This window comes from Lissotriton vulgaris, chromosome 4_1 (assembly GCF_964263255.1).
Source record: "Lissotriton vulgaris chromosome 4_1, aLisVul1.2, whole genome shotgun sequence".
NCBI lineage: Eukaryota > Metazoa > Chordata > Amphibia > Caudata > Salamandridae > Lissotriton > Lissotriton vulgaris.
The window spans coordinates 1,606,002,864-1,607,156,296 of record NC_141691.1 but is presented as its reverse complement, the minus strand read 5'-3'; the positions used below and the strand labels follow the sequence as shown (position 1 = coordinate 1,607,156,296).

The 1,153,433-nt window shown below is 45.1% G+C and overlaps 1 protein-coding gene across 2 annotated transcripts; it reads right to left on the bottom strand.

Moving 5' to 3' along the window:
• Positions 1-425,626: 425,626 nt before the first annotated feature.
• On the bottom strand, positions 425,627-953,184 carry XKR9 (XK related 9). 2 transcript variants are annotated; one of them, XM_086965865.1, is made up of 4 exons: positions 953,054-953,184; positions 727,588-728,561; positions 580,761-580,951; positions 425,627-426,862 (listed from the first exon to the last, which is right to left on the bottom strand). In XM_086965865.1, exons 2-4 carry the CDS (start codon positions 727,857-727,859, stop codon positions 426,207-426,209), a joined length of 1,119 nt encoding a protein of 372 aa, XP_086821991.1. In that variant the 5' UTR covers positions 727,860-728,561; positions 953,054-953,184; the 3' UTR covers positions 425,627-426,206. The 2 variants fall into 2 exon arrangements, with proteins under 2 accessions (XP_086821991.1, XP_086821990.1); XM_086965864.1 differs by lacking the exon at positions 953,054-953,184 and adding an exon at positions 952,014-952,118.
• Positions 953,185-1,153,433: the final 200,249 nt, after the last annotated feature.

The window sequence follows — 1,153,433 nt, the reverse complement described above, 5'->3', positions numbered from 1 at the left end:
CTCGCCGATCCTCGGCTCCGCCGTTTCGATATTGGCCGTGCCGGCTATTGAAGATGGGGGGGGGTCGGTGGCTGAGGCAAGACAGCCCCCCCCCTTTTTGACATGTGGCGGGACTACCTCCAACTCTCCAGGGGTTGACATGTGGCGGGACTACTTGAAACTATCCAGGCGTCGGCATGTGGCGGGACTACCTGCGCTTGTCCAGGCGTCGACATGTGGCGGGACTACCTGTAACTATCCAGGAATTTGACATGTGGCGGGACTACCTGTAAGCGCCGCCGTTCTCGCTTTGGCTTCGGCCTTCTTCGCGGGCCGGACCAGGCGAGAGACAGAGGGGGGGGGGGGGTGGTCGGTGGCTGAGGCAAGACAGCCCCCCCCCCGTGGCCTGCAGGGCAGCAGAAGAGGAGAGAAGGAGAGGCCATCACGGTTTTCTGGGCCGTCCGCCCCACAGCCTCCCCTTCCGACTGCGGCCAGGCGAGCCCCGATTGCCTCGAGGCCTCGCCTACCGGATGGGCGTAACTGCGGACCTGTGGCACTTCGGGAGTTTCCGGAATGGGGGTAGGTACCTATTGATTTGTATCTATTTCATGTGACCGTTATTTGGGCGTGGTGGGCAATGAGGCAGACATGTTTAGGGCAGGAATAGGCAACGGAACCTAGCTACCTCGTGGCTTGCCTTGGTGTCAAGCTTGTCTTCCCTCGCCATTTTTATGTTTCTTATTACGGGTTATTTCTAACGTTTCTTATTTTATTTTTAGCGAAGTTGATAACTCCTCAGTGGCCTACTGATTTCGCTCAACTCCTTTTCTTGTATTTTTATGCCATAGCCTATTATAAGCTATAGCGACTAGTCCACACTTAATGAACATGTCCTTATTAGGTGTGCCCTCCAGTGGAGATGGATGGTTCAACTCTAATAAGCGGTCCGGGCTAAAACAGGCTACCAATCAGTGGGGAGAAGATAGGCATGACGGATTACAACGGGGACAAAAGTCTGCACTACCTATCTTATCACGGCGGGCAAAGACTAGACAGAATATTTCTATTCTCCGTTGTTTGCAGGCGGTGAATACCTCAAAAGAACCAATACCGAACACTTAATGTACGGTCAATCAAACAATCAGTGGGGAGAATAAGTGGGTACGAAAAGTTTGCGTTACCCACTCTTTCTCTACCTGCAAAGAGAGACCTTGTTCTTCCCTGTTTGCAGACAAAGAATCTCCAGACAATAATCCACGAACGACAGTTCGGGAAACAGTGAGGGAGGAAGATAGGCACGACGGATTACAATGGGGACAAAAGTCAGCGTTACCTATCCTTCACTGCTTGCAAAGGGAGAGCCTGTTGTTTCTCCGTTTGCAGACGGTGAATCTCCAGAGGTACCAATCAAAAGAGTAATACTAGTATTATCCAAACCAAACAATTATTTCACAATTTGTCGCATTTACGCGACCTTACCCGGACCGGACCGTGTGGGCAGTTCTTCGCCTTCCTCCTTCCAGCGCCCGATCGTTCTCTTACTCCATGATTTTACCTCGGCAATCCTGTGGGATTCCAGTCAGGACAGTGGGTCACTCGAGAGAGGTCCGTTCAGAATTGGTGAAGTTCATTCAATCGGCAGCCGGACGAGGGCCCTCTCAAGGCAGGTATACTCCGATCATTTAGATGTTCACCTCATCGTCTGGATCTCTCTCATTGGACCTTATGTCACGGATGGACCCCGCGTTGGGACGCCAATTGTAGAAATGTGCGTTTCCATACTAGTATCGATGCCCGTATGGCTGCTGGCGCAAGTCGCCTCTTAGTTCCCATTCTGAATAGTTACCAAATAAAGAGACGGGCGCTGGGAGCAGGAATCACAAGAACAGGATTTATTTCTCAGGAGGAGAGCCTGTCATTTCAGACACAAAACAAGGTGCCATCGGGAGGTGCTCTAACAAGTGAGCTGAGACTCCATCTTTTATACTTTTACAAAACACTTGGCATTACAATCACAGCATTGTGAAACAAAGGGAAGACATCCCCATAATCCTCGTGTCAATCCTACCCCACATGTGTTCACAATAGGGACCCTTGACCTGCTGATAAGAGGGGAGGGCAATCACGCAGCTGAGTGTTCCGTCAACTGTTTAGGATGTGTGCGCCTGATCATAGCCCAGGGGGTGGGGTGGCCAGGATCAATAGTGGGTCCTTTGAAGAGGAGTGACTTCATACAAAAAAAGGGCAGTAAATGGTATCTCCTGGCTTTAGGCGATGGTCTCGGACATGTGTGGTCAGTCGGACTCGGGGGAAGGGGTCATCAAAGGAGTAGTATTCATGCCGCGTGGACAATTGAGTGCGGAGGGAGGGCTTGTCAATAGAGGGGCATTCATGGAAGGAAAGGAGGTGTTGGTCAGGCGCTGTTGTGACTTCCAAGGACAGGGTCTTGCAGAAGAAGGTTTATGACTTGCCCGTGTGAGGGAGAAGGGGAAGGGGGAGCCAGGGTGTGCACAGGGACAGAGTCGCACAGAGAGAGAGAGGTCTTATGACTCATGCATGAGAGAGCGGTGATAGTCAGGTGCAGCTGGGGAGGGCTATGTCAGCTGGGGCGAAGGTGGCCTCTTCAAGAGGGAATGGGGGTTTGCGTGGGTCAAGCAGAAGGGCTGCCTTTCAGGGCAGGGTCGCGCAGAGGGAGAGGGTTTCATGGTTTATGCATGTGAGAGAGAGGGGGGGGGTTTCAAATACGCGCAGAGAGGAAGCCGGTGTTTCTAATCTTAGGCGGGCAAAAGGCTAGGGTGCCTAAAATGGCTGTCATGTACACATGGGTACAGGCCTTTGCTGACAGAGTGATGCAGTCAATGCTTTACAGTATTCATGGTGCATGCAGGGAGAGGGGTGGGAAAAGGGAAATGAACGTTGCTTATGTAATCAATATTTCTAATTTTCTACAGAATAATAAGTATAACCAGGATTCCCCGGGTATGTCTCTGACCACCCATCTATTAATCCATGAAGTACACACAAATCTTTCAGAGATTGATATACCTTTCGTTTCCTACCATTGTAAACAAAGCCTGGGTCAGATAACCATTCGTTAGGTAAATGGATGTTAAGATCTCCACAGACAATAATAGGGAGGGGCCAATGTACCAGTTAGTTGGAGATGTTGTTCAACACTTCCTGATCATCACTAATATTGCCATAAACTGTGCATAGTGTCAATGTATTTTTCCCTTTATTATAGCAGCACTCAGTTATCACATATCGTCCGAATTTATCCGCGATTGAACGCGAGAACTGGAGCCACTTGTGGGACACCCCCGCGCCGCACGGCCACCAGCTGCTGCGTGTGCCCCCAGTGCCTGCCTCTGCCTCAGCGCCGTCCTCGCTGCCGCCTTGTGCGCTCCCCGTTGGTTTTTGCCCGTTTTGTCAATAATTTGTGCTTGTTTTTTCTTTCTGTGCCCGAGATCGTGTTTCCACTGTTTTTGCCCGTTTTGTCAATAATTTGTGCTTGTTTTTCTTTCTGTGCCCGAGATCGTGTTTCCACTGTTTTTTCCCCGTCTTTGTCCTGTATTAATGCCTGTTTTTGTGTGACGTTTTCTCTCCGTGTTTTTTTTTTACCTCCTTTGTGCCTGCCCGCCTACCTCGCCGCTCTCCCTCCCCGCTCCCGCTTCCCGCCACCGCCATCAGCCCCACCCCTTTCTCTTCTGTACCCTCCCCGCTCCCGCCTCCCAGCTGCTCCGCCCACCCGCGCACTTCGCCTTAAATGGCGACCGTGCGAACGCGCAGCGGTCACGCGCAGCGGGCGCGCTGTTTGTGCGCCGAAGGCGCGCCAAAGGTAAGCCCGTCTGCGCCCGTCCGCGACCGGATCGCGACCAGCGCCAGGACCCCTGGCCCCCGAAGACCCCGACCTACCCGCCTGACGTACTCCGCCGCCACCCTCAACGCACTCAACACCGGCCGACTCCCAGAATGCCACCTAGCCGCTCCACGAGGCACACACGGACCTTTCAGCTGCCACACCTGCAAGTTCTCCTGCACCCGGACCAGCCTCGCACCAGCGCCCGCCAAGTCGAACACCAGCAGCACCCACCTCAAGTGCATCCTGCTCAACACCCGCTCCGTCCACAGACACGCCATCGAACTCTGGAACCTCCTAGACGCCACAGCCCCTGACGTTGCCTTCCTCACGGAGACCTGGATGAACGCCTCTTCAGCTCCCGACATCGCCATCGCTATCCCAGAGGGCTACAAGATCGTCCGGAGGGACCGAAACGCCAACCAGATGGGAGGAGGCATCGCCATCATCCACAGGAGCACCATCCGTCTCACGACAAGCACCGACAACACCCTGACCAGCGCCGAACACCTGCACTTCCAGATCCACACCAACCCGAACACCACCCTCAGAGGAACCCTGATCTACCGACCCCCTGGACCACGCACGCAATTCAGCGAGGACATCGCCGACTTCGTCAGCCCGCACGCCCTCCCCTCTGCTGACTACATCCTCCTGGGAGACCTCAACTTTCACCTGGAGAACAACAACGACCACAACACCAGCACCCTGCTCGACAACCTCGCCAACCTGGGACTCAAGCAACTGGTGTCCACCCCCACCCACCTCGCCGGACACACACTCGACGCAGTCTTCTCTTCCAGCACAGACATCGACTTCAGCCACGCCACAGAGCTTCAATGGACGGACCACAGCTGCGTCCACTTCACCTTCAAGAGAACGACGACCCACCACCACCAGAAACAGACCGCCCGCAGAAGCTGGAACAAGATCACAGCAGACCAGCTCGCCACCTCCCTGAGCCAGCACCCTCCTGCCAGCTCAGCAAACCCCAGCCAGGCCGCAGACAACCTCACGAAGTGGATCAACAACTGCGCGGACGAACTCGCCCCACTGAGGACCCCGCCCAGCAGACCCGGCAGCAAGAAGGCCCCATGGTTCACCGACGAACTCAAGAGCTCCAAGAAGAACTGCCGAGCCCTCGAGAAAGTCTGGAAAAGGGAACCGACACCGGACAACAGGACCTCCTTCAAACTTGCCACCCGGAAGCACCACCAGCTGATCCGCGCCGCCAAGAAAACAGCTTTCAAGGACCGGTTGGACAACAACGCACACAACTGCAAGGAACTCTTCAACATCGTGAAAGAGCTTTCCAACCCCAGCGCAGGAAACAACGACATCACCCCATCGCAAGACCTCTGCAACTCCCTCGCTTCATACTTCCACAACAAGATCGCGGACATACACAACAGCTTCAACAACCAACCAACGCACACCATGACCGAACAACCACCCCCCACCACCACCCTCCACGCCTGGACCCCGATCAGCACCGAAGACACCATCCGCACGATGAACTCCATCCACTCCGGATCACCGACCGACCCCTGCCCTCACCACGTCTTCAACAAGGCCGACGCTGTCATCGCACCCCACCTGCGAGACATCATCAACACATCCTTCGACACCGCCACCTTCCCCGAGAGCTGGAAGCACGCCGAACTCAGCGCTCTTCTCAAAAAACCCACAGCGGACCCCACCGAACTCAAGAATTACCGCCCCATCTCGCTCCTCCCGTTTCCAGCCAAAGTCATCGAGAAGACCGTCAACAAGCAGATGGCCGCCTTCCTCGAGACGAACGGATCCCTCGACCCCTCACAGTCCGGCTTCCGAGCCAACCACAGCACAGAAACCGCCCTCATCGCCGCCACCGATGACATCCGAGCCCTGATGGACAATGGAGAAACAGCGGCCCTCATCCTCCTAGACCTCTCCGCGGCATTCGACACGGTCTGCCACCGCACCCTAGTACGGCGCCTCAGCAACATCGGCATCCAGGACAAGGCGCTGGAATGGATCATCTCCTTCCTCGACGGAAGAACACAGAGAGTCCGCCTACCACCGTACAAGTCAGAGGCCTCCGAAGTCATCTGCGGCGTCCCCCAAGGATCATCTCTGAGCCCCACCCTCTTCAACGTCTACATGAGCCCCCTCGCGGCCATCGTACGCAAACACAACCTCAGCATAATCTCCTACGCCGACGACACCCAGCTGATCCTCTCCCTGACCAACGACCCCGCCGCCGCCAGAGCCAACCTGCACGAAGGGATGAAAGAGGTAGCCGAGTGGATGACGACCAGCCGCCTGAAACTGAACTCGGACAAGACGGAGGTCCTCATCCTGGGCTCCTCACCCTCCGCCTGGGACGACTCCTGGTGGCCTCCCGCCTTGGGCACCGCACCCAAACCGACAGACCATGCACGAAACCTGGGCGTCATCCTGGACTCCTCCCTCTCCATGACCAGGCAGGTCAACAACGTCTCCTCGGCGTGCTTCAACATCCTGCGCATGCTAAGGAAGATCTTCTGGTGGATCCCCACCGAGACCAGGAAGACCGTCACCCAGGCCCTCGTCACCAGCCGACTGGACTACGGCAACGCACTCTACGCCGGTACCACCGCCAAGCTCCAGAAGAGACTCCAGCGGATCCAGAACGCCTCAGCCAGACTCATCCTCGACATCCCACGAACCAGCCACATCTCCGAACATCTGAGAGACCTTCACTGGCTCCCCGTCAACAAAAGAATCACCTTCCGCCTCCTCACCCACGCACACAAAGCCCTACACGACCAAGGCCCGAGCTACCTCAACAGCCGAGTCAACTTCTACGCTCCCAAACGCCACCTCCGATCAGCCAACCACGCCCTCGCCGCCGTCCCCCGCATCCGAAGAGCGACTACAGGAGGAAGGTCCTTCTCCTACCTGGCCGCCAAGACCTGGAACTCCCTCCCGACCAACCTGCGCCTGACCCAAGACCACCTCTCCTTCAGGAAGAAGCTGAAGACCTGGCTGTTCGAGCAGTAGCGGCACCCCCCCCCCCCTCCCAGCGCCTTGAGACCCTACGGGTATGTAGCGCGCTTTACAAGTGTCAATGATTGATTGATTGATCCCTCCTCCTTTTGCCAAGATGGCTACCCCTTTTGTATGTGACCCCTGGGATGTAGCAGAGATAAGTCTATATCCAAGTGTTTTCAAAAGATATTGCTGTGATCCCTCAATGTGAGTCTCCTGGAGACATATAATATCTGCTGCAGATAGCTTAAACCCTTCTGCCACTTTCTGCCAAACGATGTAGATGTAAACGTCCCAAAGACTAATGCGTCGTAAACAGCTGGCGCACACTGGCACGTAACGCAAATTTCTCAATGTGGAGCGCGTTCAACTCAGTGGGTGCGCCCTGACTAGCAACGCTGACTTCACGAGGGCATCGCGTGGAACACAGTGGGGCGTGCTACTCACGGTTAGCATGCTGATGTCATCGTCATCCGAATGTCTTCCCAAAATTGTCTCCAAAGCTGCAAAAATTGTGTCACAGTTCAGAAGAATCTAAGATCACTCTGCACCTATAGGATTTTTCTTGGTGATGAGTCGCTCATCCGCATACCACAGGAAACTGTCTGCTCTGCTGAAAACTCCAACCCTTGTCTGGCCAGCACAAGAAAATCGTCGCCAAAACTGTGGTAAACAATATCAGGAACCACGCTGGAGCTTCTTAAGATTCAGCTAAGGATTTATTGTCAGAGCATGGACAAGACGTACTCTTCACCAGCTGACCAGACACCAACTGCCTTGTCTAGAATCAGCTTGGATCAAAGATACACATTAAGAACATTGGTAGTATTCTAGATGGCATGGAGGAATTAACACAAAGGAAGGGCTGTTTAAGCTAACTATATAGAAGAGCAAGTTTACAACAGGGTTGCACAGGTTAAGCCATAGAATGAATTTGTCAAGTTGTTCATCCAGGCCGCTCCAAATAAAAACAATGTCATCGATAAAACGATGCCAGTGTTGGATATTTTCAGAAAATGGACTGATCTCATTAAAGATAAAATGATCCTCCAACTCACCCATGTATATATTAGTGATGTTGGGGGTGCTGGCAGCGCCCATGCTAACGCCCTGGATATGTTTGTAACTGGGCGTATTGAATTCAAAGTAATTCTCTTGTAATACCATGCCGAGACATTTAAGAATAAACAAATTGTCTTCATGGTTGTTGTTTTTCTCAAGGTCACTTTTGACTGCCTGTAAGGCCCCCCTCTGGGGGATATTAGTATAAAGCGCCTCTATGTCCATAGAGATCAGGGTATCAACATGAGGATTGAATGCCAATCCCTCGATTTTACTGATAGGATGGCCAGTGTCTTTAATGTATGCTGGAAGAATGTCAAACATAGGTCTAAGAAATGTGTCGACATACTTCGACATGGGTTCAGTAATAGAACCAATAGTGGATACGATTGGTCTAAAAGGCGTTTTAGTAGCACTTTTTGAGCATTTTGGGAACCCCGTATAGGACTGGGATGCTGGAATAAGATGAATTTAGATATTCTAATTCCTGTTGACATATGGAGCCTCTGTCCAATGCTCCTTGGGTACAGAGGAAGATGCCCTCCTTAATTCTCCTAATGGGATATGAATTAACTTTGAGATAGTGTTCAGGGATGCTAAGCATAGCCTCAATATGTTCTTTGAACTCAGAACTGTTAAGTGCCACAATACCACCACCCTTATCACAGGGCTTGATAGTGATGTCTTTGTTGATCGATAGATCCTTGAGGTCCATATATTCTTCATAACTCAAATTAAAGATGGGCTTGGGGACAGATTTAGTTATGTTTTGTATTTTAGTAAGGACAGTCCGTTCAAAGATACCTACTTCAGGTCTCACTTCATCTAACGTGGGGGTGAATGTGGAGTCAGGTCGTAATCCCGTCTTGTTCGTAGTTTGTGGAGGGCCATGACTATCAAAAAACGTTTTAATCTGATTTTCCTGAAGAAGGATTGGATATCCCTATTCAGTTCAAATTTGTTGAGTCCAGTAATAGGAACAAAGGATAAACCACGGGATAGTAATTTCAATGCACTCTCACCCAAGGGATATTTAGAAAGGTTAAAGATCGGCATAAGGTCCATATGGGTAAGTGTATTTATTCCCTCCAGTGCTGTTTCTTCCTTGTTTGAAGGTATTGAAGGCGATCCTCCGATGGTTGATGCTGATTTTCTGAATATTGGTATTGGCCCCTCCCCTGAGGTCTTTATCTTGCTCGAGGAGTGCCCTGTCTGTTCCCTAAAAAACGGTTACCTCTGTTAAAGTTCTCAATAGGAGATCTCCTACTGTAGGCGCCCCATGAAAAACTAGGTCCCACCTCTCCTTCTGATTCAGAAGAATCAGAGAATGTGAGTATCTTTCTATTAGACCAGTGTTGGTAGTCTCCTTGGTTGGTCTGGTCTCTGGGTGTATTATAGTATTGGGCTCCCAAATACGGGTAAACCTTTTCCTCAGAGAGATAGCGAATATCTTTTTTAAGTTTATCAGATTTCTTTTTTACCAGGTAATCAATGAAGGAGTTGGGTTCAAGGTTACCCGCATCAAGTTTCTTTTTAGCTTCCGCAATCAAATTATTCTTTTTTAATGTAGCCTCAATCTCCGCTATTTCTTTAAGGAGTGAGTCTACAACTTCACGGGCTGTCTCTATATTGAGGATCAATAAATCTCTAGAGCAGCGGTTGGCAATGAGAGACCACTTTTCCAGAAACTTCCTAATTTCAATGAACAGACCTGGTATGTTTCTTATTCTTAACCCTATAGGAATTACCCCAACCTTCAAATATTCCAACATAAATTCTGCATGGGATTTTGTTCTCCTAGCTTTCTTTTTGAGGTTCAACAATTTGAACCATTCATCATTTTCCGCTTTGTTGAGCGAAAAGGGACGATCAGAAGAAGTATTTTGCTCACTCAGTCTACAGAAATCTTTGTCGCTAAAGCCAATTATTTTTATGGGGGGATGAGTATAGTCGAGGAACTGGCGTTTGTGGGAAAGACACAGCAGCGCAAGACCTAATAAGAACCAGAAATCTAAAGGTATACTAATAACCCAACTTACCAAAAGCGATATGAAAGAGTAACGAAATAAACAAAAAGAAGAAGAAGAATCTAAGGGTATACACTCAAAATATCGAGCTTTTAATATCGAGTTACATTATTATCGAGTTAAAAATATAGAATGGACACAATATCGAATGGACAGAATATAGACTACAAAAATATAGAATAGAATAGCATTAATATCGAATCAAAAATATAGAATGAACAAAATATCGAATGGGCAGATATAGACATGAAAAATATAGAATGGACAGAATATAGACAACAAAAATATCGAATTTGAGGTAAGTTAATATTAATGTTTTTAAGTATTTCTTATGATATTATATGTGTGAAGTGTATATTTATTTTATAATTTAATTTAAAATTATTAATTTTATGGTATTTAATTTTTGCATAGTATAATTCTGTATCGGGTTGTGGGTTTATAGGGAAGTAGAATGGGAAGTAATTTAATTATAATTAATTAAATATGTTAATTTATTTATTGGTATTTATTTTGAATTGATTGTCAATGAATAATTAATTGGTAATTAATTAAAATATAATTGGTATTTATTTTAATTAATTGATTAATCGATAATTATGTTAATTTTATAAATGTATTTTCTGTACCGGGTTGTGGGTTTATAGGGGAATAGGGTGGGAAGTAATTTAATTATAATTAATTACATATTTAAATGTATTTATTGGTATTTATTTTGAATTAATTAACATTTACATTTTTAATTGGTAATTAATTAAAATATTATTGGTAATTAATTTTAATTAATTGATTAATTGATAATTATGTACATTTTCTTAATGTATTTTCTGTAGCGGGTTGTGGGTTTATAGGGGAATAGGGTGGGAAGTAATTTAATTATAATTAATTACATATTTAAATGTATTAATTGGTATTTATTTTGAATTAATTGATAGTAAAAGTTTAAATTGGTAATTACTTAAAATATAATTGGTAATTAATTTTAATTAATAGTTTAATTGATAATTATGTTAATTTTCTTAATGTATTTCCTGTAGCGGGTTGTGGGTTTATAGGGGAATAGGGTGGGAAGTAATTTAATTGTAATTAATTAAATATTTTAATTTATTTATTGGTTTTGTTTTGTAATTTTTAATTATTTTTTAATTGTTAATTAAATAATTGTTAATTGGTAAAGAATTTGTATTATTAGGTAATTATTTGTAATATTTTTTTGTATTTTTAATTTATTAATTATTATATTATATAAAATTGTTAATTACTTTTAATTAAATTGTAATTTGGTTTTAATATTTCATTTATTTTTATTCATATATGAAGTATTTTACTTTCCCTGCTATTGCACTCTCTGGAGTGTGAATAGTAATTTTTACCCCTAGGCTATCCAACGCTTTCCCTACTGTTGCACTCTTTGGAGTGGGAATAGTAATTTGAACTCTCCTGCTATCCAACGCTTTCCCTACTGTTGCACTCTCTGGAGTGGGAATAGTAATTTTTACCCTCCCACTATCCAATGCTTTCTCTACTGTTGCACACTCTGGAGTGGGAATAGTGATTTTTACCCTTACGCTATCCAACGCTTTTTCTACTGTTGCACTCACTAGAGTGGGAATAGTAATTTTTACTCCTACGGTATCCAACACTTTCCCTACTGTTGCACTCTTTGGAGTCGGAATAGTAATTTTTACCCCTACGCTATCTAACGCTTTCCCTACTGTTGCACTCACTGGAGTGGGAATAGTAATTTTAACCCTCCCACTATCCAATGCTTTCCATACTGTTGCACTCTCTGGAGTGGGAATAGTAAATTGTACCCTCCCGCTATCTAATGCTTTCCCTACTGTTGCACTCTCTGGAGGGGGAATAGTAATTTTTACCCCTACGCTATCCAACGCTTACCCTACTGTTGCACTCACTGGAGTGGGAATAGTAATGTTTACCCCTACGCTATCCAACGCTTTCCCTACTGTTGCACTCACTGAATAGGGAATAGTAATTTTTACTCCTACGCTATCCAACACTTTCCCTACTGTTGCACTCTCTGGAGTGGGAATAGTAATTTTAACCCTCCCGCTATCCAACGCTTTCCCTACTGTTGCACTTTCTGGAGTGGGAATAGTTATGTTTACCCCTGCGCTATCCAATGCTTTCCCTACTGTTGCACTCTTTGGAGTGGGAATAGTAATTTTTTCCCCTACGCTATCCAACACTTTCCCTACTGTTGCACTCTTTGGAGTGGCCATAGTAATTTTTACCCCCACGCTATCCAACGCTTTCCCTACTGTTGCACTCACTGGAGTGGGTATAGTAATTTTTACCCCTACGCTATCCAACACTTTCCCTACTGTTGCACTCTCTGGAGTGGGACTAGTTATTTTAACCCTCCCACTATCCAACACTTTCCCTACTGTTGCACTTTCTATAGTGGGAATAGTAATTTTTACCCCTACGCTATCCAACGCTTTCCCTACTGTTGCACTCTTTGGAATGGGAATAGTAATTTTAAGAAGAAGACACACAAAAAAGATTAGATAGGGTCAGAGGCCAGAGTTCAAAGACCAACTGGAATATGTAGCCCCAAACTGACATGTAAACACAAAATATATACCAGCGTCTATATGATAAGAGAAGAAAAGAAGGAAAATTCTTAACAAGATTCACAAATGTAATATAACAAAATAACATAAAAGTTTATGTGTATGGATTCCCATCAATCACCAAGCCTGGTGATAAGCTTCATCATTTGGGTATCTTTTTGTATAAAGTGACAATCCTGCTCTATAGATATCAGAGCTCACGGTTGTCAAATGGATATAGTTACCAAGATGAGCAAGATAGAATGTATAGGATAAAGGTATTAAGTGCAGTGCAAGATGTGAAGTGAATATATAACATTGATACGTGAACAGACTATACATTTTATTGGTGTCTGTCACGATCAAAGGTTAAAAACATGACTCAAGGCCCAGTTTTAACAAATAGCTGTCCTCAACAAAAGTGGTCAACATGTTTTAGCACTCAACGGCAAAGAGTTAAGCCATGTGCTTTCATCAGGACCTCTAAAGATAATATAGCTACTGCTATATACAAAATTACAAAAAGGATATAGTGTGAGTATGACGTCTCACAATCCAGAATTCCTCGTAGATTTAACAATGATCTGAAAAATAAAATGGCACAAAACACAAATGAATCTTGTAAAAAAGAATATCCTATTAGTTCTCTAATTATGTGTGGTAAGAGACTAATGAACCATCACACACACACACAGTCAATGGGGCAAAAACTCCATGTTATCTTATTAGAATGGAGGACAAACCCTCACCCCACCTGGCAACAACTCAGGATAAAGGAGGCACCGCTCTGAAAAGAATAATACACCAAACTACAATTTCTGTGGTGTAACATGCTTTAACATTAAAAACAGAAACAATTGCCAGAGGCACGCGATCCAATAAACCCAGCATAAACACATACACACTCACTCTCATCAATTTGGCATTACTAGTTGTAATGAATATTATCCGAATACAAAAAGGCAAAGCAGCCCTAAGTATCAACAGTTATCACCATCCTACACACAGAAATGCTATAACCCGCAGTCAAATCAAGTTTGATCAAGATGCAAAGTCCATCGTATAATGTGCAGGCCTAAATGCGTGGACATTCTTTCAAACATGAAAGGGGATTTCTAATAGCGCCTGAGCCTATACGACCATATAGCTAGATAAGACCCAGGTACAATCAGGGATACGTTAGAGTGACGCCCGATAGTCTTCCAGCTTGTTTCAGCGGCCGTCGGAGCTCTTTCGCATAGCTCTGTAGCAGATCAGCCGTCACGGCAGACGCAGACGCCAGCGTTGTGGACGTGGCATCGAGCCGCCCTGGAGCTCCGTCGTGGAAGGCAATTGCGGTCCCTTCGCAGAGATCTTTGCTCCTCTGCGAGTATTGCGGGGGAGGGGAGTGAAACCATACAGGAGGACATTGCGGTACCAGCGGCAACTGCTTTGGGATCTACAACGGCTACAGCAGCAGCAGCAGAATATGATCTACCGGAATCAGCAGCAAAGAAGGCGAAGGGGAGACAAGGAGAGGGGAAGGCAGTCGACAGCAAATGTTTGAAGGTACCAGAAGAGATACATGAAGAGGGGTCAGACCCGGGCGCGGGTCCTAGTGTAAAGCAAAGAGATAGTAGCTTGGTTAAAAACCCACGTTCTTCTACCCTTAGAAGCTACCATTTAAACCAAGTCGAGTTTCCCCCAAACTTGCATTCAGCAACTACTAATAAGGGCCGTAAAGGGAATAAAGCTAAAAAGTATCAAAACTCGACTCAAAAAAGGGGAGGTAAGATTAACTGGAAGAAAGGGGGGGCGAGTGGGCCCCCTGTCCTGGAAACCAGGCAGGAGTCTGGAGGAGTGACCCAGGATACTATTGCAGTGGGTCCTGAATTGATTAAGTCAAACAGTACTAACGTCAGTATTAGCGCCAGTAAAACGCCATCTAAAATTTCTTCCTACCTCTCCTCTGAGGCGAAACCCAAACGAGCGAAAAAGTCTAAGTTAGTGAAAACAGTGCTAGATTCAGGCTCTAAGATAACGCCTTCATTGCGATCTTATTTTAAGGTAATTCCTCAGGTTTTGAATTTGGCGCAGAGCTATCCCTCTGCAGTCTGTGCCTCTCCAGGTATAACCCCGATCATAGCTATATCTGGTTGCCTGGCTTCTTAAGATTCTAGTTCACAAAACATCGAGGAGGAGGCCCGCAATGAAGATCAACCTGGGGAGAAGGGATGTGTACCCACTGACACTATATTGATAGATGTTAATTCAGCTATCCTCTCTACGGAAACATATGGCTGAGATACCCGCCACCCCCTCTCAACACAATCCCCAAGGATGGGAAACCGGAAACAGTTCTGAAGTTTTTGGAAGACGGGAGGGAGTGACCCTCCCGGCCGTATTTATTAAAATATTAAACAAAATTAAAACATTAAATCAACAGTTTCATATTATGTACAATTTCATTACCACATTGCGACGTTTGGCTAACCTTAACATATCCTCTAATACAAAGGTTCTCCTAGCCGAACTAACATCCTACCAAACATTTACTTAACTTTTGAAATTGTACATCCTAACGTTTAAGGGCCAACGGCAAGGTCGTAACCGGTGTCAAGATCCCTAACCCAGACATATCCCCCTCACTTGTGAGGGGCGGCACGGAGGCATACCTCAAGTGCAACTACCAATTTCCCTTGACTTGACGGGGCCCCAATAAAACTCGACGCCACTTAAAGGTCGTACGAGGACTCGTGTGAGGTATCTAGAAGGTAGCGTAGACCCCCCCCCAAACCCCACACAACGTACCACATCTGCCGTCGCAGACGTCCTGGCCCCGGGAAATTCCCCAGGAGGGGGCTGTAACCCCTCCTACCCATGAAGGGGCCTTGACCGCCTTCCCTTTCCTTTCGGTGACCCATCCTTAGAAGGGACCGCCTCCCCGTTGAGGGGCCAATGGCCACCTCCCCCGAGCGCCCCCATCCGTAATGGGTGACGCCCACTCATAGGGATCTTCCAATTAGTGCTCACCGATCATGACCTTACCGCCCGACCAAAATAAATACGACAATGATAACTAAATAACTAAAGGTAAATATAACAGACAGTAGCAACAACAACTTTATTCAAAGCATGCTTACTGATGAACACTAAAGCAGAACTACTTTATCTGCAAAACATAACACACATCGATCATTCTTTATTGCATACTCAAAATCTTCACGATAATACCACAACCTGTAAACGAAAATCAGAATTATCCATCAAACTTTATTTAAAAACCACTCGCTGTCTTCAGGGGCTGGTGGGTGGGTCAAAATTGCTCTTCGTTCCGTCTCGAGCTCACGTGCAGCGAGGAGGTGCAGCTTCAGAGCACAGGAACAAGAGGATGCTTTCTGGTCTTGTTCCTCCTTTTATCCGTCTTCAGGCCGGGCGTAAACCCGCCCCTGCCTGCCCCAAGGGCGTGGCCAGCTGCGTCAGTGTCTGGGCCAACCCACTCTAGGGCGGGAAAAGGCGCGCCCCGGCTACGTCGCTTCGGGCATACCAGCCGAGACTCGCCTCCCGCCCAAGATGGCTTCCCGGGGGGATCGTGGTACTCTGCCATACGTTCGGGGGGACCGATTGGTCGCCCCTTTCCATATGGCTGAGATACCCGCCACCCCCTCTCAACACAATCCCCAAGGATGGGAAACCGGAAACAGTTCTGAAGTTTTTGGAAGACGGGAGGGAGTGACCCTCTCGGCCGTATTTATTAAAATATGAAACAAAATTAAAACATTAAATCAACAGTTTCATATTATGTACAATTTCATTACCACATTGCGACGTTTGGCTAACCTTAACATATCCTCTAATACAAAGGTTCTCCTAGCCGAACTAACATCCTACCAAACATTTACTTAACTTTTGAAATTGTACATCCTAACGTTTAAGGGCCAACGGCAAGGTCGGAACCGGTGTCAAGATCCCTAACCCAGACATATCCCCCTCACTTGTGAGGGGCGGCACGGAGGCATACCTCAAGTGCAACTACCAATTTCCCTTGACTTGACGGGGGCCCCAATAAAACTCGACGCCACTTAAAGGTCGTACGAGGACTCGTGTGAGGTATCTAGAAGGTAGCGTAGACCCCCCCCCAAAACCCACACAACGTACCACATCTGCCGTCGCAGACGTCCTGGCCCCGGGAAATTCCCCAGGAGGGGGCTGTAACCCCTCCTACCCATGAAGGGGCCTTGACCGCCTTCCCTTTCCTTTCGGCGACCCATCCTTAGAAGGGACCACCTCCCCGTTGAGGGGCCAATGGCCACCTCCCCCGAGCGCCCCCATCCGTAATGGGTGACGCCCACTCATAGGGATCTTCCAATTAGTGCTCACCGATCATGACCTTACCGCCACAGGTCCGGATAGTTGACCGGCTATCCGGACCCCCCACCACACTCCTACCTAAAGGTCATGTTTTAACGTCTTCAGCCAAGCTATGAAGTCTCCTATGAGTAACTCATTCCCCATCCGAGACAAATGAACACCATCCCCCAAGTACATACTGTCATCATTAATACACCCATGCGAGATAGAATGCAGTGCATTGGAACGGAACAACCTACTCACTTTGTTATTAATTTTTCTCACAGAGTGATTTAAAGCAGAAACAGAAAAAGCCCCCCGCCACACTTTTCGTGGGATCATATGGGACCACGCAATTGTGCACCCTGGAACTCTCCTCGCTAACCAACTTACAGTGGAAAGCATCGCCTCCAGGAGAAGTCGTCTACCAGTGGTGACCAAATCATTGCCCCCAAGATGTACTATGACTACAGACGGCGGTGACCTCGTCCGCCCTAGCAAACCCTCGAAAAATGATTGAAACTGGTCAATACAGAGACCGCCCTTTCCGTAGAAGGACACACTGTACCCGTATTCCCCAGCCACGTGCACCATGTCACCTGCCTTGAATACGTCCGCGGCACGCCTCACGTATGAGTGGCCCACGACCCACACCTCCTTTTTCACAGCCGGTGATGTCTGACCGCTGGCCCGGTGTTGGCTCGACTGCATAGTCCGCCCCGCCTCGTAGGCTTGCGTAACTGAAAGCCAAACAAAACAAGAAGCGTGAGTACATCATTACAGCTTCACAACATGTGCAAACGCACATACCTTTTATAACAATTGGAGGACCAACGCCCCACCCGTTTAACTTGTTCCACATTCAGACCCCTGGCTGTAGCCTCTGTAGCAGCCCCTATCTGAAAGGAATGGGTCCCAAACTCGCCCGGGTTCAAGCCCGCAGCTGTAATCGACATCGCAAGCACCCGCTGAAACTGAAACCTTGTCAGTGGGGTGGCGTCCGCGTGTCTCAACAAGGTCCCCCCCCATGATGCCACCCTTCGTGTTAAATAATCCTCTAAACACTTCACTGGGCACATGGACGACCCGGGAATCCTGGGTATAATTATGCAGTCACCCATCCCACTCTGATCGGTCTTGGACCTCACAAACGAGACAGTCATTGTCTCCCCTCTGAACTGAACGTGCTCTGGGCACAGCCCTCCCGTCACATCCTGCTTGTTCCTCGCCACTAATTCGCTTACCCGCATAGCCCCATGAAATGCCAGCGTAAAAGCGGCTCGGAATAACACCGTCTCAAACTGAGATGAACATGTTGTAGGGAGTCTGGATAACAACTGGGCCAACCTATCCAAACCTATCGGGCGCCTCTCATCTACTCTGCGACCCTCAAGGCGTTGCCACCCACGTAGCGCTTTTTGCACAACGAAAGACGCTGTCGGGTCCTGGATCCCATGAGCCCTAGCTACAAAGGAAATGGCAGCCCGATGCCTCTGGGCCGTGGCCACCGATTTCCCTGCCAGATGTAACGACATCAGAAAGTTCACTACCCATTCTTCCTGGCCCCAAAGCTCCTCCCTAGGAGTCCCTAAAAAGGCTAAATAGGACCGGAACGCCCCTTCATATGCCTTCCTCGTCCTGGGTGCTAAACTCTCTCCCACGAGGTTACGAAGTTCGGGGCACCGAGAGACCAGAGAGCTTCGGGAAAGGGTGCTGGCTCCGGGTCCGCTGTGGGAAGAAAACCCCAGAAGGCCTGCATACGAAAACGAGAAAGGGCATCAGCCGCCTGGTTCATTACCCCCGGGACATGTTTTGCTTTGAATAGCACATTCAATTGCATACACAGTAATACAATTTCCTTGAGCAGTCTCAAAATCCATTTGCATCGTGCTGCCTGGCTATTGATACACTCAACCACGGTCATATTGTCAGACCAAAATACCACAGAGTGATCTCTGAACCCCTCGGGCCACGTTCTCAGGGCCACCAAAATGGGGAAAAGTTCCAGGAAAGCAATGTTACTTGTCAATCCACTGTTATGCCACCATGCCGGCCATTTTTGTGCAGACCATCGAGTGCCGAAAATGGCACCAAAACCCATGCTCCCTGCCGAATCTGTCCACAGCCCCAGCTCCTCAGAGGACACGGCCGGTTTGTTCCAGACGACTCGAGCATTGAAATCTGCCAGAAATGCCAACCAAATGCGCATGTCCTGGCGGACCTCTGCCGAGAGCCTTGTGCGATGATGGCCCTCCTTCAGTCCGACCATGGCTTGAGCGATCGAACGGGAAAAAGGGCGGGCCATTGGTATAACTCTTAGGGCAAAATTCAACTGTCCCACTAACTGCTGTAATTGATGCAGCTTAACCTTAGATTCACTCATACACATTTGCAGGGATGCCCTGAACTTTAACACTTTATCACCTGGCAAACGGAAACAACCTTCTCCGGAGTCTAACTCGATCCCCAGAAACTCGAGGCAAGTCGAGGGACCCACAGTCTTACCTGGTGCCAATGGCACGCCAAACTGATTCATTAAAACACAAAATGCAGCCAAAGCTTGCCCACATTCCGGATCCCCGGCTGCCCCCAGGAACAAAAAATCATCGAGATAATGCATCACATGTTGGAAACCCGTCTTCTTAGTGAAGACCCATTGTAGGAAACTACTGAATTTCTCGAAATAGGCACAAGATATAGAGCATCCCATCGGCATACACCTATCCATGTAATACTGACCCTGAAACATGAATCCCAGGAGACGCTGATCGTCTGGATGTACCGGGAGCAACCGGAACGCTGACTCGATATCAGATTTTGCCATCAGCGCACCGGGCCCCAGGCGATTCAAAATGGCTACGGCCTCATCGAAGGATGCGTACCGCACCGAACACATTTCCGGGTCTATCGCTTCTTTTACAGAAAGACCACGTGGGGCTGACAAATTATGTATCAGCCGAAACTCACCCGGGTCCTTCTTGGGAACCACTCCTAAAGGCGAACAAACAAAATTAGCCACCGGGGGTACACTAAACGGACCGGCGACTCGACCTCGAGTAACCTCCTTCCGGATCTTTTCCTGTACCACGGTCGTATGCTGCAAGACCGATATCTGATTCTTGCATTTTTCCACACCCTGAAAGTCCCCCACTGGGATGCGGAAACCATATGAAAACCCGTTCCGCACTACCCCAGCGGAAGCACGATCCGGGTATTCACTGAGCCAGGGAATCATTGCCAAGGTATCAATCGGGGTAGGTAAAGGCGCCCCTCGGACTATGTTAGACCTGTTTGGCACCTCCTCTACCCCCGTTATCACCCGTTTTGGCTCTGCACGTGGACTCAGGATGGGATGATTGCCCACACCCACTACATTCGTGTCTAAACTTGCACGACCCCTGGGGCCTAGTACATTTTCCCCTGTTAAAGTTCCAACAAACCCCCTTTTTACCTGCATTACCGGTAGGCCTCGAGTGATTGTCGGTACCCGTACCTGATCGAAAGGGTGTCCCAGCATACTGACGGGAGGATTCGCCCACGTTACTCCCTACCAATGGCAATTTCAACATACCAGTATCCTTCATTTTGGACCAGGACACAGAATCATAACAATCCCAAGTTAAGTTTTTATCATGTTCTTTTGCTTTTCTGAAAATATTATCATAGCAAAACCAATGATTACCCTCGTGTGATACAGAGTACCCCATGATCCGTGACTGATAAATCGGCAATTCGGGTAGCAATTCGGGCCTTCGTTCTCCCAAGATCGATGTGAAAACCCCCCACGCCTTTCCCCAATTGCCAATGTTTTCATTTACCTTAAAGGCGGCCATCTTTGCGCGCCAAACACTCGGATGCATGAGGTCCTTCTGGCCTTTAACATGCTCCATCTCATAATGATCAGTAAGCAACGAGAAGATGTTTACATACTCCCCTGCCCATATCTTTTCTTTAATAGCTAAAGGGACATGCTGACCCAACTTCTCCCTTCGAGAGGGTGCCGACTCCTCCCTCGCAATCGGCAATGGCCGCTTACCTGAACCGGACGCTGTGTCTGTGACTGAAACCGTCCCCTGTGGCTTCTCTACGGCCGCAGCCGGCGTGGATACCCTCGCTGCTTCCCGTGTTTCACGCAGTTGCTTCATCAACACCTGCGCGTCGACAGCCGTGGCGCCCTCGCTACCTTTACCCAACCACGCTGCTAATTGTGCTGCCAGCTCAGGCGGCATATCTTCCCCGGACACGGGGGTGACCACAACGGGAATCGGATTCCCTTCCTCCGGCACGGGAGTGGGTGCTTCGAGCGGGACACTGGGACCCGGGATATCTCCCCCAGCTGCTCCCCTCCTGGGCCTCTTGCCTTTTCCTCCCGGGGCTGCTCCCGCCAAAGGACGTTTCGGCCCCCCTTCCTCGTCTTTATCCATTCGCCTCTTTAGGTCGGTCACCTCTTTCATGAGAACACGCAGCATCTGGTCGGTAGTCATTCGCTTTCCCGCCTTCTTCGGCATTCTCCAACAGAGTATCTGGAAAACAAACAAGAACGATTACAACGCTCAAAATTGCTCTTCGTTCCGTCTCGAGCTCACATGCAGCGAGGAGGTGCAGCTTCAGAGCACAGGAACAAGAGGATGCTTTCTGGTCTTGTTCCTCCTTTTATCCGTCTTCAGGGCGGGCGTAAACCCGCCCCTGCCTGCCCCAAGGGCGTGGCCAGCTGCGTCAGTGTCTAGGCCAACCCACTCTAGGGCGGGAAAAGGCGCGCCCCGGCTACGCCGCTTCGGGCATACCAGCCGAGACTCGCCTCCCGCCCAAGATGGCTTCCCGGGGGGATCGTGGTACTCTGCCATACGTTCGGGGGGACCGATTGGTCGCCCCTTTCCATTAGCAGAGCAGGGTATCGAAAATAACAACAGTCTTAGGGGTTCTCCAGTTCTTTGTGAGGCTGCCACAACTCCTATGGTATTAATCAGTTCTGCTGAAGCAGAAGTCTGTAGCTCCCCAGGCGAGCATATGTGTCTGGAGGTTGATACATGCCCTGAGCCAGAAGAGTCAGGGACTCGTCAACTAGAGTCCCTTTTAAATGTAAACCCGAGCATTCAGCTGCAAACTGCCCATAACCCCCCTCCTAGCTCTGATATCCCTTTTGGACTACCTGCCTTTGCCACTAATAAACCCCCAGATCTATCACTCTCTTCGATATTATCTATGTTTTCTAATCTATCAGCTGACATCAAACGGGGGTTTGAGGAGTCATCAAAAATCAAGAGAGAGATCAGGTCATACTGTGAGTCAAGATAGAATGGCTTTTTTCAAGAACTGGAGTGTTGGAAGAAACAACGGCTGCAATGTCTCTTGAATTGGAAAATGCTAAGGAGGATATAGTTAAACTCAAAAGAGAGGACACCGCTCTGGCTGATAGAATGGAGGTCCTGGAAAATAATGCGAGGCGTTGTAACATCCGCATTCTAAATGTACCAGAAGGAAGCGAAGGATCTGGCATCAAGTCCTATATCATCCAACTCCTAAAAAAATCTCTCAATCTAACCCACACAGAGGAGGAATTGAATGTAGACATCCAACGGATTCATAGGGACCCCTTAAGGCGAAATCTGCAGCGGACGAAGCCCCGGATGATTCTAGTTAACTTTCATACTTTCCTATTGAAGGATCATATCCTCAACTTAGCCCTTAAACAAAAATCCCTATCTGGAGGAGATTTTACTTTTCAAATAAGATCTGACATTTCAAGGGCAACCCTGGATAGGCAGTGGGAACTGGGCAGGAGAATGGAGGCCTTCAGGAATCTGGGTGCGTCAGTACAGTTAAGCTTTCCTGCAGCTTTGAAGATAATGTTTAATAATAAAATAATAAAATGTTCAACATCCGCTTAGTTCAGGCTGCAGATGAGCTATTGATGAATATTGGTACATCCAAGGGGGCTGAGGGCAGGTCAGGTTTGGGCTGAGAGATTGGGGGCATGTCCACTCTTTCTGCACTTAGGCAAAGAGTATAGAGTCTATGTATTATAACCTTATCTTGATCTTCCCCAGCTTTCTGTTTTTCTTACTCTTAGAAGCACATAAAAAGGAAAAGGAAAAAAAAGGAAATCTTTATCAGAGCTACAATACAATATAACACTAATATTAATAAGTTGTGAAAAATCACAAACTTATGCATCTCATACCTTGAGGAATTTATCCTGATTTCGAGTGTAGTCACAATAGGTTAAACTATTGGCAGATTTACCCAGTCCTCAACACTATAATTAATAACGCTTCGTAGGGGCTTAGAATGGGTCAGGGGTACCACAAAACGGACGTGCTCCGGTTGGACAAACAAGGGTTCCTCAAGGGAGGGAGGGCGGGGTTCACGTGAGTGAGGATTAGGGTAAAAAAGTATAAAATGTTTCTCATTTCTGAATTGGTATTGATACTTCAATTTCAAAAAATGGACAGATTTTGTTTCTCAGACATATACTAAGGGTCGTAAGCTTGTAATGTCTAGCCTCACTAGGTATACTAGTCATGAGTACTATTAAGATTCTCTCCTGGAATGTTAATGGCCTGCGCACCAAACCCAGATCAAACACGATTCTACAATATATACGTGATTTCGATGCACAGGTCATTATACTTCAGGAGACACATCTGGTTGAGGCTGAAGTACTTGATTTGGTAAATAAAAACAGATGGATAGATCTGTCTGTTACCACTTCTCAAGCAGTTAATACTAGAGGGGTTACCATTCTTTTTTAAAAAACTATCACTACTAGACTCATAGAGCAGAAAGTAGATCCCACAGGTAGGTGGGCTATCGCGACTGTCGTGATAGGTGGTTCACGCCTTACGATAGTTGGGTACTATGGGCCTAATCGAGATGACCCCTCTGCCTTGGTATCATTATTCTCTGAACTTTTGCACTTCCCAGAACCTGTCATAATAGCAGGAGATTTAAATATCGTACTTGACCCCTTGTTAGACAAGACTACCTCTAGTCGGCAACATACTTTGTCTAAATCCAGAGATATTTTACTTAAAGCTATGTCTCAATACGGAATTATAGACATTTGGAGAGTAAGGTCGGGGCAGAAAACCGTTTTTTCTTTCCGAAATTACAAATATCGTCACAGATCCAGGATCGATTTCTGTTTAGTAAGTAGAGCTTTGCTTAATTCAGCAAAGAGTGTTACCTACCTACCATCCCATCTATCGGATCATTCTGCGGTCCTTTTAGATCTTGAAGGACTGATTTAATCTCCGATCAGTAATTCAATGCAAAGGTATAAACCCAGGCAGAAATACAAAACAAGAACTGGCTATTAAAAAAACAAGATATACACAAACAGAAACACAATGGACTGTACTGATATATACAAATTTAATTATATTGATAAAAAAAGATTAAACACATATAATCCCATATACATGATATGTTTGATACAATAAAATATTCTGATTATTATTTTAAAAAAGACATTTGTTCTGATAATAATACTAGAGGAACAATATAGTCATCCCAGATTGTATGAGGGGGCTGTTGTCTGTCAACGCGTTTCGACACGTAGTGTCTTCATCAGGACAAATATTATTCAGCCAAATCTCTAGAGAGAACAAAACATTTTTAGACTTCACAAAACATACAGTACATTGTGTTACAATTAATAAATACTCTTTTTTCTGTCAGATAGAGCTTCTTTTTCTAGTATTCCTTAGCCAGACTTGAAGATATAAATATTTGATATGAAGCTGAAGATAGACTTTTCAAATCTTGACAACAGTCCAAGATTAAACATTCTGTGGTAGTTCTTGATATACTTGATATATACATTCAGTCACATGTCTACATTATTATTACACCCTCATTTGGATAGAAAGAGGGGACAAAACAAGAAAGAGGGTGAATTGGTCAGAAGTATAAGGAAAGCATTGACAGCGCCACTTGTAAATCAGTTCGTGGAGTATAGACACTCCCCAGATGAACTGAAATGGCGAATCTTAGAAAAGGTACACATACCAAACAGTAGAGGTGGTGATAAAATAAGAAAAAAGAAAGAGGTGTACTGGATCTTTACCCTCAGCAAATTTAACCATGGTTTAAATCAAGAATTGCCTTGGGAAAATGCGATAACATAGGAAAGAAATATTGATACTGGCTTATGATTTTGTAGGAAACGTTAGGTTAAATACAAGAATAAGAAGAATAGGGTTGGCGATATACAACAAAATGTGGTCTCTACTAAGTTCACTAATCCCTGTGTGAATAAGCCCATATACCGAAAAGTGATTGATCAGCACAAGTACGTAATGAGAACGAATGGGAATAGCTGAAATAATTCCAAAATCAAAAACGCTACCTAGAAATCGGTAATGGTAATACAACGATCACAAGCGCATTCTGCTTTAAATATGGGCGTGCCCTTACCTGGATGACACTAGAGGAGTATGGTATAAATACCAATTGGAAAGGAGCTTACAAACCTTTTCCTTTTCGAACAAGCCAGCCCGCCAGGGAACGTGAGCCTGAAACGAACCGAATCGGTAAGCACACAAGAGCGATGGGAAACGCTACGCGTTTTTCATATGACATTGAAAAAGCTTGCTTTAGAATAAGACTACTTGACAAATCTAAATGCCTTTTGACATTATGATTTTGCTCTAATTCTTTATAGTCTAACGAGCCTCGTCGAGAAAACCCTCCTTTGATTGAGAGCTTTGTCAAGTCTATAGAAGTCAACAAATCGACGTTTGGGAGCTCCGTTACTGATGTCCTGACATCATAACTTGTGAAGGTAAAAATTCGCCTTGTCAAATTAAAGTCAGCTAGAACTATACATCAGAGCAACATTAATACAAACATTGTTTTCTCTCATTACGATTTAAAATAGACACGCCCAGACTTATGACAGCGTCCCTGGTAAGCGTCTTTTAACAATCAACCCTGAACCCTCTTTCGACAAAGGAGAGTCGATCGCTGCGGTGAAAGATCAGGTCCGACATACTTTTGATAACGTGTAAACATCCTGAGAGCCTGCAAACTGTGTAATACAGCCTTTTAAGCTAACCTTATGATTTAATTTCCTTTTAGAACATTTGTTTTTATTGAAAAATATCGTCTATAGTGGTCCCGGTACGTGAAGTGGGAGGCGAGCAGTGAAATCTGACAAAAAAGGTAATGCGAGACTATGCAAATTGCATCTATGTAAATTAGGAACTTAACATTAAGTCAATCGTATCAAGTTAAAAGGAAGCGCAATACCCTATTTTCCCCACAGATTTCACATACCGACAGAGGAAAATAGAAAAGGTGCCCCACTCCTCGTATTCGGTGTTGAAAATTTCAAATTGCGGATTTAGCGATTTTAGGTAAGAAGTGGTTTTTGCTAAAATAGGAAACTAAAACCACAATGGCCCTTCACAGTAAATAGAAGACTAAAATGTTCACGTTAGCTTAAGCAACAAAGGAGCTTTACTATGAGTTATTACTAATTAAAATGATACACTTGAACGCCCTTGTGTTCCTTAAAAAAATGTATGGTGAATTAACCGCATGTAAGAGAAAGTAAATAATACTGCGACGAACGAGGAAAGATAAGAACAGCTGTGCCTCGAGTAATAAAAGCATACAGGTTTTGGTGCATCAAATTAGGCAGAATAATAGAAATAAATATTAATGTTTATAGAACATAAGAGACTGAAACTTTCTGAAAATCCCCCCTTTTTTTAGGAATAATAATCAGGATTAAATAAAGCATAAACTAAGATATCTTTCTACTCTCTCTGTTATCGTTCTAGCTCGATAAGTATCGACTGATTTTAACAAACACTACAGGAATCTAGGAAAGTTGGTGTTACGCCATAAATAAAGGTGAGTGAAATTTCTGGTCCCAATACAGCGTAGTTAGGAAAATGGTTAAAACAGATACAGATTAGGTCAGTAACAAGATTAATGCCATGATGGCGCTATGCATGTGTACACGTGCGTATATACACATATTGGTACAACTATATAGTTGCCAGTACATATGAAAATTAGGGATTGTGCAAAACTTAAAACCCTAAATAGTTACACCAGGAACCAAAGCAAGGAATGTCCTTATACTTCTGACCAATTCACCCTCTTTCTTGTTTTTCCCCCTCTTTCTATCGAAATAAGGGTGTAATAATAATGTAGACATGTGACTGAATGTATATATCAAGTATATCAAGAACTACCACAGAATGTTTAATCTTGGACTGTGGTCAAGATTTGAAAAGTCTATCTTCAGCTTCATATCAAATATTTATATCTTCAAGTCTGGCTAAGGAATACTAGAAAAAGAAGCTCTATCTGACAGAAAAAAAGATTATTTATTAATTGTAACACAATGTACTGTATGTTTTGTGAAGTCTAAAAATGTTTTGTTCTCTCTAGAGATTTGGCTGAATAATATTTGTCCTGATGAAGACACTACGTGTCGAAACGCGTTGACAGACAACAGCCCCCCTCATAGAATCTGGGATGACTATATTGTTCCTCTAGTATTATTATCAGAACAAATGTCTTTTTTAAAATAATAATCAGAATATCATGTATATGGGAGTATATGTGTTTAATCTTTTTTTATCAATATAATTAAGTTGTTTATATCAGTACAGTCCATTGTGTTTCTGTTTGTGTATATCTTGTTTTTTAATAGCCAGTTCTTGTTTTGTATTTCTGCCTGGGTTTATACCTTTGCATTGAACTACTTTCCCTGATCCAGGAATTGAATCCTAACCAGGGGGTCCTTGTTATACTACATATTCAATCTCCGATCAGGTCGTGGTCTATTGATAGGTCTTTCCTTACATCTCCAGATGATTTGGAGTATATTACAGCAGAAGCGCAAGAATTCTTCCAAGTTAACATCGGTTCTGCGAGCTCTAGCTCAGAATGGGACGCATTTAAGTGTTCCTTGCGAGGGGTTATTAAGAACAAAACCACGTTCCGAATGAGGCAGTACACCCAAGAAGTTGCATCTATAGAGGCTAACCTATTGCTAGTCCAAACTGAACTAGAAACTTCCAAAAGTGCTCCCGATTCTGTCATACTGGCTAAACAGGAGGAGCTGCTGAAACTTAAAGGGCAACTAGCTTCAGCACTCAATCAGCGCATTCTTCAAAGGTGGGAAGCAAGCAAACTAGCACATTTTGAATTCGGAATAAGGGGCGGGTAAACTTCTAGCTTAGAAGTCTAGAACTGATCGGACCCGTAATAATATAGGGTCTATAATAACTAGTTCCGGTACTGTATCTTCAGACTTAGAAATAAGATCAGCCTTTAAAGACTTCTTTCAGACTATCTATCAGGAGGACAATAACATCTCCTCTGAAAATATAAAGAAGTGGCTGAACAGCATTTCACTGCCATCACTTTCCTCAGAACAAAGTGCCTTTTTAGATCAGGCAATAACGGAAGAAGAGGTAGCGACTGCTATACATAACAGCAAAGGTGGTAAGGCGGCGGGGCCGGATGGCTTGCCCGCCGAGATATATAAACACCTTGCGGGTGATATTGCTCCTTTTCTTGCCGTATTATTTAATCAAGTTCTGCTGGAGGGTGTTCTACCGCCCATATCTTGGAGTAAAGCATTGATTACACTCATTCTGAAACCAGGCAATGTCTCTACAGACTGCGGCTCTTATCGCCCTATTTCAATACTCAACGCTGACTATAAGATCTTCACGTCACTCTTGGCTAAGAGGTTGGGTCAGGTTGCTCCAATCAGTCCTACATTCCAACCAAAAGGGCTTTGTTAAAGGTCGCCAGCTCTTCGAGCTGACGTACGACCTGATAGGAGCAATCGATATGGCAAATAGCTCCTCACAACCTTTGGCAATTCTCACGCTGGATGCCACCAAGGCCTTCGACAGGGTCAACTGGTTGTACCTGTCGGGGGCCTTGGAAAAATTTGGCGTGGGTCGGGCTTTCCGCAGAGCGGTGGAACTTCTATACCATAATCCATCTGCTTCGGTCTTGATTAATGGTGGTTTGTCGGAACCATTTACTATTACAAGGGGCACACCACAGGGTTGCCCTCTATCGCCCCTGCTTTTTGATCTCTATATTGAGCCGTTTGCTCAAAAAATTCGGGAGGACAATAACATCATGCCTTTTAAATATAGAGACTGGGAAAAAATGTGTTCCTGTATGCTGACGATATTATGATTATGACTTCAGATATTAGCACTGCATTTCCGGCAGCCATAAATCTAGCATTGGAATTCGGTAACATCTCAGGGTATGAGGTCAACGCCACCAAGACCGGGGTTATGGTGTGGAACAGCGTAGCAACCGGGCTTTCTGTGCAACTCTGCGGAAACATGAGATATCTAGGCATAAGAATCGTTAAGGACATCAACCTGATCGCCTCTACTAACTTTACCCTAGTTGCTAAAGAGTGTAGGAAGTTAATGGGTTCTTGGGGACATCTCCCACTGACACTCCTGGGTCGTTCAAACCTAGTCAAAATGCCATTTTACCTAAGTTGACTTTTATTTTTAACAGTATACCACTATATTTTGATACATCACTAATTGCGAAGATGTTGAGTGATATCTCTTCATTTATTTGGAAGAACAAAAGTGTAAGAATAGCCTGGAAGAAATTAAGGCATCGCAGGGAGAAGGGTGGCTTGGCCGGCCCCGACCTCCAGATTTACGCCTGGGCCTTTCAGATGACACATGCCCGAATGCTGCTAAAAACTCCATCAGACCAAGGCATTGGGTTGATGTTTACAACATTACTACAGTGTGAAGGACTGGGGCAGTCGGGTTTTCTTTTTAAGTTTGGAGACCCCAAATTTTTCAAGAAGATCAAGCTGAAGGTGTTGCAGGGCCTAGCAAGAACTTGGTACAATCTTAGAGTTATTACTAAAATAGGATACCATTCGAATAGATCTCCTATATGGGATCTCCCTGCTCCTCCTGGTTGGGCAAACGATGTACTGATAATTCCATTAATAGACGCCGGAATCTCAACATGGGGTGACCTGTTTGTGGAAGGGGGCATGCTTTCCTGGGAACATCTAGCGAGCAAGGTGAGCCCCAATCTCTCTAGATTGAAGTTTTTACAAATTTCAAGTTGGGCACAAGCGCAAACAGCTGGGGCACCCCGTCGCCCCAACATGCCCCTAGGAGGAAGTAGCCAACTGGAATCTTCTTTACTTGATGAAACACCAGCCCCCAAGGAGGTTTCTTTTTTCTACAACCTAATCCTAGAGGAGATAGATGGTGAATTCCATCTTCCAGACCTACTATGGGGCTCCTTGTTGCCTTCTTTTAATTTGCATGAACTATGGCTAGCCTCCTGCAATGTTCTCTGGGACATAGTCAAACCAGCATGGCTCCGTAGAAACCATCTGTATACCCTTCACAGGGCTTACTACTCTCCCCAGAGACTGTCTAAATTTTCAACAGGGGAACCGGTGGCGTGTGCCCGGTGCGGCCTAGTGGCGGCCTCGGATGCACACATGTTTTATGATTGTCCACACTTAACGTCTTATTGGCATTCAATAGGCAACAAACTAACATCTTCAACAGGCTTCACCGTGGTTATAGATCTCCGGCTAGTAATTTTTGGAGTAGTAGACCAGAAGCGAAGTTCAACTAATAACCTTTTGTTCTATTCTATATTGGTGGCCCGACGAGAAATCTGCAAGCGGTGGAAAGAGGCTTCTCCTCCGTCGTTACATGACTGGTGTTCCTCCATGCTACAAATATCAAAAATGGATCTTGCCAGGGCCGGAAAATCAGATAAAAGAGCTTTTTGGCAGATACTCAATTGGTCCCACTAATTTGAGCTGGGGGGTTTTTTTTTTCCCCCCCAGTTCCAATGATTACGACGCCATGATACACTTTTTCTGATATAACATCTTCGCCCTCTCTCTAGGCGAATTGGTGACACAAGCAATGGTGGTAACTGGCTAATGGTAAATATCTGTCTATCAGGTAACAAGGTGTAAGGATTGGATGGGAGAACAACATAGCTGTAGGGTTTTGGCGAATCCATACATCGACTATAACCCTACCAGTCTTTGACTGAGACAGCATGTCAATTCACCATATGCCATTCTTCCCTATCCATTGGTTCGACAGATTAGAGCCATGGTGGAGATGAGGAACAAAAAAAAAAAAAAAGAATACTTCTTTAATCTTGGTAGAGTCCAAATAGTGTAGCTCGCGGCTTTGTACCCTTCCAACGTCCCCCCAATCCGCTCTGGAGGGTTTGCCTTGTCTACTCTTGGATACAGTGCTTTGTGATCCAAATCCAGTGACCATTGGTTACATAATACCAAATAATTTCATAAATGCTTACTGAACAAAAGAACTGTTACTGAAATAAGATGTTATTTGGAAGTGTGACTAAGAGACTCGGGTGATTGGCAGAGAAGTTTGTTTATTTATCCTAGAAAACGTCTATGCTTTTAAAAATAAGCCTCCAACGCATATAGAGGTGCCAAACCAGTGTCAGTCACGTTTTGTTTGGGGAGTTCTAGTACATTGTTTAGAAAAAATATGAGGTTTACATGATCGTCAAGGGAGAGAGGTTTTATTGGCCACTAGAGTGTCAGATGTAATTTAACTGTATTCTTTAGAAAAGCACTAGCCTGCTTGCCAGCAGACAGAACCCGTCTCAACAGCAACAAATGAGCCATCTTAGTGAGATGCTCTACCACTACCAAGGTGGTTTAATAGCCCCCTTGAGACCAAGGAAATTCCACAATAAAATCCATAGACTCCGTATGCCATGGACCTGTAGGAACAGCAGTTCATTGAAGCAGCCCAGAGGAAGTTGCATGGAAAGGTTTACTCTTGCACATATTGGATATGCGCCCACTAAGACTTTTACATCTTTTTGGTAGTCGTGTCTGTAGGCCAGCAGAATTCTCATGCTTACAATTGACATGTTTTCTCCTGGGGTCTCCACCAAGTGGAGATGAGTGGAACCTCCGTAGAACTTTAGATGTCAGTTCTTTAGTCAGTAGATATGTTACTACCTTTAACAAGCATTGGCATAGCCAATAGGTCTCGCCTTTGGGACCTTATAAGCATTTAATTATGAAGCACAATATCCCTGGTGCAACAACATCAACTGTTGCATGGCTAAATACTTATACAGCCCCAAAGGCGAGACCTATTGACAGGCCAATGCTTGTTTGTTTTCGTGGGTTGTGCATGGTATGATTGAATGCTGTATGATGTATGGTGTTATTTTGTAGTTTTTTTTTTTTTAATTGTGTATTATACCATGTTGGGGGCTTGTTGTGCGTATTTTCAGAATGAAAGTCACTTTTACATAATATATTCATTATTATTTTAACAAAATGATAACTTTTGATACTATAAGAATGATAAAAATAATTTCATAAATACAAACTGTGGGACAACAAACTTCAAGACGTATACAGAAATGCAATCTATATACTTTATTCTATTACATTTGAGAAATAGGGTTGAAACCATTGAAAACAACTTAAATACACTGAGTGCATCAGGACACTCCCATGGGCCCAAACCTTCACCTTCCCTCAGCTCTTAGCAATAACAGAGACCCCACTCAAAGAGAACTTGCATTACTCTTTCTCAAAATGACAATGAGATGCTGTTTAATTTGTATGGTTCCTTTAACACTGTAAAGTCTTCCAAAAAGTTAGCTAACGTTTCTGTGATCAGAAGCACCATTTTCAGCATTTTGCAGAAACTGTCATCTAATTAACATATTTTATTTGATGCTGAGTAGGTACAAATTGCAAATTCTAAGCGCAAGATCACTTCTGTGAAAATGGCTTGAACTCTAGGAAAGGTATGAGGCCAAATCCACTGAAAAGGAAAAGGCACTCATTTTTCAGAATTGTACTTTGTGATATTAAGTGTGTGGTTTCTTGCCAATGTCATCCATCCTGTGGGCTAATGCTATTTTAGATAAGTGCCTTTAAAGCTTTGAGACTTTCTTGCCTTGTGTCTTTATGAGTCATGCATACAAATTTGCATTGGATACATTCTACAATCGGGAAACAGTGCAATGGAATAAACATCTGACCGGCAACATGTTACCGCTTTACCTAAGACAGAAAGGTTGGGCTCAGGCAGAAGGATTGCACCGTGGGTAGGCAAGCCCGCATGAGACAACAGCTGTGAGAGATCTGGGGGCCCGCACCAGAGGCATCCCCTTTGGGCAGTGTGAGCAGTGCCCAGGTCCGTGGCTGTTGGGAGTACCTCCACTAAGTGGGGCCAGCTCCAGCTGTGGCCCCCAGCAGCAGTAATGAGCGTCAAGAGCAATTGCTGTGTGGCTGATCCTGGCTGTAAATAAGTCATATAATGGGCACACAGGCCTGTCTGGGTAAACGTAAATGTAAATTGATACTTGTATAGCGCACTACTCACCCGCAAGGGTCTCAAGGCGCTTGTACGAATACCGCTGTGGAACCCATCCTGGCTTTCCCTGTGAGGTGTCCACTCCTGGGCACCCCCAAGGTGGAGGCCAGGCATTCTTAGCGTTGTGGGGGTCATTGTGGAGATTAAGCAAGCTATTGCCCAGAGTTGCAGAGTGGGACTCCATGATTGGAATAGGCACCAAGGCGAGAATTATCAGGTCCGTGGAATTTTTTAGCCCAAGACCCGCCGAGGTGGGGAATTGAACCCTGGCCCCGAGCTAGATCTCTGCATCAGGGTCTGGTGCTCTAACCATTGAGCCACACTTCTCCACCACCTTTCTCCCATGCTGGAGATGGTCGCACTTCTGAGGGGCTAGATAAATGACTGTAAACAGCAGGCTACGCAGTGCTAGATAGACAACAGGCCTGAAAAGCATATGGGTTGCAGCCCTACTGAGCTGTTTGACCAACATAATAATGTGAAGGAATGGTCACTTCTCTAAAGGTGACAATGAAAGGCAACATTAAAGTCTGTGCAGGAAATCCACTTGGACCGCACTTGAGGACCATATGCAGGTTAGCCCAGTAGGGAACACCTGCTCCAAGTGTAACAGTGTGAGGTGACTATCACTAAATGCGATATGGTAAAAACAGAGGCCAGACGGCGGAAACTGTCCTTTGAAAAATGTGACAGTCAAAAAGGTCCTAAACAGGACTCTTCAGGCTCAGACATAGGCAACAGTGAGACAGAGGAGGAGGGCATCAAGTCACTAATGTTAGGCAAAGCCTGTACTCATTTGATGGCAAAACTGATCATCTAACTACCTAGGCTGATCACATAAAATAATGTCTTGACAAATTTGCAGAGCAAAAGGACAAGTCGGAATGACTCATCTCTGACATTGAAGATGACCTTCATAAAAAAGTTATGATAATACAGCAAATTCTAAAAACAAGTGAAGTCACCCCACCCTAGAACAAGGATTGGAGGCGTGTTCGAGGCAGAACAATCTTCACATTTTAGGAATTCCAGAAACTGCGCATACAGGTCAAATTGAATTTAGTAGGCTGTAATTGTTTAAATAACTATTTGGAGACATTGCTTTCTTCTTGCTTTTTGTGGATGACAGAAAGCATCGAACATTGGCAGCACGACCGCTGCCAGGAGCAATGCCCAAGCCCCAAATAACGAGACTGGCACAGTAAGTAGCCAGAACATGGAAAGGGCTCAAACGTGAATATTTTATTTCCTTGTATCCTGATTTTACCTAGCAGTGAAGGAGGTTTACAGGGTCTTTATTACTGTACAGAAACAATTGCAAAAGTGAATCAGGAATATACAATGCTCGAGCCAAGAAAGCTGAAAGTGGAGTACGTGGGCAGGCTAATGTTTTTTACATGAACCTCGATGAACCTCGCAGTTTCTAAAATCCGAACTTCATTCTTCCCCTCAGCAATTTGTGCTTTGTGTGGAGAGGCTAGAGCCAGTTCACTAGATGACAATTGACTCACTGTTAAATTAAGATAGAATGCTTTGTACTTTTGTGAAACAACACTTCAGTATCAAGATGAAGTAATGGGACGGTTATAAAAAGATGCATTTGTCAGTCTGTCTCTTCATGATAACAGAATAGAATTTACGAATGGGGGTATGTTTTAGGTGGGAAAGTAGATTCATGTAATTTAAATATTTGCAACAATAACATACATTTGTAATACTTCTGGATTCTTCAAGTAGCTGGGGAAGCATGGTAGGTGAATGTCACTAGCTTTGGCCTTGAGGCACCCCATGCGGGAGCTGCAACCCATACGAGGCTTTGCCAGTGATGCTAAATGTTCTTTTTCATTTGTAAGTACCACTGGCTTAGAATATTTGGAGGGAGTAGGTCACTGATAATTGGGGTTTATAGTGTGGGAGGATGGAGGGGTACTGGGTGTGTTTGTCTTTTATGGTTATTACCTGGATGCATTACCAGAAGTGGTCTACAGACAATAATATCTGTGCATTTCATGCTCAACAGAATTTAGACAGAGATGCTTTGTAAAGACCGCAGGACTCTGTACTCCATGACATATCTGACCCCTTATGCAGATATTTTCTTGACTTTGAGGTATGTGCAATTATACCGCGCCTAATATAAAACTACTCACCTGGAATGTTACAGGGCTTAAGAGCCACAAAGAAGGAAGGCTTATTCTAGCATATCTCAATAGACACCGTATGGATATTGCGTTGCTAAACCAATAATGCAATTTCACACTATTAAAACTGTGATATGTACATGTACATGAACAGCTTCTCTGAGTCTTTCATTTTATTGCTGCGCTAGCGCTATAGAGGCAACTACTGTGCTATATTGCTGCTATTGTTTTAACTTGCAAATCACCTTTTAAAAATTGATTTTGGGCACTTCTTATTCACGCGCTGACTCCCCGGTCCATCACAGCTAATTGGTGCTGATTGTGTGGAGGGAGATCACAGAGCATACCACTTCCTGGTGGTGCCATTAGCGGGCGGCTATCTTGGCAGGGTGACACTCTAGCTTCTCTAGGAACCCGGACTATTTAGAGCCTCAGAGCGCCGACGCGCATGATCTAGAATCTGAGTCCTTCAGGTCATTGCTGCGCTAGCGCTATAGAGGCAACTACTGTGCTATATTGCTGCTATTGTTTTAACTTGCCATTCACCTTTTAAAAATAGATTTTGGGCACTTCTTATTCGCTCGCTGACTCCCCGGTCCATCACAGCTAATTGGTGCTGATTGTGTGGAGGGAGATCACAGAGCATACCACTTCCTGGTGGTGCCATTAGCGGGCGGCCATCTTGGCATGGTGATGCTCTAGCTTCTCTAAGAACCCAATGTACATAAGGGCACATGACATTGTCGTGCAGCGGACGTGTGCAGCGGGCGCGTCGCTGGCGCGTCGAAGGTGCGCCAAAGGAAAGCCAGTCTGCGAAAGTCCGCACCCAGCCGGGCCCAGGGGCCACAAACCCTGGTCCTGTGGCTAGGGGTCTAGTTACTTATGACCCTTCATGTCTACATGAGTTAAGACCTCCTGTCAATCCGAAGTGCTTACATTCCATGCGCCTCACTGACTTCACGACCCACTGCACACACTGCAATCTGAAGCTGTTACCTAACACTACCGGCAGACCCTTTAATTACAGCTTATGGAAGATGTTCCTTCTTAACTGTAGATCATTGCCTAAACACTGCACTGAGATAGCCCTATTAATAGAACAACTTAAACCAGACGTACTTTTCCTAACGGAGACTTGGCTTCAGTTGGAAGCCGACCCGGCCATTGTGCGGGCCCTCCCCCAAGGCTACACAATAAATAGAGCCGACCGCACCATCGGTAGAGGGGGCGGTCTAGCCATCATTTATAAAGATCTATACAAATGTCATACTACTCCCACCACACTCTTGGACTGTGAAAGTATGTCTTTTTTTGCTAGAGTTTTCTCCGATAAACACCTTCTCAGGTCTTCTAATTTATCGACTGCCAGGAGCTTAAGGTCACTTCATCTCTAACCTCGTTGACCTGGCTGCCAATTTAGCGCTTACTTCTGCCAACTTTACTGTGCTGGGCGACTTAAATATACACCTAAACAATTCTCTTGATCTCTCAGTCAATAATCTTTGGCTGAGTCTTCAAGCGATTGATCTGGTACAAAAAGGGTTTTCCCCGACACATAACAGAGGCCATCTCTTAGATCATGTGTTCCGTAACATCGAAACCCTGACCACTTAAACGTTCATGCCCCTTCCCTGGACAGACCATTACTTAATACCTTTGACTTGGGCAACTGGGAGATCCCCATCTGCCCTAGAACCCAAAAAACAGTGGGGTAGAAACTGGTCCAAACTCTCCTCTAATCAATGGGAAACTGTTCTTGCTGACCTTAAATCCATGAAGGTACTTAATCCCAATATGGCCAGCAGTAATTTTAATAACTGGATTCAAAACTCCCTTGATTTAGTTCTTCCTAAGGAATCCATTTACTGCATAAAGAGGCAACAAGTAGCCCCATGGTTCACATCCAAATTGAGGGACTTGAAACAATCTTGTCGCAGGCTCGAGAGGAATTGGAGACAAGACCTCTCGCAAAGTAGGAAGGTAGAATATAGGATAGCAAATAGGCTTTACAAAACCAAAATCAAGGCAGCACAAGCTCTCTTCTATGAAACAAAAATTAAAACAGCTGCAAACTCACCAAAGGAAATCTTTCAGATAGCAAAGTAATTTATGCCTCTTTTGCCCCCAATAATTCTGAGCTAGATGCAGCTGCAATAGTTAGCTCTAGCTCCCCATCTACCTGCATGCTGAAACAATTCACTCTCCTAGACACTGCTTCTCTGGATAAAATAATCTGCAAAGTCACCTCAGGCTCCCCCAAGGATCCAGCACCTCCACAATATCTTACTTCGGTCATTGACTTGATCCGTCCAGCTATCCTCGATGTCCTTTACACCTCGATCACCTCGGGCGTAGTTCCCACATCAAGGAAATGTGCAATGGTCAGGGCTCTTCTAAAGAAACCCAATTTGGACCAATGCAATCTATCCAACTATCGCCCTATCTCCCTCCTGCCCTGGATGAGCAAATTGGTTGAGAAGCATATCAATAACATCCTAGTTGAGTATCTAGAGTCCAACAACCTGCTGTGAACTTCTCAGACGGGCTTCCGCCCTCAACATGGGACCGAGACAGCCCTGCTGGCAGTGACAGAGGAAACGAGGAGTTTGCTGGACCAGGGAGGGAAGGCAGCTATTATTTTGTTAGATCTCAGCACTGCGTTCGACACGGTTAACCATGCCATTCTAGCACATGGACTTAGTGGCATGGGAGTGCCGGGCGCAGCGCTGACATGGCTTGTCTCCTTTCTTGACGAGCATTTATTTCAGGTCTTTGAGGGAGAGGTTGTTTCCACCAAGTTGCCACTCAGCTGCGGGGTCCCTGAGGGCTCTGCCCTGAGCCCCACACTTTTTAATGTCTATATGAGACCTCTGGCGGGGCTAGTCCATCCATTTGGCATTAAAAGTATCACCTATGCAGACGACACTCAGCCTGTGGTCTCACTAAGTTAAGCTGAGGGGTCCTCTAGCACTCAGGGTCCCTGCCTAGAGGCAGTAGCCAGGTAGAGGGAACTTTCCTGCCTCAGACTAAATGGGGAGAAAACAGAAATTATGTTGCTAGGCAATCCATCGCCCAACATTCTTGCCCCCCTATGGCCAATCTGTCTGGGACCTCCTCCTCCCCCTAGAAAACAGATAAAGAGCCTGGGAATTTGGTTGGACAGCTCTCTTGATTTCACTTTTCAGGCCACCAAAACCTCATCTACCTGTTATGGTTTGATGAGAATTCGCCGGAAGATTCTGCCCTTACTCCCGTTCCAGGCAAGGAGAATCATGGTCCAGGCCTTGATACTCTCTTACTTGGACTATGGTAAAGCTCTCTATCTGGGAGCCCCCCTGGCTGCAATTAATAAGCTTCAAGTAACTCAGAACTGTGCAGCTCAACTGCTTTACCAAATTCCACACTGGCAGTCTGCCAAACCCGCGCTGAGGAAATTGCATTGGCTCCCTATTGCAGCCAGGATACAGTTCAAAGCCATGTGTCTGACCCAGAAAGCTATATGGAGGACCGGTCCAGCCTTAATACATCCTCTAGTCACTCCCTATCTCCCCCACAGAACTTTGCGCTCAAGCTCATTACGCCTGGCCACCTCCAATAAGATAAACAAGACCCGCTGGGGTGGCCGTTTTTTCTCATTTAATGCCGCAAAGATCTGGAACTCCCTTCCCCTTACCCTCAGAGAGAATAGCAATCTGTTGGAATTTAGAAAGCTCTTAAAAACTCATTTGTTTGGATCTATCTGCTATCATCTTGTTCTGTTGTTTCTCTGATTCTAGCCACAAGCGCTGCGAGGCCTCAGGGTAGTTTATGCGCTATATAAATATAATTTTCATTTAATTTCAGTTCATTCTCTGGTGGGATCCATGGACATATATGTCCCGGAACTGGCCTCATTCAAAAACTCTTTGCAATCAACTACACCTGAAACTAAAGCACAACAAAGATTGACACATCTGAACATTACCAAAATGGGAGAGCTTTTGTGTAGCAGGTTAATTCATCACACTGGACTGCTTTAAAGAGTTGGGAAGAACATCACCATTGCACATTTTCTTATATTTCAGATCCCAATACTCTCTTTGGGAGAGCTACTCATCTTCCTACTGACACTACAATAACTAACTGTTAATAAAACCTCACAAGAAACTATGCCTAGATTACTTAAGACAAGCTTAGACTCTAGAACACATTCCATTCCCAGGGCCAGATGGGAGAACAATATAGGAGAAAAGAAATCGAGCAAAAATTGATTCTGAGCACTATCTGCTCACGAATTTTCCTCCCGTTTCCCCACAAATATCACTGGATCTTCTATCCAAACTAAAATCTGGGTCGCCATCGGATCCTTGCTCTGCAAAGTTCCTTGCCAAGATAGCGCATGTCTTCAATCCTATATTTAATCCGGTTCTTAATCACTCTCTTAACACTGGCACTGTTCCTAGCATTTGGAAAAAGGCCCTCATCCTTCCATTATTAAAAAAACCTAACCTTGATCCCCTTGCCCATTCCAATTATAGACCAATTTCGCTTCTCCTGGCCTGGGCCAAAGTTGTAGAAAACATGTCCATTACTCCCTCTCCAATTTCCTCGAGGTGCATGACATTCTCCATCATACTCAGTCCGGGTTTCGCTCAAATTTGAGCACGGAAACAGCGTTGTTGGAGATCATTGAATCCATTAAGGAGGTTTTGGACAACGGAGGGAAGGCGATACTGGTCCTGCTAGATTTGTCGGCGGCTTTTGATACCGTCCCTCATGACCGTCTTCTTTTAAGACGCCAGGAGATTGGCTTGAGAGGGACGGTATTCAGTTGGTTTGCATCTTTTCTATCTGACCGCCAACAATCAATCTGGGCCCCTCCACTCTCAGCCTCAATTCCACCTCTGGAGGTAGGAGTCCCACAGGGATCTATTTTAAGTCCTACTCTCTTTAATATATATATGTTCCACTTGGCTGCCTTGGTGGAGTCTTATGGAGCCTGGATTGTGTCTTATGCCGATGATACGCAGCTGCTTTTGACCTGTGACAAGAATACTGATTTCAACTGCGCTAATATCATGAGCTGCCTCAAGGCGGTTTTCTCGTGGTTCCAATTGAATCAACTAAAATGCAATTCCGATAAATCAGAGGTTCTTTTTTTCGGCTGCCCCCCTGATGCCAACTGGAAATCCTGGTGGCCACCCGACATGTTTCCCCCTTCAGCTGCCACCCCCATGGAGAAAAATCTGGGTGTGAAAGTGGACAATGGACTGACTCTCAAGCCCCAGATTCTTGGTGCAGTGAGAAAATGTTTTGGCCTCTTAAAAATCCTTAGGAAATTTCTTCCCTTTCTGTCACATGTCCATAGAAGGATCACGGTACAGGCCTTGATTGGATCACGATTGGATTACGCTAACATACTTTATCTAGGCCTCCCGGAGTATCTCCTTACCCGCCTACAATCTGTTCAAAACTCAGCTGCTAGAGCAATCTTTGGCCTTAGTCGTAGGTCCAACACCTCTGCTCTTTTAAACTCGCTTCATTGGTTGCCGGTGCGTAAACGCATTCTTTTTAAGACTCTTACTATGGCGTTCAAATTTCTTCATGGCATTGGCGCCTTCTATCTAAGGAATAGAGTACGTTTCTACCTTCCTTCCAGATACGGTCATCCTCCCAAGTGCTGGCTATTGTTCCAAAAATCAAACGAGCTCGCATTGGGGGTCGCTCCTACAGACTTCTGGCACCTCAATTGTGGAACATACTGCCTCTGTCTCTCAGGAAGCTAGACAGTCTGCTCTCCTTTAGGAAAGAGCTCAAAACGTGGCTGTTTGGACAGTAGCCTCCTGCGTTCTTCTCGGTTTTGGCCCTGCAGATCTTATAGCGCCGGTACACTGCCCGAGTAGCTGTGCGCTTTATAAGACAATCTCTAACATAACATAACATAACTGAACGAATGTCCAGGTTTGTTTGTGGTTCTCATATTGAAAAAATAGAATAAAGTATGCTTCTTTGCATTTTGCAGACGCAGTAATCTAATGAGCAGACTTTTCAACAATGGTGCAGGCACTATTTGCAAATAATAAGTATGAATTGTTAGTTAAATGGGGAGATATCTTAAAAATGTCTTGAAAATATGCAGATGGTGGACGCCTATCACCACTACGTTGATTATGTGTTATGACAATTTATGTTCCTAGTCAATTCAAATGAATGTCTTTATTCGACTGACAAAAAGCAGCCATTCATTCAAGTCTATTAATCATAAAATACAGAAAACAAAGTATTAAAATCAACCACTATATCTTCCTATTGAAGTTTGCATATCAACAAAATAGCTATTTTATATTTGGACAGGTGGTTTTAAGCCTTTACAAATTCCTTTCAAACATAATTGGAAATATAATTGAAAGCCCAAAACACAGTTTTATATCCCCAGTCGCCAGTTAAACCAAGGCCTGACTATCAAACAATTATGTCTCACATTTAGATCTCCCATTAGTCCTAATTGCGACGTCGCTCTCACATAAACAAGCATTGGCAAAGGTAATAGGTCGCACCTTTGGGACCTATTGGCCTTGACAATAGCTTTTAGCTAAACTGTACAGTATCCCTAATGCTGTACGGAATAGCTAAAAAAAACAATAAAGCCTACTGTGTCTTTTTGTAGGCATGTGCACCATGCGTGCACACGTCTACAAATGAATTGACCCACTTAAAAAAAAAGAAATTATTTGCCAATCCAAATTGGATTGGAAATAAAAAAGTCAAAATAAGTGCAAGAGTGTTTTTTTGGCGGGGGGGGCACTGGTGGGGAGCAAAATGGGCAGGGCTTGGAAGCAGCATGGAGGCAAAGATACTAGGAAGAAAGCAACACAGAGGAGTTTGTGAAAGCAACATGAGGGGGCAGAGGGTGTTGAAGTTGCATAGGTTGGAAGGAGCATGGAGGGTGTGAGAGGAGAAGAAGCAGCTCAAATAGCTTTAATACCTGATTTACATGACAGCACATGGCAGCGCCAGCCCCTTCCTTCCCCCCCCCCCCCGTCCCCAGGCCTGCATGCTTGCTCTATGTAGAATATAACAAATGGTAATAATCCAAGCTGAAATTTTCCCCAAAAATGGTTCTACAGTAAGGATCTGCAATTAAGCCCAAGTATGCATCTAAACCATCAATAGTTTTCACTTGAAAAGGAATAGGTCATCAATGAACTACTTACAGACTTGACCATTCGCTCTGTGTTAGAAATGGGGGTCTCTTGTTTGCTGTGGTATCCATTGAGTTCAAGCAGGAACCCTTCTTTATAGTCAGGATAAGGGGATTACACACCCAAGAAAACCCTTGCTCACCCTCTTGGTATCTTGGCACGAGCAGTCAAGCCTATCTCAGAAGCAATGTGCAGAGCATTTGAACAAAAAACATACAGTAACACAGTGAATACACTTCAAAAGGCCACCACACCAGTTTAGAAAAATAAAGTATCTTTATCTAAATTAAACAAAACCAAAAGAAAAAATCCATTATACCCAACTCAAAATATGGCTTTTAAAAGGTTTCAAGCAAGTCTGTCCATAGAACTCTATGGATGTGGGTACTTTACACAAAGTACTTCAAATGCATCAAAATCCCCAAGGCAAACAGTCGCAGAGGGGAAACATCGTTTACAACGCGGTTTTTACACCGCACGATCTTTACCACGCTGCCATTACAACGCAAGTCGTTACTACGACTTGCGCTGGATGGCGCTGTTGGTTAAGGAATATTGTAATTTTCTATTCCAACACCTTCCCTACTGTTACGTGGACTGGTGTTAGAATAGAAAATTATAATAATCCTCAATCCGCGCCCTCCAACGCAAGTCGTTGTAACGACTTGCGGTGTAAAGTACTGCGATCAAAAAGATCGCGTTTTACTATCATACATCAGTCGCAGAGGAGGACAGCATTGGAAAACAAAGGGATGTGTCGGTTCCTAAGTCCATGGGGAGGCGATGTGTCAGTTCTGCTACACACAGGACAAGTGTTGCATCAAATTGGGATGTAGGGGGAAGCGATGCATCAAAATCCAAGACTGGGGGGCGTGGCTACATGCAACTGTGTGATGGCCGCGTAGTAGAAGAGCTCGACACCGCCTGACCCGAAAACACCTCCTTCCGCCACAATAATCCGAGTGCTGTTGCAGGACTAGACTGCCCCGGGTGCTGTGACCCCCGCCCCCGGTCTGCCTCCTGTCTGCGGCGGTGGTGTGGGAGTGAAATGTGTCCGGTAGAGGGTTGCTGCCTTGGACCATGGTGAGGCCGCGACCCACAGTAATTATTGTTGCCGCCGGGCTCGCACTGGGAGGCGGGCACGTGCCTAATCGAGGTCGCGGCTCGTAGCCCGGTCCGCGACCTGAGCCCACTATTTGCCGCTCTGTCAGCACTTTTGGAGGTGGCCCATCCTGGACTGCACAGCGAGAGGTTGCACTGGGGTAACAGTGAATTGCCTGCCCTCTATGATCTGCTGGTCGCTGCCTGCCCGGTAGAGCTTGGCTGGAGGAGACCCAATGGTAACCAGCGAACACCGGAGATTGAGTGGGCAGATTACAGGTGGTCCGGAGCAACTACCAGAGGAGAGCTTGAGCCTGATGGCCTGCGGGGGCTCTTGCCCTGTGGCTGGTGACTCCCTGAAACACCCACGAGACACCACTATCAAATGACCGGTGAGGAACCTACGCCTCACGCCTGCCTGTAGCCATATCCCTTGTGACTGTCTGTGGGAGATTGAGTGCGCATAGCAGCGGCTGGGGCCCTTGGTGGAGTGCTTCAGAAAAGGGGGTGGTGATGAACAGAGTGTCTGAATTAAGCAGACCACTCTTACCCAGTCCAAAGATCAGGGCTTGATCCATCACAGTTTTTTAGCTCACTGCACCATCCCAGCTCAGAACCTGGCTACATGCAAATTAGTCTGTTCCTGTCCCAGTGCATGATGGGAACAGGGCAAACCAAACTACCAAGCCAAATCTTATACTGGGAAGGAAACAAGCTTCCGGGGACCGGTTTCTGGCATTTCAGCCATCGTCGGCCCGGCTTGCTTGAATCCTGATGGTGCAATGAGCAAGGGACTCACATCTGAGTATACCCTTCCACGCTTATGGTGGACAAAATGATTCAGAAAAGGGGATGGTGATGAACAGAGTGTCTGAATTAAGCAGACCACTCTTACCCAGTCCAAAGATCAGGGCTTGATCCATCACCGTTTTTTAGCTCACTGCACCATCCCAGCTCAGAACCTGGCTACATGCAAACTAGTCTGTTCCTGTCCCAGTGCATGATGGGAACAGGGTGTTAGGGGTGGTCGGATTAGACCTCATCCATAAGTGTTCAATATAGATTCCACAGGGCTGTGTAGAATGCTCCGTTATACAAACTTTCTTGTGTCCCTGTGAGACTTTTGTCCCTTTCCCTAAAACCTCTTACTGAGTAGTCATGGTATTTTGAGACGGTCCCTAGGTAGCTGAAAAGGGAAGCTCACCCGCAAATCATTGCTTGGCTTACTGTTCGGTTAGTGACCACGCCCCCTCTACTCAGCGTCCTGCTCCGTGAGGTTCCCGTTGTGTTCTGAGATCCTGCTGATTCCTTTTGCTCCCGTTTGTGCTCCTTTTCAGCTCCTGAGATTTCTGCCTTTGGGTTACGGTATTTTCTGTTCCAGTTCTGTGTCCTGTCTGCTGTTTTTCCTCCCGCCCTGCTCCGTTACCTTTTCTTGTCTCGGCACGCCCTTCCCCGGTGCCTAGCGTCCCCTTCCGCCTGAATTCCCCGTCTGCCTTTCTCTCCTCCTTGGTGTCAGTTCCGAACTGGCAATTCATCACTGTGTTGAGACTCCGGGGTCATTTTTGTGATCGAAGGGGTTTTTGTGTATGTTTGTGTTTGCTCTCTACTCCGTCTTAAGTTTACGAGTAGAGTGTCCCTGGTCTAACGCGTCTTGTTGTAGGTACGGCCACTCCGTTCTGCTCCTCGGTTTCTAGTCAGACAGGGCGTGTCTATTGTCCGTGTTTTATGTTGTTTGTTCCCTTCCTCCGCTCTGTCTTTAGCTTATGAGCTGGAAGAGGGGATTGTCTGTGTTATACGTTACTTGCTCCACGCTGTCTTTAGTTTATGTGTTGGAAGTGAGTTTCTGTGTCACTTTGTCTTTAGCTCTATAAGTGACACTAGTGTTATTCAGCTGCACTTGTGGCCCCCAGTCCTGCTCTGTCTTAAGTTTATGAGTAGGATGGGAATTGGTGCATTCTCCTTTGGAGATTTCCTTGCTAGTTGTCCCCCAGGTTCTCTGCTGTATCTCCTGGTTCTTGCCTGGACTTCTAGCTTAAAGCCCTGTCACTCACCTGTGAGATAAGTGGAATTGTATGTTGAACACTTGTATATCAGCCCTGTAAAGTACTGGTGAGGTTAGTTTTGTTGTATATTTATTTTCCAGTCTCCTGCCATCAAGACTGCAGCTACGTCACCTTGCTGGGGGAGAGTGGTATACTCCCTGGGAAAATTCCCCCCACACTTTTTGGTGGCAGCTGCCTTATAGCGAAGTTATACATTCTCGCTTTGGTAGTTGTTGTCTGGAAGTGTGTGGGACATTCATCTTTGCTCCTGTGGACGAATCTCCTCCTCTCTCGAGGGGGACCCTTGACACAGGGCAAACCAAACTACCAAGCCAATTCTTATACTGGGAAGGAAACAAGCTTCCGGGGACCGGTTTCTGGCATTTCAGCCGTCGTCGGCCCGGCTTGCTTGAATCCTGATGGTGCAATGAGCAAGGGACTTACATCTGAGTATACCCTTCCACGCTTATGGTGGACAAAATGATTCAGAAAAGGGGGTGGTGATGAACAGAGTGTCTGAATTAAGCAGACCACTCTTACCCAGTCCAAAGATCAGGGCTTGATCCATCACTGTTTTTTAGCTCACTGCACCATCCCAGCTCAGAACCTGGCTACAAGCAAATTAGGCTGTTCCTGTCCCAGTGCATGATGGGAACAGGGCAAACCAAACTGCCAAGCCATTTCTTATACTGGGAAGGAAACAAGCTTCCGGGGACCGGTTTCTGGCATTTCAGCCGTCGTCGGCCCGGCTTGCTCTGTTCATCACCACCCCCTTTTCTGAATCATTTTGTCCACCATAAGCGTGGAAGGGTATACTCAGACATGAGTCCCTTGCTCACTGTCCCATCAGGATTCAAGCAAGCTGGGCCGAAGACGGCTGTAATGCCAGAAACCGGTCCCCGGAAGCTTGTTTCCTTTCCAGTAAAAGAATTGGCTTGGTAGTTTGGTCTGCCCTGTTCCCATGATGCACTGGGCCAGGGACAGACTAATTTGCATGTAGCCAGGTTCTGAGCTGGGATGGTGCAGTGAGCTAAAAAACGGTGATGGATCAAGCCCTGATCTCTTGACTGGGTAAGAGTATTCTGCTTTATTCAGAAACTCTGTTCATCACCACCCCCTTTTCTGAATCGCTTGGTGGAGTGCGACATGGCAAGGGGAAGGGGCCCTAAGGTGACGCTGCAGAATAAGCTGGACATGTACACTTGCTCAAAGAGCCCAGCCCGACCGCCTGGCCCAGCAGGTATCCACTGGATGGTCAGAGAGCGCGCCCCCTGAACTGTCCCTTAAAGATGTCATGGACGCCATCGCAGGGGTGCCCACCTCAACTGTCGCCATAATGGTGGAAGTGACTTTGATCAGAACTGATCTCCGCTGGAAGGGAGCTCCGAGGATCGAGCTCCAAGACACAAGGAATAATCAAGGAATAATCACCATTCTACCCTCCATCTCACCAGTGGCATGAACTCGGAGTACTCACCACCCTCCAGAGCTGCCAGAACGAGACAAGCCTAAATTGAGTCTGGACGACGCAGAGCATCACTGCTTCTCTCTCTGGCCGCCTGCTGCCTCCGTGCTGTACGGCACCTCCTTGTCCTCCATCAACCAAAGGATACCTTGCCCAGAATCCGCTGGAGCTCCCGCATCGCCTGATCCCAATATGGCGGCCCAGCCAGGACACTTCTGCGAATACCCACGATCGTAAGCACTGCTGGGGCATCCCAAAGCAGTTGCAAAAGGTACAGTGCCTTCCCTCATTTCCGGGGACTGTTTCCCTTCCTTTACTTCTCCCTGGGCCGAAACACTAGCAGCAATAGAGCTCCTTTCATCTCTCCACTTGCTGCCTGTCCTAACCATGGTGGTCTAAGCATCCTAGCGGGACAGGAATGCTATGCTCCGAAGCACTCGGGGACCTCCTCCCTTCGCCAAGGCTCTCTCCTCCTGTCCCGAATTGATTATGTAAAGAGCACCTCCCGCAGTGACTACTCATCATCGGCGGAGAGACCGCAGCCCCTCGTCATAGCTACTACCTAACCCAGTTACCTCTCACCCCTCAGAGCTTCCGCAGTCCCATTAACGAACCGCTGTCTCGGGGGGGAAGCACACCTCGACCCCTATTCGTACTGTTCATCACCATTAACCCACTCCCCTGCAGTCTCTAGGGGACCTAAGATCCCTCTTTCCCTCTCTCCCCTTGGTCTCCTAGTCGTGTCTCACCTGCAGACTCTAAGCAGACACAAGACCCTCCACTCCACTTCTCCACCCGATCTCCTAGAGCGCATCTCACCTGCGCTCTCTAGGCGGACCCAAAGCTCCCCCTCTGCCTATCTCCCCTTGTTTTCCTAGATAACGTCTCAATTCCCTCCAACTCATTACAATTAGAGAACGTTCGGTCTCCCTATACCCGCCGGGAAGCTCCCCCGCATCACCCATTAGGTTAGTAGAAGAACCACCATATAGCTATCATCCTCACTGACACCTAACCATAATGCCTTCAACCTCGACAATCCCCCCTAACCCCCTCTACCCCCCTACATTAGGCGCCATGGTCCAAACTCCTTCTCGTTGTCCCTCCCCTCCAACCTCGCACCTAAATCAAAAAAATCCCTCAAACACAAATTGATCAGGCAATTCCCAGAATCCCACTTTGCCGACATCTATCACTCTGCCGTGAAAGGCCAAGTAAAAATGGACCTCATCTTTCATACACCTAGACCCGGCTTTTGGATCTCTACCTTGAGAGAAAAACGCCAAATCACGAAAACCACCAACACGACCCACAGCTGTAAACTCTCATTCTATCCCCCTAATCACCTGACACGCCAAGGGACCACCTCGGTGACCATCTACTCCAACGGCACCATCTTGATCCAAGCCAACAACGACAATCTTGAGGCCTTTGATCTCCTCTTCCCCTCCCTCCACTTCAACCCCATCCTCACATCACCCCCCTCCCCTATGCTCCCCTCCACCCCCGCATCCTCAGCCATCTACGCTCAACCCCAAACCCTCCCCTCTCCTTGCAGATCCAGTTCACCCCCCGCATCCTCAGCCACCTACGCTCAACACCAAACTCTATCAACCCCCTGCAGCCCCAAGGACTTGGCCACGCCCCCTGGTATAGGTCTTCTATCAGATCTTCCCCCTAGGCTTAACATCCCTCTATCCTCCCCAGATGATCACAATACTTCCCCCGTGGCTCCCAACCCCCAGACTCGTCCATCCTTAAGACCAAACGACTACCACATCCTGATCCCCCACACCACATGAAGCCTAACACCCCCCTTCATGCTCCTGAATAGCCCAATATATCCTCCGTGGCTTCCAACCCCCAATCTCAACCCTTCTCCAACTCAAAAAGACCACCACACCCTGATCCCCCCGCACCATTCGACTTACCCCAGTTCCCTATCCGGTAACATAATAAGCACCAAAAGACATCACATCTCCAGCAACGCACCATCAGGCCGCTGCCCCCATCCAGAAGCAGCGCCCATCCTCTCAAGATGAGACGGACTACCATCTCGTCCGAATCGAAAGTCAAGTTGCCTTTATAATAGAAGGACTGAATCTCATCCGATCCAACCTCTTGACGCTTCACAACCCCCCCTACACTCCCACCCCTGTCCCACCATTCTTCACCCCACATACCCTGGACATACAAATCCCACAATGCCCTAGCCAGCTACCCCGTCCCTTCCCGCACCTTGCCACGAGACCAAGCAAAACCACAGAAGCCATGTCCCCGGAGGAAGCTTTCGAGCTGGCCTCATCATACACCTCCTCTCGTGGCGAGCAATCTACAATCCAGGTAATCACCAGATTCAGAAGCGATCAAACACTCCTGAAATCCCCTAGACCACCAGCCTCCCTCATCAACATACCTATTGAACCCAAAGTTGAAAGATCCAACCCGAATTGCATGCTTATTAACTGCAGATCCGCCTCAAATCATGCCACAGAGCTGGCTGAAACCATACTCAATCATGACATAGACATAGCCTTCCTCACGAAACCTGGCTAAATGACTGTTCGCCCACCATTCTGTATATGCTCGTATCTCCGGGCTTCTCTATCATCAACAAGGATAGGAAGGACCAAATAGGCGGTGGCGTGGAAATTATCCACAACAACAACGTGTTAATTTTTGAAATAGAGTCCATCAACCACAACTCCTTTGAATGCCTAACCACCAACATCAGTACCGCCAACAACACTGTACTCCATTGTAACCTCCTGTATCATCCACCAGGCAACACCACCTCGTTCACGGAGCACCTATCAGACCTGATAGCCCACTTCTCCCTCCGGAACACTAACAACATAATTTTAGGCGACCTCAATCTCCACTGGAATGATGAGAATAATGTTCCAGTACAAGCACTAAATGCCCTATTACACTCTAACAAGCTCGCTCAACACTGCTCAAAAGAAACCCAAAACAAAGGGGCAATCCTGGACACCATTATCGCCCAACAGGACACAGTCACTATAGACCACATCCTTCCAGTCGACTGGTTGGATCATCACCTAATCCTATTCCACCTACCGCAACCGATCACATGTCAGCCGCCCCACCAGAGACCCCCCTAAATGGTCTAGGAACCTATCGCAGATCAACATTGTCGACTTAGAAGAAAAAATATCCTCCCTCCTACCCATCTCCCCGGACGGTCTCTCTACTGCACAACTCACAGCACACTATAACACAATGATGTCCTCCATCTTAGACCAACTCGCCCCTGTGAAACTGAAAAAACCAGGATCATATCCTCAAGAACATGGTTCAACAAGGACATCAACGAGGAAAGGAGGCAACTCAGAGCCACATAACGGCTCTGGAGAAAGAACCCCTCCTCTAGCCACGGCGAAAAGCTCAAATCAGCTAGAAGAAAGTACAAAAAGCATATCAACAATGAAGAAACCAACTTCTTCTGTACTGAGCTCGATAAGGCAAAAACAGACCAAGAGAACTATTTGACATCATTAAAAAACAAACGTCCAAACCATCGAATTCCCTTGTCCAGCCCTCTAAAGCCTTATGCGATAACTTCACCAACTTTTTTTAACGAAAAAATCGACAAGATCGAACTTTCCCTTGACATCAACCCACATCCTCAAGATAACAACCTATCAAAAACCGAAACCACCTCGAGAAGACGACCCGCAATCACCTAGTCCGCCTTCAACCCCATCACGGAAACGGAGATTCTCAATTTAATCGCCACATCGAAACCCTCTTCCTACAACTTGGACCCTATACCATCACAACTGGCCAAAGATCTAAATTTCTCCCTTGCCCCACTCTGGTGTGAAATCATAAACAGCTCCCTAAAAACGGACACCATACCCGACTGCCTCAAGGTCTTACAAGTAACACCCCTCCTGAAAAAAACAGGCCTAGACTCTAACGACCTGAATAACTTCAGACCGGTCTCCAATCTTCCCTTCTTGGCCAAAATTCTGGAAACATGTGTTTTCCGGCAACTGAACAAACATATCGACACTATCAACCTGCTAGACCAGCATCAATCAGGTTTTAGAAAAGGTTATAGCACCGAAACTGCAATCCTTAACATTGTGGATGACATCAGGCAATCCCTTGACTCAGATCATTGCTGTCTACTCGTCCTCCTTGACCTGTCAGCTGCCTTCAACACTTTAGATCATAGTCTTCTCATCAAGGCCCTCAAAGAAAGAGTTGGTGCAGATGAACAGGTTTTGCAATGGTTCTCATCCTTCTTCCAGAATCGCTCCAAGAGAGTCAAAATCAAAGCCTTTACTTCTGACCTTCTCCCCATGAACAGAGGCGTCCCCAAAGGTTCCGTTCTCTCCCCTCAATTGTTCAACATATACATGGTACCCCTCACCGCCATTCTGAATAAAGCCAACATCCCCTTCCATCTATACGCAGATGACACCCAGATTTACCTACAATCCTCCTCCCTCAACGGTATTCTAAGACTCAATAATACTCTCAAAAAAGTCCAAGAGTGGTTATCACCGAACCACCATAAACTCAATCAAGGTAAAACTGAGATCCTCCTCATCTCCAACAAGGAAGAAAACCCGCAAATGACGGAGTGGGTGAAAGCCATTGATACTCTCAACGCGAATCTCACTCTGACAAACTCAGTAAAATCACTGGGAATCACCCTGGACCACAAACTATCTATGACTAACCACATCAAGAACTCTTCTAAGAGCGCCTTCTTCAATCAGAAGCTACTCAACAAAATCAAACCCTACATTCCACTTACTGATCTCAAGCAAGCCACCCAATCTCTGGTGTTATCCAGACTGGACTACGGGAACGCGATCCTCTCTGGTGCGCCTTTCTCCCACCTAGCACCCCTAAAAACCACCCTCAATGCAGCGGTCAGAATGGTCTCAGGAGAATAAAAATTCAACCACATTTCTCCCGCACTCAAAGATCGAAAGTGGCTCCCAGTGGAAATGCGGGCCAACTTCAGAACGGCCTGCCTGACACATAAAGCCTTGCACACAAGGAAACCAGAATACCTAGCCTCGAAACTCAAGAAAGCCGGTCAAGCTAGAAGTCTCAGAAGCTCAAACTCCCTCCTTCTCATCCCCCTGAAAACAAGCAAACAGAAAACGGCAAAATGCTCCTTTGCAGGGAATTCTCCAAAAATATGGAACGCCATCCCAGTGGACATTAGAACTATTCCCTCCCTTCTAAAGTTTAAAAGCCACCTAAAAGACCTCTACCTCAACCAGGCCTTCCCGAACCCAATTACTTAAAGCTCAAGCGCTAATCATGTCAATCTTCAGACCAAACGCACAGGCAACCGGCCCCACCCCCTATATCCTCCTCATCACATAGGGTCTACTCCGTCACATGGGGTCTACTCCGCTAGGGGAATCTCTCAGGTTAATACCTTTCTGAGGCAGCAAGAACTCTACCTGACGATTCTACCTCAACGAGGATCTCCGATCCCCTGAACCCTGGTCCTCAGCAGCACACCTCAGCCCTCATTACCTGTGGTCGGTCTGAACGCGTATCTTTGTGTTTATTTTAACTGCGGACTATATGAATGCTTATCTTTGTCTGTTTTTTACTCTTTGACTCTGTATTTGACTTATTCATATCAGGTTGTGAAGCGCTCCGATACCCTCGGGTATGGCCAGCACTATAGTAAACTCCTAAAATAAAATAAATAAAATAAAAAAATCTTTAGAAAACCCGTGAAAAGGTCAAGCAGTTGGAAATAACCACTCAAAGTCTGGTGGATGACGTCTCGCAGCAGCAGACAGAGCTCCAGGATGTACACACCTTCAAAAAGTTTGCGATGGTCAAGTTGGACGACTACAAAGGACACTCTCGACGCAAAATCATCCACATCGTGGGTCTTCCGTAAAAATCAGAGGGGCAGGCGCCGGACCTGTTTGTTGAGGACCTGGTGCTCCATCATCTCCAGCCACGAGGCCTCTCGAAATTCTTTGTGGTGGAGCGGGCTCATCACGTCCCGGGAGCTCGCCCAAAACCAGGGGCTCCTTCCCGACCCATCTTGGCGAGACTCCTGAACTTCAGAGACCGGAACGTGATACTACAGCAAGCCAGGAACTCACCGCCTCTCAAGTACGAGAACTCAACTGTCAGTTTTTTTCCGGATGTTACTCGTTTCTGGCTGTTAAAAATCTTTGAGAGAAAAAAGACTGAACTACTCCATGCTCTTTCCCGCCAAGCTCAGAATAGAGGCCAAAGGGAAGGCCTGGTTTTTTGACCATCCGGAGGCAGCAGCAGACTGGCTGGAGGGCTGGAGAGACGCTGAGGAACATTCCCCATGCTGAACCTGGTGATTATTGACATTAGTGGTATGTGGGTTTGACAGTAACCTAACTATATGGAGGGGCTCCCAGAAGCTCTGATGGACTAAATGTGGAACATATCGGGGGCACTCCACCGCGAACCTGGGTGTGCTGGCGCCACTGGCTATATATCCTTTACTGTTGCCCGGGAGTGGTCTCCTCGATGGGGACTAATGTATTGTGTTTTTTCTTCCGGGCGGGGGGTTGGACGGGTGGGGTTCTTCATTCCCGCATTTAACTTGTGTTGCTGTTCTTGGGGCGACAGGCACTCTGCGTAGTTTGTTGTTGGGCTGGTTTCATGCCCGAGATGCATGAGGCAGGGAAGGGGGAGTTGGGATTGGAGTTGGGGGGTTTCGTTCTTTGTTGTTTTATCAGCTTCAATAATGCACATGGCATTGGATATGGTGTCATCCTTACTTGGGGTCATAGGATGTGAGCCCACACTAATACTTCACTATGGGACCACATAGGTACACAACTTTCACATTACTTAGTTGGCATGTTAACGGCCTAGGAGACAAGGTAAAACACACAGTAGTCCTGCAGTACATCAAGCAACACTCAGGAGACACACCTGGTGGGTAATACATGTAGGGCCCTGAACGAGGTGGGGGTACAGGCTCATCGCCCATTTGGGATTTACTAGTGGGTACAGGGGAGTAGGTATCATGGCCAAAACCTCCTTTCCTTTCTCACCTCAATCCACGCATGTTGATGATCGGGGGAGGTATGTCGCGCTCTCTGGGCAATGGGAGGGGAGAACAATGACCCTGGTGTCGGTATATGTTCTTCCAGGCCTACAGGCTCAATGATTCACTGATCTAGGCACTTTGCTCCTTTCTCTGCCAGAGGGCCTTCGTATGGTGGGCGGTGACTTCAACGCTGTGTCGTCTGGTGATTTGGATCGTGGGCCCTCGCATGCCACGTGGCTCTCCCATAGTTGGATTTCTGATTTCATCGAAGCATTCGGCCTATCTGATGCTTGGAGGGCCCTTCACCCTGGGGACTTACAGTACACTTTCTTTTCCGGTGCCCACCATAGCTTCTCCCACATTGACTACTTACTCTTGCCTGCCTCCCAGGTGCCTCACCTGCAAGAGGTCCGACACCTGGCAATAGGCATATTTGACCACTCGCCGGTGTGGACCAGATTGACTCTGGGAAGATACCGGGTTGATGTGGTGGCACCTGTTAATCCATGGTTCCTCCGAAACCCATCTCTTCATAGGGACCTGCAGAAGGCGATCGACCATTACTTTTGTGAGAACCTCGGGTCGGTGGATTCTCCTCAGATGCTTTGGGAGGCGTTTAAGTCTGTCGTCCGAGGGGCTGCCCTCTCTTTGGTGGTGGGGATCTGGAAGGAGACTTCCAATGCACTTGAGGCGATTGAGATAGATTTAATACACCTAGATGTAGAAGGGGAGAGGGAGGGTACCCCAGACGCGGAACACCTTTTGCACCTAAAAACTGAAGCAAACAAGGCTCTCGCCACTGAGCGTGTTAAGTCCTAGAGGGTAGATAGAGAGACGGTAGAGTGTATGAATGGGGTATGAGGCTGGGAAACTTCTTGCATGGTTGGATAAGTGAGAGCAGGCTAGTCGACTGCTGCCTGAACTCCTGACTAATTCGGATGAGAAGGTCTAGGACCCGGCTCTAATAACTGGCGAATTTGCGGCTCATTATACAGCGGTATACACATCCCACTTATCTCTCGAGGAGGCAGATTCAGCAGATCTTCTTACAGACATTGGTCTTCCGTCCCTATTGGAGGATGACCGGAGCTACTGAGACAGTGATTTGACTAACGACGAGATTGCACAAGCAATCAAGGCCCTTAAACCGGGTAGGGTGTCGGGGCCCAACGGGCTCCCCATCGAGCTTTACAAAATGTGTCCGGACAAGTTGGCTCCACATCTGCGGGCCATGTTCAAAGATAGCAGAGAGGTGGGAGAGCTGCCGCCCAACCAACGGCTGGCCTCAATAGTAGTTATCCCGAAGGACGGAAAACTGAAAGATAGGTGTACATCCCATCGACCCATCTCCTTGATCAATGCCGAACCCAAAATACTTACTACGCTTCTAGCCACCCGCCTACTGTGAGTGCTCGCTTCCCTGGTGCACCCTGACCAGTCAGGTTTCATGCCACACTGCAGCACTGCTCTAAATCTGAGACGTGTCCACAGGGTGATTGCAGGGGCTGGCACGATACAGGAAGAAGCTGTAACCTTGTCTCTGGATGCGTCAATGGCTTTTAACACCATCGAATGGCTCTACCTATTTGCAGTACTTTCTAAATTCGGGTTTTGCCCGCAGTTCATCTCCTGGGTCATACTCCTCTACTCCGCCCCACTTGCGCAAGTGCTGGTTAACAACAAGCATTCTGAGCCCTTCCTTCTTGGTTGGGGCACCAGGCAGGGATGCCCGTTGTCACCCCTGCTATTCACCCTATCCCTGGAGCCCCTGGTTGCCTGGATCAGGCAAGATTTGTAGGTCATGGGTTTGCGTTGGTCGGCAGATTAGGAGGACCGCATCTCCCTCCCACCAGACAACATTCTGCTCTATCTGGCCTCTCCCAAAAAATCGCTCATGTGTGTCTTGGACATTTTTACGTCCTTCGGTAGATCCTCTGACTAATCTATCAACTGGGGGAAGTCTCTCCTCTATGTCCTGTCCGGCGGAGCCCCGTCTCTTCCTAGGGACTGTCCAATACAAGTGGTAACTGATGGCTTCCGCTATCGGGGGATTTATGTCACAGCCGATGCCAAGCTCCGGTATGAGAGTAACCTTCTCCCGCCCATGCAACGTCTGCGACGGGATATCGCAGTTTGAAAGGCCCTTCCACTCTCACTGCTCGGACATGCTGCTCTTTTTAAGATGATGTCCCTCCCCTGCTTCCTTTATGCCCTTCAGAACTACCCCGTTCCAGTCGGGCACACTATTTTAAAAAGCTTGAAGGACTACAGAGGCAGCTACTGTGGGACGGGAGACCCAGGATTGCACGCCACAAGTTAACCCTTAACTGGTATGATGGTGAGATCAGCCTCCTCGACATTAAAAAATAATTTTGGGTGGCACAACTCGCTGCCATCAACCAGGGTATGTACCGAGCCCAGGGAGATTCGGGATATGCCATGGACAGATGGTTACTACCGGGCAGATCATAAAACCGTGCCCTCCAATCTAATCCTAATACCCTACATCTGGCTGGACCAACGTCTCACTCTGTCCAGGTGTGGCACGCAGTTAACAGGAGTTTGGGATGGGAGCACAAATTGACACTCGCAACCCCTCTCTGATACACAGCTCAGTTTGATGGTCTTTGATAAGTGGGACCTGATCGCATCTCTCGGGTGGGTGATCTCTGGGTGAAGGGCCGAATCCTTAGCTTTGGCCAGCTGAAGCAACAATATGAACTTGCAGATACAGAGTTTTTCCGATACTTCCAGATCCGTCATGCCCTAACCACCGCCATTGGCGAGGGATTCACTCAACCTGACTCCTCCCCACTGGAAGATAGGTTACTAGATGGGCTCCTCCCACAGAAAGCCATCTCTTTGACATATAAGAAACTTATTAACAACACACCAGACCTAATTAAGCTGCATGAGACATGGGAGGCAGATGGCCTCTTACTTGAAGACGAAGACTGGACTGAAGCGGTGGCCTTGCCAAAAGAGGTAGCGATTTCCGCACATCTCCGCCTGATACAATTGAAAATTCTTCACAGGGTTTATATTACAGGGCTGCAGCTGGCCCACATGGGGCGTGATGACAATATAAACTGTAGGCGACAATGTGGAAGGGTGGCCACATTCCTGCATATTCTTTGGTAATGTGAGTGCATTCAGAATTACTGGAAAGGGATCCATAAGGTCATGTGTGAGGTCCTGCACAAACCTGTTAGTCTAGAGATAAAAAGATGTGTGCTTAATATGTGAGAACCCACAGATGTTGTTGCAGCGGAGAAGCTATGGGTCATACTTGGCGCCATGGTGGCCAAGAGGGACATTGCACAATTATCGGGAGCAGCAATGCCCCCGACTGTTACAATGTGGAAGCGAAGCATGGACTGGTGCATGTTCCGGGAAAAGTCAGTGTATGTAGCACGAAGTTGCCCCCAAAAATTGTCCCGAGTCTGGGCCAAGTGGAACTCCTACAGGGGAGATATTTGTGTGTCGCAACTGCTGTACTTACTGACGATGAACCGCTGTCCCCATAAATGGGTAACTGGTAAATATGTGTATATTCCATCTGAACTCTTGTAACCTTAAGGAATTGCCATGTTCAATCATGTATGCTATTTTATGATGATGCAAATGCTTAATGTTTGTTCTTCCTTTCTTGTTCTTAAATGAAAAAAAAAAGATATAAAAAAAATAAAATCCAAGACTGTTCTGGTCTGTGGATGATGCATCGGAAAAACTTGGTGCACAGGTGCGATTCGTGAAAATCTGGACACCCTGGAGGTCAATGCGGCAGCGCCAAAGAGGCACTGCGTCAATTTCTTCAGCATGGCCCCACGATGCGTCGAGTCTTTCAGCCACACAGCAGGGCCTGTGTCGGAGTCAGTGTGGGGACTTCAGAGACACAGTGCGATGAACTCGGGCTGCAGCAGTTTCTTCAATCGGTGACAGGTGCTGCGTCAATTTCTCCGGCCTCATGGCAGCAATGTGTACACAGTCCTCAGTACACACCTGAATTGCAATTGTTGCATATATAAATACACAGTAGACAATCAATTAATCTTGTCGCGTTTCTCTTTTCTTTATTCTTTTTTTCTTTTTTCACGTTGTATTGAATTCTTAGCCAACATGTGTTTCGTCAACAGGTGGGCACACTGTCCCTGAAATGTTTTCAAGGCTAAGTGAATAAATAGAAACACAAACCATTGTGACACCATACATATGTTTGGTGTACATTGAGAGAATGGATTGCTTCACTGTAACTTTTTAAAACTCCAATCTCAGATTGGCGATTTATTCAGCTTCATGCTCATGGTGGAAACCCATGCACTGCCCTTAAATAGATTAAGATGTTTAATCTTTTGGCATCATTTCAAAGAAAACAACCATGTCACTCAGATTATCTGACAAACTGATCAAAATTATATGGAATCCTGCATTATTCTAAATTAGTTTGTAACTCAGCATGATTATTTGAAGGTACCAAGTACACCTAGAGAGTGGGATACACATCTAACCTATTACCCATGGACATGCAGATAAGTTGGTAGCACAAAATAACTCGATCTTCTTTTTTTTTTTTTTCCCAAAGAAAAATAATTTTTATTTGCACAACTGTAAAAATATGCACCAAGTGTTTATGTCCAATACCAAGATTTAAAAAGAATCCACATGCTGTGTCAGGGCAAAAATAACGAGTGTATTGACTTAGTTAAGCAGCTTAAACGAAACCAATTGTAGTAAATAGTAGTAAAAACACATCTGCTCAAAAGACATGAAGGTGAAGGAAGGGAAAAGAGTAAGTATCCAAATCGTCACAGGTCACTATTGAAAATTACTGGACATACCAAGTCAAAACATTATGACACCTAATTCTCTTTTGGTGATAATTCCATCCCAAAAGATATTTCGATATAAATATTAGTCCTTGTAACCTCAAGTTTTCATCCAAACAGTTTCAACTATTCATTCGTAATCGTCCTAAATTCAAAAATAATGAAAGGAAGTAAATGTGCAGTAAATGTCTCAAAAGCCTTTCTGCACATAAGTCTGGGCCCGGCACTGCTCTAGGTATGGGATATATATGCAAATCCGTTTCTAATGCTCTTTAACGTGAGAGATAGAGAAAGGACTCGTGTATTAGCAAATCATCCTTCCGTATATGTTTGGTCAAAACAGTCCCGTAAACTCACTTGCTGAACCATTCATTCTGTCTTTTCCGGAAAGGGGAAACAGCCATCCCTCCCTATATAACCCCGGCGGCATCCTCGAGTACGAGACACACACATCTTCACTGTGAGCTATTTTATAGCTCCCGCATGAATGGTGAGTAGTCAGAATAGAAAAGGGACCAGAGTCCCCAAGCCGCCTCAATATAAATGCTATCTTGTAATGCGCAATGTAGATAAAACACCCTCTAATTAAGCCAAAGAGGTATGCAGGCAACTTCAGTGACAAAACCCAATTTGTAGGTATATTGCGGCCGCCAGGGGAAGTGAGGTCGGCAGACCAGTCTTCCCCTGGGGTATTCGCACCAGACATAGGACAGGGTGTTTATGAAGTGTAGGGGTGGGCTTAGGGGTGGGGTTTTAGGCAAAAGGTTAAAAGGGGGCATGGGAGGAAGTTTCTTCCTCTTCCTGTCCCCAGCGCCTCAGGGTGAAGGTTAGGTACAGTTTTGAGGAGTAATTAGATTTAGTGCAGGGTTTGAGAGTGGGTCTGCCCAGTTTGCTGACTGGGCAGTGTTTCCCACTGGTGTCTCGGTGGGCTGTGGAGAGTAGGGCGGTGTTGCCGGCGGCAAAGGGGCCTCCGGCTGCAAGAGTACAGTATTTTACAGCGGTACACCGGACGTCGCAAGATGAATGAACCGGATGCGGCATCTGTCCGCGCCGCGTTGATTGTGCTGGGCCGGGCCGGGAGAACGGATCTCCTGTGGCCCAGCGTACTTGAGCAGGCGTGGGTTGGGATGATCCGCACACCGATATCTGCATCGGCTAGAGTAGCAGCAGCCGTGGTGGCGTGGCTAGAAGAGCCATCACCGCCCAGAACAGGTACGGCAGGTCGGGGCACGGCGGGGCAAGAAAGAGGCTGAGGGGAGTAAGTGTGGGGGCAGGCGGCAGAGCCTCCCCACGCGTCTGAATTCAGACGTGCCCACGCTGCAGCGGTCGGCCGGGGCGGGGCGCGGGGCTGATAGCAGCGATGTTAATGCTGTGGGGGCAGAGGCGGGGGGATTAGCACCAGGGGGTTTGCAGCCCACAGTAATGGTGGTGAAGGGTCGAGGGGGCATGAAGGGTGAATTTGGTGAGGACGATGAGGGGGAGGGGGAGATTGCACCTGAGGAGCCTAAAGCTGTGGATTTCGTCCTGGAATTGTCTGGGAGTGAGTCAGCTGGGGGGGAGGAAGGGGACTGGGGGGAGCAGCCTATGGATTTGTCTAGTAAGGGGAAAGGGTAGCTTGTTGCAGGGCAAAGGTAAAGGGCCTTTAAAAGTGGTCAGGCCACAGAGCTCTTCTAGGGTCTCAGGGGACAGTGCCCCGGGCACCTCGCGGGCAAGGCGGCATGACCCGGGCCAACATATAGGACAGCATGTCCCTGGAGGAAAGGATACACGACCAGCGTTGCATTATTGAGAAAACAGAGATGAGATGGCAGGTACTGTGCGCAGCTAGGGAGGCAAGTTTGGGGAATGCACCTGGGGGGAGAGGGCACCCGGCGCACTACCTGGATGCAGGGCCCGGACGTGGACAGTCTATAGGGACCTCAGGGTCACGAGGCAAGTGGGTTTGGGAAGAGGAGGCAGGGACTGCCTTGACGTTACAAAGACCTGGTGGCGCTGGGGCTCCCTCAGGCTTAGCCAGTCTTGGGGGGGTGCAAGCCAGTGGTGGAAGATGACAGAGGCAAGGGTGGGCAGGAGGGGCGCAAGACGGCCTCCAAACATAGGGGTGAAGCAGCAGGGGGGTCCGCAGCGTCCTGCCCTCCACCAAGGGATCGTAATTAATGGCAACGGATTGCGAGTTTGTGCCTGGTATGAAAGTTAAAGGAGCAAAACGAGTGGTGAGTGAAGTGCAGAAGGCGCCTGTTGAAGTGGTGGTTGAAGAACAGTTGGACTATAATGCTGACAGTGAGTAGTTGGAAGAGGGTGAGGTGCGGGATGGAGTGGATGGTGTGTGGGACAAGGCGGCAACAGGGAGGCTTGGTGTTTTTACAGGCACCACAGACCAGCACCAGTGGGACCAGAAAGGCGAGTCAGAAGATGGCGGACGCTGAAGGAAAGGACCGGGAGGTACCCATGAAGCTATCAGGTGAGGGTGCCTGGTGGGATGCTTGGGATGAGGGCTCCAAAGGAGGGGGTAAAAAGACCTGCCGGTCGGTGGGTGTTGGGGAAGGGTCACTGAGGAACGCAGGGGTGATGGCCAAAGTGACTGGGTGACCACGGGGGGAAGCAATTGGTGGGGGCAAGCGTTCAGACTGACAAGGCTGAAGAACAAGGTAGAACGGATGAGACGGGGGTCAAACATCGAAAAAAATAAGTAGGGTTGGCAATGCCATTGGGTTCCCATTTATCTGAGAAGACGAGGTCTAGACTATGGAAACATGAATATGTTGATGTGTTCAAACTGTTACACAGGGAGATACAGGCCAAAGAGGGTTCTAAGGAGGAAGAATGGGAGTTGACTAGGAGGCCGAGGGTGACGGTAAATATGGAGAATTGGATGTCGGCGTTTCTGATCTACGCAAGTATACATTGCGAGAAGCATCTGGATAGGGCCATTGCATTCCTCAAGTATATGGACATTATCAGGAAAGTCCAGATGCACTTTGGAGGGTTTGTATGGCTGAGTTAGGACGAGGAGTTCAGGGCTAGGATTAGCATCAACTCGGATAAGCCTTGGGGGGAAGTGGACCAAGAACTCTGGGTGCAGTGGATGTCCTCTAAGCAGTCGGCAGCATCAACGCACATGGCCAGTGGCCTCCCGGTTTCATATCGGCCGTTTCAGGCACGTCCCGCCCAGTCTGGGGTGGGAGCACAGGGAGTGTCCGCTGGACCAGGAAGTCAGACCGCTCATTTTGGGGAAACGGGTCAGTCGCCCAAGCCAGCAGGGGCTAACACAGGGGCCTGTTGGAAATTTAATACAGGTTTCTGCACGCAACACCCCTACAAATTCAAGCACAAGTGCTCCAAGTGTGGCGGCCACTACCCTGTCACCCAATGTCTCACCCTGGCCATGCGCTCAGAGCAGTGGCGGATTACTAAGGGGCGAGGCAAGCTGGGCCAAAGGGCCCCTACACCTGTTGATGTTGAGGCCATGGGTCCATGGCTCTCTAGGTACCATGATAGAGAGGCAGATTTGAAGATCTATTGGGGGTTTACGGAGGGATTTCATGTGGGTTATCAGGGTCCCCGGGAGCAGAGGTGGGCGGTGAACTTGAAGTCAGCGAAGGAATTGCCAGGTGTGGTGGCAGCTACATTGCAGAAGGAGGTCTTGGAAGGCAGAATTTTGGGCCTGTTTAAAACTTGGCCAGTCCCTGATCTCATTATCTCACCTTTGGGGATGGTGCCTAAAAAAGAGCAGGGCCTTTATGGACAGGAGTGGGCATCGGCCGGTGTCTCACTATCTAGATGATTTTCTGTTTGTCGGGTGAGGGTGGACAGGGGATGGTGCAGAGGCTCTTCACCATTTTCAAGGTATGGCCTGGTATTTCGGGGTCCCACTGGCACCTGAGAAGGTGGCTGGGCCCAGCTGTTCTTTGACATTTCTAGGAATTGAACTGGACTCTGTGTCCTGGTTGGTACTTTTACCCGACCAGAAAGTGATGGAAATGCAGGCTTTTTTACTGCACATGATTGGGGAGAAGAAAATTGACCTGCGGGCAGTGCAGCGGCTGCTGGGGTTGTCGAACTTCGCATGCTGGGTGGTGTGGGCTTGGAGGACTTTTTGCAGACGCCTCGGCATGGCAATGTCTGGGGCGGTGCTACCTCATCACATGGTCAGGATTTCAATGGGGGTCTGGCCCGATTTGTGTGTGTGGCAGTGTTTTTTGGCTGACTTCAATGGTGTTTCTCTGGACTTTGTTGACAACAGGATGGTTTGGCAGGTGCAGCTTTTTTCAGATGCCGCTGGGGCTGCTGGGTTTGGGATTTTCGGGGACAGAAGTGGGTGCGCGGAACAGTGGCTGGCACATTGGCTGAGGTAGGGCAGGAGCATTGCTTTCCTCGAGTTTTTCCCATTGCTGGTGGCATTAGAAATCTGGGGTCTGGAGTTTCAGAACAGGTCAGTATTGTTTTATTTGGACAATTGGACAGTAGTGGACCTGGTGAACAATCAAAAGGCAAGGGACCTGTGCGTTCTGCGCTTACTGCGAACTTTCATGCTGCTATGTTTGTGTATTAATGTGCTGTTTCACGTGCAACATGTTCCAGGTGCATGCAATGACATTGCGGATGCATTGTCTCGTTCACAGTGGCAGCGTTTCAGGAGGTTGGCACCGGGAGCAGACTCTTGAAAGACCAAGGTGCCCGAGGGTATCTGGGCCTGGGGGGAGTAAAAGTAGTGGGGTTGGTTGAGAAGTCAATAGCTGACTCCACGAGGCGCGTCTACAAGTTGGCATGGTCTGAATTTGGTGCTTTTCTTGGATGGACCAGGGAGACGTGGCAGATGAATAGACAGGGCTGTGAGCAAGGAGTCATTCAATTTGTCCTGGCCTGCATTGATAAAGGTCTGTTGCAGACTACGATTGCAGAGAAGCTAGCGGGGATCTCGTTTTATAGTTTGTTGTTTTTTGGTTTTGATCTAGCCAGGAGCAAGTTACTAAGTAGGATGTTGAAAGGCTGGGGTTGGGAGAGGGGGGAGGGGCGGGGGGCGCTTAGAGAAGCGATCACGTTCAACCTATTGCAAAGTTTGTTGGCTGAGTTGCCACAGTGTTGTTATGAGGAGCATGAGGTGGCATTATTCGGTCTGTACATGATCTGGATTTTTTGGGGGGCTATTCAGGTGTCGAAATTGTTGGGGACGAGGGTGTTTGAGGAGGTGCGGCTGGAAGGGGTGCATTTAGGTATCTGGCTGGGACATTCAAAAATGGACCAGTTGGAAAGGGGCACATGGGTATGGTTGTGTGAGAGTGGTTGTGCAGAAGCTTGCCCAGTGCGGGATTGGAGAGAAGTTCTGTCACAGGTCTCAGAAAGCTGAGGGGGAGATATTTTGCCATGCTTCTCAGAAGTGGGTGACAGCTTTTCAGTTGCTTGTGGTGTTGCGGATGGCACTGAGGTGTGTGGGCAGGGACCCTGCTCAGCATTCCTTTCAAATTGGAGTAGCGACGGCGGCTGCCAGGCTGGGGTGGTCCTGGGACAAGATCAGGCGGATTGGGCATTGGAGATCCCACAGCTCTTAACCCTATGTGCGCAAGTGAAGGCGGATGCAGCTGGTGAGGTAGGCGGTACAGCGGCTGGAGCGGTGGTAGTGTTTTTCAGCTGTACTAACCTTTTTCTTTCATAGGTTGCATTGGGGGTCTGGGAGCCAAGACCGGAAACTATTTTGTTCACTGGGCATCAAAATATGCGGACAGGCAGGTGTACGGTCGTAGCCAGGGCCTGCGAAGCAGCCACCACGAGGTGGGGTAAGAGTGGTATGTGCTGGGGAGCCTTGTTGCCTTGGCTGACGAAGAAGGTCGCTCAGAGGGGCTGCTCGGACATGATTGTAATCCATTTGGGGGAAAATTACTTAGTCAAGCAATCTGGAGTGTCTTTGCTACATCTGATGCAACGGGATCTGGAGGCAATGAGGAGCAATCTAGCTGCCGCCTGTATTGTTTGGACTGAATTCGTACTGCGACGCATTTGGCTGGGGGCTCTGAAACCTGCAGCTGTTGAAAGGGCGAGGCGAAAGTTGAACCGGGCTATGAGAGTTTTCTGTGGCAACAAGGGTATCAAAGTAATTGGCCATGTGGGGCAGTGGCTCGAGGAGCCTCTACTGTTTCGTGATGATGGCATGCACCTTTCTCACATGGGTAAGGCATAATATAAGATGGAGATGAGGGATGTCATCTTTAAGTTGTGGAATGAGTCCATCTGGTGCCGACGGAGTTGAGGGCGAAAGGTGCACTTGTGCTGGGGTGAAGCAGGTAACCGCCATTCGGGGGTTTCCAGGTTGACAGTACTTGGGAGACGTTGTGGTAAATATTTTACCGTATCGTTTTTCCATATAATTACAAGTTCAAGAATAGCTCAATAAAATGAAAGGCAGAGTCCGGGGTGTCTGAGTCTTAAAGGGCTTTAATTCAGAAATGACTCGAGTCAATGGAGATCAATTCCATCAATACAAGGGTTCGGGTACGCAAGGGAAGATGTCAGGAAAGATGTCAACGATTTATTCACAGTACATGGCATATATAGTAAAAAGACACAATAGCATTGCATACAGTAGGCGTGACTAGTGAAATGTATATGATAAGAACACATGTGCGTAGCGAAAAGGCGTGAACATGGGTGTGCACAGAGGCGTGAACTAGAAACGTCACAGAAAAGTGTCATAAGTGGGTGGATGCTTAGTGAATTCTTGCAGAGTCAGCTGAAACCTATGGCCAGGATGTGCGCGCAGCTAGTATGACGTGTGATTGACGTGCGTCTGGAGAAAGCTAAGAGTCTGACTTTTAACACTAGTAGAAGAGACATAAGTCTGGCATGTCAGATCGACCTGTTCCTAAAACATATCTGATATCTTGTGTTTGGAGGATGTTTATACTGGAGGAAAAGGTCTTTCGGGCAGAGGCTATGCTACACTGAATGTATGCGTGTCTAGGTGCAGATGCGCGGAGCCAGGGCCTACCATGGTAACGGAAGCAATGAATTACATGAGGAGGACAGGAAGGCTTCGCCCTTTACTCTGCAGCCGGGGAGCTGTTTACTTATTTTACTAGACAGGAATGTGTTTTCGAGGAGGCTGAGCTGGCTACGCTGATAACTTGAAGGCAAAATACTGTTTTTGGCAGGCAGAGCAGGCCGAGCCGGGCACCGCTCGCTTGGCAGGAAGTAAGGCAGAGGTCAGGGATGCATCTCATCTCCACGTTGCAGCTTTCGGAGACAGAGACGGAAAAGTGGTTCAATGGCAGGAATCAGGGCCTAACTCGGCAGAGCCAGGAAAACGTGAAAGTGCACCATGTAAAGACGGTGGCACGGCATACTTAGGAACTGAATTATCAATCCATTCATGGTGGATCTGAAAGAGGACATGTTAACGTTGGACGCAAATGTATTTGCGTCTTCAAATTCGGTTGTGGAGGGAAGTTACATGCACTTTAACTCGTACATGGAGACGATGGGGTACTCGTTAGGGGACATAACTGACCATAAAAATTCCAATTACCTCATTCCCTCCTTGTCCCCTACGGACCCATTAGGATATATCTATTTTCATGAGGCCATCTATTTGTTCGTATAACATCATTTGTTCTTCTTTCTTTAATCGGGAGTGGGAACGTGCACTTGAGCGGGGAATACAAGATGTGGCGCACAAGCCGCATCGCTGGCCCACATTGAAGACATAGACAGCAACTGAATACAATGGCCAATATAATCCCTAGGAATGACAATAGCTTCCATCCCCAGGCTGTTACTACACTCCAGAGCCAGCCGGACCAAGTCCAGGAGCCTGGGTTCTGGTGTATCTGATGGGCAATTTCGTGAAGTCTGGTGATGGCCTTATAGACCGAAGGCGCGTTATTAGGAATAAACACGCAACAACTGGATCCGATGACTCTACAAGCCCCGCCCCTATCGGCCAGGATGACGTCAAGGACAAGGCGGTTCTGAAGAACAACAAGTCTCATAGCAGACTGCTCCTCTGTTAAGTTGCCCAAAGCTGAAGTAGTCTCATTCACTACTGCTTCGAGAGTTCTGGTTAATTTGCGTATCAATTTACTATTGGACACTGTGCCTAGATAGGGAAAGAATCCTTTATTGAAATCTGTATATTGTTCCCATGCGGTTTCAGTATAATCAACTAATGGAAGGTCTCTTTTGTGCCTAACTAGATTGAGGCGGGAATTCCTGTGATAATCAGGAGGGGCTAGAAAAACAGGAGGCAGTAGGAATGCAATGTAACAGGTACCATCCCAGTCTAGGGGTAAACGTATATAGGCTGTATGGCCACAAATGAAATAGGAATGGCGGGAAGCTTTGAATGTAGACTTGCCTTTATCACTGAATTCGATCACAGTAGTACATTCACTATGACCTAGGTGTACTGAACCATTCTTTCTGACACATAATTCACCTTTGACTGGTAATACTGACATAGATGGCAAGTCCGGACTAGTTTCTGACTGAACATTTAGAGTCATGAGGTTGAGTGTAAAATTGCCTAATCCATACACTTCGTTTTCTAGGTCGGTCCCTGTCCTTTGGGGGAGACCCTCCTTGTCTGGGAAACATGCCTTATTCAGAACTGTGTTCAGATTTCCCCATACCCAATTACCCTGGAAAACTATAAAATCAGCATCTACAGAATTAAGTAAACTAAACCATGCACCACAGGAACCATTGTGTGTAAACGGATACGGAAAGAGGGGCAGAACTCCCTGATATTTCTGATAGGGAGGGAGTCAGCCACATATCCAACAATTGGTAGCATTGCTGGTCTGATGGGAATGGTGTAACATACTGATGAATGAATTGTTGCGCAGCGCAAGTCGATAAGATAGTTCATGTGGAGGTAGCTCACTAAACGTGTGTTCTGCAGTGTCATTAGAAAAAGAATGTGCAATCGGAAAATACATGTACAACATCAAGCTGATGCCAATTAACGTAAGACTCAGAAAAAACATAATAATCAGGGTGCAGATGCACCTACTACGGAGATTTTTACAGTAACGATTTCTTTTCATGATCTCCTGTCTATCTCTCTCTCTATTTGGATCTAGCTTGTACATTGTCAGAAACTGCCTAACCGCTTCACCCGAGGGGGACTTAAACAATTAAACTGTCTGACTTACTAGACCTCAGTTTTTGTCTGTACTCCTCTTGGGGAGTTTTCTCTCGAAAAGGGAGTTTTGTATCTGTCACTGGTACTTGAGAGTTCTGGGAGTCAGGGCTTGGCGAAAGTCCATGAAATTTTTTAACGTGACTGGAATGTACCCAGCCCTTCCTCCCCTCTAGTTTTACTGCAGTCCGGGTTGTTAACAAAACAATCTTCGGCTCCTTCCAGCGGGGCTCCAAAGGGCTCGTCCTATCGAAGTTCCGAACAACAACAGTGTCCCCCGGGACCAGTGCATGTGGCTTCACCTCGGAGTTGTCTGGGAAGGCTGCATCAACCTGTGAACGACAAGATTGTAGTGCAGACATCAAGGAAGCAAGGTAATCTGTCAGCATAGTACTTTCGACATCGGTGATTTTTCTCGGCAGAGGCGTCCCCCACATATTAGGAGGTCTACCGAAGACCACCTCATACGGAGATAGCCCTGTCCTAGAATGGGCTACCATTCTCATATAAAACAGTGCAACTGGTAATGCTACTATCCAATCTACACCTTTCTCTTTACACACTTTAGCAAGTCGAGTTTTCAGAGTCTGATTGTGGCGCTCCACGAGACCTGCTGCCTCTGGATGCCGGACACAGTGAAACTTCCACTGGTACCCCAAGAGAAGTGAGATCTGCTTCATCAGTTCAGACGAGAATGGCTGACCGTTGTCTGAATACACGACACGGGGCAAACCGTATCGAGGGAAAAACTCACGAACCAGCTGCCTGGCAGTGGTTGGGGCAGTGTAATCTGGAACAGGATATGCTTCTGTCCATCGGGATAGGGCACATACAACTACGAGGACATACTTGAATCCTCGGCATCTGTCCATCTGGATATAATCCATCTGGAGGACTTCAAAAGGATAGTCAGGAGGATGAAATCCACCTTGCTCTACGGGAATCCCTTTTCCTGGATTGAACTGACAACAGATCATGCAGGTACGCACTTTCTGTTTTGCTGCTGCTCGTAAATGTTTGTTGAACCAGAGATTCTGTAAACTGTCTAACATGGCTTTTTCACCTAAATGTGCTGGGCTATGTGCAGTGTTGATGATAACTTGAACCATAGAGTCGGGGAGGAACCATGTGGTTTTTCCCCTCGTCATCCAACCTTGATCTGTCTGGACCCCTCCTTGTTCAGCCCATTTCTTGATTTCGTCTGGAGTAGCATGTGTCTGTATGTCAATGACATCTAGTGTGGGGTCCCTGACTATCATGCTGTGTGTCAGTGATGATACATCAGTCTTTGTCATATCAGTCGTCTGTGTATGAGTCTGTGCTGTATATTTCGCTGTCTGATCTGCAAAGTCGTTACCCTGGGAAATCTTGTCTGTTACTTTCGTATGCGCCTTGCACTTCATGATGGCTATGGCTGTAGGCAAATGTATTGCTTCTAACAGTGCTTGAATGAGGGGACCATGCTGGATTTTGGTTCCGTGAGAGGTCAGAAAACCTCTCTCTTGCCAGAGGACACCGAAGTCGTGAACGACTCCGAATGCATAACGTGAATCTGTGTATATGTTTACTTTCTTGTTCTTGGCTCGTATACAGGCTTGGGTCAGAGCAATGAGCTCTGCTGCTTGGGCTGACAGGGTGTCAATGCGATGTGATTCTATGACTTCAGTTTCAGTGGTCACTGCATATGCGGCCACTAGCTCTCCTGTACTTGTTCTCATACATGAACCATCCACATAGAGTGTCAGGTCTGGATCGGGTAATGCGACATCTGTCAAGTCTTGTCTGGGTTTCGTAACTGTGTCAACTACATCTACGCAGTCATGTGGAGTAGGATCTGTTGTGCTCGAAGGTAAAAGTGTAGCAGGATTCAGTGTATTACAACGTCTGATTTCTATGTGTGGCTGGAATAACGTCAGTTCATAACCTGTCAGTCATGCTATAGTCAAGTGTTGGGTCTGTGTTCTGTTTAGGAGAACTTCCACAGAGTGTGGAACCTGTACTGTCATTTGGTGTCCCAATACAATGGAATCACTTTGTCTGATTGCTAGAGCTGTCGCTGCAACTGATTTCAAGCATGCAGGCAAGGCCTGGGCTACTGGGTCTAATGTGCTCGAAAAATAAGCGCACGGTCTGTGTTTGTCTGCTTGAAGCTGAGTGAGGACCGACAACGCTGTGCCATCGCGTTCTGTGACAAAAAGTGTAAAAGGTTTGCTGTAACATGGTGTCGCTAAAACAGGTGCTTGACATAAGGCTTTCTTTAACTCGTCAAAAGCTTGTGTATGTTCCAGAGTCCATGGGAGGACAGACGAAGGCGCTGCCTCCTGTGTTGTCAACTGTATGAGTGGTTTAGCTAGATATGCATACTGAGGAATCCATTGTCTGCAATAAGAAGTGAGTCCAATAAAGGCTCGTACTTCTTTCTGAGTCTTGGGTTGTGGAAGATGTGCAATTAACTGTATACGATCTGGTGTCAGCTGTCTCCCCTCTTTGGACAGCAAGTGCCCAAGGTACACAACTTGCTGGGCGCAGAATTGTAGCTTCGAAGGAGACACCTTGTGTCCCTTGTCCGCCAAGAAAAACAAAACTGTCAGTGATGCTTGTTCACATTCAGGTTCACTTCGGGCGGTGATCAGTAGATCATCGACATACTGTAATAGGGCAGTAGTGGGAGGCATGTGAATATCGTCAAGTTGTCGTTTCAGTGCTTGGCTGTAGATGCTGGGGCTTTCTGTGAATCCTTGAGGTGCGCGTGCAAATTTGAAGCTTCGGCCATTTAAACAGAATCCGAAAAGATACTGGCTTTCCGGATCAATGGGGACACTAAAGAAGGCGTTCTTCAAATCGATTACAGTAAAGAACTTCGCCTCTGAATCAATAGCTGTCAATAAGGAAGAGATATCCGGGACCACAGGATACTGGGGTACAACGCATTTATTCAATTCGCGTAAATCAATAATCAGTCGATAGACTGGAGGTGCATTTGGATCAGTACGTTTAAGAATCGGAATGATAGGAGAATTACAAACATTTGAGTCAGTTTCTACAACCACTCCTTGCGCAATGAGCTCGTCAATGATTTTCAGTAAAGCCACTACAGCATCTGGTGGTAACTTGTATTGTCGAATACGTGGTAGTATAACTCCTGGCTTGAGTGTAACACGGTACGGTGTAATGTGCATACAACCTACATCAGTAGGGCCTTTCGCCCATAAATGTGCAGGAACATTCTGCAACCTGGGATCAAAATCTCTCAACACATAATGGCCCTTGAAGTCACGAAGGAACAGCCTGACTCCTTCCGGAGAACAACAAATTACAGCTCCTAGAGCTTTCAGGGTTTTAATACCAAGCAAGTTTTCTGGACATGATTTCGTGAGCAATAAATCAGTAGTTCGGGACAATGGACCAACTGCAAGGGGCACTGGTTTCGATACTTCATTAACAATAGGCTTTCCTGAAAATCCAAGGGAAACATTCTGTGAGCCTGAGAGGGGTGCCCCTGGAACCTCTTCATGACTGATGGTTGTTCTGCTTGCCCCTGTGTCAATCAAAAACTTTCTATCTTTCCCTAATACCTGGCTATGTACATAAGGACCCTCTTGATCTACAGGGACCTCAATAAGGGGCAAGCCAACCTCCCTCTCTAGGCTGTTTCATGTGTATTGCTGATAATCGGGGTAATCAGATTGGGCATACTGGTACATCTGCTGTGTGACATGCTGAGTTCGGGCAATGGGTTGGGGCTGTGGTACCGCTGCGGCCTGCTGTGGAACATGCATAGGTTGTATATTTTGTGGAACATGCTGCTGGACCTGATCCTGTCTGGGCGATATTGTGTTTCAGAACTGTACATTCGTTCACATAGTGACCTGGCTGTTTACAATAGTTGCATGTCCCTTTAACGGGAGCCGCTGAATTATTTGAATGTGTCGCGCCCTTTTTCTGACCATCTGCTGGAACTGACTGAGCAACTAACATTTTCATTTTCGTGTCTTTCATACGTCTCTGTTCGTGATCATGTTCCTCTCTAATTCTGTTCTGGTGATATTGTAACATTTGTAACATTTGGGAAGGCGAATTAGCTTGCCATGTGCTCTCAACTTTCAGTACACGGTTCTTAACCTGGGGCAATGAATTTTCGACTAATTTGGATACAAAAAGGTGTGGATGTGACTCGCTACTGGTTTTCAGGCCACTATTAATAGTAAAACATTTCTCAAATCGGGAATAAAAATCACTAGTGTCTTCATCGGGTTTCTGTTTGCAGGCTGAGATCGCATCCCAGTCCTCCTTTTTAGTTGCTAACAATCTTGGCAAAGCCTGTACTAACAATCCTGGTAATGCTTTAGTTTTATCCCCAAGACCTAAACCTGGGGTTCGACCAGTTTCTTCGGTTTCTAATTCAGCCCAAATAATCTTTTTGTCTCCCACCTCCCATTCCTTTTCTTTGAGTTTCTCGTAAATACCGGCAGGCAATAATACTTTCAATATTTTCATAATGTCAGGGTAGGTGTAATCTCCCATGAGTAACATGTCTTTTATTTCACGGTGAAAACCTGCGGGGTCTTTATCATGACTGGGCACTATTTTCTTCATTTCCAATAATTCCATTTTAGTTATAGGCGTGTAAACGAACACACGTTCAAGGGTATTGTCATCTTTCCTGACTGGATGTACTTCACGTAAAGGATTCTGTTTGTCAAAGTTATATGATTGCCTGACTGGGGGTGGAACGGAAACAAGATGTGGAGTCAAGAAGGTTCTATATTTGTGACGTTGCTCTAAAATCGTTTCAATTAGATCGGTACCTAGACCTCTCCATCGTCTCAGGAGTAAGTCTTGCAATAAGTTATATAACGGACCTGGATCAGATGCTTGGTTTTCGTACTGTATGATGAGGTGTTGTGTCATGTATATACCAGCTAGTCGCTGTTCTTCTGGAGTAAGACTTAAAAACGTTTGTACTACTGAATCGTCTTTATATATGCTGTCATCCCCGGCCCACTGTACTGCGGACCGGGCTAGTTCCTGATCACGTAAGGTATTCAATTCTTGATAACCTACTCTGTCTTTCAGTACTTTGTCAGTATTTTGGAATACATGCTCAAGGGTACATCGCTCTGGTATCGGACAAAGGTAACGTTTCTTGTTTTCGAACGTTTCTTGTTTACGAATAGGTCTATCGAAGGGCCTATCAAAAGGATACGGTCCAGGGAGTTTCTCTCTACCTACATATGCCATCATTTTTCTATTTGCCTGTTGCGAGGTTTCTGCTGGATTCTCTGGGTCTTCCTCCTGCGAGGAGTCCTGATCGTCTGATTCAAGTGGCTCTTCAGATTCTCGACGGGCATGTATTGCTATTATTTCTTTACGGATCTTTCTAACCATAGCATGTACACATTTCTCTTTATCATGTTTACCCTCAGATATATTCTGGCTCCATCTGGTCAATCTATTCATCTCATCTTGTGGAAACCCTGCCTGATCTTGTTCCCTTATTAAACAATTTACCAAAAAGCGCATGATTATACCTTTGTTCTCAACTTTCTGACGTGACATGGCTTCACCAACACACTCCGGTCTTTCTCCTGTTCTAATAAAATGATACATATTGTCTAGATGTTCTGGCATTTCTGGCAGTAAAACTAAATAATCGGTAACACGTCTTAAATGTAGGGATGCTAATAACATGGGCCCTGTTTGTCCTGGCACTGGATCATATCTGCAATCAGTAAGCTGTTCTTGAAGTTTTTCGGCTGGAGCTCCTTTAGGTGTTCGTGACATTGCGAAATTTCTCATTGTCATACGTTGTAACTGTGGCGGGGTACGGAAACCTCCTCTAGCTCCTCCTGAGGTGGAGGCTTGAGCATAACCTGACTGTAGGGTCGGTATTTGTGGCGGGATTGGACCCTGGACAAAAGGATTAAGTGGATGAATACCATCAGGGAGAACTACCGGGGAAGTGACAACAGGTGCAGGAAGTGGTGCTGGTGGAGTTTGCTGTTGCGGACCTGGGGGTAGATGATCGTGGGGTAGGTTAACATCAGCAGGTGGTACGGGTACATGGGCAGGTGCATTAGTATATGCGGGAGCTACATCGTCTAAATAGGAAGAAAGGAATATGTCTGCTGCGGTCCTATGACGTGATTTAGTCGGAACCAATGGAGGGGGCAGGTCCTTCGGTATTTCCGGGGTCGCTTGGGGCAGGCCCTCGGCCAGAACTGGATACAGTCCTGTCACAATGGCATTACTCTGTCTGTTGTGTTGTTCCATTCTAACTCGTTCTCCTTCTTCTATTAGTTCTTTTTCTTTGGCTTTTTCGGAATCCTCTCTACTTTTCTCTACTTTCCTGAGTGCTTTCTCTGTCCGTCTATGTGCTTCTTTACGCCATAATTCAATGGCATCTTTCTGTGACTGTCTGGCTTTCTTCTTCCACAAAGCTTCTTCTACTCTCATGATGCACTCGGCATCCCATGTCCCTGTAACGGGCCATCTCTGATTCTCTGCTAAGTCTTTCGTGTGTCCACCCACAAATCTAGATATAATATGGCATCTAAGCCGTGCTTGTGGTACATAAAATGACCAGGAGTGTCCCTGGGTGGGATGGGAACAGCTTCCTCAAGTATCCCTTTTCTAGTTCCTATCTGCCATAATTTCGAGAAAAAAGGCATTGCTGCCTCTAAAACGGACACGAAAACAATGAACACAATATAATATGCAAACAGTCACTCATACCACGACGTTAAACACATTGAAACATTTCGAACATAAATTGACAACCCTCTAATTCTATAACGAGAACAAAATTGAACCGTTGAATACAGGAATTACTTGATATACTGCTAAACAGTACAGATACACTGCTAAAACAGTGCAGACCGGGTCTGTGTACCCAAACCCGTCTTGACCGGATACAAATCAATGCACCCGTCTTGATGCGTCCCCAGCAACGGTACTCACCGGGAAGCACGGAACGGAAGGCCTCGGAAACTCGACTGGACTGGACTGACGTCACCGCTTCTGCTGCGCACTACGCATGCGCCTTGGCACTACAGGTGGGCCTCTCGACACCTCGGACGCTGCTCTCTCGGCTGGGCTCTGGTCGGGATCCTCCGCACTCCTCACCGCCTCGTCTGGATGTCGATCGCAGTCTCCGTCACCTCCGTGGGCCTGAGGGAGATACAGGAAATCCTGCAGATGCGCTTGGGGTCCGTCACGGCCGACGCAGGGGGCTAGGCCTGCGACGCATCACCGGCGCGTGGGGTGGGGGAGGGGTCCCTATTCGGGCGCCAATTATGTGGTAAATATTTTACCGTATCGTTTTTCCATATAATTACAAGTTCAAGAATAGCTCAATAAAATGAAAGGCAGAGTCCGGGGTGTCTGAGTCTTAAAGGGCTTTAATTCAGAAATGACTCGAGTCAATGGAGATCAATTCCATCAATACAAGGGTTCGGGTACGCAAGGGAAGATGTCAGGAAAGATGTCAACAATTTATTCACAGTACATGGCATATATAGTAAAAAGACACAATAGCATTGCATACAGTAGGCGTGACTAGTGAAATGTATATGATAAGAACACATGTGCGTAGCGAAAAGGCGTGAACATGGGGGTGCACAGAGGCATGAACTAGAAACGTCACAGAAAAGTGTCATAAGTGGGTGGATGCTTCGTGAATTCTTGCAGAGTCAGCTGAAACCTATGGCCAGGATGCGCACGCAGCTAATATGACGTGTGATTGACGTGCGTCTGGAGAAAGCTAAGAGTCTGACTTTTAACACTAGTAGAAGAGACATAAGTCTGGCATGTCAGATCGACCTGTTCCTAAAACATATCTGATATCTTGTGTTTGGAGGATGTTTATACTGGAGGAAAAGGTCTTTCGGGCAGAGGCTATGCTACACTGAATGTATGCGTGTCTAGGTGCAGATGCGCCGAGCCAGGGCCTACCATGGTAACGGGAGCAATGAATTACATGAGGAGGACAGGAAGGCTTCGCCCTTTACTCTGCAGCCGGGGAGCTGTTTACTTATTTTACTAGACAGGAATGTGTTTTCGAGGAGGCTGAGCTGGCTACGCTGATAACTTGAAGGCAAAATACTGTTTTTGGCAGGCAGAGCAGGCCGAGCCGGGCACCGCTCGCTTGGCAGGAAGTAAGGCAGAGGTCAGGGATGCATCTCGTCTCCACGTTGCAGCTTTCGGAGACAGAGACGGAAAAGTGGTTCAATGGCAGGAATCAGGGCCTAACTCGGCAGAGCCAGGAAAACGTGAAAGTGCACCATGTAAAGAGGGTGGCACGGCATACTTAGGAACTGAATTATCAATCCATTCATGGTGGATCTGAAAGAGGACATGTTAACGTTGGACGCAAATGTATTTGCGTCTTCAAATTCGGTTGTGGAGGGAAGTTACATGCACTTTAACTCGTACATGGAGACGATGGGGTACTCGTTAGGGGACATAACTGACCATAAAAATTCCAATTACCTCAACATGGGGAGTCCATGAGGGCATACTCACCCTTCCGGGAGGGGGATGCATGTGCAGGATGGGGGTGTGGCAGGCAGGAGTGCAATTGTGGGAGATGCTGGAAGAGGTTGAAAGAGAAGTGAGGAAGCAAATGGTATAAGTGAAGAGGTTGCAGGGTGAAATGGGAGTGAGTAACTGGAGTGTGGGAGTGATGATGGATGAAAGACGTGAGGTTGGGGATTGTTAATTGTTATTGGTGTTATGTTTAGCCCCTTCGCTGCGGGGGTAATTCCCCAGCTGTGCTGGGGGCAGGGGAGCGCGCACAGCACCCACATGCTCATGACGAGCTCAACTCGTCATAAAGGGGCGGCGTTCCTGTGCTCATGACGAGCTGAGCTCGTCACAGGTGCACCGGCTACCGTGGAACGCTCAGCACAGAAGGGGACTTCTCCCCCCACCTGAGCGTTCCACGGCCCATGACGAACTGAGCTCGTCATGAGCACCGTGCCTCATGACGAGCTCAGCTCGTCATGAGCATGGTAAAGGTTAAGTTTGGTTGTTCAAACCGGTCCTAATAAATGGCCTTTTACGCTAGCTAAGAGCGTGGAGTGGTTATTGCGTGATTATAACTCCCACATTAATATCAGAAAAGTATCTAGGCAACACAAACACCAAGCTTCACCGGGAGCTATTTTGTAGCTCCCGTGTAAATGGCGCATAGTCAGCATACTAAAGGGATCAGAGTTCCCAAACCTCCTCGATATAAGTGCCATCTTGTAATGTGCAATGTAGATGAAACACCCTTTAATTAAGCCAAAGACTGAAGCTGGATAAATCAATGGCAAAGAACAATTCGTAGGGATATCTATAACTACCCCATTAATATCAGAGTAGTATCTAGGCAAAATATTGCGTAAGGAGACCAATCATCTCCAAATCCATCCGCATTCCCAGTGTGTATCCATGTGACCGGGACTGTGGTGCTTAATATCCGGCCTACAAATCACAACTTTGGAGTATAATTCTCGTTTCATGGCAGCAGTGCATGGAAATTTCTCCTGTGCGGCGGTGCAGCATCAGAAAAACAGGAGCTGGAAGGGTGATGCGTCGATTTTGCTGGTTTCAAGCAGGTCTTTGCAACAGAAACAACCTCCAAGGATCTAGAACTGGAATATGGCACCACAAGGCAGGTCTGTTGTTCATATAGTGATAGATGTAGGTTAACGTGAAATACCGATTCCTTAATACCGAATTTTACTGATTCGGTATTAAGGAATCAGTATCTCCGATGTACGTAAAGATTCGTTAAAATTTACCGAATCTGTTCTTTCGGTAAAAAATAGCAATTCGGAAGGTTTCGGTAAAAAAAAAAATACCGAAACCCCAATACCGATTCGTAAATACTGAATCCAATACCGAATCGGTAAATACCGATTCGGTAATTTCAAAATTCGGAATTTGTTGAATCAGCCAATCCTGTGCAACCCAATTACCTCCCAAACAGGAAGTGGCCACACCCAGGAAGCTGCACTGAACCTGGAGCTGACTGTGAGGCAGTTAGCTAAGCAGAGGAGCCAGAAACAACACAGCATCCCTTTGTAAAAAAAGAAAAAGTTGAAAAATGGCAAACCAGGAGAGAGAGAAGGATGGAGGTGAAAGAAAATGAAAACAGAAGTTTAGTGAAAAGGAGCTGGAGATCCTCATTGAAGAAGTCACCAAGGACCATGAGAAGCTGTTTGGGAAGCAGTCCCTCCATGTCTCAGAATCGCAAAAGCGACAGATCTGGCTGGCGATTTAGAGCAAGATTAATGCCATTGGGGTCACCAGCGCTCCATTGAGTACATAAAGAAAAGATGGTATGACCTGAGGAAGACTGCTAAGGTGAGGATGGCGGAGAGGCAGAGGCAGGCTAGCAAAACTGGTGGAGGGAGGAGCAGAGCACCTACACCAACAGCCCTGGAGCTCATGTTTGAGTCCACCCTTCAGCCGGAGAGTGTGAGTGGGATCGGTGACGCAGACAGCTCTGCCAGAGCAGCCAGCAAACAAGGTAAGCTTCATGCACAGCATGCTGTGCACCCCCCTCCCCAACCCCAATCCTCAGAGAGGCATAGATACTCCCACTCCAGTCCATGTTTCACTCATACCCTGCAATACATTATGGGAGATGTAGTCATAAGTAACACATGTTCAGAACAGTCAGTCTAGCAAACCCAAAGGCATGTCACAGCAATTAGCAGGCAGAGGACAGTCAGTGCGATTGGCAGACATAATGTTTAATGCAATGCAAATGCTGCCAGATAAGTCAGTATATCTACATTCTGTCTTTACAGGCGAGACATCCCGCAGTGCGGCAGAGGGGAGTAGAGGGAAGGCACCCAGGCCAGAGGGGAGAGAACAGGAGGAGGAGCAGTTGCCTGCAGGGCACACAACCCCACCACCAGCACCACCAACAATGTCTCCATCCCCAACATCACCACAGCTCCATAGAATGCTGCCATCACCAACAACACCATCACAACTGCCACAATCAACACCACAGGGGGCCAATAGTTAACAGTGGGTGAGGACGGCAACAGGGAAAGATCAGAGTCCCCATCAGAGCGCCCCCACACATCCTCCAGATGCCACAGGTCAAGGGCAGCCAGTTCTCCAATCCCGGGCCAAGGTGACAGTATTTTCACTGGGCAGGCAGGCAACATGCTGAAGGTCCAGCGCCTGCAATGGAGAGAGCTGCGGTCAGTGCAGCGGGAAATGTCACACATGAACTCGCACATGCATCGCATCAAAAAGGGCATCAGTGCAATTAACAACGCCATGTCTGAGGGCATGAGTGACAGGGCCTCAGCTGTGAGGCAGCTCTGCAGCAAGTTTGAGGAGGACCGCCTGTCCAGGGAGAGGCAGAGACTGGATGCATACACCAAGGCGGTGAACCACCTGTCCACTGCTACCGCCCTCATGTGCAGACGCTCTATTGCCATGCAGGAGGAGATGGCACATTGTAGTCGGGATGTGGCTAGGGGGATGGTCACAATAACCTCATCACTTGAACTGCTGCAAATTGAGAAGGTGGCCACTACAGCAGAGGGGATGACAGTGAGGATGCTACTAGCCGTAGTAGCATTACGCCCTCTCCCACCTAGACCAGGAGGTGCAGCGAACGCCACAGCGCTGCCCAGGAACATACTGGCAGTGCAGACAGTGGGGCCAAGGAACGTGGCAGTGCGGCAGGTGGACGCAAAAAATAGAGACAGCCATGGTTGGACATTTATGGGTGTATGGAGACTGTTTCATATCTTGGTGGTGTGTACTGGTCATTAAACACCATCATTCAAATACAGTAACTGGCTATGTCTCCTTACTCTCTCAGAAATAGTTAAGTGTCATCTCAGCCTGTCTGTGTCTCCCATCCTGTGCTGCTGCCACACCAGCTAAGCAGGGCTCTGGCAGTGGATTGTCCTCACCCTCATCCTCAGAGTCAGTGAGTTCCACTGTGGTTCCTTTCTTTGTGGCAAGGTTATGCAGCATTGCACATGTTGCTATTATTTTGCAGCAGATGATGGGGCGGTACTGACGTGCACCTCCACTTTTGTGGAGGCAACGGAACCTGCTTTTTAACAGTCCAAAGGTGCACTCCACAATGTTGCAGGTGCTTTTATGTGCCACATTGTATCTCCTCTCCCTTGGGGTGGATGGGTTGAGGTATGGAGTTAGTATGATTTACCGGAAGGCATATGCGCTGTCACCTAAATGAGAAAGAAAGTGCCAATAATTTGGGACACCAATGCGTTAATCCAAGGCACACATCAGGGTTTGTCACATTGATTTACCTAGTATCTATCCTTCTCCGAATTCACCAGCAGAGAGACGTGTATAGATACCACTGTTCCTGAATATGTAGGAGTCGTGGGTACTCCCTGGGAATTTGGCCACAATGTCAGTAATGATGAAGTTTGCATCACATATCACCTGCACGTTGATGGAGTGAGTGGAATTGTGGTTGCGGTATATGTATTCTGTAGCTGCAGATGGGCAGATCGGTATGTGAGTCCCATCGATGTAGCCTATCACATGTGGGAAGTGTGCCTTTTGGTAGAAATCCAGCTTGGTCTGCTGCAGCTCCGCCTGTGTGCTGGGGAAATGTATGTAGTGACGCATTCTCTGCATCATGGCGTCCAGAAAGGAGTTGAAGAAACGGGACAGGCAGCTCGGTGAAACACCACCTGCTGCGGCTATCACACTCTGGTAACTTCCTGATGCCAGGAGGTGCAGGCAACAGAGTACCCGTACATGGGTGGGTATTACGTGCGCCCTTGGTGTCTGATTCTCCAGGTATGGTTACAGGTCCCATATCAGGTCAAGGAGGGTGTGTGGGTGTAGCCTGTACCTGTCATGGATTTCTGGCTCATTCATTTGGAACAGTGTGACACGCAGTCTGTGCACACGCTCTTTCCGTCTCCAAACCCTCAGTCCTGCTGCTCGCAAAAATAGCCGCCTTTCTCTGACGTAGAGGGCTGCCATTGTGTTCACACTGTTACATTTTGGGGCTGTTTTTATGCACTGTACCTGATTACCACCTGCTCTGGGTCAGTGGTAATTACCAATTCTTTAATACCGAATTTGGACAAATTCGTTATTACCGAATTTTGCTACATCGCTTTACCGAATTTCTAGAATCAGTAACTGTTTCCCTTTAATTTACAGATTCGTTATTACCGATGGCATTCGGTAATACCTACATCGCACAGGGCTAAATACCAGTTGGTATCGCTAAAATGTACCAAATTTCAGCTTTACTGACCGGTATTTAGCCTCCTACATCTAGCCCATAGTTGTTTGAATTTTTTGTCCTGTGTTGTATAATTTTTTGATATATATTCATTTGAAAATGCTTTCAAATGTGTATGTTATCCCTTTGTAGTGTCTTTATGTGTTTGACAGTAGTTCAACTTGTGTAACAGAAATATGTTTGAATCACTGTAAAAAATAAAAAGTAATCTCGTAGATTCACGGCCGTGACCACAAAAACAAAAAGAATCCTATTCAAGATTACTGTCAGTATTGGCACTCTTTGTTTAGTGTTGAGTTCACTTTATAAAAGTGGCATTTTTAAACACACAATTTAAAAACCACCTTTACTAAAATTTGTGCTTTTACATTCTGAACTTAGAGAGCCCAAATTCCAACTCTCTACCTGTTCCCAATTGAAAGTTATACTCGGAAAATGTGACAAGGCAGCTCCAATTATAGCCTATAGGAGAGATAGTTCTTGCAATAGTGAAAAACGAAATTGGCAGTATTTCGGTATCAGGACATGTGAAACACACCAGTACATGGTGTACCTTTCACATACACTGCACCTTGCCCATAGGGGTACCTTGGGCTTACCTTAGGAATGCCTTACATGCAGTAAAAGGGAAGGGTAGGGCCTGGCAAGTGGGTGCACTTGCTAGGTCGAAAATGCAGTTTAAAACTGAACTCTTAGGCACTACAATGGCAGGCATGAGAAAAGTTTATAGGGCTGCTCATGTGGGTGGCAGAACCAGTGCTGCAGGCCCACTAGTAGCATTTCATTTACAGAGCCTGGGCACACTTAGTGCACTTACCATTAAATCAAATATGCCAATCATGGATAACCAATCAAAACCACTATTTACACAGGAAGCACTTTCATTTTAGCACCAACCAGCAGTGGTAAAGTGCCCAGAGTCCCTAAAACAGCACAAAAGAAGTCCAGCATAAAAGTAAAAAATACAGGAGGTAGAGATAAAAAGACAGGGAATACCCTGCCAAGGATGCCAGGTCTAACATTCTTCTGAAATCCAACCCTAATAGGCATACTTTGCTTTATTCTAATGTAAGTTTAGCATCCATGCAAATTCCTATTTCCTTTAGTTTTAACTGGATTGGGTTTAAATCTATGGCCGTTGGGCTTACATATTTTGCTAAAAACAATCTGTATATGAGTTTCTAGAACATATGTATATATACAATGTGTCTAAGGCCCTCACATCATGAGAGAGGGAGTTTTTTCTCTCCTTGGAATTCTTGTCAAAGTAAATTCCTCCCAACTGCCCTGAAACAATAATTATCCTTTTGCTTTTTATGAATACAGACAAGAAATTATTGATTTTAGGTATGCCCACGATTCTTGGTGGATAACTTGTATTAATCAAGTGTAAGGAGCTCAGTAATTTTGTACTTGTGGTCAGACATGTGGTTTGTTCTGTTATCTTATTGAGTGATGCAAATTTGACTATGGAAGGCATTACGAAATCTACTGCTTAAATTGTTGTCATAGTAATCCTCTTGTTAGGTCTTTCCTACAGACAGTTATAGCACTCTGGAGAGAGCTCATTTCATCTCACACTACACAGCATACACCATATAACCTACACCACACAACACACATGCAAACGAATACATAGAGACAGAAATGGGCATTTGCATAGCTCCTTTCAGCTATTGGCTACTGACGTTCAACTAGCCTCTTGCATTGACTGACCAGGGTTGTTCATCGGCAGTGGGATAAGCCAATGACATAAATCGAATGTAAACTAACTAAAGATGTAGGGCCAGATTTAGCATAGAAGTGCGTTACCCTTATGTCACGCAGGGTGATGCAACTGCAACTCATTCTAAGTTAAATTACGAGGCCATGCAAGGGCACTTAGTATGACCCTGAATTGTTTGGTGAATCTAGAGTAATGCAAGGCAGCTACTCTGCGCCGGGAAGGCATTACGTGGGTGGAGCGTGGGAGTTGCCACACCCCCAATATATGTATTTTGGCGCATTCCTAGATTTACCAAGACAGGTTATCCTGGGAACCCTTTTGCACCCTATATTTCATGCTGAAAAAGATATATAGGCGATGTCTTTGTCACCTGGCAAGGACCAGAGGGCGTCCTTCAATTGGATCAATACCGGTGATGCTAACCTGTGGTTCACTCATACCCATGACAAGAAGGAGATGGTGTTCCTGGACGTAACCATCACAAAAGAGGAAGGAAGGCTTGCCACAAAACATACTACAAGCCGACAAAAAAACAACCTCCTAGCCTTTACCAGCTTCCACCCAAGAGCACTGCCGGAAAATCTCCAGTATGGACAATACCTTAAGATCAGGAGAAACTGCAGCATGACCAATGACTATCGCTCCCAAGCTACTGAATTTTCAGGGAAACTATGGAACCGTGGCTACCCTGAACACATCCTCCAAAAAAAGTTACAAGCGAGAGAGGAATTAGCACCGCGATACACTGTTGGAAAACAACCCCAGGAACAAAGAGGAAATACCGCTGATATGCGTGACGATGTAACGTACAGCCTCAAATGCAGTCACAAAAGCCATCAACAAACATTGGAAGATCCTTGAAACTGGGAACAGGAAATGGGATAAACCCCTTTTCTCTTTTAAAAGGGCAAGGATTGCTTGGTCCATACTCGACCTAAAAAGTCTGTGCCTATTAGTAATCCATCAGTCCTCAATCCTTGGGGCCTACCCAATATAGTTGGGCACTTCCCCTGTGGGAATTGCAGTATATGCCATTTAACCACTGCTTCCAAAACCCTTGACCTTGAACCCAACAGAACCTGGATCCAAAAAGCTCATACAAACTGCAATTCAAATAACGTGATATATCTTATCACATGCCCTTGTGGCTTACGTTACTTGGGCATGACAACCAGAAAGATCAAGCAGCGCATCTGCAAACACTGGAGTAATATCCGATGTAAAAAGAATACAACTAAACTGACCAAACACTTCATGCAGGCTAGTCATACCACCAACGACATACACTGGACAGTAATTGAGCAACTAAGATCAGGCAAAAATACACAAAGCTCCATCTTCGAGAAAGAACAGCGCTTGATATACTGTCTGGCTACCCACAAGCAGGGAATGAATGATGATATCCTGCGGGGTTCAGTATTAAAAAGATGATTACCCAGTGTGTAAGGGTACTGTCCAACATGCAAATCTATAGCGGCTGCCTCCCACGTCTGCCATCTAATACAGCCAGCTATTATTGAATAATATTAGACTTTCTGCAAGACAGATCCTATAAGTGATGTAGCCTTGATTTCATTGTGTTTCAGAACCAGGAGGTTCTGTTCTCTCCACAAAATTATGGTTTCAACGGTCGTTAGCAACTTGCCCTATCCCCAGTGTGGTTATTTTATCCTCACCCACGGAAGCAGTCACCTTTCCTGCTGTTTTCTCATAGTCAGGAGGACGTAACATTCTCTGACCCTTTGGCCTAATTAATATCTATATGGTACAGGTATTTCACCCTGGTGCCACGTTAAATATTCTATCCAGCATCTATTGTCATGTAATGATTAAGATTAGACTGTATTCATTCAGCCCTGACACTACCCCATTGAACACATGCACACATCACCGCCGGGATGCCAGAACGCCTGTCATTAGGTTAGCGGCCCACTCCTCTGACGTGAATGATGCACGCGCATGCGCATTGACGTAATTCCGTCAGCTGTGCCCGGCCCTAGAGACAGCGGCGGTACTTCTGTCTATATCTTCTTGATGGAAGATCGTTCGCAGTCTTCGGTCCTGTAGACAGGCACGACCTAGGCAACGGGGGCAGCTGATTTGAATCAGTAAGTGGCACAGGACGATCCGGTCAACACTAGGTATTTTCCCAAGCGTAAAATCATAATGACCCTCATTTTTCTGTTTCCCACCTGCCAAGCGTGTGACTTTCTGTCACCGCCCCTGCCAGGACCCATGCTGTAATAGCACTTCATTATGAAATGTAAGTTTTACATCTCCTTGACTTTATTCTCAGTTGTTGTACACAGAGAATATTTGATCACACAGGCTTTCCTACATTACGAGGCAGTTCCACCATGTTTTCTTAGGCAACTATCTTAGGCAATTCTGAATTAGCAATTAGTCACCGTGAGCACCGGCCATAGGATAATGTACCCTGTGACGGTAAAGCATCATCGCACATGGAACCTGAATAAGTAAACTGGCGCACCCCACAAATTTTATTTATTGCCGGTAATGCGTAATGCACCTAGAAACCCAAATAGGTAGTCTGACAAGCAACACTATGTTTAATTATTCACCCACAGCACCTCCAATTGCATGTGTTGGTAACAACTCAAGCAGTCACATTTTAAGGGCATTTGCGAATGCACAGGATTGCTCGTATTTTTGGACCATACACCAGGCAAAATATGTGTATTTGTCATGTCTTGTGTATGTGTTTTTCAATGTCCCTTTTTCCTTACAGATCTACTTACGCATTCAGAAGTGCTGAAGACGTGATTTTTCTGAACAGTGAGTAATCCGGTTCTTTACCTGGCCATAGGTTAGGGTGCAACATAGCGAGTGCATACCGCCATGGTCCCTGGTACTGAGGAAAACCTCACAACTGGCACACAAGGCTGAAACATGTCGACCTAATGTTTTAATTCTGGATATGGCTGATCAATTTATTCAATTGTAATGTCTACTGAACCTTTTTAATCTAGTCTTACTACTATACCATTAAACATTTTTTAGGAGTAGTAAAGACTATTTTAACACCACTTACTGCACCATCACTTGCACTCAACACTCAGAAATCCTGCTTCGCTGTAATCAGGCATTGAAACACACCAGAGAGGCATTTGGCCTCTCTAGTGGGGGTCCTATGAGGAAGCATGTCACCAACTAGGTTGGTGAGTGGGGACCCTTTATAAAAACATGAGTGATCCCTGTTTATAGCTCTTGACATTCTGGCTTCACTCCCTTGTTGTTTATTGCATATCCTGGGTAAGTGTCAAAATGCTACGCCTTCCCGATAGAGGTGTAACAAGGAGATATACCTTTATTTCTCCTTGTTTTTAACTCTTTCTAACTCTGTAGCACACTTAGAAAGAGAAAAACACCTTTAGGGATTGTTTAAGTGTAAGAAGGTGTTACTTCCTGCACAAAAACAATACTGCCTGCAATGTTAGCACCCTTGCACCATGACTTATGGGTGAATGCGTTGGAGCTAGGCTACACTGAGTGTGCCAGCACGGAGAGCAGGAATTTTCCATATTTGAGTAAATATGGTGCATTCTTGCTCTCTCCAGTTGAAACCGTGCAACAAGTTGTCTTGCTCCATTACACTGCATCAAATAATGATAAATCTAGCCCGTAGTTCACATACACACATTGGAATGAATTCCTTACAAGGTCGAGCCCAGGCATTGCACATGCACTGTCTGGAAGACCTGCTGTAATTATTAACATGACTTTGCTTCTACCTGCTGCTTACCATAGGTTTATTCCACTGACGCTCTTCTTTGCTGCCTCCTAACTGGTTTCTGCAGGTGAAATGTCACTTCCGTTCAAGACTGAGGAGCACCGGCCACAACAGTTTTCTTACGCATGCAGTGTTTGACTGTTGTTTGGAGGAACTCTTTTTTATGTTTGTTCTCCCTCTTCTATATATATATATATATATATATATATATATATATATATATATATATATATATATATATATATATCATGTTTCTAGTCGTTTTCTAATTAGCAATGTACTGATTTGATACACCATAGAAACGTGCTTGTTTGGATCCGCATAGTGAACATGTGTTTTCTTTTGGACATTGCTGTGATATACATGCAATAGATGAGCACTGAGAACATATTGCTCTTATTCTCATTCTGTGGGCCTACATCTTTCTGCGGTCAGCGGGGATTAGAGCGGCAGCTGGTGCAGTCCGCGGCATGAGCGGGGGCGGTTGTTGCTGCGTCTGGGACACCTGCTGAGAGACGCGCTGAGGGACACAATTTTGAAATGCAAGCTCATCAGAGCTTTTTCTATGAAACTGAGGCTGGGACAGAGAGGCTGGGACTCCCTCAGAGGGATGTGCTGAGGGACGGGCTGAGAAGGAAAGCTCATCAGAGCACTCAAAACCATGCAGGAGCTTTCTTCATACGGCCTCTTAAAATAGGATTCTGACAGCTACTGAAGCTGAGGCAGGGACACTGAAGGTGGGACACCCATTGGAGCCCTCAGGAAGGAGCTTGTTACAAGCCACCTCTCCACAATAGGACCCTGGCAGGCGAAATCGACTAACAAAGTGAGGCAGAGGAGTCGTCTGTACCGGGAAGTGGAGGCACCGAGACAGAGTATGATAAACGTGAGTTAAACTACATATTAGTCTGGTCACTTATATCTCAATTACTTCCTAAAGAGCCATTACACCTTATACATAGAGGATAGATCAATATAAAAATAATCTCTTGAGAGCCCACCTTGAAACCTCATTTTGTGGCAAACTCTGTAAAGGGGTCGAGAACCAGATGTAAGAGCCCACTCCCCCAAAGAGATAGAGTTCAAACTATTCAGTGGAGAATTAAGGAAAAACTCTCCCAATAAGGCTGCAGGTCAGCTAGGTCCGAGAAGACCCAACAACCAACAGGGACCTGATCTACAGCAGGGATTAAATGTTCTACAGGGACTCAAGAACCTACCTGCCATGTGGACTCCATTACCAACAAAGTATCCAGAAGATCTTAATAATACCTCAGGGTGCCCCTCTCAGCTCAACTAACCATGTTTCTCTTCCTGTCCAAGATAAATCCTCACTGACAACACCTGATTTTCAGACAGCAGGGGATCCGTCAGCTGATAAACAGCATATAGCCTACCCGCTTTTTTCAGGACCGAATATGAAGGCCCAGTCAAAGCTAATAAGCTTCATTACAGTAACGTCTAATGTAAGCCCTGAGACACAGGACATAGGAGGTGAGCTCAATCTGGATGCTTCCCTGTTCACCACAGTAGCAAAAGCTGTAGCTGATATACCAGCCAAGGCCCCACCTTCAGACTCATCTGCTTTACAGTCTGTTAAAGCTCCGCTAAATTCAAAGAACATGGCTGACTTAGAGCACTCCACACAAACTCTGCCTCATCAAATTCTGGCAGAATTAAAAACAAGAAACTCTCCCAAGAGGAAGCTCAATGAAGGACCGAATAACAGCTCAGCTCAATTCAATCCTACGCCCAGCAGCTCACATTTCAGGTTACTAAGGCTCAACAATGCATATCCAACCTTGAAGACACCAAGCCCCGGCTATCGGATAAATTAATGAACCTATAAACTGAATTGTCTAGCTTACAAATAAAGGTAGATGATGGGGAAAACCAAGATTAAAGATGCAATTTACGCATCACAGGGATTCCAGTGGGCGGTGAGAATGTACAATCATTTCTTGAAGTAATTTCGGACCTTATCACCAAGTAAGTCTTCCCAGAAGCAATAGCTCAGAAGACGGACCTCACTATCCTATGAGCACATCGTGTACCAGCTGTTAGGTATCCAAATGCCAAATACTCTTGAACGATTATTGGGAACTTTGGGGACTTTTAAATTAAGGAAAAGATTCTAGCATGTGCAACCTGTGACAAAGGGTACACAAAGGAGTGACAACTTTTCTTCAAAAAAAGACGTCTGCCCTCTCTGCCAAGCGCAGAAAGGAATTCAGAAACATGATGGATTGTTTTCAATGAGCAGGGGTCCCAGCTGGGGTAATCTAACAATCTAAATTGAAGGTCCTTCATAAGGAGAAGGCTCATATTTTTTGGATAGGCGGGCTGGCGCAAGAGTTCCTTCACTCCCTACAACACCGGGGGGGGGGGGGAGCAGGGGATAAATTAATTATAAACTGAAAACAAACAGTTGATTGCGATGAGACTAGGGCATAGGGATTAAGGGGGGGGAGGAAAAATATATACATATACTTTTTTATTTCTCTCTCTTTTTTTAGACCACCAGCCACTAACTCACCACCTTGGGTGCCATGTCACAGCACCCCAACGTAGGGGGGTTGGAGGGTTGGGAAGGGATCAAATGGGGTAGGAGGGAGAGTTGTAGGGTCGCTTGGGGTTAAGTGGAATCACCCAGGGAGCTCCAGCTGGGGAAGACTGTGACACCAAGGGGGTCCATGGGAGGGGGGACAAGGGTTCATGGAGGGTAGGTGCGGGTGAAGGGGGATGGGTTCACGTGGTAGGGCGGATGAAAAAACAAAATGTAGCAGACCTATGGCAGTAATATTTAATCTCTACTTTATTTTTAAATGTCAGCTAGATTAGTAAAGGTCATTTCCTGTAATGTAAATGGCTTCAAAAATAGACTGAAGCGACAATCAATGCGTGCTTGGTTTAAGGCTTTACAGTGTGATATAATTTTCCTCAAGGAGACTCACTACAAGGAGGGGTCATTGAGGGACAAAACACCTTCCTTTGTCCAAAATGAATTTGATGTTTCCTCAAATGTGACTTTTAGAGGGACAGCCATATTAGTTATTAAAAAAGTGCAGGGCGGTATTATAATGATCCAGAGGGTCAATGAACTAGGTGGCTTTCAATCAATCAATCATAGCATTTGTATAGCGCGCTACTCACCCGGAAGGGTCTCAAGGCGCTTGAGGGAGGGGTTCCGCTACTGCTCGAACAGCCAGGTCTTGAGTTGTCTCCTGAAGGCGAGGTGGTCCTGGGTCAGCCGAAGGTGGATGGGGAGGGAGTTCCATGCCTTGGCCGCCAGGTAGGAGAAGGATCTGCCTCCGGCGGTTGCTCGTCGGATGCGTGGTACGGCGGCGAGGGCGAGGCTAGTAGACCGTAGCTGGCGGGTGGGCGTGTAGAAGGTCAGGCGGTCGTTGAGGTACTTGGGGCCCAGGTCGTGGAGAGACTTGTGTGCGTGGGTGAGGAGCCTGAACTTGATCCTCTTGTTGACGGGAAGCCAGTGCAGGTCCCTCAGGTGGCCGGAGATGTGGCTGCGTCGGGGGATGTCCAGGATGAGTTGGGCGGAGGCGTTCTGGATGCGTTGGAGTCTTTTCTGTAGCTTGGCTGTGGTTCCGGCGTAGAGGGTGTTTCCGTAGTCCAATCGGCTGGTGACGAGGGCCTGGGTGACCGTCTTCCTGGTTTCGGTTGGGATCCATCTGAAGATCTTGCGAAGCATGCGTAGGGTGTGAAAGCATGATGAGGAGACGGCGTTGACTTGTCTGGTCATTGAGAGGGAGGAGTCCAGGATGAATCCCAGGTTGCGTGCGTGGTCTGTTGGCTTGGGGGTGGTGCCCAGGGCTGGGGGCCACCAGGAGGCTTTGGATGCAGATGAGGATCTCTAATCAACTACTTAATTTTGTGAGTTTTTCTGCCCTATTGAAGACAAATCCAAGATGTTAGTCCCTTTTCGCAATGGCCCAAACAGGGTTTGTGGGAATTGGGGGGGACTATAATTTGTTAATTAATCTAGCTATGGATTCCTCACGAGCTCAGAAAATGCAGGCAAAAGCTAAATCTATCAGGGTCTGTAAAGATTTAATACGGGACTTTGGGCTAGAGGATTGTTGGAGAGACGAATTTCCTTGTGAGAAGAGGTTTTCATGTCATTCAAGGAGATTTCACTCTTTGTCTTGAACAGATTTTTTCTTATTTCCCATGGTCTTGTAAATACTGAATCCAAGAACATTGAAAATCCTTTCTCTACCCATGCACTAATTTTAGTGCAATTTTAAATTCAAACTCAAGCGCAAACTGAGTTCAGATGGCCATTTGACAAGTCTCTCTTAGTCGATGAGCAATGGGTGGCCCATATGCGCTTGGCTCTAGAAGAGTTCCTGAAGCGCAACCTGGATACAGCTTCTCTATTTGCACTATGGGGGGCTCGTAAGGCATTTTTTCGAGGGGAAGTAATAGCTTATAAAACTTAGAAGAGGAAAAAGAAGTATGAAGAAAGGTCCCAATTAGAAAAACAACTCTCGATACCACAGCTAATTACTTAGCAGTACCTTCTTTGAAAAATAAAAACAAGCTCCATCAAGCAAAGTATAATTTACTCCTCTAATGAGATCTTAGCACAGGATCAGTACTGCAAAAAAGATATGAAGAAAATGATCATATTGGTAATACCTCGCGTTGTCAGCAAAACGCAGGGTCAATATGAATAATAATTTTTTTTTAAAAAGACCCAGTTTCTAGGGGAAATACACACCATCCCCAGGAAATTTCAGCTATTTTCCTTGAACATTATAGGGAGCTTTACTCTGACTTCAACAGGGGAAGCTGGTAGTTGGTTTAACAGGATTAACTGCCCTTCACTTTCTTTGAAGATAAGAGACTCTCTGCTCGCGAACATCACATTACATGAAGTTAATTACGCAGTGATGTTATCACCATCGGCAAAAGCAAGCGGGCTTAACAGGATCCCAATTGAGGTGTATAAGATTTTCTTACCTCAGTTTAGCACTTTTTGAGATTATTATTTCATGGAATTATTAAAGTTGATACGGTTCCCACTATTTTCACTCAAGCTGCAGTAGTCAGCTTTGTCAAAAAAGGGAAATCAGAGGAGGAGGTCAATTCTTATCGTCTGATAAGTTTACTTAACAATGACTATATTATTTTCTCAAAAATCCTCGCAAGTCAATTAGCACAGGGGACCCTATCTCTTATACATCGGGACCAGAATGGGTTTGTCTCAGGCAGACTTTTAGCCACTAATACCCATTACTTGCTTCAATCAATTGACTATTTTAATAGTAATAAGATTAAAGCAGTAGTTTTAATGTTAGACGCTGAAAAAGTGTTTGACAGAGTCCATTGGAATGTATTATTCGCTATTTTGAATACATTTGCGGTTCCCACTGAATTCTGTCTAGCAGTGAAAAATGTGTACTGTCGTGCCCAGGCGTCCATCATTTTAAAGCAGAGATTGCCCTTCCACCTTTTTTTGCGAATACCCAAAATAATTATATAAAATTCCCAGGGTTATATCTTCTCAGTTCCAGAAGGTCTGGGAGGCCTTTGGAGTCCCTTGGTTACACCCTCAACTGAGACGAGCAAAATGTATCCCCCTGGGACTCCGGATGCCTGGTCGGGCCTGTGCATTATGGGCAAACTTGGGTTTTTTAAGTTACAAGATTTCTTTAAAAATTAAAGTTAGCCAAGCTGGCAGGAAATTAGAGAGTAGAACAGCAATATAAGGATGTCTCTTTTTTTTGTTATATTCTGATAAATAAATTCTGTTCAGGGTTAATTGACTCAGATAGCTGTGAAGGCTCTTTACTGAGCAAAGCTCATTTTATACTTAGAACAAGAGGAATTGGGATAAAGACTCAAGTCTACACAGAACAAATGAATGGTGTCAAACCACCTAGAAAGAATTTTTGAGTCAATTTGCTTTCGCCTCAATTTCCAACAATGGCAAGGCTTTAAGAAAAAGTGTTGTCAGTCGGCAAGAGCTGCTAAATTAGGGACAATGGCATTTTTTAGTGAATGGATGATTTACTATACTCCGGTCAAACTCCCTAAAAATCCATCCAGTAGGCTCGATGCTTTAGGTGTCAACATGGAAATGGGGATTGGCTACACATGGTATTTACATGCCCCTATTTGATGAATTTTTGAGGAGTGTTTTTTCAGAAATTGAAATAAGGCTGGCAGTGGATTTTCCTAATAAGGCCCCCGCTGCCCTATTAGAGGGAGTAGAAGTTCGAGATGAATTTAGTTTGGCTCAATGTCAATTTTTTTTAATATGCACTTTGGTTGCAAGATCATTAATTCTGGCCAATTGGAAATCAGTAACAATATCGAAAATTTCCCAATGGCTAATTAAGAGGCATAGGATTTTTTAGGCTGGATACTATATATGCAAAAAGGGTTGGCTCAGTAGTAAAATTGAATAGAATAAGGAAGACGTGGAAGCAATTGATTTAGTGGGAGGCCAGGACATTTGACAAGGTAGATTTAGATAAAAATTAATGTCAGTATTTTACTATGTATGATTAACTCTGTAAGGATTTATCATATTTATGAATCAGTTAACTGTATGATTTTCGATCTCTATGTACATGTTAAGTAAACACCTGAAGAGGAAATTTGAAATGTTTTATATGCTACATTGAAAATATATATATTTTTTTAAACACGTGCATGCATACTTGTATTTGAATGGCAATACATGCTCCAGCCATTTTGTTTCCGGACGTCGCCGACAAGTATTTTATGATGGAGTGGGTCAGCTGTCATGCCTTTTCATTGTCCGCATGTCGAACCTGCCTGGCAGTCATATAATCATGCCGAACACAGGTAAGTGGTGCTTATGGGGTTGTGTTTTTAAACACGTCCAAGAGACACAAACAGTGACTATGGATTAGGTATTATCTCCCTGTCTAGGGTGTTTCTCAAATTTGTTTTCCATGCATTTGCACGTTGTTGCTATTGCATTTTGCACCCCCATCTACATAAATAAAGTGCCGGATGTTTTTGTTTATCGTAGACTTGTACGTTGTTGTGATCTTCTTCAGTCCCTGATTTGAAACATAGGTACAGGTTAAAAAAAATTGTTTTCCCATCAACAGTGTTTAATGGTTGTGCTTAAGTCTCCCATTTGTCCTTTTTAAAAACAAAAATATAAATTACGATGTCATACTGACACTCAGTCGTATAACTTTTTCTGATTACGTTGCAGAAACTAGGTACACGTTATTTTGGAATGTATGGTAAAACGTATCTTTTAAACATTTCCATTTTGCATAATTATTCTACTCATTGATACACAGATAGATTACTTCTTCCTCATTGACACTGTGAGTTCAGCAAAGGGTGAGTAAAAAGATTGCTGATGTGTTCATTCGCTAGCAACGTAAGTGAAATCTTTATTGTTTGATTATTTAAAATTTTACAATTGCAAATGCAGAAAACAAAGTTTAAATTAAGTTAAGTTTAAAACAGTTAAAATTACCCTTACATCATAAAATTCATTTGTTTCATAATAAATTACATTTTAAAAGTATTATTCTCCTAATTTCCTTTCCACTTTTAATAGGAACCTTACAAAAGTAGCATTCAAACTTATGTCATCTGAGTGAAGGCACCTTATCAGGGCCTGTCTGCATGTCCTTATTCCACATACATTGAGCGGTAATTTAAGTAATGCTCTTCTCTCATTTAGGAGTTCAGGACAAATACATAATAGGTGGAGGATATTCTCCTCACCCTTATTACACAGTCTACATAATGTTTGTTTTTCCATGTTTTTCCACGGGGGAAGATGACATAATCCCGGCATAATTCCAAATCTCGCTTTAAGAAACACATTTTTGTTTTTTTCAGTCCAAGGTGTTTCCAAATAATGTTGTATTTCCTTTTTTTTTGTAAGCAATTATAATTGTCCAAGCATGTTTCCTCTTTATAAGGATAGCTTTGTCACTTACGATGGATAATTGGCTTGCAGTTCTATTAATTATTTTTTTAAACGAAGCATTGGTTATATTATTTTCCCAGATAGAGGTAACTGCAAACTCATCTATCGCTTCCTTGAGGTAGGTCCGAGCGGTTGAGTTTACATTATTATTTATTTCATTCCAAAGTAGCTGTGATATTTCATTATCGTGGTCATTTTTTATACGTTTCCAGATTTTAATAAAATGACCTTGCCTCGCGTAGTGTTGATTGGTTAATCCAAACTCCAATCTAATTTGTGCAGCTGATGCATTCGCTGGGAGTTGAAGTAGTGCCCTATATGTTCTTGTAAAGGCCTTATTTATTATTTCGATGTCCTTTCCCATTGAAGCTTCACTACCGTACGTTATAGTAGGTAGGAGTCTTGCCCCTATAATGTTCAGAAGTGGTCCATATGTAAGGTTACTAAGTGACTTCTGTACAATTCTAAATGCTGCAGTCAGTGCGTTAGCCTTCCGTTGTATATCCTTTTTTTGTAACTGGTAATTACCCTTGTCATCAAAAAGCACACCCAAGTATTTATATACATCTACTTGTTCCAGTTGGGTTTTTTTCAAGTACCATTTGCTTTTATATCTTATTTTGTTATTCTTGGTGACTACCATAATCTTGGTTTTTGTTTAATTGATCACCATCCCATTTTCCTTGGCGTACATTTGTGTCCGACTGATTAGACGTTGTAATCCAACTTTAGTGTGACTCAGAAGGATGACAGCGTCTGCGTACAGCAGATTGGTGATGTGCTTTCCACCTAATTTCGGTGGGTGAGCGTTCAATTCATCCAATATCCCAGTTAGATCAGACAGGAACATATTAAAGAGGAGAGGAGCTAAAACACATCCTTGTTTTAGTCCTTCAGTTGCTGGGATTTCCTTTGATAAGGTCTGTCCATCCCCCATCCTCACCCAAATTACTGTATAGGAGACGAATCAGCCTAAGAAGAACCGCTGGTATTTTCTGTTCCTGGAGTTTTTTCCATAATAGGTTTCTTTTAACACAGTCAAATGCAGATTTGAAATCTACAAAACATAAATAGAGTGTTTTTTAGCTTTGATTGACTTATCCATATGCAGAGACAAAACCAATATATTTGTTGTTGTCCCCAAACCTTGTATGAAGCCCGTTTGGTTCAAGGGCAGTATCTTATTTTTGAGTACCCATTCACTAAGAGTCGTTAGCAAAATCCTGGCAAACAACTTGGCGTCTGTTTCCTGTAATGTAATCAGCCTGTAATTTTCTGCGAGTGCCCAATTTCCTTTTTTGAAAATTGGTGTGATTAAGGATCCTCGCCATGACTCAGGTATAACTTCTTTTTGAATGACTTCTCCATATAGTTTTTCTAAATACATCTCCCAAAGTTCTGGATTGTCTTTGTAGAGTGCAAATGGTATGCCGTTTGGTCCAGGAGCTCCATCCTTCTGTTTTTTAATACATTTTATTATTTCCTCCTTTGTTATTTGTATAGGTATTTCCGTATCACTGTCATTACTTCCTATTTCTGTGACCGTATTATTGTTGCTGGTGAGATCCATTTCTGGTTTCCTTGTCCCTGTATTCTTCTGGTTTAGATGATTTCTCAGAAATGTAACCCATTCCTGCTCAATTAGTGGAGATGTGACCACCTGTTTGTTTGGTCTAACAAGTCCATTGATGATTTTCCTGAATTCTCTTGGGTTCTTTAGTTTACTAGCATGGAATATTTTAGCCCAAATTGCCTGTTTTGCTTGGTTTTTCTCACTCCATATTAATTTCTTCAGATATTGGTTTAGTGATTTCAATTCGCCCAAAGTTTCTTCTTTTACAACTTGTTTCTTTGTTCACCTAATGATCTTATTCCGGGCTCTATTTTAACTTAGTTATTGTATATGGGAGGTTTATATAGGATTCCTTTTCCTTATTTTCCTCTTTACAATGCTTTTTATTCCATTATCTTTGTGATTCCGATTGGGGTTTGACCACCTTCTTGGTAAAGTTCACCAATTGCTCTATCACTGTTTCCGCTGTTGTATCTTTAAAACAAATCTCCAAGAGACTCTCCACATGTTCTTTCATTATTTCTCTGTTTCCTACATTCCAAAACAGTTTTTTTATAGTGTGTTGTTCCAATGCACCCCTGGAATGTTTGGTATGCTTGATTTGTAGTGCTTTTAATGTTCAATGTTATTATCTGCTGACAGTGATCACTGTCTGTTGCTTTCTGTAACTCGTACGAGATAATGTTCTGAAACATGCTTAGCGACGTCATGGTATAATCGATCCTAGACTTTGGGTTATACCCAAAATAACTATATGCTGGTGGCACATCTGTTTTAAACCGGCCGTTATGAATGCGAAGACCCATCGCTTCCATATCTTTAACAAGTTGTGTACCCATTTTGTTCGTAGTGGAAATGTTCTCTTTTCCTAGGTCCTGCTGGGGAATTGACCATTGATGGTCTTGTGATTGAGTTATATTGTCTCCTATATGAGATGACATTAAGTTTAAATTAAAATCCCCAGTAATCAGGTAGTCTGCTATAGGATCGTCCAACATTTGGTTAATTAAAAGATTGTTCATGGCTGCACAGGTTGCTTCCCTACTCGTATGTGTTGGATGGATATATACGTTAATTAAGTACAGGGATTTGGATTCTTGGTTTGATGTTTTATAGTTCAATTTAACTATTAGGATGTTCTTACTACCAGAATCAATTTGCTCATGTTTTGCCCGTATGGAGTTAGAAATAAAAATTGCCTGGCCTCCACTCGGCGACCAAATTTATGCGTTTTATTCGCGTTTATATAGTCCGCTGCATATCCGTGTAGCATAAATGGATCGGTTTCCCATGTTTCTTGTAATAGGATAATCTGACAAGGACACACTATTGAGTCTATTTGTGCATTATGGATCTTTCTTCCCAATCCATTAATGTTTCATGAACACATTCTTATTTGTCCCCTCTCATTGTTATTCACGGGTTCTTGCTCGGTTCTGTCGGCTCATTATTCGCTGTTACTATGTAATGCCATGTTTATCCAATTTTCATTTATTTCTAAGTTCCTTTCTATATTCCTTTGCGGAGTTGTGGCTCCTATTTTCATAGGGGATCTACCAAGTGCATTTTTTAGTACTGAAACTATCTGTTTGTCTGATTTATCGTGATTTGTTTTTATTTCTTCCATAGTAAACGGTGTCAGGTAGACCTCTGGGATTTGTTTAGTTACTGATATACCCCAGGCTTTAAATGTCGTATACTCGCTCAGAATCTGTTTGGCTATTGTTGATGATATTAGTGTTATTAATGTGGTGGCATGGTGTCTTTCTTTCCCTGGCATAAACTCAATTGAGAGAATATCTTCACTGACAATATTAGATAATGATGCCATTGTTTTGAATAATCTGAGTAAATTTCCATGGTTTAATATATCGTGCCTACCTCTAGACTCGAATTCCGGTGAAAATATAAATTGTTCATTGTTTTTGGGTGCTTGGTGATTTACGGTCTCAATTGCTTTAGATTGCCTAGGTTTGTAGGTAATTCTTTTTACCCCTTCCCTATTTTCAATATACAGATACTCCCCTTCGTGCAGTTTTGTAGACCTTATCTCCTCCTCCCTTGCTGTTGTCTCAGGATTTTTTTCTCTTATTTCCTTAGCACTGTGAGTTTGATGAGGAATAGTTATTTGGGTTGATTTAATTGGGCTCCCATCAATCCTTTTTTGAAGGATAAAATTAATTGGAAATCATTCTTCTTCTTCCTTTCGCTTTACGTGCTGAGTTGCTGTAAGGGGTCGGTTATCTAGGGTCAAAATGGCCACACGGTCTTCTGGTGCTCTACTTGCTTGCCAAGTTGCACCAAGGGGTGGATTATCTAGGGTCCCAGTGACCACACGCTCTTCTACTACTCTACTTTCCTCCGTCATTGGATTTTCAGTTTGATTTAGTGTGGCCGTGTTTGTCGGACACATTCCGCTTGATGGTTTTTGTCCAAAGATGGGGAAATATTTGGTTCTACCATTTTGAGTTGTATCAGTTCTTATTAATATCTGCTCATTATCAGGTCTTATAGAAACACATTCTTTGGATTTTTCATTTTTCCTTGCTATACGTATTTTCTTTCTTTGACGTTTTGACATCATAGTGAAGCCATCCATATCCTTATTATTATACATCTGTTCCTCTTTTTTTTTTTACTGCTTGTTGCATCTCCAGTTTGTTCCGATGCTTGCAGAACTGGAAGTTTTAGTGTTTCACCCTGTAGTTTTGCTTTAGTTTGTTGCTTTGTTATTGCTGTTATTTCTTGGCCTTCAGGAATTTCAGTCACCTTCATATTCTCGTTTTCTTTCTTTTCTGTAGTCATAAAATTTTTCGTATTGACTTTCTCATTATTCTTTTGAATGTCCCTTTTAGTGTCTTCAATTATAGAAAACAAAACTTCTGTTAATGCTGCTAATTTGTCGATAATGGGTAGGTATATACATTCAGCGGTCATTTTTTCATTATCTCTCTGTGCTCTAGTTATCAGATCATTGAGTTGGGCAAGTTTATTATCAATCCCCACAACAGTATTTGCCATAATTTTTAGAAGATCAATTTGTATATCATTTTATTTGATTGGTATTGAAGTGCCTCAAGAGTGAGAGTCGAGGTTTCGTAGTAAATATCCCAAGTTATCCCAGATCCTTTTTGCTTAGTTCCCAGTTGGATGTTATGTGGGGTGTCGCCATTAAGATGTTTGTTATCCTGGTCGATTATACGTTCCGCGTTAAGATTATCCTTTACATTTTCATCTGGGTCATTAGTTTCTTTTTTTCCCACCTCATCTTCCTCAAATGGCATGAGTTGTTTTATTTTTTCCTCATCAGTGTCTTTATAAATGACATTCTCAGGCGTATGTTGTCCCAATTGATTGTTTATTTCCTCAGGAGTTAAAAACATCCTTTACTTGATTTCTACATTGACTTCTATAGGAATCCTTGTTGAGTTTTGTTCCATCCTGACTCCCTGGTATGGGTGATAGGCTCCAGGAGATTTTAGGTCTAGATCATTTGTAGAGCAGTTTACATACTCAGCCAGTGTCTCTGATGTTGTATCATAAGTATACATTTCTTTTCAATTTTCTCGCTGTATTGTCCCTTGCAGTTGAGTTCCAGCCATCATATCTTGGTCTGTGATTTGGAATCACTATTTTGATCAAGTTGACCAATTTGTTTATTAGTTGTTTTATTACAAATAGGTTTAATGGGGGTCTGTAATTTATCCTTTTCCGCTTCCAATCCCATTGACATTAAAGCTCCAGTTGGGTCCTTTATAAATTGAAATTTGACCGGTATTTTACAGGATTTCTCGAACATCCGTGCTATTGGAGAGATTAAAGACTGATTCAGCCCTGGAGTATTTGATTTTAACTTTTTTGATACCATAGAGTGTTGTGTTCTCTTTGTGCGTTGTGTTGCTAATCCTAGTGTCCTCACCTTTCCAGAATGCATGCTTCTAGAATTATGTGTCACCTTTTGTCTATGTATTTTTCCAATTGTACTCTGCCACTATTATCAATCAATTATAACCAATGGTCACAGATCAATAGGGAACTCACCCTTTTCTTCAACCTTTAAGCTGATTCCACCTCCCCAGCCTGTGTGCACTTTCTTCCCGCAGATTCAGTCACCAAGTGCTGATGTAGCACCAGTAAGGCGTTGTTGGAGTTGCCAAACTTGCTAACACTGCTCAATACCCAACACAGCAACACAAAAAAATAAAATAAAAACAAATCAGTTGCAGATGTAGTATTCAAATGTCCAGCGAATGTCCAGCAGCAGGGGTCTGCCGATACAAAGGCACCATCCGTCGGGGTCTAGCAGTGCAGATCAGAGGTCGAGCAAGATAGGTGGCTATGGGACACACACTCCTCCTAGAAAATGACTCAGGCCACAGTGACTCCTAGTGGTTCTAGACAGCAAAGTTACAATAGTTATTCCCCTTCTTGAACCTCTTGAACCTCTTGAACTTCTTGAAATTATGTCTTTGTTACAGTGTACGTTGTACAACGCCAGGGTCTGTCATAGTTTTCATTGTATTTTTTTTTTGTATTCACCCTTTCCTCCCTTTGGGTATGTAGCCCCCCACGCCACCAGAGACTATTGCTCACCTCTGTCGTGGTCGTGATCGTGGTCTTGATCGAGGTCGTATTCATGGACGTGCTCTGGGATCTGGGACGTGATTTGGACGTGATCTGGGATCCGTGGTAGCAGTCCTTTCACAATTTCACAATTTCACAATTTTCCGTATAGCCGAATCCAAGGCGTATCCTAGGGTATTACCATTACTAGACTGTTGCCCATGTGCCCGCGTGCCAAAAGTTTTGCCACTGTCACTGCCACTATCACAGCCTGGCCGCCCAAAACCCCCACTCTGCTTCAGGTCTCACTACCACCAGTCTGACCTCCCGAGGCCGCAAGGGAGACTGATCTACCCTGGAGCCAAAAAGCCAGTGGTGCGTGTAAAAGCGGGGGTAGGCTCTGTAAGGCAGCAGGCAGCAGGGATGATAGGCAACAGGGCAGCAAGGCAGGGGCAGCGGCTCACCTCTTCACGCCTCCAAACGGCTCCAAACAGATCCTGTAAGAGACGTGCTCACTGGTGCATGTGAGAGCAGGGGCGAGAGCGGGAGCGTTGGCATGGGCAGCGGGGGTTTTCTTGGGGACTGCTAACTGAACCAAAATACCAGAACCTAAGCCCAAACCGGCGGCTCTCGGCAGCTCCTGGCAGCTCCTGGCAGTTCCTCGCTGGCGTTGTTTTTTGGGCAACGGTTAATGGCTCCTCGTCGTCTCCAGCTCCGCCGTTCTGTGCTCTGTGCTCTGCAGCTCTACAGCTGTGATGGAACTGCTCTCTACCGGCCTCTAGCGATCGCAAGCCGGTGCTTACGCTAGCAACGTAATTTTGATCAGCGCAAGGGTATTTTTACCATATTACTTAATGCATGGTGAAATTACAGCATTGCGATGCATTTTCTTTTTGTTTATTAACAGCCACAAACACACCTCTGGAGCTTACCTCCTACCTATTTGGCCTTTTTTGAAACAAAGAAGGCAAAGCTATCCACACAGTTCCACGCCACACAATTCAACTCCACACATTCAAATCCACACCACATAATTCAACATCAAACCACATAATTCAACAACACAATTACACAACACACCACATACGTTGAAGAACCGGAGTTTAACCCAGCGGCGTCAGGGGCACGCCTAAGATCTTCGAGTTCACCTGTCTTGGTATACCGAGACACGGAATACTTCTGGATGGCATCGGAGACCAAGTTTATTAGCTGCAGCTAGTAACAGTGATCCTAGAAATACATCACGGTGTAAATTCTCAGGAGACTGCTCATTTTACTAAGGCGAGACGTCTCCTTTTATACCCAATATTCACTTATGAATGTACACCCACTGCACAAAATTTTAGCCAATAAGGTACATTTTCAAACAAAGTATCACATAACAAAAACTCAATTTACAGCATCCCAACCCAAAAGTTAATTATTAGGAATGTCCCAAATTCAATCTCCACAAGCTGGACAAACCTATAATTGAAAGCATAACCCATGTAATGAAGAAACATAAAAAAGAAACAGTAACAGATGCTGAACAAGATTAAGCATGGGCGAGTTTTGCAAATTCGCTGTTCGCGAATTTGCGTATTCACGAATTCGCAATCCGCAAAACCCGCAAACTCCCGCAAATTCGCAGATTTTTTCTTTTTTTTTGTGTTCGCAAGGGTTTCTGCCAGTTCGCAACGGTTTTGTACCAGTTCGCAAACGCGAACTTACTTGTCGGGTCGCAACGGTCGCGACTATGTTGTTTCTACGTCTGGTTCATCACAGCACCATCTGTTTCACCACTACCACCCTCTGGTTCACCCATGCCACCCTCTGGTACATCACTGCCACCCTCTGGTTCATCACTGTAGATTATGGGGGGAAAAGGCAGCACACCTGCCCTGCTTCAACTGACATGAACTAATTTGGGGTTGATTAATGTGTCAGCTTCCTTATCTGTAATTGCTTTCTGTTGCAGTGCAATTTTTTTTCACAGGACCTTTGTGGCCTACTTGTAGCTATTCTCTGAGCCTGCTGTGAGGGTCAGAGCAGGGTCATAGAATAGTTGCAAGTAGGCAACTGAACTCTGGAGGGGGCCCTCAGGAAGCACTGCAGGGAATGGTTACTAATGATAAGGTTGAACTTTTGCACCTGCTGAGGGCTTTCAGTTTTGCAAAAATCGTTTTTCTGCAATTTCGCGGGATTCGCGGGGCGCGAATTTGTGCGAGATCGAATTCGGAAGCCGCAAATTCGTGCAAATATGCGATTTGTTTTTTTGCAGTGTGTTAGTTCGCAAGGTTTTGTGCGTTTTAGCGAGCCGCTTGTAGAGCAACGGCGCGAAGTTACCCTTACGGACGTTCACGGCGCGGCCATCTTGTTTGCGTGACATATTTCCGTTTCCGGGAGCTATGTGTAATCTCGCAAAATGTGCGGCTCGCTAGTACAAGTTCGCGTGTGATTGCGAGGAAAATTTCACGCGAACTTACCTACGCGGTCGTGAACGGGCGCGCCCATCTTGTTTTTCATTCATTGCTATGGTTCTGGGCATGCTTTCTGTATCCTCCGTCAATCTCTGCCATCCTTTGCTTGTTTGAAGTTTTTTTTAATCTATTTTACTTATTATCTATCCCTCTATTTTTCTAGCTCTATATTTTTGTGTTTTCTGTTACTTTTGGTTAATTTTAAACTACGTTTTAAACTCTTTTCTTTTCTTCTTCCCTTTTCTATTTCTTCTTTATTATTTACCTTCCTTTCTGCCCAGACCATGGTAAAGGGAGCCGGGAAGCAGTCTAAGAAGGGGAAGGGTCCGGCACCCCGTGCCCGGCTCCCGTGCGGGCGTTTGAGGGGGGAGACAGTCACAGCCCGGGAGATCTTTAGCACGGAGGAGGTGGTCGCACTAGTGTTTTATGTCCAGCGCCACCTCCCCAGGACCATCATGGCAGGCGGCAAGATCGCTAGCGGCTACGGGATCCGGAAGCGCCGGAAGCGGTGGTAGAAGGAGTGCCGGGCCATGTACCAACACTCTCGGGTCTGGCGCACCTACAACCAGGCCACCCACCGCTGGAGGGATCTCCTGGACCAGGAACGCGACTTGATCGACCTGCTCGGCCTCGAGATCCCCGGGCTTGGTGAGTAGTAGTAGCTATTTCTTCACTACTCTGTTTTCTCCTGCTCTGTGTGTTATTATATTGCAAATTTTTGTTTTTTACCAAGAGCAATAATGCTGCTGATTACATTGTAGGTAAATTATATTTCAAAATCTTCTGTGCATTTCAGGTTCACTGCTCTCCTTCTCAGTAGCTTTGCTACTATGCCTATTTGTTTTCAATTTTGTGTTCATTTCATTGGCCTGAGAAATTATGTATGAGTGTAGTTTAAAGAACTGCGTAATGCTAGACACTAAGGGTCAGATTTTGAATTACCGGCGCATCCCTGCAAAGTAGCAGGGATGCGCCAGTAATTGTGCCCCACGCCACCACCACCCATGGTGCGCCGTATTTACAATGCGGCGCACCATGGGCCCAAAACGTCACCGAAGCGTTACGCATCTGTGCCGTAAAGGCGGTGCATTGCTGGAGTTGCGTCGCAACGATGGCGCAGCTCCAGCAATGCTCTGGGGTGCCCTATCTCCCCAATGCTGCATCAAGCCGTACGTCTGCTTCAAGCAGGCGCAGGGTTTGAGTCACGCATCATTGTCCTAAAAGTGACTGATTGAAATCTTGTAGATTTCCCTCAGCCACTTTTAGGATGCGTTGCTGCGCAGGAACACCCTCCCTTGCACCGGATAGCCCCCTGATGGCGCAGGGCTGTACAACGTGATGCATCTCCCAAAGGCGTCACGTTGTTAATATACGCCGCACCATGGCGCCTCTTTTGTTCTGCCGCTGCGTCACAAAAGTCACGCAACAACGGAGCAAAAGAGCCGCAAGGGGCTTGTAAATCTGCCCCTACAGACTCAAGTCCAGTCCTTCCTTTGTACACCTGGCAATTAGAAGAAATAGTGCTGGTGGATTGATAGTTTGAGTATTTTAATGACTGGTTAATGTAGTAGGAAACTTTTTAGTGTTGTCGCTGATCTGCAATCACGATGGAGTTTGTCTGTCACTTCGCGTGCTGCGGACTGCTGCCTGCCAGTCCTAGGCGAACCTTTTTAGTAGTTTGTTTAGTGAGTTACATAACTTTCCAAGTCGACGGTCCACAAATCAAGCAATACTAATATCGTAGTAGACCACATGAGATAGGTCAATATATCCCGTGGAATAGTTGTCTATTTGCTATTTCGCCAAAATATTTTGTTATTGTTCTTTTGTAATATTTGATTTGGTTGACAAAAATCATCCATGTTTTCGGGTCTTTCTTTCTTTCATGTTGTACATCAGCTCCCCCCAGGGGCAAGAGGACATTGTAGGAGGCTGCTGCTGCTGAACAAGGCCAGGATCGGTCAGGCGAGGGCTCCTTTGCTGGCCCCAGTATGTTTTCATTTTAATATAGAGTACCTATTTTTTCCTAGCGTTCCTCATTCGATTTTTTCTAAATCGTCTTTGATCTTCTTGTAGACTGTATCTAAATTCTTATCCTGCCTCGACTTTGACTCCCTGTGGTATTACTAGATTATTCTTATTAGTCTGTCTGTGTAGCTAACTAAGATTGCACATTTGGTAAAAGGTGTTAAACGAAACTCCCATTCTAGTCAGCAATAGCTCTATGCACTGAGTGCAGTCCTCTGGGATTGTCCACAGTGTCTTTTCAAGTCGTCTAAATGTTTATGCTTTGACAATTACCAACAATAAAAAGGTGAATGACCACCAAGAAAGAATAAGATACTACTTTACTTTTGGTTTGGATAGGAGGACAATCCATACTCCTACTGTTGCAGGGACAAATCTGCACAAACAGAACTATGGACACTAAATAGTGCATTGTTTATCAATTATAATAGGCGCACGTAGACTTTCCACATACCTCAGTGATATCAGTCTTTGAAGAACCCCCAATCTCCTTACTGACTAGATAGTGTGGCAGAGTCATTTAGCTCCCGAATTCATCGATGATTGATCCCCAATGATGATTATCCAACGTAGGACAAGAGTACGGAGTCCAGAAGTGTCAGAGGCACGGACTCATGCTTGCAAATTGCAAAACCTTTTGCTCATTCACTCTTGACCAAAAACCACAGAGTCTATTTAAGTTTTAAAGCTTTATTAAAAGTAAAAATATTTATTAAAATCAAGCTTGTCATAAAACATAAATGGTTGATTAAAAATGGAAAAGTGCTTATAGTGATTTATTTCACACATTTATTGTGGGCGAGCCGAGCCCTCACCTGGTTTGAACTTTAATTTTTCTTTTTGGTGCTGAATCGTTGGTCCCTCCGTCCTAGTGATGATGATTTGTTCTTAGAAGTGAAGCTTCTGTCTGTTATGAGAAAAATGGTGCGTGTTAAAAAGCAAGCAATCATCAGTTGTGCCAAAAAGTGCTGCAAGACAACACCCTTCCCTGGAAAAAGGGACATTTTTACTTTAGAGTAGACAGTCACAAATTATTAGATTGGTTTCTTTCTGTATTCACATTTCTTCATTCCTAGACAAAATACTAACTAGTGAGTGGTGTATGTCTATGACATCTAACATTCTTAAATGTACTTTGTAGGTGGAACATCTGGTGCTGGGCCCAGCGCGGAGGTGGAGGAGGAAAGTTCTGGGGAGGAGGCGGTGCAAGTGCCGGACCAAACTGCTGTGCGGGTTGCCACGGTAGTGGCGGGCAGTGGTAAGCTCTTATATTCCTTACTTATTGAGATTGCGGACTGCATAGTGTGCTCCCCGTGAGAAACGTAAGGTTTGTCCAGATGAGAGACATGAAGAAGAATGATTGACATATTGTTTGAATGGATGGATGCCTGGATCATGGTACTACCTGACTCTTAGATAGCATATGTGCATCTAGAGAGAGTAGACAGTCACGGGATGAACTAAGTGTTACTTTGAAGAGCATGTAACACCGCACCCACACGTCCGTCCCAGTGTAGGAAAGGCAAGGAAAAGAAGTTGTAATTTTGTCCGAATACTACCATGAATAGTAGCAGTAGTTTGTATTGCAAGCACAGCATATATTCGGCTATTACGATGGCCACTCACTACCTCTGTTAATAAGTTTAGTAGAACTCGGTAATTCATGTGTGGATGTATCACTGTTCACTCAATAAAAAGCAAAGCACCTAAAGTCATCCCATATGAAAGCAAATACATACCATGTGCAGTGATAGATAAACAGATTATTTATCTTCTTCATTTTCCTTTTCTAGTATTTATTGGCACTGTAGGGTGAAAGTTAAATTAATTAAGCAGTCGCCCTTGTTACAGAGTATTCTCAGTGTCACCCATAATAGAAAAGTAAGAGCATCACCACCTGCATGTACTGGACTGGTACAGTAACGCAAGTCTGTCTCACTCATCATGGCGGGCGTCTGTTTTTCTCGGGTGTAAGTTGACTGCGCTGGCATTATGCCGGCTTGCAGAAGTTAACGTACCAATTTTGCTAAACAAGAGAGAAGAAGAAGAATAAGACTGGTGTACTGTCATAGTCGACTCTAATGGAGTGAGTCCATAGTGCTCTTAGAATTCATTCCTTAAACTCCCACTAATGTTAGAGCAAGGATGAAGAAGTGGGAGGTTAGATAGATAATGGCCACAATAGTTATGTACTGCGCTTGCAAGTTGCTAGATCTACTGTGACACAACTTTCTGCTGAATCATTTTGTGTTAATCTTAAAGAGCATTGGTTGCAGACTATCTCTTTCTTTCTTCATATAGATGCTCCTTCCAAACCAACACGTAAGGAGCTGGCTAAAAGGGCCCGGCAATGGAGGCTGGAGGCCACTGTTGCCGAATATCGGCGGCTGGTGGCCGAGGAGGAGGACACGCAGAGTACGTCAACAACATCCACGGCGACACCTGCATCCTCCTCCGCGCTCCCTGGGTCAGCCAGTCAGCGCAGCAGGTCTCCAGCGGTACGGAGCCGGAGTACCGCAGCCACCCGCCACCGCCGAGCAGCAAAAAATCAGCTGTCCCCCACAGCAGTTGCAAAAAAAGGATACACCGCCTTTAACTGAGGGTTTCCTACCTCGAGCAGGAGCTCCTCAACACCAAAACCCTGCTCGAGACCCTCCGCAAGGAGAATGCCGACCTGGCCCGAAAAGTCAACAGCAGCCAGCAGTAGGAGGAGACTGTCCCTTGCCCCTTTTTTAAAGACTTCTGGGGGGTGGGAATTGGGAGTTGGGTTTGCTACTTTTTTGGACTTAGTTTTCAGGGACATTCGTTGGGGTTCGGGAGGGGGGGTGGTTGGGTCTTGCGGGAGATTATTTATGTTAGGGATACATAAATATATTTTAAACTTTATCTTAGCATATGTGTTTTTTACTGCTTTTGAGGCTGGTGGGTGGGGGTTTAACAGTCCAGAAACCTAAGTGGCATCTTGATTCAATTTGTGTAAGTACTAACGGCTCAAATGCTTTCAAAACTAAGTGCCTCTCACAGAGTAAGTGAATTCAATAGTCCTAGGACCGTCAGTCTCTCGTCTCTCCTAATACTCCATTATACTACCTCCCCAAACGCTTATCTTACCTGTAATTTGTGTTTGGAAATAGGGCTAGGCACAGGGCTGGCTGCACGCGAAATGGCGATTAAGGTTGGCAATCCTGGGCGGATGAAATGTCATCATTGCGGTGGTACTTGTGGTGTTACACAGTAGCAGTTGCAGCATCTGAAAAAAAAGAAAATGAAACCTTGTTTGTCCTTACCGTAGCATTAGAACGGTACAATAGAGAATATAGCAGGTGACAGTACACTAGAACAGTGCCACAATGTAGCCTAACAAATGGTAAAGTATTGAAAGTATAACTAGTACTTGCGTTGAATTTCTTTGACATTGGCTGCTACTACAAGAAATAGTACTGAAGGTGAAGGATACAGAAGCGTAATAATTTGCCACGTCTAGGAGGAGGATGTTCTTGATGAACAATCAAATTGATGGCGCACATGAAAATCTGCTTTCATTTGCCAATAGTGACTAAGTGTCAAGCTGAGTAAGAATAGAATATATCCTCGGATTCCTTCACCAGCCTGTTGCTATGACCTTATCCTCCCCAGCAAGTGTGTGGAATTATTGCTGTCATTTAGTCACACATCAATCAAAACCACACAGCCCGGGGGAAGAGGGTTAGTGTTTGGAAAATGGATGGGAATGGGGGCTTTTGGGAAAGTTTTGTTGAGAGAAGAAAAAATAGCACAGCATGGACAAACAATAATTGAAGATAAAGAAATCTTTGGGTAAAAAGTTAACCATAAATCTTTTAAGTGACATAAAGGAAGTGCATGCACTACTGCATGCATGGTTACTGAAAAGTAAGTAGTACTTTCGACAGCCATGAATGAAAGAATGCAACAGTACAGGGCTGCAGTAATAATTATGCGTTTTCACTTGCCTATCTCTGCACTCAGAGAAACACTTCGTACATTAAATTAGGTTTGAAAAATGGCAGAAGTAAAACCTATACAATGGCTGTAGGGATGAATTTAGATGCAGAGATCAAAGAAATGCGGAGTCACACTCATAGAAGTTCACAGCAATAACATTACTTAAAAGATAATTAGAAAAGAACGGATACTGTATCTGTATGTTGTTGTAGTTGTCCTGTTGAATTTGGGAAGTTGTAAGATGCATCCAACCATTCCTCTTATTAGTGTGACTCCTCCATTCCATGTGACGCTCCGTCCATCAATGTTGGTGACCAGAAGACACCCTGTCCACTGCCTGCCTGGCGGATGCTGAATTGCGGCTCGTTAATGTGAAGCCTGACTTTATCCTTTTCCCATTGCACAGGCTGAAACCCGGCCTGTAATTATTGATGTAAAAACAGGAAGTGATATTAGAACACCACTGACAAATAAATATAAGGTATGTACGCTGTGTAGTGCAAAAAGTCATACTTTGAGTTTCCTAATAGACAGTACACTATTTTTGAAAGTGCGTACTCTGTCTGAGTCTCCTTTTGAAGGATAAATAAGTATGGGCAAATTAATTTAGCGGATCTTTCCCCTCAAGCTAGGTGTACTGTAAACTGTGTTTTAGAACAAAATTAGACCTTCCCAGCAGTGCTCCCAGACCCTTACTAAACCCAATAGCAAAAATGTAGAAGACCCCCAATCAGATCTCAAAAAACGAGGCCTAGTAGAAAATGGTGACAAAACGTACTTTGAAAGTAACGTATTCAAACCACTTGCAAGCAAGCAAAAGTATCCATACCCAGCAATGCTCCAAGACTCGCAAACCCCCCCCACAAACAGCCCCCCACCCAAACACACTCAATACAATACTGCTAACCCTAACGAGCCCGGAGTTAAGAATAGTGGCAAACACCGTCTTTAACTAGGCCAAATCCCCCCTTTCCCACCATGGATTTTCTTCAAACCACTTGCAACCAAAATTACACATTCCCACGAGTGCTCTAAGACCCCAGAACTCAGTTGCAAAAATCTAGAACACCCCGAAACACATGCAAACCTGCTGCTAGTGCTAACCCTAACAAGCCCTAAGTTAATGTGCCAAAACGCCTTTCAGCATGGATTTTCTCCAAACCACTTTTATCCGGTATTAGACATTCCTAGCAATGCCCCAAGACCTGCCAACCCACCCGCAAAAAAGCGCAACACCCCAAACAGGCAAGAAGCAAAAATGGAAAATCTCATGCTTACAATATTTTTCGCCCTTCTTTCAATTCTGTCCAAACGCGCTGTGCAGCTAGGTCATAACTCCACGTTTCCACCATGGATGTCCTGGAAAACAAATGCAATCAACATTAGACTGTGCCAGCAGTGCTCCCAGCCCCCAAACACCAGGAACCCCCCCAAACAGGCCCCCGAAAACATGAAAAGGCAGAAACTTTTTCAACTCTGATTTTCTCCAAACCACTTTTATCCGGTATTAGACCTTCCCAGCAATGGCCCCAGAGCCGTCAACCCAGGCGGAAACAAGTAGAAGACCCCCAAACAGCCAAAAAGCAAAACTACAAAAATGGGGACTTTGAAATTTTCAGGCAAATTTCCAAAATCACTCCGCACGCGCTTTGCAGCTAGGCCCTAACTCCCCTTTGCCAGCATGGATTTGCTTCAAACCTCTTGCAATCAAAAGTATCCATACCCAGCAGTGCTCCCAGGCCCCGAAACTTACCCACAAACACCAGGAAGCCCCCCAAACAGGCCCCCGAAAACATGATAGTGAGCAAAAAGACAAAATCTTTTTCTGCTCTGATTTTCTCCAAACCACTTTTATCCGGTATTAGACCTTCCCAGCAATGGCCCCAGACCCGTCAACTCACATGCAAAGAAGTAGATCACCCCCACAAGTGCAGAGTCTTTCTTCATTGGGCGTAATCCAGCCATCTGCATTGAGGGAAATAGGAGTCTGGAGGAGGAGGATTGAGGAGCATGTTCTTGTGAACTTGTGAATCTGAGGAATGCAGACTGTGGCACCTTCAAATCAGTAAACAAATAAGTGAAGACAGTTCTGCTTGTTTTTGTGATTAGGTGATTAAAGTTTTTTTAATATAGATTTTGCAAAACAAAGAAAGACAGACACACAGGAATAAAAGTGAATAAGGACGAAAAAGAAAGTTATTGATTCATTGGCTCATTTTCAGGGCTCGGTGTCAGGAAAGGAGAGTTTGTCCTCATACTCTGCGAATTCAGGCGGGAGTAGGTCACCTAACATAGAAGAACTTCCCTCATCTAAGTTGGTGTCCTCCTCGTCTTCTTCCTGTGTGTATTCTCGTATTTTGTAATCTGGTGGTATGAGGTGCTGATTCATTTTGATCATTGTTAACCTCTCCACATTTTTGGGCGAGAGGCGGGTCCTTTTGCAAGTTACAATGCCACCAGCAGCACTGAAAACAAGTTCAGAAGACACGCTTGTGAGTGGGCAAGACAAGTAATTTACAGCCAGGTTGGAGATCTCTGGCCAAAATTCTTTTTTCCCATGCCAATACGCCAATGGGTCATCATGAAAATAGACCTCTGTTGAGTCATTTAGATAGCCCTGCACCATCGACTCAAGGTTCTCCACGGTTCCTCCACTTTGCTTACTTTTTGCTGGGACTTTTTGAGAAGCAAACCCAAACTGAGTTAGCCAATCCTCTTCTTCACACAATGTTACTGTTGTGTCTGGTGCAGATGATCCGGTTGCTGGTGTCTTTAACGGCTGAGAGGGAAAATCACTCACTTCTGCCACAGCCACAGGAGCAGAAGTGGATTCATTTGACTCAGGATGGCCTGCTGATGCTGATGTACTGCCTTTTCCTTCAATTTCCTGCCGTTCTCTTTCAAACCGAGTGGCTGACATAGCTAGCCAAAGTTTGTACTTTGTAACTTCTGCGTCATCAAAAGGAAAGAATACTCTGCCTGCCAGTGCCTTTTTGTACCATGGATCCAGAATAGTAGCACAAATGTAATGCTGTTCTGTGTGGATCTTTTGAAGACGTTCATCGCAAAGTAGGTGCTCTAATAAATTCTCCGCCAAATCAAAAGCTTCTTGCGTTTTTTCAGCTTTTTCAAACGTAGAAGACACCGCCTTCAGTTGGTGCTCTAGCATGCGCAACAATGGGATAGCTTTTCCCAAATTACAGTCCTCCCTGCTGACTGCACGTGTGAAGACCTCAAAAGGACGAAGCATGTCTGTCAGACTTTGAACTAGCTTCCATTGCTCCGCCTGTATCCTCATGTCCTTCATAGCTGCACCCTGTGTAAAGAAATACTGATCGACTACCGCACACTGCTCATACAGACGCTCAAGCATGTAGAAGGTTGAGTTCCAACGTGTTGCCACCTCCTGGATGAGTGCTTTCACTGGCAGTTTACGTTGATGTAGCAGGCACCTCAGATGCATCCGGGCCTTAAAAGAATGGTTGAAATGTGTGCACATTCTTCGGCAGGTGGTCAGTGACTCGCACACTGGACTTTCTTCACTCAAGAATTTTTTAACAACCAAGTTTATACAGTGCGCCAAACATGGCACTCTGAAATATTTACCCATATCCATGGCCTTAACTACATTGGTGCCATTATCCGTGGAAACGTAACCAATCTTGCGTTTTATTGGGGACAGCCATTGAGAGACCTTTGTGTTAAACTCCTGCAAAATGTTTTCTCCTATAGGAATTTTCTCAATGCCAAACATGGCTAGTGTTGCATGTTTCCGAGCAGCTTTAAAAATGTTGTCCGGGTCAACACCTGCCCTTAGCTTTGCTGTACCCCTGAAAAAGAGACCCAGTGTGCAGTGATGCACATGTAATCAGTGGCTGCGCAACTGGTCCACATGTCTGTTGTCAGATGTATAGTGTGAACAGCACTCTTCTACAAAGCTGCCCCAATCACCTCCAGCACATGTTCATGTAGTGCTGGAACCGCAACTCTGGCAAAATAGAACTGGCTAGGAACCTTCCATCTAGGGCAGAGCGTTGCCACTAATTCAAGAAAACCAACCCCTTCCACAAAAGAAAAAGGGAGAAGGTCCAGAGCTAGCATTTTAGCCAGCTTTTTTTTTGTTGTTGTCCTCATCTCACCTTGCCACGTACAAATGAACACTCGCAACCCGCTATTCATCCTGGGCGCCCCGGGTTAAAGTTCTTGCTGTACCCAGAGCCGACCCAGCTACCCCTTTATTCCGGGGCCAGGTGTAATCATTGGACAATTTCCGTGTTTCTTACCAGCCTCATTTCCTTGGCCCATTCCATCAAAGGTTGCCATACTGTGCTATTCCTATTGTGTGCTGTGCTGGTTTTCTAAGCGTGCTATTCTTAGTACAGATTGAAGCCATTTTTCGTGTAGGGGGGGTGACATCCTTCCAGACTTTACAAATTTCCCTATTTGCAATTAGAATAAGCGTGAAAAATAACGCCACCTGTGTATCCCTTAGCCCATTTAAGAGATCAATGTCCAGACCAAAGAAGACCCTTGCAACATAAAAACTAAGTTTCATCTTGAAGATACTCTCCAATGTCTTCTCAATGGTGGCCCAAAAAGAGCCAATCCTAGGACACTCATAAAAAACATGGATATCATCTGCCTCTGGCGTGTCACATCTGGGGCATACAGGGGGTGGGTTGACAAATTTTGCGATTTTTTTAGGAGTGTAATAAAGCCTGTTTATAACATAATAGTGATTCTTTTTAAGCAGATTTAACAAATCTATATAAATATTGAAGGGAGAAATTATATAGATCGGCTGAAGATGCCTCTAAGATAGAAAGTCTCCATACTTGATGTAATGGTGGAGCTCGAATTTCCTCTGCCTCAATCAGCTTCCTATACAAAAAACCCATTTTAGCCAGCTTAGTGTTATACAGACGCATCATTGGGTGGTTGTGTTCAAATGGCGCATCTGAAAACAACATGCTTCTAATGGTTGGCTGGACCATTTTACGGGATGATGATGATGATGATGACTTCTTCGACCCAGTTACGCTCGGTGATGATGAACTTTTTCGCCTTGGTGTCTCACTCTCTCCCACTCTCTTAATGTGGCTCATATATCTTGCAGGGGGTGTGCTGCTGACAGGTGTACTGGGTGTAAGTGAAGAAATGTTTGATGCTTCTTCCTCCTCGTCATCATCAGATGAAACATCAACGGATACAGTTTCTTGACTTGCAGATCGAGCTTACTTGATCTCCTTTAGGTGCGCATGCCCTCTGACAGTGTGCTGTCTCTCAAGATGACCTCTCTGGCCTCCGGTACCATAGTTGGTACCAAGCTTACCACGACTAACTTCAAGCTTACAAATGGTACAAATGGCTATGTTTTCCCTTGTTGTGCTAACACTAAAGAAGTCCCAAACTGCGGACTTCAAATGTCAGTGGGGGGCGGAGGAGGCGATACTGGTCATGCTAATGCCAGATGAAGTGGAGGATGTGTGTTGCCGAACTTTACTACGTTGTGCACTTGCAGCACCACTAATTGAGGAAATGGAGGTCGAGGTGGATGGAGGTCCCTTCTGGTGAGAAAATATGGAAGCGGTAGGTGGTGGTGTACTAGTTAACTGCAATGGTGGTGGTCCCATTGCCTCGTCGACAACATCACGCTCAGCAGCTTTTCGGGTTAGGGTCAAAATGTCTGTTTGCTGCATGCCCGCTGAGCCTGGAGTGACGTTTATGATGACTGCGTCATCGTCATGAGAGTCTTCATCAGCAGGGGTATACGCCACTTCTTGTTCAGCGTCATCATCATACTCCATAAGTACGAGAGTTTCGGGGACCTTCCTTTTACGCTTGGCTATCTTTGTCAGATCATGGTGTGCCTCACTCTCAGACGGCTATGGTGGTTCCCAATTTAGATCCATATCATCAGAAGGAAGGGGGCTTGAAGAAGATGTAGACACCATCCTTGATCTTTTCCTTGATAGGGATCTGGAAGACAATGAATGATCAGGAGGAGTGGCTTCCTCAAATGATACATCGGCTTGAATGTCGATTTCCTGATGTGCCCCTACTTCGGGAGGAACAACTATTGTGGGCACTTGTGGCGCTCCATGCACCTCTGCTTGCGCATCTCCTTGCGCTGCCTCTCCTTCCACATGTACTTGGGCTTGTACTTGCTCATGTGGTTGTTGTTGCGGTTGTGGTTGTTGAACACTCGTCAGATGAGTCACAACAACCTGTGTTAAATGAGGGATGCTGCTACTTTCTTGCGATGAGCCAACATCACTGGTCGATGGTTATTGAACAACTATACTGGCTGCCTCTAAAGCACTCAAGGGCTTGGACTTAAGTTGGCATGGTGGTGGTGGCACTGAGCCCAATGGAGCGGGGGTGCTACTCCCAGCTTGGTCCCCAGCAGATCCCGCTGCTGCTGCAGGCGTACTTTTTTCTTTATTCCCAAAAAATGTGGTGGGCGGCACACCAGTCTCCTTGGTAAATGGCGCCACTTGCTTCTTCTGCTCCTAACTGGCAACTTTCTTGCTAGAGGAGCTACGGGGAAATTTTTTTGGGGCCATCTTCTTCAGATGTCAGAACAGCAGGCCGCAGTTGCACGAGTTGCAGAGTTGTCTTGTCTGTGGCCACACATGACGTCGCGTGACGTTATGCTGCACACACCGATGCAGGACTTCTTCCTGGCACTGGTGGTTCTCTTGTGCAAATAAAAGCAATGGAAGACAGAGGAACATCAGTTATACACCCCAAAAAATTGAAAAACACACAAAAATCAGCACAATCCCATGCCATCCATGCCCTCCATGATGTTTACATTAAAGAGACCCCACAGAAAGACTCAGTCCATGCACCACTCACTATCCCTGGGCAAAAGGCCCCAACAGCAGCCCAAAAAATCGAAAAACACACAAAAATCAGCACAATCCCATGCCATCCATGCCCTCAATGATGTTTAAATTCAAGACACCCCACAGTAAGACTAGGCCCATGCACCACTCACTACCCCTGGACATAATGGATGAAAGCTAGGCAAAATGGTTGCAGGCCTGAGAACACTGCCTGCCTTCAAAATGGCCCCTTGCCCCCAGCACATGGCCAGGCCCTGCCTGTACCAGCACTCAAAATGGCCCCCGCCCACATGGCCAGTCCCCATCAACACCCCAAAAAATCGAAAAACACACATAAATCAGCACAATCCCATGCCATCCATGCCCTCCATGATGTTTACATTAAAGAGACCCCACAGAAAGACTCAGTCCATGCACCACTCACTACCCCTGGGCAAAAGGCCCCAACAGCAGCCAAAAAAATCGAAAAACACAAAAATCAGCATAATCCCATGCCATCCATGCCCTCAATGATGTTTAAATTCAAGACACCCCACAGAAAGACTAGGCCCATGCACCATTCACTACCCCTGGGCATAATGGATGAAAGCTAGGCAAAATGGGTGCAGGCTTGAGAAAACTGCCTGCCTTCAAAATGGCCCCTTGCCCCCCAGCACATGGCCAGGGCCTGCCTGTACCAGCACTCAAAATGGCCCCCACCCACATGGCCAGTCCCCATCAACACCCCAAAAAATCGAAAAACACACAAAAATCAGCACAATCCCATGCCATCCATGCCCTCCATGATTTTTTACATTAAAGAGACCCCACAGAAAGACTCAGTCCATGCACAACTCACTACCCCTGGGCAAAAGGCCCCAACAGCAGCCAAAAAAATCGAAAAACACACAAAAATCAGCACAATCCCATGCCATCCATGCCCTCAATGATGTTTAAATTCAAGACACCCCACAGAAAGACTAGGCCTATGCACCACTCACTACCCCTGGGCATAATGGATGAAAGCTAGGCAAAATGGGTGCAGGTCTGAGAACACTGCCTGCCTTCAAAATGGCCCCTTTCCCCCCAGCACATGGCCAGGGCCTGCCTGTACCAGCACTCAAAATGGTACCCACCCACATGGCCAGCCCCCATCAACACCCCAAAAAAATCGAAAAACACACAAAAATCAGCACAATCCCATGCCATCCATGCCCTCCATGATGTTTACATTAAAGAGACCCCACAGAAAGACTCAGTCCATCCACTGCTGAGTACCCCGGGGCAAAAGGCCCCAACAACAGCCCAAAAATCGAACATTCCAAAATTGTAGTTGCAGCAACTGTAATGCCCCAAACAAACTTACTTGTGAAATTTCTAATCCAAAAGTGATCCAAAGAAAGTAAAAAAGGCCTCAAATCCAAATATCCAGCAGCATCCACAAAAAGTAATCCTTCCAGGTCAAGATCCAAATCAAAGTGACCAGCACATGAAGAAAGCACTGGGAGGAGCCTGCTGGACAGGAACAGGAAGTTGGAGACTGTGGGGCACTTCCTTCCTCCCACTCCCCCCCCCAAAATGGACTCCTTGCAAAAAAAAGTGCAGGCAAATGTCAACCTGAGGAGTTATTCTGATAAAAATCATCATTTTCAGAAGGTTTATACTGCTTGCTGGTGGATATCTTGTGCAGAATTGCAAATTTTGCAATTTGGCAAGTGCGAGATTGTTGCTGCCCTCCGCATCTACGTGTTCGCAATTGCGAGCTCTCGCGATGCGTGCTGTGCAAGGTGGCAAGCCGCGATGACGTAATCGTGGCCGCCAAACTCCCGCGGGATCCAAAATGGCGTAGCACACGCAAATATGGAGAAAAACAACTCTGCAAATGCTGAATGACGGTAAGTGAACTCCGCGCGCCGCAATATTGTATCACCAAGCAAAAAAATCCGCTGCGTGCGAATTTTCGGCAAATTCGCGAGAGTTTGCGGATTGCGAATTTGTCGAAAATCCGCACATTCCGCGAGCGGAACGGATTTTACGCCCATGCTTAAACCAGATAAATTGCAAGGAAACTAAAAGTTAACGATGTGCTGAACATTGATTGGCAATCTCAGACAAAGATCGATCAGGGAAATTGTCTTTGCGAGGTCAGTTTCAGGTGAAGAGGTCAATTTCTTACAGTTCATTTCAGAGTCAAAAAGAAACCTAGTTAATGTATACATGAACTAAGAAGGCCAGGCCACTTTGTTCGCCAGGCTACCTTCACAGGCCTACGTGAGGGCAATACAAAATGGTGGCACAGAACAAAATGGAGTTAGACTCGAGAATTACAAAACCTCAGACCCTCCTTTTGCCATTACGTAGGCAATAACCTAAGACTCATGTTAATCTGAATCTAGGTCTATGTTGATATTCATTAGGTCATCAAGTTGTTGCTGTAGCATCATCTTATTATTCTCTCCGGACAGGTCTCCGAACACATATAGTAGCACAACGACTACAAATGGCGGGACCACAATGGATGCAAAGACAACAAGAGAAAAGAATGGTTAAAACCATCCCAAGGAATGTCAGAGTCTTCCATCCCCATTTGGACAGCAGTCCCCAAAACCATCCCGTCAATGACCAGTCTCCTTCGTCTACATGGATAGACTGTATACAACCTAGAGATGGCTTGGTACACTGTAGGCCATTATCTGGTATGTAAACACAGCAACTGGATCCAATCAATTTACATACTCCTCCTCGATCTGCAAGTATGATGTCTAATACCATATGTTTTTGCAAAGTCATAAGGCGGTCCGCTTGAAGCTCAGCTGTAACATTACTAAGAGCACCTGCTGTCTCATTAACAGTAGCTTCAACAACTCGGACAAGCTGTTGAATATGCTTACTATTGATCATAGGACCCCAAAAGGGCAGGAAGCCCTTGAAGAAATCTCCTACTTCGTGTGCTGCAGTATCTTCCTAATTGAAGACACCTCTACCATATCTCGTTCTATGATAGTCTGAAGCAGTAGTGTATGTAGGGGGAAGCAGAAACGCCACATAACACGTTCCTGAAAAATCAGGTGGCAACCATGTGTAGGCGCTTTCATGACAAACAAAATATGTGCCTTTAGCTGGCACAAACGGTGGAGAAGTCTGAGATGAATAGACATAGGTTTGAGCACACACACTCTTACCTAGCTGAGCTTTCGGATTCCGACCATTACCTTGCAAACAAAAATGGCCTCGGTGGGGTACAATCCAAATAGGGGGAGACCTTTTTCGTCTCTCCTTCTCAGTCAAGCTGGTACTATATCCAGTCATGTTCCAACCAACGTAAACCTGCACCTCATCCTTAGGGATAGCATTATATGCATCAATATCTCGGATCATAGCTACTATTCCCCGTATCAAGGCACTATTGCTCGAGTTATCTTTAAGGGAACGTAAGGGGCATACCTCATTTGCATAGATAAACATGGTCTGAAAAGCCCACACAAACCCATTAAAAGAAAAAGACGAAACCAAATATGGCATACCTTTATCTGTCGTATGAGGCATAAGACCACAAACCCAACAATTAGTGGTATTTACTACTAACTGATGCTGATGCAACAACTGTATGAACGAGTTGTTGACAAATTCTGATCTCCTTGTCTGTTCATGTTCAGGCAACGTATAAAACTGGTGCAAAGAAACAGTAGTGAAAGAAAGCATAGGTTGGGAGGTGGGTGCAGATGTCTGTTGTGTTGCATAGACAGTCCAACCCACACAAGCTAATGAGATACTTAAAATCATCAAAAAGCACAATATTATAAAACATTTGCTATGTATCAATGTACAAAATCTTGTCTTAAGATCTGTTCTCTCAATATCTCTTTCAGTTACAACAGACTCCATCCTCTAACGTGCTGCTCGCAGCAATTTTCCTTCTTCACTCAAGTGTGCGTCCAGGCGTCCTAGACGTCCCTAGAACCGCAGACCTTTCGTCAATATGCGGGCCACCCCTTAAGTCTTATACCGCGACCCTGCAGCTGAACCTGGATGGTGGTCCGAAAAAGAAAAAGAAAAATAGTCTATTGTCTGAAAGAGTGCAATTCACAAAAAATTCAGATTTTACATGTCCTTTTTAGACCTTAAGTTGTAGCGTTCTTTACCAGGCACAGTTTGGTCCTGAAAGAGTGTCTCTGGGTGCGTAGTATCAAGTCTCAAACACGGCGGCACAGCTTCTTGCAAGATTTCATCATCCGCACGTTCTGACTGAGTCCATTCAAGATGTGCATTGCTAAAAGGTACAAATCTCGGAACCCTTTCACTCTCGGAATCGGCAACACCTTCCCGGACCCACTTATCGTACGGTAAGGGCAAAGGTATCTTCTTGCAATGGGTACCATGTACCCAGTTTTTCTTGCTGAACACCTTAATAGCAGTCAGAGTTGATAACAGGACTTGGTATGGACCAGTCCATCTTGGTTCCAAGTTCTTTGACCTCTGGAAATTCCTGGTTAGAATCCAGTCGCCAGGTTGAATCGTGTGGCCTCCGTCTATAGAAACTGAAGGCAAAATGTCATGGACCTGTTGGTGAAGTACACGCAATTTAGCAGTCAAATCATGTAAGTAGTCAACCAACATAGGGTACTCGATATCACTGTACTTCTTAGGCCTCGGCACACCCCAGACATTCGCCGGACGTCCAAAAACAATCTTGTATGGGCTAAGTCCCACACAAGAATGTACTGTCGTTCTCATAGACAAAAGTGCCAATGGTAAGGCATCGGGCCATGTAAGACCAGAGCTCGCTTGCACCCTGGCCAACTTCAGCTTCAGAGTGCCATTATAGCACTCGACCAGGCCTGCTGACTGATGGTGATTCGCAGCGTGAAATTTATGTTTGATACCCAGACCCGCACATACTTTCTTCATAATCTGACCCACAAATTCACTTCCATTATCACTCCATACCATCCTCGGCAAGCCATATCTGGAAAAAAATTCTTTGAGCAAAACCTTGGCTGTAGACAAGGCAGTATTATCCTTTTGGGGGTAGGCCTCTATCCATATGGAAAAGGCACAAACAACCACAAGGACATACTTCAAGTTATTGCATCTTTCCATATGAATGTAATCTATCTGCAGCACCTCAAACGGATATGTTGGAGGAGCAAAATGGCCCGCTGGAGTTGGGGTTCCCTTTCCAGGATTATGCATCAAGCAAATCATGCAGTGTTTAACCAAATTCTCAGCACACCTAGGAATTCTACCATTCTGCCATACCGGAGCCAACAACTTACATAGCCCTTTTGAACTAATGTGAGCAAACCCACGAGCCATGGTAAGCACCGGAAGCACATATGCATCTGGCAACAACCATCACTGGTGCTCTGACAACTCAACCCAACAGCCTATTGAATCCAACATTCCTGTGCTCTCTCTCCACATACTCAATTCTTTCTCAGTAGCTTCTGCTTGAATCATCTTCACACTTTCTGTTGTATCTTCACACATTCCTCCTTCCACAACCCATCTGGTAGGACCTGCAACATACATCTGACTCGTCACATCTTTCGCCGTTTCTCTCGCTACTTCATCTGCAAACGCATTCCCTCGACCCACATCATCCGTAACCTTCTTATGCCCACTACACTTCACTATCACAATTTGGGTCGGAAAAGTAAGTGATTCAAGAAGTTCACTCACTAATTGTCCATGCTGAATTTTCGTACTATGGGAAGTAAGAAATCCTCTCTCTTTCCACAAGCGACCAAAAACTGTGAGCCACGCCAAATGCATATTGGCTATCAGTATAAACATTCACTCTCTTTCCTTTTGACAACACACATGCTCTAGTCAATGCTATCAACTCCGCTGCTTGCCCTGAATTCTGTGCAATACGTGCTGTTTCAACAATCGTGTGCAAAGTTGTGACAGCATATGATCAGTCGTCTCTCCAGTCAGAAGCATAAAGCACGAACCATCTACCCATAGGGTGCCATCAGGATTCGAAAGAGGAGTATCTTTCAGATCAACTCTACCCTTCGTTTCCTCCTCTGTCCGGAGAAAACAATCATGCTGTTCCTGAGCATCTGTCTCTACAAAAATCAGCAGCAATGTAGCTGGATTCAATGTGTTGCACCGCTTGATGTGCACATGGCAAGCCAAAAGCGTCAACTCATAACCTGACAAACGCGCACTGGTAAGATGTTGAGTGTTCGTTCTATTCAATAGGGTATCCAGGAAGCTAGATCCTTTACCGACTAACCCGGTCCCCTGGCTGCCGACGGATACCATTGAGTATCGAGGCTCCCGCCGCCCAATTGTGGGTGGACGTTTTATATCCGCTACGCTTTTCCTCCAGAGTCACTCGGCCTCTATCCTTCGAGGCACTCCGGCATTTAGAGGCTCAATCATTTTAAGGCTTTTCATTGTAATTGTCCTGATGATGGACCCTGTGATTTACTAGGGTTCCGAAACGCCGTCAACTTTTTAAGCACTGAAACTAAAACGTGATTACTATGTGTTGTAAGGTGCTTAGTTGTGATACTCTGTACAATTGTATTGTTGGTAGAGAAACTTGCTTTGCCTTATAAAGCCCTTCTTTGCTGTTTACTTCAACCCTATGTACCCGTTCTGTAAGTGCTGGGCACAGGCTTGTGTTCCACACTGGTTGATCGTTGGAAGGTACTTTGTGTGATTTAAATACATACATTTTGAGTAAAAACTCTGAAAGACCACTGTCCGGCTGGACATGTCTCTCTAAATATAGATTGACTCTGTCTATATTTTATTTTGTTCTCAACTCTCCGGTGCACGGGACCAATGTTGTTTGTAAAACAGTATGCTCCCCGAGGTCCCTGCTGACTAAATTGGGGTCCCTTGTTGTTGTAAAATTGTTGGATAGAAACAGCCGCTGCCGCTGTAGCTCTAAGACAACTAGGCAACGCCCTTGCTACCGGATCTAAAGTAGCTGAAAAATACGCACATGGGCGCTGCTTGTCTCCAAATTGTTGCGTCAACACTGACAACGCACAGAACACAATGCATCACGCAATTCAGAAAAACTCTTCTGACATTCGTAAGACCAAGGAAGAGGGTGTGGTGTGTCCTTAAGAGTAAGTGCCAGCAAAGGTTTCGCTAGCAAAGAAAAATTTGGAATCCACTGTCTACAATACGAGGTGATACCTAAGAAGGCACGCACCTCTCTCTGTGTGCATGGCACAGTCATTTGGGCAATCGCTTGAATACGCTCTGGGGTAAATCGTCTTCCCTCCTTCGACAAGAGATGACCTAAGTAGGTCACTTCTCGGCGGCAATACTGCAACTTCGAAGGTGACACTTTATGATGAAGGTCAGACAGGTGTCGTAACAAAGAAAGAGTAACTTCTTTACAAATCTCTTCATCATCAGCAGCAACCAACAGATCATCAACATACTGGATAAGAGTAGCACCAGAAGGCAATGCAAGAGTATCAAGCTGAGTTTTCAAAGCCTGATTATAAATGGATGGACTCTCACAATAACCTTGAGGAGCGCGCTTAAACCGGAAACTGCGGCCTCCTAAAGAGAAGCCAAAAATATCCCTACTTTCCTCAGCAATCGTAATACTGAAGAAAGCGTTCTTCAGATCAATAACAGAAAACCAAGCAGCTGAGGCAGGGATCATAGTCAATAAAGCAGTAATGTCTGGGACAAAAGGAAACTTTGGCACAACGATCATATTGACCTCTCGAAGGTCGATCACAAACCGATACACAGGTGGCTGAGAAGAGTCAGTACGCTTAAGGACAGGCAGAACAGGACTGTTACACACATTACCTCTCGTTTCTTCAACCACACCTTTCTCAACCAAATCATAGATAATCGCTAAAAGAGCTCTTTCGCCATCACTGGAAATTTTGTACTGAGGATTGCGAGTTAACTTAGCATTCGACTTATGGGTAACAAGGAAAGTAAAAATTAATGATGTCCTGAACATTGATTGGCAATCTCAGACAAAGATCAGGGAAATTGGCTTTGCAAGGTCAGTTTCAGGTGAAGAGGTCAGTTTCTTACAGTTCATTTCAGAGTCAAAAAGAAACCTAGTTAATGTATACATGAACTAAGAAGGCCAGGCCACTTTGTTCGCCAGGCTACCTTCACAGGCCTACGTGAGGGCAACACAAAATGGTGGCACAGAAGAAAATGGAGTCAGACTCGAGAATTACAAAACCTCAACATCCAATCCTCACCACACATTTACACATAATGCCACAACATTCAACAGCACATCACATAATTAAACTCCACCAGATGCCACTCCACAAAATCAATTTCACATAATTACACTCCATAAGACACCATTACACACCACATAATTCAAATACAAAACCTCAACATCCAATCCTCACCACACATTTACACATAATGCCACAACATTCAACAGCACATCACAAATAATTAAACTCCACCAGATGCCACTCCACAAAATCAATTTCACATAATTACACTCCATAAGACACCATTACACACCACATAATTCAAATACAATCAGTACCACATATTCCCTATCCACATAATTCCACTGCACACCTTGTCGCATAATTCCACTACACAAATCCACTCCACACCACACAATATCATGCCACACCATTCCGCAACTAACAATTCCAATCCAACCCACATAATTCCACTACACACCACATACATACACTCCATAATACATGGGTAAAAGAAATTGCCATTTACAATGCCGAATAGCTCTAACTCAAACAAATGCCAGACCTATTGCATTTCCAGTGCTTGTTTACTTTTTGTAATTATATTTTGTCATGTGTTAGCCTCGCGCTGTCTGTTGAGCTGGATGGGTGTCCCATCCAGCCAGGAGCCGCTCCTGTGCCAGTTTTATCCCCTTCAGCACGGGGCTCATGTGCAACTTATTGGCACTATACTTAGGGGAGTGGGAGGTTTCTACAGCACCTGCAGATAACCTTGAGGTAGTCAAGTGCACAATAAGCATTAAAGACTCCTGTATTTTGATTTCTTGAATTTACTTTGAGTTCACACACAGACTAACCCTAAGCAATTTCTGACAAATTGTTGCTTATTCTTTTCACATGTAGCTCTTAGTTGGCATTTGCTTTCTGTGACTGCAACGTGAGGATAGTGTAAAACGCCGAAGAATGTAAAAGTGTATGTAACACACCTGTAAAAAATGTGTTTGCTTTACAAAGTACATGCGTCCTTTATTCAAAATATAACAGCAGCAAGACAAAAATAAACAAAACTAAATCTATGTTAATTGAACATTAATTTTGTTAGGAACGAACAATTTAGAAACATCAACATATTAGGTTAGTGTGGGTGATGCATATGGTAAATCCTAAACTCATTTTGTATTTCTGCTTTTTAAATGTCCTTTACCCAAATAAAACTGATACGATTTCAAGCCCCCACCGTTCTCTTAAAGCCTGACATTGGAGTCAAGGGAAATGTTTAATTGACATATAATTCTGTTAATTTTCCTTTTTGCATATTTACACTCATTAAAAGTACCATGCAAATCACTCCCATATGCAGAAACTTGGTTTTGCCACAGATTGATATTTGAGTATATTTTCGCCCTTATTCTGAGATGTGGGCTAACAAGGGGTGATAATACTGGGTCTGTTTTTTGCAATAATTCTGGCCAGGATCACCACCACAGTCATCGCACATCACATGTTTTTGTCCCAGAATAGGGAATAACATGTGTGACTTGGAATCACTGGACCCTTTGTCGCACATATTTTCTCACCTGCTTATAGAAGGTGGAAATGCTCAGAAAAGCATTTATTTGCGTTAGGTACATTCCTTCACCTAATAAAACTCGTATTAAGGAGAGGTTGTGATTCCAAAGGCATGACTCAGAATGAAGACCTGTGAATTTAGCTGTAAAACTGCTTGTGTATTTCTATAACAAAGTGAAGCCATACCAGAGCATGTTAAAACCATGCATCATCACCATTAGTAAAACGCTTGAGGCCAATGTTCAGGTAAAATTGTGAAAAATATTCATTATGTCTCACTTTTAACCAAATCCCATCTACGCAAGATTGGGAGATAAGACACAGCGAAAACATCACTTCTGCTTTGCGGGTTTATCTCGTAATTTAGCTCAGCAGTCAAATTTAGCACAGTTGTGTTTCTTTGTACTTTGTGATCTGTAGTGTGTCATATTATGTTAGTTTTTTTTTTACCACCTATAGTGCTCGTCTTTTCTCCATGAGGCACATTAGCTCACTGAACTACTGGACATCTAATGGGCAATCGATTGCTGGTTTGTATTGGTTTTGGTCTTGTAATCCAATGTTTATTATGGTATGACTTTTTTGTTATATGTAGGCCAATTAGTGGACATACATTTATACCAACTCAGAATTTCTGTAAAAATGTCTCTGGGTTGTTAATAAGCAGGCTGGCATCATCTTCAAAGAACAAGGGGACTCATTTATGAAAAGTGATGCATCGCTGCGTAAAAACAGTGATGCGTCACTATTCATTGCGCCCTTCTTGCGACATGCTGGATGCGTTATATATACAATATGACGTATCATGACGCAAGGAGTTACAGATACGTCAGTATTTCTGACGTATCTGTAGGTGCAAAAATGGCACATTGCTGGAGTGTGTCACACAAGTGACGCAACTTCAGCTATGGCCATTTATCATAGGCAAGTCCCATTTCAAATGTGCCTGCATCAGTCTTACGCCTACTGTGAGGCAGGAGTAAGATAATGACGCATTTGCGTCCTAGAAGTGGCGCAGTAAAATCTCATAGATTTCACTGCATCGTTTCTGCGAGGCTTGTTATGCTATGTTAGCAGGTATTTATTAAGCGCACAGCAGGTATTTATTAAGCGCGCAGCTAATCCCGTCAAAATGGCTACCCTGCATATATTATACCAGGTGCAGATATAATGTGGCGCAGGGGTTTACAATGTGATGCATCTACCTAGATCAGTCACTTTGTAAATATGACGCAACATGGTGCATTTTTTGCCCTGATGGTGCGTCACAAAAAGTAACGCATCAGAGGGACAAAAGTGACGCAAGGGCTCATAAATAAGCCCCAAGGTTCTTTCCGCACCACCCAGTGCAACCACCTCAATCTTTGCAGGCATAAACCCTTTTTGGGATGAAGAACCGGAGCCTTAAGGGCCCGGCGGCGCAGGGTACGCCTAAATCTTCCAGGTCGAACAGAGACACCGGACACTCTGTTGGCGTAGAAGACCATATTTTATTAGATGTAGCCAGCACAGTAGTCCCTGAAGTACAGAAAGTATGTTCAAAGGAGACTGCCCTCGAACTCCGTGGCACACGGGTTTATATACATTTTAGATACACAATGAACGGTGAACAGACAAAATATCGACTCCAAAATATCGACTGGACATAATATCGAGTTTTAAATATAGACTGGACAAAATATCGACTGGACATAATATCGACTACAAAAATATCGTTTTTCAGGTAAGTGAAGTAATATCGACTGTTTAAAATATAGATAGCAAAAATATCGAATTTTTAATAATATATAATATTTTATAGTGTATTTTTATGTAATAATATGTGTGAAAAGTGTGTATTAATGTAATAAAATATTTTATTAAATGGAATTTGTTTTTTTAATAATTGCGTTATGTAATTCTGTAGCGGGTTGTGGGTTTATAGGGGAATAGGGTGGGAAGTAATTTAATAATAATTAATTAATTAATATATGTTTGTAAATATTTATAATTAATAATTAATTGATAATTAATAATAATTAGTTAATTAATTAATATAATTGTGTACATATTTTGAATTAGTAATTAATTGGTAATTGATTAATTGTAATTAGTTAATTACATTAATTAGAGTACATTTTAATATATATAATTTTGTGTTATTGTTAAGTAATTAATTGGGAAAAATAATATTAATTAATTAAATAATTACAGCTAATGTGCTAATATATTTACTTTATTGTTATTGTTAATTAATAATTAATTGGTAATTAAAGAATATTGGTAAATTTTGGGTAAAGGAGTATTTTTAGGGTTCAGGGTCAGTTTTTAGTTTTTGGGTAAAGGGGCATTTTTAGGGTTCAGGGTCAGTTTTCAGTTTTTGGGTAAAGGAGTATTTTTAGGGTTCAGGGTCAGTTTTTAGTTTTTGGGTAAAGGGGCATTTTTAGGGTTCAGGGTCAGTTTTCAGTTTTTGGGTAAAGGGGCATTTTTAGGGTTCAGGGTCAGTTTTCAGTTTTTGGGTAAAGGGGCATTTTTAGGGTTCAAGGTCAGTTTTCAGTTTTTGGGTAAAGGGGCATTTTTAGGGTTCAGGGTCAGTTTTCAGTTTTTGGGTAAAGGGGCATTTTTAGGGTTCAGGGTCAGTTTTCGGTTTTTGGGTAAAGGGGCATTTTTAAGGTTCAGGGTCAGTTTTTAGTTTTTGGGTAAAGGGGTATTTTTAGGGTTCAGGGTCAGTTTTGGGTTTTTGGGTAAAGGGGTATATTTTAGGGTTCAGGGTCAACAAATAAGATTGTAATTTATTTTTAATTATTTTCATTTATTATTTAATTATTATAATTTAATTTAAGTATTTTTAAGTATATTTTAGTCATTAAAATTTAATATTAATTTCATTTAACACTGTTTTTAATAAAGTCGATATTTTTTACATCTATATTATTGTTAACGATATTTTGTACTCGATATTTTTGTACTTACCTGTTTGTAGATAGAAAGTCGATATTTTGTCTGTCGATATTTTGTCAACGATATTTTTGCAGGTCGATAATTTGGCAGTCTATATTATTTCAGTGATCCACAATGAACAATCCCAAGACATACAAATCAGACGAATGCGAGGGGCTCGCAAAGCAAAGTATTACGTAACTTCAAACAAGCTAGGTTGTCGGCTGTATTTGTTACCCAACCCCTTAAGCTATTTGCAAATGAACCCACACAATCCAACTTGCAGGTGAAGAAAGACATTTGTATGTTTAAGAAGGACAGTTGTGGAATCAGAGAGTTCATGGAGGGAATGGCGAAGGACAGCAGATAAGATTGTTATCCACTTAGTGATGGAAGATTCTGATGATCATTGGGATGATTTTAGCTATCCTTTTCCTGTTCTGTCTTTGTGTACAGTGTGCTCCTGCTATATGTGGCCTTTGTGCTACTACATGTGTAAGGAGACCTGTCCAGAGAGAGTTACTAAGTAATAGGATGATGCTTCAGCAACATCTTGATGATTTGATGAATATAGAACTGGATTCATATTGACGTGAGTTTAGGATATTGCCTATGTAAGGGCAAAAGAAGGGTCTGAGGTTCAGTGAAATCTGAACCCGTTTCATAAAGGTCATGGTATCGTTACGACTTTGATAGTAGCAAACTGTAAATAGCGAGTGCGACAAGTACGAGTGTTCTCGTCATGTTCGATCGATGAATTCACTACGTATTTAGGGATTTCGTTCTGAACCCTCGGGTTCCATTTTGTGTACGGCAGCCATTTTGTGGTTGCCCTCACATAGGCCGATGACTACGGCTGAACGAGTCTTTGATGCACGTACACCTTTAGTTGACTTCTAGATGACCTAAGCGAACTGACCTCGTTGCCTTAAGCTAACCTTGCTAAGCCAGTTCCTTGTCTGGTAGCTGGTCAAGCTAGAGATCAAAGAGCAGGGCATTGTTGTGTTTATTGTACACGCACACACCCCTTTATCTTGCTTCACATCTGTTTCTGTTCCTTCTTTTATAGTTTGGGTTGTGCTCTTTTATTATGGGTTTGTACGGCATGTCCGAGCAAGAATGTTGGGCTTTCCCGTGTAATTGATGGTGGGCTGAAAAACTGAAAAGTGGGTTTCTCGTCATGCGATACCTTTTGCAATGTTACCTATATTTGGACAATTCGTAAATAATAGGTGGTTGTCAGGAATGTGATTTTTAGCATAAAAGACGATGTCTCGCATTACGAAAATTGAGCAGTCTCTAGCGAACGTACTTGTGTCGTACTTCGTAGACTTCTGTTCCTGGTTGCAGCCAATAAATTTGATCTTTGACGTCACTGAGAAGTTTCCCGTGTCTCTGTATTCTAAGACAGGTGAACCCGAAGACATTGGGAAGGCCCCCTGGCGCCGCTGGGTTCTAAAACCCGGTTCTTCAGTTGGTGCCCAACGTGGGGCGACTTCAGTGGTACCGGTCCAAGCCTGAAGATCGTGAGGAGCTTCGTGAGGAAATTCTGGAGGAGGGCCCCCACTTCATCGACCCCGGCATGTCGAACGTGGACTGAAGGTTTTTGCTGCAAGGCTTCCCGCTTTCCGACGGCTACGAAGGACTGCTGCCCTGACTGTCGCCCTGTCTCGGACCCTTTGAGACGATTTGTAGAGCGGGACGTTAGACGGGTCTTCTGGTGATGTGATCGATACCTCAGTTAAGTATAAGTGGAGCGTCTCCCAGTCCTTAGTTTTTGGGTATCCTTCAGGATCTTTGATTTGGAACTTGCAATTGCCAAAGCCGAGGGACTCGTATATTTGCAAAACTATCGAGTTTGGTAATCCCTTGAAGTTTGAAGCTAGATTAGTGAACGAAGATGCCTGGTCTTAGCAAACTTGGAAAGATATTTTGTTGTTGTTGTGACAGGGATTCCCGATTGGAGAACTCATGTCCGATACCTCCGGTTGGAACTCCGACTTATGAGCTCTATTCTAAACATGGTGTGGACCCTATTACGTATAATGAAGTATGGGTCCGATACACAAGGAAGGACGGTGTCCTAAAATGGCCCCAACATGTTAGCTATGACACAGAGATTTTAGATAATCTGGAAGTTAAACTATTTAAGAAGAAAGCCCGGCCGGAGATGTTTGACTCTTTACGCCTCTGGCGAAAGGAAGCCAAACAGAGAGAAATTAAACTAGCGAAGAGAAATAAAAGAGAGAAGGGTATATCGATAATGCAGGGTGCTATACAGTTTAAAGATAATGAAGAAGAACAATCGAGTGAGCAGTTGCACAGGCAACGTAAAATGGCCATCGATAAATGTAATTCAGCTTTGTCACCTTTCCAACAGGGTGCAACGAAGGACCCTGAAAAAGATCCTTTGATGTCACATTTGTTGAGTCCTCCACCCCCTTATGTGCAGAGTGCTACAGCACCTCCGCAACCTTTAGTTGCGCAACCTCCAGTTGCTTTGCCTCCTGTTGTTGTTCAACCGCCAGCTCCTCTTCAGCTGGTTCCTACTCCTTTGGCGCAGCCTTCTCAAGAGCCACCGACTTTGCTATCAGTTCCATCTCCAATTCCTACGACTTTTTCTCCTGTATTTCCTACTTCTTCTGATACTCCTTCTGCTACTACTTCTACGTATGCTTTGTCTCAACCTGCTTTGCCTCCTGTCCTTATGGCAGCTTCTCCTTCTGTTCGACAGAGAATGACTGATACTGTTACTGGTCTTTTGTCTCCTTTCTTTGGGTCATTGAGTATGACCCCTGCTTCTGCGCGTAAACAGTTGCGTACCAAGATGCCCGGTCCCGAAGAGAGGGCAGTGTTGAATTATATGGCTCGTAAGTAGGTTACCCATTCTTCGAGATATGATTTAGAGTCTGTTATGGATGTCTTCCGTCAATGGGAAGCACCAAAGCAGAGGTATGTCTTCGACATGATGTGTACTTTCCTCCATGAGGAATGGGAAGATGGTGAGTTGGGACATATTCCGTCAGAGTTGTTCAGTGTACAGTCCGAGTTTGCGAAAGGAACGATAGTGGGTCTCGAGGTTGAAAAAGCAGTTGCGACGTTGCTTTCGTTTAGGAGTGTGCGTCCTTCTCAGTCATTGTTTGAGCCCGATTCTTCTGTTAGGAGAAAAGCGCGACAGTATCCAATGAGAGAGGTTCCTCCGGTATGGAAAGATGCAGTTCAGGCCGATGCTGTTAATGGTATTCAAGCTGTACCGGCTCATTTTCAGCGTGTCAGGGTACATGTTCCGTGGAAACGAGCTGAAGTTTTGGCCCTTAAGCAGACTTTACCTGATCCCCGAAAGAATCCTGCAGGGTATTATAAGGAGTTGTCACAGACAGCCGACGCATGCATTATGAACTTAGCCGATATAGATATGTTGTTTGGTAATGTGGTTCCGCAACCCTTGTGGGGAATGATTCATCATGTGGATTATGCGCAAGAGTTAGGTGATACATGGACTAACATTACAGTTGCAGATGGTCTTCAAGGTGGAGGAGCTAAACCTGAAGCTTTAGTTGCAGAACTGCCTGGTAGGATTAATAATTATATGAAGACTTTGATGCCTGCTATGCGAGTGAATTGGGATAAGTTATCTGCATGCAAGCAGAAGAAAGACGAATGTGTGTCTGATTTCTTCACTAGGTTTGAAGAGACGTTTAACGGCCATAGTGGTCAAGACATGAGTACGGAAGGTGGCCAACGGATGTTCGTAGATAAGTTTGTGCATAACTTGCTTCCCGAGTTGTGTACTAAGTTGAAGGATTCGGAGAGTTCATGGGCTGTTTCTTCGTCGGCGCAGATATTGGCTACTGCGCAATATTACGAGAACAGAGATAAGGACGAGAAAGATAAAGCAGACAGAAAGACTAAGGATTTGAAGACAAAGGTTCTTTTGCAACAAGCGTATCCGCCTCGTAATAATCAGTGTGAATATCAGCAACCTCAGCAGTTTCAGAGAGGTTCGCAAAGGTATGAACCTTCTCAACAGCTTTTTCTTGTAGGCCCTAATCAGTGTGCGTATTGTAAAGATGAGGGCTACTTTAAGAATAGTTGTCCGGTTCTGTTACAGCGTACGAATGGTGCTTCTGGTGTGAGAGGTCGAGGTGTTCAGCAAGCTCCTAGAGGTAGAGGACGTGGTGTGTTCCCTCAGAATTCGCGTTCCTTTCCTCCAGAGAATTCTATGAACTGTTTTGATCAACAGAATGTTGCGTCTGGTAGGTCGACTCAGTACTATGCTGACAACTATACTATGTTGAAGGTGAGAATGTTGACGGTAATGATTGCTAGGACAGCCATAGACAAAGAGAGGGAGTTGTGTCAGTTTCAGTAGATCAGAGTGGACCTTATGTTGAAGTGATTACATCAGGTGTGTCAGAGCCTTTTCTGTTGGATACTGGTGCTGCGAAGAGTTCTATCATGCACTCTAAACTCCCTGGTGCACCATTGTCTGGCTTGACGAATGTTTCGGTAGGTGTTTCTGGCGCCCCAGTTCGTAATCCAGTTTCTATTCCTTTGTCTCTTTCTGTTGGACCTTGTGAATTTGAAGCACCCCTCATTCTAACGACAGGTTGTGGTGAGAATTTGTTGGGATTGGATTTGTTGAAGAGATTGTATGCAACACTACATTGTTCTCCTTCAGGAGTACAGCTTACCTTGGGAAAGAGAGTGATCTCTCCGATATATTTGTCTAAAGATCGACTTCCATTGGAATTGTGTTCTTTCCCTGATACTCTTTGGGCTACTGGTCCTAATGACGTGGGTCTTTTGGAGATTCCACCATATGTCGTGACACTGAAAGTGAATGCTAGATTGCCAAGTTTTCCCCAATACCGGATTTATAGTGATGGTGAAAGAGCGCTTTTAGCTATCATTTATGATCTAATTGAGAAGGGTGTGATAGAGGGAAAGAGAGGCAATGTGTGCAATAGTCCGGTTTTACCTATTCTGAAACATACTGATTCTTTGCAACCGCCTGTGTATAGGTTTGGGATCGATCTTCGCGAAGTGAACAAGATTGTCGTACCGCAATTTCCTGTTGTTCCGGATATTACTGCTTTGCTGACTATGATTCCTGCTTTCGGTGATTGATCTGAAGAATGCTTTCTTCAGCATCCCGATTGCCGAGGAGAGTAGAGATATTTTTGGCTTCTCTTTAGGAGGCTGAAGTTTCCGGTTTAAGCGCGCTCCTCATGGCTATTGTGAAAGTCCATCCATCTATAGTCAGGCTTTGAAAACACAGCTTGATACGATTGTCTTACCTGATGGTGCTGCTCCTATTTAGTATGTCGACGATTTGTTAATTGCTGCTGATAATGAGGAGATTTGTAAAGAAGCTACTCTTTCGCTGTTGCGACATTTGTCTGATCTCCATCATAAAGTGTCACTTTCAAAGTTGCAGTATTGTCGACAAGAAGTGACCTACTTAGGTCATCTCTTATCGAAGGAGGGAAGAAGATTGACCCCAGAACGAATTCAAGCGATTGCGAAAATGAATGTGCCAACTACACAGAGAGAAGTGCGTGCTTTCCTGGGTATTGCTTCGTACTGTAGGCAATGGATTCCAAATTTTTCGCTTCTTGCGAAACCCTTGTTAGCACTTACTGTTAAGATACTCTGAATCCTCTTCCTTGGACTGACGAATGCCAGAAGAGTTTTTCTGAATTGCGTGATGCGTTGTGTTCGGCTCCTGTGTTGGGTACTCCCGACTACAGTAAGCCTTTTACACTCTATGTTCACGAGAGAGAGGGATGTGCATTGTCAGTCCTGACACAGCAGTTCGGCGGTTTTACAATGTCCATGTGCGTATTTCTCGTCGACTTTGGATCCGGTAGCTAGAGCGTTGCCAAGTTGTTTGAGAGCTCCAGCGGCAGCAGCTGTTTCTATTCAACAGTCTGCTAGTTTGGTGATGGATAATATGTTGATTGTGATGGTTCCACATGCAGTGGATACCTTGTTAAATAGGACCAAGACACAGCACTTGACTAGTGCTCGATTGTCAGGTTACGAGTTGACACTTTTGGCGAGTCATGTGCATATAAAGCGATGCAACACATTGAATCCAGCTACGTTGTTGCCGATTTCTGTAGAGACAGATGTTTAGGAACAGCTTGATTGCTTTCTTAGGACAGAGGAGGAAACGAAGGGTAGAATCGATCTAAAAGATACTCCTCTTGCAAAGTGTGATGGTACTTTATGGGTAGATGGTTCATGTTTCAAGCTTCCGAATGGCGATACGACTGCAGCATATGCGGTTACGACTTTGCATACGATTGTTAAAGCTGCACGTATCCCACAAAATTCAGCCCAAGCAGCAGAATTGATTGCACTGACTAGAGCGTGTGTGTTGTCGAAAGGAAAGACAGTGACTGTGTATACCGATAGCCAGTACGCGTTTGGTGTGGCTCATAGTTTTGGTCGCTTGTGGAAGGAACGTGGGTTCCTCACGTCTCATGGTACGAAAATTCAGCATGGTCAGTTGGTGAATGAACTTCTTGAGTCGCTTACGTTACCGATCCAAGTTGCGATCGTGAAATGCAGTGCACATAAGAAGGTTACCGATGACGTTGGTCGTGTTAATACGTTTGCAGATGAAGTTACGAAAGATGTGGCGAAAGATGTGATGAGTTGAATGTATGTTGCCGGTCCAGCAAGATGGGTTCCAGACAGAGGATTGTGTGAAGACACGATAGAGAGTGTGAAGTAAATTCAGGCTGAAGCTACGGAGAAAGAATTGAATGTATGGAGAGAGAGTACTGGTAAATTGGATTTGACTGGTTGTTGGATTGAGTTGTCAGAACATCAGCAATGGTTGTTACCTGATGCGTATGTGCTTGCAGTGGTTACAATGGTGCATGGTATGGCTCACATTAGTGCGAAAGGGATTTGTAAGTTGATGGCTCCAGTATGGCAGAATGCTGGAATTTCTAAGGGTGCGGAGAATCTAGTTAAAGATTTGTATGAGTTGTCTGAGGTATAATCCTGGCAAGGGAACTCCAACTCCAGCTGTTAACTTTGCGCCTCCGACGTATCCATTTGAGGTTTTGCAATTAGATTTTTTCCATATGGAGAGATGTAATAACTTGAAATACGTCCTTGTGGTTGTTTGTGCCTTTTCGAGATGGGTAGAAGCATACCCCCTGAAAGATAATACTGCCTTGTCCATGGCTAAAACCTTACTCAAGGAATTTTTCCCTAGATATGGTTTGCCAAGAATGGTGTGGAGTGATAACGGGAGTGAATTTGTGGGTCAAGTTATGAAGAGAGTGTGTGAAGGTTTAGGCATCAGGCAGAAATTCCACGCAGCAAATCACCCCCAATCAGCTGGTTTAGTCGAATGCTACAATGGCACCTTAAAGCTGAAACTAGCCAGGATTCAGGCGAGCTCTGGTCTCCAATGGCCCGATGCTTTGCCATTGGCACTTTTGTCAACCAGAACGACAGTACATTCTCGAGTGGGACTTAGTTCATATGAGATAGTGTTCGGTCGCCCGGCAAACATATGAGTAGTGCTGAGGCCGACAAAGTTTAGCGAGATTGAACATCCTGTGCTGATTGATTATTTGTATGATTTGACGGCTAAATTGCATGTCTTACACCAAAAGGTTCACAATACGTTGCCACAAGCATCTGAAGATCCAGGACACGCCATCGATCCTGGCTCGTGGGTTCTAGATCGGAACTTTCACCGGACAAAAAACGATAAGCCCCGCTGGACTGGACCATTTCAGGTCCTGCTGGCGACGCGTACCGCAGTGAGAGTGCACGGCAAAACGAACTGGATCCACGGCGTACATTGTAAGAGGGCCCCTCTGCCTCTGCCGTACGACCAGTGGGTCCAGGAAGGTGTTGGTGATTCAGAGACTGAGCCTGTGCCACGTTTTATTTCATTCAGCGATGCACGTTTGATTGGGACAAGCTCTGAGCCTGAGAACGACGACATTTTGCAAGAAGCTGTGCCTCCATCTCTACGACTGGACACTACTGAGCCTGAGTTGTTGTTTTGTGATCAGACATTGCCTGGTAAAGGCTGCTATAATTTACGACCGAGAGTCGTTGGATTAATAAAGTGCTTTTCTTGCTATTTTTGAAACTACGCTCTTTCATCTGAGAAACTGTTTTGATCTATTTTTGTTCTTCGAACCGCCATCCGGGTTCAGCTGTAGGGTCGCGGTATAAAGACTTAGAGTGTACAGCTGGTAGACGTAAGGTCGACAGTTCTGGTTTGTTCTAGGGCGTTTCCTAGGACATTCAGAGGTACACTTGAGCAGAAAAGAACCAACTGCCGCAAACAGCACGGTTAGCGGATGGAGTTTCTGCCGATTGAGAGGACTGTTGAAGAAATGAACTTTAAAACGAGACTATGTAAATTATTGAGTAGCAAATGTTTTTTGATAACGTGTCTTTTAATGCTACTTAGCATGACAATGTTTTTGGTGGGATATGTTATTTTCTCTTTTCAAGTGACGTTTGCACCCACCACACAACCTATGCCTTTTCCTACTATTTCTTCGCAATCTTTTCATCCTTTGCCTGAACATGAGTCCATTAGAAGATTGGAATTTGCTAATAACTCCTTTGTTCAACTTCTACATCAACATCAGTTAGTAGTGAACACCAATAATTGTTGGGTATGTGGTCTTATGCCTCATACTACTGATAAGGGTATTCCATATCTGGTCCTGCCATTTAGCTATAATGGTTCTGTGTGGGCGTATAGGACAATGTTCATTTATGCCCGTGAAGTTTACCCCCTGCATTCTGTGAAAGACAATCCGAGGAATAGTGCTCTAGTTAAGGGAATAGTAGACATGATTAGGGGAATTAATTCCTATGAGACTATCCCGAAAGATGAGACACTGGCATATATTGGATGAAACGTGACTGGATATGGTGTTAGTCTGAGTGAAAACCAGCAAGCAAAAAGATCTTCTCCGATTTGGATCGTACCCCATCGTGTTCATTTTTGTCTGCAAGGTAATGGCAAGAATCAGAGAGCTCAGTTAGGGAAGAGTATTTGCACTGAGACGTATGTTTTTGCGTCCCAGACTTCCCCATCGTTTTTAGCAGCTAAGGGTACATATTTTGTTCGCCACGATAGAGCATACACATGGTTGCCCCTGATTTTTCGGGAACATGTTATGTCTCGTTTCTGTTGCCCCCTACGTATACTGCTGCGGCAGATTACCATAGAACGAGAGTTGCTAGAGGTGTCTTCAGTAAGGAAGATACTGCAGGACAAGAATTGGGAGATTTTCTGAAGGGTTTTCTGCCGTTTTGGGGACCTATGGTTAACAGTAGGAACATACGGCAATTGACGAGAGTGGTTGAGTCCACCATAGTTGAGACTGCTGGTGCCCTTAGTAATTTGACTGCTGAGCTCCAATCGGATCGTCTTATGACGTTGCAGAATCGAGTTGCGTTAGACGTTATACTTGCAGATAGAGGAGGGGTATGTAAATTGATTCAATCGAGCTGCTGCATTTTCATTCCAGACAATGCTCCGACAGTGTACCAGGCCATTTCCAAACTACATAAGATCTCTGAGTCTATACATGTGGACGAAGGAGATTGGTCGTTAATGGGATGGTTTTGGGGATTGTTATCCACTTGGGGATGGAAGATTCTGATGATCATTGGGATGATTTTAGCTATCCTTTTCCTGTTCTGTCTTTGTGTACAGTGTGCTCCTGCTATATGTGGCCTTTGTGCTACTACATGTGTAAGGAGACCTGTCCAGAGAGACTTACTAAGTAATAGGATGATTCTTCAGCAACATCTTGATGATCTGATGAATATAGACCTGGATTCATCTTGACGTGAGTTTAGGTTATTGCCTATGTAAGGGCAAAAGGAGGGTCTGAGGTTCCGTGAATTCTGAACCCGTTTCATAAAGGTCATGGTATCGTTACGAATTTGATAGTAGCGAATTGTAAATAGCGAGTGCGACAAGTACGAGTGTTCTCGTCATGTTCGATCGATGAATTCACTACGTATTTAGGGATTTCGTTCTGAACCCTCGAGTTCCATTTTGTGTACGGCAGCCATTTTGTGGTTGCCCTCACATAGGCTGATGACTACGGCCGAACGAGTCTTTGATACACGTACACCTTTAATTGACTTCTGGATGACCAGAGCAAACTGACCTTGTTGCCTGAAGCTAACCTTGCTAAGCCAGTTCCTTGTCCGGTAGCTGGTCGAGATAGAGATCAAAGAGCAGGACATTGTTGAGTTTATTGTACACACACACACCCCTTTATCTTGCTTCACATCTGTTTCTGTTCCTTCTTTTATGGTTTGTTTATGGTTTGGGTTGTGGTCTTTTATTATGGGTTTGTCCGGCTTGTCCGAGCAAGAATGTTGGGCTTCACCGTGTAATTGATGGTGGGCTGGACAACTGAAAAGTGGGTTTGTCGTCATGCGATACCTTTTGCAATGTTACCTATGATTGGACAATTCGTAAATAATGGGTGATTGTCAGGAATGTGATTTTTAGCATAAAAGACGATGTCTTGCAATACGAAAATTGAGCAGTCTCTAGCGAACCTACTTGTGTCGTACTTCGTAGACTTCTGTTCCTGGTTGCAGCCAATAAATTTGATCTTCGACGTCACCGAGAAGTATCCTGTGTCTCTGTATTCTAAGACAGGTGAACCCGAAGACATTGGGCGTTCCCCTGGTGCCTGCTAGGTTCTAAAACACGGTTCTTCAAAAGAATGGTGCGAACCTACAGATAGTCTGGATGGGGATTAGTTAATGAGACATGGATTGTTGTACTCGGTCAGACCCTGACACTAGACTAGTAAATAGAGGCGAAAAGGTTACTTAGTATGTGAATGCAGGAAAACGACAAAGAAATACCAGGCTGGCTGTGCTGCCTTAATGAGGGCAACACAAATTGGAGGCAAGTCGCAAAATGGCAGCCAAACACGAACAAAGTCGCAAAATACAGAACCTAAGACCCTCCTTTTGCCATTACTCAGGCAAAAGCACCATACTCATGTTAGTCTGAGTCGGAGTCAACCTCAATGGCCATAAGGTCATCAAACTGTTGCTGTACCATCATCCTAATATTCTCTATCTTCTTGGACACAAGTGTTGGGACACAGATAGTGGCAAGTAGACCACAAATGGCGGGACCACACTGTATACACAGGCAACAAGAGAATATGATGGCTAATATCGTTCCAAGGAAAATTTGTATCTTCCAGCCCCAAAAAGACAATAATCCCCAGAACCATCCTACCAAAGACCAGTCTCCTTCGTCCTGATGAATCGACTCGGAGATGGTATGCAATTTGGAGATGGCCTGGTATATTGTTGGAGCGTTATCAGGAACGTAAATGCAGCAGCTAGATCCAATCAATCTACAAACCCCTCCTCGGTCTGCTAGGATAACATCTAGTGCAATCCTGTTCTGCAATGTCATGAGACAATCAGCCTGAAGTTCTGCTGTAATGTTACTTAAAGCACCTATAGTAAAATCAATTGTGGTCTCGACCACATGGGTCAGCTGCCTGAAATGCCTACTGTTGACCATTGGACCCCAGAAAGGGAGAAATCCTTTAAGGAAATCACCTCCTTCTTGTCCCGCTGTATCTTTGGCGTCAATTATCCCTCTACCATATCTGCTTCTGTGATGACCTGAAGGGGCAGTGTATGTAGGGGGAAGCAAAAAGGCTATATAGCATGTTCCTGAGAAGTTAGACAGGAGCCATGTATAGGCTCTGTCCTCACAGACAAAGTATGTACCCTGAGATGGAACCAATGGAGGGGAATTCTGGGATGTGAAAACATACATATGGGTACAATTCTGTTGTATATCAGTCTTCTTGCTGTTAATCTGAAGGCAAAAATTACCTTGATGGGGTACTGTCCATACTGGGGGAGACTTTCCCTGCTTTGTTTTATCACTAAGGCTAGTGATATAGTGAGTCACATTCCAACCTTCAAATGCTAGTTTCTTATCGATGGGTATGTTATTCCTATCTACAATCTCAGCCATTGATACTATTCCCTTTATCAAGCTACTATGGCTAAAAATCCAGTCCGCTTCCGAATGAACCAATGGGGTATCTTAGTCGATTATGGTATGCGGCCGAGAACATAGCCAAGTATGCCCAGGCCGATCCTTCATAGGAGAAGGGAAGGACTAGGTAGGGCATGCCTTTATGCGTGCTATGAGGCAAGAGTCCACATACCCAACAATCAGTTATGTTGACAGCTAATTGGTGTTGGTGTAATAGTTGAATGAACGAGTTATTCAGGTCTTCAATCCTTCTTATCTGCTCATGTGGGGGAAGGACATGTGTCTGATTTTGAGAAACAAAGAGGCGAGAAGGCAAAGAAGTAGAGTCAGAAAGGGGTTTTGGTTATAGAAGATGAACAATCCAACCCGCAGATGCTAATGAAATGCATAAAAACATCGAAATACACAAAGTAACGCCAAATCGTCTACGCAATAATTTACAGTATTTCTGCTTCATCTTTTTCTTATTATTTTCCCTACTTGATGTACCATCCATCCTTTCTAAAAAAAATTGTTGCTAACGGCAACCTTCCTCAATCACTTAGCTGTAGTGTTTTGCTTTTATGACACTGCAAATCCTGGGGATCCTAGCCACCAAAACAGGGTACAGTCCAAGACAGATGGCACATCAATAATCTCGTAAAAATTGCAACAAAAGGAATAAAAAAAAAGAGTTCAAATGTCTTTGATAGTTCTAGGCCTGAGGTTGTAGCATCTCTTATTTGATATAGTCTGATCTTGAAACAATGTTCCTGGATTCGTGGTGTCTATTCGAAGATGTGGTGGTATAGCTTCCTGAAGAATATCATCATCTTCTTTCTCGGACTGCGTTCCATCCAACCGGGCGCTACTAAAAGGTATGAAACGGGGAATCTTCTCTCTTTCAGACTCACCTATGCCCCTGCTGATCCGCTGGTCGAAGGGCAAGGGCAAGGGTACCTTTTTGCAGTGCACACCGTGAACCCAGTTTTTCTTCCCCTGGGCTTTCACCGTCGTGCGTGTGACGAGGAGTACTAGGCGAGGGGCTGTCAAATGGGGCTCCAGGTTTTTGGATCTCTGAAAGTTCTTCACACAAACCCAATCCCCAGGTTTGATCGAGTGAAGTGGGTCTGTGGAGGCTTCTGGCAAAGCACTTTGAACCTGTTGACGAAGAACACTCAATTTAGTAGTTAAATCATGTAAGTAATCAATCAGCATTGGGTGTGGTATGTCTGAATACTTTTTTGGATGCGGGACTCCCCAGATATTTACTGGGCGTCCGAAAACCACCTCGTAGGGGCTAAGTCCCACTCGAGAATGTACAGTGGTCCTGGTAGACAAGAGAGCTAAAGGTAAAGCGTCAGGCGAGACCTGTGCTGGCCTGAATCTTTGCTGATTTGAGCTTGAGAGTGCCATTATAGCACTCTACCAAACCCGCTGATTGGGGATGGTTTGCCGCATGGAATTTCTGTCTAATACCAAGACCAGCACACACTTTTTGCATAATTTGGCCCACACATTCACTCCCATTGTCACTCCAGACAAATCGCGGCAAACCAAATCTAGGGAAGAACTCTTTAAGGAAAATTTTTGCAGTTGATAAAGCAGTGTTATCCTTCAAAGGATAGGCCTCTATCCATCTGGAGAAAGCACATACCACCACTAGGACATACTTGAGGTTGTTGCACCGATCCATGTGAATATAGTCAATTTACAAGACTTCAAAAGGGTATGTCGGGGGAACAAAATGACCTGATGGAGTTAGGGTTCCCTTTGCTGGGTTATGCATTAGACAAATAATGCAGTGTTTCACCACATTTTCCGCACACTTCGGAATACCTTCATTCTGCCATACCGGAGCCAAAACCTTGCATATACCCTTTGCACTTATGTGGGCTGGACCATGTGCCATAGTAACTACAGGCAACACATAGGCGTCTGGCAACAGCCAACGATGGCGTTCTGACAACTCCGTCCAACATCCCATTGCATCTAACATTCCCATGCCTTCTTTCCACTTACTCAATTCTTTCTCTGTAGCCTCTCCTTGAATTGATCTTACACTCTCTATTGTGTCCTCACACATTCCAGCTTCTCTGACCCAATTTGCAGGGCCCGCAACATACATGCGACTTGTGGCATCTCTAGCTGTAGTGTTTGCTACCTCATCCGCAAAAGCATTCCCACAACCAACATCATCCGTGATCTTCTTGTGTGCGCTACACTTTAAGTTTGCTATCTGTGTAGGCAAAGCAAGCGACTCAAGAAGGTCAGTCACCAATTGACCAGGCTGTATTTTCGTTCCATGAGATGTAAAAAATCCTTTCTCCTCCCACAAGTGACCAAAACTGTGTGCCACGCCAAAGGCGTATTGGCTATCTGTATAGACATTCACTCTTTTCCCTCTTGACAACACACACGCTCTGGTCAAGGCTATTAACTCAGCTGCCTGGGCTGAATTATGTCTAATCTGTGCTGTTTCAACAATCGTATGCAGGGTAGTAACAGCATAGGCTGAAGTTGTTTCTCCATTAGGGAGTTTGAAAAAGGAACCATCTACCCATAGGATCCCATCCGGGTCCTTAAGTGGAGTATCCTTCAGATCAATCCTGCCCTTCGTTTCCTCCTCTGTGCGGAGAAGACAATCATGCTGCTCCTGAGCATGTTTTTCATCTGGGAGTGGTAACAATGTGGCTGGATTTAAAGTGTTACATCATTTAATATGTACATGACTTGCCAAGATCGTTAACTCATATCCAGATAAACGAGCACTCGTGAGGTGTTGTGTTTTAGTTCTGTTTAACAAAGTGTCCACTGCATGTGGTACCATAACAGTAAGTGTGTTATTCAATACTACTCCAGCAGATCGGCAAATAGAGATTGCTGCCGCTGCTGTAGCTCTGAGGCAGCTAGGCAATGCTTTAGCTGCTGAGTCTAAGGTGGCTGAAAAATAGGCACATGGCCTCTGTTTATCTCCAAACTGTTGGGTCAAGACTGACAATGCACAACCCTCTCTCTCATGGGCATAGAGCCTAAAAGGCTTACTATAATCTGGGGTACCCAACACAGGAGCAGAACACAGAGCAGTATGTAAGTCAGAGAAACTCTTCTGGCACTCCTCAGTCCAAGGAAGCGGATGAGGGGTATCCTTCAATGTAAGTGCTAACAAAGGTTTAGCTAATAAGGAAAAATTGGGGATCCACTGTCTGCAATAAGGGGTAATGCCCAAGAAGGCACACACTTCTTTCTGTGTAGTCGGCACAGGCACTTGTGCAAAAGCTTGAATACGTTCTGGGGTCAATCGCCTTTCGTCCTTCGACAAGAGATGACGTAAGTAGGTAACCTCTTGGCGGGCAAACTGCAACTTGGAGGGTGACACCTTATGATTGAGATCAGACAAATGGTGCAGCAGTGCAACAGTCAAGTCCCTACAAACATCCTCTGAATCAGCAGCCACCAACAAATCATCCACGTATTGAATAAGGGTAGCCCCTGAAGGCAAAGGGAAAGTATCAAGCTGGGATTTAAGAGCCTGACTATAAAAAGAGGGACTCTCACAATAACCTTGTGGTGCTCTTTTAAATCGGAAACTTCGACCTCCTAAAGAGAAGCCAAAAATATCTCTCCTCAGCGATGGGAATGCTGAAGAAAGCATTCTTCAAATCGATCACAGAGAACCAAGCTGCTGAAGCAGGTATCATCGTCAGCAGGGCTGAGATGTCCGGGACGACAGGAAACTGTGGGACAACAATTTTGTTGACTTCTCGTAGATCAATCACAAATCTATAAACAAGGGGCTGGGAAGGATCTGTTCTTTTAAGAATCGGCAACACAGGACTATTGCACGCATTTCCTCTTGTTTCCTCAATCACACCTTCTGAACCAAATCATGAATAATAGCCAAAAGCGCTCTCAAACCATCACTGGATATTTTGTATTGAGGAATATGTGGCAATTTGACATTGGGCTTAAGTGTAACAACATAAGGTGGAATTTCAAGACGGCCCACATCATTTGGGCCTGTAGCCCAGAGCTTTTCAGGGAGAGAAAGCAACTCAGGTGGAAATTGGTCTCGGGACAAGTACATTGATGAAGTCAATTTCCTTCCTAGTGTGAGATGCACACCAGAAGGAGAACAATGTAATGTTGCATACAACCTTTTCAACAAATCCAAACCCAATAAGTTCTCACCACAACTAGCTGTCAAAATAAGTGGAACCTTCAAGTTATAAGGACCAATTGTGATAGGCAGTGGGCAAGAGACCGGATTACAGACAGGGGGGCCAGAAAATCCTACAGATGCATTCATTGAGTCAGACAAAGGTGCCCCAGGGAGTTTAGAATGAACGATATAACTTCTCGTCGCACAAGTATCCAAAAGAAATGGTTCTAAAACACCCATAGTATTGATGATAACATAAGGCCCATTCTGGTCTACTGGAATCGATACAAATCCCTCACTTTGTCCATGGCTGTCCTATTTAGTGTGGAAACCTTCGTTCCCATTGTTCACATAGCAATCATCACTGTAGTATTGTGCAGACTGAGCTTTCTGTTGATCAAAATAATTTGTAGCATTCGGAGGCGGGAAAGAACGCTGTTCTTGAGGGAATACACCTCTTCCTCTACCCCTGGATGGTGACAGAAAACTACTGCGACCACGTGGAAGACATCCCATTACTACGCTGTAACAGAACTGGGCAACTATTCTTAAAATGGCCATCCTCTTTACAATAAGCACACTGGTTAGGACCCAACAAAGGTCATGGAACAAAAGGCTCAGGTTTTTGAAATACCTTCTGAAATTGCGGAGGCTGGGGGATCTGATGCTGAGCAAAACGTGGAGGATAAGCCTGTTGTAAAAGGACCTTAGTTTTCAGATTTCTATTCTTCTTCTCTTGCTTATCTTTCTCCTCCTTATCCCTATTCTCATAATATTGTGCAGTGGCTTATATCTGGGCAGGAGAGGAAACAGCCCATGAACTCTCGGAACTTTTCAATTTGTTGGATAACTCGGGAAGTAAGTTAAATACAAACTTGTCCACAAACAAACGTTGGCCACCCTCAGTAGTCATGTCCTGCCCGCTGTGATCAATAAATGTCTCCTCGAAACGAGTAAAGAAATCGGAGACACTCTCATCTATCTTTTGTTTACATGCAGCCAGCTTATCCCAATTTACTCGTACTGTGGGCATCATTGTCTTCATTAGAGTAATGATTCTACCGGGGAGTTCCATAATCAGAACATCGGGCTTCGCACCGCCCACTTGCGTTGCTTCTGCGGCACGTATAGCAGCCCAATCACCACCTAATTCTACTGCATGGTCCTCTCTACGAATCCGAGCCAATAAGGATTGCGGGACTACATTCCCAAATAACATATCGATATCGGCTAAGTTCATAATACAAGCCTCAACCGTCTGGGACAATTCTTTATAGTAACCAGTAGGGTTTTTGCAAGGGTCCAGCAGAGTCTGTTTAAGAGGCAAAACTTCAGACCTTGTCCAGGGACATGAACCCATACACGCTGAAATTGGGCTGTTACAGGATGGGCGCCAACCACTGCGTCTCTCCATACTGGAGGGACTTCACGCATCGGATAGTGCTTTAATTCCTGGCCGACAATAGGATCACATTCTGGAAGAGTCAAGGAAGAGAATATCGTTCTAAAAGCAACGAGCGCATTTATAGCCTCCTCGACTTTTAGTCCCACTATAAGACCCTTGTCAAAATCAGCCTGAACTCTCAACAAATCCGGGGGAGCTGTATACAACTCCAGATCCTCCCATCCCTTAACCAGAGTGTCACACATAACATCAAAAACATATCTCTGGGTAGGCTCGGTCCATTGGCGGAAAGAACTCATAATATCTTGTGCACAATATATTGCATCTTCCTTAATCCACCTGCAAGTGAGAGAACCCAACACCGTTTTCTCGTCTGAAAGCAGGATTTGCCGACGGGATTGCCGTTGAGAAAGAGCCGGAGACATATTTAACGATCCAAGTAAAGGAGAAAAGAAACCTGAGACAGCGTCTACCAGTCGCTTATGCGTAGTCGGGGTATCACTTAAAAGACCAGGTGACATAAGGGAAGTGGAAGGCGACGCCGGCGGACGTGTAGTAGATAGAGGCAAAGAAGTTGACAACGAGGGTGGGGGGGGCTGAATTGCAGGGAGAGGCAAATGTGGGGAATAGGAACAGGCAAAGCAGGAATGATCGGTTGTGCAGGTGGCTGGACAATCGGCAACTGAATGGCCACTGGCTGAGCGGGAGGTGCTAACGGGGGTGCAGTAGCACCTTGTGCATAGGGTGGTGGCAACCTCAATAAGCGGGCCATTAAAGGATGTTCCTCAGGATCCCTACTCTTCTCTGGAGGGGAAATAGGCAACGTCGGATAACACCTATCTATCGCCATACGATGTTGTCTTTCCGTTATCTCCTTCGCATAATCAGACTCATTGTTTGCAAACTGTTGGGCAGCCTGTGTAATCGTCATACCTTGCACTTTCCTATCTCTTTTTGCCTGCGTTATTTCTCTCTGTTTGGCTTCTTTTCGCCAGAGGCGGAAAGAGTCAAACATTGCCGGTCGGGCTTTTCTTTTAAATAGACTTGTATCTAAATTATCTAATATATCGGTATCAAAGCTACCATTCTGCGGCCACTGCAGAACACCATCCTTTTTAGTATATCGGATCCATGTCTCATTAAAGGTAATGGGGCCGATACCATGTTTCGAATATAACTCATAAGTGGGAGTTCCAACCGGAGGGGTCGGACAAGAGTCCTCCAGCTGGGAATCCCTATCACAAGAACAACAACACCAACGTTTAAACTTACTGAAACCAGGCATTTTTATTTCACTGGTCTCTTCTCAATCATCAAGGGGTTAATGCCAATAACACTGCACAAACGTACTTACCCCTTGGCTTCGGCCACTGCAGTAGCCAAATAGAAACCCAAAACAGAAACAAAACAAATTTGTGGGAGCGACCCACCAAATACTTAACTAAGTGTCTTCTTACACCACCGGAGGTCCGTCCACCGGCTCGCAATAGCAATCATCACCAAAAGGACCAAGGCAGGGCAGCAGTCAGGGCAGCAGTGGTCAGCAGGCGTCAGCAAAAAAGGGGGAAGCCGCGCTGTAAAGACCTTCGGTCCACTTATGACATGCAGGGGCCAACCGTGTGGTGCGCTTCCTCCGGAATTTCTTGCGGGGCTCCTCACAATCCTCAGGCTGAACCGCTCCCACTGAAGCCGCCCTACGTTGGGCACCAATTTGAAGAACCAGAGCCTTAAGGGCCCGGCGGCGCAGGGTACGCCTAAATCTTCGAGTTCTCCTGCCTGGTCGAACAGAGACATCGGACACTCCGTTGGCGTAGAAGATCGTATTTTATTAGCTGCAGCCAGCACAGTTGTCCCTGAAGTACAGAACATATGTTCAAAGGAGACTGCCCTCGAACTCCGTGGCACACGGGTTTATATACATTTGAGATACACAATGAACAATCCCAAGACATACAAATCAGACAAATGCGAGGGGCTCGGAAAGCAAAGTATTACATAACTTCAAACAAGCTTGGTTGTCGGCTGTATTTGTTACCCAACCCCTTAAGCTATTTGCAAATGAACCCACACAATCCAACTTGCAGGTGAAGAAACACATTTGTATGTTTAAGAAGGACAGTTGTGGAATCAGAGAGTTCATGGAGGGAATGGCGAAGGACAGCAGATAAGATAGCCTCAGGAAAGAATGGTGCGAGCCTACAGATAGTCTGGACGGGGATTAGTTAATGAGACATGGATTGTTGTACTCGGTCAGACCCTGACACTAGACTAGTAAATAGAGGCGAAAAGATTACTTAGTATGTGAATGCAGGAAAACGACAAAGAAATACCCGGATGGCTGTGCTGCCTGAGTGAGGGCAACACAAAATGGAGGCAAGTCGCAAAATGGCAGTCGAACACGAACAAAATCGCGAAATACAGAACCTCAGAGGAGCAGTTGAGGCAATCAGACCAGACAACAGCGCTGCTTAGCATGGGCTGTACTCTTTGAGATGCCTGCCCAATGCTAGCTTTTCCCATGTTGTGCAGTTCTAGGAACAAGGTTGTGGTTGTCAGATCACTCAATTGCAGCAGGACAACATGTTTCAGTTGTCGGCTTTCGTTTAAGTAATGAGTGGATTCTTTGAGGTGTAGTTATTTGCTTTAAATGGAACCTGCTTTAATTGACACAAGTGACAACACTAATTCGCGAAACAAAAGGAATGGCAAAATGGTGCCCTGCTAATCAAGGAATCCTAGTTAGGATACTGAGATGACACAGGTCAGCGGTTCTTAACCTTTTGACATCTGTGGGCCCACACTTAATCAATACTCGAATCCGGGTACTCCTGCGGATTGATTATTGGAAAACAGGCACCCCTTCCCCACTGAGTAGTTACTGGAAACTGGGGTCACAAACTTTTTCAATTTCGATAATATGAACCACAAAACAATACACCAAAATACAGAAGCAGGCATTCTTTAAAGAAATACACAGGAGTTAAAATATTTAATTTAATTCACAAACAAATCTAAATTTTAATTTAGATGAGAAGGGTGGAGCGTTCTAAATTAAATTTAAGCCAGCCTTCATCCATAATATATTCTATTTGATGAATTTGTACAGCTCTCTTGAAACTTAATTTTCAACCTCCAGTTTCAAATTCAGTGACATTTACAGAATATGTTACATTTTTCAACTGACATGTTGCTTCTCTTTAATTGTATAGACTTTCTTATTCAGTTAATACTATTTAATTTTCTAAGCAGTTGAGGACCCCCAAGCTAGGCGTTGCGGATGTCCAGACATCAGATTAAGACCCACTGACATAGACCACAAAACCCTACTTGGTTGGCACTGGCCTCTGTCTTCATATTTTGTATGTTTAGTCTGTGAGCGATATTCTAAGAAGGAGTTTCACAGTGTAGTATTGAGAGTATTGCCAAATTGCAGACCAGGACTAGGGGAAAATAATTATATTGTAACAGGGTATTTCTGTAACAAAGGGGGTCATTAGGATGGCAGGAGCCATAGTGAAATGGGACCACCCACCAATAAGGACGGGGGTCCAGTGGGGGCCATTAGGATGCGCCCCCCACAGTGGCGGGCGCATCCTGCATTCCTATCATGCAATGCCCGAGATCCTAATGGGCCCCAAAATTTGTAAGGCACAAAAGTTCCACTGCTTTTTTTCAATAACTCTGGCTTCTTCATGGCCATAACTTCTCCAGTTACAGTGTTAATGGTGGGCATTACTTCAGCTGTTACTGACTATTTCAGGAAGCATCGTTTTATGAATCTGCACCAAACAGACACAAATGTTCATACAGGAATATAAAAGTTTTAGATCTGCAGAGGAGCAAGGAATGTTATGTTATGTTATGTTATGCACTTTTGTATTGCGCACAGCTGCCCCAGCTAAGGGGCGTCCTGGCGCATGGCAGGCAAAGTGCAACAGATAGCAGAAACACAACACAGATAAAAGAATTATTTAAAAAGAAACGTTTTCAAAGCTTTGCGAAAGGCCAAGAGGTCAGTCAGTAGCCGCAAGTCCACTGGGAGGGAATTCCAGAGTTCAGCCGCTCTCACCCGGAAAGAGCGACCACCAGCCCGACACAACCTGTATCGGGGGACCACCGCAAGTGCTTGGCTTCCCGATCTCAAAGCGCGGGAAGGAACATACCACGACAGGAGGTCAGCAAGAATTGGTGGACCTACTCCCCTCAAGATCTTAAACGCCAAGCACAGCACTTGAACTGGATGCGAGATTTAACGGGGAGCCAATGCAAGGATCTCAAGACTCCTGAAACAGAGCTCCTTCGGGGTAAGCCAACAATGGCTCTAGCCGCGGCATTCTGCACTCGTTGGAGGCGGGTAGTCTCCGCCACATTGGTCCCTACCAAAAGCGAGCTGGCATAGTCCAGGTGAGATAATACAGTGGCCTGGACTATCAGCTGCCTGGTGCCACGGTCAAAGAACTTAAGAATGGGCCTCAGCGACCGCAAGATGCCAAAACAGCCGGCCGCGATTTTCTTCGAGTGGCCCTCGTAGCTGAGAGCGGGATCCATCCACACTCCCAGATTCCGAAGTTCAGTGACCGGGAGAGGGGCCGGCCCCAGTTCAATGGGCCACCACTTGTCCCCCCACAGTTCCGCTCTCCTGCCAACGATCATGATCTCAGTTTTCTTCGCGTTGAGCTGGAGACAGTTGTTCTTCATCCAGCTTGCCACCGCCCTAAGTCCACTCTGAAACCTGGGGGCGTCCCGGTCCGCATCCCCGCTGATAGTTACCGCTAGCTGAGTGTCGTCAGCATACGAGACCATCGTCATGTCCCATTGCTTGACGATCTCAGCCAGCGGTCTCACATACAGATTGAAGAGCGTGGGACTCAGCGAGGAGCCTTGCGGGACCCCCTGTCTCAGAGGAAGGAATTGGGACTGGTACGGTGGCAACGCAACGCTAAAGAAACGATCGTTCAGGAAGGAGCGAAACCACTGGAGGGCAGAGCCACCCAGCCCGACCTCCTCCAGGCGATGCAACAGGATAGGATGGGACACGGTGTCGAACGCGGCGCTCAGATCTAATAAAATGAGCGCCGCTGTCTGCCCCGCATCCATCACTGTGCGTAGGTGTTCAGCCATGGAGAGAAGGGCAGACTCCGTGCTGTGACCAGCACGGAAGCCATTTTGGGTGGGATCCAAGATGTTAAACTGGATGAGGTGGGCCGAGAGAACTTTGTTGACATGGGCCTCCATTACTTTGGTAGGCCAGGGAAGCAAAGAGATAGGCCGATAATTTTCAGGCTTGTCTGGGTCCAGTGAAGGTTTCTTTAGAATGGGGGAAACCATCGCCCGCTTCCAGCTACGGGGGACCGTGCCAGACTCCAACGAGATGTTGATCAGGGAGTGTACCACGGTCCGACCCACGAACGACTCATCTCTAAAGAGAGCCGAACTAAGAGGGTCGGCGGGGGACCCAGATTTCACCTGCTTTGCCAAGATGTTAAACCCTTCCGATGTCAACAGGGGAAGCGAGTGCAGAGCCGAGTCTCCACAGATGGAAATCGGAGACTCGACTGGAGGTCCTGTAGATGGAAAGGTCATATAGATGTTTTGGACCTTTTCCTGAAAGAACGCCGCAAGAGCCTCACAGTGAGCAGTGGAACCCGTCGTCGGACCATCGGGGCGCTTAGCTAGGAGATCCTTCATCAATTTGAAAATAGTTTTCGAGGGGTTAGAGCTGTTGCCAACTTCGGCAGCATAATACAATGCCCGAGCCCGGCACACAGCCCGATGGTATACTTTGATGGAGGCGAGATAGATAGCTTTTTTCCCCGAATCGTACGCCTTCCGCCAAGCCCTCTCTGCACGCCTGCAGCTGCCCTTGAGCGCACGTAGGGCGCAATCGTACCATGGGCTAGATTCTCTAGCACTGGTCTTACAGGCGGTGAGTGGAATGAGCGCATCTAGCGCCTTGGAGATCCACGCGCAGAACCCATCGTAACCTGAATCAGCAGTTACAAACGGATCTAATGGCTCTGCAGCGAGGACACGGTGCAGATCTTCCAACCGTAATTTACCCCAGTGCCGCCTTACGATCAGCTTAGCAGGAGGGATGACGGTCCTACCTGGTAAAGGGGTACTAATGGCAACCAAAGAGTGATCAGTCCAACCCAGGGGCGAGACGGCAGTGACAGAAGCCTCTGTCAAATTAGTGAAGAAGGGATCTAGCGTGTGGCCACCGATGTGGGTGGGCTGTTGAACAAGCTGCATCAGCTGTAAGGCCTCCAAGTCCGTGAGAATGCCACTGACCGCAGGTAGATTAGGTCTATCGAAATGGAGATTAAGGTCCCCCAGAATCGAAAAATTGGGACACCCCACCACCAAGGAGCAAACCACATCCGGGAAAGCGGCGCGAAACGCCGCCTCGCTCCCTGGGGGACGATAGACCACCATCCCAGAGAGTGAAAAGTGAGGAGTAACCAGAATCTTAAACAACGCACTTTCACATCCCGCAATGGTCAGTGCAGTCCAGGAGCAAGTGAAACTAGAATGAATAGCCAGGGCAATTCCCCCTCCCCTAGAAGATCGATTAAGGGTACGGACTGTGTAGTCAGGGGGGAAGGCCAGATTAATAATAGCTGCGTCCTCATCTTTCAGCCATGTCTCGGTGATAGCCACGATGTCCGGACTTTCACCCTGCAATAGATCAAATACTGCCTGATAGTGTGACACCAGAGACCTAGCATTAAAACTAAAAATACGGAGAATAAAGGCCTCTTTGTGAACTGCGAAATATTAAACGGTTTATTGAGGCTGCTATCGGATGAAATGGGGCAGGATTGTGAGGCCTGGGTATTTTTGTACATCCAACAGATTTTTCCAAATTATCTTCAGGCTCTCGTTGAAAAAGGAAGATGCACCTTCTTTGCTCTGAAAACTTCCGAGCAAAAGATTCCCCAAGAAGCTAAAGTTGCAGGTTCCTTTGCCAGCCCCAATATTCTCCAGCTAGCCCTCTTTTCCAATAAATACGTTTTCTGGGTGTGGCATACTGGAGGGAAATTTATGGTCTCAGGCGCACTGATATCTAAATAAACAAAACACGCAGACCAGATGCCAGGATGAGCCCACCTCAATAATTTAGCATTTGTAGGCGGGTTTTGCTTTTCTCCAATCAAAACTGAGTTGTTTCTTCAGTGGTTTCATGCACAGAAAGTATCATTTCAGTGGAGAATGTTCTCGCTGTAAAGGAAAATACCCAACCAAATGTCTACCACCAACGTGGTGTGCAAATTATCATTAAAAAGGACACACCTCTCCCTCTGAACAGGGTTGACTCATTTTGAACACTCTAGCTATACTCAAGCAGGCTTTCCGACCAATACAGGAACGGTGGACCACGTCTTTAGGCTTCTTATGATCCATTGGAAGGTGGTGGTACTTGGTAAGGGAAGTCTTTATGTCGCCTTTATCGATCTGAAGACTGCCTTCGACCTGGTCCCAAGGGATAAGCTATGGCATACATTGAAAGGCATGGGCATCCCTCCGACAATCCTTAACCTTCTTATAAGGCTACACAAGTGTAACTACGCGTAGATCAGGTGGGGGGCTCAGGGACAGTTTACTGACTGGATCCCAGTAAACAGGGGAGTACGCCAGGGTTGTGTGATGTCACCCACCCTGTTCTCGTTATACGTGAACGGGGTGATTAAATTTTTGCAAGAAGAACCAGCAGATGCCCCGACCCTGGCAGGCAATAAGGTGCCGACTCTCCTGTTTGCTGATGAAACACTGCTGATCTTGAAGACCCCGGTAGGCCTCCAGAAGCTTCTGAATAGGTTCCAACTTTTATGCAATACCTGGGGACTAGTCATAAATACATCTAAAACAAAGTTCATGACTCTTAACCCCCATAATTCTTTTAAGAATAATATCACTTTAGATAGAACCTGTCTCGAGAGAGTCAAGACCTTTGACTACCTTGGGATATGCCTTTCTGATAAAGTCCAATGGAAATTTCATCTGGATAAAATGCTCCTGAACCATAAGCGGGCGGCTGGGGTGTTGAGCAAAGAACATTGTTCGTCATATAGTAGACCTATTGCCCCAGCACTCATTGTGTATGGAGCTAAGGCAGTCAGTTCGGCCCTTTATGGCGCTAAAATTTGGGGATTTGATAATCTCGACGACCTTGGTAGATCAGAAAACAAGTTCTTTAGGGACCTCATTATGTTGCCTCAGGGAACACCTTTAACCCCCTTGTTATATGATCTGGGTAGGCGCCATATCAAAGATTTGGCCAAACTTTACCCCCTGTTGTACTGGGCACTCCTTAGGCGTACTCCAGAACCTACCAACTATACTGAAGCCTTCACTGGGAATTGGATTGGACATTGGTAAAAATATAAAATGGATCTCAAATGTCAAGGCACTGCTGATAACCCTGGGACTCAAAGAGTCATGGGACTCACAAATCCCGCCGAGCAAAGTAGAGCTGAAACATACTTATTGGGATTGGGTAGATGCCAGAGATCTTAGCAACGCAAATTCAGAAAGGCTTACAGAGGAGTTCTTACAACACAAACCATCTAGAGCCCTCGAACCATATCTGAACGTGATCCAGACTCCAAGGGAGGGATTGGGCTCTATATATTCAATTTAGATTTGGCACAATCCCAGTCGCCGAATTCACTGGGAAGTGGCGCCCCCTCAACCAGACCGCCAAAAAATGTCCGTCTTGTAGGAACCCTAAAGAGAGTATTGCACATTTTATGTTTGCCTGCCCTGCTTATGCTAGTACTAGGTCTTGTTGGCTTGCCCCAATTTGTAAGCAACTAGGCACTACCAACCATTGAGTTGCCCTACGTATACTCAGAACAGACCCGAGAACTTTATAAGTTTGCGGTGTAGCTACGTTTTTGGGACGAGCCTGGTTAATAAGGCTTAGGGCTATACGAAGGGCCTCCCAAAACTGGCATAGTGATTAGGAATATGAATATTGCACAGTTGAAGCTCGTAATGCTACACTTTGATCTAGATAATTAATATTTAACATTTTAAATTTAATTACCTTTTATTGTCTTAAACTGTTCTTAATCAACATGATGTCTTTTATAACATTGTCAAACGCTGTAAATTTTATTGAACAAAGGAGAACGATGTGGCAAGCTTTTATCCATTATGACCTGATGAACTATATTTTACCCTGAAATCTTCTTGTATTGCTTTTATGATATTTTTATAGAAATAAAGCTTGACTGACTGACTAACTATAAGTAGCACTTGGGTGTTCGCAATGCCCATGACTATAGTTATATGACATCAATCTCCAGGACCCCTTTCAGAAAATTGATTGTTCCAGCCACTAGGGCAACAGGTGCAGGCTTTTTTCTTGTAGAAAGAACCTCACTAAGGTATGCGCTTGGTCCGCAGGACAGCGGGGATCCCTTCAGCTCTCACCAGCCGCGTACTCAGAACAGTGGGTACTGAGCCTGAGAGGACTGTACCATTGAGAGGACTGTACCCAAGAGAGGACTGTACCACTGAGAGGACTATACCCAGGAAAGGACTCACTGTACCATTGAGAGGACTGTACCTTCACAAAGTTGCTACAAACTAAATAAACAAACTAGTTTGGAACATTTCTGAAAACCTCCTTACATCCTGTGTTTGTAAAAGTGTTATTTATTATACACGAAACATTCAAACCTCAGCGTGCTGACAAACACCTGAGATTGGTAAACACTCACATAAGTGATCTCATTTCCAGGCGGCCATACTTCCAGGAGAGGCGTCATCAGACAAATCAGCAGTATCGGGCAAAATGATTGCACTTCGTGCTTCTTCCATAACAACCAATGATCTGCTTACTTTTGGAGGCTGGTCACTGTAGTCAGAAAAGCCTCACATTAAACAGAGATCTTATAAAGCCCAGCGGCAAAGGGGATTGGGTGGGGGGGGGGCGGGTTATTCTTACCAACGTGTGACACATAATGAAAAACATACACCTCGCAAATAATCTGTGTAGAAAACAGCCAGAACGGCACAATTACATTAAATTGGATCGAAACTTGTGTAATGAATTCACTGACAACTGCAGTAGATCTTCATGCTTGAGGTGAATGTAAGTGATCCAAACCTTGCCACTCCAAAAAGAGGTTATTTCAGGTAGAGGTATAGTGGCTTATCATTTACAACTGGACATCAGCGCTTATGCTGTTACTATATTAGTGTGAATTATGGCATCAACATTTATGTCAACCTGTGCTAAGGCAAGTAACATCATATACACATTTCTGTAGCGGCATGGTATAATATGATACGCTATGGTATTGTAAAGTATGGTGTGGTATGGTACTGGCCTGTCATGGTATGGTATGGGATGGTATGTCATTGTATAATATGATACTCTATGGTATTGTAAAGTATGGTTTGGTATGGTACGATATGGTACTGGCCTGTCATGGTATGGTATGGGATGGTATGTCATTGTATCATATGATACGCTATGGTATTGTAAAGTATGGTTTGGTATGGTACGATATGGTACTGGCCTGCCATGGCATGGTATGGTATGGGATGGTATGTCATTGTATAATATGATATGCTATGGTATGGTATGGTATGGCCTGACATGGCCTGTCATCAGGGGCGAACTTGGAAACCAAAGCAGCCCTTGCAATTTGGAAGGACCCTCCCTCCCCTCCCCCGTAGAGGGGGAGCAGAGGGTTGAAAGTGTGAAGCACTGTTGCTTTTGTTACTGGGGGCTGATATTGCAGCATCACTGTAAAACTGGCCCCTAGTAACAAACAAGCATTGGCATAGTCAATGGGTCTCTTCTTTGGGACCTTATAAGTATTTATTAATGCAGCACAATATCCTTGGTGCAACAACGTTAACTGTTGAGTGGCTAAACACTTGTAAGGTCCCAGAGGAGAGACCTATTGGCTATGCCAGTGCTTGTTTTAAAAGCTAACCATGCCTGCCTGGATGTGTTAGGACGCCAGACATGCTCGCCGGAGGCCACGCTGCTCACAGAGTACATGTCATGGCAAGATCTCATGGGCGGGCACTATTTCGGGCAGCTGTATATTAGGAGCAAAGCGATACCAAAGGGGATGATGGACGGAGCGTTTGAGCAAATAAAACACTCACCCCCAGTCAATTGATCTGGGTTAAATCCATCAGCATTCTTTAGCTCACTCCACCACCCCAGTTCAGACATGGCCATATGCAAATCAGTCTGACCCTGTGCCTCATGGGAACAGTCCAGCCCGAACTGCCAAGCCATGTCTTCCCTGGACCGGAATCAAGCATCCTAATGTGGTGGTGAGCCTCAGCAAGGCCTACCAGGGCTAGGGGTCCTCAGACCAATAGGAAGAAGTGGGCACAGAAACTGGAATAGAAAACACAGAGTTTATTAAACCTCATGAGCTTGAACTACATTCACACAGCACCCTTCGGTAATGCATGAAGTAGCACACTGACTGGTAGGAGCTTGGTCCTTTTATACCCACACAGGGGCTCAAATGAGGGCGGTCCAAGTACAGAATGCTGGTCTCCATGCCACTGGAATCAAGCTATCCAGGCTGATGAGGGCTGAAAGCCCGAAACTGGTCCTTGGATGCTTGTTTCCTGTCCAGGGAGGACCTGGCTTGGCAGTTCGGGCTGGACTGTTCCCATGGGGCACAGGGTCAAGACTGATTTGCATATGGCTGGGTTCAAACTGGAATGGCATGGCGAGCAAAAAAATGATGGATTTAGGCCCAGATCTCTGTACTGGGGTGAATGTATGACATTGTTCTGCATTCTGTCCATCAACTATTGTTTTTGCATCTGTCACCCTGAGTGGGACGGGTATGGTCAGATGTGAGTCCCGTGCTCTCCATGCCACTGGAATAAAGCTATCCAGGCTGATGAGGGCTGAAAGACCGAAACCGGTCCTTGGATGCTTATTTCCAGGCCAGGGAGGACCTGGCTTGGCAGTTCGGGCTGGACTGTTCCCAGGGGGCTCAGGGTCAAGACTGATTTGCATATGGCTGGGTTCAAACTGGAATGGCATGGTGAGCAAAAAAACGATGGATTTGGGCCCAGATCTTTGTACTGGGGTGAATGTATGACATTGTTCTGCATTCTGTCCATCAACTATTGTTCTTGCATATATTAGGAGCAAGCCCTGACCCTGACCAGGGGTCAAGATCTTTATTTTGGGAGCTAGTGCCAGCAAGCACAGTGACGAACCCTTAGTTGTGCTTTCAGTGTGCTGCTCAGAATCATGTCGGAATTTGTCATCTCAGATTTTGCATTTGGAACTGTGGTTATGAAAATTAGCAAGCCTAATTCGGTCAGATTTGAAGATGAGGCTCAAAAACATACTGAATTCCCTCATCGGTGCCTTGGGAAGAACAGAATGGTTATGCAACCTTTTTTGGGACAGACATTTTCCATGTGTAATTACATATAGAAATATTTGTAAATCAAATAAATAAAATGGTAGCTTGAAAAATAAGCATTGGCATAGCCTATAGTTCTCGCATTTGGGACCTTATAAGTGTTTAGCCATGCAACAGTTTGTGTTGTTGCACCAAGGATATTCTGCTGCATAACTAAATACTTATAGGGTCCAAAAAGCGAGATCTATTGGCTATGCCAATGCTTCTTTGTTTTTTGTTGCTGTTTTGTTTAAGTTGCCAGATCTACAATAGCTGGACATGGTTTTTGTTAACAGTTCTTTGCATCAAATGAACTTGTTTTCATTGCTCTGAATTTTGTTTCCATTCTGGTTGTAGGAAGCAGTTATTCCCGGGGGTGTGGGGACCGCCTAGCTGTGCACATGTGCCGAACTTTGCAAATGAGAAAAAGCCTGGTTCAGGCGCAATTTACAGTGTGGAATGAGTGAGCCCCAGGCAGCATGACTCACTCACACAGGAGTTCATGCACTGCACCTGCATACTCAGCATGGTTAAAGGAAACTCGACCCACTCTCGCCCAGGCATCAAACACATATTTAACAAGAAACTGTGAGAAGAGCCTACCTGCTGCACCTACAGCTGGTGGTGTTTGTCCCTGGTGAAAGCGTGCACTGATGGCTGGTGGTGTGTGTGCCTAGTGAAAGCGTGCACTGACGGCTGGTGGTGTGTCTGCCCGGTGAAAGAGTGCACTGACAGCTGGTGGTGTGTGTGCCTAGTAGAAGCGTGCACTGACGGCTGGTGGTGTGTGCCTGGTGGAAGCGTGCACTGATGGCTGGTGGTGTGTGTGCTCAGTGAAAGCGTGCACAAATGATCAGTGGTGTGTGTGTGCCTGATGAAAGCGTGCACTGACGGCTGGTGGTGTGTGCCTGGTGGAAGCATTTACCGACGGCTGGTTGTGTGTGACGGCTGGTAGCGTGTGTGCCTGGTGAAAGCGTGCACTGACGGCTGGTGGTGTGTGTGCCTGGTGAAAGTGTGCACTGACGGCTGGTGGTGTGTGTGTCTGGTGAAAGTGTGCACTGACGGCTGGTAGTGTGTGTGCCTGGTGAGAGCATGCACTGATGTCTGGTGGTGTGTGTGCCTGGTGGGAGCGTGCACTGATGTCTGGTGTTGTGTGTGCCTGGTGGGAGCGTGCACTGATGTCTTGTGGTGTGTTCCTGGTGGAAACATGCACTGACAGCTGGTGGTGTGTGTGCCTGGTGGGAGCGTGCACTGATGTCTGGTGTTGTGTGTGCCTGGTGGGAGCGTGCACTGATGTCTTGTGGTGTGTTCCTGGTGGAAACATGCACTGACAGCTGGTGGTGTGTGTGCCTGGTGGAAGCGTGCACTGACGGCTGGTGGTGTGTGCCTGGTGGAAGCGTGCACTGACGGCTGATGGTGTGTGTGCCTGGTGAAAGCGTGCACTGATGGCTGGTGGTGTGTGTGCCCGGTGGAAGCGTGCACTGATGACTGGTGGTGTGAGTGCCTGGTGAAAGCGTGCACTGACGGCTGGTGGTGTGTGTGCCCAGTGGAAGCGTGGACTGACGGCTAGTGGTGTATGTGACTGGTGGAATCGTGCACTGACGGCTGGTCGTATGTGTGCCTGGTTGAAGCGTGCACTGACGGCTGGTGGTGTGTGTGCCCAGTGAAAGTGTGCACCGACGGCTGGTGGTGTGTGTACCTGGTTGAAGTGTGCACTGACAGCTGGTGGTGTGTGTTCCTGGTGAAAACGCGCACGACAGCTGGTGGTGTGTGTGCCTGATGGAAGCGTGCACCAACGGCTGATAATGTGTGACAGCAGGTGGTGTGTGTGCCTGGTGAAAGCGTGCACTGACGGCTGGTGGTGTGTGTGCCTGGTGAAAGCGTGCACTGACGACCGATGGTGTGTGTGCCTGGTGGAAGCAGGAGCATTCACAGTGATAGAAGGCAAAAATGAAACTGACGAAGAGGAGGGGGAGGAGGGAAAGAAGATAGGGTAAGTGCCAGCAGAGGAGCATGATTCACAGCTAGAAGACACAAATGAAGCTGACCAGGAGGGAGGGGGAGAAGGGAGGGGGTAGTGCAAGCAGAGGAGCCTGATTACAGCAATAAAACACAGATGGCAGCTGTGCCTGTGCACGAGCTGCTGAGCTGAACGCAAGCTGTAGGCCAGCAAACGCCTCTGGTGGCATTTTTAAAAGTCACTTACTAAATGTCTTGAAGAGACAGCATGCGCTGTCTCAGGCGAGACCTGAAAAACGTCTCCCACAGCTGCAAAACTAGTCCCCCCCTTCAGCCTCCCGGGAAAATGCCCGATGCCCGCTAGGGCCAGTCCGGTATGATATGGTATGGTATAGTATGGTATGGTACTGTATGGTATGGCCTGTCATATGGTATGGTATGGTACACTTATCTATGTAGCACTTAAGAATATGTTCTGTTTTGCGGGATATTACTTTCAGGAAAAGGAGCAATTTAAACATGTTATGTGAAAAATAAGCGAAAAATATTAGTCAAAGTGGTTCCACAAAGAACAGTTTTAAACTGTTCACTCTTGGTTTCCACTTCAAAGCGGTTAATCTTTCTTCCCAACTACAAACCTTGATGCTTCCAAAAACAAACTATTGCAAAACCATCAATTTCCTTGAAATGGAAAACGAAAGAGCCAGCCACCATAAAGCACGCGTTAAGCATAATAAGCCCCTAGACCTTTGTTCCACCCTCCCCTCGTTGACACTGAGTAGGCGCTACCTTCGGGGTCAGTCAATAAATCAACTGTTGCCAGAGGCCGAGTCATGCTTCCTGTGTGAAGGGATGCTGGAAGGCCTAGATGTCGTCACGCGGCAGTATTTTCCTTCCTTTGGGCTGATCCGCACACATTTTAGGGATTAGAAAAAGGCTACTTTACCTTCATCCTTCTTTAAAATGTAAAAGCAGGATATTCTTAAGGCAGGCGACGACGGCCGACCCTACATATGGAACCCGTTATGCGCTAAGCCACAGTAAACCCGCGCGAATGAAAAGCGCCGTACTTTTATTTCCTATGGCCAGTGGACAGCGGTTAATTGTCTCCTTTCATGTGTAATCCATCACTGACAGAGTCAATTTGTTAGTTCCTGTTCTTTAAATCTGCCTGGCCACGACCCTGCTGCCCTACATGCGACCACTTAACCTTCGCAAGCATGGCAGGCTGGGCGCTCACTGTCCTATTAGACAACCCCTATAAAATAAAACGTCCCTGTGGGTTCAATGAATGCGATGGTCACGTGACAATGCAAAACCCTAAAACGGATAAATGAGCGCATCAAAATGAAAGGTGTGCACATTTGAACCATAAAACTGAGGGGCAGATTTGCTAACTTTTTTGGGAGTTCCAAATATTTTATTAGCATTTAAAAGCACTATGCAGTCCTTCAACTGTTAGATCGCGCTTGCGAGGCCTAAAAATAACTAAACCAAAATACATAAGTAGTAAAAGGTGAACACACAATAATCACCGTGAGAGATAGCAAGCAGACTTAGGTTATAATTATATTTATTGCATCAGTGAATATTCGCTCTTTGAGAAGTAAGTTTTCCATACATAACAGAACAAGAGACAGTATATCTTATGTATTAGGTTTCTCTACTGTACGATCAATTTGCAAGGTACAGCTAATGGCACCAGGGGAGGGATTGGGCAAAACAAAGGAGAAAAAGGGGAAAGGGTAGTGGGAAAATGCAGTCCATAGGTGTGGCTTTGCCTAAGGTCCCAAATGTGATAGAGATAAGTGCAAGTGCTTGTTTGTGTCTAGATTGTTTAACTCCTTTAGAGAGCGCCAGACAGCAGTGGAAAACTGGAGGTGCTGCAGTTGGTTGGATTGTGACTTGTGTGCCCCTCTTAGAAAAGGAAAGAGATCCAATCCCACCATGTATGAAATGAGAGATAAATGAAGGATTTCCACCCCATCAAGATGACCTTTACAGCGATTGTCATGAGGAGATCAAGTAGAGCCATGTCTAGGTGACAAAGGTTAAGCCTAGTCTTCGAAGTCCAAGGTCCGCGAATCACTGTGGGAAAATCCAACAGCATTGACTGAGGCAGGGGCCTGAGGATCGCATAGTCTTGAATGCAGATTACATACTTCTCTACCTCCAAATGCCAATGTTGTCGATTCCCAAGATCATACAGATACTGAGGATTTATGGGACGCTTCTGGTTTTAGGGTCAGTTGGCATAAATTGACATTTATTCCATTGATTAAGCCTGAGGAATCTGAGGATCTTCCTGCTTCCCCTCTACTGATCTCTCGAGGAGCCTTTAACCCCTTCGCTGCGGCCGCGATTTTACCACTGTGCGGTAAACAAAAGAACAGGGCGGGCCGTGACGAACCCCAGCCGTCATCCGCACACCCCCACCGCGGGGCATGATGGCTGGGGTTCGTCACCAGCATGGGAGGGGCTAAATACTTGGGCATCCACATATCATTGCACCCTACTGATTACTGGAACCTGAACATGGTATCTTTGTAGGGGAAAATAAGAACCATTTTATAACGTGAGGTAAGCTTCCTATTTTGATAATGGGCAAAGGAGCACTGTATATAATTATATTATTGCCACAGCTACTGTACATTTTACAAAACTATCCACACCTCCTACCCACTTCAATCTTTAAGAGTCTTCAATCTGAATTGTCTTCATATCGCTGGGAGGGAGTGCCATTGTGTGTGACTTTTAATTCATGTGTCCTATCACTCTATGATGGAGGGCTTAGGGATACCAGACATATAACTTTACTATTGGGCAGCCCTGATGCCGCCAGTTTCTGAGTTGCTGGTGATGTGTTGGTAGAGGGCTCTGCGGAAGACAGCCTGCATGAACGAAGTGACAAAATTGACACCACTGTGTGCCGGTAATTGGATCCCATCCATATCCAATTTAGTAGCCTTCGCCTCTTGGAATAAAATTGGGATTTCCACACTGGGGGGCATATGGGTGTCCACACACACATTATGTCTTATATAGATTTGGACTTAGAATTTGACTTACATAAAACATAATATTTTAGTTTTCTCCAATTATGCTGCGTCTTAGCAACGTAGAAGGATGCCATGAAATCTCTTCCTCAATTTAATTTGATGGAGGCCAAACTGATCCTGGAATATATGAAAAAGTAGCGTGTTTCAAGGTTCTATAAGGCATTCTTCAAAAGGGGCAACTCCAGTCACAATGCTGAGACCCACATTTTTTAAAAGGCCATTAATTAATCTTCCCAGCTGTTGTTACTCTTTTAGGTCCATTCTGAGAGCAAAGTGTAAACCAACAAAAGGCATTATGCTTAGAATTTTGATATTGAAATGGAAAGAAATGCTAATAAAGTAATTTCCTATTTCTGGACCTAAAATAAAAGAGTAGCCTGATTTAGCTATTTAGGGGTGAAGCTTAACTTCACATCAACGCGGAAAGCTTGTTTCCATTAAAGCAAACCATCTCTTTAGCACATTGCCCGCTCAACTAAAAGAGTGATTAGAACATTTAGCCATGTCTGTACATTTTGTCTTCTGCTTTTAGGGTCATATAAACTGTTTATACCTGAGCTCCTTAGGGTACACTATTTTTAAGATGTGATTAGGCCTAACTTGCTTGACACCTAACATCCCTCTAAGAATGGATCTTTCAAATATTAATAAGTAAATCCCTCAGTACAACTTACTGCCACTAGGTAGGGTGCCTGATATTTAAAAATAGAACATGTGCAAAATTAACGTTGCCATGTTTATCCAATGATTAGCCCGGAAAGCTATTTTCAAGGTAGGGATGTAGCTGGATCCTAGAAAATGCATAGTATACATTATACATTTAATCTGTAACCTTTTACATAAAATGCCTAGAGCTGTCCTTTAATGTGGTTTTCATACTTTTTACAAATTCAATTAATTGGTGAAATTAGATTTCAAGTAAATATTTAAGAAATGTAGGGGTATATGTACAAGAACTGCCGCTAACTTGTGTTAGCGTTAGTTAGCTGTAGTTTTCTAAATGCAGGCCATCACCGAAAACTATCACCCTGTTAGTGATGTATTTACAATACGTTGCTACAAGGCAATAGTTTCAGGTAGCAGCGGTGAAAACTGCCGCTAACACTAGCGTGAAGACGATACATATTCTGATGTTAGCGGGCGAAAATTGACGTAAGGCCAATTTGCTGGGGAAAAACTCAAGTTAGTATGCAGAACTTCATCTTTTTTGCCTCTAGAGGCAAAATTAGCCAATATGTACACCTCCAATTAAATGGAATGCAGAATGGAGCAGCCAGGGACAAGTGCAGCACAGATCAACAACCTCGCCAACCCCTCCCCAACAGCCAGGAATAAAGACGTGAAGATCTTCCAGATGCGGCACGCTTCTCCGGGGATGCGAGAAGTTCTCGGTTCGATGCATGGACTGCAGCGGCGACATCCTGATTTAGCGATGAAACTGCAACAGCTCCAACTGTGACACTCTTCTACCATGATGCGTGAAGCTTCCGCGCAATGCGACACTACATCGGCGACATCCAGGATGCGACGGCAGCAGCTCCGATGGCGGCGCGCTTCTCGAGGATGCAAGGCGCTTTTCTTCGATGCGGTGCAGTGTGACAGTTCCAGTAGCGACAGCCTCTTTTAGATTTGCAACGGCAGGCATTGCGAGACTCTTCTCTCGATCCTGTGCAATGCGACAACTACTGCGGCGACACCCTCCTTCGGAGTTGCGACAGCAACGATGGCAACACGCTTCCTCTTCGTTGCGGCACGCTTCTCTCAATGCGGTGCAGTGCGACAGGTCCACCGGCGACACCCTCCTTCAGAGTTGTGACGGCAGGCACAGCGATGGCGACACGCTTCTTCCTCGATGAGTCACACTTGCAGCTCCTTGTGACACGCAGTTCCTCAGAAGGCCCAAAACAGCAGCAGGCACTTCCAAAAGAACTCTGGGGAGCTGGGGGGTGAAGTCTGTTGCCCCGGAACCTTCAGCAGGAGGCAAGCTCTTTTCCAAGCCCTTGGAGATCCTTCACAAGTTGAAAGCAAAGTACACAAAGATCCTTTCTCCTTCCTTTGGCAGTAAGGCAACCACGGCAGGCCAATCCCCCAAGCAGCACTTCAGCTTGGGAATAGTCTCTCCTCAGTTTCTTCAGGTTCCTCTCCTCAGTAAAGGTTTCTTCTTGTAGTCCTAAGTGACCTAATTTCATGGGATCAGGGTCCCAGTATTTATACCCCAAAATCATTTGTTCTCTGAGGGGAGAGGGGCCTTTGCCCAGTCCAAACCAGTTCTGGAGCACTCTGTTTACCAGCTTTCTCCTTCCCTTTGACAGTGCAGGGCAGAAACATTAGACGCCCCACAGGAGGTGGAGCCAGTATTGTGGAAGGCAAGTACAGTCCTGGAGCACTTTGTTTACAGGACTCCTTCTCTTCTTTCAGTGTGCAGGGCAGAGACATCAGCCGCACCCCAGGAGGTGGAGCCAGCATTGTGGAAGGCAGGCACAGCCCTATTCAAGGTTCAGGTGCAACCCCTCCCTCCCAATCTAGATGCAGATCTCTCTATTCCCCACTGGGCTGACTCATCCTGTCTCAAGGAATGCCCCAGCCCTGTCACTCACAAAACCAGACAAAGGAATACACAGCCTATCAGAGGCAGGCTTGAAAGGTTAGGCAAGCAAAAACCGAATGTTAAAACCAATTTCACTAAAAGATGCATTTTATCGTTCTGAGTCCAGGCATACTAAACTCAAATTTCTACCATGTTCTCTGAGACAGTTAGCATTTTAAACATGTAATAATCTAACAGCCCTATCTGGCCTATGGAGAACAGGTAGCTTTGCAACAGTGAAAAACGAAAATGGCTGTAATTCAATATTAGGACATGCCACACACATCAGGGCTTGTCCTACCTTATGCTTACATTGCACCCTGCCCTTGGGCCTACCATAGGGGTGTCTGATATGAAGAAAAGGGAAGGTTTAGGGACTGGCAAGTGGGTGCACTTGCCTAGTTAACATGGCAGTACCAGACTACATGCAGGCTTTGCAATGGCAGACCTGAGACACACTTTTACAGGCTGCTTCTGTGGGTGGCACAACCAGTGCTGCAAGGCCACTAGCAGCATTTGGTTTACAAGCCCTGGGCACACTGATCAGCAGTGGTAAAGTGCCCTGAGTCATAAAACCAACAAAAACAGGTCAGCCAAAATACAGGAGGAAGGCAAAAAGTTCGGTATGACCCTGCAAAAAGGGCCAAGTCCAACAACCTGCATCAGGAGGTTCCCCAGTGGACTTGGCGGCAACTGCTGTACCCAGGCTTGGGAAATCCCGCCTGGCTAAGGCTCCTGCTGGCTAAGACACAGATTTGGAGAGAGTGCAGTGGATTCTGCCATCGTTTCAATGTACAGGTGAAGAGAAGGTGGGACACGCAGTGGAGGAGGCCTAGGGGTTGAGTCGGACCCAGGCCTACCACCTGTGGGTGATGCACCACCAGTGGCGCCTCCTCCGCTATGGCTGAAGAGAGTCACCTCACTGCTTTGAAGCAGTGCAAGAAGAGGAAACATAACATGATGATAACTTTCTGATATTCTCAAGCAATATTTCCTTTGTGGGCAGGAGGGTGGGTGGGTCTGCTCTACTCACTGAGCAGGGCAGGGGCAGAGTGGTATTCTCACTCAAGTGCGCAATGGATGTTTGGTCGGCCCGCTCAGGCCTCCCAAAGCAGTCATTCACACATCCCTGTTTGCAATACAGGCTGCATTACAGCCTGCATGCAGAACATACTTACCCCTCCAGCCCCTGGCTGAACACCTTGCCAAGGCACTCAAGAACAATCACAATGCCGCATTGCAGTGTTGTGATTGAATTAGGGAGGGAGACTGGCTGCTAACTTCTCATTCCTTGAAGCAGACTCAGGAGAGCAGGAGCACAGAAGACGCGGGACCTGACCTCGAGGTAAGATTTTTTTGTAAATATATTTACAAGCCCCGCTCCCCCAACATCCCCGCACCCTTCAGTGTCCTTTCCCGCCTTTCCCACCTACCAGCTGTCCATTCCCCAGCAGCACTACTTAATGTGGCCACTGTGCAGCCATGCGCAGCAGGTGTACCACTGGTGGTCAAAGGCAAGCCCAACTGCGTCTGTTTGCCCCTGGACTGCGCCCAGCACCAAGGACCCTAATCTCGGACACTCCACCGCTACGACACCAGCAATCTTCTCACCATCAGCCCCGGATTCGCACCGTCTGCCATCTAGCATCACTGTAGAATCCCCTTGCACCCTGCGTCTGCCAAAGCTACAAACGCACCTTCTGCCGCATCAGCACATCAGTGCCTCCTGCTGCCCAGCCCACCAACAGTGCAGCCAACGGACTCAACTGCATCCTCCTCAATGAGCGGTTCCTCCACAAACACCCAACAGAAATCTGGGATCTACTCGATGCCACCTCTTCAGACATCGCCTTGTTCATGGAAACCTGGACCAACCTCTACTCCGGCACAGACATTGCCATCACCATCCACGACGGCTACAAATTCACCCGCACGGACCACCTAAGCGCCCAGGAGGAGGCATTGCATTGTCTTAAAAAGCACACTCCGACTGACCACACACTCTAATGACCCAATAGCTACCATGGAACACCTCCACTTCAAAATCCGGACCAGCCCCAACCCCACCTTCTGCTGCACCCTCATCTACACGCCCACCGACCAATGAACCCCTATTCACCGATGCAAATGTAGACCTCATTGCGCCCCAGGCTCTCCCATCCTCTGACTACATCCTACTCGGAGACCTCAACTTCCACCTGGACTAACCCAGTGACCAAAACACCACCACACGAACCTCGCCAACATCGGACTCAAGCAGCTAGTCACCACACCATTCCACAAAGCCGGACACACTCTCTGCCCGTCTTCTCTGCCAGCAGAAACTTCAACTACAGCCACACCATAAACTCTCCTGGACCGACCATCATAGTAAACATCATGCCTTCACCACAATTACTGTACACCACCGCCATCATCGCCCCCCATCCGGATCAAGGCCATTAAAGAACTTTTCGGCATTGTCATTACGTCCCACTAACAGAAGTGGCGATCTTAAAAATTCACGTTTATGCCGGAAAAGTGCCGCTAACTGCAGTTAGCAGCAACTTGTAAATATGGCAATAAAAAAAATTGCCGTAACATTAAAAAATCGATGCTATGACGGCGTCAAGTTCTTGTACATATGCCCCGTAATATTTTGAAAGTTAGCTTTTCTCTGCCTGAAGCTTCTGGAGGTTAATTTGCAATATATCACAACAAAAGAGATACTACTGGTCTATCAGTGCAATACCATATGCGCAGATAGAAGCCTATAGTAAATCTGTATGTGTCATAAGGACCATGAAATGAAATGAATCCCATCAGCCCACCCAATGGCAGAGCTTCATCATCTGGGATGTAAGTAGAAAGATGGTCTACACTCAGGCAACCCACCTCATGTAATCGTGTGTTGCCTGGGTCATCAACCGTCAGCGACAAATCATACCATATAGTATGTAATATCTGGTGAGCTTATGATTTTGCAGTGAAAAAATGTGAGAAAAAATGTGATATTAAAACTGACTACCAGGATATTAAAGATAGATTCATTAAAGAGATATCATGGTGTCAAAGGTTAAAAGCAAGTGTAAACAGTTTGAAAGAATAACTGTTATCTGATGGAAAATAGGGTCTACATGTTTCAGCCCTAGTGGGAAGTGATAGCCCACTGGCTTTTGTCAGGACCACAGGTACACTACTGCAAAAAACTCTAATTAAATAATAAGTATATATAGTGCTGGATACAATACATCCTAACATACATAGGTATCCAATGTGAAGGGTGTATGTTCTCAATAAAGGATTCTTTCCTGAAATGATACACAAAACAGATAGATTTCATGCAATAAACCACAGACTCATAATATGCTTTTGATGATATGTACAAATGATTGACCTATTCATTAAACTGTTATACTGCACTTAATCAAGTTACTAAGTTATAACCCACCCAAACTCTTGTGGGAATATGCCTCACCTCGCCTGGCAACTGCTCAGGTAATGAGGCCCCGCTCTAAGTAAGGAAAAAGGAAGGGGAGAGGAGATACTGTTATATTGACCCTCCACCTATTTCCAAACTAAAAAAAACAATGGTACAAAATAGTGCTTGCAGGAGGCTTTACAACATGGTCTCATGAAGCAGCTGCTGGCAGGCGCTAATTTGCAATAGCGGCCAGCAGCTGCCCATCCAGTGCTTGACCTTAATGAGGTATGAAAACTGCTCCTGGAGCAGAACAGTGGCTTAGGCCTGGTGACAGGAAGGACTGGTTGCGGGGCATGTAATCCAGCTCAGGGAGGCCAGCTGGGGTGAGCCCAGGCACTTCCTTAACTTGAAAGCAACAACCCATTCATAGTTTAGCGTAAGTGGAAATCCTAAAAAATTTGAAAAGCCTTTTTTCCTGAGACCCACACTAGCCAGGTCGGCTCCGAGCCCAGTGAGAGGGAAGCTACCCCAGGACGAATTTGGAGTGGACACAGGGAATGGGACTTCTCACATCTGGGTGGGCACAAGGGAGAAAGGGTTCTTCAATCTTGGATTTTATGAGTGAGTTGCTCTGTGGGATTGTTGCAGTAGGACAAAGAGGAATTGCTGAAAAGGTGGGTAGGGTTATCCCTGGGAACTTTTACCCTGTTGTTTAGGGAGGGGCCAGGAGTCACCTACACTCATTGGTTAGTGCAAACCATAAATATGCCACCCTAAAGAACCCTCCTCAAATCTTCCTCAAACCTTCCTAATGGACCTTCAGAAGATCAGAAGTGGACTGGACCCTGCTTGCTATAACTTGAGAGGAGCGCTTTAGGACTGGATCAGCTTCTTCCTTTTATACCCAGGATAAAGAAGTCGACCCCAAGAGTTAGTGGGTTCACCTCCTCTGTGTTTGCAGGGACACAGAAACTTGAAGGACCACTTTTTTTACCCATATTCCCAGTTGCCCAGTCCCAACTGGACCTGCACTGGACCTGCTCAATGTCCTTGTTAAATCAACCCCAAGAGTCCAATCAGCCTCCACTAAAGTCTGTGAGCCTTAGGTGAAGAGCAGAGGAAAAGAGAGTTACCCATGTAAAGGATTCTGACTTCCAGTCACTCAAGGGCTGGAAGGAACTACTGGAACCAACTCAGCAAATGTGCAACTTTGCTGGGCTGCAGAAACAAGCTTGTCCAGCTTGGAGCTTCTATGCCGCAGGCAAACCATTTCAGTGGTCCCTCAGAAAGAAGGTACCAAATCTCGTGGAGCCCCCACTTGATACAGCCTGCTGCTTTGCCCCACTCAGAGAAAATGACTTTGATTACAATGAGAAAATGTTGACCGGCTAAAAGCTTGAAAAGTATCCAGCTGACGGTTGGACCTCAGTGGGCAGGAAATTCAAATTTTTCCCTCCAAGAGCTTTAATCACCAACAACTTCAGCAGGACCTCACTAAAAAGTTATCCAACTTCACATTGACTTCACTGGATACAGGCTGCTACCTTGCCCCGCTGAAAGATTTTTTCCTCCATATTGCAGATTAAGTCCAAATGTAAACTCCTAGACCAGGCAGTCCTGCTTGGGGTATCTGACCTCAGGATCCATCACAGTCAGCCTCAAAGTGCGCCTAGCTCCCGGTCTACCATGAACATAGAACTATCAATGATGCTTAGTGCTTTTTGTCGCTATTTTCACTTAAATCTTTAAAAAATCATATCTCATGTTCCTCTTGTTGGATATTTGCTGTTTATTAGTCATTCTTTTTTATTAAAATGTACTCCCTTATTCTAATGCCGTTCGGGATTTTTATGTTTTTTGGTGTTTTGACTTTATTACTGTTTGGGTACTGCATGCTTACTTTACACATTGCACTAAGCTAAGCCTACCTGCTATGTGTCATAGCTACCATGGAGTTGAGCTCAGAATAATTTAGTGACTTTGGGGTTCACCCAAACAAGCTAGGGTTGTTATTCCTTGAAGTTAGTGGACACCTATCCTAAATAATAATCCACTTTCTCAGAAAAGGTTTGAATATTTATATTTTTCCTATGAGTTTTCTTGATCCATTCCTTAAACTCAAAAGAACATAATGCTATCTGTAATTACAACAAATAAACATTGAAGACCAAAACGAAACTCACCACTAGTCCAACAACTGGTAAAATACAAAAAGGTCCTATTCACATGAGCAGTTATGGCATAGGAATTAGTACTACAGGAGAACTCTTTTTTACGTACTATTACATGACTGTGAATCATTTAACGCCCGATCACTAAAAGTGCACAGAGGTCACAATCCTTTCAATTTATATTAATTACATATATATGGTCCTATTTCATTCCGATTTTAGATTCTTTATGGCCACTTGGAACTTTTACGTAATCTTGCATGCCTTTGTGAATAGGTCCCATAATTCACACAATCAAATTTCAACTTTGGAAATTGATCAAAGGCCGCTAACTCAAGAGAAATGCAGTTAATGGCCAGAGATTCAATCCCATCTATCATTGTGTGAGAATTGTAAGGGGTAGACTCTAATTCGTTGGGGTCTGCTGTAAAGGGGGGTATCAAGAGATAGTCAGGCTTACTCAGGAGGAGTTTACAGTCACTTACCATTGAAGAACCCCTAGCTTACACCTGGCTTTCAGAGCTAAACCAGGAATACTACAATAGCAATTCAGACTGACTCATTGCAACATCTTGCTGAGGCTAACCTTATGTTTATTCATACACTAATTTATGTACTAAATAATGAGAATGCAAAATATCTGTAGAATCCAGCATCATCGTGAATGTAAACAGAAAATGTATATAGAACCTGCTGGAAATGTGCAGAGTTAGGGAAATTCAGTCTAGACTCAAAATATAGGGAGGAATTCTTGCAAGATCCTTTGCAATCTGCATATGCACATATTGGATAAAAGTACATTTTATCAATGGCAATATTCACAAAGTGCAATTGCATTTGGGGAATTGTGCTACGTATATGCAACATAAGTTGTGCACACACAAATCGATATTACGCAATACTTACATATGGCTATGGCTGTCAGACAAGAAGATTCCAGCATGGGAAAAATATGTCCACTTGCTGTAATATGAGTCCATACACCAAAGCTCACAGAGAACATGGAAGTTGTTTAACTGCAATAATTATTTTTCCTATATGAGGGGTAGAAATTAAATTATTGACATTTCCATGCAGAGTCATTGTAAGGCTGAGAAGATAGGCAGAAGCAGCCAAGTAACCACGGGATTAGGCCACTATCGGCTATGTACATTTGATGTATATTGAATTACTTAGCTAATTTCCATTTAATGTGCGGTATTATTGCAGCAAACTTTGCTACATGCACCTTTATTTCATGTGTCTTCAGCACACAAGTCTTGGCTCTCCTCTAGTCTCTTTTCTTACGTGTACCACGTGGACTGGGCCATGGAGCTGGTGGGTTGTGCTTAACATGAACTCATGAACAGTGGTTTCTTAAAATTGGATGCTGACTTATCTTCCCTTGAGCAGCGTAGGGTTTCTGAACATTTTGGGCCCAATTCACAAAGTAAGTTCTAAATATCCACTTGCAAATTTACACTCACGTGCATTTGAAGATTTAAAACATTCTGCAATTGACAAATATTCTCAAGATTATGCATGCAAAGTTGTGCCAGACACATGCGTATTCCTGGTAAGGCCATGTTGCATTTCCAGTGAGATCCTACACCTGCTATACGGAGCTCACCATAGTGGAGAACTTCGCACATGGGCTATTGGATCACCTGTGCAAGTGTACATATTTTTGTTTTTATTTCCTACACATGGGAAAGTTTTTTTCCCCCTGGGAGGAACGCCTTACCCTTCATCCCCAGCAAATCTGGGGATAATCTGATCACTTTCCTGTTGTTCAAGGCGTGTTACACCAGCCACTGGCTACATTAGGTCTGTGATCCTTTCCTGGATGGAAACGGGAAGGAGTGGTGTTTGTGAATGCTGACAAACACTCATGATTTGTGGCCAATCACCAACCTCCCAAACTTACCACGCCTTGTAATGCAATGTATGACAGAGGCTTGCATGGTTAAACCATTCGTGCCTCTACCACTCAGAGCAAAAGCGAATACCTCTAAACAATGCATTTCTTTACCACGCAATTCCGTGGTACAGGCATGTTTGGTAAAGAGATGTGTGGTAAAGTTCACACCCCAGCCCCTCCATCCTAAAATCCTGGCTCCTGCCCTATAACCAGACCCGAGCCCTAAAAACAACCTCAGCCATAAAATCTTAAACTTTCCCAACTCCCCCTGCCCTGAGCCCTAAAAACTTTCCTCAGCCGTAAAACTCTGCCCCTACCCTGTAAACCGCCCCTTCGACCCTGCCCACTCCTTAAAACCTAAAAAGTGTCTCCCTCCCTTACCACCTACCCCCTCGGCCCACGCCCTAAAACCGGCCCATTCCCTTAAAACCTACCCAGGGGCGTAGCTAGAGCTTGTGGCGCCCGGGGCTACCCCTCAGATTGCCGCCCCCTTGGGGGGGGTGCTGGGGACAAAGGACGGTGAGCACTTGAAAGGTGTCCGAGTCTCCGAGAGACACGTAGTATTGCTGCTAACAGTTACCTCGATCATGCAAGTTACATGCACATACATGACACGGTCAAAGGCTAGATAGATTCGTTGCCATCAGATATTGTTGACAAAAAGTGTGATAAATAAAAGAGCATATGCATCAATCTATTTTGTTCTTAGAGCAGCCACATAAGCCACGTTCAGTCTGACACGTTTCACACTGTCAATCAGAGTCGAAGAACACCCATTCACATAATCAACCCGAGCAGTGCCTTCCCTCAGACTTTTGAATGAGTGCCAGAGACTGCCTTGTATTGGTGGTCCAAGAGGTAATCTCCCAGTCCCAGAAATTCTCTGCCACCAACAGAACAACGCTTTGTCCTCCGAACCATGCTACCAACCAATAGATTTCCATAACTATTTTGACCACTGCACTGCCACATAACACTACCGCACATCCTCAGTCACCAACACATCATACCATAATCCTCACTCGCATAATACTACTTCACAGCAAAAGACTACCACCAACCATCACCACTTGGCTACCAACCAACAACACACTAACGCCCCATTGGACCGCCTTAAAATATCTCTGCATCACTTTACCACTATATCATCTCAATACCGTCCCACACCACCACGCTGGCAACCCCACCTCAGCCCTAGACACTCCCCAATCAACACACAACCACCTCAGCACTACCAAGTTAGCACCTTCCAGAACCACAACACTATTCACTACCACCCAATGCAAATCACAAGTAAGTCAAGAACTACATTTCTCCAACAATATAATCCAACCGCATTACTGTATGGCACAGTCGTAAAATAAATGCCCTTCTAACCCCGACTGCAGTAAAACTGGTCTAACAATACCACCATCCTCTATTCCACCACAGCGCTATCACAAATACCACCTGACCTGAGAGACCTACATTACCATCTGTCACTACCAAACTATGATTCCCCATCACTCCACTACATAATCCCTTTCTATTGCCTTGTCATATCACAAGCAGCAGCACCCCCTCACATTACAACCACTTCACCTCTGGCAACCACACTATCAGTGTTACACTGCCACCTGACTACCAGCTCAGAGTTCCACACACCTACCCCACCACTCCACTAACTTCCAGGAAAGTCCACCACTGAGCCCCAGCATCACACTGCCACCCGGTGAAGTAACAGTCCAACACTGCACAACTAAGGTAGCACAACAGTATTGCATCCCTCACCCTTACAACGCCACCACTACAACCAGCAAACCAGGTATTGCTGCTGCTGAAGCGACGTCACGTGTAAGCCACCAGTCTCCCACCTCAACAGGACTTGGCAAAACCAAGCAGTGGCTGGTACTCAAGGCAACATGGTTTGCACACACATGCAATAGTGTCACTATCATTTTAATGTCGTTTTTCCTTGCAGGTTGTAGGGGAATTCTAATCTGCAGTAGAAGTGCATAGACCCAAAATCTAATGGCAGAGTGCAAAACGAGTCTGGGTGCTTGTTGGAGGAACAGGTAAGTAAGTGTAACTTGGTGCCGCCCGTCGTGCACGGTGCAATCATTGTAATTGGACGGACGGACAGTTCTTTATTAATTTCTTTCTCTCTCTGAGACACCAGCTCACCAAGCCGAGAATCTATTATAGTAGCACAGTTGTCAAGCTCTATTGTAATTTCATATTAAAGGTGTTTATCATTGCCCAAGGGTGATGTATGTGACCTTTTATGGAAAGTTTAGAAACTATATTTCATACTTCAAACACAATAGGCTTAGTATTGCATACAAAACAGCAGTAAATGGAATATTAAATACAATTAATTACACATTAGGTTCAGGCTCACAACCACTACTTCATCAAGTCTTTTTTCTGAATTTCTAATTCTGATAATGGTTGTAATCTCACTTATTGCAGGACTACTGCTGAAGAAATAAATCAACTCAGTAGACTGAAGAGGGTACTTAAAGACAAGTGTGACACAGGAAGCATTTCTGTCCAGAGAGCTTTTCCATATAAAATGAGCACCATGAATGCAGCCGGCACTCTCTGCTGATTCACTTGAATAATAGCACCATGAAGAAATAATGGTCAGAAGCACTGAGTAGCGCGCTGTATGTACACAGGGTGCCTTTTTGCCTAAGAGCCACACCCGAAGGTTTTTCAGGGTTACATAGGAAGGTAATAGTGTTGAGGCCGGGCAAGTTCTGAAACAGAACCGTGAAACCCTCAAAAGAGTTTTTTGAGTCTTTTGTGAAAAAAAGCATTTGATAATTTTCTGTGTACAACCTCTAACACATAACGTAATTATTGAAACTTTAATGGGTCTGTATAAGTTGTGTGAATTAAGTTATCCTCTTTTCTGCCTGACTTTTCCACCATCAATCATCGTCAAACTAAGCCTCACCTTTAATTATTTTATAGTTGCGTGCGTGCCACGGCGCTCACCACAAAAGAAAGCAGCAGGCTGGGCAAAAAGAATGGTGGTCTCTCCACGCACTCCAACACTCCTCGAGTCGACATGACATGATGGGGCAAGCGCAGGGGGCTGTGACAGTGAGCGCCTAATGCGTCACACTGCTACGGGGCGGCGAAGGGGCTGACCAAAAATGTCCTTAAAGGGCCGTCATTGCTTGCGCTCGCGCGCGCTACCACTGGATTGGCGGTCCTGGAAGACCAATGTGAACGAGGCTGGGAGGGGGGGGCAACAACGATCGTCACAGACAGAGAATGCGAACGAACCGATTTCAGTTGCACTGGTGTATTTATTTTGACTTTATTGTGCCATGCAAATTGAAATAATGCAATCCCTAGAAATACGTAATTGTCTCTGTGCTAACGGGCCTCGGCCACTGGTCCAGCGCAAAGTGACAGACAGTCAGTGCGCGCCAGCGCGGCCGCGGCCGCCTCTAAAAAGGTGCCGCCTGGGGCGGACCGCCCCCCCCCCCCCCGCCACCCCTAGCTACGCGGCTGAACCTACCCCCCCAGGCCCCAGCCTAAATTACTTTGCAGCATTCCCCATCCTTCCTGCAGGTCCTCCCTTCCGGTTCCCCTCCACTCCCACTCTGTAAAGTAGCACACCAACTGCCTTATCCACGCATAAGCCTGGGTCAGGCATAAGTGTGGTTAAGGCAAGCATTGTTTAGCTTGCTGTGAAATGGAACACGTGCTTAAAGCCACGTTGCAATGGCTGTTTCCCCTTGTAACAGCAACTTCCCACTCCTGTACTGAGAGTTGGTCTCACATTTCTGATCTAGAAGGTATGAACATACATCTATGCAATTCAAGTCGAAACCACACTGCGGGTCATTTGTCAGATCCGATTTTTTCTAATCTTCTTGATTTTAGCTGCGGCCCTGTGCTTCCCCTGTGCAGGTCCGATCACTTTTCTATAGCTGTCTCTTTGAAAGTGGTTTCTTCCCCGCCAGTAACCGGCCTGGTTGATGAGCAAAAAAGGAGAAACTGGGCAAAGCTGGATGTTTTGTCTCTTAATAACTGTTATTGGACAGCAAACCAGTGGCAGAACAGTTTACTGTCACCAAATTTAGGCTTATTCCATAATTGGATTACCAGGCAGTAGGTGGCTGTCACACTCTGTCGAGCAAGCATGCTAAAAGACAACTGCCACCTTGGTTTTCAATGGTGTTGTGGACTGAGAAATCTAAATGTAAATCCCTTGAAAGAACCTGGAGGAAACATTATCTTGAAGAAGACAAAGTGGCTTATAAGAAAGTCCTTAAGGAATACCACATCCTCTGCAAAGTAACTTGTGCTGAGTTTTTACACATAAAATCTCTCAGTCCCAAAATTGCTCCAAAACACTTTTTAGGTGGTAAAAATATTATCGGGGGGAGGAGCTACGACGGCAAACAAGATGGCTGCTTAGGTTCCCGGCTCCGCCAACCTCCGTACTCCGCCACAAGATCCTGCACAATATCCTGATCTTACGCCCAGCCTCTGCTTGGATGAAGTGTTCCTCATTCCGTTGGTGAAATCCCCAAATTTTTATCGGCTGATTTAACAAACTTACACCGAGTTGAAGATCGTGGCCTGCTCTAGCGGTGAAGCCGGGGCCTCGAGTATCTGCAAGGCCAGGCTGCAGTGCAACAACATCGGCTGAGAGACCCTGGCAGGGTCCAGTCAACCGTAGTGGAGACTTCGTCTACGCCCGAATTTGGTGATGATTGCTTGCCTTTTCCAGCGTTGAGAGAGAGGTGACCTGCTGTTGCTTACTGTGGGTGGGGATCCCCGTCCCGCGGACCCGGTATAGATTCCTGCCGGGGTTCGGCGGGTCGGGACCCCGGCCTGCGGTGTTGCGCCGGGTTAACGCGGCTGTGGATAACGACGGATCGCCATCCGCGCTTGCCCTCTCTTGATCCTGTCTGTTCCCCCCAAAAAATGCCAGATTCACCCAGAGAGTTAATTGTGACTGGTACCAAACCTGATACCATGGATCGGACGGCATCTGGACTAACGCTGAGGTCAATATGGGCAGAACTTTGGGCGTTTCACTCGCAAGTGGATGTGTTATTCACTAAAATGGATGCATGCCTAACTGGGATTCTGCTTGAGGTACCGGACCCTGCCCCATGGTTGAACCAGCAATCTACAGCCATTCAAGCCGCGGCCATTTTGACTTTGTGCGAGGACCCCGTAAGGAAACGAGTATCGAAGCGAATAACGGAACCAACGGATGGCGCTCTGGATGATAATGTCCCCGAGGCCGTGAGTGTATCACTGTACCTTTCATCACCATTGACTTTGGAGGTATCGAATGGCGTTCCTTCCCCCGGAGACCGGCGCTGTAGACTCTTCTCTCATTTTCTGGTTGTCTTTCCCTTTCTTGGAGATTTTACGATCCCGGAGCAAGAAACATCGGGACAGTCCAGTTAAGAGAGGGGAACTTTCTGCGCTTGAAGTTCTTTTGGAGCTACTAGCTACAGGTGGTAATGGATTGACTTTCGATGACTTCCCTCTCATCTATGACTCGTTTGTGTGCTCATGGGTCTCGCTGGGGAGGGTTCGTGTGCTGGTTCGAAAGGGTCAAGGTTAAGTCAATTGAATCGGGATGATTTGGAACTACTGTTATAGACGCTTGAACTGAATCTGTTTGATCAAAGAGGCTGGGCGGTGTATCACGGTGCCCCCTATTGTCTTTTGAAAGAGTAGCTATACATCCGTCTTTTGCGACAGGGGGTGTCTGTTTATGGCGGGGGGCCAAGGGGCCGGAAACATCGTATGACTATGCCCTCCTCCATTCTTCTTCTTCTTCCTTCCTTTAGGATTTAGGTTAACGGGGCGACAGGCACTCTGCTAGTGGGGTTAGGCTATAGCCATCGGCAGGGGTGCAGGGTGGGGGGTTGGAGGGGGGGTTTGTTATTTTGCCTTTTTTATTTTCTATGGCCTTTTTCTTCCTTCCCTTTATTCCTTTAGGATCAGTAGGTTTTGTGTTTTATTTTGATTTCATTGTGATCTGGACTTTAGTGCCTATGCTTTTTACGGTAGTCGAACTTTTGGGTGGGCAGGCTCTGAGAACTGGAGTTCACGAAAACGTATATTCTTTTGTTGTTTATTTTGATTCATACGCATTAACGCCAGAGTCCTACGAATGACTGTTTCTATATGTGTATCCTGTTCTCTTGGCCTGTCCCAGGTATCCTCTTGTTAGATTGAATGGCATCTGATCCACTCGTTTAAATAATATAAAATGAAACCTTTATTATATCCTGTGATTTATCAATGCGTTTTAATACAAGATCCATCCTGAATCGCTGCCGGACCTCAGGGTTGTCGGCTGAGGAGCTGTGTTGTATCATGATCAATTGGGTTTTACTTCTGTTTAGCGGCCGGCCCCTGCAGTTGTAGGCCCATACTTGTACTTTATGAATGCTGCAATAAAGGTTTTTCAAAAAATAAAAAATAAAAAAAAATATTATCGGGCGAAGATACTCAGTCTACTCCCCTTGCTCTCAAGGCCGCCCAGTGTAAAGAACTTGCGCTCTATTTATTTTAATGATAAAGTTGGACAAATTCACTCTGCATTGCTCAGTAAGCACCCTCAATCCCTGCTTCTGGAGGCCGGGTCCGCCATCACCTCCGCCCCAAAGTCTGCTGGACAAAGGCCTTTCAATAATAGTCTCTCCTCCAATAGATTAGAAACGTTAACCCTCCTGGAACTAAGTTCCTTTGGCCACTTATTGGCAAACATGCATTTAGGGCCCCCTCATGATATACTCCCCTTTCACGTGATTAAACAACTGGATTTGTCTATACTCTCTATATTTATGGATCTCCTGAACGCCTACTTGTTGGAGGGTGTTGTACCTCGAAAATGGAAATATGCTATGGTCCTCCCTCTCCTGAAGAAAGCTAATGCCAACCCTACTAAGCAATCCAATTTCCATCCCGATCTTTTCCAAAATTTTGGAAAAGCATATAAACGGACAGTTGACCACGTATGTGGAATCCCAGAATGTTCTCCACACCTCGCAATAAGGTTTCAGAGCTGGTTTCCCCATTGAATCAAGTCTTCTCAGAGTTACAGAAATTATAAGACTCACGTTGGATAAGGGGGAAACTCTGGCCCATATCCTATTAGACCTTAGTGCAGCATTCAACACAGTGTCCCACTCCATATTGTTGAGTGCCTTGCAAGGGGGAGGCATAGCTGGAGTAGCACTACAGTGGATTAGATCCTTTCTCACTGACAGAACCTTTCAGGTCTTCTCGGCATCTGCAAACTCTCCCTCCTACCCATCCTCTTATGGAGTCCCTCAAGGGTCAGTGCTGACCCTTTGCTATTTAATGTATATGTCCGTCCTTTGGCTGATGTTGTAGAAGAGGCTGGCCTCTGCCATTTATCCTATTCTGACGACACCCAGATATTTTTTTCTTTTTCCTCGGTCGGACCCCTCAGCTCTTCAGTCAGGTCTGAGCAAAGTTGCATCATGGATGCAAAACAATTCTGATGATTTAAGGAAAGAAACATGATCTGTTGTGCCATCAGCAGTGCCCCTCTGAATTGGGTGCACTGCCCCTGCCGGTACACCAAGTCCGGAACTTGGGTTTCATCATTGATGATCATCTCTCTATGAATCAGCAAGTCACTCGGATTTCTGCCATTTGCTTTACTATTCTATAGTATTTGAAAAAAATTCTATGGATGATTCCCCTTTCTGCACAAAAAATGATAGTCCATGCCCTTGTTGTCTCTAGGCTGGATTTCAGCAATGTCCTGTACCTGGGCTCAAATAAATCTTCATTAAAAAGACTTCAAACAGTACAGAATGCGGCTGCCAGATTATTGTGTCAGGTGCCAAAACTTTCATCAGTCACTAACTTTCTTCGTGGCCTTCATTGGCTGATAGTGGGGAATCGTATAAAATTCAAAGCCCTCCGCTATATGTTCAAAATCAAAACTGGAGTGGCCCTTTGAATTTCGAAAAGCTAGTACAGCATTGCCAACCTCCACGGCTTCTGCGCTCTTCCCACCAGATGACGTTCTTGGTTCCGAAATTCAAAATCTCCCGCATGCGCGGCCGGTCCTTCTCTTATTTAGGACCTACCTTGTGGAACTCTCTACCGGTCTCACTATGTGAAGAAACTGACTATGGTCTATTCCCGAAAATATTGAAGACCTGGGGGGATAATATCAAGGGGGTTTATCTCCTCTTTTTTGGATTTAAAAGCCAAGAAAGCGGAGATAAAATGATCTCCCTATTATCTAGCTGTCTCTAACACCAGTTAGCGACAGCTAGTAGGAGATAGCGACCATCTTGGGCCCCGCTCTGCTTGTCAGTAAAATTTATCACTAAAGACATGCAAAGTGGGTGTGCCAAGATGTTAGCGACTGGAAACAGTCGCTAACATCGCTATCTCCTAATACCAACTTTTGGAGATATTCGCGCTAAGCGCGAATATCTCCAAAAGCTAACACCTGCCCCTGAGCAGTTCTTAGCCATGTTATCCAATGGTAGGTGGATAACATGGCTAAGAGCATTAGCTTGGTAATACATGAATATCGCTGACTTTTCAGCGATATTCATGCATTTCGGCTGATTTTTATCGCTTAGGAGATAAACCTTGATAATAGCAAGGTTCCTAAGCGATAAAAATCGCCGCAGCTCGGCGATAAAAATATTGCCGCTAAGCCAACATAGCGATAATTATCACTAGTTGTTGGTAATATGCCCCCTGGTTCTTCAATTCTGCTAGTTCTCGGCTCTCCCATCTGGCCGGCACCGGGAAGACATTTGGGTAGCTGTGCGCCTTACAAATACAAATTCAAATTCAATTCAATTCAATTTACAGCTGCAGAGATCACTGCATTTGTTGCAGAGATCTCCGCACACATAAATGGGCTAATTTCTGCCAGGAATTCATATGTGAGTTGCTGGAAGGTGTGGTGTATGTAAAGTAAATTCCGTTGTAAATATATGTTTACTAACAAATGTGCGTTAGTGACTAGACCCCATTGTCTGCAAGTCTTAGGACCGTGTATTACACCCAACTCTTTTATTTCGAGACAAAAACTTGTGTTTTCTTCTCTACCTAAAGATACAGAAGCCTATTCACAAAGATATTTTGGAGTATCTCAAATACTACTCCTGGGGCCGCATTAGATATATGGTGCACCTTCCCTGCTTGTGCCATGGCGCACCTTTCAAAATGTGCGCTGGGTGCAAACAGTGAAAGTATGCTGCATTATGGAGAATGAGCTGCCCCAGGGAAGCTGTGAACATGTGCTGCCCCCAGGGCAGCACATTCAAGTAAAATATGGAGCAGCTGCTTCACAGCCGCTCTGTGTTTCACAGTGCAGGCAGCACACCACCTGCACTGTCAAGAGGGGAGAGAGATCCCTTTGCAGGCAGGTGCATTGAGTGACTGCACCCACCTGCTGGGAGATGTCAGGTGGTCCATGGGAACCCCCCCCCCCCCGAAGGCTGCCTTTAGGAGGTGCACTGAAAGTGTGCGACCTTTTTGTGGTGCATGTGGTCAATGTGACTGCTCTCCCCCTACCACTAAGTGCTGCTCTCTGAGCGCTCTATTTAAAGGGTGTTCGATGCCCTCCTCCACATGCAGCCTCCTGCCTGTGCCTCATCTCTGGTGGTCAAGTGCGAGAGCAATCTCCTCTTCTGCCTCTGCCTCTCTTTGCCTCTTTTCTTTTGTGCCCTCTTTGTCTCTTTCCTTCGTTTTGCCCTTCTGTCACTCTTTAACTTTTTCACTTCACACTCCCCTCACTCTTTCCTTTGTTTTCACCTGCCGTTGCTGCCCCTGCAGCCCCTGCCCCCTCAAGTGTGTCCTTCCTGCTCTCGCTTCCCAGCTGACCGACCCTCCCCTAATCCCTACTTAATGGTGGCCGCTGTGCGGCAAGAAGAGCAAAACCACTGATGTGGTCAGTGTGACTGCTGTCTCCCCACGCAGCTCCACCACAAAGTGCTGCCCCTTTAGATCTCTTTTTTCAAGGCCTTCCTCCACCCGCATTCTCCTGCCTGCGCCTCATCCCTGGTGGTCCAGTGGGAGAGCACTCTGCTGTTCTGCCCCTGCCTCTCTTTTTCTCTTTCCTTTGTTTGCCCTTCTGTCACTTTCACTTTTCACTCTCCTCACTTTCCTTCATTTTCCTTGGTTTTCCTCCCACCGCTGCTGCCCCCATGGCCCCGCCCCCTCCAGTTTGTCCTTCCTGCTCCTGCCTTCCAGCTAACCCGCCCTCCCCTTATCTCTACTTATGGTGGCCGCTGTGCGGCAAGAAGAGCAAGACCACTGACATGGTTAGTGTGACTGCTCACCCCCTTGCAGCTCCACCACTAAGTGCTGGCCTGAGCTCTCGGTCTGCAGGGTGTTTGAGGCCTTCCTGTACCTACAAGCTTCTGCCTGTATCTTATCCCTTGTGGTCCAGTGGGAGAGCACTCTGCTCTTCTGCTCTTCCTCGTTTGCCTCTTTCCTTTTGTGCCCTATTTTTCTCTCCACTTCTCACTCTCCTCACTTTTCTCACTCTTTTCTTCGCTTTCCTTTGTTTTCCCCCACCGATGCTGGCCATGTGGCCCCTCTAGTGTGTCCTTCTTGTTCCCGCCTCCCAGCTGACCCACCCTCCCTCAATCCCTACTTCATGGTGGCTGCTGTGAGGCTGCACCGCTGGCTCGCCGAAGGTGCACCAAAGACAAGTCCGACTGCACTCATCTGCTACTCTACCGCGACCAGCGCCAGGGACCCTGGTCCTCTGGCCCGCCACTGCTACAACTCCGACACCCTCCACGATCTCAACCTTAGACGCAACAACAACTGCCAGCTCTCTACAATGAACAACGCCTATGGGCCTCTCTCCTGTCTACACTGCTGTGGCATCTTCACCCACCTCCGTACCACAGCAGCATCTCTCAACCTACTGGACATCACCGCTCACAAACCACCGAACTACATCCTCCTTAATGTACGTTCCCTACACAAGCATGCCATAGAAATATGGGACCTCCTCAACACCTACTCATCTGACATTGCCTACCTCACATAATGGACCAACGCCAACTCTTAACCCGACGTCACCATCACCATTACCTAAGGACACAAGGTCTTGCACAGGGAACCGCCCCATCTATCCAGGAGAAGGCATCTCCATCGTTCACAAAAGCACCCTCTGCATGACCACCCTCCCGGATGACACAACGACCATCATGGAGCACCTGCACTCCCAGATTGAGACCAACCCCAAAACGACTCTCAGCAGAACCCTCATCTACAGGCTGCCCGGCCCGTGCTCCCTTACAGATGCCATCACCGACCTCATCGCACCCCAGAGAAATGTGGAGAAGTGTGGCTCAGGGGTTAGAGGCGGCAGACCCGGAAGCTGAGATCGGCCCTGGACAAGGGTTCAATTCCCCGCCTCGGCGGGTCTTGGGCTCAAAAAATTCCACTGACTCGATAATTCTCGCTCCGGTGCCTTCTCGACTCACGGGTTCACACTCTGCGACTCTGGGCAATAGCTTGCTTAATCTCCACAACGGCCCCTCGCGGCGGGATGCCTGGCTTTCACCTTGTGGATACCCTGCCGGGGTTATCTCACAGGGGAATACCAGGACGGGTTCCCTAAGCAAGCGCCGGGAAACCCTTTGTTGGTAGCTGTGCGCTATATAAGCTCAAATACATTTACATACATACATTTACATTTACAAGCCCTCGTATCCACATACTACATCCTACTCCGAGACCTAAACTTCCACCTGGATAACGGCGATGACTCAAACACAGCCTCCCTCCTAGAGAACCTCACCAACTAGTCACCACCACCACACACACACTCTACCCCATCTTCACCGGAGGAAACAGCGTCTCCTACAGCCACACCATGGAACTCCTCCCTACAGATCAGCACTGCATCCACTTCTCCTTAAAAAAAACACTGTACTCAGGCCCGCCCACCGCCTCCCCCGCAGAAGCTGGAACAAAGTTACTGAAGAACAGCTCACCTCAGCCCTCATCAGCATCCCACTCCAACTACGTCGGACACAAACACTGCAGCACGCAACCGCCACCGCTGGACCACGAACTGCACCGACATACTCGCGCTCCCTTCAAGGAAGCCACCAGAAGACACATCAAGAAAGCAAGCTGGTTCACCCCTGCACTCCAAGAATCCAGGGCCTCCTGCAGACAACTCGAAAAGACATGGAGGAACAACAAAACACCAGAAACACACCACCTACAAAGCAGCCACCACCACCCACCAACAACTCATCAAATCCTCAAGCAAGATATCCCTCCAAGACAGAATCTTCACCAAAGCACACAACACCAAATGACTCTTCTCCATCATCAAGGAATTCGCCAAACCCTGCAGCAAAATAACTGACTCTGCCAAGACCTCTGCAACAGACTCAGGGCCAGATGTAGGTAAATCATATTTACCGACTCTTAAATACCGAATTTTACCGATTCGGTATTTAAGAGTCGATAAATATGAAGGGGGGAGATGGAGGTAATTCCAAATTGAGAATTACTGAATCGGTAGGATTCGGTATTTACCGATTCGATAAATACCAAATCGGTATTGCCCATTGATTCCTATGGGCCATGAAGCCCATAGGAATCAATGGGCAATACCGATTCGGTATTTACCGAATCTGTAAATACCGAATCCTGCAAGGGTGCAGGGGGTGTCACTTTGACACCCTCTAGCACCCCAATTCCGGACTTGTGTGCCATGTGGCACACAGACATGTCCTAAGGGCATGTCTGTGTGTCACATGGCACAGGTGTGCATGCACAGATGTGCATGCACATCTGAATTCGGTATTTTACCACCCAATTGGATTGGGTGGTAAAATACCGAATCTGTAAGGCCTTTGGGACTCAGAAGAGTCCCACTTACATCTGGGTTTTACCGAATCGGTAAAATTACCGATTCGGTATTTTACAGAATTGGTAAATTTACCGATTCTGTAAATTTACCGAATCTGTAAAATGATGCCCCTACATCCCAATCACCAAATACCGGTCGGTAACGGCCGAATTCGGCCGTTACCGACCGGTATTTGGGCTCCTACATCTGGCCCTAAGCACCTTCTTGCACCACAAGATCAAGATGATCTACTAAAACTTTGACAACTAACACCACCTCACCCCTCCAGCTCCCCCTCATGCACTGCCACCCTACAGACCCTGCTCAAATGGATCCCACTCACAAAAGAAAACACCTTGAAGACCATGAAAAACATCTACTCCGAAGCACCCTCAGATCCCTGCCTACACCACATCTTCCACAGAGCTGCCTCTGCCATCTCCCTGAACTATGCTGGACGATCAACTGTTCCTTCGAGACCGCCATCTTCCTCAATGACTGAAAACATGCCAAAGTCAACCCCCTCCCCTGAAGAAACCCTCTGCGGACCTGATGGACCTCAGTAACTTCAGACCCATCTTCCTGCTTCTCTTTACAGCCAAGGTCATTGAAAAGGCGGTCAACACCCACCTATCAAACTTCATCAAACCTAACAACATCCTGGACATCTCCCAATCCAGTTTCTGAAGCAATCACAGCACCGAGGCCACCCTACTCACCACCACTGATGACATCTGCTCCCTCCTCGACCAGGGCGAAATGGCAGCCCTTATCCTCCTGGAGCTCTCGGCTGCATTCCAAACGATCTCTCACCGCACCCTAGCCACCAGACTCCATGACGCTGGTATCCACGGCAAGGCCCTCGACTGGAAACTCTAGTCAGAAAAGACAGAAGTCTTCATCCTTGGCTCCACCTGATCCCCATAGACCAACTCCTGATGTTCCTCCACCCTCGGAAATCCCCCCAACCCGACCGACCATGCACGAAACCTCGGCATCATACTAGACTCATCGCTCATAATGAGCAGCCAGATCAACGCCGTCTCCTTGATCTGCTTCAACACCCTCTGCATGCTTCAAAAGACCTTCAGATGGATCTCAACTGAATCCAGAAAAATTGTCACATAAGCACTCATCAGCAGCAGACTGGACTACAGCAACGCACTCTATGCCGGAATCAACAATAAACTCCTTTGCAAACTCCAGACTGTCTCGAATGCCGCAGCCATACTGATCCTCGACATCCCCAGTAGCAGTCACATCACCCAACACCTCCACGATCTTCGCTGGCTTCCAGTCGAAAGAAGAATAACCTTCAAACTCCTCACCCACGCATACAAGGCCCTTCACAACACCAGGGGCCAGATGTAGGTGGCCGTTTGAGGCCATTTACCGAGCGGTACCGGACGATTTTGGCCGTTACCGATCGGTAAATGGGTGACAGGAATGTAGGGGGCATTATTTTACCGAATCAGTAAAATTACCAAATCGGTAATTTTACCGATTCGGTAAAATAAAAATTCGGTAAATTTACCGATTCTGAGGCACCCAGATGTAGGTGGGACTCTTAAGAGTCCCAGAGGCCTTACCGAATCGGTATTTTACCATCAAATCCAATTAGATGGTAAAATACAGATTCCGGTATGCATGCACATGTGTGCATGCACACCTATGCCATGTGACAGGCAGACCTGCCCTTAGGGCATGTATGCCTGCCACATGGCACCCGAGCCTGTTTTGGGGGTGCCAGAGGGTGTCAAAGTGACACCCCCTGCACCCTTGTGAAAATCGGTATTTACCGATTCGGTAAATACCGAATCGGTAAGGCCCATTCATTTCTATGGGCTTCAAGGTCCATAGGAATGAATGGGCATTACCGATTCGGTATTTACCGAATCGGTAAATACCGAAATCTTCCGAATCGGTATTCCAGAACATCTGGAATACCTACAGATCCACCCCTTAGATTTACCGATTTTTAGTTACCGAATCGGTAAAATTCGGTAATTAAAAATCGGTAAATCTATTTTACCTACATCTGGCCCCAGATCTGCATACCTGAACAGCTGCCTTTCCTTCCACTTACCCAAAAGACACCTCCGATCAGCCCACCTATAACTGGCCACGTCCCATGTGTTAGCAAGGAAGGAATGGGAGGAAAGTCATTCTCCTATCTCGCAACCAAAGCCTGAAACACCCTCCCCCTCCACCTCCCGCAATCTCCCACATTGCCCCAGATCAGGAAGGATCTCAAGACCGGGCTTTTCGGGTGATCCCAGCACTCAACAGCCATGCCTTGAGACCCTCACTGGTAAGTAGCTTCACTTTACCAACCCTGATTGATTGCCTTTGTACCCACATCCATTCTTTCTAAATGGAGCTCCCTCTCTCCTTTTCTTAATGACCTCTCTCTATTGGTCACTACAGAAAAGTGACGAGAGAAATGAGGAAACCATCATAAGCATTTTTACCAGTTAAAGTGTGGTTTTCGATCAGGGAACGGCACTTAGGTAAGACACAGAATAGGCCTTGTTAATAGCCTCTATAATTACCAAGTTGACACAGAGACAACTGTTTTTAGACCGTTTCTGTGTACTTCACATTTTGGAGGCGTGGAGTGAAAGTAGCTCGTCTTGTACACAGATATTCCTCCTCCCGCACTGGTACTTTTATCAACGTTTTGTTCAACAATGCTTCCCGCCCAGTATGTTTTTCAGAGATAATGCCTCGTGAGTTATGGTCTGCGCATAAAAGGGCAATAACAATGCACCGCAAGCACGCAAGACGGCAAAGCGCAAAACAGCCCGCAGCTATCATGAACTCTCTCCCTTCAGCCCCTTGCCTGGTGTCTTCATAAATGTGGCGTCTTTATAGAGTGTGTCTGAGAGTGGACAATTCCACGTTGAAAGGTAAGTGCTCTTTTATATGAATAAACAAAGAAAGCTGATCCATTGCTATGGCAATCGTTTATTGGAAGCCCACTACTGGTTCGTAAATCAGCCTTATCGCTGGCGCATCGGCGCACTTCCCAGGTGAACTCATCAGCGTCACCAGATGTCGCGCGGGATACCGGGCGCTAATTGAAACAGGTCTTCGGCATTCCTTCCCTCTCGTACGGCACTGGCAGTAGTCAAAACAGGAAGGCCTTGTTTATAATCTATAATTTAACTTATTAAAATGCTAGTTGCAAGATGTCATGACCATGTTTAAGAAAACATTTGTTTTCAATTTGCAGCTAGATTAGGAAGGCAAGGTCGGGAACCATGCGTGAGTGAACAAGCAGTTAGTTTGCAAAAGCGTTCCAAGAATAAAAAAAGAAACCTTTTCCTTTTAGTCTGTTCCCATCGTCTACGTTCGAAGTGCCACCCATCACTGATTTGGAATGACCTGAATTGAAAGAAAAGTTAACGGTCTGAGTGCCCTTAGTCTAGGGCGCTCCCGTATTTATGCGGCAGGAGAGGACGAAATCATGCTGCAGGGATGACTACATTATAGAAAAGGCAAATTATGCGGCGTGACGTGGCACATTTTGTAATACTACTGAAAGATGCCAAGGCAACCTTTGTGAAGGGCCTTGCGCTGCATGGCAAAACATGTTGCTACTTTTTTTTAATAACTTCGATCCTTATGGGCTCAAAACAAATATTTGTTGTTAAAATCTGCAAATTATACATGTCAGAAATTGTTTTTTGGTGGAGGGTGGTCAAACCCTATTCAAGCAATAGCCACAATCCTTGTCAGTGTGAACCACAAAAAGCCTCTAAATTACCTTTGCTTAACCCTCTGGTAGATTGGTACATCGGCAGTCAGGCTTAATTTACAGGCAGTGTGTAAAGTATTTATGCTGCACTGACAGTGCTTAATTTGTAAAAAAAATAAGGGGCAGATTTATGATGCCCTTGCGCCGCAATTGCGTCACTTTATTTGACGCAACTGCGGCGCAAACAATGCGCCCTATTTACAACGTGACGCATCTAGGAGATGCGTCACATTGTAAAGCCCTGCGCCATAAGGAGGCATTCCTGCGCAGGGGGGGGCGTTCCTGCGCAGGAACGCCTCCTGAAAGTGGCTGAGTGAAATCTATAAGATTTCACTCAGTCACTTTCAGGCCAATGCTGCGTCAAAACCCTGCGCCTGCTTGAAGCAGGCGTAGGTCTTGATGCAGCATTGTGTAGATGGGGCACCCCCGAGCCTTGCTGGGGATGCATCGCGCTTGCGACGCAACTCCAGCAGTGCGCCACATTTCCAGCACAGATGCGTCACGCATCTGTGCCGTTTTTGCACCATGGTGCGCCGCATTATAAATGTGGCACACCATGGGTGGCGGAGCTGTGGCGCACTGTGGCGCACGTTAACTGGCGCATCCCTGGGGATGCGCCAGTTAACATAAATCTGCCCCTAAGTGCCTTGCCTCTCGTCGGAGGCCACTGCACCACACATTGCCCCTGCTATGCTGCCAATACAGTAACAGCCAAACTACTAATCACACTGCAACAAGTGTGATAATTCTGACTATTTCAGGCCCCCAAAGATATGATTGGCTTTGGTAGCAGGTGATAGTCATTTTTCAAAGTATATTAAATTAATAATTAACAGTTGTTGTGTTCATCTCTGAATCAGCCAGACTGTCACAAGCACCGGTGTTGACAATTGAATGCTGTGTTGAGCACCGGAAACCATCATCTCAAATTAAGCACTTGCAGCACATAAACAGCAATAAAGTGAAAACACAACACCAGAAAAATCCCACACAAGTTTAGATAAATTTGATACATTATTTGACTACAAAACTACAAAAATCCAATCAGTAGAATTAGAGATATGCAATTTCAAAGTTTTAAAGTAAGTATAGCAGCTAAACGCACAAATCACCAGCTGTGATTATCTGATCGTGCCAGACTGGGACAAAGCCACAATGTTCAGGCTGACTGCAATAGAGTTTGTGCCGGATAGAGGGAGCAGGTTAGTCTCACTGAGGTGAAACAGCCTTTACAATGCAGGCTGAGCCACTCATGCCGTTTCCTCGCAAGTGGAACCATGCTTGTGCGGGGAATGAGATTTTGGTATCAATTTATAATCAATTTAATAATTTATCTCATTCGTAATTTTTGGACCGCTCGTATCTGTCATTGAGTAAAAGACCACCCCCACACAGGTTTAGTCATCCCCATTAAATGACGCCACTCTGAAGAACCACTTACAACTGATAAAGTTTTAAGGTTTTTATATAAAAGTCAAATTTGAATGCAAATACAATCCTCTCAGGATAAACCTCAAAGTATACAAAGAATACAAAATCAATTCCAAAATCAGCAATTTAAAGTTTCGATGTAAAAGTGGTTCCTTTGCGTCATCTACAGAAAGAGAAAAATAATCAAGTTAAATCTGTCCCTACTCTATACTAGGTGACTTCCCTATTTGCAAATTTCTTCCCTAAAAAGGTGTCAGCAGTTTGACTTCCAAAGAAGTACAAACTCTCTTAGCCTCTAAAGGTAACTTAAGTTTAAGAAGCAGTACCCTCTCTGCCTACCCATCCGCTCTTCTAAGGGTCCTCGGCCTACTGCTCCCTTGCGCTCTGATCTCTCTCAGCGCATCTGCTCAAGGCATCTACCCTTGCCTTTGCTCTGAGCAATTCGCCTCGCTGTTCCTAATCTCCAATTGCCATCTTCTCCCCGGGGTGCTGTCCCTAAAATACACAATCACAGTGTGGGTGGAACGCCCCTTGACGCCCACCACGGACTTTCCCCGATGATGTCAGTTTCTGGCTCTTTCCATTGCTTCATCTCTTTGCGTCGTCCGTTAGGTTGACCCTTCTCCTTAGATGTCATCTTCATCTTCTCGTTGGCGACTTTTAGTTGACACTTTCATCCAAAGTCAGATAACCTTAAACAAGACCTTAACATTACAACTCTTTCTCTGACCTTACGAGATCCTGTGAATGGTCATCCAAAAACAAAGCTCAAATTCCAATCGCCTCCTCTCATGTTTAGGCAATAAACTTCGTTCGACATTTGTCACCTTAAATCTAACAAATGCTAGACTCTTCGGCTCGCACCTTCATGTAAAGACTATTCACGACTCCTGTGAGACCACTAAATTACATACTTTGGACTATGCTCCTGCGAACCCTCGGTCATTCAGGTTATAATCACAAATGACCTAAACTCTTCTAGCATTCCTACAACTTCTTCTACACAGTATAACCTTTAGCATACATTTATATATGAACGCTTTTAGCAAATACGTTTCTTCTACACGAATACGACTTTACATAGAATATAAAGTTCACACAGAATATAATCTCATACATAGAATATAAACCCTATACATGGAACATAACTTTATATTCTCATTGATTACATCGTTATGTGTATGCTCCTTGCACATTTCTTCATGTTACATTTCTTTTGCCGTTTCTGCATTTAAAGTTACACACGTACATGAATTCTACTCTGCACGTTCTACTGTTCGTAGGCATTTCTACATTAGTCCACTACGTATACGAGCCTTCTAATACATTCTAAAGTGAATACAGTTATACATTTCCTATACCATGTCGTCACTTTAGTTGACTTCACGCTATAGTCATCACTTCACATTACGATATGCATTTCATTCCCACGTTACACAATATTCCTACGTTTATAATAGATACGTCTAAATATGACTATGATATACTTTATGTTCAAATTGCGCTCTCTCAGTTCCCCCCTTTGATGACTTTTAGGAGTCATCACTAAAAGCAATTTGAATAACACCTTTTAAACCGAACTAGTTACATCATTTCCTCTTTTCATCATTTCAAGTGCTCTCAAACTTTTATACTGTTGATCTTGTAAAACAGCTAATCTCCTTTCTTGATCTCTCATCGATCTTTGTAACTGGTTCGACCTATACCATTTATATAATTTCACAAATCCTAACAATGAGATTATACAAATAATACTATTAATACAGGTTTTAATATATACCATATAATACTTTTGCCAAGGTTAGCAAACCAACTTCCAACTTTTCCTACTCCATTACCTACTTTTTCCCAAACATTTATTTTTGTCAAATCTTCGATTTCTCAGTGAATCTGTGTAATGTTTCTTATAACCTTCTCAAGTGGTTTTGAATTATCAGGAATATAAGTACAACATTCCTGAACCTTCAAAGATTTACAAACTCCGCCTTCTTTTGCTAATATCACATCAAGAGCAAGTCGATTCTGAAGAACCATTGCTCTGATCGATTGCATCTCACCTTCTATTAGCATTAATGACCTTGCAGTACTTGCAGATAATCTATCTACGACTGTAGCTAGTCTCCTGATCTTAACATCGTTAAGTATTAAACCTAACATAGGAAACATCGCTCCAAATACGTCTCCTACTACTTCTGCATCTCCTACTTCCCTTTTCATTCTTGTCGAAGCCTTTCTTTCTATTATCGCTAAATCCTTTGCATGATATATTTTGGGGAAGACAATTGCCAAGTAACACGAACCATACCAATTGTCAGGCAGTTTTACATAGGCACTTCTCCCACACACAAAATATACATTAGGAATAGCTTGCATCCCTTTCATAAAATCCTTCGTGTAGTACTCTAGTCGAAAAGCATGTTCGCAATTCACTTCACCTACGAATTCACTCTCATAATATGTCTTGCTTCGAGTTAAACATAACTTTCCTTTCTGCGTTCTATCCAATGCTATTGGACCATTGCTACCTTTCTTTTTATGTGCCTTCTCTTCTTCGGTCCAATCAGTTTTCCATTGTCCTGACATTTTTAAAATTTTCTGCCTTCTGTTTCGATCATCTACTTGTGCTATGAACTTCTTTTCTACCTCTGACACTTTGCAAGTCAGATTATTTCTGCGTGCATATGATGTATCTAACGTATCCCAAGGAAGAAAGAATTTGGCTAGTCTATCCTCCTTTTTGTAATAGTCCCACTTATTCATTTGCTTATAATTCGGAACTTCAGGCAGTACCGAATCATAGTTTGAAAAGTAGTACTCAAACCCTTCTCTACCATAAAATATACTAAGCAGTAAGCTACATGTTATCCCATAAGTCAATGGGAGATGATGATATCTAATGCCTTCGTCTACAGAAGCCGGTAATTGCATACATACATAGCAATCTTTGGCCTCCATGGCATCAATATACTCGTATAATAGTTTTGCATATGCGTTTGACCTAAAGTTTCCCTGTGACTCGTCTACGTGTAATCTACGCGTTTCATCTGCTAGTAACGCCTTTTCGCGTATGACATTGCTCTTCTCCTTCTTTCCCACAAGAGCAGGTTTCAAAGTCGTTACAAATTTTTCATTTGCTATTTCTATATCGTTTTCATGTCCTACTATATATGATATTGTCACTACTGTAATTATGAGAAATATCACTACCGCTATAAGTGTACCTACTATACATCTAGCTTTTCTGTTTGGGTTGCCGTTCTCCATGTTGTCAAAACAGCGTGACTCCTTCCTTTGCGAAAAGGTTTATCAGTTCAGTCCTTAGTTTGCAAAGTTCTTTTCATCAACAAAAGTCTCTTTTTCGCAACAATGTCTCTTTATTTTTAACAACAGACAACCCTAACCCTTCTCCGTCCTCTAAATGTAAACCCTAATTTTATCCTTCTTTCCACTCGGCACTAGGTTATCTTCTTCTTTATAGCTTATATACAAAAGTCTTTATACATCAACAATTATTCTCGTACCTGCAGCTCTTGCAACAAGTTCCAATAATTCAAAACGAATGACTTTGTCTTCTTCCTCTGATATTTGATGACCAAATGTTGGAAATTGTAATCTGTTCAACACCAAATCTTTAATCCGACTCAAGTATGGGGGTATGGGAAGTGTGAAAGTCAGTAACCCCTCAGTCTCGAGTCCAGGCGTCAACATCCATATCTCCACTGCCACAAATGGATCGAGATCGATTACTTTCACACTCTTCACTCTCCCAGATTTTTGTCCCCAAGACATCTGCTAGATAAGTCCACTCTGGGGTGGCGTACCTTCTACAGGGCACACGTACCCTTCCCGACCTTCGTGGACTCTCAGTTCCTGAGTCTGTCGTTTCTTCCTCCTGATCCGATTCTTCGGCGATCGGGACAAGAGTTCTTTCTTGCTTTTCTTCCGAGCTTGGCCTTTTCTTTCTTTCCGGCCAAGTGGCTTCTTCTCTCCTTGTTCTTCTGCTCCTTGTTCTTGGACCAATCTCTTGGTCACTCTCAGCTTGTTCGGTGTCCGATTCAGTCTCCCAGTTACTTTCTTCTCCTGAGGCGACTTCGGTCTCGCTAGTGTCTTGACCTTCGTCGACTTGTTCCAACACGGGTTCAGTCTCTTCGATCACCTCCACAGCTTGGCTTTCCCCCTCTATGGCTTCTCCGTTTTCCACCGGATTCTCATCCGAGAGAGGAGCTGTTTCTTCTAGAGGTGTTGGCACTCTTCGAGTGTGTGAGGCATGTATCCAGTTCGGCAGACCTCCACACTTCACCGCTGTGTTCGTGACAAGTATGACTTGAAACGGTCCTCTCCAGCGCACGTCTAAGCAGTTCTTCCTGACATGCTTTTTCACCAGGACCCAGTCTCCAGGACTCAGGTCATGGCACAAGTCTTGTGCTGATGGAACCTCTGCAGCCTGGACCTGGAGGGACACAGAATTAATGGCATCAGATAGTCCCTTGCAGTAGTCCAAAATCAAGTCGTCTGTGATGTTCACTAGCGCTGCAGTCGGAACCGATGGCAATCTCATAGCTCTCCCCATTAGCACTTCATGTGGAGAGAGACCTGTTTTCCTATCAGGTGTGCTACGTATGCTCATAAGAACCACTGGAAGTGCGTCTGGCCAACTCAGGGACGTCGATGAACAAACTTTAGCCAGTCTGGACTTGATTGTACTGTTGATTTGTTCTACAATCCCTGAAGCTTCGGGTCGATAGCTGCAGTGTAACTTCTGATCAATATTCAACGCTGAGCACAACATCTTCACTATTTCGCTGTTGAAATGAGTTCCTCTGTCTGATTCCAAAGAGGATGGCACCCCAAACCTCGGTATTAACTCTCTAAGTAACAGTTTCGCTACTGTAAGTGTATCGCATCTACGTGTAGGGTAAGCCTCAACCCATCTAGAAAATATGCAGACAATCACTAAAACGTATCTGAGTCTGTTACATGGAGGCATTTCTATAAAATCAAGCTGCATTCTATTGAAAGGCCCCCCAGACCTTCCTATGTGACTCAATGTAACTGGTGTTCTCTTTCCCACGTTTAGTTGCTGACAGATCGCACATCGCTGACATACTGCTTCTGCCGCTACTCTAAACTTAGGATTGAACCACGTTTGTCTGAATACTCTCACCATGGCATCTCTTCCTATGTGTGCTGATCCATGCAATTTCCTTGCCATTGGACTAACAAGTTCATTTGGTAAAACTGCTCTCCCATCGGCAGAAACCCAAAAATTCATTTCGCTTTTCTCGCAACCCGCTGTTTCCCAGCCCTTTTTCTCAACATCTGGTGCATTCTCTTGGACACTCCTTAATTCATCCCACGTATCTACAGTGTCTAGCAACATCGTTAATTCAGTTCTTTCCTGTACTCCCCCCACTTTAACATCAGTGTGAGAATATCCTTGCTCTGCGCAGTAACGCGCTACTTCATCAGCATAGCGATTGCCTTGCGACACAAAGTCTACATTTTTAGTGTGCGCGGCACACTTGACAACGGCTATGGCTGACGGACCTTGCAATGCTTCTAACAGTAATCTCACGAATTCTCCATTCCTAATGGGAGAACCCGAGGAGGTCATGTAACCTCTTTGAGACCATAACTGCCCATAATCGTGAACTACCCCGAAACCATACTGGCTATCGGTGTATATGGTGACTCGAAGTTTGTCGCCTGCTAAGCAAGCACGAGTCAAAGCAACAATTTCAGCTACCTGTGCGGAGTGTACTCCTTCCAGGCAAGCGGCTTCTATAACTCTGGTAATCGTGCAAACTGCATAAGCTGCTCTCAGCTGACCGATATCGTCTCTTACGCATGAACCATCAACAAAGAAAATTTCATCAGGGTCAGTCAATGGCTCATCTGCGATATCGGGTCTCGGTTTGGTGCATAGTTCAGTCACATCGAGGCAGTCATGATCTGTACAATTTTCATCTTCCACTTCATTCGGAAGTGGCATCAAAGTTGCAGGATTCAAGACAGAGCATCTTTTTAGGGTCACATTCTCGGCAGCCAGTATGACTTGCTCGTAGCGTGTGAGCCTGCTATTCGTCAGATGCTGAGTCTTAGTCCTGGTCATTAACAATTCCACAGAATGCGGTACGTACACCACTAACTGATGTCCCATCACCATGCTTTCAGATCTTTCAATGCTGACACCCGTTGCAGCTACGGATTGGAGACATCCGGGCAACGCTGCGGCTACTGGATCTAATGTAGCCGAAAAGTACGCCACTGGCCTACGCGCATCTCCGTGGATCTGAGCTAAAACTGCTAAAGCGCATCCCTCTCTTTCGCAGCAGTAAAGCAAAAATGGTTTTGTATAGTCAGGCATTCCTAAAGCCGGGGCACGACATAAGTCCTCCCTCAGCTGCAAAAATGCCATCAAACAGTCCTTGTCCCATGGTACCGGATCATTCACTCCTTTGTGCGTCAGTTGTAATAAAGGTTTTGCCTTCAGTGAAAAGTTAGCTATCCACTGTCGACAATAACCGACCATGCCTAGAAACATCCTGACCTCCCTTTGTGTTGTAGGTGCGTTCATTTTCATAATCGCCTCTATTCTGTCTGGAGACACCTTCCGTTTCCCCTTTCCAATCCTGTGGCCCAAGTATTGCACTTCAGTCTTACAATATTGCAATTTACTTGGTGACACCTTGTGTCCATTTTCGGCCAAGTGATTTAACAAGGTGATGGTGTCTTCTCTGCAAGCTTCCTCTGTCTCTGACGCAACTAGGAGGTCGTCTATGTACTGGACTAGAACTGAGTTCTTGGGCAGTACTAGACTTTCAAGATTTCTCTTTAATAGCTGGTTAAAAATCGATGGGCTTTCTGTATACCCCTGAGGGATACGGCACCATGTTAAAACGCGATCTTCCAGCTTAAAAGCGAAAAGATACTGGCTCTCTTCATCTAAAGGTATCGAAAAGAAAGCCTGGCACAAATCTATCACTGTAAACCATTCAGCTTGGAACGGTATCTGGAATAATATCACTGATGGATTCGGTACCACTGGACAACATGAGACAACAATATTATTAATCTTTCGAAGATCCTGCACTATTCTGTATTTTCCGCTAGGCTTCTGTAAACCCATAATCGGTGAGTTACATGGGCTACCCACGATCTCCTTCAGTATTCCCTGTTTAATCATGGATTCGATCACAGGCTTTATTCCTGCAATCGTCTCTGGTGTCAACTTGTATTGTGGTGTTCTTGGATATTCGGCATTGAGTCTTACCAAGATCTTTACTGGTTCTACTCCTTTGATCAAGCCTATTTCTTCTCCAGTAAAATCCCACACCTCAGCTGACACTTTCTCCCTCAAGTCCTGTGGAAGCTCCTCCACTGTCAGGGTAGGATATAATTCCACACATTCCTGCGAATTTACAACTTTGAAATCGGCATCTTCATCGTTGGTCTGTACTTCTACTCCTTCAGGTGTGCAATGTATTGTGCAATTCAGTTTACACAACAGGTCTCTTCCTAACAAACACACCGGGCTAGAATCACAGATCACAAACTGATGTTCGTCACTGTAATTCCCTATTTTTACTGACACTGGTTCTGTCAGAGGATTCGTCATCCTCTTGTTGGCGACTCCTACCACCTGAATCATTTCTCCTGATATTGGCAGACCTGGGACTACCGCTGATCTCAACGTGGATCTAGTGGCTCCCGTATCCACCAAAAAGGTCGTAGGACATCCAGCTACTTCAGCTTCTACGTATGGTCCTCTCTGATCTACTTCCAGGGCTGCTCCTAAAGTACAATCTTCTTCCCTATTCACTCGTTGCCCTGTAAGAGGATCAACGTAGTAGCATTCTTCTCCTCCTACAAATAATGGCATTTGTCTGTAGGTTTTCCCTCCATTCGCAATTCGAGGCGGTTGAGGAAACGGGGCTCGAGGAGTCTGAGTCCCCCCTTTGATAAACTTTCCCTTCGGGACTGTTGCTCCCTTAACCACGTTGTTCTGTACCTCTTCCTCCTCTTGTTCCAATTCCCCTGTCTCAATATTATAAGGACACTCACGTCTCCAATGTCCCACCTCGTTACACTGATGACACCTGGTTGTTCTTTTCAGTGTCGCGATATCCATTCTCGGTCTCGGTCTTTCTTCCTCTTCTCTGCTCTGATTATTCTGTTTCTTTGCCTGCGCTCCTGTTCCCTGCTGTCGCTGTCCACCCTTTCCAGCTGCTTGCATCTGTACTAACATTAACTTTTCCTTGAGCTTCTTTGCCTTCGAGTCTATCTCATCGCTACAGTATCTAGCATACCTCAGAATCTCATCTAAAGGTTTGTTCTGCCAACAGATCAAGTGCTGTTGAATCATCAGGCTTATGTCTGGTCTCAGTCCGAGAACAAACTTCGACACAAACTGTCCTATGTCCTTAGGATCCATTACGTCCAACCCGCTATACTGTTTGAATGCTTTCAATAACCTCTCATAGAACTCGTGAACTGTCTCTTTAGGCTCCTGAGTTGTTCGATCTATCTTAACCCAGTCTATGTCTTGCACCGGCACTTTCTCTTTCAGCCATGTTATTACCCTTTCGTATTTTTCCATGACTCTGTCTGATGGACCACCTGTCTGTGTATCTCTCTGAGGCTCACAAGTGGGCCATTCAATACTAAGTTTGCATGCCGTCCACAAATCTCCGGGTACCACGATATCGAACAATGTGTTCAAATCGATCCAGAGAACCTTAGAGATCTTCACGAATCTCTCTACCTGCTTGTACCACTCAACGGGATTTTCTCTAAGTTTCGGGAAGGAATTAGTGAATGCCACTAAATCCCCCCTACTCCATGGTACATGCACGTAGTTTCCGTTCGCGATTTCTCGCAAAGGAAAAGCTTCCATTCGCATTAGGTCTGTATCCTGAGACTTCACAAGTGTACTCCGTCTGACAGACCCCTTCTTGGACCATCTTTCCTCCCATCTATCCAGATCTCTCCATATTCTAATACACATGACCAATTCCCTTATGTGTACTCTCAGTCCAATCGTTCTTCGTTCATCCAAGTCTAGATCCGTGCAATTCAGCCTATGATTGGCCTGCAAAGCCTTAGTTCGTGATATGTCTATCATGTACTTGTCAGCCAATTCAGATAACTTTTCATGAGCTGCTCTCGCTTTCCGAGTAACGTCTTTAGATAAAAACAGTATCTCATCTGGTGCGTACAGCTCTAACCTCTCGATTGCCACTGTACCGTCAATTATTTCATCTAAGTCTGACTTTAAGCTCATTACATCTATGCGTCTTGCTTTTATTTCAGCTTTCAGTACATCAGTCCTAGGTTGTTCTCTCACATCCCTCTCTCCTCCACTATGCGCCCTACGCCTGAGCACAGGTGAGTTATGAGGAATCTTTCTTCCATCTCTTTGTTCCCACCTCTCTAAATCCCAAGCCTTTCCATCTTCCCTTGGGGTGTGGTGGAACAATGCTCCATCCTTCAACCCTACATTCCGTCTTTTCGATTCGGTTTCTCCAGATACAAGATAGGATCCTCCGTGCTGTTCTAAACCACTGTAACTCGCTTGCTGTCTGGTATCACTTAACAGACGATAAGGACCTTCATGGCTCTCCATGCTCCCGCGATCTCTTTCGTGATCACCGGATGCATGGCGAGACGTTTCGCGACTACCTAAATTCTCGTGACTTCGTCCATTATCCCCGGATGCATGTCGAGACGCTTCGCGACTCTCCATGTTTCCGTGATTCCAATGTTGCACATTTTCATCCGGAGTATGGTGTGTGCATCTGAAAGTGTTCCGGTATTCCTGCGTCCTTCGTTTTCCCTCATTGAAAGTGACGCGGGGCACTTCGCCACACCCTGCACTCCTATCATCGCACATTTGTCTATTGCCATTAGTGATAGGGCACGTATCTCTTCCGCTTCCTTGACTCCCTCTCTCCCACTCTGGGCTGCTTTCGCCAGCTCCACAATGAGAGAGGACCTTGTTATCCTGGTCTCTCCATTCAGCTCCTGTTTCTAAACTTTTATTCCTAGCCTCTTCAGCCGTGTCCCATTCTTTCAGATATTCCCTTAATTCCTTATAGGATTTCGGTTTTGGTCCCCTCAAATCCATTGATCCTCTTTGACCCCCTTGTTCTATCCAGGGACCCGTCGCGGAATCTAATGGGGTACTTCGACTTACTGGTGCTAATCTCTGTCTTTAAGGATTCATCGTGGTATTCCTATTCTCCATCTCTGCCCTTTCCCTGTCCCATCGTGCCTGTTCCTCCTGCTGGACCCCCTCTGGGTTGTAGATTGTCACAATAGGACCTATGGTAACAGGTACTTGTAAAGCGTCTGGCATTTGGTACGACCTTGCACATTGCGTCTCTGGCACCTTCTGGACCACGAATCTTCCCACTACTCTCTGTTCGGAACTAGTTTGGGGTATTTCCTCACTCTTGTTGGAGTCCCACTCTGTTACTGGGATTGATTTATATTCTCCCCATCTAGCTCCCTCCCCTTGCTGTAATATGGGACTTGCGGATTCACCACTATACGGAGGTGGTCTCTCTGTTAACAGCCTCTCTAACAGTTCTTCTTCCGTTTCGCTATCCTCGTCTTCCTCTTCTAGGGGTTTCTTTTCTCCCGTAGCTTCTATCATGGTGAACAGTTTGTCTGCTTCTATCTTTTGCACTCTCCACTTCTTAGCTTCCTCATCCCATTTTGCATCCTGTAATGCCTTTACTGATCGTCTCACTCTTTCTTGACGCCTCTTTACGCCTTTTGCGTGTGCTGCTTTGAACCATGCACTAAGAGCTTCGAATTGTGTTGGCCTTGGTAAAGGTCTTGTTGCAAGCATTACCGCTTTCAATTGGTTCAACACGTCTAGCTTAAACGTTCCGAATCTCGGAAACGTCAATTCCTTTTCTCCTTCTGTTAGCCTATTCCACTCGGAAATCCATAATATCGAGTGTAAGCCTACATTTACTGCCATATGATAAGCTGGTGTGCCTTCTGGTGGAGCTTCTTCTCCAGCATACAAGTTTCTTCTATTCTTCCTAAAGATCTTTCTTAAACCTTTAAAGCACTTCATTTTTAATCTACGATTTCCCTTATTAATTCTCTTCCTTATTTACGTCCCGATGACAACTTCCACCAATCCCTGTGCGACTCTCGCTAGTCAGCCTATCCCAACGCTGTTCTACGCCGACTGACCAATCTCAGCGCGATTCTACGCTGACGTCACTTGTTCTCTCTGCAGCAATTTCCTTCGTTTCTCAACTCGTCTCGCGATCCCACATGCGTTTCATTCATACGCCGAAAAATGACTACTTCCGTCCAAGCGATCACTTTTCTCTGACTGTACGGCCACAGTCTAACTGTAATTGCCACCTCAACTGGCGAGACGTCTTTCCTCGTACGGTCAGACGTTCACCTCAACTGATAGGTTACTTTCACACAGTAAACGTACGACCAGCATGCGTTTACTCATACACTCACTCAAACGCTCCCCCTATCATCGGTCTGTGGGCGATCAATGGTACCTCATGACCCCCATGAAATGGTAGACAAATTACTCTGGGTGTTCGATACACCCGAACCACTTAAGTCCTCTGGACATAAGATTTTATCCGGTTGCGCGCGCTCACAACCTTCCCTCAATCACACTACAGGCATTCAACTCCGCTTGACATTACAACACAGGAACAACATAAAACACCGCAATCTTACAACGCATGACCCTTATACTCACTCTCGACCGATTCTGCTGCTTTTCTCTCGACGCACCGTCAGCACCTTCTTCGGCAGGGATTCTTCTTCTGGTCGTCGATGACTAGGGACCTTGGGGTAAACTAAACCTGGCCTAGGTCGTCTTCCTCAAGAAGATAACCATCATTACTCTGCTACCAACTGCGGGGAATGAGATTTTGGTATCAATTTATAATCAATTTAATAATTTATCTCATTCGTAATTTTTGGACCGCTCGTATCTGTCATTGAGTAAAAGACCACCCCCACACAGGTTTAGTCATCCCCATTAAATGACGCCACTCTGAAGAACCACTTACAACTGATAAAGTTTTAAGGTTTTTATATAAAAGTCAAATTTGAATGCAAATACAATCCTCTCAGGATAAACCTCAAAGTATACAAAGAATACAAAATCAATTCCAAAATCAGCAATTTAAAGTTTCGATGTAAAAGTGGTTCCTTTGCGTCATCTACAGAAAGAGAAAAATAATCAAGTTAAATCTGTCCCTACTCTATACTAGGTGACTTCCCTATTTGCAAATTTCTTCCCTAAAAAGGTGTCAGCAGTTTGACTTCCAAAGAAGTACAAACTCTCTTAGCCTCTAAAGGTAACTTAAGTTTAAGAAGCAGTACCCTCTCTGCCTACCCATCCGCTCTTCTAAGGGTCCTCGGCCTACTGCTCCCTTGCGCTCTGATCTCTCTCAGCGCATCTGCTCAAGGCATCTACCCTTGCCTTTGCTCTGAGCAATTCGCCTCGCTGTTCCTAATCTCCAATTGCCATCTTCTCCCCGGGGTGCTGTCCCTAAAATACACAATCACAGTGTGGGTGGAACGCCCCTTGACGCCCACCACGGACTTTCCCCGATGATGTCAGTTTCTGGCTCTTTCCATTGCTTCATCTCTTTGCGTCGTCCGTTAGGTTGACCCTTCTCCTTAGATGTCATCTTCATCTTCTCGTTGGCGACTTTTAGTTGACACTTTCATCCAAAGTCAGATAACCTTAAACAAGACCTTAACATTACAACTCTTTCTCTGACCTTACGAGATCCTGTGAATGGTCATCCAAAAACAAAGCTCAAATTCCAATCGCCTCCTCTCATGTTTAGGCAATAAACTTCGTTCGACATTTGTCACCTTAAATCTAACAAATGCTAGACTCTTCGGCTCGCACCTTCATGTAAAGACTATTCACGACTCCTGTGAGACCACTAAATTACATACTTTGGACTATGCTCCTGCGAACCCTCGGTCATTCAGGTTATAATCACAAATGACCTAAACTCTTCTAGCATTCCTACAACTTCTTCTACACAGTATAACCTTTAGCATACATTTATATATGAACGCTTTTAGCAAATACGTTTCTTCTACACGAATACGACTTTACATAGAATATAAAGTTCACACAGAATATAATCTCATACATAGAATATAAACCCTATACATGGAACATAACTTTATATTCTCATTGATTACATCGTTATGTGTATGCTCCTTGCACATTTCTTCATGTTACATTTCTTTTGCCGTTTCTGCATTTAAAGTTACACACGTACATGAATTCTACTCTGCACGTTCTACTGTTCGTAGGCATTTCTACATTAGCCCACTACGTATACGAGCCTTCTAATACATTCTAAAGTGAATACAGTTATACATTTCCTATACCATGTCGTCACTTTAGTTGACTTCACGCTATAGTCATCACTTCACATTACGATATGCATTTCATTCCCACGTTACACAATATTCCTACGTTTATAATAGATACGTCTAAATATGACTATGATATACTTTATGTTCAAATTGCGCTCTCTCACTTGCCTTAACCATGCATATGCCTTAAATTAGCATATGCGTGGTTGAGATAGTTCACGGTCTAGATGCGCAGACGGGTGAGCACAGAAAGAGGAAGAATCAGGAGACGTGGTCTGGTAAGTATTTTTTGGGGTTTTGGGGTGTGGGCTAGTCTTTACAAGGGTCGTTTTTAAGGCTTGGGGGTAGGTTTGTTTTCAGGGCTCTGTGGAGGTTCAGAGTTTTTAGGGCTCCGGGGTTCAGGATTGTTTTATGGCTTGGGAGGGTAGGGGTTGTTTTTAGCACTCGGGGGTGGGGGGGTAGGTTTACTTTTAGGGCTTGGAGTGGTCTGGGTTGCTTTTAGGGCTCAGGAGGGGGTCGGGTTTTTTTTGGGCTCAGGGCGGAAGGACAGGGGTGTGATCTTTATCACACATATCCCTTTACCAGTCATGCCTTTATCTCAAAATTGTGTGGTAAAGGCATGTATGGTAAAGTCATGCATGGTAAAGGAATGTTATCTTATGTTATGTTATGTTATGTTATGTTATGTTATGTTATGTTATGTTAAGTGAATTATATTTATAGAGCACACGGTTACCCAAGTGTGTCCTGGCGCTGGTAGCTCATGCTTTGTTAAGACCCATTTGTTGTTCAGGCAGCATTGTAGAGGCACATGCGGTTTAGCCATGAGTTCCTCTGTCACACAACCCTCACTAAGGATTGTACCTTATGTCCTTGATGCAGGGCTTTTTATCACACTCCGTTGGTTCCAATGAGGAGCTGAGAGGGTTGTGATGTGATGTCCTGTATGGTGTTGCACTGCATCTGCTCAGATGAGGCTGCTAATCAGGGGCTGTGATGTGCTACGATGCATCACACTTTGTCAAGTTGCATCACGCTGCATCGGTTCTGAGGAAACCCATAGTTGGGCCAGAAAAAGTACACTCTGATGCCAGCCAAGGGATCATGACTCACTCCAGCAGAGACCAGCAGCAGGGCACAGGCAGGTACAGTTGAGTCAGGGCATCTGGACAGATGCAGAGCAGGCCTTTAGCTTGTTATCTAGAGCTCAGAACAGGAGGCCAGTCAGGTAGCCCTTGGAGACACTGAAAGTTCCAGGTTCAAGGAGCAGGTCCAGTCTACATTTCTCTGGAAGCAGGTCACTAAGGCCGCAGGGCAGAAGGGCAGCAGGGCAGCAGGACAGCAGGGCAGCAGGAGAGTTCCTTTCAGGTTTTGATAAGGCTTGCTCCGCTACTATTCTTGCAGTCACCTGTGGAGTTCCAGAGGGGTGATTGCTTAGTCCCACATCTTTTAATGTGTACCTGCAACCCATCACAGATATCATAACTCCTTTTTGGACTTTCATAGTCTCCTACACAGATGGCACCCAGCTGTTTTTTTCACTTGCCCCTGACGTGGACCCCATGATGTCCACCTCAGAACAGTGTCTGGAGCAAGTAGCGAACTGGATGAATAAATCTTGCCATAAGCTGTCATGATCCTTGGAACAATTCCCCTCCATCTTGGCCTCTGGGTTGACCGGTCTGTCTCAGACCCTGCCGCCCCCAAACCAGCTATAGAAAGTTTGGGAGTGTGGCTGGAAAACACTCTGTCCATGGATACCCAGGCCACTAAACCTCCAGCCAAACAGGGTTTGATGGAACTCCACTGGCTACCTGTTGCCCAAAGAATTGAATTCAAATCCTTCTGCACGGTACACAGAGTCCTCCATGCACATGGCCCACCAACTTTTTATCCCCTACTCCCCCACAAGGCTTCTTAGATCCATCAACTCACACCTGGCCACCGTCCCCACTATCAGAAGACCTAGAAGTGGAGAATGGTCTTTTGCTTTAAAGCAGCTAAGCTCTGGAACGCCCTCCCCTTGGCCATCTGATCGATAAACACTGTTTTAAGGAAACGTAAAATGGTGGTATATTTGATAGGTCTGAAGGCGCTAAGAGGATATCCACTACTGGTTATTAATGTAACTGGCAATATTTTTTGACGCTGTTAAAGGGTAGAGGAGAACCACCTGCCTCCTAAACCTCTGATTGGAAAACCAACAGAACAGTACACAATTTGAGCACCCTGGCACACAAGATAATTCATTACAGTCTTATTCAGACAGAAGTGAAACACAACAACATTGACGGGTCGTATCAGTTCTTTTCTTCTTATTTAACCAGATATCCCGAAGTTCGGGGTCCATGTTTTCCAAGCCAAGCCAATACGTGTTTCGTCGCTTCTTGTACACATTAGAACATGCAACTTGTTTACGGCTGTACGTATGGTCATTAGTATTTTTAGAAACCCCCAAAGGGTACGGCAACAGTATTCAAAGGCCAAAGCCAGGAGTTTAAAATCTTAAAGTAACTTGACAGGCGCCTAATTCGCGGTCTCTGCCATTCACGCCGGGTGCTCGCAACAGGAGGAAGGTAGAGAACAGGTCTGGTGCAGGGAGGCAGAAAGTCCAGCTCACTGTAACAAGCACACTTTTAGAGGCCAGGAGCCCTGACGAGTATGCTCCTGGTGACCAGAGCTTATCACAAAGAGTAAAATGACACCCTCATCATGCAGTTCGTCCTATGGGGCCCGATATACAGCCCAGTCCACTGGGGGGAACAAGCAGAAAATGAAGCATGTAGTGCTTTGCGGCAATGGAGAGAATTTCCTCAGGAGAGGGCTAAGCTCTGGGGATAAGCACACATTTGTTTAACAATTTCCTGGAGACAGGAGGGTGTCTGGGGTTCCCATTATCGAGCTCACATCTCCCCAGGGGCAGATGCAAACAAAGGGGGCCACTTACCTCTGAACTACCTGCTTACACCCACACCGGGCAGGGGTAGTGCACAGCTCCCGTGGTGGGAACAAAAGATGGCTTGCTCCCACCACAGTGGAAGCATACAACAAGATCAGACTCCAAGAGACAAAGGATGGGCCGGGGCACCCAAAAATAAAGTAAAGACTGAGGTGCAAAGCTGTCATAATAAAAAGTGCGTACAATCCATTGGGAGTGTCCCATAACGCCCCATTCGTGAGCCTAATTTGCATATCAACTTCATGAGGTGCACTATGAAGAGCAGAGGGCACCACCATCACTTTTATTTAATGATTAATTGGGGGCTGCAGGGAGTGCAACTAGACATCTCTGATGTCTCCTGGGGCGCTAAAACTATGACCCCAGGAAATGTTTCCAATGTTTTTAGGCAATCCCAGACCTGGAGGTTTAGGTCTTGGGTTCTGGATTGTAGGGACTTTTCTTGTGATTGGGTCTATAACTTCATAAGCAGTGTAATGGCTGTGAAAAAAACGACAACACACGTTGTTAAATTGAAAATGTTTTACTGACCACATTCATTTTTGGAATGAAAAGTGTGCTATTATATTAACTGCTATTGATGATTAGTACTGTGTTTACTGATTTAAAAAGTGTTGCCATGTTCAATCTTAACATGTTTTTATTAAGATTAATGTGTTGACAACCTGACAAAGCCAGTAGGTTTGCCTTATATATACAGACACCCCTTATATTGTGATGTTGCATCAGTTTTAGGTGGGGGTATATTGTGTTCAGGACCCAATTGGGCAATATGATAGTATCATGAAGGGTATTTACATCTAACTGATGTACATATTTGTACTTTAATGCATACTGTTTAGTAGAGGGCATGAAATAAAGGTACTTCTCCTTTTTAGGATTAAATATTTTTATTGAGCATGTCAAGACAGGATGGGTACAATACAGCCAGATAAAGTCTCACACCACAGCGACGGGCAGAAAAATACACCGTATGGGAATAAGGCACAGCTCTCAGGTACGTGGGTGGAATTATACACAGCAAGCCGCCTACAACCATGTTGGGCCGGCCGCGTTTAAAGAAACCCGTGCCACGTGCATATACGACTGAACACTGCAACCGGTTTCAACCTGATGGAAGATCAAAGGAAAGAAACAGTGTCTCGCCGCCTGCTGAACCATTCTCCGACTCGTCTTTCCCCTTGGCCAGAGGCTGCATAGTCCGCCAGATGCTGGTGTATCCTCGTCCATGACATATATTTGAACAACCCGCTCGCTCCAAACCCCACCCACCAGACCCCCCAGCTATCAACTCCCCACCCCCTTCCCGCACCCCATCCCCAGATCAACCCCAACAGGCCCCTACCTCTCCGTCGCCCCAACCCCCAGATGGTCCATTGTCTGTTCCTCAATCCTATCTGCCTTACCCCCCTTACTTTTAAATGGGATCTTCCTTCCCCCATGCCTGTGTGGCTTCCGTTAGTCGCAGCAGTCTAAGATACCTCGGGCATGTCACCTCCACAAATTCAGACGACAAGAGGGTCAGAAATGTGTTCCAAAGCTCTGCGTACTTGGCCCCCTCTCCTGCTTTATATAGGGAGAGCCGTTCCATGCCCAGCACTGTCCAGAGGTGGTGGAGCCAGCCCTGATACGTGGGGAGTTGCGCCGACCGCCAGTGCGTCAGGATGTTCTACATCGCCGACCCCAGCGCAATGGCTATCAAGCGACCCCTTCTAGACCTCAGTGGGTAAGTCAAGGCGTTAGGCAGCCCCAGAATGGCATACACAGGGAAGCGGGGGATTTCCGTGTCAAAGTGGACATCCACATCGCTCAGGACCTGTCGCCAGTAGTCCTGCAAGAAACCGCAGTCCCATAGGATGTGCGTTAACGTTCCTAATTGGCCACAGCCCCGCCAGCATAGAGGATCTTTACTACTATCCATCTCAGAGAGATGCTCCGGAGTGTAATACCAATAGGTCGCCAGTTTAGTGAGCGTGTCTGTGAGCCCCATGTGGTAGGCCGAATGTCGTGCTCTGTAGTATATGCCATCCCATTCCTTGTGTGAGAGAGTCCTCCCCAACTCCCGCTCCCAGCGCTCCCTACTTGCGCTGTAAGTGTGTTGGTGCTGGTGCATGAGTGTTTTTATAAAGGTCTGAGATTAGCTGCTTGTCAGATGTCCGTGAGATCAGCCAGCGCTCAAAGTCCGTAATCCGTCTGTCCGCCGTAGTTCTAATCGTGGGATCGAGAGCCAAGTATCTGACCTGGAGATATCTGAGTCTGGCGGACTCGGGGAGGCCATATTCCTGACGAAACTGCAGGAAGGGGACCGCACCCTCCGGCCCATACATATGGCAAAGCGCCCTGCAGCCTGCCGGCTTCCAACGTTCGAAGGCCTTCTTATCCATCCCCGGTTGGAAGTCAGGATTGTCAAGGACGGGTGTGAGCAGCGACGGCAGGGTGGTAAGACCTAGCGAGACCCCCACCTGATCCCAGATCTCAAGTGGGACTTGCGTGATGAACGACGCGTACAGGTTGGGTGGCCTATGTACGCGGTGTATGAACGGAATCTCCTGCAGGGTCCTCCCGGCGATCGCTTGGTCCTGAAACAACCAATGTCTCCCGGACTCCCAGCGGACCCATTCTGCTAAGAAGCGTAGCTGCGTCGCCTGAAAGTATGTTGCTATATTTGGGATCCCGATCCTCCCTGTTCTGGTGAGAGCATCGCTATTTGGGCCTTCAGACGGGGTTTCCTCCTGTTCCAAATAAATTGTGAGAGCTCTGACTGTACTTGCTTAATCCAGCCCTTGGGGGTGGGTAAGGGGTATGGTGCGAAAGATGTACAGAAATTGAGGGAGCACCGTCATCTTGACTGCTGCCACGCGGCCGAGCCACGACAGCGGGTAGTGTTTCCACTGCCCTAGCTCCTGTCTGACTTTCCACCTCAGGTGGGAGTAGTTAATGTCCACTGTGGTCTGAAGAGAGGGGGCCAAACGAATCCCGAGGTACGGGACCGCTTCCTCGGCCCACTGCAGAGGAAACCTGCCTTGCAGTAAAGAGCGAGTAGCCGGGTTTAAGGACAGATCCAACGCTTCCGACTTTGTCATGTTGACTTTGAAGCCTGACACTCGACCAAACCTAAGCAGGTCGTCCAGGCATGCCGGGAGGGACCTACGGGGCTCGGCGAAGGACAGAAGAACGTCATCAGCGTATAAGCTGATCGTGTGGACATCTCCCCCGAACTTGATCCCCTTGACCTCGGGATCCATGCGGATCAACTGCGCCTCCATATAGAGCGCAAACAGCAGGGGAGATAGTGGACACCCCTGTCTGGTGCCCCTTTCGATCTTGAAGTGCGGTGAAGAGCAACCGTTCACCCGTACCGTGGCCGATGGATATTTATAGCAGTTCAATACTTTGGTCCTGAATTTCTGACCCATACCTGCCTTAACCAAAACATTTTCCAAATAGGGCCAGTACACGCGGTCGAATGCCTTTTCGGCATCAATGGCCAGCAGCATGTATTCCCCCTGCGTTCTGGACGCTTTTTCCAAGAGATGGAGGGCTCGTTTGGTGTTATCGGAGGTCTGACACTCCGGGATGAATCCGGACTGGTCCGGGTTGATCAGTCCCCCCATGTGAGGAGCAAATAATCCAGACGGACGTATGTTTTGTGTGCAGCCGAAAAATGGGTGTATTCTCTCTCCCCTGGGTGAAGCGTGCGCCAAGCATCCACTAATCCTAGTTCCCTCAGGCGAAGTGCCCCTGCCTGTGAGAGCGCCCCCACCTGACTAGTACGCTGGCATGATCTGTCTAGTAAGTTGTCAAAGACTAGATTGAGATCCCCCCCTAACAGGAAATGACGGTCTATGGAATCAGTGGCCTCAGCCAGGGCCTTATGCAGGAATTTCTCTTGCCCCTCGTTGGGCCCATAAATGGAGCCGATCGTGTAGTTCATTCCGCCAAGGGAAAACGTATAGACTAGCAAGCGAACCTTAATTTCCGCTACTTTACCTAATACCTTGCCCTTAAACTTGCGTGCAATTAGAATTGCCACTCCAGCCTTTTTATCCAGAGAGGAGGAGTAAAACTGGAGGGGAAATTTACCAGATTGAAGGCGGTGGCAATCCTTAGCCAGCAGATGTGTTTCTTGTAGGAGGCAGATATCCGCCCGGGACTGCTCCAGGAATAGTAGGACTGCTTTACGCTTCACTGGATTGTTCAGACCCCGCACGTTCAACGTGAGCACAACCAACTCACTCCCTCCCATCTATGGGAACATGACCCCCTTCCGCCGCTAAATCGGGCACAGCCCGTCTACCCGGGGATCCCGGGGCCAAGTCCCTGCACTTGCAACCATCCCTCTCGGAAACCAGACCGATCCCTCCCCTCCGACCATGGACCCACACTGACCCCATCAACTCCCCCACCCTCCCCCCCGCACCCAACCCAACCCCCTCACCTCCCACCACCCCCCCTCCCAAACCATAGAACATAGAAACTGAACATGTCCATTGTCCACACAAGACCAGTCAGTGTGGAAAAGAAATTGAATCCCCCTCCCGCCGCTGACCACCGCCTCACTCCATGCCCATGCCCAAGGACTCCAGTCGCCGCCAACTCCAGAGCCGCTGTTTCGACCGCTGCCCTCTGACCTTCCTGGATCTCCCCTGGGGGTGGGCGCCTCGGCCTACGCCTTCGCTTTTGCTGCCGCCACTGGCCGGTAGAGCTGGTTTCCGGGCCCTCCCCAGGACGGGGGCCCCCCTCCGATTCGGGCTCCTCAATGCCCAATAGTTGGCACGCGTCCCTGAGAGACCGCAGCTGGCATCTTTATTCTCCCATTTGAACAGCAAGCGGAATGGGTGCCCCCAGCTGTACGTGATACCAAGGCGTCTCAGCTCGACGGTGACCGGCCTGAAGGACCTGCGTTTCTCCAGGGTGATGGCGGCCAGGTCCTGATATAGGGTCGGGGAATGATCGCCTAAGGAAATGGACCCCATCTGTCGCGATTTGCCTAAAATCTCTCCCTTAGTGCGAAAATCCTGGACGCAAACTAAAATGTCTGCCGGCAGGGCCGTGGAAGCTCTGGGTGGACCAGTCCGGTGCGCTCTGTCCAGGCGTATGACCGAGTCTGCCGGTCTGCCCAAGATGTGGTTGAAGAGGCCTTGTGTGAAGTGGAAGAGATCCTCTGTGTCGGGGGAGTGCTTCACCCCTCGGATCCGAATGTTGTGGCGCCGGGAACGGTTCTCCAGGTCCTCAACGTGGGATTGCAGGTCAACCTGCTGATCATGGATGCGGATGATCTCTTGCTGGAGCGCCTCCATCTCGACATCCCGGCCATCGCTCTTCGTTTCCAGTTCAGCCACTCTCTCTCCGATGGCGTCGGTGTCCCGACGCAGCTCTTGAATCTCTCCCTTCAATTCCGTTTTAAGGAGTCGGAGATCTTCCCGTAGGCCGCTGAACAGGGACTCCAAGAAGGACTTAGTGATGGGCTCCTCCGCACCCTGTGGGCTTGCACTGGGCGAGCCGGCCGCCATCTTGCTGGACGCTGCCTGTTGTAGTGGGGTCGCAACCGTCCGTCCCAGAGCTCGTCCGTGGAGGCCACCGGTGTCATTCGTCTCTACACCGGGGGAGCACCAAGACAGGCTACGGTCATCTACCTGTGTCCTGCAAGACTAACCCTTCAACTGGCGTGTAGGTGCGGCCTCACACAACCCCCAGTCTGCACTGTGGCCTCAGGGATGGATTGCTGCAGAACTGTGGGGTTGCACCGCCTGGTCGTTTCTTCTGTGTGGGACTGTCATAGGGCAGGGCAGAACCAGGACTCCAATAAGGGCTGTATCTGTTCGCCGAATAAAATGGCGGCCCTCGGTGCACTGCGCCTGTGATGCCACGAGGCACCCAGCTCCCACCAGGGTCGGGGACAGACCCACTCTCGCCGCACGCTGTGCAGTCACTCCTCCGCCACTGCGGGACACTCCACTCCGCCGCGGCGTCATTGCTGCAACCGGGGGGGGGGCCTCACGGAAACCCACCGCTCCTCACCTCTGCCTTCCTGTCTGTGTGTGGGCCCCGCTGCCTCGCTCCGTTCATTCGCCCACCGGAGGCTGCGGCCACAGCCCGGCAACCCCAGCTGTTCCGCTGCCTGCGAGCTTGGTGGCAGCAGGTCCGCAGAAGCCCCCGATAAAGAACCTCGGGAGGCCTCGCGCACAATCGCGCGGGCCGGACCCGCCACCAAAGCTGCGGCCCGGTCAAGAAGCTTCAGCGTTGGGCACGTAGCTCCACCCACTGCGGCCTCACTTTTGTTGCTCCACACTCCACGGGCCCCAGAAGGCCGCACCGGGTCCGCTCGATCCCGACGTCTCCCAGGCGCCGCTGGTCGTCGTCCCCTCAGACCGCCAATGCACCGGTGCAGGAATCGGGCACACCGGAGCCAAACTTAGGGCAAGGAGGTGCTATTTGAAGTGCTGATAAGGCGGCCAGCGGCGGGAGCCCAGAGAGGCACGTCCGCTCACACCGCCATCTTGGCCACGCCCCTAATTCTCCTTTTTAAAAGAAAAATCTCAGACTGGACAACAATGTATTCAGTGTTTTTGTGGCGTACCAGTAAATTGGGATTACCAGCCAACACTACCTCCCTTTAGTAGGCCTTGGGCCACTCTGATTCGCTACCCTGAGAGAGTCAAATGAGATACTTGGCTCCAAGTAAAACAACAATTGTGAATTTATTACTTGTGAAGGATTCACATCCTTCGCAACTCATAACCCAATTTCTTACAGTATCCCATGTGCCAAACTCTACTTAAGTCTATATAAGTCCCTATGACTGCTCAACAGAATTGGAAAACACAAAGAGGAGGAACTGCTCCAAACCAGTTTCAAAGCCTTTGACAGGGGGATCCACATCCCCTGTCTGGAAAAAGACTATACGGGTGGGAGTCAAATATTCCCATTTGCTTCCATTTTCTGCATTGCCCAAGGTGCGAATTTCATATTTCAATCATATGTTGAATTTCATTCAGTTTGAAATTGCTTTCCTCGCAGGCTTATGGGTCACCCCTAAGCATTTCGAGACCTGTCCTTCATTAGGGGGTAATCCCTAGAAAATAATAATAATACCTCACTTAGGCCAAAAAACAGAACGTAACATTCAACATATGATTGAAATATGAAATACGAATACTTCATGGAATATTGAGGAACAAAGATGTTATACAGAGAATTATGTTGGAAAAAGATAAATTTTGATGAATGAATAAAAGTTTCTTCTAAAATACTCAGTGTAAAAGCGCATTTATCGCTTTGAGAGTCTACGGGGAGAGACCCTTTCACGAGAGAAGGCCAACACTGTTGGAACTTTGTACAAATTTTGCTCAAGAACACGAGGCAAAAAACCTGTAGACCCAAACCTTGAATATTATGATTACAACTAGGTTTTACTTTTGCAAAATAAACTTTAGAAAAACCGAGTGCGACGGAGCCACCAATCTTATTTTCGACTTACATATTATTCACATTGAGCCTGTGCTGGACTTTTATCTGACTTGTTGGTGGTGGTTTTATGACTCTGGGCACTTTATCACAGATGACCCGTGCTAAAAGGCACTCTTTTGTAAATTGTGTTATGGATTAGTGTTTCCATGATTGGCTATTTGATTTACTTGTGCGACCCTAATACAGTGCACTACGTGTGCCCAGCGCCTATAAATCAAATGCTGCTGGTTGGCTTGCAGCACTGATTGTACCACCAACAGAAGTAGCTTGTAAAATGTGACTCAGGCCTGCCATTGCAGAGCCTGTGTGCAGTCTGGGACTGCCATGTTGACTTGGCAAGTGCACACACTTGACAGTCCCTAAACCTTCCCTTTTCTAAATATTAGTCACCCCTAAGGTAGGCCCAAAGTACTCCTGTGGGCAGGGTGCATTGTATGTGAAAGGTCGGGCATGCGCTGATGTGTGTGGCATGTCCTGATAGTGAAATACTTCCAATGTCGTTTTTCACTATTGCAAGGCTATCTGTTCCCATAGGCCAGAATGGGGAGTTTGTTTATAACATCTTACAAACATAACTGACCCTGGGAACAAGATTGGAAAATAAAGTTTAGTATGCCTGAACTCAGAATGTTAAGATGCATCTTTTAGAGAGGGTGATTTTTACATTCTGTGTTTGAAAATACCACTTTTAGAAAGTAGGTATTTTGTTGCCTAACCATCCAGTGTTTCTTTGCTAGGTTTGTGTATTGCATGTCTGACTTTTGGATGACAGGGGCTGGAGAAGGGCAGCGGCTCCAGAAGTCTGATGAGTCAGGGCTGGGCTGAATAGGCCTGGTCTGCATTGGAATGGTGGGAGGAGTAGCACCTTCACCTGAATAGGGCTGTGCCTGCCTTCCACAATGACGGCTCCGCCCCCCTGTGGTGTGTCTGGAGCCAGGGCTCACACTGACAAAGGAGGTTGTTGTGCACTTTCCCAGTGCCCCACAGAACTGGTTTTGGCTGAGTACAGACACTCTCTGCCTTCAGAGAACAAAGGATTTTGGTGTACAAAAAGAGGGGCCCAGACCCCAGAGTTTTAGACCACTTCAGGGAAATCAAGAGGAACCTTTGCCAAGGAGAAGAGCCGGATAAGCTGAGGAGTAATACTGCCCCTGCGCTGTTAGCTGTCTGTGGTTGGCTTGCAGTGGCTGCTTGTTGCCAAGGGAAGGAAAAAAGGACTTTGCTGTTTGCTTTGTCATCTTGAGGAAGATCTCCAAGGGCTTGAAACTGAGCTTGCCTCCTGTCCTGAAGTCTCAGGGACATAAAGACTTCATCCCCAGCACCCCTGAATTTCCTTGCTGGGAATTTCAACATGCAACGAGGTGCCTGCTGCTGTTTAGGGCCTCTGGAGACTGTTTGTTGCTGGGAGCTGGAAAATCGCTGCAACACTGAAGAAGCGTGTCGCATCCGCCCTTGTTTTCCGAAGCATCACCGAAGAAACCGTCGCAGCACCTGCCGCGGCTCGAGAAATCGCCGGATGATGCATTGGGAGTAACGATCTCCAAAGTCTGAGGTTGCTGCACCGATTCCGACGCAAGTCTGCCCTGCGGCTGCACAAAACCATGCATCGTACCGTATCGACGCATCGCATTGAGGCACCAAGACTATTGCATCGTTGGAGGCCGCAGTAAGAAACAGACGCATCACCTCCCCACACACTAAAGAATCGACACATCACCTCCCCTGCGCTGCAGTAAGGAACATAGGCATCACCTCCCCTGAGTGTAAGAAACAGACGCATCACCTTCCCTGCGGCCATTTTGTTTGCTTTGCGTGACACATCTAAGGTACTTTTTGAGAAAAGTGTCGCATTTACAGCTTGCATTGAAATGAACTATTTCTAACATTTGAAATCCTTATTTTTAATACTGTATTGTAGATTTTTGTTGTTTGGTCTTGTTTTGGTTAAAGATTACTTATTTTTCTAAATTGTTGTGGTGTCCATTTGTCATATTTTCACTGTATTATTGTATGTGTTCACAAATGCTTTACACACTGCCTTTGAGATAAGCCTGTCTGCTTATGCCAAGCTACCAAGGGGGTGAGCAGGGGTCATTTTAGAAGTGTATCCCCTTTACCCTGATTAAAAGCAAGGATCCCTATTTGGACAAAGGTGCCTATCTCTGCCAACTAGAGATCCCCATTTGTAGCAGCCTGTATCACAAATGTAAACTTACACGGTTTTATAAGTTGACTCTTTTTCAGTATTCACAAGATTGCAATTTAATATAAGATAGGACAGGCCTATCTTTTTATGTGTGAAGTTTTCTGCCCTGACTGCTGAGTCTCTTTAGTCATAAAGTTACCTTTAAATTGCTGTTTTGTGAATACCGAAAAAGAGTAAACTTACATAAACATGCACATTTACCTTTCTGAATCATGCTCACTATTTGCAGTACTTTGTGTTAATTAATATACCTCAAGCATCTGCATATTTAAAAAAATTAATTAAAACAAATGTTTGTGCTCAATGGACGAAAATGAAAAGTAGAAAAGTTTTAATAAATGATTTCATGGAGTGAAACTTTCTTTTACTCAACACTTAAGTTTAAAAAAATGACTAAACCGCAAAGTTATATATGTTGCCATCGAAAACTTTGATGCTTTAAATTTATGTCAAGCAACTTATTTTAATACGTCATGCAACATTAATGGAGCTGACCGTTATCTACTGTTGGCACGTAACAATAATTCCAGTGGCTCCACTCTTTCCATACTCCCAAGCCCTGTCCTGAGTCCCACTGCATACACCACACACTCACTCCTACTTCATCACCAGTACAACAAATATTATTCCTGTGTTAGGGAGCAATTGAGAGTGTTATGTAAGTTTGACATCTTGGGCTATGTGTTGGACAATGGACATGATGGATGGTTAATCGAAAGTAGAGGACACAAAGTGTAAGAGATGGCATTTGAGGAAGAGACTTAAGAAGAAGACGAGGGAGAATTTTAGGGCCAGTGTTGTGAATAGAATGGGATGGGGTGGAATAGACGTGGTAAATAAGGCATGAGAGGGCATTGAACCCATGGCAAGGGCAACATGAGTATGCCTCTTCTTTCCTTAAATGGATGAGGGGAAGAGACCAAAACATAGAAGGTTATAATGTAAAAAAGAAATTGGGGGACGGACTTAGGAAGAGGAAGAAGGGAAAAAACAAGAAAACGGGAGAAAGTGGGCAGCAGAAACAGAAAAGACCATAAACAGAAACTCAAGGAGGTATGTGAGATGTCTGGACACTAGGTAATTTAGACAAAAGGGAAACTACGAAAAAACAAAAAAAGGAAAATACAGTTAGAAGGAGAGAAGCCTGCTCTTCATTGCTGTTGGGGAGACTGTCAATTGAAATATAAAAATAGTATATATATATATATATATATATATATATATATATATATATATATATATATATATATATATATATATATATATATATATATATATATACTACTCGTTCACTGCAATTGAGTTTCCAGGCCACATGCAGGAGCGGACTTGTGTGATGTGAGGCGTTTTGGGGACTCAGAAGGACGACTTTGTTTGCAGTACCCTGTCAGCTGCATTCCACAACAGCGCCCCTGTAAACAATCCTGATAATCACGGACTACGCCGTTGTTGGGAGGAACACTTACTTCGCATGCCGTGGCAGGGCATGCTGGGATCTGTAGTTTACCACAAAAACTACTGAACTGTTCGTGATTCCAACCGACCTATCAGGATGACCATTGAAGGCGGGGCGACTGGGAGCATTAAAATGGACTGTTGCCAAAAGGTGGGGTGAGAGCTGGCATTTGAAAAAGGCACCATGCCGAAACGCGTCATGCCTCTGCTCGTGCAATAAAGCCCTTCCCTACAGTACCCCATTGAGTCTCTCCGTTCTTTCATAGAGCAAAGGACTTTTCTGGCATATATATATATATATATATTTATTTATTTTTGCTATGGGTGAATGATTGAATGTGTGTGTAGAGCTAGGAATCAGTGAGTGCGTATGTAGTAACTGGTATTGGTGTGTCAATGGTTTCAAGAATGGTAGTCTGTATTTAACACTGGGTGTATCAAAGGTTATATTAGAGTGTGAGGAGGTGCATCGTATTATCACATGAATGATATCATCAGTGATGTGATCAGTGATGTCAAATGAGATGTCATCAGTGATGTCATCAGTGATGTCATTTGAGATGTCATCAGTGATGTCATCAGTGATGTCACTGACCATGTCATGAATGATGTAATATGTGACATCATCAGCAGTGGATTGTGGGTGCGCGAAATATAGTTAGTACAACTAACTATATAGGAGCAATTTCAATGGTTTTTTAAATGCTAATTCCTAACTATGTAAGGCCCGAAACCTATGGTTTTTTAAGTGAATATATATACATATGTATATATATATATATATATATATATATATATATATATATATATATATATATATAGTAGTAAAGACTTTATTTCGGTTTTTGTACAAACCATAAAAGTACATATACAGTAATAAACAATTTAAAACACATTATTTGTAAACACATATTAGATAAAGTGCAAAAAGTACAGGAAATGTCCTATCATCCGTACAATTGAATCAAATAGGTAAATAATTCAACACAGGGGACCATTACCGGTCCATAAAAATTCTAAGCCTCACAGTCAATTCAGTAATTTGGAGAATACTGTCACTATGCAAAAGTTGTAGGTACATTAATGCCGGTCTGATCTGGATTAAATTAAGTTTGTTTAAAAGGGTGACCAGATAGCGCTTGCGAGGGTACTCATAAAACTTACATAAAAATATAAAATGCAGCAAATCCTGCGGAGACTTTCCGTCGCAGCCGCAGGGTGCTTCAGATTTGTTAAAAATATTAGTTTTTGGCCTAATCAGCAGATGATGGAAAAGATTTAACCTAAACCTTGTTAGCAGAAACTTTTCATGAGAGGTCAGCAAATGCGGCTCTGTTGTTTCACACGTTTTCAACATGACAAATTTTCTCACACTTTGTTTCTGGAGCTCCACACCTTCCCTCTGGGTCTTCCTGTCCATAAGGAAGGGCCGTTTGGTTAACTCCAGATCCCCTTTTACAATTCTACTTGGGTTATCAAACAGATCCAGGCGGCCAAGCCTGGCAAAACTGGATTTCAGATATTTTATCCATGGAGTACCCATTGCCTTATCCTGGATCAGATAATGCCTCACAATCAGATGTGTCAGCAGTATATCCTGATTCAACCACAATTTTAACCAACAGGTCAACGGGCGTAAGGAGAAAATGTCATTTAGATATTGTGTCCCTAGCTCTTCATGTACTGTAAAATTTGACGTACCTGCAGGGACACACAGGAGGCGCTTCAAGAAGAAATTTTCCGCAATCTGCAGCTGCTCGCCAGCAACATACCCCCAAATTTCACTACCATATATAGCAGTTGCCACTGATTTTGCATTATAAAGTTTCATCATGGCACTGGTAGGTTTTTTTCCCCAGTTTCGATGCAAAATTAAAAATTGAAGCATTAACCCTAACCAGTTCCCCTTTCTTTTTTGCGAGATGAGGTCCCCAGTTAAGTTTATTATCAAAAAGAACTCCAAGATACGAGAACGTTTTTGATATGGGGATTACAACTTCATCAATTTTAAATGAGAAGTTCCTTCTTGGTTGTTGGCCAACTTGCATAACAAATGATTTCGAATTGTTGACCAAAAGGTCTCTTTCCGTCATGAACAGTTTAAAAGCATTTAAGAGAGCCTGGAGACCCCTTTCAGTTCTGGAAATTAAAACCGCATCATCTGCGTATAAAAGTACAGGAATTCCCCGCCTACCGACTCTTGGGCAGTCAGTCGATACATTCTGTAAGACGCTATCTAGCTCAATAATATAAAAATTAAAAAGGAAGGGGGCCAAGATGCATCCTTGGCGGACACCCTTTCTAATGTCAAAGTTATTAGTTGTACTCAGATCTTGAGAATATCTCACATTTGCTCTAGTATTGCTATGTAGATCTACAAGAAAATTAACAATTCCACTATCTACACCTTTCGCCCTCATGGACTGCCACAACTTTCCTCTGTTTACCTAGTCGAAAGCTGAGGACAGATCCATGAAGGCGAGGTGGATGGTACCCCTTTGAGCAACAGTGTACTTACTTAATATTAAAAAGATGTTAAGGCACTGTGTAATTGTTGAACGGCCACTGCAGAAAGCATACAGGGAGATGGACATGATGTTATTTTCCATCGCCCAGTCTGAGAGTCTCTGCAGTAGAATTCTTCCTATTATTTTACCCATAGAGTCTATTAATGAAATAGGTCTATAACAATGTGGACTACCTTTATCCCCCTTCTTAAAAACCGGGACAATCGTAGAGACCCCCCATAATTGTGGACTGCCATTTTTCGCAGCAGCATTAAAAACAGACTCTAGTAATGGTGCCCAAAAATTTGGTTCAGACTTAACACCATGCGCGCTAGCGGAATTCCGCTCGCACGCTGGGTTTTGCGGAAACGCACTTTACGTGACGTGCTGGGCTCGTCATCAGCGTGCGAGGAGGCTACGCCATGACGAGCCCAGCTCGTCATCAGCGGCGAAGGGGTTAAATAGGTCTGGAGGAATCCCATCGGGACCGGGAGCTTTCCCGGCTGTTAGTCCTACAATACCCTCAGTGACCTCCCCTCTATCAAAAATAAGTATTTCATCATTATTGCAAGGGGCAGGGTTGAATGTTTCAACCATTGAGCTGCAATATAGTTGCTTAAAATGTGCTTCCCACTCCTCCTTTGGTATATAGGATTCCAGACCATTACCTGGCTCCTGGACCAAGAAAGGTTTCTTCATTACCGCCCAGAATCTGGAACTACACCGCAAGGTAGTGGGATCAAGGATCTCACTCCATGCCGCTTCTCTTAGAGATTCCTTATGTTTGGCAATGGTGGATTTATATTCTTTCCGACACAGCTGAACTGTCTCCTTTGTTCTTGGTTTAGCTACCAGTGCCAGCCTTAGATTTCTTGCTGCTTTAGAGCAATCGTGGTTGAACCATTTCGGTCCCACGTTCTCTAAATTCTTTGCTGGCACTGACAGCAACTGGGAGACCTTAACCGATAGACTTTGGAAGGCACTAAGGACCTTACACAGCTGCAACCCTTCCTGGGTGCAAACCGTAATTTCATCTGCACAAATAGTTTTAATGTCTTTGTACAGCAGATCTGGGCTGATCTTAGACCATCTTAATCGACGTCTCCCGTCAGTTGTGCTCACCCTACCAGTGATATGATTCAGTCCTTCTTTAGCTATCCATGGACCCATCAGGTGGACAGTGAGTGGATTATGATCACTGAATTCACTTTCTTCTATAGTAAAAGAATCCACAAAGGACTGCATAGGGGATGTAAGTAATACGTAATCAATAAACGTTCCCCTCCCATGTCCCTTAAACGTTGGGGTCTCAAAACACTTGGTAGGATCCATTAATGCCATTGACAACGTCAAAACCAGATCATTCAATAGATCATTAAAAAGTTCCCCCTCGGTCGTGTGTTCCAAATGCAAACCCTCGGATTGTGCACAATGCAGATCCGAAATACTTTTCAAAAGGGGGTCACCACAAGGGTGAACATTAAAATCACCCATAATCATAAGATTGTGGAGGCAAACCTTCATAGAAATGCTGATAAAGACATTCAATGCAGATATTTGACTCGAGACTGAGCATGGATTGACAGCATTATAAAAATTGACCAAGCCGGCCGTACAATTTTCTCCAGTTAAAATAAAACCAATGATTCCAGAGTTACTTGTTAAGACTCTACGTACTTTACAAGATAGTGCAACAGAGATGAACGTGACCATTCCCCCTTAGGCCTTCCCCTAGTTGTTGCTACTGCAGGGACATAAAATGCCTTATACCATTCAAGGAAATTGTCACATTCAACTGACCAAGTCTCCTGCAAACAGATAATCTGATACTGCTTAATATACCTGATCCAATTGCAGTCCTCCATCATAGCACCTAGTCCCGCAATGTTCCATGAGATTACATTATTTTGACTCATTTTTACCCGTGTGGTCTCCGAACATCCCACTTCAGCCAATCTCTCCTTTCCTTGTCTCTCGGGTTCCTCACGTCAATCGCACGCTTCCAGACCCGAGAGTAAATCAAATCTATTCTGCGTTACAACATTAAACCCCTTCTTACAGTAGTTATCAACATTATACAGATATGTCACTTCAGGGGTCGGAGGCTGAATAGGAGTAAATGATCTGATTTTCCTAGGATTAGGAGGGGCTTTGATTAAATGAGTGTGGAAATAACCAAGTGGGCATACACATACACTGTTCGCATTGTAAACTAGGGAGGCCGCTCTTAGTAAGACTGTAGCAACGTGTTGGGGATGCTTAAAATTAACAATAATACAATCCCCACTTACTGTCTTTCTAGACGGACCAATCCAGTTCACCCTTCTCGTTGACAATATTTGATCAGAGTATGTGATTGGAAAACCACATCTATTATTCAACCATGATACTGTTTTGTTTTTTAATGAATCATGGGATTCCTCAAAGGGTTGGGCAGAGTGACAATCAGTGGGCAGTACATGTGTTAGTACAACCACATAAGGTGCACAGTCAGGTGGAAGATTAATGTAGCAACATTTCTTTACTTGTCTAGTATCCGGATTACCCTCTCGGTCTACTATAGCCTGTTTATTCTGACTGATTGGTGGTGTGGAATTAGGTGAAGCAATTTCATTTACAGTTGTTTGCTGACTAGTTTGCTGTGAGTTCACTCTAACAGTTTCCTGCCCCTGTCCATCAAGACCCTTATCCTTGTGCACAGCCTTAGATCTTTTGGCCGAGGCTGAGGCCAAGCGTGTTGCTATCAGACCACCCAATCTATTAACTTCTAGGGCCACAGTATCCAATTTAGATGACAACGGTTTCAACAGCTCTTCTATCTTTGCCTCTATCCTAGCTTCTATAGTACGAAGCAATAGGGCAAATTGCTCCGAGTTTATACTTGTACCAGCTACATTATTATCTTCATTTAAGTCAGTTCCAGTAGCAGAGCCGTTTGGAACTAATTGCACAGTTTCTACTCTTTTTTTACTATACTGTCCCCCACGTTTGATTTGTAACTTTCTACATATCCTCACTGGTCTGGGGACAGGCAATGGTTGTTCTATTTCCTCAGTAGATATAACAGGTATGTCCGGTAAATCCTCATTCAACTCGGCATGCACCTGCACTTCGGCCGTTATGACAGCCCTATCACACACAACAGGAATATCCACCACAGCTAGATCCACCAGTAGGGTAGGCATAGCTTCATGTAAATCAGGATTGGTCCCTCGGCCTAGCGAGGCCCTACGATCATTATTTATTTGATTCACCATTTTTATCAGATAATTGCCCATGGTGCCCAACCCAAGATGCAATTTTATCAGTTTTGGATTTAGACATTGTCCAAACTTGCTATAGATACCAGATGAAATAACAGGGCAAACTTCAAGAGCACTTTATCCAGGTATCAAAGTTAAGACTCTCACTTGAGTATATAGGTCCTTTGATACAGGGCCAGGATCCCTGGCCCAACCCAGCCTCTGAGGGCCACAGAGGGCCCGCCCTTTGCCCGGGCTTAGCCAGGCGCGACCCGCGCGTGATCCCGCGACGCACGGTTATCCCGAATTTAAAGCGCCTCCTGCTTCCGGCCGCGAAGCAAGCTGGGACTGGTAGTCCCTGTGTCCCCAGGCAGGCAGGTCTACCCCCCTCTGCGGTCACGCTCAGGATGTTGTGGAGCTGCGGCGGCGGGAGGAGACCTCAGGCAGCAATACGGGTAGCGGTGGTGATGCAGGCACAGGGTATGGGCTCCAGAGAATTCCCCAACAGCAAACAAGGCACGTGTGTGCAAAAGTACTGTCCCCCGCTCTGCCGGGGTTATCCCGAATTTAAAGCGCCTCCTGGCACGGGTGAAGGCGGCTTCCAGCCGCAAAGCAAGCTGGGACTGGTAGTCCCTGTGTCCCCAAGCAGGCAGGTCTCCCCCCCTCTGCGGCCATGCTCAGGATGTTGTGGATCTGCGGCGGCGGAAGGAGACCTCAGGCAGCAATACGGGTAGCGGTGGTGATGCAGGCACAGGGTATGGGCTCCAGAGAATGCCCCAACAGCAAACAAGGCGCGTGTGTGCAAAAGTATTGAATATAAGATTACCCTCGGCAAGACAACAGGAAATCATCCGGCACTCCAAGGTAGGAAAACTTGCTCAGTTTAACATCAGCCCATTTCGGGAGTCAAGCTCCCTTGTTCACGATGTTTCACCACCATTTTTTCATGGTTAAAATACACAACACAGTGGTAGTAGGAAGCAACAAAGGACACAGGATTATGTTTTGGGGTTCACTATGTCAAACATGGGGATCATTTTGGAACATGTTATGTATACCAGCATTCATATATCTATGTACGCCACAAACCATTTAGAATGCCAATTCTTTCATTAAACCTACATTAGAATCCATTAAATCCTTTCTATTAATGTAAACCCGGTTTCAAAACAGTACTTTGTTTTAAAAATATAGTGCACGTGCATTGGTAATCTAAGTACCACTCCTTATGAAAACAATGATGGTCTCTCAATGTAAACATTTCACTCCTTTCATTATGGACCAAATTCAATACAGTACTAGATAATAAAATAAAGTGCAAATGCATATATCAATGTAAACCCGGTTTCAGAACAGTACTCTCTTTAAAAAGTAAAGTGCAAGTGCATTGGTAATCTAAGTACCACTCCTTATGTAAACAATGATGGTCTCTCAATGTAAACATTTCACTCATTTCATTATGGACCAAATTCAATACAATACTAGATTATAAAATAAAATGCAAATGCATATGTATGATGTAGTCCTTTTTTCCTAAAATCCATTTCATTAAAACCGTTTCATTCCAGTAAAATCAAAAAAGTGCAAATGCATGATTGTTCCTATATTGCAAGTTGTATTAATTGCAGTCTTCATAATACCCCTCCTGTTGTCGCAATTCACAAACTAAACTACCACTATAAAATAAAAGAAGGTTTAAAAACAGAATCAATTCATAGTTGCCAGTGCAGATTTGCGTATTAGAAGCTTCTTAATCTTTACAATCAGGACAGGCATGTGTAGAGGTCCTCATCTACATTAAGCCCATGCGGCTCTTTACAATTGAATTCTAGAATAAAATATGTCTCTAACTTACGAACTTCTCTTTCCCCGTCTCCCTCTCTCTTTTTCTTTGGGACCCCTGCAATGCATGTATATTGTAGACTTACAGGGTTACTTTGATGGTGAGATTCAAAATGCAGTGCAATGGGATACATCCTGTCCTGGTTGATAAACGCATGCCTGTGTTGCAGGATTCGTTGATGGACAGGTAGAGTGGTGCTACCTATGTATATCTTGGAACAAGGACATTGTAACAGATATACAACAAAATTACTTTTACAGGTTATAAAGCTCCCGATAGTTACGGTTTTGTTAAAAAATCTTCTAAAATCAGTGCAATTCATGCCATGTTGGCACGCCTTGCATTTTGAAATTTTTTTAAAACCAGGTTTTTGTTTAAGCCAGTTGGTGATACCCTTCTTTTTTTCCATAAATTCACTTCTCACAATCAGGTCTTTAAGTGATTGGGATTTTCTATATGTGATCTCAGGATTTCTTTTCACTCTAGGGCCCAACACTGGATAATTTTTTATAAGATACCAGTGCTTCCTCAGGATGGATCTAATTTCCTTATGTTTTATATTTAAGGTGGTTATAAATCTAGAGTTATCCTGATCTTTCAAGTGTTTATTCTGTTCCTGTTGTTTTTTGGTTCTAGAAGGTTCAAATAGTATCTTTTGCCTCACCAGTTTTTTCGCTTTAGTAGATGGCCCTTTCAAAATACCCAACTTGTATCCCCTTTGGGTGAATCTTTGGGTCATCTCTTTTTCAATTTTATCAAACTCCTCCTCGCTAGTACATGTTCTCCTCGCTCTATAGTACTCTCCAAAAGGAATACTTCTTATCAGTGCTGCTGGATGAGCGCTTTCCGCATGGAGAACTGAATTTCCAGCAGGAGCTTTATGAAAGACAGCTGTTTCCAATCTACCTTTGATGGGTCTGATTCGGATATCTAAAAAATCAATTGTTGTCTTACTGTGATGGTCTACAAACTCTAAATTTAAAGAGTTTTGATTAAGGTCACCGATGAACAATCCGATGTCTGTCTCCGTGCCCTGCCACAGCACGAAGACATCATCGATAAACCTGACCCACAGTAAGACATGTTCAGTCCACTGGTCCAGGGGACCACCCCTGAGCACCTGTTCCTCCCACCAGCTGAGATGTAAATAGGCATAACTGGGGGCGAAAGAGGTGCCCATCGCAGTCCCCCTATCCTGCAGATATAAATCAACGCGAAAGAGAAAGATATTTTTAGTGAGGCACCACTCCATGAGTTCTAAAATCATGGTATTTTGTGAGGCAAACCGGGCTGGTCTCCTGTTCAGGTAATACTTGCTTGCTCCCAATCCATCTACATGTCTTATGCTAGTATATAAAGTTGAAATATCTAACGTCATCAGGACCATGGTTTCAGCATCCCAGCAAATGTCAAAAATACATTTTAAAAAATCAGTCGAATCTTTGATATAAGATGGGAGTGATCTAACTATTGGATTGAGGAAATAATCTATGTAACGCAAAGCAATTTCAAATAGACTGCTACAGGATGAAATAATGGGTCTCCCTGGTGGACTAGTGGGATTTTTATGTATCTTGGGGAGCATGTAGAATACTGGGACCATCAGTTTTTCTCTTTTGATAAAATTATGCTCGTCCCAGCTAAGAAGCCCATCGTCTCTCCAGGTATCTCATCTTCCAAATAAATCTACCATTACCTTATCATATTCTTTGGGACTGATCCTGCTATAGCAACTGCAATCCTGCAGTTGACTCAGAGCCTCTTTTTTATACTGTTCCCTACCCCACAGTACAATATTACCCCCTTTATCCGAGGGCTTTATTAGGGGTCCATCTTCATCCTGTAGTTTCTTCACTGTCTTGTGGAACAAAGCTTTCTTTGGATCTATTTTCCGTTTTCTTTGATTTTCTACCGAATATAGATCTTTAAGATCCCTGGTTACCTTTTCTCCAAACAAATCCAATTTGTCTCTTATGGTTTGCAGAAGAAATCTGGAAGGCGTCCTGAAAGGTGTACGGTCGCTCTGATCCAAACCAGATTTTATTCCAATTCACACCTCCCTTTCAATTTGATTAGTGTCATCTAACAAGGTTATCATGTCATCAAGGACCGGTATATCATTGACGTTTAAGAAGATAGTATTGATCGTAGGAGTGTCAGTCGATTCTTCCACTTGAGGATTATAGTTGTTATTCTGTCCTATATGCAACTTTGATAACTTAAGTTTCCTGATGTAACGATAAAGGTCCATCCTACTGTTAGGATAATTATAATCATTGTTGTCACAGTAAGAAAGTCTTAATTTCAATATCGTGTCTTCATCTTCTGTTAACTTCACAGAACTTAGGTTAATAATTGTTGAATCATTATCAAATTTCTCCGTTATTTCTTTGTGTTCGAGCGCAATGATCTTTTTGTTTGCCAGCCTTGCGCTCCTCCTGTATCCCTCACCTCCTCTTCTTTGTCGCCTTTTCCTCCGCCTCTTCCCCAGCCCCTTCCTTTGCCCATGCGATGGTCGGACTGTTGTTCCATTAACATAAAAAGGAATTCCTCTGTGACAGTCAGTCTTACATCTCTGGATCCTCTCCTACTTTGTTCATCCGATTCTTGCTCTGAACCAGTGTCTGAACTTACTTCACTGTGGGTTGCGGTCTGCTGGTCTATTTGGCCACTATGAATTTTTTGGCGCCTTGCCAAGTCGAATTTCTTCACAAAGGTATAGATTCGCCCTGATTCATAGTCTATGCTATCCCTTGTAAATTTTGTGGCTTTTCTATACTTTATGCGCTTTTCATACTTTTCCAGCTTTCCTTTCAGATCTGTTTTGAATTTGCCAATGCGCACCTTATCTTCATGTTTATCAAATATCTAATTCAATTCTTTTATTTTTTCCACCACTTCCAAACGTTCTTTTTCTGCGTATTTCAGAACAATACGTATCATATTGGTGGAGCTGGCTGCACTGTTTTCTGCCCATTGTCCAAGCATCTCAATATCTGGGTTTTCATAGGAGGGGGTAATCATGATTCTGAGTCCGCATGGGATACGTTCTACTTGCAGATATTTACGCAGGGATGCCACCTCCCACCAACGTGACATTTCCCTCTTCTTAAGTTTTTCATAGTTTTGTAACTGTTTATTCAAGTCTGTATTGCCAGTGGGGGCAGCCGTCCCTCTTTCCTTCTATACAGGCTGCGCTGTAACTTCAAATGGCTTCTGGGCTTCAAGTTCCCTCACGGCACACTCCTCGTCACTCATATTTCGCCTGGTACTATCCTATCGAGTATGTAACATTAATTAAGTCCGCTTTATCACCCAATGCGGATTAGTTGCGCACGATTCCCAATGCGCCACACAATATAACACTCCAGCTCCCGTTTACCGTGTGCAGTGACCCGCGTTTAGTTCGGAGAGGCGGAGCCGCGCTTACTCACCAAAACTCTGTGATTCTCCGACCTCTGGACTCCTGGAAATCAGTAGCGATCCCGCTTACTCCCCGATTTCTGGGTTTGCAGTTGCGGGTGATTACGGGGGCACGCTTGTCTCCGTTTGATTCCAAGGTTCGGCGGTTCACGCCGGCGTGCTTCCTAAGTGCTGGTGGTGCCGGTCCAGCGACGATCTGCCACATCGCTCGATATTGAATATAAGATTACCCACGGCAAGACAACAGGAAATCATCCAGCACTCCAAGGTAGGAAAATGTACTCAGTTTATTTTAATGACAATTTTAACATCAACGCGTTTCGGGAGTCAAGCTCCCTTGTTCACGATGTTTCACCACCATTTTTTCATGGTTAAAATACACAACACAGTGGTAGTAGGAAGCGACAAAGGACACAGGATTATGTATTGGGTTTCGCCATGTCAAACATGGGGGCCATTTTGGAACATGTTATGTATACCAGCATTCATATATCTATGTACGCCACAAACCATTTAGAATGCCAATTCTTTCATTTAACCTACATTAGACTCCATTAAATCATTTCTATTAAATGGATATTTAAATTGGAAATATTATATACATATTTTTTTTTAAATTAAGATACACGCCAATTAACACATTTATAAAATACAATTGTACATATTTTTAACATTTCACAAAGTGCAAGTGCAAATTGTAATTGGCAATTTTTCAGTTTTTGTGGTTGTACAAATATATAAATGAAATAAAAGTCCTGACCCTCCAAATCCGAGGAGGGATTGCTCGCAGGCACAGACCACAACAGGAATTTCTTCAAAGAGGTACGTGAGCTGGTTTAAAGGTTTCATCTTAGAGTTTATTCTTCACCCAAAATAAAACAGACAAGTGTCTGCCTCAAAATATATATGTTCAATTTGCATTCTTTATTAATGCACTGGCGGACTATGACTGAAACGGCTAGCTGCAGGAATATTCTGTCCTCTCTCTTAAGAAGATTCCCTGCCGTATGTGCTGCTAGATTGAATGACACTGATGTTTGGAATTGTCTAACATTTGTGCAATGAGGCGGAGAGAGAAAACTTAGGGCACACTGCCTTCAGTACAGGGAACCGATTGACGACCAAGGGACACAGCAGTGATGCTGATACACTATGGGTTCAAACGTTGAGTGACACCACAATCACTGTTTGCGTGTTGAATACAAAATAAAAAATGAATCAGTAAACAAAGAGAAAATGGAAAAGAGATTTAAAAAAAGAATAATGAGTAAACAGAAAAAGGGAAAAAGGGAAAAAGAAACAGAATACAAAAAACATTTGATTTTAATTTTATTAATTATTATTATTAATGTTTTGAAAGGTGTAAAGTATATGATTTCAAACATGCTGCAATAATATTTGAATGTCGAAGACTATGCAACAATTGTCGCATTTGGAAAGCTTGGGCTTTGAGGACGTCTTCAATTTATACAAAACTGTATTTATTACAATTTTGAAGCATGTAGTCTATGTTCATTGTGGAGCTCAGTGTGTGACCAAGGCAGGGGATCCTGTCAAAACGTTTCACAGCACGATAATTGAATAAAGAGCACAAACAGCTGAATTTGCGGCGTTGGTGTCCGATTTCAATATAGGAATATTGGTGCTTGATTTGAATACCAGGTGAGTAGCACTCGATCAGCAGCTTTGGTTATGATAGGCAGGGACAAGGATCCGCTTGTAGGAGCGGCTCCTTAATGGAATTGCCTGAATCGTTTCGAAGCTCCATATGCTTCTCTTCAGAGGCTTGAATAGAGATAGTCTGTGCAAACGCTGAACCCTCTTTGCCATTTTCATATTACACACCCACCAATGGGAAGCTCGAATGAGACAGTGCATTGTGGGTAATGTTATCCAGATAGCACACAGATCATGTCCTGTATGGACCCTGCAAGTGGGCTAGTCCTCAATCCTGTTTGCGGCTGCTGGCCCACTTTGCTGGCATGATAGTTACCATGTCGGGTGGCCCCCATAACATTGCGGGGTCGTGCACACTCCAAGGCAGTGGAGGATGCTGGCTTCCCTCTCTGGGGTCTTCTCTTCTATGGCATTCCTGAAAAGAGGAAATAAAACTATGTTACTATTTATTAGTAGTCCTATCTACAGTAATAGTCAGGGACACTGGAATTATGAGATTGTGCAACTGCGGTGTTTTTCACACAATTTTGGATGTGTGGATAATCCATCATCTGCCACATAATCTGCACATTTTCACCCAAAAAAAAATTCTAGCTCCAACAGTTTACACGTTAATTAAAATACAGTGCTCATGTTGCTTCACACTGGCAGGCCCTTTGCAAAGGTTGACTGGTAACATTTGTGTTGCTTTTTGCTATATTTTGGTGTTAAACTGGTACTAATGAGGTGCAACCTATGCCCAAGCAGTGTTTACAAGTGCAAAACTCAGATAATAATGGAGCAATACTATCACAAAATGTGCCATATTACGCCACATAATTTGCCCTTTCTTTGCCGTATAATTTGGCACTCCCTTCCGCAGAAGTCCACTGGTGACAGTAAAGCATGTGTAATAAGAACAAGGATATACAGACACACACACATACTGCTTGAGTAACCATCTCAATACCCACCTTCATCCTCTATTCTAAAAACAGTATCCTGTTGTATAAATTACAATATATGCACAATGGTTCTGCCATGGAAAAAGACATTTCTTGTAGGAAATAGTTTTTTCCTCTCAAAAGGTCTGACTGACAATTAATGAGACAAACACACTGACCTTAGACAATAACTCAAAAATGACATGGACTTAAATCAGTTAAACAAATGATATACAATATATTAAACTTCATATATCATATGTGATTAAAGACATATCAATATAAAACATGACTAATACACATTTTGCAAGACATAACACTACAATTACAAAATATTTCAGTGACATAGAAGTGTGACCCTAAGAAAATACTAAGTTACACATAAATAACACGTAAACAAAGAAATTCAGCAGCAACCCATAGTTTTTAGAAAGCCTTAAATAAACATGGAATTCTCATTTTTGACAACTTTGTGTATTTGGGCAAAATACATTTGTATGAGTAACGTTGACGTTTCGACCCGCTAAATCAGCGTGTGAGTAGAAAACATCACCACAGGGTCTTCATCAGGACTGACAATCGAGAATGTGTATAGCCTGTGTAGTGAAAACAATGAAAAGGTAATTAAAAACTCGTGGTTAAAAGTCAGTGTGTGGGCAAAACAAATCAAAAGTGAGAAGTATGACATTATCTCATCTGTCTGAGATATATCTCCGAAAAATTAAAGTGGAGCAGGTAAATTGCACACTCATCAAATCAGACATGCTTGAAAAAGATGTATTTGTGGACTATGATCTCACTACCAGATTAAAGATAAAAAAATACATAGTTGGAAGAATTCTCTCTACCTGTATGCCTAGATTCAGTGAATCAGATTTAGTCAGAGGTAGAAGCCAATGGAGGGCAATATTGATCAGTATACCTCCATTAATGAGATTGAGCACGGATAAACAAGGAGCAGCCAGTGCTTCCTTAGTTTTTTTGAAAAAAGGTTTGGTTACCAAAAGGGCCTGAGCAAGTAGAACAATTGCAGCAAGAAACCGCAACAAGAAAGACGGGAGATAAAAGTTACTGACGTCCGGTATGTAGAGGAATGTAATAAACATTCAATTAATCCATTTTAAACATTACTTACTTCTCTCTGCCACCTTGACGCCAAGCAGGTAATGGCCCAGTCCGGGATGTCAGCCTATTGATGGAAGACCTGCCACTAGTTGCATGAGATCCCAGTGTGGCAGCACAGGATGCGACATACTCTACCCCAGTGCAGATTCCACTACACCAAGCTGCCTCTCTTGCCAGGCCTGCCACAAGATGCCATGATGAGGAGGAGGTGACACTGTATATAAAACACGAACGAAACCTCCTCCTCCAAACAAATGTTGCTCGCGCTGGCTAGGGGAACAGCACACTGAGGTTTTGGTGTTTCAACCACATGCTCTTCTTGTGGCACACTGCCTGCCTCTGCCATAACTGTGGAAAAATAGAAAAGTGGGAACAAATGAAAAATAAAAGCACAGAGCAGTGAAACGGAGTCACAGAGTGAAAAGAAAGATGGAAAAAAATCGGCGAGATGAGCTGGAATGGGGATGGATGGAGATGGATAGGCTAGGAAACAGAGCTGGGAAGAAGCAGGCTAGAGTCAGAGTGCCACTTCCTGATCTTCACACAATTATTTATGGAAGAGGCAGAAAGACGCATTTAGCATAATTGCACATCATTTTGTGCAATTTTGTTTTGCAAATTTCACGTAATTACGTTAGCAGTAATTATACAAATTTCACACACTCTTATACCAATCACATCTCTCAAAATAAGACCTTCCTCAGGCATTTGACATCACAACAAAGGGTGAAATGCTGGGGCATTGGAAATGACTATCTTGGTTCGATCAAAACAAGACTGACATTTCTCAACCTATTAAACTATGATGCTTTTTCAGTAATGCCTGAAAACACACAATAATGACAAAATAGTTTTCCTGGTCTTCCTGGGAAAGAAATCTGTACTTTCAGTGGAGCTGCAGGTATGACAGCTCCTCTGAATGGATTGTACGTTTGTTCAGTGGTGCCATGCTGCGTGTGGCCACACAGGAAATGTTTTTCAAAAGTGAATTCCGAAAGTGGGAGCTTGTTTTTGAAAAACAAAATGCTAATGACCCTACATCTTTTTTTCCAGTCACTGAGGTAATTTTTCGTTTTTTTCTGTTCCGGACTGCCAGAAAATTCCTGGTGGTATGGAGCCAGAAAATTCCTTGTTGGTATGGAGCAGCAACAATTTACACCTGGCCCAAATAGGGAGGACAGTCTCAGATGCTTACACTGACCCATGTCCACTGGACCACTTGTGTAAGGTTTCAAATGGCGTAGCAAGTGGGGGCACCACTGGCGGAAACATAACATTCCTTCCAACTTTAAACAACAGATAGACCATCAATGTGGAGGACAGCATACCCTGTTCACCAAACTCTAAATAGCTCTCTAAGTCTTAGGGCCTAATTATGAGTTTGGAGGTCCAATGGACCGCCAAACCCATGGTGGCAGTGTGGCTACAGCCACATTGGCAGTCCTGACACCATATTCTAGGTTGGGCAGTTGATGGGACCGCTGCTGCCTCCAAGGGTCCAAAATCCCTGGCAGTCTTGCAGCGGTCTGAGGCCCACAATATGTTGGAAGTGCCGCTATTGCATCGCAAAGCATATGACGAGTTTCCTCACCACCACAGTTTTCATGGCAGTGAGCCAACAATGAAAAGTGTGGCAGTGAGGAAACTAAGGGAGCCCTACCAGGCCCTCTGAAGCCGAAGAGGATGGATGCAGAGGGGCCTTTGTTGTGTCCACTTGTCTGCATTCAAGCCCAATTTCTGCATGACATGGACTTCATAGTTCATGCCATGCAGGAACGCGCTTTGGCGGCCCCAAGGCAATGCCTTTCTAAGGCTCACATATGAGCCTTTGCAGAGACCACCAAACCAGGACCACCTGACCTGTATTCCAGTCGGAATTCAGCAGGCAGTCTCAGTATGAGTTTGGCGGTGTGGCAGCAGGGCACTGGAGTGGCAGCTCTCTGCCACACTGCTGTACTCGGAACCAGGCACTCATGTCCGGAAGGGCCTCACAGACTCACCTTGGGTCAGTGTGGCCAGACAGAGATAATTTGCCACCTCTAAGATTTCAAACCGCTGCCATGAAGAAGGATGCAGGGGAAAGTCAACCTTGATCCTTTATTTTTACTTATTGCAAAACAGACAGGAGGGACAGTTGCAGCATAACGGACCATGAAGGGCTGGAGGGAGGTGGCAGGGGAATGAAAGTGTACCAAACAAGACAGGATGAAGGGGCTAGGGGTCTGCACATGGAAAATGGAGGGCAGGGGGCAGGAGCAGCAAGCTGACCATGGAGGACAGGTATGATGGGCATTGGAAGCACAACACACCATTGAAGGTAACGGTGAGACTATAATGGCTCACACAGGGACAACAGAGGGAATATGAAGCATCTACACTTCAGTTAAAACTTCTACAGTCCTGTCCGCCCTGCTCCCCTGGACTGGCAGCACCCTCTTTACTAGCTCTCCACACACACCAACAGTAAGCACGCCCTGCTGTCCTCTCTTCCATATTATCCACCATGTATACCTGGCAGGCACGGGAAGATAACGTTTGCTTATGCACTCATCATATGGGAGCCCCATAGCAAGACCATGGTATGGTGAATATGAGTGTAAATAATGTAACTTATCATTAGCAGTGCATTTGTAGCGACTACACACATTGGTGGAAATTCTGCCACAGACTTTGAGCCATAGCTAGAAAGTCCGCAGGCAGGCAGGTTTGCTCAATCTGCAAAATTTTCAGCGGAAGGGTGATAGTTCTGCTGCTCAAATTCTGAACCTTAATCTTGTTGTAGTCGCATCAGCAGAACATGTCTGCAATATGAACAATCTTCAAATTCCATACTAGGGTTCAATACCACATTCATACTAACGTCTCTGTAGAATGATGAATTTCCATCTACCTCACATTCTGCTAGGGGCAAATCCTGTACTTATCTGCTGCAATGGTGAGAAAGGTAGTGGTTAAATGTGTTTCTAATATTGATGCTCAATTTATTTTTACCTATTTTCAACCATTACCTATTATGATTACACATATTACCTCACCCATTTGAGGTTCTTCTAGAGATTCTCCGTAGGCTACCTCTCGATGGAACCCTCCCGCTAATCTGTCACTCATCTCTCTCCACTCTTTCTGCTTCTAGTAAATTCACATGTTCTCACTTTTCACCCACCCCTTTAAGACTCCCGGTGCTGAATGTCTTGTTGCGTGACTCATTCTTCTAGCCTGGATGACAGGGGAGAGAGTGATGGTAGTAAAAGGGAAGGGCGGCCTTTTTCAGTTCTCACCTAGGTCAGCAAAACACCTAGAAACGGGCCTGGCTAAGCGCTGTGTATCGATTCACTGGCTGAGCATAAAACCTCCAGAAGTCCGGAGCTGGAAACAGGTTGTGGCAGAATTGACAACAGGAGAGGAAATCTGAATGACTCTAGTTCGAATTGATGATAAAGCACAGGATTATCTGGAACTATGGACAGTACTGTTGTTTGCTTCTCTTTAGCCGCCCCCCCCCCCCCCACGTGAAGGTGTCTTTATTTTTGCATGGGGAGCTGTCTCGTCCATAGCACAACCTGTATCGTACTGCCTAGTTGATTTGGCAGCGGTAAGATGTGTACATGTTATGTTTCAAAACCCAATAAAAAGCTTTAAAAAAAACTAGGTGTTATAAAGAGAAGGGGTGAACGAGTGAACAACTCTGAAGTAACTGTGAAGAATCACGAAGGTGATGGCAGGCTGTGACAGATCGGTGGTGGCGTCTTCCTCAAAGCCACGAAGGTGAACAGCCACAACCGCACAAATAGCGGCCATACCATGTGTAAAGCTCAAGAAGGAAGCATAAGGTTCATTATCCAGAAGGACTTGGTGCCATCACACAGGTCATCGGCAAACTGGTTGGCGATGCAGGAATAGGGGAGAGGATCAGGAGCTGCCCACAGCACAGCATGGATTGTCGCCAAATTGTTAAGAATGAAGGCTCTAAGAACAGGTAAACCAATTTTTTCTCAAGTCGATCCTCCGGCACCAACTGACCGTTGAAGCTCACTGAACATTCTACTGTGAGCTTCACATGAAGATTCCATGGAATGGTAAGTACCAACAGGGGTGGAATGGTGAGTTGAGGAGGGAAGGAAAGGCGGAATAGGAGAAGGTAAGAAGGGAAAACCCAACTTCATATTACAACACTAGGTATGACCAAATAATTTTGGCACCAGAGAATATTTCATTTAAACTTTAAACTTTTCAAATTCATGTTTTAAACTAAAAGGGCAACTGAAATACACCAGTTATAGTTAACTCAACAAATTAAAATGTGTGCCTCATCATCAATTATGTCATTTGAGATGTCAACATTGATGTTATCAATGATGTCATAGAGCATTTCATGAGTGATGTAATATATGAGGTCATTAGCAATGCATGGCAGGGGCACAAGTTATAGTTTCTTCAGTTAGCTATATCTGGTGTATTTCAATTATTTTTAAATGTAAAATGTTATTTTTATTTAACATTTTCATCTAACTATGATGTCACTTTAATCTTTGTTTATTCAGTCAATTTCTAATGTTTTTTAAAGTAGAGTAAGATAATATTGTCATATGGTTACTACGTTTCTATATATTGTGTTAAGTTAGCATGTGCTTATTAAATGTTTAAACGCCATATTTTCTTTCTGCTTCGGTTTGCACACGACACCTAATTGTTATTGTAGCTTTTAACCTAGACGAAAGATGTGATTTATTTGAGAATAATATGTTATTGCACTGGTATCAGTCGTGCTTGGTACACTTGGTACAACTGTCTGCACACTGAGAACTGCACACTCTCAGAATAACCTAACACAAGGTTGCTGCAGGCCTGATCCTCGCACCACGTTAGTCATAACACAAATAATGTTTGTGCCAACATTTGGCTCTACGTGGGTTTAAGATACAGTTACAGGGAATGAATCAACACACTTGATGCTGAGCATGCTGAGAGCTGGTAGCTGTTGATGTGATCTCCTCCTACTGAGAATTAGAGGTATGGGTCCGCCCTGCTAAGAACCCAGATGAGACCTTCTTAGATATAATATAATATGCTAATTAGGGTGCGCGAAATATAGGTGATACAGAATTCTATAGAAGTTTGCATCATAAAATGCTATAACCTTTTGCTTACTATGGATTAGTGACTATGCTGCTGACTCTGATTTTTATAATATGTATATTGATATTATACAAGATTCTGCGTTTGAGAATGCTGCATTGAAAAATAAACATTTCAAACTTGCACGTGTATTCTTTGCCTCCCAGTTTTGGTTTGGAATGATAATATAACGAAAGAGTGTTCATGTGTTCCACGATACCTGAGGTATTCTAAGTTTATGTTCTGGATTGTCTAAGTCATTGGTAAGTTATTACTACTGATGAGACACTGTAGCTAGCTTGGTAAGGGGATTTCTGAAACAAAGGTGAGTTGTGGGTCACCCTAACTCACCCAAGTTCTAGATCTCTGTGCACAGTTCTGTGAGAGAACGGAAACCCTGCGACATGGCGCCCATACGTTGATTGGCCTTATATCATGACACTCGAGTAGTATATCATTCAAACCTTAACGCCTACATTCCCGTTTCCGGAAAACGGCAGTGTCGGAAAAACCTACCTATTTTTGAAATAGGTCTTTTTCAAGCTTGAATCTATCTAAAACGGTTTCTTTGAATTACTACCCAGTTGTGCTACAAAGTATTCTTTGTATTTTCACTTTCCTGTGCTGTCATGGCTCTAGCCGTGGACATCCCGCAGCATAGTCGCATTGCGGTGCGTGACCATTTGCGGATGTATGATGTTCCTCTGGAAAGCTTGGCTGTGGTTCTAGTGGTGAGTGCGGAACATGCTTACCCGTACGAACTGTTTTATTCGTGGGTGACATTTCCGGCAGTGGACGCCAATTCTGGTGTGTTCCACTCATACACTGCTTCGGATGTACCGGTTGCGTACGCTCCGTACAGGGCACTGGAAGTTCCTATTGATGCTTGGCAGCATGGAGTTTGGTTTGGTGGCGCCCAACCGCACGCTTTAACCGCTCCGAGGTTAGGTCCATTGTCCATTCCGGGCACTCCTTGGCCCGCTTTGGCTGGATTTACTCCTCACCCCCGATGTGCCACTTGTAACGTGGCTGATCTGAGGCAGCTTCATGAAGTCGCGGTGGAAGTGATTAGAGCGCTTGTTCATTACACTAGCCGTAATGTTCAGGACGCGGCCCCTAGGGGCGCACAGCTTCGTGCAGAACATGCTGGTCTGAAAATCAATCCGGTCATGGTTAATTCCGTGATGGGTAAAAAGCCCCAGGACAAGGATGATTTTCCGTTCTGGATTGCTGAGAAATTCGGCCAGCTGGAAGCTGTGTTTCCCAACACGAGTCCGGGTGATAAGCACCGGATTCTTACACTAAGTTTGCCGAAAGATTTGGCTCCTGAACTTGTTGACTGTGAGACCTGGGGCAAGACTTTTGCAGCGGTCTATGCGAGGTGCTATGGCTCCCCGTCTGTGACCAATCTAGGTGGGGTCCTTAAACGTGTTCAAGTCGAACACGGACCGGAGTCGGCTGTTGAATTGGGTATGCGCCTGTGTGGCTCCTTTGATGTGGTTTGCGATCTGATCCTTGCGAATGTCAAGGGGGATGCAGTGAACTTTCAAGTGGCTAACGCATTGGCGTTGGTTCCCGAGGCCGAACGACCCCGACGGTTAGCAAGGATAATTGTGGCTGCTTACAAAATGGTGGGCCGCAATGCAATGGGGGTTAAAGCTTTTCCTGACAAGGAGAAGAAACAGCCCCAGGGTCAGACATCGGACACTAGTGGTCAACAAAAGTCCAAGAAACAAAATTGGCCTAAAAAGCAGAATCAGGGTAAGCAACAACAACAACAAACACAGGTTTCTGCTCCTGCGTCTACATTGCCTGCGCAGTCAGACCGAGTTTATGATTTGCGCGACTGCACGATGATTAAATCGCCTGAAAGGTTTCAGGCTTCTGACCAACGCTCTCCTCGTTCCTTTCAGGACTCATCGGCTCCGTCAACCGGTGGTGGAGGGAGCAGCAGGGGCCGGGGTGGCCAGCAAGGACGTGGTCAGCCCCGCCCGCGTGCCGGTAGAGATCAGCAGGAAGGCTCTACGCCCAAGAGACCACAGTTTGCTACGAAGAAAGTCGCTGCCCTGACCGCGCATCGTTATGCCCCAGATAGTGAGAACGCGGCTTCGGAATCTGACGTGGGCTCTGACCTTGCTGGACAGCGCAGCAGAGATTACCATAGTGAGAGAGGCCCTCCGTCCACTGTTGAAGGTGACAGCGACTGATTCTTATGTTGTGATTGAAACTGCTGATACGCATGTTGCTCCCCCTGAACATCTTTTTGAAATTGTCCTGTTAATTGAAGGTGACATGCAGCGAACTGTAAAAGGGGTATTTTGGGAAAATCTCTCGTCTACGTATGATATTTTGCTTTCGGAGGCTGACTGGCCCCCACCTTTTGTTCTCGCAGCTCCGCGAGGGGAGGAGGTAATCCTACCCAGCTTCGCACACACTGTGCCAAGAGTGGAAGCGCTGCATTTTGCAGAAGAGTGGGCTCTGGCGCTTGCGCCGGCTGTGTACCGCAATCAATGTGGCTGGGATAAATTGTCACCAAGTCACGAGATCCCTTTACGGTCTCAGCCACAGCCTCAACCTCAATATCCCATACGGCGTGAAGCAAAAGCTTCAGTCGCGGCTATCCTTGAACAATTGGAATATCAAGGTGTAATTGAAACGTGTGTGTCACCGATGAATAATCCCCTTTTTACTGTAAACAAGCCGGACGGCTCATATCGTTTGGTTTTGGATTATAGGCATTTGAACTCGCATTGCCGTAACTGCGCAGTACAGAATACTCATGGCTCTGCGTTAGTGAATAGTCTTGAGCGTAAACGGTTCAAAACCACGCTCGACATTTCCAATGGTTTTTATGCCCATAGGTTAGACGGTCTAAGTTCCCAATGGACCAGTTTTACATGCGGCGGTGTGCAAAAAATGTTCAGGCGTCTCCCAATGGGCTACAAGAACAGTCCTGGAGTATTTTCCGCACGCATTGTCTCTCTGCTGGAGAGCTTCGACCCAGTTGCTTGTTCGTATGTGGATGACATTTATCTCACAGACGACAATCTTTGGGAGCATCTGTGTCGGGTAAATAGCATAATTTGTAACTTTGCTGACATAGGTTACAAGTTTAACTTTGCAAAATCGCACATTGCAGAGTACACAGTGTTGTTTCTAGGTTACGAGCTTAACAACGAAGGGAAGGGTTTAGCACCCCACTTCCTGGAGAAATGCGCACAGTTGCGCTCTCCGACAACACTGAAAAAATTACAATCTCTACTGGGCTTTCTGAATTTCGGGAGAACATACATTCCGGAATATGCCCAGCGTATCAAGCCTTTGTATGCTCTGATACAACCCTCTTTTTCCAAATCATGCTGGCTGCCTGAGCATTCGGCCATTCTGCAGTCTTTGCAGGCTGATTTGCTCGCTTCTGAATACTTACAGACTCGTGATAACCAAACCAACCTGGTGATAAGAATTATCCCTGGGGCGGTGGGTTTCACGTACCTGACTTTTAATGAAGGAGATACAGTACCTATTGCTTACAAGTCACACTTGTACACATCGGCTGAATTGCGTTTTTCCACTGTGGAGAAAGTTTTAACAGCTGTGCAGATGGCAATTCTTAAGGAACGTGCCCTGTCACAAGGAAAGCGCATGTTGGTTGTTACCCCGTGTCCTGCCTTAGAGGCGGTTACGAAAGCCAGTGTACCTAATTCCAAAGCTTTGCACCCTCGGTGGATTCAATGGGCTGCATCCTTGACGTCCCAGGATGTCACGTTTATTTTTGACGCCACTTTACGGTCGCAGGAGTATTTACAGTATGAATTTGTTCATCCTGCTCCATTAGCAATGCGGCCGTTGGAGGATTTCCATTGCATCATTTACACTGATGGTTCGGCGCAGGTTGCGCATGGCTCTAAACACGCCTACGTTTCCGCTTGCGCCATTGTGGTCGGTGCCATGGTGAACGATGAGTTCAAGTCCAGTGTCGTGCACACGCAGACGCTTGGGGACTGCACCGCACAATTGGCAGAGCTTCGTGCTCTGATGCTTGCATTGGAGTACGCTGATCCTAGTGTGACGACTTTGATCGTAAGTGATTCTTACTACTGTGTCCAGTCTTACAATGAGAACTTGTTCTTTTGGATTCAAAATGAATTTCGTGACTCCAAAGGTAGCACAATAAAACATAAAATGATCTGGGTCCGAGTGGCGGAACTGAAAGAGAAGCTGCCACTCGTGTTTGTGATTCATACTCTTGGTCATCAGCGCGTGGGGGTCCACGCTGTTGGCAATTCGCTTGCTGATGAAGCAGCGAAGTCAGCGGTATCAAAATACTTAGTTGCAGCGGTCACGAGGTCCAAAAGCAAAATAGATGATGACATTTTGCCAGCAGTTGCTGCTACGGAGAAGGGAAGTAAATATCCTGCGGGGTTCCCTTCTAAATACACATACCACATAAGTCCCGATAAGGTTCCTTATGTGAAAATCCCTGAAGTTGGCGAACGTCTAGTTCCCAACTCGGATCGCAGAGCTGCTTTGATTACAGCGGCGCATGAAGGTGTGGCGTCTGCGCATGCGGGCGTCTCAGCCACTGTAACTCAGCTACAACAAAGGTTCTGGTGGCGGGGACTGTACAAACAGACGCGCGATTATGTTCTTAAATGTGACATTTGCCAGCAGATTAAACCTTCAACTGCTGCGCGTCCGCCTCAGACGCAGTTGTACATCTCGAATAAACTGCTTGGATGCGTTTATTTGGATCACTGCGGTCCATTTTCTTCTGATACTGCATACAAGTACATATTAGTAGCAGTAGATTCATGCACACGCTTTGTGTGGGTATGGCCACATCGGAGCGCTGATTCACGTACTGTCATTAAGGATTTGCGAGTCTTTGTGGGAATTTTTGCCTGTGGTACCTTCCATTCGGATCAGGGTCCGGCTTTTGCCTCTAAGGCGTACAAGGATGCTATGGTTTCGATGGGGGTCCAAGTCAAATTTTCGAGTCCCTACAGACCTGAGGGTAATAGTGTAGTTGAACGAATGAACCGCGACTTAAAGCAATCTTTGACAGCTCGAGTTATAGGCACTGGCAGAAACTGGTTAGCCCACCTCATAGGCGTGCAGCGTGCGCTTAATAATCTCCCTAGAAGGTCTCTGGGTGGGCGGACCCCATACGAAATGCTCTTTGGTATCAAGATGTATGTACCTGACCTCGATGGGCTAGACAACAAGGCCCAGGCCACGTCCTTTGACGTAGATGAACATTGCAATGTTTTACAGAATCTACAAAAGACCAGAGACAGTCTTGCAAAGGAACATTTGCCCTCCACATCGGATGATGCGCTGCAGATCCCGGTAGTTGGCTGGCTACCCCAAGTTGGAGAACTGGTTCGAGAGAAGATCGATAACAAGAAAGAGTTTGGTCCCTCATATCGAGCACCGGTTCGAGTTCTTGGAGTGAAGGGCACAAGAACAGTCATTTTACCACCACTTCCAGGTCGTAAGGAAAACAGATTTATTTCTATTGACAATGTCAAGACACACAGGGTGGCCGATTCTTCATAGCATGACACCGGCTGTATCCTGTCCTTCCATGGTGAGGCACTCTGTGCTGGCTATTACATCTGGTGCAGAACAGGAGGTGTCCCTCGAGATGCCTGCCATATCCAGTCCTTTATTAAATACTATTCCTGATACTAACATTGATGAGCTAAACTACACTTATCCTGCTGATTTATCGATGCCTGATTTACAGACCCGTTTGGCAGGCCAGTCCAGATTCTCTTTTGACTCTGTTTCGGAAACTTCAAAGAAACCCACAAACATTACAAGATATGCCACGTTGTTTAAAAAACATTTTTTAATTCCGCCTTGGACATACATTTGGTTGATCCTATTTTCATTCTATCTTTTTATGTCATTTGGTTTTGTGTTTTATTTTTTCCGCCTGATTGATGGTCACTACGTTAAAGAAAGAACAGGAATTCGGTACCTTAATGGAACATTGGCCCCTCTTTCCTCTTCACATTCTGCGCACAGACTGAAACGAAACTTAAATACAGTTAATATTACTGCTTGGCCTGTCCTTGATGGGATTGTGTGGGATGCGGTTAGGTTTCAGATACATGGGCCCACTGAAGTGATTAATGTTCCAAATGTGCTTAGAGTAAACATGGGAGATGTAATTAAACAAAATATACGTTCTGATGATTGGGATATTCAGGCCGTAGAGGCATTATTCTCTGATTTAAAGTATTATGCTGTCTTCGAAGCTGAGGATCTGTACACAGATTCTATTAATTATGGTGATTTGTTTTGTTTTCAACACTATGGTAATCATTTTTTACATAAAACAAATTCCAGGAGGGTTGCTGTAAATTATACACAATGGGAACATTGCCCTACTCCATTTGGGGGCAGTTCCAATATGTTTCTGAAAAAATACACCTATTTTACTGACTTTAATCAATCAAATCCCGAGTCATTTTATTTTAAAATGACACAAAAGTCCATGTCCAAAGTTAGACTTACCGATACAAAATTGCTGTATTCGAAGTCCTTTCTAGACAGGTTGGCTGTAGATGGCTACGAGTTTTGGAAAGGAACAATTGACCTTAAATCGGTTTGGGGTACCAAAGATTGGCAGGTACGAGGCACTGAGGCTTTGCACCGTGCATGTCTCATCCCGAATCACATGTTGTTTTTAAATTCATCAATTTTCTTTGCTTTGGATTGGCTACTTCTAAAAAATTAAATACACCGACTATCCCAGATTTAGAGGAATATACAGGTTGGGGTAATTCTACTGATTTGTCCATTCATGAGTTGCAAACTCTTTTACACAATTCATCCTTTAACATTTCCAGTTTGGATTCCAAGGGTTGGCTGGTGTGGCATAGGAGTGCTGATTTTTGCCAACGCCGTTTTCTGGGTTTGGCTGAAGGGTTCACAAAAGTCAGACTCGATCCCCGTTTTGAAGAAGACTATACTGTCACGACTTTTTCTGTGGGGAAGCTGTGTCAGAATTGGTTACAACATTCCACATTAGCTGCAGTTAAACTACATCTATCTCTGTTAAATGATAATGTGGATTTGAACGATTTTATAAAAGGCCCAGCTAGAGGTAGATCTAAACGATGGCTATATGCGATTTACAATGAAATTTGGAAAGTTACCCAGGTTGAGGCTGCTAAACGCCTGAGAGCTATTGATCAAGCAAATTTAGAGAAGGTGCTTGCAGTTGTTGATAACAGCATTAACACGCTTTCTTCCCGAATTTACACGTTAAACAATATTGTGTCTTCTGTTGTTGACATTGTACATGATGAAGTGTCCGTGTTATATCATGGTCAAAATCAATTGCGTTCTGTGATGCAGTTTGCGTGGACACTACAGACTCTTAAGTCTGGTCGAGTGCCATGAAATTTTATGAACGTCTCATCATTATTTGGCCCATTTAATCTGACTGAAAAACAGCGCATGCTATCAATGAGAGATGCAACATTTTCTATGTTACATATTGAAAAATTAGAATCCCTGCCATTTTCTGTGGCTGAAGTGACTGCTGCTACATGGCTTATCCATGGTGTTATAACATTACCTTTTGCTTTGTATAAATTTACAAATTGTATGAAATATATAGCCATTGGGCGATATGAACCATTAGGCAGCGCTTTCCTCCATGAGACATGGTCTTTACCATACACTTACAGATGCCTTAAGGAGGGAAATGAAGTGAATCTGAATGGTGAAGAATGTACACAGTCGCCTGACCGCTCACTAATATGCAGACACATCCAGTTGCATGGTTCTTGTAATCAGGACAAACCTAATTTGGCCTGTGTTTTGAAAGGGACACCAGTTCCTGCAATAGTTCCCACGTTCACTTTGTTGTCCAACGGAAGTTATTTACTTTTGAATAACGAGTTTTGTTGTGGGTTAGAGGCTGGTATCGCTTATGTGGTTACCGTGTCAGAAAGGGTGGTTTGCTGCAAGAATGTGTTGTATCCACCCACGCATGGGAATTCAGAAGTTTTAATTTGGCCAAGAATACCAACCTTGAGAGCTGAGTTCAATGGTTTAGGCCGTATAAGAGCCCTATTGTCTCAAAAGCAGGTGGCCCTGAGCTCTGCCCGCGAAACTTATGTCCTTCACATAGCAAACACACGCACAGAAGTACAGGCACTTTTAAGTACTGATTTGCCGTTTCATTTCTGCGAGCTGGTTCATCAAATCTTCAATGCAATCTTCAATGCCTCCTCCACAACGAGCCTGGCTCATTTTTTTTAAATGGTTAGCAGTGGTCTCGTGACTACATTTGAAAAAGTATTTGGTATTATCCCTGCGTTCTTTCATTCTATATTCGCTAGCCTGTTCGGCGGATTTCCTGTTTTGCTGGCTTTGGCTGCAGGCGTTCTGGTGATATTTTATTTTATAAAACATGGATGCCCATCCTGCGCAAGGAAACGCACAGCCCCTACTGATGCAGTTTCGCAACCGGATGCTTGATTATTATGGATCCTTGCCGCTTGCGTCATTAAGCACGGCTTTTGGATTATCCTTCAGATTTTCCTATTTCACCTGTGTCCAGCCTGTGTTTCATTGCCTGAGCTGTGATTTCGACTGGGCCATTGATTTGTGTCTCTGTTTACCGACTTCTCCTGACGTCAACTTTGATCAGCTGATGTACCCCGTAGTGGCTCACGAGTTGGTCTGTTCTGGCGAAAGGGTTATGGCTGTGGCAGCGATACATGGACTAATGGGTCAGTGGGACATATTCGCAGCGGCGCATGACTTTCTGGCACAGAGCGTTCTCGAGAACCCACTGAGTTGTCCTCTGATGTTGCTAGAGGAATCGGTGTTGGAGGAGCACGTATGTTCTTTCCCATTGCTTAATTGGATGGCTGAACTGTTTTCGGATGATGGCAGTGATTTCATGTTGGAAGCTGTAGCTACCTATTTTGCATATTCATTCAACGATGAGTGACTCTGAATACTTCCATCATTATGGCACGTGACTTTTTAGTAATTCTGAATGGTGCCTTTTTCAATACGAACATTCGATTTTTTCATATGTTCTAGGCCTATTAATTGAAAGTAGGCCTCAAGTTCGACTTTTTATATTTTGTGTGGCCACTATAGGCATTCATACATACATTTTTGTGTTTTTAAATTTTACATACATTTACATACATTTAGCTTGGCTCAATATCATTGAACTCTGCTTTCATGTCTTGCCTCTCATAGAGTATTGGCTTATATTTTTCTCTTTTAACCGTCCTCGGATCATTGGGGGGGTGTCATATGGTTACTACGTTTCTATATATTGTGTTAAGTTAGCATGTGCTTATTAAATGTTTAAACGCCATATTTATCTGGAATATCTTGCCCCCAGACTTGCGTCTTGAGCCATCAGAGGCCCTGTTTAGGAAAAAATTAAAAACTTTCCTTTTTAGCAGGTAGTTCCTGGGGGAGGGGGGATGGCAATTGCTCACTTATCATAGCGCGGGGACACGCCTTCTGGCGTCACCAGGCGCTTTAAAAATGTCCAAATAAATAAATAAATAAAATATTTTCTTTCTGCTTCGGTTTGCACACGACACCTAATTGTTATTGTAGCTTTTAACCTAGACGAAAGATGTGATTTATTTGAGAATAATATGTTATTGCACTGGTATCAGTCGTGCTTGGTACACTTGGTACAACTGTCTGCACACTGAGAACTGCACACTCTCAGAATAACCTAACACAAGGTTGCTGCAGGCCTGATCCTCGCACCACGTTAGTCATAACACAAATAATGTTTGTGCCAACATTTGGCTCTACGTGGGTTTAAGATACAGTTACAGGGAATGAATCAACACACTTGATGCTGAGCATGCTGAGAGCTGGTAGCTGTTGATGTGATCTCCTCCTACTGAGAATTAGAGGTATAGGTCCACCCTGCTAAGAACCCAGATGAGACCTTCTTAGATATGATATAATATGCTAATTAGGGTGCGCGAAATATAGGTGATACAAAATTCTATAGAAGTTTGCATCATAAAATGCTATCACCTTTTGCTTACTATGGATTAGTGACTATGCTGCTGACTCTGATTTGTATAATATGTATATTGATATTATACAAGATACTGCGTTTGAGAATGCTGCATTGAAAAATAAACATTTCAAACTTGCACGTGTATTCTTTGCCTCCCAGTTTCGGTTTGGAATGATAATATAACGAAAGAGTGTTCATGTGTTCCACGATACCTGAGGTATTCTAAATTCATGTTCTGGATTGTCTAAGTCATTGGTAAGTTATTACTACCGATGAGACACTGTAGCTAGCTTGGTAAGGGGATTTCTGAAACAAAGGTGAGTTGTGGGTCACCCTAACTCACCCAGGTTCTAGATCTCTGTGCACAGTTCTGTGAGAGAACGGAAACCCTGCGACAATATTACCATACCTCTCTATACCATCACTTTTTTTAGTTAATTCAACCTTTTTATTAATAAAGAAAGATGTTATTACCACACATAACTATGCAAGGCGTGGAGTTGGCCATTGGACTTGGTATGTGGCCAGATCCTGTACACAACCCTCTCTAGGTGGCCAACCTCATGATGCACAAGGGTTTTAGCCGTGCCTGTGCCCAACCACCCACAGGCAGCCAAACCCCACCTGTGCATGGTCCTTTTAAACAAAATATATTCTCTCAATCCAGTTGGACTCTCTCGAGTCTCTCGTGAGCCAGCACATCTGCTTGTGCTGCCAGGTGACTTGCTTGGGAGCACAGGGGGCCATGCTGACTACTGAGAGACTCCCACGGTATTGCTAATTTGACCCAGAGGTCCTTCAAGGACCTCCTCTACAAGGGCCAATGGGTCAGGGTATCCATATCATGTCCCTTATGCCCAAATTATTTGTTCAGGACACAGGAATTGAATCTCAGAGTCCTTTAAAGGCAGCTACAACATTTCTGTTTGTGTTGCAGTCAGCTAATAAGAGAGAAGGCTCTCCTGGGACGCTCCCACAATATGGCAGTTGGAAAAAAGGCCCTCCCGGCCAATCAGGATGCTCCATAATTTGAAGTGCCCGCAGGAATCTCGCCAGACTCTGGCATATACAACCGTCCTATTATCTATACATTTTGAACCGTAGGAGTATATTTACAAGGACAAGTCGGAGCGTGGAGCTGCACCAAATTTGGCAGCGCCGCATTCCAACATTACAAAAAATGCAGGGATGTCCCGTATGTACAACAATACTGTGCACCCTTGCAACACACATAGAAAAAGCAAATTATGACCTATGTAATCAATTTTTATTAGACAGGTCTTTCTGTAACAACGTGAGGTTTGGTATTTTGTGAACCAACATATTTGAACAGAAGTCGCTTCAATTTGTTACACTTTCTGCAAATGTAGGGGCATAGTATCAAGAACGGCGTTAAAATTATCACTGGTTGAGTAGCAGGAAACTGCCGCTGAAGCGGCAATAATGGGCTTGAAAATATGCCCTTGTGAATTCCCATGGAAGGCAATGTTCACACCAAAACCTGGGCTTCTATGGGAATTCACAAGGGCATATTATCTAGCCCCTTATCGCTGATTTAGCATCAGTTTTCTTACGCTAAAGCGGCGATAATGTTATCGCAGTTCCTTTATAATATGGCCTGAAATCTTTATGTATCACGCCCTAGCATTCCTATATTGGTCATAAAAACCTGCTACCACTTATGCCATTTGTCTTGTCCCCCACCGCCTGCCCCCTTCTTCTTTTGAGGGAAGTCATGCAATCACCAATATATTCACGAAGGAAGTTCAGAATAAGTGTGCTTACATTGATGAGTAAACTTCACATCTAACTCATTAACATTTAACTTAGAAATGTACTTATCCGTAGATCTATAGGGTGAGCCCCTCATTAAAGAAAAAAAAAGGAATGGCACAAGGTAGTCGATTGAACCATCGTCAAGCCGTGAAGCGCTTTTAACTTGTTGATTTTATGCTTCTGTTTACAATTTATGCGTGTGAAAGATTGATATCGATTTTTCTCCTTTTACCCAACATCCCAGAATTTTCGACGATACTTTACGATAGGATGCCTGTTTTTCAATACGATGTTCCAAAACATGTACCCACAGATACCAGAAATAGTGATGATACGATTATACTGTATTGCACAGTTTATGTAAAAAAAAAATTTGTTGCGCGAGTTCAACAGAATCGATGGACCTTGGTGTAAAAGATTGTGTAGCAATGCAATTAAAAAGAACCTGAAATGCAACTCTTTTTTTCAGAATGAAAAAAGTAGTGGTAAAGCAAAACAATATATAGATTGTCCTCTAGATGTCAGCACAAGCCTTTCAATAGCCAGTTCCCTCTTCTGGCACACGAATAAAGGCGACGCTACTAAAAGCACGTTGGAAATTCCATTCACTGATGCGAGTACAGCGGACCATTTCCACATCAATACATGTTAGCAGTTATTTTTGCAAATACTGTTCATCATAGCTTGGTCATGATCCCGTTCAAGCCCCAAAGCTAAAGTAATTGGACCTTCACAGCAAAATACTTGTCTCCCCACAAAGAATATGCATGTTACAATTCGGCATTTCTCCCTTCCTAATATAGGAACTATCACAGCCTCTTACCACTATGGCTGGCAGAAATCCTCCAAAGTCGCTTCTGGCAACTTCCAATACAATTCTTTCTAAATGAAGATCTTTCCCTTTCCTTGTGAAAGAATCTGGCACATAACATTTACAACAAAGGCCAGTTTCAGGCGCTCTTCATTGATTGACTGCTTGATTGACCAAATTATAAAGCGCTAACAAATGCCGAGGACGTCAAGGCGCTAAAGCATCCCTCTACCAGAAAAACTGTTACAAAGAAAAAAGCCAGTTCTTTAAGGCCTCTTGGGAGACTTTTGTGGTGGACTTGAACTTTGGCGCATTATACTCCTTAAGACTGTCATTTGTAAAGCCAGGAACACTGGGGGGCATATTCTCAAGGACTTATCACCAAGTTATTGGCACTTTATCACAGCCAAAGTTGCAATAAATGTATCACCCCATTCACAAGCTGGTGCTAGGAGCCCATATCACCAGTTTACCCCAGGGCTGGACTGGGAACTGAAAGCAGCCCTGGCAAATTTTGCCAGCCCAGCCCCCATCTGGCATGTAGCGAGTGTAGCGAGCGAGCCCGACCACTACTAGGAATTTTTTTGGGAAAAAGACAGACCAAAATGGTGCATTTAACAGCACATTTTTCATTACATATTGGCTGAATTGGCTTTGCCAAGATTTGTACCTCAGAGGTACCCACAAGCCTTGTGGGTTTTTCTAGCCGAGATACACTGTGGCTTCTCGCTTCTCCTTCCTCAATCAGTCATTCTCTTACCGCCATCTTTCCATTTTTCTTCTCCTCCGTCGTTTTTCCTTTCCTTTCTCACTGCTTTCCTTCACTTGTGTCAGTCCTCATTCCCTTGCAAACTCCCTTCCTTCAGTCTGTCCTAAGCAGTTTTCTAGCTCTTCCTTTCTTCTCTCCCATCCCCTACTCCTGTCATCCCTCCGGACAACCCCTTGCCCTTCACTCTCATGCTTCATGTATCTTTCCCTTCTAGAAGCCTTTCCGCACTTTCTCTCTTGACTTATCCTTTCCTCCCACCTTCATCCCTTCCATCTTTCCCTCCCTCCCTGCCATTATTGCTGGTGTCTCCACTGCCCCTTTTCCTGAACATGTTTGCGGCGGTGAGGAGATGATTACCAGCACCCCACTGTCCCAATCTGCACCCGCCCAAATATCAAACGGTTACGGCTGTGAAACTGATTCAAAGTCAGACTCGGAGGCAAATTGGGGATAGTGGGGTGCTGGCAATCATCTTCTCACGGTCGTCTCCATTGCGCAGCGCAGAAGTAGAACTGGGCCCGGGCCGGGAATGTTGAAACTGAGTTCATAAGTCTGGTTGACTCCTCACCATTCCATTAATCTTGCTCTCCAAACATGCTGGTGGCTTTGATTGAACAAAAAGATGATTTACAGTATAATAAATATTTTCTTTAACCCTTTCGATGCTGATGACGAGCTCGTCATCACCCACGGGTGTCCTGTACTGATGACGAGCTGAGCTCGTCATGACACCAGCAAAATGGCAATTTCCAGCACAGGGGAAAAATCACCGCAGCAGCGATGTGGTTAACTAGCCGACCGCACGTAAGAAATAACAAAACACAATTAAGCTTCCCAGCCACAGGTAACAATTACAAGGAACGCCTGCCAAAACCTTGCGTTCTGCAGGAAAAATATAGATGACGGACACACCTTCTAAAGGGAAAAATATCTTCCTTAAAATGCTCCCTACTGACTCAGAAAAAGTAACTCAATCTTATATTATGTGCAGTACACACCACAGGCAGCCAACTGCAGCATGTTCAATTTACAGTGACACATGGTTTGGTTCTGGTTAAATGTTATTGTTCCAAGCCACAGAAAGCACAATTAAGCAAATGCTATAAAACATGTAAATTCCAGTCACAACAAAAAACTTGAAACTAATACCAAACCCAATCTGAGTACACGTACTAACAATTATTAACAAGCGTCTAAGTGCTGCTTATTCTCAAACCATCAAAACACACAAGGTGATGGACAGAATGTTGCACATTGGCAAAACATTCACCCCCAGTCAGCATTCGGTCCATCATTTGTTTGCGTAGCACTTTTCACCCTAAGTGGGATGGGTATGCCCAGACGTGGGTCCAGTGCTCACTGTGCCACTGGAGTAAATCTATCCTGGCTGATGATGGCTGATAGCCAGAATCCGGTCCTGGGATGCTTAATTCCGGTCCAGGGAAGAAATGGCTTGGCAGTTCGGACTGGACTGTTCCCATGAGGCACAGGGTAAAGACTTATTTGCATATGGCCATGTCTGAAATGGGGTGGCGTGGTGAGCAAAATAACGATGGATTAAACCCGAACATGTGACTGGGCGTGAATGTTTTGCCAATGTGCAACATTCCGTCCATCATCTTGTGTGTTTTGCTGTTCGCCCTATGTGGGAAGGGTATGCCCAGACGTGGGTCCCATGCTCACTACACCACTGGAGTCAAGCTATCCTGGCTGATGACGGCTGATAGCCAGAAACCGGTCCTAGGATGCTTGATTCCGGTCCAGGGAGGACATGGCTTTGCAGTTCGGACTGGACTGTTCCCATGAGGCATAGGGTCAATACTGATTTGCATATGGCCATGTCTGATCTGAGGTGGCGTGGTGAGCAAAATAATGATGGATTAAACTCAGATCTGTGACTGGGGGTGAAAGTTTTGCCAATGTGCAACATTCTGTCAATCATCTTGTGTGTTTTGCTATTTTCAAACCATAGCCTCTTTTACCCAATAAACAACACTGTCCTCTTTTCTTTTTTATTAATTTCGTACTGTGGATTCTTACTACAAAGAATTACAAATCCTGTGTATGATAACAAATAATAGGAGTGAATTATTACAAGCAATATGCAGCTCTCCCTCTCGCCAAAAGGTTTGCTCACTATATCACATGTCAACTATTTTATGTATCTTGCATTGCCAGTGGACTGTTTTCAGATAAAGTTCACTCCACTTCCAAGAGTATAATCAATATATTCAAAGGAGAGTGGAACCCAAGTAGCCAATTTCAATTTAGAAGACCCACCACTGGGATGCTTCCGGGGAGCCATGCGCTATATAAAAGTCCTTCTAGCCTTTTCTACTGGTGTATCCTAGTGGCATGATTCATCATAGGGTCCCTGACCTGAACATGTGGAATGTCTGGTTAGGTCAAACCTCCACCAGGAAGGAGCTCTTATGGATACAAAATTTGGTGGGATCTGTGGATGGGATTAAAATGACCTCCAACTCCTACATCTATTCTTTAATATACTATTGAGGTTGGGGTAAGGTGAAAAGTAAAGGATGAAGTATATAGGGATGAGCTAATGATCCCTTTTGAGTCATGTGGCATCTGTCAAGACCTTACAAGAACTGTTCTAGGTGTCGGGACAATGGCCGAAGCACAGATCGGCAGATAGTCAGATGGGTTCCCCACTCTTGAGGCTCGGTTGACCCCGTGCAGAGCCCTGTGGTAGACGTAACACATTTTTCTAAAAACTATGTTTTGAGTCCCTCAAATGTGACTGAATTATGGCACAGCTGCACGAGGTTGGACTGTAGACAGTGGGATGTCCTAAACATCTTGCTACCGCTAACTGGCTTTGCAGTCCTCTGGGGCTTGGTGTCACTGGCACACTGAGGCTTTCCGTGGCACAAAGCTGCATACAGTTTCTATGCAGGGAGCTCCTGCTCGCCACCCCGAGTCTGGACAGACTGACACTCACCTGCGGCCGCACGGTGCCTCCAGGCCTGCCTGGGTGCCTCTCAGTTGTCTCGATCATGGCCTCCTGCCTCACCACTCATGCACACTTTTAATTGCGCGAGGGTGAGACGCAATGCGCATGACAATTGGACATCAGCAGGCAGGGTGAAGTCAAGAGTAAGACCGCGCAGACGCAGAATGTGGACTTGGAAACACCTACGCGCTGCGCACCGGCACCATTAACCTGCCAGTTTATATCATTACCCATATACCTGCCTTCCTTTGTCTGCACCGGGTGCACAGAAGTGCACTGTTCTGACCCCAATGGCAGTTGTGCTTTTTCTCCGCACAGAGTGGGGCGTAGGTCAGACAGAAAGGCTACTGTCTGAAGTACAGTCTGACTCTCGGACTCAAGGAGAAAAAATCAGCCCCAGCAAAACCGTCCCCCTCTAAAAAAAATGGCCCCCACCCCATCCAGCCTACCGAGGGATTGCCCGGTGCCAGGAATGACCAGTTCGGCCTTGGTTTACCCGCGATAGCAGCCGCAAAAAACATTGTCACAGATTACCCTGGCAATTAACGCTAATGAGATGCAGAGTAGGCGTTCCCGGGCAAAAAGCAGCGGAAACACCACTTCGCAACATTCTCAAAGACCAGCCAGATCGGCGATAAGATCACAAAACATGCGATAAGGCGCGTTAGCAGCAGGAAACTAACACCTGCCCTTACCTGGCATAAAGTCGGACGACAACCGGCACCAGACAAGAGAGCAAAAGCCAGAGCCACACATGAAGAACAACAGATGCCCTGGAGCAACTAAACATGCAGCCCGGAGCCCAAATAGGGCAACAACACTGTTATTTGTTATTATTTGTAGTTGATGTGTGTGACTCGCGTGCGTGTCAACTACGAATAATATTCTCGTGGTGTGTTCTTTTTTAAAACACTGCTGCGTGTGTGTAGGGTTGTTGTGTGTCGCGAGTGTGGCTGGAGGATATCGCGTGTGGTTTGAAGAAGGTATGTACAGAGAGTGATAGTTTACCGGCATTCAGATGTTGGATGGAGTTGATGTTACATGCTGAATAAAGAGCTCGTTATTTCGGAAACAGTGGTCTAGTTTCTTTCTTCACATTGTCCTGGAAAGGAGTAATTTTACAATACTGGTGATGATCGGGAACGCATTACTGCGTTGGATTATTGCTACTTTCCGATTTTTTCAAGCAGTTCATTCGAGGATTACTTCAGTTGCTTTTCCCCATTGGATACCTTGTGCGCACCTCATTGGATAAACATCATAAACACTTCATTTTGCCTTTTCTCATTGGATACCTTACGTACACCTCATTGGATAAATATTTCATTTTCCAATTCTATTGGATACTCAATAGAATCCTTCCAACAACCATTCATCATCTTTGTTATATCCTGGGTCATTTTGGATTGTTATCAGTGATTCTCGCTAGCGCTAAACTGGGTGAAATTAACGTGAATAACAACGCTACGAATGCTCACCTAACCCTAACGCCAACGCTGTCAACTATATGGGGAACAATTGTAAGTAAACTACTGTGATACGCATACACAATTCAGCGTGTCATATTTTATAATATAAAGGAGGGAAAGGAAGATAATTGACTTAATAAACAATTGGAATACATAGAAATTAACGATAAAAGTTATATTTCATCATAGGAATGCACAGAAATTGAAGATATAAATTATATTTGATGCACAATATTAGTAAATAGGAATAGATAAATATGTCAGGAATTCAACCACCTCCATCATTTTTATCAATACCAGGTGATCCCCAAATTGAGTGGGATATATGGGAAACAATGTTTTTAGCTTATGTGGACGTTTTTGAGGGAGAAGAATGTGAACCAGATAGGAAATTAGCCTTATTTAAACATTGTCTTGGAGGTATTGCTCTTAAGGAACATAAAAGTCTACCTCCTATGAGTGACACTTCAAATTTAAATGTATACCAAATTGCTTCTAAACAACTTGCTATCAGATATGGGAGGAAAATAAATTTGGTCATGAAAAGATTCAAATTTTATTCTAGGAAACAGAAAAGTGATGAGTCCATTGATAATTATGTTTCTGCGTTAAGAGCATTAGCAGTTACATGTGACTTTGAACATATCAATTATGACCAAGTGTTAAGGGATCAGATCCTTATGCACACTAATTATAAGAAAATACAACAACGGTTATGGACTACTTCTGATATGTCTCTCAATGCAGCTATTGGAATAGCAAAGTCAATTGAACACTCAGAGAAGTTTGTAGATGAGATTAGATCAGGAGATAATTCAGATGTGCATACTGTCAATAAGGAGTATGACAAGCAAAAAGATTCAGATAAACAAAAAAAGTTTGTTAACCAAAAGAATGACAATCAGTACAGGTTTGAAAATAGGAACAGATGGCAAAAATCGGATCCAGGAATGAATAGTTGGCAAAGATCAGACTCAAGAGTGAATAGTACTTATTGTTTTAGATGTGGGAGTGGCTATCATTTAGGGAATTCCAAGTCATGTCCAGCGTTGGATGCGTACAAGATGCAATAAAAAAGGCAATTTTTCAAGAGTTTGTAGATCGGCTCCAAGGAAAGTTAGCTTTATTCATGAATAGGAGCAAGACAATTCAAGTAACTGTGAGTTTGATGTTAAAACTATAATGTGTATAACTAAAGAAGCAAACATTAAGAAATTTCCTTCTTGTGATGTTATTATTGATGGTGTCTCAACGAATGTATTTGTGGATTCTTGTTCATGGTATAATATTTTACCCCACACCCTAGTTAAGTCTAATTGGCCTAATGTGGAGCTGTTACAACCTGATATAACACCAAGTGGCTACACTGGTCATAAATTACAGCTTAATGGATATTTCATAGCTGAACTGAATCTCAAGGACCGCAGTACACAAGGGAACATTTATGTTACAAAAGCTGGAGAATCATTACTAGCTTGGCCACATCAAGAGCAAGTAGGCATTAAGCTAGATCCCAATGCTGATCCACCTGTGTATTCTATTGAGATAAGTTCAGACAACTCTATTTTACCCAAAAGTAATGAGAATTCTTTAATTACAGAAATCAAAGAGAAATTTCCCACACTGTTTTGTAATAGTCTAGACAAGTACGAAGGGTTTGAACATCGTATAAAAGAACATTCCAATGCATTACCTATTCGCCACAAGGTCATAAATGTTCTTCTGTCATATAGAATCAAATAGAAGGATATGCTCAATGACATGTGTGAAAAGAAGATATTTCAACCTATTGAGTCGTCTCCATGGGTTTCACCATTAGTGATTTCAATTAAATCTTGAGAAGATCTTCGTTTGTGCATAGACTTGCGCAGTTTAAACAATGCATTTTGTGTGGATTCCCATCCTCTCCCAAATTTACATGAGATGGTATCAACATTGGATAATGCACAAGTATTTTCTTGTTTGGACCTTGCAAGTGCATATCACCAAGTGGTTATTCATGAAGACTCAAGGGATTTAACTGCCTTTATAACACCTGAGGGATTATATAGATTTTGTAGAATGCCTTTTGGGTTGGCCAGCGCTGCTGTGGTCTTTCAAAGATTAATGAAGGAAACTTTAAATGGCCTGTCAGGGGCAATAGCATTCCAAGATGACATTCTGGTTTTTGGGAAAGATAGAAATGAACATGATAAAAACTTGATGAAAGTATTTAATGCCTTGGCAGACAAAGGATTGACACTTCGTGCTGACAAATGTAAATTCAAGAAAAGAGAAGTGGAATATTTGGGACATGGCATTAGTGGTAATGGAATAAAGCCTAAAGTTTCACATTTGGAAAATATTAGCAAAGCACCTATTCCTCAGAACAAGGAGCAATTAGTGGCTTTCTGAGGATTAGTAGAATTTTATGCTAAGTGTATCCCAAACTATGCAACTGTAATTGAGCCATTCAGGTCTCTTTTGAAGAAAAATGCAAAGTATATGTGGACAGATTCTATGACGACAACGTTCAATACTGTAAAAGCAATGATTGTCAAGGCTCCTTGTCTTAAACCATTTGTCATTGGGAAGAAATTTATTATATTGATAGACGCAAGTAATTGTGGTTTAGGCGCTGTTTTGATTCAAGAGGAATGGGGTAAAGAATGGATTGTAGCCTATGCTTCAAGGACATTAAGAGAGTCTGAACATCATTACTCTGTGATTGAGAGGGAACTCCTAGCATGTGTTTGGGGAGCTGAACATTTTAGACCTTTTTTGTGGGGAACGAAATTTATTATTAAGTCGGACCACAAACCTTTGGTGCACATACTATCACCTGGTGGGGGACTTACGCTGTCATCAAGGTTAGCTAGACTTTCTTCCAGGTTACAAAACTTTCAGTATTCTTTAGAATATGTTCCTTAAAAATCGAATGTCCATGCTGACTGCATGTCAAGACTTCCTTTGTCGTGTAGGGATTCTGATAATGTTGATAAGGATGAATGTGAAGTAGCACATGTTGTAGGTTATGTGAATTTAGTATTTGGTGAGAATTCGGTAGTGCAAGAACAAATGTGGAATGAAGAAATGGATTTAAAACTTAAGAAGTTAAAGGAATTTATATTGAATGGTTGGCCAGAAGGAAAAGCACTTGTAGGGGGTTTGATGAGTTATCATAAGATTAAAGATGAACTAGCTGTAGAGAATGGAATTCTGTTAAGGGGAGATAAATTAATTCCACCTTTTGGCCTTAGAAAAATGTTTGTTGATCTGGCTCATGAGGGGCATTTTGGTATATTAATCACCAGAAGATGGTTGAAAAATAATTTTTGGTGGCCAGGGATTGATTCATATGTTGAACATCAAGTGAGGTTATGTAAATTGTGTGCGAATAGTGACAAATCAGCCAAAGCTTTGCCAACTGTTCCGCAACCTGTGGAATTACCTGTTTCACCTTGGAATAAACTTGGAATTGACATTATTGGGCCGTTTAGCATTTTACCACAACAATATTCATTTGTAATAGTACTTATGGATTATTTGGATCACTGAAAGAATATCGACAGTCAAAATATCGACTTGCCAAAATATCGAGGAAAAAATATAGAATGCTAGAATATCGACTTCCTATCTACAAACAGGTAAGTACAAAAATATTGACTCCAAAATATTGATAGGAAAAAATATAGACAGTCAAAATATCGAATTTTTAAAATATATTAAAAGTAATTTAGAACTAATATAATAATAAATATAATTAATTTAAGCATACTTAAATACATTTAAAATTAATAAATAATTAATGTAACTTAAAAATAATATACATATATATTTTTAAAACATATCTATCTATCTATATCTATATATATATATATATATAGATATATATATATATCTATCTATCTATATATATATATATATATATATATATATATATATATAGATAGATATATATATATATATATATACATATTATTAACAAAACATATACAATATTTTTTCCGTAGGATAGCGAGAGAGTTAAATTTACTATTCACACTCCAGAGAGTGCAACAGTAGGGAAAGCGTTGGATAGCGTAGGGGTAAAAATTACTTTTCCCACTCCAGTGAGCGCAACAGTAGGGAAAGCATTGGATAGCGTAGGGGTACAAATTACTATTCCCACTCCAGAGAGTGCAACAGTAGGGAAAGCATTGGATAGCGTAGGGATAAAAATTACTATTCCCACTCCAGTGAGCGCAACAGTAGGGAAAGTGTTGGATAGAGTAGGGGTACAAATTACTATTCCCACTCCAGTGAGTGCAACAGTAGGGAAAGCGTTGGATAGCGTAGGAGTAAAAATTACTATTCCCACTCCAGTGAATGCAACAGTAGGGAAAGCGTTGGAAAGCGTAGGGGTAAAAATTACTATTCCCACTTTAGTGAGTGCAATAGTAGGGAAAGTAAATACTTCATATATAAATATAAATAACATACATATTAATACCAATTATAAAATAATTAAAATATTTTACAATTTTATAACATATATTAATTAATCAATTATAATTATAAATAAAAATTAACTAATAATAAACATTACCTACTAATACTATTTATTTACCAATTACCAATGAATTAATTTACAATATAAAAATAAATAGAAATTAGACACCAAAAAATATTTTAAAAATTTAATTACTTACAATTAAATTACTTCCCAAGCTATTCCCCTATAAACACACAATCCACTACAGAAAATAATGTAATAAATGTAACATATTTATCAATTAATCAATTACAATGAATTACACATTATATTTTAATTAATTACCAATTAATAATTAATTAACAATTAATTCTAAATAAATAACAATAAATAAAACAACATTTTAATTAATTATCATTAAATTACTTCCCACCTTATTCCCCTATAAACCCACAACCCACTACAGAAAATAAATTACTACAATTAACAAATGTATCAATTAATCAATTAAAATTAAGTACCAATCATATTTTAATTAATTATCAATTAATAATTAATTAACAAATAATTCTAAATAAATACTAATAAATAAAATAACATATTTAATAATTATAATTAAATTACTTCCCACCCTATTCCCCTATAAACCCACAACCCGCAATAGAAAATAAATTACTAAAATTAACATATTTATCAATTAGTCAATTAAAATAAATTACCAATTTTTTTGTAATTAATTACCAATTAATAATTAACAATGAATTCTAAATAAATACCAATAAATAAAATAACATATTAAATTATTTATAATTAAATTACTTCCCACCCTATTCCCCTATAAACCCACAACCCGCTACAGAAAATCAATTACTAAAATTAACATATTCATCAATTAATCAATTAAAATTAATTACCAATTATATTTAATTAATTACCAATTAATAATTAATTAACAATTCATTCTAAATAAATACCAGTAAATAAAATAACATATTTAATTAATTATAATTAAATGACTTCCCACCCTATTCCCCTATAAACCCACAACCCGCTACAGAAAATAAATTACTAAAATGTACATATTTATCAATTAATCAATTAAAATTATTAACCAATTTTATTTTAATTAATTACCAATTAATAATTAATTGACAATTCATTCTAAATAAATAACAATAAATAAAATAACATATTTAATTAATTATAATTAAATTACTTCCCACCCTATTCCCCTATAAACCCACAACCTGCTACAGAATTTTATTACACAAAAATTAAAAATTAATATTACCTTACCTTAAATTCGATATTTTTGTTATCTATATTCTCTATAGTCGATATTATGTCCATTCTATATTTTTGATTCAATGTTATGTCCATTCATTTCGATATTCAAATTTTCTAGTCAATATTTTGGTAATCTTTATTCTGTCTAGTCGATATTATGTCTATTCTATATTTTTTACTCGATATTATGTCTAGTCGATAATAAAAACTCAATATTTTGACTCTATACCGGATTATTTTTCGAACTGGCCAGAGATTAAGATGGTCAAGGAAGTTACTACTGATACTATTATACAATTTATGAATGAAATCTTTTGTAGGAAGGGTATTCCTCATGAGGTTGTTACGGACAAAGGGTCTCAATTTGTTAATAAGCAGATGGAAAATAATTTTACAAGGTGTGGTATTTCTCATAAGAGTATTCCATCCGGAAGCAAATGGTCAAATAGAGAGATTTAATAGGGTTGTTAAAGAAGCAATTCAGTTAGCTGTTAAGGGTGGATTATGTTGGAACAAAGCTGCCCAGTCTATGTTGTTATCATACAGAACAGCCCCAAATGCGGTTACACTTTTGTCTCCTTTTGAGTTACTGAGGGGGCAGAAACCTAGCACAAAGTTGGTTCCTTGGTGGTTGAAAAAAAAGGATAAAGATAGGATTGACTTTGCTGAGATTGATTTTACAGAGATTTGTAGGAAGATTAATGCATATAAGATGAAAATGAAGAATGATTTGTTAAAAAAAGGGACAGGGAGGAATGTTTCTGTTCAAGTGGGAGATTTGGTGCGATTGAAGAAGGGTAGTTTTGTACACAAGGGGTTAGCAAAATGGTCTGATCCAATAGAAGTAATTGAAGTGTTTAGGAATGCAGTAAGAGTAATGGATGGAAGTGTTTGGAATTTCAGTAGAATATTTAAATTTAATAATGACAAACATATTTCTGTTGATGACTCTTCAAATATATTTTTGGATGTTACAACTGAAGGTTTGGAGATATCTGATCCTATCACATTCTCAGATAGATCTTGTGATTCTATTTCATCAGATTTGTTGAGGAGTTCAAGGTTTCGCAGGCCACCTGTTAGGTTCAAGGATTTTGTGCTTACATTTAAAAGAAATGGAAGGAGGGAGGTGTGTTATATGTTATTATTTGTAGTTGACGCGTGTGCCTCGCGCGCGTGTCAACTACGAATAATATTCTCATGGTGTGTTGTTTTTAAAACACTGCCGCGTGTGTGTAGGGTTGTTGTGTGTCGCGAGTATGGCTGGAGTATATCGCGTGTCTTGTTGTGGTTTGAAGAAGGAGTGAAGAAGGTATGTAGAGAGAGTGACGGTCTACCGGCATTCAGATGCTGGACGGAGTTGATGTTACATGCTGAATAAAGAGCTCATTATTTTGGAAACAGTGGATTCGTTTCTTTCTTCACATTGTCCTGGAAAGGAGTAATTTTACAATAAACACCCACCGCCACCCCCCCAGGGCCCTGCCCCCGGCACCCCCTCCCCCCTTTGGACAAAGCTATTGCACATCAACTCCACGAAATCATGGACCAAACAATTCTCCTGAAGTCGCACAATCAGAATACCTAACATACATGTGTGGTCAGAAAAAGGAGAATCATACATTCATCTTAGAATATCCAAACAATCTGTTTATTACAGAATGAACCCAAAACAACAATTCTGAAGAGTCATGGTGGATCTTCCCTGGACATTCTGTAAGTCACAGCCTGCAAGACAAAAACCTAGATAAGAAGGTGTGTCATGCGCTCATCGAAGTACAGAGAGAGAGAGAGCGAAAGGCAGATAGAGATAAAGAGAGAAAGAGAGGGAGAGAGAGTCAGAAAGAGAGAAAGAGAGAGAGAGGGAGAGACGGAGGGACAAATAGAGGAAGAGAGAGAGAGAGAGAGAGGGAGAGAGGGAGTGAGAAAGAGAGGGAGAGAGAGAGAGAAAGAGAGAGAGAGAGGGAGAGACAAAGAGAGGGAGAGAGTGAGAGAGCAAGAGAGAGAGGGAGCGAGGGAGTGAGTAAGAGAGGGAGAGAGAGAGACAGAGAGAGAGAGAGAAAGAGAGAGAGCAAGCGAGAAGGAGAGAGAAAGAGAGGGAGAGAAAGAGAGAGAGAGAGAGGGAGGGAGAGACAAAGAGAGGGAGAGAGAGAGAGAAAGAGAGGGAGAGAGAGAGAGAAAGAGAGGGAGAGAGAGTGCTGACACAGGTCTCACTGCTCACCTGCTGTGTCTCCAACCACGAGCCGGTATACACTGCAGTCCCCCAGGTGCCTTATCTGAAACAGTTACCAGAGACATGAATGGCAGCACACAGGCTGATGCACCCCAGCCCCTCCTGCAGCCCCACGGTGATTGCCCACCCCTGCACAACCAGGCCTCACTGCTCACCTTCCACCACTGGCGTGTCTGCAAGAGGGCCCACCAAGTGCCAGTGGGAGTTTCAAGCCCGGGACTGACCGCGCCCATGGCACCCTCCACATCGTGCAGCCACACACCGCGGGCCACCAGGTCACGCACTTGATTCTGGGTCTTGATTTCACTATGGCAGAGATCATATCAGTGAACACAGCATCATCATAGGCTGCACACCCACTTAGCTCTTGAGGTGCCACTAACTCTGTGAACCGTGAGGCGACGCCACGTGTCGGTAGGCCCACACTGCCCGCTGCCTCGAGCCTACACTGCAGTCCAGCAGGGCTCACCCTAATCCTACCAGTCCGGACCACCAGGACGGCACATCATCAGAGACTGCACATCCACTCAGTACTCAAGGTGCCCCTACCTCAGTGCACCGAATGAAAGTGTCCCGTGGCGGTGTGCCAGTACCTGCCGCAGTGTATCAGGTGCCACCAAGTCTGTGCACCGCAAGCCATGGACCCTTTATGATTGAGTCTCGAGGTGAGGACGCCATCATGTCACCCCCGGCTCTGGGCAATGTGAGGTGGCAGGGCCCTAGGCCCTCATGCATAAATGATAACCACATGGAGACACCCAGTTACAGAGTGGAAATGGCATCCAGCACATGCACCAGGCCCTTTTCAATTGTAGGGTCACATGTCCTGTGACGGCTGTGGTGGGTGCAGGGTGTGGTTGTAAACCAGCCATGAGGGAGTGGCTGAAGCATGCTGACAACTAGACCTGTGATCAGCAGATCACAACAGGGATGACCTGGGACATGTAGCGTTGTCGTCCCCCCTGTGAGCGTAAGCAGAGTGGGCTGGTGTGGCGTATGCCAGTCCAGCGTAAGGGTGTGAACAATGACCCCGTGGCTCTGGATTTGGTTCCGTCCTGGACTGGACAAGGAAGTAACTAATGTGTGTGTCTCCGTTGTAGTGTCGGTGCCACCCGGACCGCAATTGGCAATGCGTCACCTTGTGGCCCAAGTCCCACAACATGAGCAACATGCACGTTAGGGGGAATCACTGAGCCTACATTCATGCATACTTCCACACTTCCAAGAGCATAGACATGACACATCGGTGTGAAAATGAATGTTTAATGCACATTCAGTGGAGTGTTGTAGCTGGAGCAGTACAGGGCCATGCACACCCCACCTTACATTGTTGAACCGTGGAGGGCTAGCCAGAGTCCTTCAGGGAATGACAAGCATATCAGATGAGGATGAGTTCAGTCCGCAGTCTGATAGCTGTATCATTGGTAACAAAACAGAATATGGCAGTCCATGTCGAGGTCCAAGGTCAGTGTCGCAGAGTGCATTGGGGGACAGTGGAAGGTGATGATGCAGAGGGCAGAACCAAGCAGAAACAGGCCATACGGTGGAGATGAATGCCACTGCTTCCTGACCAGGTAGGCAGATTCATCTGCATCTTCGTCCTCTGCTGTTGCAAGTGCCTCACATGTAGGTACTGGTGTTCTGTCTCTAGCACTGTATGGCAGTGACACCTCAGGGGCCAGAGGTGGATTGTCTGACGCACTTTGTGGCACTGACACATCAGGGGCCGGAGATGTGGATGGAGTGGTAGCAGCAGCATGCAGCAGCACCAGGGATTGTGGCAGCAATGCCATGAGGAGAGTCTTTAGGGCATTGAGGGACCCAGCTACCTCTCATTGGTGTGCAACTGTGGCAGCCGCTCTTTCCGCCTACGTCCGCTCCATGTTCTCCATGATCCTACGCATGTGTCCCAACTCCTGGCGAGCTCGCTGGAGCCAGTCTGACTAGACAGTCCTTCTTGTCTCAGAGTCAAGACTCTAGCGATGTCAGCCATGGTTCATTGGAGACCATGGAGTGGACAGTGAGTGGTCCCTGATGGAACTTAAACACCCAAGTATGGCTTCTAGTTTGGCTGCCATAGGTCGAACCCCACCTGCACCTGTTCGGCCAGCTTCTCCTGGCACCCCAACACACAGCGTTGGAAGGCCATGTGTTTGTTGTGGGGTTCTTAGGAGGCAGCCGTGGTGGTAGGTGTTGCCTGCTGTGTGTTCTGTGCAGGGAGTGTATTCTCCTCATAGCAGCTGGGCTGACCGGCTCCTGGAACTGGGGTGTGGAGGGTCTCTATGAGCTGTTGGAGGGCATCGGAGTCGAAGGTGTGGTGGTCCTCTTTGTCATCAGAGAAGAGTGGTTCGGCCTGCTCTGCAGGAGGTGTTGGATTTCCCCCTGCAATGTTAAGGGGAGATGCAGTTTAACATTGTGTTCACATGTATGTAGACGCTTTGTACATGTTTACATTCAGACTGCATGACAGTGTACATTTTGACTGTTTGGGGGGAGCTGCATATTTGATGCGGGACAGTGGACATTCCGACAACATCACAGATGTGTGTTTACACTTGTACATTGTCAACTCACATTTCCCTGAAATGTCAAATGTGATTGGCCAGTTTCTACACACAAGTGGCACCAGTTGTGTCCTCTGTTCTGGACGTTTTGAGGTTTGGACCACATCATTGTCAATGTTGATGTGCTCTGCATGTAATGCGTGTGTGCCTCATTTTGGGGGATTCGCCCCTGCAGCTCTGATTTAGCTGCCCCTTATCCCTTACTTTTGGTGGGCCTCTGACTTCTGTGCTTATACAGTGCTGAGATGTTGCATACTTGGATGCATTGGTCTCTTGTTTGGAGTTGGGGGTCTGGGGCATGGTTTGTCCAAAGATGTGCTATGCTTAATTGTGCATGTGTGCAATTGTGCCCATCTCCCCCATCCCCCACAGTCCCTGGTTGTTACTCACCCTGTTACTGTTGGGTCCGATCATGTTGAGCAGTTTCCGGGCCCCCAACTTCTGCAACAGTCTCCCCACTGATGACTGTGCACACCATTTCCTCCATCTCGTCCAGCTCCTCCTGTGGCGCTGGGCTCCCCCCTCCAGTATGCATTGCTGCCTTCCAGTTGTTTGAGAGTTTCTGCTTGGTTTTGCACTTCACATTATTCCAGCGCCTCTTGGCCTCTTCCATTATCCTCTTCAGCACTCCGACTGCATTCACCTTGTCCACGATGGTCTGCCATATTCCATTTTTAGTTGCCAGTGACGCAGTGAAGGTGATGAACAGTAATTGGTGGTGTTCTATCACCTCTGTTATCAGGATCCTGTTTTCCTTCAGACTGAATTGTTTCTTCCTACTCTTCTTTTCCTTGCCCTTCCCTGACCCAGAGTTCTCAGGCTGGTCCTCCGGGGTGCTTGTGGGGTCCTGGTTGTCCTCTGCACTTGCTCAGGCTGACTCCACTGTGCTTCGCTGTTGTTTGGCTTTTGTATGTGTTTTTTTCCAACTCTTATAGTGCATTTTCCGCGTATCGCGTGGGGATTGCAGGCCTGTGGCTGGTTTTCGCTGATTTCTGTATTGCGATTCGCGGCATCTTTGCTTTTTTTCGCATTTTTGCAGCATCACGTTGATTTTAACGTGTTCATTTGATGCGTTGTGGGGGGTCTATCGCATGGGGTCGCCCTGTTGAGAATACCATGTTAACACAGTGTTATTTTCCCGTGATATACTGTGATGTGAAGAATTGCATTAAGCTACTTTTGCAGTAGTTATCACATGTTCTTGAGAATATCCCCCAGAGAATTTTGTCTTATTTGGCTTCTTATAACCCTGTTTTTTTTTTGTTGCAAGAAACATATCTTATAGAGACGGAAGCTGCCAAACTTAAACGCAATTGGGTTGGCTTAGTCTTAGTCTCCCCTTCGTCCACCAAGAAAAATGGTGTTATTATTCTTTGTCATGAAAAGTTGAATTGTTCTGTTTTATCCAAGGAAATATATTCCGAGGGAAGGTGGCTGTTGGTCAAGTTGCCTATTTATGGTATTTCCCTAACTGTTTTTAATGTTTATGGCCTAACTCAGCCTGACTATTTATTCTGGCCTAATATTCCCCAAAAATATAAAGATGATTTTTTTATTTTAGGTGGGGACTGTAACAAGATTATTGATCCTTTTCTGGATCGGACATCTAATGTCTGCTTTGTTTCCCATAAACCTCACAAACAATTCCTTACCACAATCTCACAGACTCCCCTTGTGGATGCCTGGTGTTTGTGTAATCCAGATACAATAGATTTTCCTTATTTTCCAACCCCTCCCCCCCCATGGGTCCTTCACTCGATTGGATTATATTTTTCTTTCTAGGTCTTTGTCACAAAACCTTATTTCTTAATTTTTCTTCACTTGAACCTATTGCTATCTCTGACCATGCACCGGTTGTTACGGATCTTGTGTTGCTCCCTCACATCCCAAGTCCCATAATGGAGATTTTATAATTCTCTTTTGAAGGATCCTACGTTTTCTTCCTCATTCACTTCCTTTGCTAATGAATTTTTTTATTGAATGTGTCACCTGATACTATTGTGGGACACTTTTAAAGCTATTGCTCGTGGCTTTATTATTGATTATGTTTCCCAATTTCATACTACCTCTTTTGACACCTCCTTACAGGAGCCTATTTGTGCCAAGTTTGAATTGAATAAGTTCTACTGAGAAGGCCTCTTCTATATTATTACGTAGTTGTGCTCGCTATTACGGTGGCCCTAATAAGGTAGGGTTTCTTTTGGCCAACTATCTTAAATCACTGAAGGAACACCCTCTCATTAAATCCCTTAATTTGACAGATGGGACCCTCCTCTTTAAAGATCAGGATATTCTGGAGGAATTTGCAAAATTTTATAAACAATTATATACCCAGAGTCCCTTACCACTTCCTCTCTTATTGATACTTATTTAAGTGTGATTCCCTCTCCTTTTCAAGAAACCTTTAAATTCACGTCTCTTTATTCCGATTTATCACTGGAGGAAATCTCTAAAGCTGTAAACTCTTTTAAAAAAGGCAAAACTCCAAGACCGGATGGTTTCACAGTGGAATTTTATTTGCATTTTTCAAACGTGTTGTTGTGTGTCGATTTATATACCGTATATAGGTTTCCCGATTTAGGACCTAATATAGGCACAATTCGCATTGCCCATTTTTAGGCATAGAAATTCTAACCTTATATAGGCAATATCCATGATAACCAAACACAGGCATGGCCACCAACATCTGTTCATCTACGTCACAATGAGTTCTTGGAAAATTAGACTCTTAAGCCTTTAGGACTTACCCTTGCTTGGATATTGATTTTTCCAGGAACTCATTTATTATGCATGAACATCTATTCCTTAGGGGTTCATTCATGATGTTCTTCTGCCTGACTTTTACATCAATACTTGCATTCCTAACCACCTTCAAGGTATAAATATACCTTCACTTACCACAGTTCGGCTGCCGGCACTGACCAGACGCTGTCATCCTCCTCGCAGAGAATCCAGCTCAAGTGTTTCTGACTCCCCTTGCACTGTGTTAGAGATCGAGACTCTGAAAGAAATTCCAACCTCTCTCATTCTAAGGTATGGAGCGGACAAGAACCTAGAGGGACTTTTGGCAAATCTTGGCAACACCAATCTAAACTATGGCTAAACTAGACTATAAATAAACAGCACCTACTTCTAACCTCGTACTACATTTAAGTTAGGTAAACTGGGGTACAACTAGCTAGAAGCATCAAATGAGTATGTGTTATTTATGTATGTATTTTATGAATATCTGTAATATCTACAAACCATGCTATTGCATTATTATTTTATCTTACTGCTAACGCTGTACGTATTATACTTCGCAGTCTGTCTTACGATTATAGCAGTTCATGTCTCTTGCACGAGAAATAAGACTGTTCAATAAACCCTTCTTATTGAAACGCCCGTCTATCTATTTCTGTGTAACTCCGTAGAACCGAAGCATGCACGATTGACTGAGTGAAACTGTTATCTATTGTTTCCACGATTCTGAGACTGTTCCGATTCTAAAGGGAAACAAAGTTGTCATGTTTATGCGGTTGTCAGAAACTAATCCCTTCTTGTTTATTCGAGAAGTTTCTAATGACCTCCGAGTTAGCTGGCACACACAAGTAATTAAGTTTAATGAACCCGATAGAGACATACTGACCTCAGTCCTATGTCAAAACTATAGTGTATATTATTCTAATGTGCAGAGCCTTTCAGGATTTTAGGAACTACACTACAGTATTACTCCCTATGCTTTAACAACTTTGTATTCACTTTCATGAGACAGGTAGAGCGGGTGGCACATTTCAGGAAGCCACTACATGTCTAATTCCTAAAGAGGGTAGGGATCCCATTTATTGTTAGAATTATCGGCCCATTTCTTTGGTAAATATATATTATTAAATATTTGCCAAAGCACTTGCTCTGAGACTTGACCCTATCCTATATCACCTCATTGGTAAAGAGCAATGTGGATTTATTGAGGTAGATTAACTTCGGATAATTCTCAGTAATTCTTCAATGTTTTAAATAAGGCTCCTTATCCTCCTTACTCTTTGGGGGCAGTTTCCATTGACACAGAAAAAACTTTTGACAGAGTTGACTGGTCTTTTTTGATTAAAGCTCCTATTCGGCATGGATTTTGGCGTCCTTTTATTTCTCTTATTTTTCTACTTTATACAGCTCCTCATGCTTTGGTTTTAGTCAATGGACAGACCTCTCAGGTCTTTCCATTACAGCAGGGTGTCCGTCAAGGTTGCCCCTTATCACGCCTTTTGTTTACTTTAGCCCTTGATCCTTTCTTATCTCGTATCCATAATAACAAATCTATTTCTGGCTTTCAGTTTGGGGGATCATACCTAAATCTATCTGCCTAAGCTGATGATATTTTGCATTTTATTTCTAATTCAGATATTTCCTTACCCCCTTTATTGCAGGACATTTCTGACTTCTCTTTAGCTTCAGGATACAAAATCAATTCAGATGAAACGAAGATTCGAGCATATTACCATATTTTGTGTAAAGCAGTGTTTTGATTCTACTGGTTTTCTTTGGAACAGTTACAAAATTAAATATCTTGGTATTTGGTTTACTAGTTCTATTATAGACACTATTAAAATTAATATGAAGGAGGGACTCAACAGAATTGAAAAGCTTCTTTCTTCTTGGAACCCGTTATTCCTCTCATGGTGGGGACATCGTGATTTTATTAAAATTATGATTATCCCCATCTTGTTATATATTTTCTCCATGATTCCACTCCCTATTTCATCCACTTATTTAAAAAAAAATTGAATTCAATGCTCTCTAAATGTCTTTTGAATAATAAGAAACCTAAAAGCTTATCTTAGGATATCTAAATCTAATGGAGGGGAACGCTTTCCTAATTTTCGATTCTACCATAAAGCTTTTTGTCTTCAGCAGGAATCTAAATGGTTCCTTTCTGATTCCTTCCCTTTTTATCCTCATGGTGTATTATTGAACACTCTTTACTGACACCTTTTTCTGTGAAATAAGTTCTTACTTTTCCCTCAAAGGCTTCGATTACTTCTTCCCCATTAATTAAGCATTCCTGCTCTTTGCTGAGACCTCATTATAAGCCCAAAATTCTTTTTAGAGATGACTTTCTCCAGTCCCGCCTATGGTATAATCGTCTTATTATTCTCAATAATAGACCTCTCTATTGGAAGGCTTGGAGACTCAAAGGCATAGTTTGGGTTAAAAATGTATTTGATGGTATGGTCCCCTGGTCTTTTCCTCAATTTCAAGCTACTTTTTATTGTCCTTGTTCCTTTTTGGTATAAGTAAACAATTCTTATGGAGGCGATTCTAGATGTTTTCTATTCTCTCCCGGCATCTGTTGGTACCCCTCCAGAAGATAACCTTCTCAAGATACTTTTTCTTTTCCCAAAAGCTGCTTTGATTTATAGTTATCTATCAGCTCCAAATTCTGAGCGCAGTAAAACCAAACTGGAACTTGCTTGAGAGACTGATTTACGCTGTGTTTGGAGCACTAATCTATGGGGCAAGATTTAAACTAGAACATTGAAAATCTCTAGATTTGCGCCCACTACTCAAACCATCTTTTTTGTATATCATAGATTATATCACACACCAGTATCTATTGCTACATTCTCTCATTCAGATAACTTGGTGTGTTGGTACTGTGGCCACCCTTTTGCAGATTTACGATATCTTCTTTTCATTTGTCCTCATACTGCCTCATTCTGAAAAAGTGTTAGGTCCTGTAATTTGCTCATTTTAAATGTTCAATCTCCCTTGTCTAATGTGTTGTTATTTTCCCAGATGTCTATCTGACACTTTAGGTTTGCCTTCCTGTAAACATGGTTTATTTGATCTCGCCTTCCAACCGATTACAATAAATTGAAATCTTCCTCAAAAATTTCAATTACAGCTTGGTGGAGTAATGTTTGTAATTACCATAGATTGGATGTTTCATTTGCTTCTTCATGTATACTGCACATAAATAGAGACTTATTTGGTTACCATTAACCTCTTATTTGAATAATGTTGCAAAGCGACAAGTATTTCACAATTGTGCTGAAAACCTTAAGCCTCCATTAATTACTTCTCTGCTTTTTTTTCCTTTTTAGTAACTTTTGCCACTAGATTCACCTCTTAGTTATCTCAACTGTTTAAGTTATTACTTATTATTGTATAAAGTTACTTGACCCTTAATTGTATGGTGTACAATTTATTTTATTCTTTTCTCTTTTCCTTTCTCCCTTTCCTTCCCATAGCTCTTGTAAAAAAATTGTAAACAGCTTTCCTTTCTGCTGTATTATTATTAGCCTCACCAGTTGGTATTTCACATGTAATGATTCTATTGTATTCTTTGCAATCTTTTTGCTAATAAAGCGTATTAAACAAAATAAATCTGCTCTAGCAGGGTGACTCATATAGCTAGATTGCATTTGTACTGTTTTAGTGAATCCCAGAAGCTCTCCTAGAAATATACAAGAGGCATCCATTTCCAGGAGTATTTAATGTGCAAAATTGGCTCAAGATAAGTTTCCACCAGTTAGAAAGCGTTGCATGAGAAAATGATGCCGAAATATGAATTTACAAAATGACTTTTGTTTTCTCTGCATGTAAAGCTTTTCATTATTAATACACCTCTTTACCCTGAACAGCCATTATAAATGGTTGCTTCCTTCCCTTCCTAACCCTAGAAAGGCACATATCCCTCACTTTGGCACAATGTGCATTTCCAGGTTGGAAAATAGTGTCGAAAATGCATAAACATGTGATGTAACACATCAGAATGCCCCCAACCATGCTTAAAATCCCATATTGAGGGATGTGAGATCTCTGCTCTCAAAATAGCTTTTTATTGAGCACCCAAATTCCGCTTGCCCAAAAATAAGTTGGTGAATCAGGCCATCAGCACCAAAATAGGACACACCAGTACCATCCTGGACAGGCTGCCTAGCAGTGTGACTGTCATAGCAGACTGAGTAGAGCAGATCGTATTCTGAATGCACCGGTTGAGATACATGGCAGCACTTCAGAAAGGGTGGTTGTAGAAGGCCGAGTGATGATGCCTTTCAGCCCTGAATGCTCTGTCCAAGCGCATGTGCCTGAAGCGGGGCAACTTTATTGCCTATTGAAGCCCGAATGTTTGGTAGCTCCAACCACACATGGTGTCAAACGCAGGAGATTACTTCGCAGCTTGGCTTTTTGCCAAATCCTGATTTTCTGATTTTTGATACAGGCACAACTTTTTTATGTACTTGCTTCTGGTTACTGCTTGCTATTTACTGCTTGCATCTCAAAATGTGTGGCATGCATTCTGCCGTAAAAATAACAGTAGTCCTGTAGGGTGTTTGCTTGTTTGGCTTCCCTACTTCTGTGCTGGGAGCTAGCAGATGAGTTCTCATATCTTGCAGTAATTCCTTTCACATTCCTTGCCTCACTGACCATACACTAACGCATACAACCTTTGTGCAGATAGTGTGCACCAGCCCATAGTTGTTAATGTATCGAAATTGTTTCCACAGCCTTAAGTTTACCACAGGACACAGGCTTTTCACCACTTCAGTTCCCATAAGCAGTTCCGCCTGCTGCAAATGACAGATGACAGTGATACAACTGGGCCAGGGTTTGGTTGAACACTAGAAGCCAGTGAAATGCTAAATTTGAGAATTTTGTGAGGTTTAGTTATGGGAGGCAAGGTATCTTCAATCTGCACTCTGTTTGGAAGCTCGACAGGTTGGGCATGTTTCCCCTTTACCCAAGACTATGAGATCCGTTGATGTACATATCCCACATCCACTCAGTGGGCTGAACTATTTTTAGAGTGGGGGTGCGGCCGTTAATGTTACATTATTGAAGTCATTGGTATTGCGAAAGATCCAAGTGCTATACAAAATAAGCATTTACAATGCAATGGTTTCGCCTTTGGAAAAGTTTGAGCTATTGGCATTGTAAATGACAAAATTTGTATTTATGTGTTGGTTTTGAAAACAGATAAATAAATGGCATTGTCATTTACATTGCCACTAGCTTTTGTACTAACAGACTCACATGTCCACCCCTTGAATTAACAACTTATATTTCCCTATACTAATACACCACTAACCCTTTTTTGGGCTCTAGAGTAGCATGCTACTTGCTGAAAAAGCGCTACAACACCGGGTCAGGGGTAGTAAGCGCTACATGAATGCAATTAAAATTATATTTACCATACATGGCCAATTTATGCTGTTGCTAAGTACACCTGTCCTGAATGATGGCTTGTCTATTCAGCATCACTGCTTACTTATCCTTCGGGGTGGACAGTGGAGCAGTTTTAATGATATCAGTGCTGTCTGGAGAGTTCTGAGAATCCTTGATTTCCAAAGGTTCCTAATATGAGCAGTCAAATACACATATATCTTCTCTATCTAGAAGTTGCAACTACGATACTAGCGACCTAGCTTGTAAAGCAGGTGTAACCAAGGTTATAACTGTGGACCTAGAATTGAGACTGAAAGATATCACACCTGAGGGATAGCTTTTGGTGTTTAAGGCCTGAACTTTTAAAAATGCTGTCACACAAAGAGACATGCATGATAGCTCCTTCGTGTCTATGAACTATGTTACCTGTAGAATAACACTTGTGTAAATGGTCTAAACATATTACCTGTTTACACCTTGATGAAAGACTATGCTTTCTGAAGTCTGCTTGTGTCATTCTTTTTGTAATCAGGATAGCTTTGCCTTGATGGTTGGACTCCAACCTAAGGAAATGCTCTTTGAAGATCAGTGGATCTCAGCACTAGAATTATGCTTGCCAGCGGTTGCAGGTGGTGGCCGCACCAGCACTATTTATTGTGATCAGGACTTTTTTTCACATGAACAAATGTATCACACTTTGACCCACAGCAAAAAAGAAAGAAGCAGAGCGGATAGGAAAGACATAACAAAGGCAGTTTCCAAGCCAGTGTCCTATGAGGTCCTAGTCAAGCAAGGAATCTGGCACCTTGGCCACTGTCTGGAATGTGAAATATAGTAATATTGGGTAACACTAAAGTTCGAAGGCCGCAGTACTTATCTTTGTTTTTAACACATTAAGCATTGCTAACCTGGGTGACAGCTCTGATGTCGGAGGCCTATAACTGTAAAATATGCGTTTTCAGAGGAAAGATGGGCTGTCCCACATTTGAGCCGGTAAAATGGCAAGCCACTCTGGCGTGGCTGCGTCGCACTGATTGTCCCTGCACGTTAATAAACAGCGCAGACTGGGGCGCAGGCTACAGTCCTTACTTTAATGACATCTCACCCACAGGTCCCATCTCAGTTACCTTCGTACTGGGCTGGCTCCGCCTTCCCTCCCGCTGAGCCCGAGCGCTGCCCGGTAGACTTTCCATCGCACTTCCCAAAGTCACATCAAAATGACAAAACATCACAACCAATTCCACTCGGCCAAAGCCGAGGAGAACGAAGTCTAAGTTTCCACTGTAATTAACCCTATGCTCGTTAAGATAATTATGATCAAGCTCCCTGTCACAACTAATTTTGTGGCCTCGTTGCCTATGGCTCACGCTTCACCCTCATTAGCTTACAGAAGACAGAAAAAATGAAACTGGCAACTCGCCCCCTCCTCCCCCGCCCTTTCAAAACGATTTAGGGCCGTCTCTCCCTCACATATGTGCGCCACAAGTGAGTGTTATTATCTGCAGGCTGAAGTCTGAAAGCAACCTTGACAGTAAGCGCCTGTTCACGTTGTTTACTTGTGTTTTTTTCCATCTAAGATTTATATGCTAAGAGGTACAGACATCAATCGCTCTCACGTTCTTAAGGGGATGGGTTCTCATGGCAGGGCTGTGCTGTGCTTGTCTGCGTCAGAGGGGGTCGGTGTGGCTTGGAGTCTTCTGCCCTCCCCCATAGGGGCCTACCATCTAGATTCAGGGAGTAGGTAGTCTCAGCCAATCAGCAGCGAGACATAATGACGAAGGACAATGGTGACCTACCCAGGTCCCAGGATAGAGGTGGGAAAGCGACTCCTGGCCTGCATGTTTTCTTTTTTGGATGTGTCAAGCTTCAGGAATGATAGTGTTTTGCCCCAAACCACTGAGCATGCCCTTGCTTTACAGGAGGTAATCTTGGGCTCAGGTGGATATTTCCCAACATAGACGTATGTTTCACAGTCCACGCTTTTCTCTGAACTTTGCTACAAACGTGCTGGAGAGTATGTAAATGTAATGTATGTATGTAAATGTATTGGCATTTATATAGCGCACTACTTACCCGTAGGGTCCCAAGGCGCTTCGACCGCTGCGAAACCCTTCCTGGCTTCCCTGAGGGATGGTCCCTTAATGGGTATCTCCAGGGTGAGACCAGGCATCCCCGGCGGTCTGGTGGGGCCGTTAGTGAAGATGAGGCAAGCTAATGCCCAGAGTTGCCGAGTGTGGTCGCTGATCAGAGTGGGCACCGAGGCGAGAGAATTATCGAGTCCGCTGACCCTGGTCCAGAAACCTGCCGCGCCGGGAATCGAACCCTGGTCCCGGGCCGTCCTCTGCTCTCGGGTCTGCCGCCTCTAACCACTAGCTCGCATAGCCTGAAATCACTTTTCTAACGTTTATGTAAAAAGTCGACTCAATACAGAGTTTTGCAAGCTGTGGTAATTCTTGTTACACAAAAAACACTTCACAGGGAGGAAGATGTCTTTCAGTGTCAATTAATGACCTGTGAAGTTGTACTGTCATAGATGGAGGACAGCGGGAGGGGGGCGGAAACGGCGCAAGGACAGCGGGAGGGGGGGCGGGAACGGACAGCGGGAGGGGGGGTGGAAACGGCGCACGGACAGCGGGAGGGGGGGCGGGGAGGCACACGGACAGCGGGAGGGGGGGCGGGAACGGCCAGCACTCACCTGAACCTGGACTTCCTCTGGCGGAGGTCGGCCACACAATGACCAAACGAAACTGGCAAAAAAAAAATAAACCCCGCCCACGGCCTTGATGACAATGCGAAAAGGGTGCAGAGGGAAAAAAATGCAGGAACGCCCACGAATCTGGTCCGGCCATGACAGACAGATCTCTGTTCCAATGGCTAGCCTCCATTTATGGAGCTAGCCAATGGAACAGAGGGCGGGACTAAGCAGTACACTGTAGAGACATAAGATTCCTCCTGGGGGCGGAGCTAGGAGCTCCGTGCCCCAGGCGAAACCTAAAAACTAAGGGGCAGATTTCGATCCGGTAAAATTACCGTCCGTACGATTCATATCCGGAGGCGTCTCGGTACGACTCGTACACGCGCCGTACGACCCGACGAGTACGATCTGGACCGGGGTACCAGGACGTGAGTCGTACGGTCCACGTCAGGTAAGGGCGATTCGTACAGAAAAGCGGACAATCACATCCACACTGTACAGCGCTTACACCCCATGATCTTAGGGGTACGCGCCGTACCCCTGTGATCATGGGGGGTACGCGCCGTACACCCAGCGTACATGGGGTATGCACCGTACACCCAGCGTACATGGGGTACGGTGCGTACCCCATGTACGCTGGGTGTACGGTGCGTACCCCCATGATCGCAGGGGTATGTAGCGTACCCCTGCGATCATCGGGGGTCCGCACCATACCCGGGGGGCCGTTCCGTACCTGTTTCGGCGCAAACTCTGCTTTTACAACTGTTTTCGGCTCCCGTAGAAAAAGGATCGTACGGTGCGTACCCGACACGAATCATACTTGCTTGGTCGTATAAACCAGCCGCGAACCGTACAGATGTCGCATACAGCGGGTTCCGAGTGAGACTCGTACGGAGATTAGAGTCGTACGGTCTCTGTACGATTCGTACGGAGTCCAGCTCCTGGTACGAATCGTACTTTGTGGTACGAACGGGGGACGTTGCAGGGTACGAATCGTACGGGAAAAACGCTCCGAACGGCAATTCAGAGCGCTTTTTACCGGATCGGAATCGACCCCAAAGTGTAGGACATACGCTATGCCCATTTAGTAGGAGAGTGGTATGGGTGTGGAATGTAGTTGGTGGTACATTTTGGATCACTGGTAGGGCAGTCATTTACAGACAGTACATTTTTTGTTCAAATGGTCACTAAATTCACTTACACATGCAGTTTAGTGGTAAAAATATATAGCGCAAAAAGTAATGTTTGTGGAAATCAGGTTTCAGTGAATATTTATCACTTGCGCATCACCATGTAAAGTGTCTTTTTTGGGGGCGTAGAAAGTGGGGGGCAGAGCAGTGATCAAAAGGAGGGAGCAAAGGTGGGGGATACAGGGGGAAGAATTGGGGAGTGGGAAGGAATGGGCAAGGGTGGGAGAAAAGGAGGTAGGGAAGAAATGAATGGGGAGTGCTCAGATAGGGTGGGGGTGGCTGGGTAGGGGGAGCTGGGCATAGTGTAGGGACGCCTGCAGGCAGAGACCAGCCAGGTAGACAGGGAGGTCTGGTGGCCTTAGGACACGCTAGGGGGTTAAAGGGTCGAAGGGGGTAAAAGACAAAGGAGAGAGTTGGTAAATGGGTTATATGGGTTATGTGCAGCGAGGAGCACAGTGCCCGGGGCTCTAGACTTTGTGCTGCGGGCCTAGGCTTCCATAAGCAGCGTGCAGAGAGGGCCTCATCCCGGGGTCTAAGTAGGCTGGAGAACGCACATATTTGCTTATATGGACGTGCATGGATAATGGCCATCTCCTTCAGCGAAGGGTGCGATGCCGGAGTGACAATGCCATGGGAGGGATGTGCAGTGGCTGGGGGCAGTGCAGGAATGCGCATATATGCAAGCCCCCTGGGAAACTAGGAGCACAGTGTATGGTGTTTGGGGGGTAAGGGAGCAGTGGGGTGGAGAATAGTGGGGATGGGGGACGTCTATGTGCCGTTCCTAGGTGGGAGGATGATGCGTGGGTGCGCGTGGTGATCAAAGAGCGGAGGGGGTGCACACGGAGCATATTGCAATAAATACATGCTAAGCAAACATTGGTATTTAAGAAGCTGTGAGAGAACAACAACAAAGGTATGAAACAATCATCAAGAGATCTAGAAGAAAGAAGAAGGCTGTAAGAAGGCATGCTGGTACTCAGCCATCTGCTGTCTTTAGTCGTCAGCACTCCAGATGCAGTCCCCCTTTGATATTGGAGTCGCCGTGGCTGTTCAGATCACAGGGCTCAATCTTCAGGGCAGTCACAGGCTTCAAGGGGGACAGCGGGATTTGTCCCTATACTGCTCATTCGTAAATGCAGTCACTGCCTGGAGAGCCTGTCTCCTGTCTCCAAGGGAGCAGTGGCTCTATCGTGATCTCTGCCCCTGTGCCGAGAGATCCTGTGGTCCCGTTAGGGTCCCTGGGAGCAGTGGTGTGGGAGGACTGTGATAGGACCTGCCACTCCATGGTAGCAGGGGAGGTATTGTCCATGTCCTGGGTGGAGAGATCAGCAAGGAAGCAACTCTGGTCTTCTGGGTCAAAGAATTAATTAGAATCTCTGTCTTTGGTAACCCTAAAGCGAGCAGGTTCGAAAAGTCCATATTTGATGTCCAGCTACCAAAGCATGGAGCGGAAGGATAGGAAGGCTTTACGACGTTCGTTCATCTCCCTGGAGAAATCCGCCACCATCCACACTTCGTGTCCCTCGTAGATATACAGGCCATGAGTCCGGGCTGCTGAGATTAGCTGTCTCGCTTGTTAGTGAAACAGGCTATGAGGGGCAGTGGACGTGTGGGCGCTCACCGCTTTGGCGAACCTATGTGATGGGCTTGTGTATTTCCATGGGAGGATCGAACGTTAGTCTGGTAAGCATCTGTACCGTGTCTTTAAGGACGATTTTAGCACATTGTCTTGTGAGCTTCAGTCCTCCAGTCCAAATCTATTACCTTACTGCAGAGGATTAAGAGTTTCTGGTCTCACTCTGAAAGTGTGTGGATGTGGTCCTCCAGCAACAAAACTCATTGGGCTAGACCGTCCACCCTGGTCTGGAAGCTTGCGATGTTCAGATGGATTTAGATTCGGACATCAATGCAGAAATGTTCACGTGCATGCCCTCTAGATGTCAGCCCACAACGGTGGTCTCCTGCAGAATGTATTCCATGGTGGAGTCTGGGGCGCTAGCAGCTACGGATCAAGGAAGGTCTGGCGCAGAGGGAGCTGTGCCGGGGGTGGGGGGCGGAAGTACAGCGAGGCAGCTTGAGGGCCTCGGATAAGAGCAGCTGTTGGGCATTCATTCGTGTGGTCTTGCCAAGTGACATCCCATGAGCCTGTGCTGCAGTTGATGGGCTCCCTGTGGTGAGTCGGCTGGTGATGGCAGGAGCCCTGGATTATGTCGCAGGTGGTGAAGCGGCACCTGTATGAGGACCCCCAAGGATTCAATGATGACCTTGCCCAGGCTGTGCAGATAGTCAGCCGGTGTCCTGTCACCAGTGAAGCTGGATCTGTGGTAGGAGGACAGGTAAACAGCAAACCTCGGTTATGGACTCTGCGATCCCTCGCCCCTGTGCGCCAAGATGTGGAGAGTGCTGCGTCCCCCATTGTACCCATTGTATCCATTGGGAACTCCCGGTGGAAGGGGGGGAATAGAGTGTCCTCAGAAGGTCTGCTGCAAAGAGTCTGCCACAGCTGCAGATGACCAATCTGGTAGGTCCACCATCAGGTAGACCAGCACCGTTGTGGAGTAGCAGGGGGTCTAACCCCTAGGTCTGGGCAGGAAAGCAGATAGACTGGGGTGGCACAGTAACAGTATCCAATAGGTTTACCCCTCATAGCACCGCAATGCGGGGCTCACTTACCACCAGCCCTGCCACGTGGTATTCAGGGGCGTTGTGTATTTTACTAGCAGAGGCCTGGCATGTCCAGCTGGCAGGGGAGCAGACCCTTGAGTAGGTGTGCTGCCCATGGATAGTATCCACTGCTAGGCTCAGGTGGAGTCTGTGCTGAGCGGGGAAGTGCGTGGTTCACTGCCCGGGGCAGATATCAGGCCCTCGCAAATCACCCACTTAGGGCACACCCAATGCTGCCGATATCCTCATTAGAGATGGAGAGTCACAGACGGTGTTTCAGGCCCTTTCACTGTGACCCGTGAGCAGTATGTGTGGCAGACACAGTGGGGGTATAGTGCCAGTTCAGGCCCCCACCGCTCTGCATATGGGAGCCATTTGGGAAACAACCATTACAGCACGGTCATTACAACGCACTACCATCACAATGCGGTTGGTACTACGCAAATGTAACCACCCATGACCATCACAAAGCAATTTTTTATCACGTATAGGCCGTTAAAACGCATGCCTTTACAACGAATTTCATTGTAAAGGCATGAATGGTAAAGGAATATGCGTTTCAAATGAATGTCAGTATTAGGTAAGTATGGGTAATTTTAGGGTTTTGGGATGGTATGGGTTCTGGGGTGGCATAGGTAATTTTAGGGTTTAGGGTGGGTATTGGTTTTGAGGTGGCATGGGGCATTTTAGAATGTAAGGTGGGTATGGGTTTTGGGGTGGCAATGCTAATTTAAGGGTTTAGGGTGGGAATAGGTTTTGGGTTGGCAAGGGTAATTTTAAGGTTTAGGGTGGGTAGGGTTTTTTGGGTGTCAAGGGTAATTTTAGGGTTTAGGGTGGCAATGGCTTTTGGGGTGGCAAGGGTAATTTTAGGGTTTATGATGGGTATGGCTTTTTAAGGGACAAGGGTAATTTTAGGGTTTAGGGTGGCTGTGGGTTTTGGGGTGGCAAGGGTAATTTTAGTGTTTAGGGTGGGTAAGGGTTTTGGGTGACATGGCTAATTTTAGGATTTAGGGTGGGTAGGGTTTTTTGGGTGGAAAGTATAACTTTAGGGTGGGTAGAAGTTGAGGGCTTTTTGGATTTATATATATGGTTTTATATATTTCAACATCATTGTGTATGGAATATGTTATGTTATGTTAACAATACTTGATATAGCACACACATCACCCTGGGGCATCTTTGTGCTGTTGTGGAAACAAGTACAGAAGGGAGGGGAAATGATTCAGAAAAGATACGCTTTAAGTAGCTTTCTGAATTTGCAGTAATTTGTGTAGGTGTGAACGTAAAGCGGAAGCTTGTTCCAGTAAAAGGGGCTCAGGTAAGAGAAGGCCTTTCCTCAGCTGCAGGTCAGGCGAATTCGATGGATGCACAATAGGGCTTTATCAGCAGATCTTAGGTTATGACCGGGTAGGTATGCTTTTATTTTTTTTGCAGATAAAGTGGGCCATTCCCTTTTAGGGCATTATATGTAAGGCAGAAGATCTTAAGACAAGAGTGTTTCTTCACTGGCAGCCAGTGTAATTCCTTCAGCAAAGGGGCCGAAGGAGTGGTGGTCAGGGAATTGAGGACGAGCCTGGCTGCAGTATTTTGAACAACCTGGAGTTTGGCATCTAAAGTTTTATTGCCATCTGCCAAAAGAGTATTGCCATTATCTATCCTGCTAGTTACTAAGGCTTGGACAAGAATTCTTCAGGTAGAGATTGGAAGGTAAGGGAATAACCTGCGCAGAAGGCACATATTGAAGTAGCATATTCCAATGGTAGCCAAGATATGCTCTTTCATCGGTAAGGATAGATCTAGTTTCATGCCAATATTCTTTACTGTTTGTTTTGGCACAGGAGGGTGGCCCAGTTGATGGGGTCACCAATCGTCGGTCCAGATAAAGGAGGCTGTTCCAAACAGCATGATCTCCATCTTATCTGCGTTCAATTGGAGATAGTTCTTATTCATCCAATTGGAGATGGCTAACATGCCAAGGGCAAATCGCTTTTTTGATGCTGTCAAATCAGGGCCGAAAGTAAACATCAGCTCGGTGTCATCTGTATATGTGATTATTTCGAAACCAAAACGTTCTGCAAACCTGGCAAGGGGAGCCATATACATATTGAACAAGGTGGGGCTCAAAGACGAGCCCTGCGGAACACCCTTGTCTAGGATTGTCTTGCTGGAGGAATTAGGCAAAGAATGACAGTTTGATGTCTATCAGTCCGAAAATTTTAGAGCCTGTTAAGTGCAATGCCTTGTATACCTATCTCTTGCAGTCTTTTCAACATCCTTGAGTGGGAGATTGTATCAAAGGCTGAAGAGAGATCTAATAACACAAACATTATTGAAGTACCTGCTTCCAGGCCATGGCGCAGGGAATCTGTTACGGCCAGGTGAGCCGTTTCTGTGTTATGACCCGAGCAGAGGCTGGATTGGGAGGGATCCAAGATTTGATTGAATTCAAGATAGGAAACCCGTTGTTTATTAATTAGACTTTCAAGCTGTTTGCCAAGGAGTGGAAGTAACAATATTGGGCGGTAATTAGCCAAAGATCTTTGGTCCAGGGTGTTTTTTTAGAATAGCCACACACATGCCGCCTTCCATTGGGGCGGGATGGCTGCTGTTTTAATTGAGCAATTAAAAATCTCTAAAATTGCCGATGCACAATAGCTGGCAAACAAAGACATTGTTTTGGGAGAGCAGATGTCCAACGGCGAACTTGACTTAGAGGACGCCAAGGACGTACGGACTTCCGCCATAGAAAGGGGAACAAAGCTATCTAAGGTGTAGGGAGTGTCCTTTGGCTGATCTGTATCAGAAGGAGGAGTCGCTGCTCCCGAAGAGGGAAAGATGTTAAGTTTTGCATAGATGATGGAGATTTTATCCTAAAAAAAATTGGCAAGTGAATCACAGAATATCTGGATTTCAGAGAGAGACTGAATACATACCGAAGGGGTTGAGAAGTCATGGACAATTAAAAAAAAAGCTTTTGAGGAGATGCCAGCCAGTTCAATTTCTTTGATGATAAAACTACGCCTGGTGGTTTTGCTATTCTGATGGTAGCAGGATAGGGTTTGTTTGTACCAATCTTTATCTTGAGGCTCTTTACTTCTACGCAAGCGCCTCTCTAAGTTCCTGCATTTTGATTGTATTAGTTTTAACTGGGGAGAAAACCAGGGGACTGAAGGTCGATGATTAATGGGATAGAAGTTTTTATAGGGTACTGTGGCATCCAACGCTGCAGTTAGGGCAGCGCTGAAGGACTCCAGTAGCTCGGTGACCTCAGCATTACTTTGCGGCAAGCTGGGGTGAAAAACGTCAATGAAAGTTTCAGGAGTAAGATTATGCCAAGGTCTAATGACATTGAGTGATGTTCTGCTGTTCCTTTTTGTGGTGGGAAGGTAAGACTGAAACCGAAAGGTAATTAAATGGTTTGTCCATGTGAGGGAAATTGGTTCTTCATATCCAGACATTTCGTATTGGAAAACGGCAGGTCAAGTGAGTGGCCCACTATATGCGTGGGACCCAAGACTTTTTGAAGAGGCCTTTAGTCTCCAGGTCCATTAATAGCTCCATCACTTCGGGGTTAGTGTGGTCTTTCCAGTGGTAATTGAAGTCGCCTAGAAGAAGGAATATATAAAAAGATATATAAAAGTAAGTGCATTAGTTTTGTTTTATATGTATTTTTATGCATTACCATGAATGCCATTACTAAGTAATTATAAGTATTTTACAGGGAAATATAAAGCTATAATGTATACATAAATAGCATTTATATTTGCCTGTAAAATACTTATATTTTCAATCACAACTTTTAACCACACATATGCTTTTAGAAAATATGCTTTTACGATAAGATTTGTTGTAAAGGCATGCGTTGTAAAGGCATATGTGTGGTTAAAGTTTACATTGTAATGGTAACGTGTTGTAACAACACTTGCATTGTTACAACCGTGTTGCAAAGGCATGTGTTGTGGAGACATACAACTTAGCCATTGTCATCCTTAAGTGCGTGCGAGCAGCCTGGTGGTATTCAGATACAGTCGGGCCTCTTTTGACGCTGTGGGCCACGGCGCCCTTATGCAGGGGTAATTGCAGATTCGGGGGAGGGGGGTGGAGCTGTAAATCAGGCCCTTACCACTTTTAGAGGAGAAGCGGTTGCCATTGGTGTTAGGCAGCAGCAAGTCGGTCCACTGACGATCGCCACAGCTGGTCCTCTCTGGAAGCTGTGGTGATGTTCAATTCTGGTTGGCCCCCTTTTGATGCTATGGGCTGTGGCCCCTTATGCTGGGTTATGGCAGATGCGGTGGGTGGGGTGGAGTTATATATCAGGCTCCCACCGCTTTCAGAGAAGAGGCTGCCATCGGTGTTAGGCAGCAGGGAACTGGCACGCTGACGATCGGCCCAGCCATGCCTCTCTGGAAGCTGTAGGTTGCATCTCCGCCTCACGACATAGGTCCTGTATGCCCTGAGCTGTGTGGGACCAGGAGAATAGGTCCCCAGGCTCTGTACTGGCGTCCGTAACCACTGCAGTGCCGGTAGTGGGAGTCTCTGTCAGCAGTAGAGGCAGGGGGAACCTGTTTGAAGAATCCCCGCTTGATGAGATATGCTGCGACCACCTTCCAGGGCCCTTCCTCGCATTTAGCTCCTGGATCAAGCGGCCATCTCCATTTGTGGCCAGACCAAGCCCCCCCATGTAAAGTGTGTTTGATTTAGTTTGCTCCTATTACAATCTTTGTTTACATCACACTTCAGAATTACAAAAAGGTGCTTAATTTATGATTTCCTAATTGCTGGTATAGATTGAAATATGTGTATTGTTCATTTCCCAATCTTTAAATGTTGTGTGAAAAACTGACATTCTACAGCCTCCTTTTCTTTCCTGTACACCAGCAGGATTGCCACCTGTTTTTATTTTTTTATTTTATAAAATTTTATATAGTGCAAACTAGACCCCAGAGGGTATCAGAGCGCTTTACATTTAGGATTGTTGAGTTACAGTTTACATCAGTTACAAGAGCAAAGTAGGGTTCAGTAAACAAAAACAATTTTGTGAGAATTCGAAGGAGGAAGACGAGGAGGAACTGTGTCCAATGTCCGGCTGGGTAGGTGAAGGTCGAGGGGGAAACCAGGGCCAATCACCTCTTTAGCTGCCTAGCAGCTCTACCGGGCATCAGCCATATTGCTCAAGTCTCAGCGTTGAGGAAAAACAGTTAAGAATAGATACATATGCACAGTTGCACAGTCAAGAAGCAGAAGCACGTGTCCCCACTAGAGGGCAGAGGTTAGAGAAGGGGGGGTATAAAATTAAAATAAATACTGGGAAGGGGCTGGGGCTACCATTTAGGTCGCCGAGGAAACGAAGGCAGAGGCGGTCTCCATTATAGGTAAGAATAGATACATGGGCTACGGTTTCATAGTCATTAAGTAGAATAAAAAGTCCCCACTAGAGGGCAGAGGTAAAAAAAAGGGGAGGGGGGGGGGAGAAAAAACCAAACCATTTAGGTCACCAAGGAAAAACGAAGACAGATGGGCCCCCCATTTTAGGGCCAGGCTCGACATGACGGGGCCTCAGTAGATCCGTGTGTAGGCAGGCCTTGGTAAAGCTCCGCTCGTGCCCACCCCGGATCAGATGTGGCAGCTTCCTGAACCCAAAGCGGCTGGCGACAGAGTCATAGCTAGATTACTTTTATAAAATTCTCTCCCTTTGCAGTCAGAGAAAAAAAAGTAAACGCCAGTTTCCAAATAAGAAGCAATTTGTCAGAAGATGTAGCTTGATATCTAACCTTTGTCTTTGAACGCACAGCAAATATGACAGTAAACAGACAAAATGTAAAGGCATCTTTATTGCTCATTCATCTTCTGAACTCCAGCATGGTTATTTATGGGAATGCTGCAGCACCTCTGGCACCCTACTTGCACCTATGCTCCCAACAACTGATGTCTAAAGACATGTGGTCACTAGAATCAGGTGAGATATTGTCATATTTGAGTATAGTCTGCACGATGAAATACAGGTGTCCAGGATCATCCGTGCATAAGTGCAAGAAGTATGCTCAGCCATGGGCCCTGTGCTCACAATTCCATAGGATTGATGCTGTACCTCAGTGAAGAACACGAACATGGCTGAAACTTTCCTGGAATTGCTTTTGCTCCCACACAGACAGGGCATTGATTGGATGCTCAGTCTGGGCTACTCCCAATGGAGGAGGACAAAGGCTGAGACCGAGTCTCATTTGTACAAAGTTGATAACAAAGGGGAGCAAAAGAAGGAACATAATAACCAGGTCGCCCTCCACTCACTGAACGAAAATACACAAGACCTGATTATAAAAGAACACTATATGCTTTTTATGGACACCAGGGGCAGTTATTCCTAGGAGCTGGCTTTGTCAAATTGTTTGCTTAAAATAGGGAGAAACCCCACTGCCCAAGAGAAGGGATACCACAGGGAAACACCACTTAGGAATTCTCTTGGGAAAACCAGAAAAGGTTCACAACTAATATCAGTATCTTGTCACACCCGATACAAAATAAGCTACAAGCACGCAATCCTTAAATATAGACTTAAAAAGAGCGGACCCTAGTTGGCAATTACAATACTCATAAAGTATAAACAAAATATGTATATTTTTTTTAATTAAAAACAAGATTATCGTTCCACAAAATCATAAATTAATGCAATTCACAAAAACTACATTAAAAATCACAAAATCACATAAGCATAAATAATGAGAGACTGAAAAAAGTGCACACTGTTAATCACATTATGTTTGAGTTGTTCCACATTGAATTCACTCCTTTCATTTGTTCAAATGACCATTAACCATATAGTCTATTGGGCATGAACATATTCTCTTGGATACAACAATGTATATAAATACACAGGCGTCGACGCGTTTCAGTGGTATCCCTTTGACAGCAACCACCTTCTTCAAGACACAAAGTGATAATAGTCTCTCTTGTATTAAAACGTGGGGCTCCTTGGGGCTCCAATATGGCGTGACAATTTATACTATTAAGTGGTTCAAAGCTGAGCCTCAATTGTATTGTTTCTGATGGTCCAGCCTTACATCCCGTTTGATGATCTTCCCTTTCATGAATTGCCTTTTGTAGGTGAATAAAATAGCAGCTTTCAAATTGAGAGGGGGTATGACACACCTATTCTTCCTAATTATTACATGTGTTGGATCCTCATTTCGTTCTATATGCAGTGGGACCTGGTGAGTTCAAATGAAGCAATAGTAGTCCTCGCAGGTGAAAGTGGCACCTTCACGATACGTGAAATTGCCAGTCATACCTAGTTTCCAGTGTTCAATTTCAAATTGTTTGTTAATACACCAGATAGCTTTTCATCCTGTAAGAATAACCTGGAGGAAAAAATGTGTGAGAGGTTCAAAAGTACCTCACATAAGCATCACTAAGGGAGCTGCTGGTTGGTACTCATCAGTTTGCTCACGCTATCATCATTGGTAACTTTCATGACCGTGAAGACATAAAAGCAGTGTCCTAATTTTAGAGGTGAAAAGAAAAGGATGAAGTAGAAAAGACTGCAATATAAATGCTTGTGTCATTCTTCGCCTACCGGACCCCGTTGTGAGAAAGAAGAAAGAATGCTTCTCCAAGTTAAAATAAGTTGTGACTCACTCGTGTGCTCTGGGCGTCCGGAACGAGTGCAAGATAGAGACATTCCCAATTGCGGTTGCTGAGCTGCGACGGCTAATGTATGCAGGGGATGCATGGCTAAACGTTGTGTGCACTCCCCCGATAGTGTGTTACTGGTACATTGTTAGCAACCACCTGGCTATGCTTCAGTGAGGTGAAGACTGGTCCCCAAGCCCTGATGAAATTGCCGTAAATAATTGGCAATGAAACATGTTGGTCTTTCCTAACTGAAATGGTCTAACACATGCGGTTCTTTTAATCTGAGTGCGCACATGGCAATCAATAAAGTATGTGAACCTGTAAGTGAGTCACAACTCATTTTTACTTGGAGAAGCAATTTTTCTTCTTTCTCACTATGGGGTCCGTTTGGCAAAGAATGATACAAGCATTTATATTGCATTCTTTTCCACTTTATCCTTTTCTTTTCTTCACCTCTAAAATTAGGACACTGCTTTTCGTTCTTCACGGTCATGAAAGTTACCAATGATGATAGCATGAGCAAACTGGTGAGTACTAACCACCAGCTCACTTGGTGAGGCTTACGTGAAGTTCTTTCTTACCTCTCACACATTTTTTCCTCCTGGTTATTCTCACAAGATGAAATGCTATCTCGTGTATTGACAAACAATATAAAATTGAACACTGGAAACCGGGTATGACTGGCAATTTGACGAAGCCAGCTCCAGGGCAGAGATAGTGTTAGAATGCTCCTGGTGTCCATAAAAAAAGATATAGTGTTCTTTTATAATCAGGTGTTGTGTATTTTAGTAAAAAGTTGACCCAAACTGTCAGACCCTAGGTCTCAGTTTCCTCCTCCAATACAGTTAGGGGACTTATGTAGTAGATTCCCAAGCAATGAGAAAATCTCAACTAGTAAGATACCACCAGTTTTAACTGGTGGGAGACATGTTTGACAGGCAAAACATAGAACCTACTGCATCTAGAGCAGACCAATTTCCTAAATTTGATCATACAAATGAAAACAGGGTAGAGGATTTCACAAAGCATGTAGGGTTAGTGTAGGAATCTAGCTCCCTGTACAGTGGGCTAAAATGAAGTACACTATGTAGAGAGTCTGGGAATGCCCAATGGGTATGCAGAGGTTTAAGAGGATAATACTAACTCTCTTTTTGTGGTAGTGTGAGCAAGCAGCTAGGCTTATCAGAGGGTAGTGCTATGCATTTGTTGTATTCACAGAGACAATAAATGAGACACACACTTGATGGAGCAGGGTTATCGCAAAAAGAAATCTGCTCGAATTAACTCCTCCATAATACATACTAACAGTGTGCGGTAAAGACTAGCACACGAAAACACAATGAAACACGTGGGAAACTACTTTGCACATGATGCACTAACGTGAAATAATGCACAAAGGAACGCAAATATATATTTACATTGTGCTTTGAAAGAAACGAGAAATAATGCATGATTAGGCCACATCTTGCATCTGGCTTTAAAAATTATAAATAATGTCGCTTTTGCTTTCAGCTTCTGCTAGGAAAACATGTAACAGGGGATAGTGCAAAGGTGGGTGGTAAAACAGTGAGAAGTGACATTCTATATAATTATTGAATGCTTATGTTTCATTTGCCATAGTGAGCCATAACGGCCTCCATTTTTCTTAAGTTGGCCTGATAGATGAGGGTCTGGAGAGTGAGGAGGGATGAGCTGACAAAACAGACAGAGGTGCTGAGCGCTGCAGAGAAAGAATAAAAGATCAAGGTTATTCAGCTCAAAGTGCATTGTTCGCCTGCCAAAAGATGTGACTGGCCGTAGGGCTCAAGACTTCTTCCACAGATGAAGCTGAAAACTATATGAGAAAATAATGAAATGTTACAAGTATTATATAAAACGAACAAGTCAAATATGATGTAATGGGAGAGGTTAAAGAACAATGAGGATACAGAATTGTGAATGGGAACCTAATGGTGTGACAAACCACCTCACAAATCCACTGTCGAATTTTGTGAAATGTTTCAACTGATGTGGAATGGACATGGAGGTTTTAGGGTATAACTGGGGTGCCTTTGGAGGTGTGGTTTTAGGTCGTTTTTGGGGAGAGATGCTGAGCGTGAGGAGGCAGTAGGAGAGAGCGGTGAGGCGTCGCTGTCTGTCGGTTTGCAGAGAGGCCAAGCTGTTCCTGTCCCTGTCCTGTGCCTGGGTTCTGAAGTCTTTGTTCCCTGACTCTACTTCAGGGAACCCTCACCACTTCCTTGGCCAGGGGGATGGTATTTCACTGATTCTTTGGGTTAGTATTATCCCTCTGACTCGTACTTTGCATAATCATTTGCAAATGTATTTTTGTCTGTCTCTGAAACTTATGTCTCTTCATCTATCCACTCTGTCATTTGTATATTGTTTTGCATTATTTGCTGAAACTTTTGTCTCTTCTTCTATCCACCCTTTTATATGCATAGCGTTAATTGACTGATGAGTTTGACACTGTTTGCATTTGCTGATGTTTTCTCTCCCTCTTGTGAATTTCATTGTTTACATTTGTAACCGTATGCAATGAGCATTTTATTAATAATTTGAGATAAACTTTATTAATCATATCTCGAGTCTGTGATTTATTTAGCTAACTAGATAGTTAGATAGATTGTACTATCATTACCTTCAACTATTCAACTAATTGGTCCGTCGACCAAAAGGAAAGAGAGTTGATGAATGGGTTAGTTATGTATTTAGAGATGTTAAACATGAATCTGTGAAGAAAACTAATTTGACGTCATTAAAACGTGACCTCAGGGATTTTGGCGAATGTGTATGGACTATTTGTATGTTAACGAGTATTGATCCCTGATTAAGTGTCACGCTGGATCAGTTTTCTAGTAGCAGAGGATGGTTTAATTATTGATTAGTTTGGTAATGATTATTGATTATTGATTAAATGTTCTTAACATTAAAAGTTAGTATCCTGTTCTATGTTGTCTAGAAGTACAGGTACGGAGGTACCTGAGGAATCCCGGGAATGGAAATTAGCATGAAGTAGGCAGAAGAAGAGTGTGGATAATGAAATCACACTGCAGAAGTACTTTGTCTGTTGTTATAATACCGAAGCTACGGAGGACTGTAGGTGTTATATTTAGGGACAATTTTGTATGTAAGTAGAGTGACTGAAATAGCGAAGGGTCCACTTCCGAAACTCTAGCCTTATCCTCAGAGGAGTACCAAGACCTCTTTTACACCAAAAAGTCCTCTTGCAAAACTTTGGCCTTATCCCTAGAGGAGTACTAGGTCCACCTGTAGCTTGTTTAAAAGGTAAAATAGCGCTGGTTGTCGTTTTATTTGAATTGAAAGAATTTCTCTTTGGAAAGTGAAAATTATCTCTTTATTTAGTGGAGCAGACAAGGTAGCATTGTTTGTGTTGTTACTAACAGAAATTTTGATTAAGAAGCTAAGAAAATATTGCTGTATTCGTTTGTAAAGGGAGGGTCAGTAGAAGGAGTAATACTGACATCAGAAAAAGGTTAGTTATGTATTTGGAGATGTTAAACATGAATCTGTGAAGAAAACTAATTTAACGTCATTAAAATTGGACCCCCAGCGCATCAGGGATTTGGGTGAATGTGTATGGGCCATTTGTATGTTATCGAGTATTGATCCCAGATTAGGTGTCGCACTGGCTCACACTCAAGAATAAATCGAAGACCAATTTGTAAAAAATAATATCAATTTTTAAGACCAATAATACAGTTGTAAGGTAAGTACTTTCGGAGCTATGATTTTGCAAAGTTCGATAAATATTAAGCATGGGCGAATTTTGCGAATTTCGTGTGCCTTTCTGCCCTCTGCCCCACTAATTTTTTGTCCCCTTCTGCCCTCTGTCCCACTTTTGTGCCCTTCTGCCCTCAGCCCCCTTAGAATGGCGCCGGCAAGCTGCCAGCGCCATTCTAAAATAGCTACAAAGAGCTTCAACAGGAAGCACTAATAGATAAAGTAAAGCATGTGCTCGAGTTGAAGGCCAAATTAAGTTACACAATCATTAATCACCCCAAGTTTGGGGTGATTAATGATTGTGTAACTGAATTTGAGCTTCAACTCGAGCACCTGCTTTACTTTATCTATTAGAGCTTCCTGTTGAAGCTGACTTTTGTAACTATTTTGAATGGCTCTGGCAGCTTGCCGGCGCCATTCTAAAAGAGTTACAAAAGTCAGTTTGAACATTTGACCCAATCCGTTCCGCTCGCGGATTTTGTGGGAAATTTGCGAATTTCGCGGATTGCCAATTTACCGAAAATCCGCAAAATCCGCGAGCGGAACGGATTTTCCGCCCATGCTTAATAAATTTATCACTTCTATGCGAAATTCGCACCATAGGAAACAATGGGGAAAAAGCAGAAAAATGCATAGAAATTCAGGCAATGCTTTCATGAAGTTCACCTTCACGTTTTAGGTCAATGTAAGGACCAGGTCTAAAGTTCCAGCAGAAGAAGTTCGGGAGCATCCCGGATCAGCCGGGAGCAGAGTACTGAGGTATTGGAAGTTTATGCACAAAGACAAAGGGGCCCTCCTGAGAATGCACTGGAGGAACTTACAGGTAACTCCAGTGGGTCTCCTTAGAGGGAAGAGGTCAAAAGGGCCTGGGGACCCCAGGAGCATGGCTAGTTGGTCAGTTCTGGGACCGGTGGGGCCGGGTAACAAGCACACATGTCACCCGGGCATCATGCATCTTGAGGTCCCTGCGGTCAAGAGCAGGCAACTTGGAGGCCCGATCTCGGGACAACTGGGCCACTCAGAAAGTGGGTCTCGGGTGTGTCAACATCCTTTGATGGGTGCTTGCTTGTGGTTCTTTGGGAGTCTGTAGGAGACTCTTCTTCTTGGTGTTTGCTGTCGAGGTCTGGTACGCCCGATAGTTGTATGCTGCAGCTCCTGTAGGTCTTGGTGTCTCCTAACATGGTGGGGAAACAGATTGGATCCTCTGGAACTGCTGTACCTTCTCTTACTTTGATGCTACGTCGAGGTTGTTGTGGAGCAGCAAGTCGACAAACTGGAGTTCATCGGATCTGTGCCTGCTGTGAGCACGGGAGTGATACCTTCACTCCAAGGGAGCTTCTCAGCAATTTCTTGAAGGCTGAAGGTGCTCCGGGTTTCTTGGATTCCTCTCAGGTTTCAGGATGACATAACAGCAGCAATTGTCAATCCTGGGAGCAGCAGGCAGGGTTTGGTGCCTTTTACTTCTGCAGCAGGGCTTCAGTTCTCATGCAGCGCTTCTTCTTTATACTGGTCTTCTCTTGTCTGTCGAACCAGATGTTCAGGTCTCGGAATGCCACCTAATACTGAATTTAGGGGTGTTAAATGGGTAGACAGGTAGTAGCCAATGGGATACCTACCTTTAGGGTGCCTACACCCTCTAGTGACCACTTCCTGTGTGAAGAGCCACTACCCTAGCCCTGATAGTATGTTTTCCCATCATCCTAAGATGGTGCAATTTCAAAAGAGGGGTTCACATCGCCTGCTCCACCCTAGGGGTGGTGTAGGTTAAATGAGGACCCTCCTAATAATGTCATTTTGCCAGCTTTCTTTCCTCCTGCCAGAAGTGGAGCAGGAAAGGGGGCTTGGCTTCCCCCACTATCTGGAAGTTCCTGGGTTGGATTGCAAAGGCTGCATCGCCTTTGAAGCTTCCTGCCAAGGAAGGCCATCCTGTCCTGGAGGAGGTGTGAAGCACACCTCCGCCCAGAGCAGGCTTTGTCTCTATCCTCTGAGAGTGCTGGCTTTCACCCAATGAGATCAGAAACATGTCTGGTAGTGGCAGACAGGCGAAAACAATTCAGGAACCACACCAGTGCTTGGTAGGTTTTCATGGGATGCTCTAAAAGGGTCTCCTGAGTGAATTTATCAAAAGTTCACAACTGGCATCAAGGAGGATTTATTAAGACAAGATGTTTGGTACAAAACACCTTAGAAATCAGTGAAGCCATCATGGAGCTGTGAAACTTGTGTTGACAAGCATCCAACCCATGTAAACTTCATGGCTTACCTGTGCACATACAACATCTCAGAATAGACTGGACATTGTCGGGACATATTTGCTCAGGCTGATATGCCCACACAGAGAATATAGTGAACCCTGCCTTAGGGCTAAAGGCCTGTAGTCGGGGGTGACTTACCTATATCTTATGCAGTGTATGGGCGGCATGGCACACAGGGCTGTGTGCCATGTTGAGTCTTTGGATTTATGACATTGGCAGAGTGCGCAGCCTTGGAAAAGGGCAGTGGTGGCTGGTGGAGTTTGAAAGTGGGGGGCATCAAGTGAAACTATGTGTGTGCCTTAGTAAAGTCATTTACGGTCCCTGCTCTCGCTCTCACTGGGTCATAGGGGTAAGGAAAGATGTTATCCTCCTAAGAATTGTTTTTTAAAAAGGGCTGCAATTGCACATTTTCTAGCATAATTATTTTAATCAGTATGACTTAGAACCTGTGGCTCTGGCATAACTCATGTAGAATCCATATAACCTGTATAGCCCTTGGTAGCAAACTGTAATGCTGTAATAATTTAAGGGAATTCCTTTTAAGACCATGAATATTGCTAGAGTGAAGATAGTGAGTTATACCTTTCTGTTTTTTTTATTTATGCTCCGATATTTATGTTTTTAGAGTTCTGTAAGACTACAAAGCTACAAATGTGCAATGCATTAAGACATTTTGATGTGCTTTATAATGCCATCATAACTTGAAGTTAGTTCTTATGCAGGGCTCTCAGCTGCTAAAGATAATGGGTATATTCAAAAGAGGAAAAGGGAGCTCGGATATTACACCTTAGGGAAAAGGTGAATGCACTGCAGTGGACAGCAAAGCCTTTCCATAAAGTACAAGCATCCACATAGTAAGGTCTTGAGTATAAGCACAGGACACAATCATGAGCTCTTTTTTGTGCATGAATTGCTTGTGGAACACAAAAACATATAACAATAATTTCTCTTTCTTTTAAAGATCCATCACCCTTTAAAGGAGGTCCAATGTAGGAAAGCATGACAAAGATAACTATATTATTTACAGTTCTTAGCAGAAAAATCAGTTGAGAAATATCATGACCTCTGTGGATAGAATGTGCATTCACCTTTAGAATGTATTTTGACTTTGTGTGCTCTGTTTATTATGCAAGGCACACAAAGGAATTGTAAGCTACCAGTCATATTGCCAAGATTCAGGCCTAAAAAAGCATTAAGAGCATAGTTACAGGTTAACAGAAACACATCTTTCAGTAAAGCACTGTGACTAGTCATTGAAAGGGTGTGAAGATAATTAGCAGGAAAAATATAGCATATGCAAAGCAGGAAATTACAGAGATGTGGAATGAGTGTTGCTTTTTGTAATTGACATTTAACACATAAAAACACAATTCTATTGGAAGAGGGAAGGCATGTGTACACACCGTCCTCTGAATCATGATTAAGTAAAACAATGAGGGGGAACTCAGGAGGTTGTAGTGATCAGTGCTGTTATATGGCACTCAAAATGATTCTTTGCATTGTGCCATTTCAAACTTGGCTTAATTTTAGAAAATATTTGTATCAGTGTTTATTGACAAAAATATGGGTTCTTCATTCAGGGTGGAAATTCAGAAGTTAATGTTTAATCGTTTAAAGCATGTGTTTGGTTGTGGGAGGCAAGGGTATTGCATAGACTTTTTTAATATATTTTTTTATTGAGCAGAACAGATGGGCAATTAAAACAATATACAATACTCAATGATCAGGAATAAAACAGTTATAAAAACAGCAAGCGATGTCTAGTAGAATCCTTTGATCGAAAACATTTGGCGTTAATATTAATAGAAAGCAGGAGAGAAAAAAACAATATTCCCAATACCATAATTTCTAAAGTGCAAACAGTGCTAGATGTTCAAATATATCAGGGAAGACCGGGAGCCTATATTATTGTTGGTAATAGACTTTGCCCCCTAATCCAGGTTGTGTTCATTAAATAGATAAACATTCTATCCATTCTAAGACACCCCTGCTACACTACAGTACCAACATGTCTTAGCTTAGATAAATAACAAGAAAGTGCAGAGTGCTATCAATTCTACAGTTGCAATTACAGTAAAGTGCTAGCAGTGGAAGTGCTAGATTATTGCAGGGATAAACCGTCTTGTTGTTGTAGTTTACCTTTGCCCACCCAATGAAGATATATTTTCTTGGTTTAGGAAACATTCTGCTTCTCCAGAAAACCCTGTAGCATTAAAGTTCAAACGTGTCTATCCTAAAATTTTCATAAAAATAAAGTGCCGGGTGCTAAAGTGCTAGGTGACGGGCATAGACTGTTCGCTATCAATGAATTTCCAGATATCAGTGAACATTTTTGTTCCCCCAACTGTTTTTGCGTAAGCTTCTTCAAACCTTCTTGTCCTTTGCATTTTATTCACCCATTTTGAGTAAAATAATATATATCATCTGACCTCCAATTTTGGAGGATTAGGTAATGGTCTATTAAGGAACAGATCGCCGCGTATGCCTCTTCGACTTTGGACAAATCAGATCTTTTTTTGGAAATGCCAAAGAAAGCCACCTCGACTTCGGGATCAATCGTCTTATCGATAGCCTGGCTGATTGAAGAAAATATCTTACGCCAAAATATTTCGAGCTTCGGGCATGTAAAGAATATATGAAGCCAATCGCCCCATCTCGAAGCTGGCAAGGAAAGCATTTATTTTCTACTCCCAGAAAGCGTTTATTAAGAGCTTTTGGGGTGAAATAGGCCAGCCAACGAGATAAAATGGACATTCTTTTAAAATTGGCTGCTTTGAGGGCCTTACTACATACTGTGCTATCTGCTCCCACTCCTGCCTCGTGAAAAGAACAATTAGTGTCTCAGGTTATTTTGGCCAGAGCTTCTTCAACCAGAGGAGACTCTTCACCCTTTCTCAATAAGGTATACCAATTTCCCACTCCTTTTAATTTGGCTTTATAAAGGGTGTTGGCCTGAGCTGGTGGTATCCCACATGTCGACAGGTTATATATATTTATAAAATGTAATATCTGCAAATATTACAGAAACCCCGTTTTTAATCGACTATAAGATCTATCTAAGACCTCTTGCCAGATGATGAGTTTCCGTGAGGTAAAGAAAAGACCCAATTTTCCTAGCCCACAGTCCTTCCTTCTTTTGAGCTTACTGGAATGGATTTGAAGCCCAAAAATCTTGCACTCCTCTAATTTCAAATACTGAATGCCAACAAACCCAACCTGTTTAAATAAGGACTGTAGTCTATCAGAGAGACCCCGGATAGTCTTGTATTGACTCTTTTTTGTTAATTTAGCTGTTTTAAAAAAACATAGGAACTTGCGAACCTGACTCCTGTATCATTCTATCATAACAAAAAAACATATCTAGCAGACCATTTGGATCCAATAAACGTTCTCAGAGATCCAGGATTGCTGCCATGTAGTAAGTGCAAATATTTGGTAGTGCTAGACCCCCTTGAGCGGTTCCCAGCTGTGATATAGGCAGCTTAACTCTGACAGCTTTTCTATTCCAAACAAAATCCCTGATCATTTATTTATTTTATTTATTTAAAGGTTTTGTAGAGCGCGTAGTAACCCTAGAGCATCCCAGCGCTAAACCTGAATCTCCGGGGGTTTCAGCAGTGGAGGGAATTATAGGTGAGGGAAAAGGAGGGTCTTTAGTGATTTCCTGAACTGGAGGAGATTAGGTTCTGCCCTCAGTTTTCGTGGGAGGTTGTTCCAGTGTTTGGCCGTGTGGACCGAGAAGCGGCGGCCTCCGGCCCTGGCTTTTTTGACTCTGGGGACTGTAATGAGATTTTCTCCGCTGGACCGGAGGTCCCTTTCCGCTTTGTAGGGGATGATGAATTCCTTGAGAAGCGGGGGGCCGTTGTTGTTAAGGGTTTTGTGGGCCAGACAAAGAGCCTTGAAAGCAACCCTTTCTCTGACTGGGAGCCAGTGGAGAGACTTGAGAGCTGGCTTGGCAGAGGATCTTGCAGGTGTGCCAGTCAGTAGGCGGGCGGCGGCGTTTTGAACTTTCTGCAGTGTGTTGAGGGTGGCTTCGGGAGCTCCCAGGTAGATTGCGTTGCAGTAGTCCAATCTCGCCAGGATGAGGCCCTGAATCAGGAGTTTCTTGGCGTTCGCAGGGAACAAGGGGAAGATCTTCCTACAGGCTCTGAGGAGACCGAAGCATGTTCCTGCCGTCTTTTTTGCCTGCGTTCTGAAGCTCAGGTCGTTATCAATCCAAACGCCTAGGCTTTTGACCTCGTCCTTGGGAGCGGGGGGATCACCCAAGCAGCTGGGCCAGAGGTGAGGCGGCAGGGAGGGCCCTTTGTGACCAAGCATGAGTATCTCGGTCTTTGAACCGTTTAGCTTTAGTGAGGAGAGGTTCATCCATCGGTGGACTTCGGTGAGACAACTGTGGAGGTCAGAGGGGGAGTGATGGGGGTGTGAGAGGGTTACCACCAGCTGGGTGTCGTCGGCGTAGTTGATAATTGATACGCCGAACGGACTGACCCTCTTCTCTAGTGGGGCCATGTATACGTTAAATAACGTAGGGCTCAAGGATGAGCCCTGCGGTACTCCACAGCGGAGGGGGATAACGGGTGAGTGGCTGTCGTTCTCCCAGACTTGGAAGGAACGGCCTGTTAAAAAGGATTTTAGCCACTTCAGGGCCGTACCCCTTACTCCAATTATTCCCAGTCGTTGGATTAGGGTGGGATGGTCAACAGTGTCGAAGGCCGCACTGAGGTCCAGGAGGATCACTGCCACTGATCCTCCCGTATCCAGAATGCTTCTGGCCTTCTCCACTGCTGCCAGGAGGGCGATGTCAGTGCCTTGGCCTGGACGGAACCCTGTCTGGGAGACCCCTAGTAGGTTGTTGCTCTCCAGGAAAAGTGACAGTTGTTTGTTCACTAACTTCTCCGTGATCTTACTATTTCCTGGGAGAAGGGAGATGGGTCTATAATTGGAGAGGTCCTGTGGGTCTAAAGAGGGTTTTTTTAGTAGGCCTTTGACCGCTGCCGCTTTCCAGCTGGGGGGAACTGTGCCCTCCGAGAGGGAGGAGTTGATCAGTGCCGTGAGGGGGGGGTGATGGTGCTTGTCACTTTTTTCAGGAAGCGGAGGGGTGCGGGGTCGAGGGGGGACCCACTTTTGATTGAGGCCAGTGTTGCCACAACCTCTTCCGTGGTGACTGGACCAAAGGCGTCCAGGGAAGGTGCGGGGCTGTCAGGCGGATGGGAGGGGTGGATGGTAGAAATGGTAGGATCCCAATCCGTGTGACCCAGTTCAGGGGGGGGAATGGCCAGGAGAATTTTTTGTATTTTCTCGTCAAAGAAGGTAGCAAGATTGGTACATTTGCTTTCCGCTTCTTTGGGGTCGAGAGGTTTGAGAGGGGGGTCAGGGGCGTGAAGGAGTTCTTTGAGAACGGCAAAGGTTTTGTGGGCCGAGCAAGCAGCGTTTTTGATTCTGCTCTCGTAGAAAGCGATTTTGGTGTTGCGTAGCTCCTTTTTGTAGGCACTTACCGAGGTACGAAATGTTTCTTTTTTCTCTCCTGTTTTGTCCTTCCTCCAAAGGCGTTCGTTCCTTTTGCAGGCCTTCCGCAGAAGGTTGAGTTCGGGGGTGTACCAGGGGGATGGGTTGACTCTCTTGGTGCGGTTCAGAGAGCTGGTTTTCGGCAGGATGGCATCAAGCGATTGGGTGACCCAGGTATTGAATTCCTTGTCCGCGGCTATGGTGTCTTGAGAGGGGAGGGGTACGTTTTCCCTTAGTTTGGCTGCCCATTTGTCTGGGTCCAGTTTCTGCCATCGTCTAGTATGGGTTCTGATTTTGGGGGGTTGAGGGGGCGGAATGTTGATGTCCCATACAAAGGGGACCAGAAAGTGATCGGTCCAAGGGAGTGGGACGTGATCAAGGGTTTTCAGGCCTAGGATGTTTGTAAATATGGGGTCGAGCAGTTGCCCTCTTTCATGAGTGGCCTGTGGGTTTTTTAGTTCAAGGCCGGTGGAGGTGATGTCCTGTAGCAGTTCTCTGGCCTGCTTGTCGACCGGGTCCAAGAAGTGTACATTGAGGTCCCCCAGTAGTAGGTAGTTGGCGGAGGACGTACATTTAATGGAGATCTGATCGATGATTTTGTTTGGAAATTCTGCCAGGTGGCCCGGGGGGCGATATACCAGCGTTCCAGACAGCGAGGTAACTGGGGAGATTTGTATGGCAAAGTGACAGCTTTCATATCCCTTGATGTTGCCGTCAGATGTTCTGCAGGTAAAGACGTCCTTGTAAATTATGGCTAATCCACCTCCTCTGCCCTCTGGTCCATTCAGCGAGCACATAAGGTACCCGGGAGGGAGTGCAAGGACTATGTCGGGGCCGTTGCTGGGAGTGAGCCAAGTTTCAGTTAGAAACAGGATATCTATGGCGTGGTTTGTGATTAGGAGGTTGATTTCGTGTGCGTGCTTCACGAGCGACCTGCAGTTGAGTAGGCCTAGATGAAGACCACTGGGTGCCGGGTCCGAGCCGGCGGGGGTGCAGAGGTTACATCTAATGAAAGGGTTGTCGCCCGTCAGGGTGCGCGTGCAGGATGGATGTTTCTGGGTTTTTAAGGCTAGGTGCTTTTCACGGGAGTAAGTCAGGTTATTCCTGGCTAAAATGGGCATAGTGGTAGGGCCTGGGGCCGGCTGGGCCCGGACGGGCCCAGACGGGCTTGCCTTTGGCACGCCTTCGGCGCGCTGACGGCGCGCCCGCTGCGCCTGTCCGCTGCACTGCCTAAACTTACACATGATTTATAGGCGATCTTTGGGCGATTTGAGGGGTGGGTGTGGCCAAGCGGGGTGGGCGTGTCCGTGGCTCCTCGCGGCCGGTAATGGCGGCGTGCAAGTGATTCCTGACCCCTTACAGTGTTAATATCGGCTGTTTGGGGATTCTCAGGTAGGTGCTGGGGAGTGGGCGCAAAAGTGATTTTAAAAAACAGATAGTCACAGTTTTAAAAGCAAACAAGTACAAATTTTTCTAATGCGTAACTCCCGGCTTCCGCCTCAGGAGACTTAAGTAAAGTGCAGCTCTATCAATCAGGGCGCGCTTTATATGCTTGGCGAGTGGTGGGCGTGGCCAAACGGGGTGGGCGTGTCCGTGGCTCCTCGCGGCCGGTAATGGCGGCGTGCGAGTGATTCCTGACCCCTTACAGCGTTAATATCGGCTGTTTGGGGATTCTCAGGTAGGTGCTGGGGAGTTGGCGCAAAAGTGATTTTAAAAAACAGATAGTCACAGTTTTAAAAGCAAACAAGTACAAATTTTTCTAATGCGTAACTCCCGGCTTCCGCCTCAGGAGACTCAAGTAAAGTGCAGCTCTATCAATCAGGGCGCGCTTTATATGCTTGGCGAGTGGTGGGCGTGGCCAAACAGGGTGGGCGTGTCCGTGGCTCCTCGCGGCCGGTAATGGCGGCGTGCGAGTGATTCCTGACCCCTTACAGCGTTAATATCGGCTGTTTGGGGATTCTCAGGTAGGTGCTGGGGAGTGGGCGCAAAAGTGATTTTAAAAAACAGATAGTCACAATTTTAAAAGCAAACAAGTACAAATTTTTCTAATGCGTAACTCCCGGCTTCCGCCTCAGGAGACTCAAGTAAAGTGCAGCTCTATCAATCAGGGTGCCCTTTATATGCTTGGCGAGTGGTGGGCGTGGCCAAACGGGGTGGGCGTGTCCGTGGCTCCTCGCGGCCGGTAATGGCGGCGTGCGAGTGATTCCTGACCCCTTACAGCGTTAATATCGGCTGTTTGGGGATTCTCAGGTAGGTGCTGGGGAGTGGGCGCAAAAGTGATTTTAAAAAACAGATAGTCACAGTTTTAAAAGCAAACAAGTACAAATTTTTCTAATGCGTAACTCCCGGCTTCCGCCTCAGGAGACTCAAGTAAAGTGCAGCTCTATCAATCAGGGCGCGCTTTATATGCTTGGCGAGTGGTGGGCGTGGCCAAACGGGGTGGGCGTGTCCGTGGCTCCTCGCGGCCGGTAATGGTGGCGTGTGAGTGATTCCTGACCCCTTACAGCGTTAATATCGGCTGTTTGGGGATTCTCAGGTAGGTCCTGGGGAGTGGGCGCAAAAGTGATTTTAAAAAACAGATAGTCACAGGTTTTAAAAGCAAACAAGTACAAATTTTTCTAATGCGTAACTCCCGGCTTCCGCCTCAGGAGACTCAAGTAAAGTGCAGCTCTATCAATCAGGGCGCGCTTTATATGCTTGGCGAGTGGTGGGCGTGGCCAAACGGGGTGGGCGTGTCCGTGGCTCCTCGCGGTCGGTAATGGCGGCGTGCGATTGATTCCTGACCCCTTACAGCGTTAATATCGGCTGTTTGGGGATTCTCAGGTAGGTGCTGGGGAGTGGGCGCAAAAGTGATTTTAAAAAACAGATAGTCACAGTTTTAAAAGCAAACAAGTACAAATTTTTCTAATGCGTAACTCCCGGCTTCCGCCTCGGGAGACTCAAGTAAAGTGCAGCTCTATCAATCAGGGCGCGCTTTATATGCTTGGTGAGTGGTGGGCGTGGCCAAACGGGGTGGGCGTGTCCGTGGCTCCTCGCAGCCGGTAATGGCGGCGTGCGAGTGATTCCTGACCCCTTACAGCGTTAATATCGGCTGTTTGGGGATTCTCAGGTAGGTGCTGGGGAGTGGGCGCAAAAGTGATTTTAAAAAACAGATAGTCACAGTTTTAAAAGCAAACAAGTACAAATTTTTCTAATGCGTAACTCCCAGCTTCCGCCTCAGGAGATTCAAGTAAAGTGCAGCTCTATCAATCAGGGCGCGCTTTATATGCTTGGCGAGTGGTGGGCGTGGCCAAACGGGGTGGGCGTGTCCGTGGCTCCTCGCGGCCGGTAATGGCGGCGTGCGAGTGATTCCTGAACCCTTACAGCGTTAATATCGGCTGTTTGGGGATTCTCAGGTAGGTGCTGGGGAGTGGGCGCAAAAGTGATTTTAAAAAACAGATAGTCACGGGTTTTAAAAGCAAACAAGTACAAATTTTTCTAATGCGTAACTCCCAGCTTCCGCCTCAGGAGACTCAAGTAAAGTGCAGCTCTATCAATCAGGGCGCGCTTTATATGCTTGGCGAGTGGTGGGCGTGGCCAAACGGGGTGGGCGTGTCCGTGGCTCCTCGCGGCCGGTAATGGCGGCGTGCGAGTGATTCCTGACCCCTTACAGCGTTAATATCGGCTGTTTGGGGATTCTCAGGTAGGTGCTGGGGAGTGGGCGCAAAAGTGATTTTAAAAAACAGATAGTCACAGTTTTAAAAGCAAACAAGTAAAAAAATTTCTAATGCGTAACTCCTGGCTTCCGCCTCAGGAGACTCAAGTAAAGTGCAGCTCTATCAATCAGGGCGCGCTTTATATGCTTGGCGAGTGGTGGGCGTGGACAAACGGGGTGGGCGTGTCCATGGCTCCTCGCGGCCGGTAATGGCGGCGTGCGAGTGATTCCTGACCCCTTACAGCGTTAATATCGGCTGTTTGGGGATTCTCAGGTAGGTGCTGGGGAGTGGGCGCAAAAGTGATTTTAAAAAACAGATAGTCACAGTTTTAAAAGCAAACAAGTACAAATTTTTCTAATGCGTAACTCCCGGCTTCCGCCTCAGGAGACTCAAGTAAAGTGCAGCTCTATCAATCAGGGCGCGCTTTATATGCTTGGCGAGTGGTGGGCGTGACCAAACGGGGTGGGCGTGTCCGTGGCTCCTCGCAGCCGGTAATGGCGGCGTGAGAGTGATTCCTGACCCCTTACAGCGTTAATATCGGCTGTTTGGGGATTCTCAGGTAGGTGCTGGGGAGTGGGCGCAAAAGTGATTTTAAAAAACAGATAGTCACAGTTTTAAAAGCAAACAAGTACAAATTTTTCTAATGCGTAACTCCTAGCTTCCGCCTCAGGAGACTCAAGTAAATTGCAGCTCTATCAATCAGGGCGCGCTTTATATGCTTGGCGAGTGGTGGGCGTGGCCAAACGGGGTGGGCATTGACTCGATCTCTTTAATAAAAATGGGAAGTAATCTTTAGGGGTACAATTATAAAAAGAAAAAGCAGTAGGGGAAGTATAGACATTTTAATAAGAGCTACGCAGCCAATCAAAGTTAATGGTAGAAGAATCCCTCTATTGAGCAACATTTTTATTTTATTACGCATCGCTAAATAATTCAAAATAAATAATTTTTCAAATTGATTGGACACATAAATATCCAAGTATCTAATAGGTTCAGTTTTTAAGTTTTAAGTTTAAGGTTACAAAATTACAATCAACTTTCAGGGGCCGATTCCGATTTGGTAAAATCCTGTCCGAATCATTGTACGGAGCCTTTTTCCCGTACGAATCGTATGGAGAACCGTACCCATACGTACGATGCAGTACAATGTGTACCCAATGCAGTTCTCCGTACGATTCATATCAAAGACCGTACGACTCAATGATCCATACTAATAGTATTCGAAACACGAAGTATGCGATGTCCGTACGGTTCGAAGCAGCTTTTTACGACCCCAGCAAGTACGAATCGTGTCGACAGCACTCCGTATGACGCTTTTGATCGGGGAGTTTAAAACGTCCGGAAAAACAGATTTTGTCCCAAAATGCGTACGGAACGGGCCCCCCGTGTATGGTGCGTACACCCCATCATTGCAGGGGTACGGTGCACCGGGGTACGGTGCGTACACCCTGGATTACAGGGGTACAGTGCGTATGTCCCCGTGCCTACCCCCCATGAATGTAGGTGTACGGTGCATAGGGGTACGGTCCGTACCCTCAAGGCCGTACGGTGCGTACACCCCCTGCGTAATCCCCTTCAATTTAGGGGTACGGTGCTTATGCGATAGTGTAGATCTCCGTACGAATTGCTCATTCCCGATGTATCCGTACAAATCGCGTCTCCATTCCCCAGTCCGGATCGTACTTGGTGGGTCGTGCGGCATGTTTACGATTCGTACGGTTTACTGTGCAGGTCTATGTCAAACGGACTCACCCTTGACTTTCGGATGGTTCACGACGATACGTACGTATTTCGAACCTACGGATCGTACTACGCAATTCGGACAGATTACTACGATTCGTACGGAAACGGCTACGAATAAGAATCATCGTACGGATTTGTTTCTCGAATCGACCCCTCAAGTTAAAACCTCAGTTTTGTTTTGATTTATTTTATATCCACCAATCAGTTCAAATTGACTGAATTCGTGAGGAGCCTGATCGAGATTTAATTTGTTGGGTCGCAGATATAAAATTATATCGTTAGCTAATAATTTTGTTTTCGCCATTCCTTCTATTGGTGGTTTAATTTCAGGGTTTCCACTAATTCTTATTGCTAGCGGCTTGAAAAAAAAAGCTAAACAGGATGGGGGACATTGGACAGCCTTGTCTGGTACCTCAATTTATATTAATTGCCCCTATCGTATTGGCATTAACTACCACCCGGGCTTGGGCACCTTGATAGATGTTATTCAGTATATTGATTATCTGGACAGGAAAGCCAAATTTTTGCATGCGGAGGAAAAGTGCATCCCAGTTTACCAGGTTGAATGCCTTTTCGGCGTCAACCATTGTAACTAGAGTTGGCATTTTATTATTTGTAGCAAAATTGATGGCCTGGATTAAAAACCTGGGGCCAGATGTATCAAGGCTTTTGCGACTCGCAAAGGCCGAAATTCGCAGAATTTCGGCCTTTGCGACTCGCAAACGGCCTTTTAGCATTTTTTCATATGTATGAAAAAATCGCAATTTAAGGAATCGCAATAATTTGCGATTCCTTATTTTGCCATAGCATTTAAGGAATCTCAAATTTTGCGATTCCTTAAATTATATGTATGAATCATTTTGAAATTGCGATTTTGCGTTAAGGAATCGCAAATTACCACCAACTTGTAGTTGGTGGTAATTTGCGATTTCTTTTAAAAATGCCCTATTTGGCATTTGTGAGGGTGGCATGTGACACACATACATGCCCATAGGGCATGTATGTGTGCCACATGCACACACATGTAAATTTCAGGGGTGCAGCAGGGTGTCTTTGAGACACCCCTGCACCCTTGAAATAATTCTCAAATTGCGATTAGCAAATTGCGAATTCGCAATTTGAGAATTATTGCACTATCATTCCTATGGGCCTCCTGGCCCATAGGAATGCATTGGAAATTATTCTTTATTTGCCAATTCGCAAAATGCGAATTCTCCAATAAAGAATAATAAGGAATCGCTAAAAAACAGCGATTTTGTACATACATTCCGTTTTGCGAATTCTAAATAGCAATTCGCAAAAAATTGCTATTTAGGATTCGCAAAACGGACTCTTGATACATCCGGCCCCTGGTATTTGAGGACATAGACCTCTGTACCACAAAACCGGACTGATCGGGGTGGATTAAAGCCTGGGCAAACGGGGTAAAGTGTTGGGCCATATTTTCATGAAAATCTTTAAATCAGCGTTAAGGAGGCCAATCGGCCTATAAGAGTTAACATCCTTATGGTTCTTTGCTTTTTTGCCAAAACTAACAATGATAGACTCCTTAAAGCTAGGAGGAACATTGCCTCCCAATCTAACTACATTAAATAATTTAGCCAAAAAAGCTGTCAATTCTTTAGAAAAGATTTTATAACATTCAATTGGGAGCCCATCTGCTCCACATGACTTCGCCCCAGCTATTGGTTTTACCTTATCTGAGATTTTTTCGACCAAAATATCACACTCGAGTTGATCAGCTAACGGGCCAGGTAAGTCAGGAAGGTTTACTTCAGGAAGGTTTACTTCATCAAAATATTTGTGAATGAGGTCTAACCCTACCTCGTATTTTGTAGAGTAGAGCTGTGAATAGTGCTCCATAAAAACTTGAGCTATATCATCTTTGTCTTTAATGATATTTTGAGTCTTTGGATCAATAATTTCTGATATTAAAGGCTTTCTCCTGTTTGTTTTTTGTTTGCCCAGCAAACATTTTTCCCACCATTTGGCTCTCCTCATATACTTGTTGTTGGAAGGTTTTGGAGCTATTAATTTCTTCAATTAAAAAAAATTCTTTTAAACAAACTTTGCCCTTTCTAGCTGAGAGGCAACATCTCCACTCCCCTGGGGCAGAGTATCTCTCAAACTCATAGCATTGTTTACAGCCTGTTGGAATTGACTAATCTTATCCTGACTTTTTCTCGACTGAGCGGCTGAGCACGCGATCATCTGTACCCAGATGGCTGCCTTAAACCCACCCCAGACTGCAAAAATTTCTCCTGTATCTTCATTAATACTAAAAAAAACACTTTCCACTTTTTAGTTTGAGCCACCCAGTTAGGATCTTGCAGGAGTCAACAATCCATCTGTCACCTGGATTGAGTCTTAGCTCCTCCTTCAATTTCCAAATCTATTATAATAAGGGAATGATCTGAAAATGGGTTGTCTCCTATAGTGGTGTCTCTAAGCTTAAGAGATCGTGATATGAGGAAGAAATCGATCCGGGAGGCCGTGTTAAATTGATTGGAATGGCAGGTAAATTTTGCAGAAGTAGGGTTAGATTTACACCATTGGTCAACCAGTAGATATTCCTGCGTCAAGGCCTCCAACACTTTCCTTGTTTGGGGTTTCAGTTCTTTTTTCTTTTTATTTGAAGTGTCTTTTTTCAGATCTTGAATGAAGTTAAAGTCTCCACCCAAAAATATTTTTCCCGGGGCCCCCCTAATTTGCTCACTGATCTTTAGTAGGGCTGTGGTATCATCGACTGTCGGGCCATAATACTTTATAAAGTTTAGGATCATCCCGTTTAATTTAGCCTCAACTCAAAGCAATCTCTCCGAATTTGACCAAATTTCCAAGGAAGACTACGGCAAAAATATATAGCAACTCCTCTTTTGGCTAGGCCGAATCAAGGAAAGCGTGCAAGAAAAACCTGGGAAGATATAACTTAGGAAGATTTATTTTAAATGGGTTTCTTGGAAAAATAGTACCTGGGGCGAGAAAGACACCAGCCACCTTATTAACCTCTTGGCTGCTAATGACAAGGGTAACTCGTCATGCACTTTTCATTGATTTCAATGGAAATTAAATGAGGGCCAAAATATTGCCTTAGCAGTAAAGGGGTTAAAGCTCCATATTTTGATTTGTTTAGTATCCCATTAACATTGATGGAAATAGTACGGCATGTACTAATCATTTTTGCCCTGATTCCCATTGAGTAAGATTCAACCAAAAAATACTGCAATAGAAACACTTAAACATTCCCATTTTCTTCTTAGCTCTATTGCCCCTGCTTCTGCTCTTTTTATTGCTATTCTCTTTTGACCCCCCTCCCCCACCCCTCACATCCCACCCCACGGGAGAAGTGTACCATCACGCTAACCAACTCTCCCTCTCCCCAACTACTTTTGAGGGTGCCATGGATCTGCACCTAGAGTGACACCCCCCCCCCGCCCCCCCCCCTCGGCAAAGGGATGCTATAGACAACCCGGCTAAGAAATAGGAAAAATAGTAATACTTCATTGGTTCATTCTGAGCCCAAGCTTTCCTTAAGAAGATCCTATGCCTCTTCTAAGTTCTAAAGGAACAGAACCAAAAAATAATAGGAAAAACCATCAAAACGTCAATAAGAAGAATAAGCATTCATAAGTCCATTGATTCATTGTGGCCCCGAAATTTCCTTGAGAAGATCCTGCGCACCTTCTAAGTTAGACAAGATATGGAATATCCCCTTAACAAGAACACGCAGTTTTGACTGTTGGGAAATTGACACCTACGCCCCTTGAGCTTTAAACTAAAAAAGCAGCTTGACAAACTCTTTTCGTCTCCGAGCCGCAGCTGCAGACATATCAGGGAAAATTCTACAGTTGGAGGTTTCATTAACCAGAAATTGCCTTTGTTGTATGGCTTTAGCGAGGATCCTTTCCTTTTTTGCGATAGTCTGCGAAGTTGACTAAGATGGTGCGGGGGCCGCTCGTGCTTGGCAGAGGATGGAAAGGAACTCTGTGGGCCCACGTGATTGTAAGATCCCCGCTGAACTCGGAAATAACTTTTTCCTTAATAAAGTATTTCACCCATTGCGGTGTCTGAGCGCCTTCCATTCTCTTGGGAACTCCCACTATACGCAAGTTGGAACGGCATGAGTGATTTTCTAGCTCCTCTAGCTTATTTTCTAGCGAACTCCTGTCTTTAGTAGCTTTGCGTACTTTAGTAAGCAATCCGGTCATCTGGTCCTCCAGCTGAGAGATCCTGGACTCTGCTTCCTGGATTTGAACTGGAAGACAAGCCACTACGTCTTTGATTTTTCCTAGGCGGAAATGAAGAGAAGTAATTTCATTTTCCTGTGACCTCTTCATGTCTCTTATTTCATCAAGGATGAGATTGAGCAGCGTTTTGATGTCTAACTGTTTGTTGGAGACTGTTACTGCTGGATCATCTATTAGAGTTTCTAAAGAATCTGAGACTGGATCGGACGTTGAAAACTGTGGAGTGTCTGATATCTTCTGATCCTGGCTATGAACGAATTGTAATGTTTTTGAGGTCTTTGGCTTCTGGGTTGGAACCTTTTGCTGTTTTTGCTGTTCCTGAGGCCCTGGAGAGAATGCTGGGTTGCTACCAATCAGAGTCTGGTTCTGTACCGGCTGAGAAAATAACTGCAGCACAGATTCTGCAGCAGGCAAAGGGGCGGGATTCAAAGAATTAGCATTCAATTCTTGTATCATGGAGATTGAAACTGGAGAGTTTTGGGTGTGTGGAGGCACTAAAGAGGCGGAGGAGGTAACAGGCGAGGATTATTAACTAATGTCTAGTGTATACTGGCAAGGGCTGGCAAGATCAGCGACCACCATCTGGGGTGAGTTAGACTGGGGAGGGACAGACTGTTATAGCTTTTTCATAAAGAGGGGAAACTCCTTAACACTCTTTCCCTCCTCTTTACTACTTTCGGCAGTTGCTGATTTATCCACTTTTGACTTGCCAGTCTCACCGGCCTCCATTTTAGGCACTGTGGGGGAGGTTTACCTGTCATGTTCCAGTTCATCTTCTGAGCTCTCGAAGCTGGAATTATGATCAAGGCGGTTTCCCAAAAGTCCTGCTCTTCCCGCCCCAGAAGACAATGCTTTGGTTATGCATGTGCCAGGCAAAACTTAGCCTTTAAGCCAGTCACTGAGTCGAATTTAGAGGCTAGATTTTTTTGTTTATTATGTCTCCTCATAATCAAGTCCTGCAGAGGGGTGCAGGGCTTCTCCCCTTACTAAAACATACTGTAGCCACTGCTTACTCCTTTAAATTTACTTTGAAAACCTCACCTCAACTCCTAACCTCCCAGGATGCTCACCTCGATTTCCTTCTGCTAGTCGTATTCTTTTTCTCCAGCCTGTCCGGTTAGTACAGAGGAATATGTTAGCCTTGGCCTCCTCCTCCCACACCGGCGCTGTCCAGTAAAAACAAATGGCTCCAAATCCACTTTTCAGCAGTTCAAAATCAAGTATGAACGTCGCAGCGTTTTGCCGCTAGCCGCGGATTTCATGTGAAACTGTGAGTATTAAAGGTGTTTGCTCCCGCAGTTTGCCAGACTTTCTCCTGGTCAACAATTCCACGTCCAAATCCCTCTGTCCCTTTTGCGGTGCAAAGCCAGCTAAGCTGAGATATCCTCAGCCGCTGCGAACGCCGAGAAGCACCGCCACTGCCATCGGGGAGGCGTGGTCACCTACAGCTACTCAGAGGCGTGGTTCTCCGTCATAGCCAGGGATTGCATAGACTTAATAAGATATGTCTTTAAGTTTTCAAAACTTTCATAAAAAGGACTCAAACAGACTCACACATGATCAGAGCTGCACAATTGTTAGGGTAGGTTCAAAATGGAACTCAGAACAGGCCATTTATACATTGTAAACAGTGTGAAACATACCCTGGCGTGCTTTGGCTTGCTGGGGCATGAATAATAAGTCAGTCCACCAAGGGTCATGATCAATGGTTTTGACAGCAACAGAAAAGTAAAGAAGACTGTCACTATACAAGATGAATCGGCAAAGCCAATATATATCTGGAATGTTAGGTTTCCCAAGAGTGGGCAGCACAAGCCTACCATAGCACAGGTTATTACTACCTGTCCAGAGAGTTAGCTGCCAGTGACATCTTACGGCATGTGCAAAGTGCCCGACTACGTGGGCACCCCCTCCTTCCATGAGGCCCCCTGGTAAAGTAATTGGTCTCTCTACGCCACCTCTATTTATCTATATCAAACTCTTCATTCTTTGTACGTGACTCTATCTCTGATGCTGTCTTTCTAACCAGCGGCATCTTAGAGATTCTGGGGCCCCCACCAAGACACGTTTTGGCTGCTTCTGTGGGGCCCTATTCTGAAAATATTCAATATAATTAAATACTGTTTGGTATCTTTCAGACTTTGATTAGCAGAACAAAGGTAATAAAATTCACAGATGTTCCAAAAAGGAGACCGCAAAGTATATCTTGCCCAGTGCAGCAGAAGTATTTAACATGGCACAAAATAGCAGCACCGGCTAGCAATGCGAGATACAGGCTGTTACTAGGTGTCTCAAGATTAAATGAGAGAAGCTACAGTTACAATGGCAATTAACATTTAACAACTCTTCACAGAAATCCCTAGGATACCAGAGGGTATTCCATATGACACTGCTATTAGAAGAAACTTCACCACTGGCAGCCACCAAAACAAAATCGAGTTTCACTATCAACCAAGATATATGCCCATGGACATGCAGACTGGGAAGACAGTTGGCAATTGCTTCTTTCAACTATATAAGCTGAAACTAATTCTCCCTTTGCTGTCTGCTAAACATAACGCCTCAGCAAGAAAGATCACATCTCCCAGACAAGAAAATCCCTACATTGGCCTTGGCCCAAGTTCAGATTTGTTACAACATGACCTGTTGGATGCACAGGTGTTACAATCGGTGCACAGTCTAAATATCGAGTTTTTTATATCGACCTACAGAAATATCGAGTTTGAAATATCGAAGGTACAGAATATCGAGGTCAAGAATATCGTTGGACAGAATATCGACCCTAAGGTATATCGATGTAAGTAATATCGAAGTCAATAATATCGATATCAAATATATCGATGTTACTAATCTCGATGTTACTAATATCGATATTTGTACTAATGTTATGCATTTTATTATGTATTTAATATGTATGTTATATTTTTTTGTTAAGTATTTTACTTTTTTTAAATTATATGTGTACTATTTTTAAATATTAATAGTGTTATTTTTAAGTAAATTTTATGTTTTAGTACCGGAGTGGGTTTTGGGTTTATAGGGGAATAGGGTGGGAAGTAATTTAATAATAGTAAATAATTAATATTTTTTAGGAGTTATAAATTAATTTTAATAAACTTTTGCATTTAAGTTCTGTAGTGGGTAGTGGGTTTATAGGGGAATTGGGTGGGAAGTATTTTAATTGTAATTAAGTAATGATTTATTTGTATTTATTGGTATTTATAATTAAATTATTTTTAAATTATTAATAAGTGGCAATTACATATTTTAATTGTTAATTAAATTCTTTATTTGGCAAATAATATTTGTAATTGGTAATTCATTTTATTAATTGGTAATTAATGTTTGTAATTGGTAATTAATTTTTTTAATTGGTAATTAATTTATTTAATTGGTAATTATTATTTTTTACTTGGAAATCATTTTTTATTAATTGGTAAGTAATATTTTATAAAACGTTTTTTTGGTATAAAAATAATTTTATTGTTTAATTTTTTTAAATTGGTAATCAATTTTTATTAATTAATATGTTGTTTTTTAAAAGAAATCTTTTACTTTTTTAATATTTATTATTTGGTAACTAATATTTATTAATTAATATTTATTGTTAATTTATTGTTAATTAATTATTCAATTGTAATTATGTTTTTAATAATTATTATTGGGTATTTGTAAATGATTTTGAGTTGTTTAAACTTTAAATTATTATTTATTTTAAATACAGAAATTATTTATAAGTATGTTATATTGAATTTATATGCTAGCCAACCCTTTCCCTACTGTTGCACTCACTGGTGTGGGAATAGTAATTTTTACCCCTACGCTATCCAACGTTTTCCCTACTGTTGCACTCACTGGAGTGTGAATAGTAATTTCTACCCACCCGCTATCCAACGCTTTCCCTACTGTTGCACTCACTGGAGTCGGAATAGTAATTTTTACCCACCCGATATCCAACGCTTTCCCTACTGTTGCACTCACTGGAGTGGGAATAGTAATTTCTACCCCTACGCTATCAAATGCTTTCTCTACTGTTGCACTCACTGGAGTGGGAATAGCAATTTTTAGCCACCCGCTATCCAACGCTTTCCCTACTGTTGCACTCTCTGGAGTGGGAATAGTAATTTCTACCCCTATACTATCCAATGCTTTCCCTACTTTTGCACTCACTGGAGTGGGAATAGTAATTTTTACCCACCCGCTATCCAACGCTTTCCCTACTGTTGCACTCTCTGGAGTGGAAATAGTAAATATTTCCCCTACGCTATCCAACGCTTTTCCTACTGTTGCACTCTCTGGAGTAGTATAGTAGAATAGTAATTTTTACCCTTCTGCTATTTAACACTTTCTCTACTGTTGAATTTTCTGAAGTGTGAATAGTAATTTTTCAGTTCTACACTATCCAGTGTTTTCATTACTGTAGTTTTTTTTAACTTTAAATAGTAGTTTTATTTATTTATATATTTAATATTTTTTGTATTATTTTCGATAATGTTGTATATAATTAACCTAAAAAATATTTAAAGTAAATATAATTTCTTTAATTTATTAAATATAATTATTTATTTGTATTTATGCTATTATTTTATGTGTGTAGATGTATGTGTAGTTTATAGTATTTTTCAAAAATGTATAAGTAATTAAAATATTTATTAAAAATTATTATTAAGTATGTATTATATATATTATGTATATTTTTAATTACAGTTTTATTATTACATATGTATTATTTATAAATTTTGAACATTATTAAATATGTTTATTGTATTTATAAGTATTATTTACTTTATTTTACCTGTTTTTTACAGAAAAAAACGATATTTGTAATTACGATATTTTTAACATCGATATTTTGGGTTCGAAATTTTTGTACTTACCATGTTGTAGATAGGGTGTCGAGATACTTGCCTTCGATATTCCAGCCTCGATGTTTCTATAGATCGATTTTCAGTCCGTCGATATTCTGTCAGTGATTTGTAACAATCAGTGGGGATTCACTCAATCAAACAATTTCGTTTTACACTCTTTTAGCTGAGGCAGTACGTGCCTTATAAATGTATTTTTTCACTGCAGAATAACTGTACATAATTTTGAAAATATTTAATACATTAGTACGTTTTTTGTTCGTATAAAAATACCATATTTAATTAGGACCATAACAACATATACAGGTAGCTACAAATAAGGACAACAGTGATATATTCAAAAGCAACAATGTAGAAGAACCACACTAGCACATAATATTAGTCACAAATAACAACGACCACAATGGCACATAGAAACAGTGACATAGAAGAAGGATCACCATGACACATATGAATGACAGTGATGAAGGTTCACAATGGGAGACAGCCAGTGAAATATAAGAAGAACTACAGTGGCACATACAACCAGAGTTATAGAACAGCACATGCAATCATTGTAAGGGACAACTATCAATGAAAAGAAACTGGCTGATCCAACCAAGCAAAAAAATTAGGAAACTGCGTAAAGTAATGGCACAGCTCACCAAGAAAAGTGTGTAAATGCTGAATAATTAATAGGTGTTATAGTTAAAGAAAAATATGGTTATGTAGGGTTTTTTCTACCCCCAAAAATATTGTCTACAAAAACAACATGACACATATTAAAGAACATTTACATGCTGCAGTTATAGACCATGTCCAAATAATTAATTTGATTGGAATGCAAAATGTATTGATTTTACAGAGGGAAGTCTTCTTTTCAAGGAGACTTTTGCATTCATCAGTTCCTGCCACATGCCGTCAGTCAACTGATTTACTAAACAGCCAAGAGCATGAGGCAGAGACGTTTGCCTCTCTTAGCCCACTGCATTCCGATTTTTTGAAGAGTTGTGACAGCAGCTCTGCAATTTTCAAGCCAAATCTAAGACAGGGAGCAGCATAAGCCTGCATACAACTGCCACTTAATTGGCATTGGAATAATAGCAGCACAATCCTGCAGTATCACAGTATATTACCTGGTCTCCCATGGTTGAGCACCACAAGCCTGTATCACCAAAGGCTACTGACTGCTAGTAGCCTGAGATTGAAAAAGAGAAGCTGGCATGTATTGGAATGGTACTGCACAGTGACAATGATATAGCTGCAAATATATTTCATAAATGAGTATAACAGACTATGGCTAGAGGGTTTCAGCTCAGTCATTAGAAAAAGATAGGTTGTTACTAAGGTTGTCACCCATCCAAAATATGCCAGTCCAGGGCAATGACATGTAAATGTTCTCCGCGGGTGGTATGGTGGGTTCCTCCGGGATGACAGGAGACTGACTGCCCTGACTAATATAACATGAGGGGCTACACAGGAGCAAATGCTTAAATCATTGGTGGAATGTGGTACACATGGTTTGTGAAAACCCATGTAAATACCCATCAGATTTCCGTACCCTTGCAACGCCAGACCAAAGTCTTGCCAATAAAGAACCATAAAACGCTGACACGAGAAAATGCCAAATCATGACAGCATTGAGGAAGAATAGAGGAATCCACAGGGCTCCATAATTGACTTTGCATGCGACTTTTTGGACACGTCCATCAACATTTCCATTCTTCACTGACTTAGCCACTAACTTCCCAACAACTCCGAACAACTGCATTCCTCTTGACTCCAACAATTTTTACAGGGTCAAAGAAAACAGACTTTCCATTGCAAGTCCATCACGGTTTCTTCACATAAACTATTTCCCCCAACCACACACTTCCTTTCTTGCATAGAATGCTCATACTATGTTATGTAGAGCTGTAGTTTGCACCATCCTAGGGAGGAGATACTGGTGCTGAGCAGGTGTGAGTTTAGTTATACTTGGAGACTAGTGGAACTGCTGGAAAAGGACTTCAGCTTCTTGCAGAATTCAAGAAGTGAGGATGAGGCTCTTATGTGTAGTGGCAGGTCATTACACTCTTTCGGAGCCGGATCTTGATTTCCATATGCGTGGGATTTGTGTAGCTAGACGTCTGGACGAGCGGAGGTGTCTGGAAGGTTTGTGAAAGCAGATGAGATTATGTTGGACCAGTGTTATGTAGTGTCTTGGAAGTGTGGATGAGGACTGTGAATTGTGCTTGCTTGTAAATGGGAAGCTGGTGGAGCTCCTTCAGGTTTCATTATGCTGCAATAGTATACCGTAGCATGATGGTATGAGTGATTATGGTCACTAAATTCTGGATGGTTTGCAACCTTTGGGTGAGTTGTGTTGATCCTGGCATAGAGGGTGCTCACAAAGCCCACCTTGCTTGTGACCAGGGTGTGAGTCGCATTTTTTTGGGTGATGATTGAGAGCCATTTGAAAATCTTCCTCAGCACCTCCAAGTTATGGAAGCATGAAATAGTGACTGCATTGACTTGGGTGGTCATGTCAAGTTTGCTGTCAGTGGTTATCCGAAGGTTCTTGGTGTGGGTTTTGGGGGTGGATGTCAGAAATAGCTCTGTTATCCACCAGGTGGAGTCCCACAGTGATTTGCTCTTACAGAAGATCACCATTTCAATCTTGTCAGTGTTCAGCTTTAGACACTTGGTGGCCTATTACGATGGCGGGCAGACTTTGTCTATCCGCAACCATACCAGTAAACTGGACCGACCGCCATAGGTGCGGCGGTCCCACCATGGAAATTAGGATGCCACTGCCATAGTGGGGATGGCATCCTGCATATATTGATTGCATTGTGGCAGGCGGTGCTGTAAGCAGGACCCACCACAATGCAATATATGCATGTCATGCATTTGCATGCACAACGTGGCAGGCACCGTGCGGTGCCTGCCGCTTTGTGTATGCAAATGGGGGTACCACGGGTACCCCCCAAGTGCACCCCAAACTCCCCAACCCCTGGGGGTTCGCAATGGGCCCCTGAAAGTAAACTCTGCCTGTCTTTACATGGCGGGGTCTCCGCCATGGAAAGCACTGCACCGCCGACAATCCTAATATGGATGGCGGTGTCTTGCAGACACCGCCACCATATTGAAGCCCTTTTCCACCCGGTCGCCTGTCTGACCGGCGGAAAACTGGCGGATGGCCTTTCCTTCCACCGCAAGACGGGTTGTAGCGATCCACACGCCATCCTAATAGACCCCTTGTTTTTATCCAGTGGGAAATTTCAGTCATGCAGGCTTTGAACTTGATCCAGGCTCTAAGCATTTTGTCAGTGAGGAAGAGAATGAGTTGGCGTCATCGGTGTAGGATACTACATTGATATCATAAAAGTGGAAGATGCTGGCTAGCGTAATCACGTATGTGTTGAAGAGAGTGGGGCTGAGGGAGGATCCCGGTGGAACCCTGCAGATCAGGTCATGTGCATCTGAGGTGTACATTACCAGGCTGACTTACTGGGTCTTTCAGTCAGGAAGTCGCAGATCCATTGGAGTATGTGTCCTTGGATTCCGATGTCATGGAGGTGTTGAGTCTGTGTCAAATGCTGCAGGGAGGACCAGGAGAATGAGGGCCGCCGTCTCTTCTTTGTCCAGCGTTATGCAGATGTTATCTGTGGTAAATATGACTGCAGGTTCTATACTTTATTTGGTCCTGAAACCAGACTGAGTGGTGTAGATAAGTTGGGGGTCGCTGAGGCATTCAGTGAGATATCTGTTGATATCTGTTGATTATTTTCTCTAAAACCTTGGCCGGGAATGGTAGCCGCGAGATCGGGCTGTAGTTGACAAGCATTGAAGGGTCTGCAGAGTGTTTCTTCAGCAGTGGGAGGACAGTTGCATGTTTGCAAGCTTATGGAAAGGTCGCGGAAGTGATGGAGGCATTTAGAATGGATGTGAACATAACGCTGATGGGCTGCAGTCCTCTGTTGTAGGCATGGTGGGGGCAGTCTGATTGTGCCCCTGACTGCATGGACTTCATGGTGGCATCAATTCCTTCTGGGGTGATGACAGGCCGGTATACAACGTTTAGCACGCATTTGTTACAACGCACTACCATTACAACGCAGGCATTACCATGCATACCATTACAACGCATTGCGCTGGGGGGCGCTCTAGGATAGGGAATACGTTTAATTTTATATCCAACACCTTCCCTAGTGTCCACGGGGACTGGAGTTGGAATATAAAACTATACTTACCACTATCCAGCACCTCAAAGCGCTATGCGTTGTAACGGTATTCGTTGAAAATACCGCGTTGTAAAGGTATGTGTGGTAATAGTATGCGTGCTAACATCATACATCCTGACAGGCCATGCGGCTGCATTGGTTCTTTGGATAAGATCAGAAGGTGTTTAGCGAGGTCTGTTGTTCGAGCTGTGGGTGATGATTGTGCGGCTGAAGAATTGAGACAGATTGTTGCAGAGGTCCTGTGAGGGAGTGATCAAGTTGGAGGTGGCAGAAGGTGAAGTGAAATGTCTCACAATGGCAAAGATTTATTGGATTCTGTTGGTGCTGGCATTGATGTGATTCACCACAGTGGTGGCCATAAAAACGTTTCTTGTAATTCTGATATTCACTTTCATCATGTGGAAACTCTCCATTCTTTCCCTCACACCTATCAGATCCATACTTTCCATTCCTTATCCATAACAGTTTGAGTCTGGAGCCTGTGTCTCACCCTTGAGACAGAGGAAAGGCGATATACCAATCACACTACTGGGAGTGGAACTATATGCTCATAACTTCTCGCACACCACCCCTTTGAAGGATATATTCCTCTCAACAGCAGTTTGGTCACACACAACTTTACAAATTGGTTCATAGGTTCTACAAGACCATTTGCTTGTGGTGCATAAAGAGCAGTGCAACAGCACGTAATAGACTGATCATGCAAAAACTCCTTCATTTCCTGAGATACAAACTGACACCTATTATCTCTAATGATGATCTTGGGATTAACTTCACAAGCAAAAGCATCATGCAAAAACTTCAACACACTTTCACCCCTACCCAACTAAAGGCCGTGAAAGGAGGCTCTGACCACTGCTGAAGGCTGCGGGGACAGAGGAGATATGTTGCATATGTGGTGGTCCTGCCCAATGGTCCACAATTACTGGGGGGAGATGATCGAAATGGTGGAAATTTTCATGAAGGCGAGACTCCCGATGTGCCCTCTCATTCTTTTGCTGGGGGCCCAGAGAGACAACTTGACATATCCACTGACAAATCCTACAGGAAGTGTTATCACTCACTTGCTGTTGGCTGTCCGTTTACCATTGGCATCGTTTAGGAAATGGGCCCAAACTCCCCCTTTACACATTTGACAAACAATGGTGTGGTCAGTATATGCAAATGAAAAGTTAACCCCCTTAATACATGACTCATCCCATAAATTTGTCAAAACCTGGGCACAGATCCCCACATTCATGAAGACAGAAAGGAGAAATAGAAGTGACCCCACAGGGATTTCACCCATCCTCCAACGATCAGGAGTGGATGGCATGTCCACAACGTCAGAGTCTGACTCATCAGTGGGGAATCATGACTTTCAATCACCACAATTCCAGTATTGTCCACTGCTGTGCAAATAGGGACGCTGATGGGATAGGACTAAAACTTGAGTACCAACTGCACTGTACTTGATCAAGCTGAATGTCTATGATTCAAATACCTATTGTTAGCCTTGTTAATGTAGAATCAAATGTTCACAGATGTATGTGTACAATTTACCCGTGGATATAAATACAGTTTTTTTTTTAAACTCCAGCACACTTCTAGTAGTAACAGAAAACTTTCAAAGCCCACTTTGAAGTATAATCTACCAACATTATTACAAAACTTTGGTAAACAGTCTAAATAACAAATAAAAAATATCAAGATGACAAAATATTGAGTTTTAAATATCGAGAGGACAGAATATTGACTGGCAAAAATATAGTGGTGCAGAATATCGAAATACAGGTAAGAAATATCGATTGTCATAATTTCGAAGTTAGTAATATTGTCAGTCATAATATTGTTGTTTAAGATATGGATTTTTTAGTGTTTTAAATGTTAGTATATGTGTTAAAAGTATACATTAATTTTTGTAATGTATGTTTGAATTTTTTTAAAGTAATGAATTTTTATGTGATATTATTTTTGCGTATTTTAGTTCTGTAGCAGGCTGTGGGTTTATAGGGGAAGAGGGTGGGAAGTAATTTAATTATAATATTATAATTAAGAATTTTTTATTATTAATTAATTATATGTTAAATAATTGTTGCATAATTGTATTCTGTACCGGGTTGTGGGTTTATAGGGGAATAGGTTGGGAAGTAATTTAATTGAAATGAATTGATAAATTAATATTTTTGTATTTAATAATTTATATTGTTAATTGTGTTGATTAAATAATTATTAATTAATTAGAAATTGATTGATAATAATTAATAATGTATTGGGGAATATGTTAATTGTGTTAAAAAATATTAAATAGCGATTAATTTGAGATTAATTATTAATTATTTATTTGCTAATATGTTAATTGTGTACTTTTTTTAGGAGTGAGTTATGTGTTGATAGGGGAGTAGGGTGAGAAGTAATTTAATTTTTATTAGTATTTTTTATATAATATTTTTTCTAAGTTGTTTTATAGTGTTATTCGTGTGAATTAATTTATATTTGATGGCTATTAATCTTAGCATTGATTGATAATAGTTAATTAATGAATTTATAATTAATTATTTTGATTGATTAATATTTTACAATATTGGTGGTGACGTTTATACAGGAATATGTTGGGAGGTAAAAAAAATGTTTTTAATTAACTAATTGTTAAATAATGTTAATTATATTGCAGGAGTAGGAATACTAAATGAATCGACTATGCTATCCAACATTTTCCCTACTGTTATACTTGGTGGAGTGGGAATAGTAAATTATTCCAAACCGCTATCCAACACTTTCCCTACTGTTTCACTTGCTGGAGTAGGAATAGTATTTTTTACCCACCCACTATCCGTCACTTTCCCTACTGTTGCACTTGGAGTGGGAATAGTAATTTTTATCCACCCATTATCCAACGCTCTCCCTGTTACACTCGTTGGAGTGGGAATTGTAATTTTTACCCTGGCACTATCAAACACTTTCCGTACTGTTGCACTCACTGGAGTGGGAATAGCAATTTTTAGCCTCCCGTTATCCAACACTTTCCCTACTGTTACACTTAGTGGAGTGGGAATAGTAAATTATTATTTCCACACGCTATCCAGCACTTTCCCTACTGTTGCACTTGCTGGAGTGGGAATTGTAATTTTTACCCACCCTCTATCCAACACTTTCCCTACTGTTGCAGTCACTGGAGTGTAAATAGTAATGTTTACACTCCTGCTATCTAACACTTTCCCTACTGTTATACTTGGTGGAGTGGGAATAGTAATTTTATCCCCTACACTATGCAATGTTTTCCCTACTGTTATAATGTAGTGTGAAATATTATTCTTAAAAAAAATAATTTTAATAACGCAATTCATTATATCTCAAATTATTTTTTATATTTATATTACAGGTTTATTTAGATATATATGTTATTATAATATACATTTTGTTTTTAACATGTTATAATTAAATGTAATAATTATTTATTAAGCTATATATATATAAAAAAATTATTATGCATGTTTCATATTTTTTACATTCTATTTACTATTTATTAATTTTAACATTATTTAAATATTTCTTACTATGTTTTATTTAATTATATTTATAATTTAGTTAATTATATATATATTTTAAGATATTTAAAAAAAATCTATATTTTATACAACTATATATTTTAACAACAATATTTTGGTTTTGATATTTTGGTACTTACCATTATGGAGATAGGAAGTCGATATACTCTGGTACCTCGAATATTTTGACTGACGATATTATGTCAGTGATCCCACATTTTTACCCCGTGGAAGTAATTCAAAAGAACCCACAATGTCTAAACCCAACTTACCGCAAAATGGATTCCGTATTTCCACAGGTAACAGTGGAACTGTCCATACCAACTTGGATTTATAACTGCATGCACATTGCAAACAGTCTTTCACCACCAACTCAGCCAGCCTGTCAAGCCCTGGCCACCTATAATGTTCTCTCACTCTGGCTTTTGTAAGATTCCTGTCCAAATGTCCTTCATGGGCTAAACAAATAACTGTACTCCCCAAACCAGCAGGAGGAAGTAACTATTCACCACTTTTAAGTACCTCATCCACAACTTTCAATTCTTCTCTCACATTCCAAAACCCTTTCACCTCCTCTTGTAATTACACACAGGAAGGCCAACCTTTGACAACAAAATCAAGTATGTGTGTCCTCCATACTGAATCTTTAGAAATCTAAGATTTCCACTCTTCCTTTGCCAGGGCCGTACCTTAAGCAACAACACAGGAAGATCAGAGTCTGACAAGGTTGACTCATCCAGTGGAAGTCAAAATAAACAGTCAGCTGGTACATTATTCCGACCTGGAAGCTATTCCACATGAATATTGAACTCCAATAGCTTTTCAATCCACCTTTTTATCCTAAAACTGGTACTATCAATATTCTTGCATGACAATATCTGGATTAGAGGTCTATGGTCGGTCCTCAAGACAAAAGGCAAACCTCACAAGAAAAACCTGAAATGGTGAATTGTCCACATACAAGCTAATGCCTCCCTCAAGATCATCAAATATTTATAAGCCCCTTTCAGTGAATACGAGGCAAAAGCTATTGACTTTTCTTCACCATCCACTACCTGGGAGAGAACGACCCTAAACCCTTCAAATTGGCATCAGTGCTAAGTAGTTTTTTTAGATACCTCAAAATGCCCCAAGATTGGTATCTTGCCAGTCTCATTTTAAACTTTTTCAAAGGTTTACCTACTTTCTTCAGACTACACAAAACTCATATTCTCCTTAAGTAGTTACCTTAAAGGTTGTACCACTCTAGCAAAAATAAGAACAAACTTTGATTAATACTCCGCTAACATAAGAAATTACTTGACCTGATCCTTATCATTGGTGGTGGCACCATCACAATTGGTTCAAAGTTTCTTACTTCCATCCCCAGACACAGTATGTCCAAAATACAAAATTGAGCTCACCTTGAACCTACATTTTTCTTTCTTGAGTGTGAGCCTATTATCTCTCAGTCTGGTCAACACTTGACTTAATATTACATCATGACTTTATTTATCCCTACCATAAACCAGAATGTCATCCTGAAAAAAACATTATGCAGCAAACGCCCATAATAACCTCCTTCATTACTCTTTGAACATAAGCATCATCTGAGGGTAAGCTGAAAGGCATCCTTATGAATGCCCCTAATGGTGTAGCAAAGAATGAAAGGGTGCTAGAGTCTTCATGAAGAATTTTGGAGCATATTCTCAAGGACTTATCACTGAGTTAAAAGCACTTTATTGCAGCCAAAGTGGCGATTAAGTTATCGCCCTATTCACAAGCTGGTGTCAACAGCCCATATCACCAGTTTACCTGCGATAGCAGCCGCAAAAAACATCGCCACAGATGACCCCCGCAACTATCGCTAATGAGATGCAGATTAGGCGTTCCCGTGCCAAAAGCCGATACAACACCACTCCGCAACATTCTCAATGACTAGCCAGATAGGCGATAAGAATGTAAAACATGCGATAAGACGTGTTAGCAGCAGGAAAGTAACACCTGCTCTGACCTGGTGTAAAGTCAGACGACAGCCTGCACCACAAAAGGGAGCCTAGCCCAGAGCCACACCTGAAGGGCAGCAGATGCCATGGAGCCAACGAACATGCAGCAGGTAGCCCCAAGAGGGCCACAACACCCACAGCCACCACCCCCAGGACCCCCTCCATCTCCCCAGACCCCCACTGTCCCCTCCGGCCCAAAGCTGAGGCAGCGCAGGCAAAGACACCGACCCTCAGAAAATGCACCAACCTCACAGACCCAACACCAGAGAATGTCATTGCCCACTACATGCTCAAAGGGACAACCCTCCTCCGCATCCTGACCACCATTGTCCACAGGCCGACGGTACCAAGACAGCGGACAACCAACATCCCACCTCAGACAAAGCTGCTGGCCATGCTGCACATATCGGCCTGTGGTACTCTCCAATCAACAACCACCTGAGACGGAGGAGTCACACAGCCAGGCCAATCCAAGTCCCTCACAACGGTCATGGATGACACCATCAGCTTGGTACCCCACTATCTATACTTCCCACACACTGCGCAGGAACAGCCAGAGAGCAAGCAAGGCATCTACGCCACAGCTGGGTTCCCGCAGGAGTCAGGGGGCAAATTAATGCATACATGTCCTACTAGTGCACCCTGGCAACACCGCACACTATAAGCGCAATAGAAAGCGCACGTATCCCACCAATGTCCATACAATATTGGACCATAGGGGAATCTCTGCCAATGTCGTCACCAAAAACCCAGGCAGTGTGTTTGATTCTTACACCCTCCAACAGTCCTTCATCAACCTGCGCTACCAGGATGGCACCCATGGAAATGCACTGCTCATTGGCCAATACCAAATGAACACACCACACATATCAACTCCACAATCATGCAACTCACAACACTGGAAACGCACACATCACAAGCTCACATACAACAGGAACACCCACCAGACATGACAGTACAACTTACTGTGGGAACTTGGGCCAGCCATGTACATAAGCCATCAACGGCATGACACCAGAGGTACACAATAGCAGAATGTGAGAAGAGGTGGGGACCAGGCATGTGCAAGGGAGGCAAGTGACCGATGAATAAGAATGTACACAATGCCAACTGTGGCGTGGATCTGAGGGCCAAACAGCAGTATGCAGACCACAAACATATCCATGTCAACACACACCGCTGGTGTTTGGAGTGTAGTGGACAGTGGATGCAACCAAGTGACCCCAGCCAGTGGGGAAGCTCATGGAAATGTAGCTTGTTACGTACCCCCTTAAGTGTTAGCGGAGTGGGCTGGGCCGGCGTACGCCAGGCCAGCATAGGTGTTGGAAGGCGGTGACCCCAGGGGTCAAGTAGACTCTCCTACCCCCTGGAACCTCCTCTTCCACAATTACTGCAGAGTCGTATCGAGGGGGGAGTCCCCACCGAGGAGAACTGATCGTACACACTGTCGACACACCACACTTATGAGCGGACACCACACTGTGATTCTTTATCAAGAAAGACTTTATCAAGATTAATTAAAGAGCATTACACAGCGATCGAAGGATCGCGAAAGTCTCGTAACGAGGGGTCGGGAAAGCGGGACAGTCTTAGGAGGCCAGTTGGCACACCACGTACTCGGCGCACAGTTCTCAATCCTCGAACTGGGGGTATGGGTGCTGGCGATGGGACTTGCTGTCCTACTCACTTCTGGTTCAAGCTGTTCGTGAGGGTAGCATCGATGGTCCAGCCGGACCAGAGAGTTCGTCAAGCCGCGACGAGGTCAGCAGGGCTTGGGCAGGAGTACTCCGTCATACTCGTAAGTAGATGGGGCCGCGACAGCGTCAGCAGGGCTCCGAGATTCAGGTCTTGTGCTTCAAGAGGGAGCCGCAACAGCGTCAGCAGGGCCCCGATGGTTCAGTTCCGTAGGTTCTAGGATGAGCCGCGACGGCGTCTGCAGGGCTCGGTGGGTCAGAGTCTGTTCTTCTCGAAGTCAGCCGCGGTCAGATCAGCAGGGCTTTCTTGTCCAGGATACAACTGCCAATTAGGTGGAAGGCAGGCTGTCTTATAGTCGTCAAGCTCTTTGATGTCCGGACCCTCATAGGCAGGAGGCCGGAGGTCCGAGGGCCAGGCGCCTGATCGTCTGGGCGGGTGATTCTTTGATGCTTTGGACTATGCGCCCATGAAATCCCAGACGCCCATCAGGACCTGGAGCCAGCTCACTAGGAGGCCCAAGGTGCCATCGAAACCAGCCCCCAGGGATAGTTCAGAGGTGTGAGGGAAACCAGTTCCTCGGAAGGGGGCCGGAGGTGTGATGGAAGTCTTGGTTTCGGGTACTTGATGAGTCGTTCACCCCCCAGGTGGATCTGGGCGCGCCGGACGCGCAGGCTTAGCGGCCGTCAGGAGCGGCCAGGGCTGCCGAAAGGAAAGAAGGCGGCCGGCCGGCCGGGGTGGCAAAACATGGAGCCTGATGGTCACGTGCACGGGTGCAGGCCCGCGGTCTGGGGATCGTCTCAGGTCCAGTGTAGGAGGATCATGTGCAGTTCTGGGTGGACGGGAATCAGTTCCACCCGTAGATCTGGGGCTGCGGAGATCAGCGAAGACCATGCCACGAGGCCGGGTCCAACAATAGGGGTGTGAATGAAAGGCACGTAACTCTGGGCGTGGTCCTCTTCCGGAATGCCCAAAGTCTCTGCCAGGGTGCAGCCTCTCACCCCGCCATGAAGCCGATGCCTTGAGCAGTGTTGCCTGCGATCCTGTGTGCCTGCTGCACCCCAGGACGCTGGTCCCCAAACCAGTCTTGCCTGCCCCTGCACACCCAGGCCTCCATGCCCACCTGCCAACACCGTGTGTCAAAGAAGGCCCACCACGTGGCGGTGCAATCTCCAAACCCGTGGGCCGCGACCTTAGCAGCCTCCTCAGACCATCAAGGCCTCCGTGACACAGGCCCGCAACACTCCTTTCTTTGACGTACTCTACCGGAAGACACAGCGGACAAGTAGTTCACACATTTGTAACTGAGTCTTGATTACATCATGGCAGAGAACATTAATTATGGCTTAGTTTATATCACTATACTCCCTTCGATGTGGTGACAACAAGTCTGTGCATTGCATCACAACCACATGTGCATGTGGGCCACGCGGACTACTGTCCTCGACCTACACTGTGCTCGAGTAGGTCACACAATTGGAACTGAGCATCGATTTTTCAAAGGCAGAGTACATATCATTGCATGCAAGGAGAGGCGTAAGAGAAGGATGTGTTACAGTCGAAAGGAAAAAAGGATCATAGTTACGGAGCTGATCGAACACTACCAATAACTGCCCTGGTGTCGCATTGCGAGCCTACGACACGTGGCTGTGGGCCACTCCTGACCACTGCCTCCGGCCTACACTGCGGTCCAGTCTTGATTTAGCAATGGCGGAGTTCATATCAGTGTACCGGCATCATCGCAAACTGCATCCCCTCTCAGCTCCGCTGCCACTAAGTCTGTTCCCCGACATTCACGGACACTCTCAAGTAGAACTTTGGTGGAGTCTGAGTCTATAGACTAGGGGGTAGTTTTCACCCTCATGTAGCTGATACCGAATTGGTGGTGGCAACGAGGCTGTAGCATTCCACTCCTCCATTTGCTGCTTCCAGACAGCTACTGCCCTCTGCATCATGCCCTGGGGGACACCTTTCACTGTCCCCCGTGACCATCCGCCACAGTCCCCTTGGACATCGTTGAGGACCCGCTCAGTCGGCGTGGTCCTACCTCAGTGGACCGCAAGTCACCGTCCTGTGGCGGTGTGCCTGTGCCGGCGGCTGTGCATCCAGGGTCACTAACTCTGTGCAGGTTAAGTCAAGGACCCTGTCTGATTGAATATTGGATGACCTCTGAGACGATGGCCTTGGGGTCGTCAACACCATGTGTATGTGGCCCTGCGCTGTCCTCTGCCTCTGGCCTCAACTGCGGTCCACTAGGGCTTACACATTCAATTGAGTCCTGACCAGCCCGGACATGGCATCATTGCAGGAGGCAACGCACCATCGCCAGGACCACCTCCAGTCGCCATATGCAAGAGTCGAAACAGTGGTACTGGTGGACTGACGGTGTTGCACACACCTGTCGTGGATGCCATAATCTGCCTGATACCCTGCTCAGCACTCCAGGTGCCACTGACTCAGTGTACACATGGACTGTTACTGATTGAGTTTTGTGCTGTGGAGAGGTTGTGCCACTATGTCACCTCAGGCAGTGTGGATGACCTGGGACGTTGATGAGGAAGACGATGCAGGTCTAACACACCCCACTGCATGCATCAGGAATGTGCCAAAGGGACACAATCCTAGACATTTCTTCACATGAGCGTGCTCAGCTCTAGTGCCACAACCTCAGAGCACTGCAACTCACGGACACTTCTGTTTGAATATTGAGTGACCTCTGTACTTGCTCCGGCTCCCTCCATGTTGCTCAGCAGTTGACTCTGTTATGCTGGTGTTTTCTGTTTCTGTTTCAATGGTGTCCACTGTTCACGTAGTTGCCAGCACTGACCACTCCGTGTGGGCTGGCTTACCCTAACCCCACACACATCCAGCACAAGCATCACTGTACTTGTGGCCCTGCCAATAAAGGGGTCAGGCGCACGTGCCCATAGCCAGTTCCACATACTATCTGCGTTTGTCCCTGTGGTTGTGTTGTATGCATGAGGGCCCTGGGCCCAACAACATTACATTGTGCTGTGTACAGCGAAGAAAGACATGTTGCCGCAGGCAGCATGTTAGAGTTTGGACATGTTGCTTTGTCGTCACCCACTCAGTGCATAAGAGGAGTACACTGGGCCGTGGTACGCAGAGCCAACATGGTTATGTGACTAATATTTGCATGACCCTGGGCGTGGTTCTGTACTGGGAATGTGCATCTGCATGTGTCTCTGTGGCAGTGTGGGTCTCCTTTGTGTGGTGTAGGTGGTCCCTGAAGAGTATTAGACACCCACGTATGTGATCTAGTTCGCCTTCCATGGGTTCAGACTACACCCGCACCTGTCCGGCCAACTCCAATTGGCATTCTGACACCTGGCATTGGGATACCATGTGTGGGTCTGTGAAGTTTTGGGAGCCAGCCGTGCTTGCGAGTGCTTCCTGCTGTGTGGTCTGTTGCAGGGGCTGTGTTTTCCTCTATGTAGCTTGTTTGCCATGGTCCTGGTGGTGGGTTGTGTGGGATGTCCATGGGCTGTTGTAGGGCGTCGGTGTCGAAGTTGTGGTGGTCCTCTCTGGAATCACTGATGAGTGGTCTTCTCTGCTCTGCTGAAGGTGTTGTGTGTCCCTCTGCAATGTGAAGGGGAGATGCATGTTGGTATTTTGTTGACAAGTATGTTGGTGCATTGTTCTTATTTACATGCAGACTGTATGACAATGTACATTGTGACTGTTTTGGAGGTGCTGGATTTAGATGCAGGACAGTGGACATTTGGACTACATGACAGATGTGAGGTTGTATACGTACATTTACATTTCACAGTTTCCAGCTCTGTCAGATGTAGTAGGCTTGTTTCTGCGCGTGTGCGGAGCAAGTTGTGTCCTCTGTTCTGCAGTGTTTGGGATGTGCATTGTACCACATTGTTGTCAATGTGGATGTGCTGTTATTGCTTTGTGTGTGTGCTGGAATCAGGGACATCATCCAAGGTCATCATGGGTGTGCATTGTGCTACACATCATTGTGCATGTGTGCCATTGTGCCCATCTCCCCCCGTCCCTCCAGGCCCTGGTCGTTACTCACCCTGTTGATGTTTTGTCAGGTCCTCCTGAGCTGTGTCCGGACTCCCGACTCCTTGCACTATCTCCACACTGATGACTGTGGCCTATGTTTCCTCCAGCTCCTCCTGTGGTGCAGGACTCCCACCTCCTGTCGCCGTTGCTGCCTTCCTGTTGGCCGCGGTGTTGTGCCTGGTTTAGGTTTTCACATCATGCCAGCGCCTCTTAGCCTCCTCCATTGGCCTCCTTGACACTCCGATTGCATTCCCGGTAGTCTAATTGTGGGTCACTTGATGGTAGTGTTCTGTCACCTCCGTCACGCTGATCTGCTGACTGCAAACCGTCTTCCTCTCCCTGTTCACCTTGGCCTTCCCCGACCCAGTTCTTCCTTGCTGGTGGTCTGTGGGGCTTGTGGGGTTCGTGTTGGCCTCTGCCCTTGGTCAGGGTGCAACCATGTTGCTACGCACTTTGGATTATTTCTGGTGTGTTGTTTTTTTTAGCTTTTGTAGTGCATTTTCCTACCTGACACGTGGAATTTGCAGGCCTGCCAATGGTTTTCGCTACTTTTTGTATCACGATTGGCCGTTTCGAAGCTTTTTTTGGGTTTGTGTTTTGCATTTTTACGGCATGGCGTTGATTTTAACAAGGTCATTTGATGCGTTATCTGGAGACTATCGCATGGTACCGCCGTGTTGTGAATACTTGGTTAACACGCGTAATTTTCCTGTGATAGACTACATTGTTGAGAGTTGCGTTAAGTTACTTTTGCGATGGTTATCACACGTTATTGAGAATATGCCCCATAGTATGAAGCCTAGAGGTCCATAACACTAAAGATATTATCCTCACTCAACATTGCTAAGACTTCTGGTATATTAAACAGTGGTTGCTGAGCTACTATTTACATTGGTTAAGACTCCTGGGGTTTACGCACGACCTTATTTTGCTAACATTGTATTTGGGAGCTAAAATCACATACACCATCGGCTGTGATTTTTCTATTTGTTCAATAACATCCATATGTAACAATGTAACATGTAACAGTTGCAAGATTCAATTACATTTGATTCCCTTCTAACTTTATGCACTCCTGTTTTGGCTTTGTTTGTTCTTCAAAAGTATCATGTACTTAAAATTCCTCAACAAGACAAGTTCTTCCTTAAAAACTTCTTCATATTCTCTTACAAAGTTACCATCACCACTTGCATTGGCAATGAGCAATACCTGGTTTAGAGAATTGGGATTAAGAGTGATGCTAAGGTCTCTCTGGTGCCACCATGCTAATAAATAATCTTCCCTCTAAGCCATATCGATCTTCCCAACAGTTTCTCTACCTTTGAAATTGATGCTCATCACAGTACTGCCAATCAGATCAATTTTCAATTCACCATACACTTCAGAATGTACATCAGGAGGCAGCAAGGTTATTTTATCAACACCAAAACATTTTTCTGATTCTTGTCACCAACAAGCATGAGAGGTGAACCAGAATCCACAAGTAATAGCTTTTCCACCAATAAGAACTTCACAGTCTGGCATAACAGTTCGCACACCATTAGATCCGTCAATCACTTGCTTCACATTACTAGCTATTGGCAGGATAGTTTTAACATTGTCATCAGGAAAAACTTCACTCACTTTATTGACCTTGGAGTTCTTGCACACACGGGCAAAATGGCCCCTCTTGCCACAATTCCTGCATAAGGAATTACAGGCATAACAATTTGGTCTACTTGACAAATGATTGGGACTGGCACACTTAAAACATTTTGATTTGGAGTCCCTCCCTCAATGTATATTTACCTTAGAAATGTCATTTACCACTTTTTATATACCAACTTTGTTATTATTTAGTTCATCAGTTTCTCGTTTTCCACCAAAAACTCTCTTAACAGAGCTTGAAGTGGAATGATGCATTTCTTTAACCCAATCAGATGTATGTGCAATACTTTTCAGGATATTGAAGGGTTCTTAGCTAATATTTTTCCTGCACCCTCTGATCATTCGTACAATATACCAATGGTATGTTATATTGATTTTTATAGAGCACTAATCACCCAATAAGGTATCCAGTCACTTGATCATGGAATAATTAATCTATTAAATCACCAAGCTCACAGGATCTGGCCAGACTTTTTATGGAAGCCACACAATTAACCCATTTTCTCCTCTTTAGCTTGAACTCTGGCAAACAATGCATGTCTCTCCGTCACAATGTTGATACATGGACCAAAACGCTTCTCCAACATTGCCACATACATTTGAAAATATCTCTAGGTTCTCCCTCTCCATTACCAATATCTTTTGTTTAAGGCTTTCATGAATGTTCTGCCCCTCGATACCCAGTTTGTGAAGCAACACCCCTTGCAAGTGTAAATGTTTCTCCTCCGATAGCGTTGAGTAAGAGTTAAATAGTTGCTTGTACCTTATCCATGGGAAAAAGTGGTTCAGTAAAATCAGATAAAAACTGAGGCGACTGCAACATACCACCTGCAGACATGGCTAAGTAACATAGAAAATTAATTATACACAAGTATCTGGAAAAACAAACTAACATAATGAATTAAAATAACAAGGTAAATTAATACATTAACACACAGTAAAATAAAAACACCAGGCAGAAATACTCAAATGTGTACTCTATAGACAAAGTCTTGACTGACAGTAATTTCATGCTTGATAACTTTTCCATACGATAATGTGCTGCCAGGTATTGTCCACAAGGGGTTGCTTATTAATGTAAAATAGTAAATTTCTAATTTCTAAAATATGCAAAATGTTGACAAGTGAAATTGAAGCATAAGGCAGTGGGTTCCTCTTCAAAACAGCAGACAGCATAACAACGTAATTGCAGCGGTGAAGATATGTGACATGGTGTCAGGCAGGGCTGGCCTGGCCGTAGCAGACATCGGGCTTTGGCCCCGGAGGCTGGAAGGGCGGCGGGCAGGTTTGGAGCAGTGGGGGCCGGTTTTGTCATTGGGGAGCCGATCTTGCAGCGATGCTGCAATATCAGCCACCAGTAACAAAAGCAGCAGTACTGGGGGGCGGTTGTGTCAAGCAGCAGTGCTTCACACTTGCCCGCCCCCTTCCCCTAGGGGTGGGGGCCAGTCTGAAAAAATTGCCAGGGCTGCTGTGGGCTCAGTCCAGCCCTGTCGTGGTGTCAGGATAATACACAGTTTGATGTGTCACTCTTGATCTCAAGTAACAGCACGCAAAAGCTCACTGGAATGTCGGGCCCCGGGAGAAGTAGGGTCGGTGACCAGTCTTCCCCCGGGGTTCTTTGTGCAAGTAGGCAGAAGAAAATGCTGAGAGGGGCTAAGGGGGTTGAGCAAGGGGAGGAATTGGGTGGGGTATGAAGCTACAGGAGGGGAGGTTTCAGCCTCTTTGTGCACCTGGTATCACCGGGGAGGATTAAAGAAAGTTAGTGGTAGCCAGTCAGGGTAGTGGTGGGGCCTAGTTTTCAGGGAGCAGGGCAGTCTACGATCAGCGTTTAACTTGTAGTGCAGCCTTACCGGGTATCTGGCATTCATGTAGGAGCTAGACCACGAGGCAGTGCAGGCTGCACTGTGGGTTCTTGGCCTGGAGGGCCGCGCGGACCTGTTACTGCACAGTGTCCTAGACTAGGCGTGGGTCGGCATGGTCGGACTAGGGTGACCAACTGGCATGGGTGCAAATTGAGGACAGTGAATGTAAAAATTCAGGACAAAGGGTCAAAATTCAGGACAAAAATTCAGGACAGAAGGTCAGAATTCAGGACATAAATTTGGGACAAAAGGTACATGTTACAAACACATCAGAGGAGGTCGCGCAATATTACATAAGTAAATAGATAACCTACCTAAGTACAAGTCAAGATAAGTTTATATTCGATTGAGAGAACTTTGCACTGCATCTATTGTGTGCCGGATTGAAACTTATACATGCGTTTGCATATTGAATGCACTTTGGTAACATGAGCCAAAATGAAACCTCCACGCCCCCAAGAGCTTGGCCCATAGTGAGGTGACAGGAGCCCATGAAGAAAAACAGTTTGCAATGCCCTGGGCTCTGGCAGGAGCAGTGGCGGCTAGTGACATTTACAAGTGGTGTGGCGTAGAAGTTATTGATGAGTGCCCAGAAGCGAGTGCAGCGAGCGAGCCTGAACGCCATTAGGGTTTCTTTTTCTCTCCCAGGAAAAGTTTGAAACAAGAGTGGGCAAATGGTGCATTTTCAAGAATATTTGAGAAAGCAAGAAGGTTAATAAAGCAATTGTGAAAGTGTAGTTACTGCATCAATAAACAGATTTCATATGATAATGATGTAGGGAGCTGCTTATTCAGTATAACCACATAGCTGTTAGTCTGCCTGATATGGCTGCTCGTCTCTCTCTGCTCAGGCTCCTCTCGAGCCCCAGCTTCTATCTTCCCTCCTGCCAGGTCCTACTGTTTTTGCGCTCTCCCTTATCTCCACCTAGTTCCCAGACAGTCAACCCCTTGTTCTGCCTGCCTGTGTTCCATTGGTTCCAGCACATTGTTAGTGTGCTAGAAGTCTCCTGTGGTATCGTTTGACACCTTTGCATTGCTCATATGCTCCCTCTCCTCTTGATGCTATGTCTCTCTCTCTCTGGACCAGCAGCCTCCTGTGGTATCCTTCGACTCCAGTGCTTTAGTCCTGCAATCTCTCCTCCCTGTGCTCTCTCCTTCACTGCACCCCAACCTCCTGCAATCTCAAATCTCTGATCCAGAACATTACGGTAAGGAATTCTCCAGATCATTCTAAAATACTCTGTTCACAACAAACGCACACTAACTCTTGTACATGCAAATAACTATCCAGAGAACTGTCTGACAAACCTCCAGAACCATTCCTACAGTGACATAATTGATCTACATTATCCTTAAAATTCTCTGTTCACAACTCCCTTACTCCACACAGGCATTCAATTTTGTGAATCGCAAAAGTGCCTTGTACGCGAGGCCTTTACACACCTTTTGCTAGTGGGATATGGTAGATGCCCTATGGGATAGACTACCTTACATCATTCCTTATGTTAGTCCGTCTTCTTTATGTAGCCATACAAACGAAGGCAACAGAATGGTAGGCAACAGCAACATCAAAATATAAAGAAGATTAAAATAAGTAACAGCAATATAATTAAGGAAACAAGGCAGTGAGTAGGGGGCGCTAGAGGGTGCACAAGCAGCATGGCAGCACTAACGTGAGGCTCTTGCAGCCTGGATCAATAATCCTGCATTTATCCGCTAACACTGACTCCTTTCCCTGTCAAAATAAGCACGAGGGGAGAAACCACTGTTCTACAGCATCGGCGAAAGTTTGAGGAAGATCCGACTTGTCCCGATTAAATTAGAAGCAGCGGAACTCTTGCCGAGACCTGAGCGGCAGCTGGGCATAGCAAGCTGAAGGGGGCGGACATCTACGCAACTCTGCGGCGCTCCACGAGGCGAACAGGCCTCACGGGAACGCGCGGCTGGGATTGAGTCGGAGCTACTGCGAGAGCCGGATAAAGGGAGCGAGATACACAATCGAGTGAGGCGGACCTGCACGGTGAGGAGCTGAGGGCTGAAGCACGCACGAGGGCGCCTGAATCCCGCATTTAAAGGCAAGTGGCGGAGAAGTCCTCCCCCCCCCCCGAAATCACCACGAGGGCCCAGACGGGGTGCGGGAACAGACGAGGAGAAGTGGTAGCTCGCCTGCGACGGGGACCGGGGGGCTTTGGACTGCTCGTGTACAGCCCGGTTGGGCACCCGGACAGATCGGTATATAAGGTTCTGCTGTGTGGAACAGTAGCGGTACCGGGGGACTCCTGGCTTCGTCCAAACGCCCTATGACGCAGACTGAGGCTCGGATCTGAGGGAATACATAGTGTGAAATACACCACCCCATGCCCCTCACCGCAGCGACTTTAGAGGGTAATAAGGATTACTTCTCTGCTCTGTTTTGGGGGCAGATACAGGCCAGCAGGGCACCACGATACGCCCAGGAGCTATTTGACGGTGCAGAAGTGGGAGCGCGCAATAGTACGGCCGAGATACCGCACAAGAGCTGCAGGGAGGAGGTACGGGAATTGTGCGGGCAACCGGGAGAGCCTTTTGTCATTGGTCGCAATTGAATTGGTTCCTAAGGTACGAGCCTACCCCGGCAGCATTTAATGACACTCAATAACAGAGGACTGTAAGCAATAGACACAACTCTGGTAGAAGTGGTGCGGTGGACCCCTTTCCCGCCTGTGCAGCGCGGATAAGCGACTACTCTTAGCCTCCCTGCGCATTAATAGTGAGAGCGCCAAACTGCACTGCATTGAGCTCATGTCTATAGGTTCCCTCCCTATCCGAGAAGGGCGGGAGAAACGACCATTGTCACTGGCCACGAGCCCCTACAGGAGTCCCACGATGGGTAAGCAAGATAGCAAGCAGCCTAAACTGAACTTCGAAAGCACTAGCAACAAGAAAGGATCGCGTGGTATACTAGAAGTGGCGGGATCCCAAAGCCCTTCAACAAATGGAGTGAATGAGGGTGCCTCCACGTCGGATATACAGCAGATGATGCAGGAGATGAGGCAAGGGTTTGCCACGATAGTGGATAAAGCCGATCGAATATCATCTAGAATGGACGCCATCGCACAGAAAATGGATGTCCACGAAGAGCGCATCACGGAAACCGAGCGACGCATATCTGCTAATGATGATACAACTGCCTCTCACACCACGCAACTCTCGAGAATGGACAACGTTTTCAGGATTATTGCGGCAAAGAATGAGGAGTTGGAAGCCCGCAGCCGAAGAAACAACTTTCGCGTGGTAGGTGTGCCAGAAATCACCAACACAGGGCGCATGGAGGACTACGTAGAGAAGATACTACTGGCTGCTGTTGGACAGGATGCGTTTTCCAAGCAATTCATTGTTGAAAGGGCGCACTGTTCACTTGGTCCACGGTCTAAACCTGGGGCCCCGCCAAGGCCCATCATTGCACAGCTCCTAAACTATCGGGACCGCGACACTGCGTTGCGGGCGGCTCGCACCAACCAGAAGCTAACGTGCGATTGTGTCAGCTTCTCCATTTATCCTGATTTCACCCCTGTGGTACAAGAACAACGTCGCAAATTCCTGGATGTTAAGAAAAAGCTCCGGGCACTCCAGATTGACTATGCGCTGCTGTATCCGGCAAATCTGAGGGTAACCCACCAAGCTAAACAGCATTTTTGCATGAACCCACAGCAAGTAGACGATTTTTTGAAACAGCTGCGACGGGCGAGAAATGGCCATAGAAACGACGGCGAGGAAGAACGAGAGGACGAACAATCCCTACAGGGAGAGGAGTGATCTGATAGCCTCATGCTACAACGAGACGTTGATCAGAGACATCGCTCTAGAGAACACAAGAGGACATTGCTCAGGATCGGCCTCCGCTGCTACACGTGAATACCATGGACGGGTATTGGACTGTCGGTGGTAATGTATTCCAGGCACCACCCCCCCTTCCCCTTGATAGTGTCCAATTGTAGCCATACAGGATGAAGGGCACGGTGAAGGGGGTGGAATTGTGCAACCTAGGATGACCCCCATAGGGTGTACCCCAATAGACATGTTGACTGTAATGTTCATGTTGGGATGTTTGGCGGTTATGAGGGGTGGATGGAGGGATGGGGATTCCGGCAAGTTGGGGATGCTTCAGTGGGAGGGGGTGGTAAAGTGACTCTTATACAGAGTTTGTTGGGCTGGGATTTCCGAAGTATTCTGGATGCTGCTCTGTTAAGGACATATGGTCGTAGCCGACCACGTATTGCACTGTGTAAGTCCCGGAGCAACAGGGAGAAAAGATCAACTAATAGGGTCCTTGTTATGTTGGTCATTTTTGACGAAGGAGGGAAGGGAACAAATCCGACAGGACTTAATGGAGGCCACAACATGACCCGGAAAGGGGGGACGGAAGGGGGCAGGTTTATTGGCCTGGGACACATCGGGGCACTTTGGGGTTTTGGTACTAACCAGTTGGGGATGTTTCAATTAAGGAGGTATGTTGGGGGGAGTTTGGAAATGTTATTGCAGAGTATGGCGAAACAAATATCGAAGAGATGTTATGGTTTGATTTGACAGGATTGCATGAGAGTTATGGGCGAGAGATGAATCTCGCGTTGCATATGGTACACACTCACGCTTCATCACGATATTACACTGGCATGTGCAGCTTTGCAGGGCCTGAATTGGTAGGTTGGCACATCAGTAAATTGGCGCAGTGCACGGGTGTCCCAGGCTACGGCTACGGGCTGCTACCGTCCCTACTAGCACACTGTTTATATCCGCGGGACACACCATGATCATGGAGGGTACTGATTTGAACATATTAACCTGGAATGTGAGGGGCCTGGAGGACCCAAGAAAGAGGAGACAAATCTTAGCATATCTAGATCGCCACTCAATACATATAGCCTTCCTCCAGGAAACACATTTCAGGGCTCAGCCTGTCTCCACCTTTGCTAGCAGGTGGGCGATGCACACTGCCTTTTCCTCATACTCGACGTATGCTAGAGGCACAGCGATACTGGTAAAGCGGGGAACACCCTTTGTTTTGGTGGGCACCAAGGTGGATGAAAATGGGAGGTATTGTATAATGTGGGGTAGGCTGGGACATATGGCGATTACACTGGTGTGTTGTTATAGGCCTAATATAGACGATCCCCAGTTCTTTGAAGGCTTATGGGCGGCCATTGTGGGTACAGGCCCGTTACATATTATATGGGGGGGTGACTTTAATACTTCACTGAACCCGACTATAGACAGATCACACCAGAGCCCTCACCATTACACTAGGGCTAGAACGACATTGCTTGAGTCCATTAAGGAACACAACTTGATAGACACCTGGAGACGTTTCCACATAGAAGCGAGGGAAGGCACACATTTCACGGCACAGGCGCGCTCATGGGCGAGACTCGACTATATATTCATATCCCCAGAGCTTTATACTGCGATTTCCAAAGCACAACACCTCCCCACGACCTACTCTGACCATTCACCTGTCAAACTTACAGTACGGTCTGTGGACCTTGGCCCCCCTGCAACCACCTGGCGACTGCAACCTACGATGCTGCTAGACGATACATTTCAGGAGGAACTGCGTGACGAATGCTTAGACTTCTTCAGGCAAAATAAAGATTCTGTGAGGGATGTGGAGACTATTTGGGACACATTCAAGGTAACGCTGAGGGGCATCTGCATGACTAAAGGATCGGGAATCTTGAAGGGTATAGTGAGGCGCCTGAGGCACTTAGAAGACAGACTCAAGACTCTTGAATCAGATCTAACTGTGCATCCTGATGATGCTGCCCTCTCAGACGTACGTGACACACTAACTGAATATACCAGGGAGGCCGCTAGAGAATCCAAATTCAGAGGCAAATACTGGGTAGCTCGTAGATTTGGTGAGGGAGAGAGACCGGGGAAGGCGCTGGCGGCAACTATAAGATTGAGGCGTCCCTCTAATATTATCTTGGAGATTAAGGACCCGATGGGTATGGCATACTGGGATACCACGCAGATTCTTAACACATTCGTGGCACAATACAGTGCGCTATACACGTCCACCAGAACTGGGAGTCTGCAATTGCAGGATTATCTTGCAGATGTTTCCCTGGGCTGGCTGAGTGATGCACAGAGGGCATTTCTGAACGCCCCATTTGAGCTAGATGAAGTGCGGGAGGCTATTATGCACATGCAATCAGGCAAGGCTGCAGGACTGGATGGGATCCCAGTGGAATTTTATAAGACGTACATTGATTTTATGGCTCCGGTGCTGAGGGAGGTGTACGAAGATGCTCTGGAGGCGGGTCACTTACCCCCCTCGATGCGTACAGCTTTGATTACCTCACTGTTAAAGCCGGGTAAGCCAGCAGATAAATGTGACTCTTACAGACCACTCTCATTGCTTAATTGTGATGCGAAAATCAAGGCTAAATTAATTGCTACTCGTATCAGTCTACTTCTCCCGAACCTGATCTTACCCGACCAGTCAGGCTTTGTACCTGGCAGAGCGACGTCGCACAACTTGCGTACCTTCTTTACAGTCCTAAATTCGGTGTCCGAGGACCTACCAATGGCGCCATTTTTCTCGATGCCACCAAGGCTTTTGGCACCTTGGAGTGGGACTACGTGTTCCAGGTGATGGGACACATGGGGTTCCCGGTCCTATTCCTCTCGTGGATCAGGCTGCTATATAAGGACCCAGTGGCTAAGGTACTTGTCAACGGAAGGCTCTCCTCTGAATTCCCAATTACTAGGGGTACCAGGCAGGGATGCCCCTTATCACCTCTGCTGTTTGCTATTGCTACGGAGCCACTTGCAGCCAAATTGAGACAACATCACAATGACAAGGCGCTGAGATGTTTCCAACGGCAAATACTTATATCTCTGTACGCAGACGATATTACTTTGTACGTGCGCGATCCCAGCATTAATTTGAATCCAATCCTGCGAGAGTTTATTCGCTTTGGAAGGCTCTCGGGAGGCCAGATCAATTGGAGCAAATCCTGTATATTTCCTCTTACGGCATCCACCATACAGTTTCCGATGGACTACCCCATTGCGTGGTGTGAAGGTGACTTTAAATACCTGGGTATCCAAGTAGAAAAAGACAGGGATGAACTAATGAGGGCCAATTATGGTACAACAATGAATCGTATCATGGACAATGTGGCCCGCTGGATCACACTACCCTTATCCATGGCGGGTAGGACATCCTTGATCAAATTGGTGATTTTGCCACAATTACTAAACTTATTTTTAACTATTCCTTATTACCCGGGCAGGTCCTTTTTTAAACAACTTCGGACGGAACTCATCAGACTAGTGTGGGGCGGGAAATCGCCTCGGCTCAAGTGGGATATCCTGATTAGACCGTTCAGCCAGGGAGGGTTCGGTGTACCAGACTTTGAGCTCTACTACCAGGCTGCTCAGGCCCATTATGCTTTCTACTGGGTGAAACAGCCTCGCTACATGCCTCAACTGGCTGCGGAGCACTGGCTGGCTCACCCTATCCCGATTGAAGGTGCGCTCTATACATTGCCTCCCGGCAGAGATAAGACGCACACACCAATCTCGAGCACAGTGACTGCGTGGACCCAATTAACTCGTAAGTTGGAGACTGACCTGCTGTACGCGCCGCTCCTGCCCCTCGCATATCACCCAAGTATGCCCCTACTACAAGAGGCAGGATTTCGTAAACTGCCTCACAGGATAAATGTCAAAACATGGGGGGACTGGATGTATGTCGTTACAACGCATACTTTTACTCCGCATACCATTACAACGCGGTTTTTACAACGCATACCATTACAACGCATAGCGCTTTGAGGTGCTGGATAGTGGTAAGTATAATTTACTATTCTAACTCCAGTCCCCGTGGACCCTAGGGAAGGTGTTGGATAGTAAATTAAACTTACCTCTTATCCTAGAGCGCCCCCCAGCGCAATGCGTTGTAATGTCATGCGGTGTAATGCCTGCGTTGTAATGGTAGTGCGGAGTAAAAGTTGCGTTGTAACGGGTGTATACCGGGGGGACTTGTATCATGAAGGAACGTTCAGGTCTATGGAGCATCTCTGTGAAGGCGCACGTCTGTCTCCACTCAACATCTTTCTCTATATTAGACTCCGCCAGGGAATTAAAGCACTTACACCCGACTTCCCAAGAGAGCCTCAGACCGTTGTACCGTTACAGCGCATGCTCCAAGATGACACACCCAATAAACTAGTGTCGACAATCTACAGGTCGGTACACTCGCTGATAACCGCCCCTCAGCTTCCGGACAGGGCTAAATGGGAGCAGGAGCTGGGAGAACCCCTAACAGACAAACAATGGGAATTCTGCCTACAACAGACGGACCGTATCTCCTCTAGTAGCAGATTCTGAATTATTCATTATAAATTTGTACATAGACTGTAATACACTCCAGCACGTATGCATAGATTCCAGCTCCGCACCTCGGACAATTGTGATAGATGTCATGCACCAGGGGCAGATTTTCTACACCTAGCTTGGGAGTGTGAAGTAGTGCAGAGGTATTGGAGTCAGGTGTTCGATGCATTGTCGAAAATGATCAACAGGGAGGTTGTCCCATCCCCTATACTTGCTCTCTTGGGATACGTAGAGCCTATACAAGCGGCACACCGTAAATTTACCGCGCTTGCTTTTCTGATTGCAAAGAGGAGGGTTGCGTGTAGATGGGGCAGGGGCAGGGCCCCCAAATTTAAGGATTGCCTGCATGATCTAACCTACTGTCAGGAACAGATTAACACTTATTCCGAGCTACTACCGGTATCCTCACGCCCCACGGATATTTGGGCACCATTACATTGTAACTTGCGCAGAGAAGAAGAAGCTGAGAGAGATGACCTGACTTCTTAAGATGCACAGCGACCATGATCCTGTGATGTACTGCTGGGTGCCTCTGGTAATGTCTAGTTGCGGAGGGATGGACGGGGATGCTGAGGAACACTTGGGGAAGCTAAGTGGGCCTTGAAGAGTGGTAGTGATGTTGTGTGCTCAGGGGGAATACAGGGTAGCGCGCACATTGGTATGGGACGGAACTGCAATGCCAACTGCACCTCTGTAAAGGATGCTTTGCCAACAGGATTGGTACTCATATTTATAGTCGGGCGATATGGGCAGGTGATGAGGTGTTGAGGAGCGGGGTTGAGCGAGCTGCGGCCAACTATGATGTCACTGCAATGTTATATTATGACTGATTGAATTCTCGTGTCCTGCCTCTGTACCTGCAATGACTGTTTTTTTTCTTCTTATGTAACAGATACGCACTGTGTACTCGTAAATGCAACTTTGGATCGATGTACTGTCGCTTTAAAAACCGAAAAATAAAGTTTAAAAACAAAAAACAAAAAAAAGGCAGTGAGTACTCTGGCTTCCCATTACGCATACCAACATAAACATTCCACAGTGTTACTTCTATTCGGTAAGATAGCTGAGCACATGCTTCAGTGACTTACATAATAACCTGCAAGTAATACTTCAGACACTTTGCTGGTGCCTTTCAGCTTTTCACCCTTTCATGAATCATAAAATGACTATCAGTGGGATGATAGAAGCTATATTGCGCAAAGCTCATGACACAATGCCATATGTGGTGCAAGTTATATAACACCATATAATTAATCAGGTTAACATAAGCACATTTTGTTGAGCCTGTTCGTTTAAGGCTACCACTTTCAAATGTTAACAGCCGCCACTGCCTTTGTCTTTGCTATTAGTGACGTCCCAGACTAAGATGATGGTACTATGCATTGCATGGAAAGCACTGCATGGTCTGATGCCTAATTACCTTTCTAAATATTTTACTCTAACAATAACACAGAGATGGTTACATCTGCAGCTGATTCCAAACTTGCTATCCATGAGTGGCACTTTTTAGGTTTCGACTGGGGAACGGAGCGTAAGCTCCGCCCCCAGAGAAATCTCTAGTCTTCAGTAGGGACTCTTGGAATACGCCCTCTGTCCCATTGGCTAGCTCCATAAATGGAGGCTAGCCATTGGAACAGAGAGGCGTCCGTCATGGCCGGACCAGATTCGGGGGCGTTCCCGAAAATTTTTGGCTTTTGGCTACGTCATGCCACGTCAGCCAAAAGCCGGGAACGCCCCTGAATCTGGTCCGGCCGGGCCGTGCTTGCTGCTGTCCTGCCTTCCTCCGTGTCCCTCCTCCCGCCATCCCCCCCTCCCCTCGCTGTCCTGTGCACGTTTCCCGCCTCCCTCCCGCCGTTCGTGTCCTCTCCCGCCGTTCGTGTCCTCTCCCGCCCCCTCCCGCCGTCCGTGTCCTCTTCTGCGGTTCGTGTCCTCTCCCGCCCCCCCCCGTGCGCGACACCAACTGTAGCGAGTCTGCTGCAGCATTCAAACTGGTGTGGAGTTGCCAGCCTCGCTCTCTTTTGTCAGTTCGCTTACCCCGGGCTGATGCCCTGGCTCTCGTTTGTGAGTTCATTACCCCCTTGGTATCGCCCGCCGTAGCGCGACATGATTTCAGACCGCTATCCGCCTCCAGCAGCGTAATGGCGCTTGGCAGCCAGTCACACAGAGCAGAAAATGAAATAGGATCAGGCTGCAGCACAAAGACGCATGCGCCGACACTCACCAACACCCACCCCGTGTGAGCACTTTATTTTCCGTAATGCACTCCAAATTGACTCACTACACGGGGGTTACTTGCATTAAGAAGTTTGGGTGTAGTCACATTATATCTTAAAATACCACTTTTATAGTCCGCAATGTCAACTGCCTTTCCTAACTTTTAATTTAGCTTGTCTGACTGACGAGGTGGGGTTAATGTCAGCTTATTCGACGCTTTGCTCTTCCTAATATCACATTACGCGTCCCTAATCTTTGTGACCCTTTGTTTTGTGAGTGTCCAATTGGCATAGTCAACTTCTGTCGTTATGTGGGTTGGTTTAGTTGGGGCTTCTTTTCACAGTCCTTGGCTCTCGTTTTAGGACTCTGCTTTTGGACTGGAGACATTGGCGGTAATGGCCCTTGCTCTTAAGAAGGGGAGTAAGTAGATGTTTCTGGAGTCCAACTAGGTTCCCCCTCAGCCACACCTGCAGGTACTGGGTGAGTCCGTGCGCGCATGCATTAACTGTTTGTGCGTCGAAGCTCAACGAGCCACAGCGAGTTCCCCGCAAGACTGCGTGTTGTATTTCTAATGTTACCTACTTCGTCAAAGTTCTGCTGTTTCGGGACCCGATCATGTCACAGTCACAGCGAGAGAGGCAGATACCTAATATAGGAGTGACGTTTTAATTGAGGGAAACCTATTTTGATTGTTGATAATTATGTCTTTATTCTTTACATTTTATTAGTTGGAGATTCCTTTTTCACAGCCAGCAGTACTAAACACCAAAGTCTAAAACAAAATGAAATTAAGTACTCTCATTTAACATTCTCCTGTCTCTGCTGTGGTATAACACAGGCTTGGCTCCAGGAGTTTGCTTCTTGGAGAACCTTGAAGAAGTAAACGGAGTGGACTACAGACAAAGGTTGGCATGTGAATGTCAGTGAATGGCTTCAGAGTCAGTTTTAGACAAATTCTGTTCAATGTGTATAGGTCTAAAAACCGTTTTGAAATGGTAACTTTGATTTTACGGATATTGTGTTCATATGTTTTAAGGGTAGGCCGCTCCCCACGCCGCACAGCATCACCTTTTGTGTGCGTGTCTCAGCCCGCTGCTGCTGTTGTTAGGTCGCTGACCCTCCCTGTCACTTGTTGTGCCTCTTCTGTATTTTTATTGTATTGTTCTCTGTCACTGTGTTTGCTTCTGTTAGGGTTGAGCTCACGCGCCAATGAAGCACCTGTTTGATTTCCTCCCTCCACAATGGCGCGTGACATCATTAAAAGGGAAGGCAATGCCATCCTTAGCTTATATACAGAACCGGTTGCTGCTGCTTCCCATCACAGTCTTTTTGTTAAATTCCTTTTTCTAAAGGACGTGTGCTGTGGCTGCCTTCTCTGAACATACGTTGCAGGGGGTGCTTTTGTCCAAGGGCAAACATTCAAGTTCAGGCCGAGGTTTTCATTGTTTACATACCAGGCTTGGCGGTTACCGGGGCCCGCTCAGCACGGCGACTGACTTCCTGTTAGTAAAGAAAACCAAAATGAGGAAGTTCTCAAAACGACCAACCAAACGACACTATTTTTTTTTTTACCTTTCTGTTCTCACCTCACGAATGCACTCTTCATGACATATAGTCTGACCCACATGCAATGCAAATGTTTTTAAGCACGAGTCCTAAAAAGAACAACAGGAATATCAACTTAAAGCAACGCTATGTCTGAGATGTTAGCGAATTTGACATGCTCGAGTGTAAATTTGGGAACAACAAAACGAAAGAAAACTAGACAAGAGAGAAATAAAGAGGCATAGCTACCCATGGTGCAGCAGGTGCAGTGGCAGCAAGACCGAGGTTTTAAGGGAGTGAACTCACACTAATTATGGATGTCACTTACTAGCAAACGGGGTGGAAGGTTCATTTTGATTTCTTACTTTAGGGCCCTTTGCACTCTTCCAACAAAAATACCATAGAGAGGGAGACGTGTAAGTTACATTTAGTGCCCGATTACGATGTTGTGGTGAAAGGGTCCGACCGACAGTCGCTTTCTCCTAGACCAAGTCGGAACCCATCCGCCGACTCGGCCAGAAACACCCTACATACAAACAGCACCATCTGGTTGGAGGGCGGGATGCACGTGAGCATGAAAGAAAAGTAAGGGGGGTATTCTGCAGGAACCAATCCATGCAGTTGTGCAGGCAGTGCAAGCCGCCACAAAGTGATGCAACCAAGGCATTGTTTTCAGAAGGCAGTCCTTTGAGGCAGGAGAGATGCAGGAATCACTACATGCAGTTGTGCAGGTAATGCAAGCCGCCATAAAGTGTTGAAAACACTGTTTCGTTTTAAATTGAGGCCCTGCGAGGAAGTAGAGGTGCAGGAACCAATCCATGCAGTTGTGCAGGCAGTGCAAACATCCACAAAGTGACGCATGCAACCAGTGTGTTGTTTTAACCTCTTGGCTGCTAATGACAAGGGTAACTCGTCATGGACTTTCCATTGATTTCAATGGAAATTATATGGAAATAAGAATAATGCCTTAGCAGTAAAGGGGTTAAAAGGCGGGCCCTGTGTGGGAGGAGAGGTGCAGATGTGGTAGAAAAGGCCTATGGACCTGAGACAGGAGTGCATCCCGTGACACGATACAGCTGTGCACGTGGGCGCTGCACACAGCTGGGCTAGAATACTGTAAACAGACTTAGGCATACAGCAATGAGAGGGCGCTAGTGACTTTCTGTTCCTGTAGAGGCGCTTTAGGTGTAAATACTGCAGTGTTGTTTGGTATAGGATTTAAGATGCAATATTATTTTTTTTGGTTTAAATCTTGTACAGATATTGTATTGTTTGCTAAGAGCTGATTTTCGATAATAATGTTTTGAATAAACACAACCTGTGTGATGAATCCAAATTAGAGATATTCAGTATTGTCAGTGACTCAGCTGAGTTGGAGGGTGCGGGATCCAAATTGGGTGTCTCCCTGGCCCAAGCAATACAGAGAGTGTTACTGATTCTTACTCAACTAGCTGGCTAACAGACATGTTATCCCCAAACATCAGCTGATCAATTTTTGAAAATAGCCATATGTTGCTATCAAATACACATTTTCTTTTTGAAAAGAGTAAACGAAATGACAAAAGCTTATTAAGAAAAAATAAAACCTGTTTTGCCACAAATATCTTTTCATTTTTCGTAAATACACATTTGACAATCAAACTTCAATTTGTCATTTTCATCACATACATCACTGCCACACATGAATGCCATGTATCACTATCTCATGCCATGGAGGTCTACAATATGCCAAGAATCATCATGCTTGGATCAACATTAGACCAAGGGTGGGAATCCTGATGCCATGTGTGCCAACAACAAGAAGCAAGTAATTGCCACGGTTATACCTTGGCCACCACTATACTAGGTTGAGCAATATCATTCAGTGGTGGAAACCAATATTTCAAAAATTGACATCAATATGTCAGAGGTGGCATTTGCCAGCCGTTGCCATCATAAAATTGATTCTCACATTATGCAAAGCATTTCCACCTGTATGCCATGGCCACCAATACCAAAGGTGGGAACCATCAATACGCTAAGAATTCCAATCAATATGCCCGGGACAACATTTTGCCAGGATTGGGAACCATCTTTTATATTGAAGCACACAATATGCAAATAATGAGTGCTAGGGAGTGAGAGTGACTAGGCAGTGCTAGGAAGTGCAGAGTGACTAGGGAGTGCTAGGGAGATAGGGAGTGCAGAGTGACTAGGGAGTGCAGAGTGCTAGGGTGTGCTAGGGAGTGCAGAGTGACTGCAGAGTGCTAGGGAATGCAGAGTGACTGCAGAGTGCTAGGGAGTGCTAGGGAGTGCAGAGTGACTGCAGAGTGCTAGGGAGTGCAGAGTGACTGCAGAGTGCTAGGGAGTGCAGAGTGACTGCAGAGTTCTAGGGAGTGCAGACTGACTGCAGAGTGACTAGGGTGTGCAGAGTGACTAGGGTGTGCAGAGTGACTAGGGAGTGCAGAGTGACTAGGGTGTGCAGAGTGACTAGGGAGTGCAGAGTGACTAGGGAGTGCTAGGGAGTGCAGAGTGACTAGGGAGTGCTATGGAGTGTTAGGGACTGCTGAGTGACTGCAGAGGCAAATGGCAATGTAAATAACAATGCCATTTATTTATCTGTTTTCAAAACCAACACATAAATACAAATTTTGTCATTTACAATGCCAATAGCTCTAACTTTTCCAAAGGCGAAACCATTGCATTGTAAATGCTTGTTTAAAGATGGTAGTGAGATGGCAAGCACTTGCGGGCAGCTGGGGTCATGTTATTGATCCAGTTGCTGGTATCACTTTGTTTTATCTCAAGTTTTCTTGGTTTTCAACATGAGCTTTAAAGATGATTACCTGAGCCAGGAATATTTTTTCTACCTTTTTAGAGTTTATTTATTCTTTTTCGCAACGTGTTACTCCATGGATGCTTATAAAGCGCACTTACTTCAGAGACTGACCTCATGATTTCTTTACCAGCGATATTAAACAGGTGCCGTGTATTAAAAGAATAGGTGACATGCTTGCTCAAAGAGCTGGCTTTTGAGCCTACCTTTCAACAGTCAGAACTCCAAGATCCCTAATAGGCAGCAGAAAGCATTCCATTTCAGGCCACAGAAAATTAAAATGTATGTCCACTCTGCCTAGTTGGTCTGAATCTTCATGCACCGGGTAACATGTTTTTTGCGGTCTGCAGTGCTTTCTGAGTTTTATACATTTTAAAGCGTGGAAAAAAGGAAAGAATTGAGCCCAGATGGCAATGTGTACTATACAGAGTGATTTAATTGTGTGTGTTCCTTTAATAATAGCTGTTGCTTATTGGAAGAAATTATGTGAGCGGCTGCATTTTGGAGTTGTGGCAACTTATCAAGCAAATAGCTAGGTACATTAGTTAAGACTAGACAGGAGAGTGCATAGGAGATAACTAACACTGTTTGTTTCTGCTGAAAAATGAGGACCGTAAAGCTCTTACTTAACAAATGATTAGATGATAAAATCACTTGCAAATGATAAAGATCCGTTCTCATAGAGTAGCTGAGAATGTTAATTCTGCCATCACAGGCACCTGATAGTTATCGTTTTCTTTTAATATATTGTTAACACAATATTACCTTTGTGTGTGCACTGCACGCTCACCCTCGAGGCTGCCTCTTGGCGTTCTTGACAAATACCAGTTGCCTATTGTTATGGAACTGATTGTAATTACCGTTATCCTCTTATAAGGACTGTCCTCCCACCTAGTATCAAATCTGTGCAAAAGTCCATGTGTGTCAAATAATGACGGTTACCACCGCACAGTAGTGAAATTGACATTCATCGTCATCCATTTTGGGAAAACTGAATAAAAATTACTTGAAATAAATAAAAAAAAGTCCATGTGTGTGGCCTCAGGAGTCCTGTTTCTACAGCCCAGAGGTGTTCCCTAAGCAGTAGTGCCCAACAGCACAGTGGATATAAAAAGCAGGACGTTTAATAACATAAACAGGAAAGCCCTGCATCAGCCTGAAAGAGTTCCTTTTTTATGTGTATTTGAATACTTATCACAGTACATCATAGCCTGTTTTCCATGGTATATTGTGTCATTCTGAGATCTATCAGCGTTACAACCGCACTGTCGAATAAAAACTTTTTTGTGGCAAATTGCACGGAAACGCTTTAACTTTTCATTCATACCTCTGCTCTGCCATCCTCTGCTGAGCAGTATTTCCACTACACCCCTCAAGGAATAACTAAAACGGGCCTTGAGGAGGTACAGCATAAACAGGAGTATATAAAGCTCCACTGGCCCCTGATTAACAGAAGCCATTCATGTACCCCCTTGAAATGAAAGTGGTATAGCAGTGGTAGCTGGTGACACCCACTGAGCAATGCTGCTGCACACTTGATCAATCCCTGCAAAGAGCAGTAAGTGTTAAGTTGCTTCCTGAAGCCATGGATGTCTGATGCTATGTTTAGTTTGTTGGGTAGACGATAGGAGGCACTTTGTGTGACGTCCTTATCTGGTTTAAGTAGTAGAGATGTCACCACCACTCTCAATGAAGGAGAAAGTGTCCCTATTCGGACAGAAAAGTCCTCTGCATGGTCATGGACATGAACCCCTGCCCTGAGTTCCCCAACTTTACCGATGCCTTGATCCTTAATGCTGATATTTTGTTGTCACAGCCAAACACAGATCATGCTTGTTCACCATAACATAGGCCTGTCTCGCGGATTGCGGTCTTGTTGGACCGGGAGGGGTGCCAAAAGCGCAACCCTCCTAGTGGTGAGAGGCTACTGCCTTCACCAGGAGTTAGGCAGCACAAGAGACATTGAGGCAGCATAACATGTAGTGATCCTTCCTGCAAAGAAGCGCTGTTCCTGTGTTGTTGCTGTCTGGCCACTTCGCCACGCCTCGCGGCCCCCGCTTCGCGGGAGCCGCTCGTAGGCTTAGACTCTCTCTGGGGAACATCCTTTCTGCCTCCCTTCACGTGCTTTGAGCACCAACGCGCCCCTTGCAAGCTGTCATCTGGTCAACAGGGGTAGAGGCGGGACTGCGAGGACCAGCATTCCTAGCGGCGTGGATCGGCCGCAGCTGGTCCTCTTCCCGCCCCCTCCTCTTGTTTTTCCTTCATAGCTTGTGTGGACAACGCGCACGCGGGACGCGCGCGGGGCAACGGCCGGGGCGAAGACCGGGCAAAGAGCGGGCCGTTTGAGGCCGTTCGAGTACGGCAGAGTCCGGCCCAGGCCCACTCCCCCTGGACGTTTTGAAGACCACCCAAAATGCCATTAAGATCAGGGAAGGAACGTACTGTACAAATCAACACATCTAATGGCGTCGTCTCTGGCCCCTTGGACGCTTTTATCACCCGGGCCACTGGCATCTTAGAAAAGGAAATTGCCATGGTTGAGAAAAGGCTCTCAATAGACCTGATTAGTGGAAAACGATCCTCGCTGGGGGCTTTAGCTACATCTGTCTCCCCTGTACCATCTGTACCCCATGCTGCCTTCAATTGTGTCCATACCACCTCTACGGACGCAATAGTCCATATAGAAAATATTGGGGGTAGCCTGTCCACAAGAGACAAAATAATGGAAAAAAGGCTTAGTATTAACGACTCTAAAGATACGCAGGAGATTGGGATGGAGGATAATGACTCTGTGATTAATGTGGAGCAGGATTTTAGCCAATTATCTGGAACTCCTCTTCTTAATCAATCCAATATCTCTAATCCTGTTGTAAAGGCTAATTCACCTATATCCAACTCTGCCCCCAATACCAAAAAGAGAAAACGGGATTCTAGAATGTCAGGGGAAAGAAATATGACACCCAATAAAGCAAATACAGTCCAAGGGGAATGGCGCCAGGGGCCCGAGCCCCAACTAAACTTGCTAAAACCCTCGGTGCCTAACAATAATAATATGCTATGCCCCTCACTTTTGGCTTTGGGTTCCTCCACTACATGTCCCATGTGCCTCAATAGTGATGAGGCTCTGCTGGCAAAAATGGAGGCCATGTTTAAAACACTACTTTTACCAGTCCTGGAGCGGACTAGGCTCATGACCTCAAAGATCGATAGTATGGAGGGTCTGATCCAATCAAACCACGCAATGTTGCAAGCATTGTGTGGCTTAAATAATAAGGGCACTGTTAATGCACCAGCATCAAGTAAGGCACCTAATAACGTTACTAGTAAGAATATGGAAAGCGGCAAAAATTCCCTCAATAAAACGACAGGAATAAATAACACCATAGCTAAAGGGGGTCAAAAAACCAATACCTCTTCTACCATCTCTTCTAAACCAGGTGTTAGTTCTCAGACACTAAAGCCCCAAACGAAAACAGAGGCTAAACAAAATATGGTTGGGCGCCAACACATGGGTCCTCAAATACAATCTAATATAAATCGTCCTTCACCAATTTCTTCAAGAACTCAAAATACTGCTTCTACCAGTCGCAGGGAGGGGGGGCGTAAAAGGCCAATCATCCCCAGTGTTGATCTTCCACCCGAAGCGGCCTTACACACCATCGTTTTGACAGGCGTAGCACCATTAAAACCAGGATCTAGGGAATCATATGGTGACCTTCGTAATAAAGTCACCTTTTGGCTGAACAAAAATCGCCCGCTACCCCCCTCCACTCCTACGGAGATATTGTATGTGAGGAGAGTAGATTGGGTGGGGCCTGAGGCTAAAGATCTAGAAGGAGACTGTATCCTTATATCGTTCAAAGACTCATGGGTAGTAGATGCTATCAAACGAGTACCCAGATTTGCAAGGCAGGGGGATGTACAAACACTAGATTTATCCTACTTCTACCCGCGCAGGCATATACCCTTCCAATCCTATCCTCTGTTCCGTAAAGGTCCTGCTGCAAGACATCCCATGGTACTGACCCCGATTGACTGCCAGCGCCCCTTTCTCTTTAATCATTTTGGCCCCCTTTCTGGCTTGGAAGCTATAGATTGACTTAACAATCCCTTTAGCGAGTCTCCGACTGGTAGTGTGATAGCCCAAGTCCCCAGTGATTATAACGTGGTATGCCCAATTCAACTGACCAATCTAGTTGACGGGGAGGGAGGCCGAACATATCTGCCAAACAGCCCTAGACCACACGTAGTTACCCAGGGGTCCCAGATCGAGGAGAAAATCACTGGCCCGGTAGACTGTGTTAAGCATCTAGTGGATAATGATGATATAGGGGCTGCTCAGGGATCTGTACAGCCCTTACACTCTTTGTTGCCAGGCAATTTGAATGACCATCTAAAAATGTTGTCCTGGAACATAGCGGGTATTAAGGCACGCCTTGTGTCTGCGGATTGGTCAAGTTTTATGGACAACTACGATATTATCCTGTTGCAGGAAACATGGGCAACGGAACCTGTCCATAAGCTGGGCTATACTAACTTTTTCAAACCCGCAACTAAAGGAGGTGAAGGGCGGGCCGCAGGTGGCTTGTTAATCTGGGTGAAACAATCCCTGGGCTTTTACCCAACAGAGTTCCCAGTGGAGAATCAGGATCTGTTATCCATTGTTTTAAACAAAGGGAACAAGCAAGCTATGAATATTATTAACATATATGCTAGAGGCCTTCCTGGCGGTCGATGCCCACCCCTGTTGAACCTTGTTGATCACATGATAACGAAAATGGTCGGAGGTATCACTACCATCATTGCTGGGGACCTAAATTGTACTATAGAACCTGTGCTAGATATGGGAGACACATGGACTATGGCAGATGATTCTGCTTGGGGTATTCCAGACTTACAAGTGGAGAAGATGGCTAAAGCTACAGAGGCTGCAGTGTCCTGGACGGCCTTTTGCTTACAAAATGGGTTCAGGGCATGTAATGGCCGCTCTGCCTCTGATGCGAAGGGAAAAAGCACTTTTGATAATGGCCATAGGCAAAGCCGCATTGATTATATTTTACTGGACATGGAGCATTGGGCTCTCTTAATTGATATGGTAGTTTTAGAGCACCCGGAAAGCGATCATAACCCACTGTCCCTATCGATGAAGACACCGGATTTAAATAGAAGGGAGGAACCATCTGCAACCTATACAGGGGATGTCCTACTTACCAACGATAGGAGGAGATTGAAGTGGTCACAGGTTATAGAAGATGAATGCTTATTAAATAATATCAATGTTGTAGTAGGAAATGCACTTAATGAAATGTTGCAAATAGATATGTCGGGGGTGGAGATTGGAGCTGCAAATAGTGTGATGGGTGTTCATATTAAGTGCTTTGACAGCTTAAAATCAATGCTATCCAAACCATGTAGGAAAGTTGTCACTAAAACTAATCCCTTGCCCCAAAAATGGTATAATAAGGACTGTAGAGAGGCACATACAGCTCTCATCTCTGCCATTAAATCTCGGGACATGGTTAAAGTGAGAGCTGCTAGACTCCATTACAAAAAAACCCTTAGCAAAGCCAAAAGGGAGTGGGAGGATGAGTTCTGGTCAGATCTTTTAGAGGCATCATCCTCTAATAACCAGAAAAGGTTTTGGGAGTTGGTTAAATGGGGCAAAAACATCGACTCTTCTACACCCGGAAATAATGTGCCACTCGAGGATTGGGTATCATTTTACTCGGCCCAATTTAGAGCTGGGGACGATGATACTTCAAATCCCTCAGGCAATCCACTCACGCAGACCCCAGAAAGCGGGAAACTCACCTTTACGGTTGCTGAGGTTGAGCTGGCATTGGCACTTACTCTCCGAGGCAAAGCCCCCGGTATGGACCTAATCCCGGCGGATCTTTTTAAATCTAATCCCACTTTGTGGCTCCCGTATATCACTAGAATAGCTAATACTTTGGCACTTGGAGCTACAGTCCCGAAATCCTGGAAAGGGGCAGAAATAGTTCCAGTCTATAAAAAGGGTGATAAATCTATTCCAGCAAACTACCGCCCTATCAGTTTAATCGACTCGATTCAAAAGATAGTGGCGCGTATGGTCTTGGGAAGGGTCCAGGGTTGGATAGAAATGGAGAACATCCTGTCCCCCATGCAGGTGGGCTTCAGATCGGGAATGAGCACCATAGATCAGGTTTTTAGATTCTGCCTGATCTATTGGAAGGAGGTTTGGTTAGGTGGTGGTAACATCTATGCTGCATTCATTGATCTGAAGTCCGCCTTCGATCTGGTGCCCAGGGACAGGTTGTGGGGTGTGCTGGTAACTTTGGGATGCCCACCCGAATTATTGGACCTTATTATAAGGCTCCACGAGGACAACTTTGCGAGGGTGAGGTGGGGGGGTCAGGGACAAGTCACAGAAACTTTCCCCGTAACCCGAGGCGTCCGCCAGGGGTGTGTCCTGGCCCCTACCCTGTTCCTCCTTTTTATCAACCAAGTTGTTAAATTTTTCTTGGATACTCCCACTGATGCCCCAATGTTGGCAGGGATGAGGTTCCCGCTACTCATCTTTGCAGATGACACTCTAATCCTCTCTAAAACACGCAGCGGACTACAGCGGGCTTTGGACCGCTTTGAGGAGTTTTGTGCCATCAACAACCTGGTAGTCAACGTGGGGAAAACAAAATTTATGGTCTTCACAAAAAACCACCCAGTCCGAAGTTCAGTGAAGATGAATGGAGTAAACCTTGAACAGGTTGATACCATGACCTATCTAGGGGTCACCCTTGAATGCCGTCTGAGATGGAAGGATCAGATCAATATGCAACAACTCAAACTTGCCAGGCTTACTGGCTGTCTCGTTAAAGAGCAGAAGGAATCAATCACTAGACGGGTCCTGCTGGCCCTTAAGATCTATGATGTTAAAATCTCTACAGCCATCTTATATGGCGCAGATCTATGGGGTCATATGGACTTGTCTAATCTGTATAAAACTCAATGTAGATTCCTCCGAAACCTAGTGGGCCTTCCACAGTCTACACCCTCGCTCCCTCTCTGCCTAGATCTTGGCACCCCCCCCCATAAATGAAATGGCAAGATTTAGGTTAGTGGCATTGTGGAGACGAATATGGACATCCCCAGACTTATTCCTTTTTGCAAAGGAATTGTCAGAAGTTAGGTCCATCAGGGGTTCAGGGAAAATACCATGGCTCATTGCTGTAAAAACAATTCTGATAGACATGGGCTTGGAACATCTTTGGTCATCCCCACAATCTAATCCCTTCCCACCTAAAGATGAATTTAAATCTCTATATTGGGCCACTACCCGCCTATAAAGAGTGATGCTGTCCAATAAAAATGACCTCACAGGCAGGTTTCTAACATTCAAAATTGACCTATTGAGAGAGCCATACTGGGATGTTATTTCCCGACCGCTAGATAAGAAATTGTACCATCAGTTTAGAGTGGGCGCTTTGCCCTTAAACATCTTTCTGAACAAATGGTCCACAGGGATATCACCTTATTGTATGTGCTGCTTAGGTCATATTGAGTCAGAAGGTCACTTCCTTTTTGCCTGTCCTAGGTATGGAGCACCTCGGAAAAAATGGCTAAAACCTCTGTTCCAAAATTTACCATATAAAACAGCAATGGAAGCCATACAGGTGCTCATGACTAACACCTCAGAGGTCTTTGTGGTAGCCTTGGCAAAGTACTTGGGCTGGGCTTGGCTCCTTAGGTTAAAAAAGCGCTCGTCTTAGCGCCAAGTGCAAAAGTCGTTCTGCTATTTGCCATAATCTGTTTAGTTTAAGTATACACCTGTTAAACCACCCTACGACTATGTCCTATTAACTGCATTCATTGTTCGCGATCTAGAACTGTAATCCTAACTTTTTAAATATTTTTTGTCTTTTCCTATTTTTTTTAAATTCTACATAAAATATTCAGTTTTTTTTTTTTTATTCACTAATTGAAATGTAATCCTGTTTTATTCACTTGTTAAGAAATGCTCTTTTGTTTGTGCACGTATGTATTTTTGTGAGTGTCTAAATAATAATTATGTTCATTGATTTACATTGGATATTTTAAATGAACCAGTTATATTCTTTTGTATTTTAATATGTCTTTTATGATTGCTAATAATCGAAATAAAGACTTTAAAACCTGATGTAGTGATCAGTAGGAGTGAACTGGTCTTTTTTAACCGGTCACTGGAGTGATGCCTTCAGGGCTCACTCAGTTAAAGTTCTGCTGCTGTGTGATTAACTCACCCTTGGCCTGCATGGGTTTGGTGTGTAGTGCTGTGCACTATGAGTGGTTTATCTGCACTGGGTGTATCTTTGGCTGGAAAATGTACAATACAGTGATAATGCAGTACTGTGCAGTACATGCATGCTGAATTTATGTACTGGGAGTATGTGTACAGAAGAGGGATACAATACATGAAGGATGTAGTGCTGTGCAGTGTATGCATGGTGAATGCATGTGCTGGATGTATGTGTGCCTATGTGTGGTACAGTACATGAAGGATGTAGTGCTGTGCAGAGCGTGACGGATAAATGTATGCGCTGGATGTGTTTGTGCCTATGAGTGGTACAGTACTTGAAGGATACAGTGCTTTGCACTGTGTTCATGTTTAATTTATGTGTTGGGTGTATGTGTGCCTGTTATTGGTACAGTACAGGGGAGGTAACAGTGCTGTGAAGTGTGTCTATGCTGTATACATGCACTAGGTGAACGTGTGCCTGTGAATGATACATTACATGGAGGAATTTGGGAGATGAGGAGTAAAGGGCCTCAACCCCCATGGTGGCACCCGGTAACCTCTGTGTGTCCCGTGAGTTCTGACAGTCCCCATCTCAAGATCCTCACCGTATGCCGCAAGCAGATGGGAAGGCTTGCATGTTTCATAAAATTCAGTCATCAGTTTGTCCAATGCTAGGTCTTTGCCACTGTGTACTGCATCAATTGCTGTTTCCATTCCATATTGGTGATGTTTAAAAGGGCTTACTGAGTGTATTTCTGAATGCATCATCGACCCATGCAATAGAAATGCCATCAAAGTAGTAGTTATTGAGACGTGTTGTGCCTTCAGATGTACAAAGTTGAGAGAATTACACAGTAGCTAAGATACCATCAGGTTTACGAATGGACGAAATAGTCGTGTATGATACTGATCAATGAAAAACCCAAGGAAGGGTTCTGATCGGTCCATCCCCTGCTCTGTACTGTCGGGCTCTAGCATGTTTGCCTAGAAATGTTATTTCTGGGTCACTTGTGTCCCTGAACAGCAGTTGTTGTTGGCTACTATTAGTTTATATATATTTGTCACCCATTTCACTAAATCTCCCATCAAGAGTTTGCAATGCGTTTTCTATATTGTTTAGTACAGTTCTGATCGATTTTAGAGAACCGACGTGTTTGGATAGTGAGATGCCCCGGATATATGCTTTACATGCTTCCAATAATATGAAGCTTTGAAATACTGAAGGTTTATTAAGGTTAAAATATTCAGACATAACTGGTTGGATTCACAGAGTGTTTTTGTCCCTGCAAATATGTTAGTTACTCCTCAGTTCTTAGTTTTGACCCATTTCACCCTCTTGCCTCGGAAATTCATAAGGATAATAAGATTTTATATAGATATATATATAATTCTGTGATGTTCTACTGAAAGGTGTCCTAGTGCGTTTTTAATGGGCTTTACATTTAGCGGCGAGAAAGCCGTGTTATGTAGGCTAACCTTGGCAACTATATCCTGTTTTCAAGAAACTTGCATTTCCTTCTCATAATCTGTCTTTCTTGTTAATATTGTTTTCACCGTTCATTATATTTACGCCAATCTTCCATCTTGTTAATTCAGTTGGCCTCTTTGTTTTGATTTATTCAACTTGTCTGATGTCTATTTATGAAAAAAAAACATTTTAGATTTACTGTTCATTATCCTTTACGTTGCATGCAGGCAGTTTTTTTTAAAGATTCATAATCTTTTACTTTTCCAACAGTTCGTTATGACTTTACGTCTGTGTTCCTGTATGTTCTATCAAGTCTATTATTTTTACTGTAAAAATTATAATGACATGTTGCAAATGTTTTCTTGCTTAAGACAAATACCCAAGAGCCCGGAACTTTGACACACTTTAATAGGTAATACACAAGCAGCAACGTATATTTTAATCCTCAATTGAAGGGTAACAGAATAGATTATTTTATGGATTGGCTATGTTTGCATATCCAATGAATGTGTTTCTTGTGCAGGTCCTCTGTTATAATATCAAATCTTTAAATGTCTCCACCACTCCTTGTACTGGATGAGCTGGACAGCGGTTTGTTTTTTCCAAATAAATTGAGTTATTTTAGAAAAGAAAAAAAAAATAGCAGTAAGTGTAGGAGGAGGCCCAGCAAATGCTGTCACTGGCCCATTATCATTCTGTATGTGATAATTAGGCCGACATACAGAATGATAATGGGCCGATAACAGCCTCTGCTGGGTCAGGGAGTGGCTGCTGCAGGCCACTTATCACAACCATAGTGTGAGCTGGCCCCCGCAGTGAGAGTTACAGAACTCTCAGGCTGCTTGCAGGGGGCAGCTCCCTGAAATGTCTGGAATTACGGACAAAAGGTATCCGTGAAAGACTTGTTCACGGACAATGGACAAGAGCCCCAAATTACGGGCAGTCCGTGAAATTTACGGACGGTTGGTCACCATAGGTCGGACCCCCGTGGTCCGCTTCTGCGGGAGTTGCGGCGGCGTGCCAAGAGGAGCCGCCTCCGCCGAACAAACCAGCCGGATCCAAGGGGCAGGGACAGCCAAAACAGCTGATGCCTAAGCTCGGAGGCCGCCCTCAGAGCCTGCCTGCACGGCTAGAAGATGACTCAGCCAGCACTAGTAGGGTGAGACAGGGGGTGGGGCTGCCCAATAATGAACTGGCCCAGCATCAGGCTGGAGCCGAGGAGGGTTTAGCAGCACATGAGCACCAAGTGAAAGAAGGCCCCTCTGGACCTGTCTTAGAGGCCTCTTCTTGGGAGCAGGACAAGCAGGCCTGTGAGTGGCATCCCTCCCCATTGTAACGAAACGGAAAGGGGCATGGGTCCTGATAATCACTCTCAGCTCAGTGGTCGGGGATAGGGAGCAAGGTAATCGAATCGGGGGGACCATCACCCATCTTACCCAGGCGGGAAGGGCTTGATCTTGAAGCCAAGATCCGGGAGCAGTGTATGATTATTCAGAAGACGGAGCGAAAATGGGAGGCATTATTCGCAACCTGGGAGGGTGCAGGGCTGGAGTCCATGGACGGAGGGACGCCCCCATATCGTGAAAGAGGACCTAGCTCTAGATCAGGACTCAGAGACAGAAGCAGGGGGGACAAGTTGGTGTGGGTCAAGGAAAGACGGCAACCAGAGCAAGGGCCAGGGACAGCCAGGATAGTGGAAAGACCAGGTGGTGCTGGGGACCGCTCAGGTTGGAGCAGCCTGAGAGGGGGGGGGGGGGCACAAACTGGCAGGTGAGGCAGGTAGGAGAGGGGTGGCGCCGGTGGGGTGCATGACAGCCCTGAGACACTGGCTGGAAGTAGCAGGGGGGTCCGAGGCGGCCTACCCTCCAATGAGGGATCAGGCGACACGAGCAGCGGCGGAAGGACGCAGTCGTTTGATTGGAAATAATGGGAAGGGTCAAAAGAGAGAAGTGCATGAGGTGATGTGGGCACCTTCGGAGGATGAAGCTCAAATTTTGTTGGATTACTGGGACGAGAGTGATGAGTTGGAAGAGGGAGAAGTACGTAATGAAGAGTCAATGAGTGCGAGGGTTTCTGGGGCACTGGAGAAGGCAAACCGGAAGGTTGGTCTTTTGCAGGAAACAAGGGCAGCAAAGGACAAGTCGAAGACGGCGGGACCGAAGAAGGCCGGCAAAAAGAGGCACATGAAATGCTCTCAGGTGAGGGTAACTGGTGGTCAGCATGGGAAGGGGGGGCCAAAGGCCGCCAAGAAGAAACCTTGCCAGTCGGTGGGGGTAGGGTCTGTAAGAGATGCGGTTGGGCACACAAGCGCAGCAACGGACCCTGTGTTAGGCGCAAAGGACAGTGGGGTTAAGGTGTTCGTTGGCGTGAGTGTCCAGACGGACAAGGCAGAAGGGAGTGAAGGGAAGGAGGACAAATGGGATGACAAACACCATGAGAAGCTTCCATACATGGGTTTCACAATGCCTTTGGGGTCACACCTGTTGGAAAAAACAAAAAACAGGATATGGAAGCACGAATACGTAGAAGTGTTCAAGCTACTCCATAGGGAAATTCAGGCAAAAGAGGGATCAAAAGGGGAGGAGTGGGAGCTGACGAGTAGACCAAAGGTTCCCATCAATATGGAAAATTTGACCTCAGCTTTCCTAATATATGCTAGCATTTACTACGCGAAGCATTTGGACAGGGCAATCACCTTATTGAAGTATATGGATATTATACGGAAGACGCAGATGTACTTTGGGGGGTTTTCATGGTTGAACGACGATGACGAGTTTAGGGCTAGGATCAACATCAACCCTGACAAACCATGGGGGAGGTAGGTCAGGAGTTGTGGATGCAATGGATGTCATCCACACAATCCTCGGCATCCACCCTTACAGCCAGCAGCCTGCGAGTGATGTACCGGTCTTTTCCAGGGTATCCCACCCAGGGAGGGCAGGAGGGGCGCATTTCGGAGCAGGAAGTACAGACTTGCCACTAAAGGAAGAGGGGGCGACCACGGGTTGTCAGGATCCTTGCTGCAACATCCTTACTGTGGCTTTATTCTTGCCTGTACCGTATCACTGACTGTAGCAATGTGTGTTAGTTGTAGGATCGTAGTACATTACTCTGTGCTGTGCCAATGCTTATTTGAACTCTGTATTGTGCCAATGCTTATTTGAGTCTCTGACTCTTGCCAATGCTTGTTTCAGTTCGCTTGGTAAATGTCTTTGCGTGTTACCGCTTTGCCAGTGCTTGTTTGCCCTTAGGCTTCTAGAGGTTTCGTTTTGGATTTGCTGCCGAGGTCTTTTTTCCCTCTGCAGCTCCTGTACCTTCAACTGGGACTATAAAGGATGCCACGCCCAGGACGCCGTGCGGATTATTCCTTGCCGGTTCCCGAGTTCGGAGGTCTCCTGTTTCCTGTCCGGTCTTCGTTCCTGTGCGCAGAGGACTTCACCGCTGTTCCTGATTCCCAATTCCTGTTGAATGGTAGTAAACTACCACGAATATCCGCTTGCTGAAAACGCAGGTAGGATTTATCCTTTTCTGTTCTTCATGCTGAGTTCAAGAGTTGCCGGCTGGTGATTTCTTCAAAGACGCTCGTCAGGCTGCACGCGAGTGGCATTTCTTAAACAACGTTAAGTACATTTGCTTGCCGAAGGATATCGTTTAACCCCTGCTGCTTGATTTGGACTTTGCCTGATTGTCTTTCGCTTCTCGCTTCATTTTAAACGCCTAAAAACAGTATTTAGACGGCGAAGGACCTTGATTCAGATTCAGGCTTCTTTTGGGGTTCATCTGTCTGTGCTGTGAAAATAACAGAACGGCTATTATTGCATTGAACCTTAAGTCAATTTTAATCCGAACTATATATTTGCTATACTGTGAGATTAACAGTGGTTAGCCTTTCAAGAACATTTCATGTGACCTGAATAACATGATGATTGTATGTTTAAACCTTGATCTCTCAGTGAGTCTAGAGCTATAGCTCATGTTATTATTTTGTATCTGTGCCATCTTGCTTATCCGATTATAAATATTTCATATTGGAATGTCAACCATCCTTTTGTTTCTATAGTAAGATGATATTTAGTTCCAAGTTAGTTCTATTATTGAGACTCACCATATCTGGTCAAAACTAACTTTTATTCCTAGGTTCAGGAACATGGTCCATTTTAGTTTCTAGATAAGGAAGCAGAGAAGTCCTAGCGTTCCTGTGTTTTCTTCTCGTTCCAGATCTCCCTCCCCTCAGTACCCTCCCTTACCTCCCCTCGTCTAGCCACTTCGATCCTCTGCGGAACTTTCTAAGTGCAGAGTCGGAGCTGCTGGAAGGTGGGCTTTTGGGTACTGCTCCTGAGGAACTCGAGAGGACTTAAAAAACTAAGATCCTGACACGGGTGCATGCTGGAATTTCAACAAGGGTTTCTGTTCCAAACACCCATGCAAGTTTAAAAAGGAGCGCTTCAAATGCAGGGGACATCACCCACTCATGCAGTGTTTTACAATGTCCACCCCAGCTGAACAGTGGAGGCCACCAAAGGCCGAGGGCAGTCTGGCCCAAAAAGCTCCTACCCCAGTTATGCTCGAGGCCATTTACCTTGATAGAGGGGCCGCATTGAGGATACAATGGGGTTTCACTGAGGGTTTTCAAGTGGGTCATTAGGGTCCAAGATAACGGAGAAGGCTGGACAACTTAAAATCAGCCAAGGAATTGCCAGAGGTAGTAGCAGCGAAACTGGAAAAATAAGTTGAGGAAGGGAGGATAGCAGGCCCATTTACCTCTTGGCCTGTTGAGGACTTGATCATATCACCTTTAAGAGTAGTGCCAAAGTAGGAGCCAGGGAATACAGAATGATCCACCATCTATTCTGGCCCAAAGGCAGGTCAGTCAATAATTTCATTGCGGAAGATGACTCAAGGGTGCTGTACACCTCAGTGGATGATGGTGTTGCCTAGTGAGGTCGTGTGGGCAGGGAGCGGAAATGCCAAAATGCGATGTAACTGCAGATTCTTCGCTGCTGGGGATTTACTTTGGAGGCGCCATCTACGTAGACAAGGTTTTGCTGATGGGTTGCGCAATTTCTTGTGCACTCTTTGAGATGTTCAGCACTTTTCTACAGTGGGTTTTTGTCAAGAATAGTGGTCACAGGGAGGTTTCCCACTACCTGGATGACTTTCTGTTCATAGGGAAGGGAACTTCCAGGGTTTGAGAGAAGGCGCTGCATCAATTTAAGGAATTGGCAAAGACATTTGGGGTTCCCTTAGCGCCGGAAAAAACTGTTGGGCCCAGTTGTACAGTGATCTTTCTGGGCTTTGAACTCGACTCGGTCCAATGGGTCGCAAGACTGCCTAGTGAAAAAGTGATGGGCATACAGGTTTTTCTGCTGTGGGTGGTAGGGGAGAAAAAGACAGACTTACGAGCAGTACAACAATTGATGGGTTTTCTGAATTTTGCTTGTCGAGTGGTAAGAGAGCTTTCTGTCGGCGCCTCGGCAAGGCCATGTCTGTGGCAGGGCTACCAAATGACAGGGTCAGGATTTCGATGGGAGTCAGGGTAGATTTGAGTGTTTGGCTGTCGTTCCTGGCAGATTTCAATTGGGTGTCTCTAGACTGTTTGGAAGACAATACGATCTGGCAGGTCCAAAGTTTTTGGGATGCGGCAGACCATCTGGTTTTGGACTGCTTTAGGATGGACGTTGAAGTGCGGAGCAATGGCCAGTACTTTGGATGAAGCAGGGACAGAGCATAGCATTTCTAGAGTTTTTCCCTCTTCTGGTGGTACTGGCGGTGTGGGGTACTGAACTTCAGAATAGGACGCTGCTGTTCCATGTGAACAACATGACTGTGGTGGAAATGGTGAACAGGCAGAAAGCAAGGGAGTTGAAGGTATTGCGGCATTTGCTAAGGTTCATGTTTAAGTGCTTGAGATTGAATGTGGTTTTTTGTGCAAAACACATTCCAGGTGCAAGTAACAACATTGTGGATGCTTTGTCTCGTTCGCAGTGGCGACGATTTTGAGGACTGGTACCTGGAGCGGACTTGTACAAGACAGAGCTGCCGGACGACATCTGGGCCTGAGAGGAGTGAGAGTGATAGGCCTGGTCAAAAAATCATTGGCAGATTCCACAAGATGAAGTTACGTGCTGGCCTGGTCTGAATGTGAAGATTTCATGGGGATAGACTGTAGCCGCAGGCAGCATGGCAAGACAAGACACTGAGCAGGGAGTGATGTGGTTGGTTCTATGATGTATTGACAAGGGTTTGTCATAGCAGGGAAACTGGCAGGGATATCATTCTATAGCATACTGTACCTATGTTAATCCCTCCAAAGATGAGATTCTGAGTAGTATGTTGAAAGGTTGGGGGCGTGAACGGGGGTGGGGTGGAGGGAGCTCAAAGGGAGGCCATAACGTTTGAATTGCTTCAGGAATTCCTGGGGGTTTTGCTGTTTTTTTTTTTTAAGATACGTTTGAGGCGTCGGTATTTAGGTTATGTATGATTTGAATGTGTTTTGGGGACTTCCTGATCTCTGAGTTGTTGGGAACAGGTCAACAGGCAAGAAGAATTTATGAGTAGGTGAAGTTGGATCAGGGCCAACTGAGGATTTGGTTAGGTCATTCTAAGACAGATAAGGTGGGGAGGGGCAGATGTGTTTGGTTGAATGAGAGCGGCTGCAGTGGTGCGTGCCCGGTCCAAGAATGGAGGGATTACTTAGCGAGACCGGGACGGTCTTCGAGCAGAGTTTTTTACCATGGGTCAGGAGACAGGGTTTGTTCAGTCCGTACACTAAATCTATTCTTTAATGTCGCAGGTTGTGTGAGCGGCCCAGGAACCAAGACAGTTACCTGGATTGTGGGACATTCTTTCGTGCACTGGGAGGCAAAATAAGTGGATCGACAGATTTATGGTCATAACGTGGGTCTGAGGAGCAGCCCTCATGAAGTGTATTGGTGGGGTAAATGAAGGATGCGATGGGGGGCGTTATTGCCGTGGTTGACAACGTTTGGAAAGGGGCTATTAAGAGCACAGCAGGTGAGAAATCACGCAGAAAGTTGAATAAGGCAATGAGGGTGTTCTGCCTAGTGAAAGACATTCAGGTGATAGCTCATATGGGGATAAAATTTGAAGAGCAGTTATTGTTTAGGGATGATGGTGTGCACCTTTCGCAACTAGGGAATGCCTAATACATGATGGAGGTGTGGGATGTGATTAGTAGGTTGTGGAACGAATCCATCTGGTGCCATAGGAGAGACTGAAAGTGCGGCGAAAGGTGCACATGAGGAGGGGGCAGGTAACTACCCTACGGGTGTTGTCCTAATAAAATGCCCTTTTACGCTCCAAGTAACAGTGTGGAGTATAGTTATTACGCAAAGCTGGTGGCTAGCATCTTGACTCACATGACTCCAAACAGAGTGAACACTTTGAAGCCACTCGTGGTGAAGACCTGATGACTGCTTGCAGTGAAGATTTTAAAACTACTTGAGGTAAGCATATGTACTAGAGAAGCACGTCTTGAATTCCAAACAACAATAAAATGTTGCAGCACTGAATTACAACATTTATGAAAGTGCCACAGTAGCAAGCCTTCTTCTGTAGTGTAGTTACTATATTCCCAATAGCTCTGTGCATAGGAATAACATATACTATAGTTTAGACGTAGGATTGAGGTCGACTAGGTCTGTGTCGTATATATTAAACTTAATTGTGAGTGCCAGGTAGCTCAGAGGTCACTAGAAACTTTCTCAAATTCACAAGAAGGGATTAGTTTCTGACAACTGCATAAACATGACAACTTTGTTTCCCAAGAATAAGAAATCAATCTCTAGAGTTGCGGAAACAATAGATAGCTATTTTACTCAGTCAATCGTGCATGCTTCGTTTCACCAGAGGTGCTGAGAAAATAGAGAGACGGGCGTTTTCAATAAAAAGTATTAATTGAACAGTCTTCTTTCTCAAGCATAAGAAATGTACTGCTACAATTGTAATACTGGTTATAAAGTACAGGGCATTTAATACGAAAAGTATTATAAAGTAGTACTGTAAAAGCATGATATGGTTTCTAAGCCATAAGTTGCCTAAAACATATATAATACATACAGTGATAAAATAATGACTAAAAGTGCTCAACTGGTGCTTCTAAAATACGCCTAACCCTAAGTCTAGTACAAGGGAAGAAGTAAGTGAGGAGTAGCTTAAGTTGAGTATTTCTCTGCAAAGAATCTATCCAAGAAATCTCTAAGGGTCTAATCAGCTCCGTACCTTGGTTTTAGAAGAAGGAGGTCTTGTATCTCTATCTCAGGACTCGATTTCCCAGGAACCCGCAAGGATACCCCGGAAACACTGGAGCTGGATTTCTTGGCAGGAGAAAAGACAGAGTCTCTCAGTGCGTCTGCTGGAGGGTCGGCTTCCTTCGGCACTTGCTGTTGCAGGGCATCGGGCAAGTAGTTAGTCGTCCTACCCCAAATCACCGTATGTTTGTCTGGGCAAATCTAGGCATATTTATACTTTGAAGATGATGAGTTTGACGTGTGATTGTACTTAAGAACGCCATCAAAGACTCAGTTCTTCGAAAACTTCATGATTTCCTAGATAAATTAGTATTCAGGCCAGGGGAAGTCCGTAGCTACTGAAGGCGGGTTTCTCTAAGAAATCGTTGTTGATTCTTGGAATTTAGTGGAAGTAGCCATGCCGTATTTGGGCTGCATAGGCTCAGTCTAAATATGGTAATGATTTCTATGCCTATATAAGGATCAGTACACCTTTGGGCATCCATTTTGTTGGATGTATTTGCCTCACACACCCAAAAGGGTGTCATGCTTCATCATTGGCGGTTGCTCCTCGTCGGGGGGGGCGGTGCAATCCCCAATGGGCTCACCTCGAGGAGGGGCTCTTTAGCGGAGATCTTTTTTATCCAACAGCCCTATGGTGAAGTGGGGGTGTGTGGGCAGAGTAGCAGGTAGGCTCGGTGTAGTGATTAAAATGCAGCAGGGGATGCCGGAAACAACTTTATTCTGGGGGTCCCCCTACTACAATTAAAACCAGTGAAGAAGGGCGGCTCGCTAGGGGTCACCACGTTAGGTAGAGTAATCCTAGAGAGACCGCGTGGATGCACCTACCCATCTCCGCCCTATCCGAACTCGGCGAGAACTCCGCTAAAGAGCCCCTCCTCGAGGTGAGCCCGTTGGGAATTGCACCGCCCCCCGACGAGGAGCAACCGCCAATGATGAAGCATGACACCCTTTTGGTTGTGTGAGGCAAATACATCCAACAAAATGGATGCCCAAAGGTGTACTACCCACACCTTCGGTCACGTCAGCTTTTCCTAATCTTTCCCTCCTTTGAGGAACAGTGCAGCACCCCCCTTTTTTGTTGAACTACTAGTACCAGATACGGGCACATGCTGTGACTGGACCTTTCACTTGCTCAAGTGATAATTAGTGTCCGTTGATCCATTGATCACTCTCCCTCTGCTTGATAAATATATAAGGATCAGACAATCTATACCTATATAAGGGCATGAGTAGGGAAAAATTACACTAGAGTCCTAGATTCATTTAAAACACCCACTCCACGATTTTAAGTGCAATAAAACTAAACGTATAAGCACTGAACATATCTAAAGCTAGTGTTTACAATCCCACCCAAAATACAACACACAAATTGCATTTGAAAAGGCTTGTTTAAATGTAACAAGTATAGACTAGTACGAACAAACAGATCTCTATAGACATGAAGCATAGCATGTGAGCATACATTCTATCATTTATAAAATACAAAATTACATTCATGAAACGTCTCTGAAGTTTAGAGAAAGAAAAATTTTTTTCGAGAACATCCCGTAGCATAATATCTAAACCGTTTTTGTTCTGATGGTTAGTCCAAATATTGTTATTTAAGAGGTATTTCAAAAAGAAATCTTGTTCTCTAAGAATAGTTCTACTTTAAGCAGATTACTCTGTGCCGAAAAGTTCTATTTTGGAAAAAGTTCAAATTGGTAGATGGTTTGTTTTGAAAAACGAAGGCCGAATTTCAGAGTTCAGGGAACACTGTGTGCATGAATCAAAAGTTATTCTCGGTGTCAGGAGAAAACATCAGATCATCTAGGCGGGCAAAGAAACCGTCTACCATAGTAGGTGAAAGTTAGTTAAGCAGTTAGCAGATCAAATGTGCATAAATGTGGATCATCGCCGTCAGCGTTTGATGCATTAGCAATGTCCGCAGTAGGTGGTACCTGTGTGCCTGTAGTGTCTCGTATCTCACCCTCATTTAGACTTGTCGGTGAGACCTCAATGAATGCCGTCATCAGAATAGGCAGCTGTTGGGGGCAACACGATGCATGAGTCGTTACCGGACCTAGCAAAGCGTCAACATCCAATGGCAGGACTGATGGTAGTGTAAGACAAATGCCCAACATGCATTCTTCTCCGCAAAGCAGGCATCGTAGAACAGGTAAGATGCAATCTTGCCAGATTGGTCTGAACGATAGAAACCAAGTTGTGTTCAGATCCCTTAAACAAGCCAAGCCAAGAATCTGTGAGATTCTCTCACGATACCTCATGGCAAGAGGGCTTGTTCCATGGTAGTCTGGGTATCCCTGGTGACTGGACCTGCCATATCTGAGCAGAAGGAATCAAAATAGAATTCCTGCTACGAGTCCCAAGATGAGAGGCAGACCGCCAAACACAGAGTGCACGAAATTTGGAAAAATGCCGAGGACTGCTGCAAATGGTGTGAACAGCCCCGAAAAAAATCGTCTTAAATACATGTGTGATGCCACTGGTATCAGACATATTTAAGATTTGACTTAACATTTCTGCGAAATGTACTGGGTAGTTTGTTGATAATAATGCATGTATCTCTGCAGAAGTCCTTGCAACTTGCAGATCATACGTTTCTCTAGACGAGGTCAGTGGCACAGTTTTTTGTAAAAGAATGACTTTCATTCTGCTTAGAGTATCAATTTGTATAGAAGAGATATTCAGTGAAGGCCATAATGCCCTCCCCCTGTCTGTCTTGCTCTTTGGATACAATACTTGCATACAACAAGTGACCCTGGATGAGACATTGACTAGATACGCATTTCCTGGCAACATGCCACAACAGCTGTGGTCACTGAGCATAACGTAGCGGCCATTGGATAGCTGCCTAAAATTGGTTCTATCACGGTGGAGGGTGAACCGTGCAGGTGGCATGAAAGGTTATTTGCAGAACCTTCGCAGGCTCAGTGTAAATTAATACCTTGGCACAAAAGTGTTCCACATAGTGAGTTCTTACAATTTTTACCACTAAGGAATACCTCCTTTCCCCCATTCCAACACTTGTGTGTGTAAGGTAAAGTCCAGGTCAACTTAATATATTCTTTACCCAACCTTTCATACAGGCCCGCTGGTATGTGCTGTAGACAATACTGAAATTGGAAAATCGTCACTGGTATCGTGATGGCGCCATGTATTATCCATTCAATGACAGGCTTCTCAGAAACTGTCAATGGTAATCTTTCCAGTTTTTCAATGCTCAGCACCGTATTGTCTCCTCCTTTTTGTGCCAAAGAGATTTGTTTATCTGTAAGGTTAAATACAGAAAACAATGACGTGGTGTTGACGCCATGGCACGTAGCCTGAACGGAGATTTTGCAACGTCCAGCCTAGCAGCATTATAGAACGTAATTGAGACTGGCCATGTTGTAACATTAGCAAGTCTTGTTCTATTATGTCAATTGCAGAAGATACAATGCTGTCCAAAGAATATATTCTGGAGGACAGAGTTGTTAACCCATTGTCCACTACAGAGAGAGCTTTCTCTAAATTAATACGATCTATTTTTTCTCATACTCTTTCTGCAGTTTCTATTTGCGTTATTTTCCAAGCTTCGTTGTACGCAGCGTATATACCGGCGTATATGAAACGTTTTTGACGTGGTTTTCGAGGCCCCATTAAGAAATCTCGCAAATCATTGCCTTCTTTAAGTAAAGATAAGTGTTGTTTGATTTCTGGAAGTGTAGATTTCTGTAGCAACTCAAGGCATAGCTTTTCTACACTGTAAGTAGTTGCTATCCTTGGATGTTGTCTCTGGGAATATCTTGGATCTGGCCTATTCACTGTGAACCCTTGTGTTTTGTTCAGGAATCTATCTTGACAGTTATTCGAGTCTGTGGGCCAGATTAGCCATTTTTTCCAATCAGGATTAGTTCTGTTTTGTTTTAAAATATAGGGTACGTCTACCTCCTCTTCTGTTATATCATCACTGTCAGATGTGGGCTTAGGTATAGACGGTTTGTTTAAATCTTTTATCTTAGCCAGGCCAAGACAAGAAGTTTGTTGAACAGTGTCATTTAAAAAGATTATTCGTTCTGGTATAATGCAGGATCTGAAAAGGGCTTCTAAACCTTGAACCTGCCAGTCTTTCGTGCCCCAGACAGTTTTTGTCTCAATGTCGTCTTTCCAAAAGTCAAAACCTAATGTAGACAGCTGAGCATAAAAGTTTGCAGAATTTTTTTTTTGTTTAGCATTGGTCAACATTGTTTTCATTCCTGTCTTATTTATATTTTTGAAACAAAATGTTTCTGGATTTGTAACATTAAACCCAGTGAAGTACGGTAACTTTTCATAAAATGTTTTCGAGCTGCCCTTTGATTGTAAGTAAAAACATTCCTAGGGCTTGCAGATTTATGCAAATAATGGTGACCATAATGATTAAAACAATACATTTGTTCAGAATCTAATGAACCTTCTAAGTTTTCATGTTCTGTAAATTTAGCTGACATTTCTAAATCTGTCATCATGTAATTAATAGTTTCAAAATCCCATCTCATCAGAAAATGTGCTGGGTGAGACAAAGTCACTCAAAGAACCTGGAACTGGTGTGGAATCTTCAGCAGCTCCACCGGGCCATAGATGTCATAATCAGTTCTGTCCCATGCTATACCACCAGGTATAGGAACGGCTGTGATGTTCACTGATGACAGGTCTCTTTTTTCACGATGAGATGATTTGTGAGGTTTTAGGACCAAGTTGTTTTTCTTACTTGCTATGTCCATTGTACTGTATTTTCCATCTATCATTCTTCCCAAACTCAACACCAGTATGAGCCAGAGCAGGAGGAACAGTACACCTAGCACAATCCAAAATTAAATCCATGGTGAAACCAGACATGTTTTTGCAAGTTGATGAAAGAGTTCTGTTATTTTTCCTTTGAAACTTTTATTTGCTGGCGTTTCTTCAGGTTCACTGGGATCCTCAGAGAAGGTATCAAAGTTGATGAAGTAGCCATAGGCAGTTCTGTCAATTGTTGAAATTGCATCAGGATTGTTAAGAATCTTTGGAGCTTCTTCTTCCTTTCTCTTATTGGTATGGTCAGAGGCTACATCATTGTAGTCAGGAGTTTCCTGAAGAACTGTTATTTGGGTCTCAAGAGGCACAAGTTCCTTTGCTTTGTTGCATAGTCCTTCTTTTCGTACTGCAGGTTTATCAAAGGTGATAGGTCTTTCAGTTTGAACCTCTTAGATTGTAGCAAGATTTGGTCTTCTGCTACTTCTTGGGAGTCCACTGGGCCTACTACTTATTATCAGCCACATGATGTGGTTTGACCAGGTCAATGGACACAACTCTGTTCTCCCTTTTACCAGCAAGGGGCGGTAATACTACTGATCTTGTTCCTTGGATTGCCAAGACAGGTACTGCATTTCGGTAAGAAGGCCCAAATTCCTTCTTTATCGCGATCTTTTTCCTGACTATATCGCCAATCTTTGGAATCCACACAGGTCTTGCTGGGACAGGTGGTTTTTCTTCAGTGGTCGTTGGCTTCTGTATCGTGTTACTCAGACTTCTTCTTGTTTCATTTAAGACCTGTAAAATAGCCAAACAATCTTTGACATCAAAGGGTTTTTGTTCCACCACTGAAGTTTGACAATCGAGGTCTTCGATTATCATTCTAGTACCAAACAGTAATTCATATGGAGTGATTCCACCCAGAGAATTTCTTGGCAGATTGTTAAGACTACGTTGGACACTTATCAGATGTTTGACCCACCCATCACCCGAACCTAATATCTTAGCTGTTATGGATTGCTTTATGATTGTTTTTTTCCTTCCACTACCGCATTACCCTCAGGATGTAAGGGACTAGAATACCGCAATGCAACGCCGAAGCTAGCCATGGCCTCTTTGTAAACTCGAGAGCTAAACGCAGGACCCTGGTCAGAATGTAGCGTGCCAATTGCGTGTGTGCCGATAAAGACTCGCAAATCCTTTATAACAGTTCTGGCGTCAGGCGAGCGCTGGGGCCACATCCAAATAAATCTTGTGCATGAATCCACTGCGACCATGATATATTTATAGTTGCCATCCCTTTGTAAGGGACCACAGTGATCCAGGTAAACAGACGCTAATGGTTTATCTAAAATTAGAAGGGGTGTCTGCGCAGGTCGTTTCACTGTCGAAACTTTTATTTTTTGGCAGATTTCACATTCTAGAACATAGTTTCTAGTTTGTTTCCTCATGCACGGCCACCAATATCTTTGTTTTAATAATGATACTGTGGTGGGAATTCTTGCGTGTGCAGATGCAAGTCCTTCGTGTGCTGCTAAGATCAGTCCTAACCTATGTTTCATGTTTGGAATTGCCCTATCCCCACTCTAGGAATTTGAGCAAATGGAACATTATTTGCATCAGTTATGTATGAGTACTTTACTGGAAAGCCTTTCAGGAGTGTCTTACCACTGTCTTTAAGTGAAGCAGTGATAGCTTGCAATATTTCGCTGTCTATTTTTGTTTTTGACCGAGTGATTGCAGCTACGGAAACCATTTGCGCAGCTGCCTTCGCGGCTTCATCAGCCAATGAATTCCCTGCAACGTGAACGTCATCACGTTGATGACTCAGTGTATGAATCACGGGAGTCTTTTGTAGTTCTTTTTGTAAAAGAACTACTTGTTCTCAAAGCATTTTATGCTTGATTGTGCCACCTTTTGCAAATGTGAAACCGTTTTGAACCCAGTTCTGCAGATATTCATTGTAAGATTGTACGCAGTAATACGAATTGCACACTATTAGTGTGGGGAATTCGCGATCGGTATTTTCAAGCGCCATCTTGAAAGCCTGTAGTTCAGCTCTCTGAGCTGTACAGTCTCTGAGTGATTGAGTTTTAGTGACCATAGGTCTAAATTTACCTTCGTGCCAGCGACTTTTAACAATTGCGCACGCAGCACTATAGGCTTTTTTACCCCCAACTGCGGGCTGTGCTGATCGGTCTGTATAGATTATACATCCGTAATATTCTCGAGGCAGAATTTCGGCCGGCAGAGGACATTCGTGTTCGTATTGTAGGAATTCTTGTGTCTTCAAGCAGGGGTCAAAGACCTATTCAACGTCTGCTGCAGCAAGAGAATTAACCCATTGTATCCATCTTGGATGTAAAGCCTTAGCATTGGCAATGCTTGCTTTTGTCACTGCCTCTAAGGCAGGTACAGGTGTAACAATCATTATGCGTTTACAATCATTATGCGTTTACCCTGTGCTCTCTTTTTTGCTACTGCAGTTTGAACCGCTGCCAGAATTTTTTCTGTAGAAGTGAATTTTATTTCCGCTTGTGTGTACAAGTGTAATTTGTATGCTATTGGTACCTTTTCACCTTCATTAAAGGTCAGGTGTGTGAATCCGCATCTCCCTGGAATGATTCGGATCACAAGATTGCGCACATTGTCGCATGTTTCTAATTGTGTTTTTGCTAACATGTCTATTTGCACTGAACGCAAAATTTCTGTGTGGTTTTGAGTCCAATTTGTTGGTTTGAAATCAGGTTTGATTAGTTCGTAGAGAGGTTTAACCCTTTCTGCGTAGTTTAGAACATAATTTCTTCCAAAATTCAGGAAACCTAGAATTGACTGTAAGTTCTTCAGCGTTTTTGTAGCTTGGAGCAGCGCACATTTCTCAAAGAAGTTTGCTGCCAGGCTTTTGCCTTCACTTGATAACTCGTATCCTAAGAATAGGACGTTGAGGTGGGCAATTCGTGATTTCTTGAAATTGAATTTACACCCTTCAGAAGCAAACCCAAGTATTATGGTGTTCACTCTTTTCAAGTGCATGTCCAAATCATCGTCTGTAAGATAGATGTTATCGACATAAGATAATGCCTCATCATCGTACATTTGTAGTAACTCTGTTACTCTGGCTGAAACTAACCCAGGACTATTCTTAAATCCCTGGGGGGAAGGCAAAATTGTCGCTGTGTCCCCATAATTGAGAAAGCGGTCAAGTGCCTGCTTTCAGGTGCAATGTTTTGACAGAACACCCCATTTGAAATATCTAATTTGGTTTTATATTTTTTGCGCACAATGTTATTCATCAGTGCTGCACTGTGTGCATTTTGTACTGCAAATGTTTTGCAACAGGAGTTTAGATGTCTGTAATCCAAAACTAGACAATATGAATTGTCTGGTTTGGAGACAGGAAACAAAGGATTTTTCATTGACGAGGTACATGTTTCAATCACCCCTTGGTATTCAAGTTGATTTAAAATCTCCCTTACTTGTTTTTTAGCTTCTTGATAACTGGATACTGCTTTTGTGCAGTAGGTTGATTATTTAACTGGATTTTATGGTGAGGAGAGTCCTCATCCCATCCCACATGATTTTTATATAATGCTGGAGCCTGAGCTACTGCCCATTTTCTGGCATATGTATATTTTTTATGAATTGGAATGTGATTTGAGAAGGCTGGCATAATGATCTCTTCGCCATGTGGGCACTCCCTGACAAATTCAGGTGGCCAGTCTTGTTCAGCTAGAAGAATGTCATAACCTTTAGAAAGCTTCTCCCAAAAGAGTGCTTTTATATTTCTAGGTATGTCCCCCACCATCCGGAGTGTTACTTCATATAACTTGTGTGGTACACTAACCCTGGTGTCGGCAGTTTCAACTTGAATGCATTCATTCAAGTCCACTGTCTCCAGATGATCCATCAGGATCTTGCGAGCTATGGTCGCTTCTGCTGCGCTGTCTAGCATTGTCTGGGCCCACTCCCCGTTCTTGAGTTGTGTCCTCAAGATCCTCGGCATGTCTGATCTTTATATTTTTTTGTGAGACCTATTTTTTTCTGTAAAAGAACTGTATTTAAGAAAGACCACAATGAAGGAGAGGATGCAGCCTAATGGTTAGTGCAGTTGACCTAAAAGCTGAAGAACCAGGTTTGAGTCTCGGCAGTGACGCTCAACATCCTGTGATTCTGGGACAATCACTTAATCTCCCCGTGCCTAACAACAATGAATGAGTCCGTCTGTAACGCAACTGGTGCTAATGCCTTGGGGTCAAGTTCGCACTATATAAAACTCCCCCAAAAAATGGCGGGCCTATTCACAGAACTAATCTGAGACAAAATCATAAACTTATTACTTCTGGTATTCACAGAAGGCACTTATGACTTTCAGTATTCACAAAAGGCATTTAGCAGTAGTAAAGTGAGGAATCCTAACTTTAGTACTCCTAAATACGTTTTGGGGAATACAGAAGTCGTAAAGTTAGGATTTTTCTCAGTTTAGGAGTAGTAAAGTTAGGAATCTTAACTTTAGTACTCCTTGTGTGAATGCAGAAAGTCGTAAAGTTAGGATTTTCTCTTAGATTACTTTTCTGAATTGGGCACAGGAGTTGTAAGTGGTTTCCGTGAATACCAAATATAGTAATGCACTTCTCTAAATACCAGAAGTAGTACGTTTAGGATTTTGTCTCAGATTAGTTCTATGAATCGGCACCCTTATGTGTAAAGGTGTAGGGCCCCAGGCCCTTATGCATAAATAACTAAAACACAGACACAATTAGTTAGTGGATGGAACTGGCCCAGGGCACGTGCGCCTGGCCCCATTATTATCAGGGTCACATGTGCTGTGACGCCTGTGCTGGATGGGTGTGGTGTGGGGTGGGGTGTAAGCCAGTCCTCGGGGCATGGCTGGTACATAGGAACACTAGACCAATGACTAGCAGGTCACTACATCGCTCCAAAGCTGTTTTCAAACTGTAACAACAAAGATCAACCTGTGGGAGAGAACAAAACAATAAATAGGAACTTCCACTGAGTCTCTTCAGATGCTTGCATAAACAAGACAATGGTACAACTGCAGCTAGGATAACCAGTTCGTCTTTGCACAGTTCAGTGGTGACCTGCGGGTCCGATCCTACTTAGACTCAAGGCGTGGAAGTTGACATCAATGTGTCTCTATGTGCAGTTCTCTGTGACGGTGCTGGTGGAGTGATGGCGAATCTGGTTGATGTCACGTTTTCACCAATAAGTCCTGGTTGTTGTGGCATATTCACAAACGCGCAAACACAACAGGTAATGGACCGAATGTGGATCAATGTCACACACTCACCCCAGTCCAAAGATCTGGGCCCAAATCCATCGTTTTTTTGCACTCCACACCACCATGGGGCACAGGGTCAGAGCTGATTTGCATATCGCCATTGTCTAACCCAGGGTGGTGTGGAGTGCAAAAAAACGATGGATTTGGGCCCAGATCTTTGGACTGGGTTGAGTGTGTGACATTGATCCACATTCGGTCCATCACCTGTTGTGTTTGCATAGTCACAAACGCAGCATTGCTTCTCTCTACAGAATGGCAGAGTAGTTGCAAACATCTATTTCTCACCAAGATGCCCGCGGATTTTCCCCTTTCACGGAATGTCCCAGAGGGCCTCTTCACCAGGCTTGCACTGAACTGGGTGTACTTCACAGTGTCACTCCAACACCACCCTCTAGGTGTGTGGTGAAGTGCTACAAGTCCCATCTCCAAGTCCCTCACTCCACCTGGAGGGTAGTTGTTTCTTGATGAGATTACTCATGCCATTTGGCACAACATCGTCATCTTTCTGGGACCTGCGGAGGAGCAGCTGTCGACTCATCTATCGTGGCAGGACCCGCTCTCACCAGCGTCCCTGAGCCCTTTGCCCCTGGGTCACCATGGCCGGGTGTGAAGTTGTCAAACCGTCTTCTTCAGGACGTCCGACGTCCGAGCAGTTTCACCGTCCAGTCTGTGAGATTCTAGAGGTAGATGTCACAAATGGTCCAGCTTCCTCACATCTGCGTCACCAGGTTTGCTTGGCATTATGAAGACTCCTAGATAGCTAGGTTCTCAAAGTTGCACCGATGTTTCTAAGGTACAGTGCTTCCTTCCAGATGTCTGATCACACACTTCCCTCTTCTTTTTCTCTTCTTCTTGAAATTTCTTCTGCAGTGGCGTCGTACCACATTTACTCTTTCTGGCTCTTTCACTTCGCAACACAGTCTAGTCCCATCAGGTCTTGCAGTTCTTCTCTGACCAGGCCTCTCCATGTGACGTGCACTTCACACAGGTCTCCCTTCTCCTGTCCTGCTCCTAGGGCAATGCATTCTCTTCTTTCGGTGACCAGACCTGTCATTGCGACCTTCTTTCTTTCCTTACTTCTCATAGGCATCCATATCTTGACTTCTGGTCAATCTTGTCAGACCTCTCCTCTGTCATCTTCTCCGTGCCCTTCTAGCAGGTCATTCTCCGTTACCTTCTGGCCAGTGATCCTCACTGACCTCTTGCAGGTCATCCTCACTGACCTCTTGCAGGTTGTCTTTGCTGAGCTCTTGGAGGTTGTCTTTGCTGTCTTCTTGATAGTCATCTTCACTGACCTCTTGCAGGTCATCTTCGCCTACCTCTTGCAGGTAATCTTCGCCAACCTCTTGCTGGTCATCTTCTCTGACCTCTTGCAGGTCCTCTTCTCGCTCTCGGGCTCCAGCCCGTACCGTCAGCGTCTAGGGTACGATCTTTGGCACACTTCTCTCCTTGCACTCTCCGTCCTTCATCTTATGGTGCGTCCTCTTATGCCGCTTCGGGTTCTCGGTTCCTCATTTTGCGGGAACGCCTTTTCTCCACTATGCGCGCCATCAGCACTCTTCACAAATGCGATGGCTGTACGCAACTGCTGGGAGGTGGACACTGCTCCCCTTTCATATGATGCGCAGTTCACCTGAGGCATGTGGCTCTGTTGAAATCAGCCTATTTCTGTAGCACCTAGGGGGAATATCCCGTCCTTGTTCCTGGACACCCTTTCTGTGGGTACTGCTCGTCTCTTCACTAGGGGCCTCCCCTATGTGCACTGTTAACTATAAGGGTGCATTTACGATCCAATGGCCATTAGGTGGCACCGCATTACTGTTTAGAAACACACATGCTCTTCTTCCACAGTAGTCTCCAGGGCCTGCACTGCTGTAGTGGAGTCTCTATCCTGTACACCAAAACAGGCAGTTAAGGCTCCATGGAGCTTTTTACTTATCTGCTAAGTGGTTCAAGCCCCTTGTCTCCATGTATCCTGTCACTTGTAGCTACAGTGCCCAGTTGCACGGATAGTGTCCCTCGCCATGCCTTCTCTTTATTATTATTGTCCTGAGCAGTACCATCAAACATCCACTACGTGGCAGTGCTACCATCGTCTTGGGCCCTAGCAGCATAGCTGATGCTGTGGGCCTCTTTTATTCACTGCAATTGAAGCTTGGAGGAGGCTGGGCCTCGCGCAATAACTACACTCCACGCTGTTATTTGAAGCGTAAAAGGCCATTTATTAGGACAAGGTTGCAATCATTTTAGACTTATTAACAGTACATCAATGCATGAAATATACATTTCCATAATCATTTAGACTTATTAACAGTACCTTAATGCATGAAATATACATTTCCATCCCATACCCACACATTCTCCTTTCTGCCTTTCCAAAACCATCTCACCTGTTTGACTCTTCACCCATTCACTCGATAACCTCCTTCCTTTCCCCATTCTCACCTTCACTTGCCCTCCAAGCATCCTCTGTTGACTTTGCCTTTATTGCTCATTGCCTCCCATGCCCCACTATCAGTCACCTGTGTACCGTTTTCCCCCCACCCGAGGGGTGGATCTGCCCGTATGTGACTCCCCACCCCTCCAAAGTACCGTACCGCCTCTGCTCTGCAACCTGCCCTAAACTGGCACCCCAACCCTTGAAACACCCCCGGTCCTTCCCTAAACCTGCAGGGTGGGCGGGTGGACAAAATTAACAACACCCTCCCGGTGGTGCTAAGGTGTCAGGAAGAGGCCGGATCTTCCTCTCCTAACCCTTATATTCCCTCCCCCATCCCACCCCTTCCTTTAACCCCTGTAGTCCCGCCCTCCACCTTGTCCTTCCGCATTGCGCGAAAACCCCGGGGGAAGACTGGTCTGCGACCTTCGCTTCCCCCGGGGGCCGCATCGCGCAATAACTACACTCCACGCTGTTATTTGAAGCGTAAAAGGCCATTTATTAGGACAAGGTTGCAATCATTTTAGACTTATTAACAGTACATCAATGCATGAAATATACATTTCCATAATCATTTAGACTTATTAACAGTACCTTAATGCATGAAATATACATTTCCATCCCATACCCACACATTCTCCTTTCTGCCTTTCCAAAACCATCTCACCTGTTTGACTCTTCACCCATTCACTCGATAACCTCCTTCCTTTCCCCATTCTCACCTTCACTTGCCCTCCAAGCATCCTCTGTTGACTTTGCCTTTATTGCTCATTGCCTCCCATGCCCCACTATCAGTCACCTGTGTACCGTTTTCCCCCCACCCGAGGGGTGGATCTGCCCGTATGTGACTCCCCACCCCTCCAAAGTACCACCACCCAGGGAACCCCCGGAGGGCGGTTACCTGCCCCACCCCCCCCCCTGTCCTGCGCACCTTTCGCCTCCTGCCAGCGACCCGACAGCCACCCAGTGGATGACAATCCACTACCTCCCCCTGCGTCCTGCAGCAAAGCACCACTCTCGTTGCCAACGTGAACCGCGAAAGGTGCCCTTTCCAGAAGGGGCCCACGCGCCCGTCCTTTCCGTGCCGAAAGGCAGCCTCCCACAGCAGCACCCGGTGAACGACCGTCCACCCAACATGCGTCCCCTGCAAGGCAGGAACGTCCCCAGGACAAAAAACCCCACCATGAATGTTGGTCGCAATGCAGTGAGATTCCATCACTCCCACCTGTGTCTGTGTGTCGGGCAAGCAAACCCCGCCTAGGGCCTTCCCCAGCCGGAAAAAACGGCACCCCCCACAACTCAGTGAACAGCCATCCACCACCTGGACCAACTCCCAAATAGACCAGCCACATGTCCGGTCCCAATCCTGTGAACCGACTACTGTCCCCCCCCCCCACCCCCCCCGTGGCGAACGGCCATCCACCACCAGGCCTGCTTCCATCACCCGTACTCATGTCCAGCAGGACAAGTGACCGCTCCGGACCACTCATCGTCCATCCAATGTGCCCCCCTTTCTGAGGTGAACGACCATCCACCCCTGGCGCCACCATCCATTACCCCACTGGCAGCCAATGAACTATTCTGACCGCCCTTGGCCCATAAAAGGAGCCCCCCCAAAAGCCGAGGCACATGCCACCCCATACGTTCCCCCCCATATGTCAGTGCATCACTTCTAAACAGAAGGAGTAGCCCTAAAAGCTCATGGAGACAAAGAAGCATTCAAGAGTGTGACGCGAACATCAAATGCACAAGTGATGCCAATGAAAACAACTGTGCACGTAGGTAAGCAGAAAAAACCCCCGCCCGTTTCCCTCACGTCATCCAGTATATCTACGCGAGTCGTACATTTCCCCCCCTCGTGGTGAACGACCGTCCACCACACGACCTTGGCTCACAAAGACCACCACCGGTCCAGGCCATACATTAGGCACCCAAAGTGCCCCCTCACATGTCCGAGGTGAACGACCATCCACCCCATACACCCCCATCCTTTGCCTCCCTCGGCAAACCATAGCATCCGTAGACCGCTCGCGGTCCAAAAAGGAACCCCCCATCAAACCAAATCGATCTTTGTTAATAACCGAAATCCTGCACGGTCATGCACACCTCATTTCCCCATGCGTCGGATAATTTACTGTGGCTCCCACCACACTCAGTGAACGGCCATTCACCAATCCGTGCCTGCATTCCAAACCCAAAATGATCTCAGGCCAATCCTGGCCATGGTAGGCGCCCCTCCCCCCCCCCCCCCGTGGACGACCATCCACTGCCTGTACCATCACCCCCATGTACATGAGCAACAGTCCCCACCATTCTTGGACCATGACAGGCGGCTCCCTTTGACCAAAGGCCCCCACCATCGAGTCACACCGGACCGTCCCCATCACCCAAAGCGTCATGTCTTGGACCTCCAAATCCTCAGCCGACCAAACTGTCTCCCCCAAGCACAAACCCTGCGCCCGACCAGGACGCCCCATGTTCCGTTCCTTGGAAACACCTCCCCTGCCAAGCACCTCAGGATATTGCCAGCTTGACACACCCCAGCAACCATTCCCCTGCATGTGTTCCCAAATCAAGACAACCGCACATCCCCTGCGCCGTATGGCAAACCTAATGGCACCAACACCTACCCATGTCCCTCGCCCCAGTCTCCTACCGTCCACCACCCAATCATCGGGGAACCTGCCCCCAAAACGTCCACACCTCGCTAGCGCACCTCCTGTGTTGATCACCCGCTAGGAGAAACCCCCCCCATCCCCTCCAGGCGACAAACCTGGTTCCTATCTTACCTCCTGACCCCTTGGTAGAAAAGAAAAAGTAGTCCCATAAGAAATACACGGTGATCCCCCAGCCCCTTTACGGCCTAGTCACATAACATAAGGAAGCAGGTAGGAAAATCGCTGCCAGCGTCAAACAGAGAGCAGACCCGGCAAGACTCCCATAATCATGTGCAAGACACTCTTACCATTCGTACAGACTACTTCTATAGTCCCGAGATATGCAACCCTGGAGCCAGTTCTGGAATTACCAAAATAATCTACAAAGTGAAGTAGTGTGGCTCACTGGTTAGAGGTGGCAGACCCGAGAGCAGAGGACGGCCCGGGACCAGGGTTCGATTCCCGGCGCGGCAGGTTTCTGGACCAGGGTCAGCGGACTCGATAATTCTCTCGCCTCGGTGCCCACTCTGATCAGCGATCACACTCGGCAACTCTGGGCATTAGCTTGCCTCAACTTCACTAACGGCCCCACCAGACCGCCGGGGATGCCTGGTCTCACCCTGGAGATACCCATTAAGGGACCATCTCTCAGGGAAGCCAGGAAGGGTTTCGCAGCGGTCGAAGCGCCTTGGGACCCTACGGGTAAGTAGTGCGCTATATAAATGCTAATACATTTACATTTACATTTACAAAGCAATCAACTGTGTGTATAGAAGGAAATCCATTGAGCCCAATGCTAAATTGCGTACAGAAATGTGTTGCCTACTCCAACCCCTGTACCTACTGCCTTTACAAAGTGTATCGGCTTACTGCAAATAACTCTACTGAGACCTCCCAAATTGCGAACAGTATATGTTTGATACCAGCTGGGTCTAGAAAGAAAACAACTCTATTTCCGATACAAAAACAATTGGCCTGGAGTCCAGTCTGTATGCGAAACATTATGCTGACTGAGTGTGCACGACACATGCTTACACTGTCCCCTGGCACTGCCTCACTGCTCGACCAAGCTACAACTTCAGAGAGTAAGGTTACACCTGGCTTTAACCTCCGTCATACCTCTGGGATTTCCGGACTCTATTCACACTGCACCTTATCCTGGTCCAGTACACTCACATAACTCCTGTCACAGACTATAGACTCACTTGGAATCCGAACGCGCGCTTTCCGATTTGTGAAACTTACATGAACGTAGTGCCACCGGAAACTGGGGCAGCAACTCCAAAAGAAACATGTCGGAGATCAGAAACTGAATGATCACTAAAGATGCCATTATAATTTGGTCTTATCATGCCACAGTTGCTGTGTTTTGAAGGACAAAGGTGAAAATGCCAGGCTATGATAGAGGTCAAAATTCTCGCAGTTTGGTTGCTATCCTTTTAACAAGTACCCTTGCGTTTACATGTCAGTATCCCATAGCAAAGGTAGAGACTTTTTGAAAAGGTAATTCTCTTATAATCCTGCTAGACTGCACTGAGTTGAAAGGAAAGTTGCGGGATGTCAGTTTATATCTCAACCACAAAAGGAACTACATAAATATTCCAGAACACGTCAGCAGTTAGGCAAGCACAAATGCCATACCACCAAAATCCTGAAACGAAAACCTCTGAACCTCCGGCATAGCCCTGCACAACCATCCCCCTGCCCGTGCGTGAGCAGCCCCCCCGGCCAGCCCCCCCTTCGCGCATCCGCTAAGTCAAGAAGTGCAGTCCTCCACCTACATGGTACACCCAAACCTGGCCAACACCCCAGGAGCATCTAGCCCCCGCCTCTACCTTCTCCACTCCACTCCACTCTGGCGCCCATGTGACGCTGCCACGCCGGCCCGCCCGTCTCGGGGAGGGCAGCGTTGTATCCCGCGGAGGACTCCCCGGGGTATAAACATCCACCCCGGAGCCACTACCAATCCGAACAACCAAATGCCATGTCACCAAACGACTAAATGGGAGCCGACCGGCCATCCCTGTCAACCCCGCTGTTGTTATATCCACTGTGAAGCTCGCCACCCACCTGGGTCCCGGCATTACTCCATCCAGCAGCAGTACTGGTATCCCCCGGACACCCCCACACCTGCAGCGCCCGCATCAGAAGCGCCACGGTCCCCGCGTCTCTTACCTTATCCCCCGGCCCCAGCCACAAACGTGTACCTAAAGTTGCTCCAGCACAACGCCCCACTGCTCCCGGGCACCATGCCCATCTCGGCTGTGCCCGCGGATCCTACCACGGCCGCCCCTGACCCCCGCAACCATAAAGAAACCGCCCAGCCACCATTTACCTCCCGAAACCACCAAACGGCCCCCAGCCCTGCTCACACAAACTTCCCATCGACCCAACACCCCCACCACACAAATCCCCACCGAGCCCCAAACGCCCACAACTCCCCTCACCATCACACCCACCGACCCCCAGCACTGCTATCACGACAAACACACCGACTCTCACACCGCACAAACCGAACAGGTCACACCATACATAAGTAAACATTGCTTGGAGAAAAACGTTGCATTGGACGCTGCGCGAATCCCTCGACGGAGGGCAGGCCGCCGCGGACCCCCCTACTGCTTCGGACCAGCGTTAGGAGGCCGTAGTGCGCCCCACTGGTGTCACACCTGCTGCCGAGCTGGACCGCCATCCTCAGTTCGCCTCCCCCACCGGGTCGCCAGAACCAGGTGAGCCCAACACCACCGGGGCTCGTGCCGCCATGGCCGTCCCTCACACGTGACCCTAATACCCTACACATTGCCGCCTACCAACTCCCCAGGGGCCCGGTCCCGGCCCCCCCCCCCAGCCATCAGCATTGCCCAGGGACCAACCCGAATAGCGCAGGCTCCCCGTAGGGGCGGGCCCACGCCCCCACCACGCTGCAGTTAAAACAGGGGGGGGAGGGAGAGAGAGCCAGCGAGACCGCAGCCAGCTCCGGGCGACGTCGTAACATGCGACGTCCCGCCCCACTGCTCTACCCCTGTCCTGAAATGCCCGCCAAAACTGAGGCCCGCCTGTCTGCCGAAGGAAGGGGAGCCACTGAAAGGCCAGAAGGAGCTATGCCCGAAACCCAACCCCCCAACAAACTGGGGCCGGATCCCGCCCCCCCCCCCCCCCCCCCCAGGCACCCCAGCAAGCCCCCCCTCGGGACCGCAGGCAAAGCCAGGACTCCCCCCCCCCTCCCCACCCCGCTGCGGGGCCCCCATCAGCCCAGCACCGGCCACATGCCTGCCCCCCCACCCCTCGCGGAGACCGGCAGCGCACCCAGAACCAGGGAAAGCCTCAGAGGAAGGGAACCAGACGCGCGCAGCGCAGAGCCCCGCCCGCTCCCGACAAGGTGTCCCCTCTCCAACAGCCAGCCCCGATGGGCACCGCAGTAGCCACTACGCAAGCAAGACCCCCCTGCCGCACCCGGCGACCCCCCCCCAAACGCGCTACACTTACTACTTGGGGAAAAAAAAACCTTCCAGGCCGGGGGCCGCGCCCGCTGGACACGCCCGCCACGGCCTCTCCACCCGGCCAGTCCGAGCTCCGCCGCCTCCTCGGGGCGAAAATCCCAGACATGCAGAAAGACTCCCAGGGCATCTCCACACAGCCTCACATTGGAATATGAAAGCCGTCCGGGCAGCCGATCGACAAATCGGCCCCCCCCTCAAAATACCCTACAGCTCAGACAAAATTAACAACACCCTCCCGGTGGTGCTAAGGTGTCAGGAAGAGGCCGGATCTTCCTCTCCTGACCCTTATATGCCCTCCCCCATCCCACCCCTTCCTTTAACCCCTGTAGTTCCGCCCTCCACCTTGTCCTTCCGCATTGCGCGAAAACCCCGGGGGAAGACTGGTCTGCGACCTTCGCTTCCCCGGGGGCCGCATTCACATCCGCCACTCACTGAGCGCAGGGCAACAAGGTCTCAGCGGGGCAGCCGTACATCCCGAGCAGCCTTGCCAGTCCACCAAGGCTCCCACTGTACAGATGCTGCAGAGCCTCCCGCTCCCCCTGGCACTCCATTCCTGCCCATCCGCCGCAGTTGCAACACAGTCACTAGGCGGCTCTGCCAAGCCTTCTTTACGCCTGGAGGCCATGCCTGTTGAATTCTGCCACCGGTCCACATGCTCGGCAGGGGCTCCTCCACAGCACAACGGCACCTGCCGCACAATAATCACCCTCTCCCTTGCATAGTAAGTCATTTATTTCTTTAGGTCGTGCGGGAGGGCACAGCATGCCTTAACCGTGTCTCGGGGTGTGTACTTCTCCCCCTGTGCCTCCTTTTCTGCCTGCTTCCGAGTGGCCGCCCACTGTCCCTTATTTGCTCCACCCCCCCCCCCCCCCCCCCCCCTGTAGCAGCCTCTTGCCTTCCAAGCTGGGGAGGGGGGACTGGAGCTGCAGAATGGAGATCCGGTGCTCCACCTTGGCTCAGATGATGGTCGGAGACCCTGACCAACACCACCTACTCTTTCTGGTGGTCCCCTCCCTGGGGCCTGGTGCTAGACTATGTTCCCTGGAGGAAGTTTTCTTCTTCACGGGGGTGGGGAGGAGTGGGCAGCTGTTCCTCTCTCATCTTTCACTCATCAGGCTCTCTTCGTGGCCCTGTTTCCCACACTTAGGGCTCATCTTCAGCCCAATAGCTGATCAGGCCTACTTCTCCTTCACCAACAGGTGCGGCGGTGGACCGGCATCTCGGGAGTCTGGCGCCCACTCGCTCTCCAGTTGGGGCCTCAGCAGACCTTCTCAATGGCTTCTCACCTCACCACGCAGTTCCTTCTGCAGTCGGGTGCCGGCTTACCTTCACGAGCACATCAGGTGTGGGGTGGACTCCCAATCACCTCCTTCTCACCACAGGCTTCTCCCATGCCCCTCGGGCCGTCAGTCGCTTCTTACACCTACTCGCATGAGGTGCCCTTGATATGGGCTGCACTCTCCCCCTCAACCACCAACAAGGCAGCTACACACGCAGGTTCAGCCCGCTCGCCGCCAATGTAATGGCATAAATAATGAAGACATGGTTAGATAGTGGGTAGAACTGGCCCAGGGCACGTGCGCCTGGCCCCTTTTATTATCAGGGTCACATGTGCTGTGACGCCTGTGCTGGATGGGGATGGGGCGGGGTGTAAGCCCGTCCTCGGGAGTGACTGGTACATAGGAAAACTAGACCAGTGACCAGCAGGTCACTACAGCATGTTACATGCAACTTATGACCAGGTCCGGACTGGGCGGACTGGACGTACCTGTCATTGGGCATGTCCCCAGGAGGTTGGAATGGTGGGGGCCAGTTTCGCAGTGGTGCAGGCCAGGTTTGTTACTGGGGGCCAGTTTTGCAGTGCTGCTGCTATTTCGGCCCCCAGTAACAAAAGTAGCAGTGCTTCACACTTGCGCCTCCCCCTCAACCCCCCCGCGGCTGGTCTGACAAAATTGCCAGGGCTGCTTTGAGTTCCCAGTCCGGCTCTGCTTCCGACATTGAGGGAGGACCATAAAGGTCCTTACAGCCAGCAAACCAAAAGAAGGGCTGCAATGGTACATAGAAATAGTATCATAAAGCAACGACCAGAGTTGCACATACAATGAGCAACAATGAAAAAAGATCGTAATGGCATATACATCCAGTGACATAAAAGAATGACTATCGAGTATTTATAAGGAGCACACACACGACAAAAACGAACCAGCTGATCAGATCTTAGAAGAAAATAAGCCTGAGTAAAGTAATGACTCAGCTCATTAATAAAAGTATGTAAACGCTTAATAATAGTGCCCTTGTGTTATGTTTTATTCAATGTAGCGCACTTTTCACACCACAAGATGACTTTCCTTCAAAATATTACATAATCTAGAACAATTACACATTTAACAATAGATCATAATTTGAGTAAGCATTTCCTCATAATGAAGAAAGTAGTGTTTTAGAATAAAAGGCTTCTTTTCAAGATGCCTGTTGCAGTCACCAAATAGTCCCTGCCACATACTGAAAACAAGGCACTTGTGAAAGGATTCCATAGGAGGAAGAATGCTGCAACAAGCAATCAATAGCATGGTTAATTCTCTGAATCCCACAGTAAGTATATTTTTTAGAAGTATAGAGGCATATTACCTAGCAATAGCGATATTTATCGCTATGCAGGGTTAGCGGGAATCATTTTATCGCTGAGCTCCGCGGATTTTTATCGCAGATAAACCTTGCTATTATCAAGGTTTATCTCAAAAGCGATAAAAATCGGCCGTAATGCATGAATATCGCTGAAAAGTCAGCGATATTCATGCATTACCGAGCTAATGCTCTTAGCCATGTTATCCACCTCCCATTGGATAACATGGCTAAGAACTGCTCTGGGCAGGTGTTAGCTTTTGGAGATATTCGCGCTTAGCGCAAATATTTCCAAATGTACGTCTTCGTAGGTAATAGGAGATAGCAATGTTAGCGACTGTTTACAGTCGCTTACATCTTGGCACGCCCACTTTGCATGTCATTAGCGATAAATATCGCTGACATGCAAAGTGGGCCCCAAGATGATCGCTATCCCCTACTAGCTGTCGCTAACTGGTGTTAGCGACAGCTAGGTAATAGGGCGATAAAATTATAGCCCCTTTAGCGGGAAACATTCCCGCTAAAGCGGCGATAAGGCCCTTGGTAATATGCCCCCTGGTTATTAAAGATTTGATGTCCAGCCTGTCTTGTCCTTTTTTTGTTGTGTGCAGCAAAACAAATGAGTGCATGGGTTGCACTGTAACAATAATAAAAAACCTTTTAAGGACATTAGACATAAGCAGTGTATTTTTATAGCGCATTGAACCTGAACCATATTACTTATCACAGACAGCAAGATGAACAACAACTCCCATAATACACAGGATGTAGCAAGTGTCATTTCTTCCGGGCAAAGACCAAGAAGCCGAGAGAGAAGTCAAACAAAAATTACAATCAGGCTGTAGTTTGTATGTGCATGCGGATTCTTTAATTGGACTCAAAAGATGGATTGTACATCAGAGTCATCTGCAGAAACTAGTCTTCTCATCCTGCTTACATCACGCTGAGGTGTTTTTTGGTAAGTGAAATAGCACCACTGCAGCCTGTCTGATTACGCCACTATCTAACTGATAGGGAAGACCTGGTGAAGTCCTCTGTGTGCCAGGACCAGGCAGGACATCCCAATGGGAGCAGTGAATTGAATTGTTGTTTATTGTTCTTAGTTAATAAAAACCATCCCAATACAAATACAGTTTAAATACATTTTTAAAGGGATGTTATTCTATCTTCACTAAAACATTAATATGTATTAGTACTCACATAACATGAGTTATAATACAGTTATGTAAAATATATTCAAGACATAGTTACACGTACTTTGCAGGAGTGACCGAGTGAACAGCTGCTGTCTGTAACTGCTGCCATTTAATACACTTTGGTTCCACATCCATAGAAAGGAGCGATGTACATTCACGGAGCTTAAGTGGCAGTAAGTCCACAACAAAGCAGCACCCATTTTTACTCTAAACATTCAAAAACCCAGTCCAATTAAAAGGTAAACTAGTTCCGTAGGATGGGCATTTTACTGAACACATTAATGCCTACAGCAAGTATGGCATTGGCAGAACACAAAGGAATTCATGAGAAGTAATTTTAGCCCCCACGTGGCCCAATGCCCGGTGGCACTGTTATGTTGTGTATTATGTAGTTTCTCTTTAATTGTGTTCATTCCATGTTCTATGGAACACTGTCACTGTGTTCTACATATGTCATATGTATTCTTAGTTATTCAGTTGAAGACTGTCCTGCTACCTGTCTGGCTGTGTACCTGCTTACTGAAGATTAAACTATAACAACCTATCTACAGTGTCTTTCTTCAATTTAACAAGTGGCGACGATCGGGATCTCAAGCTTCTTTTCTTCAAGTATTTTTTTTTTTTTTTAAAAAAGCTTGTTCTACGTAAATCAGTGAGCAGAGACGACGTTGGGAAGTGCTTCAAGACGTACTACCGTGAAGGACTGCTGGACTTCGAGCTATTTTTGGTGAGCGCTGTCTGAGTGTTATTATCGGCATTTTTATTAATATTACGCTCCTGCGTTCTATCTTTCAAAGTACTCACCGTTATCTATTTGAAAAATGCAGTTCTTAATCGGTGCGCGAGTCTGCCTGCAGTGCTGAATACTCGCGACCCTCTCTTCACGCTCGCACCTCCGTTCTTCATTTTTGAAGATTTTTGGCATTATTCCCACGTCAAACGTTCTACGTGAACGTGGCGCGTCATACGCGGCGGCCATTTTGGATTGGGCAGGCCTTCTCGAGTTACAGGAAGAAGTTTGTACACTCGAGTTACAGCAAGCTGTTTGAACAACTCGGGCTGTTTTAATCGGTTTCGGACATTTGAATAACCGATTTAAGGTACTGTTTTGTCAATCTTAATTTGTTTTAACAAAATTACCACTTGGTTTTCATCTTGGCATTTCTTTCTGGATTTTAAATTTTCGGATTTTAATTCTTCTGGTGGTGAAGAAAGGACAGTGAGGAAAAGTTCTTTGAGGAAAAGTTCCTTATCAGCTTATCACTCTTTCTCTCTGAACAATTCCACCACAAAGACTTATTATTAAAACATCTTTCCTTGTTTAATTTCAACATGAGTCAACAAACCTTTTCTTTGAGCAATCCACAAGACTTCTGGTCAAAAGGCTCTACACCGGATTTGAAATGGTTGGAGTGGAAAGATTATTTTTTAAATTATATAGAGACTGTTGACTCGGATGGTAAAATGTCTGCTGAACAAAAGAAACGCATTCTTTTACATTCCTTGGGTCCGCAAGGCCTTAAATGCTATAATCAGATGAACAAACCTATTGTTGGTCGTGGGGACAGTAATGTTTTCACTTATGCCTTAACTAATTTAGATAAGTATTTTGCCCCCAAGGTCTGTATTGGTATTACACGATACAAATTCTTTCAAAGGAAGCAGTCTAAAAATGAAACGGTCGATGACTATGTTGGTGAGTTAAAGAAAATGGGTAATGATTGTACTTTTGGTGCGCTACTAGAAGATTTGGTTCGTGATCAAGTCGTCATGCATGCTAATAATCCTGCAATTCAGGAACGTTTCTGGATGAATGGTTATGCTTGTTTAGATGACATTCTAGCTTTAGTTCGTAAGGCAGAAACTTCCAGCAGATGTGCTAGTGCTTTAAAATCTAAAACTCTTAACAAAGATGTTATAGCCAAGGTTAATTCAAGTTCAAAAAAGAACAGTAGTTTTAAACAAAAGAATGAAACATGGACTAAGCCTAGAAATAGCAGTGAACCTCCAAAATGTTATAGGTGTGGGAGTTCTGAGCATTTGGCTTTTGCTAAGTCATGTCCGGCTAAAAAGAGTAAATGTGGTGCTTGTGGACTGTATGGTCATTATACTAAAGCGTGTAGAAGAAGGACCAGAACAGTTAAATGTATTCAAGAGGACGTTGTCTCTGACGACAACGCCTCCAGTAGTGATGATCAAGCTTCTGAGTGTGCAGTTGTCTTAAAAAAGAAACTTCTTCTCAACATTCGTGATGGATGTTTATTGGTCGACAATAAGCCTGAATGTTGGATGCACATTGGTGGCGTGCGTGTGAGGGTATATGCTGATTCTGGCTCACCCTATACGATTGTCAATGAAGACATTTGGCGTAACTCTTTCCTTGACAGGATTGGTTCAAAATTATCTCCGTCGGATATTGACCCAGAGGGTTATAATGGTGGAAAGATCGATATTATTGGTTTTCGTTGGTTGAAATTTGAGTTTAAGAATCGCAAATCTTATGGCAAGTTGTATGTTTCTAAAAAAGGACCATCTGTGTTGGGATGGAAAGATCAAGGAGAATTACATATAATTCTTGATCCCAATTCTGTGGAGAAAGTGTTGGTGATGGATGAAGGCACTAAAACAGGTGATGAACTTTTAAAGAAATTTCCTTCTGTATTTCAGAAGAAAATTGGGAAACTAAAGGATTTTGAGCATAAGATAATTTTAAAAGATTCTGCTGTGCCGAAAATCCATAAAGTCAGAAGCGTACCAATCGCTTTGAGAAAGGATGTTGCATCTGAACTTGATAGATTGGTCTCTTCTGACATAATTGAGCCAATTGAAGCATCTGCTTGGGTTTCTCCCTTAGTTGTGGTGAAACGTTCAAACGGAAAATTGAGATTATGTGTGGATTTACGCCATCTTAATGATAATATTGTGGTGGATCAATTCCCCTTGCCTAAAATTAATGAGATGTTAGCCTTACTTGATGGAGCTAGATGGTTCACCACAATTGATTTATCTGCAGTATACCACCAGATTCCCTTATTTAAAGACAGCAAGCAGTACACTGCCTTTATAACCCCTCAAGGATGTTTTCAATTTAACAGAATGCCTTTCGGCTTGGCTTCGGCTGCGGCTGTTTTCCAGCGCTTAATGCACAGGTTGTTTTCCACTGTAAAGAACACAAAGTTTTTCCAAGACGATATTCTCGTTTTTGGTAAAGATAAGGCAGAACATGATAGTTCTTTGTAAAAAGTTATGAGTATACTAGATGCTAAAGGTTTGACAGTAGAATATACCAAATGTACCTTTGCCAGCGATCATGTTACTTATTTAGGTCATGTCATTGATTGTGATGGTATCAGACCAAAACCTAATTTAATTGATGCAATTAAGTGTGCTCCTTCTCCCAAAGGAAAGGATGATGTTAGATCTTTTATAGGCCTAGCAGAATTTTGCTCTAAATACATTCCAAATTTTGCCACCAGAACGTACAATATTAGACAACTGTTGAAAAACAAAGCTAAGTTTGTTTGGTCTATGGAATGTGAGCAGGATTTTGAGGACATAAAAAGCTGCATCACTAACATCGCTTCATTAAAAAGTTTTAATCCTGAGGCGCAAACCATTATCACTACTGATGCAAGCATTAAAGGTTTAGGTTCAGTTTTATCTCAAATTGGTTTGAATGGCAAGGAACAAATTGTAGCTTATGCTTCCAGGTCACTTTCGCCTACTGAAGAAAAATATTCTACCATTGAAAAAGAAACTTTAGCATGTGTGTGGGCTGTAAATCATTTCAGAGCTTTTGTGTGGGGTACAAGATTCATTTTACACTGTGATCACAAACCATTACTCAGGGTTTTAACCACTGAAGGGACTATTAATACTTCTGCAAGAGTTGCTAGACTTGCCATCAAGTTGCAAGATTTCTGTTATAATATGGAATATTTACCTGGGAAAGAGAATTGTATAGCTGATTTTCTTTCTAGAAAGCCAAAACAGCTTGAGGAATGTGAGGATGAGTTGTGGAACTCTTTTCAGGTGGCTTATGTTCAGGATTTAGAAGGTGCTGGCATCTTGAAGGAAAAGTGGGACGATGAATATCTCAAAGATGAGGAGTTAACTTTGGTGAAATCGCATCTAGCTGAGTCCTGGCCAAGGAGAGTGGATAGTAAACATCCCTTAAAGTCTTTTTGGGAGGTTAGATTTGATTTAAGTGTTAGAGATGGTAATATCTGGTTTGGAGAAAGAGTCATACCTCCAAAGACTTTGCGTTTGTCTATCATGGCTTTATGCCATGAGGGGCATTTTGGCATTGTTCGTTCTAAACGCACTGTTAAGACTTCTTTTTGGTGGCCTGGAATGGATGGAGATATAGATAGATTTGTCAGGAATTGTAAATCGTGCCAGGCTGCTGATAAATCTTTAGTGCTGTGCAAGCCTTCTATGGGTACTATGATTGGACCCAATTCACCATGGGAGCATACAGCTATTGACATTATGGGTCCCGTTGGAAATGAGCAGAAGTACATATTGGTGTTAATGGATTTGTTCTCAAGGTGGCCTTTTGTAAAAATTGTGAATAGAGCTGATACTGATACTGTGTTGCGATTTTTAGACAAATCTTTCACCTTGGAGGGCATTCCTTCTGTTTTGTTAAGCGACAATGGTGTTCAGTTTATGTCCAGTAAAGCAAAAGAGTATTTTAATAGATTAGGTATCAAACACAAAACCACGGCTCTGTATAACCCAAACAGCAATGGCATGGTTGAGCGTTTCAACCGGGTTATCGAAAACACTATTCAGATGTCTGCTTATAACAAGGACTGGGAAACTCAAGTGTTGAAAATGGTTTGGTCTTATAGAACCTCCATATGTGAAGCCACGGGTTATCCTCCTTTTGTTCTTATGCGTGGAAGGAATCCAAGAACAAAATTCACACCTGGATGGTTGTTTAAATCTAATGTTGTTAATTGGTCTGAAAATTTTGTTAAGGAAAAAAGTCAGTCTTCTCATCTCAAGAGTAAAGTTTGGTATGATGCCAGGCATAATGTGAAAGATGTTGATATTGTTGTTGGACAGTGGGTAAGAGTTAAGAAACCTGGTAAATCTCCTAAGGAGGAAAGTCATTTTTATGAGCCTATGCAGGTTGTTGAAATTTTGAATAATTCTGTTCGTCTTACTGATGGACGGGTTTGGAATCTTAAAAGGATAGCTAAGTGTTCTAATCCTTTGGATTCCCTTAACAAATCTTCTGATTCGCTTGTTCCAGCTCCTTTTGATTCTTTTAGCAAATCCTCCGATTTGTTTGATTTGGAAGATTTGACGTGCTCAAATTCTACTGAGTCATCTAGTGTAAATGTCCCTAACGAAGATTATGTTGCTGATTGCTCCAATTTTGCTGTTCCAGGTGTTTCTGGTTTAGCCAGTCAAGAAGATTTGAATGTAATTAGATCTTCTAGGCGTGAAAAAAAGCCTCCTGCTTGGTTGGCTGATTATATCTCTGAAAGTTTTCCATTGTGAAAAACATGTTTTTTTAATTTTTTTAAAAAATTTTCTGTTATAGGAAGGGGATGATGGGTATTAGTTCTAGGTTTTTTTCTATTGTGTTCTGAGGGGGGTGTGTTATGTTGTGTATTATGTAGTTTCTCTTTAATTGTGTTCATTCCATGTTCTATGGAACACTGTCACTGTGTTCTACATATGTCATATGTATTCTTAGTTATTCAGTTGAAGACTGGCCTGCTACCTGTCTGGCTGTGTACCTGCTTACTGAAGATTAAACTATAACAACCTATCTACAGTGTCTTTCTTCAATTTAACAGGCACCTTCAGCTTCTCCTTGATTTTTTTAGCAAATTGAATCCTTGAGTTGTAGATTTGATAACAACATGGTAACCATGGTTAAAACCCAATAATGCAAAGTGCTTTTCGCTAAAAAGTCAGGCCCTGCGTGAGGGTTGCACTTGTGACATGGCAGCTTTTCCACCTGGCCTGTTTTTTTTACTAGTGTGACCTGAATGTTATTGTTCAGGCAGTAAGAAAAATAGGGAAATGACCTAATGCTGGCAGAGAACACTACGGAGAGCAACCCCAAAGGCATGACTAAATGCCACAATTGTGTCCGCTGCAATCATGTGATTTGTGGGACTAACATCACCCACCCTAGAATGGGAGAAACTGTGCATCTTGAACAATCTGCAGATTGCAACTCTAAAACGTTGTATATTGCATTAAATGCTTGTGCGGTCTTCTATACATTGGAAAGACGGAACGAAAAGTGAAGACACCGATATCAGAACATATTCAAAACTAGCAGCTCATTGGGCAGATCAACTACATAGTATCACACAGCTATGATTTTTCGTTCTAGAAATTGTTTGACCCAAGGTTTCATTAGATCCAAATAAGATGTTATTACAATGAGACATTTTGGATCAAAATATTTAACTCTATGACGCCATATGGTCTTAATGATAAGATGGAAATGAGCTGTTTCTTATAGAAGAGAGAGTATATGACATCTCAGGGATGCTTTGCATACAGTTTACACTTGAGCAGAGATGGTTAGTTCAGGATGTATACATCCATGCCACAATAGATCCACTTAATGGTCACCATCGGTTAATGTAGGCATACAGTCTGATGTTCGTGTATTAAACATTAGGATCGCTCCTAAATAATGTGTTGGTTAAACAATCAATGTACAGCTTGATTAAATGCATACATGATGTGTCATAGTTTTTCTATGACAAGGGACGATTGACATACACTTTATGGACACCATGCGTGATTACTAACCCACAACGTTTGCTGTCAATTGTTTGCAGTTGGGACGGTTGCATAATCGACATGGTATGAATGCAAACAGATTGACTTTGGATTTTACATATCCGGTGATAGCTTAAGATCACTTAATCACGATGATTACTCACCCACTACGTTTGCCGTTAATTGCTTGCAGTTTGATAGTTACGTAACCGGTGTGCATGCGTGTAGTTTCGATTTATACACCCAGTATTTGCTAATGAGTATGTAACAACGTTAAGATGGCCACCATTCGAGAGATATGAATTTCATTACAAGACCGAAGGCTAACATTATGCATATTTCTTTTAATGCAGTCCAAGCAGCCGCATACATCATAAAGCAAAAAGGTTCCAGAATAGAACATTAAGAACATATAAAAGGCATTAGACCATAACAATCAGCCTCTTTTAAATGTGGCTCCAAGCAGGTAAGGTAATTTATATTTACTATTGACTGCATTGTAATATTGTTTAAATGTTTCCTTCTTAATATCCTTCATATGGTTTAATCTTCCTAATTGCTTTGGGGCTATCGGGCCCCCTGCCCACCCTCCCTTTATTTCCATCCTGGTCAAACCAATCTCCAATTTACGGAGATCGGCCCCTGACCTTCTTTCCTCCACCTGCTTCTTCGTTTTAATATATTACGATGCCCTTTTCATACTTCTGTCCATTTTTTGATATTTTTAACCTTATTGGCACTCACCATCTGGTCCTTCAAGGGAGAGGTATGCCACCAATTGGTACCTCTCCCCCATGCTGTTACCGCTTAAATTTGGCCTCACGCTCCCTCTATCGCGTCCACCTCAATTTCTCTTTCGCTGTCTTTTCGGAGAGTACTGGACCCGCTTTGGAGCAGCAACGAGCTTCCGCTGATTGGGCGTGCGAGCATGATGACAGTTGCTCGGACTTCCCGATCAGCCGATGGTGAATCAGACGCTCCTTTCTGGCCTTAGCTTTTTCAATCCTCTTCAAAGCAATTTTGTGCCTAATCTTGTTTGGCTGCAAAGCTCTCCTGTGGCTCCCTTCTGCCAGCTCTCTCCCTTCACTCAAACAGGGTGCACGCTATTCCCCCCCCCCCCCCTTTTGGCCTATCTGCTTATAATTTTACAATGATATAATTAAAAAAAAAAGGGTGCTATTTATTATATAGTTGGCATTTATTTTTACTGGCTAACTACTAAAACCTTTGGGATTCATACTATGTCTGATATAGACTCCGGTGAGGCTAGCATCCCCATCCCTAGTATGGATAATGAAGCCTTCAAAAGTATTATTCATAAATAAATGAGATCTTGCATGTTGAAAACCCTATCTAAAGTCATGGAATCAAAGACCTCCCTCCCTACTGAGGAGGATGATACTACTGAGAACCAACATACCCTACCCACTGACAATCTCATCTAAATAAGGGGGAAGAGACTTAAAAAGAATAAGAATACTGAACAACCAACCCCCAAGAGCACTATAGGAGGTCCCAGCACCTCAGCTATTATTGGAGGTCACCGCACCTCAAATACATTGGGTGTCCTTAGAGGCATGACTTAAGATGGTGTCCTCCGCGGCACAAAACATCTGGGTGTCCCTAGCGGCACGAAATATCTAAGTGCTCAACATAATGTTCACCACTTGGGAGATGATGATTTTCAAGAGGATGACGCCTCTGACCTTTTTGATGAATATGTCTTGGATTTAGATAAGGCTGAACATGAGTTTTACACTCAAACGTTGGAGGATGATCTCCCCTCCTAGTCGAAAAACAATGGGGCATATTATCAAGGGGGTTTATCTCTGCTTTTTTGGCTTTAAAAGCCAAGAATATTTACAACAAGGGGTGGTGAGGGACAGAGTCTCTGAATTAAGCAGAAAGCTCTCACCCAGTCAAGAGATCAGGGCTAGATCCAACACCGTTTTTTAGCTCACTGCACCATCCCAGTTTCAGAACCTGGCTGTATGCAAATTAGTCTGTTCCTGTCCCAGTGCATGATGGGAACAGGGCAAACCAAACTACAAAAGCCAATTCTTACACTGGGAAGGAAACAAGCTCCCGGGGACCGGTTTCTGGCATTACAGCCGTCTTCGGCCCGGTTTGCTTGAATCCTGATGGTGCAATGAGCCAGGGACAGACTGATTTGCATATAGCCAGGTTCTGAGCTGGGATGGGGCAGTGAGATAAATAATGGTGATGGATCAAGCCCTGATCTTTGGACTGGGTAAGAGTGGTCTGCTCAATTCAGACACTCTGTTCATCACCACCCCCTTTTGTAAATCGATTTTGGCCACTATAGGTGTGGCAGGGCATACTCAGACATGAGTCCCTTTCTCACTGCTCCATCAGGATTCAAGCAAGCCGGGCCGAAGACGGCTGAAATGCCAAAACCGGTCCCCGGTAGCTTGTCTCCTTTCTGGTAAAGAATTGGCTTGGTAGTTTAGTCTGCCCTGTTCCCATGATGCACTGGGCCAGGGACAGACTGATTTGCATATAGCCAGGTTCTGAGCTGGGATGGGGCAGTGAGATAAATAACGGTGATGGATCAAGCCCTGATCTTTGGACTGGGTAAGAGTGGTCTGCTCAATTCAGACACTCTGTTCATCACCACCCCCTTTTGTAAATCGATTTTGGCCACTATAGGTGTGGCAGGGTATACTCAGACATGAGTCCCTTTCTCACTGCTCCATCAGGATTCAAGCAAGCCGGGGCGAAGGCGGCTGAAATGCCAGAAACCGGTCCCCGGTAGCTTGTCTCCTTTCTGGTAAAGAATTGGCTTGGTAGTTTAGTCTGCCCTGTTCCCATGATGCACTGGGCCAGGGACAGACTGATTTGCATATAGCCAGGTTCTGAGCTGGGATGGGGCAGTGAGATAAATAACGGTGATGGATCAAGCCCTGATCTTTGGACTGGGTAAGAGTGGTCTGCTCAATTCAGACACTCTGTTCATCACCACCCTCTTTTGTAAATCGATTTTGGCCACTATAGGTGTGGCAGGGTATACTCAGACATGAGTCCCTTTCTCACTGCTCCATCAGGATTCAAGCAAGCCGGGCCGAAGACGGCTGAAATGCCAGAAACCGGTCCCCGGTAGCTTGTCTCCTTTCTGGTAAAGAATTGGCTTGGTAGTTTAGTCTGCCCTGTTCCCATGATGCACTGGGCCAGGGACAGACCGATTTGCATATAGCCAGGTTCTGAGCTGGGATGGGGCAGTGAGATAAATAACGGTGATGGATCAAGCCCTGATCTTTGGACTGGGTAAGAGTGGTCTGCTCAATTCAGACACTCTGTTCATCACCACCCCCTTTTGTAAATCGATTTTGGCCACTATAGGTGTGGCAGGGTATACTCAGACATGAGTCCCTTTCTCACTGCTCCATCAGGGTTCAAGCAAGCCGGGCCGAAGACGGCTGAAATGCCAGAAACTGGTCCCCGGTAGCTTGTCTCCTTTCTGGTAAAGAATTGGCTTGGTAGTTTAGTCTGCCCTGTTCCCATGATGCACTGGGCCAGGGACAGACTGATATGCATATAGCCAGGTTCTGAGCTGGGATGGGGCAGTGAGATAAATAACGGTGATGGATCAAGCCCTGATCTTTGGACTGGGTAAGAGTGGTCTGCTCAATTCAGACACTCTGTTCATCACCACCCCCTTTTGTAAATCGATTTTGGCCACTATAGGTGTGGCAGGGTATACTCAGACATGAGTCCCTTTCTCACTGCTCCATCAGGATTCAAGCAAGCCGGGCCGAAGACGGCTGAAATGCCAGAAACCGGTCCCCGGTAGCTTGTCTCCTTTCTGGTAAAGAATTGGCTTGGTAGTTTAGTCTGCCCTGTTCCCATGATGCACTGGGCCAGGGACAGACTGATTTGCATATAGCCAGGTTCTGAGCTGGGATGGGGCAGTGAGATAAATAACGGTGATGGATCAAGCCCTGATCTTTGGACTGGGTAAGAGTGGTCTGCTCAATTCAGACACTCTGTTCATCACCACCCCCTTTTGTAAATCGATTTTGGCCACTATAGGTGTGGCAGGGTATACTCAGACATGAGTCCCTTTCTCACTGCTCCATCAGGATTCAAGCAAGCCGGGCCGAAGACGGCTGAAATGCCAGAAACCGGTCCCCGGTAGCTTGTCTCCTTTCTGGTAAAGAATTGACTTGGTAGTTTAGTCTGCCCTGTTCCCATGATGCACTGGGCCAGGGACAGACTGATTTGCATATAGCCAGGTTCTGAGCTGGGATGGGGCAGTGAGATAAATAACGGTGATGGATCAAGCCCTGATCTTTGGACTGGGTAAGAGTGGTCTGCTCAATTCAGACACTCTGTTCATCACCACCCCCTTTTGTAAATCGATTTTGGCCACTATAGGTGTGGCAGGGTATACTCAGACATGAGTCCCTTTCTCACTGCTCCATCAGGATTCAAGCAAGCCGGGCCGAAGACGGCTGAAATGCCAGAAACCGGTCCCCGGTAGCTTGTCTCCTTTCTGGTAAAGAATTGGCTTGGTAGTTTAGTCTGCCCTGTTCCCATGATGCACTGGGCCAGGGACAGACTGATTTGCATATAGCCAGGTTCTGAGCTGGGATGGGGCAGTGAGATAAATAACGGTGATGGATCAAGCCCTGATCTTTGGACTGGGTAAGAGTGGTCTGCTCAATTCAGACACTCTGTTCATCACCACCCCCTTTTGTAAATCGATTTTGGCCACTATAGGTGTGGCAGGGTATACTCAGACATGAGTCCCTTTCTCACTGCTCCATCAGGATTCAAGCAAGCCGGGCCGAAGACGGCTGAAATGCCAGAAACCGGTCCCCGGTAGCTTGTCTCCTTTCTGGTAAAGAATTGGCTTGGTAGTTTAGTCTGCCCTGTTCCCATGATGCACTGGGCCAGGGACAGACTGATTTGCATATAGCCAGGTTCTGAGCTGGGATGGGGCAGTGAGATAAATAACGGTGATGGATCAAGCCCTGATCTTTGGACTGGGTAAGAGTGGTCTGCTCAATTCAGACACTCTGTTCATCACCACCCTCTTTTGTAAATCGATTTTGGCCACTATAGGTGTGGCAGGGTATACTCAGACATGAGTCCCTTTCTCACTGCTCCATCAGGATTCAAGCAAGCCGGGCCGAAGACGGCTGAAATGCCAGAAACCGGTCACCGGTAGCTTGTCTCCTTTCTGGTAAAGAATTGGCTTGGTAGTTTAGTCTGCCCTGTTCCCATGATGCACTGGGCCAGGGACAGACTGATTTGCATATAGCCAGGTTCTGAGCTGGGATGGGGCAGTGAGATAAATAACGGTGATGGATCAAGCCCTGATCTTTGGACTGGGTAAGAGTGGTCTGCTCAATTCAGACACTCTGTTCATCACCACCCCCTTTTGTAAATCGATTTTGGCCACTATAGGTGTGGCAGGGTATACTCAGACATGAGTCCCTTTCTCACTGCTTCATCAGGATTCAAGCAAGCCGGGCCGAAGACAGCTGAAATGCCAGAAACCGGTCCCCAGTAGCTTGTCTCCTTTCTGGTAAAGAATTGGCTTGGTAGTTTAGTCTGCCCTGTTCCCATGATGCACTGGGCCAGGGACAGACTGATTTGCATATAGCCAGGTTCTGAGCTGGGATGGGGCAGTGAGATAAATAACGGTGATGGATCAAGCCCTGATCTTTGGACTGGGTAAGAGTGGTCTGCTCAATTCAGACACTCTGTTCATCACCACCCCCTTTTGTAAATCGATTTTGGCCACTATAGGTGTGGCAGGGTATACTCAGACATGAGTCCCTTTCTCACTGCTCCATCAGGATTCAAGCAAGCCGGGCCGAAGACGGCTGAAATGCCAGAAACCGGTCCCCGGTAGCTTGTCTCCTTTCTGGTAAAGAATTGGCTTGGTAGTTTAGTCTGCCCTGTTCCCATGATGCACTGGGCCAGGGACAGACTGATTTGCATATAGCCAGGTTCTGAGCTGGGATGGGGCAGTGAGATAAATAACGGTGATGGATCAAGCCCTGATCTTTGGACTGGGTAAGAGTGGTCTGCTCAATTCAGACACTCTGTTCATCACCACCCCCTTTTGTAAATTAAAAGCCAAGAAAGCGGAGATAAAATTATCTCCCTATTACCAAGCTGTCGCTAACACCAGTTAGTGACAGCTAATAGGAGATAGCGACCATCTTGGGCCCCGCTTTGCATGTCAGTGATATTTATCACTAATGACATGCAAAGTGGGCGTGCCAAGATGTTAGCGACTGGAAACAGTCCCTAACATCGCTATCTCCTATTACCAACTTTTGGAGATATTCGCGCTAAGCGCGAATATCTCCAAAAGCTAACACCTGCCCTGAGCAGTTCTTAGCCATGTTATCCAATGGGAGGTGGATAACATGGCTAAGAGCATTTGCTCGATAATGCATGAATATCGCTGACTTTTCAGCGATATTCGTGCATTGCGGCCGTTTTTTATCGCATTTGCGATAAACCTTGATAATAGCAAGGTTTATCTGCGATAAAAATCGCCGATGTGCGGCGATAATTTTTGTCTCTAAACAAGTTAGAGACAAAAATTATCGCTAGTTGTTGGTAATATGCCTCAATATTCTAAGCCCTTTAGGCGTATAAATGTTTTCTCCTCTTAATATAAAGTGTAGTGTAGTTCCTATATTTCCAATAGGCTCTGCGCATTGGAATAATATATCCTATAGATGTGACGTATGACTTATGTCGACTAGGTCGCTACTGACATATATTAGTCTTAATTGTGAGTGCCAGCTAGCTCAGAGGTCACTAAAAACTTTCTCTAGTTCACAAGAAGGGATTTGGTTTCTGACAACCGCATAAACATGACAACTTTGTTTCCCCAAGATAAAACTGATCTTTAGAGTCGTGGAAACAATAGATAGATATTTCACTCAGTCAATCATGCATGCTTCGTTTCACCAGAGGTGCAGAGAAATAGATAGACGGGCGTTTTCAATGAAAGGATTTATTGAACAGTCTTCTTTCTCAAGCATAAGAAATGAACTGCTACAATCGCAAAACGGGTAACAAAATATAATGCATACAGTAAAAAGAGAATACTGTAAGAGCATTGTATGGTTCCTAGACCATAGATAAATACATACATAAATCACAGAGGCTAAAAGTACTCAACTGGTGCTTCTAAAATACGCCTACCCCGATGTACCTAACCTAAGCTTAGTACGAGGGAGGAAGTAAGTGAGGTGTAGCATAAATGTACTATCCTTTGCCAAGAATCTGTCCAAGATTTCTCTTAGGGTCTAATCAGCTCCGTACCTTGATTTGTAATGAAGAAGGTCAGTCTCAGGACTCGATTTCCCAACAACCCACATGGGTAGCTTGGAAACACCGGAGCTGGATTTCTCAGCAAGAGAAAAGACAGCGTCTCTCTCAGTGCGTCAGCTGGAGGGTCGGCTTCCTTTGGCACTTGCAGTAGCAGGGTGCGTAAGGCAAGTAGATAGTCAAACTGCTCCAAACCACTGTGTGTTTGCTATGGCAAGTGTGGGAATATTTATACCTTGTAGGTACCGAGTTTGATGTAAAGATGGACATAATAACGCCATTATTCGAGCAAGGGGAAGTCCCTAGCTGCTGAAGCCGAGTTTTCCAAGAAATCGTTGAAAATTTTCGGAACCAGTGGAAGTAGCCCTGCCCTGCCGTATTTGGACTGCATGAGGTATATCTAAATATGGTTATGATTCTTATGCCTAGATAAGGATATAGGGGGCAGATGTATCAAAGCAATTTTTAGTCGCAAATGCTGCGATTCGCAAAAAAGCAGCCTTTGCGACAAAAAATTTGCATATCGGTATGTATGATGCAGATCGCCTTGCAAACTTAAGGAATTTGCAATTCCTTAACTTTGCGTAAGCATTTAAGGAATCGCAAATTGCGATTCCTTAAATGCTATCCACCAAGCATTCTATTTTTGCGATTTCTCAATAAGAAATCGCAAATTACCACCAACTTGAAGTTGGTGGTCATTTGCGATTTCTTTCACAAATGCACTTTTTTGCATTTGTGAAGGTGCCATGTGGCGCACATACATGCCCTTAGGGCATGTATGTGCGCCATATGCGCACACTTGTGAATTTAAGAATTGCAGCAGGGTGTCCCTATGACACCCTCGCACCGTTGAATTTATTCTCAATTTGCGATTCTCAAATTGTGAATCGCAAATTGAGAATAACTTCTCATTCATTTCTATGGGCCTCCTGGCCCATAGAAATGAATCGGAAATTATTCCTTAATTGCGATTCGCAATTTGCTAATCGCAATTAAGGAATTTTATGAAATCGCAAAAAAAATGTGAATTTCAACATTTATCCCTATTTGCAAATCTCAAATAGTGATTTCTAAAACATCGCTATTTTAGATTCGCAAATCAGGATGTTGATACATCTGTCCCCTAGTGATTTATACCTATATCAGTGCATGAATCGGGAAAATTACAATAGGGTCCTAAAATGTTGTACAACACCCACTCCACGTTATCATGTTCATCTAAGTTCAAGCACTAAAACATACAATCTAGAGCATGTGTTTTACAATCCCACCCAAAAATACATGAAATACATTTAAAAAATGGGTGTACACATAAAATGAGCATTTGTACAGTACACATTTAAAAGCAATGATTTCATTGTTAGCATATGATATGATATTAGTAATGCTAACCGAATGAATCACGAAAATTACATTAATAAAATGGCTCTTAGTTACAGAAAAAAAATCGAGACCATCCCATAGCAGAATATACAAACTGTTTTAGTTTTGTTCCTAGGAAGTATTCAAAGAATTCTTGTTCTCTACGAATAGTTCTACTTTAAGCTGAATGTTTTGTGCCAAAGTTCATTGTGTTTTGGAAAAAAGGCAAATCAAATCGTAGAAAATATAGTTCCAAAGTTAGAAGTTTTTGTATTGAAAAAAGTGAAGGTCGAATTTTAGAGTTCGAAAAAACGCTGTGCGCTAACTTCAAAAGTTATTCTCGGTGTCAGGAGAAAACATTAAGTCGTCAAGGCTGGCAAAGAAATTGTCTACCACAGTAGATGAAAGTTGAACCACTTCATTAAGAAGGTCAATTGTACACAGATGTGAAACATCGCCGTCAGTGTCAGTCGCATTAGCAATGTTCGCAGCAAATGGTACTTGTGTGCCTGTTGGTCCGCGTATCTCACCTTCGGCTGGAATTGCCGGTGAGATCTCAATGAATGCTGTCATCAGGATTGGTAGCCGTTGGGGGCAACACAATACATGAGCCGTTACCGGACTCAGTAAAGCGTCAACATGCGTTGGCATTGCTGATGGAAGTGTTAGACAGATATCTATCACGCATTCCTCTCCACAAAGCAGGCATCGTAGAACAGGTAAGAATCAATCTTGCCACAACAGCTGTGATCATTCAGCATTATGTAGCTTCAATTGGAAAGCTGCCTAAAAATTGGATCTATCACTGCTGCCGGGGAACCCTGCAGGTGGCATGATAAGCTGTTTGTAGAACCCTCACAGGCTCCATGTAAATTAATGCCTTGACACAGAAGTGTACCGCCTAATGTGGTTTTACAGTTTCTTCCAAGAAGAAATACCTCCTTTTCCCCACTCCAACATGTGTGTGTTTATGGTAAATCCCAGTTCGACTTTATGTATTCCTTACCCAACCTTTAACATAGGCCTGCTGGTATGTGTTTTAAGCAATACTGAAACTGGAAAATCATCACTGGTATCATGATGGTGCCATGTATTATCAATTCAACTGATGGTTTCTCTGAAACGGTCAATGGTAATCTCTCCAGTTTTTCTATGCTCAGCACCGTACAGTCTGCTCCCCTCTGTGCCAAAGAGATTTGTTTATCTGTAAGGTTAAATATAGTAAACAGTGAAGTGGTGTTGATTAAACGCCAAGGCACATAGCCAGAACAAAGGTTTTGTAGCGTCCAGCCTAGCAGCATTATAGAACGTAATTGAGACTGGCCTTGTTTTAATATTAGCAAGTCCTGTTCCATTATGTCAATGGCAGAGGATATGATGCTGTCCAAGGAATAAACTCTGGACGACAAAGTTGTTAACCCATTGTCAACCACAGAGAGTGCTTTCTCTAAATTGACACAATCAATTTCTCGTATTCGTTCAGCTGTTTCCATCTGTGTGACTTTCCATGCTTCATTGTAAGCAGCGTAAATACAGGTGTATATGAAACGTTTATGACGTGGTTTGCGGGGACCAAGTAAGAATTCTCGCAATTCAACGCCATCTTTAAGTAAAGAAAGTGTTGTTTTATACCTGGGAGTGTGGATTTTGTAGCCATTCAAGGCACAGTTTTCCTATACTGTAAGTTGTTATTATCCCTGAATGTTGTCTCTGGATATATCTTGTATCTGGCCGAGTTAGTGTGAACCCTTGTGTCTGGTTCAGGAATCTATCTTGACAGTTATTTGTGTCTGTGGGCCAGATTAACTATTTTTTCCAATCAGGATTTGTTCTGTTTTGTTTTAAAATATAATTTATGTTTACCTCCTCATCTGTAGTTCTATTACTATCAGGTTTGGACTCAGGTATGGACGGTTTGTTTAAATCTTTTATCTTAGCCAGGCCAAGACAAGATGTATGTTGAACAGTTTCATTTAAGAAAAGTATTTGTTCTGGGATGATGCAGGCTCTGAACAATGCTTCTAAACCTTGTACCTGCCAGTCTTTTGTGCCCCAAACTATTTTTGTCTCAATGTTGTCTTTCCAAAAGTCAAAGCCTAATGTGGATAATTGAGCATAAAAGGCCGTAGAATAAATTTGTTTAGTATTTGTCAACATACTTTTCATGCCTGTCTTATTAACATTTTTAAAGTAAAACTTTCTGGGTTTGTGACATTAAAACCTGTAAAATATGGAGATTTTCTATAAAATGTTTTAGAGCTACCTTTCGGAGGTGCTGGACATTGTTCACATTGATTATAAAAAAAAACATTTTTAGGATTATAAACAAAAAAACATTTTTAGGATTTGCAGATTTGTGCAAATAATGATGACCAAAATGATTAAAACAATAAGTTTCTTCATAATTTGATGAACCTTCTAAGTATTCATGTTTTGCAAATTTTGCTGACATTTTTAAGTCTGCCATCATGGTATTAATAGTTTCAAAGTCCCAATCATCAGAAAATAAGTGAAACAAAATCACTCAAGGAAACCTTAAATTGATGTGGAATCTTTAGCAGCTCGAAGGGGCCATGAATGTCATAATCAGTTATATTCCATGCTATTCCACCAGGTAGAGGAACCGCTGTGATGGTCACTGATGACAGGTCTCATTGTTCACAATGAGAGGATTTGTGTGGTTTCAGGAGCAAGTTGATGTTCTTGCTTTGTCCGTTTTAATATGTTTCCATCTATCAGCTTTCCCAAACTTAAAACAAGAATGAGCCATAGCAGATTAAATACACCTAACCCAATCCAAAATTCAAACCATGGTGAAACCAGATATGTATTTGCAAGCTCTTGACCAAGTTCCGTTATTTGTTCCTTGAAAGTTCTGTTTTTTTTGCGCTGTTTCGGGTTCACAAGGATCCTCAGAAAAGGTATCGAAGTTGATGAAATAGCCAGAGGCAGTTCTGTCAATAGCTGGTATTGCACCCCGATTATTTGAAATCGCTGGAGCTGCTTGTTCCCTTGACATGTTTGTATAGTCAGATGCTACATCATTGTAGACGGGAGTTTCTTGACGAACTGTTATTCGGGTTTCAAGAGGCACAAGTTCCATGGCTTTATTGCATAGTCCTTCTTTTCTCACTGCAGAATCTTCAAAAGGGATGAGTCTTTTAGTTTGAACCTCTTGGATAGTAGCAGGGGGGCATAATACCAAGCAATAGCGATAATTATCGCTATTGCTTGGTTAGCGTGAAAAAATTATCGCCGAGCTGCGGCGATTTTTATCGCAGATAAACCTTGGTATTACCAAGGTTTATCGCAAATGTGATAAAAATTGGCCACAATGCATGAATATCGCTGAAAAGTCAGCGATATTCATGCATTAGCGAGCTAATGCTCTTAGCCATGTTATCCACCTCCCATTGGATAATATGGCTAAGAACTGCTCAGGGCAGGTGTTAGCTTTTGGAGATATTCGCGCTTAGCGCGAATATCTCCAAAAGTTGGTAATAGGAGATAGCGATGTTAGCGACTGTTTCCAGTCACTAACATCTTGGCACGCCCACTTTGCATGTCATTAGTGATAAATATCACTGACATGCAAAGTGGGGCCCAAGATGGTCGCTATCTCCTACTAGCTGGCGCTAACTGGTGTTAGTGACAGCTAGGTAATAGGGAGATAATTTTATCTCCGCTTTCTTGGCTTTTAAAGCCAAAAAAGTGGAGATAAACCCCCTTGATAATATGCCCCAGAATTTGGTGGTCTGCTTCTTCTTGGGAGTCTACTGCGCCAACTACTTATTATTGGCCACACAATGTGGTTTTACCAGGTCAATTGATACAGACCAGTTCTCCTTTCTTCCAGCAAGGGCGGCAGTAACACTGTTCTTGATCTGTGGGCTGCTAGTACAGATACTGGTTTTCTGTAAGAAGGCCCAAATTCATTTTTATCCGCTATTTTCTCTCTGACCAGATCCCCAATCTTTGGAATTCAGACTGGTCTTGCTGGGACAGGTGTTTTTTCTTCAGTGGTCGTTGGCTTTTGGATGGTGTTGCTTAGATTTCTTTTTGTTTCGTTTAAGTCCTGTAAAACAGCCAAACAATCTTTGATATCAAAGGGTTTTTGTCCTACCACTGAAGTATGACGATTCTAGGTCTTCAACCATCATTCTAATACCAAAAAGGATTTCATATGGAGTGATTCCACCCAGAGACTTTCTTGGCAGGTTATTAAGACTACGTTGGACACTTATTAGATGTTTAACTCACCCGTCACCCGAACCTAATACCCTAGCTGTTATAGATTGCTTTATGTCACAGTTTTTTCTCTCCACACCGATTTTCCTTCAGGATGGAATGGACTTGAAAACCGCAATGCAACGCCCAAACTGGCCATGGCCTCCTTATAAGCCAGAGAGCTAAACGCAGGACCCTGGTCAGAATGTAACGCGCCGATTGCGTATGTGCCGATAAAGACTCGCAAATCTTTAATAATAATTCGGGCCTCAGCCGAGCGTTGAGGCCACATCCAAATGAATCTTGTTCAAGAATCCACTGCGAACATGATGTATTTATAGTTACTATCCCTTTGAAGGGGACCACAGTGGTCCAGGTAAACACATGCTAATGGTTTATCTGAAAGTAGAAGGGGCATCTTCGCCGGCCGCTTCACTGTTGAAACTTTCATTTTCTGGCAGATTTCACATTCGAAAACATAGTTTCTGGTTTGTTTCCTCATGCGTGGCCACCAATATCTCTTTTTAATAATGATACTGTAGCAGAAACACCTGCGTGTGCAGAGGTAAGCCCTTCATGTGCTGCTAAGATTAGTCCTAACCTGTGTTCCATGTTTGGGATTACTCTATCCCCCACTCCAGGGAATTCAAGCAAATGGAACGTTATTTGCATCAATTATATATGAGTACTTGAGTGGAAAGCCTTTTGGTAATGTTTTACCACTGTCTTTTATTGAAGCAGTGACAGCTTGCATTATTTTGCTGTCTATTTTTGTTTTTGAACGAGTGATTGCAGCTACGGAAGCCGTTTGCACTGCTGCCTTCGCGGCTTCATCAGCCAATGAATTCCCTTCAACGTGAACGCCATCACGCTGATGACTGAGTGTATGGATCACGTGAGTCTTTTCTAGTTTTTTTCTGTAAAATAACTACTTGTTCCCAAAGCATTTTATGCTTGATTGTGCCACCTTTGACTGGACGCAGTAATATGAATTGCACACTATGAGTGTGGGGAATTCGCAATCAGTATTTTCAAGCGCCTTCTTGAAAGCCTGTAGTTCAGCTTGCTGAACTGTACAGTCTCCGAGAGATAAGTTTTTGTGACAATAGGTCCAAATTTACCATTGCGCCAAGGAACTTTAACAATTAGCAAATTCAGTACTTCCGGGTCGTACTGAATTTGCTGAGAAATATCGTCCTGCTTTGAAAAGATTCATAACAGATTATTGATGCTGGACTGAATTTATATAGAGTCTGTATAAATTGTTGGAATGTGGTCACTTTGAGGGAGAAGGACGCGCTTACTGGAAGAGAAGACCCTGAAAGGAAAAGAGAAAAAAACACAGTTATGTAAGAGAAGAGCAAAGCAGTAAGGGTACAAGTCCTTGATTTCTATAAGAGAAACGGACGGGACCTCGTCATAACTTAAAGAAGAACTTCTGCTCCTGGAGTATTGAACTCCCTGTACCTTGGATATTACAAAAATTGGGAACTATAATTATATATCCTATATATGTGAAATTAGCCTTGAGAAAGCCCCGGCGCAACTCGCCAAGAGGGGGCGAAACACGTGTCAGCTGTCCATGTTCCACAAAAAAATAATAAAGATGTTATTCTGCAACTAGAAATAGTCCTGTCCTCTGTAAACAGACTTGAAAGAACAGATATTATTCCTGATAAGAATCTTTGTGATCTTCTATGGAGTACACACTCATCACTTCTCAAACCTGTATTTCTACATGAAGCCCAAGAGGTCCAGAGCTTCGAGTGTGTCTCCATTCTCCTATAAAAAGCTGCTTATCAAAGCGTTGTTTAAGCCTTAGAATACTTGGACCTTTTCCACTTTGCCGGCAATCTAATCAGCTCCGTACCTTGATTTGGAATGAAGAAGGTCAGTCTCAGGACTCGATTTCCCAACAACTCACAAGGGTAGCTTGGAAACACGGAACTGGATTTCTCGGCAAGAGAATACACAGAGTCCCTCTCAGTGCGTCTGCTGGAGGGTAGGCTACCTTCTGCACTTGCAGTAGCAGGGCGCGTCGGGAAAGTAGCTAGTCGAACTGCTCCAAACCACCTTGTGTTTTCTATGGCAAGTGTGGGCATATTTATACCTTGAAGGTACTGAGTTTGACGTAAAGGTGGAAATAATAACGTCATTAATCTTAATTAATCTCAGTTCTTTGAAAACTCCAGGAGTTCTTGGACAAGTCAGTATTCGAGTAAGGGGAAGTCCCTCGCTGCTGAAGCTGAGTTTTCCAAGAAATCATTGTAGATTTTCGGAACTAGTGGAAGTTGCCCTGCCGTATTTGGACTGCATGAGCTATGTCTAAATATGGTTATGATTCTTATGCCTATATAAGGAAATAGTGATTTATACCTATATAAGGGCATGAATCGGGAATATTATAATATGGTCCTAAAATGTTTTACAACAAAAGCACCCTAGAAGCTCAGAATGGTGCCCCGAAGAACATGTGAGCAAATTAATAAAAACAAAGTGGTGGTGTGGCACACCAAAGGGTTTAGTTTGTAATCCAGTGGTACTACGTAATCAGCTTTTACTTCGCTTTTTTGGGCGCCTCAAGAATGTTTCTCTCCCGGCCGGTGAGAGAATGGATTGGAAACAATATCAAAAGGGGGCGTAGGAACATCCCACGCTGAATCTTGGGGAGCGCCAATGGGCCTTGGCCTCTGAATTTTCAGACGTTACTCCAAGTTTGAAGTTGAATATGTTTTTATTCACATTATATCAACATTGCAGTATATTCAAACATCATATATTCAATTGTAGATTGGTTATTGGAATCGTTATAATCCTTTAGAAATCCCGTAGTTAATCCCAATGCATTTCGGGACATGAAGTCCCTTCATCAGGGGATCTGGTGAGGAGATAAACATCGTATTAGGGCGGACACTAGGGTAAAGCTCATCTATCACCCGTGAAATTAAAGAAACAGAAAAGTGAAATGCGTCGCGTAAACCCAATCTGGTTACTAGTTATAGGATCCATTCAGTGTCGAGGTGATCTTAGCATGCAGGTGATTTAAAAAAATATGGGCGTCCAAAAATCTAGCGTCAAGAAAAACGGCATAAAAATAATAATAAAAGTCTGGCAGGAATTTATGCGAAAGTGCTCCAGTGATCGAGAACGTAAACACACTGTTACACGCGAGGGTAAAGATCGAGTGTATGAATCGACCCGCAGTCAGGATAGTTATAGTGAATAAATAAGAGTGCTCGAGTTATAGTGAATAAATAAGAGTGCTCGAGGCGCAACCAATTCTAACGGACTCAAAGGTCCGGTGTAAAGTGCCTGTTGGAACTCACCAAAAGGTCGGGCGTGCAGTTAGTAATCCGGTACCAAAGACTACAGGGCCCTACGTGAAATCACCAACAATCGGAACATCACCTGTTGTAGAGCCGACAAAGGGGGAGCATTGGTAATTTTGGACCATGATTATTATCATCAAAGTGTTACCATCCATGTCAATGACGAACAACTTTACATGAAACTATTGTCAGATCCTACACAAGCTTTCTCCAAAATTCTGAAAACCATCCTCGACAAAGCTCTACAAATGGGAACGCTTTCCCAAAAAGATCTAAAATATTTGATTCAACAGCATCCTAAATGTCCTAGCATACACATGCTGCCCAAAATACATAAGTGTCTACAACAACCACCTTTCAGACCAATTGTCTCAACCAAAACTTCGATCCATGAACCCATTGGGAAATTTGTGGATATGTACCTGCAACCACTTGTAAAAGACATGTCCACCTATATACGTGATTCCACGGATTTCTTAAATAAATTGAACCAGGTGACACTGCTTCCTAACATCAAATACACTTTAGTCACAATCGATGTATGTGCATTATATACAAGCATACCCCACAAAAGAGGCATAGATGCCCTGGAATCTTTTCTACTAAATCACCCAATGGATGATGACCTAAAGGTACTGATCTTGGAACTAATGCACTTTATGCTGTATCACAGCTACTTTGCTTGGAACAACGATTTCTTTCTCCAAAGAGTTGGAACAGCCATGGGAAATTGCGCAGCGCCGAGCTACGCGAATCTGTTTATGCACCGGCTTGAAATCGATAACATCCTTGAAATTCCTCAATGGCGCAACAAAATCCAAACTTATTGGAGATACATAGACGACATTTTCCTAATCTGGTCTGGAACTCCAGAAGAAATAAGTGAGTTTTTTACCTATCTAAACCAGGTTGATGATCATATACGATTCACTCACAACACGGACTCTAACAGCTTGCCCTTTTTAGACATCCAGGTCTCTATTAACAACGACAGACTAAAAACCAGTCTATACATTAAAGATACGGACCGCAACAATGCCTTATTATACACCAGCTGTCACCCATCTTCTTTGAAAAGACACTTACCTTATTCCCAATTGTTACGGGCTAAAAGAATATGTTCTGAAACTCTGGATTACCAAAAATCCGAAACCAACATCTTACACAAATACAAAGACAGGAAATACCCTGACACTATTCTGTCAGCTGCACAAGAACGCATAAAGACAAAAACCAGAGATGAATTATTGTCCCAGAGCACACGTCAAAAAAAACTTGAGAGACCGGTTTTTGTGTCAAAATACTCATCCAACAGTCCTAACATCAAGAAAATCCTTTTACACAATTGGTCCATGGTACAATTAGAACCTGACTTTCAAGGAATTTTCGACGGTACCCCCCTGTTTGCTTACCAAAGAGCAAAGAACTTAAAAAACATGTTAGAATACAGTCAACCACACAGAGCTGAAATTTTTTCTGGAACGAAACCATGCCACAACTGTGGTCACTGTCACAATATAATCAGTGGCAATTCCATCAACCATCCACGTACGGGCAAAGTCATACACCTTAAAACCAACGCTACATGTGACTCGATGAACTTAGTGTATCTACTTAAATGCCCATGTGGGTTACCTTACGTTGGAAAGACCGAGAGGAAATTAAAGACCCGTCTCACGGAACATAAAAGTACCATCAGAACCCAAAACACTAAATCTCCGCTAGCCGCTCATTTCATATCTGCCTCACATAACATCAGTCAGTTGAGGTTCCTGGCACTGGAGGTTGTCCCCATGAGACCGGGAGTTGACAATCATAAAAGACTTTTACAACGAGAACTAATATGGATGAAAATCTTGGACTCGTGTCAACCTTTTGGTCTTAATGACCGTACAGAATTTAGTTGTTTCTTATAAAACTGTCCTTTCTCCAAACCTTCCAGCTCATCTTCACTCACTCATTTTCTCCTATCTTCCTTATCCACCTTTATAACTTTCTTACTCTCAGTTTCTATCTCGCATATTTTCAGTTCTACCATTTGTGTTTTTTTATATATATCATCTTTTATATATATCATTTTTTCTCGTTTTAACCGCATCATTTAATGTCTATGATTTAGATTTTGTCATGTTTAGCAGTAAACTCCCTCGTTAGATGTTTACATAGTCCCTTGTTTGTGTCAAGTATCTCAGCCTTCTCCTATGGTCCGTTTTCTTACTTGTTACTGTTTCACCCATAATTCTTCCACTTTAGTCCACTTTTTGTTTCACGTACTCCCCTAATCACGCAGTCCGTTTTTTAGTCCACTTTTCGTTTCACGTACTCCCCTAATCACGCAGTCCGTCTTTTACTTTATTAACTGCCATAACACGCCATCCAGCTTCACAGAACGCGGAAACGCCGGATTACTAACTGCACGCCCGACCTTTTGGTGAGTTCCAACAGGCACTTTACACCGGACCTTTGAGTCCGTTAGAATTGGTTGCGCCTCGAGCACTCTTATTTATTCACTATAACTCGAGCACTCTTATTTATTCACTATAACTATCCTGACTGCGGGTCGATTCATACACTCGATCTTTACCCTCGCGTGTAACAGTGTGTTTACGTTCTCGATCACTGGAGCACTTTCGCATAAATTCCTGCCAGACTTTTATTATTATTTTTATGCCGTTTTTCTTGACGCTAGATTTTTGGACGCCCATATTTTTTTAAATCACCTGCATGCTAAGATCACCTCGACACTGAATGGATCCTATAACTAGTAACCAGATTGGGTTTACGCGACGCATTTCACTTTTCTGTTTCTTTAATTTCACGGGTGATAGATGAGCTTTACCCTAGTGTCCGCCCTAATACGATGTTTATCTCCTCACCAGATCCCCTGATGAAGGGACTTCATGTCCCGAAATGCATTGGGATTAACTACGGGATTTCTAAAGGATTATAACGATTCCAATAACCAATCTACAATTGAATATATGATGTTTGAATATACTGCAATGTTGATATAATGTGAATAAAAACATATTCAACTTCAAACTTGGAGTAACGTCTGAAAATTCAGAGGCCAAGGCCCATTGGCGCTCCCCAAGATTCAGCGTGGGATGTTCCTACGCCCCCTTTTGAGCAAATTAATAAAACAATGGCTTAGGAACCCTTTGGAGAGAGATACACATAATCTACTAAGAGCTGAATGCTCTAGGCCTTCCATAGAGGACAAAACCTGCCAAACTCCCAACCTTGACCCTGAACTAATTAAATATCTTTTTAAACTCAGGAGGGATCCGAGAAAAGGGATGGAGCGATCCCTTAAGGGTTGTCAAGATCACGTCCTTGATATCTTGGGTCCCTTGGCCAGGATCATTGATACAGCCGAGGAAAGCCGAATCAACGGCACACCCCTGGATACTGAAGTCATTAGAGGTTGGAGCCAAAGAGCCTTAATTTTACTTGGAAATGCCAACGCCAGCCTCAACTCCGAGAGGAGAAGAGTGGTTCTCACCAAAATTAGTCCAAATTGAGTGACAAAAAACTCTCCCTGAACCCCAAGGGATTACTTTTTGGGAAAGACCTTTTTAAGACTCTAGGTAAATAAGTTTCTACCTTTTCGGCCTTAGATAAGGCCCACCAAAATATGAAAAGAGTTTTTAACACTAACCTTATAAGGCCAGGTGGGAAGAAGAGGCCTCTCTTCTGGCCGCTTCAACCGTAGGCCCTACCCAAGATCCAGAGGATATGGAAGGGGTTACTAACCCTCGAATACCCCTCAATTTTACCCGCAAAGAAGAAGAGGCACTCGCTTCGGAGGATTCTGATCACGAGGAACCTCCAGCGACAACAACTCTCAAAAGTGAGTACAACTCTTCTTCCTTCCCTTATTTTTCCCCAAAGATGGGAGGCAGACTCAAATTTTTCTATCAGAATTGGAAATTAATTACTCAAGATCCATGGGTTCTGAATACGGTGAAGGGGTTTATGATAGATTTTATAAAAATTCCCTACTCAAACTTCTTTCCCCAGAGACATCCCTCTCACTCTAGATCAGGAAAAAATAATAGAGGATAACCTCTATGCTTCAGAAAGGTGCAATAATAGAAGTCCCTCTGGAGATGTTAAGATTTATAAGAACACTCTTCCTTGTCAAGAAAAGGACAAGTGCTGGAGACCCGTCATAAACTTAAGGGAACTCAACAAAAATCTATTTTACAGACACTTCAAGATGGATTGCATACATCTTCTAAGAGACTTATTATTAGAAGGAGACTGGCTAGTCAAACTAGACCTAAAAGACGCATACTTTACCATCCCTATGGCCTAGGTCCACTAACCTTTCCTTCAATTTATGTGGAAAAAACCTCTCTTCCAATTCCAAGCACTCCCTTTCGGCCCCTCCTCTGCCCCATGGGGTTTCACCAAAGCGATGAGATCAATTGCCTCTTCCTTAAGAGAAAAGGGTATTCGTCTGTGAGGAAGTCCCCGGCACCAGCCCTGCCCATGACCAAAGAGCACCACTGCATACTATGTGGGACCCTTACCTCATGCAGGACAAGGATGTCCCCGGAGCTACACCGCTAACGGAAGCCTCTCCCCTCCTCCCACAGAACCTGGAAGTCGTCGTACATTTTGAAGGTGGGACAGGAAGCCGGATACTCCAATCGGGAGCCCTGACAGAAGGTCATGAGGGACAAAAAAAGGCCGGGTACAACACGGAAGATGCGCCAGCTGAGAGGAATTCCGGACCCTACAGCCAAGAGAGCGAGATAGAGTCCAGAAGGAATGCCGGAGAAGGAGAAACAGAGGGAGAAGCCGCCGAAATGTGGAGCGAGGAGTGGTGGGTCCTGGGGGACGCGCAAGCCGCCACAACTCAGGAAAGTTGTGGCTCCCAGCGGTACGTGAACGGGACCGGGGACTGAAGGGAGGATAGTGTAATTGAGGGAAGGGGTGGGACACAGGGGTTTGTCAAAGTGCAATAGCTACCTAAGCGTATATAGCAGAAGCCCAGTCAGCCCCGTTATATTACTGTACCCGCGAGCCTATGTTTCCCCTACCCTGCACCTCCTTTACTACCTCGCCTCTGAAACATCCCTGAAACCCCGCTCACAACCAGGTTCTCTTTATACTGCCACGTGGGTACCTGCACTGACAAAGAGCCATATATTGACTGCTACTTTGTTGTTTTTTTCCTTGAAACCCTCCCGGGACCCCAACAACCCTGTAGAAACCCGTAATAGGTTTCTTGAACTCCACCACGCCGGAAGAAACCCGTAATTGGTTTTTTGAAGTCCACCACCCCGGAAGAAACCCTTAATAGTTTTCTTCAATTCCACCACGCCAGAAGAAACCTGTAATAGGTTTCTGGGGACCCTGCAAATCCTGTGGAAACCCATAATAGGATTCTGAAGCTCATCACACCAAGAGAAACCCGTAATAGGTTTCTTGAATCCATCAGAGTTGTTGAACTCTTTATCTATATCAGTCCTGATACGTCATTTTTTTCCTTTCTTCAAAGACTAAGAACTGTTTATGCCACTGACAGTGTGCCTCTAGTTCAACCATTACTTCAATAAAAACTCCAATATTGACCCCATACGGCCTCCTCGCTTCTGCTTCGGACCATCCCTCCGACATCGTCTAATCATATGCCTAGACGACATCGTCATTTTGTCCCAGGACCATTCTGAAATCATTCATGACCTGAAGACCGTAATAGATCTTTTAGAAAGCCTGGGGTTCATTATAAACAGAGTGAAGTCAATATTGTCTCCCTCCAGAACCCTGGAATTCTTGGGTTTCACCGTAGATACCATGAAATGCTTTCTTTTATTCCAATCACCCCCAAAAAAACAAGATCAGGAAAGAGATAAGACACGTTTTAAAACAAGATAATTTATCCTTGAGGGAACTAGCCAGGCTACTGGATCTCCTTTCCTCCCCTATTCAAGCTATCTTTCCAGGCCCCCTAAACTATCAAGCTCTGTAAAGGGTAAAAGGGGGAGCTCTAAAATCGAGCCTCTGGTACAGGGATCGCATTTCCCTAGACCAGGAAGCCACATTAGAACTGACCTGGTGGCTAGAGAACTTGGATGCTGGGAATGGCAAAGCAATTTTTGGCTCAGCACTAGAGTTTTTTTAGAATCAGATGTGAGCCTTCATGGCGGGGGAGCCTGTCTCCTTGATCAGAACACAGGCGGTGTTTGGTCTCAAGAGGAATCCTTTCACCATATAAACTACCTAGAACTGACTGCCGTCTATATGCTCTAATGATTTTCAGACATTCTCTTCAGGGCAGATCAGTCATTCTAAAGATGGACAACATGTCCACGGTTGCCTTATAAATTGCTTGGGGGTACCAAATCTGAAGACCTCTCGAATTTAGCCAAGAAACCTTGGATGTCCTGCCTGGAAAACAAGATCTTAAGAGCCAAATATCTTCCAGGGAAAACAAACATATGTGTGGATTGGAACTCAAGGTTCCTTTTAGACCACAATGATTGGAAGTTCAACGTCTCCATTTTCAAGTCTCTCAACAAAATATAGGGTCCTCTGGAAATAGATCTCTTTGCGAGCAGATTAACATTCCTATTGGATAATTATTACAGCTGGATGCCCGACCCGGGTGCTCTTGCAGTGAGCGCTTTTCTTCAATGCTGGAAGGGGACCAACGCATACACCTTTTCCCCATTTGCCATGATCCAGAGAGTCCTTCAGAAGGTGAGACAACAATGTTCCATTGTCCTAGGGACTCCCTTCTGGTCATCCCAGGTTAGGTTTTCCACTACCCTGGAGATGGCTTGCGACCTTCCCTTCCTAATTCCATCCCAAGTTGACCTTCTTACAGACGGATGAAGTCACCTAGTTCAAATAGGAAATTTTAACTTCTTGCCTGGACAGTGTCAGGAGATCCAATAATCTCTCAGGACTTTCATCAACAGCTGCAACTCTCCTCGGAGAGTCTTGGGCCCTAGGTACACAATACCGGTGTAACAACATATGGAAATTCTGCTTAAGTTGGTGCGCGGAAAGCAATCTGGATTCTGTGGAAGCACCTATCGTTTACATAGTTAACTTCCTTGTTGAACAATCTGAAAGGGGTCTTAGCTATAGGTCTATCAATTGTTATAGATCAGCTATTTCCGCAGGACTTGCTCTTGTCAATGGTAAAACGGTAGGTAAGAACGCCATAATTTGTCCTCAAAAGTATTAGACTCAGGAGACCTCCTAAACCAAGATATCAGTCTCTCTGGGATATTAAGTTAATTCTTGATCTTTTCTCTAGCTGGCCTGATAATACTCACTTGAATAGGAAAAACCATGCTATCAAGCTTGCTACTCTGCTATGCCTAGTGTCTTGTCGTAGGGTCTCTGATGTTAAAGATCTTGAAATTTCCAATAGATACTACCACATGTTTGGAGTCAATTTCAAATTGTTTAGAAGAACCAAGACCATGTCTGATTCAATCTTCTATCCACGTTTTGATCTATGCAAAAAACTTTGTGTGGTAGACTGTATGAAAGAGTATGACTGCAGAATGAATGGTCTTTGTCCTCAAGGTGTGAATCAGTTACTTATCTCCTTTGTTAAACCTCCCAAAGCTATAACCTCTGCTTCTATTGCTAGATGGGTTAAAATCGTTATGAATTTAGCAGGTATTGACTTAATGATGTTCCAAGCTCATTCGATTAGAGGTACTGTGGCCAGTAAATCCTTCTGGTCGGTGGTCAGTTGGATGGTATTCTTAAAGCTGCTGACTGGTGTAATGCTAGGATTTTCGCACAGCATTATTGTAAACCAATTGTTCATATGTCTGATGTAGTCTTACAAAGCTACCAACATGCATAATGGTAGCCTTCGGTCTTGTAATGAAATTGCGACTTTCCTATTACCATGACTAGAGAATCTGGATTTCATTAAGGACACGGAGGCTAACATTATTCCACCGACCCTTTCCATTGGATAGTTAAAGCTTACAGTATATTTATTCTAACATGACTGATGCACTTATTGTTATTGTATCCTTGGTTTACTTGAATTTTTTCTCAATTTAGAAATGAATGCTTTTTATACAACCTTCATTTAATTACATTGTTTACCACCTTATTGTAGCAGGTTTTCTCCTTGAACTACTTATATCATTCTCTTGTTTTCAGATAATCTCTCATAACTTCATGATTTTGACCTTCGGTTCATTCATCATTCTTCCTTTTCCTTCGTTTCATGATGGTTTAAAGAAATGTTTGGACTCTTAAAGTTTTAGGGGACTTATCCTATTCTACACCACTTTTAAAAGGGGCAGATTGTTATGGGCTAATCCCTTTAATATGTTCTTAATGTTCTATTCTGGAACCTTTTTGCTTTATGATGTATGCGGCTGCTTGGCCTGCATTAAAAGAAATATGCACAATGTTAGCCTCTGAGTCTTTAATGAAATCCAAATTCTCTAGTCATGGTAATAGGAGAATCGCAATTTGTGTACTTTTTCACGGACATGTACGTCCTCAGTGTTTATTCTGGGTAGAAGTATCATGTGTGGCTTCGCGTCGGATTTATCGAGATGTGGGTTCCGTCGCCGTGGCTGTACTCGCATAGCACGGAGGTTATAAGGATTTTTTGGAATACTTCAGACTAGGTTTTTAGTTATTGTTATAAGGCAGTTCATTTAACCAGGTTTAAGACCAGGGGTGGAATTCGGTCAATTATATGGGTTCTGTTGTATTGCAGTAGAGAAGTGGCGAAGCATCGGAGAAGACATCATTAATCGTTTAAAGGTACGCTCCAGGGAATGAGTCTAGAGGGTGCATGGTGTGAGTCACTGTAAAGCACAGAGTGATGGTACAATCTGCACTATCATTATGTCTCTTGGTGACAGGATCCATATTCACAGCGGTGTTTGCTAGATTTTCCCTGGAGTGTGAGTAGAGTATTTACATTCATGATATTGTTGGTAACAGGTGATTGCGGTCGTTAAGATTTGTGGTGGTATGACACAGAGTAATAGCGGTGCCGTTTGTAACTCTATTTGGTCCCATAAGAGTGGACTCACAGTGCAAGTTCTAACATTCACTAAACATTTGGCAATAGGTGTCATAGGCTGTTTTGCATGATCCCAGACATGTTACTTTATTAATTCAGCAGTTTGCCTTTCCTACAGTTATATGTTTTGAAAGTATGTTGTTTTATGTTCGGTTTACACAGTGGCCCCTGAAGAAGGGACGTTGAGTCCCGAAATGCATTGGGCAATGGAAACTCTGTAACTTGAAATGCACAGATGAAGATTTTTTTTACTTCACTTCAATCGTTTCACTGTTCTCCAATCATAAAAGGACTTTTGAGTGTTTAGTTTACAAATTTTGAAAAACACATGAATCATGGGAAAAATTAATTGGTTGTTTGAAATCTTTATTGAAACTTTGTATATACAAATCGTTTGAAGATTGTTTAATTTGCTTACATTGTTCACATTGTATGTTAAACACACAAGACTGTGCACACAGATTTTCAGGTACAATGTGGTCCTGAACATTTCTTTAGGTAGAGGGAGGCCATCACAAGAAGCGTCTTCCCGCAGGAGTGGTGAAAGACAGCGAACCATCGGCACCTGCAGCAGCACAGAGGAGTGCTGCCCAAGCAGGGAGCCGCCAGAGGCAGCCAGGAGTGAGCTCCCTGGGCTGCCACCAACAAAGGAGGCTTGCGGGGTTCTCGGGTGGGCCCGAGGACCCACAAAAAAAACACAAAAGAAAGTGCCCGGTGCAGGACCGCGTGGCTTTACCACAAGCAGAAGCAAAGCCACTAATCAAATATGAAGTGCTCCAGGAGGAGCGTCCCATTATGCCCTGCGGTGCTCTTCAATTTATATGGGTGGCCCCAGGGTGGCTGCGGCTCCACCAACATCGCAGAGGTAGTGTGGGGGGGGGGGGGGTTGCTACAGGAGTGCAGCAGCTCTCCCTTAAGAATTTTTAAGAATGAATGACTCTATGTTTGTGGGGTAGTTCAGGACTCATCTGGGATGTCAGCAATGTTTTAAAATATTCACCAGGCTAGGGCTCTGGTTCTTTGGATAGGAGTGCAAAGTTCTCCAGGCGTCCAGTGTAGGGCTGTGATTATTGTGTCCTGAAAGTGTATAAACGAGATACATGTACTGAAGTGCCCTTTAAGGAGATTTGTTGACCTATTGCTTGTGCAGGCCACACAACTAACAACCCAGGCCAAATGTATGACATGGTGTGTGTCGCTCTTGCACCAGGCAACGTGGTGCAAGAGTGAAACAAACCTTAAGTCATATTTTTGAAGCCATGCAAAGTCACTTTGTGTGGCTTTGAGTAGCTTCAAAAATATGAAGTATGGCAATACAGCGCAGTGCATATCGCTGCGTTGCATTGCTCTGCCCTGATTAGGCTTTCCATGCGTGTTGCTCCAATGGTTTCTGACGCATTCCCAAATTTACAAGACCTTGTAAACCTGACAATATGACAAAAAGATACACCTCCCCACAGGAGGCGTAACGAGGAGAAATATCTTTATTTCTCCTCATTTTTTCCTCTTTCCTCTTTCTATGTGTGCTGCATTCTGTTTTTGTTCAAGAAGGTGCCCCTTTCTGCACCAAAACAATCCTGCTTACAACACAGACACCTTTACACCATGGTGCAATGGTGCCAACTTGGTGCTAGGCTGCCAAAAAGGCGTCAGCACATGGGAAAAGGGCAGGAATGCACTGTATGGGAAAACACATCACATTCCTGCCCTTTCCCTGTGACGCAGTGCAGCAAGGTGACTAAAGTTGTAAATATTGGTCCCCAATTTTCTAGGGATGGACTCCATGGGGTGCCCATGACCCAGGAGATAGGCGGCCCGAGCTCCCATACCCAAAAAAAACACAAAAGGAAGTGCTTGCCACATGAAGCCTCGCAGTTTCAACACAAGTAGAGTTGAAACCACTAATAAATTATGCACCACTCCTGGAGCAGCGCTTCATAATGCCTTGTGGGGCTCTTCAATTTATATGCAGCTCATTGTGCTCCTAGGGTGGCTGGGGCACCACCAACATCATACAGGAAGGGTGTGCAGGCTACAGGAGTGCAGCAGCTCCCCCCTTAAGAATTTTTAAGAATGTGTGACCCTATGTTTGAAGGGTTGTGGAATCCAAGACTACTCTGGGATTTCAGACATACTTTAAAGCGCTCCTCAGATTGAAATTTTGTCTCTTCATCTGGGAATGTCGTGCCCTTTGTGGGTCAAGTGTAGCGTTGCAATTATTGTGGTCTGAAAGTGTATACGGGAGACACATGTACTGAAGCACCCTCTAGGGACTAAGTCTATGGTTGCATTTAATGTAGTCAAAATCTGATTAATGGTTGCTTTTATAACTGCATTTTCATTGTTAGAAAGTTAATAAAAAACACACTGACGCATTTTTGCTTAATTGAAATTCTTTATTGAGATAATAAAACACATATATAGTGATCAATAACTATTGTCAACATTAGCAGCAAAGTGCATTTACACATGATAATCATTATTGATGATTGCATTTCCACACAAACTGAATTCTTTAACATATGGTTTGCTACTCTTGAACCTTTGATCAAGCCAATAGCATTACTTTTATGTTGTGGGAGCCCTTAAGGAGGTCAAATGGGATGATGCAATGTCATCTATGGTACTTTACATCTGCCTATTTATATTTGTAAATTACTGCATAGTACTTAGTAGCGTGTGTATAATAAATGTAGTTTTCCTTTTTCTAAAGATAAAAGCACAGACTGAACAATCATTTATTGAGTGTTATTATTGTGTGCCAGTGACTGGTGATTACTAGCCCAGACCAACTCCCCTGAGTACACCTTGGAGACTGTACCACTTCACTACCTCCAGAGAGAACTGTGGAGGTATTACTTGTGCAGACCACACAACTAATACCAATTTCTACTATATATAAATATATATATATATATATAAATATATATATATATATACACACACACACACACACACACATATATATATATATATATATATATATATATATATATGTGTGTGTGTGTGTGTGTGTGTGTGTGTGTTTGTGCGTGTGTTAGAGTATCAGGTAGTAAGAGTGTTGTGTTTTTAGGGTTGGGTAGGGGTATAGGTTAGGTAGGGTATTTTTAGGGATTGGGTGGGTAGGGGTAGGGGTATAGGGTGGTAAGGGTATATTTAGGATTTATGAGTGCTCAGAGGTATAGGGTAGTAGGTGCATTTTTAGGGTTGGGGTGGGTAGGGGTATAGAGTGGTAAGAGTAGTTTTAGGGTTTTGGGTTGGGTAGGAGTATAGAGGTTCAGGTATTTTTGGTGTTTATGGTGAGTAGAGGTATAGGTTAGTAAGGTTCTTAATAGAGTACTTCTGCACCTCAACCTCAGAAAGTACTTATAGCAAACGCTGTGTAGGCTTCATTTAATCAATCTTATTTGAGGAAGGTATTTATGCCCTGCTACTTTATGAGTTCACACTCATCACTGCTTGCAGGAGGGTCTGGTCCTATAAGAAATGCCCAGACAGACTTATTTTTTTTCACACATTAAGCACGGTATGGATACACAAATGAATATGTTCAGCTACATTAATAGGTATTAAGACACCATGCTGCACTGTTCTCTCTTTACGGCATGATAAAGCGCTGCATCCTGTTGCTTCGGTCTTCTGATGGAGTGCTTGGTCCATCAACCCTATCTAGATATTTTTCTTCTACCTTGTAAATATTAGGGTGGAAAACTCCATAGTAAAGAATCAATGAAAGAATGCCTAGCCCCAGCGCCCCAACAATTGTAATACTGGTTGGAAGAAAATATGCCTTCTTTGTAACAGAGGGGTCCCAGTACCAGCACAAACACAGGATACTCACAGTCATAAAAACACGAAAGACATAGTAAACAGAAATTGGGATTTTTGTCTTGTATCCTCTTACGTTGAAAAATGTAAACACAAGAATTACTGCAACAATAATTCGGTAGAGAACCTCCATATGAGTCACCATGCGAGTCGATGTGCAAAATTCCGTGTTCTGCTTCCACGTCCAGATGAAGCTCAAAACCCAAAGAACCGCAACAAGTGATAGCAGAAAATAGATATTTTGAAGACCAAAGAGGGCAATGCTCAGTGTCCAGGACGTCAGGGTGAAGACTTTGTAGCAAAGAAATGTCATCATTGGTGGTCCCAAACGGATTGTTTTTTTGTCTTTTAAAGATTTGCGCAAAGACATCTGGTAGTCGACAGTAGACCAGGCTGTGCTACAGAAGGCGGCAACGAGGAACGCATCTGATGAAGAGAGAAACAGGATTTAGTGAAGCATAAATGTCGCAAACATAATGTACACTTGGGCTGGCATTCTGGTAATATCTAAGGGTCTATTTCATAGACGTGAGGTACTTCAGAGGGAACAGAGTGATAAGAGAAAACTAAATAATTCTACCTGCACAGATGCCACATATGCTTGGCAGTTTGAGACCAAACTTTTATTTGCAGGTGAATAGACGTGCATTTATTTTAGTTTGACACCCTCTGTTTGCAACAGTTTGTGTCAAAAAAAGAATAGGATAAACCCTGTGAACTTCTGTCCTCTTTTGTACTGCTCAGCCCTACCTCACTAACACCTCCCACAGATCTGCAGTACATCTACATGTACTGCCAAATAGCAACCGAAGGGAGGTGAGGTGAGGTGTAGGCGAAGGGAGGAAAGCAGAGGTGATAGGAGGGGAGGTGAGGTGAGAGGTGGGGAGGGGAAGGCAAGCAAGAGAGGAGCTAGGGAAGTTCAAGCATGCGTAAACGCATGTATGTTATCTGGAAAGTGGTGGGGGCTAAAACAATGAGTTGTGCAGCCCCGAGAGCAGAGTAGAGAATAATGCGAGATCATGCATGTGAGGTTTTTTTTCTCGGCCCTGGCTCATTAATGCAGTGCTGTCAGTGACACATGGGCCTCACGAACTATTGCACTTCAATTGGATAACACAGTTGTTGACTTTTGCACTGTTATACAAGGGTAGTAGGTCAAGACTTACCCGATGGTTTTTCCACTCCCCCTAAAAAAACTGCAGGATCATCTCAAGTTTTAAAAAAAGTCACGTATTATTATTAATTAAATGTAACCCCGAAACATTGAGATAGGCATCAACAAGTGATGTGCAACACAATATAGGAATAAAGGACATCCAAGAAAAAGCAGAACCCTGCATAAGCTCGAAGAATAGGGAAACTTCCTCTATTAATAAACTGGTATATATTATTGACAAATATATCGCAGTTTCAAGAAGAGCTCTGAGGGGTGCATTAGAAGACTTGAAGTATAAAGTCCATGGATGATTAGAATGCTGTGGAAGAGAAGGGTACTGTCGGCTGACCTACAGCCTGCACTATCAATTCCCAGGAGACCTGGAAGGAATATCCATTTCGGCAGAAAATAAAAACCCAATATATGGGAAAGTGCCCACAAGTAATCACATTTGCCTAAATAAATTAAATGCATGCATCACAATAGTGACCCCAAAGTAAGGGCAGAGGGTGTAAACAAAGAAAAAAACGGAAAGAGTGAAGCAGAAGAGCAGTGAAGGAAAGCCCACCAGTATTGTTAGGCAAGCAAAGAGCAAGCGTTCATTGTGAGGGGTTTGGGAAAATGTAACAAAGCGAATGCTACAAATGTGTCTGGTGAGGTGGGAATAAAGGATGAGTAACAAAACATGGTGCAAATAAAGAAATCAGCATCTTAAGGACAAACAATAACCTCATAACATCACATGAAGTGATGAGGTTTCTGATTTGCCTAATCTCCAGCAGAATAAAAAGAAAAACAATTGGTGAAAAGATAACCCTCTGCTTAGGGTGAAATGAAATCAAGCATGCCTAGAAACCCACAAGAATTAAGGAAAGATAATGTCATGGACTGCAATGGGAAAAGGGCAGACACAACTTCACCAAGGCCACAGAGATTTTTTTAGCACAATTAAGCATAATTGTCCTATATTAAACGTGAACAACTGAAGCAATGAAAATGAAATGCTAGCGCTTGAGCATGGTAACAGCAGCACCACATTACAAACAAGCATTTGCAACGCAATAGGTCTTGCATTTACGAGAGTTTAAGCTATTGGCGTTGTAAATGACAATGGGCCCGATGTAGGTAAACTCCAATTTACCACTTCTTAAATACCGAATCATACCGATTCGGTATTTAAGAAGTGGTAAATTGGAGGGGGGGAGATGTGGGTATTTCAGAATCGGTAAATACCGAATCTGTAAGATTCGGTATTTACCGATTCTGTAAATACCGAATCGGTATCCCCCATTGATTCCTATGGGCCTTGAAGCCCATAGGAATCAATGTGCATTACCGAATCGGTATTTACCGATTCGGCAATTACCGATTTCTGCAAGGGTGCAAGGTTGTCACTTTGACACCCTCTAGCACCCCCAATACTGGCTTGTGTGCCATGTGGCACACAGACATGCCCTAAGGGCATGTCTGTCTGTCACATGGCATAGGTGTGCATGCACACATGTGCATGCACACCTGAATTCGGTATTTTAACACCCAATTGGATTGGGTGTTAAAATACCGAATCTGAAGGGCCTGTGGGACTGAAAGTAGTCCCACCTACATCCCGATTTTTTAAAATCGGTAAAATTACCGATTCGGTATTTTTCCGATTCGGTAATTTTACCGAATCGGTGAAAAAAAGGTCCCCTACATCTCAAAAGGCCAAATACCGGTCGGAAACGGCCGAATTCGGCCGTTTCCGACCGGTATTGGCCACCTACATCGGGCCCTAAGTCTTTTATTTCTTTGTTTTGCTGATTAAAACATGCATTAAAAGGCATTGTCATTTACAATGCCAATAGCTCACACTCTTGTAAATGTGAGACATATTCAAAGAACCTCCCACCATTGTCCAGGGATGCTCTGAAAGAGAAAGAATGTTGGAGGAATGCATGTCATGCCTGCAGTAGGAGAAACTCATTAAAGAAAATAGGGGCATATTATCAAGGGGGTTCATCCCCGCTTTTTTGGCTTTAAAAGCCAAGAAAGCGGAGATAAAATTATCTCCCTATTACCTAGCTGTCGCTAACACCAGTTAGTGACAGCTAGTAGGAGATAGCGACCATCTTGGGCCCCACTTTGCATGTCAGTGATATTTATCACTAATGACATGCAAAGTGGGCGTGCCAAGATGTTAGCGACTGAAAACAGTCGCTAACATCGCTAACTCCTATTACCAACTTTTGGAGATATTCGCGCTAAGCGTGAATATCTCCAAAAGCTAACACCTGCCCTGAACAGTTCTTAGCCATGCATTAGCTCGGTAATGCATGAATATCGCGGACTTTTCAGCGATATTCATGCATTGCGGCGATTTTTATCGCATTTGCGATAAACGTTGGTAATACCAAGGTTTATTTGCGGTAAAAATCGCCGCAGCTCTGCTGTAAATTTTTGTCTCTAACCAAGCAATAGCGATAATTATCGCTATTGCTTGGTAATATGCCCCATAGTGCTTACAGACTAAAAAAGATGCACCGTGTAACAACCAAAGTAAAAGGGCCAGTACTCATGGGAGGCTACAAATGAAGACAAGGCGATACTAAGAAAGGACTAACAAACCTATTCACAAATCAGAAAACAGCATTTGCGAAGGGCAATGACACAAGCCAATGACAAATATGGGGGGAGAGTAGGTGGGGCTTCAATTCCATATTCCAATACAGCATGCCACAGAGCAGCACATGCGCTGCCCAGGCTCGGCCTAAAAAGGGAGATGTGCAGCAGACAAATTAGATGCATGGTTTATGACGAGAGGTCTGGACAAAGTAATATGCACCCACAGGTCAAGGAAGCCTTTTTTTAACCAAGCACCTCAAAGACCAGGCTGCTTAGAAGGGATTATGGATCCTGGAAGAACACCTTGAAGAAGCTGAAGAAATGAAAGGCTAGGGACATTACAGAGACATGACTGGCAGGTGGGAGAAGTGGGACAAATTATTCTGGAGAGTGGTTGCTGTGACTGACACTAGTGATAAAAAATAATACTGATGTGAGGGTTCCCTTTTTCTCATAGGTAGACCACTTCAGTTTCACTTTCCCAAACAGATCTTTGATTAAACAAAAGTGGCAACCCATAATTAAAATGCTCAGTGACAGCCCCATGCAAGAAACACAGTTGGTGGATGTTGAAAGGGCAATAAGTGACTGGTTAACATGAGAAACAATAAAAGAATCAACCACATTTTCCAAATCATTGAAGACACCAGGTATCAATTTAATCACAAATGATAGAATTCTGGACCCTGAACATCAAGTAAATCTTTATAGATATGGTAACACATCTAAAACTGCAACATCATGGAAAAACCGAATGGTGGTGTTATTCCATATGAGAGGTTGAATCAAACCAAAAAGAAGATATAGAGCTGTTAGTCTTATCAATGTTGATGCAATGATATCACAGGAGTATAGTTAGTATCTTCAGACTGATTTGTGGGAGCAGTGCAAATTCATCAAGTAGAATATAGTATGGATGATGAGTGGCATCAATTGAATTTAGAAAAGTTCCCACATTCCCATTAAATGTACTTGTGAATTAAATAAAATATTTAATGACTTGTGCATTTGTTTGATGAATGCTTGTTTCTATATTTTGTGTGTATTGTTTTGCTCTTCAAATCGATGAAAATGCGTAGCTAGGGTCCCTGCCTTCCAATGAGGACTCAGTGGGAGTCCCTGGGTTCCAGTAATGATTGAGAGTGGGCACATTGAAGTCAAAAGTTAAAGAACAACTGCTATAGACAATAGTATGGTATAGATCTCCCATTACAATTGCCAACCTATTGGAACATATCCATGAAATGCTTTTGGTGAAGCTTTCAGTGTTTTAAGTGTGACCGTACACTCTAGAAATAAATCGAAACACTAGATGAAACAAGCATTGGAAAAGACAATAGGCCACGCCTGTGCAAGAGCACAGCTGCTTTACACTTCGACTTAAAGTTTTAAAAAACAAAAAACCTATGACGTCATCAGTGCTGGCCGTGTCATAGAACTTTTTCGCCTTTATTTTCCAACATGCTGCACACCAGCCCCACTGCAGTATGAAATGGCTAAACAAAACCGTGACAAAGTTTATAGCTTTTGCGTAGGTGAGACCTAATGCCAGTGCTTCTTTATATGTAAATAAATTGGTTAGCCCATCACATTTTAGGAAGGACCACCATCTGAGCTTTTTCAGAAGCTCACCGCTCATGTCAAATCACTGCGCAATATATAATACCTAAAAAGGGGAGACAATCTTTGCAAAAAAATATTGTAGTCACGGTTTAGGACACTTGGCAGGAAATGTTCCAACAAAAAGGGAAACAAAATAATGAGCAATGGCAAGTATTGGTTTGGGGGATACAGTTTTCTTAGCTCGTCCATTTGCTACTAATGAAAAATTCCTCAAATTTGTTTTTGGGGAAAAACGACACTGTTGAATGTTTGTTTTTGACCTGAGTGTGGCATGGACCCTTAGCAATTAATTTACAGCTAATGATCCAAAAGAAACATCCTTTGATTCTGAGCAAATCACTTAGGGCCAGATGTAGGTAACTGGCATTTACCTATTCCTTAATATCGAATATTACCGAATCGCTATTAAGGAATAGGTAAATGCAATGTAGGCAGGAATCGCTAAAATATTGGCGATTCCTTAACATTCCTTAATAATGAATCGGTAATACCGATTCACTATTAAGGAATACCTGGCCATTCATTCCTATGGGCCAGGAGGCCCATAGGAATGACTGGGAAGACATTCACTATTAGCGATTCGGTATTACCGAATCGTTTATAGAGGGAGGTATTTCAAGGGTGCTGGGGTGTCCAAAGGACACCCTGTTGAACCCCTGAAATGTGCATGTGTGCACTTGTGGCGCACATACATGCCCTAAGGGCATGGATGTGTGCCACATGGCACATTTCAAAAAGCAAAAAAGTGCTTTTTGGAAGGAAATCGCTACTTACCACCAACTTAAATTTGGTGGTAAATAGCGATTCCTTAAGGCTGAGGTGCACTGTTTTAAGTGCTACCTACATTTCATTTAAGGAATCGGTATTACCGATTCCTTAAATGCAAGGCCAATAGGGAATCCGTATTAAGGAATCGGTATTTACCGATTCCTTAGTATCCGATTCCTTCCCTACATCCCACATGGCTAAATACCGGTCGGTAATGGTGAAATTTACTAAATTTCACCGTTACCGACCGGTATTTGCCCACCTACATCTGGCCCTTAATCTCCCCGTGCCTAAATAGAATAGTTGTTTTTATAGGCAAGGGGACAATAAGTGATTTGCCCAGAATCGGAGGAAGATAGAATCTTCACCTTTGCAAGAAGATTTGACACATTAAGGAAAAAAGACCAATTAGATTTGAAGACAAGAAAACTCTCCAGTCATGAATCCCTGATTCCCTGACTAATACAGACTACGGTGAAAATGAAGGTAATGCACCTAAATCAGCAAGCAGTAACAAAAAGACAAAGTTTTTAATCGATATGAGATTAGCCCTGCAACAGCAGCAATGGGACAAATCAGAATTCTCAGCAAGTGGAAGAGGATGTGGATGAGGAAACCCAGGAAGACAAGGAGAGGCTAAAAGGGACGAGGATGGAGAAAAACAATGAGTTCAAACCAGGGGCAGTGCCAGACTGGGCAAGAATTAGAACTTGAAAAAACACAAGAATTGAATGTGAATAATCTTTCTGAGAAAATTATAACAGATGAGGAAACAACAATACTAAAGGAAGGATTATACTTCTGCCCCACTACTCATCTAGATATAGCACAAACCAGGATAGATATTTACAAAATATATTCGACAATCAAACTAGTAAAAGTCTTTGCGGAAAGAACATTGAAACAACAAGAATCCCCAAGAGTAACACCAGTCAGCAATTTAACAGTGGATGACATATCTACCTTCCACACCTAACTAACAATGGAGAACGAAATAACAACACAAGAGGCAAGACATCTTGAAGGTGAGTTTCCATCAATGGGCGCGGGTGAATTGGAAACAAGCCCAAATCATATTTTGATCCAAACTTATCACCAGGAAACAAAGCGATAATTCAAGATTTGTATAAAATTCAAAATGCCAAATATGTTAACAATTTAACACAAGAGAAAGCATCCTTGAAACAACTACAGGAAGATTATAATACTTTTTTTTAAAACAGCAGATAAAGGGGGAAATATCATTATATTAAACAAATCAGATTATATCAATGAAGCAAAAAGACAACCCACAGATCAAACATGTTACAGTTGTTTGACAACCAATCGAACAAAGCAAATCTAAGAAACACTAACAAAAAGTTTGAAAGAGTGTTTGGCTCAAGATATGACAGATGAGGATGAGCAAAAATATTTGATGATAGAACATCCTGTAACAGCAACAATATATTTTTCCCGAAAATACCCCAAAATAGAAAGAATCCCACAGGAAGACCTATTATTTCGGCAAAGGGCTCAAAACTAGAACCAATTTCCAACGATATTGATCACTTTCTTGTTCCTATAGTAAAAGAGCTCAGCTCATATCTAAGGGACACCACAGATTTGTTACAACATTTAGCTGGGATCCCATGGCAGCCAGCATATAAGCTTGTCATAATGAACATGCTATCACTCTATACAAGCATAGAACATCAAATTGGTCTTCAGGCGTGTAAATATTTCCCTGGAAAGAGGAAAATTCAGTGTCCTCAACAAAAAAAAAAATGTTAATGGAAATGATATCCATGTGTCTGTACAACAATGAGTTTATGTTCAACAAGGAAGTTTTTAAACAAAATACAGAAACTGCAATTGCCATTTTCCTTTTCACCCAACTATGCAAACCTAGTAAGGGAATGATGGGAACAGAAATTTGCTTGGTCACCAGAAAATGATAAATACACAGAAAAAACAATATTGCGGTTACGTTTCATAGATGATCTTTTCCTAATATGGGATGGCACTAATGAAGAATTTGAAGAATACTTTCAGATATTAAACAATAACACATCAAATTTGAAATTGACATATAAAATCAGCCCCACAAAGGTAAATGTCCTTGACACTGAAATATTTGTGTAAAACAATATGTTACAAACAACACAACACAGGAAAGAAACAGAAACAAATGCAATTCTGATTGCGGAAAGTTTCCACCAAAAAAACCTCAAACGGAGCATCCCTTACAGGGAATTTCTCAGAATATAGAGAAATTGCTCATTTTTTTGTATTTTTTTGTTTTACTGAGTTATATATAGCACAAACGTGCCCGAAGGTAACGGGTATTAGAGCACTTTACATGAGCACCAGTTTTGTTACATGAGGACACATTCATTTTTGTTGGGCACAGGGAGATTAAGTGATTTATCCAGAATCACAGGATATTGAGCGTCCTTGCCTGGACTTGAACCCTGTTCCCCAGATTTGAGGTCGGCCGCCATAGCAGTTAGACCTTGTGAATGTGAAAAACACAGTCAAGAAGCACAGAAACCAAAAATATCCCGAAAAGATCATTGATGGAGGTCTCCAAAGAGCAAAAACAAATGAAAGGACACAGATTTTACATGGATTGGAAAAGAAAAATAGAGACTCAAAGAATAAGATAAGATTGATAACATCATATTCAGCGGAAACCAGCAAATTAACATATATCAGAAAGAAGCATTGGTGGATATTAAAACTTGATCCAACCATAATAATAGGAGACCATCCAAATATTACATACAGAAGGGCACAACATCTAAAAGATAAACTCATTCATAGTCACTTCAAAATGAATCATAAGAAAACATGGATTAAATTGGGGGGGTGGAGGGGTTCTGGTCCTGCAACCAGTGCAAGGCATGCCAAACAGCAGTGAACAAAAAATAATTGAATTTGGAGAATGGGACAAAGTGAAAAATTAAACAGCATATACCATGCAAAAGCAAATATGTGGTTTTACATATTAGAGTGTCTTTGTAAGATGAAATATGTTGGAAGTACCACATGTGAAGTAAAAAAGAGAATTTTAAAACATATTCGGACAACAATCAATAAGGATCTTAGTAATGCTTTTGCTAAAGATATGGAACTAAACCACAAAATAAATTGGGAAGAACTGAAGTGTTATGCAATTGAGCAAACACCACCACTGGAAAGAGGAGGTAATCGTGGAAAACTCCTTTGTCAGAAGGAATTCAGATATACATTTTCAAATAGAACTCTTACTACAAAAGGTCATACTCAAGATGAAGAACTATATGTACATTTGTAAGATAACATTTCTCCATTTTAGGGGTATAATTGGAGCATAAGAAATGTATCAAAATAACGTGATACCAATGGGAAAGCTAAGTAAAAAGATCAAAAGAAAATAAAAGAAAATCAATGCAGCACTCATAAGAATTAGATTATAAGAAATGGTGAAAAATAACTGGTGAGAGATCAAAATAAAACATTATAATTCTATGATCCTGCAAATTTAGAGGTGTATAAATAATTTTGCCAAGTATGAACACACTGGAGGGTAAAAATTAAAGCTGCAAACAATGAAAATCGACATAGATATGTATAAACAATGTAGAAATATGTAAATATAACAAAAGCTAAAGATAGCATACATGGAGAAAATTATTGAAAATAAAAGAGGGTGGAACAACCACTTTAGGGTTTGTAACTAATTAAAAAATAATGAAGACATTAGAAATACACACCTATCAAGAACACAGTTTTGTGAATGACAGGGACCACCAGGGGGCTACAAACAGTGGCATTAATGAAAAGAGGAGTGATGGTTCATGGGACAAAATAGTAAAAGGACAAAAAGAAAAAAACTTAGACGGATGATAGAAAAGTGAATATATGAAAGGGAAAAGAAGCTTCAAATATAATGAATGTTTTAATCCCTGTAATTTATGTACGAATTTGCAAATTATCACGTTGCCCTTGAGTGTTTTGATTGGGATTGGTGTGCACAATTGCACTTTATTTCCCTTAAAAATAAGAAAGGACATTGACCATAATGCAGTGCGAAATAGGAAGTGAGGTCATTGACTTGGGTAATATATGAGGTTAGGGGTCAAATGCTTTGCAACCCATGGTCAAGTTCCGAGCAGCAGACCAAACCACATTAAAAAGTGTTGAAGAATAAAGAGAGGAGCGGATTAAAAATTCCCAGGAGTGCGTTTCTAATTTCTGCTGCGTGCAAGTTAGTAACTGTGGATATATATTACGCCACATGGAGTCGAAAATGATATTAGAGCTAGATACCAAGGCACGTAACGGGCTTAACACCACCGAAGACCTATATAATTTCCTATAAGCTGGTTTATGTAATTATAAACAGATGGGTCTATACTTTAACATTTCCGTCCGTCTGGTTGCTCTTTTGTTCCGTGAGGTCTCCTGTTAAGCTTCTCGCCTATCCTCATTGTTTATTCCAGTCATTTTTCCCTTTCCTTTATTATATAATTTTTGCACTGGGGGCTATCTTAATTAAGAATGGATTACATCACTTTCCATTTTGAGTTTAACACAGCATATTATGGTGTTATCAGCACATTTAAGTTAAAACATAGAGATCTACCAGACGGGTTGTGAACTAATGAGAACTACTGGGTTGCCATCATTAGTAGATGTCCCTAAATACTTGGTTTGGATTCACAGGGTTGCCATCATTTACAGATGTCCCTGCAGGATTGTAAATAGTATTTATTTGGTCTTAACAGCAGAAGTATTTATATTGCGCGATTTGCACAGAGTGTAGAAGTTTACAGTTTTGCATATTTTAAACATTCGCATAAGGCAGTTTTTTTACAAATAACAATTTATTTTGTATTGAGAAGTTTTTAAGTATTTATACTTTTATAACTGAATTGCCTGTTTTGCACTGAGTAAAATGTTAACATTTTGCGTTATTTTGCACATTAACTTTGCACTAATGATATTATACTGTTTTGACCTTATTTTTGCATTTATGCAGATACAATCCTGCGACAAACCAATGAATTTATTCAGCCATATTAACGTTTACATTTATATGTGAATGAAAAATGAGGAGTATGTATTTGTAACCCATGTACTCAAAGACGCACAAAAACACCGTAGTAGTATTTTCTCTATGCCTATTGAAGTCACATGGTGTGCACTAGCATTTTAAAAAAACAGGCATTATGGGTAATGTTTGACTGTGAACAAGGGCAACTGCCCGAAACGCGTCAGTTTCGTTTGCTGCTATTTACCAAATAAAATAACAACTTGCCTTCATTTTGGTATTCGTGCTGCTTTCTGTTTCTGGGAGACCGGAGTTGCAGTTTGCACTTGATGTATATATATAGTAGGTATATACATACCTACTGGCGGTCGCCAGTAGGTATATATAGTTAGGATTTTTTCTCTATGGGACTTTTGAAAATTCTATGTCTAATAACTTTGGCGTTTGTGGACGGAATTGGCTGAAATTTTCAGGAAAATGGCACATTTTGTTTCTGAGCAGCCCCTGAATATTTGGGGGGGTTTCGTCAAGGGGGGGCAGAGAAAAAAGGGGGGTCCCAAAACACGTTTTTCCCATTCATTTTTCCATAGGGCGGTTGGCCTCACTTTTAGCTCGAACGGCTGAATGGATTTGCACGAAACTTGGCAAAATTGTAGGGACTGTTAGCCCGATGTGCCTTTGCTAGGTCTCATATGTGTTCCAGTGGATTTTGAGAAATTAACGTTTTAAAAAACAGATATATCTGTGACAGTGTCCCGGGTAGCGCTCCGGTTCGCGTACTTTTCGCGTAACGGAACTTCAGCTGATTGGCTCTCCGGTGTCTGTCATCATTCTAAACAGTCCGGACCGGCCGCCATCTTGTCTCTCGGTAGGATCTAGAGACAAGAGGAGGAGAAAAACGAAGGGGGAATTTAATGAAAGGGGGCAAGGTAGACCCCTCTTGACCCCCTAGGAATGATGTAGGGGTTAAAAAAGGGTCCCGTGGGGAAAATAAAAAAAAATAGTTTTTTCGCGGTAGAAACGCTTCCCGGTTCGCGAACCGGGTCGGGAACCGGTAGCGAAACGGGAATTCGCCATTTTGTGTTTCGTTTTAATTAAATTACAAGATGGAGGAAAAACAATGTGGGAAATGGGTATAAGGGGGTACGGGAGACGTATCCTGACCCCCTATGTTTTCTGAGGGTGGCTGAGGATGCTCATATATGTTGATACATGTCTTCCAGCGGCTGCGCATGAGCGGATTTTTTTTTGTTGCTGCGTGACGTCTGTTAACGTTCGATTCGAAGGAAATCAGGAAGTGTTGACCGCCATTTTGTCACTGCGAGTAAATATATTGTTCATTTCACAGCGTTGGAACATGGAAAAGAGAGAAGGTAGAGATTGTCTTGCTGCGTAGTTTTTCTCAGGGTGTGCAGTAAGGCCCCGGTTGTGCTTATACTCACGGTGGGGTCTTTGAACACTTTAGCAAATGATGATCCAAGCTGAGGCAAAGGAGGGTGTCAGTCGGGGGGGGGGGAGCAATGGTGCCGTTTTCACTTTCATGTCTAAGTGTTAAAATCTGGTTTGCGATGTCAACATAATCGGCGCCACCTTGTCCCCACTCAGGCACGTACGCTCTAGCAAGCAGCAGCCATTTTTAAAGCGCTATGGCCCCTCTGCCCCTCGCCGGTCCCCAGCGCGTCTCCCAGGCGCTACGAACACCCCCCCTCTCTGACCTCCCCCGTTCTCTCTGTGGAAAATTAATCCGTATTGATAAACATTGTCTGCACCATCTTGCCTTTTTTTCAATGCCACAGTTTTGTCGTGCACAGCAGTAATTTTAGATGCCTTGACCAGACCCACTCTCTGCACGCTGCCGATCCTCAGCACGGCTCCCCACCCTCGCAAGCATCTCCCCCACGCACTGGTCACCCCCGCTCTCTCTCTCATGCATGGGCCATAAACCTCCCCCCATCTGTAGTAAGCTCTTCACAAGAATAAATCCATACATTCCTTAAAGCAACCTAGTAATAATAATTACAGTACATACTACACCATCTGCGCTGCTCTTCCCTGAGAATCACACCCCATGTCCGCCCGACACCTCCCTTTCACCCTATTCACTGCCGCACCCTCTGACACTCCTCTTCCTCTGTGTCCGATTGTCCAGGCTGGTCCCAGGCTATCACCTAGCCCTGCGGATGTAGTTTATGGCCCCAACTGTAAAGAATCTGTAAAAATCGTTTTTTTTGCGTGGGGAGCGCCCGGTACGCTTTTGTGTAATGGGCGGTGGTAATCTAAATGATGAGGAGAGGGGGGGGTGGGGGGGGGGCAGCGTTCAAAGCACATCAGCGTGCATAAACACAAAAATGTATTTATCTACCACGTACTTGACCTATCTCTCTGAGATGCATTCCCTTGTGTTTCGGCAATGGTAGTCTGTTCATTACATAGATCGCCCGAGGGCGGTAGTACAGACCGTGCGTAGGAAAGGGTCAAAAGCCAGGGTTATAGGAGTATGTAACAAGCGAGCCATTTAATTGAAAAAACTAAACGTGACAAAAGGTTGCAGGATCAGTGAAGGTTGATGTTATAATTGAAAGTATAACAGGATCAGTTACAATTAAATCGTCCATACGCACACCATGGGCGAGTATCATGGGTAACATTACTTCGAAGCTTTATTAATAAAAAAATCAATAATGAAAAATCGACATCAATAGGGTTGTCCGTATTCCCAGTCAGTACCCTTCCCCGCCCGCCATGTGCACAAAGACCGCATACATCCCCCATTACGTCAAGGCTAAGTAACTAGAACGTCATAAGGAGTTGCAAGTCGCTCCCATACTGGCGCCATTTTGGTCGAGGCCAGGCAGGTGCAGAGTATAGTTCAATGTCTCCAATAAGTAGTGGCAGAACCAGAATCCCTTTCGGCAGTTTTGGCTTCGTCATTACGAGCACTAGAAAACAAGACATTCTGGGCAATACCACCCTTGACGCAGCTCTTTATGCTACAAGATGATGTCTTCCATTCAGAAAATATTGTTGGCAGCATTTTGAAAGGAAAGATAAACGGCCGTTCTCCTAGTGAGTCTCACATTGTTACATTTATGAAGAATGTTGAAGAGTAGTATGTTGAAAATCTGAAGCCATCGTTCTACAAACTCTCAACCAGCCTTGGATGGAAAAATCCTGAAGAATGTACAAACTGAAAACCAGTTTTTGTCTGCATAGCATCAGCAGCAACACTTGAGTCAGCTTTGTGTGAGCCGCCATCTTGAATCAATCATTAGCGTCCCCCGGCACACATTCAGGGACCTGGTCGTGTCTTCAGGTCAAACGGATTGTGGGACAAGATGCAGAAAGGAAGAGGAAAAAAGTTCCGCCGGACCCCGGGAGCCGGCTGACTATGTCGGGGGCGATCTTAGGCCACACCAGGGCAACAAGACTTGGGGAGGGGGCAGGAGCCAAGCGCCCCCTCCCAGTCCGCGTCACCACACCGTATGTTGAAAATCTGAAGCCAAACTCTCAACCAGCCTCGGATGGAAAAATTCTGAAGAATGTACAAACTGAAAACCAGTTTTTGTCTGCATAGCATCAGCAGCAACACTTGAGTCAGCTTTGTGTGAAGCCGCCATCTTGATTCAATCAATACCGTCCCCTTGCACACATTCAGGGACCAGGCCGCAGGACGTGTCTTCAGGTCAAACGGATTGTGGGACAAGGTCCAGAATGGTAGAGTCACCAAAAGGCAAAAAGTTCCGCCGGACCCCGGGAGCCGGCCGCCTATGTCGGGGGCGATCTCAGGCCACACCAGGGCAACAAGACATGGGGAGGGGGCAGGAGCCAAGCGCCCCCTCCCAGTCCGCGCCACCACACCGCCTCTCGGGGGCCTCCGTCAAGCGGTTCAGGGAGGCACCGCAGGCAGCGGTTCTTCAGATCAGTGGCTCTCACCGGCAAGGCTCCCCTCCGTCAACAGCAATCGTTGGCGCTGTGGTTGCGGCCGGAGGCCCCGCCTAGTCAACGCCCCGGCCTCTCCATGTTGTAGGCCGCAAGAGTGGGCGCAACTCAGCTGGCCGAGCAAGACTTGGGGAGGGGGCAGGAGCCAAGCGCCCCCTCCCAGTCACTTTCTTTGCCATGGGACCTCCTTGGCTGTTCAGGTAAAAACCTCCCTGTCCCTTGCTCCTCTTCCTCTTCTTCCTCCTCTTGTTGTAGGCTGATCTGAGGAGGTGGTCCTCTCTTCCTAGGAGGAGGTGGTGGTGGTGGGGATGCACCAGCTGAAGCTACAACACTTGCTATTGCTAAGTGATGAAAAAAGGAACCAGCGGTCGGAACACAACCCCTTTCAGCAGTCCAAAAAGTTCTGTTAAATGACAACAGAAGGGACAGGCAACAAGAACCATCAGTCAAAGAGGGGAGGGCAAGTTCTTCTCTACCGGGTCACGTTGGAGCTCCACCGGAACTGATCGAATTGGTAGTCTACAGTGTTTCTGGATGTTTCAGACTGAAGCTGGCGTCAGCATGAGAGCACCCCGTGGCTACGTCGTGGCCATTCCGCGAGCAATCATGGCAGTCGCTCCCCACCAGAAGTCTGCGGGAGTCGGGGGCCACAGTGACTTTTGTAGAATCTTCAAGGCTGAGGGGACGCTTTTGCGAATGGGGCCCATGCCCTAGCAGTCAAGCGTCCGAGTTCCAGCGTTGCCCAGAGCCATCCTTGCAGGCCAGGCCCAAGTGTGTGGAGCAGACCGCCATTTCGTGAGCTCCGTGGCAGCCGCCTGTCGCTGTACCGCAAGATTGGGTGCAATTCCGTTGGATGGCGGGTGAGACGCTGTAATAGCAAGAGCAGGCGCAATTCAGCTGGCTGAGCGAGGCACTGTGTCGCAAGAGCGGGCGCAAGTCAGCTGGTCGAGTGAAGCGCTGGGGTCTAGCTGAGAAACCTCCACCTGGGGAGGTGGGGGAGGCTCGTTCGCGCCGCCTCTCCCTTCTAGTGCACCCCACGCCGTCTCCTGGCGCAGGTATATGTGATGGTCGGATCACGGTACCGCAGGACGTGTCTTCAGGTCAAATGGATTGTGGGATAAGGTGTCGAGAAGGCGCTATTCAGCTGGCTGAGGGAGGCACTGTTCCACAAGAGCGGGCGCAAGTCAGCTGGTTGCATGAAGCGCTGGGGTGTAGCTGAGAAACCTCCACCTGGGGAGGTGGGGGAGGCTCCTTCGCGCCGCCTCTCCCTTCTAGTGCACCCCACGCCGTCTCCTGGCACAGGAATATGTGATGGTCGGACTAGGGCACCGTAGGACGTGTCTTCAGGTCGAACGGATTGTGGGACAAGGTCCAGAATGGAAGAGTCACCAAAAGGCAAAAAGTTCCGCTTGATCCCGGGAGCCGGCCGCCTATGTCGGGGCAATCTTAGGCCACACCAGGGCAACAAGACTTGGGGAGGGGGCAGGAGCCAAGCGCCCCCTCTGAGTCGGCGCCATCACACCGCCCCACGGGGGCCTCCGTCAAGCGGTTCAGGGAGGCACCGTATCACATTGTTTTTCAATGCAGTCAGGTCCACAAACAGCCCCCACTTACTTTGAGAATAGTGAAGCTGCAGCAGGTGCAAATAAGTTTCAGAAAGTGTTACAAGCGCTGCTCGGAACCCTCAACTATGGCACCCAACATCCAGGACTTATGCCATTTGTGCAAGGCAGTGACATCGAAGCATCTCAGGGACCAAGCAAGCAACATACCATATCCAGAGTCCTTCCCACAGCCTCTGCCTTCCTTCTTACCTAGTTATTGTTCTTTCGCTTCCACTCCAGGCTTTTAGTCTGTGGATGGAAAACCATGAACCTACACTCACCTATGAAAATCTTACTATTGATGGTTGATTTTGAGCCCCAAATACAAAGGCTTGTTTGGATCGATGTTGCAGCAGGCTGCCATGTGAATAGTTATTTAATAAAACGTTTTACCCTGTTACTTGTTGATTTTGAGCCCCAAATACAAAGGCTTGTTTGGATCGATGTTGCAGCAGGCTGCCATGTAAATAGTTATTTAATAAAACGTTTTACCCTGTTACTTTGCTGGTGTGTTGTATATATTTATAATATTTGCATAGGGTTTGTCGTTGTTTTGGGTGGGGTGGGCGGCGGAGCCGAGCTGTCTTGCAGCCATCATGGTGTCGAGCTCAGTTCCTCTCACTAGTTTCGTATTTCTCATGAGGGGTTGTTCATAATGTTTCTATTTTAGCGAGGTCAAAAAGAGATCCCATTAGTGGCCTACTGATTTTGCTTGATTCCTTTTGTTTTTTGAACGATTTTTCACTATCTGCAAAGACTAAACAGAGTATTGCGACTCTGTGCTTGTTTGTAAATAGAGAATGAACCAAAGAGAACCAATTCCAAAACAATAAATGCTAGGATAACAATCAATCAAATGGAGAGGGAAGCAGGCACGACGGATTACAACGGGGGAAAAGGCTTGCGTTACCTACCCTTCACTATCTGCAAAAAGAGAGAATACTCCTAAAAGAAAAGAGGAGGGGGGGGGCAGCATTCAAAGCACATCAGCGTGCATAAACACGAAAATGTTTTTACCTACCACATACTTGACATTTTAAAGCTTTTGATATTTGCTATTAAAAAACATTGAAATTCACTGAAAAAACCATAGGTTATAGACCATATATAGTTAGGAATTAGCATTTACAAAACCTTGAAAATTCACTGAAAAAACCATGGGTTATAGACCATATATAGTTAGGAATTAACATTTACAAAACCTTATTTTACTCACACAAAACCATTGAAATTTCATATATAGTTAGTTGCACTAACTATATATCGCGCACCCGCAATCCACTGCTGATCATGTCACATATTACATCATTCATGACATGATCAGTGACATCACTGATGACATCACTGATGACATCTCAAATGACATCACTGATGACATCACTGATGACATCTCAAATGACATCACTGATGACATCTCAAATAACATCACTGATGACATCACTGATGACATCTCATTTGACATTACTGATCACATCACTGATGACATCATTCATGTGATAATACGGTGAACCTCTTCAGACTCTAATATAATCTTAGATACACTCAGAGTAAACAGACACTCACAGACAGTCACTCATCCATGGAGTTACTCACACACCTAGTCAGACATGCAAAGAATCAATCACACTTCCATTTCCTCAACTATACAGTTATACACACCTTACTTATTCAAACATATACTAACACATATTTACTCTGTTATACCATCCCTGATACAAGTTTGTAATAATCTAAGTCTCACAATGATCCATACAGCCACTCACACATTCACTGGCTCTTATGCACAGTTATTTATATATGTCAACTCTCACATGTACTGTGTTTTACATATGTACTTACTTTGACATGTAGCACTGAGATATCCATTCACTCACTAATACACTAATGCACACAGTCAACCGCCCATACAGCTGTTTCCACATGCACTTTTGAACCCATACATCTAGTGAATCAACTGCTCACACATCTATGCACATAGTCACACACCTCACAGCCACCCACACACACACTCACTCTCCCATACAAATACTTGGGCAACCAATCAATAACCCATATTCTTAATCATAAAGCTACTGATCAACACATGCAGCAGTTTACAGAACAACAGATATAATGATGCACAAATTAAGACAGTTTAGTCACTAACCCATGCACTCAGTGAGACACATTTAATCACTCACTCATACAGTCAGTCATGCACCTACTAAATCCTTCATCCAGACACTTATAGATCCACTCATTCTTCAATATGTAAGACATATTTTGACTTTTCAGAAACATACAGTCACTGGATGTTGTCATCAGTGATGTCATCAGTGATGTCATTTGAGATGTCATCAGTGATGTCACTGATCATGTCATGAATGATGTAATATGTGACATGATCAGCAGTGGATTGCGGGTGCGCGATATATAGTTAGTGCAACTAACTATATATGAAATTTCAATGGTTTTGTGTGAGTAAAATAAGGTTTTGTAAATGCTAATTCCTAACTATATATGGTCTATAACCCATGGTTTTTTCAGTGAATATATATATATATATATATATATATATATATATATATATATATATATATAGATATATATCCAAAACACAGTATCCCATCTGGCGCCAGCTGAACTCGCGGCGGGTGCAACCGGGAAGCGGTGGTGGAAACCGCTTGTAACACAGCAAAAACAAGGAGTTCATGGTACTCCCAAGGTCCGGTGCACACTCGGGTTGTGTGTCGGCTAAAAGGTATCCGCAGACGCGTTTCTGGCTCCTGCCGTCATCAGTGCGGAAAGCCGTCAGTAAAGCGGCACAGTTATTTAAACGGAACTGCCATGTGGTTGGTGGATCCTTGGCCAATGAAAGGCCGATGGCGCTCCCATAGCAAAAAATGCTATTGGCAGCCGTAACAACTGTGCCTGCACATCCCCTCGCCTGCCGCTAATAAAACGAAGACGCTGTGAGTGTCACACAATGGTGGAGCACTCTAGCTTTGTATAAGCCACAACCTGCATAGGTCAACAGCGTCCGTAAGCGGCGTTTCGGCAGTTTATTAGCGGTGGCGTAATTTGGCAAGCTGTTGCTGCATGTCCCGCTGCTCTTTGGCGAGGTCCTGGAGCTGGCGCTGATGTTTTTCGGCCAATCGCTCCAGGTAGTCCACTCTTCTGCGTAGCCGGCGCACACGAACCATCCAGGATCTGGGGGGGCGCTGATGTTGTTGCTGCTGTGCGGCAGCGGCGGGAGGCTGTCGGGCTCCGTTTTGCTGGAGGCTTCTGGCTGGTGGACCCGGGGGCAGTGGAGGAGGATGTAGATGTTGATGTCTCCTCATGCTCCCGAGCCCACAACCGCCGATACTCGGCACAAATAGCCTCCAGCTTACGGGGCCTGGCCCGGACAGCCATCTCCATACGGGTGAGCTTTTTGGGAGTAGCATCTATGAAGAAAGAAAGAAAAATACTGTAGCCAATAGTCTTTAACATAAAGTCAAAATAATTCAACGGAAGGTTGACACTCAGTAACACCAGCAAGTAGCAAACCCAGTATAACATTTTGGCATGTATCTTTCCGCCGTCTTTGTAAGCCTGTGACACTGTGAGTTTCAGGAATTCCACTAGCAGCACTATAGGTGGACTCACTACTACATACATAGTCAGAGAGTACTAAAAAAAGGCCTTTTTTACTTTTTTTCTCTTGTTTTGGAAAAGAAATTACTGGTACGTGAACTTGTGGTAGCCGCCATAATGGCAGCTCCCTCAGCTTTCACCCAAGAAATACAGACTCAGGCCATGATGATGCAGACTCGCAGTACTTTAAGCAGTACATGCAGGTGGGGATAGTAATGTCTTACTTTTCTATAGGGGTGGCACTGCCACTGGCCATACTTCATCCACTCAGCGTCTGCTCTACTACATCATACACCTCTGCTATCGACGAGGAGGACAAAGAAGATAACATCCAGGCTTCCAAAGTACGTCTATGATTCTTCTTAATGTCTCAAATGTACCAACATTTCTTTTTGTCAACAACCAACTAACACCCTTTTCATTATATTTTGGAAACCGCCGTCTTCTTTCTTATGTTGAATTGCATTCAACAAAACCATTCTTTACAGTCATAAATATTAAGACTCGTCGTCCTTCATTTCACCCTTCTTCAACTTTTCGTTCTTCACATCCCTAAACTACATCTGATATGACTTGGCTTCACAATAAAAATTTGTCAGCTGAGTTGAAGTGAAATAGAGGGGGCCATTGGTTACCAGAGAAATACCGCTGCTAATGCTATTAAAAGTCAAGGTTGACTGTCTTCTCCGTGATAGCCCAAAAAGTAGTTCTAAATTAGTAAATGTTCTTGACAGTACAGTGTACTTATACTAGTGTACTGTGTACTACTGTACAGTACATCATACACTCCTTTGTGAGCCTACTCAAAAAAATTTAAATAAGTAAGGAGTATAATAACTTACCACCTTCCGCCGCCGCTGAGTCTTCCCCCCAGATCCTCCTGTTGGCGCCGCCGCATCCAGAGTGGACCCCTCCGCACTGCTGGCCCCGGCACTGGTGGTCATCTGTGCCGCATCAGATGTTGTGACGTCTAGGAAAAACATGTCATATTTTCAGATGCCATACACAACCCCCTATTTTGTCTCGTAATGGAAGAAAATGTTACATAACACATTTTTTATTACTGGGATTGAAAAAAAGTTACGGTTTTGGGGAGGGTGTGAACCTTTTATATGGTTATTCCATTAAATGCTACACTTCTTCTTATGACAACTGATGAGTGCTTGCTTAACGTGCACAATTTTTCTCATTACAGAAAAAAGATTCCATTGCCCTTCTGCCAGACGATTCACCAACTACTACTAAGTCATCACCAGCAGTACTTTAAGTACTTTAAAGAAGGTGGGGGCTCCCGCACAGTTATTCTAATAATTTCATGTGTCTGTTAACTATTATTAAGTTTGAGTCATACTAATTTAATTCATGGGAATGTTGTTTAAACTTTAACGTCATCTTCATCCATCAGAATACTACGCTAATAAAAATAAAGAAATAATGTGTTCATTTCTTAATTGAAAATAAAACTTTAAAACTAACAAACACTGTGTGGTTTTTGTTTACGAGTGAGTGAGCGGAAAGGTTTGAACTACTGCACTTGGCAGTCATGTTTCAGTGGCTCAGATTGGCCGGGACTCTGAGGTAGTCTTCTTCTGTTCTTCTGGGTCGTAAAATCATTGGTCAGACATTGTAGATAGTCGGTCAGGGGATTGGGGTTCAACTTCTGTTCGGACTGAGGTATGTCGAAAGTCGAACTGCACCTATCATCAACAATGTCCTATTTATCTTGTCCATACTTCTTTGTGTGGAGAATAGTCCCTGAAACACTAGCGGTATGGGATGTGCTCCTCTCAAATCAAAAAGGCAACTGCTACCTTTTACTTGGTGTAAACAATGACATTTTGTTGTTGGAAATTGTCAAAGCACTTACATTAAGAAGACTGGAATAGACAGCAAGGGCAACCCAGAGGACTGCACTCAGTGCCTAGAGCTATTGCTGTATCAGAGTTTTGTTTCACACCGTTTGCCGAATGGGCAAGCTTAGCTACCTACACAGACCGACTCATAATTGGAAATAGTAGTAGCACAGAGAGTGATGGTAGAGGCAGGATAAGAATGTAGAAAGTAGTCTACATTAGAAGAAGATCAAAGACTATTTTGTAAAACATAGAATTATTAGGAACCAGTTTGTAATGAATAGTAGCTGTAAAAGTTAGGGAAGTATAAGTATTAATATAACAATAGAACAACTTACTGGGGCCAGCAGAAGAGCCTGCAAGGGACTGCTCCTGTCCACCTTCTGCCACCGGAGTCTCTGTCGCTGCCTTGCCCCAGGGAGATCCTGGTGATCATGAAATAAAGAAACACAACATGGATGATTGTTTTTTGGGAAATATTTGATTTCTTTGTACTAAATCTAAAATTATGTCGGGGAAACAAATTAACATCAATTGCATTTGATGTGGTCAACTAGGAGGATAGTAGTACAGTATTGCAGGATTCGCAGACCGTCTAATAGGAAAGTTATGTAATTCACTAACTACATCAACAACAAAAAGGTTCTACTACGACTGCCATCACTCAGCAGCATGACACATCGCGTGACAGACACAGTCCGTCATCATGATTGCAGATCACTAACAAATGTCCTATAACAAGTAATAAATAATATACTCAACGTATCAATCCACCACTATCTCTTCAAAGTGGCAGCAGCAGGAGTACAAAGAAGGACTAGACTTAAGTCTACTGTCTCTAGCATTATGCAGTAATGCTCTCAAATGACTAAAAAGTTGCAAACAAGTAAGCATAGTAGCAACGCCAATAACCAGGCGAGCACCTGCAATGACAGAAGCTATTTAAACATTCATTTACCTGCAATGTAATCGAATCAGCAGCATTCGTATTCTTCAGGGAAAAAATAGATTAGCAATATAACAGAGCAGAAGGAAAAAAAGTAATTATTAAATAGCTACTTACCAAGGCCAGGGATCTCCACACCGAGCAGGTCGAGCATGTCATGCTCCCGGTCCAAGATGTCACTCCACGGTGCGACACTTGCTGGTAGGTGCGCCGGACTCCAGACTCCTTATACATGCGCCGGCACACCTTCTCCCACAGCTGGCGATGCTCCCGGAGGCGTAACCGGAAGCAATCCGCCCACCTGCTGACACGGTCTTAGGGAGGTGGACTTGGACAAAAACCATCAAGGCGGCCACCTCCACCGCAGAGAAGATCTACCTGGCCTGGACTTCCTCCCCCCTCAAATGCCCGCAAGGGAGCCGGGTACGGGGTGCTGGGCCCTTCCCCTTGCCCTTGTCGCCTCCCTTAGCCATGGTCCTGGGCACAAGAAGAAGGAAAGAAGAATAGGTGTGAAAAAAAATAAGAGAGAGAGCGAAAGAAATAAAGTAGGTAATAAAGTAACAAAAAGTTTAAAAAAACACAAAATATAGATGTAGGAAATTGAAGAAAGAGATAATAAGCAAAAAAAAAACAAAAAAAGTTCAGAAAAACATAGGATTACAAAGATGTAAGATGGATAGAGAGGTAGCATGCCTAAAACCATAGCCGTGAATGAAAAACAAGATGGCCGCGCCCATAGAGGACCGCGTGGGTAAGTTTGCGCGATATTTCCCCCGTGAGCACGCAAAAACGCCCACGAACACGTAATCGCGTGCCGCATACTATGCGAGCATGCAACGAGCGTCCGGAAACGGAAACACGTCACGCAAACAAGATGGCCACGCCCATACATAACCGCATGGGCAACCTCGGGGTCGGTGCGCTGCAAGCGGTCCGCGAATCAGCAAATAACCGCGCGAACACGCAAAAAAAAAGAAATCAGCAAATTCGCCCGAATTTGCGGACTGCAAGTTTGATTTCGCACGAATTCGCGCCCCGCGAATCTCGCGAAATGGCAGAAAAACGAATTTTGGAAAACTGAAAACACTTAGCAGGTGCAAAAGTTCAAGCTAATTTGTAACCATTCCCTGTAGGGGCCCCTCCAGAGTTCAGTTGTCTACTTGCAACTATTCTCTTAACCTGCTCTGACCCTCAAAGCAGGGTCAGAGAATAGTTACAAGTATGGCACAATGCTCCTGTAAAAAAAATAACTGCAACAGGAAGCACTTACAGCTAAGGAAGCAGGTGCCAAACTTGAAGCACAAATTCAGTGACACATTAACCAGCCCCAAATTAATTCATCTCAGTTGAGGCTGGGCAGGTGTGCTTTCCCCCCAAAATCTACAGTGGTGAACAAGAGGGTGGTAGTGGTAAACCAGAGGGTGGCACAGGTGAACCAGAGGATGATGTGATGAACCAGAAGGTGGCAGTGATGAACCAGAGGGGGGCAGTGATGATCCAGAGGGTGGCAGTGGTGAACCAGAGGGTGCTGTGATGAACCAGAGGGTGGCAGTTGTGAGTGCTGAACCAGAGGGTGGCAGCAGGGGTGAACCAGAGGGTGGCAGGGGTGAACCAGAGGGTGTCAGTGGTGAACCAGAGGGTGCTGTGATGAACCAGAGGGTGGCAGTGGTGAACCAGAGGGTGGCAGTGGTGAACCAGAGGGTGGCAGTGATGAACCAGAGGGTGGCAGTGATGATCCTGAGGGTGGCAGTGGCGAACCAGAGGGTGGCAGTAATGAACTAGAGGGTGGCAGTGATGAACCAGAGGGTGGCAGCGGTGAACAAGGGGGTGGTAGTGGTGAACCAGAGGGTGACAGTGGTGAACCAGAGGGTGCTGTGATGAACCAGAGGGTGGTAGTAGTGAGTGCTGAACCTGAGGGTGGCAGGGGTGAACCAGAGGGTGTCAGTGGTGAACCAGAGGGTGCTGTGATGAACCAGAGGGTGCTGTGATGAACCAGAGGGTGACAGTGGTGAACCAGAGTGTGGCAGTGGTGAACCAGAGGGTGGCAGTGATGAACCAGAGGGTGGCAGTGATGATCCTGAGGGTGGCAGTGGCGAACCAGAGGGTGGCAGTAATGAACTAGAGGGTGGCAGTGATGAACCAGAGGGTGGCAGCGGTGAACAAGGGGGTGGTAGTGCTGAACCAGAGGGTGGCAGCAGGGGTGAACCAGAGGGTGCTGTGATGAACCAGAGGGTGGTAGTAGTGAGTGCTGAACCTGAGGGTGGCAGGGGTGAACCAGAGGGTGTCAGTGGTGAACCAGAGGGTGCTGTGATGAACCAGAGGGTGCTGTGATGAACCAGAGGGTGACAGTGGTGAACCAGAGTGTGGCAGTGGTGAACCAGAGGGTGGCAGTGATGAACCAGAGGGTGGCAGTGATGATCCTGAGGGTGGCAGTGATGAACCAGAGGGTGGCAGTGGTGAACAAGAGGGTGGTAGTGGTGAACCAGAGGGTGACAGTGGTGAACCAGAGGGTGGCAGTGGTGAGTGCTGATTCAGAGGGTGGCAGGAGGGGTGAACCAGAGGGTGCTGTGATGAACCAAAGGGTGGCAGTAGTGAGTGCTGAACCTGAGGGTGGCAGGGGTGAACCAGAGGGTGTCAGTGGTGAACCAGAGGGTGCTGTGATGAACCAGAGGGTGGCAGTGGTGAACCAGAGGGTGCTGTGATGAACCAGAGGGTGGCAGTGATGAACCAGAGGGTGGCAGTGATGAACCAGAGGGTGCTGTGCCTATACACAACCGCATGGGTAACTTCGGCGTGCAAGCGGCCCGCGAACACGCAAAAAGCCCCGCAAACACGCAAAAAGCCCCGCGAACACGCAAAAACCCAAAATTCGCAATTTCGCACGAATTTGTGAATTATGCGGATCGCGAATTTGCTTTCGCACGATTTCGCAGATTTCGCCCATGCTTACATAGGAATACATGTACTCATGGAGTGAGTTAGGCTTTAGGACATGCAGTGCTTCATACGCCTAGCCCTTGCATGATACCATACACTGCCCAAACACAACTGTATTGCTCCAAACTCAGAAATATCAATCTCACCATGACCCCCTACACTGCCTGGACACCACTGCACTGTTCTAAACTCTGAAATACCATCCCTAGTAAAACCTGCTAAGCTCTTTCAACACTACAGGACTCCTCTAAACCCTGAAACTGCACTCCCAGCAAAACCCCCTTTCACTGTAGTAGTCATTTTACTGAATTGCAAGGGATACTATCATGTGTCTAAGATCACACTGTGAGTTAGTATTCATTTCAAAAAATTGTGGCAGAATTATTTGCTTAGTCGATGTGTTAGAAAGTCCTATGATCTTAGACACATGACAGTATCCCTTGCAATTCAGTAACATGATTACTACAGTGAAAGATGGTCTTGCTGGGAGTGCTGTTTCAGGGTTTAGAAAACTACACTAGTATTCACCCAGTGTAGGGGGTATAGCAGGAGGTATTCTTTCAGACTTTAAGGCACAGCAGCAGTGTTCGGGCACACTAGGAGATCAAGCAGGGAGTGCTGTTTCAGGGTTTAGGGCAGTGCAGTGGTGTTTCAGCATTATAGGGGCATTCGCTGAGGATGGTGATTCTGGATTTAAAGCAGTGCAGTAGTGCTGAAAGAGTTTAGCAGGTTTTGCTAGGGATGGTGTTTTACGGTTTAAAACAGTGCAGTGGTATTCAGGCAGTATAAGGGGTCAAGGTGGGACTGAGAATGTAGAAATGAAAATTCACTGAAATGATTACTACATGCTACAGAGGGAGTTGCTATGGCATTTCTACAGTACACCCAGGATCTTTATTACATGTAGTGCTACAAAGTCCTATGCCGCATGTGTGTCAGGTCTCTTAATTCCCAAATAGTCTCCATGCTGTGTAATAAAGATCCTGGATGTGCTGTAGACATGCCATTGCAACTCTCTCTGTGACATACAGTAATCATTTCAGTGAATTGCAAGGAATTTTTTGATTGTCTAGAATCAGAATGTGAGTCAGTGTGTTTTGGGGAATATTGTGACAGAATCACTTGCTTGATGCATGTGTTTGCAGATATGAGAATACATGTACTCATGGAGTGAGTCAGGCTTTAGGACATGCAGTGCTATATACTCCTAGGACTTACATGATACCATACACTGCCAAATCACAACTGCATTGCTCTAAACTCAGAATTATCAGCCCCACCTTGAACCCCTACAGTGCCTGAACACCACTGCACTGTCCTAAACCTTCAAATACCATCCCTAGCAAAACCTGCTAAACTCTTTCAACACTACTGCACTGCTGTAAACCCTGAAACATCAGTTTCAGCAAATGCCCCTATAATGTTCAAACACCACTGCACTGTGCTAAACCCTGAAACAGCACTCCCTGCATGATCTTCTACACTGCCCGAACACTGCTGCTGTGCCTTAAAATTACTTATGGAGTGAACCAGACTTTACAACATATAGTGCTTCTAATTGCTATGTAGTATGCTAGTACTGGTCTCCAATTTAAAAAAAAACATTTAACATGTTTTTTTTTCTTCACAACAGGTTTTAATTATCTACAGAAAGAAAAAACAATATGCCGTCAAAGAGTGAGAAAAGAAAAAGATATAAACAGGCTTACTTTACCAAGAAAAAAGAAGTACAAGATTTATCTAAACAGCAATGTGTGGAAAAAATTTCTTCGAGAGGCAAATGCAAACATAGAAGATATAGAATACAAGACACCTGGAGAACTGTGCTCTTTGGATCCAGTTAATGTATGCAGGTATTTCAATCACAGATTTGAAGCTATGATGTCTTTTATCACAAACCAAACAAATCCTCCTCTTGGAGAGGTTCTGGATTTCTTTTGGAGAAAGGAGTATCAAGCAAGAGGTGCTCCTCACATACATATGCTGCTATGGATCAAAGATGCCCCCAAATTTGGAACAGGTTCAGATGACACAGTGATGAGTTTTATAGATATTCTACATGTGCTGTACCAAAAAGTACAGAAGACAAGAATTTAAGACATCAAGTCTTACGGTTTCAAACCCATCGTTGTGGAAAATACTGTCGTCAAAAGTACAAATCTAAGGATAAGTTCTACACAAAATGTCGATTTGCATTTCCATGTCCAGTATTATCAAAAGGAAGAGTGAACAATTTTATTCTATATATATTCTCTGGGAGAATATTTTTGTTTGGAAACAAATTTGTAAGTAATCGTGCCCGTAAAGCTTCTTTGCCATGTTCACTCACTTTTCCAATTCTTATATCTTTAAGAATACTTTTATAATCAGCGTCCTTTGCCTGTCGCATATTTGTAATGAGTTCTGAATATTCGAAATATGACCAAATGTTAACATTTCCAATGCTTGCCAGGCACTTTCTGGTGTTTTCATGTGTAACTGTTTTAAATACTGGCTGTCCTTTCACAGGAGTTAGTTGTAGTAGATCTCCAAAAACTATGACTTGTTTGCCTCAAAATAACACATCATACTCTGTTTTAAGGATTTGTGATTGTTGGAGATATCCCATACTTATGTAAGAAATTGCTGTTCGAAAAAAACATTTAAGACATGTCTTTTTCAAATTTTTACATTCTTAATGAAAATGTTGAATGGGTTTTTTAAAGACAATCTTATTGATTGTCTTTTTTTTGCCCGCTGTTATATGATGAGTACTATTGAACTCACTGTTTTCAGTGAAATTCTATATATTCTGAGAACAGCAAAATAAAATACATAACATATTGCACAAATTATTTTGTATTGTGAAATATATATTATAACTCGATTTTTTCTTCTCTTCCACAGATATTATATTTAAAAAAATTATATTATTACCTTGTCATGGACTTCCTCCCCCCTCAAATGCGTGCAAGGGAGCCGGGTACGGGGTGCTGGGCCCTTCCCCTTGCCCTTGTCGCCTCCCTTAGCCATGGTCCTGGGCACAAGAAGAAGGAAAGAAGAATAGGTGTGAAAAAAAATAAGAGAGAGAGCGAAAGAAATAAAGTAGGTAATAAAGTAACAAAAAGTTTTAAAAAACACAAAATATAGATGTAGGAAATTGAAGAAAGAGATAATAAGCAAAAAAAAAAAAAAAAAAAAGTTCAGAAAAACATAGGATTACAAAGATGTAAGATGGATAGAGAGGTAGCATGCCCAAAACCATAGCCGTGAATGAAAAACAAGATGGCCGCGCCCATAGAGGACCGCGTGGGTAAGTTTGCGCGATATTTCCCCCGTGAGCACGCAAAAACGCCCACGAACACGTAATCGCGTGCCGCATACTATGCGAGCATGCAACGAGCGTCCGGAAACGGAAACACGTCACGCAAACAAGATGGCCACGCCCATACATAACCGCATGGGCAACCTCGGGGTCGGTGCGCTGCAAGCGGTCCGCGAATCAGCAAATAACCGCGCTAACACGCAAAAAATAAAGAAATCAGCAAATTCGCCCGAATTTGCGGACTGCAAGTTTGATTTCGCACGAATTCGCGCCCCGCGAATCTCGCGAAATGGCAGAAAAACGAATTTTGGAAAACTGAAAACACTTAGCAGGTCCAAAAGTTCAAGCTAATTTGTAACCATTCCCTGTAGTGCTTCCTGAGGGGCCCCTCCAGAGTTCAGTTGTCTACTTGCAACTATTCTCTGACCCTGCTCTGACCCTCAAAGCAGGGTCAGAGAATAGTTACAAGTATGGCACAATGCTCCTGTAAAAAAAATAACTGCAACAGGAAGCACTTACAGCTAAGGAAGCAGGTGCCAAACTTGAAGCACAAATTCAGTGACACATTAACCAGCCCCAAATTAATTCATCTCAGTTGAGGTTGGGCAGGTGTGCTTTCCCCCCAAAATCTACAGTGGTGAACAAGAGGGTGGTAGTGGTGAACCAGAGGGTGGCACAGGTGAACCAGAGGATGATGTGATGAACCAGAAGGTGGCAGTGATGAACCAGAGGGGGACAGTGATGATCCAGAGGGTGGCAGTGGTGAACCAGAGGGTGCTGTGATGAACCAGAGGGTGGCAGTGGTGAGTGCTGAACCAGAGGGTGGCAGCAGGGGTGAACCAGAGGGTGGCAGGGGTGAACCAGAGGGTGTCAGTGGTGAACCAGAGGGTGCTGTGATGAACCAGAGGGTGGCAGTGGTGAACCAGAGGGTGGCAGTGGTGAACCAGAGGGTGGCAGTGATGAACCAGAGGGTGGCAGTGATGATCCTGAGGGTGGCAGTGGCGAACCAGAGGGTGGCAGTAATGAACTAGAGGGTGGCAGTGATGAACCAGAGGGTGGCAGCGGTGAACAAGGGGGTGGTAGTGGTGAACCAGAGGGTGACAGTGGTGAACCAGAGGGTGCTGTGATGAACCAGAGGGTGGCGGTGCTGAGTGCTGAACCAGAGGGTGGCAGCAGGGGTGAACCAGAGGGTGCTGTGATGAACCAGAGGGTGGTAGTAGTGAGTGCTGAACCTGAGGGTGGCAGGGGTGAACCAGAGGGTGTCAGTGGTGAACCAGAGGGTGCTGTGATGAACCAGAGGGTGCTGTGATAAACCAGAGGGTGGCAGTGGTGAACCAGAGGGTGGCAGTGATGAACCAGAGGGTGGCAGTGATGATCCTGAGGGTGGCAGTGATGAACCAGAGGGTGGCAGTGGTGAACAAGAGGGTGGTAGTGGTGAACCAGAGGGTGACAGTGGTGAACCAGAGGGTGGCAGTGGTGAGTGCTGATTCAGAGGGTGGCAGGAGGGGTGAACCAGAGGGTGCTGTGATGAACCAAAGGGTGGCAGTAGTGAGTGCTGAACCTGAGGGTGGCAGGGGTGAACCAGAGGGTGTCAGTGGTGAACCAGAGGGTGCTGTGATGATGCAGTGGTGAACCAGAGGGTGGCAGTGATGAACCAGAGGGTGGCAGTGGTGAACCAGAGGGTGGCAGTGGAGAACCAGAGGGTGGCAGTGGTGAACCAGAGGGTGCTGTGATGAACCAGAGGGTGGCAGTGATGAACCAGAGGGTGGCAGTGGTGAACCAGAGGGTGCTGTGCCTATACACAACCGCATGGGTAACTTCGGCGTGCAAGCGGCCCGCGAACACGCAAAAAGCCCCGCGAACACGCAAAAAGCCCAGCGAACACGCAAAAACCCAAAATTCGCAATTTCGCACGGATTTGTGAATTATGCGGATCGCGAATTTGCTTTCACACGATTTCGCGAACCGCGATTTCGCAGATTTCGCCCATGCTTACATAGGAATACATGTACTCATGGAGTGAGTTAGGCTTTAGGAAATGCAGTGCTTCATACGCCAAGCCCTTGCATGATACCATACACTGCCCAAACACAACTGTATTGCTCCAAACTCAGAAATATCAATCTCACCATGACCCCCTACACTGCCTGGACACCACTGCACTGTTCTAAACTCTGAAATACCATCCCTAGCAAAACCTGCTAAGCTCTTTCAACACTACAGGACTCATCTAAATCCTGAAACTGCACTCCCAGCAAAACCCCCTTTCACTGTAGTAATCATTTTACTGAATTGCAAGGGATACTATCATGTGTCTAAGATCACACTGTGAGTTAGTATTCATTTAAAAAAATTGTGGCAGAATTATTTGCTTAGTTGATGTGTTAGAAAGTCCTATGATCTTAGACACATGACAGTATCCCTTGCAATTCAGTAACATGATTACTACAGTGAAAGATGGTCTTGCTGGGAGTGCTGTTTCAGGGTTTAGAAAACTACACTAGTATTCACCCAGTGTAGGGGGTATAGCAGGAGGTGTTCTTTCAGACTTTAAGGCACAGCAGCAGTGTTCGGGAACTGTAGGAGATCAAGCAGGGAGTGCTGTTTCAGGGTTTAGGGCAGTGCAGTGGTGTTTCAGCATTATAGGGGCATTCACTGAGGATGGTGATTCTGGATTTAAAGCAGTGCAGTAGTGTTGAAAGAGTTTAGCAGGTTTTGCTAGGGATGGTGTTTTACGGTTTAGAACAGTGCAGTGGTATTCAGGCAGTATAAGGGGTCAAGGTGGGACTGAGAATGTAGAAATGAAAATTCACTGAAATGATTACTACATGCTACAGAGGGAGTTGCTATGGCATTTCTACAGTACACCCAGGATCTTTATTACATGTAGTGCTACAAAGTCCTATGCCGCATGTGTGTCAGGTCTCTTAATTCCCAAATAGTCTCCATGCTGTGTAATAAAGATCCTGGATGTGCTGTAGAAATGCCATTGCAACTCTCTCTGTAACATGCAGTAATCATTTCAGTGAATTGCAAGGGATATTTTGATTGTCTAGAATCAGAATGTGAGTCAGTGTGTTTTGGGGAATATTGTGACAGAATCACTTGCTTGATGCATGTGTTTGCAGATATGAGAATACATGTACTCATGGAGTGAGTCAGGCTTTAGGACATGCAGTGCTATATACTCCTAGGACTTACATGATACCATACACTGCCAAATCACAACTGCATTGCTCTAAACTCAGAATTATCAGCCCCACCTTGAACCCCTACAGTGCCTGAACACCACTGCACTGTCCTAAACCTTCAAATACCATCCCTAGCAAAACCTGCTAAACTCTTTCAACACTACTGCACTGCTGTAAACCCTGAAACATCAGTTTCAGCAAATGCCCCTATAATGTTCAAACATCACTGCACTGTCCTAAACCCTGAAACAGCACTCCCTGCATGATCTTCTACACTGCCCGAACACTGCTGCTGTGCCTTAAAATTACTTATGGAGTGAACCAGACTTTACAACATATAGTGCTTCTAATTGCTATGTAGTATGCTAGTTGTGGTCTCCAATTTAAAAAAAAACATTTAACATGTTTTTTTTTTCTTCACAACAGGTTTTAATTATCTACAGAAAGAAAAAACAATATGCCGCCAAAGAGTGAGAAAAGAAAAAGATATAAACAGGCTTACTTTACCAAGAAAAAAGAAGTACAAGATTTATCTAAACAGCAATGTGTGGAAAAAATTTCTTCGAGAAGCAAATGCAAACATAGAAGATATAGAATACAAGACACCTGGAGAACTGTACTCTTTGGATCCAGTTAATGTATGCAGGTATTTCAATCACAGATTTGAAGCTATGATGTCTTTTATCACAAACCAAAAAAATCCTCCTCTTGGAGAGGTTCTGGATTTCTTTTGGAGAAAGGGGTATCAGGCAAGAGGTGCTCCTCACATACATATGCTGCTATGGATCAAAGATGCCCCCAAATTTGAAACAGATTCAGATGACACAGTGATGAGTTTTATAGATATTCTACATGTGCTGTACCAAAAAGTACAGAAGACAAGAATTTAAGACATCAAGTCTTACGGTTTCAAACCCATCGTTGTGGAAAATACTGTCGTCAAAAGTACAAATCTAAGGATAAGTTCTACACAAAATGTCGATTTGCATTTCCATGTCCAGTATTATCAAAAGGAAGAGTGAACAATTTTATTCTATATATATTCTCTGGGAGAATATTTTTGTTTGGAAACAAATTTGTAAGTAATCGTGCCTGTAAAGCTTCTTTGCCATGTTCACTCACTTTTCCAATTCTTATATCTTTAAGAATACTTTTATAATCAGCGTCCTTTGCCTGTCGCATATTTGTAATGAGTTCTGAATATTCGAAATATGACCAAATGTTAACATTTCCAATGCTTGCCAGGCACTTTCTGGTGTTTTCATGTGTAACTGAGTTAGTTGTAGTAGATCTCAAAAAACTATTATGGCTGAGATACCCGCCAGCCCCTCTCAACACAATCCCCAAGGATGGGAAACCGGAAACAGTTCTGAAGTTTTTGGAAGACGGGAGGGAGTGACCCTCCCGGCCGTATTTATTAAAATATGAAACAAAATTAAAACATTAAATCAACAGTTTCATATTATGTACAATTTCATTACCATATTGCGATGTTTGGCTAACCTTAACATATCCTCTAATACAAAGGTTCTCCTAGCCGAACTAACATCCTACAAAACATTTACTTGAAATTTTGAAATTGTACATCCTAACGTTTAAGGGCCAACGGCAAGGTCGTAACCGGTGTCAAGATCCCTAACCCAGACATATCCCCCTCACTTGTGAGGGGCGGCACGGAGGCGTACCTCAAGTGCAACTACCAATTTCCCTTGACTTGACGGGGGCCCCAATAAAACTCGACGCCACTTAAAGGTCGTACGAGGACTCGTGTGAGGTATCTAGAAGGTAGCGTAGACCCCCCCCAAACCCCACACAACTTACCACATCTGCCGTCGCAGACGTCCTGGCCCCGGGAAATTCCCCAGGAGGGGGCTGTAACCCCTCCTACCCATGAAGGGGCCTTGACCGCCTTTCCTTTCCTTTCGGCGACCCATCCTTAGAAGGGACCGCCTCCCCATTGAGGGGCCAATGGCCACCTCCCCCGAGCGCCCCCATCCGTAATGGGTGACGCCCACTCATAGGGATCTTCCAATTAGTGCTCACCGATCATGACCTTACCGCCACAGGTCCGGATAGTTGACCGGCTATCCGGACCCCCCACAACACTCCTACCTAAAGGTCATGTTTTAACGTCTTTAGCCAAGCTATGAAGTCTCCTATGAGTAACTCATTCCCCACCCGAGACAAATGAACACCATCCCCCAAATACATACTGTCATCATTAATACACCCATGCGAAATAGAATGCAGTGCATTGGAACGGAACAACCTACTCACTTTGTTATTAATTTTTTCTCACAGAATGATTTAAAGCAGAAACAGAAAAAGCCCCCCGCCACACTTTTCGTGGGATCATATGGGACCACGCAATTGTGCACCCTGGAACTCTCCTCGCTAACCAACTTACAGTGGAAAGCATCGCCTCCAGGAGAAGTCGTCTACCAGTGGTGACCAAATCATTGCCCCCAAGATGTACTATGACTACAGACGGCGGTGACCTCGTCCGCCCTAGCAAACCCTCGAAAAATGATTGAAACTGGTCAATACAGAGACCGCCCTTTCCGTAGAAGGACACACTGTACCCGTATTCCCCAGCCACGTGCACCATGTCACCTGCCTTGAATACGTCCGCGGCACGCCTCACGTATGAGTGGCCCACGACCCACACCTCCTTTTTCACAGCCGGTGATGTCTGACCGCTGGCCCGGTGTTGGGTCGACTGCATAGTCCGCCCCGCCTCGTAGGCTTGCGTAACTGAAAACCAAACAAAACAAGAAGCGTGAGTACATCATTACAGCTTCACAACATGTGCAAACGCACATACCTTTTATAACAATTGGAGGACCAACGCCCCACACGTTTAACTTGTTCCACATTCAGACCCCTGGCTGTAGCCTCTGTAGCAGCCCCTATCCGAAAGGAATGGGTCCCAAACTCGCCCGGGTTCAAGCCCGCAGCTGTAATCGACATCGCAAGCACCCGCTGAAACTGAAACCTTGTCAGTGGGGTGGCGTCCGCGTGTCTCAACAAGGTCCCCCCCCATGATGCCACCCTTCGTGTTAAATAATCCTCTAAACACTTCACTGGGCACATGGACGACCCAGGAATCCTGCGTATAATTATGCAGTCACCCATCCCACTCTGATCGGTCTTGGACCTCACAAACGAGACAGTCATTGTCTCCCCTCTGATCTGAACGTGCTCTGCGCACAGCCCTCCCGCCACATCCTGCTTGTTCCTCGCCACTAATTCGCTTACCCGCATAGCCCCATGAAATGCCAGCGTAAAAGCGGCTCGGAATAACACTGTCTCAAACTGAGATGAACATGTTGTAGGGAGTCTGGATAATAACTGGGCCAACCTATCCAAACCTATCGGGCGCCTCTCATCTACTCTGCGACCCTCAAGGCGTTGCCACCCACGTAGCGCTTTTTGCACAACGAAAGACGCTGTCGGGTCCTGGATCCCATGAGCCCTAGCAACAAAGGAAATGGCAGCCCGATGCCTCTGGGCCGTGGCCACCGATTTCCCTGCCAGATGTAAAGATATCAGAAAGTTCACTACCCATTCCTCCTGGCCCCAAAGCTCCTCTCTAGCAGTCCCCAAAAAGGCTAAATAGGACCGGAACGCCCCTTCATATGCCTTCCTCGTCCTGGGTGCTAAACTCTCTCCCACGAGGTTACGAAGTTCGGGGCACCGAGAGACCAGAGAGCTTCGGGAAAGGGTGCCGGCTCCGGGTCCGCTGTGGGAAGAAAACCCCAGAAGGCCTGCATACGAAAACGAGAAAGGACATCAGCCGCCTGGTTCATTACCCCCGGGACATGTCTTGCTTTGAATAGCACATTCAATTGCATACACAGTAATACGATTTCCTTGAGCAGTCTCAAAATCCATTTGCATCGTGCTGCCTGGCTATTGATACACTCAACCACGGTCATATTGTCAGACAAAAATACCACAGAGTGATCTCTGAACCCTTCGGGCCACGTTCTTAGGGCCACCAAAATGGGGAAAAGTTCCAGGAAAGCAATGTTGCTTGTCAGTCCACTGTCATGCCACCATGCCGGCCATTTTTGTGCAGACCATCGAGTGCCGAAAATGGCACCAAAAACTATGCTCCCTGCCGAATCTGTCCACAGCCCCAGCTCCTCAGAGGACACGGCCGGTTTGTTCCAGACGACTCGACCATTGAAATCCGCCAGAAATGCCAACCAAATGCGCATGTCCTGGCGGACCTCTGCCGAGAGCCTTGTGCGATGATGGCCCTCCTTCAGTCCGACCATGGCTTGAGCGATCGAACGGGAAAAAGGGCGGGCCATTGGTATAACTCTTAGGGCAAAATTCAACTGTCCCACTAACTGCTGTAATTGATGCAGCTTAACCTTAGATTCACTCATACACATTTGCAGGGATGCCCTGAACTTTAACACTTTATCACCTGGTAAACGGAAACAACCTTCTCCGGAGTCTAACTCGATCCCCAGAAACTCGAGGCAAGTCGAAGGACCCACCGTCTTACCTGGTGCCAATGGCACGCCAAACTGATTCATTAAAACACAAAATGCAGCCAAAGCCTGCCCACATTCCGGATCCCCGGCTGCCCCCAGGAACAAAAAATCATCGAGATAATGCATCACATGTTGGAAACCCGTCTTCTTTGTGAAGACCCATTGTAGGAAACTACTGAATTTTTCGAAATAGGCACAAGATATAGAGCATCCCATCGGCATACACCTATCCATGTAATAATGACCCTGAAACATGAAACCCAGAAGACGCTGATCGTCTGGATGTACCGGGAGCAACCGGAACGCTGACTCGATATCAGATTTTGCCATCAGCGCACCGGGCCCCAGGCGATTCAAAATGGCTACGGCCTCATCGAAGGATGCGTACCGCACCGAACACATTTCCGGGTCTATCGCTTCGTTTACGGAAAGACCACGTGGGGCTGACAAATTATGTATCAGCCGAAACTCACCCGGGTCCTTCTTGGGGACCACCCCTAAAGGCGAACAAACAAAGTTAGGAACCGGGGGTACACTAAACGGACCGGCGACTCGACCTCGAGTAACCTCCTTCCGGATCTTTTCCTGTACCACGGTCGTATGCTGCAAGACCGATATCTGATTTTTGCATTTTTCCACACCCTGAAAGTCCCCCACTGGGATGCGGAAACCATATGAAAACCCGTTCCGCACCACCCCAGCGGAAGCACGATCCGGGTATTCACTGAGCCAGGGAATCATTGCCAAGGTATCAATCGGGGTAGGTAAAGGCGCCCCTCGGACTATGTTAGACCTGTTTGGCACCTCCTCTACCCCCGTTATCACCCGTTTTGGCTCTGCACGTGGACTCAGGATGGGATGATTGCCCACACCCACTACATTCGTGTCTAAATTTGCACGACCCCTGGGGCCTAGTACATTTACCCCTGTTAAAGTTCCAACAAACCCCCTTTTTACCTGCATTGTCGGTAGGCCTCGAGTGATTGTCGGTACCCGTACCTGATCGAAAGGGCGTCCCCGCATACTGACGGGAGGATTCGCCCACGTTACTCCCTACCAATGGCAATTTCAACATACCAGTATCCTTCATTTTGGACCAGGACACAGAATCATAACAATCCCAAGTTAAGTTTTTATCATGTTCTTTTGCTTTTCTGAAAATATTATCATAGCAGAACCAATGATTACCCTCGTGTGATACAGAGTACCCCATATGGCCGAGATACCCGCCACCCCCTCTCAACACAATCCCCAAAGGAGGGAAACCGGAAACAGTTCTTAAGTTTTTTGGAAGTGGGATGGAGTGACCATCCCGGCCGTATTTATTAAAACAAAAATTAAAACATTAAACGTTTCATGTTATGTACAATTTCATTACCATATTGCGATGTTTGGCTAACCTTAACAGATTCTCTAATACAGAGGTTCTCCTAGCCGAACTAGCATCCTACAAAACATTTCTTGACATATTGAAATTGTACAACCTAACGTTTAAGGGCCAACGGCAAGGTCATAACCGGTGTCAAGATCCCTAACCAGACTTACCCCTCCCACTTGGGCTGGGCGACAGCACGGAGGCGTACCTCAAGTGCAACTATTACCAATTTCCCTTGACTTGACGGGGGCACCTAAAGACTCGACGCCAGTTAAAGGTCGTTCGAATACTCGTGTGAGGTATCTAGAAGGTACCGTAGACCTTATCCCAACCCCACACAACTTACCGCATCTGCCGTCGCAGATGTCACTGGCCCCGGGAAATTCCCCAGGAGGGGGCTGTAACCCCTCCTACAAAGGAAGGGGCCTTGACCGCCTTTCCTTTACTTCCGGCGACCCATCCTTAGAAGGGACCGCCTCCCCATTGAGGGGCCAATGGCCACCTCTCCCGAGCGCTCCCATCCGTGTTGGGTGACGCCCACTCATAGGGATCTACTAATTAGTGCTCACCGATCATGACCTTACCGCCTACCAAATAAATACGACAGTGCTAACTAAAATTCAGAATACATTGGCCACTATGACCGAAAGGGCATGCATAAAATTCAACACTAAATCTGAATCTCTTTAATGGTAAAACGTACTCAAACAGACCATTCTTTATTAACTCAATATCAACATGATACTCCAACCTGGAAACGAGAACACAAGCAAAATTAATCAACTTTATTACAAACAACTGGCTGTCTTCAGGGGCTGGTGGGTGGGTCAAAATTGGCTCTTCGTTCTGTCCCGAGCTCACGTGCAGCGAGGAGGTGCAGCTTCAGAGCACAAGAACAAGAGGCTGTCTTCTGGTCTTGCGTCCCTTTTTATCCGTCTTCAGGGCGGGCGTATACCCGCCCCTGCCTGCCCCGAGGGCGTGGCTGGCTGCGTCAGTGTCTAGGCCAGCCCACTCTAGGGCGGGAACAGGCGCGCCCCGGCTACGCCGCTTCGGGCATACCAGCCGAGACGCGCCTCCCGCCCAAAAATGGCTTCCCGGGGGGATCGAGGCACTCAGCCATACGTTCGGGGGGACCAAGTTGGTCGCCCCTTTCCATATGGCCGAGATACCCGCCACCCCCTCTCAACACAATCCCCAAAGGAGGGAAACCGGAAACAGTTCTTAAGTTTTTTGGAAGTGGGATGGAGTGACCATCCCGGCCGTATTTATTAAAACAAAAATTAAAACATTAAACGTTTCATGTTATGTACAATTTCATTACCATATTGCGATGTTTGGCTAACCTTAACAGATTCTCTAATACAGAGGTTCTCCTAGCCGAACTAGCATCCTACAAAACATTTCTTGACATATTGAAATTGTACAACCTAACGTTTAAGGGCCAACGGCAAGGTCATAACCGGTGTCAAGATCCCTAACCAGACTTACCCCTCCCACTTGGGCTGGGCGACAGCACGGAGGCGTACCTCAAGTGCAACTATTACCAATTTCCCTTGACTTGACGGGGGCACCTAAAGACTCGACGCCAGTTAAAGGTCGTTCGAATACTCGTGTGAGGTATCTAGAAGGTACCGTAGACCTTATCCCAACCCCACACAACTTACCGCATCTGCCGTCGCAGATGTCACTGGCCCCGGGAAATTCCCCAGGAGGGGGCTGTAACCCCTCCTACAAAGGAAGGGGCCTTGACCGCCTTTCCTTTACTTCCGGCGACCCATCCTTAGAAGGGACCGCCTCCCCATTGAGGGGCCAATGGCCACCTCTCCCGAGCGCTCCCATCCGTGTTGGGTGACGCCCACTCATAGGGATCTACTAATTAGTGCTCACCGATCATGACCTTACCGCCACAGGCCCGGATAGTTGACCGGCTATCCGGGACCCCCACAAAACTCCTAGCTAAAGGTCATGTTTCAACGTTTTTAACCATGCTAAGAAGTCTCCTATGAGTAACTCATTTCCCACCCGAGACAAATGCACACCATCCCCTAGATACATACTGTCATCATTAATACAACCGTGCAAGATAGAATGCAATGTCCTGGAACGAAACAACCTACTCACTTTGTTATTAAGTTTTCTAACAGAATGGTTCAAAGCAGGGATCGAAACAGCCCCCCGCCACACTTTTCGTGGGATCATATGAGACCACGCAATTATGCACCCCGGAACTCTCCTCGCCAACCAACTTACAGTGGAAAGCATTGCCTTCAGGAGAAGTCGTCTACCGGTGGTGACCAAATCATTGCCCCCTAAATGTACTATGACTATAGACGGCGGTGACCTCGTCCGCCCTAACAAACCCTCAAAAAATGCCTGAAACTGGTCAATACAGAGACCGCCCCTTCCGTAGAAGGACATTCTGTACCCGTATTCCCCAGCTACGTGAATCATGTCACCTGCTTCGAATACGTCTGCGGCACGCCTCACGTATGAGTGGCCCACGACCCACACCTCCTTTCTCACAGCCGGTGATGTCTGACCGCTGACCTGGTGTTGGGTCGACTGCATAGTCCGCCCCGCCTCGAAGGCTTGCGTAACTGAAAACCAAACAAAAGACAAGAAGCGTGAGTACATTATTACAGCTTCACAACATGTGCAACCGCACATACCTCTTATAACAATTGGAGGACCAACGCCCCACTCGTTTTACTTGTTCCACATTAAGACCCCTGGCTGTAGCTTCAGTGGCAGCCCCTATCCGAAAGGAATGGGTCCCAAACTCACCCGGGTCCAAGCCCGCTGCGGTAATTGACATCGCGAGCACCCGCTGAAACTGAAACTTCGTCAGTGGGGTGGCGTCCGCGTGTCTCAACAATGTCCCTCCCCATGATGCCACCCTTCGTGCTAGGTAATCTTCTAAACACTTCACCGGACACATGGAGGACCCTGGAATCCTGCGAATGACTATGCAGTCTCCCACCCCACCTTGATCGGTTTTTGACTTGACAAAGGATACAGTCATCGTCTCACCCCTGATCTGAACGTGTTCCCGGCACAAACCCCCCACCACATCCTGTTTGTTCCTTGCCACCAGCTCACTTATCCTCATTGCCCCGTGAAATGCAAGCGTAAAAGCAGCTCGGAACAAACAGGCCTCGAACTGAGACGAGCATGTGGCGGGGAGTGTGGCCAGCAACTGGGACAACCTATCCAGACCTATCGGGCGCCTCTCATCTACTTTGCGACCCTCAAGCCGTTGCCACCCACGCAGCGCTTTCTGTACCACAAAAGACGCTGTCGGGTCCTGGATATTATGTGCCCTGGCAACAAAGGAAATGGCAGCACGATGCCTCTGGGCTGTAGCCACCGACTTCCCAGCCTTACGCAAGGACATCAGAAAATGTACTACCCAATCCTCATGCCCCCAAAGCCCCCCTCTCTCAGTCCCCAAAAAGGCTAAATAAGCCCGAAACGCCCCTTCGTATGCCTTCCTCGTCCTTGGTGCTAGACTCTCTCCCACGAGGTAACGAAGTTCGGGGCACCGAGAGACCAGAGAACTTCGGGAAAGGGTGCTGGCTCTGGGTCCGCTGAGGGAAGGAAACCCAAGAAAGCCTGCATTTGAAAACGAGACAGTGCGTCAGCAGCCTGATTCATCACCCCTGGGACATGTTTTGCTCTGAATACCACATTCAGTTGCATACACAGTAAGACAATTTCTTTAAGCAGCCTTAAAATCATTTTACAACGTGCTGCCTGATTATTGATGCATTCTACAACGGTCATATTGTCAGACCAAAATATGACAGAGGGATTTTTGAATCCATCGGGCCAGGTTCTGAGGGCCACAAAAATGGGAAAGAGTTCAAGGAAAGCAATATTACTCGTCAGCCCCTCTTCATGCCACCATGTTGGCCACCTTTGTGCCGACCATTTTGTGCCGAAGATGGCGCCGAAACCCATGCTTCCCGCTGAATCCGTCCATAGACCCAGCTCTTCGGAGGACAAGGCCGGTTTGTTCCAGACGACTCGACCATTGAAATCCGCCAAAAATGCTAACCAAATGCGCATGTCTTGGCGGACCTCGGCCGATAATCTCGTGCGATGATGACCCTCTTTTAGGCCGACCATCGCCTGGGCAATTGAACGGGAGAAGGGGCGGGCCATCGGGATCACCCTTAGTGCAAAATTCAACTTCCCAACCAATTGCTGCAATTGATGCAGCGTAACTTTAGATGCAATAATACACATTTGCAGGGCTGCCCTGAATTTCGACACTTTGGCAGCTGGTAAACGAAAACAACCCTCACTAGAGTCCAACTCGATCCCGAGAAACTCGAGGCAAGTCGTGGGACCCACAGTTTTACCTGGTGCCAATGGCACGCCAAATTGATTCATTAAAACACAAAATTCAGTCAAGGCCCGAGCACATTCATCATCCCCAGCGGCCCCGAGTAACAGAAAGTCATCGAGGTAATGCATCACATTTCGAAAACCCGTTTTCTTCGTGTACACCCATTGTAGAAAACTACTGAATTTCTCGAAATATGCACAAGATATAGAGCACCCCATCGGCATACACCTATCCATGTAATACGAACCTTGGAACATGAATCCCAAAAGACGTTGGTCTTCCGGGTATACCGGGAGCAAACGGAACGCTGACTCGATATCTGATTTCGCCATCAGCGTCCCGGGCCCCAGGCGAATCAAACTGGCTACGGCCTCATCGAATGATGCGTACCGCACCGAACATATCTCTGGGTCAATTGCGTCGTTTACAGAAAGGCCATGAGGCGCTGATAAATTGTGAATCAATCGAAACTCACATGGGTCCTTCTTGGGGACCACCCCTAAAGGTGAACAAACAAAATTCTTTACCGGGGGAACACTAAACGGGCCGGCAACCCGACCTCGGGTAATCTCTTTCCGGATCTTATCCTGCACTACAGTCGTATGCTGCAAGACGGAAAGTTGGTTTTTGCACGTCCCGACACCCTGAAAGTTCCCCACCGGGATGCGGAAACCATAAAAAACCGTTTCGCAGCACCCCAGCAGAAGTACGATCTGGGTATTCGCTGAGCCAGGGAATCATCGCCAGGGTATCAATCGGGGTTGGTAAAGGCGCCCCTCGGACTATATTAGACCTGTTTGGCGCCCCCTCTACCCCCATTTTCACCCGATTTGGCTCTGCACGAGGACTCAGGATGGGGTGCCCCACAACTACTACATTCGTGTTTGAATTTACAAGATCCCGGGGGCCTAGTACATTTACTTTTGTTGAAATTGAAACAGAAACCCCTCTTCCCTGTATTGCCGGCGGGTCTCGGGTAATCGTCTGTACCCGTACCCGACCGAAAGGGGGTCCCCCCATTTTGGCGGGAGGACTCACCAACAGTACTCCCCACCAACGGCACTTTCAACATCCCCGACTCTTTCATTTTATTCCATGTCAAAGAATCGTAACAGTCCCAGGTTAAACTTTTGTTATGCTCCATCGCTTTCCTGAAAAGGTTGTCATAACAGAACCATTGGTTACCTTGGTGCGATGTCGAGTACCCCATAATTCGTGACTGATATACTGGAAATTCAGGGAGCAATTCAGGCCTACGTTCCCCCAAAATTGACGTAAAAATTCCCCAAGCATTACCCCAGTTGCCAATATTCTCATTCACTTTAAAGGCGGCCATTTTTGCGCGCCAAACACTTGGATGCATCAGATCCTTTTGGCCCTTAACAGTTTCAACCTCATAATGATCAACGAGCAAGGAGAAAATGTTTACGTATTCCCCCGCCCAAATCTTTTCCTTTATTGCCAAAGGAACATGTTGCCCCAACTTTTCTCTACGAGAGGGTGTTGACTCATCCCTTGCAATCGGCAATGGCCGCTTACCTGCACCGGACGCTGCCTCCGCCACTCGTGGCTTGTCTATCGCCGCATCCGACGCGGGCACCTTGGCTGTATCACGTTTCTCGCGCAACTGTTTAATGAGTGCTTGTGCCTCGGCAGCCGTGGCGCCCTCACTACTGTCCCCCAACCACGCCGCTAACTGTGCCGCCAACTCGGGAGGCATATCTTCAGCGGATGTCGGGGTGACTACTACGGGGATCGGATTCCCCTCCTTCGGTACCGGGGCCGGTACCGGGGCTGGCGCCTCGAGCGGGGAACAGGGAACCGGGACGTCTCCCCCGACCGGCCCCCTTCTCGGCCTCTTTGGCCTCCCTCCGGCCGGTGGACGCCCCGATCCCTCCTCGCCGTCTCGCTCCGCCAACCGTTTCTTAATTTCGGACATGTCCTTCATGAGGGCCCGAACCAACTGCTCAGTCGACATTCTCTTCGCGCCTTTCTTGGGCATCTTTTCAGACGAAGTATCTAGAAGACAAAAGGAGAGATTAAAACGCTCAAAATTGGCTCTTCGTTCTGTCCCGAGCTCACGTGCAGCGAGGAGGTGCAGCTTCAGAGCACAAGAACAAGAGGCTGTCTTCTGGTCTTGCGTCCCTTTTTATCCGTCTTCAGGGCGGGCGTATACCCGCCCCTGCCTGCCCCGAGGGCGTGGCTGGCTGCGTCAGTGTCTAGGCCAGCCCACTCTAGGGCGGGAACAGGCGCGCCCCGGCTACGCCGCTTCGGGCATACCAGCCGAGACGCGCCTCCCGCCCAAAAATGGCTTCCCGGGGGGATCGAGGCACTCAGCCATACGTTCGGGGGGACCAAGTTGGTCGCCCCTTTCCATGATCCGTGACTGATAAATCGGCAATTCGGGTAGCAATTCGGGCCTTCGTTCTCCCAAGATCGATGTGAAAACCCCCCACGCCTTGCCCCAATTGCCAATGTTTTCATTTACCTTAAAGGCGGCCATCTTTGCGCGCCAAACACTCGGATGCATGAGGTCCTTCTGACCTTTAACATGCTCCATCTCATAATGATCAGTAAGCAACGAGAAGATGTTTACATACTCCCCTGCCCATATCTTTTCTTTAATAGCTAAAGGGACATGCTGACCCAACTTCTCCCTTCGAGAGGGTGCCGACTCCTCCCTCGCAATCGGCAATGGCCGCTTACCTGAACCGGACGCTGTCTCTGTGACTGAAACCGTCCCCTGTGGCTTCTCTACAGCCGCAGCCGGCGTGGATACCCTCGCTGCTTCCCGTGTTTCACGCAGTTGCTTCATCAACACCTGCGCATCGACAGCCGTGGCGCCCTCGCTACCTTTACCCAACCACGCTGCTAATTGTGCTGCCAGCTCGGGCGGCATATCTTCCCCGGACACGGGGGTGACCACAACGGGAATCGGATTCCCTTCCTCCGGCACGGGAGTGGGTGCTTCGAGCGGGACACTGGGACCCGGGATGTCTCCCCCAGCTGCTCCCCTCCTGGGCCTCTTGCCTTTTCCTCCCGGGGCTGCTCCCACCAAAGGACGTTTCGGCCCCCCTTCCTCGTCTTTATCCATTCGCCTCTTTAGGTCGGTCACCTCTTTCATGAGAACACGCAGCATCTGGTCGGTAGTCATTCGCTTTCCCGCCTTCTTAGGCATTCTCCAACAGAGTATCTGGAAAACAAACAAGAACGATTACAACGCTCAAAATTGGCTCTTCGTTCCGTCTCGAGCTCACGTGCAGCGAGGAGGTGCAGCTTCAGAGCACAGGAACAAGAGGATGGTTTCTGGTCTTGTTTCTCCTTTTATCCGTCTTCAGGGCGGGCGTAAACCCGCCCCTGCCTGCCCCAAGGGCGTGGCCAGCCGCGTCAGTGTCTAGGCCAACCCACTCTAGGGCGGGAAAAGGCGCGCCCCGGCTACGCCGCTTCGGGCATACCAGCCGAGACTCGCCTCCCGCCCAAGATGGCTTCCCGGGGGGATCGTGGTACTCTGCCATACGTTCGGGGGGACCGATTGGTCGCCCCTTTCCAGACTTGTTTGCCTCAAAATAACACATCATACTCTGTTTTAAGGATTTGTGATTGTTGGAGATATCCCATACTTATGTAAGAAATTGCTGTTCGAAAAAAACATTTAAGACATGTCTTTTTCAAATTTTTACATTCTTAATGAAAATGTTGAATGGTTTTTTAAAGACAATCTTATTGATTGTCTTTTTTTTGCCCGCTGTTATATGATGAGTACTATTGAACTCACTGTTTTCAGTGACATTCTATATATTCTGAGAACAGCAAAATAAAATACATAACATATTGCACAAATTATTTTGTATTGTGAAATATATAGTATAACTCAATTTTTTCTTCTCTTCCACAGATATTATATTTATAAAAAATATATTATTAACTTTTCATTACTTATAAGGTGAGTATGACAAACAAGAAATACTTACTCATCACTCTCTTACTTCTCTTTCCCTTTTTCACTTTCTTCACTCTGTCTCTTACTCCACTTAATTTGCTCACCTTACTCTCCATCCCTCACTCTCTTTATTCCCCTTAATTCACCTTTACACTCCTCTCACCATCAGTACCCCTCCCTCACCGTCACTTCTCCTGCTCCCTCTTTCCTCTCTATGACCCTCAATTCTCTTTTCTTTCTTCCTCCATCACTACCCTTCTTTTGCTCTATCCCTCACTCTTTTCTCTCTCCCCCTCACTCTCTTTCCTTCACACCATCCCTCACTCACTTTCAGTCACTCCCCTTCTCTTATTCCCTCACTTCCTTTTGCTCACTCCCCTTCCTTTATTTCCTCCCTCACTCCCCTTTCCTCCATCCGTCTCTAAGTCTCTACCTCTGTCTCAGTCACTATAACTGCCTCACTCCCTCACAGTCCCTCACTCTCCCTCTCTTTCTCTCTCTCACTGTCTCCCTCTCTCTCCACCAATCTTCCTTTTCTTTCCATAAATTCTTCTCTCACTCACTACTTTTTCCTCTATCTTAATATGCTTCTTTTTCCCTCACTGTCACTGCCCTTCACTCAATCTCACTCCTCTTCTCCTACTTCATATTCTCCTCTCTGTGCATCACTCCCATTCTCTTTCACCTGCTCCAATTCCCTCACCCCCTCACTCTCTTTCCCTCACTCCATCAGTCAGTCCCCTTCCCTTACTCCCCTTTCCTCATTCACTTTTACTAACTCCCATTACTTCAGTCCCCCACTCCCGTTCACTCCATTTCTCTCTCCCTCTCTCCCTCTGTCTCACTCAGTCTAGCCGCCTCACTCCCTCTGAGTCATTCGCTCTCCCTCTCTTTCTCTCTCACTCTCTCTCTCTCCCTCACCCTTCCTGTCTTTCCCTTTCTGTTTCCTTCACTCCTACTTTATGCCTCAGTCCCCTTTCCTCTCTCCTAATCTCCTTCCTTCTCTCTCATTCCCCTTTTGTCACCCTCATACCCCTTCTCTCACTGTTACTGCCTTTCAGTCACCCTCAGTACTTTTCCCTCACTCACCTTCCCTCACTCCCCTTCCGTCACTCCTCTTCCCTCACCCCCTCACTCCATCTCACTTACTCCCCTTTGTTTATTCCTTCCCTCACTTTTTTTCATCCATTTTTCTCTCCCTGTCTTCCTCTGTCTCACTCGCTCTAACTGCCTCACTCCTTCTCAGTTCCTTGCTCTTCCTTTCTCTCACTCTGTCCCTCTCTCTCCCTTACCCTTAATCTCCTTTCCTCTCTCTTTCTATCACTCCTCCTCTCTTCCTCGCTCACTTTCCCTCTCTCTTAATTTTCTTCCTTCTCCCTCATTCACCTTCCCTCACCCTCATACTCCTTCCGTCACTGCCCTTCACTCACCGTCACTCCCCTTCCCCCTCTGCACTTCATCTTATCAGTATTTCTCACCAGTTCACTTTCCCGCTCCCTTTTCCTCTCTCCCCCTCGCTCTCCTTCTCTCACTCCATTCCTTACTCCTCTTCTCTCACTCCCCTTTCCTAACTCCCTCCATCCCCTCACTCCACTTCTCTCTCCCTCACTCCCCATCTCTCACTTTCCCTTACCCCCCTTTTCTCATCCTCATACCCCTTCCCTCACCGTCACTCCACTTCTCTTACCTTCACTCCCTTTAACCTGCCCTACTTCTCCCTCTCCGTCTCTTACTTCCCTTCCCTGTCTCCGTCCCCTGCTCCCCTTTTCTCACTCCCCCTCCCTCACTTTCCTTTCCTTACTGCCCTTCCCTTACTCTTTCACTCCCCTTACCTTACTCCTCTACTCTTAGTCCCCTTGTTTCAGTCACTCTTTGACTCCCCTTTCCTCACTCACCATACTACCTTTTCCTCACTTATTTCCTCAGTCCCTTCCTCCCCTTCACTCAGTGATTTCAGTCATTCATTTATACACCACACATTCATTCAAAAAAGTATGACACAGTATATAAGAGATATAGCTTTTATTTGAGAAGTGAAGTTAGTTCTTATAAGAACTGTTTTTTTTGTTTTAAATTTCTTTTTTGTTTTTTGAAGGATTTTATATATTTTTTGTAACAAAAAAATAAACAGGTAACCAAAAACTGCTCAACAGGAAAAAAAATAATAAAAGAAAAAAATTAATTGCGGGGGCATGAGTGCTGCCTAATCTTTACCACAATCAAGTCTATGCTCTGCTCTCCATAGCACAAGATCTCATGGCAGAAGTTGCATCGTATGTGGACGTCCGCAAAATCCGGCCGGATGTCAAGAGTACTTGTGGATGGAGATGCTGCCGATGAAGACGTACTGGGGACAGCAGCTGCAGGATTGTCCCTCAAATGCTGAGTTGAGGCCCGAGCATAATTGTTGGGCTGAACATTCTTTAGATGCTGCATCATTGTATGGATACTAAAAGAATAGTGTTTGGGGGGATCACCTCTTGTTAGAACAGATCCACAGATGTTACAAGCCACTTTGGGGCATTCACCTTTTTTTGCACTTCAGGGTATGAAAATGTTTTCCAAATAAAAGACTCTTTTGTCTTCTTTACCTTTGTTTGTTCTGGTAAGTAGTCGACTTCAGAGTCTGAAGATTCCTGTGGCTGCTGTTCTGCCATTTTGAAATGTTGTAGAAAAATCCTGAAGATGCTTCTCTCAAAGAAGTGAAACAGATTGTGAGGGAAGTGGGTGGGGTTTTTGAAGATTTGGAAAAGAAACTACTATGATCCAATCAAAATCAAAAGTGTTGTTTTCAAGTCACATGACATGATTAGCGCATAATAATACATAAATCAAAATTTACATTTTAACCACATCGCTGCAGCGGCTGGGCGGCCGCGCGGCGGCCGCATGCTGGTGACGGAACCGCTCCGTCATCAGCCACGGTTGGGCAGTGCTCATGACGGAGCGGTTCCGTCATGGACCCGCCCGCTCAATAGAACGCCCAGCGCAGGTGCGGCGCCCGGGCCATGACGGAACCGCTCCGTCATCAGCACAGCGCCACCGCAGCTGGTGACGGAGCGGTTCCGTCATCGGCATCGAAAGGGCTAATATTGTTAAAAATATAGAACATTTGTATAATAACACAAAACAGACAATAATTGATACATTTTAAAAATAGCATTTAAAAAACCTTTGAAATTCACTAAAAAAACATAGGTTTCACACACGTTATAGTTAGGAATTAGCTTTTAAAAAACCTTAGAAATTCACTGAAAAAACCATAGGTTTCACCCATGTTATAGTTAGCTGGACATTTCTCTCATACAAAACCTTTGAAATTCCCCCGTTATAGTTAGTTCAGCTAACTATAACTCGCGCGCCCGTAATGCACTGCTGATGACGTCACATATTACATCACTCATGACTTGGTCAGTGACATCACTGATGACATCACTGATGACATCTCAAATGACATCCCTGATGACATCACTGATGACATAATCCTTGTGAAAGAGTGGTATACCTCCCCTGAGCGTAATATGACCTTTGATGCACACATTCAAAAACAGAAACTAAAATTTTCCAAAAAACTGAGATACCAATACCAGTTTCAACAACCTATTCAGTAATTCCACCATCTTTATACACATCCACTCATTCACTAACAGTTCTATATAGTCACTCATACATGTACTCACTCATCATATGTACTGATACACCTATACATCCTGTTACATACCGACAGTCATCCATAGAGTTACTCACACACATACTCACACATGCAAAAAAACATCCATTTATTTGCATATTCAGCTATACACACACTACCACACTTACTTCTATGGAAACTTACACATACTTACTTTCTTAAACAATCACTTATACAAACACATACTTATTTAAACAGGAACTCTTCCAATCTCTCACTCTCATATATACTCACTTATATACATCAATACTCACATATACTAGATTAAAACATATGTAGTTACTCATAAAGATAATATTAAGACAGTCATTTACTCACTAACACACCCATACACACACTCATCCACCCATACAGTCCTGCACACATGCTGTCTTCAAAACACATACAAACAGTGAGTCAGTCATTCATGCATCTATGCACTAAGTAATACTCCCCACCAAACCATACAGACACTCATACTGATACTCAAAAAAACAACTAATAACCCATATACACACTCATGTAGCTACTCACCAACCCATGCATCCACTTATACACAAAGTGAGACACTGATACATATATTTAAATATTTAAACATTACTCGCTAATATATGTATTCACTAAGATACACTTAATTAGTCAGTTAACCAATCAATTTTACAAAAAAAACATCCATTTAGACACTTATTTACCCATTTATTCTTCCATCGACCTTTAGATATACATATATAAAAAATATTTATTTTTCAGAAAGACAAACATTCACTGGATGATGTCATCAGTGATGTCATCAGGGATGTCATTTGAGATGTCATCAGTGATGTCATGAGTGATGTCACTGACCATGTCATGAGTGATGTAATATGTGACGTCATCAGCAGTGCATTGCGGGCGTGCGAGTTATAGTTAGCTGAACTAACTATAACGGGGGAATTTCAATGGTTTTGTATGAGTGAAATGTCCAGCTAACTATAACATGTGTGAAACCTATGTTTTTTCAGTGAATATATATATATATTCATTTCACTCATACAAAACCATTGAAATTCCCCCGTTATAGTTAGTTCAGCTAACTATAACTTGCGCGCCCGCAATGCACTGCTGATGATGTCACATATTACATCACTCATGACATGGTCAGTGACATCACTCATGACATCACTGATGACATCTCAAATGATATCACTGATGACATCACTTATGACATCATCCAGTGAATGTGTGTCTTAATGAAAAATACATATTTTTTATATATGTATATCTAAATGTTGTTGGAAAAATAAATGGGTAAATAAATGTCTAAATGGATGTTTTTTTGTAAAAATCATTGCATAACTGACTTATTAAGTGTATCTTAGTGAATACATGTATTAGCGACTAATGTTTAAATATGTAAATATCTGTATCAGTGTCTCACTTTGTCTATAAGTGGCTGGATGGGTGGGTGAGTAGCTACGTGAGTGTCTGTAAGAGTTATTAGTTGGCTTTTTGAGTATCAGTATGAGTGTCTGTATGGTTCGGTGGAGAGTATTACTTAGTGCATAGATGCATGAATGAGTGACTCACTGTTTGTATGTGTTTTGAAGACAGCATGTGTGCAGGACTGTATGGGTGGATGAGTGTGTGCATGGGTGTGTTAGTGAGTGAATGACTGTCTCAATAGTATCTTTATGAGTAACTACATATGTTTTAATCTACTATATATGAGTATTGATGTATATAAGTGATTATATGTGAGAATGTGACCGAATGGAAGAGTTCCTGTATAAATAAGTATGTGTTTCTATAAGTGACTGTTTAAGAGAGTAAGTATGTGTATGTTTCTGTAAAAGTAAGTGTAGTGGTGTGTATATACCTGTATATGCAAGTAAATGGATTTTTTATAGTTGATTTGCATGTGTGAGTATGTGTGTGAGTAACCTTATGGATGAGTATCGGTGTATAACAGGATGTATAGGTGTATGACTACATATAATGAGTGAGTACATGTATGAGTGACTATATAGAACTGTTGGTGAATGAGTGGATGTGTATGTAGATGGTGGAATTACTGAACAAGTTGTTGTAACTGGTATTGGTATCTCCATTCTTTTCAAAATTGTAGTTTCTATTTTTGAATGTATGTATCAAAGGTTAGATTATGGTGAGAGGAGGTCTGTCACTCTTTCACAAAGATGATGTCATCAGTGATGTCATGAGTGATGTCACTGACCATGTCATGAGTGATGTAATATGTGACGTTATCAGCAGTGCATTGCGGGCACGCAAGTTATAGTTAGCTGAACTAACTATAACGGGGGAATTGCAATGGTTTTGTATGAGTGAAATGTCCAGCTACCTATAACATGTGTGAAACCTATGGTTTTTTCAATGAATTTGCAAAGTTTTTTAAATGCTAATTCCTAACTATAATGTGTGAAACCTATGGTTTTTTTCAGTGAATTTTCAAGGTTTTTTAAATGCTAAATCCTAACTATAACATGTGTGAAACCTATGGTTTTTTCAGTGAATTTGCAAGGTTTTTTAAATGCTAATTCCTAACTATAACATGGCTGAAACCTATGGTTTTTTCAGTGAATATATATATGCACTGGAAAACTAAACACCCACTTCCTTTACAAAGAAATAGAAAGTTTGCATCTCTGCAAACTCTCTAATTTTTCAACTTAGTCATCTTCCGCTCAATCAACACACTAATCACAAATACACACACCTACTTGCTACCATTCTTGGCTGAGCTTATTAATTATTCTTCTTTAATTCAAATTCAAAGTGCAGGCCCTTTATTCAGCCTTCTTGGTAACTACTACCCGTGAATAGCAGTGGGTAATTTGCACACTTCCGTCCTTTCTTGCGTCTTTTCTACCACGCACTGGGGCAGGTTTACAAGCCCCTTGCGCCACTTTTGAATAATTTTTCCCACGATCTTGTAAATCTGCCCAACTGTGTGTACTTTATGCACTAGCTTTCTTCCTTAGATGTGATACTAGTTTCTCTTGCTCCCACTGTGAAATCCAACACCCTATCTGTGTAATGACCTGGAAATCCAAAGATCGTTTGCGTCTCTCCAGAATTTCTTATTTTTCACGTTTTTCATCTTCCACTCAATCTACACATCATCCACACATGCACACATCTAATTGCTGCATTCCTTAGCTGTGATTATCAACTATTCTTCTATTTTATATTCATATTCAAAGTGCAAGCCCTTTATCGAGCCTTTTTGTTGTAACTACTGTTCCCGGAATTCTGCTCATAGACAGAACTGTGCATAAAGACTTAGGACCTCTGTGAATTACGGTGTACCAAAACCCACCTTACTCACAAACCCCCTACCAGACTAGCAATCAGTGACTCATTGGTTCTTTGCCCTAGAGCAAAAACACCAATGACTAGTCAACCCAGAACATGCAACTTAGATTACATGAAGTAGAATGGATAACAAGAGCACTCTTTCATTATAGTCTTACACCAGTCCAAAACAAGATGTAAATAAAGACACGTGCAACTTTGAAATTTTTATTTCTAACGCCATAATCTCATGCACAGTACCTTAGATAATATAACCAAACATTATCAGAAACAAGATTGTCAGCATTGCTACTATTCAATGAAATTCAAGCGGAAAAAGCATCCTATAATGCTAAAGGTAAACAAATTTCAAATTACCTACATTTCACCTTCCCTACCTATCAGATTAGTTTATAACTACAGAAAGTCTCATAGGATTACATGGGCAGACCCATACCTCTGGTACTCAGCAGTAGTGGATCACATTCAGTGCTCCACAAACTGTCAAGATACGAATGTTCTCCAACTGTGTGTAACTTTGCCTCCACATTGGATTATGAAACGCGCTAGTATCAGAGGTGGCCACAGCTGCATATGTGTTATGGCTCGAACGTGCGAGGATCATTCTGAATAACAGACACAGTATTCAAGATAACCTTGATGTTCCATGCTCTCAAAATACACACAAAACTAGCGAGGCAGTTTACAAATCTAGCATACCAAATTATTCTCATATAAAGCAAAATACTCAGCCTTCTCTAAACCATATCACAAGTACGTGTTGTATGCAAAGCAGAGCAGGAAAGCAAAAATAGCGTGTAAGCTTCTAATAAACACATGCTAACTTAACAGGGTGTGAATGCAAGGCTCAGCCCCACGGCACCCTTCCTTGATTGAAGCACGTGATATAAACGTGGGCGAATTAGGAACGCAGAGTCCAAGCCTAAAAAGCAGAGTCAAGTTCACATTTCCAAAAAAAAGTATTCACTCTTTGATAGAAAGCAGGAGCTAAATAATAAAGAATACGTAGAAAAATCAGAGTCTTAATCCAACAGCGTGTAAGCACAATATGTAGCAACAGCCTCCAAGAGGAAGTCATTGTTCTCATCTGAAAACATTTCAGCCATCCAATTCAATAGTGGAAATGAACAAACATATTCCTCAATGACCGGAGCCTCTATCACCATCGGAGGAAAACTCGGGTCATTTTCAATGTAACTGCGTGCCAAGAACTCAAGCGCCGCTGCAAAAACATCCGAACGACCCATTATTCCATGTATTGCTGCTAAGGCCATAATCCCGCCACCAGAACAGAGCACGTCATGAACCACTAAGGGGCTCATCAGCTGGTCATAATCCACGTTGGGAGACACCGTACTGCAGAGACACAAATCCAGGGCCCAGTCGAAATCGCAGCTCAGGCAATGGAACACAGGTTGAACTCATGTGAAAAAGGAAAATCGAAATGATAATCCATAAGCTGCACTCAATGTAGCCAAAGGCAGCGCTCCGTAATAACTAATCATTCGGTTGCGAACCATCAACAGCCGGGACATATTGTCGTCTGCTGCAGGATGTGCATCCATATTTATGTAAACAAATTATTAAAAGCACACCGGCAACTAATGCGAGTATTAAGGGCAATCCAAGATGCTGGAAAAAATCGAATAAAAAAAACCCGAAAAGACACCAACTATACTTTCTACAGAAGTCACAAGGCCACTGCTTCTAACTTTAAAAAAGTAAGGTAACCCCGTAGTCAAGGACACATTAAAGATACTCTCAATTAACTCCCCAAAATTCAAGAGCACGTCTGTATTTAATAAAGCATGCACTTCTGTGCAGGTGTTTGCTACATGAACGACAAATGTTTCTGTAGCAGATATAAGAGCAACCTCTTTTTGAGACAATAGCGCTCTTATACGACTCATTTGGTTGACTCTGCTTTCAAGGTCTAAATTGACAGCCTGATGGAAACATCCAGCTTCCCATGCAGAGGAGTTAACACAACTTTTTTTTTATCAAACCACACGCTCAGTTACCGTAATCATGTAAGCGATGCCTGCTAACATTGCACAACAATCTCCATTATTTCAAAGTAAATAACTCCTGTTTTCAGTAAACTGAACATTATGATAGCAGGTGTCGGACTACCTTTCAAAACTCAGTCCAAATAAGGCGCATCTTGTTTACAAGAGCCATGCAATTGTATGTGTCTCAAATTAAGGAGTGATTTGGTGCTATTGTGCAATCCTCGCCATTCACATAGACTTCTTTTCCCTCCCTCAGCCACCTATATGTAAATGGTAATAACCAAGCTTCATGGAGATAAGCGCTGCCTAAACCTCCATATCTGCCTATAGCATAGTATTTCATGCAAAACTCAAACTTAAACAGGTTAAAAAATAACGTGATGATACTGTGCATAAGCCACACACCTGAATTGGATCTCCAATGAGTGACCACTTCTAACCATTCTCATAGCGTGCCCTGTGCTTTGATTTGACAGTGAGAGAGTGATCACACCATAGTTTGTACTGCTAATCATTCTCAGCATACGCTACGAATACCCTTTGATGTTACGCGTTGCATCAAAGTTTCCGTGTGACGTCATGTATGGCGCCCCGTACAAAAAAGACGCAAATGTTTTTAATTGTTTAAAAACATATATTCATGTATTTAATGAACATACTAACAGAAGACTTAATCTAGGATAATTATGGGAATTTTTTTTTTACGTTTTAAAAATCCTATATTACTTCTATATTATATGAGTGGAGTTGTGTGGCCCTCTGCCTGGTGCCCTAGACTCCACCATGCCCAGACCCGGTTCATAAGCACGCGTGATCGTCACCACAAAACCGTTAGCACTCATATCGCTTTACCACACATGCTTTTATAACTAGTATGCATTTACCACGCAAGATAAACGCATAATCTTAATAATGTTTTTTTGTTGACGAACACACGTTGTAATGGCTGTGGCTTACGTCCTTCAAATTAGTTTCTAGGTATACGTGTGCTCAAGTCTGATAAGATCGGAGGCCAAGGACAAACACTGTGGTGTCTGTGGCAGGAAATCTCATCGATCACAGAGAAAATATGTGCAGGGTAAAATGAAAGTAACAGGTATAATAAAAATAACGGAGGAAAACTACTAAAATGGCGGTTGGACGGAGTATGTAATCAACGTTTGGCGCCCCAACACTACATTTCAAATAAATATACATACAATATGTTTATTAATATATTACAAAAGCATACCACCGGATGACACACACGACCCGGAAAAAGAAAGTGGCAAATTTAATACCTAAAATCAGGAGAGGTTTGCTTGGCGAACTTGAAGAAAAAGAAAAAAAGTGCACTTGCTAACAAGGCTGCGCATGCGTAGAGATTACAACTGATGCAGGAAAAAAACCCGGAAAGTTTTACATATTGTCATAGAAATATAGCTCTAAAAATTGCCCCCGGGATTTGCCCCCTGAGACCTAATGAATAAAACAGACTTCTAGTTTTTTTTCCCTTTTCCACCGCGTACGAGTACCATACGCGTACGCCGTGATTTTTTATATAAAAAAAAATTAAATTGACCCTAAAAGTCCATGTACAACCCCCTGAGCAAGCCTAGAGAGTCAGGATATTTCTACCCTGCCCCCTTTCCTTATTTCTCAACTTTGTTTTACTGTTTTCTTGTGACTTGCTTCTAGCAACGAACAAAATGGCTGACAACACTTCCTGGTTTGCAGTGTTCACAGACAGTTGACATCCAATCAGCATGCAGCTCGTGCTCGTAATTATACGAATTTCGGTACGCGTGTCGTACTCCGTCTCTAGATATCGCTATGATTTTACTTGTAATTTTCTCAGAAACTACTGAACGGATTTACACCATTTAACAAAAAGCACAATCTGCGAACTGAACTCTACCTCTCTGCCAAATTTGCTTTAATTCCGGTCAGCCGTTCGGGATGTAGCCCTAGCTAAAGGTCCCTATGGAAAATTGCATTGGGAAAACACGTTTTGGGACCCCCCTTTTTTCTCGGCTCCCACTTGACGAATCACCCCCAAACTTTCAGGGAAGGAGCTGAACCGAGCAGGCCATTTTCTTGGAAAAATTCACAAAGATTAGTCCACCGATGCCAAAGTTATTCCAAATAGAATGTTGTGGATTTCCTATGGAAACTAGGTCCTAACTATAACTACCTACATATATATATGTTCCCAAAAAGCCTCCAAGCTTAAAGCAGCACTCCACAGGAAACTGTTCAACCGAACCTTTATTTCAAACAGAAGTGATTCAACAGGCTGGTAATTAAAATCCTCGACGCATTTCTGAGCACACCTACACCTTAATCATGGGGTAGGCACTCTGCAACAACCGGACTAGACTGTCACAATTATTTCTCCCATCATTTGCATGCTTTTCCCCAGTGAAATGCATGCTGGGCGCGGTAGTCCCAATTCTTCCCTCCTGATTCTTCCCAGTGTTAGAGTCGGTGCTTACTTCCACGGCTTGAGCAACCCTGGTTATCATGCTCCCCAAAAGCCTCCAAGCTTTTTAATTACCAGCCTGTTGAATCACTTCTGTTTGAAATAAAGGTTCGGTTGAACAGTTTCCTGAGGAGTGCTGCTTTCAGCTTGGAGGCTTTTTGGGAACATGATAAACGCGGTTGCTCCAGCCGTGGAAGTAAGCACCGCCACTAACACTGGGAAGAGTCTGTGTGGCTGTGACCTTCACAGCCTGTTCCAGTGCAGGCAATTTTGAAAAGGTTGGAGGTGATTATACAGACTTAGGGCCCACTGGAGGGCCGTGAATAAAATGGATTTCAACACTGGCGAACTATAATTGAGTGCAAACAACGGAGTGGGAAGCGAACTACTGACCCCCTATTGTGTGTTTATACTATACCGGAAGTGGGAAGCGAAGTACTCACGCCTACCGGTGTGACGACTCGGGGATGAAACGGAGCTGATTGCTGTAAAGTGATGGGCTCCTGGCGCTGTAGCATACTGGTCGCTGTAGTATAACTGTGTAAGTAGTGTTAGTATGGGTTTATACTAATTCTGTAGTTATGCAGTAACGATGCATCATGGCCCGAGGGAGCGCCAACTCCTAGGGGCAGCTCATACAATGTCCCGGGGTGTGCATCTGCGGGATATTTATGTTTGCTATTACAGAGCGGGTGCATGGCTTCCACCCTGTGATAGCAAATCCTTGTTTGCCTCGTTGAAGCGAGAAGAGGAAAACCTCGTTTCGTTTCAATCAAGCGGATCGGGATGGTAAAAATGGGAAATAAGAAAAGAAGCGGGGTCTCACCCGTTCATTTAAATGAGCCCCCTGGTGGGTAATGTTCCGGGGCCAATCCTAATATTATATTGCGGGGTCTCTGCAGCAAGGGGGACCTTAATCTCACATGTAAATTAGGCGCGGGAGGGGACAGAGACGTTTTGCAGCCTAGGGGATCGCCACGTCCCCGGGTATTGTTTACTAATTGTTCGGGTGGCTTCGAGGCCAACTCAGGTCCGGGGATCCCACCATCCGGGGCGTTACTTAAATATGCAGGTTGGGCTTCGCCAGTCCCTGAAGCCTCGGTGGCCCTAGGCAGTGCGTTATTGGTTCTGTAATCACACGGGCAGTACTCATGGTGTTATAAAGTGATACACTCATAGAACCCTTGCAGTTGTAGAATTACCCAGGCTTCATTTATGTAATAGTCTGTTGGTTTATATTTGGAAGGTGCACTGCAAAATTACAAATGTTTTCGTTCATAACCTCCGATCAACCGCCGATTTTCATAATGAACTACAGACAAGTGTTGTCAGAAAAAGAAGACACTTACACTCAATTATTTATTGATAAAAATAATAACCTTTATTTAAACAACATAAATAAATGGAAACACAACTTTATTCAAACAAACAACAGTATAACATGAAATAAGTGGGTGTGACTCCTCCGGAAGCAGCATACAAAACCTGCAAGACAAAAAAGAAACATAAGAATGTGTGCCATGCCCAAGAAAAAAAGAAAGGTAGTCAGAATGAAAGGAAGAAAGTGTGAATGGAACAGAGAGTGAGTGGGTGGAAGGGAGAAGGGGAGGGTGAGTCAAAAGAACAGAGGGAAGAGGAGACAGAGCGTCGGCCTACTGCTCCCAGCCCTCACTGTTCACCTCCCGTCACCCGTGTGTCTGGGACGCTGGGGTCCGCGAGAAAGAGTGCGGTCCAACAAGTCCTTAACCCCTTGTGTGCTCATGAGGAGACCAGGCCGTCATGAGTTACGGTTGAGCTGTGCTCACAACGGCTTGGTCTCTTCATAACGGCGCCGGTCCTGCCAACACGCGGTTAATTTCGCGCCTGTGCGGCAAATTATTCAGTGGGGGGGGTAGTGACGAGAACAGGCCTTCATGAGCACAGCTCCACGTGACTCATGACGGCCTGGTCTCGTCATGAGCACCGCGGCGCCGCGCTCAACCCCCACCCCGCCGCACTTGGGTAGAATTAGCCTCGCAGGGAAGGGGTTAAAATGAGACAGAGATATGAACGAGGCCAGAGATTACATTATTATCTACGGCAACATCGCTTGCCTGAACCTGTGCACCCAGGCTGCTGCACCCCAACCCCTTCCCCCGCACTGTGCTCAATTGCAGCTCCTGCGCACCGAGGCTTCTCTGCTCACCTGCCACCACCGGTGTGTCCAACGTTGTGCCGGTGCGAGCTCCGACTCCGAGGTGCCTCTCTCAGGGTGGCACAGCAGGTCTCCGGTTGGGGACGGTGTCTTGATACCACAATGGAAGGCGTCAGAATGTCCAGGGCATCAACAGGGTGAGCACCCGCTCTGCCCATTTTCTGAAAAGGGAGAAATAATATAATGCTGGAAACGTCGGGGTAAATGAAGGTTTATTACAAGCTTACTAGAGAACTAGAGAACACCAGTTCAGTGCATTGAAGTACAATCTACCAACTGTTAGTGGTAATCGTGGTTCAAAGAGGAGTTGGAGTGCACAAGAATACACAAGGTTAAATAATAATATGTTATGCCAATGTTGCCATACAAAGGAACAGAGCGCATGCTAGAAGCATAATGTGCACGTGTAATGCAGTGGCGCAAGCCTGTGTGCATGTACATTTAGTAATCAGCTCACTACAGTGCCCCAAAAACCAATGCCACGTGTCTGTAGGGCAGCGCTGCCCGCTGGCTCAAGCCTAAATTACGGTCCAGCAGGTCCTTAAAATAAGACAGAGATGTGACTGAATGAGGTCAGAGATCACATCATTATGCACGGCAACATCGCTTGTTCGCACCTGAGCACACAGGCTGATGCACCCCACCCATCCCGCTACCGTGCTAAATTGCAGCCCCTGTGCACCCAGGCCCCACTGCTCACCTGCTGTCATTGTTGTCTGTCCAAACACGACAGCCAGCAGGGTTCTCAATTCAGATCCAGTTTTTATTGCCAGGATAATGTACACCTCATGGATCCCTTTCCTGAGTCAGTGTGAGAGGCCTGCGAAGGGGTGTGAATAATTATTCCAGGGACCTGGGCGTTGTTCAGTTCCTGCCTGGCCAGGAAGTGTACTTATGTGTGTGTCCCTGTTGCAGTTTAGACGTTGCACAATCCGCAATTTACATTAATGTAGCATGTACTTGGAGGGTGGCAACTATCGCTAATGAGATGCTGTCTGAAAACATTAAATGGCCAACATCACATGTCGTAGTCAAGCCTGTGGATATGCGCAGACACGCATGGCAATGGTGTGCGGTATTATTGAAAGTGAAAGCTATCGCGAAGCGCACACATGTGAATGTGCTCCGATGGAGGGAGGATCTCCAGAGAGGCTACCTCATACACAGTGATAACGCTCATTACAGTCAAGGAAGGCATGTCAAACGTGAATCTGAAAGTTTCACATATGACGCACTCCTATACTGGTAAAGCCAAACAACAGAGCATACAGCATTACAAATCTACACATTACTCTTTACTGTTTGTGACATGTGATCTAGGATGTGCACTCTGCCCGTGGCCGATGATAGCCCTTCGAGACACCAATACCCAGGCCGAAAGACAGAACAATAATGCGCTCACACACACACCAGGGGCATCGTGTAACACACATTTGTTTTTTGATGTAACGTTTCAGATGCATGGCCATCACAAGTGGAAGGCTAATGTACAGACCATGAATATTGATCAAGATGATCGTTGCATGTTGTGTGTAGCATAAGATATGTGTACACAACAAAAAACTTATCAAAAAAGCTCTCTTAGCAGAAGAGGTGTCTCTCATCAAACGCTGTCGAGAGAATAACTAAAATGGGTGGGGTCCTCCAACTGTTACAATGGGAAATGTTATGAACCAATCAAATGCTTTTTTTTTAAGGTGACACGGCAATCGCGCACCGAGCGCGCAAGGAGGCCACACCCGACGCAATTTTGAGAAAATATATTTACCATAATATAAGTTTATTACAGTTAGAAATATATAAATGTTTAAAATATTTTAGATTATTGTTTTCTCTCAAAAAAACTTTAAACTTAATTAGATATAGTTTTGAGACAAAAAAAAATGAGGGAATGGTGTACCCGGCGCAACACCATACGTCTATGACGTAACACAGGGGCCAGTAGCGTGCACTCGTCGCATAAGCAACGCGCAGTGGGCGTGACCCTATACGTACAGGACGTAATGCCCAGCTTGGTACTGTGTACCCGTCGAATACCAAAGTAGCAGCTGGCGCGACCTCCTACGTATATGATGTTACGCCAGACGCGGTGCCACAAACCCGTTGGATACGAAATGCGCATCATTTAGCAATATGGCAGATAGGATTCCTGTGCTGATGGAGCTAGGTACACTACCGATACAGGACTCCAGTTTTCTCCCCCCCCAAAATATCTGTATACATATTTTTTTTGAAGATATAAAACATTACATAATTATTAAAGTTAAAAAAAAAGATAATGAAGTTCCAATATATTACAAAAAAATATTAAAAATATAGGTTTTATAAATATTAAAATATGAAATGAACATTTAAAAAACCTTTGAAATTCACTGAAAAAACCATAGATTTTACAGATGTTACAGTTAGGAATTAGCATTTAAAAAACCTTTGAAATTCACTAAAAACCATAGGTTTCAGGGACATTATAGTTAGTTGAAAATTTGACTCATATAAAATTAGAGAAATTCGCCCGTTGATGCACATACTGATGCCCTAATATAAACTTTGGTACACCCACTCTAAAATACAGACTACTATTTTTGAAACCATACACACAACAATGCCAGATACTACATACCACCCACTATTTCCTAGGTCTACACACACATCCTGTTACTTATACATGCAGTTATTCATCAATACAGTACTATAATATGCACTCATACACCTATACATAGTCACACTCTGCCACTCATTCATAGAGTTAGTCACACACCTAGTCAGTCATGCAAAGAATCAATCACATACCCATTTACTCATGTATACAGGTATACACACAAACTCAGTTATTTATACACACACCACATCACTTATTTATGCAGATACTAACACATACTTACTGTCTTATACAAACACTGATACAAGCAGACACTCATTTATACACCCACTCTTCAGATAACTTACTCTCACGTATAGTCATTTATATACTCCAACACTCACATATACTGCTTTAAAACATATGTAGTTACTCACACATATACTACTGAGACATTCATTCACTCACCAACACACCCATATACACACTAACTCACCCATACAGCCCTTCCCAGATGCACTTTTGAATCCTTACAACAAGTGAATCACCCACTCAGACATCTATGCACAGAGTCACACCCCCCCACCCACCCACAAAGACACTCAGGCACCCATACAGATACTCAGAAAACAAATTAATAACTCATATAGACAATCATGTAGCTACTCACCAACCCATGCAGCCCCTTATACACCGACTAAGAGACTGATACAGACTTTCACACAGTTTAGTCACTAACCCATGCATTCAGGAAGACATGTTCAATCACTCAATTATACAGTCAGTCATGTACCTACTAAATAATCCACTCATTCTTCAATACTCCTTGGCATAGATATATATGAAAAACATTTAAACTTTATAGAAACACATTCACTGGATGATGTCAAGAGTGATGTCATTTGAGATGTCATGAGTGATGTCACTGACCATGTCATGAGTGATGTAATATGTGACGTCATCAGCAGTGCATTGCGGGCGTGCGAGTTATAGTTAGCTCAACTAACTATAACAGGCGAATTTCTCTGGTTTTATATGAGTCAAATGTCCAACTAACTATAACGTCCCTGAAACCTATGTTTTTTTAGTGAATTTCAAAGATTTTTTAAATGCTAATTCCTAACTACATCTGTAAAGCCTATGTTTTTTTCAGGGAATATATATATATATATATATATATATATATATATATATATATATATATATATATATATATATATATATATATATATATATATATATATATATATATTCACTGAAAAAACCATAGGTTTCACACCAGTTATAGTTAGGAATTAGCATTTAAAAAACCTATTAAATTCACTGAAAAAACCATAGGTTTCACACCAGTTATAGTTAGCTGGAAATTTTACTGATATAAAACCATTGAAATTCCCACGTTATAGTTAGATGGACTCACTATAACTTGCGCGTGCAATGCACTGCTGATGACATCACATATTACATCACTCATGACATGGTCAGTGACATCACTCATGACATCACTGATGACACCATCCAGTGAATGTGTGTCTTTCTGAAAAATAAATATATTTTATATATGTATATGTAAAAGTTGATGGAAGAATAAATGTTTAAATAAGTGTCTAAATGGATGGTTTTTAAAAATTGATTGGTTAACTGGCTTAATAAGACATCATCAGCAGTGCATTGCACGCGCAAGTTATAGTGAGTCCATCTAACTATAACGTGGGAATTTCAATGGTTTTATATCAGTAAAATTTCCAGCTAACTATAACTGGTGTGAAACCTATGGTTTTTTCAGTGAATTTAATAGGTTTTTTAAATGCTAATTCCTAACTATAACTGGTGTGAAACCTATGGTTTTTTCAGTGAATTTCATAGGTTTTTTAAATGCTAATTCCTTTGTATATCGAGTTTCTAACCTTTTTTTTTTTTTTTACAATTTGCTGTTTTTTTTTAAAGTATTCATGTTTTTTTTATATAATTTTTTTCTTTTGCGCTCTGGGTGCGCGCTCCGGGAAGCTTTCAGCTAAGCTCTCCGGTAAGCTTTTCCGTGAGCTCATCTGAAAGCGCACCCAGAGCGCAACTGTCGTTCGTGAAAAAAAATATGAATGAAAAGTTAAAAATAATGCAAAACATTTCGTACCATACAAATAAAATTAGTTTTTTTTAATAAGGAAAATGATTATGCATTTCTGTAAAAGTTTGATGACGTCACTTCGGCGCGCAACGTAAGTGCCCTCGGAAGCGCCTACGTTCGCGGCGCATAAACGCACGCAAAAGCGCCTACGATCGCGCCACGTTTGCGCCCCGGAAGCGCCTACGATCGCGCTGCGTAAACGCACCGGAAGTGCACCGGAGCGCGCAGCGTAAACGCGTCGGGTCACGTGACCCTAAAATAACACTTTTCATTGGTTGCTAACAGTTTTTTTTTTACAATGAATGAAATCCCCACCCATTTCCTTCACTTCTTCTTTCACTTTTGTGACTGAAAGACCTGCCTTTTTTGCTGTTGCATATTTCTTGGATAATCATGGCTGCCAGACCATCCAGCAGTGAAGATGACTCCAATGATTTCATTGACGAAGAGCCTCCTCAGCCGAAGGTCAAAGAGCATTTCATCTGGAAATTTTTTAAGTTTCCAGCAGACCAGAAAAAGGTGAATGCACCAAAAGTAGAGTGCAGGATCTGCAAACAGGTCCTGTCACGGGGTAACCCCAAAAAAAAGTATTCTTTTGGCAACTTCACCATGATTCGCCATGTTGAGAGGAGGCACCCCCAGAATTTTGCCCGGGAAAGTGTCAGGGCTCTGGCACAAGAGGTTCCCAGAGATGGGGCCTCTACATCAACAGGAGGAGCAACTTCTTCTGGGAGAGAGCAATCGCAGGAGCAGGTGCCAAACATACAACCTGCATTTAACCATGGGGTCGTCAGATGCAGATACTGCAATCAACTCCTCACCTATGGGGAGCAAAGTGTCCTGCTCATGGTTCGAGCATTGGAGAACCATCGCTGCCCTTCCCACCCCTAATTTTTTTCTTTTCTTTTTGCTCCTGTTGAGCAGTTTCCATTCCCTGTTTTTGTTCCTGTTCGGTTAAAAGAAGAAAACCAAAAGTTCTTTTCAGAACTACCTCCAATTCTCATCAAAGAGCTATATTCTTAAAAAAATGAAGAGTAAGTGAAATATAGTGCATTGATAATTGAAAGGAGAATGAGTAAGAAAGAAGAGAAAGGTATGAGAGGTGAAAGGAAGTGAAGTAGGAGGAATGAAAGAAGGTGAGTGTTAGAAAAGAAAGTTATGACACAGTGAATAAACTGGAGGCCTCATTTCTGAAAAGTGACGCATCGCTACGTGAAAACAGCGATGCGTCACTTTTCTGGACGCACTCCTTATGACATTCCAGATATGTCATATTTAATATATGACTAATCAATTCGCAAGGAGTTACAGATATGTCAGTATTTCTGACGTATCTGTAAACACAAAAGTAACGCATTGCGAGAGTGCGTCACAAAAGTGACGCAACTCCATTAATGTGTCCTTTCACATGGAAAAAGCACCATGTGAAAGGTTTGCTGTGAAGCAGGCGCAAGATTTTGGCGCAACAGCATCCTAAAAGTGACGCACTGCGTCATTATTACCAAGCTTTTTGCAGGGGAACACCCCCTCTGCATGCATTATACCTGACACTATTTTTAAAAAGTGACGCATCTAGGTACATGGGTCACTATTTAAAACTCTGCGCCACATTATATCTGCATCAGGTATAATGTATGCAGAGGGGGCAATCCCTCGCAAAAAGCTTGGTAATAACGACGTACTGAAATCTATGAGATTTCTCTGCGTCACTTTTAGGATGCTGTTGCGTCAAAATCTTGCGCCTGCCTCGCGTCACTTTCATGTTTACAGATATGTGAGAAATACTGACGTATCTGTAACTCCTTGCAACATGATTCGTCATACATTAAATATGACACATCTGGAATGTCATAAGGAGTGCGCACAGAAAAGTGACGCATCACACCAGCAGTGTAATAAAATGTGCCTCATTGCACTATATTTAAAGGATGCAACAGCATCCTAAAAGTGACGCAGTGAAATCTCAAACATTTCACTGCGTCGCTATTACAAAGCTTTTTGCGGGGGAACACCCCCTCTGCATGCATTATACCTCACGCAGATATAATGTGGCGCTTGATTTTAAAAAGTGACCCATCTACCTAGATACGTCACTTTTTAAATATAACGCAACGAGGCACATTTTTTTACACCACTGGTGCGATGCGTCACTTTTCTGTGCGCACTCCTTATGACATTCCAAGTAACGCATTGCTGGAGTGCGTCACAAAAGTGACGCAACTGCAGTAATGCGTCCTTTCAAATGGGGAAAGTAGCATGTGAAAGGTCTTGCCTCAGTCTAACACCTGCTGTAAAGCAGGCACAAGATTTTGACGCAACAGCATCCTAAAAGTGACGCAGTGAAATCTCAAAGATTTCACTGCGTCGCTATTACAAAGCTTTTTGCGGGAGAACACCCCCTCTGCATGCATTATACCTGACGCTATTTTTAAAAAGTGACGCATCTAGGTACATGGGTCACTTTTTAAAACTCTGCGCCACATTATATCTGCGTCAGGTATAATGTATGCAAAGGGGGCATTCCCCCGCAAAAAGCTTGGTAATAACGACGTACTGAAATCTATAAGATTTCTCTGCGTCACTTTTAGGATGCTGTTGCGTCAAAATCTTGCACCTGCCTCGCATCACTTTTATGTTTACAGATATGTCAGAAATACTGACGTATCTGTAACTCCTTGCAACATGATTCGTCATACATTAAATATGACACATCTGGAATGTCATAAGGAGTGCGCACAGAAAAGTGACGCATCACACCAGCAGTGTAATAAAATGTGCCTCGTTGCACTATATTTAAAAAGTGACGCATCTAGATAGATGCGTCACTTTTTAAATATTGCATAACAATGCGCATTTTTTTACACCGCTGGTGCGTCACAAAAATTGACGCACAGGAGGCGCAAAACTAGCAGCGCAAGGCCTTCATAAATATGGTCCTGGATTTTCCCCGTGCTTCGCCGGTGCGCGTACCATGCGCTTCCCCCGCGCAAAACGAAAAAAAAAAAAAAAAATGTAATGCCCTGCAGGACCCTATTTTAGCCCCTACTCTTCCCCCTTATGGTCATTTGCCCCTTTTTTTTTCAAACCCCTTGTGTCTCGATTTTACCGAGACACAAGATGGCGGCCGCTCCAGACTGTTTAGAATGTTTACAGACACCCAAGAGCCAATCAGCTTCCTGCGCGCAAGTCGTGTGTCGCGCCTGGAGCGCACTCCGGTGCGCGCACCGGAGAGCGCATATAGATATATATTTTTTTTTTAACCTAAATTACTCAAAATCCACTGGAGCACATATCTTGAGACATAGCAAAGGCACATCGGGCTACCAGTCCCTACAATTTTGCCAAGTTTGGTGGAAATCCATTCAGCCGTTCGGGCTAAAAGTGAAATCGACCGCCCTATGGAAATTAACATGGGGAAAACGCGTTTTGGGACCCCCCTTTTATCTCGGCCCCCGCTTGACGTATCCCCCCCAAACTTTCAAGTTCGAGCTCGACGAGGCCATTTTCAGGAAATTTTCAGGCAGATTCGTCAACCGGTGCCAAAGTTATTCCAAATAGAATTTTGAGATTTAACATTGAAAAAAATCCTAACTATAACTACCTACTGGCGACCGCCAGTAGGTAATATATATATATATATATATATATATATATATTACCTACTGGCAATCGCCAGTAGGTATATATAGTTAGGATTTTTTTCCTATGGGATTTCTGAAAATTCTATGTTGAATAACGTTGGCGTTTGTGGACGGAATTGGCTTGACGAAACCCCCCCAAATTTTCAGGGGCTGCTCAGAAACAAAATGTACCATTTTCCTGATATTATCAGTGATGTGATCAGTGGTGTCATTTGAGATGTCATCAGTGATGTCATCAGTGATGTCACTGACCATGTCATGAATGATGTAATATGTGACATCATCAGCAGTGGATTGCGGGTGCGCAATATATAGTTAGTGCAACTTACTATATATGCGAAATTCAATGGTTTTGTGTGAGTAAAATAAGGTTTTGTAAATGCTAATCCCTAACTATATATGGTCTATAACCTATGGTTTTTTAATTGAATATATATATATATATATATATATATATATATATATATATATATATATATATATATATATATATATATATATATATATATATATATATATATATATATATATCACAAGGTTCTGACAGCCCAACACTTGGGTAACATTAACTTTATTTCTGCAAAGTAGTAGGAGTGGAGGCACTACTGATACCACAATGCCGTGCGAACAGCCACGCCCACCTGTGCTGGTATCAGAATGGATTTAAAGAGTGCCCCACAACATTTATGGATTTGTAAACGGCCAGCCCAGGCCGTGGATGGAACCCTGCTGTGAATTCAGATCCGAGTTACGCACATCGGTGTGACTGCGAGGTGGGACAGGAGTTGCCAATGAAAGCCAAAACGAGTCTGCTGGGCTTCACAAGGTTCTGACAGCCCCTCACTTGGGTAACATTAACTTTATTTCTGCAAAGTGGCACAACAACTCACTGTAGTAGGAGTGGAGGCACTACTGATACCACAATGCCGTGCGAACGGCCACGTCCACCTGTGCTGGTATCAGAATGGATTTAAAGAGTGCCCCGCAACATGTCTGTGTACGAAGGCAGATCCAAGCCTCTGAGGAAGTATGAAAATATGAAACGTGTCAGGCTGGATGTCAAGAAGAAGCTGTGGTCTTTGTTTTATCCCAACAGCAAGCTTTCATTAAATCTTCAAGCACATGTTTTTCCTGTGTGGGCTCCATCCGTTGTTGTGGCAACTATTGATGGATTTGTAAAAGGCCAACCCAGGCCGTGGATGGAACCCTGCTGTGAATTCAGACCCGAGTTACGCACATCGGCGTGACTGCGAGATGGGACAGGAGTTGCCAATGAAAGCCAAAACGAGTTTGCTGGGCTTCACAAGGTTCTGACAGCCCCCCACTTGGGTAACATTAACTTGATTTCTGCAACGTGGCACAACAACTTATTGTAGTAAGAGTGGAGGCACCTCTGATACCACAATGCCGTGCGAACAGCCACGCCCACCTGTGATGGCATCAGAATGGATTTAAAGAGTGCCCCGCAACATGAAGTAGTGTGGCTCACTGGTTAGAGGCGGCAGACCCGAGAGCAGAGGACGGCCCGGGACCAGGGTTCGATCCCCGGCGCGGCAGGTTTCTGGACCAGGGTCAGCGGACTCGATAATTCTCTCGCCTCGGTGCCCACTCTGATCAGCGATCACACTCGGCAACTCTGGGCATTAGCTTGCCTCATCTTCACTAACGGCCCCACCAGACCGCTGGGGATGCCTGGTCTCACCCTGGAGATACCCATTAAGGGACCATCTCTCAGGGAAGCCAGGAAGGGTTTCGCAGCGGTCGAAGCGCCTTGGGACCCTACGGGTAAGTAGTGCGCTATATAAAAAATGCCAATACAATGTCTGTGTATGAAGGCAGATCCAAGCCTCTGAGGAAGTATGAAAAGACTAGAGTCACGCTACATTATAGACCATGACACCTAGGGCCCGATGTAGGTAAATCTAATTTACCACTTCTAAAATACCGAATCATACCGATTCGGTATTTAAGAAGTGGTAAATTAGAAGGGGGGAAATGTAGGTAATTCTGATTCGGTAAATACCGAATCTGTAAGATTCGGTATTTACCGATTCTGTAAATACCGAATCGGTATCCCCCATTGATTCCTATGGGCCTTGAAGCCCATAGGAATCAATGTGGAATACCGAATCGGTATTTACCGATTCGGTAATTACCTATTCTTGCAAGGGTGCAGGGGGTGTCACTTTGACACCCTCTTGCACCCCAAATACAGGCATGTGTGCCATGTGGCACACAGACATGCCCTAAGGGCATGTCTGTGAGTCACATGGCACAGGTGTGCATGCACAGATGTGCATGCACACCTGGATTCGGTATTTTACCACCCAATTGGATTGGGTGGTAAAATACAGACTCCTGAAGGCCTGTGGCACTCTTCAGAGTGCCACCTACATCTCTATTTACCAATTCTGTATATTTACCGATTCGGTATTTTACCGAATCGGTAAATGTACAGAATCGGTAAAATTACTGAATCCGTACTTATGTAGCCCTCTACATAAGGAAACCGTAATACCAGTCGGAAACGGCCGAATTCGGCCGTTTCCGACCGGTATTAGGGCTCCTACATCGGGCCCCAAGACCCCACAAGGTATGAATAGTGGAGAAGAATTGACAGCACATCTGGGAAAGTAATATACAGTGGATCCGACAATGGGGATATGTAACTATTTTTGTTGACCACATGATCAATTGTTATTAACACAAAATGTATTTATTACTATTTATTATTTTTTGCTTAGCCTTATGCCTCGCTGGGGTTGTCTTGATGAAAGAAAGTAGGAATGTTGACAACCTCTCTGAGAAATACAATGAATTGATTATGATTGCCATAATTTGAAATGAATTAATTGATCTAAGTTCGGGATAACATGTATAATGATGGCTGGTGTGATGCCGATACACGGCTTTATTGTTGTTTTATAACACCGGCCCATATCGGCCAATCTGCCGATACACGGCTTTAAACTTAGTTTTGGAGATTTGGCACCATACATTTTAAGCGCCTTCCAAAGTTTAAATGTTTGTATATACAACATTAAAATGGCCGCGCTATTTGCATGTGAAATGAAAGGTTTTGAGCCGTCATCGCTTTCAATGTATAGCTTGCAATGATGTGCTTATATACAGCCATCACACACACGCTATGTGAAAACACTGACGAAGGACTAGATGTCCGAAACGCATCTGTTACTGTTGCCGGACTAAAAAACTTCTGACCACTCACCAAGGAGTGCTTCTACTTTGTTTCGAAAATACAGCAAAGTCTTGAGCTTGGATTTTGGACACGCGGTACCAGTGTGTTGGAGCACCCGCCCACGAGTGCCCTGGGATTGCCTGGTATAACTGGAGCTTTGATATATATATCAGTGGGGAGGAGATGGCTTTCCATCTAGGGAAATGAGCAGAGAACAACAACTGATATACACCATTCCTAGATGATAGTGCACTCTATCGAACTGAAATTAGAACTTCTTACATTATCATATCTGGAACAAATGTATACCAATGTATATATTAGCTCTGAAACTTGTATCCGATTTTCCGTCTTGTATATATCAGCATGTGAGAGACACGTTATTGTTACTTAACTTACAGTACCTGTTCTTTTTGCCGTATAACCTATTACTATAAATTTAGGAAATATCACTAATACCTTGTGATCCGGATTGAATGAATTCAAATTTGATCGGGTAGAATGCAGGAGTCTAACGTAGATGTCTCTCACATATTTAACTTTCCACTGTATATAAGATGCACTTTAATCACATTTGCTCTAATTTTGAATTCACGTTATAATTTTCATTTGAAATGTGATTGAACACTGTGAACAATTAGACATGCCCCTTCTGATGTTGTACGCGATGCATCTCACTTTATACCCACTTGTCTCAACCCCCCTCTCAGCTACGTTCAGCTTTCAGCTGTGGTTTGAGAATTGACTTATTTTCCTTTTGTGTACAGGTGATTTGGTATATGTATTGTATATGGGGACACAAGCCGATCCACGGCTTTATTATTTATGTCGATTCTATGACGTTTTATTGTGATAAGCCTAGCAGGGAACAATGCGATTGCCCATCTGTGGGCTTTACATAGCAATTTGCTACTGTCGTGTTACATCTACTATACACTACAAAATGGCCGCCTCTGTCTCATGCTAGGCTTTAGTCCCCTTGTCTGTGTCCACACCTGACTGGAAGTGGGAGTGATTATGTATGTTAAAAACAATGTCAGAAACAAACACAGTGCATCACACACTGACGAAGGCAGACCGCCGAAACGCGTCTGTGTGCACCCCTCCGCTAAATAAAATCTAGCGCGTTTGTAACCCTCAACCTCGAGTGCTGTTGTATTCTTTCCAAGGAGGAGTGGGAAGGACTTTGGAGCGTCAATATATATATATATATATATATATATATATATATTCTTAAATGCTTAATTTCGTGAAAAAAGCAAATCTGGAGCCCAAATCCTTATAGCGTGGTATTTTATTCCAACAAAATTGTCAAATAACCACCTGACGCGTTTCGGTGCAGCCGCACCTTGGTCACGCACACACAATTTTACATACGGTTAAGAGTACATGTAGTTACAATTAGTGATAGATGCTAAGTCATTTGATGTTTTTATCTTTAATGAATTGGTAATCCAAGTATGATCATAGAGAAATCTGTATTAATGATGGTTGGTTATTTAAGCCCACTTGGGTAGAAAAAAGTAATAATGCTTTCTTTTTTAATATTGACTTTGGATTTTTGTATTTTGTAGGAGATTTGTGAATTTTGATTTAATTACAGAGAACAATTAGATGGCACATTTCAAATGATGTAGGAGCTCTAATGTGGAGATAAAAATGAATCAAGTAACATATGCAAACAGAAATGTCTGCATATCATTTTTAAAAGTATATTGTCACTTTCTATGGTGGAGTGATAGGGAGTTATTGTGAAGGTAATGGAGACGTGATCCGTCCAGCGTGAGCCGAGAAAAAGAGGGGTAAAAAAAGTGCATTTACCATGTTAATTCCCATAGGGAATTTGAACACGATTAATGCCCAAACCGCTGGGCAAAATTACACCAAATTTGGCAGAAAGGTAGCTCTTGGTCCAGAAAGCACCCTTTTTTATTATTTAGTGTAAATCTGTTCAGTTGTTTTAGACTTATTAAAAGAAATCAAAATTTGTATATCTTGGGACACGGATCCTCTGAGGATCTGACAGTCCCTGTGCTGAAATCTGATTGGCTGCCAACACTTCAACTAGGAAGTTTTGGCAACCATCTTGGGACCTGGCCTCAGCTGAGTTCCCCTAAAAAACATACAAATAGAGAAAAGGAGGCAGGGTAGAAATACTGTGACACCCGAGCCCTGGTCCTGGGCCCCTTAGGGACCCCGGCAGGACAAAGCAGCATTTCTGTTCCCATTTTTTCCACAGAATCGCAATGGAGTCACGAATCCACAGAAAAAAGTTTTAAAAAACAAGCACGGTCTCCTATGCTTGTTCATAATATAGCCCCCGGGTGGGCAATGTCCCGGGGGCATGTGGTAAAAAGGAGGGGGCAGCATGGGTCCCTCCTCCTGTGACTCTATTAAGCCCTACCACCACCTCCAAAGGACTTGAAGGGGGGCCACTCGGACCCCCCTCCTGGGGCTGTTTGAATCCAAAGGGACCACAACCTCCCAGGGCTAAAATACAATATTTAGAGAGGGGGTCACGCGGACCACCTGCCGGGCCATATACGGCACTAGGGACTACCACCTTCCCGGGGCCAGCCCATGCAAAGTAAAGGAGAGGGATGCAAAGCCCCTGCTAGAGCCAATTATGGTCCTGGGGACCGCCACCCTGCAAGGCAGGCTACCTTTATCCTGGGGTGCCCACCCCCAGGACTTAGCTGTTTGCTTTTGCTTGGAGTGAGCTGTGACAGCTACCACCAAGCAAAAGCAAACACTAGCTCCACTCACAGCAAGTGACAGTTTTCAAACTGCTCCTGCTTGCTGAGAGCGAAGTTCTCATCTGTTTCTCTGCCCGTTGTCATGCGGACAGGGAAACAGATGAGAGATTACTCGTGCATGCAGGGAGCTGCATATTTAGCAGCTCCTTGCATGAGGGAGCAAAGCCGGCTCCTCAAGGAGGCAGGGAGATGGCAGGGACTGTGGGGGTATTGAGGGTCCCCCGTGGTCCTCATTAGAGGACACTGGGCCCCAGGGGAGTCCCTGGGACTGAAATCGGCTTTGCCATCCCCCTTCCCATTGCCCAAAAGGCAAAATAGAGGACAGAAAATTAGCAGTAAAGACAAAACACAGCAGAAAAGGCAAAACAGAGGGCAGAAAAATTAGAAGAAAAGGCAAAACAGAGCGTAGAAAATCTCCCAGAAAAGGTAAATCAGAGCGTAGAAAAACTAGCAGAAAAGGCAAAACAGAGGGAAGAAAAATTAGCAGAAAAGGCAAAACAGAGGGCAGAAGAGGGCAAAACAGAGGGCAGAAAATGAGTAGAAAGGCAAAATGGAGAGCAGAAAGGCAAAACAAAGGGCAGCAAAAAGTTCACTGAAAAACCCCCAAAACTTTACTTATTGTGTACATCAGTATATATATCTTTAAGTCTCAGAAACATTTACAAAACACACTCAATGAATGATTTAATCAGTGATGCAATTTGAGATGTCATGACTGATGTAATATGTGAGGTTATAAGCAGTACAGTGCGAGGGGTAAGTTATATTTAGCACAATTAACTATAACTGCTGAATTTCAATGGTTTGGTCCAAGTGAAATCTGATCCTAACTATAGCGTTCCTGTAACTTTTGGCTTTTTCAGTGAATATATTTATATGAATGTGTTGTTGTTTAATGTAACTGGTTCTCATGTAGTGCGTTCCAATGCCTTCAAGTCGAGTTTGTGCTGTAACAAACTGAAAAAATAAAAATAATAAAATAACAAGAAGAATACAAAAAAGGTAATACAAGACAAAATATCACAGCAACTCGACACAGTGCACTGGAAGTGTTACTAATTATATATGTAAGGATTATACAATTGAAGTTGAAAAAAAATTGAAAAACCTAAATAAACCTGCAATTATTGGGAATAGTCAGGCATGCACAGACTTGATGGAGGGCTAAATAAAGGAGAGAGGAATCTGTGCGTTTTCTTCCAAATGTTGACTTAGTTTTCAAGTTCCCAAATTTTTTCCCCTCCCTATAGCAAAAAGGCATAAGGTGCGATGAGTGTTCTTTACTGTGCCACAGAGACCATGGGCCACGGAACAAGGGCCTGTACCGAGGAGCGAAAGTAAATAGCCTCTGTTATGGATGGCTGCTTCTCAGACAGCAGAGCAGCCTCCAGGGACTTGTGTTTTTAGGTAGAAGCTGCAGCTCTTCAAACAAGAGGTCTTCACAATGGGGGGGGGGTAGCCCCCCATCGGTGAGTCTATGGCTGCATTCTCAGGGGGTGCAAATTCCTCTGCATTTACCGGTAAATGAAGATAGATTGGAAGCGCTTTTCCAGGACGTCTTTATTTACATTCAGTAGAAGTGTTAAAACAAGCATTGGCATAGCCAATCGGTCTCGGCAATGGGAGTGCCTGATTACAGAAACGGTGAAAGGGGCAATGTGGTGGGGAATTAACCAATTAGCATGCAGGCTGTGAACAAAAGCTGGCAAATAAGTGAAACTAACTTAAAGAATTTGATATTAAACAGCAAATGGCAAGCTTATGTGTGGGCTAAAGCACGCAAAGTAGATGCAGCATGTTTCTTTTGAGACAGTTTGTGCGCTGTCTACAACAGAGACCTAAAAACCAAAGAAAAAACCTGTCTTCCATGATGCAGTGTGACAACAATGGAAAAGATGCAGGGTAGTAAACATTCAGTGTTTGCTTCACTATGTAGTGCAGCAGGCTATAGTGGGAGAGGCATAGCTCTTAAGCTTCCTATTAGTACAGTCCACCAGTAAATGCTTTACTTCAGGGGCAATCAGTAATTCCGTTTGTCCGGGATACAGACTGAAAATTACACCGTGACAAAGTCCGGAGCCCATTAGGAGAAATAAATGGCTTTTACAACCGAACCAAACTAATTTAATCAACAATGGAATAACAAAAGATTGCGCTGAAACCAGCATGGATTCAAACATTTGCACTGAAGATTACCTGCTGCTAGCTGTGACTAGCGGGTGCACGGCATACTGAGGTAATCTGCAGGTATGTTAACTTGTGACATAAAGGCTTTGCAAGGATCTTTGCAAATAAAACATTAACACACTGAATTATCTTGCACATAGACCAAATATGTGATAAGGACATTACATGCAATGCTCTGCAGCAGGCACATTAACACTCAAAGCTATTTTAAGGTGATTCACATTTTGGACCAGAAATTAAACACATACACAACCAGCAATGTACCCTGCATTTTTCTGGACACACATAGATATCTACAGCATGTGACTCTGACAGCCTAAACTCCCCAAACCACCTTAAAATGCAATATAGTCATGTCCATTTGAGCAATCACACAACGCCAAGGCAATGCAATGCATAAAGGTAGAATTATGACCACACATTCAACTACGGTGACCCCCTGTGCTCTACTTAAATGTACCATCCGTAAATCGAGCTTCATAACTATCATCCGTAGCTGTTATTTCAATGGGTGTCATTTGTCCCTAATGTTAGTGCTTCGGGTAGGCACAACAACCAATTCCACAGCTGAACAAAAATTCTGGGAGTAGTCAAGGACTGGGCGGTACTCCTAATGTACAAGGAGACCTCACATTTGGAGCATTAGAAATAACCTGGCCAATCCCAGTTCGCCATACAGAATTTGGAGGTGCTGTTTGGTGCTTGGAGCGTGCATGAGGCCAGTGAAATCCATCCTCTGAATGAGATGGAAACAGAGTTTAGTTCGATGGAACTGTGACAGCTTGTCTAAATCCTGACAGTGGCAGCTTAGATGAGCCTGTTGATGCCTGCCATTCTGAATAAGAGGGTAGGGAAGAGGAGTAGCAAAACAGCAGGGCTCCCTTTATTTCCAGGGCACAGACCGGGTGTGACAGCCATATGTGACATGGCCAGGACCCTCAAATGTATGAAGCAGTAGTTGTTTTAGTCAGACGTGGCATTTCTAGCATTTACTGATGCAGGAAAGTGGTGGTGGTGAAAGCCAACGAATTGGCAAGGAAAGTCGATTCAGTGGTCTGCCTTGGGCTCAAAGAGCTTGTTCACGGGGTGAGCCATCCTGTTGCTCCTATCCTTCCCCATGCACAGCCAATAATGGACAGAGCAAATGTAAAGCGGTTGGGATAATCAAGTTGGTCGCTTCTCTCAGGGAGGGCTAAACCCTGGAAGAAGCATGACGCATGCATGCCATGGACGAATTGGGAGAATGAAGAATGGAGGGTTGACGGGGCCAGCAAATGGGACATCTATGGGCGAGCTGAAGCCCATAATATAGATACAGCAGGTCTCTTTCGAGACAGCGTATGCAGTGTCTAATGCTGAGACCTAAAAGTGTGGGTCTGAAATACTTAGTGCTCTGGGGCAGGGGCAGTTAGTATTGAGAGGGGGGCAAAGAGGCGGCTAAAAAGAACAACATATTTTACATTTTGCTGTTGTTTTCACCTTCAGTTAATAGCATATGAAATAACAGACACCTCAAATGAACAATAAATGCAAGTTTAACTAATGGGTGGGAAATATACTCTTCTTAGTTATGAAAGCTGAGTTGTTTGGTGTGATCACTACAGATGTCTTTGTATGTGGCCAGAGAGACAGAGAATTACATTCTGATTGGTGCAGTGAGGGATAGTAACTTGTTTATTTATACTGCTATGAGGTCGGAGCCCGTGAAAGAAAGCACTGTGAATGTCATTATTTTAAAATTGGATTACAAAGATAAGATAGAATGCTACAAAAGTTAGTGTTTAAGATAAAACAAGTGCTTTAAAAATATACACTTTTTTACTAAGTAATCAGACTGTATCTAGTGCAGATAATTTTTAACAGTCCATTAAAAAGATGTGATAGAGAACTCTGCTGATGCAACCTTTATACTATCTCTGCAAAAGCATAAATATTTCTCACCATAAAGCTTCATGTGACTCCCTTTATTAAAGTTTAGACTACTCCAATGCAGCCTTTAAATTGGGTGATTAACCAATTGCACACAAGTCCATGTCTTTCTGATAGCAGGCACCCTGGTGAGACACATGTTCCTTCTTTAACTCAATCCATCTCCCTGCTTTTCATCAAAGGAGCTCCTCCAACCCGCCCTGCTATGAAAATGGGCATAGAGCTCATTTTCCTTGCTAGCATTAGGGACTATGTTGCACACAGAACAAGGCCCAACCAAAAGGGCGGTGGTGATGGGGAAGGAGGAGTTAGATGTTTTCTGTTTTTTCATAACACAGAGGAGCAGAAAGGCTTCTTTGGGCATCAGGCCAAATGGTGCTGGCCACGAGGAATGGACAAAATAGAGCTGTAGTTATCATTGGTGCTGCAGAATTAGGGCTGTTTTACTATCCTTCCTTTCATGCATTAGGGGACCAGTGAATACTTGCTGTGCCAGTGTTGCTTTGGGACATGTAGTAATGGTCCAAGGGAGGGGACAATTGAAACAGAGAAGACACCTTAGTTCGGGCATCAGAGAGATGGGAGAGAAAGGGATGGCAGAGATAGCCTACTTTGCAAGGCAGTAGGTATCAATAGTAAAGCTGATGCAGTGGCACTGGGTCCCAGTCGTCTAAGGGGCTCACTGCATTACAATTATGAATGTCTTACTTTCAAAAGTGGGCATGGGGGATCATTTTCCGTGTTAGCATTACGGCAAAGGACACCCTTGCCACAAGAAAGTGGGGCAAAATGAGGGAGCTCATTTCTACTCAGAAAGAGACGATTGGGAAGATTGAAGTGATGGTCCGGCATGGTCTGGAAGGGGTGAAAGAAGAAGAGGAGATAGCCTGCATCTAAGAGCCAAAGCTATCATTAGTGCAGGAGTGTAAGGGGTCACAATTAAGAGGAGTAGGGTTTTTGGTCAATTCTGTTTTTGCTTGATGCATTTGCTCTTTTATAAGCCACACGTTTAGTGTGGATTGTGAGCTACAGAAAAGAGTCTCTATAATGATCTCATAATCCCTGCCATTTTATTTAGGGGGCTCAGTGTGAAAAAGACCTCTGCTGTCAGCTAAGTCATTGCAACTGGGCTCTTTGGAACACCGTCTCTAAAGATTAATTTTCCTTGCTACAACCTGTCTGAAAAACACAAATTAGGCGCAGCGTCTAAGGAGATTACCCTCACATGTTTATGCAGATATAACTGGGCAGGGAACACGGGCCAAAGATGGCTGTGTAGAGCTGCTGTTTGGCAGGTGGTCTGTGGGTGACTTGGAAGCAGGCAGCAATGCAACTTGAGCAGCTAGGTGGATCCTGCCCATCTGTTATATGTTGTTATCCTGCCATGCATCTCCCTGTGAATTTTTGCAGCCGGTATTCTGACAGGATGATGGAAATGCTGTAACTTTCACTGATTTTGCACAGGGGAAGAGCCTGGCATCTTGGGGCTGTGAGTGAGCCGTTTCATGATCGGGGGGGGTGGGGTCAGGGGGGGGGGAGTGGTGACTGACTCACGCAGGCCTGGCTCACTGTAATGGCCGGCACTGTATTACAATAACAACAGTTGATGGACAGAATGCAGAACAATGTCATACATTCACCCCAGTACAGAGATCTGGGCATAACTCCATTGTGTGTTTCCTTACCATGCCATTCCACTTTGAACACAGCCATATGCAAATCAGTCTTGACCCTGTGCCCCATGGAAACAGTCTAGCCCGAACTGCCAAGCCAGGTCCTCCCTGGACTGGAAACAAGCATCCTAGGACTGCTTTCGGGCTTTCAGCCCTCATCAGCCAGGATAGCTTGATTCCAGTGGCATGGAGTGCACAGGACTCACGTCTGAGCATACCCGTTCCACTCGGGTGACAAATGCAAAAACAGCAGTTAATGGACAGCATGCAGAACAATGTCTCACATTCACCCCAGTACAGAGATCTGGGCCTAAATCCATTTTTTTTGCTCACCATGCCATTCCAGTTTGAACCCAGCCATATGCATATCAGTCTTGACCCTGTGCCCCTTGGGAACAGTCCAACCCCAACTGCAATGCCAGGTCCTCCCTGGACTGGAAACAATCATCCTAAGACAGGTTTCGGCCTTTCAGCCCTCATCAGGCAGGATAGCTTGATTCCAGTGGCATGGAGATCACGGGACTCACGTCTGAGCATACTCGTCCCACTCGGGGTGACAAATGCAAAGATCTGGGCATAAATCCATTGTTTTTTTGCACACCATACCACTGGCCTGGCAGTTCAGTCTGGACTGTTCCCATTAGGCACAGGGTCAAGACTGATTTGCATATGGCTATGTCTGAACCGGGCTGGCGTGGTGAGCAAAATAACGATGAATTAAACCCAGATCTGTGGCTGGGGGTGAATGTTTTGCCAATGTGCAACATTCCGTCCATCATCTTGTGTGTTTTGCTGTTCGCCCTGTGTGGGAAGGGTATGCCCAGACGTGGGTCTCGTGCTCACTACGCCACTGGAGTCAAGCTATCCTGGCTAGTGAAGGCTGATAGTCAGAAACCAGTCTTAGGATGCTTGATTCCTGTCCAGGGAAGACATGGCCTGCTAGTTAGGTCTGGGCTGTTTCCATGAGGCAGATGGTCAAGTCTGATTTGCAAATGGCTATGTCTGAACTGAGGTGGCATGGTGAGCAACATAATGATGGATTAAACCGAGATCTGGTACTGGGGGTGAGTATTTTCCCAATGTGCAACATTCCGTCCAGTATTACAGAGCAGAACACAACAGTGTAGTGGAAAGGTGTGCATTCCACCCGGTTTCTGGCTATCAGCCTTCATCAGCCAGGATAGCTTGACTCCAGTCACGTAGTGAGTACGAGACCCATGTCTGGGCATACCCTTCCCACATAGGGTGAGCATCAAAACACACAAGATGATGAACGGAATGTTGCACATTGGCAAAACATTCACCCCCAATCATAGATCTGGGTTTAATCCATTGTTAATTTGCTCACCACGCCACCCCAGTTCAGACATAGCCATATGCAAATAAGTCTTGTCCCTGTGCCTCATGGGAGCAGTCCAGTCCGAACTAAAAAGCCATGTCTTCCCTGGACTGGAAACAATCATCCTGGGACCGGTTTCAGGTTAACAGCCCTCATCAGCCAGGCTAGCTTGATTCCAGTGGCAAAGTGAGCAAGGGACCCACATCTGGGCATACCCTGTCAACTTAAGGCGAACAAAGCAAACACTAGGAGATGATGGTCGGAGCGCTGACATTTTTCAGACATTCACCCCCTGTCACAGATCTGGGTTGAAACCATCATCGTTCTTTAGCTCACTTCACCACCCCGGTTCAGACACAGTATATGCATATCAGTCTTGACCCCGTGCCTCATGGGAACAGTCCAGCCCGAACTGCCAAGCCATGTCTTCCCTGGACCGGAAACACGCATCCTGGGACCGGTTTCGGGCTAAGAGCCTTCATCAGCCAGGCTAGCTTGAATCCAGTGGCAAAGTGAGAGTGGACTTTGGCAGGGCCGTGGAGGCAGCTGGTGCCCACGTTGGACTTGGTGCAGGGACCAGCTCAGGCACAGGTGGTGTAGGAGGTGCTGTGGCCCTGGGAGAATCTGCATCAGCTGGCCCAGCGACTTCAACATTTGGATGTGGGGTCTTCCTGGTGCCCCACATGGGGAGGAACAAACAGTCCGGATCCCCGAGGTGGAACACTATCAAATACTATACTATGCAGGCATCCTCCTTGCAGTGGCAGACGCGACTGGGTGGAGTCTAAGGTGGCCCGGTGCTGGACACACCAGCTGAGGAGCCCTCGCGTGCTGAGATCCTTGCAGCTATTCATGGCTCCCATGTGGCGTTAGAAGGTATAATTGAAACTATTGCACTCTAGGTGAACCTCCTCTGCACAGATCTATGAAAGGTGTCGGACACGGTTCGGTTCACTGAAGGGTCCATTGCTAAACTTCAGTCAGAGGTGGCTTCACTAAGAAAGATGGTTGCTACTGTCACATCTAAAAGTGGGGGCAAGGGCAGAGGGCGCAGAAGGGAGGTTCCGCTTCAACAATGTCCACCTCCTTGGGTTCCCTGAGTGGGGCAAGGAGGAGAACTTTGTTAAATACTGGGTCAATAACACCCTGCAGCCTACTGGGTTGTTCTCAATTTTTGTCATGGAGAGGGGGCACAGGATGCTGTTGGATCCCCCACCCCCGGCCAGGGGTGCTGCCATAGGCCATCCGTGTATCCGGAATTTTAAGGCTAGAGACTGTATCCTACAGAAGGCCTGGGAGACTGACCACGCCCATTTAAAAAAATTACAAGATCTCTGTTTACACTCAAAAAGTACAGGGGAGTCAGAAAAGCTTCTTAGAGGTTGAGAGTAAGCTGAGATCTACGGGCCTCAGGTACATGCTTTTATATCCTGCTATACTGCGGGTGCTCTCAGAAGGCAAATCTCATTTTTTCGACTCACCAGAGGATATCTGGAGGTGGCTGGAGATGTGGGACAAGGTCCCATGAGCCAAAGTGGGCTCATAGAGAACTAGATCCCGTAATGGCAGAGTGTTGCATAGCCTGAGCTGGAGGTCACACAAAAGGTTGTGCCCAGTAAGAATCAGCGCCCTGTCAGTCAGGGCCCTTCGAGGATTGTCTTTCAGGGTGAAGACACCGTGGCACTGGCTTCCCCTGAGGATGCATATAGAGCGGAGGAAGACCTGCCTACCCTGTTGGCAGCCATGGTGATAGGTTACTCTGCTACCTGAGTGGGGAGTCTAGTTTGCTCTTATATTTATTTCTCTTTTTTCCTCCTGGGGGATAGGGAGGCATCCTGCCAGGGGTGCAGATGAACTCATGCCAGGCTACTACTTGCATTTCAAACTGGTTCTTTAATACGTCAATTGGTACGGCACTGCACTTTGTTTGGGGCTTGTGGAGTCCTTTCCACGAATAGTGGTAGGCCATGGTTGTGGGTGGTGGGTTTTGGCTGCATGTCCTGGCAACATTGACAAAAAGGGATGAGCAGTATGGTTCACTGTTGTTTCACTGTTTATGGGGGCCCTGGGGGTGCAGAGCACGAGCGGTCTACCCCCGGGGTCTTTCGCCCGGATGGGACAGGCCGCAGCACGAGATTGGGTAGGCGGGCTCCGGCAGGCGCGCGCTGGCACAGGTGGCTAATTAGGTGAAAAGAGCATGTAACGGCATTCTGAGGAGGTAGTAGGGTGACGGGAGGTGCGTTTGTTTTCGTAAGTGCCTCATTAGTGATTGCTCTAATATTTATTTATTTAATGCGGTGTCCCTGTCATGGCAGCATAAGCGGAGCTGCAGGAGGCGGTCCGAGTTATTTAGGAGGCGGGGCGAGCCGACCTGCTCTAGTCGGAGGCCCGTCATGTAGTTGTGGACTTTCCAGGGCGCCCGAGGCGGCAGGCAGAAAAGGGCGTTCAGCGCGCTGTGGAGGCTTGTATGGCACAGCAGTCTGGGCGTGGGCGTGGAGCAGCGCGCTCACTGAAGAGGAGGCCCTTCAGCGCTTGTGGAGCCAGGCACCCCCTGTGGCCGCCAGTGAAGAGACAGGCGCGCTCGCTGCCCCCAGAAGCGCAGCTGAGGGACAGTGAGGTTGTTCAGCAGACACCCAGTGAGTCTAACGTGAAATTGGGCCCGGGAGGTATTCTGAGAGATGGCGCAAGTGTGCCAGGTGCGCGCAGGGCGCTTTCCAATAAGAATAAGCTGCGTGGGGGTAGAGGCCGGGGGCGGTATGGTGCTTCACTTCCTTTGGCCCTGGATGCGACGCTCTGGGATGGGGTGGCCCCTCTGGAAGTGGGAGGTGTGGAATTGCCCTTGCAAGGAAGAAGTGCGGTTTTGAGCATGACGAGCCCCTGCAGTCCCCATCGCTGGTTGTTTATTCTAGTGACTCTGAGGACACCAGTTCCAAAGATGAGCTTCAGGAAAATTTTGAACGGCAGTTAATACAGGGTTATTCTGTACGCAAAGTGATTGCGCAGTAAAATATACCAAACATGCAGCAAAGGGAGGGGGCTGGAGATGATAGTAGGTCCGTCACGGATCTGGATTGCAGTGCGCAAGTTCCTTCAGGTGATGATTCTGAGGACCATAGGGTAGACTTTGCTTCAGTTCTTGGTGGGGGTGGGGGAGGGCCTTAAGGAGCCTTGTTCCCCAACGTTTGGAGGGTAAATTAGGTGGTTTTAGTGGGCCTACGAGCCGCAACCATATCGAATAGGTGTTTCCAAGCGCCAGGTTGCCGCCGATGCAGAGAACTCCTCAATATGCTCCTTTTTGGAGCACGACTGACGGTCAGTGGGGGTGGGTGATTCATAACCAGAAGCCTAATTTGGAAGAGGTGAGTGGTAGTCCTGGGTTGAGTCAAGGGAAGAGGTTAAATGGTACACAACATTTTTCTTCTGTTAAAGGTGCGCAGAAGAGCAATTTAGGTTTGGCTCAGAAAGCGGGTCACAGAGTTTTTACTCTTCGCCCAGTGGCACATTGTGCGGTTGCCAACAAGGATGACTCGGCGGTCGGCGGGTCACGTGCGGATTCTCTTCAAGCGGGCAGACCTAACGAGTGGAGGTCTGTCATAGATTGGCGCCATTTTGATGGTGGTATAGGCGACGGCACGTGCCCTGGTAGTAGTAATGAACAGTCTACTTGGGTTCACGACGACGTCAGGTTTGGCGTAGGCAACAATGCTATGGTGGAAGGGGAATTATGCAATTTACCTGATAATGTGGAGTTGTTTGTCGAAGGGAGATTTGGGTGGGTATTTGAGGGGGGCAATCCTTTTCTTTTCACTCGTTACAGAAGTCAAGAGCGGACCTGTCAACCAAGGAACAGCTGCCTCAACAGCGTCAAGAGCGGAACGTCCTGCGGGCATTTCAAGAGAGAGCGGATCAGATTCCTAGAGGTAGGTGACAATGGTGGGCAGCTTGGGGTGCTAGTTTTCAAAATGAAGGCACGCAACATAGTGAGTCGTTGGTGGGGCGAGACAAACAGGTAAGGACAGGGGCTAAGAAAATTGGTAAGTCGGCGGAGGACATGGAGGTAATATCTGCTGACGCTGTGGGGGAGGGGAGTGACGTGGTTTGGTAAGCAATCTGAGTCTCAGTCATTAACGAGTACACAGGGCTCCGAAGTGACTATTCACAAAAGGCTTTCATACATGGGTCTAGCTATGCCGTTGGGAATGCATTTCTGTAGTAGGGGATCTCTGTGTATAGTCATAATCTAGTGAATAGTCCCGCCCATGTGCGTGGACCCCGGCAATCAAAAATAATCTCTTAAGTTGTCAAAATCATGCAGAAACTGCAAAGACACTTAAGAGAGAATTTAAAGACAAATAATGCAGCCTATATCCACAGGCTACACTGTCCAGTACTTCAACTAGAAATTCCACCAAAAATCACCACACACAGCCCAGCCTGCCAGTTTCTACCATAGAGAAAACTGCCTCCCCCAGTCCCAGACTCAGGAATGATAGAGAGGAAGGTAGGGACAGACAAGCCCCATAGGCTGCCATTATGTGGCTTAAATAGGATACTGTGCCTTTAAGAGAACTTTCTAGACTTCTCCCAGTATCCCAGAATGCATAGCAGGTCCAACTTACTTTCAGTTCTTTTTTCCGGCTCCTGCTTACAGGACCCTGGCATTGAGCTCTCCCTTTTCCAAGGGTTTATTGAATTCGTTTTTGCACTTTTTGACTTTTAAAAGTGCTGTGATTACTGCTTGGTGTTCTCTTCTCACCCTTGTGCTGTTTTTTAGGCGTTTTGGGGCTCCGAAATGCCTGGCCTTTTTGTTAAGTGCCCAGCATGTGAGAGGAAGAAGGCCAAAAGCGACCCCCATGATGTCTGCATCGTGTGCCTTCCAGAAGATCATGGCCCTGAGGAGTGTGTGATCTGCCAGCAACTTTCTGCTAGGACACTCAGGGACAGATTGAAGATCAGGCTGGCTGGCCTGGAGGATAGGCGCCAACGTGCTGCAGGTGGGTCTGGGCAGCCTGGGAGGGATCCCTCTGCCTCTGCTGAGGCCCCTGGGGGGCTCCCCGGGGGCAGGAAGTCCAGCCAACGATCCCATTCTCCGTCGACGTCGAGGGCTTCGACGGCGGCGGCGAGAGGGATGACGACGGCGTGCTCCCCGTCTCCCCGGGGCTCCGGGTCGAGACGGCGCGACGACTCGACGGCGAAGGAGAAGCCGACGTCGAAGCCGCCGTCGACGTCATCGTCTTCGTCGACGTCGAGGTCTTCATACCGACGCCGAAGGCGCAGGGACGTGCATCGGCGCTCGCCGTCGAAGCGGCACCGACGCTCGCCGTCGAGGCGACACCGTCGGTCGTCGTCGAGGCGACACCGCCGATCGTCGTCGAGGCGACACCGCCGATCGACGTCGAGGGGCTCCTCGACGTCGGGAACATCAAGACGACGACGGCGATCGACGCCGAGGGCGGACCGCCCGACGTCGAGAGGACGGCGTGAGAGGTCGCGCAAGAGGGGATCGACGTCGAGGAGTCGACGTTCGACACCGAGGATGAGAGGGTCGACGTCGAGGGGACGACGTTCGACGCCGGAGTCCAGGAAGCGCCGTTCGACGCCGGAAAAGCGTCGTTCTGCGTCCAGCAGACAGCGGTCAGCGTCGAGGAGTAGGTCTCCCTCTCCCAAACGACGCAGAGGGGGCTCTAGCCCCAGGAGTCACGCCACTTCCAGTGGACGCAAGAGGAAGAGGTCGCCTGCGGATGGGGACGGATCTCCGCACCCGTCCCCTAAAGGTTCACCGGGCTCGGTGTACTCGGAAGTGTACACTCCTTCTCGACCCGGGACTCCTCCTCCTCCACCCGTACCGAAGGAGGACCCTCCACCCGTGCCACCACTGCCTGCGGAGGATCCTGCTCCACCTCCGGTCCCACCGCATGGGCCCGCCCCACGGCCGGTGGTGCCTCCGCCGAGGTCCGCTTCTCTGCCGTCACTGCCTGTTCCTCCCAAGGGGACCCCGAAACCGAAGCCCCGGGAGGATCCGAAGAGTCCCCGTGAGAAGCCACGGAAGACCCCTCCTCGCAAACCGAAGGAGCGCCCTAGAGCTGGCAGGTCCCGTTCTCGCTCTAGGCACAGATCTTCCACGAGGTCGAGACACCGCCATAGGAGGCGCGAATCTCGCTCCCGCACGAGATCGTCTGGGACCAGGGACTATTCACCTACGCTGTCGGGGTCGCCGGACACCAGGGTGTCCCCGATAGATGACCTGGTTGCCTTTCAAGACGTCCTGTTGAGGGGCGCGGCGAAGCTAGGCATTACTCTGACAGTGCCTACTCCGAAGACGTCCGTCATTTTCGAGACTCTACATCAGAGGCACATGTCTCGTCCCCTCCTGCCCTTGGTGCCGGGCTTGGAAGAACCGGCTATGGCGCTGTTTCTCACCCCGGCTGTGACGAGAGCGGCCCCGTCCAGACTACTGAAGAAATACCGGGCTCCTGACTCGGATCCGGCCTTCTTGAGAGCGGAGCCTCCGCCTGACTCTGTCATCGTCACGGCGGCCCGCAAGCAGCACTCCACCACCCCGACTTCCACGGTTCCCCCGGACAAGGAGTCTAGGTGGATGGACTCAGCAGGGCGAAAGATCTGTGGAACTTCCGCGACGTCCATGAAGGCGGCGAGTGCCACGGCTCTGTTGGGGCGTTACGACCGCGCCCTCTGGGACTCCCTCGAGCGCTTTGCGGAACATCTGCCTCGGGAGCAACGTGAAGACTTCATGGAGGTCCTGAGTGAGGGGATGCTGGTGGCCAACCAGATAATCAGCGCGGCTGCGGACTCTTCCCTGTTGGCTGCTCACGGGTTCTGCCACGGGATCAACCAACGGCGCCACGCCTGGCTCCGGCTGACGTCCCTGAAACCGGACGCGCAGCAGAGGGTGGCCAATCTGCCGTTTTCCGGGGAGACCCTCTTCGGGAAGCACGCAGATGATGAAATGGCCCGCATGAAGGCGGAGGCCGAAACACTGACGGCGGTGGGCCTGGAAAAGCCCAAGGAAACCAAGAAGCAGTACCGCCCGTTCCAACGGCGGTTCGGAGGGCAAGGCCGAGGCCGGGGACAGGCTTCGGGGCACTCGCAGCAGCAGCAGCCATTCCGTAAGCCGTTCCAGAAGCGGCAGAAGGGCAGAGGAGGCCAGCAGTCGGCTTCGGCGCCCAAGGGCCAGGCAGGTCCTAGGCCCTAGGAACTTACTTCCCCCGGATCCGTTACCCACTCCGGTAGGGGGAAGCATCCAACCTTTTCTGGCAGAGTGGAGAAAAATTACTCAGGACAAGTGGGTGCTGAATATTGTTTGCAATGGATACAGTCTTCGGTTCACCAGCCCTCCTCCAGCTATTCCCCCGGTCAGCTCCCAGTTTCAGCTGCGCGAGCTTCAGGCGGAAGCGGATATCCTGTTGAGGAAAAGGGCGATAGAAGACGTACCTCGGTCTCAGAGAGGAAGAGGTCTGTACTCCCGGTTCTTTCTGGTTCGCAAGAAGGACAAGAACGAGTTCAGGCCCATTCTGGATTTGCGACAGGCAAACAAGTGGATTCGCAGAGAAAAGTTCCGCATGCTGTCATTGCACCAGATCTACCCTCAGTTGCAACAGGGAGACTGGCTTTGCGCGATAGACCTACAGGATGCTTACTTCCATGTGCCCATTGCACACAAACACAGGAAGTTCCTGCGGTTCCAAGTCGGCACCAATCACTATCAATACACAGTACTCCCATTCGGTCTGAAGTCTGCGCCAAGGACATTCTCGAAGTGCATGGCGGTGGTAGCGGCACACCTGCGGAAGAACAAGGTGTTCGTCTACCCGTACTTGGACGATTGGCTGATCAAGGCATCCTCCTTCTCGGAAGCGCGAGCGCACTTCCAGAAGACGTGCGTTCTCTTGAACAAGCTGGGGTTGCACATCAACATGGCCAAGTCTGTCCCGACTCCGGTCCAATGCATACAGTACTTGGGAGCCTCCATCAATACGCTGTCAGCAAGCGTGTCTCCTTCGGAAGAGCGATGATTATCACTCCTTCGGAAGGCTCAGGCTCTTATGACGACTCCATCTACAACAGTGAGGACGGTGTCTTCTCTACTGGGATCGATGGCCTCTTGTATCTTCCTGACGCCACACGCACGGCTGCACATGAGACCGTTGCAGGAGTGCTTGGAGGACCAGTGGGATCAGAGGAAAGGATCTTGGGACGACAAGATTCGCCTGTCGCTGCATGCTCTTCAGTCCCTGAAGTGGTGGTGTTCGGCGGAGAATCTCCTCAGAGGGGTTCCCTTTCACAAGGACATTCCCACGCAGACTGTCGTGACGGATGCGTCTCTTCTGGGATGGGGAGCGCACTCCGGGACTCTGCAGATTCAAGGCACGTGGTCACCGATGGAGGCCACGTATCACATCAATTTCCTGGAACTCAGGGCTGTTCACTTGGCGCTGAAGGCCTTTCTTCCGTCCTTCCAGACCAACTCTTTGCTTGTACAGACGGACAATACCACCACGATGTATTACCTCAACAAGCAGGGGGGCTCGAGATCGCGCACTCTGTCGCAGGAGGCGCAAGCGATCTGGCACTGGCTCCTAGCCAGAGGACTGACGATAACGGCCACCCATCTACCAGGTGTGCAGAATGTTCAGGCAGACGCACTGAGCAGACTGCTTCAGGAAAACCACGAATGGGTCATAAACGACGAAGTACTTGGAGAAGTCTTCGCAAGGTGGGGAACTCCAGACGTAGATTTGTTCGCCACCGCCGAAAACAGCAAGTGCAGAGACTTCGCCTCCAGGTACTTCCAGCAAGGGACGCTGGGGAATGCGTTATGGATCGACTGGACGAACGGCTTTCTGTACGCCTTCCCTCCCATTCCCCTGATTCCGGCGGTGCTCATCAAGCTAGCCCGGTCCAGGGCTCGGATGATCCTCATCGCCCCGGAGTGGCCCAGGCAGTGGTGGTTCACGGACCTACTTCACCGGTCTCTCCTTCCTCACATCCGGTTGCCGTGCAGGCCGGACCTTCTCACGAAGTTCGGGGGACGGATGTTACACCCCAACCTCTCGTCTTTGAGTTTGGCGGCATGGCTCCTGAGATAGTGCAATATGGCCATCTGAATCTGCCCGACGATTGCATGGACATACTGAAGGAGTCCAAGAGACCTTCCACTCGGACTTCATACGCTTACAAGTGGAAGAGGTTTTGTGTCTGGTGCCAGTCTAAGAACCATGATCCTACGGCCTGTAAGGAAGATGTCATCCTTCCTTACCTTCTACATTTGGCGCAGTCTGGCCTTAATGTGCATTCCATTAAGGTTCATCTGGCTGCATTGACTGCCTACAGGAAATGCCCTTCACAGACTTCCTTTTTCCAGATCCCCGTGATCAAAGATTTTCTGGAAGGATTGAAGAAAGTATTCCCTCCTGTCAGGCTTCCCTCGCCTTCATGGGAATTGAATGTGGTGCTGTCCAGATTGATGAAGGAACCTTTTGAACCTATTCATAAGGCTTCGTTGCAGCACCTGTCCTGGAAGGCGGCGTTCCTCGTGGCCATTACATCGGCCCGCAGGGTGAGTGAAATTCAGGCGTTGTGTTGTAATGAACCTTATACTGTATTTCATGCTGCTAAGGTTGTTATGCGTACTCACCCTAAATTTCTTCCCAAGGTTATTTCTGACTTTCATGTCAACCAGACTATAACTTTGCCTACGTTCTTTCAGAACCCTTCATCCCCAGCGGAGAGGACTCTCCATTCTCTGGATGTTAGGAGGGTGTTGAAATTTTATCTGGATAAAACCAAAGATATCCGTAGGTCTGACCAGTTGTTTATCAATTATGGATCGGTCAGGACAGGTCTTGCGACCTCTAAGCAGTCCATCTCTAGGTGGATTGTGTCCTGCATACAATTGTGTTATCAGAAAGCTAATAAGACCTTAGGAGGTAAGCCTAAGGCTCATTCCACCAGGGGCAAAGCTGCCACGACGGCTCTGCTCCGTAACGTGCCGATTGCTGAAATCTGCAAGGCAGCCACTTGGAAGTCGGTTCATACCTTCGCTAAACATTACTGCCTGGACACTGACGCCAGGGCAGACGCTCAGGTTGGACAGGCTTCGCTGCGGAATTTGTTCGCACAATAGTGGCATTATGTACTTATTCTCCACCACCGCTTAGTTGTGGGGATGGGCTTGCCATTCTATTCACTAGATTATGACTATACACAGAGATCCCCTACTACAGAAGGAGTAGTTTCTGTCCTGTAACTCCAGTTCTGTAGTAGGGGTATCTCTGTTATAGTCATAAGCGCCCTCCCTCCTCCCTGGTGGAGAATTCTTCATGTGAACAATGCGGCAGGTCTGGCGTTTTGTACGCCTTCAAAAAGAACTGAAAGTAAGTTGGACCTGCTATGCATTCTGGGATACTGGGAGAAGTCTAGAAAGTTCTCTTAAAGGCACAGTATCCTATTTAAGCCACATAATGGCAGCCTATGGGGCTTGTCTGTCCCTACCTTCCTCTCTATCATTCCTGAGTCTGGGACTGGGGGAGGCAGTTTTCTCTATGGTAGAAACTGGCAGGCTGGGCTGTGTGTGGTGATTTTTGGTGGAATTTCTAGTTGAAGTACTGGACAGTGTAGCCTGTGGATATAGGCTGCATTATTTGTCTTTAAATTCTCTCTTAAGTGTCTTTGCAGTTTCTGCATGATTTTGACAACTTAAGAGATTATTTTTGATTGCCGGGGTCCACGCACATGGGCGGGACTATTCACTAGATTATGACTATAACAGAGATACCCCTACTACAGAACTGGAGTTACAGGACAGAAACTACTCCTTCTCTTTGAGGACAAAACAGAGAATTTGGGACCATGAATGTGTAGAGGTTTTTAAGCTGTTGCATAGGGCGATGGTACCATGGTTAGAAGTATATCCTGACTGGCAAGCAGCGAAAATATTGCATTGGGGATTCCTGGAAGGGTTTCGGATTAGTTATCAGGGCGTCATCCCAAAGACAACGCTTGGAGATTTTAGAATGATCCAACATTTGTCTTGGCCAGATGGCCAGTCAGTCAATGATTTAATTTCCCCTTTGGATACAATGGTCTCTTATACGTCAGTTGACGAGGCGTTAAAGATGGTCAACCATTTAGGAAAGGGCACTGAATTGGCTAAGTGCGATGTTAAATCAGCTTTTAGGTTGTTGTCAATCCACTCAGCAGATTTTGAATTGCTAGGCATGTTCTTTGATTGGGCCTATTATGTGGATAAGATGCTTCGCATGGGTTGTGCTGTTTCATATGCGTTATTTGAGGTATTCAGCACCCCTTTTACACTGGGTTTTTTCTCAAATATGGCGAAGGGGAGCAACATGTCACTATTTAGATGATTTTCTTTTCATGGGAAAAAGCACAGCCACAAGATTGCCAAAAGGCATTGCAAAAATTTCAGGAATTGACTTGCGAGTTGGGTGTGCCTCCAGCGCCAGAGAAAACTGTGGGCTCTGGTACGAGGTAAACCTTTTTAGGTATTGAAATAGACACAGTCGAAAGGAAGCTCGTTTGCCACAGGACAAGCTGCAGGAGATTGCAGCCTGTGTCACCAGTGTATTGGAAAAATCAAAACTTGAGCTCAGACAAGTGCAACGCTTGTTGGGTTACTTACATTTTGCATGCCAAGTCATTAGAGCAGGACATACTTTTTGTAGAACATTAGGCATGGCTATGTCGGGTGTTTGGCTGCCCCACCACAGGATTCACGTTTCCAGGCAATTGAAGGAGGATTTGAAGGTTTAGTTACTTTTGCTACAAGAGTGGATGGGGTGCCATTGCATTTCATAGGAGCAAATGGTGTGGCAGGTATAGCTGTATTCGGATGCAGCGGGTTCCACAGGTTTTGGTATCTTTTGGGATAGGCGGTGGTGCCCTGAACGTTGGCCAGAAAGTTGGACCAAACAAGGGAGGAGTATTGCCTTTTTTAGAACTTTTTCCCCTGATTGTGGCAATCATGGTTTGGGGCAGGGAATTTCAGAATAGGTCGGTATTTTTCCACGTTGATAACACGGAAGTAGTGAATCTTGTCAACCATCAAAAAGCTAAGGATTTCGGGGTTTTGCGCCTGCTTAGGGAGTTCATGTTATTTAGCCGGTAATGCAACAATGTTTTTAAAGCAAAATACATCCCGGGAGTTAATAACTGCATTGCTGATGCCCTGGCTTGTTTCAATTGGCAGCGATTCCATACTTTGGCGCCAGGGGCAGAGGCGAGCCAAACACCAATTCCAGACAGGATTTGGGCCCTAGGGGATTGAGAATTACTCAGCTGATAGAAAACTCCTTGGCTGACACTACTAAAAGGACATACAGACAGGCATGGGCGGAGTTCATCAGTTATGTACAGACTGTTCACCCCAGGACCAACACACAAGTACTGACTCCTATTACCTTGGATTTCATTTTAGCATTGTCTGATAAGAGTTTGTCGCCTACTACGATAAGGGGTACATTGGTCCGGGTTTCCTTTTATGGCTCTTTACATCAGGGTTTGACCGGTAGATATCTTTCTAGTTGCAAGAATGTTGAAGGCTTTGAGTAAAGGGATAGGTACCCTGTTTAGACCCCGTGCACCCATCACTTTCCAATTGTTGCAAAAGATTTTAAGGGCCCTCCCTGATTGCTCCTATAATGCTGAGGAGGTGGCTTCATTTCAACTTTGCATGATATGGTTATTTTTGGGAGCGTCCGAGTATCTGAATTGTTGGGTATAAGGGGCGAGGAGGGGCTACGTTCTGAAGAAGTGACATTGGAGGACAATAGAATTAGGATCAGGCTGAAACGCTCCAAAACGGAACAGTTGGGCAGGGGCGTTTGGGTTTTTCTTAGCAGTGGTGGTTTTAAACGTTGTTGCCCTGTTTTGAAGTGGAAAAACTTTCAAGTAACATCCAAATTTCCTGAGCAGGGGTTCATTTTATACATAAAACTGGTTTTCATATTTCCTGCGCCCATTTGTTAGCTGTCCCAAGGAAGGCATTGCTATTCATAGGTGAAAACGCAGCAGCATATGCTTCTCACTCTTTTAGGATTGGGGCAGCCACGCAGGAGGCGGCAAGACTGGGTTTGGGTTGGGAGGCCATCAGAAGGATAGGAAGATGGAAATCGAGTTGCTGTGCTCGTTATGTGCGCAAATGATGTTTTTTGGTTTCTTTGTGGTTTGTGTTCCTAATTGTTTTCTCTGCCTAGGTGACATTCGCGGTTTTCATAGGAAAAAACAAAATCTGGATTGTCGGGCATTCCTTTGTCAAATTGGCAGCTATCTTCGCTGAGCAACAAATTTATGGTCGAAGCCTCGGCATTCCCAGCGAAGGACACGAGCTGCAATGGCGTGGAAAAGGTGGTATGAGGTGGGATGACCTGTTTCCTAAGATCGCCAAGATGAGGTATGACAGAGGTTTGCCAGCTTTGTTAGTGATCCTTTTTGGTGAAAGCTACTTGGTGCCACTTTCAGGTCTGACATTAATAAAACGTATGCAGCTTGACTTAGCAGTCTGAAAAGATAATCGGTTGGGCACCTGCATTGTATGGACTGCATTTATTTACAGACAATGCTGGAGGAATGCTAGGGATCACTCAGCGATGGACAAGGTTCGAAGAAAACTGAACAGAGCTATGAAGGTTTTTTGTGCAGGGATGGACATACATTACATATGTCACAATAACATAAATAGCAAAGAAGGCCACTTGTTTAGGGATGATGGAGTACACCTTTCTCAATCGGGCCTGGCTTATTACCTGCTTGAGCTGCGCGATTTCTTGGCAAAAGAGCTCGGGGTTAATTTATGGTGCACGGTGAAGGGGTATTAACATTTTCATTTTCAGAGTCGGTGGGGTCCAGGAAAACTCTTTAGTTTTCCTGGGTGGCGGTGTTTTTGGGGTGGGTAAGTCTGGAGCGGGCTTACCTATCCTCCAGTGGGGAAAAAGAAAGGGGGAAGAGGTAACTGTATCAAATGAAGGGATATGAAACGCATGGTTGAAGGAATGGTTACAACATATGGTTGATGGTTTCGGTATGAAATGCAAATATTTAAACGCATGAACATTTTAAAGGTTTTGGCCCTATTTTACTAAATTGTTGATGAATTGCCTGAATTTGAGTTTACCTGATCTAAAATAAAGGTGGCCTTTTTTGCTATTGTAAACAAGTGTCTGGGTCAGTTTATTTTTGGCGATGGGGGCCCTGGGGGCAGCAGAGCGCGAGCGGTCTCCCCCCGGGGTCTTTCGCCCGGATGGGACAGGCCGCAGCACGGGATTGGGTAGGCGGGCTCCGGCAGGCGCGAGCGGGCACAGGTGGCTAATTAGGTGAAAAGAGCGTGTAACGGTATTCTGAGGAGGTAGCAGGGTGGCGGGAGGTGCGTTTGTTTTCGTACGTCCCACCCTCCCATCCCTAAAAAAATAAAAAATAAAAAAATAAAATAATATATATATATATATATATATATATATATATATATATATATATATATATATATATATTATATATATACAAAAAATAAAACGAACCAAAAAACAAAAGTTTCTGTTGTTTACTGTTATATCCATTTGCCACTGTTAGACAGGTTGCTCTCAGGCGTGTTTTTTGTAGCACAGGTGCGGTGTTTTTGGGGTGGGTAAGTCTGGAGCGGGCTTACCTATCCTCCAGTGGGGAAAAAGAAAGGTGAAAGAGGTAACGGTATCAAATGAAGGGATATGAAGCACATAGTTCAAGGAATGGTTACAACATATGGTTTATGGTTTCGGTATGAAATGCTAATCTTTAAACTCATGAAAATTTTAAAGGTTTTGGCCCTATTTTACTAAATTGTTGATGAATTGCCTGAATTTGAGTTTACCTGATCTAAAATAAAGGTGGCCTTTTTTGCTATTGTAAACAAGTGTCTGGGTCTGTTTATTTTGGGCGATCCCGGGTGGGGGAGTTGGGTATGTTTTTTTTTATTTGCTCTCTGTGCTTGGTGGAGGGTATGTTTGTAATTGGAGTGCGAATAATGCAAGCTGAGTTCACACTGCATGACTAAATAGCTCATTTTAAAATTGTTTTATTGCTGTATTTTTAAAATCTTTAACATCTTTGGAAATTAAGTGAAATGCCCATAGAAAAGTTTAAATTGAATCTAACTTACGATCTTTTAGCGTCATCGAACTCTGTTTTAAAGATATCGTTGCTCTTTTGAATAGGTGCACGTTGCACTTTTTGTTCTCCACTTTCAAGGAAAAGAAGGTGCACGTAGAGCAGCCATCTTTGAACTGTGGCACTCTGGTGTTGGGCAGGCACCAGTATTTAATGGGCCTGTCACCGCGGCCACGCAGCGGACAAGTTGAGCTCACGCTGCATGATTGAATCATTCGTTTTAAATCTGTGTAATGCCTTATTTTTTAAATCTTTGTTTTGGGGGAAATGAAGTGAAATGACCATTTGAAAAGTTTATATTGAATCTGAGCAATGATCTTCTAGAATCATCGACCTCTGTTTTAAAGATATCGTTGTTCCTTTGAATAGTTGCACGTTGCACTTTTTGTTCACCCCTTCTGGGAGGAAGAAAGCCTGCTTAGAGCAGTCATCTTTGAACTGCAGTGCTCTAGTGGTTGACAGGCACCAGTATTTAATGTGCCCGCCACCGTGGGTGCACAACAGACAAGCTAGGTTAATAACGCTGCACGATTGAATCGCTCATCTTAAAATTGAGTATTGCCTTATTTTTAAAATCTTTATCATCTTTGTTTTGGGGGAAATGAAGTCAAATGACCACTTGAAAAGTTTATATTGAATTTGATTTACAATCTTCTGGCATCATCGAGCTCTATTTTAAAGATATCGTTGCTCCTTTGAATAGTTGCACGTTGCACTTTTTATTCTCCCCTTCCGGGAGGAAGAAAGCCTGCTTAGAGCAGTCATCTTTGAACTGCGGTGCTCTAGTGGTTGACAGGCACCAGTATTTATTGGGCCTGCCACCGCAGACATTGCTGTGGACAAGCTGAGTTCATGCTGCATGATTAAATCACTCGTTTTAAAATTGTTTATTGCCTTATTTTTTTTTATCTTTTCAACTTTGTTTTGGGGAAATTAAGTGAAAGGACCACTTGAAAAGTTCATATTGAATCTGACATGATCTTCTAGCGTCATCGAGGTCCCCATATGGGAGAAAGAAGACACACTTAAAGCAGCCTTCTTTGAACTGCAGTGCTCTAGTGGTTGACAGGCACCAGTATTTAATAGACCTGCCAACGCGGATGTGCAGCGGGCGCAACGCCGGCACGGCAAAAGCAAGCCCGTCTGCGCCCTTCAGCATCCGGCATGCACCCAGCGCCAGCCACAATGCCAAATATCTAGCCAGGTATCCCTATGTCGTCAGACTTTCTGAAATTTCTAAACACTGCCTCCCAGAATTGTGATATCTTTCCAGCCCCAACCAAAATTAAAGGCCTTCTAACTTGTTCCAACTGTAAAACCGAATTTAGGTTCTCTGACTATTGTCCAACCTCCCCCAATAACATTCTATCTGCTAATTTGCTAAAGGGGCGAGGCTTATTAATGCCCATTTTCTATGCAAGTACCCCCAAGACATTAATGATATGATTATTGGATCTCATCGAGATTTCCTTTTCATCACAGAATCATGGCTTAAGGAATGGTGTAACCCTGATATTGCTCTAGCTCTCCCATCTAGTTACACCCTCTGTAGACAAGAAAGAAATGAGACACAGGGAGGGAGACTGGCCATCATTTATCGTGATTTGATCCAATGTATGAACTTCCCTCTTTGAAAACAATGGCCAACCTTGGTTTTAGTTTTAAACTCAATGGCTCTTCTTCCTTCGCAGGAGGACTGATATACTATCCCTCGGCTCCAGCCTGACACATTTTAGAAACCTTAGGAGATAATTAGGCCCTCTTATCCTTCGATATTCGAACGTCACCCTATTGGGAGATGTTATTCTCCATCTACAGTGCAGGAAAGAACCTGGAGTGGACAATTTATAAAAAAACATTTGGATCTCTTGAGCTCCAACAGTTGGTTCTCTCTCAATCACATCGTGCAGGACACACTCTTGCTGGGGTTTGTTTCAATCTTCTTAACCTGACAGTTAACACGCCCATCCCTCAAGTCTGGTCAGACCATATGCTGACCCCATTTAGTATTAAACTACCCAGTACAAATTACCTCCCTAATCAAAGCACAATTTCAGAACAATTTCGTAAATGGACTAGGATGATAGCAAACCCAGAGCTACCTCATAGGGCATTAGCGTCCATACCCATTCTATCAGGGAATACCTCAGATGTTTCTCAGTGCTTTAACACATGGATTACGCCGGTTGGCAATAAATTAGCCCCCACAGTCCAAGTGACACACAAACAAATGTCAAAAATGTCATCTCCCTGGTATACGTAGACACTAGCAGACCACGACATCCAGTGCAAGCAACTAGAACAAGGTAGCAGAGCTAGACCATTTTAAAACTGCCAGCAAAAACCATCATCTACAAATTAAATTGTTGATATGGGCTCTCTAGGATAGGGAATAAGTTTAATTTACTATCCAACACCTTCCCTAGTGTCCACGGGGACTGGAGTTGGAATAGTAAATTAAACTTTTCACTATCCAGCACCCCAAAGTGCTATGCGTTGTAAAGGTTTGCGATGTAAAAACCGTGTTGTAAAGGCATGCGTGGTAAAAGTATGCGTTGTAACGTCATACATCCGTTTGCAGGTGCCAACAAACAAGTGATTCAAAAGTTACAGATAGTACAACATTGAGTCACCAGCCTGGTATTGAAATAGCCCCACTGCTCTTTGGCCTCTGCAGCCCCTACAACCCTACATTGGCTGCCAATTCAAACAAGCATTTGCAATGCAATCGGTCTTGCATTTGGGACCTTATATGTATTTAGCTATGCAGCACATTAGCCTGGGTGCTGAAATATCTACTGTTCTTCAACATGGAGGGAAAGTAAGCACCAAACTGCATGAAACGCCAGGTATGGGAACACATGGAGAGAAATATTGCCTTTTAGCAGGAAATGGTATAGTCCAAAGCTCTCTTTTTAATATAAAAGCAGGGCCTTTGGTGGTCATATCACTGAAAATACAAGTTTGAAAAAAATATTATTGTCTACGGGTACTTGTGGAAGCCAATTTTTATGGACTGGAATCTAGGGAATGCTAAAGCGATTCTGGTAATTTACTGACCTCTGCTGTTCGTTTTCTATCAAGAAAGTTGAATAGAGGCAGTTACCAGAAAAACAAAAAAAAGAAAGTCCCTCAGCAGAAAGCAATTCTGGTATATTACTGACCTCTGCTGGTTGTTTTCTATCAAGACAGTTAAATAGAGGCAGTTGAACAGAAAAAAAGTCCCTAAGCGGAAGCAGACAAGTCCTAGGGCTGATCTCCAGAGCCCCAAAGTACATAAACATATAAGTATATACTAAAGTATGAACTAAGGTATATATTTATTAAAGTATATACTAAAGAATATACAAGAGGTCTCGAATGCTCAACCTAAAAAGAATATTATTCAAGATTCTTCTAATCACTTTCATAGTCTTCAGAGCATTCGACCAAAATCTTTAACTGCCAGGTTTATTTTATCTGTCAGTGCCAGGACACTCAGATCCTCTTCAGCAAACCTTCTTAAAGCCCCTGATTTTAGATATAAAACCAAAGGGAGAAAATCCATGGCAACTGTTAGAACTAGAAAATTGAACCTTTTTCCTACAAATTTAAGATTGATCAAATCAGAAACCCTCTTTAGGAAATTGTTGAAAACTTGGATCTTTGCATCCCCTAATGCCCTGTTTTCCTCACTTGTCTAAAAATGCGACTCAGCTCATGCTTGATTTGATCTTTTCCTTACTTCCGCATAGCGCCAGAATGCTCATTCCAGGGTGATAGTAGTGATCTAAAAATATATAAATGCAATACAATAAAGTGGTACATTGCATAGTCTCTTTTGGTGGGATCAATGGGCTTGCTAACCCTGTGGGAAGAGTTGCGGACAAATTCAGGTGGATGAGCTACTGCTCCCAATTGTTGAATGTACGAATATTGTCATGTGAAATGTTAGAGGCCTGAATGGCTACTGCAAGCGGTATAGGGTACACTTGTATCTAAGGCGTAATAAGGTGCAGATAGCCTGCCTTGAGGAAACCCATCTTATGGGTAGTGAATCTCAGAAGCTGGAAAATAAGAGGAGGGGACAGCTCTTCTCGACGACTTACTCTCATATGCCAGGGGGGTGGTTATCTTGATGCAGCTGGGATTCCCTTTCATCCCACATACAGAGAAGAAGATGTGGAGGGGCATTACCTCCTGCTCCAAGGCAGACTACATGATACGGATATTACGATTCTAAATACCTAAACTAGTAATGTGGGCAACAGGAACTTCTATGAGGGGATGCAGGAATTACTTGAGGACAGTATGGGGTCCCCAGTGATTTGGGCGGGAGACTTTAATTGTGTCCAGGATGGCGGAAGGGATAGATACCCACTAAAACAAGGGACAAAGCCACAAATGACTAGATTGCTCACCTCAGTTATGCATAATTTGGGATTCCTGGACGGGTGGCATGTGCTGTACCTGCCCTCCTTGACTCACAACACTTATAGTGTTGAGAGAGGAGTTGGCCTAATGGCTGGGGCTGTCGACCTCAAATCTGGGGAACTGGGTTCGAGTCTCGGCAATGACACTGAACATCATGTGATTCTGGGCAAATTACTTAATCTCCCTGTGACTAACTAAAAATAAAAATAAATGTGTTCTCATGTAATGCAACTGGTGCTATGTAAAGCACGCTGATACCCAATTTGGGTCAAGTTTGCGCTATATAAAACTCTGTAAAATCAAAAATAAAAATATAGACACTTGGACCACCTGCTGGTGGCTGGGGTCGACCCTGAGCTGCTGTGCATAGTCACTCACCTGGGTAGGTTTCTCTCCGATCATGTACTGGTGTTGCTCCACTGTGGTGGGCATTGATTTCCGCCTTTCTCTGAATTGGCACATGCCCCCTGTGCTCCTGAATGATGCCGTCTGCAGGGAATCATTAGCGCCCACACTCATTGATTATTTGGCGAGTAAGTGTGGAACTACTGCCGCCAGAGCTACAGAGTGGAAGGATCACAAGGCGTTCATGATGGGGCATGCATAGGGAATACATGCGGTGTTCAGAAGAAATTGGAGGTGGACATCAAGATGCAGGAGCAGCGCTTAGTGTTCTTTAGACGTCGGAGGCGGGTTCGGTGGAGGTGTGCACAGAGGACTCAGCGTGCCGTCTGGGAACTCTGGGACACCCATGACAAATCTTACTCTTAAGACCTACCATCAACATTTGTACAGGGAGGGGAGTAAGTCTGGTAAGCACCTGGCTTGGATTCAGAAGCGTGAAATGGTGCCCCCCAACATCTTGCATCTTTGCACGCTTACAGTGTCCTGGTGAAAAGCTGGTAAGCTTCTCTTTCTGATCGTTAAAACAGCCAAAAGGCTGGCAGATGCCCTGTTAGTTAAAATCACAGCAATGGAGACGACCATTAGAGGGACGCTACACAAAACTATCTTCACAAGAAAACTGGCAGAGATCAATCACGAGATCGCTGAGAATAAAGAGTTCCTCCTCAAACAGAAAATGACCAAGCTACAAAAGGACGTGACCAAATTCGACAAGGAAAAGGTCTATCCCTACTTAAAAGACGGGTACACTACTACAAAAAATGGGTACTCGTCCGATGAGAGCTCAGATGCTGGCAGTCGTCGGGGCTCCTCAGGCAGCGATTCGAGCGGTGGCTACCCCAATAATCGTAATCAACGACGCCCTAATCTTAATCAAGGGTATAACAATGGCCAGATGTTCCATGGGCCACCGCAGATGATGCCCCCTTGGCAATATCTTTTCTACCCACAAGGACCGCCACAGTTCTATCCAACGAACTTTTTTAGGTAGAGATTGGGGCAGAGGAAGAGGGCGCAAGCGAGGAGGTCAAAAGGGCGTGCAGTGGCAAGATCAGACAACCACACCATCCTCGGAGGAGATCAGGAGCACAACCAGGGGAAGGAGAGTCTAGTTGTCAACCTCTCTGACAGGACACTTACCTCAATTGAGACAAATATTCTAGAAAAAGGCTTAGGATTCGTCCCCACTCCTACCCCTGACAGCTTTAATGAGATGTGTGAAATTATACAACTGTTCAGGAAGGTACGGCTGCGTTCCTTCTTTCAAGATAGACCTGAAAGTGAGAGAACAGACACAGGGCTACGAAAACCGTCCACATTCACGCCAACAGATAACATGGTTCCACCTGAAGTACTGGGGTTTGAAGGGGCGGTACTTAGGAGCCTGGCAAACAGACCTGCCGCACACAGCTACAACAATCTGACTACAGCTGAGAGACAGGCAGTCCAGTCCTTGGCTACCAACACCACCATTGTAATCAAACAGGCAGACAAAGGAGGCGCTACTGTCATCCAAAATAGTGGCGATTACGACACAGAGTGCAGACGCCAACTATCCAACACCACTCACTACAGGCCCCTGGCGGTGGACCCCACCAAACAACTGACAACGACCATTGAAAGCTTGGTCATGGAGGGTGAGACTAACAAATGGATTAGTAAGAATGAAGCAGCCTTTTTAACAACCGATGACCCAGTTACACCATATTTCTACACCCTCCCCAAGATTCATAAGGGTGTGACACCTGTCCCCGGGAGACCAATTGTCTCAAAGATCGGCTCATTGCTTGAGCCGCTCTCGAAGTTCTGCGACTCCTTTCTACAACCAGTAGTGAGGAAAATACCCTCCTTCTTACAAGATACGAGGGATGTACTCCGTCTAATTGAAAACATCGAAGGGAGGGAGGGAGTGGACCTCCTTCTCACACTGGACGTTGAAGCACTATATACAAACATCCCTCAGCAGGCCACCCTTGAGTCTGTTGAGGCTACCCTCCTCCAAGAAGACTGGTCCTCACCAACCCCAATCTCATTCATAATGGCCTGTGCAACAATAGCCTTAACAGAGAACTTCTTCCAATATGGGACACAGCTTTACCATCAAATACGGGGGACTTCAATGGGCTCTACCTTTGCTCCCAGCCTGGCCTGTATTTACATGGCTACTTTTGAAGAAAACACAATAAGGGCTGCCCAGAACCCCTTCCTTGGCAACATAACACTCTGGTGCAGGTTTATTGATGATATCCTTATCCTATGGAGAGGAGACCGCGAGACCTGTGAAGCACTTTGCACATGGATCAACCTACAGAACCCATTTCTAAAATTTACCGGTACTATCTCAGAGACAGCCATCCCCTTTTTGGACTTGAGAATCTGTTTAAACCAAGAGGGGTTGAGCACGACCTTATATCGCAAAGACACAGACAGGAATAGCCTATTGCTTTATGAGAGCTACCACCCCAGAGTCCTGAGGGACAACCTCCCCTTCGGGCAGTTCCTCAGGGTTTGCAGGAACTGCACAGCAAAGGCCGATTTCAAACAGGAGGCTAGACTCCTCCAACACAAATTACAAGATAGGGGGTACCCCACGAGGCTTATCCACAACTCCTGTAAATGAGCCTTGAATTACCCTAGGGAAGCGTTACTAGAAACACACCCAAAAGAGCCCGAAGAACTAATCACCTGTGTGACCTGCTTTACCAAAAACTCGGCCTATATCAAGAAAACAATAAACCAACATTGGAACATCATTAATACGGACAGTCTAGATATCCCACGACCCAGGTTCGCATTCAAGCTTACATCTAATTTGAAAGACGCGTTGATCCACACGAGGCCAAGAAAACAGAACACCAGTACCCAGAGTACACTATGGGACCACCCACCCGTAGTGGGCCATTTCCCATGTGGGGGCTGCTCCGTATGCCCACAAACCCTTCAATGTAAAGACATCAGACTCATGGAGACTTTTGTCTGGCATCTTAAAAGACACACTAACTGCATCAGCGCTAGATGCATCTACATGCTTACTTGCCCCTGTGACAAACACTACATCGGGATGACGATGAGGCAAGTGAAGCTGAGAATTACAGAACATAAGAGCAACATTAGATGCCTAAAAACACACACCAGACTGTACGAACATTACACACAACAGGGACATACAGCGGATAGTGTGCGTTGGCTTGTACTGGAAGCGCATCCAACCATTACCACACAGGCTCTGTTTAGGATTGAACAGAGATGGGTCCACCGGTTAAGATTGGATACGGTGGGTCTGAATGACTCTGTCCCATGGTCCACGTTAGCCCGCTAGTCATGTGGGCTACACCCGCTTACCCCCCGTCCACACTGCCTAGGGGTCAACCTTATGCTGTTATTAAGGACACGGGTCCCACTGATACCATATTTATCCTCATAGAGATCATTGCCCCTACCCACCCACTCTAACATTGTGGTATCTTGGATCTATAACCAAGAAACTGAGTATCCACCCACTCATGCACTGTGGCAATCTTTGTACCCCCCCACTCTCGTACTATGGCTTTTGATGTACATAATCATGAGACTGAACAACCATGCCTTGTGCCACCATTACTAGTGAGCGGAGTAGGTTTCTTAATCAGTCGCACCATCCATCTCTACTCTTGTGGTAATTAGCCAACTTATGATCAATGAGATAACAACTCCTGTTTTTCAGGGTCCCGGCACGCATCAGTTTGGGAACGGCCCCCCCTTATACTTTTACAAACTGACCATTACAGTCCATTTATCCACCTAACATGGACGCCGCCTCCACACACCCATTATGGTAGTCTTGCCTAGGTCGACGCGTCCCTCCCACTACGCGCATGCGCAGTTCTAGTCCCGATAGACACCACCTCCCCGTGGATGAGCGAGACGTGAGCAACATGGCCATAAGAGACTCGGGGGGAGCTTGAGCATACTACCAGCCGCTCCTAGTCCTAACCAGACGCTGTGGGGGTAGGTGTTGACGGCTGAGACCGCGCGCTGTTTTGGGTGAGTTTGCAGCAATACCTCGAGCAGACGCCGAGATCGGGATCATCCAGGTAACGCTCCCGGTATCCAGCGCCTGTTCTTGTGGGTATCCCTTGACTGCTTGCACATGGGTTGATGCGGGCTCGGTTTGTGGCTCACAGTCCCCGGTCGACGCTTATACCCCATCCGGTGGTTTCAACAATCACGGGCCCGGATCCGCTGCTCTGCCTCCCTCCACGGGGTTCTCCACCAGTTACTGGCGGGACGGTAGCGGATCCGGGTGCTTCAAGTGGAAGCTGGGTTTCCACATACGGGGGGTTTTGCAGCCAGATCCGCTTCTGTGTGGCCCTCGACCATCATGCATACCATGATGGGGCGTGGCTTGGATGCCGAGGAGTTAGGCAGCGTGAGCCCGGAGCTTCGCGCTCGATCCCGGATAAAATCCTGTTAAACTGTACGAATTCCGACAGAAAACGATCACTCTACTGGCTGAAGGCATCGGGGAGGCGACAGCACCCTGTGTTCGCAGCTATCTGCCGCTAATCACCGCGAAAACCTACTTTGAGATGTGCCCGTGGAACGAAACATTTCGACCCAATATGGCGGCTCGAGATCTGAACCGGTGATGTCGCAGACAAAGGAAGCTTGACGATCTTCACCATAAGAGACCCAGCAAAATCCGAGACGTCGCTGGAGAAGATGCTGAGAGCCCATAACTGAGGGGATTACACACAACATCCCACTCTCCGCTTTGGGGAGACGGCGACAAACGAGTGGAGGACTTCCCCAGAGCATACCTAAGATGGCGGTAACCTCGAGAATCGAAAGCTGAAGACCTCGCGAACAAAGTGGGGTTGCGGGGATCCCAGCGACACTGCTTCGACTGGAGAAGGCTGGACCCCCCCCCTGATTGCCCAGAGGAGCGGTCTACACCGAGCCCTGCGCCTCGAGCGCAGCCCAAATTTACAAAGGGGACGTCGAGCACACGGACCCCGGACCTGGGATGATCTACTCCCCAAGCATTAACCTATGAGGGCCGTGATAGACTGGATGCTCTATCTGAACTGAGCACGTGCAAGGCCTTGTCTGAGGGTTGGTGGAGGCCCGGTGTTTCCGCTGCTCCACACGGGGCCTGGGAGCAGACCCAAAGGTCATAGGAGCGGCCCTGAGTGCGATCGGGAGCTGGTAGAGACTCGCGGCATGAGGAGGGGAGCTACCGAGCGGTGGACCCTGAGACCCTGAAGGTGGTAAAACCGATTGGGGAGCCGGACCTCGTGAGCAAAGTCCCGAACCGCGAGGGGGAGATCCTGCACAACTCAAAGCTTCGACGCTTGCCGGAGGCCTACACGCCGACGTGTTGGACTGGGCTGGTGAAACCTCTACTCCTTAAAGAGGTGCAGACCTTGAGGCGACTGGAGGGGAGCCTGTATCGTCCTGGACGACTATCTGGAACAGCCGGCGCTGGCGCGCAGAGAGGCCGATTGCGGACTGGGCACTGAATGGAGAAGAGGCCGAGCGGGAAAGGCGACATTAGGAGCCGGCCGACGCTCGAGGCCTAGGGTTGATCGAACCACTAGTTGCTATTGAAAGCGGGCCCTACCTTTTGCCCTGACCTAACGGGGAACCCCTCACCCATCATCTGCAGATCCTTGGAGAAATCTCTTCGTCTAAAGAACGATCTAAGATGGGGAAGACGAAGGGGAAAGGGGACGGGGCTGCTAGCTCTGAACCGACGGATGGAGCAGATCAAGGTCACACGGACCTAAAACAAATGCAGGACCGCATTCTGGAAGCTATCTCAGCCACGAAGGAAGCCCTGCAGCAGGACATTGCCCAGGTGGCGACAGGCTTGGGGCTCCTGCGAGCAGATCATGATAAGCTAAAAGATATGGTCAAGAGCACAGAGGTAACCCTACAAGAGATGGTCCCGGCGCACAAAACTATGGAAGGTCGGTTGGGGGATGCTCTGGACCGAATACAGGCGCTGGAACGACGGGCGGAGGACGCTGAAAATCATAGCAGGCGCAACAACGTCCGCCTGGTGGGCCTTCCGGAGAAAATGGAGGGCGACGACATGGTGGGTTACCTTGATAACTGGCTGCAAACTGAAGTGGCACCGGAGGGGCTCTCCCCCTTCTTTTCGCTGGAGCGGGCACACAGAGTCCCGGCCAGGCCGCCTGCCCCTGGCCTACCACCCCGTCCCGTGGTGATAAAACTTTTGCATTACAAAGACAGGGACTGGCTGTTGCAGAGAGCCAGGGAGGCAGGCCCCTTCCAGGTTGACAACAACAAGGTGACACTGTTCCCGGACTTTACGTTTGAGACACAGAAACTTCGGGCTAGCTTCTTGTCGATTAACCGTGAGCTACGTGTGGAGGGCATCAAGTACTCACTCCTATTCCCAGTCAAGCTCAGAATTGTGGTGGACGATAAAACACTCTTTTTCCCTACGTCGGCGGATGCCTGGGCATGGTGGGATACCTATAAGGCCGGGACGGATGGGGCTCGGTTCAGGGCTGAGGAGGAACAACGGAAACAACCGACTAGGAAATCGCAGTGCCTCCGGAAGCGCCGGCAAAGGACTGCGAAACCAACGCTGTCGCAAACGGAGGAAAAGAGGAAGGCGGCACTTCAAGCAGTGGTTGACCTATCGGGAACAGTGCGCAGTCAGTCTGGTAAGGGCTCAGACTCTGAGGAACAGGCAACAGGGTCAGAAACGGACCTCTCGGAACTTGGTGGAGGTAGAGGGCCAATCGTAACACCACAGACGTCGGAAGAAATTGTAGAAGCTTGAGGGAAGTGACTTTGGGGCGCAGCATTGTACATTGAACACGAGGGGCCATGCCCTTAGATGCCAAAGGCTAACTGGCAGGACTATGGAGACTCGTGAGTGTTCATGGGGGGATTGTGGGGCGGGGGAGGCGAGAATGTTAGTGTAACAAACACCCTCGGAATCGAGCTGTGCCCTACTGGCCCTTAAGGTCACCGCAGTGGAGACTGCGGAATTTAGTGTGGGCGATTGGGGAGGTTCACCTAGTTGATAAAGTTTGGATGGGAACTACTTTGGTTAAGATAGGACCTGTCCTGGGGGGTGGATGCCGAGAGTAGTTTTGGGGGCTCAAGGTGAGGGTGGTGGGGTTTGGGGAATAGTTGTTGGGAGAGGGAGGGGGGACCAGAGATGAGCCAATATAAGCGCATGGACGAAGACTGTTTTTACCGTGTTCGAGAATGCAGGGGGCAATGGCTAGTGCTGGCGCTTTGAAATGTGTGACCTGGAACGTGCGGGGCCTACACACCATGGCGCGGAGACACAAGATACATGCTTACTTAGTCCGTAGAGGGGTTCACATAGTGCTGCTGCAGGAAACTCACCTTACGAAGCAGGAGGGCATAGCGCTGCAGCGCAGGTGGAGAGGGCAGTTGTTCAACACGACGTACTCTGCATTTGCAAGGGGAGCTTTGATATGGATCCGGGCTGGGGTTCCCTTCCAGATGACTAAACAGGTGATAGACCCGGAGGGTAGGTTTGTGGCTGTGGAGGGGAAGCTCAGAGGTCGAGACATATCACTGTGTAGCGTGTACGCTCCTAACATAGATCTGCCTGCCTTTCTGACGAAGCTCTCAGGAAAGCTGGCGAGCTATTTGACAGGCCCCATACTCATGGGAGGGGACTTTAATTCAGTAACAGACACCACTTTGGATAGGTCTCACCCACCGCTGCATACATCACCAGTACATAGACTAGCGAAACGCAGATTAGAGTGCAGGAGAGATGGGATCTGGAAGACGCTTGGAGGACACTACACCCTACAATGAGGGATTACTAATTTCATTCCGGTATACACGACCTACACGTCCGGTTAGATGTGTTTTTGTGCTCTACACTCATACTCCCCGCCATAGCGAACGCGGAGTATCTGACCCGCACGTTGTCTGACCACAACCCCCTATTGCTGTCCCTGAACTGGATGACTGAAATTTCACGGGTCCCGACCTGGCAACTACGACCAGATACCCTGGATGACTTACTGTTCAGGGAAGCCTTAGGCGAGCGTTTGACTCGCTACTTTGAGGAAAACAGTGGTACCACGTCCTCCAGGGCAACGGAGTGGGATGCCTTCAAGGTTGTGGTCCGGGGCCATTGCATGGGGGCATCTGCGGGCGCCCGCAAGAGGCTCTTGGATGACCTCGAGCGAGCCGAAAAAGAGTTGCGGAAATTAGAACGAGAGCGCCCTAATCATCCCGAGCTTCAGGAAGCAGTTGGCAAGGCCAAGGAAGCAGTAGCGGTGGAATTGGAACGATTACGGAGTTTTGACCACAAGGTCTACTTGACTAAGGCGCATGCAGAGGGCGACAAGGCGGGGACAATGCTTGCCTGGCTTGCCAATCCGACTAGGCGCAGCCACCCGATCTTGTCTATTGAGGAGGAAGGGGGTGATGTCTATCATACCCAACCAGAGATCCTAGATAGGTTCCGGGCATACTACGAAGGATTGTATGAGAGCGGGTCGGAGGGCCAAGAAGCTGAAATCGATGCCTTTCTTGAAGGGCTGCAGTTGCCACAGCTGGAACAGGCAGATGAATTGGGCAGAAACATCACACTAGGGGAAATAGGAAGTGCAGTGAAACAGATGGCTCGGAACAGAACCCCGGATTGGATGGTCTACCGATAGAGTTTTACAGTAGATACCTGGAATTCCTAGCTCCGCAATTACAAGCGGTGTATAATGAAGCAAAGTCGAGAGGGAGACTGCCTCAATCCATGTATGAAGCTCTAATGATCCCGTTGCTGAAGCCTGGAAGGGAGAGCGGTAACCTATCCTCATATCGCCCGTTGTCCATGTTGACGACGGATTATAAAATCCTGAGCAAAATATTGGCCAACAGGTTGCTGAGCCATATGACGGAGCTGATACACAAAGATCAATCAGGATTCATCCCCACGCGGAATACTACCAACAACATCCGTCGGTTGACGCGACTACTCGGGGACCAACTTTCGGAAGCGTCTGTGCCCCTGGTGTTGTCTATTGATATTGAGAAAGCGGTTGATAGCCTGGAGTGGGGGTATCTCTACAGGGTGATGCAGCATTTCGGGCTGGGTGATAACTATATCGGCTGGACCAAAGTGTTGTACACGGCGGCCATGGCGCGAGTCCGGGTAGGCTCTCTTATCTCGAGTCAATATCAGGTGGGCCGTGGAACCAGACAGGGGTGTTCGCTATCTCCCCTGTTGTTCGCATTGGCGATGGAACCCTTTGCGGCGGAGGCCCGGACGGGGCGATACTACAAGGGCCTCGTGTATAGAGGTAGACCACAAGCCATCTCGTTGTACGCAACGACCTTCTGTTGTTTTTAGCGAATGCGGAAGAGGAATTGGAGGGAGCAAAGCGGCTCCTCGGAATTTTGGGGACATTATCGGGCCTGAAGGTTAACTGGGCCAAATCCTGTTTATTTCCGCTGCGAAAAGGGGAGGCACAACCTGCCAACCTCCGGACACTCAAGTGGGAGCCTTACTGTTTACAGTATTTAGGTGTGTATATATACCACTCGGCAGCATACATGCTGGACGGCAATGTGATCCGCTGCATTAATGCATTGAAGGGAAGCATGGCCTTTTGGGCCACTCTTCCGCTTTCAGTGACGGGCCGTATTTCCCGTATGGCCGTCAGTACACAATGATGGCAGCCGGTACTTACAAGGCAGTGACCTGCCTATATTCCCGGATGTTGCGGGAAACCCTGCAACCACTCACCGCCTTGAAAGCTAAATGGGAACTAGATCTCCAGCTGGAGATCCCCGACACCACCTGGGCACAATTACTACGGCGAGCGAGAAAGAGCACTAGAAACGCCAGATTTCAATTGATACACTTCTACATCCTCCATAGGGCGTACCTCACCCCAGGGAAACTAAGGAAATACTTTGGAGTTGAGCAAGCGGCTTGCCCTAGATGCAATACTGTAGAGGCAGATTTGGGACACATGTTGTGGGATTGCCCCCAACTGAGGGACTACTGGCTGGAGATCGGGGAGGCATTGAATAACGCTACGGATAGGGAATTGCAATACACTAAAGTGGTAGGAATACTACACTGGTTCCCTCACACACCCAAGAATAAGACGACGAGTACGTTTATAGACATGGGATTGATACTAGCAAAGCGAGAAATCACTAGGAACTGGAAATCCAGGAGAGGACCCACATATCAGAGGTGGTATAATGAATGTCTGAAATGGGCGGCGTGTGAAAGCACACTGCGGTATCAACTAGCCAAACGCACTGCAGACGAAAAGGCATTAGAAAGGGTGACAGCATGGGAGTCACTAGTACAGGCGCTATGGGATGGTACGGGAGAAGAGGAGGGGGGACATACAGACTCCGAAATGGAAGATCCCACTAGCACACCGGGTACACACTCTTAGCGAATGATACATTCCTCCTTGCGAACACCAGAACTTACGCTATTTAGAAATCCAGACATAGGCGCAGGCACGGGGGGGAAGATGGAAGGGGGGGGTTGGGGGTCCTGGGCGGGTTGGAAGTTAGGGGGAGGGGTGAAAATGCAAAAGCAGACCGCTGATATCCTGACATACAGAATACAAGAAATCGGGGGCAATTGTGAAGACTGAATACAGATCTGACGCCGCCCGGCCTTCGGGATATGGGCTTATTGGCTGTGTGAATGATTCGCTCAAGCAATCTTTCCATTTAATTGCTGCAATGATGATATGCCCAAAACCGTAATATGTATGTAAGATTTGGTACTGCAATAAAAACGATGTTAAAAAAAAATAAAAGGGGGGCGTGGCCAACTGCAGAGCATGGCGGCAGCTTAACTCGGGAGCTCCACAAGGCAATCCGGCCCGCACAATAATCCGCATGCACATCCGTCTACTAACCTGCCTGAAGGGGTGAAATCGGCTCCGGGAACCGAGCGGCACATAACGAGCCGCTCCCAGCGAAAATCCGACGCCAGGAAGTGCTCCATCCGTCGATAGTGAGACGAGGCCTACAGCGACTCGGCAGCACCGGCCCAGAGTTCGGGGGCGGGCCGACCGGAAGCGCGCCTTGCCCGGCCGGGAGGGGTCGGCATTGGCCGGCGACCGCTCCTCCTTGCTTGGCGCCGAGCTCCATCACGGCGCTCACTTAACGTTGCACCTGGGAGCACCCTTAAGCCAAGACTCCAGTGATAGCAAAGACAGTAGAGGCCCCGCACACCGTCGAGGCAGTCCCGGATCTACGCCACCGGACGGTCGCCCCGATAACTACGGCAAGAATAGGCGAGAGGCGCCTGGGTCGACGCGGTCCCCCCACAGCACTGAACATTACTCCGAACCGCCGTTGGACAGAAGGGCTGACTTCATCGTAGTGGCGCCAGTCCCCGGCGGCCCACTGCAGCCATAGAACGCGGCGGCGCGACCCACGTGGAGAGGAGAAATAGTACGGAATCCGAGAACTGTGCACGCCGCCATCACCACAGCGAAAACCCCTCTGCTGAATCCAACGGCAGCCACAGTACGGCTGCACTACGGGCGGAGACAGACCTGGGCCCTGGGGTTCCTGCTCCTTTTACCGGCTGCCTCGACGACACACATCAGGAGGAAGGCCTACACGGACACTATCAACCCAAGCACACTGCCATGACGGGCAAAAACACGAGGAGCATGACAGCGACGCAATCAAAGCTTGATAAGTTTGCCTATGCCCACAACAGCCACTCACAAGGACCTGGTCGACACTCCGCCGGTGCTTCCTCTGACACCAACGGCACTGGAAAAGTCACGCTGGAGGCCATAATGAGAACTCTCACAGACGTCCAGGCGACGGTTGGCACAATCTCCACGGAGGTGAACTTGCTACAAGCAGATTTCAAGAAAATGTCGGAGAGGGTGGCACAAGTGGAGGTGGTCACGAAATCCCTGATTGAAGACACTTCTGACCTTCAGGTGGCAATGGAACGACTAGAAAAGACAACCAAACAACTACAAGAAAAACTGGACGACCAGGAAGGACGCTCGAGAAGAAATAACGTCCGTATTCTAGGCCTTCCGGAATCGGAAGGGAAAGGGGCCATGGACCTGTACATCGAGGACCTTATCAAGACCAAACTGCAACCTAAAGGCCTATCAGCCTTCTTCTCCATTGAGAGGGCTCATCGAGTTCCCGGGGGTACGCCCCAACCAGGGGCCACACCGCGACCGGTGCTGGCCAGACTCTTCAACTATAGGGACAGGGACGCCATTTTGCAGGCGGCCAGGGTGGCGCCGCCGGTGAAAATCCTGAACTCCACGCTGGCGTTCTTCCCAGACTACACGGCCGAGGTGGCCAGGCGTCGAAAATCTTTCAATGCAGTCAAAAAGACATTGCGGGACAGGGACCTACCCTATTCGATGCTCTTCCCCGCTAAACTGCGGATTGTGGCCGAGGGAAGGACATGGTTCTTCGACAATCCTGAGGTAGCACGAGAATGGTTGGATGGCTGGAGACCGGCGGGCAAGCCTCAACGCCCGCGCAAGGACCACCAAGATCACCGTAAGGAGAGGACGCCGGAGCGCCGAGCGACCAGCCCGGCCACTGAGCAGGGCGCAGCCGGGGGCCTAGACTCCGATCTCGAGAGGGACCCGTTTGATTCAGGTCAGCCTAGCAGGGGATGAATGGCTCCGCTGGAAGCACCAAGCACTGAACACTACCCTTGGGACCTTGGGCCGATGGAACTGAGTAGGGCGGGTTATGGCCGGTGCCTGTAGGGGACTCACCAACCCCACGAGCAAGTAAGACTAGACGGGGGGGAAGACAAGCACTCTGCCAAGTTGGGGATGCGGGCGGGAATTCGTCCGTGGTGCAGGGGAGCAGGGAGGGGGTGGAGGGATGGGAGTTACGAGTTTCACGTTAAAGTTAAGTTTCACGGTCATCATTATTGCAATCTCACAAGGCATGGATACATTACACACTATGGGCGGCGTGCGCCGCCTCCGCATTCTGACATCCTTCTCCTTCTGATAATGGAGAACACGGTTCATACATGCAAATGGCACAACATGATCAAGCTACACCCGCGATGGGTACCCCTGTCACGACGGTAGTGCCCCCACTGAAGCTCCTTACATGGAATGTCAGAGGGTTGGGAGACAAAATAAAACGGGGTTTGGTGCTGCAAACTGTTAGGCGTGCTCGGTCAGACCTAGTACTGCTGCAAGAAACACATTTGGCGGGGACCACTTGTAAGGCCCTGAACAGGCGTGGGTACACCATGGCGGTACATTCCGAGTTCACCTCGGGTTCCAGGGGCACTGGGATACTCCTCAGAAACAACTCCACCTTCCTGGTCACTAGCCACAAGACGGATGACCAAGGCCGGTTCGCAGCACTCTCAGGCCAGTGGGAGGGAAAAGCCTTGAATGTGATATCTGTATACGTCCCCCCCGCACTGCATGCAACGGCCTTACCGGCGCTTAGCCGATTCCTTATTGACCTCCCTGAGGGGGATGTGATCATGGGGGGTGATTTCAATGCCATCACGGACCCTCTGCTAGACACCTTTCCCCAGCGAGCTCGCCAGAGAGGGGCTGCCGCACTCCCTGGATTTCTATCTGCTATGGGCCTCACAGATGTCTGGCGTCACCTGAACCCTACTGCGCAGCAATACACACATTACTCCGCACCCCACAACACCCTCTCCCGTATCGACTACTTTTTCACTCTGGGGGTTGGACTGAGCTCTGTGGATAGTGTTGACATCCTACCGCGAGGAATTTCTGATCACTCCCCGGTCTCCCTTCACATTTCCACCAAGGATTGTAAGCGGGGTAGGCTATACCCGATCTATCCCAATTATCTGCAGGTCCCTGGCATTAGGAAGAAGCTCAAGTTAACCACCACACACTATTTTACAGAGAACACTGGGTCGGTCACCTCACCTTCAATTCTGTGGGAGGCGTATAAGACGGTCCTCAGAGGGGCGTCCATATCAGCCATTACTGGGCATAAAAGGGAATCTAGGGCTACACTGGCCAATTTGGAATTAGCCTTACACACGGCGAACACTTCACATATGGCAGACCCCACTCCTGAGACGCTCCATGAACTGCAGCTCCGCCAGCAGCAACACCAGGCACACCTTACTGTGATCACGAAAGGGCACCTCGCGAGTACAGCACACAGAATCTATGATGTGGGCGATAAGGCGGGGAAGATGCTAGCGTGGCTGGACAAGCGGGGTGGCAGCAACAAGGGGATACACGGACTCTATGACACGACCGGCGCGCTGCAGACTCACCCGGAGCAAATAATCAAGACTCTGGCTTGCCACTTCCAGAGAATCTACACGCCGACACGGCCAGTCACTGAGCGGGAGGCCACAGACTCACTTAGCAACATCCCTATCCCTGTGCTCTCGCCAGAAGCACAGCAGGAACTTGATGCAGACCTGACTGAGGGAGAGGTCCAGTTGGCGATACAGGCGCTGCAATCAGGCAAAGCCCTAGGCCCGAACGGAATTCCTGTGGAGTGGTTTAAGGCGATGGACTCAATCCTGGCCAAGCCCCTCCTAGACATGTATAACGACAGCTTACAAAGGGCGCTGCTCCCACTCGATCAACGCACGGCCACCATTGTGGCTATCCCCAAACCGTCTAAGCCACCAACAGATTGTACCTCATACCGACCCATCTCACTGCTCAACGCAGAAGCAAAGGTCCTGGCGAAGCTACTGGCCAGCCGCTTAACCAAACATCTGACTACCCTAATACACCCTGACCAATCGGGCTTTATGCCACATAGAAGCACAGCACTTAATCTGCGAAGGGTGCACGGGGTGTTGGCAAAGGCGCATCTACTTCAGGAGCAGGCTGTGATACTTTCCTTAGATGCTAAAATGGCATTTGATTTGGTTGAGTGGGAATACCTTTTTGCTGTACTAACCCGCATGGGCTTCGGGCCCCAATATATGGCATGGGTGCGACTGCTTTACGCCCGGCCGATGGCACAGGTGGTAGCGAACGGACGCATATCCTCGACCTTTCCACTAGGGAGGGGAACGAGACAAGGGTGCCCGCTGTCGCCCCTGTTATTTGCGATAGTGCTGGAGCCGCTGGCAATCCTGCTACGATCGACACCGTTATTTAGAGGAATAACATGGAGCGACGGGTGGGAAGACAAGGTCTCCCTATACGCCGACGACATGTTAGTGTACATGACTAGCCCAACTGAAGGGGTCCCCGCCCTGTTGGCAATCTGCGATGACCACGGTAAGGCGTCCGGGTATACCCTGAACTGGGCCAAATCGATACTCTATGTACTTACTGGCCCGGCTCCGGTGTTGCCGGCTAACTGCCCTCTCACAGTAACCGCCTCTTCCTTCAAGTACTTGGGTATTTATGTGACGAAGGACGCTAAACAGTTTTATGTCGAAAACTTGCAGCCGCCTCTGCAGAGATTGCGTGCTGATGTCCAGTATTGGGCTACGCTGCCGCTGACCCTCCTAGGGCGCGCGGCGCTCTACAAAATGATGGCTCTCCCGAGATTTCTGTATGTACTAGAAAACTCCCCCTATGTGGTTAGCCCGCAGTACTTCCGACGAGTAGCAGCCTTGGTCTCCAGCCTGTTGTGGAGTAACGGGCCGGCGCGAATAGCGCAGGCAAAACTAGTGAAGAGCTGGTACGAGGGGGGTATTGCACTACCCAATCTCCAATTATACTACTGGGCGTCACAGCTTAAAGTAATTAATCACTGGATTCACGTTTCCAGAGATGACCCCGCATACAAGGCAGACTGGTCACAACTGGGGACTGATGGCATGCTCTCGGTACTGTATAACTACCCGAAGGTCAAGACCCTGCTAGGCCCGACATTCCACACAGCAACACTCTGGCACACGGCGCAGGCACGCCTAGGATGGAAGGGTAAAATCACCAGGCTGACGCCCCTTTGGGACACTAAGACACTGGGCACCCTTAGGACCTGTAAAGGCTTTGCGAGGTGGGACGACATAGGGATCTCGGTAGTTGGGGACCTCTGGGACAAGGGCACGGTTGTTCCATTCCAGCACCTCCAGCAACAATACGGCCTGGGGCCCACTGAAACATACCGCTATGTACAGATTCGACATGCACTTCTACGAGCGATCCCACCAGACACAGCACTCCCAGAATCCTCACCCCTTGAGGATAGACTGCTCACCGAATTCATGGAGCAAAAAGCGACCTCACTCACGTACAAAAAATTAATTAACAACATGCCAGATCCCACACACAAACTTAAGGAGAAATGGGTGACCGAGCTAGGCGACATGGATGAAACGGAGTGGAATGAGGCATTGGCATCCCCGAGGGAGGTGGGCATATCAGCCAGGTTCCGCCTGGTACAGCTCAAGGTGCTACACCGCACCTACTACACTCGCACACTACTCCACAGAATACAAAGGGCGCCGCACCCATATTGCCTTAGGGGTTGCGGGGAGGAGGGGACTCTCCTATATACGCTTTGGGAATGTCCACAAATAAGGGAACTATGGCATCAGATAATGCGCACAGTCTCACAGGCCATCAATGTGTCTGTACTACCGGAACCTCGTAGGTGCCTGCTGAACATTTGGGAACCTACGGACTTAAACAGGTATGAACAACTGTGGGTCACCCTAGCAGTGACGGTGGCCAAACGAGACATTGCACAGAGGTGGGGCGCTCCGGAGTTACCAACGGTGGCAGGGTGGATAAGAAATATGGACCTTCTCATGGTTAAGGAGAGAGCAGTGTATGTCTTGAGAGCCTGCCCCCGCAAATGGAACCGGGTATGGTTGCAATGGAACGCATATAGGGGTGACCCTTGTGAAGCTTTGCCAGAGGGTGAGGACTCAGATTCGGAGGAAGAGGATGACTAGTGGCTGTAGAGGTGCTACTATGAACAGGGGCGGGGCCGGGAGGCGAAGTGCACGCACTGCCACTCTAAGCGGATTGCTGATTATGTAAGCCTGTGAGATAGTATGGATGAACATACGCAGATTCTGATACCGTGATGACAGTTGTTTTGTTTGTTAGATTTGTTTTCTTTATTCTTAAGAGTCCCCGCTCATGCACTGTGAGGGAAAGGTCAGCCTTCTGCCCTGAAACAATGTGGGCGGGATGGGTGTTAAGAAGAAGGGGTGACACTGGGCCTTGTGCTGCATATATCTGTTTATTCACTTTCAACTATTGGGCCCTGCATGAACACGGTAACTGTTACTATACTCTGTATTGCATCCTTTCCCCACTCGGGGATCAAATTACTGTTATGTTACTGCAATTACAAAATGTCGTTCTGCTATCTCTTCTGAACTCCTGACAATAAAGAATTTTCAAAAAAAAAAAAAAAAAAAAAAAAAATCATGCATACCATGATTAGCAGACACGGAGCTACACACGAGAGCGATCGCTCTGCCCTGAGTATATACTTGGTGGGCCCTATGAACATTTGTACAGATGCCTTCCTGTCCCCTCTAAGGTTTCTCGTTTACTTTGCGCCCTCTCTCTCTTAGGTACCTTACTCAAAGGTGCTGCTTCCACGGGAGCTGACTGCGGTGGCACCTTAGGGAAATCCTTAGGGTAAGCATCATACTGTATCACCCTCTACTGATTGCTTGAAGAGCTTTATATCTTCGTCCTCTATATGATTAGAGATTTTAAACTACCATTGTGGGTGTTCCTCTGAACGTTAACCCACAATTTTAAATTCACAGTATTAGTGTGTTTTTTAGCGTAGAGAACAGGGTACCTAGACAGGAATGGAGCATAATGTTGATTGCTCTTTTCTGTTGTTTCCTTTCCTTTCTAGGTTGCATCATTAAGGGCAGGACCAATCGACCTGCACAATTATTGACCTCAAGACATAAGGTTGTATTTCTTTATTCACTGTGTAGTACATTGCAATTAGGTCCTGACGAATTGCTTAGAATGCAAGAAACATGTTGACCTGATCAGAGGGTAGTAGATTTTCTACTGTGAGCCTTACACCAGTACATATCTCCCCTCCCACCTTTAAACCAAGGGAGTCAACCACACCAATAAAGTTCCCATTGGATTGACTAACCTTTTTTAACTCACATTCACTTCACGACTACACATTCACCCGCGATTACCCTTCTCCTCTTACACGCATGCAAAATATGGCAGGAACAAAAGATCTCCGGTAAAGAGCCCCTTCGCGGGTGCCCGTCAGACATTGCAGCACCAGTCTGACGAGGAGCAGAACCCATATGATGAAGCATGACACCTAGCTTGCTGGGTGTGTGAGGGTTTTAGTTTCAAAAAGGGAAATTCCCCGCCCTTTTACCTGTTTCTCTTTCTACGCTAGACTCACACTCCTACTCACATTGGGGATCTTTGTACCCTTCTTGTGCTACTGTTCTCCCGGACATGTACACTGGACCCCGTTAAATATAGTCCGTCTATGGTTCCTCCTTTTGTTGATAAGCTGTCCTTTATACCCATGGGGCACATTTCCGAACTGTGTATCGCATCAGTAAGGTTGGAAGTCCAGGTGGGGTGAAGGAGTTTCTTGCGGGGTGGTTTTGCCACGCGTAACGCCTAAATGTAATATCACTGTAGAACTGTTTTAGACCTGTTCTGCGGAGTTCACAGAAAAGCTGCTTGAGGTCCTTTTGACGCTCAGAAAGAACAGATCCTCTGCCCACCATGCGTGAGGGCATTTGTTGGCTTTATGCTAAAACCACAAGGGGATCCTTAAGACCATCCTTGTTTAGGCCGTTTACTATGCTTAATTGGGATGTTACGATCCTTTGTAAACTGCTAGTGACATGGTTGGGTGAGTTATACAGGGTATGGCGCATGAGGAACAGTGAGAGTTTATGCTGGCCTACCGTAAAGCATTCAACCTCCGTCTTGCATGAGACTATGGAAGATGACCGGGACCTGGCCTTTGTATCGATGGACTTGGAGAAAGCCTTCAATACTGTGGATTGGGCTATCTGGTGGCTGAATCCTTATGAATCAGAGAGATAAACTAAAGGACTCTGAAAGGAGACGCTGTAGACAAATGTATCTAAATGTAATACTAAACTGAAGAAAGGAAGCAAATAAACTCAATGAGGCGGATGGAGAGAATATGCTTGTAGATCTGCATTACTCTAGATAGAGTCAATGGAGACAAGGCCTTGCAACAAAAGTGTCTGATTTCCAATGAACTAGCTACTTGTCTGTACATGTAGCAAATAGCAGAAATATTAACCACAATAAATGACTGCAGCTCTCCTGTGATAAATTCCCTTTTCTCACATCCTCCTCACCTGATGCACTTTCACCCTGCACACCACTTTCCGACATATGGTTCACATGGGCCCTGATAAATTTCGTAGGTTTGTGATTACAACTTTAAGACACTAGTTTCAGCACTTGCCAGTCGAAAAATGTAATCTTATTTTTCTAAACAGTGACGTATGACTAAAAACAGGAGTATGCAAATAAAAACAAAAACCTGAAGAGCCAGATTCAGAAAGGCAACTTACTGTTTTGAGTACGTTTACAATTTTGGGAAAGTTTAGCACATTTCAGTATTCACAAACTCCAGGTGTAAGTGTCTACCAGGAAACAAAAAACAATAGTAGGTCCAGTACTACAGATGGCCAACCACTGGTATCGCGACACCTTTTGCATAGAAAATAACTGAGGTAGGGAATTCAAATAAAACCCCATAGGAATTAATGTTAAATTAACTAAATAAAATGATTATAATATAAATTAATATACATGAATGTTAAAAAATATATAAAGATAGAACATATTTATTATTTAATTAGACAATATTTAAATGACCTATTTTGAATTTTAAGAATAATGTAACAACAAATCTTACAAAAAGATAATGATATTAATTTTAATTAATTCGATAAATTACTCTAAATTATTATTGCACTTTAAAGAAGAATTGTCTTTAGGTGGGAATTTATTTTTTCATTTAAACTTCAGGAAAACAATTTTAATTTAATTTAACACATTTCCATTTAATAACTTTGAATTCACAATTATTTGAACAATGCTGTAGCATTTTTTATTTTGTTTTACATTGAAAGTAAAAATATAAAACTAATTCATATTCATATTGAACATGAAAATATTTTAATATTTATTTTCCAGTTAGATGCACTCCCCCCCCCCCATTCTTCATCATGCAAAGATATCCACCCTTTTTTACATTTTTGTGTGGTATTTTGCCAAATTAGCAAATCAAGAAGCATGTTTTTTCTCGCCTCAGATTTTTTGCATTGGGGCTGATACTGGCCAAGCATCATCTTGCTAAAACATTGAAGAACAGGACAATGCTGTTACGAGGACTATGGTTCCTGGACACGAAGAAATAGGTCAATACAGGGAAAATGGCTGTAGGAGAAGATCTTCTATGTCAAAGTACGGTCAACCCTCAATGTGAAATTAATGGATAAATGGTAGTTTTCAACAATGACTCAGATCTCATGCCTCCATGATCTAGCATATGGATTTAGCATGAGGCAACAAAGGTGAGAACAAGATGATAAACTGCAACTGCTTTATTTCTCCCTTTCTCATGTTGGACCATGTCAACTTTGTACACTCAAAAAGCTTATATTTTGTGATTTGTTTGACCATGGTGTCATGATTGGACTTTTTGATTCTGTACTGCCTATTCTTTGTCAAATGTATGGGTTAGATTGTATTTACTCACTAGAACCGAGACCCACATAACACTGTCTGCTCCAGGAAGTACTGAATATTTGTGTGTTATTTGCCAACCTTCATGATTTAGGTGGTGAATTATTGTTTTTGCACTTCCACCTAATTTACTTTATTTATTTATTGTGAACGTTTTATAGAACGCGAATAAGACCCTTGCGGATATCAGAGCGTTTTACGATAAGTGAGGTTAATTATACAACAAATAAATGCAGGTTAAACACGTATACATTACAGCTTGTAAAAGTAAAGCAGTAGGGTACAAAACAGAACAATCCCGATGAATCAGGTCAAGGGTAGATATAATGTCTAGGTTGTCTAGTTGGACCCTTGTCATAGTAAGGGTTAGTAGCGAGAGTACGATTGGTCTAGAAAATTCTTTAGTCCATGCTCAGGTGAATTTTGCCATGAGAATCGATTTTACTTCCTTTTTGAAAAATGCGGTAGAAGAGTTCAGTCTGGTTTCTGGGGGTAGTGCATCCCATATCCTGGGCGCCATCCCTGAGAAGGTTCGTTTATATGTTTTCTTCTTGTTGAATCTTTGCAGTTTCAGTAGTAGGTTTTCCCCGCTTCATGAAGATCTTGTCCCACCAGAGATCGTCAGTTTCTGTGCCAGATAGCTGGGTGCGTTGTGAAGCAAGGCTTTATGCGTCACACACGCTATTTTCAAGTGAATTCTGGCTTCCAGTGTTAGAAAATTCAAGAATTTTAAGTCTGGAGAGATGTGGGAGCTTCTTTTTGAACCAGTGATTAGTCTCGCTGCAGCATTTATTGAAGCTCTTAGAGGTGCTGTTGTAGCTTTTGGAAGGCCACACAGGTTGCTGTCCTGAGTTATTCCCAATGTTATTCCCAATCTTTAATGATTAATCAGGGTCAGCCAGTGAGCCAGTCATGACAGGACACCTCATATTTCGGGTTAAGAATGTCCTTTGCTTAGACGCTGCTGTCATGTTTGGGGATAAGGGCTTATTTTGGATTTATTTTAAGTGTTTTGATGCTTATGTTTGGGTCTAGTCTTAGTACTATTTGAATGTCCGATCACTATTGATGATGAAGGTAGTCTGATTAATCTTATTGGTGAGTGATCTACCAAATTTCTTTAACCATTTTATACTGCTAACTACAAGTTGATGGAAGTTTCTTTTGAGATATCATGTATGTTGGAGTTTGACCAACAGATAAACAATTGCCCCTTTGCAATGGGGGCCACTACCCTGTGAAAGACTGCTCCGGCCCACACACAGGATGAGGCCGGAGACCCTGACCCGAGACATAGAACAGCTCCTTTACCAACAGGAAAACATGTGAATTAATAGAATTTCTTCAACATCTAGACTTCTCCGCCAGAGTTAGTGCTGAGAGTCACAAATGGCATCTCCCCAAATACCATGCTGTATTTTGGGATTTGTATGTTGTAAGTTGTGTTATTTTTAATTGCACAAGTACGCAAAAAAATACGTCTATATAGTATATGTCTCATTCACCTGTCTGGTTTACACAGCTGATGCATGATACACACAACGTGCCAATAGGCCACGTTACACTGCATGCACTTAGAACGCATGCCATTGAAACACGGTCATTACAACGACCCTGTTGTTACATCGCAGACCATTACAACACAAGTCATTACAATGACTTGCTGTAGGGGGGGCACTGAATGTTGGAATAGTATAATTTACTATTCCAACTCCAGTCTGTGTAATAGTAGGGAAGGTGTTGGATTCAAAATCCAACACCTTCTGCCCCCTACTGCAAGTCGTTGTAACGGCTTGGGTTGTAATGGCATGCAACGTAACAACACGGCCATTGTAATGACCAAGTTGAAATGGCATGCTATATGTAAATATCACTGTAAACAATGTTTACCACAACGTGCTGGCTTCTTTATGGCCCTCTTACTTCAATCAGTGCTTTCATTCCAATGAGGGTGAAGCACATCTTACGACACCTATCTGCATGCTGCCTCCCTGGACTTGACCAATTCTATGTTGCTCATAGATTTGGAGACTATTATGACAGAAGATCACTTGATCCATGAGTTTTGGTATTTTCATACCTATTGCAGTAAACAAAGAACTGCACTTTTTCTTTGACCTCACACTGTCCACCTCGCAAGTCCACTTCTGTTTCCTTGTTGTGCAGTTATGTTATGTTATGTTAATTCAACTTTTAGAGCGCACGGCTGCCCCAGCAAAGGGGCGTCCCGGCGCTTTATCTGGATGAAGGAACACAACCAGGAAAGAGCGGAGAAGATGAATTAACAGTGAGACAGGCATTGAGAGATAGGAGGGAAAAGGAATGTTTTAATAGCCCTCCTGAATGCAAGCAGCTCATCCAGAGCACGAATGTGGGCAGGGAGTGAGTTCCAAAGCTTTGCCACCAAAACGCGGAAGGAACGCCCTCCCGCCCTACAGCGTTTAAATCGTGGGACTATGGCCAAATTTTGTCCTAATGACCTCAGGTTCCGAGAGGGAACATAAGGCATGAGGAGATGCTCAAGAATCTGGGGAGAAGAGAATTTAAGAATTTTAAAAGAAAGACATAGCGCCTTAAATTCGATCCTTTGTGTCATAGGTAGCCAGTGAAGTTTCCGAATGGTTTCCTTAACTGAGCAGAACCTGGGTAAGCCTACCAAGGCTCTGGCTGCAGCGTTCTGTATACGCTGCATTCGAATAACTTCTGCCTGATTAGCTCCGAGCAGGAGCGAACTGGCGTAATCAAGCCGTAACAGGATGGTGGCCTGAATTATCAACTGCCTGGTGGGGGCATCAAAGAATTTCAAAATTGGCCTAAGTCCACGTAAAATCCAGAAGCAAGCGGCAGCCACTTTTTTGTGTGTCCGGAAAAACTGAGTGTGGGGTCTAGCCAAACCCCCAGGTTTTTCAGCAGCAAGTATTTGGTGGCTCCTGTAAACTACATTGGAATATACAGCATAATTTCTTACATCCAACACATAGCCATTACAGTGTATCACCTCATATAGCCCAAGTCTATTGGATTTTCCAATGCTTGTTTAATTTGAGTGGTTGCCAGCTAGTGGGGCATAGTTGGTGTGTTTTAAATTCACCAACTGTAAGTGCATTTTTGGCAGTTATATTTTATGGTGCACTCAGTGAAGGCAACAATTTAGTTGCAGCCCTTTTAAACTCAGACAGCTTTAGTTTAGATCTATAAGTAGGAGTGATATCTCAACCACCATAGTTAAGTTTGAGTGTTGCAGCTTTTAGAATATAGATGAACAGGATGATTTAAAGTGCCTTCACCTACCTCCTAAGTGAAAAGCAGATAAACACTTTGACACCCTTGATTTAATTTTGCTAGATCTGAAACTCATAAGAATATGGAAATTCCACCAAAGTGTATGTTCGGTAAAGACACTTTTATTCAAAGAACTCCTTTTATAGATAAATAAACCCAAACATGCCTCCTGACCAGTGCTGCTAGATGAGTCAGATAGTCTACTCACATTACTCAAGCAGGGGCAATGCGGTCTTAAGTGAGTAACTTAATTCCACTGTTGGGAGTGGTCACCTACATGTTGCTGCTTCCTTTCTTACTCATGCATATTTAGAGTAGAGTTGTGTGCTGTCCCCAGAACAGCTGCAGTGACTCAACTTCCAGTGGGGGGAGCCGCAGTCAAAGAAGCTTAATGTGCCTGCTTGGGGTACCATGGTTTTCACATAGAAGGAAGCGATGCAGCAGCAGAGCAGAATCCTAAATACCAGAGCTGTAGTGCAGACTGTGCATTGGCTGTTGGGCTGAGATGCATGGTGCACACAACACTAGTGGTAAGACAACAACATAAGACTCAGATTCTGATGGATCAAAGCAGTAGGGAATGCAGTCTGAGACCAGGACAGTTAATGTAACCCTGTACATGACAGATACTGGTTGCTGTACACCATTCCTACTGGAAGACCCCTATCCAACACTGAGGTCAAACCTTTGACTTTCTAAACAAGTTAAGTTTTTCAGCAATTTGTTGCCAAGTGTAATGTTAAGTTTTGGGGTCATGGTGCCATCAAAGCAATATGAGCTAACCACTGGCTCTAGGGCCATGACAGGAAGGTGTTTTATGTTACAGATGAAAATATAAGCGAAACAACATATGAACATAATGTTCCTATTGCAAAATTCTGTGTGTAATCTGCCTTACACTGGTTCCAATCTTTGTGTGAGAATTCAGTGGAATAATGTATTAACTGTAGAGATATATGTCTAGAGTGAAGGTCACAGTCTCTAATTCCTGTCAAAAAAAGGCTGCTAAATGCACCTATCCAAGAGATATGTGTGTGCTCATAAGGTTGAGATTCTAATACCACATAGGAAGTTCTGTGGATTATTGCACCTACTACAGGGATTTCTGATTAGAATTAGATTAAAGGCTGCCAATCATACTGAGGTATATCAGTAAATGAATGCACCTACGGCAATTATTTATCATGGTCTGTATGCCATTACTATAGTGCACTGCCAGTGAGTGTGAAAACTAACAGCAGAGTCACAATTAAAAAAGGGAAATTAAATTTGCATACAAATTCAAATGAAAAAATAAACATTTAGAGCCATATGCAGTAATATATTGGCTGCAGAAACAGGTTGCAAATTGCACACCAACTTTTTGCAACCGGTGTCTGATTTATTTTTTAAAACGCCCAGTGTTCTTTAAAGAGTACTGCTTGGAAAAACATTGAGGGGGACCTCTGGCTGCCCTCAAGACTGCAACTAAGAATCCCAAAGGGGAACGTGTCCCAGACGGACCTTGTTGTAAATAAACTCCTCCAGTCAGTTGAAATGAATAAGAAGGTTTATTCATGAGCTCAGCAGTAAAGGACCCAGCGCCTGCTGACCAGTCAACCAACTGCCCAAGCAGAACCTGGAGCCTACAGTAACACACCAATTCTAGAACCAGGCAGAAAGGGCATAGAGTACAACGGAGACCATAGAGTAAACAAGATAATAGAGCAAATAGTTCACAACACATCTCCCATCTTCATAAACAAAAAGAAAAAAAAACAAATCAATTGCAAAAATAATCATTCAGATAAGAAGGTGGTTTACGATACCTTGAAACCCTAGAAGTGGAAAGAGAAAGAGGAAGAGAAGGAGAAGAATCAATGGTGGTGCTTCGAAAACCAGAGGAACCAGAATCCGATACATCACCACCGCCAAAACAGGACCTGTCAGAAGGAGAAGAAAAAGGAACACACTCTTGAGATAAAAGCATGTAACCACTACCCCTCTCTTCATTTGAAGAAACAGCAAAAGAATTGTGAGAAGCAGGAACAGGGGCATCAGATAATGGTTGAAAAGGTGTTTGCCCATTTTTCTGATAAACAGCAACCCGCCTCAAATTCCACTTCTCATCATTGTCAAGAAGAACATAATTAGGGAAAACTTTTTTAACAGTAAAAGATCCCCTAAATTTAGTTAAACCTTTAGCACACCTCACAGGTTTAACTTTAACCAAATCCCCTTTTGAAATTTTACTACCCACAGTGGGAGAAGGCAAAACAAGTTTGGAATCCACAAGATCACCACTACTCAAAAGTTGCTTGACCCAAGAAGGAACAAGTTTTGACCCAGGAGCCCTCCCACGCAAAATTTCAAAAGGAGATTTCGTGCAATTACCATGGACAGTCGTTCGATGGGCACACACCATTTCCTGAACAAGATCAGACATACAACAACCACTAGAGACAGCCAGTTGAATTGTTCCCTTCACCAACCTATTGACCCTCTCACACATTCCGTTTCCCTGAGGATTATAAAGTGAAGTCCGATGATGGGACACACCAGAGTGAGAAAGAAAAGATTGCATTCTCTGAGAGACCAATTGGGTCCCATTGTCGGTAACAATAACACTGGGAAAACCCTCAGATTGAAACAAAGACTTTAGGAACAATATAGTGGTTTCAGTTGTGATATCCTTTACAAATTTAACAACTATCCATTTTGAAAAAACATCAACGCAGACAATGGCAAAACGCTGATGCAGACTAAGCTCAGCCATGGGTCCAATAAAATCCAGCCATATGGTATGCCACGGCACACCAGGACAAACAATCTCACCCATGCTAGTGCCAACAGCCACCTTCAAACGTTTTCACCATCCTTGCACATACTACATTGTTCAACCCACAAAGCAACCTGCGCATCCATGCCAGGACACCAAAAATTAGATTTGAGCCTCTGCTGGGTCAGGGTCTGGCCAAGATGCCCCTCATGGGCAATATTAAAAAGTTTGCGCCTGAGACCACAAGGCGGAACAAACTTGTCATTGCACAAAATAATGTCATCCCCACAAGTAGACAACTCGTCCAGGATCTTGACATAAGGACGAACAGAAACTTGTAAACAACTCTCTCTCCTAGAACCATCCTTGAGCAATCTAACAACATCCCCGAGAACCTCATCACTTTTCATGGCATCAATCCATTCCTGATGTGATAAAGAACCAACACCAAAAGAAACAACATCTTGCACCCAAGCAACACTCTCATCCAACAAATCAAGATGTACATCAGATTCCGTAGATTTCAAAGGCAACCTAGAAAAACAATCAGCTTGGAGATTCCTCCAACCTTGAATATGTTCAACCTGAAAATGAAAATCTTGTAACTTAGCTGCTAGTCTGGCCAACCTAGGAGAACCCCTAACAGCACCACCAGGAGCAAGGATCCTAAGTAAAGGCTTATGGTCAGTTTTGATAACAAAATTGATCCCCCAAAGATAAGTGCGAAAGTAATGTGCACCCCAAACAGCTGCCAAAGCCTCCTTTTCAATGACACTGTAATTCCTCTCAGCATCAGACAAAGTTTTAGAAGCGAAAGCAACCGGACGCTCAAGATGACCATGTTTCTGAACCAAAACGGCGCCCAAGCCAAACGCACTTGCGTCAACCATGAGAATAGAAGGTAGTCTAGTGTTAAAAGGAGCTAAAACACCCACCTTGCAAATTTCATCCTTGACCAAGGCAAAAGCTGATTCTTGTTTAGAACCCCAAACGAATTTGCACCCCTTCTTGAGCAAAACTCTTAAATCAATGTTTTTTTCTGAGAAACTGCTAACAAATTTGGAAAAGTATTCTATAAGGCCCATGAAGGACCTCAACTGATCCTTATCAGTCGGGCGAGGAGCTTAATCCCATCCTCGTCGCCAAAATGTTGTAAATAAACTCCTCCAGTCAGTTGAAATGAATAAGAAGGTTTATTCATGAGCTCAGCAGTAAAGGACCCAGCGCCTGCTGACCAGTCAACCAACTGCCCAAGCAGAACCTGGAGCCCACAGTAACACACCAATTCTAGAGCCAGGCAGAAAGGGCATAGAGTACAACAAAGACCATAGAGTAAACAAGATAAGAGAGCAAATAGTTTACAACAGACCTCTTGCCCTTCGTGAATGTTAACACCTCCTTCGAAGTGTAATTTATAAGTGTCACTAAATAAACACTGGTTTCTGACCAGCATTTCAATCGCAGACCACTGATAAATTGCATACCAAATAGCAGTTTGGAAGGAATGCCCCTTTTATGCCCTTTCCAATATGGGATTCAGTTTGGGATGCAAATCCTATTTAACAACTTGGAAAAACTCTTCTGACTGAATGTTTTTTTACATTCAAAGTGGAATTTGGTGGTCATAAACCCAGTGATTTTGCGAATTACAGAGTTTGTGATTGAAAAATCCTTTAGCACAGTTATATCCAACATCTTAAATGCACCTATGTTGTACCGAAAGCCGCTTTAGACGTTTACCAAGCTATGAAATGTCCATACTCACATTGCATAATAACTGGGCTCTCTGCCAATCTTGACTATGGGCCCTTTGCCTGAAATCTTCAACTGGTCAGGTCTACTGTGCTTGGCTCACAAGTTTAAATTAAGTCCGCTATCAATTTCATTGGAGAACCAGAGAATGGCCAAAGGCTGGAAAGTCAGAGGGAAGAAGAAGAAGTTGAAATTCAAGGAGAGCACCATGGAAGAGGAAGAGCCTCGGGAGCGAGAGGAAAAAGGGGCTAACAGAATAAGCGAATACTAAGTGCCTGGGAACTAGAATGAAAGCCAAAAAAAGTGGAGAGTTTGTGGAGTCAGGGGAATGGAAGAGCAAGGCTTACTGTGATCCAGTGAAATGTTGAAGTTGTCTGATACAATAAATTTCTCAAACCACGTGCAAGACCTATTGTTACTCCAAGTCTTTAAAATATACTGAAGTGGGCTTTGGCTCCGCCCAGAGCAGTATACCTCTCTAACCTCATGCTATTAGCAGTTTGGTGTACGAATCAGTCTCGGAAAACGTGCAAAGGGACTATTTTACATCTCAAGAGGTATTCTGAATCATCACACATGAAGTTGTTTATCTCTTAAAAGCTCTCTATACAGAAAACATTCGTTTTTTTCACTGCAGAAGGATTTTTAATGCTTTAGTTAGCACTCAAAATGAGATTCAGACCTACTGTTTTTGCCAATTCTTGTAAAACTGAGTGAGTGATAGAACGTGGCATTAGGGAAACTAAGTAACCAATGGGGTCATACACTTTGATTAACAAGACATTTGCCTCATCTAGACATGCATCAATAACTAAATGTCTACCTTCCAAGTCTTGGGTACTTAGTGAACTTTAACCTTGACAGATTTCCTCTTGAGTTTAATCAAATACAGTTATGCATTTCTTACCCAACACAAATTCATTTTAGTTTCTCGGCTGCCACATCAGTCAAATGAGTATTTTATGGAAATGCAATATCAGCCTAAAATGGGCCAATACCTTTTATCTTTTAAAGGGATTGTTAAGACCATCTGCATTACTTGAATCAATAGATACAATCTTCCCACCTGCATCCATTTGATTGAAAGGTTTCAACTCTACCTTTTTTTAGTAATAGCCTTAGAAAGATGGTGGTCCTAGTGGCGCCCTGGTTATTAACATAAGCCCCGGGGAGGTGGTGGTTCCCGGGGCCAAGTAAGCCCTTGAGGGGGACCCCATGTACCACCTACCATTTTTTAATAAATTGCTGCAAGCACCCGGGACCTGGACCACCCTGAGGTCCATTTCAAAACAATTGTGGAAGCCTGCGCTTGTTTTTACATTTTCTAGTTTGCAATGAATTTGGCAATTTTTCATCAAAAACATAAAAATCTACTTCTTTTTTTGCCCTGGCGGGGTCCTTCTGGGACTGAGGACCAATGCTAGGGGTTTAGGGTATTTGTACCCTGCCCCCTTTTCTTTTTTTCTATTTTATTTTGGGTACTTGGCTGAAGCCGAGTCCCAAAATGTCTGCCAACACTTCCTAGTTGAAGTGTTGGCAGCCAATCATACCTCTGCAGATCTCTGCACGAGCTCATCATTATTTGCAAAGGCTTCATGACCACGGATATACAAATTTGGATTTCCTTTAATTTCTTGACAAATGCTAAAGGGATTTACACCAAATAACTGAAAGCGTGATCTGCAGAACAAAATCTACTTTTCTGCCAAATTCGGTATAATTCCATCCAGCGTTTCCTGCAGTAGTCATGTTCAAAGTCCCTATGGGAAACACACTTTTTCCGATCCCGCCCCTTTTTCTCAGCTACCCCTTGACGGATCGTCCCTCAACATTCCATGTGCGACAAAAATCGCTGTGGCGTTTTTGCAGACATTTTCATGAAGATTCATCAAACAGCGCCAAAGATATATGCAAGTCAAAAAATGCTTTTCCTATCGAAATATGGTCCTAACTATAACTACGTATATATATATATATGTATATATATATATATATATATATATATATATATATATATATATATATATATATATATTTCTCACACACTCCTAGAAATCGGCTCCAGGGTACAAACGGCCAGCACTCCAGTGTCAGTGTTCTTAGTTTATTTTATTTCCAAACCCCCCAGCACCCTCGACAGACGCGTTTCGCACAGGGCTTCGTCAGTGTCATCTGTGTACAAACTTACTCGCCATATTTAAACCATCCGCCCTTTTTGGAGTCATGAACATAGAAAAAGGTATTTACACAGATATTCATGGCGGCCATCTTGTAGTATATACATATATACATAGATATTTACATGGTTTATGCTTGGCGATTAATAAAAAAGTGCTCAGTGCAAGTGAATTGTGGTGAAGTTTGACCTTTGACAAAAATAATAATTGTTTCTTTAGAGACTGTTACCTATATACAATGTTTCACCAGTTTGATGTTAAGAGCAGTATAGAGAAAACTTCCTCTGCTTTCTTCATAGGGGGGTGTATCCCCAAGTTCTGTTATTAGCCTTAAGCAGACTTTGGTGTCTCACGTGGAATAATGTTGACCTCACAATGACTAGTTTCTGACCATCTCTCTTGTTTTGCGGGGGTGTATCCCCAAGCTCAAGTATCGCTAAGTCTAGCACCTATTATTTACACCATTTACAAGTATACAGTGTGCCAATGGTGTTGGCCTATGTTAGCACAATTTACATAATTACATTGTTTTTACATGTATTTCTCCTGAAAGAATATGGGCATTTCTCTTCTGGGTTATGTCTTCATATTCTATTCACTAACAATTGAGCTACACAAAGATCTGATCAGATGTTTTTCTGTCTACATAACAAGGCTGTGACTGCTCTGATAGTGCAATATGAATGGGAAAAATCGAAAAAATACAAATATTTACAAGCCTGGACGTGTATAGTTCACATGTTCTTTACATATTTACAAGGAATCCTTCTATGTTTATGTTTCAGATTTGTTCTCTTCTGCTGGACCCACGGTATTCTATAAATGCACCCACATCTCCGCATCATTATTTAGACCCCATGGTGTCATAGTTTTAAGGTCTAAAATATAGCGGGATTCCAGTATTCTCAGGGATTTTTCTCTGTCCCCCCCTCGCTCTTTCTTCGGGACCTGGTCTATACAGTAGTATGATAATAAATCCCTGTTGCTGTTGTGATGCTCGGCAAAATGACGGGCTATTGGATAGGTCTTATCTCTGTTTACAATGGCCCTCATATGCTCTAAAATTCTCATTTTTGCCGGTTTTATGGTGCTCCCTATGTAACGTTTGTTACAAGGGCATGTCAAACAGTAGACCGTAAAGTCTGAATTACAATTAAGATGTTTAGTAATTCTTCTGTTTGGACCTACTTCGCCTGTTCTGCAGGGGTACTCCTTGATTTTTTTGCTGAACTTACACGCTTTACAGTTTAAGCAAGGGTAGAAGCCAACTACCTTAGTTCTTATTTGGTTGTCTTTATTGGGAGAGTAGTGGCTATGGACGGAGTTAGAGCGGCTTCAGGAACGTGAAGTTAGAAAGTGGTGGGAGGCAACCTCCCTACAAAAGTATCTGGAATGCAATAGAGTCCCACGAGGTTTGCGCATATACACGATCCCCTCATATGAAAATCCGGACCCGGCCCTCTTGAAAGATTGGGCGGAACACACTGCAGAATCCTCGAAGGGGATGGTGAGGTTGCTAGTGAAGTATGCATGGAGCGACCGGGAAAAATGCCTGAAAGATATAGCGGACCTCGAAGCTGAAATTGCAAAAGACACAGATGCAAAAACCTGTGAAGAACTCCGTAATGCCATGATGAAAAGAATTAAAGAATATGAATTGGGAATACGGAAAAGGAAACAAACAAAGTTCCAAAGGGATGAGCAAGACTATGCTTCAGGTAGAATCCTGACTTTTGCTCGGAAATTCGATGCAACACGGAAGAGATTGGCTCAGGGAACAGCACCATCAACAGAATTGGACACTGAGGAGTCGGAACTGGAGAACTCAGATGGCGAACAAAATCAAGCGTCAAGAGCACCGAGAAGGAATACAAATGAAACAGAAGAGCCTTTTTTCGACGAGTACCAGGTGATGAAGGAGACCCGCCAGAGACCACAATTGAGGAGTCACCCCCCTCAACAAAAACAAAGAGGAGGACGCGGCGGGGGAAGAGGCACAAGAGGAGGTACACAAAACAACACCACCCCAATGGTGACACGCAGTGCCTCCAACCGCAAGAAACAATAACCACCAAGGAAGATAATAACGTCATCAACCTCTCGAAAAGAATCCTAACTGATGACGAATTAAAAATCTTGAAGAAAGGACTCAGCTTCTGCCCGACCAGTGAATTTAATTTAGTAGATGCCAAGATCGACCTGTTCAAGTATACGAGGAAGCTAAAGTTTAAGAAAATCTTCATGCAAGCTCCAAGTAGCAAAGTCCCAGGAGAGACAGGCAATACAACCGGGACAGACGAAGATGATCTTTTGGAAGTCTTGCTAACACCAACACAAGACTTACCACAAACAAACCAAGTAGCTTCACCTCCATTAGATCAAGTGAGGGATCCGAGCAATCTCAAATTAAAGTCTAGGAGACTACCCAATGCATCACATGATGCGATAGATGTATTCAGTGAAGCAGTGACAGCGGACCTGGAGAAAATGGCAAACAAAAAAATGAATATGAAGGTCTCGAACATCACCAGAAAAGAATGGGCAGCTTTAAAATCTCTAAGAGACGACAACACAATAGAGATCAAGCCTTCAGATAAAGGCGGGAACATTGTCATCTTCTCGAAAGAACACTATGAGCAGGAAGCGCTTAGGCAGCTAAACGATAAGGACTGCTACATTACAGTCAGGCGAGAAGAATATGTCAAGAGTATAACAGCGTATGAAAATCTACTCAAGCAGTGGAGAGAAGAAGGCATGATAAGCCAGGATGAACTTACCTTCCTCCAATGTGATTCCCCTACGCTACCCAGCTTTTATCATTTACCCAAAATTCATAAGAACGCCAAAAGACCACCAGGGAGACCGATTGTCTCGGCAATCGGTAGTCTCCTCGAAAATACGTCACGGTTCATCGATATATATCTAGCACCCATTGTTAAAGACCTGCCCTCATATGTTAGGGACACACAGGACTTTCTCCGCATCATGGACTGCATTTCCTGGGACAAAGATATGCTACTTATCACTATGGATGTCACAAATTTGTATACGTGCATAGATCACGAACAGGGAATCTATGCCACAAAATGGTTTTTAGAACAGAAACATCCGAAATTCCAAGCCCATAGTGATATGATTCTTGGCATGATAAGATTCTGTTTGTTCCACAATTATTTTCTTTTTGCAGGCCAAATCTACAAGCAAATTAGAGGGACCTCAATGGGTTCGTGCTTCTCCCCCAGTTACGCGAATCTCTTCGTGGGCTGGTGGGAGAAGCACGAAGCTTGGGGTGGGAGAAATGAAAGATGGAATGACCACATACTAATGTGGACCAGGTACATTGATGACCTGTTTGTCATTTGGAGGGGAGACAGGGCCTCGGCTGAGGAGTATGTCTGTGCTCTAAATGACAATGAACTTAATCTGAGGTTCACCAGTACGATAAGCAACGAATCCGTTTGCTATCTGGACTTAGAAGTCTTTGTGGCTAATGACCAGCTCCACACTAGGCTTTATAGAAAACCAACGGCTGGCAATGCAGTACTACACGCTGCCAGCCACCATCCGAAAAGTCTAATTAAAAATGTACCGTATGGTGAGTATTTGAGACTCAAACGCAATTGCTCTGGAGCTGAGGATTTTAAGAAAGCGCAGGAAGAAGCGAGTAACAGATTCCAGGCAAGAGGCTACTCAAAAAACATCTTAGAACTAGCCCAAATCAAGGCAGAAAATGTCGACAGAAGGGATCTTCTGATTGCGAAAGAGTCAAAAATAGATAACGAACAGGTCAGAATGATTACAACATTCAATAACCAATCTGGGGAACTGGTCCAAGCATTCAAAAGAAACTGGCACATTCTTAGAACTGATACCACCTTGAAAAAAGTATTATCAGATAGACCGATGATAACCTATAAGAGGTGCCAGTCTCTGTCGGACCATCTAGTCCATAGCCACTACTCTCCCAATAAAGACAACCAAATAAGAACTAAGGTAGTTGGCTTCTACCCTTGCTTAAACTGTAAAGCGTGTAAGTTCAGCAAAAAAATCAAGGAGTACCCCTGCAGAACAGGCGAAGTAGGTCCAAACAGAAGAATTACTAAACATCTTAATTGTAATTCAGACTTTACGGTCTACTGTTTGACATGCCCTTGTAACAAACGTTACATAGGGAGCACCATAAAACCGGCAAAAATGAGAATTTTAGAGCATATGAGGGCCATTGTAAACAGAGATAAGACCTATCCAATAGCCCGTCATTTTGCCGAGCATCACAACAGCAACAGGGATTTATTATCATACTACTGTATAGACCAGGTCCCGAAGAAAGAGCGAGGGGGGGACAGAGAAAAATCCCTGAGAATACTGGAATCCCGCTATATTTTAGACCTTAAAACTATGACACCATGGGGTCTAAATAATGATGCGGAGATGTGGGTGCATTTATAGAATACCGTGGGTCCAGCAGAAGAGAACAAATCTGAAACATAAACATAGAAGGATTCCTTGTAAATATGTAAAGAACATGTGAACTATACACGTCCAGGCTTGTAAATATTTGTATTTTTTCGATTTTTCCCATTCATATTGCACTATCAGAGCAGTCACAGCCTTGTTATGTAGACAGAAAAACATCTGATCAGATCTTTGTGTAGCTCAATTGTTAGTGAATAGAATATGAAGACATAACCCAGAAGAGAAATGCCCATATTCTTTCAGGAGAAATACATGTAAAAACAATGTAATTATGTAAATTGTGCTAACATAGGCCAACACCATTGGCACACTGTATACTTGTAAATGGTGTAAATAATAGGTGCTAGACTTAGCGATACTTGAGCTTGGGGATACACCCCCGCAAAACAAGAGAGATGGTCAGAAACTAGTCATTGTGAGGTCAACATTATTCCACGTGAGACACCAAAGTCTGCTTAAGGCTAATAACAGAACTTGGGGATACACCCCCCTATGAAGAAAGCAGAGGAAGTTTTCTCTATACTGCTCTTAACATCAAACTGGTGAAACATTGTATATAGGTAACAGTCTCTAAAGAAACAATTATTATTTTTGTCAAAGGTCAAACTTCACCACAATTCACTTGCACTGAGCACTTTTTTATTAATCGCCAAGCATAAACCATGTAAATATCTATGTATATATGTATATACTACAAGATGGCCGCCATGAATATCTGTGTAAATACCTTTTTCTATGTTCATGACTCCAAAAAGGGCGGATGGTTTAAATATGGCGAGTAAGTTTGTACACAGATGACACTGACGAAGCCCTGTGCGAAACGCGTCTGTCGAGGGTGCTGGGGGGTTTGGAAATAAAATAAACTAAGAACACTGACACTGGAGTGCTGGCCGTTTGTACCCTGGAGCCGATTTCTAGGAGTGTGTGAGAAATACGTAAGCGCCTCACCAGCGCTGGTTCCAAGCACCCGGGACACTGTGGAGCGGCGGCGGTGACGGAGCTGTGGAGTAAAAAATATATATATATATATATATATATATGCAAACAAAGTCCTGCGAGAGTGGCTCCCCACACGTTCTTTAGGTACAGATCTCTCGACATCAAGGATGAATTTCAAAGTGGTTTTATTTTTCCCTCTCCACCGGCATGACGCGTTTCGGCCGTCAAAACCAGCCTTGATCACATGGCTTCAAATGACCAATGGGGGTGTTTAAATACTGTGCTCAATGACAATAACATCCGATCACATGGGTAATGAACATAAAGAAAATACTTATGCACAAAATCACGCTATGTACAACAATATAGAGCATCATATTTACACAGGAACTATTTGATACATTGATTTAAAATTATACTTTTCCTGAGATCCTTTATAATAATCATTGCTTCTAATAAAGTGCAATTGACCCAATGTGCAAAATACAATAAAGTGCTAGTGCATATTTAGGTTCCATTGTTGACTCGCAATATTATCATTGGTGACTACACATGAGATGGTAATATAGCTATGTGCAAAAAATGGTATATTTTGATCTATAATACCTTGTCAAAACATGTAAGACAAACCCATAAGACTAGATGTTATTCAAAAAACAGTGCTAAAGTGCTTAAAACAAAGTTCTTAATCAACTCGCAGTATGTACATAATGATGGTTTACCATATATTATGATCAATCAATTTCAAACTTTCAAATCATTGTACCTGCGCAAAATTTCTAGCTATAAACACAGTTAGAAAACGTGTAAAGCATCACTGCTGTTGCTGTGAACCAACTATAGCCATAGTGACTAAATATTGCATGTTACATTGAATTCAATGTAAAAACCTGCTTGTAAATTGACAATCATGTACAGAATAATGAATGTTGATGGACCTAGTATGTAATATACAATGGAGAAAAGAAACTAAATTCATGAGATTAATTATCCAGAAGATTATGGTGGTAACAGGGGGACATTGCTTACATATATTCCCAAATGACATATGATAGATATTCAACCAGCATGGGTTTACTTCCAAATCGATAAACATCAAATATCGACCCTTCCCCGTACTACTGTTTACAACTCACTAAGAACTGAAACTTAAAGGAAGACCTGTAAATCTTCCCCCCTGTTCAGCCCATTAGGTATTCTGGTGTTAAGGAGTACAATGTATTTGCTCTCAAGCTGTCTTAAAAGCTTCTCTCGATCCCCACCACGGATGTTCTTAGGAACGGAATCGATCACGAAGTAAGTGAGATGGTTTAAGTTCTTAGCATGCACTAGTTCAAAATGGCGGGCAACAGGATAAGTGACATCAGAATTAACGATTGCCCTTAGATGCTGTAATATTCTATTAAATACCTGCAACTTGGTGCTGCCCACGTATTTCAACCCACAAGAGCATTCCAATATATATACAGCGTGGTCGGTACAGCAGGTATATAGCTCTCTGATAGGTGTTGGGGTGGGGTTGAATGGTGATAGAAACTCAGCAGTGTTGACCCCGAACTTGCATGCCCTGCACGAAATACACTTGTGGAAGCCTTTTTTTGTTGGAAACCCATACTTTACTATCATTGACCTCTGGGCTGGTTCTGACTAGAGAGTCCCTCATAGAGGGTCCTCTCCTAAAAATGATAGAAGGCTCAGTTGGAAGTAATGGCGACAAATTAATGTCAGTATGGAGTATAGGCCAATGTTTTTTGAGAATGCCCCTTATTTTCCTTTCCTCTGTGTTATAGGTGGTGATCATACTGATGGTATTAATGTCATGACTGGGGGGAGTTTCCTCCACTGTGCTCACCGCCTCACTAGATCTATCAAGGTATTCTTCTCTATTCAGGCTGTTGGCCTTGTCTTTGGCTACCAAAAGATCTCTAATAAGGTAGCCACGTTTTAGAAATCTCTGGATGGCCTCATTCTGACAGCTGACTAGAACAGATTCAGAGCTACATATTCTGTGCATCCGTATAAATTCCCCATAGGGGATACTTTTTATTAGATGTCTCGGATGAGCGCTAGAGGCGTGCAAGATAGAATTGCCGGCCGTGCTCTTCCTGTGGAGTCTAGTGGCTAGGGCATTATCGTGGACGTAGATGTCAACGTCCAAGAATTGTATGTTAGTCTTACTAATCTGACAGGTAAAGGTGAGGTTGAGGCTGTTATCATTCATGGCTTTCACAAAATCTCTTGCTATATATATCAGCAAATAAGATCCCAAGGGGAAATTAAAACACACTCACTCGTATTGCTCTTTACAAGGTTACAGCAGCTTTATTTTCGGGGCTCTTTACAAATAAAGCTGCTGTAACCTTGTAAAGTCTGTAAACACAAAGGTTCTTAGCTTATCAGAATCAACATGAACAAAATAAAATAAGCCATAATAGGAGACTATATTTGCTTCTGCCCAGCCGGGCAGGGTATTTATTTCAAATGATAGGAAGGTGATACTTGGTTAGAAGGCATAATCCTGTACTATGCTTTGAGACAAACAAACATATAAGGAAAAGGGGTACACAGGCAAATTTTGAGCAATGTTTGGCCACTTTTAACTCAGTGATAACAATCTCAAGTATTGCCAAAAAACACTAGACACAGCAAGGTTAGAACACAATGATTAGGCTGTAAAAGTGTTTACAACAGTCGACGTTTCGATCCCTTTTTGCTCTAGTTAGTTGGGATCATCCTCAGGACTAAAGTTTTTTAAAAAAGCATTTGCCTGACTGAATTACTTTAGAATCTGCCTGTTTAGGGAGGAAAAAGGAGAAAGAAGAGAGGGGGCCAAAGGCCACATTACTCACTATTTCTTCAACGTTCGGACATGTCCATTATTTTGCACATTTCACTTTTAATCGGATTCGACTTATAGTGTTTAGTGACTGGTTGTGGAAAGTACAACTGTCATACACGGGCGGGTGTACGAGTGAGTAGTGACTTCGTGAGCCTTGAAATAAAGTTGTAAACAATAATTTAAACTGCCAGCCTAGGTTTAGTTGGCTCTCCCACACTAAAGCTCTTCACAGCACGAACGACGGGGCATTTAGATTCTATTAGAACCCTCGGGTGTACAGTCATTCGTAAACATTCAAACCATGCATCCCGGTGGTAGACGAAGGATGTAGCTTACCCCAAATTCAATTAGTTAAATTAGGACCGGGGGGGTCTGGTCTTGTCAGCAACGCCTGTGGCTGGGGTGGGTGAATGACCTGGGGGTGAGGAGGGGGTTCTTTGTTAAAACCAGGGAGGGCAGTGTGACAGTTTGAAAGGCAAGTGATTAGCAGCGGTTTATCTCTGTGCTATTTGCAGGCGGTTGAGATCCGGGCAGTATTAATCTGCTGTGAAGTCTGGATTGCTTCTAAGGAGAGGAAGGGGGTGCAGTGAGTTACACTCATGAAAAACCCGAAGGGTTCCAAGCAAGGGTGAGCTGTAAAACTCAGAACGCGCTTACCTTGGAGAGTCCATCGACTCACATTGGTGGGGATAACCAAGGTCCAGAACGTTTATTCGGAAGTTTTTTCTAATGGGAAAAATGGGACGGTCAGTATCCAATTAGTTGGAGGGGATATGTTTTGGCGGGTGAGTGCGGCTAAGCCGGCATTTGGGAGGTCTTACCTCGAAGAACTGTTTGATTGACCTTCACGAACATTGCCTCTGAGGAAAGGGTCATCCCTGAAACGCGTCAGGCTTTTATGTTCGAAGGAGACTCTGAAATCTGCTGGGAAGCGAGCAGTGAAATGGATTCAAATAAACGTGCTCATTGAAAAACTTCGTGTGGCAGAGCTTCTGTTAAGGCTACCTATTTTGATTGAATATTTTCGGCTGTTGCCCAGTCGGGAAGCAAGTCCCACCTTGAATGAGGGTCCATGCAGGCTTTTGGTAGGAGCTTGCAGTCATGGAACGAAGGCAGGCGCAGCGCCAACGCAGGTGGTGCTGCCTTGGACACGAATTCACTGCTGCAAGTGCGCTTCCAGTCAGGTTCCAGTGCCATCCTCGCTCCACTGGGAGAACATTGGTTTCAAATTGCAAGGTTGAAGAAGCAGCCCCACTGTGGGTAAAAGGACAGTGTACTACAAAGCCCAGGATGCAGTGCGCCTGAGACACGCCCATAGAGGCAGGTGAGAGCTATTTGAGTAGACACTACCAGGAACTGTTTGATTGACCTTCACGAACATTGCCTCTGAGGAAAGGGTCATCCCTGAAACGTGTCAGGCTTTTATGTTCGAAGGAGACTCTGAAATCTGCTGGGAAGCGAGCAGTGAAATGGATTCAAATAAATGTGCTCATTGAAAAACTTCGTGTGGCAGAGCTTCTATTAAGGCTACCTGTTTTGATTGAATATTTTCGGCTGTTGCCCAGTCGGGAAGCAAGTCCCACCTTGAATGTGGGTCCATGCAGGCTTTTGGTAGGAGCTTGCAGTCATGGAACGAAGGCAGGCGCAACGCCAACGCAGGTGGTGCTGCCTTGGACACGAATTCACTGCTGCAAGTGCGCTTCCAGTCAGGTTCCAGTGCCATCCTCGCTCCACTGGGAGAGCATTGGTTTCAAATTGCAAGGTTGAAGAAGCAGCCCCACTGTGGGTTAAAGGACAGTGTACTACAAAGCCCAGGATGCAGTGCGCCTGAGACACGCCCATAGAGGCAGGTGAGAGCTATTTGAGTAGACACTACCAGGAACTGTTTGATTGACCTTCACGAACATTGCCTCTGAGGAAAGGGTCATCCCTGAAACGCGTCAGGCTTTTATGTTCGAAGGAGACCCTGAAGTCTGCTGGGAAGCAAGCGTTGAAATGGATTCAAAAAAACGTGCTCAATGAAAAACTTCGTGTGGCAGAGCTTCTGTTAAGGCTACCTGTTTTGATTGAATATATATATATATATATATATATATAAGGGTTCACATTGCCAGAAGCTTTAGGATGCACTCTCCATTTGTTCAAATAAGGCTGCAGCGTTCTCCGCCAACCACAGGTAAAGTATAATGCCTGACGCGTTTCGAACAAAGTAGTTCTTCCTCATAGGCAGATTAGACTTTTTTAAATCAGGAGGCAAAGACCGCAGCTTGACATATAACCCATCACTTTATTGGCCCCCAGGTGGAGCCTTGTAGAACTTTTGCTTTGCATGTTGGGATCAGCAGTCCATGCATATAAACCTTGAAGATCATCAGCTTCTAAAAAGTCAATCAAAATGTACATAGTTACAATAATGCCATTAGTGGGCCATCCGTGCAAGGCAGATGACGCTGCAAATCATCTAGCGCCAACAAAATGGATCCAAAACAGCCCCAACATCAAGGGCCGTCGGCCGCAGTTTCGGCGGTTGGTGCAATCCCCGCGGTTTTGGCTACCGCGTAATACATAAGGGTTCACATTGCCAGAAGCTTTAGGATGCACTCTCCATTTGTTCAAATAAGGCTGCAGCGTTCTCCGCCAACCAAAGGTAAAGTATAATGCCTGACGCGTTTCGAACAAAGTAGTTCTTCCTCATAGGCAGATTAGACTTTTTTAAATCAGGAGGCAAAGACCGCAGCTTGACATATAACCCATCACTTTATTGGCCCCCAGGTGGAGCCTTGTAGAACTTTTGCTTTGCATGTTGGGATCAGCAGTCCATGCATATAAACCTTGAAGATCATCAGCTTCTAAAAAGTCAATCAAAATGTACATAGTTACAATAATGCCATTAGTGGGCCATCCGTGCAAGGCAGATGACGCTGCAAATCATCTAGCGCCAACAAAATGGATCCAAAACAGCCCCAACATCAAGGGCCGTCGGCCGCAGTTTCGGCGGTTGGTGCAATCCCCGCGGTTTTGGCTACCGCGTAATACATAAGGGTTCACATTGCCAGAAGCTTTAGGATGCACTCTCCATTTGTTCAAATAAGGCTGCAGCGTTCTCCGCCAACCACAGGTAAAGTATAATGCCTGACGCGTTTCGAACAAAGTAGTTCTTCCTCATAGGCAGATTAGACTTTTTTAAATCAGGAGGCAAAGACCGCAGCTTGACATATAACCCATCACTTTATTGGCCCCCAGGTGGAGCCTTGTAGAACTTTTGCTTTGCATGTTGGGATCAGCAGTCCATGCATATAAACCTTGAAGATCATCAGCTTCTAAAAAGTCAATCAAAATGTACATAGTTACAATAATGCCATTAGTGGGCCATCCGTGCAAGGCAGATGACGCTGCAAATCATCTAGCGCCAACAAAATGGATCCAAAACAGCCCCAACATCAAGGGCCGTCGGCCGCAGTTTCGGCGGTTGGTGCAATCCCCGCGGTTTTGGCTACCGCGTAATACATAAGGGTTCACATTGCCAGAAGCTTTAGGATGCACTCTCCATTTGTTCAAATAAGGCTGCAGCGTTCTCCGCCAACCACAGGTAAAGTATAATGCCTGACGCGTTTCGAACAAAGTAGTTCTTCCTCATAGGCAGATTAGACTTTTTTAAATCAGGAGGCAAAGACCGCAGCTTGACATATAACCCATCACTTTATTGGCCCCCAGGTGGAGCCTTGTAGAACTTTTGCTTTGCATGTTGGGATCAGCAGTCCATGCATATAAACCTTGAAGATCATCAGCTTCTAAAAAGTCAATCAAAATGTACATAGTTACAATAATGCCATTAGTGGGCCATCCGTGCAAGGCAGATGACGCTGCAAATCATCTAGCGCCAACAAAATGGATCCAAAACAGCCCCAACATCAAGGGCCGTCGGCCGCAGTTTCGGCGGTTGGTGCAATCCCCGCGGTTTTGGCTACCGCGTAATACATAAGGGTTCACATTGCCAGAAGCTTTAGGATGCACTCTCCATTTGTTCAAATAAGGCTGCAGCGTTCTCCGCCAACCACAGGTAAAGTATAATGCCTGACGCGTTTCGAACAAAGTAGTTCTTCCTCATAGGCAGATTAGACTTTTTTAAATCAGGAGGCAAAGACCGCAGCTTGACATATAACCCATCACTTTATTGGCCCCCAGGTGGAGCCTTGTAGAACTTTTGCTTTGCATGTTGGGATCAGCAGTCCATGCATATAAACCTTGAAGATCATCAGCTTCTAAAAAGTCAATCAAAATGTACATAGTTACAATAATGCCATTAGTGGGCCATCCGTGCAAGGCAGATGACGCTGCAAATCATCTAGCGCCAACAAAATGGATCCAAAACAGCCCCAACATCAAGGGCCGTCGGCCGCAGTTTCGGCGGTTGGTGCAATCCCCGCGGTTTTGGCTACCGCGTAATACATAAGGGTTCACATTGCCAGAAGCTTTAGGATGCACTCTCCATTTGTTCAAATAAGGCTGCAGCGTTCTCCGCCAACCAAAGGTAAAGTATAATGCCTGACGCGTTTCGAACAAAGTAGTTCTTCCTCATAGGCAGATTAGACTTTTTTAAATCAGGAGGCAAAGACCGCAGCTTGACATATAACCCATCACTTTATTGGCCCCCAGGTGGAGCCTTGTAGAACTTTTGCTTTGCATGTTGGGATCAGCAGTCCATGCATATAAACCTTGAAGATCATCAGCTTCTAAAAAGTCAATCAAAATGTACATAGTTACAATAATGCCATTAGTGGGCCATCCGTGCAAGGCAGATGACGCTGCAAATCATCTAGCGCCAACAAAATGGATCCAAAACAGCCCCAACATCAAGGGCCGTCGGCCGCAGTTTCGGCGGTTGGTGCAATCCCCGCGGTTTTGGCTACCGCGTAATACATAAGGGTTCACATTGCCAGAAGCTTTAGGATGCACTCTCCATTTGTTCAAATAAGGCTGCAGCGTTCTCCGCCAACCACAGGTAAAGTATAATGCCTGACGCGTTTCGAACAAAGTAGTTCTTCCTCATAGGCAGATTAGACTTTTTTAAATCAGGAGGCAAAGACCGCAGCTTGACATATAACCCATCACTTTATTGGCCCCCAGGTGGAGCCTTGTAGAACTTTTGCTTTGCATGTTGGGATCAGCAGTCCATGCATATAAACCTTGAAGATCATCAGCTTCTAAAAAGTCAATCAAAATGTACATAGTTACAATAATGCCATTAGTGGGCCATCCGTGCAAGGCAGATGACGCTGCAAATCATCTAGCGCCAACAAAATGGATCCAAAACAGCCCCAACATCAAGGGCCGTCGGCCGCAGTTTCGGCGGTTGGTGCAATCCCCGCGGTTTTGGCTACCGCGTAATACATAAGGGTTCACATTGCCAGAAGCTTTAGGATGCACTCTCCATTTGTTCAAATAAGGCTGCAGCGTTCTCCGCCAACCACAGGTAAAGTATAATGCCTGACGCGTTTCGAACAAAGTAGTTCTTCCTCATAGGCAGATTAGACTTTTTTAAATCAGGAGGCAAAGACCGCAGCTTGACATATAACCCATCACTTTATTGGCCCCCAGGTGGAGCCTTGTAGAACTTTTGCTTTGCATGTTGGGATCAGCAGTCCATGCATATAAACCTTGAAGATCATCAGCTTCTAAAAAGTCAATCAAAATGTACATAGTTACAATAATGCCATTAGTGGGCCATCCGTGCAAGGCAGATGACGCTGCAAATCATCTAGCGCCAACAAAATGGATCCAAAACAGCCCCAACATCAAGGGCCGTCGGCCGCAGTTTCGGCGGTTGGTGCAATCCCCGCGGTTTTGGCTACCGCGTAATACATAAGGGTTCACATTGCCAGAAGCTTTAGGATGCACTCTCCATTTGTTCAAATAAGGCTGCAGCGTTCTCCGCCAACCACAGGTAAAGTATAATGCCTGACGCGTTTCGAACAAAGTAGTTCTTCCTCATAGGCAGATTAGACTTTTTTAAATCAGGAGGCAAAGACCGCAGCTTGACATATAACCCATCACTTTATTGGCCCCCAGGTGGAGCCTTGTAGAACTTTTGCTTTGCATGTTGGGATCAGCAGTCCATGCATATAAACCTTGAAGATCATCAGCTTCTAAAAAGTCAATCAAAATGTACATAGTTACAATAATGCCATTAGTGGGCCATCCGTGCAAGGCAGATGACGCTGCAAATCATCTAGCGCCAACAAAATGGATCCAAAACAGCCCCAACATCAAGGGCCGTCGGCCGCAGTTTCGGCGGTTGGTGCAATCCCCGCGGTTTTGGCTACCGCGTAATACATAAGGGTTCACATTGCCAGAAGCTTTAGGATGCACTCTCCATTTGTTCAAATAAGGCTGCAGCGTTCTCCGCCAACCACAGGTAAAGTATAATGCCTGACGCGTTTCGAACCAACCGCCGAAACTGCGGCCGACGGCCGACGGCCTGAGATGTTGATGGCACCCAGGTGATGTCCAGTAAACTGCCGCACTGGTTTTGGTATCCTACAATGCTGCTCCGAAAATTGGCGTGCGGCGGCCCGGGGGGGGGGGGGGTGGGGGAGGCGGCGTGAACGGGCCTCCCCAGGTGGCGGCCATCCAGCTGAGTTGCGCCCGCTCTTGCGGCTACAGCGTCTCGCTCACCATGTTGTTGAGTTGCTCCCACTCTTGCAGTACAGCGATAGGCGGCTGCAACATGACTCTTAAAATGGCGGACGGCTCTTCGGTTTTGGGCCTGGTCCACTGAAATGGCCCTGGGACACCTTGGAACTCGGACGCTTGCCTGCTAGGGCTTGGGCTCCATTCTCGAAAAGCGTCCCCTCAGCCGTGAAGATTCTACAAAAGTCTTGGGGGCCCCCGACTCCCGCAGGCTTCCGGTGGGGAGCGGCTGCCATGATTGCTCGTGGAATGACCACGACGGAGCCACGAGATGGTGGTGCTCTCATGCTGACGCCAGCTTCAGTCTGAATGATCCAGAAACAAGGTGGGGCTTTCATCGTTTGGGAAAACAAAATGTTCTAAACCAATGAAAAGTGTTATTTTTAGGTCATATGACCAAACCTTCCATCTTTAGGAAACCAAAAGTAAAATGAACCAATGAAAAGTTTTATAAACAAGTCACATGACCTGTTCTGCGGCATAGGGCTACAAAAAGCGTAGAAAATCCGTTGGCACGTGAGGCGGCGTCAGTAGCGGACCGATGTGCGAATAGGCCGAAGGCAGCACAACGCGTCGAGATCCGGATGGCACCGAGGTGGTGTCCAGCAAATTGCCGCACTGGTGTGGCCATCCTACAATGCTGCGCCGAAAGACGGCATGTCCAGCTGAGTTGCGGTCACTCTTGCGGTACAGTGACTCGAACGCGCCGAGATCCGGATGGCACCGAGGTGGTGTCCAGCAAATTGCCGCACTGGTGTGGCCATCCTACAATGCTGCGCCGAAAGACGGCGTGTCCAGCTGAGTTCCGGTCACTTTTGCGGTACAGTGACTCGAACGCGCCGAGATCCGGATGGCACGAGGTGGTGTCCAGCAAATTGCCGCACTGGTGTGGCCATCCTACAATGCTGCGCCGAAAGACGGCGTGTCCAGCTGAGTTGCGGTCACTCTTGCGGTACAGTGAGTCGAACGTGCCGAGATCCGGATGGCACCGAGGTTGTGTCCAGCAAGTTGCCGCACTGGTGTGGCCATCCTACAATGCTGCGCCGAAAGTCAAATGAAATCAAGTGAGAGGCCTAATTTCACTTGTGTGTGTTGTCGACGCACTTATTATAAGAATCAGACTAAGTTGAAGACTGTCTGAAGCTTATTTGCACCTGCTGCAGGTTCACTATTGCCCTGGTGTGGCCAAAGGTCGCATATGACATAGGCGGCCGGCTCCCGAGGTCCGGCGGAACTTTTTTCCTTTTCCTTTCTGCTTCTTTTCCTACAATCCGTTTCATCTGAAGACACGACCAGGTCCCTGAATGTGTGCAGGGGGACGCTATTGATTGAATGAAAATGGCGGCTTGACACAAAGCTGACTCAAGCGTTGCTGTTGATGCTATACAGACAAAAATTGGTTTTCAGTTTGTACATTCTTCAGGATTTTTTTTTCTATCCAAGTCTGATTGAGAGTTTGTAGAAAAATGGCTTCAGATTTTCCACATACTACTCTTCAACATTCTTCCTAAATGTAACAATGTGAAACTCACTAGGAGAACGGCTGTTTCTGTTTCCTTTCAAAATGCTGCCAACAATATTTTCTGAATGGAAGACACCATCTTGTAGCATAAAGGGCCGAAAGGGGTTCTGGTCTGGCCGATGGTTGGTGGAGACATTTTGACTATATCTTGGACCTGCCCGGCCTCGCCCAAAATGGCGCCGGTATAAATGGGACTCGTAACTCCTTGCCCGCAAATGTATATCTAGAAAATGTTATTGTAAGTGGCCCTGTCGTATTTTAATTACAAAATGTACGTTCACCGATTCCGCAACTGTTAGACACCTTTGTTCTTGCAACCTAATGGCCCGCTCGTTACGTTCCTCTACAGTGTAAATGTCTCCTCATCATATACGATTTCAGTTTGCTCCGTGGCCGGCCCACGTGGTTATAGGCCCGTATTTGTATACTGACATTTTCACAATAAAGGTTTTTAAAACAAAACACGGTAGTAGTATTTACATTGGTAAAGTTTTTACTTTTAGTCACTGTTTTCGAATCAGTAAAAGGCAAGTGAAATAAAGTAGTCCAATTACATGACGGATAAAAGGTATAATATGTAGGAACGCAGTAAAGATAAATGGTCAAGGGCAGTTGTGTTTTTCATTTCTGCAACATAAAGTGATCGATAAGAATCTGATAATCAGGCGTATCGGCGACTAAGACAGCAGGCCGAATCTCTTTTACTCAACGGCTCCGTCATGGAAGGAAGAAACGCCCTTTTTCTCGAAAAAGGAATATATTTTACTTGCAGGACAGTTGTAAATTTTCCGGGAAAGTACATTAGCCTGGAATATTATAACATATGTTTTAAAAAAAATAATGTTCGAAAACAATAAAAAGCGTAATTTTTAGGTCATATGACCAAGCTTTTCATCATTAAAATAACAAAAGTAAAATGAACCAATGAAAAGTTTTATATATATATATATATATGCAAAACAGATCACTCCAACGAAGAGACCAGAGGACACAGCGGGGAAATTTTACAGCGAACATTTATTCACAAATACAAGGCATAAAGCATTTTCGGCTCCTGCCTTCTGCGGATGTCTTCTTGCACTGGGTCCGTGACTCTTTCTGGAATCCAGAAGTTTGTGTGGCACATTGTGCAGGGTTACCCTTACCCTGAACACGGACCGCCCTGATTGACGGCCTCTACCCCTACCAAACTCTCCTTAATATATATATATATATATATATTTATATTTATATATTTATATATATATATTTATATATATATATATCACTGACACGTCTCCGTTACCACTCGAACAGAAGAGAGCAGACCCAAATCGTAGTACAATTAATCATTTATTTTTCTTCCCCACACCACCGCCATGACGTGTTTCAGCCTCCCACGAGGCCTTGATCACATGAAACATACATATATATATATATATATATATATATATATATATATATATATATATATATATATATATATATATATATGTGACCAAGGCCTCTGTGAAGGCCGAAACGTTATGCTGAGGTGCGCCTTCAACACGATTGAATAAATCACTGCTCACCTGCACTGGGCTCTCCTCTCTTCTTCTGCGCCGCTGGTATCCGTGAATTGGGCTCCTGGCGAGAGAAAGCTGAGATTGTTTATATATATATCTATATCTATATATATATATATATATATATATATATATATATATATATATATATATATATATATCTATATCTCTCTCTCTATATATATATATATATATATATATATATATATATATATATATATATATATATATATATATATATATATATATATATATTTATATTTATATTACAGCTCCAAGAAACCTCCCACCTCGGCAGGAAGAAAAGGCAGCACTCCCGGGGTGATTCAAAACGTCTTTTTAATCAGAGATTAGACAAACGCGTTTCGGAGAGACCTCCTTCGTCAGTGTCAAAGCGGCAAATACTTGCGGCACCATTTTAAAACACTTGATAGTATGTTGCATTGAGATATTCCCCAATGTAAAACAAGCATTGGCAAACCAATAGGATTGTGTTGGCTGACAGACATTTGGCTTTGTCAGTGCTTGTTTTGTCATGTTTTTTTGCAAACCTTTATTGTTATGAAAGATGCTGGGCCCTCGTTAATCAAAAAGCGGAAACTGACTAAAAGCAAAAGTATCTTTGGGTCTCAAGAAGCACACATTGCCATGGTCGTCCCAGACACTGAAGGGAACTACTTTGTGTGGGGATGCGCCCTGGGATTAAGGTAGGGGATTTTCATTTGGGAGCAGCAGCTACACTAGCCACACAGATAAGGGTGGCTCTCATAACCATAAAGAGGACATTTTCTTTTACTATCAGGCACTGGCTGTGGGACCTAGCCAAGGCATACATTTTGCTGGAGATAGGTTGATCTCTTAGAAGGGTGTGATCAGTTGGTTCAGTTCGTGATCAGGACAACGGCAAAAACAATTACAATATTCAGAATGATATATTCTCGATAACTTCAGTAATAATGTAAATTGCTTCTCTTGAAAATCTGACAAATCTTACACCTGTCTGAAGATGAATCTTTAATGTAGAAGGAAGAAAAGGGTGTTTTAATTCACAACTCTTGGGTCATCGTCATAGAGAAGCGACATCTCCACAGCAGTTCACCCCTTACAATGGCATAATGTAATAACAAAAAATAATAAAAATGTTATGTAAGTTGGTTGGCATAATGTAGGTAAATGTTATTTGGTATTGTGGTCTCCCTTCATGCATGGAACAATCAATTTGTTCCTACGGAGTATGTTTGTTTCTAATATATATTTATTGTTCCATCACATGAAAGGTAAATAAAGGAAATGTATACTGGCAAATATAACATAGTCACTGTTGTTTCCTTGCGATGGTCAGCCTTAATCTGATGGATGTGACAAGTGAAAATCATGCGCACAGGCATGATAAAATAATACATGAAGGGGAGATGTAAATATAAACTTGCACTTCTGTTTATTTCATAGAGGCTTTTTGTGAGTGCATGTCTGAAACCTGAAATGTGAAACCGATGTAAAGCCTTTATTAAGCAAGTATTTTGAAAGTAAATCAGCATTAAAAGTAATGTGGCATTGGCAAATCATTGCGTTTATTTGTACCCTGATTTGCTGTTGAACATTTTTAATTGTGATTGTCACAAAACACACTCTTAAATCTATCACTGTATCTATGTATTTTCAAAGAAAAACATGCGATCAAAAGCCTTTGATTAAGTACGTTTTGCAATTATATCAGATGCACAATTAAAAGTAATGTTGCACTAGCAAATCAAAATAAAAAAGAAACGCAATATGTTGAAGGGGCAACATTTAATTATGAATGCGTGTGAATTACTTTTACAACATGTGGTTAAACAGAGGTTTTGCATCGCATGATTTTGTTTGTAAACACGCACCCAAAAAAAGTCTTTAACACCTTAGCTGCGTGTAAACATTTCTCCCCAGTGCTGCGCTGTCCATTAGAACTAGTGCTGAATGGACGTTCAATGGTCGTGCGCAGCACTGGGGAGGTAGCGCTGCTGACGACCATTGGCCGTCAGCAGCACTTAAGGGGTTAAATTGAAGTGATCGAAGAGAGATTTAGCAACTTGTTTTGAAAGTCAATCATGGGCACCCAGGATTACAATTATATCAAATCCGATGCTGGACCGAGTGTTGACGTACACCAATCATGTGTAAAATAGCTGAACAGGTGCCCTCAGAAAACAGCGTCTGGCATTTGACCTTGTTCTTTGAATGCACAGTAAATGTGACGAGATAAGAACAAGATTTACAGGCCTGTTTACATAGATGCTTGGAGCAGTGAGTGAAAACACGACCACTCGTGTTAAGCGCTCTTTAACAAAGAAAAAAGTAATTCTTGAAACAGATCTTAAAATGCAAGCAGTGGAGAGATAGTGTAATTGGTCCATGTTTTTGAGGAGGGCTAAACACAGGAAGAGGCATGACAAATGAATGCCATGGACAAATGGGAAGAAAGAATATGAGAGCGATGATGGGGGCAGCAAATGGGAAGCTTATGGGCCAGCTGAAGTCCACAAAGTATATACATGTCTTTTCGAGACAGTGCGTGTGCTGGCTAGTCGAGACCTAAACACCAAATGATTTTTCCAAAAATCCCAATTTCCTTTTTTTGCAAATTGCATCTTCATTGTTAATATATATTTCTTCATGAGTAAAACTATTTTGGAATTTATCAACCATGCTCCTGTACTGCAGGTATCAAGGAATGGACTCAAACCAACAAAATGGAAAAAACTTCCTTTTGTAATCGTAAATCTTGATTGATGATGAAAGTAGTGTTAAATTAAACAGCAATGCACCACACTTCTAGACATAAGGAAGAAGAAAAGAGCAAAGTCATACCAATAGAATATCCAGAAGAAAACACAATCCAGTCCACTTGAAGGAAAGATCAGGGACAAAAAATTAGCATAGAGCAAAGTTTGTGACAGAAATCTCAGGCAAAGAAAGGTGTTATGATGCATCATCCGCTTATCAGGCCTCCTTTATATACACTTCGAACAGGAGCTGTTATCACAGGAAGAAACTCTGCAATATCTTGGATTTGTCTACTGACATACCCTGCAATGAAATGACTGCGATTACGGTGGTCGTTCACATTTGGAGAACCCCAAGTATGACATGCTGCTTGGCAAAAAGTTCTGGAGTCGTGCTGCTGCCCTTCGTACTCCACATGACTCACTGGAAACCCCTCTAAGTCTTGCAAGCAAAGAAGCAGCAGAATTACCAGTATGCTGAGGAAATGCAGTATCTGTCCCCCCCCATGCAGCACAGTGATAGAGAATGAGTGAATAACATCTTCTACCCATTTGAAGCCAGGCATTTGAGGTCAGCTCTTGGTACTGTTCTCTGTGCTGATTTCGGACACATGTAACATCAGGTCAGGTCAGGTTAGCACTAGAGGAAACACTTGTACCTCTCTTTTAGTTTACTTTAGATGAATTCCACAACTCCATAAACAGTGTAGAGATTATGGCCGTTCAATCACAAATTACATTGGAAAAGACTAAATAGGGAGACTCAGTGCAGGTATAAGTCATGTGGTTTAGGAATGGCTTGCTTTCTCAGTTCCTTTTCCTCATGCAGACAGTAGAATTGAATGGCATTATACACCTATTTATTTATAGGATATTGTTTACAGTGCTTTATTATGCATATACTGTCAATATATTTAAACAGTACAAGAGCAACCTTTCAGCATGCTATTGAGGACATTTTTAAATTTGTCATTTTGTATAGGGTTAGTAAAACTAGAATTTCAAATTTTATAGAGTTATTATATCCTGGATTTTGTTACATGTTAGAAGACATAAATAGTTTGATTTCAACTATTACAGTAAAAACCAATAAAGATACTCACACTGAATAAGGCTAATATCCTCATATTCCATCAACAAATAAATCTGAAGAATCAGCTGTGGAATGCTCTCCAAGAAGGTCTCAAATAGCCGGAGCATGCTCAGATCTGCCAATTCGTAAACGGCTGCTTTATGAATTTCAGGTGGAAGATTCTTTACTGCATTGAAGCCATTTTTCAGAATATGGAAATACCTTTAATATACAAAATAGAATAAACACACCCATTACATAGCTTTAAATATATTATTACAATTTGGCTGACATGCATGAGTCCCTGTCATCTTTGCTATTGTCCTCTAAATAATCCTTCCACAATCATATCCCGGACAATGACTTATTTCCCGCAAAATCTGAAATCTGACCCACTGAAAGAACCTGTTGTGGCTCCCCATATAGTTATAAATGCTGCCCTGCTGCACTATTTAAAAAAATGTAATTAAATTATCCCATCTATTGTACTAAGACTTGAAATTCCATAATATTTAATGGCTCTCTAACCATTTAACAACTCCTCAGGTCATACTATCTAGATCCAAATTATAACTATGAAGATAGAGGCAAATGAACTGAAATATCCCTAGCATATTAAGCACTCTCCTGTGATACCTCGTTCAAAGCACTCCTAATTTGGAAGAAACAGAATCACTGGAATGCGTATGCTTAAGGGTATAGAAAAACATTCCTTAACACAATAAATGATATTTAGAAGCTAGAGTTAAAAGTGTGATCTGTAGTGACATTTGTTGGCAGACTAATATTTCTAGCCACTGTATAAATTTCAATGTACTAATCAATTTATTCTCACTGCAGTTCAGTGCATACACTTAGCATGGAGCAACCCTTTCACCATTAATCTCCGCCTTATCAATCATTCCTTACCCAGAATGTTCTTCAGTGGACTAGAGAATGTAAGTGTTTTTTCAGAAATGAAATTCTAACTCCTCCAAACACACCAATAATGCCATAAAACATGTTCTTTCCAGCAAAGGCTGTGTAATATAAACTATAGCTACAGATTCAGGCAACTTAGTTCTCTGAAGAAGAAGAATGTCAAGATAAACTTAACCATTCAAAAACACAGGCTCTTTTAAGTGTTCAAATAGTTTTATTGGAGTTTAAATACAAGAAAAGTACAAATAGTAAATGAAATGAGTGATACAGGCTAGGCAAGGCATAACATATGTAAAAAGGTAACAAGGAACATATGAACCCCAAACACACATTCGGAAAGAGTTAAGTATGAGTCGCAGAGAGATAAGCCATGTCTCACAAAAGATATCGAGCTGAGTATACAGGGGGGGAACAGGGGAATAGGAAAAGAGGGATCAAGGGAATTCCAGTGGAGCAATTACTACAGGATTAAGTAAGAGGATATGGAAAAAGAGATAAAAAGATTATAGATAAGAGACAGCCCTAAAAAAGGTCAGGAAATCAGAATTGGATGCCCCAGAAACGTGAGCACCATGTTGGACATTGGTGTCCAATGTTTGCCAGACTGCGCTGGAAATAACCGGAGAAGACTGACTTTCACAGTGTAAAGTATGAGCACTACAAAGATAAGACCCCCAGGCCCATCAAGTGTGAAAAGAGACGTGATGGAAGGACTTCCATTCCGTAAGAATCACTTTGACTGCAATAGACAAAAGTAAGTCCAATAATGACATATCGGACTTGTCTAAAGGTAGAGTTGTTGAAGCCATTGGGCCCAATATAACCATAGAGAAGGACAATTTAATAGGAACATTAAAAATATACTTCAAGTGCTTCTGTATAGAAGTCCAATAATCATCTTAAAGTATTCAGTCAAAGAACATGTTGATGTGTTCCTGATTCCAACTCACAGCTCAAGAATTTATTATTATCCCTTAATTTCAATTTGTGTAGTCAAGCAGTTGTCTAGTGAAGCAAATGCATTGCAAAAACTTTCAGATTAGAACAGGGCAGGAGCAACTTTATTATAAAGAAAAAGATTCCCAATCAGAGACCAATCATGAGGAAAGATGTGCTCAAAAACTCCTTTGTCAAAGTGTTTGGGCCAAGTGGTATAGATGGATCAACACTGTGGCACTGACGGTTTCGATACAAATTTGTAAGCTTGGGAAGCTACATGCCCCGTATGAAGCCAAAGGGCTAGGAGATCAGCTAAGGATGAGAGGATTGAAATTGTGAAAGTTTGTCCTCAACTTTCAAAAAGCTATAGAAGTCTAGCTTAGTAAGATCATATTTTGTAGAAAGAGATGAAAAAGGAAGAGGATCACCATTAATGTTGTAAAAGTCCTGAATCGTCTTAATGCCTTTAGAAGCCCAAGCATTAGAAAGGTGAGGGTCAATATCAAAATTGAGTTTTGGATTAAACCAAAGAGAAGACCTCCTAGAGTTATTGAAGCGACTCTCAAGTCATTTGTTAATAGCTTTAAGAGCAGAAACTGTAGCCAAGAGGATTCTATGAGAATGACAATGGAAAATTTTCGACATGGAAATGAAGGAAGAAAGACTACATGGATGACGAAGAGATTGTTCAATATGTATGTATGGAGGAGAATAAGATGAATCCGGGGAAAACCAAAGCGCTACCTGAGATGCTACGAAATCCGTTTGGTACAAGCACCAGTCCTGGAAGTTACAACCACCCTGAACAACAGGTTTCCTAAGGACTTTATAAGAGATCCTTGCCCGTTTGTCTTTCCTCAAAAACCTAGCGGTAAGTTTGTCAAGCTCATGAAAGAAATTGGCTGGGAGTCTTATTGGCAGCACTGAAGATAAGAAACTAACTATTCATGTAATCATCAGTTTATGGGAATGTAATCTTCACCACCATGAAATACATTTGGGAGACCAGTTATTAAGAAGATCTTTCACTTTGGATAAAATAAAAAATTAGTTAAAAGAAACTGTTTCAAAAAGATCTCTACAAAACCAGATTCCGAAATATTTAAGACAAGAGGATTGCCACTTTAGACCTAAAGCACCCAAGTGGGAGGGAAAACAAACGGCGTTCAGAGGGAAAACCTTGGTTTTATCTTTATTTAGTGTATATACAGAGACTTTTGAAAAGTCTTGGATGATACTAATTAAAGAGGGAATGGCCAGCTCAGTATACTCAGAAAAAAATATGTATATCATCTGCATAAGTCGCCGTCTTAACAGTAAGACCACCAAATTGAAGGCCTTTAATGTTAGGGTCAAAATTAAGAAGTCTAAGTAGAGGATCAATAGTAAGTGAGTAAAGCAGGGGAGACAAAAGGGCACCCCTGTCTCGTTTTTTGTGAAGGTCAAAGAAAGAAGAAGTAGAGCCATTAATTCTAATGTTAGTCTTAGGATTCGCATATAAAATGTTAGTAAAAGATGAACCTAGGTCTTGAGGCTCCAAAACAGCAAGCAAGAAAGGCCAATAGACCTTATCAAACACCTTTTCAGCATCAAGAGCAATGGCAGCGGAGGGAAGTGATAACAGACGGGCTTTTTCTAGAATATGACAGAAGGTACCGATGTTATCTCTTGCGAGACGGCCTTTTACAAAACCAGTTTGAGAGTTATGAATTAGATTAGGTATACAAGATTCCTATCTGTTGGCTAGGATCTTCGCATAGATTTTGACTTGCATGTTTAAAAGCGAAATAGGGCAATAATTTTTAGGTTCACAGTGATCCTTGCCCTCCTTTGGAATGACCACAATAGTGGCCTCAGCAGCTGACACTGAGACGTAGCCCGACAGGGCATAGTGATCAAAAAATTAGGTCTCGCTAGCTATCGCGTAAGCGATGCTTTGCGAGATATTTAGTGGGGTTTCTGAAAGTGCTCCTAAACAGGCGGATCAGGTACAGTGCATGTGCGCCGGGCATGCGCACCATTTGTTAGCCTGGTACAGCTGTGCTCCTTGCATTCCCCCTCCCTTTTAGCTCATCTCTTTCAACAACAGCAGCAGCTGGCAGGCACAGTAAGGGGCAGAGCGGCGCATGCAATTAAACTCCTTTTACCCGATTATGTGTTTCTTTTTTTTTCTTTATTTGATTCAGAGGCTTTAAAAACGCAGGAAACAAAGTGCGATTATTTTCGTGGTCCAAGACTCAGCGTTTTAATTTCTGCATTTCGCAATGTCCTTTGATAAGTTAGGTACACAACAAGACAGATGACACACATTCCCTTTACTGCAGCTTTTTCACGAGTAGATGCAAACAGAACACTTGTTGCTTCATTATATGTCTGATATTTTTTTTCAGCCGAGCATCCACTGCACGTTTCTTTTATATTATTTCCTTAATGCGTTCCTATAAAAGATAAGATTAAAGACCCTTGTGTGGCTAAAACCTCCACTTAACACAATATTCACTTGTGTAACTCAACTAAGATAGTTGTCATCGCTGTTTTAGTGTACCAGTTCTTAATGTAAAATAGTTATAATAAAGTATTATTCCTGTTATGGATTCTTTTTGTGTCCTAATACTCGAGGAAGAGTTAAAATAAGTGGTTCCTAGAGCCTTACACATTTTTGAATGGTTGTAAAATGTGACGAAATTCAGCCTTTAAGCACAAAGATCATGATTGGAAGCCACTAAATATGTTGTCACTGCCGCAGGATGGTTCCAACCAGTGTCTCTTCACAAGGCAGGCATATCCACATACCTTTTCCGTGCCTCAGGAATCTGGCCTAGATTAATTATGTGCTAAGAAATGTTTTATTGTGTACTATACCGTGATGCCATATTCTGTGTGAAGTCTGTGTATTTCAACAAACGCCTAGAGGCGCTGCTGAATTTTGCACAGCCTGCTGGCAGACTCCTGCAGGATTACCACCACACCCACCTCCACCACAACCACGTCCACCACCCACCACCACCACCACCACCATATCACCACCACTACCACCACCACCACGTCCACCACCACCACCACCACGTCCACAATCACCACGTCCACAATCACCTCCACCACATCCACCACCACTGCATCCACCACCACTACATCCACCACCACTACGTCTACCACCACGACGTCCACCACCACCACGTCCACCACTACCACACCCACCACCACCACACCCACCTCCACCACCACCACCTCCACATCCACCACCATGTCCACCACCACTACCACCACCACCACCGCCACATCCACCACCACGTCCATAATCACGACCTCCACATCCACTGCCAAGTCCACCACCACCACGTCCACCACCACGTCCACAATCACCACCTCCACCACCACCCCCACCACCACTACGTCCACCACCACCATGTCCACCACCACCACGTCCACACCCACCTCCACCACCACATCCACCAGCACCATGTCCACCACCACCTCGTCCACTACCACCACTACCACCACCACCACCAGCACCACCACATCCACCACCACCACGTCCACCACCACCACCACATCCACCACCACTACGTCCACCACCACTATGTTCACCAGCACCACGTCCACCACCACCACCACGGCCACCACCACCACACCCAGAACCACCACCATGCCCACCACCACTACCACCACCACCACATCCACCACCATCACATCCACCACGTCCCCTGCACCACACCCAGTGCCACCACCACCACGTCCACTATCAGCACATCCACCACCACCACATCCAACACATCCACCAAGTCCACCACCACCATGTCCACCACCACCATGTCCACCACCACCACGTCCATCACCACCATGTCCACCACCACCACGTCCCCCACCACACCCACCACCACATCCACCACCACTACATCCACCACCACTACATCCACTACCACCATGTCCACCACCACCAACACGTCCACCACACCCACCACCACAACATCCACCAGCACCACGTCCACCACCACCATGTCCACCACCACCACATCCACAATCACCACCACGTCCACAATCACCACCTCCATTACCACCTCCACCACCACCACTACGTCCACCACAACCACCACGTCCACAATCACCACCACCTCCACCACCACTGCATCCACTACCACTATGCCCACCACCACCACCTCGTCCACCACAACCAATTCCACCACCACACCTACCTCCACCACCACCACATCCACCACCCACCACCACCACCACATCCACCACCACCACATCCACCACCATCACATCCACCACCACCACTACCACTACCACATCCACCACCACCATGTCCACCACCACCATGTCCACCACCAACAATGTCCACCACCAACAATGTCCATCACCACCACGTCCATCACCACCATGTCCATCACCACCACGTCCACCATCACCACATCCACCACCACTACATCCACCATCACTACATCCACCACCACCACGTCCACCGCCACCACGTCCACTACCACCACCACCACATCCACCACCACCACGTCCACCACCACCACGTCCATCACCACCACACCCACCTCAACCACCACCACACCCACCACCGTCACACCCACCACCATCACACCCTCCTCTACATGTCCACCATCTACCACCATATCCACCACCACCACATCCACCACCACTACACTCACCTCCACCACCACCACACCCACCTCCACCATCACCACACCCACCACCACACTGTCCACCACCACCACGTCCACCACCACTACCACCACCACCACATCCACCACCATCACATCCACCACGTCCCCTGCACCACACCCAGTGCCACCACCACCACGTCCACTATCAGCACATCCACCACCACCACATCCAACACATCCACCAAGTCCACCACCACCATGTCGACCACCACCATGTCCACCACCACCACGTCCATCACCACCATGTCCACCACCACCACGTCCCCCACCACACCCACCACCACATCCACCACCACTACATCCACCACCACTACATCCACTACCACCATGTCCACCACCACCAACACGTCCACCACACCCACCACCACAACATCCACCAGCACCACGTCCACCACCACCATGTCCACCACCACCACATCCACAATCACCACCACGTCCACAATCACCACCTCCATTACCACCTCCACCACCACCACTACGTCCACCACAACCACCACGTCCACAATCACCAACACCTCCACCACCACTGCATCCACTACCACTATGCCCACCACCACCACCTCGTCCACCACAACCAATTCCACCACCACACCTACCTCCACCACCACCACATCCACCACCCACCACCACCACCACATCCACCACCACCACATCCACCACCATCACATCCACCACCACCACTACCACTACCACATCCACCACCACCATGCCCACCACCACCATGTCCACCACCAACAATGTCCACCACCAACAATGTCCATCACCACCACGTCCATCACCACCATGTCCATCACCACCACGTCCACCATCACCACATCCACCACCACTACATCCACCATCACTACATCCACCACCACCACGTCCACCGCCACCACGTCCACTACCACCACCACCACATCCACCACCACCACGTCCACCACCACCACGTCCATCACCACCACACCCACCTCAACCACCACCACACCCACCACCGTCACACCCACCACCATCACACCCTCCTCTACATGTCCACCATCTACCACCATATCCACCACCACCACATCCACCACCACTACACTCACCTCCACCACCACCACACCCACCTCCACCATCACCACACCCACCACCACACTGTCCACCACCACCACGTCCACCACCATCACATCACAGGATTAATGTGTTACATTCTTCTCCCCTGAGGCGGAAGCCGGGGGGTAGGCGCTCTGTAAGTTTTTAAAAAATATCCTTGTGTATTTTAGTTGTGTTCAAGAATACTTTGTTCACTTTTAAAAAAAGTAACCTATTTGCCCCTCGCAGGGCTTGAACCCTGCTCCCCACTCAGAACGATTGAGGTTCTGATGCGGTGAAGACAGGGATAGACGCCATCTTTGTGGGGGATTCGAGCTCAGCGCACCAGCTGTCGGGCCGCCTCCTACTCTCCTTTACCCATAAAATGGACGCTGGACTCCGTCCGCGCAGCGGGCGGGCGCAGCGGGCTAGCCCGCGACGCGCCGAAGGCACGCCAAAGGCAAGCCCGTCTGGGCCCGTTCAGGCCGCGCGGGGCCCAGGGGCCAGTCCCCCTGCACCTACGGTTGCAGATAAACCCGTGATATCATATAACAGGAATCAACTCCTGCACCTAAGAGGTAGGACTGGAGCGAACTGTACTCTGTTAGCTAAACATAGGGACCATAAGTCCTACACGGGGTGTCAATATTATCTCACCCCGGATATGAAAGTCCCCGAGGTACACCCGTTCTCACTGGCACTGTTTAATTGTCGTTCCTTACATAAGCATGACCTTGAGATCTCCTTGCTTCTGGAGGAACTGGACATGGAGGAACTCTTCCTAACAGAAACATGGACTAACGATTGCTCTGACCCCGATATTGTCCGCGCCTTGCCCTCAAACTATGCAATCTCGAGGCAAGACCGTACGGACGGACGGGGGGGAGGGATCGCCATTGTGCATAAAAAATCCGTAGGTTGTAGAGTGGAGAAGGTCACCATCGCTGGGGCGGAGTGTATGATGTTCTCAGTCACTCTATCTCCAATATGCACGCTTTCGGGGCTTTTGGTTTACAGGCCTCCGGGGGCGATCAGACAATTTTGCGAAGAACTTTCAAGTTGTGTTATCAATTTGTCCAGTAATGTTCCCAATTTCACCGTATTAGGAGATTTTAACATCCAGTTAGATAAATCTGACACTCAAGCATGTCAGAGACTGATGACAGCATTAGACATGGTCCAATTCAAACAAATTATTAAAGGCCCCACACACAAAGCAGGACACACACTTGATCATTGTTACACTAACTTAAGCACGCTTGAGTTAAAAAAAATCCACCATAGTTCCTTGGTCTGACCACACCCTCCTGTCCTTTTCCCTTACTCGCCTGGAACAGCCAGGCCAGGCTAATCTTTCAAAAAAAACAAGTCGAGTGTGGTCTAAACTATCAAAGGATAAATGGATTGCCAACCTTATAGAAACCATACCTGAATCTAGTAATGATCCCTCAGAAGCAAATGATCGTTATAACCATTGGCTGGAGATATCATTGGACCTGGCCCTACCAAAGGCTGAACTCTCCCATCGTATTGGGGCGAATAAAAAAGCCTGGTATACTCCAGAGCTCAGAACTCTTAAACAGCTTTGCAAGCAGAAAGAGAGGATGTGGAGGAAAGATTACCTTGAAGCCAGTAAAAATAGCTATAGGACTGCGCTACGTAACTATAAACGGGCTATCAAAGCTACCCAGTCCAACTACTACCAAGAAAAAATTACTTCTGCCGCTAGCTCCTCCAGGGAAATCTTCAAAATATTAAAGTCTTTAGTTACCCCTCCGACCCCCACTATTGACCCTCTTCTTTCCCACACACGTTGCAGGGAGTTAGCAAACTTCTTTGCTTCGAAGGTAGCAGACATTTATTCGACATTTTTGGGGACCCCTGTAGGACCACTTCTCCCTCCGGCCCCAGATTTGACCCTACTTGAGACTTTCCCCCCTCTCGACTGTCTGAAGGTTCAGTCGCTTCTGAACAACTTGAAATCAGGCTCACCAGTTGATGCTACTGTTCTCAATTTGGTCTCAGACACGGTGGCCCCGGTGATTCGGGAGGTGATCAATACCTCCCTGGCAACTGGGTTAGGCCCTCTCTCCTGGAAACAGGCAAGAGTAAAGGCGTTACTGAAGAAACCCAATCTCAATCCTGATGAATGGGCCCTATCTCTTTGCTGCCTACGATTAGTAAGCTTGCCGCAAAATATGTAAATTCCCTGATATCCACCTTTATCGAAAATAACTTACTACATCCAACCCAGACCGGGTTTCGGTGCAAACAGGGGACTGAAACTGCCCTTATTGCAGTAGTTGAGGAAGCAAGGAAGATCGTTGATGGAGGCAGTTGTGCGGCCATACTGTTATTAGACCTCAGTGCGGCCTTTGATACTGTTAACCATTCTATTCTGACTCAAAGGATGAGTAATATAGGTATCACTGGGACCGCACTGAGGTGGCTACAATCCTTCCTCTCCGAGCGAACTTTTTCGGTATTTGAGGATGACATTTCCTCCCCCCCTATGCATCTACACTGAGGCGTTCCCCAGGGTTCATCCCTCAGCTCAACCTTATTTAATATATACATGAGACCATTGGCTGAGGTGGTGCTACCTTGGGGGGTGCAATTGGTGACCGATGCTGATGATTCTCAGCTTATCATCACTCTTTCTGGGCAGGAATCGACCTATGACAAGCTTTCCTCCTGCCTCAGCCGAGTCCGCGAATGGATGGATGACTCCTTCCTGAAACTCAACGGAGCAAAAACAGAGGTCATGATGCTAGGACATAATGCACCCTCCTCTGTGGAGGGATGGTGGCCGAATACTCTGGACCAGCCCCCCTCCCCAAAGGAGAGACTTAAGAGTCTGGGAGTATGGCTGGACCCAGCGCTTAATTTTTTGGTGCAAGCTCAGAAGGTAGCAGCTACCTGCTACGCCCTGATGAGATCACTCAGGAAAATCATTGGGCTACTTCCCTTTAAAGCGAGGCGGTTATTAGTACAGGCCCTGATTTTAACTCGCCTTGACTACTCCAACGCAGTCTACCTAGGGGCCCCACAGGGGGACACTTAGGGTCTTACAGACTGTACAGAACTGCGCAGCCCGGATGCTTTTACAGATCACACGAAGAACCTCAGCCAATCCAGCGCTCCGACAACTACACTGGCTGCCAGTACAGCAAAGGATTGAATTTAAGGCTATGACCATCGTTCATAAAGCCCTGAACAAGACAGGACCTGATCTCATTCAACCTCTATTCCGCCCCTATCAAACTAATAGGACCCTTAGATCCAGTAATAAGAACCTACTGGCAGTCCCTAGGATAAGGAGAAGCTGTATGGTTGGCAGGCGTTTTGCTGTACAGTCTGCAAAACTTTGGAACAGCCTGCCCGATGCTATTCGGCTGGAAGAGAACCATCTTAGGTTTAGGAATATGCTGAAAACTTTTTTATTCCCCCAAAATCATCGGGGATGAATGTACCACTGAAGCGCTGGGATCCCTCCGGGTAACCATGCGCTATACAAATGTGTAGTCAGTCAGTAGTCAGTCACATCGACAATCACCACCTCCACCACCACCTCCACATCCACCACCACTATGTCCACCACCACCAGGTCCACAATCACCACCACCTCCACCACAACCACCACAACTACATCCACAACCACCACCACGTCCACCCCCACCACCACACCCACCTCCACCACCACCATGTCCACCACCACATTCACCACCACCACATCCACCACCACTACGTCCACCACCACCATGTCCACCACCACTACGTCCACTATCACCATGTCCAGCACCACCACCACATCCACCATGTCCACCACCACCACCACCACCACTACCACCACCACATCCATCACATCCACCACCACCACCACCACCATGTCCACCACATCCACCACCACCATGTCCACCACCACCATGTCCACCACCAGCAATGTCCACCACTAACAGTGTCCATCACCACCACATCTATCACCACCATGTCCATCACCACCACATTTACCACCACCACGTCACCACCAAATCCACCACCCCCACGTCCACCACCACTACATCCACCACCACCACGTCCACCACCACCACACCTACCACCACATCCACCACCACCACGTCCACCACCACCACATCCACCACCACTACGTCCACCACGTCCACCACCACCACACCCACCTCATCCACACCCACCTCCACCACCACCACCACACCCACCTCCACCATCATATCCACCACCACACCCACTTCCACCACACCCACCTCCACCATGTCCACCATCCACCACCACATCCAACACCACCACATCCACCACCAACACGTCCACCACCACCACCACATCCACCACCACTATGTCCACCACCACCATGTCCACCACCACTACGTCCACTACCACCACCACCACCACACCCACCACCAGCACCACACCCACCCCGTCCACCACCACCACTACCAGCACCACGTCCACCACCACCATGTCCACCACAATCATGTCCACCACATCCACCACCACCATGTCCACCACCACCAACAATGTCCATCACCACCACGTCCATCACCAGCATGTCCACAACCACCACATCCACCACCACACCCCCCACCACCACACCCACCACCACATCCACCATCGCACATCCACCACCACCACGTCCACCACCCACCCCGTCCACCACCACCACTACCAGCACCACGTCCACCACCACCATGTCCACCACAATCATGTCCACCACATCCACCACCACCATGTCCACCACCACCAACAATGTCCATCACCACCACGTCCATCACCACCATGTCCACAACCACCACGTCCACCACCACCACATCCACCGCCACCACATCCACCACCACCACAACGTCCACCACCACCACGTCCACCACCACCACGCCCACCACAGCCACACCTACCACCACTACCACCACCAAGTACTCCACCACCATTTCCACAACCACCACGTCCACCACCACCACCATGTCCACCACCCCACATCCACCACCACCATGTCCACAACCACCACGTCTACCACCACCATGTCCACCGCCACGTCCATCACCGCCACGTCCACCACCACGTCCACCACCATGTCCATTACCACCACCATGTCCACCACCACCACATCCACCACCACCACATCCACCACCACCAAGTCCACCACCACATACTCCACCACAACCACATCCACCACCACCACATCTACCACCACCACGTCCACCACTACCACGTCCACCACCACCACGTCCACCACCATGTCCACCACCACCACGTCCACCACCACCACATCCACGACCACCACGTCCACCACCACCACGTCCACCACCACCACGTCCACTACGTCCACAACCACCACTATGTCCATCACCACCATGTCCACTCCACTACGTCCACCAGCACCACATCCACTACCACTACGTCCACCACCACTACGTCCACCACCACGACCATGTCCACCACCACCGCCATGTCCACCACCACCACCACCATGTCCACCCCCACCATGTCCACCACCACGTCCACCACCACCATGTCCACCACCACCATGTCCACCACCACATCCACCACCATGTCCACCACCACCACGTCCACCACCACCACATCCATCAACAGTACGTCCACCACCACTACATCCACCAACACCATGTCCACCACCACCACGTCCACCTCCACCACCACCACCACCATGTCCACCACATCCATTACCACATTCACCACCACCACCACATCCACCACCACATCCACCACCACCACATCCACCACCACCACGTCCACCACCACGTCCTTACGTCCACCACCACCACGTCCACCACCACCATGTCCACCACCACCATGTCCACCACTACCACATCCACCACCACCACGTCCACCACCACCACGTCCATCACCACCACTTCCACCACCACCATATCCACCTTAATGTCCACCACCACCTTCACATCCACCACCACGTCCACCACCACCAAGTACACCACCACTGCGTCCACCACCACCACGTCCACCACCACATCCACGTCCACCACCACCACTTTCACCACCACTGCCCTCTATCTATCTATCGCCCCACTCTATATATCGCCCTCACATTATCTATCTGTCTATCTGTCTATCGCCTCACTCTATCTGTCTATCTATCGCACTCACTCTATCTATCGCCATCACTCTATCAATCTATCAATCGTCCTCACTCTATCTGTCTATCGCCCTCACTCTATCTATCTATCTATCTATCTATCTATCTATCTATCTATCTATCTATCTATCTATCTAAATATCTATCTATCTATCTATCTATCTATCTATCTATCTATCTATCCATCGCCCTCACTCTATCTATCTATCTATCTATCTATCTATCTATCTATCTATCTATCTATCTATCTATCTATCTATCTATCGCCCTCACTCTATCTATCTATCTATCTATCTATCTATCTATCTATCTATCTATCTATCTATCTATCTATCACCCTCACTCTATCTATCTATCTATTGCCATCCCTCTATCTATCTATCGCCCTCCCTCTATCTATCTATCGCCCTCCCTCTAGCCATCTATCGCCCTCCCTCTAGCTATTGATTGCCCTCCCTCTATCTATCTATCACCCTCCCTCTATCTATCTATCACCCTCCCTCTATCTATCACCCTACCTCTATCTATCTATCACCCTCCCTCTATCTTTCGCCCTCACTCTATCTATCGCACTCACTGTATCTATCGCACTCACTCTATCTATCGCACTCACTCTATCTATCGCACTCACTCTATCTCACTCTATCTATCTATCGCATCACCACAGCATCACTCAGCACCACCACAGCATCACTCAGGGGCACCACAATATCACTACGCGCTACCACAGCATCACTGAACGCCACAGCATCAATCTGTGCAACCATTCAACAACAACTGGTTCAAATATGTTCTCTCAATGTTTCAAGCTTTATTACAAATGTCACAAAAAGATGTTAATATTTCACTTCTGTTCTTGGATTTTCGTCACAATAAAATACACTGAACATAATCTTCACAAAAGTTATTTACAAAAGATTAAGCTATTGCCATTATAAATTACAATACCTTTTATTTAAGTATTTATTATTAAAAACAATAAAAGACATTGTTATTTGTATATTCAATACACATCTAAGTCACGTAAATACAACACATATTGCATTATAAATGTTATAGGTGTCAAATTTGCGAAAGTTATAACTATTGGTATTGAAAATGCAAAGGACTATTGAGGAGGTAACCGAGTTTTCACTAACATGAAAGAAAAACTGAATATCATGGTGGAGATCAAGAACATCAGACTCATTATCCAAGATATCGTTATTTAAACACCATACACGATTCCCGTCCTTGACAGCAAAACTTAGAATGGACATGGAGATTGCCGCATGATCAGACATAACTATTGGGTGGATCTTAGTACCAGGCAAACCTTGGAGAAGCGAGGCATCCACAAGAAGATAGTCAATGGGATAAAAGTACAAATGGGGTGGAGAGAGGAATATTAAATGACTACCCTGAGCTTATGTAGTCCCCAAACATCCACTAATTTATGAGACATACAGATATTTAGTAATTGTTTATGTGGCCTGGGGACTGGGTAACAGAATGTGGAGCGACAATCTAAGATAGGATCCATGGAAAGAATAAATTCACCACCTACAATTGTCTTCGAACGCAGGGGAATATCAGCAAGTGTTTTGTTGATTGTACGCCAAAACTCAGGGTAATCGGAGTTGGGTGCATAGACATTCATGATATATAACTTTTGAGATCCATTGGTCAATCTAGTAAACAGCCATCTTCCATTAGTATTATGTTTCGCTGAGACTATGCACAAACCTGATTGTTTAGAAATAAGGGTAAGTGTCCCATTACGCTTCCTGAAAGCCTCAGAGCAGGCAGAGTCTGTGACCCAACCCTTTCTCATGAGCAAAGCTTCCTTGGCACCAATCTTGGTCTCTTGGAGTTGCACAATGTCCCCCTTTAAGCCTTTGCAGTAACTCTGAATTTTGGATCTTTTCCGGGGGTGATTCAGCCCTTTAGTATCTGAGGACACAACCTCTAGCTGAGACATTTGGATGACAATAGAAGAATGGAATCACAATGAATAAGAATAGGCTCAAAATTAAACTGTACAAAAGGGGGTGGTGATGGACGGAGCATCTGAACCAATCAAACACTCACACCCAGTTAACTGCTCACTTGGACACTGGATTCAAGATAGCCTGGCTGATGAGGATTATGAATCCGAAACCGGTCCCAGGATGCTTGTTTCCGGTCCAGGGAAGACATGGCTTGGTAGTTCGGGCTGGACTGTTCCCATGAGGCACAGGGTCAGACTGATTTGCATATGGCCATGTCTGAACTGGGGTGGCTGAGTGAGCTAAAGAATGGTACTGGATTAAACCCAGATCAGTTGACTGGGGGTGAGTGTTTGATTTGCTCAAACGCTCCATCCATCATCCCTTTTGGTATCAAAATTAAACTGAGCAAAAACGTACACTGGAAGACAAGAAAATGCTCCACTGGAAAAATGGGGAAAAAAGAAAGGGGATGAATAAAGAAGGAAACAAGGGGAAGTGGGGCTCCATATCCGTCCGAGCCAGAGCAAAAGCCAAAGAGACCTCCTTCCCACAAGGGGATATCAGTGAGAGAAAACTTGCATGGGGAAAAAATAGGTCTGACTCACGAGCACCGGAGATGACTTCCGGGAATGAAAAAAACAGCACCGGTGGCTTAAGTTGGGAAATAATAGAAGCAGAAGGGAAAAAATCATTAATTAGAAACATACTAGCAAAAACAAAACATGTGCAATGTCTACCTTGAAGCCAATAGAATACACAGTAGGAGTAAGACATTAAGATTAGAAAACATGCCATATCAGTTACAAGAAATATAAAAAATAATGACTTCAGACATAGTAAGAAAAACAAAAACATGACCACAGTAGAACGAGAACTAAATAAATGAACATAGAAAATATCAGAAAGAGAAATAAAACATTACAGAGATAAGAGAAGACAATATGGATACTAAAAGAGTTATAAAAAACAGAATGAATAGAGTCAAGCAGTAATATAAAGATCCAGAGAGTATGAGAGAGTTTAAAAAGATAAGTCTGGGGACCAAATATAGTAACAGAAAAGTAGTCTTAAACATAAATAACAACACATAGATTACCTCCATTCAACAAAGGCAACAAGAACATACAAAGTGCATAACTAACAAAATCAACAAAGGTAGCATTGACACCAATGCAAACAATACGATAAGATATATGTTATATTCCTTCTACATACACAAAATAACAACAGGGCCAGTCAAAATATCAGCAACAAAATATAAAAACAATATTTAGAGACTATAAAATGGGGTTTAATGGATAGCTTTACTGGTAGAAGAGAATAAGAATAACACATGAAAGAGAATGAGAAGAGAAAATGATGGTCGGAGTGAACAGACAAAAAAGTTCTTGAATATAAAGAAGAAAGGATGTAATAAGACAAACGGTACAGAGGTGAACCCAGTAATATGTAGGTGTACTTAAAAAGACGTGAAGTATAGGAAAAAACAGCAAATCCAGATAAATGTCAAGAGCAACAATATCAACAAAACTATTGAAAAAAGGATATAAACTGTGAAAAGAGAAAGGCAGAAAAATAGGCTTAAAACAGATCAGACTCAGTGATGAGGAGAAGAAGCAACAGGAAGGGTGTCAGCTTCCATCTGTGTCTTCGACTGATTATCCAGAAAGGTAGCCAAATCAGATGGTTCTGAAAAAGTTTTTGATTGCTCTTTAAAGGTTATCCTGCATTTCAAAGGACCTAAAAAAGCAAAAGGAATACTCATTTCCAACCATCTTTTCCACAGGTTATGAAAACCTTTACGACGAATAACAGTGTTGTAATGGTTTAAAGATCAAAGGTCTAAGGAATGACATATTTTGTGGGATTACAAAGAGGAACCCTATGGGCTCTTTGAATCTCAAAGTCTTTATTGAGGGACAACTGCAAAGCGTCTGGCAACCAAGAAATCGGAATATCAGCAACCGACGGGGCAGAAGACTCAATTACCTCTGGTAAACCAGAAATACATAAGTTCCTCCTACAATTGCGGTCCTCCTGATCAGTGAGATCTCTCCTTAGAGCTCCAATGGAACATTCAAGGTTTTGGATTTGTTTACATTGAGAGTTTGTATAGACTTCCACCGAACTAATTCTGGTTTCAGCATTTGACATTCCTATTGCCATATCCTTAAAATGATTACGGCTGCCCGCCACTTCCAATTGAAGAAGATCAGTATTTGTTTTCATGCTCTGAGCAATACCATGTACAGTATTGAGTTTTAGCAGTATTGAGAATAGCCTCCAATGTAGATGCAGAGTCTGGGCTACCTTTGCTCAGGGATTCCGAGAGGGGAGAGGATTGCTCAGACTGTTTCAGGGTAGCTTTAGTGTCTTTATCCTTCATGTTTCCATTCGCACCCTCTGCCATATACCCTGCAGTGACTGAAACCACTTGTTTCAAAAGAGTAACTAACAAAGGGAGCAGCTGGAATATTGACTGTAGACCAGGCCTCTAGTAACAGGTTCAGAAAAACTCTCAGTAAATTGAAACAAAGCCACTTATTAGGGGTAGAATAGGTTCACATTTATATCAATTGCGATCTTGAGAAGTATAACAAGTGAATGCAGGCTTACATATCAGATTAATGCCCTGAAGCCTACCAGTGAAATATATGAGTGAGGAGACAGGAACTTCTGCTTTGTTACAGTTAAAAATGCTTCCACTGGCACACACTGATCCTCATTAGCCACACTGATTTCACAGGCTCCACTGACGTACACTGGATTCCACTGTTACCACTCGATATCACAATCTCCGATAATCAATGGATTATAATAGCAACCTGCTACTAATCCAAATAAAGTTAAGAGCAGTTTCTTCAATTTGACACAGAGTACACTCGGTAATCTGTCACAATATGTAATTATTTATTTATTCTATATTTGTGTGGCAAATTACTTAAGGTATACTACAATGCTCCTCAAAAATGCTTAAGCATTGTATCGAGAGCCTAACACTGTCAGCTTCAAAAGAGGCCAAACTAGAGAGCCGGGCCAGTAAAATGACAGTCATTTATAAGCATATGTAGTTTCTCACAAAGCACACAAGCATACTGGCAAAATCAGAGGGGAGGGACCACAACGATTAAATTGGTGTCAGGGGGAACCGGGTCTGACTGAAAAAATAATGAGGCCACCATTTTGAAAATGCTGAGGAGCCACGTTATGGGGCTGAAAGCACTCTTAGATAGAGGGAAGCTTATTGCTGGGTGAACATGAGGATCCTCTTTAGCGTGTAGACCCTCTCTCGTAGGAGCAGGGGTTCGCCCTCATAATTCAGCTCAAAGGAACGTAGAAGCGGTCCGACACCGCCTTCTTGTTAGCTAAGTCCGGTGAGAGTCGAGAAGTCGTGAAACCGTGAAAGTGGCGGCCAAAATAAAGAACAGAGGTTTCCCAACACACTTCCGATGTCCCACAAAAGTCTGCCACCTGTATGTACGGCTAATACTTCATAACAGGTGTCCCGGACTACATTCTGTGCCGTCTAGTGTGCGGAGCAAAGCAATGAGCAGCCATCTTAGCCGTGTGCTAAGGCACGCCCTCAAACACAGGCTCTTTTTGACTTGCTTTTCATCCTGTGCCCATTTTCTGGTAACAGCATAAGCACTATGATTACCTAAATATACTCAATATGCAATATGACCTTTATTCAACATAATTCTTATATTTGATTCTACTTAATATGGGTGTCTTTTTCTTTCTTTAATCCTCAAAATGGTCAAACCAGTGACTGAATGTATTAGAAATCCCTAATTATACATCAGTGTTTTATATGTGTCATGCAACTCATCACTACCTATTCTCCATTCACTCAGCTCCTCTCCCACTCTAATGCTCTGGTGGGACCACTCTTTTATTAAATGTCTTCAGACTTAGCCCACTGGAATAATAGAGAGAGTAGGAGTCAAGGTTTAATGCACTTGTCTGAACCACAAAACTCCATCCATAATCTTGTTATAAATGATCTGATATTAAAAATAATGTATTTTTCTTCTAAATTTAATCTCAGCCCTTGTCTACTATTAGATTTTATACTAGCACCAACATTTGTAAACTGCTTAGTTGACTAGCTGATTTGCCACTGTTTATTCTCAGTCTCATGAGGCATATAGGATCGTATGGCAAAGGCAAAATTTTCTACTTGAATATACCCTTGTTGATGCACCATGAGGAATATTTTGTCTTTAAGAATAAGTGTTAGAAAGGAAGAACATTTTACAAAGTTATATTTTTTGCACTGAATAAAAACAATGGAACTTAGTAAAACACTGTACACCAATAGTCAAGTCATCATAAGTCAAATGTTCTTCAGAAGCTGACTGATCCTCTCAGCATTATTGGTGTGGTCTAGTATCTCATTCAGCCAGAGACCAAAATTGGACAAGGAGATCATACATTCAAACAAATTCAACTCCATCTTATCACATTTGTAATGTATCTCACAGCATTTGTTTCAGTGTGAATAAATCAAAATTAAAGGATTTTGATTAGAAGATTCCTTTTTGTCTCATCCTCTTTTTGGCTGGGACATGGATGCTGTTGTAGTAATAGTAGTAGTAGACTTTATTTTTTGATTAATTAAAACCATTACGAAATTGTATAAAATCACACAAGCACATTAGCCTATCTTAGTGGCTTGATACATTTACTGAGTCAATGTAAACCAAAACATGATCATAAAAAGAAAGTTCCTTAGATAGTCTAAAACACTATTGCAAATAGGCTATGTAAAAGGAAACCACTTCTTAGATTCTAATAATCAGAGTCAAAATACCAATTTCCTTAAATAAGGCTACATAAAACCTGTGTGCAAAAAGTACTGTAAAAAAGCTGTTCCCTATTGTTAATACATATCTAGGACAAATAAGCACATTGCTTTAGTTAATTAATGAGATGACCATAAAAATCATTAAAAGAGTTCCTACCACATGAAGGTTTTTTACCAGGTCACCCGACAACCTTTGTGTCTCGAATCACCCCTGTGCACTCCTGTTTCATTAAACCCCTCTTGTCAGGGTATCCTACCCATTGTCCAGTTAAAGGTTGGGCCGGTTAAATGCATCTTCTAATGGAATGTGCTGTGTTAGGGCTTGCTGAAGCATGGAAAGAACTGGGCATAGAAATGTTGGACCAAAATACTCAGACCCTGTCAGACAAGTAAGGTTTCTAACTACTACAACCCCCTCACATACAAAGGTGTTAACTGAAAGAGCTGATCAGACACTTAAATTATGACACTTTCCCCATTCTGACTAAACCTTCCTACCAGTACTCTTCTCTGCAACTCTCTACTAAACCCTGCTTCTGAGTAGACATAAAAAGGACCACCATTGTGACATCGTACCTCTTCTATGAATCGCTCTAATTCCACTTCTGGATAGACCTCCCAAGGACCACTACTGTGCTATTTTGCCTTCACCTGAGCGACCAAGACATTCCACAAAGGATTCATACTTTTCAACTAGTCTTCCCACTGACCTACTGTAAATCCACATATGGGTAGCCCTCACAGACACACCAATGATGCCATCAGTAGTATATAACAGTGCCTTAACTTCAGTAACACTGCATCTAATTAGGATTATATACCAATAAAACAACCACACTCCCTCATGGAGAGTACATGTTACCTTCTCCTTCCTCATACTAGCGTTCTACAATCCCTTGCCTCATCAAAAATCACTTCCCCTCTACACTTTCAGACTCACTTTATATGCCCCTCTCTTTCCCTCAAGTTGTAAAACAAACCTCCTTTCTAGGTGTCCAACTCTCCTCTCTATCAGACCACAAATATCCACATTATCGCCCTCCTACCTACTTATTCAATACTGCCTAGCCATTCCATTACCCTCTGTTATTCTACATTTCCAAATAGAACTCTCCAACTACATGCACTGCTGTCCTCCAAAATTCACACAAATGTCCTCCACTGTACCAACATGGGTGAAAACCAGACCTTCTACACCTGATTTCAAATACTCTAGTAGAACTGCACTCCAACCTACTCTTTTTGCAACCATTGTCTTCCTCTGCTTACTTGCCTGAAACCACCATATGGCCCAACAATCTCATACCCGTTCACAATCTTTCCTTATCTAACACCCAATATCAGCTTCCCTCAGTAGTTATCTCTCCATCGCCCCTCTAAATTCATCTCGGGCACCAACTCCTCCCTTTCCATCTTTAGAAATTACTCAAACCCTTTTCCATCTAGTGTGATTAATTTTCTCTACCTCCTACTTCAAAAACAGAATGTACCTATATTTTAACTACCTCTCTGTCATCAGCCAGTACCACATCAACCAGTTCGAATTCAAACAAATCTCCCTTGCAACCTCTTTTTAGCTATGTTCCACTGACTAATACGAACAACATGGTACCTGACAATAGCTGTCGAATTGCACCTCTACGATCAACTAGCCAAGCCTAAATCCTCAACCTTTCTAATTCCCTCACTCAATAGATAACGAAACCAGAACTAAGATTATAGCATCTTTCAGAGCTTACAAGCTTCACTTCAACCCCCTCTCACCACCACAAACGTACATTACATCCACATGCCAGATACATAAAAGGAAAATAGACCTGAACCTCATTAACCAATTCTTGTAATTCACACTTGCTTCACCACAATACGCAAGTACATACTCCAGTTACACAATATAATAACCATTTCATAGATGCTTGCATTCAACAACTAGATACAACATAACAACAAGACCAAAATAACCCCTCCATACCTCTGTTAAGTCTCTTTGAGCAGCAAAGTCATTTAAGCATCAATACCCTTGTCTCTACAACCTCAACTCATAAGCAAAGCACTCACTCCAACCCACTTCACACACTTCGGGCACGATTCACAGAACTAACTTAAGACAAAATCCTAAACGTACTAATATTTTGGTATTCACAGAAGGCACTTACTAATTTTGGTATTCACAGAAGGTACTTAATCATTTTGGTATTCACAGAAGTAATGGAGTCCTAACTTTAGGACTCCTAAACGCCTTCTGTGAATATCTAAAGTCTTAAAGTTAGCTTTTTTCTCAGTTTAGGAGTAGTAAAGTTAGGACTGTTAGAGTATATGAAAACATAAAAAACGTTATTCAACTTGTAACAACTTATTAAAATATTTAATATATTGAATAATTTTGTAAATTAATTCAATATTTTTTTACTGTAGAACTAATGAATTGAATGCTACAGCACTATTAACTACATTTTGGATTTAAAATTTAATTATTTAAAATATCTTAAATTACATTTAAATTACCAACTAAAGTAAAAATATGAAATGCCTTTCAATATGCATTAATAATTATAACACGTGATTAACAGAACTAATGAAAAGTAATTTATATTTATTTAATACAACTTATTGTTACATAAATTAAATGCAAAATGGTGATGGATGTTATAATTAAATCAAAAATTATGCACTTATTTTATACGTTTTAACATTAGGTTAGATTTATATTTTTAACTATTTATAATATTTTAACTTAACATTACTATGGGTATACATTTAAGTCTCTTAATCCATAATTTTCTATGGGAGAGTGTTACAATCCCTGCAGTTGGCCATGTATAATGCTGCACTTGACCATGAGTTTAATTTAGAAGTGCAGTTGGTGAGTTGAAATTGGCTTTCTCTTTAGTGGCTGGGTAATCTTCATTCCCTATAATTCCCTAAATCCCTCCATGGGCGTCCTTTAACCTCTCTTTACTCCCCCAAATTCCCCTCCTATTTAGTAGTAAGTATTCCCCATTTTCCAAACACTTCCCTTTGTCCTTCCTCCATTATTACAAAAATGTATACTTATGAGTGTAGATACTCCACACTCAGGGAAGAACTCTTCGCATACAAAAAGATAGAAGCAGAGCATAAATTTCACACATAGGTTTGCGAATAGCATTTTGTAGTACATTTCGTAGGACTACAAAATGCAGCTTATGAATAGGCCCCACTGTATTCAGTAGTCCAGAATCAGTCAAGATCAAAGGAGTTGATCACATCCTCATAGCGATCACTGCCTTATTTCTTTCATTCATAGCATTCTACTAAAACTTACAAGTAACTCTCCTTCACGCTTGACAACCTACAACGTAACAAACTCATCACAGAAGAAGTAGAATTTTAAAACTCATCACAGAAGAAGTTGAATTTCACCTGACAGCAATCTCAAACCCAGAACAAATACTCAGTATAGAGAAATAGTATGAAAAATTGACTGGGCAAATGAGTCATTCAACTAGAAAATTCACCACAAAACTTCCACACAAGCAAAACAGAAACAGAGGACACACGAATGGCAACAAATTAAAGACAACTGTGCCTCAAGGCCAAGGATACAAATCCAAAACAACTAAATAAAACATGCCTGCCAAGATACAATAGGATCTTTAAATCCACCATCAAAAAACAAAAAGCTCTTACTACTCAGACTTGATTTCAAATGCTAAGGGCCTGATTTAGATCACAGCAGATGGTTTGCTCCATCACAATGGTGACGGATATCCCATCTGCCGAAATATCAATCACATAGGATATAATGGAATTGATATTTTGGCGGATGGGATATCTGTCACCGTTCTGACGAAGTAACCCGTCCGCCAAGATCTAAATCAGGCCATTAGTCAAAAACAAAATGAGAATTCCACAATCCAGAATTCTCCTTCGCTACTACGCCTCAAACAGAAGTTTTTGTAACCTAATGGCAGATCACTTCAACTAAGGAAAAAGATAACGTTTCAATCTATTAAACAAAACAACTAGTTTTCTTGTGGAAGCCAGGTATAAATGACAAAGACCACCAACACTAAATTTTTTCAAGCAACTCTCTGTTCTGGAATTTCCAAAAGACATGATGAAGACCAGGGGGCTAGCTGGCTCACAGTCGTATCAATGCCCACAACAAACCTTCAAGACTATCCTACAGTCAATTTTAGTTTCAATATTGACAATGATCTTAATCAACAACTTATTAACTATAAACACATATGCAGAAAACTCAAGATCTCCTACACATGACCACTTGCTAAGAAAACATAACTGAACCTAGAAGACCAAATAAATTACAGGGCGGTCTCAAGCGACCGTTCCTCCTAAAACTAAAAGAACGGGGGCGTGGCCAAGCAGCATGGCCGACAGGACGTGAGCTCCACCAGCTCCGTCCCGAAGACCGTCTAAATCCTGCTATTTCTCCTGCCCGGACCCTCTCGTCTCCGGGAATGCACGTCGGAGAGGCAGTGGAAGTCCCGCCGAACTCCTGTGCCTGAGGGACCGGACCCGTGGTCGACAATCCGCCGCGATCTGCAGCCTGGCTGATCCTGAGGGCGGCGCCGGCGTGCTCCTTCACGCGACACCGAGGCTTTGGCCTACTTGCTGGGCCGGACAGCGGGTGATGTGCGCAGCTTGGGTCCGTAAATTGATGCCCGCCGGCTGCCCGCTGTGAGATCCTGGCCCGGACCGGGCGACGGCGGTGCCGGAGAACTGCGGCCCTACTGTGTTGCGGTAAGGAGGGGAGAGGGACGGAGGTGCCGGCCATCTTACGAGGCCCTGCCGGGCTGAAGTGCGGAGGGCCCGCCCCTCCCTGATTGCTGGAGCTGCACGACCGGAGGACGGGGCGCCTTCATCTGGGAGCGGGGGCTGTGGAACCAATCTGCCCTGGCCCCCCCTGTGGCGCGGAGGTGCGTGTGGGGGCCTTGGTCTGCTGTGATCCTCTCAGCGCCCGACCACTCTGGATCTGCCACTCCTGTGTCCCCTCCCGCTGCCTAGTATCCTGTGCCCTGGGGCAGATCGGGATCCCTGACTCTCGTGGGACGCCGGGGGGGCTCACGGGGAGGCTGTTGGACCCGTGGACGTACGGCGCCCCTCCCCCGGCTGTCTGCCATTTGGACTTGGTTTTGGGCGGCCTCCTTGGGATCGGTGGCGACCGGTAGAAGAGTCTGTCTGTGCCCCGCTCTGCCCTGCAAGCTGGTGGAGGTGAACCCGTGATACTGCGCTCTGGTGGCATCTGAACTGTGACCTGCGCTGCCTACTGCGATCTTGGTCTTGTGGACCCGGGCACTGCTTGCCCATTTTCTTTCCGGCGCTGTGGTGGTGCGCACTCTGCCCTGCTTGGGTGCCTTCCCGGAGGGCCCCGCTGAGAACATTGATCCCTGGGGCTGCAGATATGACAGGCCGGACTGGCCGTGGCCCTAAGGCTACCCAACCCAACACGATCACACAGTATACTACCCCTCGCCTGCCACCGCAGAGGATCACGCGCCAAACGGGCGTTGGAGATGGGGATGGGGAGTCACCGGAGCCGTCCAGGGCGGAACTTCTTAAGGCTATACAGGGTTCGCACACTGCCCTAGAGCGCCAGATTGAGACAGTGTCCGTGGACGTGAACCTTTTGAGGACTGACCTTCGCAAGGTGGCGGATAAAGTCTCGGACGCAGAGGGCAACATTACTCAGCTGCAGGGGGAGGTAGCGTCCCTACAGAAGTCACTCTCTCAGCTTGCCTCTACTACCCGAGCTTTGGAGAGACGCGCCGAGGATGCAGAAGGTAGGGCTCGCCGAAGTAACATACGGGTCCTGGGGGTCCCGGAGCGGCTGGAGGCAGGGAACCCTGAACGATTCCTGGAGACCTGGATCCGTGAGCATCTCTGTCCGGACGGTTTGTCCAGTGTCTTTATTGTGGAGCGGGCCCACAGAGCCCTGGTGCCCCCTCCGCGTCCTGGCGAGGCCCCTAGAGCCCTCATTGCAAAAATCCTAAACTATAAAGACCGGGACTGCATCCTCAAGGCGGCGAGGGAGTCGGGGCCCCACACGATCGAGAACAGTCGCATCTCCATTTACCCCGACTATACCCAGCAGGTGCAGGAGCAAAGAAAATCTTACTTGGGGGTCAAGCAGAAGCTACGCGCCATGCAGCTGCAGTATATGCTCTTATACCCTGCTAAGCTCAAGGTGCTCTCCCAGGGCCGGGCACACTTCTTTGAGACGCCGGCAGAGGTATGGGAGTGGCTCGAGATCAGAGGGGATGATCTGCCCCCGGGTGAGAGAGGAGGATCGCGTGAAGTGTGGGGGACCAGGCCGCAGAAACGACGACGTGGCAGGAGGTATCGCCGTTCTGGATCTCGTGATCCTCCTGAGACTCGGCCCACGGTGGGTCCGGACGGAGCCATATTGATGGAAGCCTCGCCTGACAAGACTGAGTCACGGTTGCATGGTGCGGCTGCACCTGATGACATTTTGGTCCCGGATACCCTGCTGGTGACGCCGGTGAACGCGGAGTCTGCGGGCCTAGTGGTCCCGGAAACTGCCTTACAGACTCTAGACTTGGAATGATCCTGGCCCTGCCTGCACTGACTCTGCTGTGCGATTGCTGTTGTTATGAGGTTCCTTATTGCCCAGTAGTGGTTTTAAAATCTCTGCTCGTTCAAAGTGGATGTAGTGGGTGATTGTCCACTGATCGATGCCTGCATTTGACGACTGGGTTGCATGTGCACCGAGTGGGGGGGTTGTGAGTGTGAGCTGCTCCTCCCGCGCTGCTGACTTAGGGGGGGAGAGGTGTCCGGGGTCGTATACCGGATTCTTTGGGTCTTTCGGGGAGCTGGGAGGGGGGGTGGGTTGGGTTGTTTTGTTGTGTGTGTGTGCGAGTGGAGAGTGTTGAATGGGGTGGCTGTGCACGTCCTGGCACGGGCGGGGGAAGGGCGGGGTGGCGTTTCTCGTTGTTGCTATCCTATTGCTCGTGGGTGGTGGGGTTTCTGGGGTTCCAGTTAATATTTCGTATGTTGGGGTTGTTGGGGGGCGGGATTTGGGGTGTGACACTGATGACACTGGCATTTGGCGCATGTTGCTTCTGCTTAGCGGGACGCTTGCTTTGTGCGATGCATTCTTGAACTTCTTTGTGGCGAGGGCCTACTGGCGACAGCCTAGGCTGTGTGTAAACTGTTGCCCGGCTGGGCATGTATCGTGGTCATGGGGTTTAAATTCTTGACGTGGAATGTGCGTGGCCTGGGTACGTGCACTAAGAGACACAGGGTCCTCACCTTCCTAAAACGCCATGGGATTTCAGTTGCTTGTTTACAGGAGACCCACCTGGATGATGATGGTGCGCAGCGCCTAGCCAAGAAATGGAGAGGCCAGCTATTTCACTCCTCATACTCTACATACGCTAGGGGGGTCCTAATCTGGGTGGCCCCTGGGGTTCCATGCGCTGTCCAATATGTTGATGCGGATGTGGAAGGCAGGTACATATTGGCGAAACTCAGATTGGACGATAAGGTCCTTCTGGTCTTTAACACGTACGCGCCGAACATTGATGATCCAGCTTTTTTCTCCCGCATGCAGGACCTGGTGGCTCCTAGCCTGGACGCGCCCCTCCTTTGGTGCGGGGACTTTAACTGTGTCCTACATCATGAACTGGACCGTAATCCACCCCGGGCGGGTACTAAGCCCCGTATGACGGCGTGTTTGCGGGATGTGATGCATAATATAGGGGCGATCGATGTCTGGCGCGCGTGTCACCCCACACAGAAGCTTTACACTTGTTACTCCCCGACCCATGGCACTCACAGCAGACTAGATAGAGTATTGGCGGCCAATCTCCCCTCCTCTCTCACGTTGACGGTCACGCACCAGGCTCGATACCTGTCGGATCATGCTCCGGTCACGTGCCTGGCGCAATGGCCTGACCGGACGGAACGTCCCCGCTCGTGGAGACTGCGGACTGATCTGCTTCAGGATCAGGTGGCCCGGGACCATGTGGCGACGTCCCTCTCCGATTATCTGGAACTCAACTGGGCGGGGAGTGACTTGTCCTATTCCACTAAGTGGGAGGCACTAAAGGCGGTCGTCTGCGGTGCATGTATGGGCCTGACGTACGGAGTCAGGAAACAACTACTATCAGACTTACAGACTGCGGAGGCGGAGCTCTTGCGTGTCCAGGCCCGCCCTGACCCGGACATCTCGGATCAGCGCGCGGAGGGCCTGGCCCTTGGATCGATCCATGATATTCTCACGAGGCTCGATCGCTTTACGCTGGGGCAATATAGACAGAGGCTGCATCGAGAGGGGGATAAATCTGGCCGCTTGTTGGCCTGGATACTTCGTCGGGAGTTCACGGCTGAGCGTATAGTAGCCCTGCGGGCGCCCAATGGCGATATGGTCCACTCGGAAGCTGCTGTACTCACGGTTCTGCGGGACCACCTGCGGGCTGTGTATGAGTCTGACCAGTCTATCTCTGAGGAGGTCTACCACCCATACCTCGAAAACATTGGCTTGCCGACCCTCCCAGAGGCAGCGGCAAAAGACCTTGATCTCAAACTGACGCTCGGTGAAATCTCCGCGGCGATTGCCGCCCTCCCACGAGCCAAAACCCCTGGCGGGGATGGATTCCCTGCAGAGTTTTATCATACGTTCGGGCACACCCTGGCCCCCCTCCTTTTGCAGGTTTACCATGAAGCCTTACGCACAGGTGACCTCCCACCCACCTTGAATCAGGGTGAGGTTTGTATGATCCTGAAACCGGGCGGTGACAGTACAGACCCCGCCTCGTATCGTCCTATCACCTTGATTAATTCAGACGCGAAAATCCTGACCAAACTGTTGGCCAATCGCCTTGCCCCGCACGTCGCTCAGCTCGTCCATCCGGACCAATGTGGCTTTGTTCCTGGTCGCAATACGGCGATGAACCTACGCCGCCTGAACCACGTATTGCACGAGGTCCGGGGGCGAGACACTCCCCATGTGCTGGTCTCCGTTGACCTGGCCAAAGCCTTTGATACAGTGCATTGGGGATACCTGATGCATGTACTTCTTAAGATGGGATTTGGTCCTGGCTTTCGAGAGTGGATACGGATATTATATAGGACGCCCCGGGCCAGGGTGCGTCTGGGTTCGGCCCGCTCTGATGAGTGGACGCTGGGGAGGGGCACCCGACAGGGCTGCCCATTGTCCCCCCTCTTATTTGCCCTCGCAATTGAGCCCCTGGCCATATCGGCCCGTAAGGAGTTGCAGGAATGGGGTATCGTGGTGGGGGACACTACAAATATCATCTCCCTTTACGCCGATGATGCGCTTTTCTACCTGACCTCTCCGCTGGAGGCCCTCCCCGCTCTGTTGCACCTCTTGGACCGCTTTGGTGCGGCCTCGGGACTGCGCATAAATGTTAACAAGTCCCTGGTGTTCCCGCTGACGCCTGATGATCTTGTCCCGTCGCCGGATTCTCACTGTGCGGGCCTCCGATGTGAACGTCTGGCGTTCCGGTACCTGGGTATTCAGGTGGCCGCCTCGGATGAGGCTCTTTTAACCCATAACATGGACAGGATCCTTGTGGCACTCCGCAAGTCCGTTGTATTCTGGAATACGCTCCCTCTCTCCCTTATGGGCCGTCTAGCAGTTGCCAAAATGGTGATGCTCCCTAGAGTTCTATATGTGCTGCAGAATACCCTATGCCCGTTGCCCCCCCGGGTGTTCCGCACACTGAATTCGCTCCTTACATCTCTCCTCTGGGCGGGTGGTCGCAGCAGAGTTGCGTTGCGTACGGTGACGCAATGTTGGGATGCGGGAGGCCTTGAGGCCCCTAGATTTGATTTATATTACTATGCTGCACAACTTCTCCCGGCGGCCAGATGGTTTGCTGACACTGAGAACTGGGAGTTGGCAATGTTGGCGGGAGTGGCTTCGGACAGGGTGCTACAGGAAGCACTAATGCAGGGTAGGGGAGCCGACGACGCTCTGCCCTATGTCGTCAGGCATACGGCCCGCATTTGGCAGCAATTCGTTGAACGAGTTTTGCGACGTGCGCCATTCCATAGGGAGCTCTCCCCTTGGATCCTGGCCCCAATTCTCAAGATGGAGGCGAATATGTCCTTCCGAGAGTGGCGCATGGGCGGTTGCGAGACACTTGCGGATCTCTATCCGGATGACTCGTTTGTGTCATTTGAGAGAGCAGCGGACTCGTTTGGACTGCGTGAGGGCCAGTACCTGCATTATGGATGTCTCCGGGATGTAGCCAGGACGACATGGCCCCAATTCCCAGAGGCGCCCGAGCTCACTAATACTCTGGACATCATCTTATCCTGTGGCAGAGGTAGGAGACTGATTTCCCTTCTCTACTCGGCAATGCGCAGGGACTCGACTCCCCCATTGATGCCGGCTTGGAGGGCTTGGGAGACGGACCTGGGGACTGAACTGGATCCAGCTCAGAGGAAGTGATTAGGAATGTTAACTCGAAAAGTCTCCTGTAATGCGCGTTTCAAATTGATACATTTTAATTTCCTCCATCGCACATATGTGACACCTGCCTCCCTCCACCGTATCTCCTCAGACAGGAGCCATAATTGCCCGAGGTGTAGGGCTGAACGGGCGGGATTCCTTCACCTGGCCTGGGAATGCCCCCTAGTACATGACTTTTGGGTGGAGGTGGTGGCACATATTACCCGGATTACACACCTTGCGATCCGACTGGAACCGCTTCACTGTCTGCTAGCGCTGGTGCCCAAACCCAGGAAGAAGGGTCTGTCCTACAAATTACTGCAACTCCTGTTGGTTCTGGCGCGCAGGCGGGTGGCCATTACTTGGATGGGACAGAGGGCGCCTGAAATCTCTAGTTGGTTGCGGGACGCTAGGGAATGGGCCCTAGCGGAGGAGACACATATGCTGAGTACACGCAGGGATTGGAAACTCCAGGAGGACTTACTCGCTTGGAGGGCCATGTGTATCGAGGGGATGGAGGAGGATGACTCAGACGCTACTAGCGCGGAGCTGTTTTCCTCCGCTTCCTCGGAGTCTGATGATGGTGGGGAGGGATCCGGGGTGCAGTGTCCTGAGGTGGTGTAGCAGTCCCCTGGGCCATGCCGATGTTCCTTGTTGCGTACGCTTGTTGATCATTGGGATTACCATTGACCACGTTCTACTATGAGGACCGCTCTGTAGTAGGCCCTCGCCTACCTCTCCTTATGTGATTGCATCAATGCCACAAATGCCATTCATGGGGTTCTTGTTTCGGTTATGTTTTTGTTTGGATTGGTATAGCACCATGTAAGAAAATTGGCGAAGGTATTGATATTGACCAGGGGATTCTGGGAGCACAAGAGCAATTCCCTTCATTGTTTTGCAGGTTTAACGAGGTGCCGCCCTGCCCCCGGGATGTGGGCCGCACCTGGCTGTGTTCCTCCTGTTTGGATCTGACCTTATTGGTCCGAAAGTGTTAACTGCTTTTTCACTTGTATAATTTGTGCCTCTTTATTTGCTTCGCCGCCAAAAATAAAGTTTTAAAAAAAAAAAAACTAAAAGAACAAGTATCTTTCTCCAAGATCTCCATCTTTCTCAAAGAGAACATGCTACTCTCTTACCAACAAACAGCTTTTGCCAAGGAAGAGGTGCTAAAGCTGCCCTGATCTCCATCTAGGATGACTTGAAGTCATCAACTGTAGATCGAAATAGGACGGCTGACCTACCACTCCTTCACTGAAGGATATTAACAGTAAAACAAGCAACCTCAACTCAATCTCTTCATTGGATGATAAATCAAGTACTATCTTAGTTCTGCATTTCATTTCTACACCACAAAACACAAAGGGCCTGTTTATGAGTTTGGCGGAGTGGAAGCGGGGGTGGCATGCCACCGCCAAACTCCACCTTTGCCGCCCACCATAATCTGGGTGGGTGGTCCTGCGGTGGCTGGCCCACGGCTCTGCCTTTTAAAGGCTCACAGGAGAGCCTTAGAAAGGCAGCACTGTGGGACCACCACAGCACATTCCTGCACAGCATGGACTGAAAACTCCATGGCTTGCAGGAACTGGGGGTGCAGAAAAACAGGGGGGCACACCATGTGCCCTCCCTCAATGCGCCCCCATGAACTGAGGCACCAGGGTGCCCTGTATTGCCCTCTTAGTTTCCTCACCGCTACCCTTTTCATGGCGGGCTCACCGCCACAAAAATGAGGGCAGTGAGGAAACTCATATTATGATTGGGGGTGCTACAGCTGCACCGCCAGTCTACTGTGGCTTCTGACTGTTGCAAGACCGCAAGGATTGCGGAACCCTGGCGGTAGCAGCTGTCCTATGGCGCTATGACCACCAAATTCATAATACGGCGGTTAGACCGCAGGTGCAGCACTACCACCGTGGGTTTGACGGCCCATCGGAAACTCATAATCAGGCCCTCCGACAGGAGTACCTCAATGCTCAATCATCCCCCTGCTGCTCTTCAACATGTACACCAGTCCTTTCCCAGAACTTATCAAATTGTTTCACCTCACAAGCTATAACTATGTTGATGATACCCATACAATGCAATAACTGAAAAAAACGAATATTTCTTAAGCTTCAAAGTTAGGTAACTGCCTCTGCGACACTGAAAACTGGATAACAAACCACCTAAAACAGAATGCATCGAAAACTGAAATTCTGACATGTAAAGGTTGGCAAAACTACCCCCAATGACTACCTGTCCCTAAAAACTATCAGTCCACCAAAAACGACTACAGAACTAAGAAACTGAAGAATTATCATTCCTCTCAAGTAGCTCTCATCTTAACCAGAAAACAATATCTGCATTTCATACCATGGGTATACTATTACTTCTCTTCCCTCATCTAGGATTCCCACAGAACAGCCAAGCAATTACTTCCCAATCCATATTACAATTTCATTGTGTAACTGCTGTCCATCTTGACGTATTAATTTCAAATATGAGAAGCTGTCAAAGGATCCACAATGCAAAATCCACATATCAACCGACACTCCACATCTCTTTTTTTATAAAGGACCCTCACTGGCCCCGTTACTAGAAGAACAACTTTACGAATATAAAGGGGCCACTATTCCTAATGATAAAGCTGAAATGATACTCTAAAAAGGAATACTGCTTTAGAGATTAGCTTCCCAGCTAATCATACCATCAAGTATAGTGAATCTGGTCTGTTGTCACCTCAGCACTTATCCAGCCATCATCTACAGAAGGTTGGAAATGCAGACTTATCTGTAATGAAGGTTTGGTGACATAAGGAGGTGGCCATGTTAACTGAACCGAACAGATCTAATCCCACCACTAGTGAGATTTACAGAGAAAATAATTTCAAAAAATTATTTGTGAGATATAAAATCACTTGCCACTCACTGTGATTTGAGTGCCTTCCAACAACTGGTCTAAGGGATTTAACAAGGAGAGGCAGACAATGGTGGGTTCTATCTGCATCACGTGTGGGGGAGAAGGAAGTCTAACTTTCAGAGACTTACCTATGTCCCTATGGAACCATGAACAAACCTAACAAGACTATGGATCTACTGAGGAGAGGGGTGAGTACCAAAACAGCATATATAAATTATATATTTATATTGATAGATTGATAGATATATTGATAGATACGTGGATAAATATACAAAAGGGAGTTAATGTTGTCTAGTTTTTTAACAGCAGCTTCATCATTATAAGGTGCTGCCTTCAATTAGTCTCCCATCCCAACAATACTCCCAGCACACCTTTTCAAAGTAAACGCAAAATACTACACAACATAAAACATCATACATCAACACACCACCATCATACGTACACACAAAAAATATGCCAACAAACTCATTTATAATACGCCAACACACCCACCTTCATACGTGTGACCACTCACCAACGTATGTTTTCAAGAAACAGTGGTCCCTTAAATATAATGGATAAAAATTGTATTGCAAAAATAATGTTTTAATAAAGAAAATTAAAGAAAGAGTTTTCAAGTGCATTAGTGGGGTGCAAAAAAGTGCTTGGTGCTCGGGTGAAAGTGATACAAATACACAATTACACAACCTGTAAGCAGCCTGTATATTCAATATAAATATTAAAACAGATCTGCTCAGTTAGTCAACCATATATTTCACTGCAGTATCCAATATATCTTTTAAGTAATAATATGTATTATTCAGGTTTGGTTGAACAGACAGATTAAGGTATGTGAGAGAGTGGTTTCCTCATTATACAGTATATGCTTGGAAACGTTAATGCCTTTTAGATATCATATCAAATGTGGTCCAATTCTTCGATCACCTTCAGTTATATTTTTTGAAAAATGTAGGATGATTTAACTTTTAAGATACCAGTCTGCATGATCCGTTTAGGTCAGATCCCACAAGAATTTAAAGTGGGCACTAACACATCATTTTGTTGCTAAGATCTATTGCATTTAAACTGGTGGCCTGATAATACTTTTTTTATTAGGCCTGATCGAGCCAAACCAGCTTCACTTATCTCTCTTTTTAAGTCAGTTGGACAAACTGAGCAGATCTGTTTAATAATGATACTGAATATAGAGAATGCTTATAGGCCATGTTAGTTTGATAATGAGACAGTAGATATAGTTCAGTCAAACTATGTATTGCACAGTATTATTCACTGTTAAGTCAGTGGTTCTTAACCTGTGCTCCAAGTACCGCTGGGTGTCTGCTAACCCCAATGTAATTCATGTTATCATACTGCACTTTTCCATATTTCTTACTTTTGTTAGGACCACTGATATAGATGATAACTGGTGTTTTGAAAATAAGGAGAACGCCAGTACAAAATATTATCGAAGGGTACGGGAATGTCGCTATAGAACTTAGTGATAGAAGCACATCATGCCAAGTATATCCATGACCCAGGTTGAAAGAGGTAGTAAGATATTTAATGCGAAATCTTGATATGTAGGTTTCAGCACATTATAAGGTAGACCACCTCAAGTACAGTGGAACTTCTAATGTGTATCAGATCACGCTAAGATCAATATATGAATAACTATAATAAATCAAAATAGTAAGAATAAATGGACATTTAATAGATATCATTTGGAAAATTCAAATTTCCTAAATGTAATTAGAAAGGAGACAGAAACAATTTCAAAAACAATTGAGACTCGCCCCACATATTTTATGTATTGATGCTCTTAAACCTTACTCGAGAGGTACAATAAGTGAATACACTAATCGAAAGAGAGCTAAAAAAAAAAGGAAACAATACAATTAAATATTCTAGACTTCGTATTCGTACAGAAATATTTGGAGGAAAACAGTGCTGTTAAGAGGAAGGAGCTACAAGACAATATGTTACAGGCATGATATCAGTACCAACAGTGGCTATGTGAAATTACTAGAGAGACAAATTTAGAGAATAGACAGCAGATATATGAATTAGGGAAAGGGGTGACTGAATTTTGGCATGGCAGGTAACATTTAAAAACAACATTAATACAGTTAAAAGTACTAAAACAGAGGGCCAAAAATGTAGTAATGACACTAAGATACACCAAGCCTTTTCTTTCTTTTATGATTAATTCTAGGCAAAACAAAGGGTTACTCTAAAATAATTGGCTGAGCCTTTTGTGAGCCAATTAAGATAATCTAAGTTATCCACAGCTGGGTAAGAGTGTTTACAGACTGTTAAATATTGCAAAAGTGGTAAAGCACCGGAACTGATGGGTAGCATTTGAAAATTTGAAAACATTTGTGAGGGGAAACAAAATGATTTGTCTTAGGTTAGACTTCCCCAGGTTCATCTTTGAACCGGAAGCCCACACTGGAACGACACTTTACCTTTTATCTTTCGATAGTGATTCGACTTATGAAGGGTTAAAGTATCTGCTGGTGTTGGCCGTGACATGAGGATTTAACTCCATACAGTGGCCCCATGCCAGCGGCAACCGAGTTGTCATTTCCATCGAGATCTAGAATCTCTGATTTCTGTCTCCTCTCTATGTCAATTATAGGCCGAGAGCTGGAATGAAAGACCCTACAAGGAGAGCGGCGGACCAGGGCCGAACTGGCCTTAGCGGGCAGTGGGCCAAAAGGGTGGGGGACGGTTTTTGAGTGGTGGGGGTTGTTTTTGTTACTAGAGCTGGTTTTGCAGTAATGCACACAAGCAGTATGTCTAGGTGCATGGTGAGTGATGTACCTGTGTGCATGTTGGGCTGTGTGGGTGTGTTTGCAGAATGAGCTATGAGTGTGTGTGCAGGGAGAGCAGTGTGTGAGTTCAGAGTGATTTGTGTTTCTGTGAAGAGGATGAACTGTGTGTCTCTGTGCAGGGTGAGAGCAGAGTGAGAGGTGTGAGCAGGGTGAGAGCTGTGTGAGTGCACGGTGACTTGCTAGTGAGTGCAGTGTGAGCAGTGCATGAATGCAATGTGAATGGTGGGTGAGTGCACAGTGACCAATGTATGAAAAGTGTGAGCACAGGTGAGTGTTGTGTGTGTGAGAGATGTCGGAGTTGAAGATTTGAGGTGTGTGAGCGCAGGGTAGGAGGTGTGAGGGCACAGGGTGAACAGTGTGAGTACAAGATGAGAGGCATGAGTGCAACATGAGCGCTATCTGCAGTAAGAGCAGTGAATGAGTGCGGGGTGAGTCATGTCTGAGTGCAGTGTGCGGTATGAGATCTGTCAAAAGTGTCTTGTTGCAGGGTGAGTGGTGTGCAGTGTGGGCAGAGCATGACTGTGCAGGATGAGAGGTGAAAGTACAGGTTGAACAGTTAGTGTGAAGGATGTGTTGGCAGTCTGCAAGTGCAGGGTAAAAGGTATATAATTGGTGAAAGTGGAGGGTGTCAGGGCAGGATGAGAGGTGTGAGCATAGTAAGAGGTGTGCGAGTGCAGGATGACCAATTTCTGAGTGGAGGGTGAGTGTGAAGGATGATGGGTGTCTCAGGGTAAGGTGAGTAGTGTCTGAATGCAGAGTGGGTGATGTTTGAATGCAGGGAAGTGGTGTGTGTTTGTGTGTGTGTGGATGTGTGGGGCGAGCAGTGTGTAAGGGTGAAGAGTCAATAGCACCTGTGCAGGGCAAGCAGAGAGTTTGCAGGATAAGTAGCATGTGAAAGTGCAGGGGGAGAGATGCCTGTACAGGGTGATTGGTGTGTCAGTAAAGAGTGAGCAGCAAGCATGATTGTTAATGTATGAGAGCACAGTGAGTGGCATAAGTGCAGGGTGAGAGGTGTGGTTGCACACCGAAAGATGTGTGAGTGGTGTCTCACTGAAGGTTGAGCAGTGTCTTGAGTGCAGGGTGAGTGATGCCAGTGTAGGGTAAATGTGCAGAATAAGCAGTATATGAATGTATGAGTGTGCAGTGTAAGTGGTGTTTGAGGGCAGAGTGAAAGATGTGTGAATGTGCAAGGTAACTGTTATTTGAGTCAGGGTGACTTGTGTGTTAGTTGTGTCTGAGTGCAGCATAAAAGGTTTATGAGCTGGTGGGGAGGTGCAGGGTTAGAGATTGGTAAGTGCTGGTTGAGCATTATGATAGAGGTTGTGAGGTGTGTGAATCTGCTAAGTGAGCAGTGTAAGTATGGAGGGTGAGCAGTATGCTTGTGCAGGTTGAGCGATGTGAGAGGGTGCAAGCTGAACAGTGTGTAATGTATATGGTGAGGGATGTTTGATGCAGGAGAGTTGTGTGAGTGTATGAGAAATTGTGAAGGTTAAATGAAGGGTGAATGGTAAGCATAAGTGGTGTTGTTAGTGATGTCTGAGTGCACGGTGAATGGGTGAGCACTGTCTGAATGCAGGATGAGTGGTACCTGAGTTCAGAGTGGCTGTGTATGGGTGAAGGATGGGTGGATGCAGAGTGAGAGTTGTTTGAATGCAGGGTGAGCCATGGGTGAGTTTTGGGTTTGCGTTAGGTGTGGAGTTTAAGAGTACAGGGTATTTAGTGTATCTGTAAAGGATACGTGCAGGGTGAGTGAGAGATGTATGAGCGCCAGGTGGGTAGTTTGTGAACGCAGGGTGAGTGGTGTGCCAGTGTGATTGCAGACTGAGCGCTGTGTCTCTATATGTGCAGAGTGAGCGAGGACCCCATGCGAATGCAGAGTGAGCTGCATGCTTTTGTCAATGCAAAGTGCAGCATGTTAAAGCCAAAACTATAACCATTGCCAATGCTTTTTATGTTTTGTTTGATAACCACAACTGTAACTTTGTTTTTTCTGTGAATTTATGGGCTTTATTTTAAATGTAAGTTCGTATATTTTATATAAATTCCTGCCATAACGTTCGCTATGTTTTCCAGTAAGTATAAATTACATAAAAAAATAATTATTCTTGGTTTGGTAATATGTTTGCCACCATTTTATGACTTTACATGAAACTTTGTAAACACCTGACAAAACTGACTAAGGTGCGGAATGCCAAATTTTGTGCAGATTCGTGCATGGGAGAAAAACGAAATGGTTTAAAAAACATGCATTTTCCGTTTTAGTTCCAATAGGGAATTTTGCCTCCAAAGCTAAAACCTGTGAAGGGAATTACATCTAACTTGGCATGAAAGTAGAACTAAAAATCTTGTCTTGGTTTATGAATTATGAACTCTGAGGAGGGCGGGGGGGGGTCACCGGCTATAGACTGAGCACTATATATGAACATATTGATCTCCTGAGGAGGCCACAGATGGGCAGTGAAAAGTATAGTTCATATTTCAGATACGAAACCTAAGATGTTAGTTTTTTCGACAGCCAAAATGCACTGAGCTTTATAATATACTATGGAACAGGGATACAAATAAATATATTTTTTGGTAACTGGTGAGTGAAAGGGGAATGCATTTATCATAACAATGTAGGAAAGAATAACAATAATAGAGTAAATATTTTTATTGCATGTATGTTAAATTGGTTCATTTTTCAACACAGATGGACGATAAAAGCATGTCTGGTCATAATGTTATTTTGATATATTTCTTAGCAGCTTTCAGATGCTAGAGTTTCAAAACATTAATAAATAGGAGAAGAACAACCAGAAATGCCTTTGTTAGTGCACTACATGTAACAAACCAGCAGCAAAATATGATTTGCAGATGAATATCTAAAGGTCCGTTTCTAATTTCAATGTCTGCCTGCTTTAAGAGAGGTCAGAACGGCACAAAAATAGCTTTAAAAAGGGGCCGAAGTGCATTAAGAAAATAATTTAGCTGTAAATTAGGGCAAAGGTATAGCAAATGTATTATTAGAATTCATATATAATGAGGAAACGTATGCTTTTATCGACAGAACCTCTGAGAAAATGGTAGAGCTTATTTGTCTCTTGAGAGCAGCTGGAATTCTGAATTGGTCTGTTTTTTATATGGTGTAGTGCAATTTGTAAAATAATGAGTGCCAGTGCCGAATGCGCTCCTCAGACGCCCAAGGCTGGCCCTGTTAAATGTCAGTGGGCCAGTTACCAAGGCTGCATAATCCTGAATCTAGCTCAGGACTCTTTAATCCACAGCCAGACACTCCCGAAGTGTTTATCTCACTCTTGCAGGTTCCTTCTTTCTCCCTCTGTGACGGTTTTTTCCGCCATTCTTTTCTTCCTATTTCCTGTTTATGTGTTTTTCCTTCCCTTGCTCTTGGTAAATGTCTGATCAGGAAAACTTTGTGCTGGTACCCAAAAATAAATGCATCACCTCATAAATGCATCACCTCAGTGTTTAATTTCAGCCAGTGTTTTCCAGTGCTCAGCACCGGCACTTAATTGTCAACACCGGCACTTAGAACAGTATGTCTAATTTAGAAATGAGCACAACAACAGTTGTTTTTTAATTCAAAATAGATGAAAAAGGACTAACACCTGGTGCCAAAGCCATTCTTATTGTAGGGCACCTAGAATAGTAATACTTGTAGTAGAGTAGGAGTTAGTAGGTGTGTTGTGGGTATTGCAAGCTGCAGTGACCTCCAGACGAGGGCCCTGGCACTTAGTTTTTATTATAAATTAAACACTGGTGCCAGTGGCTCCGACATGTAGCGATCGGCTAAAATTCACGGTCTGTAGTGCTGTACAAGGTGATAGCAAAGTGCATAAAAAAGAAAAAATAACACTGCTTGGTGTGCTATTTGAAAAAAAGTTTTTATGTATTAGAAGCATTTATGGTTCTACAAGTGTAGGGGGATGATATAATCCTGTGTTCAGTGTAAAATATTGATATGACCAAGGGACACAGTATAGAACTATTTACTGAAATGACCATGAACGGACCAGATACTTTAACTTTTACAGATACTTTAACTTTTTCATATACAACACATATCTCACAATCGCTACCACCACTACTACTACTGTGCAATTATGGTTCAGCCACACTTTCCACTGAAAAGCCATTTTTTTATTTGACTATACCTTTTGAACACATGGGCAGATTTGTAAGAAACAGCTTTGTTAACGTCATTCCACGTTTAATAAAGATCGGTATATGGAAAAAAGTTAAGAGGGGGTGAAAAAATGAATAATTCCCAATTTTTGATCTTGTAAGACATTTTGCCAAAAAAGTGCAAAAATTGCTAACTGGATTTCCACCAAACTTGCCATTAACGTTAAAAGTTACTCAGAAAGCATTTGGTTAGAAATAAGGTTACTGGTTGACTGGGGTGTGAGCCCTGGTTAAGCAGCAGCCACATTTCGAGGCAGGGTAAGGCACAAGCAAACAGTAAATTCACATCTGCTCAACCCCCGGTAGTTTGGCACAGAGCAGTCAGACTTAACTTAGAGGCAATTTGTAAAGTATTTGTGCAACACTACAAACAGTAAAACAGTGAGAACACTACACAAAAAGACCAAAACAACAACAATCCAATCAGTAAACAGAAGATATGCAATTTTAAAGATTTCAGTGAAAATAGCACATAAAAGCACAAAAAGCAGACTGTGGTTATCTAGTTGCGCCTGAGCGGGACAAGGTCACATGTTCAGGACAACCATGAAGGAGCACTGAACGGCTACAAGGACCCACCTAGGTCTGCTAAACACATACTTTAAATACTAGTGCGCAGTTTGCGCTGCATTGCTTCGCAGGACTGCGCGTTGTACGGCTTGGGTCCGACGACGTGGTGTGGCAAGACTTTGTGGGGCTTCGCGTCGCTTTGCGTAAATTTCGAGGAGCTGTGCAGCTAAGCTTGGCAGGGCCTTGCTGCCCTTTGCATCGGTTACAAAAAGGACCACAGCTGGGCTTGACAGAATCACCTGCAGGCCTACTTACAAGGGTCCAGTACTGGAGTGGCACCACTTGGGAGAGCAAAACTCACAGATGGCAGAGCCCAGTTGCTGGGTTCAAGGCTGTTGGAAGCCTATTATGTCTCTGAGTCTTCTGATTAGGAGGCCAGCAAACTAGCCCTTGGAGCCACTCTGGTTTCAAGATGTGTAGGTCCAATTCTTCTCACCCAGGCTCTAGGGCAACAGGCAGCCGATCAGCACCCAGGGCAGCAATTCCTTGAGAGCTGTAGTCCAACAGAGTGGCAGTCCTTGTAGCAGCACAGCAGTCCTCCTTCCTGGCAGATAGGCCTGGACGGTGAACTCAGCTCCGTCCGAGGAGTTTTCGCACTCTGCAGAGCACGTGGAGTTCTGAAAACCACTGTGAAGCAAAGTGGAGCTGAGTTTCTTCGTCGCTCTAGAATGTTAAGTTAGCGAGAACAAGCAAGACCACCTCCCAGCAAGATTTCCCAACGTGGGCGGTCACACGAGTAGAACATCTACTCAAGCGGCAGAAAGAAGCAGAGCACTCTTGAACTGCGCATGTTGCCTTTCATACTGATTTTCCAGCACAGGACAAACACCCAGAGCTAAAAAATCAGCACGAATGGCGCAACCTAACGCACTCCACCGTTTACGGAACTCCGCGTAGCATGGCTGAGTTTTTGCGTCACTCCACAGAGTTCTGCAAGTCCAGAAGTGTACTGAAGAGTTGGTGTCTGAGGTCCTTCTTTTATACACAGTTGTGCCTTTGATGTGGGGAGAAGCTTTTAGAGGCATGCCTTTGAAGTGCAGAGGTGCCCTGCCTTACTGGCCCTGGCTCCAGGCTAACTACAGGGGTATGCAGCCAGCACATGGTCTATACAAGTGTAAGTGAGGTTGTGCCCAGCTCCTCCCTCCCATCCTGCCAGTAATGGCCCAACTAATCATACCTAAGGTCCCCTTATGTGTGGCTGTCCAGAATCAATACACAAATCCTGTCACCCTCACCTAGTCATGCGACCCAGAGACAAGTTGCATGCACCAAATGGTTATGGCAAGAAAATTTCAACTTTCTAAAAGTATACAACACCAACAATGCCAACACTGACAAATCCTTTCAAGTCCAATTCATTGGACTTGAAAGGATTGGTCAGTGCTGGCATTGCTGGTGTTGTATACTTTTTTGGTGGCTCAGCCTGACCGACTTTATGAGCCCAACCCTTAGTTTTGTTGGACTTTGTAAAAGGGGCATTTTCAGAATTGTAATTTAAAATCTGACTTCACCAAAAGTCAGGATTTTAAATTGAGACTCCAGATTGGCCAAACATGAACTGGGTATCTTTCCCGTTTGTAAATTACACTTATAAAATGTAGTAAGGAAACCCCAATGTTATCCTATGGGAGAGTTGTTCACTACCAGGAAATGTAAAACTTAAAAGAACATGACTTAATTTTTAAATATACTGCACCGTGCCCTTGAGACTATCTAGGGCCTACCTTATGAGAAACTCATTTGTATTAAAAAAGGAAGGTTTGGCCTGGTAAACTGTTTACTTTGCTAGGTCGAAATGGTAGTTTAAACTGCCCACTCAGGCTCTGCAATGGCAGGCCTGAGACATGTTTAAAGTATTACTTAAGTGGGTGTCAATATCAGTTCTGCTGACCCACTAGTAGCATTTAATTTACAGGTCCTGGGCAAATGTAGTGCGTTTTTCTAGAAACTTATGAGTAAATTAAATATATCAATTGACTAGAAGGCAGTGTTACCGTATTTTAGGGAAAGATCCAAAGCATTTTAGCAATGGTCAGCAGATGTAAAGTATGCAGAGTCCTAAGGACATTAAAAAGGAAATCAACAAAAACAGGAGGTCTGAAGGCAAGAGGTTAGAAAGAAACCACACCAAGTATGCCAGGTCCAACATGTGATTCTTGTTATTTAATGTACATCTGTGCAGTTTTTTTTTTATATTTGCATTTATATTTGCATTTAAAAAAAGTTGCCAAGCGGAATTTAAAGGATTGGCACTTTTATATATATTTCTGAAAACTAACTATTTATCAAATTTGAAATTATTTAAAACAACATGATTGGTTGTAAGCACTCAGGGCCAAAAAGCAGGGATTTGAGAGAGCCTTTCAATGGAAGTAACAGGTAAAGGATGTCCAACGCAGGTCGAGGTTAATGCGCACCTACTGAGATGGGGCCAGGGCTGCAATCAAGAATTTGGGGGAGCAGTCCAATGGCAGCTAAAGTAGAGTGCGGCAAAACTGTCCAATGCAGATAGGACCAGGTTTACGCACATACCCCACTCACCCACAGGGCCGGCTCTAGGGCGGTGTGACCGGTGCCACTGCACCGGGTGCTGGCTTCCTGGGGGCGCCAAGTTTATTATGTTTTTAAAGCACCTGCTGCAACGTTCCTTTCCTCGGCAAGTTCACAAAACTGTCAAGATAACTCCTGTGATTAAAGTCCTTCCTGGAGAGATATCACAGTTTTGTAAAGTTGAGGTTTTGACTTATGTGAAGTTAGTGCTGAGGGTTAATATGCCTGCTGCAAAGAACGTGTACCAAGTAGATTACAGAGTGCATATAATTTAAACAGATCAGTAGGTTACTGCTTTCAAAAGAGAAATCCTTTTGTTACTTGCAATTTGTAACTTAAGTCCTAATATAGAACAGTGAGCTATTAACTTTCATCATAGAACTCCATACACACTACAACATACACATTGCCTACCAGTCTGGATGGCATGTTAATCCTACACTTTTAGGGGCACATGCATCAACGAAAATACTGATCGCAAATGGGCAGATTCGCAGAATCTGCCCCTTTGTGAACAGTATTTTTGTATTTGGGATGCATCAACCCAATTGCAAATTTGCAGTTTAAGTAAAATTTGCGAATGCAAATGCATTTAGGAAATCGCAGATTGCGATTTCCATGATGCAATTCCAAATTGCGAATTTGCAATTAGGGCTCGCAAATTACCATCAATTTGAACTTGATAGTAATTTGCAAGTATTCATGTTAAACACACATACATGCCCTTAGGGCATGTATGTGCGCAACAGGTGGTAAATCTTAATTTCAAGGGTGCAACAGGGTGTCCTTTTGGCACCCTTGCACCCTTGAAATTGCCTGCGCAATTTACGAGTACCTATTTGGTACTCGCAAATTGAGCATGCAATTCCCATTCATTCCGATGGTCCTCTAGGCCCATAGAATTAATGGGTAGCTATTCCTTAATTGCGTCTCGCAATTTGCGAGTCGCAATTAAGGAATATGTAGGAATCGCAAGTTTGTTTTTGCGATTCCTACATGCAAAGTGATTTCAGAGTCCTAAATAGTGATTTCTTACAATTTGCCATTTAGGATTCGCAAACCCTGACTTTGACGCATGTGGCCCTTAGTCCTTTGGCTTATGTAACATTTCCTATACACTAATTTACACACGTATGATTGATTATCTCTGTGCAATGTGTGTGTGAGGAAAGCTGCTCCGACACCCTACACTGGTATGAGTGGCGCTATATAACTAATTCAATGGATCTGATAGCGAGTGGTTTGGAGACGTGGTCACTGTTAAAGAGAGCTAGTGAGAAAATACGTGGTGTAGGTGGTCTTTGGGGGGGCGCCAACAAACATTGTCGCACAGTGCGCCACCAACGCTAAAGCCGGCCCTGCTCACCCATGTCAGCATCCATGACCCCAAGCAGGGATTTTGGGGAGCACTCCAACAGCAGCAAAAGTACACTGAAATACAGTGAGGGATTGAAGTAATTGTGAAGATTTGAGGACAATGAAGGAGGGAAAGGAAAAGTGAGACTAGGGTAGGCCCTACACAAATCAAAGACCACTAGCTCACAGTCATATGCACATTCAGGTCTACTGTGTAGAAATTTATCACTCTGAAGAAAGTAATGGCACTGTAAGCCAATGGTTATCCAACAAAGAACCAAGAACACAAACAGTACCACTCACTCTGTTTCTCATGCAGGAGTAAACACACTCAGAACAATCAAAGAGAATTAGAAGACTTTGTTGGTGAGTAAGCATCAGTGACGCAGTAGGCATCCAGTACAGATCCAAGATCACAAACACCTGTCCTTGCTGAGATATTTAAATTGAGCAAAATAATAAAACTGAGTTAGCATGTAGTTTATTTTTCCAACTAGCCAGCACAGTTACATTTTGGTGTACGTTTTCTAAAAGATGAAATATAAATTCATTATCATTTAGGTAAAAAAATTGCGATTTTGAAAAGTGTGTTATGACAAATGAAAAACGTACATGGTAGTGCTTATTTTGAAGCTTGATCTCTTTTTTTCAAACCGTTTGGAATTCAGTGAAAAAACGGTTTAAAACTAGTTATACATTCAAGCCAAAATTTGTTATACAACTGAAACTTTCCAGTTACGGTTCGTGGTGCACACCACAACCATCCTGCCCCCTTGCTTTGTGAATGTAATCAGACATGACATTATTGATCTTATCATAAGTGACAACGTTGATTATCTCACTTATGAAATCACCATTTACATGACTGCTTGAACCAATCAATTTCAAAAGCTTTATTCGACAGTATGTCATAAAAGCACGCACACTACATATGTCACAAAACAGAATAAATAGTACATAACCATACACAAGATAAAAAGTTATTGAATTCCAATGATTACTGTCGATAAAAATCAAGTTAAAATACATATAAGATGGGGGGCGTGGCTTAGCGGGCGAGCATGGCGGACGTGGCTGCCTAAGAGCTCCCGCCGGCCCGCCGTTTATCCTGACATTATCCTGGCCCTGAACCCCAGAAAGTGCACCACATCCAGGGTAGTGCTGGCGGAGGACACCGGGAGCCGTCCGCTGCGGGAGATACCGCGCCAAGACCACCTACGGCTGTGGGGCGAGTGACTGCGGCGAGCGGCCTGGTGCCCGCCGGACGAGCCGGGGCCTCGATTTTGGCGTTCCCGACGGGGGGACCTGGCCGGGAGCCGGCGCTGCCGCTCCCAGACCGCGATCCGGGGCTGCCTGCTGCCGGCGGCTCACAGCGGAGTGCCCTGCCTGTCCATACATTGCCGGTGGCGGGGGCCTGGGCCGGTGGGGGCCCTCGGAGGGGCGGCGGCCTACCTGGCCTTGCTGGAGCCTGGGCCTCGAGTTTGGCGACACCCGAGGACATTCGCACTGGTGTCCGGACACTCTGCTGCTGCTGTCCCCCGCTGTTGGCTGGCGCATTACCCTCCGCTGGGACTGGCAGCGGCTCCATTACCGGTGAGAACTGTGTCCTCCACTCTTGTTGACCGGCGCAGTGGGGGCTGCTGCGAAGAGTTGTGCCAGAGGGGGTCGCGACATACCTTGGACCCTTGACCAGTGATTATCCTCCCAGGGCTTGGCTGGACCTGCAAGTGGTGTGGACGCGGCGAAGGGGCCGGAGCAGCAGGGGTCGCCTGGTGGCCCGAGCGCAGTCGGGACCTTGATTTTCGCAACCTGGGCTGGCCACGATCCGGGGTCCCTTGCTCCTGACGACCTACAGTGGGATCCTCGGCCCTTCCTCGCTGCGACTGGAGGGGGTGTCGGAAGCTCTGCGGCCTGCCGGGCCTTGGTGTAGCCGGGACCGCTGGTTTGGTGGTCCCCACCCGGAGTCACCGGCCCGGTTCTATTGCCCTATCCTGCTCCTGTAGTACCTGGGGCGGTGGCTGGAGAACTGGTAGTCCGCACTGGGGTGGCCCATATCTGCACCGTGCCAGGAGCACCGGTGGGCGCGAGGACGATTTCCTACACCTTGGCGAGGCAGCATTGCCTGGGGTGCAACCCGATCTGTGGGCCGGTGGTGAGGGACTCTCGGGCGGCCTGGTGTGTTCGAGACGCCTAGGCCGGGGCCTGGCTGGTGGACTATTGCGAGAAGCGGCCCAGATACAGGTGCGTGTCACTGCTCACGGCCGCCATGACGAGGGGCTCGGCTGCCACTAAGACAGGACCCATTGACAAGTTCACCGGCCATGGTGGAGGAGCCGGGGCGGCTAGTGGGAGTCACCCTGCTGGACCGGACAACGCGGCGTTGATGGCGGCCATTACGCAGTCCCGCGACATGCTGGATGCGAAAATCGGCGCGGTGGGGGCCGATGTGATGCTGCTGCGTCAAGATCTTCGCAATGCAGTCGCCCGCATTACGGAAACTGAGACCAGGGTCACGGCAGTGGAGGGCGATGTTGGTGCCCTTCAGAAGAAGATTGCCGACATGGAACAGATCCAACGGGGCCTGGCGTCTCGTGTGGAGGATGCCGAGGGGCGGGCGAGGCGAAACAACCTGCGCTTCGTTGGCTTTCCGGAGGATTGCGAGAATGGACCTATGGACGCCTTCCTGTCCCGGTGGCTGGAGAGCTGGCTACCCCCGGACGCCCTGTCGCGATGCTTCATAGTGGAGCGTGCCCACCGCGCCCTGACACAGAAGCCACCAGCCGGGGGGCGGCCTCGCCCGGTCATCGCCAGGCTCCTCAACTTTCACGACCGGGACGTCATCCTCCGGGAAGCGCGGTTGAAGGACACCCTGCTGTATGGCAATCATAAAATAATGATTTTCCCGGACTATACCAAACTGGTCCACCAACAGCGGCACTCCTTCCTGGACGCCAAGGCCAAGCTGCGTGGCCTGAAAATTCAATACTCGCTGCTTTACCCGGCCCGCCTTCGGGTGATTTTCAACTCCAAGACCATCTTCTTTGATACGCCGGAGGCCGTCTTCAACTGGACCGATGAAACAGTCAGGATTCGACCTCACGTCCAACCGGGGCTGCACTCTGGATCATCACGTAGCTCGTCTCAGGGCAGGAGCAACCCATCTGGCAAAGGGAAACGTCATCGCAAGTCCCGCTCCCGGCGGAGGTCCCTGTCCCGGGACCCCCTCTTGGGGGACACACAGCCTGATGCGGACCGATCTGATGGAGGATCCTGATCGCCCGTCACTGGGACTGTCTGCTGGTTGCCTTCTATATGTGACTATCCCTGGCGAAGGCTGAGCTGTGGTCGATGGGACATACATTGACTGGTGCAGTATTGCTTTCTTCTTGGCGAATGCCGGGGCCGTCATGGGCTATAACCTTCTAGTGGTGCTATGCTTATGGCTTTAATGGGTGTTTGTTGGGGTTCAGGGCACGTACTTTGGGCTGCCTCCTCCTGCTGGGACTGGGTGGTGGTTCTGGGTGTGTCTGATTAGTTAAAGGGGGGACTAGTTGGGATCCATTGGTATGGCTGGCTTTGGGTGCAGTGTTTTGGGCCTGATGTACCGCATACCGCGACAGGTACTTCATTGTTCTTTGAAGTATGGGGGTGGGGGTGGGGGGAACCTGGGTGTTTGGTTACTTGTGGGTTGGGTCGGGTTCGGAGGGGTAGTAGGGTTTGGGGCTTCGGGATTTGTGGGGTCTGGGGTTCTGGTTCTGGGGGTGCACGTGGTCTCTGTGTGTTTTGCAACTGTGGGGTCTGGGAGGTGGGCCGGGGGTCGGGGAGTGTGGGGCTGGGAGCATTGTGATCATGGTTGATGTTCCTCACTTGGCGCCTAATGGCGCTTCCATGCGTGTCCTTAGCTGGAATGTACGGGGATTATTGGACAAGATTAAACGGGGAGCGGTGCTTCGATGGGCTAAGAGGGACTTGGCAGATGTGCTCCTTCTTCAAGAAACGCACATGCTAGGTACAAAAGCCCTGAGCTTGCAGCGCTTTGGCTTCCATCAAGTGTTCCATGCCGGATTTACCAGGGGCTCCAGAGGTGTGGCCATTCTTATTCATAGACGGCTAGCGTATGTACATGAGCGTCAGTGGCTTGACCCCCAGGGCCGTTTTGTCTTTGTACAGGGGAAGGTCGGAGTGGAGCCGGTTGTATTTGGCTGTGTGTATGCCCCCCCCCCCTGCAGTGGGCCTTAGCTGAACGTTTGTTTGCTGTATGGGCCGAGCTCCCCCGCTCCATGGCTGTGATTGGCGGAGACTGGAACGACGTGATGGATGTGGCTTTGGACCGGCAGAGGAGGCCAGGAGTGGCACCTGTATCCTCCCCTACACGGTTGGGGGCTATGGTTGATGGTCTGGGCTGGGTGGATGTGTGGCGGCATATGCATGCGGGACGGCGAGAGTACACCTTTGTCTCGGCTGTCCATGGCTCCCTTTCACGTTTGGACTGTGTGTTCGTCCCGAGGGCTTTCCTTGATAGAGTGAAGGGGGCAGCGATTTGGCCCCGCGGGCTCTCTGATCATTCCCCAGTGGCGGTACAAATTGCCTTGTGCAAAGCACGTTCCCCCTTCCGATGGCGAATGTCCGCGTGGCATCTGCAGCGCCCTGATTATTCCCAACATTTGCGCAGCGCGATCGCCCACTATTGGCGGGACAACCTTACCGAAGGGATGGATGCGGTGACAGTCTGGGAGGCTATGAAACCCACCCTGCGGGGCACAGATATTGCTTGGTGTGCAGCTGCTCGCCGGACTCGACTGGGGGGCATTGCCGCGGCCGCGGAGCGGGTGGAGGAGCTCGAGGCTCGGCACGGCGAGGCACCCGATGATGTGGCACTGCGGCTACTCCTGCAGGCGCAACAGTCTTATTCCTCGGTCCTGTTGGATGAGGCTCGTCAGGCGTGGCTAGCCACCCGTAGTCGGGTCTATCAGTGGGGCGACAAGTCTTGCACCATGCTCCATAGGCTGTGCCAACAGAACCTACAGCCTCTTACGCTGCCGGGCCTTGTTGATGGTGCAGGAGTGGCAATCACTGATCCGGCGGCTCTTGCAACGAGTTTTGCGCGCTATTATGGGCACCAGTATGCCTCTCGGGAGACTCTCTCCCCTGCCATCATCGCAGACTATATTGCTTCGGTTCCCCCATCTGCTGTACCTGATGAGGTACGCGAGGCCCTAGACCTTCCCCTGTCGGCTGAGGAGCTGGGTGATGCACTGGGCCAGTTAAATGTAGGCAAGGCACCGGGGCCGAGTGGCTTCCCCAGTGAATTTTATAAGAAGTTCCATCTGCAGCTCGGGCCGCACTACTTGCGGGCCCTGGAAATGGCACGAGAGCGTGGCCGCCTCCCACCGGACTGGCGTCACGCCGAAATCGTGGTGTTTCTGAAGCCAGGTAGGCCTCCCGATCGCCATGACTCTTATCGCCCCATATCCCTCATCAACTTCGAGGCTAAGCTCCTGGCAAAGGCGCTGGCGAACCGTTTACTCCCACACATTTCGGCCCTTGTCCACCCAGATCAGGCGGGCTTTATGCCGCGCAGGGCAACGAGACACAATATACGACGGGCGCAGGCCGCGATACAGGCGATCGAGTCTTCGGAGGACCCGGCGGCGCTCCTGCTGGCTGATATTGATAGTGCCTTCGATTCGGTCAGCTGGACCTTTCTTTTTACCCTGTTGCCGCTGCTGAATCTCGGCCCGGTGTTCCTCTCCTATATCAGGCTGCTCTACACTGAGATCACGGCCTCGGTGCGCATCTCGGGAACGACGTCTGCTCGCTTTCCGGTGTCCAGGGGCACGCGTCAGGGGTGTCCGCTCTCCCCTTACCTCTTCGCACTGGCCATGGAGCCGCTGGCCGCCAGGGTGCGCCGCGATGAGCTCTACCGTGGCTTCGTCTGGGGTGCGGATCACTCGGACCGCATAGCCTTATATGCGGATGATGTGCTATTTTTCATGACCGACCTGCAGCGTACGGGTCCTCGTGTCCTGGAGTTGATGCAGGAGTTTGGTCGGGCATCGGGGCTCTTCCTTAACCCGCGCAAGTCGACCATGTGGGTGCTGGGGGGTGCCGCAGTGGACTGCCCGTGGGCTGCATCCCTTCAGATGGCGGTTGAGGGTGTGAAGTACCTAGGTGTCTTCCTCTCTGCCTCGCCTACAGTGGCATGGGACCAGAACATTCTACCTCTATGGGATCGGGTCCAACTAGACGTCAAGACATGGTCGCGCATGCCACTTAATATCTACGGCCGGTCGGCCATCTTCAAGATGGTGGCTTTGCCCCGTCTGCTATATCAACTGCAGAATCATCCCTTCCAGGTTGACCCGCAGTGGTTCCGTACAGTTGATTCTGTGCTGGGCCGGTTTCTGTGGGCTGGCGGTGCCGCCAGGGTGGCGCTGCGCACCTGCTTCCTCTCTACCTACTGCGGCGGCTTGGCGGCCGCGGATATTTTATCTTACTATCAGGCCTCCCATCTTCTTGTACTCAACGAGTGGTGGTATGGCGACCGTAGTGACCCGGCTTATGCCCTTGAGCATTCCCTGATGGGTGGCGCCTCCCTTCACACCCTGTTGTACTCGGCTAGGCGGAGGCGACTGCTTCCGCAAGTCACCCAGGTGGTCTTCACTGTCTGGCGGCGGGCCTTGCATCGGGTGGGCTGGTGGGGTCGGCTTACAGCCGAAACCCCGTTGTGGCGAAATGGTCTGTTACCGGCGCTGGCGTCCCTGTCCGGATTTGACGGCTGGGATGCGATTGGGATCTCGTCCCTAGGTCATGTCCTCTCTGGTACTACCCTGAAGTCCTTTCAGGAGCTTAGCTCCGAATTTAGCATGCCCAAGACCCAGTTTTTCCGCTACCTTCAATTCCGCCACGCACTTACCCCAAGTCTGGTGGGCCTGGAACAGCTCCCTGATTTTAGTCCTATCGAAGCTAAACTGTTTATGGGAGACCTGGGTGACAAGAAGGTCTCGCAGATATATCGCTCTCTGGTCACTCACTGTACCCCTTCACTCGCAGCGCTGCGGGCCTCTTGGGAGGCTGATGTAGGTCCACTGGATGATGACGACTGGCGTGAGGCCTTGGAATCTCCCAGAGGTACTGCTATAGCCATCCGCCTTCGCTTCATCCAGTTCAAATACCTCCACCGGGCGTATTATACTAGACACCGTCTATGGCGGGCAGGCCTGGTCGCGTCTCCCGAATGTCTGCGGTGTGGTTCTGAAGAGGGCACCCTGTTTCATACAGTATGGTCCTGTGGAAGACTGACTCGATTCTGGGCTGGGGTGTGGGACTGCCTTTCAGAGGTGTTGGGTTGGGACCTGCCCCGTACCCCCAGGCTGGGCCTTCTTCATGTTCTAGAGAATGTTGGAGGCAATATTTACAAGCGCCATTTGCTGTTGCTGGGGCTGGTGGTGGCGAAGAGAGACCTGGCGCAGGCCTGGAAGAGCGAGCGCGCCCCCCCCCTCGGGGCTTGGAGGGCGGGACTGGATTTCCTCATGGGTCTAGAACAGCCTGTTTTTGAAGCCCGGGGATGTCCCCGCAAACATTTCAAAATCTGGAAGCGGTGGGCGGATTACCGGGGCCTGCTCCTTGACCCCCCTGTGGACATTGATGATGCATTACAGCTGGATGTGGATCCCGCACTCTAGGCCGCTGGCCGGCTCCACCTTTGTAGACTGTCCCAAGTTGCTGGACTGTGATCGCGTGCACTGGGTTAGGGTGGGATAAGGGGTGGGTAGCTGTGGGCGGGGCTGGTTGGTGTTTTTGGGGTTGGGTGGGTGGGGTAGTTCGATGCCATTTACTGTATAACGATGGGTTTGATGCTGTACTACTGATATGTCTCTTTTTTATCGGACTTTGACAGTCTCCTCCTGACTGTGGAGGGCTGTGTTGAGCTATGCTTGAACTCATAATAAAATTGGTTATGAAAAAAAAAAAATACATATAAGATCCAATAAAAATTATTCATAATAAAGGAACAACATTAATAGCATCATTCATCGTACTAACAAGCAGCGGGTGGCAGTAAAGAACTTGTACGGATAATCCAGGCCCACCTTAAAAATTTGGCTACAGCAACAACTATGCCGGGGGCCCAGGTTTGAGCAAGTGGGTTTCAGCCATTTACGTCGTGGAACAACATAAAGGGGTCATACAAAGAAAAGGTGGGCTGTTGTCTCAACCATGTCTAAACACTTATGACATTTGTCATCAGGGGGATGCGCCCATTTATAAGTAAAAGCTTTAACTGGAAGTGATCCTACCCTAAACTGAAAAAACAGTTTACGATCTAGTGGCCTCTCGATAATATCCCAATAAGATTCACAAAAAGGCAGTGATTTATAGTTTAGAAAACGGCCAGTTAAGTTAGTGTTCATGCAAGCTCTATGGGATAAAGTCAGAGCCGTTTCCCAGTATATGACTTTCAATTGATCTTTTGAGGTGAAGGTTGATGTGTCCGGTTCATCCCCTAAAGGGGTTAGATCTAGCTTTATCAAAAGCTTTCTGAGCTCTTTGAGCCAGTGGATTTTGTGGAAACGATCTACCGAGATCACATCCTTCAGGGCCTGGACATAGTGTGTGAGTTCAGGGGTGGTCCAGATTCGCCTCCAGTACAAAAGTGGGCGTAACCTCACTATGTCTACAACATTTTTCCTGCCTAAGTCAAGCAAAAGCGGAACGGTCGGGGTGCTTTGGGGAACACCGACTAAACTACGTAAAGTTTTATTCTCTGCTTTTGCTAATTGACTCAGGTTGGTTAGACCCCATAGCTCTGATCCATACAGGGTAGCACTTAACACTTTCATGTTGTATATCTCCAAAGCTGGCGTGATTGACTTTGTGAGAGAGGATTTGTGTTTAGACAATAGGGCACCTGCAAGCTGAAGAAATTTTAAAGTGGTCATGTCCGTGTGACGTTTCCAATGCATGTTACTCTGGAGTAGAATACCTAGGTAGGAGAAAGCCTCCACCTGCTCTAGGGGTGTGTTGTTCAGAAAAATTCTACCTTTAAAAGATTTATGCTGATTAAGGGACATGAACTTGGTTTTTGTTGTATTAATCTCAAGTCCACGCAGTTGGCAAAAGTCCCCGAAGGCGTTAACAGCCTTCTGTAGCCCACTAGAAGTCCGTGAGATTATCAGCGTGTTGTCCGCGAACATGAGAACAGGAACGGGAACCTCAGCTATTACAGGGGCATTAGTGGGAGAACTACATAGATGGTCAACTATTCCGTTAATGTATAACGAATACAGGGTAGGGGCCAAGACACAACCCTGCCAAACACCACGCTCGACTGGAAATGTGTCAGTGACCTCACCCTGTGCCCCCCATCTGATTCTTGCAAAGTTGCTCTCATGTAAGCGGACGAGGATGGTCAGTAGCTCCGGGGCCATTCCCAACTCAGCAAGAACTTTCCAAAGTTTACAGCGAGGGACCAAATCGAAAGCCGATTTCAAGTCAACAAAAACTGCGTAAAGTGACCCTTCAGTCAAGACCACGTTCCTCCAATATAGTGTAATAAAATAGAAGACTTGGTCCATAGAGTTAGTGCAGGGGCGGAAGCCGGCTTGAAAAGGGGATAAAATATTATGTTCCTCTATCCAAGTCTGGACTTTGTTTTGTACTAGTCACCCAATAAGTTTTTTTGCTGAGTCAATAAGACTAATGGGCCTGTAATTACTTGGGAGGGATTTATCACCCTTCTTAAAAACTGGAATTATTTGGGCTCCCTTCCACGAAGCTGGAATGGGAGCACCCCTGGCCACTGAGTTCGCTAAAAGTGCGAAATACTGGCACCAGGATGATCTGTCACTTAAAAAGATGTCGGCCGGGATACCATCCATGCCTGGAGCTCTACCGCAACAATCTAATGCTGTACTAACATCTTTAGTGGTAAAAATCTGGCTTTGGTAAAAGATGGCAGGAGGTAGAGGGCACTCCTCCTCTACTAAACTTCGAGCATATTGGGGCTTAAAAAATTCTACCCACTGGGACTGAGCAACATTATTTTGTGGAGGTTCTGCTAATCCTCCCCTATCCCATGTTATAATGTTCCAAAATTGCTTGGAATCATTCGCCTCACAAGCATGTTTCAAGTCCCGCCACCTATCCTCATCCCACTGTCTTTTTGCCACCTTCTGGGCATGTCTATATAGATCTCTAGCCTCTCTCACTCTGGTTTGATCATTTGTCCTTAATTCCACACTCAGGTATTGGTGTGCAGATTTACATGACTCATTATACCACTTGGCCATTGACGACTTTGTGCCTCTATTTCCTGGGTTCCAAGCCCTCAAAAAGGAGGGTTTAAGCCTAGAAAAGAGGTGGGAATGTGCCTCTTGCATAATTAGAGGGAAATCCGGGCTACTAATTTGGGGATTGAGTCGGGCCAATTCACTCACGACCTCTGCTTTAAGCGCGACCAGATTTGCAGGGTTCTCAATAAGTTTATTCCATTCGACATGGCGCATGTTATTAGAAACAACGATATCTAGTGTAGTTAGCCCTACTCTTGGAGGCTCGTCTCTGACCCCCTTTTGGGCTTGGAATATCGAACAGAGAGGGTTATGGTCGCTTTCCAACCGGGTTTTAATGACCATATCTACTAGACAATGCCATAGTCTAATATCCACCAGAAGATAATCAATACGGCTGCTGTTTCGTCCATTGTCAAATGTGTTAACACCCTGCATGAACCATATCTTGTGCCACCCCCTTGAGCTGTCTATGACATCAGACTCAGTGGAATCACTGATGTCATCATCACTGCATCTAAAAAGCATAAGCTTATCAGAATGTATACAGCACAAAACAAATCATCTCTAAAGATTAAATAAAAATAGCATTTGCAGATTGACATTGTCTTAACTCAGACTCATATGAACTTATAGGTAGATTCATCAAGCATTTTTGCGAGCGCAAACGGTGCGAATCACAAAATTCGGCCGTTTGCGCCCGCAAAAATGGCATTTGGAATTCATCAATGGTTCATGAACTCGCAATTTGAAAAATCGCAAATAATTGCGATTTCTCAAATTGCGATCGCATTTAAGGAATCTCAATGAGAGATTCCTTAAATGCTATTCATGAACCTTTTAATAATTGCGAATTCGCTATTTTTTGCCGCTATTTACCGCGAAGTCTGACTTCGTGGTAAATAGCGAAAACTTAGAAAACTGCACTTTAGTGCATTTTTCTAAGTTGTATGTTACACACACACATGTCCTTTGGACATGTGTGTGCACAACATCAGTCTACATTGACATTTCAGGGGTGCTACAGGGTGACCTTTGGACACCCCTGGCACCCTTGAAATCGCATCCTTATTTGCGATTAGCAATTTTCTAATCGCAAATAAGGAAGCTGTAGAAATCGCAAACAATATTGTGATTTCTACATGAATCCCGTTTTGCGAGTCCTTAATAGCGATTCCTTAATAATCGCTATTAAGGACTCGCAAATTGGGACATTGATGAATCTGGGGGTTAGACACATGGTCAGACACACACACAGGAACAAAATGTGCAGTATACCACTTATTTAAATAAGCATACACTAAAACAGAATTACATTACCATACTCAGAGCCACAACTACAAACACCATTTGCACGACATGACTGTCTCAGACCCTTTAAGATAGAGGCACAGAGACACACTTGGAGCCAGTCATAGGAACAAGTACATGTATAAAACCACTCACACATACTCAAACTTAAAGGTATAGCAACAACGTTAGAGGCATGCTAAGGTACACTACTAGCATTAACACCTGAGACTCAGTCAGAGGGTATCATTTGCATGGAGACACAATGTGAAGCATATTCAGGGACATGCGTTTGGCCACCAATACTCAGTTAGATTAAAAAAAAAACTAAGACAAATACACTGTAAAGGGAAAATAAACCCAAGAGTCGAGCAGTCTAAAAATCTTTTTTTCTTTTTTAAACAGGGATATGGAATACGTGAGGGTAAGAACGGTGCACCAGGAACGAAATCAAAGAGGGCTTCAAGTGTATCCAAAAATATCCTTCGTTCCAATTTTTTTTTTCAATCTACCGGTTTCTGAACGGATCTCTTCTGATAAGGATGGTGGGCTGCTACCCTGGCCCAATCCAATCTTAATCACTTTCTGGGGTGACCTTTAACCCCATGCCTACTCCTCTCGGAGGTTAGCAGGCCGCAATATTGGCCCAGTCACCTACGAGTATAAGTTGGGGTGACTCGAATATACCACCAGTCTTGAACGGAGGAATTGGAATTGATACTTGTACCACTTAATATCTGCTTACAATAAAGGGATTCGCTGCATGATCTGAACTATGTGCTACTTTAGAGCTCTGACGAAGTTCGAAAGAACAAAACGCATTGGCTGTGGTTGAATAAAAAAAAATTGGAATAAAGGATATTTTTGGATACACTTGAAGCCCCCTGATTTTGTTCCTGGTGCACCGTTCTTACCCTCACGTTTTGTCTGATCCTCAGTGGAGCAAAAGTGCGGCAAGCTCCGGACGGGAGTGCACGGAAAAAGGACTTTTAACTATCTCAGGAATTGAAGTGCTGAACCATGGTTAGCCGCATTGGTCTTTTATAACAAGGGATATGGAATACCACACTTGTAAATTACACTCATAGCCACAGAAGAACACATAAACATGATAGACAACTAGCATGCGTGCACTCATATTTACATGTGCACACACACAGACTTACAGGCATACAATGACACACTTGATAACATTAAGACTTGTATAAGAGCACTAGCTAAGATGTACAGAGCAGGAGTGTTAAAAAAATGTGACAAAGGGGGCGTGGCCAAGGCGGCGAACATGGCGGACGCAGCCTAGGAGCGCTCCGTCCCGCCGTCGGAAATATCCGCTGATTATCCTTGACTCCCCAACCCTGAGACGTCTCAAAAGTGTCACACAGGTGTCGGAGGTGGCGGGGAAGCTCCGACAGTGATTTGCGGGGCTCCGGCCATTTGCCTGGCAGCGGACTGAGGCACACGGAAGCAAGGCCTGCCGATCCCGAGGAAGCCGGGACCTGGAGCCCAAGCACGTCCGGGCGGAAGTGGGACGCGGCTGGGCCCGGCGAGAGGCAGCACACAGCGCTCTATATCCGGCACCCGAGGACCCGCAGTGAGTAGACTGTGTCGCACCTGTGGTGCAGAACACCCACTGACACACCCGAGAGCCTAGGACTACACGGGCTGCGGGATCGGGGGAGAGAGAGGGGGCCGATCGGCGGTCGGATCGGACCGCAGGAGTGTCGGTGACGCTGCACCTCTTACGGCGGCCATATCCAGTGCTCCATCTCCTTCCCCCCCCCTCCCTGCAAGTCGAGAAAACGGTGGCTGTATCTACGGCGGCGGGGGTAAAGGTGGCGAATTGCTCCCGGCTGAGACCCGGATCGGGCCATAAGATACACGTGGTGGGCAGTTACAGGCGCCCCCTTTCGGCAGCGCGGTCGAGCCGTGGAGGCTACCCCCGGGGAGGCTCTGCCAGAATTTGATGTCTGGACATTGGGGGACACGAGCTACCGAGACGCAGAGAGCCTGGTGGCGGGGGCAGATGATCGGCCGCGGGCTGATGGCTACTCGTGTGTCTTGAGACCCCGGGCCACTGTGGTGAGGAGACTGCATTGCTGGAGTACGAGTGACCCCCCCCAGCATTGGGGTTTGATGTAGCGGACATTGGTATACCTCACAGGGGACACTGCGCCGCGGGAGCGGGGACGGCATAGGCGGCACTACAGACTAAAGAGGAGCTATAGCTCCGAGACCAGAGAGGTTGGAGCGCTCGACCTTCGGCCCCGGCGGCGCCCAGCACCTGGCATTCATATCGGGTGGCAGTCATGACGAGGGGTGGCAACAGCGGGGGCGCCTCGAAGCCGGGCACAATGGACAAATTTGCGGGACCGACTGGGGGAGCCGGGGCATCCGGAGGCTCCCAGACGCCTGGTCCGGATAATGCGGCCCTCATGGCGGCGATAACGCAATCCAGGGACATGCTCGATGCAAAAATAGGGGCGGTAGGAGCCGATGTAACCCTGCTGCGTCAAGACCTACGTAACGCCGTGGCCCGCATCACTGAGACTGAGACTAGAATCACCAATGTGGAGGGCGACGTAGCGACACTCAAGAAGAAGTTGGCCAATATGGAAGGGATTCAAAAGGGCCTAGCAATGCGAGCCTAAGACGCAGAAGGACGCGCTCGGCGGAATAACCTGCGCTTCGTGGGATTTCCGGAGGGATGCGAGAAGGGAGACATGGAGGCCTTTCTGACCCAATGGTTGGAGGGGTGGCTCCCTCCGGAGTCCCTTTCGCGCTGCTTTATAATTGAACGTGCGCACCGTGCACTGACCCAGAAGCCACCTGAGGGGGCTCGCCTGCGGCTTGTGATAGCCAGACTGCTTAATTATCACGACCGCGACACAATTCTGAAACAAGCACGAGTGAAGGAGCCGTTGTTATTCGAAAATCACAAAATCCTCATATTCCCAGATTACACCAGGTTGGTCCAGCAACAACGTCAGTCCTTCACTGCAGCTAAGGCGCGGCTGCGAGGCCTCAATCTCCAATAGGCCTTGCTCTACCCGGCTCGCCTGCGTGTGGCCTTCCAGTCCCGGACTCACTTCTTCGACACTCCAGAGGAGGTGTTCGCCTGGACAGATGAAACGGTCCGCATTAGAGTCAACACCCCTCCGAGCCGAGACTCGGATTCATCATCCACGGCAGGGCCCCCGAGGACACCCCGGCGCTCGGGGAGCAGGAGTAACTGGAGGGCACGCAACAGCAAGAAGAATCCTCCCCCTAAAGAAAGTGCGACGGAAGCGACAGGAACTGCGGACACTCAGAATCCGGATGCGCGAGACCCAAAGACACTTGGCGGACTAGAGACAAAATCCTAGAGAATAGTCAGGGGCCGGAGCCAATTCTTTGAGCAACGGAGCCCTCTTGCAGGCTGCTGTCTCAGATGCCAGATACATCAGTACTTGGACAACCCTGAGACGTGGGTTGGGGAGACGAAGACGAGTAGGCGGGCATGACCCCTCGGTTAGAGAAGTTGGTTTTGTGGGGGGTGAGTGGGGTTTGTGTGGGTAGCTCATGGGGATCCATTGGAATAGTGAGTCTCTAACCTCCCGTTGGGGGTCGGAGATAGCCTATACCGCGACAGGTACTTCAATGTTGCTGAGGTATGGGGTGGGGGGTGGAGGGGAAGTTGAAAGGTTGTCTGGGAACGGAGTGGAAATGGGGGGGTTAGTTGAGGGGGTGTTACAAAGAGGTATAGGGAAGGGGGTTGCGTTTTACTGCACAGTGTTTGTTAGGGTCCTTTTGCTGCGAGATGAATGTGTGTGGCCTCTAACACTGGGGCTGTCTGATCTTCGATCCATGAATGGCGGTTGAGGCTTCTGAATCAGGCCTACAAAGTGCATTGATGCGTGTTATAAGCTGGAATGTACGGGGAATGCTGGACAAGATTAAAAGGGGGCGATCCTGTGACAAGGGAAAAGAGACAGGGCTGATGTGCTGCTATTGCAGGAGACCCACCTCATGGGTTCCAAGACTCTTACCCTACAGAGATATGGCTACCAACAAGTGTTTCATGCTGGGTTTGTGAGAGGATCCCGGGGGTGGCTATCCTGGTGCATTGCAGGCTGTCCTACACTCATGAGACTCAGTGGGTTGATTCACAGGGCAGATATGTGTCATTCAGGGCAAAGTAGGCACTGAACAGATAGTCTTTGGGAGTGTGTACGCTCCGCCCCCGCTGCAGGGTGCCCTTATTGAAAAGCTATTTGGTATATGGGCTGAGATCCCTAATGTTATGGCAGTAATTGGCGGGGACTGGAACGATGTGATGAATGCACGGATGGACAGATATAGGCCGGGGGGTGAGGCGCCGTCGGACACACCTACTAAACTGAATGGCATGGTGAGAGGGATAGGATGGGTAGACACATGGCGGCACCAACACACTCAGCATCGTGAATACACGTATGTCTCAGCAGTGCACAAGTCCTTCTCTAGAATTGATTACTTATTTGTCCCCCACACCTGGGTTGAGAGGGTGGACGCCACATCAAAACTGCCGCGTGGCCTTTCGGACCACTCTCTGGTAGTGCTTGATCTCCTTCTGGATAAGAGAAGGCAGCCGTTCCGATGGCGCCTCTCCACATGGCACCTACAGCAGGAGCCCTATCAGTCCCACATGAGGGAAGCTATTGCTGACTATTGGAGCGGTAACGATCACCACGACGTGGATGCCACGACCCTCTGGGAGGCTCTGAAACCCACGCTTCGTGGGGTGGATATTGCACGGTGCGCGGCTGCCCGCAGGGCACGTAGGGAGGACCTAGTTAACGCGGCAGACCAAGTTAGAGATCAGGAGAACAGATGCAGTGCAGGCGGGGGTGAAGAGGATGTGGGTCAGCTTTTGCTGCTGCAGCAGTCGTATGCCTCCTTGCAGTTAGACGAAGCCCGACAGCTGTGGTTGGCAACCCAGAGCAGGATCTACCAATGGGGCGACAAATCTAGCTCAATGCTCTATAGACTATGCCAGAGCACTTTTCACGCGCAGTCCCTACCATGTCTTCGAGATGAGTCCGGACGGACCATGACGGCCCCAACAGACCTAGCGGCCAGCTTTGCGCGATACTATGAGGCCCACTACGCCCCCCGGGAGCTTCTCTCGTCCAGTGATGTTGATAAGTTCCTGGCTGATCTTCCGCCGCAATCAATTTCGGATGAGGGACGGGCTAGACTCGAACTTCCTTTGTCAGCGGAGGAACTAGGTATGGCCCTCAGGGAATTGAATACAGGCAAAGCCCCCGGGCCCAACGGATTCCCTTGCGAATTCTTTAAGAAGTTTCACCTCCAACTGGGTCCATACTATAGCCGAGCACTAGAGGCAGCCAGAGAATGTGGCCGACTCCCGACAGACTGGCGACACGCTGAAATTGTGGTCTTCTGCAAACCAGGACGGCCTCCAGACCAACCCGAGTCGTACAGGCCGATCTCGTTATTAAACACTGAAGCCAAAATCTTGGCGAAGGCGCTAGCCAATCGCCTCCTCCCGTACATTACTGATCTCGTCCACCCAGACCAGACCGGGTTTATGCCCCATAGGGCAACAAGGCATAATATTAGGCGTGCACAGGTGGCGGTAGAGGCGGCCCGAGCGGCAGGAATACCTGCGGCCCTCCTGCTGGCCGACATAGACAGAGCCTTTGACTCAGTAAGCTGGGTCTACCTCCGAGCGCTTCTGTCCCGCCTAAACCTCGGGCCCCGCTTCTTATCCTACTTACAATTACTGTATACAGATCTCACGGCGTCGGTACGGGTGGCTGGGGCAGTATCTGATTCCTTTCCTATAGGTAGAGGCACCAGACAGGGATGCCCCCTGTCGCCATATTTATTCGCCCTGGCCATGGAACCACTGGCGGTGTGGGTCCGAATAGATGCACAGATGCGGGGCATCGAGTGGAGCGCGGGTCCCTCCGATAGAATTGCACTCTATGCGGACGATGTCCTATTTTTCCTTACGGACTTGAATAGATCTGGACCGCGGGTCCCTGATATTATGCGAATCTTCGGAAAAGTATCGGGCCTACACCTGAACCTGCGCAAGTCAGTACTGTGGGTGCTGGGGGAGCGTCGGGACTTAGGGTCCTGGGCCGGCGCTTTACAGGAGGAGACGTGAGGCATTAAATACTTGGGGATATTCTTGACAGACATACGTGGGGTCTCATGGACGCGCAATGTCGTGCCCGTATGGGAGCGTATCCGCTCGGATATGACCATGTGGTCCCGCATGCCTCTGAACGTATACGGCCGCTCGGCCATTTTCAAAATGGTGGCCCTTCCGCGTCTCATATATCAATTGCAAAACCACCAGTATCCTATATCACCACAGTGGTTCAGGCAGGTGAATTCGGCGCTAAGTAATTTCCTCTGGGCTGGGGGAGTGGCGAGAGTGGCGCTCCGCACGTGCTTTCTTTCCACATACTGTGGCGGCCTGGCAACGTCCGACATCCTGTCCTACTATCAGGCTTCCCACCTATTAATACTGAATGAATGGTGGTATGGGAATCGGGGTGACCCTGCTCACGCCCTAGAGCGATTTCTGATGGACCCGGATACGCTGCACACCGTACTATATTCAGCCGCTAAGAGGAAGAGGCTTCCAGTGGTCACTCAGATAGTGTTTCAAATATGGCGCAGTGCTCTCCTTAGAATGGGGTGGTGGAATAGGCTGACAAGGGAGACCCCATTGTGGCAGAATGGGCAGCTGCCGGCGCTGTTGTCCCTAAAGGGCTTCCGTGGTTGGGACGCGATCGGCATCTCGGCTGTAGGTCACGTGGTCAAGGGCACGACCCTTAAGTCGTTCCAGGAGCTACGTGAGGAATATGGCATGCCCAAAACCCAATTTTTTAGATACTTCCAGCTACGGCATGCTATCGCCCCCGCCCTGAAGGATCTTGACTCGTTGCCCGAGTTTAGCCCCCTGGAGGCGAAGGTATTCATGGGGGAGTTGGAAAGCAAAAAGATATCATCTATCTATCAGACACTAGTCACACATTGCTCATCTTCCCTAGATACACTACGGGCTAAGTGGGAAAACGACTTGGGTACATTTGAGGAGGAGGACTGGAGAGAGGCGCTGGAGGCTCCTAGAGGGGCAGCCATTGCGGTACGACTGCGCTTTATTCAGTTCAAATACCTACACAGGGCCTACTACACCAGGGAACGACTGTGGAAGGCAGGCATGATTGCGTCCCCTGATTGCTTGAGGTGTGGTAGAGAAACGGGCACGTTCCTACACACAGTTTGGGCATGTGATGGTCTAAGGAGGTTCTGGACGGGAGTGTGGGATTGCTTGTCGGAGGTACTGGGCTGGGACCTCCCCCGCACACCGCAACTAGGCCTCCTACATATCCTAGAACGAGTGGGAGGAAATGTTTATAAACGTCACTTGTTGTTGTTGGGTCTTATGGTGGCCAAAAGGGGCGTGGAAGGACTTGAGAGCCCCCCTATTGGGTGTGTGGAAGAGGGGTCTGGATTTTTACATGGGACTGGAACGTCCGGTCTTTGAGGCCAGGGGCTGCCCCCGGAAACACTATATAATTTGGAAGAGGTGGGCAGAATACAGAGGGTTATGGCTGGAACCGCCGACTCATAATGAACCTGAAGAAAGATATTTGGACGTTGAGCCCGGGTGATGAGGTGTACACACTAATTATGTTTTGCTATGTTTTTATCTATGGCCTGATAAGACGCTGTGCAGGGGGTTGGGAGGGGGGGGGGCTCGGGGTGGGGGGGGTAAGGGGGTGAAGGGAGGGGAGACTTAGGGTAATTTCTAACATTTAAATGACTGTTTGAATTGGTTGCAATGCGATTATTGCCTTCATGCTCACAGCATATCCGGGTTTTCGGGATGCTGTATGTCTTATGTAACTTTTCAACAGCACAATAAAATTTTGTTCTGAAAAAAAAAATGTGACAAAAAGTAAGCTCTACTAAAATCAAAATGCATGATTTAGAGTTTGATGATTGGGATACGCCTTCACAAATGTGATGGATATTCTATCTGCCATATTTCAAATGCATTATATCCAACGACACTTGTAGTATGGGGAACATGATATGAGTCACATTTGTGACAGAGTATTTCTTCTGCCAAACTCTGAATCAGACCCAAAGTCCAGATAAGGTAAGAATTACAGGTACTAATAGACGGGAATAATACACAAAGATGCCTGTGTGTGTCTTTGTCTATTTGTCTGCACCATATAGTGTGTCATTGTTTCACTAGACTGTATGTAAATGTACTAATATCAGGATGCACAAGTCAGAGCATTTGTACGACTTGAACAGTGAGAAAATAGAAGAAAAATATGAAGAACCAAAAGTAGAGATATAATACATGCGCAGGCACCATCAGGGGTTAGTTAGATATTTGAAGAGGTTGGGGTGCAGGAACTGGAGACAAGTCAGCGCCTGCATTTCACCCCGACTGTTTATGGTCTTCTGGCCCTGTGTCCCACCTCCACTGTGCAGGGCCAAAGGCCATGCGCATTAGTCAGATGCACGTGGAGGGTGAGGTACAGGGCATTACTGAACAAGGTTCAGTGGCCCACCTCACTGCACAGGGCCAAACGTTGTGTGCAACAGGGGTCAGAAATATGCGGAGGTGGAGGTGCTCCATGTTGCTGCAGAACAGCCCTTAGGGGCTATTGTTACAGCGTATGGATTAATGCCACACTATATTATTATTTTTTTCTTTTTCTTTTTAATTTATAGGGTCCCTGGATTCTCTGCAGAACCACCAAAGGAGTTAAGGGGAAACAATGATGGGGTTTTGCGCAGGAACCTCGAAGGAATCGCTGTGCCCTAGACATTGCAAAAGGTTTTATCAGAAATATGAACCATATTTATAAAGATTAGATGACCCTGAGAAGAGCCTTGGGGTTTTGATCTGTTTTGTCCACAGTTAATGTAGAATTGGATTTATTCCTTCAGCTGCTAAGAAAAATCATTTTTCCCTGTGCTGTCAAATACGCTTCATCTCTTAAAAAAAATTCCAGGCAACTAAATGTTGTATTCATAGGGAATCCTGATAATTAAGGAAGTGCCAACACTCTTCTTCAACAACTCCATTGACTCACGGAAACCTGAAACATGCCACCATCCCACTCCTGCTCAAGAAACTACCTGCTGATCCACTCACACTTTCCATCTACAGACCCTTCTCCCTTCTACCATATCCAGCAAACGTCCCAGACAAACTAATAAAAGTTCATCGCTCTGCCCAACCCTGTCGAAGCATACTTGATGCCTCAGACCAGTGTCATTCACACACACAGCATCCTCTCCTACACGAATGACACACAACTCATGCTCTCCCTCTTGGAGAAGGCCCTCGGCATATGAAAAAAGTTCACCACCAGCATGACAGAAGTTGCTAACTAGATGAAAACTAACTATCTCAAGCTCAACACTGACAAGAAAAAAGTACTAATCTTCGGACCGAACACCTCACCATGAGACCCCAAATGGAAGATGGCCTAAATCCGACCTACACCCAACACCCACAATAGAGCCTCAGAATGAAATTAAATGAAAAGACCATTTGTTACGTGCGATAGATACCCTAAGGCGTTCTAGCGCTGCAGACAACACATGCGGGAATATAGTTGGGACAATGCAGGTTTGTTGAAGAGCAGAGTTTTAAAAAGTTTACGGAAGGTTAGCAGTTTGGGCTCTGCAGGCAGGTTAAGGGGCTGTGAGTTCCAAAGTTTGGCTGAGTTCGGCAGGTAGGGGGTGATCAGAGATTGGCTGATGACAGCGCCCGTCTTCCAGAAAGCCCTATGGGCAATGCACAGGGCCTTGAACTCAATTCTTTCCCTAACCGGGAGCCTGTGAAGGCTCTTTAATCCAAGGTTGATTGAGGGTCGACGGGGAACCTGAAGGAGTGTACGGGTTGCGCAATTTTGGATGACTTGAAGTTTGCGCAAGGTGGATTGAGGGGCCGCTAGATAGAGGGCGTTCCCAATATCCAGGCGTGACAAGATAAGGCCCTGGACCATGATTTGTTTCGTCTGAAATGGGAGTAGGGGGAGCATTTTCCGTAGTAGCCTCAATAGACCAAAGCAGATGGCTGAAAGTTTAGCTGCTTGATAGTTAACGTTGAGGGAGTTATCCAGCCAGATGCCCAAGCTTTTAATTGTGTTTTTGGCGCTGGAGCAGGACCGAGGCAGGCAGGCCATAGTGACTTCAAATTAAGCTTGGGGGTATTACCTAAGAGCATGGGCTCGGTTTTGTCTCCGTTCAACTTTGGACAAGAGAGTGTCATCCAGTTGGCCACCTCCTCCAGACACCCACTCAAGTTGTTAGGGGAAGTATTTGGCTGGTTAAGGGCCACCACTAGCTGAGTGTCATCGGCAAAAGTGATGATTTTTATGCCGAAGGGACGTACAATCTCAGCTAGGGGGCTCATATATATGGTAAATAGTGTGGGGCTCAGGGAAGAGCCCTGAGGCACACCACAGCTGAGTGGCATGCGCGGGGAGGTGATATCGCTCTCAAAAACTTGGAGGGAGCAGTCTGCAATAAAGGAATTGAACCAGGTGATGGCATTTTCTGATACTCCTAGGTTGGTAAGTCGGTGTATTAATATGTCATGATTTACAGTGTTGAATGCGGCACGTAAATCAAGGAGGATAATTGCTGCAGAGACTCCTTGATCAAGGATCTTCCTAGCCTCCTTGGTTACTGCGAGGAGGACGGTTTCGGTTCCATGCATGGGACGGAATCCCGTCTGGGAGAGATCAAGTAGATGATTACTCTCCAGGACCTCTACCAGTAACGAGTTGACAAATTTTTCTTCAGGATCTTGCTCAGCCATGGTAGCAACGAGATTGGCTGGTAGTTGCTGGGTTTGTCTTGGTCTAGGTTTTTTTTTAAGAGAGCCTTGACCATGGCGCCCTTCCTGGGGGGAAGGACAATGCAGAAGGAGAGGGAAGCATTGAGCAGTTTGAGGGTGGTAGGAAGAATGTTGCCCATAGCTGGCAACAGGGTGCTTGGCGGTGCCAGGTCAAGGGGGGAGCCAGATTTCACCTGGTGCATAATGGCTTCTAATGTGGTGGAATTGAGAGGAGGGAGGGTATCCAAGGTGGCTAAAGATCGGGGTCCTGCCTTTGAAAAGTTGGCTGTGGTTGTGTTGAGCTGAGTGGGAGAAAAGGAGGTGTATATTGTTTGTATTTTCTGGTAAAAGAAATCTGCCAGGTTGTGCAGCGAATTTGGGCGTCAATAGGGTTTGACAATTTCTGAGGAAGTTTGAGGAGAGCTTTAGTGATTCGATAGATTTCTTTGGGCAGGGAAGCAGCTCCTTTGATTTTTTCTTCAAAAAAAGTTGATTGGGAGGCTTTAATTTCATTTTTGTAGGTATTTATTGCCTACCTATATGCAGTTTTGCTGGAGGGGGAATAATCCATTCTCCACTTCCTCTATAATATTTTGCAATATAGTTTACTTTCCCGTAGTTTGGGGGAGCACCAGGGTGTGGTTGCGACGCAGCGCTTTGTTTGAGAGCATTTCATGGGGAGCACGGAGTCCACGGAGTTGTGGATCCAGCTGTGTATTCCTCATTGGCTAGAATGGGATTGGGGTTCTTGGGTGGTCTTGAAGTTTCAAGGGCTGTCAGCCAGCCGTCCAGGGGAAGTTTAGAGCAACTTCGTTCCCTCCGAATGGTCGTATTAGTGGGGGGGGTGGAGATCGGGGGTGTCCCAGAAAAGTGGGACTGGAAGTGGTCCGACCATGGGAGCGGGGAAGAGGTTCCTGTTGTGAGATCTGCACAGTTGCTAAAAACAGGGTCGAGTAGGTGGCCTTTGGTGTGGGTGGGTTTGAACAATAGTTGTTTAAGTTGTAGTGCGGAGATGCTCATGGTAAGTTCTTTGGCGGTGTGATCAGTAGCATCATCAAAGTGCATATTAAGATCCCGTAATAGTGTGAAGTTAGACGGCCTACATGCCAGTTCGGCTGTAATAGGAAGAAGAGTGTTAAGAAATTGTCCTAGGGCCCCAGGTGGGCGATATATAAGTAGCCCAGAGAAGGTGCTTATGGGGGAGAAATCAATGGCAAAGAAAAGACTTTCACAGTCTGGCACCAGATTAGGAGAGTTGCGGCACTTATAACAATCCTTAAAGATAACTGCTAGGCCGCCTCTGCTACCCTCTTTACGGTCCTCTCGTATTATTTGATATCCATGTGGGAGAGTTTGGATGAGATCCAGTTCTGACTCAGCATTGAGCCAGGTCTTTGTCAGGAATAAAACATTTGGTTTAAGATCTTCTAAGAGAATAGTGATTTCGGTAAAGTCTTTAGGAAGTGACCTGCAGTTTAGGTGGTACATGCTTCGCTGAGCATTTTTGGTGTGAGGGGCAGGTTGGAGGTGGAAGCCACAGTGTAAGCAGGCATTGTGTTCATCTGCCATGTTCCACAAGTGTTGGCACCTAGCAGGGGTTACTCCCCTAAGTTTAAGAAGGGAGTGGGGGCTATAACTCCTAGAATGCAGGGAAATACGGGCTGGGGTCTTGGCCCCTAGTCCCGTCCGGACGCGGACAGGCGCAGACGGGCTTGCCTTGGCATGCCTTCGGCGCGCCACCGGCGCACCCGCTGCGCTCGTCTGCTGCGTGACGAGATTACATCGGGGTTAAGAACCCTGTGAAGCACCGCCCCTTGCGGTGTGTGGAGGTATGAGCTTACAATATGCGCCGTTCCTCCCTCCACTCAAGCAGGAAACCCCATGGTGGACCAGGGAGTAGGGCGTCTTGCAGCGAGCTCGAGGGGTGAGCAGCAGTTTTAAAATTATTAAAAGGAGAGAACTGTTTTTCTTGTACAATAGGTAAAAACACTTAAAAACCTTAAGATTGGCAGCAGAAGAGTGCGAAATACTATTCCCCGTGCTGCGCAATTCAATGCCATTGCTGCATCCTGCTTCCAGATCTTGAAGATCCTGAAGATGCTGAGGAAAAATTGTCACTAAAGCCCTAGGCATCAGCAAGTTGGACAACTGGAACACCCTCTACGCTGGGATCACCAAGCAACTCACTAGAAGACTACAACCCATCCAGAACTCAGCAGCCTGACTCATCCTCAACCTCTCACACAGCAAGCGCATCACACCACACCTCAGGGGGTTCCACTGGCTCCAATTACACAAATAGGCTCATTTTAAAATCCATGCACACATAACTTAGGCCCTACCTACCTCAACAATTGCATCTCCTTCCACCAAGCACAGGACTCTTACTCACACACATCTCATGGATAAACAGAACCAGATCAGGATCTGTTACATTGCTCCTAAAGCAAAGAACGGCCTCCCACTTCACATCAGAGCCTCCTCCTCTCTTCTTGAATTCCACAATAAGCTGAAGACCTGGCTTTTCAATTAACCACCCTACAATGAGCAGGGCACACACACATTCTGTGTGCCAGGCCACAAAAGTTTGCGGGTGATAGTGTGCTATACAAATAAACATAACATAACGTGCTGTAATTCCACAGGTTTGTTGACATGTTTTGGGGATTTGAGAAAAATATTTGGACTGTTTCCAAGTTTGTCCTTGACAGATGTTCAAATACACAAAAGCACTGTGGGAGAAGAGATCCATCAACTTTCCAAAGGTCTTTTAAGTTTAAATTATAAATCAGCCCCAGTAATAGTGACTAGATCATTGTCTTCATAATGCACAATCATTAAATGTAGATGCTTGTTAGAAACCAAATTAAGGGGATGCCATTTCATTCAATGGATCCCAAACCATGTTATGCCCACATTAGGCAATGATTGGTAGAACCTAATCATTAATACTGCAAAACGCCTATCGGGATGTCACGATTCGCTCCCTGTGCTCTCGTACCCACCACCAGAGGGCAGCATAGTGGGTCTTTCCAGTCTTCTAATAAGCTTCCAGACCCTCCCCTGCATGCATATCCTGACTTCCAGCCATTTCAACACTTATTGGGAATTGACATCCATTCCCAATCCATGCCGGGTTTTGTGAAAGCCAGCCTGCTTATACTTCAAGCCAGCCTACTCATGCCTGAAACTCCATTACTCAGAATTCCCTGCTCACTGCTTTGTCTCCACCCCTGCAGGCCAAGGATGGGTGGAGGAATTCAGCTCACCTGTGACTGGCTGCTGCTAGCCTGCTCACACCTGCTGCATGTGATTACCGTGAGCTCTTATAAGCCCCGAGCTCCCTTCAGGCCAAGGTTGGTCATTGTAGGTGTTTACCGGTGAAACCGATCCTTGTTTCCTGAGCCTTTGCTATTCTTGTTTCCTGAGCTTTAGTTATGCTTTGTTCCTGACCTGCTTCTGTTTTCTTTGTTCCTGAATTAGCACTGCCTGCTGTGCTACCTTGACCCTGAGCATTAGTATTCCTTGTTCCTGAACTGCAGCAGTTTCCCTTCTCCTGAATTAGCACTGCTACCTTGTTTCCTGAGTTCCTGAGCCATAGCTATTCCTTGTACCTGAATTAGCACTGCCTGCAGTGCTCTTGTTTCCTGAGTTCCTGAGCTATAGTTATTATTTGTTCCTGTTCCTGGGCTTCAGCTATTTCTTGTTCCTGATTTGCATTGCTTGCAGTGCTCTCTTGACTCCTTGTTTCCTGAGCTGTAGCTAATTCTCTATTCCTGTACTAGCACTGCCTGCAGCGCTACCTACACTTCTGATCTTTAGCTCAATTCTTGTTCCTGCTCCATCTCTGCCCTCTTTGCTACTTTGTTTTCTTGATTCCTCAACCTGCATCATTCTAGTATACCGTTGTAGCCTCCCCTTCTGTATATCCTTCTCCAGTCCCCGCCTTTCTTCCCATTTCCTTAGTTCCAGTTCCTAGTTTGCGGTCTTTCTATTCGGCTGCCTTGCTTCTTTTGCCTTGTATATTTGTTACCTGCTTCCTGCTAAGTGTGCACTGTGATTTCCTTACTTTCCTGTTAAGCACTCCTCTTTGCTAGCTCCTTATCTATTGTGCTTGTGTTTAGTTCTACCCCCTTGCTGTTACTGCCTTGCGTGTTCCTGTTTGATCGCCAGGATCCGTGGGCACAGCTGACTACCTAGGTGGTGTTTCTTGTTCACTGTGAGTATTGTCTTTGGATACGGGGCACACACCCTTACTACAAAAGTCCACATTCTGTCCACCTCTATCCCTTATGCCCCTGAAGTCATTGCATTTGAAGAAGCAGTCACCAAGGAGATTGAGTCATTAAAACCAAAAAGGAACATCTATAACAATTTGGGCAAAAAGAAATGAGAGGCACTGAACGCCTTGGGCAATCGAAACAACCTAGTTATAAAACCTGCCCACAAGGGAGGAGCGATTGTGATACAGGATGTCAATTCATATTGGACAGCATGCTTATACCTCCTCTTGGATGAGAGACATTACAAAAAACTACAGAGGGATCCCAGAGCAAGTCAACAAAGAGCTATATCCACAATCACTATTGAAGCACTAGAGAAGAACTGGATCACAAAAAATAAGAAAGACTTCCTGAAAACGGAGGAACCCAGAACACCCTTGTTCTATACTATCCCCAAGATACATAAGGGTAGAACTCCTCCACCAGGCAGGCCCATTGTCTCTTGCATTGGGTCTGATCTGAAGCCTCTCTCTAAGTACACAGACCGGTTTTCACACCCCGTTGTAACTAAAATCAGGTCATACGTAAGGGTGTCAAGCTGAACCTTCCTCAGGGTCTGGCGCGATTATACAATGGCCCACCTCTCGATATCTTCAATCTCTGATTGTCTATTCACAGAAGAGTTGAAGCGATCAAGTGGGGGGAAAGGGAACTTAGGATAGGAACAGCAGGGAAGGAGATCTGAAATGGAAAAGTTAGTAACAACAAAATATTGCGCCACTGTACTTTACATCTGAGGAGAAGGGAATTTAGGATGGGAACAGCAGGGAAGGAGGTCTGAAATGGAAAGGTTAGTAACAACTAAATATTGCGCCAACATACAATAAATCTCTAGCCTTGTATTTCAAGAGAAGAACACTTAGAGTCAATATTCCCCTAGAATACTTTGTTGTTTTACTCAGTGAAGCTTTTTCTCTTCTTTTATCTTTTATTCTGAATAACAAGTTCTCTGAAACTCTCTTAAATACTATAATGGTGTATTAGAAATGTCTTTTGAAACAAGATGTAAACAATGAGTTATTTTGTTTCATCACATTAACTCAGTTTCCTTTTTCCAAGAGTTGTATTCACTCTATTGTGCCATAATGACTACTTTCTGATTGTTAGAATAAACAAACCAATGCCAAAAACATGAACAGTCTCTGTGACCTTATAATATTCGAGAATTATGCAAATTAGCTTAAAAGGTTTTAAAGCACTCGATAACACTATAACGTGCTAAATGAACGGAAGAGTTCCAGTTAATAAGCTATTACTAATGTGCCTTATCCCTACCTGCAGAGTACGACCTACTCTGACTAATGCTGCCAATTACTGCGGGAGCCGGCCTGAATCGGGTACCATCAGCGGATCGGCTAAATCCCCTGCAAACCGCCGAGGAATTCCCAGAAGACCCGGAATGGACTTCGGACCTTGGAGGGAACGCAAAGCCCAGGAACATTGAATGCGCTCAACGCTGACTCGATGAAACCCCCAAGCAAAGCCAAAAGAAGCGGAACAGCCACAAGACGATCCCTGCTCAGCGAAAGGCCTGAAATAGTGAGCACGGGGGAAAGGGCGTGGCCGCTGATGTCAGCGTTGCCACGCTTCCCCGCAAGCTTACTGCTCAGGATTCTGGGCATTGTAGTTTTTGTAAAGAATTGCCTGGAAAACATACAATAAACGATTGTATTACTATTTGTGGGAAAGCTTAAACCTTACAAACAATCTCAATCAAACAACAGCATGTTTTATCTTGTGTATCATGAGCGATATTACTGTACATATCTACTCCTCTTAAGAAATCATGCTATGCTCTACTCACTGGAGTCCCGTTACGGTACATGGGAACATGTCAACCATCAACACCTTATGGATGCCAAAACATGTACCTTGCCACATATTAGTTTGGGGCAAAGTAACATACCTGTACGAGTAATGAGTAGGGCGGGCCCTAGACCGCGTGGTGCCACCCTAATCCTGACAAAGGAACACAAAGCATCTGCCTAATATCCTAGCAGAGTTTGACAATGAACACTTAGTGAGATGATATGTGTGGACGTGGAGGACATATACAGCAGCATTTCATAAGAGGAAATTGTACGGGTAATTGAAAACATACTTCATACACAGGAGTGGTCCTGGGAGGCCCCTGACAAGTGGATCATGGAACTCATGCATATTGCCCTCACGGAGAATTTCTTTAGGTGTGAAGACCAACTCTATCTACAAGTACATGGGACTTCCATGGGCAGCACTTTTGCACCTAGTATTGCTTGCCTGTACATGAGACAGCTGGAGGAAGAGAACATCTGGTCAAATAATACATTTGCAGGTAGAATTTGCAGCTGGCTAAGATACATAGATGATTTAGAAAAGGGGGTGGTGATGAACAGAGTGTCTGAGTTAAACAGACCACTCTTACCCAGTCCAAAGATCAGGGCTTGATCCATCACCGTTATTTATCTCACTGCCCCATCCCAGCTCAGAACCTGGCTATATGCAAATCAGTCTGTCCCTGGCCCAGTGCATCATGGGAACAGGGCAGACTAAACTACCAAGCCAATTCTTCACCAGAAAGGAGACAAGCTACCGGGGACCGGTGTCTGGCATTTCAGCCTTCTTCGGCCCGGCTTGCTTGAATCCTGATGGAGCAGTGAGAAAGGGACTCATGTCTGAGTATACCCTGCCACACCTATAGTGGCCAAAAACGATTTAGAAAAGGGGGTGGTGATGAACAGAGTGTCTGAGTTAAACAGACCACTCTTACCCAGTCCAAAGATCAGGGCTTGATCCATCACCGTTATTTATCTCACTGCCCCATCCCAGCTCAGAACCTGGCTATATGCAAATCAGTCTGTCCCTGGCCCAGTGCATCATGGGAACAGGGCAGACTAAACTACCAAGCCAATTCTTCACCAGAAAGGAGACAAGCTACCGGGGACCGGTTTCTGGCATTTCAGCCTTCTTCGGCCCGGCTTGCTTGAATCCTGATGGAGCAGTGAGAAAGGGACTCATGTCTGAGTATACCCTGCCACACCTATAGTGGCCAAAAACGATTTAGAAAAGGGGGTGGTGATGAACAGAGTGTCTGAGTTAAACAGACCACTCTTACCCAGTCCAAAGATCAGGGCTTGATCCATCACCGTTATTTATCTCACTGCCCCATCCCAGCTCAGAACCTGGCTATATGCAAATCAGTCTGTCCCTGGCCCAGTGCATCATGGGAACAGGGCAGACTAAACTACCAAGCCAATTCTTCACCAGAAAGGAGACAAGCTACCGGGGACCGGTTTCTGGCATTTCAGCCTTCTTCGGCCCGGCTTGCTTGAATCCTGATGGAGCAGTGAGAAAGGGACTCATGTCTGAGTATACCCTCCCACACCTATAGTGGCCAAAAACGATTTAGAAAAGGGGGTGGTGATGAACAGAGTGTCTGAGTTAAACAGACCACTCTTACCCAGTCCAAAGATCAGGGCTTGATCCATCACCGTTATTTATCTCACTGCCCCATCCCAGCTCAGAACCTGGCTATATGCAAATCAGTCTGTCCCTGGCCCAGTGCATCATGGGAACAGGGCAGACTAAACTACCAAGCCAATTCTTCACCAGAAAGGAGACAAGCTACCGGGGACCGGTTTCTGGCATTTCAGCCTTCTTCGGCCCGGCTTGCTTGAATCCTGATGGAGCAGTGAGAAAGGGACTCATGTCTGAGTATACCCTGCCACACCTATAGTGGCCAAAAACGATTTAGAAAAGGGGGTGGTGATGAACAGAGTGTCTGAGTTAAACAGACCACTCTTACCCAGTCCAAAGATCAGGGCTTGATCCATCACCGTTATTTATCTCACTGCCCCATCCCAGCTCAGAACCTGGCTATATGCAAATCAGTCTGTCCCTGGCCCAGTGCATCATGGGAACAGGGCAGACTAAACTACCAAGCCAATTCTTCACCAGAAAGGAGACAACCTACCGTGGACCGGTTTCTGGCATTTCAGCCTTCTTCGGCCCGGCTTGCTTGAATCCTGATGGAGCAGTGAGAAAGGGACTCATGTCTGAGTATACCCTGCCACACCTATAGTGGCCAAAACCGATTTAGAAAAGGGGGTGGTGATGAACAGAGTGTCTGAGTTAAACAGACCACTCTTACCCAGTCCAAAGATCAGGGCTTGATCCATCACCGTTATTTATCTCACTGCCCCATCCCAGCTCAGAACCTGGCTATATGCAAATCAGTCTGTCCCTGGCCCAGTGCATCATGGGAACAGGGCAGACTAAACTACCAAGCCAATTCTTCACCAGAAAGGAGACAAGCTACCGGGGACCGGTTTCTGGCATTTCAGCCTTCTTCGGCCCGGCTTGCTTGAATCCTGATGGAGCAGTGAGAAAGGGACTCATGTCTGAGTATACCCTGCCACACCTATAGTGGCCAAAAACGATTTAGAAAAGGGGGTGGTGATGAACAGAGTGTCTGAGTTAAACAGACCACTCTTACCCAGTCCAAAGATCAGGGCTTGATCCATCACCGTTATTTATCTCACTGCCCCATCCCAGCTCAGAACCTGGCTATATGCAAATCAGTCTGTCCCTGGCCCAGTGCATCATGGGAACAGGGCAGACTAAACTACCAAGCCAATTCTTCACCAGAAAGGAGACAAGCTACCGGGGACCGGTTTCTGGCATTTCAGCCTTCTTCGGCCCGGCTTGCTTGAATCCTGATGCAGCAGTGAGAAAGGGACTCATGTCTGAGTATACCCTGCCACACCTATAGTGGCCAAAAACGATTTAGAAAAGGGGGTGGTGATGAACAGAGTGTCTGAGTTAAACAGACCACTCTTACCCAGTCCAAAGATCAGGGCTTGATCCATCACCGTTATTTATCTCACTGCCCCATCCCAGCTCAGAACCTGGCTATATGCAAATCAGTCTGTCCCTGGCCCAGTGCATCATGGGAACAGGGCAGACTAAACTACCAAGCCAATTCTTCACCAGAAAGGAGACAAGCTACCGGGGACCGGTTTCTGGCATTTCAGCCTTCTTCGGCCCGGCTTGCTTGAATCCTGATGGAGCAGTGAGAAAGGGACTCATGTCTGAGTATACCCTGCCACACCTATAGTGGCCAAAAACGATTTAGAAAAGGGGGTGGTGATGAACAGAGTGTCTGAGTTAAACAGACCACTCTTACCCAGTCCAAAGATCAGGGCTTGATCCATCACCGTTATTTATCTCACTGCCCCATCCCAGCTCAGAACCTGGCTATATGCAAATCAGTCTGTCCCTGGCCCAGTGCATCATGGGAACAGGGCAGACTAAACTACGGCGGCTGTAATGCCAGAAACCGGTCCCCGGGAGCTTGTTTCCTTCCCAGTGTAAGAATTGGCTTTTGTAGTTTGGTTTGCCCTGTTCCCATCATGCACTGGGACAGGAACAGACTAATTTGCATACAGCCAGGTTCTGAAACTGGGGTGGTGCAGTGAGCTAAAAAACGGTGTTGGATCTAGCCCTGATCTCTTGACTGGGTGAGAGTTTTCTGTTTAATTCAGAGACTCTGTCCCTCACCACCCCTTGTTGTAAATATTTTTGTCCACCCTAAGCGTGGAAGGGTATACTCAGATGTGAGTCCCTTGCTCATTGCACCATCAGGATTCAAGCAAACCGGGCCGAAGACGGCTGTAATGCCAGAAACCGGTCCCCGGGAGCTTGTTTCCTTCCCAGTGTAAGAATTGGCTTTTGTAGTTTGGTTTGCCCTGTTCCCATCATGCACTGGGACAGGAACAGACTAATTTGCATACAGCCAGGTTCTGAAACTGGGATGGTGCAGTGAGCTAAAAAACGGTGTTGGATCTAGCCCTGATCTCTTGACTGGGTGAGAGTTTTCTGTTTAATTCAGAGACTCTGTCCCTCACCACCCCTTGTTGTAAATATTTTTGTCCACCCTAAGCGTGGAAGGGTATACTCAGATGTGAGTCCCTTGCTCATTGCACCATCAGGATTCAAGCAAACCGGGCCGAAGACGGCTGTAATGCCAGAAACCGGTCCCCGGGAGCTTGTTTCCTTCCCAGTGTAAGAATTGGCTTTTGTAGTTTGGTTTGCCCTGTTCCCATCATGCACTGGGACAGGAACAGACTAATTTGCATACAGCCAGGTTCTGAAACTGGGATGGTGCAGTGAGCTAAAAAACGGTGTTGGATCTAGCCCTGATCTCTTGACTGGGTGAGAGTTTTCTGTTTAATTCAGAGACTCTGTCCCTCACCACCCCTTGTTGTAAATATTTTTGTCCACCCTAAGCGTGGAAGGGTATACTCAGATGTGAGTCCCTTGCTCATTGCACCATCAGGATTCAAGCAAACCGGGCCGAAGACGGCTGTAATGCCAGAAACCGGTCCCCGGGAGCTTGTTTCCTTCCCAGTGTAAGAATTGGCTTTTGTAGTTTGGTTTGCCCTGTTCCCATCATGCACTGGGACAGGAACAGACTAATTTGCATACAGCCAGGTTCTGAAACTGGGATGGTGCAGTGAGCTAAAAAACGGTGTTGGATCTAGCCCTGATCTCTTGACTGGGTGAGAGTTTTCTGTTTAATTCAGAGACTCTGTCCCTCACCACCCCTTGTTGTAAATATTTTTGTCCACCCTAAGCGTGGAAGGGTATACTCAGATGTGAGTCCCTTGCTCATTGCACCATCAGGATTCAAGCAAACCGGGCCGAAGACGGCTGTAATGCCAGAAACCGGTCCCCGGGAGCTTGTTTCCTTCCCAGTGTAAGAATTGGCTTTTGTAGTTTGGTTTGCCCTGTTCCCATCATGCACTGGGACAGGAACAGACTAATTTGCATACAGCCAGGTTCTGAAACTGGGATGGTGCAGTGAGCTAAAAAACGGTGTTGGATCTAGCCCTGATCTCTTGACTGGGTGAGAGTTTTCTGTTTAATTCAGAGACTCTGTCCCTCACCACCCCTTGTTGTAAATATTTTTGTCCACCCTAAGCGTGGAAGGGTATACTCAGATGTGAGTCCCTTGCTCATTGCACCATCAGGATTCAAGCAAACCGGGCCGAAGACGGCTGTAATGCCAGAAACCGGTCCCGGGGAGCTTGTTTCCTTCCCAGTGTAAGAATTGGCTTTTGTAGTTTGGTTTGCCCTGTTCCCATCATGCACTGGGACAGGAACAGACTAATTTGCATACAGCCAGGTTCTGAAACTGGGATGGTGCAGTGAGCTAAAAAACGGTGTTGGATCTAGCCCTGATCTCTTGACTGGGTGAGAGTTTTCTGTTTAATTCAGAGACTCTGTCCCTCACCACCCCTTGTTGTAAATATTTTTGTCCACCCTAAGCGTGGAAGGGTATACTCAGATGTGAGTCCCTTGCTCATTGCACCATCAGGATTCAAGCAAACCGGGCCGAAGACGGCTGTAATGCCAGAAACCGGTCCCCGGGAGCTTGTTTCCTTCCCAGTGTAAGAATTGGCTTTTGTAGTTTGGTTTGCCCTGTTCCCATCATGCACTGGGACAGGAACAGACTAATTTGCATACAGCCAGGTTCTGAAACTGGGATGGTGCAGTGAGCTAAAAAACGGTGTTGGATCTAGCCCTGATCTCTTGACTGGGTGAGAGTTTTCTGTTTAATTCAGAGACTCTGTCCCTCACCACCCCTTGTTGTAAATATTTTTGTCCACCCTAAGCGTGGAAGGGTATACTCAGATGTGAGTCCCTTGCTCATTGCACCATCAGGATTCAAGCAAACCGGGCCGAAGACGGCTGTAATGCCAGAAACCGGTCCCCGGGAGCTTGTTTCCTTCCCAGTGTAAGAATTGGCTTTTGTAGTTTGGTTTGCCCTGTTCCCATCATGCACTGGGACAGGAACAGACTAATTTGCATACAGCCAGGTTCTGAAACTGGGATGGTGCAGTGAGCTAAAAAACAGTGTTGGATCTAGCCCTGATCTCTTGACTGGGTGAGAGTTTTCTGTTTAATTCAGAGACTCTGTCCCTCACCACCCCTTGTTGTAAATATTTTTGTCCACCCTAAGCGTGGAAGGGTATACTCAGATGTGAGTCCCTTGCTCATTGCACCATCAGGATTCAAGCAAACCGGGCCGAAGACGGCTGTAATGCCAGAAACCGGTCCCCGGGAGCTTGTTTCCTTCCCAGTGTAAGAATTGGCTTTTGTAGTTTGGTTTGCCCTGTTCCCATCATGCACTGGGACAGGAACAGACTAATTTGCATACAGCCAGGTTCTGAAACTGGGATGGTGCAGTGAGCTAAAAAACGGTGTTGGATCTAGCCCTGATCTTTTGACTGGGTGAGAGTTTTCTGTTTAATTCAGAGACTCTGACCCTCACCACCCCTTGTTGTAAATATTTTTGTCCACCCTAAGCGTGGAAGGGTATACTCAGATGTGAGTCCCTTGCTCATTGCACCATCAGGATTCAAGCAAACCGGGCCGAAGACGGCTGTAATGCCAGAAACCGGTCCCCGGGAGCTTGTTTCCTTCCCAGTGTAAGAATTGGCTTTTGTAGTTTGGTTTGCCCTGTTCCCATCATGCACTGGGACAGGAACAGACTAATTTGCATACAGCCAGGTTCTGAAACTGGGATGGTGCAGTGAGCTAAAAAACGGTGTTGGATCTAGCCCTGATCTCTTGACTGGGTGAGAGTTTTCTGTTTAATTCAGAGACTCTGTCCCTCACCACCCCTTGTTGTAAATAAGATACATAGATGGCATCATTATCATATGGCACGGAGATCAAGACAGCAAAGCGTTTTTCTTTAGTCTGGATTAATAACCTTAATCCTTTCTTGCGCTTCACAATGGCAACCAATAATATGAGGGTTTCATTTCGGGACATCAACATCATAGCCATTAATGGGAAATTAGAGAGCATGTTGTATACCAAACCTACTGACCGTAACAGCCTGCTGGACTTCAATAGTGCTCACCCCCGTTCACATAGAGAGAACCTTCCTATTTGACAGTATCTGAGATTATGCAGAAACTGCTCAGACCTTGAGAGTTACAACAAAGAAACAGATAAACTCAACAATAAAATTATGGGAGAAATCATACCCTAAAAAGGTGATTGAACAGGCAGGGAAAATGTCTTACAACACACCACAGGCTGCTCTGCTAGAAACTAAAACAAAGAGACACTAAAGCTCTAATATGTGTCTCCACCTAAAACTCATCATCTAATGCCATAAAGAAAATAATCAACAACAAATGGCAAATACTAACCTCCAACAAACTGACAATTGAAACCCCCATGTTCTCATTTAGACGTAACCAGAGCATTAACAACATTATGATTCACATTGACAGTTGGAAACAGAAACAAAACACACAACTTACACTGTGGAATCAACAACAGGTGAAGGGCCATTACCCATGTGGCTCACGTGTGGTGTGTCATTTTACTACCCACACCACGAGTGTTGATTATGGCCTGACACGTCACTGGGTACAAAAGGACCATACAAATTGTAATACTGTGAACGCAGTGTACATGAACACATGCCCCTGCATGGCCAAATACATTGGCATGGCCACTAGGAAGGTGAAGGTATGGATCAGTGATCATAGGAGCACAATTCGACGAGCAATCACGGCTACCAAACTCACTGTCCAGTGCATGGAAAAGGGACATACGGATAACAATCTGGAATGGACCATCATTAAAAAGGTAAAAGGTGGCATCAATATATCTAAGAGATTGTTCGAAAAAGAACAGCATTGAGTCCATAGACTACAGACACACACCCAGGGCCTGAACTACTCCATTCGGTGGAACCAGCTGAACCAATACAGGTAGAAGGGCTCCACACAACCCTTGAACCATAGAAAACGGCACCTAAATCGGCCTAGCCCAAATAATGGGGCATGATCACCTTGGGTCAATGCGTGCACCTAACATTTTGGAGAACGCAGTCACCATCCGTCACCCGGGCTAAGAGTAGATCCTCCCATAATACCACCTCTTTCATCCCCCCACTGTTTTACAGAATGTGGACAATTAGGAGAGTGAAGAAGGATATGCACTAAACCCCGATGGGAGAAATTAATGAGTCACAATATAGATTAGAATGATTAATTATCTGTTTCCAATGATTCAAGGTAATGTGGACAGAGTTCCGATATGGGTCGCTTGTGACAAACTTGTTAAGAAATTGTATGTTCCACTGGTATCAAATCCACTCATACCCGTTATTTTCACATATACTACTGTTCCCACAAGTGTCAATGATTGGCCCACCTTGATCCTTTCATGAGAGAAACTATTTTGTTATAATGAAAACTGTTGAGGCAATGTATATGTGATATTGATAACGTTTTTCCTCAGAAATGTAAAAATAAGATATGTCCTTGTGACCATGGTTACACAGGGTGAGGGTCTCCATCCCCATGAAGCTAAGGGTGCTCTGTAGTAAGCATGGGCGGAAAATCCGTTTCGCTCGCGGATTCTGCGGATTTTCGGTAAATTCGCAATCCGCGAGATTCGCGAATCTCCCGCAAAATCCGCAAATCCGCGAGCAGCGGATTTTGCTCGCACTGTTCGCACTGTTCGCGTGAGTTCGCGCCCCGCGAATAAGTGCAAAATTGCAGAAATACGATCTTAGCAAAACTGAAAGTAACTACTTACCAGGTTCAAAAGTTCAGGCTCATCATTAGTAGCCATTTCCTGTAGTGCTTCCTGAGGGGCCCCTCCAGAGTTCAGTTGCCAGTTGAAACTATTATGTGACCCTGCTCTGAACCTCAGAATAGTTACACATATGCCACAAAGGTCCTGAATTACAGCTAAGGGAGACAAGCAGGAGCCAGGCTGGAAGTTCAAATCCATTAATCAGCCCCTAATGCATTATTGTCAGTTGGGGCAGGGCAGGTGTTGTAACTAATTTTGCAACAATAAAAGCACTTAGCAAGTGCAAAAGATCACTAATCAGGAAGCACTAAGGAAGCAGGTGCCAGCTAAAAAAATATTCTGTGACACATTAATCAGCCCCAAATTAATTCAGGTCACTTGAGGCAGGGAAGGTGTGCTTGCGTTGCCACAATAATGTACACTGACTGGACAACCAGAGGGTGCTGTGATGAAACAGAGGGTGGCATGGGTGGGCCAGAGGGTGGCATGAGTAGTCAGAGAGTGGCAGTGGTGACAGAGAGTGGCAGTGATGAAGAAGAGTGTCCCAAACAGGCTGGACACGTAGAAACAACAAGTTCGCGAAACTTGCGACCCGACAGGTAAGTTCGCAATTTGCGACATTGTAAAAAACCCTCGCGAACTGGCAGAAACCCGCGCAAACACACAAAAAAAAAATCCGCAAATTCGCGAGAATTCGTGGATTTTGCGGATTGCGAGTTCGCAAATCCGCAAAATTCGCGAACGCGAGATTCGCAAAATTCGCCCATGCTTACTCTGTAGTCCCTCGCAGGACTCGCAGATGTGACACGATACAATACACGCCGTAGGCGGGCTGCGCACCTGATCTGCACGGAGGTGCACAGAGTAGACGGCTTTATAAGCCGTGTTCCAGGCAGAGATAACTGCAAATGTCGGGTGACGCCGGACTCAAATAGGTGGAACTCAGGGGCAGGACCTTTGATAAAGTAAGTGGGGACACAGGTTCTTCTCTGAGTGCTAAGGGGCCTCATTACAGCGTCGATATCGGAGCTAGGGACAAACAATCCTAATGGTATAAGTCTTATTTTCTTCTCTCCCATTCAACTTTCAAAATGGCTAGTATGCAGAGTTTGACTACAAGGCTAGCCCTACTACTGCATCCCCTTGAGACACATAAAATACTACTTAATAGGGTAGGTTCCGCGAGCTGTAAGGACGATAACGAGTGGGAGGAGGAACAAGAGCACAACCTCTGGTGTTTGTAGATTGTTGCGTATTGTCTATTTGTGACCACAATGACAATGTTATCATGGAGTTTTTAATAGGATAGTGTTCATGGACTTGCACAAAAAATGCAAGTACTTGTCGCATTTCACTAAATGCAACTACATGGGACAACATGGCCCCAAGAGAGTAAAAGGAGTGAGAGCACATGGCAACACCCAGTATGCTGACAGTACATAGGTGAATCGTATGAAGGGGTAAAATATAAAAATATGGTTTCTACTCACTTTTTCTCTTACAGGCAGATACAAAACATAACAGCACTGGATGGGAGATAAGTATACCTTCCATGTCTTCACGAGAGTGCAGCTTTCTGCACCCTCACTTTAAAATGTGAGGGAAATATCCTCTTTGAACATCCAGGGATGGAACTGTTTTTTGCCATGAAGAAAGTCCAGGACCCAAGTGGCCATTCAATAGGGCTGAAACATGCTGGCATGACACTAGGGTAATAGGACCATCACCTTCTGATGGCCCCTTTATATATAATCTTTTTAACATCCCCTATGTCTCCACTAATAAAGGGATACCTGGAGACAGAGGAAGATTTTTATCTGCAGACCCCCTGGCCCATCTCTCGTACGTGCTCCTTGAAATACGGTAGAGCCCACCCTGACCTTTAGGAGTCAGGGTGAACCTGATGATGAAGTATGACACTACTAGGGTGCGTGAGGGTTATTTAACAAACAGGAATTGCTTCCTTCCCCATGCCTGAACAGTTGACGCCACAAGAGTTTAGTGCTGAGCTTTCATTATACAGGCTGGTATACCTCAAGTGATTAGTATTTGATACGGCAGGACGTTTCCACATCCGGAATACCTCTCTACCCTTCCGGCTTCGGTGAAGAGTCCTTCTACCTTCGCCAAAGTATAGTAATGCCAAATCCTTGTCAGCACCACAAGCGGCAGCATATTCATGAGCCCAGTGGACGAAGGAATGACCAAAAATCTACACATCAACCATTGGGCTGGATTACGAGTGTACCTCAAAGAATAAACTGCTGCATGAGAAGTCTTCCCCAAGACTAGATACAGAAAAGTGACTGCTTTAAGGTTATTGTACCCTAATTCTGCCACATTCAGCAAGTCTGCAGAGAAGAGCACGGCTCAGTTCTGCCGGGTGCCCCGGAGCTTTCTGCTTGATTAGCTGGTGCAGCCTGTTTTGGTTCTTTGTCTTCTCAGCGCGGGGACACACTGTTCCTAGTGAAACTAAGCGCTTTATAAAATGTATTATTATTAAGAGCAGGGAGCGCATCGAGCATCTAGCACAGTAGCGGATCGGGCTGTCGGGCCAGAGCGCACGGAGCACAGAGCATGCGGCAGAGAGCTTCAGCGAGCCGCAGTGAGGCCAGGCTGCCGGGCCCGGAGTGCCGCAGGAAGCGCAAGTCATATGGCGAAGAGCTGCAGTTAGGCAGCTGTGAGGTGCAAAATCAGCGGGTGATTTAGAAAAAGCCCCGCTTCAGCCCCGAATGAGCTGCCCTGTGAGAAAGCCAAAGAAGTGCTCCCTGTGACGACTTAGAGCTGTTGAAGCTACAGAACTGGAGGAGGGGAGAAAGTGACTGGGTGAAAGTGACCGGTAAGAGTGTGACTAAGGAAAGAAAGCCTTCTGGCTGGGTCATGCAGGGCTAGGCTAAGCGGAAGGCTTTAAGATCAGACTCAGCTCACACTGACACAAAAGCCCTCCAGTTTTGCAGATAGTATGCAGAGCTTGTAGTTCTAACCAGTGCTAATAGTAAAGTGACTGGAGGACAGAATTAAGGTAGAGCACGTCCTGAGTGGCGGATTTGTCTAGTCCCAATTCCTAAAGAGCCTGTTACCTGCCTGCCACCTGCCCTAGCAAGGATTGAAAGGACAGGATGGACCAAGCAGATACAGTTCTAACTGTGCAGAGAAAATACACTGAGGGGAATAGTGCGAAGATTGAAGGCATATCACTTTATCACACCACTTTAGACCGAGACCGCGGTTGCAATTAGAAGCGACTGCAGAGTGAGAGCCCAGGCAAGTTTGAGGAAGCGACCCAATTAGATTGGGTGCGGCTAGCGAACGATAAGTGGTACCTGCTCTCTGATTCTCCCAACCTGCTCACTGCCATATCTACACTACAATTACCACCCATATGTGGCTGTGTGTGCAAGGGATACAGACAGAACTTGTGCCGCAGTATGGCGTATAAAAAACTGAGATTGTGAACAACTTTTATGAAAAGACTGGGAACAGAACAAGCTATAAGAAGGAGAGCCGGAAAGATGGCCCGTCCTGGAAACACTGAAACGTACCCCGGAATAACTAAATATTTTACAAAACAAAACATAAAGGAGCAGGAACAAGAATTAACGAAAGAAGATGAAAAGAAACTGGTGGACTCTAACAGCACTACCCAAGGGCAAATCGGATGTGAAGACACCTCAAACAATAACTCTAAAAGCGTGGAAGAGTCAAATAATAAATCTACAAATATAGAATCAGCAAAATCAGAAGCACATCAAAATCAGTATATTATAGAATTTGATATCACTTGACAAATATAAACATTAAAGACCTGGTTTTCAGCATGGACCCGCAAAAGGAGAAACCAAAAATCCAGAATAGTACCCCACAAAAACCATTTGACCCAGAAGACTCTCTTTCTCACTCACCAGACTTCTCATTTTTAAAATGTATTGAGCCCTCTAATGAATACACATCGGTGTCTAAAGCCCTAGTCACACTTCAAGAATTTTGGAATCAGTTCTCTCCCATCTAGAGAACATTCTGGAAAACTCCTACCAGATGTTTGACACCCATATAGGAATGTTAAAATGTCTAATAGAAAAAAAGGAGGAAACAACAACTAAATTTACAATCACCTGCAGAAAAAAGAAGTAGAACAAACAGAGGAAAACTTCCTCATACCAAAAGCCTTTCTATCAACAGTAGTAGACTCTATGGCAACGAAAGAAACCGCAACTCAAACAAACAGGTTGGAGTAATCAAAAAGTCAAGAAGGAAAAACACATGCATAAACAAACTTATTGCCTTAGAAAACTTTTTAAGGGCCCAAACAAGATTATATCCAAACAGCTGAGCACTGCATATTACCCAATCTTTACTAAAAAAAATGGAAAACCTCATCAAATGTGATGACCACACTAGTGTCCAAACAAGAAGTAATAGAAACCTCGATATATATGTCCGCAGTCTCCCCTGCTCCTGAAACATCAATTAAAGAGAAGAGATCAAACAAGCAAAACCAGAAACGAGCAAAGAAAGGGCAACAAGAAGGTATGCAAAACAGAAGGTCTGAAAAATAAGGTTTCCAGAAACCTTACCAATCGATCTTACAATCTCAGAAAAAGAGGAAGGTAAAGAAATTAAACTTATTACGGAAAAAAGGGAACAGATTTCTTCATTTAAAAAGCAAAGGGCAAACTCCACTATCCTTAACCCTATCGTCCCAAGTTTTGTTTCAATAACGGCTGAAAGAGAATCGCGGGCACAGAAGGACACTCAATTACAAGACCTATCGATAGGGAAGACGATCGCAGAAGATTCTAACATGCAGTGTGGAAATTACGGACCTATTCCCCTCGGGTGAAGGACCCCTAAATCGAGAGAGAATAACAAATCTTCTTCAAAGGATACAACCATTACAGTAACTAGCAAGAAACAAAATAAAATTAGTAACTTTTCCAGAAAGAACGAAAACCACAACAGTTGTGGTAGAATTTTGGTCTCCAGTAATTCCGGGTATTATACTAAAAGAAAGCGAGACTTACACAAATACGGATTCAACTTGACCCCAGTAAAAAGTAAAAACGGAAAACCAGAAGAAATTTTTACAACTGCAAATCAGCTCTTACGCAAAAGCAAAAATTGCATGAAAATCCTTTAAATCTTTACAGAGAAAATATATTAGTCTCAATCACGAACGGTGTAAGGAGAAGCTGGACCAAAAAATACACAAAAGAAGGAAAATATAGCCACGGAAAATACATGGGCATGGATTGCAGAGAATCTTAACCCCTTAAGTGCTGCCTCGGTGCATTGGCCGACGGCAGCACTACCTCCCCAGTGCTGCGCACGACCATTGAACGTCCATTCAGCACTAGTTCTAATGGACAGCGCAGCACTGGGGAGGAATGTTTAATAGCAGCTATGAGGTTAACAGCAAAACACAGGGACAGGAAAACAAATGCCCTATTTAGCAATTGTTTGACCATCTCTTCCTGAAACATTGCAGGAAAAACCCAGGAAAAATTAGACATTAATTACGCAAGATAGACCGAGGATCGTGGTCTAAACATGAGCAACCACAACCTTTGACCACCTCAACTATTTCGTATACGACATTCCAGCAGAACAAGTTGCCCATGGGTACGCAAAAGGAGGGATAGCAATTCTCCTCTCAGAAGAATATTACTGGGAGCAAGAAATGATCCCAAAGAATATTCAATGCATTAGGATCAAATATAGGTCTGACCTGAGCGAAAGCTCGAACAAACTGCTCATTTTCAATGTCTATATTCCTCCTGGAACTAAAATGGACGCATTAGCGATAGAAACTTTTGAGAGTCTCGAAAAGGTGGTAGAAGATCATGATTTCTCGTCTATTTTCCTAACAGGTGACTTCAACGGGCAAATATCTAACAACCTATTAGAAAAATTGGAGTCTGGGGAGAAAGAAGAAGCTCTGGCAATACCAATCCTACAATATCCTATAGGAAACAAAGCTGATAAAAGAGGGAAAATTCTACTATCAACACTTCCGATTCAGAACGGAGTAATATTAAATGGCAATACAGAAGGAGACTTTCCAGCTTCCTATACAAGAAAAGGTAGCCGTAAAGCCAGAGTGACACCCTGGGTCATATGCCACTTTGGCACTATACACACACTCAGGACACACTCAGAGACCTGAACAAGCACACCATCCGTGATAATCTAACAGATTTAATGACACCATGATGTATTTAGAGTTAAACCCAGGTAAATGTGTCATCATTCTGCCACTCCCCAGTCACTCACAAACACACTTAGAGAAGTGAAGAAGCTTATTATCACCAACTCTGTGACAGTTTGATGGAGCAAAAGGCACTGGAATGTATGTAGCATTACTTCAAGAGACAAGTGTCAGCACACTGTCACTCAACCAGTCAGGGGCACACTCAGAGACATGAACAAGCACACAGTCCTTTATTCCATGACAGTATAATAGACATAAAGGGATTATGAAGTACTTAGTGTCAAACCAAGAGACATGTGCCATCACACTGCCATTCTTGTAGACACTCACGGGCACACTCAAAGACATAAACAACCACACTGTCCCTGGCTCCATGACAGTCTAATGAAGGCAAAGGCGCTCCAATGTACTTAGAGTTACGCCAAGGGATGAATCATCTCACTGCCTATCACCCAGACAGTCACTGGAAAAAAGCACACTGCCGCTGACTGTGTGACAGTCTAGTAGAGGGAAATGCACTATGATGTACTTAAGAGTTACACCTGGGAACATGTGTCACCACACTGCCACTCACCAGACACTCAAGGGTACACTTAGAGACCAGAACAATTACAGTGTAATTATCTCTGTGGCAGAGGCACTATCATGTAGACACAGTCACATGCAGGGTTATGGCTCACCACACACATCACCACTTACTCAGACACTCAGGGGGACACTCAGAGACAGCAACATACACATCGTCACTGGCTCTGTGACAATCAAATAGGGGAAAAGGCACTTTGATGTCCTCAGAGTTACACCAAGGGACGGGTCACCATACAACCATTCACCCAGACACTTAGGGGAACACTCAGAGGCCCGAACAGTTACATTGGCACTAATTCTGTGAAAGTCCAATAGAGGCAAAGGCACTATGATGTACTGAAGCTCACTTCCAGAGACATGTCATCACTCTGCCTCTCACACAAACATGATAAGACACACTCAGAGACCTAAACAAGCAAACCAATATTGACTCTGTGACAGTCTAATAGTGACTTGACTTAACGGTAATTGACTTGACGCAGAAACTCTCTCAAATTGTATGACCCTCTGCAAATAATTTATTTCACTAAGTCGCCTTCTTCTACATAATCACAAACAAGTGCATCTTCAAATATGTGAGTTCAGCATGTTTGCTGTACAAAAGCCTCTTTTATTTGCTTTAACAGACTAAACGTTTGCTCTGTGTATAAGAAAAATCTAGTCCACATATAGGATACACATCAACCCCTGACTTTCCTCTTAGTTCGCTAATGGCGTCATCAGGGCAGAAATGTTTCTCAGTTCATTTTTTAAAACTCACTTTTAATAAATATATTTTTTAAGCAGGATGTGGTAGCGCACTATCATTTACAGATAGGCATATTTCATTGAAATGACCACAAACCTTCCCACTGAGAGGCAGATTTACTTATAAACCTATATTAGTGTATAAACGATAATGTGCGTAAATCAGATTTCAGCAAATATCATTGCACATCACCAAGTAAAGTAGTCGAATTTGCTTTGACCCTATTAAAATCTTTGTTACCATCTCACTTCATAATTACAAAAATGTGCTTTCCTAACTACTAAAATACATGTTTTTATATTTGTACATTTCATTTAAAAGCTATTTAAATATTGTGTGTCCAGCACAATTTTCAGAAAGTTCACTTTACAAAGACCTTTAACTTTGCAGTCAGAGAAAGAAAAGTAAACATTCATTTCCAGAAAAAAATCAGAAGTAATTTGTAAGAAGACATAATCTGACATTAGACCTCTGTCTTTGAACACACAACAAATGTGGGAAGATTAAATCAAGAATTTAAGAAATCTATATTGCTCATTAACTTTCTAAATGAACAGCTCCAGCTCCTTTCAGATATGGCCAGTAGGCCCTAAAATTAGCTTGCCTTGATAAAATCTGACTTGCCATACATGACAAGTGGGCACGTAGATTTTTTGAGTCCGGAGTTATGATTAAAAAAAAACTGAAAAACCAATTAAATTCACCAGTTATGGTTCAGTACACCAATCATAACTTACACCCCATCATGATACTACTGCGTATTACCTCACATGCAATGTCACGAATGACATGGTAAATGACATGATGGTTGGCATCACTGATCACATAAGCAGTGCATGACGGGGCTCAAGTTATGGTTAGCTTACTGATTATTTATATATATATATATATATATTTATATTTTTTTGTGCAGGCAGATATGGTGCCTGTTTAGTTATGATTAGCTCAGAATTTCCATTGAAAAGGCATTTCTATTTTTGCTAATAATAACTCTTTGTAGCTATTTGACGAAAGTGCATGAAACTTTCCAAAAAAAAAGTTCATCCTATATAAATTTGGCTTGGCTAGTTTCATGCAGATTCATCAAGTGAAGGGCAAAGAAAGGGGCATGCAAAAATGCAATGTATCTAATTTTCCCATTTTAATTCCGATAGGAAGCCATTGACACACCTGCAGAAAAACTGGTTGAACAGAAACTTGTCACGAAAGTATTAAATTACTCAAGGATATATATTTGGTCTCAAACTTAGTCCATGTGTCACTCAGGATATAGATATGGGAAACCCAAATGAAAATGACCCCTATCCAGCAAATCGATCCTCTGTACCCAGGGAAGTGGAGAGCGGTCTGTTTTCTGTGAAGGAGAGTTTTTACAAAATTATGAAGTGCGAGAGGCCATGGGAAAGACCGTGTTCGCAGGAAGCTAAGGCTACCCTCACGGCTTCCTCAGCTTGAAGGAGCTGTGCTCGGACCTGGCGGCCCACGCTTCCCCGTCACCTCGCTGAAACATGTCACCACACTGTAGAATTTCCGTCTCATCGTGAATGAAGGCGCTATCCACGGGAGCGACAGGACCTTCATCCTGAAGGGGACCCCCGTAAGGCTGAGCGTCTCCTGCTGGTCCCCGCACATCCCGCGCCCAGAGGTGGAGAGCTTCAAGAACAAGCGCTTGGAGGCGGTCACGCAGCACTACTGGGGGTGCAGCACCCGTCACTGGCAACTCTCCCCAGCGTTGCGAGACCTGCGGGAGATGCAGGCCAACTCCCCGGCGCTGCGCCCCGACTCCCGCTACGGGAACTGCCTGTTCCCCTTCTGCTTCGAGGAGCTATTGTGAAACTACAAAGTGCAGCACTGCGGGGGGCAGGAGCCGGCACTGCGGGTCCTGGGAACCGAGGCATACACCATGGAGGTGGTGCACTGGGTGCTGATCCACAGCCCCTTCTGGGTGGGTTCAAGCACCTGCCCCTGCTGGATTCCGTGTGGCCCCGCTCCCGGACAGGGAACCTGTTGTGGACGCCCGAGTCCACCACAGACCTCTACACCTGGTACATGGACCCCTCCACGGGCCGCCTGGGAAAGTATCCGCTGAACTGGAAGTCACAGCAGACGTACGAGCCCTGCAGGTGGAACAACGTGGTTTTCGCCTTCTACCTGCCCGGGGGTCGCACCCTGAACCTGGGAAGGGGCCCCCTCCTGAGAAACGTGGAGGCCTGTGAGACGGCAAGGAGTCTGTAGGGGGACAGCAGCCCCGTCCTGAGACACCCCCCAGAGAAATATGTATCCAAAGTGCAGGCGGAATATATCATTCACCAAGAGAGAGTTAAAGCCTCGCTAGCATGGCAGTAATTCCTGTTTTCATTCACTTTTGCTACCTCTTGTATTTTGTTTGCTTTTGATACATGCACCATTGCCACCATTGCCTCATGTTACGTAGCGTTTGTTCTTGTGTTTTGAGTGTCTGCCTTTCATTATATTATATTTTATGCCAGTATTATACCTCTACTTGTACTTTAACTTTGTACGCTTTTGTAACTTGCACACATGTCACTTTTTCCTCTTGTAACGTACCGTTTGCTACCTCTTGTATTTTATTTGCTCGATCGATGCACAATTGTCACTATTGACTCATGTAACGTTTGCTTTTGTAATTTGCTCACTTGTAATTTTCTCCTCATGTATCATGTTTACCTATTGTGAAGCGCTCTGACACCTTCGGGTAAAGTCTGCGCTATATAAAAACGCATAAAATAAAAAATAAAAATTATTAATCTGCAGATGGTCGGTGAACGCAATTTATAAAAATAAACAAATGTGGACAAGGAAACTTTTTCCACAGTCGTCCATTTCAGGCCTGAGAATCCAAAATCAGACTCAAAGCTCTCTGATTGGCAGCAACTTGAAAAATAATGTTTCAGCTGACAATACAGTATAGGACACTGTTGCACCCACCCATGATAAAATTTTGAAAAATGTTGTTGATAGTGCGTGGAACACTGTAGCTGAGTTCACTATACCCAGCAGGTCCCAGAGGTTTGCTATCCCTGCCTTGAGGCCCTTAAACCCCAGTGTTGGAACATTGTTAACCTGCCAGATGGTTCACAGATCTAGACATGGATAGGACCATGCAAGATGTCCCCAATAGTGGTACAGGAGTTTCAGGTCACGGAATATACATATGTGTATATATGAGTGTGTGTATCTATATGTGTGTGTGTGTGTGTATATATGTGTGAATGAATGAATGAACATAAATTTATAACGCGCAGAACTCAGCCCAATGGGCATCAAGGCGCCTAACATAATACATTGCATAACCATACACTGATTAATAATAGGCTTTCCCAAAATACCAGGTCTTAAGAGCTCTCTTAAAGAGGGGCAAGGATGAAAGAGCCTTGAGCTCGCAGGGGAGAGCATTCCATAGTCGAGGGGCCACTGATGCAAAAGCTCTACCTCTCCATCTTGTCTTTTTAGTGCGGGGGATAACAAGGAGATTCAGTTGAGATGATCTGAGACATCTGCTGGGTACATAATTAGAAAGCAGAGATCCCAGTCCATCGGCCGGTCCTGCTGTAAGGGCCTTATGGACTAGGCAAGTAATTTTAAAAGAAATGCGTTGCTCAATGGGTAAACAATGAAGATTCTTGGCTGATGTGGCGGAGGCGGAGCAAGGGAGGTCCAGAACAAATCTAGCTGCTGCATTCTGTGTTACTTGCAGGCGATGTACCAGTCCCTTGTTAATCTCAGTGTATAGCGCATTACAATAATCTAAGCGAGATCCAACCAATGCTACCACTGTTTGTTTTCTTGCCTGCGGGGATAAGTAGTGAGCTATTCTGCGAAGGATTTTTAGAACTCCCCAGCAGGTAGCTACAGTTCTATTGATCTGTAGGTTCATGGCCAGCTCGATGTCAAAGATGACCCCCAGGTTTCTTGCCGACTGTGAAGGGGTCGGGCAGGTTCCCAGTGATGACGGCCACCATTCACTCGACCAGGCGTCCCTGTCCTTTCCGAATATCAACACCTCGGTCTTGTCGCCATTCAGCTTCAAGGAATTCAGCGTCATCCAATCGGCAACTTATTGCATGCAACTCCTGAAGCTGAACGCTGTGGTGTTGACAGACCGTGATAGGGACACACCATGATCTGAGTGTCGTCTGCATACGACACTACCTCCATCCCCTGAGATCTTACTAGTCTAGCAAGTGGGGCCACATAGATGTTGAATAGGGTCGGACTTAAAGCCGACCCTTGTGGCACCCCACATTGCAAAGACTTTACAGGGGAGAGGTATTTACCCATTTGGACCCTCTGCTCCCTAAGCTCCAGGAAGGAGGATAGAATATTAAGGGCGGGCCCCTCCACCCCCAACTCCCTCAGTCGAGATGTTAAGACTGAGGGAGAAAGGGTGTCGAATGCCGCGGTCAGATCCAATAAGACCAACATCGTGGTCTGTCCTTTGTCTACATTCATCCTGATGTTATTGGTCACAACAGTGAGTGCAGACTCAGTGCTGTGTAGTTTTCTAAACCCATGTTGAGTCTGATCAAGGAATCCAGAGGAGTCCAGGAAGGTGGACAGATGATGGTTCAGGTACATCTCGAGCATTTTGGCTGGGGCAGGTAGTAGAGAAATAGGTCTAAAGTTTTTTAGCACTGCAGGATCCAAAGAGGGTTTCTTAAGTAATGGCCTGACGATGGCCCTCTTCCAAGCCGAGGGGAATACCCAGTGCTCTAAAGCACTATTCATGACCTCCAAGATATGGGGAAGGAAGGTGTCCCTGCATTCCTTCAGAGTTTTAAGCGGACATGGATCCAAGGGAGAGGAGGACTTCGTCTTATTCAGCAGGAGGTTAAGATTCTCAAGAGTGACAGGAGGGAAATTGGTAAGGGTCTTATCAGGATCCTTTGACCATATTTCTAAAATTGACAAATCAGTGGCTATATGTGTTCCCAGATGCTTCCTCTGTACTTCCAATTGCATGGAAATGTCTATAATTTTCGTATGAAAGAAGCTTGAGATGTTGCATATGCCCTGAAGTAAAACATATAATTATATCTATATATATATTCACTGAAAAAAATATAGGTTTTTACAGACGTTATAGTTAGGAATTAGCACTTAAAAAACCTTTGAGATTCACTAAAAACACATAGGTTTCAGTGACGTTATAGTTAGTTGGACATTTGACTCATATAAAAACAGAGAAATTTGCCTGTTATAGTTAGTTGAGCTAATTATAACTCGCATGCCCGCAATGTACTGCTGATGATGTCACATATTACATCACTCATGACATGGTCAGTGACATCACTGATGACTTAACTGATGACATCTCAAATGACATCACTGATGACATCACTCATTACATCATCCAGTGAATGTGTGTTTCTGTAAAGTTTAAATATTTTTCATATATATCTATGCCAAGGTGTATTGAAGAATGAATGCATTTACAAGTGCCTAAAGGGATTATTTCGTAGGTGCGTGACTGACTGTATAACTGAGTGATTGAACGTGTCTTACTGAATGCATGGGTCACTGACTAAACTGTGTAAAGTCGGTATTAGTCTCTCAGTTGGTGTGTAAGCAACTGCATGGGTTGCTGAATAGCTACACGAGTGTCTATATGGGTTATTGATTTGTTGTCTGAGTATCAGTATGGGTCCCTGAGTGCCTGTGTGGGTGGGACTGGGGTGTATGAGTGTGTGCATAGATGTTTGAGTGGGTGAGTCACTGGTTGTATAGATTAAAAAGTGCAACTGGGAAGGGCTGTATGGGTGAGTTAGTGTGTATATGGCTTTATGGGTGAGTTAATGAATGTCTCAGTGGTATAACTGTAAGTAACTACATCTGTTTTAAGTTACTATATGTGAGTGTTGGAGTATATAAATAAGTATACATGAGACTAAGCTATTTGAAGAGTGGGTGTATAAGGTATTGTCTGCTTCGATAAGTGATTGTATAAGACAGTAAATATGTGTTAGTATCTGTATAAATAAGTGATGTGGTATGTCACTAATTAAAGGAGTTGGTGTGTATAACTGTATACATGAGTAAATGGGTATGTGATTGATTCTTTGTATCACTGACTAGGTGTGTGAGTAACTCTATGGATGAGTGGCAGAGTGTGACTGCATTTATAGAAGAGTGCATATTATAGTCCTGTATTGATGAGTAACTAAATGTATAAGTGACTGGATGTGTGTGTAGACCTAGGAAATAGTGAGTGCTATGGAGTATATGGCATTCTTGTATGTATGGTTTCAAAAATAGTAGTCTGCATTTTAGAATGGCTATATCAAAGTTTATATTAGGGGGCATCAGTATGTGCATCCGATTATCACGTGGATGATGTCATGATTGATGTCATGAGTAATGTCGTTTGAGATGTCATCAGTGATGTCACTGACCATGTCATGAGTAATGTAATATGTGACATCATCAGCAGTGCATTGCGGACACGCAAGTTATAGTTAGCTCAATCAACTATAACAGGCGAATTTCTCTGGTTTTATACGAGTCAAATGTCCAACTAACTCTAACGTCCCTGAAACCTATGTTTTTTTTTGTGAATTTCAAAGGTATTTTAAATGCTAATTCCGAACTATAAAGTCTGTAAAACCTGTTTTTTTACGTGAATTTTGAAAGTTTTTTAAAGGTTAATTTCACATTTTAATATTTATAAAACCTATATTTTTTCTATTTTATTTGTAATATTTTGGAACTCTATTATTCTTCTTTTTTTAACTTTAAAAATTATGTAATGTTTTATATCTTCCGCAAAAAATATGTATATCTTTTTTTTTGGGGGGGGGGGAGAAAGCTGCAATCCCAAACCGGTAGTGTACCAAGCTCCATCACCACTCGAATCCTATCCGCCATATTGCTAAACTCGTAATTAATGCGCATTTCGTATCCAACGGGTTTGTGGCACCGCGTCCTGCGTAACATCATACACGTTTAGGTTGCGCCAGCTGCTACTTTGGTATCCGACAGGTACGCAGTACCAAGCGACGCGTTACGTCATGTACGTATGGAGTCTCGCCCGCTGTGCGTTGCGTATGCAACCAGTACACGCTGCCAGGCCCTGTGTTAAGTCATAGACGTATGATGTCGCGCCGTGTAAGCCATTCCCTCATTTTTTTTATGTCTCAAAGCAATATCTAAATTAATGTAAACTGTATATGAGAGCAAGCGATAATTAAAAATATTCTAAACATTTATATATTTCTAACTGTAATAAATATTAAGATAAATATATTTTCTCAAAATCACGTCGGGTGCGGCCTCCTTGCGCCCTCGACGCGCGATTACCATATGACCTTTGGTTGGTTCACAACATTTCCCATTGTAACAGTTGGAGGACCCTACCCATTTTAGTCATTCCCTGTAAAGCGTATGATGAGACACACCCCTTCAGCTTAGAGAGCTTTTTTGAAAAGTTTTTTTGCTGTTTACACATATCTTATACTACACACAACAATCATCTTGATCAATATTCATGATCTGTACATTAGCCTTCCACGTCTGATGGCCATGCATTTGAAAAGTTACATCAAAAAACAAATTTATGTTACACAATGCCCCTGGTGTGTGTGTGTGCACATTATTGTCCTGCCTTTCGGCCTGGGTATTGGTGGCTCTAAGGAGTATCATCAACCACGGACAGAGTGCACATCCTAGATCACATGTAACAAACCGTAAACAGTAATGTGTAGATTTGTATTGCTGTATGCTCTGTTGTCAGGCTTTACCAGTATAGTAGTGTGTCATATGTGAGACTTTCAGATTCACGTTTCACATGCATTGCTTGACTGTAATGAACGTTATCACTATGTATGACATAGCCACACTGCTGATCCTCCCTCCATCCGACCACATTCACATGTGTGCGCTTCGTGATAGCAACACTTTCAATAATACCGCACACCATTGACATGCGTGTTTCCGCATATCCACAAGCTTGACAATGACATGTGATGTTGGCCATTCAATGTTTTTGAACAGCGTCTCATTAGCGATAGTTGCCGCCCTCCGGGTACATGCTACATTAATGTAAATTGCGCATTCTGGGACGTCAAAACTGCAACAGAAATATACATAAGTTCACTTCCTGGCCAGGCAGGAACTGAATAACGCCCAGGTCCCAGGAACAATAATTCACACCCCTACGCTGGCCTGGTATACGCAAGCCCAGTCCACTTTGCGTACGTATAAATAGGATAACGACAACGCCACATGTCCCAGTTCTTCCACACTGCCTCAGGTGATATGGCCGCATCCACCTCGCATTTCACAATGCACAGTAAAAAAAGGGATCCATAAGGCAAACACCATCCTGGCAATCAACACTGGACATGAATTGTAAACCCTACTGGAAGTCGTGTTTCGAAAGAGATCCATGAGGTGTACACCATCCTGCAATCAACACTGCATCGGAATTGTGAACACTGCTGCCCGTTGTGTTTGGACACACAACAATGACAGCAGTTGAGCAGTGGGGCCTAAGTACACAGGGGCTGCAATTGAGTGCGGTGCTGCGGGAGGGGTGGGGTGCATCAGCCTGTGTCCGCAGGTGCGAACAACCGATGTTGCCCTGCGTAATGATGTGATCTCTGACCTCATTCAGTCACATTTGTCTCATTTTAAGGACCTGCTGGACCGTACTGAAGGCCTGAGCCAGCGGGCAGCGCTGCCCTACAGACATGCGTTGAGTGCGGTGCTGCGGGAGGGGCGGGGTGCATCAGCCTGGGTGTGCAGGTGCGAAAAAGCAATGTTGCCCTGCGTAATGATGTGATCTCTGACCTCATTCAGTCACATCTCTGTCTCATTTTAAGGACCTGCTATACCGTACTGTAGCCCTGAGCCCAGCGGGCAACGCTGCCCTACAGACATGTGGCGTTGGCTTTTAGGGCACTGTAGTGAGCTGATTACTAAGTCTACATGCACACAGGCTTGCGCCACTGCATTACATGGGCACATTATGCTTCTAGCATGCACTCTGTTCCTTTGTATGTGAACGCTGGCATAACATATTATTATTTAACCTTGTGTATTCTCATGCACTCCAACTCCTCTTTGAACCACGATTACCACTAACAGTTGGTAGATCATACTTCAAGAAGGAAGGATACACTCAACTGGTGTTCTCCATTAAGCTTCAAACAAATCTTCATTTAACTCCAGATGTTTCCACCATTATATTTTTTCTCCCTTTTCAGACACTGATATGGTTGCACCAAAATGGGCGGAGTGGGTGCTCACCCCGTGATGACGCCCTGGGCATTCTGACGCCTACCACAGTGGTATTAAGACACCATCCCCGATGTGAGACCTGCTGTGCCACCCTGAGAGAGGCACCCTGGACTTGGAGCTTGCACCGGCACGTCGTTGGACACACCAGTGGTGTCAGGTGAGCAGTGAAGCCTCGGTGCACATGAGCTGCAATTGAGCACAGGAAGTTGCTGGGGTGCAGCAGCCTGGATGCGCAGGTGCAGGCAAGCGATGTTGCCATAGATAATAATTTAATCTCTGGCCTCATTCATTTCTGTTTCATTTTAAGGACTTGCTGGACCGCACTCTTTCTCGCAGATCCCAGCGTCCTAGACACACGGGTGACGGGAGGTGGACAGTGAGGGCTGGGTGCAGTAGGCCGATGTTCTGTCTCCTCCTCCCTCTGTTCTTTTGACTCTCCTTCCCCTTCTCCCTTCGACCCACACCCTCGCTGTCCCATTCTCACTATCTTCCTTTCATTCTGACTACCTTTCTTTTTCTCTTGGACATGGCACACATACTTATGCTTTATTTTTGTCTTGCGGGTTTTGTACGCTGCTTCCAGAGGAGTCCCACCCACTTATTTCATGTTATACTGTTGTTTGGTGTAATAAACTTGCGTTTCCATTTATTTGTGTTGTTTTATTAAAGGTTATTTTTTTTTAAATAAGTGAGTGTATACGTCTTCTTTTTCTGACAACACATGTCTGTAGTTTATTGTGAAAATCCTCTGTTTACAGGAGGTTATGAGGGAAAACATTTGTAATTGTGCAGTGCACCTACCAAATATAAACCAACAGACTATTACATAAATGAAGCCTGCGGAATTCTACAACTGCAAGGGTTCTATCCATACTAATAATATAAAGAGAGAGCCCAAACCTTTGAGGCGGGTAATCTCAGGAATCACAGCACCAATCACAACACCCAATACAGCGTTGGAAAGGGCAGGTGCAGCAGAAGGACATAGGCTATGCAGACGCCCACCATATACATTTAAAAGGTGAAAGAACTGTGCCAGCAAAGTAGTCCCTTGTGGGCGTGTCTGCGTTGTGCTGTGGGCGTGTGCTGGGGGCGTGACAAACGCTGGGGGCGTGTGGTACGTTCCGCCTTTCATGCCATGTCTCATATTGTGTGCTAATCCCACCCTGCTCCCTTTAAATACCCCTGAACCCTATAATCATTACCCCCTTACTCCTTAAAATACCCCAACACCCTTAAACACTAACCCATCTTAACCCTATAAATATACCCTTTACCCCAAAACCCAAACCTATCCCTAAACCCTAAAAATACCCCTGTAACCCAAAACCCAAACCTAGCCCTGAAGCCTATAAATACCCCTGTACCTCAAAACCCAAACCTACCCCTGAACCCTAAAAATACCGATGTACCCCAAAACCCAAACCTAGCCCTGAACCCTAAAAATACCACTACCCCAAACCTACCCCTGAACCCTAAAATACCCCTGTACCCCAAAACCTAAACCTAGCCCTGAACCCTTAAAATACCCCTGTACCCCAAAACCCAAACCGACCCCTGAACCGTTAAAATACTCCTGTGCCCCAAAACCCAAACCTATCCCTAAACCCTAAAAATACCCCTGTAACCCAAACCTAGCCCTGAACCCTATAAATACCCCTGTAACCCAAACCTAGCCCTGAACCCTATAAATACCCCTGTACCTCAAAACCCAAACCTACCCCTGAACCCTGAAAATACCGATGTACCCCAAAACCCAAATCTAGCCCTGAACCCTAAAAATACCACTACCCCAAAACCCAAACCTACCCCTGAACCCTAAAATACCCCTGTACCCCAAAACCCAAACCTAGCCCTGAACCCTTAAAATACCCCTGTACCCCAAAACCCAAACCGACCCCTGGACCGTAAAAATACCCCTGTGCCCCAAAACCCAAACCTAGCCCTGAACCCTAAAAATAACCCTGTACCTCAAAACCTAAACCTACCCCTGAACCCTAAAATACCCCTGTACCCCAAAACCCAAACCTAGCCCTGAACCCTAAAAATACCCCTGTACCCCAAAACCCAAACCTAGCCCTGAACCCTAAAAATACCCCTGTACCCCAAAACCCATACCTATACCTAAACCCTAAAACTACCCCTGTACCCCATAACCCAAAACTATATCTGAACCCTTAAAATACCAAAACACCCCAAAACATATACCTCAGTACCCCAAAACATATACCCCTATACCCATACTTACCTTATCCAAACATTTTTCTAAAAAACAGGCTTTTACCATTCATGCATTTACAATGAATTTCGTTGTAAATGTATGCGTGGTAAAAGCATATAAAATGTAATGCCATGCGTTATAATGGCATTGCTGTGTCATGGTACTTTCGTAATGAAAATATGAGGAGTGACGGTATGCGGAAAGAAAGTTGCGGAATAATGGGTGTTTACCTCCCCTGGAAAGTACATTGGTGGCACGGCGGCCCACATCTCCAGCAACATACTCATATTTTTTCACCACCCATTTGAAAAATGCACAAGTCTCTCTCATTGATGGCCAGCATCGACATACACTTTTAGACACACCTCCCGCCACAAGTTCTAGAATTGGGAACTTTAGAGCCCGGGAGCTACGTTCGAATCTCGGCATCAGCTCAACATCCTGTGATTCCAGGCAAATTGCTTTGTCTTCCCGTGCCTACCACAAATGAATGTGTTCTTCTGTAATGTAAATTGTGCTCACGCCATGTTGTCGAGTTCGCACTATATAATATTGCAAGGAAAAATAAAGTAGGGAAACTCGAGTTCACACACTACTGAACGCGTACTCTTAAGTGCATCAGCAGTGCACTGTGAATCAGAGCGTTTCACAGGCCTGTCACAGATAAGAAATGCTATCAAAACAAAATCCTACAAAACAATATACTACTGGCCGGCAGCAATTCATACCCGGACAACGTCGGGACGGGCTGCTAGTGTGTGTATAACTTTACAACACCATGAGTACTGCCCGTGTGATTACAGAACCAATAAGGCACTGCCTAGGACCGCCGAGGCTTCAGGGACTGGCGAGGCCCACCCTGCATATTTAAGTAAAGCCCCGGAGGGTGGCGATCCCCGTACTTGAGTTAGCCTCGAAGACCCCGAACAATTAGTAAACAATACCCAGGGAGGTGGCGATCCCCTAGGCTGCGAAACGTCTCTGTTCCCTCCAGCGCCTAAATTACATGTTAGTTTAAGGTCCCCTGTCCTGTAGAGACCCCGTAATATAATAACAGGATTGGCCACGGAACGTTACCCACCAGGGGGCTCATTTAAATGAACTGGTGAGACTCCGCTTAATTTTTTTAGGTTGAGACTATTAATCCCGCAAGGGATAATAGACGAGATTATAGAGAGCAAACCAAGGTCTGAAACCATCTCGGAATTCGGACAGTTCGTGTGGTGCACTCGTGCGGAAAGCGCGTCCACATCAAAGCCATCAGCCTCCCTCCCACAGGCATCTGTTGCTTCCCCAGCGTGCGCAGTGAGCGCTCGGCCTCAATTCTCCTCCCCCCTAATTACATCCCTGCTTTTACTTTCACGGCCGCGAGGCTGTGAGCTTCACTTCAAAGGGGCCGCCAATGCTTGTTTAGATCCTGGAACACCTCCAAATACTGCTTCTTTTTTTAAATGAAAGTGTTTCTCAGGGCGGTTGTGACCTATTTGAGTATTTCTCTCCTTCAACTGTGTCTAAGGCATTTTCCCATTCTCTTGTTGCCCAGTAAATAAATACTGATATGTCACGTGCATTTGCAATATGAGCTTGTTTTATGTTGCAAAGTGCTCATGGCTCATGTTGCACTGTCCGTACCGTGCACTTCCCGCTCCATTTGTTCGACCCTCCTCCCCGGCTTCTCTCCCATCCTGCTTTGATGTCCTCTCATTCCCCCAAACCATTGTTCCCTTAGTGCTGCCGCCATTCTGGTGGCGTACTTTTATTTTTCTAGTGAAGGATATTCTGTTTATTTAGTTTCAGGGAAGGAGCGGAGCGCAGCGAGGCAAATTTAAGGAAAATTACAGGCAGATCCCTCAATCGGCGCCAAAGTTATTCCCAATAGAATGTTTGGAATTTCCTATGGTAACTAGGTCCTAACTATACATACCTACTGGCGACCGCCAGTAGGTAATACATATATATATATATATCAACTCCACAACTTCCCAGTGCCTTGGTGCACTTAAACAGGAACACAGACACGATACTGAGCCAAAATAAGGTTTTCATTTCTTCATTTATTCAAAATATTTCGAACGGTGCATGCCTCAAGACGCGTTTCAGACACGAGGCTGTGTCCTTGCTCACTTAACAAGCGAGGAGGCTAAACAGTGCATTATAAAACCCCTAGTGGCGCCAAGAAACATGGTAACAGTATGGTAATAAAAAGCGGACACAGACTTTAAAAGTGCCATAGATGTTATCAGACATTGCCATTTTGTCATGTCTATCTGCCATATAGCATGTACTTGCCCTGCTTATTAATACATTTGACCTTACATCTTTAAAATCTAAACAGGGTTAGGAATTAACCCCCTTCATAATGGTTATCACATATGCCCAAAAAGGATTTCATATTCGATTTGGAGAAATATAATCAAAATCAAAAAAGGAATCTCATTAAATATATTCAATACATTTGATTAAAACCCCGAAATTGTTACGGGTAAAAATACGATTGGTTGCAATTCATATATTTACATATTCTTATATACAGATTCATTTCCTATGTTAAAAAAAAAGGGCCACTCTTAATTTATGAAGACTAAAGGGTATATGTAAACAGAGTCATTTTCTAGCAGCAGTACAACAAACATCAGTGGCGCATTATGTCCGACATTTGAAAAAACGGGCAAAATATGATGCACTAATACATTAATACCTACGGGGGAATCATTAAAATTCTTATACCAACATATACTACCAACAATCTATCTGTACAAATACTGAAATTCAAAAGTCAGAGCTACTGGTGATATGTAGTTAATTGAGTTATTTTAATTCCCCTGAATTGTTGTATGATGTTGCACTTGGAAGTCCAATCTTAAAATTACCCGTTGTGCTGTTCGTGTGGCATTACCTTGTGGATCACCCTAATGAAATTAGGCCACCCTCCAATTGGCTGTCAAAACAAAAAGGTTTCTTCAAATGCTTTACTTGTAAAGCATGTAAACATGCAAAAAACGTTAAGGACTACACCACCCCATTCTTGCCTCAACCAGCCAAAATTAGACGACGTATAACATGTAAAACAAAATACCTGGTTTATGTTTTAGAGTGCCCTTGTGCACTCCGCTACATCGGCAGTACTAAATTACCCGTGCACATGAGGATTTTACAACACTCCGGGCGATTACAAACAAAGACCAATCGTAACCGGTTGTCAGGCATTTTGAAGCGAAACATGGCAGTGATAACACCCTTCTCTGCTATTACGCCATTGATTGTATACCGCCGACGCGCAAGGGTGGGGACAGAGATAGTGCTTTACGTTTGTTAGAGACCAAATACTTTCTGGAACTCAACACCAAGTCCCCAATAGGTTTAAACACCACGGAGGATTTATACACCTGTAGAAGAGTCCTTGGTATGACACTTCCTTGGCATCTCTTAAGAGGGCCTGTAGACAGGCCGAAAGATTATGGAGGAAGTCGTACGACCCAGATCTGAAGATATGTTATCTGGCCAAGGTCAAGATCTACCACAGGGCAGTGTGTCAAACTCGCGCTTCCTTTTATGCTCAACAGTTTCAGAATTCTGCCAATCCATCGAAAATTATTTTTAAAGTATTAAAGGACCTGATGGCGAAGAGAGCAACTGCAGTGGAAATATGCTCGGACTCACATTGTGAGGGTTTGGCCTCTTTCTTCCATGAAAAAGTGCAAGCCATCTATCGCACTTTTCCAACGGGTTCCCTGATGCTAGAGCAGGTTGGTCGCACCTTAGGTGAGGGGGAATGTCTTTCTATCTTACCCCCCTTATCTCTGGAGGTGTTTGACTCTCTCAGCGCCAAAATCAAGTCTGGATCTCCGGCAGACCCGCTGAAACCGGCCCAACTCAAGACCCTGGCGCCGGTTTGCCGTACCCCGGTGCTGTCCTTGATCAACCTGTCCCTCTCTTCTGGAGTGGTTCCCATCAGATGGAAGCAGGCAGTAGTCACGCCAATTCTGAAGAAGACGACCCTTGACCCCCTTAAACCTGAAAGCTACCGCCCTATCTCCCTTCTCCCTTGGGCCACGAAAATAGCGGAGGCCCATGTGAATGCCACTCTTAAAGACCATCTTGGTAGGCTTAACATTCTCGACCCTACCCAGAACGGGTTCCGTGCGGGTCACAGCATAGAGACGGCCCTTCTCTCGATGGTCGAGCATCTGCGTTCCGTGCTGGATTCCGGTTGGCACGCGGCACTATTGTTATTAGATCTCAGTGCCGCCTTCGACACGGTCTCGCACGGGATTCTGATTCGGCGTCTTGAGGAGGTGGCCGTTTCTGGCTCCGCCTTGCACTGGTTTCGATCCTTCCTTACGGATAGGTCATTCCAGGTGGCGATCCCGCCCGGTAAGTCGTCATCCTACCCGTTAGACCAGGGAGTCCCACAGGGGTAATCACTGAGTCCCACCCTTTTCAATCTGTATGTGAGACCATTGGCTGCGGTCGTCAAGCGGTGGGGCCAGACCATGGTCTCTTACGCAGATGACACGCAGCTGGCGGTCACACTGAATGGGGACTCAGACCTGGAGGCTCCCAGGTTCTGTGATGGTCTGCGGGAAGTGGCTAACTGGATGAATTCCAACTGTCTCCAGTTAAACACCAAGACGACGGAGATTATGGTGGTTGGTAAACAGGTGGCTTTGTGGGGTGACAAATGGTGGCCTTCGGAGTTGGGTTTGACTCCCCTCCTAGCGGCAGAGATAAAAAACCTGGGGGTGTGGCTTGATCCTTCTCTGAGTTTCATCTGTCATACCAAGAAGGTGGCGGCTTCTTGCTATGGCATCATCAGAGGACTTCGACCCATCCTCAAATTCTTTGATGCACCCACAAGACAGCTGGTGGTCCAAGCATCAGTGCTGTCCAGGCTGGACTATGCCAGCTCCCTACTGGCGGGGGTTAACCAGTCAGAATTTCTGCGGCTCCAGTGGGTTCAAAACGCTGCGGCCCGACTGGTGACAGGTCTGCCTAGGCGGTGCTCGGTGTCCAATGCCCTGCGCTCTCTCCACTGGCTCCCTGTGCAGCAGAGGATTAGATTCAAGGTTCTCTGCCTTGCATTTAAAATCCTCAAGGGTACTTCCCCACAAATCTTGGAGAAACTGCTGATCCCCTATGTCCCCTCTCGCACTCTTAGATCGCTAGGCCAGAACTTAGCAGTGGTCCCACGTTTTAAGTTGAGCAGAATTGGTGGCTGCTCCTTTCGAGTCCTGGCAGCAAGCTGGTGGAATTCTCTTCCTCCACAAATCCGGGCCATCGATGAGCTCCTTCAGTTTAGACGGGCTATCAAGACCTTTTTATTTGTTTAGCTCATCTGTTGTGTCTCTTCTCCTTTCTGCCCGCTTTTAAGGCTGTGTTGTGTTTACCTTCTCAAAGCGCCAGGGCAGCTGTGCGCGGTACAAATAAAAATAACATAACATAACATAACATAAATCAATGTCCTTCATATTGTGCTGTGACTGTTATTTTGATGAAACCTGTGACATGTTACTGTATATACACCTATGCCATATTGGTGGTGTGAATTAACTTGTGGAGTCCCTAACGATGTACTGTGTATTACTTTACCCGACTCATTAGTTAAATTCCATCTATACGTCGAATTATGAAATGAATTTTAAATATGCGCCTATTACAATGAAATAATGTACTTGTTTTTAACAACACAAATCACATATTAATCTTGGGGTTTTTTTACACATCGGTTTTGATTGGTTTTGGATCTTTACCGATTCAAATTGGGTTCACTAATTAGATTTATTTCAACATCACGCAATTTGTGTTATTGACACTTAGGTAGTTGATACAATCAACCACAATTTTTGGGTTTAGGTCGCCTATTTGAAGTGCTCGCCCACTTGGGCTTGATATTTTACTATAACTGTACGGACTACATTTGAGTACTCAGTTTGTGTGGCAACTACAAATCTAGTATTTGTATAGTTAGAACTTTTTAGATAAAAACAAAGAGTTATTTATATCTTTATTTCTAATGCATATGTAAATTATTATGTATTTGGTTTTGTACACTAATGAAATTTTAACATGAGGATTTTAAAATTGTACATTTTGGGTTGCCACATTTCGCTAATATGTAGCATTTTATGCCACAATTGTGCTCTATAGTCTGTATTCCAGCTTTATATTTGTAAAGACACAGCTGTCTTGAATTTTTGAACTGTGCACTTTAAATTTGCCGCCGATCCATGAGTAACGCGTCATGTGATCAAGGTCCAGGTCGGACCGAAACGCGTCATGGCGGCATGGGGTGCAGGGCAGAAATATTGAATAAATAAGCACAAAAGAAAATTGGGTCCGCGTGTCTATCCCAATCCGTTGTGTGTCATTGGATTACTGGTGGATGGAGTACTGCAATATATATATATATATATATATATATATATATATATATATATATATATATATATATATATATATATATATATATATATATACATATATATATTTATATATATATATATCAACTCCACAGCTTCCCAGTGCCTGGGTGCACTTAAACAGGAACACGGACACGATACTGAGCCAAAATAAGGTTTTCATTTCTTCATTTATTCAAAATAATTCGAACGGTGCATGCCTCAAGACGCGTTTCGGACACGAGGCTGTGTCCTTGCTAACTTAACAAACGAGGAGGCTAAACAGTGCATTATAAAACCCCTAGTGGCGCCAAAAAACATGGTAACAGTATGGTAATAGAAAGCGGACACAGACTTTAAAAGTGCCATAGATGTTATCAGACATCGCCATCTTGTCATGTCTATCTGCCATATAGCATGTACTTGCCCTGCTTATTAATACATTTGACCTTACATCTGTAAAATCTAAACAGGGTTAGGAATTAACCCCCTTCATAATGGTTATCACATATGCCCAAAAAGGATTTCATATTCGATTCGGAAATATAATCAAAATCAAAAAAGGAATCTCATTATATATATTCAATACATTTGATTAAAACCCCCAATTTGTTATGGGTAAAAATACGATTGGTTGCAATTCATATATTTACATATTCTTATATACAGATTTATTTCCTATGTAAAAAAAAAAAAAGGGCCACTCTTAATTTATGAAGACTAAAGGGTATATGTAAACAGAGTCATTTTCTAGCAGCAGTACAACAAACATCAGTGGCGCGTTATGTCCGACATTTGAAAAAACTGGCAAAATATGATGCACTAATACATTCATACCTACGGGGGAATCATTAAAATTCTTTTCCCGGGGAGGAGCTACGCGGGCATCCAAGATGGTCGCGTGAGCAGAGAGCTCCTGAGACCCGCGCCGCCCTTCTTGATTTATCCTGCAGTTATCCTGGTCACTTCGACGGGCTTTCGAAGTGCTACTCTCACTGATACCGTCGATCCTTTTTTGGCCGAGATCGGACCTCGGGGACCATTTTTACATCGTCTTCAACTTTCTGGCCTAACCCCCGACGTGACCGGGGTCTCTGCTGCCTAGTATGGCCGAGCTGTAATGCAACAACAACGGCTGCCTGGCGTCTGCTCCACCGGTGGTGTGCCACTTTCACTTTCGGTTTCCAGCCCTCTCGTCTCGGTCTCCTTGGGACCTGCTACTTCATCCTGGTCTGCTGCTCTCATTGAGAACGCTTTCTCTCTAGGTGCCGGCTAGGTGGCCCGTGACATTTTCTTGCGAATCTAGACTTTTGGGGTTCAAGAATCGTCACCATTCGGCGGCACCCGGGTGTCCCTGGCCGGTGCTGAATACATCATGGCGACGAAACCCGATGCGGAGAAGCGCAGGAAGACCAATACTCGCGGGGGGTCGATCCAGTCCAACATGATCGAGCGCTATACCCAACCGAGAGGTTCCCCCGGCGCCGCCAGTCGTGGCTTGGAAGACCCGAAGACAGACATGTCGTCTTCCTCAGAAGTGTCCCTTCAGGACCTGTTGGCCGCCATTGCAGGCCTCAAGGCCGATATGAGTCAACAATACGAGGCCATCGTTTCCAAGATAGACACGGTGGCGGTGGATGTTACTCTTATTCGTGCCAATTTGGCCAAGACGAACGAGAGGGTCAAGGCTTTGGACTTAAAGGCATCGAGTTTGGTGACGGATATGGCGGAGGCACAGTCTGAGATAGGGAATTTGCGTTCCTCGCATGACCTTTTGCTCAAACGCATGGAGGACTACGATAATAGGGCCCGGCGGAACAACATACGCTTGGTCGGAGTGCCGGAAGACAATGGTGCTGCCTCGATCGATCTACTGGTCGAGGAACTCATTGTCGCTAAACTCGCTCCCGCAGGTCTCAGCAAGTTTTTTGGGGTCGAGCGTGCCTATCGCTTCCCAGGTGGTCAGGTGAAGCCGGGGGGCCCCCCGAGGCCTATCATTGCTAACTGTTTCACTTTCGGGACAGAGACGCCATCCTTCAGGCCGCTCGTAAACACGGCCCGTTGAAGTACGATAATAACTCTGTCTCGATTTATCCTGATTTCACTCCCCAAGTGCAACGGCAACGTTCTGGTTTTCTTGGAGTGAAGCGTCGCCTGATGGATTTGGGACTGAAATACGCAATGCTGTTTCCTGCTCGCCTGCGGATTGAATACAGAGAACGTGCCTATTTTTTCGATCAGCCTGATCATGCTAGTGACTGGTTGGACTCTTTGCCAAAAGATGACACCGAGAGTGGAGGCCTCGGCGGCGCGGAAGGTGATGCGACGGCCCATGTTTAACTTGGGGCCCCAGAGGTCCGGCTTGAGACTGTGAACTTTGCAGAGTAGCTTATATTGTATGCTTTATGATTGTGCCCGTGGTGGTGCGGGTACGGGTGGTTTCTCCCTTCCTCCTCGGGGGTTTCTTTGTGTAGATCAGATGGGGCGACAGGCACACTGCAGTTTGGGGTGGCTCTTTAGTCAGCAGGGGTGCAGGGTGGGGGGCGTTGTAACGGGTTCTTGGTTGGGGGTGGTTGGTGGGGACACGGTTGTGTTGTGTGTTTCTTGTTGTTCCTCTCTTTTCATGGTATATTACTGATTGCAAGCATTCTGGATCTATGGTTACGGGAGGGGGTTGGTTTGGGTCGTTCTTCCTGGGATGGGGGGGTGAGATGAAGGTTCTTTCTTGGAACGTCAATGGTTTGGGTGACAGGATTAAACGTGGCATTGTGTTACAATTTATAAGACGTCATGCCCCCGATGTTGTGTTCCTTCAAGAAACCCACTTGATTGGTAATGCCTGTAAAGCTCTTGACCGTCGGGGCTACCGATTGGCCGCCCATGCTGGTTTCACCCCCGGCTCCCGGGGAGTGGGTATAATGGTTAAATCCTAACTGGCCCTTGAGATTGATGATGTTGTCTTAGATGATCGGGGACGATATGCTGCTGTCTCGGGGAGATGGGAAGGGAAGCCAATTGTGTTAATGGTTGTTTATATCCCCCCGGGGCTGCAGGCAACCACATATGCCGATCTTGGCAAGACTCTTCTTGGTCTCCCCGATGGTTTGCTGATCATGGGTGGGGATTTTAACTCTGTGATGTCTGGCGAATGTGATCGACTGCCCCCTAGAGTTCTGCCGCAGTCCCAGATGTGGCTCCATGATGTGGCTGAAACTTTTGGTCTGGTGGATGTTTGGCGTTCGCTGCACCCCTCCCAGACGCAGTATACCTTCCACTTTGGTGCGCATGGCAGCCTCTCTCGGATAGACTACTTTTTTATGCTGGCTTCTACCCTATCCTTGGTACGGGAAGTTTGTCATCTCCCCCGGGGTATCTCGGACCATTCCCCCTTGCTGATTAAGGTCTCTGTGGGTGGTCTTTCTGGTAACAGAGTTCCCCCTGTTCCCCCCTGGCACTTTCGGAACCCCCGGCTCCGCTCAGATTTGGTGAAGGCTATTGATTGGTATTTCGATGAAAATGTGGGTTCGGTGACCTCCCCTACGGTTCTCTGGGAGGCCTTTAAAACGGTCATTCGGGGATCCGCACTGTCTCTTATTGCTGCTGAACGGAGAGCTAAGAGGGAGGCCGTGCTGGCCCTTGAGACTGAAATTACAGCACTTTAAAGTGAGCTGGGTGGGGATGACACGCCTGCCCTTTTACATACACTAGAGTTGAAACAGGCGGATTACAAGGCTTGTGTGACTGATGCTGCTAAGTTGATGCGAGCGAATCAGTTGGGCCGACTGTATGATGTGGGTGACAAGGCCAGCAAACTCCTTGCGTGGCTGGATAAGGCTGAAAGAGCGAATCGTGTTGTACCCGTCATTGTTCGTGAGACTGGTGAATGTGTGTCTGACCCCGGTGAGATTGTTGACTGTTTTGTTGATCATTTCCGGAAGGTTTACACCCCGGTGAGTGACCGTGATGAGGCTGATTCCCGTCTACTGTTGCGTGATATAGCTCTTCCTTGTGTCTCGGAGGAGGAGGGTCTGGCTCTGGAAGCTCCCTTTACGGTGGATGAGATTGCCCTCGCTGTCAGATCCTTGCGCTCGGGTAAGGAGATGGGGCCCAATGGTTTGCCTATCGAGCTTTACAAACTTCGACCAGACAAGATGGCCACCCATTTGCGGACCATGTTTCTAGACGCGTTCGAGGCCGGAGTCCTCCCGCTTGAACAGCGCCTAGCCACTATAGTGGTCATTTATAAGGATGGCAAACCTCGTGATCGCTGTACCTCCTACCGCCCCATTTCCCTGCTAAACGCGGAACCTAAAATCCTTGCCACGGTTCTGGCCAATCGGTTGTTGACGGTGATCTGTGACCTGATTCATCCGGATCAATCCGGCTTCATACCACAGAGGAACACGGCCCTTAACCTGCGTAGGCTTCATGGTGTTCTCGCGAGAGCTGCAACTCTCACGGAGCCTGCTGTGGTGGCCTCCCTAGACGCTACGATGGCTTTCGACACCATTGAATGGCCTTATCTTTGGGCGGCCCTCTCCAAGTTTGGCTTTGGCCCTAACTTTATTGCGTGGGTGCGGCTTCTTTATGAACAACCGCTGGCCCAGGTCGTGGTGAATGGCAGAAGCTCTGACCCCTTCCCGTTGGGACGCGGCACCCGTCAGGGCTGTCCGCTTTCCCCGCTTTTGTTTGCGCTGGCGCTTGAACCCCTCGCGGCGTGGCTCCGGTGGGAACCCTCGATTAAAGGGATCCGGTGGGCGCCAGATCTGGAAGATCGCGTCTCACTGTATGCCGACGACATCCTCCTCTATTTTACTTCCCCTCAAAAGTCCTTGAACGTGCTCTTCGACGTTCTTACATCCTTTGGTAAGAGATCCGGATTGGTCATTAATTGGACCAAATCCTGTGTTTATGTCATAGCTAGGGTTCTGCCGCCGCTGCCCCGTAGGTTTCCAATTCTGGTGGCGGATGACGGTTTTAAGTATTTGGGGATCTATGTCTCCACGGTTTCTGCGGTGCGTTATGAGCGGAATCTTTATGCTCCGCTCCGTCGTCTTAAACAGGATGTGAGGCGATGGCGTGAATTGCCCTTGTCTCCGCTGGGCCGAGCGGCGCTCTTCAAAATGATGTCGCTCCATCGATTTCTCTATGCATTGCAGAATTTCTTCGACCCGGTCCCTGCTCGCTACTTCCGCGAGATCGAAAGTCTACAGCGGCAATTGATCTGGGACGGACGTGCCCGTATCGCACTGTCCAAGCTCACCCTTCCCTGGTACGACGGCGGTATTGCTTTGCCAGATATCAAACGATACTACTGGGCCTCGCACCTGAGCGCCATTAACCACGTAACGTATTCATCGGAACCCGCTCCCGCCTTTGCCCTGGACAAATTTTTACTGCCCGGTGGCAACTTCAATAGGGCTTTGTACTCGAAGTCACCAATCCGTCTCCTTACGGGTCCTACGAAGTGTGCGGTGCGGGCCTGGAGGGATGCAACTGTGGCTACGGGCTGGAGTGGCAAGCTGACGCGTATGACCCCACTGTACGACTCTGATCGATTGGGCAACCTTTGGCAGATGAAAGGGTTTGACAGGTGGGACATGATTGGGATCAGTAAGGTGGAGGATCTTTGGGCCAGGGGCACTGTGAAGTCCTTTGAAGCCCTAAAACTGGAATATCAGCTTGATGATAGGGAGTATTTTCGGTATATGCAGATTCGGCATGCCTTGTCCTCAGCCTTTCCCCCCGGGACTGATATTCCACAATCCTCCCCACTGGAGGATCGTATCCTAGACGGTCACGTCCCCGATAGTACGATTTCCTTAATATATAAGAAGCTCATTAACAACAGGGCTGACCAGCTGGGGAAACTTCGTGCTTCCTGGACAGCGGACGGGCTTGAATTAGACGATGAGGATTGGCAGTCGGCTGTTTCTTCCCCTAAGGAAATGGCTATTCCGGCCCGACTTCGTTTTGTTCAACTAAAGATCCTCCACCGTGTGTATGTAACTGGTATGCGACTGGTGCGAATGGGGCTTGCGACGGATGGACGGTGTAGGCGTGGGTGTGGTATGGATGGTACTTTTCTTCATGTCCTATGGGAATGTCCGGTTGTCTTGTCCTTCTGGTCCAGGGTGCATGATGTGATGGGACGTGTCACTGGAGTCCCCCTCCTTCCTGAGGCACGGCGCTGCTTGCTCAATGTGTGGGAGCCTACGGACTGTACTGCGGCTCAGACGTTCTGGGTCACTCTGGGCAACATGGTTGCCAAGAGGGACATAGCTCAGCTCTGGGGCTCCGCCAGGCCACCACGGCTCAGTGCCTGGAAAGACAACATGGACTGGTGCATGTTTCGAGAAAAGACGGTGTACGAGACACGGGGTCGCCCCAGAAAATGGTCCAGGTTTTGGGCACAGTGGAATTCGTACCGTGGTGATATTTGTTCTCCCCGCTCGATTATGACGCCCCTATCCCCTCCTCCCCGTGATTGGCGTTCCGTTTTTGTTTCCTATATTACCTGTATCCTTTCTTCCTCCATGGTCACCCCCCCACGTCAGATTTGTTCCTTCATATATGAACTCCTTCCCCTTCCCCCCCCTCTTATGACCCTTGCCAGTATAATGCCATGTGTTTGTGTTTGTTGTTTTCTTTTCGACAAAATCACAAAATTAAACCTTTGATATCTTTTACACTGTAATGTGTACTCAGTGATCGTCTCAAAAGTGTACTGTCCTGCTTTATTCTTTCAATATGTGTCATAGCGGCCGGCCCTGGGGGGTTGTAGGCAGACGCTGCGTAACGTGCATTTCATAAATAAAGGTTTTTAAAAAAAAAATCTTTTCCCACATATTTCTGACTTATACCAACATATACTACCAACAATCTATCTGTACAAATACTGAAATTCAAAAGTCAGAGCTACTGGTTATATGTAGTTAATTGAGTTATTTTAATTCCCCTGAATTGTTGTATGATGTTGCACTTGGAAGTCCAATCTTAAAATTACCCATTGTGCTGTTCGTGTGGCATTACCTTGTGGATCACCCTAATGTAATATAAAGTGCTATACAAAATCATAAGTTCCGTGTCTTAATGCTGATAAAGCCTACATAGCCTAAACAGTATAGCGATAGGCCGATCGCTGTTGAATCTATGGTGCCTATGTAGATACTGGTGGAAGGTACCCCCCAAGGGGATAAGAGAACATGGGGAACTGCAGACTATTAGTTGTTACTGGTGCTTACTTATAGGGACTAAACTGCTCAACCGCGTGGATCACTATCTGGTGATACAGTTGTCCATTTGATTATCAGAGACATAATACAGCATAATGGGTACTCATAAAAAGTTATGTAAATCTTCCCCAATGTTTAAGCCTGCTGGTGCTTTGCTATTCAAATTCACTATGTACTTTGACTCAAGTTGTCTGAGACTCTTCCCCCTATTTCCTACCTTTTTATTCGGTGCTACCGCATCAATGACGAAATACTGCAGGTGACTCAGATCTTTGTTATGGGTGTTCTTGAAATGCCGAGCCACCGGGTATGCCGGATCTGAGTACACTATGGCTCTTATATGTTGCAATATTCGCATATGTACTTGCAGTTTGGTACTGCCCACATAGAACAAATCACAACTGCACCTCAGTACATACACAGCGAATTCTGTGCGGCAGGTATAGTGTGCTCTGAGAAGTACCGGGGTTTCGGAGAAGGGAGTCAAATATGATGTGGTGTTCACCCCAAACTTGCATGCTCTGCAAGAGCTGCATTTAAAAAAGCCCTTATGTGGGGTTAACCAACTGCTAGTATGTCTCGTTTCTGGACTACTTGTCACCAAATCATTCCGCATAGAATATGCTCTTCTGAATGTAATGGTGGGGCTCTTAGGTATCACTTCCTTAAGAACTTGGTCTGTCAAGATAATAGGCCATTCTCTCCTTACAATTTTGGTTATTGCTTTTGCCTGTCTACTATAGCCAGTAATCAATCTAATCGGATCAGTGTTGTTTTGTCTCTCCGCGGTGGTAATGGAGATCCTCTCAGATTCTAACAGGGATAGGCAATCTAATGTATTTGCTTTGGCTATTGCTGCGTTTAAGCGATCAGAATTGTAGCCCCTCGCCATCAGTCTGTTCTTAGCCTCCTGTTGGTGGTGCTGCCTTGCTTCAACAGTGCTGCACGCCCTGTGTATCCTTAAAAATTCCCCGATACTGGCTATAGTGTGTTGGGGATGGAAACTGCCCGCGTGGAGTATGGTGTTCCCTGAGGTACTCTTTCTATGAAGGTTAGTTTTAATTTTACCTTCCCGTATGTGGACTTGAACATCAAGAAAATTCGTTGTGTTAGCATTAATGCTAGCAGTGAATTGAAGATTTAATTCATTCACATTGATGTTACTTACAAACTCCATAGCTTGTTGTGCATCCCCCTCCAAATGATGAACACGTCATCTATGTATTGCACAATATGGTTGTCCCAATCAATCGCGTGTTGTGCTTTGAGGACATGTTCCTCCCACTAGCCAACATGGAGCCCCGCGTAGCTGGGGGAAAAACATGCCCCCATTGTCACACCTCTAAGTTGCTTAAAGACAGAGTTGTAAAACATAAATATGTTATTGTGTAAACATCTGTCTATCTTTTTTTTTAAAACAGACGCACTTGGACAATTAACCAGTCCCAAGCACTCCTCATCCTTTCTTTTTTCTCCCTCCACCTTCCAGGGCACACGCCATTTTTTAATTCGTCACTTATATGCTTGCGAGCCTTCCCTTCATACATAACCCCCCCCGCCATTCCCGCCCTGATCCAATCCCTTTTTTTCCCCCCAGCACTGCCTGACATCAACAACCCTGTCCTGATGACGATCCCGACTCACGGGGATCGAAACGCCGTCGACACCACAGCGCTATTCTTGGGCGCATTTTTACGTTTTGTACTCCTATAAAAATGTTTATTCCATGATTTAAGTGATTTCAACTTAATCTTGCGGAGCCATTACTGTGTTACTTTCTTGTCACTTCACGCTGTTCACGTTCAGCACTTGCGTCTTCACTTTCTCACTAATTGTTTATTTCTTTCACTCACCAAGTGCCCTCGGGTTGTCACATGATTGCCTCTGTACAGTGCTGTTTAACTGTATTTCCATGTGAAAAAAACCCTCCTTAGAATTGGTGAATAACAAGCTTTTTAAACCACATATGCCTCCTTGTTTCTTGTTTATGTAATGCAGACTGTATACATTATATAATTGCCTCAAATTGAAACCTGTTGGGAATTGTTATTGTTTATACATAGTTAGGAACAGCATGTTTACAGACCATTCACAATTACTTAGAAGATGCAGAAATTCAGTAGTGTCTTTTAAGTACGCTGGTAAGGCAGTCACTAATTCTTGGAGAAAGAAATCTATGTATTTAGAGGTATGCTCAAATGTGCTACCAATAGATGAAACAATGGGTCTACCAGGTACAGGCGTTTCATTCTTATGTTTCTTCGGAATGAAACAATTATTTGGCAGAATGGGATGTTCATTGCAAAGAAACTTATACTCATCCCTAGTGATCAATCCTTGATCTCGCCATTCATGGAGATCATCCTTGTACAGTTTCTGTATGTTTTTCACCGTCTTCATGTCTATTTTCATGTAACACTGTTTGTCATCCAAGTGCCGATGCGCTTCAGTTGTGTATGCCTTCTTATCCCACAGTACAATATTACCGCCTTTGTCAGATTGATTTATCACAATAGAGTTGTTATTTTTTAATCTTTTCATCAGGTCGGAATATTGCTTCATGTGCACGTTTGGTCGCTTGTATGATTTCTTGATAGTCACCTGTAGTTTTTTAAGTTCATCTGTGATGCGATCAGAATAGATGTCTATAGCATCACGTGGCATACTGGGATTGAATGTTGACTTGGACTTAAAAGGACTTTTCAAGGTAGATGTGATGTTAATTTCCTCACTTTCAGCCGCCTCTTAAGTGCTGCTTGTGCCTGGATTGTCATGTTTTAAATCATGCAGTGTTCGCATAAGTCCCACTTCGCTAGCTTGCAACCCGCATTGTTCTTTTTGATTTTCACTTGCGTTTTCTGTCCTGTTATGCAACTGGTTTTTAATTGCATAATAGTTTCGTAATTTGATTTTCCTAATGAACTTGAAAACGACTATGCGGGTATTACATTAGTTAAAATTGCTTTCAGGGCAAAATGATAGCCCTAGGGACAATAGTTGTTTTTCCGCTTCATTTAAAACTGTATCCGTTAGGTTTACTACAGTGTTATCATGTTTCAGTTTGTCTTTTTCCAGAAGCGGTTTTTCTGTGCTTTCCCTCTTCCTACTTGCGCATTTGTGCCTCTGTCGTCTCCTTGTATTCCTCCTTTGTTTAATGCGGCGCTTAGATTCCTCGGACGTAATTGTAGGGTCCCTCGGTGCACTGCGCAGCGCTACAGTCGCTGCGCATAAATGAAGGACCCCGGGACACGCTCTGACTCTCCGCGTGGTCCGGACTAGTTCCGTGACCACGCCTTTTTTTATTTATACATTGCGCGGCCGTGACGTGTCACGGTCGCGCTAGCGCACTGCTACGTGCGCAACAACTAGACCGCACGTATGCGGTCTTCAAACATTACACTCCTTTCAACCTTTATTAAATCAAAAGAGAAAAATGGAAACCACAACAGTAGTCTGTCTCAAAGTCACTTGTTTGACCGGGGCAGGTGAGAAATCAAATTGGCCGGCAGGCCTGTTACCAGTCTGATGAGCAGGTACCACAGTCTCAGCCCACAGCAAAGTCCGCCAGCTACAAAGAGGGCGCGGGGTTTCTTCTCAACCCATAGCCTGCAGCTTCCCCTCGGAACAGGACCCTTCGAGGAGTGTCTTGTCGGGCTGAGATTGGTGACAGCCCGTCGCCGGAGGAGTGGAGGCTATCTGCATCTGACCTCCTGGAATCCGGAAGGTTCGCCGCCGCTCTTTCCTCGGGGCTCCCTTGCACACTCACTGGGGAATTGGTGCTGGACGTCGTGGGGCTTGAGGTGGCTCTGTCCTGGTCTTGATCATGTTGTTCTCCAGATGGGGTGAATGCTCGCTTGAAGAATGATACATTGCGTGTGGCGCTCTCGCCGTCGCGCTGGGCAGTTACCATCGTGTCCGACCGGCGAGTGACTGTCCACGGACGGGAGCCTGAACTTGCTCCCGGGGAATCGGTCCCTCACGTAGACCCAGTCCCTTTCCTCTATGGGTGATTCTCTGGCCCAGCGTCTGAAACTGGCATAATCATTCGAGCGTCTTCTGTTGCGCAGGGTTTGCTGAGGATCTGCCTCCTTTGGGGTCCAGGTGCGATGATGAGGAATGGTGTCTCGGACAATTCTGCCCATTGGGGAGGGTCCCGGGGCGGCTGTAGTTGTGCGATGGGGCGTTAGCCTGTATTCCCTCAGGAATGTATACAGGGCCCTCTCGACTGGTGTCCCTTCCGCCTCAGCGATCCTGATGACTTTGTTGAGGGTCGTCATGAACCGCTCGACCTCACCGTTGGCTTGGGGCCATCTGGGGGTGATCTTCCTGTGCTTAATCCCCCATTCTTGGAGGTAGTCGGCAAACTCTTGGCTTTGAAACGGTGGTCCGTTGTCCGTCTTCATCTGTTCAAAGATGCCATGGGTGGCGATTATCTTTTCCAGTTTGGCAGTCACTTCCTTGGCGGTCAAAGATATTATTATTTCTACTTCGGGATATTTCGTCAAGTCGTCGATGACGACGAGCATGTAGCGGCCGTCCGGAAGGTGTCCAAAGTCGGCACTTACTCGTTCCTATGGCCTCGTCGGGTCGTCCTCAGTGATTACCGGGGCCGGAGACTCGGGTGGACCTGCCGCTTGGCACCAGCGGCATCCTCTGACCAGCTGTTCGACCTTGGTGTCCATCTCCGGGAACCAAACCTTTGCCCTGAGCCTGCTTTTTGTTTTCACGATCCCTTGGTGGGCGCGATGAGCCAGCTCGACTGCCTGTTGTGTTAGACTGGCAGGCATTACAATTCGAGGTCCTCTGAGAAGGCATCCTTGAGTGTCCACCGATAGTTCCTCTTTCACTCTGAGGATCGCTTCTAGGGCACTCTTTGCCTCGGGAGTTCTCTGGCCCAGGGAATTCTGGAGTGACTTCCAGTCGCTGTGTCGAAACGCATCTATTGCAAGCTGGAGGACTTAGTCACCGCGGGTCGCTTCCACGATCAGGTCGATGCCCATAAGTAGGGGTCGTGAGCGCTCCAAGATGATCTTTACATACTCCTCCGTCTCTTCCTCATATTCCTGTTCCTGCGAGGTTGCCGCTCGGAGATGTCGGGAGAGGTAGTCGGTCGGGTTACTTGCACCGGGCTTGAATTCCAGTTTGTAGTCATATTCTTGGAGCTGTAAGATCCACTTTCCGATTCTGGGGGGAGGTTTGGAGACTGATCCACGGAATAGGGGAAGTAGAGGCTTATGATCGGTGGATACAATGAAGGGGTGTCCATAGACGTACACATGGAAGTGCCTGCAGGCCCAGTGGATTGCGATGGCCTCCCTTTCAATTTGAGAGTAGCGCTGTTCGGTCTCCGTTAGGGACCTGCTCGCATAGGCTATTGGCACCCAGTCCTCGCCATTTTGGCTCTGCGTCAGTACCGCCCCTAGTCCGTATGGGCTGGCGTCGACAGCGATGTTGGTCGCTTTGGTGGGGTCGAAGTACGACAGAGTGGTGTTGGCGGACAGGGCGGCTTTAGTGTTCTGAAATGCCAGCTCTTGCTCTTTTCCCCAATGCCACAGGGTGGTAGATTTAGTAAGTTCCCTTAGTGGTCTCGTGAGGTTGGAGAGGTCTGGAATGAACCGCCCGCAGAAATTCACCATTCCGAGGAAGCTCCGCACTTCTGACGTGTTGGTCGGGGCTGGGGCTGCTTGCACGTCCTTCACTTTTTCAGGGTCTGGCGCTACTCCCTTGTCGGAGAAAGTGTATCCAAAGAAGCTGATTGTGTTCTGTAGGAATTGACACTTTTCTCTGTGCAGCGTAAGGCCTGAGTCTTTGATCCTTTGCAGCACGCTCCTGAGCCTCCGGTGGTGTTCTTCCACGGTGTCGGCGTATATCAGCAGGTCGTCGCTGACATTGAGGACTCCTGTTATTCCGCTCAGTACCTCTTGAATGTATTTTGGAATACTTCCGCTGCACTTGATATCCCAAAGTTGAGCCTTCGATAGCGCCGGAGTCCGACATGAGTGGAGAAAGTGGTGATATATCTGGAGTCCGGGTGCAGGGGCAGTTGGTGATATCCTGACCTCAGGTCCATTTTGGAAAACCACTTTGCTCCATTTAACTCTCCTAGGATGTCGTCTATTGTGGGCGTCAGATGTCTTTCTCTTTTGACTGCGGCGTTGGGCAGGCGCATGTCGACGCAGATGCGTACTTGCCCTGGCTGCTTGGGTTTTCTCGCCACCTTGATTGGCGATACCCAGGGGGTGGGCCCACTGACCTTCTCGATTATTCCCTGGTTTTCGAGGGTCTCCAGCTCTTGTTCCACTTTCTTTCTCAGGTGGAATGCTATCCGTCGATGACGCAGGGCCACAGGCTGAATGGATCGGTCGATGTGTAAGGATACTTCCTTTCCACTGAGACATCCGATGGCTTTGAAAACGTCTTCGAATTCTTCAATGATCCTTTCATGTTCTTCCTCTAGTACTGCCATTGCGAAGGAAATCAGATGAAGTTCTTCGGCTGTTTGGCCGCTGAGTAGCATTCCACTGCCTTCTTTGGTGACGTAGATGGTAGATGGTGCTCTCTTGTCCTGGTGCTGTACTTCCGTTTGGAAGCACCCAATTAGTGGTATGGGTGTTTTTTGTCCATAGGCAAAAACTCTGATCTTGGCTGGTTTCAGACTCGGCTTGTCCCGCAGTTGAGCGTAAACGTTTGCCGCCATAAGTTCGATGGATGCACCTGTGTCGATGGTTGCTCTCACCTCTTGGTTCTGTATCATTATCCTGCACTTCGGGAGTCGCCGTTTTTTCCTCAGCGGCTGGTCTATGGCAAACACGTAGTGTACAGGGTAGCTGTGTGCGTTGTCGTCCATGTCCTCGTTCTCCGGGTCTTCCCGTATGGCGTGACCGGCTTCGGGTTTGGGCCTGGACGACCTGCATACAGATGCGAAGTGATTCATGCGCCCGCATTACCCACACTTTCTTCCTCGGGCTGGTCAGTCTTGTGCTCTGTGCTGCGCGCCTCCGCAGTATCCACATTCTTTTCGGCGTTCTAGCGGCCTCCCTCTCCCTGCCGGGCGTTGTTTAGGCCGCACCACATTGACGTGTTCCGCTACGTGTACCTGCTCTGTTTTAATCGGTCTGTGGAGTGCTGCTTCCATATGAGACGCCCTCGCCTGGGATAATTCCTTGGAGCGGCCCGGTTTTAGGATTTCCACTAATGGTTTGCCATCCTCTTGGAGAATTTTCACCCTCAGGTCGGAGGAGTGGCAGCCTTGGATAATTTGTCTGCGAATTTCTTCTTGCTCGTCGCGGAATCCGCACATGCTCGCTAGCTACTTCAGGCGGCCGTGGAAAGCGTCGAGGGATTCTTCCGCTTCCTTTCGCGCTTGCCGGAAAATGAACCGCTCGTAGTCCTTACTTTGTATCGGCTCAAAATGGGTGTTGAGCGCGTTAAGGAGCGTGCCATATGTGTGAGGAGTAGCTTCCGTCAGGGTCTTGTAGATCCGATAAATGTCCTTCTTACCAAGATGTAGGAGGAGCGCCCTGCGTCTCTCTTGCCGTACCCGCACCTTCGAAGTAGAATTGTAGCCTTTCAACCCAGTCCTTCCATCTTGGGGCTAGGGCCGCCGGTGCGCCGTCGACGGAGAAGGGTTCAATGGGCGGAATGGACGCCATGGCGGAAGGAGGTGCTGCCTCTCACTGCCTCGGGCACGCAGGGCGACTGGCTGCAGGGCCGATGCTCCACACCGCCTGGGCTGCCGGGACACTCCTGCAGGGTGCGCGGTAATGGGCCGTTACCAGCAGGGCCTCCTCATTACAAGGCTCGGGGGTGCACTTATCTTGTCCCCTTGTACCACTGGGAGCGCGGGGAGCACGCAGGTCTGCAGCACCGGGACTCTCTGCTCGAGCTCAGGCGCCTCGGGGCTGTAGAGAGGGCAGAGCTCACCTCTGACCATCCGGCAGCTGGGATCTCAGGCGCGCGCCGCCATCCATGCGACATGGGGCACCACACACCATGTGGTACCGCCAGCGGGGGCCCGTTCAGGCACTGAGCACCGTCCATCAGCTGAGGGGCGGGGCAAGGAGTGCTTCAGGGCACATCGTGGGCTCTTTAGGCCCTCATCGCCATTGTCGGGTCCCTCGGTGCACTGCGCAGCGCTACAGTCGCTGCCCATAAATGAAGGACCCCAGGACACGCTCTGACTCTCCGCGTGGTCCGGACTAGTTCCGTGACCACGCCTTCTTTTATTTATACATTGCGCGGCCATGACGTGTCACGGTCGCGCTAGCGCACTGCTACGTGCGCAACAACTAGACCGCACGTATGCGGTCTTCAAACATTACAGTAATGTCAATTTCCTCTGTAATCTGATGTACTACATTTCTTCAGCCAGAGTTAATTGCCCCAGATCCCCTTGCTTTGCACCTGGGGTGCTGTCTTCGGATTCGGTTTTGCTCGGGGCTAAACTCGCATCAGAGGCCGATAGATTGGAATCACTGGTTGCTGGTTCCATGGATCTCACAGTAGGCGCCTGTTTCGTAGTTTCACTGCCCTTCTGCCTACGTAAATGATCGAATTTCCGAGCAAACGTAAAGATTTGTTCCGACTCATAATCATGTTGATCCCGGGCAAACTTGAATGCTTTTCTCGTTTTTATTGTTTCCTCTTGTTTGCGTAACCGTTCTTTCATTTCTTTTGTACTCTTGTCAATATACGCTTTCTCATTGGTATCTTCAATATTATTTAACAGATTGTTTAGGGGTACAATTTCTTCCAAGTTCTTTTCCCGGTCTATTCTGGCATATTTAACCAATAAGCACACTAATTTCATCGATGCCTCCAAATTACTTTCCGCCCACTCATTAAGAAGGAGTGGGTTTGGATTCTCGAAGCTTGGAGCCAGCATGATTCTGAGTCCCCGTGGGACTCTCCTCACTTCATGGTACTTCTCTAGGGAACGAATTTCCCACCATTTCGTTAATTCACTGCGGCTATTTTTTTCCAATGCTTTCATGAGATTTTTGGCATCTGAGTTACTGCCAGTTTCCACTGACCTCTTTGCGCCTCCTCCCTGCACCACTTTCGGCAAGTTTAAAAAAAGCTCATCTACCGCTTTTTCTCTTTCCCGTTCGTCTGACATGCCTCTGTATTTGTTTGGTTTTTTTTTCTTGGTGCAAGACATTTATTATGAAAAGAGAGTCATAAGATTACACTGCGTCACGCCAACAACCCGGAGGCAGGCCGCTATGAAGTTTACATATCATCAAGCATAATAAATCTGTCGCTTGTAACTTAATGTTGCGGAACTCCGAGCCCCCAGTAAGATATACAATACAGCAATGATGCGTATGTGAGCAATGCAACCTTAGCACGTTAAATGGTCTCACTTTTATCAGTACAGTAGACAGATAACCGTAGCCTGAGGTAATATGGCTGTTCCGGGGCGATCAGCAGACCCCAATATTGAAACAGCATTTGAGAGGGGTACGTCTAGCAGTACTGTTTTCACCCAACCTTCCCCAACAAACAGAAAGGAAACGTAAACAACCTAACATTGGTGCAATTGCAGAAAATCAACCACGCAGTGTCCCACATATGTATGGGGCTGCGTGCGCCTGCGCAGGACGACTATTAGTGGATGGCGATCCGTGGTAGGGGTGGAGGTGCAGCAGGTATCAAGCCTCCTACGTGAAGATGGAGGGGGGGGGAAAGTAGGGGGGGGGGAGGAAGATGTCGGAGCAGGGCAATCCACCGGGGCATATGGTCTCAGGGGAGGCAGATGGGACAGGACACGCAGTGCGCGCTAAGTCAAAAGGGACAGCAGGGTCAGTACTCATTATGGCCAGGACAAGCTAGCGCCTGAGGAGATCAACAGGGTTACAACAGTCCGGTTTCATGCTCAAATCATTCAGCCCATATCATCCGAAACACACACATCAGGCGATCCCCCAGAGGCGACCGAGCCCGCACGCTCTCTGGTCCATTGCAGAAACGGTTCCCAAATGTCATTCGGCCTAGAGGCAGTGGGCATAGTCTCCCAGTAGTGGGTTAGTTGTGCATGTCCATAAGCGACATCCCCAATCCACTCCGCGAACAATGGAAGTGCTTTCCTGCCCCAGTGTAGCGAGATCTGTCGTTTTGCATAGAGGAGGAGGAGTGCATGCAGTTTCCTGTCGCAAGGTTCAGTGTCTTTGACATAGCCCAACAAGCCCAGGAGTGGTGAAGGTGTGTCATTTCTGAGCAAGATTTGGTTGATAGCTGTGAAGACGTCCGCCCAGTATTCGTGCAGTTTGGGGCAGCTCCATGCCACATGTATGAAGGACGCATCCTCCCTACCGCACTTCCAGCAGGACGTATCCGTGCGGATGCCCATGCGGTATAGCAGCGTCGGTGCGCGGTAGTACCGGTGTAAGAATTTGAAGTGTATGAGCCTCAGTCGATAGTTTGGAGATAGTGCCGTCAGTTGGTTACAGCAGTACTCCCACATTTCGTCGGTCAGCGGGACTTCCAGGTCAGCAGCCCAAGCCATCTTGGCTGTGGCCACAGTGATTGGGGCCTGCTCTTGCATGCTATTGTATAGTCTCGATACTAGTTTTTTGGGGGAAGGTTTTGAAAGCAGGTTTTGGAGGGCATCTAGAGCTCGCGGCTCTTCGGGGAATTGGGGCCCCATCTTTTTGCAAGATGCCCTAAGGGAGTGGTATAGCAGCGTGTCTGCAAAAGAGTCAATCTGGTCGTCCTCTGTCGCACACAGCTCCGCAAAGGTGCCGTCGGGGTATAGATCGGCGAAAGTGTGCAGCCTCTTCCCGCGGAGCATGAGTACGTCACCTCTCGCGGTTAAGCAGGGTAGCATCGGGTTTCCCCGTAGGGGGATGGCAGGCGCGTAAAGGAAGGAGAGTCCTGCTCTCCTTTGCAGTTCACGCCAGGTCCAGCGCACCATCTCTACGGTGTCGATCTCCCCTGAGGGGCGTGAGACTTTTCCGTATAGTGCCACCCGCAAAGGCAACGGGGCAACCGCGGCCAGCTCCACCGCCACGTGTGGTTGGTAGGGAGTGGGGAAGGCCCAAAAATGTAGAAATTGCGCCTGCGCACATAGAGAGTACAGCCTCAGGTCGGGAGCCCCAAGGCCCCCTTGCCGAAGCGGGAGCGTGAGTAGGTCCCAGGAGACCCTCGCCTGCCCCCAGCCCAAACCAGTTTCAATAACAGAGAGCGGACCCGTGCGTGAAAGTGCGATGTCATGGGCAGGGGGATATTCACGAACAGATACAGGAATTTGGGGAGAATCACCATTTTCGCCAATGCTATTCTTGCAACCAGGGACAAAGGCAGTTTGTTCCAAACCTCAATCTTCCCTTCCAGCCAGTCCACCGCTCTTCCAAAGTTTAGTGACCATAGCTCCTGCACATCCCGACTCACCCATATCCCCAGGTATTTAACAGCCTCAGTCTCCCAACGCAGAGGGTAGTCAGGAGCTGGCCTGCTAGTCCCATCCGTTAGAGGGAAGGCCACAGACTTAGACTAATTTATTGACACTCCCGCCAGGCCCTCAAATTTCACGAATTCTCGGAGCAGCGGGTTCATATTGTCATTGGGGTTGACGACGTACAAAGTCACATCGTCGGCATACAGCGAGATTAGTAAGCTCCGGGAGCTAAACCCGATGCCTCTCGCGGTGTGGTGTTGTCGTATCCTAGCCGCAAGCGGCTCCATTGCAATGGCAAATAGGAGGGGGGACAATGGGCACCCTTGTCTGGTTCCTCTAGTGATATCGAAAGGTCTAGAGACAAGGCCGTTGACGCTCACTCTAGCTCTGGGTCCAGTGTACAGTAATTTTATTAGAGTTATGAAGTTACGACTGAAGCCCATTCTTTCCAAAATTTTAAATAAATACGGCCATTCCAAAGAGTCGAACGCTTTAGTGGCGTCCAAGAACACCACCGCTGCCTGCACAGATGGATGTAAGTAATGAAGGATCGAGAAAATAGTCCTGAGGTTGTGTGACGTGGCCCGCCCGGGGATGAATCCGGACTGGTCAGGTAGTGCAATGATTGGCAACATCGGCTGTAATTTGTCCGCAATTATTTTAGCGTAGATTTTTGCATCCACATTAATCAGGGATAGTGGCCTATAGGAGTCCAGGAGCATTTCGTCTTTGTCAGGTTTTAAGAGCGTAATTATTAAGGCTTCACGCATGGAATCTGGCAGGGAGTTTAATTCAAGGGCCTCCACGAACACTGAGTGCAGTTTCGGCGCCAGCTCATCAGCATACGTCTTGTAAAAGGACGTTGTCAGGCCGTCAGGCCCAAGGGCCTTGTTTGCCGGCATGCTTTTGATCACCTGGACAATATCCTGGACGGTAACAGGTAGGTCCATGTATTGTCTATGGTTGTTATTAAACCAAACTAGGGCAATAGAGTCTAGAAAGCTGTCCAAGGAGGCCGGGGCAGTGGGTTGTTTGGAGGTGTACAGTGACGCATAAAAGTCAGTGAAGGCGCGTAACACAGCTTCTTGGCCAACGACTAAAGACCCCTCCATGTTATAAATGGTGTGGATGTGGTGTGAGTGTGTGCGAGGAGCTATTAACCTGGCAAGTGTCCTGCTAGGCCTATCTCCCTCTCCGTATCTACGGGCCTCAGCTTGCCTCCCCAGAAACCGCACTTCGCGCTCCGCTTCCTCATTAAAGGCAAGCAACTTTGTTTTTATGTCCCCAGCAATCGCTAAGGTCGGGTCAAGGCTAAAGGCCGCATCCAGACCTCTCAACTCCCCCTCCAGTGTGGCCAGAGTGTCACGTATTGTTCGCAGCACTCCCGCCTGTCTCGCTATGCATTGGCCCCTGATTACCGCCTTAAAGGCATCCCATTCAATGGCTTCTGAGGTGACAGAACCCGCATTCTCTGCAAAGTATTTAATAATATCATCTCTTATTTCCTCAACAAACACTGGGTCCGTGAGTGCATGGGGGGGCAATCGCCAAGTGAATGCTCTGTTAATGGTGTCGGGTAGGCGTAGCTCAAGCATACAAGGAGCGTGGTCTGATAGTGATCTAGCTAGTATTTCAACCTTTGTCACCCATGTTGCAACCTCAGGGGATACCAACCAGAAGTCCAACCTGGACCAAGCCGCTTTATGACATGTGTAACAGGTCCCCATTTTCGTAGTCGGTGGCGAATTCTCCACACATCAGACAGCAATCCCTCACTCATCACATCAAGGACGGCCTGGCGCGCTTTAGCATGCATCGGTCTACTCACACCTCGTCTGTCCATGCCATCATCTAGCACAACATTAAAATCACCTCCTATCACAACTGACGGACAGTCAAGCAGCGCAACCTGCGCCCATACACCTCTAAAGAAGTTGGGGTCATCTGTATTTGGACCGTAAATGGCAGCCAGCACGATTGGTCGTCCCTGCAGGGAACCATGCAAGATTACGTATCGTCCATCCACGTCCTGTGTGTGAGCAAGTTCCCGCCAATCCAGCTCTCTGCGTACAAGTATAGCCACCCCTCTCGCATAATTAGAGTAAATGGCAGAATACACATTTGACCATCTGGAGTTTTTCAATCTGGGTGAAGGGGTGGTATTAATATGAGTCTCTTGTAAGAAGCAAATGTCTACATTATGTCTGGCTAGTGTGCCATGCATCAGTCGGGCTTTTTTATAGTCTCCGAGGCCCCTAATGTTCCAGGTCCATAGCTTAATCCCTCCCATATCGGATATACTGCAGAGGTAAGGTAACCCCCACCCCTCCCCACCCTCCAGTGCCACAAGGTTCTCCACACCTCCCCGCCACCAATCTCACGCACAAACATGAAATCATAGCAAAAGGCACATTGCACCGTGTCAGAACAAAAATTAACAGTTCAATAAACCCCCCCCATTGCCCTCCACCCTCAGCAACCTCCCAATTAGGTCGTGATATACCCCGTAGTAAGGCACGCATGGCGTGACAGAAAACCAACAGTGAAAACAACGGGAGGCACCCCATGGGGCGTGGTGTGCCCAGCGTACACCCCCGTGTGAACGGGGTGGCTACAGTAAGGTATAAGGTTCCATGGCCTCTGCGGGTCCCCCGCCCCAGGGTCATCTGGTCACACCATTTCCAATAGTCACAAAGGCAGTAGGGCACCATTAATCACAACCGGGCGGCCGGGGATTTGGCAAATTCTCACTCCACCCGCTCCCAGGTGAAGTGAAACTGCAGTGATGGTAAGGAGACTTCAGGAACCCATGTGTGACAAAAGGGGGTAATTCCATAATGTCGCAGACCATACAACAGCAGATCATTTAGTCATTATCACTTAGCTGTTCCGCAGTGTCCTCGTGCCTGGGCGACCTCCTTCTGGCCCCCGCACCGCCGATGTGTTTGGCAAACTTGAGCGCTGATTTCGCATCAGTGAAAAAGTGTGTAGTGTTATCATGGAGCACCTTCAGTTTTGCTGGGTATAGTAGGGAGTACGGCACGCCCGCCTGTAACAACAGTTTCTTCGCCGGCAGGAATTCTTTACGGGCCGCTTGCACCAGGGGGGTGAAGTCTGGATAAAAGGAGATGTTGTTTCTCTGATGGGTGATTTTGCCCTTCTCTCTCGCCAGTCGCAATATCAAGTCTATGTCCTGGTAATTAATCAATTTAGCGAGGATGGGACGAGGTGTAGCCCTTGGTGGAGGTTTCTTCCCTAGCGATCTGTGCGCTCTCTCGACCGTGAAGACTGAGGACAGATGTGGATCGAATAATTCATTCAGTAGTTCTGACACATACATCTCCATCTTGTCAATATTTGTCGTCTCCGGAATCCCCGTTATGCGTATATTGGATCTTCGGGAACGCGCCTCCAAATCGTCCGACTTGGCTCGCAAAACGTCCAGCTCTCGTTCCAGAGATGTGATGTGCTGCTTGGCCTGCTGTTGGAATTCACAGCATTCGGTTTGCCTGTTTTCTAAGCAGTCCAGCCGAGTTTCATGCACATCAACCTTGGATTTCACAGATTCCAGTTGCGCCGACATGACGTCGAGTTTGGCGTCAATACTTTTCAGGCTGGATCTAACCTCCATAATGAGCGCCCCAAAGTCTATATCTGCTGGTGTTCCTTGCGACGACGCCATGTCGCCCCCCGCCTCTGCAGCTGGGTTCTTCGGAGGACGTTTATTATCAAAGTTTATTTTGGGCTGTCTGGCTTCGTTTTTCCCCATCGTGGTGGCGAGGCCACCACAGCAGGCGGCTCGGAAACGCAGTAGATCTCCGCAGTTTTTACGTGCGCCGACCGGTGCGGTGTCGGAGCAGCGCAGTCAGTCCCGGGGGGTTCTGGACTTGTAAGCCGTGATCACAGGCCTCAGTGGTGGTTCTGCACAGGGTTCACTCCGATAGCAACGCGCAGGCTAGGCCACTCGTGAGCCACAAAATGGCGGGCGTCTTATGTACTTCACTTTTGCGGCGCCGCGCAGCTACCAGCAAGTCAACAGAGCAGGGGGCCGGTATACTATGTCAGGGCCCCAGTCCCCGGGTGGCGCAGCAGCTCAGGTATAGCTCAGGATCCGTTATCTAAGGGCAGCAACACCTTACAGGCTGAGCGGTGTGGGCACCGGGGTGTCAGTAGGTCTCTATCCCCCCTGCCGTTTCCCGCTTCACCTCTATCGTCGTGGCCAGCCTCCGCAGTGGTGTAGGGCTCGAACCTGGTTGCAGCCGCTCCGGTCACCACACTCCAGCTCCGGTCGAATGGCGGATCCGACTTCCGCGTCTCAATCGGAGCCGTCGTCAAGCAGGGGATCCGGACGCTCCCCGAGTTGTGTCCGCCCACAGTGGTCTGCTCCGCTCCCGGGGCTCGGCAGGGGCCGATCGAGGATTTTTCTGGGCAGCGGCGCCGCCGCCAGCAAGAGTTCGCGCCCTCGTGCGCCGGATCTCCAGGGGCCTTCAAAGCCGCGGGCCGTGGTGGCTCGCGTTGCCCAGGGCACCGCACTTCCGCCCAGGATCGGAGCGGGTTCACGGGGCGATAGTCCTGCAAATGCCTCTAGTTTCCCGACCCCTTTAGCTGCGCGCCTCAAACTTCAGCGTAGGTATCCTTCAGGTGTCCGCTGTCAAACCCCAAGGTAGCGGGGGTCCGCAAGTGCCAGGATCAGGATAATAGTAGGATTAATGCTCGCAGCCGGCGGAGCTCACTCAAAGAGCGGCCATCTCGCAGCTCGGCTAGCCACGCCCCCCGACATGCCTCTGTATTTGTAATTCCAATATGAAATATATGACAAGAGGGGACTTAGATTTCAATAGTTAACAGTCCCGTACTGATTTTTTCGGCACCTCCCAACCTGCATGGATTTCGTAATGTTTTGCTCACCGCATGTAGATGTCACCGGTCTCTGCCCTCCGACTGTGACCAGGAAATCCGCGATGTAGTTCTGCAACATGTTTCGTGAAACCCGCAGGGGCGGGTCACCTCTTGCTCTCCACTGAACACACTCTCAATATATATATATTCCAATGAAACAATGAAAAAGCACTCCTTAACCTCCTTACGCCCATAAAGACTGCACAAACTCCTCTTGTTTGTGCGAATGTTTTTTATTCGTCTCTCTCGTTCATGTCATGACTCATTTCGGCCAGTAAAAAGGCCTTAATCTCATACAGACTGCATTGCGGGAAGACATTTTATATTTTTTTCAACAGTGGCACGTGTCCCCAAACATTGAAAATAGATTTGTTAAAACCAGCAATTGGTCTAATTTTTCACTATTACAATGTCAGCTGACACAGTTAAATGTACATGGTTCGTAAATTCCATATTTTCGGGATATGTATGGATCTCAATTATTCGCAAAATAAGAGTAAAAAAGCGAAAATTACAAGTATGGCCAAGTTATAAAAAACATGTTGCTGAAAACATACATAACCACAGCAATTTCAGTGACTCAATAGACTAGAATAGAATAGTAGTCTAAAACCAATATAAAAGGTCAACCTGATAGAGCATTCAAGAATATTTCAGTCATATGACTATTATATCTGCATGAATGCAAGCTCCAGTGCTCAGTATTGGGAGTCATTTTTTGCGCCATTATTCCAATGGTTTGCAATACTCATAACTGTTGAACCATGTATCCAAGTCCCCCATAACTTCATAAATGTATGTTCTACTGTAAACGTATACGATGTCTTTCTCCATACAACCTCCTAAAGTGCATAGTGCAATTGTTGCCTGATATGTGCAAAAAATTACTAAAAGGTTCCAAGTGCTATACAGTACATATTTGTATAAAGTGCAAATATGCCGAAAAATGTAAATACACATCTATCAGATCATTTTTTGGGTTATTTTCTGTATATTATGGAAAAAATCAAATTATGTACAAGTGATTCTAAGACGGCTGATTGTTGTACATGATAGGGTTACTACATATCCTATCATAATCTCGGAGTAGGCATTTTTCAAACTATGCTACTGATGCAAGACCATACATTGTTACATAATGATTACAAAATACTATTAGTTGTAATATCACAGGAAGTTATGGAGGTTCTAAGTGGTATTCAGTCCTCTTAGGGACCTACTGTGAAACTCAATTATCATGGGGGTTTCCAATTGTATTAGCATGCGTTCTCTGTTGCCCCATGTCGCAATACTGGAGTCGCATTTATCACATAGTAGGTCAGGCATTCAAGATCATTATTGTGCTCAATATTAAAATGATGTTCCACTGGTGTTGTATCTTGACTCTAATGTTATTCTTGCCCTGCCAATGGAATCTTGCTGTAATGACATAACATGGAATGTTGGGAGTCAAAGAATCACAGTTGGCTGGGCTGAGCAGCATGCTGGCTGCTCCTGGTGGGGTCTTGATCTAGTCTTGATATGATCTTCTTGTGATCTTGTAACTATCCTGAATAAACCTCTCTGAACCACCTCTACCTGTAGGACTTGATCACAACAACTGGGTAAGTGCCATCATTGTTTACAATCGCCCTTAAATGTTGCAGTATGCCTACGTGCACCTGTAGCTTGGTACTACAAATATAGCTCAAGCCGCAAGTACACGTAAGAACGTACACTACATATTCAGTGCGGCAAGAAGAATGACCCTTAATTGGTATACTCTTGGGACTAAAAGGTGTACCGTAATGGGTCTTGTTGGTCCCAAATTTACAGGATCTCCATGACATACATTTGAAGAAGCCATGTTTTAGTTGGAGCCATGTCGCCCTGGATGTTATTTCTGGGCTATTGTTGACCAAATATGACCTCATAGACACTGCCCGTCTAAAAGTGACTGTTGGTTTGGAAGTTAAAAAAGGGGCAAGTACTGCATCAGTCGCAGGTATAGGCCGATTTCTGTTGATGATTGCTTTTAATTACCTTTGTTGCCTGCTATATGTTGTGATTAAGTGAGGGGTGACACATTGTTTATCTTTATTAGAGGTGTTAGACTTGGGTGCTTGATCTGTTTTGTTCTTATTTCTATCACTTGCCAGTGAGGATTCCCTAGTTACTAAATCTGCTTTCTCACTGGCTTCTTTCAGTATGACTTCCTTGTATCCTCGTGCTCTAAATCTCAATAATCCTTCATGTGTGCACTTTTTCAGCTCATCTCTAGTGTTGTATTTACTTTTTATATGGGATACTTCAGATCAAATGGTTTGGATGTGAGTTCCTAGTGTGTAGAGTAGCGTTTCCTGCTGTGGGCTTTCTGTGTAAAGTAGATTCCATTCTGCCTCCATCCACATACATATACCGCAGTGTCTAAAAATGCTACGCTTTGATGACTAATATGCTATGTGAATTTCAGGTTGATATTATTGATGTTAATTTCTGAAATGAAGATTTCTGCACTAAGGCGATCTCCATTCCATACTAAAAACCCATAGTAAATAAATCGTAGCCAATGTAATACATGGGTGGTAAACATTCTAGCATAGGTTCCTCTTAGAACCTGTTCCTCCCACCAGACCACATGCAAGCACACGTAGCTGGGGGAGGAACAGGCTCCCATTGCTACTCCACGTTTTTGTAAATACAGGTCATCACCGAACATAAAGTAATTATTGAATAGGCCCCATTTAGTCAATTCAAGAAGCATTAAATTGTGACTATGAAATGTCAAGGGCCTAGTGTCCAAATAATGTTTGATCGCAGTTAGACCTACATGGTGATCAATGCTCGTATAGAGCGATTCTATGTCCAATGTTATTAAAAGTAGATCATTCCATTGATATGCTGAATCTTGTTTAGAAAATGACTCTTATCCCTTACATAAGAAGGGAGTGTCCACACGTGACTTTGAAAAAAGTAATCAACGTATTGACTTATATGTTCACTATTCCTCTAATGGCCGATATAATAGGTCTGCTTGGCATTGGAATTTCCGCCGAATGGATTTTCAGGATAAGATATAATGTCGGGATCACCGGAAAATCATTTTACATGAATTTGTGTTCTTGACTAGATATTAAACCTTGCCTTTTCTATGCATGCAAGTCTTTTTTCAATGTCTCTATTGACTTTTTGTACTCAGTCATAATTGTTCTCTCATTGCATTCAATATTGTTGAGTTGCTTTTGTGGTTCCTGAATATACTCCTTGTGGGGCCGGATAACAACATATTATTTTTTGTTTGTTTTTAAATGATCAAACCAAAGGTTAAAACTTAGTTATAGTTAGGACAACTTACTGGTATTTACCTATATCTAAGGCCCTAACCCAGAAGAGCCAAACTGTGGTACAAACTACATGGCTGTGTTTTCCTTTTCTAATGCAGCCATTAGCCAATCATATACTGCCTTGTGGTCGGCATGTACCATAGTACTTTTGTAAAACTACTGCAGTCTGAGATATCACTAAGATAAAATGCCTTATAACTTTAAAAATACTTACCCTACATATCTATACTACCAAAAAGGATCATCAGCACACCATAATGTATCATTCTGCTAATTGTTATGGAAATCTGACTAGCCGTTTGCCAGCAACGCATGAGCAGAAAGTCTATGGAATATGCACTAGTGGAAAAATACATTTTGCACCTCCTTTTTTCTTTGCAGCCTCTTGACTAATCGCCGTAAAAGTTTGCATCATCCGCCAAAGTAGATAAAAGCAATGAGTCTGCAAAGTTTAATGAGATTTATCAAATGGTCACAAAGGTATTAACGATCAAAACTCTGAGGAATTACTATCTAGGGAAGCCTAACTACAACGACAGAGTGGCAACCATAACATTCACTGTTTTTAGACATCAAACATTAACATCAATTGCATCACTTTTGGCAACACACTGAGCACTATGCATTAGACAGGGAGCTAAGGAGATGAAAGGTTTCAGCAGCCATTTCCCTCACAAGATTTGCTGATCTTAAAAGAAAGTGACTACACTGTAACTTGAAAAATCTAGACTTCTTGGAGGTGTGGCCAAGCAAGATGGCTGAGCAGACGTGAGCTGCTTCAGCTCTGCAGCCCGAAGCTGCCCCTAAGGCTTCTTTAAGCTCAAAACGAGCAGTAAAATCGAATGTGTCCACCTGCTCTGAGTTTGTGTAGTCCGTGAGGGTTTCAGAGTGTCCCGATCACGATTATTCAGCCTGCCGGCGGTCCGGAAGCTCACAAGATGGCGAGGGGGCTGGACCGGGCCAACACCGCTCTTTGAACGCCCGCCAATCTCGTGGCTGCATCTTTGTCGGTGGTATTGCCACCGTAAAGGCCCTAATATTGGCGCTCAGCATTGCCCCCACGATGCGGCTCCGTTGTCTGGTGGGACGCTGCGCGCCAGGCGGAGGTGAGGCCTGCTCCTTTGAATGCAGGAGAAGAGCAGGAGATGTGCGAGTGGGGATCAGCAGGAGTAAGAGGGTGGGGGTCAACAGGCATTGGAGTGAGGGATTGTTTACTGGGCTGGCTCTAACTGTGCTTTCTGCCTGCAACAGAGACTTTTCCCTGAAGGTTGGCTGGAAACAGAGACCTGTCTGACCTCAAAATGGCACCTCAAGCTGAATTGCCTCCTGATATAGCCCTGCAGACGTGGCAGCGACGACAAGGGGGTTGAGGTAGGCTGGACATCCTCTCCCCTTTAGTGCCCCTCGTGAAATTTGGCAGGCGCTCTGCTGATAATGATTTTGAGCCTCTTCTACTGGCTTGCTGCCTGACCCTAAGATGGCTACCAGTCCATAACTGCTAGCAGCTGGCACCACCCTGCACCTGGAAGATTGGGAATATGGGGACTGTTTGTTGATGCTAACTCACTGAAGGGTCTTCTGCCTGCCGCTGCGACGGACTTCGCTCTGCCCCATGCCACCGAAGAAGGCGACAAATAAAGTCTCCTACTATTTTGCGACCGCAGACAAGACCATCAACCCTGCTGACTTGGACTCGGCGACGACCATGGCCCTCACCAGGGACGACCTGGTGGCCTCTCTAAGAGACTTTAAAGCTGAGTTGTGCCAACAGATAAAACAAGACCTGTGTGCCACGCTGGACCAAGTGAAGGCTGACCTAACGGAGAAGATGGCGACTCTAAGACAGGATGTGGACGCGGTGAGTACCAGGGTGGAAGAACAGATGCAGGACCTCAATGCCCGCTCCAGCAAGCTGCACGAAGCCCAGCACCACCTTCAGTCTTAATTGCATCAAGTACTTTTGAAGACGGAAGACCTAGAAAACAGATCTCGGAGGGAGAATATACATATTCAAGACCTAGAAGAGGGTGCAGAAGGGCCAGACCTCGAAGCGTTTGTGATAGGTCTCTTCTCGGAGATCCTGGTGCCGCGCCAATTGAAGTTGAAGATCGACCGCATTCATCAGGTGGGGAACCCGCAGACAGGAGACTGCAGAAAGACACGGGACGTCTTGGTGAAGTTGCATTCATTCCGAACGAAGGAGGCTCTCTTAAATGCTGCAAGGAAGAAAGACAAGACTTCCTTTCAGGGCTATAAATGCACACTGTTCCAGGATTTGGCGCCCTTCGCTTTGGCGCGCAGACAAGCGTTCCGTCTCACCACCAAGCTCCAGGAGGAGGGTACTCGCTAGCGCTGGACTTATCCTTTTGATCTTTCCTTAAAATACAAAAAATAAGTCTCACCATGTCACCGAAGTGAGCGAGGGACTGCGTATCTTGGGCCTACCACCACTGGAAGACGACAGTGATGCAGGCCCCTCACAGGGCTCGGGCAGTCCAACAGAGATACATGCCCCTGGAAAACGGTTACGAGGAACAAGCCACTCCCTAAGTGATAAATCTCCTATGTTTTTTCTCTCTTGAGCGAGGGGATGCCATTAGTCCCTCTGTTCAACAGGATTTCATCCCGGTAGCTCAGACGTGGGGTTAAGGGCATCCGCAATATCGGCGCATCAGAGCCATTCAGGCTACACACTCTTGATGTCGGACTTGAACGCACAGGTGCTAATGATATCCCTGATCTTTGTTACTGCTCGTTATGTACCTGCCGCACGGCAGCTAGGGGGTGCGGGCCTTGTCCGTACTGCCCAGAATTTTGTTACCTTTTTCACCAAAGTACCGAACCGAGAACCTGCGGACGACTCTGCACACTTTACCTTGGGGATGTTGGGGGCTGGGATTAGGGAGGGGGAAGGATCCTGGTAGTGGTGCTAAGAGAGTGTTAGTTTTTAGTTTTCATGGGAATGGGCATCGTGTGTTTGCAGATTTTGCTACCTTATGCAGCCTTGAGGAAGACTACCCTAGGGGGGCAAGTGCCAGGGAAGGAGTGAGGATCCTATCCAATGGTCTCCCTGGCGTCCTGGAACGTTAAGGGTCTGAACTCGCCCCAAAAACCCCAAAAGATCTGGAAATACCTTAATGACCGAGATTGTGGCATTACAAGAGACACATCTGAAAAAGTCTGAAGACATGCGGCTTCGCCACAAAGCCTACCCTTTAATATAAGTCCTTGCCCAACTCTAACCACAAAGGCGTGGCACTGCTCTTTCGAGAGCCAGATCAATTTCAAAAGGAAGCTGTAAAGAACGACTGGGAGGGAAGAGTAATAATGGTGAAGGGGAGGCTAAGGAGGACTCTTTGCACTTCTATCTCCCTCTATGCACCCAATGTAGGAGTCGAGCGGCATGTACCACTAATGAACTACATATCCCAGAAGGCTTAGAGGTAGAAGGGCATTGTGCACTCTCCCATGATGCCTAGGAATGGTCAGATGATGGTGATGGTGAAGATATAAGCCAGCTGATATCATTCTCCTGTGCTTGGCTTTCTTCGTTTGGATCTTGGCCCAGCTCTCCTGTTTGTTGGATCCCCGTTTTTGCTTCCGTTTTTTGGATTTCTTCGAGCCTCGACATTGGATTCCTGATTGATGTTCCTCATTATCGCGAGGTCACGCTATTGCCTGTCTCTGCTAATCTTTTCCAAGACGCGCTGGTGCTGTTCGTATTCTCTCTCCCTCCCACCCCCCAGCTGTCTTAATCTCTCCTGCTGACTACAACGCTGCCGTGGAAGCTTGTTCCCTTCACAGCCATTACAGCACTTCCTGCTGCTTATATCGCAGTTTTTCTTTTACCGGGCTCTTCCCCCTTACCTGTATTGTTTACCCTGCATTCAAGTCTGCATCCAATTTTTTGTAACGCAAGTCAGCGTTGTTTTGTTTCGAGCTTCGAGTTGAGAGCTCTTTTTTCTTTTCACTCCTCTGTCTTCAGCCCTGGATAGGACTTGGAACTTTGTATTTTAGAATCGCGCAACCGCGCGTGGGACATTATTTATTTCCGCATGTCTGGAGATTGCCAGCTATTCCTAATTTTTATATGTCCATTGTGAAAGCGTAGGAACGCTGGGATTTGTGTCTCAAGGACATTTATGGTATTTTCTTTTGGAAATTCTGCAAGCTCATTCTATTACGCCAGCCTATGGACTCTAGTTCTTTTCTCTATTGAATTGAGTCTATATAATTTTAAAGAAGACCATCACATTTTTCCAGTTCTGCACACAGGTAAGTGGAAGACTGCACAATAACTATTGTGGGAGTTTAGTGTCTGTTTGAACTGTGTATATCACTGTCTGATATCATTTTGTTTTTTCTCACATAGCTCCCCCTCATTCCTGCTGGACTCGTCCTCTCCCTGTCGGCTGCTTTGGGACTTCTTGGTTGGTTCTTCTTGGTCCCTCCTTTTTTGGACATATTGGCTCCCTTTTGTGTGTTATCTCGAGCACAGGGTAGCGATATCTCTAGGAAAGGAAAGGACACACTCTTCGCTCCTGGGGAAAAAAGGGGTCTTAGGCTAAGAACCCTTACACCCCCAACACCCAATTCTGGGCAGATGACGTTCCTCTCTAATACCATTGACTTAATAGGCAGCTTTGCGGTGGGCCCTGTGATTCCTTTAGGGGACTTTAGTCTGGCATAGCAGGACACTTTAGATAGTTCACGCTCCCACAGGGTGTCCCTTACTTGCTTCCCCAAAGGAGTTAAACAGAAATTGCTCACATTGGGCCTCTGCGATGCTTGGCGTACATTACATCCTACCACCAAAGATTATACGTATTTTTCCCATCCACCAATCCTACTCTGGGGTCGACTATATTTTCCTTAGCCAGACCCTTATAGGGTCCCTTCAAGCTGCTCCGATCCTGTCGATTTCAATATCAGATCATAGCCTCGTGTCTATCAGCCTAGCTTGGGGAGGAAATAAGCCAGGCACATCTAGGTGGTACTTCCCAACCTCGGTTATCCGGGATAATCTCCTCTGAGATTAGTTGAGGTCTGCGATCGCTGAATTCTTTACACTCAATACTCCAGAGGACACTACTCAACAGAACAACTGGATCGCGTTCAAAGCGATCTGAAGGGGGAAATGCATCCAGCTTAATGCGGTCCTGAATAAACAACGGGCGAAGGAGCGCCTGGGTTTAGAAGAAGAATTAGAGGCCATGGAAAAATCACACAAGGCAGCACCTACCAACGTGTTACAGAGACAACTCACCGCGATAAGGGGTAAATTGTGGGCCATCTACAAAAATAGGGTTGAATACACATTGCTTAAATTACGTCAGACAGCATATTTCCAGGTTGACAAAGTGGGATCCCATTTAGTGCGTCAGTTAAGGGAGAAAAGGGAATGCAAGTTTATTGGGGGTATCAAGGATGGGACGGGTCTCCTTTCACATGCAGACGACATTAAAGCGAATATTTTTGGCCCATTCTATGGGGAACTTTACCGGAACACTCCCCACGATACCACTCTTCAACAGCAATACCTCAACTCAGCAGACCTTCCTCCCCTCTCCCCGGTGACTGCGGAGTTGTTGGAGGCTCCCATTACATCAGAGTAGGTTGGGCGGGCCGTTGCTAAGCTTAAATTACTTAAAGCCCCTGGATTGGACAGCCTGACAGCACAGTTGTATAAATGCTATGCATCCAAGTTTACCCCACATCTCACCACGCTCTTCAACAATATAGAAACGGATGCTAGAGTTTCGACCTCCATGGCCGAGGCGGTGATCTCCGTCATCCCGAAGCCTGGGAAGAACCCACAGGTCTGTGCGTCTTAGCCCTTCTTAAACTTGATGCAAAACTTTACTCTGCGATTCTAGCTGCGAGGCTCAAAAACGTAATGCCCAAGCTAATCCACCCAGCTCAATCAGGTTTTTAAAAGGCAGACAAGCCCACAATAACATCCAGTGAACTGTACATCTTATTGAGAAAGTGTCCAAATTTAAATACCCTGCAATCCTAGTGGGCCTTGATGCCAAAAAGGCATTTGTCAGAGTGGATTGGTCATTTCTTTTTTAAACTATGCAGAAGTTTGGCTTTGGGGAGCGGTTTATAGACATGGTCAGGGCCAACTACTATCTCCACAGTCACGAGTTTTGGTCAACGGCTACAAATCCCTCCCTTTTCCTCTCAGCAGGGTTACGTGGAAGAGTTGCCCTCTTTCACCCCTTTTATTTCCGCTCAGTATCGAACCCCTTGCCTTACGATTTCGAGCCAACGAGGGCATCCGTGGTATATGCTTTGGAGGCACGGACCATAAAGCATCCCTCTTTGAGGAAGATATCCTGCTCACTCTCTTGGAGCCGGCCACTTTGCTTTGAGCGGTGCAGGAGGACTTGCGGAATTTTTAGATGGTCTCTGGCTTCACAGTAAATTTATCTAAATCCTCCATACTAAATCTTACCCTCTCTGACGCGGAAGCAACAAGACTCTAACGCCTTACCACTGGTCCAAACACTCCCTTCTATACTTGGGCGTTAGAGTCACATAAAATTGAGGATCTTTACAAGGCAAATTACCCTCCTCTGGAATCGCAGCTTAAGCAAGATTTTAAGCGATGGAAGCCCCTCTATATCTCTTGGTTGAGACGGATGAAACACACTCAAAATGACAGTCCTGCCAAAACTCTTGTATTCATTCCAAGCACTCCCGATTACACTTGACCGAGATCTTCTACCTCTTCGACCCCCCTACTCGGCAACTGGTGGTCCAAGCCTCCATCCTTTCTCGGCTGGACTATGGGAGTGCACTGCTGCTTGGAGTAAATCAGGCGGAGGCTACTAGGCTGCAGAGGGTGCAGAATGCCGCGGCACGGGCCATTGTTGGCCTTCCGAGGCGTTGCTCGGTCTCTGCAGTCTTGACCTCTCTCCACTGGCTGCCGGTCAGACAGAGAATTAAATTCAAGGCCCTCTGTCTAACATTTAAGATCCTGAAACTCTCCTCTCCTCCAGCCCTTGCGGGTCTTGTTTCCCCCTATGTTCCCACGCGGTCTCTCAGGTCGGAATCTCTTCATCTGGCGATTAAGACCAGGTTCAGATTGAGTAGGATGGGAGGTCGTTCCTTTCGAGTTCTGGCTGCAGGATTGTGGAACTCTCTTCCTGTCCATATTCGTGCCCTGAACAGCCTGACTCTCTTCAGACGCGCCATAAAAACTCATCTGTTCGTTACTGCTGACTGATCCCCTCTCTTTCCAGCATCGATCTGTTGTGTTGTGGCATTTGATCAGGTGCCAGGACGCCCCTTTGCTGGGGCAGCTGTGCGCCTAATAAAAGTTATTAACATAACATAACATAACCTACGCTCATCTGTCGTCAAATTCATTTGGCAGGGGAGGAGGGCACATCTACCCTTACATTTCGTGTGGAGCCCAAAGAAAGATGAGGGTGTCCCTTCTGGATTTTCACCTATATAATCAGGCAACACAACTGAGGGTAATGATGGAATGGTACACCATAGAGTCTGACAAGCATTGGCTTCATATGGACAGGGCAATTGTAGGAGGCACAATTTGGGATGTCATGTGGAAGCATTAGTCAGCCAGACCAGAACGCATACCTCAGCACACCCACACATACCACACTTATTATTTGGGACCAAATCACAAAGAGGGAGGGACCTCTTTTCCTTCCCCGTACGCTCCAATCCACTTCAACCCAGACTTCACACCAGTGATGAGCGAGGGGCCCTTTGACTGTTGGGGGGCAAGGGGTTGCTTAAAATTAGCAGACTTGTTCCATAACTTTAGCATTTTGACGTTTGAGAGTTGTAAAAAAGAATTTAGGTTGCCCACAGTGAGCACTACCACTACGTCCAGCTTATTTTTATTTATTTTATTTATTTTAATTGCTTATATCGCGCCAGAATCGACCTAAGAGGTATCTCCGCGCTTTGCTCGCAAAAGGTTCTGGAATATGTTGACTCTGTGGAAACCACAGGAAGGTTATGCTACCTGAAACAACAAAGTTTTTAAGGCCTTCCTAAAATATAGATGGTTGTCGTTGTGTCTTAGGTCAGATGGAAGTTTGTTCCACACGGTTGGGCCTATGAATGATAGGGCACGTCCACCTTGTCTGGCTTTTTTTATAGTGGGGATTTCCAGTAGACATTGGTTGCTGGACCGCAATAGACGTTCAGGTTTGTATATCTGAAAATTTTGTGCCAAATATCTAGGGCCTTGCCCATAAAGGCATTTGTGCACTAAACAGCAGATTTTAAACGTGACACGTTGTCGTATGGGCAGCCAATGAAGGTGTCTTAACAGGGGTTTTGACGGGGTCCTTGCGGGAGCTTTTAGAATTAGTCTGGCCGCCGTATTTTGGACCACCTGCAAACGATTTAACGCTTCCTCATTGGCTGATATGAGGAGGCCGTTGCAGTAGTCGAGGCGACTTATCACCAGGGCCTGTACAAGGGTCTTCCTGTGATTATCAGGCAGCATAGGGAAAATTCGCCTTAACTGGCCAATTGTTCTAAAACAGGCTCCTGTGACATAGTTAGCATGCTCCTTTAAGCTCAAGTTCTGATCCAGTTTCACCCCCAAGTTCTTAACAGTTGGCTTTGGGCATGGGACGGGGCCGACGTTACACTGGAGGCAGTTGGTAGCCATCCAGTTGGAAACTGCTCTCATGCCCTCGGCAAAATTGTTCTTCACATCGGGCGTAAGGGAGTTGAAAGGAAAAAGCAGCTGGGTGTCATCAGCATATGACACTGGTGTGAACCCAAACTTTCTCACAATCTCTGCAAGGGGGGCCACATACACATTAAATAATGTGGGGCTTAGGCATGAGCCCTGTGGCACCCCCTTAGTGAGAACCCTCGAGGTGGAACGATAGGGTCCCATGCTGACAGATTGTGAGCGGCCTGAGAGAAAACTCTCCAACCAGGACAGTGCCAATCCTCCAATACCCACTCTCTGTAATCGGCCGAGAAGAATCTCATGAGACACAGTATCAAAGGCTGCCGACAGGTCTAACAGCACCAGAATCATTGATCCTCCTCTATCCTGTGACATCTTGATGTTATCAGTCACGGAGAGGAGTGCCGATTCTGTGCTGTAGTTGGGCCTGAACCCAGATTGTGATGGGTCCAGGCCCCCTGTCGCCTCTATGAACCTGGAAACATGGATGTTTGCATGCTTCTCGGCCAATTTACTTAAAAAAGGTAAGAGAGAGATGGGGCGGAGGTTGGAGAGTTCTGTCCATGGCAGGGCCGTGTTCTTCCGTATTGGGTTCACAACTGCCTCCTTCCACTGCCGAGGGAGCTGTCCTTCTTTAAAGGAGAGATTTAAAATCTTTTGAATTGTGGGACAAAGAATATTATTCAAGGTAACAGTTAACTTAGCTGGTATCAAATCAAGAGGGGATCCTGTTTTCATATTGTTTATTAGTGTTTGGGTGTCACTATAACTAATCTCAGGGAAGGAAAGTAGAACACCTCTAGATGTATCAGGGTGATTCATACTGGATTGCTCCAGATCACTAGGGTGTTGGGCAATAATAATTTTTTTATAAATTGCCTCTATTTTGTCCTCAAAAAATTGAGAGGTGTTATTACACAGGATTTGTGAAAATTCGTCTGGACTTTCACATACAGTAGGTTTAGTGAAAGTATCAAGGATTTTGTACAACTCTCTGGGGGAATTGCCAGCTTCCTCTAACTGTGCATTAATACTGCTCTTTCTTGCCTGCTTAATGTTTTTATAATAAGCAGACATAGCTTTTTGATAGTTGATCTTATTTTCACTGGTATGAGTTTTCCTCCAGAGTTTTTCCAACTTCCTACATCCTTGTTTTTCTAATTTTAAGGATTCAGTGTACCACACCTCTCTCTTGGCCACAGATGGTTGTTTAATTGTCTTTAAAGGGGCCAGATGGTTCAACATGTCAGATAAGGTGGCATCAAATTTAGACAAGGCTAACCCAATGTTATCAGAGTCCAAAATTACGGGCTCATTCCAGACTTCTTCCACTGTTTTTAAAGTAATTTTATGCCAGGGCCTTCGTTTGATGGTCGGTATGGTAGGCGGTTTATTTGGTTTCTTTAGACCCTTAAGGATAAATTCAAGCATACTGTGGTCTGACCAATTAACTGCTTTGGGATGATGACAGTATACCGAGGTGCAATTAGTGAATATTGGGTCACTCTCCCACACATGAGTGAGGCCCCTACCAGGGAACTCACAGCTATGGAAAAACTAGCACTCAAAGCGGGATCCATGAAGGGGATAATTTCCTTGCTCTATGCTATGCTATTAGACACACTACACGCCCCCCAGGCGCGGTATATGTCCTTCTGGGAATAAGTACTGGGAAGTGAGATTTCCGAAGAGGAATGGAAACACATCTGGGAAGACATCCCTAAGCACAACCACTCAGTTGCCTTGAGGGAAGCACACTATAAGACCCTCCTGGACTGGTACATTTACCCCACTAAACTCAAAGGGATCTTCCCTGATACCTCAGATCTCTGCTGGCGGGGGTGTGGGTTACAGGGGGATTTTGTCACATCTGGTGAGACTGCCCGGGGATCCATCCATTTTGGGAAGAAATCCTTTCTCATATCCAAGACCTGTTGGAGTATCCCATCCCGACAACCATAAAGGGGGCACTTCTGTGCCTTAGGGACCCTGCTCTGGAGCACCAAATGACAGCTGACAAGGCCATTATGTGGGTTTGTCTGAGGGCAGCAAAGCTTGCGATTGCTGTGCGCCGGCGATATCAATATGGCATGCCCGCCTGTGGAGAATCCGCTCTATGGAACGCCTCACAGATATAATGGGTCGGGTACAAGAATTTTGAATACAAATGGCGCCCCCTGGTTGCCTACTTGTCCCAGGGGTTACCCTCGGCAGTGTGTCCTGCCTCTTTCCGGGCTATGCATCTTTTCCAATTCTAATCACCTCACCGAAGATTTGATGATGTACTCTCCCGCTTCCTAGAAGCGGTTGCCCTGTCTATGCAATCTCACTTTTTCACTACGCTCATGATTTTCGCTATGCTTTTGTACAGCTCCACCACCACCAGGGATGGGGAGGAGGGAGGGATGGGGTTCTTCTTCTGTAGTTATTTTCTTTTTTTCCTCCTGTTTCAGGGGTTATTTTAAGGAGTTATTTGTTTCAAAAGACATCTTCTTGTTTGGTTGCAAGGCGGGTGTTGAGGGCTCAGAGACATTTGAACCTGGACTATAACTCGCTATCTGTTTTGCCCTGGCTCGTGTGCATCCTACTGCATTCTGGTGGTTGTATCTGCTTTTGATGCTGAATAAAAAGAATTTTGACAAAAAATCTACACTTCTTGACAAATGATTTCTATACAGTAGAATAGCTGCAGCAGATGCATTCGCAGAGCAGCTATATGGCTCCTGAACCGCTGACCACATCATGGCATACAAACACTAAACAAGTTCACAAGTAAAGCTAATGTAGTTGCACTTGCAAGCAATATACATTTTCATAGACTATAAATGCAGTAGAATAGCGATGGTGCCTGCATCTAAATGTAGATGTTGTAAGGCTGCAGCACCAGTGCAAACATCTGAAATGTCTTTGAATAGAAATATATACAGTTATGATGTCAAGCAACAGATCAATAGATATGGTTAAACACATTAAAAAAAGTTGTAAGATAGCAAGAAGTGAAGGGTGTGGCCTACAGCCACAACTTGCAGCCTCTCCTCTAGTCTCAAGAACCTTGAGCGAATGGCCAAGCCAGCTGGGCATGGTCTTCCACCCTACTTAGCAGTAACGATCGCAGTCACCATAACCCCCAGAGCATATTGTACAACAGTGGACAGCAGGGTCTACCTCAGTTTGCCACAGGCTGTACTCTCCCTCCTTGTACTCAAAGCTCACTGACCACATGTCCCCGTTGTCCACTTACCTTATGAAGATTCCAAACTGAAAGAGATGAGCTAGAACAACCCAGCTCTGCTGTTCTTGGTGGTCATTCTGAAGGTCCGCTTTGAACCAAGAATAGCTGAAAATCTGCACAATAATCATTGCGAGCAGTATAAAAATGAGTGTCAATGATGCCGCAATAAAATGTCCATTAGTGTAATGCTTGACAGCCACAGAGATATCGATCCCGATGTCAATCACATACGAAAGAATTCCAAACAACGTCATTAACAAATTACACTTGGTAAATTTCATTCTTAACTAAGGAAGTTCAGACTTCTGTGAGCACCCTATGGGGTGCAAAGCACAACGGAAATAATAAGCTTATATTGAAATGGAGCTTGGTTTTCCGCTTATCATTTCTTGATTTAGGTAAGAATTTTCCAGAGATAAAAAAGAAATGCTGAAATGTAATGCACGTGACATAGACACAGGAAACTGAACAGAACGATACACATCCAACCCAAGCTGAAAATTGTTTCAGTTGAATCATGAGGCTATGCACCGAACGTAAATAACCTCTTTCTTACAGGTGTAAAACTCAGCTGTAGTGCCTCCTAAGAAAATGCGTGACCATAGCTGTGATAGGCTGGTGTCCTTCCATTCCATCGGAATCCTGCGAAATAATACTGGAAGCTGCAGAGGTGTTTTTGTGTTGGAAAAAAAATTCATATTTCCATGATGTCCTTCTTGGAAGTTCTTTGAGGCAATATTATTGGAAATTAAACCTACCACACAAATCAAGCAGAAGGATCTCCAAATTTTAAACGTTACAGATGCTCTTTTTTTCTTCACTTTTACTTCAGTTTTGTTTGCCCGGTTCTTTGGTTCTCTGGTCAGTGGAGTTTTAAACATGTAAAAGGCACGCACGTGTGTTTCTATGCATTCTTTTTATGCGGACGATGATATTATTTTCAGGATCGTGCAATGGTAAGCTTTCATCCTTCATAAAAATACCTGAAAATAATGAACATTTCACAATTACTATTTTACGAACATTAAATGTATTCACATACAGAAATGGTGGAATTGAGAACATGGACATCTGGATATAATTCCTGTTGTAAAGAAAAGCTTGACATTATTTTAAGAAGTTAAATGAGTTACTGTGGGTAGTCTGTGAAACTGCAACACCTTTTAATTATTCCAACTCCTCGCCATTCAGATCCGCAAAATGAATTAACTTTTTTGTACATACTTCAACGTACATTACACTTAAACAGATGTATTATTGCCATAAGTAGTATCTTCTCTCCCAAAATAGCCTGTAAAAACGAATCTTTGCAAAGAAATTTCAAAGGTATATCTGGTGCTATCCCGTCATGCCACAAACATTCAGCATCAGCAGAAAGTACAATTGATGAAAGGAATGCGGAACAATGTCAAACACTCACCCCAGGTACAGAGATCTGTGCCAAAATCCATCGTTTTTTTGGTCACCACTTCACTCCCGTTTCACCCTAGCCATATGCAAATCAATCTTGATCCTGCTCCCCACGGGAACAGTCCAGCCCGAACTACCAAGCCAGATCCTCCCTGGACCAGAAACAAGCCTCCTAGGAACGGTTTTGGAGTATCCCCTCTCACCAGCCAGAACAGCTCAATTCCAGTGGCATGGGGAGCACGGGACCCAAGTCTGGGCATCCCCATTCCCACTTGGGATGACAAATGCAAAAATACCAATTGATGGACTGAATGCTGAACAATGTCAAACACTAATCCATCATTTTTTACACACCATGCCACCCCAGTTTCAACCTAGCCATATGCAAATCATCCTTGACCCTGCTCTCCATGGGAACTGTCCAGCCCAAAACTTTCAAGCCAAGTTCTCCCTGGACCGGAAACGAGCATCCTAGAACTGGTTTGGAAGAATCACCCCTCATCATCAAGGAAAGCTTGAAACCAGTTGAATGGCGAGCATGGGTCCCACATCTGGGCACCCCGTCCCACTTGGGGTAACAAATGCAAAAAGAACATTTGATGGACTGAATGCTGACCAATGTCAAACACTAATCCATCATTTTTTACACACCACGCCACCCCAGTTGCAACCTAGCCATATGCAAATCAGCCTTGACCCTGCTCTCCACGGGAACAGTCCAGCCCAAACTTTCAAGCCAAGTCCTCCCTGGACTGGAAACGAGCATCCTAGAACTGGTTTGGAAGAATCACCCTTCATCATCCAGGAAAGCTTGAAACCAGTTGAATGGCAAGCATGGGTCCCACATCTGGGCACCCCGTCCCACTTGGGGTGACAAATGCAAAAAGAACAATTGATGGACGGAATGTTGAAGAATGTCAAACACTGAACTCCGGTACAGAGATCTGGGCCTAAATCCATTATTTTGTTACTCACCGCGCCACCCCAGTTTGGACCTGGCCATATGCAAATCAGTCTTGACCCTGCTCCCCATGGGAACAGTCCAGCCCGAACTGTCAAGCTAGGTCCTCCCTGGACCAGAAACAATCATCCTAGGACTGGTTTCGGAGTATTACCCCTCATCATCCAGGATAGCTTGAAACCAATTGCATGGCGAGCACTGGACCCATGTCTGGGCATTCCTGTCCCACTTGGGGTGTCAAATGCAAAAAGAACAATTAATGGATGGAATTCTGAACAATGTTAAACACTAAACCCCAGTACAGAGATCTGGACCTAAATCAATATTTTTTTTACTCACCACACCACCGCAGTTTGGACCTAGCCATATGCAAATCAGTCTTGGCCCTACTCCCTGTGGGAACAGTCCAGCCCAAACTGCCAATCCAGGTCCTGCCTTAAACGGAAACAAGTATCTTTGGATCGGTTTCGGGTTGATAGTTCTATGCAAAGATTTGTTTTTACAGGCTATTCTGGGAGAGAAAATAGAATTTATGGCAATAACAAGTCTGTTTAATCGTAATGTATGCTGATGTACGTACAAAAAAGTAGATGAAGAGAAAGAGAACATGAATACTACCAATGTTCATCCTCACATATATACTCGCTTATTTATATAGTGCTGAATAAGTTCACTTCTCCTGGGTAGGGACACTCCATTTTGTCAGAAGAGACAAATGAGACACAGAGTGATGATGATATTTGTCCAGAATAACACAACAAAGATGGAAAATAGGAGAACTAAACACTGAATTCTCCCCACCCACCTCCTCCCCTCCACCCCTGAATCGAAATTCAGGAGGTAGCCAACAACCAACATCCTCTCATTATTTATCAAAAGGATATAGGGCCAGATGTAGGTAATCTCAATTTACCTATTCTTAAATACCGAATTTTACTGATTCGGTATTTAAGAATAGGTAAAGGGGATGTAGGTAATTTTTCGTAAAAAGTTACCGAATTTATAAGATTCGGTAATTACCGAATCGGTATTTACCGATTCAGTAATTGCCGTACATTCCTATGGGCCTGGAGGCCCATAGGAATGAATGGCAATTACCGAATCAGTAAATACCAATTCGGTAAATGGGGGAAAACATTGAAGGGTGGCAGGGTGTCACTTTGACACCCTGTTGCACCCCTCAATTGGGTATGGGTGCAGATGTGGCACACATACATGCCCTAAGGGCATGTATGTCTGCCACATGACACCTTTGAAAATACTTCAAACCAAAGTTGGTGGTAAATAACGAATCCTAAAATGGGAAAAGCACTAATTTGAGTGCTCCCTACATTGTAAATTCGGTAATTTACCGATTCGGTATTTTAAGAAATCAGTAATTTACCGATTCCATAAAATACTGAATCGTTAATTTAACGAATTTGCAATTTAGGCCACCTACATCCCAAATGCCCAATACCGGTCGCTAACGGCCGAAATTCTGTAATTTCGGCCGTTACCGACCGATTTGGTATTTAAGGAATCGGTAAATGACTGATTCCTTAAAATACTGAATCAGTAAATTACCGAATTTGCAATGTAGGGAGCACGAAAATCAGTGCTTTTCCCATTTTAGAATTCGTTATTTACCACCAACTGTAAGTTGGTGGTAAATAAGGAATACCTTTGAAAATGCAAATCTGTGCATTTTCAACTGTGCCATGTGGCAGACATACATGCCCTTAGGGCATGTATGTGTGCCACATCTGCACACAAGCACGATTCAGGGGTGCAACAGGGTGTCAAAGTGACACCCTGGCACGCTTGGATGCTTCCCCTATTTTACCGAATCGGTATTTACCGATTCGGTAAATACCGAATCTTACTGATTCGGTAATTTTTACCGAAAATGTATCCACATCCCATTTACCTATTCTTAAATACCGAATCGGTAAAATTCTGTATTTAAGAATAGGTAAATTGGGATTACCTACATCTGGCCCCAAGAGTTCTAACCCACTAACATATTACACCATACATCTTTGAAAATAATCCTGCATATTTTATATACATTTTTCATTTTCTTTGGTGAGACTGAAGGCTATTAAAGAGAAAAGGAAAAGCTGAAAAATGATGGCAGCAGGCATGAGATACAATACAGTATGAATGAGTTAGCAGTTTATCACATAACTATGCAACCAAAATCTGTGCAGTGCCCACCTCCACCTACTTTGTTACATTTAGGTGATACTAATATTTAAATCAATTTCTGGGGTGGGAAGGTATAATTTGCTACTGACTAGACCAATAGCTGGCATATTAGTCCTGTGGATTAGTTTAGACACCCTGCTTGTCCCTGTATTCTGCCTGCAAGCAACTATGCTAGACAGTAGACACATTACTTACTGAGCCTAGCAAGGTGGCATAGTGAGTTAAAAGCTTTAAGTTAAAATATGTGGTAATCTGCAGGGCGTGAGTTTGAATAACGGCAAAACTAGAGGATTTTCTAGCTTTTCAAATTAGGTAAAGTTAGTACCATTAAACTTGGTTATAGAAAAATCATTTATTTAAAGCACTTCGGGTCAGATGTACGACCAAATTTTACTGTCGCAAAGGGGATTTCAACCCCTTTACGACCGTAAAAAATGTCAGGTCAATGTACTAACCCTATTTTGCGAGTCGCTAATCAATTAGCGATTTGCAAAATAGGGTTAGCGACTCCCTATTAGGAAGGGGCATGCCAAGGGCGCCCCTCCCAAATAGCGACTCCAACTCCTATGTAAGAATGTTTTGCAACTGCAATTGCAGTCGCAAAACACTTGCAGTTTACCACCCTTCTCAGAAGCCCTACTGCGGGAGCGCGCCATTCCATCCCCAGACTGGCGCTGCTGCATCCACAAGGGACTTTAGTCTAAGACCAAGGGATTGCGGTAAGGGGTGATCCCGGAGAACATTTCTCACCCTCCCTTGAACAAACTAATAAAAACAAAAATAAATGGTTGGAGCCTATAAAGAACATTTAAGCAAAAACAAAAAAGTTTGAATAACCACCTGAGGATCGCCTACGAACAGTAAGCCATCTTATATCAGCCTGGGCCATTTTCCTTCTGCTTAATAGTTCAAGAGCCAGAGCCTGCAACAGTAAAAAGAAACAGAGGACTAGTTCTCTGTGCCTATAAAAGCCTAAAATACATCCTCAGCTGCAACCTACAAAATGGCAGCCATCTTGTAATGTCTCTGCCATATTTAGACCATCTAGCTATTCTGTGCAGCCTTATTTTTCTTATCTAATTCCCTCTAAAATAAATTTTCTCCCACACTGGCCTGCTTTGTTCCTATACTTCTCCCTTTGAAATACTTATACCTAGCTCTTCCTCTAAAGGAGTGCGAACCGGTCCTTCCACCCAGAACAAGGAAAAACACATAATGGCTGGACCATCTATGAAACCTGCAGGAAACAACGCCTATTCTATTCTATACCCCTTAATCTATCTAACAATGCTTTCAAAACCTTCACACACAACCTCCTCAGAAACCCCCCGAAACTCTGTTCCTTGACCCCTGCTTCAACGCAAATAAAGGTGTAATAATCAATGACCTTATATTTTTCACAAGAAAAATGGCCAAATGGCGAACTTTTTTTTCCAAGCTACTAATCATCCATAGAAAGAAAAATATTCCCTACGGAGCCAGGATTACAACGGCAACCTCACAAAACCTTAGAGCCACCCTGAACATAACATCCTACAAAAATGGCACTGTTCTTATTCAAGCAGCCAATAAGGACCTAGAACTATTCGACACATACTTTTCCACAATAAAAACTCAAACCAACACTCCACCTATTATCCACCTAGACCAAACCATACCCTTTATCTCTATCTCTCCGGAATCTCAGTGACTGACACCCTTACCTAGAACCCTCGAAAGAAGCAACAACTCACCTCCGTTAGAACCCATATCACAGACACCCTTACCTAGAACCACCGCAAGAAGCAACAACAACGCTCCTCCCCTAATACCCAATCTTTGACCCTCATCATTTCCACACTTCGCCACCACCCTGTATCCCTAACCCTCTCCCCCCACCTCAACCCTTCCATGACCTCCAGCAAAATTAACCATGACAAGGCCACCGTAGTGAATTGTAAAAAAGCCTCCAACCCGTGCATAATCCACTAATATTTGACTACCACACTCCCAACCACCTAAATCTCCCACACTGCTATCACACTCATCGAACCCTCCAGCAATACTATCCCCAAACATCTTTGCGTGCCGCTCCTGCCTTCCCCCTCTTACCAATATGAACTAGACACACTCCGAACCCACACTAACCTCACACTCCGGAACCTGCAAAATGTTATTTTAGAAATTATAAACATCTTGCAACTCGCAGAAAATTCTCTCTCTAAAATCAACCACTTTCAGAACTCTCTAGCTGCAGCCAATAATGAGATAAGCACTATCGCACTGCCTCTGACTAACCAACAATTCTGTACATGCAAACACCCCAACTACTTAACAGACTCAGAAATCCAAACCTTACTACTACTCTACAAAGCAACCACTTGTGCCCTCACCAATAAAGAAGAATTATCTATTCATCCAGTGCCCATCAACCCAAACAGAACATCTCAAATGAATCACATAATGATAAACCCTAATAACCTGCAAAGAATAACCCCAACCTCTGACAATAACGACCCCTCATTAGAGAATGCCTCAAACCAGATCTCCTACTTCCTATTAAACTGCCTCTCAGCTTTAAAACACGCCTCTGTCATCGTCGACATCATTCTGAACCTGAAAATGGACGTAACCATCCTAACGGAAACTTGGCTCACGGAATCATCATCTCAACGCATAGACCTTCTAGTCCCCACATACTATAACATCAGAAGACTAGACAGTTCTCACAAAAAGGGCAGAGGCTCCGAACCCCTGGATTCATGTGAATACCTCGGGATCTCCTTAAAATCCTCAGATAACCACCCCTACAAACTACATATTCTCTACAATCCCCCAGGTAAGAAAACTGTATTCACAGTCCAACTTATGGAAATCATTACAACTAACTCGACCCCTCGATCCAATGACATATTCCTTGGCGACTTCAATCTCCATTGGGAAGACTCCCTAGACAAGCAGGGTCAATGCTATCAAAATCTTCCTAGCAGACCATTCCCTGATCAAAGCCATCTCAAAGCCCACCCACTCCAAAGGTGCTACACTTAACTGGATCATCTGTAATGAAAAAATGTTTGAATCTATCTCGATCACCTCTTGTGATTGGTCAGCCCATCACAATATTACCTTCCAAGTTCCCTCTGCTAAAAAGAAAACTCACTGGTAGCAATTCAAGCCCAGCCACTGGATAAGAGACATGAAAAACCTCAACTAGAACAATCTAGCTTCCCACTGTGAGAAAGTAATCCCTCCTCCCAATAACATGTCAGACGTCAATGACCTCACTGCTCACTACAATTCCACGATGACCAAATTATTTGACCAAGTAGCCCCACCAAAACTCAAAAAAATCCCGGACAAAGACAAAAACCCATGTTTCAACAGAGCCCTGAATGAAGAGAGACGAAAATTAAGACTAACTGAGCGGAAATGGAGACAACATCCCTCTTCCCTCCAACTCAAACTACTAAGAAAATCCAGAAACTCCTATAACAAAAGTATTCTACAGTCAAAAAAAGACTTCTCCAGATCTGAACTAAACAATGCCAAAAACAGACCGGAGAAACTCTTCAAAATGCTAGAACAACAATCAAACAAATGGCCAAAACCGCACTCTTGACTTCGTGATCGCAGCTAAGTAGTGAAGAATTTTACTCATTCAACACAGCAAAAACCAACTCCCTCCAACACGAGCTCAGGATGGCAGCAATCAACTACTCAGCTACCCTAAAGTACACATAAGTGGAAAATCCTAAACAACTTGATCAACCTTTGCCTAAAAATAATTCTCATTGGTCTACCTTCAAACATTTATGATCTCAGTGATACTACTAAAACCTTAGCTACTATCAAGCCCAACAACCACTTCAATGACTCATTCCCCTCAAACTGCCTACCCCACAAATACCATTTCATCTCCCCTTTCGGGACCAAAATCATCAATGCTTTGTTATCACAAGGCCATATCCCGTACTGCCCAAAAATTGGTAAATTCACCTCATCCTAAAAAAACTGACAGAAAACCCCTCCGGCCCTAATAACTTCCGACCTATAACGAACATTCCCATGCTAGCCAATTGTGTTCAGAAACAATTGAACCAACACATCACAGATTTCAAACTACTGAACGACTGCCAATCGGGTTTCAGACCCGGGAATAGCACAGAAACAGCTATTCTTCATATAGTCGACAATGCCCTACTCGCTCTCGACCGTACTGAAACCTGTCTACTTGTCCTGCTCGACCTCTCACCCGCCTTCGACACTGTCAATAACGACAAAATTCTAAGAAGACAGGATGGGACTAGTTCAGTTCAATAGAAACTTTATTTGGTCTTTTACAACCATCAAAGTATACTAATTATTACCAATCCTTTCTATAACATAGATATATACAATTTTAAAACAATTTCTAAAACTCACTAATTCATTTTAATGTCCTCAAGGTAGTGTGTTTCTCTCCACGTAGCTTCTACTCTTTTGTGTCTCACTCTCCTCGTACATATAACACCTGATCATCTGAATTATCAATGCATTTAAGGGGTTCTTTAACTTTTTTTTATATATTTTCCCATGGCACAAGCTATTTCTAGGTTAATCATTTCCACTAAAAGGTTTACTGCTTGCATCCTGTTTTTAATATCATACTTTAAAAAAATCGGACATAAAAACGAATTTTGAATTTCTAATAAAGCATGACAATCTAATAAAATATGTATAATATTGATTCAAAAACTTTTATTTCAGTCACTAGGACCATAAAAAGTAAACACAGACACAGAATAACATACATTATTGAGTTCTGGATACCATGATTAAAAAGGACACTCCATAAGTAGTACAATTTCTAATTTACATCAGGTACAATGATTTTACCAAACGACTAGGGGAGAGGGAGGGGAGGCAATAATTTAGCACTGTGAAAAAAGATTATCTCAATAAATGTGGTACAATCGGCAAGCAACTAAATAAAATAGCAGCAATTGTGCAATAAATAGTTTAAAAAGACAGAAGAGAAAAATTAATACTATTTACAATTCTATATACAAGATAATATAATACTAAAACCAGTATCTAAAACAGACTGAACACGTGATAATCACATTTATAAATATATTGCTGATACACATTTTTTGAATTTTTACCCTTCTGAATAAAAGCCCACCTCCTACGCCACATTGTGTTTAAATATCTTGAAACAGTAAACACAATTGGTTTAGATGTGTCGTATTTTAAGACCCGAAAAGCCTCCCTACAAAGATCAAAGCCCAGATTCCGACAGAGCTGTACAAGCCAATAGCACCTTGCTTTTTGATAACCAGGACAGAAAAATAGCCCATTTGTTAGTGTCCGCTCATACAGGTAGAGTATTATGTCTAAACTGTACGTACAGTTTTCTAGCACCCTGGGGAAGGATATCATCCATGAATGTTTCTAGCTCATAGTTGTCCTTCACTGCAAGAAACTGTGTTGTAAGGGAGCCAAGTTTGATATTTGCTTGCAACGCTTCAAGCTTTAGAGTACGGAAAATCTTGGGCAGTAGAGTTCGGGGGAATAAAGGGCAAGTATCACCCGGAGTGATCCACAAAGCGGGTTGACCAAGCCTTTCACACTCATGCTTTACATGGGCAAACCAAGGGACCCTTTTCAACAAGTCTGGGTAAGATAAAAGCTCTTTTGTATCTGCCTGGTATGATACTAATTCGGGAGTTGCCCAAAGTCTTCGCCAAAACGTCAGCGGTTTTAGGACAATCTCACCCTCAATCGGCAAAATACCCATGTCTAATCGAAAAGGGATTAACGGGGTGCTTGCCGGGAGACCTATTATTTGTCTTAAAAATCTATTCTTGACTGCAACCAAGGTGGCAGGCGAGGAATACCCCCATAATTCTGCCCCATACAAAGTTGCAGCACGCGCTTGAGCCCTGTACATTTCAAGCGCGGGACCAATAGGTTTAAAAGAAGATTCCCTGGCTAGTTTGGCTATACTCCCGGCAATCTGAGAAAGCTTAAGCTTGGCTTTAGCTATTTGGGGCACCCACTGCATATCTTCTGAAAGGGTGACACCAAGATATTCAAATACAGTCACCCTTTCCAGACAGGTGCCATTCAATTGTGGGTTGGGGCGAGTTGTCTTGGGAGGGTTGACGATCATAAATTTGGTTTTGGTGGTGTTGATCGCCGAACCCCTAGTATTACAGAATGTGGCAAAACTATCCAGCAGCCTCTGGATACCCATTGGTGTCTTTGGTAAGAGGAGGGTATCGTCAGCAAACATCAATGCTGCCACCTTGGTGTTTGCTAACTTTGGGGCATCGTTGTTTGCTACCTCGGCCAGGAACGGGATCAGTGTATTGACAAAGAGGCAAAACAGGGTCGGTGCGAGCACACAACCCTGCCTTACACCTCTGCCGACTGAGAGTCTACTGGTGAATTCTCCTCCCCTTCCACATCTGACTTTAGCATAGGTGTCAGGATGCAACTTAATCAAGATGTCAAGTAGATAGGAAGGGATCCCCATATCTCTAAAAAAAAACACAATTTGGGTCTAGGAACGAGATCAAAGGCAGTTTTCAGGTCCACAAATATCAAATAGAGGCTGCCACCCTCCATTGATACTGTCTTCCATGTGATAAGTTGGAATCTAAACACTTAATCGAGTGTGGAAGTGTTTTTCCTGAATCCTGCCTGATATGGGCTGATAATATCATTTTCTTCCAACCAGCCCTGGATTCGGTCCAGTATTACCCTAGCAAACAATTTTTGTGTAACATCGATCAAACTGATCGGTTTCTAGTTTGCTGGGAATAACGGAGAAACCTTTTTGAAGTTTGGAACAATCTCGGCCCCGGCCCAGGTATCAGGGATGGGCATGCCATTCATAATAGCATTAAATAGTACTACAAAATAGGGTCCCCAAATTGATGGTTCATCCCGGAACATGTCCCCGGGGAGGTTGTCTAACCCAGGTGCTTTTCCGGCTGGTAATCTTTCTATTGCTGAGGTAACCTCTTGTAGCGTTATTTCTTCGTGAACAACATTTGCCTGACTACTCGGTGGCACCAGATGGACTTCTGCGCATGCGGATTCTGGAAAAAGCATACCCCTAGAGTCTAATTGGGGACGTGTTCTGGGTCAATTGCATACAGCCCTGAAACATTCTCCGTCCACACCTCGGCAGGCAAATTAGGTTCACTAGCAAGAGTACCCTCCTTACATCCAGTTCTTATTATTAGCCAGAATGCTTTCACGTCCCGAGTCAGTAGGGAGGATTTAAAATTTAGTCATTTATTTTCTTCCCAGGTCAGTTTTGCGCTCGCGATAACTTCTTTATAGTGGGCCCGTCTGTTTTATATCAGTAGCTTTTCTTCCCCTTTGATGGCCTGCAACAATGCTGTCTTAGCCTTACGGCATTCATCATTATACCACGAATGTGGTGAATTTTTAACTTTCCTTGGAGGACTAATAGGGTTTAAAATATCAGCTAAATTAGCTATGAACTGATTATGGAGTGTTGAAACCAAATGTAAATAGGCTGGGTTAGTCTCATCAACCTTAATCATACTTATTTTATGCAATATCGGGATGACCATTCCATAAAGCTCTAGCAATTTCTCCGGGGACTGTTTTATTGCACCCCATTTTATCCTTCTCCTATCGTTGGTGATAATTAACTTGTCACCAGTCTGAATTTCACTGGTAGGGGATATACCTGAGTCTGGGACCCCAAAGGTTAGTGACAAAGCATTATGGTCACTATGCATCCGTGGGATGACCTCGAAGTCCTTCACCCGATGCCAGGAACTACACTCAACCATAATATAATCTATTTGGGACACCTGACCCGTTCTATTAAATGTCGGCCTGCTAGGCTTATACGATGGAGTACGACCATTGCAGGCCCTCAGGGAGTGTGTTAAGGCAATAGCATTAATTTGTAAAGCCAGAGGTGACCAGGATTTTACTGGGTATGTTTGGGGGTCTGGTATACCCCACTGTAGATCCTCCTCACCGATAACAGTGTTGTGTGAGCCTAGAGAAGGTTCAAAGTGACAATTTAAATCGCCACCCTCTATCAAACCCAGATTAGGTGGCACCCTCGGGATAAAGAGATTTAGTTCCTCCAAGGTTTTTGATTCCTGAGCGAGTGATACAGGGCGGGAATAGATATTAATAATTGCTAGTTTCAGTTTGGATGGAAAAGTGAGCAGTACTGATTGGGTATCTTGTGTGTGGGTATTCAGGGTAGTGGGGTGACAACCCACATGGGAAGCTACCCATATAGAAAGTTCCCCGGATGGCCTTCCCCTCCCCCCTGTACTGGCAGGTATGTTGTAGGTAGCAAAACCCACCCTTCCACAATCCTCTCTTGCCCATGTCTCCTGAAACAGGCAGACATCAAACTTATCAACTAACCCACCCCATTCAGGGGAAGATAATTAGACTTAATAGCAGCCAGGTTCCATGATAGGATCTTAAGGTCCCCATGTCACCTTGATGTTTCTACAGGCAGACTAGGAGCAGTTTCAGATGTTATGTGAGGGTTAATAGGATTTAAGACTTCTATAACGGGAGTCGTGCGTTTGGTTAATGGGAATAAGGAGGTGAAAATTGCCCTTTCCCCCTCCCCAGACGCGGTCCCAACAGGTGTATCCAGTTCCGATTACTCAGCAATCATGGATGACCCCTGTTGGTTCCCCGAGTTTTCCATCACATTCTCTTCTTGTCTGTCCTTAATGCTCTTGGCACAACACAAGGTTTCTGTAGTCATTAGTCAATCTACTTCTTCTAATGGGCCGTATCGATTGCTGACTGGTAGATTATAAAACGGCAACCTATTAGGGTAGTAGTTACGAATCAGCTGATGTCCCTCCAACCTCTGGCTATTATCATCTAGGTGGTCTTATTTAAAGGCAATTAGAGAAGATATGCATACAACATTATCAGAAAGGAAACATGGAGACTCTGTTAGATTATTTACAAGTGCTCATGGCATCAATTATATATTGAATTGAAAAAGGGCAAATAGCAGTTGTAGCAGCACTGCAATAAACAAATAAAACAACCCGAATTGTACTTGGTGCTCAAAGTGTGCAAGTGAAAATCATGGTAGCGACGCAAGTGACAATGTGATCAGCGTAAACGGCGCATGGTGACTGGTGCATAAATATATACAGTGAATGGTCGAGACAATGTGGTTCCAGCTGAATTGAGGAGTTTGGTTCTAGTTTAGGCTTGCTGTTGCTTTTTTTGCGAAGCACTTTGTATGTAGTGCCTATGATCACGCTGAATGGTCGACGGCGTTTCGATCCTCATTATTCGGGATCTTCATCAGGACTGGGTTGGGTTGGCAACAGTGCTGTACAAGGAGGGTAAAAGAAAGAGGGTAAGGGGGAGGTAGGGTGAGTGGGGGCTGGGTGGTGTGAGTAGGGCCTAGGGACTAGGAGCTGTGGAAGACGCGTATGTCACTGGGAATCATTAGCGCTGAAGGGCAGAGTGAAGCGCGGATGTAGTGGGAGACTGAAATAATCTCTGGCAGAGAATTGAGACAAAATTTCCTAAATTACATAAACTACTAATGGAGGACACTGGCTACAGGACCGGTACGTGGTGGAAGGAAGGCTGGTGGAACAATGTGGGAAAGTAAATGAATGCTCAATTACGGGGTGAAACTAAAGTACTGCAGGTCTCATTGAGCGGAAGAGACCATGGTCTAAATGGGAGCACCGTTAAATGACAGATTAGAGAGACGCCTAGTACAAGGCTGCGCCGGGAGTACCTGCTACATACATATAAGCAGATAGCTGGGTGTGGCCAGGTGTACGTGGTCATGAAGCTATGGACGTTTGTTAGTATGGATGGAGGGGTCCTGGGGAAGGTCTGTGTACTGGTAGCGCGGGTGTGGGAGGAGCGCCGTATAACTACCTGGCAGAGACTTCAGGCGTGCTGAGGTCAGGAATCCATTGATTCTTTGTGGTCGCGTGTGGTCTGGAGAGGAAAGGGAGGCGTAAGTAATGAATGTAGCAGGGGGCACAGTAGCGTCGCAAATTAAACGGAAATGAAACAGAGACTCACCTGGGGCCACGGGTGAATTAGGATGTAAAGGGAAGCCCCGACTGGAAGAATCCAGTAACCGATCCGACAGTGATTGGTGCACAGAGATTTAATCTGAAAGAGCAATGATTGGTCTACAATTACCAGAAGGCCACCATCGCATCGGCTGATGCGATTGTGATGGAGGGGTAGCAGGGGGGTGGAGGGGGTTAGGGAGAAAAAATGGAGGAGAGGGCCGGCACTAGGAGCCGGAGCGGTGGTGAAGGACATACCTCTGGCGATCCAAGTAAGCTAGGCGGTGTTCGTGCAGATCGAGCATTTCCTAGGAGACCGCTGAACAAACAGGAAGCCTACGGCAGATTGGACGGGGGAGTGGCTGCATCACGTGTCAACATGGAGGGTAGTCGCTAAAAGAGAGGAGGCATATGATAGGGCGGCGTGAATCAGGGAGTAGCCAGTGTCAGTGATGCAAGGCTCCTATGCCTAAGCCCATTTGTGGATGCGCGTGGTTATGGAGTAGCCAGCGGGCCGGGGGGAAAAAAAGGAAAAGCTGACTGGCCGTGTCTACTGGAATAGACAGAAAGCGGCAAGTGGTTTAACTGGTGCAATCATATATTATGTAATCAACAAGGACTAACTATATGTGACCGTATTATAGGACCTGGAACTGTATTGTCAGCAGACCCCCATTAGGTTTTTTCATGAAGCGCTCACCCACCAACCTGGTTGGTGGCATGCTTCATCATCGGGCCCACCCCTTGACACCGAATGTGTCCTGGTTGTGCTTCAACGCCTAATTACAGTGGAGCAGGTATTTTACTGAGAGTGCAGTGTAGTGATATGTGAAGTGAAGTTAAAACGGCTGTTCAGTGGTCCCAGTACCCAAGGGTAAATTACATTTTAATGACTGGGCCTCCGTTAGCGGTTACAAACAAGGCTGGTGGATGTTATGGTGGTAGAATTAAGACCTCCTACATCCGGTTGTGGTCTACATGTTTCAGCCAGTGCCTTAAGTTATTCTGGCTTTCCTCAGGACCGTTAATAAGTGCGGGTGCAAGTTTAAAAACAATTAAGTGAATGTAGTGAGACTATGTGTCGCACTCACTAAGGTGCTATAAGTGTGCGAGGGGAATTCCCTCACCAGGCATACGCCAGCTATTTGCCGCGAATGCTCCCTGGAGTGATTCGGCAGAGGGGTATGACCGGGATTCACATTCAAAGCCTGCGGAGTACCTGTTGTGGCGTCATCAACCACATAGTCTCACTACACTCACTTAATTGTTTTTAAACTTGCACCCACACTTATTAACGGTCCTGAGGAAAGCCAGCATAACTTAAGGCACTGGCTGAAACATGTAGACCACAACCGGATGTAGGAGGTCTTAATTCTATCACCATAACATCCACCAGCCTTGTTTTTAACCGCTAACGAAGGCCCAGTCATTAAAATGTAATTTACCCTCGGGTACTGCGACCACTGAACAGCCGTTTTAACTTCACTTCACATATCACTACACTGCACTCTCAGAAAAATACCTGCTCCACTGTAATCAAGCGTCGAAGCACACCCGGGACACATTCGGTGTCACTGGGTGGGCCCGATGATGAAGCATGCCACCAACAAGGTTGGTGGGTGAGGGCTTCATGAAAAAACCTAATGGGTGTCTGCTGACAATACAGTTCAGAGTCCTATAATACGGTCACATATAGTTAGTCCTTGTTGATTACATATAAATCCCTGGGGATACGGACTAGCTTTCTAGTCCTCTCTCTCTTTCTTGATACGCCAGCAATCATATATTAAGCCCAATGAACGGTCTGCTTCAACAGCAGTACTACATCGATTAAACATGGCCAGATATGTGTCATCGGACCAGGAAACAGTTGAGGCATAACGTAATAAGAACTACATATGAACACATACATGCAGTATACATTTTGAACTGATATAGCATGTTAAGTCAGACTGAGAAACAGTTGTTACGGAACACTTAAACAATATCAAATTAAAATATGTTAAATCATGTGACAGTAGAGGTATAGTCTGGCTTTATACAATTGAGAAAGTGTATCAATCACGAGGGGTAAATGGTTAGGAAGGTGACAGTTCAAGAAGACAGGGAACAAGGGTATATGTGTATAATCAGACTGGGGGACAAAATGATATCCACTGCATATGGGCAGGTTTAGGGGGAGGCAGGACTGGGTTTAGATAGCAATGGTACTGTTCCATTCATCTATCGTGTTAAGACCATTGTTGACAGAGTCGAATAATGTCATCCATTTGCAGTCATATCTGTTCAAGAGAGATTTAATGTCCCCACCTCTCGGCGGTAGCGTCACTTGTTGCACGTACCGGGCCAGTAGCCAGTGTCCTCCATTAGTAATTTATGAAATCTTGTCTCAATTCTCTGCCAGAGATTATTTCAGTCTCCGACTACATCCTGGCTCCACTCTGCCTATGTACCCTTCAGCGCTAATGATTCCCAGTGACATACGCATCTTCCACAGCTCCTAGTCCCTAGGCCCTACTCACACCACCCAGCCCCCACTCACCCTACCTCCCCCCTCACCCTCTTTCTTATACCCCCCTTGTACAGCACTGTTGCCAACCCGACCCAGTCCTGATGAAGATCCTGATTAATGAGGATCGAAACGCCGTGGACCATTCAGCGAGTTCATAGGCGCTACATACAAAATGGTTCGCAAAAAAAGCAACAGCAAGCCTGAACTAGAACCAAACTCCTCAATTCAGCTGGAACCACATTGTCTCGTCCATTCACTGTATATATTTATGCACCAGTCACCATGCGCCGTTTACGCTGATCACATCGTCACTTGCGTCGCTACCGTGATTTTCACTTGCACACTTTGAGCACCAAGTACAATTTGGGTTGTTTTATTTGTTTATTGCAGTGCTGCTACAACTGCTATTTGCCCTTTTTCAATTCTATATATAAATGATGACATGAGCACATGTAATAATCTAACAGAGTCTCCTTGTTTCCTTTCTGATAATGTTGTATACATATCTTTTCTAATTGCCTTTAAATAAGACCAGTTGGGATATCATATGTTTATATCATATTCTCTACCCCAATCCCAACACGGTTGATGGATTTTTGCTCCTGTGGTTTATACAATATTATTACCTAGGGGCGTCCTTGGTCGCTCCTAATCCGCAAGGTTATAATAAAAATTATCAAGGGGAAACATTCTTATTCCTATATCGGGCCCATTAAGTGAACTTCTTTGATTCAATAGGGAGCTTACCGTCTGGGGTGTTTTAAAATTAATAATCACTCAGTCACCCCTGGTATTTTTCCTGTTAGGTCCCACCCATTCTACCCTTTGCACCATCAGAATATCCCCTGCCCTATCATAAAAAAATTGCCTATGTGTTGCCAGCCAGAACAGGCTCTTATTCCTGAGATCCAGCTGTGACTCCTTCTGAGAAGCCTTTAGAGGTGGCAGCCCAGTTAGAACTACTACATAAGGTAGTGATTGTGGGGGGAGATCTATGGTTGGCAATACAACGTCACCCTTTCCCTTTGTTTCTACATTACCTACATCCTTTTTCTCCCCTGCCACTCCAGGGTTGGAAGGGGTAGAGACCGATAAATGGCTGTTTTCTAACACAACTGCGACTGATGTCTGTGAACTGTTACTGTGCTGGGCATGCTCAGATTGCGTAGGCAGGGGTTGTAAGATGTTATCAGCACCCTGGGTAGGGACTTGTCTATAGCTGGAATTTAACCTACTAATGCTCGATGGGTTATTCGTGGACCTCCCAGAACATATGCTAGATCCGTTAGATAGGCCCTCCCCCCTTAAGTCTTTGTTTTTACCAGGGGCAGTGGGGTGTATCTGCATTGCTGATACCATATCTGTCAACACTCTCAGTTGGTCAGCTAGCGGGGTAACCTCTTGTCTAATTAGATCACCAGGTTGGATCAGGAGGTCGGCAATCAGAGACTGGGCCCAGTCCGGGTATTTAGGTGCAGAAGCCATACTAGGAGAGGACTCTGCTCCAGGATCCCGGGCACTACAAACTTCTTCTCCCTGATCGTACCGCATCCTTGCCTTCTTATTTAAGGTTGCCTTCCCAGCTTCTAATTTATACTTCCCCTTTTTACGTGTAGTCATGCCCTTATTAGTTGGTGATATTGCATTTGAACCAGGATCCACGTGTAGTAAGGCTGGCAATATATCCACTACAGTCGGTGGCAATGTAGCAGGTGAATTAAGTTCAATGGTAGGGTCTAAAGTGGGGCAACAGAGCTCCGGGGTAATGGAAAGGCACCTTTTGGTCCGTTGTATTTCTGAGATCACAACACCCAGGGCCCTTTGCTGCATTTTATCAATTGAGGTCACTGGGGGAGATATTGCTAGAACTGGCTGGCCCCTAGATACATTTTTTTAGGGATACACTTATTTTCCCCCATGATTTTAGTCTAGCGGCGGCTTGTTAGAGGGATCACACCATAGCCTGGTTGCTAAATGGTACAGTTCTAATATCTAAAGCAAATCAGAGATCAAAATAGTCCCGGAAACACAACCTAACACAAACAATAGAAGCCTAGGCTTGTTAAACCCGAGTAAATACCCCGGTGATAACCGCCTCTCCTTGCCCCTCTGCAACTCACAGGCAACAATTGTAAGCAGAAAGTTAAACGCCGTGGCTAGGTTCCATGCACCCAAAGGAAATCTAATTACTTGCTGTTGGGGAGCAGTCCATAAATGTCCTCCAGTAGCAGCCCTTTTCGTGGAACGTGTTCTGTAGAAAACCAAAGGGAATGGCCCTGCCCTGCCTCTTCCTGTCGCGGACGGGCGCAGGACGGGCCAGCCCTTGGCCCGGGCATGCCCGCGCGCATCCCGCGCTGTAGGAGGCACCGAGTGGATTTAAGCGCCTCCGAGCACTTTCTCATGACGACGTTGGTGAGTGCCACGCGGGGGAGCCTGGGAGATGTAGTCTCCGAGGCCCAAGGCAACCCAATACGCAGCCAGAACAAGCAGCAGGGACCTCGTGAGCAGACCCCCCTCCACACTCCCAGGAGAAGAAAGAAGCGGAATCCTGCCCAAGCAGCAATCCTGGTCAAAAGGTGAGTCCTGGAAGAGTCCCGCGCTGCGGGAGGCGCCGAGTGGATTTAAGTGCCTCTAAGCGCTTGCTGATGACGATGTTGGTGAGCGCCACGCGGGGAGCCTGGGAGATGTAGTCTCCGAGGCCCAAGGCAACCCCACGCGCAGCCGGCACAAGCAGCAGGGACCTCGTGAGCAGACCCCACTCCACGCTCCCAGGAGAAGAAAGATGCAGAATCCTGCCCACACAGCAATCCTGGTCAAAAGGTGAGTCCTGGAAGAGGACACATCACATTGTTCCTAAGGTGCAAGTGCATTTTCCTTTATTATTTATCATGGAACTTTTAACAACTTTGTTTGCGTGAAATGGGTTTACTCCAATTCTCAGCCTTAACACCTCTCTCCTTAATGAGCAGCTAGGTAGCCTGTCAAAATAGGGTAAGTGTAATTCCTTCTGCCAGGCTGTGGCCTTATTTTATTAATGTATTTATTTGTTAAGCTTATAAGGCGCACAACTACCCAAAAAGGGTTTCCCGGCGCCAAGACGGAGCATACAGCAGAGCAGAACCTTACGTAGATGTTACTGATCAAACAACCAGGTTTTGACATTTTTACGAAAGCGCAAAAAATTATCTTCTTTACGAATGTGAGAAGGTAGCGGGTTCCAGATGGATGGACCTAGATAGGAAAACGATCTACCACCCACTCTGGAAAGTTTAAACCTAGGCACACAGAAGTTAGCTGCGGATTGAGATCGTAGATGACGAGCAGGTGTATACGGATGTACTAGTGCTTGCAGGTATTTGGGGGCAGTGCCAGCTTTTATCATAAACATATAGCTCAGGGCTTTGAACTTGATGTGGTTCTCCACTCTGAGCCAATGTAGATCGCATAGGTGGCCAGAGATACTAGAAGTTTTTGGAACCCTGCAGAGCAACCTGGCAGCCGAGTTCTGGATTAGCTGCTATCTACGCACCACAGCCTTATTTGACCCAAGATAGAGGATGTTACCGTAGTCAAGTCGAGATGTAATAAGAGCATTGACTACAGTCTTTTGGGTAGAAATGGACAGCATCCAAAGAATTTTTCTGAGCCATTTCAAAATGGTGAAACATAGAGCCGCTACTTTGCCAGTTTGTTGGTTCATGGACAGAGTACTGTCCATAATGACCCCAAGGTTGCGGACATGGCTGGTCGGAACAGGAAGATTGCCCATTTGAGTGGGCCAATGGGAAGACTTCCAGAGATCTTTATGTTCTCCTAAAATGAGGTCCTCCGTCTTATCTCCATTTAATTTTAACTGGTTGATGGTCATCCAGTTGAAGATATCACTAAGGCCTTCTTTAAGATGGGAGGGAGCCAAAGGACTGGATTCGGCAAGGGAAAGGATGATTTGAGAATCAGCCGCGTAGGTCATAAGTGTAAGACCCGCTTTGTCTGCTATGTCTGCTAAAGGCTTAACATACAAGTTGAAAAACAAAGGGCTAAGAATTGAACCCTGGGGTACTCCGTGGGATGAAATAAAACTTTTTGAGCACGCTGAAGCTGACATGATTTGAAAAGTGCGATTTTCTAGAAAGGAACAAATCCACTTTAGTGCTTCGCCACTTATACCAGCAGTTTTCAGTGTATTTATCAGCCTTTTGTGCGAGATGGTATCAAAGGCCGAGCTGAGGTCTAATAAAATGAGGGCAACTGTTTGGCCGTCATCAAGGAGTTTCCGGATCTTTTCCTTAACTCCCAAAAGTGCTGTTTCTGTGGAGTATCCGGCACGGAAGCCAGATTGTGAAGAGTGAAAGGAATTGTTAGTTTCTGTAAATTATGTTAAAGCAGAGTGAACATGTCTTTCTAGAATTTTTGAAAACACTGGTAGGAGTGAAATGGGTCTATAGTTGGCTAATACTTCAGGGTCAGCCATTGTTTTTTTCAATAGGGGATTCACCATTGCATGTTTGCAGAGAGCTGGTACAGTAGATTGCAGAAAAAAGGTATTCAAGGTATCCAGGATTACCTCCAAATGCGGGGAATCCAGTTGTTTTAAGATATTAATAGGTATTGGATCCATAGGGGATCCTCATTTAATATTATTTAAAATGATCTTAAAATCATCTATAGTGATGGGAGGCCAACACTCTAAGGTGCCTGTAGAGACAGAGGTCATTTCAATTTCTTCTTGACTAATGATTTCAGGATTTGAGCTATTTATTTCTAGGATTAAGTTGTCAATTTTCCCTATGAAGAAATGGGAGAGATTATCACATTGTAGCTCATTTAGAGGTCGAGCAGTTGCAATAGTTTGAGCGCCAGCCAGTTCTTTGACAATATTGAACAAAGTTTTAGGTCGGTTTGTAGCTTCCATGGTGGTTTTGGACACATACAAGGCTTTAACTTTTATACAGGAAGCGTGATAATTATTTCATGCTTTGTTATATATCACCTTCTTCTCGGGTGAGTAATTCTTTCGCCATTGTCTCTCCAGTGCTTTGCACTTGGTCTTTTCGGCTTTTAGAGAAACATTATACCAGGGGGCTGGGGGACGATGGTTATTAACTTTTATGTGTGGTGTGGACCGACATGTGTCAACGGCTTCACATAGCCACGTTTGAGTGGCCTTCGCTGCACTTTCCATATTTAGCCCCTTTGGGGGTGGGTTCCCACCAAGAACATTATTGAAGGTTAAAAGATTCAATTTTTTCCAATTTTTCCTTGATGTAGTCTGTGAGAAGAACTGAGGAACTAATAAGGCTGGTAGTTCGAGGGTAAATTTAACTAAAAAATGGTCAGACCAGCATAAGGGGATTGGAGGATGGCATACCACCTCTGTAAGACTCGAAAAAATAGGGTCCAGTAAATATGCCGCTTTATGAGTAAGGCCAGAGTTTAGAAGCTTGATATTTCAGGCTGCTAAGTCATCTATCAGTTTGGCACAGGTAATGTTGGATAAATCCTCTAAATGCAAATTAAGGTCCCCAAACAGAGAATTTTTTTTGGAGCCCATGTGGAATGGGGTCATGTACTTGCCAAGGTAGCTGTCCACTGAGTGGATTTTCCTGGGGGCCGATAGATCAGCATGCCAGATAAGGTGAAATTAGGAGTCAACGTTAATTTAAAGATAGCTGCTTCACAGTCTGGGATGTTCACAGGATCTAGGCTACATCTCAGGTGACTTTTAAAAATAATTGCAATACCACCTCCTGTTTTCAATGCTCTATCTCTCCGCACCATAGCATAATTTGTAGGAAGAGCTGTCGCTATATCAGGGCCAGCACTATCATGTAACCAGGTTTCAGTCAGAAAAGGGGCATTAGGCTGCTCATCCAATAAAAGGTTAAAAATGTCCAATTTATGTTTGGGCAAAGAGCGACAATTTAAACTGTAAAACAGAAAATTTCCAGCAGTGAAAGCAGTATGCAGAGCATGCTGCGTATGATTAGTTTTATTGGAGGAATAGGGTTGGATATTCAAAAGTGAGAACTTACAGTTTGGACAAATGGCACTATCTGCATGGTACGTCCTAAGTGTTGTACAACCTTTTGCTTAGGGGGACGTAAGGCCATTAACTGGTCTGAAGACAGTACCTGAATGCTTGGAGCAATTGGAGCAAGGGTAATGGCCCCGTGCCCGATCCTGGCCCGGACGGGCACAGACGGGCTAGTCTTTGGCTTGTCTTCGGCGCGAGGGTGGCGCGACCGCTGCACGCATCCGCTGTGCGTATTGTGTGACATCGGGTTATATAGAGGGCAGGCTCTAAATCAGCTCCGCCTCACCACACTCGCCCAATAACGTCAGTCACCAGGAAGAAACCAGGAATAAAGTACCGCCCTGCACCCTCCACAACAAACAAGCCTAACGCTTGCAGTGGACCGGGATAGCAGAGACGAGAATGAGTGAGTAGCAGTAATAAAAGTTTTAAAAACCTTGTGAGCATTTGAAAAGTTAAAAGCTAAAACACAATTTGTATTTCCCACATTCCAGGTCACGTTGCTGTTTAAAGAAATGAGCGCGTTATCTGAGCATGTTGACTGACATCGGGTTATATAGAGGAGGGGCTCTAAATCAGCTCCGCCTCACCACACTCGCCCAATCACGTCAGTCACCAGAAAGAAACCAGGAATAAAGTACCGCCCTGCACCCTCCACAACAAACAAGCCTAACGCTTGCGGTGGACCGGGGTAGCAGAGGCGAGGATGAGTGAGTGCCAGTAATTAAAGTTTTAAAAACAAGTGAGCATTTGAAAAGTTAAAAGCAAAACGTAATTTGTTTCCCACATTCCAGGTCGCGTTGCTGTTTAAAGAAATGCGCGCGTCATCATGGCCTTATGGAGAACTGAGCTTTTCCTCAAGAGGTAATCTTGGTCCTGTACTCAAGATGATTCTTTACCCAGGATCCTAAGTTCCCTCTTGTCTATCTTGAGTTGAAGGGACTGGGGGCACAGCTTAAGCTTTAAAATACTACACGCTTTCCAGTGTCTCTGATCTCTTTTGCCCAATTTAGCTCACTGTTTACAATTTCATTCCTACACCATTGTGAGATTTTGTGTTCATCACCCGAACCCAAAACGTTGCCAAAAGCGCAGTAGTGCCATGCAAGCAGGATGGGACTATCTGGCACAGACCTTCAATGGCTCAAATCCTTTCTGGCAAACAGAACACAATCATTCATGATGAATAAAAATCCCTCTTACCCCAACCTACTAGGAGTACCACAAGGCTCAACTCTATCCCCCACGCTATTCAACCTCTATGTCAAACCACTAACCAACCTTCTACAGCAGGTGAATACCTCCTTCTACATGTACGCGGATGACACTCAACTTTACATCAAGATCACTTCTATTTAAGCAGTGGGCGGGATCGGAAGGGCAGGTCGTGCCCCTACTTCTTTTATTAAAAAGATTCAGTTCCCCTACCTTTTCTTCTCAAAACTGTGTCCCAAGACGGCAGAAATAGCAAAGGCATTCAGATAAGGCTCGGCTTGCTTTCGGGGATGTTGGGGGATGGGCAGAGAAGGAAAAGGACTATGGGCCAGATGTAGGTCGCCCAATACCGGTCGGTATGGCCGATTTCGGCCGTTACCGACTGGTACTTAGCTTTTGACATGTAGGTGGCGCGGAATTTACAGAATCGGTATATTTACCGATTCAGTAAATATACTGCTTCGGTATTTTTCCGAATCGGTAAATATACCGATTCTGTAAATCCATATGTAGGTGGCACAGTTTGCAGTGCCACAGGCCCTTAGGAATTCTTAATTTACCACCCAATCCTATTGGGTGGTAAAATACCGAATTCCAGTGTACATGCACATCTGTGCATGCACACCTATGCCATGTGACACACAGACATGCCCTTAGGGCATGTATCTGTGCCACATGGCACACAAGCCTGCAATTGGGGTGCTACAGGGTGTCAAAGTGACACCCCGTTCCCCCTGCCAGGATTCGGTATTTACCGATTCGGTAAATACCGATGCGGTATTTCCCATTGATTCCTATGGGTTTCAAGGCCCATAGGAATCAATGGGAAATACCGATTCGGTATTTACCGAATCGGTACATACCGAATCTTACAGAATTGGTAATTGTAAAATTAAAATTACCTACATCTGCCTACTTCCAATTTACCTACTCTTAAATACCGAATCGGTATGATTCGGTATTTAAGAGTGGGTAAATCGGAATTACCTACATCTGGCCCTATGTCTCTTCCTTACTGCCCAGAGAGGACACGGATAATGTCCTCTTCTTTTCTGTGCTGGCAGCTGCCCCCTCCCTCTCTTCCTAATAGTCCCTCTCTTTCTGTCTTGCTCCTCACTTACTGAAAACCGTGACTTGAAGAAACAGTTCACAACCTCTCTTTCCTTCTTTGATTTAGTTGCTTCCCTGTGAAATTGATCCAAAAAAGAAAAACACTCTTGCGGGAAATTCCCTTTTTCTGAAACTTTTCTAAACCAAAGTGCAGCCTCGAGATGGAGAGAAATAAAAGGTTTTAAATATGAAAAATAAATACATAACTTGATGTGGTCTTTTTAAACCATACTGCTTACGTTTTAGTAAGGATCTAAGCAATGGACATTGAAATATTTCCCTACAGGGCTCTACAGTCATGACCTTTACTTTTCAGGTAAAACCACTCGCTGATTTCTGAATAGCGAGTGAGAGATTGTTAGGTAACCATGTTGTTTCTGCTTACATTTCACATGCTTTATCTAATCTTCCATTCCCTATGAGTAACTTTTTTTTCTTTTTTAGGCAGCATATTACTCTTATCAAGTGCATAATTTGAATTGAGCCACATCCAAGTGTTTATAGCGGGCACAATTAGGTTGTAACTGAATGCAGTGCGAGTTTCTCTCAGTTGGGCAGTATGGTGTTCAGTGGGGTAGAGGATGTGGTATTATGGCAGAGCTGTTGAATTCGGAACTGGGGAACCGGGTTCAGCCTTCATGACCAGTACACCAGACCACTCTACTGAGGGAGCATTCCCATGCGAGACCTTAGAAGGTCTGATGTCTTAGCACAAGCAGGTGTACCCTAGTGGTGTCAATTGTGGGTTAACCTTGAAGGCCTGTCCACCACAATCCATACTAAAGTTCATCTCCAGTCTTGCAGGCAGGCCTACGAAGCAGCACACCCTAGAGCAACAGTGATCCAGTCACTGTGACTCTGTCACTGAGGTCACATGAACCTTGTGCAGGTTAGGGCGGTGCGAACGGTGTGACCACACTGGGTACCTATTTCAGGTGGGTGCGTAGTATTTTAAAGTATATTATGGTTTAAAAAATGTGCTGCCTCCTTCCTGGCCTCCAGCAATTTTCAGCAACAATAAAAATGTCATGATAACCTCGGTGATACATGTTCAAGATGGCGGCCGCTTAGTTGTGGCCGTAGCGATAGAGTAGTGAGGGCTGGTGAGCGGAGAGGAGCCTAACGCGATGCTGGTCTGAGTTCCGAGTTCGCACCACGTACCATTGCTCCATCATTCCGGTTTCTGCTTGGGTCTGCTTGGTTTGCCTCGGAGGAAAAGCATGGCATGATCACATCGCTTTCTTGCAGTGGGTCGGCATCCCGATTGCTGCGGGAGGTATCGGCTGTGCTGCTCGCTCTCTCTCCCTGCTTGCAGCGTCAGACGTTTTCCGGAGGGCGGAGCCGCACGAGAAGGATTCGGCTCTGCTGGAGCACCGGGCGCGGTACGAAGTGCTCAGACAAGAAGCGCCTCACGTACCTTAGCTGGTCAGCGGCACAAAAAGGGGATCCTCGGGAGGATATGGCTCCAAAGTTAAACCAAATGTCGAAAGCAGCGGTGGCTGCTAAAAGGAGAAATCAGCGAGAGGAGAACTCTGCAAAAACCACAGGAGCACCTACACCTGCACGAGAGAATTTGAAAGGCAAGCAGCAGACTACAGCCCGGACTAAGCAGACTACAGACATGATACCCGACATGTTTAACAAAGTCGGTAAGGAGAAGGAACGGGGGGGGTTTGCCCGGGACTGCTACAGGGGAGGTTTCAGTGGAAAATATAGCCCCCGATAGTTTGACTGATTCTCAGGTATTGCTTTCACCCCAGGCGGGGGTAGATGACAAGTTAAAAGGCAATATGGATGAGGCTTTGTATGGAGGTGCCTCCTCTGTAGAAGAGCTAATAGCTGATGCTCAGGGGGTTTCGAATCCGCTAAAAACAGGAACTATGGTGTAAGTTCTGGAACAAGGGCAGAGCGACTTTAAAGGTGGTGAGCAGCATGTTCTCCTGGAGCAAGGAGACGAGGCTGGTGGAGGTGGGGATGGCGCTCAGAGTGAAGCCTTCATTTCTGCATCGGATGGCTGGAAGTGGACCGAGGATGAAGAGGAGGGGGACTGTAGCTCCTTTGGGGACTCAGAGAGCGACCCAGAAACTGAAAAGCCGGCCACCGCAATGAAAGTACCAGGAGTGAGGGTAAAGGACCAGGGCGACCCCCAAGGAAAATTACAGTTAGATCAGGCTGCCCCTGCAAATGATAATGCAGATATCGAGTTGGCTCAAATGACTTTTCTGGAGAAAATCCATCAGGAAATAATTGCCCATAGGGAGGAAACTCGACAAGAAAATCGGAAATCACAGGCTGCGATGAGAAAAATCAGGGGTGTTGTTAGAAAGCTATCTAAAGCATGTGCGATCACTGGTGATAAAGTCTCTAACCTTGAAGATAGAATTGTATCTACCGAAGCGGAAGTGGAGGTGGCTGTCGCTAAGGTGAATGCTCAAAGCTCTCAGGTTGTCGATATACAATGGAAGCTAGAAGCGATGGAGAACAGGCTCTGCCAGAACAACCTGAGGCTTTTGGGAATTCCGGAGGGGGTAGAGGGGTCTGATAATACGTCATTTACAATCAGACTTTTTGAAAAGGCATTCCCCGAGCTCACTAGTTGGAATTGGGCTTCAGAGGTGCAGAGAGTTCACCGTACGCCGTTCAAAATCAACAGGAACTCAAAGGAAGGAGATAAACCTAGGGCGATTTTGCTCTTTTTCGGAAACTTTATCCTGCGCCAAGCAATTGCGGATCTAGCAAGATCAAATTCCAAAAGGATTTGCGATGGGTTTCGGTTCTTTGTAAAACCAGACTTCTGCCATGCAACGGTGGAGAGACGGTGGCGGTGCAGGTGTCTGATTAAAACCCTTTCAAGACAAGAAGCTTCAGGCGTTCTTACTTAACCCGGCACAGTTGAAAATCATTAATGATGGGAAAACTATATTTATCTCCTCCGAAACAATACCTGGACTCCTTAGAAAAACAGAAACATAGGACACTTGATTGTATATTCGCCCGATTGGGCTTTCTGACAAATTTATGGTGGTTCGCTCACGAATGTTGGTGTAGAAAATTTGGTCAGGAAACTCACCATTTATGTAACATTAGTTGTTTGGGAGAATTTGGTTTGGCTTGACTCCAAGGTTTTGGGCGAACCGGGTTAGGTTAGGTTAATCTCTTTGGTTTTCTGGGTTGATATTGTGGGATCTGATTTAAACCAGCCTTCACTACACTCCGCAAACCATCACATGCACAGACTAGGTCAGTGCGCTTCACAGAGTAGGGAGGGTGGGTGGAGGGGGGCAAGAGGGGCGGGTGGTGCTGTGTGTGGGTGTCCGGGGGGGGGAGAGGGAAAGGGAGGGGGAGGGGAGGGTGAGAAGGGGGTAAAAAATAAAAAAAGGAGGGAATGGTGCAGAATTGGTATGGACAAAGAATGCCAGCAAGGAAAAAGATTTCTGAACGGGTTTTTGGTATAGATTGCTACACTCAATTTGATGGCACACATTAATATCTGTATAATGAATGTGGGGGGATTAAACGATTGGAGAAAAAGACAGAAATTAGCATATGTGGTAAAACATAATAGAATAGATCTTCTCTGTTTGCAAGAGACGCACCTCCCTTGGTCTAAGAGAAATTTGCTTTTCATAAACGGATTTGAATTATTAGCCTGTACAACACAAACATCAACTATTAGGGGGGTCGCTATCTTAGGAAGGAAAAGACTAGGGAAAGCTAGGAAATTGAAAGTAGATAGCAATGGAAGATGGGTGATTATCAAGATGAAATTAGGCCTTACTATTTGTACGGTATATGGCTCTAATGAGGACGATCCGGAAATTTACGATTTTCTAGAAACTGAGCTTGCAAATTAGCCCTCTCCTTTGGTTTTTACAGGAGACTTGAATATCTCATCTGAATGGGGGACGGGTATACTGTATCAGGGGAGAAAACCCAGAGTTTTTAAGGCGGTTCAAGCTATGTTAGGTTCTCATGGGCTACAGGATGTATGGCGAGCTAAAGAGCCTTCAAATGCAGGATATACTTACTTTTCTAATCCAGCCCAGAAATATTCAAGATTGGATTACTTTTTTGTCTCTGTTTTAGAATCTGAAAAAGTTAAGATATGTAGACTCCCAAGGGTAATCTCAGATCATAACCCCCTGTTATTAAATTATGTTATGGGAGGCTTAGAACGGTGTAAAGCAAACTGGACATTTGAAAGAAGGTTGTTGGCAGATAGTAGATTTGTTGATCATTTGAATATATGGGCTGGGGAATTTTTTGCGGCAAATAGATACAGCACATCTCGGAATGGAGTCTGGGAGGCTTTTAAAGCCGCTTTGAGAGGAGAAACGATCAGCTGTGCTGCCAGGCTTAGAAGAGAAGATAGGAGCAAAGTAGAGAAACTAATGGATAAGTTGGTTAAGGCGGAAGAACAACATATAAAGGATATTGCTTCAGGTGGAAATAGTGAGGATAGTCAGGGTGTCTTGCTGGCAGTAAAAGCGGCATTGCAGAAGGAGGTTACACAGAAAGCAATCGGGGAGTACCAATCCTCAAGGGCACAGAGATATGAAACGGGAGAGCAAGCTGGCAGAGCACTTGCTCTCCGGATTAGACAGGAAAGATCAAAGAATGCGATTGTGTGTATAGAATAGGAAGGGACAACATATACAGAGATAAAGGATATTCTGTTGGTGTTTAAAAACTACTATCAGAAATTATATGAGGAGGATCCTTTCAATAACAATCAAGTGGAGGGATATATCGACAATGGACCCTGCTTGGATGATGTAACAAGAACAACCCTCGATAAGGATATTACGTTTGCAGAAGTTGTATCTGCTCTGCGAGAGCTAGCGCCAGGGAAAGCATCTGGCCCTGATGGTCTCCCCCTGGAGGTGTATAAAGCAATGGAAAGTGAGATTGTTCCTCTCTTAGTAGATTTATTTAATGGGATATTGTATTCGGGGGTGGTCCCGGACTCGTGGAAAGAAACTAATGTTATAGTCTTTCATAAGAAAGGTAAACCAGCTGAGAAACCGGGGTCATACCGGCCTATATCCTTAATAAATGCTGATACTAAAATATATTAAAAAATCTGGGCGAAGAGGTTGGACAGGATCATAGGCGGTATCGTCTCCCCGTGGCAACATGGTTTTGTTCCTGGGCGTGGTACGACAGATCATACTTGTAGAGCGATAACTTTGTTTGACGCCCAGGAAGTCGCGGGGGGAGAGATGGCCATTATCCTGCTCGACGCAGAAAAAGCTTTTGACCGGGTGGGATGGAGCCTCCTTTGGGGTATTTTGGCTGGGGGAGGTTTTGGTCCGAATGTCATCAGGGCTATCAAGGCTATGTATATAGATCCAGTGGCAACAATTACGGTTATGGGGGAGAAGTCAGATAAGTTTAAGATAAGTAGAGGGACGCGACAGGGCTGTCCCTGCTCCCCCATACTTTTCGCTCTGTACATAGACCCTCTCATTCAGAAAATTTTAGAGTGCCCTAGAATCTCTCCAGTGATCTATAACAGCTATGAAAATAAGATCCTAGCCTACGCTGATGATCTGGCGGTTATCAAAACAAATCCGCAGCAGGCACTTCCGGAATTGGTACAGATGGCTAAAGATTTCGGTCAAGGTTCTGGATATCTTTTAAATGAATCTAAAACCCAGATAATTTGCTCTAAGAATATACCAAGATCTGACTTAAGATATGTTGATTCCGCAATATATTTAGGGGTAAAGATCAATGCTTCAGTGGGTAAGATAGTGGAAGAAAACTACCCCCCCTAATTAAATCCATAGAGACAGAACTGAAAAGGATGGATGTTCTTCATCTTTCTCTGGTTGGGAGGGTAAATGTCTTAAAAATGGTGATGTTTCCCAGGGTGTTGTATCTATTTAGAGCCATTCCCCTATACATTGAGGAGAAAATTCTGAAGCAACTCGAGTCTGCCTTTATTAGGTTCATATGGCAGTATGGTAAGGTTAGACGATCGACGACCCTTATGTCCCTTCTGAGGGAAAGGGGTGGGATGGCACTCCCCAACCTGAGACTGTATCACTGGTCTTGTCTCCTGATCCAGATGTCAATTCTGCTTCAATCTGACGCTGGCTCAACTAATTTAGACAGTCAGGGTCCCCCTCCAATCTTCAAATTGTTGATGGGGGGGAAAGCAACGGGCCTACTGTTGACAGAATTGGAATATAGGTTCTATAAGAAGGCACGATTTAAGATCCTTTTGGGGGCATGGCAACTATGGAAATCTATCTTAAAATTCTTTCATGTCCCTAAAATTAACCCTTGACTTCTTTTGGAAAATTCGAGTCTTTTTCCTCAGCTAAGAAATGATAGGAACCTACAAATATGGAAGGGTTTTGGGGTTAAGACTATTGGAGACCTAATGGTAGGAGACAAGATAATTGGGTTTGAGGACATGCAAAGGAGATACGTCCTTCCTGTAAATCAGTGGCTTATTTATGGCCAAATCGCGTGCATAATACAGGCTTATAGGCCAAAACTTAAGCCCCTGGTAGATTTCCCTGTGGTCGAGGACATTTGAAGAGGATGCAGGAAGATAAAAGAGATTTATAATCTGCTGGTGTCCAGAATACAGGATGATGTAGGAAAAGTAGAAAGTGACTGGGCAATCAAATTGGGAAACCCGGATATAGCATTAGGGTTAAATAAAAAGATCTTTCGGGCTTCAAATTTACGGGCTCAGCATTTTAAAGCAGTTTTTAATCTGTATCATACACCGGCCAAACTATTTGCCTGGGGTATCAGGAATGACGATTGCTGCCCGAGATGCAATAAGGGGCAAGCAGACTTATTACATATGTTTTTTACTTGTGAGCGGCTGTCCCTTGTTCTGGATGGAATAACAAAATTTTGGGAGGGGCTGCTAGGTCATAAGATCGATCTATCCCCAACATTGATGTTATTTGGCTCAGATTCTAAACTCGTTTTAACAGAGGATGAGGCTACTTTGGCTTTTATGTCGGTTGCTGTGCTCAGAATCTTGATCTCGGCCGGATGGAAGGATGTTACAGCCCCCTCTTTTCAGATGTGGATCTCTAGACTTTTAGGTATTTATAATATTGAGTCTTGTCTCTATGAACTTAAAGGTGCTAAAAAACAAGAGATGGGAGGACGATTATGGGCCCCGGTTAAGAAATGGCTGGAGGACAGAATAAGAACTTGAAATGTACTGTATTGTTATATTTATTGGTAGATCTTCTGCATCTTTTTATCCCCACGTCATGTAATATGTTTTTAGCTGTTTATATTTGAGTGATCATTTAATTGTATCAGATGTTCTTATACCTTGCTTATGATTAATTATTTGTTTTGTCGAATGCACCATGAACTTCAATAAAATAAAAAAAAGATCAATGTTCTTCCTAAAGAGAGATCGGAGTTTTGTCTGGTGGAAGGGTTGACTCCTGGAACGGTAGCACAGAGGGTTAATGTGCCTGCTGCAAAGAACATGTACCATGCAGATCACAAAGTGCACATAATATTAACTAGTTTAGTAGGTTACTGCTTTTGTCAGAGAGATCCTTTTGTTACTTGCAGTTTATAAGTTAAAATCCTAACAGAGAACAGTGAGCTATTAAACTATACTGCCTACTAGTATGGTTGTCACGTGGCTTCTACACTTTGTAGTCCTTTGTCTTATGTAACATTTCCTATACAGTGATTTACACACATATAATTGATTGTCTCTGTGTAGTGTGTGTGATGTAAAGTGCTCTGACAACATACACTGGTATGAGTGGCACTATAAATCAAATTAAATGCATCCGAGAAAGAGTGTGGTTATGGAGACTTGAGGGGGACTGTTAAAGGGTGGTAGTGAGGGAGTGCGAAGCGTAGGTGATCTTTGGGGGCACCAAAAAACATTGTTGCACAGGGCGCCACCAGCCCTAAAGCGGCCCTGCCATTGAGAACAGTCCGCATCAACCATTGGTACCTCCATTTGCCTTGTTTGAGAAGTAGTAGATTCAACTCCCCAAGGATCGGCAATGCAGGATGTGCACACACACCAAACTAAGTTGCAAACTTCACAGTCTCTCTGCTTTATGAGCAAGCACTTTTAACATGTGCTACCTGCTCTGGAGCCACTGGAATTATGCATCAATGGGGGTCAAAATGATGATGCAGTGTTGACTAAATTGTGCAACAAAAACAATTCTGCAGCGTAATGTAATATATTTTCTTATACTTTATTATTTAGACATTTTTATACTTGTTAAGTCTCTGCAAAGATTCTGTCTCATTAGTATCAGTACAACATACAAATGCAGCAGTGAGAAAGATGATCAGTCAACCTTTGCAAAATGCCGTCCACTTTGCAGCAACTCAAGTAATATTTTTTAATAACTCTTTACCTGTTTGAGCTACAAAAATGATTAGTTAAAACTGTAAGATTATGCAGTGGATGATGTATTATGTGGCAAATATGGCAGAACCATAATTATATAGAAAACATTTGCAAACTAGGATATTTTGCCATTCATGTTTGAACTGCTCTTGTCTAGGATATTTTGCCATTCATGTTTGAACTGCTCTTGTGGAAGAAGGGAGGAGAAGTGCTAATGAGAGAAACTGCATGGCTTGGAGACAAATGGCTTGTGATTCCTCTTTTAAGCGTATTTGAGACATTGTGTGATTGGAAATATATCCCACTTTGTGAATGTATTTAAATGCAATAACTCCTATTAAACCTCAAATAATCAAGTGTAACCATTGGTTGAATTAAAAAACACAATAAGCTGTAACTGGTCTGTGAAATGCCAAACAAATACTAAAAATGTGGATGTTTGGCACATTCTGGCCACACCTATGACTCCGGCCACTGACCAATCCTTGGGTTATATCTGCCCTCAGAGTCTCTGCCACATTTCCCCTACTTTTTTTCTCCCACTTCGACCACTGCTTTGAAGAGAACAAGATGATGACTCAAGCTCTTGAAAAGACCGTCCATTGGCCAACTTTCTATTTATAAAGAGGGGGGACACTAGGAGCTGATTATTAGGTCCAGTGACCCTTGGTTCTGAAAAGTAACTAGGACACAAAGGGAGTCACTGTTCTTTGTAGAGAATGAAAGAGGAAGAAACTTTTTTTCGTTTGCTAGTATATCTGTGTGGGACAGTGTGTCCTCATCATAATGCCCTCACACACCCGAAGAATGTCATGCTTCACCATGAACAGTGACTCCCTTTCTGTACTAACAACTAACTTCTTCAAGCTAAACTCACAAAAAATGTAATTTCTTTTAATCTCACCCCCAAAAAACTCTCTGGTGATAAAGGAATGGACCAAAATGATCACTGCTCTGAATTGCAGACCGATCTGGTGGACTCCATCAAATCGCTTGGAATCACACTGGATAAGATCCTTAACATTTAAACACACTTCAACCTGTTGGCTAAAAATGTCCGCTTTCACTTCAGCTATCTCAGAAAAATGAAACCATTCATCGAGAACCCTGACCTCATAACTGCAGTTCAGTCTTTAGTCATATCGAGGTTGGAGTACGGATGTACTAACCCTCTTGGGGCTTCCCAAAATCTAAACAGCCCCTTTAAAAGCCTGCCTCAACGCAGCAGCAAGACTCCTAACAGGATCTCGGAAATGTGACCATATCTCGCCACACCTGAAGGCGCTCAACTGGCAAACCCTACGAAGCTAGAATCCACCTAAAGATGGCCTGCATCACTCATAAAGCTTTACACCACAATACCCCCCAATACCTATCCAAGAAACTTACTATCTCTGGAGGAAACAGACAATCTAGGAGCTCCGACATTCTACTCCTGAAACCCTCCCGCTTCAGCAAGAAAAAACCTTTTGACAGAGCACTCTCTGGAGCTGCACCAAGAATATGGAACTCGCTACCTCCGTGCATCAGAAAAATCTCCTCAACACCAATATTCAAAAGGGAAGACAAATCATTCCTGATGAGCAAATTTCTCCCTTAACTCTTTAACAATCCTCACCATCTGGGGCCCTATTAATCACACCAGCTAACTCACTGACTTGCCCCTCTCCAGATCTGACGGAGACTCTACTCTTATTATCACTCCTGCCTGCATTGAACCATCCTTCCAATTCAAACTTGTTTCTACACTTCCTTTGATGACACCCTTGCTTCTATGATTTACTCCTACTGGAACTTGTTCCTACTGCACAGAACAAATTATCTCTATTAACATTTCTGCTATCTGCCAAACCTTGCTAAAAAGTTTGTATACTTTCTCTGCTCTGTATTGCAAAACGTATTTATACCTACTCTGCTTTGTATTGTAAAGTGCTCTGATACCCTACTCAGGGTCTTGTTTGTGCTATAGAAAACTCTAAAAGAACAAAAAGAAGGGTGGTAAAGCACTCGCAAGCAGGAAGGGATCCCCAGGAGACCCCTTCCCCTTTGTGAATGCCTGCACAAATATGTTTTAAGGGCAGGCAATGGTCCCAGGGACCACTGCCTGCCCTTAAAAAATGAAACTGAAAAGTTTAATTTTTATTTTTTAAATGCATCCCATTTTCCTTTAAGGAAAATGGGCTGCATTTAAAAAAACTGCTTTATTTAAAAGCAGTACCAGACATGGAGGTCTGCTGATCCCAGCAGGCCACCATCCCTGGGAGTGCCAGACATTTCCAATGCGGTCGCAAATTGCGACAGCCTCATTATTATGCATGAGGCATGCAATTTGCGACCCCATTAGGAATCACAAACATTGCGACTCGCTAATTGGCGGGTCGTACATCTGACCCTTAGAAACAGAAATCCAGTATGAAACACTGTAGATTAAGTTATTATCATGCAAAAGAACGCATGCCCATGCACCACTGTTTTGATGATGCCATTCTTTCAGCTTGTGAACAAGATTGTCTTTGTTACTGGGACAAACCATGCACATCCAACAGTTACTATGCATGGACGTGTTTTATTGTGCCACCGAATGCCAACCATCAGTTAAAGTGCGACACAATAGAATATATGCCCTTCACTTAATGTGCAACAGAATGTCTGTACATCACTGAATATGCAATCGGATAGTGGTGCTTTCGGTGTGCTGCATACAAAGCCTGGCTGCTAGATCAGTTCCAGCAGGACATTGGGAGGGAGAGCTCCAGCTTTTTCATGGTTTTAGCTCCTTCGACGCTCATGACGAGCTGAACTCGTCATGAGTCACGGCGCTCCGGTGCTCATGACGAGCAGAGCTCGTCATGGCCCGTGGAACGCTCAGGTGCGGGAGAATTCCCCCGCTGTGCTGAGCGTTTCACGGGAGGCAATACACCTGTGACAAGCTGAGCTCGTCATGAGCACAGTAGCGCCGTAGCTCATGACGAGCTCAGCTCGTCATGAGCATGGGGGCGCTGTGCGCGCCCCCCTCATCCCCAGCAGAGCAGGGGATTAACCCCCGCAGCGAAGGGGTTAAGGACCATGAAGCAGGTGGTCATTATTTTAATGACCTGAGGGCCACACAATAATTTTAAGTTTAGTATAACGCTTACATTTCCATTTGTATTGGGCAGGACTAGGGGGCATGCTAGATTGCTTGGCCACCACAAATTAAACCAAAAAATGGGGATGTTGTCTATAGCCAAGATTTCAGTTTTGAGGACTTCAGTTGCAACTCATTCCTCTTAACCAATTCAGCAACAACAAATCCTAGAGTTCTGAAATTCAGTCTGTGCTTCTTGCAGCTCTTGTTTTATCTTCACCACCAGTTGTCTATCATAAGTCCAGCCATGTACTGATAATCCAAAAGATCGAATTAAGGTGTCTAGAGGTTACACATTGATGTTAAAAAGTGTAAGGCTGATGGACGAAATTTGAGGGATCCCATAATTACGCTTTTTGGGTGTAAAAGTTGAATTTCCTAGGGAGACAGGGTTTATTCTGTCTTGGGGAAATAATCTGACCCACAGCAAGCACTCCTTCCCACACCAGCATCAGACAGCTGATGCAGAAGAATCTGGTAGGAAATTGTATCTAAAGTGGCCGAAAGGCCGAAATAAATGTAAAATGTTGCTTCCCCCCATAAAGCCATGGATGAAGCTTATCCAACACATACATCATTGCCATCGTTATGGGGTGTGAGCTGGTCTAAAGCCAGATAGGGTGGCATCTAAGAGACTGTTTTCCGCCAAATTCTGGAGATCTGGCCATTAAAAAGTGTGAGAAGTTGGCCTGGTATATAATGCTCACTAATTCTTAGTGATCACTTTGTACCATGCCAAGCAACCCTTATGATGATGGTTGTAATTCAACCTTGTAGACCAGTTATCCTAGTGGTAACGTGGACAAAGCAGTCTTAGGCTAAACTCTGAAAGGCATGTGAAGCCAGCTGTTATACCATACACAACCCCCTTGAATACCAAATGAAAGGGACGCCACACAGATATATATTGAAAATATATATTGATTTATTAACTATAAAATCCCCTGGACTCTTTATGAGCACAGAAGCACAAGCGTTAAATCACAAGACAGTTTAAAATACACAAAAGTTGCACAATATGGATGAGCCCTAGGGGCCACCTAAACCATATACTAAGAAAGTGGTATAAGAGATACCAATGGGAAAGTGAACAGGCCTAGGGCCTCGGGAATCGCTGGAACTATTCCAGACTAGCAGTGACTAAGTCGGGAGAGGCCCACGGGACTCGGGTGCAGTGTTCAAAGTGCACGCACTTTCCAATGTAAAGTCTATGGTGCACTCCTGAGGCGGAAGCCGGGAGCGAGACAACATTGCATCCAGTGATTTTAAAACTGTTGGTATTATTTTGTGTATAGTTTGCTGATTTTAAAAAAGCACTACTCACTTTGTTATCTGCACAGGACCCGGTCCTAAAGTCTTAGCACAGCTGACCTCGCGCTCTCACACAACGCCCAGAAACCCAGCGCCATTACCGGCGTGCCGATAGGCCACGCCCCCTTGGAGGCCACGCCCCCCCCCTCAGAACAGGTACTTAAACGCTGCTCTGAAGCGCTGCCTACCAGAACCTTTGCACTCCTGAGGCGGAAGCCGGGAGCGAGACAACATTGCATCCAGTGATTTTAAAACTGTTGGTATTATTTTGTGTATAGTTTGCTGATTTTAAAAAAGCACTACTCACTTTGTTATCTGCACAGGACCCGTTCCTAAAGTCTTAGCACAGCTGACCTCGCGCTCTCACACAACGCCCAGAAATCCAGCGCCATTACCGGCGTGCCGATAGGCCACGCCCCCTTGGAGGCCACGCCCCCCCCTCAGAACAGGTACTTAAACGCTGCTCTGAAGCGCTGCCTACCAGAACCTTTGCACTCCTGAGGCGGAAGCCGGGAGCGAGACAACATTGCATCCAGTGATTTTAAAACTGTTGGTATTATTTTGTGTATAGTTTGCTGATTTTAAAAAAGCACTACTCACTTTGTTATCTGCACAGGACCCGGTCCTAAAGTCTTAGCACAGCTGACCTCGCGCTCTCACACAACGCCCAGAAACCCAGCGCCATTACCGGCGTGCCGATAGGCCACGCCCCCTTGGAGGCCACGCCCCCCTCAGAACAGGTACTTAAACGCTGCTCTGAAGCGCTGCCTACCAGAACCTTTGCACTCCTGAGGCGGAAGCCGGGAGCGAGACAACATTGCATCCAGTGATTTTAAAACTGTTGGTATTATTTTGTGTATAGTTTGCTGATTTTAAAAAAGCACTACTCACTTTGTTATCTGCACAGGACCCGGTCCTAAAGTCTTAGCACAGCTGACCTCGCGCTCTCACACAACGCCCAGAAACCCAGCGCCATTACCGGCGTGGCGATAGGCCACGCCCCCTTGGAGGCCACGCCCCCCCCCCTCAGAACAGGTACTTAAACGCTGCTCTGAAGCGCTGCCTACCAGAACCTTTGCACTCCTGAGGCGGAAGCCGGGAGCGAGACAACATTGCATCCAGTGATTTTAAAACTGTTGGTATTATTTTGTGTATAGTTTGCTGATTTTAAAAAAGCACTACTCACTTTGTTATCTGCACAGGACCCGGTCCTAAAGTCTTAGCACAGCTGACCTCGCGCTCTCACACAACGCCCAGAAACCCAGCGCCATTACCGGCGTGCCGATAGGCCACGCCCCCTTGGAGGCCACGCCCCCCCCTCAGAACAGGTACTTAAACGCTGCTCTGAAGCGCTGCCTACCAGAACCTTTGCACTCCTGAGGCGGAAGCCGGGAGCGAGACAACATTGCATCCAGTGATTTTAAAACTGTTGGTATTATTTTGTGTATAGTTTGCTGATTTTAAAAAAGCACTACTCACTTTGTTATCTGCACAGGACCCGGTCCTAAAGTCTTAGCACAGCTGACCTCGCGCTCTCACACAACGCCCAGAAACCCAGCGCCATTACCGGTGTGCCGATAGGCCACGCCCCCTTGGAGGCCACGCCCCTCCCCCTCCCTCTCCCCATAAAAATATGTGCCTCCACCGTACGCGCAGCGGACGAGCGCAGCGGGCGCGCCGTCAGCGCGCCGAAGGCGCGCCTAAGGCAAGCCCGTCTGGGCCCAGACGGCCTTAGGCCCAGATACTATGCCCAACTCACAGGCCCACATATCCTACACTCCGGAAACTCTCCGTCTCTGGAATACTAAAAAACATCCTCAGTGTGAATTCATCCTCAAGGATGACACCCCGTTCACAGGATGCACCCTCTGCGACACCCCCGAAGCCCCGGAACCCAGCCACACGCTCCGACTCGGCCTCCTGAACTGCAGGTCGCTGGTAAAGCACTCGCATGAGATAAATCTCCTCACTCAAACCCTCTCGCTAGACGCCCTATTTTTGACCAAAACTTGGCTGACCCCCAGCAACGGCTTTGACTTGGTCAATGCAACCCCCCCCGGCTATCAAATCTGCTGCCTGAACAGACCGGTCGGAAGAGGTGGCGGGCTCGCCATTCTCTACAAAGACCATCTCAGTTGCAGGATTGACGGCGGCACGGTTAAGGACTGTGAAAACTGTAACTTCACCCTCCAGATCTCCCCTACCACCTCACTATCGGGTCTTCTGGTATACCGACCACCAGGCTCGCTAGGAGACTTCTCAAGCACTCTGATGGATCACATCCTTCTAAAAACAATATCAACGCCCAACTTTCTCCTCCTAGGAGACCTGAACCTACACTTTTTAGACCCGGCAGACAACACTGCCGCTAATCTCCTAGCAGACCTCATGTCAGCTGACCTCCTGCTTCTAAACTCGAAAGCCACCCACGAGAAAGGACAGCTCCTAGACCCAGTTTTCACCAACATTAGGAACCTCCAAACCCAAGACCCCACCCCTCTCCCATGGACTGACCACTTACTGGTCCCTATGTACTGGTCCTTTCAGCCCACCCCGGTTCCCAAACAGAAAACTAGGATACAAACCAGACGCTGGCACAAGCTAAGACCAGAAGAATGGGAAGTGAAGCTGAGGGAATCTGATGGCCCCCTCTCAACTGACCCTAACACGGCCGACATAGAATTTAACAACTGGCTCTCCAACCCTCTAGACAGCCTCATCCCACTAACGAGCTCTCTTAAGCATGTAAAATGGATAAACCACGCTCCTTGGTACACTCCACCCCTGAACATTCTTAGGAAGGAGTGCAAAAAAGACGGAGCGGATATGGAGAAAAACCAAATCGGCGACGGATAAAGTTGCTTATCAAACAGCTATGAAGGCTTACAAACAAGCCCTCCACAATGCAAAAAGCTCCTTCTATGAGGAAAAAATAAAAAATTCCTCTTGCTCGGCCAAAGAGACTTTCTCCATCCTCAAAGAGCTCCTCCATGTCCCAACCCCCCCGCAGATACCCATGGACCCCAAAGCAGCCGAGGAAAAATGTGTCAACCTGGCCAATTTTTTCGACAATAAAATCAAGAAAATCCTTTCTTCCCTCCCTGCCACCAACCAGGCCACCTCTGGAATAGCCAAGGATCCATCCCCTTCGTCAGGGAACCCCCCTGACAAACCCGATCCGCCTCGTTTAGCTTCATTTGGACCAGTTACAGAAGAAGAAGTGGCAACCACTCTAGCAGCCACGAAGAGTGGTGCTCCCAGCGATTCAGTTCCCATACGGTTCACCAAAAACATCGCTCGGACCATCACAGCTAGACTCACGGCCCTCATTAACACCTCGTTTGTCCAAGGAGAAGTCCCACAAAGCTGGAAGGAGGCCGTTGTCAAAGGACTTCTCAAGAAGCCGTCGCTAGACCCCGCGGACCTATCCAACTACAGACCCATCTCGCTCCTCCCTTGGATAGGTAAGGTCGCGGAGAAGCTTGCAAACAAAAAGCTGTCCCACTTCCTAGAAACAAACCATCTCCTGAGAAACTCCCAAACAGGCTTCAGACCAGGTCAGGGCACGGACACCGCCCTCCTGGCGGCCGTAGAGAAAGCTAGGGAAATCATTGACACAGGAGGATCAGTGGCAGTGGTCCTCCTAGATCTTAGCGCGGCATTCGACACTGTCAGCCACCAGGTCCTAGCCCAACGCCTGGATAACTCAGGCGTGAAAGACAGTGCGTTGAAATGGCTCACATCCTTTCTCTCCCGACATTCTTTCCAAGTCTGGGAAGGAGAAAGCCGTTCCCCCTCGATCCCCCTCCGGTGTGGAGTGCCTCAGGGCTCCTCATTGAGCCCCACGCTTTTCAACGTGTATATGGCCCCACTGGAGGAGCTGGTCGCCCCATCTGGAGTCACGATCGTCAGCTACGCTGACGACACTCAGCTGGTGGTGACCCTCTCACACCCCAAGCTAGAGCCCTCCAACCTGCGAGACTGCCTCTCCAACGTCCATCAATGGATGAGCGACTCCGACCTAAAGCTAAACGGATCAAAAACGGAGATCCTGCTCCTCGGTCACAAATATCCGAGCCTCCCCTCGAACCTCTGGCCCGCCTGTATGGGTGAACCCCCCTCTCCCAAGACAGAGGTTAAAAGTCTGGGAGTGTGGCTGGAGACAGATCTCTCCTTCAGGACACAGGCTAGGAAAACAGCCGGCATCTGCTATGGTCTTCTCAGATCTTGCAGAAAGGTGCTCCCCCTACTACCACCCCAGTCCCGTCTCTTGCTAATTCAAGGCCTAGTGCTATCCAGGCTAGACTATAGCAACGCCATTTACCTCGGGGCGCCGGAAGCCACCTTCCAAATACTGCAAAAAACCCAAAATGCCGCAGCTCGCCTTCTCACGAACACCCCAGCAAGAACATCAGCAAAACCTGTTCTGAGAAAACTTCACAGGCTCCCCGTGAGGGAAAGAGTCGCCTTCAAGGCCCTCTGCCTGGCCCACAAGGTTTTGCACAACGCGGGTCCCCCCATTCTGAATACGTGGATCACTCCATATAGACCGACGAGAGCGCTCTGGTCTGAACAGGGAAACCTTATCGTTGTCCCGAGGGTGAAGAAAGCCCGCATCGGCGGCCGCCGATTCTCGGTAAACACGGCCAAGAAATGGAACGCCCTCCCCCCAAGCCTCAGAGCTGAACCTAACCTCCTACGATTTAGGAAGTCCCTCAAAACCCTTCTTTTCCCCTGATGCATTTGCAGCTCCCCTGTGCCCCCCCTAAGGAGTCCGAGGTTTCAGCGCTGGGATACTCGAGGGTGACTACGCGCTCTATAAAAACCTAAAATAAATAAATAAAGTACAAAGTTAGAAAGTTAGGAACCTTCCGAGTGACCTAGGGAGCTGAAACTTAAGACACAGGCCCTTGAGATGTGTACCAGTGCAGGAGCACCGGCGGAGCTGAGTTACCTCACCCACAGGAAGCGGGTGCACAGGGTCGAAGTAGTGTCGGGTTTCGTCACGCTGGTCGATGGTGCTTGGAGCTGAAGATGCTGCAGGCGGCTCGATGTGAAGAGTTCCGGTGGATACAAGGGTGGATCTGAAGATGTGAAGACCTGAAAGCAGAGGGGACAGTGTTCAAAGTCACTAGCCAGTGACTACCGTGGAACCAGATTGGAACCAGGCGATGTCGGGTGCAAACAGGCGTTGTCAGGTAGCTTCTTTCTGCAGCCACGTGGATACCCGGGGTCGAGGACGTCCAGGAGTCGGTCACGAGCTGTCCCATGCAGGCTTCTCGCTGTTGGCGGTGTCGGCAACTTGATCGGAGCAAACAGGCCTTGGCAAAGGCAAGCCAGGCAGAAGTTGAAAGATGCTTAACACTCGGACCAGCAAGGTCAGAGCGGGTGCTCCTTTTTACAGGAGCTTGGGTAGGTCTGGAGCAACCAGACCTGCTGTGTAAATCGTCGGGTTCGTCACCAAGATGGCCACTGACCACGTGGCTAGTGGCCGGGATGGCGCGTCGAGTGGAACAATGCAAAAGGGCCCCACGCAGATCGTGGAGATGCTGGAGGGCTGATCTTCGGTGCAAGGGCTGCTCGGTGGTGGGGGTTCTCAGTCCCCAAAGCACAACGTCGAGGATGCCTCAGAAGCTGCGCAGTCAGCTTTTCGAGTGTCTTCCAAGAGGTCCGGTCCCACGTCACTCGGTGCCTCCACAGGCCCTTTCTTTGCAGGGACTGTGGATCGGGCTCTGAGAGGTCTGGGAGTCTGGTTCTTGTCAGGCTCTGGGCTCGGGCTCCAGCGGGAGGCGGCGGCAAAGCAGATGTCGAGTTGCTGGTTGGTACCTGTGTTCACAGGGTGGCCACTCCTAGGCCACAAGGGAGATTCTCTTCAGTCTTCTGTGCAGCAGAATGTCGAAGTCCAGTCGTCTTCTTAGTTTCAAGTTGATTCAGGATGATCTGCTGTGCAATGGCACTGCTCCCATCTTATTCCAATCTGAGGGGTGGATCTCCTGCTAGGTCCCTCCCCTATGGGTGGGACCAGGAAGGGGGGTGGTTACACCCCCTCTCCTTTGTCCAGCTCCTCGCCAGGACTGGGGCTGGAAAGCCCCAGAACCGGTTTGGGCTGGCTTATGCACAGGGACACCTTGTGTGCCCCAGGCATGTCTCAATCTATTCAGCCCTGTCCTACCCAATACACAAAATCCTGTCTGGGGTGGTGCTCGCACCTCCCCAGGCAGGAAACCCTTTGTCCAGGCCCTCCTCGCTGGAAGGACTCCCAGCAGCAGGAGGTCAGACATGTGTCGGTGGTGGCAGCATCCATTTTGTGATGCTGAGGCTCTGTTTAACTTTAACCGGGGTTAAGGCTACGCACATGTCGTGTCCCTCTAGAAGGGTGGAATGCTATCCCCGTCGCCAGAACTGGCGAGGGGATAGTATTCCAATTCGTATGACACCTTACTCGACATGTTTTGATAAAGCCAAACCAAAGATAGCATTTAACCGCGAGGATTATAATACACTTAAGAGTATATGGTATGGCAATATCCCGGAACAGCTTAGGGAGTGGTTCCCGACAGCTGCAGACAGGCTCAGCTCATGCTAGAGCACCATCTCACATATTTCCAAGCACTCTGCCTCCAGGATTGATGAGGCCTTCCATAGGAGTGGCTGATAGGAACATATGTGTCCAGTTTAGGGTTAGGCACAGACATACTGTACCTAAGTAAGAGGTGATTACACCAACTTACCCCAGCTGAGTGATCAGCCAGTTGTGTCAAATATGGAGGCCAGGCCAGGGGTGGCACAAGACGTGCTGCAGCCCCTGGTAGGCCTTGGATGCACCTATGCCCTGGGTACCTAGGGTACACTGTTACAGGGGCCTATAAGGTGAACCAGTTCCAATTATGTTATGCACCTAAGGTACATGGAGTCCATTTTAAGGAGAGAGCAATCAGCCTGGGGCCCTGAATAGCAGGATCCCAGGCCAACTATGTAAAAAACCAGCTAAACACCAGGCAAAAAGTTTGGGGGTAACCATAGTCAGATATCCACCTTCCTACATAACCCCCCCCCCCCCCAAACGAAAGGAGATAAGGCTATCCTTGACCAGGTAAGCCTATATTGCCTAAGTGGCCATATAAGGAAGTACCAGCTCTGGCTTGGTAACCCCCTGTTTCATGGTCCACTAAGCAATCCCTCACCCTAAGGGTATCTGAGGGTCTCCACCATAGGGAATCTCTACCTGTGGTGTGTCTTTGCAAAGTCAAAGGCTGGTGTTGAGATGGAGTACTGAAGTGAGTCTCCTCTGTAGGGCTCAGCTTCCTCCAATCACTCTCCACCATGTGTGCCTTTCTTTCTCTGACTGAGTTGCACTGTGCTCTCAGGGTCAACCTCTGGCTACCTAAAGCTGGAGGCTGGGTCCCTCTGTTTGGCTTACTGGAGGGACAGATCAGGTGTGGGGCCTTTTGGTCCCAGGTTTGGCTGTGCCCAACAATATCCATCTGGGGGAGGTCCCTAACTACTTTTAAGGGGGATCCCTCAGGAGTTTTTAAAGTTTTCACCTCACTAGGGCTACTAGTTTCGGTGCCCCTAATCTGTTGATGGGGGTGCTTTATTTGACAGGGGGCCCTTTGGGTCTCACTGTCCTTCTTGTCCTCTGCAGCCCTGGGCTGAGTAAGGCAAGGTAGAGAGGGGCAGGTTACCTGCTCCAGACTGGGTCCCTCCTGAGAAGGGTCCACTGCCATCAGAGGCTCTTTCAGGCCAGGCCTAACAACCTCTGGGACAGTTCCTTCATCAGGAGTAAGATCAGTTCCCTGAGGAGGCTGATCCTTTCCTAAAGTCTGGTGGGAGGGAGATTTCTCTTCCTCCTCAATGCTCTCTGTTTGGGTTGAGTGATCCATCATTTCAGGCTTCACTACCCATGTATCAGTTTGAGTTTGGGCTGTGGCCATCACAGCCCCACCAACCTTTTCAGGAGGAGACTCAGTTTGGGTATGGGCTGTTACTAGTACAGCCCTGCTACTCTTTCCAGGAGGGAAGTTATCTAAAGATGGGGCTGAGGTTTGCTCAGCCCTCCCAACCTTTTCAGGAAGGACATCTTGGATTGGGGCTGTGGCCATCACAGCCCCACTAACCTTTCCATGGAGATTTACCATTCTAGAATGGGTTTGCTGTTCAACCTCAGCCCAGGCTGAGATTTCCAAATTATTACCCAGTAGGCAATCTACAGGCAAGTTTGCTGACACTGCCACTCTCTTTGGGCCAGTGACACCTCCCCAGCTAAGATCGACTACTGCCATGGGATGATTGGATTCTACGCCATCAATGTTTGTCACCTGATATTTGGCATCAGGTAAAAGTTGCCTTGAGGGGACTAGACATTCAGCCACCATGGTGATGCTAGCCCCTGTGTCTCTGAAGGTCTCAACTTTCAAGCCATTGATGAGGGGCTCCTGTCTATACTTGCTCAAAGTGTTTGGGCAAGCAGTGAAATTGGCAAACCCCATGCCAGTCTCATAGACAAGAGTATCTGAGTTAGGGGACCTGGATAGGCCAGAGTCCACCTGTCCTCCAAAAGTAAACCCACCCAAATGTTTGGGGGTGCTCCCACCACCTGGGGGACCACTGCTAACAGTGACAGGAGGTGTTGGAGCCTTACCTGGAGGTATATTCTCCTTATTGCCATTCTTGGGACAACAGCTATCTGTTTTGTAATGCCCCACCTGTTTACAGGTATGACAATAAGGCTTTTTCTGGGTTGTAGAAGTGTCTTGGGACCCATCCCCATTCTTGGAGTTTTGGGGCCCTGGGGAAGTCTTTTCCTTACTTTTGTCCCCACCCTTCTCTTGAGGCTTGGTAGTCTCTTTCTTTTGGTCACCACCTTGGTTCTTAGGCCTGATCCTGGTTCTGACCCATTTGTCTGCCCTCCTACCCAATTCTTGTGGGGAGGTCAGATCAGAGTCAACCAGGTGCTGATGTAGAAGCTGATTTTGACAATTACTTAAGATTTGCTCTCTCATAATTAAATTATACAATCCTGTATAGTCAGCAACCTTACTTCCCAGCAACCAGCCCTCCAGAGCCTTAGTGGCACACTCAACAAATTCAGACCAGTCCTGAGTCTGTGTCTTCTGGGTATCTCTGAACATTAACCTGTACTGTTCAGTGGTTAAGCCTAACCCATCAATCAGAGCACTCTTCAGGACCATGTAGTTTCTAGAATCCTCATCACTAACTGTGAGGAGTCTGTCTCTGCCTCTACCTTCAAAGGAGAGCCACAGGATTGCTGCCCACTGCTCCTGAGGGATCTGCTGTACCATGCATGCTCTCTCAAGTGCAGTCATCCATTTGTGGATATCATCCCCAGCTTTGTAGGGGGGCACAATCTTACTCAGGTTTCTTGTATCAAAGGACCTGTCTTTATCCTTCTGGATATTGCTGCCACCAGTGGATCCTAATCCACTCTCTCTAGGCTGTCTTGCTCTAGCAAGTTTCTCCTTGGCCAGGGCAACCTCTAGTTCTTGCCTCTGAATCCTAAGCTCAGCCTCTCTCATCTTGGCCTCATGTTCCCTTCTCTGAGGGCTAGTCATCTCCTTTCTGGAGTGGCCATGAGAACCTCTAGAAGCATGGGAGTTGTCAGAGTCACCTGAGTGAGTCCTCCTCCTCCTAGGCTTCTGGTTAAGTCCACCTGGGGGTCTGAATGGGTTGTTACCTGATTCATTCCCAAGTAAGCTTAAGTTAGCCTGGTTCAGTCTACTGACCAGCACCTGACTATCTCTGTCATCATCTGACTCACTGCTTTCCACCTCCTCCTCTTCCTCTTCCTCTTCCTCCTCATCTACCTGAGGAGCTCCAGTGGTGGAGGCTTCCTCATCTACCAGGATGATAGGGGCAGGGGTGTCTACAGTGTCATCCTCTGAAGGATGGCCTCCTTCAGCATTCCCTGTGGGGTTTGCTTTAGAGGGCTTTAGAGTCTCAGACTGGTCTAAGAGCTCTCTTAGGTGGTCTGTAGTAGGGTAAGGCCCTGTCTTCAGACCCCTTAAGACACAAAGCTGTCTTAATTCCTTAAAGGAAAAAATAGCAAATTTGGATGGTGCCCTTGGAGGGTCACTCTCAACAGGAGTAAGTCCACTGGACCCCTCTGCTCCAGACATTGCTCTAGTGTGGGTGGATGTGTTGCAATCTACCTACACTGGTGTTTACCTACTAAACCTATCTAGTAGTTGTAGCTAGGGTGTGCTACTCCCTTTGCTCTACAACAACTAAGTTCAGTAGAACTTATGTATACTAGTCTTGTTTTATATGTACCTAGCAGGTACCTGTATGATCTTTCAAATGATAATCTCAAAGATTGTAATGGTAAAACAACAGCAAGCTCAGATCCCAATCCGCTGCTCACCAATGTGAGAAGTTGGCCTGGTATATAATGCTCACTAATTCTTAGTGATCACTTTGTACCATGCCAAGCAACCCTTATGATGATGGTTGTAATTCAACCTTGTAGACCAGTTATCCTAGTGGTAACGTGGACAAAGCAGTCTTAGGCTAAACTCTGAAAGGCATGTGAAGCCAGCTGTTATACCATACACAACCCCCTTGAATACCAAATGAAAGGGACACCACACAGATATATATTGAAAATATATATTGATTTATTAACTATAAAATCCCCTGGACTCTTTATGAGCACAGAAGCACAAGCGTTAAATCACAAGACAGTTTAAAATACACAAAAGTTGCACAATATGGATGAGCCCTAGGGGCCACCTAAACCATATACTAAGAAAGTGGTATAAGAGATACCAATGGGAAAGTGAACAGGCCTAGGGCCTCGGGAATCGCTGGAGCTATTCGAGACTAGCAGTGACTAAGTCGGGAGAGGCCCACGGGACTCGGGTGCAGTGTTCAAAGTGCACGCACTTTCCAATGTAAAGTCTATGGTGCGTAAAAAGTACAAAGTTAGAAAGTTAGGAACCTTCCGAGTGACCTAGGGAGCTGAAACTTAAGACACAGGCCCTTGAGATGTGTACCAGTGCAGGAGCACCGGCGGAGCTGAGTTACCTCACCCACAGGAAGCGGGTGCACAGGGTCGAAGTAGTGTCGGGTTTCGTCACGCTGGTCGATGGTGCTTGGAGCTGAAGATGCTGCAGGCGGCTCGATGTGAAGAGTTCCGGTGGATCCAAGGGTGGATCTGAAGATGTGAAGACCTGAAAGCAGAGGGGACAGTGTTCAAAGTCACTAGCCAGTGACTACCGTGGAACCAGATTGGAACCAGGCGATGTCGGGTGCAAACAGGCGTTGTCGGGTAGCTTCTTTCTGCAGCCACGTGGATACCCGGGGTCGAGGACGTCCAGGAGTCGGTCACGAGCTGTCCCACGCAGGCTTCTCGCTGTTGGCGGTGTCGGCAACTTGATCGGAGCAAACAGGCCTTGGCAAAGGCAAGCCAGGCAGAAGTTGAAAGATGCTTAACACTCGGACCAGCAAGGTCAGAGCGGGTGCTCCTTTTTACAGGAGCTTGGGTAGGTCTGGAGCAACCAGACCTGCTGTGTAAATCGTCGGGTTCGTCGCCAAGATGGCCACTGACCACGTGGCTAGTGGCCGGGATGGCGCGTCGAGTGGCACAATGCAAAAGGGCCCCACGCAGATCGTGGAGATGCTGGAGGGCTGATCTTCGGTGCAAGGGCTGCTTGGTGGTGGGGGTTCTCAGTCCCCAAAGCACAACGTCGAGGATGCCTCAGAAGCTGCGCAGTCAGCTTTTCGAGTGTCTTCCAAGAGGTCCGGTCCCACGTCACTCGGTGCCTCCACGGGTCCCTTCTTTGCAGGGACTGTGGATCGGGCTCTGAGAGGTCTGGGAGTCTGGTTCTTGTCGGGCTCTGGGCTCGGGCTCCGGCGGGAGGTGGCGGCAAAGCAGACGTCGAGTTGCTGGTTGGTACCTGTGTTCACAGGGTGGCCACTCCTAGGCCACAAGGGAGATTCTCTTCAGTCTTCTGTGCAGCAGAATGTCGAAGTCCAGTCGTCTTCTTAGTTTCAAGTTGATTCAGGATGATCTGCTGTGCAATGGCACTGCTCCCACTCTTATTCCAATCTGAGGGGTGGATCTCCTGCTAGGTCCCTCCCCTATGGGTGGGACCAGGAAGGGGGGGGGGGGGGTTACACCGCCTCTCCTTTGTCCAGCTCCTGGCCAGGACTGGGGCTGGAAAGCCCCAGAACCGGTTTGGGCTGGCTTATGCACAGGGACACCTTGTGTGCCCCAGGCATGTCTCAATCTATTCAGCCCTGTCCTACCCAATACACAAAACCCTGTCTGGGGTGGTGCTCGCACCTCCCCAGGCAGGAAACCCATTGTCCAGGCCCTCCTCGCTGGAAGGACTCCCAGCAGCAGGAGGTCAGACATGTGTCTGTGGTGGCAGCATCCATTTTGTGATGCTGAGGCTCTGTTTAACTTTAACCGGGGTTAAGGCTACACACATGTCGTGTCCCTCTAGAAGGGTGGAATGCTATCCCCGTCGCCAGAACTGGCGAGGGGATAGTATTCCAATTCGTATGACACCTTACTCGACATGTTTTGATAAAGCCAAACCAAAGATAGCATTTAACCGCAAGGATTATAATGCACACAAAAGAGTATATGGTATGGCAATATCCCGGAACAGCTTAGGGAGTGGTTCCCGACAGCTGCAGACAGGCTCAGCTCATGCTAGAGCACCATCTCACATATTTCCAAGCACTCTGCCTCCAGGATTGATGAGGCCTTCCATAGGAGTGGCTGATAGGAACATATGTGTCCAGTTTAGGGTTAGGCACAGACATACTGTACCTAAGTAAGAGGTGATTACACCAACTTACCCCAGCTGAGTGATCAGCCAGTTGTGTCAAATATGGAGGCCAGGCCAGGGGTGGCACAAGACGTGCTGCAGCCCCTGGTAGGCCTTGGATGCACCTATGCCCTGGGTACCTAGGGTACACTGTTACAGCGGCCTATAAGGTGAACCAGTTTCAATTATGTTATGCACCTAGGGTACATGGAGTCCATTTTAAGGAGAGAGCAATCAGCCTGGGGGCCTGAATAGCAGGATCCCAGGCCAACTATGTCAAAAACCAGCTAAACACCAGGCAAAAAGTTTGGGGGTAACCATAGTCAGATATCCACCTTCCTACAAAAAGCATTCCATGATTTTGACAGTAAATGGTAAAAGCGAGATATGTCTCTAGTTGGCCAGTGTGATTGGTCAGTACCATTTTTTTCAGCCAAGGGATAACTGTAGCCATCCTCCATTCTAGAGGCACCAACCTCGATTGAAAGGTCAAGTTGTTCAATTCAGCTAGTTTAGACCAATGATCTCACTAGTAAGCTGGATTCAGTCATGGTCAAACGGATATTCTGATTTCATTTACAGAATTTGCCTTTCCACCATAGAGGGGGTAACTCTGAAAGATGTTCATGCCTGTGTTTTTAGCATTACAGACCAGTCTGTATGCATTTTATGAAACGTGCCAGAGATTTTCTCTTTTTGTCCATAAAACATGTAGATAATTAATCACAAAAGTCTTGTGTCAGTTTCACCAATTGAGTCTTGTAAGACAGAGAGGCAAGCTGTTTGACAAAGCCAAAGATTTCTCCAGAACGGTATGAACAGAAATTATGGTGTATGTATGCATACTAATTTTTTCTTTACTCTATAATGCATATTCATAGATTTTTAAAGCTGAGCTTTCATTTAACTTGTGGGTCAAACATTTCTTCTGCTGCCTCTTTTTAATTTCTAGCAATTTTTTTAACAGGAGTAAACTGTCCATTAGCCAGGGCACATTAGGGCTGCTCCTTCTTGTCTTAATCAGTTTCTTTACGGACAATGTTATCTAGTGCAGTTGACAGCAGTTGTTGAAAGTAGCGACTGTACAGTTAATATCACCTTCTATGAAGTAAGTATTTTCTGATAACATTGTTTTGAATTTGAATTCCAACACTTTGGACCAAGTTCACTCTACATAAGTTGCAGAACCCTCTGCCATTTTCTAACTTGTAGAGATCTGGAAAAGGATATGATAGTGGTCGAATCGTGGTACATGCACCCCCTGTTCAACCTTGACTAATTTAAATAATGATCCAATTAAGTCAAGTCAGTATCAGGCTTTGTATGTGGAACCTTACACGATTTTTGGAAGACCCTGTGTCAAACATATTTCTACATACTCTTTCACGTCAGTGGCATTGAAACCATCAATCCACCGACTAGAAAATACTAGACCCAGAAATCTTGCCGCTTACAAGTCAAATGGGAACTGCAGTCTTTAAGAGTCATAGTAAGACTGTCATCTGAAACTGGAGGTCTATATTACAGCACACAGGTGACAGATTCATATTAGTGAGACAAATGTTGACTATGGGCCCCAGGGGGACTGGCGAGAGCCGATGTCCCCCTGGGGTATTTCGCGCGAGGGGGCTCTTCACGCGATCTGATTGGGAGATTGGGAAGGTGGGAGGGGCTGTCTCCAGGCGCGGGGAGGGAGAGGGAGGGCAACGGCACTCTGAGCGAGTGAAGGAGCGGTGGTGTCGTTTTTGACAGGAGCAGCTGAGAGGAATTTCCTGTCAGCCAGTTAATTTGACATTGAGCGCTTTTTCAACGGCGGTTTCGTGCTGCGGTCGTTGTCATGGCAGCAGAGGATATCGCTAGAGAGGCAATTCGAGCCTTGGTGGCGGTGGGGCGCAGTGATTTGTTACGCCCTGGTGCATTTGTGGACACTTCTGTTGAAGTCAAGCGTCCTCATCGACTGGCTGCGGAAGGAGTTGTTCGAGCTGTGGCTGCCTGCAGGTCTGAGGCAGGTAATTTCCCTGAGGTTATGCGTAGCGCAAAAGTGTCAGCTGTTCGGGCGAGAAGAGCGCGTTCAGCGAGCAGGGGCAGCCGAGGGAAGAAGCCCCCACCACTTCGTTCTGCTTCTGCTCCATGTGTGGTGAGGGGAGGTCGAATAGTAATTACTCAGCAAGCCAGGAAAAGGTCTGGGAAGCGTGGAGGTAGAGCCAGCGGTTCATTTGATACTTGTGTGTCTCATATCCAATTGAATGATGAAGCTTCTACCAGTGGTATAGCTGAGGGAGCTGACATCGCGCCACAGGTGTCAGAAGTGTCTGTGGTACATCAGGATAAGGCAGTATCAAGAAGCATGCCTAAAAGGTCGGAGGCGGTCTCCACAGGCAGCAGTAGAATAGACATTGCGCCTCAGGTTTGTTTTGAAGGTCAGAAGAATGTTTTGGTAAATTACTCAAGTGACAGTGAAGAAGAAGAATATGGGCATTTGGTAGAGGTGGAAGGTGAAGGTTATTTGGGCGGAGAACAAGAGACAGCTGAGCCAATGCAGCAGAGTGACTTTATGGACTGCCAAGAGATTGTAATGCCTCAGCCTAGAGGTCCCCCGAAACATATTATTGACTCAGACTTTGTTTATGAAGCCCCATATTCTCCTACGGTCATGCATGATTGCCAATCAGTGGGGGGTGCTTTGTGGGGTCAGCAAGTTGGGGAATATCGTCGGGGCGGGGGAGAGGAACGGGGGGCAGTGGGTTTTGGGGTCAAGACATTGAAGGTTTCGAAATGTTTCCGGAGTCTAGGCCTCCGCCTCGGCATCCACAGGTGGATTTTGACTATGGGTTTGGGCCAGAACAGGGGCAATGGGTTTGGGTCAAACATGCGGAGGTACCTAAGAAACAATGGTCTGGTGCCTCGGCAAAGCAGGTTACAGGTAGGTATGGAGCGGTTTCTCGCTGGAGCGGCAGGAACTTTACAGAGTCATCAGGTTTTACTTAGGAATCTCACAGTTCTTTTCCTCACACAGCGAAGCAAAGTGCGGCTTTTGAGGCGGGGTTATTCTCTAGAAGCAGATCTGGTGCGGATTCTAGGCCTGCGACTAGGCGCTTTACACGGAGGCCTGAGTCTGAGGTAATATTGCAGGATGTTAACGTTGCGTCTGGCGTTAGGCCAGGTACTAGTTTTGAAATGGAGGATTTTGGTAATGTAACATGATGAGGAATATGAGGATGTGATAAAGAAAATGACATGTATCCAAGAGTTGCGTTTTCTTCACAGGTGGCGGCTGGTTTGGGCGGCCAGGTGTCCGGAGGGAGGGTGGAAGGTCAATTCACCTCTGCTAGTATATTTCAGAGACCTGGAGCGGTTCTCTCAGCGAAACACGGTCAACAAGGCGGACATCATCAGCGTGATGGTATGGAAGAATTTCGGCAACGAGCTTCACAGCTACCAGCAGGTAAGACAGACTGGTGGGCTGCGTGGACTCGGCCGTTGGTAAGCGGACCAGGTGTTGCGCCTGTGGAAGGGAGAACTGGGGGGTTGGCAAAAGGTCAAGAGTTGGGTGCACAGGTATTGGAGAGACCGCAGTCCACTTTGGGGCAGGAGGAACAGAAGGATAAGGAAGGTGGGGAGAGCCCGGTGTCATCAGTATCTAGCTCAGTACACAGTGAGAAGCCTAAAGTTAGCCGTACAAAATTGCCATATATGGGGGTAGCTATGCCCTTGGGCACCCATTTGTCTCAGAGAACTAGGCAGAGAATTTGGAGCCATGATTATGTGGATATTTTTTGCCTTTTGCATAGGGATTTACAAGCCAGGGAAGGGTCTAAGGAGGAGGAGTTGGAATTGTCTCGCCGCCCCAAAGTGCCGAAAACAATTGAAAATTGGATGGCTGCCTTCATTATTTATGCCAGTGTTTATTGTGAGCGTTACCCTGAAAGGGCAGTTTCACTTTTTAAATATATAGATATCATCAGAAGGGCACATCTGCAGGTGGGAGGCTATGCTTGGTTGAATTATGACGAGGAGGTTCGGGCTAGGGTGAGTCTCTTTAATGATAAACCATGGGGAGTAGTGGAGTTGTGGTTGCAATGGTTGTCAGGACACGCTGCTTCTAACACGATTCATACGGCCAGTGGTTTACCAATAACGTATCGGCCCTTTCTGCAGCGTCCCACCACGTTGGGGGCGGGGGGATTGGGAAGAGGTCAGTTGCCTACCACAGGAGCTTGTTGGGGATTCAATAGAGGCTCCTGCGTACGTCAATATTGTAAGTTTAAACACAAATGTGCGCAGTGTGGGGGTAGACAAGCCATCTTCCAGTGCTTACCTAACCAGCAACACAGCGAACATGGGAGGGGACAGAGGGGTCGTGGGGCACTACCGCCTCTTATACCAAAAGGCTCCTACCCCAATTAAGTTGCAAGCGATGATGAGTTACCTGGAGATGTACACGGATGTCGAGGCGCAGTTAAATTGATTTGGGGTTTCAGGCTGGGCTTTCGAATAGGGTATCAAGGTCCGAGAGTGTTGCGCTGGGCTGATAACTTCAAGTCAGGGAAGGAATTGCCTAAGGTGGTACAGTGCAAGTTGCAAAAAGAGTTGGAATTAGGTAGAATAGTTGGACCTTTTTCACACTGCCCCTTGCCAAATTTGATGGTGTCACCCCTTGGAGTTATCCCCAAGAAGGCCCGAGGTGAGTTAAAGTTGATTCATCATCTGTCTTGGCCGGAAGGGCAATCGGTCAATGATTTTATCTCGACAAATGACTTGGCTGTGTCATATTCGTCAGTTGACGATGCTCTGCAGATGGTTCGCAAGGCTGGGACAGGAGCAGAACTAGCAAAATGCGATATTCAGGCAGCTTTTCGTCTTTTGCCCATACATCCCATGGATTTTGAATTATTAGGTATGTATTTTGAGGAAGCATACTATGTGGACCGCGTGATACCAATGGGCTGCGCTATTTCTTGTTCTCTATTTGAAACATTTAGCAAATTCTTGTAGTGGTGTGTCATTCACCGCTCCGAGCATGCAGCAGTCTGTCATTATTTAGATGATTTTTTGTTTGTTGGCTAGGCTGGTACTGAGCAGTGTTCTAAGGTTTTGGCTTGTTTCCAAGATATGGCAGGCGAATTTGGAGTGCCATTGGCGGAGGATAAGACGGAAGTTCCGACATCAACATTGGTATTTTTGGGTATAGAGATTGACACCATAGCGATGGTGGCTCGTTTGCCTTTGGCTAAAGTGCATGAGATCAAGCTTTTTATACAGGAAATAATTGGTGCTAAGAAAGTACAGCTGCGTCAAGTCCAGAGGCTTCTGGGGCTACCTGACTTTTGCATGTAGAGTAGTTAAGGCAGGTAGGACGTTTTGCAGGCGCCTTGGTTTTGCAATGGCGGGTGCTTTATTGCCTCATCATCACATACGCCTAACAAATAAAATCAAAGAGGATTTGCGTATTTGGTTGAGATTTTTGGAGGACTTCAATGGAGTGTCTGTCAACTTCGTGGATGATGACACAGTGTGGCAAGTGCAAATTTTCTCAGACGCCTCTGGAGCCTTAGGTTTTGGGTTGTTTTGGGAAGGAAGGTGGTGTGCGGAGCTGTGGCCAGCACAATGGTTGAAACAAGGTCGTAGCATCGCCTTTTTAGAATTCTTTCCACTTTTGGTTGCACTGCATGTCTGGGGTAATGAATTCAGGGACCGCTGTGTTTTGTTTCACATAGATAACATGGCGGTGGTGAGTTTGGTCAATGGCCAACGGGCAAAAGATGTGAGGGTGTTACAATTGTTGAGGGCGTTCATGTTACGAATCCTTCAGTTGAATATTGTTTTTAAGGCAAAGCACATTCCTGGAGTGAACAACTCAATTGCTGACGCTTTATCTCGTTGCCAGTGGCAGAGGTTCCGGGAGTTGGCACCCAGAGCAGACAGACACAAGACAGCGATCCCTTCGAGCATTTGGGACCTGGGGGACTGAGGATTGCAGAGCTGGTGCAACAGTCATTAGCGGACTCCACGAGACGAAGTTACCAGCAGGCGTGGTCTGGCTTTCTAGGCTATGCTTTGCAGCGCGGGATGGACGGTACAGCGGTGCAATGTGAACAGTTTATGTTAGAGTTTGTGCTAGATTTGATGGACAAGGGTTTGTCCCATACGACGATTTGAGGCAAGTTGGCAGGTATTTCTTTTTATAGCCAGCTTTTGTTTGGGAGTGAGGTTCGGATAGGGTTCCTTTTGAGAAAAATTTTGAAAGTTTTGGAAAAACCAATTGGCAGGCAAAACAGTTGAGGGATCCTATTACTTTTGATTTGTTACAACGAATTTTAGGTATACTGCCTGTTTGTTGTTACAATGAATGGGAATTGTTTCGCTTTAGGTTATGTATGGTGTGGCTGTTTTTCGGAGCGTTCCGCATTTCGGAATTACTGGGGTTGCGGAACCAATTTGGGATTCAGTCATCGGATATTCACATTCTGGGGGGAGAGTTTTTGCAGATCAAGTTGAGACAGTCAAAGACAGACCAAATGGGGAGGGGGATGTGGGTGAGGTTGGGAAGGAGTGGGGTGGGGGGTTGTTGTCCTGTAGAAGAGTGGGAATCTTTTCTTAAGTCGGTAAGGTTTCGGGAGGGTTCAATATTTTGTCATGAGAAAGGAGATAAATTGACTAGTTTTCAATTTTTGGCAGTCTTGAGGAAAACTTTGTCAAGGGTGGGGGTGAATCCAAGAGGTTTTGGTACACACTCTTTTAGAATAGGCGCAGCTACAGAAGCTGTTAGGTTGGGTTGGGGGAAGGAGGAGTTGCAACAGATAGGGAGATGAAAATCTAACTGTTGCTACAGATATGTGAGAGTGTAAGGCAAGTGTCACTGTTTATCATGGTAATTTTAGTTTTTGTATCATAGGTCGAGTTCTGGATTTCCCTCGCAAAAAGAGAACGTGGATTATTGGACATTCCATAGTTAAATGGGCGGCAATTTTTGCTGAACAGCAAATTTGTGGAAGAGGTTTAGGTTTGTATAGCAAAGACCATGAGGTGTTCTGGAGAGGTGTGGGGGGCATGAAATGGAAGGATTTATTTCCTTTGCTATCCAAGCTAGCAGTGTCTTTGGGGATTCCGGATTTGTTAATAATACACCTGGGTGAGAATGACCTGGTGGACTTGTCTGGATTAACGCTCATTAAGCAAATGAAGCTGGATTTAACAGTCATTAAGGACAATTGGGTGGGTACGCGGGTGGTTTGGACGGAATTTTTGTACAGAAATCATTGGAGAGGTGCACGGGTGCATGCGGCTGTTGAGAGAGCTCGCCGCAAAGTGAACAGAGCGCTAAAAGATTTCTGCACAGCTATGGGTATCACGGTACTGGCTCATGAGCATTTTAACAACGAAATGCTGCATTTATTGCGAAGTGATGGTGTACACCTTTCACAGATGGGACAATCATATTATCTCATGGAGCTGCGGGATGCATTAGCTAACTTATGGTGCGTTGATTTATGGTGCTCACAGAAAGAAGTATAAAAAAAAAAAAATAAGGAACTTTGCGTACATAATATGCTATATAACACATTTGATGCCAATTGGGGGTTAATAAGGTTTGGGTGGGGCAGAAAAACTCTGAAGGTTTTCCTGGGTGGCGTGTTTTAAGGGATAGGATAATCTAGAGCGGATTCATCCTTTCTCTAGGGGGAGGGGTTGGGAGGGTAGGTAGGGAAAGAAAAGGAAAATGGAAATAATACTGATGGGTATGGAATAACAAGTTATGGATTGTTGCAAACAATAAAACATTGGGGAAAGGAAATGTATACAATGGAAAAAAGGTTGGGGAAATAGTACAAAGTTTGTTGGTAAAGTTAATGTTGCAGGTCTGTCTTTGGCTGTCCTAGTATAATAAAAGTGACCTTTTATGCTAATAAAGCAGAGTCGTGTTGGAGTCCTTATTTGCGCGATGGGCCCCAGGGGGACTGGCGAGAGCCGATGTCCCCCTTGGGTATTTCGCGCGAGGGAGCTCTTCACGCGATCTGATTGGGGGATTGGGAGGGTGGGAGGGGCTGTCTCCAGGCGCGGGGAGGGAGAGGGAGGGCGACGGCACTCTGAGCGAGTGAAGGAGTGGTGGTGTCGTTTTTGACCCACCCACCCTGGCTTTTGAAGAAGTCGGGGAAGGTGTTTTTTGTTCTATGTTGGAATGTATTGGTCTAGTGGTATTTAAATTAAAGAAAAGATGTCACTTTAGGGCGCTATAGGCAGACTCTCTTTTGTTATATGTTGTTGGCGTGTTTTAAGGGATAGGATAATCTAGAGCGGATTCATCCTTTCTCTAGGGGGAGGGGTTGGGAGGGTAGGTGGGGAAAGAAAAGGAAAATGGAAATAATACTGATGTGTATGGAATAACAAGTTATGGATTGTTGCAAACAATAAAACATTGGGTAAAGGAAATGTATACAATGGAAAAAAGGTTGGGAAATAGTACAAAGTTTGTTGGTAAAGTTAATGTTGCAGGTCTGTCTTTGGCTGTCCTAGTATAATAAAAGTGACCTTTTATGCTAATAAAGCAGAGTCGTGTTGGAGTCCTTATTTGTGCAATTAATATTTGAAATGGGGGGACGTGGCCAATACGTCAAGATGGCGGCGGCACTTTAATAGTGCTCCGGACCGCTCCGTCATCCGCGCTGGAATCCACTGCCATTGAAGCCCCTGCTGAACCCCACGGACTCCTGAGTGTCCCTGGGGGAGTGAGGGGTCCCTTTTGAGCTGTTTCCCGAGACGATTGGTCTGCTGTGGGCTGAATCCGCAGAGGTGCCGGCCTTCGACATCCCAACATGGTGGCGCCCGACTCCCGGACGTGATGGCCCAGCTCCGAGCTCCCCTGCCGCTCTACCTGTCCGCAGGACTGACGGCCCCCAGAACGTACCACCACTGGTATGCACCCTGCCTTTGCCGTCTGACCCATTGGCCATGATATACACCACACAACCTGGGTGAACGCCCGCCCATCCCCCTACCTGGCCGTGCGCCGTCATTCATGGTCCGGCCTGCGGGGGAGGAATCATCCCTCCGGCAGGTTTGGTGTCGGCCGCTGGGTCGAGCGGCGGGGGGAGATGGCGTGACTGCGGGGCCCGATGAACGCTGATCATCTTGGGCATGTGCCCGACCCCGGCCTAGCCCTCTGAATGCTGCTGAAGACGGCCCGGGGCTCCAAGTACACATCGCTTCATCCGCCTGAGTCCTGGCTCACGGAGCAGATCCTCTACAAATGGCTGTCCTGTGCTCCCGAGGCCTGGGTATGTGAGACCCCCCCACCCCCGGCTGCTGCTGTCCCGCCGGTATCCCGCGCCCTGGTCTCTGGCACGTATGGAGCTCCCTGACTTACGTGGGCAACGCGGGGACGGCCTGCGTTGCCTCCTAATTTCCTGCTCCAGGCATTGTGGTCGCTGTCAACAACGGGGCGGTGAGTGAGTGCTGGCGGCTGGGGACGGAGCTTGGTGAGGTTTCCTGGCCCAAGTGCCCCCCTCCCCCGCATGATCGCATCAAGTTACTGACGCCTGGCCTGACCTCTCCTGCTCCTCTTCGGCTGGTGCTCAGACCTCCTGCTTCTGCCTGGCTCCTCTGCGCCTGCTACACTGCTGCACAGACAACTGAGGCACAGACAACCGAGGCGCCGGTGCCAGGGTGACTGGGAGCACTGTGGGTCGCTGCCTCCTGCCCACCAGGCCCATCTCTGCATACCAGGGGCCCTCCGCTCCATGCCTTGACCCTGGTGCGCACCCAGGGAGGCAGCCTGTGCTTAATTTCGGCTGTGCAAGTCGGGCAGCGTAGGGTGACTCAGAGGGTTGCAGTCTCTGTCCTTCATCAGCCTCACTCATCGGGTGGCAGGACACCTCCTCTATTGACCTCCCCTCGCCCTCCCACTGCTTAGCGCCCCGGCCAGGTGGGACATCCAGGTTGCTCCTTGACTATTTGGCTTCATCCTCACCTCTGAACCGTTGCCCCCTAGGCGGCCTCCGTCCCTCAGACAAGCCGCGGAGGTGTGGCCACATCCATTGAATGGCAGGTCAATCACAAACCGGGCCCTCCTCCCCTCCATCTCTTCCCCCGCCAGGCGGTGCCCACTCCCGGCGAATCCGTGGGGTCGCCCGCTGGCTTGACCGTCAGTTCAGGCGGCAGGAGGTGGGATCCACGTCCCTGAGTGTCTGCGTCCCCTGGGTCCTAAGATCTTCTGCCAGGGTGGGTTTGGCGTCTGAGCCTGAGTATCGAAGTAGAGAGTATTGCCTATGAACCTCTCATCTACCTGTGAGGGACATCCGGCTCCAGTACTCACAGCAAAGATGGGCAGGGACCGTACCCTGAAACCACTGGCACCGCAAACTCAAACTAAAATGGACCAATACACTACTGCTGCTGACCGAAGTCCGGCGAGGGGGGCATACGGTGGCCCCTCCCTAGCTGGAGGTGACCTCTCGACTATCCTGCAGGTGATTGGCATCTCTCAGGCGCCCATGGAGGGCACGATCGACGAGGTGCGGGTTGACGTGTCCCTTATCCGCCAAGACCTCCGCATTGCCACGGCGCTATTGTCAGAAGCAGAGTTGCGTATCTCTACCACTGAAGACAACCTGAGCCAGTTGAAAACACAGGTGGCCCGCCTGCACACTTAGAACTCGGAGCTGCACCGCTGGGCGGAAGACGCAGAGAATTGCTCGAAGTGGAACAACCTGTGCCTCATAGGTTTTCCCGAGAATGTCGAACAGGGACACGCAGGCACCTTCATTGAGACATGGATCAGGTTGTGGATACCCAAAGAGGTCCTCTCACCGTGGTTTGCAATCGAGCGCGCACACTGTTCTCTGGCGGCCAAGCCTCCCAACGGGGCCCCTCCTCGTCCTGTTATCATCCAGATCCTCAACTTACGAGACAGAGATGTTATCCTGAGAGAAGCACGAACCCATGGTCCCTTAAAATATCAGAACAGTGCCATAATGATCTTTCCAGATTACATGAGGGACGTTTAGGCCCAGCGTCGTACGTATGCAGATGTTAAACAAAAACTCCGTATTTTGGGCTTGCGCTATAGGCTCCTCTTCCCGGCCCACCTCAGGGTTATCTTCCAGAACAAGGTATTCTTCTTCGACACGCCCCAGGTGGCTTGGATCTGGCTCACGGAGGAGTGCCCTCTGAGAGTCCAACCCGCTTCCCCCTTCCTGTATAGGACCATTTCCGACCGCCTCCTTCTCCTCCCAAACAGCAATGGAGGCACAACTGCTCCGTAGGAGGAGGGAGCGGCATGGAGACCACTTACCATCGCCTGGGGCTGACTCCCAGATATTGATCTTCTCTGAAGCCCCATCGAACTTGGATAACCACAGCCGGGCCAGTTCTTTGATAAATCTGACCCACGAGCAGGATCCGACTTCGACGTTGCACCCGGCTCTTTCTGACTCAGATCTGTCTGGGAGTCCGGCGCTCTGTGAGTCCGGGGACGACGCTGGACTCTAACCGGGGGGGGGGGGGACGGGGCCATGGAAGTGGAAGTGAATCGGAACTCATGGGGCTTTTGGCAGTGATATTCAACTGTTGACATTGTGTTATCCGACTATGTGGAGGCGTCCATCGCCATAACTTGCCCTGCTAACCATTTTAGGATAGCTTCCTGTTTTTGTTCTGGGAGACAGATGCTTCGGGTTTGGAAGTATAGGGTGGGTGTGTTGGAAGGGGTTGGGGGGGAGGGCTGCTGGCCTCCGCCCATTGCACATACGTGCCATCTTCACCAACAGGGGGTACACTGCCAGGTACCAACCCCATCCTTCTCTCTTGGCCATGTTCTGCCCTCTCGCCTGAGGCCTAGATCTCCCCCAGCCCTTCCCTCTTCGTGCCAACCACTCCCCAGATGCACATACAAGGTAGGTCCCTCCATATCCAGTCATGGAACGTCAATGGATTGTTAGACCGCATTAAAAGCACTGCCATACTTAGGAGCGCTCAGCGCCAATCCCCTGATGCCCTCCTCCTGCAGGAGACACAACTCCTGGGAACCCAATGCTCTTTCCTTGCCTGGTATGGGTTCGACAGGGTCTGGCACTCGGGTTTCATGGGGGGGGGGGGGGGGGGCATGGAAGTGGAAGTGAATCGGAACTCATGGGGTTTTTGGCAGTGATATTCAACTGTTGACATTGTGTTATCCGACTATGTGGAGGCGTCCATCGCCATAACTTGCCCTGCTAACCATTTTAGGATAGCTTCCTGTTTTTGTTCTGGGAGACAGATGCTTCGGGTTTGGAAGTATAGGGTGGGTGTGTTGGAAGGGGTTGGGGGGAGGGCTGCTGGCCTCCGCCCATTGCACATACGTGCCATCTTCACCAACAGGGGGTACACTGCCAGGTACCAACCCCATCCTTCTCTCTTGGCCATGTTCTGCCCTCTCGCCTGAGGCCTAGATCTCCCCCAGCCCTTCCCTCTTCGTGCCAACCACTCCCCAGATGCACATACAAGGTAGGTCCCTCCATATCCAGTCATGGAACGTCAATGGATTGTTAGACAGCATTAAAAGCACTGCCATACTTAGGAGCGCTCAGCGCCAATCCCCTGATGCCCTCCTCCTGCAGGAGACACAACTCCTGGGAACCCAATGCTCTTTCCTTGCCTGGTATGGGTTCGACAGGGTCTGGCACTCGGGTTTCATGCTGGGCTCTTGAGGGGTGGCTATACTGATTCGGCGTGGGCTTCCCTTCACTCCTCTACACGTGTCTACCGATACACAGGGGCGCTTCAGTATATATTCCCCCTCCCACGCTCCCCTCTAAGCTCCATTGCCCTACAGAGGTGATCTCCGCCCTGCCCCACGGCCACACAATAATAGGGGGGGACTTTAACGCGGTACTGCAACAGACCCTCAATGCCACAGGGAATCCCTCCTCTTCAGGCCTCACCTGTTCAAAACGATTATCGGACAGGTCAGCTGCACTTGGGCTCTATGACGCATGGAGACTCAGGCACTCCCAGGTGAAACAATACACTCACACTTCTGAGGCTCAACACACCCACTCATGTTATGATCTGCTTCTGCTTCCCGCCACCGACTGCCAACTGGTCTCCGGTGTTTCCATTCTCCCACAGGGAATTTCAGACCACTCCGCTATTTCTCTCCGCTTGGGTACTTCTTCCGGAGGGGCGCACTCGGTCTGGTTCAATGAGGTTCAATGCATGGTTTTTGCAAGACGCAGGGATCAGGGATGCGCTTGAGGTAGAGTTGAGACAATATTTTTTGACTAACAAGGGTTCGGTCACCTCCATAAGCACACTGTGGGAAGCCGGTAAGGCCACCATACGTGGGGTGGCCAGAGACCTAGTCTGCTCGAAACAGGCGCACAAACTGCTCGCTTGACTCAGCTTGAAGCGCAAGCCACGCGGCTGGAAGAATCCTCTGGTAATACGGAGGATGCCCACTCGGATAGACAACCTGCGCTACTTCGCGAAGAAATCCACCAGGTTTCCCTTGACTCGGCTAAGATGCTATAGCGGTCTTCTGTGGCCCGTGTCTACGGATGGGGCGACAAAAACAGTAAACTGCTTCATAACCTGGTCTCCTACCCCAGAGCTGATAGAATTTTTTCCCTGAAATTCGAGATGCTACCGGTACCCACCACTGTACCTCGTCAGCTATTGCCCAAGCCTTCGCGGGATACTATGCCCAGCTTTACTCGGCTAGACCCCCTGCGACATCTTTGGCCGGCGTACTGGAACGAGTGGAGGTCCGACTCCCCTGCCTCACCCAGTCCGACTCGACAGACCTAGACCTTCCCTTTACTCCAGAAGACATCCAAGGCACTATTTCCTTATTACACTCCAGGAAGACGCCAGGGCCTGATGGCTTTCCGCAAGAATATTATGTGGCATATCTGGACTTGTTGGTTCATTACCTCATTGATATCTTCCAACACGTGGTAAATGGAGGGGAATTCCCTCAGGAGGCGGACGTAGCCACTATTGTAGTCATTCCGAAGACTCAGCCACCCTCTCTCTCTTACGCAGACTACCACCTGATCTCTCTTATTAACACCGAAATGAAAATCTTTGCTACAGCCCTATATCAACGTCTTCGCCCCTTGCTGCATGAATTGACCACAAGGATCAATGTGGCTTTTTGCCTGCCCGTGGCACTCGACACTGCATACGCTGCCTCCATTTGGCCCTGGCCCATCGCCACCGGCTCCCCCCCTACTTGGCCCTGTTGCTAATTGATTTCGAGAAGGCCTTCGATACGGTCAACTGGTCCTACTTGGGGGATGTTCTGGCCGAGATGGGCTTCGGCCCCCACTTTCGGCGCTTCATCCAGGTCCTGTACTTGAGCACTCAGACAAGGGTCCTGACTAACCGCACCCGCCAGGGATGTCCTCTTTCATCACTTTTATTTGCACTGGCAATGGAGCCGTTGGCATGCCTCATACGCACTGATCCCCAGATCCGAGGGTGGTCTTGGGACCCCCATCAGACTGACTAAATTGCCCTATACGCGGATAACGTTCTGCTTTTCTTGGCTGACCCAGAGAACTCTGGCCCATGCTGTTTGGAAGGGCTTTGGACTTTTGAGGATGTCTCGGGTCTACGACTCAAACCAACGAAGTCCACTCTGGTCCCCCTTCACCCCTTGTGAGCCTGCTTTGATTGGCAGTCTGCTATCCCCCTGCGGAGACAATCATTTAAATATCTTGGGATCGGGATAACCCTGCTCCTTGAACTAGAGTGGGCTCTTAACCTTACACCCCTGGTCACGAAAGCCAAATCCGATCTCAAGCATTGGCAGTCCCTCCCGCTTAATCCCCTCGGCAGAGGGGCACTTTTTAAAATGATGATCCTTCTCCGCTTTTATACATTCTACAGAACATCACTTTTCATCTCCCGGGTAGCTAGTTTTGCGAGTTTGATGGGGTAATTACCAAGTTTCTGTGGGGGAGCGGCAGACCGCATATTGTCCTAGCCCGTTGTCTGATACCTTCCTGTGATGGGGTATGGGATTGACCAACCTCCACCTCTACTACCTGGCCACCCGGCTTATTATCATCCATGACTGGTTTGCTGGAGGCTGGTCTGATCGGGCCTACCAGACCGAGCTCAGAACTATGGACTTCCCTTCAGCTTCAGCCCTACCTGTACTGGCCCCCTATCCCACAGACTATCCCGCCCATTTCCTAAGCTTTCCTAACAGCCTGGCGCTCGGCCCTGCGCTACACACAATGGGACAAGAAACTCACCCAACACACACCGCTGTGGCACTGCACATGGCTACTCGAAGTATCGGCTCTCCTAGGGTTTCAGCAATGGGACCGGATCGGGATTACACTCCTTGGGGATGTCTGGTTCGGTGATCAAATCCGGGCCATCTCCGATCTCCAACAGCGCCATTCCCTTTACCCTACACAATTTTACAAATATCTGCAACTCCGCCACGCCCTCCGTACACATGTTTCACCAGATACCTCACTCCCCGAATTTAACTCGCTTGAGGCGCAGTTCATGATGGGCGACCTGAGAAAAGGGGGAGTGTTGCGGATCTATCATTCACTGGTAAACAACGGCACTGCCACTTTAGATGTGCTGCGAGCTCGCAGGGAGGGAAGGCTAGTTCCCCTGGAAGACGCAGACTGGCGAGACACCCTAATGGCTCCAAAAACTCTAACAACCGTCTCTAAAATAGGCCTTATTCAACTTTATTACCTTCACACAGCGTACCTAACCCTGGTGCCTCTACATAACGCAGGTGGCCCTAACCAGACTGTACCCATTGTGGCCACGCCCCGGCCGATTTCTACCACATGGTATGGCAATGTCCTGGCCTCACCTCCTTCTGGACAGGTATAGAGTCTGAACTCGCACACACTTTGGGCTGGCAGGTCCCCCACGATCCCCTATGCCTCCTCCTAGGAGTATTCAACGGCTTGGATGGCTCCCGAGCTGACAAGCGTTTTCTGGGTACAGCAGTGGCAGTAGCCAAGTGGGATATCGCCGCGGCCTGGTCTCAAGCCAAGCCTCCTACCGCTCGTAAATGTTGCAGAGGGGCGGATTGGTGCGCGGCCCAAGAAGAGCCCCTTTTTGAGGCCAGAGGGTGTCCCAGAAAGTTTGAGAAGGTGTGGGGCAAATGGTTAAACCTATTGTATTGAATTCAATGTTTGTTTTCCTTTTACATGGCTTCTCTTTCCCCTCGTATGAACCATTGTGTTTAAGGGTTGTCTCCTTAGTTTGCTCCTCCTGCTGTCTGCTGATGATGGACTTTGCTGTATTGTACATTTCATGGCTGTCTTCATATCTCTTTGGTTTAATAAATGCTAATAAAATATATTATCAAATAAAATATTTGAAGTGGTCGCAAATCTGATTGCTCAATGGCATAGTTGCATAATTACTTTTACAAATAATGGTCACCCCTCTCTAGTCTTTTATTCTTGGTCAACATATATAATTTCATAGTTGCTTGGATCCGCTACTGCTAAAGCAGGTCCCAAGCAGACATTGGGCAAAGTTTGTGTTGGAATAGCTATGTCAATATCATGGTCAGTAATGACGCTTCTAACGGCTAACTTATTTTTCACAGGAGATCGAGCACTAAGATGCATGTCTTTAATGTGTTGGCATGTTTTCTATGAGAGAGGCTTATCACATTGGACACATTTTTAAATGTATCTTGTACCTCAGTAGGCATTGTGAGTTTACCCTGATTCACATTCACCACACACAGTGCACAGGCACACTGATCCTCTGAAAGGGTTTCAGTTTCTGAAATTTACGGGCCATGGCTGGATGAGCTTGGTGCATAATAGGCAAAGTTTCCCGCCCTATTCCCACCCAAATCAAAGCCAGCCTTGTTTGAGGGTGAGGATTATGCATTCTCCTTCTTACTTTTATTTAACTACAGCCCACATGAAACAAATATTAGAAACATAATAACATATTCAAAGAACAACGATGCCCATAGTTCTTTGAAGAACTACATCTCGTCTGCTAGGAGACGATCAACCTATAGACACCTAGTAAAACACTTAGGGCCATATGTATCGAGCCTTTTTTGATTCGCAAAGGCCGAAATTCGCTGAATTTCGGCCTTTGCGAATCGCAAAAGGCTAATTAGCATGAATTGAAATGTATCAAACAATCGCATCTTAAGGAATCGCAAATACTAGCGATTCCTTAATTTGCCATAGCATTTAAGGAATCGCAATTTTGCGATTCCTTAAATGCTATGTATGAAGCATTTTACTGTTGCAAATTCAGCTTAAGGAATCGCAATTTACCACCAACTTCCAGTTGGTGGTAAATTGCGATTTCTGTTCAAAATACACTAATTTGTATTTTTGATTGTGGCATGTATGTGCGCCATATGCACACACATGGTATTTACAGGGGTGCAGCAGGGTGTCCTTGAGTCACCCCTGCACCCTTGCAATAATTCTCAAATTGCGATTAGCAAATTGCGAATTTGCAATTTGAGAATTATTTGGAAATCATTCCTATGGGCCTCCTGGCCCATAGGAATGCATTGGAAATTATTCCTTAATTGCGAATTCGCTAAATGCGAATTCACAATTAAGGAAGATTTAGGAATCGCTAATTAAAAGCGAATTTCTTCATACATACCATTTTGCGATTCCTAAATAGCGATTCCTTAAAAATCGCAATTTAGGAATCGCAAAACGGATCTATGATACATATGGCCCTTAAACATTGATGACCACTGTAGAACCGCCTCTTCTTGCTGCAAAGACTTAGGGCCATATGTATGAAAGTTACATTTTGCCCCTGTGCTGATGGAAGTTAGGCTTCCGACACATGCGCATGTCCCGTTTGCATGGCAATTGTCTTCTGGTGTTTTGAGAGACCAGGTCCTGAGGGAGAGCTTGCGTGACTCGATTGAACTGTTCTTCGACAAGAATATGGGGTCAGTGTCAAGTGCGGGTGTGATTTGGGGGCGTTTAAGGAGACAATGCGGGGCACGTGTATTGGTATGCAGGCTGGGGTACTTAAATCGCTTAGGGACTCTATGGAACGTCTGGAACGTGAGTTGTTATGTATGGAAAGACAATGCGAGCAGCGGCCCTCCGATCACCTTCTGGCTGACATACGCTTGAAGGTCTCTGAATACAATGAACTGGCAGATCAGGAAGTTCAGTATCTATCCAAACGCACTAGAGCACGATACTATGGAGAGGGTGGTAGGCCTGGGCGGGGGCTGGCGGATAGGCTAAAGGACCCCTGGGCTGAGCATTGTACAGTGCAGGAGATCAGGGAGGGCGATAGCACTGTGACTGATGCAGAAGGTATCTTGGACTGTTTCACTCGGTACTATACCGACATGTATGCGTATAAAGACACTGCGGACGAGGGGGAAATTTCGGAATATCTTGAGGATATCGCTCTTGTCTGGCTCTCGAAGGGACAGCAGGACTTTCTGATGCACCATTTCACGGAGGGGGAACTGAGGGATGCAATTGTGGCTTTGCCTAATGGCAAGGCTGCTGGTACAGATGGCCTGCCGCCTGAATTCTATAAAGAGTATGTGGATTTATTATTGCTGCATCTGGCGATGGTATTGGAGGAGGCCTTTGAACAAGAGCAACTACCAGCGTTGTTGAGGGAAGCTCTGCTGGTGGTACTCCCAAAACCGGGTAAACCGTTAGACAGCTGTGAGTCATACCGGCCGTTGTCCCTAATGAACACAGATGTTAAGATTATTGCCAAAGTGCTAGCCACGCGTCTACAACTGCTATTATCAGTAACGGTGTTGCCGGACCAATCTGGCTTTGTGCCGGCGCGATCCACCACGCATAACCTGAGAGCACTTTTTGCTGTCCTACACCTACTCAAACCTGACTTAGCTGCGGTGGCGGTCCTATTGGATGCTGCCAAAGCATTCGACTCTGTGGCCTGGAAATACATGGTGGCAATACTGCATCGCATGGGTGTGCCATTCTTTTTCACGTCGTTGATCGCTTTGTTATACTCTAATCCTGTGGCACGTGTGCGCGTGAATGGGCGTGTGTCGGAGCCATTTGCAATACAGAGGGGCACGAGGCAGGGGTGTCCCTTATCGCCTTTACTGTTCTCACTCATCATGGAACCCCTAGCCTGTATTCTGCACCAACGGCATGCGTCCTCAGCTCTATGATTTTGTCTCCGCTCCCTGGCGGTGTCCATGTACGCGGATGACATGGTGCTTTATATTCGAGAGCCAGACAGATATCTAGACGAGGTGCTCAGGGAGTACGTGCGGTTTGAACGATTCTCCGGACTGTCGATAAACTGGGGTAAGTCCATAGTGTTGCCACTGACTGACATTACACGCCCGTTTCCATTAGAATTTCCTTTGGAATGGGCTGAGGAGCCTGTCCGATATTTGGGAATATGGATACATAGGGATGCCCAAGAAATGATTAGGGCTAACTGCGGTGTAGCCATCTCCAAATTGGAAGACCAAGTAGCGCGCTGGATTCGTTTGCCCCTGTCGTTCGCGGACCGCGTGGCCTTGATCAAAATGGTGGTACTTCCCAAATTTCTATATTATTTCGTCAACATTCCGCTCCGCTTGACGTCTAGTTTTTTCACAACGTTGCAAACCCAGCTGATTAGTTTGGCATGGGGAGGGAAGAAACCGCGAGTGAAATGGGATACCCTGACCAAACCATATGAGAGAGGTGGATTCGCGGTGCCTGACTTGAAGTTGTACTATTTGTGTGCGCAGGCGCATTTTGCCTCGTACTGGATCTCGGCGCCGCCATATACGCCTCACGTGGCGATTGAGGCGGCAGCGACACATCCATTGCCACTAAAAGCGATGATTGTAAATTCTCACTCTGTATATGAGAGGGGCGAGGTGGACAAGGTGCAGAGCACGGTGCGGGCGTGGCAAGAGTTGGCTAGGCATCTGTTCCTTGCCACTTTATGCGCCGGGCATGCCCTTGCTTTATCATGAGCACATATCGTCTCGAGTGAGATAGGGGCTAACCATCTGCTACAGGATGTTGGCATAACTACAATGGGGGATATCTTCCCGGCGAGCCGCTTTCTGGCTTTACAGTCGATATTGGACCAAACAAACAACAGCACTATGGCTACCTTCACGTATGTCCGGTTACGAGCTGCAGTGCGCGCTCATTTTACGACTTTCCCGATGGAGCCGCCCGCGCTGGCTGCAGTTCCTGTACACAGCTACATCTCGAGTCAAAATGGTTTCGAGGCTGTACAAAATTTCACAAGATGAGGAGTGTGGTTAGAAAGGCAAGGTGGGATGCGTGTTTGCTGGAACCACTCTCGGAGGATGAATGGGTGGAATGCTGCGCTATGACCGGGAATTTTGCTGCTAATGGGAATTTTAGACTCTTGCATTATAAATTCTTGCAACAATGGTATTACTCTCCGGAGCAACTTTTTAAATTCAGTCTGCGTAACTCATCTGCGTGTGTGCGCTGGGGGGCTGCCGTGGCTGATTTTTTGCATCTGGCTTGGACGTGCCCGCGTGTGTCTAGGTTCTGGATAGCTGTGACTGAGGCATTGACTGCTATGACCTCGACGACCATTGAGGCAACACCACGTGTCTGTTTGCTGGGTATGGTGTCTGGTGTTCCTTTGGGTGTGAGGCGTTTAGTGGCGCTGGCGCTGCAACTGGCCAAGCGCGGAGTGGCGACTTGCTGGGGGGGAGAAGGGCGCTGGGGGTGAAGACTTGGCTGCAGGACATGGAATACTGTCGAGATCAATTGACCTGCTATTATGAGGAACTACCAGCAGGCTCCCGCCCCCGTGTTATCTGGGGGCCGTATACCACCTATATGCTGGCGCAATTGTCTGAAGATGACTAGTCTAGCCCATATCTCTGAGTGAGAAGTGTTCTACTGGGGGAACGGCCAGATTGGAGGTGGAACGCTGCTGGCCATTCCTGTTTTCTTGACTGCTGTTTCGTGCGGAAGCCCTTGGACACGCGCTGGTTGCCTGGCCGGAGTGGTGCTGTTGAATGCGTTGCTTTTGCCTGTGGTTGACTCCCCTGCACTATTGCAAATCCTAGGTTCCCTTGATGTGTGTCTTGGTGGCCATTCTGCTGTGACTCTCTCCAATGGAGTGAGGCTCCCTCGCATCGAGTCTGTGGTCCCATATGATATTCGCACAACTGCTGTATTACGCCCGGGGGGAGAATTGGGGGGGGGTTGTCGTTGTTTCTAACTGTTACCTATTGTTTTCTTTTTTTTAAACAAAAAAAAGCAAAAATGAGACCTCAGATGGATTCCTTGTTGCTCTCCTAAGTCCGGTTCCAAGCTCTGTACTGCTTAAAGCTGCCTGCTACGCCACCGGGCCTTTGGCTGTCGGTACTCTGGCTGTGTGCTGTGACCCATATGTGCTTCTGATTCAATAATTGCGGCCGGCCCGTTGGGTTGTAGGCCAGAAGCTGTGTAACTGCACTTTAATGCAATAAAGGTCTTTCAAAAAAAAAATTACATTTTGCGATTCTGAAATAGCGATTTTTAGAGAATCGCTATTTGAGAATCGCAAAATGCTATGTATGTATGATTTGCAAATAATTTTGCGAATCCTACATATTCCTTAATTGCGAATCGCAAATTACAATTCGCAATTAGGGAGTTCAGACCCGTCACATTGAGGGAAAGGAGTATAATAGAACCCATCAAGACAATCGTGAAAGAGGGTTACAACCCCCACAGCCCCCAAGGCTATCACAAAAGCCTGTGGTCTAATCCCCACGTGTATGCAAAATACACAGGAGGCCCCTGTCTAGCAAGAAGAACCCCAAACCACATCACCAAGCCAGCAGGGATTCAGGCCATCGCAGGGTACTTCCAATCTCCCCCTGTCGGACCCACACAAGCGATCAAGTGCCCACAGCTGCCACAGTCACACAGCACAGGTAGCAGGGTTTGGTCCCCAAAGACAGAGAGCAGGGGGAGGAGCAGCAAGCAGGGTTGCCTCCCAGCACTTTGCTAGAGCACAGGAGGCACAGAGATTCTTCACCGCCTCAGCAGGGGATCGGGATGCAGCATGTAGTAGGCCTCACACGAGGCAGTAGATTCACCTACGCAGTCTCTCGCTCCAAGTCGCGGCAGCCAGGTGACCGGAAGAGCCTCCAGGGGATGCAGTGTAGTAGGGCCCCCAGTGCTTTCCAGCAATTAGCAAGTCTCAGGGGGGGAGGGTTATTTTCAGGCCCAAAATGGCTCCGGCGGGCACGCAACGGCACCAAGGTTCTCCAAACCGGGCACGACAGTCCGCTGGGCCCGGAAGGCCAAGCCTGTCTTCAAAATGGTGGCCAGGGAGATCGGGGGAAGTCCAGCCAACCCCACGAGTTGCAGCAGCTCACCTCTTGTCTGGTAGGGGTCCACATAGCTCAAAGCAGGCTCTCCAGCTGCCCAAGTGCAAGCCAGTCATCGTCACTGCCGATCGACCCTTCGGGCCGTGCCATCAGGCTGTGATAGGCGCTTCCCGGACGCCGGTGAAAGGGAAAGGCAACCTCTGTGCCATTTGCAGGCCCGGTAGCCCCCAACACCTGTCTCTGTCTCAAGGTCAGCCCCGAGTGCTCGCAGTCTCAATGCGGAGGTCAGAGGGTGCTCTGGGCTGCAGCTGCAGGCCTGTGTTAGCTGACGCCAAAAAGAGCGCTGCGTAGGAGACTCGGTGATCAGCACTCCCAGACGTCTCCGAGCCCCCGACTCGGAGCGAGAGTGCGTCGCAGCTGCTCGGGAACAGGACAGACTCCCCCCGTACCCGGTTACAGCGGAGTGGACCAACTGCAGCAACGGGACGTAGTGGAGAGGAGACCAAGGCTCATACGTCCGACTCCATGCTCGTCCTGGTCACGCCCGAGGTAACTGTTTAGAAGTCAAACTAAAGAAATTAGAAGCTGTCCAGAGAGTGAATTTCTGAGGTGTCTAAAAGAGAAGGCAAATAACAGGGCAAATAACAAGCAATACTGTCATTTCATAAATAATATTTCATGTGCAAGTAGAATTTCATGTACGAGAAAGTCTTTAAGTAGACTTTAAAAGCTGACTAAAAACCTGGCAAATTTATGAACACACTTGTAGTCATTAATTAGACAGTTTAAAACACATTGATATCTAAATGTGCATGGAAACACGAAATCTGTAAGCTCCCTAGGTATCTCTGCTGCACCCCCATAAATCTCTCCTCACTAAAAAGACAGAGTACAGAGAACACAGGTCAAGAACAGTACCCAAACAATTTAAGCTGCTGCCTCGAGATCACCCTAAATCTGTGATACAACCAACAGTGTTTTACCACAGAATCTTGAAACCAAAGGGTCCACCAACCATGTGCAAAATTGGCACAATGAGAGATGTAAAAATCATACATCATCTACAATATGAAGTTTGTCAAACTAGTTCTGATCATCAGCAACCTCATTAATTCACCTCGAACCATAGGTGAGATTCTTCACAAACTGAAAGAGTGTATTATCACACACTCTTCAAAACAAAAACAAAAACCCCATGATATATTCTAATAAAAGATATATGTCTGCCTTGTTGTTTAAAACACAGACACTGAAACATTTGGACTGCAGAGTTGTTCAACCAGCATGAATAGAATAATTAGGTTATTATCTTCCAGTAATATGATGACCGACAATGGACAGAAACCACACTAGCTATGATCAGGGAAGAGTTACCCACTACCTTAAAAAAGGCAAGAAGGCACCCCAATAACAGTGGACCTATCAGATGTTTTTCGTAGCTTGTAATACCATTGACCATAAACTGCTATGATCATCTGGCTTTGCATATTGGCACAGGTGGTATAAACCTTACCTAGTTTACTTAGCAGTACCTTCCTCCAAATAAAACTGGGTTCTAACCTTGTATTTGTATTAGTATTTGTATAGGGCATTTCTAAAGCGCTAACTGTCGCTCCGAAAGGAGCATGCTGGCGCTGAGCTAGTGTGTACTACAAAGATGGAAACTTAAATAGCAGCCATTACCAAACTGTCTGACAAACTGTAAATCCAGGTTTTTAGGTGCTTCCTGAAGACACTCTCCTGGGCTAGGAGTCTAAGGCCCTTAGGCATGGCATTCCATGCCTTGGAAGCCAATACCGTGAGGGTCCTACCTCCTTTGGTTTTATACTTGAATCTAGGGGTGTTAATTAGATTACCGCCAGATGACCTCAGGCAACGCGAAGGATCATAGCGTACAAAACGTCTAGCCAGGTACTTCGGGCCTATGTTATTAAGAGCTCTGAAAGAGGTCAGCAAGATCTTATACAAGATCCTCTTATGTAAGGGTAGCCAGTGTAAGGTCTGGAGTGCAGCCTTGGCGGAAGATCTTCTTGGTAATTTAAGTACCAATCTTGCCGCCGCGTGTTGCACACTCTGCAGATAGTATCACCGCAACCTCTACCGACTTTCTAGAGTCAGTAGGCAGGAAGTCAAAAAACTTTTTAGTGATTTAATAATAATGAAGCAGCTTCCTGCCGTATTCCTTACATGCTGGTCAAAGAAAAGAGCAGAATCAAATGGTACACCTAGATTTCTTGCCGTTTCCACTGAGTGGGGAGGAGCAGGTGACTCCTCGGGCCACCAGTCATTGGGGCAAAAGTGGACATCTTTACCCAGAGGTAAGATTTCAGTTTTGTTGGTGTTACATTTTAGATGGTTATTGTCCATCCAACGGAAAACTTCCGTCAAGCAGCTCTTGAACTTTTGTTCTGCATTCGTGGAATTTTTATCCATGGAGACAACAAGTTGCGTGTCGTCGGCGTATGATGTTACCAGTATCCGTGTGACTCTATCAATGTAATGAGGGGGACCATATAAGCATTGAATAGCAGAGGGCTTAAAATGGAGCCCTGGGGGACCCCAGATAAGAACTTTTTTTCGTTGGATAGAAAAGGGCCCAGGGAGACCGTTTGAATTCTGTTGGTCAGGAAAGACACTATCCAGGCCTGGGCAACATCAGTTACACCTATATCTCTCAACCTATCAACCATGATTTCATGAGAGATGGTGTTGAATGCTGCCGTGAGGTCCAACAGGATCAGGACAGCATTTCTGCCCTCGTCTTGTAAAAATTTATTGGAATCAGTGAGCTCAATAAGGGCGGTTTCGGTCGAGTGCCTAGGTCGAAAGCTTGACTGTTGGGGATGTAGGATATTGTGATTGTCAATGACGTTTTTTAACTCTTGGAGTACCATCTGCTCTGTTATTTTACCCAAAACTGGGAGAAGTGATATTGGGCGGAGATTGGACAGGTCAGTAGTGGATTTATTGGGTTTTTTCATAAGAGGCTTAACAATCGCCTTTTTCCACTCTGAGGGGACCACTCCTGAGCATAGTGAAGCGTTGACCATCGCGTTGATGGCGGGATTGACTACATCAATTAACTGATGGAGTATTAAAGGGGGACATGAGTCAGAGGGAGCTCCTGATTTACAGGCCAGGATGACTTCCCTGGTCTGTAAGAGAGAGGCCGGTTGAAAGGCACTCAGGGTATATGGCTTGTTCTCTCTCTACTCTCGCTGGCTTGGGAAGGGGGGAGGTGAGGTGATTGGAAAATGCCTCTGAATGAGTACAATCTTCTCCTCAAAGAAGTCCGCGATTTGATTGCAAAAGGCTGCGGATGGAGGAATTACCGGCTGAAGAGCTTTAGGATGAGTGAAGGACTTTACTATTGAAAAGACCGTTCTTTGCTTCAGCTTTGCCTCATTGATGGCCTTGATGTAAAATTCTTCTTTTGCCAATTTAATGCTGGCCAAATAGGATTTTCTTTTTGGACATAGAGAATTTTGGCTGATTGATAGGTCTTTCTCCATTCCCGTTCCATTTTCCTACAAAGTAGATGACTTTCTGCCAGCGCCTGAGAAAACCAGGGGGCATTTGGTTTTCCCTTTGTGCCCTTATATTGGCGTCCTTTGGGCGGTACCCATTCTGCAATGACTTGGTGCATCCAGGAATGGAGGCCTCTGGAGTCCTGGGTCACATCTCCCGACAGACTGGGGGCGGGCAACAGTCGGGGAGGGTTTGACTTAATATTATCAGCCACCTTCTTCCAATTTATATCGTTGGTAGGCTGCTGACCCTTCCTAGATGTTTTTACCTGTTCTTGAAGGCAGACATTGAAAGGAATCAGGCTATGATCTGTCCAAATTTGTGGGATCGGGGTCAGTGTAGCCAATGCTGGAAAATTGGAACAAACACCATCTAATGTATGCCCTGCAGAATGGGTGGGTATCATCACAGATTGATGCAAGCCAAAGATATCCAAGGTCTGGTAGAAGCTAATAGCTTGCGCATCATTTTTGGATTCCAACAGAAGATTAAAATCTCCCATAAGAGTGAAATGGGGGTAACGTAGCAAAAATAGCCCTAAACTGTCCCCGAGAGAGTCCAAAAATGGGGTGGCATTTCCAGGGGGGCGGTAGACGAAGCCTCCCAAAAATGAGGCAGATGCATTCAGCGTGATGGAAAAGCCTATTCCCTCTGCCCCTTTGAGAGGCTCTAGGTCAAATGTGTGACATTTAATGGAACTTCTAATAATTAAGGCCACCCCTCTTCCACTCGATCTGTCATGCCTAAAAATAGTATAGTCGGGAGGAAGGGCGATCGCCAGGTCTGGATTGGAAGTATCATTGAGCCAAGTCTCGGTCACAAAGAGGAAATCCAGTCCGAGATCATGGATCAGATCTCTATGGTCCTGACTGTGGCAGCACATAGAGCGTGCATTGATTAGTACACCCTTAAATTTAGACGAACTTGGCCTTGTGGGGACTGTACTTGGTGGGGACTCAAATTGGGGCCATGGAAAGGTCCATTTACAAGATCTACACGAGAAAGGACCCCATATCTGCACCATGGGAGGGCAGCATGAACATTTACCTGTGGTTTTATATGCTAGCAAATCACTCACAGTGTACTTGTGAGAGGATTGAGTTAGTCCAGCATGTCCTGCGCCTGTCGCGGCCGTGGTGCAGACGGGCGCAGACAGGCTTGCCTTTTGCGCGCCTTCGGCGCTGCGCCTGCCCGCTGCGCCGCCGGGTCCAGGTGTTCATTTTATGATGAGGGAGGGGGGGGTGGGAGTGAGCAAGCAACTAGTGCGCTGCCCAGGAGTTCACCTAAGATGGTGGGACCCTTTCAGAGAGCGTGTCAGCGCCGATTCTGCCTAGTGGGGAGCGGGTGTTTCAGTGCAAAAAGAGCGAAGTACTATGAAATTTAAAAAACACTGAGGGAAGGGTCATATACATCTTCTATCATTGTTGGAGTCTCTGAGAATTATCACTCTCACCTGATCTATACAAGACATATATAGGTCCCGTAGCTCATACCCTAGATGTCCATGGCATGCACAGCAATAAGACAAATATGCATCTGATTGGAGGAAGCTGGAGAACATCATTAAGGAGTTAACTGTTTGAAGGCAGCTCAACAGTGGATGCAAATAACCTGTTTCTCCCCAACTTTTCATGAACATAGCCTCCATCATTGCCTCCAGTGTAGTCCACATCTAGTAAAAACCTTCTCCCATGTCCCAGCTAAACTTTGAAGTCTAGATCAAGACTTTGGGCCCCACTCAAAACACATTTATTCACATTTTACATTGTTTTGCATATTTTTCCTAGATATTGGTTAAACTTAACTAAATCTATTTAATAGTTAATCAAATGATCACAAGGATAAATACAGAATTGCTATTAAAATTATTTAGACTAACCCCCAACAAACGTGTTTCTTTTAATTAAAAAATGATTATTCATTTAGGACTGTGTCTGATTCATACACAGAGCTATTTTAATTGGAGTCTGAGCCACACACACCTTAAAATATTCAAGATGTGATATACATGTAAACTATAATTATCCATATTGTTTCATTCCGCCATTAACTCTCGGACAGCCATCCTCTTGGGAATAATACTTTTCAAAATCTTTTAATGGAATACATCAGTTTATCTAGAAGATGGTTAAACAAAAAATACACTAAAACAGAACACATTCCTGTCATTCTAGAACAGAACTATCCATTAATAATGCAATTCATCCGAACAAAGAAAAGGCGCCCAAGGGTCAAGGACAAATCACACTTTGTGCTGAATATAAGACGGAAAACTAAGAAAGGAAGAGGGTTTCAGGGAAAAGAATGTTACATCTAAACCCTAATAGGTATTAAAGGATACCCATCAGTAGCTGTCCTGTACTGCCCTATTCATCATTTGGGCTTCCTCAAGTTGCCTATCTTGAGTGTTCACCCACCGGGACAAGGTGTATATATCCGGTAATTTGGCGTGAACACGATAGAGAGAGAACAGGGTATGAGAGCTTTGGCTACTGAATTGCAGTGCAAAGAAAATTATGAAAAAAGTATATCTAGTGTGTGATTAAAATTGGAGAGAATGGGAGGAAAACAATTTTTTAATAGTGTCTCTCATTCGTCCAAGTGTTAAAAACTGTGCAAAATAGCAGTATGAAACAAATATCTGCTATATCTAATATATGGTCGACATGTTTCAGCAGACTAATGGACACAAGTGTCCTCTGCCTTCATCAGGACCTATAGAAAGGTGTTTTAAAGCAACTGCAAGATTAAATGAGTGAATCAAAAAAATAATATATCAAAAACGATATCAATTGAATCTCTAGGTGTGGTTCCTTTCCACCTCCTGACGTACAAATTTTTTCTGGAGAAGGATATCCGTCATAAATTAAGAACAAAGGGAAAGAAGATACACAAAAAACACATATCATAGGTAACATATCAACCAATAGTGTCAATCATGTTACCAGTGTAGTGTATCAAACAGCATTGCACCCTGAGAGTTGTTCGCAGGGTACCTCATACCTCTTACCTAATGTGTAGGAGGGATTTGCCTCACCTCACCTGGCTGCGGCTCAGGTAAATGGAGCACCGCTCTTAAAAGGCAGAAATTGTGTATAGGCTTAACAAATGTCCTTACATTCCATTCTGTACCTCATACATACATGTTTAAAAAGGAAGTTACCGCTCCTTAGGACTTGATTAGTTAGGCTGACAGATCATTACATATCAAATTGACTATGTCTCATGTGTCCGTTCGTCCTACGTAGCTGAGGGCCGCATTATGGATCTTGAAGTTAAGTCGGACTTAAATTAATGAAGGGCTGACCATCTTAATGTTGTAATTGAAGATAGAGGTTAGCAATATTAGCGCATGCTATCAGTATCAAAGTAGTGAGTGTCGAAGATATCGAACGATATTGCCATTCTGTTTAAATGTGGTCTAACTTTCACCTGTTAGTACACTGTGTAGTAAAAACTCGACTTTGGTAAGGCGTGGTACCCCGTCTCATCACTCGAGAAAGAGGGAAGAGAACTACTCGCCACATCAAACACAAGCCGTCTGATAATACAGAAATCGAAAATTCCCTCTAGGAAATTAAAGCCTAGAAGCGTAAAACACAGGCCACCTGTTAATACAGAGAACGGAAGTGCACTCTAAGTGATCGAAGCCATGAGACAGTGCCAACATTCTGTATTGGTCTGAAAGACTAATATAACAGCAGCTCAAGAAAAAGACTCTGTCCCCCCACCGGCCTACCTCTCCGTCGGTACTCCCGGCATGCATCCAAGCCGACTCATGGAGGTGGTCGGTGGGAGCTGCGACACCATTTTTAAACTCTGTTTTGGTTCCAGTACATGTGACGCGCAGTAGCGCGGTCACTTGGAGATCCCTCCGGTGGAATAATGGGAAATTGTGTACCATTTGGAAGCGTGATAAAAGATCAGGATAATCATCCACAAGCATATCGACGCGTCCAAAGTAGCAAACCATAAAAAAAGTTTTTGAGCTGAACCAGATCAAATAGACGTTCAGAGGCCATGCGAACATAAACACATGTGTCGTGAGATGCGAACAAAAACAACATATAATTTATCCTGTCAGTGAGATGTTATGACAAACCATGTGATAATGTACAAAGTAAGACTACATAGCTCAACACTGCTGTGCATACATCTGGTATATAGTACATTCGTGGATGAAAATACACCAAGTTTTCATGGGACATGTAGTCCTTAATGATAATCGCTGTTCTAATGATCGAGCCAACAATGTAGTATTTTAATCTGAGGGCTGAACAGACTGGTTATGTGGTACAAAGAATAAGTCAAAGAAATTAAATGCTGTGATTTAGGGACCGAAATGTTCATTGATAACATAATGTTGTTACCAATATAATGTGTGATGTCTGTGGGATAGAGCACAGATGTTGTGAACCTGTGGTGTTAGAAAAGAGGGATTAGCACTTAACAGCCTGAGATGTACTCATTTCTAACGGTAAAGTACACACCGAAAGATGCCAAAACTATATTTAAGCAAATCATGAATAGTTAAATGGCGATATCAAAAAGTCACCAATAGCAGGTCACGTCTTAGAAGGCTAAATCAGAGGGACATCCAAGGTATGTCTTCATTAAGGCCTATCTTGTCAGTGCCAAGCTTATACACCCACTTTTGTTCTTTAAGTAGTAGGTATTTGCTGACGTCAGCGGTGCGTTCTGGAATAAATGGTTGTTCAACCACTGTCCACTTGAAATCAGTGGGACCGTGTTTTGCATTCAAGAAATGGCTGGTAAGTCTAGTGGCCTGCCTGCCGCACTGTATCGTGCTCGTATGGTGTACAGTGGAGAACAGGGGCACAGAGTGGAGTAGAGTGGTGTACACTGTCCCAGTGTGTAGTAAAGTCTTTTAGAGTGGTGTTACATGGAGTTGAGAGGTGTAGAGTGGAGTGTCTTACAGTGGCATAGAGTGTGGTAAAGTATTGTACAGTTCAGTAGAGTGAAGTGGAGTCAAGTGTAGTGGAGTAGCATAGAGTGGAGTAAAGTGTCATAGAGTGGATTGTTATGTTGTAGAGTAGAATGGGGTGGAGTGAAGTAGAGTGGACTGGCGATCCACACAGTGGAGTAAAGTGTCATGGAGTGGAGTGGTGTGTCTGGCAATAAAGTGGACTGGTGTATGTCGTAGAGTGTCAGAATGTTTCACAGAGTGGAGAAGAGTAGAGTGCTACAGAGAGGATTAGAGTGATGTACAATGGAGTGGCTTGGAGTACAGTAGAGTGTGGTATAGTGTTGTTAGGCTTTCCCGTTTTCAGTTTCTATTTTTAGTAAATTCTGGTGTTTTTTTTCCAGTGTTTTCAATACCTTAGGAAAACAGTGCTTATCAGTGGTTAAATACCTATGAAAAGGCCCTCCCAACATTGGCACTTGAGACCAGCAATGCACAAAACAGCTCAGTATACAATTTGCTAACTCCGGCCACTGACATAGCTTTCCATGCCAAGACTGGTGCACCAGAAGATGGTGATTCTATGGGACTGGTTCTGCAACATATGCGTTGAACTTTGCAAATACACCCTCAGTTATCGAAGCGGTAAAAAATGAAGCAGTACTTTTCAAAGTCCAAAGATAATTCCTGTGAGGAAAAGGTACATAAGAACGGCGAGGACTCACCACTTTCTGCCGTGTTCTGGCCGAACACTGACACGGAACTTGAGGAGTCAACCGACACCCCTCCTTCCTCTCTACAGGAAATTAGGATAAGGAAAGGAAGGTCAGCCAATGAGAAGGAAAGAGCACACAGGATGATCGGGACAACTGACTTTATGGGAGTGGATGCGCGAGGACGAGGAGCGCGGTAGGAGGAACCCAGAAGACGCCAAGGAGCTGGAATCCACGGAGCACCGAGAGGCGAGGGAACCCCAGGAGACGCAGAGGGACCAAGAAGAGGCTGTCGGAGAGAATGCGCACTGCTGGACAGAGGACTAGTGGACGCCCCCAGAGGATGCTAAAAAGCCGCCTCAACTCTGGAGAGTTGCGGCACACGCGGTGAGTGAATCTGCAGGGACAGGAGGGAAGGGAGGGAACTACGATTACAAAACTTAAGGCGGGCGCATTTTCTTTTCCTATTTCGTACCCCGCACATTCGTAAGAACCCTTTGGCACTACCTTCCCAGTACCCTAACCCCACCGGCACTACCGTCCCCTAAAATCCGGTTGTATGTAGGTTTCCGAGGTGCACGAGAGGGAATATTACGGCCTCCTTGGCACCTCTGAAAGAAAACCAAATCGGACATATCCTCCTAGGAAAAACGAGGAATCGAGCGCCAGAGTGTGTTCGAGTTTTCTGTATTTTTTTATCTTGAAGCACTTCGGGTGTGGTGACGGTGAATAAAAACCCGTAAACTCATACAGTCCACTGACCGCTCTTTCCTTTTCTTTGAGCCTTATGGGCTGTCCACAGACCAGGAGAAAGGAAGGAGTGAACAACGGCTGGGCAAGGCAATCCATAACCACATGACCATCCTGACCATCAGAACATCATCATCATCATTGGACTATCTATCCATAATTCCCACACCATCTTGTATAGCTCCTCAATAAACCTCACCATTCAACCCACACTTCGGCCTCCTAGTTTCCATTTCCACCCATCCCGCCGACAAGTGGTGTCAGAAGTGGGATCTACGGAAATGGAGGCCGCACTTCAGAGAAAAGCGGACAATCAGGAAAAACTAGGGCGCGTTATGGAAAAATTCCTGGCAGTAGCTGAAGAGGACCAATAGAAACTCCATCAAACCCTAACTCAACAAAGCCAAAGTTAAAAAAAGACTGTAATAGGGAAGCTAGCTGATACCCGTTGTCAACAACGGGGACATACCACCTTACCATCTGTAGTGCTCCAAAAATATGTGGATGGAGAATATCCGGACTTTTTCTTTTCAAATTTTGAACGAATGGCTAGAGCAGCAGGATGGGCCGGGGAAAAATGGGGCCACTACCTGGGACCCCTTCTTTCGGGAGAAATGCAAGCCGCATAACAAGGGGCCAATCCCCTTGGTCTAACCCTACCTGGGACCCCTTCTTTCGGGAGAAATGCAAGCCGCATAACAAGGGGCCAATCCCCTTGGTCTAACCCCATGAAGATATAAAGAAGACTATCTCAGAACGACTAGGGATAGATGAGGATTCCTATCGTAAGCGCCTCCTGCAACTGAAAGAAGGCTCCCAAGAAACACCCAGAGCCCTATCCTTTAGAGTAAAAGACATGGCAGAAAGCTGACTAAAACCGCTAAGCTCAAACAAGGAAGAAATCATGGAGAGAATATACTTAGAACAGTATTTAGCCTCCCTACACCCTCCCATACAGAAATGGGTGCAAAAACATACTAAGCTTCACATGGACAGGGCGGTGGAGATAGCCAGCGCTTTCAGCAGGGGCCTTCGAATTACAAAAAGGAAAAATACATGGGAAGTCCTCGGGGAGTAAAATTTCCAAAGGTAGTAGACCCCTTGACCCTAGAAAACCTGAGACAGTCACCTTAGTTACCAGGACCCCTACCAGTCCCCATACGACCCGCTTCAGCGGGGCCCCAATGCTTTAATTGTGGAGGGTTTGGGCATATAGCTAGAATTTGCCCCCAAAAGAAGAGCCGATGGAGGTTGGATTAGCCCTCCTTCTATTGCACCGAGGAGGGAAAACAGCTTCCCTTCCATAAAACAGTAAAGGTAAACGGGGAGGATCGGCCTGCTCTAATTGATATGGGATGTTTACACAGTGTTATAAGGCCCAAATCATACTGGGAGGTAATCCTCAAACCAAGGGTATTGTAAACATTCAATGTGTTCATGGCAACAGCAGGCAATACCCTACCACAGATGTACAGGTACAACATGAGCCAACTACCCAACCTGTTCCTTTACGCATTGGGCTTGTCCCTAAATACCTGAACCTTTTATACTAGGAAGGAACTTTCCTTACATAAAACAGCTTTTGCATAATGAAACAGAAAAGTGGAGGAGGACGGCTCCGTTTGCCAAAGAACAAGACAAGTAGGTCCTTATTTTTTTGTAAAAAGGGGTTTACTGTATAGAAAGGGGGGAAAGGACCACAATGCTCAGTTACTCATACCCCAAAGATATAGAGAGAAGGTGCTTTTCGTAGCCCATAGTCACCTGCTAGTGGGGTATTTTGGTAGCGAGAAATCAGAGAAATAAATTCTCGAGAAATTCTATTGGCCTGGAATTTATCACCAGATCCGCCAGTATAGTAGGGAATGTTCTCTCTGTCAGAAAAACAGCTGAAGTCTTCCCCCGAAAGCTCCCCTGCTGCCCTTACCCATAATTGAGGAGCCCTTTTCCAGGGTGGGTATGGATATCATTTGGCCCCTTCTTCCCTCTAGAAGTGACTGTAGATAAGTGTCGGTCTTAGTCGATTATGCCACTCGTTTTCCCGAGGCGGTAGCCCTGCGACACCCTAACACAACCCAGATAGCCAAAGTTATGGTACCGATCTTCTCTAGAGTAGGGTTACCACGAGAAATCATAACCGATCAAGGTACCCCTTTTATTTCCAAATTAATGAAGCAAGTATGTCAACAACTCAACATCAAACAAATAAAAAAATCCACTTACCATCCTCAAACGGATGGATTAGTAGAAAGATATAATGCTACGCTTAAAGCTACTTTAAAGAAACGATTTGATTTTAAAACTGAAAATGGGAGGACATGCTGCCATTGGCTCTCTTTGCCATTTGAGCTGTCATATGGGAGACCTCCACGTACCTTGTTAGAAATGGCAAAGGAAGAATGGGAGGAAGAGTCAGGGGGCGAGCCGTTACCAGAATATGTAGCGAGCCTTAAAACACATTTGCAGTAACTGCGTAGCATAGTACGATCCCATATGGAACAAGCCCAAACTTCACAAAACAATCAATATGATAAACGGCAAGGATACAGTCCTTTGGTGTGGGTGACTATGTTCTGCTAATGGTAAACACTTAAGAACACGAAATGTTAGGTCAGTGGCAAGGACCTTTCTTAATGATAGAGAAGGTAACCCCAGTACATATTGTTTGGAACTGGATCTCAAAAGACCCACACATACCCAAATATACCACGTTAATTTGTTAAAAAGATGGGAAGGACCCATTCCTACTTTGGTGGGGCTAGTCGATAGGGATGAACCATTGTATAGTAAGAGTATTGACCCTAACCTTTCAACACCACAGAGAGACGAGTTGTGTACCTGTCTGCAGACTCTACAAGAAGTGTTTTCCCTTTTGCCTAGGAAAACAGATGTCCTGGAACACGAAATCAATACTGTCCCAGGAAAGAAAGTGAAATTACGGCCCTACCCTATTCCAGAGGCCAGGCGAGAAGCAGTAAAATGAGAGGTAGAACAGATGCTCAACATGGGAATTATTGAACACTCCTCTCGCGAGTGGAATTCACTGATTGTTTTAGTACCAAAACCTGATGGGTGCATCAGGTTTTGTATAGATTTCAGAGAGGTGAATAACATTTCTCAGTTTGACACATATCCTTTGCCGAGAGTCGACGAGATGATAGAAAGGATAGGAAAAGCCCGTTATATAAGTACTCTCGACCTCTGCAAAGGATATTGGCAAGTACCCTTGCATAAACAGGATAGGGAGAAATCTGCCTTCTCTACCCCCAAAGGGTTGTTCCACTTTACTGTCTTACCCTTCGGGTTACATGGGGCACTTGCTACTTTTCAGAGGATAATGAATACAGTTTTAAAACCTTGTGCTTCCTTCTCGGCTGCCTACATTGATAATATTTTCATCCACAATGACACCTGGGAACAACATCTACAACATTTGGAAACAGTAGTTTATACTCTGGGTAAGAAGGGTTTTACCATCAATCCTTCCAAAAGCAAACTGTCCGCAAGGTCTGTTAAATATTTAGGGTATCTGTTAGGTGAAGGCCTGATAAAACTGCAACAGGAAAAGGTAGAATCAATTACTGCCATTCCCTTCCCTAGAAACAAGAGAGATTTAAGAGCCTTCTTGGGAGTTCTCGGTTACTACCGACGGTTAATCCCTGATTTCTCCCACACATCTATCCCTCTGACAAATCTCCTTAAGAAAGAGGCCAAAAACGAAAAAGAAGTAAGCCATCCTTCCCCACAAGCATTACATGCTTTCAGACAACTAAAACAGGCTATAACAACCAAACCTGTCCTTCTTAGTCCAGATTATGATAAACCCTTTATATTGCAAACAGATGACTCTGAACACGGATTAAGGGCAGTTCTATCACAGAGGGATTCTTTAGGAAAAGAACGACCGGTACTCTATATTAGTCGCAAGCTATTCCCGAGGGAAAAGAAATATGCTGTGGTAGAAAAAGAGGCACTGGCTATCAAGTGGGTGTCCTGACCAGGTTTTTGTTCTATTTTTGAGTGAAGGTGACTTTAGCCTACTATCATTCTAATAGAGGGATTAAAGCCCTGGATTTGGCCTATTCACAGGATGAATCCATTGATCTTGACATAATTCCCTATTCTTCTTTTATTCTAGGGCCTATAAGCTTATGTTAGGGGATAGATTCCTTAGTATTGGTATTATTTCGTCCTTTTGTAAGGCTGTTAGTATATTTTGATAGAGTTATTCATCTTTTTGCTTACATCGGGCCTTGTAGGCCTCGAACGGGAGAGACTCCATCTTTCTCTCTGCCTCGGCTGATTGAGATGCTGCTAGGTCAAATGTGATGTTTTAGTTATAAGGTGCTGTTCACTTGGAGAGAACCCGCTCGAGCTGGCCCTTATCGAATTACTGTATTTTTCTTCGTGTCGAAGACGCAACATCAGGTCGGCCGGCTGAGAACGTGTCCTTGGCACGGGGTGGTAAAAGAATTTGGTGGGCGGCAGGTTACTGGCTAGAAATTTCCATGCATGGAGAGGGTTCTATATTAGCGAAGGTACAGAGAGGAGGAGTGTTCATTCAGTCAGTTAGTAGGCGGTAGCTAGTCGTTAGCATTTTTGCAGTTAATCAACTTGGAGCAGACATTTTGAAGTCTGAAAAGACCGAAGGCTGATAATCTCTCAGAAAGATTGGAGTTACTTTAATTGGAGCAGTTGGTGAGCTTTGATACTGAGATCAGAGCATGCAGAGTGAAGAAGTTAGTGGAGCGGACGAATACTAGAGCGGCATAAACTGATTTATAAGACAGAAGTTGGAAGGTGAAGATAGTCCGTGACAGAGAGGAGAGAGGAGTAGTGCAGCACGACGAGAGTGAAACAGACGAAACAGAGAATAAGGGAAAGGTTCCAGTGACTTGGAGGGGAGCAGAGGAGACAGAGCATAGCGGTGCAGACGTGTGTCCGGGATTGCAGGGGTGATCCTAAGATGAGCCAAGGCACAGACGAGAAGGGAACCCAGATGACAACTGAGTCCAGACTTCGCAATCATAAGGTGACGTCGACCCTTTCTTATTAGCGCGCACATAAATATCTTAATTCTTTCCTTTGCTTTTCAGGCTATATGTTATATTGCAGTGTTATATCGTTATTATAATTTGCTGTTGTGTAATAAAGGGACCCCAGTTCTTAGTGAACCACTGTGCAAGTGTTGTTTTTATGATGAGACTAACCTTTCTTCTAGTCAGATGCTGTTATGTGGACGGATGTGTTTCCCGTCCGGGTAAGTGGTAACTGAGCAAGGGAGCAGGGAGCGCCTAAATCAGAGAATAATCTTTGCATGTTGTGATTTGGCCATTCTTGTGTGAGAGTATTGAACTGTCTATCTACCACATAAAATGTAATATTGTGTATGAGACATCCCCAGTAGATATTAGATATATAGAGAAACTTCCCAACAGAGAGAGAGTTGAAGGTATCAATAGGACAGTGATCGCCGTTGTGTAGCGGCGTTAGTGAGAGCACCGGAGGGATACGGTGTGTATCGTCACACAATTGTGACGGCAGCGTTAGCACCGGGAGGTTACGGTGTGTATACCCGCATGAATGTGGCTTGTGCGAGCACCGGGAGGATATGGTGTGTATACCCGCAGGATTGCAGCTTGTGTGAGCACTGATTGAGGTCAGTGTGTAATGGTAAATGATCAGAACTGCCCCCTTCACTGTGAGGAGGAGGGTACCATAGTCTGAGCCTGAGTTGCCGCGAGACTATAAGGTATGAGTGTGGTGTAGAATATGGAATTCCGTAGCCATTAGTGATTGTTTCTAGTAATCCCTATGGATTTAGGGGGTGTTGTTAATAGTATAAGCTTGTAAATTGCTAATTCCTCATCCCCAGAGGAGGTATCTAGGTACCGAGGTAAGTAGGTCCTGAGAAGGGAGGTGGTTACGTTTCGGCCGGGTTGGTGGTGTCTTGGTGAGCTGATTCTATCTTGTCCGAAAATCCGGTCGTTACATCTGGCGTCACGTACCGCTTACGTAAGCCTGGTAGCACGGTTTATTTTTTATCTTGTTGGTTTGCGCTCGGCGCTTGCGGAGTACATTTTGTATATTATTTGTTTATAGTTGTATATATCTTTTTGTTGTTTGCACAATGTTTTTGAGGAGGTCAAAATCTACCTATAAATGGCCTGTTGAAATTCCCGGATGGGAATCAACGCCTTACGAGGCATTGGCTCATGAGTGGGCTGGTTTGAGTGAGAATTGGAGTTCTTGTTCGGAAGCGGCGGATCCGGCTCATGTGATTGCTTGCTTGCAGAAAGCGCCGATTGTAAAGGGCGAGGAGCTTCCTATCTTAGGACGCAGAGGTTGGATGGTATTGTATGCATACAGGATTGTACATGAGAAATTTCTGAAATTGCAACGACAATGTACTGATCTTGAAGAAAAGTTAGTTGAAGTGCAAAATGCTCACACTCTTTTGAGATGTCAAAATAAATTGCTTGCCGACAAACTTGAAACTTATCAGACTATTGCTGAAAGAGCTGCTGTTCCTATTGCTAAATACAAATATAAGAATCGTTGTGGTCGAGTTAGCAAACGGAAAGTGCGTCTGGTCGTGGCGAAAGCCGGTCTGGAATCCTGATGAGTGGGACGGTAATATCTGGGACTCAAATGATTCTGACTCCTCGGCTGAGGAGTCTGACAGACGCGAGTGTTCTCGCACCGGACGTGACGGTAAAACTAATACTTTTGAGAAACTTGATGATTCCGGCGAGCATGGTCGGTATTGTAAATCTGACGACCTTTCTCAATCTGACTGTCTCTCTAAATCTGTTGATCGGGTTCCTTGTGATCCTCGTACTGAGGTTTCTGCGCATCCGTTTTTTCGACGAAAGTTACATCTGGCTCCTGGTAATCCTAATGGTATTCCTTTGGATAGCTTAGAAGACTTTACACAACAAGAAGTTAGTAATATTTTGGAACGAATTCGACAACGGCCCGGTGAGGCTTTGCTTACATGGATGGTGCGTCTCTTTGAATTGGGTGCTGCTGGCATCATGTTGGATATGGGAGATGCTTTGAAGTTTTGTTCTTTGAGTTCTGATTCTACTGTACAGGATCATTTCCGAAACTATAATGGCGTTGGTCAAATTAGTTTGCTTCAATTAGCGACTGATGGCTGTAATCACAAGTACCCTACTGAATCTGATTGGCCTCTGAATGACAAGCCATGGTACACTTTGCGAGATGCGGCACAAAGACTGAAGGAGGAGGTGATGAAGACTGCGATTTTTCTGAGTACTTCTGACAGATTATTGGATGGTTTGTTGACATCTTCTGTGCGGAATCGCATTATCCGTTCTTCCCCTGTTGCATATAAACAAGTTATGATGACATTGGTGATCAATCAAACTGGTAACGCTTTGTTTTTGGTGCTTGAATCTGTACGTCAGCTTGGTGAATTGGGCGAATGGCTTAAACCTGAAAGACAATCCAGACCTCAGGGTCGTACTGGTGGAAATTATCAGTTTTCTAGACGTGATATGTTTCTTGCCCTGTTGGATGATGGTGTGAAGAGAGAAGAGATTGATGGTGAACCTAATAATCAATTGTGGGTTATGTTTCGCAAGCGTGGTTTGGACAGAAAGGAGGGTGCTAGACGTGTACGAAAGAATGATTGTGATCGTGAATATTCTGATGACAGTGGGGATGACAGACGTTGTGATGATTCAGATCGGCGTGATAGACGACGAAGTGAGAGAGATGTGTCCCCTCGGCGTGAGAGAGAGAGGGTGAGGGAGGGAGAGAGAGAGAGGGGGAGAGATGAGCGTGTTGAAAATAGATACAGAGATGAAAGGGATCAGTCCCCCGAAATAAGGAGAAGAGAGGAACGACACAGATTTTCTGAACGTAATTCACAATACCATGTAGATGACAAGAACCCGTTTCGTGACGGGAAAGGATACGAACAAGAAGTTACATTGTCTAAAAAATTTGAGAGTCTTTACCCTGATCTGTCCTGGTTGCAGAACGCAATAAAAATGACTAGGAAATAGGTCAAGCTCCAGTACGCAGTTGGGCTCACAAAGACAATAGACCCTATGTAGATATTGAAATTTTTTGGAGACATCGTAACATACAGAGGGCCGAGCATTGGTAGATACAGGAGTGGAGGCCACTTTAATTTCTGGAAAACCAAAGAAATTCAAGGACAATTTTTTACAATTACTGGCTTAGGTGGAAAGGAAACCCCCGCAGTACAAAATAATGTTAAAATGAAGATAGGTAGAATTCCCCGAAAAGAATATTCTGTTTTAGTTGTGCAACTCTTAGAATACATAATTGGAATTGATATCTTAAAAGATATGACTTTATATTTAGATGAAGGATGTTATCAATTTGGAAATAGAAGTTATATATCATCCAGACCTTTACGAGTTGGCCGTTTGAGAATGCCTCCTATAAAAATTCCCCAGGCTACAAAAGTTATTTCCCAAAAACAGTATCGTATTCCAGGTGGGCATGAAGAAATTAGTGCTACTATTCAGGACATAGTGAATGCAGGAGTTATAACTCCGGTTACTTCTGCTTGGAATAATCCCGTTTGGCCGGTGTGTAAAAGTGACAATTCTTGGCATATGACTGTTGATTACCGTGAATTGAATAAACATACACCCCCTTTGACTGTTGCAGTACCGGACATTATTACCTTAATTGAAAGAATTCAAAAACACCCAGGAATGTGGTATGCTTCTATTGACATTGCCAATGCTTTCTTTTAAATTCCAATTGCCCCTGAGTGTCAGGAACAGTTCAGTTTTTAGGCATTAATTGGCATAAAGGAAACAGAGAAGTAATTCCACAAGTAAAACAGAAAATTCTCGATTTTGCAGTTCCCCGGAACAGAAAAGAAGCCCAGAGATTCATTGGTTTATTTGGTTTTTGGCATCAACATATTCCACATTTGAGTCAGATATTAGCCCCTTTGTACAGTCACTCGTAAAAAGAATGCGTTCGAATGGAATAAACCGCAGCAAGATGCGTTTGATTTGACGAAAGAAGCGATCCAGTATGCTTTGGATCTGTGGCCTGTACGTGATGGTGATGTGGATCTGAATGTGTCTGTGCAAGGTCCTTATGCGAATTGGAGTTTGTGGCAAAAACAAGGCAGAAATAAAGTACAGCTAGGTTTTTGGACTAAAAAGTTACCCGATGCTGGTGAGCGTTACACACCCTTTGAAAAACAGTTACTTGCATGTTATTGGGCTCTGGTGGATACCGAGCAATTGACTTTGGGACATGATGTGATGTTGAGACCTGAAATTCCAATTATGCAATGGGTTTTGAGTTCGCCGAAAACTCATCAAATTGGACATGCTCAAGAGGCGAGTGTGATTAAGTGGAAATCGTACATACAAGACAGAGCACGTGTGGGACCGAAAGGTGTTGCGACGTTACATGAGCAAGTGGCGCTGGCGCCATTGAAAGAGACCGAGAGTGATTGCTCCGTACCTGTAGTACAGGAATCCCCTGTTAAGTAGGGTAAGCCATTTGATGATCTGTCCGCGGAGGACAGAAACCATGTGTGGTTTACGGATGGTTCAGCAAGGTACATAGGAGAGAAGAGGCATTGGAAGGCAGTGTCCTATAATCCTGTCACACAAAAATTGCTGAGTACAACTGGTGAAGGAAAAAGTAGTCAATTTGCTGAATTGTATGCTGTTTGCCAAGTTTTAAAACAAGAACTGCCTGGTACGTGTCACATTTTTACTGACTCCTGGTCCACTGCTAATGGATTGGCGGTCTGGTTACCAACATGGTATGCTCGCAATTGGGAATTACATTCTAAAGAACTTTGGGGTAAAGAATTATGGCAAGAAATTTGGGAATTGCTTCCGCAAAGTACTGTTACCATCTTTCATGTGGATGCCCATACACCAATAGACTCCCTTGACAAATTATTTCACAATATTGCAGATGAGAAATCTAAAATTGCTGAGGCAGTGGTGGACATGCAGAATTCTGATTTGGCGGGATTGGCGAAATGGACCCATCAGAAAGCAGTACATTTTGGAGAAAGAGCCACTAGCAGGTGGGCTGCTGACCGAGGAATTTATATTCCTCTAAATTTAATTAAAGATACTATAATGCATTGTCCTGTCTGTCAACATTCTAGACAGCGAAAAGTACCCCAAATTGTTAGAGGACAACTACATCGAGGTAAATTACCCGCTCAAATTTGGCAAATTGATTATATCGGTCCTCTTCCCATGAGTAAAAATTGTCAATATATATGCACCATTGTAGATACTTATAGTGGTCTTTTAGTGGCCTTTCCCTGTAAACGAGCTACTCAAGTAAATACCATTAAAACATTGGAATTAATTATGCTGTATTATGGTGTCCCATTTCAAATACAATCTGACAATGCATCCCATTTCAAAGGAAGATTGGTACAGGAATTTTGTGTGGAAAACAACATTGAATGGGTGTTTCACATACCGTACTACCCACAGGCAGCAGGCCTTGTGGAGAGAATGAATGGTTTGCTAAAAGATCAATTGCGTAAATTATCTGATGAAAAAAAAAAAAATTGGAGAGATCATTTGTTTCATGCACTGTTGATTTTGAATGATCGCCCCTATTTAAATGCTGACTCCCCATTAATGCGTTTATTTCCTCCAGCTGTTGATGCTAGACCAAACACAGTTAAGAACACTGTAATGTATTGGGAAATTTCCCCTGGAGCCCTAGCTCCATGCAGAGCAACCCCAGGTTCCGCAGGCTTAGACCTGCATGCCATGAATGACATTACTTTAAAAGGAAGAGATCGAGCTGTCATTGAAACTGGCATTGGTGTCAGTATACCGACAGGAAGTTTTGGATTAATTGCCCCGAGATCGGGCCTGGCCTTAAAAGGCATCCAAGTGCTTGGAGGTGTAATTGACAGTGATTATCAGGGAGAGATTAAGGTACTCCTGCTGAATAACAGTGATGTTGATTTGCCAATACATAAGACAGACCGAGTTGCTCAATTGCTAATCATACCTGTTTTCAGTGGCGCGATTCAGAAAGGCACCGCCCCAACTCTATTATCTGTTCGAGGACAAAAAGGTTTTGGCTCCACTGATAATCCAGGAGCGCGAGTATGGGTGCAGTCGCCTAAAAATCCCCCTGAGCAAGCTGAAATTATTGCAACCGGTCATGATAATACGGTACTTGTCATGAGACCAGGGAGAGATAGCTGGGAAGCAATCCCAGCTGATAAATGAATAATACCTGTATTTGATTTTATTTTCAGATCATTCTCTGGACTGCTGTTGTAGGATGTGCCGGCGTTGGACTCCTTTTGGCCTGCTACGTCGAGAGAGGAAAGAACCCCCAGACTTTGGTTGATTCACTAACCAGGAGACATCGTTCCTTTGCTGCGTGGTATTCATCATCTAACTTTTGGACAACTCTAGCACGGAGAGTGACAAACTCCCCACATTTCTGCTTGACACCGATGCGTTCGGTAACGGACATATTAGCGACCTGTTTGGTTGCCGTCCCTGCTTCCTTGGAGACCCTTTTCCATATTTTCAATATATCAAATGCCCGTCCTAACATTATCCTAGGTGACTTTGCAACTCATGAGTACTGTCCTTTATGTACGGTGCTGTCAGACCCAGTACCACCAATTCATTCCCAGATAACTACATATAATATCACACAGGGTGATTTATGTTTCTTCCTCACATGTGATCCAAGTGCCATAACTGAATGTGTTCGTTTGAAATTGAAAGGTGCCACTTTATTTACAGATCACGAAAAAACTTTATGTTCTCGAAGATTTTCCAAATTCTGTACTTCGGTCAAGAACAATATGACATGTAAAAGTCTTGTAGTCACCCCTAGCCACTATCGTTCAATGTTATTACCTTCTGGATGGTTTTTCTCTTGTGGCAATACATCTTGGCCCTATATTCCTGCAAATATTACCAGAGGACCCTGTGCTATTACTAGATTAAGCTTGCTAATCTTTTCTTCACACCCTAATGCGAATTCCCGTATTGCCCGTGATGCTGTAATATTTAACGACAATTGTGACTCTTCACTACATTTATTTTCTGAATCTGAATATCTTAGTTTAGCTTTCTCTATTTTAGGTGTTCCTGCCTTGTCAGTGTATAATGCTAAATCTATTGGAAAAATGGCCTGCTGGATGGTTAAATCCATCAATCACACTTCTATGGTTCTATCTGACTTGCTATTAGATGCCCAAGGTGAGCGTAGGGCAATGCTACAAAATAGAGCTACTATAGACTACATTTTACTCAAACATGGTCATGACTGTTCTGACTTTGAGGGCCTTTGCTGTTTCAATCTATCGGACCACACTAGGTCGATTCAGGTTCACATTGACAAACTCCATGATTTGACCACAGAAGTTCGAAAACATATAGACCAGGGTTGGTTCGACTAGCTTTTTAAGTGGTTACCAGATTTACATTCTTTACGTCAAATATTAGGGGTTACCTTGCTTGCTATATGTATTTTAGTTGCTATTTGTTGTTGCATTCAGTGTATTTCTTCTTTACTTCAAACCTGCAGATGGCGAACTAGATCCAGATCTGTCAACTTTGTTTCATATTATTCTTCAACAGACGTTAGTTCCATTTAGCGAATATTAGTAGCCTAAAGTCAAGAGTGAAATGTCCTTGACCGGGTTTTTTGTTCTATTTTCGAGTGAAGGTGACTTTAGCCTACTATTATTCTAATAGAGGGATTAGAGCCCTAGATTTGGCCTATTCACAGGATGAATCCATTGATCTTGACATAATTCCCTATTCTTCTTTTATTCTAGGGCCTATAAGCTTATGTTAGGGGATAGATTCCTTAGTATTGGTATTATTTTGTCCTTTTGTAAGGCTGTTAGTATATTTTGATAGAGTTATTCATCTTTTTGCTTACTTCGGGCCTTGTAGGCCTCGAACGGGAGAGACTCCATCTTTCTCTCTGCCTCGGCTGATTGAGATGCTTCTAGGTCAAATGTGATGTTTTAGTTATAAGGTGTTGTTTGCTTGGAGAGAACCGGCTCGAGCTGGCCCTTATCGAATGACTGTATTTTTCTTCGTTTCGAAGACGCAACATCAGGCCGGCCAGCTGAGAACGTGTCCTTGGCACAGGGTGGTACAAGAATTTGGTGGGCGGCAGGTTACTGGCTGGAAATTTCCATGCATGGAGAGGGTTCTATATTAGTGAAGGTACAGAGAGGAGAAGTGTTCATTCAGTCAGTTAGTAGACGGCAGCTAGTCGTTAGCATTTTTGCAGTTAATCAACTTGGAGCAGACAGTCGCCATTTTGAAGTCTGAAAAGACCGAAGGCTGATAATCTCTCAGAAAGATTGGAGTTACTTTAATTGGAGCCTTTGGTGAGCTTTGAGATCAGAGCATGCAGAGTTAAGAAGTTAGTGGAGCGGACGAATACTAGAACGGCAGAAACTGATTTATAAGATCGAAGTTGGAAGGTGAAGATAGTCCGTGACAGAGAGGAGAGAGGAGTAGTGCAGAACGACGAGAGTGAAACAGACGAAACAGAGAATAAGGGAAAGGTTCCAGTGACTTGGAGGGGAGCAGAGGAGACAGAGCATAGCGGTGCAGACGTGTGTCCGTGATTGCAGGGGTGATCCTAAGATGAGCCAAGGCACAGACGAGAAGGGAACCCAGATGACAACTGAGTCCAGACTTCGTAATCATAAGGTGACGTCGACGCTTTCGTATTAGCGCGCACATACATATCCTAATTCTTTCCTTTGCTTTTCAGGCTATATGTTATATTGCAGTGTTATATCGTTATTATAATTTGCTGTTGTGTAATAAAGGGACCCCAGTTCTTAGTGAACCACTGTGCAAGTGTTGTTTTTATGATGAGACTAACCTTTCTTCTAGTCAGATGCTGTTATGTGGACGGATGTGTTTCCCGTCCGGGTAAGTGGTAACTGAGCAAGGGAGTAGGGAGCGCCTAAATCAGAGAATAACCTTTGCATGTTGTGATCTGGCCATTCTTGTGTGAGAGGATTGAACTGTCTATCTACCACATAAAATATAATATTGTGTATGAGACATCCCCAGTAGATATTAGATATATTGAGAAACTTCCCAACAGAGAGAGAGAGAGAGTTGAAGGTATCAATAGGACAGTGATCGCTGTTGTGTAGCGGCGTTAGTGAGAGCACCGGAGGGATACGGTGTGTATCGTCACACGATTGTGACGGCAGCGTGAGCACCGGGAGGATACGGTGTGTATACCCACAGGATTGTGGCTTGTGAGAGCACCGGGAGGATACGGTGTGTATACCCGCAGGATTGCGGCTTGCGTGAGCACTGATTGAGGTCAGTGTGTAATGGTAAATGATCAGAACTTCCCCCTTCACTGTGAGGAGGAGGGTAGCATAGTCTGGGCCTGAGTTGCCGCGAGACTATAAGGTATGAGTGTGTACGGGGATAATGACCAGGTAATCCAAGATGCCTCGCTGGCATCTTTAGACGCTACTCCAATACATTTCCTTAATACAGAAGTGGAGAAAGCTATTCTGGCCACAACTAAGCATAAGGCCCCGGGCCCCGACGGGGTGCCAGCCGACTTTTTCTTACACTCCCCAAAGCTGTGGGCAGAGGTGATGGCCAACGTTTTTACTGCCGTTAATAACAACCCTACACCATCATCCTGGGACATTTCAACTATCGTCCCTATTTTTAAACAGGGACAGCGGGACGATCCCGGGTGTTATAGGCCCATATCCCTCTTGGACTCCTCAGTGAAGATCTTAGGAAGAGTCCTTTTGTCCAGGTTGAGGGATAATGTAGAGAGCTGTGGAGGGTTGTCAGAGATCCAGTATGGGTTTAGAGAAAGGAAAGGCACAATAGAACAATGCTCTAACCTGCACCTGCTCATAGCAAAGTACACGGTGGCCAAGGAGGGATCCTTATTTCTAGCATTTATGGACCTCTCCTCGGCCTTCGATTTGGTGAACAGGGCTAAGCTATGGACGACCTTGCTGAGGATGGGGATTGATGAGGCATTGGTAAGATTCATGGCTTCCCTACATCAGGAGCTTTTTGCGGCCGTACGGGTCACAAACGAGGGCAGGTGCACGGCTCTTTTCAAATCCCGTAAGGGGGTTAGGCAGGGCTGCATTCTGGCTCCTTTACTCTTTACCATCTACATCAACGGTTTGGGTGCACACTTGGAGGAGGAGGAAGTAGATGTTCCGCGTGCAGGAGCAGTTAAGATTCCAGCGCTCCTGTACGCGGACGACGCCGTGCTGATCTCGCGCACGGGTGTCGGCCTTCAACGCCTCCTAAATGCTTTCGGCACATTTATGGAACAGCTCGACTTAAAAATAAATGCTAGTAAGTCGCATACCGTGGTGGTGGGTCGAGAAAGCAGTAAAAGGAGATCAAAAACCTTCACGTGCAGAGGGGACATGGTCTCTAGAGTTACAACGTTCCCCTATTTGGGGGTTCTCTTTGACCAGAGAGGAACTTGGGGCCCCCAGGTGAGGGCGAAGAGGTTGGCGGTCACTAGATCATCGTCTGCCCTCTTGGGCTTTGCGGGCAGGTTGGGGGTTAGGCCAATGAAAGCGTTGCTTAAAATTTATAAGAGTAAATCGGTTGCCATTGCCTCATATGGTTCCCCACTCTGGGGTTATGTTAATGTGGATCCAATTCAGAGAGCTGAGAACAGATTTATTCGATCACTCCTCTCTGTGCCGCAGTCAACTCCAACCTACTCTATACATATGGAGGTGGGCTTAGACTTTCTAACTGATGGGTTGAACATGGCTCCCCTGATCTTTTGGTTAAAGACGTGGCTTATTGAAGATCTCCCGCTGAACCACAAGATCATGTCTGATGTCTTGTCCCTAGACCATTTTAAAAAGATACCCTGGTTGGCCTATCTGCAGAAGGCATTCTTGGATTTGGGGCGTCCAGAGCTCTTCATCTCCCCCCAAGATATCAAGGTTCAAGACATTGATTTCGTCAAAAAGAACTTTATGGGGAGGGTACGTGCATCCCGTGAGGAAAGGGAGTTAGTGAAACCAGCAGTTAGGGGTCATTATTTACTTGTTAATTCACCCTCTTTAGCTCCTTATCTTGGTTTTGTTACAATCCCATTCCATAGGTTTCTTTTAACTAAGTTTAGGTTTAATCTGTTACATTTTTATTTAGGCTCTTTTAAAACATGGGAAAAACCGGAACTAGCTCCTCCCTGCAGCTGCGACCATTTCTCAGACCAAGATACTATGCACTTTGTTATGTTTTGCGGGTTTTATTTAGAGCCAAGAAAAAAATATCTGGTACCAGCCCTGAAGGAGGCGGGCTTCACACAAGTGAGACCGGCCTTGCTCTTTTTACAATCTTTGACTAACCCGCGCATCACTTTCTGTATAGCTAATTTCTTGGTTGCTGCAGCTAGGATGAAAAAATATACTCACTAGATCCATTGTTATTCCTTTTAACCTCTGTACACCTGTATTTGTTTTTATGGATGTTTTTAACATGTATGAAATGTAATTGATTTTTATTGTCATATTTTAACATGTACAAATTGTTCCTAAAAATACCCGGTATGAAATGTTCTTAATCTCTTTGTATGACTTTTAATTAAGTTGAATTAAGATAAATTGACCTGACCATTGTATGAGTGTGGTGTAGAATATGGAATTCCGTAGCCATTAGTGATTGTTTCTAGTAATCCCTATGGATTTAGGGGTGTTGTTAATAGTATAAGCTTGTAAATTGCTAATTCCCCATCCCCAGAGGAGGTATCTAGGTACCGAGGTAAGTAGGTCCTGAGGAGGGAGGTGGTTAAGTTTCGGCCGGGTTGGTGGTGTCTTGGTGAGCTGATTCTATCTGGTCCGAAAATCCGTTTGTTACAGTGGGCGATAGAGTCCCTTCGTTATTATCTAGAGGGACGGGAGTTTCATTTACAGATCATGCCCCATTGGAATGGATGGCTAAGAATAAAGGGCATAACAATAGGGTCTTAAGATGGTGTCTAGCCTTGCAGCCCTATCGTTTCACCACTTTACATTGAGAAAAAAAAAGAACATGCTAACGCTGACTTTCTCTCAAGGTATCCTCTAGAACCTTTTCTTGTTGACAAGAAAGTTAGGAAAGGGGTATGTGATGAAAAGGTATATAAGAACAGCGAGCACTCACCCCTTTCTGTCGTGTTCTGGCCGAACACCGATACGGAACTCGAGGAGTTAACCGGCATCTCTCCTTCCTCTCTACAGGAAATTACGGAGAAGGAAAGGAAGGTCAGCCAATGGGAAGGTAAGCCCCGACCGGATAAGGCGGGACAACTGACTTCATGGGAGTGGATGAGGGAGGACAAGGAGCGTGGTAGGAGGAGCCCAGAAGACGCCAAGGAGCTGGAACCGACGGAGCAGCGGGAGGTTAGGGAACCCCAGGAGACGCCGAGGGAAGAAGAAGAGGCTGATTGAGAGGACGCGGACTGCTGGACCGAGGACTGGTGGACGCCCCCGGAGGATGCTGAAAGGCCGCTACAAGTCTGTAGAGTTGCGGCAGACGCGGTGAGTGGATCTGCAGGGACAGGAGGGGAAAGAGGGAACTACGATTAGAAAACTTAAGGCGGGCACACTTTATTTTCTTATTTCGTACCCCGCACATTCGTAAGAACCCTTTGGCACTACCTTCCCACTACCCTAACCCCACTGGCACTACCGTCCCCTAAAAGTCGGTCGTATGTCGGTTTCCAAAGTGCACAAGAGGGAATATTAAGCCTGCAGTGAAAAGGGGGAGGTTTCCCCAAACTCAGCCTCCTTGGCACCTCTGAAAGATAACCAAATCGGACATATTCTCCTAGGAAGCATTTCGGGTGTGGTGACGGTGAATAAAAACCCGTAAACTCATACAGTCCACTGACTGCTCTTTCCTTTTCTTTGAGCCTTCCGGGGTGGCTGTCCACAGACCAGGAGAAAGGAAGGAGTGAACAACGGCTGGACAAGGCAATCCATAACCACCTGACCATCCTGACCATCGGAACACCATTATCATCATTGGACTATCTATGTTGTCATTTTCCATAATTCCCACACCATCTTGTATAACTAAATAAACCTCACCATTCAACCCACACTTCCGCCTCCTAGTTTCCATTTCCGCCCATCCCTCTGACAATTTCCATTTATGGAAAGGATCTAGAACTTATGCAGAGTACTTCAGTGGGGCTTCATTGACTTCAAATGCTATGGTTGGTGAAGAGACATTTCTATGCAAACACAAGGAGATGATGGACGGAGGGCTGAAACTTTTCAGGCATAAATCCATTATCGTTATTTAGCTCCCTTTGTCACCGCAGTTCAGATCCAGCTATATGCAAATCAGTCTGGACCCTGTGCCTCATGGGTACAGTCCAGCCCGGACTGCCAAGCCAGGTATTCCTTGGACCCGAAACAAGCATCCTGGGACCGGGGTGAGGGTCTGAAAAGTTCCAGCGCTCCGTTCATCATCTCCTTGTGTTTGCTTGGGACCGTTCTATGCATCATTGCAAGCCATTTCTCATGCACTGTAAAATAAAATTTCCTGAATTGCTCCTCAGCAACATGGAACGTGTTGCAGTACTAAAGTCACTAAAAGTGTCAGCCAGCCTCTACACCAAATATGCGGATCACTTGGTAGACAAGGGTGTTTTCAGACTCTAGTTTTCTGATTATGTCCACTGCAGTAGTCATGTTTAATGTAAAAATCTGAGAATGCAGTAAAGTGTACTTTTTTCACAACACTATATGCGACCAAAGATCCTCATATTTCTTGCCTTTGGCATCATCCTTAAGCAAAACTTCTGTAAGCAGTAGCCGCAGTAGCCACGTGGATAATATAGCATTCACTGCCTCTAGGACTGAGAACCATCGGCTAAATTACACAATTGGAATGACTCTTTCTTTGATGCCACACAAAGCAAAAAATGAAAAACATAACGAAATAGTGCACCAGAATGGACAACAAAGGCAATAACATTTTTAATTAACTCTAAAGATTGTAAAGATGCTTCAGCATAGCATCTAGCAAGAGGCATGGATCTCTTACAGGGAAGCACTTCAGCTCAGGTATCGATTTTGACAGGTCTTCACACAATTTTTTCATATACGTAGCTGAATTACTGCAATCACTCCAATCTTTGTCAAACTTGGTAAGAACTTTTTTCAGCAGCATTTTAAGTGACACTATGTTCCCTGTTTTCCAAACGTTTGATGGCATGTGTTCACCACTATACCAGATGCTTGGTGATAGCACTCTTTTCACATATACCTGTTACTGCACCTTGCATTGAATGTTTAAAACCTGAGCTGTTTGGCAATTCACCTACTATCAATACTGACTAACTATCAAAAGGGGCTGATTTATCAAAGGGTTTCACCCATTCTCTGTCTGTGGGTAAATGTGATAGTACATATTGAGAAAGATTCTTATAAGACCAGCCATTTTAAAGTGAAATAATCAAACATAGCCAAAATATCAAATATGATTTTGATATTTCCTGATTCTCTAAAGTTTATAAAATAATGAAATAAGACCTAAAACATGCTTCTATACCATACTGCATAGTTCGACCAAAGACCACAAAACTGAAAAAGCAAAAGGTAGAAGAAACAATATTTTAGTGACATCCAATAACAACAAAACTCAAGTAGTATAATGTTAGCCCAGTTTTTCTTGGTGCTGCCTTGTATGACAAAGCTACATTGTACTGGCCCCTTCAGGAAGAAATAAAAATGACTTTTTCATTCACCTTTTCCTTTCTTTGAATGGCATTTAATTTGTTTGGGTGTTAAGGTGTTTTTTTCACAGTTTATAAGTTTACACTGGTGAGGGCTATTTTCCTTTCAGTGGGGTTTCACCAGTTATTATAGGAGAGTGGCATGGAGTGTTGCAGAATTCAGTAGCGTAGAGTGCAGTGTTGTAGACTGGAGTACAATAGAGTACAGTGGAGTAGGTTCAATGAGTAAAGGGCAGTAAAGTGGGGTGAAGTGGAGTAGACGGAGTTGCATATAGTGAAGTAGAGTGTTGTATAGTGGCATAGACTAGAGTGCACTGTTGTTTAATGGAGTGCTATAGAGTGAAGTACTGTTGGTATAATGGAGGGGAGTAGAGTGTCATTGAGTAGAGTGCAGTGTTGTAGAGTGGAGTACAGTGAGGTGGCATAGAGTGGAGTAGTGGACAGTGTAGCTTGGAGTAGCATACGGTGGAATACCACATAATGGAGTGGCATAGAGTGAATTGGTGTACAGTCAAATAGCGCAGAGGGAGAGGAGCAAACTGGAGTGATGTACATTGAAATCTCATAGAGTTGAGTGGGGTAGAGTGGAATGGAGAAGACTGTAATAGCGTAGAGTGGTGTGCCGTACAGGGGAGTGGGGAAAGATTGGAGTGGCAAAGAGTGGAGTGGCATACAGTGGAACAGCATACAGCATGCAGTGAAGTGGGAAACAGTGTAGTGGCATAGAGTGAACTGGTGTGAGGTGGAATAGCACACAGTGGAAGTGGAAAGGTGTAGAATGGAATGGTGTATAGTGGAGTGGCATATATGTTATGTTATGTTATGTTATGTTATGTTATGTTATGTTATGTTATGTTATGTTATGTTATGTTATGTTATTATGTTATGTTATGTTAGGTGCTCTTCTATAACGCACGACTCACCCGGGGGCATCTTGGCGCTGAACTTAACAAAAAATAGGGCAGAAAAGCGAAAAGTAGGTGGTGCAGAGAAGTTAAAACAGAAAGGCTTTTAGCTGTTTCCTAAAGACCAGGTAGGAGGAGCATTTACGTAAGGCCTCTGGAATCTGGTTCCAGTACTTGGGGGCAACATACAAAAAGGCTCTGCCTCCGGTACGAGTAAGTCGGATACGTGGGATCCTTAATAAGCTAATGAGTTGGACCTAAGATTGCAGCCCGGGACCTGTTTAAGGAGCTCCTTTTGTACGCCAATAACGCACCACGGTTCTGCAGTGTTCCAGCGGCAGATAAGGTAATATCTTGCGCAGAAGACGTAGGCTAGAATAACAGGAGCCAATAATAGTTGTGATATGGTCCTTCATCGTAAGGGTTTGGTCTAATTTCAGTCCCAAGCTTTTTATTCAGGGGAATGGGGTGGGAGCCATTCCCAACCGATGAGGCCACCAGTCAGCCGTACAAATGGTGGATGCTTTACCCAGGGGCATAAGCTCAGTTTTTCCGGGATTTATCTGAAGGCAACTTTCCATCATCTACTTTGAGATAGCAAGCATTCCTGCTGAAAAGCGTAGTTTCTCATCTGCGGGATTAGAACCGATAGGGAACATCAGCTGAGTATCGTCAGCGTAAGAGATTATTTCAAACCCATATGGTTCCACAATTTTGGCCCAGGGAAACCATATACACGTTAAAGAGTGTAGGGCTAAGACACAAGCCCTGAGGCACACCCTTGTCTAGCCAGAATTTTTGGGACAAGTGAGGACCTAACATTATGGTTTGCCATCTATCTGACAGAAAGTCAGTAAGCCATTCTAAGGCTAGATCCCGAATACCACAATCATATAATCTCTCCACAAGCAGTCGATGGGAAATAGTATTGAACGCTGCGGAGAGATCCAGGAGGATCAACATCATTGATCCTCCTGCATCCAAGGTCTGTCTCATGGAATCAGTGACAGCCAGGATGGCTGTCTCCATGCTAAAGCCCGGACGAAACCCAGATTGTGAAGGATCTGGGATCTTGTTAGATTCTAGATAGGAACTTAATTGTTTATTTATTAAAGTTTCCAATAGCTTACCAAGCAGAGGCAGCAAGGATATGGGTCTGTAATTGCGGAGGACCTGGGGATCAGCTGTAGATTTCTTGAGAATCGGCCAAACATAAGCTTCTTTCCAAGCAGAGGGGATTGAGCCGGATAGAACTGAGCTGTTAAAACGTTTTTTCATTTCCGGTGCACACACAGGGGAAAGAATGGCCATGATTTTTGGTGAGCATGGGTCACCTGGTGAGCCAGATTGAGCGAATGACAATAGTTTGCCAATCTCATCCAGTGGAATTATATCAAACTGGTCCAGAAAACAGGCAGATGACATTGCCGGTTCCTCAGGATCAGTGATTCGTCCTACATTTTTTGTGGCTATAATAGGAAAGTGAGCATTTATCGAAGAGATTTTTTCATGAAAAATATTCGCTATTGAATCACAAAGTTCCTGAGACTCAACTGGTGACTGTTTACAGGCTTGGGGTGTCACAAAATCTTTAACAATGTTAAACAGAGCTTTAGAAGAGTTGCTAGATTGTTCTATTTGATTCAAGATATAAGTTTGTCTGGCCACTTTTATTTTTGATGGTAGCTAGATAAAGCTGAATACATTTGTAGTCCTCCGGTATTGCTAGGTTGATCGAGGGATGGTTTGTTGGAGTCAGCCAGGTTTCTGTAATAAGACAGAGCTCCGGAGAGTGGGAAGAGATCATATCCCATATCTCGATCGGATGTTTAGCTAAAGATCGAACATTACAAAGAATGTACTTGGGGCTCTTGGAAATTTGGGCCGATTCATTTATTAAGTCATCAGGGCCTTTAATACCAGGGACACTCTGGAACCTGCAAGTCCTGCAATTTACCGGACCATCAAGCTTTAAGGGAATCTTAATAGGGAAGCAACTCTCGTGTACCTGGTCAATATGTCCTCTTGTTCCTATCTTGTGTAGTACAGTTCCAGAGTATATTAGATGAGCTGTGGGCAGAGCAGTAGTCCTAATTTGGGCAGCATTTCCAGCCTCTTTGATCGGTCGGGCACGGACGGGCGCAGACAGGCTTGACTATGGCGCGCCCGCTGCGCGTGTCCGCTGCACGTGTCCGCTGCACGTATGCACTGATGAGGTCATTTATGCTGGCAGGGCATGTAGGGCGAAAACAACTGGCCCACCAACAGTAGATATCCCAAGATGGCAGCTAGAGGAAAGAGTGAACGTCTATCCCTTGTCCTCGGTCAGCACCTAGTCGGCTGAGAGGGTAAGAGCGTGATCGTGCAATTTACAATGAAACAAAGTGCAAATATTTTTAAAACAGGCGCAGAGTAAAAACAAGCTTAGCCACGATTCCCTGCTTTATTTATTGTATTTATTTATTTATTTAGATTTGTAATGCGCCTTATCACCCAGGGGTCTCTAAGCGCTTGTCAGAGGGTGCACATAGATTCGATGGAGGGGCAGGGGGGCTGCTAGGACGTACCCCATGCCTCCAAGCAGAGCACGGTTTTAAGCTTCTTCCTGAAGGGTAGGAGGTTTGTTTCCTTGCGCAGGCTCACTGGCAAGTTGTTCCAGGCCACAGGAATTGCGTTGAAGAAGGCTTGCCCTCCCATAGAGGATAGTTTGAAGCAGGGGCAAACCAGAAGGGTGGCATCTGCTGATCGAAGAGTCCTGCTGGGAGCATAGGGGACTAAGCGCTCCTTGATGTACCTTGGGGCTTGTCTGTACAGTGCTTTATGTGTGGTGCAGAGGCCCTTGAACATGATTCTCTGCCTAATTGAGAGCCAATGAAGCTCACGTAACAGTGGGGTAGCGTGTGCCCGTCTTGGTTTTTTAAAGATTAATCTTGCTGCGTCGTTCATGACTGTTTGTAGTCTGGCCAACAGTTGTTGGGGGAGGCCAGCATACAGTTGCCATAATCCAGACGCGACAGGATCATAGCTGATACCGCCCGTGTGAGGGTGGCCGATGTCAGAAGTCGAGATATTTTCCGCAGTTGTCTTAGTAGGCCCACGCAAGTACCGACAACTGACGAGACTTGTTGTGTTATAGAAAGTTTGGCATCTATATGAATGCCCAGGCTTTTCACAGCCGCCGCTGGTTCCGGAAAGGGCCCTAGTTCTTTTGGCCAAAGGATTTCATTCCAGGGAATGGACGCTGTGGTAATTGCCGGTACCTCTGTTTTGTCTGGATTTATCTTTAGCGAATTGTCTGACATCCAATTGACCGTAAATTTGAGTATATTTTGCAATCTAACATATGCCGTGGGTGAATTGTAAATTTGAATAATAATTTGAGTGTCATCGAGATAGTTATAGAGCCGGCACTCAATCTGGTTTAATGCAGAGATCAAAGGTTGCAGATAGGCGTTAAAAAGGAGAGGTGAAAGTGCTGAGTCTAGGGGAACTCCACATGAGAGACCTGCTGGGTTGAAGACCAAATTTGCAACTTGGACTCTCTGGGAACGTTTTTTGAGAAATTAAGTTAGCCAGGCATGAGCGGTGCCCTGAATGCCGAGGTCCCCCAGCCGCGACAGTAATTGGTCATGGTTGACCGTGGCGAATGCCGCGGAGAGGACTAACAGCACCAAGGCACACGTTTTCTTTTTGTCTACCCTGAGTCTCAGATCATCCAGCACGGAAAGCATGACCAATTCTGTACTGTGATGGGCCCCGAAGCCGGCCTGGTTCGGTTCTAACAGATGTTTGTTTTCAAGATGGCGAGAGAGGTGCGGGAGAATGTGCTGTTCGATTACTTTGGCTAGGAAAGGCAGCTGTGATATAAGCCTAAAATTTTTCAAGATCTTGGTGTCTGCACCAGACTTCTTTAAAAGCGGGATCAGGCGAGCCCCCTTGAAATTAGTGGAGACCTGTCCTGTTTCCAGGGAACTGTTAAGAAGGGAGAGTACGTTGTCCTCTTTTCCTGGCAGGGCTAGCGTAAATATCCTGGGTGGGCAGGGGTCCGCTGGTGACCCGGATTTCACTCGCCCCATCAGGACTGCCAGAGTCTCCTTAGTAAGTGGGGATAGCGTAGGTAGAGGGTGGACGATCATAGGGAGTGTCAGTGAGGGGCTTCTAGGGCAGCTAAAGCACGGGGTGCAATGGATTTCTGTCAGGAGATCTGATATTTTATTAGTAAAGAAAGACTGAAATTTGGGACAGTCTTCTTGAGTAAAGGAGAGATTCTGCTCCTTGTTTTTTCTTAACTCGGTCAGGACCTTAAAGGTTTTTTTCTGGGGGTTACTTGCCGCATAGATTCAGTCCTCATAAAATTCGGCTTTCCTGGAAATGATTGCCTGTTTGTAGGTGGCAAATGCCAGTGCATACGAGGCCCGGGCGCTAGGTTCGTACTCTTTATGCCAGGCTCTCTCGCTCTTGCGCAAAGATCGTTTTAGTAGCCTGAGAGCATCGCTGAACCATGGGGCACCTTTGCCCTTGTCCACGATTCTCACCCTACGTGCAGGTGCTGTTGCTTCAATTGCATTCTTGAGCTAGAGCGTTAAATTGAGGGTAGCGTAGGTGGGTCGGGGGTTTTTAGGAAGGCTACCGGATCATCTGCTCTGATCTTGTTCCAGCTTCTTAGGACTTTCCACCCTATTGATGGATTTACAGCTCGGTTTGGGAATGTGAGTTGACCCTGCAATAGGTGGTTGTCTGACAACGAGCAGGGGGAGATGGTAATTGGACTAAGCAGCGGGACAGCCGTCCAGATTAAGTCCAATGTGTGACCCTTCTCATGTGTCGAGCCCACCACCCTTTGACCGAGATCTAACAATTATTATTATTATTGTTATTAGCCATTTATAGAGCGCCAGCTACCCCCAACGGGGGTGTCCCGGCGCTAAAAACGAGCGGATAGGAAGGTCAAAAGGATGAGCTGAAAGGGTCAATAAGGCTAGATCTGGGAAAAGAGCCAGGTCTTCAGTTTCCTACGAAACAGAGGCTCTATCATGGCCTCATCTAGCTGTTTTGCCTGACAGTCCTTAGGAGTTTTATCCCAATGGAAGTTAAAGTCTCCCATTACCACCAGTCCTTCATAGCGTGATCGAAGGTCGGGGACTAGTTCCAGGAAAGTTTCAACAAATCCTTGTGATGTGCGTGGGGGGCCTGTAGACTAGGAGAATTACCAAACAATCGGTGGTGGAGCAAATCGTAACCCCTAGCACATCCGCACCCTCCAGGCTTTCTGAGCAGATGGTTTCCGTTTTCCGCTTTCCACCTCAAGAATCACTAAGTGTGCGCGCATGCGAGCTGGCTCTGAATTTATGCTGGCAGGGCAGGTAGGACGAAAACAACTGGCTCACCAACAGTAGTTCCCCCAAGATGGCGGCACGAGGAAAGAGTGAACATCTTTCCCTTGTCCCCAGTCAGCACCTAGTCGGCTGAGAGGGTAAGAGTGTGATCATGAAATTTACAATGAACCAAAGTGCAAATATTTTAAAAATAGGCGCAGAGTAAAAACAAGCTTTGCCACGATTCCCGGCTTTCCACCTCAAGAATCACTAAGTGTTAACTGCTACAGTCCCAACTTATCATCAATTTCTTGAGAAATTTGTCAAAGCAAGTAATAGTTCCTATTTTTGTGTTGAAAACATAGTAATATTTTACTAAATATATGGTATTTGGATTTTATAAATCCACCTAAGGTAGAGCCTTAATTTCAGATAATTAGGTCCACTCTACACCTGTATTGGCAAGACTATATTAAATAACTGGGTCCACTCCACAACGGTACTGGCACAACGTCAGTTAAAAGTGTGCATGGTAAATTGTCATTAACACAACATGGTAAAGAAATAGTGAAAACACATGTTCTCTCCATTGCAGCGTCATTTTAGAAATGTTAGAAGCTGCAGAACTAGTGGAGATGCACTTTTGAGATATAATAGGTATCTAGACAGTTGGGGCTAAGGTTATCCCTTTCTGCACTGTAAAGAGCATTCATTAGAGAAATAGCAAGATAATCCTTCCCCTTAAATAAAAAGAAAGTATTATCCTAAACTTTTTGTAGGAAATACATAAAGGATTAAATAGACTAGGGTTGTCTTCCTCACAAGTAAAAAGCATACCCTTTAAGAGTGGTATTTAGAGCCTTCCCTTTAAGAAATAATCAGCGCTCTCATTTCCCCATCAGACACGGCATCTGCAACTTACTTCAAGACTGTATATCCTGCATACAGTGAAACACCATACAGTAAAGCAGAGTAGAGTTGAGTACAGTCAAATAGTATAGAGTGGAGATGCAGCATAGCCAGGAGTATAACACAGTGGAGTATCGTGTCATAGAGTAGAGTGGAGTGGTATAGAGTGGTGTGGTGTAGACTTGAGTAGTGTTGAGTCAAGTAGCATGTCATAGAGTAGCGTGGACTGCCACAGAGTGGAATAGAGCAGAGTGGAGTGCCGTAGAGCGGAGTGGTATACAGTGGGATAGTGTACCCGGGAGTGACATACACAGGAGGAGCATAGGGTGGAGTGGCATACAGTGGAAATAGCATAGAGTGGAGTGCTGTACGATGGAAAACTGTAGAGTTGAGTGATGAAGAATTGTGGTATGTCATGGAGTAGAGTTGTGTACAGTGAAGTGGCATAGACTGGAGTGCCACAGAGTCGAGTAGCATGTCATAGAGTAGCATGGAGTGCTGAAGAGTTTAATACTTAATACTGTAGAGTGGAGTGGAGTGGTGTAGAGTTGAATGGCATAGAGTGGACTAGTGTACAGTGGAGTGGTGTAGAGTAGTGTGGCATACAGTGGTGTAGCATCAGTGGAATAGCGTACAGTGGAGTGGCAGAGAGTGGAGTGGCATACGGTAGCATAGCATAGAGTGAAGTGCCATAGCCAATGGCTGTCTTTACAAAAGTAAAAGGCAGCCACTTCGTTTTACCACACTTTGGCTGTGTTCTGGGATTTTATTACAAGACTGGAGGCTCCTATAAATGTTAACAGTAATACCAGGAAAAAAAGATTTGTATTACAAATGTTTGAATGATATGCAAATACCAATAAAGTTTGTTTAAAAAAAATGACTGGAGGCTCCTATTATGCTTTCTTTTCTTGCATTTATTAAATAGCAACCAAGAACAAAGACGAAATGATGTTACCCAGCAAACCTGGGAACAGAACTAGCAACACAACATCATAATAACCTTACCAATAGGATGTCATGTACACTAATAATTATCCTGACCGTTAGCAACAAACCCTCTTTTCTTGCAGCTTGCAGTGAAGATAAGTATCGTACACTTATTTTCCAGTCTGTTATATTTAATGTGCTTTATTATGTTTTATTTCTAAATGTTTTGTGGAATTATACTATCATTCATCTTGTTTACTAACTGACTTACCTCTCCTCACGAATCATTTTTTCCCTGCCTCTCGGCCTTTCCAACACATGCTCGGCACAGATGCACTTCCCTCCTCAGAGCATCATATTCTTGCCTCCGTTGTTCTCTCCATTGGCTACCACTGCCTGCCGTTGCCTCCAATATCGGAGAACGTCCCTTAATCTCCACGGTGGATGCAACTCTCTAGTGGGCGGGTAAAGAATGTTACCACACCCTCATTTATTTTCTCCCAGCCCTTCTCCTTAAAGGAGCCTGCCCTGTGTTTGTCCACTATTTGTTAACCCTTTGTGATGTGTTCTTCATATTCTCTGATAATTTGGTACCTTTTTAGGAATTTTGTCAATCTCATTTGTTAGGTTTTTTCCTGTGGTATCCTCGCTCTACTGGGTGAGGGTTAATGATGGCTGAGGATGAAGAAGCCCAATTATTCAAAGATAACTTACAGTCTTTTATCAAGGACTCAGTAAAACATGCGGTTTCAGTTTCTATGTTGGATATTTAAAAATATATAGATGCCTCAATTTCAAAAAGCTGTCTAGTTCAATTGAGGCTGCTTCACCACAAGTTGTTTATTTGTAAGGGCGTTCCCTTCAATACTGGTCCTCACACCAGGAAGATATCACATTTGGGGTTACTTCCTTCTACTCCTCTTAACATTACTCATGTAGGAGACACTGGCAATGAGGGTGACGACGTCCTTGGTGACGTGGATCATTTTGATGACTTCTAATTTTTTTTAAGCAAAGGCCTTGTTGGAAATAGCTCCTTTTGCAGGGTCACCACAAAAGTTTTCACATCATCCTCCCCTTTTTGCTGAATGAATTTTTGTTGACCTTAGGATTCTGGGCACTTTACCGCTGCTAACCAGTGCTAAAGTGCATGGGCCCCCTGCTTAAAACATGGTAACATAATTAATGTACGTATACGTCCCTAATACTGTGCACTACATGTGCCCAGGTCCTGTAAATTAAATGCTACTAGTGGGCCTGCAGCAGTAATTGTGCCACCCTCTCAAGTTGCCCTTTAAACATGTCTCAGGCCTGCCAATGCATTGGGCGCAGGGTCAAGACTGATTTGCATATGGCTGGGTCCAAGCTGGAATGGCATGGAAAGCAAAAAAACAATGGATTTAGGCCCAGATCTCTGTACTGGGGTGAATGTATGATATTGTTCGGCATTTTGTTCATCAATTGATCTTTTTGCATTCGTGTCACTGACCATGTCATGAATGATGTAATATGTGACATCATCAGCAGCGCATTGTGGGGGCACAAGTTATAGTTAGCTTACCTAACTATAATGGCAGAATTTCTTTGGTTTTGAACGAGTGAAATGTCAAACTAACTATTACATCCCTGAAACCTATGTTTTTTTCAGTGAATTTGAAAGGTTTTTTAAATGCTAGTTTCTAGGTATAACGTCCCTGAATCCTATGTTTTTTTCAGAGAATTTCAAAGGTTTTTTAAATGCTAATTTCTAACTATTCCTACAGAGGTAGGACAGGTGCAGAAAGAGGAAGAAAAACGCAGAAAGAAGCAAAAGAAATGCAGAAAGAGTCAACAGAGTCCAGAAAGACATTAAAGGTGCAGAAAGAAGCAAGAGATATGCAGAAAGAACCAAAAAAGGTGCAGAAAGAGGCCTTGTTGCAAAGTCATCCTGTGCCCACAACCTTTTGCTGACTGGTACTGACTAACCAGGCCCAGGGCCAATGCTATCTGAAAGACGCTTAGAATACAGTGAAAACACCTACATATACTAGAGTACCCTATGGATTGGTGTACCCCTGTGATTGGCATGACCTCCCCTGTAAGGCCCTATTACATAATAGGGCATGGGGATTAAAACCACCTCTAATTCAGAGGTGCAGAATGAGGCAAGAGAAGTGCAGAAAGAAGCAACAGAGGTGCCAAAAGATGCAAGAGAGGTGCAGAAATAGACAAGAAGTGGTCAGAAAGAGGTGCAGAAGGTGCAGAAAGAGGTATACAGAAATTTACAAGAGAGGTACTGAAAGCAGCATGAGCAGTGCAGAAAGAAGTAAGAGAAGGGCAGAAAGAAGCAACAGCACAAGTGGAGAAATAGGGAAGAGGGTACAGAAAGAGGCAAGAGGGATACAGAAATGTGTGAAAGAGGTGCAGAAACAAGCAAGTGAAGAGCAGAAAGAGGCAAGAGATTTGCTGAAAGAAGCAACAGAGGTGAAGAAAGAAGCAAGAGAAGTAAAGAAAGAGGCAAGTGAGGTGCAGAAAGAAGTAAGAGCAGTGCAGGAGGAACCAGCTGATGTGCAAAAAGAGGCAAGACTGGTGCAGAAAAAGGTGTAGAGGAGCACAAACAGGCAAGAGAGGTACAGAAATAGGCAGGAAGGGTACAGAAAGAAGGAAGAGAAGTACAGAAAGAAGCAACAAAGGTACAGAAGGAGGCAAGAGAGATGCAGAAACAAGTAGAGAAGGTGCAAAAACAGGGAACAAGCTTGCAAAAAGTGGCAAGAGCGGTGCAGAAAGAGAAAAGAGTGGTGCAGAAAGAGGCAAGAGGGGTGCAGAAAGAAGCAAGTGAGGTACAGAAAGAGGATAGAGAATTGCTGAAAGAAGCAACAGAGGTGTGGAAAGAAGCAAGAGAAGTGCAGAAAGAGGCAGGAGAGGTGCAGAAAGAGGCAAGAGGGGTGCAGAATGTACAAGAGAGTAGCAGATAAAAGCAAGAGCAGTGCAGAAAGAAGCAATAGCGATGCAGAAAGGGAGAAGTGGGGTGTAGAAAGAGGCAAGAGGGATACAGAAAGAAACAAGAGAGGTGCAGAAATAAGGAACAGAGGTGCAGAAAGAAGCAGCAGGGTTGCAGAGAGGGTACAGGTGTGCAGAAAAAGGCAAGAGGGTGGCAAAAAGAAGGAGGAGGGGTGCAGTAAGAGGCATGATGGATGGAGAAAGAAGCAAGAGAGGTACAGAAAGAAGCAACAGATGTGCAGAATGAGGGAAGAGTGGTGGAGAAAGAAACAATAGAGGTGAGAAAGAAGCAGCAAATGTGCAGAAAGAGGGCAGAGAGGTGGCGAAAGAGGCAAGAGGATGCAGAAAGAAGCAAGAGAGGTGCAGAAAGTAACACAAGTAGTGCAGAAAGAAGGAACAGAGGTGCAGAAAGAGGCAAGAGGAGTGCAGAAAGAGAAGAGGGGTGCAGAGAGGCATAGGAGGTGCAGAAAGAAGCAGGAGAGGTACGGAAAGACACATGATAAGTGCAGAAAAAAGCAACAGAGATACAGAAAGAGGGAAAAGGGGTGGAGAAAGACGCAAGAGAAGTGCAGAAAGAAGCAACAGATATGCAGAAAGGGGGCAGTTGGGTGAAGAAAGAGCTAGGAGGGGTGCAGAAAGAGAGGAGATGTGCAAAAAGAGGCAAGAGCAGTACAGAAAAAGAAAGAAAGGTACAGAAAGAGGCAGAAAGGGTACAGAAAGAAGGAAGAGAAGTACAGAAAGAAGCAACAAAGGTGCAGAAGGAGGCAAGAGAGGTTCAGAAACAAGTAGAGAAGGTGCAAAAACAAGGAACAAGCTTGAAAAAAATTGCCAAGAGCGGTGCAGAAAGAGAAAAGACTGGTGCAGAAATAGGCAAGAGGGGTGCAATAAGAAGCAAGTGAGGTACAGAAAGAGGCAACAGAGCTGCAGAAAGACGCAAGAGAGGTGCAGAAACAATCAAGAGAAGTGCAGAAAGAGGATAGAGAATTGCTGAAAGAAGCAACAGAGGTGTGGAAAGAAGCAAGAGAAGTGCAGAAAGAGGCAGGTGATGTGCAGAAAGAGACAGGAAAGGTGCAGAAAGAGGCAAGAGGCGTGCAGAATGTGCAAGAGAGTAGCAGATAAAAGCAAGAGCAGTGCAGAAAGCAGCAACAGTGATGCAGAAAGGGAGAAGTGGGGTGTAGAAAGAGGCAAGAGGGGTGCAGAAATAAGGAACAGAGGTGCAGAAAGAGGCAGCAGGGGTGCAGAGAGGGTACAGGTGTGCAGAAAAAGGCAAGAGGGTGGCAAAAAGAAGGAGGAGGGGTGCAGTAAGAGGCATGATGGATGGAGAAAGAAGCAAGAGAGGTACAGAAAGAAGCAACAGATGTGCAGTATGAGGGAAGAGTGGTGGAGAAAGAAACAATAGAGGTGAGAAAGAAGCAACAAATGTGCAGAAAGAGGGCAGAGAGGTGGCGAAAGAGGCAAGAGGAATGCAGAAAGAAGAAAGAGAGGTGCAGAAAGTAACACAAGTAGTGCAGAAAGAAGGAACAGGTGTGCAGAAAGAGGCAAGAGGAGTGCAGAAAGAGAAGAGGAGTGCAGAAAGAGGCATAAGAGGTGCAGAAACAAGCAGGAGAGGTACAGAAATACACAAGATAAGTGCAGAAAAAAAGCAACAGAGATACAGAAAGAGGGAAAAGGGGTGGAGAAAGACGCAAGAGAAGTGCAGAAAGAAGCAACAGATATGCAGAAAGGGGGCAGATGGGTGGAGAAAGAGCCAGGAGGGGTGCAGAAAGAGAAGAGATGTGCAGAAAGGGGCCAGAGCAGTACAGAAAAAGAAAGAAAGGTACAGAAAGAAGCAACAGAAATTCAGAAAGAGGCAAGAGAAGCGCAGAAAGGAGCAAGAGTGGCTTGCACACCATTAGTACCAATTAAACACCCACATTTAGCAATAAGTAACAGGTGACCATTCTAGGTTTACAAATCACCTTCCACCATACTGTAACACTTGTCACTGCATTTTTGGTAATTTTTGATCCGTTTGAGCTAGAAATAAGACTTTTTTTCTTTCAAATCTTGAGATTAGGAAAATATAAGTGTGCCAAAGTTGGTGCAGCCAAACTGTTGCATAATTCCATTGGCCCTGCTCATACCTCTGACTAGGTCCAGAAGGGCTCCTCTGTGATTCACTCTTTTTTTGTCTCATTGAGTTCATAGTTTAGATTCCATGGAAATGAGGAAGATGAAACCTGAGGTTACCACTCCACAACACAGACTACTATACCACATAATTACTCTCCATAACACATAATCCCACTCTACATAATTCCTATAAAATAAACACCACATTCTATCCCCATAATTTCACTGCACAACTTACCATATAATTCCACTACACACAATGTACACCCACTCCACTCTGAAAAACATTATTGAAAAACCTTTACATTTACTTCACCAATAGCTTTAACTCTCGCAAATACGAAACCTATTGCAATGCAAAAACTTCTTTAACTACTAGTTGCGTTTGCAGAGTGGTGGAGAAAGGGAGCTGAGCCTCCGATCAGCGCTCGGGAATTCCGCTGTGTGGACTTACAGGAGGTAGTAGGATGGCTTCTGGGCCCCCAAAGTCCCTCTTGAGTAAATTGGACTTTATCCCCCATCCCGTACTCTGCCAGGAGGCGTGTTTGCAGAATGGTAGAGAAAGGGGGGCATGGCCTCCAAAGACGTCTTAGCAATACCACTGTGTGGGACATATTGGAGGTAACAAGAGGAGTAGTTGGCTTCCAAGGACATCCTTGGGGGCCACCTACTCCTCCTATTACCTACAGTAAGTCCCACACAGCAGGATTACTAAGTTGTCATAGCAGGCCATGCCCCCTTTCCCTACCACTTTCCAAATGCACTTCCTGACACACTCTTGGATGGGGATTAAAGTCCCCATCGCTGCTGGGGGTCCTTAGGGGCCAAAAAGCCTACCTGATACCTCCAGGATGTCCCAGACAGTGGGATTGCTGAAAGCTTGACACAGGCCACGCCCCTTTCTCCACCACTGTGCAAATGCCCCTTCTGGCGTGTTCTAAGTTGGGGGTTTAAGTCCCCTTGAATACTAAGGGTCCCTGAGGGCCAACTAGCCCACCAGGTACCTCCAGTAAGTCCCACACAGCTGGATTGCTCAGAGTGGTCCTTTTTACACCACTCCGCAATACACCTCCTGGCACACTGCTATTTGGGGGATGAAGTCCACTTTAGTCTGAGGTCCTCAGGACACAAGAGGACCTCATCACCCCACCAGCAGTGCGTTGCCCCCTGCATTTAATTAAGGTAGCCCCGGGGAGCTGGTGGTTCCCGGGGATTGGTGGGGCCCACAAGGCCGCCCCAAATAAGTAAATGCCCCAGGGGGGTGGTGATCCCCGGGGCTTGGGGGGGCCCATGAGGCCCCTCGCACTTAATTAGGAATGTCCTGGGAAGTGGCAGTCCCCGAAGCAGCGTGGGGGGCAGGAGCCTCCCACACATTTTGTATGAAAAAGCCCCGGTGATGGCAGTCCAAGCGTCTGTGTGGGGCCGCCTGCCCCCTCATATGATAAACAAAGCCCTGGGAGGTGGCAGTCCCCGGGGCTGTGGGGGCCCCTACAACAATTGCCCCCGGGACCTGGCCCACCCGGGGACTTGAAACAAAGAAATCATTTTGGCCAGATTTGCGCAGCCACGTCAAATTAGGCTGAAACTATTTTTTTTTAATGCTTTTTTGGGCCTTGGGGGGTCCTTGTTTATTTATTTTATTTTATTTATTTTATTTTATGCGATTTTATATGGCGCGAACATTACCCGAAGGTGTCAGAGCACTTTACATAAGAACCAGTTGCGATACATAAGGACTTAGGATTACATGAGTTACATAATAGATACAAACAGAAAAAAAATGCAAATGCACAAGTGGTAAAGTAACACAAGGAAGAGATACAAGCACAAACAATTGCAAATGTACAAGTTGTAGAGTCACACAAGGAAGAGACACAAACAGAAAAAAATGCAAATGTACAAGTTGTAACGTCACTCAAGGAAGAGATACAAATGGATAAACTCTAAGAGTCACATAGGAATGGTAGAGAGTACAGGTCTACTACATATACTAGTGGTTAGAGTTATCTCTACATACATATATATACAAATAGTGGAATTTCTCAGGTCAAGACCCCAAAAAAAACCAGGAGAGCAGAGTTCCATTAAGTGGGGTCGGAGTGGGGACGTAGACACAGCGCCAAGGGAGGGTGGGATGGATACAAGGGTATGGAGAAAAGGTAAATCAGAGTATATCGTCAAGGGGGGTCAGGGTGTTACTACCCTGCCACCTTTATCTTACTGATTTCTTGTGACTGTTCTACCGAGTCACAAGATGGCTGCCAACACTTCCTAGTTTGGAGTATTGGCAGCCAATCAGAAGTCAGCTTGTGCTCAGGAGGAGCCGGGACTCCTCCTCGGTGCTCAGATATTGATATTTTTCTTTTTTGAATTTTCTCAGCAACTACTGAACGGATTTACAACATTCAAAGAAAAAAGTGCTTTCTGGACCGAAAGCTACATTATTACCAAATTTGGTGTCATTCTGTTCTGTAGTTCGGGCTGTAGCCGTGTCTAAAGTTCTAATGGAAATTAACATGGGGAAATGCATTTTGGGATCCCTCTTTTTCCTCTGCACCCGCTTGACGAATCACCCCGAAACTTTTAAGACAGGAGCTGACCTGAGTGAACCATTATTTTTGCATATTTCGCGAAGATTCGTCGAACAGCGCCAAAGATATTGCCAAAAAAAAAGCTTTTTGAATAGAAACAAGGTCGTAACTATAACTACTTACTGGCTACTGCCAGGAGGTTTTATATATATATATATATATATATATATATATATATATATATATATATATATATATATATATATATATATATATATATATATATATATATATATATATATATATATATATATATCACTGAAAAAACCATAGGTTATAGACCATATATAGTTAGGGATTAGCATTTAAAAAAACTTATTTTACTCGCACAAAACCATTGAAATTCCATATATAGTTAGATGCACTAACTATATATCGCGGACCCGCAATCCACTGCTAATGATGTCACATATTACATCATTCATGACATGGTCAGTGACATCACTGATGACATCACTGATGACATCTACATGACATCACTGATGACATCTCAAATGACATCACTGATGATATCACTGACATCTCATTTGACATTACTGATTACATCACTAATGATATCATTTATGTGATAATACATCTTCAGACTCTAATATAACCTTAGATACACTCAGTGTAAACAGGCACTCACAGACTGTCACACATCCATGGAGTTACCCACACACCTAGTCAGTCATGCAAAGAATCAATCACACCTCCATTTCCTCAACTATACAGTTATACACACCTTACTTATTCAAACATATACTAACACATATTTACTCTCTTATACAATCCTTGATACAAGTTCACAATGATTCATACAGCCACTCTCACATTCACTGGCTCTTATGTTCAGTTATTTATTATATGTCAACTCTCACATGGAGTGTGTTTTACATATGTACTTACTTTGACATGTAGAACTGAGATATCCATTCACTCACCAATATACTCATGCACACAGTCAACTGTCCATACAGCTGTTTCTACATGCACTTTTGAACCCATACACCTAGGGAATCAACTGCTCACACATCTATGCACAGAGTTATACACCTCCCAGCCACCCACACACATACTCAGTCTCCCATACAAATACTTGGGCAACCATTCAATAACCCATATAGTTACTGATATAGCTACTGATTTAAACATGCAGCAGTTTACATAAGAACATAAATAATGATTGCCAAATTAAGACACTTTAATCACTAACCCATGCACTCAGTGAGACACATTTAATCATTCTCTCATACAGTCAGTCATGCACCTACTAAATCCTTCATCCAGACACTTATACATCCACTCATTCTTCAATATGTAAGACATATTTTAACTTTACAGAAACATACAGTCACTGGGTGTTGTCATCAGTGATGTCATCAGTGATGTCATTTGAGATGTCATCAGTGATGTCATCAGTGATGTCACTGACCATGTCATGAATGATGTAATATGTGACATCATTAGCAGTGGATTGCGGGTCCGCGATATATAGTTAGTGCATCTAACTATATATGGAATTTCAATGGTTTTGTGCGAGTAAAATAAGTTTTTTTAAATGCTAATCCCTAACTATATATGGTCTATAACCTATGGTTTTTTCAGTGAATTTTCAAGGTTTTGTAAATGCAAATTCCTAACTATATATGGTCTATAACCTATGGTTTTTTCTGTGAATTTCATTGGTTTTTTAAAAGCTAATATCTATAGCTGTAAAATATATTCTTTATTAAGTGACGTATCACGTAGCCCGTGAGACGCCTCATGATGCATCGCATAACCGTGACGTATCGTCTCTGCAGCGCAAACCAAACCCAAAACGTAAGCGCGCCAGAACACGCTTAAAGATATATATATATTTTTTTAACCTTAATTAGACAAAATCCACACGTGCACATATCACAAACGTTCAAAAAACACAATATGTCGGACTCCCGTTACGCTGCCGGTTAGCTGCCCGGTTAACGTACCAGGAAGCACCTTTACCGCGAAAAATCGCAATTTGTTTTTTTCACCCCCCAGGGAACTTTAATAGCCCCCTCATCAATCCTAGGGGTTCAGGAGGGGTTTGCCTTACCCCTTTCATTCATTTACACCTTTTTTTTTTCCACCTCTTGTCTCTCGATCCCACAGAGAGACAAGATGGCGGCCGCTCCAGACTGTTTACAATGATAACAGCCAATCAGCTTCTCCTCAGACTCCCGTTACACTGCCGGTTAGCTGTCCGGTTAGCTGCCCGGTTCGCGTACCAAGACGCGTCTCTACGGCGAAAAAATCGGATTTTTTTTTTTTTTTTGGGGCCCAGCGTGGCTCTATAATATCCCCTCATCAATCCTAGGGGGTCAGAAGGGGTCTACCTTGCCCCTTTCCTTCATTTCCCCCTTTGTTTTGGCCTCCTCTTGTCTCTCGATCCTACCGAGAGACAAGATGGCGGCCGCTCCAGACTGTTTACAATGTTGACAGCCAATCAGCTACTCCTCAGACTCCCGTTACACTGCCGGTTAGCTTCCCGGTTAGCTGCCCGGTTCGCGTACCAAGACGCGTCTCTACGGCGAAAAAATCGGATTTTTTTTTTTTTTTTTTTGGGCCCAGCGTGGCTCTATAATATCCCCTCATCAGTCCTAGGGGGTCAGAAGGGGTCTACCTTGCCCCCTTTCCTTCATTTCCCCCTTTGTTTTGGCCTCCTCTTGTCTCTCGATCCTACCGAGAGACAAGATGGCGGCCGCTCCGGACTGTTTAGAATGTTGACAGACACCGGAGAGCCAATCAGCTTCGCTTCGCAAAGTTCCGATACGCGAAAAGTTCGCTAACCAGATCGCTGCCCGGAGCGCTGTTACAGATATATCTTGATTTAAACGTTAATTTCTCAAAATCCACTGAAGCACATATATTGAGACCTAGCAAAGGCACATCGGGCTAACAGTCCCTACAATTTTGCCAAGTTTCGTGGAAATCTATTCAGCCGTTCGGGCTAAAAGTGAGTCCAACCGCCCTATGGAAATTAACATGGGAAAAACGCGTTTTGGGACCCCCCTTTTTTCTCGGCCCCCCCTTGACGGAACCCCCCCAAATTTCCAGGAGCTGCTCAGAAACAAAATGTGCCATTTTCCTGAAAATTTCAGCCGATTCCGTCCACAAACGCCAAAGTTATTAGACATAGAATTTTCAGAAATGCCATAGGGAAAAAATCCTAACTATATATACCTACTGGCGACCGCCAGTAGGTAATATATATATATATATATATATATGAACACGAACAAATCTTCAGAAAAACCACACTTCAGTGGACACGAAGACACGGACCCATTGGATGCAGGCAAGGAGATTTTATTTCAGACCTCTCCGGTTACGCGTTTCGAGCAACTTGTGCTCTTGGTCACACACCGCGCACCTGGTCAGCTACCAATTTATACAGTTTTTTTCTCTTTGTCAGTGATGCTCCACCCATACACGTGAGTTGCAAAGGTGTAGACATAGAAAAAACACGTATTTCGTTGTACATATACGTGCACACCTTTAAAATATATATCAGAGTTGATAACGATATTATGACTAATTATTATATCTGCATGAATGCATTTATACTGTCATATAAAACCATAGCCATGTCCAAGACATCTACAATCTGCATATGTCAAATCTACAAACAGTTGTGCCCATTTGATTTCGGATACCTCTCTAGAAAAAATATATATATCAGGGCTCGACAAATCCACTCGCCCGCTCGCATTTGCGAGGGAGAATGGATGAGGACGAGCTATTTTTAGCTCCTACTCGCCCTTTCTGGCGAGTAGGAAACAAACTAACTTTTTTCCTCTGCCTTTGAAAACGGAGCAAAAGTGACAAGATAACAAGATTTAAAGGCATTTTTATTGCTCACATAGGAACTAAGCAATAAAGATGCCTTTAAATCTTGTTAACTTGTCACTTTTGCTCTGTTTTCAAAGACAGAGGTCAAGTAGGTTGCAGTTGGGTCGAGGGGATTTTCCAAGTTACTAGACCTGCAGGACTTGTACAATTTTTCAGATTTGTCGAGCCCTGTATATATCTCCTATCTATATACAATATACATTGATCTCAAGTTATACAAAAATATATATACAAAAATATACATATTCCTACTCTTAAACATATATATATATACATATTTATACCATACAAAAATACACACTATTTATCTATTTACAATCTATATCTTATCCAACTAGCATGGCAATATGTTGGACACATGGACACATATCTATTTCTGTTTCAAAAAGATGAATAATCACATAGGCATAATGGTATATCAACGCTGAAATTACATAACCCACTGGTGAAAAAATCTTATTGTGATCTATACAACATTTAAAAAAAGTGCACCCTAGTGAAAATAAAAACACAGTATCTGTGGACAAAAGTTCATTGGTCCCCAAATTATTCAATAAATGGATAAAGAGATTCTATATACATGAAGGCAATATACATCAAGGTCCAGATGATACATGAATCCTTTTGTGGACTCCCATGTGGTGCCAGGCCGGCACCATTAGGTATCAGTTGTTATGTTCAGAAGGACCTTGAGGAGAAAAAATATACATAAAGAACCCATTGAGAATATTGGAATTGATAAGACTACAACAAATGATGTAAATCTTCAGTGGTGTTCAGTCCATTTGGGTATTTGCTGTCTAGTTCTATTATATATTCGGTTTCTTTTTTACGTAGCAGTTTTTCTCTGTCGCCTCCTCGAACGAGGGGCGCGACCACATCAATAACATAGTATGATAGGTTGGACAAATCATTGTTATGAGTGGATTTGAAATGGCGTGCTACTGGGTACGTACTGTCACTATTTACAATGGCTCGCAAGTGTTGCAAAATCCTGGCGTGCACCTGTAGTTTAGTACTGCCCACATAACGTAGGCCACAGGTGCACGTCAGGACATATATAGCAAACTCGCTGTGACAGTTAAAGTAACCTCGGATGGCCTTTTTCTTAGAACTGAAGGGTGTAAAATAATGCGATGTATTCACACCGAATTTACACGCCCTACAGGAGGAACATTTAAAGAAACCCTTTTGTTTTAGCCAAGCGCTACCATTTCCTAGTTCCGGGCTATTTTTAACTAGACAATTATGCATACTAGGTCCTCTTTTGTACGTAATGGTAGGTGTACTGGGGATAATATCACCCAAGACACTATCGGTACGCAAAATGGACCAGTGCTTCTTCATGATGGACCTTATTTGTTTCTCTTGTTTGCTGTATGCAAATATGAGGCGGGGTGCAGGGTTCTCTGATTCCACATCTATGGTTTCAGATGTAAGAAGGGATTCCCGGGATCTAGCTCGACTACGCCTCAATGCGCTATCAAGGACCTCGTTGTTATATCCTCTGGCTCTCAATCTATTTATTGTAGTCTGAGCTTCCTGTTCAAAGGTTTCTGGAGTGCTACTGATTCTCTTGATTCTGAGTAGCTCCCCATAAGGGATGTTGGAAATGACGTGTTGGGGATGTTTACTGCTAGCATGTAATATACTATTGCCATATATATATATATATATATATCCAACCAACTTGGCTCGACATTGTACCCCTGGCACTTCTTCCTTCTCCATGCTAGGGAGTGTTTGGATAATATATATATATATATATTTATATATATATATATATATATATTCAATGAAAAAACCATTGGTTTTAGGCCATATATAGTTAGGGATTTGCATTTACAAAACCTTATTTTACTCGCATAAAACCATTGAAATTCCATATATAGTTATAAGCGCTAACTATATATCGCGCACCCGCAATCCACTGCTGATGATGTCACATATTACATCATTCATGACATGGTTAGTGACATCACTGATGACATCACTGATGACATCTCAAATGACATCACTGATGACATCACTGATGACAACCTCCAGTGACTGTATGTTTCTGTAAAGTTAAAATATCTCTTACATATTGAAGAATGAGTGGATATATAAGTGTCTGGATGAAGGATTTAGTAGGTGCATGACTGACTGTATGAGTGAGTGATTAAATGTGTCTCACTGAGTGCATGGGTTAGTGACTAAACTGTCTTAATTTGTGCATCATTATGTCTGTTGTTCTGTAAACTGTTGCATGTGTTGATAAGTAGCTATATGAGTAACTATATGGGTTATTGATTGGTTGCCCAAGTATTTGTATGGGATACTGAGTGTGTGTGTGGGTGGCTGGGAGGTGTGTGACTCTGTGCATAGATGTGTGAGCAGTTGATTCACTAGATGTATGGTTTCAAAAGTGCATGTGGAAACAGCTGTATGGGCGGTTGACTGTGTGCATGAGTGTATTGGTGAGTGAATGGATATCTCAGTGCTACATGTCAAAGTAAGTACATATGTAAAACACAGTACATGTGAGAGTTGACATATATAAATAACTGTGCATAAGAGCCAGTGAATGTGTGAGTGGCTGTATGGATCATTGTGAACTTGTATCAGGGATTGTATAATAGAGTAAATATGTGTTAGTATATGTTTGAATAAGTAAAGTTTGTATAACTGTATAGTTGAGGAAATGGAGGTGTGATTGATTCTTTGCATGACTGACTAGGTGTGTGAGTAACTCCATGGATGAGTGACAGTCTGTGAGTGTCTGTTTACACTGATTGTATCTAAGGTTATATTAGAGTCTGAAGAGGTTCATCGTATTATCACATGAATGATATCATCAGTGATGTTATCAGTCATGTCAAATGAGATGTTTTCAGTGATGTCATCAGTGATGTCATTTGAGATGTCATCAGTGATGTCATCAGTGATGTCACTAACCATGTCATGAATGATGTAATATGTGACATCATCAGCAGTGGATTGCGGGTGCGCGATATATAGTTAGCGCTTATAACTATATATGGAATTTCAATGGTTTTATGCGAGTAAAATAAGGTTTTGTAAATGCAAATCCCTAACTATATATGGCCTAAAACCAATGGTTTTTTCATTGAATTTTCAAGGTTTTGTAAATGCAAATTCCTAACTATATATCCACTATAACCTATGGTTTTTTCTGTGAATTTCATTGGTTTTTTAATAGCAAATATGAAAAGCTTTAAAATGTCAAGTACGTGATAGATAAAAACATTTTCGTATTTATGCACGCTGATGTGCTTTGAACGCTGCACCCCCCCCCCCTCCCCTCTTTTGTCTTAGTAGTACTCTCTCTTTGCAGATACTGAAGGGTAGTTAACGCAGGCCTTTACCCCCGTTGTAATCCGTCGTGCCTGCTTGTCTCTCCATTTGATTGATTGTTGTCCAAGCATTTACTGTTTTAGAATTGGTTCTCTTTGGATCATTCTCTATTTACAAACAAGCACAAAGTCGCAATACTCTGTTTAGTCTTTGCAGATAGTGAAAAATCGTGTAAAAAAATAAAAGTAATCGAGCAAAATCAGTAGGCCACTAATTGGATCTCTTTTTGACCTCGCTAAAATAGAAATATTAGGAACAACCCTTCATGAGAAATACGAAAATAGTGAGATGAACTGAGCTCCACACCATGAGGGCTGCAAGACAGCTCGGCTCCATAACCCATCCCGCACAAAATAACGACAAACCCTATGCAAATATTAAAAATATAGACAACACACCAGCAAAGAAACAGGGTAAAACATTTTATTAAAAAACTATTTACATAACGTTGGTTTATAAGATGATGTCAGTAGTGGACCGATGTGTGAATAGGTCGAAAGCAGCACAAGGCTCCAAGATCCGGATGGCAACCTCCTGGATGTTGGGTGCCATAGTTCAGAGTTCTGAGTTTGAGCCTTTTTCAATGCCTGTGCTTTGTTGAATCAAAATGGCGGCTTGACACAAAGCTGACTCAAGCGTTGCTACTGATGCTATGCAGACCAAAACTGGTTTTCAGTTTGTACATTTTTCTAGATTTTTCAATCCAAGTTTGGTTGACTTTGTAGAACGATGGCTTCAAATTTTCAACATACGGTGTGGTGGCGCTGACTGGGAGGGGGAGCTTCGCTCCTGCCCCCTCCCCAAGTAAGATTTTCATACGTGAAAGTACGTTAATGGTTTTGGTCCCTGAGTTGCTTCGATGTCACTGCCATTCTCAAATGGCATAAGTTCTGGATGTTGGGTGCCATAGTTAAGAGTTCTGAGCAGTGCTTGTAACACTGTCTGAAGCTTATTTCCACCTACTGCAGCTTCACTATTCTCAAAGTAAGTGAGTGTCGTTTGTGGACCTGACTGCATTAGAAAACAATGTGATATGTTACCTTCCTAAACAGCTTGACGGAGGCCCCTTAGGGGCGGTGTGATGGCCATGGACTCGGAGAAGACGCTTGGCTCCGACACCCTCCCCAAGTCTTATAGCACTGGTGTAGCCTGAGATCGCCCCCGACATAGGCGGCCGGCTCCCGGGGTCCGGCAGAACTTTTTGCCTTTTGATGACTCTTCAATTCTGAACCTTGTCCCACAATCTGTTTGACCTGAAGACACGCTGTAGTGGGGCGCCCCTTTACCGTTTCAGTTGCCATTCCGCCCGCTTTTGCTACACTGTGCCTCTTCCGCCATTCAGCTGTTTACCGCCCGCTCTTGCGACTACAGCGTCTCGCTCATCATGTAGTTGAGTTGCTCCCGCTCTTGCGGTGCAGCGATAGGCGGCTGCCACAGGACTCTCAAAATGGCGGCCGGCTCTTCGGTTTTGGGCCTGGTCCACTAAAATGCCCCTGGGACACCTTTGAACTCGGACGCTTCCCTGATAGGGCTTGGGTCCCATTCTCGAAAAGCGTCCCCTCAGGCGTGAAGATTCTACAAAAGTCTTGGGGGCCTCCGACTCCCGCAGGCTTCTGGTGGGGAGCGGCTGCCATGATTGCTCGTGGAATGGCCACGACGGAGCTACGAGATGGTAGTGGTCTCATGCTGACGCCAGCTTTAGTCTGAAACATCCAGAAACACTGTAGACTACCAATTCGATCAGTTCCGGTAGCGCCCCAACATGACCCGGAAGAGAAGAACTTGCCCTCCCCTCTTTGACTGATGGTTCTTGTTGCCTGTCCCCTCTGTTGTCATTTAACAGAACTTTTTGGACTGCTGAAAGGGGTTGTGTTCCGAACGCTGGTTGGTGGAGACATTTTGACTATATTCTTGACCTACGTTGTCGCGTAATGCGTTATATGACACGCCGCGTTAGCGCACCCGGAAGTGATCCGAGGCGCGGCGCGCAGCGCGTAACGTAAGCATAACAGGTCATGTGACTTGTTAATAAAACTTTTCATTGGTTCATTTTACTTTTGTTAATTTAATGATGAAAAGCTTGATCATATGACCTAAAAATTACGCTTTTTATTGTTTTCGAACAATATTTTTTTTTCAAACATATGTTATAATATTCCAGGCTAATGTACTTTCCCGGAAAATTTACAACTGTCTTGCAAGTAAAATATATTTCTTTTTCGAGAAAAAGGGCGTTTCTTCCTTCCATGACGGAGCCGTTGAGTAAAAGAGATTCGGCCTGCTGTCTTAGTCGCCGATACGCCTGATTATCAGATTCTTATCGATCACTTTATGTTGCAGACATGAAAAACACAACTGCCCTTGACCATTTATCTTTACTGCGTTCCTACATATTATACCTTTTATCCGTCATGTAATTGGACTGCTTTATTTCACTTGCCTTTTACTGATTCGAAAACAGTGACTAAAAGTAAAAACTTTACCAATGTAAATACTACTACCGTGTTTTGTTTTAAAAACCTTTATTGTGAAAATGTCAGTATACAAATACGGGCCTATAACCACGTGGGCCGGCCACGGAGCAAACTGAAATCGTATATGATGAGGAGACATTTACACTGTAGAAGAACGTAACGAGCGGGCCATTAGGTTGCAAGAACAAAGGTGTCTAACAGTTGCGGAATCGGTGGACGTACATTTTGTAATTAAAATACGACAGGGCCACTTACAATAACATTTTCTAGATATACATTTGCGGGCAAGGAGTTACGAGTCCCATTTATACCGGTGCCATTTTGGGCGAGGCCGGGCAGGTCCAAGATATAGTCAAAATGTCTCCACCAACCATCGGCCAGACCAGAACCCCTTTCGGCCCTTTATGCTACAAGATGGTGTCTTCCATTCAGAAAATATTGTTGGCAGCATTTTGAAAGGAAACAGAAACAGCCGTTCTCCTAGTGAGTTTCACATTGTTACATTTAGGAAGAATGTTGAAGAGTAGTATGTGGAAAATCTGAAGCCATTTTTCTACAAACTCTCAATCAGACTTGGATGGAAAAAAAAAACATGAAGAATGTACAAACTGAAAACCAATTTTTGTCTGTATAGCATCAACAGTAACGCTTGAGTCAGCTTTGTGTCAAGCCGCCATTTTCATTCAATCAATAGCGTCCCCCTGCACACATTCAGGGACCTGGTCGTGTCTTCAGATGAAACGGATTGTAGGAAAAGAAGCAGAAAGGAAAAGGAAAAAAGTTCCGCCGGACCTCGGGAGCCGGCCGCCTATGTCATGTGCGACCTTTGGCCACACCAGGGCAATAGTGAAGCTGCAGCAGGTGCAAAAGAGCTTCAGACAGTCTTACAAGCACTGCTCAGAACTCTCAACTGAGGCACTCAACATCCAGGACTTGCCATTCGGATCTTGGCGCCTTGTGCTGGTTCCGACCTATTCACACATCGGTCCACTACTGACATCACCTCATAAGCCAACGGGGCACCCCACGCCGACTTTCGGCGCAGCAGTGTAGGATGGCCACACCAGTGCGGCAATTTGCTGGACACCACCTCGGTGCCATCCGGATCTCGGCGCGTTCGAGTCACTGTACCGCAACAGTGACCGCAACTCAGCTGGACACGCCGTCTTTCGGCGCAGCATTGTAGGATGGCCACACCAGTGCGGCAATTTGCTGGACACCACCTCGGTGCCATCCGGATCTCGGCGCGTTCGAGTCACTGTACCGCAACAGTGACCGCAACTCAGCTGGACACGCCGTCTTTCGGCGCAGCATTGTAGGATGGCCACACCAGTGCGGCAATTTGCTGGACACCACCTCGGTGCCATCCGGATCTCGGCGCGTTGTGCTGCCTTCGGCCTATTCGCACATCGGTCCGCTACTGACGCCGCCTCACGTGCCAACGGATTTTCTACGCTTTTTGTAGCCCTATGCCGCATAACAGGTCATGTGACTTGTTTATAAAACTTTTCATTGGTTCATTTTACTTTTGGTTTCCTAAAGATGGAAGTCTTGGTCATATGACCTAAAAATAACACTTTTCATTGGTTTAGAACATTTTTTTTCCCCAAACGATGAAAGCCCCACCTTGTTTCTGGATCATTCAGACTGAAGCTGGCGTCAGCATGAGAGCACCACCATCTCGTGGCTCCGTCGTGGTCATTCCGCGAGCAATCATGGCAGCCGCTCCCCACCGGAAGCCTGCGGGAGTCGGGGGCCCCCAAGACTTTTGTAGAATCTTCACGGCTGAGGGGACGCTTTTCGAGAATGGAGCCCAAGCCCTAACAGGCAAGCGTCTGAGTTCCAAGGTGTCCCTGGGCCATTTCAGTGGACCAGGCCCAAAACCGAGGAGCCGTCCGCCATTTTAAGAGCCATGTGGCAGCCGCCTATCGCTGCACTGCAAGAGTGGGAGCAACTCAACAACATGGTGAGCGAGACGCTGTAGCCGCAAGAGCGGGCGCAACTCAGCTAGATGGCCGCCACCTGGGGAGGCCCGTTCACGCCGCCTCCCCCACGCCCCCCCCCCCCCGGGCCGCCGCACGCCAATTTTCGGAGCAGCATTGTAGGATACCAAAACCAGTGCGGCAGTTTACTGGACATCACCTGGGTGCCTGTCGTACATGTTGTGTCAGCCATGGGACACTGGACACAGTCCCATCAACATCTCAACGCGTTCTGCTGCCTTGGGACTATTCGCACAACAGACCGCTACTGACGAGGCCTCCCCCCGCACCACCCGGGACGCCCCACGCTGTTTTTCTGTGCTGCATTGTAGGATCCCAAAACCAGTGCGGCACCCAGGCGACATCACCTGGGTGCCGTCCAGAACTCTGCACGTTGTGCTGCCTTGGGACTATTCGCACAAAAGACAGCTTCTAACCATTGTTGCTTTTTGAGTTGAAAAATGTTTAAATGTTTTTAGTTTTTGTTCCGTTCATTATAGTTAAAAGTTAATAAAGTTTTATAATCTTACTTTGTTGGAGTGTTATCTATTTTTTTTAAAACGGGTGAATAGGGCCTTGAATCGGGTTATTGTCATGTGTGGGCTTTGGAAGTGTGCTGCTGCAGGATCGGACATTTCAAACTCAAATGCACGTTCTTTTTCTTACCTTTCCGAAGCATGGAGCGCAATAGCAGGCAGAGAAAGGGTTATGCACGTGTTGAACACTACCTGACCTGGCAAGTTGCTGGCAGTGCCCCCCCGCCCGCTCCTGAAAGAGGGCACACACACACCGCCGCCCGAGTACTTCACAAATCTTTAAAAGACCATGCGCTTGTTCATGAGGCTTAAATGGTTTATCACCTCTTCTAGAACCCCTGCATCGACCCTCTGACGTTTCCTGGAAAAATTACCATGTAACACAATACCAAGCCCTGTCAGCTGAAACCCCCAAGGAATCGTGGGGCATATTATCAAGGGGGTTTATCTCCGCTTTTTTGGCTTTAAAAGCCATGAAAGCGGAGATAAAATTATCTCCCTATTACCAAGCTGTCGCTAACACCAGTTAGTGACAGCTAAAAGGAGATAGCGACCATCTTGGGCCCCGCTTTGCATGTCAGTGATACTTATCACTAATAACATGCAAAGTGGCGTGCCAACATGTTAGCAACTGGAAACAGTCCCTAACATCGCTTTCTCCTATTACCAACTTTTGGAGATATTCGCGCTAAGCGCGAATATCTCCAAAATCTAACACCTGCCCTGAGCAGTTCTTACCCATGTTATCCAATGGGAGGTGGATAACATGGCTAAGAGCATTTGCTCGATAATACATGAATATCGCTGACTTTTCTGCGATAATAGCAAGGTTTATCTGCGATAAAAATCGCCGATGTGCGGCGATAATTTTTGTCTCTAAACAAGTTAGAGACAAAAATTATCGCTAGTTGTTCGTAATATGCCCCCGGGTTTTTGCTTGCAGAAATCGGGAGGCGGGAGACTAGCACTGAAATCAGTAGTCACACGCCTGAATCGGGAGGGTTGGCATGTCTGAATTCTCTACAGCTGGGGCCATAAACTACATCCGCAGGGGTAGGTGATAGCCTGGGACCAGCCTGGCATCTAAAATGGCTGCCGTGCACGACAAAATTGTGGCATTGGAAAAAAGGCAAGATGGCGCAGCCGCTGGAAGAGATGTATCAACATATATCAGCCTCCTCAGCCACCCTCAGGAAACATAGGGGATTAGGATACGTCTCCCGCACCCCCTTATACCTAGTAATTTAATTAACGAAGCACAAAATGGCGAATTCCCGTTTCGCTACCAGTTTGCGGCCCAGTTCGCGGCCCGTGAAGCGCTTCTACCGTGAAAAATCATTTTTTTTTCTTTTCCCCACGGGACCCTTTAATAACCCCAACAACATTCCTTGGGGGTCAAGAGGGGGATACCTTGCCCCCTTTCATTAAATTCCCCCTTCGTTTTTCACCTCTTCTTCTCTCTCGATCCTACCGAGAGACAAGATGGCGGCCGCTCCGGACTGTCACGCAGCAAAAAAAAAAAAGCTCACGCACAGCCGCTGGAAGAGATGTATCAACATATATCAGCCTCCTCAGCCACCCTCAGGAAACATAGGGGATTAGGATACGTCTCCCGCACCCCCTTATACCTAGTAATTTAATTAACGAAGCACAAAATGGCGAATTCCCGTTTCGCTACCAGTTTGCGGCCCAGTTCGCGGCCCGTGAAGCGCTTCTACCGTGAAAAATAATTTTTCTTTTCCCCACGGGACCCTTTAATAACCCCAACAACATTCCTAGGGGGTCAAGAGGGGGATACCTTGCCCCCTTTCATTAAATTCCCCCTTCGTTTTTCACCTCTTCTTCTCTCTCGATCCTACCGAGAGACAAGATGGCGGCCGCTCCGGACTGTTTAGAATGTTGACAGACACCGGAGAGCCAATCAGCTTTCTGCGCGCAAAGTTCCGAAACGCGAAAAGTAAGCGGACCGGATCGCTGCCCCGAGCGCTGTTACAGATATATATCTTGATTTAAACGTTAATTTCTCAAAATCCACTGAAGCACATATATTGAGACCTAGCAAAGGCACATCGGGCTAACAGTCCCTACAATTTTGCCAAGTTTCGTGCAAATCCATTCAGCCGTTCGAGCTAAAAGTGAGTCCAACCGCCCTATGGAAAACTCAATGTAAAAAACGCGTTTTGGGACCCCCCTTTTTTCTCAGCCCCCCCTTGACGAAACCCCACCAAATTTTCAGGGGCTGCTCAGAAACAAAATGTGCCATTTTCCTGAAAATTTCAGCCGATTCCGTCCACAAACGCCAAAGTTATTAGACATAGAATTTTCAAAAATCCCATAGGGAATTAATCCTAACTATATACTGGCGATAGCCAGTAGGTAATATATATATATATATATATATATATATATATATATATATATATATATATATATATATATATATATATATATATATATATATATATATATATATATATATATATTACCTACTGGCGGTCGCCAGTAGGTATATATAGTTAGGATTTTTTTCCTATGGGATTTCTGAAAATTCTATGTGAAATAACTTTGGCGTTTGTGGACGGAATTGGCTGAAATTTTCAGGAAAATGGCACATTTTGTTTCTGAGCGTTCTCCGGAAGTTTGGGGGGGGTTTCGTGAAGTGGGGGCCGAGAAAAAAGGGGGGTCCCAAAACGTGTTTTTAACATTGAGTTTTCCATAGGGCGGTTGGACTCACTTTTAGCTCGAACGGCTGAATGGATTTACACAAAACTTGGCAAAATTGTAGATATGGTTTGCCGGACGTGCCTTTGCTATGTCTCAATATATGTGCTCCAGTGGATTTTGAGAAATTAACGTTTTAAAAAACAGATATATCTGCGACAGCGCTCCTGTTAGCGCCCCGGTTCGCGTACCTGACGCGTAACGGAACTTCGAGAAGTGAAGCTGATTGGCTCTCCGGTGTCTGTCAACATTCTAAACAGTCCGGACCGGCCGCCATCTTGTCTCTCGGTAGGATCGAGAGACAAGAGGAGGAGAAAACGAAGGGGGAATTTAATGAAAGGGGGAAGGTAGAACCCTCTTGACCCCCTAGGAATGATATTGAGGTTATTAAAGGGTCCCGTGGGGCAAAAAAAAAAAAAATATTATCGTTTTTTTTCGGGGGGAGCGCTCGGTACGCGCACCGGGAAGCGGTCCGGGAAGCGTAATATTGGGAAAATGGGATGAAAGAATGTTCAAATATTGTATGTTTATTGATTGTTCTTTTTGGGTTTTTTTTATTTTGGTTTTTTATTTAAGTACCAAGATGTAGGTACCAATGCAGAGTCTAAAAATAAAAATATACCTTTTTCTTTGTAAATATGTTGCATGTTGTTTCTGAAGTTATTGTGGTATATGGAATTCATACCATAGTCTGTCAGGAAAGCAGAAACACCATGGAGGCAGGAGATGATAAAGAGATGTTAAATACACTTTGGAGATAATATAGCGGAAGAAAGGAAGTAAATATGAGCAAAGTTACTATGTAACACAAAAAAGTTGCACAGTATATTTAAAGTCTGATTTTACATTATAATCAACTTGCTACTAGTTTACAAAATACATATAAAAATGAATAATGTCTCAAACAATTTTTGAATTATTAAATAAAAATTTATTTTTCTGATTCTTTTTCAAAATTAAAAAGAAGTTCTAATAATTCATTGTCAGTTTTTTTTTCATTTTCAAGTAGGAAGTCTACAGATTCCACACATTGCACTAGTTCAAAGTCCCATGAATCATCATAGAATTCAGAGTCAATTTCTGTATCTGTGTTCCTTCCTGCAACAATTTCCAAGTTAGTTTTGTTCTCTCCTTCCATTTTTGTGCTGTAAAACGAATTTTTTAAAAATATATCAGTACAGGTAGGGCACTGTTGGGTTTAAGTACAGACAGGTAGTTTGCTTTTTTAAACAGTGATTTTATCTTTGGGCAGTGTATGGTATCAGACTGGAAGTAGAAATATAAAAATATTTATGTGATAAAGCCTAAGTTAATTCTTAATTATACAAGACAAGCCTAAGTCCATCCATAACTAAAACAGAGAAGTCTATCTTATTCTATAACTATTACAGAGGGATAGTATATAACTATCAGAAAATGTTTTCCTAATTAACTTAAAGTGCAGAACATACTTCAGTTTTTAAAATATCATCTTACCAATCAAAAAGAAGTTTAAGTTCTCAGTTGAAATGCACTTGATATGTACTTCAGGAAGTAGTAGTCAAAATGGCTGTGTTTCTCTCTCTTTCTTTATATATATTCAGGTACATAACCAATCAAATGTCATGAAATAATAGAAGATATTGAAAGTAGCATTTTGATTGGTTGTCAATTCTAACACTTCATAAGTGTTTTTGTTAGGTAATTTACCTCAGGATATTTAGTCAGGCTTACAGCATAATTTTCTCAATGGAATTCCATCAAATTTGGGTAAATGGTAGGGACTGCTATGTAGTAGGCCCTATTCTATATTTCATGAAAGTGTCTGTAGTAGTTTTTCTGTAAATTACTTTCCCACCTTTTTTTATCGAGCGCTTACCGGTGCGCTCCCCGGTATGCGAACCGGCAGCGTTACGGGAGTCCTTCATTTTGTGTATCAGTAGAATTGATACGTAAGATGGAGGACAAACAATGTACGGAATGGGTAGAAGGGGGCATGGTAGACACTTTGTGACCCTCTAGGTTTTCTGAGGGGGGATTAGGATGCTGATATATGGAAAAATACAAAAATAAAATTTTGAAAAATTTTGCAGGGGGAGCGCCCGGTACGCGCACCGGTAAGCAAACAGGGGAGCGTACTTTGGTGAAGAAAAAAAAATTAGAAAAAGATAAACGTTTTGAATGATCAGAGGTAGGGTAGCTCTGAAAAGAGCTATTGTGTTCTGTGGCTAATTTAGGTACCTACAAGTAGGTTCCAATGCACACTTTTAAATAAAGGACGAATATTCTATTCCCTTCATCGGAGAAGTGCGCACCATCTCTTCTGTAGATGTGTTGAATGTTGGAACGCAAGTTATTGTTGTATATTAAATCCATTCCATAGTCTCTCATGTAAGCAGAAACAGATTTATTCACATGTTTCTGTGCTTTCTCAATTTGTTGAAAAAATTGAAAAAACATTTTTGTCTTTCACATATATTGGAATATACCAAGGCAGTTTGGGGAAAAAGTGTCATTTAAAAGAAGAATACATTTTACAGCTTTTGATATTTGCTATTAAAAAACCATTGAAATTCACTGAAAAAACCATAGGTTTTAGACCATATATAGTTAGGAATTAGCATTTACAAAACCTTGAAAATTCACAGAAAAAACCATAGGTTATAGACCATATATAGTTAGGGATTAGCATTTACAAAACCTTATTTTACTTGCACAAAACCATTGAAATTCCCATATATAGTTAGTTGCACTAACTATATATCGCGCACCCGCAATCCACTGCTGATGATGTCACATATTACATCATTCATGACATGGTCAGTGACATCACTGATGACATCACTGATGACATCTCAAATGACATCACTGATGACATCACTGTTGACAACTCAAATGACATCACTGATCACATCACTGATGACATCACTCATATGCAACCAAAGGAACAACGCCAAACGCAACCAACGGAGAAAATGCAGGACAGCCAAATCAAGGAGCAAAAAAGAAAACATACAAAAGATGGAATCGCCGCTGAATTCACAAGTAAGTGAAAACATGACTATTGTGAATTTAACTAATATGCGATTAAGTCCCAAGGAACAACGTATACTATCACTGGGGTTATTCTTTTGTCCGCCATGTACTTTTAATTACGCAAAGACCAGAATGGACATTTTTAAATTTGTCAGAAAATTAAAACTTAGGAAGTTATTTCTGGTCAATAAACAAAAGACGCGAAAGCCTCCAGATATAAATACAGTGGAGGGAACAAGCATGTCAGTAAGGGAATATGAGTTACAATGCGATTTACAAGATCTTTTAAATGAAGGGGATTTGGATAATATTCAAGAAACGGTGAATACAACTATAACGAATAATCCAGGGAATACCCCGTTCAAGCCCAAATTGACATATAACCCGGTGATGGCGCATGACAATATTGATGTGTTCAGTGATATGATAACAACAGAGATCAAAAAACTACATAAAAAAACTATGATGGAAAATAAAAAAACAACAAAGTACAATAATGCTTTTGGCAGCCTAATGAAGAAACTTCAAGATGACGAGAAGATAGTTATTAGGCAATCAGATAAAGGGGGCAACATTGTCCTCTGGCCAATGCATCTATATCTGGAGGAAGCACTAAAACAACTAAGTGACAGACTGTGCTATAGCAGAATTGATGGACAGACATTTAAATTGGCATGGGAAAAACTCAATACAAAGCTTTACTCATGGAGAGGCCAAGGACTCTTGAGTGGAGATGAATTGAAATTTTTAAAGACTAATCATCCGATAATCCCTGTGTTTTATCTAATCCCAAAGATCCACAAGGATAGTACTAAACCACCGGGTAGGCCCATTATTTCGGCACGGGGTGGGACATTTGAAAACGTGTCCCGATATATTGATCATTTCCTTCAAGATTCTGTAAAATCCTTGCCATCCTATATCAAAGACACTATGGACTTCTTGCAGAAAATTAAGACAATAGTGTGGAAAACTTAATATCTTTTAATCACACTAGATGTAACTGCTCTCTATACGAGTATTAACCATGTTGATGGGTTGAGGGCAGCCAAGTATTTTCTTAGCAAAAGACCGGTGTGTATGTTGGAGCATAACAAAATGTTGATGGAGATGTTGGAAATGTGTTTGAATAACAACTACTTTCTTTTCCAAAATCAAATGTTCCAGCAGTTGAGGGGAGTGGCAATGGGGGCCTGCTTCTCCCCCAGTTACTCATGTTTGCACATGGGGCTGTGGGAGGAGCAGGTTCTGGGCAATGCCTTTGTAGAGATCATGTCCAACAAAGTGGTAGCATGGTACAGATTCATAGATGATCTTTTTATAATATGGAAGGGGTCATCGAGTGAAGCTGAACAATTCATCAAAGACATCAACAACAATGAATTAAATTTGAAATTCACAGGTACAATAAGTAACAACAAGGTCAATTTTCTAGACGTAGAAGTGTACATAGAGGGAGGGGAACTGCAGACCAAATTACACCGTAAGGAAACTGCGGGCAATACAGTCCTCCATGCGTCTAGTCAGCACCCCAACCATCTAATCCGAAGCATCCCCTATGGGGAGATGCTGAGGATTAGAAAAATCTGTAGTACAGATGCTGCCTGTCTAATAGCACAAAATGAGAGTAAAACAAGGTTCTTACAAAGAGGCTATGCAGAGAGTTTGGTGCAAAAAGCAATGGAAAGGGCCAACAAAGCGAAGAGGACTCCCACCACAGAAGTAAATGTGGAGGCAGAACGTATAGCGACAAAGAATGCTGGTTGTCAACCTAGGCTCATTATTGAGTATAGTCGCCAACACAGGCAATTACAAAACATTGTCAGAAAGAATTGGCATATAATCACAGGGGATCCTGTGATTGGAAAAACGGTGGCAAATTATCCAACGATAACTTATAGTCGCGCCCGATCCATGAATGACATGCTGGTAAAGAGCAGTCCAGAAGTATCAATCAGGGATAACTGGCTTGCAAAAAGCAAGGGTTTCTTAAAGTGCGCCGGGTGCAAGGCATGTACCATAGGAAAAAATAAAACATCATACAGGTCCCCATTCAGGGAAGCTGAGATTCCTATTACTAAAAAGATAACATGTAAATCTGATCACGTCATCTATGTATTGGAATGCGGTTGTGGGCTGTGTTACGTGGGTAGCACCAAGCTACAAGTACACAAGCGCATATTGCAGCACATGAGAGTGGTAACCAACAAAGATGAAGCCTACCCTGTGGCAAGACATGTGAACCTATGCCACAGAGGGGATGTGAACTGCCTCAAGTATTATGCAATTGACATGGTACAGCCACTACGTAGAGGGGGCAACAGGGAAGCGTATTTAAGATTACTTGAAACCCGATACATTCTGGAGCTCGATACCAAGACACCAAATGGCCTCAATGCGACGGAAGATTTATACACATGTCTTTAAATAACAATCATAAAATGACAAGTGGTATAGATCTGCCTAGGGAAGCACCTCCACTTCCGCTCGGGTCTGCAACGAGAGCACCGACGGAGAGAGCGGGGCCTCATACTCCCGAGCGGTTGCCGGGTTGAGGTGAGGCCATCACCCACACAAAGCTGGGAAGAAGACACTTCTCCTTCCCTCCAGTGGACTTTTAAGTAGACTAGTTCCTGGTTTATATGTGACTCTGGATGAGTACATTTTTTCACTTATACATTCCATGTGTAGTTGCAGTAGCTGTTTTTCTGTTTTAAAGGTCCTGAAGAAAGCTGAGCTATCTGCTCTATTAGCTGAAACATGTCGACCATACTGCACAGCGCCTCTGAGTAGTCGTACTACTTGGCGTGTTTTTAATCTTTTACACTAGGACCCCTTTTGCAATGTTCTTTGGTGTCCTGGTAGTTAATTTTATCTTACACTTTCTCTGAGCACTGCACATTGTCCACTCACAATACTTTTTTTGGGGTCACAACAGGACCACATTTCTTTGACGTCCCCTCCCGATCGACACTACATGGTCAGATTCGGTTCGGGATGATCATTTGATTCCTGTGTGACGCAACTCCACCACATGGGTGGTCTGATGGGAATCATTTTGGTCCTGCTGGTGACAAAGAGTCTCTACTGTTGCAACCCTTTATCTCATGCGCTCACCACTAGTGCCTCACGGCCGCCATTGCGGTTACACACCACTGTCAGACCTTGCCTGCTCTTTTTTGTGTTGTGTATCTTGGCATAGGGGAGCGAGCAGGAAGGTCAATAAATATTCCCCCCGACCCTCCACACACCTGTCTTGTTTGTATAGGGATGCATATGCCCAATAATAAATTCTGGGCAAACAAAGTTGTCAAACTAATAAAACATCCAGTACTACCAGGTTTTAACAAATTTCAGTTTAATTACACACTATGGGAAACCACACAATTTTTTCTTAAAGTACAGGAACAACATCGATTTCCCAGGCAGTGTAGTAGCAGTAATCCAAAAGCCAACAAAGCCCACTTGGGCGATGCACTTAGTACCCTCTCTCAGTCTATACTCAAGTCTATACCGAACAGAGCTTAGCGGCTAATATGTGCACTTTATTTTGCCAACTTTGCACACAAATTACCCTTTTATCGAATATGGATTCAATGTATTTTACATATGTGATCTTAAATTTTGATAATATTTTAAAGGGTGTGTATATATGATGAAATATTACAAATAGTGTTGGTGTATATAGGTGTCATGGCTGCTATGGAAAATGTTAAATATTTTATAACTGCAACTTTGCACATATTTATATATATTTTACATATTTTACCTATTTATTGTGAATTTTGCACATGTCTCTGGAGTATTAACAAATTAAGGAGTTGTCAAAAAAATACAAAAAAAGATACTGTAAAGCAAATGAAAATGCAAATGCAAAAATTCTTTCAATGCTTTAAGACTGTGGATTAGGCTGAAGTATGTTGTTTATTTCTATAGGCCTGGGATCAAGTGACTGTTTCCTGTACTACAAATCACGAGGTGAATCACGACCATGTCATGTGATCAAGGGCTCCAGGGCCCGAAACGCGTCATGGCGGACAAGAGGGTGCACGAAGAATAAAATATGCGCTAAAACTAACCTGGATGGGTCCGATTCGTTATTTTGTTTCCAGTCTTTGGTACAAGCAACGAAGTTCTTGGCATATATATATATATATGTATATATATATATATACTTCTTGGATGAAGAGCTGACAGCCAATCAGATCTCACGATGAGATGTGTGGTTAGGCTCCGCCCAGATATATATATTTTTTTCCTTTTGATTTTCTCAGGAACTACTGGAGGGATTTACACCATTTAAATAAAAGCGTGATCTGCGAACCGAACTCTACCTCTCTGCCAAATTTGGTGTACTACCGTTCAGCCGTCCCGGCTGTAGCCGTGTCTAATCGTCCTATGGAAAATAACATGGGAAAACACGTTTTGGGACCTCCCTTTTTTCTCAGCCCCCACTTGACGAATCCCCCCAAAACTTTCAGGGAAGGAGCGGAGCGGGCCATCTTCTTTGAGAAATTCGCGAAGATTCATCAACCAGCGCCAAAGTTATTCCCAATAGAATGTTGCAGATTTCCTATGGAAACTAGGTCCTAACTATATATACCTACTGGCAACTGCCAGTAGGTAATATATATATATATATATTACCTACTGGCGGTCGCCAGTATGTAGTTATAGTTAGGATTATTTTCAATAGAAAATCTCAACATTCTATTGTGAATAACTTTGGCGCCGGTTGAGGAATCTGCCTGAAAATTTCCTCAAATTTGCCTCGCGGCGCTCTGGTCCTTCCCTGAAAGTTTGGGGGGGATTTGTCAAGCCGGGGCCGAGAAAAAAGGGGGGTCTCAAAACGTGTTTTCCCCATGTTAATTTCCATAGGGCGGTCAACCTCACTTTTAGCCCGAACGGCTGAATGGATTTCCACCAAACCTAGCAAAATTGTAGGGACTGGTAGCCCAATCTGCCTTTGCTATGTCTCAAGATATGTGCTCCAGTGGATTTTGAGTAATTTAGGTTCAAAAATATATATATATCTATAAGCGCGCCCCGGTGCGAGTTCGCACGCGGAAAACTGATTGGCTCTCGGGTGTTTGTAAACATTCCAAACAGTCCGGAGCGGCAGCCATCTTGTGTCTCGGTAGGATCGAGATACAAGAGGTGGCAAAAACAATGGGGTAAATGACCAAAAGGGGGCAGGGTAGACCCCCCTGACCCCCTAGGTTTGATGTGGGGGACATAAAAGAGCCCAGCGGGGCAAAAAAAAAAAAAAGTTTCGATTTTCGCGGGGGAGCGCCCGGTACGCGCACCGGGGAGCGTACCATGGGGAAAAAGAATGACAGTTTTAAAAAAAAGTAGCTATTTTAAAAAAAAAATCTTTTTGTTGTTTTTTTTATTTTTTTATTTAAGTACCTACATGTAGGTACCAATGTAGAGACTAAAATTTAATGTACACCGTCTTCTCTGTAGATATCTTGCATGTTGTTACAGAAGTTATTGTGGTATATGGAATCCATACCATAGTCTGTCAGGAAAGCAGAAACAGATACTTTAAGCACTCCCTGAGAAGTCCTAGAGGATCATGGGTAGTCTATCCTGCTCCCTTATGATGAAAAAGAGATGTAAAATACACATTGGAGATAATATAGTGGGAGAAAGGTAGTAACTATGAGCAAACTTACTATGTAACACAAAAAAGTTGCACAGTATACTATAAGTCTCACTTTATATTATAATCATTGTGGTACTATTTCATGAATTACATATAATAATGAATAATGTCTCAAATAATTTTTAATTATTAAATATAAATTTATTGTTGTGATTTTTCAAAATTTAAAAGAACTTCTAACATTAGATCATCTGGAATGTCCTCATTTTGATTCAATGATTCTATTGTTTCAACAATGTCAAGTAATTGTTGGTTCAGAGACTGATCCATAAAGTCCAAGTCATCCATATCTTCCTCAGGATTGTTCTCAACAACAACTTCGAAAGAAATATTAATTTTGTCTTGTTTTCCTTCCATTTTCTTGCTGTAAATTGCATAAAAACTAACTATATCAGTAGAGTTAGGGTACGGTTGGGTTTAAGTTCAGACAGGTACTTCTGAGTTTTTAACAGTGAAGTAAGTTTTGGGCAGTGTATGGTTTCAGGCAGGAAGTAGAACTATTAAAAAGTGCATGTGATGAAGCCTAAGAAAATTCATAATTATACCAGAGAAGCCTAACTCAATCCATAATTATAACAGAGAAGTCTATCTCAATCTCTAACTCTTACAGAGGGACAGTATATAACTATCAGAAAACGTTTTCCCAAATTACCTTAAAGTGCACAACATAGTTCCCCTTCCAAATTAACAACTTACCTTTTTCAAAGTAGTTGAAGTTTTCTGTGAAAATTCTTTCATTATGTACCTCAGGTAGTATTAGTCAAAATGGCTGTGTTTCCCTCTCATTTTTAATATATATTCATGTACTTAACCAATCAAATGTCAGCACATAAAAGTACAAAATGTAAGTAACATTTTAATTGGTTGTAAATTCCAAAACTTTCATATGTGTTTTTGTCATGTAATTTACCTCAGGATATTTAGACAGGGCTACAGCCTAAATGGCTCAATGGAATACCACCATATTTGGGAAAATGGTAGGGACTGCTATGTAGTAGGGCCTATTCTAAATTTGGTGAAAGTGTCTCGTGTGGTTTTTATGTAAATTAACTTCCCACATTTTTTAGGGAGCGCTTACCGGTGCGCGCTCCGGTACGCGCACCGGGAGCGCTACGGGAGTCCGCCATCCGCCATCTTGTGTTTTTTGGTACAATTGAGACACAAGATGGAGGATAAACAACGTTGGGAATGGGTAGAAGGGGGCACGGTAGACAGCCCCTGACCCCCTAGTTTTTCTGAGGGGGGCTTAGGAGGCCTATATAGGCCCAAAAAAAGTTTTTTTTATTAAATTTCGCAGGGGAGCGCCCGGTACGCGCACCGGGTAGCGCACCGGGGAGCGTTACGGGGAGCGTACTTTGGTGAAAAATAGTGAAAAAAGTTAGAATAAAATAATCATTTTGAGTGATCAGAGGTAGGGTAGCCCTAAAAAGAGCTTTTGGGTTCTGTGTCTGATTTAGGTACCTACAAGTAGGTTTTAATGCACAGTCTTAAATTCAGGAGGAATATTCTATTGCCCTCATCTGAGAAGTGCACACTATCTTCTCTGTAGATATCTTACATGTTGTAACGCAAGTTATAGTTGTATATTGAACCCATTCCATAGTCTCTCATGTAAGCAGAAACAGATTTATTCACATGTTTCCGTGCTTTCTCAAATTGTGGACAAAATTGGTTGGACCAGTTCCATTTCTGTCTTTGACATATATTGGAATATACCAAGGCAGTTTGTGGAAAAAGTGTCATCAATTGACCAAAGGTGTCCTTTAAAAGCATTTCCAGACCTACCCCAGTCAAAGTGCCCAAGTCATTTCCACCACAGTGCACTATTAAGAGGTCAGGGTTTGGCAGATGCAAAAAGGTTTTCACCAATGGTATCAATTACTGACATTTCAATCCTCTCTGGCCAATCCACTTGATTTCCACATTTGGTAAATCAAGGTTGTGAAAATGTCTGCTAGCTGATTACCTTTGAGCCCAGTGGATGTAGCTATGTCCAATAATCCAGACAGAATACATGGTGAGAGAAGGTTCTGGTGCAGTCAGATGAAGTGTGGGAATGAAATGGCAGTTGGAACAGTAGGAGTTTACAAAAAAATAATTGTGGAGTTTCACTGCTCTTGAATCAATAATTGGTGGATTCAGATAGTTGAAAACTAAAAGTTAGGGTGCATGGTTGTGTTTTGTGAAAGAAGCAATTTGAATGGTTAAGAAAAAGTCAATTAAAGAAATATTGCACCGGATAAGCTGGTGTATTGAGAGGTCAAACATCCTTGCTGACTTCATTTGCAACGTTGTAGAATAAACTTTTGAACCTGAGAGTTCAGTAAGGAGGGAGTTGCTATGGTAACAGGTAGAAAGGTCTGAGGGGGGAAGGGTGTTGGTTTGAAAATAGTGAGGGAAGAGTTTTGATTGGTTGAAATGAGGCATATGTGTGTAGAATTAGAGGTTTTCTGTGCCAGTCATGGTTGCAGTGTCTTGAGTGCATACCTTTTGCTCTGCTAAAGAAAAATTGGTGTGTGTGTCTGACACTGTTCTTAATCTCCCAAAGCATTTGTAAAGGTAAGTAATGATTCATTTAATTTAGATAGAGACTTGTATGCTCTATGGGGAAGATTTGGAAGCAGATTGTGTTTTTTTAATGTTGCTTTGTGTCATGTTTTTTGATAATGCTTGGTTAAAACATTTTGCTGCATAGAGGAATTGTCTTTTGTGAAATAGTGAGGTTTCAGTAGTGAAATTGAATGCTTGTACATAGGACCTGTGCTGTGTTTCTAAAATGTTATTTAAAAAACGATTTTGGGGAAAATGAATGGCTTTTATATTTTTGAGAAGGAATATATAGTGTCTGGCTCATTAAATAAATATATTTGAAGCTTTCACAATGATGTTACCTGCGTTACCTCAGATTAGAAAGAAGAATGAGCTTCTTTCTTGTTGGTTTGTGTCATGTTTTTTGATAATGCTTGGTTAAAACATTTTGCTGCATAGAGGAATTGTCTTTGGTGAAATAGTGAAGTTTTAGTAGTGAAATTGAATGCTTGTACAAAGGACCTGTGCTGTGTTTCTAAAATGTTATTTAAAAAACGATTTGGGTGTAAATGAATGGTTTTTATATTTTTGAGAAGGAATTAATAGTGTTTGCCTCATTAAATAAATATATTTGAACCTTTTACAATGATGTCACTTGTATTACCTCAGATTAGGAAGCAGATTGAGCTTCTTTCTTGTTGGTTTGTATTATGTTTTTTGATAATGCTTGGTAAATAGATTTTGCTGCATAGAGGAATTGCATTATATAAAATTGAGAAGTTTCACTAGTGACATAGAATGCTTGTACATAGGACCTGTGCTGTGTTGCTAAAATGTTATTTAAAAAACGATTTTGGAGTAAATGAATGGTTTTTATATATTTGAGAAGGAATTAATAGTGTTTGCCTCATTAAATAAATATATTTGAACCTTTTACAATGATGTCACTTGTATTACCTCAGATTAGGAAGCAGATTGAGCTTCTTTCTTGTTGGTTTGTATCATGTTTTTTGATAATGCTTGGTAAATAGATTTTGCTGCATAGAGGAATTGCATTATATAAAATTGAGAAGTTTCACTAGTGACATGGAATGCTTGTACATAGGACCTGTGCTGTGTTTGTAAAATGTTATTTAAAAAACGATTTTGGGGTAAATGGATGGCTTTTATATTTTTGAGAAGGAATTAATAGTGTTTGCCTCATTAAATAAATATATTTGAACCTTTTAGAATGATGTCACCTGAGTTACCTCAAATTAGGAAGCAGATTGAGATTCTGTCTTGTTGGTTTGTGGCATGTTTTTTGGAAATGCTTGATATTAACATATGCAGAATAGAGGAATTGTCTTTTGTGAAATAGTGAGGTTTCAGTAGTGAAATTGTATGCTTGCACATAGGACCTGTGCTGTGTTTCTTAAATGTGATGCGAAAAACGATTTTCGGGCAAATGAATGGTTTTTACATTTTTGAGAAGGAATAAATAGTGTAGATGAGGTGATGCCTGTCCAGGGGTGCAGATGAGGTGAAGTCTGTTCAGGGTTGCAGATGAGGTGAGACTTGTATAGGGGTGCAGAGGAGGCGAGGCCTGTGTTCAAGAGTGTAGTGGGAGAGAAGCCTGTCCTGGGGTGCAAAGGAGGTGAGGCCTGTGTCTAAGAATGCAGTGGGGAGAGGCTTCATGAAGTCCAGTCCACTGCCTTCTTAGACACAGGCCTCACCACCTCTGCTCCCCTGGACAGGCCTCACCTCCTCTGCGCTTCTGGAGAGGCCTCACCTCATCTGCACAATCTGCTTCCTAATCTGAGGAAACACAGGTGAAACGTGCAATCATGTACACAGTATCTAAACCTTGTGAATAATGTAAAACCAATTCATGTGCTGTAAATTAATTTTTACATACCATTTAAAAAACAGAGCATAGGTCATATGTACAAGTATTTCATTACACTACTGAAACCTCACTTTTTTTCAAAATACGATTTCTCTATGCACTAACATTTTTTTACCAAGTATTATCAAGAGATATGACACAAAGGAAGAATACAAAAGCTTAATGTGCTTCCTAATCTGGTAAATAGATTTTGCTGCATAGAGGAATTGCATTATGTAAAATTGAGAAGTTTCACTAGTGACATGGAATGCTTGTACATAGGACCTGTGCTGTGTTTGTAAAATGTTATTTAAAAAACGATTTTGGGGTGAATGGATGGCTTTTATAATTTTTAGAAGGAATTAATAGTGTTTGCCTCATTAAATAAATATATTTGAACCTTTTAGAATGATGTAACCTGCGTTACCTCAAATTAGGAAGCAGATTGAGATTCTTTCTTGTTGGTTTGTGGGATGTTTTTTGGAAATGCTTGATATTAACATATGCAAGATAGAGGAATTGTCTTTTGTGAAATAATGAGGTTTCAGTAGTGAAATTGTATGCTTGTACATAGGACCTGTGCTGTGTTTCTTAAATGTAATGCAAAAAACGATTTTTGGGCAAATTAATGGTTTTTACATTTTTGAGAAGGAATAAATAGTGTAGATGAGGTGATGCCTGTCCAGGGGTGTAGATGAGGTGAGGCCTGTCCAGGGGTGCAGATGAGGTGAAGTCTGTTCAGGGTTACAGATGAGGTGAGACTTGTATAGGAGTGCAGAGGAAGCAAGGCCTGTGTTCAAGAGTGTAGTGGGAGCGAAGCCTGTCCTGGGGTGCAAAGGAGGTGAGGCCTGTGTCTAAGAATGCAGTGGGGGAGAGGCTTCATGAAGTCCAGTCCACTGCATTCTTAGACACAGGCCTCACCACCTCTGCTCCCCTGGACAGGCCTCACCTCCTCTGCGCTTCTGGAGAGGCCTCACCTCATCTGCACAATCTGCTTCCTAATCTGAGGAAACACTGGTGAAACGTGCAATCATGTACACAGTATCTAAACCTTGTGAATAATGTAAAACCAATTCATCTGCCGTAAATCCATTTTTACATAACATTTAAAAAACAAAGCATAGGTCATATGTACAAGTATTTCATTACACTACTGAAACGTCACTTTTTTACAAAATACAATTTCTCTATGCACTAACATTTTTTTACCAAGTATTATCAAGAAATATGACACAAAGGAAGAATAAAAAAGCTTAATGTGCTTCCTAATCTGGTAAATAGATTTTGCTGCATAGAGCAATTGCATTATGTAAAATTGAGAAGTTTCACTAGTGACATGGAATGCTTGTACATAGGACCTGTGCTGTGTTTGTAAAATGTTATTTAAAAAACGATTTTGGGGTAAATGAATGGCTTTTATATTTATGAGAAGGAATTAATAGTGTTTGCCTCATTAAATAAATATATTTGAACCTTTTAGAATGATGTAACCTGTGTTACCTCAGATTAGGAAACATGTTGAGGTTCTTTCTTGTTGGTTTGTGGCATGTTTTTTGGAAATGCGTGATATCAACATATGGAAGATAGAGGAATTGTCTATTGTGTAATAGTGAGGTTTCAGTAGTGAAATTGTATGCTTGTACATAGGACCTGTGCTGTGTTTCTTAAATGTGATGCCGATTTTGGGGCAAATGAATGGTTTTTACATTTTTGAGAAGGAATAAATAGTGTAGATGAGGTGAGGCCGGTCCAGGGGTGCAGATGAGGTGAAGCCTGTTCAGGGTTGTAAAGGAGGTGAGGCTTGTACAGGGGTGCAGAGGAGGTGAGGCCTGTGTTCAAGAGTGTAGTGGGAGAGAAGCTTGTCCAGGGGTGCAAAGGAGGTGAGGCCTGTGTCTAAGAATGCAGTGGGGGAGAGGCTTCATGAAGTCCAGTCCACTGCATTCTTAGACACAGGCCTCACCATCTCTGCTCCCCTGAACAGGCCTCACCTCCTCTGTGCTTCTGGACAGGCCTCACCTCATCTGCACAAACTGCTTCCTAATCTGAGGAAACACAGGTAAAATGTGCAATCATGTACACAGTATCTAAACCTTGTGAATAATTTAAAACGAATTCATGTGCTGTAAATCTTTTTTTTAAATAACATTAAAAAAAACAGAGCACAGGTCATATGTACAAGTATTTTATTACACTACTGAAATATCACTTATTTTCAAAATACAATTCCTTTATGCATCAACATTTCTTTACCAAGCATTATTATTATTTTTCCAGCTGTCCCCTTCTACACCCTCTCTCTGACTTATTCCTGTTTACATCCTGACTCTGTGTTACACTCTCTAACACTCTCCTTTTGACTTACTTTCTGTTACACCCTGTCTCTGATTTATTCCCTTTCTCTCTTTTTAATAGCAATTTCTAAATCATACTCTGTCTTACATCCTCTTCCTGATTTACTCCGTCTTACAACATTTCTCTTTGTAACATTCTCTCCCTGTCTTACTCCCTATTACACCTAATGTCTGTTTTACACCCTCTCTCCCTCTTTCTGACTTTTTTATTCTCTTCCTTTCTTCCTGTTATATCCTCTATCTGACCTATTTCTTGTTATATCCTCTGTCTTTTTTTACTTCCTCTTACACCCTTTCTCAAGCTTACTCTCTCTCTTCCTTTTACAGGCTCTCTCTGTTTAAGTCTCTTTTACATCCTCTTCCCTTCTAACACCCTCTCTCTGTCTTACACCCTGTTACACCCTTTTTCTGATTTACTCTTTGTCTCCCTTTCTTTGACTTGCTTCCTCTCCCTATTACATCCTTTCTCTGTCTTACAAGATATTATACACTCGCTCTGTCTTACTCCTTCTCTATGTTTTACTCCCTCTACCTGTTTCTTTGTCTGACTGTCTGTCTCTTTGTGTTACTCCGTCTAGCTGTTTTTCTCTGTCTTACTCCTAGTTATATAGTTGCTGTGATATAAACTTAGATATGTTGTAAACTAGTGTTTATATCGTTTGCTTATTGTCATTCCTTTGTTGTTTGCTAATAGTGGTCTATAATGTGTTATTACTTTCTTTACCACAGATTGACATCAACAATACAAAAGTTTTGGAAATATGCCTTCAAGGCAGAGGAGAAGGAAAGATGCCATACGGAAAAAAAAACAGTAACGGAATTAAAGCTCTCCTCTACAACAAGTACTTCAAAAAACACAATAATAGCTCCTGGTAAGACAACTAAGTCTTTTTTTCGGAACATATGTAGAGCAAAAAAAAATGTTAATGAGAAAGAGAATATACAGAAGGAGAGAGCACATTTGAAAAGGAAGGAGAGGCCCCCCCAAATGTGTTACTACTGGACCAGGAGAGAACAGCATGTATATTAATAGAAGACAAAACCAATTTAGGGACATTCGTAGACGAATGTTTCGTAATAGGGTAGTTTTAAATTTGTTAAAAAATATGAAGAAAGGTAAACAGAGAGCTGCTTTCTACAAGAAAAAGAAAAGTGTAGAGAAGATTGTTGATCAGGCTTTCGAAGTTAAGAAAAAATTACTTATTTTAGTAATCAATAGAATTAGGATACTTCACAAGGCAATTGATGTTTTCAAATCGAACAGTAGATGGAAAAGAATAATTAATCGGACTAATTTTTGTGAAGTATTTTCAGGAGAATGGATGCATAGTTCAAGTTCTGAACCATTTTTTAATGAGGAGAGTTACTTCCAGGAGAATGATTAGGTGTATGCAGTTGACACCAGTGGTCGAGCATATGAGGTGAAAGACGGTTGTCTGATGGAAAAAGAGAAACTTGTGTCTAGAGATGCAGAAGAGGTGTTAGCTGATGAAGTTTTAGGGAGACATACTAAGGGTCCAGTGTACACATGGAAGTGTAGTAGTATTTGTAGTGTGCGACAGGATTCAATTGATTTGCTTCGTAATTTCTTACGTACATATAGTAAGAAAAGTGTAAAACAGAAAATGAAGATCTTGCAAGAGTTAGATCCTTGCAGAGTGAGAGAAAACACAGGTTTGCATGGGCATTCACTGGCTTGTCTTTCTAGAAAAGTATGTCAGAGTGTTTTTCATCATTTTAGGATGTTAGCAGTGCATCATAATAAAGTGAGGAAATTAGTGAGAAGGTTGTATTATGCAAAAAGTCCAGCACTTAAGCTTAAACAGTTAAACAGTGCTCTTTTGCATGGATCTGAATTAGATGTGAAGAGCATTTGTGAAGAAATTGAGTTTTGTTATTTTGGGGACAAAGAGGACAGTGTAGAAATGGATATAGTAATAGATGGTAATGTGGAAGACAATGTACAGATTTTAAGTACAGAAATGTTTGACGAGGAAATTACCAAGTTTAAGGTGAAATCAAGTGAAAGGCCTAATTTTACTTGTGTGTGTTGTCGACTGACTCATTATAAGATTCAGACTAGGTTAGTTGATTTATATGCAAAAAGTGGAATGGAAAGCAATAGTGAATGGCAGGATTTTGTAACTTATTTGTTGGTGGAGAATTCTTTTGATTTGAGTTCTGATCAGCGTATTTATAATTATTGTTTTAAAAAATTAAATGAAAACAGAATGCCTGCTAGATCTGTTCATAATAATCTTCAGTTGGTAGATATTCCTTCTGAATTGATGGATTTAAATACTTATGAATCTATTTTGATTCAATGTGTCCATCCTTTTCAGGCTATTGTTCGCATGGAGCCTAAGATAGGGAAATTGCCTCCTTCAGATTTACAAAGAGGATTAAAGGGAAGAGTTGTTTATTTGCCTCTAGATGTCAAGAAAAATATTGATACAATTGGTGTAGAAAGAGTATAAGAGGATCCTCTGGTTATTCTAGTTAATGGGGTTCCGACAAAGAGTAAGAAAAATTGGCAAGATTTAGTGGATGTTAGGAAAGTCAAAAAGGCAACGTTGTATTTGGTCAAAAACAATGAGTACTACAAACATGTATGTGTTGGAGCAGAGGAAACAGCTACAGAAGAAGACAGTGATTGTTCAGTCGGCCAAATTGAAAAAGTTGATGTGTCTAGAAGTGAAGAAATATATGAACATTATTTCCTGTTCATCCTTTGCATTCCAAAGAAGTAATGGGGAATGCAATTGAATTGTTTCAAATGAAAGCAGCAAAAGGAAGTCCCATTAGTGTATGGGAAGAAAGTTTGGAAGCTCGTTGTTTTCCACAGTTATTTCCAACAGGTCGAGGTGGAAGATATGACGATCGACCAGTTCAAATTCCTGCAGCTGAATGCCGGACTTTAAGATTATATGCTGAAGATCCAAGGTTTCGTCAATACATTCTGTATTTGTTTCATCTACTGTTTGAAAGTGACTTGTCTGGGCTTTCTTATGCAGTGAACCATATACTGAAAAGTGGAGCACATCTGCAAAATGTTTCGGCGAGGGACTTTATGGAGAAAGTCAATCTGCAAGACAGTATTTTGGAATCTCAGCTAGTCAATCTCATGGCATGTCAGCGTGGTACAAACGAGTATTGGTTCCGTCGTCATGGGGAGTTGAAATGTATGCTAAGAAACTTAGGAACTCCTACATGGTTCCTCACTCTTAGCTGTGCTGAGTATGCATGGGACGACTTACTTCAATTTCTACGAGAGGCAAATGGAAACATACAAAATATAGAATTCAAAACACCTGGAGAACTGTGTTCTTTAGATCCAGTGAATGTATGCAGATATTTCAATCATAGATTTGAAGCTATGATGTCTTTTATTACCAACAAAAAAAATCCTCCCCTTGGAGAGGTTTTGGATTTCTTTTGGAGGAAGGAGTATCAAGCGAGAGGTGCTCATCACATACATATGTTGTTATGGATTAAAGATGAACCCAAATTTGGAACTGATTCAGATGACACAGTGAAGAGTTTCATAGAAGAGTATTCAACTTGTGCTGTTCCGAAAACTACTGAAGAAAACAATTTAAGGCAACAAGTTTTACACTTTCAATCCCATCGTTGTGGAAAGTACTGTTGTCGAAAATTCAGAAACAAGGACGAGTTCTACACCAAATGTCGTTTCGCGTTTCCACGACCAGTGATTTCTAAAGGAAGAGTAAATAATTTGATGTCTTCTCTGTGACATACTGTGACGAGAAAATCACCAAAAAATACATACAATTTAAAAAGAAACGAAGAGTCTAAGTATATTAACGACTACAACCCAGTGATTTTGTCCATGTGAAATGCTAACATGGATATTCAGTTTGTTGCTGACAACTCTATTGCTGTGGCTCGATATGTGACGTCTTACATCACAAAAAAAGAAAAGACAGAACTGAAGGAAATGTGGGAGGACATTTCACATGAAAAGAGTGTAAGTAAAAAATTATACAGTTTCAGTCTGAAGATGTTGTCGCATCGAGAAATTGGAGCATATGAATGTTCTGATCGGTTATCATCAGCAAGTCTCTATGCCAAATCTAGAACAATCATTTGGGTGAGTCTAGGTCTTGCTGCAACACGAAACCGAGTTTTGAACTCTGTACAAGAAATTGAGTATTTGGCGGAGAAAGAACCAAACAGTACAGATATTTTGAAGACAAACATGTTGGATACAAACTATCCAAATAGAAGTACTCACCTTGAGAACACTTGTTTGTATGAAGTTCTGCAAAACTATAGTTATAAGAGGAACATCACAGAAGATATCAATAATGGAAAATATGCTGTCATAGGGTATGAAGGATGTCTAGTGAAGCAGCGAAAAGGCCATTTGATTAATCATCGAAAATTGAGTTGCGAATCTCCAGACAAAAGAGAATTTTACTATTTAGATCTTTTGCAACTCTTTAAGCCACGGTGTACAGAAGAGGAACTACTTGGAGATTTTCTCTGTTACGAAGATTCTTTTAATGCAACCAAGGATACCATAGAATGTCCTGTTTTTCCAAATTATCTGCAAATGTTGAACGAAGAAATAGAGCAAGAAGCCACAATTGCTGAAGAGATTGCTAGAGACAGTTCTCAAGACAGTCAGAGTTGTACTTCATTGAGTCAGGATCCACAAGTAGGACCAATTATCCAAAATGAAGCTGCCACTGCCATGGATTAGGTGGAAAGATCTATGGAACAAGCTCAAGAGGATGTAGTTAACTTAGAAGATTTGGTAAAGCAACTAAACGTTGAGCAGAAAAAGATACATGACGAAGTCACAGAACCGATTGAGCATGGATTCTGACATAAGAAAAAAGAGTACTCATGTACATCATTTAAGCCTGTCCGACTGTACGTAAGTGGAGAAGCGGGAACAGGAAAAAGTTTTCTGATTAAAGCAATTACAACTTATCTGCAGAAAAGGACTGAATCACCGCTGTCTTGTGTTGTAACCGCTCCAACTGGACTGGCAGCACATAACATTAAAGGGATTACTCTACATCGTTTACTGATGCTGCCAGTTGAGCATGTTCCATCTTCATCAACAAAATGTTAAAGTTAGAAAATGAAGAGATTGTGAAACTGGAAGCAATAGATAACATTGAGCATATCGGAGCAACAATTATTTTGTCAGAAAATGTTAAATCAAAATTAGATTCATTAGAGAAGAGTATATCTAAAACAGCTGGTTTTGAAAAGACTCTGAATGTGTGTTTAAATTGTCGTATCATTTTGAGAAGGAATTTAAATGTTGAAAGAGGTCTGGTAAATGGAGCAATGGGTCATGTTGATGATTTTGTGAATTATAGAAATAGAGATGGAATGAAATATTTAAAAATTAAATTTGATGGCATTGAGCAAGTACAACAAATCAGTTGTTGTTCTGCTAGATTTATGCTTGTAAAAGACTTATATGTTCGCTGAAAACAGTTTCCTGTTTGTTTGGCATATGCGGTGACAATTCATAAATCTCAAGGTTTAAGTGTAGATAGTGCTTTGGTGAATATTGGAAGTTCTGTGTTTAAAGAGGGTATGGCATATGTGGCATTATCACGAGTCAGAACTTTATCAGGATTGTACTTGATTAAGTGTGATGAGACAAAGATTTGTGCAGATCTAGATTGTGTTAAAGAATACAATAGGTTAAGAAGAGAGTATGCTCCACATTTGCCTCAATATCCTCTGTTTGAAAAACGTGTGGTAGGCCGGAAAAGAAGAAAAGAGAATAATTGCAGTGAGGTAGTAGCAAAAAGACAAAAAGTAGATGAAAATGTAATTGAAAACAGAAAGAAAAAGGATTCTGATGAAGATGTTGTTGGATTTCAGTTTGAAAACAGTTCTGGTGTCAACTGCTATGCTAATGTAGTGGTTAATGTTGTTTTTTTCTTCAAACTTTACAAGAACAGATTGTTGAAAATCGGAATCAAAGATTGTGCGGTTTATTGAATTCTGTGTTTGAGAAATGTAGCAGTGATAGAGCAAAAATAGAAAGTGTTACAGAAATTCGAAATATTTTAGACATATGTTCTGGTCAAGATAACTTTTCACAGAACATTCAGCAGGATTGTCAGGAATTTTTAATATATATGTTTGGTGTTTTGGAAGATGAAGGTGTAGATGTAGAAAATCTTTTTAGCCTTTCTTATCAATGGCAGCATGACTGCGACAATTGTAGTTTATCAAGTACTACTAGAATAGACACTGAAAGATTTATATATATGACTTTACCATACTGCAAATCAGTGTCATTTAATAATCTAGTTAAAGCAGCTGATCATAATATGGTGTGTACCCAATGTAAGTGTCCAATGCTGTCTACATTATTTATACAAACTTATGGTCAGTATGTCATTTTAGTGTTCCAACGATGTAGACCTGATGGAACTAAATTGACAACTTGTATCAAAAATTCTGTGGCTTCTCAGTTATCAATTTCAGGAAGAACCTTTGCAACTGTAGCTATTATTTATCATGACGGTCCTTCGATAACATCAGGGCATTACACAGCTTATTTAAAATGTCGAAAAGGTTGGACTTACTGCAATGATACTCATTTGACTTATAAACAATGTTTGCCTTTTGACTTAAAAAATTCTTACCTAGTGTTTTTAGAACCAAACTTTAAGTAAAGGTAATTGGCCTATGAAGACGGGAGCAGTTAATAAAAGTTAGTCTACTGTTTAAAATTATATTGTGAGTAAAGTGATCAACATAATATAAAAAATCCAGTTCTCATATAGGTACTGTAAGTGGATCTCATAGTAAGTGATATCAGTTTTATAGGAAATGTTGAACTTGAGTGATCCAAAAAGGGAATATGAATATTTAAACATTGTGAAAATGTCGTATGAGCTTTTGTTTCAAAACATCGGGTAAACAGTAATTTCAGAGTTTGATTTGAGAAATTTAAAAACATACTGATATATCTGACACTATTTGGCCGTAAGGAAAGGTGAAGAAATGAGCAAAGATTCATGACTTAACACAAGGAGGAAATGAAAACGTTGAGAATTATTTCAGATGTTCAGATGAGCTTTTTTTATAGAAAGTCGATGAAATGGAAATTTAAAAGAACAGCAGAGTATTTTCCAACGAAAAGGACCTTCACGATCTACTATTTGGCCTCAAGGAAAAGTAAGTGAATGAAAGATTAGTGTACATATATGATTTGTAAGTTTATATGGGTTTTTTAAAACAAAATCTTTTAGATTGTGTTTTTTTTCCCGCTGTCATATGATGAATAGTTTGAACTCACTGTTTTTAGTGAAATTCAATATATTCTGAGAACATCAAAAATATACTATCTAACATGTACAAGTTATTCTATAGTTTGTATTGTGTAATTTATATTGTATTCCCATTGTCTCACACTCACTTTCCATTTTCCATCCTTTTTTCAGCTCTCTTTACTCACTCACACTGCCTTTCTCTCACTCTGTTTCATCGCTGTTCCTTTACTCCACTTCTTTCACAACCCTTCAATCCCATTTCAACTGTCTGCATCCCCTCTCTCCCTTGCAGTCAGTCTGTCTACTTTACTTCCTTTTTCTGTCTTTTCCTCCTTTGCTCTTTTACTAATTCCTCTTTACTCATTCACCTCTTATGTCGCACTCTGTCACTATAACTCACCCATTCTCTCTCACTCATCTTTCTTTGCTTCTTTTCTTTTGTCTCTTTTTTCATTCTCTACCTCTATGTCCTCAGTCCCTCAATCTCCTTGTGTTATGCTCACTTGATTTTATCTACCTTCTATCATTTCTCTTAGAACAACTTCACTGCTCCTCTCTCATCATTCTTCACCCCAGTTCTTTTACTCCGGTTCCATTACTACCCTGCATTTCCTATCTTTCAATGTCCGAATCACATTCTCTCAGTACCACTGCTTTAGTCCTCTTCCACTCTCTTTCCTTCTTTTGCTCCTTTACTCATTTTCCTTTCTTCACTCATTGTACTCCACTTCACTCAGTCCTTCCCTTAGTCCTTCTGTGTACTTACTTCCTCACTCATTTTCCCTCAATCCTTCTATATTATCCTCACTCCCTTCATCCCTTCACTCTGTGACTCCCCTTCACTCACTCTGAGTCATCTTCCATTCCTCTTTCTTGTAAATGGATCCTCAATCAGACTCCTTTCCCTCTCACTCATTCCCCTTTTACTTACTCCTCTTTCCTGATTTAGTTTTGGTAACTCACATTCTTTTAGTATCTTACTTACCTTCAGTAATTTGCTCTCCTTCTATTTCTTTTTCCCTCTTTTTGTCCTTCTACATTACTTTATTTCCCTTTCTGTATCCTTCACTCTTGCTTTATTTCTTAGAACACTTTCATGATTTTTTACCTCTTGACCTGTCTCTTCTATTTTAAAATATATATTTTACTAATTATAACTTATTTTTTCTTCTGTCTTTCACAGATACAAAGTGTAGTAAAAACATGTAATTAAGTTTACATTAATGATATGTTAAGTGTGACTAAAAAAATGTAGTTTGTCATCACCCTTTGCTTTAACCTCACTACTTTTCTCTCACCCTACCTCACCCCTGTTTCCTTACTCTGCTTCCCTCACTTATTCTCATCCTCCATGTTTACTTCTCTTTTCCTTACTTTCCTACCACATTCGACTTCTTTCAGTCTCCCTGCTCACCTACACTCCCTCACCTTTTTTTTCTGGTTCACTCAGTCACTTTCTGTCACTCCTTCCTTTACTCTCTCTGTCCTTTCTCTCTGTCACTCCCCATGTCTTTTCCTTTTCTCTGTTACTTCCTCTAACACCTTTTCTCTGTCTTACTATCTATTACACAGTCCCTCTGTGTTCCTCCCTCTAGCTCTCTTTCTCTAAACACCACTCTCTCTGTCCCTTTTCTTCATGCTCACTCCTTCATTATTTTTTATTTTTTTTTGGTGCGCTGGTGGGATGCGCCCCGGTGCACGCATCGGGGCGCGCCGGAATACTGCACTTACCTGTGAGCGCCCCGCTACGCGCACCGGGAGCGCTCCAGGGCAAAAAAATAAAAATTAAAAAAAAATAGGAATATACATTAAAAAAATAGTATTACATAAATATAGAATATAGGATTCATTTTATAAAATATTACATTTCATAGCTATAGAAATTTGCTATTAAAAAACCTTTGAAATTCACTGAAAAAACCATAGGCTTCACACCAGTTATAGGTAGGAATTAGCATTTTAAAAAACCTATGAAATTCACTGAAAAAACCATAGGTTTCACACCAGTTATAGTTAGGAATTAGCATTTAAAAAACCTATTAAATTCATTGAAAAAAACATAGGTTTCACACCAGTTATAGTTAGCTGGAAATTTTATTGACATGAAACCATTGAAATTCCACGTTATAGTTAGTTGGACTCACTATAACTTGCGCACCTGCAATGCACTGCTGATGACGTCACATATTACATCACTCATGACATGGTCAGTGACATCACTCATGACATCACTGATGACACCATCCTTGTGACAGAGTAACAGACCTCCTTTCAGTGTAATGTAACCCTTGAAACACATATTCAAAAATAGAAACTAAAATGTTCATATAAATAGAGATACCCATACCAGTTACAACAACCAATTCAGTAATACCACCATCTATATACACATCCACTCATTCACCAACAGTTCTATATAGTCACTCATACATATACTCACTCATCATATGTAGTGATACACCTATACATCATGTTACACACCGACAGTCATCCAAAAGTTACTCACACACATACTCACACATTCAAATAAACTATTGAACATCCATTTATTTGCATATACAACTATACACACACTACCACCTCACTTCTAAGGAAAGTTACACATACTTACTCTCTTAAACAAACACTTATAGAAACACATACTTATTTAAACAGGAACTCTTACAATCTCTCACTCTCACATATACTCACTTATAAACATCAATACTCACATATACTAGATTAAAACATATGTTGTTACTGATAAAGACACAAGTGAGGCAGTCATTCACTCACTAACACACACATATACACACTCATCCACCCTTAAAATCCTACACATATGCTGTCTTCAAAACACATACAAACAGTGAGTCAGTCATTGATGCATCTATGTGCTAAATAATACCCCCACCAAACCATGTAGACACTCATACTGATACTAAAAAAAATCTAATAACCCATATACACACACATGTAGGTACTCACCAACCCATGCAGCCACTTATACACAAAGTGAAACACTGATACATATATTTAAATATTTAAACATTACTCGCTAATATATGTATTCACTAAGATACACTTAATAAGCCAGTTAACCAATCAATTTTTTTTTTTAAACATCCATTTAGACACTTATTTAAACATTTATTCTTTCATCTACCTTTACATATACATATATAAAACATATTTATTTTTCAGAAAGACATACATTCACTGGATGGTGTCTTCAGTGATGTCATGAGTGATGTCAGTGACCATGTCATGAGTGATGTAATATGTGACGTCATCAGCAGTGCATTGCAGGCGCGCAAGTTATAGTGAGTCCAACTAACTATAACGTGGAATTTCAATGGTTTTATGTCAATAAAATTTCCAGCTAACTATAACTGGTGTGAAACCTATGGTTTTTTCAGTGAATATAGATATATATATATATATATATATATATATATATATACATATATATTACCTACTGGCGGTCGCCAGTAGGTATATATAGTTAGGATTTTTTCCCTATGGGATTTTTGAAAATTCTATGCCTAATAACTTTGGCGTTTGTGGACGGAATTGGCTGAAATTTTCAGGAAAATGGCACATTTTGTTTCTGAGCAGCTCCTGGAAATTTGGGGGGGGTTCGTCAAGGGGGGGCCGAGAAAAAAGGGGGGTCCCAAAACGCGTTTTTCCCATGTTAATTTCCATAGGGCGGTTGGACTCACTTTTAGCCCGAACGGCTGAATGGATTTCCACGAAACTTGGCAAAATTGTAGGGACTGTTAGCCCGATGTGCCTTTGCTAGGTCTCAATATATGTGCTTCAGTGAATTTTGAGAAATTAACGTTTAAAACAAGATATATATCTGTAACAGCGCTCCGGGCTGCGCTCCGGTCCGCTTACTTTTCGCGTATCGGAACTTTGCGAAGCGAAGCTGATTGGCTCTCCGGTGTCTGTCAACATTCTAAACAGTCCGGTGCGGCCGCCATCTTGTCTCTCGGTAGGATCGAGAGACAAAAGGAGGCCAAAACAAAGGGGGAAATGAAGGAAAGGGGGCAAGGTAGACCCCTTCTGACCCCCTAGGATTGATGAGGGGATATTATAGAGCCACGCTGGGCCCAAAAAAAAAAAAAATTCCGATTTTTTCGCCGTAGAGACGCGTCTTGGTACGCGAACCGGGCAGCTAACCGGGCAGCTAACCGGGAAGCTAACCGGCAGTGTAACGGGAGTCTGACGAGTAGCTGATTGGCTGTCAACATTGTAAACAGTCCGGAGCGGCCGCCATCTTGTCTCTCGGTAGGATCGAGAGACAAGAGGAGGCCAAAACAAAGGGGGAAATGAAGGAAAGGGGCAAGGTAGACCCCTTCTGACCCCCTAGGATTGATGAGGGGATATTATAGAGCCACGCTGGGCCCAAAAAAAACAAAAAAAAAATCCGATTTTTTCGCCGTAGAGACGCGTCTTGGTACGCGAACCGGGCAGCTTACCGGGCAGCTAACCGGCAGTGTAACGGGAGTCTGAGGAGAAGCTGATTGGCTGTTATCATTGTAAACAGTCTGGAGCGGCCGCCATCTTGTCTCTCTGTGGGATCGAGAGACAAGAGGTGGAAAAAACAAAAGGTGTAAATGAATGAAAGGGGTAAGGCAAACCCCTCCTGAACCCCTAGGATTGATGAGGGGGCTATTAAAGTTCCCTGGGGGTGAAAAAAAAAATTGCGATTTTTCGCGGTAAAGGTGCTTCCTGGTACGTTAACCGGGCAGCTAACCGGCAGGGTAACGGGAGTCCGACATATTGTGTTTTTTGAACGTTTGTGATATGTGCATGTGTGGATTTTGTCTAATTAAGGTTAAAAAAATATATATATATCTTTAAGCGTGTTCTGGCGCGCTTACGTTTTGGGTTTGGTTTGCGCTGCAGAGACGATACGTCACGGTTATGCGATGCATCATGAGGCGTCTCACGGGCTACGTGATACGTCACTTAATAAAGAATATATTTTACAGCTATAGATATTAGCTTTTAAAAAACCAATGAAATTCACAGAAAAAACCATAGGTTATAGACCATATATAGTTAGGAATTTGCATTTACAAAACCTTGAAAATTCACTGAAAAAACAATAGGTTATAGACCATATATAGTTAGGGATTAGCATTTAAAAAACCTTATTTTACTCGCACAAAACCATTGAAATTCCATATATAGTTAGATGCACTAACTATATATCGCGGACCCGCAATCCACTGCTAATGATGTCACATATTACATCATTCATGACATGGTCAGTGACATCACTGATGACATCACTGATGACATCTCAAATGACATCACTGATGACATCACTGATGACATCTCAAATGACATCACTGATGACATCACTGACATCTCATTTGACATTACTGATTACATCACTGATGATATCATTTATGTGATAATACATCTTCAGACTCTAATATAACCTTAGATACACTCAGTGTAAACAGGCACTCACAGACTGTCACACATCCATGGAGTTACCCACACACCTAGTCAGTCATGCAAAGAATCAATCACACCTCCATTTCCTCAACTATACAGTTATACACACCTTACTTATTCAAACATATACTAACACATATTTACTCTCTTATACAATCCTTGATACAAGTTCACAATGATTCATACAGCCACTCTCACATTCACTGGCTCTTATGTTCAGTTATTTATATATGTCAACTCTCACATGGAGTGTGTTTTACATATGTACTTACTTTGACATGTAGAACTGAGATATCCATTCACTCACCAATATACTCATGCACACAGTCAACTGTCCATACAGCTGTTTCTACATGCACTTTTGAACCCATACACCTAGGGAATCAACTGCTCACACATCTATGCACAGAGTTATACACCTCCCAGCCACCCACACACATACTCAGTCTCCCATACAAATACTTGGGCAACCATTCAATAACCCATATAGTTACTGATATAGCTACTGATTTAAACATGCAGCAGTTTACAGAAGAACATAAATAATGATTGCCAAATTAAGACACTTTAATCACTAACCCATGCACTCAGTGAGACACATTTAATCATTCTCTCATACAGTCAGTCATGCACCTACTAAATCCTTCATCCAGACACTTATACATCCACTCATTTTTCAATATGTAAGACATATTTTAACGTTACAGAAACATACAGTCACTGGGCGTTGTCATCAGTGATGTCATCAGTGATGTCATCAGTGATGTCATTTGAGATGTCATCAGTGATGTCATCAGTGATGTCACTGACCATGTCATGAATGATGTAATATGTGACATCATTAGCAGTGGATTGCGGGTCCGCGATATATAGTTAGTGCATCTAACTATATATGGAATTTCAATGGTTTTGTGCGAGTAAAATAAGGTTTTTTAAATGCTAATCCCTAACTATATATGGTCTATAACCTATGGTTTTTTCAGTGAATATATATATATATATATGACAAAGAGCTTGTATGCTCGAAATGTTTTTTTTTTTTGCCTGAAAAGAAATCTATTTGGATGTTACCTGGAAAAAAACATAGGTTTCAGGCACGTTATAGTTAGAAATTAGCATTTAAAAAAACATAGGAATTCACTGAAAAAAACATAGGTTTTAGGAACGTTATAGTTAGTTGGACATTTGACTCGTACAAAACCATAGAGCTTCCACACCCCCAACCGCCAGCTCCCCTCTGCGACCTCGCCCTCGCCACAGTCCCAGCATACGAAGAGCGACCTCCGGTGGCAGATCGTTCTCCCACCTTGCCTCCAAGACCTGAAACACCCTCCCCATCCTCCTACAGCAGACTCAGGACCTGCTAACCTTTAGAAGACTCCTCAAGACCTGGTTATTCGAGCAGTAGCAGAATCCCCCAGTGCCTTGAGACCCTCATGGGTAAGTAGTATGCTTAACAAATATTCTGATTGATTGATTGAGACATCCATTTACTTACCAACACACCCAGACACACACTCACCCACCCATCAGCTGTTTCCACATGCACTCTTGAACCCATACACCTAGTGAATCACCCACTCACACATCTATGCACAGAGTCACACACCTACCACCCAACACACACTCTCAGGCAGCCATACAAATACTCAGGCAAGCAATCAAAAACCCATATAGACACTCATGCAGCTACTCACCAACCCATGCAGCAGCTTCCACAACAACAGACAGACTGATACAGACTTTCACACAGTTTAGTCACTAACCCATGCATTCAGTAAGACACATGTAATCACTCACATATACAGTCAGTCACGTACTTACTAAATCCTCCATACAGACACTTATACACCCACTCATTCTTCAATACAGCTTGGCATGTATATAAAACAAATTTAAACTTTACAGAAACACACAGTCACTGGATGATGCCATCAGTGATGTGATCAGTGTTGTCATTTGAGATTTCATCAGTGATGTCACTGACCATGTCATGAATGATCTAATATGTGACGTCATCAGCAGTGCATTGCGGGGCACGAGTTATAGTTAGTTGAACTAACTATAACGCCGGAATTTCTAAGGTTTTGTATGAGTCAAATGCCCAACTAACTATAACATTCATGAAACCTATGGTTTCTTCAGTGAATTTCTATGGTTTTTTAAATTCAAATTTCTAACTATAACGTGCCTGAAACCTATGGTTGTTTCAGTGAATTTCTATGGTTTTTTAAATGCTAATTTCTAACTTTAACGTGACTGAAACCTATCGTTTTTTCAGTGAATTTCAAAGGTTTTTTTAAATATAGAACTACTATTTTGCTTTTTGTCATTAGTATTGTTTTTGCACTGCTGTTGATGTCACATATTACATCACTGATGACATGCTCAGTGACATCACTGATAACATCTCAAATGACATCACTGATGACATCATCCAGTGACTGTGTGTTTCTGTAAAGTTTAAATATGCTTTATATATTTATATGCCAAGATGTATTAAAGAATGAGTGGGTGCATAGGTGTCTGGATGGAGGATTTAGGAGGTGTATGACTGATTGTATAAGTGACTTATTAAACATGTCTTACTGAAAGCATAGGTTAGTGACTAAACAGTGTGAATGTCTGTATCAGTCTGTCTGTTGTTGTGTAAGCTGGTACATGGGTTGGTCAGTAAGTACATGAGTCTCTATATGGGTTATTGATTGTTTGCCTGAGTATTTGTATGGGAGACTGAGTGTGTGTGTGGGTGGGTTGCAGGTGTTTGACTCTGCATAAATGTGTGAGTGGTTGATTTATTGGGTGTATGGGTTCAAGAATGCATGTGGAAACAGCTGTATGCGTAGGTGACTGTGTATATGGGTAAGTTGGTGAGTGAATGGATGTGTCAGTGGTACATGTGTGAGTAACTACATATGTAAAAGGCAGTATATGTGAGTGATGATGTATAAAAATAAATATATGTGAGATTGAGTGATCGTGAGAGCGGCTGTATGGATGAGTGTGTACTTGTATCAGTGATTATATAAGAGAGTAAGTATGCGTTACTATCTGTATGAATTAGCCAGGTGGTGTGTGTTTGACTGTATAGGTGAGTAAATGGGAGTGTGATTGATTCTTTACATAACTGGCTAGGTGTGTGAATAACTCCATGGATGAGTGGTGGTGTGTGTGTCTGAATAGGTGTATGAGTGGATATGATAGTGTATATTGATGAGTGACTGCATGTATAAGTGATTGTATGGGTAAATTAGTGGATGTGTGTGTAGACCTAGGAATCAGTGAGTGCATATGTAGTAACTGTATTGGTGTCTTGATGGTTTCGAAAATGGTAGTCTGTTTTACAGTGGGTGTATCAAAAGTTATATTAGACTGTGAGGAGGTGCATCAGATTTTCATGTGGATGATGTAATCAGTGATGTCATTTGAGATGTCATCAGTGATGTCATCAGTGATGTCACTGACCATGCTATGAATGATGTAATATGTGACATCCTGAGCAGTGCATTGCTGGGGCGCGAGTTAGTTGAACTAACAATAAAGGTGGAATTTCTATGGTTTTGTACGAGTGAAATGTAAAGCTAACAATAACGTCTCTGAAACTCGTTGTTTTTTCAGTGAATTTCTAAGGTTTTTTAAATGTTAATTTCTAACTATAACGTCTGTACAACCTATAGTTTTTTCAGTGAATTTCAATGTTTTTTGTAAATGTTAACTTCTAATTATAACATCTGTAAAACCTATGTATTTTTTCTGTGAATTTCAAAGGTTTTATACAACTACAATGTCCCTGAAACCTATATTGTTATTAAGTACATTTTAAAAAGATGTGCATACTTTAAAGTAGTGAAAAACTAACTGTAACAGTAGGCTGTTATAAGTTATAATTTAACAATGTTTTAATTTGCAGTTATTAACATATAACTGTGGAAAAAGTGTGATGCAGCAGCTATGATACCTGACTTTGAAGAACAGTTCGATTCCTGGATCCAGCGGCACGTTAGCCACCACTATGTCACTGTGGGCAACACCTTGCTTATTCTTCCAAACACCCCCGAACGCCGGCACACCTTTCCGGGGGTACCTGTACGCTTTACAAATGCGGGTATTTTTTTAATTTAAAACCATAGTGATGAGAAATATATTAGCACATACTTTTTTTTCTTCTATTCTAAACGATATTTTTTATATCTTTTATTTAAAATTGCAGCAATTAATAGATGTTTTTAGTTACAAAAAGGAAATGACACGGTTTGCCGGGTAACAGTTATTAAGCTCTCCAATGTATGTACAAATTAAGGAACTTATACTTATGAGGATCGAAAGTGAAACCTTTACTGCTTCACATTTTGTAACTTTTCCCAACACGTGCACAAGTGAAACAATGAAAACGGGAGTACGTGTCAACTGTAAAACATGACATCTAAATAAGTGGAGCCGCATCTTCCTTCCATAGACTACTCAATAACCAAAAAGTATATAAACCACAGCCGTTGCTCGATTAGTTTCGTTTTTACAAGTTATTTTCGCGTGTCCATTTCTGTGATGCAGATTCCGTTTTCTAGAGTCAGATTCTTCTTTTGAGACAACAAAACATGTTACAGAGTTGTAAGTTGTTTGGTTATGGCATAGTAGATATTTATAATGCATAGCTGTTTGTGAATATTTAAAGATTTGTATTACGAAAAAAGTGTTATTGGAAGTTTTTGCCATTTATATGTAACGTCAGCAGGTGATATTGAGAAACACCCAGAATAGAGGAAACACTGTTCCTTTTCTGGCTCCTTTGAGGTTATATACTGTGACTATGTACATTTTAATAATCAGAGTATAGCGAACTTCAGAGGTGTTGGTGACCCGTTGACGCGAACACTAAAGATTCATTTGTAACGTGAACAGCTTTTCCTTCTTACTCTGTTTCCCCCCTTTGATCATATGAAGTGAATTTGTATATTATAAGATTCACTGTCATTATGATCTGAGAGTAATTTATGAGCCATCGGCGTGAAAACGAAAGATCTCGAAGTTGCGGAAAAAAAAGCTTTGAACATATTCACAGCCGAAAAATATTTTGTTATTGATCTTGTTTTGTTTTTGTGACTTTATTTTCCTTTTCCTCTTTGTGTGGTATCAGTAAATCTCTCAATATCGTAATAGAGTGTCATATTTTTACACAAGAGGAATTGGAAATTTGTCGCCGCATTGGTTAGAAAAAAAGCATTCGATAGCTCAACTGAGATTCACCATTCTAGAAGTAGTGTCATTATCAGAGGGTATTAACAAAAATAAAAAATTGCTGCAGAGAGAATCATATTGGATCAAAATGCTTAGTACTCTGATTCCTTGGGGTCTAAATGATCGTATTGAATTGAGTAGTTACTTGTAAATGTTATCAGAAACGGTTTTGTAAATGATGACTTTCCAGTTTCTTGTTGATATTGGTAACATACTGTATCATTTTTTTCTATGTCTTTGATGAATATTCTATTGCTGAAAAATGTTTTTACCACAGAATTTCATAATCATCATTCATGAGTATGTTCCTTTCTTATTTAAACACTCTCTTATTTTTGTTCTCATTTTTCACTATTTTTCTTTATTTGTTTACCTTCTGGTTTTTTCATAAATGTGACTATACACGTATTTAGTTTGCATATTGTTTCTTTGTTTCCCGTTTATTGCATTATAGCCGGGTAGATCAGCGTTATTTGTCTTTCGCGTCGCATTGTTTAGATTTTACTCAGTTGAAACACGTGGTATTTTATTGGAATAAAGCTAGTTCGCATGATAGAATGAGTGAGGTAGTCTGTTCCGCATTTGATTTTGACGTAGTGGACGGCGCAAGTAAAAACGATGCGGATTGTTAGAAACATTGCGTTATTGTCCAATAGCAAGAGCGGTTTTGACTAGATACAGCAGGGTATGCGGAAGAGGTTCTCTTCCGCACTTGATTTTTTTACGTAATGGACGGCAAAAGTAAAATCGATGCAGATTGGTAGCAACATCGCGTCATTGTCCAATAGCAATAGCGGTTTGACTTGATATACCAGGATACGGTGTAATTGCCACAAGTGCGAGTGACTTCTGATGAAAAGGGAACACCGTGTGGTTTTTGCTACGAGCTGCGCCCGTTGAGAATCGGTAAGAAATGTTGTTGGAGGTCTATTTTTTAGTCCTTAGTTAACTACGGATGTTGCTTTGTAATGATTAGACTGTTCTTTTTGTGAACAGGATTTTGATTACGAAGTGCCTTTGAGTCGAGCCGATTATCCACGCGTTGTACAAGTTGTTGGAGTAGTAGCAGGTATGCATACAAGTCTTTATATTTAATGGGTACACTGGTAGGTTTTGACTTGTGTTAGTTACTATTACTTTTGCTGCTTGTCTCTGCAGGAGTTGGTTTGAACTTTAAGAAGCTCATGAGAGCCAGAGGCAAGGATTTTCGTGTTATAGTGTGAGTGTGCTCATTTTGTTTTTTCTGTTTCGTCACCATCACACACTTTTGGGTGCTACTTGCTGGTGGAGGTCAGCTTCATAAGTGTATATGTTACCAATAAGTATAATTCAACTTATGCGCCTGTATATTATATTTTATTTTTCAGTGTTGCCCCTGACGAAGGGACCCTACTTTAGTCCCGAAATGCATTGGGCGAATTACAACATACACAAAGGAACCTAATGTTTTTCTTTTTTGTATAAATTGTTTAAAGCTGCCTTGTCTATGGATGAAATCATGTTTATGTAAATCATTAGACAATGTTTTTTGAAGAAATTGATTGACTGTAAATATGAATATGAATAAATAGTTCATGTATAGAAAGTATAAAACGGTTTGATCGATAAATTTTATTTAGGTTGTGCGCAGCTAAGTCTGTGTTAACAGTTTGTTGACCAGCCACATTTTCATGTTTACTTTTAGGGTATTTGGGTATACTCTATTAGTTGCAGCACACGGATCAATAGAGTAGGCTTAACCCAACTAAAGTTTGTTAAAAATAAGGAGTGCTCAGAACACAGCAGTTCAGGCAGCCAGGAGTAAACCATCTCAAATACAGCTTACTGACCTTTATAACGTACTTATTTTTCAAAATTGCAGTTTTAAAAAAGATTATTTACATAGATACTTTTTTACTGAATGCCTTTGATAAACCCTACATTTCTTAATTGATATTTTCGTATTTCTCTTTTTCTTTGTTGTGGTTCCTATTCTCGTTCTCCCTATAGAGTATATAGGAATAGTAGTGTATATATTACTACTTTTCTATATATTGTTAATGGAATACGTGATCTGTTACCAGAGCAGTGAGCGACCCCTAAGTACTACGACAAAAGTTTCCAGACTTCTACAGAATAGATATTGTAAAAAGTTTGGGGTTTTTGTTGTCCTCCTTATTCTTCATCTCCTGTGGAATACTATAAAGTCACTGTGTATATTTTATGTGAACTTATAGTACCTCAGAGGAGTTGGAGCTATATCTCTGCATGATATTAAGAACATTTACTACAGTTATTTCCGTTTATAACTTACTACCTCACAGTTTGTAACACTGCTAATATTTTATAAAACAGTAGTCTTTAAAAAAAAAACTGTACACATAGTGCTTTATTTTATGCTTTGATGAAGCGTACATTCCTAGGTAATATGACGTAATTTATGTTTAACTGTTTTTTTACTTATTATTGTTCTTCTGACCTGAGATGATGTAGTGCGGGAGTGTTTCTTGTAGCACTTCTTTTCTACTTTATCTAAAAGTAACTGATGCCCTCTTATATTAACAAGAATATGTGACAACACTTTTACAAACTATAGCTGACAAAAAAAAGGAGGGTGTGGCCACGCTTAAGGGATATTTTAAGAATTGTGTTTTTATTTGTCAACCCTCTGATATATACAGCTACACTTTCCTACAAAAGTATATTTGTGATTGCTTAATAAAAACAGTTTCAAACCTAGACTTAATTTTTTGCAGCACAACCACACCTACTATTTTGTTGCAAGGAAATAGCACTACCCGGGACAGAAGTAAGCACTGCACTATAACTGTACATTATAAGTAAACATTTCTCCAGAGAAGTGTTACTCAGAACCTTATTTAAAAGAAGACCACAACTGCACGCTTTCTTTTTCAACCCCCTCCTCCATATTATATTTGCTCCAAAGATTTAGCACTCCCCATCAGAAAAGTAACCACCACATTATAAGTAAATACAGCTAGTGTGAAGTATCCCACCCGCTGAGTTAATAAAAAGAAGACCGCAACACACTGGTATTTTCCCCGACATGATTTGTAGGCCCCACGCAAATGATATATATTAAAGTATATATTTTTTAAGTAACCTTCACGGTCCCTGTCCACCACCTTGTGACCACTGTACAGAGTTAATAGTGTTTCTACCCTCCCTACTTTGTTTCCCCGTACTCCTTTGAAGTGTGTCAAAAAATGGCTGACAACAGTGTACCGTTCCTACCCAATAAGGACCAAAATTGTACTCGGAACACTTTACTCACTAAAATGTCCATGGTGTTCCGCAGAAGCTGAGGGAATGACTGCCATTACTTCTACTTTTAATGGTTCACAGCCAATGAACATTAAGCTTGGGAAGTTCCTCCTTAGAACACGTTACCCATTGAGATGTCCCTGATACTCCGCGGAGGGGAAGGGGATGGCTGGCAACACTTCTACTTTCAATGGTTTACAGTCAATTAACATTAAGCTTGGGAAGGTCCTACTTTCAACACGTAAGCCAATCAGATGTTCCTCCTACTCCTCGGATGAAAAGGGAGTGCCTGGCAACACTTCTACTTTAATGGTTCACAGCCAATGAACATTAAGCTCTGGAAGGTCCTCCTTGGAACATGTGAGCCAATCAGTTGTCCCTCCTACTCCGTGGAGGCGAAGGGAGTGCCTGGCAACTCTTCTACTTTCAATGGTTCACAGCCAATGAACATTAAGCTCGTTGTTGGAACACTTCAGCCAATTGAGCATTAAGTTTGTTCCGCGCACAGAGAGAGAACACGCCCTCCCACATAATATTAAATTTCCTCTAACAAAGTGACACTATCCGTGATAAAAGTGAACACCGCATTATAAGTTAACATTACTCCGCATTATAGGCTGCAATACAGTGCATTGTTGCGTACGTGATTTCCACGGCCTACGCAACATTCACACTACCTGTGTGTGTACCCTACACACTGCTTGTCGCAATAAGGTGCATTGTTTTCCCAACAGGCTTTCCAGAACCTACGCAACCTTGCTGCAATACCGAGCACCTTTGTTCCGCGGACGTGATTTCCATGGCCAATGCATCATTCAAACTCCCTGCCTCTGCACAATACAGACTGCTTAAAGTAACTCCACAGTGTTCCTACTATACCCTCTTATACAATTTTTCTCTTGTTTCCCCCTACGCCTTTAAACTGAGTCACAGAACTGCGGACCCGATGTCTTGTAGATGGAGAGATGCGAGCTGACGGACTGAATCACAAAATGGCGGCCAACACTTCCTAGTTTCACAACCAATTAGCTGCAAGCTCGTGCTCGTAACCCCTCAGCCAATCAGATGTAAGAATTCCCAAATATTGATATCTGTAAAATTTGATATTTCTCAAAAACTACTGAACAGATTTATACAATTCAAACAAAAGCATGCTTTCTAGACCAAAACCTTTCTCCCTGCCAAATTTGGCGTAATTCCGTTCAGCAGTTTGACCTGTAGCCTTGTCTAAAGTTTCCTATGGAAATTGCATGGAGAAAACACGTTTTGGGACCCCCCCTTTTTTCTCAGCCCCCCCTTGACCAATCACCCCCAAACTTTCAAGATAGCAGCTGATCACAAAAGAGAAACTTTTTGGAAAATTTCATAAAGATTCATCAAATGATGCCAAAGTTATAAGCACATGAAAAAATGTTTTTCCTATGGAAACGTGGTCCTAACTATTTCTACCTACTGGCAACCGCCAGTAGGAAATAAATATATCTATATATATATATCACTTTGACATTTGGCAGTAATTGATTTGTCACAAATGGAGCCGACTTCAATTGCGATTTTCTTTTAATTTATTTTGCACGTTAGCTATGATGCGTTTCAGCCGACACGGCAGCCTTCATCACACAGTGTTTACCTTCTGCTCACTGGCCCTTACATACCATGTGTAGGACTGGCAACGAGGACAGACTACCAATTAAAACAATTACTTCAATGGTTTTTCCTATCCATTCGAGTCAAACATCACTCAATAATGCTAACAATTGGGAAGTGCAAAAAGAACAATTGATGGACAGAATGCTGAACAATGTCATACATTCACCCCAGTACAGAGATCTGGGCCTAAATCCATTGTTCATTTGCTCACCATGCCATTCCAGTTTGGACCCCGCCATATGCAAATCAGTCTTAACCCTGCGCCCAATGGGAACAGTCCAGCCTGAACTGCCAGGCCAGGTCCTCCCTCGACTGGAATCAAGCATCCTAGGACCAGTTTCGGGCATTCAGCCGTCATCAGCCAGGATAGCTTGACTCCAGTGGCATGGAGAGCATGGGACCCACGTCTGGGCATACCCGCCCCACTCAGGGTGACAAATGCAAAAAGAACAATTGTGTGTCTTTAACAATTGGGAAGTGGCAAATAGTAATGTAATGTATACTGACCATTTTCCTGTGGCTAAACAATTGTAGAAATATCCCTGTTTGAAAGTGGTTAAATACAAGACAAATGTCACAGTATAATTCCTTCATTTGTTTGGAATACCATGTGTGCATCAGGGTTACATGTTAAAATAAACACAAGGAAATTCAAATTGGACAAATGTCTGAACGTATGTATTTTTTTCTAACAAAGCATTACTGTTTAAACAAATCAGTTTCAAAGGCAAGTGCCTGTTGAATCTCCCAATCTCGTGTCACCTCCCAAAAGAAACTCTTCTTAATGGCTAGTGCCTGATAATGATGGTTGCCTTGCTATCACATGGATATATGCCACCTTTAAAAAGAATCACTTTCCATTTTCCCTATTTTTTTACAGCTTCAACGCACATAGTGCATTCAAATGTTACTACTGAATTTTAGCAAATTGCCCACTGAAAGTGCCCACTTACAGGTATGAGTGAAACTCTTCATCCCAGTGTAGCCTGTGGGGTCTTCTGCTATCGAGTATCAGAATGTACCTGGTTCTCTAGCTCTCATAGTGTCCTAACTCTATCACCATCCCTCTTATTGATTGGAACTCTATCTACCACAAAATATGTTACATGTGTAGGATCTTAAGAATGTACAGTTTCACAATGACGGGCTATGGGTATGACCTGTCAGCGTTGGTAATTGTTCTCATATGCTGCAAGATCAGTTTGTGCACTTGCAGCATGGTACTGCATACATACTGTAAATTCCATATGCAAGTAAGAATATACACCGCAAATTCCGTCTTGCAGTTGTGGGTACCCCTGATCTTAATCTCCCTGCCACTGAAGGGGGTAGAATACACTGTGGTGTTTTTGCCTATACTGCAAGCTCTGCATTTGCTGTAATTCTTGAAGCCCGGGGCAGGTCTTAACCATCCTGGGTCCTTTTCAGTTCCTGAGCTAGCTTTGACAACGGCATCTCTTAATGATGGTACTCTGCGATATGTGAGGGGGGATATTTGGGGAGCAACTTTATAATAACTGGATCTGATTTAAGAATTTGCAAATGTTTGTTGAGCAACTCCCTTAATTTTTTGTTTTGGTGATTGAAAATGATAAGAAATTGCACCTGGGGTTCTATCTTCTCTTTCTTGGGTATGTTTTTAAGAAATAAGAGCGCCTAAAATTTCTTCCTATTCGCCGCAAGTCTTGCTGCCTCAATTGTTGGACCACTATAACCACTCTCACGAAATCTCTGACTCATCTCACGCTGACATTTGAATAATTCCTTAGGTGTGCTACAGTTTCTATTAGCTCGTAGCATCTCACCATAAGGAAAGCTTTGTTTGGTGTGGGTTGGGTGAATGCTTGAAGAGTGTAGCGTAGTATTACCCACTTTCGACTTCCTGTACAGTCTAGTCTCAAGTTTCCCTGGCTTGACATATACTTCAACATCTAGAAATGTCACTTGTTTTGCACTGATGGTGTGCATGAATTTCAGGTTTATATCATTACTATTTAGACGACTGACAAAGTATTCTGTTGATTCAGTTGTTCCCTTCCAGATTAGGAAAAGTCCATAAATCTGGCCCACAGTATGATGTTATTCTCCCATGCTTGGACGAGTTCTCTGTGGAGCACCTGCTCCTCCCACCAGCCTACATGTAAACATGCATAACTGGGGCAAAGCAGGGGGCCATTGAAGTCCCTGCTTTTGCTGGTATAATGCCCCATCAAACTAGAAGAAATTGTCTTCTAGGCATCTCCTTGCAATGGTCATCGGCATCTTGGTGTGTTTTTTTCACAGGCTAACTGGTCTGCCACTCAGGAAGAATTCCACAGCCCTCAACCCATCACTGTGGGAAATACTGGTGTATAGAGTTGCTATGTCAAGTGCAATTAGTACATAGTCCTGCTTTATGGGTATGTCGTATTATCATTTTTAGTAAGTCACTGCTGTTCCTTACATATGATGGCAGCTTTTCAACATATGGCTTCGAAAAGAAATCGATATACTTAAAACAGTTCATACTCCCATTGGCCGAAATGATTGGGCGACCAGAGGGGCAAATTATATTCTTGTGCACCTTTGGAATCAGGTACAACACCGGAGTTCTTGGAGTGCCATTTTTCAAATATTTGAACTCATCATGGGAAAGTAGGCCATCCTTAAACCAATGGTCGAAATCCACAATATAGTAAATTTGCACTTTGGTCATTGCTTCATGCGTGCATGTTTTGTAACGATCCCTTTGGTTTAGTTGATTGCGAGCCTCTTGTAAGTACATTTTCATTGGTCAAAGGACAACATTGCCCCGTTTATCCAAATTTCGAATGACCACCTGCTTTTTCTTTCTAATTTTTGCTACCAAATCATGGTACTTCCATTCATTGGTGGTATATTTCAGATGATTCGCATTGATATCCTTGTTTATCTTTTTCAGACCATCAATAATTAATTAATGAAATGTGTTGATATTGTCTTTTGCTGTGGTTGGGGTTGCTCTTGAGTGTGGCTTGAATGGTGTGATTACTGTATCTCCGCTTTGCAGGTTCTGTTCAGTTAGTATGTCCTGTATGGTTATTGTGGCTTCGGTGGCCTCATTTTCCATTTCCAATTCCCTCATGGTCCTGAGAACTGAAAGATCCGCAATGGTTGTGCTAATCCTAACGCCCATTGGTTGATTGACATAAAAAGTGACATTCATCTCTCTGTTAGTTCATGCATTCATTTTCTGGAGTTTTAGCTTCCTTATCTACTTGAAGGTATTGGTCCTTGTCTGGGGTTATTCCATTGTATGTTTTGGGGAAAATGAAAGCCCCAACATTAGAATATGTTTATCAGCTTTGGAAAATACTAAGTCGAATTTATGATTGATTTCTCTAGTTCTTTTTCAATCTTGGTCTGTTTTCCAGTTTCTTTTTGTCTGCTTCCTTCTGCGTTGCCTCTTGGATTCTGAGGTCTGATGGTTGCTCGGCGGTCCAGCCGTAAAAAATCCAGCTCATCAGTGATCGTGATTTTCCTTCGTGCAGTGACTGCACTGTCATTACCTTGGCTTCTACCCAAGCCTTCATTACTTATCCCAACTTCGGAACTTAGTTCTGTTTCAGAGTCAGTTGTTTTTGCTGAGACACTGGTTGTTACATCCTGTTGTTGTCTTTGATTTCTGATACGTTCTAATCTTTTAGCAAATGTGAAGATCTGGCCAGACTCATAATCTATTTCATCCTGCATTAATTTGTTTACCTTCTTTCGCTTGATGATGTCTTCCTGTTTCTTTAATCTGGCTTGCATGTCATTTTTGAATTTGGAGATTGTCTCTGCCTCGGGTTTCGCAGCAAAAGCAGAATCCAGATGTTCATGTTCCTGAATAATCTTAGCGCTGTCTTTGTCCGCATACAGTCGTGCTGAGGCCTCAAGATAGCTAGTAGCCCACTTCTCCAACATATCCGGGTCCGGGTTTTCAAAACTCATGCTATAAGTATCCGCAGACCGTGCGGGTTTCGGCCCTCGTCTAGATATTTTGTGAGGGATTTCACTTCCCACCATTTCATAATCTTCTTATGGTGTAATTTCTCTAGTGTTCATAACAATTGTTGAATATCAGTGTCTTGGGGGGATTATCATTGCTTTGGGTCCCCCTCCCAGCTACCTGTAAGCTTTGTTCGCTGAACATATGTTCTGCTTCCTCCTCTTGCTCGCGCACTTTAGTGGCTGACATCTCTCTTACTTTGTTAATTAAATCACTGTCAATATGGTATCAGTTGATGATAGTTTGGAATCGCCCCCACACCCGTGCAGAGTCACTCACCTGAGGTCTTCACTATGCACTGTCAACCTTCCAGTAAACCGCTCATCGCATTCCGATCCTACACAAAGTTCAATCCTGGTTTTCTGGCACGGGGAGCCTGCAGCAGATTTCTGCTTCGCTCCGAACTGCAGCGCGGATGCACTGCAAGTCTTTCTTTGACAGAGGCTGCTGGTCCTTTGGTGGGTGGTCAGATCGCAGGTAAAGCCTCCCCGCTAATTTCACTTTGCTGTTTGGGAGTAATTGATTTGTAACAAATGGAGCCGACTTCAATTGCTCATTTTCTTTTCATTTATTTTGCACATTAACCATGACCCACTTTAACCGACATGGCGGCCTTGATCACTCAGTGTTTACCTTCTGCTCACTGGTCCTACATGTCTTCAAGATATCATACAATACGTACATTACAGGGTGTCAGTTTATGTGGCAGATATCACATTGCATATTAGTTCTTGCAATGTATATCTTATTATATCAATAGAGCCCAAGTGGGCACCTCATTACATCAATTAAAGAACATAATCAAAATTTGGAAGGCCTTAACTTCAGGAGACCCTTGATATCCATCACAGAGTCCCATCAACCACCTTTGGGTGGGTACAAAGGCTCTGCACAAGGAGAGAAGAGTTTCAGAATTAAGGATTGTAGGAGTGATTAGTACTGTGGGATTGTTTGCAGTAGAACAGACATGAACTTTTGCAAAGGTGGGTAGGGTTAACTTTAACCCCAATGGTTTGTGTCCACTTATGGATCCCTTGGTTCAAACAAAGGCGGCCTACCTTTTATGCTGGTGGGAGACATTAGTCCGTTTGGGCTTTTTTTATTCATCGAGACAAACAGAAGCTATTGCAGGACATCTACGGCCCACTGCTAGACAGACATAGCAATCAGGTGGAGCACTGGATCTCGATCCCCCTGTCTATGGCTGGCAGGGTGGTTTTCATTAAATGATACTGCAACCTAAGTTCCTGTATGTTTTCAATATTATCTCAACACCTCTCAGCCAATCCTTTTATGGTGGGGAAAAGCATTGCTTATAAGACAGGTGTGGGGGAGACTGGAACCCCAGGCTTAACTGGCAAGCTCTTACACTGCTGTACGACATGGGGGAGTTCGAGGTCACAGACCAGGAGCGATATTACTACACAGCGTGTCTCACTGCACGATATACTGACTCGCCCGCAGTGTAGAGCTCTTCACATGCCTAGGGAAAAGGGCCAAATAACGATTGGAAACCTATGCACTAATGACATGTTACAAAACACTGAGGCCACCTATTTGATCCACATATTTTTCTGTATAAATTGGTCGATATGGACCATGGCTGAAGTAGAGGGCTCAGTACCGCTATACTCATCCGATCTTCCTCTCCTAGACAACCCGAAACTCTGGATACAGGGATGATAACTTGACTAACAAAAGTAGGGATGCGAACACTAGTGCAACTCTGTGGCCAACAAATACTTGACCTACGGACAGTTTGGGGAGGGGCAAACATTGACTGCCCTTGATATAGTCAATTTTTTCAGAAACAGACATGCTAGTTACAGATGGTTGTCATTCCCTGACGCCTCGGTTGAGATTCTGACACTGACACAGACCAGTGATACAGAGGGTGGAAAATGGGTTTCCCGGCTGCACAGGCTCTATTTCCCTGGGGAACACATAGTCCCTAATCAAGCAATGCAGAAGTGGGAAACAGATATTGGGGAGAGGGTAGGACATCTGGAAATACTGGTACATGCAAACTAAAAAGGCATACATTAACTACCGTCAAAAGCTCCTACATTTAAAGTTCCTAAACAGATTGTACTACTCTCCTGAACTCCTTCACAGAATAGATCCAGACAGAGCTTCCTGTTGTAGAAGATGCTGAGCTGACCTTGCTGGTTTCTACCATTTAGCGTGGGAATACCAGTCAGTGGTGGCATACTGGGCTGGGATAAGGTGAGTGACTGGAGATAATGTGGCCTCGTGGGCCTCACATTCAGCTGTATCCCCAAGATGCTGCTGTAAAACTATGTTATGGACTTTCTTAGACGAGAACATAGACTTATCCATTCTGCTATTGTGAAATTTTGACTTCTGTTAACATGGTGAAAAGGCCCTGTTCCCAAGCCGACAGACTGGCTCAGATGTTCTTCATATGGGGGTCAAATGTCAACAGACTATATGCAGATTCCGCAGGCCAAGCCCAAGCAATACACACTTCCCCAGCTCAGACAATACCTTACACTATAGGGACCAGCTGCCTTATAGGACCTTTCTATGCTTGCCAAGGCTGGATGGGGTAGTGATTGAACTATGTGCAGCCTCATACTCTCCGAGACCCAGGGTGACCAGTGTGTCCTCATGAGACTTGCTGATCCATTACTGTCCGTACTGACTAGCTAATGATGCATCACTACTGCATGGTCTACATTTGTTGATGTGTCTTTGTCATATGTTGTACCTATGCAAACACAAGGAGATGAGGAATAGAGCGCTGAAACTTTTCAGACACTCACCCCCAGTCACAGATCTGGGTTGAATTCATCATTGTTCTTTAGCTCAGGGTCAAGACTTAATTGCATATAGCTGGGTCTGAACTGGGGTAGCAAAGTGAGCTAAAGAAGGATGATGGATTCAACCCAAATCTGTGACTGGGGGTGAGTGTCTGAACAGTTTAATCACTCCGTCCATCATCTCCTTGTGTTTGCTTTGTTCGCCCTAAGTTGGCAGGGTATGACAAGACGTGGGTCCCTTGATCACGTTGCCACTGGATTCAAGCTAGCCTGGCTGATGAGGGGTGTTAGCCCGAAACCAGCCCCAGGATGCTTGTTTCCGTCCCAGGGAAGACCTGGCTTGGCATTTTGGGCTGGACTGTTCCCATGAGGCACAGGGTCAAGACTGTTTGCATGTAGCTGGGTTTGAACTGGGGTGGTGAAGTGAAACATAGAACGATGATATATTCAACCCATATCTATGACTGGGGATGAGTGTCTGAAAGGTTTCAGTGCTCTGTCCATTATCTCCTTGTATTTGCATTGTTCGCCCTAAGTTGGCAGGGTATGCCCAGACGTGGGCCCCTTGCTCACTAGCCACTGGAATAAAGCTAGCCTGGCTGATGAGGGGTGTTACCTCAAAACCGTTCCCAGGATGTTTGTTTCGAGTCCAGGAAAGATCTGACTTGACAGTTTGGGCTGGACTGTTCCCATGAGGCACAGGGTCAAGACTGATTTGCATACAGCTGGGTCTGAACTGGGGTGGCGAAGTGAGCTAAAGAACGATGATGGATTCAACCCAGATCTGTGACTGAGGGTGGGTGTCTGAAAGGTTTCAGCGCTCTGTCCATCATCTCATTGTTTTCGATATTTTGTACCTGAGACTGTTTCCATGTACTGCTAAATGAGAATGTACAAGATATGTTTAAGAATGGAGACTCCTTATGTGTTCATTGTTTTGGAAATCATTTTTTTATAAAGTGGGGTAGCCTGGTATTGTGTGTGTATATAACAATGGACCACATGAATCCTTTTCCGTTTAAGCACCCATTGCACTTCGAGATGCAGCTTTAACCAATCAAGATTTGTAAAGCAGGGCAAATCACCCGTGAGGGTCTCAAGGTGCTGGAGTTGCTAGTTGCTTTAACGTGCTCTGTTCATTCGAACAAACAGGTTTTGAGTCCTTTCCTGAATTCCCAGCATGATGAGGAGGTCTTAAGGTGCAGGGGAAGGTCATTCCAGACTTTATCCGCCAGGTGGGAGAGTGAGCATCCTCCGCTGTTGCTTTGGTGGATCCGGTGGTGGTCGCAAGGAAGAGGGAAGCAGAACGCATGTGTCTGGTAGGTTGGTGGAAGATTATTCTCTTGTTGATGTATGCTGGTTCATTATTGTGCAGGGCTTTGTATGCTTAGGTCAACATTGTGAACTGGGATCTGGAGTGGGAGTCAGTGTAGGTTCTTGAGGTGCGGTGTGATGTGGGTTCATCTGGGGAGGGAGAGAATGAGTTTTAAAGCTGAGTTTTGTAAAGTCTGTAGTCTCTTCAGGAGGCATGCTGTGATTCCTACACAGAGTGAATTCCCGTGGTCCAGCCTGCTGGTGATGAGGGAGTGCATGACGGTCCTCTGGTCATGACTGGGAGCCATCTGATGATCTTACGGAGCATGCATAGGTTGTGGAAGCAGGCGGATGAGACTGCGATTACATGTTTCTACATAGATAACTTGCTGTCCAAGATGATGCAGAGGTCTGCCAGGTTGGGGTATGGGTTGAGTTCAGAAGGCCACCATACATCATTCCATGGCGAGGTGTTGTTCCCAAAGATAATGACTTCTGTCTTGTCTGTGTTTAGGTTTAGACAGTTGTCCTTCATCCATTCAGCGACATTGATCATACATCTGTGGAGGTTGGCTCTGGTGGTGGTGGAAACAAGAGGATGAGCTTGGTGTTGTTGGCGTAGGAGATGATGTTAAGTCCATGCGATCTGACGTGCCGGCCGGGAAGGGGGTCATGTATGTATTGAAGAGGGTGGGCTGAGGGATGATCATTGGGGGATGCCACACACGATCATTTTGTTTTCGGAGGTGAACGGTGAGTAGGATCTTCTGGGTTCTTCCAGTGAGGTATGAGGTGATCCATTTGAGGGTGTCTCCCTGGATTTTAATGTGATGGAGTCTGTTGATCAGGATGTGATTGGATATGGTGTCAAAGGAAGCTGACGGGTCCAGGAGGATGCAGCTGCTGTTTAGCTGTGGTCCATGAGGACCCTGATGTCGTCTGTAGCTGTGATCAGCTGGTAAACTATATACAAAGTACATTATTGCATCTTTTTAAGCTCTGGTCAACAAATATGGGCCTGAAACCTCAGACAGTGTGCAACTGTTCCACATCCTTTAATAACGTAGAGAGCTTACTATTATGGCCTAAGTTGACATAATTATGATCACCTTCATATAAAACATTGAAGGATGTAGCTCTACCATATTTGTAAAAAATGGTCATAAGCAGTGATGTGTTTGGCGTCTTTATTATTCTCATTGTACCCAGACGACCTACCTGCTGAGTTAAATAAAATGGCTACTCACCACAAACAAAACTGGTTAAGACAAGGCTAGGAGTCACCCCTACCCAATAGCTAGTACCAGGTATAAATGTGACATCCCATGACACCCTCTTCACATCACTACAGGACCTGAGGAAGATCAGGAGAGGACCGAACCTGCTATCTGTTTCCTCAGAAGGGTCCTGAAGGACTGGACCTTCTCCCACTTCTACTAAGAGCAAAGAAGTGAACTTCAAGAGTTATCATAAGCCTGATAAGCCACAGGCACACAACAAGCTATAGGAGGCCCTTCCTGCAACTGCCCACCTGACCAGTTCTAATTGGACCTGCCCTGGACCCTGTTGTGGGCCCAGCTGCTGTTCTTGAGGTCCTGGAACCTTTATCTGGCCAGACCTCTCCGATCACCCGTGAAAACCTAGTGCTTCGAAACATTTTCTATTTCAAGACCTCTGGTGGACTGGGACAAACCAGCCAAGCTGATCCGCTCATAGTGATTTGTCCGCTGGGCTGAAGATTCAAGTTTCTTTCCCTCGGAGTTTCTTCACAGCAGCAAATCCAGTTCAGAAGGACCTTGTGGAGAAGGTATCTGGCCTTATGGAGTCCTCTTTAGCTAGAACCTGCAGACCACTGCAGGATTCCAAGCTCGCAAACACTGACTAATCGTGAATGTAGAAATACTGACTGGGTGAAGGCACCAAAAGTAGCCATCTTGCAAAAGAACTTCCCTAGGCAAAAAATTTTAATTTCTCCCAGCTTTCTTGCTTTTCTTGCCAAAACCAATATCTTCATCTGGACTGTGTCCAACAGCTAGTGTGTCCCAACAGATATCCTACCTTGTGGTGTCTGCTTCAGTTAAAGCCTGCTGCCTTGCCCTCCTGAAGATTATGGACTTTCAGTTGTTAGACTAAGTCCCATGGTTCAACCTCTGACCTTCTCAAACCTGGTTTCTGTAAAGGACCCGTACTCCATGGAGGTTAACCCCAAATTGCCAATAGGTCCTGGTCTACTGTGACCAGTTGACCACAGTTGGTGCTTAACAATCTTTGGGGCATATTATCAAGAAACAGCATTAAAATTATCACCACTTTAGCGGCAGGAAACTGCTGCTAAAGGAGCATGTTCTGGTGTTAACATGGACTTCTATGGGAATCCTCAACAGCATATTATCAAACCCATTATCGCCGCTTTAGCGGCAGTTTCCTGCCGCTAAAGCGGCAATAATTTTAACGCCCTTCTTGATAATATGCCCCAGAGTTTTTAATTTACAGCTTTAAAAATTCATATCTCTGGTTCCCCTTACTGTGTTTTCTTTGTTTTAATGTCATTTTATTTATTAGAATGTACTTTATTTTTTTATTGTGTTTGATGTTTACTTTATTATTGTTTTGGTACTTCATAAATGCTTTACACAGTCCCCTATGTTAAGTCTGGCTGCTCTGAGCCATAGGTACTAGGGGGATGAGGTTAGGTTAATTTAGTGACTTTGAGGATTTGGCGAGCAGTGTAATTATAACAAAAGGTGGCTAGTCATTGCCCCTTGACTAATAACCCAATTTGTTACAGAGGTCAACAGAAAAATAAGGCATTTTAAAGTATACCTTTCAGGCAAGAAGGAACAAGTATGAGAAAAGCAAAATCTAGGAGCAGGCAGTGAACTCCACTGCGCCGGCCAAGTTTGTGGAGTTTTACAACTATGCGCTCCACTTGGAATGCAGATTTCAGCAAAAAAACAATGCCACCTGCCAGCAGAGTGGAGTTTATTGGCGCGCTCATCACAGACAATACTTGGGGGTTCTAGATCTGAGTTGAGTAAAGTTGGGGAAACTTTGATGAACCTCTGCCTGCGGTAGAGTGATTTTGATTATGTAAGTAGATTTGCTCAGTGGACTACATCACTGTACCAGACTCCCGGAAAGACTCAGACTCTCTGTCTCCAAATAGAGTAATGCACACCACAGCTTTCCAGCCATTGAGACTACAAGCTAGAGCACCTCTTGCATGAGTACAATAGAGCAAGAAGACTTAAATACTAGCAAGGTCGTCTCGAACAAACGGCCAGGGGAGGCTATATATGTGAGGGTAAATTCATCAGTTGCCTAGGGAAATAGGTGCGGATGTGTTCATTTTACTTAAAACCAGTTTTCGCAGTCTAGTTGCCACCCTACTTGCTTCTCACAATGTCACTGTAGTGCTCGCTTTTGAACAGCGCCAGGTTGTTAGCACTCTGCAGTCGTGTCAGTCCGCTGCAGATTTTCTGAGACCCCACCATGGCCCCCAATGGCATCCGCCTGTCACCGCTGGGCATGGTTGTTTTAGCAGCATTGCTACCATTGGACTACTCTACCACCTATATGCCAGTTTCCTGGGTGGCCATCTATCCGCTCTCTTACCGACAGCAGAAGATTGGGGAGAGGAGAAGCTGAGACCCTACCCTCAACACACTGACCTGTGGCTCTGCTAGCGGCGAGTCGCAGTGGAGACAGACAAGGTGCAAGAAGTGTGTGAAGCCGGTAGCCTGGGTGAGAAAAGCTAAGGCAGCAGGACCCACGAAAGAGCCGACGACAAGATCACAGATGGGGACGTGATGTCCGACCAGCTATCCACAACACCTTCCCCGATCTCCAGGTATTGGTCTTTGAGGCCAGGTGCTGGCAGTAGCCAGTGCTCATGTGTGTGCAAGTGAGAGAAAGATTGTTCTCTTGCATATATTGAGTCGTCCCACAAGCTACTGTTTGGCAGTGGCGACAATCCAATTCCCTACCACAAGATTCCGCCTTTATGTATAAAATAGGTCGATTCAAACAATGCCTCTACCAACTAACCATCATTCCTTCATTGGGGAATCAGCGGTTTTAATAACATATACTCCTAAGGAGGCCGCCAAGCACTACTCCACCTACTCGCGGAACTCTGTAGAATTTGGCTGTGTTTTTTGGTAACTCCGCGGAATTCCACCGAGTGAAACTCCACGAGCTCCACCCAGGCCTAGTCAAAACAATTATTCCTAAAAACATCTGCTTATTTTGTTACTATGATGACAAGGATCTTTCAGTAAAGTATACGCATTGGTTGAATGTGATTTCATAGAAAAACTATTTGATGGAATACCATCCCTGAGAAACCATTTCATCTAAATGGTTTTGTTGTATAGCGTTTTAGGACCCTAGTGTAATTTTCCCAGATTCATGCCCTTATATAGGTATAATTCACATTACCCTTATATAGGCATAGAAATCATACCCATATTTAGACATAGCCCATGCAGTCCAAATACGGCATGGCTACTTCCACTAGTTCCAAAAAGCCACAATGATTTCTTGGAAAACTCGGCTTCAGCAATCAGGGACATCCTCTTTCTTGAATATTGATTTGTTCTAGAAATCATGGTGTTTTCAAAGAACTACTGTTCTTTGGTGGCGTTATTATGTCCGACTTTACGTCAATCCTGGCACCTTCAAGGTATAAATATGCCTACGCTTGCTCTGGCAAACACACAGTGGTTTGGAGCAGTTTGACTATCTACTTGCCCGACGCATCTCGCTACAGCAAGTTCCAAAGGAAGCCGACCCTCCAGCTGATGCACTGACATTGAGGATGCCTTTTCTCTATCTGAGAATCCAGCTCCAGTGTTTCCAAGCTCCCCTTGCGGGGTGTTGGGAAATCGAGTCCGGAGACAGAGATACCAGACCTCCTTCATTCTAAATCAAGGTATGGAGCTGATCAGACCCTAAGGGAAATCTTGGATAGATTCTTGGCAAAGAAACTAAAACCTATGCTAACACCTCCCTTACTTCTTCCCTCATACTAGACTTAGGTTAGGTACATTGGGGTAAGCGTATTTTAGAAGCACCAGTTGAGTACTTTTAGTCTTTGTTATTTATGTATGTATTTTATGGTTTAGAAACCATACCATGCTTTTACAGTATTATGTTATAATACTCTTCTTGCTGTACGCATTATACTTTACAGCCAGTATTGCGATTGTAGCAGTTCATTTCTTCTGCATGAGAAAGAAGACTGTTCAATGAATACTTTTATTGAAAACGCCTGTTTCTCTATTTCTCTGCACCTCTGGTGAAACAAAGCATGCACGATTGACTGAGTGAAATATCTATCTATTGTGTCCACGACTCTGAAGATCAGTTTTATCTTGGGGAAACAAAGTTGTCATGTTTATGCGGTTGTCAGAAACTAATCCCTTCTTGTGTATTCGAGAAAGTTTCTAGTGACCTCTAAGCTAGCTGGCACTCAAAATTAAGTCAAATATATTCGATAGAGACCTATTCGACCTAAGTCCTACGTCACATCTATAGGATATATTATTCCAATGCGCAGAGCCTATTGGGAATATAGGAACTACACTACATGGCGCCAAACATTTTGTAAGGCACTAATTTAACGCTAGATACTAGAGTAACTCAGTTGTGATTTTCACAGAGACCCCTTTTTCCCGTAAAATGCACCAATAGACTTCTGTAGTGGAATAAAGGATAAAATATCCGCCATAACTGAGTAGGACGAAAATCCTATGTATTAGTTTTTGGTTTGTTCAACGTTGAAAGATAAAGTGTTCCAAAATATTGTGCCCCTTATCTTTGTTTCCTTGAAACTTGCTCTGCAAGCTTTTAGTCAACAAAATGACTGAAAACTAGACCAGTGGAGCTGCAGCAGCCCGACCGGGTTTAGACGTTATAGGTTTCCAACAAAATGACCCAGATGCTATAATCATCCCGGAAAACGTAAGGAAAACCATCACTATAAAGCTTATAACTAAGCTGTCCGGTATTTGGTTAAACCCGACTGTAAACAACAGTACCCTACCGACTGAAAATCAGATGACCCGGTTTAAACCGAGTCTCACTGATTTTTTACATATTTGTTGCTCCGCTTGGCCACTTGAGGGAGCCAAAGGAGCACAAAAAAGAACTATCCTGAAGGAATGTCCTTTCCCATGATGCACCACTGCTTGCATATTAAATAGCATCTGAAGACGAGAGATAAGCCCGCGTGTGGCGCTGAAGGTTGTTTATTGTTTAGGGCGGGCTCCTGGGAGATTTGGAGACAAACAAATATTCCAAGTTACGGACATTTAGTTCATCGACTGCACCAGAAGTCAGACCTGGGGAGAAAGGTCTAAATGTGGTTAAAGCGTTGCAGCTGGCGTGAAGTGGAGACCCTCAGTGCTTGCTGCTCGGTGTTGGAAGTTTGCCACCGGCCGCATCCGAACCCAACACCCGTATTTACATCCTGCGAACCCCGTATCAGTACCGCACCACACAGCTCCTCTCGTTTGGTGCTGTACGCCACTCCCTCCGCGTTTTCATAGCAGAGCAGCGTTGAGTGGGTTATATAATGGAGGAGCGGCCCATTGGATTCTTAAACAGCCCTTAATCAGGAAAGGACGCCTTTTTAGCCTAGTTAGCCTAATTGTCTATGGCAAAGATTGTACAGTTTTTTTTATCCTATGCACTTAGCGAGCGGGAACGGAGTATCCACCCCACAGAGAAAGAGAGTGAATGGCCGGGTATGGGCGTGCGCCGCCTCCCACTGCTGCGGATTTAAGCTAGTAGGGTTGCGGGGGCAGGGGAGAGAAGCCCACATCCTACATTCGCTGGACAAAGGCAGCAGAGGGTTTCCTGTCGCGCCTCAGTCTGCAGAACAGCCCGAGGGGCGGCACCAGCAACAGGAGCTCTCATAGCTCCTAAAGCGACACTGACTATACTGGAACTTGCTTTACGGAAGCAAACAGCGGGAAACAATGAGTCACCCCCATTAAAATAGGGGCACCACATTGGTTGGCAACTGCGTACTGAGCGACCCCCGATAGTGTCAGTTTTTGTGCTAGGTTTTGTGGTGTTCCACGGTGGAGTGCTCTGCGGGTAATGTATTCAGTGTGAAAGTTGCTAAACTCCCTAATTAGGGTGGACAGTTAATGATTTGATTGCTTTCCAGCAAAGATGAAATACATGGAGGGGTTGAGAGGGCAGTGTGGGAGATAAACAGCTTCCAGGGAGCTCAATCCGGCACTCACCTCAAGCACTAACAGAGTCACTCCCTCTAAAAAAAAAAAATCACAGGCACACGTATTACAATACAGATCCTATTTTAATTGCTGTCATGACTGTTTGTCCCCAAACATCTCTGCCCGCATTGAATATCTAGAGGAGACGACGACTCCTTTGCTCCAAGACTCAGCGGATAAGTTCTGCGAGGGAGCTGTTTTACAGGAAAGGTGGTGGGGCATCGTTCAGTGGTGCATCAATTGACCTGTCTTTGTGTGATTATTATCAATAATAAAATTAACGTAAATAATCAGTGAGCAATAAGGATGCCGTGTGGGAAGGCCAAGATGCTGGCAGGCAAACCCGCAACGCCCATGGAGCTCAAAGGGCTGCAGTCTAAAGCCCCAAACCCGCCCCTGCTTTGAAAACTTCCCATGGCACAGACAGGCCCAGACACAGACCCGAGTACTTCACAGGTCTTTAAAAAGACCATTTATATATTAACAAGGCTTTGCTTTGTTTTCATCCCTTCATGTCCAGTCTGGAAGAATTAAGGATTCCCCCACCCGGAATTTGGCTCTATTTGGGCCTCTGCTGCCAGGTGGGAATGGTGCAGAGCTAAGTGGAGTGTGCAGGGCACCGGATGCGGGATGCTGCTATTGCTGACTGGAGATGTGTGAACTAGTTTAAATTGGAAGCCTGGCTTCCACGCACCCCCCACAGTCTGACAGCAGGATTGATGGAACACATGCTTTCAATGAGAGTCACTAAGGGCAGCTGAGGGATGGGACTGCTACAATTACACTTATAAAGAAATGTTTGCCAAGTCCAGTGGAGAGTTGGACTTCTAGCCCTTCCCCCTAACCTGACTCAAAGGCGAGCCTGCTCAAAAATGATTGAGGAGGGAGAACGTTCAAAGTTAAACCAACTCATTCTTCATGCCACAAATCCATGGCATTCTTCATGCCACAAATCCATGACAAATGGCAGCAATTTATTTCCTATGCTCTGTGTTTTTTATGCACGCACACGCATTGATGCAACATTCATTTTGCCCACAGAAGGCAGCTGCAACTCAACCCTAACTTGCTCAGTGTTACCCCTGACCCGGCCCTTACTGATCTCGTTTTATTAGGGTGTACACATGGTGACATTAAGGCTAGCACCTGGAAGCTTTGAGAACTGACCAACCAGGTCTCCTGCTTGGAGCTGTTGTGGTCTGCCATCTGTCTTAGGCTGTACCCCGAGTACTTCACAGGTCTTTACAAAATACCATTTACTTAATGAGGCTTTGTTGTTCTTCACTCCTTCTTAGAGCCCCTGCAGCTACACTCTTACATGGAAAACAGCTAGAGCTCCAGCACTCTCCCTCTAAAAAACAAAGGTAATTCATGTATTTATTCTAATTCAAGTGTGCGTGCTTTCTTGTTGGGAAAACAGCTCCATACATTGTTTGCTGTATATTCACAGATCCGTTCTAATTAATAAAATCCTTGTTTAAAGCGCTATGTGCCCTGCAGTGTAAATCGTGTTGTATTTAACGTGCCAGCGTCTCAAGTCTAGCAATCTATATATGTTGTTTGTGGGAGGAAATGTATATCGATTAAACAGCCATAGGCAGCCTTTAGTTTCCACCTGTATACATTTTATGTTACAACCGTTCTATAGAATTGTTTGACTATGGTGTGTTTTGTGAAGTATTCTTTGATTTATTTAACTGGGAGTTTCTTTTCCACCCATTGGCTTGTGCATATTTGCCATTGATTACATGGTTGGTTTCCTTCGAAGATATTTAGAATAATCGATTGCATTCCTGGTGCAATAGGCATCAGTTAGCCCACTAATTTCATTCCCTGAACAGCGGGCCTTCTGTTTTTAGAGCCTACATTTGTCTGTTCTGTTGCTCAGCCTGGGATCAGAACATATTTTCTGTTTTTTGTGGGGTAACTTTTGGAAGGTCACCTCCTTCGGAGCTCATAACTGAGCTAGCAAAGTTATCTTAACCTGTAGAGACACCTACTTCAGAGGAGTTAAAAGCAGGCTTAGGCTGAGAGCCACCACAGCAACTAGGGCCTTTTCTGTGGCTCCTGCTGTGTGGGCGTAGAGACAATTTGAGAGTGTTCACTATGTCCGGGCCTCTGCAGACTTTGGTTCTTGCTCCTCCTTTAGAATAGAAATGTCCCTTCACCAACCATGGTTTTTGAAGTCAATGAAGCCTCACTGTGGTACTTTGCACAAGTGTTAGATCCCTACCGTAAAGAGGAATTTTCTCCAGACTTTGCAAAGTACAGCTTTATTATTGACAGCTTTAATACCTCTGAGGGCCTATACACTCAGTTCAGCACATATGTTGCAGAACCTGTTCCAGAGAATGTCAACATTTAGGTGCACCAGTATTGGCATGGAAAGCTATGTCAGTGGCCAGAGTTGGCAAATTGTGTACTGGCTGTTTTGGTTTTGCTAGTCTCCAGTGCCAATGTCGAGAGGGCCTTTTCACAAATAAAACCTCACATGGGAAGGAAAGAGAGAGCACGAATGACTAAAGACTCACTGAAGAAATTTGGTATGGTGTACTACAGTAAGTTCGACTTGTAAGATTGTATTTGGACCTCATATACACTGTGCGTACACTGTCTGTATACCATGCATCAATGAAGAAAGCAAGCAATAATAAAAGCAAAGAGTTCCATAAACACTGCTAAAACACTGTTTCAGTTGTTTTTTATGGTGCGAAAATGAGTAACCACTGAAAAGCACTGTTTTTTTGAGGTATTGAAATCACTGGAAAACACTGAAAAAACACCGTTGGAATTTACCAAGAATAGAAACTGAAAACAGGAAAGCCTACTTCTAACAAATGGCCTATCATCAAGAGGTGGTAGGGTAATTTTTGTCATAGAGGCACATGAATATCGGCAGACAGAGGTATTCTATTCATGGATTGTCTTCCCTGAAGTAAATCCAGATTCACATGTGTTCCACTTCTACAAAGTAGAGGAACCTCCAATGGAATACGTTCCTTTTGAGGACATTGAAATTCCACTAACTTACCAAGAGCATGCGCTCTGGATTAAAGGCGCCGTACAACATCAGAATCACATTACCAGGCTCTGTCCACACGGTAGACCAGGAGCATCATGGCCAGTACTAGCCAGCTAGACACCACATCCTGACACTGAAGAAATGTCAAGTAAAGAACTATTAGTTCAACTAAAACAATGAATCAAAATGCATAGACAATTGGTTCAATATGTCATGCGGACTCTAACAGTCCAACCTGCTATCAGGATTCCACAACAAACCCATCACCAGGGGAACACAAATAAAATTACACCACAGACTATACAATCAGTCATTGGTAAATTACTCGCAAAACGGGAACAAATTCCATTCTGGTTAGCTCAGAAAATCACTCAAATAGAGGCAGTATTTCCAGCTCGTACACCTCATGAGAAACACAGGATTTTAACAATCTGTTTACCAATGGGGATCGCACCACACCTGGAGGACTGCGACACTTGGGGTAAAGTCTTTGCTGCAATCTACACAAATCTAGGTATGAAATTACTTAAAGATTTCAAACAGGTCTCAGCTATAATATTAGCTAATATTAAAGGTGAAGCAGCATCCGTGGCAATCCGCCAAAAATTAGAAGAACTTGATGTAACTGAGCAACAATATGAACTGGCCAGAATAATAGAAAAATCCTTTGAAGAACTAGGTAGAGAAAATCCTGAAAAGGTTTTTATTAAAAACACTCTCACTCCTCCTAAAAAGAGGTGGGAAAATACTAGACGGACACTTCCTAAAGATACGCATTCTCAATCCAGAGGTAGGTCTCCTCAAGAAGAGCTCTCTGAAAAGAGGTATAACCTCAGGAATAGGGATAATTTGAGAAAACCTGATAGATATCAAGATACTGATACACGTTCCTCTCGTACCTTTCAGACTTCCTCACAGAAATCGGAAAGAAGAGGACGTCAGAACACAAGGAATAACGCGTGAAGTCCAAAGACGATCAACACGTTCCAAAAAATAAGAAAACACAATTCACCAAAAAGAAGGTAGCAGGTCTCAAAATCAGACACGCCGAGGATCTTGAGGACACAACCCAAGAACGGGGAGTGGACCCAGACAATTCTGCACAGCGCAGCAGAAGTTACAATAGCTCGCAAGATCCTGAAGGATCGTCTGGAGACAGTGGACTTGAATGAGTACATTCAAGTTGAAACTGCCGATACCAGTGTTAGTGTACCCAATAAGTTATATGAAGTAACACTCCGGATGGAGGGGGACATAACTAGGAAAACAAGAGCACTCTTTTGGGAGAAGCTCTCTAAGGGTTATGACATTCTTCTAGCTGAAAAAGACTGGCCACCTGAATTTGTCAGGGAGTGCCCACATGGCGAAGACATCATTATGCCAGAGCTTTCCAATGAAATTCCGATTCATAAAAAAATATACTTATGCCAGAAAATGAGCTGTAGCCCAGGCTCCAGCATTATATAAAAATCATATGCGATGGGATGAGGATTCTCCTCACCATAAAATCCAATTAAAAAATCAACCAACTGCTCAGAGGCAGTATCCAGTTAAGCAAGAAGCTAAAAAACAGGTCAGGGAGATCTTAGATCAACTTGAATACCAAGGGGTGATTGAAACATGCACCTCGTCCATGAACAATCCTTTGTTTCCTGTCTCCAAACCAGGCAATACATATCGTTTAGTTTTGGACTACAGACATTTAAGCTCTTGTTGCAAAACATTTGCAGTACAAAATGCACACAGTGCAGCACTGATGAATAACATTCAAATGGTTTCTTCTGTCAAAATATCGCACCTGAAAGCAGGTACTTGACCACTTTCTCAATTATGGGGACACAGGGTCACTTCTGTCGTCTACCCCAGGGATTCAAGAATAGTCCATGTTTATTTTCAGCCAGAGTAACAGAGTTACTAAAAACGTATGATGGTGAGGCATTATCTTATGTCGACGACATCTATCTTACAGATGATGACTTGGACAGGCACTTGGACAAAGTGAACACCATAATACTTGGTTTCGCATCTGAAGGGTAAAAATTCAACTTTAAAAAGTCAAGAATTGCCCACCTCAACGTCCTATTCTTAGTATATGAACTTTCTAGTGAAGGCAAAAGCCTGGCAGCAAACTTTTTAGAGAAATATGCGCTGCTCCAACCTCCAAAAAAACTTACAGTCAATTCTAGGTTTCCTAAATTTTGAAAGAACTTACATTCTAAACTACGCAGAAAGGGTTAAACCTCTCTACGAATTAATCAAACCTGATTTCAAAACTACTAATTGGACTCAAAAACACAAAAATTTTGCGTTCAGTGCAAACAGACATGTTAGCAACAACACATTTACAGACACGCGTAAACGTACGCAACCTTGTAATCCGAATCATCCCAGCGAGATGCGGATCCACGTACTTAACCTTTAATGAAGGTTGAAAAAGTACCAATTGCTTACAAATCACACTTGTACACACAAACTGAAATGAAATTCACTTCAACAGAAATAATTCTGACAGTGGTTCAAACTGCAGTAGCAAAAGAAAGAACCCTCGCACAGGGAAAACGCATAAAAGTCGTTTTTCCTCTACCTGCTTTAGAGGCAGTGACAAAAGCAGGCATCCCTAATGCAAAGGCTTTACATCCGAGATGCATACAATGGGTTAACTCGCTTGCTGCAACAGACGTTGAATACGTTTTGACCCCTACTTGAAAAATTAAGAATTTTTACAATATGAACAAGAATGTCCTCTGCCCACTGAGATTCTGCCTCTGGAACAGTACGAATGTATAATTTATACAGACGGATCAGCACAACCCGCAATTGGGAGTAAACAAGCTTATAGTGCTGCATGCGCGATTGTTAAAGGTAGTTTGCGCGATGGTAAATTCAGACCTATGGTCATAAAAACCCAATCTCTAAGAGACTTTACAGCTCAGCGAGCAGATCTACAGGCATTCAAGATGGCGCTGTAAAAAACCGATTGGGAATTCCCCACACTCATAGTGTGCGATTCGTATTACTGCGTCCAGTCTTACAATGAATACTTGCAGAACTGGATTCAAAACGGTTTCAAAGATGCAAAAGGTGGCACAATCAAGCATAAGTTGCTTGGGAACAGGTAGTTCAATTAGAAAAAGAACTACAAAAGACTCACGTGATTCATACACTGAGTCATCAGCATGATGGCGTTCACGTTGAAGGGAATTAATTGGCTGATGAAGCCGCGAAGGCAGCTGTGCAAACGGCTTCCGTTGCTGCTATCACTCGTTCGAAAACAAAAATGGACGGCGGAACTATGCTAGCTGTGAATGCCACAAGCAAAGGCAGCGGAGCAGCATTACCTCTAAACTATCCACTCGAATATGCATACATAATTGATGCCACCTCCGTTCCTTTTGCTCGAATCCCTGGAGTGGGGGATAGGGTAATTACAAACAGGAAGCAGAGAGGTGCTTTGATTCAAGAAGGACATATGGAAAGGGGCGACCAACTCGGTCCCCCCGAACGTATGGCCGAGTGCCTCGATCCCCCCGGGAAGCCATTTTTGGGCGGGAGGCGCGTCTCAGCTGGTATGCCCGAAGCGGCGTAGCTGGGGCGCGCTCGTTCCCGCCCTAGAGTGGGCTGGCCTAGACACCGACGCAGCCAGCCACGCCCTCGGGGCAGGCAGGGGCGGGTATACGCCCGCCCTGAAGACGGATAAAAAGGGACGCAAGATCAGAAGACATCCTCTTGTTCTTGTGCTCTGAAGCTGCACCTCCTCGCTGCACGTGAGCTCGGGACAGAACGAAGAGCCAATTTTGAGCGTTTTAATCTCTCTTTTTGTCTTCTAGATACTTCGTCTGAAAAGATGCCCAAGAAAGGCGCGAAGAGAATGTCGACTGACCAGTTGGTTCGGGCCCTCATGAAGGACATGTCCGAAATTAAGAAGCGGTTGGCGGAGCGAGACGGCGAGGAGGGATCGGGGCGTCCACCGGCCGGAGGGAAGCCAAAGAGGCCGAGAAGGGGGCCGGTCGGGGGAGACGTCCCGGTTCCCTGTTCCCCGCTCGAGGCGCCAGCCCCGGTACCGGCCCCGGTACCGAAGGAGGGGAATCCGATTCCCGTAGTAGTCACCCCGACATCCACTGAAGATATGCCTCCCGAGTTGGCGGCACAGTTAGCGGCGTGGTTGGGGGACAGTAGCGAGGGCGCCACGGCTGCCGAAGCGCAAGCACTCATTAAACAGTTGCGCGAGAAACGTGATACAGCCAAGGTGCCCGCGTCGGATGCGGTGATAGACAAGCCACGAGTGGCGGAGGCAGCGTCCGGTGCAGGTAAGCGGCCATTGCCGATCGCAAGGGATGAGTCAACACCCTCTCGTAGAGAAAAGTTGGGGCAACATGTTCCTTTGGCAATAAAGGAAAAGATTTGGGCGGGGGAATACGTAAACATTTTCTCCTTGCTCGTTGATCATTATGAGGTTGAAACTGTTAAGGGCCAAAAGGATCTGATGCATCCAAGTGTTTGGCGCGCAAAAATGGCCGCCTTTAAAGTGAATGAGAATATTGGCAACTGGGGTAATGCTTGGGGAATTTTTACGTCAATTTTGGGGGAACGTAGGCCTGAATTGCTCCCTGAATTTCCAGTATATCAGTCACGAATTATGGGGTACTCGACATCGCACCAAGGTAACCAATGGTTCTGTTATGACAACCTTTTCAGGAAAGCGATGGAGCATAACAAAAGTTTAACCTGGGACTGTTACGATTCTTTGACATGGAATAAAATGAAAGAGTCGGGGATGTTGAAAGTGCCGTTGGTGGGGAGTACTGTTGGTGAGTCCTCCCGCCAAAATGGGGGGACGCCCTTTCGGTCGGGTACGGGTACAGACGATTACCCGAGACCCGCCGGCAATACAGGGAAGAGGGGTTTCTGTTTCAATTTCAACAGAAGTAAATGTACTAGGCCCCCGGGATCTTGTAAATTCAAACACGAATGTAGTGGTTGTGGGGCACCCCATCCTGAGTCCTCGTGCAGAGCCAAATCGGGTGAAAATGGGGGTAGAGGGGGCGCCAAACAGGTCTGATATAGTCCGAGGGGCGCCTTTACCAACCCCGATTGATACCCTGGCGATGATTCCCTGGCTCAGCGAATACCCAGATCGTACTTCAGCTGGGGTGCTACGAAACGGTTTTTCATATGGTTTCCGCATCCCGGTGGGGGACTTTCAGGGTGTCGGGTCGTGCAAAAACCAACTTTCCGTCTTGCAGCATACGACTGTAGTACAGGATAAGATCCGGAAAGAGGTTACCCGAGGTCGGGTTGCCGGCCCGTTTAGTGTTCCCCCGGTACAGAATTTTGTTTGTTCTCCTTTAGGGGTGGTCCCCAAGAAGGACCCAGGTGAGTTTCGATTGATTCACAATTTATCAGCGCCTCATGGCCTTTCTGTAAACGACGCAATTGATCCAGAGATATGTTCGGTGCGGTACGCATCATTCGATGAGGCCGTAGCCATTTTGAATCGCCTGGGGCCCGGGACGCTGATGGCGAAATCAGATATCGAGTCAGCGTTCCGTTTGCTCCCGGTATACCCGGAAGACCAACGGCTTTTGGGATTCATGTTTCAAGGTTCGTATTACATGGATAGGTGTATGCCGATGGGGTGCTCTATATCTTGTGCATATTTCGAGAAATTCAGTAGTTTTCTACAATGGGTTTACACGAAGAAAACGGGTTTTCGAAATGTGATGCATTACCTCGATGACTTTCTGTTCCTTGGGGCCGCTGGGGATGATGAATGTGCCCGGGCCTTGACTGAATTTTGTGTTCTAATGAATCAATTTGGCGTGCCATTGGCACCAGGTAAAACTGTGGGTCCCACGACTTGCCTCGAGTTTCTCGGGATCGAGTTGGACTCTAGTGAAGGTTGTTTTCGTTTACCAGCTGCCAAAGTGTCGAAATTCAGGGCAGCCCTGCAAATGTGTATTATTGCATCTAAAGTTACGCTGCATCAATTGCAGCAATTGGTGGGGAAGTTGAATTTTGCCCTGAGGGTGATCCCGATGGCCCGCCCCTTCTCCCGTTCAATTGCCCAGGCGATGGTCGGCCTAAAAGAGGGTCATCATCGCACGAGATTATCGGCCGAGGTCCGCCAAGACATGCGTATTTGGTTAGCATTTTTGGCGGATTTCAATGGTCGAGTCGTCTGGAACAAACCGGCCTTGTCCTCTGAAGAGCTTGGTCTATGGACGGATTCAGCGGGAAGCATGGGTTTCGGCGCCATCTTCGGCACAAAATGGTCGGCACAAAGGTGGCCAACATGGTGGCATGAAGAGGGGCTGACGAGTAATATTGCTTTCCTTGAACTGTTTCCCATTTTGGTGGCCCTCAGAACATGGCCCGATGGATTCAGAAATCACTCTGTCATATTTTGGTCTGATAATATGACCGTTGTAGAATGCATCAATAGTCAGGCAGCACGTTGTAAAATGATTTTAAGGCTGCTTAAAGAAATTGTCTTACTGTGTATGCAACTGAACGTGGTATTCAGAGCAAAACATGTCCCAGGGGTGATGAATCAGGCTGCTGATGCACTGTCTCGTTTTCAAATGCAGGCTTTCTTGGGTTTCCTTCCCTCAGCGGACCCAGAGCCAGCACCCTTTCCCGAAGCTCTCTGGTCTCTCGGTGCCCCGAACTTCGTTACCTCGTGGGAGAGAGTCTAGCACCAAGGACGAGGAAGGCATACGAAGGGGCGTTTCGGGCTTATTTAGCCTTTTTGGGGACTGAGAGAGGGGGGCTTTGGGGGCATGAGGATTGGGTAGTACATTTTCTGATGTCCTTGCGTAAGGCTGGGAAGTCGGTGGCTACAGCCCAGAGGCATCGTGCTGCCATTTCCTGTGTTGCCAGGGCGCATAATATCCAGGACCCGACAGCGTCTTTTGTGGTACAGAAAGCGCTGCGTGGGTGGCAACGCCTTGAGGGTCGCAAAGTAGATGAGAGGCGCCCGATAGGTCTGGATAGGTTGTCCCAGTTGCTGGCCACACTCCCCGCCACATGCTCGTCTCAGTTCGAGGCCTGTTTGTTCCGAGCTGCTTTTACGCTTGCATTTCACGGGGCAATGAGGATAAGTGAGCTGGTAGCAAGGAACAAGCGGGATGTGGTGGGAGGTTTGTGCCGGGAACACGTTCAGATCAGGGGTGAGACGATGACTGTATCCTTTGTCAAGTCAAAAACCGATCAAGGTGGGGTGGGAGACTGCATAGTCATTCGCAGGATTTCAGGGTCTTCCATGTGTCCGGTGCAGTGTTTAGAAGATTACCTAGCACGAAGGGTGGCATCATGGGGGGGGACATTGTTGAGACACGCGGACGCCACCCCACTGACGAAGTTTCAGTTTCAGCGGGTGCTCGCGATGTCAATTACCGCAGCGGGCTTGGACCCGGGTGAGTTTGGGACCCATTCCTTTCGGATAGGGGCTGCCACTGAAGCTACAGCCAGGGGTCTTAATGTGGAACAAGTAAAACGAGTGGGGCGTTGGTCCTCCAATTGTTATAAGAGGTATGTGCGGTTGCACATGTTGTGAAGCTGTAATAATGTACTCACGCTTCTTGTCTTTTGTTTGGTTTTCAGTTACGCAAGCCTTCGAGGCGGGGCGGACTATGCAGTCGACCCAACACCCGGCCAGCGGTCACACATCACCGGCTGTGAGAAAGGAGGTGTGGGTCGTGGGCCACTCATACGTGAGGCGTGCCGCTGACGTATTCGAAGCAGGTGACATGATTCACGTAGCTGGGGAATACGGGTACAGACTGTCCTTCTACGGAAGGGGCGGTCTCTGTATTGACCAGTTTCAGGCATTCTTTGAGGGTTTGTTAGGGCGGACGAGGTCACCGCCGTCTATAGTCATAGTACATTTAGGGGGCAATGATTTGGCCACCACCGGTAGACGACTTCTCCTGGAGGCAATGCTTTCCACTGTAAGTTGGTTGGCGAGGAAAGTTCCGGGGTGCATAATTGCGTGGTCTCATATGATCCCACGAAAAGTGTGGCGGGGGGCTGTTTCGATCCCTGCTTGGAACCATTCTGTTAGAAAACTTAATAACAAAGTGAGTAGGTTGTTTCGTTCCAGGACATTGCATTCTATCTCGCACGGTTGTATTAATGATGACAGTATGTATCTAGGGGATGGTGTGCATTTGTCTCGGGTGGGAAATGAGTTACTCATAGGAGACTTCTTAGCATGGTTAAAAACGTTGGAACATGACCTTTAGCTAGGAGTTTTGTGGGGGGCCCGGATAGCCGGTCAACTATCCGGGCCTGTGGCGGTAAGGTCATGATCGGTGAGCACTAATTAGTAGATCCCTATGAGTGGGCGTCACCCAACACGGATGGGAGCGCTCGGGAGAGGTGGCCATTGGCCCCTCAATGGGGAGGCGGTCCCTTCTAAGGATGGGTCGCCGGAAGTAAAGGAAAGGCGGTCAAGGCCCCTTCCTTTGTAGGAGGGGTTACAGCCCCCTCCTGGGGAATTTCCCGGGGCCAGTGACATCTGCGACGGCAGATGCGGTAAGTGGTGTGGGGTTGGGATAAGGTCTACGGTACCTTCTAGATACCTCACACGAGTATTCGAACGACCTTTAACTGGCGTCGAGTCTTTAGGTGCCCCCGTCAAGTCAAGGGAAATTGGTAATAGTTGCACTTGAGGTACGCCTCCGTGCTGTCGCCCAGCCCAAGTGGGAGGGGTAAGTCTGGTTAGGGATCTTGACACCGGTTATGACCTTGCCGTTGGCCCTTAAACGTTAGGTTGTACAATTTCAATTTGTCAAGAAATGTTTTGTAGGATGCTAGTTCGGCTAGGAGAACCTCTGTATTAGAGAATCTGTTAAGGTTAGCCAAACATCGCAATATGGTAATGAAATTGTACATAACATGAAACGTTTAATGTTTTAATTTTGTTTTAATAAATACGGCCGGGATGGTCACTCCATCCCACTTCCAAAAACTTCAAGAACTGTTTCCGGTTTCCCTCCTTTTGGGGATTGTGTTGAGAGGGGGTGGCGGGTATCTCGGCCATATGGAAAGGGGCGACCAACTCGGTCCCCCCGAACGTATGGCCGAGTGCCTCGATCCCCCCGGGAAGCCATTTTTGGGCGGGAGGCGCGTCTCAGCTGGTATGCCCGAAGCGGCGTAGCTGGGGCGCGCTCGTTCCCGCCCTAGAGTGGGCTGGCCTAGACACCGACGCAGCCAGCCACGCCCTCGGGGCAGGCAGGGGCGGGTATACGCCCGCCCTGAAGACGGATAAAAAGGGACGCAAGATCAGAAGACATCCTCTTGTTCTTGTGCTCTGAAGCTGCACCTCCTCGCTGCACGTGAGCTCGGGACAGAACGAAGAGCCAATTTTGACCCACCCACCAGCCCCTGAAGACAGCCAGTTGTGTAGAATAAAGTTGATTAATTTTGCTTCAGTTTTCGTATACGGGTTGTAGTGCCATGTTGATGAGTTAATAAAGAATGGTCGTTTTGAGAATGTTTGCCATTAAAGATATTCAGTTTAGTGTTGAATTTTTAATGCATGCTCTTTCGGTCATAGTGGCCAATGTATTCGTAGGTTAATTTGCACTGTCGTATTTATTTTGGTAGGCGGTAAGGTCATGATCGGTGAGCACTAATTAGTAGATCCCTATGAGTGGGCGTCACCCAACACGGATGGGAGCGCTCGGGAGAGGTGGCCATTGGCCCCTCAATGGGGAGGCGGTCCCTTCTAAGGATGGGTCGCCGGAAGTAAAGGAAAGGCGGTCAAGGCCCCTTCCTTTGTAGGAGGGGTTACAGCCCCCTCCTGGGGAATTTCCCGGGGCCAGTGACATCTGCGACGGCAGATGCGGTAAGTGGTGTGGGGTTGGGATAAGGTCTACGGTACCTTCTAGATACCTCACACGAGTATTCGAACGACCTTTAACTGGCGTCGAGTCTTTAGGTGCCCCCGTCAAGTCAAGGGAAATTGGTAATAGTTGCACTTGAGGTACGCCTCCGTGCTGTCGCCCAGCCCAAGTGGGAGGGGTAAGTCTGGTTAGGGATCTTGACACCGGTTATGACCTTGCCGTTGGCCCTTAAACGTTAGGTTGTACAATTTCAATTTGTCAAGAAATGTTTTGTAGGATGCTAGTTCGGCTAGGAGAACCTCTGTATTAGAGAATCTGTTAAGGTTAGCCAAACATCGCAATATGGTAATGAAATTGTACATAACATGAAACGTTTAATGTTTTAATTTTGTTTTAATAAATACGGCCGGGATGGTCACTCCATCCCACTTCCAAAAACTTCAAGAACTGTTTCCGGTTTCCCTCCTTTTGGGGATTGTGTTGAGAGGGGGTGGCGGGTATCTCGGCCATATGGGAGAGGGTCTGATACAAGGAATCTCTAAATCTATACTAGAATTAAAAGAGACATACTGGTAGCCAGCGATGAATGCCCACATTTACGAATTTGCAATTAATTGCGATGACTGCTACAGAGATCATAGCATATAATGACGCCAGATACCTGACTACAGTGTAGCCAGCCCAGTACAGACACCATTGTTAGACAGCATTAGACTGTCTACACGCAGACGTCCCCATGGACGAATGCATTCCCACAACTATTAGGACAGATTCATTTGGCTGTGGCCTCAGCGCCCTGCTGACGCCCAAACTGTTATGAAAGATTTGCGAGTCTTTATCGCCACATAGGCAATCGGCACGCTGCATTCTGATCAGGGTCCTGCGTTTAGCTCTTGAGCTTACAAGGAGGCCATGGCCAGCTTGGGCGTTGCCTTGCGGTACTCAAGTCCATTCCATCCTGAAGGAAATTCGCTTGTGGAAAGAAAAAACAGTGACATAAAGCAATCTATAACAACTAGGGTATTAAGCTCGGGTGACGGGTGGGTCAAACATCTAATAAGTGTTCAACGTAGCTATAACAATCTGCCAAGAAATTCTCTGGGTGGAATCACTCGATATGAAATCCTTTTTGGTACTAGAATGATTGTCGAAGACCTCCATCGTCATACTTCAGCGGTAGAACAAAAACCCTGTGGTATCAAAGACCGTTTGGCTGTTTTTCAGGAGTTAAATGAAACAAGAAGAAGTCTAAACAACACATTACAGAAGCCAACGACCACTGAAGAAAAACCACCTGTCCCATCAAGGACTGTCTGGATTCCAAAGATTGGGGATCTAGTCAGAGAAAATATCGCAGATAAGTAGGAATGTGGGCCTTCATATAGAAAACCAGTACTTTTGCTAGCAATACATGGATCAAGAACATTGTTACTGCCGCCCCTTGCTGGAAGAAAGGAGAACCGGTCCGTTTCAATTGACCTGGTAAAACCACACCATGTGGCCGATAATACGTAGTAGGCCCAGTGGGCTCCAAAGATGTAGCAGACGACCAATTCTTGCTACTATCCAAGAGGTTCAAACTGAGAGACTCATCACCTTTGAGGAATCTGCAGTAAGAAAAGAAGGACTATGCAATAAAGCAATGGAACTTGTGCCTCTTGAAACCCAAATAACAGTTTGTCAAGATACCACTGTCTACAATAATGTAGCATCTGACTAAACTAATATGACAAGGGACCAGGCAGCTCCAGCGATTTCAAGTAATCCGGATGCAATACCAATAATTGACAGAACTGCCTCAGTCTATTTCATCAACTTTGATACATTTTCTGAGGATCCCAGTGAGCCCAAAACAACGCCAGCAAACAAAACTTTTAAAGACAAAATAACAGAACTCTTTCAGGAACTAGAAAAGACTTATCTGGTTTCACCATGGGTCGAATTTTCGATTGTGTTAGGCGTACTTTTTCTCCTACTTTGACTCATTCTTGTATTAAGTTTGGAAAAGCTGATAGATGGAAAATATAGTAAATTGGACACAGCAACTAAGAACATCAACTTGATCCTGAAGCCAGACAAATCATCTCATCATGAACAAAGAGACCTGTCATCAGTGAACATCACAGCCGTTCCTATACCAGGTGGCATAGCATGGGACACAACTGATTATGACATTTATGGTCCAGCCGAGCTGCTGCAGATTCCACATCAATTCAAGGTTTACCTGAGTGACTTTGTTTCACCCAGCACATTTTCTGATGATTGGGACTTTGAGACTGTTAATAACATAATGTCATATTTAGAGATGTCTGCAAAATTTACAAAACATGAATACTTAGAAGGTTCATCAGATTATGCACAAATGTACTGTTATAATCATTTTGGTCATCATTACTTGCACAAATCTGCAAGCCCTAGAAATGTTTATACTTTCAATCAATGGGAACACTGTCCAACGCCACCAAAAGGTAGCTCAAAAACATTCTATAACAAATTTCCATACTTCTCAGGTTTTAATACCACAAATCCGGAAACATTTTACTTTAAAAATGTGAATAAGACAGGAATGAAAAGTATGTTAACCAACACAAAGCAAATTTATTCAGCAGCCTTTTATGCCCAGCTGTCCTCATTAGGCTTGACTTTTGGAGTGTGTGTACAACAGAGGGGGACAAAAAGGGGGGCGATATTTAAAGGGGTCCAGTGTACCTGTCCTAACAACATGTAACAAAAGAGTTGTACAAAGTTCCCCTGGGAAGCATCTTATAAAAGGGTCTCTCTCTCTAGGTTGACTGATGTAGTCGATATTCAGGGAACCAGACAGGTCCCTTGTCGGAACTAAGAAACCTCACACAACTAATGGGCTGGATGACATGTTTCATTTAGCCCTTGTGGTGTTGTATCATCGGCTTCCTGCTCCTACGTCAAGCTGGCGCTGCAATGCCTGACGGGTAACAACAAGTGTTACACTTTTGTGGAGATCTTTTGTTGCTTGCCGTGGTTTGATAGTGTGTGAGGGACTTAGAAAAGGGGGAGTAGTGAGCGCAGAGTGAGTTTAAAATGGGTTGGTTAGTCCACTAAGTAACCTTTATTCATGTGGTAAGCCACCCTATTAAAAAGTGCAATGAGGGGTATGGAGAACCATAATTGAATTAGTTTGGTCTCGGTTCAACCCTCAGGTGTGGTCAACATGTTTCATGCCCTAAGGGCAATTCTTCAGGACCAAGTAGTGCTCATAAACTAATCAGGGGCCCGGGAGTGGGCTTTAGTGTATACAGTATACAACCTGGTAGGTCTATTACTGGGGCAAGCTGGTAGTCCTGCGGTCCCGTCAGACCATTGCAAACCCTCAGTAGGACCACGCGGCTCGTTCCTGTGGGGCCTGCGCTTTGCGGTAGTTACCTTAGAAGCGCGAGGCCACTGCCAGTCAGTACCTACCCCCACACTTCGGTGTGTCTTGACACGCGGAACGGCCGGTGACTTTTGGAGTGACAACATAGAAACAAAAACTGTCTGGGGTTCAAAAGACTGGCAACTGCAGGGAATAGAAGCCTTATTCCGATCTTGCATTATTCCTGAACAAATAATGTTTTTGAATGACACTGTTCAACAGACATCCTGTCTTGGCCTAGCCAAGATAAAATATTTAAACAAACCGTCCATACCTGTACCTACAGCTGATAGTAAAAACACTTCAGAGGGAGGGGTCGACGTAAAAACTATTTTACTTAAAAACAGAACTGATCCTGATTGGAAGAAATTGATAATCTGGCCCACAGACACAAATAACTGTCAAGATAGATTCCTGAACAAGACACAAGGGTATACAGTAACAAGGCCACATCCAAGCAGTGGCGGCTGGTGAGATTTGAAAATGGTGTGCCTAAAAAAAGAAATATTGTACTGCACTGCAGCGAGTGTGCGTACACACGTGCCCAAACAACCTACGGCGGGTTCGGGAGGGTTCTCCCCCCGAGAAAATTTTGAAAAAAGAGTGGACAAATAGTGCATTTTCAAGCAAATTTTGGGGAAAGCAGGAAGGTTAATAAAGCATTTGTTAATTGCCTTGCTGTTTCCCTGTCAAACACCAGCACCACCTTGTATGTTTCTTTTCTATGTTCATCACCTTCGAGGTGTATGCATTGATTTTATAATTTGTATATGGTTTGCTGGTGTATAAGACTACTCAACTATTCCTGTTGTATATCTACAAGGTTAATCTCTGTATAAGCTTTACTAGTAACTAATTATAAATCTACAACTATTGGTTTCTTGCACATAACTAAAAGATTACATAAAGTGTAAATCTCCTGGTGTATAGCTGTGGGATTACACTTTGTGTAACACTAAATGTGAGACTTGACTTTGTGTAAGTCTTTCTGGTGTATAATTTTAATACTACAGGTAGTGTAGGAGTCTCTAATTTATACCTTTAGTATTAGACTTGATGTGCAACTTCTCGATTACAAACCGTATAGCTAAACAGTTAATAAAACAAATCTTGATTTTTGATTTGCCAATATTATGAGAACTAGGGTGCATGCTGTTGCATCAACTCTGTGTCTAAGAACTAAAGAAATGAGGCGTATAAAGGTAGTGATTTTAAATGTTTTGTGTTAACAAAGTTAAGAAGCAAAGGGTTACTTTCGTTTTGACCCAGCACTGTGTAATAAGAGAAGGTAATTCAAAATCTATTCAAGGATTTTGAAGTTTCGACATATGATAACTCATCCTAGCAAGCATAGCACAGCAGAACAGCATAACACAGCAAAGCACATCATAACACAATTCAACGAAGCCGAACAAAATAACATACCACAACCCAGTATAGCACACTGTGACATAAAATAACATAGGTTAATGTGACACGTCACAACACATTAACATAACAAATGACTCGGCATAGCATAACAAAGCATGGTATAATTTAAGTAACTTAACATAGCACAGCATAGCATAGCTTAAAGCAGCATAACAAAATGTCACATAATATACCACTCCAACATACCGCACAACTCAACAGAACACAACCCAACATAAGAGAAGTTGGCACCAGATTCAGCTTACATTTCCTGCTGTTTTAACCACAAGTGACTGTGAGGCCGAAATGCAAGACACATCTTGCGTTTGGCCGGCCCTAAATAAATGTTGTGAAGTCAGACAGTTTCCACTATGGGACATCAGTGTTGAAACAGTACACATCACTGTGGATGTTGATTATAGATGATAGCATGTTTACAGCGAGCGGGACAGCAGTAGTGGCTTTTAAAGGGAGTTTAGGAAAAGTTGGAGTATCACCATATGGCATGTGTGTGTCAACACATAATAAAATAACAGCGTCAACATTAAGCGGACACTCATACCAAGTCCAACAACAAGATCTGAACGTAAATACCCATAGAAATGTATGAATCAAATATATTTAATGCCACCATTGTGTCCCCAAACATTAGCTTTCCAGTGTATACAAATACACATACTTTGCTATCAGAACCAGCCGAGAATTACCTGAGACAGCAGGGACCACCTTGAGGCTTCAGTGGAAGATAGCTGAGACAGCAGGAAGCACTGTGAGGCTCTAAGGAAAGAGCCTGAGACTGCAGGAACTACCCTGAGAATCTATGGGAAGAGACCTGAGGAAGCAAGAACCACCCTGAGACTACCTGGGAAAAAACCTCAGACAGAACAGATTCACCTGGCTCTGGACATGAAGAGATCTGCAACAGCATGCACCATCCTGGGAGTAGGCAATAAGGGAAGAGACCGGAGACAGCAGAAACCACCCTGAGAGTAGGCAATAAGGGAAAATACCTGAAACAGCAGAGATAAACCTGCAGCTGGACATCAAGAAGTCCAAGACAACCCTTGAGCTGTAAATTAGCGATCTGACACAGCAGAACCGATGTTTGGGCTGTCGAAGAGGAGGTGTGAAGAGCCGTAACCACCCTGAGGGGTGCAAGATAAGATGTAAGACAGCAGAACCATCCCTCAGGGTTTAGGGGTGGGGGGCACGATATGGACTCAGAGACAGTCTTGAGAGAGCAAAATAAGAGGCCTGAGACATCAGAGCCAACCCTTGAGTTTTATAGGTGGAGGCCTTGGACCTAGAGACATCCCTGAGACAGCACAGGTGGGGGCCAGAAACATCAGAGCCAACCCGTGGGTGTTACGGGGAGACCTGAGACAGCAGAGCCAACCCTCTGGTTTTACAGGGGGATATTTGGACTCAAGGACATTCGTGATATGGTACAAGAAGAGACCTGAGACATCACAGCCAACCTTTGGGCTTTATAGGTGGAGGCCTTGGACCCAGGGACATCCCTGAGACAGCACAGGAGGAGGCTTGAGACATCACAGCAACCCTTGGGTTTTACAGGGGATGATTACACCCAGAGGCATCCCCGAGACAGCACAGGGGGAGGGTTGACACATCAGAGCCATTTCTTGGGTTCTACAGGGGGAGGCCTTGGACCCAGAGACATTCTGAGACTGCACAGGAGGAGGCCTGAGACATCAGAGCTATCTCTTTGGTTTTACAGGGGGATGCCTTAGACCAAGATGCATCCATGCATCCATGAGACAGTACAGGACATCAGAGCAGTTTCTCGGGTTTTACAGGGGGAGGCCTTGGAAATGGACACACCCCTGAGGCTGCACAGGAGGAGATTTTACAGGGTGACGATTGGAATCTTTCTATACTCTCGAGACACCGGTCATCATGTATAAAGCACTACACATCTCCTTTCAAAAATATGCAGCAAAACATATCAATGTATCTGAGAGCACCAGAAATCTCTGAATCGGTGCCCTTCTGTCTCGCAATCCCAGATTTCATGCAGGTGTCCACTCACACAACCCTTCTCTGGAATTCACACTCTAGCAAGCCAAAAATAATTTATTTGATTCCCTCAGAATGCTGTTGAGCAATTTCACAAAAGGTTCATGCTAAAAAAACGTCAATGTCCCTTTGATGACTATGTCCCTATGTTCTTGTACCTGTACTGAACTCCTTGGGTACTTTACCTGTGTCCGCGCAAAATGTACATTATTTATCATGATACATTCTTTCATCATTTTTGATGAAGTGTGCTCATTCTTCAGAGGACGTGTACATTACAGGGATACTTTACATGCTTTCTTTTTCTTTGCCCCTCACAGCACATAAAAAGCATTTTCAAATTTGCAAAGAGGGAAGCGTCTACCCTTCATTTACACATGTATAGTCGGAAAGGACGCAATTTCAGGAATAGTGCACTTTCCCACCCAGGGAAAACAATGTGGTAAAAAGAGAGATGAGATGAGAAAACAAAGTAGCGCTTCACTGGAAAACACTGTAAAGCGGCGCTAGTGTGTTTAGGTGTGAATAAATCAATCTGGCCACCTTGCAACTGCTCTGTCTTTCTTTAGTTTTTTTTTTTTATGTTTTATTTCTTTCCACCCCGAGGCTGCACTTAGAAATTGAAAAATGTCAGAAAAAGAGGATGTTTCCAGCAGAAGTGTTTTTCTTTTTGGATCCATTTCACAGGGAAGCAAATAAACGAAAGAAGAAAAGAGAAGGTAAGGTAAGGTAAGGTGTTCCGTAAGAGAGGAATTCACTGGACACAGCAAGAAAACCAGCGCACTATGTCCGAGGCCTGAGTGAAAGATAAAAGTTCTGCTGTGCAAAAATAAACTGAGCACACTGGATCACTGCTCGAATTTTACACAACAGTGACAACATTTCGAGTGCCTGGCCTTAGATTGCATGCAGTACTGAGCTCACCTGCTTGGCTTAATTTTGCAGTCACGGTGATGACAGAATCCTCGCACTCGTTTTTTTGAAATATGAGTTTGTGAATCTTTCGTAACAATGTATGTAGGTGCTAGATGAGATCTCCCTTCTGGGTCATGGGAGTATGATAAACAACTGATAGTAGCGTTGCTCCAGCAGGGAGCAACGTCCTCATCAAGCACTCAAGAAAAATATTCCTTTGAACTGTGTTAGTGTCTTTTCAATAAAGTTTTATTCAAATAATTTGTGTCAAGGTTAAATCATATTTTCTTTCATTATTGTCATCCTTTTTATAAATCAAAGTAAAATGCCCAATGCATTTCGGGCTTTTAGCCCTTCTTCAGGGGCATGGTATTCTTCGTCGTCACATGAAAATATCTGAATGTTGTTGGGTCGGGTGCCCAGAAAGTGTGAGAAACCGGCGTCGGTATCCGGCGTTTTACGCTTTGCGGGATGCTTTTTAAAAAAAAGCCTTAAGTATTCATACGAGACTTTTCCGGCAAGGTAACGCAGGTGCAGGAAGGTAGAAGTCGTCGGGACCTGACGACTTCTACCTTCCTGCACCTGCGTTACCTTGCCGGAAAAGTCTCGTATGAATACTTAAGGCTTTTTTTTAAAAAGCATCCCGCAAAGCGTAAAACGCCGGATACCGACGCCGGTTTCTCACACTTTCTGGGCACCCGACCCAACAACATTCAGATATTTTCATGTGACGACGAAGAATACCATGCCCCTGAAGAAGGGCTAAAAGCCCGAAATGCATTGGGCATTTTACTTTGATTTATAAAAAGGATGACAATAATGAAAGAAAATATGATTTAACCTTGACACAAATTATTTGAATAAAACTTTATTGAAAAGACACTAACACAGTTCAAAGGAATATTTTTCTTGAGTGCTTGATGAGGACGTTGCTCCCTGCTGGAGCAACGCTACTATCAGTTAATTTTGCAGTGCCATGAGCATTCAATCTATAGAATCGATTGCTCATCCCTGGACATGGCAGCTTACTTGTAGCACAGAGCTGGAAACACGGCACTGAAGTGGTGCTCAGATTGCCATCAAAACCCTGTGCAAGCACACTACGCACAGACGTCTGTACTCAACTTCCTGCCTTTGTCTTCAACCCCCACCCCCTTCACTATTCATCACAGGTCGGGGTGGGGCCAGGACAATGATGCTTTCTAACCCCACCCCATCCTGTAATATGCTGTAAAAGGGTGGCGTGGCTTAAATGTCATTGCATGATTGACGCAAAGCCCCTGGCTCTGCAGGGCTTCTGGATGAAGCGCCCGGGGCTAACTTAATTGGAAACACCTCAGGGGGTGGAGTTCAGCCCACAAGACAATTGCTTTGCCGGGCTGATGACATCACAGGCCAACGGGCGGTGTGAATCCTCAGCCCAGCAAAGGCATTGCAGCTAATACACATGGAATTCTGTACATGACAGAGCCGATTCCGGATGAATGTTCACACACACGTAAGTTTGGCTAGGGGCAAGAGCAGCCCTTTCTCAGCGCACATGAACTTGTGTGCTTATTTTTATTTATTTTTATTTTTTTCAAATCTGATTTTCAATTGTGCCAAAAAATAAGAGGGGCGGAGCCCCAACGCCAATACAGGTGAGCCGCCCCTGCATCCAAGATATGTTCAGAGACAACATCCAGGGATTGTAACAACCTACAGTGTAGGAAAACTATGCCTCGAATGGCTACAGAAATCTACACTGACAGATGTTAAACAACACTTAACTTTACTTAAAGATGGCGTTGATTTGAGAAACTTCTTACTAGGACTTCATAAACCACGTCATAAACATTTCTCATATGCCGGTATTTATGCTGCTTATAATGAACCATGGAAAGTCATGCAAATGGAAACTGCAGAACGAATACGAGAAATTGGTCGTATTCATTTAGAGAAAGCTCTCTCTGTAGTTGATAATGGGTTAACAACTCTGTCATCCAGAATGTATTTTTTGGACAGCATTGTATCCTCTGCCATAGAAATAATGGGACAGGACTTGCTCATGTTACAACAAGAACAGTCTCAATTGCGTTCTAGAATGCTGCTAGGCTGGACGTTACAAAATCTTCACTCTGGCTATGTGCCTCGGCGTCTAATCAACATCCCTCATTGTTTTCTGTATTTAACCTTACAGATAAACAAATCTCTTTGGCACAAAGGGGAACAGACTATACGGTGCTGAGAATAGGAAAACTGGAAAGATTACCATTGACTGTTTCTGAGAAACCAGCCATTGAATGGATAATACATGGCACCATTACGTTGCCAGTGACGATTGTCCAGTTTCAGTATTGCTTGAAACACATACCAGCAGGCATGTATGAAAGGTTGGGTAAAGAATACATTAAGTCAACTTGGGATTTACCATACACACACAAATGTTGGAGTCGGAGAAAATAAGTATTTCTTAGTGGTACACAATGTAACCTTCCAACGGAACGGACTTAAATTATTCACCTTCCGTTTCCCTTCATTTACTTTACAGTAAAAAGATAATCCCTTTGTGAAGATAACAGAGAATCTGTGCTCATCTAAAACGAGAGCAGGCACCCTAAAGAAAGTATGGGAGGTAAGAACAACTACACGGACATAAAGACCAGCTAGAGACAGAAAGCCTTAGGCGCATGTAAAATTCCAAAGAAACCCTGAACATTATGGGTTTTTGTCATCCAGCCCCAGGTCAGAAACAATTGTGAAAAAAATACCGGGATGTGCAAGGTTAGACCGTCCTCTGCATAAGAACCGCCTGCCAACCATTCCAGGTATCAATATTTCTATCTTCAAAAGGAGGGATGTAAATAGAGCCTTAATTAGGACATGCCAAAATACGAGTGACAATCACCTAACTTAATGATTTGTCCAACAGGCAGTTGTTTTATTTATTTACACCGACGGAGCAGCGGATTATCATTGACCCTCTCCTACCAAGAAAAAGTTTTTTTTTAGAAAGGTAAACAACAAATGTTTGTAAAAACAGCTTGAAGGTTATACTAAGTGGCAAAGTATTGACTCTACTTATTTTCTGATATAAATTACAGAAAGTGAGAAAATCCAGATGGTTAGATATCGCCAATTATTTTAAAAAAAGCGATAAACCCACCAACAACACACATTTAAGGTATGTAGAATGACAACATTCCTGGGTTGAGAAGTAAAAATATCCAATTTAATTACAATAGGCCAAGAAGGTCTCAAAACCATAAGACTTTTCTAAATGGTAGCCCCAACACTATCGGGCTAATAAGGACGCAAACAAAAGGGTGAGACCAAACAGAAGTTGTGGGATTCACGAATATAGAACAGATTTGTTTTGTGATGATAGCATGCCTTAGAGTCAGCATTGGTCAATACTAGGGCGAGTAAATGAAATGTTTAGAGCCAAAAAAATATATTCGCTGTGATAAGAGGATGTAATGTTTAGGTAGTTAAATGATGAATACTGTTCTGCTGTTAAGATAACACATGAAGTGCTAACATAGTATTTTTATTCTTTTTAAATTTCAGTGATTTTAAATCACATACTGTCCTGAAGAAGGTGACGACCTAATATCACCGAAACGCCGCGTCGACAATATCTGTTTGTGTGATAAATTTGTTGTACAGTAAAGTGTACCCTGTTTTTAACTATATTTTGTTTAATGCCAGACCATGTGTTTTTAACATATCAAAATCTTTTTTATGAATAAATGTATGTATATGCTCTACGAGGCAGTTTGACCAGAGAACAATTTATAATAAATAAATCTTCTTTTATACAAATCACAGCTTCAAGTGTTTACATCCTCATAATATTAAGTTTGTTAGAATGTTGACCACTAAGGGGTAGCGAAATAGATTGTAAATTCAGTGATCCCATTACAACTTTATGATACGTGCGTTGGCTCACCCTTAGCGCCCTCTATAAATTCTCAGAGACAAAAGTCTCTTTTTTACTTGATTTGATGAAAAGGGAACTTGTATTGTTTTTTGATGATTAACCCCCTCCCTTTTCACTAAGGGTTTCTCCTTCCTAATTTGCGACACAATGTAACAGCGCACTAAGCGGTACACTTTTATGTCGGTATTAATTTACACGGAGCCTGTGATGGTTCTTCGACCAACTTATCCTGCCACCTGCAGGGTTCTCCGGCAGCAGTGATAGATCCAATTTTTAGGCAGCTTTCCAAAGGGAGCTACATAATGTTGAATGATCACAGCTGTTGTGGAATGATGCCAGGGATTGCCTATCTCGTAAGTGTGTCAGCCAGGGTCACTTGTTGAATGCAAGTATTGTTTCCTAAAGCAAAGACAGACGGGGAGTCGCCGCGTTGGCCTTCACTGAACATCTCTATTCGAATTGATACTTTAAACAGAATGAAAGCCATTCTTTTACAAAAAACTGTGCCACTGACCTCGTCTAAAGAGACGTATGATCTACAAGTTGCAAGGTCCTTTGCGGAGATATATGCCTTATTATCAACAAACTGCCCCATACATTTCGCAGAAATGTTAGGTCCTATCTTAAACATGTCTGATACCAGTGGTATTGGACATGTTTTTAAGATGATTATTTTTTGGGACTGATAGCACCCTTTGCAGCAGTCCTGAGCATATTTCCATACTTCGTACATTCTGTGTTTGGCGAACTGCCTCTCGTTTTGGGACTTGCAGCAGGAATTTTATTTTTGCTTCTTCTGCTTTGATATGGCAAGCCAATCCACCAACGAAGCCCAGATTACCATTGAGAACACTCTCCTGGCAATGAAGTGTCGTGAGCGCATAATCGACATTTTGGGCTTGGCTCGTTTAAGAGATCTGAATACCACATGATTTCTTTCATTCAGACCAATCTGGCAAGATTGCATCTTACCTGTTCTACGATGCCTGCTATGTGGAGAAGAATGTGTGCTAGACATCTGTCTAACACTTCCATCAGCACTGCCAACAGATGCTGACCCTTTGCTTGGTTCGGTAATGGCTCATGCAGTGTGTTGTCCCCAGTGGCTACCAATCCTGATGACGGCGTTCATGGAGGTCTCACCAGTGCAACCAGCTGGCGGTGAGATAAGTGGAGCAACAGGCACACAGGTACCATCTACGACAAACATTGCTAATGCGACTGACGCTGACAGCGATGCTTCTCATCTGTGCAAATTGATCTGCTAAACAAGGTTGTCCAACTTTCACCTACAATAGTAGACAAAATCTTTTCAAACTTAGAAGATTTGATGTTTTCTCCAAACAATGAAAGTGATTTTTGAGTTGGCACACAGCGATCTGATGTACTCTGAATTCGACCTTCACTTTTCAAAACAAACTTCTAACTTTAGAACTCTCTTCGATTCAACTTTTTCCAACTTGAACTTTTTTTCGGGCACAAAGTAATCTGCTTAAAGTAGAACTATTCTTAGAGAACAAGAATTCTTTGAACACTTCCAAGAGACAATATTTGACCTCGTTCACAACTAAAACAGTTTATATATTCTGTCATGAAATGGTCCCGACCTTTCTTCTGTATTTCAGAGCCATTTCTTAAATGTGATTTCATGATTCATTCTGATAAGCTTTTTCCAATGTCACACTACATGCTTTGAATGAAAATAATGCTTTTTTACATGCGTACAGCACAAATGCTCATTTTCATGTACAACCATTTCGAATGCATTTTATGTATTTTGGGTGGGATTGTAAACACATGCTTTAGATATGTTTTTGCTTAGTCTTTAGTAATATCAAACATAATAAAGTGGAGTGGGTGTTGTATAGCGTTTTAGGACCCTAGTGTAATTTTCCTGATTCATGCCCTTATATAGGTATAATTCACATTACACTTACATAGGCATAGAAATCATACCCATATTTAGACATAGCCCATGCAGTCCAAATACGGCATGGCTACTTCCACTAGTTCCAAAAAGCCACAACGATTTCTTGGAAAACTCGGCTTCAGCAGTCAGGGACACCCCCTTTCTTGAATATTGATTTGTCCTAGAAATCATGGCTTTTTCAAATAACTACCGTTCTTTGGTGACGTTAATATGTCCGATTTTACGTCAATCCTGGCACCTTCAAGGTATAAATATGCCTACGCTTGCTCTGGCAAACACACGGTGGTTTGGAGCAGTTTGACTATCTACTTGCCCGACGCATCTCGCTACAGCAAGTTCCGAAGGAAGCCGACCCTCCAGCTGACGCACTGACAGAGAGGCTGCCTTTTCTCTCGCTGAGAATCCAGCTCCAGTGTTTTCCAGCTCCCCTTGCGGGGTGTTGGGAAATCGAGTCCGGAGACAGAGATACCAGACCTCCTTCATTCTAAACCAAGGTACGGAGCTGATTAGACCCTAAGAGAAATCTTGGATAGATTCTTGGCAAAGAAACTAAAACCTATGCTAACACCTCCCTTACTTCTGCCCTCGCACTAGACTTAGGTTAGGTACATTGGGGTAGGCATATTTTAGAAGCACCAGTTAAGTACTTTTAGTCTTTGTTATTTATGTATGTATTTTATGGTTTAGAAACCATACCATGCTTTTACAGTATTATTTTATAATACTCTTCTTGCTGTGCGCATTATACTTTACAGCCGGTATTGCAATTGTGGCAGTTCATTTCTTCTGCATGAAAAAGAAGACCGTTCAATAAATACTTTTTTTGAAAATGCTCGTCTCTCTATTTCTCTGCACCTCTGGTGAAACAAAGCATGCACGATTGACTGAGTGAAATATCTATCTATTGTTTCCACAACTCTGAAGATCACTTTGATCTTGGTGAAACAAAGTTGTCATGTCTATGCGGTTGTCAGAAACTAATCCCTTCTTGTGTATTCGAAAGTTTCTGGTGACCTCTGAGCTAGCTGGCACTCACAATTAAGTCTAATATATTCGATAGAGACCTAGTCGACCTAAGTCCTACGTCACATCTATAGGATATATTATTCCAATGCGCAGAGCCTATTGGGAATATAGGAACTACATTACAGTTTAATGGCAATTTTCAGGATGAATGGCATTGATTTAATGGAAACCAATTCATAGAATGTCTTTTTTTCTGCTTACTTATTCTTTAAGGTGTAAATGAGATGGCTGCAGGTCTTACTTTCAGAAACATTTTTGCCATAGGTATTTATTTCATTTCATATTATCCATAATAATGTCAGGGGACATTATTATGGATTTATGTATTTTACATTGTCCAATAATTACTTTAAAGGGTTTTAAACCCCGGAAACCCTCACCGCCCCTCAACATCATGTAGCTCCGCTCCCTAAATAAGCCTCCCCATGCATAAACTGCACCCATCCCTGACCCCTACACTCCACGGATCCCTGAACTCTTAAAGCTCTTTCTACTCCTAAACTCTACCCAACTCTTAACCTAAAACTCACTCACTACCCCTAAACTCCACCCATTACTGAACCCTAAAAACAAATTCCTATGCCTGCACCAACCCTAAACTGGACTAATCCCTCAACCCTAAAAAGAAACTCACCACCCATGTAAACCACCCACCCCTGAAAACTAAAACCTTATTCTACATATAAACTTCATCTTTCCCAGAACACTTAAATTCCCACACCACCCAAAACTCCACGCATTCCTGCCCACTAAAAACCCTTCACCACCCCATATAAACTACCCAACACGTAACCCTTGAACACACTCACCAGCCCTAAATTCCACCATCCGTAAAACTTACAAAACCTCAACACTCCTACAAACCACCCATTCCTGAACCGTAAAATCCCCTCACGACCCTAAACTACACCATGCCTGATCCCTAACAACCCCTCCCACCCTTAAACACCACCCATCCCAGAACCCTAAATAACACTCATCACCCGCAAACATCACCAGTTCATGAACCCCCAAATAAACTCACTACCCCTAATCTTCACCCAAGTGTTTGATTTTGGGTATTTCCTTACAATGATTTTTGTCTTTAAAATGTTTCAATTAATTTGCATCTCTTTAAAATTGTCATTCCTTAAAATTGGTTTTCCATGATTTGGTTTCCTCCAATGTGGTTACTCAGTTTTTCCATTAACTCACTACATCAATGGGGGCATTATTTACACTTGTGCTTGAGATATAGGAAAGGGAGAAAGCAGGAGGCTAGGAGCCCAATTGCAATCCATGTGAACAGGGTTACTCAGTCACTAAGGTGACGGATATCCCATCTGCCCAATTAAAATCCCATTATATCCCATGGAACTTGCAATGTTCCAAGCCCCAAACCAATAGTAAAAAACCTTGGTATTAAACTGGATCAGGCACTCTTACTTAAGGAACACACCACCCAAGTGACAGGTGCCTGCTTCCATGTGGTGGGGCTGCTTCGACGCGTCTTCCCTTTCTTGCCAGACAATCACAGGAAAACACTCATACAGACCCTAATAATAAGCAGAATGGACTATTGTAATGGCCTATACATATCGGCAAATGAGGAACAACTGGATAAACTACAAGTAGTCCAAAACACGGCAGCAAGACTGGCTCTTAATGCTCCTCCCAGAACTCCCTCCTGTCCTCTATTACACCAACCTCACTGGCTGCCAGTAAAGCAGCGTATCAAATTCAAAATATGCTGTATGATACACAGATGCCTGTTTGGTACTGGCCCCAAATACCTAAAGGAAAAATTTGTTCCATATACCCCCGGACGCACACTGCGCTCAAGCAACCATCAGCTGTTACAGGTCCCAAAAATCAGAAGAGCCAGACAAGGTGGTCGAGCTCTATCATATAAAGGACCTATCCTCTGGAATTCCCTACCTCCTGCACTGAAACTGATCACCAGTCTTGAATCTTTTAGAAAAAAACTTAAAACATACCTCTTTACGTTGCCATAAATTAAACTAACCTTCCTTATTCACAGCCGTAAGTAGATAGTAAACTGATCAGTGTAAGCAAAAGCGCAGAGATATCCCTTCGGGAATTGAATCAGGCGCTTTATAAGCACATAAATAAATAAATAAATAAATAAAAGTGCCAGACGGAATATCCGTCAGGTAAGAAAACAAATTGCTGTTACTTAGGAGTAAACAAAGCAAACAAAACGTATTTTAAATTCCAGTGATCTGTAGTTATAATTGTCATCTCCCCTCTCTTTTGATTTTTTTGACCAGCAGCTCCACTCCGAAAATTGTTCCAGCATCACTGTGAAGCACTGTAGATTTTTTATTTAAGATGCCCCATACAGGCAAAAGTTTTACTACAACATAAAGCAGAGTATATCTTATTAAACCACTTAATCTAAGTCTCTGCACTCCACAAAAGCCATAAATAAAATTCAGGGACATCCTAAGGATTTTGGGGCCCTGGGCCAAACATTTCGGGGGGCCCTGTTTGGAACAGCTATGAATATATGATTTAACTATAGCTCTTTCGTGCCCTCTTTTGCCAGGTCACTAACACTGCACAGGCGCATTTGTCCAGATTCAAATTGTGTTTACATATACAGGGGTCGACAAATGTACTCGCCCGCTCGCAAATGCGAGTGAATTTCCTCAAGGGCGAGTCAATTTCAAGGTCTACTAGACCGGCCTGGCGAGTGCTTATCTGGCACTGCAGTAGCAGGTGAAGGCTCTAGGGGGCAGCATTACAATTGCAGCAACGACGGCATTCAAGTATCCAGTGCGCGCGGTGCGCGGTGAAGGCTCTAGGGGGCAGCATGCAGGCTCCACCTAACTTAGTGGTGGAGGTGTGGTGCGCTGCCTATTGGTTCTCTGGGTCCCAGGGCCGTCAATCTTGTAGCGCGCGAAAGCGCTACCAATGACGGCCCTGGCCTGCCCCGCGCGCTGTGCTGCTTAATGTGCAGCCGTGACGCAGCACGCCACCACGCGCGCGCTCTTCGGTGGACTCGGGAGTCGGGACGGAGTGCAGGGCGATTTGGAGGTGAGTCGGTTTTTATATATTGTTTTGTTGCAGGCCTTATCTTAAATCATGACTGCTCGGTATCATCATACTATCCCTGAAAGTGAATGCCTATGGTGAAGAGCATGCTTGCCATGCCTCTTTCAGCGGGATAAAAGGGAATTGTAAGGAATATTTACTATGAGTTAGGGCGATATCATCCTGTACATCTTGAGGCAATTAATTCAAGTCATGAGTTTTCGTACACGGACATCAGTGATGATGCACATAGTCATAAATATCCTAATGTAGTGGGTTTGAAAATTTTTAAAAAAGATAATAGTAATTGTAAATGAGTATGATGATTAATTTTTAAGAGGGGAATCGGAATATGTTTTTGTAATTTTTTTATATATATGTTTAATCCAGAATAAAACCGAATTATAGCCAAACACCACTACTATCAACGTCCAAATGCTTCCTTAACTGAAGAAACACTGTATGCATGGTTGAGCTAAGATTGTCTTTTTAATGGACGATACAGTGAGTGAAAGGGGAGACCTGAGATCCATCTGCATTATTTGAGTTCCTGTCATCCTACATATGGTTAGTGCGGAGGTCGGGAGGTTTTTAGTTTGGATCAAGATCTGCAAGGGTGGACTATTTTGGAGTCCTCCATCTCACTGGATGATAGTGGTGGATCTTGACTGTCAGGCGCCCCCATCCACCTAGTAGGAAGTGTGTAGTTAATGTAACTCATAAAAGATTAGGATGGTAGGAGGTAAAATCATATGTTTTAGGTTGGAACTAGTTTGATCAGTACCTCTTACTCCTAGGTAGCAGGGGTAGATTACTATGGTTGTACGATAATCAGAGCAAAGGGCAGCATCTGTCTATATAGACCATATGCATGCTGTCTAGTATCAGTCCATATAAACCATATGTATGCTATTGTAGATTATTGTTCAGAGTTGTTTAATAGGACTAAAAGTCTGGGAAATATTCCAGGAACAGCCAGGTTTTCTTCTCTCTTCTGAAATTCAAATGTTCCAGAGTGTTGTATTCTGGCTGAGAAGGAATGCCAGTGTTTTAGCACAGATAATGTGGTTCTCCTATAGATTTGTTTGTAGGTGGGTACAATGTGCCGCAAATCTGAAGTGTAGCAGCCTATTCTGTGAGTAATGTTACCCAGTAGAAAAGTAGTTTGGTGGTCATAACATCGGACAAATTAGAGTTGCCTTGCCTACCGCTGTATTTTGGAGGAAATGGTGTATAGAGCTCCATTACGTTATTTTTCCTTGGTCCTCATAAAAGCTTATCAAGGCCTTTAATACATGTCATGTTCAAGAAGGTACTCACGACTTTGGCATTCCTTTCATTCTATCTCAAGTATTTAAGGCTTACAGTACTTGGCATAGCACATGCTTGTGAAGCTGGTGATATATACCTAGCTCTCTTCTCCGGCTATCACACTGAAGAATAAACACTTAACATTTGAAAAGTGGTGCTCGACTTTTTTCCATGCTGTCATATGCTGTATTGGGAAGGAACAGTCTTGACGGCAGTGCAATACATAGAGGTTGGTGGTGATTCTGCTTTCTATTAGTTTATTTTTGACTGTTAAAATTCGCAATACTCAACTTTCCTGCAGAGACTGCAAAGTTCCTGTGGCAAGGGACACACAATGTCTGGAGACTAGTTGAGTGTAGTAGAAGCTGATGTTTATTATATGAAGCCACATACACATTTCTCATTTTGGTCCTTGCTTCCTTTTCTTTTGTTAGTCTCGTTGGTGCATTGCTGTGATGTAAGTCCACCTTGATCCTGTCTTTAGAATTAGGAACAACTGGTTTGTCCTTAGTCCAGTGCCAAAATGAAAGTCGTCCCATATGAGAGAGCAAACTGTTAAAATGGCACAAGTGCACCTGAGGAGCAAATGCAGTATTTGTGCAAGTAAATTCTGAGGGCAGTCTGAGTGAGTTTTGTTGTGAAGGCTGGGAAATTTCTATAACCGTGACTTAACTGAGAGGAGTGAGCTTGCACAAAGCAACTTATGAGTAGCAGATGACATGTTAAAGTTTATGGTTTTTTTTTGCCATGTATGTTGGCAGAAACGTTCACCACAGCACTTTGATACACACATAGGAAGGTAACTGGGTGCTAAATTATTAAAATTTGCTGTTAATTTGGTTGGACAACGTTTTTTTTGGTTGTTGGCGCTGCAAATGTTTTGAAAAAAAATCATATGCGATCAGTTTGTGGGTCGAGCGCATTGCTGTTAGGTCGAGTAGAAAAGTCTACTCACTCGACCTGCAGGTCAAGTAAGATTTTTTAGATTTGTCGAGCCCTGATATAATATTCACGACTAGTGATGTGTTTTCAATATTTGTAACACCGCAGAAACTCACTAATATTACTGCAAATGATCTCTGTGACACCCTCCCATTTTTCATATGTGAAATTCTGGTTTGATCTAAAAGAACTTTTTATTGATGTTGCAATAAACACAATATTTCTCTGCAAAATGTCTGTAATAGACTCTGACACATCACCGGCATTAAAAATAATTTAAGGAAAACGGCATGTTTAAGAACTGTTCAAGGTCCTCAGGGCAAGATTCTCTGCAGATCCGAGCTGGCTCTAAACGGGCCACACCATGAAAGACTTTGGCCCTGGGCCAGAGCCCACTTTGCCCATGCCTTATAAACGTCTCTTAAATAAATGCAATATCATAAATGAAAAAAGTGGATAACGCTACTGTGCCCCCTGAAGCGTGCTGTCTGCTGCGCCCGCTATTTTGCTCTTTTCTTGCGATCCCCTGCGCATTTTGCAAGTAGTGTCCTTTATTGTTTGTACCTATTGTGCCTCTCTTTCCCTTGCGTACCACTCATCACCCCCCACTCTCCCCCCTTTTTTCTTCTGGACCCCCAGGCCAATTCCGCTGCTGCTCCCCTGCGGCCCCGCCCCCCGCCTTCCATTCGCTGCCCCGCTCCCACCTCCCAGCTGCTCCTCCCTACCCCCCGCTTTTTTAATGGCGGCCGCTGCGCGGGCCCGCCGGAGGCAAGCCCGTCTGCGCCCGTCCCGCCTGGACGGCGCACAGTGCCAGAACCCCTGGACCCAGTGAACGCCACAACACCAGAATCCACTACGACGTCGGCACCCTCAACGCATTCAACGCCGGCCGAAACCTCACCTGCTTCCAGATAGCCCAGAAAGGGACCCACAGACCCTTCTCCTGCCGCACCTGCAGATTCACCTGCGACAGAACCTACAAACCTCCAAGTACTGGACCCAACCACCTCCGCTGCATACTCCTAAACACCCGCTCCGCACGCAAGCACGCCGTCGAGCTTTGGGATCTGATCGACACCTCCACCCCCGACATGGCCTTCCTGACCGAGACCTGGTGGAACGACTCCTCGGCGCCCGACATCGCTATAGCCATCCCGGACGGCTACAAGATCACCTGCAGGGATCGCGCCAACGGAGTCGGAGGAGGCATAGCCATCGTCCACAAGTCCACCCTCAAGGTCGCCACCCACGCAGACGACACCCTCAACACCGCCGAACACCTGCACTTCCGGATCCACACCGACACCAACACCACCCTCAGAGAAACACTCATTTACAGACCCCCCGGACCGCGGGCTCAGTTCAGCGACTCCATTGCCGACCTCGCCAGCACCCACGCACTCGCCTCCACGGACTACATTTTCCTCGGTGACCTGAACTTCTACCTCGAGAACAATGCCAACTCCGCCACCATGATCGACAACCTCGCCAACCTCGGCCTCAGACAACTCGTCACCGCACCCACCCATGCTGCTGGCCACACGCTGGACCCCGTCTTCTCCACAGGCTCCACGTCACCTTCGACCAGACCACCGAACTCCACTGGACCGACCACCGCTGCATCCATTTCACCTTCAAGAAACCAACCACACACCACCACACCCAATAGCTACCTCGCCGCTGCTGAAGCAAAGTTACAGCAGACCAGTTCATCACCACCCACGCCCACCGACCCGACCAACCCAGACACCGCAGCCCGCAACCTCAGACAGTGGATCGACGACTGCGCCAACACCCTCGCCCCGCTCAAGAAACCCTCTTACAGCCACACCAGCAAGAGAGCCACCTGGTTCACCGACGAGCTCCAGACTCCAAACGCACATGCCGGAACTGGAGAAGACATGGCTCCACGATTGCACACTGGACAACCACGCAGCCCACAAGGATGCCACCCGCAGACATCACCACCTCATCAGACTAGCCAAGAGATCCTCCTTCAAAAACCGCTTGGACAACAATGCAGACGACAGCAAAGAGCTCTTCAGCATTGTAAAGGAACTCTCCAACCCCAGCCCCAACACCAACGACATCCCACCCTCACAAGAACTGTGCAACTCACTAGCCATCTTCTTCCATCGCAAGATCGCTGACATCCACGACAGCGTCAACACCACGATCGCCCCGACTACGTCAGACGCCAACTCCTCTGTGAGCACCACCAGAGCCTACCGCCTGACCTCCTGGTCCAACGTCAACAACGACGAGACACGCAAAGTCATGAACTCCATCCACTCAGGATCTCCGTCAGACCCATGCCCACACCACGTATTCAACAAAGCAGATGCAGCCATCACACCCCAACTACGGAATGTCATTAACATCTCCTTCCAAACAGCGACATTCCCGGAAAGCTGGAAGCATGCCGAAATCAACGCCCTCCTCTAGAAGCCCAAAGCGGACCCCAAGGACCTCAAGCACTTCCGGCCCATCTCCCTGCTCCCGTTCCCGGCAAAGGTCATCGAGAAAATCGTCAACATGCAATTGGCCCGCCACCTGGAAGACAACAACATCTTAGACCCGGCCCAGTCCAGATTCAAACGCAACCACAGTACCGAGACAGCCCTCATCGCTACCACAGACGACATCAGGCGCCAACTAGACTACGGCGAAACATCAGCCCTCATCCTCCTGGACTTGTCAGCCGCCTTCGGCACGGTGCGCCATCGCACTCTAAAGACACGCCTCTTAGAAGCCAGAATCCAAGAGAAGCCCTTGACTGGACAACGTCCTTCCTCTCAGGCAGAACTCAGAGGGTCCGCCTTCCACCCTTCTGATCCGAAGCCACCGACATCATCTGCGGCGTCCCCCTGGGCTCATCCCTCAGCCCGACGCTGTTCAACTTATACATTGCCCCCCTCGCACAAGTGGCCTGCCATCACGACCTCAACATCATCTCCTACGTCAACAACACCCAGCTCATCCTCTCCCTCACCAAGGACCCACACACCGCCAAAACCAACCTCCACTAAGGAATGAAGGCCGTCGCCGACTGGATGAGGAGCAGCGGTCCTCATCCTCGGACCCACCCCTCAGCCTGGGACGACTCCTTGTGGCCGACCACAATGGTAACAGCGCCAACACTCACTGACCATGCACGCAACCTAGGATTCATTGTCAACTCCTCCCTCTCCATGTCTAAACAGGTCAACGCCGTCAACTCCTCCTGCTACAACACCCTCCGCATGCTCCGCAGGATCTACGAGTGGATCCGACCGAAACAAGAAGAACGGTGACACATGCCCTCGTCAGCAGCAGACTGGACTACGACAACACACTCTACGCAGGAATCCCAGCTAAACACCTTCGAGGACTACCACGCATCCAAAAGTTGCGAGCTTTACAAGTACTCTGATTGATTGATTGATTACATAGAGGTGTTTAAAAGGTTGCCTTTAATTCTGCACCTTGTACTGGAGAGCAGCAAGGGAGAGGTTATTTAACAGGTTATACTAATTGAATAACATGCGATAACACGACACTGGTACACGATCTGAAAAGGCATTTCTGCTAAACATGTGTGCATTTATCTATGTGCCAACGTCTTGCATTCTAAGAACTTTACCTGGAAGATTTAAAAGCGGGCTTAGGGTAGGAGTCAGTGTTCGTGAAACCACGTGTGAGTCACATTTCCCACACAGTACTAAGTTTAATAACAGACAAATCACTTATGAATGTACTTACTATTACTCACATTCACCCCCCTCCCCCCACAACCCACCGCTACCCTGTAGGAAAAAAAATCATAAATTTAAACTCAAACAAGATGCATTTATAAAATCTCAAACTGTTCATACCGCTAAACATAATTTTAAAACATAATTTAAAAACTGAAACAAGATGAATTTATAAAATCTCAAACTGTTCATACCGCTATCCTGTAGGGAAACACATAATTTTAAAACTGAAACAAGATGAATTTATAAAATCTTAAACCGTTCATGTCCTACGACCTACGGCATTATGCTGACTGGGTTCCTACTTCCGTCGCTATTATTCAGATATGTTCCTTTAAAAACAACTAGCAACCTGTCAATGGGCGTGGTGGGTTATATTCTTAAGAGAGTTTGAGATCTTCTTAGACTGTTCATAATCAATCGTATCCTGGCAAACCACGGAACCCGCAGGCAGAGCAATTGAATGAAACTGCCAATAACATACGAGTCAAGCACTGTTCCACGTGCTAATTAAAAACGTACCTAGCATAGCATATTTTGCCACTCAAAGATCTTCTGCATAAATCCATGTCTCGAATGACAGTTTTTTGCGCCTCGTTCTGCTTTCCATAACCTTATTTCCTGTTACTAGGCGAGGCTGCCGGTCGTGAGACTCTGTCAATGACGCTCCGCAAAAAGAAATGTGAAACCGCCGAGGCCACGTGATTTCACCGAAGTAAATCTCACCTGCCTTTTGTGGACAGGTCTATAAGGAAATACGTATGTCGGACTCTGGGCGGGAGTCCTTTCACAAAAAAGCGTGAACCCCTTTGACTCATAATTCAATCTCATTTTAGTAGTAGGAGCAGATATACATGGAGCTATATATATTTGGTGTGCAGCAGGATATTTTCCAAAAGTGTGATCACACGAAGCTTTCAGTTGAACGCGAGGATAAGTATAGGCAGTTTACAGTATAACTATCTATTTGTTTGACGTGTGAATATATTATAACCGGCCTCTTTAGATATTTTATGATATTTTTGTTCTCGAGGGAGTGGCGTGTGTGTACCCGCGTGTCTAGTGTATGTGGAAAGCACAATAGTGCGCTTTGGAGGGTACTCCTCAATAACAGGTATTTTCACCAGTTCCCTCCACTCCCGGCTTTTTTGCTATGAATTCGTGATGACTCATGAATAATCGGTTCACCTTGCTCTTGTGTGAGGGAGGGCGTGTGACACCGAGCATTGCAGGAAGGGGCCAGATACTGCACGGTCGCCTGATTTCCTGTAAACCTACACAACTCGGTGTGTTTTTCTTGTGCATGTGTCTGTCTAGCTACTGTGGTAGGAAGGGGCAGGTGGTATGTTTTTGCAGTTTTTATATATCTTATGCATGCTTCTATCTTCTGTGGTAGGAATAAAATGCACATGTGATATGTATGTGCTGTATTTGTTGCGTGTGCGGACTGGTATGTGCGCCCCGTGGTCTCTCATGCACCCGCCTCATCCCTGGCGGTGAAGATAGGCAGGGAAATGACATTTCAATCAATCAATCAGGGTTGGTAACGCGCAACTACTCACCCGTGGGGGTCTCAAGGCGCTGGGTGGGAGGGCGGGGCGGCTCCGTTGAGTGCTGGGGTCACTAGGAAAAGCCCGGCCTTGAGGTCCTTCCTGAACTCGGACATTTCGCACCGAAACGCACTGCATTCCAGTCCTCGTTTCAAAACCGAAAATGAAGATATTTTTCCTGCCCCACGAACCAGTTCGTCAGGTGTGCCGGGTGGGTGTTGAGGCGGGGCAGTGATAGTATTTTGTAAAGAATTGTGTATTTTAAAGCACAACGCCGTTCTAGAACCAAGTACTTACGAACAGAACCCAGTGCTGTAATACAGTTTTGACATGTAACAATAAAAACGTTTTTACTATTTCTAAACACAGTTCTGTTTTTACACAATTGGCTTAAACTGCGTTTACTGTCTCTAGTGGGAAGGACGATGTAGTCTACATTTCCTAGCCTGAGCTACTGGTCTACAGGTAGCTACAGGCGTTAGCCTTGTTAACTCACTGCCCTTACTTATAAATATGACACTGCAATCATGTTCAGATACTAATACCAACCGATACATTCAAATTTAAAAACTGGCTTCATTCGATTTAGTGATTCAAAATCATAAAACCACACATGTTAAAAACAGTTATAACAAAAAATGGTACATATAATAAACCATTTCCAGGTCGAGGAAGTTAATTTTACCAATAAGAAGTTCAATATTTCTCATCAAGTAATTTGTGATCAACTCATTGTGTTACGAAACTTTACTACAAGTTTTAAAAAACAGTTCAGTGCATGGATGGTACGCAACTAAATCACTTGCCAGCTGTGAGGGAAACAGCTTTCCAGCAGCTCTCCTACCTACCAATACCAGCCGTGAGGGGAACGGCTCCAGCAACAGATCACGCTGCAACTCACCCGGTGCCACACGCAGCTGGGGAACTACATCACCCAGCTGCCCCGGGGCTCGACGCGGCAGGACTGACGACGCACACGCGCCAGGAGGCGCCATATCTGCAGGGAACGCTTCTCGCACTGCGAGTCACGCGCGGGAGCAACCGGGAGAAGGCCTGGACCGTCTGTGGCCGTCGGAGGCCGGATGAGGCCGTGCCGGGCAATCCCTCTTTCATCTGCGGTGGACGCCGACGAAGCCTAGATGAGTAATGCGGGTAAAAGGTCAAAAACTGCCACCTCGCGCCCATACACCAGGTTGCAAGCGGCCATGCCACAGCCTTTACCTAGCCTAACAGTAATAGATAGGATGCTACAAAAAACCATAGGGGTTGTAGCATCGGCAATCGAAAACACAGAGAGAAGGTTTTCACTTACACCCACCGTATGTTCTCAATACCTGGGAGTGGATTGCCCAGCTCATGCAACAGATGTCCCTGATTTAAGTTCCTATTTAACATCATCTTATGTTGAGCTACCCTGTGCACAGGCACCCACAGAAACTTCGATAGTGGCTGAGGATACCCCTATAGATGTGATTTCTCGCCCTGGGTCGAAAATCCCCACAATAAGCAAACCATGCCCCAGAAGGAGAAAAGACAGTCTACCAAAAAAGAAAATGGGGAAAAAAAACATAACTAATCACAATCTGGTGACACCAACAACTAACACATCGCAATTGACACCAGGTATATCTTGCTGGGTCACCAACATGGTGGCCGACCTACAGGCATGCCTGGAACAGACTATCCTCATCCATATTAAACCACTGGAGTCCAAGATTGACAGACTAGTCTCAATTTTAAATAATAGGGGGGTAGGGACTGCAAAGTCTGTAAATCCCTCAGGTAATCCAGCTCCGTCCGAGCAGGGCGAGACACCAAGAAATACATTTAGGGATAAGGTAACATCATCAGCAAACCCCCCTATATTGAACATAAATGCAGGAACACCCTTAACTACCACCAAGTCCACCAAAGCTCCACCCCCCGTCCTACAACCCCCACTCATGGCCAGATCCACCAGGGAGAAGGAAACTCCAACCGCAACAATGATAAAACCGGTCCCAACCCCAAGGAGGGCAAAAATGAGATTAAAAATAGCTTGCCTAAAACAAGAAACGTACCAGTCAATGCTGGTCCAGCCCGATTGCCGACTATTAACCTCCCCCGGAAGCTCTGCCCTTCGTTGTAGCACTTACAGGAGTCCCGCCGTTAGATGAAGGGAGAAGAGAAAAACACTGATTTAAAAAATAAGTGCACACAATGGCTAAGTGCAAATAGACCATTACCCTCAAACATTCCAGGGGAAATACTCGCTATCAGAAGAGTGGAGTGGATTGGGGAGGGACCAAAAACTGTGGCAGGAGATATCATAGTAATACATTTTAGGGACACCTCTACTGTGGATCATATCTGTAATGCCCCCTTGGGTGGACCAAACACCCAAATATATCCACTACGCCTGTCATACTTCTATTCTATCCCACCCTTGAGATTAGTCTACCCTAATAGGGCTCCTCGCAGGAGGGCCCATTATGGCCCACCAAATAGAATGCAACAGTGGCGAGCACCGGGGGAGGGCACTTCCCCATACAGTCTTATAAATCCACTACAAGCCCATTGGAATAGGTTCAGTGTATTGGAGGAGGTGGATTGACTCCCACTGGATGGAAACTCTCCACCTCAACCTGTAAAGGGAAAATTTACAAAAGAGCCTACACTGAAGGGAAATACACTATCCAACACCCTCGGAGAAAGCATGAGAGAGGGATGCAGCAAGAATGCCGAATTAGAGCAAAAACGGGGTACCCTGCTTATAGTGAAGTGAAGTTTGAGGTTAAAGCGCACAGCACCTAGTTGGATAGAGGGCTAGTTCAAAAGGTCTTCTCTGTTCGAGCGTACTACCCGGGTGGCGCCTCCTGCCTATGGTGTCCTTGTAGTAAAGAAAGTAGTGCTCACAAGTACAACATTGAAAGCATCCCCAGGCGTACTTCTCAGTAATTTCCTGGGTACAACCAGGATTACTTAATGTTCAAATAATCGACAACCCAGTCGAAAGTTCATATACTCCAATGGAATTATTTACTTCATAAATCATCAGAATCAATTTAAATTCATCATATTAATTTCATGTCCATCAACATAATTTCATCCATCCAATGCATTACGGGCTGTGCCCTTCATCGGGGACAGTAGGCTCAAACAAGGTATATTCATGATATAATCAAAATACAAGTGTGCGTTACACATGACATACAAAACGTAAGACAAACTATCATAATTCATGCTTATGTGACTCAGTGAAAAAACAACAAGGTGACTGTGTGCCAAGATATGAACAAAATTGCCTTCTGGCACTCACATGGATCAATGGTGACGATGAGGGTGAAGAGAATCACATCTGACCCAGACAAAGTGAACATAAAACTTAAGGAAATGGGCGACAGATTTCGAAACAGAGGCTATCCAGAGACGGTGATAAGTCAATCGATGCAAAAAGTAAATAACATGCAGAGAACAGATCTATTGAAAACACGCATCAGAGACAAAGAACAGAGAACGTCTATTGTGTCGAAATACTCCACAGTGAGTTACAAGTTCAAGAAAATAATTAAAAATCACTGGAAAATTTTGAAATCTGAATCAGACTTTAAAAACACGTTTGATCAACAACCCATTTTTGCCTTTACAAGGGGCAGAAATCTTGGAGAATTACTGAAGACCAAAACCAAGCCAGAAGAAACATTTTGTGGAACTAGACCCTGTCTAGAATGTGGTCATTGTAATAAGATAATCAGAGGAAACGATATAACCCACCCCATGAAAGGATACAAAATAAAACTTCATGTCAATGCCACTTGTGATACAACCAATGCTATCTATATGTTGAAATGCCCGTGTGGTAAGGCATATGTTGGTAAGGCCACACGCAAGATCAAAACAAGACTGCATGAACACAAATCTAACATCAGAACTGGTAATGTAAAATCATGTGTAGCTATGCATTTTAAAGAAGCACATCATTACGTATCTCAGTTACAATTCCTTATTTTAGAAATCATTGAAAAGAAGGAAGGGCGAGATAATAACTCCTTTTTGCTACAAAGGGAGAATAACTGGATGTATCTGCTTAATTCTCACATACCATTTGATCTCAATGACCGGACAGAATTTACTTGTTATCTCTAATTGCTATTTTCTCGACTTTAGCCTTGTACCTAGAATGTAGTTTGTGTGGTTCTCTATCACCATTCACACATTTTACTGTATTGTTCCATTTTACTTTTTAGTTACATTTTTACATACACTTTTTCCTGCTGTTTCAATGCATAACTTTACGCAATACCACATTTTTTTCCCCGAACATCAGACAATTCTATCTATCGAAGTCAGGATTGGCTGACTCCCGATCACATGATCGGGAACCGGACCAAGCCACACACGGTTAACTGAGTTTGTCCGCATCCTTTTTAACTTGAATACAGCTATTGGCGGTGTAGCGCGACTGCTTGATACCATCACAGAGACTCCGCTTTTCGTTACGAGTTTGCCGTAGAGACGCCGCGCGTCTCACAAGTAAGTGTTCTAATCCCTAAACGATGAGCTTTCTCATATACATGCTTGTACATAGATTGATTATATTTATGTTGTTATTGTTTCAGTTCAGATCATTGTGTCAGATGATTATTTGACGACATATTCATTGTCACCATTGATCCATGTGAGTGCCAGAAGGCAGTTTTTTTCATATCTTGGCACACAGTCACCTTTGTGTTTTTTCACTGAGTCACATAAGCATGAATTATGATAGTTTGTCTTACGTTTTGTATGTCATGTGTAACACACACTTGTATTTTGATTATATCATGATTATACCTTGTTTGAGCCTACTGTCCACGATGAAGGGCACAGCCCGAAATGCATTGGACGGATGAAATAATGTTGATGGACATGAAATTAATATGATGAATTTAAATTGATTCTGATGATTTATGAAGTAAATAATTCCATTGGAGTATATGAACTTTCGATTGGGTTGTCGATTATTTAAACATTAAGGAATCCTGGTTGTACCCAGGAAATTACTGAGAAGTACGCCTGTGGATGCTTTCAATGTTGTACTTGTGAGCACTACTTTCTTTACCTTGCTTATAGACCATGAGGCACTGAGGAAAGTCAGGTGGGATGTACCCAGCTCAGAGAAAATAGAAGAGACAAAGTTAGACATTACATTAGTCCCCAATGGTAAAATGATAGCCGAGGGAGACAGGACCAATCACCCATACCGGGTTGGGGTAAATTTACCAGATTGGCAGGACGGACTTAAAAGGTATCCTGGAATATAGCAGGACTTGCTGCCAAATATAATGTACAGGAATGGAGAGAATATATCACCAGGTTTCATGTTATATGTTTACAGGAGACCTGGATGATTCACTCTAATCACTTTACCATGGAAGGGTTCAAGTGTTTTACAGTTCCTGCCCAAAGATCTTCCTCGGGGAGAGCTGTGGGAGGGCTATTAATATACGTAGATCTCCGGATAGAAGAGGTATGGTCTAACTATAACAGGAAATCGCAGAATATGCAGGCGGTAGGCCTTCGCTCTAAAGGGACAAACATCATACTGGTGAAATGGTATAATGCTGTAGGTCCAAATAGTAGGGGAAATGTAACAAAAGAGCTAGACTCCCACCTAAATGCCCACCTATCGGTGGCAAAGGCAGCAGTTGCCCCTCGTGTCGTCCTTGTGGGGGACTTTAATTGCCACCTTTGTGGGAATTTAAGACCACTAAACAAGGACTGGTCACGATGTACACTGGAGAAAGGGCCACACTTTGTACACTCCCCAGAGGGGTGGGAAATAGATAAGGTGATGAAAAGGCATAATTTGGTCCATACGATGGACATGGTCGAGATGGGTAGCGCTGGAGAACCTAGCCCAACCTTCAAAGGTAGAGGATGTCTCTCGTATATATATTTCATTATGGTTTCCTCCACACTTAAAATATGGGTCAGTAGGGCGGCAATTGAAAATAGTATATTTAGCGACCATAATCCATTGGTGGTGGAGCTTAAATGTTTTAAACTTAAGAACGCACCACCTAGAGTAGACAAGATAGAAAGGATAACAGACCAAGGGAGAAGGCTCAGATGGTCCAAAATAGACGGGGATACGTTTTATAAAAGCCTAATACCCACAGTGTCAGATGCAATAAATGTATGCCTCGACCTAAACAACGAGGGAGTGGTGGTAGTGACTGCTTTCGAAGAGATGGCACATCTCATCGATGGACTTCTAAAGACCACCAAAATCAGGGCACTAGCCACCACACCTCGATGGTTTGACAAAGAATGCTCAAAGGCACATAAAGATCTCAAATATAGCCTAAAACAGCGTCCCAGGGATAATACTAAGATAGCCCAATGCAGACTGATTTACAAGAAGATGTTAAAAACTCGTAAAGCCAGTCTCCAAATACAAGCCTGGGAGGATTTAAGGGAGGCGGCAGAAAGAAGAGACCTGTCTGAGTTCTGGAAAATCATAAATAAACCATGCTTCCAGGACTCAAACGCCCCACAAATCCTGAACACCATCTTATCAGAGCAGTGGCAGGCCCACTTTTAGAACTTGTATAATCATACAGGCGAAACAAACCATAATGAAGGGCAGAGGCTAAAGTTGACCGCACGGCTAGAGATTACCCTGGTAGAAGTAGAAGGGGCAATTTTGGGGCTTACTAAAAACAAAGCGCCCGGCCCAGATGGTATACCCCCCGACCTCTACATCAGCAAAGTAGAGCTGTGGGCTCCCATTCTCACGAGGGTCCTGAATGCGGCAGCAGAGGCAGGCCCGCCGCTCTCTTGGTCCTCGGCAACGATTGTACCAATATTCAAAAAAGGGAATCGGGATGACCCCCAATGCTATCGCCCAATATCCCTTATTGATGTCACGGCAAAGGTGTTGGGTCGCGTCATTCTAAAACGCCTGTCAGAATGGGCTGATAGCAACCAACAAATAACAGACATCCAATATAGGTTCAGGGAAGGAAGGTCAACCACGGATCAGTGCCTGAACCTCTACCTCCTGATCGCCAAGTATACTATAGCCAGTAAGGAGGCGGTCTATTTAGGGTTCATTGACCTTTTCGTGGCCTTTGATCACGTGAACAGGGAGAAACTATGGGCCCTGATAATAGGCCTAGGGGTGGAACAAGATCTAGTTGACATCCTCAAGGCCCTACACTGGAATACATCTGCGCCTGTCCACTATAATCAAGATGGAAGTAAGACCGTACCATTTCCATGCACGAGCGGAGTGCGGCAGGGCTGCATCTTAGCTCCATTTCTGTTCTCATTGTACATTAACAACTTGGACAGGGAACTATGTAAACTCGGAGTTCATTCCCCCCAAATAGGCTCTCGCCCAATCCCCGTCCTGCTTTACGCAGATGACGCGGTGCTGTTAGGCAGAACACCGCAGGGGCTCCAGCGGTTGATTGACAAATTTGTAAGATTTATGGCCACACTTGATCTGTCAGCAAATCTGGACAAGTCATACGTCATGTTAGCGGGGGAAAGACCAAATAAGAAATTTGCTTACAAGATAGGCTCCCACAAAATAGGACTGGTCCAGTCCTTTTCTTACCTAGGTGTACTATTTGACGGGCTCCTAAAGTTTAAACCCCTGGTGGACAAACACGCTGCAAATCTGGTGGCCTCGTCAGGGGCTATAATGGGCTATGGGAGAAGACTTGGCAGATGGTCCCCGGACCAAGTGATGAACCTGTACAGATCAATATGTTGTGCCAAAGCAGCCTATGGGTCGGAAGTTTGGGGCTTTGCAAACATATACCAGGTCCAGGCAGAAGAAAATACGTTTTTTAGAAGGATCTTGAAAGTACTGCAAAGCACCCCATCCTATATTATACATGAAGAATTGGGAGAATCTTACATTGAAGACCAAATCAAGATCAGGCCGCTCCTAGCATGGGTCATAATTTAGTCTAACACTGAGGCTGGTTTGAGCAGACAAATCATCAAAGACTGCCTAAATCGCGATAAAGGGAGCTCCATCCCCTGGATAAAATATGTAAAAGACACTTTAGAGGTTATTGGTTGTAGGAACTTTTTCACCGTGCCTGAAGGACTTAACGCCCAAAATAAGACAACGGTCAAGAAACTGTTTGGCGAATGGACAACCATGAGTAGGGCGGCCATAGAAGAGCGTAAATCCACAGTTGTGTCTTATAGATCACTGAAAACGGAAAGTGGAATGGAACCCTATTTAGCACTGACTCACATTGCACAAGACAGATTTTACATGACTCGTCTCAGGTTCAACATGTTGCATCATTTATTGTCGGTTTCCTCTGGTTTTACTTTAACGGAGGAGCAGAAGGGTTCCTGCGGCTGCGACAATAGGTCTCCGCAGGATACCCTTCACTTTGTATTGCTATGCTCATTTTACTCATCTCCCAGGCGTAAGTTCCTAGTGGGAATCTTAAAACAAGCAAAACTTAAACACGCCAAAGCAGCTCTATTGTTCTTGCAGAAGGTCACAGATGCTTACACACTGTTTTGCACAATAAGTTTTATTAAGGTGGCAATGAGACTAAGAAATACGCGAGAGATAAGGGACTGTAATGCCCGGTAAATAGAGACTGGATAATAGGAAACCTCCGACATGTATGAATGTAATGGTTTTTATCTTTTTAATGTGGTTTTGAAATGTTTTATGTACTTTTATGGTATCTTTTTAAGTGCCGAATAAAGATATTTGATACTGATACTGATACAGTGCATGGATAACATAGTCTTCTTCCAGGCGTTGTAGTTTGAGGAAGGCTAGCTTACAGGTTCGGATCCCCCATGACCTAAGAATAGGTAGTAGGTACGCCCTGCCTGATAAAATTTACAAAATAGCACACCACGTATATTTGATTGATACGAAATGTCATCGCAGGGACATACTATATTTGTCATGGACCAGTTGTTACAATGGGGAAATGTAACCAGTCGAAAAAAGATACCTAACCTGAAGCGAGTAAGCAACATACGGGCATAGGGCTACTCACTAATGTTAGATATTTTTGTAACCCTTCATGGGAGGTAATTTGCTGATACCTAATGGTGGTATATTTTTCTTTTTCTACATTCCACCTAGATATAACAAGGTGCTCCAGTGCCATCTTTTTGAGCAAACTTCTTGATACCTTCTCCATGGTGCTTGGCTTTACGAAAAAGTCTGGAAGGCCTATCTCCTTGAACATGTTTCTCACATAATGTAATCATTTGATTTTGGAAGCCCCGTCTAGCAAAAGGCAATCAGTTATTAAATCCCTGTTTAATGAAGTTTCTGGGGTAACCCTGACCTTGTGCCAGAGAAGTATCGGAGAAATCCTTATGGAATCTATTATGTGGGAGAGGCCTGCTTCTATATGCAACATATACGTGGATGTAGTTTTGGTACCCCCAGCAAGGAGGCAAGGAGCTGATTTTCGCAGCTTTGTATTGCCTGTGCGTATTCGGTGCCCCATAGACCAGCACCATAGGTAGCAGTTGAGACGTTCTTAGCTTTATAGATGTAAATTAGATCTTTAGCTGGCTTCCACCCTAGTTTGGTAGAAAAGTTTCTCAAAGCGCCTATGGAGCGCAGAAATGCTAGTTTCCTTGCGTTGACCGCTGTTTGCCAAGAGCTCCCCCTGTCAAAATTCACCCCTAAGTAAGAGAATGTGTCTGTAATTTCAATTCTCTTATCTCCGAGGAAAATTGGGCAGGGGACCCTTTTTCTACCATTCCCACAAACCATTGTAAAGGTTTTAGATATATTTATTCTTAAGCCACAGAGCTTCATGTAGGTATTACATTTGTCTAAGTTCCTCTGTAACTCAAGTCTAGTCCGTGACATTAATGCCAACCGATAAATAACTTTGATCCTGGCTGTTAGACGATTTGTTATCTGTCCCATAGGGAGAAGGGAGAGAGAGAGTGAGACTGTGCTACTGCCTGAATTGCTGTCGAGTTCATGTCAAGTACAGATACATCCTGGGTTGGGGAACACTCCTTAACTGGACACCCTATAAGCCATAATTGATTGAATCGTTACATCAGAAATGTCTTGTTTCACTGCACATGGAACCTCTTGCTGTCTGTGTGAACGGAGTTTAGAGCAGGCCTAGGCTGACCTTTAATCCCACCCGGCATTTCTCCGGTGGGCTGGAGCCATTGGCGGGCAGTTTTGAAAGCCATGGGCCGCCGCTGTTGCTTCTGTCTTTTCCCACTTACCTAGGTCTATTGCTGTAGGCACAGGGGAACAAAGAGGGAGGGAGGCAGATGGAAAGAAAGAGACCAGAGAGGGAGAAGAGAGAAAGGTGTGGAGGAGAATGGAAGGATGGAAAAACATATGTGTGGTTTGAGCATTTTTGCCGGGGCTGTATTTGTTTATCCAGATCAGATGTGGTTTAAAGCTATCCATACAAGCAGCTTAACCCTCACAGAGAAAGTCTAGATCTCATTTCATCATTACATGTAAATTGTAGGTCTCCAACTTAATCTGCCGGTGTGCACTTGTGAGTCGACAGCTATAGGTCTGCACATAACCGTTTAATAAAGGGCTTACTGTGTGTCCTACCAAACACCACCAGATGCACATTTGATTTTTTTCCTCATCTGGCCAAGGAAGTTGGCATTGATGCGGCACGAAAGGCAGTGCTTGAAATGGAAAAGTAAAAGTGCAGGTACCTTGTACCAGAGTATCTTCTTGCTTCTTCAATATAAAGTATTGCAAAAGTGCCGAGAACTTCAGTCATTCTGCCTAACAACATAAAGAATTGCAAGTACTCAGAGCAAGTACTCAGAGCTGGACAATACCGGCCCATTTAAAGCACTGAAGAAAGGTGTCGGCCATTGCTACAATGGTCAGGAATGGGCCTCTATCTTGGAAGGAGGGTACTATCTGAAGGGGATTCTGTTGCAGTGTTTAGAACAAATCCCAAATAAATACTGGCATGATAAGGAAACCAAAGTTCATGATGGCAATACAGTCACACTGTCCACTCACGATGTTGTGGATCGATAGCATGAGTTTGCTCACATTATTTGGAATTTATTCTAAACACCACAACATAATCTTCCTCAACTTGTGCCCTGCTTAGAGGTGTGCAACAATAAAGAATCTATTAGGGATCTGAACTTTATAATATTGGAACATAAAATTACAGAGGAATCTTCAACTGGAAGACCCTGATGACGAGGACATTAGGAAAAACGTAGCTGTTGTTTCGACTAGTACTTTTTTTAGTCAGGAAGAATCTTGCAGCTTTATGAGAGATTACTGTACACTACGATGCTATGATGTAGATGAAAATTTGTCCTGGGATAGGTTTTGAAAGTGATAAAATAAAGTTGTGCAAGGGACATCTGAACAAAGCAAAGTATTCAATTACATTTTTCTGACTTTTTTGTCATTTGTTTATGGTCGTTATTATATCAATCAGTGACATTTATAAAGCGCACTACATACCCGTAGGGTCTCAAGGCGCTGGGGGTGGGGGGTTGCCGCTACTGCTCGAACAGCCAGGTCTTCAGCTTCATCCTGAAGGAGAGGTGGTCTTGGGTCAGGCGCAGGTCGGTCGGGAGGGAGTTCCAGGTCTTGGCGGCCAGGTAGGAGAAGGACCTTCCTCCTGTAGTCGCTCTTCGGATGCGGGGGACGGCGGCGAGGGCGTGGTTGGCTGATCGGAGGTGGCGTTTGGGAGCGTAGAAGTTGATTCGGCTGTTGAGGTAGCTCGGTCCTTGGTCGTGTAGGGCTTTGTGTGCGTGGGTGAGGAGGCGGAAGGTGATTCTTTTGTTGACGGGGAGCCAGTGAAGGTCTCTCAGATGTCCGGAGATGTGGCTGGTTCGTGTGATGTCGAGGATGAGTCTGGCTGAGGCGTTCTGGATCCGCTGGAGTCTCTTCTGGAGCTTGGCGGTGGTACCGGCGTAGAGGGCGTTGCCGTAGTCCAGTCGGCTAGTGACGAGGGCCTGGGTGACGGTCTTCCTGGTCTCGGTGGGGATCCACCAGAAGATCTTCCGTAGCATGCGTAGGATGTTGAAGCATGCCGAGGAAACGTTGTTGACTTGCCTGGTCATGGAGAGGGAGGAGTCCAGGATGAAGCCCAGGTTGCGTGCATGGTCTGTTGGTTTGGGTGCGGTGCCCAGGGCGGGAGGCCACCAGGAGTCGTCCCAGGCGGAGGGTGAGGAGCCCAGGATGAGGACCTCCGTCTTGTCCGAGTTCAGTTTCAGGCGGCTGGTCGTCATCCTCTCGGCTACCTCTTTCATCCCTTCGTGCAGGTTGGCTCTGGCGGCGGCGGGGTCGTTGGTCAGGGAGAGGATCAGCTGGGTGTCGTCGGCGTAGGAGATTATGTTGAGGTTGTGTTGGCGTGCGATGGCCGCGAGGGGGCTCATGTAGACGTTGAAGAGGGTGGGGCTCAGAGAGGATCCTTGAGGGACGCCGCAGATGACTTCGGTGGCTTCTGACTTGTACGGTGGTAGGCGGACTCTCTGTGTTCTTCCGTCGAGGAAGGAGATGACCCATTCCAGCGCCTTGTCCTGGATTCCGACGTTGCTGAGGCGCTGTACTAGGGTGCGGTGGCAGACCGTGTCGAATGCCGCGGAGAGGTCTAGGAGGATGAGGGCCGCTGTTTCTCCGTTGTCCATCAGGGCTCGGATGTCGTCGGTGGCGGCGATGAGGGCGGTCTCGGTGCTGTGATTGGCTCGGAAGCCGGACTGTGAGGGGTCGAGGGATCCATTCGACTCGAGGAAGGCGGCCATCTGCTTGTTGACGGTCTTCTCGATGACTTTGGCTGGAAATGGGAGGAGCGAGATGGGGCGGTAATTCTTGAGTTCGGTGGGGTCGGCTGTGGGTTTCTTGAGTAGAGCGCTGAGTTCGGCGTGCTTCCAGCTCTCAGGGAAGGTGGCGGTGTCGAAGGATGTGTTGATGATGTCTCGCAGGTGGGGTGCGATGACAGCGTCAGCCTTGTTGAAGACGTGGTGAGGGCAGGGGTCGGTCGGTGATCCGGAGTGGATGGAGTTCATCGTGCGGATGGTGTCTTCGGTGCTGATCGGGGTCCAGGCGTGGAGGGTGGTGGTGGGGGGTGGTTGTTCGGTCTTGGTGTGCGTTGGTTGGTTGTTGAAGCTGTTGTGTATGTCCGCGATCTTGTTGTGGAAGTATGAAGCGAGGGAGTTGCAGAGGTCTTGCGATGGGGTGATGTCGTTGTTTCCTGCGCTGGGGTTGGATAGCTCTTTCACGATGTTGAAGAGTTCCTTGCAGTTGTGTGCGTTGTTGTCCAGCCGGTCCTTGAATGCAGTTTTCTTGGCGGCGCGGATCAGCTGGTGGTGCTTCCGGGTGGCCAGCTTGAAGGTGGTCCTGTTGTCCGGTGTAGGTTCCCTTCTCCAGACTTTCTCGAGGGCTCGACAGTTCTTCTTGGAGCTCTCGAGTTCGTCGGTGAACCACGGGGCTTTCTTGCTGCCGGGTCTGCTGGGCGGGGTCCTCAGCGGGGCGAGTTCGTCCGCGCAGTTGCTGATCCACTTCGTGAGGTTGTCGGCGGCCTGGCTGGGGTTCGCTGAGCTGGCAGGAGGGTGCTGGCTCAGGGAGGTGGCGAGCTGGTCTGCTGTGATCTTGTCGTGTGTATAAAACAAAAGAAACAAAGGGAGGGTGGTTGCACAAAAAGGAGGAAATTCAACCAGATGTATTAAAAAATTATATCTCACTTTTAATTGATATAACAAGTTAAAATCAGCAGAATTATACAGGAAAATACATTCATATGGCATTTAAACACATTACAAACTAATTCATAAAATTGTTACATAAAACAGAATATATCTTAAACCAAGATGTAAAGTACAATAAAAAATGCAGTGAAAAAGTGGCAATTAATATTCGACGCGCGTTTCGGCGTTTAAAGCAACGCCTTCTTCAGGAGCCACAAGATTAACCTAAAAAGACACCTAATGACAAAAACATAGAAAAATATACATTAACAGTGATGTCTATTTATACATATATATTAAAACAATGCATTCTGTACAATAATTTCCTCCATCTATAGACATACTAATGCAATGGAACCTCCCTACATATTCAAGGCAATATATCATTTGCGAAACAGGTTACAAAATTGGATACGTGTATCTGAGCAGTTGAGATAACTCCCTATTTTATTTAAGGGGGAAACTAAGGGACCAGTTATTAACACGTAATAACTCGCAGATAGGAAATAAAAACCTATTGTTATTCTCATTCAGTGATCACATGGTCTAACACTGGTATCCTTTCCTATCTATCAGGGTTAGGGCTTGCACCTAAATGGACCAGTCTGACAGTGATGAACTGATGGCGAATCTTTATTTAAAAATACATAGTGCAAATTAAAACACTCCAGGAAGCCAATGTGGCCTAATATCCAAGGAGAAAGGACTACCAATAAAAAAATATACTCCCTTACATTATTACTATAATGCAATTAAATAAAACAAGCTATTCTTGGTATAGCGCACATTATTATCCATAGGTAGTACGTTCAGGCTTACCTATATGTCATGGAAGCAGAAGCCGAATTCTGATTATTCAGGTCTAAATGTTAAGACGGCTTATCAGCGAATGAAACTACAAGGTTTGGTTCACTCCTGGCTTCTCGGTTTCTCAGTTTCCTTTGAATTTCTAGATAGTATCAGAAAACTACAGATAAACCTTCGTGCTGTTAAACCCCTTTACGAATTACTATTTTTTTATCAATATGTAAAGGCTATTATCCTCGTATCTTACCATGATTACGTTTCAAGGATATTTCTTAAACAGTTAACGTGTAATTAAAATTGTCGTTGCACGATCCCACTTTGTTTGTTCTTGCGAATTTTCTTTAAACAGATTACTGCAAAGAGATGGTACAGGCTTTTAGTTAATTTAAAAGGACAAACTTGAACGGAGATATTTAATCTATATTAACTTTCATCTTATTTAATCAATCCCTGCATCAAGAAACTATTCATGTCTTTGATAATTTTGGACGGCACGCTTCTGACATCCCACTAATGCCAAACAGCCGATAATGTCCGGTATTTTCTATATTTATTTTATTGCTAGAATTCCAGACGAATTTATAGTAAGAACCGATAGCGTATAAGGCGATAGCGTATAACAAACAATCATACGGGAATACGTAGGATGTGCTCACCGCGTATAAAAGAACGCTGCGTCCAGAAACTGCTAGCGTTTCTGAGCCATCGACAAAACCACCGAGCTTATCGTCTCTCCTTTGCGGTTTACTGATTGCTGGCTTGTCCCTCAAGGCTCTCTTCTACATAAAGCTAGCCACAGAACGAAAAATAAGCAGAAATACAAGCCGCTTTTAGTGATTGTATAAAGCGATATTCTGGGAGATCTAGTACGGTTATCACGAAGTCTGTAGTTAGTTCTTACCGTGAAATTACGGACGTTGATCTTGTTCCAGCTTCTGCGGGCGGCCTGTTGCTGGTGGTGGTGGGTCGTCGTTCTCTTGAAGGTGAAGTGGACGCAGCTGTGGTCCGTCCATTGAAGCTCTGTGGCGTGGCTGAAGTGGATGTCTGTGCTGGAAGAGAAGACTGCGTCAAGTGTGTGTCCGGCGAGGTGGGTGGGGGTGGACACCAGTTGCTTGAGTCCAAGATTGGCGAGGTTGTCGAGCAGGGTGCTGGTGTTGCGGTCGTTGTTGTTCTCCAGGTGGAAGTTGAGGTCCCCCAGGAGGATGTAGTCGGCGGAGGGGAGGGCATGCGGGCTGACGAAGTCGGCGATGTCCTCGCTGAATTGTGTGCGTGGTCCCGGGGGTCGGTAGATCAGGGTGCCTCTGAGGGTGGTGTTCGGGTCTGTGTGGATCTGGAAATGCAGGTGTTCGGCGGTGGTCAGGGTGTTGTCGGTGCTGGTCGTGAGACGGATGGTGTTCCTGTGGATGATGGCGATGCCTCCTCCCATCTGGTTGGCGTTGCGGTCCCTTATATGTTGGCAGTAGGTAGTTATATTGGGGCTGATTATAGGGGCTTCAGTCCGTATGTCATCATATTGAGGATTGGGACCACCCGCCTACAATGCAGTGGTCTCACAGGCTAATTAAAATGTGACCGCCACTGTGGCAGTTGCAATGACTATGTTTTGTATTGCAGCTGGTGCTGCGCTCTGCAGCAATATGGTGCCGCCCACATGGTGCAGGGATATAGGTCCTGTGTCTGTCGGCCACGTGGAAAGGGGGCTTGCTATGGGCCCCAATATCTCTTTCCGCCACCCTTTTCATGGCAGAAAACCCGCATGAAATGACTGGCCGAAAGGGACTTTGTAATCCCTTCGGCGGTGCCAGGTAGGCACTGCCAGCATTGCAGGGACTACGAGCCCTGCCGCAACACTGGTGGGCTCACACATGGGGGGGGGGCGGTAAAGCTGGTTACGATTTCTATTAAAAAGCTGCTTTTTTGTTGCCTACATCTTTGATGCCAGTTGATGAATCTTCACAAAAGGTTCCCCAAAAATTTGACACTCACTTTAGCTTGTGTCTGGAAAGTTTCAGAGTGGCCAATGAAGCAGGGGCAGAGAAAAAGCAGGGTTCCCAAAACGTGTTTTTGCCATGTTAATTCCCATAGGAGTTTTTAACACGACTGAAGCCTAAACGGCTGGACGGAATGAAGCTAAGGCGTCGATTCTGATCTTGATCGGAAGGGCTTCGAATCGGATTTGGTTTTACCTAAACCGATCCGGAGCCCTTGTTTTTGACCGACTCGTTCCCAATTCCGAATTGATCAAGTACTATGCCTGGAAACTGTTAGCGCTGACTGAATTGGTTCCAAAAGGCATTCAGAGAGAGAGAGCCTTTCCGGAGCCGATTTGTACAGCTCTATGGACTCGGTTTCCAAACGAGCAAGTACGATGACCGATTCGGACAGCCTTTCCGATTTGGTTTGCCCGGATCAAATGGGCTGCCGGAATTGGTATTTGGGGACCCCTATACAGGACTCAATTCACCTAGGGCCCTCAGATTCGGGCATGTGGGGGTACCCAGGGGTGCCCTCTTCCAAACCATGCACAGCGTGGCAGGCACCCAGGGGTGTCCGCCACAGGGTGCACAATTATCCCCAACCTCCCCTTTTGTCAATGCAAGCCTGTGTACGCGTTTGTTACACAGGCTCCCATTGAAGTCAATGGGAGTCCGACAGAATCGTATCTGGGTGCATTCAAATGTATCGTAGTTGTTCAGTTGGAGTACCCCAACCAAGTCGTCTGGAAAGCCTTACAGACCAGAGTCGTTTGGTTTGCTTTCCGAACGAGATCGGAATTGGGCCCTCAATGTGGCTGAAAGCTAGCTCTTGGTCCAGAAAGCATGCTTTTTGTGATTTGGTGTAAATCCGTTCAATAGTTCTAGAGATATTAACCAAAATCCAAATTTGTACAGAATTGGGACTATCTTTCTATCCTATTGCTAACTTTGAATAATCCCGCACCAGCATTGACATTCAGAAAATTGAAATTACTGAAGATTCATGCCCTGAAATAAGACAGAGCTAACTTAGGGGATGGGTTGGGGGTATCCTGTGACCCAGTAGCTGATGTTCTCTCTGTCATGATCGCCGTATGCCAGTAATCCCTGTCTGCCATGTAGTTCATACGGAGTACGGAACAGGAACATCCTGAACTACAGTTCCCAGGAGCATTGCGGGTCACGTGTTACGTAGGCTGCGTCGACTCCGATGACAGAATATAATGGTGGCGGTCGGATGAGGCAGCGCCGATAATTCCGGATTGTGAATCCCTGGTATAGCGGACTGAATCGTCAGCTACTCATTACCGTGATCTTTGAGGCGGTAAGGGTGCACCTGCACCACTCTACCGACCGCCTGGTCTGGGCTATAGAAGACACTATAGTTATCGAGCCGTTTAGAGTCTTTCAGAGAGCGATTGAAGCTCCTATAACTGTGTCTGATTTCCTTGAACTTTCCTCTGTTGGATTAAACTGGATTTTGGTGGTCTCGTGCAGAGGAATCTTTGCTTTTGTTATTTGTTTCTTTGACTTTTGCTTCTCTGTTGGAAGAGATCGCTTGCCAGTGATCTCATGCAGAGAAGCACCTTTGGTATTGTTCGAACACATCATTAAGGCACATTACCTATTGACTGCAATTTATTAAGATGTTTGGGAATACCAGAATTGAAGATAGGAGGTTCTAGTGCTATTCTCTGCCGACATATACTTTTGCTTTTCAAATACCTAGTGAATCAAACTTGGAAAGATTTCATTTTGGCTTTAGCACTTACTTTTCATAAACCCTTGTAGTGTTGCCTTAGCGTTTTCTTTACTTCTTTTTCAGGAGAGAGTAGAGGGCAGGTACCCACTGAAGTCTATGGTTGAATACTTCACTGCACATATAATGGTACGCACTATCAACAAACCATAGGAAATGTGATGTACTTATACTGTTCATATATGTGTAGGTGAGACGTTATTGTATTCTTTTGTCTTTTGGTTTGAACTAGTGTGTGAAGCGACCTTACCACTGCCCTCTCTCTCTTCTATGGCCTAGGCTCAAATTATTTTGCTTTTCAGGTGAGGGGAGACGGAAGCCCTTGTAGATTCTGGTTGTTCCTGTATGTCATGTGTTTTCAGTAACATTGAAACTTACTCTTGGTTCATCTTCTGTCTCCTTCAGATCACCCTCCCCGCAGTCCCTACCCTTTCCTGCCCCTCGCTCGATCACCTCTAAGTCTGTGTTGTTATACAAAGTCAGATTTGGGGCGATCCAGAGGTGGGCCCCTTATACAACATCAACACCATCCTGAGGATCGAACAGTGGAGCCTGACAGAATTATCGTCCCACAAACAATATTTCCTCCCTGTTCTTTTGACATTAAGGATGGCCTCCCTGGATGATGTACTGGCGGCCTTGGTATTGGTGCAGACTGAGTTGACGGCCTCCCGCCAAGAAACCTCGGTTCTGCAAACTCGGGTTGACTTGTTACAAAGGAACCCATTTACTGTAGGTACTACCCCCCCCCCCCTCCAGCGTCAGTGGTGGTAGAGATGCCTGCCCAAGTACCTTTGGCCCCGCCTGAAAGATTTCATGGGGATAGAAAAAAGGTTCAAGTGCTTATGACCCAGGTATTGCTCCAATTCACGTGTAAGCCCAAACTCTTTCTGACGAATCAGGCCAGAGTGGCTTTTTTGATCTCTTATCTAGGTGGAGAAGCAGCACAGTGGGCTGTTCCTATAGTCAGGGGGGATGATGCCATGCTATATGATTGGGATACCTTTTGAACTGCATTTGAGAAAACCTTTGATCGTCAGGCAGAGACATTTTCAGCAGACAAGGATTTGCTAGAACTCAAACAAGGGTCTACAGATTTGGTTACCTATTTGACGGTTAGTGGCAGAAACGGACTGGCCTGAAGCTAAGCAATCTGTAATGTTTTATCAGGGTCTCAGCGACTAATTGAAAGATGTCCTGGCGCAAATTGAACCTCAACCACAAACATGCTCAGCCCTCATTGACCTAATACTCCGTTTAGATCACAGGATTAGAGAGAGGAAATGAGATCATAAAAGGAAGGAGAGACCTATCTCCATATTCAACGATCGAGGGTTTGCAGCAGAAAAATCAGACGTAAGAGCCGAACCCATGAAAGTAGGAATAGTCCGGGCTTCTCTCCCGCTTAGTGAGAGGGATCACAGAAGGAAGCAAGGCCTATGTTTATACTATGGCAAAAAAGGTCATTTTCTACGGGAATGTCCGGTTAAGCCCAAAACAGGTCCCGGTCAATTGGCTATTGTAGCAGCGATAAGGGGGCGAAAAACTACAATGCTTGAGTTCGGTTGAAAGGAGCAGCTCAAGCACTAATTCCATCCCTTCTGTAGACTCAAAAGATTTCCATGACTCCGAACATTTTTTCATAGCAATGGAGATATGTATACATCCAGAAACCAAGCGTATCAGAGCCATGGTGGATACCGGGGCTACGGGCTGTTTCATGGACAACAAAGAAGCCATTAGACTAGGGGTACGTCTTATCTGCAAGAAAACACCAGAACGGGTGTATGCAGTTGATGGCCAAGAATTAGAATCTGGTCCTATCAGCCACCACACCCAGGAATATGAACTTGTCTACGATGGATATCACCGGGAGATGCTCTCATTCAATGTCATCCAAGCCCCGCTTTATGGAGTGATTCTGGGACTGCCTTGGCAAAAGAAACACGAACCCGTGATCAACTGGGCTGATCACACTTTACAGTTCCTATCCAACACAGATACAGGATAACATAAGAATCTCTCCTGAGTCTATAAAACTTGCTCCTCTAAATCCCCTGGATACTTGGGTTGCTTTTATTGGAGGAGGTCCTGAAGAAGGTGGCCTTGAGCCGCCGAAACATGCGTCGACCAAGTGCGGGGTCTCACATTCAGCTTTGAGACCTGTATTCACGATTTTACTTCCTTGTTTCAAATTGTGTGGTGATGCATGTAGATAGGGTGAGAATGTTGTGTATGTTGTGAATGTATGATAGTGTTGCTATTAACTTGTTTTTTCCCAGGGGGTTAATTTATTATGTCGAAATCTGTAAGAAATTCAATTTGTATATAGCTGTGCATTATATGTATTTTATTATGCTTCTTTTGTTCACTTTTTTCTCCACTTTATTTTAAAAAAGTCTATGTATGAAATAATGTCCTTTATATAAAAAAATGGTAATTTTCTATTTTGTGTAAAATTGATAAAGAAATTTCTATATATGATAAGTAATGACAATCAAAGGTTATACAAATAATGAAATAAAACTTTTACATTTTGAATGAAAGTAATGTATTGTTGAGCTTCTGTCACCATTATCTTATAATGAATTTGAGACATTTTGACATTTAGATTGTGTGGCCGGTAAGGGAAATCTGTTCTTCTTTTTTTGTGTGTTATTTCATTCCCCTCCTTTCCCTGGCCTGATTAAATCTTGAGGGGGTCCCATCATTTTTGCTATTGGCCTCGTCCTAAGACCATCAAGGACATCCAGAGCCTCCTGGGCTTCGCGAACTTCTACAGAAGGTTTATTGGACATTTTTCAAACCTGGTGGCTCCGCTTACTCGGTTAACAAAGAAGAATACTCCCTTTGTTTGGACGGAGGAGGTACAAAGAGTGTTTGATCTATTGAAAGAAGCATTTACCACGGCGCCTGTTCTGGTCCACGCCAACCCTATGTTGCCGTTCATTGTAGAGGCTGATGCATCCCATGAAGAAGATGAGGTTTAATGGGAAAAGACAGCTTGTACATCCACAATCCATGAAGAACATCCTCTTACTCCCAACTCCCCACTCATGAAATGTTAACCCCAGAGAGAACAATAACATTCTAAGCATGTGCATAACATTCTACAAACAAATGCAGTAATCACAACTAATGAGAATACTACACACCTTCCCTCCAATAAAATAAAAAAATAAAAAAACAATAAGTACAATAAATACAATTATCAGTGAATGAAATCTTTCAATTTAGCAGGTGTATACTTGATGCGAGAACTTTTCCTCAAATCACCGACATTACTACTCAATTCCCCACCAATCTCACTTTGAATCTCATTATTGTTGGTACGAATGGAAGTAGATGATTCACCAGCATTACTAATATCCCCAGAACTTGATACACTATCAATCAGAGATGGCAATGCATTCTTAAAAGAGTCAAACAAGGCAGAATGACATTCATCATCCTCACGAAATTTCTGCAAATCAGACTGTGAAGCTTGCAAATCAGACTGAGAAATATTGTTAGAATTCACCCCTTTGCACAAGGATATACGTCTAAAATTCCAGATTTTACCACCTTCAACTCTAACAGCTCTGCTAAAAACTTCAATCACTTTGCAAGGACCAGACCATTTAGCGTATTTCTTTACAACTAAACCACCAATTTAACACGCACAAAATTTACAAATCTAATTTTAGGAACGTGACAAGCACATGACCAAACATTACCTTTCATTTTCATTTGATAACTCTGAACCTTGTCCTTAACTCGAGACAAATCAAAACTAGAATCATGTGGTAATTTAACTTTCATCCACCAAGGTAGCAACTTCGACCCAGGTTTTCTTCCCCGCATTATTTCAAATGGTGATACACCCGTGACAGAATTAGGGGAAACCCGATACGATAAAATAGTAGCACGAACAGCTTTCTTCCACTCCAAACCATTCTTGATAGCTAATTGTATAGAATCTTTAATAACTCTGTTGAAACGTTCTACCTGACCATTGGCCATTGGGTTATAGTTGGACACTCTTTTATGAACAATACCACACCTGTCAAGAAAAGAAACAAAATCTTTGCTAATAAATTGTGGACCATTGTCCGAAACAATTTCTGCCGGAATACCCTCACGACAAAAAATTTCATCTAAAAACTCAATGACTTGGATGGAACGAATTTTATCCACAACTTTCAACTCCGGCAATTTTGAGAAATAATCAATTAACACCAATGCATATACCTCCTTATTGGGAAACAAATTGAGAGGGCCAGTGATATCGATACCTAGTTTCTTCCAAGGACTGGAAACATACTCAATGGGAGAAACTACAGTTGACAGAACTTTAACAGATTTGTCACTGTTAGAACAAGGAGAGCAGAAACGGACCCATTTATCTACCATAACATCAACTCCCGGCCACCAATAAAATTCTCTGATACGTCTTTTTGTACTAGACATCCCTATGTGTCCTTCATGGATCATTGAAATAATTTTTTTTCTCATACCAAGCGGAGTAACAATCTTATCATCTCTAGAGACAAAACCCTGTGAAAACATAAGTTCATCCTGTATATTACAAAAGGACAGCAAATCACCAGACAATTTCCTTCCCTCAGGCCACCCAATTTGAATAAACTTAACAACACTAGACAGAGAAGTATCACTGCACATAGCCACCTTCCACTCAGAGTCAGAAATAGCATCAGAAGAAACATTAGAATCGCCACTATTAACGTCATCCATAGTGTACGCAACGTCCAGATCATTACAATTATTAAAAGAATCATGTGTATCAAGCAACGGCAAACGAGACGAACAGTCTGCATGTACATTTAAACGACCTGGAACATACTCAACGGCACATTGAAACTCCTGCAATTTAGCAACTAAGAGTGCTAACCGAGCAGTAAGTGTTCTACCACCACCACCAGCTAACATGTTGATTAAAGGCTTGTGATCTGTACGCAAACGAAATTTCGTGCCTCACAAAAATTGTCGAAAATGTTGTGCAGCCCAAGTGCATGCTAACAGTTCTTTTTCTATAGTGCAATAATTGTATTCAGCCCCACGTAAAGTTCTTGATGCATATGAGACCACATACTCTTCACCTTTTTGCTTTGCATCAAAACCGAGCCCAAACCAACATTACTTGCATCAACAGCAACAATACATTCCTTCCCAACTTCAAAAGGTCTTAGAAAAGGAGCATTTACTATTTCTCTTTTAAGTAAATAAAAAGCATCTTGATGTTCGTCTTTCCATGTGAATGTTACATTCTTCTTTAAAATAGATCTTAAAACATGGACTTTAGGAGAATATTCCTGTACAAATTTACTATAAAATTCTGTGAGACCAAGAAATGATACAAGTTGTTCTCTGGTCGATGGAGAAGGAGCATTGGAAATACTTTGGATATGATTAGATTTTGGCTTTATACCATTGCTGGAAATTTCATGTCCCAAATACTCTACTTTGTTTTGCCTAAATTTACATTTAGCAAATTTTAATGTTAGACCTTTGTCGTGTACCCGTTTCAATACTAATTCTAAATAAGTTTTATCATGGTCTTTTATATCTTTCCAAAAATCAAGATATCATCTTTAAAAGCCACCGCACCCCCACAACCTTCCTACACTTCTTTCATGAGTCTTTGGAAGACTGACGCTGCACTAGCCAATCCGAATGACATGTGGCAAAATTGAAACATACCTTTAGGTGTAATAAAGGTTGTCAAAAACTTTTAGTCTTTGTGCAACTTTACCTGGTGGTAAGCACTAGCCAAGTCAATAGTTGAAAAAGTACAGGCGCCAGACAAAGTTGAAATGAGTTCATGGGTGTCTATCTATCCATATCTCCTTGTTTAAACTGCGGAGATCAACACATAGACGAAGTTCTCCATTGCTTTTAAGGGATAAGACCACCGGAGAAACCCATGGGGAAGGTTCCACCGGCTCAATAATCTTTTTTGCTATTAAATCAGACAAAATAATCTTTAATTTATTTCGATACGCTAGGAGTACATTTCTCACTCTGTGCCTAATGGGAATAGCATCTTGTCTGAGAACAATTTTATGCTCAAAATCTTTTAATTTCCCAAGGGGGTCTGAAAAAATTGCAGAAAATGTATTCTTTAGAACACTGGTAAATTCTTAAGTATCAGAAGGTACAATATACACAGGTGGAAAAACATTAGGATCTAATTTAATGCCCATTTCCTGTTGATGGGGCCAACCAAGAATAGACACACCTTGTTTTGCAATGTAAACTTTACCTCTAATTCTCCTGTTTTTAAACATTAAATCCGCCCACATAAAACCTCCAGATCAATTTTATGACCAGTATAACCTCCCGGTTGTACATCAGATGGGAATAACCTCTTGTTGTTCCAGAATTTGTCAAATACATCCCTTCCAATGACACTATACCAGGCTCATGAATCAATATACATGGAATTTCCTTTACCATCAATTGAAATTATATCTCTAGGAAAACGTTTATACTCGTTATCATTAACGCACAGAATACTGTTGATCTCTAGAATCTGGTTCTGATATTCGTCTTCATCATACGTAACTAAATTAACCTTCTGGGCAGACTTACAAACTTTGCTAAAATGACCAGGTCTTTTGCATTTAATGCAAATTTTATTCCATGCTGGACAACCTTTGTAACTTCCTACATGGTCTAAACCACCACATCTATAACAAACTACTTGAGATTTTTTCCCCAAATTTTTTTATCTTTTACCATAGTGTCTTTCTTGGTAAGAAAGTAAGGAACTTTTTTAAAATTAGTATGATCCTTCACTACACAAACTTCAGGAATTACCTCTTTAGATTTAACCACTTGACCTCCTATTTCACTAATGAATTTCTCAGATTGTTCAATCCCTTTAGCAATATTTAATACAGCACTAAGAGAAGATTCAGTACCCATCCATAAACGTTCTTGTATTTTCTTACTTTTTGTCTTCATCATGATTTGATCCCTTAATACCTGCTCAAAGTTAATGATCTCAAAAGCACAAGATCCCGCTAAGGTACGCAAAGCTGCTACAAAATCCTCGATGGATTCCTCGTCCTTTAGAGCTCGTGAGTAGAATTTAAATCTCTCCATTACAGTATTAATTTTCCTACAAAATCTAATTTTCATCTGTTGAACAGTAGTTTCAAAGACATTGGTGTCACCTGAACTTTCTATGGCAGGTAGATTTGCTAGTTCCTTTAAACCAGCTCCTCCCAAACAATTTCTTAATAGAGCTAATTTTCTTTTAGCGGAACAACCATCTTCCTCTAACACGTCAACATAGGCTAAAAACATAGGATACCAAAGATTCCACTCCATTTTAGGTTCACCTGCAGTTTGTAGGAAATGTGGAGGTGCAACAATGTTAGACATGTTATTGCCGTTGAAATAAGATAAAATACAAAACAGCAAAATGTCCCATTAAAAACCTGTAACAAAAGAAGTGGTTACAAAATAATAAACTAACATAAGAAAAGTGGTCACCGAGGTCCAAAGTCTGATGTTCTGTATAAGAGTGATGTTTTCTTTCTTCAAATTTAGAATGTGTAATGTATAATATATGTTCCTGAAAATAGATGACAAATGTATGAAGTCAACACAAGTAAAACATCTTACTTGTAATTCTCATAAATCTGGTAATGAAAATAGATCGATAAGCATAAAACTGGAAACAAATTCTTCAGAAATGCTTCATAACGCTAGGAAACAGAAACCGATCCGATAGAAATGCTTCGTGGCTGTAGTCATAGAGACATAAACAAAACATGTACAAAATGGCAGCAGAACATCTGACGTCACCGCGTGATACTACGTGGTTGAACGTCTTACGCAGATGATGCAGAGTCACAAGTCCATCGTCTGGCAGCACGTATATGCCTTTGTCATGCAGAGAACGTCGGAACAATGAGGTAAGATGGAATAGCGCTCCGTAAAGACAAATAGTTTACTTTTGAAAAATGCCACAAGTCTTCCTTTAGAAGTTCGCTGTTTTACAAAAACACGTTAAATTATGTCAAAATGAGCCAAAATTGGGGTGAGGAGAAAAATAAAACATAGAGAGTGCCATGCCACTTTTGTGCTGCTGGAAAAAACACACAGTGCGTAGATTAAAAGCACAATTTTTCTTTTCATACAAGAAAACAGCATATAAAATGAAACAGGCGCTGGTCAATCAAAGCACGTAATGTAAAACAGCCGCAGGTGCAATCAAATAACATGGAATAAAATATACAAATAAATTCCTTAAAAATAAGTGAACGCTGTCTGTCCTTAAATAACCTTTTCAAAATCTTCTTAATATATCCGTAGAAATCCCGATCGTCGCCAATTTATGAAGTAAATTAGTAAACAAGGTTCATGAAGAAGATGAGGTTTAATGGGAACAGACAGCTTGTACATCCACAATCCATGAAGAATATCCTCTTACTCCCAACTCCCCACACATGGAATGTTAACCCCAGAGAGAACAATAACATTCTAAGCATGTGCATAACATTCTACAAATAAATGCAGTAATCACAACTAATGAGAATACTACACTAAGGTTATTGTGTCTGATAGGGTAGCTCAGTTTACATCAGGGTTTTGCAAAGCATGGTGTGCTAAGCTGCAGGTTTCCTCTTCTCTCTCCACGAGCTTCCATCCCCAAACAGATGCTCAAACCGAACGGTTGAACCAAACCCTTAAACAGTAATTGAGGTGCTTTGTCCATACCACTACTTATGCTTGGGTTGATTGGTTATGGAAGGCAGAAATTGCCTATAATATTGCCATTCATACATCAACCAAAAACACACCTTTTTTCTGTACTTATGGTTTCCATCCTCGGTTCACTCCCTTGCTCTTACCTTCCACCGTGACCAAGCTTACTGAATTGCGTACTAGGTTACTGCAAATGCGTAAAACGCTGGTAGACGCCCAAAGGAATTTGGTCAGAGCTAAGATCTGTTATAAGCCACAGGAGGACAAATGTCGTAGGCCTGGGCCGGTATATCAGCAGGGAGATTAGGTGTGGTTGTCCTCAAGAAACATCAGGTTCAGGAAGCACAGTGTGTTTAGCCCCAAGTTCATTGGTCCCTACCGGGTGGTTAAACGCATTAACACTGTGACTGTTAAACTACGGTTGCCTGCTCATTTCCGCATTCATCCATTGTTCTATGTGTCCTTTCTCAAACGCTCAGTTCGCCCAGTGAGGAGGTCCCCAGTTCCTATTTGGGTACAGCATGAAAGGGAATATGAGGTCAAGGGTATTCTGAATTCCAAGCTGGTGCCGGGCAAGGTGTGGTACCTGGTCTCGTGGAAGGGTTACGGCCTCGAGGAGGACTCCTGGGAGACTGTCACGGCCGTGCACGCTCCTAGACTGGTGGCTAAGTTCCACCAGGCACATCCTGGTAAGCCATCTGGCAGTCAGTGACTGTTGGAGGTGGGATGTACTGTCATGATCGCCATATGCCGGTAATCACTGTCTGCCATGTAGTTCGTACAGAGTACAGAACAGGAACATTCCGAACAACAGTTCCCAGGAGCATTGCGGGTCACGTGTATCGTGGGCTGCGTCGACTCCGATGACAGAATATAATGGCGGCAGTCGGATGAGGCAGCGCCGATAATTCCGGATTGTGGATCCCTGGTATAGCGGACTGAATCTTCAGCTACTCATCACCGTGATCTTTGAGGCGGTAAGGGTGCACCTGCACCACTCTACCGATCGCATGGTCTTGGCTATAGAAGACTCTATAATTATCGAGCCATTTAGAGTCTTTCAGAGAGAGATTGAAGCTCTTATAACTGTGTCCGATTTCCTTGAACTTTCCTCTGTTGGATGAGACTGGATTTCAGTGGTCTCGTGCAGAGGAATCTTTGCTTTTGTTATTTGTTTCTTTGACTTTTGCTTCTCTGTTGGAAGAGATCGCTTGCCAGTGATCTCATGCAGAGAAGCACCTTTGGTATTGTTCGAACACATCATTAAGGCACATTACCTATTGTCTGCAATTTATTAAGATGTTTGGGAATACCAGAATTGAAGATAGGGGGTTCTAGTGCTATTCTCTGCAGACATATACTTTTGCTTTTCAAATACCTAGTGAATAAAACTAGGAAAGATTTCATTTTGGCTTTAGCACTTACTTTTCATAAACCCTTAGAGTGTTGCCTTAGCGTTTTATTTAGTTCTTTTTTCAGGAGAGAGTAGAGGGCAGGTACCCACTGTAGTCTATGGTTGAGTACTTCACTGCACATATAATGGTACACACTATCAACAAACCATAGGAAATGTGATGTACTTATACTGTTCATATATGCATAGGTGTGACGTTATTGTTTTCTTTTGTCTTTTGGTTTGAACTAGTGAGTGAAGCGACCTTACCACTGCCCTCTTCTCTCTTCTATGGCCTATGCTCAAATTATTTTGCTTTTCAGGTGAGGGGAGATGGAAGCCCTTGTAGATTCTGGTTATTCCTGTATGTCATGTGTTTTCAGTAACATTGAAACTTACTCTTTGTTCATCTTCTGTCTCCTTCAGATCTCCCTCCCTGCAGTCTGTACCCTTTCCTGCCCCTCGCTCAATCACCTCTAAGTCTGTGTTGTTATAAAAAGCCAGATTTGGGGTGATCCAGAGGTGGGCCCCTTATACAACATCAACACCATCCTGAGGATCAAACTGTGGGCCTGACACACTCTATCAAGGACAATGACACACTGGTGTCACTCAGAGAAATGGATTTAGGGGTGAGAGACTGGAAGAATGATAGAGAACTGCTCAACAGCATGTATTATGGCAGACAGGAAAAAATGAAATAATTTTAAACCCAGATCTAAGTTTAATCCTATCACACGTCATAATAACATTGACACTTACCATGAAGTTGTATTGCGTGACCCTATGGAGATTTGGAAACATGGGGAAAATCGCTATACAGAGAATATAACAGCGGGTAAGAGAACAGGGCTTGAGTCACCAAGCAAATCTGACACCTTTGTGAAAAACCCTCAGACAAAGGTGGCAACGTGGTACTGTGGGACATAAATAAATACAGGACAGAGGCGAAAAGACAGTTAGAGTACTCTGGGAACTATGTAAGATCTAACATTGCCCAATACAGTCGAACCATTTCATTTTACCACGGCCTCCTTACAAATTGGCATCAGAAGGGAATCCTGAGTAGGAATGAATTACAATTATTTGGTGAAAAAACCTGTTACCCCTTGTTTCTACATGCTGCCTAAAGTTATAAGCATCCAACAGACTAACCAGGCACACCAATAATATATTCTAATAATAGCTTACTAGAGAATACTTCCATCTACCATGACCATTTTCTGTCTCAATATGTTGTTAATCTCCCTTCCTATTGCAGCGATACCATGGATGTTATATCCAAGATACAGGAAATACCATGGAAAAAGTCGTATATATTGGCCACTGTAGATGCTGTTGCATTGTATACATGTATCGAACATGGCTTGAGATTGGTAGCCTGCAAATAATTCTTCAGAGATAGACCAGTAGCTATGTAGGGCCATTTAATGCTTTTGATTGACATGTTGAGATTCTGTCTGGAAGACACATATTTTTTTCTTGTTTGAGGAGCAATGGCATAAACAGCTGACCGGTACTGCGATGGGGAGTTTTGTCACTCCCAGCTATGCCTGTATGTTCACTGGTTGGTGGGAGTCGGAGAACAAATCTGAAATGAGGCATGGATGAGGCATCTGATCCTGTGGACGTGTTACATAGATGATATAGTTCTAATATGGGACGGTCCACAGGGATCATTGGATGCCTTCCTTACGAATATAGCTGACAACAACTTCAATCTGAAGTTTACCAGCAAAACACACCAGAACAAAATTGAGTTCCTAGATGTGCAGGTTGAAGTGAGTGATGACACCATACACACCAGTCTATACATGAAAGAAACAGGAGGGAACAGCATCCTGCATGCACAAAGCAACCATCCAGATCATCTCAAAAGGAGCTTTTATACTAGGAATTTCTGAGCGCTAGGAGGAACTGTAGCACTAGAAATGCCTATACAGCGGAGGAAAGGAGGATGGTTGGCAGGTTTGGAACGAGAGGCTATGCATGGAAAACCACCAGGGCAGCAATTGAAAAAGTGGCAAAAACAGATTGAAACATTTTACTGACACCTAATTCAATTCAATTCAATATGTCTTATCGCCCTTTATTAGAAATAATTGCCGCAAAACTACTGCTTACCCTAACATACGGTAGTGAGGTACTCAATGGGAAAGATGCAGAGATCATCAGTACCGCCGTTGCCAAATCGTACAGAACTAGGGGTGGGCGGCCAGCTACGCTCCGTCTGCGGAGTGTGCGTAGTGCCGCCTACTCCGCATTTTGCGGAGCTTGCGGAGCCAGGCGGCACTCCGCAGACGGAGCGTAGCTGGCCGCCACCCGCCTCCCTCCCGCCCTCCCTAAATACTTTAAAATACAATAATCAAATAATTTAAAAAGCACTTACCTTGCCGCCGCTGCCCGCCGCGTCCCCGGGGCTCACTTACTTCCGTCTTCCGTCTTCCGTACTAATGCGCATGCGCGGGCGGCCGCGCATGCGCATTTTCACGAGAAAATGCGCATGCGCGGCCGCCCGCGCATGCGCATTAGTACGGAAGACGGAAGATCGCGAGCCCCGGGGATGCGGCGGGCAGCGGCGGCAAGGTAAGTGCTTTTAAATTATTTGATTATTGTATTTTAAAGTATTTAGGGAGGGCGGGAGGGAGGCGGGTGGCGGGGCTGGCGGCCAGTGGTGTTTGCGGAGTGGGGCTACGCGGAGTGCGGAGGTGGGCGTAGTTTCTCGCCCACTTCGCGTAGCTCCGCGAAGCCCCACTCCGCGAACTCCGCCCAGGGTTATACAGAACCTTATTTTCTCTCCCAAAGAATGCATCACAAGCCCAGGTGAGGTTGGAGTTTAGGCTAAACAACCAATGGTATGTAAGGAAAGGACATATACTGAAAGTGTGAAATAGAATAAAAAACGATCAGGACAATGAAATGTCCCGTTTACTCTGGCAAGAAGTAAAAAATAACAGACACTTAAATGCCTGCTCCTACTTAAATAGAGCATTTGAAGAATTTGGTATAACACCCATTTGGAACACCACCTCGCACAGGAGAGCTTAAAAAACCAGTAAATAAACGTACCAGCCATCTTTCCCTGATAAAGGATAAAGATATTTTTGCTAAACGAAATCACGCATGGCCGATTGTTAACGGATTCAAGAAAAAAAGGTCCAAAACTACCTGGAATAATCATGGTCCAAGAAAAATAAACAAATCTTTATTAATGGCAGATTTGGCTGTTTTCCAGGCTTATGTCACTTGGCACCATGGAAAAGATTAAAAGATAACAAATAATGCACGCTATGTAAATTAGGACAAGAAAACATTCTACACTTACTGTGTCTTTGTCCGGATTTTTCAATTGAAAGAAAAACTATACTTAAGAGACCGTTTAACATACATGGTGTAAGGACTTATAGACAAGCCCTGATTGCAAGTTTAAATCCAGAAGATCTGCCAATCAATTCAGCATTCGTCAAATTCCTTTGTGCCGTACAAAAAAAGTTGGAGACTCTCGCTTGATTAACTTACGGACTGCGTGAATATGTATTTTATAGAATTAAGTCTTTGAAATAACCACAAATTATTGTTTATTATATTATCTAATGTGTATGGTAAATACCTATGTTTTAGGAAATCAACTGAACGTTTGGATCGTTTTATAATTTTAAAATTGTTGATGTTTTAGCTGCTTTTTGTAAGATTTAAAATAATCAAACAAATGAAATAAACTTGAAACTTGAATTCAATATGTTTATTAAGAATTTGAATCTCTAATGAGGTCCTCTTAAGGCATACATAAAAAACATGCTAAAAATACTAACAATAATTACAATAAAATCACTTCATCAAAAACCATTGTTATCTGCTTCACTGCAACAGTTTTGTACAGATTAGTTCATCTTAAAGATATCAGAATTATTCAAAGTCAGCACTGGAGCTTACTTTAGACAGCAAATGGAGACCCACAATAAGGAAATACAAATAGAGGCACAGAAGGAGCAGAATACAAAATAGAAAAATATAATTGATGTAACAGAGAGCAAAGTTGAGATAATTTGGTTAATAATTTTACCCCAGCAAATGACGCAAATCAGGGCTTATAAAATCTAATAGGTATCCTACTATAGCAGCCTCACATGAAGTCCTAAAATGAATAAGATCAGTCAAATGGCAGCTGTGAGGTTATGAGCCAGGCAAAAATTCTAAGAAACTAATCACCTACTGAACCGACTGCACATTTTCCCTGATGACAAATATTTAAAACAAATTTTACAAGGGCAATTAAGTAACAGTCAATGAGTAAATAAGACCACTACCATAACAAATCAGTCACAGTAAAAACATATGCAATTTAATAAAATAACAAAAAATAGCAGCTTCATACAGAAAGTTTTTAAAATAAAGTCCATCATATAGCAGCAAAAAAATAGCAGCAATCGTATAGTCAGAACCTATACTGCAGCAACCAAAAGATCATGTAAAATACAAGTACAATTTGAAAAGTCACATACCAAAGTAGCATCATATTGAAACATGTTTTATAGAAAGTGAATCGAAGCAGCAAAGTCTTTTCCCTTAACAATGTATATAAAAACAGATAAAAAATACAATTATGTGCAAATAGCAATGAGATAGCAGCAATCACAAATGCAAACTTTCCGCAGGTGAGAAAATAACCAAGGAGTACATGGAAACACAGGACTTTAGGGGCTGTATTATAAAAAAGCTAAATAAATGCAGAGCCAACCATACCCTAGGAGGAATTATGAGAATTTAAAATATGTTCACAAACTCCCTAAAGAAGTTAAAACGTTTTATACACACAATTAAATTTTCTGGAAAAAGCAAAAATTCTCAAGCAGATGATACATTTTTAATGCCATCCTGTAAAAACATTGGAGGAAACCACTGGAATCGAAATGAAGACAGGCCATACAAACAAGATGTGATTAAGATTCTGGGTGCCCTGATTACAGTTTTTTCCAACTGTCATGGTAAGTGGTCAATTTGCAGTTCGGTCGTTTAATGGTAAAAGATTCATACGAAAAAGAATAAGCCAACGGCGAATACTGTGGTTTAGATTCCAGGAAAGGTGCTTCTGAGAAACTCTTAAGGAAAAAGCCTTGGCAAATGTCTCCAGGCTGACCCTTGTTCTACAAAATTTAACATCTCTCTGGTGACTAACTATGCCACTTGAAATGTTTAAGAAAGATTTCAATTATGAGAGAGAGATAGACAGCACTAAATCCTCTTGCACACTAAAATAATTCTGTGGCAAGAAAAAATTACTAAAAAAAGAATATGTATACATTTGTCCTACAAAGATTTCCTGGCACACAAAACTCCTTAATGTGTAAGGCTCACTATTCTTTAACTGGTATCCCAACAAATTACCCTAGCTAAACCTTGTATAAATAAACTTACCAAGACAAATTCAAGCCTAATTGCGGCTGTTGGAACAAGAGTATTAAAATTGCATAGCTTGCGTAAAATCTGGCCTTCAAGAAAACTCCATTCTCTTACTGGTATAGATTCTATAGCATATAACAAGGTGAGGGGATTTAAGCTTTGAAACTAAGCGCAAATGTGAGAAATGTCTTCAACCCATATTGCTATAGAATATGCGTAGTCCATTTGCATACAATGCTGCTTTGCAGGAGCTGTGTTTAGTTTGGAGAATTATCTTTGTACTACTTGAAATTACTTTCCCCAAATAGAGGTAGGAAGCTACAATCTCAAGATTTTCAGAACCAATCCCCCAATTAAAATTACAAGCTTTTCTGATTTTGCCTCGTTTTATAATCAGAACCTTGCTTTTTGAAACATTTATCTTAAGAAATTGTGCAGTCGTATACTTCTGTAGTAGTGACAATTTCTTTTCAAACCAATAGGAGTCAGGTCCATAATTATGATATCATCTGTGTACATAAGGCAGGGGACTGAACAGCCACCTATCTGTGGAGCATCTCCTTTTGGGGAAAAACTATCGGATACATCTCTTACATATAAAGATAATAGGAAAGGTGATATTAGGCAACCTTGCTTCAAGCCATTTTCTGTTGGAATTACTGATGAAAGGCCCTGAGTTCCCCCCATCAGTGCCTGACACCATGTTAGCGAGTGTAGGGCTATATTTAAAGATAACAAAGTTGTGGGCAACCCCATTTTCTGTAGCTTTTTCCAAAGAAGTGGCTGGTCTACCTTATCAAAAGCAGTAGAAAAGTCTATGAATGCCAGATAGACATTTGTCCTGCGAAATACAGTGTATTTCTCCTCTATTAGTTTCAACATAATAATGTTGTCTAGGGTGGAATGGTTTTTCCTGTACCCAGCTTGCTCTTTGGGAAGGATTTTCTCCTCTACAACTCAAACAGTGAGATTAGCTAAAATACTGTGAACAAAAATTTTCCCCAGTACGTCTAATAAGGCTATTTGCCAGTAGTTACCCGGATGATGTCTTTGGCTCTTTTTATACAAAGGGATTAGGATACTACCGGACCATGGTGGAGAGGTCAACCCGTGCAAGTACCAATATTCGAACAAAGGGGTAAGATATGTAGCCCATATTATCGGCTCTTTTTTAATAATTGACATAGGGATTTCGTCATGACACATTGCCCCTTTAGCTCTCATTTTTTAATGAGTCCAACGACTTCCCCCTTTGAAGGAGCATTATTGTATTCAGAAATTTTTGATGCGTTCATTAAGAAGAAGTCAGACCAAAAGGAATTAGGATTCGCGGAATAAAGTTCTAATAGGTTTGTTTTCTAGTCTTCTTCAATTATTGGAATGGGAAGGGATTTAATTCTAGTGCCACAACTTTCCACAATTATTACCCAATATCGTTTGGAGTTAATTTTAGAAGCAGCTTCTTTTAACTGAACCCATTCATAGTCCTCCTTTTTTTGTTTTAAGGAACATTTTTTTCCATTGTCTTTTCCTCTTTAATAAGCCTAATAGTCTGTTTCATTCAGGGGAATAATTCAAGAGATGTGCCCTCACAAATTTGTTTAAATCAATATTTATTTGAAGTAAAGGATTGAAAAACAGTATTTGTTTAATTTTTGGTTGACTAGATTTACTAGACATAACCAAAGGGTTTATACTATGGCTAAAGGACAAAATATTGTGGGGGATGTCTAGATCTTCTGATACTATGAACTGATGATCTCCTATTAAAATTGTTAAGGACTCTTTAAGTTTTGAAACAGCTGGAGTATTACAGTAAATTCTGCCATTTGCTTTATTGAAAGGTACCGCTTTATCCTTGAAGTTCCAAGAGCTCCCCCCACCCATGACAACTTTAATTTTAAACTGATCACCATGTGGTCGCTAAATTGATTTTCTACAATTTCCATATTGGATAACATATTAATAAAATCTGCTGAGGCAATTATGTAATCAATAATGGAGCCACCATTAGGTCCTTTGTGTGTAATTTTAGCCGGGATATTTTTTTCTAGACTCCCATTAACTATTAGTAAATCCAGATTTCTTAAACCTTCGAGTAAAATTGTTCCCCTTTTATCGGTACGGCTGTGATTTGGAAATTGAGCAGGAGGGATGTTTAGTGCTTCATCCTTAGTGGAATTAGCAAAAAGCTTAATACTATGGGTGGAAACCTTAGCGTTAAGGTCCCCAACCAACATTAAGTTCTTACAATCTGATTTTTCCAGGCTAGACGAGACAAAGGCAGACAGGACTTTTAGTAAATGTGTATAGGATATGCCGGATGGGATGTATGCATTTAGAATTAGGAGGGACTCAGAATTATCATAATTTTCCTTGGTCTCTAGCTTAATTGCCTGAAATAGATTAAAGGCATGTGGAATTATTTTATATATCCATTTGAGGCTTGATCTAAGCAGAATGGCAATGCCTCTTTTTGCATGTCCCCTGCTCACTGTGAGCGCAGGGCGGCTGAGCACAAAGTAATCTTCAATGGACGAATTTGTTATAATTCAGAACTTTTGTATACAAATTATATTGCCATTTAGTTCTTTTTTTTATTTTTTATTTACGACATTTTTATTAACAAGATGAGAAATACAATCCAATCATATATGTAATAGAGAAAAAGAAAAGAAGGAAGAAAGAGAAGAGCTACTTAAGCAATGAAATGGATGATTATTTTTCAAAACAAAATTGATCAATAACAAACCAATAGTAGCAAATACATTATATAGTACAGATCAAATATTAAATAAATGTACCCCAAATTTTGTCCAGTTTTATTAATGATCGTGTTCCTCCTATTTTGGCTAATGAGGACTCCATACCGTATGTTTCTTTGACTAGAGACCACCATTCCATAATATGGGGTGGGCTCCATAGTATCCATACCTGGGCAATAATCAGCCTAGCGCAGGCAAGTAGAATAGTTATTAAGTCTTTCTGTGGACTGTTCAAAATCTGTACACGTAACAATACCCCTGATGCTGTGAGACAGAAAGGTCTATCAAGTTTTTGATTCAGGACCTGAGCAACTCCTAGCCAGAATTCAGCCAGTTCCGGACAAAAGAATAGCATATGTTCTAAATCGGCCACTATTAAATCACATTTGGAGCATTTGGACCGGTCACTGGTTGGGCTGTTTAGGGACCATTTTGATATCCTTTCTGGTGTATAATATAAGAAACATATTGTTTTATATTGCTGTAGCCTTAAGCTAGCGGACTGTACTGACCTATTAATATTGCCAAAAGCGGCAGAGATCTTATTAGCAGTTATATTTGTGCCTAATCTTATACTCAATTTCTCAGCCAGTTTCACACAGTAGTCAACCTTATAGGATCAAGGCTTCTATAGCCCTCACTAATTAATGATTTATTCTTGACCTGGTTAAAAAAATTCCAAATATCTGAGTCTGAGATCTTTCTCAAATTCATACTGCGTATAAGATAATAGCGGATTTGATAATATTTAAACCGCATAGCTTCAGTTAAATTATAAAGGATCTTTAGTATTTCAAAATCCATAAAACCATTATTACTATAAAGGTCCCCCAGAGTTTTTATTCCAGAAGTAGCCCAAATATTGCCGACCCCATCATGAAAAATTTCAGGAAGTCCTGGGTTGCCCCACAAGGGGAGTTTAGTATGGTGTAGCGAAGTTTCATATATAGTAAGAATCAAAAAACACATTTTAACGCTCTCTCTTGCAGTCTTAAATTTAACCCTTTTGTAGTAATTAGGGTCATTAACTTTTGATAGAAACATATTGGAGTCCTCACCCAACATAAATTTATAAAAATAATATTGGGTATCGGGGTTAAATAAACTACGGAGACGACCAAGAAAAGCTGCCAGAAAATATAACCTGAAATCGGGAAAGTTAAGCCCCCCATGATTTAACGAAAGCTTAAGCAAGGCAATTTCTCGGCAAGTCATTTTATACCCCCAAATACAACTACTAAGGATCCCGTCTAATCGTTTAAAAAATGAATTATTGACATGTAATGGTATGGACTTAAATAAAATAAAAGGAACTTAGGCAGTACCTTCATTTTAATTAAATTAATCCGGCCAATAATGCTAAGCGGCACCTTATGCCATTTTTTTAGTGTAACGGCTATTTCCTTAAGCAAAGCCTCATAATGAAGTACAATTATTTCACTTATTTTAGCGGAGATTCTAATACCTAGATATGTAGCAGCTCTGCATACTCCTTGTACTGGGACCAAGAATTTATAGTTCATTAATATCTGTGTTTTATTTGTATTTATTTTGTATCCAGAAACTGCCCCAAACCTATTGGCCTCCCGAATTATTCCATGCAGAGCTTCTGCCATAACTGAGGAGTATATCGCAATATCACCCGCATAAGCTGTGATTTTAAGTGAATTTGGACCAAGATCAAAAGAAGCTATTCGAGATTGAATTTGTAAAGCAAAAAGAAATGGCTCCATAGATAGTAGAGAGTGCAAACAGCAGGGGTGACAAAGGGCACCCTTGCCGAATACCACAAGATATTATAAAGTTAGGGGATATCATCCCTGCATAGATGATTTTAGCAGTTGGATGATTGTATAAAGCTTGTATCCACCTTAGGTATTGGCCTTTAAAACTGAAGGCTGTCATTGTTGCCCAGAGATAATCCCACCCCACTCAGTCAAAGGCTTTTTCAGCATCCAACAATATCATACAGAGTGGGATGAAATTTGTATCTGCCACATCAAATGCTGTTATAGCCATGTTTACATGAGCTGTTGTTTTTCTGCCCATAACAAATCCATGCTGTTGAGGATTTACCAGATTCGGCATAAGTGGCACCAGTCGTGTGGCTAGAACTTTAGCGAGCACTTTTGCATCAGTGTTTATGAGTGAGAAGGGTCTATAAGACCCACACTCATCAGCTGGCTTGTTTTTTTTTAAAGAAAAATACAATCTTTGTAGTGATCCACGAGTTAGGGGCATTTCCACCTGCTCCAATTAAACTAATTACCTGGCTAAAAAGTGGAAGTAGTTCATCAGTACAAATGTTGTATAGTTCTAGTGGTAACGAGTCATCCCCAGCATTTTTACCAGATGGCAAGGCAGCGATAGCAAGTCTGATTTCTGCCATAGTTACATTCTCGGTCAATAAATCAAATCCTTCTATTTCCCTTTTCTTTATTATATTAGCATCCAGATACCTTTGTATATTATTCATAGTAGGGTAGCTTTCTGGAGAATACAAGGCTCTATAGTAATTTACAAATTGCTCCAGTATCTGTGCGGGCTGGCTATATATCAGATTGTTAGGTCCCTTTATTGTCTTTATCAGTGTTTTAGCCTTATCGTCCGCCACTTTATATACTAAGATCTTACCAATTTTGTCCCCACTCTTATATTGAGACAGATGATATTTATGCAATTTTACAATACTTTTTTCCCTGAACGTGGCCTTAAAGCAGATTTTAGATTCACCAACTTATAACCCAATTCAACTATATTTTTTGAACCCTGACGTAGAGCTTCTGTTAGTTGACTTTCCAGTGACTGTATATTCATGATAGTCGTCTCCGTTTCTTTCCTACCCTCAGAATTCTGTCTCCATGCAAACTGTTGCGTGAAACCCCTTATACTGGCCTTACAAGCATCCCAAATCACAATAGGTGAAGCCGAATTTGTGTTTATTTCAATAAAATCTATCAAATGTTTCTTGAGTTGTAATATAAACTCTTTGTTTGAGAATAAATATCTGAGGAACGAAAAGGGCCTTGGACCCTGCCTTTTTTGCGAGATATTAAAAGAGAGAAGGATTTGATTGTGGTCAGAAGTGACCCTTGGGCATATTTCCATGGTACTAGTTTCTAAGATCTTATCTGAAACCCAGGCCATGTCATATCATTCTGACCATACACATAGCTATCTCCCTATTGTCCGATTTTACAGATCTCATTCTCATGTTGATATTTTTAAGATTTTTTACCCCCTCATGAAGCCAACCACCCCTTGGGCCACTAGGTCCGCCCACCCCATATCCCTCCCACTTGTCCCTTAGAGGAGAATACCCCTCTATATCCTGCTGCCGATGACTGGGCAGCCCTGCAGAGTAGCAGCATCGGAGGTCACCCCTACAAAAAAAATCTATCTAACAAATTTACCAGTGAAGTTATAATTATTATAATTGTGAATAAATGAGGATAGAAGAGAGAAAATACCATATAGCCTGTATGGGGACCTGAGCAAAAACAAAAAAACAAAAAAGAGAGAAGAGAAATAAAACAGGTGACCCATTAAATGAGCCTTCATAAAGCTTCATTTCCAATTCCATTTCTCCCTAAAGAAAAAAGAGTTAAATAGCCCCTGCCTGACCATGACCTATAAAGTTACAGAGTGAGTGATCTCTAACATACTAAGCAAAATTCTTTACCCCCGATGTCTTCAGGATGCTAATTTAGAGAGTGCTTGCTGTGCTTCCTTATCATCTGTGAAGAAATATGTATGACCGCTCTTAATTACTTTTAAGCATGCTGGTTCTTGGAGGAAAGCTTGCCCCTCAAGAGATTTAAATGGATCTTTAAGCTGGCACAACTTCCAGCGTCTTTCCATTGTTGCTTTGCTTAGATCTGACCGTCCAAAAAAAGGAAACAGATTCTATTGTGACAGGGGAATTAGGTCTGGCTTTCAGTGAAACTGACTGTCTCAGTAGAAATTTCCCAAAATAAATCAGAAAAGGGCAAGGGAACTGACCCCCCTTATTTCTCTGGTTTAACGATATTCTGTGAACCCTTTGGAGCCGTGAGTCCCAGTCCCAGTCAGAACGATCCGGGAACCCCTTCTGGAACAGTTGGACTACATACGTCCTCGGGTCTGCCCCTTCTGACCCTTCAGGTATTCCAAAAAGTCTGAGATTTTGTCTCCTTTGCCGGTTCTCAATGTCCTCCAGCTTGATCTGCAAGCTCACAATCTGTGCCTCGTGTTTATTTGCAAGAGTCTCTGTGCAAGCCGACACTTCTTCCGCCTCCACAACCCTTTGTTGTAATTCTTCCATCTCCTGGATCATTCCACCAAGTTTACCAGCTATCTCCTGTAGGGAATTTTGCATTTTACTATTATCTTCCCTCAGCTGTAGGAAGTGTTCCTGTACTTCTTGTCGATGGTCAGTTAATGTCTGTAATATCAGATTAAGTGGGGAAAGAGTATCTTCCTTATCTTCAGGAGTCATCACACTAGTTGCACGGATTGTAAGCGGGGTGACCACTTGGGTTAGTTCAGAACTTGAGATATGATTGTTAATCCCAGAAGCGACCACAGAAGCAAACCCTAGTGCAGTTACTGCTGTCATATGTATAGATACAGATAAAGACAAATTCCCCTCTGATAAGGCTGGTTTTGAGCCAACGTGCCCAGTAGGTACAGAAGATGTAGTAAGACCTAATGTAGATAATGAGCGATCTTTCAAGTAATTGCCCTCAGTAGGATTGGTACCAGAAAGGCACAATGCCATACTCTTAACTCCACCTTTTGATTGGATCCATTTCCGGAGAGGGCTTTTATCAGCAATAAGTTTCGCCCGTAATGTCGAGGTAGAGATGGAGGTATTAGCAGTATTGAGATTCTTCCCTTTCTTAATTTTATTCTGTGCCTTCACCTTCCCCTTCTTACAACCAGAGGGCCTAGCTGAATCTGCCGGAGAACTGGCTGGGTCTTCTGCCTCTTTGACGAACTCCTCAAAATCCTCGTTGGAGCATAGTTCGTCCACTGCGCCAGTAGCATCAATCGTCTCATCTATAGCCAGGAAAGCCTTTTCCACCACTAACTCCACCACTGAATCGTTTCCCTCAGATTCAGCAGAAGCAATCACAGAAGGACACCCCACATTTAGCGTCTTTGAGATCTTAAACAGATATGTTTCCAAAGGAGATTCAGATAGTGGTTTGTCTGGTTTATCTGATGGTCCTGTAAGCTCGGTGTCTCTTAAATCATTCATTTCTACTTTTTCGAGGTCATTTTGGCCCCTCGAGCTTACATCACAAGACTTAATTGTTTTGTCTACTGTGGTAGACTTAAGAATATTAAGTGCTTCTGGCAGCTTGGCTGAAGAAAGACTAAAATTAGGGCAGCTACTTAAAGACTGAGCCAGAGTAGAAACATTGTTGCAGAGTTTAGCAGGGGTAAAAGCCATATTTGCAGTGTTATCACAGTTCTTGTTAGCGGTAACATTGTTTCCTAAAGTCAGCTTTCCCCCACTAACAACTGAGGCCTCAGTTGAAATAACAAGCTGCGGGGTGCGGATCAGCTGCTTACTGAGTTGCTGGTCATTTTTCTTCACAAATAATGCAGCCGTTACCGCCGTGGTGTCCGCTCCTTCAACGGTGGAGCCCGGCTCGGTTTCGACAGCATTTCTTCCCCCCCCCGGGTGCCCCTAGAAACATTCTTTGGCTCCCCATCCGGTGCTCAATACCCATCTTGCCGTGGAGCAGCGGTTCTACCTACTACACGAAGAACCCTAGGAGATCCCTGTTGATCCCCGATGAATGCAGCCCTCCGCCTAGCAATAGGTTGCAATAGGTCGCAAAGCCCCAGAATCTGTGGTCTAACCTGCCTGGCCCTGGACACCAACTGAAGGTACCACAGGCTCGGCCCTGGGTATATTTGGGTGAACCGTGGGGGGGTGAGACCATCTTGGGAGACTGGTACGATTCAATATGACCAGAGATAGAGCGCCTAAACTACCTAGAAGGAGTAAAATGGGCAAATTCACCACGCAGCACCAGCCCAGGAGATGCCGCAGCGGAGTGGAGATACTGAGACCCTCCTACATGCAATACGAGACTCGAGACAGGCCCTAGAGGGAAATATAGGTGAGGTCACTATGGAGGTCTCGCTCCTGCATCAAGACATGAGGAACATGGCCACTAGAGTGACAGAAGCGGAGACTTGAATAGAGGAGGCGGAGAATGGTCTACTGGACTTTTGTGGAGGCCTCTCGACACTCCAGGCTAACACCAAAGACCTACAATGGAGGGTGGATGACGCCGAAAACAGGACACGCCGGAACAACCTCCGCTTTGTGGGATTTAGAGAGGGAATTGAGGGGACAAACGTTGCGGCATTCCTCTACAAATGGCTACGGGACACTTTCCCCACGGACAAGTTTCCACCTGTTTTGTGATCGAACGGGCACACAGGGCCCTACTGGCAAACCCCCCCCCCCCTGTTGCAGCGCCCCGCACGATCATAGCCCGCTTCCTAAATTTCCTCAACAGGGATATGATTCTCCAGGAAGCTAGGAAACTAGGAGATATTAAAATTGACAATACACGTATTATGATTTTCCCGGATTACAGCCGTGAAGTGCAAGCCAACAGGAGATCATTTATATCCGTCAAAGCAAAACTACGTGAAAAGGGCATACAATACATGCTACTCTTCCCTGCCAAGCTGAAGGTGGTGTTCAGAGAGAAGACTCACTTCTTCCAAACTCCAGAGGCGGCACGGGAATGGCTTGAGGAGCGGCCACTCTTCAAACGGGTGGAGGAAAGAAGGCGTCGGAAGACTCCCCCGGGCACGCTTTCGAGAATGCCGGAGGCGGAACAGAGCAGGACGCTGAGACCCAGAGACTCCATGGGGCAATGGAGGAATACACCCACCCCCATTCCGGCACAGCCAGCTGGCCGCCCAGTGCCAGCCAAGGACCATCCTCTGACCTCACAGCCCCGATTGGGCTCCCACGCTCTGTCACTCCCACCAGATGCAGACAGTAATGCTGAACCGGACCATCAGGGAGGCAAGTCAGAGGACGAAACAATGGCGGGCGACGACGGCCAAAGTACGACGTCCACACATCCGTTGGTAGCAGAGATCGTAGCGATGGAACAAGACACTAACACGGAACACTCACAGGAAGAACCGCCGGATTCTCACTCGTGACTCCGTAACCATGCCCAGAGGACACTGGTATCGCCTTGCCCATCGGGGCCGACGAAGGATGGTTACACACCCCCTCTTCTCTTTTTCCTTTCACGGCTCATGCCTCCTTTTACTTCCCTTTCTCTTTTCTACCCTTCTCTTCTCATACACTCTGTTGTCGTCTCTTGGACTGGTACTGAACTGTTCCCTGTCTTGCAGGATTTCGACACAGGTTGGGGGATGCACTGCAGGGTGTTCTGTTGAAACTGTAGTGCGAAGGGTTACGACCATGGGTGGGCGACAGGCCACACCCGCCAATGCAAGGGACCCGCAGCCAAGGGCGCCAGAGTCTCAGCGGAGGGGGGATGGGGCGCGGAGGGGGGATGGGGCGGGGAGGGTTCCGGGAAGGGTTATGGTCAGTTTGTTTTCACAAGTTGGTAGGTTTTACAGGTTCACACAAGGTAATGTCACACTGGTAGCTAAGGATGCATGGATGGCTGTGGGTAGGACCATGATAGATTGCTAAAGCACGAATGACCCCGTTGATGTCACCTAATGGGCAACACTCGGAAACACCCTACTCGGTTTACACATGGAATGTAAATGGCCTAGGTGATAGGATTAAAGGAAGTTTAGTGCAGGCTCATATTAAGCGCGCTCGCCCTGACATAGTACTCCTCCAGGTGACTCACCTTTGAGGGAATAAATGCAGTTTCTTGAGGCGGAAACCCTACACTTTTTTAGCGCATGCAGGATACACAACAGGATCCCGAGGGGTGGCTATCCTAATCAAAAGAACCCCCCATTTAAGATCCAACGAACATGGGTGGATGAACAGGGCACATATGTGGCTGTCAATGGGCAATGGGGCAGGACTGAATTCACGATTATATCTCTGTATGCCCCCCCCCAACTGCAGGCTAGAACCCTGGCGGGAGTTACAGATATACTGTTGGACACACCGATCGTCCTACTGGTGATCGGAGGTGATTTTAATGATGTAATGCACCCTGACGTAGACAGGACTGGGAACCCCACACGGCCAGAGACGAAGACGCGTTTAGCGCGCTTTACCAAGTCCTTGGGTCTTATAGATGTTTGGAGAACACTGCACCCACGAGACTCATGCTTTTCATACTACTCAGGGGCACATAAAGTATATTCTAGACTAGACTACATCCTCGTGACGAAAGGCATGAAGGGACAGATTAGAGGGGCTGAATATCGAGCTTGTGGTCTGTCGGACCACCCACCGTTGGAGGCCATTATCGGTACAGGCATCTTTAGACCTAGAGGGGAGTGGCGCCTCTCAGCATGGGAGTTACAGAACAAGGAATTACGGCAAGGTCTCCGGGCAGATACGAAAGTCTATTTCGCTGAGAATGTAGGTACGGTCCAGTCTGGGGTGGTGATATGGGAGGCGTACAAGACGGTTCTTAGAGACAGGGCGCAGAATAGGGTAGCGTGGGCAAAGAAGGAGAGGGAGGAGGTGGAAGAATGCGAAGCTCAGATGTTGCTTCTGGAACAGATGTGCCTGACCCACAACGAAGATCAGCATAGGCGTCGCCTGAAAGACGCACAACTTAAATACAGAGCCCTTGTGATTCAAGAAGCGAAGACACAAAGATTGGCTACGCTACACAGGCTCTATGGTGCAAGTGACAAATCGGGGAAGCTACTGGCATGGCTGAGTCGTAGGGACATGGAAGCGCGCTGGATTGAGGGAATACTAGACGAGGACGACACACAGGTACACCAGGATGTGGACCAATTACAATCAAATGAATGGCTGCCCTATATACTTCAATTAGTGGCTCATAAGGAGTCCAAGGATTTCAGTTCCGCAATTTTTAGCTCGCTACATTTCAAGGCCGCACCAAATCATTAACAAAACAAGAGATAGGAAAATAATTTTTTTTATTTTCTTTATCAGAATATATTTTTTTCTTTTTTACAATTGCGTCATAAAATATCACTTCACATGACAAAAGTTCATTCATAAAAACAGCCCCACATCACCCTTAAATCTTTCATTCAAGCACAACAGAATCACTCCTCTAACATATCCTCATACAAACCATCCATCACATTCAACTTATGACAAATAGTACAACATCATCAAAACAAATCCCAAAGTTATACACTGAAGATGTCCTGTAGTGTCTTCTAAGCAGTGCGCCGGAGACCCAAGATGATAATATCAGGACGGGAAGTAAAAGCGCCATCGCGTGTTTCGGTGCCGGGCCCAGTCTATGGCCGCACCTTCATCAGGGCACATACACAATGGGAAATGGGGGGGCAGACAATATCAAAAGTCAGCCAATCTATGGTAGACAAAAACATAATTTTATAATCATGACATCACAAAGTTTTTCAGAATTCACATCTTTAGAGAATTACAAAACCTTAATGTATTAAATTGTTCAAACACTAGTAGAAAAACAAAATCTCATGAATTATTATTATTGGAATCTTTCAGATTTCTACATGTAATTTCATAGCATATGTAGTGAGCTCAAAATTTGCACACATCTATGGGTAACCTCGAATTAGATGAATCTCTCCCAGCAGCTGCTGGCGAGAGCAGGAATTCCTAGGGATTAAACAACAGACTCATTCACACACATATATTTTCTCAGCATTAACTAGGTTACAATAGATGCACTGCACAGGAGGCTGAATTTCTGCAAGAATCCTATGTGCTAAACAGGGGGTAGAATTTTGGCAGAGATCCTATGAATACACAGCTTTTCACATCATAACCGCTGTGTCAAATTCAGAGTCAAAATTGATTTTTTTTCTAAACTAGCTAACTTGATATTCACCACACACCCGAGGAACAGCATATACGGTGTGATAAAGATCCTTCAAGGTTGCTGAAAGGTAGCTATTTGCGGGAGGAGAGCGCCTATAACAAGTTTCACTGCCAGGGCGTCTCCAGTTCACACTGATTCTACGGCAAAGATCAAAAAGACATGAAAAAAGATAAATAAAGTCCCCATCTCGCGAAAGTTGGGGTAGAGGGAAGAGGACATGGGAGACTTACCACGGGGCTTCTGTTCTGCAGAAAGCAGATATGGCAAATCTTCAACTCGAATTCCGAGGTGAGGCAGTTCTCTAAGCAGTAGATTTTAAGAACACGGCTAGCAGTCAAGAAGAACGCCTGAAACAAATGACATGCAGTTCATGAGCTGTATTAATCGTATGCAACACATTCTCCAAGAGTAACTCGAGTTCCGAGGGGGGACAGTTCTATAGCAGTTAATTTTGAGAACACGGCTAACAGTCAGGAAGAACGCTTGAAATGAATGACATGCAATTCATAGGCTGTCTTAATCTTACACGCAACATTATCCGAGAGTAAGGGAGCTCCCTTCTACAGGCATTCACATTAGCACTAATCGCCGCTCGATTGCTTAAATGGGCCAACAAGAACAACAGAATAACACCTACCGTCCAAGCGGGCAAGTAGGATTAACGGCTCCTAGGCTGATCCGTCTGAGCCTCGGGGGGAGTCAGGGGGGAGTCAGATTCAATAATTCGGTCACTTGTTAGCTCTATAAGTGGAATATAAAAGAGCATAAGAATAAGAAGCAACTCACAGAGCTTGGTATGTACTACTTCAGACAAAGTTATATATCCAGTCCCAAGGACTACAATCACCTAAAGGTAGGGGAGTTTAGAACAGCAGATTGGGAGCTCAACAGAGAATGCTGCTGTCTTTCGCGTAATACGGTAGGCCACAATTCCCAGGTATTAACCTGTGATGCAGACCTGTAACAGGGTTAGCAGTCTAGTAGTGGAATGGGTGGAGTTAGCCGGGCCAGGGGAAGGGGAGGAGCGAGGGCAGGAAAGGGCAGATAGAATAGGGACAGGGACAGAGAAGGATGTACTGAATAAAGCTCCTTAAAATATAAAGAAGTGTGTCTGTCGTTCTTGGGTCAAGACACGACAACTGGCGACGAGGGTGGGATGAGCAGCCTGCTCACCCTGAACCATGGAAACAGCGTCCTGTCCCTGGAGCACCGTCCGAAGAATAGTCGCGGTCGCGACAGATGTGCCCCCAAAGAAAGTGCAGCCTAAAGGAAGAGGCCAGCAGCCAATGTCCCCGCTCCGTGTGAGAGGAGCGCGGGTCGAGCGCCGAACGAAAATTCAAACCCGGCGCCATTTCGCGCCCAAAAGTGGAAGTGAGCCTGAGAGCCGTGCGAGGCGACTGAAGAAACTGGGAGCCCACCCCAGATTTCCTGAAGTGCTCTGAAGATTGAGACCGTCTGGAGAGGCATGAAAGAGCGGTTGGGATGCCTAGAAACCCCGCGTCGAGATTGCCAAAGGTTGGAGCTCACCCCTAATGCGTGAGGAACGGCGCATACGGGCAAGTGAAAGAAATCGGGAGCTGACCCCGAGCTTACCTGAGAGTGCAAGTGGACAAGAAGCATGAGAGAGACAGAGGGAGATCTGTTGCCTGCCAGGAGAGCTGCCGGTGAGTGCCGCGTGAGCCTGGAAGTCCAATGCAGCCCCAAACCTCGTGGTGTATGGGAGTTTCAAGTGGGCGGCCATCTTGAAGTCAGGCAACCTAAAGGGACACTCCTGTGCAATTCGGGAGAGGCCATTTTTAAGTCAGGCGCCCCAGCGACAAACAAGCATTGGTGCACATGAGCAGTTGAAAACAAACAAGCACAAGTTAATGGACAAGTTAATGCAAGCATCGAATGATAAGACAGAATAAGCAAGAAGCCCCTAGTGTCTGCAAATAAGAAATAATAAAGTCAACACAAGTTAAAAGAAAAGGACAAGAAGAAAAGATGTGCTCTCACGATGGTGACTCCGGACACCTCCCCACAACGAAATGAAGTCAAACCAATCATCACGGGGGTGTCGCATTTGCGGCCTCCAGAACCTCTAACTCTGACCACTGGAGGGAGCATGGGCCCCAGATGGCAGGAATGGCTGGAGGATTTTGAAGACTACATTAAGGGATCGAAAGTGATAGCATATGAGGAAAAATTGATTGCCCTCCGCAATCTGGCGGGCCGAGAAATCAGTAAGATAATCAAAGACCTTCCTCCTGCGGACGTAGGAACATATGACAAGGTGCGTGAAGCCCTGAACAAGAAATTTCTCCACAAAAAGAATGTTAACTACGAATGACATTCGTTCCATCAGGCACGTCAAGGAAAGGAAGAAGCAATGAGCACATTCATTACCAGACTGCGGCGATTATCGAGACACTGCGAGTTCGACACCTTTTCAACAGATGCTGCCATTAAATCACAAATCATAGATGGATGCCACTCTGAGACACTCCGGAGGAGGCTGCTGAGAAAACATCATGAGTAAGATGATATTGAAGAAATGACTCGCGTCTATGATCAGGCGGAAGAACATGCTAAGAGCATTGAAACGGGACGGAATGTAGGCAGAGAACAGGTGTGTCGAGTACAAGTCAGCAGCAGCAGCCGTCGAAGCTCAAGAGAGAAACAATGGAGGCCTCGGCCGTCGTCCCTCCAATAGCACACTGACCCATAGGAGGTGTGATCCAGGTTGAAGGGAAAGAAAGCCAGAGAGAACAAGAAGGTGCTATAGATGCGGATATGATTATCCACACGTCGAGGCATGCCTGGCCATGGGTCAGCGATGCCAAAGATGTGGGCAAACTAATCACTTCGAGGCGATGTGTGGGGAATATCAAAAGGAGAGACAGAGTGGAACAACAAGGCCATCTCGCTCTGATGCCAGAAAATATCATGTAAGAGCAGTTCAGGACAGGCCGAAGTTGTCCTCAGGCTCGTCACACTCCAGTCAGGAATCACGAAGATCTCAATGGGAACGGAGATCACCGTCCCGAGAATCAAGATCAACATCCAGAGATTCTGAATATACAGTTGAATATGCAAACATGATTGCGGACCCTGATCAACTCAACAAATATCCACGCTTAGACATCAGCGTGGGGAACCATGAAACCAAGTTTGTGTTAGACAGCAGAGCTTCACTAAATTATATTCCGGTCACTGAATATGAAAGGATGAGGCCCCAGCCACCCTTGACCCCGGCACATGTCCGGGTATACACCTGGATGTCCAAGAACCCACTCCCATGCTTGGGGAAGTTTCCACCCACACTCAGACACAAAACTGTATCCATACCAGCAGTCATTCATGTTATTGAAGGACCGGAGGCCGACTGCTTTCTCAGTCTACCGACCGCAGAGCGACTCCGACTTGTCGAGATCCTCTACAGGGTCAGCGATGATCCGGACATTATCCACAAATTCCCCAAATTATTCCACGGATTAGGAAAGATGAAGGGGTGCCAAATTCGTCTTCACATAAATGAACAGATCAAACCAGTAGCACAACATCCCCGACGTGTACCGTTCCACCTCCAGCAAGCTGTAGAGGATGAACTTCAAGAACTTTTAACAGCAGACATCATTGAAAGGACTGACTGTCCAACTCCATGGTTGTCACCGGTGGTCATTGTACCAAAGAAAGGCACTCCTGGCAAAGAGAGGTTGTGTGTCGACATGCGGCTCCCCAACACAGCCATTGAGAGGGAGCGCCACCCTGTACCTCATCTCAGCGACATGATTTCTGCATTGAATGGAGCGAGGGTGTTCTCAAAGCTTGATTTGAACAAGGGGTACCACCAGCTGGAGTTGCATGCCAAATCTCGCTACATCACTACGTTCGCAATGCACCTTGGACTATTTAGGTACAAACGACTAAGCTTTGGTGTTTCCTCAGCTGCAGAAATCTTTCAGGAAGCAATTCAACAGATCATTCAACATATTCCCAACACTTTAAATTACAGTGACGACATCCTGGTGTATGGATCTAACATTCAAGAGCATGCCAAGGCTCTAGATCGGGTGTGTCATGCCCTGCTAGAAGCCAATTTGACACTTAATAAAGACAAGTGTGAGTTCCACCAATCCACTCTCAAGTTTTTCGGTCACATATTCTCCGGCGCCGGGATGAAGCCCGACCCGGAAAAGATAACTGCTCTGAATGAAACCAAAAGCCCTCAAGATGTTAGCGAACTGAGGTCATTCCTGGGCTTGGCCAGCTATTGCGCTCGCTACATAAAAGACTATGCAACCATTAGCCATCCGCTTCGAACTCTTACAAAACAAGGTCAACCGTTTGTTTTGTCCCCCCAGTGTGAACAGGCCTTCCGAGAAATCAAGCAGGCGGTGGAGTCTGCTGATAATCTTTCATACTTCAGTCCTCACAGGAAAACAGAGATAACAGTAGATGCCAGCCCCGTGGGCTTGGGTGCGATTCTGGCGCAGTATGAAAATGACTCTGATCAGAGATGTATTGTTGCCTATGCCAGTCGCAGCTTGTCAGATCCTGAAAAAGCATATTCTCAACACGAGAAGGAGAGTCTTGCGGTGGTATGGGCGTGTGAACATTTCCATGTATTCATTTATGGCAAGCACTTCCCTATGATCACCAGACGCTAGTCACTATTTTTGGCAACCCAAGTTCCAAGATGCCACCGAGGATTGAACGATGGGGTCTGAGAATACAAGAATATACCTTTACAATCATACATAAGCCTGGGAAATCAGAGAACCCAGCGGACTACATGTTGTGACACCCGCAAGCATCGTCTGAGCCCAGGTCCTCCATTGCAGAGGAGTATATCCACTTCGTGGTGGATCAAGCACAGCCACCTGCCATTCCTGTGGAAGTCATTCAGGAAGCCACCGCACAAGATGTCATTTTACAGAAAGTGCTATGTCGGCTCCAGTCGAACAGGTGGAGACATGAAAGTGAAGAAGAAGCTGGTGATCCGGCTGTCAAGCAAGAAATGCAAGCTTTTCGACATGTCTGTGATGAACTTTCGCCTACCACAGATGGGTTGATACTGCGAGGTCAGCGAATTGTTATCCCCAGGCAACTACGACAGGGTGTTGTCAACCTCGCTCATGAAGGCCACAGAGGATTGGTGTCAACAAAACGAACCCTCCGGGAATGGGTGTGGTTTCCCCTCCTCGATCAGATGGTTGAGCTAACTCTGAAGGACTGCCCCCAATGTCAGCTAGTCAGTCGTGGAGATCCCCCATCTCCGCTGCAAATGACCACACTACCTAGCGGGGTGTGGTAAGAATTGGCCACGGATTTTTATGGACCTCTGCAATCAGGCAAATACGTCTTGGCCATAATCGACGAATACTCCTGGTTCCCCATTGCTCAATTTGTGTCATCAACAAGTGCTTCTAGCACCCTTACCGTGCTGGATGAAGTATTTGCGGCCTGGGGTGTTCCCAAAGAACTAAAAACAGATAACGGACCTCCTTTCAATGGACACGAGTTCAGTGCCTTTGCGAAACATTGGAATTTCAAACATAGGAAAGTTACACCCCTGTGGCCGCAGGCAAATGGCACCATTGAACGGTTCATGGCCACACTCAAAAAGACTTTTCAACAAGCCACCATGGAGAAAAAGGATTTGCAGGTGGCTCTGAACGAGGACCTCAGGGCCTACAGAACGACCCCTCATGCCACCACTGGAAAGTGTTCTGCCACGCTGATGCTATGGCGACCCATAAGGACACGCATACCGACCTGGGAAGGAGCCCTGCGAGCGGTGTCGCCTCTCCGTGTTCATCAAGAGGTGATGGCGGCGGACCGCCATAGCAAAGACAAAATGAAATCATATGCAGATGCAAGGAGGAGAGCCAGACCACCATCTTTGCATGAAGGAGACTGTGTTGTTGTCAAACAAGACCAACAAAGAAAGACTGATTGTCGCTTCTGAGCTGAACCGTTACTAATCACCCAGCAGAAAGGCACCATGATAACGGCGGAATCTGACCATCGATGAATCACCAGGAATGTGTCACATTTTAAGAAGTGCACTCCAGACATGAGAGAAGCTCTCACAAAGATGACGGGAACTCCAGTCACTGAAGGACATGATCGAACTGACCAAGAGGGCGTGAGTCGGACAAGGGATCCTCCAGTGAACTCTGAGACTGATATGGGCGTCGGGTCCCTGCGACCCCGCCGAGACATTCAACGACCAAGAAGACTCATTGAAGAAATTTGAGCCAGTCTGCTATTTTGTTCGTTTGTTAAGAAAGGGGGAGATGTAACAGGGTTAGCAGTCTAGTAGTGGGATGGGTGGAGTTAGCCGGGGCCAGGGGAAGGGGAGGAGCGAGGGCAGGAAAGGGCAGATAGAATAGGGACAGGGACAGAGAAGGATTCACTGAATAAAGATCCTTAAAATATACAGAAGTGTGTCTGTCGTTCTTGGGTCAAGACACGACAAGACCCAGATGTCAAGATTTTAAACTAGCAAATACGCATACCTAGTACGCAGAGGCTCCTGCCGCTGTGCTCTCGTGATTTCTCCGCCGTTAGTTCAGTCGGTTGTATGGGTAGGGATCTGTTCATCAGATTTCCACTCTGCGTCTGACGATTTTTAAAGAGGGTGGGGTATACGCCCCCTCAGCCAATTAGCCGTCGATCCAAGTTCACATGCTTACAGGCCAGTGAGGGCAAATCTAAAAGCCGACATGGACGGACTTCAAGGGTGGGATTCGCAGAGTTGCCTTCCCCGAATAGGATGTAAACAAAGCCACTTAGGATCGAAGAGGAGGATCCGACATGGACGGACTTCAAGGGTGGGATTTGCACAGTTGCCTTTCCAGAATAGGGTGTAAACAAAACCACTTTAGATCAAAGAGGAGGATCCGATCAGGACTGCGGCCGACGAGTAGCCCCATACCGACGTCAAAATACAAATGCCTAAGCTGAGGTCGGACTCAAGAAAGCTAAAAGATGTAGAAGATGCAGCAAGACAGGGTGTAGGGGGGAGATTTCAGAGAGAGCAGGTTAAAAGGAACAGCAACTAATACTTATAAGATCACATTCTCCCACGGGCACAGATCATTAAGTCCCAAATTAACTGCGTCCAATAGAAATATCCAAAATACCTCTCTCTTCTTTCTCACGGAGGTGGCATCTCTACCTGGCACAATGCGAACTTTCTCGAGAATAGACCATTTCAAATACATTTCGGTGTGCTTAGCTAAAATCCAATGTGACACAAGTGGAGCCCCACTTTTTTGATTACGAATATTGGATTTGTGTTTGCCGATTCTGGTGTGGCACTCACGTTCCGTTTCCCCAACATAGGGTAGCCCACTCGGGCAGAGGATAACATACACTATGTTGCTGGTTCGGCAATTGCTCATGTCGTTCAATTTAATGTTGCGATTGCTGATAGTCAGGGTGCTACCCGTGATTGCATGGGCACAGGCGTGGCAAGTACCACAACGATGGTTACCCTCCACAGGGGGAAGACATAATACTCCAATCTGCTTGGGTTCTCTAGATTTCTGTACCGCTCCTCGCACCAAATGGTTGCGGAGATTTTTATTCCGGTGGAAAGCAAAAATAGGTTTAGGGATTAGGGGGCATATTACCAACGATTAGCGAAATTTATCACTAACGAGGCTTAGCAACGAATTTTTTAACGCTAAGCATCGCCAGAAATTATCACAGAGATAACTTGCTATTAGCAAGGTTTATCTCGGAAGTGATAAAAATCCTTGCGCTAACTGCCAAATGAGAGATTATCACTGGAAAACCAACGATAATCTCTCGAAGTTTGGCGTTAGCTTGATGATAGGGGCTCACAAACTTAGCCATGATGTCCACCTTCCATAGGATATAATGGCTAAGTCAGGAAAATACCAGGTGTAAAAAAAGCAGTGCTAACCGTGGTTAGCGCTGCTTTTTTTATCACTGACAGGGTTAGCGAAATCCTTGATAATAGGAGAAATGTCGCTTAACAACATTTTTCCTATTATTTTTCTCTGGAACACCCCCTTTGCATCTCATTAGAGATGCAAGGGGAAGCGTAGAGAAAAAGGGTGCTAACATGCAAATTTGCGTGTTAGCACCCTGTTGCTGATAGCGGGATAATTTTATCTCCGCTTTCTTGGCTTTTAAATCCCTTGATAATATGCCCCCCCTATTTCCGGGTTCGTTGGTTTTCAAGATGTGCCACTGAGAGTTAACCACTTGTCGAAGTTTGTTGTTAAATGTGGAGTGTTTGGTAATGCATACCAATCGTTCCTGTTTCACTTGGTCTCGCTCTAAAAACATGCTATCTCGGTTGTAGTACCTAGCACGTTTGAAGGAATCCCTGATGAGGCGATGAGGGTACCCTCGTTGGGATAGTTTCACTTTCAACATATCTGATTGTTGAAGGAAATCTCTCATTAGGGAGCAGTTCCTCCTCAGTCTGAGGAACTGACTAAAGGGAATCGAGTCTCGTTGACAACGGGGATGAAAACTTCTGTATTCCAGCAACGTATTCTTGGCGGTTGGTTTAGTGTACAGGGACACAATAAGCTGTCCTTCAATGTGTCTTACCCACACGTCCAAGAACTCAACCTTCAGATTGCTGGAGTTAGCAGTAAATCGGAGGTTCGGATCGGCCAAGTTGATCCAGCTGATTAACTCTTCCAGCGATGCCTGGTCGCCAGATGAAGAAAATATCATCAATGAAGCGCGACCAGGCTCGCACATTTTCGTAAAATGGGGCCACCTCAATGTGTATGTTAATTTCTTCGAAGTGGCCCATATATAAACAGGCCACTCTGGGGGCACAAGAGGCCCCCATGCTAACACCCATAACTTGATGAAAATACTGCTGGTTGAACTCGAAATAGTTCTCACCCAACACGATCTTCAAGAAATCAAGGATCACAGTGGCATTCGGAAGATTAGCCTGTCTAATCAGAATTTCCTCTACGACTTGTAGAGCCACTTCCTGGGGGATATGGAATACAAAGATTCCACATCAATTGTGACCAGCAGTTCACTGTTGGAATCAAAGGGCAATTTTTCAATCTTTGAAATGAAATGGCCCGTGTCCCTGATAAAAGATTTAAGCTTACAAACCAGAGGCTTCAAAAAGTTATCGATATATTTCAATAGAGGTTCCGTAGCTGCCCCAATGGTGGGAACAATGGGACGCATGGGCAGATCAGTACAATCTTTGTGGACTTTGGGAAGACCATAAATGATGGGCATCCTGGTGTAGGTTGGGGTGAGATACTCTGCTTCCTTGGCACAAATGAAGCCACTCTCAACCGCCGCAGTCACTTCAGTAAGGATGCTTTGTTTAAGGGCTTCCTCCGGGCATCTCATGATACGATTATAGTGAGTATCAGAAGACAAGAGATTGTTCATCTTCTCAACATAATTGGTGGTTTTAAAAACAACAATTCCACCGCCTTGTGGAGATAGCGGAGACGTTCGCTACTTGACTTTGAAAGCTTTATTCGAATTGTAAAAACAAATTCATAAAAGCATACAGATAAAAATCACATTTATGATAGACAAGTCTAATACAGCTTAAATGACTATTTATTGTATATGAGGTTAAAAAGACACAAAAAGTCTGTTAAAAACTTTTTTTTAAAAATAAAAAGCATGATAAAAATACGAGTAACAAGTATAGTAATTCATTTTAGATTGTGAGGATTTTGGCTAGTGGGGACAAAAATTCCGGTTTAAATAGTTTTTCTAAACCTCACGATTGCTCTCAAGAAAGAGGATACAATACCAATGGTGCACTGATTGTCTAGGGATCTTAATTTGTCATGTGCCCCTCTACAAGACCTCAAGCCCCATAATACAAGCAGAGGTTTTAGCAATTTCTTCCTAGGATGGCTATAACAAGTGCAAAAAAGAGTACAATGTATATTTGACTGATATGAAACATCATCACAAGGAAAAGTTCTTTTTTCTTTTGACCAGTCATTGCACTGTGGGAAGGTAACAAGTCTGTAAAAGATGCCTAAACGAAAAGTAGGTCAGGAGCATGCGATTGAAAGGGGGTTGCTCAATCAAAAGGTACAACTGGATCCCCTCATACACTTTTATCAGATCGTGCTCCATGACAGTCTTCTTACATCTTTCTTCCCGCCATCTTTTGCTCTAAAGGTGTTGTATGAGGGATTTTTTAAGGACAGTTCTGGACACGCTCTCCATACTATCTGGGTTGGAGAAGTATTCAGGATGCCCAATTTCATACAACACATTTTTGACATAAGTAAACCATTTGATGTTATTGGCTCCATCACATGCCAAGCAATCTTTTATTATCTCTCTATTCAGGCTGGTACATGGATTAACCCACACATTATGCCATAATAAGACCAGGGCTGATTTGATGATGTCCGTAACATACGGCAGGGCCACTTCCGTGTGTGCCACATAAGTTGCTGTACTCTTTGGGACGGCCAGTGGGTACCGTAGAAATCGATTCTCAATACGTTGTATAGCCTCGTCTGGCTCGATCCCCCAGAGGCCAGCCCCATATGTCCCGGTAGAAATACATTTGGCCTTGAAAATCTGCAGTAGCTCCCTTACTGGTCTACCACCTAGTTTTTTAGCGAAATTTACCAGGGCACCAGAGGCTCTGTTAAATGCCAGAGCCCTGGCAGTTACTGCGGGTTTCCATGAGCCCTTTCTCTCAAACTGTACACCCAGGTAACAGAATCTGTCGGCAAGCTTTACCCGTCTATCATCCAAGGAGATCAGACAGGGTGCTCTTCGTTTCTTAGGTCCGCAAGACATGGTGTAGGTCTTAGAAACGTTTACGCGGGGGCCTCTATTTTTCATGAATTTCAGCACCGCTTTTTGTAGGCCAACCTTAGTCTGGGACAGGATTGCCACGTCATCCGCGTAGAGGAGTTTGGGAATGGGCAATCCGTTTACTGTGGGGTAATCGTGGTAGACTTCAGTCTGGATGGGACCGATCTTATTTATGTATAGAGTAAAGAGCAGGGGAGCAAGGATGCATCCCTGTCTTACTCCTCTACGGACACGATTTGTCAGAACACTCCCCCATCCTACCGAATCTAACACGAGCATCAGCCTCATTGTAAAGCTCTCTAATAAAGGTAAGGATATGATTGTCCAGGCCAATGTCCTTTAAACTTTGCCACAGCATGCCATGGTCAATACAGTTGAATGCTGAACTAAGGTCTACAAATGTTATAAAAAGATTATTTTTTTTAGCATAAATGTACTTAGCTGTTATCAGAGCTAAGTTTAGTCCCCGTTCGACTGTCCCTCTTGCTGTCCTAAACCCATATTGCAAGTTGGAAAGTATCTCTTGTTCTCCCAACCAGCCCTGGATTCGGGCTAGAATGATCCTGCCTGCGACCTTCATTAGGCCATCGAGTAGAGAAATTGGCCGATAGCAGGCAGGATCATTCCTGTCCCCCTTTTTATAGATCGGGACAACTACTGCCTCCGACCAAGTTGCAATGAAGCCAATTTTATTTGAAGAGTTTAGTACTCTAGTCAGCACGGGTGCCCTGAGGTCAGTTATGCTCTTAAAGATGTCAATAGGGACACAGTCCGGCCCCGGGACTTACCCACCGGACTTTCTGATAGAGCCTTAATCACCTCTTCCAGATGAAACTGTATACCCAGTGGAAAGGAGGTACATAATTCCTCAACCATCGGAGCCACAGACACCTTTGGAGGTTTTCCTGGAAGGTCTATTTCATTGTACAAGGCCTTAAAGTGATTAACCCAGTCCTGTGATGTAATGGCATTATCTATCTGGGGGCCCTGATGGCCTTGGAGGAATGGAGCGTTGACGGCCTTCCAAAAGGTAGTGTTATCTTTTAATTCAGAGGCTGCATGCAAGGCTGACCATGCCTGCAATTTGAGCTCTTTTTTCCTATGTATTAGAGCAGTCCGATAGGTGCGCCTTGCTAATTGGATGTTTGCTCTAGATTGTGGGCAAGAATGAAGAGCTTTTTTCAGGGCAGCGAGTGCCTTGGTACAATTTCCATCATAGTCATAGTCATAGTCATAATCTCTTGTATAGTGCGCAGATCACCGAAAGGTCTCAAGGCGCTTGGCAGCAGAGGAACCGACGACAACCATGTGTAGAGGAGGTGAGGTAAAGAATTAATTGGGAAAGAGCCATGTTTTTAGGCCCCTACGAAAGGCCTGATGATTGGACAAGAACAGTAGATGTGCAAGAACTTGTTCCAAAGTTGGGGGGCTATGTAAGAAAAAGCTCTACATCCATTTCTTGCTGTTCTAGCCCTCGGCTGTACCAGGAGGGACTTGGTGCTGGATCTTAAGGTTCAGGAAGGTTTGTACCTGACCAATTTCTCAGCAAGGTAAGAGGGTCCTGTCCCATGGAGAAGTTTATGTGTAAGACTGAGGATCTTAAACTGACTTCTTTGGCGCACTGAGAGCCAGTGCAGTTGTCTAAGGCAGGGCAAAGAAGGGGACCTAGGGGGCAGGCCTAGCACCAGGCGTGCAGCGGCGTTCTGGAGGGTTTGAAGCTTTGTCAACAAACACTCATTGATGGAGGCATACATTGCATTGCCATAATCCAGACGTCTAACGACTAGTCCTTGAACCAGAGGTTTTCTGGACTCAATGGGTAGCCATCTGAAAATCTTCCACAATTTTTGCAGTATTCCATAACAGGAGCTTGATACTGAGCCTTCATAGAAAGAGCACATTCGATCGTTATTCCCAAGTCACGCAACACTTCTTTGGGTTTGGGGCATGGTCCTAGTTCTGGAGGCCACCAATCATGTGACCATAGTGTCTTTGCCTTGCCAAATAGCATGATTTAAGTCTTGCTATAATTAGGTTGGAGTTTATTTCCAGTCATCCATTCACTGATCTGAATCATACACCTCTTGAATCTAGTGCGGGTTTCGCGGACATCTAAACTACAGGTGATAAGCACCTGAGTATCATCCGCATAGGATACTGTGGTAAAACCAAATGATTTTATAATGTTGGCCAAAGGGGTGAGAGATATATGTTAAATAACATGAGGCTCAGAATCGACCATTGTGGAACCCCGACAGAGAGAGGAGTCCTACTAGATTCCAAGGAGTTGACCTTGATATATGTATGACCGCAAGGTAACTTTTGAACCAGGCCAAGGCCTTGCCACTGACACCAATCTCCCACAGCCGTTGATGGAGAATGCTGTGAGAGATGGTGTCAAATGCTGCTGAGAGATCTAATAAGATCAGAAAAGCAGAATCACCTCTGCCCAGGGTAAGACAAATGTTGTTCACCACTTCCATTACTGCTGTTTCTGTGCCATGAGCTGTAGCGGGAATTCCATTCTCCTACAGAACTGTGCATAGAGACCTGGAACCTCAGTGAATTAGGATGGTCTAAAACTCACCTCAGTACCCAAAATCCCCTTACCGAGCTAGCTACAGTGTCTCATTGGTCATAACAAACTCCCAATGCTTAGACAGACCAGAACATGAACTTAGATTACCTCAGGTATTGTGGAACACATGAACACTCCTTCACTATATACTCATTGCAAACCAGAACGTGGAGTAAATGAGGACACGTGCATATTTGAAATATTTATTTACTAATGCAGGGTTCTCAAACGCAGTATGTTGTACAATACTAGAAAACATATTATAAGCAACAAAGTTATCAGCATAGTTACTAGTCCATAAAAGGCGAATGGTGACAGCATACTAAGATGCTGACATGAATAGGAATTAACAACACCTAATTCTCACCCTCCCTATTTAGCATAGTATTTTATATCTATGAAGGTCTCATTTGTGTTTTAGCAGGGCGGGCCCATACCTCAAAATCTCAGTGGCAGAGGATCACATCATCTTCCACCAGCTCTCTGCATGTGAAGCACCATCAAGTGTGTTACGTGTGTGTTCAGCACAACAATATAAAACCCGCCTAGAGCCAGATTTTGGCAGCAGCATGTGTGTTATGTATATGGAAGTGCGAAGATCAGACCTCACAACAACATCGTGTCGAGTTATCCTTGCAGCCTTCAGCACTCACTGTGCAGACAGTGTACCGAGCAAAACTGATATCAGAGCAATAACATATTATTTCTCAAGTAAATCACAAAGCTCATCTGGGTTGAAAGCTAAAACAACAATTATGTGTCGTGTGCAAAATGAGGCAGAAAGGTAAAATGGAGTTTAAACATTTAATAAGCTCATGCTAACTTAACACAGTATATAGAAAAGAATTAGCTATATGATACCCCCCAATGATCCGAGCACAAACAAAATCAAGGCAAGGTAAGACCAGAACAGGGGCATAACATGAAAGCAAAGTTCAATAATAATGAGCTAAGCTAATCTTAAAAAGCATACATGATGGCCTACAGTGGCCAAATGAAATGGTGTAAACTTTTCAACTCAAGGCCCCTACAGATAGAGTCAATAGGCCTAGGGCGTATAAAGAGAATTGATCGTAAGAAAAAGGCACCTTCCAAAAATACCAACGGGTACGTGCCCAAATAATAAAAAGTCTCCGAGGCATCTCAGGATAGGACTGTATTCGCAAAATATGCAGAAACAGCCTCCAACATGAAATCACTGTCATCATCCGAAAACAGTTCAGCTATCCAATTAAGCAGCGGAAAAGAACATACGTGCTCCTCCAGCACTGGATCCTCTAGCATCATCAGAGGACAACTCTGTGGGTTTTCAAGAAAGCTCTGTGCCAAGAACTCATGCGCCGCTGCGAGTATGTCCCAATGACCCATTAGTCCATGCATCGCTGCCAAGGCCATAATCCTTTCGCCAGAACAAACCAACTCGTGAGCAACTACGGGGCTCATCAGATGATTAAAATCAACGTCAGGAGACACCGTCAAGCAGAGACACAAATCAAGGGCCCATTCAAATTCGCAGCTCAGGCAATGAAACACAGGCTGGACACATGTGTGCTTAAAGTCGCAAGCGGCAAGGTGCCATAGTAATCAAGCATCCGGTTGCGAAACAGCAGTAGGAGGGGTTCTGCGGCTTCTAACGCAGGACGGGCATCCATGTTTAATAAAAAAAAATATCACCAAAACGCCTGCAGCTAACGCCAGCAAAACAGGGAAACCACCAAACAGACTTGAAAATATAGAATGAAAAAAGCCAGGGATGACTCCAAATATTTTCTCGAATGAAGTCACAAGACCACTGCTAACTAATTTAAAAAAGTGAGCCAGGCCAGATGTGGAGGAGGCATTAAAGATTTGATGAACCAGCTCGCTGAAATGTACCGGCAAATCAGTATTTAAAAGCGCCTGCACCTCTGTGCGCATGTTAGCTATGTGAAGGACGAATGTTTCTCGGGCCGAACTCAGGGCCACTTCTTTTTGAGGCAAAAGGGCTCTTATTCTACTCATACCATTGAACTCTGCTTTCAAGGTTGGGATGCGCGGCCAGATGGATACAGCTGAATTCCCATGCATAGGGGGATACAGAACTTTTTTGCAACAAACGACACGTTCTGATACAGTTACCACATAAGCGACACCTTTAATTAAACCACAACACTCTTTGTTATTCAACAGTAAATAACTTCCATTCGCCAGTAATGTGAATGTGGGAACAATTGCGGGAACCGGAGTTCCTTTTAAATAACAGGCCAAATTAGGCCGGTCCTGATTACAGGAACCATGTAACTGGATGTGTCTGCATATCAATGAATGGTCAGGAGATTCTGTGCATTCTTCCTCATTAAGATACATTTCTTTCTCGTCTTTCAGGCATCTATAAGTGAACGGAAGAGACCATGCCTCGTGGAGGAATGAGCTCCCTAATGGTTCATATCTCCCTATCACAATGTAACGCATACAATTAGTAAACTTGTATAAGGCAAAAGTTAACGTGATCAATCCGTGGATAAGCCATGTTGCAGCAGTGGCCTCAGCTACAGAGAACGGTAAAGACTCCAACCTCTCAATGTGTAACATGGAAAAGGACGCGTCACGCATAAAAAGCATGCGCTGTTTGTCAGTCAAATTAAATGGGGCAAAGAGGGAGGACACGTTCATGTAACTCCAAGCCAACCTACCAGCCTTAAGCGTCTGCAGGGTCCATGCAAATTGCATAATAGAACGCAATTGATTTTGACCATGGTATAATACAGACACTTCATCATGTCCAATGCCAACAACAGAAGATACAATATTATTTAACGTATAAATGTGAGAAGAAAGCATGTTAATACTGTTATCGACAACTGCAAGAACCTTTTCCAAATTAGCTTGGTCAATTGCCCTTAGGCTCTTAGCAGCCTCAACCTGTGAAGTTTTCCAGATTTCATTGTAAATCGCATAAATCCATCTTTTAGATCTACCACTAGCCGGGCCCTTTATGAAATCATTTAAATCTACATCATCAGTCAGCTTGGATAGATGTAATTTAACAGCAGCTAATGTTGAATGTTGTAGCCAATTCTGACATAATTTGCCAACTGAGTAAGTTGTGACAGTGTGGTCAGTATCAAAACGTGGATCAGGCCTGACTTGTGTAAAAACTTCAATTAAACCCAAAAAGCGACATTGGCAAGAATCAGAGCTTCTGTGCCACATCAGCCAACCCTTCGGATCCAAACTGGATACATTAAAGGATGAATTGTGCATTAAAGTTTGCAATTCTCGAGTGGGAAACTGAGTGAAATTATCCCAACCGGAATATTCTACCAAATCAGGAATAGAAGGGGTATTTAATTTTTTTTGAAGTAGCCAATCCAAAGCATGTTGTCTGGAAAATGGTAGAATTTAAAAACAACATATGATTTGGGATGAGACATGCATGGTGCAACGCCTCAGTGCCTTGTACCTGCGAACTTTTAGAACCCCAAACCGATTTAAGGTCAACGGTTTCCTTCCAAAGCTCATAGCCCTCTACAGCTAATCTGTCTAGAAAGGACTTCGAATACAACAATTTAGAATCGGTAAGTCTAACTTTGGACAAGGACTTTTGTGTCATTTTAAAATAAAAAGACTCAGGACTTGATTGATTAAAGTCGGTAAAATAAGTGTACTTGTTCAAAAATGTACTGGAGCTGCCTTGCAATGGTGCTGGGCAATGTTCCCACTGTGTGTAATTTACAGTACCCCTTCTGGAACTCGTTTTATGCAGAAAATGGTTACCAAAATGTTGAAAGCAAAATAAATCACCATAATTAGCAGATTCTAAATATACATTTTCAGCATCAAAAGCAGCATAATATTTTAAATCAGAGAATAATGATTCTACGGAATGAACATCCCAATCATCAGAACGTATGTTTTGTTTCACTACATCCCCCATGTTCACTCTGAGTACATTAGGGACATTAATCACTTCAGTAGGGCCATGGATTTGAAATTTAACTGCATCCCACACAATCCCATCAAGAACCGGCCAAGCAGTGATGTTTACAAAATTCAAGTCTCTCTTCAGTCTGTGTGCAGAATGTGACGAGGAAAGGGGGGCCAAAGTTCCATTAAGATGCTGAATGCATGTCCTCTCCTCGAGATAGTGTTCATCGATCAGACGGAAAAAATAAAACACAAAACCAATTGACATAAAAAGGTATACTGAAAAAAGCACCAGCCAAATATACGTCCATGGAGGGATCAAAAAATGTTTTTTAAATAATGTGGCATAAAGTGCACAACGTGAGGGTTTTTTCGAATTAATTGAAACAGAGTCAAATGAGAATCGGGATTCTGTGGCGAAACGTGTTTGCAGATCAGGCACCGACAAATCAGCAGGATAGGCATAGTCTAGGTCATCAATGTTATTAACGGGGAAAGTATTGAGTAAAGGATGGGAAACAGCAGGCATCTCGAGGGCCACTTCTTGCTCAGCATTAGATGTAGTGGCCAAAACAGAATTTCTCACAATCGAAGGACAGGAGACTGCCGGTGTCATACTATGAAGAATCGGCCACCCTGTGTATCTTGACATTGTCAATGGAGATAAACCTGTTTTCCTAACGACCTGGAAGTGGTGGTAAAATTACTGTTCTTGTGCCCTTCACTCCAAGAACTGGAACCGGTGCTCGATAGGAAGGAGCAAATTCTTTCTTGTTATCGATCTTCTCTCGAACCAGTTCTCCAACTTTTGGTAGCCAGCCAACTACCGGGATCTGCAACGCATCATCCGATGTGGAGGGCAAATGTTCCTTTGCAAGACTGTCTCTGGTCTTTTGTAGATCCTGTAAAACATTGCAATGTTCATCTACGTCAAAGGCCGTGGCTTGAGCCACGCAGTCTAGACCGTCGAGGTCAGGGACATACATCTTGATACCAAATAGCATTTCGTACGGGGTCCGCCCACCCAGAGACCTTCTAGGGAGAGTATTTAGAGCACGCTGCATGCCATTGAGATGATGCCAGTAACTATAACTCTAGCTTTCAAAGATTGCTTTAAGTCACGGTTCATTCGTTCCACTACACTATTACCCTCAGGTCTGTACGGAGACGAAAACTTGACTTGGACCCCCAACAAAATCATAGCATCCTTATACGCCTTAGAGGCGAAAGCCAGACCCTGATCCGAATGGAAGGTACCACAGGCAAAAATCCCTACAAAGACACGCAAATCTCTTATGACAGTCCGTGAATCAGCGCTGCGATGGTGCCATACCCACACAAAGTGTGTGCATGAATCAACTGCTACTAAGATGTACTTATACGCAGTATCAGAAGAAAAAGGATCGCAGTGATCCAAATAAATGCAACCTAGTGGTTTAATAGATATGTACAACTGTGTCTGTGGCAGACGTGTAGCAGTCAAAGACCTAATCTGCTGGCAAATGTCACATTAAAGGACATAATCGCGCGTCTGTTTGTACAGTCCCCGCCACCAGAACCTTTGTTGTAGCTGAGTTACAGTGGCCGAGACGCCCGCATGTGCAGACGTCACACCTTCATGTGCCGCTGTAATCAAAGTAGCTCTGCGATCTGAGTTGGGAATCAACCGTTCCCCAACATCAGGAATTTTCACATAGGGAACCTTATCGGGACTTAAGTGGTATGTGTACTTCGAAGGGAATCCCGCAGGATATTTACCTCCCTTCTCAGTGGCAGCTACTGCCGCCAAGATGTCATCATCTATTTTACTTTTGGACCGCGTAACTGCTGCAACTAAATATTTTGATACTGCAGATTTCGCTGCTTCATCAGCAAGCGAGTTACCGACAGCGTAAACTCCAACACGCTGATGGCCGAGAGTAGGAATCACAAACACAAGTGGCAACTGCTCTTTAAGCTCAGCCACTCGGACCCAGATCATTTTATGTTTTAGTGTGCTACCCTTGGAATCACGAAAGTCATTCTGAATCCAAAAGAACAAGTTCTCATTGTAAGACTGGACACAGTAGTAAGAATCACTTACGATAAGTGTCATCACACTAGGATCAACGTACTCCAATGCAAGCATCAGCGCACGAAGCTCTGCTAATTGTGCAGTGCATTACCCTAGTGTCTGCGTGTGCACGACACTGGACTTGAACTCATCGTTCACCATGGCACCGACCACAATGGCGCATGCGGAAACGTAGGCATGTTTAGAGCCATGCATAACCTGTGCCAAACCATCAGTGTAAATGATGCAATGGAAATCCTCCAGGGGTCACATTGCTAAAGGAGCTGGATGAATGAATTTATACTGTAAGTACTCCTGCGACCGTAAGGAGGCGTCAAAAACAAATGTGACATCCTGGGATGTCAACGATGCAGCCCAATGAATCCACCGAGGGTGCAAAGCTTTAGAATTTGGTACACTGGCTTTCATGACTGCCTCCAAAGCAGGACACAGCGTGGCAACCAACATGCGCTTTCCCTGTGACAGGGCACGTTCCTTAAGAATTGCCATCTGCACAGCCGTCAAAACCTTCTCCACAGTGGAAAAGCGCAACTCAGCCGAAGTGTACAAGTGTGACCTGTAAGCAATAGGTACTGTGTCACCTTCATTAAAAGTCAGGTAAATGAAACCTACCGTACCAGGGATAATTCTTATCACCAGGTTGGTCTGGTTATCACGAGTCAGTAAGAATTTAGAACCTAGCAGATCAGCTTGCAATGACTGCAGAATAGCCGAATGCTCAGGCAGCCAGCATGATTTGGAAAAAGATGGTTGTATCAAAGCATACAAAGGCTTGATACGCTGGGCATATTCCAGAATGTAGGTTCTCCCGAAATTCAAGAAGCCCAGTAAAGATTGTAATTTTTTCAGTGTTGTCGGAGCGCGCAGTGGTGCGCATTTCTCCAGGAAGTGAGGAGCCAATCCCTTTCCCTCATTGTTAAGCTCGTAGCCCAGAAACAACACTGTGTACTCTGCAATGTGCGATTTTGCAAAGTTGAATTTTGTAAACTAAGTTTGCAAAGGTACAAATAATCCCGTTGACTCGGCACAGATGCTCCCAAAGTTCGTCGTCTGTGAGATATATGTCATCCACATACGAACAAGCATCCGGGTCGATCCTCTCCAAAAGAGAGACAATGCGGGCAGTAAAAATTCCAGTACTATTTATAGCCCATAGGCAAACGCCGAAATTGTTTTTTGACACCGCCGCAAGTAAAGGAGGTCCATTGGGAAATTAGACCATCCAATCGATGGGCATAAAAACCATTGGAAATGTCAAGCGTGGTTTTAAACCGCTTACGTACAAGACTATTCACTAGGGCAGAGCAGTGAGTATTCTGTACTGCACAGTTATGGCAATGCGAGTTTAAATGTCGGTAATCCAATACCAAACGATATGAACCATCAGGCTTGTTTACAGTAAAAAGAGTGTTATTCATTGGTGACACACATGTTTCAATTACACCTTGATATTCCAATTGTTCAAGGATAGCCGTGACGGAAGCCTTTGCTTCACGCCGTATGGGATATTGAGGTTGAGGTTGTGGCTGAGACCGTAAAGGAATCTCGTGGCATGGGGACAATTTATCCCAACCACATTGATTGCGGTACACAGCCGGCGCTAGAGCCAGAGCCCACTCTTCTGCAAAATGCAGCGCATCCTCTTTCGAGACTGTGTTTGCGAAACTGGGGAGGATTACCTCCTCCCCTTGCGGAAGTGCGAGAACAAAAGGCGGGGGCCAGTCAGCCTCCGAAAGCAAAATATCATAGGTAGACGAAAGATTTTCCTAAAATACCCCTGTTATGGTTCTATCAGGGGGAGCAACTCTTGTATCAGCTGTTTCAATCACAACATAAGTATCAGTCACTGTCACCTTCAGTAGTGGACGCAGGGCCTCTCTCACTATGGTAATCTCCGCCGCGCAGTCCAGCAAGGTCAGAGCCCACGTCAGATTCTGAAGCTGCGTTCTCACTATCTGTGGCATATCGATGCGCTGTTAAGGCTGCGACTTTCTTCTTGGCAAATTGCGGTCTCTTAGGTGTAGAGCCCTTCTGCTTTTCTGCACCGTTCCTCGGGCGGGGCTGGTCACGTCCTTGCTGGCCACCCCAACCCCTGCCGCCCCCTCCACCACCGGTTGTCGGGCCGATGAGTCCTGAAAGGAACGAGGAGAGCGTTGGCCAGAAGCCTGAAATCGATCAGGAGATTTAATCATCGCGCGATCGCGCAAGTCATAAACACGTTCCGACTGCGCAGGCAACGGAGACGCAGGACGAGAAGCCTGGATTTGTTGTTGTTGCTGTTGCTTTCCCTGTTTCTGTTTTTTAGGCCAATTTTGTTTTTTGGACTTGAGCTGAACTTCCGTTTCCGAAGTTTGTCCCTGGGGCTGTTTTTTCTCCTTAACAGAAAAAGGCTTAAGACCCTTACTATTGCGACCCACGGTTTTTTAAGCCGCCACAATCATTTTCGCTAACTGTTGGGGTTTCTCGGCATCGGGAAGCGCCGCCAACGCGTTAGCAACCTGAAAGTTCACTGCATCCCCCTTGACATTAGCAAGGATCAGATCGCAAACCACATCAAAGGTGCCACACAAGCGCATGCCCAACTCAACCGCAGACTCCGGTCCGTGATCATCTTGAACACGTTTAAGGACCGTAGACAGCATGGACATAGACGGGGTGCCGTAGCACCTTGCATAGGCCGCTGCAAAAGTCTTACCCCAGGTCTCTCAGTCAACGAGCTCAGGGGCCAAATCTTTCGGCAAACTAAGCGTAAGAATCCAGTGTTTTTCACCAGGAGTCGTATTAGGAAATACAGCTTCCAGCTGGTCAAATTTCTCGGCAAGCCAGAAAGGAAAATCATCCTTATCCATGGGCTTCTTGCCCATTACGGCATTGACCATGACGGGACTGAGTTTCAAACCACCCTGTCCGGCCGGAAGCGCCGCACCCCCCGGGGCTCCACCCGGAAGATTACGTCCCATGTAATGCACTAAAGCTCTAATCACAGCAATTGCGACTACATGTAGTCGTCGAAGTTCAGCCACGTTACAATTGCCGTGTAGAGGATGAGGAGTAAATCCAGCCAAAACAGGCCAACTAGCTCCTGGAATGGACAAAGTACCTAACCTCGGAGCGGTCAAAGAATGGGGTAGGGTGCCACCAAACCAAAGTGGTTGCTGCCAAACGTCAATAGGAACTTCCTGTGCCCTGCACGGAGTATACTCATTAGGTACAGCCGTGGGAGTGTACGTGTGGAACACACGAGAATTAGCCTCCACCTCCGGAAATGTCACCCACGAATAAAACAGTTTGTAAGGGTAAGCAGCATCCGCACTCACCACCATTATCACAGCCAAGCCTTCCAAAGGTACATTGTACATCCGCAAATGATCTCGCACCGCAATGCGACTATGCTGCGGAATGTCCACGGCAGCCATGACCGCACAGGAAATACGAAAAAACTAAGTAAACTTTGTAGTACAACTGGGTAGTAATTCAAGGAAACCGTATTAGTAAGAATGAAGCTTGAAAAGACCTATTTTAAAAATAGGTAGGTTTTTCCGACACCACCGTTTTCCGGAAACGGCAGTGAAGGGGTTAAGGATTGAATGATATACTACTCGAGCGTCATGATATAAGGCCAACAACGTATGGGCGCCATGTAGCGGGAATTCCGTTCTCCTACAGAACTGTGCATAGAGACCTGGAACCTCGGTGAATTAGGATGGCCCAAAACTCACCTCAGTACCCAAAATCCCCTTACCGAGCTAGCTACAGTGTCTCATTGGTCATAACAAACTCCCAATGCTTAGACAGACCAGAACATGAACTTAGATTACCTCAGGTATCATGGAACACATGAACACTCTTTCGCTATATAATCATTGCAAACCAGAACGTGGAGTAAATGAGGACACGTGCATATTTGAAATATTTATTTACTAATGCAGGGTTCTCAAACTCAGTATCTTGTACAATACTAGCAAACATATTATAAGCAACAAAGTTATCAGCATAGTTACTAGTCCATAAAAGGCGAATGGTGATAGCATACTAAGATGCTGACATGAATAGGAATTAACAACACCTAATTCTCACCCTCCCTATTTAGCACAGTATTTTATATCTATGAAGGTCTCATTTGGATTTTAGCAGGGTGGGCCCATACCTCAAAATCTCAGTGGCAGAGGATCACATCATCTTCCACCAGCTCTCTGCATGCGAAGCACCATCAAGTGTGTTACGTGTGTGTTCAGCACAACAATATAAAACCCGCCTAGAGCCAGATTTTGGCAGCAGCATGTGTGTTATGTCTATGGAAGTGCAAAGATCAGACCTCACAACAACATCGTGTCGAGTTATCCTTGCAGCCTTCAGCACTCACTGTGCAGACAGTGTACCGAGCAAAACTGATATCAGAGCAATAACATATTATTTCTCAAGTAAATCACGAAGCTCATCTGGGTTGAAAGCTAAAACAACAATTATGTGTCGTGTGCAAAATGAGGCAGAAAGGTAAAATGGCGTTTAAACATTTAATAAGCTCATGCTAACTTAACACAGTATATAGAAAAGAATTAGCTATATGACAGGGCAGCACGGAAGCCTAACTGCGAGGGATCTAGAAGCGCATGGGCTTCTACGAAACTGGTGATGCGCTCATTAACTAGGTGTTCCTGTACCTTTCCAAAGTAGGGCAGTAGCGATATAGGCCTATAATTAGACACAATGGTAGGGTCACTGGTGGGCTTTTTGAGGATGGGTTTAACCTGCGCCACCTTCCAGCTGCTAGGCATAGATGCAAGCTCAAAAGAGGTGTTAAAAATGTGAGATAGAGAGCAGGCTAAAAGTGGAAATATCTCATTGCACTTACGGGGGGTCAGTGAGTCGGTGGGTGAGCCAGATTTCACTTTCCCAAGTGCAGCTAACACTTCAGCAGCCGTGGTGGGCTCAAACTCCATAAGAGAAGGATGCTCGATAAGGTCTGAGGTCAAAGCGTTACAGGAAGATTCCTCTCCGCCTTTGGTGACATTGGGTCCGGAGGCTTCAAACGTGGAGTAGATCGACTTGATTTTATTGTCGAAATGAGCGGCTAATGCGTTTACCCACTCCGTGGTGGGGTTAAAAGATGACTGTTCCACCTGCGGTGCAGTGAACTCATTTAACATTTTCAACAGTTCTTTAGTGTAGTGGGATGCTTTATTGTTTCTTTGAGTAAGATAGCTGGATTTAGCTTCCTTTATGTTTTTCAAATAGCTTGAATGGATCCGTTTGTAATTTTTACGATGTTCCATCGTTCTAGTTTTTCTCCACAACCTTTCCGCTGATCTACTAGCGGTTTTCTCTATTTTCAGTTCCTTCATAAACCATGGGGAGGCAATGGTTTTTACTTTAACTTTTGTTTCATGGATGACCTTATCCAGTGCAATCTTAACACATTCTTCCAACTGGGTGGCCATTAGGTCAATATTGTTGGAAGTATCTTTGAGAGGATTGAAATGGTTCTGAAAAGCATCAGATGTCAATTTATGCCAAGGCTGTATGAGCCTGGAATCTGTGCACTTCAAGCTCCTAGGCCTATCGGGACTAGGGAGGCTGAATTTCACAAGAAAATGGTCAGTCCAGGTCATGGGCTGAGGGGGTTCGCAGGTGATGCTGGGCATATTGGTGAAAATTAGGTCAAGAGTATGCCCTGCCTGATGGGTGGGTCCTTGTACCCTTTGCGTTAGTGCCAAGGTTTCCATAGCGGTCATTAAATGACAGGAGTCAGTGTTGTGAATAAGTTCCATGTGATAGTTAAAATCTCCTATTAAAAAGAAGTAGTCAGTGGCTAACACATGCGAGGCGATAGTGTCAAGCAGAATATTGACAAATTTGGACTTTTTGCCCGGGGGTCTGTAGACCAGCGCGGCTCTTCCCATTGGCGTTTAGTAATGCTTTATGTTGACTATGAGGATTTCAAACAGGGGATTAGAGAAGGATTCGAGTAGGGACATACAAATCGGGGCCTTAGCAGCCACTACAACGCCTCCCCCTCTCCTCCCCACTCTGTCTTGTCTAATCAGATGGTATTCCTGTGGGAAAGCTATGGCTATATCTGGTGATGCTTGGCTGTGAAGCCACGTTTCTGTAAGGAAACATATATCCGGTTGTTCATTATCTAGTAGACTCCATAACTCGAGGGCGTGCTTAGGGATTGACCTTGTATTTATATACAGGGCAGAGAGAGATTTAGGGCCTGCGCCTGCACTGGGCCTGGATGTTTCTGCAGGTTTCACAACAGGTATTAGAATCGCGTGGTCAGACATGGACACTGGGAAAGCAGCGGTAATATCGGGGTTGTTCGTGGGTGTCCAGGACAAGGGTTGAGGGCAATGAGTAGTGGCCACAATATTTGGGTTAAGGGACATGAGTTCTTGCCTAGAGTAACGAATCATGTCTACAAAACAGTATTACCCTCACCGTAAGTAGCTGCGATTAGGCCAGAAGTCCGGGCGGCGGGCGGCGTCCTGGCGCGGACGCTGCGTGCGTCTGCGCTGGGGAGGGGAATATGTAGTCAAGAGGGGCGGGGCAGCTTCGACTGGAGCTGACTGGTGCTCCGCTGCTTCCTGTCACTCCGCTCAACCGGCACAAGCCGTGGCGGACCGGGGACACAGCAGAGGGAGCCCAATAAAGGTGAGGGAGTAGGCGGTAGTATTCACCGCTGTACAATAATTTTAAAACAATGCGTGAGATATTAAAATGAAGTGCAGATAAAAACACAGTGCTTGTCTCCGAGGGTAGAACAAACAGATCATGGGGCGTCGGCAATTCCCCCTTAACCCACAACCCCACAGCGTTATAGCGTGCAGAAATTCCTTAACAGCAAGGATGCCGATCGTGCTTCAAACCATCCTTGGGACCCCTTTGGGAGATTTCGTGGTGTTCTAGTAAGCAATTGTTTTAGGCTAGAACAAATTTTTATAAAGGAACCAACAATGGCATGGGAATCATCTTCAGGTGAGAGGCAGATTTTAAAATCCTCGTATATGTTCTTAACGAGTTTTTCTAAGAAATATATGTGTGGCACCTTTTCCCATTTAATGCAAAACCTGTTTTTTGCTGCAAGTATTGGATTTAGATCATATGTGATATTATCTTTGCTGCTTGAATCAGCATCCCTGACCTTCAGTGTTACAGAAATGGGATAGTGATCACTAAGGACAGTAACGATGGTCTCCAAATTTGACACCACACCTGCATAGCGGGTTGACAAAAGAGTGAAATCAATGGTCGAATTTAACCCCCTCCCTTTGAAAGTTGGATTAAATATTTTGGGCGGGCAGCACAGTTCATTAATAAAAGAAAGAGAAAATTGAGCTGCTATGATGTTGTACATATCCCCTAACTTAGTGTGGGTAAAGTGACTCATAGCCTCTTCATTATCGTCATCCATACCACACAGACCCTCTGCTCCTCGGGGACATAGTGAGCAATTAAAGTCCCCTACCCACAACAGAGCCATGTCTCCTGACATATGTTCTTCAATTTTGATGAGGTCCTTTTAGAGTTTATTGATGACATGCTCTCTTTGTATGGGGGATATTATTATAAAAGTTTACCAACACTAGACTTTGCAGGTGTCCCCATGATGTGATTAAGATCTGGTAATAATCATCAGTGGAACATTTAACATTGGAGGGTCCAGTAGTAATTGAAATATACGTACATAGACCACCCTTGTGCCTTCCACTTTGACTAGGTGTAGCTGGAGTAAAAAAAGTTTTGTATCCCACCATGTGAAGCTCTTTATTAGCCCATGTTTCTTGCAGGCATATTATGTCATGACTTAAAGTCAGTGATTGCCACATCGGATCATTGATTTTGGTGGACAAGCCTGCCACATTCCAGGTTATAATACTTCTGGAAGATACAGATTCCAGTGAAGTATCAATTTCAACGGGTACAGGGGGAATAAAATCATCGTTGCCTTCTAGTGGCACGGGACAAATGAACTGTTTGTACCCTGGTGAAGTTACTGTGTTGTTACCTATAGTTGACTGAGGCACATGCGCCTTAAGTCCCACTGTACAGTTAGGAGATTGGGCACGATTAAGAGGGTTTATGCAAGATGGTAAAGAGTTTATAGCACCTATTTCATGAATTTGATTGGGATTGTCTAAAAAGCTGATTGCTTTATTAAGGTGTTTTATAGCATTAACATTAGCATTTTTGTTGTTCAAATGATAATTCTTAATGCTATTATCAAGACTACCATTTATAACGGGCGTCATTGGGTCACCCATGGCTATGTTAAGAGCATAGTTTGTCTCGGTCCCATGCCTCATACCAACATTTCTCCTACCGACCTGTATGGGGATCTCTCTAGTGTGGGAGCTTTTACTTGATTCCTCATTAGACTGTGATGGAAAAGATGACCAGTCCCTATGATCTTGTAAGCATGGGAGCGTAGATCTATCACGATTAAGTCAATCTACTCCCTCTAGGCCTGTGAAGGCATCGAATCTATTAGCAATCGGGATTTGGAAAGTGGGGGCCCCTTGAAACCTCTGATAAACATTCTTCGTGATATTATCATGAAGTAATAGAGACCTTGGGTAAAAATAGCTCAAGTTGCGAATCTGGATGCCATCCCCTCCACTTTCATGGTACCAATCATTTAAGTATGGAATGATCCTACGGTCTCTAAAGTTAATTATTACGACATCACCTCTGATGTCTTTAGGCCTCTGTCTCACCCAATCCAGCTGTCTCACAAAAAGGATTTCCCCATTAATATTAGGGGGTAGTGGTCTATTGGTTCTCAGCCAATAAATAATTTGCTTTTAAGTTCCCTGTAACCTTCAGTTTTCCCTATTGATAATTCTGGAACCCTAGTTAGTACTGCAGTGTAGGGGGCTGACTCTGGTGGAAGGTCAATTTGCACAATGGGGCGGGTATTTTTACTATTGTCTGAGTTGGCCCTACCATTTTTTTCTCGTGTGGTAGGTGGGAAAGTTTCATGTCTCACTTGTCCCTCTGTCCTTGGTAGTTTGGTTTTGCCTACATCTCCCTGTGTTGCCACAGGCCTGGTTTCGTTCCCCTCAGAAGCCTCTGCTCTAGTCGTTGTTTTAGCAGCAATTGGAATCTGAGTTTTCTCTACCAGTGTATGTATATGTTCTAAGGTGTTCATGGTGTTACTGGTATTTAATATCCCAGGTTCCACTGTCATAGGTTTGATGACTGTGTTGTTTGATAGATCCTTCAATAGGCCTGAGTTTAGTTTAACAGCTGCCTCAATTGTACCTAATTGCTGAGGTATCCTCTTAACTCTTTCAACAAGTGGAAGAAGTAAAGACTTTACTAGAACCTCAATGTTTCCTATGAGCTCATGTGTTAAAGAAGGAGACATTTGGGCCTGACCTGGAATTGACTTTTCTGTTGTAATCTCGGTTCCAGCGGTTTGATGTTGAAGGGGATGTGAATTGGTCTTGGTCATTTTAGCCTGTCTACCCCTGTGTTTGTTTCCACCTCTTTTTCTCTTTAGTGTATGTCCTTTTGTTTGTATTGGAGCCGAGGTTTGTTAGTTGTTATAGGGTTTCGAGGTTTCTGTTGCAGGGATTCGTCTGATGTTATTACTAAGGGATGTTCTATACTCGAATCTTTACTGCTATATAGCCTATTGGACTCAGATAAATTTGTAGCATCTTTAAGCTGCGGGGGAGTGCTAATGTTACTATGCCAAGAGCTCTCCCTGTCTGGGTTAGGCGTCGGGGTAGTCACTAGCTTAAGGGGTCCTAAAGATGAACGTTTATTTTGAAGTTCAGTTGAGATGCGGCGCTCGGTTATGGCTATCTCATGCTCCAACATGGAAGCCCCCCTTGTGATAAATTGATCGAGCGTGCCTCTCACAGACCCACCCACTAGTGATTTCCTTCCCTTTGGGGCCCTTTGTGACATAATCTGCTATTTATGCTATGACAATACGTGATTATAAAGAAGATATTTAAGTGAGCAAAAGCCCCACCAACAAAGGACAATATAGCAGGCAGTTATGCTCATAAGGTCCAGAGTCAAATGGCCAAGTACCTTAACCCTTGATTGTCTCTCGTAGGCTGGAGCGAGATGTAAAGGGATAGGCCCAGCCCGGCCTCCTCTGGCCTCCGAGGGGGGTAGCAGGAAATTTAAGCGCCTCCTGGCGCAGGTGAAGGCGGCTCCCGGCCGCAAAGGCTGCTGTTCTAGTAGTCCTTCTCCAGGTAGGTCTCCCCCCCACTGCGGCCGTGCTCGAGTGTTGCGGAGCTGCGGCGGCGGGAGGAGACCCCGGGCGGCAATCCAAGGAGTGGCGGTGATATGGGCACAAGGAGCAGACTCGAAGGAATGCCCCAAACAACAACAAAGAGCACACTGGCTCAAACAAGGTACGTCCCCCGCTCCGCCGGGGGTAGCAGGAAATTTAAGCGCCTCCTGGCGCAGGTAAAGGCGCCTCCCGGCCACGAAGGCTGCTGGTTCTAGTAGTCCTTCCCCAGGTAGGTCTCCCCCCCACTGCGGCCGTTCTCGAGTGTTGTGGAGCTGCGGAGGCGGGAGGAGACCCCGGGCGGCAATCCAAGGAGTGGCAGTGATACGGTCACAAGGAGCGGGCTCGAAGGAATGAGCCAAACAACAACAAAGAGCACACTGGCGCAAACAAGGTACGTCCCACGTTCGCTACTTATTATGCCAAGTTCTACGAGGCCCGGGACTTGCGGAGGCCCTTACTATAGTGGACTACCTGGAGGCCATCGACCTACCTCCTCTGTCGGAGGGTGACAGGGTTAGTTTGGACACAGACCTCACACTCAAGGAAATCCGTCAGGCCATTGCCAGGCTCCGACCCGGCAAAACGCCGGGCCCAATCGGATTGCCGGCGGAATTCTTCAAACAGGGGTCGGACCTGCTGGCCCCCCATCTCTTGTCTTTGTTTAAAAGCGCTCTAGAGGAGGGAACCCTCCCACTGGATGTGCGCAAAGCCGTCATTGTCCCTATACACAAAGTGGGGAAGCCGACGATAGACTGTGCCTCGTACCGTCCCATTTTGCTTCTGAACATGGAGGCTAAGATTTTGGCAACTGTACTGGCCCTGCGTATGAGGTCGGTCATTACCGACCTGGTAAACAAAGATCAAACGGGCTTCATGCCCGTAAGGGTGACACGAATGAACCTGCGTCGAACCCCCAATTGGATGATGGAGACACTGTCCTGTGTGCCGCCCCACCTCCTTTTCTCCCTAGATGCCAAAAAGGCCTTTGATGCAGTCCACTGGCCCTTTTTGGAAGCGACCCTAGCTAGATTTGGATTTGGACTGCGTTATCAGAGCTGGATATGATTGCTGTATACAGCGCCAATCGCGAGAGTGAGAGTCAAAGGCCGGCTGTCCCGAGAATTCCCAATCTAGAGGGGCACCTGGCAGGGATGTCCCCTCCCCCGCTCTTATTTGCCCTAACAATAGAAGTCGTAGCCTGTGTGGTGAAACAACAGCCAGGTATTAGATGGTTCACATTATCTGCGATGGATGCGACGGAGGAAAAAATCTCCCTGTACGCAGACGACATACTGCTATATGTCACTGAACCGGAGACCACCCTCCCCATGCTTTTTGAGACATTGAATATATACGGCAGGCATTCAGGGTACACCATCAACTGGCATAAATCGGTCATATTTAGTCCCAAGGCAGGGTACGTATGGCCATCCCTACCACACACGCTCCAGATAGCAACTCATGGCTTCACGTATTTGGGGATCTATTTCACATCAGACAAACAACGCTCTAATAAAGAAAATATGCACCGCATCCTCCTGGCCTTCAAAGAGGATGCCCACCGTTGGAAGGCGCTTCCTCTTACCATTTTAGGTCGAGCAGCCTTATTTAAAATGATCACGCTCCCTACGTTTTTATACGCCCTCCAAAATGAGTACTTCCCCCTCACGCATCAGGTGTTTCAAGCGATTAACGCGGAGCTGCGATCTCTGCTATCGTTGGGGAAACAACCCAGAATTGCCCTCACCACGCTATGCTGTAATCAATACAATGGGGGAATCTCGCTTCCAGACATTGAGGCTTACTACAGGGCGGCTCATCTCACCCCAATATCGGACTGGCTTCACGCGGAAGCAACCCACCCCACTTATAGGTTAGAACGCTATGCATTGGGCATTATCTATATGGGGTCGGGAAGCACGCAGGACTGCCTCAGGCCACCCAGATAACAATTACACTGTGGCACAGTGCAAACAAAGCGATCGGTTGGCACCGCAAACCCACGAGACAAACCACACTCTGGCACTGCGCACGGTTACCTGAAATTCACAAGTTGCGGGGATTTCGAGCATGGGACAATCTGGGCATATCTACTTTAGGGGATGTCATGACAGATATTGCCTTTAAACCTTTCCAGAAACTTCAAGCAGACTTCGGACTTAGCACCACACAACACTATAGATATTTACAACTGAAGCACACATGGCAGACGGAGGGGCCCTTTCCCTCCCCGCTGCAAGAATATGCGCCACTCGAGGGGCGACTGTTGCAAGAGCACCTAGAGGAAAAAGCAGTGCCTCACACCTACAGAACACTGATTAATAATGCCCCAGATTGTCTGCCAAAATTGGAGAGACTTGGGAGAGTAATGTAGGGCCCTTTGACACCACGGACTGGGAATCGGCCCTTATGCACCCCGAGAAGTAGCAATCAAATCCAGATTGCGACTGATTCAATACAAAATATTACATAGGGTCTATTACGATAGAGCCCGAATCCACAGGATGGGTAGAGCGAGCGACCCATGTTGCTTGCGGTGTGGACATGACATGGAAGACTTTTATCATACGGTGTGGTACTGCCCGCTAGTTCAACAGTACTGGAAAATGGTGACAATGGAATTGGGGAAGGTGTTGGAGGAGACCCTACCACTAGTTCCAAAATGTATCCTCTTGGGCATACCAGGAGACATGGATCTGAGTCGTCCCCACTTTATATTCGCCACCCTAGCTCTGGTGGTCGCCAAGTGAGACATTGCTAGGAAATGGGGTGCAGCACAGGTACCACAGCTGGGGGAGTGGAAGTCAGGGATGGACATATACATGGCAGCGGAGAGGGTCACCTATAAAGCTAAAGGATGCCCCAAAAAATGAAGAAACTGTGGGGAAAATGGAGGAAGCACTATGGAATGGAGGGAGGGACAGATCAGCAACCCCAGATAGACGAATAGACACTGCGGGGGCGAGACAGGATAGAGTGACCATTTTTACCGAGGAAAGTGGGGACCAGAAGGGCCGAGACATACCTAACACACGGAGGGAGGCGGGTTCAGGTCTCACCAGGCACATATACTGTATACCTATTTATGTACAAGAGAGGTCTGACGGCGTTGCAATGTATCCAGCTCAACTGATTGACTGTATTGATTACCTTGATTGTTTATGGTTTGATTTACAATCTGCGCAGAAAATTAATAAAAATATTTTGAAAAAAAAAAGAAATTCACTGAAAAAACCAAAGGTTACTGGGACATTATCCTTAGGCTCACATTTAACTCCTACAAAACCTTAGAAATTCAGCAGTAATAGTTTGCTGAGATAACTATAACTTACGCCCAGCAATGCACTGCTTATGACCTCACATAGTATTTTTCGTCACTCATGACATGGCCAGTGACATCACTGATGACATCTCAAATTACATCACTGATGACATCTCAAATTACATCACTGGGGACATCATCCACAGAACCACCCACAAACCCACTTACCCCTTACAACATCTCATACACCCACTCCCAAACAACCACTGGCAAACCCATTCACAGACCCATGCAAATCCTCACACACCTACTCACTGATCCATAAAGCTACTCACACATCAACTTACCCATACAGCCACTAACACAATCACTAACTCATATATGCAGCCACTCATACACCTACTCACTGACCAATACAGCCACTCACACGTCCAGTCATACAAACATACCGACACTTACATACCCACTCATACAGCCATTCACACTGAACCAGTCACCCACACAGCTACTCACACCCCTACTCACTTACTCATACATAAGCTAACACATGTACTCACTCTCCCATGCCACCTCTCTCACACTCAGCCATACAACCACTCACATGCCCATTCACTCGCATATACAGCCATTCACACACCCACTCCCTCACCCATACAGCCACTTACACACCCTTTTATGCACCCATACAGCCACTCATGTACCCTGTCACTCACCCATACAGACACTTATGTACCTGCTTAGTCACCCGCTAAGTCACTCATGTACCCTCTCATTTACCATTCACAGCCACTGGCACATCCGCACACCCACCCATAAAGCCACTCGTTCACCATTACAGTCACTTTTATACCTACTCACTCACCCATGCAGATATTCACACAGCCACTCACTTACTCATACACCCACTGACACACCCACTTGCTAACCCATACAAAATCACACATCCACTTACTCATTATGCAGTCTCCCACATACCCACTGATGGTTACATACACCACTTACACACCCACTCACTCACCCATACAGGCACCATCACAGCCACTTACCTTAGTATATATATACATATATATATGTATTACTCAGTAACTATTAGAAGACATTCACAATCACTGGATGATATCATCAGTGATGTCATGTGAGAAGTCATCAGTGATGTCATCAGTGTTGTCATTTGAGATGTCATCAGTGCCATGGGTGATGTAATATGTGAGGTCATAAGTAGTGCATTGCAGGGGCGTAAGTTATAGATAGCTCCGTTCAACTATACCTCTTGAATTTCTCTGTTTTGTATGAGTGAAAGCTGAGCCTAACCATTACATCCCTGTAACCTATGGTTTTGTTCTGTGAATTATTAAGTTTTTAAAAATATATTTCCTAACTATAACTTCTGTGTAACCTTTGTTTTTTCCTGTGAATATATATACATATTTATGTATATAAACATATATATATATATATATATATATATATATATATATATATATATATATATATATATATATATATATATATATATATATATATATATACACACACACACACATATATATTCACTGAAAAAACAAAGGTCACAGGAACGTTGTAGTTAGGAAATACAATTTAAAAAACCTTAAAAAGTTACTGAAAAAAAGAAAGATTACAGGGATGTTATGCTTAGGCTCAGATTTTATAGACACAAAACCATATAAATGAAACTGTTATAGCTCCTTAGCTAACTATAAAATAAGCCCCCACAATGCACTGCTTAGGATCTCACATATTGCATCACTCATGGTCGGCAATATCACTGATGACATCTCAAATGACATCACTGATGACATCATCCAGTAAGTGTAAGTGTTTCATAAACGTTTCTGAGACTTAAAGATATCAATTAAGCTACTGCATAAATAACATTACTATTCTTTCTTTTTTACTAATGAGTGATACGATTTTTAACATATGTCATATGATATATAATCCCATTTTAAAAGAAGGTCTATATCTATTAGGGAACCAGGCTCTACACTGACACATGTCCCCTGCTAATGTATGTGTATGGTAATGCTTTGTGACAGTATGTGCTGTTCATTGAGGCTTCACTCCACAGTGATGGCTGAGTATAGTTCTGTTTTACGACAAAAAAGGGGGTTCCTTTCTGTGTAAAGACTTTGTCTATATTATGTTATTTGATAAAGGATATTGTTTTTTTAATAAATATGGCTTTTAATGAATATGATCTCTTTTGATATAATTTATGTTATGTTTAGTATATATGCAATTGAGGACAGAAAAGTTCTATAGGCTGGTGCCTTGCTTTACAAATTATACTCAAGCTTCTATTTAAGAACCACAGAAAGGAACCCCCTTTTTTGTCATAATATTTCCCAGTCCTTTCTGGGTCTGTTAGGGAAAACTCTCTTTTTCTAGTTCTGTTTTACGACATTCTGACCACTTTGCTTTAACCTCTCTCCTTTGTGATGAATGAGTGTAGTAGTTTGCAATAAATTAATCTGTTCACTAAGACCTCTCTCTAGGATGATGGTTCCGTGTAGGAGTAGTTTGCAACATACTGACCATCCTGCTGTTACTTTTCTCCAGCATGAAGTAACATTTTATTAGTGATTTGTGACACAGTGTCCTGTCTGTTAAGACCTCTCTACTGGTTGTATATTGTAGTGTTTTGTGTAAATCTGACATTTGCACTACAACCTATTTCCATATTCAAGAATGGTGTTGTGCTTTGCAATAGACTAACCCATATAGTTAGATGTTTTACTTTGATCCTTAGTGATTAGAGTAGTGGTTCAGAAGAGACAGGTCTATCCACTGAGAACTGTCTCTTAGATGATAAGTGAATGTAGTAGTTCATAAGGTTACGGTGAGTTCTATGCTGTACGTCCCTAGCCTGTGTCTTTTTATTTTAAAACAAATTACATGGTATTTCATGAAGTATATTAAAGGTTACTTTGCTGGATGATTTAATCAGTTATGTCATTTATATCACTGACCTTGTAATGAGTGATATAATATACGAGGTCATAAGCAGTACATTGCAGGGGCGTAAGTATGTGTGAGTGTGTGGCAGGTCTGTGAGAGTATGTGTAAGTGGCTCTATGGGTCTGTGAGTAGGTGTATGGCTGGCTGTATAAGTGTGTATGTAGGTATGTGAGTGGGTGTGTGAGTGACTGTGGGATCAGTGAGTGGATGTGTGACTGCTTCCATGGATCTGTAGGTGGGTATGTGAGAGGCTGTATGAGTGTGTGAATCTCTGTGTGCATGGTTTATGGATCTCCGACTGGGTTTGTGAGTGGCTGTATGGGTATGTGAGTGGGTGTCTGAGTGGTTCTCTGTAAACAATACTTTTTCTGGACCAAGATCTAGCTTTCTGCCAAAGTTGGCGTAATTCCATTCAGCGGTTCAAGCTGTAGCCATGTCTAAAATCTCTATGGGAAATCACATGGGGAAAACGCATTTTGGGACACCCTCTTTTTCTCGACACCCACTTGATGGATCATCCAAAAACTTTCCAGACAGCAGCTGAGGTGAGTGGCCAATTAGTTTGGAAACTTTCGTGAAGATTCGTCAAACAGCACCAACGTTTTTCTTTTAAATGTAGTTTATTATTTTTTACAAATGTATACTTGCTTGTTCTCCACATGGAATTTAAAGCATTGTATTGCAGTGAGCTGACAATTTATTTTTATTTTATTTTAGGAAATTTGTTAAGCGCACAAATACCCAAGGGTGTCTTCGCGCTGAGTGTCCACTATACTTGTCCATGAGTAATTATTGTTTGAAAAGCCAAGTCTTTATCTGTTTGCGGAAAGAAAGAAGGGAAGTACAGGTTTTGATGTGGCTTGGAAGACTATTCCAAAGTTTGGTAGTGGTCACTATAAAGGACCTGTCGCCCCAAGAGACCTTCTTAGTCCTTGGGACCTGCACAAGACCGGCAGTAGAAGAGCATAGGGATCTGACAGGATTGTAGGGGCAGAAAGCATCCTTTAAGAAAGCAGGTCCTTGAGAGTGAATTGCCTTATACGCAATGCAGAGTGCTTTAAATTTAGTTATTTTCTTTACTGGCAACCAATAAAGCTGTTCAATAGTGCCAGAGATAGGGGTATACTTGGGGTGGCCGTGATCAGCCTGGCAGCAGCATTCTGCACCAACTGTAGCTTTTTTAAAGGTACAATTGGCTAAATATACACACTGGATACTTCAGGTACATCTGAAATGTAAAGATGAAATTAACTAGAAATATATTAACACAGTAGCTACAGAATCACACTGTACCCATCAAAAACTACAGTTGTAAGGGCCAACAACTCACTCCCTCTTCCTCGTACCTCCCCCCAACACAATCACCAGGATAGTCTGGCCTCAGATAATAAATGGGCACATAATCAGGGATGCTGAGCGCGTCCCAGCTGAAGGAAACTCAAGCAGTCAGTACTTGTGGTTATCATTAGATGGGAAGGGAAAACCACAAGCTACTGTCTACAAATATTTAGACCAAAGAAACCTCGCTAGTATCAGCCATCGCCTTCTTCTAGCGCACAAAATTGTTCTAACATTGCATCCCAAATCATAGCTACAGGTCAATTTCAGAGCCCCTTATAGTCTTCTCTCTGCAGCACCAATGTTTCAGCAGCACCACATCGGCACACCTCTTCACACCAGCCTAACACAGAAGACGGAGTGGAAGGCTTACAATGGCATGCTATTTGCCATTTAGCAAGAAGGAGTGAAGATGGGGAGGCTAAGGGTGGTAATGGAGTGTAACCACGAATAGCAGAAAGGTCACTATAGAGTGAGTTTATCACAGCAGGAACAGGGGACGGTACAGAGACAAGTGCAGAACCCCCTGGGACCAGAGCTTCTTTGAGGTTTAAAAAGGTAGACAAGGATGTTCCATCGACAATGGCCCAGGCAGTCAGAGGAGTGGGCCAACCCACTTCACAGGATGTAAAGGTATGCACAGGAATTCTAAGACAGTGGCTAACCTCTCCCACGCCTATCCATCCTTTGTGGTGATATTGTACACATCCGGGTGCATCCCTCATGGGAGTTTTACATGATTGCTAGTATATTTTATTTGCGATGTGGGCGGTCTTGTGTTTGGTGACTTTGGTGTTTTCGAGGAAGTAAGCTTAGACCTACCTTGACATGTGTTAATTTTAATACTAAGTACAAGTGACCGTGACTTCATTTCATCCATGGTTTGGGTGTTATGTTCGTCTGCCACCCCATTATTAGTGGCATTGAGGGGATCTCTTTCCTGCTTTATGTACCACTTATTATGTGCAATATAATGCCGCGCGGGCAACCCTAATTCTGAAACCTGAACAAATTGGGATGACCATACTGAAATTGTTTCTCCATATATGTTGTACCTTTATGATGTATTTAGATTTCTTATTTTTAAGCATTTTTTCTTCTTCACTATTAGGGTAATTTATATTGGATTGCTTCAAGATGGCGTCATTGCTTATCTATTACTGACGTCTTTGTTACTGCGACATGGTGTGCCAGGGGAGACCCATATATTGGTGATTGTTTTGATTTTTGATTTTTGAAGCAATATGGGTTTTCCATACTAAAAATAATTAATTAAGAGGCTTCTTCTCTTAAGCTTGTGGGACACCCCCGCGCCGCACGGCCACCAGCTGCTGCGTGTGCCCCATGCCTGCCTTCTGCCTCAGCGCCGGCCTCGCTGCCGCCTGGAGCGCTCCCCTTGGTTTTCGCCGGTTTTTTACCGTAATTTGTGCTTGTTTTTCCTTGTATGCCGTATGATAGTTTGTTAACTGTTTTGCCTCCGTTTTGACCGTAATTTGTGCTTGTTTTTCTTTGTATGCCGTATGAGAGTTTGTTAACTGTTTTGCCTCCGTTTTTGACCTGCATTGTTGCCTGTTTATTTTTGTACCGTTTCTTCTTCGTGTAGCCCTCCATTTGGGCATTTGTGCTTGTCTCCTTCCTGTTTGCCCGCCTACCTCGCCGCCCTCCGCTCTCCCTCCCCGCTCCCGCTTCCCGCCACCGCCACTAGCCCCGCCCCTTTCTCTTCTGTTCCCTCCCCGCTCCCGCCTCCCAGCTACTCCGCCCACCCGCGCACTTCGCCTTTAAATGGCGACCGTGCGAACGCGCAGCGGGCGCGCCGATTGTGCGCCGAAGGCGCGCCAAAGGTAAGCCCGTCTGCGCCCTTCCGCGACCGGATCGCGTCCAGCGCCAGGACCCCTGGACCCCGAAGACCCCGACCGACCCGCCTGACGTACTCCGCCGCCACCCTCACCGCACTCAACACCGGCCGACTCCCAGAATGCCATCAAGCCACTCCACGACGTACCCACGGACCTTTCAGCTGCCACGCCTGCAAGTTCTCCTGCATCCGGACCAGCCTCGCACCAGCACCCGCCAAGTCGAACACCAGCAGCACCCACCTCAAGTGCATTCTGCTCAACACCCGCTCCGTCCACAGACACGCCATCGAACTCTGGAACCTTCTAGACGCCACAGCCCCTGACGTTGCCTTCCTCACGGAGACCTGGATGAACGCCTCCTCAGCTCCCGACATCGCCATCGCTATCCCAGAGGGCTACAAGATCGTCCGGAGGGACCGAAACGCCAACCAGATGGGAGGAGGCATCGCCATCATCCACAGGAACACCATCCGTCTCACGACCAGCACCGACAACACCCTGACCAGCGCCGAACACCTGCATTTCCAGATCCACACCAACCCGAACACCACCCTCAGAGGCACCCTGATCTACCGACCCCCTGGACCACGCACACAATTCAGCGAGGACATCACCGACTTCGTCAGCCCGCATGCCCTCCCCTCCGCTGACTACATCCTCCTGGGAGACCTCAACTTCCATCTAGAGAACAACAACGACCGCAACACCAGCACCCTGCTCGACAACCTCGCCAACCTGGGACTCAAGCAACTGGTGTCCACCCCCACCCACCTCGCCGGACACACACTCGACGCAGTCTTCTCTTCCAGCACAGACATCGACTTCAGCCACGCCACAGAGCTTCATTGGACGGACCACAGCTGCGTCCACTTCACCTTCAAGAGAACAACGACCCACCAACACCAGCAACAGGCCGCCCACAGAAGCTGGAACAAGATCACAGCAGACCAGCTCGCCACCTCCCTGAGCCAGCACCCTCCTGCCAGCTCAGCGAACCCCAGCCAGGCCGCCGACAACCTCACGAAGTGGATCAGCAACTGCGCGGACGAACTCGCCCCACTGAGGACCCCGCCTAGCAGACCCGGCAGCAAGAAGGCTCCATGGTTCACCGACGAACTCAAGAGCTCCAAGAAGAACTGCCGAGCCCTCGAGAAAGTCTGGAGAAAGGAACCGACACCGGACAACAGGACCTCTTTCAAACTTGCCACCCGGAAACACCACCAGCTGATCCGCGCCGCCAAGAAAACAGCATTCAAGGACCGGTTGGACAACAACGCACACAACTGCAAGGAACTCTTCAACATCGTGAAAGAGCTTTCCAACCCCAGCGCAGGAAACAACGACATCACCCCATCGCAAGACCTCTGCAACTCCCTCGCTTCATACTTCCACAACAAGATCGCGGACATACACAACAGCTTCTACAACCAACCAACGCACACCATGACCGAACAACCACACCCCACCACCACCCTCCACGCCTGGACCCCGATCAGCACCGAAGACACCATCCGCACGATGAACTCCATCCACTCTGGATCACCGACCGACCCCTGCCCTCACCACGTCTTCAACAAGGCCGACGCTGTCATCGCACCCCACCTGCGAGACATCATCAACACATCCTTCGACACCACCATCTTCCCTGAGAGCTGAAAACACGCCGAACTCAGCGCTCTACTCAAGAAACCAACAGCGGACCCCACCGACCTCAAGAACTACCGCCCCATCTCGCTCCTCCCGTTTCCAGCCAAAGTCATCGAGAAGACCGTCAACAAGCAGATGGCCGCCTTCCTCGAGACGAACGGATCCCTCGACCCCTCACAGTCCGGCTTCCGAGCCAATCACAGCACCGAGACCGCCCTCATCGCCGCCACCGATGACATCCGAGCCCTGATGGACAATGGAGAAACAGCGGCCCTCATCCTCCTAGACCTCTCCGCGGCATTCGACACGGTCTGCCACCGCACCCTAGTACGGCGCCTCAGCAACATCGGAATCCAGGACAAGGCGCTGGAATGGATCATCTCCTTCCTCGACGGAAGAACTCAGAGAGTCCGCCTACCACCGTACAAGTCAGAGGCCTCCGAAGTCATCTGCGGCGTCCCTCAAGGATCATCTCTGAGCCCCACCCTCTTCAACGTCTACATGAGCCCCCTCGCGGCCATCGTACGCAAACACAACCTCAGCATAATCTCCTACGCCGACGACACCCAGCTGATCCTCTCCCTGACCAACGACCCCACCGCCGCCAGAGCCAACCTGCACGAAGGGATGAAAGAGGTAGCCGAGTGGATGACGACCAGCCGCCTGAAACTGAACTCGGACAAGACGGAGGTCCTCATCCTGGGCCCCTCACCCTCCGCCTGGGACGACTCCTGGTGGCCTCCCGCCCTGGGCACCGCACCCAAACCGACAGACCATGCACGCAACCTGGGCTTCATCCTGGACTCCTCCCTCTCCATGACCAGGCAAGTCAACAACGTCTCCTCGGCGTGCTTCAACACCCTACGCATGCTACGGAAGATCTTCTGGTGGATCCCCACCGAGACCAGGAAGACCGTCACCCAGGCCCTCGTCACCAGCCGACTGGACTACGGCAACGCCCTCTACGCCGGTACCACCGCCAAGCTCCAGAAGAGACTCCAGCGGATCCAGAACGCCTCAGCCAGACTCATCCTCGACATCCCACGAACCAGCCACATCTCCGGACATCTGAGAGACCTTCACTGGCTCCCCGTCAACAAAAGAATCACCTTCCGCCTCCTCACCCACGCACACAAAGCCCTACACGACCAAGGCCCGAGCTACCTCAACAGCCGAGTCAACTTCTACGCTCCCAAACGCCATCTCCGATCAGCCAACCACGCCCTCGCCGCCGTCCCCCGCATCGGAAGAGCGACTACAGGAGGAAGGTCCTTCTCCTACCTGGCCGCCAAGACCTGGAACTCCCTTCCGACCGACCTGCGCCTGACCCAAGACCACCTCTCCTTCAGGAAGAAGCTGAAGACCTGGCTGTTCGAGCAGTAGCGGCACCCCCCCCCCCCAGCGCCTTGAGACCCTACGGGTATGTAGCGCGCTTTACAAGTGTCATTGATTGATTGATTGATTAAGCCGCATTTCTTAAGGAGTACTTTGATTTATTCGCCTTAACAGTATGGTCCTTCACTTTTGGACTTTCTCACATGACCTTACCCAAGCTTACTTTTTTTAACACTTTGTCATGGCGCACAAGTGGAGACTTGAACGCTGGTGACAATTTCAAGGCTGGGAACCCTCAGGACTCGGGTGAGTGTGTCTGACTCTGTCTTCCCTCATATTCCTAAAAGTAGTATCTTTTAACTACGGTTGAGGAGTTCTTAGGGGTTGCATGCATTCAATTCACAGGCTGTTTTTCGCAACTGGAAAATACGGCATTTAAAGCATAAGGTATACGAGGATACTGTGTACCAACTTGATTGTGTGGTTTAATGCTTTACAGCGGTCTGTACCTAAATGGACATACATATTGTACATCATGGACGCTGGGTGGTCACTTCCAACTTTACGTGCTGATATTCTTCACTGATTCATATTACGTTTTTTTTTGTTAAACTTATACTTTGTGCTCCTTTGATATCCAATAGGTCATTTATCACCCCATGTTCTGACATTCTTATGTTTAGATTTCTTTTAATGATTGCAAGAACATGGATCATGTAGGAAGGGGGAGACTCTAGTTGGCGCAGTGCAAGCACTAGCGACAAGCGGAGACTCTCTCTTCCTCGTCAGGGCTGAGGGTTACTTTCCAGACAACCTCTGCTTACCCTCTAGGTAGTGTGGCTCAAGCAGTCTTAGGCTAATCTTTGGGGCACATAGGGTTAAACACTTGCAACAGTACACCTTTACAACCAACCCACCACACAACGAGACCAGACTGTATTCTTGTAAAAATATATCTCTTTATATAAACTTTACGCAGGCTTGTGAATACAGTCAATACGGATACGGTTGCAGGATATTAGCTTTAGGTTACCACAGTTCTTATCGTAGTTCTTGTGAGGCCCGTAGGCCGGTGTTAAACCCAGTTCTTTGTGGAGCCAGCGGCTTCCAGGGGATCTGTCCCACGTCGCGGTGCCTTCCCAGTGTCGCTGATCGTTGCGGCTCTTCGGCCGAGCAGGTCACTGGTCGTCCGGGGCAGCGGTGCTCTGTGGTGGCACGGTCCTCTTCTCGTCGTCTGCTCCGACCTTGGAGTCGGCGGCTGTGTGGCGGTGACAAGTGGCAGTACGGTCCCCAAGTGCAGGACGTACCCAGCCAAATGTCGGTGCAGCTGTGGGCTCACAGCTGGGCTGTCGGGCAGGCTACCGACCTTGTGGATTCTCGTAGGGCAATAGTCTGTCCTTGCAGGTGAGGGACGGCACGCTATGCAGTCTCCTCGATAGCTCGGACCAGACGGGTCCTCCTTCTCTTTGCTCTCGGGCTCCCAGCGCAGGTGTGGTCACGATGTTCGGGCCAGCGGCGGCTGGTCCTCACTGTGCTTCCGCTGTAGCTTTGGGCCCCGGTCACGGTGGTCGGGAGGGAGTGGATGCCTTAGAGGGGCTTCCTCTTTGTCGGTACTGCGGCGATGATCAGCACCCGCAGTCGCTTTCTTCCAAGGGGGGTTTTAGCATCCACTGGTCCTGGGACGCTGGTCAGGGGGCAAGTTCAGCTTCAAGCCCTTGGAGATCTCTTTGCAGAGTTTGGCACAAAGTAGCACAAAAGTCGTTTCGTCGTTTTGTCTTCCTCTCCTTCAGCAGCAAGGCACCAGACACAAGCAAGAGTCAGCACCCTTCTTTGTCTTCTCGCGGTCCTTCTCGTAGGGCAGAGTCGTTCTGTGGCCCAAACTGGATCTAACTTTCAAGGAGCAGGGCTCCATCTTTTATAGGCCAATTCTTTTGTTCTCGCAGGCCAGGGGGGCCTTGGCATAGCCACTCTCAGTTCTGGAGTACCCCGGCGGGTGTACTCCGGCTTCTGCTTTCAGTGTGAGGGGCAGGCGCATCAGACGCCCCACAGGAGGTGGAGCCAGCATTGTCCGGACAGGAGTGGCCAGAGTACCTTGTTGATGGGGCTTCGCCCTTCCTGGGCCAGGTGCCGGCAGAGTCATCCGCCGCTCCCCAGGAGGGTGGAGCCAGCATTGTGGTGGTCGAGCACAGTGACAGTTCGAGTCAAGAGGCACTCCTCCCTCCCACTAAGGTGTAATCTGCACATTCACCACCTGTCATCCCTCCAGCCCTGTCACTCACACATCCCAGACAGTCGGATACACATACTGGCAGAGGCAACTGAAATGGTTAAGCAAGCAAATGCTGACTTTCTAAAAGTAGCATTTGCAAACCCAGGATAATAAAATAAACTTGACTACAAGAAATATCTCATCATCCTGAGTCCAGGCATACTAAACATGACTCACTACCATGCTCCTTGAGCCTGCGGGGATTATAGGGTATAATAATCCTCGCAGCTCAGTCTGGCCTAATGGAGCAGGTAGCCTTCAGTAGTGAACTACGGTCTTCGTTGTAGGTCACTACCAGGACATGCCACGCACATCAGGGCTTGTCCTACCTCGCACCTACAATGCACCCTGCCCGCAGGCCTATCCTAGGGGTGTCTAATATGTAGTCAAGGGAAGGGTCGGGGCTGGCAAGTGGGGACACTTGCCCAGCTAGCGTGACAGTACGAGACCGCACGCGGGTTCTGCGGTCGCAGTTCCCAGACACAAGTTTACGGCTGCTCGGGTGGGTGGCGCAACCAGCGCTGCAAGCCCACCAGCAGTATCGGCATCTACACGCCCCGGCACTCTCTCGTGCGCTTTACTGGGGACTAACAGTAAATCCAATGCACCAATCATGGATACCAATCGTATGTACAGTTTACAGTAGGGAGCACTTGCACTGCGGCACGGATCAGCCGTGGCGCAGTGCCCTGAGTATCGGAAAACCAGCAAAACATCGGAGGCACATCAGCAAAAAGTGGAAGGGAGACTCACGCCAAGGTGCCAGGTCTAACATGTGTCCCCTCCAGCTGAAATGTGGGGGGAACTACCCTTCCCCAGGGAGTTCCACATCACTAAGGCGGAAAAATCTGGACAGACCGTCAGCGTTGGCGTGATCGGTGCCAGGGCGGTGTTCCACCGTAAAGTCCATACTCTGTAGAGAAATGGACCACCTCAACAGTTTCGGGTTCTCACCCCTCATTTGCATCAACCATCTGAGGGGCCTGTGGTCCGTCTGAACTCGGAAGTGAGACCCAAACAAGTAGGGTCTTAGCTTCTTCAGCGCCCAGACCACAGCAAATGCTTCACGCTCTATTGCACTCCACCTACTTTCCCGTGGAAGTAACCTCCGACTTATGAAGGCTACGGGTTGGTCAAAGCCCTCCTCAGTCATCTGTGAAAGAACAGCCCCTACACCATGCTCTGAAGCGTCTGTTTGCACAATGAACTCTTTGGAGAAATCAGGGGCCAGGAGCACGGGCGCCGTGCACATGGCAGTCTTCAGGGTGTCGAAAGCTTTCTGACAGGTGTCAGTCCAAATCACATTCCTGGGCTGCTTCTTCGAAGTCAGCTCTGTCAAGGGGGTCACGATCGTGCCATAGCCCTTGACAAACCTCCTGTAATACCCAGTGAGCCCCAGGAAGGCTCTCACTGCAGTCTGGGTCTTGGGGGGTTCCCAAGCCAGGATGGTTTCGATTTTGGGCTGCAAGGGGGCTACCTTGCCACTCCCAACTTGGTGTCCCAAGTACACCACGGAACCCTGCCCAATCTGGCACTTGCTTGCCTTGATTGTGAGGCCTGCTCTGCGCAGGGCCATCAACACTTCCCAGAGGTGTCGTAGGTGTTCGGGCCAGGTGCCGCTGAACACCGCGATGTCATCCAGGTAGGCGGCACTGAACTCGTCCAGTCCAGCCAACACCTGGTTGACCAATCTCTGGAAGGTGGCAGGGGCATTCTTCATTCCAAATGGCATGACCCGGAACTGGAAATGCCCATCTGGTGTAGAGAATGCTGACCTCTCCTTTGCCCCATCGGTCAAGGCGATCTGCCAGTACCCAGACGTCAGATCAAACGTGCTGAGAAACCGGGCAGCCCCTAGCCGATCAATGAGCTCGTCAGCTCTGGGGATGGGGTGCGCGTCAGTCTTCGTGACTGAATTGAGTCCTCTGTAGTCCACACAGAACCGGAGTTCGGGTGTGGCTCCCGGCGCAGCAGCCTTCGGAACCAAGACCACGGGGCTGGACCAAGGACTGCTGGAAGACTCAACCACCCCGAGGGCAAGCATCTTGGAGACCTCCTCCTTGATGCAGGCCCGTACCCTGTCAGTCACCCGGTAAGCCTTATGCTTCACCGGCAAGCTGTCTCCAGTGTCCACATCATGGACGCACCAATCTGTGACACTCGGAACCAGGGAAAACAGGTCTGGAAACTGCCCCAGTAACTGGCGGCAATCCTCCTGTTGTTCGGCGGTCAGGGAGGGTGAGAGGTTAACTCCATCCACTGACCCATCCTTCTCACAGGCCACCAAGAGGTCCGGTAGAGGCTCTGACTCCTCCTCCATTCCGTCATCGGTTGCCAACAACATGCCCACTTCGGACCTTCGCAAGTGGGGCTTGAGGCGGTTGACATGTAGGACCCGCAAAGGGTTCCTGGCCGTCTTCATGTCCACCAAGTATGTCACGGGGCTCTTCCGTTCCACAACCTCGAATGGTCCTGTCCACTTATCTTGAAGGGCACAGGGCTCCACTGGGGCTAAGACATACACCTCTTGTCCAGGCTGAAGCTCGACCAGAGTGGCATTCTGATCGTACCACCGCTTCATTTCTTCCTGGCTCGCTTCCAGATTTGCCTCGGCAAGTTGTCTGAAGCGCCTGGTCTGGTTTCTGAAGGCCAGCATGTAGCTATATACACTCTGGGGAGGTTTCCTGGGAGATTGCTCCCAGCCTTCCTTTACCAAACTCAGCGGTCCTCTCACGGGGTGACCGTACAGCAGTTCAAAGGGACTGAACCCTAGGGACTTCTGTGGCACCTCGCGATATGCAAACAGTAGGCATGGTAAGAGGACGTCCCACTTACGCCTCATCGGACCTTCCAGGCCCATGATCATGCCTTTGAGGGTTCGGTTGAATCTTTCAACCAACCCGTTACCTTGGGGGTGGTAGGGCGTGGTGAACTTGTACGTTACGCCACACTCCTGCCAAAGGGATTTCATATATTTCGATGTGAAATTGGTCCCCCTGTCGCTCACTACCTCTAGAGGGAATCCTACTCGTGAGAAAATTCCCATCAGTGCACGCCCCACCACGGGAGCCGTCACTGTCCTCAGAGGTATGGCTTCAGGGTACCGGGTGGCATGGTCCACCAAGACCAGGATGAACCTGTTGCCCATGGCTGTCTTGGGGTCCAGAGGCCCGACGATGTCAATACCCACTCGCTGGAATGGCGTACCGACGACAGGGAAGGGTTGGAGGGGAGCCTTGTTCTTCCCTCCCGTCTTCCCACTTGCCTGGCAAGTCGGACAGGTTCTGCAATAAGTATCGGAACTCTTATGCATTTGGGGCCAGTAAAAGTGGGTGACAAGCCTGTCATAGGTCTTGTCCATCCCTAGATGTCCTGCTAAAGGCACATCATGAGCCAGACCCAGTAGGAAGGCTCTGAACTTCTGGGGTACCACCAGCACACGGGCTGACCCAGGTTCAGCAGCCTTAGGCTCCGAATACAGGAGGTCATTCTCCCAGTACACGTAATGTGTTTTGGCCTGAACACCATTGGCCTGGTCTGCAGCCTGCTGCCGCATACCCACGAGAGAAGGGCATTCTTTCTGCTCCCTGCAGAACTCCTCCCTGGAGGGTCCTCCTTCTTGCTGCCAATGGGTCAGCTCAGGCAGGTCCCCCAGTTCGGCGATCTGTTCCCCTGTAGGCTCCAGGGCATCCCCCTCAAGGTCTGCCTCCTCCTGGACCGTAGGAACTTCAGGGGCCGGTTTCCCGCGCCCCCTGCGCCTTCTCCCTAAGACCGGTTCCTGGGCCTCTCCATCAGGCCCCAGGATCTCTCGATCACCCTTACTGGCTGCCATCGACCGTGTGGTCACGCACGCCCAGTCAGGCAGACCCACCATCCGCAGGTGAGTCGTTTTCTCCACCTTTTCCCAAGGGGAGTGCTCCAAGTCGTTCCCTAGCAAACAGTCAACAGGCATGGTTTTTCTCACACAGACCTGCAGAGTACCAGAGACCCCCCCCCACTCGAAGGGAACTTGAGCCATCGGACACTGGCTCTCGGAATTATCAGCATTGATAACCCTACAGTAGGCATGGGGTACAACCTGCTCTTGAGACACCAGGTGCTGCCTCACTGCAGTCACACTGGCTCCTGTGTCTCTAAGAGCCTCGGCTTCCTTACCATTGATGATCACCACCTGCCCATATTTTTTAGTGTTAGAGGGCAGGTAGTTCGTAGGGATCATCTCGCTGTCTCCTAACGAGACCAGGGTCATGTGAACGGGATCTCCCCCCCCCGGGACCATCATTTCTTCTCCCAGGTGAACGCTAGTCACTTGTCGGGGCGGAGCACCAGTGGGTGCGGGTTTTCCAAATAGGCGACACTTGGGGTCACTCGATATGTGCCCAGGCTCGCCACATTTGAAACAATTGAAGGGCCCCTTTGGAACAGGTTTACCTGTCGGGGCCCCATTCTGCTTCGGGGGTGGGGGAGGCTGAGAACCCTGCTGCGGATTCCCTTGGGAACTACTTTGGGGGCCTTTCTGGAACCCTTTCTGTTTTCCCCCTTTGTCCCCCCCACTCTTCTGCTGGGGACCCTGCCCACTCTTGGCGGAATCTCCCACGGGACCCTTGTGGACCCTGGTGCTGAGCCAGCGGTCCGCCTCCTCAGCAAGCTTCCTCGGGTTGGACAGCTTGCTATCGATCAGATGTTGGCGTAACTCAGGAAAACAGTGATCAGACAAGTGCTCCCATGCAATTAAATCAAAGAGACCTTGAAAATCATTCACTTTGTTACCTTTCACCCAACCATCCAGTGCTCTGCAAAAGTAAGTCACATACTCCACATACGTATTCCCAGGCCGCTTAGTACACCCCCTAAACTTCTGTCTATACATTTCAGGGGTAAGCCCGTACCTGCTCAACAAAGCTTCTTTCATGTGGGCATAGGACCTCTGATTCTCGACGGGCAAATCTAGCAAGGTATCTCTCCCTTCGCTAAGGAACCTTCCCCACAACCCCGCTCCCCAATCCTTCTCAGGGACCCGGTGGGAGGACATGGCTACCTCATATGCCCTAAACCATTGTCCTATGTCATCCCCCTTAAAGAACTCCTTGACTACGTCCTTCGGGATATGTACTCTTGACTCTACCTGCACTGGCGATGTGCTGCCACCAGAGGGAGGACGATCCAAGCCTCTTTCCTTGAGACTTATCTCCCTCATTTTCACCTCATAATCCATCTGGTGCTTTCGCTCTTCCAGCGCCATTCTTTTCGTTTCAAGCTCCAGCTGGATTTTCAATTCTGCCAACTTTCTTTCGTGATTCCGGGTTTCCTTCCTGTCCGCCAGCTCCTCTGGCGACAGGCCTTTTCCAAAGCTGTGTTCGCTGTCCTGCCGCTCGAGATCGATCAGATCCCCAAGCGCATTCTGCTCCTCCGTTGCGTTCTGCTCGGCGAGGACGTCTTGCTCTTCCGGGGTCTTTCGGGACTCTATCCAGGCTTTCAGGGCCTTGGAGAGCTGCGTTTTGTTTTTGCAGCCAGCGTGCGGAACTTTGAGTTTCTTGCAAAAGAATTTCAGTTCGTCTCTGGAATATTTATCCACTTTGGTGGGGTCCCACTCTACCTCCAAAACCTCGGAGGTCGTGGACTCCGCTCCATCCAGGCTCTTTGTGCCCGGCATGGTTTCTGCACTCGGAATCTTCTTTCAAAAAGCAAAGTCTGTGGTTTAGTAACTGTACCGTAATCCTTGTGTAGCGGTCAGAAGCTCAGGTGCAACTATCGCAAGTGTAAATTCGAAAATCCTCACCGCTGCGTCCAATGTAGGAAGGGGGAGACTCTAGTTGGCGCAGTGCAAGCACTAGCGACAAGCGGAGACTCTCTCTTCCTCGTCAGGGCTGAGGGTTACTTTCCAGACAACCTCTGCTTACCCTCTAGGTAGTGTGGCTCAAGCAGTCTTAGGCTAATCTTTGGGGCACATAGGGTTAAACACTTGCAACAGTACACCTTTACAACCAACCCACCACACAACGAGACCAGACTGTATTCTTGTAAAAATATATCTCTTTATATAAACTTTACGCAGGCTTGTGAATACAGTCAATACGGATACGGTTGCAGGATATTAGCTTTAGGTTACCACAGTTCTTATCGTAGTTCTTGTGAGGCCCGTAGGCCGGTGTTAAACCCAGTTCTTTGTGGAGCCAGCGGCTTCCAGGGGATCTGTCCCACGTCGCGGTGCCTTCCCAGTGTCGCTGATCGTTGCGGCTCTTCGGCCGAGCAGGTCACTGGTCGTCCGGGGCAGCGGTGCTCTGTGGTGGCACGGTCCTCTTCTCGTCGTCTGCTCCGACCTTGGAGTCGGCGGCTGTGTGGCGGTGACAAGTGGCAGTACGGTCCCCAAGTGCAGGACGTACCCAGCCAAATGTCGGTGCAGCTGTGGGCTCACAGCTGGGCTGTCGGGCAGGCTACCGACCTTGTGGATTCTCGTAGGGCAATAGTCTGTCCTTGCAGGTGAGGGACGGCACGCTATGCAGTCTCCTCGATAGCTCGGACCAGACGGGTCCTCCTTCTCTTTGCTCTCGGGCTCCCAGCGCAGGTGTGGTCACGATGTTCGGGCCAGCGGCGGCTGGTCCTCACTGTGCTTCCGCTGTAGCTTTGGGCCCCGGTCACGGTGGTCGGGAGGGAGTGGATGCCTTAGAGGGGCTTCCTCTTTGTCGGTACTGCGGCGATGATCAGCACCCGCAGTCGCTTTCTTCCAAGGGGGGTTTTAGCATCCACTGGTCCTGGGACGCTGGTCAGGGGGCAAGTTCAGCTTCAAGCCCTTGGAGATCTCTTTGCAGAGTTTGGCACAAAGTAGCACAAAAGTCGTTTCGTCGTTTTGTCTTCCTCTCCTTCAGCAGCAAGGCACCAGACACAAGCAAGAGTCAGCACCCTTCTTTGTCTTCTCGCGGTCCTTCTCGTAGGGCAGAGTCGTTCTGTGGCCCAAACTGGATCTAACTTTCAAGGAGCAGGGCTCCATCTTTTATAGGCCAATTCTTTTGTTCTCGCAGGCCAGGGGGGCCTTGGCATAGCCACTCTCAGTTCTGGAGTACCCCGGCGGGTGTACTCCGGCTTCTGCTTTCAGTGTGAGGGGCAGGCGCATCAGACGCCCCACAGGAGGTGGAGCCAGCATTGTCCGGACAGGAGTGGCCAGAGTACCTTGTTGATGGGGCTTCGCCCTTCCTGGGCCAGGTGCCGGCAGAGTCATCCGCCGCTCCCCAGGAGGGTGGAGCCAGCATTGTGGTGGTCGAGCACAGTGACAGTTCGAGTCAAGAGGCACTCCTCCCTCCCACTAAGGTGTAATCTGCACATTCACCACCTGTCATCCCTCCAGCCCTGTCACTCACACATCCCAGACAGTCGGATACACATACTGGCAGAGGCAACTGAAATGGTTAAGCAAGCAAATGCTGACTTTCTAAAAGTAGCATTTGCAAACCCAGGATAATAAAATAAACTTGACTACAAGAAATATCTCATCATCCTGAGTCCAGGCATACTAAACATGACTCACTACCATGCTCCTTGAGCCTGCGGGGATTATAGGGTATAATAATCCTCGCAGCTCAGTCTGGCCTAATGGAGCAGGTAGCCTTCAGTAGTGAACTACGGTCTTCGTTGTAGGTCACTACCAGGACATGCCACGCACATCAGGGCTTGTCCTACCTCGCACCTACAATGCACCCTGCCCGCAGGCCTATCCTAGGGGTGTCTAATATGTAGTCAAGGGAAGGGTCGGGGCTGGCAAGTGGGGACACTTGCCCAGCTAGCGTGACAGTACGAGACCGCACGCGGGTTCTGCGGTCGCAGTTCCCAGACACAAGTTTACGGCTGCTCGGGTGGGTGGCGCAACCAGCGCTGCAAGCCCACCAGCAGTATCGGCATCTACACGCCCCGGCACTCTCTCGTGCGCTTTACTGGGGACTAACAGTAAATCCAATGCACCAATCATGGATACCAATCGTATGTACAGTTTACAGTAGGGAGCACTTGCACTGCGGCACGGATCAGCCGTGGCGCAGTGCCCTGAGTATCGGAAAACCAGCAAAACATCGGAGGCACATCAGCAAAAAGTGGAAGGGAGACTCACGCCAAGGTGCCAGGTCTAACAGATCAACATACAGGCCCAGCAAAAACAGTGTTCATATAATGTGGCCCACATCCAGGACCATCTCGGTGGGCGATAAACCCTAACAAAATATCCACCCGCTCTCCTCCCCTCCCTCCACCCTCCACCCTCCTCCAAGCTTCAAGCAATACAAGGCAAAACAGTGAGTGATCATAATATACACTACAAGACATCCCAACTGGTGGGGACCTAGGGACGTGCATGAGTGTCCGATTCTTCACGTGTGGGTGGATCAGCTGGCCTTAGAAGCCTCGGATACTAAGAAGTTAGCTCTGTAAATTCTGTAGTCAGCAGAGTGAGGAAAGACTTCCACAGGTCATGGAAAGTGGCACCTGGGTACGTGAGAGAAAGTGACATTTTTTCCATCCTGATGATTCCCCAAAGCCAGTGAAGCCACTCAGGTGAGTTGGGACCTTCGGAGTACCTGAGCAGGAGAGGATATTTTGCAGGGCGGCCCCAAGGCTAGGGCCATCTGCTGAACCCCTCTGGGTCCTGAGTTGAAAAGTGAGCTTGTTTGGAAGTCCCAGGAGAATATACGCTGGGAAGCTAGGGATCTCAGTTTCAAAATGGGAGTCGATATCATCTAGGATTTGTGTGCAGTATTCCGACAGCAAGGAACAGTCCCATAAGAGGTGAGGGAGAGTGCCCAGGGAGCTGCAAGCCCTCCAACAATGAGGACTGAGGGTAGGATTCCCTTTGTGAAGCCGATGAGGGGTCAAGTACCAGTAGCGGACAATTTTTGTAGCCGTTTCGATGGATGTCACGTTACGGGCAGTGAACCTAGCCCTATAGTAGATATCAGACCACTCTTTCAGTGACATTGTGCATTCCAGCTCCCGCTCCCAGCGCAGCAGACTAGGCGACTTCCCTTCACCAGGGATATCCCGAACGAATTTATACAAGTCTGTTGTCAAATGGTCGTAGTGTGTCTCTTAAGGAGCCACTTCTCAAAGTAGGTGAGATGCCTATCAGCTCCTTCCTCCACCTCGGGGTGCATCACCCTGTGCCGTATCTAAGAAGCTGAACCGCTCTGTTTAAGGAATAGCCCGATCCCGTCAAAAGTCAGAGAAAGTCAGGGGTCCTGTAGTGTCGAAAAAATGATGTGTAGAGCGTTGTCCTTCCATGGTCTATTCTGAAAATCTCACTGAGTCCACCCCTGAGGTGAAGTCTAAGTTGTGCACTGTGGGTGTAAGTGGTGATGGAAAGGTTGTGAGCCACCGGGATATGGCTTGCAGGACTAGGTGAGTCACCTTAGAGAGGTACAATTTCCAGGGCCTGGCTGCACAGGAGAGTAACGGCACACCCCACAAGGGCTGCCTTGCTAGGGACCTGTCCATGGACAACCAGTGCTTCTCGGATTCTGGGCGTGACCATTCAACCAACGCTCTGAGCTGCACCGCCCACCAATAGGCCCGCAAGTTGGGAACACCCAAGCCACCATCAACAGGGTCTCTATTTCTCAGTTCCCTGCGCATCCGGGGTAGCTGGTCGCACCAGATAAAGCGCTGTATGTCGAGTTGGAGGGAAGAGGGTGACTCCTGATGGGGGAGCCACTGGAAGCTTTTGAAACAGGCCCCTCGCGGCGGGATGCCTGGCTTTCACCTTGCGGATACCCTGCCGGGGTTATCTCACAGGGGAATACCAGGACGGGTTCCCTAAGCAAGCGCTTAGAAACAGTTTGGTCATTTGCGCTATATAAATTCCTGTACATTTACATTTACATTATACCAACTTGGGAATTATGGTAATTTTTATGGCCGGAATGCGAGCCAGCCATGAGAGTGAGAAAGGCCGCCATTTCCGAAGGCTCTCCTGTACATGTCGTAGCATCTTCGTTTAATTTATGCTAGTAGTCAACTGAATATTGTCAGAAAGCTGCAAACCCAAGTATGGAGTAGTACCCGATGCCGACTGAATCCTATAGGACCGCTGCAGCAATGCCACTGTGTCATGGCTTAGAGATAGGTTAAAGGCCTGAGATTTGTGCACATTAATCTTGAAGCCAGACACTGAGGCGAACCAGTCAAGCTCCGCCAGCATGGCAGGGAGGGATTCCCCAGGCCTCTCCAACATGGCCACCATGTCATCGGCATCGAGGCTGATTTTATGCCTCGTCCCCCTAATTGCACCCCAACAATGGAGGGGTCATCCTTGACCCGTTGGGCCATGGGCTCCATATACAAAGCGAACAGAAGGGGTAACAGCCGAATGGGAAAGGACCTCGAGTGGAGCCCGTTCACCCTCACCAGGGCAACCGGGCTAGAGTAGGTACTAAGCACCCAGGTGATGTAACGCTGTGGTAGGCGGAAGTGGGCTAGGGTTTCAGCAAGGTAGGGCCAATGGACCCTGTTGAACCCCTTCTCATCGTCCACTGAGAAAACCATGCGTTCAGCGGGAAAACATTCGGATCTGTCTATTAAGTGTAAGAGACGCTTCGTATTGTCGGAGCATTGGCGCCCATGGACCAAGCAGAACTGGTCCGGGTCAATCAACCCAGGCAAGTGGGGAGAAAGACGCTGTGCCAGGATCCCGGTAAAAATCTTTAAGTGAACGATAAGAAGGGAAATTGTGCGTAGGAAGTGCACAGGTGTATCCTTACCAGGTTTGGGAATCACAGTAACAAGCGCTTCCAGCATTGAGGATGGGAGAGGGCTGGAATTTTACACTCTTAAAGGCAGCAGGGCCAGGGCAGAACAAAAGTTTTTATAAAAGCAAAATAAAAGCCATCTGTACCCGGGGATTTATGATGCTTCAATTTAGAGATGGCAGAGACCCCCTCTTCCAGCAGGATAGGGGCCTTGAATTACTGAACCTGACTCGGGACCAACCTGGCAGTGGAGACCAGTAGGGTCCCCATCCAGATATTGGGCTGGACCATCCTCTGGGAGACTCTGAGCACTATACAGCATCTCATAAACGTGACTAAATGTTGCCGCTATCCCCATGTCCGTGGATTGTACCTGGCCCAGTGTGTCCATGACTCCTGAGATGTGGGATTTCTGTCTCTGCGCGTGAAGCCTATTGGCTAGTAGCCTCACACACCTGTCCCCCCATGTAAAAAGCATGCCGAAGCCGAAGGGTGGCATAGTCAGTCCTGTCTACATCCAGGCCAGCTAGCTGTGCTCTTGCCGCATTAAGCTGTTTCTAGACCCTCGGAGCACCGTTCTCTGGTGAGTGCACTCTAGCTCGGTTATTGCTCTAGAAAGTTGTTGCCGCTTCTCCCTCCTAAGTCTATTGTCTGCCGCAGAGATCACAAAGAACTCCCCCTGAGGACCGCCTTTAAGGCATCCCACAGGGTCGCGGTCGAGACATCAGTGGTCTTGTTGGTCACCAAGTAGCCCACTATGGTGTTGGTAATCTACTGAACCATGGAGGAGCGCTGCAGCATTTGTTTCTCAGAGACACCAAAGACTGTGGGGGCTGGCCACCCGAACCACGGAGTGGTCAGATGAGGGGCACGGGACAATCTCTGTGTTCTGAGTCAATTGCGTAAGCCAATCAGATGTTAAGATATAGTTGATCCTAGCATACGTTTTGTGAGAATGCGAGTAGAATGTATATTCGTTGGAGGTCGGATGATGGGGCCTCCACACGACTGTAAGCCCTGAGTCCATGAGCAAGGCATTCCCTTTGCTAGAAATGGCCCCGGTTTGTCCCGTACGATGGGCAAACCTATCCAACTCGTTATCAAGAACCAAATTGAGTTCTCCCCCCATAATTAGGAACCTGTCAGGGTGATTCATCAGCTCCAGGACCAGCTCCCAACGGGAACCCCTCCTGCCTCTCATTGGGGATGTACACTAAGGCCACCGTGAAGAAGTGTTGTCCTATCGTGAAGAAATAAGCTAGCAGTTGACCCCTGAGCTCGCATGTGACTTATAGTGCCTTGAAACCCAGCAGCGACTAGGATTGCCAAGTGCCGTCTTTGTGGACAGAGAAGAAAACAGTTGGTAAGGGAATGCTCTAGACCGCAACCTATGTGTGTTGTGAGGTAAAAGCTGCGTTACTTAGAGAAGACAGATGTGGACATCTAAGAGTTCCAGAAAGGATAGTATTGCTTGTCGCTTAGTGGGGCTATTAAGGCCCTTGACGTTGAGCGACAGGATCTTAACAGAAGCCATCACCAGAGTAATCATCAAGATGCCCAGGAATAGGCGGGGGAAGAGGTGCCCCATCCCACCAGTATCCACACCATGACGAGACCTGCCAACAAACCCTGCAACCCACCACTTCCCATAAATCGAACAGTTGTGTCAAGCATAGAAGAAGGAGGAGAGGACCCATTTCCCCAACAAGAAAATAAACCAACCGAAACTGGAACTGAAACAATCCATAAGTGTCCTAGGTGAAAAAGCCCATGGTATGATGTGAGATGTCCAGCAGGAACCCCCTGCCACCCCGATTCAACCCGAAACCTGGCCTCAAAAGCTCAGCAGGACCGCTCAGACCTCTCGCCCCAGGGATATCATATCCATATCATGATGAGTCCACTGCAGTTGAGTCCTCCAGCAGAGTTGCGATAACTGCCTTATGTTCTTTGGCCATGATGTCCAGATCCGGGCGAAGGGGCAGAGAGGCATTCCCCACCCGCTGCCACCTGTCGGCTCCTCGGCACCGCCCTCCTGTGTGCTCGCGCATCGGGCCTGCCTCTTCCTCATCGGGCAATTTAAGGAGCGAAGTAGCCTTCTGCAGGGAGCGGAGCTAGTGTAACTTGCCCTCCTATTTATAGGCAGTTCTAAAGGGGTGCCCCCAGGAGTAGGGAATAGCCTTGGAGCGCAGGAAAGCTGTGACAGGTCTAAACTCTTGCCTTTTCTGCATGGTGGAGGTGGCTAGGTCTTGGAATAGGAGAGGTTTTCCTGCCCGAAACTCTATGGGGTGATTGGCCAGTGCTTCACAAAGGATCTTTAGTTTGAGTTGGAAATCATGGACGCACGTTAAAATGTCCGGGGGGAGCAGTCGACGGCCATCTGGGACCGACCCGATTAGTCCGGTCCAGCTTGATCCGTTGTTCCGGGAGGCACCCAAGATATGCCGAAAAAGCTCCTCGACAAAGGATTCAATATCTTGTTCCTCAAGGCCCTGAGGAACCGCCCGGATCTTGATGTTGTTCAGCCGGGAGCGGTTTTTGAGGTCTTCCACGTGGGCCTGGAGGTCCAAGTGCTGATAGTGAAGTGGGAGAACCTCCTGCTGAAGCTGGGAAAGCTCTTCATCTCTCTCCGATGCCTGTGTCTCCAGGGTATCCACTCTTTCGCCCGTTGAATCAATGTCCATTCAAATTCAAGGAGCTCCGAGGAGATTTCCTGTTTCATCGTTTGGAATTCTCCAGTAAGCGTAGCACAGAGGGTCTCGAGGACGCTGTGGGTGACGGGACACTTCACACCCCTCTGATCGCACTCTGCAGGGTGTCCCCCTGAGGCAGGCACCGCCTCAGCCCCGCCCAACCAAGTCTTCATGAGAAGGTCCCTGACCGACCGCTCCTTATTTTTGTTGGACGCCATAGTCTCAAAGAGCCGCCGTCCACAACCAGTTCAGATATCGTGGGCACAGGCAGTGGTCGGCAGCACTGCAATAGCGGGTGACAGTAGAAGGCTCCAATGTCAGCAGGCCACAGAAGCCCACCAAAAGTTCCCCAGTGTGACCACTGCCGAACTCTCGCCTCTTAAAAGCCGTCTGCGGGGTAGGCAGCCTCTACACATCGATCCACCGGTTGACGCGCTGGTCCCCCCATATTGCGTGTGTTGGTGCAGGGGGGGTGAATCAAAGGCCAACCTCTGTATGTAGAGCTCTCCCTGCGTTGAGGGGCAGGGAGGCCTGGGATCTTGCAGCTCTGCTCCCCTCCCCACCTGAACAACATGGTGGCACCAGATCCCACGACGACACCTGCCACCCAGGACCGTACCTCAACGCAGCTTGTCTGGTGTCTCGCTGTCACATCCCGCCATGAGGGCCACAGGAAGCTGCACCACCTCTCAGTCTTCCTGTAGTACAGGCTGATATGCTGGTAGCTCGGCCTTAGCCTGTCTGCACTCCAGATGGCCGGCCTATCGACCCCTGGCACACGTCCCAGCTCTGCCAGCACTGGGAGCTCCAGGTCTCTCTGTGGGGGGGACTGGATTCTCACACCTTCGTGGCTGGGTCCCTCTCACAGGCCGTGGTTGCCACAGCCTTACAGCACTCGAGCGGGGCAGGCCCCACCCCCACACACAGAGGAAAAGAACTCCGTTGGGCCCGGGAGGAGCCCACTCTTTCACTGAGGTGACCCGATCGCTTGTCCACGGGGCTCTCCTCAGGTGACGCTCCCGGGCGGAGGCTGTCCAGGCCTAGAGCAGCCGCCTGGGACTCACTCTCTCACAGTCAGCCCAGCAGACCTCATGGGCGATATGACCCAACACCAACAAAGCCGATCCCAGGTGCCCGCGCCTCAAAGCAGCTCCGCTCGCGGGTCCAGACCTCCTCACCAGAATTCCCCAGTAAGACGGGCAGGCAGTCACACCATCTGGGGCAGCAGTACGCAGCTAGAAGGCCAGGCGATGCAGGGGGCCGGAGCGGTGAGCAGGCACGTCCTACTCGTCCCCCATCTTGGTCACACCCCCTGTGCTGACATTCCTGACCATGTTATGTTATGTTATGTTATTATAAGTTTGTAGAGCGCTATATCACCCAGGGGTATCTAAGCAATGTCAGTGGATACACAACATCAGTGGGTACAAATGCCAAATCACAGAGGTCCCCACGCCTCCTCAAAGAGCACCGTCTTCAGCCTTTTCCTAAACAACAGTAGGTTTGTTTCCTTCCTGAGTTCCGCAGGCAGGAGGTTCTATGCCTGGGGGACAGTGCTAGAGAAGGCTCTGCCGCCCTTGGTTGTCAGGTTATACCTAGGACAAAGTAGGTTACATGCCTCAGCCGACCGGAGGGACCTAGTGGGTAGGTACCTAGAGAGCCGATCTTTGATGTATTTAGGGGCTGAACCATAGATAGCTTTGTGTGCAATGCAGAGGCTTTTAAATTTAATTCTTTGGGCAATGGGCAGCCAGTGTCAACTGCAGAGTAGGGGCCTAGCTCGAGTGTGCCTAGGTTTATTAAAGATGAGCCTGGCTGCATCGTTCATTACGGCCTGTAGTCGGGTCAGAAGGTTGTTTGGGAGGCCATAGTATAGGGAATTACCATAGTCCAGCCGTGCCAGAATTAAGGCGGAGACCGCCAGCCTCATTGTGGAGAAAGACAACAATGAGGAGAGTCATAGAAAGTCGGGCATCAATTTTGATGCCAAGACTTTTAACTGCTGGCGCTGGTTCCGGAAGTGGACCCAATTCAGCCGGCCAAAACTGGTCGCACCAAGGGTTAGCAGCAGTAGTGATTGCCAGGACCTCAGTTTTGTCTGGATTTATTTTTAGGGAGTTATTCGACATCCAGCTGATTGTGAATTTGAGTATGTTTTGCATTCTCAAATGAGCCTGAGCAGTATTGTCAATCTGAATCAGAATCTGTGTGTCGTCTGCGTAATTGTAGACTCTACAGTCCATCCTGTTCAGTGACGTGATCAGTGGCTGAAGATAAATGTTAAAAAGCAGTGGTGACAAAGCCGAACCCTGGGGCACGCCGCAGGTCAGTTTTGCCGACTTGGACACAAGGTCGGCAAGCTGCACTCGCTGCGACCGGTCTTCAAGGAAGGATGTCAACCAGGCAAGGACTGTACCCTGAATCCCCAGGTCCTTTATCCGCGATAGAAGTTGGCAATGATTAACGGTATCAAATGCCGCGGATAAGTCCAAGAGGATCAGAGCACAGGGTTTTTTATTATCAGCCTTGAGTCTCAGGTCATCTAGCACGGACAGCAATACCAGTTCCGTTCTGTGGTGAGCTCTGAAACCCGCCTGGTTGGGCTCAAGGAGGTGGTTACTTTCCAGGAAGTCGGTGAGAGATTGTAGAACGTGCTGCTCTAGAATTTTCGCAAGAAAGGGAAGCTGGGAAATTGGCCTAAAATTCTTTAGGTTTTTTGGGTCCGCACCAGGTTTCTCAAGTAACGGAACCACCCTTGCCTCTTTAAAGTTGGAGGGCACCTGTCCCGTCTCTACAGAGTGATTTAGCAGCTTGAGGACTTTGTCCTCCAATCCAGGCAAACCCAGCTTGAAAATCTGAGGTGGACAGGGGTCAGCTGGAGAGCCAGATTTCACCTAGTTCAGTATAGTTGCTAAACACTCCTTCGTTAGGACTGGTAGAGCTGATAAGTTTTGCGAGATAGGTCTGACGGGGGATGGGAGGGATTCAGTAGGGCACGAGAGGATTGGAATCTGATTGATTTCTATGACCAATTTCTTGATTTTATTCATGAAGAAGTCTTGGAAGTCCTGACAGTCTTTGGAGTCAAAGGAAGGTTTGGGCTCTTTGACAGTGCGTAGGTCATTCAAGACTTTAAAAACTTCTTTCTGGGGATTAGCTGCCGTTTGGATGGCTGTTTCATAAAATTCGGCCTTCCTCATACAAATGGCTTTTTTATAAAGTGCAAGCTGCAAAGTGTAAGCCTCACGTTCCGTGGCCGAACGGGACTTACGCCAGGCTCTTTCACGTTGACGTAAAACTTGCTTTAGATCCCTGAGATCTTTATTAAACCATCCAGCGGCTTTGCCCTTGTCTCTCATTCTGATTTTGTGGGCAGGGGCAACAACCTCAATGGCTTCTTTGAGTGAGTCCGGCAGGGCAGTGCTTTCAGTGTTCACATCGTCTATTAGCGACAGGGGGTATGTGATATTTGAAAGAGCGGTTATTAATTCATCAGCTTTAACCTGCTTCCAACTACGAAGGAATTTCCACTGTGATTTAACTTCTTGCTGTCCTAGCAGAAGGGGAAGTGGCCTTCAATCAGGTAGTGATCAGACCAAGGACATATGGTGATTGCTTTTAATAGATGTATACACTTTGCACCATTCATGTTGGGTGGGTTACTTTCCACATCATATGTACTTTTTATTCCTTGTTGTTAATATTTGGGTAGTTCGTATTACTTTAGTGCGAACACGCGGGGATGGTATGGACGATTAGATGGTAGTGCCACATTGCCCAGCATGATGCAATAGTATGACATATACTGTTTTGAACCAGGAAACTTTGACATTAGGAAACATGGTTACAATATATAAACCTAATGTTGGTGCCTACTAGGATTGAAATTATTTAGGCAATTGTACATATAATGGCTCTGGCTAATAGATTTATTATTTGAATAGATCACAAGCAGGGAACTAACTTGACCGTATAGTTTCTATAAAAGTGCTTCTGCTTAAATTGTATGCGGTCTTGAGTAATTGGTGAGCGCTAAAATGGGTGACTTTTGAAGATTCTGGACTCTTACTGAGCCTATACCTGATCAAACACGGGGCAGATCTACCTTCTTCTTTAAGCTACTTACTGTCCTCTCCCCCGCAGATCTGCCTCACATCCTACCCCCGGGGGGCCCCTCACTTTGTGATTTAGTAGATAACTTGACCGTATAACCTGACTCTTGGGCAAACTTCCTGGCAATATTACAACAACTATCTAGAAAACTGTGAATACACTACTTGATGAATAAAGGTGAGTCCTTGATGACCAATGAACATGGGAATAGGATATGGGAATCTTTACTATGCCCTAGGGTACAACTCTGTTTTTCCTGGATGTTCAAGTAAATACACATTAAACCTTTTTTTTACCTTTCATGTACGCACAATTAATTATTTTGATATGTATGTGTTTCCCCCTGTTTATCTTATTGTAAATATTGTGTGTGTGTGTATATATATATATATATATATATATATATATATATATATATATATATATATATATATATATTATATATACATATACATATATATATGTGTGTGTGTGTGTGTGTGTGTGTGCGTGTGTGTGTGTGTGTGTGTGTGTGTGTGTGTGTGTGTGTGTGTAATGTGGGCTCTCTAGCGAACTAACTATGTTTAGTGTGACCCTCTGATATTGAACCCCATGTTCGTCATATCTGTGTCGAAATAGAGCATACAATTCCTTATGTGACTGATAAGGATTAGTAATCTGTATATATGTATATATGTAAATCTGTCATGTCATTTTATATGTTTTTATCTGTGACAATTTATACTGTGTTTTATTTGATTGTTTCAGCCCTAAAGAAGTTTCTAATGTGATAGGAACGAAACGCGTTGGCTGATGGCTAATTTTAACTCATTTACAAATAAAGAATGATGATGGGCTAAATTTGCTATTTTGATTTCATTTGTGGTGCACCTTCCATTTAAAATATTTTGTCTTTTCTGGATTCCAGTGGCACTAAACAACGGCAAGTGCTGGAAGTCAATGCACAGGACAATAAATTGAATGCAACAGGGATTGAGGTGCTGAATCTGTGGTCAGCCGTTGGTAGCTATGTGTAACTGGGTAGCAAAGGGTGGTTGGCTTCCCCAGGAGAAAGAGGGCAGAGATGGCTGGTACGACCCTCACTCGAACATGACTTTCCATCCAGCAAGAAAAGACCAGTGATTTTGGTGAGGGAGGCTATTGGGGTGGACAATTACATATATGCCCTGAAATCCATTGCAGTGTAACAAGTCGGGCTAAGGCATGGAGAAGGGGGGTGCATGCCATTGGAAGTAGACTGGCCAGAGGTTGGGTGAATGGCTGAAATAGGAGATGAGCAGATGAAGCAGGATTCATGTCTGACAACACACGGGATGGAAGAAGTCTGCAAAGCCACCAGAGAAGGGAAGGATTACTGGATGATCAGAGGAAGACATGGAGACTGCAGAAGGTAGTACTAGCCCACAAAAGAAGGTAGCAGATCCATCTGGGAAACATCCTTTACAACGGAACCGTTACAACGCGGTACCGTTACAATGCAGGATTTACAACGAAAGTCGTTACAACGACTTTCACTGGAGGGCGCTCTAGGATAGGGGATAGTTTAATTTACTATCCAACACCTTACCTACTGCCCACGGGGACTGGAGTTGGAATAGTAAATTGAACTATTCACTATCCAGCGCCCCCCAAAGCAAGTCGTTGTAACGACTTGCGTTGTTAAACCTGCGTCGTAAAGGTACGTGTTGTAAGGGTACGCGTTGTACCGTCATACTTCCAAACCATCTATAGAAAAAAAAGCAGCTGTCCTTGGGACTGTAGAATGAGAGAGCAAGAACTGGGGTAAGAGGCACATGGAGACCCAGGAGCCAGAACTGGAATAAGGATAAGCCTGAACCTCAGTATGCCGGTAATGGTTAGCATATGTGGAAAGTGGAGGACATGAAAAATAACAAAAGGGGAGAGAGAGAGTATTCATGTGGATTCGTTCTCCCTGGTTCATGCATATAAACAAATAGAATCCACCTATGAGTGTTGTGTTCTCCCTACAATGGTGGGGAGCACCTAGTGTTTTTAAAATACCCCTCACACACCAAAAGGGCCCTTGGTGTCATGCTTCATCATTGGGGTCTTTGCACCCCTCTACAGGATGTGGAGTGCTGCTACCTACGGCTACGCAGGAGCATTTTTACCAATGACTATGCGTGGTGCGTGTGAGAATTCAATGTGAGTGGGTGGTGGGGTTATGAGTGAGTGATTAATTAAAAAATACCTGGCTCGTGGGGTTAGCCCCAAAAAAATGTTAATGGGCCCCCGAGCTGGTACTATTAAAACAGGTGAAGTAGAGGTGTTTATGTAGCGTTATGTACATCACCTCTTGGGTGCGTCAACATGTTTCAGAGATCAACTCCTTCTTCAGGACAGGGTGCACAAATCCCCACCCTACTCCTGTGTTTCTATGTAAAAATTGTGTTATTTACAGAAAAGTGAAAATGTATGCAGGTTAAGATGTACCTACAGCGAAAATATCAATGGTTTCTGCTTTTTGCACAACCTAAAAAAAGGGGAAAAAATGGACAAAGATATTGCCTTCTGCTCCTCATATCATTCATGGTTCAGTGACCTGAGAAAAATATGTATGTAGTGAGGGTTTGTATCACTAGACAAATGTTGTCATTCTAATCGTGATGGTGACACTGTAAAAAAAGGAACAAAGACATGACAGACACACATTTACATAAAACACACACTCTATAATATTGGTCCATCTGTGGCTTTGGGACTTATATACTGTGGGAGGATAATCAAAATAAAGTTTAGATTACCTTCTTGATTCCTCTATTCTATAACCCCACCACCCACTCACATACAATCCTCACATGCACCACACATAGTCATTGGTAAAAGTGCTCCCGCTCAGCCGTAGGTAGCAGCATGCCGCATCCCGTAGAGGGGTGCGAACACCCCAATGATGAAGCATGACACAAAGGGTCCTTTTGGTGTGTGAGGGGTATTTTAAAAACACTAGGTGTTCCCCACCATTGTAGGGAGGACTTGACACTCATAGGTGTATTCTATTTGTTTATATGAAAGTGGAGGACAGGCAGAAATAGTAGAATGAAAGTGGTAAGCTTGGCGGAGTGAATGACAGGGGTGAATGAATGGAGAGTTTAGAACTCCAGAATTTTGAAAGGAGCTAGTGAGTTACATTGGAGAAATTATTGGAAACCAGAGGTACGTAGGTCGCTATGGTGCAAAAGGGGAACGAGGCACCAGGAGACAGCACCAGGTAGGTTGAGACCGCTAAAGAGACAGGGATAACTAGGTCAGGGAACAGGCAAGGAAGTAGTAATGTGGATTCAATATGGAGATAAAAGGACCAGTGGACAAGGAAAGCAGTCACAGGTAAGGACAAGGAGGAAGTAATCAATAAAGTAGTGAAGTTATAGTACATTGTAGTTAAGCATCAAAGTAGAGAAATGGGTGGATGAGTATCTTAATATATTCAAGATGTTTCAAATAAATTGTGAAATGGGTCAGAGGTTAAGGAGAGTGAGCTAGCAAACTTCTAGGGTATGAACCGATACAGATATGTGGACAGCTGCATTTATGATTCAAGCCATTATCATTTGTTAGAAGACAATAGAGATGGGTGTGGCACTCATCAATTACTTAGACATGATAAACACATCATGTCATTCTCAGAACCTCCCTTTCTTGAGCACAACACCAATGCCAAAGGCTCAGACAACATATTACTAATCATTCATACAATCATCAGATTCATAATAAAGTCCTATTGCTGCTCACTGTTACCCAAGAAGAGTTTTCACACAGTTTTGAGTTAAATAATCCTTCCAGAAATATAGTCTCCTATTTTGAGATTTTCAAAACTTTTAAGATCCTCTCATCAACTCTACTGAAAGCACAGTTTAAGAGGCTCAATGTCACAACAATCAAATGAAACATGAAAGTCCAAGTTTTTTTAATCTTCTCTTGGCTCATGTCTTTATTTGTGCTCAAATTGGGTATAAAAAATTAGGAGACGTTTAATTCTTAGGTTTTCATCTGTTTGAATGTTCCATCCGGGTTTAGTGCAGTAACGTGTTCTCACTTTCTTGACTCTATGAATGTGTTGAAGAAGTGACTGAAGCAGGAACTAGCTCAGGTCTTGAGATTAGGAATCACTTGTGACTACGGTTATCTCTCCAAGCATCAACAAGTGGTTGGCTGTTTGTTTTGAGCATGGTTTATATAGTTGTTCTGTTCAAATTGGCTAAGTCACATGACCATAGAACTGTCACTGTAAAACCTGTAACATTTTTTAATGTTCTATTTCTCTGGTGGTTGCAGTCCAGAACTCAGTCTAGAGGGGAACTATGTTAGCAAATGAAAAAAAGCCCTAAATAGGGCCAGCAATATCTCACTCAAGGATACTGGTATTTGTTTATTCGCAGACACTGAAAAACAGAATCCTTGAAAGCTTTGCATGGTTACCCAATGTTTTTGAGTTTAGGTCATGCAGGAGCTTCAAACAAAAGACATTGTGAGAGGATCTAGACAATGAACTGCGACTGCAGTTCATGCCCCACTCACTACCCATTCTGCATAGGACATGTAGCCCTACCCCGAGAGTACGGGTACCACAGGAATTCCCAGTAAAGAACACAATCTCTTCTGTGGTTTCTGTTCAGTTGCATATAAGATGACGTAAATGAAAGAGTATGTTTAAAACAACATTTGATAGCAGTTGACACCAGAGGGGTTTGATAACTTGTAACCAAGAATATCTCCCTCATTGTCAATTATTTTTTCCTAACAACTTCTCTATATTTCCTTTCTTTCCAACAACACGCCTACACTCCTTTGGAAGCTTTTGCTTTGGAAAGATGATGTCAGAAATGCTGGGATCTCGGGCCGGGCCCTGTCTTGGATTGTGTCCTTTCTTCAACTCCGGACCCAATCTGTTCACCTATCCTCCTTTTCTGCCCCTTCCACTTCACTTTCTTGTGGTGTCCCCCAGGGTTCTGCCTTATCTCCCCTTCTGTTCAATCTTTATATGCAGCCTCTTCTGGTCTCCCTCCGTCACTCTTCTGTTACCACTTTTAATTATGCAGATGATCTGCAACTTATCTTTCCTATTGACTCTTCCCCTCTCTCCCGCTCTAACTTCCAATCCACCATGCTTTCCATCTATGAGTGGATGAACTTCAGTCAGCTGAAGCTCAATCCTAGTAAGACAGAGCTGGTCCTGATCGGTGGGCCCCCTCATCCTTGGACTTCCAACTTCTGGCCGCCTGCCCTCGGCCCTTCCCCTTGCCCAGTTGACTCCGTGAAGAGCTTAGGTGTTGTCATCTCCAGTGATCTCTCGATGCGGCCGCACATTAATGCTGTCACCTCGGCCTGCTTCTTTCATCTCCGCAGGATCGGGAAGATCCGAAGGTACCTGTCTCCAGAGGCTCTCATTCTTGTCATCTTGGCCCTGGTTACCTCACGTTTAGACTATGCCAACTGTCTATACGTGGGGATTCCAGCCTACCACCTTCAACGCCTTCAACTGGTGCAAAACCAGGCTGCTAGATTAATCTTCCAGCAACCAAAACATCAACATGTCACTCCACTGTTAAAAACCTTGCACTGGCTCCCGGTTGCGCAACGATGCATTTTCAAACTTGGTTGCACCGTTTTCAAATCTCTTTTCTTTTCTGCTCCTGCTTTTATTTCTTCCTGTCTACACTCTTACACTTCTTCCCGACACCTCAGATCCTCTGCCCACAATCTGCTGGTCATTCCAAGGTTTCGACGTAAGAAGCACGGTGGTGCTGGCTTCTCCTTCCTTGCCCCATTCACTTGGAACTCCCTTCCCCTCCCTATTCGGCTCACTCCTGACTACCCCACTTTTCGCAAATCTTTAAAAACTCATTTGTTCCGTCTTGCTCACGGTTAGCTGTTCACATCCCCCGTGCCATATTCCCACTGTCTTTCGAGCGCCAAGAAACCAATTGGTGTATGAGCGCGGTATTAACATTTTTGTAACATAACATAACATAACATGTGTTGTTCATAAATGGGTTACTGTCCTAAATGAAGAGCATTATCACTTCTTAATTGATTGTACTCTTCAACATAACCTGGATCAGGACTAACTTTGCTGACTACAAATGCAACCAAATACAAACCGGACAGTGTTCTAACTCGAGATAAGGCTACATATGACAGTCCTTCCTTAAACACTGTACTTCCAAAATTAACGAATGCTGAATCTACACTTAAACCTTGAGATTTATAAATGCTTACAGCATATGCCAGAGAAAATGGAAACTGTCACACATAAAAACACTTTTGCAAGCAAAAAATGTACAATGGCCCTTCCAATCGTCTTTACGCTATCAAATTAAAATTGCTAAGTAGTCTTTCTCACTATGTTATGAAAGCTAATGAAGTCAATAATTTTACATATGGCACTATTAACTAATCCTTCCTCAACATTTACATTTCTTTTTTTTTTTGTCCTCATATATGACACCAGTAGATATTAGCTCTAAATGGGCGTGCTCCAGGCCACTGACACAAACCGACCTTTCCTGCCCTTGAGTTTGTGGATAGCCAACGGAGATTGCCCAGAGGTAGGTCATTTCCAGTCCTACTCCCTATCACAATGTTACTTGCCACTTAGGGAGGACGGGACCACTTAACCTCTGGCATAATCATTGGACTTGTGTTGTTATTTCTCACACCATGCTGTTAAAACAGACCATAGCTTAGCGGAGTTTTCCCCTCCACAACGAGTCTAACCTTCTCACCGCCATGATATTTCTAAGACAGTCCGCAAATTTGGGGGGGTGTTCCAATTTCCACTCTTTACAGATCTCCCTCCTAGCAATGACAACCACATAAAAGATAAACTGTGATGTACAGCTATTTAGATCATAATCATAAGTCCAAAGAGAACTAATCTAGGAGTGCACGTTATTGGTGATGACAGTACCTCTTCTAGAAAACCACACACCTGTCTCCAGTAGCTAACTATTTCAGGGCATCCGACGAACATATGACCATCATCTGCTGCTGGAAACCTGCATCTTGGGCATGAATATTCTTCTGTTGCAATTTTAGAAAGTTTTGCCGGAGTCCAATAAGCCCTATATGCTGTGAACAGGTGGTTTCTTCTCAAGTTTGATGGTTTTATAATTTTTTGAGAAAGTGTGAAGGAGTCTGTCCAGACGTTTAATATGTCACCTGGGATCTGTACTGTGGAAGTGTGCCATAACTTAGTAATTTCAGCCTCTAAGTTATCTTTAGTAACCACCAATGTTCTATACCATACAGCAACCTCGCCTTTCCATCCCTTCTCCCTACTTATTAATTCAAAAATAGGACTCTCCTCTTCGATGGTCCAGTTCTAGCTCCCCCACCAAGCAGATAGCTGGTAGAATTTAAATCTCGTGATGGTACCTTCTGTTAAGTTTGATAGGGTTTCCCAACTTAATAGTGTTGAGCCATTGCACAGATTCCCCCATTTCATGAGGCCAGCTTTTCTCAACGGAAGGGCAAGTTGATCCATTAAGCATTCCGGAGTACCGGGGGAATTCCAAATTGGGGCTTGAGGATGGTAATAAGGGATATCTAAGATTCTTCGTATCGATTGCCAATTATCTAGGGCTGTCCGTAAGAGCTTCAGACAATTAAAAAAAAAAAAACTTCTGATCTCCAAATTTGAAGAGAAAAAAGTCTGAACCATGTGCTAGGTCTGATAGCATAGCCCGAAAAAGTCTACCATGCGAAGAAGAGTCCAACTTATTGGCTAAGAGTCTGAAGTTTTTAAACTGAAAGGCGTAGCAATAAAAAAGTAAATCTGGGAGCGCCATCCCACCGAGTTTTAGTCCCCTTCTCAATTTCTTCCAGGCTATTCTGGGAGACTTAGTAGCCCATATAAAGGAGCCAATCCTCCCTTGCAGATTAGAAATATCCTTTTTATTAAAGGTCAAGGGGATGGAGTTAAATAAAAAAGGTAACCTTTGGCAGAATTATCATTTTAACCAGGTTCACCCTACCATAGATGTTTAAAGGTAGAGTGTTCCATCTGGTCAAAAGCTTTCTAACTTCCTTAACAACTATTGACCAACTAGTCTTAAGAATTTCTTCTAGATTATGGGTAAGATAAACCCCCAAGTATCTAATTTTTGATTTTGCTTCTAGGATCGGGGTAGGATTGTTCCAGCTCATTATATCCGTTTTGTCTTTATTAATGCTGTACCCCGATACTGTACCAAAATCTTCGGCCAATTCAAATAACCTGGGGATAGCCTGGTTATTTGAATTGGGTTAGACGTGTAAAGAAGAAGGTCATCAGCATAAAGAGCTGTCTTAAGCACTAGGTCTCCCATTATAAATGGTTTAATTACTATGGGTTAGACGTGTAAAGGGTTAGACGTGTAAAGAAGAAGGTCATCAGCATAAAGAGCTGTCTTAAGCACTAGGTCTCCCATTATAAATGGTTTAATTACTAGATCTTGTCTCAGGGAGCAGACAAAAGGCTCAATATAAATATCAAAAAGGAGGGGGGATAGGGGACAACCCTGCCTTGTTCCTCTAGAAATATTCAGCCATTCAGACAGACTACCATTAACCAAAACTTTATCCCGGGGACTCCTGTATAGTGTCTCAATCCCTTTAATAAATACCTCTGGAAAACCAAATTTTGTCATTGTCTTCGATAGAAATAGACAGTTAACTTGATCAAACGCCTTTGCGGCGTCAATTGCTACAATAGTAAGCGGCATCTTCTTCTCAGTTGCTGTATCTATCGCTCCAATAACTTGGAATGTCAATTCATTTAATTGGCATCCGGGTATAAACCCCCTCTGATCGGGCTGAATTATAGATTTAATTATTTTAGCTATTCTGGATGCAAGTATACCGGAATAGATTTTTGAGTCCTGATTTAGGAGCGAAATAGGTCGAAAGGACTCTATCTTTTTCGGGTCTTTGTTTGGTTTAGCTATAAGGAAGATTGTGGCATCTGACCATGAGACTGGGGTTTGCTCCCCCTGCAAGAATATTTTATTAAAGAGTCTCAGTAGTGGGACTAGGATTTCTTCCAAATTATCTTTATAAACCTCAGTCGGCAGCCCATCAGGGCCAGAGGCCTTATTTCTAGCCATCTTTTTCAGCTGTAACCTTACCTCTCCCTCCATAATCTCAGTGACTAGAAAGGCTTTATCCGAGTCACTCAATTGAGGCAACTCTCTCAAAGCCCACCAGTTGTCCAACTCTTCCAACCCCAGACTATTCTTCTCCTGGTATAATTCCTCCATAAAGGCTCTAGCCTCTCTTTTGATCTCTATTTCTTCTACTAGAGGCAATGCAGTGCCACGCGGTGTTAAAAAGTTGATGTTATTTCTACTCCTCTCTGTCCTTGCCTTCCAGGCTAATAAGGAACCACATTTCTCTCCATACTCTAAGTTACAAAGCTTACTTACTTCCCATTTATCTTTGATTGTCTTATCAGCTCGAACTCTAAAGTCTGTCTGTAGCTCTAGTATTTCCCTTTCAAGACCCGGAATACAGCTTGCCGGAAGCGGCAAGCTGTAGTTGTTGTTCCTTTATTTTAATTAAGTTAAGATCTTGATTATCCCTTTCTTTTTTAAGCTTCCTATTTAGAACCATATGTGAACCATAAATTCCTCTTAGGTAAGACTTAAGTGTGTCCCATATAGTTTGATCTGAAGCCCCATTTTTTCGTTAAACATGAAGAACTCCAGCAGACTCTCCTTATTTTTATTTTTGATCTCATCATTTAGCAAGATGGTCCTATCGAGTGTCTATATTCTGAGGGGCTACTTTTAAAGGTTATTTTCAACTCAACCACCAAATGATCTGACAGTCCTACTGGGATATATGAGATTGAAGCAATATCGGGTAAGAAAGATTGATCTAACAGAAAAAAGTCTATTCTAGAGAACTGACTATACTTTTTGCTATAAAAAGAGTACTCTCTGAGATTACCGTGTTTGACTCTCCAAGCATCTTTTAATGTGAAATCTTTCATAACATTTTTCAAAGCTAGAAGGGCTTTATTTGGGGGATTATATTTAGCTTTAGAGGTGCGGTCCAATTGTGTGTCCAGTAAGAGGTTAAAATCACCTCCTAATATGACTGGAGCTGTCTGTTGTAACATATATTGTTCCAGCTTTTGAAGGAAACAAGCATTATCTTCGTTAGGACCATAATGCACCCCAGACAAAAGTTTAGTGCTGCCGATCGAAAGAGCTGCAGCCAACCATCGTCCTGACTGATCCATACCCCAGTCATGAATCCTGAACCCCTTGTTAGCACGCACCACCATAGCTACCCTTCTAGTGGAACCAGTTTGCTTAGAGCAGAGAATTTCCTGGACCCAGTTAAGTTTTACAAATATGTTCCTACACTCTTCTGCTTCCAGATGTGTTTCTTGCAAAAGATATATATAAGCTTCAGAGTTTTTCAAGAATTCGCAAACTCTTTGTTGTTTCTTTCGACTCCCTAAGCCATTCAAGTTTCAGGAAAGGAATTTACTACTAGGTGTCATATTTAAAGCCAATTATGTGGTAATACTACACCTATAACCAGTAGTGGCCTGTGTTCGTGTTTGAGTTTAAAAGTGTGGAAACTTATGGCAAATGAGGACATTTTTATTTTTTTCTTCCCTTCCCCCCTGTGACCCCTCCCCACCCACCCCCCGAGGAACCCAACCCTCCTGTTTGGCGTAAGCACGCCTTAGGAAGCCCTGCACCCTTAACAAACCATCTTAAGTGAAACTAAACAGCAGTCTTTTCTCCCATACCCTTTTTTTTATTCTTTTATTCTAAGGACTCCCTATTTATAAGTTTCTATTCCTTATATATATTACTATGATTTTTAAAAAAATATATTTTTTAATTAGGTGGGTCCCCCTTTTTTTAAAAAAAAAATGTTTTCCCCCTTTTATTTATTACCCAGTCTCCGGAAGCACAGTTTAACAAAGGGTTAACTACTTTCTCATTTTTGATAATAAATCATCAACTTCTTCTGGGAAATGACAGGTAAGCATCTTATTGTTCCACATAATTTTAAGCAGAGCGGGGAACTTCATTTGGACCTGAGCTCCCAATGAGCGTAATTCTGGCATTCTTGAACCCAGCTCCCATTGCCTTTGAGCAGTCTTTCCCCCTATATCCGATCTTATTTGATAGGGGTTGGCACGATAATGCAGAGAGGTACGTGCTAGACACCTGCTAAGAATTAGCTCTTTGACGCTATATGTTTGGAAATAAACCAAAATCTTCCTAGGTGCCTTACGATCCGGATGCAACCTGAAAGGGTCTCTATGTACTCACTGGATCTCAGCTTCTAAGTCAATATCCAGTCGATCCTTTAATATGTCTTCCCGAAGTAGTCTGCATACAAACCCCTTTATGTCCTCCACTTCTACCCCTTCTGCAATTTTGAGAATCCTGAGGTTGTTGCGCCGACTCTGCGTTTCCAGTCTTCCCAGTTCCATTGTTAGGGTCCGATTCTGTGCTTTGATTACTTCTATATCTTTAGAGTTTCCTTTTGAAGTTTCTGAAAGTGCAGTAACTTTACTCTCCAGGACACTAGTCCTAGCATTGATTCCCTCTAGTTTAGCCTCTAAGACATCAAATCTATCATGTAACCCCCTTTGGTTTCTCTCCGAGATCTCAAACTTGCCCAGAAGGTCTTCTCTCAATGCTTGAAATAAAGAACCAAGCCTATCCCTCTCATTTTCCATCTCAATTGGTCTATCTGAACCATTAAGTTGAGGGGGCGGGCTATGTGTGTCATAGGCTGGAGGGGGAAGAGATTGGAATTCAGTACAACCAGTTTGGGAGGCTGAAAGGGGAGAAATTACAGCAGAGTTCAATAATGCAGGATTTATTGGTAAGGAGGGAGCGATGGGAACTACATTTAATAAAGCTTCTGCACCTGAGTCTAAATTTTGCTCGGGCTGATCTGTACTGCTACCTCTAGTTCCCCCTCATTGGGAGCTAACTCCAGTACAGCATACTTGTTGCTCAAGGGTAGTATAGGATGAAGTGAGGGAGTAGGTGAGGGAGTAGGTACCTTATCTGACCAGGCAGCTTCAGCTACTTCAGTTACTTTAGAGCCTAAATTAACTTCTGCCTTATTGATTGCGCCCTCCTTAGAGTTCACTGCCTGCTCCATTATTTTAAAATAGCTTTTAAGTGAGGGAGTACCTCTTGGCGCTTGTACCTGTTGTATCGCCTTAGCTGACCTTCCCCTTCTCGCTCCACCTTTCTTGTTTTGTTTATATGGAGAGATGGGCATCGGACCCCCTCTTTCAACAGTATCGGTAAAGTTCCAAACCCCTTGTTTCCTCAGGTCTTGCTTTGACCTTAGCTGATATCTATTCCTTACTTCTCCAGCTTTTTCTCCCGTACTTTCTTTAACTGCAATATCCTGCTTTGGAGGGTAATCAACAGAAACTGCCCCCTCGGTACCACTGCCAACCTTGATGTCTCTGGTTGTCTTATCACAATTACTTTGGCAGACTGTTTTGTTATTAGCTGCCTCCATGCAGTCCACCCCTCCAGGAACCACCTTACCGCTATTCAACACTGAATGGGACCCCCGGCATACCGGAGCTTTCACTCAAACAAGAAGCGCCTCTCTAGAACGAAGCCACAGGCTCCTACGGCTAGCTCGGAGCTTTCTTTGATCTTGTTTCACCTCAACAATCCGACTACTTCCATCGGCTGGCTTCCGCAACTCGCTGCTCAGAATTCGACTCAGCTGTCCCGTCTTTGCCTCTCTCGGGTAGCGACGCTCAGGCATCCCGCAGGGTCCTAGCGCTCTCTTGTTATCCACCCCGAACCTCCGAGCAAACAAACAGGGGAAAACTTAATAGTGCACAAGATAAATCATTTGAAAAGTATCCATCCATCCTCACCGCATATTTAGACGCAGTCCTCCTCGAAAATATGGAAGAAAGGCCAACCAAAGCATTATTTAGGGTGTTTTCGGAGTGCGGGACCTCGCAGCAGCCTTCAGCCTGCCACCGCCATGTTCCTCCTCCTACCGGGTCAAAGAGAGTCATTTAAATTTCTGTGCAAAATGATTCTACAGTTCTTGCAAACACTTAAACATTTCTCCAATCCTGCAGTTTGATAAACAGAATTTTCCAATGAATCTAATTTTGTTTGCAATTTTTCGTTTAGGAATACTGTGGCGCCCTGCTGTTTCTCTTTTCTCCAATTGCAGCAATATTTTGTTTAAAGAGGCTCACTCCGCTAGTGTAGGCCTTAGACACACAGTTTGTTTTCCTTCATGAATGAAAGTGAACATTATCACTGCTGCTGTCTTGTTCGTTAAAAACACTTTTTTAAGAAGATGACTTTCTAGCAGATGCTTTCCCTCTGTAGAAAGAACTCGGTGGTAAATGCAGATGCACAGTAGAAAGTAGTAAATGTGAAACAGCCTTAGGTTTATTCACAAGGTAGTAATCTTAGGTTACAGGTAGAAGATGGTAGAAGGACAGCAGAAGGCCCCACCGGTAGCAGCATTCATGCTGCTCATCCCACACCCTCCTTCTAACATTCACTCAACCAGGCTTACATCAGCATTCTAATTACATCACAATCACTTTGGCTGAGAAGCAGGGAATTTAACACTAAGGTGAGAATGCATGGTATAGAAATGAAGATTTCACACACACCTACTCTAACATACTTCAAAATATTTCCGCATTGAAGGTCAGATTCTTGACACATATTCCTAAGTAATACTTTGTATGGGAAGAGTAACCAAATATTGACATTTCCAATGCTTCCCAAGAATTCAGAGTTTCATCGTGGAGCAATGTTTTGAACACAGCCTGTCCTTTTACATGTGTAAGTTGCAGTAAAAGAATGTAGTATGATATCAATGCAGATATCCAAACTAGGTTATCTAATTATAATAACAAGTTAATTTGAAGAACAGGACCCGCGACCTCCTGCTTACAGCTCCACAGCAGGTTCTTCAATGAGGCATTCACAAACATTCTACTAGTTGGAATACTACAACATTAAACATTCCTATTGAACATTCCTCAAAGTAAAATTAACCTAAAATACATTACCACATATTACACCTCCCCCTTTCCTTAATATAAATAAAGAATTAAAAAAATTATTATTTATACAGACAATGTTCAATCAATAGTACATATAATCTCTGGAGTGGATAGGAGCAGATCTTACTCTTGAGCTACTTCTAATCAAATTGTCTCCACCACTACCAGGAATGGTACTAGATGATGCTGCAACTCTATCAACATTATCTTCAAAATCACCTCTGTCGAAGTTATTGCGATCTTCGTACGTTTGCACAATTAGATCGTGACCAGAATGTGTTACGGTATCTAAATCAAACCAATCCTGTCTTCCACACCCTCTGGAGGAACCAACTTTTTGTAAAGTAATTTTAGCTTGTTCCCCAGTTACCTTAACCCAGTTACCTTAACTAAAGCATTACTATTCCACCATCCTCTGTCCTGTAGTAATACAGCTGTTTTGTTAATTTTCAAAACCTTTACAGGTTCCGAGAATTTGGACTGTCCTTTAATAACTTTATTGGTTTTTTTAATTAAAACCCAATCTCCAATGTTCAATGTACCTTCTTTTACATGCATTCTTCTATCATAATTCCTTTTATAACTGTTCTGTTTTTCTTTGACATGTTCTTGCACACCATGTAAGTCAATATTATAATTACGTTCGGCTTTGTCTAATAACCATGTTGGGCTGATAGCAAAAATTGGTTTTCGTCCTCTCAGTAAAACAAATGGAGCAAAGTCTGTGGTACTTTGTGGGGTAATGTTGTAATTCCAAACTTTAAAATGTAAATATCCCACAACATCTACATTGTTAGCAACTGCTGTTTGAACACCCTCTTTAATTAATCTATTGGCCCTTTCCACAAAACTGTTAGAAGCTGGACTATATAACAGTACCCTAATGAGCTTAACATCATATTTGTCAAGAAAATGTGTAAACTCATCAGAAATAAAATGGGACCTATTATCGGTAACAACTTCCTTCACTCTACCTTCAATACCCAAAAAATGTTTAAAAAATGAAACTACTGAAGAAGAATTAGCACTAGGCACAAAAGAAAAATATAACCACTTTGAATAGTAGTCAATGGCAACTATAAGAAATCTTTTGTCACCTCCAAAAACATTAAACGGACCAGTAAAGTCAAGACCAATTTTTTCCCAAGCATTATTTAGCCAACTAACGGGACATAAAGGAGCTGTAGAAGTTCTCCAATGTTTATCTGAGCATAAGCATTCGGCACACGTTTCTACATATCTTTTAACTTGACCGTCAATGCCTGGCCACCAATACATTTGTTTGATTTTCTTCACTGTAACTGAAATCTCTAAATGTCCCTCATGTGCTAATGAAATCATTTTAGAACTGAAACAGACGGGAGGAACACATAAATCTTGTCTAAGCAAGATATTAGGAAGAGGAAGAGGATACAGGAAGAGGTGTGGCTCAGCGGCCAGGACGGCTGATGCTGGACGCTGGGGATCCACAGCTCCGGTGTCAGGGGTCTTCCCAGCACCATGTGACAGGTTCATCACGCCCTGGTCCTAGTATGATTCCTAGTTTAGCTTGATCCTGCCATCCCAAAATGTCACGTCCAATAACTGCCACATACATTTTTGTATAAATATTTCTCCCTTTGAAAAACATGTTATCATCAAAGTAACCCCTCATTATTATGTCATACTCACCAAAAGCTTTAGGGTTATTGGTAGTATACTTCAATAACTTTCCTGACCAAAATGTGTAGAATGTGTTCTCAGCTAGAATTGAAATGGGCGACCCTGAATCAGCCATGACATCTAAATCAATTACACCAATTCTTACATCACATATTGGACCCTTGCAACATTTCTCTGAATCCCCTAATGCATTAACCTCAACAGATGATATAGATACATTACTAATAGCTTCTGCCAATACATCATTTTTAACATCAAGTTCACTGACTTTAACTCTTGTTTTGTTAGCATGATAAACATTATAAAAATGTCAAATTTCTTGGCAATTGTTGCATCGCCTCCCTTGAGTAGGACAATTAGGAAAATTGCCCAAATGTAATTTGGAACCACATCTATAACACGTTCCTCCAACTCTCTTATCACTATTTTTTTAAATAACATTCTTGTGTGAAACAAAATGTACATTAGTATCGTTACTACCAGATGTCGTCCCTACTACAGTCACTTTTGAAGTGTCTGCAGACATATTGATGGAAGATTCAGTCAAGATTTTTGAAGAGACAACAGAACGTTCTATACTCCTGACTATATCCATAACTTCATAAATAGATGGATTCTTGCAAGTCAAAATGCGTTCCTGAATTTTCTTGTTAAAACAATTGAAGACCAACTGATCACTTAGAGCATTATCAAGATAATTGCCCAAAACACATTTTGACGCTAGAACACGTAATACGGCTAAATAGTCTTCAATAGATTCCTCAGGTGATTGTTTACGTTTGAAGAATTTATGTCTTCCAACCATTAATGATGGTTCATCTACATACTGTTTCCCAATCTGTGCCAAAGCTTCCTTGAAGACATCCCATGAATCATCTCCAGATGGTGCAGGAACTACAGACAAATTAACAAAAATTTCTTGCCCAGCGTTGCCAAAATGGTTAAATAATAATCCCCTTTTATGTGATGCTGAATATTTGGTAGCATCTATGGCCTCAAGATAGTTCTCAAAAACTCTAAACCATTTATGCTATGGTTTTACAGGTTTGCCAGGTAACTCAAGAAATGGAGGTGGTTGCATCACATTGTTGCTACTGCTAGAAGCAATGACACAAAACAAAACCTTCAATAAAGGTATTTCCTTTAAAATGTTACAAATGGTAGAAAATAATTTTCCTTTTTTTTATGGTAAATCACACTTTAAATGAGGTATTATTCATTAAAAAAAGGATAAGTAAATAAATTCTTTCAAACGTGTTTAATGTGCTTTTCAGGAAAGCAAACGTTGATATAAAAGCTTTGTAAAGCGTAATCAGGTTCTTTGCCAAAGAAAATAGATGTTATTACACTAACGTTGGTGAGAGTTATGACATGCAGGCTATAACATGCTAACAGGGTAGAGGCGTGCAGCCAGCAGAGGTCAGCTCACAGAAATCCAGCTCGAGTCTTGTCAGGTAAGCGAACAGTCAATCTTTAAAAGACGCGCTCTATAACCTGCGCTCGTTTCCAATATAAACAAAGCACTATCCTTAATGTGCGCTGTCAGTAAAGCTAAACAAATACTTAAATTGCTTTTCCACAATCGCTCAAGGTCTATTTAATTAGCGCAAGGATCCAATTAACAGGATGTGCTCATAAACATTCAGGGATTCGAAAGTAAACAAAGTTAAGCCAGAAAAGTAATACAATGCTTGCAATAGCAGTCAAAGTGGGTAGTACGTTACCACAGTGTTCTTTAAAGTATGCTACGCTCCACAGTCGCTATCCAGCTTCTTCTTTGTTTTCTTTCCTTTTTCGGTGAGTGAAAGATTAAAAAAATCACTTAAACACAAGTACGTCATGGGTACGAATTTGAATCGTCGCCATAAAATGTAGCATGGTATCAATGCAGAAATCCAAACAAGATTATCCAATTATGAAAATAAGTTTATTTGAAGAACCGGACCCACGACCTCCTGCTTACAGCTCCACAGCAGGTTCTTCAATGAGGCATTCACAAACATTCTACTGGTTGGAATACTACAACATTAAAATTCCTATTCAACATTCCTTAAAGTAAAACTAACCTAAAATACATTAGCACATATTACAAACAATCAAGTGTTCAACTACAAACAGGACATCGTAGTCTGTTTTTAGAATCTGTTGCATTCTTAAATGTACAAAGGCACGCATTAGGTATGAGACTATGCTCACGTAATCGATGAATTGAAGCTTTAACTTTTTTAGCACTTATGTCACTTCATGGCTACTACACACTGTCGTAGACAGCAGAAGTGGGAGGAGTGAGAGTGAGATGGAGAGCCAAGCACAGCATGGAGCGTCAGCGCTAGAAGGGGTCCGGAGGCAGGACATCAGTGGGGCTCCTGAGGGAACAGCATAGCAGGACAGCAGGACGGGAGTGGCAAGTCAGACTTTTGGTTCAGGCCTGCTCAGCCCCAGCCCTATCCTCACACACCCGCCATTGCCACCACCACAATCAGAAGGTCTGCCACTGGTCAGCCAAGGATGAGGTGAGCCGTGATCAAGGGAGAGGCCGCAGTGACCAGTAGCAACCCAGCAGTAACCTAGAGACAATCAAGCTGTTAAGGATCAGAGCCGCAGAGGTTATCGCGGGAGGGGTAAGCGACCAGTGGTAGGCTGGGTTGGCTTGCTCCCTCACGGTTGCTCTGCCCTGCTATTCTGCCTAGATAGCTAGCTACCAAAACCTAGCCTGTCGTCCCACTGGTCACTCGTTACAGGTCTTTCTACCCTGTCAAGCCCTCAAACTATGTCCCTCTCTGCCTCCTGCCTTCCCCTCCCTGACCGCATTGAGAGTCTGGGGGTCCTTCCATCCAGCAGAGATCAGGACAGTGTTTGAGACAGGGGGCGGCAAGGGTGAGCAGGGCAGTGGTGAGTGCCAACTGAAAGGAAGGCATGCTAGCTGGTCAGGAGTGCTGTCACCCTCCCCCTCTGCCCACCTAGGAACCTCCACCAGAGCACTCAGCCTCCGCATTCAGGTCACTACCGACGCCAGAGAGCGGGAACCAGAGTGCAGAAAGAGCCTTACTGTTGTCACTGGGGGTAAGAGTCCTTAAAGGAATGCTGCAACCTCAAGTCAAGGTCACAATGCAGCTGAGGCGGCGCAATACCCGGCCAAGAAAATCAAGGAAACCAGGAGAAATCAGGCGACTTGGACACGTGGTCAGGGAAGACAAGGGGGTGGCAGGGGTAAAAGCAGGTGAAAAAGGCATCGGAGAACTCGGGCAAGGAAGTACAGCCACGGGGGGTGCTAGGTGGCGCACTAGCGTGATGGCCACACTGTTGTGAGGCTCCTGCAGCCCAGTATTATGATCCTGGTATTTATCCTGCTTACTGACCCATTACTCTGCTAAAACCATAGCCTACTGGTAGAGCTGAACCCCACGCAAAATCGTTGCAGGAATTAAGAGAATTGAGCTTCTGCTGCTTGAGATATGGCGTGTTAAAGGTCGGACTGAGAGAGGGCACAGAGGTCTCGGGGGAGCAGGCGGGGACGTGCGGGCTAACGGAGACCGTGGACGAGCTGGAGGCGTGCAGGCCTGCCCACGAGAAGAGTGGGGGAAGAGCAGTCACGGCGCCCCTGAATCCCGAGCCAGAGCGGAGTCCAATTACTGATGGGGAACAGGGGACAGCAGGAATGAGCGTTGAGTTCAGGACAGTGTCACCGGAGAAGAGCGGAGGCAATTGAGAGGCGTGTGGAGCAGCGAGCAGTGAGAATTGGCGGCGCGCAACGAGGAGAGAGAGAGAGCGCCGTCTCCTCCTCTGCGCGGAGCAGCCGCAGCCACTTTGGCATCTCGGCTTGAGGCGGAAAGCAGCTGACGGGTGGCTGCAACGCTGCACCCGGCTCTAGGAACCAGCGCGGCTGGGAGCGCCACGGCCCCCTCCCTCTGATCCCCCCGCTGCCCGCATGCAGCCTGGATTGCTACGGCGTGCGGTGACAGGCTGAAATTGTTTTAACTGGGGGGACGAGAAGGTGCAGATGCTGCGAGGTGTGCCCCCCCCCTTCTCTACTGAACTGTTAAGAGGCTATCAGTGAGCCTGTCTTGGCGCCATTTTTTCTGCTGAAGTTGATGGGGACGCCATATTGGTGGGGAGAAAATAATTAAACAGCAGGGGGTGGTGATGGACAGAGTTTCTGAATTAAGCAGAATACTCTCACCCAGTCAAGAGATCAGGGCTTGATCCAACACCGTTCTTTAGCTCACTGCACCATCCCAGCTCAGAACCTGACTACATGCAAATTAGTCTGTCCCTGGCCCAGTGCATCATGGGAACAGGGCAGACCAAACTACCAAGCCAATTCTTTCACTGGGAAGGAAACAAGCTTCCGGGGACCTGTTTCTGGCATTACAGCCGTCTTCGGCCCAGCTTGCTTGAATCCTGATGGTGCAATGAGGAAGGGACTCACACCTGAGTATACCCTTCCACGCTTATGGTGGACAAAATAGTTAAACAGCAGGGGGTGGTGATGGACAGAGTTTCTGAATTAAGCAGAATACGCTCACCCAGTCAAGAGATCAGGGCTTGATTCAACACCGTTCTTTAGCTCACTGCACCATCCCAGCTCAGAACCTGGCTATATGCAAATTAGTCTGTCCCTGGCCCCGTGCATCATGGGAACAGGGCAGACCAAACTACCAAGCCAATTCTTTCACTGGGAAGGAAACAAGCTTCCGGGGACCGGTTTCTGGCATTACAGCCGTCTTCGGCCCAGCTTGCTTCAATCCTGATGGTGCAGTGAGCAAGGGACTCACGTCTGAGTATACCCTTCCACGCTTATGGTGGACAAAATAATTAAACAGCAGGGGGTGGTGATGGACAGAGTTTCTGAATTAAGTAGAATACTCTCACCCAGTCAAGAGATCAGGGCTTGATCCAACACCGTTCTTTAGCTCACTGCACCATCCCAGCTCAGAACCTGGCTATATGCAAATTAGTCTGTCCCTGGCCCAGTGCATCATGGGAACAGGGCAGACCAAACTACCAAGCCAATTCTTTCACTGGGAAGGAAACAAGCTTCCGGGGACCGGTTTCTGGCATTACAGCCGTCTTCGGCCCAGCTTATTTGAATCCTGATGGTGCAATGAGCAAGGGACTCACGTCTGAGTATACCCTTCCACGCTTATGGTGGACAAAATAATTAAACAGCAGGGGGTGGTGATGGACAGAGTTTCTGAATTAAGCAGAATACTCTCACCCAGTCAAGATCTCAGGGCTTGATATTGGTGGGGAGAGTGGCGGGAGGACGGCCAGGCAAACTGGAACATTTTAAAATACTGGTGACCAGGAGTGTGTTCACCTACTAGGGACAGCAAGTCTGGAAAAGGCCCTACTGCGGTGTTTGGATCCACAGTAATAGGAGCCTCGTCCTCCTGATCACAATGAACAGCACAAGAACTCCATGAAGCAAGTGCCTGTTCTGTCTGTGTTGAAGTGCTGTAAACAGGACGCGGCTGCAATAGAGTGACCCCTGCCTGGGAGTCCTGCTCCCTCGCACTGGTATTTGCAAGAGCACAGAGTGGACTGTGAGGGGAAACACCTTTACAACGCAATACCATTACAACAAAACTTTTACAACGCAACATCCATTACATCGCATGCTATTACAACGCAACCATTACTATGCATGACACTACAACGCATACCACTACAACGCATGTCATTACAACGCATGTCATTACAACGCATACCATTACAACACATACCATCACAACGCATAGTACCCTTACACTATTCAACACTTACCCTACTGTTGCAACCCCTGGAGTTAGAATAGTAATTTTTACCGCTACACTATCCAACACTTACCCTACTGTTGCACCCCCTGGAGTTAGAATAGTAATTTTTACCGCTACACTATCCAACACTCCCTACTGTTGCACCCCCCTGGAGCTACAATAGTAATTTTTACCCCTACACTATCCAATACTTACCATACATGCAATGTAATGGTATGCGTTGTAATGGTATGCGTTGTAAAGGTAGTATGCGTTGTAATGGAATGTGTTGTAAATTTTGTTTTTAAAAATTTGTTGTAATGGCATGTGTTGTAATGGAATGCGTTGAAATGGATTTTGCGTTGTAAAAAATGTGTTGTAAAGGCATGCGTTATAAAAGTATGCGTTGTAACGTCATACATCCACAGCGATTTGATTGGTAGGGGTCAGGCTGCTCGAAGCAATCTGCAGCTGGGAGGTGGGAGTGATAGGGACTGCTTGGAGGACGCCCCCACCCAGGTACCAACATGGGACAGCCGCACACACGGCAACTAAAATTGAAGTTTGACGCTTCAAAACGGTCTAGCCACACTGTGCAGAACGATCAGGACAGAGATGGAGGCGAAGGAGCGCAGGGTGGCACCGCGACGCAAACAGTGGACGTTCAGACCATCTTACAGGAGGTCAGGCAAGGCTTTGCCACTATCGTGGACAATGTTGTTCGTATGTCGTTGCGAATGGACGTCATAGCGCACAAGCTGGAGGGGCATGAAGAACGGATAAAAGAAACGGAGCGGCGCATTTCGGACTCGGAGGAGGTGGCATCTGGGCACACCACGCAGTTGGCCCGCATGGATCATCTTCTACGAGTGATTGCGGCCAAGAATAAAGACTTGGAAGCGCGCAGTGGGCGCAATAACATTCGCGTGATTGGAATCCCGGAATCCACCAACACGGGGAAGATGGAGGAGTACGTGCTGACGGCAATAGGATCTGAGTCCTTCTGGAGTCATTTTATTGTAGAACGTGCCCATAGGTCACTGGGACCGCGTCCGCCACCGGGTGCCACTCCACAGCCCATAATAGCGTGACTTTTGAATGATAGGAATCGCGATGTGGCCCTGCCAGCGGCACGGAGTAAGCAGACTCTGTCATACGAGGGTAACACATTCTCCATTTACCCGGACTTTACGCCCATGGTGCAAGAGGAGCGGCAAAAGTTTATGGATGTTAATGGATGTTAAAAACAAGCTCAGGAAGGCGCAGATAGATTACGCGCTGTTATACCCGGCGAGACTCAGGATCACACATCAAGGCAAACAAAGATTCTTTACAAAGCCGCAGCAAGTGGAGGAATTCCTCAAACATGTGAGGCGCACAAACCGGACTGATGGTGCTGAGGCTGTGTCGCAGCAATCTGTATCGGCAGGAGCTGAGGATGACTCGCAGTGAGACAAGGATACACAGCCAAGACACGTTTGTGATATTGCTTTGTTGGTATAAATGTTCGGGAGTGGGGTTCGAAAACCAGGACTGTATGAGGAATGAGATATTGGGTTCAATAAGCCACAACTACTGCATACTGGGCACCCCAGACTTCCATGGGGCCCGGGTGTACTGGCCGCGGTGGGCTCAATGGAAGAGGGGTTACTGTGTTGCCACCTTTAAATGAACCCCAATGGGTATACCCCAAGATATGTCGGCTGCGTGACACGAGTGGAGCCTGTAGAGCAGTTTTTGCTACAGGCTGAGTTAGGGACAGGGGGGTGGGTGGGAGAAAGATGGTGGCAAGTTGGGGTTGCTTCAGTGGGTGGTGGGTGGTGTAGAGGGGTTATGGTTGGGATTGCGAAAAGGGGGAGGGTAAGGGAGGTTGATTGGTTGGACTGTTGTATACCATCGTTGATGACCTTCGGACGCGTGCCGACCAGGGTCAAGCAGCCTTTCTAGTGCTGCTTGACATGTCGGCCGCGTTCGACACGGTCAACCATGCAATTCTGATCAGGAGATTGACAGAGGCTGGGGTGTCGGGCTTGGCCCTTGAATGGCTGGTGTCATATCTCGATCAAAGGCACCAGGTAGTTGCACTGCCACCCTTTCAATCGAACATCAAGAGGGTTGGGCAAGGAGTACCCCAGTGCTCAGCCATCAGCCCTATCCTCTTCAATCTGTACCTCCGTCCCTTGATCACGCTGATCAAGTCGTTTGGCATAACAGTCACCAACTATGCCGATGACACTCAACTTATCTTCTCGTTTGAAGGTAAGGGCGGGGTGTCACAGGAGGTTTTCAATCGATGCATGTGTACTACGGCAGAATGGTTGGGGAATAACTCCCTCCAATTTAACAGCTCGAAAACCAAGGTACTACACTGCTCCATGGACCGGATTCCCAGACCCCTACCACAGGGTTTCTGGCCTCCCGATTTCCAAGGCACTAGTCTGCCTGCCGATTCGGTTCGGAATCTGGGGGTAATGTTCAGTTCCGACCTACAGCTGGACACAACAGTAAATAAAACGGTGGCTACGTGTATGGCTCTACTTGGATCCTTGAGAAAGATCCTACCCTTGCTTCCGGCACAGGCAAGACCAGAGGTAGTGCGGAGCATAATCTTAAGTCGCCTCGACTATTGCAACGCATTGCTGCTGGGGGCCCCAACTACTGTATTAGGAAAACTCCAACGAATACAGAATTTCGCTGCCAAACTGGCACTGTCGCGACGGCGCTCCGATTCTTCTGTTAAGGCACTCAGGGACCTCCACTGGCTCCCAATTTCTCAACGGGTGAACTTTAAGGCTCTATGTCTGCTTTTTAGAGCTTTACACAGTCAAAGTCCGCCCCCTTTGCAGGATCTCTTTTCATGGTACATTCCATCAAGACCACTCCGGTCAGCCTCAGCTCACTTGGTAGTAGTACCCAAGTTCCTGAGGTACCGGATGGGCGGACGGTCCTTCAGGATTACCGTAGCGCGGCTGTGGAATTCTCTACCGTTAGGTCTAAGGGGCCTGGAAGATTTTGCCATCTTTAAAAAAGCGTTAAAGACCCACCTGTTCCCCAGAACAATGTAAATAGAGTGGTAGCTGGTAAAATCCTGTTCTGTGTCATCATAGTCTAAGCGCCAGGATGCCCGTTGGGTGACAGTGATAGCACTATACAAGAACGCCTATACATGTCGAAATCAGACTGTTGCTCTTGAGAGGGACACGAAGTTTACAGCTGCGATGTTTAATAGTACTCAAGAGCGTATTACAGTTATGTTCTACGTTGGTACAAGTGGAATGGGTGGCAATCAATGTATACTGTGCCGAAAAAAACACAGTTGATGGACAGAATGTAGAACAATGTCATACATTCACCCGAGTACAAGGATCTGGGCCTAAATCCATCGTTTTTTTTGCACTCCACACCACCCTGGGTTAGACACTGGCTACATGCAAATCAGCTCTGACCCTGTGCCTCATGGGAACAGTCCAGTCCGAACTACCAAGCCATGTTTCCCAGACTGGAATCAAGCATCCAAGGACCGGTTTCTGGCTATCAGCCTTCATCAGCCTGGATAGCTTGACTCCAGTGGTGTGGAGAGCCTGGGACTCACGTCTGAGTATACCCAGCACACTCGGGGTGAAAATTGCAAAAAACACAGTTGATGAACAGAATGTAGAACAATGTCATACATTCACCCCAGTACAAGGATCTGGGCATAAATCCATCGGTTTTTTGCACTCCACACCACCCTGGGTTAGACACTGGCTATATGCGGTATGTAACTGTTACCACGCAACTTTTAGCACAAAATACTTTTACAACGAAACTATTACCACACAGGACCCTTTACCACGAATACCTTTACAAAGTATTACACTACAACGCAGATACTATTACAACGCATACCATTACAAGGTAAGTATAGGTAAGTTTATCTTTTTTTAAAACATTTATTAGGGGTATTGGGTTTGGGTTTTGGGGTACAGGGATATTTTTAGTTTTCAGGGTTGGGTTTGGGTTTTGGGGTACAGGGGTATTTTTAGGTTTCAGGGTTGGGTTTGGGTTTTGGGGTACAGGGGTATTTTTAGGATTCAGGGTTGGGTTTGGGTTTTGGGGTACAGGGGTATTTTTAGGTTTCAGGGTTGGGTTTGGCTTTTGGGGTACAGGGGTATTTTTAGGTTTCAGGGTTGGGTTTGGCTTTCGGGGTAGAGGGGTATTTTTAGGTTTCAGGGTTGGGTTTGGGTTTTGGGGTACAGGGGTATTTTTATGTTACAGGGTTGGATGTGGGTTTTGGGGTACAGGGGTATTTTTAGGTTTCAGGGTTGGGTTTGGGTTTTAGGGTACAGGGGTATTTTTAGGTTTCAGGGCTGTGTTTGGGTTTTGGGGTGCATGGGTATTTTTAGGTTTCAGGGTTGGGTTTGGGTTTTGGGGTACAGGGATATTTTTAGGTGTCAGGGTTGGGTTTGGGTTTTTGGGGTACAGTTGTATTTTTAGGTTTCAGGGTTGGGTTTGGCTTTTGGGGTACAGGGGTATTTTTAGGTTTCAGGGTTGGGTTTGGGTTTTGGGGTACAGGGGTATTTTTAGGTTTCAGGGCTGGGTTTGGGTTTTGGGGTACAGGGGTATTTTTAGGTTTCAGGGTCGGGTTTGGGTTTTGGGGTACAGGGGTATTTTTAGGTTTCAGGGTTGGGTTTGGGTTTTGGGGTACAGGGGTATTTTTAGGTTTCAGGGTTGGGTTTGGCTTTTGGGGTACAGGGGTATTTTTAGGTTTCAGGGTTGGCTTTGGCTTTTGGGGTACAGGGGTATTTTTAGGTTTCAGGGTTGGGTTTGGGTTTTGGGGTACAGGGGTATTTTTAGGTTTCAGGGTTGGGTTTGGGGTACAGGGGTATTTTTAGGTTTCAGGGCTGGGTTTGGGTTTTGGGGTACATGGGTATTTTTAGGTTTCAGGGTTGGGTTTGGGTTTTGGGGTACAGGGGTATTTTTAGGTTTCTGGGTTGGGTTTGGGTTTTGGGGTACAGGGGTATTTTTAGGTTTCAGGGTTGGGTTTGAGTTTTGGGGTACAGGGGTATTTTTATGTTACAGGGTTGGGTTTGGGTTTTGGGGTGCAGGGGTATTTTTAGGTTTCAGGGTTGGGTTTGGGTTTTGGGGTACAGGGGTATTTTTAGGTTTCAGGGCTGTGTTTGGGTTTTGAGGTACATGGGTATTTTTAGGTTTCAGGGTTGGGTTTGGGTTTTGGGGTACAGGGGTATTTTTAGATGTCAGGGTTGGGTTTGGGTTTTGGAGTACAGGGGTATTTTTAGGTTTCAGGGTTGGGTTTGGGTTTTGGGGTATAGGGGTATTTTTAGGTTTCAGGGCTGGGTTTGGGTTTTGGGGTACAGGGGTATTTTAAGGTTTCAGGGCTGGGTTTGGGTTTTGGGGTACAGGGGTATTTTTAGGTTTCAGGGTTGGAATTGGGTTTTAGGGTACTGGGGTATTTTTAGGTTTCAGGGTTGGGTTTGGTTTTTGGGGTACAGGGGTATTTTTAGGTTTCAGGGCTGGGTTGGGTTTTTGGGGTACAGGGGTATTTTTAGGTTTCAGGGCTGGGTTTGGGTTTTGGGGTACAGGGGTATTTTTAGGTTTCAGGGCTGGGTTTGGGTTATGGGGTACAGGGGTATTTTAGGTTTCAGGGTTGGGTTTGGGTTCTGGGGTACAGGGGTATTTTTAGGTTTAAGGGCTGGGTTTGGGTTTTGGGGTACAGGGGTATTTTTTACTTATATATTTTCAATTTTTTTTATTAAATTTAATTCAAAAAATTAAATTAATTCAAAAATGATTAATTACATTATTTTACTAAATTATATACTTACCTATACTTACGTTGTAATGGTATGCGTTGTAATAGTATCTGTGATGTAATGTCATGCGTTGTAAAGGTATGCGTTGTAAGGGATTTTGCGTTGTAAAAATTGCGTGCTAATGGTATGCATGGTATCAACATATATCCCTATATGCAAATCAGCTCTGACCCTGTGCCTCATGGGAACAGTCCAGTCCGAACTACCAAGCCATGTCTTTCCCAGACCAGAATCAAGCATCCAAGGACCGGTTTCCGGCTAATAGCCTTCATCAGCCTGGATAGCTTGACTCCAGTGGTGTGGAGAGCCTGGGACTCACGTCTGAGTATACCCAGCACACTCGGGGTGAAAATTGCAAAAAACACAGTTGATGGACAGAGTGTAGAACAATGTCATACATTCACCCCAGTACAAGGATCTGGGCATAAATCCATCGTTTTTTTGCACTCCACACCACCCTGGGTTAGACACTGGCTATATGCGGTATGTAACTGTTACCACGCAACTTTTAGCACAAAATACTTTTACAACGAAACTATTACCACGCAGGACCCTTTACCACGAATACCTTTACAACGCATTACACTACAACGCAGATACTATTACAACGCATACCATTACAAAGTAAGTACAGGTAAGTTTATCTTTTTTTTAAACATTTATTAGGGGTATTGGGTTTGGGTTTTGGGGTACAGGGATATTTTTAGTTTTCAGGGTTGGGTTTGGGTTTTTGGGGTACAGTTGTATTTTTAGATTTCAGGGTTGGGTTTGGGTTTTGGGGTACAGGGGTATTTTTAGGTTTCAGGGTTGGGTTTGGGTTTTGGGGTACAGGGGTATTTTTAGATTTCAGGGTTGGGTTTGGCTTTTGGGGTACAGGGGTATTTTTAGGTTTCAGGGTTGGGTTTGGCTTTTGGGGTACAGGGGTATTTTTAGGTTTCAGGGTTGGGTTTGGGTTTTGGGGTACAGGGGTATTTTTAGGTTACAGGGCTGGGTTTGGGTTTTGGGGTACATGGGTATTTTTAGGTTTCAGGGTTGGGTTTGGGGTACAGGGGTATTTTTAGGTTTCAGGGTTGGGTTTGGGTTTTGGGGTACAGGGGTATTTTTAGGTTTCAGGGTTGGGTTTGAGTTTTGGGGTTCAGGGGTATTTTTATGTTTCAGGGTTGGGTTTGGGTTTTGGGGTACAGGGGTATTTTTAGGTTTCAGGGTTGGGTTTGGGTTTTGAGGTACAGGGGTATTTTTAGGTTTCAGGGCTGTTTGGGTTTTGGGGTACATGGGAATTTTTAGGTTTCAGGGTTGGGTTTGGGTTTTGGGGTACAGGGGTATTTTTAGGTGTCAGGGTTGGGTTTGGGTTTTGGGGTACAGGGGTATTTTTAGGTTTCAGGGTTGGGTTTGGGTTTTGGGGTATAGGGGTATTTTTAGGTTTCAGGGCTGGGTTTGGGTTTTTGGGTACAGGGGTAATTTAAAGTTTCAGGGCTGGGTTTGGGTTTTGGGGTACTGGGGTATTTTTAGGTTTCAGGGTTGGGTTTGGGTTTTGGGGTACAGGGGTATTTTTAGGTTTCAGGGTTGGGTTTGGTTTTTGGGGTACAGGGCTATTTTTAGGTTTCAGGGCTGGGTTGGGTTTTTGGGGTACAGGGGTATTTTTAGGTTTCAGGGCTGGGTTTGGGTTTTGGGGTACAGGGGTATTTTTAGGTTTCAGGGTTGGGTTTGGGTTTTGGGGTACAGGGGTATTTTTAGGTTTCAGGGCTGGGTTTGGGTTTTGGGGTACATGGATATTTTTAGGTTTCAGGGTTGGGTTTGGGTTTTGGGGTACAGGGGTATTTTTAGGTTTCAGGGTTGGGTTTGGGTTTTGGGGTACAGGGGTATTTTTAGGTTTCAGGGTTGGGTTTGAGTTTTGGGGTACAGGGGTATTTTTATGTTACAGGGTTAATGTGGGTTTTGGGGTACAGGGGTATTTTTAGGTTTCAGGGTTGGGTTTGGGTTTTAGGGTACAGGGTATTTTTAGGTTTCAGGGCTGTGTTTGGGTTTTGGGGTACAGGGTTATTTTTAGGTGTCAGGGTTGGGTTTGGGTTTTGGGGTACAGGGGTATTTTTAGGTTTCAGGGTTGGGTTTGGGTTTTGGGGTATAGGGGTATTTTTAGGTTTCAGGGCTGGGTTTTGGTTTTGGGGTACAGGGGTATTTTAAGGTTTCAGGGCTGGGTTTGGGTTTTGGGGTACAGGGGTATTTTTAGGTTTCAGGGTTGGAATTGGGTTTTGGGGTACTGGGGTATTTTTAGGTTTCAGGGTTGTGTTTGGTTTTTGGGGTACAGGGGTATTTTTAGGTTACAGGGCTGGGTTGGGTTTTTGGGGTACAGGGGTATTTTTAGGTTTCAGGGCTGGGTTTGGGTTTTGGGGTACAGGGGTATTTTTAGGTTTCAGGGCTGGGTTTGGGTTTTGGGGTACAGGGGTATTTTAGGTTTCAGGGTTGGGTTTGGGTTCTGGGGTACAGGGGTATTTTTAGGTTTAAGGGCTGGGTTTGGGTTTTGGGGTACAGGGGTATTTTTTACTTATATATTTACAATTTTTTTTATTAAATTTAATTCAAAAAATTAAATTAATTCAAAAAATGATTAATTACATTATTTTACTAAATTATATACTTACCTATACTTACGTTGTAATGGTATGCGTTGTAATAGTATCTGCGATGTAATGTCATGCGTTGTAAAGGTATGCGTTGTAAGGGATTTAGCGTTGTCAAAATTGCGTGCTAATGGTATGCGTGGTATCAACATATATCCCTATATGCAAATCAGCTCTGACCCTGTGCCTCATGGGAACAGTCCAGTCCGAACTACCAAGCCATGTCTTTCCCAGACCAGAATCAAGCATCCAAGGACCGGTTTCCGGCTAATAGCCTTCATCAGCCTGGATAGCTTGACTCCAGTGGTGTGGAGAGCCTGGGACTCACGTCTGAGTATACCCAGCACACTCGGGGTGAAAATTGCAAAAAACACAGTTGATGGACAGAATGTAGAACAATGTCATACATACACCCCAGTACAAGGATCTGGGCATAAATCCATCGTTTTTTTGCACTCCACACCACCCTGGGTTAGACACTGGCTATATGCGGTATGTAACTGTTACCACGCAACTTTTAGCACAAAATACTTTTACAACGAAACTATTACCACGCAGGACCCTTTACCACGAATACCTTTACAACGCATTACACTACAACACAGATACTATTACAACGCATACCATTACAAAGTAAGTATAGGTAAGTTTATCTTTTTTTAAACATTTATTAGGGGTATTGGGTTTGGGTTTTGGGGTACAGGGATATTTTTAGTTTTCAGGGTTGGGTTTGGGTTTTTGGGGTACAGTTGTATTTTTAGGTTTCAGGGTTGGGTTTGGGTTTTGGGGTACAGGGGTATTTTTAGGTTTCAGGGTTGGGTTTGGGTTTTGGGGTACAGGGGTATTTTTAGATTTCAGGGTTGGGTTTGGCTTTTGGGGTACAGGGGTATTTTTAGGTTTCAGGGTTGGGTTTGGCTTTTGGGGTACAGGGGTATTTTTAGGTTTCAGGGTTGGGTTTGGGTTTTAGGGTACAGGGTATTTTTAGGTTTCAGGGCTGTGTTTGGGTTTTGGGGTACAGGGTTATTTTTAGGTGTCAGGGTTGGGTTTGGGTTTTGGGGTACAGGGGTATTTTTAGGTTTCAGGGTTGGGTTTGGGTTTTGGGGTATAGGGGTATTTTTAGGTTTCAGGGCTGGGTTTTGGTTTTGGGGTACAGGGGTATTTTAAGGTTTCAGGGCTGGGTTTGGGTTTTGGGGTACAGGGGTATTTTTAGGTTTCAGGGTTGGAATTGGGTTTTGGGGTACTGGGGTATTTTTAGGTTTCAGGGTTGTGTTTGGTTTTTGGGGTACAGGGGTATTTTTAGGTTTCAGGGCTGGGTTGGGTTTTTGGGGTACAGGGGTATTTTTAGGTTTCAGGGCTGGGTTTGGGTTTTGGGGTACAGGGGTATTTTTAGGTTTCAGGGCTGGGTTTGGGTTTTGGGGTACAGGGGTATTTTAGGTTTCAGGGTTGGGTTTGGGTTCTGGGGTACAGGGGTATTTTTAGGTTTAAGGGCTGGGTTTGGGTTTTGGGGTACAGGGGTATTTTTTACTTATATATTTACAATTTTTTTTATTAAATTTAATTCAAAAAATTAAATTAATTCAAAAAATGATTAATTACATTATTTTACTAAATTATATACTTACCTATACTTACGTTGTAATGGTATGCGTTGTAATAGTATCTGCGATGTAATGTCATGCGTTGTAAAGGTATGCGTTGTAAGGGATTTAGCGTTGTCAAAATTGCGTGCTAATGGTATGCGTGGTATCAACATATATCCCTATATGCAAATCAGCTCTGACCCTGTGCCTCATGGGAACAGTCCAGTCCGAACTACCAAGCCATGTCTTTCCCAGACCAGAATCAAGCATCCAAGGACCGGTTTCCGGCTAATAGCCTTCATCAGCCTGGATAGCTTGACTCCAGTGGTGTGGAGAGCCTGGGACTCACGTCTGAGTATACCCAGCACACTCGGGGTGAAAATTGCAAAAAACACAGTTGATGGACAGAATGTAGAACAATGTCATACATACACCCCAGTACAAGGATCTGGGCATAAATCCATCGTTTTTTTGCACTCCACACCACCCTGGGTTAGACACTGGCTATATGCGGTATGTAACTGTTACCACGCAACTTTTAGCACAAAATACTTTTACAACGAAACTATTACCACGCAGGACCCTTTACCACGAATACCTTTACAACGCATTACACTACAACACAGATACTATTACAACGCATACCATTACAAAGTAAGTATAGGTAAGTTTATCTTTTTTTAAACATTTATTAGGGGTATTGGGTTTGGGTTTTGGGGTACAGGGATATTTTTAGTTTTCAGGGTTGGGTTTGGGTTTTTGGGGTACAGTTGTATTTTTAGGTTTCAGGGTTGGGTTTGGGTTTTGGGGTACAGGGGTATTTTTAGGTTTCAGGGTTGGGTTTGGGTTTTGGGGTACAGGGGTATTTTTAGATTTCAGGGTTGGGTTTGGCTTTTGGGGTACAGGGGTATTTTTAGGTTTCAGGGTTGGGTTTGGCTTTTGGGGTACAGGGGTATTTTTAGGTTTCAGGGTTGGGTTTGGGTTTTGGGGTACAGGGGTATTTTTAGGTTTCAGGGCTGGGTTTGGGTTTTGGGGTACAGGGGTATTTGTAGGTTTCAGGGTCGGGTTTGGGTTTTGGGGTACAGGGGTATTTTTAGGTTTCAGGGTTGGGTTTGGCTTTTGGGGTACAGGGGTATTTTTAGGTTTCAGGGTTGGGTTTGGGTTTTGGGGTACTGGGGTATTTTTAGGTTTCAGGGTTGGGTTTGGCTTTTGGGGTACAGGGGTATTTTTAGGTTTCAGGGTTGGCTTTGGCTTTTGGGGTACAGGGGTATTTTTAGGTTTCCGGGTTGGGTTTGGGTTTTGGGGTACAGGGGTATTTTTAGGTTTCAGGGTTGGGTTTGGGGTACAGGGGTATTTTTAGGTTTCAGGGCTGGGTTTGGGTTTTGGGGTACATGGGTATTTTTAGGTTTCAGGGTTGGGTTTGGGTTTTGGGGTACAGGGGTATTTTTAGGTTTCTGGGTTGGGTTTGGGTTTTGGGGTACAGGGGTATTTTTAGGTTTCAGGGTTGGGTTTGAGTTTTGGGGTACAGGGGGCATTTTTATGTTACAGGGTTGGGTTTGGGTTTTGGGGTGCAGGGGTATTTTTAGGTTTCAGGGTTGGGTTTTGGTTTTGGGGTACAGGGGTATTTTTAGGTTTCAGGGCTGTGTTTGGGTTTTGGGGTACATGGGTATTTTTAGGTTTCAGGGTTGGGTTTGGGTTTTGGGGTACAGGGGTATTTTTAGATGTCAGGGTTGGGTTTGGGTTTTGGGGTACAGGGGTATTTTTAGATTTCAGGGTTGGGTTTGGGTTTTGGGGTATAGGGGTATTTTTATGTTTCAGGGTTGGGTTTGGGTTTTGGGGTACAGGGGTATTTTAAGGTTTCAGGGCTGGGTTTGGGTTTTGGGATACAGGGGTATTTTTAGGTTTCAGGGTTGGAATTGGGTTTTGGGGTACTGGGGTATTTTTAGGTTTCAGGGTTGGGTTTGGTTTTTGGGGTACAGGGGTATTTTTAGGTTTCAGGGCTGGGTTGGGTTTTTGGGGTTCAGGGGTATTTTTAGGTTTCAGGGCTGGGTTTGGGTTATGGGGTACAGGGGTATTTTAGGTTTCAGGGATGGGTTTGGGTTCTGGGGTACAGGGGTATTTTTAGGTTTCAGGGTTGGGTTTGAGTTTTGGGGTACAGGGGTATTTTTATGTTACAGGGTTAATGTGGGTTTTGGGGTACAGGGGTATTTTTAGGTTTCAGGGTTGGGTTTGGGTTTTAGGGTACAGGGTATTTTTAGGTTTCAGGGCTGTGTTTGGGTTTTGGGGTACATGGGTATTTTTAGGTTTCAGGGTTGGGTTTGGGTTTTGGGGTACAGGGTTATTTTTAGGTGTCAGGGTTGGGTTTGGGTTTTGGGGTACAGGGGTATTTTTAGGTTTCAGGTTTGGGTTTGGGTTTTGGGGTATAGGGGTATTTTTAGGTTTCAGGGCTGGGTTTTGGTTTTGGGGTACAGGGGTATTTTAAGGTTTCAGGGCTGGGTTTGGGTTTTGGGGTACAGGGGTATTTTTAGGTTTCAGGGTTGGAATTGGGTTTTGGGGTACTGGGGTATTTTTAGGTTTCAGGGTTGGGTTTGGTTTTTGGGGTACAGGGGTATTTTTAGGTTTCAGGGCTGGGTTGGGTTTTTGGGGTACAGGGGTATTTTTAGGTTTCAGGGCTGGGTTTGGGTTTTGGGGTACAGGGGTATTTTTAGGTTTCAGGGCTGGGTTTGGGTTTTGGGGTACAGGGGTATTTTAGGTTTCAGGGTTGGGTTTGGGTTCTGGGGTACAGGGGTATTTTTAGGTTTAAGGGCTGGGTTTGGGTTTTGGGGTACAGGGGTATTTTTTACTTATATATTTACAATTTTTTTAATTAAATTTAATTCAAAAAATTAAATTAATTCAAAAAATGATTAATTACATTATTTTACTAAATTATATACTTACCTATACTTACGTTGTAATGGTATGCGTTGTAATAGTATCTGCGATGTAATGTCATGCGTTGTAAAGGTATGCATTGTAAGGGATTTTGCGTTGTAAAAATTGCGTGCTAATGGTATGCGTGGTATCAACATATATCCCTATATGCAAATCAGCTCTGACCCTGTGCCTCATGGGAACAGTCCAGTCCGAACTACCAAGGCATGTCTTTCCCAGACCAGAATCAAGCATCCAAGGACCGGTTTCCGGCTAATAGCCTTCATCAGCCTGGATAGCTTGACTCCAGTGGTGTGGAGAGCCTGGGACTCACGTCTGAGTATACCCAGCACACTCGGGGTGAAAATTGCAAAAAACACAGTTGATGGACAGAATGTAGAACAATGTCATACATTCACCCCAGTACAAGGATCTGGGCATAAATCCATCGTTTTTTTGCACTCCACACCACCCTGGGTTAGACACTGGCTATATGCGGTATGTAACTGTTACCACGCAACTTTTAGTACAAAATACTTTTACAACAAAACTATTACCATGCAGGACCCTTTACCACGAATACCTTTACAACGCATTACACTACAACGCAGATACTATTACAACGCATACCATTACAAAGTAAGTATAGGTAAGTTTATCTTTTTTTTAAACATTTATTAGGGGTATTGGGTTTGGGTTTTGGGGTACAGGGATATTTTTAGTTTTCAGGGTTGGGTTTGGGTTTTTGGGGTACAGTTGTATTTTTAGATTTCAGGGTTGGGTTTGGGTTTTGGGGTACAGGGGTATTTTTATGTTTCAGGGTTGGGTTTGGGTTTTGGGGTACAGGGGTATTTTTAGGTTTCAGGGTTGGGTTTGGGTTTTGGGGTACAGGGGTATTTTTAGGTTTCAGGGTTGGGTTTGGCTTTTGGGGTACAGGGGTATTTTTAGGTTTCAGGGTTGGGTTTGGCTTTTGGGGTACAGGGGTATTTTTAGGTTTCAGGGTTGGGTTTGGGTTTTGGGGTACAGGGGTATTTTTAGGTTACAGGGCTGGGTTTGGGTTTTGGGGTACATGGGTATTTTTAGGTTTCAGGGTTGGGTTTGGGGTACAGGGGTATTTTTAGGTTTCAGGGTTGGGTTTGGGTTTTGGGGTACAGGGGTATTTTTAGGTTTCAGGGTTGGGTTTGAGTTTTGGGGTTCAGGGGTATTTTTATGTTTCAGGGTTGGGTTTGGGTTTTGGGGTACAGGGGTATTTTTAGGTTTCAGGGTTGGGTTTGGGTTTTGAGGTACAGGGGTATTTTTAGGTTTCAGGGCTGTTTGGGTTTTGGGGTACATGGGAATTTTTAGGTTTCAGGGTTGGGTTTGGGTTTTGGGGTACAGGGGTATTTTTAGGTGTCAGGGTTGGGTTTGGGTTTTGGGGTACAGGGGTATTTTTAGGTTTCAGGGTTGGGTTTGGGTTTTGGGGTATAGGGGTATTTTTAGGTTTCAGGGCTGGGTTTGGGTTTTTGGGTACAGGGGTAATTTAAAGTTTCAGGGCTGGGTTTGGGTTTTGGGGTACTGGGGTATTTTTAGGTTTCAGGGTTGGGTTTGGGTTTTGGGGTACAGGGGTATTTTTAGGTTTCAGGGTTGGGTTTGGTTTTTGGGGTACAGGGCTATTTTTAGGTTTCAGGGCTGGGTTGGGTTTTTGGGGTACAGGGGTATTTTTAGGTTTCAGGGCTGGGTTTGGGTTTTGGGGTACATGGATATTTTTAGGTTTCAGGGTTGGGTTTGGGTTTTGGGGTACAGGGGTATTTTTAGGTTTCAGGGTTGGGTTTGGGTTTTGGGGTACAGGGGTATTTTTAGGTTTCAGGGTTGGGTTTGAGTTTTGGGGTACAGGGGTATTTTTATGTTACAGGGTTAATGTGGGTTTTGGGGTACAGGGGTATTTTTAGGTTTCAGGGTTGGGTTTGGGTTTTAGGGTACAGGGTATTTTTAGGTTTCAGGGCTGTGTTTGGGTTTTGGGGTACAGGGTTATTTTTAGGTGTCAGGGTTGGGTTTGGGTTTTGGGGTACAGGGGTATTTTTAGGTTTCAGGGTTGGGTTTGGGTTTTGGGGTACAGGGGTATTTTTAGGTTTCAGGGTTGGAATTGGGTTTTGGGGTACTGGGGTATTTTTAGGTTTCAGGGTTGGGTTTGGTTTTTGGGGTACAGGGGTATTTTTAGGTTTCAGGGCTGGGTTGGGTTTTTGGGGTACAGGGGTATTTTTAGGTTTCAGGGCTGGGTTTGGGTTTTGGGGTACAGGGGTATTTTTAGGTTTCAGGGCTGGGTTTGGGTTTTGGGGTACAGGGGTATTTTAGGTTTCAGGGTTGGGTTTGGGTTCTGGGGTACAGGGGTATTTTTAGGTTTAAGGGCTGGGTTTGGGTTTTGGGGTACAGGGGTATTTTTTACTTATATATTTACAATTTTTTTTATTAAATTTAATTCAAAAAATTAAATTAATTCAAAAAATGATTAATTACATTATTTTACTAAATTATATACTTACCTATACTTACGTTGTAATGGTATGCGTTGTAATAGTATCTGCGATGTAATGTCATGCGTTGTAAAGGTATGCGTTGTAAGGGATTTAGCGTTGTCAAAATTGCGTGCTAATGGTATGCGTGGTATCAACATATATCCCTATATGCAAATCAGCTCTGACCCTGTGCCTCATGGGAACAGTCCAGTCCGAACTACCAAGCCATGTCTTTCCCAGACCAGAATCAAGCATCCAAGGACCGGTTTCCGGCTAATAGCCTTCATCAGCCTGGATAGCTTGACTCCAGTGGTGTGGAGAGCCTGGGACTCACGTCTGAGTATACCCAGCACACTCGGGGTGAAAATTGCAAAAAACACAGTTGATGGACAGAATGTAGAACAATGTCATACATACACCCCAGTACAAGGATCTGGGCATAAATCCATCGTTTTTTTGCACTCCACACCACCCTGGGTTAGACACTGGCTATATGCGGTATGTAACTGTTACCACGCAACTTTTAGCACAAAATACTTTTACAACGAAACTATTACCACGCAGGACCCTTTACCACGAATACCTTTACAACGCATTACACTACAACACAGATACTATTACAACGCATACCATTACAAAGTAAGTATAGGTAAGTTTATCTTTTTTTAAACATTTATTAGGGGTATTGGGTTTGGGTTTTGGGGTACAGGGATATTTTTAGTTTTCAGGGTTGGGTTTGGGTTTTTGGGGTACAGTTGTATTTTTAGGTTTCAGGGTTGGGTTTGGGTTTTGGGGTACAGGGGTATTTTTAGGTTTCAGGGTTGGGTTTGGGTTTTGGGGTACAGGGGTATTTTTAGATTTCAGGGTTGGGTTTGGCTTTTGGGGTACAGGGGTATTTTTAGGTTTCAGGGTTGGGTTTGGCTTTTGGGGTACAGGGGTATTTTTAGGTTTCAGGGTTGGGTTTGGGTTTTGGGGTACAGGGGTATTTTTAGGTTTCAGGGCTGGGTTTGGGTTTTGGGGTACAGGGGTATTTGTAGGTTTCAGGGTCGGGTTTGGGTTTTGGGGTACAGGGGTATTTTTAGGTTTCAGGGTTGGGTTTGGCTTTTGGGGTACAGGGGTATTTTTAGGTTTCAGGGTTGGGTTTGGGTTTTGGGGTACTGGGGTATTTTTAGGTTTCAGGGTTGGGTTTGGCTTTTGGGGTACAGGGGTATTTTTAGGTTTCAGGGTTGGCTTTGGCTTTTGGGGTACAGGGGTATTTTTAGGTTTCCGGGTTGGGTTTGGGTTTTGGGGTACAGGGGTATTTTTAGGTTTCAGGGTTGGGTTTGGGGTACAGGGGTATTTTTAGGTTTCAGGGCTGGGTTTGGGTTTTGGGGTACATGGGTATTTTTAGGTTTCAGGGTTGGGTTTGGGTTTTGGGGTACAGGGGTATTTTTAGGTTTCTGGGTTGGGTTTGGGTTTTGGGGTACAGGGGTATTTTTAGGTTTCAGGGTTGGGTTTGAGTTTTGGGGTACAGGGGGCATTTTTATGTTACAGGGTTGGGTTTGGGTTTTGGGGTGCAGGGGTATTTTTAGGTTTCAGGGTTGGGTTTTGGTTTTGGGGTACAGGGGTATTTTTAGGTTTCAGGGCTGTGTTTGGGTTTTGGGGTACATGGGTATTTTTAGGTTTCAGGGTTGGGTTTGGGTTTTGGGGTACAGGGGTATTTTTAGATGTCAGGGTTGGGTTTGGGTTTTGGGGTACAGGGGTATTTTTAGATTTCAGGGTTGGGTTTGGGTTTTGGGGTATAGGGGTATTTTTATGTTTCAGGGTTGGGTTTGGGTTTTGGGGTACAGGGGTATTTTAAGGTTTCAGGGCTGGGTTTGGGTTTTGGGATACAGGGGTATTTTTAGGTTTCAGGGTTGGAATTGGGTTTTGGGGTACTGGGGTATTTTTAGGTTTCAGGGTTGGGTTTGGTTTTTGGGGTACAGGGGTATTTTTAGGTTTCAGGGCTGGGTTGGGTTTTTGGGGTTCAGGGGTATTTTTAGGTTTCAGGGCTGGGTTTGGGTTATGGGGTACAGGGGTATTTTAGGTTTCAGGGATGGGTTTGGGTTCTGGGGTACAGGGGTATTTTTAGGTTACAGGGTTGGGTTTGAGTTTTGGGGTACAGGGGTATTTTTATGTTACAGGGTTAATGTGGGTTTTGGGGTACAGGGGTATTTTTAGGTTTCAGGGTTGGGTTTGGGTTTTAGGGTACAGGGTATTTTTAGGTTTCAGGGCTGTGTTTGGGTTTTGGGGTACATGGGTATTTTTAGGTTTCAGGGTTGGGTTTGGGTTTTGGGGTACAGGGTTATTTTTAGGTGTCAGGGTTGGGTTTGGGTTTTGGGGTACAGGGGTATTTTTAGGTTTCAGGTTTGGGTTTGGGTTTTGGGGTATAGGGGTATTTTTAGGTTTCAGGGCTGGGTTTTGGTTTTGGGGTACAGGGGTATTTTAAGGTTTCAGGGCTGGGTTTGGGTTTTGGGGTACAGGGGTATTTTTAGGTTTCAGGGTTGGAATTGGGTTTTGGGGTACTGGGGTATTTTTAGGTTTCAGGGTTGGGTTTGGTTTTTGGGGTACAGGGGTATTTTTAGGTTTCAGGGCTGGGTTGGGTTTTTGGGGTACAGGGGTATTTTTAGGTTTCAGGGCTGGGTTTGGGTTTTGGGGTACAGGGGTATTTTTAGGTTTCAGGGCTGGGTTTGGGTTTTGGGGTACAGGGGTATTTTAGGTTTCAGGGTTGGGTTTGGGTTCTGGGGTACAGGGGTATTTTTAGGTTTAAGGGCTGGGTTTGGGTTTTGGGGTACAGGGGTATTTTTTACTTATATATTTACAATTTTTTTTATTAAATTTAATTCAAAAAATTAAATTAATTCAAAAAATGATTAATTACATTATTTTACTAAATTATATACTTACCTATACTTACGTTGTAATGGTATGCGTTGTAATAGTATCTGCGATGTAATGTCATTCGTTGTAAAGGTATGCGTTGTAAGGGATTTAGCGTTGTCAAAATTGCGTGCTAATGGTATGCGTGGTATCAACATATATCCCTATATGCAAATCAGCTCTGACCCTGTGCCTCATGGGAACAGTCCAGTCCGAACTACCAAGCCATGTCTTTCCCAGACCAGAATCAAGCATCCAAGGACCGGTTTCCGGCTAATAGCCTTCATCAGCCTGGATAGCTTGACTCCAGTGGTGTGGTGAGCCTGGGACTCACGTCTGAGTATACCCAGCACACTCGGGGTGAAAATTGCAAAAAACACAGTTGATGGACAGAATGTAGAACAATGTCATACATACACCCCAGTACAAGGATCTGGGCATAAATCCATCGTTTTTTTGCACTCCACACCACCCTGGGTTAGACACTGGCTATATGCGGTATGTAACTGTTACCACGCAACTTTTAGCACAAAATACTTTTACAACGAAACTATTACCACGCAGGACCCTTTACCACGAATACCTTTACAACGCATTACACTACAACACAGATACTATTACAACGCATACCATTACAAAGTAAGTATAGGTAAGTTTATCTTTTTTTTAAACATTTATTAGGGGTATTGGGTTTGGGTTTTGGGGTACAGGGATATTTTTAGTTTTCAGGGTTGGGTTTGGGTTTTTGGGGTACAGTTGTATTTTTAGGTTTCAGGGTTGGGTTTGGGTTTTGGGGTACAGGGGTATTGTTAGGTTTCAGGGTTGGGTTTGGGTTTTGGGGTACAGGGGTATTTTTAGATTTCAGGGTTGGGTTTGGCTTTTGGGGTACAGGGGTATTTTTAGGTTTCAGGGTTGGGTTTGGCTTTTGGGGTACAGGGGTATTTTTTGGTTTCAGGGTTGGGTTTGGGTTTTGGGGTACAGGGGTATTTTTAGGTTTCAGGGCTGGGTTTGGGTTTTGGGGTACAGGGGTATTTGTAGGTTTCAGGGTCGGGTTTGGGTTTTGGGGTACAGGGGTATTTTTAGGTTTCAGGGTTGGGTTTGGGTTTTGGGGTACAGGGGTATTTTTAGGTTTCAGGGTTGGGTTTGGCTTTTGGGGTACAGGGGTGTTTTTAGGTTTCAGGGTTGGGTTTGGCTTTTGGGGTACAGGGGTATTTTTTAGGTTTCAGGGTTGGCTTTGGCTTTTGGGGTACAGGGGTATTTTTAGGTTTCCGGGTTGGGTTTGGGTTTTGGGGTACAGGGGTATTTTTAGGTTTCAGGGTTGGGTTTGGGGTACAGGGGTATTTTTAGGTTTCAGGGCTGGGTTTGGGTTTTGGGGTACATGGGTATTTTTAGGTTTCAGGGTTGGGTTTGGGTTTTGGGGTACAGGGGTATTTTTAGGTTTCTGGGTTGGGTTTGGGTTTTGGGGTACATGGGTATTTTTAGGTTTCAGGGTTGGATTTGAGTTTTGGGGTACAGGGGGTATTTTTATGTTACAGGGTTGGGTGTGGGTTTTGGGGTGCAGGGGTATTTTTAGGTTTCAGGGTTGGGTTTGGGTTTTGGGGTACAGGGGTATTTTTAGGTTTCAGGGCTGTGTTTGGGTTTTGGGGTACATGGGTATTTTTAGGTTTCAGGGTTGGGTTTGGGTTTTGGGGTACAGGGGTATTTTTAGATGTCAGGGTTGGGTTTGGGTTTTGGGGTACAGATGTATTTTTAGGTTTCAGGGTTGGGTTTGGGTTTTGGGGTATAGGGGTATTTTTAGGTTTCAGGGCTGGGTTTGGGTTTTGGGGTACAGGGGTATTTTAAGGTTTCAGGGCTGGGTTTGGGTTTTGGGGTACAGGGGTATTTTTAGGTTTCAGGGTTGGAATTGGGTTTTGGGGTACTGGGGTATTTTTAGGTTTCAGGGTTGGGTTTGGTTTTTGGGGTACAGGGGTATTTTTAGGTTGCAGGGCTGGGTTGGGTTTTTGGGGTACAGGGGTATTTTTAGGTTTCAGGGCTGGGTTTGGGTTTTGGGGTACAGGGGTATTTTTAGGTTTCAGGGCTGGGTTTGGGTTATGGGGTACAGGGGTATTTTAGGTTTCAGGGTTGGGTTTGGGTTCTGGGGTACAGGGGTATTTTTAGGTTTAAGGGCTGGGTTTGGGTTTTGGGGTACAGGGTTATTTTTTACTTATATATTTACAATTTTTTTATTAAATTTAATTCAAAAAATTAAATTAATTCAAAAATGATTAATTACATTATTTTACTAAATTATATACTTACCTATACTTACGTTGTAATGGTATGCGTTGTAATAGTATCTGCGATGTAATGTCATGCGTTGTAAAGGTATGCATTGTAAGGGATTTTGCGTTGTAAAAATTGCGTGCTAATGGTATGCGTGGTATCAACATATATCCCTATATGCAAATCAGCTCTGACCCTGTGCCTCATGGGAACAGTCCAGTCCGAACTACCAAGGCATGTCTTTCCCAGACCAGAATCAAGCATCCAAGGACCGGTTTCCGGCTAATAGCCTTCATCAGCCTGGATAGCTTGACTCCAGTGGTGTGGAGAGCCTGGGACTCACGTCTGAGTATACCCAGCACACTCGGGGTGAAAATTGCAAAAAACACAGTTGATGGACAGAATGTAGAACAATGTCATACATTCACCCCAGTACAAGGATCTGGGCATAAATCCATCGTTTTTTTGCACTCCACACCACCCTGGGTTAGACACTGGCTATATGCGGTATGTAACTGTTACCACGCAACTTTTAGTACAAAATACTTTTACAACAAAACTATTACCATGCAGGACCCTTTACCACGAATACCTTTACAACGCATTACACTACAACGCAGATACTATTACAACGCATACCATTACAAAGTAAGTATAGGTAAGTTTATCTTTTTTTTAAACATTTATTAGGGGTATTGGGTTTGGGTTTTGGGGTACAGGGATATTTTTAGTTTTCAGGGTTGGGTTTGGGTTTTTGGGGTACAGTTGTATTTTTAGATTTCAGGGTTGGGTTTGGGTTTTGGGGTACAGGGGTATTTTTATGTTTCAGGGTTGGGTTTGGGTTTTGGGGTACAGGGGTATTTTTAGATTTCAGGGTTGGGTTTGGCTTTTGGGGTACAGGGGTATTTTTAGGTTTCAGGGTTGGGTTTGGCTTTTGGGGTACAGGGGTATTTTTAGGTTTCAGGGTTGGGTTTGGGTTTTGGGGTACAGGGGAATTTTTAGGTTTCAGGGCTGGGTTTGGGTTTTGGGGTACATGGGTATTTTTAGGTTTCATGGTTGGGTTTTGGGTACAGGGGTATTTTTAGGTTTCAGGGTTGGGTTTGGGTTTTGGGGTACAGGGGTATTTTTAGGTTTCAGGGTTGGGTTTGAGTTTTGGGGTTCAGGGGTATTTTTATGTTTCAGGGTTGGGTTGGGGTTTTGGGGTACAGGGGTATTTTTAGGTTTCAGGGTTGGGTTTGGGTTTTGAGGTACAGGGGTATTTTTAGGTTTCAGGGCTGTTTGGGTTTTGGGGTACATGGGAATTTTTAGGTTTCAGGGTTGGGTTTGGGGTACAGGGGTATTTTTAGGTGTCAGGGTTGGGTTTGGGTTTTGGGGTACAGGGGTATTTTTAGGTTTCAGGGTTGGGTTTGGGTTTTGGGGTATAGGGGTATTTTTAGGTTTCAGGGCTGGGTTTGGGTTTTGGGGTACAGGGGTAATTTAAAGTTTCAGGGCTGGGTTTGGGTTTTGGGGTACTGGGGTAGTTTTAGGTTTCAGGGTTGGGTTTGGGTTTTGGGGTACAGGGGTATTTTTAGGTTTCAGGGTTGGGTTTGGTATTTGGGGCACAGGGGTATTTTTAGGTTTCAGGGCTGGGTTGGGTTTTTGGGGTACAGGGGTATTTTTAGGTTTCAGGGCTGGGTTTGGGTTTTGGGGTACAGGGGTATTTTAGGTTTCAGGGTTGGGTATGGGTTCTGGGGTACAGGGGTATTTTTAGGTTTAAGGGCTGGGTTTGGGTTTTGGGGTACAGGGTTATTTTTTACTGATATATTTACAATTTTTTTTATTAAATTTAATTCAAAAAATTAAATTAATTCAAAAATGATTAATTACATTATTTTACTAAATTATATACTTACCTATACTTACGTTGTAATGGTATGCATTGTAATAGTATCTGCGATGTAATGTCATGCGTTGTAAAGGTATGCGTTGTAAGGGATTTTGCGTTGTAAAAATTGCGTGCTAATGGTATGCGTGGTATCAACATATATCCCTATATGCAAATCAGCTCTGACCCTGTGCCTCATGGGAACAGTCCAGTCCGAACTACCAAGCCATGTCTTTCCCAGACCAGAATCAAGCATCCAAGGACCGGTTTCCGGCTAATAGCCTTCATCAGCCTGGATAGCTTGACTCCAGTGGTGTGGAGAGCCTGGGACTCACGTCTGAGTATACCCAGCACACTCGGGGTGAAAATTGCAAAAAACACAGTTGATGGACAGAATGTAGAACAATGTCATACATTCGCCCCAGTACAAGGATCTGGGCATAAATCCATCGTTTTTTTGCACTCCACACCACCCTGGGTTAGACACTGGCTATATGCGGTATGTAACTGTTACCACGCAACTTTTAGCACAAAATACTTTTACAACAAAACTATTACCACGCAGGACCCTTTACCACGAATACCTTTACAACGCATTACACTACAACGCAGATACTATTACAACGCATACCATTACAAAGTAAGTATAGGTAAGTTTATCTTTTTTTTAAACATTTATTAGGGGTATTGGGTTTGGGTTTTGGGGTACAGGGATATTTTTAGTTTTCAGGGTTGGGTTTGGATTTTTGGGGTACAGTTGTATTTTTAGATTTCAGGGTTGGGTTTGGGTTTTGGGGTACAGGGGTATTTTTAGGTTTCAGGGTTGGGTTTGGGTTTTGGGGTACAGGGGTATTTTTAGATTTCAGGGTTGGGTTTGGCTTTTGGGGTACAGGGGTATTTTTAGGTTTCAGGGTTGGGTTTGGGTTTTGGGGTACTGGGGTAGTTTTAGGTTTCAGGGTTGGGTTTGGGTTTTGGGGTACAGGGGTATTTTTAGGTTTCTGGGTTGGGTTTGGTTTTTGGGGTACAGGGGTATTTTAGGTTTCAGGGTTGGGTTTGGGTTCTGGGGTACAGGGGTATTTTTAGGTTTAAGGGCTGGGTTTGGGTTTTGGGGTACAGGGGTATTTTTTACTTATATATTTACAATTTTTTTATTAAATGTAATTCAAAAAATTAAATTAATTCAAAAAATGATTAATTACATTATTTTACTAAATTATATACTTACCTATACTTACGTTGTAATGGTATGCGTTGTAATAGTATCTGCGATGTAATGTCATTCGTTGTAAAGGTATGCGTTGTAAGGGATTTAGCGTTGTCAAAATTGCGTGCTAATGGTATGCGTGGTATCAACATATATCCCTATATGCAAATCAGCTCTGACCCTGTGCCTCATGGGAACAGTCCAGTCCGAACTACCAAGCCATGTCTTTCCCAGACCAGAATCAAGCATCCAAGGACCGGTTTCCGGCTAATAGCCTTCATCAGCCTGGATAGCTTGACTCCAGTGGTGTGGTGAGCCTGGGACTCACGTCTGAGTATACCCAGCACACTCGGGGTGAAAATTGCAAAAAACACAGTTGATGGACAGAATGTAGAACTATGTCATACATACACCCCAGTACAAGGATCTGGGCATAAATCCATCGTTTTTTTGCACTCCACACCACCCTGGGTTAGACACTGGCTATATGCGGTATGTAACTGTTACCACGCAACTTTTAGCACAAAATACTTTTACAACGAAACTATTACCACGCAGGACCCTTTACCACGAATACCTTTACAACGCATTACACTACAACACAGATACTAATACAACGCATACCATTACAAAGTAAGTATAGGTAAGTTTATCTTTTTTTTAAACATTTATTAGGGGTATTGGGTTTGGGTTTTGGGGTACAGGGATATTTTTAGTTTTCAGGGTTGGGTTTGGGTTTTTGGGGTACAGTTGTATTTTTAGGTTTCAGGGTTGGGTTTGGGTTTTGGGGTACAGGGGTATTTTTTCGATTTCAGGGTTGGGTTTGGCTTTTGGGGTACAGGGGTATTTTTAGGTTTCAGGGTTGGGTTTGGCTTTTGGGGTACAGGGGTATTTTTTGGTTTCAGGGTTGGGTTTGGGTTTTGGGGTACAGGGGTATTTTTAGGTTTCAGGGCTGGGTTTGGGTTTTGGGGTACAGGGGTATTTGTAGGTTTCAGGGTCGGGTTTGGGTTTTGGGGTACAGGGGTATTTTTAGGTTTCAGGGCTGGGTTTGGGTTATGGGGTACAGGGGTATTTTAGGTTTCAGGGTTGGGTTTGGGTTCTGGGGTACAGGGGTATTTTTAGGTTTAAGGGCTGGGTTTGGGTTTTGGGGTACAGGGTTATTTTTTACTTATATATTTACAATTTTTTTATTAAATTTAATTCAAAAAATTAAATTAATTCAAAAATGATTAATTACATTATTTTACTAAATTATATACTTACCTATACTTACGTTGTAATGGTATGCGTTGTAATAGTATCTGCGATGTAATGTCATGCGTTGTAAAGGTATGCATTGTAAGGGATTTTGCGTTGTAAAAATTGCGTGCTAATGGTATGCGTGGTATCAACATATATCCCTATATGCAAATCAGCTCTGACCCTGTGCCTCATGGGAACAGTCCAGTCCGAACTACCAAGGCATGTCTTTCCCAGACCAGAATCAAGCATCCAAGGACCGGTTTCCGGCTAATAGCCTTCATCAGCCTGGATAGCTTGACTCCAGTGGTGTGGAGAGCCTGGGACTCACGTCTGAGTATACCCAGCACACTCGGGGTGAAAATTGCAAAAAACACAGTTGATGGACAGAATGTAGAACAATGTCATACATTCACCCCAGTACAAGGATCTGGGCATAAATCCATCGTTTTTTTGCACTCCACACCACCCTGGGTTAGACACTGGCTATATGCGGTATGTAACTGTTACCACGCAACTTTTAGTACAAAATACTTTTACAACAAAACTATTACCATGCAGGACCCTTTACCACGAATACCTTTACAACGCATTACACTACAACGCAGATACTATTACAACGCATACCATTACAAAGTAAGTATAGGTAAGTTTATCTTTTTTTTAAACATTTATTAGGGGTATTGGGTTTGGGTTTTGGGGTACAGGGATATTTTTAGTTTTCAGGGTTGGGTTTGGGTTTTTGGGGTACAGTTGTATTTTTAGATTTCAGGGTTGGGTTTGGGTTTTGGGGTACAGGGGTATTTTTATGTTTCAGGGTTGGGTTTGGGTTTTGGGGTACAGGGGTATTTTTAGATTTCAGGGTTGGGTTTGGCTTTTGGGGTACAGGGGTATTTTTAGGTTTCAGGGTTGGGTTTGGCTTTTGGGGTACAGGGGTATTTTTAGGTTTCAGGGTTGGGTTTGGGTTTTGGGGTACAGGGGAATTTTTAGGTTTCAGGGCTGGGTTTGGGTTTTGGGGTACATGGGTATTTTTAGGTTTCATGGTTGGGTTTTGGGTACAGGGGTATTTTTAGGTTTCAGGGTTGGGTTTGGGTTTTGGGGTACAGGGGTATTTTTAGGTTTCAGGGTTGGGTTTGAGTTTTGGGGTTCAGGGGTATTTTTATGTTTCAGGGTTGGGTTGGGGTTTTGGGGTACAGGGGTATTTTTAGGTTTCAGGGTTGGGTTTGGGTTTTGAGGTACAGGGGTATTTTTAGGTTTCAGGGCTGTTTGGGTTTTGGGGTACATGGGAATTTTTAGGTTTCAGGGTTGGGTTTGGGGTACAGGGGTATTTTTAGGTGTCAGGGTTGGGTTTGGGTTTTGGGGTACAGGGGTATTTTTAGGTTTCAGGGTTGGGTTTGGGTTTTGGGGTATAGGGGTATTTTTAGGTTTCAGGGCTGGGTTTGGGTTTTGGGGTACAGGGGTAATTTAAAGTTTCAGGGCTGGGTTTGGGTTTTGGGGTACTGGGGTAGTTTTAGGTTTCAGGGTTGGGTTTGGGTTTTGGGGTACAGGGGTATTTTTAGGTTTCAGGGTTGGGTTTGGTATTTGGGGCACAGGGGTATTTTTAGGTTTCAGGGCTGGGTTGGGTTTTTGGGGTACAGGGGTATTTTTAGGTTTCAGGGCTGGGTTTGGGTTTTGGGGTACAGGGGTATTTTAGGTTTCAGGGTTGGGTATGGGTTCTGGGGTACAGGGGTATTTTTAGGTTTAAGGGCTGGGTTTGGGTTTTGGGGTACAGGGTTATTTTTTACTGATATATTTACAATTTTTTTTATTAAATTTAATTCAAAAAATTAAATTAATTCAAAAATGATTAATTACATTATTTTACTAAATTATATACTTACCTATACTTACGTTGTAATGGTATGCATTGTAATAGTATCTGCGATGTAATGTCATGCGTTGTAAAGGTATGCGTTGTAAGGGATTTTGCGTTGTAAAAATTGCGTGCTAATGGTATGCGTGGTATCAACATATATCCCTATATGCAAATCAGCTCTGACCCTGTGCCTCATGGGAACAGTCCAGTCCGAACTACCAAGCCATGTCTTTCCCAGACCAGAATCAAGCATCCAAGGACCGGTTTCCGGCTAATAGCCTTCATCAGCCTGGATAGCTTGACTCCAGTGGTGTGGAGAGCCTGGGACTCACGTCTGAGTATACCCAGCACACTCGGGGTGAAAATTGCAAAAAACACAGTTGATGGACAGAATGTAGAACAATGTCATACATTCGCCCCAGTACAAGGATCTGGGCATAAATCCATCGTTTTTTTGCACTCCACACCACCCTGGGTTAGACACTGGCTATATGCGGTATGTAACTGTTACCACGCAACTTTTAGCACAAAATACTTTTACAACAAAACTATTACCACGCAGGACCCTTTACCACGAATACCTTTACAACGCATTACACTACAACGCAGATACTATTACAACGCATACCATTACAAAGTAAGTATAGGTAAGTTTATCTTTTTTTTAAACATTTATTAGGGGTATTGGGTTTGGGTTTTGGGGTACAGGGATATTTTTAGTTTTCAGGGTTGGGTTTGGATTTTTGGGGTACAGTTGTATTTTTAGATTTCAGGGTTGGGTTTGGGTTTTGGGGTACAGGGGTATTTTTAGGTTTCAGGGTTGGGTTTGGGTTTTGGGGTACAGGGGTATTTTTAGATTTCAGGGTTGGGTTTGGCTTTTGGGGTACAGGGGTATTTTTAGGTTTCAGGGTTGGGTTTGGGTTTTGGGGTACTGGGGTAGTTTTAGGTTTCAGGGTTGGGTTTGGGTTTTGGGGTACAGGGGTATTTTTAGGTTTCTGGGTTGGGTTTGGTTTTTGGGGTACAGGGGTATTTTAGGTTTCAGGGTTGGGTTTGGGTTCTGGGGTACAGGGGTATTTTTAGGTTTAAGGGCTGGGTTTGGGTTTTGGGGTACAGGGGTATTTTTTACTTATATATTTACAATTTCTTTATTAAATGTAATTCAAAAAATTAAATTAATTCAAAAAATGATTAATTACATTATTTTACTAAATTATATACTTACCTATACTTACGTTGTAATGGTATGCGTTGTAATAGTATCTGCGATGTAATGTCATTCGTTGTAAAGGTATGCGTTGTAAGGGATTTAGCGTTGTCAAAATTGCGTGCTAATGGTATGCGTGGTATCAACATATATCCCTATATGCAAATCAGCTCTGACCCTGTGCCTCATGGGAACAGTCCAGTCCGAACTACCAAGCCATGTCTTTCCCAGACCAGAATCAAGCATCCAAGGACCGGTTTCCGGCTAATAGCCTTCATCAGCCTGGATAGCTTGACTCCAGTGGTGTGGTGAGCCTGGGACTCACGTCTGAGTATACCCAGCACACTCGGGGTGAAAATTGCAAAAAACACAGTTGATGGACAGAATGTAGAACAATGTCATACATACACCCCAGTACAAGGATCTGGGCATAAATCCATCGTTTTTTTGCACTCCACACCACCCTGGGTTAGACACTGGCTATATGCGGTATGTAACTGTTACCACGCAACTTTTAGCACAAAATACTTTTACAACGAAACTATTACCACGCAGGACCCTTTACCACGAATACCTTTACAACGCATTACACTACAACACAGATACTATTACAACGCATACCATTACAAAGTAAGTATAGGTAAGTTTATCTTTTTTTTAAACATTTATTAGGGGTATTGGGTTTGGGTTTTGGGGTACAGGGATATTTTTAGTTTTCAGGGTTGGGTTTGGGTTTTTGGGGTACAGTTGTATTTTTAGGTTTCAGGGTTGGGTTTGGGTTTTGGGGTACAGGGGTATTTTTTCGATTTCAGGGTTGGGTTTGGCTTTTGGGGTACAGGGGTATTTTTAGGTTTCAGGGTTGGGTTTGGCTTTTGGGGTACAGGGGTATTTTTTGGTTTCAGGGTTGGGTTTGGGTTTTGGGGTACAGGGGTATTTTTAGGTTTCAGGGCTGGGTTTGGGTTTTGGGGTACAGGGGTATTTGTAGGTTTCAGGGTCGGGTTTGGGTTTTGGGGTACAGGGGTATTTTTAGGTTTCAGGGTTGGGTTTGGGTTTTGGGGTACAGGGGTATTTTTAGGTTTCAGGGTTGGGTTTGGGTTTTGGGGTACAGGGGTATTTTTAGGTTTCAGGGTTGGGTTTGGCTTTTGGGGTACAGGGGTATTTTTAGGTTTCAGGGTTGGCTTTGGCTTTTGGGGTACAGGGGTATTTTTAGGTTTCCGGGTTGGGTTTGGGTTTTGGGGTACAGGGGTATTTTTAGGTTTCAGGGTTGGGTTTGGGGTACAGGGGTATTTTTAGGTTTCAGGGCTGGGTTTGGGTTTTGGGGTACATGGGTATTTTTAGGTTTCAGGGTTGGGTTTGGGTTTTGGGGTACAGGGGTATTTTTAGGTTTCTGGGTTGGGTTTGGGTTTTGGGGTACAGGGGTATTTTTAGGTTTCAGGGTTGGGTTTGAGTTTTGGGGTACAGGGGGTATTTTTATGTTACAGGGTTGGGTTTGGGTTTTGGGTGCAGGGGTATTTTTAGGTTTCAGGGTTGGGTTTGGGTTTTGGGGTACAGGGGTATTTTTAGGTTTCAGGGCTGTGTTTGGGGTTTGGGGTACATGGGTATTTTTAGGTTTCAGGGTTGGGTTTGGGTTTTGGGGTACAGGGGTATTTTTAGATGTCAGGGTTGGGTTTGGGTTTTGGGGTACAGGGGTATTTTTAGGTTTCAGGGTTGGGTTTGGGTTTTGGGGTATAGGGGTATTTTTAGGTTTCAGGGCTGGGTTTGGGTTTTGGGGTACAGGGGTATTTTAAGGTTTCAGGGCTGGGTTTGGGTTTTGGGGTACAGGGGTATTTTTAGGTTTCAGGGTTGGAATTGGGTTTTGGGGTACTGGGGTATTTTTAGGTTTCAGGGTTGGGTTTGGTTTTTGGGGTACAGGGGTATTTTTAGGTTTCAGGGCTGGGTTGGGTTTTTGGGGTACAGGGGTATTTTTAGGTTTCAGGGCTGGGTTTGGGTTTTGGGGTACAGGGGTATTTTTAGGTTTCAGGGCTGGGTTTGGGTTATGGGGTACAGGGGTATTTTAGGTTTCAGGGTTGGGTTTGGGTTCTGGGGTACAGGGGTATTTTTAGGTTTAAGGGCTGGGTTTGGGTTTTGGGGTACAGGGTTATTTTTTACTTATATATTTACAATTTTTTAATTAAATTTAATTCAAAAAATTAAATTAATTCAAAAATGATTAATTACATTATTTTACTAAATTATATACTTACCTATACTTACGTTGTAATGGTATGCGTTGTAATAGTATCTGCGATGTAATGTCATGCGTTGTAAAGGTATGCGTTGTAAGGGATTTTGCGTTGTAAAAATTGCGTGCTAATGGTATGCGTGGTATCAACATATATCTCTATATGCAAATCAGCTCTGACCCTGTGCCTCATGGGAACAGTCCAGTCCGAACTACCAAGGCATGTCTTTCCCAGACCAGAATCAAGCATCCAAGGACCGGTTTCCGGCTAATAGCCTTCATCAGCCTGGATAGCTTGACTCCAGTGGTGTGGAGAGCCTGGGACTCACGTCTGAGTATACCCAGCACACTCGGGGTGAAAATTGCAAAAAACACAGTTGATGGACAGAATGTAGAACAATGTCATACATTCGCCCCAGTACAAGGATCTGGGCATAAATCCATCGTTTTTTTGCACTCCACACCACCCTGGGTTAGACACTGGCTATATGCGGTATGTAACTGTTACCACGCAACTTTTAGCACAAAATACTTTTACAACGAAACTATTACCACGCAGGACCCTTTACCACGAATACCTTTACAACGCATTACACTACAACGCAGATACTATTACAACGCATACCATTACAAAGTAAGTATAGGTAAGTTTATCTTTTTTTAAACATTTATTAGGGGTATTGGGTTTGGGTTTTGGGGTACAGGGATATTTTTAGTTTTCAGGGTTGGGTTTGGGTTTTTGGGGTACAGTTGTATTTTTAGATTTCAGGGTTGGGTTTGGGTTTTGGGGTACAGGGGTATTTTTAGGTTTCAGGGTTGGGTTTGGGTTTTGGGGTACAGGGGTATTTTTAGATTTCAGGGTTGGGTTTGGCTTTTGGGGTACAGAGGTATTTTTAGGTTTCAGGGTTGGGTTTGGCTTTTGGGGTACAGGGGTATTTTTAGGTTTCAGGGTTGGGTTTGGGTTTTGGGGTACAGGGGTATTTTTAGGTTTCAGGGCTGGGTTTGGGTTTTGGGGTACATGGGTATTTTTAGGTTTCATGGTTGGGTTTGGGGTACAGGGGTATTTTTAGGTTTCAGGGCTGGGTTTTGGTTTTGGGGTACAGGGGTATTTTAAGGTTTCAGGGCTGGGTTTGGGTTTTGGGGTACAGGGGTATTTTTAGGTTTCAGGGTTGGAATTGGGTTTTGGGGTACTGGGGTATTTTTAGGTTTCAGGGTTGGGTTTGGTTTTTGGGGTACAGGGGTATTTTTAGGTTTCAGGGCTGGGTTGGGTTTTTGGGGTACAGGGTTATTTTTAGGTTTCAGGGCTGGGTTTGGGTTTTGGGGTACAGGGGTATTTTTAGGTTTCAGGGCTGGGTTTGGGTTTTGGGGTACAGGGGTATTTTAGGTTTCAGGGTTGGGTTTGGGTTCTGGGGTACAGGGGTATTTTTAGGTTTAAGGGCTGGGTTTGGGTTTTGGGGTACAGGGGTATTTTTTACTTATATATTTACAATTTTTTTAATTAAATTTAATTCAAAAAATTAAATTAATTTAAAAAATGATTAATTACATTATTTTACTAAATTATATACTTACGTTGTAATGGTATGCGTTGTAATAGTATCTGTGATGTAATGTCATGCGTTATAAAGGTATGCGTTGTAAGGGATTTTGCGTTGTAAAAATTGCGTGCTAATGGTATGCGTGGTATCAACATATATCCCTATATGCAAATCAGCTCTGACCCTGTGCCTCATGGGAACAGTCCAGTCCGAACTACCAAGCCATGTCTTTCCCAGACCGGAATCAAGCATCCAAGGACCGGTTTCTGGCTATCAGCCTTCATCAGCCTGGATAGCTTGACTCCAGTGGTGTGGAGAGCCTGGGACTCACGTCTGAGTATACCCAGCACACTCGGGGTGAAAATTGCAAAAAACACAGTTGATGGACAGAATGTAGAACAATGTCATACATTCACCCCAGTATAAGGATCTGGGCCTAAATCCATCGTTTTTTTGCACTCCACACCACCCTGGGTTAGACACTGGCTATATGCAAATCAGCTCTGACCCTGTGCCTCATGGGAACAGTCCAGTCCGAACTACCAAGCCATGTCTTTCCCAGACTGGAATCAAGCATCCAAGGACCGGTTTCTGGCTATCAGCCTTCATCAGCCTGGATAGCTTGACTCTAGTGGTGTGGAGAGCCTGGGACTCACGTCTGAGTATACCCAGCACACTCGGGGTGAAAATTGCAAAAAACACAGTTGATGGACAGAATGTAGAACAATGTCATACATTCACCCCAGTACAAGGATCTGGGCCTAAATCCATCGGTTTTTTGCACTCCACACCACCCTGGGTTAGACACTGGCTATATACAAATCAGCTCTGACCCTGTGCCTCATGGGAACAGTCCAGTCTGAACTACCAAGCCATGTCTTTCCCAGACCGGAATCAAGCATCCAAGGACTGGTTTTTGGCTATCAGTCTTCATCAGCCTGGATAGCTTGACTCCAGTGGTGTGGAGAGCCTGGGACTCACGTCTGAGTATACCCAGCACACTTGGGGTGAAAATTACAAAAAACACAGTTGATGGACAGAATGTAGAACAATGTCATACATTCACCCCAGTACAAGGATCTGGGCCTAAATCCATCGTTTTTTGCACTCCACATCACCCTGGGTTAGACACTGGCTATATGCAAATCAGCTCTGACCCTGTGCCTCATGGGAACAGTCCAGTCTGAACTACCAAGCCATGTCTTTCCCAGACCGGAATCAAGCATCCAAGGACCAGTTTCTGGCTATCAGTCTTCATATGCCTGGATAGCTTGACTCCAGTGGTGTGGAGAGCCTGGGACTCACGTCTGAGTATACCCAGCACACTCGGGGTGAAAATTGCAAAAAACACAGTTGATGGACAGAATGTAGAACAATATCATACATTCACCCCAGTACATGTAGATTCTGAAGCACTGAATATCATTACATGGAACGTTAGAGGCCTGGGTGACCCACGGAAGAAGAGGCATATACTGGCTTATTTAGACAGACACCAAGTGCACATAGCTCTGATACAAGAAACACACTTTGTGCCACAGAGGTCTAACAGCTTCGCAAATAAATGGGCCGAACAAAGACTCTTCTCCTCTTACTACTCTTACGCGCATGGGATGGCAATCCTCATAAAGAAGGGGGTGCCATTCCACCCGGCGGGCTCTGCAGGGGATCCGCAGGGCCGCTATTGCTAATGTGGGGGAGACTGGCGTCCGAATCCATCACACTGGCCTGCTGTTACGGGCCGAATACTGATGACCCGGGTTATTATACCTCGCTGTGGGCCAACATTTTTGAAGTGGGTTGTACCCATATAATTTGGGGGGGGGGATTTTAATGTCACATTTAACCCCAGCTTGGACAGATCACATCCAGCACTGCACCATTACACCAAGGTGCGGACAGTGCTGAATGACATCATAGACACCTATTAGCTAATTGACACATGGAGATACACCCACCATAGCACACTTGAGGGCACGCATTACACAGCACAGGCAGCACCATGGGCACAGCTCGATTATTGGTTGGTTTCCCGAGGGCTGGCCCCTGCAGTACTACAAGTTCGATATTTAGCCAGAACATGCTCGGATCATGCCCCTGTTTTGCTCACGCTCTCCTCCCGGGATTTTGCTATGCCGCAAAGGTATGCCTACACGATCCTATTCTATTAGACACTGTTTTTCAGGAAGAACTGCAAGAAGAAATACAGGAATTCTTTGTGCGCAATAAAGGCTTGGTGACCAGTGCTGAGACAATTTGGGAGGCATTTAAAGTCACGATTCGTGGGTACTGCATATCGAAGGGATCTGGGGTCCTTAAAGATATACTTAACTCCATACGAAAACTGGAGTTGGAACACAAAACCCTGGAAAGGGAACTTGTGGCGGGCCAGCAGGGAGATGCCCAAGCTAAATTTCGAGACGCGCTCACAGAGTACATGGATATGGCACAAAAGGAGGTGAGATTTCGGGGCAGATACTCGGTAGCCAGAAGTTATGGAGAAGGTGAAAGACCGGGCAGGGTTCTGGCGTAATTAGTCAGGAAACCTCACTGCACTAATTATGTCCTGGAAATTGAGGACCTAGATGGGAAAGGTTATAGGGACACGACCAATATTCTTAATGCCTTTACGCGCCATTATCACCGGCTCTACACCACGAATAGGGAGGACGATCTGGATCTTGACAATTTTTTGGGGGACATTGAGCTAGGTTGGCTTAGCGATGTACAGAGAACATTCTTATGTTCCCCCTTTGAGTTAGATGAAGTTAGGGACGCCATCATGAGTATGCAATCCAGGAAGGCCACGGGGACGGATGGAATTCCAGTAGAATGCTACAAAACGTATATAGACTTGAGAGCCCCCATACTCCGTGAGGTGTATGAGTAGTCGCTAGAGATGGGTAGCCTCCCTGCCTCTATGAGGGAAGCTCTTATACTTTTACTGTTGAAGCCAGGTAAACCGCCACAACAATGTGACTCCTATAGACCACTATCCCTCCTTAATTGTGATGCAAAAATATTGGCGAAAATAATAGTGACCAGGCTGAGTCTGCTGATGGAGACTTTGATTCTTCCTGATCAGTCAGGGTTTGTCCGGGGAGAGCCACCTCCCATAATCGGAGGATACTCTTTACTATCTTAAATAATGTCTCCCAGGAACTACCTATGGCTGCGTTTTGTTTAGACGCCACGAAGGCCTTCGATTGCATTGAGTGGGTTTACATATTTGGTGTGATGCTCAGAATGAGCTTCCCACCCCTCTTCCTCTCATGGATCCAGCTCTTATATAATCTGCCGGGAGCTAAGGTACTGATCAATGCATACCTCGCTGCAATTTAAAATCACCAGGGGCACCCGTCAGGGATGCCCACTCTCTCCGTTACTTTTTGCTATCGCGGTGGAGCGGCTGGCAGCAAAGCTGCAACAGCACCATAATGAGAATGCCCTGAGGTATAATTTGCGTCAAATACTTTTATCTCTATATGCAGATGACATCACCCTTTACATTCGGGACCTGCAGCAGAATCTGAACCAAGTGCTTAGGGAATTTATAGTGTTTGGGAAACTATCGGGAATACAGATTAACTGGGGGAAATCTAATATTTTCCCTCTGACGACAACGACGACCCGCTTCCGACTAGACTATCCTTTAGAATGGTGTGACGAGGAACTGAAATATTTGGGGATACGAGTTACTAGGGACAGGGGGGGACTAATGAGAAAGAATTATGGTACAGCCATGACCCGCATAACAGACTGTGGCACACGCTGGATAGCTTTGTCACTCTCTATGGCGGGTAGGGCATCATTGATTAAAATGGTGATACTTCCCCAATTGCTCTACCTCTTTCTAAATATTCCAATTTTACCCCAGGGCTTTTTTCTTCAAAACATTGAGAACGGAACTGATACGCCTTGTGTGGGATGGTAAGCAGCAGAGACTGCAGTGAAGCGTCCTGACCAGGCCCTATCCCAGGGAGGGTTTAGGATACCAAACTTCGAATTATACTACATGAGCGCGCAAGCCCACTATGCCTGGTTTTGGGTAGCACAACCTCGATATATGCCACAAGTTGCTGCGGAACACTGGCTCGCATACCCCACACCCATAGATGGAGCTCTATATGAGATTTTAGGAACTAGGGACAAGATGCCGACAACCCTTACATGCACGATCTCAGCTTGGCAGCATATAGGAAGTATGCATCCATGCTCTATTCTCCATTGCTGCCTCTTACTTATCACCTGAGCACGCCCCTCCTGCAAGAAGTCATTTTCCATAACTTTAAAAAACGTACACATATTCGCACCTGGGGAGACTTATTCCAGAATGGCCAATTTCAAACTATGGAACAGATGTTCCAGAGCACACAGCAGACCCCAATGGACACCTTTCTGTATATCCGGCTTAGGCAGGGGATACGATCGCTGACCCAGGATTTTCCAGCCGAACCACAAACATTGACACCATTACAGTTGATGCTGCAGTGCGCGACAGCTAGGCGTCTAGTGTCCCTAGTGTATTGTACAGTAGACATGCAGAGAGACGACCCGCCCACTATGACCCGCACAAGATGGGGGAGGAGCTGGGTTTTGCCCTGACTGATGATCAGTGGGAATTTTGTTGTGTACAGACCGAACAGGTATCAGCCAGCAGTAGGCCGCATAATTCATTATAAGTTCCTACATAGATTGTACTACACCCCTGTCAGGATGCATAGACTTGGTCTAAGGGACTCGGACAGGTGTGACAGGTGCCATGCCGAGGGTGCGAACTTTCTCCATTTGGCGTGGGAATGTCTCGGGTGTATGATTACTGGGATCGGGTCTTCCAAGCTTTGACATTGATGATAAAAATGCAAGCTGACCTTACTCCACTGATGGCACTATTAGGTTCTGTTAAACATCTCCGGGCGGAGCACCGCAAATTTGTAGCCATTGTGCTGCTCATGGCTAAGAGAAGAGTGGCCTACCGCTGGGGGAGAGGGCGGCCGCCCAAATTCAAGAACTGGATTGATGATTTGGTGATCTGCCAAGAACGGCTCACAACATATGCTGAATTGTTGCCTGTGGTCTCCATGCCCAGAGATATATGGGCCGCATTGACTTGCTACCTGATTGCACACCCACATAACCATGTAAACGGCCTTGACTATACTTATACAAATGAGGACCAGGAGGCTACGGTGCTGAAAGATGGAGCTGCAACTGTATGCTATGGAGGGATGCATCGAGGGTGCACTGCACCTGTGACTGCAGGAACTGAGATCACTTTGTTGCAGAGAGCAGTTAAAGAGACTTTGGTCTGGAAAGGTGAGTTGTTGCTGTAACTTGATTATATGCCTCTTTTAGGATGTGTTGCAGGGTGCACAGGTGTCCGCTGTTGCTGCATGTATTCAGTGCTTGCGTTGACATGACATGAGAAGGAATCTAATACCATGTACCCCGAGAATAACTGGCTTACCGCTGTACCACTTGATGTACCACAGATTTTGATGATGTTCTTGTACTTTTATTATGACTGAAAATAATAAAAAGAACTTTAAAAAAAAGGAAGTACAGCCGCAAACACCGCTATCTCACTCGACCCAGCCACACAGAACTTACCATCTATGAGTCATGAGGCCCAGCATGAGACATGCCAGACCCTTTCCCAGCCAAAAATCTATTCAAACATTTTTTTTTAAGATGCAGCTTCTTCATTCTTCTCCTCCAGCAGTGGGATACACGATCTTCCGGAATCCATTAGTCCATTGTCCACAACGTCTGTAGCATCTCAAGCCAGGCAAACAGCACCAGAGAAGCACTCTCGTCAAAATGTAATAGCAATGAAACTGGCGGCTCCAGAGGAGTAGACCACCACATTAGACCAGATTCGGGATCCTAGGAGCCACACCTTGGGGGACGCCCCATAGATCCAAGGAGCAGATGGGCCCCAAGGCAAACCCAAGCACTAATGCACTTGTACTTTTAAGACCTGACATACCCTGAGTATATAGCCGCTCATCAAGAGATAGACCAGTTGCCTAAATCTTCCCAACTACTAGAGTTCTCCCCCATAACCCAGACACCCTCTGTGTGGTATCTGTGGTATGCAACAACAAGGAGCCAGTGGTGGGAGTTTCGGCTCTAGAAATTGTAATACACACCCTGACCCCTCTCCATTTTCCAGATTGCCAGTTGGAAATATCACCTGCAGCTGCCGACCCTAAGTAGAGCATAAAGGCCGGCCCTAAAGAGAAGCAAGAGGAAGATTAGGAAGTCCTCTCCTATCTTGGCACCCAGGAATGAACGGTCATGGTGGCCTCTTACTCACAGGATTACCCAAAAAGGCCCCTGGCTAGACCACCTTTAATTAACCCTGTCTCTAGACAGCAGAGACACCCTAACAGCAGAGCCCCCTTGAACAACATAGCTCCGCCGCAAAGGGAAAGTGTGTTCATCTCCCTGCTAAGTACCATGTAACGATCAGTTGAAGCTCCCCTACACCAATCAGAAAAGATGGACATACAATTGTCACTTTTAAACACCTTAGCCCTATATGTGAGTAGTATAAGCGCAAAACTTGGGGATCTTAACAATCTAATAGCTCGAGCTTAAGGGGATGCAAGTCTGATCTGCGGCTGTGAGCCAATTGTTGAGAAGCTATCCTCCCTCCCAGTGGTACTGACCAACCTCGTTGAGGCCAGCTGCGGCAATGGAGGGCCAATAGTGGTCACCACACAAAGCATAGCCAACTTTGAAGCAAATAGCTTAACCACTGACATTACCCACCAAGAGGTTTTAATTCTCCAGATTGGAGCACAAGACACACCTCACACAATCTCACACACCTCCACCAGCAGTTTATCAAACAGCTAAGTCCATACCACAAGGCAAGCATATATGAGAAACCCAGAAGTCCAAGAGTAATAACAACAAGTGAAAACAGGGGCAGCATGACCTCAATGACCGCTGAAGCAATTTCTATGCACCAGCAATTACCTGCCAAATTTCTACAATGAAGTGAGTCCCAAAAAACGGAAGTATCAGGATCTCCCTGCCTTCACCGGCCAGCAGATGCTGGACCTTTCTGCAATGTCCCTCACCTGTAACTGATAGTTCAATCAATCTTCAGAGAGGTGAGAAGAAAGTGCCACTCCTCTGGAGGACCACTGCTGGGACAAGACTGCCCGAGGGTAAACTCTATGGGCTCTCTAACTGACAACTGTATCATGCTTCCTGAAGCCAAAATTCACGCCCAAAGGGACTTCGGACATTTTGAACAGAAATAACATTCCACAACTAATATCAACCATACCATTCTAAAGGGAATCAAGATCAACAGACCTGCTCTCAATAGAATTTATTAAGCCAGACCAGCACTCTGAGCGGGAGACCACTAAGGCTACGTGGTGCTCACTGGCCTTGGCCAACGAGGTCCTCGCCGGACAAGCCATCTTCAAGGCATGGTGTATAACCCTATCTGGCTATCAGAGCACAGGATGTCCATCCCCTCTCCATACTAACATAGGGAACAATAATGGCCCCTTAATGAAAACAACTTCAATTCTCAAGGGGGCCCGGGACAGGTCTCCAACGAGGAACGCTGTAAGAAACAATCGCTAAAGCCAAAGCCAGCATTCTCTTCAACAATCACCCATCCGCCGAGTGCCAGGGCTGATCACAAGAACTGTTTACAGTACTGGGGGTCCCCAATGACAAAACCAACCAGACCTAGGGACAGCTAGAAAGAACAACGCAACCATCAGTCTTTGCTCATGGAATGCAAAAGGTAAGCGGATCCAGATTTCACCCAATACCTCAGATCACACGATATCATTCTACTCCGAGGAACATGGAAAACTGAACAGCCTCAAATGCAGAACTACATCTGTTTTCACACACCAGCAATCATGACTTCACAATATGGCCACCTATCAGGCGGGTTGGCAACTTACGTATAAATAACTATCTCAAAGTTAATAAACGCATCCCTATCAAATGGTAACGTGATCAAGATCAATCTCAACTCTAAAGGGAAATGGAACGAGGTGTTAATTTTTATTATATACATGAACCCGTGAAAGAAATCCAAAGATGCAAAACTCCTGGTGAACTGTATATTGACAACATATTACAAAATATGATATCCCGAACCTGGTGCTTTGAGGCAACTTTAATCATCACCTCCTAGGCTCCTCAGAGGATGGAGAGGCTCTGGCTCAGACTGTGGCATGATGCATTCTGGAACAAAACTACAAACCTCAATTTTTGAGTGAACATGACAGCCAAATGCCTGATGGAAGACCTGGAGCACATCAACTTCAGGGCCCTCAACAGCAGAGTCATTGATGATTCGCCACCTCTGCTTCCTTCTGATCTAAAAAGGCATCTTTAACTCTGGATTATACTCTGATTTCCCTTTCGTTTTTCAACAGTTTGGTCACTTTCCAGCTCGGTGATAAGGCGGACAGCGACCACCAACCATAGGAAATCATTCTCCTGGCAACTCCACCAACATTTGAGCCCCTACTAGGGGGTCTCCTCTCCAACTACACAAACAATCTCAAAATAATTAAATCTACCCTAGTAAATACTGGGGAGGGGCTTCAGGTCACAAAAGATTTGCTACGGAAACTAAATGCTCATACAAAATGTCCAATTGCCAATTGGGAACAACTAACTTCCAGTTTATCAAGTACCTTCTCAACAGTAGCCAAATACCAGCTGCCAAACGACCCTATGGGAACTGGTGGGCTCTCTGGAGCCCAAAATAAGCAACTAAAGGAAATAAAAAGAGGCTTAAACAAAACGCTGATACTTTTGAGGCTCAAACGGAAGATCTAAAACTAAAATCATCCCTGCAACAACATAGGAAGCGCCGCAAGAAGATGAAATGGGAACAGAGAAGATCCAGGGAAGAGGAGCTATGGTCGAAACTATTACACAATTCAAAATCTCACAACGGCACGCTTTTGCTCTACGGTAAACACAATAATGCACCCCTTGCATGGTGGTTTAACCTCATACATTACTGAAGAGGCATGGTTCAAGTTTTTGACATCTCACTTCAGCCATGGGGACGCTCCCAGGCAGTGCAATGAAATATGTGTCTAAAGGCTAAAGAAGCCACTGAGTTATATGATAGCTCTAATACGGATATATTATACAAGGAAATGGAAGATTTACCTGACGTGGCAACAATCAAACACCAGATCCCTAAAGGCAGGAGAGAAGGAGCTCCAGGGCCCAATGAGATTCCACCATCCCTTTTCAAGCAGGACATCAGCTTTTGGGCAGTGGCCTTGGAACCACTATTCCTGGAAGCCAGACAATTGGGACAACTACCGGCCTCTTGGAAAGGCTCTATTATTGCTCCCGTCTATAAAAGCGGTGAGAAATCTTCTGCTAAAAATGAATGTCTAGTCACTTTACAGACAACAAAGCCAAATACTTAGCGGGCCCCTTACTTGAAGAACTTCACTTATGGGGAGCAGAACAAGGAATTATTTCATTCAACCAAACCGGTTTCTCCAAAAACACAGGGACTTCAACTAACATCTTAACAGTCATTACTCATGGACAAGGCAATATCATAAAACATTAGTCACTTCACCTGTACTTTGTAGACTTCAAGACTGCCTTTGATAACAGAGAGAGAGCCAATCTCTGGGAAAAGCTGGCAAACTGGAAGATCCTGCAGGCACTGCTGGGCACACTAATATCCCTTCACACGGATACGCTCGTCAATTCGTATTCCAACAACTTAATGGCTCAAACAGGGCTGTGTGCTTGCCGCAACCCAGTTTAACCTTTTTATATGGCCAACCTGATACAGACCCTAGACCAATGCAATGCATACAATCAAGGTTAGGAGACAAGGATCTTGAGGTAATTGAAATTTTTATGGTCAAGTGTGTCCCCTAACGTGTACCCCATCGACTCCATGTACGAGTTCAAAGTGCATGTAACTTCCCTCCACAACCAAATCTGATGACGCAAATACATTTGCGTCCAACGTTAACATGTCCTCTATCAGACCCACCATGAATGGATCGATAATTCAGTTCCTAAGTATGCCGTGCCACTGTCTTTACATGGTGCACTTTCACGTTTCCTCCTGGCTCTGCCGAGCTAGGCCCTGATTTCTGCCTTCGAGCCACTTCGGTCTCTGCCTCTGAAAGCTGCAGCATGGAGATGCATCCCTGACCTCTGCCTTACTTCCTGCCAAGCGAGCGGTGCCCGGCTCGGCCTGGTCTGCCTGCCAAAAACAGTATTTTGCCTTCAAGTTATCAGCGTAGCCAGCTCAGCCTCCTCGAAAACACATTCCTGTCTAGTGAAATGGGTAAACATATCCCCGGCTGCAGAGCAAAGGGCCAAGCCTTCCTGTCTCCCTCATGAAATTCATTGCTCCCGTTACCATGGTAGGCCCCTAGCTCCGTGCATTGCACTTAGACACGCATACATTCAGTATAGAATAGCCTCTGCCCGAAAGACCTTTTACTTCAGATTAAACATCCTCCAAACACAAGATATCAGATATGTTATAGGAACAGGTCGATCTGACATGCCAGACTTCTGTCTCCTCTACTAGTGCTAAAAGTCAGACCCTTAGCTTCCTCCAGATACACGTCAATCACACGTCATATTAGCTGCGCACGCATTCAGGCCACAGGTTTCAGCTGACTCTGCAAGAATTCTCTATGCATCCACCCACTTATGACACTTTTCTGTGACGTTTCTAGTACACGCCTCCGTGCACACCCTTGTTCACGCCTTTTTGCTACGCACATGTGTTCTTATCAAATACATTTCACTTGTCACGCCTACTGTATTCACTGCTATTGTGTCATTATACTATATATGTCATGTACTGTTAATAAATCGTTGACATCTTTTCTGCCATCATTGCATACCCGTACCCTTGTATTGATGGAATTGATTTCCATGACTCGAGTCATTTTTGATTAAAGCCCTTATGACTCAGACACCACGGACTCTGCCTCTCATTTGATTGAGCTATTCTTTTTACCTGTCTGAAATTATATGGCAAACTCGTATACGGTAAAATATTTACCACATAATTTGGCGCCCGAATAGGGACCCCTCCCCACCCCACGCGCCGGTGATACGTCGCAGGCCTTGCCCCCTGCCACAGCCGTGACGGACCCCATGCGCATCTGCAGGTTTTCCTGTATCTCCCTCAGGCCTACAGAGGTGACGGAGACTGCGATCGACATCCAGACGAGGCGGTGAGGAGTGCGGAGGATCCCGACCAGAGCCCAGCCGAGAGAGCAGTGTCCGAGGTATCGAGAGGCCCACCTGTAGTGTCGAGGCGCATGTGTAGTGCGCAGCAGCAGCAGTGACGTTGTAGCGGTCCAGTCCAGTCGAGTTTCCGAGGCCTTCCGTTCCGTGCTTCCCGGTGAGTACCGTTGCTGGGGACGCATCAAGACGGGTGCATTGATTTGTGTCCGGTCAAGACGGGTTTGGGTACACAGATCCGGTCTGCACTGTTTTAGCAGTGTATCTGTACTGTTTAGCAGTGCATCTAGTATTCCGTTATCCAGTTATCCAGTTATTTTTGTTGATTCAGTATTCGTTTCGAAATGTTTCAATGTGTTTTAATGTCGTGGTATGAGTGATTGTTTGCATTTCTTTACTGTGTTTATCGTGTATAGTGTCTAGATCGAGGCAGCAATGCCTTTGTTTTCGAAGTTACGACAAATAGGAACTAGGAAAGGGATACTTGAAGAAGCAGTCCCCATCCCACCTAGGGACACTCCTGGACATTTTATGTACCACAAACATGGCTTAGATGCCATACTATACTTAGACTTGTGGGTGGATTACACGAAAGACTTGGGAGAGTGAGGAAATATAAATTTTTGGCCAAGTTATGTTCCCTATCGTGTACCCCACCGTCTCCATGTACGAGTTTAAAGTGCATGTAACTTCCCTCCTGTGCCAGCTATGAAGACGCAAATACATTTGCGTCCAACGTTAACATGTCCTCTTTCAGACCCACCCTGAATGGGTTGAATAGTCCGTTCCTAAGTATGCCATGCCAACGTCTTTTTGTGGTGTACTTTACACGTTTTTCAGCTCTGGCAAAGTAGGCCCTGAATTTCTGCCATCGAGCTTTTTCTGCCTTCTGACTCTGAAAGCCTCAGCCCAGGCTGCCCAGGCTGCCCCCGTACCTGTGAACTCTGCCTTACTTCCAGCGCGGCCCACCGCGCTTAGCTCAGCCTGCTGCCTGCCAAGAATGAATTCAACCTTCGAGTTATCTGTTTCCTCTCCGAAGATGCATTCCTGCCTGCTAGTTTAAGTAAACATTCCTCCAGCTGTAGAGAAAAAGGGCCTGGCCTTACTGTCTCTGTGCAAGTAATTCATAGCCTCTGTTACCACGCTACCATGGAAGGCCCATGCCCCCACGCTTCTCATGCAGACACTTAGGCGTTTATACACGCACTCACAGTCAGTATAGAATAGCTTCTGCCCCAGAGACCTTTCCGCCCAGATAGCTCAGTTCCTAAACATCAGATATCAGATATGATAGAAGCACAAGTTGATCTGACATGCCAGACTCCTGTCTCTTTCCGCTAGTTGAAATGTCAAGTCCCCTGCACCCTTCAGCTTCACGTCAGTTACACGTCATGCAGCTGCGCGCGCATCCAGGCCTCAGATTTCTGCTGACATTGCAAGATTCTGCTTATTGTTGCCACCCACTTATGGCACCTACCTGTGACGTTTCTAGCACACACTTCTATGTTCACGCCTAGTTCACGCCTCCTAATTACGTATCATGACCACGTGTGTGTTTTATCTTGTTTCTCTCAGCTGTTACGCCTTCTGCATTGACTTCTATTATGTATATTAAGTATAAAAGTAATGTAATGTCAATAAAGTATGCTCTATCCCTTCCTGAACCCTTTGTGGTCGCAGGAACCTGATATCCAGTTCCGGAACGATTCCTTTTAAGGAATAAAACCCCTAAGAACTCTAACACCACGGACTCTGTTTCTTTCTTTCCGATTGAGTTATTATTGATTAAGTACTTACCTGCACAGAAATTAAGATGGTAAATTAAATATTTACGACATTTTGGCGCCCGAACAGGGACCCCTCCCCCACCTCACGCGCCGGATGGTGCGTTGCAAACTCTGTCCCCTGCCATCAGTTAGACGGAACCTACGCGTACCGGCAGGATTTTCTGTATCTCCCTCTGGCCCACGGAGGTGACGAATACTGCAATTAGCACCCAGACGAGGCGGTGAGGAGCGCGGAGGATCCCGACCAGAGCCTAGCCGAAAGAAGCAAGGTCCGAGGTGTCAAGAGGCCCACCAGTTTTCCGAAGTATCCACGTGTCGAGTCGAGTCGAGTCCGGTCCAGTCCAGTCGAGTTTTCCGAGGCCTTCTGTTTCCGTGCTTCCCGGTGAGTACCATTGCTGGGACGTATCTAGACGGGTTTGGGTACACAAGTCCGGTCTGCACTGTTTTAGACAGTGTATCTGTACTGTTTAGCAGTATATCCGATGATTCAAGTTCTTGCACTGTTCTCAGCAGTGTATCTGTGCTGTTTAGCAGTACATCCGGTATAGGGGGTAGTAATAAGTGTTTTTAAATGTCTTTTTTCATGTGATCAATGTCGTTGTATGAGTGACTGTTTTTAATGTGCATTATTGTGTTCTTGTGTAACTAGCTGTATTCAGTAATAAGTAGCAAGGATTGAGCATTCAGTATTAAGTAAACAAGATGCCGTTTTTCAACAAGTTAAAGCAAATAGGAACTAGGAAAGGGATGTTAGAGGAAGAAATTCCTATCCCCCCTAGGGACACTCCTGGAAATTTCATGTACCAGAAACATGGCATAGATGCCATATTGTATCTAGAATTATGGGCCGATTATACTAAGCATCTAGACGAAAGACACAGATGGCCCATTACCGGAACATGGGATGCCGAGTGCATCATGAAGGTAGAAGAAGCATTATGGAAAAAGAAAGCCAGACAATCTCAGAAAGACGCCATAGAATTTTGGCGTAAGGAATCACATAAGCGTACAGAAAAAGCACTCCGTAGAGAAGACAGACTTAAAGAATCAGATAAAGCTCAAGAAAACGAATTAGTTACTGAAGGGATCCGAGTAAAATCAGAGCAAATAGACCGCGCACGAAACAATCTTGTAAATGGTATGTATCTTGTGGCCGAAGGTTCGCCTGAAGCCACTTCAGAAATACCGAAAAATCTGCCGCCACCATTAGTTCCAACTAAAGTAACTCACAGGACCACTAAAGACATATTCCTGAATTCCTATCTAGAGGATGTAGCTCCCGCTTACACCAATCTGCCTGTCCGCGCCCTGCCTAACGACGGGGACGGGGGTGGTAACCCGCCCCAAGATCATATTCCGCCAGTACCACAACAAGGTTCCCCCGCCCGACAGATTCCCCCTGTTCCACCACCCCCGCCACTTCCTGTACCTAAAATTAATACGCCGAAACAGCTTCTACCTGATCCTACTAAAAGACAAATTCAAGTACCGATACAGACTCCGCAAAGAGATAACGCTCAAGCTTCAGCCTCAGGAGGCGCGTCCGGGGGTCCCCAGACCCCGCCGCCAACACATAGATTACACCTTAAGGATATAAAGAATCCTTTTATACTCCAATCACCCCGTCTCGACATACTCAAAGATCCGCTTCAAGTTTGCAGATACGACCTAGTACCCGGTAAAGATAATAGGATGTTTTTAGCATCACTACGCTTACGACAAGCTACCGATTACCTACTGTACTTCCCAGGAATGAAAGAGTACCTAGATAGAATATACAATTTTGTCCGGACTGGGGAAGACCCTGACAGTATTAAGGAAGCAATGGCATATCAGAAAGTCGACACCCAAGCGTCTCTACTACGTTTTTTCATAAATTGCTTAATAAGAGAACGAGACAGGCCTGAGACAGATCAGGATGAATTAGATGGACTCAACAAGTGGGGTCAAAATATATCTGAAGGAAAACATGATAAAGGGGGTTGCATAGCCAGTATGTACAAGAAAATAAGAAAAGAAGTAATAGAGATTCACAAAAAAGAAAAAGAAAAAGAGAATGCCTCCTCCGGGGAGGAGGAAGAACCTGAAGAACCAGAAAAGACTACAGATACGATAGCGTATGTAGGTAAGGGAGCTTACCTTAGGAAAGGCATCCGTCCAGAAAGCAAGAGAGTTTTTCTCTCTGGCTTAACCAATCCGAATTCTACTGAACATCAGTTCCAGGAGACCGATAAAAGGCTTCGAGACCGAATGGGGTACCATGTACTCAATTCTATGGATGAACAAGAACTAGCTCGGTCAGCAGTATTATGGGCTAATAACCCGGATATATATAATGATGACACAGTAGCGCAGACATTCCTGAACCTTTCCCCAGACGAACAGAAATTAGCAGGTGTTTACATGATTCAGCACCTCCTCACGTTATATAGAAAGCAACATTCTGATCCAGGTCCCTTACACGATACATTAGAAGAACTACTCATGGATAGATGGAGGGGTTTAAGCACCAAATTAATTCAAATAATTCTAGAACAACGCCACAGATATAACACTTTCATAAGCTCCGAATATGTTCCCGCTCCGCCCCCAGAAAGAAAAATGTACCATATGGAACGTCTGCATGGCATTGAAAGTCAGAACCCCTTACGAGAAGTGCATCCAGTTATGGGCGAGGATCATAACTTGAAACGTGTGTATGTACACACGCCTCTGACTAAGTTAGAACTGTTAGAAATGAAGAAACTAGTACCGTGTCATGATAAAGACCCTGCCGGTTTTCACAGAGAACTTAAAGACATGTTACTGATGGGGGATTACACATATGAAGATATCATGAAAATGTTAAAGGTACTGCTGCCCACGGGCATCTACGAGAAACTCAAGGAAAAAGAATGGGAGGTGGGAGAGAAAAAGATTGTATGGGCAGAAATAGAAGACGAAGAGAACAAACGTGTCCCAGGGGTAGGCCTTGGGGAGAAAACTAAAGCATTACCAGGTTTGATAGTACAGGTTCTGCCAAGATTATTGACAACTAGAAAGGAAGATTGGGACGCCATCTCGTCCTGTAAACAGAAACACGATGAAGATACTAGCGACTTCTATTCAAGATTCGAGAAATGTTTCATTATTAATAGTGGCCTTAAACCAAGTAGCGAGTCATATCCGCATCTTTTTGTATCAAAATTAGTCGAGAATTCCCTGCCATTAGTTAAGAACCGCGTGTATAAAGTTGAAAGTACTTGGCAGGCAAATACGCCATCCCAGATGTTACAGATGTTACAATACCATCAGAACAGAATTAGAGAAGAACAAGATCAGGAACAGAAACGCATGAAAGACACGAAAATGAAGATGTTAGTGGCCCAATCGGTTCCAGCCGACGGCCAGAGAAAGGGTACGACCCAGACAGGTCACGCCACAGCTCCCGTTAAAGGGACATGCAATTATTGCAAGCAGCCAGGTCACTACGTACACGAATGCCCAGTTCTGAAACATAACATAGCGACAGGTAAAACTAAAGAAAGACCGCATCCGCCTAGACAAGACCATAACCAGCACCAGTCTTCACAGAATATACAGCCCATGCAGAATACACAGCCTATGCATGCTTCATCACATACAGCACAGACAGTAGCGGTATCACAGCCGCAGCCCATTGCCGCAACTCAGCAAGTTTCACAACAAATGTACCAGTATGCCCAGTCCGCTTACCCCGATTATCCACGATATACATGAAACAGCCTAGAGAGGGAGGGTGGCTTGCCTCTTATTGAGATTCCTGTAGATCAAGAGGGTCCTTATGTACATAGTCAAGTATTGGGAAAAGACAGAAAGTTTTTAATTGACACAGGGGCAAGTCGTACCACAATCAGCCATGATGAAGTTCCAGGGGCACCCCTCTCAGGCTCACAGAATGTTTCCCTTGGTTTTTCAGGACAGCCTATTGTAAATGAGGTATCGAAACCAGTTCCCTTGGCTGTGGGTCCATTATCACGTGTTACAGACCTGTTACTCACGAAATCATGTCCAGAAAATCTGTTAGGAATAAAAACATTGAAGGCTCTAGGAGCCGTGATCTGCTGTTCCCCGGAGGGAGTTAGACTCTTTTTGCGGGATTTCAAGGGTCATTATGTGTTACGTGAGTTTGATGTCAGATTGAAAAATGTACCAGATCACTTGTGGGCAAAAGGCCCAACTGATGTAGGTTGTATGCACATTACACCATACCGTGTTACACTCAAACAAGGTGTAGTTTTACCCAGAATCAGACAATACAAGCTACCACCCGATGCTGTAGTGGCTTTACTGGAAATCATTGAAGAGCTCATTGCCCAAGGAGTGGTTGTAGAAACCGACTCCAATATCTGTAATTGACCCATCATTCCGATCCTTAAACGTACTGATCCCAATGCACCGCCAGTATATCGGCTGGTGATTGATTTAAGAGAACTGAATAAATGCATTATTCCACAGTACCCTGTGGTTCCCGACATCTCATCCTTATTAACTGCTATTGATTCAGAAGCGGCGTTCTTTACTGTAATTGACCTCAAGAACGCCTTCTTCAGTGTACCTATTGATCCAGAGAGCCAATATCTCTTCGGATTCAGTTTAAATGGACGAAGTTTCAAATTTTCACGCGCACCTCAAGGATTCACAGAAAGCCCCAGCATCTATAGCCAAGCACTGAAAAGACAACTTGATTGTATCATTATGCCAGTTAACACCGCTTTACTGCAATACGTCGATGATCTGCTGATCACCGCACGAAGTGAGCCCGAATGTGAACAAGCATCACTGACAGTTTTACATTTTTTGGCCGACAAGGGACACAAGGTGTCTCCTTCGAAGCTACAATTCTGTGTTCAGCAAGTTGTGTACTTGGGTCACTTGCTGTCCAAAGTGGGGAGACAGCTCACTCCCGATCGCATTCAGTTAATTGTAAATATGCCACAACCCCAGACACAAAAGGAAGTGCGGGCCTTTATAGGCCTCACCTCGTACTGCAGACAATGGATTCCCCAGTATGCATTTCTAGCCAAACCACTCATTCAGTTAACAACACAGGAGGCAGCGACTTCGACTGTCCTCCCTTGGACTCAGGAACATACACAGGCTTTTGAAGAATTAAAGAAAGCTTTATGCCAAGCACCAGTTCTAGCGACACCATGTTACAGCAAACCTTTTACACTTTTTGTTACAGAACGTGAGGGTACAGCATTGTCTGTCCTCACTCAAGATCAAGCAGGTTCACATAAGCCTTGCGCTTATTTTTCAAGTACACTGGATTCAGTAGCTCAGGCACTCCCTGCGTGCTTGAAGTCAGTAGCAGCAACAGCACTAGCAATCAGACAGAGTGACTCAATTGTTTTAGGACATCCATTAACAGTTCAAGTTCCACATTCTGTAGAGGTTCTTTTAAACAGAACCCAGACTCAACACTTGACTATAGCACGACTGACAGGTTATGAATTGACACTATTCCAGCCACACATAGAAATCAGACGCTGTAGCATTCTGAACCCCGCAACATTGTTACCTACAATTATGACAGATCCAACCCCGCATGATTGCATAGAAATAATTAATACAGTAACAAAACCTCGACGAGACCTAACAGATGTTCCACTGACAAATCCAGACCTGACACTTTATGTGGACGGTTCATGCATGAGAACAAGTACAGGAGAATTAGTGGCCGCGTATGCAGTGACCACTGAAACTGAAGTTAAAGAAACACACCGTATTGACACACTGTCTGCTCAAGCGGCGGAGCTCATCGCTCTGACCCGAGCTTGTATTCTAGCCAAGAACAGAAATGTTAATATATACACTGATTCCCGCTATGCGTTCGGAGTCGTACACGACTTCGGCATGTTATGGCAAGAAAGAGGTTTCTTGACCTCTCATGGTGCCAAGATCCAGCACGGTCCCCTCATTCAAGCACTATTAGAAGCAATACATTTGCCCTCGGGCATATCAGTCATGAAGTGTAAAGCACATACTAAGGTTACAGATTCTGTTTCCCAGGGTAACGACCTGGCAGACCAGACAGCAAAACATACAGCATTGACTCACACCCAGACTACTGATGTGACAAAGACGATAGTACCAACTCAGTGTATGTCAGTCAGGGATCCCACCCTAGACGTAATCGATATTCAGACACATGCCACTCCAGATGAAATAAAGAAATGGACTGAACTAGGAGGGATCCAGACAGATCAAGGATGGGTCACAAAGGGAAAATCTACATGGTTCCTCCCCGACTCAATGGTCCAAATCATGATAAACACAGCACATAGTCCTGCACATCTAGGAGAAAAAGCTATGTTAGACAGTTTACAGAATCTCTGGTACAACAAACACTTACGAGCAGCAGCAAAACAGAAAGTGCGTACTTGCATGATCTGTTGTCAGTTCAATCCAGGTAAAAGCGTCCCTGTAGAGCAAGGTGGATTTCATCCTCCCGATCACCCTTTTGAAGTCCTCCAGATGGATTATATCCAGATGGACCGTTGTCGAGGATTCAAATATGTCCTCGTAGTTGTTTGTGCACTTTCTCGTTGGACCGAAGCATACCCAGTCTCAGATTACACTGCCCCGACCACTGCCAAGCAGCTGGTTCGAGAATTCTTCCCACGATACGGCTTGCCTCGTGTCGTGTACTCAGATAACGGACAGCCGTTCTCATCCGAACTCATGAAGCATGTCTCCCTTCTGCTAGGATATCAGTGGAGATTCCATTGTGTCCGACATCCCGAAGCAGCAGGCCTTGTAGAGAGGCACAACCAGACACTTAAGACCCGTCTTGCCAAAATATGCCAGGAGAAAGGGGTCGACTGGATAGTCGCCCTGCCAGTTGCACTGTTCTATATGAGAATGGTTGCCCATTCGAGATCAGGACTATCCCCGTACGAAGTGGTCTTTGGCAGACCACCGAATATGTGGGGGACGCCCATTCCTAAGAAAATTACTGATGTTGATTGTAACATGTTGACAGATTACCTTGCCTCCTTGATGTCTGCACTCCAATCATGTCGTTCACAGGTTGCCGCAGCTTTTCCTGACAACACTGATGTAAAGCCGCATGATGTCCGTCCTGGCGATCTGGTCTTAATCAGGAACTTCGACAGGAAAAGTCCGCTGGAGCCCCGCTGGAAAGCGCCGAAGACCGTCCTTCTTACTACGAGGACCGCAGTGAAGGTGGAGGGCAGAAAGGGGTGGGTCCACACGAGTCATATTAAACAATGCAACAAACTGAAACCAGACCCTGACTCGTCCACCCCCACCAAAGACTGTATTAAACCTAGTGACTTTAAAGTACCCGAACGAGAGAAAACTCCCCAAGAGGAGTATAAACAGAAACTTCGATCTAGCAAGTCAGACAGTTTAATTGTTTAAGTCCTCCCCTAGGTGAATCGGTTAAATAGTTTCTGACATGTATCCCCTAGATCGAGATAGAGAGAGAGAGAGACAATTCAAGAAACGTACCTATTGCAAATCACTGCGTAGTCACTGTATAGTGACATTATTAATTATGTTTTTTCTAAGTCTTCTGATTATTGTTGCAAGTATACTGCTTCCTATCTATTACCCTATTTTCAAGCGTGAACAATCTGCTTACAATGTTTCTGCTGAACATTCTTTTAGTACATTACCCCCTCACGAATTATCTTACAGACTTGCGCTGCGCAACAACACATTCATTAGCATGTTACATCACTCCCATCAGACAAGCAATGCTACAAACTGTTGGATATGTGGCCGACTCCCTCCCCACCAGAAATACAAGGGAGTTCTGCCCCTCTTTCCGTATCCGTTCACTCACAATGGCTCCTGTGGTGCATGGAGTAGATTGATTAATTCTTTAGATTCTGATCTTGCTGTTACCCGCGAAGGGGGCTGGGTTTGGGGAAACCTGAATTCAGTTCTGTTTGACGTCTGTTACCCTGATAAAAGTGGACGATCCGTTAGAATAGGAACTGATCTAGAAAACGAAGTATATGGATTAGGAAATTACACAGTTAACCTCATGATCCTTACTATTGAGTCCGAAGCTGCACCCATTCTTCCCGCCATGTCAGTATTACCAGTCACTGGTCATCTTTGTGTTAGAAAGAAAGGTTCAGTACACTTAGGTCATAGTAAATGTACCACTGTGGTCGAATTCACTGATGAGGGTAGGTCCTCATTTCGAGCTACACGTCATTCCTACTTTGTTTGTGGCCATACCGCATACATACGTTTACCTCCCGATTGGGATGGTACATGTTACATTGCTTTCCTTCTGCCCCCTGTTTTCCTAGCTCCTCCTGATTATCATAGAAATACAAATCTAGTAAAGGATAGATTCCGAAGAGATCTCCCGATTGTCGACTATACTGAAACGGCATGGGAGCAATACACAGATTTTAATAAAGGATTCTTTTTCTTCACAGGTCCCGTCCAAAACAGTAAATTAATACGTAGACTAACTAGAACCCTTGAAGCAGTAGTACATGAAACTGCCTCCGCCCTAGGTAACTTAACAGAGGAGCAGTCTGCTATGCGGATTGTTGTCCTTCAAAATCGTCTCGTTATTGACGTCATCTTGGCAGATAGAGGTGGAGCTTGTAAGGTCATCGGGTCAAGTTGCTGTGTTTTCATTCCAGAAAACGCGCCATCTGTATACAAAGCTATTACACGTCTTCACAAAATTGCAAGTTTAATACATCAGAATCCAGGCACCTGGACTTGGTCCGGTTGGTTCTGGACAACGTTGTCCGCTTGGGGATGGAAGATCCTATCCTTCCTAGGCATTGGCCTTGTCATAGTATTCAGTTGCTGCCTGTGCCTACAGTGTGGGCCGGCGATATGTGGACTGTGCGCCACATCGTGCATTGAACATTCCAGTTTTCTCTCAAACCGACAACGGAAGAGAGACGAGCAAATTATGTTACAAGAACAGACTGATCAATTCATGATGATCGAGATATCATGAAGGGTCCGTAGGGAACCAGGAGGGAATGAGGAAATATAAATTTTTGGCCAAGTTATGTTCCCTATCGTGTACCCCACCGTCTCCATGTACGAGTTTAAAGTGCATGTAACTTCCCTCCTGTGCCAGCTATGAAGACGCAAATACATTTGCGTCTAACGTTAACATGTCCTCTTTCAGACCCACCCTGAATGGGTTGAATAGTCCGTTCCTAAGTATGCCATGCCAACGTCTTTTTGTGGTGTACTTTACACGTTTTTCAGCTCTGGCAAAGTAGGCCCTGAATTTCTGCCATCGAGCTTTTTCTGCCTTCTGACTCTGAAAGCCTCAGCCCAGGCTGCCCAGGCTGCCCCCGTACCTGTGAACTCTGCCTTACTTCCAGCGCGGCCCACCGCGCTTAGCTCAGCCTGCTGCCTGCCAAGAATGAATTCAACCTTCGAGTTATCTGTTTCCTCTCCGAAGATGCATTCCTGCCTGCTAGTTTAAGTAAACATTCCTCCAGCTGTAGAGCAAAAGGGCCTGGCCTTACTGTCTCTGTGCAAGTAATTCATAGCCTCTGTTACCACGCTACCATGGAAGGCCCATGCCCCCACGCTTCTCATGCAGACACTTAGGCGTTTATACACGCACTCACAGTCAGTATAGAATAGCTTCTGCCCCAGAGACCTTTCCGCCCAGATAGCTCAGTTCCTAAACATCAGATATCAGATATGATAGAAGCACAAGTTGATCTGACATGCCAGACTCCTGTCTCTTTCCGCTAGTTGAAATGTCAAGTCCCCTGCACCCTTCAGCTTCACGTCAGTTACACGTCATGCAGCTGCACGCGCATCCAGGCCTCAGATTTCTGCTGACATTGCAAGATTCTGCTTATTGTTGCCACCCACTTATGGCACCTACCAGTGACGTTTCTAGCACACACTTCTATGTTCACGCCTAGTTCACGCCTCCTAATTACGTATCATGACCACGTGTGTGTTTTATCTTGTTTCTCTCAGCTGTTACGCCTTCTGCATTGACTTCTATTATGTATATTAAGTATAAAAGTAATGTAATGTCAATAAAGTATGCTCTATCCCTTCCTGAACCCTTTGTGGTCGCAGGAACCTGATATCCAGTTCCGGAACGATTCCTTTTAAGGAATAAAACCCCTAAGAACTCTAACACCACGGACTCTGTTTCTTTCTTTCCGATTGAGTTATTATTGATTAAGTACTTACCTGCACAGAAATTAAGATGGTAAATTAAATATTTACGACAAGAGAATCAGAGATGGCCCGCTGCAGGGACATGGGATGCAGAGTGCATCATGAGAGTCGAGGAAGCGTTATGGAAAAAGAAAGCCAGACAGTCACAGAAAGATGCCATTGAATTATGGCGTAAAGAATCACATAGACGGACAGAGAAAGCATTCAGAAAAGCAGAGAAAAGTAGAGAGGATTCCGAAAAAGCCAAAGAAAAAGAACTACTAGAAGAAGGAGAGCGAGTCAGAATGGAACAACACGACAGACAGAGTAATGCCATTATTACAGGACTGTATCCAGTTCTGGCCGAGGGCCTGCCCAAGGCGACCCCGGAAATACCGAAAGATCTGCCCCCTCCATTGGTTCCAACTAAATTACGTCATAAGACCGCAGCAGACATATTCCTTTCTTCACACTTAGACGACGTAGCTCCCGCATATACCAATGTACCCGTACCACCTGCTAACAATAATCTGCCCCCAGATCCGCAACAGCAGATCCCTGCTGATCTGAACACAACCCCTCCACGTCACCAGATTCCCGCACCTGTTGTTACTGCCCCTACTATTCCCCCTGGTATTCATCCGCTTAATCCCTTTGGGCCCGCCGCTGCTCAGGGTCCAACCCCGTTACAGATACCGATCCTACAGCCAGGTTATGCTCACGCTTCCGCCTCAGGAGGTGCTACAGGAGGTTATCGCACCCCGCCACATGTACAACGTGTGACAATGAGAGAATTAGCAATGCAGCGTACACCTAAAGCAACCACAGCCGAGAAGCTTAAAGAATATCTTACAGATTGTAGATATGATACAGTGCCTGGCAAAGTAGGACCCATGATGTTAGCCTCATTACGTTTAAGACGTGTTACAGATTATTTGATGTTATTACCAGAAATGCCAGACCATCTAGACAATATATATCATTTTATCAGAACAGGAGAAAGACCGGAGTGTATTGGTGAAGCCATGGCACATCAGAAAGTTGAGACACAATCTTTAATAATGCGATTCTTGATTAATTGTTTGATAAGGGAACAAGACCAGCCAGGTTTTCCGAAAGAAGAGATGGAGGGATTGTCAAAATGGAGTCAGAATATTGCAGACTGTAAACATAATAAAGAGAAATGTATACAGGCTATGATTAGAAAGATCCGTAAAGTAATAGTAGCAATACATACCCGACGAGAATCTGAAAGGCATCTCGAGTCAGACGATAAAGAAACCTCAGATGAGGAAGAACTAGAGGATACCGCAGAAACCTCGCAACCGGCGAGGGGAGACCTGTTAGCATATGTAGGTAGAGAGAAACTCCCTAGACAGTATCCTCTTGATAGGCCCTTCGACAGACCCATTCGTTTAGAAAACAAGAAACGTTACCTTTGTCCAATACCAGAGCGATGTTCCCTTGAACATATATTCCAAATCACTGATAAAATACTGAAAGAACGAGTAGGTTATCAGGAACTCAATACTTTACGTGATCAAGAACTAGCCCGGTCCGCAGTACAGTGGGCCGGGGATGACAGCACATATAAAGACGATTCAGTAGTGCAAACATTTTTAAGGCTTACCCTAGAAGAACAGCGACTAGCTGGTATATACATGACCCAACATCTCATTGTACAGTATGAAAACCAACAATCTGACCCAGGTCATTATATAATCTATTGCAGGACTTACTCCTGAGAAGATGGAGAGGTCTAGGTACCGATTTAATTGAAATGATTTTAGAACAACGTCACAAATATAGAACTTTCTTGACTCCACATCTTGTTTCCGTTCTACCCCCAGTTATTTATTTTTATTTATTTATTTGGACATTTTTAAAGCGCCTGGTGACGCCAGAAGGCGTGTCTTAGGCAACCATATCACCTAGACAAACAGAACCCTTTACGAGAAGTACATCCAGTCAGGAAACCAGATAATACATTTGAACGTGTGTTTGTATACACGCCCATAACTAAAATAGAATTATTGGAAATGAAGAAAATAGTGCCAAGTCATGATAAAGATCCCGCAGGGTTTCACCGTGAAATAAAGGACATGTTACTCATGGGAGATTACACCTATCCCGACATTATGAAAATATTGAAAGTGTTATTGCCTGCCGGTATTTACGAGAAACTCAAAGAAAAAGAATGGGAGGTGGGAGACAAAAAGATTAATTGGACTGAATTAGAAAACGAAGAAACTGGTCGAACCCCAGGTTTAGGTCTTGGGGACAAAACTAAAGCATTACCAGGATTATTAGTACAGGTTTTGCCAAGACTGTTGGCAACTAAAAAGGAGGACTGGGATGCAATCTCAGCCTGCAAACAGAAACACGATGAAGACACTAGTGATTTTTATTCCAGATTCGAGAAATGTTTTATTATTAATAGTGGCCTGAAAACTAGTAGCGAGTCATACCCACACCTTTTTGTATCCAAATTAGTCGAGAATTCATTGCCCCAGGTTAAGAACCGTGTATTGAAAGTCGAGAGCACATGGCAAGCTAATACGCCTTCCCAAATGTTACAGATGTTACAGTACCACCAGAACAGAATCAGAGAGGAACATGATCACGAACAGAGACGTATGAAAGATATGAAAATGAAAGTACTAGTTGCCCAGTCCGTTCCAGCTGATGGTCATAAAAGGGGTACAACACAATCTAACAATTCAGCAGCTCCTGTTAAAGGGACATGCAACTATTGTAAACAGCCAGGTCACTATGTGAACGATTGTGCAGTTTTGAAACACAACATAGCTACAGGTAAAACTAAAGAGAGACCGCGTCCTCCCAGACAGGACCAGGTCCAACAACACGTTCCACAGAATATACAGCCTATGCAGATTCCCCAACAGACCGTAGCGGTACCACAGCCACAGCCCATTGGCGCAACACAACATGTCACACAGCAGATGTACCAGTATGCACAATCCGACTACCCCGATTATCAGCAATACACATGAAACAGCCTAGAGAGGGAGGTTGGCTTGCCTCTTATTGAGGTTCCTGTAGATCAAGAGGGTCCTTATGTACATAGTCAGGTATTAGGAAAGGATAGAAAGTTTTTGATTGACACAGGGGCAAGCAGAACTACCATCAGTCATGACGAGGTTCCAGGGGCACCCCTCTCAGGCTCACAGAATGTTTCCCTTGGATTTTCAGGAAAGCCTATTGTTAACGAAGTATCGAAACCAGTTCCCCTTGCAGTTGGTCCATTGTCCCGTACTACAGATTTATTGCTCACGAAATCATGTCCAGAAAACATGCTTGGTATTAAGACTCTGAAAGCTCTAGGAGCTGTAATTTGTTGTTCTCCAGAAGGAGTAAGGTTGTTCCTTCGTGATTTTAAGGAACATTATGTATTGAGAGACTTTGACCCCAGGTTACAGAATGTTCCTGTACATTTATGGGCAAAAGGCCCCACTGATGTAGGTTGTATGCACATTACTCCATATCGTGTCACACTCAAGCCAGGAGTTGTACTACCACGAATCCGACAATACAAGTTACCACCAGATGCTGTAGTGGCTTTACTGAAAATCATTGACAAGCTCATTGCACAAGGAGTGGTTGTAGAAACCGACTCCAATGTTTGTAATTCCCCTATCATTCCAATTCTTAAACGCACTGACCCAAATGCACCTCCAGTTTATCGATTAGTGATCGATTTGCGAGAATTGAATAAATGCATTGTACCACAGTATCCAGTGGTTCCAGACATTTCGTCACTATTGACAGCTATTGATTCCGAAGCGACGTTCTTTACTGTAATCGATCTCAAGAACGCCTTCTTTAGCGTCCCCATTGATCCGGAAAGCCAATACCTTTTCGGTTTCTGTTTAAATGGCCGAAGCTTCAAATTTGCATGCGCACCTCAAGGATTCACAGAAAGCCCTAGCATCTACAGCCAAGCATTAAAACGACAACTTGACAGTATTCACATGCCTGCAAACACTGCCCTACTTCAATACGTCGATGATCTATTGATCACCGCCCGTGGTGAACCAGAATGCGAACAAGCATCACTGACAGTCTTGCATTTCCTGGCAGACAAGGGACACAAGGTGTCTCCTTCGAAGCTACAATTCTGTGCTCAGCAAGTGGTGTACCTTGGGCACTTGCTGTCCAAGTGGGGTAGGCAGTGACACCCGAACGAATCCAGTTAATTGCACATCTTCCGCAACCCAAGACACAGAAAGAAGTACGAGCTTTCATTGGACTCACTTCTTATTGCAGACAATGGATTCCACAATATGCATTTCTAGCTAAACCACTCATACAGTTGACAACACAGGAGGCAGCGTCTTCGACTGTTCTCCCATGGACACAGGAACATACACAAGCTTTTGACGAATTAAAGAAAGCCTTATGTCAAGCACCAGTTTTAGCAACACCATGTTACAGCAAACCTTTTACACTTTTTGTCACAGAACGCGATGGCACAGCGTTGTCGGTTCTCACTCAGCTACAAGCAGACAAACACAGACCGTGTGCTTATTTTTCAAGTACATTGGATCCAGTAGCCCAGGCCTTGCCTGCGTGCTTAAAGTCAGTTGCAGCAACAGCTCTAGCAATCAGACAAAGTGACTCCATTGTATTAGGACATCAATTGACAGTACAGGTTCCACATTCTGTAGAGGTTCTCCTAAACAGAACACAGACTCAACACTTGACTGTAGCACGACTGACAGGTTATGAATTGACATTATTCCAACCACACATAGAAATCAGACACTGCAATACACTAAATCCTGCTACACTTTTACCATCGAGCACAACAGATCCTACTCCACATGACTGCGTGGATGTCGTTGACACAATTACGAAACCCAGACAAGACTTGACAGATGTCGCATTACCCAATCCAGACCTGATACTTTATGTGGATGGTTCATGTTTAAGAACAAGCACAGGAGAATTAGTGGCCGCATATGCCGTGACCACTGAAACTGAAGTCATAGAAACATATCGCATTGACACCTTGTCAGCCCAAGCAGCAGAGCTCATTGCTCTGACCCAAGCCTGTATACGAGCCAAGAACCTGAAAGTAAACATATACACAGATTCACGTTATGCATTCGGAGTTGTACACGACTTCGGTGTCCTCTGGCAACAAAGAGGTTTCTTGACCTCTCACGGAGCCAAGATTCAACATGGTCCCCTCATTCAAGCTCTGTTAGAAGCAATACATTTGCCTACAGCCATAGCTATCATGAAGTGCAAAGCACATACTAAAGTCACAGACACTATTTCTCAGGGCAACGATTTTGCAGACCGCATAGCGAAACATACAGCACTGACTCATACTCAAACGACGGACATGACAAAGACTGAGGTAACTTCACTGACACATTGTATGACAGTCAGGGACCCCACACAAGATGTCATCGACATACAGACACATGCTACTCCAGATGAAATAAAGAAATGGGCTGAACAAGGAGGGGTCCAGACAGACCAGGGATGGATGACGAGGGGAAAGACCACATGGTTTCTCCCCGACTCTATGGTTCAAGTTATCATCAACACAGCACATAGTCCAGTACACTTAGGAGAAAAAGCCATGTTAGACAGTTTACAGAACCTATGGTTCAACAAGCATTTACGAGCAGCAGCAAAACAGAAAGTACGTACCTGCATGATCTGTTGTCAGTTCAATCCAGGCAAAGGCATTCCCGTAGAGCAAGGTGGATTTCATCCTCCCGACTATCCTTTTGAAGTCCTCCAGATGGATTATATCCAGATGGACAGATGCTGATGATTTAAGTATGTCCTCGTAGTTGTATGTGCCCTATCCCGATGGACAGAAGCATATCCCGTCCCAGATTATACTGCCCCGACCACTGCCAAGCAGCTAGTTCATGAGTTTTTCCCTCGATACGGTTTGCCCCGTGTCGTGTATTCAGATAACGGTCAGCCATTCTCATCTGAGCTTATGAAGCAGGTTTCACTTCTATTGGGGTACCAGTGGAAGTTTCACTGTGTCCGACATCCTGAGGCAGCAGGTCTCATGGAGCGACACAATCAGACTCTGAAAACTCGCCTTGCCAAAGTGTGTAAAGAGAAAGGAGTAGATTGGATAGTAGCTTTGCCAGTTGCCCTTTTTTATATGCGAATGGTAGCCCATTCTAGGACAGGGCTATCCCCGTATGAGGTGGTCTTCGGTAGACCTCCTAATATGTGGGGGACGCCTCTGCCGCGCACAATCACTGATGTTGACAGTAATATGCTGACAGATTACCTTGCTTCCTTGATGTCTGCACTACAATCATGTCGTTCACAGGTTGCGGCAGCCTTCCCAGACAACACCGAGGTGAAACCACATGAACTGGTCCCGGGGGACGTTGTTGTTGTCCGAAATTTTGACCGGTCAAGCCCTTTGGAGCCCCGCTGGAAGGAGCCGAGGATCGTTTTGTTAACAACCAGGACTGCAGTTAAATTGGAGGGGAGGAAGGGCTGGGTTCACTCCAGTCATGTGAAGCGTTTTTATGGACTTCCGCCAAAAACTGATTCCCAGAACTCTCACATACCAGAGACTGATACCAAACTCCCCCTTTTAGAGAAAACTCCCCAAGAGGAGTATCGACTGAAATTGAGGTCTAGTAAGTCAGACAGTTTAATTGTTTAAGTCCCCCTTGGGTGAAGCGGTTAGGCAGTTTCTGACAATGTACAAGTTAGACCCAAATAGAGAGAGAGATAGACAGGAGACTAAGAAACAAATATATTGTAAAAATCTCCGTAGCAGATGCGTCTGCACATTACTTATTATGCTTTTTCTGAGTCTTACGATTCTTATTTTGAGTTGGATGCTATACATATATTTTCCTCTTGCACATTCTTTTCCTAATGACACTGCCGAGCACACGTTTAGTGCTCTACCTCCACACGAATTGTCTTATCGACTTGCGCTGCGCAACAATACATTCATTCGTATGTTACACCATTCTCACCAGATCAACAATGCTACCAATTGTTGGATATGTGACCGACTCCCTCACTATCAGAACTACAAGGGAGCTCTGCCCCTCTTTCCTTACCCGTTGACACATAATGGTTCATGTGGTGCATGGTTTAGTTTGATATCCTCTATAGACACCGAATCCAGAGTTTCCCAAGGCAATTGGATATGGGGAAATCTGAACACAGTCATGAACAAAGCATGTTTCCCGAACGAGGAGGGTCTACCACAAATGACAGGGACAGATCTAGAAAATGAAGTGTATGGATTAGGCAATTTTACACTTAACCTCATGATTCTGAATGTTCAGTCAGAGACCAGTCCAGACTTGCCATCCATATCAGTTTTACCAGCGAAAGGTGTATTATGTGTCAGAAAGAATGGTTCAGTACATCTAGGTCACAGTGACTGTACTACTGTGGTCGAATTCAGTGATAAAGGCAAGTCTACATTCAAAGCTTCCCGACATTCCTATTTTATATGTGGTCAGACAGCTTATATCCGTTTACCTCCAGATTGGGATGGTACCTGTTTCATTGCATTCTTATTGCCACCAGTTTTCCTAGCCCCATCTGACTATCACAGGAATTCCCGCCTTAATATTGTTAGACACAAGAGAGATCTCCCACTAGTTGATCAGACTGAAACCGCATGGGAACAATATACAAATTTCAATAAAGGATTCTTTATCTCGGCACTGTCTCTAACAGTAAACTGATATGCAGATTAACCAGAATACTCGAAGCGGTAGTGAATGAGACTACTTCTGCTTTGGGCAACTTAACAGAGGAGCAGTCTGCTATGAGACTTGTTGTTCTTCAGAACCGCCTTGTCCTTGACGTCATCCTGGCCGATAGGGGCGGAGCTTGTAGAGTCATCGGATCCAGTTGCAGCGTGTTTATTCCGATTAACGCGCCATCAGTCTATAAAGCTATTACCAGACTTCACGAGATTGCTCATCTGATACATCAGAATCCAGGCTCATGGACTTGGTCCGGTTGGCTCTGGAGTGTAGTATCGGCCTGGGGATGGAAGCTACTGTCATTCCTAGGAATCATATTAACCATAGTATTCAGTTGTTGTCTATGTTTACAATGTGGGCCAGCGATTTGGGGCTTGTGCGCCACAGCATGTGTTCCTCATCCAAGTTCACGTTCCCATTCCCGAAGAAAGAAAGAAGAACAGATGATGTTATATGAACAAATGATGGTCTCATGAAAATTGATATATCTTAATGGGTCCGTAGGGGACAAGGAGGGAATGAGGTAATTGAAATTTTTATGGTCAAGTGGGTCCCCTAACGTGTACCCCATCGACTCCATGTACGAGTTCAAAGTGCATGTAACTTCCCTCCACAACCAAATCTGATGACGCAAATACATTTGCGTCCAACGTTAACATGTCCTCTATCAGACCCACCATGAATGGATCGATAATTCAGTTCCTAAGTATGCCGTGCCACCGTCTTTACATGGTGCACTTTCACGTTTCCTCCTGGCTCTGCCGAGCTAGGCCCTGATTTCTGCCTTCGAGCCACTTCGGTCTCTGCCTCTGAAAGCTGCAGCATGGAGATGCATCCCTGACCTCTGCCTTACTTCCTGCCAAGCGAGCGGTGCCCGGCTCGGCCTGGTCTGCCTGCCAAAAACAGTATTTTGCCTTCAAGTTATCAGCGTAGCCAGCTCAGCCTCCTCGAAAACACATTCCTGTCTAGTGAAATGGGTAAACATATCCCCGGCTGCAGAGCAAAGGGCCAAGCCTTCCTGTCTCCCTCATGAAATTCATTGCTCCCGTTACCATGGTAGGCCCCTAGCTCCGTGCATTGCACTTAGACACGCATACATTCAGTATAGAATAGCCTCTGCCCGAAAGACCTTTTACTTCAGATTAAACATCCTCCAAACACAAGATATCAGATATGTTATAGGAACAGGTCGATCTGACATGCCAGACTTCTGTCTCCTCTACTAGTGCTAAAAGCTAGACCCTTAGCTTCCTCCAGATACACGTCAATCACACGTCATAATAGCTGCGCACGCATTCAGGCCACAGGTTTCAGCTGACTCTGCAAGAATTCTCTATGCATCCACCCACTTATGACACTTTTCTGTGACGTTTCTAGTACACGCCTCCGTGCACACCCTTGTTCACGCCTTTTTGCTACGCACATGTGTTCTTATCATATACATTTCACTTGTCACGCCTACTGTATTCACTGCTATTGTGTCATTATACTATATATGTCATGTACTGTTAATAAATCGTTGACATCTTTTCTGCCATCATTGCATACCCGTACCCTTGTATTGATGGAATTGATTTCCATGCCTCGAGTCATTTTTGATTAAAGCCCTTATGACTCAGACACCACGGACTCTGCCTCTCATTTGATTGAGCTATTCTTTTTACCTGTCTTAAATTATATGGCAAACTCGTATACGGTAAAATATTTACCACAATCTAAACAGCATTCTGAACGCTGATGACGTAGTCCTAATTAGCCACACATACGTGGGTATGCAACAGCACTTAAACTCTCTTCAAAAAATCTCTACTGAAACCTTTCTGGAAGTAAACATGAAAAAAACAAGTCAATGTCTGTCAAATGATGTGGGGAAAAACCCCACCACTGGCACTTAGTGGATACTCAAATACAACAAGTAATAAATACTTTTACAATAGAGACCAGTTCACAAGTATGCTGGAAACGATAAAAAGGAAAGGAGTGGTCCTTGTGATAACTCTGAGGCAAATAAAATCTCAGCTGATGGGCCTGAGGCTCTCTCCACACCTTCAGACTGCGCAAGCCAAAATACTGCCCATGGTTACATATGGCAGTGAAACATTTAGAGGAAGAGATGCACATACCCTGGACAGCAACCCAATCAGAGCCTACAGAATTATGTTACATCTCCTCATATGCATCCTCTGCCCAGATCCGGCTAGAATTTGGCCTCATTAATCAACAGCTAGCAAGACAGGGGGCTTATATAATCTGCTGGCATGAGATAAAGTAGCCACCGTAAATAGTTTAAGCCATCTAATCTGGCAAGAGCTTCAACAAGGATCAGTGGCTGCAACAAGTAAACACCCATATCAGTGCCTTAAAAATACCGGTCTCAGCCAGGCCTGGTAGGTTCTGACCACACAGGCTAGCATGAAGAAACTTGTGCAGAAGACAATAAGGAGCATGTCATTAGTAGAAGATCAAGCTACCTTTTCGCATAGAAAACACGTCTGGATGACAATTAATGGTTATGCATCACTCAGTCCACATACGTACTTCAGTGTAGGGTATTCGAGGCCCATCAGGGAGAATTTCCTGAAACATCGACTAAGAAAATTGCCAGCCATTCAGCACTTTACCATCATGGCTGCGGGGGCAAAGGCCTCCAGTTTGCCGGTTCTGCAACAATGGAGTTGAGGACATGGCTCAACTGATATGCACTTGTTCCAGCCTGAAAAGAGAGAGATTGTGCCTGCTCAACTACCACTTCCACCAGGAAGGGATCTGAACACGGAGTCAAGCTGTGATAGCCTGTTTTAATTCAGATGATCCACACTTGAATTGTAAGCTAGTAAAATTATTAGCACGGACAGCTGAGAAGCTGGGAAGCATTGGTAATACCAAAGAAAAGTATTACAACATCCCTGCATAGCGAGAAAAGCACACAGAACTATTGGAACTCATGTGAATTTTCGCACAAGTAGGCTGAAAAATAAACGGGCAAATGCTTTTAGAGTGTAAAATGAAAGGACTTGTGGACACCAGGCTTAATTGGTCCTGGCAACTCGTGTGATAACTTTTTAATCACCAAATGCTTTTTTATGATCTTAATTAATTGTTTTGGTCATTCACAAGCATTAATTGCATGTCTTTATCTTTAATTTTGTATCAGTTTTAATTGACCTAATACAATAAAGTCTTACATACTTACTTAATGGCAAGCTACACTAGTTAACTTTTAGTATTCTACTTCGTTTTCATGTTCCACAGGTAGCATCAAAAGTTGATGTAAAGTAAATCCTTTGATCTTATGTGCAGCTAATACAGTGGGTGCTGTTACTACACATGACAAATTACACTCTGTAGTCTTCTGTAGGAAAGCAGTAAGAACTTGTATTAAAAAGCTTTTGTCGGTGCGAGTTTGACCACTGACATACTACAATATAGGCTTAAATGACGTGCATACACACTCTTTCTTGTCATGGAGGAATCCATGCTCATCTTTGTCTTTCACCTCCATATATATTTCCTATGTGGAACTATTCCAAATCAGTAGTTTCCTGTCTTGCTAGTTGCATTGCAGTCTCTACCGCATTCATTACAATGGCAGCTTCATTTCAAAGGATTGGCTGTTCAAGATGATCTTGTCTTAGAGGAACTGAACTTTGGCTGCTTTTGTCAAATCTCTCATCTTTTTCAGCAGCAGTAGTTTCTTCCTGTTCAATTTTATCATGTACATTTTCAAATAGTTAGGAAATACTTAACAACGCTCTCCTTTGCTGCATTGAAAGAATCTTCGTAGCAGTCAAACTATCCGAGTAATTTTGATTCAGAACATCAAGGAGTAAAGAGCTGTAGAAGTGCCAAATAGAAACACTCTCTTTTTTCAGAATTCTGGCAACCCAGTTTTCTATGATTTCCTAGACTGCATTTACTAGGTCATACCCAACAACCATTACAACGAACTACTGTAAATTTACCTTCATTTACATTTTCTGTCATGTTGTTTCTATTTCTGTAGTTTTGAAGTATTTCATAAAGACATACATTTTCAAGCTGTGGATTACTTTTTAAATAGTAAGAGTCCAGCATGTTTTTTTTTTTTAAATGCCTGTACTTTCCGGGTCAAATTCTGCAAGGTATTGCATTTCAGGAAAATAATTCACCATTCTGTTCTGCATTAATTTTAGGCCTCGACTCGCCCAAACAATTCCTCTCGACTTAGAGATGTGTGAAAGCATCTTGAGACTGAAGCTGTACAGTTTGTTTGTTAAAGACTTTTCAGCAGAAATATCTTCCCACATATCATTTATTTCTGTCTTTTCAGATTTCTTTATGTTTGCAGTAACATAAATAACAGCTATGGAGCTGTCTGCTACAAACTGACAACTCACTCCAATAGCCATGAATAAGACTTATCTAATGAGACTCACTCACAGTATAAGTTAAAAAATTGGTAGTCAAAGGTCTCTGCTCTCAGACGCTACGCTGACCCGGAATCTGCCAATGCTATTGTGTGTGCTACTCACTCGCTGGCGAGTGCATGGTTGAATGAACATACGCAACCACCATCCGAGCCATTGGATTGGAAAAGCCGCAGAAAAACATTGTGGACACACCAGTGCCCCGGGGAGCCAAAAGCTATTATCGGAGACACTGAAATCGCCTCGTGTGGTGAGCGCTGGTGAACAGTGCACAGAGCGATGTCTGGTGCTCGTGCGCTCCCCTGGAGCTGGTGGGAAGCTGTGTAATCTGAGCGTGCGACTGTGTCGGCACCACACTGGGAGCAGCCCAAGCTCGGCACACAGCAGCGCATGCTTCGACGCTGCAAAAACAGCATGACAAAATACGGGATTTGGAGCTATAAACGAGGAACAAACTGGATTGATTGTCCACAACGGTGGCAGTACCCAGCAGCACAGCACAGCTTGAGCTCCTATTGGGTGAGCGGAGGTAAGCACAAAGAGTGTATGTGGTAGATGATTTATTGGTGATTAAAGGAAAGCATCCACAGGATATCTTAAGAAAAAATGAGTAGAAGTGGACCGGAAAAGACTTGGCTGAAAGTAGTGAGCACAAGTAAAAAGTGAACACCCAGCAAACCCACACAACATGTATTTATAAATTGTAAGAAGTAGATGGCACAAGGTAGAACAAAATCATGTAAAGGACGGAACAGCCACATAAGGCCGGACAATATTGAAGTGGGAGCAGAGGAAAGGGAAGTTAACCAGAAAGAGAAGGGAAGAATTAAAAGCCCCCTGGAAGAAGTAGCTCCATGAAAAAAGGCACAAACAAGAAAAAACAGACTTTTAATTTTTTTTTAAAACAGCAAAGCGAGTCAAGGGAGGTATAAGGGGGGACATCAGTCGCGAAAACGATCAAAGACTTTGTTGGAAAACATTTTAAAAGTAATCAACTTTTATCAGATTCCCAGCTGTGCGGGGAAAAACAACTAGCATCTGGCAGTCTGGTATCCTTGGATTTTGAGTCACCCTACCTAAATCATCCTGATATATCTGAGATACTCTTGGACCCAAGATTATCCTTACTACCCCCGGCTCTTCTCCCCCTTCGTAGACCAAGGATCAGAAGTAGAAGGTGAGGAGAGGGGTGTAGATTACGAGCATCACAGAAGGAAGCACAGCAATCCCGTAGAAGAATGACTGGATATGACCTCATATGACCAAGCCTTTCATCATTAGAATAACAAAAGTAAAATGAACCAATGAAAAGTTTTATAAACAAGTCACATGACCTGTTATGCTTACGTTACGCGCCGCGCCCCGCCCCGGATCGCTTCCGGGTGCGCTAACGCGGCGCGTCATATGACGCATTACGCGACAACGTAGGTCCAGAATATAGTCAAAATGTCTCCACCAACCAGCGGTCGGAACACAACCCCTTTCAGCAGTCTAAAAAGTTCTGTTAAATGACAAGAGAAGGGACAGGCAACAATAACCATCAGTCAAAGAGGGGAGGGCAAGTTCTTCCCTACCGGGTCACGTTGGGGCGCTACCGGAACTGATCGAATTGGTAGTCTACAGTGTTTCTGGATGTTTCAGACTGAAGCTGGTGTCAGCATGAGAGCACCACCATCTCGTAGCTCAGTCGTGGCCATTCCACGAGCAATCATGGCAGCCGCTCCCCACCAGAAGCCTGTGGGAGTTGGGGGCCCCCAAGACTTTTGTAGAATCTTCAAGGCTCAGGGGACGCTTTCGAGAATAGGGCCCAAGCCCCAGCAGACAAGCGTCCGAGTTCCAAGGTGTCCCAGGGCCATTTTAGTGGACCACGCCCAAATCTGAAGAGCCGGCCGCCATTTTGAGAGTCCTGTGGCAGCCGCCTATCGCATGGCAAGAGCGGGAGCAACTCAACTACATGGTGAGTGAGACGCTGTAGTCGCAAGAGCAGGCGGTAAACAGCTGAATGGCGGAAGAGGCACAGTGTAGCAAAAGCGGGCGGAATGGCAATTGAAACGGTAAAGGGGCGCCCCACTACAGCGTGTCTTCACGTCAAACGGATTGTGGGACAAGGTCCAGAATGGAAGAGTCATCAAAAGGCAAAAAGTTCCGCCGGACCCCGGGAGCCGGCCGCCTATGTCGGGGGCGATCTTAGGCCACACCAGGGCAACACGACTTGGGGAGGGGGCAAGAGCCAAGCGCCCCCTCCCAGTCCGCGCCACCACACCGTATGTTGAAAATCTGAAGCCATCGTTCTACAAACTCTCAACCAGCCTTGGATGGAAAAATCTTGATGAATGTACAAACTGAAAACCAGTTTTTGTCTGCATAGCATCAGCAGCAACGCTTGCTATCAGAGTGCATGAGTTTCATGCTCGATCGATTGAGCTAGCCGGATCAGGCAACAAAAAGTATAAAATAGTTATGTAAATAGTTATTTAATAAAATGTTTTACCCTGTTACTTTGCTGGTGTGTTGTATATATTTATAATATTTGCATAGAGTTTATCGTTATTTTGGGCGGGGTGGGTGACGGAGCCGAGCTGTCTTGCAGCCCTCATGGTGTGGAGCTCAGTTCATCTCACTATTTTCGTATTTCTCATGAAGGGTTGTTCCTAATGTTTCTATTTTAGCGAGGTCAAAAAGAGATCCCATTAGTGGCCTACTGATTTTGCTCGATTACTTTTGTTTTTTTACACGATTTTTCACTATCTGCAAAGACTAAACAGAATATTACGACTTTGTCCTTGTTTGTAAATAGAGAATGAACCAAAGAGAATCAATTCTAAAACAGTAAATGCTTGGATAACAATCAATCAAATGGAGAGACAAGCAGGCACGACGGATTACAACGGGGGCAAAGGCCTGCGTTAACTACCCTTCACTATCTGCAAAGAGAGTGTACTACTAAGAGAAAAGAGGGGAGGGGGGGGGGCAGCCTTCAAAGCACATCAGCGTGCATAAACACGAAAAAGTTTTGACCTATCACGTACTTGACATTTGACAGCTTTTGATATTTGCTATTAAAACACCATTGAAATTCACAGAAAAAAACCATAGGTTTTAGGCTATATATAGTTAGGGATTAGCATTTACAAAACCTTAATTTACTCGCACAAAACCATAGAAATTCGCATATATAGTTAGATGCAATAACTATATATCGCGCACCCGCAACCCACTGCTGATGATGTCACATATTACATCATTCATGACATGGTCAGTGACATCACTGATGACATCTCAAATGACATCATTCATGACATGGTCAGTGACATCACTGATGACATCACTGATGACATCACTGATGACATCTCATTTGACATTACTGATCACATCACTGATAATATCATTCATGAGATAATACGATGAACCTCTTCAGACTCTAATATAACCTTAGATACAATCAGTGTAAACAGACACTTACAGATTGTCACACATCCATGGAGTTACTCATACACCTAGTCAGTCATGCAAAGAATCAATCACACCTCCATTTCCTTAACTATACAG

Coding starts and splice junctions, on each gene's coding strand:
- XKR9 (XM_086965865.1), bottom strand. CDS start 727,859: ATGAAATTTACCAAGTGTAATTTGTTAATGACGTTGTTTGGAATTCTT. Junction 580,952..727,587: donor CAGTTTGGAATCTTCATAAG/GTAAGTGGACAA, acceptor TGTATATTAAAG/GTATTTCCATATTCTGAAAA. Junction 426,863..580,760: donor GGATATTAGCCTTATTCAGT/GTGAGTATCTTT, acceptor TCTCTTCATCAG/ATGCGTTCCTCGTTGCCGCC.